General features: G+C 43.8%; 21 protein-coding genes and 4 long non-coding RNA genes across 91 annotated transcripts; 17 read left to right on the top strand and 8 right to left on the bottom strand.

Annotated features, from left to right (window-relative positions):
• The first annotated feature begins 1,425 nt into the window (after positions 1–1,425).
• On the top strand, positions 1,426–40,251 carry LOC125705023 (uncharacterized). Its single transcript, XM_048971346.1, has 12 exons — positions 1,426–1,526; positions 3,365–3,445; positions 15,740–15,844; positions 26,435–26,527; positions 28,512–28,601; positions 30,114–30,206; positions 30,393–30,488; positions 30,970–30,988; positions 31,240–31,294; positions 38,014–38,067; positions 38,436–38,504; positions 38,830–40,251. The coding sequence occupies exons 2-12, from the start codon at positions 3,376–3,378 to the stop codon at positions 38,929–38,931; spliced, it is 846 nt and encodes a 281-aa protein (XP_048827303.1). The 5' UTR covers positions 1,426–1,526; positions 3,365–3,375; the 3' UTR covers positions 38,932–40,251.
• A 20,387-nt stretch (positions 40,252–60,638) lies between these two features.
• Positions 60,639–221,984, top strand: LOC125704980 (zinc finger MYM-type protein 1-like). Of its 5 annotated transcripts, XR_007381311.1 has the most exons (25): positions 60,639–60,834; positions 61,054–61,398; positions 73,159–73,512; positions 74,534–74,635; positions 78,721–78,816; positions 79,361–79,453; positions 85,295–85,366; positions 104,022–104,135; positions 104,933–105,052; positions 117,498–117,605; positions 118,009–118,101; positions 125,421–125,501; positions 133,101–133,205; positions 140,429–140,521; positions 142,461–142,550; positions 144,034–144,126; positions 144,301–144,396; positions 144,926–144,944; positions 146,627–146,681; positions 150,820–151,042; positions 151,162–151,262; positions 153,128–153,308; positions 153,463–153,583; positions 154,120–154,188; positions 221,848–221,984. XR_007381311.1 is itself a non-coding variant. In XM_048971219.1 (24 exons), the coding sequence occupies exons 1-23, from the start codon at positions 60,774–60,776 to the stop codon at positions 153,543–153,545; spliced, it is 2,631 nt and encodes an 876-aa protein (XP_048827176.1). In that variant the 5' UTR covers positions 60,639–60,773; the 3' UTR covers positions 153,546–153,583; positions 154,120–154,940. The 5 variants fall into 5 exon arrangements, 4 of the variants coding, with proteins under 4 accessions (XP_048827176.1, XP_048827175.1, XP_048827177.1 ...); XM_048971219.1 differs by lacking the exon at positions 221,848–221,984 and having other exon boundaries at positions 142,461–142,478; positions 144,109–144,126; positions 154,120–154,940; XM_048971218.1 differs by lacking the exon at positions 221,848–221,984 and having other exon boundaries at positions 154,120–154,940.
• LOC125704991 (uncharacterized) lies at positions 164,323–221,919 on the top strand. 2 transcript variants are annotated; one of them, XM_048971247.1, is made up of 21 exons: positions 164,323–164,543; positions 164,760–165,104; positions 168,342–168,695; positions 169,714–169,815; positions 170,281–170,376; positions 171,206–171,298; positions 174,275–174,346; positions 175,466–175,579; positions 176,291–176,410; positions 187,570–187,677; positions 188,045–188,137; positions 191,177–191,257; positions 201,528–201,632; positions 210,745–210,837; positions 212,514–212,603; positions 214,453–214,545; positions 214,732–214,827; positions 215,301–215,319; positions 215,578–215,632; positions 221,397–221,465; positions 221,784–221,919. In XM_048971247.1, the coding sequence occupies exons 1-21, from the start codon at positions 164,483–164,485 to the stop codon at positions 221,871–221,873; spliced, it is 2,349 nt and encodes a 782-aa protein (XP_048827204.1). In that variant the 5' UTR covers positions 164,323–164,482; the 3' UTR covers positions 221,874–221,919. The 2 variants fall into 2 exon arrangements, with proteins under 2 accessions (XP_048827204.1, XP_048827205.1); XM_048971248.1 differs by lacking the exon at positions 221,397–221,465 and having other exon boundaries at positions 221,784–221,873.
• A 7,734-nt stretch (positions 221,985–229,718) lies between the features above and the next one.
• On the top strand, positions 229,719–268,587 carry LOC125704989 (uncharacterized). 8 transcript variants are annotated; one of them, XM_048971241.1, is made up of 21 exons: positions 229,737–229,952; positions 230,156–230,500; positions 238,997–239,350; positions 239,883–239,984; positions 240,453–240,548; positions 241,631–241,723; positions 246,390–246,461; positions 248,075–248,188; positions 248,641–248,760; positions 252,137–252,247; positions 252,676–252,768; positions 253,274–253,354; positions 256,179–256,283; positions 257,457–257,549; positions 258,063–258,152; positions 262,247–262,339; positions 262,527–262,622; positions 263,169–263,187; positions 264,177–264,231; positions 267,215–267,283; positions 267,589–268,587. In XM_048971241.1, exons 1-21 carry the CDS (start codon positions 229,892–229,894, stop codon positions 267,688–267,690), a joined length of 2,364 nt encoding a protein of 787 aa, XP_048827198.1. In that variant the 5' UTR covers positions 229,737–229,891; the 3' UTR covers positions 267,691–268,587. The 8 variants fall into 8 exon arrangements, 5 of the variants coding, with proteins under 5 accessions (XP_048827202.1, XP_048827198.1, XP_048827199.1 ...); XM_048971245.1 differs by lacking the exon at positions 230,156–230,500 and having other exon boundaries at positions 229,719–229,952; XM_048971242.1 differs by lacking the exon at positions 267,215–267,283.
• Positions 263,531–264,000, top strand: LOC125705034 (uncharacterized). 4 transcript variants are annotated; one of them, XR_007381326.1, is made up of 3 exons: positions 263,531–263,617; positions 263,806–263,868; positions 263,931–264,000. It is a non-coding gene; the product is annotated as an uncharacterized LOC125705034 (long non-coding RNA). The 4 variants fall into 4 exon arrangements; XR_007381324.1 differs by having other exon boundaries at positions 263,806–264,000; XR_007381327.1 differs by having other exon boundaries at positions 263,597–263,680; positions 263,806–264,000.
• Positions 268,588–271,174: 2,587 nt separating the features above from the next.
• Positions 271,175–329,574, top strand: LOC125704994 (uncharacterized). Of its 4 annotated transcripts, XM_048971262.1 has the most exons (20): positions 273,589–274,555; positions 280,398–280,604; positions 280,691–280,775; positions 290,909–291,253; positions 302,540–302,893; positions 303,569–303,670; positions 304,074–304,166; positions 305,961–306,053; positions 308,818–308,889; positions 311,773–311,886; positions 313,170–313,283; positions 314,666–314,773; positions 315,087–315,179; positions 315,364–315,444; positions 324,816–324,920; positions 326,475–326,567; positions 326,997–327,086; positions 328,568–328,660; positions 328,850–328,945; positions 329,537–329,574. In XM_048971262.1, the coding sequence occupies exons 3-20, from the start codon at positions 280,763–280,765 to the stop codon at positions 329,557–329,559; spliced, it is 2,082 nt and encodes a 693-aa protein (XP_048827219.1). In that variant the 5' UTR covers positions 273,589–274,555; positions 280,398–280,604; positions 280,691–280,762; the 3' UTR covers positions 329,560–329,574. The 4 variants fall into 4 exon arrangements, with proteins under 4 accessions (XP_048827217.1, XP_048827216.1, XP_048827219.1 ...); XM_048971260.1 differs by lacking the exons at positions 273,589–274,555; positions 280,398–280,604; positions 280,691–280,775 and adding exons at positions 271,175–271,449; positions 271,570–271,631; XM_048971259.1 differs by lacking the exons at positions 273,589–274,555; positions 280,398–280,604; positions 280,691–280,775 and adding an exon at positions 271,175–271,631.
• LOC125705022 (uncharacterized) lies at positions 281,703–283,293 on the top strand. The gene is made up of 2 exons (XM_048971345.1): positions 281,703–282,401; positions 283,008–283,293. The coding sequence occupies exons 1-2, from the start codon at positions 281,823–281,825 to the stop codon at positions 283,047–283,049; spliced, it is 621 nt and encodes a 206-aa protein (XP_048827302.1). The 5' UTR covers positions 281,703–281,822; the 3' UTR covers positions 283,050–283,293.
• An 8,835-nt stretch (positions 329,575–338,409) lies between the features above and the next one.
• On the top strand, positions 338,410–470,662 carry LOC125704987 (uncharacterized). Its single transcript, XM_048971234.1, has 23 exons — positions 338,410–338,840; positions 339,385–339,552; positions 353,971–354,147; positions 380,732–381,085; positions 381,760–381,861; positions 382,700–382,795; positions 383,434–383,526; positions 389,151–389,222; positions 398,711–398,824; positions 399,663–399,782; positions 412,686–412,793; positions 413,177–413,269; positions 413,594–413,674; positions 415,506–415,610; positions 429,959–430,051; positions 431,988–432,077; positions 433,629–433,721; positions 433,894–433,989; positions 434,526–434,544; positions 435,381–435,435; positions 438,658–438,726; positions 439,032–439,100; positions 470,225–470,662. The coding sequence occupies exons 1-23, from the start codon at positions 338,780–338,782 to the stop codon at positions 470,267–470,269; spliced, it is 2,373 nt and encodes a 790-aa protein (XP_048827191.1). The 5' UTR covers positions 338,410–338,779; the 3' UTR covers positions 470,270–470,662.
• A 494-nt stretch (positions 470,663–471,156) lies between these two features.
• LOC125705040 (uncharacterized) lies at positions 471,157–472,377 on the top strand. The gene is made up of 3 exons (XR_007381333.1): positions 471,157–471,401; positions 472,084–472,181; positions 472,289–472,377. It is a non-coding gene; the product is annotated as an uncharacterized LOC125705040 (long non-coding RNA).
• A 1,882-nt stretch (positions 472,378–474,259) lies between these two features.
• On the top strand, positions 474,260–573,327 carry LOC125704992 (uncharacterized). 4 transcript variants are annotated; one of them, XM_048971252.1, is made up of 22 exons: positions 474,260–474,614; positions 481,591–481,944; positions 482,632–482,733; positions 483,211–483,306; positions 484,361–484,453; positions 487,177–487,248; positions 492,664–492,777; positions 493,610–493,729; positions 501,188–501,295; positions 502,059–502,151; positions 502,788–502,868; positions 506,101–506,205; positions 507,315–507,407; positions 508,753–508,842; positions 510,511–510,603; positions 511,007–511,102; positions 511,911–511,929; positions 513,590–513,644; positions 514,772–514,840; positions 515,139–515,207; positions 515,460–515,528; positions 516,586–517,558. In XM_048971252.1, the coding sequence occupies exons 1-21, from the start codon at positions 474,554–474,556 to the stop codon at positions 515,490–515,492; spliced, it is 2,016 nt and encodes a 671-aa protein (XP_048827209.1). In that variant the 5' UTR covers positions 474,260–474,553; the 3' UTR covers positions 515,493–515,528; positions 516,586–517,558. The 4 variants fall into 4 exon arrangements, with proteins under 4 accessions (XP_048827209.1, XP_048827210.1, XP_048827207.1 ...); XM_048971250.1 differs by lacking the exons at positions 481,591–481,944; positions 482,632–482,733; positions 483,211–483,306; ... (16 more) ...; positions 515,460–515,528; positions 516,586–517,558 and adding exons at positions 529,289–529,633; positions 531,401–531,754; positions 532,411–532,512; ... (15 more) ...; positions 572,628–572,687; positions 572,934–573,326 and having other exon boundaries at positions 474,264–474,614; XM_048971249.1 differs by lacking the exons at positions 474,260–474,614; positions 481,591–481,944; positions 482,632–482,733; ... (17 more) ...; positions 515,460–515,528; positions 516,586–517,558 and adding exons at positions 526,202–526,547; positions 529,289–529,633; positions 531,401–531,754; ... (16 more) ...; positions 572,628–572,687; positions 572,934–573,326.
• LOC125705042 (uncharacterized) lies at positions 515,391–572,760 on the bottom strand. The gene is made up of 2 exons (XR_007381335.1): positions 572,656–572,760; positions 515,391–515,496 (listed from the first exon to the last, which is right to left on the bottom strand). It is a non-coding gene; the product is annotated as an uncharacterized LOC125705042 (long non-coding RNA).
• Positions 573,328–615,011: 41,684 nt separating the features above from the next.
• LOC125705015 (serine/threonine-protein phosphatase 2A 55 kDa regulatory subunit B gamma isoform) lies at positions 615,012–665,035 on the top strand. Of its 2 annotated transcripts, XM_048971325.1 has the most exons (10): positions 615,012–615,792; positions 629,655–629,838; positions 638,907–639,004; positions 640,196–640,361; positions 642,936–643,048; positions 644,235–644,412; positions 649,493–649,657; positions 655,496–655,665; positions 657,467–657,558; positions 661,965–665,035. In XM_048971325.1, exons 2-10 carry the CDS (start codon positions 629,757–629,759, stop codon positions 662,254–662,256), a joined length of 1,356 nt encoding a protein of 451 aa, XP_048827282.1. In that variant the 5' UTR covers positions 615,012–615,792; positions 629,655–629,756; the 3' UTR covers positions 662,257–665,035. The 2 variants fall into 2 exon arrangements, with proteins under 2 accessions (XP_048827282.1, XP_048827283.1); XM_048971326.1 differs by lacking the exon at positions 629,655–629,838.
• A 1,372-nt stretch (positions 665,036–666,407) lies between these two features.
• Positions 666,408–680,741, bottom strand: LOC125704979 (wolframin-like). Its single transcript, XM_048971217.1, has 8 exons — positions 680,468–680,741; positions 678,578–678,970; positions 672,200–672,279; positions 671,368–671,512; positions 670,887–671,060; positions 670,693–670,779; positions 669,858–670,015; positions 666,408–669,216 (listed from the first exon to the last, which is right to left on the bottom strand). The coding sequence occupies exons 2-8, from the start codon at positions 678,963–678,965 to the stop codon at positions 667,402–667,404; spliced, it is 2,847 nt and encodes a 948-aa protein (XP_048827174.1). The 5' UTR covers positions 678,966–678,970; positions 680,468–680,741; the 3' UTR covers positions 666,408–667,401.
• A 52-nt stretch (positions 680,742–680,793) lies between these two features.
• LOC125705010 (high mobility group protein 20A-like) lies at positions 680,794–696,528 on the top strand. Of its 22 annotated transcripts, XM_048971308.1 has the most exons (16): positions 680,794–681,435; positions 681,811–681,902; positions 682,552–682,697; positions 682,900–682,979; positions 683,424–683,547; positions 685,842–685,968; positions 686,237–686,295; positions 686,381–686,489; positions 688,112–688,282; positions 689,402–689,493; positions 690,841–692,332; positions 692,391–692,448; positions 692,507–692,564; positions 693,261–694,366; positions 695,581–695,642; positions 695,899–696,528. In XM_048971308.1, exons 1-11 carry the CDS (start codon positions 681,062–681,064, stop codon positions 690,988–690,990), a joined length of 1,524 nt encoding a protein of 507 aa, XP_048827265.1. In that variant the 5' UTR covers positions 680,794–681,061; the 3' UTR covers positions 690,991–692,332; positions 692,391–692,448; positions 692,507–692,564; positions 693,261–694,366; positions 695,581–695,642; positions 695,899–696,528. The 22 variants fall into 22 exon arrangements, with proteins under 22 accessions (XP_048827265.1, XP_048827271.1, XP_048827256.1 ...); XM_048971314.1 differs by lacking the exon at positions 692,391–692,448 and having other exon boundaries at positions 693,551–694,366; XM_048971299.1 differs by lacking the exon at positions 692,391–692,448 and having other exon boundaries at positions 692,739–694,366.
• Positions 696,529–701,708: 5,180 nt separating this feature from the next.
• On the top strand, positions 701,709–749,257 carry LOC125705000 (janus kinase and microtubule-interacting protein 1-like). 4 transcript variants are annotated; one of them, XM_048971276.1, is made up of 22 exons: positions 701,709–702,003; positions 721,884–722,156; positions 722,750–723,244; positions 727,228–727,437; positions 728,132–728,251; positions 728,747–728,893; positions 730,011–730,157; positions 730,665–730,724; positions 734,378–734,506; positions 734,895–735,023; positions 735,678–735,761; positions 736,458–736,520; positions 737,361–737,459; positions 738,491–738,592; positions 738,751–738,804; positions 738,972–739,037; positions 741,096–741,164; positions 741,664–741,741; positions 742,797–743,000; positions 747,498–747,563; positions 748,117–748,192; positions 749,142–749,257. In XM_048971276.1, the coding sequence occupies exons 2-21, from the start codon at positions 721,956–721,958 to the stop codon at positions 748,165–748,167; spliced, it is 2,574 nt and encodes an 857-aa protein (XP_048827233.1). In that variant the 5' UTR covers positions 701,709–702,003; positions 721,884–721,955; the 3' UTR covers positions 748,168–748,192; positions 749,142–749,257. The 4 variants fall into 4 exon arrangements, with proteins under 4 accessions (XP_048827233.1, XP_048827231.1, XP_048827229.1 ...); XM_048971274.1 differs by lacking the exons at positions 738,491–738,592; positions 738,751–738,804; positions 738,972–739,037; ... (4 more) ...; positions 748,117–748,192; positions 749,142–749,257 and having other exon boundaries at positions 701,712–702,003; positions 721,881–722,156; positions 737,361–737,749; XM_048971272.1 differs by lacking the exons at positions 701,709–702,003; positions 738,491–738,592; positions 738,751–738,804; ... (5 more) ...; positions 748,117–748,192; positions 749,142–749,257 and adding an exon at positions 713,538–713,675 and having other exon boundaries at positions 737,361–737,749.
• A 32-nt stretch (positions 749,258–749,289) lies between these two features.
• LOC125704978 (restin homolog) lies at positions 749,290–772,090 on the top strand. 8 transcript variants are annotated; one of them, XM_048971211.1, is made up of 24 exons: positions 749,290–750,309; positions 751,970–752,136; positions 752,853–752,997; positions 753,440–754,054; positions 754,628–754,757; positions 754,947–755,086; positions 755,276–756,619; positions 756,806–756,913; positions 757,120–757,275; positions 757,507–757,623; positions 757,857–757,979; positions 758,258–758,314; positions 758,579–758,764; positions 760,342–760,390; positions 760,798–760,919; positions 761,839–762,084; positions 762,585–762,957; positions 764,446–764,576; positions 766,340–766,393; positions 766,582–766,761; positions 767,780–767,842; positions 769,080–769,214; positions 769,801–769,871; positions 769,987–772,090. In XM_048971211.1, the coding sequence occupies exons 1-24, from the start codon at positions 749,596–749,598 to the stop codon at positions 770,030–770,032; spliced, it is 5,472 nt and encodes a 1,823-aa protein (XP_048827168.1). In that variant the 5' UTR covers positions 749,290–749,595; the 3' UTR covers positions 770,033–772,090. The 8 variants fall into 8 exon arrangements, with proteins under 8 accessions (XP_048827168.1, XP_048827167.1, XP_048827166.1 ...); XM_048971210.1 differs by having other exon boundaries at positions 760,795–760,919; XM_048971209.1 differs by having other exon boundaries at positions 758,579–758,797.
• A 584-nt stretch (positions 772,091–772,674) lies between these two features.
• On the top strand, positions 772,675–791,492 carry crmp1 (collapsin response mediator protein 1). Of its 4 annotated transcripts, XM_048971263.1 has the most exons (16): positions 772,676–772,720; positions 772,986–773,751; positions 780,643–780,731; positions 781,026–781,210; positions 781,356–781,520; positions 781,751–781,812; positions 782,541–782,621; positions 783,780–783,848; positions 784,200–784,320; positions 785,805–785,961; positions 786,848–786,989; positions 787,220–787,390; positions 787,485–787,664; positions 788,860–789,025; positions 789,651–789,719; positions 790,498–791,492. In XM_048971263.1, the coding sequence occupies exons 2-16, from the start codon at positions 773,389–773,391 to the stop codon at positions 790,587–790,589; spliced, it is 2,112 nt and encodes a 703-aa protein (XP_048827220.1). In that variant the 5' UTR covers positions 772,676–772,720; positions 772,986–773,388; the 3' UTR covers positions 790,590–791,492. The 4 variants fall into 4 exon arrangements, with proteins under 4 accessions (XP_048827221.1, XP_048827220.1, XP_048827222.1 ...); XM_048971264.1 differs by lacking the exon at positions 789,651–789,719 and having other exon boundaries at positions 772,675–772,720; XM_048971265.1 differs by lacking the exons at positions 772,676–772,720; positions 772,986–773,751 and adding an exon at positions 775,058–775,259.
• A 7,557-nt stretch (positions 791,493–799,049) lies between these two features.
• On the bottom strand, positions 799,050–817,275 carry LOC125705016 (pyrin-like). Of its 5 annotated transcripts, XM_048971327.1 has the most exons (10): positions 816,636–817,275; positions 815,626–815,700; positions 815,304–815,393; positions 803,570–803,680; positions 803,037–803,093; positions 802,854–802,934; positions 802,232–802,252; positions 802,071–802,097; positions 801,957–801,983; positions 799,050–801,791 (listed from the first exon to the last, which is right to left on the bottom strand). In XM_048971327.1, exons 1-10 carry the CDS (start codon positions 816,829–816,831, stop codon positions 801,244–801,246), a joined length of 1,233 nt encoding a protein of 410 aa, XP_048827284.1. In that variant the 5' UTR covers positions 816,832–817,275; the 3' UTR covers positions 799,050–801,243. The 5 variants fall into 5 exon arrangements, with proteins under 5 accessions (XP_048827284.1, XP_048827285.1, XP_048827286.1 ...); XM_048971328.1 differs by lacking the exons at positions 815,304–815,393; positions 815,626–815,700; positions 816,636–817,275 and adding exons at positions 803,949–804,038; positions 805,358–805,784; XM_048971329.1 differs by lacking the exons at positions 815,304–815,393; positions 815,626–815,700; positions 816,636–817,275 and adding exons at positions 803,949–804,038; positions 805,382–805,784.
• Positions 817,276–818,529: 1,254 nt separating this feature from the next.
• Positions 818,530–822,361, top strand: LOC125705003 (uncharacterized). The gene is made up of 3 exons (XM_048971281.1): positions 818,530–818,788; positions 819,899–820,258; positions 820,360–822,361. The coding sequence occupies exons 2-3, from the start codon at positions 819,905–819,907 to the stop codon at positions 821,875–821,877; spliced, it is 1,872 nt and encodes a 623-aa protein (XP_048827238.1). The 5' UTR covers positions 818,530–818,788; positions 819,899–819,904; the 3' UTR covers positions 821,878–822,361.
• A 228-nt stretch (positions 822,362–822,589) lies between these two features.
• cideb (cell death inducing DFFA like effector b) lies at positions 822,590–824,852 on the bottom strand. The gene is made up of 5 exons (XM_048971351.1): positions 824,379–824,852; positions 823,787–823,901; positions 823,543–823,695; positions 823,110–823,309; positions 822,590–822,973 (listed from the first exon to the last, which is right to left on the bottom strand). The coding sequence occupies exons 1-5, from the start codon at positions 824,402–824,404 to the stop codon at positions 822,817–822,819; spliced, it is 651 nt and encodes a 216-aa protein (XP_048827308.1). The 5' UTR covers positions 824,405–824,852; the 3' UTR covers positions 822,590–822,816.
• A 101-nt stretch (positions 824,853–824,953) lies between these two features.
• On the top strand, positions 824,954–830,164 carry tinf2 (TERF1 (TRF1)-interacting nuclear factor 2). Of its 2 annotated transcripts, XM_048971289.1 has the most exons (10): positions 824,954–825,188; positions 825,950–826,155; positions 826,275–826,379; positions 826,490–826,582; positions 827,403–827,513; positions 827,646–827,769; positions 827,941–828,604; positions 828,730–828,797; positions 828,937–829,016; positions 829,722–830,164. In XM_048971289.1, exons 1-10 carry the CDS (start codon positions 825,152–825,154, stop codon positions 829,839–829,841), a joined length of 1,608 nt encoding a protein of 535 aa, XP_048827246.1. In that variant the 5' UTR covers positions 824,954–825,151; the 3' UTR covers positions 829,842–830,164. The 2 variants fall into 2 exon arrangements, with proteins under 2 accessions (XP_048827246.1, XP_048827247.1); XM_048971290.1 differs by lacking the exon at positions 828,937–829,016.
• An 814-nt stretch (positions 830,165–830,978) lies between these two features.
• dhrs4 (dehydrogenase/reductase (SDR family) member 4) lies at positions 830,979–835,237 on the bottom strand. Its single transcript, XM_048971347.1, has 9 exons — positions 835,081–835,237; positions 834,698–834,813; positions 834,410–834,587; positions 833,272–833,373; positions 833,001–833,071; positions 831,898–831,949; positions 831,534–831,668; positions 831,395–831,450; positions 830,979–831,292 (listed from the first exon to the last, which is right to left on the bottom strand). Exons 2-9 carry the CDS (start codon positions 834,808–834,810, stop codon positions 831,178–831,180), a joined length of 822 nt encoding a protein of 273 aa, XP_048827304.1. The 5' UTR covers positions 834,811–834,813; positions 835,081–835,237; the 3' UTR covers positions 830,979–831,177.
• Positions 835,238–837,769: 2,532 nt separating this feature from the next.
• LOC125705017 (GMP reductase 2-like) lies at positions 837,770–844,138 on the bottom strand. 3 transcript variants are annotated; one of them, XM_048971333.1, is made up of 10 exons: positions 843,824–844,138; positions 843,294–843,415; positions 840,981–841,100; positions 840,784–840,867; positions 840,270–840,443; positions 840,017–840,098; positions 839,805–839,911; positions 839,522–839,564; positions 839,196–839,355; positions 837,770–839,017 (listed from the first exon to the last, which is right to left on the bottom strand). In XM_048971333.1, the coding sequence occupies exons 2-10, from the start codon at positions 843,378–843,380 to the stop codon at positions 838,828–838,830; spliced, it is 1,047 nt and encodes a 348-aa protein (XP_048827290.1). In that variant the 5' UTR covers positions 843,381–843,415; positions 843,824–844,138; the 3' UTR covers positions 837,770–838,827. The 3 variants fall into 3 exon arrangements, with proteins under 3 accessions (XP_048827290.1, XP_048827291.1, XP_048827289.1); XM_048971334.1 differs by having other exon boundaries at positions 843,294–843,435; positions 843,825–844,138; XM_048971332.1 differs by lacking the exon at positions 843,824–844,138 and having other exon boundaries at positions 843,194–843,328.
• Positions 844,139–873,702: 29,564 nt separating this feature from the next.
• LOC125705004 (butyrophilin-like protein 2) lies at positions 873,703–891,366 on the bottom strand. Of its 4 annotated transcripts, XM_048971282.1 has the most exons (13): positions 891,142–891,366; positions 890,610–890,954; positions 889,606–889,959; positions 888,830–888,925; positions 888,350–888,445; positions 884,655–884,744; positions 880,925–881,017; positions 880,636–880,731; positions 880,493–880,511; positions 879,557–879,610; positions 879,133–879,201; positions 878,921–878,989; positions 877,943–878,612 (listed from the first exon to the last, which is right to left on the bottom strand). In XM_048971282.1, exons 1-13 carry the CDS (start codon positions 891,206–891,208, stop codon positions 878,366–878,368), a joined length of 1,695 nt encoding a protein of 564 aa, XP_048827239.1. In that variant the 5' UTR covers positions 891,209–891,366; the 3' UTR covers positions 877,943–878,365. The 4 variants fall into 4 exon arrangements, 3 of the variants coding, with proteins under 3 accessions (XP_048827241.1, XP_048827239.1, XP_048827240.1); XM_048971283.1 differs by lacking the exon at positions 877,943–878,612 and having other exon boundaries at positions 878,626–878,989; XM_048971284.1 differs by lacking the exons at positions 877,943–878,612; positions 878,921–878,989; positions 879,133–879,201; ... (2 more) ...; positions 880,636–880,731; positions 880,925–881,017 and adding an exon at positions 873,703–873,879.
• A 4,350-nt stretch (positions 891,367–895,716) lies between these two features.
• On the bottom strand, positions 895,717–902,530 carry LOC125705035 (uncharacterized). Its single transcript, XR_007381328.1, has 7 exons — positions 901,628–902,530; positions 900,213–900,293; positions 899,876–899,951; positions 898,599–898,700; positions 897,813–897,917; positions 897,061–897,158; positions 895,717–895,833 (listed from the first exon to the last, which is right to left on the bottom strand). It is a non-coding gene; the product is annotated as an uncharacterized LOC125705035 (long non-coding RNA).
• Between the last annotated feature and the right edge of the window lie 1,939 nt (positions 902,531–904,469).

Raw genomic sequence — 904,469 nt, 5'->3', positions numbered from 1 at the left:
GTGTGCTTTTCATAATTAATTTCTACACAATTAAGGAATTATGATACAATACCCAACTGAAACACCCTTTCATAACCCATTTATATCTGCTGTGCACTATTAGTGCAGCATCCAATATGGGATTCAATCTTAGAACCCCCAGGTGACAGTGCTGTGCAGGGTTTTAAACACAGGATCACTGAACACCTCTGTTTGTGTCTGTGACTGGTGACTGACACTTATCTTCCCTTATTTCAGTTGGTCTTGGTGTGTTTCGGATAATACGACGAAGGATGGGAGAAACAGTACGATTTAGAGACATTTTTGTAACCGTGGCTTATTTCCTGTGTAAGTATATTTATGTGGATTTATTTGTTCACATTAACATTTATGTTCATTGGCACATTAAGAATTCTGACCATAGTGAGATTTAGAGCTGTTTCATTTTCCGTGGCACACAGGCCCAGTGGGGCAGCTCTGCTGCTTCTTAGCTCCAGGGCTGGGGGTTCGAGTCCCACCTCTGCTCTTTGTGTGGAGTTTGCAGGTTCTGGTGTTTGACTTACATGGATTAAAGTTTTCCGTCGCTATGACGGATTTTGGTCAACTGAGTGCATTAAAGGTTAATAATGAGATTGATGCAGATCCAAAGGAAAATAATGAGGGGGGGTGGGGGGGTAAACAGGCTTCGCAGACAAAGTTCTGGAAAGGCTGTATTTATCTTCAGTTTAATTACGATTTAATTATCCTTCCTAAAAATAAAAATAACATCATGGTTTCAGCAGTTCGCTTAAACAAGCTATTTCCCGACGCTTGTTTAAGATGCCAGACTTCATAGTAAGGAGAAAATAATTCCCCAGCATTTAGTGCCACATCAGTCTAAGAGGCTTTTAATGTCCCAAAACAAAGACGAGATGCAAAAGGGGTTCTTGCTGCCTGGCGTATCTAATAATAATAATAATAATAATAATAATAATAACAATAATAATAATAATAATAATAATAATAATAATAATAATAATAATAATGATAAGACATAGTGATAAGACATAAAAATAGGCTAGTAGTAGTATATTTTACATTTTCGAAAAAGTTCGAAAGTCAGTGGTGCGTCATGAAGTGTCTCATTCGCTAATAGTAGCTAAAAAAAAAAAAAGTCGGAAAACAGTGGATAAAACCCATTGCTTAAAGAAGTCAAAACTCTGAAACTCACGAATCAGGACAGTGGCTCCGGGTGGTCGCAAGTGCTGCGAGAGCTTATGCTCCTTTAAAAATGAATAAATATCAGCAGTTTTGTAGTCCGTTCCATTTTGTTGCTGGTAACAGAGGAATGGCAATGGGAAGCTGCTCTAAATTTCCCGTATTTTGGTTCGGGACCTTGGGATTTTTCAGCCTGTTTTAAAATGAGTTTCGGCTATTTCTAAACGTAGGCTATATAAATAGTCCGTAAAGCCATATTTTACAAGACATCACTCACGCGCGTCAGTTTGCTTTCGGTTTTGTCAGCATGGACGCGCTTCTGCACGGATTTGTCGGATATCAATAAAACGGTAAAGAATAAGTGGATATGGGCTTGGCTGAATGAAATGGGTGATAATGGCAAGACATTCAGTTCATGGTGCAAAAAGATGAAAATGGCAGGTGTTTGCTTTTTGTGGTTTGCCATAAGAAAATAGTCTATGGAAGCAATGGCTTTTTTCTTATCTACTCTAGTGGATATTACTAAAATTACTAAAGCATTGTTGTTAAAAAATTTGCACCGAAAACTTGATGTTTCATTATTTATAGCCAATTATTGACGATGGTAAAGTCTTGCCTTAGCTTGAATTATTGTTACAGTTATGTAAATGTAATTCAACTAGGGGCTTAGGGGATAATGGACAACACAGTGTTGAAAATTTGATGCATGGCCGAGGTGGTATGAGTGTGGGTATGGGTATGGGTGTGGGTATGGTTATGGGTGTGGGTATGAGTGTGGGTATGGGTGTGGGTATGAGTGTGGGTATGGGTGTGGGTGTGGGTATGAGTGTGGGTATGGGTGTGGGTATGAGTGTGGGTAAGGGTGTGGGTACGAGTGTGGGTATGGGTATGAGTGTGGGTATGGGTGTGGGTATGAGTGTGGGTATGGGTATGAGTGTGGGTATGGGTGTGGGTATGAGTGTGGGTATGGGTGTGGGTATGAGTGTGGGTATGGGTATGAGTGTGGTATGGGTGTGGGTATGAGTGTGGGTATGGGTATGAGTGTGGGTATGGGTGTGGGTATGAGTGTGGGTATGGGTGTGGGTATGAGTGTGGGTATGGGTATGAGTGTGGGTATGGGTGTGGGTATGAGTGTGGGTATGGGTATGAGTGTGGGTATGGGTATGAGTGTGGGTATGGGTGTGGGTATGAGTGTGGGTATGGGTGTGGGTATGAGTGTGGGTATGGGTATGAGTGTGGGTATGGGTGTGGGTATGAGTGTGGGTATGGGTATGAGTGTGGGTATGGGTGTGGGTATGAGTGTGGGTATGGGTGTGGGTATGAGTGTGGGTATGGGTATGAGTGTGGGTATGGGTGTGGGTATGAGTGTGGGTATGGGTATGAGTGTGGGTATGGGTGTGGGTATGAGTGTGGGTATGGGTATGAGTGTGGGTATGGGTATGAGTGTGGGTATGGGTGTGGGTATGAGTGTGGGTATGGGTGTGGGTATGAGTGTGGGTATGGGTATGAGTGTGGGTATGGGTGTGGGTATGAGTGTGGGTATGGGTATGAGTGTGGGTATGGGTGTGGGTATGAGTGTGGGTATGGGTGTGGGTATGAGTGTGGGTATGGGTATGAGTGTGGGTATGGGTGTGGGTATGAGTGTGGGTATGGGTATGAGTGTGGGTATGGGTATGAGTGTGGGTGTGGGTATGGCCCGCAACATAGAGCATTTGGTTTAAAAATGATAAAAATTTCAGTCAGATGAATTTTTCTTACTTTAATCCATGCACTTGTAACTCTGGGCACCTGACATTTTACCCAGTAGGATGTTATTGTGTGGACCTGATGTAGGGTGACATGTAGGGTGTACGGGCTCGGGGGGGGGGGGGGCACCTGGCTGCCACGTGGAATGGTCCGGGATCCCCCCCAGCTGACATGCTCCAGCCCCACCTTCATTATACCACAGGGCTTTGAGGGACTCTGACTTGCGGGGGCATTAGACTCCTTGGCCTGTATTTTGGCCCCCGCTGCCCTTGGATCATGGGCCTACTGTGCATGACCTCACAGTGCAGTCGGGTCCTGGGGACGACAGGATTTATCTCAGGGGAGGAAAAGCCCAAAGACACTTTGTTATTTAATGTCATGTTATATCTGTATAGACTGATGAGTGAATGAAGGTGTCTGATTTACTCTGTTTGCCTTACAGATAATCCAACAATGTTAAACATGCTGTTCCTTGTTATTTATTCCCAACTCTTTGCCTGGATGAACAACACATTTAAATTAGGTGAGTCTCCCTGCATTTTCATACTTATTATGTGTAAATGGAGGTGGGGTGTTTCTAATGCATGTAATACTGCTGTGTGGAGGCTCAGTGTGTCACGACCGGGTGTAAGGGGGGGGGGGGGGGGGGGGGGGGGGGGGGGCAGAAAAGGAGGCAGAGATCCAGAGGTGAGGAAGGAGGAGAACAGGGTTTAATAAGGTAAAATCAGGGTATGGGACAGGAACAGCAGGGACAGGGCAACTGGGACACAGCAAAAACCAGGTGCAAACACAGAGAGCAAGGACTAGCACAGGTAGGGAAACACAGGCCAGGGGTTCAAGGTCCGAATGAGGACTTCTGGGGAGCTGGAGCTTAAACAGGCAGAGGGGAAAGGAGGGAACTAGAGGCTGGTGCACTGATAGGAACCGGTGGAATCAGTCTGGCAAGTGGTGCAGGGAGGAGAGACTGTGAGCGCCCTCTGCTGGTTACCGGAGGTGTTTTGACACAGTGGGCAGTAATGTAACTTCACACTGAGTGTTTGATTCCTGGGTCTGTGTGTGTGGGACTGAGACCTGATTGGTCCAAACCCATTAATTTTATGTCTGGGTTTGTACAGCAGGGGGGATGGATGGATAAAAACACGTCTGTGTTCACAGTGAAAAGTGAGTTCATGACACTGTAAAAAAGGTTAACTGGCACCTTGGGCAGAGCTTAATGCTCCGCTTCTGACGTCATAAGAGGAAGTGGCGTATCCTTGATTCTGTTTGGTCGAGGGCTTATGCCCATATATGGTATCAATACATGCTTATGCCACGTGCTTATGCTCCGTTACCGTTGTCAACTTAGCATTGTACTCCAGCAAGCATCTCAGATCAAGCTTGTAGATTATATAAGCTGGGCCGTGGGCACCTTGTAGGATGTCTTTATTAAAAAAACTAAGACCTTATTCTTTAAAGTTTTTAATGTGTATTTGCAGCATGGTGCTAAATGCAGCTTACTGATTCCTATTAAATGCAATTAAAATAATCATGTACACCTTCTTTAAAATAACAAGATTATATCCTAAATTCTTACACCCCTGCCTGATTCCACAGGTCCTATCCCACACTTATGTGCCCCCCCCCCCATCCCACCCCCTTCCATGACTTGTGAGATAAGAAAAGCACACTTCTGTCTGCCTGGTCGGTCATTTCTAGCCGCTATTTAGGTTCTTCCTCAAATCTTGTCGCCTAAATTACTTATATCACACTCATATTAATTTAAAATGTCGCTATAACAAAACAATCCTTATACATTTTAATAAAAAAACGTGAACAATATATGTTTGGTGTTTTTTGACTGCGCAAACTCTTTTAGTGTTTTTGTGTGCGTGTCCGATACAACTGTAGTTTGTATACCTTTAAACATTAACAAAAACAGTTAATGTCTTTTCTTTAGAATTTACAAGTCTATTTCTGTCTGTTTTTTTCGCGATAAGTTAGTAAACGACTAAGTTAGGGTGCTTTGGGTTTGGTCACACATTGCGATCAGCAACCTAAAGTTAAACTCTAAAGCCCCCCGACCCCCGGGATGTATGTGTTTGTGTGCATGCGCGTGAATAAGCATTTACTGGAAAACGTATTTATTAAAATAACTAAGACTTTATTCTGTCAAAGTTTTTAAAAATGTGTTTTGATGCATGTCACTAAATGCTGCTTAATAGTACCTAACCGGGGTTGCTCCCCCCAGAGACAGTTGCTAGTCCATATAATTTCTCACGTAAAACATGACAGGGCTTTTGGCGTTGGAAAATAACGCATTTACTTAAAATAACACATTGACAAACACGACAAATGTTTTTTATCCCTTAAATTATTAAAATAACTATGTTATTAGTCTAACAAAGTTTTTAAAATGTTTTTGAAGTACGTAGCTAAATACCGCTCAGTAGTTCCTGCATCTATTAAATTAATAATGCGCTGGGTGTATTTTACTGAAAATAAAACTAACAAAATACAACTAAATTATTTTATTAATTAAATCTTATTGGCTTAAAACTTTATACTAATTTGTCATTACCCCGCTGATTAAGCAATTGAAGTTAGATACTTCATCCAGCCCCACAGGTCCGCAGCGGGGCGTCCGGAGCTATGCTAGAGTCCCCGAGCTGTGGTGTTAGATATCGACTTTATTTCAATTAGAAATATATTATTTACAATATTTACGAATAAAACAGATTAACAAATAGATGTAATGTGCTTTCTGCCGGGGTGAGAATGCATTTGGTGCCATATGGTTTTATCTTGTAGGCCGTAGGATAGCTCCAATTCTACCATCTATAGGCCATGGTACGTCTGGGCTATTATGCTTAAATTCTTTATTAATTATCGTTGGCTATGTGCGTTATAACACATTTTACACTTCTTTTACACGCTTTTACTTATTGTATACACACTTTAAAGTCCCTAAAACGACTTGCCTCAGCTGTTTTCAATAAAAGACAGTGGTGTGTGGATATCGTGACTGCACGCACAAGCGCGACATGGCCATCGCCAGCGTTATTCCTTGATTCTTGTTGTCGAAATGCTTAAGATGTTTTATTTTAAATAACACATCAGCCGAAAAAGAGTTTCATTGCTTAAAAACGATGTGGTTAAAGGGACTTATTTGAAATAAAAGTGCAAAGGTAGATACATGAATTCTTGGTCCGTGACAATTGTTCGCCATTTGACAGTTGCTTGACGCAACGAGTTGGCTCACAAACACATGGCCGGCACTGTCTGTATGAGACCGGCAACAATTTGACAATTGCTCGCCATTTGACAGTTGCTTGACGCAACGAGTTGGCTCAATAAAGGAAACGCAGTCTGGATCTACGTGCATGTGCTAGATCAGAGCGAGCCAGAGAGAGCGCATGCGCTCGCTTAAACAAGAATTGACCGCGTTATTCTTTAATTATTGCTGTCGAAAATGCTCAGAGCTCTTTACTTTATTATTCACATTGGCAGAAAAGTGCTTCATTACTTAAAAAACTTTACGGTTATAGGGGTTTTATTTGCTAAAACAGGCGCTCCGCCGGCGTAGCCATTTTGAAAGGGGCGTCGGTGCGCATGCGCCAAACGCTGGACTAGCGATCGTCCATTCCGCCCCGCGTTGTTCAAACAGATAAGTCGCATATGGCAGTGCTCCGGGGTCGTTTCGTCCTGTTTCTTCTAAAAGTTTGCTGCTTAAATGCTTTCTTCAACCTGGTAAATATCACTAAAGTTTTTTGTGGTGGTTAAATGTAATGAGTGTTCTCTTCTTTTAAAACGACGGGGTGTATGTTTATCGGTTTTCGCTTGCTTAAATTTGTTTTTATGCTTCTTTCGGGCATGTTTGTTCAAATTCACTCTGCTTTTTCTTTTAAAATAATCCTAAAGTTTTCCTTCTTTAAAACATTTTGGTGCTTTTCTTCTTTTAAAATACGCCGTGGCGCTTACTAACAACACGCGGCTACGGGCCGGACGCCCCCGCTGGACGTGTATGCGCTAGCTTGCCATCATCCTGCTCTATGTTTTATTATTCCTTAAAAACGTAATTAAAAAAAGCACATTAATAAAATGCATGTAATGTATTTATATTCTATTAAAGTTTAATCTCCCAAACCCCCCTATCGTCAACACGTGGCATAAGCATGTTTTGATACCATATATGGACATAACGGCAATCTCCCAAGCCATATGTGGCCCCCTATCGGCAGCACGCGGCATAAGCATGTATTGATACCATATATGGGCATAAGCCTTCGACCAAACAGAATCAAGGATACGCCACTTTCTCTTATGACGTCAGAGGTGGAGCATTAAGCTCCGCCCAAGGTACCAGTTAACCTTTTTTTCACTGTCTCCTTTATTGTTACTCGTCTGTGTGAGTGTTGAGGGTCACTATGAATAAGCATGTAGTGTCTGAATGCCTGATACACAGTCCTGATTGTATTCAATATTGTATTCTGGCAGAATACCTTTGGAATATGTTGTAAAGCCAACAAGGTTGATTAAAGGAGTAATTGTGTATTGGTAATGAACAGCCAAAATAATCTGCGCACAAACTTTTGGAGCACGTGAGCATCGACATGCCCAAACCACTACCAGAACGCTTTGCATCCAGGTCAGCTGTTCCAGGGTGCAGTGAAACCTCTCCACCAGGCCGTCACTCTGAGCAGAGAGGTGTAGGTCTTGTGTTTGCGCAGCCGGCTGCACAGGGAGTTGAACACAGCAGACTCAGAGTTCATTCCCAAGTTACAGTGCAGGGTCTCTGGCTCCCAGAACCGGCTAAACAGAAGTTCCACCAGGGCATCTGCACCTGTCTTCCCCTCCTGGTCAGGGATGGCATAAGCTTCTGGCCACTGGGTGAAGTAATCCATCCCACTAAGCACATACCTGTTACCCCCAGTGGAACTGGGAAGGTGGCCTAAAACGTTCACGAATGGTCTGAAATTTGGACCACAGCCCCTCACTCTCCTGTGATAGTGCACCATCACTAGTAGCTCTATGGGTGACACAGTAACACTGCTCCACTATGTTGATCATGCGGCTGTAGGTCGGGACCCCCCCCTCTCTCCATGCACCCCCCTGGGAGAGCCCCCCCTCTACCTCTACCCCACTGGTGTCTAGAATTAACCCTTTCATGCAAGAATTATAAGTATCTGAGTCAGGATTTTTTTCCTATGTGGTTTTATTTCTCTGAAGGGGTGCAAAAAACACCTGTTAACTTTTTTTTTCCAACATACATTTCTTCTAAAAGTTATTTACATGTCCACTTTAGGGAACTGCATGCATTTGGCAATATGTCATCAAAAACTAATGAATAGAACTGATTACGTGAAAAGTATGAAAATGTATCTGTTTTTAATTCTGTTGAACAGATATTTGTATATATTTTACGATATAAGGGTCTTCTAGAATACAAGGATTGGCAAGATATTCCTGCTGTGTTCAACTTTTCTGCCTGTCGGTCGGCCATCTTGGTTGAAACAAATTTTTAGTTACAAGTACTTGCCAGTGGGTGGAAGCCTATAGAGTGATGCAACAGCGTCCACTGTAGTGGCTGATATGCAGTTATACCATTGAGACCATTGCATTTCCAATACAGTGGCTGTTGAATAGCTGTCCACTGTAGTGAACACCATGCATGAAAGGGTTAAGGGCAGCACTGGGACCTCACTCAGGGCCTTTTCAGACTACAGAAGGCCTCCTGGCACTGTGGTGACCAGACAAACTCAGTGATGTGCTCAAGACCATCTGTTTAAAGTTCAAGACAAGATCAAGACTCATCCAACTCAAAACCAAGACAAAATCAAGACCCATGCCAACCCAAGAGCATGACAAGTTCAAGACTTTCAATAAAGACAAAAGATTTGAAAATTCACAATCAGAATTTAGATAACTGTTGGCAGCGTGCACCCACATTGGGCCTATATTTTCAATTTTGTAATTCCAAAATACCCTATTATTGAAATACTTTAATGTTCACATACTCTGTACACTAATGTAGATGTATAAAAACATACAATATAACTAAATCACATACACAGAGCCCTCCCCCAGATGCCTGACAGCAATAGTCAATTACAACTCTAACAATCAACACTAAACAATGACACTACCAACAATGTCCAAAACAGTCCAGTATAACAGGGACAGCTGATGATGAATGAGTGAAAGAAATACCTCATGGACAGCTCTCCGGAGAGAACGTACCAGTCCCTGAAGCGGCGTGAGGTGACTGGGAGCAGGGTTGCTGCCAGGGTGTGAAAAATAGTGAGGTCTGGGACCCAGGAATTGGAATAAGGAATGACCTTCGCTTATATTTAACATGTTTCATACAATTATCTTTACTCCAAACGCTATAGCAGATGGCAGGTTTGGAATGTTTTTTGCAGATAATGATCATTGTTTTGTCTTTCTGAATGATATGCAGCCTGTGCCCCCTCCCTCACAATGCTACAGGGTCACACGCACACAGCGTGAATTCCAGCTGCTTGCAGTGAAGTTCCCGAGTCACGCATCATCTATCATGCTGATAATGATCTATCTCTCTCTCACTCACACCTAGCAGACACTGTTAATAACACATTAGAAATGTATTAATAATGCACTTGGCCCACAATCATTTTCAACTGCTCATTTTTTCTTTATTCAGGTGAATATTTAGCGTCAAATGTCATTTCTAGTTTTTAAAAAAATTACCGAGGTCCGGACCACTGTGACCTTATATCTGGCCACAGCCCTGATTGGCAGCGCTCCCCAGACAAACGAGTTGGCACAGGACAGCACATACATCCAGATGGAAACTGTAACCCAAGGTGGTGGAGTTGTAATCCAATTGAGTGCTCAATATCTCTTCCCAGCAGCCCCTGTGCCCTCTGAATATGTCCAATAGCGTTATACCGCCGGGGCAGCTGGGAGATGTAGTACATTTTTAAGTAGCGCTGCTACAAGAGGAGAGCACAGGAAAATTAATATCAGCTAAGTAAGGGGAAAGAACTATATTTGCATATCATTTCAGATAATATGTTTTGTAATATTTCAAGACAAAATGGGCTCAAGACCGAGCCACGGCCGAGATCAGGTCAAGCGGTCTTGATACCAAGACCAGATCTCAAGAACTGCAACTATAACTCTGCAGACTCCCTGTCCCTCTGTGGGAAAACCCCCCCAGGAACCTCCTGTAATAGGAGGCCAGGCCCAGGGAGATCTGGAGCTGCTTCTGGGTGGTGGGAGTGGGCCAGTTCCAGGGCTCCAGACTAACTTTTCCACTGGTCACACTGGTGCTACCAGCTTTCTCAGTCACACCATAAAATGCTTTGGTCGCTCCCTTTATCAGCATGTTGATAGTTCTCTGAATTTGCATGTCATAGTTTTTTATTGATGTCAAGATTCACAGTGACTTGAGACTTGATATTTCACAAATATAATATGAATGTTGTTTTCTATTTTTATTGTAATATAATTTTAAAAGAAAACATAGCAAAACTGGTATCAAATCAAAACATAACAACAGCATGTATTTCTGTTTCTGGATACTAATAGACTTCAGCATGTCTTATGCCTCATGTCTGATGTAACCCCCTGTAATGCCACTCAGAGGGGCAGCTCTTATAGCTGGGCCTCCTGACCCTCTTTCCCTGGGAGAAGCAGCTTAACATCCTCACTGGCATCATAATCAATCATTTCTGACCCCTCAACACTGATTGGAATGAGGTCCTCCACAGTATCAGTGTGCTGACTTGCCCTGACATCTGACTTAACTCTTTTTTTAAGGTGAAGCCTCTTTTGCAGACTGTTGCAGATGTGGGGAACAGCAGCATTATCCCAACCAAGGGCAGGATATTCTGCAAAAATCCAGTGTACTAATCAAACCAACTGACAAAATCAAGTGACAATTGTCACATTATGTTGTGTATAAACAAGTTCATTATCAAAGTAATTTCAGTCATAATGTCAACAAAAATATATCTGTAGCACAAATAGACTCACCTGTCTTGGACAGTGGAGAAATGCTCTAAGAGAAACACCTTCGTTCAGGACCTCCATCATATTCTCTGGCCAAAATCTGAGGTTGAACACATTGAAACACCTCACTGCCTTGGCTGTTGATGTGTCCTTTATATTCTCCTGTATCAGTAAAAGACAGAGACAGAGAAGGTGAAAATGCATAGGCCTGTGAATAGTACTATGGATATGTCAATGTGCTCACGATATAATGATAGAATACAATAACTCACCAAGCGAACTGCTAAGTCTTTTCTCTAGGTGTTTCACTATAGACTCACTGATCAGCTCAATGGCTCTTTGCAGTCTATTTGCACACTGGCTGATTGTAGACCTTCTGCCAGCTTTTCAGCCTCCCCTTTACAAACGGTGACACCCTGTGAAGCATAAAAAATGAAAACACTACTAAATACATTTCATGAACATGAAGTAAACATCAGATTTTATATAAACATCACATGCCTGATACTTTAACCCCTTTCTGCCTGTTTCTGTTGCTCCTTCATGGCTGCCAGAATCTCACACAACTTGCCACCATTTTTTCTATCTTGCTTCCATATTTTTTATGGTAGTGAGGAGAAATTTGAGGCCACTAATAACCTGGGAGGGCATAGTTAATTTTTTTTGGCATATAAGAAAAATGTTAAGGGAAGATTTAAAACACATTTCACCCTCTGCCCCCTGTCTCCTTTACCTGAGGTAGGATTACATCATTGTCTGTAGCAGCAGGCTAAACCGGCTGATGGGAGAGAAAAGGTCTGACAGGAAGTGGCAGAACGCCACAAATGTTCTATCCTCCTCAGTGGCTTTGATCTGCAAATACTTCAGTGTAGTTTTCATTCTCAGTTCTCATACAACCAGAGTTAAACTGATTTCAATAATAAAATACCGTCCACAGTGAGCTGTGTCTGCAGTGGCTGAGGCACCTGCCAGCTGATCCATCTGCATATATACTGCAGTAAACTGTCCAGAACTCTGGGAGCTGCCATCCTTCCCTGGTTTAGGAAGCTGCTCACCCTCCGGGACTCATGAGGCCGCCTCCTTGTCCCTTTCACCCCACTGGTTACATTCACTGTCACGCCAGTTTCAGCTCCTGATTGTTTGAGCTCCCACACTGATTTGGGGCTGAAGTGGTATGTTTTCCAGATTTGCTGCCCAGTAGTAGAACATAAGATTTTGAGGGTAACAAATTGTTTAGATAATTTAAAGGAACATACAGCCATATAACATGTACATATTTATGCTGACAAATAGGAGACAAGACACACAGAACAGGCAAATCTTAATCCAGCTCTAAGGACTGTATGCCGTGTGTGAGAGGGAGGGGGGCATGTTGGATCCCTAAAACACCCACACCGGGGGTTAGGCTGCGTCCACACGGCATAATTTTAAAGTGCGTCCGGTTTCTGCTGCTTCGCCGCGCCGCTCAAGGTTCAGATCGATTGAACCTGGTGCGCCGACCTCCACCAAAGCGGCATCCAGTCAGATATAATATCCACTTTGCGACGGGCAGCTTCAGCGACTTGGGAACCAAACCTCTTAGCAACATGGAGGAGAAACTAATGACTGCAGTGTCCCAGTACCCCGAATTATTTAATGTCACTTTAAAGTCAAATCGAGAGATAATTCAGAAAAAATGCACTGACCCTCATCATATATGCGAAGTTCCCTCACTAAATTAAATTCACCTTCACTGTCTCGTATGGAAAGTAAAGTTTTGCAGACCCATCGTGAGCTTTTATAATCTTTGCCTTTTTTTGTCGCAACAGCAAGAGAGCAAGTGCCTCTTTTGGTGTAAAACAACAATGTAACATTTTCTTTCAAGCCCAAACACACTTTACAATCACACTTATTTTTATGGCGAGGTAACTTTCATGACGTAATGTTCACCCGTGCAGTGGCTTTCCCGAGCAGCAGGCGGTTCGCCACTTGCTATGTGGATGCAGGCTTAAGGTCGTCATGTTGGGATTAGAGTTTTCCCCATTGAAATGAATGGAGAGTCCCCACAAAGATATAATTACAAACCTCTGTGTGTGTGTGTGTGTGATCCTACATCTAACATGATTTTTTTTTTACTTTCAGAAGTGTTCTAGTTGCTGCATTTTGAATTATCTGTAATTTGTCAGCAGTGTTCTTTGTAGTCCGACAAAAAGAGAGTTACAGTAATCAGGATGAGAAGTAACCAAAGCATGCATCAACATTTCAGAATCTTTCAGTGATAAAAAGGTCTGACTTTAGCCAAGTTCCTCATGTGGAAAAAAACTGTCTTGGTCACATATTGGATATGGCTTTTAAAATCAAATCACAACCCACAATTATACCAAGATTTCAAACAGGTGATTTACTGTGGGTCACTAAGCTACCAAGCTTTGATTTTAGCTTCTCTCTCATTCCCTGGGGACCATAATAATCACCTCTCTTTTTTCTTCATTGATTTAAAAGAAAAATATTGCACATCCACTCGTTTTTAGCTGATTCACAAGCACAGAAATTGTTCCTTAAATCAGTAGCATCAGGTTTTCTGGCTACATACAGTATAACTGCAAATCATCGTTGTAACAGTGGAGAATGACAGTGTATTTCCTAAAGATGTCACTGAGAGGTAGCATATAGAGAGGAGCAGGGGACCAAGGATACCACACTCTGAAATTCCACTGTCACCCGTAACTGGTGCTGATAAAAAGTAACCTAGTTGACCAGAAATCTTCTTCCTACTATATATGTTTTGAACCAGTTTAAGACGGAGCCAGTGAGTCCAGTCGACCTAAGCTGGTGTAAAAGAATGGTGTGATCAATGGTGTCAAACGCAGCACTCATGTCTAATGCAATTAGGATTGAAAGGCTATTTGAGTCTGTGTTGAGCCTAAGATCGTTTACTACCTTTTATAAAGCACTCAGTACTGTGATGGGCTATAAAACCAGACTGAAATATTTCAAATATCTTGTTTCTGTAGATAAATTCCATTATTTGGAGATACACAACCTTTTCTAAAATTTTACACATAAAAGGAAGGTTTGAAACAGGCCTAAAATTACTAAGGATCATATAATCTACTGCAGTATATTTAAGGAGTGATTTAACCGCAACACATTTGAAAGAATCTGAAAAAGTGCCTGTTAAAAGTGATGTATTTACAATGTAAAATCCATTTAGAAAACAACATAAAAGTTTGCCTAAATGATAGAGTAGGAATTGGGCCAGTATGACATGTGTATGGTTTCAGCTGAGTGACTCTTTCCAATCATTCCATGTCAGTCTCATTAGAAGGATCCATCCAGACAGGGGCTCCGCTATCAGAGCTGCATGGATCATTAGCTGCTGCTATAGAGCCTCTAATATTGGTCATTTTAGCTTTAAAGAACAGTGCGAATGGCCACATTTATCAGCAGATGCCTCTTCTGCTGTAGGTTATGAAAGGTGGAGGAGCCTATTAATAGCTGAATATACTCTAGAATTGTTTTTGTTGTCAGCAATCGTTTTTGAAAAGTATGCCAGTGGTGCTTTATGTACGGCATGCTGGATATTGACATTCTCTCTTTATAAATACATTGATGTATTTCTAATCTAGTTTCCCTCCATTAACGTTCTGATTTTCTGCAATTTTGTTTTAACTGATTAATATATATAGTTTTCCATGGTACAGAGTGACTGCACATTGATATTTTAACCTTTTCAGGAGCCACAGTATCTAGTGTTTTTATTGCTGTGGACTTAAAATCACATATAAGCTCATTTACAGAAGAACCATCCAACTTCACACCCTTCTCTGAAAAACCCTTAACAGCGGCTGAATCAGTCCTTCGCCTCCTTATCATGTCCCTTTTCTGAGGTCTAAAATCAGGCTGTGTTCAGTCCAATGAAAACCATGTAGTGGTCAGATACAGTAAAATCTTTAACTGACTGTACTGTCATTTTAAGCCCATGTGATTTACACAGATTTACATAGATTGGACATACAGTGCCCTTCACAATTATTGGGAGCCCTTGTAAAGATTTGTAAAAACAATAAAAAAAAAAAACTGAACAACTGAAAAAAATTGAATAATACAACCTTTCACTGAAATAAATATATTCAAAGAAAAACTAAGAAATACAAATCCTTCATCAAGAAATAATTATATTAAAAAAACACACGTGCCATGATTATTGGCAGCCCAGCATTTAATACTTTGCACAGCCTCCCTTTGTCAGTATAACAGCACTGAGTCTCCTATAACATTATACAGTGTATAAGGTCAGAGAATACAGAGCAGGGCATCCTACAAGACCTGAAACAGACTAATGTTTGAGTCTAAATAACATGACACACTATAAAATGTGGAGCATTGGCACCACCTTGGGATTAGGCAGTATGGCCTAAAATTTATGTTACAGTATAATGTCAACCGTGGATGTTCAATATAACATCCATCCATCCATCCATTTTCCAAACCGCTTATGCTACTTGGTCGCGGGGGGTCCGGAGCCTATCCCGGAAGCAATTGGCACGAGGCATGGAACAACCCAGGATGGGGGGGCCAGCCCATCGCAGGGCACACTCACATACCAGTCACTCACACATGCACACCTAATGGCAATTTAACAACTCCAATTAGTCTCAGCATGTCTTTGGATTGTGGGGGGAAACCAGAGTACCTGGAGGAAACATGCAAACTCCACACACATGTAACCTAGGCAGAGACTCGAACCTGGGTCCCAGAGGTGTGGGGCAACAGTGCTAACCACTGCACCACCATGCCGCCCCTGGATAAGGTACTAGTGTGGATAATTATACACCACAAACTAATGTGATCTTTCTCTTTTCAGAATATTCAATTCCGATTGCAGTAGCTGCTTTGGGAATCTGTGCCTGTATAATTATCAAGCGTTATTTATTGTATCGTGAAGAAAAGCACTTGGAGGGATTTTACTGTAAGTATGAAACTTTGTACTGAATAATATTCAGCCTGTTTGTCACTGATAATTTACATGAGTCACCCTTTAAAATGAGTGATCAGAATACAATTAAAATGCATGTAGTTCTCAAAATTTAACTCTCCCCTGTTTATACATGTATTTTGAAATTGTAACACTTTGCATAATGATGCTTATTGAAATATTAATTTCATGATTATTTTTAGCAAAGTTTAAGTATTTTCCTTATTTTCTACTTTCCCTATTCTCAAACTGACCTACATTGTACATAAAAACACTTCACACCCTTAGAACCTTCTTATCCATGACCATGATGATACATTATTACAGTTTATCACCATGAATGTCTCCCTTAGAACCTTCTTATCTATGACCATGAAGATACATTATTACAGTTTATCACCATGAATGCCTCCCTTAGAACCTTCTTATCTATGACCATGAAGATACATTATTACAGTTTATCACCATTAATGTCTCCCTGGTATTTTGCTGCTTATTCCTGGTTCTTTGGAGGCTCCATGATGAGCCATAATCAGCCCTTTATTTAATCAGCAAGATCTTCCCCATGCGGCTGAGACTGCAGCCTCTCCTAAGTGTCGCCTCTCCTCCCTTCTCTCTCCTCAGCTGCCTTACTGTCAATGTCTGCACCCATCTGTCACAGTCTATGTCTCCTCCCCATTTGGCCAGCAGATGTCGCTGTCCATCCTGTCCTCCTCCTTGTTGTTAAAGTCTTTAGTGTGTCTCCCCTTCTCTGTGGTCTGCCCCATGGCTCAATGAGTTGAGCGTGTGGTTACTTGTAAAACCTGTTGTCTTGTGTTTGAATTGAGTAGCCTCTGTTTGTCTTTGATTGATTTTGTTTCATTTTGTATTAGTTTATCTTCTTCCTGAGTTTTGTGGTTTGCATTTTTGTTTTGGATTTTGCTAGTGTCAGGATCTGCCGTTGCGATTGCTGGTTACGCAGGTGAGCGTACAGGCAGGCGAGCGGGCAGGAAGCAGGCGGAATATGGGGTAAACTGTGGTTTATTAGGGAGCAGGGTTGCACAGGATGGACTACGGGTACTGACTTCGACTAACATCAATGACGGGCAAGAAACTAAGGTAACACATGGACTGAAATAGACGGGACTGGGCGAAAATAAGTGGACACAGCTGGGCAGGATCAGGGAAGCACACGTGGATAATCAGGGGGCGTGGCACACACAAGGAGCTCACGAGCCGGGCATGACAGCTAGGTACCTGTGTTTGTGATTATGTGTTACTTGTCTCTGGTATATTCTGTTTCTAACTTTCTGTGTTAGTTTCTGAGTTCCTTGATTTCTTAGTTTAGCGTATAACCTGTTTTGCCAGCCCTTGTTAATTGTTCTCACCTGTCCTCTGTTATTCTTCTTAGCCTCTGTATACAGGTTCCTGATCCTGCTCTGTTCTGCGTGGAGTCATTTGTTGTTGATGCTATTTCTGATGATGATGTTCTTGTTGACTGTGGTTCCCTGATTTACTGTTTGCTATTTTTGATTCCCTGCCTGGTCTCAGTGTATCCAGTTCTCCTTCATAGATCCTTTCGTTCTGTTAGTTTACTTTATACCCCTTTTTAGCTATGACCCCTCGTGGTCTGTTTTCCAGTGTTTTCTGATTCTGTTAATAAGCCCCTGTGTTCCTGTTGAGCCGCCAGTGGATCGCCCACTGCTTATTCTGCCTGCACCATACCTTACCCCCATGATAGAAACTCCCGAGTCTGTGACACCTTACAGCTTACCTCCTGGCCTCATCTTCTCATAATTGTCCTATAAGCTGTCCTACTGTCAGCATTCCATTGCAAATTGTTAGTGTTCCAGTCAGAATCTATATAAAATGGTGGGATAGTTCAGCTGTGGATGATAAACCACGTAACATTATACACCATACCTTCATGGGGTCACAGAGCCAGGCTTCCTGAGTGACCCTGACAAAGGCCAGAGCCTCAGTCACTCTGCTACATCCTAGAAAGTAGCAGAGAAACATGGCCTGATATTCCATCTGTCACCCTTTTCTTACATTCAGATTCAGATCCAGCTCTATTGTCATTTAAACCACACATTATTAAATATATGGCAAAATCAAAAGTGCTTCTCTAAGGTCATTTGTGTGACATTAGAAAACACTTAACAACATAAAAGCAGGAACTCAGTGATAGTAATGTGACTTGTGCCCGGTAAAGTAGTACAGATGTACAAACAGGCAGTAGTGTAGAGTGAACCAGTCCTCATTACACTTAATGTGCCGGTACTGATATGATTAACGTGCTGTATTGAACTGTCTTATTGTCTGCAGAATAAAGCAGTTGCAGAGCCTAGTGGTTCCGGATCTGATGCTACAGCACCTCCTGCTTTATTTACAGGGATACACAGAAACTGCTGAGAGGGTGGTTTGGGTTGTTTTCAATTCTGTGTAGCCTTTGAAGGCATCTCCCCCGGATCAGCTCCTGGTCAGAGGGCAGAGACACTCCAATAATCCTCTCCGCCCCTGTAACCCTTTGATGCCTGTCTCTGTGTAATCTGGAATACCAGCTGGAGATGCAGTATGTTAGAACACTCTGGACCGTACCTCTGTAGAAGGTGGTGAGAATGTCAGGGAGCTTTGCCTGTTTCAGCTTCCTGAGGACCCACAGTCTCTGCTGGGCCCATTTGATGATCTTATTACAATTCAGGGACCAAGTGAGTTTGTCAAATATGTAGATTCCCAGGGATTCAATGTTCTCCACGTCTCCACTGTGAAGCCACTAATGCTGAGTGGTGTTTGGGTAATGGGAGTCCTGAAATCCACAATGCTTTTGTTGATGTTGAGGACCAGGTTGTTATCTTTGCAGCAGCTTGGTAGATTGTTGACCTCCTGTCTGTATGCTGTCTCATCATTGTTACTGATAAGTCCCACAGCAGTCGTACTGTCAGCAAACCTGATGATCTGGTTCTTGGTGAATTTAGCAAATCAGTCATGAGTTAACAGCGTGAAGAACAGTGGGCTGAGTAAATACCCCTGGGGGGTCCCTGTATTCACCATAATGGAGCCTGAAGTTCTGCTGGCAACCTGAACTGTCTGAGGTCTCTGTCAGGAAATCCATGATCCAGCAACAGGTGAAGGTGCTGAGACCAGGCAGGGAAAGTGTTTTATCTAGCCTGTGTGGAATTATGGTTCTGCAGAGCTAAAGTCTGTGTACAGCATTCTGACAAGGATTTTTATTGTCCACGTGACACAGCAACTATATGGAGTATGGAAGATACACCTGTGTTGTTATATGATAGTTAAAGAGAACTGCATTACCCAGAATGCACGGCGTGCTCACGGGGGCAGTCTTGGCGGTTGTACTTGTACTAGGAATGGCGGCAGTAAAGGTGTTTCTGGAAAACCCACACGGACTGTGTGAGTGTGTTATTTGAGAATGCGCTACACAGCATAACAACACCCTCTTCTATAGACTGGTTAGGATGATCGAACTGGTGTGGATCTAAAAAATGGGAAGGTTTGCTATGGTGTGACCCTTAATGAGCCGTTCTAAGTATTTTATTACAATCACCGTTAGTGTAACAAGATTGTAGTTGTTCAAGGAGGTTACAGCTGTTTTACTACTGGTTTTTGAAGCACTTGGGAACTCTGGCCTGGCTTAAGGTAGTGTTGAAGTACTTGAAACTGGTCTTGGTCTGGACACCTTTTTTTTTGCAGTCTTGGTCTCGTCTTAGAATCAACTATATTTTGACTCATTTTTGTCTCGGTCTTGGACATAAACGACTTGATGTTTTATTTCAAAACCAGTCAAAACCACTCATCGTAAAGCATCAATATTTATTACAAAGGCGTAATATTCATATATTTGTTAACACAGTACTGTGAGATGCATCTTATTTGACAAAATGTAAAATTTTTATAGAATCATGTTATTGAAGGGCGGCATGGTGCTGCAATGGTTAACACTATTGCCTCACACCTCTGGGACCCAGGTTCGAGTCTCCGCCTGGGTCACATGTGTGTGGAGTTTGCATGTTCTCCCCAGGTCGTCGTGGGGTTTCCTCCGGGTACTCCGGTTTCGCCCCACAGTCCAAAAACATGCTGAGGCTAATTGGAGTTACCAAATTGCCCATAGGTGTGAGTGAATGGTGTGTGAATGTGCCCTGCGATGGGCTGGCCCCCCATCCTGGGTTGTTCCCTGCCTTGTGCCCATTGCTTCCAGGATAGGCTCCGGACCCCCCGCGACCAAGTTGGATAAGCGGTTTGGAAAATAGATGGATGGATGGATGAATGGATGTTATATCAAACATCCACGGTTGAAATTATACTGTGACACAAATTTTAGGCCATACTGCCTAGTCCCAAGATGGTGCCAATGCTTCACATTTTATAGTGTGTCATGTTATTTAGACTCAAACATTAGTCTGTTTCAGGTCTTATCTCAGTCTCTCCCTGCCTTGGTCTTGGTCAGGAAGTGTAGTGTCACTGTCATCAATCTGCTGTCAGATTTTATAATCAGTTATGGCCTGGATTTCCTGCCAGAACCGCCTGCTGTCTCTGGTGTTTATGAAGTAGCCACTGATTTTTCCAGCATAGGCCCATTTAGCCATTCTGATCCTCGCGATAGATCAGCCCTCACTGAGTGGAGAGCAACCTGGTCTCTGGATCTGAAGGCTGCATTCCAGGTTTTCAGAAATATGTGAACCTCTGCAGTCATCCTTGGTGTTACGGGCCCCAGTCTAGGGATAGAACATAACAGAATGAAAGGGAAAGGGGAAGTGGAGTGAAGGAAAGTCAGGGTGTTACGCACCTGAAACACACACACACAATTGGAATCAGATTTATGCCAATATTATGAAGCAAAACTTTTTTGACATCAAGCAAAAGCAAGGCTTCGGAAGAAATATCTGAAGCAAAAGAAATCTCATCTCAAAAGTCAGATCCAGTAAAAACTAGTTAGTGGGTAGTTAATGTCCAGTCCCACTGTTAATTAAAAATGTCCGTGGCACTGACCTATCAGTCAATAACTTATTAGCCAATGGGGACACGTCCCTGAAAAAACCCGCCCATGCGAGAAGTTTGTGTCAGACTTGTAAACAAAAAGTCAGGGAGCGCAAGCGAGGAATCTGGCAGCATAAACAAAGGAAAACATTATCAAAAGACCAATCATGTGTTTGCATGTTATGAATTTCACTTGTTTTTGCTTGATGTCAAAAAAGTTTTACTTGATAATATTGACACAAATCTGATTCCATACACACAGAACATACAGACAGATCAAAGAGTTGAGACCTGAGGGGCATGAGAAGACGTAAACCAAAAACCCGAGCAAGAGTTTGATACCGAGTAGCAAAACAGTCAGATGGAGTGAAGGTGCAGAGAAGGGCGAAGCGAAAATCAGAAAAGCAAATAAACCAACCAAGTCATACACAGTGATACGAATCCAACAAAGCAATCCAACATCAATGATCAAATGAGCAGAGCTGCCCGGCTTTCTGACTGGCGGGTTTTTCAACTCTGGGGATTGAAGTGACGAGTCAGGGGCCTGTGATGAGTCAGGGGCGTGTGACGCGTCAGGGGCGTGTGACGAGTCAGGGGCGTGTGACGCGTCAGGGGCGTGTGACGAGTCAGGGGCGTGTGACGCGTCAGGGGCGTGTGACGAGTCAGGGGCGTGTGACGAGTCAGGGGCGTGTGACGAGTCAGGGGCGGGGACTTCATGGAGGCGGAGCAAACGGCGAATGGAGAGCGAGCTGAAAGACGAGGGCTGTGGGCGGGGCTGAACCTAAACACGAAAGCTAACAGCGGCATGTAACAAAGGCTTCTCATAGCTACACATGGTAATGATCACATCAGCACATCTGGCAGCGTATCCGGTCACTGTCTCAGCATATTCCTGCATGTTCACGTGAAGGTCATGGGAAGCTGCAGCTACAAAAATGCTCCATTCTGTGTGCAGAAAACAATCCTTAAGTGCTGAAGCTGCTCCTGCTGGCCAGACTCTAATGTATGATTTCATTGCCCTGGTCTGTTTCAGAAGTGGTCTGTAGGCTGGTGTTAACATAACAGGCAGATGGTCCGAGTGGCCTAGGTGGGGGCTGGGGGTAGCCCTATACGCCATGGGAATATTTGTATATGTCAAGTCAAAAATATTTTTCCCCTGGTGGCAAAATCCACATACTGGTGGTTCTTGGAGAAGATGTTTTTCAGTTTCGTTATGTTAAAGCCCCCATTAAAACTGACCAGGTACCCGGAACTGTAACCCACTAATGGTGTCATACAGCCAACACAGTGCATCCTTACCATTATACAGCTGCTACAAAAACAACAGCGAATTCTCTCTGCAGGTTAAGAGGCCGACATTTAAGAATAAGGAATTCTGTCTGTGGTGAACAGTGTTTAGCAGCTACTGTAACATTCGTACAGCAGGCGTCATTGATGTAACACACACTCCCCCGTCATCAGTCTTACTGCAGTTAGTGGCATCTCTATCGGCCCTGAAAGACATCAGGCCTACGAGGTGGATGGCCACATCAGGGATGTTATCATGGAGGCAGGTTTCAGTGAATACAAACACACAGCAGTCCTTCATCTCCACTGTGTGTGTCACTGTAAGTGAAGCTCATCTAGATTATTTTCTAAAGTGGACGTTGTAAAGTAGAGCTGACGGTATCACTGGTCTGCTGGGGTTAGCTGTTAGCCTAGCATGCATCCCGACTCTCTTTCCTCTCTTCTGCCTCCTCTCACACTGTTTGCGTTTCCTCCTTCCCCAGGTGGCTGTAATAGGTGATGTTAATGGCTCAGTCTGACTCAGGCTCCTCAGCCAACCAAACCAGCCCAGTTCCTCCATATTGCACAAAAGTATAAGCAGGACCAAACTTTCCATAGCAATTCCCTAGAATATCAATCAATATTCCACAGTCATATTTCTGAGAATCAAAAACTTTATTGCCATTATACAAAGCTATGAGAAAATTGTGTGTCACGTCCAGGAGACGAGCGAGGGGCGATCGCGGCTTGGGCGGCTCAGAGAGTAATCAAAAAGCAGGCAACAGGCAGGATACGGGACGAACGGGGGTTTAATCAGGAGATCCGGGGCAGGGAACATAGGACGGCAACTGACATCAATGACAGACAAGGGGTTCAGGCACGCCAGAGACTTAAATACATCAGACAAAGCAAAAGATAACAAGACACGGCTGGGCACGATCAGGGAATCACACGTGGGTAATTAGGGGGCGTGGCACACACGAGGAGCGGACGGGCCGGGCATCACATTGTGTGCAGTCCCTTGCATTGCGAAAATAATAGAATATTACAAGCAAACATAAATAAATAAAATTATTAAAAATAATTTTCTTATGTACAAAAAAGTTTTATATAACAGAGCAGGTTTTTGCACATTGCAAGTTTTTTAGAAATGTTGCACAAATGTAACCCAGTAGAAACATTGCACAAATTTAACCTGGTAAGATATTGCCCAGGTTTGTGAGAGAGAGCAAATACCCTTCCGGTGTTCATTTATAATTGCAACAGCCCTAGGATATGTGCTGTTTTTCACTGTTTGTTTTGGCTTTTATTGACCTGTACTGCCTTCCTGAGGGTAACAGCTGGAACAGGTGATGTGCCGGGTGGGATGTGTCCTTCAGGATGCTGCAGGTTTTACAGTGGCTGCGGGCAGGGGCGCCGCTAGCAATTTTGGGCCCTATGACAAAATATGAGGTTGGGCCCCCCTACCACACCCATTCAGATCTCTGGGGGCCCCTAAAGGGCGTGGACCCTTAGAATTGTCCCAACTTTCCCCCCCTTAGCGGCGCCCCTGGCTGCGGGACCCGTACAGCTCCTCCAAGGAGAGGAGAGTGCATCCAGTGATCTTCTGCGCTGTGTTGGTGACCCTCTAGAGCACTGCCTTTTCTTGAGCCGTGCAGCTGGCAAACCACACTGGCATGCAGTGTGTCAGCAGACTTTCCACAGAGCATCTGTAAAACGAGATCAGCAGCTCCTTGGTTAGACCACTGTTTTTCAGGACCCTCAGGAAGTGGAGTCTCTGCTCAGCCCAGTTGTGTTGGCCTTCTAGGTTAGGTCCTCAGACCTTCTCCACACAGTCCCCATTGATGTATATGAGCAGAGGGTCAGGTATGTTTCTTCTGAAGTCCACAGTGATCTCTTTTGTGTTTGTGGTGTTAAGGACCAGGTTGTTATTTCTGCATCATGATGGCAGTTTTTACACCTCGTCCCTGTTTTCAGATTCATCTCCCTCTGTGATGAGCCCGACCACTGTGGTGTCGTCCGCGAACTTCACGATAGAATTGCTTGGGTGGGTGGGGGTGCAGTGGTGTGTGTAGAGAGTGTACAGAAGGGGACTCAGCACACATCCCTGTGAGGAGCTGGTGTTGAGGCTGAGTGCTGTGGAGAGCTGAGGCCCCATTTTGACTCTCTGTGGGGGTCACTGAGGAAGTCCTTAATCCAGGGGCAGGTGGAGTATGAGAAGCCAAGGTTGTTTAATTTTGTTACCAGTCTATTTGGGATGATCGTGTTAAATGCAAAGCTAAAGTCGACGAAAAGAAACCTGGCATAACTGTCCTTCTATTCCAGGTGGGTCAGGGGTATGTGGAGGGCTGAGGCTATTGCATCCTGCGTCGATCTGTTTTTCCTCTATGCAAACTGATGGGGGTCGAATGTGGGTGGAAGTCCTTCAATGATGTGATTTCTGACCAGTTTCTCGAAACACTTCATAACAATTGGAGTGAGAGCTGCTGGCCGGAAGTCGTTTAGGCTGCTGTTGGTCTTTTTTGGAACAGGGAAAATGCTGGAGGCCTTCAGGTCAGGTGGGACAATGGCCTGTGCTAAAGACAGGTTGAATATTTAGTGAAAACCCCCTTGAGCTGGTCTGCATAGTCCTTCAGCACTCTACCTGTGATGCTGTCAGGTCCTGCCGCTTTACTGGGGTTTAATGCCGGGAAGCATGTGCCTCACGTCATGCTCCCCCACCCTGAAGATGTGGCTGCTGTTCACCGCTGGATGTGATGCAGTCAGATTTGGTGTTTTTTGTTCAAAGCGGCCGAAGAAGCAGTTCAGCTCCTCCATCAACGCAGCATCGCCACCCACAGCATTAGGTCTGGGTTTGTAGTTTGTGATGTTTTGGTCCCCCAGTCACACCTGCCTCCAGTTGTTGCTGTGGAGGTGCTCCTCGAATAATCCAACTTGGCCTTTCTGATACCCCTTTTCATGTCCATATCACCAGACTTGAAGGCAGTGTCCTGACCTCTGTCATCATCCAGGGTTTTTGGATGGCATACACCCTGATGTGTGTCTGTGCAGTGCTCGATGTGGGAGAGTACAGATGTAGTGTACTCCTCCAAGTCGTGAAATTCAAAAATACTCCAGTCTGTTTTTTCAAAACAGTCCTGCAGCTGTGAGGATGCACCTTCAGGCCATGTTATAACAGTTCTTGGTGTGGGGGGGGGTCTCTTTTCCTGAGGGAGGTATAAGCTGCTAACATAAACAGGGGTATGTGGTCGAGTTGTTATTCTCATGACAATTACGATGCACAATAACTTAAGGGGCCAATGCATCAATGAACCGCTGTCCTTTGCAGTGGAGTATTGCCGAGTGTGCTCAGCAGAGCAGTATTGCAGTCTGCTCACTAGTGCAGTACTACAGAGTGTGTTCAGCAGTACAGTAGTGCACAGTGTGCTCAATAGGTAAGTATTGCAGAGCCTCTGGATGGGGTTACATCTACAGAAAATCAAAGCACACCATCAGCCCACAGTTTCTGTTGGTGTAAGCAGCCATCTTGTGGGAGTCATTAGGTGTGATGATGCTCTGCATGGTCCTATAACAGCCAAGGAACATGAGGGCTTTTTACAAGAGCAGCTGCTCCCTGTGGCTCAGACACTGTTCCCTCATGATGTTCCCTCATTCCAAGATGATAATGCCCCCATACACACTGCTAAACACATTCAGGAGAGGTTTCATGAGCACCAGGATGATGTCAGATGCCTTCCTTAGCCTCCCAGCCACCAGATCTAAACACCATTAGAGTTTTATGGGAAGTTCTGGAGCACAGTGTGTGAAGTCGATTCCCCCACCTTAATGCTCCAAAGATCTGGAGGCTTTTCTTTCTGAAGATCGGTCCAGTGTCCCACTGCACACATCAGGATCCCATGACCACACTGTAGGAAAATCTGAACCTATTATTGCAGCTAAAGGGGGCCAAACTCCTTATTAGGTCCTTGAGATTAATATACTGATGGTTCCATTATTTTTCCCACCCCCTGTAAGTGTCCATCCCTCAAAGATATCCTCTAGGGACGCAAGGAAAAAAAGTGTCCTTCAATTTTAGGTTATTTGTGATTTTCTATGTCTTTGGAGGAAATATATTTTTATTTCACAGCATGTCCTCTTTAGTGTACAACAGGAATAAATTTGTTTCCTTACATCAGTGAAAAGATGCAAAAACAAAATGTCCACTACAATGGACATAAATGAATGGGTGGGGTCTCAGGAGGTTACAGCAACCAAAAGTACACAGAGGGATAATGTTTAATGGGGCCTGTTGTATGTTATGTTTATTTCATCTGTTATTTTATGTGTTTTATTGCTTTTCAGATTTTGCTCAGAAAATCATTCTAGGGATTTTCTTCATGCTTCACCTAATATTAAGTTTGCTGTATGTAAGTGTGATTTTAGAAAATGACAAAGGTAAGAAAACCTTTAACTATAAGCAAACCATTTGACTGTAATAAAGCTCTAATCATTTGTCAATTATTTGGTAAATGGTGTTTGCAAAATCTTCATAAATCAGAAATATTTTTTGAGCTGCTGTTAACAATAATGCAATATAAACATTTCTAGTTTGAAGTTATCATTGAATTATACCCTACTAATAAAGTCATATTCTTTGATGTAATCAATATGAAATAGACAGTAATATATCCTGTGAACGCTGTAAAAAGGACACTTCCAAGGATGGAGTGTTTTGTTATTAACTTGTTCTGTGTGTCTTCAGATAAAGTCAAAGTAAAAAGTTTGCAAACCCGTTGGAATTTTCTATATTTATGTCTAATTCCCATATAAAACATGGTCACAATGTTCATGTCACAATAATCAACAAACAGTCTCCTACCTGTATAACTAAAGACACACAGATTTTCAGAGAATTTTTGGTCATATTGAAAAAATCATTAAAACTGTGAAACTGAAGGTTGAAAAAAGTGAACCTGAAGCTAATGGCTTTTTAAAAAGCTCATTGCAGTCAGAATTTATCAAACCTGGAGTCCATTTAATGACACGAGTTCAGAGGTGTGGTCTAGAATTGCTGTGATTGATAAAAAACACTGAAAAGTTTGAGCTTTTGACAAGAAGCATATCCAGATGAGAATCATGCCTCACATAAAAGAGTTCTATGTTCTCTGAAGAGCTAAGAACTATTACTTTACATAAGGCTGGAAAGGGTTACAAAGTCATCTCAGGTATTTTAGATATTCATCCGTCTACTGATAGGCAAGTTGACCATAAATGGAGACAATTTGATATTATGGCTACTCTGCCTAGAAGTGGGTGCCCCACCAAGACGACCCCAAGAGCTCAATGCAAAGTCATCAACGAGGTAATGAAGAACCCTAGAGTGACTTGAGTACGTCAGTAGAACTGGCGGACATCTCTGTTCATGATTCAACATTAAGCAGAACCTAGATCAAGTAAGGAGCCCATGGCAGGACACCAACGAGGAAGCCACTGCTGTCAAAGAGAACATTGCTGCATACCTGAAGTTTGCAATAGAGCACTTGGACATTCCACAATGGTCTTAGGAAAATGTGTTCTGGAGTGATGAAACCAAAATTTAACCATTTGGGAAGAACAAGCAGAACTTCATTTGGTGTAAAAAGGGCACCTGTATATCAACATCAAAACTCTACAGTAACGTATGATGGAGGGAACATCATGATTTGGGCCTGCTTTGCTGTGTCAGGGCCTGGACAGCTGGCTATCACTGAGGGGAAAATGAATTCCTAAGTTTATCAAGCAATTCTCCAGGATACTGTGAGGGTGTTTGTCCATCAACTGAAGCTCAGAAGAGGCTGGGTGATGCAACAGGACAATGACCCCAAACATCGCAGAAAATCCACAGCATAATGATTTCAGAAGAATAAAATCCACCTTTGGAGTGGCCCAGTCAGAGCCCAGATCTCAGTCCTATTGAGATGCTGTGGAATGACTTGAAGACAACAAAAGAATATGGAGGAGTTAAGGCTGTTCTGCAGGGAAGAATGGGCTAATATTCCCCCCACATGATGTGCAGGTCTGATCTGCAGTTACAGGAAGCGCCTGGTTGAGGTCATTGCTGCCAAAGGAGGGTCAACCAGTTATTAAACCTAAGGGTTCACTTACTTTTTCCACTAATACTGTGAACATTGAATGTGTTTGTATAATAAAGACATGAAAGAGTATAATTTTTTGTGTGTTATTGCTCATTATGCATTTCAGTATCTGTGACTTAGATGAAGATCAGATCACTTTTTATGACCAATTCATGCAGAAAACAAGATAATTCCAATGGGTTCTCATACTTTTTACATTGACTGCATGTATTTACTGATTTTAGAGGGACAAGAAGTTTTTTATTTCATTAATAAACTTTGTTGTATTAGAAACTAAAATTAACTGCAACTAATTCTGGCCACAGGACGACCTGTAAAGATCTGCGAGTTTGTGTTTGTCTACATTCTGACTGTCACATTGCTGTTTCGATTCTGGAAACGGGAACATTTATTTGGTACGTATTTGTTTTACATTAAAATAATTTTTAAACAACACTTTTATTGATAAGTTGTTTAAATATTTTGTTTATTGAATACTCTTTTACATTTTAAATAATATGATTTTTTATTTTGTAAACAGAGCATTGCAAATGTTTTAATTAAAAAATCCAATGGCTGTTTGACTGTGTATATGGTGCTGTGACAAAATAATTGCTAATCAATCAAGCTAAGAACCAAATATAAATGATAAACTAGACACACCCAAGCTTGATTGCTGCCAGTCCTGATGAACCTACACATCACTTAAATAGAACCATTGCAGCAATATGGAGCTGGATAAGGGGTCTGAAGAAGCAGCAGACCATGCCTCAATCAGAAGAGCTTCCTGAAGACCTGAGAAAACAAATCACTGAAATATATCAGTCAGGAAAGGGGTACAAAACACTCTCTAAAACCCTTGGAGTGCAGTGAATCACCATGACAGCCATCATCTCCAGATGGAGAAACTTGGAACAGTGGCAGATCTGCCCAGGAGTGGCCAGCTGAACAGAATTACTCCAAGAGCACAAAGAAACCTGATCAGGGAAGTTACAGCAGACCCTGGATGAAGATCTAAGGAACTGCAGGCCTCTCTCAGATTGGTTAATGTCTGATTCCATGATTAGAAAGACAGTGGACTATAATGGTGTCCATGGGAGAGATGCAAGGCAGAAACTACAGCTAAATAAGAGGAAATAAAGGCTTGTCTAGCATTTTGCAAAAAGTACCTTGATTACCCCCAACACTTTTGACAGGATGTTCTGTGGATTGATGAGTCAAAAGTGGAGCTATCTAGAAGACATGGGTCCTGCTACATCTGGCGTGAAGCTAACACAGCTTCCACACAAAGAACATCATGGCCACAGTCAGACATGATGACAGAGTGATGCTGTGGGGAGGCTTTGCTGCTGCTCGGCCTGGGCGACTTGCTGTAATTGAGGGACGCATGAATTCAGCTGTTTGACAGAAAGTTCTGAAGGAGAATGTCCATCTGTGGTCTTAAGCACAAGAACAAGTCCACTTAAGAATGACTGAAAAGAAACAAAATTATAGTTTTGCAGAGGCCTAGTCACAGTACTGACTTGAACCTCATTGAGAAATTTGGGCAGGACCTTAAATGGGGAGTTTATATTTGAAAAACCTCCAATATGGCTGAATCCTAAAACAATTCTGTTGAGAAGAGTGGGCTAAATTTCTCAAACGATGCCAAAGGGGGGGAATTATTTTGTCACATGGGTGCTATGGGTCTTGGGGAATATTTGTTTTTTTTAATTTTATTTTTAGGTTTTTTCCCTTCCTTCAGTGAATCATTTAAAAACTACATTGTGCACATAGAATGTTCTTTGTATTATACTAAATGTATTTGTTATCAGACACATTTAAGTGTTATGGATGTTAAAAATAGAGGAAATCAGGGCAAATACTTCATCACAGTGCTGTATACAGTCAAAAGCTGTATGACTAATGCTTTTCTCTCTACCTTTCAGCCAAACCCCGTAAATATGTATATTTATCAGGGGCTTTTGGTCTCCCTCTCCTGAATTCTGTTGCCCTGGCTGTAGTATTAATACTCAACGCAGGTAAATATACTATAAATTTGAGATGTTTCTCCAGCAATTTTACTTTTACTACATAAACCTAACCATATAGCTAAATTGTACAAACCTTTTAGGAAATATATAGATTCCTGTAGTTTTAATATCTGTCACTTTCTGCTCATTTACTGACCTCAGTTCTCAGTGATTTTTGTGATGATGTCATTTCAGACACAGGAAAACAGCCACTGGATCTACGACTGATTGTCCTGATTTCTGGGTCTGTCTCCCTCTTTGGCTGGTTTTTTATAGAGATGTCTGCATACTGTAAGTATAATTATAACAGAGATATGATGCATAATTTACCATAAAGGTTGAATATGTGTACTGGGACTTTTCCAGCATCTTGGTGGCTTTCCAGTCATTGTTTATATCTCCACATGCTCAGCGCTTAACATGGAGGAATATTACATTTACAATCACATTGATATTTATTCACCATACAATGTGACTCAGGATGTAACATTTCATATCACTGCTGCTTCAATGCTTTTGAGCTTTTTTGCTCTTCCTTTATGATGCTGTTACAGTGGTGTAGGACCGTTATGGCCTCCTGGCCAGTAGGGGGCACTGAGACTGTAATGTGGTGCTCTGACTATTACAAAGGAAGGGAGATAATATACAGTAAACATCCTCAGTGATGCAGCACATGTGTCCATGTAATACAGAAACAGCTACAATAAGCTTCAATTGATGTTTTAGTACTTTGAGCTCCAACATGATTAATTGAATCTTTTTTTAATTATAGGGTTGGCCAAAAAAGAAAAGTAAGTAGACATTTTTCTGATAAAATGTAATTAATGTAAAGAAAATCCATCCATGCAAACTACACAGAGCCCAAGTCGGAAGGTGTGAGGTGTTAAATATTGCATTTTTAATATCACAGTTCAAGTCTATGATCCAACTCTAGAGTTACCTAAATTTAAGGTGCTTGTAGGAATTGGTAAGATACTCATAAATCACTGTACTTACACTGTGATATTCTGACAAAAACTCTGTAATAACTGTTTTTCCTTAGAATAAAAGAACTGTTGGGTTTGGTTGAGAGACACCAAGATCCTGAACCAGACCAGGTAGGTGCCTAAGATGCATCTGTCCCTCTGGCTGGTGTCCTAGGGCCTGTTTCTCTACATCAGTCTGACCATCTTCCCTCAGATTATTATACATAATTGTGTCTGTAGCAGATCTGTGTTCCTTGTGCTCTTCCTCCTTCCCTGTAAGTATGGAGTCTGTTGAGATAGAGGAAGAGCCCTTATTATGATTCCAGCACACAGGAACATCTCAGTAAATTCTCCATGGTCACGGGCCTCTGATGTTACACATGGTAAGGAAGGTGGTCATATAATAATGTAGTCACTTCCAGGGCTGCCCTGTCTGGCTGCCTGCTGCAGCATCTCCCATGTGTGTATTTGTTTGTTTCTTTGTTATTTCTGTATTGTAATGTTACAGTTCTCTCTGTATCTTTTTAAAATACCTTTTTATGACTAACATGGCGTGGAACAGGAATGTTCTCCTGCTTTTTGCAGCTGCATTACATGCCACTGTATTGTGTTGGCTGTGTACGTACCCCAGTTGGCAGACACCACAGTAGCCATGAAGGAAATACGTTTCATGGTTAGCAAACTCACCACCCCACGGCTTTCATTGCCATTTCTAACGATTTCAGTCAGGGTTCATTGTCCTCCATCCTCACCAGCTTTTCAGTCTGTGCACTGCACCACCAGGGCCAACAGGACCCTGCACTTATGCACAATACTAAGGAGACACGTTCACCTCTCTGCCTGACCAGTGTATCTCTGACCCCAATATGACACATCTTACCCCAGCATATATACCAGTAATTTAACAGCTGCCAGCCACCACCAGGACCATGAGGAAGTGCAGGATGCCTTAGAAGAGACAGACTGGGACAAACTCTGTGAGTCTTACAGGGAGGAACCTGAGAGACTCAGCCACTGTATAACAGTCTACAGCCGCTTCTGTGTGGACAATGCAGTCCCCACAAAGTCAGTGTGCTGTTTATTTTTTGTTAGCAACTGTTTTTATTTGTCAGTACAATAAGAAAAAAAGGAAAACTTACACAATACATAAACAAACACTTTTCATACCCACTCCTTCTACAACAAAAACAAACATCTGCTCCGTATACAAAAATGCGTAAGATGTACAAACATAGAGAAAAGTCAAATGAAAAAATAAATCAGAGAGAATAAATAAATAAATACATTCATGGAGCAGGAGTCAGCGGAAGTCAGTTAGTTCCTTAACTTTGAGATAAGCAAGTCACCACCTGCTGATGGTTCTGAAGGTAACTTCTCACATGCGAGCTGTTAGAAGCTCCATGGAAATAATACCCAGCAAACTAAGAGCCCATAAATGTCTCCACATTGAGTGAGGAGGCTTCCGACGACAAAACAATCATTTCTAAAGAAGTAGAAAAGGAATAAAAGTCCAGTTTGTAAAATCATTCAAACAGATTGGGGGTAAATAGTATATCCCTGCTTATTAGAAAAGATGTATCAGTCGCTAGCTGGTGCAGGAAAGAAAGGACAATGCAAAAAAGACCCTAATACCCCATGAGAACAGAGAATACAATTTGGAGATGAAGAAACATTCATGTTCAATCGTTTCAGTGGAGTTAAATATATTCTATGATCAAGCTTCCAATGTATCATTTGGTGGTTAGGATTCCTAGAAGACAGAGAAACTGTCCCAAGTGCGATGAGACAGAGTATCTTCTGCCCTGCAGGCCAGGTCTTTTGATCACTCCGCTACGACACTAAGAGGCTTGGATGATGATTTAAGGAGAAAAGAATAAATATGAAACGCAGAACAAGAACCATTTTGATTACTACAGTCTTTCTGGAGTGGATGGAGAGGTAGTTCTGAGTCTAAAGGAACAACATACAGGAACGCAGAGCCGATTTGATACATACTGTACATATATATATAATGAGGTACCAGGAACATTGTGTTGAGCCCTAATATCCTGAAATGTTCTTAAACCTTTATCATTCAATATGTCCCCAAAAATCCAGTTAAAATTTATAGCTATTAAAAGGAGGGGAGTGATTATATAATTTAACCAAGGATTTGGATGAAGATTATATTCATTATGAGACCTAATAAAACCAATTCGGTTTGATGTCTGCTCCGAGCAAGGCAAGTGGGCCATAACTAGAGCGTGATAGCGATGTTAATGTCTTGTCTAAAGGATCCTTTCTCAGTCGAGTAATTTATCATATATAGTAAAAAAGGACCCAACTCAGTCCAGAAAGCAGAGTAAAACTCAACAGGAATTCCATCAAAACCTGGAGATTTTCCCTTCCTCGTGCATTTCAAGGCTTCTTCCAGCTCCTTGAAAGTGATTGGTTCAGCCATAGAAGTAGTCTCTGCATCCGAGAGATGTGGTAAATTAAGTATTGAAAAAAAGGAAGAAAATGCAGCCTGATCACATGTACATTCAGAGGTCTATAAGGTAGAGTAAAAAGAACAGAAAGTCTCATTGATACGTTTTGGATATGTCAACAGCTCATCCGACTGAGATATTATGGTAGTGATACTGGAAAATTTCTGATTACTACGCAGCTGAAAGGCTAACAGGTGACTAGGTCTGCTTCCATGAAAGTAATAGTTTTTCCTAGATCTTTGAATAAGAAATTCTGCTTTAGTCCGTGGTAACTTGTTTAATTCAGGTTTGAGAACTCTAATTCTAGTGGCTATACCATCAGAAAAAGACATTTGATTCAATCTCTCTAATGTAGCCAGCTGGGCTTCAAGCTCAGATATTTTCTTAACCCGCGATCTCTGAAGGTATGATGCGTATGAGATGGAAAAATTACAAATAAAGCCTTTCACTGCATCCCAGAGAATCCAAGGATCCTCAACTGAGTTTTACTTTATGTCAATAAAGTATAAAAGTATAAAAAATGACTATGAAAGTTTTATTCGTAAAGTAATGACAGGTTAAAGCACCAACATGGTTCCCTTGATGGCTGATTAAAAAGTCAAAACCTTAACACACTGCAACTGTGATCAGACAGAGTCATAGGCCAGATTTCTGAATCAGATATTAATGATGAAACACTGTGAGACGTGAGGATGAAATCAATTCAGGAATAGGACTTATGTCACGATGAAAAGAATGTGCATGTTCTTGCGGAATAATGAAACAGGTACCATGAATCTACTAATGAACAAGAAGACATGTAGTGCCTAAGATTATATGAGGAGAGGGCCTGGGAATATGTCTCACTCTCCCCCGATCTGTCCAGCTCGTGTGACATAACAGCATTCATGTCCGCACCCATCACTACTTCACAGTCAAACAGTTTAAGATAACTCATTAGAACGGGGAAGAAATCTGGATCATACATGGAAGGCACATTTACAGAAATAAAGGCCAACTCCCTATTTTCGACTAATACCTTAATGTGAGCTATTCTACCATCGGTGTCATTGCCATGCTCCAGAATATTAATATTTAAATTCCTCCAAATCAAAATAATAGTTTAGTGGCAGATGAGCATGAAACCACTTTATAAAATTTGTTGTTGCAGCTGTGGACATCATCCTTCTTTAAATGAGTTTCTTGAATTAGAGGTAGATTGATTTTCTTCCTCTTTAAGAAATCCAAGCAGCGTGTACGTTTATGGGAACCATTTAAACCATTTACATTCCAGGTTAAAACATTTAAGTTAGTCATGACTATTTACAGCTTGATACGCTAAGTAAAGTAAAGGGAAATGTACATGAAAAACACGAAAAACCCACAAATGTATACCAACAACCCCCCCCCCCCCCCCCCCCCGGAAACAAACAGTGCCGAGCTGTAAAGAACAGAATTTCTTATGCAGAAAAGGCAAAGAACAAGCCTAAGTCTGCCATAGTCGGCATACAAAATGTCTCCCACGCGCTGAAGGCTGACAGAAGCCAAAATACACTACAAACATGGAGAAATATAACATCACCTCTTATACACATATATAGTATGAGCCCTATAGTCATCATTTAGAATAATGTATAAAATAATAATCGTAAAGAGATCCAGAAGGTGAAAAAAAAGTTTCCCTCTGCTTTCTCTGTTCACCTGATATTAAGTCCATTTTCGAACACATGGTAGTCATATGAGAGGAGAATTCATTTCTCAGAGCCGCTAACTCAGATTTCAGATCCTGTTCTAGTTGCGCCAGTGAGTCCGCCATGACAGAGGTGTTAGCACTGCACTCTTCTGACTTAGATTTCTTCTTTCGAGGAGATGCAGAAGGAGTTAATGTCAGCTGTCTGCGTGGGATAGACATTAAGGATATAATTAAATGATATTGAAGCAATCGTACACGTCAAAAGGAGGCAAAAAATATAAAAAATACAGGCTATATGGCAGGAGTTCACTCAATGTGCGTGTAACTCCATGGATGCATCACGTGGTCCTCTGCACTGTTTTCAAAATAAACCATAGATCACAATGACCTGAAGAACCTTCTGAAAAGATGAGATGAATAAGAAGAGGTCCTTCAGATCTGGAGACAAGGAGGAGACCAAGCAGGTGCAGGCAGAACTGAAAATTCAAATCAGCAATAAGAAAAACCACTACAGGACATGCTGGAGCACAAGCTACAGCTTTAAGTGTAAAGGAAGTGTGGAATGGGATGAGGACCATGACTGGCTACAAGCAGACTAGAAACATTGAGGTAGAAGGGAGCAAAGATTGGGCTAATAAGCTGAATTTGTTTTCATTACTTTTGGTTTTCACAAGCCAGTGCAGCCCTCCCCTGATTCTGCGAGTCTTAATGTGTTTGAACAGCTGACCTAAAGATTATCCCAATAACCTGCATACACACTGGCCCTTTGCGGACAAGGCTGGCCATCCCTGCTTTAAGCAGTATACCAACTTCTCTCATTCATGCGTTCCTGGCAGAAACATTGCAGCACTTAAAATGCCCATGCAGAACATACAACTCGGGTTGGGGACCGAAAGTAGGTTCCAAATTAGAACCAATAAGAAAATACCCAGTACCTAGTTTTTTTTTTTTTTCAAATTTTCGGTTTGAGTTGCCAAACACTACATATCTGCAAGGACATGCGTGGCATCAACGCGCAACAACCTAGCATGCATGACAACAGTGTGAAAGATTGACAGTGAATGTTCAAAAGTGTAGTTTCACTTTATTACAGAAAACCACAACAGACACACATCAAATCTATTCTTAAAATGAAGGTCTGCTGATATTACTTGTCCTAAATTGATTCTGTTTTGGCCAAAACCCAATTATGCCCCTGGATCTGGCTCAGGCACCGGCGCCTGAACTTACAAAATGTTTTTACATGCCTGAAACTAACGTCATTGTCACTTCCTGTTGCCTACATAAGAAATTACAGAGTAATTACAATTCATAATGTGAGCCAACAGATAAAGTCACTTGTTCGCCAATAATGCTTGTTTATTTTTGGGCTAGGAATTGATATAGTGAAAGAGCCAAGAGTTAAAAATACTGATTTGTAAACACGGTTCTTTTTGATTATAGCAAATTCCATGTATATGCAGTAAATAAGAACATTTATTCGTTTTTTTTTATTGTACGTCAGTGCAGTTGTGTAATTAAGTCTTTTGGGAAATATGAGGCTAAGAGTTTGCACCCATCCTGTATATTATTGAGTAAAGTGCTGAGTGCTGTTTTGAATCAAAAGGAGATGCAATTTGCTCATATTTTCTGACTACATGATCATGAGCTTGTGGGCATGTTAAATTTAAAGCACAATTTACTATTCTGTCAACAGCACTCCTGTAGCTTAATGCACAGAGCTTGCGGGGGGGGGGGGGAAGTCTGCCTAAATTATAGCCCTTCCATGTAAATAATGGAGTTAAACATACATTGTGCACAGGAAAAAAGAACAGCATCCACAGCCCCCCTGACCGTGCCCTCCCCCAAGATCTCGCCTTTGGAGAACGCTGCAGCTCCTGGCACAGCTCTGCCCCCCCCCCCCCCCCCCCCCACCACACGTGTCTCGCAAACGTGCTCCATGCTCCCAAAAGCTGTGCAGTGGCACCGCTGGTTAAATCCCCAAAACTATGTGTTTGAGGTGCAGAAAGAAACTTTCCGTTTTTTTTCTAAATTCTGACACCAATTGTAATGCAGGCAAAGGTTGATTAAACAAACAAAATGTTTATTGGCAGCTTAGATAATAATCTGCATATACACTCTGTTAAACACATCAGTCATAAGCCCAAACGTCTATAATGCTGAACAACTGGCACTGGCATCCCATGCATGACAGATGTTATCTGATGCTATTTGTTTCTCATGGTTACAGTAATGAATTACACTGTCATGGTCATTATCAGGGACTGTCAAACAGTCTGTGCCTCGACAAACACATCCTATTGCAAGACTTGTTTGTGTCCATGGCAGAATGTTTCGACTGAGGAAAAACTGTGTAATCTATGTTTAAAAGTCATGTCAATGGTAAAAATTGTATTTCAGTCAAAATGTCCATCAGAATTCACCATGATGATCCACAGCCATTATATCTGACATCTGTAAAAACCTGTCTAGAAGGAAGCTAATATCTTACACTGTCCATATAGGAATATTGTGAATACTTTACAAGTGTAAGTGTTTGATGAGTACTTAAGTATGTAGACTGTTGATTGACCATAAGTTTATTTGGTTGCATGAAAATTAATCATGAACTGAAAAGGAAATACCACTTTATGGTATTATTTGTTTAGCTAGCCCTGTCAATAGTAAATTTATCAACAGATGTTCTCATTTTGTGATCACATGGCAATCAGGAGATGGAAGACTGCTCATATTCATCTAGCTCCGTTGGATCAAACACAAACGAGGTAAGCAAAGGACTTCTTATAATCCAGGGGCTTTGTGATTCTCAGGGATAATGTAATGGAGGCTCCCTGGGTCTTTGGCTGTGGGTTTAGCTGCAGTGTGATTTGGAAGTAAGAAGCTGGCTTCTTACCAGCAGTCCCCATGCATTGTAAAAGCATTGTAATTATTTTAAAAGTCTGGATTCTTAAACAGCTGCTGTAGATGTTGGGTTGTAGACTGTTGGTAATTCCAACATTACATTAATTTTTGGTTACATGAAAACTAAAATAATGTAAACTGGAAGGTAAATATCACTTCATGGTCATGCACATGGTCGTTTGGTGAAACCCAGTAATATGGAGTATTTAAGTTAATACTGTCACTTCTGTAGGGATCACATGACAATGAGGAGACTGAAGCATTGTCCCACACTGATCCCAATGGACCAAACACAAAGGAGGTAAATAGAGGAACGAGAACTCTGTGATTCTCAGGGTTCCTGTCATTTACTCCACTTTGGGTCCAAGGACACTGTTACCTGACAGTTTTTACAACGTATTTCAAAAGAATGAGGAAGTTAGATTTTTAATGAAAGTCTGTATGTAGGAGAGTTTGAGTATTTCATTCATACTATATTTTTTGGGTTGTTAACTATTTCAAATATTTGGTCACATTAAAATAAGTCCTGTAAACAGGTAGGTATGTTAATTACCATTACATGGTGACTACATTAAGTGTTTCATGAAAAATGAATATAAAATGTAACAACTGACACACTTTTGCAGGGATCACATGACAATCAGGAAATGGAGGCATCATCACCTGCTGATCACAATGAACCAAACCCAGAGGAGGTATTACTGGGGGAGAAGAACACTGAAGGCTGAAGGATCTATAGAGTTTAATTTGATGTGTTTTGCCCAAGTTTACCAGGTCCTGTTGGATCAACAAGTTACTCGTGTTAGCAGTCATCAGACTATTGATGCTTTTTTACACTTGACTATCTGAAGACTTGAGGGACTTTGCTGGGTAGCAGATTTCCAGGACATTTCTAGGACCAGCTGCACATGCATATAAGCAGATGTTCATCTACAGAGCAGCACCCTGGGAAGGACCATTATGTTGTACCTATAGTCTAAGGATAAAATCAGCTGTGAAGATCAATACAGGGTCCTTCATGTCATCCTGTTTCTTCAAAACTGAACTTTGTATACTATACTTTTGTTATATGGAACTCAAAAAGATATTTCTCAGAATATCTGCTTATTATAAAAGGTTATTTACTTCATTTGAAGAGACATTGCTTAGCAAAACATTGTATTACTGGAAAGTTAGTCACAAGCAAAGTGGTTTCAGGACAATATTTCAGAAACATTCCTGTGTAAATATTTGACATTGTTTGATGATTATCTTACTTACCTTTGTTTGTTGTTTTCAGTGTTGAAATGTATAGTTTACTGACAATGAGGGCAGTGTGTGGCTCAGTGAGCAGTGATCCTCTGTGTCTGTGATCAAAAAGTCACCAGTCTGACCCCAGCCTCAGCACATCTGCAGGTGCTTGAGCAGGGCCCTTAACCCCCAGCTCCCTGGGTGCTGCTATGGGTGGCTGCCAGCTCACTCTCACCTACAGAGAGCAGGATGGGGCAGGTGTAAAGAGAATTTCCCCACAGGGACCAATAAAGTATCTATTATTATTCTGGATAAATCTTCACTGCTCACAGTCTTCAGTTTCAGAATGATTATTGTGACATGCTGTGTTTAAGCTCGACTTCTTGTTTCTGTAATTATGTCACTGCTAACTGGGGTGCAGCATCAACTATTGCATGTTTATGATGTCACAATATACACATAAAATAAACTATTATTTAAGAAATATTCCTTGGAACAATAAACTGTGGAAAACCGTGAATTTACAATATTTTCCTTGAGACTTGAAGGAAGAGTCTTAACTTGACGGAAAATGTGCCGGTAATTTTCTGCCAGTACATTTTCTGTTTTATGGCGTTTTTTTTTTTTTTTTTTTTTTTTTTACAGTGTGGATGAGGTAGGAATGGTGTTTGCATGTTCATGTGTGTGTTAAACTTGTATAGCTTTACTGTAGCCTTGCTGGTGTGGAAGACAAACGGCGGTGGATGGGAGCAGCTGAAAACATCGCTTTTCTTCACCTTTCAGCTTGTTGAACAGCTGGTTTGGTTAAGGACTCTCGCCAGCTCTTTACCAATAAAGGTGTAGTAGCGATTACAAGCACTGTTGTTGTTTTCCGTCACTCCACCCGAGTTCACCATCTCTGTAACGGAACCGTATCCTTGCTGTTAGTAAGGCATACTAGTAAAATAGTATGCCATTAACATATTTAAGCACACCCTATTTAGAGAATACTTCTATTAGACTTTTTTGACCCAGTTAAGTATATTTAATATACTAAAGTTGTGATAATGATATTAATTTAATATATTAAAAATAAATTCAGTGTATTGACTTCATACTTTTTTGACCGAGCTTATTTCATACTTAAATATACTTTAAATAAATTTAATGGAATGTACTTTTAAACATACTTGTAAGATTCTGCAAATATATTGCCCGTATACTATTTACATGATATGTAAGCATTAATAGTCTAATTTTACTGCAATTTAAATGTTTCTGCATTCTACTACAGACATTAAGTATGCATATTAATATGGATTTTATTATGTTATTCCGTTAAAACTGGGAAGAAAACTTGAGACAACATTAACAAAAGTTTTTTTATTATGTGCATCAACCACAACATATAAATCAAAACAACAAAAGAACAATCAGCATCAACACTTTACTTGCTGTTTTTTTGTTTTGCAAAGCTCTCGTTATTGCACTTTCTCCTCAAGATATTCTTCACCTCTTGGGAAGAGGTCCCTGGGAATTGTGCGATGACGCAATCTGTTGAGAAAATTTCAGATCACTTTTACTGAACCAGACAAATGGTGAGCATTACTGTAAATCAAGAGTTTCAAATGAAGGCAAACCAAAAATTTTAAATCTCATCTGCAAAACCTGTGTGTACACAGGTTACCCTTTGCTCACAACCAGTCCCCTAATTAGAGTTGCAATAGTAACCTGCACACACAAAGGGGCTTTCTGGACATCCCTCCCCTAACATCTACATAATGTAATTCCACACATCATTGGAGCGATCAGGAGTTTGGTTGAGATCCCTCTCTTTTCACATTTATAAAGCTTTTCTAAAGTTTCAGTGCCATAGAACTGATATGATTGAGAATAGATTTGTTTAAAAGACATAATAAATCTTTGCGGAAATGCAAACTTTACAAAAATTACTAAACTAATGGGCAACTTGCCTAAATTGTGCACAGAACATACCTATTAATGCTTCGACCTTTTCAGGGTCCAGCTGGTCTTTCTCTGGCAGGTCCTTATGATTGCTTGCATGCTTCCCTGTGATCGATAAGGATGCCAATGTCTCCTTCCCGAAAAGCAGTAGTGCCAGCTCTTGTGTACAAAGTGACATCCTGGTTTTGCTCAAACGATCAAAGAGCCTTTTCTGGACTTGAATGCAGGAGTTAGGCAATGTTACCTGAAAGTAAAATGTTATGCTTAATTTTTCTTTATGATTAACTTCCTTTTAGTCATGTACTTCAGACCTACAATACCATGTCTAACAAAGGTTAAGATGCTGCGTAAAACATAATATGGGTAACCTATCTATGTGCTAATTAACAATATTTCCCATCTTTAGAACTTATCATGTAAGGATAGCGGACCTTTATTATAACCATTAATGTTTTGAAAATGAGAAGTAATACAAAAATGACCAACTTGCCATTTTTGCTCATTTAATGCAATGTACAAACATTTACACTTGTTTCATGTTTACTAAATTTCTCAGTTGATGTACATGCTTATTTAATTTTGTTTCATTGGTACAGAACTAGGGCGGCATGGTGGTGCAGTGGTTAAGACTGTTGCCTCACACCTCTGGGACCCGGGTTCGAGTCTCCGCCTGGGTCACATGTGTGTGGAGTTTGCATGTTCTCCCCATGTCGTCGTGGGGTTTCCTCCGGGTACTCCGGTTTCCCCCCACAGTCCAAAAACATGCTGAGGCTAATTGGAGTTGCTAAATTGCCCGTAGGTGTGCATGTGAGAGTGAATGGTGTGTGAGTGTGCCCTGCGATGGGCTGGCCCCCCATCCTGGGTTGTTCCCTGCCTCGTGCCCATTGCTTCTGGGATAGGCTCCGGATCCACCGTGTAGGATAAGCGGTTTGGAAAATGGATGGATGGTACAGAACTAATACCAATCTACCATGCCAGGAACCGTACCAAATTGAAAGTTCTGGTAGTGAACCAACCACCGAATACACAATAGTAGCAACAGCATTTGTGATTATGTAACCCATCCATGTAGGAGCAGTAGGGCATGCAGCTACACTGGCAGTGCCCAGGGCAGTAGTGATGTGGGACGATACCTTGATCAGTGCCACATTACTAGCCTAGGAATTGAACTAGCAACCCTGTGATCACAAGAACAACTCCCTAACCGTTAGGCTACCACTGCCCATCACCAGCTGATGTGAGGCAAAGACTGTTTCTGTTCTTTCAGCATCCTGCTTGCCTCACCTGGAGTATTATGTGGATAACCTTAGCTGAATATCATGTAGAAGTGGGCTATGCTCTTTGAAATCTAATACTCCTGATGCATCAAACAAGGATAGCTATATAAACTGAAAGAAAGTTAGTTAAATGAATAATTAAAATTTTAAAATATGACAATAACATGAGTTAGATGCAGTTACTGCCTATTTTGTAAGGAACTATTAAAGGTCATCTGCAATCTGTAACAAAATAATTACAAGAAAGGGCTTAATACCATGACTGGTGAACTTGCTGAAGCTGCTGTACCAGAGCTTGAAGGTCCTGCTGATTCGCTGCTCGGAGTGCTCCAGCTGGGGGGCGAGCCAGTGTGGCCAGCCAGTGGTAATTTTGACACTACGTCTTTTAGGGTTTTGACAATTGCAGGTAGCTCTGAAGAGAAATGGTGTTTTGCAATGTTTTGGTTAGTGCTGTGTATGAAGGTGAATATTTCATTTAAATACATAGAATTAATATAAAGTCATATGCTATTTCATAAATATGCTACTGAATATGCATAACTTTGAGCATCACCAACAACGCTTTGTGCCTTCTGTGGTAACAATACAAAATTATTGGATGATTTATATTTGAACCATAAAGCCATTTACAGACCTGCCAACCTTGGGAAATGTTTTTGAGTACCACAACGGTGGCACTCTCGCAGACTCACACTCGCTTGGTGAGCATGACCGGAGTGCACAAGTGGTGACTTTAGTTGGGGGCAAGAGCATAAATTTGGTTTTGATATTGGTGGGGACATATAAATCTAACACCCACCTAAACCCACCCCCCATAAGCTTATCAACACTATAATCGTTGGATATTGGTGGGGACATGTCCATGTTAATTCTACACCCTTGGTTGGAGGGGCAGCAATTTATGACTGGCAGGATGCTCGGCCAATCATTTCATGTGTTTTTCTTTTACCACAATTAAAACAGTTAATATGCATGTGATGGTTGTATGTACCATAGAAAACATACCTTTAAGAGCCTTTATGGTCTCCATGTCAAGACAACAGCTGGCACTTTGGGTTGTACTTGGTTTGATGTAGCCGTCATCCTCTTCATCCTCTGAATCACTTACCAACTAAAATAAAAAGAAAAGAAAACATTAAGTTGTTACCTTTCTCAGTCTTCAGACGAGTGCGGGTATCCACTAATGTGCAGAGCCATAGAACTCTGGAAGCATGTTTGGGAAACCCTGGGAAGAAGGCTGCACACTGCACTTTATTATGTGCTGTAAAGTTAGTTTATAAATGCAAATTTATAATTTACTGACAAATAAACTTGTATTTGTATTGAATAGCTTTAATTTATAATTCAACAAAATATATTCTTACCAGGCGTTTTGACATACTCCTTTGACGTCGGGCACAGTCACTTTCTTCAGAATCATAACACACCTCTGTGGGAATTACAGACCTTTTTTTCCGAATTTTTTTCTTTAGCCTTTCTGCCATTGCAATGGCAGCATCCTTGTTTAGGGTGGGGTTCTTTTCCTATATTCAAATTAAAATGGTCAGGGTTAAAAATGGTAAAAAATATATATTTATTTTACAACATGAATGCATTTTTGCAATAATAACATATGGTACTGGTAATTTGATTACACTTCCAGTAAATAACATTGTTTTACAACTACCAGATCATTTGCATTTACCATGCCTTCAATGGTTGGAAACATTTCAGAGATTCACATTTCCGACAAATCTAACAATAGTGATTGTTTGCTTACCTTCTTTTTTTCATTGACATTTTCAACAAGAAATCTGCTATTTACTTTTCTCTGTCTCTTCACATTCACAGAAGTATTCCAAATATCCCCTCCATGAATGAACTTGTCTCTTTTTTCAGCCATGATTTTCCATTCATCTGTAATAACGACATTAAAGAAGGATAATGCACACTATTTAGCATATGCACCTTTACTGTACAGTTGCACCGATTGCAATTTTCTTGGCCATTCTGTTTTTTGACCTGCCAATGTGTTTCGATTGTGCTGTTCGTTTTCTAATTTGTTAAAATGAAATGAAAAATTTTGCAGTTTAGCACACTCCATGCACTTTTATCTCAAAGCAATGAGCTAACGTAGACTCGGTGGCAAATTTAGACATGGACAACAGACATGCTAACCGCATCTACTAGCTACTAAACCAGACTAATGTAATTATTATTAACTAGACAAACTAGTGTAATTAATCTTCAGATTAGCTTACCTCCAAGAAGCAATATCTTTGCAGCAATACAGAGTTCTTTCTTCCCGCCTTTTTTTGATGGCCAAAGAACTTCCACCCAACCGTCTTCAGACTCTAAATCGGTGCATTTTGTAACCTGGGTTATGTCCTTCTTGTCTGATTTGTCTACAATATCTAAGCGTTCCACCTCTACAGACCTATCCTGAAAATAAAATAATGCTAAATTGTATTTTGCAGACATCTATGCCGCTATGCGTTGCTAATTAATTAGCAGAGAACAATCTGGTAAATCAAATTACCATCGTGACATATAATATTTAGTGTTAATAGCAAGTTGCCTGATCCTCAAAATATAGAAGATGAAGTGTTACGATACTGATAATCAGATTTAACTTGCAGATTCTGATTTTCTCTTGAATTTTTATATTCATAAACATCAATATCTGAGGATGGATGAATGGTGTGAGAATGGCAAAAAAAGAGGAAGATATAAGAGATTCTTGGAGGAGGATGATTCGCGAGTACCAATAAAGACTAAATACAGACGCAAGGTGACAAAGGTATTACATCTGAGTTAATTAGCAATTTCATTTATTATACTGTGTAATGTTACTGAATATTTAAGACAATTCCATCTTTTGTTCTGGAGGTACAACAGACTAACAAGACCCATTATAAGTCATATATTGAATCCGGAATCCCTATTCCTAGGAAAAGTGCTTACAGGAAAAAACAAAGCAACGTAAGTCTTATTTTTAAAATGTACCGACTTGTTATATTTATTCAAAGTGAAATCATTTAAATATGTATTGTATAATATAAATTTGACTGAATTAGTGGTGTATGTGAAACATTAAAACGTGTTTTTTTTAGCGCTCATGAATCTGAGCAAGAAAGTGTGGGATTTCTTGGACAAGAGACAAAGCAACTGATGGTAAATAAAATACATTTAAGATAAGTAGATATTCTGCATGAATGGAAACATATAATAGTCTGACTGTACATTTTAAGATTTCAGATGAATTATTTGAAGCCCATGGCCCTGATGTACATGATGAAAATCAAACAGATGTCGTACAGTTACAGGAAGAAAAATGCACATTAGTAAGTTTAAGCTGTTTCATTACAATTAAATAGCAGAATGGAATTCTAAACAAGGTGGACAGGTGCAATGTCATTTATGGAAAAAGTAGAAGCAAATGATCCTGTTTTTTGTCTAGCACATTGCAGAAGCTGACACACAAAGTAATGAAGATGGTAATGATGAACGCGAGCTCCATTCTGAAAAGATTGCCATGAGCAGACAGGTACTGTGAATTTTTGAATCACATTTGCACAAATAATCTTTGGTCCCCAGGAATTGCTGTATGTAAAAGGTGGGCGATAGGACCTAAAGTTAATATTACAGTATTTTTCACTTTTTAGACATTGATGGTATTATATCACGGTATTACATTTTTATATTTACAAACAAAAAACACCTTTCTTGAATGCAGAATTTTATTTTCATAACAAAAGACTTAGTAAACTTCACAATTCCAAATTAATAAAACTGAAGAACAAAGACATAAGAATAATAATGAAAAATAAACTGAAGTGTACTATCCATCCATCCATTTTCCAAACCGCTTATCCTATTGGGTCGCGGGGGGTCCGGAGCCTATCCCGGAAGCAATGGGCACGAGGCAGGGAACAACCCAGGATGGGGGGCCAGCCCATCGCAGGGCACACTCACACACCATTCACTCACACATGCACACCTACGGGCAATTTAGCGACGCCAATTAGCCTCAGCATGTTTTTGGACTGTGGGGGGAAACCGGAGTACCCGGAGGAAACCCCACGACAACATGGGGAGAACATGCAAACTCCACACACATGTGACCCAGGCAGAGACTCGAACCCGGGTCCCAGAGGTGTGAGGCAGCAGTGCTAACCACTGCACCACCATGCCGCCCCGAAGTGTACTATACTTTTCCAAATTATAATAGTTACGATGGGTAATATAACAAAGCACATTTTCTTTGTTGCCAATATATGTACAGTATAGGTAAAATGCTATTACTTGAGCATTAATAGCCAGTTTTTCTTTACAAACAGAAGCATCTCTGCCTTGTCACCCACACTTATATGGTGGTTCCCCCATGGTTTACTTTGGTCTTACATGCGTTACAGACTGTGAGCTTTGTGACTTCTAAACTCACAGTTAAGAACTTTCACACTAATAGTATGTAAACACATGGCTTAGTGTGTGTCCACGGCTGTGATGTTGCCTGTGCTGCCATGTAATATGGCTGACTCGGAATTTCTTTATCCATTCATCTTAATGTGGATCTGATATCTGATCAGCTGAACCAAACCTGACAACATGAGGAAATGTTTGAGACCCATTGCTATGGCTTAGGATAAAACAGGATATCAAAATGGATATCATTAAAACATTCATAATACATTTCAAATAAGAGTTTCAGAGACTCTGACTTCTGATATGGTCTCTTAATTTTTTTGTTGTATACGTTAATCTTGTTTTCTCTCTAGGTGGATGAAACTGATGATTGTGATCCCCTTTACCCTGGTGCACCTCTGACCAAAGGACAGAGTCTGCTTTTACTGATGTCATACATTCTTCGACACAGCCTCAAAGGGAAAGCGCTTGAACATCTCCTAAGGTTGTTTAATGAACATTCCCCAGGACTGGTGCCTTCAACAGTTTCTCTTTCACAAAACATATGGAGAGTATGGACATTATGAACCTCATTTCTACTGTTCAGGCTATATTGGGATGAGTCACAATAGTCCAAAACATTGTATTTTGTGTAGGGCTGAATTTAATGTCAATGAAAGCCTATTGAACGGCTCGTATTTTCTGGTTCTTAACTTGGCGTCACAAATTAAGGATGTTTTAGAAAATCCTAATCTTTCATGGTGCAAAAAAGTCAGATCAGAAGGTAAACTTTGTGACATACAATATGGAATGGAATATCAAAAACTTGTATGCAGTGGGGATCTTGGTGAGAATGACATCAGCTTGTTATGGAATTGTGATGGAATCCCTGTGTTCAAGAGTTCCAAATGTCAGATTTGGCCTATTCAGTGTCAAATAATTGAGCTAGACCCACAACAGAGAAAGAATAATATTTGTGTCCCTTGTCTTTGGTTTGGGAAAAATAAACCCAACATGTTCACATCGCTACACCCCTTTGTGAGTGAAGCTCTTGTACTTGAGAAAGATGGAATCAAATGGAAGGACGCACAAAACAGAGATCAGGTTTCAAGAGTCCATGTTCTGCTCTGTAGTTCTGATTCTGTTGCTCGACCTCTCCTCAGAAATACTAAGCAGTTTAATGGTACTTATGGATGTGATTTTTGCTACCATAAAGGAGGAGGTCCATACCCATCTTGTACTCCTGAGCCCTCTCTGAGATCAGAGGAAGAGCATTATATCCATGCAATGGCAGCAACACCAAAAGAACCTCGATTTGGTGTCAAGGGGCCCTCCCCACTAATGAAGCTCAGTAAGTTCCAAATGATAAAAGGCTTTGTAGCTGAATATCAACACAGTATGTGTCTGGGTGTTACAAGACAGCTTGCATCTCTGTGGTTTGATTCATGTAATCATGAAAAAGAGTGGTACATTGGAACTAAAACTGATGTTGTTGATAAACAGCTAACTGCAATCCAGCCTCTAGTAGAGGTGACAAGAACACCTCGTTCTGTACAAGATCGCAAATTCTGGAAGGCATCAGAATGGAGGGCTTTTCTTTTGTTTTATGCATTACCAGTTTTTAAAGATGTTCTGCCAAAAAAATTCTGGAATCATCTTTTTCTTTTAGTTTTTGGAATTTACGCATTGCTTCAAGAGAAAGTGGAAATATGCGGCCTTGACTTTGCAGAGCTCTCACTGAAAAAGTTTGTCACTGAATTCGAAAGATTGAATGTTACATTTTCTGTGCCATACAATGTTCATTTGTTAACCCATATTGCTACAAGCGTCAGAAACTGGGGCCCCCTTTGGGCAACATCTACATTTTCTTTTGAATCCTTCAATGGAACACTCCTGAAATTTTTCAATGGAACTACACATGTACCACAGCAGATTGTAAAGCAGTTCTTACGGTGGAAGAGCTTGAGAGAACATGGTGAAAGATGCATGAAGGATGCTAATGAAAATGTGCAATGCTTGTTTAATGAACTGCAAAATGCCAATGTATTATTAGCAAGTTCACAGCGAATTAACGAACTCGTAAGAGTCTTTGGTAGTCCTTTTGCCCAAGAAAATGTACCTGTTACACACAGGATTTCAGTAGAGCAGTTACTGGGCTTTAAAGTAAATTCCTACTGCTATTATAACCGCTTTATTGTCAATGGAATAGTTTGTCACGCAGAATCCTCTAAATTACGCAAAAGAAACAACTCTGTTGTAGAGCTCAAAGATGGAATGCTATGTAGCATCAAAAGTCTTGTACTAGCCAAGCCCCAATGCATGCATGACAGTGCAATGTGTGACTGCAATAGAAGGTGCTGTGTTTTAGTACAGGAATTGGTAAAAAAAAGGGGGCATTTGTGCAGAGACTCTCAGCTAAATATATCCAGCGAATTTATTCATGAGGTCACACGATCAGACAATGTAATTGCTGTTCATCCAAGTTCTTTCAAAAGGAAATGTGTTGTGATCTGTTTGAAAGCCAGAGCATTTGCAATTCCTCTGCCAAATAATATTGAACGGGATTAGATATGCTGTCTCTTTAGCACTGTTCATAAAATTTCCATGGTGGAGTTTAAACATGAACAGATACGTTTGTCTTACTGATAGGGCTATTTTGAGAAAACCTGAAAGGTATATTCTTCCAGTCATTGCAATGCATTGCAGTTATGGTTCTTTGTGTTTGCAAATTTTGTAATTACTTTAGGCATTTTAAAAGGGTAGAAGAATTTCAACTGAAAATGTAGATTGATTTAGCATGTATGTGTTTGTTCTTTATATAGACACACTCATACGTACATTTTTTTCAAATAAACCATTGTGCACAGTAGCTCCTATTTGTGTTATAACTTGTGAAGTGCATTAGTACAAATAGCTGTGAAAAGTAAATTAAATACATATGTGTGTCTAGAAATGAGTGGAAATGTGTTAACTGCTGACATACTTAAAATTTATTTTCTAATATTTTAAATACGGTGCTATTTTTGTTTTCACAAATTTTGGTTAGCAACTTTGAAGAATGAAATAAATATACAGTAATTGAAGTATATATGACTTTCTGAATTTATTTCATGTATATTTTAAGAAACAAAAAATACATTTAATGTGTATTACACAAAACTAATTACTATACTGTTTTAAGTATACTGCTGAAAGCTATATCTAGCATATCTAAAGTATATTTCAAGTGTACTTACTGTAATAAGGAAAATGATAGCATGTTTTAAGTATGTGCCATATACTTTTAGTATACTGGATATATATTTAAGTATACTTTTTTTTACAAGGGACAGCTCATCCTTCCCAGTCTTTCCTTACTTTTCCTAAGCATATTCTGCCTTGAGTGTCAAATTGTGTAGTTCAGTACTTATAATCGTTGAGGGTGGATGTGAATGCGCTTATGCACTTATAAAAGTATAAGAAGTACGTGATTTGACACATATAGCTATGCTTACTAGTCATAGTAATATAGTAATGACATTCATAGAGTTTTGAACTTTGTTGTTTTTGTATCATGTTTTGATAGATAATTTCATAATTTCTCTTGCTTCTCCCCTCCTGGAGCCGACACCTTATCGTGGTGGAGGGGTTTGCGTGTTACAATGATCCCAGGAGCTATGTTGTCTGGGGCTTTATGCCCCTGGTAGGGTCACCCAAGGCAAACAGGTCCTGGGTGAGGAACCAGACAAAGTGCGGCTCAAAAACCCCTTATGATGGAAAAAATTTTGGAACCACGTTTTCCCTTGCCCGGACGCGGGTCACCGGGCCCCCCCCCCTGGAGCCAGGCCTGGGGGTGGGGCTCGATGGCGAGCGCCTGGTGGCCAGGCCTACACCCATGGGGCCTGGTCGGGCGCAGCCCGAACAAGGCACGTGGGTCCCCCCTCCAATGGGCTCACCACCCATGGGAGGGGCCATAGGGGTCGGGTGCGAGGTGATCTGGGCGCCGGCCAAAGGCGGGGACCTTGGCGGTCCGATCCTCGGCTGCAGAAGCTAGCTGTAGGGACATGGAATGTCACCTCTCTGATGGGGAAAGAGCCTGAGCTGGTGCGCGAGGCTGTGAAGTTCCGGCTAGATATAGTCGGACTCACCTCGACGCGCGGCTTGGGCTCTGGAACCAGTCTCCTTGAGGGGGGTTGGACCCTTTTCCACTCTGGAGTTGCCCGCGGGGAGAAGCGCCGAGCGGGCATGGGCATACTTATTGCCCCCAGGCTGGGTGCCTGTACATTGGGGTTTACCGCAGTGGACGAGATAGTAGCCTCCCTCCGCCTTCGGGTGGGGGGACGGGTCCTGACTGTTGTTTGCGCTTATGCGCCAAACAGCAGTTCAGAATACCCACCCTTTTTGGAGTCCTTGGAAGGGGTGTTGGAGAGCGCTCCTCCTGGGGACTCCCTTGTTCTGCTGGGGGACTTCAATGCTCACGTGGGCGACAGTGAGACCTGGAGGGGCGTGATTGGGAGGAACGGCCCCCCCGATCTGAACCCGAGCGGTGTTTTGTTATTGGACTTCTGTGCTCGTCACGGACTGTCCATAATGAACACCATGTTCAAGCATAAGGGTGTCCATATGTGCACTTGGCACCAGGACACCCTAGGCCGCAGTTCGATGATCGACTTTGTAGTCGTGTCGTCGGACTTGCGGCCGCATGTTTTGGACACTCGGGTGAGGAGAGGGGCGGAGCTGTCAACCGATCACTACCTGGTGGTGGGTTGGCTCCGCTGGTGGGGGAGGAAGCCGGCCAGGCCTGGCAGGCCCAAGCGTATAGTGAGGGTCTGCTAGGAACGTCTGGCGGAATCCCCTGTCAGGGAGAGTTTCAACTCCTACCTCCAGCAGAACTTCTCCCATATCCCGGGGGAGGCGGGGGACATTGAGTCCGAATGGGTCATGTTCCGTGCCTCCATTGTGGAGGCGGCTGACCGGAGCTGCGGCCATAAGGTGGTCGGTGCCTGTCGCGGCGGCAATCCCCGAACCCGCTGGTGGACACCGGTGGTAAGGGATGCCGTCAAGCTGAAGAAGGAGTCTTATCGGGCCTTTCTGGCCTGTGGGACTCCAGACGCAGCTGACGGCTACCGGCAGGCCAAGCGGAATGCGGCTTTGGCGGTCGCTGAGGCAAAAACTCGGGTGTGGGAGGAGTTTGGTGAGGCCATGGAGAACGACTTCCGGACGGCTTCGAGGAGATTCTGGTCCACCATCCGGCAGCTCCGGGCGGGAAAGCGGTGCAGCATCAACACTATTTATGGTGGGGATGGTGCGCTGCTGACCTCAGCTCGGGACGTTTTGGGTCGGTGGAGGGAGTACTTCGAAGACCTCCTCAATCCCACCGACACGCCTTCCGATATGGAAGCAGAGTGTGGGGACTTGGGGGTGGAGGTCGCTGAGGTGGTCAAAAAGATTCTCGGTGGCCGGGCCCCGGGGGTGGACGAGATTCGCCCAGAGTTCCTCAGGGCTCTGGATGCTGCGGGGCTGTCCTGGCTGACACGCATCTGCAGCATCGCGTGGACATCGGGGGCAGTGCCTCTGGATTGGCAGACCGGGGTGGTGGTCCCCCTCTTTAAGAAGGGGGACCGGAGGGTGTGCTCCAACTACAGGGGGATCACACTCCTCAGCCTCCCTGGCAAGGTCTATTCGGGGGTCCTGGAAAGGAGGGTCCGCCGGATTGTCGAACCTCGGATTCAGGAGGAGCAGTGTGGTTTTCGCCCTGGCCATGGAACAGTGGACCAGCTCTATACTCTCAGCAGGGTTCTGGAGGGTTCATGGGAGTTTGCCCGACCAGTCTACATGTGTTTTGTGGACTTGGAGAAGGCATTCGACCGTGTCCCTCGGGGGGTCCTGTGGGGAGTGCTCCGGGAGTATGGGGTACCAGGCTCCCTTTTAAGGGCGGTTCGGTCCCTGTATGACCGGTGCCAGAGTTTGGTCCGCATCGGCGGCAATAAGTCGGACTCGTTTCCGGTGAGGGTTGGACTCCGTCAGGGCTGCCCTTTGTCACAGATTCTGTTCATAGTTTTTATGGACAGAATTTCTAGGCGCAGCCAGGGCGTTGAGGGCGTCCGGTTCGGTGACCTCAGGATTAGGTCTCTGCTTTTTGCGGATGATGTGGTTCTGTTGGCCTCATCGAGCCGTGACCTTCAGCTCTCACTGGAGCAGTTCGCAGCCGAGTGCGAAGCGGCTGGGATGAGAATCAGCACCTCCAAATCCGAGACCATGGTTCTCAGCCGGAAAAGGGTAGAATGCTCTCTCCGGGTTGGGGATGGGGATGGGGTCCTCCCCCAAGTGGAGGAGTTTAAGTATCTCGGGATCTTGTTCACGAGTGGGGGAACGATGGGGCGGGAGATCGACAGGCGGATCGGTGCGGCGTCAGCAGTCATGCGGGCGCTACATCGGTCTGTCATGGTGAAGAGAGAGCTGAGCCAAAAGGCGAAGCTCTCGATTTACCAGTCGATCTACGTTCCTACCCTCACCTATGGTCATGAGCTTTGGGTAGTGACCGAAAGAACGAGATCGGGGGTATAAGCGGCCGAAATGAGTTTCCTCCGCAGGGTGGCTGGGCTCTCCCTTAGAGATAGGGTGAGGAGCTCAGTCATTCGGGAGGGACTCAGAGTAGAGCCGCTGCTCCTCCGCATCGAGAGGAGCCAGATGAGGTGGCTCGGGCATCTGATCAGGATGCCTCCGGGACGCCTCCCTGGGGAGGTATTTCGGGCATGTCCCACTGGGAGGAGACCCCGGGGAAGACCCAGGACACGCTGGAGAGACTATGTCTCTAGGCTGGCCTGGGAACGCCTCGGGATCCCCCCAGAGGAGCTGGACGAAGTGGCCGGGGAGAGGGAAGTCTGGGTCTCCCTGCTGAGGCTGCTGCCCCCGCGACCCGACTCCGGATTAAGCGGGAGATGATGGATGGATGGATGGATGTCTTGCCTTTCTTTGCACAGTAAAATCCTGAATGTTAAGTTGTCTTAAATGAGCTGCTTTAACTGTAAAATGTAAATCTAGAGTTTAGCCTGTAAAATGTGCTCTTGTTATGTTTTTCTAAATAAAGATGCTATTGGAAACAACTTCATTCTTTTACTTTGATTTATAGTAACATCCTTTTGTCTTGTATGGCTGCCATTAACTGATCAGGATTTAAGGAATAATAATTTGAAGTTGCTGAATTCCAATCAGGTAGAATCGAAATGCTGGAAATTAGGATTACAATGGCTGGGATGTGAGGATAAATCAGTAAGAGTCTCCCCTAGTCACTGCACATATTAATTACACATACATATTAATAATTAATTATATTTTTCCTAAACATGACATTCTCAGTTAATCATGCAGGGTTAAAAATGGCACATAAAGGGTATTACTTATATAATGATTAGGTTGGCAGGGACTTATATATGGAAACATAAACAATCTTTCAAAAAGTCAGTTTCAGTTTGAATCTGAAATTAAACTGTTGTAACAGAGAATTGGCACTTGGATGAAATAAAGAATCGTATAGACAGATTTGGGGAGAAGTTACAAATGGGCTTTACTTATCATTCACCAGAGGGACCTGCATCTCACGAGAAAGGAAATCTCGCAAATGCACAGGAATACACTTTGGCATCTATGGAATGCCCCAAGGGGATAAAATATTTTCATTTCACTTTGATCTCCCTACTCACCTGAAAGACAACAGAAGGCTTTTACACTATTAAATGATCAACATTAGACAGCGGATGTAGGCGTATCTGCATAAAATAGCTTAAAACGGGGTTTATCAAGAAAAACTGAAGACGCTACAAAATGGACCATAAGGGGTCAAAAGGCAAATAAGGAAAAACAAAGAATAACTACAAAGGGTCAGGGCAAGGAGGAGCAGGCAGGCGAAGTACAAATAACACAACACAGGGTAACTTCTAAGACTCTGAATACGACTGAAATACACCTTCTGAAATACACATGAAATACAATGACCCACTCAGGAACTGAACCAAGGCAGGAACCTAAATACACAACCAAACTGGGTAACGATACAGGAGGAGTGAGACATGAAGCAATTAACCAATCAAGGAGGGTGCAGGACAACGAGCAATCAGATAACACACAAGGACTGGCACAAGAACAGGCAACAGGGAGGAACAGGATGGCCAGTGATATCAGCTGGCCAAACAGGGAAGAGACATGAAAGACTGGGACAGAAAGGTGCAGACCCTGACAACATTATACGTTATCCCATAAATTCATATAAGTATGAAGGTATTAAAGTCATACTGAAGTCCCTGCTCATTCCAGTGGTTCTTAACATGCTTTCACAGTGGAATAGGGGTCACAACAGGGGCCATATCCATAGAGCATGCAGTTTTGGCACCCCCTGCCTGTGTTCTCAGGAACTACATAAAATAATTATCAAACAAGTTAATGATTAATTCCCTCTGTGCGCAAGATGGGGCCTCTAACGTTTGGGTTATTTAATGCCTGATATAAAATAGTGCTTCAGTTTCAGTCAGTGATATAAGTGCACCTGGAATGTACGCTTTCTTTACTCATTGTGCTTTCTTTACTCTTTGTGGCTTTTGACTTTGTAGCGGCTTGAAATTATAACTATCCTAAAATGTAGAACAAAGACACCAACATTGTTAAATAACATATATGGAATTATACACTGACCGCAAAAGCATCCTCAAGTTACATAACGAAATGGAAAATAAGACTCCAGAGTCTGTATTCAAGCTGCTTTAGGTGTGTGACATACATTATATGGTCAAAAGTATTGGGACACCTGGCCATCACACCCACAGGACCTATTATAACATCCCATTCTAAATCCATAGGCATCCATATGGAGGCCCCCCCCCTTTACAGTTGTAACAGCTGCCACTCTTCTGGGGAGGCTTTCCACAAGAATTGAGTGTATCTGTGGGCAGGGGCGCCGCTAGCAATTTTGGGCCCTATGACAAAATATGAGGTTGGGCCCCCCTACCACACCCATTCAGATCTCTGGGGGCCCCTAAAGGGCGTGGGCCCTTAGAATTGTCCCAACTTTCCCCCCCTTAGCGGCGCCCCTGTCTGTGGGAATTGTTGCCCATTCATCCAGAGGAGCATTTGTGAGGTCAGGCACTGCATTCTGGTAAAAAGGCATTTATTGGCTTTTAGATTTCCAGTTTATTCCTCCCGTAATCCTATAAATTGTAAAAGTTGGGGAAGTTCTAAGGATTACAAGCAGACCTGGGCCCGTATTCACAAAGCTTCTTAGAATGCACTCAGAGAGCTCCTATCTTAGCCTAAAAAGTCCTAGCTGGGAGTCTTAGACTAAAAGTCCATCCATCCATCCATTTTCCAAACCGCTTATCCTATTGGGTCGCGGGGGGTCCGGAGCCTATCCCGGAAGCAATGGGCACGAGGCAGGGAACAACCCAGGATTGGGGGCCAAGCCCATCGCAGGGCACACTCACACACCATTCACTCACACATTCACACCTATGGGCAATTTAGCAACTCCAATTAGCCTCAGCATGTTTTTGGACTGTGGGGGGAAACCGGAGTACCCGGAGGAAACCCCACGACGACATGGGGAGAACATGCAAACTCCGCACACATGTGACCCAGGCGGAGACTCAAACCCGGGTCCCAGAGGTGTGAGGCAACAGTGCTAACCACTGCACCACCATGCCACCCCTAGGCAAAATATATTAAAGGTAATTAAAATAGCCAAATGTTGAAAATGTGTCTACTTTTAAAGCAACCAATTTCCACGCAGCAGTTACTATAATTACGTTCTTACATTTATTTACCATACTGATTTTATTACTTGTAATCCATTTCAGATTGATTGGAGCAAAATGGCTCAGCTTTTACCAAAATACATGATTGCAGGCCAGTCTATTCAAGATGCACTTTTGGATGGTATGTAGCCAACAATCCAAGAGAGATGGAAGGAAGTAAAAGACCACGAAAACCAAATTGACACACATGAAACCTCCTCTTCAGCAGGCCAATACCCCGCTCAACTACTGAACGTGTTTTCTTGTGGGCTCTAAAAGAGAAAATATCAAAAGATAAGAGTTAAGGTGGCCTAATGTACTTAACAATGTGGATATGTTTGATTAAAGAGCCTTCTCTTGTTTGTGGTATATTCGAGCACATTTGTAACTACACTTTATTTTCATGCACAATGATTCACTGTTAGTCTACTGTTTAGTACCTGTTGTAGTTTAGCTGTGGTCCTGGGTCTGGGTGGAGGTACGGTGTGAGGAGCCATGGTTTGCATGGATAGCCACTGTCCCCTGACAAATGACAGTTGACTGGCACATAATGTCCTTCAAAAAGCTGTTTCAGGCCACTCTCGGACAGTATCCTGGCATCATGTGTTGAGCCTGGCCACTTTGCAACAATGTCTAAAATCTTGTAATCTGCACTGAAGACAAGTTGCGTGTTGATGCTGTGAAACCTCTTTCTGTTGACAAAAACATCTTCATTTTCCGATGGTGGGATTATGCAGATGTGTGTCCCATCAATTACACCGACAACACCGGGAAACCCCGCTATGTCCATGAATGCCCTTTTGTGAGCCTGCAGAGTGCGAACGTCCAGTGGAAATGAAATGAACTGTTTCACTATATGAGACTGTGAAAGCGCTTCAATAGTTTGTGTGATCACTCTGCTGATGGAAGGTTGTGACAGACACAAGTCATCACTACTGCACTGTTGCATTTTTCCAGTTGCCAAATACCTCAGTGTTGTAATCACTTTCATTTCTGGCGTTATGGCATTACTACGTTGAGTGGGAGATGTGAGCACATCTAATAAGTTCGACCACAAACATTATCCCATCATGATCCAATCTGTAGCGTTTAACTCATGATCATTCCGTGTTGAGAATATTTCTTCTATTCGCCATTTTGTCCTCTGCTATAGAAACTCTTAAGCCTCTTAAGAGTAGAGAGGAGGACTTTTAACAAATTTTACCTTAGAAGCTGTTTTTAGGGCTAAGATGTTTTGTGAATCATTTTTATCTTTACTAAGATTTAATCCTAAATTTAAGGGGAAATTCTAGGAAAATGCCATAATTCTAAGATTTGTCTTAGAATTTCATCACTAGGAGCAACTTTTAGGCTTAAGAAGCTTTGTGAATACGGGCCCAGGTCATTTGTGAGGAAGTAATCCAGAAAATGGGTTCACTTTTAAACTATGGGTGTTCCAATTTGATATTTTTTTTTTCTTTGGGGGGGGGGGGGGTGGTGATGTGATGTATATCGCAGCATCACAATGCGTAAACATGCAATAGTCATATTATGAATGAAGGGGATGAATGAAGATCTCATTTAAACTAAGACTAGCACTATTTAGGGTACAGTGTCACAACTAAACCAAACTTCCACTAAAAATGTAACTGATCCAAAAGATAAAATGAGTTTGTCTGATACAGGCCTACAGTCTTCCTTACGTATGTTTTGTCCTTGTGCTCTGTATGCCCAGCAAATTGGCCACAAAGGAACACAATCTTATTTTTGGGGGGGTGGGGGGTCTGCCATTACTGGGGGGGCAGTATCCTGGCCTCGTATTTCTTCCTCGTATTTGTAATCACCGCCAGGGAGACGTGAAGACCATGAACACTTCCTTTATTATGCTGCGTTTAGTTCACACTCCAAAAGGAAAGAAAAAAAAAAAGTTACAAATCATGTTAACACTCCAATCACACCAAAAAGAAACCCTGAACCCGGCAGCCGTTACCATAGGGAGGGGAATGGGAGGCGAACCGTCAGAAGGTACTCCAAAGGGTCACGGCATCACATGGCGCAAGTACATCCACCCAGGGGGTTGGCTAAAAAGGCAAAGCGACCAGTGTTGCCAACTTAGCAACTTTGTCGCTAGATTTAGCAACTTTTCAAAAAAAGCACCTAGCGACTTTCAGACAAACCTTAGCAACTTTCCAAATGTCGCCAGTACTGTCCTGTAAGCGTGAAGTCTTGCTTTCCCGGTACAGTTACTCATCTCCCTGTGTCTGCTCTGATCAGTCAGCACTAGCTCCAACTGAAAGGAGCAGCATATTCCCGTTACCGCATGGCAGCTGACAGATGTGAATGAGCTGCGCATGTGCAAACGGTGTTGCCACGGACCAATCACTTACCTGCTTCTCCTTTGCTTGAAATAACTTTAATTTCTCCTCATTTCATTGCAGAGAATGTAACTGCTGGTTAAGTTCCGTTGTCTGACAGAAAATATGTAATGTAATTGATAAGTTTTATATTGGACACGTGAGGAAGGATTAGGGAAACCACGCAGAATGCAAATACGACGTAATTACGTCATCAATATGCAAATATACGCATGACGTCATCTACCGACATTTTGAGCAGACTTTAGCTACTTTCCATTGAAAATAGTTGGCAACACTGATTGAAAATAGTTGGCAACACTGATTGAAAATAGTTGGCAACACTGATTGAAAATAGTTGGCAACACTGAAAGAGACCACGCAGCGCTGTATCGCCCCTACCTACCGCCCCAAAACAGATCCTCACCGCCCAGCGGTTTACATACAAACTAACACAAATACTTAAAACTAAAAACGAAACAAAAACATCCGGACAAAACAGCAGCAATAGTGCTTAGTATCCCGCCGGTTGCCTGGCTCACGTAGGTCCGGGGACACTACAAGTAGCGATCCACTACAAATACAAACATTATTTGGCATGCCCCTACTGCCCAAACGTTAGTAAAAGAGGATACATACCTGGCAGATTACAAGCGGTATTAAAAAGGAAACCTTTAAAAACGGGAGCAACCGCAAGCGGCTAGATATACCAAGCCCTCGCAACTGTAAAGAGATATACCGAAAAGAACATTACAACCACCCATACAGGAAGCAAACACCATCCACTGGTACCCTACCTGCAGCGTTGGATATACCCACAACTTTGAGAAAGCAGATACTGGTGCATGGCGAGTCAGGTCACAAATTACAGGGCAGTCCCGCAGGCAACCACAACCAGATCTTATATACGCACGCTGCCCACAACAATTAATCAATCAAGTTGATGAGATTACAATGCCCCCAAAAGATCGCACACTCTAGCTCCACCTCACTACATCTGCAAAGAGTTTTCAACTAAGTATTAGAATTGAACATTTTATTTGCAGTTATATTAATTTGTCCAATTACTTATGAGCACCTGATAGGAGGGGATTGTGTAGAAAAATCACTTTAGTTATGCAATGTTTTTGTTCTACCCATTGAATTAAAGCTGACAGTCTGCACTTCAACTGCATCTCACTTGTTTCTTTTAAAATTAAATGTGGTTATGTGCAGACGTTTGTTAAAATCTCCACTTATATAATGGAAGTTGTCCATGTTTATTAATTAGGTATCCGTCGCTAAACCCGCTTTCTATACCGCCTTGTTGTTGTAGCTTATATTTTTGTAAGTGTTATAACAACGTTTTCATTTAAAACGTTGGTGGGGGAGGGCGCCTGTAACCGTGGCTTAAGCGATTTGCATTTGATCAGGGAAACACAGACATGCGATCCGCCCTTTGCCGTAATTCAGGTGTGTTGGGCGTGTTTCAGCTCCAAGTGTAAACTGAAAGTAAAAGTATGGCCAGAAAATGGCATTTCGTGTAGGACGATAACTGGGTTAATACATGCGCATATAGACTGTTTGTAAAAACGAAAATATACAGCAAAATTTGGTCTTATCTTGCATAGAAACAGTTCTTTGTACAACACGAAAGGTGGCTATGCAGATCCACACTTTCAGCGCTATTTTGATCGTGTTGAAGTTTGTCATTAACTCTGATGGTATGTACATTATGAAGACAGTTTTACGTGTCTGGTAACTCGTATAATAATGTTGAAGAAATTTCATTGAGTACGTTGTTCTTATTTTGTGTGTACTAATTATTATACGAATATTTGATTACCAGATATTCAAGTAACTTCGTTGCAATATATGTTCCGTGCTTATTATATAATGCTTTGATGCATTAAGTTATTTTATATCTCTTATTCCTGTGGCAGGTTTCCTGCTACACGGCTCTGCTGGTCATCTAACAGCCCGGCTGGGAGGAGCTGTACTGCTGCCCTGCTTTGTGGACAGACCCCTGCCTTTGGAGGAGCTGGAGGTGGACTGGAGAAGGACTGATTCAGACACCATTGTGCACCTATTCCAGGGGGGTCAGAGCAGACCTGAATCACAGGGGGACGCCTACAGGGGCAGAGCCCACTTCTTCTCTCAGGAAATCTCCAAAGGCAACTTCTCTCTGCTGCTTGACGGTGTGAGGACTGCAGATGCAGGAGTGTACAAGTGTGTGGTTTATACAGAGCAGGAGAACCATGAAACATGGGTGGAAATACAGGAAGCAGGCAAGTGAACCTTTCTGTTTTATAGGAGGAGGCGGGTATATCAGGGTCAGAGGTGTGACGTCATATGTCTGTAGTGGCTCTGTGTACAGTTAGTTTTTTATTTGTAAAGTATTGCTGCTTCAGTCACAATATATAAAGTGATATTATTCTTTCCATTTTTATTTATATCCATTTTCATCCATACCTTCATGACAGTTTAAGTGTAGGTAAGTGTAAGTGTGAGTTTAAGTAATGTCCCGCATTATATACAGTCAGGTCCATAAATATTGGGACATCGACACAATTCTAATCTTTTTGGCTCTATACACCACCACAATGGATTTGAAATGAAACAAACATGTGCTTTAACTGCAGCCTTTCAGCTTTAATTTGAGGGTACTTACATACAAATCAGGTGAACGGTGTAGGAATTACAGCAGTTTGTATATCTGCCACCCACTTTTTAAGGGACAAAAAGTAATGGGACAATTGGCTGCTCAGCTGTTCCATGGCCAGGTGTGTGTCATTCCCTCATTATCTAATTTACAAGGAGCAGATAAAAGGTCTAGAGTTCATTTCAAGTGTGCTATTTGCATTTGGAATCCGTTGCTGTCAACTCTCAATATGAGATGCAAAGACCTATCACTATCAGTGAAGCAAGCCGTCATTAGGCTGAAAAATAAAAACAAACCCATCAGAGAGATAGCAAATACATTAGGTGTAGCCAAATCAACTGTTTGGAACATTCTTAAAAAGAAAGATCGCACCGGTGAGCTCAGCAACACCAAAAGACTGGGAAGACCACGGAAAACAACTGTGGTGGATGACCAAAGAAATCTTTCCCGGGTGAAGAAAAACCCCTTCAGAACAGTTGGCCAAATCAAGAACACTCTCCAGGAAGTAGGTGTATGTGTGTCAAGGTCAACAATCAAGAGAAGACTTCACCAGAGTGAATACAGAGGGTTCAACTAAAGATGTAAACCATTGGTGAGCCTCAAAAACAGGAAGGCCAGATTAGAGTTTGCCAAACAACATCAAAAAAAGCCTTTACAGTTCTGGAACAACATCCTATGGACAGATGAGACAAAGATCAACTTGTACCAGAGTGATGGGAAGAGAAGAGTATGGAGAAGGAAAGGAACTGCTCATGATACAAAACATACCACATCATCAGTGAAGTATGGTGGTGGTAGTGTCAGGGTGTGGGCATGTATGGCTGCCACTGGAACTGGTTCCCTTGTATTTATTGATGATGTGCCTGCTGACAAAAGCAGCAGGATGAATTCTGAAGTGTTTCGGGCAATATTATCTGCTCATATTCAGCCAAATGCTTCAGAACTCATTGGACGGTGCTTCATAGTGCAGATGGACAATGACCTGAAGCTTACTGCGAAAGCAAAGAAAGAAAGAGTTTTTTAAGGCAAAGAAGTGGAATATTATGCAATGGCCAAGTCAATCACTGACCTGAATCCGATTGAGCGTGTATTTCACTTGCTAAAGACAAAACTGAAGGGGAAATGCCCCAAGAACAAGCAGGAACAGAAGACAGTTGCAGTAGAGGCCTGGCAGAGCATCACTAGGGATGTAACCCAGCGTTTGATGACGCCTGTGCATTCCGGACTTCAGGCTATAATTGACTGCAAAGGATTTGCAACCAAGTATTAAAAAGTGAAAGTTTGATTTATGATTGTTAATTTGTCCCATTACTTTTGGTCCCTTAAAAAGTGGGTGGCAGATATACAAACTGCTGTAATTCCTACACCGTTCACCTGATTTGTATGTACAGGGGCGTAGATTTAGGGTGGACGGAGGGGATGTGTCCCCACCAATATCCTCCGACCATTGAAATGTCCCCACCAATAATTTAATCCACTTAAAAAAAAAAAAAAAAAAACAATCGTGCTGTCAACATTAACCTAGACACGCAGAAAGGGATAAATCACGGTCTCTCCTTGAGTCCTCCTGCCCCCAAAACATATATGAACATTTTGATTGGCTGTGCATTTCCCTGCTATCATGTGAGAGGCTGTGGCTGCGTTCAGATACAGGCAGCGCCAAATGCAGTGGATTTTTTTCCCCGTGCAAGAAGCTGTGGGTATGGTGACACATGTGAGGATGGCGGAAGCAAAAAAAAAGAAGCTGGACATAAGGAACTTTTTTCAAAGAAAAGTGTAAGTCACTTCAAGTTCGCTAGTGAATCTGTCAAAGTCCATCAAAGTAACGACAGCAGTTAACGTTAATGCTAGTGGGGGCTTTGACGCACATTCATTATAGCAGGGCAGGCTATAGTCTGTGAATACGGACTTAAAACTAACAGCAGATTAAACAGCTAAATGTAAAATTATGAATATGATCCCTGTCAGTTCTCCTAATCTAATGATGACTATTTGTCAGAAATCAGTTTTGTGAAAGAAATTGATATGCTACATACTAATATTGCCATGGCTAGAATTTTATTGACAGTTCACCAATAGACAATCCACTTCGCACAAATAGTTTTTAAAATGCATTCACTGACTTGGCAAACATTAATGATTTGATTTGAGATTTGCACACTAAGACTCAGAAAAAGTGAAATAAAATGATTGCTGTTTAAATGGCATGTGTTTATCCTGTTTTGTCAGGTGACAGAACCTAAACAACTGTGCTGTGTATCAGACAGTGATGGAGAGAAGGGGTCACAGGTGATGTTGAACGATGACTTGATATTATTATACCTAGTTGTCCTGAGATTTAACATTGTTACCGATAATAGGCTGCGGCATTCTCTGTCAATGCTCATACGGAATCCCTCAATGTTTTTTTATTAGGGGACAGAAGCAGATCAGCCATGTTGTAGTTCAGGTGAAGAGGCAAGGTCACAGGAGGTGAATCTGAATGTTGACTATATATAACATATAATATGTGTGTGTGTATTATACATGTTGATTATACTAATATTTAACATTATGAGGAGTGATAGGCTGAGGATGTAAGTGATTCATTAGTGTTTTTGGCAAAAGTTTTGAACTGACATGTCTCACTTTTTTGTCGCGCTATTTCATCAGGTGGCAATCCTGTCAGGTACTAGTGCAGTCAGAGGGGAAGAGTTAGGGTCAAAGGTGAGGCCTATTAAAGGCATTGTCCAGCCCCCAAAAAAACTTTACTCACTATTTACTCCTTAAGTGGTTCCAAACTTTTATGATTTTCTTTATTTTGTTGAATACAAAATAAGATATTGTGAAAAAAAGCTGAAAACCGTTAAACATTGACTTCCGTAGCAGGAAAAACAAATATTATGTAAATCAATGGTTACAGGTTTTCAGCATTCTTCAAAATATCTTCTTTAGTGTTCATCAGAAGAAAAAAAACTTTAAAAGACTTGTGACAAGTGGAGGATGAATAAATGATGACATTTTCATTTTTTGCGTGAACTGTCCTTTTAAGCACATAATCATGGTTTTAATGTAGGGATAAAAAGTATGTTATCTAAATAAAATGAGTGGTGTGTTCTCATAAAGTCACATATGTATCATCATAGTCAGTCTTACAGTATGACTAATTGTATAATGTGGTGTATTTCTAAGGAAACTGGTCCACCTGTAGTGAGCAGCAGGGAGAGTAGCAGTGAAAGCGACAACAATGAAGAACAGTGTAGTAGTGGAGATATTCTGCATATTACAAATAAGCCAAACCAGCCTAACGCCAAATCCATCCCTGTTCAAACATTGTCCAATAGGGTCCTCCATTTTCAGGAAAGGTGGTACAAAGAATATCCATGGCTTCATTATAGCCCCACAGTTAAGGGAATTCTCTGTTTTCACTGTGTGAAAATATATATTATACAGAAAAGTACTATGTCAAAAAAGGCAGACCCTGCATTCTGCTCAAAGGGGTTCACTAACTGGAAAAATGCTCTTGAAAGATTTGAACGCCATCAAAATAAATCCCATCATCATGCAGTCACAGTTAGTTGTCAAGAAGCAGTCCTAATAAATACACAACTCTCAACTGCCTGGTCAAATCAACAGGAAAATGCCAGACACTGCTTACAAATTATTGTAGGTGCAGTACAGTATCTTACTAGGCAGGGTTTGGCACTGCGTGGTCATGACAAAGACGATGGTAACCTATTTCAATATTTAAAATATAAAGCCAAGGATGATGCCTGTCTTTCTGACTGGCTATGCCATTGTCATGACTATACCTCTCCACAAGTGCAAAATGAGATTTTGCAGATGTTAGGAAACAGCATTGTCAGAAATATTGCACAGACTATCCAGTCTCTATCTGTCCTGCAGTTCTCAATCATTATAGATGGTACTCAAGATATCTCAGGTGCAGAGCAAGAGTCTATATGTTTAAGATATGTGGATGAGGACCTGGTTCCACATGAGGTTTTTATTGGCTTATATGAGGTCTCAGGAACTACAGGAGTGGAGATTGCCAAGATGGCTGTGGATGTGCTTTTGAGGTTGAATATTCCGATGACATGTTTAAGAGATCAGACATATGATGGTGCTGCCAACATGTCTGGAGCATATTCAGGTGCTCAGGCAGTACTGAAGAAACATCAGTCATTGGCTTTATATGTACACTGTGGAACTCACTGCCTTAACCTAATCACACAGGCTGCATGCCAAGCTAGTCCTTTAATTCGAGATGCTTTAGAGTGGGTACATGATCTAGGGTCATTAAGCAAACAGTCTGGAAAATTCAAAGCTATGTTTGCAGCTGTGGCAGCAGATTCAGATGTACCATCAGCATCACTCAGACCTCTCTGTCCAACCAGGTGGACAGTAAGGGGAACTGCTATCAAAGCAGTGCTGTCTCACTATGAAAGTGTCTTGACAAGCTTAGAGGAGATGGCAGCAACTGGATCTAGCACAGGTGCTAGGGCGAATGGACTGCGTGAGAGGTTTGAAAAAGGTAAAACTGTGCTGGGGCTTCTTTTGGCATTAGAAGTTATTGAGGAGCTAGAATGTCTGAACAAGTCTCTGCAGAAACGGATTGCAACTATTGCAGGAATGCAACAATCAATAGAGGGTGTTAAATCAACTCTCCAGTTCAAAAGGAATGAAGAAAGATTTCAGGAGATTTTTAAGAATGCAGTGAAAATGGTGGACTCTCTTGGCATTGAACCCATTCAGATGCCTCACCAAAGACAAACATCAAGGAGATATACCGGTGGGGCTAGCCAGCACACTCACAAGTCACCTGAAGAGTATTACAGAGCAGAGTTTTACAAATTGTTGGATTGTGTTGATGTCCATTTTCAGGAGAGGTTTAATCAACCAGATCTAGGTGTCTTGAACAGGCTGGAAGACATTCTTCTCACAGGAGAGGTGGATGATATTGCTGATCAGTATCCAGAACTTAACAGGGAGACTCTAAAAGTTCAGCTAGCCATGTTCAAGTCCAAATACAATTTCAAATCTAGTACAGAAGTGGCTACTATCATGAGAGGAATGCCAGTGGAGGTGAGGGGTCTATTTGATCAAATTGAAACCCTTGTCAGACTGCTTTTAGTTACCCCGGTGTCATCAGCTGAAGCTGAAAGGAGTTTCAGTTCTCTCAGGAGACTAAAAACCTGGCTCAGATCAACAATGACACAAATGAGACTGAACAATGCTGCTGTATGCCATGTCCACCAGAACAGTCTGGACAATATTGATGTCAAACAAATATGCCAGCAGTTTATTTCTGTTAACGAGAGGCGAAGGCATGTTTTTGGCTCCTTCATATAGGAGCAATAGGCATTGAGCTGTTATGTGGTACCTAACAGTAGTTCATGTTTAGATGTAATCTACTTTTATATATACAGATGTGTGAGATGTTTCATTTGCACTATGGCTCAATAAAGAATAGTCTTTATTAAACTATCTTTTTGTCAGTTATTAAACATTCCTTTGACATTACACTATTCCTTAATTTAACTTAATGAATTGCATTTCGAGTGGATTAATATCAATCGAAGCATTGCTAGTATTAATGTAAAGTGATTTTGCATTTTGCAGCATATTAAAAAAACATGCGTTCCGTGGACGGAATTGAGGTGGCGGGGTTGGTGGGTGGGGCAGGGGATTGGGGGGGGGGGGGGGGGTGGAGTCATAGGTCCCCACCAATGTCCAGAGCAAATCTACGCCCTTGTGTATGTAAATACCCTCAAATTAAAGCTGAAAGTCTGCAGTTAAAGCACATCTTGTTCATTCCATTTCAAATCTATTGAGGTGGTGTATAGAGCCAAAAAGATTAGAATTGTGTCGATGTCCCAATATTTATGGACCTGACTGTATGCTGCATTTCCGGGAATTATTAAAATCACACACAAATCACGAGATTCCGCCACGAATATCAGGCCATTTACTATGGAAAAATTACCTCAGCTCAGGGTCCACTGTGATGCCCCTGTCACTCTCCTGTACCCTGTGTTCTCTCATAAACACATCGTAACTGAAAGAATCACTAGTACAACCACAAACCACATAAAATAGCGACTAGGAGATCTTCTACTAGAGACCCATACAAGTAAATATTGAAAGGATTTATGGACTTTCTGACAGGTTTACAGTGGAATAATATATTTGCGGTAACATTTCTTGAGAGAAAGTTCTGCTTTATTCTGACAATGTGAGAGTCACGGCGCATGCGTGAGATTCAGCAACCCTGGAATTGTGAATGTTATTACAGTAACTAACCAGGCTACTTGCAGTTTGCCTAAATGACAAGATGATCATTATGAAAATTGATCGACAAGAAACTCTTACATTCCACCATTTGAATTACATTACATTATTATATTCACCATTTCATCCAAATTAGTGATTACTTGTTGGTTATGATGAACGAGCTCTTCAATGAGTTTAAGTTTACAGACCGTTCAGTGTGTTTCCACTCGCCTCTGTATCTTGTCTCTTTGCTCGACGAGGCTGAAGTTGGCTCCTTGTTCTCCTTATTTGGATTTTCCGGTCCACTTTAAATGCAATGACGCGATTGCGCCCGTAGGGGGACTCATTTAGCGAGGCTTACCTTCAGAACTTCCTTTGGCTTTTGATTGGACAGGTGAGTCATGGACTGTTGAGTTAAAGAATCTAATAGCACTGGGTAGGAATGATTTCCTGCATCATTCCTTAATGCGGCAGGTTGAATGAGTCGGTTGCTGAAGCTACTCTTGAGTTTCTGTAGTGTTTTATTTGGGGGGGGGGGGGGGTGAGAGGCATTGCCCATAATTGCCAGCAGCTTTGCCAGTATTCTGCCCCTGCCCCCCTCCTCCACAGTGACAAGCTTGGAGCCAACAGTAGACCCAGCCTCCCTAATGAGTTTGTTCAGTCTGCTGCCTTCCTTTGCTTTGATGCTCCCCAGCTGTTTGCTAACAATAGTTACTCGGGTTAGAACCTGATTTAGGATAAAGCCATTACAGATGAACAGATCCTAGGTTATTGCTCCTGTCCTAACTTAAGACAGGAAATGTGTATTACACAAGCTTCCTAACTTCCAAAATTTTAAATTAACTCTCCTAACTTCATGATAACTTCACAGATCTGATCATGACATAATGATAAAAATTCTACATATTGTATGTATTGCTGTCTAAAAAAAAATCTTCTTTTTATGGAAAAAAAGCCAGCAGGTGGGTTTGCCAGAATAATTCTGTAAAAAAACGGCAAAAACATAATAATCATTATGGAACAATGTAATAAAAATATACAAAGTACAAAATTACAGTTTAAACCAATAAATTCAACACTGTACAGGTATTTATGCTGAATTAGCATGACAATATTACTGCAGACCAGTTCTTTCAGTAAGACTTGCATCCAATTATCACTTGTAGTCCATTGAATCCCATTCAGTTTCACTGAAAATACCAAACAAACAATATTACTGAAGTGAAAAATTGTCATTGTTGGCACCACAATGAAATGTGTCCTCAGCATTTAATATAGCGGTGAGCCACTATTATTTAGCACCCAGGGAGCAGTGCATGGGAATGGTACCATGCCGACTGAGGATTCAAACCAACAACCTTCCAATCACAAACACACCGCTTTACCCATTAGATCCACTGCCATTATTTGGTAGAAAATCCTCATTATGTGTCATTAAACTGAATTTTTCTGTAAATTACCTTCAGAAGTTGTTTATAATGTAATGTTTTTGATGGATTAATAATTTCTTATAATGTAAGCCTCTCCTGGAGCCGGCACCTTATCATGGTGGAGGGGTTTGCGTGTTCCCGTGATCTCAGGAGCTATGTTGCCCGGGGCTTTATGCCCCTGGTAGGGTCACCCAAGGCAAACAGGTCCTGGGTGAGGAACCAGACGAAGTACGGCTCAGAAGACCCCTAATGACAGACAACATTTTGAATCCGCGGTTTCCCTTGCCCGCACGCGGGTCACCGGGGCCCCCCCCGGAGCCAGGCCTGGGGGTGGGGCTCGATGGCGAGCGCCTGGTGGCCAGGTCTACACCCATGGGGCCTGGTCGGGCACAACCCGGACAAGGCACGTGGGTTCACCCTCCAATAGGCTCACCACCTATAGGAGAGGCCATAGGGGTCGGGTGCAATATGAGTTGGGCAGCAGCCAAAGGCGAGGACCTTGGCGGTCCGATCCTCGGCTCCAGAAGCTAGCTCTGTGGACAAGGAATGTCACCTCTCTAATGGGGAAGGAGCCTGAGCTGGTACGCGAGGTTGTGAAGTTCCGGCTAGATATAGTCGGGCTCACCTCGATGCACAGCTTGGGTCTTCTTGAGGGGGGTTGGACCCTTTTCCACTCTGGAGTTGCCCGTGGGGAGAGGCGCCGAGCGAGGGTAGGCATACTTATTGGGTCAGTCCATACCAAATCAACCAGGGGCTCCATGGGCATCATTCCTGATTTTGATGAAAACTTGGTATTTTGATCCTTATAGAGAACATTGAAAATTACCCAAGTTTTATTGAAATATAAAATGAAGATATGGTCTCCTGAAAACCCTTACAAATGACATGCGTGATTCGCGAGTGCAAAAAAGGGGTGTGGCACCCCCTTTGAAAGGGCCATAACTTTGGACTGCATCACAATTTTGCAATAAAACTTGGGGAATTTTCAGTGTTCTCTATAAGGATCAAAATACCAAGTTTTCATCAAAATCAGGAATGATGCCCATGGAACTTTTCTGGACATTGGTTGATTTGGCATGGACTGACCCTATTGCCCCCTGGCTGGGCGCCTGTACATTGTGGTTTACTGCAGTGGACGAGAGGGTAGCCTCTCTTCGCCTTCGGGTGGGGGGACGGGTTCTGACTGTTGTTTCTGCTTATGTGCCAAACAGCAGTTCAGAATACCCACCCTTTTTGGAGTCCTTGGAAGGGGTGTTGGAGAGCGCTCCTCCTGGGGACTCTCTTGTTCTGCTGGGGGACTTCAATGCTTATGTGGGCAATGGCAGTGAGACCTGGAGTGGCGTGATCGGGAGGAATGGGCCCCCCGATCTGAACCCGAGCGGTGCTTTATTATTGGACTTCTGTGCTCGTCATTGATTGTCCATAATGAACACCATGTTCAAGCATAAGGGTGTCCATATGTGCACTTGGCACCAGGACACCCTAGGCCGCAGTTCGATGATCGACTTTGTAGTCGTGTCGTCAGACTTGTGGCCGCATGTCTTAGACGCTCGGGTGAAGAGAGGGGCGGACCTGTCAACTGATCACTACCTGGTGCTGGGTTGGCTCCGCTGGTGGGGGAGGAAGCCGGCAAGGCCTGGCAGGCCCAAGCGTATAGTGAGGGTCTGCTGGGAACGTCTGGTGGAACCCCTGTCAAGAGGAGTTTCAACTCCTACCTCCAGCAGAACTTCTCCCATATTCCGGGGGAGGCGGGGGACATTGAGTCCAAATGGGCTATGTTCCGCGCCTCCATTGTGGAGGCAGCTGACCGGAGCTGTTGCCATAAGGTGGTTGGTGCCTGTCACGAGGCCATTAAAAACGACTTCCGGACGGCTTTGAGGAGATTCTGGTCCACCATCCGGCGGCTCAGGGCGGGAAAGCGGTGCAACATCAACACTGTTTATGGTGGGGATGGTGCGCTACTGACCTCAACTCGAGACGTTTTGGGTCGGTGGAAGGAATACTTCGAAGACCTCCTCAATCCACCGACACGCCTTCCGATATGGAAGATGAGTGTGGGGACTTGGGAGTGGACTCGCCTATCTCTGGGGCAGAGGTTGCTGAGGTGGCCGAGCCCCAGGGGTGGATGAGATTCGCCCAGAGTTTCTCAAGGCTCTGGATGTTGCGGGGCTGTCTTGGTTGACACGCATCTGCGGCATCGCGTGGACATCGGGGGCAGTGCCTCTGGACTGGCAGACCGGGGTGGTGGTCCCCCTCTTTAAGAAAGGGGACCGGAAGGTGTGCTCCAACTATAGGGGATCACACTCCTCAGCCTCCCTGGTAAGGTCTATTCAGGGGTGCTAGAGAGGAACGTCCGCCGGATTGTCAAACCTCGGATTCAGGAGGAGCAGTGTGGTTTTCGCCCTGGCCGTGTAACAGTGGTTGCCTGGTCCGCATGGGTGGCAATAAGTCAGATTCGTTTCCGGTGAGGGTTGGACTCCGTCAGGGCTGCCCTTTGTCACCGATTCTGTTCATAGTTTTTATGGACAGAATTTCTAGGCGCAGCCAGGGCGTTGAGGGTGTCTGGTTTGGTGACCTCAGGATTAGGTCTCTGCTTTTTGCAGATGATGTGGTTCTGTTGGCTTCATCGGACCATGACCTTCGGCTCTCACTGGGACAGTTCGCAACTGAGTGTGAAACGGCTGGGATGAGAATCAGCACCTCCAAATCCGAGACCATGGTCCTCAGCCGGAAAAGGGTAGAATGCTCTCTCCGGGTTGGGGATGGGGCCCTCTGGAGGAGTTTAAGTATCTCGGGGTCTTGTTCACGAGTGAGGGAACGATGGAACGGGAGATCAACAGGCGAATCGGTGCGGCGTCAGCAGTGATGCAGGCGCTGCATCAGTCTGTCATGGTGAAGAAAGACCTGAGCCAAAAGGCAAAGCTCTCAATTTACCAGTCGATCTACGTTCCTACCCTCACCTATAGTCACGAGCTATGGGTAGTAACCGAAAGAACAAGATCACGAGTGCAAGCGGCCGAAATGGGTTTCCTCCACAGGGTGGCTAGGCTCTCCCTTAGAGATAGGGTGAGGAGCATAGTCATTCGGGAGGGACTCAGAGTAGAGCCGCTGCTCCTCTGCATTGAGAGGAGCTAGATGAGGTGGCTCGGGCATCTAATTAGGATGACCCCTGGACGCCTCCCTGGTGAAGTGTTCCAGGCATGTCCCACTGGGGGGAGGCCCCGGGGAAGACCCAGGACACGCTGGAAGAACTATGTCTCTCGGCATAGCCCAAAACCAACTGCTTTTGTGAAGGAAAAATTGGGATGGGCTTTGTATTACCAACCGACAAGTGATGGAACTCTATGCTTCTTGTTATGCAGCGATTGCCGCTCATTCTCACTCAGATTGTACAGGAGGTGGTTCCAAGCAAACAGAGGATGCAGGACCAACCAGTTACATGTCTTGTACCCACCTCCTCTACAGTCTGATTGGTTATCTCTCTGAACCAATCACTTTTCATTCTGCCCTCAAAACATTTTTGTGTAACAAAACTCCTACAAGCTTAGTGTGGTGCCGGATTCGTCTCTTGAGTCACATATTCCAAAGCATTAAAATTGATGCATGAAAACAACCACAAACATATGTTTTCTCTTTAAATATGAGGGGGAAACAGACAGATGTCAGGTTGCCAGGTTGTGTGAATCTTCCTGCTCTTGTTCCAGAGCGGCTGGTGGTGACGGGTGCAGATGAGTCTGTCTATGCACATGCTGGAGAGGATGTGACTCTCAGCTGCTCTGTGGACACCCATGTTAATGTGACAGAGCTTCAGGTGGAATGGAGAAAGACAGACGATGACGGTGACATCTTGGTGCTTCTGTATGCTGATGGAGGGAACAGACCAGATTCACAGGATCGGAGATACTCTGGAAGAGCTGAATTCTTCACTGAGGAAATTCCCAAAGGAAACTTCTCAATGAAACTGAGGAAAGTCAGGACTGAAGACAAAGGAGAGTTCAGGTGTGAAGTCCACTCAGATACTGATTCTGCCAGTACAACTGCCAGGATAGCAGCACTGGGTGAGTCACTAGAAGGACTGGTTTTAACATGCATCTCAGCATAGTTCTGTGTGATTAAATCACATTTTCATTCCGCTAAGCCTCAGTGGTTCTGCTGCAGACTGATCTTTATGCAAATGCCATAGGGTTTAATCTGCTCAGTGTAACCGTAGAAATGGTGAAATTTAGTACAACTTTAAAACACAAAATGCATTAAATGAACAAATTGTTTCAGGCTTCCGCTTTAGTGCAGTTTTCAGCTCTGTCATAACAGGTATTATATTAGAGTGATGCAGTGTAATGTGTAATTATGGTTTATTATTAATATTCACTTAGGAGCTACAGAGACCATGAGAGTGTCACTGGGAAAAATGCAGTAATAAAATAGTATTTTATTAACTGTACATTACATTGTATGACTGAGTAATACAGTTAAAAAGCCCTTTGCCACATGTTGTGTAAATATATCCAAATCATATATGGGAATATGGAAAATCTTATATATTAAAAAAGCCTGAAGAGCAGTTAGGACTTACACACTTATAGACAAAGATTTAATCATATGGGTGGCATGGTGGTGCAGTGGTTAGCACTGTTGCCTCACACCTCTGGGACCCAGGTTCGAGTCTCCACCTGGGTCACATGTGTGTGGAGTTTGCATGTTCTCCCCATGTCGTCGTGGGGTTTCCTCCGGGTACTCCGGTTTCCCCCCACAGTCCAAAAACATGCTGAGGCTAAATGGAGTTACTAAATTGCCCATAGGTGTGCGTGTGTGAGTGAATGGTGTGTGAATGTGCCCTGTGATGGGCTGGCCCCCCATCCTGGGTTGTTCCCTGCCTCGTGCCCATTGCTTCCGGGATAGGCTCTGGACCCCCCGCGACCCAGTAGTATAAGCGGTTTGGAAAATGGATGGATGGATTTAATCATAAATTTCTGCTCCACTTTGTGAGACTAAATGGTGTGTACGTATCAATTATGCTGCAGCAAGATAAACAGCCTATTTTAGAAAATGACTAATGGAATGTAATTCTGAATATTTTAGGTTATTCATCCCTGCATTGGCTGATTCTGGGGCTGTGCATCGCTGTCACACCTGTAGTCCTACTAACTGGTGCTTTATCTGTCAGGCATTTAAGAAGGGAAGGTAAGTTTAGTATCTGCTCTGTCATTTCTAGTAATTATGATGACATCAGTGGATCCATGTTTGCAGCCACTTATCCTGTAGAGGGCATCTCAGCAGACATGGGGCATCAGGCAGGACTGTATCTACACAGAGTGCCTGTCCACTGCAGGGCTTAACTGTGATGTAATTAACATATTTTGATTCTGTTTCACTGGTAACAAACACATATGTATGAATATGAATTATTTCAGATACTTTTATTACCAAAACAATGTACCTAAAATTATGTCCTCATTGAAATTATGCTAAAGAATGCAATGCAATGCATTTTTATTTATATAGCGCATTATCACAACATTACATTGTCTCAATGCGCTTTACATTTCTGCCACTTAAAAACCCCCCAGTGAGTAAGCCAAAGGCAACGGCGGCAAGGAAAAACTCCCTAAGAGGAAGAAACCTTGGGAGGAACCAGACCCAAAGGGGGTGCCCATCCTCCAGGGGCCGGCAGAAGAGTCAAACAAAACAAGATTATATAATTTAAGCTAATACAGGGGTTGAAATTTCAGTCTCGATGCAGGGGCAGACCGGTGCAGGCACGGGGTGCTTAATGCATGATGGCAAGATCAACAGTGGCACAGCAGCAGGGGAGGAAGGAGAGGCATCCATGAGCCAAGGGCAGGCAGGCTGGAGGGTAGTTGCCAGAAGTGGAGGTAGTGGTCTTGCAGGCAGCAGAAGCATAAATTCCTTGATGTTATGGTTCTCCAGGCAGCACACCCCAGAAGGGGTGGGGGAGGAAGTAAGAAAATAGTGTATTAGCCAGAGTTGAGGAAACTAGAGGCAGTGCAAGCAAAATGATTGAGTGCAATATTCATCTAGGCTCCGGCAGATCTGGCTATAGCAGCATGAGAAAGAGGGAGAGACAGGCAGGAACACAGGCATGGGGACTCCCTGAACATCAGCACTCTAGTGTAAGGCTAGAGTGACAGCACTGACGCATCAGTTTATCCAAAGCCAAGGACACCGATCCCCACCCAGCTCTTCACCTCATACTGTTAGTCTAACTGAGAGTGAGCGACTAGCTGGAACTAGAACTAGGTTTCCTATACGCTAAACTATACAAGTGCGTTTTTAATCTAGACTTGAATAGCGAGAGTGTGCCTGAATCCCGCACATCCGCCGGGAGACCATTCCACAGCTGCGGAGCTCTGTAAGAGAATGCTCTGCAGCCTGCCGTAGTCTCCTGTCTACTCTAGGAACTAATAGATATCCTGCTCCTTGTGATCAAAGCAGGCGAGAAGGGTTGTAAGGGACCAGAAGATCATTAAGATATTGTGGTGCAAGGCCATTCAGAGCTTTGTAGGTTAATAGCAGTATTTTGTAGTCAATCCTAGATTTGACTGGTAGCCAGTGCAGGGAGGACAGGATAGGGCTAATGTGATCAAATTTTTTAGTTTTTGTGAGAACTCTGGCTGCTGCATTTTGTACTAACTGAAGTTTATGTAGGGATCCAGATGGACAACCCGAAAGGAGGGCATTACAGTAGTCCAATCTGGAAGTTATAAAGGCATGTATTAGTTTCTCTGCATCTATGTTCCGTAGATGGTAAAATGCTGTACTGGTAATGCTATTTATGTGAGCACTGAAGCAGAGGTTGGAGTCTACCAGGACACCAAGATCTCTGACCACTGTTTTAAACTGAGTAGGGAGGCCGCTAGGGTTGGGGTTTACAAACTTATTACGAGCATCCTTAGGACCGATTAAAAGAACCTCAGTTTTTTCTGTATTTAACATGAGGAAATTCCTTGCCATCCAACAACGAATGTCTAGCAGACAGTCGGCTAAAAAAGAGAGCTGGGATGCGTCGCTAGGTTTGACAGATAGATACAATTGTGTATCATCAGCATAACAATGAAAATTAATACCGTAATTTCTAATAATGTTACCAAGTGGTAGCATATATAGATTGAACAGTAGTGGGCCCAACACTGATCCCTGTGGGACACCATATCTTACTTTAGTGGCTTTGGATGACTCATTGTTTACATGGACAAACTGGTAACGATCAGTTAAATAGGAACGAAACCACAGGAGTGCTGTCCCTTTAATCTCAATCAATGTTTCCAGCCGTTCCAGAAGAATATTATGGTCTACAGCATCGAATGGTGCAGTTAGATCCAGTAAGAATAATAGCGATATACAGCCACGGTCGGAAGCCATAAGCAAGTCGTTCATGACTTTGACTAAGGCCGTTTCTGTGCTATGATTGGGTCTGAAACCAGACTGATATAGTTCGTTAGCATTATTTTTCTGAAGAAAGGAAGACAGCTGGTGAGCAACAACTTTCTCCAGAATTTTAGAAATGAAGGGAAGATTTGAGATGGGTCTATAGTGTCCTAAGTCACTAAGTTCAAGATTTGGCTTCTTTAGGATAGGTCTAATAACAGCCATTTTAAAAGATATAGGAACATATCCAAGCCTAAGAGATGAGTTTAACAAGTTTAACAATATATTGCTAATCAGTGGTGCGATTTCCTTAAGTAGACTGGTGGGTATTGGGTCAACAAGGCTAGTAGTGGCTTTGCCAGAGGAAATTAACTTAAGGAGTTCTGTCCGCACTACAGGAGAGAAACATTCAAAGGTGTTACCATTAGTACTAATAGCACTAGCACTAACAGAAGATTGGTGGTTGTGTGCAGCTGTGGGCGTGCTAGTGATGGTATGTCTAATAGTAGTTATTTTATTATTAAAAATGCAATAAAGTCATCACTCCTAAGAGCTTCTGGGACTTGTGAGTTTAACATTGAAGGATTCTTTGTTAACCTAGATACAGATTCAAACAGGAATTTAGGATTGATTTTGTTCTCTTCTATTAGTTTAGAGAGATACATAGACCTAGCAGTCACTAGTGCTTGTATATACTTAGACAGGCTCTCTTTCCAGGCAGATCTAAAAACTTCTAGTTTTGTTGACCGCCATTTGCGTTCTAGCTTGCGTGAAGCTTGTTTAAGTTCCCGTGTACGGTCAGAGTACCAGGGGGCAGGTTTCTTATCTCTATGTTTTATTTTCTTGAGTGGCGCTACATGATCAAGAGTGGTACGAAATGATTCCACCATGTTCACGGTTACCTGTTCAAGTTCATTTACACTTGATGCTTCAGAGGTAAGGTTGAAGGACTGTGGGAGCTGATCGAGAAAAGTTGCGGCGGATAATGAGGCTATGGAACGTCTAGTATTGTACCTCTGACCTGGGGCCTTAGGGGGGTTATGTTGTATTGAAATGTTAAAAGGTAATGATCCGAAAGTAGAGGATTCTGAGGGATAATTGATATGTGTTCTACCATGACACCATGACTAAGGATCAAGTCCAGGGTGTGGTTACAGGCATGAGTCGGCCCAGTTACATTCTGATGTACACCGGCAGAGTCAAGAATGGTAGTAAATGCTTTTGTTAATGGATCACTATCATTTTCCATATGAATATTAAAATCACCAACAATCACGGCCTTGTCGGTAGTAACCACCAAGTTTGTTAGGAAATTTGCAAATTCCTTAAGAAAATTGCTGTAGGGGCCAGGCGGTCTATACACAATAGCAATGATGATTGGAGGTGTAGAACTACACTTAGATATGCTAGCAAGATTAAGAATAATAATTTAAAACGTGCTAAAGCTATAACCACTATTTTCATGCACTCCTAGGTCGGTCTAAAATATTGCAGCAACCCCACCACCTTTGTGATTGGGTCGAGGATTATGCTTATAGCTATATTCAGCTGGAGTGGATTCATTTAGTGCCAAGAACTCGTTTGGTTTAAGCCAAGTCTCAGTAAGACATAGGGCACCAAGATTAAAATCAGTGATGATTTCATTTACAAGCAATGTCTTAGGAGCCAGTGATCTAATGTTCAGGAGTCCAAGTTTAGGTTTACATTACACCTACTATCCAGAAGTGAATTAGGTCTAATTTCTCTAAGGTTTTTAAGACATGCACTACGGTGGAAAGTAGATCATTAAACTAATGGCTGTAGATCATTAAACTTTGCATGAATCGTCACCTAATGATAAACATCATGTGGTTAAATCTGATTCTACTTTCTGTCTATAGATAAAAGCAAACAGGCTCTGCTGAGTCACTGCTCACATCTCACAGTCCCATCAATCATGGTTTCCGCAGCCTTCATCCTGTGGGGTGTAACTGAAGGTGAGCCCAGTGAATATGGTTTAAAGAAGCTTTACAAAGAGACTTTAGAGATTTTATTGTTTTTGTTGTGCACGCAGTAAGAAATAAACAGCAGCAGCATAAATAGCAACGTGCTGGGGAATAATTATGTAAATTAGTGGCTAATACTGTAAGTATTTGTAATCTATACTGTGATGATTCACTTTTAAGGTGAATAAGTTTCCTTCATAAATTAACTCATAGTTATTTATAGTTTGATGTGTATTTCCTAAAAGATTATTAGATTGACACTGAGTCTGTATAGGATAACACAGGTTTGATTTCGTTTACTCAAAATGAGCATGTATTTACAACAGTAGAGGCAGCACCCCCTGGTGACTAATTATAGAATTTTAGATATTAGCAGTTAGTAATGAAGAGACAGGTAACATGAAATCCAATGTAAAATTTTGCAGGGGGGGGGGGGGGATTAGGATGTTTCTCTTAACCCCTAATTAGTTCCGGTATTTTCTGACACTGCTTGACTCTGCTAAATAAATGAAACTTAATGTTACCTGTTTCCCAGGAACCACAGGAGAGGCTGTTACTTGTCCTGCCATCAGTCTGACGTATATCCTGCTGTTGTTTGTTATGGCTCCATATCGGAAATCATTCACAGGTATGTTTACATATTTCCATGTTTCCTGTCCTGTTTCATACACCTAATATTAAAGGTGGTTGTCACTGTTTGGGGAAAAAAAACTGTAAAATAAAGACAGGTGTTTAAAATTAGTTTGACCAAGACAGCGATCACTGTCAGCACTGTGTCAGAGCGATTTGGAGAGGAGCAGCTGAGAGCTGGACCATATGTAAAGAACCAAAGAGCAGTGAGGATCCATAGTATCAGGCAGGAGATGAAGGCTCTCAGGTTCCAATACAAACAGGCAAAAGAAGAGGAGAGCAGTGGCTTGGCTCAGCTGATGTACATCCTACACAAGAAGATCAGGGTCCTCCAGTGGGCAGAGTGGCATCGGAGACGACACTGTGAAAGAGCCTGAAAGCACTGCATTCATCACCAAGCCCTACCGGTTCATGAAGGATCTGTTAGGGCAGAAGCATAGCAGCAAGCTGGCCTGTTCACAGGAGGAGAGGGACCAGCATCTGAAGCAGATGTATAGCAACCCAGCAAGAGATCAGGACCTGGGACAGTGCAGCACAGTGATGCAGCCGACCGAGGCAGCTGTGCAGTTTGACATGTCAGACCTGCAGCTGAAAGAGGTTCCTGAGGTAGTCAGGAGAGGATGAGCAAACTCAGCTCCAGGCCTGAATGGCTCCCATGCAATGTGAACAAGAATCACCTTAAACTCTTTCTGTGCCTGTGGAAGCTCCTTTGAGTCATCTAGAGAAGGACCAGTATTCCCAGTGGAGGGTTGCTGAAGGGCTTTGGATCCCAAAGGAGGAGAACTGAAGGCAAATAGACCAGTTTCACCTCATCTCTCTGTTGAGTGTTGAAGCAAAGATCATCATCAGTGCTGTTTATAACTGAGATCATGAAAGTCATCTCATCTTCTAACCCTACCACCTGCCCACTTGATCCAATCCCTTCTGCATTGTTTCAGACAATCTCTCTAGACCTTCTCCCCTTCATCACGACTATCATTAATGGCTCCATAACCTCCGGTCATGTACCAACAGCATTCAAAATAGCCAGGGTCATTCCCATCCTAAAAAAACCCACTCTAAATCCCTCGGACACTTGCAGCTACCGACCAGTATCGCTTCTTTCCTTCCTTTCAAAAATCCTCGAACGTACAGTCTACAACCAGCTTTCTCTCTATCTCTCTCAGAACAACCTCCAGGATCCTAATCAGTCTGGCTTTAAAGCAGCTCACTCTACAGAGACTGCCCTCTTAGCAGTCACTGAGAAGCTACATGCTGCCAGATCAGCCAAACTGTCATCTGTCCTCATCCTTCTTGACCTATCAGCAGCATTTGACACGGTCAACCACAAAACTCTCCTATCCATCCTTAGGAGTCTTGGCATTGGTGGCCTGGCCTGGCGCTGGCTGGCTTCCTACCTAGAAGGCCGAACATACCAAGTGACATGGAATGTATCCACATCTACTCCACGTTGTCTTTCCACCGGTGTCCCTCAGGGCTCGGTTCTTGGCCCTCTCCTATTCTCCCTCTACACTAAATCTCTTGGCGAAGTTATATCCTCACATGGCTTCTCCTACCACTGCTATGCCGATGACACTCAACTCATCCTCTCCTTCCCTCCCTCAAAACACTCATGTCTCCACTAAGATCTCTACATGCTTGGCAGACATCTCATCTTGGATGACCACTCACCAGCTAAAACCCAACACTAGTAAAACTGAGCTGCTTTACATCCCGGCTGACTCATCCCCCCTCCAGGACCTTGCGATCTCCTTCGACAACTCCCTGATCCGTCCTTCGGTTTCTGCTAGAAACCTTGGAGTTACCATAGATGATCGGTTGTCATTTTCCTCACATATCGCCAGTCTTTCTCGCTCTTGTCAGTTTCTCCTCTTTAACATCAGGAGGATACGTCCATTTCTTTCCACTCAGGCTACCCAGATACTCGTCCAGTCCCTCGTCATCTCACGCCTTGACTACTGCAACTCGCTTCTAGCGGGTTTACCACTGAGCGCCATCCGTCCCCTCCAACTGATTCAGAATGCAGCTGCTCGTCTTGTTTTCAACCTTCCCAAGTTCTCCCACACCACTCCTTTGCTGTGCTCCCTCCACTGGCTTCCTGTAGCTGCACACATCAGATTCAAAACACTGATGCTCGCATACAAAGCCAAAAATTCTCAGGCACCATCCTACCTAAAGGACCTCATCACACCCCGCTCTGCACCACGATCTCTCCGATCCTCCAGCACTGCTCGACTGGTCCCACCTCCCCTCAAGGCACAAGGAAGACACGCATCTCGGCTCTTCTCTGTCCTGGCACCTAATTGGTGGAATGAACTCCCCCTAGATGTCCGAACAGCTGAATCCTTGAATGTCTTCAAGCGACGACTCAAAACTTTTCTTTTTCAGAAATACCTGACGTAGAACTTCTATATTCTAACTCGACTCTTTCTGGTGTGTGTTTAAAAAAAGAAAAAAATTCTGCACTACTCAATGGAGTTCTCAGAGATAGTATTCATAGCTTGGGTCCTTATTGAGCTAGCATCGGAAATTCATTGCAGAGTCTCAAAGCACTTATGTAAGTCGCTCTGGCTAAGGGCGTCTGCCAAATCCTGTAAATGTAAAATAACTGGCTGTGCACCTTTCTTGTGAAGTTCAGTTACACTGATACATCGGTCCAGAAAGAGGGCATGTCAGGAATGGCTGGATGCCTGGAGCACATGGGCATGGTGACTAGTGATGCATGAATCACAGTTATATCCGTAGGGGGGGCACCGCGGCAGGCAGATTCATAAAAATTACTATTCTGATTAATAACAGAAAGTTTGCGCATAGGTGATATATGTCATAAATGAGGAAAATATTCATTGCATTCTCTAAAATGTGAATGTATTTTAAGCTTCATTTTACATCAGGTATGAATTAGCAGACTAAACTCCCACTGCGGGTCCATTTGTCTTAAACAGCAACGGAGGCACAAAAGATCTGAGTAAAAATCAAATAAGGAGAATTAAAAACAAATAAAAAGGGTGGGTGGAAAAGTTATGTGTGGGAGTGATTTAGTGAAATAGTTACCATGACGAGTGAAGTGCTGGTAATGTCATGTGTAACACGGTATTAGTATTCTTAATGCTCTGTATTTGGGAAGATGACATGCAGAGTTATAGTCTGACGGGAGTAAAGATGTCAGTCTGTGTTCAGGCTGCTGCCATTGAAAGAAGAACTTTCACTTTAAGTTAATGTTTATTTATTTAAAACCAGCTTAATTCAGTGTAACATGTTATCAGATCATCATGCTTACATGTATCCTACTGAGAAACACTGGTAATGTGTGATCGGGTGCCGGTCTCTGATACTTTATTCGTTTGGGTGGCGGGTGGATGATTTACATGTACATGTGGATTCGGATGGAGTCAGAGCCGATCTGCGCATCACTAATGGTGACACAGCTGATCAGGGAGGCTGGGAGAACAAAGACAATCTGTCAGTCCTGTGGCCCGACCTGGAAAATGCATAAGGCTCAATTCCACACAAGCTGGTGCAGCTGCCTCTGGTGGAACATCGTGTCCCCAGTAGTCAGAGATCTCACTGCGGATTCCTGCAGCAGTGTGAGGCTGAGAGCCTCCTCAGGAGCTCTTATATCAGGCTGGAATAAGGCTGAGACCAGGACCATCACAGGCTGCATTATCTCTGTGATCCTGTTCTCTGCTGCCATGAACATGCTCAAAAAATCTGCTGAACCAGAGTACATAGAGTCTAAAACAGAAACTGCCCAACAGCAGCCTCCCATCAGAGCACTTATGGATGAGATAACAGTCACCACAGAGTCAGTCCCAGGACGTCACTGGATCCTGCAGGGGCCTGAGAAGCTGATGGGCTGGGAGTGGATGGAGTTCAAGCCTCCAAATCTAGGTCCATGGTGCTGAGGCGAAGGAAGGTGGATGACAAATTTCAGTTCAGTATCGCAGGTACTGACATCCCAACCATCACAGGGAAGCCTGTTAGGAGGCAAAGTGTTTGGCAGCATCCTGAAGGACACAACAGGCATCAAGTTGACCTGCACTGAGTTGGATGGCTGGCTGAGGTCAGTGGACTGGTCTGGCCTACTGGGGTAATTTAAAGCATCTCTGTACCAGCATGTCATTCCTCCAAGAGTCCTGTGGCCACTCCTGGTTTATGAAGTGTGAATCCCGACAATAGAAACCTTGGAGCGGAAAGTCAGCAGCCACCTCCGGAGCCTGAGCAGCATGGCTCTCTATAGTCATCAAAACAACCTGTGACTGCCACTCAAGTCCTTGGAGGAGGAGTTCAAGGTTACAGGAGCTGGGAAAGTGTTGCTGTACAGAGGGCAGAGGCGGATATTTCAGGTCCAGAAAGTAAAAATCCAAACCAGGATTTAGTTTCAACTAACCAGTTCAGTATAAAGAGTCACAGACACAGTATACTCAACTGGTTGGTTGAAATAAAATCTTAGTCTGGATTTTTACTTTCTGGACCTGAAATGTCCGCCTCTGACAGAGGGTCAAACGATCTGAAGGTAGCCAGAGCTGGCATAATGGTTTTGCAAGCCAAGTTTAAGGCTGAAAGTGGTAGCAGTGGTGATGCAAGGCTGAGCTGGACTAGGATCCTTCTCCACATCCCACTTTAATCACTCAAGGGAAGGAAGAAAACTTCCTGGTCCAGCAGGAAGTGAGAGCAGCAGTGAAAGAGGAGAGATAATGCTAGATGGTGGCAATGAGGCAACAGGAGGTTTAGTCCTGCTTCCCCGTTGCGATCGTAACACATATGATTGCTGGTTCTCCTGCAACCCAGTTACTGTTGGTATCAGGGTTGTAACAGTGCACTGTACAACTGTAATGTGGGTCACAGAGGCTTTTACTTTGAATAAGGATCTTCTGCTGCTAATGTGTGTTGTTACGATCCTCAGTCTAGGGTTGAGGACCGTCAGAAAGGTAAAGGGAAAGGAGAGGGGAAAACGAGACAACCAGGGAACACGGGAAACAAAGGGATCTTTTTTGTATTTTTTTATATTTATTCAAAAAGACTTTCACAAAAAATATGGTAACAAACTTCAGGAGTGACACAGCCAAAACAATAAACAAACAGCACTACCGAACACGTCCCAAACTAAGCTAATTTTAAACAAAAAGAGAACGGGAAAACAAACTGACAAACCTAACCCTGACTCCCTTACCAAACAGTACAGTAAACCACACGCATAAACAAATGGGCAGTCACTCCTTACACATTTAACAGACACGAACATACAGGAAACACCAAAGCCGAAACACAGTATCCGAGGGGCGAGGCAAGAGAGAAGTCAGGAGGAAGGCAAGAGATCACAACCAGAAAGCAGTCAAAACCGAAGGCAAAGGTACAGAAGGGCAAAGCAAAAGTCGAAAACCAGAAAACCAAAACTGTCATACACGATTAATCCACACACAAGCAATCCAATAACACAAAAAGCAACCAAGAGCAGATTCTGCCACTACTCTCCCGCCACGGCCTTTTAAATCATAAATGCAGAAGTAGCGTCGAAGGTTGGGGTGGGGCCAGGTCCGGGAGGCGGAGTCGAAGGGAACTGGGCAACAAACAGGATCTGCAGGACAATCCCTCCCCTAACCTTACGGCACGTAACAGTGTGAAATGATCATCTAACAGTTCATGATCAGATATGATGAATTTTTTTAAAATTTGTCCTTAAGGCATGAATGATCATTGATGGTCTGACACTGTTAAATCATTTTCCTATAATTAGGGGTAACTGGTGTGATGTACAGTATTATGGGTTGAATTTAACATACAATTATAAATCCCATTTTTATTTTATTTAAAAAATAACTTGTTTTCATTTTTGCAGTTTCATGGCGGAATATTATACTCAGCACTCTGAGAGCTGCATTTCCCATTATTATGGTCGGTGTCCTAACAGGTGAGTTTAAGTGTAATTAATGGTTATTAAACATTAAAGTAAAGCAGGATGAAGCAGCAGCTCCTGGTAAAACATTAAACACACTGTGGTGCATCTTTGAAGATGCCAAACATACTTCAGTGTTTTAGCACAAACTGCTCATTTTTCATCTCATTACTGTACAGACTTTAGGTGATTTTGTCGCTCTCAGGACCTCAGGTTTTAAAATACCTTTAAATCAGAGCCCAATTCCCACCTGAATCCCCAGCTTACTCCCCCATGCAGTAACACAGTTAAGAGGGCCGGCCCTTAGCAGGGTGGGTAAGACAAGGACCAGTAACCTGAAGTTTTTCAGCCCAAGTCCTGGGAGAAGCTCAGACTGTTTACCTTTAGACAGGTGCTTAACCTGAACTGCTCCAGTGCCCAGCTGCCTGAAAGGGGACGGTTTTAAATAGATAAGAAATTAGGTTAATTTTAAATTAGGGCTGCATGATTATTGGAAAAAAATCACATCACAATGTGCGATATTTTTGCAATATATGCTGCCATATTTATTAAACAAAAAAGAAGCCTTATGTCATATAAGTCGGTGGTGTTGCCACAAATTATTATGACGAATAATACATCTATAGTTACATTTATACATATAGTTACATTTATATAGCGCCTTCCACAATCCCAAGGTCGCTTTACACTAAAACAATAAGAAAGAGAGATCAGTGATCAGTAAAGGAGGAAAAGACAGAAGAGAGATGTTCAGGGAAAAGAAATGTCTTTAATGCAGATATGAATGGTGGAAAGTCTGGTGTGTGGAACAGTGAGGAGATTATTATTAGAGGATCTGAGAGAGCGAGAGGGTGAGCAGGGAGTCAAGAGCTCACTGAGGTAGTGAGGTTATGCAGAGCTTTATAAGTGAGAAGCAATATTTTCAATTTGATCCGAGAGGGAACCCGGTGACCAGTGTAGCTGAGAGAGGATGGCTGTGATGTGAGCGGAGCGTTTGGTGTGAGTGAGATCTCAAGCTGCTGGGTTCTGAATATACTGCAGGTTTTGTATAGATTCTGCAGGGAGGCCAATTGTAATGTTTAAGAAGTTACCAAACACGAACACACAGTCCTGTCTTCTCTCCTCTTACTTTATTTTCCCTCTCTCGACCCGACCTCTTACAACCTCATTTCCGGAGTTCCATCATCTATCTTAACCTCGGCCATGGGGACATCTAGAGGGCACTCAAGATATAACATTCCCCTTCTACCTAAAAGAAGCTTTATTCTAACATAAGAAACATACTGTAATATAGCCTTGGAACTTACAAACGTTTTTTTTTTTTTTTCATGAAGGTATTAACCCCAGTGCTCACCGTTCACCTATTGAAGTAACAAGTGTAAACGTCACTAACATTTATCTTCAAATTTCCTGGGTGTAATTTTAACCCTTTAGTACAACACAGAATAGTAAATTATTTTGCATCCATTACATAATCTTTAGTTCACGATGGTGGGTTTCTCTCCCTTGTACTCATCCTCAGTGAACTGGGTACCATCTCAGGAGCCTCAGTAATGGGCACCTGTGTACTTCTTGGACAGGGTGACAGACGAGCTGCATTCCACCACTTCCCATCTCTCAACACGAAGGTGTTTGGCCCAATCTGTGTTTGTACCAGCAGTGGATCAGTGAACTGGGACTTTCCCTTCCTTACTCGGAAAGGCTTTAAGACTCTAACCTGGTCTCCAGGTTTTATGGTTGTGGTGCCTGCATTACGTCTGTAGTCGGTGTAGTGCTTGCTTTTCTGTTGGCAGTGCTCCACTCTCTCCCTGACCTTAGAATGCTCCTCTTTCCTGTGAATAGGCAAGACATCTAATTTTGTACACATTAGCCGGCCTCAAAGCAGTTGAAAAGGTGACACGTTTGTAGTGGCATGAGACGTAGTTCGAAAACTTTGGAGTATCGTAATTACAGCAGATTTCCAAGGCAATTGTTTTTTTCAGCACATTGAATACACTGCTTCAAAACTTTGTTGCACATTTCTACAGCGCCCTTTGCCTGGGGGTGGTAGACACTAATATATGTGTTTGATTCCTCTTTCTGTGAGAGAATCTGCAAATGCAGTGGACGTAAACTGCAGCCCATTGTCTGTAGACACTGTACATGGATCTCCTTCTCTTGCAAAAACGCACTGCAGAAATGACAGTACAGTCTCCATAGTCACATTAGCTGCAAATGCTACTTCTGGCCACATACTAAAATAATCTGTCATTGTGATTGCAAACCGGCAGTCAGGGGGGCCACAGTCAAATGGTCCCACAATGTCGAGAGCAATGTTTTCGAATGGTCCATTCGGAAAGTCCACGGGTTGCATTGGGGGTGTGTATATTTTTGCAGCCTTGTCACTGCTTTGACATTCAACACAAGAGGACAGAATTAAACTCACTAGACAATCCATGCCGGGACACCGATACAGTTCCTGTAGCCTCTGTTTGGTGCACACAATACCCTGATGTCCTTCATGTGAGAGGTGAATAATTCTCATATGAAGTGAAACTGGCACAATCAGACGCGACCCATGGAAGACAAGGGTGGCTTCCACCGCAAGTTCATTCTTCGCCATGAAGTATGGAACCATAACCACAGAAACATCTTTTCTTGCTTGCGGCCAACCGGTTTGCATTCTGACCCTCAACTGTAACAGTTGGGTACACGACTCACATTCCGTCATGAACACATTCCAGTGGCACTACAGTATGCAGGGGAGATATTTCCTCCACGAGGGCAGGTCCTTCGACATGCTCATCGTCTAGAGAGCACAGCGAATACGTGATAGGCAGTCGGCTACCGGATTCTTAATGCCAGGCCGGTATGTCAGATCATACTGAAAGCACATAAACCTCGTGGACCAGCGGGCAATTCTCATACCAGCTTGGTTCATGCCCTTGGTGGCCAGTAGTGTCGTAATGCCTTGTGATCCGTTCTGAGCGTAAATCGCCACCCCCACAAGAACGTTTTCCACTAATCCACTGCCCATATGCATGCCAATGTCTCCTCTTCGACCGTAGAATACTTCCTCTCAGCTGGTGTCAGTGTGTGAGAAGCAAATGCCACAATTCTCTCACTATTATCAGGAAGCAGCTGAGTTAAAACTCCTCCTAGTCCGTAACCTGAAGCATCTGTAGTTCCAAAGGCAGATAAATTTGGGCCAAAAATCGAGAGAGCTGGGCTATTCACGAGCATAACTTTCAGTTTTAGGAAACTGTCCTGAGCTTCATCAGTCCAGGTAAATTTGGCCTGGGCTCCAAGACAAAGAATATTTCTCAAAGGCTCCAGAACTGTAGCATAGTGTGGAACAAACTTTCTGAACCATGAAGTAAGACCCAAAAAGGAAGGCAAAGCGGGCATGTGTCGAGCTGCTGGGCCTCTGCAATAGCAGTGATATGACTGGGTGTAGATCGCAGTCCTTCTTTGGAAATCACATGTCTGAGGTATGTGTTCCTATGCTGGTTGAATTCGCACTTTTTCAGATTAAGCTGAAGTCCGAATTCAGTGAAACATTGTAAAGCTTCTTTAAGGTGCTTATCATGATCGGTTTGTGATGCACCATGCACTATGACATCGTCCAAGTAGTTGGGAACTCCTGGAAGGTCCTTAAGTACAGTCTGCATCATTTTCTGAAAGCAAGATGGTGCCGACGCCAGACCACAGGGTACCCGGGTAAACCTGAACAGGCCATCGTGCATCATGAATGCAGTAAGGCGTCTGCTGTCTTCAGGAAGTGGCAGCTGGTGATATGCTGACCTCAGATCAGTCTCTGAAAACACTGTCTCACCACTGAGCTTTGTAAGCAGGTCTTCTATGTGAGGCAGAGGGTGGCAGTTCATGATTACGCTTTTGTTAGGCTCCCGTAAATTGACACACAGTCTAATTCCTCCACCCTTTTTGGTTGTGACGACTATGGGGGAAACCCATGGGGAAGCATCTGTTCTTTCAATGACTCCAAACTGTAACAACCGCTGAAGTTCAAGTGATACTTCGTCTCGTACACAGAGATGTAGGCGTCGCAATTTTTGTCATACTGGCCTCACTATCTCATCCACCTGTACTTGATGAACAAAACCTTTCACACAGCGTAACAGTGTAGTTTGTTCAGTCCCCATCTCACCCACTGACGCGGTAGGTTTCATCATTGTGCCTCCAACAATTTGGCATTTCAGCTCTCTGATCAGGTCCATGCCCAACAATGGCGACCCACTCTTCACAATATAAAACATGGTTGGGTATTTCACCTCCTCATACGAGATGGATGCAGCCAGACACCCCAATACAGATAACGGCTCCTTTGCATATGTAAGTAACCTAACCTCTGGCTGCGTCATTGGGCAGGCAGGAAAATGTCTCCTGTAAATTGACTCGGGTGGAATAGATACTGATGAGCCTGTATCCACAATCAGCGTCACCATCTGAGATTGACCAGCTGATGTTTCGATTTCTACATTACAATGTATTTTATCAGCAAAAGGACTGGTTTCCATGCAGAGAACAGTAAGTTCAGGAACAACGACTTCACGTACCTCTTTAACAGCTGATTTGCAAACTTTCCTGTTTCCTGGTCCTGTTTTAGCAGACTGGTACTGCTGCTGGCATGTCTTCCCTCACTCATCCCGGCTGAGTTTAGCGGTTATGGTTTATATCGGAGCTCCCGGCGCCCGCAAGCAAAGTAGCAGTTTTTAGGGCCGATTCCACCTGCGTGGTTAATGCTACTGCTTCATCTAAACTAATATCCATTTTCTTCAATAGTTCCTTCTTCACTGCCTGGTCATAGGCTCGCTCCACCAATTAATCTCAGCATCTCACCTTCATTAGCACCAAAGTTACAGTTCACAGTTAGCTCGCATAGCGCCGCCATGTACTGACTCACCGATTCCTCTGGTCACCGTGCGCGACATGAAATGCATGTCGGTTAGCCAGCACTTTAACTTTCGGCATGTGATTTTCCAGTGGCCTCCAAGCTGCCGCATAAGTCGTACCTCCATCCAGTAATGTATAGAAAATACGTCACCCTTCCATGCCCAGACAATGCAGCAGTGTGGCATGGAGCCTGGTATCTGGCCAATTATCACCAGTAGCTTTAATAACTAATTTAGTGTGTTAAGTAAGTAGTTCTCAAACATTTTCCTCCACGTTACAAATGGAACAGCAGGCCATCATCTATCTTAACCTAAGCCATGAGGACATCTAGAGGACCCTCAAGATATAACACCAATGAAAAGGGAGCTGCAGTAATCAATACGGGACTTAATAAAAGCATGAACCAGAGTTTGGGCATCAGTACCGGACAGAAATGGGCGCAGACAAGCGATGTTATGGAGGGGAAAGAATGTAATTTTGGAGAGGAAATTTATATGAAGATCAAAGTTAAGTGAGGAGTCAAATAGGACAGCAAGATTTATGATAACTGTAGCAGGATTTAGAGGGACACCATCAAAACAAAGAGAGAAACTGGAGGATTTAGCTACTAATGATTTCACACTGAGCAGTAAGACTGCAGTTTGTCTGTGTTAAGTTTTAGAAAGTTATCCTGCATCCAAAGCTTTAAATGTGTGATGCAATCAGTAAGTGTATTGGGAAGGGAGTCAGTGGAGGTGTGTGTACTAATATATAACTGAATATCATCAGCATAGCAGTGAACATTAAGGCCATATCTGCAAATGATCTGACCAAAGGGAATGATGCAGATTAGGAAGAGGAGGGACTGGAATGGCAGGTATAGTGCGTTACCATTAAGAAAGGCATGTAGCTGTGTGGTTACAACTCTTTCCATCACTTTAGCCAGAAAAGGAAGATTAGATTAGAGGTCTATAGCTTGAGAGAGATGATTGATCAAACTAAGGTTTCTTGAGGACAAGAGTAACTGCAGCAGCTTTGAGAGAAGAAGGGACAGAGCTGGAAGGGAGACGTGTTTATCAGTGACCCTATTGGAGAATTGATTATAGAAGAACATGCTTTAAGTAGAGGTGTAAGTGTTTGGTCAAGCTGTCAACAGGCATAAAAGTAGTACAGTCAAGGTTAAAGGGGGAGAATGATTGAGAAGTAGGAGCGGGGCCGGTTCTAGACAGGCATATATGAGGGGGCAGACAGAAATGTGAGGGGGGCACATGGTGGCGACGGAGGCGGGGGAAAGGGTCGGGGTGGTGCTGGGGGCGGGGGTGTTCTGGATAACAGTTTTTGTCATGTAATTGGATTACACTTTGTCAGGCCTCTACCCTAAGACCTGTCCAACTTTGGTGTCCCACCTGAAGGCTGAGCTTCTGCTGGTGTAGCTCTTAGGGTCACTGAGGTACGCAAACCCCCTGACCACGGTAAGGTGGCAATCCCTCAGAGGGAAACTGAAAAATAAAACAAAAAATAAAATATTCCTCATCAGCTTATAACAACTAAAAACATGACCTTTACCTTAATTGGATAGCCTATATCAAACATATTTGAACCCAACAAAACACTTTTCACTATTGCCAATATTAACAAAACTAAAAAGGGTAGTCAGTTATAAAAAAGAAAAAGCAATTCAAGTCTTGAAAAATAAAACAGAAAAATAGAATAAAAAAAAATAAAATTAAGAATAAAATTAAATATCCATCCAGATCTTTACAACCAACAACATAAAAAAATTATCTTAATTGGATGACCTAATTCTCAAATAATATTGCAAAATAAAGAATAAAATAAGACCTCTCTATATAGCCAATATTTACAAAACTAAAAATGGTCGGCATAGTAATTAAAAAAAAAAAAACAAATCACCATGTCTTTTCATACATTTCTCAAACTAATTTGCAGAACACAACTGATTTAGAACAGACCATTTGAACCTTTTTCTTCTTTTTTGTCTTTTTGTCTTGTTTTAAGCTTGTTTGTTTTGCAAGCAACCGAACTCCCTGTTTGCAACTGAACAGCTCCACTCTCCTTCTCCTCCATCCACTCTACAACAACAGTCTCCTGTTCCCCTTTGCAAAAACTCTTATCCATCCATATCCAAGCTATTTGTTATGGACTTCTCATGGGCTAAGATCACCAAATTCCTCTTTCTTTTATGTAACATGGTGCGACGATAGGGGGTTAGGACCCTTGACAAAGTAGAGAAGGAACTCTCACACGATGCTGAAGACACACCAATTACCAGGGCTGTTACGTACAATTTATGCAACTCAGGGTTGGCTTCCTTGTACTCCTGCAGGAGTTTACACACAGTGGACAGGTCTGTTTCCTTTGAACATTTTTTGAGCAGCATCTGTTTTGCCACAAGAACTTCATTTTTCAGACTTACATCTGCTACAGTACCAGCCATCACCGCCAGAGGGTGGAACAGGGTGGGATCTAGAAATGTGCTAGATCTGGGTGCAAGACTAGATATGGCTCTCATCAGGTCAATATTCTTGTGTGAAAATCTAGTTTCCATTTCGGAAATGGCCCTGTCAAGGGTGTTGAGCAGGGATCTTTTCAGAGACTGATGGGGGGAAATGGTAGGGTCACCAGGGTCTGTATGGCCCAAAGTTGAAAGCACAACACTTTGACCCAGGTGTTTGCTTATTGTTCTCCTTCTCTTTGTTGGATGTGACTCATCCTCAGCAGGAGATGACACCCCCCAACAGTCATCCTCAGCAGGAGATGACACTCCCCAACAGTCATCCTCAGCAGGAGATGACACTCCCCAACAGTCATCCTCAGCAGGAGATGACACTCCCCCACAGTCAACCTCAGCAGGAGATGACACCCCCAACAGTCATCCTCAGCAGGAGATGACACTCCCCAACAGTCATCCTCAGTAGGAGATGACACTCCCCAACAGTCATCCTCAGCAGGAGATGACACCCCCCAACAGTCATCCTCAGCAGGAGATGACACTCCCCAACAGTCATCCTCAGCAGGAGATGACACTCCCCAACAGTCATCCTCAGCAGGAGATGACACTCCCCAACAGTCATCCTCAGCAGGAGATGACACCCCCCAACAGTCATCCTCAGCAGGAGATGACACCCCCCAACAGTCATCCTCAGCAGGAGATGACACTCCCCAACAGTCATCCTCAACAGGAGATGACACTCCCCAACAGTCATCCTCAGCAGGAGATGACACTCCCCCACAGTCATCCTCAGCAGGAGATGACACTCCCCAACAGTCAACCTTAGCAGGAGATGACACTCCCCAACAGTCATCCTCACGGATGTTTTTTAAGGAGTCCAGTGCTGCACTAACAACCTCAGCAGCACTGCACAGATCAACTGACTGAGACTGTAGAATAGCATTTGCTGGTTTCAAGACACCAAGCACCTGCACTAGGAACTTTCCAGTCTCAAAGAAGTGATGCCTCTTAATTTGGCATAGCTGGCCTGATGCCTCGGTGCACAGGTCAACTGCAGCATCATCATCCTCTGTCATCTCAGATAGGATACTAAGGATTTGTTCTTGATTGTCCATAGTGCACCTTGTCACCTCATAGTGGCTTGTCCATCTGATCACAAGCAGCCATTCTAGACAAGGTGCATTATGTTTATTGAGCACATTGTGGTGGTGAAAAAAGTTGTAGAGTGACCTAGATAGGCTAAAACATCTTTTTGCACACGGCTCACTCTGCATGGCATTCACAACCACTAAGTGCAGTTGCTGGTTGTAGCAGTGGATGTATGGGACATATCCGTCAAGCCTCTTTTGGAGCAGAGCTTGTACACCCCCTCTAACCCCACTCATCACAGAAGCTCCATCATAACACTGGCTAAGTATACTGTCAGCACTGTAGCCAGCATCAGAAAGGTGTAACGGTATCTCAGAGGTGCTGTACTCTGCATCAAGTTGTTGCAAGTCAAGCAACCCAATAAGATGCTCCTCTGGCATGGAATTTCTGTCAAACCCTATTATCACAGACACATTTTCCACATTTCACCTATCCCTGGTCCCATCACTTTTGAGGCAAAACCCTGCAGAATCAGCACTTTCGTATTTTTTCCTGACCTCTCCAAGCACCATGTCAGCCAGTTTTTGGATAATTTCATTTTGGATATTCTTAGATGTGTATTTTGCATTTTTTGGGATACCCTTAGCAATGCTTGCTAGCTTCTCATCCTTCTCTAAGGTATATTCCATCAGTTTGTCAAATCAGACACTTATGTATTTCGGTCTGATGTGAATCATGCTGGATCATCGGCGTGGCCAGACCCATTTAACTGGGGCACGTTCTGTGCGCCTGTGCAGTGAATCTTAATGTAGACAATGTGCATTCAGGCAAACTGAGGAGGAAACTGCAGGAGGAAGGTACAGTGACGCTACGCGAGTTTACGTAGCAAATGTATCCATGTCCTACACTACTAATCGGTAGTAATGGCAATGATAATGAGCAAAGTGATTGAAGCTGGTTAAACATACATAGCAAATGTGCCAGTGTTAAATTAACACTGCATGGTGTTTATATGGGTCCACACCATTCAGTGTTACCTTTAACTTTTTACAGTGTGCAGTGAGTGTTGTTTTTGCAGTGTTAATATTTATTAACTCTTATAGTGTTAAATTTACAACCTAGAGTGTTAAGACAATGTGTCTCCACCTCTTTCCAAATCCCAAGCCCATATGGGCAGCACACAAGTACAATATGGGTGGCCCATATATGCCCCACTTTAATGTCCTCTCATCTGAACTCATTTGGACATTGAGCTGCTGTGTTTTACTAACCCACCATAATAAGAAAGACTTAGACCAACATATCCTTCTCTCCTTTTATGCAAGTTTTATTTCAGTTCAGCTCCTGATAACCAAAGAACTGTGTTTATATAAGTTGGAGAACATTGAAAAACTGTCATTATAAATGTATTTATTTAAGCATGAATGAGAGAAGTTTCTTCAATCACAGTAAGAAAGAACCAGTCAAGCTCTCCTGAAAACACCCTGTGGTATAAAGGTGAGTGAAACATACTGCACCAGTGACCAAACACAGATTATGAAGCTAGACTGTTAGACTGCTTGACATAATAATAGAGCAGGGCTGAGAAAAGGTGAGATCTATCTTAATGGTTGGATTGTTGAAGGAGTGCATTTCCGCTAAAGCAGATGGTGGCCTTATTGCTTTTAGACCACAAATTGGGATAGAAGAACAAATCAAATCACTTTGCTCATTTAATATTCAGATTTTCATTAAGCTTAATTTTTAGAGACCCACCACGATTGAGGATGGTATGGCACTGATATTAGTCTTTACCACATTTCATTATTAGTTTTTCTGGGTTGCTGTATGCTAATTGGTCTGAGTAGTATAGTATTGTATACTTGTACATCCCTAAAGAAGTTTTCAGTAGTAAAGATACGTGTGATCTGGATGTTTTTCCTAGAGAGCTTAGGCTGAGAAGAGAAACAAAATATTAGGTTTTACACAGCACTTTCCTCCCAGCCAATGTCTCCTCTAGTTAAACCATAGAGGCTAAACCATCTCACCTAGTCACTGGCTGGCACACAAGAGCCATTTCTGTGTTTTTGTTTTCTTGCTCTATTCATCACAATGTGGTGGATTAAAAAAAAATCTGTTTAATCACAAACAGTACTGTGTCATGTTATGCAAATATACATCCAGTACCACTGGTCTACAGGGGAGTGGGCTGTGAGCATGTAGGGCGTCCCAGTACTTGTGGATGTGCTCAGTGTATAAAAGCATGTGCACAGTGAGACCAGATTTCTTATAAAGGTGTTCAGGACGCCGGCCAGTGGCCTTTATTATTCTGAGCTCAGGGGGGAACCAAGGACAGGAGTGAGTGGCTGGGATCAGCCTGGTCTTTAGAAGGGCTGGATCATTAAGCAGTACAGAGATAGTATCATTATAGAAGGAAACCATAGTATCAGGAGAAGAGAGTTTATGTAAATCAGACGGGGAAGAGGATAGAAAAGAACCAACAAAGAGATTAGAACTAATGGATCTAGTATTGCGGTATGTGACAGATTTTCTTAGGAGGAGGAGTATTAAAGTGGGGACCACTTTACAATAAGGCTCCCTTTTGCCACTTAGAAATAGTAGTAACTCATTAATAAAAAGAAAACTGTTATAACTTGTTTATAATTGTCTATTAATGATTTACAAAGTGTTACAACCTTATTAATAACCTGTTTATAAACCATTCATAGTCCCTTTATAACTGTAACATAATACAATACTCGTTCTCCATTACAACAGGGAACTGAGAAGACACACAAAGAAGGCTGGTACAGACATAAAGTCAATAACAGTTTATTCATAAATAAACCCCCAATATAAGAGTAATGCGCTGTCCAATGGCCCACTAACGTCCGACGGCCAGGCCTCAGAATCACACACATACAGTGAATTGAGGTCTGAATAACTTCTGTTAACCGGTACAGCACTGAAATACGATCATCCACAGCACAGCACAATGCACTAACAGCAAGGGACATGAACGAAACACCACAGCAAATCCACAGCGGTCAGTTACATTGGGCAGCTGCTAATTGGCAACATTTTCTTATCCATGCCCCTACAAAGACTAACCCCCCAAACAAAGAAAAGAAAATAAACACACAATAAAACATTACCCAACTAAATAACAATCCCCTATGGTACTTGGAGGTAGATTAGTAGTATGTAAAAGGGGAACAGCGGCACAAACACTCTGGAATTAGAATATCCATTGGAATACTCTCTGTAATAAACCACAAACACATACAGGTATAAGCACACAGACATTTAATCTTAAATCAGTTATACCACACATACTCTCCATGACATGCCATTCTGGATTAATAATCATTAACCCCATCTTTTAACCGGCCTCGTTCCATGACTTAACCAAACTAAATATAAATTAAAACATGGCTACCTTACGCTAAGAGTTCCCATGCAACGGCGTAATATATCCAATTGCTGCAGCTCCAGATCACAGCTAGGAACAAAACGATATCGCTGGGCTACAATATAGCTCAACAAAGTACTCTAATATCACCCAAAAAATAGAATGTCATTTAACAAACAAACCACAGCTACCATCCATCTGTAAAGAGACACCCAAACGCAATCCACCGATCAGCGTGACTAAACTGCACTCATCCCGCATTCCACGTCTTGGGCTGGCTGTAGAGGGTGAAAAATCCACCTGCCGTGCGAATAAACTGCTCTTATCTGACTCGTAACATGTTTGAATGACCTTTCTCCCTCCCTCTTACCCACCGGACTCACCAAACAATTCCTCATTACTGCTTTTATCTTAGTCACTGTCCCCACCCTTGCCATCCATTCCACCTGTGCACCACCTGAAGTAATAAGACTCACCTTAAGACAAACCAGCTCCCTGTATATAACTGGAGTACAATAGGGACCAATCTACCTAAAACTTATGCCACTTTAAGATGGCTGTACTACAATCTGCCACTTTAGGGAGCCTTATTGTGAAGTGAAAGTTAAAGCTGCACTCAATAAGCTTCTGATCAGAGATACCAGAGACTGAACCAGAGACAGAAACATCATTCAAATCACTAGAACAGAGCAAAGCAAGAATATGACCATGAATGAGATTTGGGAAGTTAACAGGCTGTGTTATATTAAAACATACTAATGCTGAGATGAACTCAGATGTGTAGGAGCAGTCAGTCTCAGTGACATTGCTGTCTTGGAAAAGGTGCAACGTAGGGCTACGACAATGATTCCTGGTCTTAGAGGAATGTCTTATGAGGAGAGGTTGGCTGAGCTGAGTCTATTTAGCCTCGAGGAAAGGAGACTAAGTGGGGACATGATCCAGGTGTATAAGATCCTAACAGGTCTGGATGCTGTTCAGCCAAATGGCTATTTCAATATTAGTTTAAATACTAGAACTCGTGGCCATAAGTGGAAATTAGCAGGAGAACATTTTAAAATGAATCTGAGGAAGCACTTCTTTACACAGCGTGTAGTTAGAGTATGGAATAGTCTTCCTGTTAGTGTAGCACAAGCTAAAACCCTGGGTTCCTTTAAATCAGAGCTAGATAAGATTTTAACAGCTCTGAGCTATTAGTTAAGTTCTCTTCAAATGAGCTTAATGGGCCGAATGGCCTCCTCTCGTTTGAAAATTTCTTATGTTCTTATGTCAGCATGGATATTAAAGTCACCAAGAACAATAATGGAAGGCAGAGAGATGAGATAAGTGTGAGGAGATCATTAAATTCTGCCAGGAAGGGTGATAAAGGAGGGTGATAAACTAACAACAGCAGCAAAGAGGGGGAGGAAACAACCTTCAGAGTAATATATTCAAAAGCAGTGACATCAAGAAATGAAAGTAATTTTTAAAGTAGATCGATAAGCGACACCCAGCCCACCCCCTCCTCCATATAAACAGGGTTTGATAGGTAGTTGTAGCCTGGGGGGGTCAGCATGTTCAGATATAAATAGTCACCAGGTTGTTGCCAAGTTTCTAAAATACAAATTATGTCTACTTTCTTCTCTGAGGTCGTTGATCAGAGATGCTTTTTTGGTTATTGAATGAGCATCCAGAAGGGCAAGATTTAAGTCAACATGGCTGGGAGAAAATGGGGCAGATGGATTTGGAAGAGGATGAAGATGCTCATGAGTTATTCCTCGGAAGACTTTAGTGTCACGCAGCGAACACCATTGTATGTCTATTCAGTCAGGATCACTGCTTCTGAGCCGTAAATAACAGAGGGTCCTGTTTCTGATTGGGTGTAACGAGGGCTTCGGACAATTCCAAGTGACTGGCACAGGTGATATGATACTGACTCCAAACGGGTACGGCAGTGAAGACATTTAAGTTCGACCTGAGAGTGTATGAGCTGCATTGCAAGGTGTTAAAAAACAAACATATCTAGTAAAACTCCAGGCTGTCGATTAAAATGAGTAATGAAGCTGCACATACCAGTTGTAGGAAAAATGAGGTCAGATAGTTTTGATCTCCACCAATGTGAAGGGAAATTAATTATTCTTTTACTGTTTATTATTTGATAATGATTATTAATTAATTATTATGCCCAGTATTAGTCTGTTAATGGGAGACTTGGGTGGGATTCACTGATTACAGTATCGCTGAGTAACCTGGGTTAGAATGATCATCCACCGGACACCCTTCACCAGGTAAGGTAGTGGATACGTAGCGAAGCTCTTCCCACAGCCGCTGAGAGAGAGTCTCGCGATATTTTCAGGCGAGCTTGAGCTTTAGAGCTTAGGAGCCAGTTCACACAGAGGCAGTGACTTAATTGTGAGCAGTCAATGACACGGAGATGTGTGTTATATAAAAGGCATGCAGTTATGTCTAATACTACAGTATCATACAACAGACATTACATGTAACATCAAACAGAATAAAGCAAAACAATGGAATATGGAAATGCAGTGACCGGATTTAAATGGGTAACTTTACTGTTCTGCACAGCAAGCACACGATTTTGAAAACATGTCCTCAAAGTTATAAAACAGATTGACTGTAACAGATTAGATTGTTAAAATGAATGGAAGTTGGTTTACTTGCCTGCAGAGGTGATGGAGTCTTTGGTAGTTGGTTGCAGAGGTGATGAGCTGATCGGTATCGATGGCACCTAAGAAGGCACGGTGTCTGGAGCGGTTCTTTGCGTGGAGCCCCTTTGATTTTTGATCTTTCGTGAAGCTTTAAGGTGAAAGGCTTTGTCTTGGTGTTGGAGCTTTCTTCTGGGCAGCAGGCTTCAAGGCAGGCTTTACGGACGGGCTTCACCCCTCTGAGTCTGAGGTGCCGGGTTTAATGGTCTGAAGTTCATGAATCTACTGGCGGACTTTCGAGGGGGGGCTTTAGCAGTCATATTGGGATTTATGACTATAATGACACCAATTTACAGTTGATTTTGATTAGAAGTGAGTAACTTTAGCTCCACATGGTTTCATAACAATCACTGAGCAGATTTAGACCAACCTAAAGGATCACACCTCATACAATCTACATTAATAAATTCACAATTTAACATCACACCATGCATGTTGATGACTCACATCAGTACATAATATGGGTGGTTATTGTTGCTTGTCACCAGATGCTGACACTTCAGGTGAGTTTTACATAAGTTACATTCCAAATTCACATCCGAAGAGCAAATCTTAGGCTAGATAGTTCACTGTAATCACAGTCTCAGTTAAACTTCTGTTAATGACAATTTGTGGTTGGCTTGGCATATTATAATGATCTGCTGTCGAAGGATAACAATACACATATCAATCCATTCATTTTTATTATAAAAAGTAGAGGCAGTACCTTGCTCAGAGTATAAAAAATCCAGATATTGACATTAATCAGTTATAATCACATATACACAACATACCCAAGCAAAACTTAAAACAGAGCTTTCTTAGAGGGACTGTGTGCCTGTGGTGTGTGAGGTGGGAAGAAAGGGGGGGAGGGGGTGGGTTGGGTTTGCGTGCTAAGTTGAGGGACCCCTATCCTGGAGGTCCAGGCTCCTGCCCATAAGTCCCTAAATCTCTGAGGCATAGTTGGGATGCTGGCTTCCCTTCATATCTGGGCCTCCTTGTGTGTGTGTGTCTGTGTGTGTCTGTGTGTGTGTGTGTGTGTGTGTGTGTGTGTGTGTGTGTGGCACTAACCCCCCTTTATGCCTAGGTCACCCCTCGTACCAGGCTGGACCTTATCTCAGAGCTTCCAAACCTCCGGGCCATAAAAGTTGGAATGTTATCCCTGGTGTATGTGTGTGTGATCCTACACAGCAGCACTCAGGACAAAAGCAGTAAAGATGCCAAATAACAACATCATGCTAATCAGACAGAGCATGTTAGCGAAGCCAAAGCTCATTACGCAGCTCAGCTAAACACCATGAAAAAGTACAAGCAGGTAACCTGCCCTTTCAGCAAGAGAGACTGGCAACAGCAACGAAGCAAGAGGGAAAAACTCACTGGGCACAGATGCAGACAGAGCAGGAGCAAAGGAAGAGGGCTTGTGCAGGTAAAGAGCAGGTGTGGTATAGGTGTTATTATACGGCCGAGTTAAGAAAATAAGCAACAGGACCAACAAAAACACCAGTGAGAAGCAGCAGCCAAAACCCACACAGCAAACTCTCAGTCAGAAGTGGTGTCATCAATAGTCCACACTGTGATTATGTGTCACTTTCTTGCCAACAGCCACAAAGCAGTGCCAACAAATCACTTAGTTTTACTCAGTATCATCTCTATGGAATACAAAATATTTACATACAGTAAAATACAAATGTTCTTGTTCGAATTTTTCCTCCTCACTCATTTTTGTTCAGTTTCACACAAATGTGCCGCATTGTGTATGAGTCCAACAGCAAGGATGAAAATTATTATGATTGGCTGGGAGAGCGCATGCAGAGCTCATGCAAATTCAGCGGCGGTAAATTTACACTGATTTTGTAAGATATACTAGATGAGCTTGTTCTTGTGGAGCTGAAGCTGTGGGAGTCTGTTAATCGGAATGGTACTTTGTTTGAGCTGGATGTGTGAAAGGGGAATGACAGTTGTGTGTCTTTCATATAAAATGACTCGATCCGCACTGTATAGTGTGGATGGATATCCTAATCCTACCCCTCCTCATATGCTAACATTTAACATGTATGGTGCGGATGGAAATCCTAATCCTACCCCTCCTCATATGCTAACGTTTAACATGTATGGTGCGGATGGAAATCCTAATCCTACCCCTCCTCATATGCTAACGTTTAACATGTATGGTGCGGATGGAAATCCTAATCCTACCCCTCCTCATATGCTAACGTTTAACATGTATGGTGCGGATGGATATCCTAATCCTACCCTCCTCATACACTAACGTATAACATATATGCTGCAGATGGATATCCTAATCCTACCCCTCCTCATACACTAACGTATAACACGTATGGTGTGGATGGATATCCTAATCCTACCCCTCCTCATATGCTAACGTTTAACATGTATGGTGCGGATGGATATCCTAATCCTACCCTCCTCATACACTAACGTATAACATATATGCTGCAGATGGATATCCTAATCCTACCCCTCCTCATACACTAACGTATAACATGTATGGTGCGGATGGAAATCCTAATCCTACCCCTCCTCATATGCTAACGTTTAACATGTATGGTGCGGATGGAAATCCTAATCCTACCCCTCCTCATATGCTAACGTTTAACATGTATGGTGCGGATGGAAATCCTAATCCTACCCCTCCTCATATGCTAACGTTTAACATGTATGGTGCGGATGGAAATCCTAATCCTACCCCTCCTCATATGCTAACGTTTAACATGTATGGTGTGGATGGGAATCCTAATCCTACCCCTCCTCATACACTAACATATAACATGTATGGTGCGAATGGATATCCTAATCCCACCCCTCCTCATACACTAATGTATAACATGTATGGTGCGGATGGATATCCTAATCCTACCCCTCCTCATACACTAACGTATAACATGTATGGTGCGGATGGATATCCTAATCCTAACCCTCCTCATACACTAACGTATAACATGTATGGTGCGGATGGATATCTTAATCCTACCTCTCCTCATACAGTAACGTATAACATGTATGGTGCGGATGGATATCCTAATCATACCCCTCCTCATACACTACCGTATAACATGTATGGTGCGGATGGATATCCTAATCCTACTCCTCCTCATACACTAACATATAACATGTATGGTGTGGATGGATATCCTAATCCTACCCCTCCTCATACGCTAACATATAACATGTATGGTGTGGATGGATATCCTAATCCTACCCTCCTTATACACTAACGTATAACATGTATGGTGCGGATGGATATCCTAATCATACCCCTCCTCATACACTAATGTATAACATGTATGGTGCGGATGGATATCCTAATCCTACCCCTCCTCATACACTAACGTATAACATGTATGGTGCAGATGGATATCCTAATCCTACCCTCCTCATACACTAACGTATAACATGTATGGTGCGGATGGATATCCTAATCCTACCTCTCCTCATACACTAATGTATAACATGTATGGTGCGGATGGATATCCTAATCCTACCCCTCCTCATACGCTAACGTATAACATGTATGGTGTGGATGGGAATCCTAATCCTACCCCTCCTCATACACTAACGTATAACATGTATGGTGCGGATGGATATCCTAATCCTACCCCACCTCATACACTAACGTATAACCTGTGTAGGTGGAGTTTGGTTCCTTGTTACAGTAACGCGTCCCTGATGTGAATGTTACTTGTTTTGGCCCCTCACCTTCCAATGGGGGCCCAGCTCCTGATCCCTGTGTGTCCCTCCTGCCCTGGAATTTCACTGAAGGCCTGACTGCAGCCCATCGCCCTGCCTTCATATGTGCTTATTGGGGTCACTCTTATCCACTTACCTGGATGGAATCATAGAGGCTGATTGGCTCATTTGGTCCCCCTATGCTTCTGGATTTATAGCTGTTTGGAAGCATGATTTAGGGTGAATAATGTCTCTCAGCCAAACACCCTCACTGACTTTTCATGACCCTTATTAATCTGCTTCCTAACCTGTGTGACTCTATGGGTTATAACTTAACCGCAAGCTGATCCTGTTCTCTGATCCTTACTTACACGTTACTTTAGACAAAAGCATCTGATACACAAATGAACCACTGAATGCATTTGTTTTTTCTTGTGTCTAATTACTTGTTGACTGAATATTCTTACCTCATTTCAGGTTCTTTCATCGAGTTCTCAACTGAATATTCCTCAACTCCAGCTGAGAAATCAACATTTGGAGGAATGTTTGGTGGAATCATATTCATCTTCATCGTTTTTGTTATATTCCGAAGTGAGTGTGTTTATGAATGGATTTCAGGAATATTGGACTCGAATTATGCATGTAGATTTATTTTCTGCTTTGTATTTAAACACAGAAATGTATGACGATTTACATAATTACATTTTTCATAATGCAATATCTGTTTTGTTCACTGTTAATCTGTATCCATGGGGCAGCACAATGGCTCAGTGGTTCGCACTGCTGCCTGACACCTCCAGGGTGCTGGTTTGAGTCCCACTTCTCTGTGTCTGTGTGCAGTTTGCATGTACTCCCCGTATCATGTGGGTTTGAGTCCCCCCTCCTGTGTCTGTGTGCAGTTTATATGTGCACCCCATGTCTTGTGGGTTTAAGTCCCGCTCTTCTGTGTCTGTGTGCAGTTTATATGTGCTCCCCATGTCATGTGAGTTTCCACCAGCTACTCTAGTTTCCTCCAGCAGCCCACAGTCTCTCTCTCAGGTTAATTGGTGTCTGTAAATTGCCCATAGCATGTGACTGTGTGCGTATGGCCTCCCATCCAAGCTGTACCTCTGCGGAGAGGGGTGGTCCTTTTTTTGTGGAGGCCCCTGGCTCAGCCTGTGTATTAAAGCCCCCCCAGCACCCTGGGTTACCTTTTGTTACCCTATTTATACCTTCAAATTAAGTTTTTTTTTTTACCACCGTGTCTGACATGGGATTTAACCCCTTATCCCCCAGCTGACAGGGCTGTGCCGAGCAGCGCCTTAAACACAGGACACTCAGCACATTTGTTCTATATTCTCTGTCTGAAATTAATTGTATGTTTGCTAACCGTTTTCTTCTCGTCTTAGTCATCAACATTGTGCTTTGGACAAAATATTCTAAAGACAGAGAAAAAAGAGTGAAAATACGTATCATCATAGGAGGAATAACTGGAGTTACATTCCTGGTCATCACGGTTTCATCCATAAGTAAGTCTGTGTATAAGTTCCCCTTGTGTGCTGTTTGCATGCTCTCCCCGTGTTTCCCTCCATTCAGTGGCTTTATTAGGTTCACCTGTTCAACTGCTTGTTGAAGAAAATATCTAATCAGCCAATCATATGTCAGCATCATATTGTATAAAATAATGCTGATATAGGTCTGGAGCTTCAGGTAATGTTCACATCAAACACCAGAATGGGGAAGAAAGCTGATTTATTTGACTTTGAACGTGACATGTTTGTTGGTGCCTGGCGTGCTGGTATGAGTATTTCAGAAATTGCTGATCTGCTGGGATTTTCACACACAACCATCCTAGGATTTACAGAAAATGGACTGAGAAAGAAATAACGTCCAGTGAGCCGGCGGTTCTCTGGGAGAAAATCCCATGTCGGTTCTTTACAAACTTTGGTGCTGAAAAGGACCTTTTATTGTTACAGGAGGTGACTGGAAGAGTGATAATAGGCTGGCAGAGTGACAATAGGCTGGTAGAGTGACAATAGGCTGGCAGAGTGATAATAGGCTGGTAGAGTGACAATAGGCTGGTGTTGGAGTACGCCGACTCCACCGGGTCCATAGATGAGAAGAGATCACCCAGAGGCAGGAGTTGTTGGAGGAGTTGTCCAATAACCTTTTATTCCATCAGATCGATCTGGGAACTCTGTAACACACCGTATCCCTACAGAGTTCGACTTCCTTGCTGTTCATGTGTGTCTTATACCCCTTCTACAAGTAGCCCCTGCCCCTGTCCTTACATTTCCACATTCTGGCAATTTCGCCTTATCTGGTACACCATGTTGTTCTCCTTTGCCTAGCAACTGTCACCACAGCCTGCGTCAATAGATATAGCCTGCGTCAATAGAATAGACTTTGGTACGCACAGAGCCTCCCTATATGTCCTTGGTCCCCTGCATATATCTAGGAGATCACTACTTATGGTGGAAGTCTTCTTCCCTGAGCTCGAGCTCCTCCTCCCCGTCCAGAAGGGCGAGGAGGGGCATCATGTGTGGTAGACTCGGATCACGTTTCTCTATGGTACACGTGATCAGTCGTACGGACAGGACTCGTAGGCAGAATGCTAACATTAGGAACATGGATAAATCCATGGTCACAGCACACCGCATAGCATACACACAGTCTTCCCCCAAAGCCCCCCTTTTTATCTCAGTCGTCTCCATCCTCCAGTTATCAGTCATCCAGTTTATCGATGGCGCTGCTGTGTTGAATTTCAACGGTACAGCCTTTATTGTAGGGAATGCTACAGGACCTCTGACCCTGACTTCAAATATTAATTTACTTCAGCATCATAATAAAAACAGTCTGTTTCATCATTAAAGGAAAAGAATTTGTTTTCAACAGAACTGCTACTCGACACAGATTAATTAGGCAGGTCAGACAGTGCATAATGCTGGTCAGACAGTGTATAATGCAGGTCAGACAGTGTATAATGCAGGTCAGACAGTGTATAATGCAGGGGGCGCAGAGGCAAAGGATGATTAATGTGACAGTAATGGAAGGAACACGGTGAGGTATGCTGTCCACCGGCCAAAAAAGGCCATACAGCCACCCCCAAGTGACACTGCCATGTTCATCCCAGTGAAGCTGCTTCAGCACCTCTGTCATGAGCTGTATAGCCAAAGAGATATCGGCATCATCACTGGCCGGGACATACTGTACGTGCAGCATTCATCCTCTGTCATGTGCTGTATAACCAAAGAGATATCGGCATCATCACTGGCCGGGACATACTGTACGTGCAGCATTCATCCTCTGTCTTGTGCTGTATAACCAAAGAGATATCGGCATCATCACTGGCCGGGACATACTGTACGTGCAGCATTCATCCTCTGTCATGTGCTGTATAACCAAAGAGATATCGGCATCATCACTGGCCGGGACATACTGTACGTGCAGCATTCATCCTCTGTCATGTGCTGTATAACCAAAGAGATATCGGCATCATCATTGGCCGGGACATACTGTACGTGCAGCATTCATCCTCTGTCATGTGCTGTATAACCAAAGAGATATCGGCATCATCACTGGCCGGGACATACTGTACGTGCAGCATTCATCCTCTGTCATGTGCTGTATAACCAAAGAGATATCGGCATCATCACTGGCCGGGACATACTGTACGTGCAGCATTCATCCTCTATCACAGCCCACATGCCTCCCTCCTTCACCAGCAAGATATACAGCATCAGTCTGCTCTGGGTTGAGCTCTTTGTTGATTCCGGTTATGGCATCAGTGGTGGCATTAACAAATAGTGCTAGACGGTAATGGATAATCTCCAGTTGATTCCATACTTGTGCCAGATCGTACTGGTTAAATATAGCGTCCAGTTGTGCAGGAGGCAGGAATATACGCTGTGGCCACACCCCCAATAGCGGTCTGACATACCGGCAGCGGTGGCAGTTGCCCAGTGCTCTATGATGCAGAGGTTCCTGAGAATCGTCTGTCAATTTATGACCTCGCTTCGCTGCCCCCCCCCCCAGAAAACATATTTGTCACCAATGTCACAATCACTGTGATGGCGGCCGTCACAAGGGCCCAGGGAACCCTGATGCATCCTTGCCTCGTCCCTCTTATGTCTGTGTAACGGGTAGATGGGAGTGAGGCGACACCGGTGATTGGTGCCTTTCTTGTGGCGTATTGGTGCTCAGAGTGTGGGCACGCCCAATCAGCACTCATCCCACCTCATCCAGGCACGTCGTCACCTAATGACTCTCCTCCTGTTGTCCCTGCTGAGCCCCGCCGGGCTCCGGTAGTCTCCTGCAGTGTGAGGCGTGTATCCAGGTGGCTCTCTCTCCAACCTCCAAGTCTGCATCTGGAAGCAGGATCTGGAAGGGTCTCAGTCACCGCTTGGATCTCCAGTTCTTCCTCCGTTAGTCCTTTACCGCGATCCAGTCCCCAGGTCTCAGGTCGTGCAGCTTGGCCTGAGCGGCTGCCCAGGTCACTTATTTTACCGACGTGTGACAGGTTCACCCCCACAGCCCCATCCTACCGCTTCCTCACGCACCATCAGACACGGGGACAGCAGGCAGATCACAAGCTCTCTTTTATTCGTGCAGTAATGGTCAGTATCATCAGTACACGGTCATGGTGGTTTCAAGTGGCCTCAGGACAAACCCCCGTCCAATATCCAAACTTGGTTTTTTTTGTTCAAAATATTACTACATACTTGTAAGTTGCTTTCAAACACAAATAAACCAAAAGCGCAGTTCAATTAAAACCGAGCTGGAAAGAGCCATTTACTTCTAATATATTACTGCTAATATAACAAACTCAAGCTATTTCTTTATTTCTTCGCAATAGTTGCACCAGAGGTATTGCATAACAATTTTAAGTATAAAGGAATGGAACAGAAAACACATTAATACAATAAGACATTAGGAACTCACAGCGACATCGTATATTGACTGAATGGTATATTAGCTGGGGGCGGCATGGTGGTGCAGTGGTTAGCACTCTTGTCTCACACCTCTGCGGCCCGGGTTCGAGTCTCCACCTGGGTCACATGTGTGTGGAGTTTGCATGTTCTCCCCATGTCGTCGTGGGGTTTCCTCCGGGTACTCCAGTTTCCCCCCACAGTCCAAAAACATGCTGAAGCTAATTGGACTTGCTAAATTGCCCATAGAAATGCATGTGTGCGTGAATGGTGTGTGAGTGTGCCCTGCGATGGGCTGGCCCCCCATCCTGGGTTGTCCCCTGCTCCGTGCCCATTGCTTCCGGGATAGACTCCAGACCCCCCGCAACCCAGTAGGATAAGCGGAAAAAGGATGGATGGTATATTAGCTGACTAGAGTAGCCAGCTAACTAACTTACAGAAATACGGCGTTAGCACCTAATGCAACCCAAGCGTCTGCTTATCGAACCAGAACTGCATTGTAAACAAGTGAAATCCTGAATGTATTACCTGCAATAAATGTAGACGGTCTAGTGAAGTCATAGAGGTTTCAAACGGCCTCAGGACAAACCCCTTTTGTAGGCACTTGGACATTTTTTTCAAATACCTGCAATGATAATATCAATGTTTCCACTAGATAGAGGTGAAGCTCCCGAACAAAATGAGCCCTCATTTGTAAAAATTGACCCACTGAGCCCCAAGATGATCGAAATTGAAGTTGCAATTAATGTCCCTTTTGTCTTAATGGATAATGAGTTAAGACAATAAAAAAGTCTGATCTGTGATCTAAACCTAAACCCCGCTGTTTGCTGTGGGGACCGTACCACACCCCACCTCTCACTTCACACCCCGCTGTTTGTTGTTGGCACCGTACCACACCCCACCTCTCACTTCACACCCCGCTGTTTGTTGTTGGCACCGTACCACACCCCACCTCTCACTTCACACCCCGCTGTTTGTTATTGGGACTGTACCACACCCCACCTCTCACATCGCACCTCGCTATTTGTTGTTGGGACCGAACCACATCCCACCTCTCACTTCACACCCCGCTGTTTGTTGTTGGGACTGTACCACATCCCACCTCTCACTTCACATCCCGCTGTTTGTTGTTGGGACCATACCACACCCCACCTCTCACTTCACACCTCGCTATTTGTTGTTGGGACCGAACCACACCCCACCTCTCACTTCACACCTCACTGTTTGTTGTTGGGACCGAACCACACCGCACCTCTCACTTCAGACCCCGCTGTTTGTTGTTGGGACCGAACCACATCCCACCTCTCACTTCACACCCCGCTGTTTGTTGTTGGGACTGTACCACACCCCACCTCTCACTTCACAGCCCGCTGTTTGTTGTTGGGACTGTACCACACCCCACCTCTCACTTCACAGCCCGCTGTTTGTTGTTGGGACTGTACCACACCCCACCTCTCACTTCACACCCCGCTGTTTGTTGTTGGGACTGTACCACACCCGACCTCTCACTTCACACCCCGCTGTTTGTTGTTGGGACCGAACCACATCCTACCTCTCACTTCACACCTCGCTGTTTGTTGTTGGGACCGAACCACACCCCACCTCTCACTTCACACTCCGTTGTTTGTTGTTGGGACCGAATCACACCCCACCTCTCACTTCACACCTCGCTGTTTGTTGTTGGGACCGAACCACACCCCACCTCTCACTTCACACTCCGCTGTTTGTTGTTGGGACCGTACCACACCGCACCTCTCACTTCACACCTCGCTGTTTGTTGTTGGGACCGAACCACACCCCACCTCTCACTTCACACCCCGCTGTTTGTTGTAGGGACCGAACCACACCCCACCTCTCACTTCACAGCCCGCTGTTTGTTGTTGGGACCGAACCACACCCCACCTCTCACTTCACACCCTGCTGTTTGTTGTTGGGACCGAACCACATCCCACCTCTCACTTCACACCCTGCTGTTTGTTGTTGGGACCGAACCACATCCCACCTCTCACTTCACACATCGCTGTTTGTTGTGAGGACCGTACCACACCCCACCTCTCACTTCACAGCCCGCTGTTTGTTGTTGGGATTGTACCACATCCCACCTCTCACTTCACACTCCGCTGTTTGTTGTGAGGACCGTACCACATCCCACCTCTCACTTCACACCCCGCTGTTCTGCACAGCTAGTTACCCTTTTGCGTTGCTATAGACTGAAGTTTCTGCAAATCTAAAACCACAGTGTTAGTTTCACAGGCATTATCTTTGCACACCATCATCTGTATAGTTGGCTGTGCTGCTGCTGCTTTGGCTCTCTTACCTTTTTGGAAAGGTAAGGCAACACCAGACATTTACATATTGTTAGATTTTTGGGTAAAATAATAGCTTGCAATAAATCAGAAAATTTATTCATTGGGTGCAGACATTGTACAGCTCACCAATGGCAGCAGCTCTTACTAATGGTATAACATCAGAGTTTCACACTACACAGGGGAACCAGGCAAGGATGTCCACTCTCACCATCACTTCTCGCCCTCTTCATTGAACCTCTTGCTGCTGCAATCAGGCTAAATAACATCACCAAAGGAATACAAACACTCAACACCCATCATAAGATTTGTCTCTGTGCCGACGATATATTACTTTATCTGCAAGAGACTTTAAACTCTATAAATGAGACTCTCACTCTAATTAATTCGTTTTCAAAAATCTCTGATTATATGCTATAAACTGGACAAAATCAACAATTCTACCTACAGTATAATTGGTGACAAATTACACAATACTCTTCAAAACCTACCTTTTCAAATTCCACTTGGTAACATCAAGTATCTAGGCATACATATTTCAGCTGGTCCATCTGAATCACCCCTCTTAAATTTCAGTCCCTTAAAAAAAAAAAATAGATGATGATTTGAACCGCTGGGTACACTTTCCATTATCATTAATTGACGGAATTGCTGCAGTAAAAATGTTTATATTACCAAAAATAAACTACCTGTTCGCAATGATACCAACCGCACCAACCACTAGATGGTTCAACTTACTGAACTTAATAATTTTATTGGAGAAACAAAACACCCAGAATCAAACTAGCTACATTACAGGAACAAAAATTGAAGGAGGATTAGAAGCACTATCCATCCATTTTCCAAACCGCTTATCCAACTGGGTCACGAGGAGTCCTAGAGCTCATCCCAGAAGCAATGGGCACGAGGCAGGGAACAACCCAGGGCAGCCCATCGCAGGGCACACTCATACACCATACCCGAACCCGGGTCCCAGAGGCGTGAGACAACAGTGCTAACCACTGCACCACCATGCCGCCCCTTTGAAGCACCAAACTTAGAAAATTATTATTTAGCAAGTCAGCTACAATATATTGTCAACTGGATACATCCAAACCAACAGAATAACCAGTGATTAGAAATAGAACAGTCTGAATGTAAAGAAGTTCTCTTTGCAGACAGACCATTTCTTAGCACTGCTCTGAAACTCTATAGCTGATGTAATAACACTGTAATTTCAACATTTAACTTTAACAGCCTGGTGGAAAATCAACTAAATTTTTTATGTAAATATGAAACCGCGAAAATACACTCCAATATAGCATTACCCAGACTTTCTACTCAAAAAAAAACATTTTTCCTTAATGCATGAGAACTGAAGAGTATCACACACCTTGAGCACCTATTCCATAGCAACAGCTTTATCACGTTTCCACATCTTACTCATATGTATGACATGGGAGACAAGCAGTTTCTGCATTACCTCCAACTTAAAGCAGCCCTGAAATCTAAGATAAGTCCATCTAACAACAATCTACAGCCATCCTAATTAGTAGAGGAAATACTCAAAATAACAAGTCAGAAAAAAATTATTTCAAAATTATATAAACTAATATCTATGGCAAATTCAATGATTTCCATCCCAATTGAAGCCTGGGAAAAAGATCTGTCATTCACTCCTGATAAGGAATTCTGGCTCCAGATCTGTAGGAACACCTTCACAATGACTAATAACACTAATCTTCAGCTTATACAATATAAGGTGATCCACAGAGTGCACATCACCCAGCACAAAATGCACAAGATGGGATTTATAGAGTGATATTTGTTCACATTGAACTTTAAAAACTGTAGATGAGTATTTCCACTCCATCTGCTCATGTCCCCCAACTCAACACTTTTGGCAAAAAGTTATCAACACAATCTCTTGTATTATGGATGGTATCATTCCACTATCCCCATCTCTCTGTCTGCTTGGTGATCATTCAACAATAAATCCACCAATCCCAAATTTCAGACCTCTGCTCGTTGCCTTGGCAATTGCCAAAAAAACAATCCTGTTAAGCTGGAAAACTAGAAACACACTAAACATCATGCAGTGGTTAAACCTCCTCAGAGAACAGATGTGAATGGAAAAAAATAACATTTCAGCATCAACTTCCACATTTCCAAGAAGTCTGGGGTCTTTTATCACCCCTCTAGACTTGCCTGTGAGCTAATTCCCAATAAACACATACATTACATTCCAACTTAATACTATTAACTATCTAATTAATTCCGAACATTCCCACACATCATCTATTTATTTATTTATTAATCTGATACAAATATTCATGCACTTTATTTCTGTCTATCAATTTGTCTGTCTGTCTGTCTGTCTTTCCATCTGTGTGTCTGTGTTCAAAGTCCTGTCGAGTCTCTCTCTTCTCTCTCCCTTCCTGTTTAACTTTATTATTTACTGTTTTGAGGGAGTATGTAGGTGGTTGAGGTACAGCTTCACTAAAGTTTTGTAACTGAAAATGTCATTAAAAATAAAGTTACCTTCCAAGAGGGGGGGGGTGGCTGGGCAAAAAACCAATCCCTGTTACTCTTCCTGCATCTAATGACTTCCCATTGGCCGATACACGATGCCCCAGACATTCAGTTTTCCTGAATTATAATTTTGACAGGCTGGCTTTGTGCCGGTGCTCTGCCAAATGGCATAGTAGTGTTACAGTGTCTTTTTCACATTGTCCTTCGGATGGCGCTGCTAGCAGAAGGTCATCTACATGCTGTAGGAGAGCCGTGCCTGGTGACAAGCCCAGAGAGCTCAGGCTGTCTTCAGAGCTTCATTATAAATCGTCAGCCATTCACAGTATCCCTGACACAGTCTGGTAAACGTAAAAGATTTGTCCTCAAACTGGACTGCAAACCAGTACTGACTGTCTGGGTGTATCGATACGCTGAAATATACTCCCAGTCATCCGCACTCATACATCATCTCACCCAGGGGCCCAGATCCTTCCTCTCATCCTCTGCATCTTTGGCCAGTGACACATGCGGCTGCCCCCCCCCCCCCATACACACATACCTGGAGTGTAGGGGTGAGTCTTTCCCCTGTTTACTCCCATAGCACCAACACACAGCATCTCCTATCACTCCAGAACATCATTTCCAACCTTAGCTTATCTCTCCTCCATTTATACCATTCATTCTCATAATGCTCATCTGGACCCCCTTTGAAACATGCCAGTCAGAGTGCAAATCACTAGGGCTCATATATTATACATTGTGTGTGTGTGTCTTTGCCTGGTTTATCAGTAAGTAAATCACTGAACACACAGCTGTAGGTACGAGTCTCCATTCACACACATACAGAAGGCGAAGGATCATGTGTCACTAAAGTGAAACTGCTGGGTCACTCATGCCCAATTCGCTCAGTCTCGTCACTGACAATCCCTCTGGGGTGCTGATTAGCACTATGGCCAGTTTGCACATCATATCACGTGCCTGTAAATTTACAGGACAGCACTGCAAATGGTAGGTATGTCAATTTGAATTTAGTATCTGGATTCAGAAGACATCTTAAAGGTTTTGTGAACTTTTCTGTTATAATTTGGCCAGACGCTCCCACAGTGTTCAGGAACCTTCCGCTAAGTTTGGGTGGCGAGTCGAACTCAGACATTTTTATTACAAAATTTCCTGCTTCTGAATCAACCAGAAACTCTGTCTTTTCCTTCCACCATCAATATCACAGTGGTTAAAGCCTTATGCGTGTCTGAGTCGTATTCTACATGTGTGACTTGCAGCTTCTGTACTTTCTGTCTTAGATATATGATAGCTTGTGTCACGAGAATCGCAGGAATTTCTAATAAGCAAGAGAGTCTTCATTGCAGTTAGCTGGGTTAGTAAGGAGCATAGTATCATTAGGGCAGTGGACAGTGTGTATTTGGACTCACCCCTTCCCGTCCCCCCACCCTCGACTCAGTCCCCCCCGGCCGCCGCGTTATCACCTTGGATCCTGCCCCTGTCCCTCCCTGAGCCCCTGCTTCTGCCCCATCCTCGTCCTCATGCCGTTATATTTCCAGTGCTCTGCACCATGGTGAGCATTGCCTTGTAGAGCGTCGTCCTTTTTGTTCTGTTGTTTCTGCGCTCTGCCTCTTAGTAACTTCTCTGCATATTTCACATGTTGTTCAATTACTGTAAATGTAATTTGCCAGAATCACAGGTGATGCAAGTCTGTTTGCAGCTATGTCCAGTCTCAGTCTGTTTAAAAACTATTTAAAATGGGCTTTGCAGGTGGTCACAGCTGGGTCTGCATTCATGTTGCCTGGTCTTGCTATTCCACAATGGGCCTCATTAACCTCCATCAGCCTCTACAAATACCGCATGACAGTCTCTCTCTCCTGTTGTTTGCAAGAGGAGATCGAAATTCTCTGTAGAACTGTCCCAGTTCTTTTGCAAACCTCACTCCCCCTGTTTATCAGGGGGTTGGTGACGTTCCACGCTATTTCATTGAGGTCATCAGCAGCCCAGGGTCAGTGGACTAACATACAGTCACCATCGGGTCCTTCCACTCCAGCCATGAGCAACTGGAGGATGTCGTGTAGTTGACTGCTGTCATCTGGGCCCAACGGGTTTCCCGTGCTTTGTGGCTGGGCAGTTCTGGAACGAGTATGACTGGAGACAGGGGATGTCAGGTCGGCTGGGGCACGGGGCTGGTCAGGCTGATGTGATTGTGATGCCATGGGCTGTCGGCTGGTCGGGATGGACTGTCTCCTTTTTTATTCTCTCTGTTGTAGGACAGAGTTCTCTTTACCAGTCATTCACCAGCGCTGGGCAGATTCAAACTTTGCTTAAAAGAAAACTGCTTGGGTCCCAGACATTCCTGCGAGTTTAAGTCGCCTCAGCCAATCCAGTTCAGAGAGACCAGTATTCATGTAAAATGTTTTACTCACCTCTGTGATTCCCTGGATCACAGCGGCCTTGGAACCTGTTTCCTATTTAGCTCCTGGTCCCAGTGCTTATGGGATCCTGCTGACATGTGATCCTGGAAAAGCAGCCAAAGACAGGGTATGAAAGCAGCACATTCTCTATTAGGTTATCTGATGCACCAAATAAGCCGGGACACCGTGTCTGCAGACAACAAGTGCCTACAGTTATTTTATTGTGCAGCTCCTTTATACTTCTGACTCATGTTTATCATTCTATGCCATAAGAAAGAAGGTTCACAGTTACTGTCTCTGTGTGCAGCCAAACAGAACCGGCCAGAACCAGCTCTGTAATTGTCAGTGTCACCTTCCTCTTGCTCAGCTGCTAAGCGGCCCCAACTTTCCATTTACTACAGCGGGATGCAGTGAGCGGCAACAGGTTCTACAGGGTTGTTTCCTCCTCATGTGGGCTGGTCATTCTGCTCAGGCAGGGCCTTCAAATTCATATTCTCAATTCAGGAGGAAATGCTGACGGCAGGTTCTCTTATATTCTTTCTGACCTGAGGGGCTCATTCTTCCTGTATCTGTCTAACCATGTCCTCAAACTCCAGGAATATGAAGCTGTTATTGGAACAGCCATCCACGACCCTGTCCTGGATAAATCTCCCTCTCCTGTGGGTAGCCGGGCGCCCCCCTCCCCTCATTCCCTGTGTAAATCTGTGGAGGACCTCAATTTAGTCGACTCATTCCGTCTAATGAACCCCTCCACCAGAGAAAACTCTTTATTCTCTCCTCGCTTCAGGTCCCAGTCTGGCATATATTACATCTTTGTTTCTCATACCTGCTGTTTCTAATGCTTCTCTGCTTTTATCTTCTTTATCTGATCACAAGTGCACTTTACCCCAGTTGGCTGTGCCCTCTCTACCTCTTCAGGCCTTGCAATGGAGATTGAAGAATTTATCTCTGTTAATGGGGGCTCCACTGATGACCCAGCCTACTGCTGCATGGCTGATAAGGGCTTCCTTTGTGATGCCAAGGTTCCTTTTGCTAGCAGCCTGACTTACGAATGTCGTCAGATGATTTCTGATCTTGAAAAGCGCCTCTCAGTTAGAAAGTGAGCCTTGCTGTGGTGGATCAGGACCATGAGGTCTGTATTTCTAACACAAGGGCCAAGCTGAATACTCTTCTGTCACACCGTGTCGAGTTTGTGGTTCATCGCACCAGGTCTCACTATTATGTGTCTGGTGACAGACCTAGTAAACTATTGGCTCTCAGGTTTAGGCAGTGTGACTCATTTTCAATGATCTCTTCAGTTAAACCTAAAGATGGGGTCCAAACCACCAACCCTCTGGGAATCAGCAACTGTTTTTTTTCAGTTTTTTTCAGTTTTACTCAGATTTATTCTCCTTACCCTCTGTCACCCCCCCTTCTGTCTCCCCAGCCTCCGATCCCGGTTTGTTTCTTGATGCCTAACCCCTCCCCCTGCTCTCAGGTCCAGAAGCCTCTGTGCTTGATGCTCCTCTTTCAATCGCTGAACTTAAAGAGGTTCTGGACTCCATGAGCCCAGGGAAATCTTCAGGGCTGATGGCTTCCCTCTCCATCTCCTTTCTGAATTTTGGAAACTGCTTTCTACTCCACTCTTCCACTTCCTTCTCTTAATGCATCTATTATGATTTTACTGTTTAAACAAAGTGAAAAACCCTCAGACTGTGTCCAATAGTTCAGTGTTCAATAAGGGATTCAAACCCAGAACCCCCAGGTGACAGGCCTGTGCAGCACCAGTGAACACATCTGTGTTTGTACTCTGACATGAATTTCATGGTGACTGACTCTATTCTTCCTTTATTTTAGTTGCTGTCAGCGTTTATCTGGAGAAATACTCAGCTCTAGCTTGGCAAGAACAACTTGCAACATTTTCCACTTTATTAATGTTTCCAGTCATCATGGTTTTATTCCCAGGTAAGTATGTTTTCAGGTTTTGTAAAGTATCTATTTAAAAATTTGTCTTAGACTTTGGAATGTCAGGAACACTGGGGCAGAACTTGGTACTGAGGTATTTATTTGCTAAATTATACTGAATGAAACACACAAATGTTAAACTTTGGAATGACATTGATATTTAAAAGTGTGCTTTTCATAATTAATATCTACACAATTAGGGAATTATGATACAGTACCCAACTGAAACACCCTTTCATAACCCATTTAAATCTGCTGTGCACTATTAGTGCAGCATCCAATATGGGATTCAAACTCAGAACCCCCAGGTGACAGTGCTATGCAGGGTTTTAAACACAGGATCACTGAACACCTCTGTTTGTGTCTGTGACTGGTGACTGACACTTATCTTCCCTTATTTCAGTTGGTCTCGGTGTGTTTCGGATAATACGCTCCAAAATGATGGGAGGAACAGTACGACTTAGGGACATTCTTGCAATCATGGCTTATTTCCTGTGTAAGTATATTTATGTGGATTTATTTGTTCACATTAACATTTATGTCCATTGGCACATTAAGAATTCTGACCATAGTGAGATTTAGAGCTGTTTCATTTTCCATGGCACACAGGCCCAGTGGGCTCTGCTGCTTCTTAGCTCCAGGGCTGGGGGTTCGAGTCCCACCTCTGCTCTTTGTGTGGAGTTTGCAGGTTCTGGTGTTTGACTTGCATGGATTAAAGTTTTCTGTCGCTATGATGGATTTCGGTCAACTGAGTGCACTAAAGGTTACTAATGAGATTGATGCAGATCCGAAGGAAAAATAATGGGGCGGGTGGGGGGTAAACAAGATTCGTAGACAAAGTTCTGGAAAGGCTGTCTTTATCTTCAGTTCAATTACGATTTAATTATCCTTCCTAAAAATAAAAATAAACATCATAGTTTCGGTAGTTTGTTTAAACAAGCTATTTCCCGACGCTTGTTTAAGATGCAAAACTTCATAGTAAGGAGAAAATAATTCCCCAGCATTTAGTGCCACATCAGTCTCAAAGGTTTTTAATGTCCCAAAACAAAGACGAGATGCAAAAGGCCTTCTTGTTGCCGGGCATATCTAATAATAATAATAATAATAATAATAATAATAATAATAATAATAATAATAATAATAAGGCGTCGACAAGGAGTCGGCAGCAGGACCGAGGCAAGCGACGAGGCTTCCGCGGGGGACCCACAGGTGACCGCTAACCTGGCGGCCCAGGACCTGCTGGCGCCATCCGAGCCCCAGCGCTGGCGAGGGAGGGCGAGCCAGGGGGCAGGGTTGGTGGGACCCCAGCCCTGCGTCTGTGTCCTCTTCCCTTTTGGAACATGGACATAAGGACCCTTGGCCGGGGTCGGGCTTGCCGGGGCGAGGGCAGAGGAGTCACAGGGGGCAAAGTCACTAGAGGCGGAGGGAGCGCCTCGGGCGTTGCTGCTGCAGGTGGCGGGACTGGCAGGTCCGGAGCAGGCGAGACTGGTGTGGCCCCTTTAAGGATCCGGGGCACACGCGGGATAGCGTCCCGCACCGCGTTGGCCCCCATGTTGGCCAGTCGCTCCAGCTGGTAACAATACCGCTCGAGGGGCGGCGGCAGCTCCGCGGTGAGCGACTCCGGTTCCCGGAGCAGGAGGGGTTCCTCCTCGAAACCCGTCGGGAGCCACATCCCGGCTAGCGAGTGTGGGATATGCTGTGTAGCCTGAGTGCGGGACGTATACGTGAGCATGGGATGCTGGGAAGGTGAAAGATAGAAGCGGGATAGTGGCTGATATGTGCTCCATGCGAAAGGTGTTGCTTTAAATAAAGTTCCCCGAACGCTACTACAGTGTTGCTCTCACGCTTATTAGAATAGTTAACACAACATGGTGTCAGAAGTGCACTGTGAGTAGTGATGATTCGCTCGCACCGGGGTACAGAAAAGGGAGAACAGTTTAGACGTTAGTCCAAGACGTTACCTCTAGCGCGCCTTGCCGAAAGTCTGCAGCCGCGCCATTGCGCATTCGTCATGGAGGAGCTGGCAATCCCTGGTGCCGGACAGAATACTGGGTCGAGAGCTACCTTCAGCATTCAGCCACCGCAACCGATCGACTTCGCTAAGCCCCAAAATTGGCCCAGATGGATACGGCGATTTGAGCGTTTTCGCTTGGCAAGCAACCTGCATGTTTCCCCGGAAAACAACCAGGTGAACACTCATCTACTGCATAGGCGACGGGGCAGATGACATCTTGAGAGGGCTGACACTCACGGACGACTAGAGAGATAGCTATGATGCCGTGCGCGACGGACTCGACTCGCACTTTATTGTGAAAAGGAATGTGATTTATGAGCGAGCCAGGTTTAACATGAGAAAGCAGGGGGAAAACGAGACTGTTGAGTCTTTTATAACGGCCGTGTACGCGCTCGCTGAACACTGTCGCTACGGTACCCTACACGACGAGCTTATTCGAGACAGAATAGTTGTAGGCCTGGCGGACGCGAGATTGTCAGAGCGCATGCAACTAAACAGTGAACTGACTCTGGAAAAGGCTATAAACATGGCAAGACAGACGGAAGAAGTAAAACGGCAACAAAGCAGCCTGCGTGGTGACTTACATGCAACCGAAAAGGGAGCCAGCGCTGTCGACAGAGTAATTAACAGCGGCGCAGCGCACAAGAAGGATAAACCAACAGTCAATTGTGCTTTCAAACCGGCTAAAGTAAAGCTTGCGATGGGCAGCAACAGGTGCCACAAATGTGGCAAATTTCCTTCCCATCCTAGGCAGCAGTGCCCAGAAAACGAGGTGAACTGTGTGGCCTGTGTGGGAAAAAGGGACATTTTCAGCGTGTGTGTGCTTCAGCCACAACGGTGCATGAGATACCTGAGGATGACATTGTGTTCCTGGAGTCTGTGTCCGCGGGAGAAGACCCATGGATGGTGGATATTCTGGTGCTTGACACAAGAGTAAAATTTAAGATCAATACTGGAGCAGACGGGACCGCTATCCCAGAGTGGCTGTTTAATGACATTTATTCGCGCACCCAAAACCGGCGCTGAAACCAGTGACGAGGACATTCCTGGGACCTGGTCGGCAACCCCTTGATGTGCGGGGTGTTACTGACCTTCTGCTGCAAAAAGGACAGACAGAGTCAGCACAGGACGTGTATGTGATAAGGAACCTGCACACAGCTCTTCTGGGCAGGCCAGCTATTGCGAGTTTAGATCTGGTAGCTCGGCTTGACAGCATTAACTTGGAGACTCTGAAGGGAGAGAACCCAAAGCTGTGCTGTGGCTTAGGTGTTCTACAGCGGCCCTATGTTATCAAACTTCGATCTGATGCAGTGCCATTTTCTTTAAAAATGCCACGGAGGATTCCGACGCCCCTCATGTGTAAAGTCAGGGAGGAACTTCAATGCATGGAGAGAATAGGCGTCATCAGCATAGAGGAGCCGACTGACTGGTGCTCAGGAATGGTAGTGCCTAAAAAGAATGGTGGTGTTCGTTTATGTGTTGATCTGATGAAACTGAATGAAGCGGAATGCAGAGAGAAATACGTACTTCCTTCGATAGAACAGAGTCTTGGCATGTTAGCAGGTGCCAAGGTTTTCAGTAAACTAGATGCCAACACTGGGTTCTGACAAATTCCCCTAACAAAGGAGACAGTGAAGTATACTACATTTATTACACCCTTCGGGAGGTTTTATTTTAACCATCTTCCGTTTGGCACAAGTTCAGCTCCCGAGCATTTCCAGAACAGAATGGTGACAGAGGTCACAGAGGGACTCAAAGGTGTCCTGTGTCACATGGACGATGTGCTTGTCTGGGGGAAGACCGAAGAAGAACATGATGCCCGTTTACACACTGTTGGGGAAAGCAACAGGCTTTCCACCCCAACTCTGCACACACACTATTAATTATGAGACAACACACTTAAAGTTTTACTTGCGCAAGGGTAACCACACTCTCTGCAGGATGCGCTACAAAGGAATATGTTGCAAAGGGTGGTTCCCCTTGGCACCTTTATTTATAGTCAATGGGGGGCAGGGGTCTTGGAGTGAGAACAAAGAAAGGACTGTGAGAGTAAGAAGAAGTTCTGGTTTTCCTCAGGTGGACAACTATTTAAACACGTGCTCAGTATACGTGTAAACTAATATAATCTAAAGTATGAAGGTAAAGGAAAACAAAATAACGTATATACATATTTACACTCATTGCTGATTATACAGAAATGATAACAAATGATTAAAAACAATTTCTTCAACCTAACACACACGGTGATAAGGAAGATTCAAAAGGCTGGCATTACCTTGAACCTTGAATTGAAAAAGTGTGACCTGTCCAACAGTAGGGTGAACTTTCTCGGTCACATTCTTTCCGCCGAGGGAATTCTCCCCGATCCAGCCAAAACAGAGGCCATTCTGAATATGTCACCACCTACAAATGTCTCAGAGGTAAGAATTTTTTAGGGATGGTGAATTAATTATGGAAATTTATCCCTAATCTTGCAGAGAAGGACAAGCCGCTCAGAGACTTGTTGTCCAAATGGAACCATTGGGTCTAGGGACCAGACCAGGCTAAAGCCTTTAAGGTTTTAAAAGAAGAGTTGTCCTCAACTCCCATGTTGGCCCTGTACGACCCCAACAAGGACATTAAAGTGTCAGCAGATGCTTCATCCTTCGGGTTGGGGGCGGTCCTCACTCAGAAGTGGGCTGACGAATGGAAACCTGTGGCACATGCATCACGCTCCCTCTCCCCCACGGAGCAGCGCTATGCTCAGGTAGAAAAAGAAGCACTAGGCCTAACGTGGGCATGTGAGCGATTCAGAGATTATCTGCTTGGCATACACTTCACGATCGAGACGGACCACAAACCACTTCTCAGTCTCCTTGGAGCACAAGCTTTGGATACTCTACCTCCCAGAATTCAGGGCTTCCGAATGCGACTGATGAGGTTTACATATTCTATTATACATGTTCCAGGGAGGGACTTATGGACTGCGGATGCACTTTCACGGGCTCCAGTCCAGACGAAGCCCCATCAAGGTGACATGGATCTAATGGAGAGTACAAACATTTATGTTGACGTGCTGTTGAACAACCTGCCTGCAAGCAGCTCATACTTGGACAATCTGAAGAAACACCTTGGGGCTGATAGTGTTTGCGCTCAAGTGATGAAATGGTGATGAAATGGTGCACAGAGGGGTGGCCCGATCGCTCTGGGTGTGTTGGACCACTAAAATCATACTAGCCTGAGCGTGCTTTCCTTACAGTACACGATGGACTGTTGCTTAAGGGCACAAGGCTTGTGATACCTTCAGCACTGCGCAACGATGTTCTATGTAAACTCCATGAGGGACACTTAGGTGTGGTCAAGTGCAGGTCTCAGGCACGTCAGTCTGTGTGGTGGCCTGGCCTTAGCCATCAGCTGAATGAAGTCGTTCATAATTGCCGGATTTGTCTGAAGGAGAGGGACAATCACAGAGAGCCACTTCTGCCTACTGTATACGCTGAGAGGCCATGGCAGAGGCTGGGAGCAGATTTATTTACATTGAAAGGGCAAGAGTACCTGCTTGTAGTGGATTACTATTCCAGGTATGTTGAAATTGCTCGCATGTCACCCGCAAAGTCCTCTGTTGCGATTACCCACCTTGAATCAATGTTTGCTAGACATGGCATCCCAAAAACTTTGGTGACTGACAATGGGCCACAATTTTCAGGGATGGACTTTGCACACTTTGCTGTTGCATATGGGTTTAAACATGTGACAAGTAGTCCACTGTTTCCTCAAAGCAATGGGGAGGCCGAGAGAGCAATTCAGACCTTCAAAAGCCTTCTAAGGAAAGCATCTGACCCATACCTGGCATTGCTGGCGTACAGGTCCACACCGCTGTTTCACGGGTGTAGTCCAGCACAACTCCTCATGGGCAGGCGTCTGCGGACCACTGTGCCAGCCCTTCCTCAGCTTTTGCGACCTTGTCTGCCTGATGACGATGCGGTTTGTTCCCGGGAGGAGGAGATCCAGTACTTTCAGTTGCAATGCACGGCACAGAGCTATAAACCTGAGTCAACTCCAGCCTGGTAACACAGTATGGGTGACTGACTCTAAGGTGCAGGGGACAGTTGTCAAGGAACACGGCACCCCACACTCATACCTGGTGGATGTGTCACATAGGACAGGGCGGCCCAATCGTCGTCACCTGACTCCAATGCAGTCCTCTGATGAACACAGCAGTGGCATGCATGAGCCGTCTCAGGAATGCGTTACTCTACCCCCGATACACACTCCAACAACAACGCCAGAAACAACGCCCTAGAGACATGTGGGACTCAGAACAAGATCTGGCCGAGAGGTAGTGAAGCCTAATAGACTGGATTTGAAATTGTTGTTGTACAAATGTTCACTGTGTTACATGTCAGAAATGCAGGAGGTGTAGCAATGTAATTGTGTTTATAGGACGTAACTTGAGAGTTGTTCTTAATAATAATAATAGGCTAGTAGTAGTATATTTTGCATTTTCAAAAAAGTTCGGAATAGAACTTATTTATGTTTGGAAGTCAGTGGTGTGTCATGAAGTGTCTCATTCGGTAATAGTAGCTAAAAAAAAAAAAGGTCGGAAAACAGTGGATAAAACCCATTGCTTAAAGAAGCCAAAACTCCAAAACTCAAGAATCAGGACAGTGGCTCCGGTATCGCAAGTGCTGCGAGAGCTTATGCCCCGTTAAAAATGAATAAATATCAGCAGTTTTGTAGTCCGTTCCGTTTTCTTGCTGTTAACAGAGGAATGGCAATGAGATGCTGCTCTAAGTTTCCCGTATTTTAGTTATATAAAAGTATGTATAAAAAATATGTAGGCTATATAAATACTCCATAAAACCATATTTTACAGGACATCACTCGCGCGCGTCAGTTTGCTTTCGGTTTTGTCAGCATGGACACGCTTCTGCACGCGCTAATGCACAGATTTGTCGGACATCGACAAAACGGTAAAGAGTAAGTGGAGATAATGGCAACACATTCAGTTCATGGTGCAAAAAGATGAAAATGGCAGGTGTGCTTTTTGTGGTTTGCCATAAAAAACAGTCTATGGAAGCAATGGCTTTTTTCTTACCCACTCTTTTGGATATTACTAAAATTACTAAAGCATTGTTGTTAAAATAAATTTGCGCCGAAAACTTGCATAATGTTTCATTATTTATAGCCAATTATTGACAATAGTAAAGTCTTGCGTTAGCTTGAATTATTGTTACAGTTATGCAAATGTAATTCAACTATGTGCTTAGAGGATAATAGACAACACAGTGTTGAAAATTTGCTGCATAGCTGAGGTGGTATGGACCCGCGACACGGAGCATTTAGTTAAAAAATTTTTTTTTAATTAAGTCAGATGATTTTTTTCTTACTTTAATCCATGCACTTGTACTCTGGGCACCTGACATTTTACCCAGTAGGATGTTATTGTGTAGACCTGATGTAGGGTGACATGTAGGGTGTACGGGCTCGGGGGGGGGGGGCACCTGGCCGCCACGCGGGATGGTCCGGCATCCCCTCCCAGCTGACATGCTCCAGCCCCCACCTTCATTACACCACAGGGTTTTGAGGGACTCTCTGACTTGCGGGGGCATTAAACTCCTTGGCCTGTATTTTGGCCCCCACTGCCCTCGGATCATGGGCCTTACTGTGCATGACCTCACAGTGCAGTCGGGTCCTGGGGACGACAGGATTTATCTCAGGGGAAGAAAAGCCCAAAGACACTTTGTTATTTAATATCATGTTATATCTGTATAGACTGGTGAGAGAATGAGGGCGTCTGATTTGCTCTGTTTGTCTTACAGATGATCACACACTGTTTAACATGCTGTTCCTTGCTATTTATTACCAACTCTTTGCCTGGATGAACGGCACATTAAAATTAGGTGAGTCTCCCTGCATTTTCATACTTATTATGTGTAAATGGAGGTGGGTGTTTCTAATGCATGTAATACTGCTGTGTGGAGGCTCAGTGTGTCATGAGTGAACGGGTGTAAGGGGGGGGGGGGGGGGGAGGCAGAGATCCAGCAGTGAGGAAGGAGGAGAACAGGGTTTAATAAGGTAAAATCAGGGTATGGGACAGGAACAGCAGGGACAGGGCAACTGGGACACAGCAGAACCAGGTGCAAACACAGAGAGCAAGGACTAGCACAGGTTTGTATCGATCTATCGGCTCTGCTCCACCCCGCAGGAATCCGGGGTGTGTGATTTTGAGTTGCCACTAGTTTCCTGGAGTAACTAATTAAATTAACCATTTATAAATTAGTCTTCATGGTTAACATTGGATTATTACAGTAATGTGATATCCGTGTTTAACACACATATTAATTCATTCAATGCAAAGAATGGATGAGAAAAAGCGAACATTAAGAAATGCACCAAAAAGGACCCCCCTGGAATGCGGTGGGGGGTGTTGTTTCTGCATTAGATGAAACAAAGTGCTCTCCTATAACAGGCCTTATAAGAGGCAGAGTGATAACTTATATACGCTAACATTTCCTTATGTTTCCCAATTCCTCTTAGACGTGGGAATAAGTAGATATCTGCACGTATATGACTATATGCATTTATATTACTTTTTAAGTGAGGAGGATAGAATTGGAAATGATCTGTGAGATACCATTATGAGGGAGACAAATTGTTTAGATAATTTAAAGGAACATACAGCCATATAGCATCTAGATATTTATGCTGACAAATAGGAGACAAGACACACAGAACAGGCAAATCTTAAACCAGCTCTGAGGACTGTATGCCGTGTGTGAGAGGGAGGGGGCATGTTGGATCCCTAAAACACCCACACCGGGGGTTAGGCTGCGTCCACACGGCATAATTTTAAAGTGCGTCCGGTTTCTGCTGCTTCGCCGCGCCGCTCAAAGTTCAGATCGATTGAACCTGGTGCACCGACCTCCACCAAAGCGGCATCCAGTCAGATATAATATCCGCTTTGTGACGGGCAGCTTCAGCGATATGGAGGAGAAACTAATGACTGCAGTGTCCCAGTACCCCGAATTATTTAATGTCACTTTAAAGTCAAATCGAGAGATAATTCAGAAAAAATGCACCGACCCTCACCATATATGCGAAGTTCCCTCACTAAATTAAATTCACCTTATCCCTTTCATGCATGGTGGTCACTTCAGTGTACAGCTATTCGACAGCCATTTTATTGGAAACGCAATGGTCTCAATGGTATAACTGCATATCAGCCACTACAGTGGACGCTGTTGCATCACTCTATAGGCTTCCACCCACTGGCCAGTACTTGTAACTACGTCTAAAATTTCTTTCAACCAAGATGGCCGACCGACAGGCAGAAAAGTTGAACACAGCAGGAATATCTGTATAGATAGAATATCTGTATATTCTGTTCAACAGAATTAAAACCAAATACATTTTCATACTTTTCACATAATCAGTTCTATTCATTAGTTTTTGATGACATATTGCCAAATGCATGCAGTTCACTAAAGTGGACTTTTAGAAGAAATGTATGTTGAAAAAAAAGTTAACAGGTGTTTTTTTCATCCCTTCAGAGAAATAAAACCACATAAGAAATAAATCCTGACTTAGATATTCATAATTCATGCATGAAAGGGTTAAACTGTCGCGTATGGAAAGTAAAGTTTCACGGAGCCATCCTGAGCTTTTATAATATTTGCCTTTTTTCAGTAAGAGAGCGAGTGCCTTTTTCATGTAAAACAACAATGTAACTCATTTTGTTTCGAGCCCAAACACACTTTACAATCGCACTTATTTTCATGGCGAGGTAACTTTCATGACGTAATGTTCACCCGTCCAGCGGCTTTCCTGAGCCACTTGCTATGTGGATGCAGGCTTAAGGTCGTCATGTTGGGATTAGAGTTTACCCCATTGAAATGAATGGAGAGTCCCCACAAAGATATAATTACAAAGCTGTGTGTGTGTGATCCTACATCTAACATGATTTTTTTTTACTTTCAGAAGTGTTCTAGCTGCTGCATTTTGAATTATCTGTAATTTGTCAGTAGTGTTCTTTGTAGGCCGGCAAAAAGAGGGTTAAAATAATCAGGACGAGAAGTAACCAAAGCGTGCATCAACTTTCCAGCATCTTTCAGTGATAAAAAGGTCTGACTTTAGCCAAGTTCCTCGTCTGGAAAAAAGCTGTCTTGGTCACATATTGGATCTGGCTTTAAAATTCAAATCACAACCCACAATTACACCAAGATTTCATACGTTGTGATTTAGTCTGAGTCACTAAGCTACCAAGCTTTGATTTTAGCTTCTCTCTCATTCCCTGGGGACCATAATAATCACCTCTCTTTTCTCTTCATTGATTTAAAATAAAAATATTTCACATCCACTTCTTTTTAGCTGATTCACAAGCACAGAAATTGTTCCTTAAATGAGTAGCATCAGGTTTTCCGGCTAACTGCGAATCATCGTTGTAACAGTGGAGAATGACAGCGTATTTCCTAAAGATGTCACTGAGAGGTAGCATATAGAGAGAAGAGCAGGGGACCAAGGATACCACACTGTGCAATTCCACTGTCGTCCATAACTGGTGCTGATAAAAAGTAGCCTAGTTGACCAGAAAACTTCTTCCTACTATATATGTTTTGAACCAGTTTAAGACGGAGCCAGTGAAATCTAATCGACCTAAGCTGGTATAAAAGGATGGTGTGATCAATGCTGTCAAACGCAGCACTCATGTCTAATGCAGTTAGGATTGAAAGGCTATTTGAGTCTGTGCAGAGCCTAAGATCATTTACTACCTTTTATAAAGCATTCTGTACTGTGATGGGATCTAAAACCTGATTGAAATGTTTCAAATATCTTGTTTCTGTAAATAAATTCCATTATCTGGAGATACACAACCTTTTCTAAAATTTTACACATAAAAGGAAGATTTTAAATAGGCCTAAAATTACTAAGGACCATATAATCTACTGCAGTGTATTTAAGGAGTGATTTAACCACAACACATTTGAAAGAATCTGAAAAAGTGCCTGTTAAAAGTGATGTATTTACAATGTAAAATCCATTCAGAAAACAACATAAAAGTTTGCCTAAATGACAGAGTAGGAATTGGGCCAGTATGACATGTGTATGGTTTCAGCTGAGTGACTCTTTCCAATCATTCCATGTCAGTCTCATTAGAAGGATCCATCCAGACAGGGGCTCCGCCCTTGGATTAAGCTTTAATATTGGTCATTTTATCTTTAAAGAACAGTGCAAATGGCCACATTTATCAGCAGATGCCTCTTCTGCTGTAGGTTATGAAAGGTGGAGGAGCCTATTAATAGCTGAAAATAGAACATAGATTGGACATACAGTGCCCTTCACAATTATTGGCAGCCCTTGTAAAGATTTGTAAAAATACTTAGAAAAAAAACACATTTTGCTGAAGTAGCTTCATCTCACACTGAAGAAATGAGAAAACAACCTTTTATTGAAATAAATATATTCAAAGAAAAACAAATCCTTCATCAAGAAATAATTATTTAAAAAAAAACACATGTGCCATGATTATTGGCAGCCCAGCATTTAATACTTTGCACAGCCTCCCTTTGACAGTATAACAGCACTGAGTCTCCTATAACATTCTATAAGGTCGGAGAATACAAGAGCAGGGCATCTGAGACCATTCCTCTTTACAGAATCTCCCCAGATCATCCAGGGTCCCAGGCCCTCTCTTGTGCCAGATTTTGATTTAAAGTGTCTGTTATGCTGTGTAGCGCATTCTCAAATAACACACTCACACAGTCCGTGTGGGTTTTCCAGAAAGACCTTTACTGCCGCCATTCCTAGTGCAAGTACAACCGCCAAGAACTGACCCCCGTGAGCACGCCGTGCATTCCGGCTAATGCAGTTCTCTTTAACTATCATATAACAACACAGTGTCCTGGTGTTTCATGGAGTCCATACTGCCATGTACCCTAATGAGCTTTCCAGGGCTTTTGGTGGACACATTTTCCACAGATGAGTATCCATATGTGGGATTGATGATGAAGGTGTATCATAAACGTCTCATCATCAAAACTGAGGGCATATAGACAGACTAGAATAACCAGTATATGAGAGAATCTGCCTGAGCCAATGATGAAGCCCCTGTTATGATCAGATACATTTATTTCTGGTATAAACTGAAGATTTTTAGAGATCAAACAGCTTCCCCCAGCCATAGAGTTAAATGATGAATGGAATACGTGTCCCACCCATGGCCGCTTATGCCTTGAATGATCAACTAATTTAAGGTGAGATTCCTGGGGGAAAACAATGTCAGACCTGTGGAGCTTAATACGCTGGAAGACTTTCTCCCTCTTAATAGGACCATTCAAACCCCTCACAGTCCATGAAATAAGTTTGATATGCAGCTTTTCCATCCTACAGTCAGCATTTGGCTCAGTCATTGATTCTGATATACATGCCATTGAATAAGATACATCATGTCTAGGGTGTGAGACCAGCTTCACTTCAGCCAACAATAAATACTTATAACATTTGTATTCAAAAAAAGGTGACCAATGTGTACCCCCCCCCCATGTTCCTCTCCAAAAACAGAAACTTAAAGAGGACAAGCTCAACAGCATCAGAACAATCTGCTAGTGAGTCCAAATCCTATGGTCGTCCTTCATTAGGAGTGAGCGGCAGGTCCCTGACACACTCGCGCTCCCAATGAACAATGCAGTGTTACAATAAGAGGCTGCAGGACACCTCCTGATTATATAATTAACCACATTCACTGTAAACAAGTTCAACTATCATGTGAATTTCGTTTAAACTATATTTAAGTTTACCTAATAAATTTACGACAATTAAACATAAAATTCACCATTAAGTTTCGAGAGGCCAAACCAACCAGCATATTACAGTCGTACCTCGTTACTACGTACCCCGGATACAACATTTTCACTTTTACAATGTACAGGTTTCTAATTCCCGCTTTTAGCCTATGTATTATTCCAATAGCAGCCATTGTTTACAGCATACACCCTTACAGCGTAAACTTCGATACAACGTCCAAATTTCTAGAGAAAATACGAAAACTAACCATCGTTACAACGTACAGCGCTCTCCCCGCCCACCACAACTTGTGTCACTACATCTACCTGTATCTACCTGATCTTCGCCCGACAATGCACATTTATTTGTCTATTGCGTTGCTTGGCGTTAAATGAGTTGCCTTGACTGATCGTTATTGGACTGCGTAGTAATGGCTTGTTAAGTGTTGTGTGCGTATTCTTTGTTTATTAAACCTTGTGAAATACCGGTCATGCTGGTAATTGTGAATTCATAATGATAATGGAAGTAAAGGATTTTATGATTTAATTTGACCAATATTTCATTAATATGGTGGTCCAGTGGTTAGCACTGTTGTCTCACACCTCTGCGGCCCGGGTTCGAGTCTCCGCCTGGGTCACATGTGTGTGGAGTTTGCATGTTCTCCCCATGTCGTCGTGGGGTTTCCTCCGGGTACTCCGGTTTCCCCCCACAGTCCAAAAACATGCTGAGGCTAATTGGAGTTGCTAATTTGCCCGTAGGTGTGCATGTGAGAGTGAATGGTGTGTGAGTGTGCCCTGCGATGGGCTGGCCCTCCATCCTGGGTTGTTCCCTGCCTCGTGCCCATTGCTTCCGAGATAGGCTCCGGACTCCCCGCGACCCAGTAGGATAAGCGGTTTGGAAAATGGATGGATGGATGGATTTGGATGCCAATGCTTATTTTAAAAATCCATTTTGACCAGCCGTTGTGTATTTTCGTTGCCGTTTATCACCGGCCGGCACTAAGTAATCGTGAGTAAGGGAAATTTCAAGGATCCAAATGAGCTTTGTCGAATTATTTAACAAGTAATAATGTGTTCGTTTGTTTTGTAGTCAATTTAAGGGTCTGTTTTATCATTTACATGGATATTTCGTGAGTTCTTTAATCCATCTTGCACTAAGTGGTTACAACGTTCTATGCTTATAACGTACATGTTTTTGATATCTCATCTTGTACGTAGTAACGAGGTTCGACTGTATATGATAGGTAGTCTGTCGTTGCTGTATATTTGAAATCCCAAAGCATCCAGTCTTAGGAGGGAGTCAGATCATAAGTCACCATTAACAGTTATTCTGCCCTCCAAAGCCATACAAAAGTATAACATTAAACCCAAAGCTTTTTAAATATCACACGCCAATTTTTTGAGCCGTATCCTCGTTTAGCCATCGTCACTGTGAGCTCTGAGCACAGAGTTCTCCCTTATCTGCTGGTATAATGGTTCTGCTGCTGCTCGGGTGTCGAAGTGATGAATGTCATCGTTTATGGTGATGCAGAGATGAGCTGGGTAGCTCAGGACAAACGCAATTCAGGCGTAAACAATTTAGTGACCACAGGTGCCAGGGTGATGGTAGCCCCCCCCCCCCCCCCCCCCCCCCGGAAGCTCAGACTCCCGCACTCTAAGTCTAACCAGCAGCCTGTAGCCCTGAGGGAGTCTAACCCAGGATGCAGGGGTCCTGCACTGCTGCTACTCACACTGGGTGATGCACCATCTTGCCCCTGAGAGCCACAGACAGCATCCCCCTCCCTCTCATGGGGGGTCACCTCACCGGTCACCATGTGCACAGGGGTCGGCTTCAGCTGAGTCCAGGCTGCCCCATATCAGGCCTCACCAGTGTGACGGTGCCCCCCCATGTCCAGCATGGCGGAGTAGGGGACTCCCTCCACTGTGACAGGGACATGGCAAAGGTCCCAAGCACAGGTGTGACCCAGCTTTGCCACCGGGGGGCGTCATCATAAGCTTCTGGGGGGAACGGGGTCAGACTCCCCCCTCTGTGTTGCCGGGCCCCTCCTGCAGCAGGTGGTGATGGGATGAGTGTGTTAGGGCTGCATACAGTCCCCTCTACACGGACCCTGCACTGTTTCCCTGCGCTCGGCCCTGCATGGGTCATTCCCTGACCAGGTGGCCAGGCTGGTCACACCCCCAGCAGACTGGGGCCCCGATATGGAGGCGTCTGGCCTAGAGCCACGTGGCTTATAACAGCTCAGCCGCTTCGGTCGCCCACGCGGCCCCCCCAGCTCTGAGCTGTCACCGCACACGGCTCATGCAGCAGGTGCATAATCTCTGGGGGGGGGGCAGACCACACAATCCCCACACAATCTCTCTCTCCAACGCCTGCCCCAGGGCTGCCTGCAGGGGGCGCATTTGCTCTGGATGAACATGGACCAGATATGCAGAATAACATCGTCCTGCCACATGGCCAGCTGCAGGGCCTTTTCTGAATATGTAACACCGGTACCTGTATTCCAGTACAACCCAACCCTGGTGTCATGTGACTGGGAATGTGTGAATTGTACCTTTATAAAGGGAGCCGAAGGAAAGACAGCGATTGTTTAAACGAGGAAAACCTTTGATTTATTAAACAAACACAGTCATGATGTTACATTTTATATTCATATATCATAGGATAAGGCACTAGTGTGGATAATTATGCACCACAGACTAATGTGATCTTTCTCTTTTCAGAATATTCAATTCCGATTGCAGTAGCTGCTTTGGGAATCTCTGCCTGCATCATTATCAAGGATTATTTATTGTATCATGAAAAAAAGCGCTTGGAGGGATTTTACTGTAAGTATGAAACTTTGTACTGAACCATATTCAGCCTGTTTGTCACTGATTATTTACATGAGTCACCCTTTAAAATGAGTGATCAGAGTACAATTAAAATCCATGTAGTTCTCAAAATTTAACACTTACCTCTTTATATGTATTTTTGTAGCACGTTGCATAATTATTATGCTTATTGAAATATTTATTTAATAGTTCTTTTTTAGCAAAATTTAAGTATTTTCCTTATTTTCTATTTTCCCTATTCTCAGAAGTATACAAACTGACCTACATTGTACATAAAAACAATTCACACCCTTAGAACCTTCTTATCTATGACCATGAAGATACATTATTACAGTTTATCACCATGAATGTCTCCCTTATAACATTCTTATCTATGACCATGATGATACATTATTAGTTTATCACCATGAATGTCTCCCTTAGAACCCTCTTATCTATGACCATGATGATACATTATTACAGTTTATCACCATGAATGTCTCCCTGGTATTTTGCTGCTTATTCCTGGTTCTTTGGAGGCTCCATGATGAGCCATAATCAGCCCTTTATTTATTCAACAATATCCTCCCCATGCGGCTGAGCCTGCAGCCTCTCCTAAGTGTCGCCTCTCCTCCCTTCTCTCTCCTCAGCTGCCTTACTGTCAATGTCTGCACCCATCTGTCACAGTCTTTCATGTCTCCTCCCCATTTGGCCAGCAGATGTCGCTGTCCATCCTGTCCTCCTCGTTGTAAGTGTGTTAGTGTGTCTCCCCTCCTCCCTGCACTGCCCCATGGCTCAAGGAGTTGAACATATGGTTACCTGTAAGCCCTGTTGTCTTGTGTTTGAATCCAGCCGCCTCGGTTTGCGTTTTTTGTTTTGGGTTTTGCTAGGTTCCTGTGTTTGTGAGTATGTGTTACTTGTCTTCGGTATATTCTGTTTCTAAGTTTCCCTGTTAGTTTCTGAGTTCCTTGATTTATTAGTTTAACCTATTGCCTGTTTTGCCAGCCCTTGTTAATTGTTCTCACCTGTCCGGTGTTATTCTTGTTAGCCTCTGTATACAGGTTCCTGATCCTGCTCTGTTCTGCGTGGAGTCATTTGTTGTTGATGGTATTTCTGATGATGGTGTTCTTGTTGACTGTGGTTCCCTGATTTACTGTTTGTTATTTTTGATTCCCTGCTTGTTGTCGGTGAATCTACTTCCCATTCATAGATCCTTTTGTTCTGTCAGTTTACTTTATACCCCTTTTCAGTTATGACCCCTCATGGTCTGTTTTCCAGTGTTCTCTGATTCTGTTAATAAGCCCCTGTGTTCCCGCTGAGCCGCCAGTGGATCGCCCACTGCTTATTCTGCCTGCACCATGCCTTACCCCCATGATAGAAACTCCTGAGTCCGTGACACCTTACAGTCTCACATCAGCCTTTCTCCTCGTTATTCTGGTGCCTCCTGGCCTCGTCTCCACAGAATTCTCCTACTGTTAGCATTCCAGTTAGACTCAGTATAATATGATGGGAAAGTACAGCTCTGGATGATAAACCACATAACATTATACACCATACCTTCATGGGGTCACAGAGCCGGGCTCCCTGAGTGAATCCTAGCAAAGATCTAGGGCTGCATGATGTCACATCGTGATTAAATGGCGCATGTGCAATAATCACCAGGGCTGTAGATGATAGCAGATAATAACAGAATTAGCTGTGCATCAGGAATAAAAACAGCAAAATTAATACAACAAGTCAGTCTGAAAAATCATAACCAAACACAGGCATAGTGAATCAGCAAAGAGGAACAGCGATCAAAAGTCAGAGCTGACAGACAGGGACAGACAGACAGGGTGGCTGGTAAACATCACAAAAGTACAACCTGGGAAATGACCACAGGACTGAAGTCCCAGTAAAACCTGTAAATCATGAACTTCACAAACTGGGATTTATGGCAGGGCTGCCATTCAGAAGCAGGTTCTATCCAAGGCCAGTGAACAGAGACACATAACCTGGTGTAAGGAGCTCAGAACATGGAGCCCTGAACAACGGGAAAGAGAAACATGGTCTGATGCATCATCTGTCACCCTTTTCTTACATTCAGATTCAGATCCAGCTCTATTGTCATTTCAACCACACATTATTAAATATATGGCAAAATCAGAAGTGCTTCTCTATGGTCATGTGTGACATTATAAAACACTTAACAACATAAAAGCAGGAACTCAGTGATAGTAATGTGACTTGTGCCCGGTAAAGTAGTACAGATGTGCAAACAGACAGTAGTGTAGAGTGAACCAGTTCTCATTACACTTAATGTACCGGTACTGATATGATTAACATTCTGTATTCAACTGTCTTATTGTCTGCAGAATAAAGCAGTTGCAGAGCCTAGTGGTTCCGGTTCTGATGCTACAGCACCTCCTGCTTTATTTACAGGGATACACAGAAACTGCTGAGAGGGTGGGATGGGTTGTTCTCAATGCTGTGTAGCCTTTGAAGGCATCTCCCCTGGATCAGCTCCTGGTCAGAGGGCAGAGACACTCCAATAATCCTCTCCGGCCCTGTAACCCTTTGATGCCTGTCTCTGTGTAATCTGGAATACCAGCCGGAGATGCAGTATGTTAGAACACTCTGGACCGTACCTCTGTAGAAGGTGGTGAGAATGTCAGGGGGAGCATTGCCTGTTTCAGCTTCCTGAGGACCCACAGTCTCTGCTGGGCCCATTTGATGATCTTATTACAATTCAGGGACCAAGAGAGTCTGTCAGAGATGTAGATTCCCAGGGATTCAATGTTCTCCACGTGTCCACTGTGAAGCCACTAATGCTGAGTGGTGTTTGGCTAATGGGAGTCCTGAAATCCACAATCATCTTACTGCTTTCGTTGATGTTGAGGGCCAGGTTGTTATCTTTGCAGCAGCTTGCTAGATTGTTGACCTCCTCTCTGTATGCTGTCTTATCATTGTTACTGATAAGTCCCACACAGTCGTACTGTCAGCAAACTTGATGATCTGGTTCTTGGTAAATTTAGCAGAGCAGTCATGAGTTAGCAACGTGAGGAGCAGTGGGCTGAGTAAATATCCCTGGGGGGTCCCTGTATTTACCATGATGGAGCCTGAAGTTCCGGAAATCCATGATCCAGCAACAGGTGAAGGTGCTGAGACCAGGCAGGGAATGTGTTTTATCCAGCCTGTGTGGAATTATGGTTCTGCAGAGCTAAAGTCTGTGTACAGCATTCGGACAAGGATTTTTATTGTCCAAGTGACACAGCAACTATATGGAGTATGGAAGATACAGCCTCTTCTATAGACTGCTTAGGATGATCAAACTGGTGTGGATCCAACAAAATGGGAAGGTTTGCTATCATGTGACTTTCACTGAGTCGTTCTAAGTATCTCATTACAATCACCATCAGTGTAACAGGATTGTAGTTGTTCAAGCAGGTTGCAGCTATTCTTTTTGCTACTGGAATGACTGTACTGGTTTGAAGCACGTGGGAACTGTGGCCTGGCTTAAGGTAGTATTGAAGTATTTGAAACTGGTCTTGGTCTGGAGACCATTTTTTTGCAGTCTTGGTCTCATCTTAGAATCGACTATATTTTGACTCATTCTTGTCTTGGTCTTGGACATAAAAGACTTGATGTTTTATTTCAAAACCAGTCAAGACCACTCATTGTAAAGCATCAATATTTATCACAAAGGCTTAATATTCATATGTTTGTTAACACAGTACTGTGTGGTCTGTCTTATTTGACAAAATGTTATATTTTTCTAGAAGTATGTTATATTGAACATCCACGGGCCCTTGGGGTGCAGGGGGCCCGTGGGGCCCCTAGCCCAAAACAATTTGCAAAGCTTATCAACAATGTATTTTCGTTTGTCTATTTTAGAGGACCGACATTCTTTGATCCTCTGCCTACAAGGGCCCCTGACCCTATAGGGAGGGCGTTTGGCTGCGAAGGGCCCTTGAATTGTGGTGGTTGTGGTGGTGGTGCTGGGGGTGGTGGTGGTGGTGGTGGTGGTGGGGGGGGCCCTCGCGAACGTTTTGCCCAGGGGCCCACACAACCTATAATCCGTCCCTGACTGTAAGCGAAGCTCATCTATGTTATTTTCTAAAGTGGACGTTGTAAAGTAGAGCTGACAGTATCACTGGTCTGCTGGGGTTAGCTGTTAGCCTAGTATGCATCCTGACTCTCTTTCCTCTCTTCTGCCTCCTCTCACACTGTTTGTGCTTCCTCCTTCCCAGGTGGCTGTAATAGGTGATGTTAATGGTTCAGTCTGACTCAGGCTCCTCAGCAAACCAGACCAGCCCAGTTCCTCCATATCACACAAAATGTATAAGCAGGGCCAAACTTTCCATTGTAATTCGCTAGAATATCCATCAATATTCCACGGTCATATTTCTCAGAATCAGGATCAGAAACTTTATTGTCATCATAAAAAGGTATAAAGAAAACTGTGTTCAGTCCCTTGCAGTGCAAAAATAATATAATATTACAAGCAATAAATAAATAAAATAATTACAAATAATTTTCTTTTTAATTTTTTAAATTTTTTTTTTAATGTACAAAAAAAGTTTTATATAACAGAGCAGGTTTTTGCACATTGTAAGTTTTTTAGAAATGTTGCACAAATGTAACACAGATTGCACAGATTTAACCTGGTAAGATATTGCCCAGGTTTGTGAGAGAGATACCCTTCCGGTGTTCATTTATAATTGCAACAGCCCTAGGATATGTGCTGCTTTTCAGTCTGTTTGTTTTTGCTTTTATTGACCTGTACCAGCTGGAACAGGTGATGTGCCGGGTGGGATGTGTCCTTCAGGATGCTGCAGGTTTTACAGTGGCAGTGGGCCACAGGAGAGGAGAGTGCAGCCCATGATCTTCTGCGCTGTGTTGGTGACCCTCTGGAGCACTGCCTTTTCTTGAGCCGTGAAGCTGGCAAACCACACTGGCATGCAGTGTGTCAGCGGACTTTCCACAGCATCTGTAAAACGAGATCAGCAGCTCCTTGGTTAGGGTGTTGTTTTTCAGGACCCTCGGGAAGTGGAGTCTCTGCTGTGCAGAGTTTTTCCTCCTTGTTCCTGTATTCAGACTCATCTCCCCCTGTGATGAGCCCGACCACTGTGGTGGGTGGGGGTGCAGTCGTGTGTGTAGAGAGTGTACAAAAGGGGACTGAGCGCACATCCCTGTGAGGAGCCAGTGTTGAGGCTGAGTGCTGTGGAGAGCTGAGGCCCCATTTTGACTCTCTGTGTGGGGGGGTCGCTGAGGAAGTCCTTAATCCAGAGGCAGGTGGAGTATGAGAAGCCAAGGTTGTTTAATTTTGTTACCAGTCTATTTGGGATGATCGTGTTAAATGCCGAGCTGAAGTCGACGAAAAGAAGCCTGGCATAACTGTCCTTCTGTTCCAGGTGGGTCAGGGGTATGTGGAGGGCTGAGGCTATTGCATCCTCCGTCAATCTGTGTTTCCTTTATGCAAACTGATGGGGGTCGAATGTGGGTTGAAGTTCTTCAATGATGTGATTTCTGACCAGTTTCTAAAAACACTTCATAACAATTGGAGTGAGAGCTGCTGGCCGGAAGTCGTTTAGGCTGCTGTTGGTCTTTTTTGGAACAGGGATAATGCTGGAGGCCTTCAGGCAAGGTGGGACAATGGCCTGTGTTAAAGACAGGTTGAATATTTAGTGAAAACCCCCTTGAGCTGGTCTGCACAGTCCTTCAGCTCTCTACCTGTGATGCTGTCAGGTCCTGCCGCTTTACTGGGGCTTAATGCCGGGAAGTATGTGCCTCACGTCATGCTCCCCCACCCTGAAGATGCGGCTGCTGTTCACCGGTGGATGTGATGCAGTCAGATCTGGTGTTTTTTGTTAAAAGCGGCTGAAGAAGCAGTTCAGCTCCTCCATCAACGCAGCATCGCCACCCACAGCATTAGGTCTGGGTTTGTAGTTTGTGATGTTTCGGACCCCCCACCACACCTGCCTCCAGTTGTTGCTGTGGAGATGCTCCTCGAATAATCCAACTTGGCCTTTCTGATGCTCCTTCTCATGTCCACTCTGGCTGCACTGTACAGTTCCATATTACCAGACTTGAAGCAGTGTCCTGACCTCTGTCATCATCCAGGGTTTTTGGTTGGCATACACCCTGATGTGTTTTACCTTGGTGATGGTGTCTGTGCAGTGCTCGATGTGTGAGAGTACAGATGTACTGTACTCCTCCAAGTCGTGAGATTCAAAAATATTCCAGTCTGTTTTTTCAAAACAATCTTGCAGCTGTGACGATGCAGTTTCAGGCCACGTTATAACAGTTCTTGGTGTGGGGGGTGGTCTCTGTTCCTGAGGGAGGTGTAAGCTGCTAACATAAACAGGGGTATTTGGTCGGGTTGTTATTCTTATGACAATTACGACGCACAATAACTTAAGGGGCCAATGCATCAATGAACCACTGTCCTTTGCAGTGGAGTATTGCCGAGTGTGCTCAGCAGAGCAGTATTGCAGTGTGTTCACTAGTGCAGTACTACAGAGTGTGTTCAGCAGTGCAGTATTGCACAGTGTGCTCAATAGGTAAATATTGCAGAGCCTCTGAATGGGGTTACATCTAGAGAAAATCAAAGCACACCATCAGCCCACAGTGTCTATTGGTGTGGGCAGCCATCTTGTGGGAGTCATTAGGTCTGATGATGCTCTGCATGGTCCTATAACAGCCAAGGAACACGAGGGCTTTTTACAAGAGCAGCTGCTCCCTGTGGCTCAGACACTGTTCCCTCATGATGTTCCCTCATTCCAAGATGATAATGCCCCCATACTCACTGCTAAACACATTCAGGAGAGGTTTCATGAGCACCAGGATGATGTCAGATGCCTTCCTTGGCCTCCCAGCCACCAGATCTAAACACCATTAAAGCTTTATGGGAAGGTCTGCAGCACAGTGTGTGAAGTCGATTTCCACATTATTCATCTTGCAAAGATCTAGAGGCTTTTTTTTCTGAAGATCGGTCCAGTGTCCCACTGCACAAACCAGGATTAGATGACCACACTGTAGGACAATCTGAACATATTATTGCAATTAAAGGGGCCAATTTCCTTATTAGGTCCTTGAGATTAATATACTGATGTATCCATTACTTTGCCCACCCCCTGTAAGTTCCCACCCCTCAAAGATATAACAGCCAGAAGTACACAGAGGGATAATGTTTAATGGGGCCTGTTGTATGTTATGTTTATTTAATCTGTTATTTTATGTGTTTTATTGTTTTTCAGTTTTTGCTCAGAAAATCCTTCTGGGGATTTTCTTCCTGCTTCACCTGATATTAAGTTTCCTGTATCTAAGTGTGATTTTAGAAAATGACAAAGGTAAGGAAAACCTTTAACTGTAAGGAAACCATTTGACTGTAATAGAGCTCTAATCATTTGTCAATCATTTGGTACATGGTGTTTGCAAAATGTTTATAAACCTGAAATATTTTGGGGCTACTGTTAACAATAATGCAATATAACCATTTCTAGTTTGAAGTTATTATTGAATTACACCCTACTAATAAAGGCATATACTTTGATGTAATCAATATGAAATAGACAGTAATATATTCTGTGTAAGATGTTTTGTTATTAACTTTTTCTGTGTGTCTTCAGATAAAGTCAAAGTAAAAAGTTTGCAAACCCGTTGGAATTTTCTGTATTTATGTCTAATTCCCATATAAAACATGGTCGTATCTTCATGTCACAATAATGAACAAACAGTCTCCTATAACTAAAGATACACAGATTTTTTGATCATATGGAAATAATCATTCAAACTGTGAAACTGAAGGTTGAAAAAAGTAAGTGAACCCTAAGCTAATGACTTTTTAAAAAGCTCATTGCAGTCAGAATTTAGCAAACCTGGAGTCCATTTAATGAAACGAGTTCAGAGGTGTGGCCTAGAATTACTGTGATTGATGAAAAACACTGAAAAGTCTGAGTTTGAGCTTTTGAGAAGAAGCATATCCAGATGGGAATCATGCCTCACACAAAAGAGCTCTATATTCTCTGAAGAGCTACAATCAAGAATTATTACTCTACATAAGGCTGGAAAGGGTTACAAAGTCATCTCGGGTATTTTAGATATTCATCAGTCTACTGTTAGGCAGGTTGACTATAAATGGAGACAATTAGGTATTATGGCTACTCTGCCTAGAAGTGGGTGCCCCACCAAGACGACCCCAAGAGCTCAATGCAAAGTCATCAACAAGGTAATGAAGAACCCTAGAGTGATTTGAGGACGTCAGTAGAACTGGATAACATCTCTGTTCATGATTCAACATTAATCAGAACATAGATCAAGAAAGGAGCCCATGGCAGGACACCAAGGAGGAAGCCACTGCTGTCAAACAGAACATTGCTGCATACCTGAAGTTTGCAATAGAGCACATGGACACATGTCCTGGGAAAATGTTTTCTGGAGTGATGAAACAAAAATTGAACTATTTGGGAGGAACAAGCAGAACTTCATGTTGGTGTAAAGGGCACCTGCATATCAACATCAAAACTCTAACGTATGATGGAGGGAACATCATGATTTGGGCCTGCTTTGCTGCATCAGGGTCTGGACAGCTGGCCATCATTGAGGGGAAAATGAATTCCTAAGTTTATCAACAAATTCTCCAGGATAGTGTGAGGTTGTCTGTCCATCAACTGAAGCTCAGAAGAGGCTGGGTGATGCAACAAGACAATGACCCCAAACATCACAGCAAATCCAGAGCACAATGGTTTCAGAAGAACAAAATCCACCTTTGGAGTGGCCCAGTCAGAGCCCAGATCTCAGTCCTATTGAGATGCTGTGGAATGACTTGAAGACAACCAAAGAATATGGAGGAGATAAGGCTGTTCTGCAGGGCAGAATGGGCTAATTTTCCCCCCACATGATGTGCAGGTCTGACCTGCAGTTACAGGAAACGCCTGGTTGAGTCATTGCTGCCAAAGGAGGGTCAACCAGTTATTAAACCTAATGGTTCACTTACTTTTTCTACTAGCACTGTGAACATTGAATGTGTTTGTATAATAAAGACATGAAAGATTATAATTTTTGTGTGTTATTGCTCATTATGCATTTCAGTACCTGTGACTTAGATGAAGATCAGATCACTTTTTATGATCAATTCATACAGAAAAGCAGATGATTCCAAAGGGTTCACATACTTTTTACTTTGACTGTATATATTTACTGATTTCAGAGGGACAAGAAGCTGTTTATTTGATTAATAAACTTTGTTGTATTAGAAACTGAAATTAACGCATCTAATTCCGGCCACAGGACGACCTGTAAAGATCTGTGAGTTTGTGTTTGTCTACATTCTGATTGTCATATTGCTCTTTCTATTCTGGAAGTGGGAACATTTACTTGGTACGTATTTGTTTTACATGAAAATAAGTTGTTTAAATATTTTGTTTATTGAAGACTCTTTTTAAATAAAATATTATGATTTTTTTTTTTTATTTTAAACAGAGCATTGCAAATGATTTAATTCAAAAACCCCAATGGCTGTTTGACTGTATTTTTAGTGCTGTGACAAAATAATTGCTAATCAATCAAGCTAAGAACCAAATATAAATTATAAACTAGACACAACCAAGCTTGATTGCTGCCAGCCCTGATGAACCTACACATCACCTAAATAGAACCATTTCAGCAATATGGAGCTGGATAAGGGGTCTGAAGAAGCAGCAGACCATGCCTCAGTCAGAAGAGCTTCCTGAAGACCTGAGAAAGAAAATCACTGAAATACATCAGTCAGGAAAGGGATACAAAACACTCTCTAAAACCCTTGGAGTGCAGTGAATCACCATGACAGCCATCATCTCCAGATGGAGAAAACTTGGAACCATGATAGATCTGCCCAGGAGTGGCCAGCTGAACAGAATTACTCCAAGAGCACAAAGAAACCTGATCAGGGAAGTTACAGCAGACCCTGGATGAAGATCTAAGGAACTGCAGGCCTCTCTCAGATCAGTTAATGTCTGATTCCATGATTAGAAAGACAGTGGGCTATAATGGTGTCCATGGGAGAGATGCAAGGAGAAACCACAGCTAAGTAAGAGTAACATGAAGGCTCATAACATTTGCCAAAAAACACTTTTAGGAGGATGTTCTGTGGATTGATGACTCAAAAGTGGAGCTATTTGGAAGACATGGGTCCTGCTACATCTGGCGTGAAGCTAACACAGCTTCCACACAAAGAACATCATGGCCACAGTCAGACATGGTGGAGGCGGAGTGATGCTGTGGGGAGGCTTTGCTGCTGCTCGGCCTGGGCGACTTGCTGTAATTGAGGGACGCATGAATTCAGCTGTTTGACAGAAAGTACTGAAGGAGAATGTCCATCATTAGTCTGTGGTCTTAAGCACAAGAACAAGTCCACCGAAGAATGACTGAAAAGAAACATAATTAAAGTTTTGCAGAGGCCTAGTCCCAGTACTGCCTTGAACCTCATTGAGAAATTGGGGCAGGACCTTAAATGGGCAGTTTATATATGAAAACCCTCCAATGTGGCTGAATTCTGAAACCATTCTGTAGAGAAGAGTGGGCCAAATCTATCCAAAACGATGCCAAAGGGGGAGAATTATTTTGTCACATGGGTGCTATGGGTCTTGGGGAATATTTGTTTTTTTTATTTTATTTTTAGGTTTTTTCCCTTCCTTCAGTGAATCAAATGATCATTTAAAAACTGTGTTGTGCACGTAGAATGTTCATTGTATTATACTAAATGTATTTGTTATCAGACACATTTAAGTGTTATGGATGTTAAAAATAGAGGAAATCAGGGTAAATACTTCATCACAGTGCTGTATGTAGCTGTATGACTAATGCTTTTCTCTCTACCTTTCAGCCAAACCCCGTGAATATGTATATTTATCAGGGACTTTTGCTCTCCCTCTCCTGAATTCTGTTGCCCTGGCTGTAGTATTAATACTCAAAGCAGGTAAATACACTAAATTTGAGATATTTTACTTTTACTATGTAAACTTAACGAAACAACTAAATGGTACAAACCCTTTAGGAAATACTATATAGATTCCTGTGGTTTAATCTCTGTCACTTACTGCTGATTTACTGACCTCAGTTCTCAGTGATTTTTGTGATGATGTCATTTCAGACACAGGAAAACAGCCACTGGATCTACGGCTGATTGTCCTGAATTCTGGGTCTGTCTTCCTCTTTGGCTGGTTTGTTGTAGAGATGATTGCATACTGTAAGTATAACAGAGATATGATGCATAACTTACCATAAAGGCTGAATATGTGTACTGGGACTTTTCCAGCATCTTGGTGGCTTTCCAGTTTGTTTACATCTCCACATGCTCAGCACTTAACCTGGATGAATATTACATATCAGCATCATTATGAATTCACTATATGGTTTGGCTTAGGAGGTAACATTTCATATCACTGCTAGTTTAATTGTTTTGAGCTTTTTTGCTCATCCATTATTTCCAGTGGTGTATAATGGCCTCCTGGCCAGTAGGGTGCACTGAGACTATAATGGGGAGCCTGACTAAAGAAGGGATATGATATAAAGACATCCTTAGTGATACAGCCCATGTATCTATGTAATACAGAAAACTGCCACTGTCAGTAATTATAATTATAAATACGCAAGTAATCATTAGTTCTCATTGCACATTATCATTACTCAGTACATGCAATCTGGCAGGTACAATAAGCTCCTATTGATGTCTTAGTATTTTGAGTTCCAACACTATTAATCTTTTTTAATTATAGGGTTGGCCAAAAAAGAAAAGTAAGTAGAGATTTTCTCTGTTGTATATGTGCAAGTCATTTTTTTCGGAAAAAAATTCATCCATCCATCCATCCGTCATGGTGAACCTGGCACCTGTCACAGGAAGCACAAGGTAGGGGACACCCTGGGCAGGATGCCAGTCCATCACAGAGCAAAACACATTCACATATGATGGGATATTTATCTTTTTGGTGTATGCTCATGTTTTGGGACTGGGAGGAAATTGGAGTATCTGGGAAAACATGGAGAGAGAATGTAAACTACACAGAGCCCAAGTCGGGAGGTGTGAGGTGCCAGTGTTACCCACTGAGTCACCATGTAAACTACACAGAGCCCAAGTCGGGGGGTGTGAGGTGCCAGTGTTACCCACTGAGTCACCATGTAAACTACACAGAGCCCAAGCCGGGGGGTGTGAGGTGCCAGTGTTACCTACTGAGTCACCATGTAAACTACACAGAGCCCAAGCCGGGAGGTGTGAGGTGCCAGTGTTACCCACTGAGTCACCATGTAAACTACACAGAGCCCAAGCCGGGGGGTGTGAGGTGCCAGTGTTACCCACTGAGTCACCATGCAAATATATTACAAATGAGTGTCACCATGTGTTACAGTAAGTATTCAACTGTATGGGAATGAGGGGTGTCACAATATATTGACAATAACTGTGATATTTTAAAAGTGAAATATCGATATCTTCACTCTAGTTGTCAATTTCCAGTTTGGATCAGCACAGTTACCTAAATATCCAATTTGTTAAATATTACTTTATATTCTAAATTGCTGTAAGCTGGCATCATGGTATTTTGATGCACTTATAGCTTTGGTTCACTCTGACCTGAAATTTGAAGTTTTTGTGTTTTTTGCAGCCATATTTATATCACTCTAAATCACTGTGATCTGGAAATTTAATTGGAAAAAATAAATAACATACATTCCTCTAGTTGTTTGTCCTGTTGGCATCAGACTTTGCTGCAGCATAATAGTGGCAGTTGTCAGGGATACATATGGTCACCCCACCTTGACTGGGGAACCTAACGAGACCCATAGACACACACTGAGGGAAAAGTGCTACACAGAACTTTTATTAGACAGACAGAGAACAGAAAAAAACAACATTGGAATATCTGGCTGAATATCTGGTGAAGCTCAATTACACACAGTCTGTAAAATGAACCAGATGTCATTATATTAATGGAGTCACTACAGGATTTCATAAAAAAAGATGGTATGTTAGACAGCCCAGCCTGCAGGAAATGCTGATCAGCCGGAAGTGCAAAAGGCAGCTTTAGCCCTGATTGTCTTTTCACTCTCTATGTAGTTTAGTTGCTCTTTTCCTTTGTTTTTATACAGTTTTGGTTACAGACTCTCCATTTCACTACACTCATATTTGGCCAAAAAAGACAAAACACAAGATAAACACATTTAATTTGACTGGTAGCATTATTATAATTAATGACAATTTTCTATATATACCATAACAATATTGTCATCATGAATTCTTTTACCTACGATAATCATGTAGTGAAAATCTGATATTGCGACAGCCCTATCCTGTCCTTAGTTAATTCTGTTACTTTTCTGTTGCTGGGCATCAGTAAGAATCACATAAAAATAGGATCATTTTACTTAAAATGTGATATTCAGACCTCTGTACACTGTTGTAAGAACTGTATGTTTTTTCTTAGACTAAAAAGACAGCTGGGTTTGGTTGAAAGACTCCAAGATACTGAGCTGCGACTGGTAGGTGCCTAAGATGCATCTGTCCCCCCGATTGGTGCCCTGGGGCCTGTTTCTCCTGACCATCTTACCTCAGATTATTATACATAATTGTGTCTGTAGCAGATCTGTGGTCCTTGTGCTCTTCCTCCTTCCGTGTAAGTATGGAGGCTGTCAGTACAGCAGGGTAGTGAGAAGCCTGACTTCCTGGGAGAAGAAGCTGTTTCAGTGTCTAGCAGTGATGGATCGGATGCTCCGGAACCTTCTGCCAGGTGGCATTGGATGAACAGTCTGTGGGATGGGTGGGAGGGGTCTGCCTCAGTGCTGTTTGCATGGCGGATCACATGTTTCCTGTATAGATGATGGGTGGGGAGCAGAGTAAACAGCGGTGGGCTGAGCTCACAGCCCTGGGGGCACCTGTGCTCAGTCGGAGGGCCCTGGAGGTGCTGTTTCCTATGGAGACACACTGAGGTCTGTCAGACAGGGGGGGTGTGTTCATGCCCAGCAGGTTCAGCTTCCCTACCAGCCTCTGCGGGATGATTGTGTTGAATGCTGAATGAAGCTAATGAACAGCATTCTGACATAGCTGTCCTTTTTGTCCAGGTGAGGGGGAGGGCAGTGAAGATGGCATCACATCTAGTCCAGATTGGGTGATAAGTAGGGGGTCTAGTCAGTGTGGGAGTTGTGGCTTCATGTGCCTCAATACCAGCCTCTAGAAGCTCTTCATGATGATGGGTGTGAGTGATACAGGCCAGTGATCATTGAGACAGGACATGGTCGGCTTCTTGGGCACTGGGATGATCCTTGTTGTTTTGAGGCATGGAGGTACCACTGCTGTGCTCAGGGATACATTGAAGATGTCTGTGGGGACGTCTGCCAATCGGTCAGCATAGTCTCTGAGCACCCAGCCAGGGATGTTGTCAGGTCCTGCTGCCTTCCATGGGTTGACTCTGCATAGAGTTAACCGACATCAGCAATGAATAGGCGAAATACCTGGTCATTCAGAGGGGGGGGGGGGGGTCTTCCTTATGGGTTCCCTGTTCTGTGCCTCATCTTGTGCATAGAAGTCATCAGCACATCTGGCAGGGAGGCCTCACTGCTGTGGGTCTGAGGTGTTGCTTGTAGTCAGTGATGTATTGAATTCCCTGCCACATGTGCCATGTGTCCTGTTGTTGTTTATTTTCCCCTGCATCAGGCACTTTGCCTCCTTAATTGCCAGGGACAGTTGGGCCTCTGACTGTCTCCATTCATCCATCCATCCTTTTTCCAAACCGCTTATCGTACTGGGTTGCGGGGGGTCCGGAGCCTATCCCGGAAGCAACAGGCACAAGGCAGGGAACAGCCCGGGATGGGGGGCCAGCCCATCACTGGGCACAATCACACACCATGCACACCTACAGGCAATTTAGCAAGTCCAGTTGTGGGGGGAAACCGGAGTACCCGGAGGAAACCCCACGACGACATGGGGAGAACATGCAAACTCCACACACATGTGACCTAGCAGGCGGAGACTTGAACCCGGGTCCCAGAGGTGTGAGGCAACAGTGCTAACTACTGCACCACCATGCCGCCCCACACAGTAACATCCTCAGTTCATTTGCTGATGTAGCCAGTCACTGAGGCCGTGTAATCCTACAGGTCTACTGATCTACCATAGATGCCAGCTACCTTGATGTGCCAATCTGTGTGGTCAAAGCAGTAATGTTGTGCAGTTACAGCACCCCGAGGCCAGGCTCTCTCCTTCTGCAGGGCTGGTCAGATGAGGATCTGCATGGGTCTGTAGACTGGAGTCAGGAGGATAGAGATGTGGTCTGAGTGTCTGAGCTGGGGGAGGGGTGTGGCCTTGAATGTGCACGATGGTTGTTTGTATATATATTGTTTAACATGATTTCTTTCAATAAAACTAACTTTAATGATGCATTACTGAAGGCCGAAGCGACAATGAGGAATCCGTTGCCGAGAGTCTGAAGCTCGCTGATAATCCAATGCAGTTCACACAGGGCTCTACCAGCATCACCATTAGCACTAGCTCTGGTGGGATGTAAACCGCAATGAGGACTGTTTTGAACTCCGTGGGGATGTAGAAAGGTCTGCATCTGGCTGCCAAAACCTCCACGAGTGCCGAGCAGCAGACAGAGATGATCGTCACCTTCATACACCAGTTGTTGTTGATGCAAACACGCAGCTATGCCTCTTTCCTGACAGAGAGACGTTTGTGTTGCCGCGGAAGGTGGTTAGCCCCTCCTGCTGGATCGCGGAGTTGGCGATGCCCCTGTACAGCCACATCTCAGTGAGGATAAGAGCACAGCAGCAGGCCAAGAGCAGTCTTAAGGCCGATTCATACATCACTTTTTCCACGTTCACTTTCGGTCCATGGTCCAGTGAGTGATGTAGATTTCATAATCAGGGGTTTGCGCTGGATAGTGTGTGTGTGTGTGTGTGTGTGTGTGTGTGTGTGTGTGTGTGTGTGTGTGTGTGTGTGTGTGTAGAACCCAAATTTTTATGTCTGGTGGAAGCCATGTGTTGGTGCATGTCGATTGCACATGTGCAAGGATGTTGACTAGGTGTTTCCAATAACTGGCAGCACTGACTTTCCCAGAGCATTAGGTCAACCAAGAAAGAGTACAGGAAGGGTAGTTGTTGTTGTAGTGTAGTTACAATGCGCTGTATGAGGAGGTGTGGAGGTGATTGACAGGGAGCAGGGTGATCGGCAACTGCATTCTGTGGATGACAACATGAAAGTATTTTTACCTCCTGACTCTCTCATGTAAAAGATACCAATTCCTCCTCCATAAACTAATTACATTGGTGATGAAGTGAATTTCTCTTGTCTGATTTGTTTGTTGTTGTTTTTTTTTTGTTGGAAAAAAGGCTTTGCTCCTGCAGAAATGTTCAGCTCCTAATTAAATTATGGAAGATTTTTAATGTTCAAGAGTCTCTATCCAGGAGGTTCAGTTAAGTCGGAAGTTAGTTAAGAACAATTTCTGAGTCAAACTGTAAGTCTGTTTATGTTAACTTGAGTGCAGCTTTAGGAGTCGCCTGCTGGAGTTTCCATCTCTGCCTGACGGGTGGATTCATGCTCTGAATGGTGAAGCGTGCGTCACTCATCTTTGTGTTGAGAATGTGCAAGAGCCTGTATAATTGGAAAGACTGGGGGGGGGGGGGGGGTAAAACACGTTATTCCGTAACTATCCAATCAATAGAAGGTGATGAGACACTGACGTCCATGAGCTTAGTGAGACAGGAAATGTTTTTCTTCACTGAAGCTCCTTTTCTCAGCGTAGGGCTGTTTTGCACAGTCAGACAGTTTTTTGAACAGCTACGCTTCTTTGACGTCATGTAAAAATGGTCTTTATGGCGATACACTGACATTCAGTTCATATTTTATGTGATATAAATGTTTTTTCTTTTCTTTTCTTATTTCTTAAAAGATTCCTCCACTGTCTCTCAGGGGCCACAGTGGGGGCATGGATACCCTGGCAGATTCAGGGGGCCCAGTACTTTACAGGGGCCACAGTAGGGGCATGGATACCCTGGCAGAGTCAGGGGGCCCAGCATTTTACAGGGGCCACAGTAGGGGCATGGATACCCTGGAAGATTCAGGGGGCCCAGTACTTTACAGGGGCCACAGTAGGGGCATGGATATCCTGGCAGATTCAGGGGGCCCAGTACTTTACAGGGGCCACAGTAGGGGCATGGATATCCTGGCAGATTCAGGGGGCCCAGCACTTTACAGGGGCCACAGTGGGGGCATGGATACCCTGGCAGATTCAGGGGGCCCAGCACTTTACAGGGGCCACAGTAGGGGCATGGATACCCTGGCAGATTCAGGGGGCCCAGTACTTTACAGGGGCCACAGTGGGGGCATGGATACCCTGGCAGATTCAGGGGGCCCAGCACTTTACAGGGGCCACAGTAGGGGCATGGATACCCTGGCAGATTCAGGGGGCCCAGTACTTTATAGGGCCCCTTAGATATGTTCTGTCAACACCTGCATATGTGTCTGTGTCTCATGGAGAGCAAGATGGGGTCGCAAAGAGAAGCCCTTTAATGTACCTGTACTGATACTTCTGCAAATGGTAAATAAAGGATCATTTCATTTCACACAGAGTTTTCCTGATGAGATCATTATTCCCCCCCCCCCATTTTGCCATGGCTCCAGCTCCAGCCACAGGTTCCCACAGCCACCATTCCGGGCCCCCTGGCCGACCCGGGGAAATGCAAGCTGATCCGGGAGCAGCTGTTGCTCCTGCTGCATGCCCGCATGTGCCGGCAACGCAAGCAGACCAACAGGGAATCGTGGTCGTGCTCCAGGACCCAGTGCCGCACCATGAGGAGGGTCCTCAAGCACATGGACAGCTGCCAGGCCGGTACATCCTGCCAGGGTGAGTGCAGGACCACACTTCTGTTACACTATTCTGGGTGGATTCAGGTTGATGGAGGATCCAGTGCCAGGTCTGTTTCTGTCATCTAACAGTTTGAACCCCTTTTTGTTCCCCTGCAGTGAAGCACTGCGCTTCCTCCTACCAGATCATCTCACACTGGGAGAACTGCATGCAGGGTGACTGTCCCATCTGCATGCCACCTGAGAACATGAACATCAATGTAAGTCCTCCCCTCCACAGCCCCCATCACTCATCCCTGTGGTCAGCTGGAGCCCAGGCTGACCTCCTATCAGTGATAATTTGATACTTGTTTGATACGTTTGCTCACCTAAATCTAAGGTTTATATTTATAATCATTTACCAAAGGATAAAACATACCAAGTGTTCGTTACTGTGGCAGTATGGTTATTGTAGTGTGAGATCGCATAGGACAGCGCCCTCTACAGGGTAAGAGGTGCTATTTGATGGATTTCCCTGCTCCTCCTATTGTGGGATTCTAGTGGGGCGCCCTGAGGTCAGCCCCCCCCCCCCCATATCGCCCAGTCCCACAAGGTTATTTGACCACACAGAGACATGATATCATTGGTGAGGTCCGGTGCAAATGAGTGATAGAAAACTGCTCATACGAATGTCACCATTCCAGTATTTTTAGTTGTTTTTTTTTGTGTGGACACAGCAATGCTGCCCATACCTAAATCCACCAGTGGACAGAAGCGTAGGCTGGGTTAGGGTTAAACTGTTTTTTCTTTTCATTATTGTCCTTCGATTGTCTGTCAGGGGTGTCAGATGGGCAGGAATAGCCTGGCAGATTCAGGGGGCCCAGCACTTTATAGGGGGCCCAGAATCTGTAAAATTATAATGTATATGCTCAGGAAACATTATATATCCACTCTGTAAATTTTACCGTGGAGAACACCCCCCCCACACACACACACACACTTGGCAGTTTCTAAGGTGGGGAATCCATAGGGGGCCCCAAGTTTTTATAACCCCCCTTGTATGTCACTGTGGCATCTTACACATCCATTTTGCAGAGATTACTGCTACCCTGACTGTTGTGGTTTGTTATATCTGGACGATTCCTGCTGACTGTGTGCATATGAGCTCACGTCGCCTTCGCTTCTGATGCCAGCCAGTGCGTCCTGCCTTGGACCTGCCTTCACACCCTCATCTGTAGGTTTATTTGCAGCCTGTGGTGTCCCCTCAAATCAGCCCCACAGTTGCTGCCAGCTGGGCAGATTGTCAGGTTTTTCCTTTTACAGTTTTTATTACACTGGAAAGTGTCTTGGTGTCTCCCTAAACAAAGACATTGCCACCCGATCAGATGGGCCTCAGAGGTATTAGTGCCCCCTTCTGGCCGCACAGGACACGGCACAGGACAGCAGCTGGGGGTACAGGGGTCACTGGTGTGGGAGGGGTTGGCACCCAGCTCCAGACCAAGTCCCCCTCCCTAACAGACTGCCCCCCCCCAGCTGACCTCCTGGGTGCCCCCAAGGCGGCAAACCTGGTGAGAGCTGCCCCCCCCCCCCAATCTAGCAGGGACCCCAGACCACGTTCAGATGGGGACTCGAGGGAAAGGGCTTTGAGTGGCGCTTCAGATATCGAGCTTTTCCAGCCGCACAGAAACCGCTCTGATTGTGATGAATGAACACAGGGGGCGGCGAGTGGCTCAGTGGGCTGAGCCTCTGGGTCTGTGATTGGAAGGTAGCCAGTTTACTCTCTGGCCTCCGCAGGATATTCACATGTCTGTGGGCCCCTGAGCAAGGCCCTTAACCCCCAGCTCCTGGGGTGCAGCATGCTGGCTGACCCTGCACTATGACCCCCAAGGTTACTGTCACCTACATATATGTCTGTGTGTTTCATGGAGAGCAGGATGGTGTAGGCAGAGAGAGGCATCCCAATGTACCTTTACTCTTAACTTGTACAAATGGCAAATAAAGGGTCATTTCATTTCACACAGAGGTTTGCAAGCCCAGGACCAAAATGCATGACATTGACGGCATGAATGCTGTTGTGGTGACTGAAAAGAACACAGTGACCCCCACTGATGAGATTGTCGTTGTGGCCCCCACCTTTGTCCCCTAGGCTGACTCGGGAACACTTGAGCTGATCCAGGTGTTTCTGTTGCTTCTGCTCCATGCCCGGGAGTGCCAGCAGCGTGAACAGGCCAACGGGGAGGAGTGGTTATGCTCCAGGTTCATGTGCTGCAGAATGAGGCAGTTACTGAAGCACATGGCCCACTGCCAGGCTGGCATGACATGCCAGGGTGAGTGCAGGACCACACTTCTGTTTCCACTCTTCTGGATGGATTCAGGTTGGGGGAGGATTCATTTACCTTTGGCTTTCACACTCGCCTTCACTCCAGTGCCAGGCGTGTTTCTGTCATCTAACGGTTTGAAGCCCTCTTTGTCCCCCTGCAGAGGATCTCTGCGCTTATTCCTGCCAGATCATCTCTCACTGGGAGACCTGCACACAGGACGACTGTCTGACTCTCCATTTTTAATCATGATAAACAACATGAATGATAAAAGGAGCAACAGCGTAAGTCCCCAGCCAAATATTTGATACTGCAGCAGTATGGTTATTGTGATATGAGAGTGCAGGGAACAGCGCCCTCTGCAGGATCTGTAATATCTGTGGCATTCCATTTTCAGTTGCGGTGGGTTTCTAAATATGGGCTTCCAAAAATCAAGCTAAATAAAACATTTAAATATTAAATGAGCAAACTTATTTGATTTGTTCTTCTGTCCCAACTTGTGATCTAAAAGCAATGAGGCAGCCACACACAATATCTGCTCTATGGAAATGCCCTCCCATAGCCACTAGGGGAGCTCTCACCTTCTTTCAGTCCTGCTAAATTATGTTATTTTTACTTATTTGTTTACTGTTTGCGCTCTGTGTAACGTCTTTGTACTTTGTCTGTTTTTATTAAATATAAGTTTCCATGTGCTGTGGGATGTTAACTGTTTTTGAAATAGTTGGTTCCGTTGTTTTAAAGCTTCTATATTACATGGTGACTACATTGTTGGTTTGACAAAAATACAACATAAAATGTATCACCTGACACACTTTTGCAGGGATCAGATGAGAATCAGGAGATGGAGGCATCATCACCTGCTGATCACAATGAACCAAACCCAGAGGAGGTATTACTGGGGGAGAAGAACACAGAAGGCTGAAGGATCTATGGAGTTTAATTTGATATGTTTTGCCTACGGACTCAAGTCTGACAGATCCTGTTGGATCACCAAGTTATCTGTGTTATCAGTCACCAGATTATGGGTGATCAGTCGCAGTTCATTTCATGACGATGTAGACGATGTCTACAGTGAAACATTCTGATTGGACGATGAATTCGAGTGGGTTGGGTCATCTTGTTAAGCTGCTATACATTTTTATATAGGCATAGATTCTTTTGCATTTTTAATGACTATTCATACACTCATTAAGTACTTAACTTAATGTATCACTATTTCTATTTTTTGTACATTTGAGCCCATTCACAGCCCATCCTCCCTGGTCTTTCCTTACTTTTCCTCAGCATATTCTGCCTTGAGTGTCAAATTCTGTAGTTCAGTACTTATAATCATTGAGTGTGGATGTGAATGCACTTATGCACTTATAAAAGTATAAGAAGTATGTGATTTGACACATACAGCTATGCTTACTAGTCATAGTAATATAGTAATGACATTCATAGAGTTTTCAACTTTGTTGTTTTTGTATCATGTTTTGTTAGATGATTTCATAATTTATCTTGCCTTTCTTTGCACAGTAAAATCCTGAATGTTAAGCTGTGTTAAATGAGCTGCTTTAATTGTAAAATGTAAATCCAGAGTTTAGCCTGTAAAATGTGCTCTTGTTATGTTTTTCTAAATAAAGATGCTATTGGAAACAACTTCATTCTTTTACTTTGATTTATAGTAACATCCTTTTGTCTTGTATGGCTGCTATTAACTGATCAGGAAAAAAGGAATAATAATTTGAAGTTGCTGAATTCCAATCAGGTAGAATCGAAATGCTGGAAATTAGGATTACAATGGCTGGGATGTGAGGATAAATCAGTAAGAGTCTCCCCTAGTCACTGCACATATTAATTATACATAAATATTAATAATTAATTGATTATATTTTTCCTAAACATGACATTCTCAGTTAATCATGCAGGGTTAAAAATGGCACATAAAGGGTATTACTTATATAATGATTAGGTTGGCAGGGACTTATATATGGAAACATAAACAATCTTTCAAAAAGTCAGTTTCAGTTTGAATCTGAAATTAAACTGTTGTAACAGAGAATTGGCACTTGGATGAAATAAAGAATCGTATAGACAGATTTGGGGAGAAGTTACAAATGGGCTTTACTTATCATTCACTAGAGGGACCTGCATCTCACGAGAAAGGAAATCTCGCAAGTGCACAGGAATACACTTTGGCATCTATGGAATGCCCCAAGGGGATAAAATATTTTCATTTCACTTTGATCTCCCTACTCACCTGAAAGACAACAGAAGGCTTTTACACTATTAAATGATCAACATTAGACAGCGGATGTAGGCGTATCTGCATAAAATAGCTTAAAACGGGGTTTATCAAGAAAAACTGAAGACGCTACAAAATGGACCATAAGGGGTCAAAAGGCAAATAAGGAAAAACAAAGACTAACTACAAAGGGTCAGGGCAAGGAGGAGCAGGCAGGCGAAGTACAAATTTTCTTTGACTAAAACGAGAACAATACTAAATAAAAAAATAGACGACTAAAAGACGACTAAAATTAAATTGCATTTTTTGTCAAAAAACTAAAACTAAATCAAAACAAACACTGATCCACATGAATGCCAGAACCCAAAGTCTCCCAGCAGAACATTGTCCCGAGAATCACACAGCCTCCGCCTGCTTGTCTTCTCCCCAAACTGCACCCTCATGCCAGCCCTCCCCCAGGTAAGTGACACTCACGCACATAGCCGTCCACATGATGTAACAGGAAATGTACCTCATCAGACCAGGCCACCTTCTTCCATGGCTACAAGGTGCAGTTCTGATGCTCACGTGTCTGTCATACGCCCTTTCAGTGGTGGAATAAGGGTCAGAATGGACACTCTGACCGGTCTGCAGCTACGGAGCCACAAACACAACAAGCTGCAATGCACTGTGTGTCCTGACACCCTTATATCACAGCCAGCAGTGACTTTTCCAACAATTTGTACTACAGTAGCTCTCCTGTGGGACTGGATCTGCTAGCTTTTGCTCCCCATGAGATCAATGTTATTCACTTACCTGTCAGTGGTTTTAATGTTATGGATGATGGTGTATATATATGTCATGCAAAATAGCTAACCAAACTTTCAAAATGATCCAAAAATATATTCAATAAATTTCAGTGATATGAGATTTTGGGTACCACAATACATGATGTTGTTGTCATTTTGTTTTTATGGGTAACACTTCACAATACTGTTCTTAGTAATTAGTACTCAAGTACAAATCATGAACAAATATAGTACCTACTTGAGATAAAAGATGTTTTTCATTAATAATGAACAAGCATCATTATTCATATCAATATTTCACTTTTTGTGTTATTCGTTGTGTTCCTTCAGTTGTTCACAAAAGTTTACAAAATTAACACATGTAGTAACAAATATCATACCTGCTTGAAATAATTGATCCGTCATGATTCATTAACGATGAACAAACGTGAGATCAATATTTCACTTTTTGTTGTTCATTATTTGTCCTTTCAGTAGTTCACAAAGATCTATTTATAGATTAATAATAATTAATAAATACAGTAATTAGTACAGTAGCAGATCACATTATTAACATAATAATGACCACCCCCCCCCCCCCATCTTCTGTAACTCCTGGTCCTTTTCAGGGTTGTGGGAGGGTCCTCAGCATGTTTTGGACTGTGTGGAGTGACCAGAGGAAACCCCACACTGACACGGGGAGAACAGCAAACTGCACACACAGGGGGCCAATGCAGAGACTCGAAGCCTGGTTCCGGGAGTGAGGGACCAGTGCTACCCCTGCACCAGCCCACCCCCCACATAACACTGAGCCTGCAGCAAATGGTTAATTAACAATAATAACCACATTAAATGAGTACAGATGAACCCCAAAGGGAAAAGATTATTTATTCCCTGCCAATTTAACACTTCATGTGTTCATAATAGATGGATCAACTACAGTAGATATAAAAGCAGACATAAGTCGGTTCCCTGCTCTCCCACTTACTCCAATTTCTCTCCACAGTCCAAATACATCCATGTTTGGTGAATCATTGCCCATAATTAAATATAAACCCAATATTTGTCATTTGCACAAGTATATTGGATTTCTTCTCTTCACCTACCTTGTGTTGCTCTTAAAAGCTTTTGTTTTGGGGTGGGGGGGGGGGGCGAGGTCACAGTGCAGAGTCAGCCAACACACAGCACCCCTGCAGCTGGGGGTTCAGGCCCTTGCTCAGGCAAACACAGACCCCTGACTGTTCTGCTGAAGCCGGGGCTCAAATGATTACAGACGTAACGACTTAGACTGTTAATGAATTGTGATAGATGATTTATTTCAAGCAATTACTGTATTTGTTACTACATCTGTTACTTCTATAAATCTTTGTGAACTACAGAAAGAAGGATAAGTAAAAGCCTGGGAAGGTAATATGGCACAGGATGAGTCCTAAGAAGACATTGTAGGAAAAAGTAAAATGCCCACTTTAACAAACATCATGAGGTGCAAAAATAGGTAGGAGTGAAACATGTAAAGTGCAGTGAAGTACCTTTTGTTAAGGTGCATGCTGTAAAACACTGTAAAGATACTGATGAAAAAAATAAAAGCAATGCAGTAAAACACAGATTTTGTTTTACACATCTAAGAATATTGCACATCTGAGAATATTGCACATCAAATTTTGTGATATTTTTAGTAAATATATTTAATAACTTCTTTTTAATCTTATTTGAAAAGTTTAAGTGTTTGATCACTGCTTATATGTTTGGTTGTAGACTGATGGCTGGTTGTTTCATGTTCTGTCAGATTAAAAATAGTCATGTGACCTGAAAGTTAAACTCTTCTTGGTCACTATGTCAAGTATTTAATAGAGCCCGTGAGTGTGAATGGTATGTCTGTCCTGCAGTGGGTTGGTCCATGTCCTGGTTACTCCCTGCATTGTGGATGTAGCTTCCTGCATTACTTGATTGATAAAACCTGTTTATATGAAATGTCTCAGCTAATAGTGACACTTTATGCAGAGATAAAATGACAAACAGGAAATGGAGGCGTCATCACCCACTGATCCTAATAAACCAAATGAAGCGCAGATCATGTGATAAACACTAGAGGGCAGTGTTGGCAGGAAATGTAATGGTTACATGGAATACACGTTTAATTATACGATATTTTTTATTTATTACAGCTACATTGTAATTTAACCATTGCCAGGCTACGTTTAAGAAGGACACTGAATTTACTGAGTAGCAGATGAAAAATTGCTTGTACAGCTGGTTTGCAGACACATACTGGGAAGGACCAGTAACTCTACTTGAAACCAGCATAAAGTCACCTGGGAAGAGCATCATGGGGTTCTTCAGATTATCCTGTTTCTTCTGAACTGAACTCTGTATATTATGTTGTTCTTACATGGAATTTTGTCACCATTTCATATCTGCCTCAGAATATCTGTTAATATAAAGGCCTGTTTACTTCAATTGAAGAGACACTGCTTAGCGAAAGAATGTATTACTTGGAAAGTTAATCACAAGCAAACTGGTTTCAGGACAACATTTCGGAATATACTCCCTGTGTAAATATTTGCATATAAAATGATGATTATCTGGCATACTTTGCAGTGTTGTTTACAGTGTTGAAATGTATAATGTAATTACCAACATTCTGTATAAATGCTCACTGCTCACAGTCTTCAGCTCCTGCATGTTCATTCTGACATGTTTCTGATTAAGCTACACTACCTCTTTCTGTAATTACCACACTGTGAAAGATAAAGTACCTAAACTCTCTCACAGTGACAACAGGGATTGGACATCAGCTCTGGGTGCATTTTTCTTCAGTGAAAGAAAAACAAAACTTGACACTGATACCAGTAAAGTAACTGAAAGTAACCTGACTTTGCCTTGTGTAGCCATAATCAAAAATTACCCAATGAGAATCACAGGATAACCAGCTCAACCAGTCCAATGACACACAGTCAACTTAATTGGTGTCTCTAAATTGCCTATAGAGTATGATTATGTGTGTGCATTTCTGTGAATTTAACCTGCAGGAAACTGGCATCCTGCCCAGGGTGTACCCCAGCCTTATGCCCAGTGAGAGACAGGTGTGGCTGCAGACAGGCTGGTTGGATAAAACCAAGGGGAGACACTAAAAGCCAAGAACAGGATCAAGACAGTGAATTTAATACAAATCAGGACAACAACAACAATAACACCATACAACAGTAATAATCAATACAAAGCAGTGTGTGCTGGGAATACAGGAGGAGAGTATGATACAAAAATCAGCCGGCAATGAGGAACCAGACAAAAAACAAAACTCACCAAACGAGAATCACAGGATAACCAGCTTAATCAGTCCAAAGAAACACAGTCAGGCTAATTGCTGTCTCTTAAGTTCCAATAGAGAATGATTGTGTGTGTATGTGTGTGTGTGTGTGTGGGAATTTGTCCTGTGGGAATCTGGCACTCTGCCCAGGGTGTACCCCGGCCTTATGCCCAGAGGCAGGAGCCCTGGGATACAAGTATAGGCTCAGGATTGGTAACAGATGTGGCTGCAGACAGGCTGGTTGGATAAAACCAAGGGGAGACACTAAAAGCCATGAACAGGGTCAGGACAGTGGTGACATTTCAGCTTAATTAGGTACCAGTCAGTCTTTTAAACACTGTCCTCAAAGACTTTAAAGGACCAGGTCAATCTGTGGACTCTAATCTAGAGTTGGGAGCAGTTAGGAATTGAATTGAGAATGGATGGTAAATTCCAATTAATTTTTGGGGAAGTAATCCAGAAAACGGGTTCAGTTATAAACTGGGGGGTGATCAAATGTGGAATATTTTTTTGGGGGGGGATGTGATGGGGGCGACATGGTGGTGCAGTGGTTAGCACTGTTGCCTCACACCTCTGGGACCCGGGTTCGAGTCTCCGCCTGTGTCACATGTGTGTGGAGTTTGCATGTTCTCCCCATGTCATCGTGGGGTTTCCTCCAGGTACTCCGATTTCCCCCCACAGTCCAAAGACATGCTGAGGCTAATTGGACTTGCTAAATTGCCCGTAGGCGTGCATGTGAGAGTGACTGGTGTGTGAGTGTGCCCTGCGATGGGCTGGCCCCCCCATCCAGAGTTGTTTCCTGCCTCGTGCCCATTGCTTCCGGGATAGGCTCCGGACCCCCCGCGACCCAGTAGGATAAGCAGTTTGGTAAATGGATGGATGGATGGATGGATGGGATGTGATATATATTGTGACATCACAATGGGTAAACATGCAATAGTCATATCATGAAAGGAGGCGAATAAGAAAGATTTTGAAGTGAAGTCAAAGTAAACTTCAACGTCAAAGTAAACTTTATTGTCATCTCTGCTATATACTGTACAGGTACATAGAGAGACGAGATGACGTGGCTCCAGTTTTTTTCAGTGCAATAAATATAAGGTATACAAAAAAATGTACTATACTTGGAGATAGAGGAGGTTACAATAGTTATATGTGGAAAATGTGCAAATAAGTGGCAGAAGTGCAAAAATGCTTGTAGCAGAGTTTGTGTGTAAAGTACAGATGTGCAGGAGTCAACTTGTTAGCAGTCCGGGTGTGTGTGGGGGGTAAGTGTGTTCAGGAGACTGATGGCTTGTGGGAAAAAGATATCCCGCAGCCTGGAAGATCAAGTCCTGATGCTGCGATAGCGTCTGCCAGATGGGAGGAGTGTGAAGAGTCCGTGTAAAGGATGAGAGGAGTCAAGCACGATGCAGGAGGCTCTCCTGATGCAGCGCTTGTTGAAGATGTCTTGCAGCGATGGGAGAGACGCACCGATGATGTTCCCAGCTGCTTTGACGATCCTTTGAAGCCGTCGGTTATCGGAAACCCTGCTGTTTCCAAACCAGACGGAGATGCAGCTGGTCAGGATGCTCTCTATGGTGCCCCTGTAGAACACGGTGAGGGTGGGAGGTTGGCTCGCTTAAGCCGTCTCAGGAAGTGGAGACGTTGCTGGGCCTTTTTGGTGATGGAGGTGGTGTTGGTGGTCCAGGTGAGGTCGTCTGAGATGTGAACTCCCAGGAACTTGGTGTTTTTTACCATCTCAACCGTGGAACCGTGGATGCTGAGTGGTGTGTGGCTGGGGCGAGTTCTCCTGAAGTCGACAACCATTTCCTTGATTTTGTCCACATTCAGCGACAGGTTGTTCTCACTGCACCACGTGGACAGCTGCTGAACCTCGTCTCTGTACGCCAACTCATCGTTGTTGCTGATGAGCCCCACCACCGTTGTGTCGTCTGCGAATTTGATGATGTGGTTTGAGCTGTGCAGGGCGGTGCAGTCATGGGTCAGGAGTGTGAAAAGAAGTGGACTGAGAACGCAGCCCTGAGGAGCACCTGTGCTCAGTCTGATAGTGCAGATCTCATGATGAAGATCTCATCATTTAAACTAAGACTCACTATTTATAGTACAGCTTCACAACTAAACATAACTTTCACTAAAAATGTAACTGATCCAAAAGATAAAATAAGTTTGTCAGATACAGACCGACAGTCTTCCTCACGTATATGTTTTGTCCTTGTGCTCTGAATGCCCAGCAAATTGGCCTCAGTAACTGTCAGATTCATGGTGAAAGATAAATACATAAATGAGAGTATGTTTCTTATTTTTTGGGAAGGAAGGGGGGGTCTGCTGATATTGGGGGGTGCTCCCCACCCCCCTTTCCCACACCCCTGATTCTGACACACTGTATATATGTGTCATTTTCCATTTGAAGGTGGAAACCACGTGACAGAGGTTGCAGGGCTTAAAACACGCGTGAAATATTACACAGAACTCAAAGCCTCAGCATGTACATTCATACATGTGATGCCTGATTAAATAACACATTTTCCTGTGATTTGTTTGGTTTTTATGTTCTTTTTTTTTTTTTTTTTTAAATCAAATTTCACAGCTGCTCTGCACCTGTAAAGCAACCAACATTAAATGTCTGAGAAACCATCAATATAAAACAATATTTTTAAAAAGATATAACATCAAATTATATGAGTTCAGTTTTTGCTATATGCATCATTAACATTGTACTACACTTGAAATATGTATTTTTTTTTACAAAAAAATAGTTTTTCACAGAGATTTTGGTCATTGTTATTATTCTAACATAGTGGTTCTTGCTCTTTTAAACTGCTTACTTGGGTCGAGGGTCATCATAGAGGAAGCATCTAGAGAACAGAGTGACAAAATCCACAGTTTGGTACATCCTGAGAATGAAAGAAAGCATTGGTGAGCTCAGAAACGCAAAAAGGCCTGGACGTCCATGGAAGACTACAGTGGTGGATGATCGCAGAACCGTTTCCATGGTGAACAGAAACCCCTGCGTAACAGCCAACCAAGTGAACAACACTCTCCAGGAGGTTGGCGTATCAATATCCAAGTCTACCATAAAGAGAAGACTGCATGATAGCAAATACAGAGGGTTCACTGTAAGATGCAAGCCACTCATAAGCCTTAAGAATAGAAAGGCTAGATTGGACTTTGCAAAAAACATCTAAAAAAGCCAGTACAGTTCTGGAACAGCATTCTTTGGACAGATGAAACGAAGATCAACCTGTATCAGAATGATGGAAAGAAAAAGTGTGGAGAAGGGCTGGAACAGCTTATGATCCAAAGAACACTGCATCATCTGTAAAACATGGTGGAGGCAGTGTGATGGCTTGGGCAGCATGGCTGCCAGTGGCACTGGGTCTTTAGTGTTTCTTGATGATGTGTGTTGGAGCCTGACTACGTCGAATCCGTTGATGAGGAAAGAAACACACACGTGAGGCGAAGGGTGCTTGTAAGTCAGCCCTTTATTCCTTTCACAGATCGCGATCCGGGAGCCACGCTCAGATGCACAAACAGTACATACCTGAGGAAGCTCAAACTCTGTTGTCTGTGTTTGGCTTATATAGCAGTCTGGGGCACCTGAGATTTTCCACTCCCGTGACATACAGCTCTATTTTGACATCTGCTGTTAGTTAGTACCCACACCCACCCTTTTGACTTATCTTTTGCGGCTTTAGCATCCCCTCCCTTTGTTAAGCCCAGTAGGTCAAGAGTAAGCATAATGTCACAACGACCCTGCAACACACACCTTCTGCTTTTTCTGTTCCACAACCGTCTAGAGTGAGGCCCCCTGCCCTGCCTGCAAGTTGGTTCCTATTTTCAGTGTCACAAAGTTGTAGGACAAAGTTCAGCCCCTCACGTGACATAGGATGGAAGCAGCTGAATGAATGCTGAGGTGTTCAGAGACATCATGTCTGCTCAAATCCAGCCAAATTGATTGGCCGGCATTTCATAACACAGATGGACAATGACCCAAAACACACAGTAAAAGCAACCCAGGACTTTATTAAAGCAAAGAAGTGGAATATTCTCAAATGGCCAAGTCAGGCACCTGATCTCACCCCCATTGAACATGCATTTCACTTGCTAAAGACTAAACTACAGACAGAAAGACCCTCAAACAAACAACTGAAAGCTGCTGCAATAAAGGCCTGGCAGAGCATTAAAAAGGAGGAAACCCAGCGTCTGGTCATGTCCATGAGTTCAAGACTTCAGGCAGTCATTGTCTGCAAAGGGTTTTCAACTAAGTATTAGAATTGAACATTTTATTTGCAGTTATATTAATTTGTCCAATTACTTACAGTATGAGCACCTGATAGGAGGGGATTGTGTAGAAAAATCACTTTAGTTATACAATGTTTTTGTTCTACCCACTGAATTAAAGCTGACAGTCTGCACTTCAACTGCATCTCACTTGTTTCTTTTAAAATTTATTGTGATAATGTACAGACGTTTGTTAAAATCTCGACTTGTATAATGGAAGCTGTCCATGTTTATTAATTAGGGATCCGTCGCTAAACCCGCTTTCTATACCCCTTGTTGTTGTAGCTTATATTTTTGTACGTGTTATAACAAAGTTTTCATTTAAGTTAACAATCCGCCACTTAACCGTCACTTAAGCGATTTGCATTTGATCAGGGAAACACAGACATGCGATCCACCCTTTGCCGTAATTCAAGTGTGTTGGGAGTGTTTCCGCTCCAGGTGTAAACTGAAAGTAAACGTATGGCCAGAAATTGGCATTTCGTGTAGGACGATTACTGGGTTAAAATGCGCATATAGACTGTTCGTAAAAACGAAAATATAAAGCAAAATTTGTCTTTGTCTTTGTACAGTTCTTTGTACAAGACTAAAGGCGGCGATGCAAGTCAATACTTTCAGCGCTATTTTGATCGTGTTGAAGTTCGTCATTAACTCTGACGGTATATATATTATGAAGACAGTTTTACGTGTCTGGTAACTCGTATAATAATGTTGAAATTTAATTGAGTACGTTGTTCTTATTTTGTGTGTACTAATTATTATACAAATATTTGCTTACCAAATATTCCAGTAACTGCGTTGCAATGTTTGTTCTGTGCTTATTATTTAATGCTTTGAGGCATGAAGTGATTTTATATCTCTTATCCCTGTGGCAGGTTTCCTGCTACACGGCTCTGCTGGTCCTCTAACAGCCCGGCTGGGAGGAGCTGTACTGCTGCCCTGCTTTGTGGACAGACCCCTGCCTTTGGAGGAGCTGGAGGTGGACTGGAGAAGGACTGATTCAGACACCATCGTGCACCTATTCCAGGGGGGTCAGAGCAGACCTGAATCACAGGGGGACGCCTACAGGGGCAGAGCCCACTTCTTCTCTCAGGAAATCCCCAAAGGCAACTTCTCTCTGCTGCTTGAGGGTGTGAGGACTGCAGATGCAGGAGTATACAAGTGTGTGGTTTATACAGAGCAGGAGAACCATGAAACACAGGTGGAAATACAGGAAGTAGGTAAGTGAACCTTTCTGATTTATAGCTTAAAACACAGTATTAACATTGGGGGAGGCGAGTATATCAGGGTCAGAGGTGTGACGTCATATGTCTGTAGTGGCGCTGTGTACAGTTAGTTTTTTATTTGTAAAGTATTGCTGCTTCAGTCACAATATATAAAGTGATATTATTCTTTCCATTTTTATTTGTATCCTTTTTTACCTACATGACAGTTTAAGTGTGGTAATGTCCGGCATTATATATGCTGCATTTCCTGGAATTATTAGAATCACGCACAAATCACGAGATTCCGCCACGAATATCAGGCCATTTACTATGGAAACATGACCTCAGCTCAGGGTCCACTGTGATGTTACTCTCCTGCACCCTGTCTTCTCTCATAAACACATCGTAACTGAAAGAATCACTAGTACAACCACAAACCATGTAAAATAGCGACTAGGAGATATTCTCCTAGAGACCCATACAAGTAAATATATAAGGGATTTATTGAATTTATTCTCAATAAAAGGGACTTTCTGACAGGTTTACAGTGGAATAATATATTTGCGGTAAGATTTCTTGAGTGACAGTTCTGCTTTATTCTGACATTGTGAGAGTCACGGCACATGCATGAGATTTGGCAACCCTGGAATTGTGAATGTTGTTACAGTAACTAACCAGGCTACTTGCAGTTTGCACAAATATAACAAGATGATCATTATGAAAATTGATCGACAAGAAGCTCTTACGGGGCGGCATGGTGGTGCAGTGGTTAGCACTGTTGCCTCACACCTCTGGGACCCGGGTTCAAGTCTCCGCCTGGGTCACATTCGCTTAGGGCTGGCCCCCTATCCTGGGTTGTTTCCTGCCTCGTGCCCATTGCTTCCGAAATAGGCTCCGCGACCCAGTAGGATAAGCGGTTTGGAAAATGGATGGATGGAAGAAACTCTTACATTCCACCATTTGAATTACATTATTATATTCACCATTTCATCCAAATTAGTGATTACTCGTTGGTTATGATGAACGAGGTCTTCAATGAGTTAAGTTTACAGACTGTTCAGTACGTTTCCACTCGCCTCTGTATCTTGTCTCTTTACTTGACGAGGCTGAAGTTTGCTCCTTGTTCTCCTTATTCGGATTTTCCGGTCCACCTTAAATGCAATGACGCGATTACGCCTGTAGGGGGACTCATTTAGCGAGGCTTACATTCAGAACTTCATTTGGCTTTCGATTGGACAGGTGTGTCATGGACTGTTGAGTTAAAGAGTCTAATAGCACTGGGTAGGAATGATTTCCTGTATCGTTCCTTAATGCGGCAGGTTGAATGAGTTGGTTGCTGAAGCTACTCCTGAGTTTCTCTAGTGTTTTATTTGGGGGGGGTGAGAGGCATTGCCCATAATTGCCAGCAGCTTCGCCAGTATTCTGCCCCTGGCCCCCTCCTCCACGCTGACAAGCTTGGAGCCAATAGCAGACTCAGGCTCCCTAATGAGTTTGTTCAGTCTGCTGCCTTCCTTTGCTTTGATGCTCCCCAGATGTTTGCTAACAATAGTAACTCGGGTTAGAACCTGATTTAGGATAAAGCCATTACAGATGAACAGATCCTAGGTTATTGTTCCTATCCTAACTTAAGACAGGAAATGTGTATTACACAAGCTTCCTAACCACCAAAATGTTAAATAAACTCTCCTAACTTTAGGATAACTATACATCCCTGATCATGACAGAATGATAAAGAAATATATATATTGCAGTTTTTTTTTTAAATCTTGTTTTTGTGGAAAAAAAGCTGGCAGGTGGGTTTGCCAGAATAATTCTGTAAAAAACATAATAATCATTATGGAACAATGTGTAAATTACAAGTAAGTACAAAATTACAGTTTAAACCAATAAATTCAACACTATTTCTGCTGAATTAGCATGACAATATTACTGCAAACCAGTTCTTTCAGTGAGGCATCCAATTATCACTTATTGTCCATTGAATCCCATTCAGTTTCACTGAAAATACCCAACAAACAATATTACTGAAGTGAAAAACTGTCATTGTTGGCACCACAATGAAATGTGTCTTCAGCATTTAACACAGCGGTGAGCCACTGTTATTTAGCACTCAAGGAGCAGTGCATGGGAATGGTACCATGCTGACTGGGGATTCAAACCAACAACCTTCCAATCACAAACAACCTGCCTTACCCATTAGATCCACTGCCATTATTTAGTAGAAAATCCTCATTATGTGTCATTAAACTGAATGTTTCTGCAAATTACCTTCAAATGTTGTTTATAATGTCATGTTTTTGATGGATTAATCATTAATTATAGTGAAAGCAGCATCTAATTACTGCAATTTTGCATATAGACAATGTGAATAAATCCCAGCTAATTCACATTTGCCTGACTGTCTATGTAGTATCATGGAAGTTACACATAAAAGTAATGCATTACAGACAGAGATGGAAAATTCTTGTCCAGAAAGTGCAAATCCAGACCAGGATTTTGTTTCAACCAACCACACTGAAAATACGTCACTTTGAATGAGCTCAGTTGAATCATGTACAGTGGTTCCACCCAAATAGAATGAGTATTTTGAAATAAAACGCCGATTTTAAGTTGATGCATTTGCATTTTGTTCTGAGAACAGAATATAGTTGAATTAATTTCACAAATTTTTTTCCTGTCTAATTAATCCAAATGAATCATTTTTATTCATTAAATTAGGTATATACTCTAACAGTAGCCGTGGTAAAAGGTAACTGAAAGACATTACAAAACATCGTGAAGGGCTGTTTTTGCAAATGTATCTGCTCTGTGGAACCGGGTTAAAGCACAAAACCAACTGCTTTTGTGAGGGAAAAATTGGGATGGGCTTTTTTTTACCAAACGACACAGGATGGAACTCTATGCTTCTTGTTATGCAGTGATTTCCGCTCATTGTCGCTCAGATTGTAAAGGAGGTGGTTCCAAGCAAACAGAGGATGCAGGACCAACCAGTTACATGTCTTACACCCACCTCCTCTACAATCTGATTGGTTATCTCTCTGAACCAATCACTTTTCATTCAGCCCTTAAAACATTTCGGTGTAACAAAACTTCTACAAGCTTAGTGTGGTGCCGGATTCGTCTCCTGAATCACATATGCCAAGTGTCAAAGTTTTAAAAGTGATGCATGTTGAAATGAAAACAACCACAAACAAATAGGAGGGGAAAACACACAGGTTGCCAGATTGTATGATCTTTCTGTTCTTGTTCCAGAGCGGCTGGTGGTGACGGGTGCAGATGAGCCTGTCTATGCACATGCTGGAGAGGATGTGACTCTCAGCTGCTCTGTAGACACCCATGTTAATGTCACAGAGCTTCATGTGGAATGGAGAAAGACAGACGATGACGGTGACATCTTGGTGCTTCTGTATGCTGATGGAGGGAACAGACCAGAGTCACAGGATGGGAGATACTCTGGAAGAGCTGAATTCTTCACTGAGGAAATTCCCAAAGGAAACTTCTCAATGAAACTGAGGAGAGTCAGGACTGAAGACAAAGGAGAGTTCAGGTGTGAAGTCCACTCAGATACTGATTCTGCCAATACAACTGCCAGGATAGCAGCACTGGGTGAGTCAACAGAAGGACTGTTTTTAACATGCATCTCAGCATAGTTCTGTGTGATTAAATCACATTTTCATTCCACTAAGCCTCAGTGGTTCTGCTGCAAACTGATCTTTATGCAAATGCCATAGGGTTTAATCTGCTCAGTGTAACCGTAGAAATGGTGAAATTTAGTACAACTTTAAAACACAAAATGCATTAAATGAACAAATTGTTTCAGCTTTAGTGCAATTTTCAACTATATCATAACAGGTGTTTTATTAGAGTGATGCAGTGTAATGTGTAATTATGGTTTTATTATTAATATTCACTTAGGAGCTACAGAGACCATGAGAGTGTGACTGGGAAAAATGCAGTAATAACATAGTATTTTATTAACTGTACATTACATTGTGTGACTGAGTAATACAGTTAAAAAGCCCATTGTAACATGTTGTGTAAATATATCCAAATCATATATGGGAATATGGACGATCTTATATATTAAATCTGTCTGTTTTCAGGCTGGAGAACAGTTAGGACTGACACACTTATTAAGATTTAATCGTAAGGGTGGCATGGTGGTGCAGTGGTTAGCACTGTTGCCTTACACCTCTGGGACCCGGGTTCAAGTCTCTGCCTGGGTTACATGTGTGTGGAGTTTGCATGTTCTCCCCATGTCGTTGTGGGGTTTCCTCCAGGTACTCTGGTTTCCCCCCACAGTCCAAAAACATGCTGAGGCTAATTGGAGTTACTAAATTGCCCATAGGCGTGCGTGAATGGTGTGTGAATGTGCCCTGTGATGGGCTGGCCCCCCATCCTGGGTTGTTCCCTGCCTCGTGCCCATTGCTTCCGGGATAGGCTCCGGACCCCCTGTGACCCAGTAGCATAAGCGGTTTGGAAAATGGATGGATGGATGGATTTAATCATAAATTTCTGCTCCACTTTGTGAGACTAAACGATGTAGACGTGTCGATTATGCTGCAGCAAGACAAACAGCCTGTTTTAGAAAATGACTAATGGAATGTAATTCTGAATATTTTAGGTTATTCATCCCTGCATTGGCTGATTCTGTGGCTGTGCATCGCTGTCACACCTGTAGTCCTACTTACTGGTGCTTTATCTGTCAGGCATTTAATAAAGGAAGGTAAGTGCTCTGTCATTTCTAGTAATTATGATGACATCAGTGGATCCATGTTTGCAGCCACTTATCCTGAGGGCATCTCAGCAGACATGGGGCATCAGGCAGGACTGTATCTACACAGGGTGCCTGTCCACTGCAGGGCTTAACTGTGATGTAATTAACATACTTTGATCCTGTTTCTCTGGTAACAGACACATATGTGTGAATATGAATCATTTCAGAAAGTTTTATTACTATAAACCCCTACAAACTAAAACAATGAACCAAAGCTGATGTCCTCATTGAAATTATACTAAAATAATGCAGGATCTGCATCTGGTGAGACTGACAGTCTGTACTGCGTGTCTGTAGGTGTGAATGCAGCATAATGATCATCTGAGGATGGCTGCAGATCATTAAACTTTCCATGAACCATCATCTAATGTTAAAGATCATGTGGTTAAATCTGATTCTACTCTCTGTCCACAGATAAAAGCAAACAGGCTCTGCTGAGTCACTGCTCACATGTCACAGTTCCACCAATCATGGTTTCCGCCGCCTTCATCCTGTGGGGTGTAACTGAAGGTGAGCCCATTAAATATGGTTTAAAGAAGCTTTACAAAGAGACAGATTTTATTGTTTTTGTTGTGCAGGCAGTAAGAAATAAGCAGCAGCAGCATAAACAGCAACCTGCTGGGGATTAATTATGTAAATGAGTGACTCTGTAATTTGAGGCTGATACTTAGTATTTGTAATCTGTACTGTGATGATTCACTTTTAAGGTGAATAAGTTTTCTTCATAAATTAACTCATAGTTATTTATAGTTTGATATGTATTTCCTTAAATATTATTTTATTGACACTGTGAGTCTGTATTGGATGATGTAGGTTTCATTTTTTTCTGGATTTCCTGCAAGAACAGGGAGATTAAACACACGGTGATGAAATAAAGATATATTTTACACCAGCAGAGACAGCGTCCCCTGGTGACTAATTATATAATTTTAGATATTAGCAGACAGTAATGAAGTGACAGATAACATGAAATCCAATGTAAAGTTCAGCAGAGTAGAAGGAAGGAAGTTATGAGAAGCTAAGAAATTTAAACAGGATTAACAGGGATCCTAGTGCTGCATTCAGAACTGGGAAACAATTCTATGGCTGCCCACATAAATACTGTAAGAGGAAAAGATTCCTTCAGTTTTATCAGTGATGGGGGGGTGGGGGGTGTGGCTCAGTGGGTTAGGATGTTTCCCCTGCATTTGGAGGGTCGCTGGTTCAAATCTCAGACTTGACATAGTGATTTTACACATGGGCCCCTCAGCAAGGGCCTTAACCCCCAACTGCTCCCGGTATGTTCTGAGCCTGCTTCACTCTGCTAAATAAATAAAACTTAATGTTACCTGTTTCCCAGGATCCACAGAAGAGGCTGTTACTTGTCCTGCCATCAGTCTGATGTATATCCTGCTGTTGATAAATATGGCTCCATATCAGGAATTAATCGCAAGTATGTTTACATATTTCCATGTTTCCTGTCCTGTTTCCTACACTTCATATGAAAGGAGGTTGTCACTGTTTGTGGAAAAAAACTGTAAAATAAAGACAGGTGTTTATAATTAGTTTGACCAAGACAGCGATCACTGTCAGCACTGTGTCAGAGCGGTTTGGAGAGGAGCAGCCGAGAGCTTCCAAAGGACCATAATTAACGAACCAAAGAGCAGTGAAGATCCATAGTATCAGCCAGGAGATGGAGACCCTCAGGTCCCAATACAAACAGGCAAAAGAAGAGGAGTGCAGTGGCTTGGCTCAGCTGATGTACATCCTACACAAGAAGATCAGGGTCCTCCAGTGGGCAGAGTGGCATCGGAGACGACACTGTGAAAGAGCCTGAAAGCACTGCATTCATCACCAAGCCCTTCAGGTTCATGAAGGATCTGTTAGGGCAGAAGCATAGCAACAAGCTGGCCTGTTCACAGGAGGAGAGGGACCAGCATCTGAAGCAGATGTATAGTGACCCAGCAAGAGATCAGGACCTGGGACAGTGCAGCACAGTGATGCAGCCGACCGAGGCAGCTGTGCAGTTTGACACGTCAGACCTGCAGCTGAATGAGGTTCCTGAGGTAGTCAGGAGAGGATGATCAAGTTCAGCTCCAGGCCTGAGTGGCTCCCATGCAAAGTGAACAAGAATCACCTTAAACTCTTTCTGTGCCTGTGGAAGCTCCTCTGAGTCGTCTAGAGAAGGACCAGTATATATTTATAAAAATTACTATTCTGATTAATAGCAGAAGGTTTGCACATGGGTGACATATGTCATAAATGAGGAAAATATTCATTACATTCTCTAAAATGTGAATGTATTTTAAGCTTCATTTTACATCAGGTATGAATTAGCAGACTAAACTCCCACTGCGGGTCCATTTGTCTTAAACAGCAACGGAGGCAAAAAAGATCAGAGTAAAAATCAAATAAGGATAAATTAAAAACAAATAAAAAGGATGGGTGGAAAAGTTATGTGTGGGAGTGATTTAGTGAAATAGTTACCATGACGAGTGAAGTGCTGGTAATATCATGTGTAACACGGTATTAGTATTCTTAATGCTCTGTATTTGGGAAGATGACATGCAGAGTTATAGTCTGACGGGGGTAAGGATGTCAGTCTGTGTTCAGGCTGGTGCCATTGAAAGAAGAACTTTCACTTTAAGTTAATGTTTATTTATTTAAAACCAGCTTAATTCAGTGTAACATGTTATCAGATCATCATACTTACATGTATCCCACTGAGAAACACTGGTAATGTGTGATCGGGTGCCGGTCTCTGATACTTTATTCGGGTGGGTGGCGGGTGGATGATTTATATGTACATGTGGATTCGGATGGAGTCAGAGCCGATCTGCACATCACTAATGGTGACACAGCTGATCAGGGAGGCTGGGAGAACAAAGACAATCTGTCAGTCCTGTGGCCCGACCTGGAAAATGCATAAGGCTCAATTCCACTGTTATATCAGGCTGGAACAAGGCTGAGACCAGGACCATCACAGGCCGCATTATCTCTGTGATCCTGTTCTCTGCTGCCATGAACATGCTCACAAAATCTGCTGAACCAGAGTACAGAGAGTCTAAAACAGAAACTGCCCAACAGCAGCCTCCCATCAGAGCACTTATGGATGAGATAACAGTCACCACAGAGTCAGTCCCAGGACGTCACTGGATCCTGCAGGGGCCTGAGAAGCTGATGGGGTGGGAGTGGATGGAGTTCAAGCCTCCAAATCTAGGTCCATGGTGCTGAGGAGAAGGAAGGTGGATGACAAATTTCAGTTCAGTATCGCAGGTACTGACATCCCAACCATCACAGGGAAGCCTGTCAGGAGGCAAAGTGTCCTGAAGGACACAACAGGCATCAAGTTGACCTGCACTGAGTTGGATGGCTGGCTGAGGTCAGTGGACTGGTCTGGCCTACTGGGGTAATTTAAAGCATGACTGTACCAGCATGTCATTCCTCGAAGAGTCCTGTGGCCACTCCTGGTTTATGAAGTGTGAATCCCGACAATAGAAACCTTGGAGCGGAAAGTCAGCAGCCACCTCCGGAGCCTGAGCAGCATGGCTCTCTATAGTCATCAAAACAACCTGTGACTGCCACTCAAGTCCTTGGAGGAGGAGTTCAAGGTTACAGGAGCTGGGAAAGTGTTGCTGTACAGAGGGCAGAGGCAGACATTTCAGGTCAAGAAAGTAAAAATCCAAACCAGGATTTAGTTTCAACCCACCAGTTGAGTGTCTGAGTCACAGACACAGAATAATCAACTGGTTGGTTGAAATAAAATCTTGGTCTGGATTTTTACTTTCTGGACCTGAAATGTCCGCCTCTGACAGAGGGTCAAGCGATCTGAAGGTGGCCAGAGCTGGTATAATGGTTTTGCAAGCCAAGTTTAAGGCTGAAAGTGGTAGGAGTGGTGATGCAAGGCTGAGCTGGACTAGGATCCTTCTCCACATCCCACCTTAATCACTCAAGGGAAGGAAGAAAACTTCCTGGTCCAGCAGGAAGTGAGAGCAGCAGTGAAAGAGGAGAGATTGTGCTGGATGGTGGGAATGAGGCAACAGGAGGTTTAGTCCTGCTTCCCCATTGCGATCGCAACACATATGATTGCTGGTTCTCCTGCAGCCCAGTTACTGTTGGTATCGGGGTTGTAACAGTGCACTGTCCAGCTCTTACACTGTAATGTGGGTCACAGAGGCTTTTACTTTGAATAAGGATCTTCTGCTGCTAATGTGTGTGAAATGATCATCTACCAACTCATGATCAGATATGATAAATTTTTATTTAATTTGTCCTTGAGGAATGAATGATCATTAATGGTCTGACATTGTTAAATATTTTTCCTATAATTAGGGGTAGCTGGTGTCATGTATGATGGGTTGAATTTAACATACAATTATAAATCCCATTTTTATTTTACTTAAAAAAAATATCGTTTTTATTTTTGCAGTTTCATGGCAGAATATTATACTCAACACTCTGACAGCTGCATTTCCCATCATTATGGTCGGTGTCCTAACAGGTGAGTTTAAGTGTAATTAATGGTTATTAAACATTAAAGTAAAGCAGGATGAAGCAGCAGCTCCTGGTAAAATATTAAACACACTGTGATGCATCTTTGAAGATGCCAAACATACTTCAGTGTTTTAGCACAAACTGCTCATTTTTCATCTCATTACTGTACAGACTTTAGGTGATTTTGTCGCTCTCAGCACCTCAGGTTTTAAAATACCTTTAAATCAGAGTTTGATTCCCACCTGAATCCCCATCTTACTCCCCCATGCAGTAACCCAGTTAAGAGGGCCAGTCCTTAGCAGGGTGGGTAAGACAAGGACCTGTAACCTGAAGTTTTCCTGCCCAAGTCCTGGGAGAAGCTCGGCCTGTTTACCTTTAGACAGGTGCTTAACCTGAACTGCTCCAGTGCCCAGCTGCCTGAAAGGGGACGGTTTTAAATAGATAAGAAATGAGGATTATTTTAAATTAGGGCTGCATTATTATTAGAAAAAATGAATAATATGTATGGTGTGGATGGATATCCTAATCCTACCCCTCCTCATACACCAACGTATAACATGTATGGTGCGGATGGATATCCTAATCCTACCCCTCCTCATACACCAACGTATAACATGTGTAGGTTCATTGTAACTGTAATGCGTCCCTGATGTAAATGTTACTTGTTTTGGCCCCTCACCTTCCAATGGGGCCCCAGCTCCTGATCCCTGTGTGTCTCTCATGCCCTGGAATTTCACAGAAGGCCTGACTGCAGCCCATCGCTCTGCCTTCATATGTGCTCATTGGGGTCACACTTATCCACTTACCTGGATGGAATTATACAGGCTGATTGGCTCATTTGGTCCCCCTATGCTTCTGGATTTATAGCTGTTTGGAAGCATCATTTAGGGTGAATAATGTCTCTCAGCCAAACACCCTCACTGACTTTTCATGACCCTTATTAATCTGCTTCCTAACCTGTGTGACTCTATGGGTTAGAACTTAACCGCAGGCTGATCCTGCTCTCTGATCCTTACTTACACGTTACTTTAGACAAAAGCTTCTGATAGACAAATGAACCACTGAATGCTTTTGTTTTTTCTTGTGTCTAATTACTTGTTGACTGACTCTTCTTACCTCATTTCAGGTTCTTTTATCGAGTTCTCAGCTAAATCTTCCCCATCTCCAGCCGAGAAAGCAGCATTTGGAGGAATGTTTGGTGGAATCATATTTATGTTCATCGTTTTTGTTATATTCCAAAGTGAGTATGTTTATAAATGGATTTCAGGAATATATAGGACTAGAATTATGCATGTAGATATATTTTCTACTCAGAAATGTTTGATGATTTACATAATTACATTTTTTAGAATGCAATATCTGTTTTGTTCAGTGTTAATCTGTATCTATGGGGCAGCACAGTGGCTCAGTGGTCAGCACTGCTGCCTGACACCTCCAGGGTGCTGGTTTGAGTCCCACTTCTCTGTGTCTGTGTGCAGTTTGCATGTGCTCCCCGTATTGTGTGGGTTTGAGTCCCCCCTCCTCTGTGTCTGTGTACAGTCTGCATTTGCTCCCCATGTCATTTGAGTTTCCACCAGCTACTCTAGTTTCCTCCAGCAGCCCTCAGGTTAATTGGTGCCTGTAAATTGCCCATAGCATGTGACTGTGTGTGTAAGGCCTCCCATCCAAGCTGTACCTCTGCGGAGAGGGGTGGTCCTTTTTTAGTGGAGGCCCCTGGCTCAGCCTGTGCATTAAAGCCCCCCCAAGCACCCTGGGTTACCTTTTATTACCCTTATTTATATTTCAGATTAAATAGTTTATTTACCACAGCTTCTGACATGGGATTTAACCCCTTATCCCCCAGCTGACAGGGCTGTGCAGAGCAGTGCACACAGGACACTCAGCACATTTGTGCTATATTCTCTGTCTGAAATAAATTTTATGTTTGCTAACTGTTTTCTTCTTGTTTCAGTCGTCGACATTGTGGTTTGGATAAAATATTCTAAAGACAGAGAAAAAAGAGTGAAAATACGTACCATCGTAGCAGGAATAACTGGAGTTACATTCCTGGTCATCACGGTTTCATCCATAAGTAAGTCCGTGTATAAGTTCCCCTTGTGTGCTGTTTGCATGTTCTCCCCGTGTTTCCCTCCATTCAGGGGCTTTATTAGGTTCACCTGTTCAACTGCTTGTTGAAGAAAATATCTAATCAGCCAATCATATGTCAGCAGGACATTGTATAAAATAATGCTGATACAGGTCTGGAGCTTCAGGTAATGTTCAGATCACACACCAGAATGGGGACGAAATGTGATTTATGTGACTTTGAACGTGGCATGTTTGCTGGTGCCTGACGTGCTGGTATGAGTATTTCAGAAATTGCTGATCTGCTGGGATTTTCACACACAACCATCCTAGGATTTACAGAAAATGGGCTGAAAAAGAAACAAACATCCAGTGAGTCGGCGGTTTTCTGGGAGAAAATCCCATGTTGGTTCTTTACAAACTTTAGTGTTGAAAAGGTCCTTTTATTGCTACAGGAAGTGACTGGTAGAGTGATAATAGGCCGGTAGAGTGACAATAGGCCGGTAGAATGACAATAGGCCGGTAGAATGACAATAGGCCGGTAGAGAGATAATAGGCTGGTAGAGTCATTACAGGCTGGTTGAATGACAATGGGCCGGCAGAGTGATTACAGGCTGGTTGAATGACAATGGGCTGGCGGAGTGATTACAGGCTGGCAGCGTGATAATAGACCGGTTGAGTGAGCCTAAGTCGTGGGTCGGCTTGCAGAAGGTTATTTTCCACATGAAATCTACAGTATATTGTTTGATATGTTCCTCACTACAAGAACATTGCATATATAGTGCAGTTTAGTGTTTTTATGCATTTGTGTGCAGTATGTAAGTTTATAGTTCATTTTGTCACATTACAGTTTAACTAATTTTTCAAAACCTCCAGACAATATACAGCATTGTAGTGGATTTAGGGGAGACCAAGTCCACTATAGAAAGGAAGGCTTCAACACAAGGAGTTCAAGTGCAATTTGGAACATGTCCAACCCTTTATTTACCAACCTTGAACAAGGCTAAAGAAACCTGTGCACCCTCTTGCGTTTGGAGGCTGTACTGCACTGATTCACCTTATGAGTCCCCCTGTGGCGAACAAGCCGCGCCCACTCCATTAACCAGGCTCCGCTTCACAATGACGGTGAGGCACGGCTCCCCCGGCAGGCAGCCTCAAAGGTGCCAGAACCCATCACAATACGCACACAATGAACCCCTGCCCTGAACCCCATCACAACATAACACAATACCGGAACAATATCGCGCTAACCCGTTCGCAAACCCCGAACTCCCATGATGCTCCGTGCGGCCAGCGCGGAAACAGCAATTGAGGAGGCAGCCCCGCCCCCACAGTCACTACAGTATTTTCAAAAGCAACACTATTCTGGAATTTTGACATCTTGGCATAAAATTCATTGAGAGGGAGGGGGTCCCGGCTAATTTCGATTTCAAAATTCCCCGGTTTACTGTATTACCGTAATACCAGCCAGGCCTGGTAACTCTGCATAGAAATTTACCCATTTCACTGCACTGCTTGTTTGTACCTCACCCACCACCAGTGTTGGGGTCAGCATTAAAAGTCATGTATTACGTATTACTCATTACTTTTTTAAAAAGTAATGCATTACTTTACTTAATTACTCCCCGTGGAAAATAATTAGTTTCGCTACTCATCACATTTACTTTTGCTGTACTTTGCAGTGATGCATTGTTTCATTTAATTTCCAGTCATTTTTAGCCTGTATCACCAAACCTTATATATACGCACATATCAGCTTCCCAGTTTTAATAAGGATAACATTAATTCTTCATTTTATGTGGTTTAATAAGGTAAAGAAAGGCAACAAATCGGGTTCAGAGGCGGTGAAAACCAGTCAAAAGAGCACTGCACAGAACAAGACTCAACTGGATGTTTCATGCATTTCAAACAGGCCAGTGAAGGCAGCACTGACATCAGGCTATAAGCCTCAGAATTAAACTATATTAATATATAAAAAATAAAAGAATAATAAAAGAAGCTGGGCTTTCTAACACCACATCGTGTAAATATAAAATATAAATAAAATAGCAGGGTGGCACAGTAGTGCAGCAGTTAGCACTGTTACCTCACACCTCAGGGACCAGGGTTTGAGTCTCTGCACTGGCTCCATGTGTGTGGAGTTTGCATGTTCTCCCGTGTCGGTGTGGGGTTTCCCCCTCACAGTCCACAAACATGCTGAGGTTAATTGGAGCTGCCAAACTGCCCATAGCTGTGAATGGTGTGTGTGTCTGCTCTGCAATGGGCTGGCATCTCATACTGGGTCGTTCCTTGCCCTGCACCCAAATCATCCAGGATAAGCTCTGGACCCCCCACAACCCTAAATAAGATAAGCAGTTACAGAAAATGGATGGATGGAAAATAATAGACTGGCTTTTTTCTAACATTTCAAAATAAAGACAAATTTAAATGAGGAACGTTTAAATGGCAAACACACTGAAGAAACTCAACACAGTTGCTTATTTATTAGTAAATCAGTGGTGATATCTCACTAGAAGGAGTCGCTCACATCGTTTGCCAGACAGTCTGTTTCTCCTTGGAGTGAACGCTAAATTTCTCAACTTGAAAAGCCTCTCCAGTGGTCCACTAGATGGCGGTGCTGTGTTGAATTTCAACAATACAGCCTTTATTGTAGGGAATGCTACAGGACCTCTGACCCTGACTTCAAATATTCAATGACTTCAGCATCATAATAAAAACAGTCTGTTTCATCATGAAAGGCAAACAATTTGTTTTCAACAGAACTGTTACTGGACACAGATTAATTAGGCAGGTCAGACAGTGTATAATGCAGGTCAGACAGTGTATAATGCAGGGGGCACAGAGGCAAAGGATGATTAATGTGACAGTAACGGAAGGAACACGGTGAGGTACACTGTCCACCGGCCAAAAAAGGCCATACAGCCACCCCCAGGTGACACTGCCATGTTCATCCCAGTGAAGCTGCTTCAGCACCTCTGTCATGTGCTGTATAACCAAAGAGATATCGGCATCATCACTGGCCGGGACATACTGTACGTGCAGCATTCATCCTCTGTCATGTGCTGTATAACCAAAGAGATATCGGCATCGTCACTGGCCGGGACATACTGTACGTGCAGCATTCATCCTCTGTCATGTGCTGTATAACCAAAGAGATATCGGCATCATCATTGGCCGGGACATACTGTACGTGCAGCATTCATCCTCTGTCATGTGCTGTATAACCAAAGAGATATCGGCATCGTCACTGGCCGGGACATACTGTACGTGCAGCATTCATCCTCTGTCATGTGCTGTATAACCAAAGAGATATCGGCATCATCACTGGCCGGGACATACTGTACGTGCAGCACTGGTCCTCTGTCACAGCTCAAATACCTCCCTCCTTCACCAGCAAGATATCCAGCATCAGTCTGCTCTGGGTTGAGCTCTTTGTTGATTCTGGTTATGGCATCAGTGGTGGCATTAACAAATAGTGCTAGACGGTAATGGATAATGACTAGCTGATTCCATGCTTGTGCCAGACCGTACTGGGGAAACATAGCATCCAGTTGTGCAGGAGGCAGGAATATACGCTGTGGCCACACCCTCAATAGCAGTCTGACATACTGGCAGCGGTGGCTATTGCCCAGTGCTCTATGATGCACAGGTTCCTGAGAATCTCAACGTCTGTCGTCACATTAGGTCTGTTACAGCTGTATCCGCCTGACTGCTGTCCTCCAGCCTTCGTAATGTGTGTGTAGGAACAGCGAAGCTCACTCACTCTGAACAGAACCGGAGTCCTGCCTTATCCATAGGGTGAAGTTTCTTACGTTGTCATGTATGATTAGGCTCGCCTGGGGCTGCCGGACCAGAGAGTAATTCTGCCAGGCCGACATTAACTTCAGGCGGCATCAGAGAAACACAATGCAGTCTGCAGTGAGACTCTTGCTGTGAAATTGACGTACTGCCAAAAAGAGTTGCGGTGGTGCTACTGTAGTGCAGTTTATGACCTCGCTTCGCTGCCCCCCCCCCAGAAAACATATTTGTCACCAATGTCACGATCACTGTGATGGCGGCCATCACAAGGGACCAGGGAACCCTGATGCATCCTTGCCTCGTCCCTCTTATGTCTGTGTAATGGGGTAGATGGGAGTGACCGGTGATTGGTGCCTTTCTTGCGGCGCATTGGTGCTCAGAGTGTGGGCACGCCCAATCAGCACTCATCCCACCTCATCCAGGCGCGTCGTCACCTAATGACTCTCCTCCTGTTGTCCCTGCTGAGCCCCGCCGGGCTCTGGTAGTCTCCTGCAGTGTGAGGCGTGTATCCAGGTGGCCCTCTCTCCAACCTCCAAGTCTGCATCGTGAGCAGGATCTGGAAGGGTCTCAGTCACCGCTTGGATCTCCAGTTCTTCCTCCGTTAGTCCTTTACCGCGATCCAGTCCCCAGGTCTCAGGTCGTGCAGCTTGGCCTGAGCGGCTGCCCAGGTCGCTTCTTTTACCCGCGTGTGACAGGTTCACCCCCACAGCCCCATCCTACCGCTTCCTCACGCACCATCAGACACTGGGACAGCAGGCAGATCACAAGCTCCCTTTTATTTGTGCAGTAAATGTACACGGTCATGGAGGTTTCAAGTGGCCTCAGGACAAACCCCCGTCCAATATCCAAACTTGCTTTTTTTTTGTTCAAAATATTACTTCATACTTGTAAATTTGATTTCAAACACAAATAAACCAAAAGTACAATTCACCAAGCTGGAAAGGGCCGTTTACTCCTAATATCCATCCATCCATCCATTTTCCAAACCGCTTATCCTATTGGGTCGCGGGGGGTCCGGAGCCTATCCCGGAATCAATGGGCACGAGGCAGGGAACAACCCAGGATGGGGGGCCAGCCCATCGCAGGGCACACTCACACACCAGTCACTCACACATGCACACCTACGGGCAATTCAGCAACTCCAATTAGCCTCAGCATGTTTTTGGACTGTGGGGGGAAACCGGAGTACCCGGAGGAAACCCCACGACGACACGGGGAGAACATGCAAACTCCGCACACATGTGACCCAGGCGGAGACTCGAACCCGGGTCCCAGAGGTGTGAGGCGACAGTGCTAACCACTGCACCACCATGCCGCCCCCTACTCCTAATATATTACTGCTAATATAACAAACTCAAGCTATTTATCTATTTCTGCGCAATAGTTGCACCGGAGGTATTGCATAACAATTTTAAGTATAATGGAATGGAACAGAAAACATATTAATACAATAAGACATTAGGAACTCACAGCGACATCATACATTGACTGAATGGTATATTAGCTGACTAGAGTAGCCAGCTAACTAACTTACAGAAATATGGCGTTAGCACCTAATGCAACCCAAGCGTCTGCTTATCGAACCAGAACTGCATTGTAAACAAGTGAAATCCTGAAAGTATTACCTGCAATAAATGTAGCCGGTCTAGTGAAGTCATGGAGGTTTCAAACGGCCTCAGGACAAACCCCTTTTGTAGGCACTTGGACATTTTTTTCAAATACCTGCAATGATAATATCAATGTTTCCACTAGATAGAGGTGAAGCTCCCGAACAAAATGAGCCCTCATTTGTAAAAATTGACCTACCGAGCCCCAAGATAATCGAAATTGAAGTTGCAATTAATGTCCCTTTTGTCTTAATGGATAATGAGTTAAGACAATAAAAAAGTCTGATCTGTGATCTAACCCTAACCCTAGCGAGATGACTTTACCACACCCCACCTCTCACTTCACACGCCTTTGTTCTCCACAGCTAGTTCTCCTTTTGCGTTGCTATAGACTGAAGTGTCTGCAAATCTAAAACCACAGTGTTAGTTTCACAGCCATCATCTCTGCACGCCATCATTTGTATGAGTGGTTGTGCTGCCGCTGCTTTGGCTCTCTTACCTTTTTGGAAAGGTAAGGCAACACCAGACATTTACATATTGTTAGACTTTTGGGTAAAATAATAGTATGCAATAAATCAGAGATCAGTTGGTGGTGCACAATTTGTATTCCTATAGACGTAAGAAACCCCCTGTGCTTCCACAGGGCTTCAAAGTCATGGGTAACTCCAAAGGCATAATTTCTGTATGTGTTAATACTCACTGCTCTCCCTTCTGCCTGCTTACGTGATCAAGGCCACCAATTCCACTGCCTGGACAGAGTAATGGCTTGGGAGAGATTCAGACTTCAAGGCTTTATGCCCGGAGACGACTGCAAATCTGACCTTGTTGGTTTCTGTTCTTGGTTCCCTTGAGGCTGAGCATCTACAAATAGTTCCATACCAACATTTTCCACTTTGGCGTTTCCTTCAAATCAGGTGTTGGTGACACACTTGGTTTACGGTCGCCACCCGACCGTGTCCTTCCCCTTCTCCTCCTATTGGGGGCAGTGTGGCAGGGTTTAGCACCGGGCTCCTTTTCACACGTTCTGCTTCCTCGTTCCACGTAACATTATCATGTGCTTGTCAGCCTTTCCCGTGAATTAAATTACTCAAAAGGGCTAATAATACTTCATAGTTTGGAATAAAAGTCCTGCAGTATGAACACATCCCTAAAAAGGACATCATCTGTCTTAGTTTGAGGCTTTGGAATTTTTTAAATCACTGTTACTCTTTATATGTTATAATGGGAATAATGATGGTGAACCTGCCTCATAAGAGTATATACAGTATATAGATTTAAAGTTATTATTATTATTGCTGTTTTGCTCTTGTGTGTCCTGTCATATCATCCATACCATCACTACATTCATATCATATCTAAATTCGTATACATACACTTCATAATAAGTACTCTTAAGTATGTAACAGGGAACTTTCACAGAGCTAGTTCACAGGCAAAGCGTATCAAAATTCTGAATCACTTGACTAACTACAAGCAGACATATGCCTGCTACAAGAAACTCACTCGACAGAAGCCACAAGTCAGAAATTAAAAACCCCACAATTTAATTAAGTATATTCATCAACATATAACTCCAAAAAAAGAGGTGTCTCGATTTTAATAAACCAAAAAATTCAGTTCATGCATAATACAACTATCACCGACCCTGAGGGACGATATGTCATTATTAACATAACCATTAACAATAGTAACTTAACTACTGCAAATATATATGGACCTAATACTGACGACTGTCTTGTTCCGTACATTTTTTCACACATTATCAGACTTATCAGACTCTAAAATTATAATTGGAGGCGACTTTAACACAGTCAATAATCCCACTTTAGATACAGTGGATAATCTACTGCTGTTAATTTCAGAAATTTTCACTCCGCTGAAACACTGAAACAATACATGGATGAATTTGGTCTTACTGACCACTGGCACCTAAAAAACTCAGCAAACAGAGATACTCACACTTTTCTCCACCCCATCAATCCTTCTCACATATTGATTTTTTTCTAGCCAGCAATTCAGTCATACCAGATATCTTGGAGTCCATAATCCATCCCATCATAATTACAGTAGTGACCATGCACCAGTAACACTCGATTTAAGCATTAAACAATTTAAACAACCCATGGCTATCTCCTGAATCTCCTGAAGAAATAAATGATGCTTTCAAAAACTTTTATGAAAAATTGTATACCCCAGATAACGAACCGAACTTAATAGACATTAACTCCTTTTTCGATAATATAGAATTACCCAAACTCAACATAAAACAACCCTGTCGACCCTGTCCTGGATAAATCTCCCTCTCTTGGGTAGCCGGGTGCCCCCCTCCACTCATTCCCTGTGTAAATCTGTGGAGGACCTCAATTTAGTCGACTCATTCCGTCTTATGAACCCCTCCACCAGAGAAAACTCTTTATTCTCTCCTCGCTCCAGGTCTCAGTCTGGCATATATTACATCTTTGTTTCTCGCTCTCTCATACCTGCTATTTCTAATGCTTCTCTGCTTTCCTCTTCTTTATCTGATCACAAGTGTGCTTTACCCCAGTTGGCTGTGCCCTCTCTACCTCCTCAGGCCTTGCAACGGAGATTTAATACTTCTCTGCTTCAGAATCAAATTTATAGCTTATTTGACCACTGATGACCCAGCCTACTGCTGGATGGCTGATAAGGGCTTCCTTTGTGATGCCAAGGTTGCTTTCGCTAGCAGCCTGACTTACGAATGTCATCAGATGATTTCAGATCTTGAAAAGCGCCTCTGAGTTAGAAAGTGAGCCTTGCTGTGGTGGATCAGGACCATGAGATCCGTATTTCTAACACAAGGGCCAAGCTGAATGCTCTCCTGTCACACCGCGCCGAGTTTGTCGTTCATCGCACCAGGTCTCACTATTATGTGTCTGGTGACAGACCTAGTGAACTATTGGCTCTCAGGCTTAGGCAGTGTGACTCATTTTCAATGATCTCTTCCGTTAAACCTAAAGATGGGGTCCAAACCACCAACCCTCTGGGAATCAGCAACTGCTTTTTTTCAGTTTTTTTCAGTTTTACTCAGATTTATTCTCCCCCCCTCCATCCCCCCACCCTCCGATCCTGATTGGTTTCTTGATGCCTAACCCCTCCCCCAGCTCTCAGGTCCAGAAGCCTCAGTGCTTGAGGCTCCTCTTTCAATCGCTGAACTTAAAGAGGTTTTGGGCTCCATGAGCCAAGGGAAATCTTCAGGGCTGATGGCTTCCCTCTCCATCTCATTTCTGAATTTTGGAAACTGCTTTCTACTCCACTCTTCCATATCCTTCTCTTAATTCATCTGTGATGATTTTACTGTTTAAACAAAGTGAAAACCCCTCAGACTGTCCTGCTGCCACCCGCCGGTCCAGGACAGAATGGACTTTGGCTCCTATTTTACCAACATGATTCAGACCCTTTACTCCTCCCCCTCCTCACTCCTCCTGACTGATACCAACATCTCTCCTCCTTTTCTGCTCCTTCGAGGTGCCAGGCAGGGCTGTCCACTATCCCCTTTACTCTTTAATCTCTCATTAGAGCCCCTAGCCACAGCTCTCCATCAGTCAGATCTCATGTCTCCTATCCTGGTTAAAGGTTTTCCTCAGACAGTCTCCTTATATGCTGAGGATCTGCTCCGTTACCTTGGCAATGCCCCAGCTGGTCTTCCTCATGTCCTTAATCTGTCTCAGACATATGAATCCCTGTCGGCTATAAGATTAACTGGGCAAAGTCTTCTCTTCTTCCACTGAATCCTGCATGTCACTTTTCCTCGTTTCCTTCTTCTGTTCCTCAGGCGACGTCTTTCAGATACCTGGGGTCGGACATCTACCCCTCAGAACTAGAGCTTGCAGCTGCCAGCTTTTGCTGTGTTCTGGAGGGTATTAAGGTCTCCATCTTCTCACGGTCTTCTCTCTCCCTCTCATTCCAGACAAGGCTGGCCATTATTAAACTGAATGTGCTGCCAAGCATTAATTTTATTAGCTCTATGCTTCCTCTTCCTCCTCCTCCTAGATACTGGGCTTCTGTTAAATCTACCATTTCTACGTGTCTTAGGGATTGTAAGAGACCTTCTGTTCGACATTCGTGACCAGTTAGAAGGTGGGCGGTCTGTTGTGTTTCCTTCTATGTTAATACTTGTTCAATAAAAATTTGTTCGCTTAAAAAAAGGATACATACCAACCACAGTCTCCATGGCACCCAACGTGCTGAAGAGCAGCTCAGCTCACACATACCGTGAGCTACAGACTATCAGGTGATCACTGACACGTCTGCTCTTAAAGGAGACACCACTGATGGGTAAATATGCCCCCCCCCCAATATTTGACCCCATTAGGCATCATCCTACAACATGCAGCTTCCTTGTTTGCCTCCAAAGAGTGTTTTGGCAGAGCTCCCTACTTCCACTTGAATATGGCGTCTCCTAATGTAACTGTCCCTCCCTAGTCTCTCTCTGGGAATCACTAAGTCAACCTCCTCCTCCTCTGAAGACTAAATCACCAAATCAATAGCAAAGACACCGTAGCTTAAACTCAGCACATGATGAGCTGCTCCTGGCTGATTGCTGCAGTAGCTACATGCCCACCTACAGTCACAGACCCTGTCGCTCCTTCTGTCCTGTTTGCTGCTTGTTCTGTCTCTGATGCAACGTTTCCTCAGGCTTCTTTGTTTAACCATGATAATGTAGCTGTGTATTAGACTAGCCTAGGTGTGTGATCTATGTCTCACCCCAGTCACATTTCTTACAGGATAAAATGTGATTTTGTATATGAATGATACAGTGCAGTAATCAGTATGTTAGCTGTTCAGCTGGTGCAATAAATGTTAATGTGTTTCGAAAGTTTTCATTTTAATAACTGCTCTAAGCATACTGCTCTTCACGGCCATGTTAACTTACCGAAGCAAAGGATCATGGGAGTTGTAGGTTTGATTATTAACGTCATTCCCATCCTTACATTGTGAAATTACAAGGAAAAGAAAGTTGCAAATTGAGCACATAGTAACCGGTGTTGTTCAGAATTTATTTAAACCTTGCTGTAAATACAGAAACACCGTAAATACAGAAAAAAATCTATCACTAGCAATGATAATTATATGATAATTATATGATAATTATATAATAATTATATGCACTGTGACTCAAGAAATAGTGTGAAACAGGCTAAACAGTCTGGAACCTAAATCTAAAACCCTGAGGAGCCCAGAGCCCCTTCAGTCTCTATCAGCATGACGCCTCTGACTGCAGGTGCTCTGGTCCCCCCCCCCCCCCCCCCCCCCCCACACATACATACTCACACAAAACATGCATTTAGGTTACATGGGGTCTAAAAATGGCCCATTGTGTGTGAGTGGATGATGTGCCCTGTGATGGACTGGCACCCCACCATGGTGTACCCTGCTCTGGGCTTTTTAGGGATAGTCTCACCATGGAACTCTACTTGAGAAGGGGTTATAATGGATGGATGGATGGATGGATGGATGATGGATGGATGGATGATGTATATGTTAATTTAGTTTCTTTTGGCTGCAGGGATTTCAGAAATGTATTTTTTTCACAATTAATATGCACATTTAGGGATGCATGATTAAATGCCCAAGCTAAACACTCTGGGATGTGCTTTTCATATCAAAATGTTCAATAAGGGATTCAAACCCAGAACCCCCAGGTGACAGGACTGTGCATGACCAGTGAACACATTTGTCAGTTTGTACTCTGTCTGACATGAGTTTCATGGTGACTGACTCTATTCTTACTTTATTTTAGTTGCTGTCAGTGTTTATCTGGAGAAATACTCAGATCTAGCTTGGCAAGAACAACTTGCAACATTTTCCACTTTATTAATGTTTCCAGTCATCATGGTCTTACTCCCAGGTAAGTATGTTTTCAGGTTTTGTAAAATATCTATTTAAAAATTGTTTTAGACTTGGGAACATCAGGAACACTGGGGCAGAACTTGGTACTGAGGTATTTATTTGCTAAATTATACTGAATGAAACACACAAATGTTAAACTTTGGATTGAAATTTATATTTAAAAGTGTGCTTTTCACAATTAGGGAATTATGATACAATACCCAACTAAAACACCCTTTCATAACCCATTTAAATCTGCTGTGCACTGTGCAGCATCCAATATGGGATTCAAACTCAGAACCCCCAGGTGACAGTGCTGTGCAGGGTTTTAAACACAGGATCACTGTCTGTGACTGGTGACTGACACTTATCTTCCCTTATTTCAGTTGGTCTCGGTGTGTTTCGGATAATACGCTCCCGAAGGATGGGAGAAACAGTACAACTAAGAGACATTTTTGAAATCATGGCTTATTTCCTGTGTAAGTATATTTATGTGGATTTATTTGTGCACATTAACATTTATGTCCATTGGCACATTAAGAATTCTGACCATAGTGAGATTTAGAGCTGTTTCATTTTCCATGGCACACAGGCCCAGTGGGCAGCTCTGCTGCTTCTTAGCTCCAGGGCTGGGGGTTCGAGTCCCACCTCTGCTCTTTGTGTGGAGTTTGCAGGTTCTGGTGTTTGACTTGCATGGATTAAAGTTTTCCGCCGCTATGACGGATTTCGGTCAACTGAGGCATTAAAGGTTAATAATGAGATTGATGCAGATCCGAAGGAAAAGTAATGAGGCGGGTGGGGGGTAAACAGGCTTCGCAGACAAAGTTCTGGAAAAGCTGTGTTTATCTTCAGTTTAATTACGATTTAATTATCCTTCCTAAAAATAAAAATAAACATTAAGGTTTTGTGGGGCGGCATGTGTTAGGATCGCCGGTCAACGGGTAATCGCTCAGGCAGGCAGACGGGCAGAAAGCAGGCAAGCAGGCAGGATACGGGGATAACGGGGATTTATTCAAGAGGGATCGGGTCAACGGAAGGAACACAGGCACTGACATCTACTAACATCAATGACAGACACTGAACTGAGGCAAGACGGGGACTGAAATAGACCAGACAACAGGGTACAGCTGGGTACAATCAGGGAAGCACACATGGATAATCAGGGGGGCGTGGCACACATGACGATCGTACGAGCTGGGCGTGACAGTATGGTGGTGCAGTGGTTAGCACTGTTGCCTCACACTTCTGGGACCCAGGTTCGAGTCTCCGCCTTGGTCACATGTGTGTGGAGTTTGCATGTTCTCCCCATGTCGTCGTGGGGTTTCCACTGGGTACTCCAGTTTCCTCCCACAGACCAAAGACATGCCGAGGCTAATTGGACTTGCTAAATTTCCCATAGGTGTTCCTGCGTGAGTGAATGGTGTGGGAGTGTGCCCTGCGATGGGCTGGTCCCCCATCCTGGGTTGTTCCCTGCCTCGTGCCCATTGCTTCCGGGATAGGCTCTGGACCCCCCCACGACCCAGTAGGATAAGTGGTTTGGAAAATGGATGGATGGATGGATAATAATAATAGGCTAGTAGTAGCATATTTTACATTTTTTAAAAAGTTCGGAATAGAACTTTTTTATGTTTGGAAGTCAGTGTCTCATTCGCTAATAGTAGCTAAAAAAAGGTCGGAAAACAGTGGATAAACCCCATTGCTTAAAGAAGTCAAAACTCTGAAACTCAAGAATCAGTGCAGTGGCTCCGGTGTCGCAAGTGCTGCGAGAGCTTATGCTCCGTTAAAAATGAATAAATATCAGCAGTTTTGTAGTCCGTTCTGTTTTCTTGCTGTTAACAGAGGAATGGCAATGAGATGCTGCTCTAAATTTCCCGTATTTTGGTTCAGGACCTGGGGATTTTTCAGCCTGTTTTAAAATGAGGTTAGGATATCTGTAAACATAGGCTATATAAATAGTCCTTAAAGCCGTATTTTACAGGACATCACTCGCGCACATCAGTTTGCTTTCGGTTTTGTCAGCATGCACGCGCTTCTGCACAGATTTGTCGGATATCGACAAAACGGTAAAGAATAAGCGGAGATGGGCTTGGCTGAATGAAATGGGCGATAATGGCAACACATTCAGTTCATGGTGCAAAAAGATGAAAATGGCAGGTGTTTGCTTTTTGTGGTTAGCCATAAAAAATAGTCTATGGAAGCAATGGCTTTTTTCTTATCCACTCTTGTGGATATTACTAAAATTACTAAAGCGTTGTTAAAATAAATTTGCACCGAAAACTTGATGTTTCATTATTTACATTGGTAAAGTCTTGCCATACCTTGAATTATTGTTACAATTATGTAAATGTAATTCAACTAGGGGCTTAGGGGATAATGGACAACACAGTGTTGAAAATTTGATGCATGGCCGAGGTGGTATGGGTATGGGTATGAGTGTGGGTATGGGTGTGGGTATGGGTGTGGGTATGAGTGTGGGTATGGGTATGGGTGTGGGTATGGGTATGGGTATGAGTGTGGGTATGGGTATGAGTGTGGGTATGGGTATGAGTGTGGGTATGGGTGTGGGTATGAGTGTGGGCATGGGTGTGGGTATGAGTGTGGGTATGGGTATGAGTGTGGGTATGGGTATGAGTGTGGGTATGGGTGTGGGTATGAGTGTGGGTATGGGTATGAGTGTGGGTATGGGTATGAGTGTGGGTATGGGTGTGGGTATGGGTATGAGTGTGGGTATGGGTATGGGTATGAGTGTGGGTATGGGTATGAGTGTGGGTATGGGTATGAGTGTGGGTGTGGGTGTGGGTATGAGTGTGGGTATGGGTGTGGGTATGGGTGTGGGTATGGGTATGAGTGTGGGTGTGGGTATGAGTGTGGGTATGGGTGTGGGTATGGGTATGAGTGTGGGTATGAGTGTGGGTATGGGTATGAGTGTGGGTATGGGTGTGGGTATGAGTATGGGTATGAGTGTGGGTATGGGTATGAGTGTGGGTATGGGTGTGGGTATGAGTGTGGGTATGGGTATGAGTGTGGGTATGGGTATGAGTGTGGGTGTGAGTGTGGGTATGAGTGTGGGTATGGGTATGAGTGTGGGTATGGGTGTGGGTGTGGGTATGAGTGTGGGTATGAGTATGAGTGTGGGTATGAGTGTGGTTATGGGTATGAGTGTGGGCCTGCGACATGGAGCATTTGGTTTAAAAAAAAAAATTAAAAATTCAGTCAGATGATTTTTTTCTTGCTCTAATCCACGCACTTGTACTCTGGGCACCTGACATTTTACCCAGTAGGATGTTATTGTGTGGACCTGATGTAGGGTGATTCCTTGGCCTGTATTTTGGCCCCCGCTGCCCTCGGATCATGGGCCTTACTGTGCATGACCTCACAGTGCAGTCGGGCCCTGGGGACGACAGGATTTATCTCAGGGGAGGAAAAGCCCAAGGACACTTTGTTATTTAATATCATGTTATATCTATATAGACTGATGAGAGAATGAGGGCGTCTGACTTGCTCTGTTTGTCTTACAGATGATCCCGCACTGTTTAACACGCTGTTCCTTGCTATTTATTCCCAACTCCTTGCCTGGATGAACGGCACCTTTAAATTAGGTGAGTCTCCCTGCATTTTCATACTTATTATGTATAAATGGAGGTGGGTGTTTCTAATACATTTAATAACTTCTGCTGTGTGGAGGCTCAGTGTGTCACAACTGGGGGTAAGGGGGGGGGGGGGGGGGGCAGAAAAGGAGGCAGAGATCCAGAGGTGAGGAAGGAGGAGAACAGGGTTTAATAAGGTAAAATCAGGGTATGGGACAGGAACAGCAGGGACAGGGCAACTGGGACACAACTGAATTAGGTACAAACACAGAGAGCAAGGACTAGCACAGGTAGGGAAACACAGGCCAGGGGTTCAAGTTCCGAATGAGGACTGCTGGGGAGCTGGAGCTTAAACAGGCAGAGGGGAAAGGAGGGAACTAGAGGCTGATGCAGTGAACCTGTCAAACCAGTCTTGTGAGCTCTGAGCGGTGCAGGGAGGAGAGACTGTGAGCGCCCTCTGCTGGTTACCGGAGGTGTTCTGACACAGTGGGCAGTACTGTAACTTCACACTGAGGATTCGATTCCTGGGTCTGTGTGTGGGACTGAGCCCTGATTGGTCCAAACCCATTAAGTCTGACTTATGTGTGGGTCTGTACAGCAGGGGGATGATGGATAAAAACACGTCTGTGTTCACAGTGAAAAGCGAGTTTATGACGCTGTCTCCTTTATTGTTACTCGTCTGTGTCAGTGTGTCAGTGTGAGGGTTCAGCGTCATTATGAATAAGCATGTAGTGCCTGAATGCTGAATACTCAGTCCTGATTGTATTCAGTATTGTATTCTGGTAGGATACTCAAAATATACCTTATTCAGAATACCTTTAGACACTGTAATATGTTATAAAGCCAACAAGGTTGATTAAAGGAGTAACTATGTATTGGTAATGAACACCTCGAAATAATCTGCGAACAAACTTTTGGAGCACGTGAGCATCGACATCCCCAAACCACTACCAGAACTCTTTGCATCCAGGTCAGCTGTTCCAGGGTGCAGTGAAACCTCTCCACCAGGCCGTCACTCTGAGCGGAGAGGTGTAGGTCTTGTGTTTGCGCAGCCGGCTGCACAGGGAGTTGAACACAGCAGACTCAGAGTTCATTCCCAAGTTACAGTTCAGGGTCTCTGGCTCCCCGAACCGGCTAAACAGAAGCTCCACCAGGGCATCTGCAACTGTCTCCCCCTCCTGGTCAGGGATGGCATAGGCTTCTGGCCACTGGGTGAAGTAATCCATCCCACTAAGCACATACCTGTTACCCCCAATGGAACTGGGAAGGTGGCCTAAAACGTTCACGAATGGTCTCGAATTTGGACCACAGCCCCTCACTCTCCTGTGACAGTGCACCATCACTAGTAGCTCTATGGGTGACACAGTAACACTGCTCCACCATGTTGAACATGCGGCTGTATGTCGGGACCCCCCTCTCCCCATGCACCCCCCTGGGAGAGCCCCCCTACCTCTACCCCACTGATGCTTAACATAAAGGGTAGCACTGGGACCTCACTCAGGGCCTTTTCAGTCTACAGAAGACCTCCTGGTACTGTGGTGACCAGACAAACTCTCAGTGATGTGCTCAAGACCATCTGTTTACGTTCAAGACAAAATCAAGACCCATGCCAACCCAAGACCATGACAAGACCAAGACTTTCAATCAAGACAAAAGATTTGAAAGTTCACAATCAGAATTTAGATAACTTTTGCCAGAGTGCACCCAGGTTGGGCCTATATTTTCATGTAATTACAAAAGACCCGATTATTGAAAAATTACAATGTTCACATACTCTATACAATAATGTAGATATTTAAAAAACACACAGTATAACTAAATCACATACACAAAGCCCTCCCCCAGATACCTGACAGCAATAGTCAATTACAGCTCCAACAACCAACACTAAACAATAACACTACCAACAATGTCCAAAACAGTCTAGTATAACAGGGGCAGCTGATGATGGATGAGTGAAAGAAATACCTCATGAACAACTCTCAGAAAGGAATGTAAAAGTCCCTGATGCGGCGTGAGGTGACCGGGAGCAGGGCTGCAGCCAGGGTGTGAAAAATGGTCTGGGACCCGGGAATTCGGGGGGGGGGGGGGGTCTCGTCAATCACACATTACATACTTGGCTTGTTTTCTGGGGGATAGACAGTGTTAAATGAGAGATCATATCAATTAATTGAAAGTTTAGGTAACAGTAAGTTATGTGTTATGTGGAGCTATTGTAGTATATGAATGTGCCTTACTGAAAGTATTTAGGTGAGAGTGAATGGTGTGTGAGTGTGTTCTGCGGTGGGCTGGGCCCCCATCCTGGGTTGGTCCCTGCCTCGTGCCCATTCCATCCAGGATGGGCTCCGGACCCCCCCCCCCCCCGACCCAGTAGGATAAGCGGTTTGGGCGCACCCTTTATCAGCATGGTATTAGTCACTGATCTTGCATGTTGATAGTTCTCTGAATTTACATGTCATACTTTTTTATTGATGTCAAGATTCACAGTGACTTGAGACTTGATATTTCACAAAAATTTTTATGTGAATGTTGTTTTCTCTTTTTATTGTAGTATAATTTTAAAAGAATACATAACAAAAATGGTATCACATCAAAGCAAAGCACAACAACAGCATGTATCTCTGTTTCTGGATACTAATAGACTTCAGCATGTCTTATGCCTCATGTCTGATGTAACCTCCTGTAATGCCACTCAGAGGGGCAGCTCTTATAGCTGGGCCTCCTGACCCTCTTTCCCTGGGAGAAGCAGCTTAACATCCTCACTGGCATCATAATCAATCAGTTCTGACCCCTCAACACTGATTGGAATGAGGTCCTCCACAGTATCAGTGTGCTGACTTGCCCTGATGTCTGACTTAACTCTTTTTTGTGAGGTCACGCCTCTTTTGCAGACTGCTGTAGGTGTGGGGAACAGCAGCATTATCCCAACCAAGGGCAGGATATTCTGCAAAAATCCAGTGTACTGATCAACCAACTGGCAAAATCACATTATGCTGTGTATAAACAAGGTCATTATCAAAGTAATTTCAGTCATAATGTCAACAAAAACATATCTGTAGCACAAACAAACTCACCTGTCTTGGACGGTGGAGAAATGCTCTAAGAGAAACTTCACCTCTCCAACACCTTCATTCAGGACGTCCATCTTATCATCTGGCCAGAATCTGAGGTTGAACACATTGAAACACCTCACTGCCTTGGCTGTTGTGTGTCCTTTATATTCTCCTGTATCAGTAAAAGAGAGAGACAGATAAGGTGAAAATGCATAGGCCTGTGAATAGTACTATATACATGTCAATGTGCTCACGATATAATGATAGAATACAATAACTCACCAAGTAGAAATGTTTTCTTTAGGTGTTTCACTGTAGACTCAGAGGTCAGCTCAATGGCTCTTTGCAGTCTACGGGCACACTGGCTGATTGTAGACCTTCCGTTGATGGTTTTGGTTCTTGTTTCCTGGGTTCTGGTTCCTGTCTCCCCTTCGTTGCCTCCTCCCTGGCGCGCCCAGTGAAGCGCGCCTTTGGGGGGGGGGTTCTGTCATGACCTGCTTGTCGGCTCCTCCTGTGTGCCACGCCCCCTGCTTATCCACGTGTGTTTCCCGGATTGTACCCAGCTGTGTCCGTTTACTTTCAATCAGTCCTGTGTATTTCAGTCCGTGTCTTACCTGAGTCCTTTGTCCGTCATTGATGTCGTTTGTGATGTCAGTCAGCGTGAGATGTTTCCTGCTCCCGTCTCGTATAATAAATCCCCATTCACCCTGCTTACTACCCGCTCGCCTGCTTACTACCCGCTCGCCTGCCAGCGCGTTCGCCCGCTTCCCAGACGATCGTGACAATATGACTATATGCATTTATATTATTATTTAAGTGAGGAGGATAGAACTGGCAATGATCTGTGAGATACCTTTATGAGGAAGACAAATTGTTTAGATAATTTAAAGGAACATACAGACATATAACATCTACATATTTATGCTGACAAATAGGAGACAAGACACACAGACCAGGCAAATATTAAACCAGCTCTAAGGACTGTATGCCGTGTGTGAGAGGGAGGGGGGCATGTTGGATCCCTAAAACACCCACACCGGGGGTTAGGCTGCATCCACACGGCATCAATTTTAAAGTGCGTCCGGTTTCTGCTGCTTCGCCGCGCCGCTCAAGGTTCAGATCGATTGAACCTGGTGCGCCGACCTCCACCAAAGCGGCATCCAGTCAGATATAATATCCGCTTTACGACGGGCAGGTTCAGCGACTTGGGAACCAAACCTCTTAGCAACATGGAGGAGAAACTAATGACTGCAGTGTCCCAGCAACCCCGAATTATTTAATGTGACTTTAAAGTCAAATCGAGAGATAATTCAGAAAAAATGCACCGACTCTCACCATATATGCGAAGTTCCCTCACTAAATTAAATTCACCTTTACTGTCGCGTATGGAAAGTAAAGTTTCGCAGACCCATCGTGAGCTTTTATAATCTTTGCCTTTTTTCGGCCCAACAGCAAGAGGACAAGTGCCTTTTTGGTGTAAAACAACAATGTCACTCATTTTGTTTCGAGCCCAAACACACTTTACAATCGCACATATTTTCATGGTGAGCGCTCTTTCATCACGTAATGTTCACCCATCCAGCAGCTTTTTCCAAATATATACAGTAATTACAAAGCTGTGTGTGTGTGATCCTACATCTAACATGATTTTTGTTACTTTCAGAAGTGTTCTAGGTGCTGCATTTTGAATTATCTGTAATTTGTTAGTATTGTTCTTTGTAGGCCGGCAAAAAGAGAGTTACAGTAATCAGGATGAGAAGTCAGGGACGGATTACGGACCGTGCCAGCGGGGCCGCTGCCCAGGGGCCCTTGGGGTGCAGGGGGCCTGTGGGGCCCCTAGCCCAAAACAATTTGCAACACTTATCAACAATGTATTTTCGTTTGTCTATTTTAGAGGGCCTATGTTCTTTGATTCTCTGCCTACAAGGGCCCCTGGCCCTATAGGGAGGGCGTTCGGCTGCCAAGGGCCCTTGAATTGTGGTGGTTGTGGTGGTGGAGCTGGTGGTGGTGGTGGGGGGGGTTTGCCCACACAACCCATAATCCGTCCCTGCGAGAAGTAACCAGAGCATGCATCAACTTTCCAGCATCTTTCAGTGGCAAAAAGGTCTGACTTTAGCCAAGTTCCTCAAGTGGAAAAAAGCTGTCTTGCTCAACATACTGTATATGGCTTTTAAAGTCAAAATCACAACCCACAATTACACCAAGATTTCGAACAGGTGATTTAGTCTGGGTCACTTAGCTACCAAGCTTTGATTTTAGCTTCTCTCTCATTCCCTGGAGACTATAATAATCACCTCTGTTTCCTTTTCATTGATTTAAAAGAAAAATATTTCACATCCGCTCATTTTTAACTGATAAACATGCACAAAAATTGTTCATTAAATCAGTAGCATCAGGTTTTCTGGCTAACTGCGAATCATCGTTGTAACAGTGGAGAATGACAGCGTATTTCCTAACGATGTCACTGAGAGGTAGCATATAGAGAGAAGAGCAGGGGACCAAGGATACCACCCTGTGCAATTCCACTGTCGCCCATAACTGGTGCTGATAAAAACTAGCCTAGTTTGACCAGAAATCTTCTTCCTATTATATATGTTTTGAACCAGTTTAAAACGGAGCCAGTGAGTCCAATCAACCAAAGCTGGTGTAAAAGGATGGTGTGATCAATGGTGTCAAATGCAGCACTCATGTCTAATGCAATTAGGATTGAAAGGCTATTTGAGTCTGTGTAGAGCCTAAGATTGTTTACTACCTTAGCTCAGTAAATAAATAGATAAATAAAGCTCAGTGCTGTGATGGGCTCTAAAACCAGACTGAAATGTTTCAAATATCTTGTTTCTGTAGATAAATTCCATTATCTGGAGATACACAACCTTTTCTAAAATTAAAAGGATCCATCCAGACAGGGGTTCCGCTATCAGAGCTGCAGGGACCATAAGCTGCTGCTATAGAGGCTGTAATATTGGTCATTTTAGCTTTAAAGAACAGTGCGAATGGCCACATTTATCAGCAGATGCCTCTTCTGCCGTAGGCTGTGAAAGGTGGAGGAGCCTATTAATAGCTGAAAATAGAACATAGATTGGACATACAGTGCCCTTCACAATTATTGGCAGCCCTTGTAAAGATTTGTAAAAATAGTTAGAAAAAAAACACATTTTGCTGAAGTAGCTTCATCTCACACTGAAGAAATGAGAAAACAACCTTTTATTGAAATAAATATATTCAAAGAAAAACAAATCCTTCATCAAGAAATCCATCCATCCATCCATCCATCATCTCCCGCTTAATCCGGAGTTGGGTCGCGGGGGCAGCAGCCTCAGCAGGGAGACCCAGACTTCCCTCTCCCCGGCCACTTCGTCCAGCTCCTCTGGGGGGACCCCGAGGTGTTCCCAGGCCAGCCGAGAGACATAGTCTCTCCAGCTTGTCCTGGGTCTTCCCCGGGGTCTCCTCCCAGTGGGACATGCCTGGAATACCTCCCCAGGGAGGCGTCCCGGAGGCATCCTGATCAGATGCCCGAGCCACCTCATCTGACTCCTCTCGATGCGGAGGAGCAGCGGCTCTACTCTGAGTCCCTCCCGAATGACTGAGCTCCTCACCCTATCTCTAAGGGAGAGCCCAGCCACCCTGCGGAGGAAACTCATTTCGGCCGCTTGTACCCGCGATCTCGTTCTTTCGGTCACTACCCAAAGCTCATGACCATAGGTGAGGGTAGGAACGTAGATCGACTGGTAAATCGAGAGCTTCGCCTTTTGGCTCAGCTCTCTCTTCACCATGACAGACCGATGCAGCGCCCGCATGACTGCTGACGCCGCACCGATCCGCCTGTCGATCTCCCGCTCCATCGTTCCCCCACTCGTGAACAAGATCCCGAGGTACTTAAACTCCTCCACTTCATCAAGAAATAATTATTTAAAAAAAAAAAAACACATGTGCCATGATTATTGGCAGCCCAGCATTTAATACTTTGCACAGCCTCCCTTTGCCAGTATAACAGCACTGAGTCTCCTATAACATTCTATAAGGTCGGAGAATACAGAGCAGGGCATCTGAGACCATTCCTCTTTACAGAATCTCCCCAGATCATCCAGGGTCCCAGGCCCTCTCTTGTGCCAGTTTTAGTTTCCTGGCAGAAGCAGCCAGATTTTGATTTAAAGTGTCCTGGTGTTTGATGGAGTCCATACTGCCATGTACCCTAATGAGGTTTCCAGGGCTTTTGGTGGACACATTTCCCACAGATGTGTATCCATATGTGTGATTGATGATGAAGGTCTATCATAAACTCGTCATCATCAAAATTGAGGGCATATAGACATACTAGAATAACCAGTATATGAGGGAATCTGCCTGAGCCAATGATGGTGCCCCTGTTATGATCAGATACATTTATTTCTGGTATAAACTGAAGCTTTTTAGAGATCAAACAGCTTCCACCAGCCGTAGAGTTAAATGATGAATGGAATACATGTCCCACCCATGGCCGCTTATGCCTTGAATGATCAACTAATTTAAGGTGAGATTCCTGGGGAAAACAATGTCAGACCTGCGGAGCTTAATAAGTTGGAAGACTTTCCCACTCTTAATAGGACCTTTCAAACCCCTCACATTAAAGAGAACAAGCTGAGCAGCATTAGAACAATCTGCTAGTGAGTCCAAATCCTATGGTCGTCCTCCATTAGGAGCAAGCGGCAGGTCCCTGACACAATCGCACTCCCAAGCCGCAGTACACTTATATAATTAAACACATTCACTGTAAACAAGTGCAACTATCATGTGAATTTAGTTTAAACTATATTTAAATTTACCTAATCAATTTATGACAATTAAACATAAAATTCACCAATAAGTTTCCAAAAGCCAAACCAATCAGTATATTATACGATAGGTGGTGTGTTGATCCCAGGTTCGAGTCTCCGCCTGGGTTACATGTCTATGGAGTTTGCATGTTCTCCCCATGTCGTCGTGGGGTTTCCTCCGGGTACTCCGGTTTCCCCCCATAGTCCAAAAACATGCTGAGGCTGATTGGAGTTGCTAAATTGCCCGTAGGTGTGCATGTGAGTGAATGGTGTGTGAGTGTGCCCTGCGATGGGCTGGCCCCCCATCCTGGGTTGTTTCCTGCCTCATGCCCATTTCTTCCGGGATAGGCTCCGGACCCCCTGTGTGTGAGTGTGCCTTGCGATGGGCTGGCCCCCCATCCTGGGTTGTTCCCTGCCTCGTGCCCATTGCTTCCGGGACAGGCTCCTGACCCCCCGCGACCCAGTAGGATAAGCAGTTTGGAAAATGGATGGATGGATGGATGGTTGTTCTGTCGTTGCTGTGTATTTGAAATCCCAAAGCATTCAGTCTTAGGAGGGAGTCAGATCATAAGTCACCATTAACAGTTATTCTGTCCTCCAAAGCCATACAAAAGTATAACATTAAACCCAAAGCTTTTTAAACATCACATGCCAATTTTTCGAGCCGTATCCTCGTTTAGCCATCGTCACTGTGAGCTCTGAGCACAGAGTTCTCCCTTATCTGCTGGTATAATGGTTCTGCTGCTGCTGGGGTGTCGAAGTGATGAATGTCATGACAGATGCCAGTTTGATTACAGCCCCCCCCCCGGAAGCTCAGAGTCTCGCACTCTAGGTCTAACCAGCAGCCTGTAGCCCTGAGGGAGTCTAACCCAGGATGCAGGGGTCCTGCACTGCTGCCACCCACACTGGGTGATGCACCATCTTGCCTCTGAGAGCCACAGACAGCATCCCCCTCCCCCTCATGGGGGGTCACCTCACCGGTCACCATGTGCACAGGGGTCGGCTTCAGCTGAGTCCAGGCTGCCCCATATCAGGCCTCACCAGTGTGACGGTGCCCCCCATGTCCAGCATGGCGGAGTAGGGGACTCCCTCCACTGTGACAGGGACATGACAAAAGTCCCAAACACAGGTGTGACCCACCATTGCCACCAGGTGGCGTCATCATAAGCTTCTGGGGGGAACGGGGTCAGACTCCCCCCTCTGTGTTGCTGGACCCCTCCTGCAGCAGGTGGTGATAGGATGAGTGTGTTAGGGCTGCATACAGTCCCCTCTACACGGACCCTGCACTGTTTCCCTGCGCTCGGCCCTGCATGGGTCATTCCCTGACCGGGTGGCCAGGCTGGCCACACCCCCAGCAGACTGGGTGGTAGACAGAGTTACCATCCTGACCATGTCCTCCCCAGGTACAGCAGGGTTCGACGCCCTGTGTGTCGTGACACGTTACTCCTGTGACCATCATCAAAATTATCTGCTATTTGTGTCACAGTCACCCCTCTGTTGGTTTGTCCCAGACAGGATCGCCTTCACTCACATCTCACATCGATCAGTCATGGCCGCCCAACACCCTGTCAGCAGGTCGTGGTTTTTCCCTCCTCAGACTCTCAGTAGCTTCTCACCACAGCTGGCTGTCGGCTCCCCACAAGCCTTGCTGTATCGGAGATGCTCTGACCCAGTCGTCTGACCATAAAGATTCGGTTCTTGTCAAAGTCACTCAGATCTTTATTTCTGCTCGTTTATGCTGCATTCAACGTCAGCTAAAAGTATCACATGCTGTGTAATATATCCCAGACCTTGACATGCGCTGTTTTCACCAGAAACTCAACATCATTCACATCATGGTGGGGGGAGTCATAATGTTTTGGCTCATTAGTGTATTAAGAATAAATAATAATATTTACTCATTTTCTTAATATTCCAGTATCCTGTTATTCAGGATGTTTTATTTTTGTATTGTGTACTTTTTAATTCCTTGGTTCCAGGTTCACTTGTTTTCATTCTGTACTGTCTTTGCACTTTGTCTGTTTGGGACTGTATGTACCTCTGTCTGTGTTCTTCACAATTGCTGCTATTTGCAGAAGAATTTCCCCTTGGGATCAATACAGTTTCTCTTAAATCTCATACAGTGTCTGTATTCTCAAATACTGGTTCATAAAGATAACATGAGCTGAACACAGCAAACACATTTTTGTATTCTGAATATGTAACACAGGTACCTGTATTCCAATACAACCCAACCCTGGTGCCATGTGACTGGGAATGTGTGAATTGTACCTTAATAAAGGGAGCAGAAGGAAAGAGTGTTTAAACGAGGAAAAGCTTTGATTTATTGAACATAGACAGTCATGATGTTACATTTTGTATCCATAATAATGATAGGATAAGGCACTAGTGTGGATAATTATACACCACAGACTAATGTGATCTTTCTCTTTTCAGAATATTCAATTCCGATTGCAGTAGCTGCTTTGGGAATCTGTGCCTGCATGATTATCAAGGATTATTTATTGTATTATGAAGAAAAGCCCTTGGAGGGATTTTACTGTAAGTATGAAACATTGTACTGAACCATATTCAGCCTGTTTGTCACTGATAATTTACATGAGTCACCCTTTAAAATGAGTCATCAAAGTACAACGAAAATCCATGTAATTCTCAAAATTTTACTCTCCCCTCTTTATAAGCAGTTTAAAATTGTAAAACGTTGTTGCATAATGATGCTTATTGAAATATTAATTTAATGGTTATTTCTTTAGCAAAATTTAAGTATTTTCCTTATTTTCTATTTTCCCTATTCTCAAAAGTATACAAACTGACCTACATTGTACATACAAACACTTCACACCCTTAGAACCTTCTTATCTATGACCATGAAGATACATTATTACAGTTTATCACCATGAATGTTTCCCTTAGAACCTTCTTATCTATGACCATGAAGATACCTTATTACAGTTTATCACCATGAATGTCTCCCTTAGAACCTTCTTATCTATGACCATGAAGATACATTATTACAGTTTATCACCATGAATGTCTCCCTTAGAACCTTCTTATCTATGACCATGAAGATACATTATTACAGTTTATCACCATGAATGTCTCCCTTAGAACCTTCTTATCTATGACCATGAAGATACATTATTACAGTTTATCACCATGAATGTCTCCCTTAGAACCTTCTTATCTATGACCATGAAGATACAGTATTACAGTTTATCACCATGAATGTCTCCCTGGTATTTTGCTGCTTATTCCTGGTTCTTTGGAGGCTCCATGATGAGCCATAATCAGCCCTTTATTTATTCAGCAAGATCTTCCCCATGTGGCTGAGACTGCAGCCTCTCCTAAGTGTCGCCTCTCCTCCCTTCTCTCTCCTCAGCTGCCTTACTGTCAATGTCTGCACCCATCTGTCACAGTCTTTCCTGTCTCCTCCCCATTTGGCCAGCAGATGTCGCTGTCCATCCTGTACTCCTTGTTGTTAAAGCCTCAGCATGTTCCCCTCCTCCCAATACTGGCCCATGGCTCAATGAGTTGAACATATGGTTACCTGTAAGCCCTGTTGTCTTGTATTTGAATCCAGCCACCTCTGTTTGTCTTTAGTAGATCTTGTTTCCTTTTGTATTAGTTTATCTGTTTCCTGAGTTTTGTGGTTTGCGTTTTTTGATTTGGGTTTTGCTAGGTGCCTGTGTTTGTGATTATGTGTTACTTGTCTTCGGTATATTCTGTTACCGAGTTTCCCTGTTAGTTTCTGAGTTCCTTGATTTATTAGTTTAACCTATTGCCTGTTTTGCCAGCCCTTGTTAATTGTTCTCACCTGTCCTGTGTTATTCTTGTTAGCCTCTGCATACAGGTTCCTGATCCTGCTCTGTTCTGTTTGTTGTTGATGTTATTTCTGATGATGGTGTTCTTGTTGACTGTGGTTCCCTGATTTACTGTTTGTTATTTTTGATTCCCTCCCTGTTCTCAGTGTATCCAGTTCCCCTTCATAGATCCTTTTGTTCTGTCAGTTTACTTTATACCCCTTTTCAGTTATGACCCCTCATGGTCTGTTTTCCAGTATTTTCTGATTCTGTTAATAAGCCCCTGTGTTCCCGCTGAGCCGCCAGTGGATCGCCCACTGCTTATTCTGCCTGCACCTTGCGTTACCCCCATGATAGAAACTCCTGAGTCTGTGACACCTTACAGTCTCACATCAGCCTTTCTCCTCATTATCCTGGTGCCTCCTGGCCTCGTCTCCACATAATTGTCCTACTGTTCTACTGTTAGCATTCCAGTTAGACTCAGTATAATATGATGGGAAAGTACAGCTCTGGATGATAAACCACATAACATTACACACCATACCTTCATGGGGTCACAGAGTCGGGCTCCCTGAGTGACCCTGACAAAGATCTAGGGCTGCATGATGTCACATCGTGATTAAATGACGCATGTGCAATAATCACCAGGGCTGTAGATGATAGCAGATAATAACAGAATTAGCTGTGCATCAGGAATAAAAACAGCAAAATCAATACAACAAGGGAGACAGTCTGAAAAATCATAACTAAACACAGACATAGTGAATCAGCAAAGAGGAACAGTGATCAAAAGTCAAAGCTCACAGACAGGGACAGACAGACAGGGTGGCTGGTAAACATCACAAAACCTGGGAAATGACCACAGGACTGAAGTCCCAATAAAACCTGTAAATCATGAACTTCACAAAGCTGGGATTTATGGCAGGGCTGCCATTCAGAAACAGGTTCTATCCAAGGCCAGTGAGCAGAGACACATAACCTGGTGTAAGGAGCTCAGAACATGGAGCCCTGAACAATGGGAAAGAGAAACATGGTCTGATGCATCATCTGTCACCCTTTTCTTACATTCAGATCCAGCTCTATTGTCATTTCAACCACACATTATTAAATATATGGCAAAATCAAAAGTGTTTCTCTATGGTCATGTGTGACATTAGAAAACACTTAACAACATAAAAGCAGGAACTCAGTGATAGTAATGTGACTTGTGCCCGTTAAAATAGTACAGATGTGCAAACAGGTAGTAGTGTAGAGTGAACCAGTTCTCATTACACATAATGTACCGGTACTGATATGATTAACGTGCTGTATTCAACTGTCTTATTGTCTGCAGAATAAAGCAGTTGCAGAGCCTAGTGGTTCCGGTTCTGATGCTACAGCACCTCCTGCTTTATTTACAGTGGTACACAGAAACTGCTGAGAGGGTGGTTTGGGTCGTTCTCAATGCTGTGTAGCCTTTGAAGGCATCTTCCCTGGATCAGCTCCTGGTCAGAGGGCAGAGACACTCCAATAATCCTCTCCGCCCCTGTAACCCTTTGATGCCTGTCTCTGTGTAAACTGGAATACCAGGTGGAGATGCAGTATGTTACAACACTCTGGACCGTACCTCTGTAAAAGGTGGTGAGAATGTCAGGGGGAGCTTTGCCTGTTTCTGCTTCCTGAGGACCCACAGTCTCTGCTGGGCCCATTTGATGATCTTATTACAATTCAGGGACCAGGAGAGTCTGTCAGAGATGCAGATTCCCAGGGATTTAATGTTCTCCACGTCTCCACTGTGAAGCCACTAATGCTGAGTGGTGTTTGGCTAATGGGAGTCCTGAAATCCACAATCATCTCCCTGATTTTGTTGATGTTGAGAGCCAGGTTGTTATCTTTGCAGCAGCTTGCTAGATTGTTGACCTCCTGTCTGTATGCTGTCTCATCATTGTTACTGATAAGTCCCACACAGTCGTACTGTCAGCAAACTTGATGTTCTGGTTCTTGGTAAATTTAGCAGAGCAGTCATGAGTTAGCAACATGAGGAGCAGTGGGCTGAGTAAATATCCCTGGGGGGTCCCTGTATTTACCATGATGGAGCCTGAAGTTCCGGAAATCCATGATTCAGCAACAGGTGAAGGTGCTGAGACCAGGCAGGGAATGTGTTTTATCCAGCCTGTGTGGAATTATGGTTCTGCAGAGCTAAAGTCTGTGTACAGCATTCGGACAAGGATTTTTATTGTCCAAGTGACACAGCAACTATATGGAGTATGGAAGATACTGCCTCTTCTATAGACTGGTTAGGATGATCGAACTGGTGTGGATCCAACAAAATGGGAAGGTTTGCTATCGTGTTACTTTTACTGAGTCGTTCTAAGTATTTCATTACAATCACCGTCAGTGTAACAGGATTGTAGTTGTTCAAGCAGGTTGTAGCTGTTCTTTTTGCTACTGGAATGACTGTACTGGTTTTGAAGCACTTGGGAACTGTGGCCTAGCTTAAGGTAGTGTTGAAGTATTTGAAACTGGTCTTGGTCTGGAGACCATTTTTTTTGCAGTCTTGGTCTCATCTTAGAATCGACTATATTTTGACTCATTCTTGTCTCGGCCTTGGACATAAAAGACTTGATGTTTTATTTAAAAACCAGTCAAGACCACTCATCGTAAAGCATCAATATTTATCAAAAAGGCTTAATATTCATATGTTTGTTAACACGGTACTGTGAGATGCGTCTTATTTGACAAAATGTTATATTTTTATAGAAGCATGTTATATTGAACATCCATGGTTCAAATTATACTGTGACACAAATTTTAGGCCATACTGCCTAGTCCCAAGCTGGTGCCAATGCTCCACATTTTATAGTGTGTCATGTTATTTAGACTCAATCATTAGTCTGTTTCAGGTCTTGTCTCAGTCTCTCCCTGCCTTGGTTTTGGTCAGGAAGTCTAGTGTCACTGTCATCAATCTGCAGTCGGGTTTTATAATCGGTTATGGCCTGGATTCCCTGCCACAACTGCCTGCTGTCTCTGGTGTTCATGAAGTAGCCACTGATTTTTTCAGCATTGGCCCATTTAGCCATTCTGATCCTCGCGATAGATCAGCCCTCAGAAATATGTGAACCTCTGCAGTCATCCTTGGTGCCCAGTGTAGGGTTAGAACATAACAGAATGAAAGGGAAAGGGGAAGTGGAGTGAAGGAAAGAGAGGGTGTGACGAACAAGGGAACACAAGTAGACAAAGGGGTATTGTCCTGTTTTTTTGTTTATTTTATTGGCAAAAGACGGAGAAAGAATAAATAACTCCGGTGCAAAACATCTCACCAGTGACCACAGCTAAAACAACAAATAAAGCCCAGCTCAGTCATGAGATATAATTAATTTAAAATGTCCGTGGCACTGATCTGTCAGTCAAAAACTTATTAGCCAATAGGGACGCGTACCTGAAAAAACCCGCCCACGCGAGAAGTTTGTGTCAGAATTGTAAACAAAAAGTCAGGGAGCGCGAGCGAGGAAGCTGGCAGCATAAACAAAGGAAAACATTATCAAACGACCAATCATGTGTTTGCATGTTATAAATTTTACTTCTTTTTGCTTTATGTCAAAAACGTTTTGCTTGATAATATTGACACAAATCTGATTCCATACACACAGATCAAAGAGTTGAAATCTGAGGGGCATGAGAAGACGTAAACCAAAAACCCGAGCAAGAGTTTGATACCGAGTAGCAAAACAGTCAGATGGAGTGAAGGTGCAGAGAAGGGCGAAGCGAAAATCAGAAAAGCAAATAAACCAACCAAGTCATACACAGTGATACGAATCCAACAAAGCAATCCAACATCAATGATCAAATGAGCAGAGCTGTCCGGCTTTCTGACTGGCGGGTTTTTCAACTCTGGGGATTGAAGTGACGAATGGGGCGTGTGACGAGTCAGGGGCGTGTGACGAGTCAGGGGCGTGTGACGAGTCAGGGGCGTGTGACGAGTCAGGGGCGGGGACTTCATGGAGGCGGAGCAAACGGCGAATGGAGGGCGAGCTGAAAGACGAGGGCTGTGGGCGGGGCTGAACCTAAACACGAAAGCTAACAGCGGCATGTAACAAAGGCTTCTCATAGCTACACATGGTAACGATCACATCAGCACATCTGGCAGTGTATCCGGTCACTGTCTCAGCATATTCCTGCATGTTCATGTGAAGATCATAGGAAGCTGCAGCTACAAAAATGCTCCATTCTGTGTGAAGAAAACAATCCTTAAGTGCTGAAGCTGCTCCTGCTGGCCAGACTCTAATGTATAATTTCACTGCCCTGGTCTGTTTAAGAAGTGGTCTGTAGGCTGGTGTTAACATAACAGGCAGATGGTCCGAGTGGCCTACGTGGGGGCTGGGGGTGGCCCTATGTGCCAGGGGAATATTTGTGTATGTCAAGTCCAAAATATTTTTTCACCTAGTGGCAAAATCCACATACTGGTGGTTCTTGGAGAAAATGGTTTTAAGTTTCGTTATGTTAAAGCCCCCATTAAAACTGACCAGGTACTCGGACTGTAACCCACTAATACTGTCATATGGCCCACACAGTGCATCCTTAGCATTCACATTAACACCGGGGGGAATGTAAACAGTGGTTACAAAAACAACAGTGATTTTTCTCAGCAGGTGAAATAGCCAGGATTTTAATTAAGAATAAGGAATTCTGTCTGTGGTGAACAGTGTTTAGCAGCTACTGTAACATTCGTACAGCAGGCGTCATTGATGTAAACACACACTCCCCTGTCATCAGTCTTACTGCAGCTAGTGGCATCTCTATCGGCCCTGAAAGACGTCAGCCCTGCTAGCTGGATTCCCGCAACAGGGATGTTATCATGGACCCAGGTTTCAGTGAATACAAACACACAGCAGTCCTTCATCTTCCACTGTGTGTGTCACTGTAAGCAAAGCTCATCTAGATTATTTTCTAAAGTGGACGTTGTAAAGTAGAGCTGACGGTATCACTGGTCTGCTGGGGTTAGCTGTTAGCCTAGCATGCATCCCGACTCTCTTTCCTCTCTTCTGCCTCCTCTCACACTGTTTGTGTTTCCTCCTTCCCCAGGTGTCTGTAATAGGTGATGTTAATGGTTCAGTCTGGCTCAGGCTCCTCAGCAAACCAGACCAGCCCAGTTCCTCCATATCACACAAAACGTATAAGCAGGACCAAACTTTCCATTATAATTCGCTAGAATATCCATCAATATTCCACGGTCATATTTCTCAGAATCAGGATCAGAAGCTTTATTGTCATCATAAAAAGGTATAAAGAAAACTGTGTTCAGTCCCTTGCAGTGCAAAAATAATATAATATTACAAGCAGTAAATAAATAAAATAATTACAAATAATTTTCTTATGTACAAAAAAAGTTATACAAAACAGAGCAGGTTTTTGCACATTGTAAGTTTTTTAGAAATATTGCACAGGTTTAACTTGGTAAGGTATTGCCCAGGTTTGTGAGAGAGAGCAAATACCCTTCCGGTGTTCATTTATAATTGCAACAGCCCTAGGGTATGTGCTGCTTTTCAGTCTGTTTGTTTTGGCTTTTATTGACCTGTTTTACCTTCCTGAGGGTAACAATTGGAACAGCTGATGTGCCGGGTGGGATGTGTCCTTCAGGATGCTGCAGGTTTTACAGTGGCAGTGGGACCCATACAGCTCCTCCAAGGAGAGGAAAGTTCATCCGATGATCTTCTGCACTGTGTTGGTGACCCTCTGGAGCACTGCCCTTTCTTGACCTGTGCAGCTGGCAAACCACACTGGCATGCAGTGTGTCAGCAGACTTTCCACAGAGCATCTGTAAAATGAGATCAGCAGCTCCTTGGTTAGACCACTGTTTTTCCGGACCCTCGGGAAGTGGAGTCTCTGCTGTGCCTTCTTGATCAGTGCAGTTCTGTTGGTCTTCCAGGTTAGGTCCTCATTCAGGTGCAGACCCTCTCTACACAGTCCCCATTGATGTATATGGGCTGAGGGTCAGGTCTGTTTCTTCTGAAGTTCACAATTACCTCTTTTGTTTTTGTGGTATTAAGGACCAGGTTGTTATTTCTGCACCACGATGGCAGTTTTTCCACCTCGTCCCTGTATTCAGACTCATCTCCCCCTGTGATGAGCCCGACCACTGTGGTGTCGTCCACGAAATTCACGATAGAATTGCTTGGGTAGGTGGGGCTGCAGTCGTGTGTGTAGAGAGTGTACAAAAGGTACTGAGCACACATCCCTGTGGGTAGCTGGTGTTGAGGCTGAGTGCTGTGGAGAGGTGAGGCCCCATTTTGACTCTCTGTGGGGGGGTCGCTGAGGAATTCCTTAATCCAGAGGCAGGTGGTGTTTGAGAAGCCAAGGTTGTTTAATTTTGTTACCAGTCTATTTGGGATGATCAGCACAGTCCTTCAGCACTCTACCTGTGATGCTGTCAGGTCCTGCCGCTTTACTGGGGTTTAATACCGGGAACCATGTGCCTCACGTCATGCTCCCCCACCCTGAAGATGCAGCTGCTGTTCACCAGTGGATGTGATGCAGTCAGATCTGGTGTTTTTTGTTAAAAGCGGCCGAAGAAGCAGTTCAGCTCCTCCATCAACGCAGCATCCCCACCCACAGCATTAGGTCTGGGTTTGTAGTTTGTGATGTTTTGGCCCCCAGTCACACCTGCCTCCAGTTGTTGCTGTGGAGGTGCTCCTCGAATAATCCCACTTGGCCTTTCTGATGCCCCTTCTCATGTCCGCTCTGGCTGCACTGTACAGTTCCATATCACCAGACTTGAAGGCAGTGTCCTGACCTCTGTCATCATCCAGGGTTTTGGTTGGCATACACCCTGATGTGTTTTACCTTGGTGATGGTGTCGGTGCAGTGCTTGATGTAGGAGAGTACAGATGTACTGTACTCCTCCAAGTCATGAGATTCAAAAATATTCCAGTCTGTTTTTTCAAAACAATCTTGCAGCTGTGAGGATGCACCTTCAGGCCATGTTATAACAGTTCTTGATGTGGGGGGGGGGGAGTGAGCTGCTCATATAAACAGGGGTATGTAGTCGAGTTGTTATTCTCATGACAATTACGATGCACAATAACTTAAGGGGCTAATGCATCTGCCAATGCATCAATGAACTGCCATCGTTTGCAGAGCAGTATTGCAGTGTGCTCACTAGTGCAGTACTACAGAGTGTATTCAGTAGTGCACAGTGTGCTCAATAGGTAAGTATTGCAGAGCCTCTGGATGGGGTTACATCTATAGGAAATCTAAGGACGCCATCGGCCCACAGTGTCTGTTGGTGTGGGCAGCCATCTTGTGGGAGGCATTAGGTCTGATGATGCTCTGCATGGTCCTATAACAGCCAAGGACCATGAGGGGTTTTTACAAGAGCAACTGCTCCCTGTGGCTCAGACACTGTTCCCTCATGATGTTCCCTCATTCCAAGATGATAATGACCCCATACACACTGCTAAACACATTCAGGAGAGGTTTCATGAGCACCAGGATGATGTCAGATGCCTTCCTTGGCCTCCCAGCCACCAGATCTACACACCATTAAAGTTTTATGGGAAGTTCTGGAGCCCAGTGTGTGAAGTCGATTCCCACCTCCTTAATGTTCCAAAGACCTGGAGACTTTTCTCTCTGAAGAAGATCCCATGACCTCACTGTAGGAAAATCTGAACCTATTATTGCAGCTAAAGGGGGCCAAACTCCTTATTAGGTCCTTGAGATTAATATACTGATGGTTCCATTACTTTGCTCACCCTCTGTAAGTGTCCATCCCTCAAAGATATAACTGCCAGAAGTACACAGAGGGATAATATTTAATGGGGGCTGTTGTATGTTATGTTTATTTAATGTGTTATTTTATGTGTTTTATTGCTTTTCAGATTTTGCTCAGAAAATCCTTCTGGGGATTTTCTTCCTGCTTCACCTAATATTAAGTTTCCTGTATCTAAGTGTGATTTTAGAAAATGACAAAGGTAAGGAAAACCTTTAACTGTAAGCAAACCATTTGAATGTAATAGAGCTCTAATCATTTGTCAATCATTTGGTAAATGGTGTTTGTAAAATGTTTATAAATCAGAAATATTTTGCGAGCTGCTTTTAAGAATAATGCAGTAAAACCATTTCTAGTTTGAAGTTATCATTGAATTACACCCTACTAATAAAGGTATATACTTTAATGTAATGAATATGAAATAGACAGTAATATATTCTGTGTAAGCTGTAAAAATGACGTTTCCAAGGAGGGAGTGTTTTGTTATTAACTTGTTCTGTGTGTCTTCAGATAAGATCAAAGTAAAAAGTTTGCGAACCTGTTGGAATTTTCTATATTTATGTCTAATTCCCATATAAAACATGGTCGTATCTTCATGTCACAATAATGAACAAACAGTCTTTTATAACTAAAGATACACAGATCTTTAAAAAAATCATTTAAACTGTGAAACTGAAGGCTGGAAAAGGTAAGTGAACCCTAAGCTAATGACGTTTTAAAAAGCTCATTGAAGTCAGAATTTAGCAAACTTGCAGTCAATTTAATGAAACGAGTTCAGAGGTGTGGCCTAGAATTACTGTGATTGATAAAAAACAATGAAAAGTTTGAGTTTGAGCCTTTGACAAGAAGCATATCCAGATGGGAATCATGCATCACACAAAAGAGCACTATGTTCTCTGAAGAGCTACGATCAAGAATTATTACTTTACATAAGGCTGGAAAGGGTTACAAAGTCATCTCAGATATTTTAGATATTCATCACTCTACTGATAGGCAGGCTGACTATAAATGGAGACAATTTGATATTATGGCTACTCTGCCTAGAAGTGGGTGCCCCACCAAGACGACCCCAAGAGCACAACGCAAAGTCCTCAACGAGGTAATGAAGAACCTTAGAGTGACTTGAGAATGTCAGTAGAACTGGCTAACATCTCTGTTCATGATTGAGCAATACACAAAACATTGAACAAGAAAGGAGTCCATGGCAGGACATCAAGGAGGAAGCCACTGCTGTCAGAGAACATTGCTGCATACCTGAAGTTTACAATAGAGCACTTGGACACTCCACAGCAGTACTGGGAAAATATTTTGTGGAGTGATGAAACCAAAATTCAACCATTTGGGAAGAACAAGCAGAACTTCATTTGGTGTAAAAAGGGCACCTGCATATCAACATCAAAACTCTACACTAACATATGATGAGGGGAACATCATGATTTGGGCCTGCTTTGCTGTGTCAGGGCCTGGACAGCTGGCCATCACTGAGGGGAAAATGAATTCCTAAGTTTATCAACCAATTCTCCAGGATAATATGAGGGTGTCTGTTCATCAACTAGTCAAGCAGGTCTGATCCAAAGGTTCAGTTACTTTTTCCACTTGCACTGTGAACAATGAATGCATTTGTATAAGGGAATGAAAGAGTATAATATTTTTGTGTTATTGCTCATTATGCATTTCAGTATCTGTGACTTAGATGAAGATCAGATCACTTTTTGTGAGCAATTCATGCAGAAAACCAGATGATTCCAAATGGTTCACATACTTTTTACTTTGACTGTATGTATTTACTAATTTCAGAGGGACAAGAAGCTTTTTATTTCATTAATAACCTTTGTTGTGTTAGAAACTGAAATTAACTGTAACTAATTCTGACCACAGGACGACCTGTAAAGATCTGCGAGTTTGTGTTTGTCTGCATTCTGATTGTCACTTTGTTGTTTCAATTCTGGGAGCGGGAAGATTTCTTTGGTAAGTATTACATGAAAATTATTTTTAAACAACACTTATCAATAAAAGTTGTTTAAATATTTTGTTTAATGAATATTCTTTTACATTTTTAAATTTACATTTTTATTTTGTAAACAGAGCATTGCAAATGTTTTAATTCAAAAAACCCAATGGCTGTTTGACTTTGTATATAGTGCTGTGACAAAGTAATTTGTCACTCAAACAACCTAAGAACCAAATCTAAATGATAATGGGTCATATTAAACTAGACACACCCAAGCTTGATTGCTGCCAGCCCTGATGAACCTACACATCACTTAAATAGAACCATTGCAGCAATATGGAGCTGGATAAGGGGTCTGAAGAAGCAGCAGACCATGCCTCAATCAGAAGAGCTTCCTGAAGACCTGAGAAAGAAAATCACTGAAATATATCAGTCAGGAACGGGGTACAAACACTCTCTAAAACCCTTGGAGTGCAGTGAATCACCATGACAGCCATCATCTCCAGATGGAGAAAATTTTGAACTATGGTAGATCTGCCCAGGAGTGGCCAGCTGAACAGAATTACTCCAAGAGCACAAAGAAACCTGATCAGGGAAGCTACAGCAGATCCTGGATGAAGATCTAAAGAACTGCAGCTGTCTCAGATTGATTAATGTCTGATTCCATAATTAGAAAGATAATGGGCTATAATGGTGTCTATGGGAGAGATGCAAGGAGAAACCACAGTTAAATAAGAGGAACACGAAGACTCATCTAACATTTACCACAAAACACCTTGATTACCTCCAACACTTTTGGTAGAATGTTCTATGACTTGGTGAGGCAAAAGCTATCTAGAAGACATGGGTCCTGCTACATCTGGCGTGAAGCTAACAGCTTCCACACAAAGAACATTATGGCCATAGTCAGATATGATGACAGAGTGATGCTGTGGGGAGGCTTTGCTGCTGCTCGGCCTGGGCGACTTGCTGTAATTGAGGGAAGCATGAATTCAGCTGTTTGGCAGAAAGTTCTGAAGGAGAATGTCCATCATGAGTCTGTGGTCTTAAGCACAAGAGCCAGTCCACCTAACAATGTCTAAAAAAAAAAAATTAAAGTTTTGGAGAGGCCAAGTCACAGTACTGACTTGAACCTCATTGAGATATTGGGCAGGACCTTAAATGGGGAGTTTATATTTGAAAACCCTCCAATATGGCTGAATTCTGAAACAATTCTGTTGAGAAGAATGGGCTAAATTTCTCAAAAACGATGCCAAAGGGGGGAATTATTTTGTCACATGGGTGCTATGGGTCTTGGGGAATATTTTTTTTAAATTTTTTTCCTTCCTTCAGTGAATCAAATGATCATTTAAAAACTGTGTACACGTAGAATGTTCTTTGTACTATACTAAATTTGTTTAGGTTATCAGACAAATTTAAGTGTTATGGATGGCATGGTTGTGCTGTGGTTAGCACTGTTGCTTCACACCTCTGGAACCCGGGTTCGAGTCTTCGCCTGCGTCACATGTGTATGGAGTTTGCATGTTCTCCCCATGTCGTCGTGGGGTTTCCTCCGGGTACTCCAGTTTCCCCCCACAGTCCAAAAACATGCTGAGACTAATTGGAGTTGCTAAATTGCCCGTAGGTGTGCATGTGTGCGTGACTGGTGTGTGAGTGTGCCCTGCGATGGGCTGACCCCCCATCCTGGGTTGTTCCCTGCCTCGTGCCCATTGCTTCAGCGATAGGCTCCGGACCCCCCGCGACCCAGTAGGATAAGCAGTTTGGAAAATGCATGGATGGATCAGCAAAAATAGTACGATAGGGTAAATACTCCATCACAGTGCTGTATGTAGCTGTATGACTAATGCTTTTCTCTCTACCTTTCAGCCAAACCCCGTAAATATGTATATTTCTCAGGGGCTTTTGGTCTCCCTCTCCTGAATTCTGTTGCCTTGGCTGTAGCATTAAAACTCAAAGCAGGTAAATACTCTAGAACTTTGAGATGTTCATCCGGCAATTTTACTTTTACTACATAAACTTAACCATACAGCTAAATTGTACAAACCCTTTAAGAAATACATAGATTCCTGTAGTTTTAATATCTGTCACTTACTGCTCATTTACTGACCTCAGCTCTCAGTGATTTTTGTGATGATGTCATTTCAGACAAAGGAAAACAGCCATTCGATCTACGGCTGATTGTCCTGATTTCTGGGTCTGTCTTCATCTTTATCTGGTTTGTTGTAGAGATGTTTGCATACTGTAAGTATAACAGGGATACGATGCATAACTTACCATAAAGGCTGAATATGTGTACTGGGACTTTTCCAGCATTTTGGTGGCTTTCCAGTAATATAAACAATCTCCACATGCTCAGTACTTACCCTGAATGAATATTACATTTATAACCACATTATTATTTATTCACTATACAATGTGGCTCAGGATGCAACATTTCATATCACTGCCGCTTCAATGTTTTTGAGCTTTTTTGTTCTTCCTTTATGATGCTATTACATTGGTGTAGGACTGTAATGGCCTCCTGCCAGTAGGGGGCACTGAAGCTGTAATGGGGAGCCTGACTATTACAAAGGAAGGGAGATTATATAAACATCCCCAGTGATACAGCACATTTGTCTGTGTAATACAGAAACAGCTACTGTACAATATGCTCCAATTACTGTCTTAATATGTTGAGCTCCAACATGATTAATTGAATCTTTTTTTAATTATAGGGTTGGCCAAAAAAGAAAAGTAAGTAGACATTTTTATGATAAAATGTAATTAACGTAAAGAAAATCCATTCATGCAAACTACACAGAGCCCAAGCCGGAAGGTGTGAGGTGTTAAATATTAAAAATTTCCAACAGTCCATCACAGTTCAAGTCTATGATCCAACTCTAGAATTACATATATTTAAGGTGGTTGTAGGAATTGGTAAGATACTCATAAATCACTGTACTTACACTGTGATATTCTGACAAAAACTCTGTAATTACTGTTTTTCCTTAGAATAAAAGAACAGTTGGGTTTGGTTGAGAGACACCAAGATCCTGAGCCAGACCAGGTAGGTGCCCAGGATACATCTGCCCCTCTGGCTGGTGTCCTAGGGCCTGTTTCTCTACATCAGTCTGACCATCTTCCCTCAGATTATTATACATAATTGTGTCTGTAGCAGATCTGTGTTCCTTGTGCTCTTCCTCCTTCCCTGTAAGTATGGAGTCTGTTGAGATAGAAGAACAACCCTTATGACTCCAGCACACAGGAACATATCAGTACATTCTCCATGTTCATGGTCCCCTGTTGTTACACATGGTAGGGAAGGTGGTCATATCACACTGTAATGTAGTCACTGTGATGTAGTTACTGTAATGTAGTCACTTCCAGGGCTGCCCTGTCTGGCTGCCTGCTGCAGCAGCTCCCATGTGTGTGTTTGTTTGTTTTGTTATTTGTCTGTCGTAAGTTTATATTTCTCTCTGTATCTTTTTAAAATACCTTTTATGCTTAACATGGTGTGGAACAGGAATGTTCTCCTGCTTTTTGCAGCTGTATTACATGCCACTGTATTGTGTTGGCTGTGTACGTACCCCAGTTGGCAGACGCCATAGTAGCCATGAAGAATATACTTTCCACCCGACGGCTTTTATTGCCATTTCTGCCGATTTCAGTCATGGTTCATTGTCCTCCATCCTCACCAGCTTTTCAGTCTGTGCACTGCACCACCAGGGCCAACAGGACCATGCACTTATGTACAATACTAAGGAGACACGTTCACCTCTCTGCCACCCCGGGGCATCTCTGACCCCAATATGACACATCTTACCCCAGCATATATACCAGTAATGTAACAGCTGCCAGCCACCACCAGGACCATGAGGAAGTGCAGGATGCCTTAGAAGAGACAGACTGGGACAAACTCTGTGAGTCTTACAGGGAGGAAACTGAGAGACTCAGCCACTGTATCACAGTCTACAGCCACTTCTGTGTGGACAATGCAGTTCCCACAAAGTCAGTGTGCTGTTTATTTTTTGTTAGCAACTGTTTTTATTTGTCAGTACAATAAGAAAAAAAGGAAAACTTACAGAAAACATACCCACTCCTTCTACCCAAAAACAAACATCTGCTCCGTATACAAAAATGCGTAACATGTACAAACATAGAGAAAACTGAAATGAAAAAATAAATCAGATAGAAAAAATAAATAAATACATTCATGGAGCAGGAGTCAGTGGAAGTCAGTTAGCTCCTTAACTTTGGCATAAGCAAGTCACCACCTGCTGATGGTTCTGAAGGTAACGTCTCACAACCGAGCTGTTAGAAGCTCCATAGAAATAATATCCAGCAAACTAAGAGCCCATAAATGTCTCCACATTGAGTGAGGAGGCTTCCGACGACAAAACAATCATTTCTTAGCTGCTGTAAAAGCAGCAAGAAGAAGGTTCTTTTGAAAAGGAGTAAAAGTCCAGTTTGAAAAATCATTCAAACAGATTGGGGGTAAATAGTATATCCCTGCCTATTAGAAAAGATGTATCAGTGTCTAGCTGGTGCAGGAAAGAAAGGACAATGCAAAAAAGACCCTAATACCCCATGAGAACAGAGAATACAATTTGGAGATGAGGAAACATTCATGTAAAATCGTCTCCATCCATCCATCCATTTTCCAAACCGCTTATCCTACTAGGTTGCGGGGGGTCCGGAGCCTATCCCGGAAGCAATGGGCACGAAGCAGGGAACAACCCAGGATGGGGGGCCAGCCCATCGCAGGGCACACTCACACACCATTCACTCACACATGCACACCTACGGGCAATTTAGCAAGTCCAATTAGCCTTTTTGGACTGTGGGGGGAAACCGGAGTACCCGGAGGAAACCCCACGACGACATGGAGAGAACATGCAAACTCCACACACATGTGACCCAGGCAGAGACTCGAACCTGGGTCCCAGAGGTATGAGGCAACAGTGCTAACCACTGCACCACCCTGCCGCCCCTGTACAATCGTTTCAGTGGAGTTAAATATATTCTATGATCAAGCTTCCAATGTATCATTTGGTAGTTAGGATTCCTAGAAGACAGAGAAACTGTACCAAGTGCAATGAGACAGAGTATCCTCTGCCCTGCAGGCCAGGTCTATTGCGTGACTTTTTGTTGAGCAATGGCTACCAAAATGACATAAAGTACAGTGTATTACCTGATATTTTCAATAAAAAAGCACTATCACCAACAAACGATGCTACCACAGCAAATGCTTACCCTCTGTTTCCGCTGAGAGACGTGCTGCGTGACTCATTTCCCCGTGCTTATATCGGCGTTCACGGTTCCACTTCTGAGATTCAGATGGAGTTCTATGTCTTTTTTTCAAACTGGTTGGTTCAACTTTTAAGAAATTCGAGTTCTAATGAGTTTGAGTACTGAGGTACCGCTGTACTTAAGTAATAGCTCCCAATTTATTAAACTAGAAGGAATGTGTGAATGATTTTAAAACATTTACATAGCTAAGATGTTCCAGAGTTTTCTGGATATTGACCAGTTTGTGATTTTTTACATTATTTTGAATGTTTTGAAAATCAGTTTTTTGCAGAATGAACTTTTCTAAAAATATATAGAAAATATATATAAAAAGAAAATAAAATATTGGCAAAATACTGCTACCATATTATTATATCTTTATTTGCACTAAAAACAAAACTAAAAGTCATTATGTTTTGTGCTGCTGATATATACAGAAAAGTCAGAGCAAGTCAAGGCATCTCCAAAGTGCCTCAGAAGGTCTTTGACTGCAGAGGGTTATATATTAGTTGCCCAGCATTCTGATGCATTAAAGTTAGGTTTGTAAAATCACCTCAGCCCAGCCCAGACAAACACATTTTTTCACATGGTGTTACTTTTTTATTTACATTAGTTCATTTATCTGTCAGCTATTTATTTAACATAAAACTTCCCAACTGTCACGGGTGATCGCGGGCAGAGCGGCGATCGTGAGGGCAAGCGGGGAATCAGGAAGCAGGCAGGCAGGATTCGGGACGAAAGGGAGTTTAATCAAAGGTTTTCGGGGAACAGGGAACATCGGACACTGACTGACATCAATGACGGACGAAGGACTCAGGTAAGACACGGACTGAAATACACAGGACTGATTGAAAGCAAACGGACACAGCTGGGTACGATCCGGGAAACACACGTGGGTAAGCAGGGGGCGTGGCACACAGGAGGAGCGGACGAGCCGGGCATGACACCAACTACCGTTGTTAGCAATTTTTTTAAGTAGTTCAGGCTAGAATGTGTCCTGGTCTTAAACATGTGATCATGGGAAACGTTTAAAAGTGTGGCTTTATTACATTAGGCATGGAAAGAGTAAGGTAGAGTGTAATACATGCATGAAACCATTAAGTTGCTCAAAGGATTCTTAAGAGTGAACGGCATGTGATGCATTGTGGTCTCGGAGCCCGAATGAACCATCTTCAGCCAGCAGTAGTTCCAGCACACAGCAAGTGTGGACAACCAGCCATGACACATTATTCTCATTGACAATAAAGGGAAAGATGACTAAGGAAAATACCACTTAGTGGCAGCAAATGCAAGGATTAAAGCAGATGACATTTGTCCTTGTGAATGTGATAAGTCAAAAACTATTAGATAGATCTTAATTCTACTTTACAAAAACAATACATGGATGAAGAACTACGCCTGGTTTAATTTTCAGAGAAATCACTCTCCATAATGAAGTGGTAGTTCTGTGGCAGTAAAGGACGGAAATGGTAACTGTTTAAGACACTTGGTCTTATGAGCGAGCGCATTCATGTGCTTCTATTCTGGAGATGGTCATCCGCACAACAGCTTGGGTTCATGCTGTTGCTGCAGATGCTTGCGGTTGGTGCATTTGTACGGCAGTGAAATTTCTCCAGACCAGCAGAGGGCGTGCGTCGTCTCCTAGGTCTGAACGAAGCTTATGCAAAAGCTGGATGAGATACAATTTATAACGGCAAGGCTTGCCTCACAGACAATTTGGACAGTAAATATGTTTATTATTTATTATTTACCTTTGCCCAACCACGTTTTTCATTGAAAGGCCTGTTTGATTTTTGTGATAAAATATGATTTTTGGGTAGAAATTAATAATAATCCAGAAATATGTGGAATATATGGAGCCCTTATGAGGTCAGGGTGGGAAATACTTTTTTAAATAGTTTTGCAATCCCACTACACTTGTCCACTTGCTATTTGCTGCAATATGACGGCAATGATAAACATAAATAATTGTTGTTGGTACACTTCATGTTCAGTAGCCCAGCTGTGTTGTTTACAGTTACTGGTGGTGAATTGGAACAGTGCCGTATTAATAACTATGCATAAAAACACATATGAAACTTACATGGTGTGCATTGTCCCTCATTGTTTAATGCTTAAAGCATACTGTCAGCACATGCACATGTCTATATCATTTAGGTTTATACTATTAGTCTATTAATTCTATGTTTTGTATTTTAAATGGACACAGTACAGTTATTTGTACCAGAAAACTATTGCAATGCATCAGAAAAGTACTGCGAGGGAGAACTTAAAACCATTTCAGAAAATCTTTTCTCACCCTGACCTCTTGGGGGCTCCTTAGTAATAAATCATTAATCTTGAACAAATATAAATGAGTAGAGGTTTCCGCAGTTATTTCAAGTTATTTATTGTGTTGAGCAAAACAAATTCAAAGGACAAAGTTTACATACATGCCACTTACTAGATATACCTAGTCACTTATCTTGCACATGTGCAGTCGATGCACAAGGTTTCCGCTGGACATATAAATGTGCTACATGCGCTCTGACCGCAGCCAACCCCTGATGATGATATTTACATCATATTTCCTCATCTGCAACTGAAAGCGCACGTGGAAAAGTGAAGTAGGAACTTGCCTTTACAGAGGCAGGGACATGAAACAAGAACTAAACAGACTATAATCAAAGACAAAGATAAACTAAACAGGTTCTGGGAACACAGGCAATAGGAACACAGGCAATGACCACACAGCACATTATAGATATTGGTAGATAACAAGACTAAACAAGGGGCAGGTGAGAACCACAGACAATTAACTAAACATTAGGAACTAAGATTAGTGAGAAACAGGTCAGAGTAATTACAATTCATAATGTGAGCCAACAGGAAAGATAAAGTCACTTGTTCGCCAATAATGCTTGTTTATTTTTGGGCTATTAATTGATATAGTGAAAGAGCCAAGAGTTAAAATTACTGGTTTGCAAACACTGTTCTTTTTGATTATAGCAAATCCCATGTATATGCTGTAAATAAGGACATTTACTTTTGGTTCAGGTTTTTTTTTATTGTACGTCAGTGCAGTTGTGTAATTAAGTCTTTTGTATATGTATATGCAGTCTTATCTGCATATACATTCTGTTAAACACATCAGTCATAACCCCGAACCTCTGCAATGCTGAACAACTGGCAATGGCATCCCATGCATGACAGATGTTATCTGATGCTGTTTGTTTCTCATGGTTACGGTAATGAATTACACTGTCATGGTCATTATCAGGGACTGTCAAACAGTCTCGACAAACACATCCCATTGCAAGACTTGTTTGTGTCTGTGACAAAAAAGCATCATGAATATTTTAAAAGTTTGAATTCTTAAATAGCTGCTGTAGATGTTGGGTTGTAGATTGTTGGTAATTCCAACATTTCATTAACTTTTGGTTACATGAAAACTGATACCACGTATAATGTAAACTGAAAGGTTAGTCACTTCATGATCACTGCATGTCTTTGGTGAAACTCAGTAATATGGAGTATTTAAGTTACTACTGTCACTTCTGTAGGGATCACGTGACAATGAGGAGACTGTTGCATTGTCCCCCCCTGATCCCAATGGACCAAACACAGATGAGGTAATCAGAGGAACAGGGTTCCTGTCATTTACTCCACTTTGGATCCAAGGACACAGTTCCCTGTCAAATTTTACAGTATATTTAAAAGTAACAAGGAAGTTAGAATAAGGAAGCTTCTTAATTAAAGTCTATATGCATGATAGTTGGAGTATTGCATTCATACTATAAATGTCTGGGATGTTAATCTTTTTAAATATTTTGTCACATTGAAATAAGTTCTGTAACCTGGTAGGTATAGTAAACACAATTACATGGTGACTACGTTACATGTTTGATGAAAAAAGAATATAAAATGTATCAAATGACACACTTTTGCAGGGATCACATGAGAATCAGGAGGTGGAGGTGTCATCACCTGCTGATCACAATGAACCCCGGGGAGGTATTACTGGGGGAGAAGAACACTGAAGGCTGAAGGATCTATAGAGTTTTATTTGATATGTTTTGCCTACGGTCCCAAGTCTGACAGATCCTGTTGGATCAACAAATTAGCTGCGTTATCAGTCACCGGATTATGGGTGATCAGTCGCAGTTCATTTTATCTGAAAGTTGAGGGACTTTGTCGGCCAGTAGGGTTGGGCGATGTCTACCTAACTGCCAAATGACGATGTCTACAGTGAAACATTCTGATTGGACGATGAATTCGAGTGGGTTGGGTCATCTTGTTAAGGTGCTATACATTTTTATGTAGGCATAGATTCTTTTGCATTTTAATGACTATTCATACACTCATTAAGTACTTAATGTATCACTATTTCTATTTTTTGCACATTTGAGCCCATTCACAGCCCATCCTCCCCAGTCTTTCCTTACTTTTCCTCAGAATATTCTGCCTTGAGTGTCAAATTGTGTAGTTCAGTACTTAAAATTGTTGAGTGTGGACATGAATGCACTTATGCACTTCATGACTAGTCATACTGATATAGTATTGGTATTCATAGACTTTTGAACTTTGTTGTTTTTGTATCATGTTTTGTTAGATAATTTCATAATTTGTCTTGCGTTTCTTTGCACAGTAAAATCCTGAATGTTGAGTTGTGTTAAATGAGCTGCTTTGATTGTAAAATGAAAATCCCCCGTTTAGCCTGTAAAATGTGCTCTTGTTGTGTTTTTCTAAATAAAGATGTTATTGGAAACAACTTAATTCTTTTACTTTCATTTGTATGGCTGCTATTAACTGATCAGGAAAAAAGGAATTAATTATTTGAAGTCGCCAACTTGCAGTCAGGTAGTTAGCCTAAACTAGTGCCGCTAAATCGAAATGCTGGAAATTAGGATTACCATGGCTGGGATGTGACGATAAATCAGTAAGAGTCTCCCCTAGTCACTGCACATATTAATTATACATTCATATTAATATTTCATAATAATTCATTATATTTTTCCTAAACATGTTATATTCTCAGTTAATTGTGCAGGGTGAAAAATGGCACATAAAGGTTATTAATTATATAATGATTAGGTTGGCAGGGACTTATATATGGAAACATAAACAATCTTTCAAAAAGTCAGTTAAAATTTGAATCTGAAATTAAACTGTTGTAATAGAGAATTGGCACTTGGATGAAATAAAGAATCGTGTAGACAGATTTGGGGAGAAATTACAAATGGACTTTATTTATCGTTCACCAGAGGGACCCGCATATCACGAGAAAGGAAATCTCGCAAGTGCACAGGAATACACTTTGCCATCTATGAAATACATATATTTCACTCTGATCTCCCTACTCACATTATACAGTGGATGTAGGCATCCATCCATCCATCCTTTTTCCAAACCGCTTCTGGGTTGCGGGGGGTCCGGAGCCTATCCCGGAAGCAATGGGCACGAGGCAGGGAACAACCCAGGATGGGGGGCCAGCCCATCGCAGGGCACACTAACACACCATTCACTCACACATGCACTCCTATGGACAGTTTAGTAACTCCAATTAGCCTCAGCATGTTTTTGGACTGTGGGGGGAAACCGGAGTACCCGGAGGTAACCCCACGACGACAGGGGGAGAACATGCAAACTCCACACACATGTAACCCAGGCAGAGACTCAAACCTGGGTTCCAGAGGTGTGAGGCAACAGTGCTAACCACTGCACCACCATGCCGCCCCCCGGATGTAGGCATACGTACATAAAATAGCTTCAAATGGGGTTTATCAAGAGAAACTGAAGACACTACAAAACGGCCATAGGGGGTCAAAAGGCAAATAAGGAAAAACAAAGACTAACTACAAAGGGTCAGGGCAACAAGGAGCAGGCAGGCGAAGTACAAATAACATAAGACAGGGTAATTTCTAAGACTCTGAATACGACTGAAATACACCTTCTGAAATACACATGAAATACAATGACCCACTCAGGAACTGAACCAAGGCAGGAACCTAAATACACAACCATATTGGGTAACGATACAGGAGGAGTGAGACATGAAGCAATTAACCAATCAAGGAGGGTGCAGTACAACGAGCAATCAGATAACACACAAGGACTGGCACAAGAACAGGCAACAGGGAGGAACAGGATGGCCAGTGATATCAGCTGGCCAAACAGGGAGGAGACATGAAAGACTGGGACAGAATGGTGCAGACCCTGACAACATTATACGTTATCCCATAAATTCATATAAGCATCAAGGTGTTAAAGTCATACTGAAGTCCCTGCTCATTCCAGTGGTTCTTAATATGCTTTCACAGTGCAATAGGGGTCACAACAGGGGCCATATCCATGGAGCATGCAGTTTTGGCACCCCCTGCCTGTGTTCTCAGGAACTACATAAAATAATTATCAAACAAGTTAATGATTAATTCCCTCTGTGCGCAAGATGGGGCCTCTAACGTTTGAATCTGTGTGGTGCGTGGAAGTACTTCTGGTGTAAGCTGTCAGCGAATTCACGTAAAATGTGGAGATTGAAGAAAAAGCGCCTTACATATCAGTATCAAATTGGTAAGTCTGAATTACATTGTAGTATACCTCGATGTGATGCTTCATCCATCCATCCATCCATTTTCCAAACCGCTTATCCTACTGGGTCGCAGGGGGTCCGGAGCCTATCCCGGAAGCAATGGGCACGAGGCAGGGAACAACCCAGGATGGGGGGCCAGCCCATCGCAGGGCACACTCACACACCATTCACTCACACATGCACACCTATGGATAATTTAGTAACTCCAATTAGCCTCAGCATGTTTTTGGACTGTTGGGGGAAACCGGAGTACCCGGAGGAAACCCCACGACGACATGGGGAGAACATGCAAACCCCATACACATGTGACCCAGGCGGAGACTCGAACCCGGGTCCCAGAGGTGTGAGGCAACAGTGCTAACCACTGCACCACCATGCCGCGCCAACCACTGAATCATTATCCATAATTAAATATAAACCCATTATTTGCTATTTGCACAAGTATATTGGAATTCTTCTCTTCACCTATGTCGTGTTGCAAAAAAAGCTTTTGTTTTGGGGTGGGGGGGGGGCGAGGTCACAGTGCAGAGTCAGCCAACACACAGCACCCTTGCAGCTGGGGGTTCAGGCCCTTGCTCAGGCAAACACAGACCCCTGACTGTTCTGCTGATGCCGGGGCTCAAATGATTACAGACGTAACGACTTAGACAGTTAATGAATTGTGATAGATGATTTATTTCAAGAAATAACTGTATTTGTTACTACATTTGTTACTTCTATAAATCTTTGCGAACTACAGAAAGAAGGATAAGTAAAAGCCAGGGTAGGTAATATGGCACAGGATGAGTCCTAAGAAGACATTGTAGGAAAAAGTAAAATGCCCACTTTAACAAACATCATGAGGTGCAAAAACAGGGAATAGTGACAAAATAGGTAAGAGTGAAACATGTAAAGTGCAGTGAAGTGCCTTTGTTAAGGTGCATGCTGTAAAACACTGTAAAGATACTGATGAAAAAAGTAAAAGCAATGCAGTAAAGCACAGATTTTGTTTTGCACATCTGAGAATATTATTCCATGATGCTACAATATAACAAGGTCAGGTCAGGTCAGGCTGGGGGGCCAGCACTGGTATAGTACGTTACCTCACCCACCACAGGACGAAACACCTCTGGATCCCAGTCCACCAAAAACACCCAAATTATTCTCTGCAAGGTGGAGGACTGCTTCCAAATAAATAATAAATAAGTAACTAAATACAAAAAAACTAATTATTGTAATAATAGGCTCTGGACCCCTGCCGATCCTAAATAGAACAAGTGGTTACAGAAAATGGATGGATGGATGGATGGATGTATGGATGGATGGAGTAATATAAGTAGTGCATCTCAATAGCACCTATCAATAGAATAAAAAACTTAATTACATTATCCAACCTTTATGAAATACATGGGTAGCTAATTTCGATAGACTGAAATAGTTTACCTGGATGTGCTGTCATAATTATGTGAGCAATACTGACACATTATATACAGAACTGATGTCAGGTAATTCGATATACAAACATACAAGACACCAGTAAGAAATCAGTGTGATACTGACAGTAAACTGTAATAAATGCATTTATTAAAATATTAAATATGCATGTTAAGAAATGCATAAATTACGTAAAGTGTGCAGCTCTAACGCAAAATAGGATAAACCAATGGGCGGTTCTTCAAACACAAGGAAAGGGACGTGATTTTGTTCTGCGTATGTGCAGAACCCAAAGGTAGAACAGCAGAGCAATCATGCAGACAGGTTAATGCCATGGTGTGGTTATCCTCCATTAGAATACACAGGTGTTAAACAAGTATATACATAAAAAAAAAATGTAATAAATAATAAAAAAATATATATATAATTGAGATGGGATTTTGGAATAGTTACATACGTACTTTGGGAGCTGATACGTGGAGAAATTTTGACAAGCTTTACAGTATTTGTCACGCCCGAATAGGCGGGGCCCACCATATTCTCCATGTCAGCCCCGCCCACGTAGGCGGAGTTCACCAGGTGTTCCGCGTTCCCCTTGAGGACTACCCAGTCTTAAGACCTGAGCGCTCCCTACTCAGTGCGAAGTATTGAGCCATGTTTATGCGCCGTACCGAGCAATTACTTGTCTTCCGTCACCCCGCTACTCCCAACCTTGTCCGTTTGCCCAGTGTGCTTACCTTCCCTTTTCCGCTTCCTTTCCCCAGACTCGCTCCCGCACCTGACCCACCGATCCTGCTGAGACCGACTTCTCCTGTTCCCCTTCCCTTGTGTTCTCGTGTCCTGTGTATGCTTGTAGGACTGATCTCACGGCTTCGGACCCCTGCCTACGGACTTCGACCATTCTCTCCGACCAGCCCCTTTGGTGTCTTATCTACTGCGCTTAGAATAAACCCTCCAGTTGCGCACATGCCTGGATCCCTATCTCGTTCTTTGGGTCATTACCACAGTATTGGTGGTAAGTGTCCTTTTAGCCAAACATCAGAATGAATTTCCACAGAATAAAAAATTATGCAACATTATCCCACTAATAAACGCTGGAATGTTTCACCACTGGCACCAGCAATATTAGACAAAGGTTAATATCTGCTAAAATTCTACTGTGCTGCATCTCTACTTCCAAGTTAGCACCAGTGCTTGTGGTTAAGTTTATATCAAGTTTATTGCTGCAAGCGCCTCCCCGGTAGTCCGTGTTTGTAAAGGCTGTGTCTAAATTCAGGGGCTGCATCCTTCTAAGGACACATCTGAAGACTGAATGTGTCACAGCAGTGTGACAAAGTTGTCCCATTTCAAAGGTTCTTTCAAATGTGGTCTACAAATGCATCCTTCTTTTGCCAAGTCATGAAGGATCCATTCAATGGATCCTTTGCAGCCCAACATATCCCAAGATTCGTTATGCAGAGGTAAAGTGGGTGTGTCCTGGCTAGGAAACACAAATAGGAAGGCCAGACCATCCCATTTCACAATGATTTCTGTTTGACCTTTGAAGAATACAGCCTACAAAGGCTACACCTTCATAGACTGTCCTTCACAAGATGCAGTCCCTGGATTCAGACACAACCTTAGTCTGGAGTAGGTGCTAAAAAGGGTTCTGGAACTGTCTCAGAGGAATTGACCTGAGTTCCTGAAGTATGAACACAACAAAAGTCCTTGGTTCCACAAAAAGGTTCTGATTCCAGAAAAAGAAGTTCCGGTGGTGTGAGAATGGTGACCAGAGGTGTCATATCCTGACATATAACTAGGTCTGTATCTATGTAGCTCAGCAATTACACCACCAAACTGCTAGGTGACCTGTTGCTATGATACTAACGGTGGGTTATTTAATGCCTGATATAAAATAGTGCTTCAGTTTCAGTCAGTGATATAAGTGCACCTGGAATGTACGCTTTCTTTACTCATTGTGCTTTTTTGCTCTTTGTGGCTTTTGACTTTGTAGCGGCTTGACATTGTTCTATATTTTAGGATAGTTATAAAGACACCAACATTGTTAAATAACATATATGGAATTATACACTGACCGCAAAAGCATCCTCAAGTTACAGAATGAAATGGAAAATAAGAATCTAGAGTCTGTATTCAAGCTGCTTTAGGTGTGTGACACACATTATATGGACAAAAGTATTGGATGACCTGGCCATCACACCCACAGGACCTATTATAACATCCCATTCTAAATCCATAGGCATCCATATGGAGGTCCCCCCCCCCTTTACAGTTGTAACGGCTCCCACTCTTCTGGGGAGGCTTTCCACAAGACTTTGGAGTGTATCTGTGGGAATTGTTGCCCATTCATCCAGAAGAGCCTTTGTGAGGTCAGCCACTGCATTCTGGGAAAAAGGCATTTATTGGCTTTTAGATTTCCAGTTTATTCCTCCTGTAATCCTATAAATTGTAAAAGTTGGGGAAGTTCTAAGGATTAGATGGGCAGAGCGGGAGGTGGGACTGTCCTGGGAAGACAGTGCTGTCATCCCTGCCAGCTTCCTGCCCAGTTTGGTCTGTTGTACATGTACCGATATTAAAATCATAGTAGATATGCTGATCCTTACTCTTTATAACCAGCTTATTATCAGAATGTACAACAGATTCTCCTCAGTTTCAGGCAGATTTTGTGATATTTTCAGTAAATATATTTAATAACTTCTTTTTAATCTTATTTTAAAAGTTTAAGTGTTTGATCACTGCTTATATGTTTGGTTGTAGACTGATGGCTGGTTGTTTCATGTTCTGTTAGGTTTAAAATAGTCATATAACCTGAAAGTTAAACTCCATTAACTATGTCAGGTATTTAATAGAGCCCGTGAGTGTGAAATGTATCTATTGATTCTTTTTTACAGTGATCATGTGACCGTACAGAGATGGATGTCTTGTCATCTCTGATCTCAATGAACCAAAAATAGAGCAGCTACATGTGCACTAGATGGAAATGTTGGCAAACTCTACTTATTCATTGTTCAGTTACATACGGTGGCACAGTGAGCAGTGGTCAGTACTGTTAACATCTCAGGAACCAGGGTTTGAGTCAGGAGTCTGTCCCACAGTGCAAAAACACACTAAGGTGAACTGGAGTTGCCAAACTGTCCATAGGTGTGAATGGTATGTTTGCCCTGCAGTGGGTTGGTCCCTGTCCTGGTTACTCCCTGCATTGTGGATGTAGCTTCCTGCATTACTTGTTTGATAAAACCTGTTTATATGAAATGTCTCAGCTAATAGTGACACTTTTCCCACACCCCTGATTCTGATACATTGTATATATGTGTCATTTTCCATTTGAAGGTGGAAACCACATCACAGAGCTTGCAGGGCTTAAAACACGCATAAAATATTACACACAACTCAAAGCCTCAGTATGTACATTCACACAGGTGATCGAGACTTCAAGCAGTCATTGTCTGCAAAGGATTTTCAACTAAGTATTAGAATTGAACATTTTATTTGCAGTTATATTAATTTGTCCAATTACTTATGAGCCCCTGAAAGGAAGGGATTGTGTAGAATAATCACTTTAGTTATGCAATGTTTTTGTTCTACCCACTGAATTAAAGCTGCCAGTCTGAACTTCAACTGCATCTGACTTGTTTCTTTTCAAATTTATTGTGGTGATGTACAGACGTTTGTTAAAATCTCAACTTATACAGTATAATGGAAGTTGTCTGTTAATTAGGGATGTGTCGTTAAACCCGCTTTCTATACCCCCTTGTTGTTGTAGCCTATATTTTTGCACGTGTTGTAACAAAGTTTTCATTTAACAATCAGCCACTTAAGCGATTTGCATTTGATCAGGGAAACAGACATGCGATCCACCCTTTGCTGTAATTCAGGTGTGTTGGGCGTGTTTCATCTCCAGGTGTAAACTGAAAGTAAAAGCATAGCCAGAAAATGGCATTTCGTGTAAGACGATAACTGTTTATAAATGCGCGTATAGACTGTATAGAAAATATACAGCAAAATGTGGCCTTGTCTTGTATAGAAACAGTTCTTTGTACAAGACTAAAGGTGGCGATGCAGGTCAATACTTTCAGCGCTATTTTGATCGTGTTGAAGTTCGTCATTAACTCTGACGGTATGTACATTATGAAGACAGTTTTACGTGTCTGGTAACTCGTATAATGTTGAAGAATTTTTTGTACGTTCTTTTGTGTGTACTAATTATTATACAGATATTTTCTTGCCAAATATTCACGTAACTGTGTTGCAATATATGTTCTGTGCTTATTTTATGCTTTGAGGCATTAAGTGATTTTATATCTCTTATTCCTATGGCAGGTTTCCTGCTACACGGCTCTGCTGGTCCTCTAACAGCCCGGCTGGGAGGAGCTGTACTGCTGCCCTGCTTTGTGGACAGACCCCTGCCTTTGGAGGAGCTGGAGGTGGACTGGAGAAGGACTGATTCAGACACCATCGTGCACCTATTCCAGGGGGGTCAGAGCAGACCTGAATCACAGGGAGACGCATACAGGGGCAGAGCCCACTTCTTCTCTCAGGAAATCCCCAAAGGCAACTTCTCTCTGCTGCTTGAGGGTGTGAGGACTGCAGATGCAGGAGTGTACAAGTGTGTGGTTTATACAGAGCAGGAGAACCATGAAACACGGGTGGAAATACAGGAAGCAGGTAAGTGAACCTTTCTGATATATGGCTTAAGACAGATGTTTGTATTATCATTTGAGTTGATTATGTTGGTGCATGTGGAGTTGGGCTGGGAAAATCCTTTTTAAATATATATTTGAATTTAAATAGAACAGACTTAAGACTGGAAGAAATTGGAATATTAATGATACCTGTGATGATCGGCGGTAGCGGGTGAGGCGCACGGACAGGACGAGCGGGCAGGAAGCAGGTGAAAGCAGGGTGAACGGGGATTTATTAAGATAACGCGGACTGGGGAACATGGCACGCCGACTAACATCAATGACAGACAAAGGCATCAGGCAAGACGTGGACTTAAAAAGACAGGACTGGTTGAACATAATCAGATACAGCTGGGCACGATCCGGAAAGCACACGTGGATAATCAGGGGGGCGTGGCACACGAGGATCGGACGAGCTGGGCGTGACAATACCAAGGTTATAGGAGACAGTTTCATATGGGGCAGACCTAATAATTTAAATGCAAAGGTATTTTTGGAGAGGATGAATGAGATCCAAAAACAGATATTGGGGGGGCGAGGGTATACGTCACCCCATCCTTCCTGGTTCCTACGCCCCTGAAGTATAAAATTAGAGAGGACTTTAACATTTCATCCTACCTATCGAAATGTCCTACCGTTCGGTTCTGCACGGGTGCAAAATGAAATAATTTTTAAAAACGCGTTTTACATTGTTATATACAGCCACGGAAGAAATGAAGAGACCACAGCACAATTTTGTTTCAGTCATTTCTCAATTTATGGCCATGCGTCTGTGAATAATAAAATTTTATTTTGCAAACTGCAGCCTGGTTTCCTCTCTCTTCCTCATTAATGAAGGGCTTCTTCCTTGATTTGTGGGACTTCAGTCCTGCTTATGGGACCCTGATACACACTGTCCTAGCAGTGCACTTCACACCTGCACTTAATGCTTCCCATTCCTTTTGAAGGTCACTTGATGTCATCCTACAATTTGTGAGAAAATATCGGATAAGTTAACGGTCATCTCTGGCATTAAAATGCCCTTTCCGGCCTTTACCTGGCCGGTTTCTGGTCGTTCTCAGTGTCTCCTGCTTCACCTTATGCACGTGTGCTGCTAGACTGCTGCTCAGTGTAGCCTTCTGACAGCAGAACCACAATTAAACCAGGATTGAAAAAAAACGCATGCTTTCTTAACGTGTAGTGGTCTCAAAGTTTTCCACGGCTGTATGATTTGACCTACACAAGAATTTACAAAATATTCATTTACGTATAACTATAGACTAATACAAATGTGTGTTTTACTTGTACATTCATGTCTTATGAGACAGCTACCTTACACCGTTCTTATAAAATTATTTGATATCAGTTCTGTATATAATGTGTCTGTATCGTTCACATATTTATGGTAGCACATCCAGATAAAATTTACTATCAAAACTTTACTAGTATAAGAACATTATCATAGCAAAAGGGCAGGGGAATGGTGTATGTGGGTGTATGTGTGTGTTAAGGAGTCTGACTTCCAGCTTGGTCAGTTGTTGTTCTCGTTTGTATGAGGTTGTGACATGAAATATTGTACACTTGCTGTCTCTACCGCGACTTAATTTTGTAATACTGCTGCAGCATTCTCTATGTTCTATCTACTACAGCACATCACATTGGTACATCGCTCTGCCATATATCATCGTATTACTCATGTTGAATGCTGCACTGTATGTTGTTAGATAGTTAGTATTTCATAATTAGGCTGCACAATATTGGAAATCATTTCTGCAATAAGTATTACATTATTTATAAAGAGAGAATTACTTCAAAATAAATCAATTTCTTAAACATGTCTATTCATGAGTGATTTAAACAGCAAGGATGAAAATGGTTAGGATTGGCAGTCATTAAAACTGCACAGCTTGCCAAGTTGTGATTCCTATAACAATTGAAGCAAAACATAAACCCCATGCACCTGGCGAATTTTATCACCAAGATTTAGAAGTACTGGAACTGTACTGAAAAATGTTTATGAAATCAGGCAAGTCAGAATTTAAAGTAAGAGTTTTATTGTACCTGGTACATGACACTGCTTTTCTATATACAGTTCTAACCACCTGACTGTAATGTATACAGTATAAACACACTGTACCGTAACAAAAGGTGACCTTACAGCCTTCCTAATTTCTGATGGCACTGCAACTCGCACGTGTGTGGCATTAATTCCTCGCATAGGTGCACAAATGACGCAGGGAATCTACGCATGGGGCCATGATGCATAGGGTCTTGTGAACCTTCATATTGCAATTCCCAAACACATGCAGCTGCTGAGGGTGCTCTCAGTAGTCCTGTAGAAATATTGTGAAGATGCTGGGTAGGAGGCTTTAAAGCAAGTAGAGATGCTGCTGGGCTTTCTTAGCTAGGGAGATGGTGTTGAGGGTCCAGGTGAGGTCCTCTGCCAGGTAAACACCAAGGAATTTAATATTTTTGACACAGATGAGCCATTGATTTTCAGCGGAGAGGGGATGCTCCTAGTTCTTCTGAAGTCAATAATAATCTCTCTTGTTTTTTCCATGTTCAGAGACCGATTGTTGGCTCTGGACCAGTCTGTTAACCACAGCACCTCCTCTTGGTACGCTCACTCTGTCAAGATGTGCTTCCTACCTGATTTGAGCTTTTTAAAAATACATGGAGAGGGAAAGTAGTATTTTTTAAAAAGTAGGACATTTAAATAAAGTATTTCCGCCTATCGAGATGTGCTACCTGTAGTTTTAACACAGGTAAGACAATCTGATAAGGCATTTTGGACTATTGAGATGCACTACTTGCATTACATTACTTAAATTTTTTAATTTAGTTGCTTAACTTTAGGACTATACGCTTTCAATTTCAGCCCATAAAAATGACGATAACGTTGTTTGACAGGATAGCACCAATCGGTAGATATACCTGTCAAAACGTGCTATTTTAGGACAACTTCACAAGGTAGGAAATTTTGCTTTATTAATTTCCTATTTATTCAGGGAGCAACTGGTGTTAAGGATTTAATGGATCATTATGCTTCCAGACCACGGGAAAACGTGTTTTATCACATATTCTCACAACATGGACCGAGGAAGCAGGAGCGGGGAGACAGAGAATCAGGGGAAAAGGGGGTTATTAGGAATCAGTCCTATCAAGGGTACAGGAAACATGTAGCATCAATGACCGGACTGGGGAAAACATACCTAACACAGACTTAAATACACAGGACTAATGACAGCAACAAGAAACAGCTGGTAAACGCGGGGATTCCACATGAGGTAGATGAAGGGGTGTGGCACACGGGAGGATCAGATGAATGGGGCATGACACATATCTGCTAGTGTTTGTAAGCTGTTGCTGCAAAAGCAAACGTGCACAAAAGCAAAACTGTCTTTTGTGTCTATTTCTGGATGGAGAAGAATCTCCATCTTGTTCTTATATTCATGGGAAAGTGAGGAAGAATCTATAATACAGTGCAAAGTTTTTTTTTTTTTTTTTTTTTTTTTTTTTTGCTTTGCTACTTTTTCCTTAAGTAAAAACATATTATTTTTATCCCTTTGTCCTGTCCGGCAGCTTTAGCAAGCAGAATTCATGCACTACGGTGCCAAACATGTTTGCTTTACCGTGAGGGGCTCTATAAACTCTGTATGGGCCCCTCATATTGATCGATTTCTTTTTATTTTATTTATTTATTTCATTTTTAACACATGTAAAATATTGCATCATGTCACATGACCTACATACCAAAACACAACGCAGAGTGCTACAACGGGGTGCGTCCTGGGCCTGGCCTGCCCTCTGGAGTTATCGAGCAGGAAGCAGTGTATGGCCAAGGTAACATTAATATATAATTATTGGTACTGTAGAAGCCTTATGCTTTTATTATTTAGAAATGTGACCAAATGTTTTTGACCAATAATTTTATATTTAGATAATGTGCAAGTGGAAAAAAAGGGTGACAGAGTTTAAGTGCACAGATTGAGTTAAAAAAAAATTGACTCGCTAAGAGGAATGTTGAAAGGAGGATATTTTAACTTCAAAAGAACTTTAAAAGCTGAAATTACTAATCTGAATGATAGTAAGTGTCTTCTAATTGAAAATGAAATTAATATAGTAAATGAGTTTGATTGTTTTACACAGTAGAGAACGCAACTAACCTGCCACCATTTAGTACAAATACAGCATCGTCTGACCAATATATGTATAACTGAGGCTGATGTGGTACTAAGCGTAGCTAAGCTCAGAATAAATCACAGGGCCCTGATGGCATTTTACCTTCAGTTTTAAAAGAGATTAGGAATATTATTTGCCGACCTTTAACTTTACTTTTTCAGAAATCCTTATCTACTGGTGTGGTACCTTTTGATTGGAAGCATGCTAATGTAACACCCATATTCAAAAAAGGGGATAGAAGTAACCCAGCAAACTATAGGCCAACCAGTTTAACTACCATTACTGGAAAAATAATGGAAGCTATAATCCAAGTGAAAATGGTAGATCACCTGGATGCAAATAACATTCTGAGGGATGTTAGGAGAGGTTGATCCTGTTTAACTAATCTACTTCTAGTTCTTTGATAAAGCTACAAGAGAAATTGATCATAAAAGGCATATGATGTGATCTACTTAGATTTCCAGAAAGTCCTTGATGTTGTCCCGTACAAATGGCTCTTGCTTAAGCTCAAAGCGGCAGGGATTTTAGGGACTGTGGCAGCTTGGATCGAAAACTGGCTAACAGACGGGAAACAGCGAGCAGTTATTAAGGCACAATGTTACTGTGGGCCTGCATTCATAGTGGTGTACCACATGGTTAAATTTTAGGACCACTATTGTTCCTAATTTACATTAATGACATTGACACCAATACATACAGTAAACTAGTTAAATTTGCAGACAACACCAAGGTGGGTGGTGTAGCAGATACTGAACTAGCAGCAGAGAGGCTGCAATGGGATCTAGATTTAATTAACGACTTGGCTGATTCCTGGCAGATGAAATTTAACATAGATAAATGTAAGGTATGCAGTGGTTAGCACTGTTGCCTCACATCTCTGGGACCCAGGTTCGAGTCTCCGCCTGGGTTACATGTGTGTGGAGTTTGCATGTTCTCCCCATGTCATTGTGGGGTTTCCTCCCCCTGGTACTCTGGTTTCCCCCCACAGTCCAAAGACCTGCTGAGGCTAATTGGACTTCTCGTACATTGCCTGTAGGAGTGAATGTGTGAGTGAATTGTGTGTGAGTGTGCTCTGCGATGGGCTGGTCCCGCATCCTGGGTTGTTCCCTGCCTTGTGCCCATTGCTTCCAGGATAGGCTCCGGACCCCCCGCGACCCAGTAGGATAAGCGGTTTGGAAAATGGATGGATGATCCCGGTATATAAGATTCTAACATTAGTTAAGATTCAATATTAGTTGAAATACAAGAACTCATGGCCATAGGTGGAAATTAGCAGGAGAGCATTTTATAATGGATTTGAGAATGCTCTTTACACAGCGCACAGTTAGAGTATGGAATAGTCTTTCTGTTAGCGTAGTGCAAGCTAAAACCTTGGGTTCCTTTAAATCAGAGCTAGTTAAGATTTTAACAACTTTAAGCTATTAGTTGAATTTTTCCCAAGCCTGATGTGCCGAATGGCCTTCTCTTGTTTGTAAACTCATTTTGTTCTTATTTTCTTATTTTGTTAATGAGTTCTTGGGGTAAGGATTCATTACATCTCAGTTGGAAGGTAATTTAAAACTGATGGCACACTCTGCCACCCTCGCTACCCATTACAGATCCTTTCTGTTCTCTTCTGTGCAGCTGGTGAACCATATCATGCAGTGGTAGATCAGGAGGCTATTCTGTTGTTGACCGAACTTGGTCTGCAGCTGATGAGGGAGGTGAGCATGCCTTAACTTCCCTAGGAAGTAAAGCCTCTGTTGGGCCTTCCCCACCTGATGGGAGATGAGTGTGGTCCAGCTGAGGTCAGCCGAGATGTGCACACCAAGAAACTCAAAGCTCTCCACCCTCTCTACCTCCTCCCCATGTATGTAAAGGGCAGAGAATTCTGTGCATTTTGATTTTCTGAAGCCCATTATCATTTCTTTGGTTTTCACAGTGTTTAAGTCTTGGTTATTGTAACAGCATAATTCTGCCATCTTGATGTTCTGGGGTCTGTTCCTCAGGAATTCCAGTATCCATGTGCACAGTGTACTGCCAAAGCCCAGATTACTCAGTTTTTGAACCAGAAATCCACAAACAAAATGCATAAACAGCATTCTTAGATAGGTGTGTTCCTGGTACAGGTATGTACAGGCTGTGTAAAGAGCTGTGATTACTGCTCTTTGCTCAATATGCAAACTGGTATTGATGGAGGTCAGCAGGGATGGCAGACTTAATGTGAGAGAGGATGAGTCTCTGAAAACATTTTGTGATGATGGGAATCAGAGCAGCTTAATGACTCAGCAGTTAAGGAAATTCAATGTGCTTTTTTTGTTACTGGGATGATCATGGCTGACTTAAGGCAGGTGTGGACTGCAGACTGTTGCAGGAAGCAGTTAAACATGATGGTGAACGCCTCTGCTGGCTGATCTGCTCAGGTCTTAAAACCCTTTCAGTGACTCCATTTGGACCAGCTGCTTTCCGCGCGTTGTCTCTGTACAAGTTAGATCTGACCAGATCTTTATCAAACTGTTTTGGGCCGTCCCTGGTAATGCAGGATGGGTGCTGGCCTCTCTGTTCCAGAGGTTGAAATGAGAGAAAAACTAGTTCAGACTGTCTGGCAGTATGCTGTCTATAGGGGCCAGTGTCAATCTTTATCCCCTGTCACATGCATCTGGAGTTGTTGGTGTTGCTGGTGAACTGTTCCTCTATGCGCTGCTTGTACCTGCACTTGCCTTCTCTGATGCCCCTCCTCAGGCATCTCTGTGCCTCTTTGTAGGCCTACAGGTCTGCAGATTTAGACGCAGAGTCCCATGTTCTGAGCAGGGTCCTAACCTTGCTGTTAAACCATGATTTTTCATTGGGGAACACTTTAACAGTTTTTGTTTCTGATATGCTCTCAGGACCAAAGTTTATATATGAAAGGACAGCTGATTTTTGTCCCTCCAGGTCTGTCCCCTCAGCAAAAACTCCCCAGACTGTGTCCTCGAAACAGTCCTACATGGCTGAGGTGGCTTCCTTAGTCCACACTTTCACTTTCATCATGGATGGTCTTTGTCTACAGCTGCGTGGTTTATAGGCAGGGATCAGGGACAGAAACAGAATTTTACATACTTGTGAAATTTGGGTAGAACAGACTTCAAGTGGGCATGATTAAAGTTCCCCATTGCTATAATAGTGCTGTCTGGTTGTTCTGACAGATGCTGATTGGTGGAGCTGTGTAGCTTCTCCATGGCTAATCTAGCATTAGCTTGTGGTGGTACATAAACAACTATTATCACGACCCAACCATATCATCCACAGAAAGCATAGACTCGATCCTGCGGACCCAAGGAGGCGGAGGAGTGTGATCCCCCTGATGATGGAAGACATCCTTCAGTCCCCTTTTTTAAAAGTTGGTGCTACCACCCCAATCCAAAGGCACTGTCCCCAGCGTCCATGTAGTTTTGAAGGGCATGTCAACCAAACCAACCCAACAACATCAAAAGCTTCCAATAACTCAGGGCGAATCTCATCCACCCCCAGAGACCTACCGCAAAGAGTTTTTTGACTACTTCAGTAACCTCAGCCCTAGAGATGGGCAAGTCCCCCTCCTCTAGGCATATCAGTGGGATTTAGGAGATCCTCAAAATATTCTTTCCAGTGCCTGACTTTATCCCCATTTGTGGTCAACAGTTCCCCATCCCCTCTGTAAACGGCAGTGCTGTAAACTGAGTTGCCTGATGGTTTGCCAGACTCTTTTTGAGGCCGACTGAAAGTCCTTCTCCATGGCCTCACCAAACTCCTCCCGCAATCAAATTTTTTTGTTTTTCAACTGCCAAAGATGCTCTCTGCTTGGCCTGCTGGTACAGGTGTCCCACAAGCTACAACTCCCTAATTAAATTAATAATCAGAGGACTCATTGGCTGAAGAGTCCTCATACCTGGGTTTGAACAACCGACCTAACGGTTACCCCAAAAACCTGCATACACACCGGCCTTTTGTGGATGAGATTGCCCACCACTGCTTTAGACTGTCAAACTTAGTTTGGACAGTATATAATTTTCCATACCAACATACTGCCCATAAATGATACCGCGGTATATGGGATTTTTATGGGATTTTCCAAACCAATGATACTGCCGGCAAAATCCGACCAGTTACCAAACCCTACATTTCAGGCTTTTGCGACATCATGTATCATTGCATTATTCATCTGAGTGTCATGTCAAAAGTGTCAAAATGTAAAAAAATTATGCATGTTAAAATGGAAGCAACCTCAAATATAAAAATTATCTCCTTAAACAGGAGGGGAAAACACAGTGATATTACAGTAGGTTGCCGGATTGTATGACTCTTCCTGTTCTTGTTCCAGAGCGGCTGGTGGTGACGGGTGCAGATGAGCCTGTCTATGCACATGCTGGAGAGGATGTGACTCTCAGCTGCTCTGTGGACACCCATGTTAATGTGACAGAGCTTCAGGTGAAATGGATAAAGACAGACGATGACGGTGACATCATGGTGCTTCTGTATGACGAAAGAGAGAGCAGACCACAGTCTCAGCATGACAGATACTCTGGAAGAGCTGAATTCTTCACTGAGGAAATTCCCAAAGGAAACTTCTCAATGAAACTGAGGAAAGTCAGGACTGAAGACAAAGGAGAGTTCAGGTGTGAAGTCCACTCAAATAATGAGTCTGCCAGTAGAACTGCCAGGATAGCAGCACTGGGTGAGTCACTAGAAGAACTGGTTTTAATGTGCATTTCAGCATAATTACATTTTCATTCCCCTGAGGGTCAGTGGTTCTTCTGCAGACTGATCTTCATGCAAATGCCATACGGTTTAATCCGCTCAGTGTAACAATAGAAATGTTGAAATTTAATTCCATTGTAAATACCCCAAATGCATTAAATGAATGAATGAATATTTGTTTCAGGCTTGAGCTTTAGTGCAATTTTGTATTTTTATTAACTGTCCATAACACCGTGCGACTGGGTAATAGTTAAATAGCTCATTGTAACATGTTGTGTACATATATCCAAATCTGGGAATGTGGGAATATGAAAAATCTCATTTATTAAATATGTATGTTTTCAGGCTGAACAACAGTTAGGAATCACACACCTGTGGCCAAAGATTTAACCATAAATTTCTGCACTACTTTGTGAGACTAAATGGTGTGGACGTGTCGATTATGCTGCAGCAAGAGAAACAGCCTATTTTAGAAAATAACTAATGGAAAGTAATTCTGATTTATTTAGGTTATTCATCCCTGCATTGGCTGATTCGGGGGCTGTGCATCGCTGTCACACCTGTAGCCCTACTTACTGGTGCTTTATCTGTCAGGCATTTAAGAAGGGAAGGTAAGTGTAGCATCTGCTCTGTCATTTCTAGTAATTATGAGGACATCAGTGGATCCATGTTTGCAGCCACTTATCCTGTAGAGGGCATCTCAGCAGACATGGGGCATCAGGCAGGACTGTATCTACACAGGGTGTCTGTCCACTGCAGGGCTTAACTGTGATGTAATTAACATACTTTGATCCTGTTTCTCTGGTAACAAACACATTTCTGTGAATATGAATTATTTCAGAAAGTTTTATTACCTGCAAACTAAAACAATGAACCAAAGCTGATGTCCTCATTGAAATTATACTAAAATATTGTAGGATCTGCATCTGGTGAGACTGACAGTCTGTACTGGGCGTCTGTAGGTGTGAATGCAGCAGAATGACCATCTGAGGATGGCTGCAGATCATTAAACTTTGCATGAATCATTATCTAATGATAAAGATCATGTGGTTAAATTTGGTTCTGCTTTCTGTCTATAGATAAAAGCAAACAGGCTCTGCTGAGTCACTGCTCACATGTCACAGTTCCACCAATCATGGTGTCCGCAGCCTTCATCCTGTGGGGTGTAACTGAAGGTGAGCCCACTGAATATGGTTTAAAGAAGCTTTAAATAGAGACAGATTTGATTAATCTTTTTGTTAATCTTTTATCAGGTGTGCCATACACACACACACCAACATACACACATAGAAACTAAATAAATTAAGCGTATGTATTAATAGTTCAATTATGCATGTACTTTAAGTGGCTTCTTCGAAGAAAAGCTTTGTGTATAAGTGACTTTTTATTCCTTTAAATGTCCAATATGCTTTAGGCATTTGTCACGTAATCAAATGCAGCTGAGAGTAAGACCACCCTACAACTGACACCCATGCATGTGTTCCACAATTTGCAAACTGTCCTGTACTAAAAAATACAAGATCATAGACAAGTTTTTGAAAAGGAAAATTTCTGAAAATGTACTTCATCCTGAAGAAGCAGGTTAAAAGCAGTGTGAAATGTGTTTATGGTAAGAGTAAATAAGTAATATGTGTTAATCAGTGGTGTGCTCTGGGACAATTACCTTGTATGCCATGGCAGAAGAATAGGCTGTGTAGAATCATACAGGTTTTATTTCATGCTAATTCAGAATGAGCATCTGCTTTTCAGGAGATCATTAAGCACACTGTGATGAAATAAAAATGTAATCAACAACAGCAGAGGCAGCGCCCCCTAGTGACTAATTATAGAAATTTAGATGTCAGTACTGAAGTGAGAGGTAACATGAAATCCAATGTAAAGTTCAGCAGAGTAGAAGGAAGGAAGTTATGAGAAGCTAACAAATTGAAACAGGAAAAAACGGGGATCCTAGTGCTGCATTCAGAACTGGGCAACAATTCTATGGCCGCCCACATAAATACTGAAAGAGGAAATGATTCCCTCAATTTTATAAATAAGTCCTCAGGGTGGTGTGCAGCACAGCAGGTTAAGATGTGTCTGTGATTGGAGGGTCACTGGATCAAATCCCAGAATTAGCCAAGTGATTTTACACATGTCCCCCTGACAAAGACCCTTAAATTCCGAGAGAGAGAGAGAGAGAGAGAGAGAGAGAGAGAGAGAGAGAGAGAATATTTTGGATAAAAGGTCTGCTAACTTAATCAATGTTAACTGTTCCCAGGATCCACAGAAGAGGCTGTTACTGGTCCTGCCATCAGTCTGCTGTGTATCTTGGTGCTGTTTTATATGGCTCCATACAGGAAATTCCTTACAGGTGTGTTTACATATTTTCATGTTTCCAATTCAGTTTTCTACACTTCATATATTAAAGGAGGCTGTCATTGTATTAAAAAACAGGTGTGTGCTAAGAAATTGTGACGATATGATTTTAGTATTAACCATGACAGTGAACAAAGTGTCAGAGTGGTTTGGAGAGGAGCAGCTGAGAGCTTCCAAAGAACCATATGTAAAGAACCAAAGAGCAGTGAAGATCCATAGTATCAGGCAGGAGATGGAGACCCTCAGGTCCCAATACAAACATGCAAAAGAAGTGGAGTGCGGTGGCTTGGCTCAGCTGATGTGCATCCTACACAAGAAGATCAGGGTCCTCCGTCCTACAATAATTGTTACTATGAGAAAAGTCACCTGACATGTGCCTTCGGGGTTAATTTGACCCCAAGGTATGTGTGAAAGCCAACGGCATGGGCATATTCCAGGACAAGAATGCCAAGATTCTTCATGCTCGAATTGTGCAAGAGTGGTTTAGGATTGTAGGGAAATGAATTGGCCACTGCTGTGTCTTCACCTTAACCCCACTGAAAGTTTTTGGGATGTGCTGAAGATGACTACATCTTAGTGCTTCAACTCCACTTGTCGTGAATACAAGATCTCGGTGAGAAATGAATGTAAATCTTTATGAAGATAAATGTTTAGGTGTTGCATAAGCTTGTGGAAACAATGCCATGACAAATGTGCGCCATAATCAAAGTTAAAGGTAGTCCAACAAAAAATTTAAAGTATGACTTTTTTTTTGACAAGGCAGTCTATACTCAATTATATGACAGGCCACGTTATAAAAATTAACATTATGATTAATAATGGATAGGTTGTGAGTGGGTGATATGAAACAGAAATGAGGAAAGAATTCATTACATTCTCTAAAATGTGAATATATTTTAAGCTTCATTTTGCATTAGGTACAAATTAGCAGACTAGATTCTCATTGCGGGTCCATTGAGGTAATGGAGGTGAAAAAGATGCAAGTGAAAATCAAATGAAGAGAAAAAGAAAGGGCAGAAAAGTTATGTGTGGGAGTGATTTAGTGAAATAGTTACCATGACAAGTGAAGTGCTGGTAATGTCATGTGTAACACGGTATTAGTATTCTTAATGGTCTGTATTTGGGAAGATGCAGTGACAAGCAGAATTTTATTTTATAGAGATAATCGATTAGCCTCGATATGCCAGCCTTTGTTTGGACTGCTGAATGCGTTATGTTTTATGATCTATTTATTTTGGGCTGAAACCAGATGTTGAACTTGAGAGCCTCCTTCTGAGCTCCTATACCAGACTGGCACAAGGTTGAGATCAGGATGCTCATGATGGGCACTATCTCTGTGATTCCGTGTTCTCTTTCCACGAACAAGCTCACAAAATCTGATGAACCAGAGTGCAAAAAGCCTACAACAAAAACTGCTCAATGCCAGCTGCTAGGATGGTCCTTAGCTATGACTCAGATTTAAAAATGGCATTCACCCTTTTATCTTGTGACGTATTGTAAGATAGTATTCCTTGCGATATGTTTTTGTAGTTTGATGTTAAGAGGTTACTCAGCAAAAAAATAGGAAGACATTGCTTGATAGAACCATACAACATTCAAATATTATGCTTTGCACTTAATTTTAGCTTTTGCTAGTCAAAGGTTAAAAGAACAGCTCTGAGAAGCAACTTAAATATTTACCTTTAATCCATTTTACATGTATCAGCAATTACATCACTGAAAAATGTACATTAAAAGAGTCACAAATATCAAATTTCTCATAATAGCCGACAGTGTCTAGTTTCACATTAAATGATTCTTAGAACAATCAGGCTGGTATTCTCTATGATTCTGAATGACCTGGAGCAGATATTGATTTTGGTTTTCCTTCTTAGCGAGAATCGAATTGTATTCTTCAATTAGTGAAACACCTTGTTCTGCATTGTTATTTACAATGGCCAAGAGGTGGACAACGTGAAGGCCAGTCTTATAATCCTCACTGTCCCTCAACTGCTCCATATCAATGGCAGAGCCCATACGTCTTGCATTGTTACTTTATTTTAATTTACTCATTTGTTTTGTAACATTCCATCTGCTTTATTTACTTGTGTTGTGTTGTTGCTTAATTCATTTACTCACTTGTTTTGTAACATTCCATTTATTTTATTTGCTTATGCTGTTTATTGTCTCTTCTTTTTTCCATTTCAAACTGCCATTCCAAATGAATTGCTGTGGGGGCAGTAATTAAGATGTTTTTGCTAACAATCAAATGAATGATCCGAGAGAGTAACCAGCATTACCGACGATGGATTACTAAACTAGGCTTTAGCCCTTCAAGCTGCGTGAGCGACCACTAAACATGCTTGAAAGATCATCAAAAAAAATCCTGAAATGTTTTCTTATATAAGAAAAAATTAGAAGGTGAGCATTTTCAAATTCTGATTTTTAAGGACCACCCTAGCCAGCCACCCATCAGAGCATTTATGGATGACATAACAGTCACCATAGAGTCGGTCCCAGGAAGTCACTGGATCCTGCAGAGGCCTGAAAAGCTGATGGGGTGCGTGCAGATGCAGATCAAGCCTCCAAATCTAGGTCCATGGTGCTGAGGCAAAGGAAGGTGGATGACAAATTTCAGTTCAGTATCGCAGGTACTGACATCCCAACCATCATAGGGAAGCCTGTTAGGAGGTGAAGTGTTTAACAGCACATTGATGGACACGGCAGCCATCAAGTCCACCTGCACTGAGTTGGATGGCTGGCTGAGATCAGTGGACCAGTCTAGCCTACTGGGATAATTTAAAGCAGGGCTGTACCAGCATGTTATTCTTCCAAGAGTACTGTGGCTACTCAAGGTTTACGAAGTGCCAATCTCGACAGTAGAGACCTTGGAGAGGAAAGTCGGCAGGTGCCTCAGGAGATGGCTTGGCCTCCCAAGGAACCTGAGCAGTATGACTCATGGTCATCAAAACAAACTGTAACTGCTACTCAAGTCCTTTTAGGAGAAGTTCAACGTCACAAAAGCCAGGAGAGCGCTGCAGTACAGAGGGTCAAGTGATCTGAAGGTGGCCAGAGCTGACATAATGGTGAGGACGGAGGATGGAGGGCAGAGAGCGCTGTTTTGCAAGCCGATTCAAGGCTGCGTCACAAGATAATGGATGATGCAAGGCTGAGCTGGACTAGGATACCTCTCAACATCCCACCTTAATCACCAAAAGGAAGGAGGAAAACTACCTGTTCCAGCAGGAAGTGAGAACAGCAGTGGAAGAGGAGAGATAGTGCTGGATGGTGGGAATAAGGCAACAGGGGCCTTAGGTAAGATGGGAATCCCTGTAATAAAGAGGAAGGTGGCCTGGGCTGAACTGTGGAAAGTTGAGCCACACAGCATCAAATTCCTCATCCAAGCTGCTTATGATGTGCCCCGGCCCCATACAATCTACAGATGGAGCAAGGCAGAGACACCAGTCTGCCCTCTGTGCTTCGAGTTGCTGCAAAAAGGCACTGAGTGAGGGATGCTACCATTGGAGGCATTACCAGGTCCTGAAGGTCATTGTTGAGGCCATCAGCTCAGGAGCGGAATGGGCTAAACGTTCCCTCCAGGCTGGCAATCACCTACATCAGAGCCAGGAAACAACTATAATCTGCCGCAAGAATGTTAGCAGAAGTCCTGGCCTCAGCAAGGGACTCACAGCTGTTATCCAATTACATTGCTACCACTACTTTGAGTCCAGATGTTGTTCTGTCTAAATCCAGCAAACAAGTAGTGCAGCTGTAGCTGACAGTCCCCTGGGAAGATCTCTTGTAAGAGGCATTGGAAAGGAAGCTGGGCAAGTGCACTGGCTATTGAGTGACTGTCTAACCAAATGTAGAGCAAGATGTCTCCCTGTGGAGGTCGGCTGCAGGGGCTTTGCAGCCCAATCTTTGACTAAAGCCTGCATTTGGTTGGGCAGTGAAGGTGAAAAGGAAGAGAAGAGGCACTGCACCACTAAAGTGGCAGAGAAAGCCTCAAGATGGCTGTGGCTGAAGAGAGGGGAGTCATGGGGGCAGAGGAGTCAGTCAGCCACCTGGACACAAGCTGGGGTCTGATCAGCCCCAACCGGGTCACCTGGAGGAGGGTGTATGATTTTGAAAGACCTGAAACACGCAGTGATTCCAGGAACATCACTGAGGATGAGTGCAGGAGCATCACTAGATGTATTTGCACAGCAACAGAAGAATTCAGGAATTAATATTTGTCAATATGTCCAAATTTCTATAGTTTATGAAATAAGCATGAAAACTTTTAAATTCATTTTAATACAATCCATCAGTACATTTTCCATGAGGTGTTTCCATATGATTGCTGGTTCTCCTGCAGCCCAGTTACTGTTGGTATCAGGGTTGTAACAGTGCACTGTCCAGCTCTTACACTGTAATGTGCGTCACAAAGGCTTTTACTTTGAATAAGGATCTTCTGCTGCTAATGTGTGTGAAACGATCATCTACCAGCTCATGGTCAAATATGATGAATTTTAGTTTAATTTGTCCTAAATGAATGAATGGTCATTAATGGTCTGACATTGTGAAATATATTTTTATAATTAGGGTTAGCTAGTGTGATATGTGATGGGCTGAATGCAACATATATTAAATTATGCCATTTTTATTTTATTTTAAAAGAAACTCTTGCTTTCTTTTTGCAGAAACATGGCAGAATATTATAATCCTCACTCTAAGAACTGCATTTCCCATCATTATGGTCGGTGTCCTAACAGGTGAGTTTAAGTGTAATTAATGGTTATTAAACATTAAAGTAAAGCAGGATGAAGCAGCAGCTCCTGGTAAAATATTAAACACACTGTGGTGCAACTTTGAAGATGCCAAACAACTTCAGTGTTTTAGCAGAAACTGCTCATTTTTCATCTCATTACTATACAGACTTTAGGTGATTTTCTCACTCTCAGCACCTCAGGTTTTAAAATCAGAGTTTGATTCACAGCTGAATCCCCATCTTACTCCCCCACGCAGTAACCCAGTTAAGAGGGCCGGTCCTTAGCAGGGTGGGTAAGACAAGGACCTGTAACCTGAAGTTTTCCTGCCCAAGTCCTGGGAGAAGCTCGGTCTGTTTACCTTTAGACAGGTGCTTAACCTGAACTGCTCCAGTGCCCAGCTGCCTGAAAGGGGATGGTTTTAAATAGATAAGAAATGAGGATTATTTTAAATTAGGGCTGCACTATTATTGGAAAAAACGTATAACATGTATGGTGTGGATGGATATCCTAATCCTACCCCTCCTCATACACTAACGTATAACATGTATGGTGCGGATGGATATCCTAATCCCACCCCTCCTCATACACTAATGTATAACATGTATGGTGCGGATGGATATCCTAATCACACCCCTCCTCATACACTAATGTATAACATGTATGGTGTGGATGGATATCCTAATCCTACCCCTCCTCATACACTAACGTATAACCTGTGTAGGCAGAGTTCAGTTCATTGTAACTGTAATGCATCCCTGATGTGAATGTTACTTGTTTTGGCCCCTCACCTTCCAATAGGGGCCCAGCTCCTGATCTCTGTGTGTCCCTCATGCTCTGGGATTTCACAAAAGGCCTGACTGCACCCCATCACTCTGTCTTCATATGCTCCCTCGGACCCATATGTCCCTTACTGTGAGGGCTTATGCCTGTGTGTGAAGAACGGCCAGAGAGTTTATATAGTGGTTGATAAGGAGTGTATATATCCCATATATCCCAGATGCCTCCCAGGAAACGTAGGCTCTAGAGGTTATGGTGCTGATTAGAACAATCAACAAAGCTTTCTAAATATTGTTTCCTCTAACAGAGTAAAGATTTTTTAGCATAATTTATTGATGTTCTCAACCCAGCTGACTATTGCCCTCCTTGCTATGTGACACTTGTGGGTATTAACATGGCACATCGTCCAGGTCTATTTAAAATAATAATAAGCAGAGGAAGAGCAGCCTGAAGTAGCTGCTCCACAGCTCTGCAGGCCTGGAGATTCCTGTCAGCACCTGGACCAGAGGGAGGCTGATGGATTAAGGGAGTAAACTACCTTTGTTTAGACTGGGGGCAGTTTGGCTTTATAGCTGTTTGGAAGCATGATTTAGGGTGAATAATGTCTCCCAGCCAAACACCCTCACTGACTTTTCATGACACTTATTAATCTGCTTCCTAACCTGTGTGACTCTATGGGTTAGAACTTAACCGCAGGCTGATCCTGCTCTCTGATCCTTACTTGCATGTTACGTTTTACAAAAGCATCTGCTAAATAAATGAACTACTGAAGATATTTCTTTGTTTTGCCATGTCTGACATTAATTATATGGTGACTGAATATTCTTACCTCATTTCAGGTTCTCTCATTGAGTTTTCAGTAAAATATTCCCCAACTCCAGCTGAGAAAGCAATACTTGGAGGCATTTTTAGTGGAATTGTATTTATGTTCATCTTTTTTCTTGTGTTCCGAAGTAAGTATGTTTATAAGTGGATTTCAGAAATATTGCACTAGAATTACACACAGAGGTTGATTTACATGATTTAAATATGTGTAATATCAGTTTTGTTCACTGGTCAATCTCAATCTAAGGTCCATCTCATCTATGTCTGTGTGCAGTTTGCATGCGCTGTCCCTGTCGTGTGGGTTTCAGTCCCCCTCCTTTGTGTCTATTTTCATCAAAGATTGTCGGGTGGGGGACCAGCAATTCCCTTCATAGTGGAGGCACCACCCTTTAATACCCCATTTAAATTTGTGAATTATGCTTTTGTACCACAATGTCTAACATGTGATTTAATCCTAGAACCCCCTGATGACATATGTGGTGATCAGAGTCTTGAACACAGGACAATGAACACAATTATTTTTATATACTCTGTCTGACATGAATTTTACGGTAACTGACTTTATTTTCCCCCCTTTCAGTTGTCCACTTTGTGGTTTGGACAAAATATTCAGAAGAGAATGAAAAAAGAGAGAAAATACTTACCTACATAGCAGGAATAACTGGAATTATATTCCTGGTCTTCTCAGTTTCATCCATAAGTAAGTCTGTATAAGTTCCCATATGTGCTGTTAGCATGTTCTCCCTGTGTTTGCACTGGATCCCTCCATTCAGGGGGTCATGCACCTTATTTTTGTGAGGGTGCAGCTTCATAGGCAACATACACTGACTGGCCACTTCATTAGGTTCAGCTGTTCAAATGCTCACTAAAGAAGATATCTAACCAGCCAATCAAATTTCAGCAGCGCAATGTATAAAATCATGCTTATACAGGTCTGGAGCTTCAGGTAATGTTCACATCACACACCAGAGTGGGGAAGAAAGGTGATTTATGTGACTTTGATCGTGGCATGTTTGCTGGTGCCTGACGTGCTGGTGTGAGTATTTCAGAAATTGCTGATCTGCTGGGATTTTCATGCACAACCATCTCTAGGGTTTTTCAAAAAATAAATATCCAGGGAATAGCAGTTCTCTGGGTGAAAATCCCATGTCGGTTCTTGAGAAATTTTTGTGCTGAAAACGACCATTTATTGCTACGAGAGGAGACTGGCAAAGTAATAAGAAGCTGGTGTAATGAGCTTAAATCTGGGTAGGCTTGCAGAAGCATGTTTTCCACAAGAACTGTATAAAGACCTAAGGAATTTGAAGGACTTTGTTCTTATTGTAGTCTGTGTATGAACACCTTGTACTCTTCTACTTCTCCCCTCTGAGGTATGTGCAGCATGACTGAACATGTCTGTAATGTCCTGCATTACTGCAAAGAAAAAGTTACCTCTTAACTCATCTTTAGGAGAATCTCCCTGATGTCATCTTGCTTCCTACCTTCCTACTCCTCTTCACCTCCCACTGAATATTGATCTTTCAGGCTACAGTGTCTGCTTCCTTCCATATTTCCTCAAATACCCCCTTAGTCCGCAGCTCCAATTTGCAGTCACACACCAGTCCTACAGCTGTGCCAATGTTCATACTGTATCTTCTTTTTGGAGAAATTTGGATAGGACACCAGTCACCGTGAAGACTGTGTGCAAAGCCACCAGCTGCACCCAAAACTCAAGCAGTGGCCTTGCTTAGAGCTAATGCTGTACCTGAGGAGTCACAATCAAACAATTCCTTGTCTGGATCCAATACACAGTCACCACTACAGGAACAATGGATAGAAGAACAATTGACAGAATTAATAAACCTGGAAGACCATCTTGTCACACTTAGAACATGCAGAGTTTTGTATTTCCCTGTCCCTGACTGCCTTCCTACTTGTTGAACCACAACAAAAAGGTCATGGCGCTTCACAGAGCCTCTCATGAAGGCAGAAACACCAAAGGAATTCCATGAAGCTGAAGCACATGTCCACAATAACAAGGGTCAGTCTCTGCACAAAGCAAAACATTAAACAGGCCTTCTCATTGTTCTCCTGCATGACAGCTTGCACACCTCTGTAATTGGCTGACAGAGCAGCACAGCCAGTGTAGCCCTGCCTCTTATATTGTTGGTATACAGGCCAAAGTTCATGTCTGGCTAAGACATTTGGCAAGACCAGCTCCAGCTGTGTCCTTTACATGGACTAAATCAATAAGACATTCTTGAATCTTTGCTCTGTTGTCAACATATCGTAAAATTACAGCAGGTCCTGTGTATGTCAGTTCATACTTACTGTCCGCATATAAGGCTCACAGAGAGATACTTGGCTTTGTTCACTTCCTCACTAATATCCCTCCACCTTGTTTGTTGCACAGTCTGGAATAGCAGCAATTTCATCTCACTGCTGGTGTAGCAGGACATTCATGCATTTCACAAATAAAAATGTGAATCTTGACCTCATTTGTCACAAAGAAGAGAGGCACTGGGGACACATTTTAGCTTCTTTTTGCCAGGTGCAGTGTGTGTCATCATATCTGCTGGCCAATGCTGCGATTTCTCTAAAGTCGCAGCTGAGCTAAAGTGCTGGTTATATCTGCTAATCTAAGGACAGCTTTGTATCGGTTTTCTCTTTCCTTTGTTTTGCGTCCAATCTGTTTTTCTCTCTGTTGTGACAGTTACTTATAAATAAAGAGGCAGCTTATGTTCCTCCTACTTTTTGCAGTTACCATGGTGCATTTGGGCAGCACTGTGCCTTGCAAACCCCTTTCTGCCCCCAGTGCCGCCTTCCAATGCTTGAATACACCAACTGATAACACTGTAACAAAAAGTTTACATTTACTTGTTCCTAGACAGAAACTCTTCTTTCCCAATTGTCTATGCTGAAAGTAATTGTGATATGCCTTTTTTTCTCTTCAAACTTTGTTATTATTTATTTATTTATTCAAACTTTGCTTTTGTGACCTGGGTGGTGTCAAATTTACCTGTTATTCAGGACATTCCAAGTTGATTCCACGCTATAGAGCCCCTAAAGGGACATGGGCAAACATGAAAAGTGGGCTAAGCGGTCAACGGTCCTGGAAACACCCCGCATTGTGATTGAAATCAAAGGATTCTTTTGTTTGTCCGTGTCCCTTCAGCTGGTCCACACTGTGCTGAGTGGCTGATACAGGATTTTATAGAACTTACAAGAATTTTCTAAAATGTTGTAAAACTTAAGAGAATTTTCAAGAACCTTTTAGAATTTTATAGAACTTTCCATATCCACCACTTCTCTGGCTGCCTAAGTGAACCTGTAGATCTATTTTTTGGAGATTGCATCAAGAAGCTGCAAGCAGTTTCCAGATGCATTCTGCTATGTAAGTGGCCAGTTTATCAAGACAAGAGCGAAAAATAACTCAGCGATAGCATCTGCTACAGTGTGTGATGCCTACAGGGCATATTTTAAGGATGAAGACAAACATTGGGAACCTCATTTCATTACAGTCACAAATCTCAAAGAACTTCTAAACATTTTTGTTCATTTTTAACCAACTTTCGTATAAATACGTGGAAATCTTGATTCATGTGTTGTTTTATTCAGCCCTTATGTAAATGAAAATGTGTAAATTTTACTGTTTTTACATAGAAAAATTAATTTTTAAGTTTCATTATCACAAAAGCAAAGCTTGGGATAGTCTCAACATGGAACTGTACTTGGGATGGATGGATGTGTTAATTTTGTTTGTTCCACATGAGGTACCGAGGGGGCGTGGCGCACAGGAGGATCGGACGAGCAGGGCATGACACATTTAGTTTGTTTTGGCCTCTGTGATTTCAGAAATCAGCATCATGGATTGTTAAAATATTTATTCACTATTAATATGTATATTTATGGATGCATGATCAAATGTACAACCCAAACATCCTGGGATGTGCTTTTCATACCCCAATGTTCAATAAGGGATTCAAACCCAGAACCCCCAGGTGACAGGCCTGTGCAGCACCAGTGAACACATCTGTGTTTGTACTCTGTCTGACATGAATTTCATGGTGACTGACTCTATTATTACTTTATTTTAGTTGCTGTCAGTGTTTATCTGGAAAAATTTTATTCTAATGCAACTTGGAGAGAACAACTTGGAACATTTTTAACTTTATTAATGTTTCCAATCATCGTGATTCTATTCCCAAGTAAGTAGGTTTTCAAGTTAATGTATTTATTTAAAATTAGTTTTAGACTTTGGAACTTCAAGAACACTAGAGCAGAATTAGGTATAGAGGTGTTTATTTTCTATATTGTAGTGAATTAAACACAAAAACATTAAACTGCATTTGAATATTGCATTTCAATGACATCAATACTTAAAAGTGTAATTTCTATAATTAATATGAACACAGTTTGGGTACTATGATGCAATACCCAACTGAAACACACTTGTTTCACCCTTCAAAAGCCATTGAAATCTGCTTTTTAAACTGGGGTGCACTTTTAGTACAGCATTCGAAGAGGGATTCAAACCCAGAACCCCCAGATGACAGTGCTGTGCAGGGTTTTAAACACAGGATCACTGAACCCATATGTTTTTTTGCTTTGTGCCTGATGACTTCCCTTATTTCAGTTGGCCTCAGCGTGTATCGGATAATAAACTTCCGAAGGATGGGAAGAACAGTACGACTTAGAGCCATTCTTGCAATCATGGCTTATTTCATGTGTAAGTATATTTATGTGGATTTATTTGTTCACATTAACATTTATGTCCCAACTCTGCTCTTTGTGTGGAGTTTGCAGGTTCTGGTGTTTAACAGATTACACTTGTACTCTGGGCACCTGACATTTTACCCAGTAGGATGTTATTGTGTGGACCTGATGTAGGTGACATGTACGGGCTGGGGGGGGCGGCACCTGGCTGCCATGCGGGATGGTCAGGGATCCCCCCCAGCTGACATGCTCCGGCCCCCACCTTCATCACCTCACAGGACTTTGAGGCACCCTCCGACTCAAAGGGGCATTAAACTCCTTGGCCTGTATTTTGGCCCCCGCTGCCCTCGGATCATGGACCTTACTGTGCATGACCTCACAGTGCAGTCGGGTCCTGGGGACGACAGGATTTATCTCAGGGGAGGAAAAGCCCAAAGACACTTTATTTAATATCATGTTATATCTGTATAGACTGATGAGAGAATGAGGGCGTCTGACTTACTCTGTTTGCCTTACAGATAATCCAAGACTGTTTAACATGCTGTTCCTTGCTATTTATTCCCAACTTCTTGCCTGGAATAACAACACATTTGAATTAAGTGAGTCTCCTTACATTTTCATACTTATTATGTGTGTAAATGGAGGTGGGTGTTTCTAATACATTTAATAACTTCTGCTGTGTTGAGGTTCAGTGTGTCACGGCCAGGTGTGAAGGGGGGGGGCAGAAAAGGAGGCAGAGATCCAGCGGTGAGGAAGGATGAGAACAGGGTTTAATAAGGTAAAATCAGGGTATGGGACAGGGCAACTGGGACACAGCAGAAGCAGGTGCAAACACAGAGAGCAAGGACTAGCACAGGTAGGGAAACACAGACCAGGGGTTCAAGTTCCGAATGAGGACTGCTGGGGAGCTGGAGCTTAAACAGGCAGAGGGGAAAGGAGGGAACTAGAGGCTGATGCAGTGAACCTGTCAAACCAGTCTTGTGAGCTCTGAGTGGTGCAGGGAGGAGAGACTGTGAGCGCCCTCTGCTGGTTACCGGAGGTGTTGTGACACAGTGGGCAGTGATGTAACTTCACATTGAGGGTTCGATTCCTGGGCCTGTGTGTGGGACTGAGCCCTGATTGGTCTAAACCCAATAAGTCTGACTTATGTGTGGGTCTGGACAGCAGGGGGATGGATGAATAAAAACACGTCTGTGTTCACAGTGAAAAGCGAGTTTATGACACTGTCTCCTTTATTGTTATTCGTCTGTGTCAGTGTGAGGGTTGAGGGTCACTATGAATAAGCACGTAGTGTCTGAATGCTGAATTCACAGTCCTGAATGTATTCAGTATTGTATTCTGGTAGGATACTCAAGATGTACCTCATTCAGAATACCTTTAGACACCGTAATATGCTGTAATGCCAACAAGGTTGATGAAACAGGTCATTGTTTTTTGGAATTGAACAGCCAAAATAATTTGAGCACATCAAAAACCGCTGCCAGAATGACCCTCCCCTTTGCATCCAGGTCAGCCACCTACCCCCCACCCCCACTCATACACAGGCCTTCCTTGTCAGCAAGTGAACAACAAGAACTGTCAAACTGTCTACCCGCATTCTAGAGAGGGCTGGGGATTATTCTTTCCCAGGAAGAGCCCCCTCCCTAGCTAAGGGAAGCCCAGCATGTCCCCGCAACAAGACAGCCTGGGGCAGAAGAGTGGGGTGGACAGTGGGTGGGTGGGGAACAGGGAGAGGCAACCAGAGCTTGGCTGGTGGCGTCACCCCTATAAGGGCCCAGCCTCTCTCTGTGCAGAACCCCTGTCCTCCCCCTAGGTGCACCCCAACTAGCTCCCCATCCAGGAAATGTCTTTGCTGAGCTCTGACATCATAGCTGTGCTTTTGGCGCCCACCAGCACTGTGCTGTCGTTCCCGTGTGAACGCGTGTGCTGCTTCGAGGTGGTTCTGCAGTTTCCTCATGCACTCAGTCCAGCCCACTGGCCCAGGGCCAACTGAACAGGGGTGCAGAGCTCTCTCCCAAACATGAGGAGAGGGGGTAGCAGGATGTGGAGTCCTGCCCTGTGGAGCGACAGGCCAGGAGCACTAGGGGCAGCAGTGTGTCCCAGTCATGCTGATGCTTTGCCACAAGGACGGCAGCTGCTGTTCCAGGGTGCAGTGAAACCTCCACCAGGCCGTCACTCTGAGGCTGCAGGGGGAAGGTGCAGGTCTTGTGTTGTCCATTTTTAAAATACCATATGATTGGTTGGAATTGCGTTTGTTTCTGTGATGTGAAAGGCTGTTCTCTGCTGTCAGGCAATGTATCTTAGCAGCGGTTTCTTGATATTATTATTTGTCTCATTTTCATATCATTTTATATGACAATAAGCTGATATCTCAGTGATATCGCCCAGCACTGTTCTCCACTAAGTGGGTCTGACCCACCTCTGCTTCCGCTAAGGCGAAGCTGCCCTCAGACTCCAGAAGCAGCTGCCCCACTGAACGTTAAGGGTGATGGTAGCCCCCCCCTGGAAGCTCAGAGTCCCGCCCTCTAGGTCTAACCAGCAGCCTGTAGCCCTGCGGGAGTCTAACCCAGGATGCAGGGCTCCTGCACTGCTGCTACTCACACTAGGTGGCATATCATCTTGTCTCCAACAGCCACCGACAGCATCCCCCTGCCTCTCATGGGGGGGGGGGTCACCTCACCGGCCCCCGTGCGCAGCTGCAGAGGGGTTGGCTCTAGGTTGGTGGGCACCATGTCAAACCTCACCAGCGTCACGGTGGCCCCCCCATGTCCACTAGGGCAGAGCAGGGGACTCCCTCCACTGTGACAGGGACATGGCAAAGGTCCCAAGCGCATGTGCAGCCCAGCACTGCCACCGGGGGGCATCATCATCAGCTTCTGGGGGGAGCAGGGTTGGACTCTCCCATGTGTGCTACTGGATCCCTCTTGGAGCACATGGAGGCAGGGTGATTGTGCTTGGGGGGCATAAAGCCCCTTCTACATGGACCCTGCGCTTCCCTGAGGAGGTGGCCAGGCCGGCCACACGCCCAGCAGTGCCCACAGCGCTCTGTGTCGTTAGTTGTTGTCTGAAAAGACTGACATTTCATCTGACAAACATTCAGTCTGTATTCTTTAATACAGACTTTCATAAACATAATATGAGCTGAACACAGCAAACACATTTTTGTATTCTGAATATGTAACACAGGTACCTGTATTTCAGTACAACCCAACCCTGGTGTCATGTGACTGGGAATGTGTGAAATATGCTTTTATAAAGGGAGCCGAAGGAAAGACAGCAAGTGTTTAAATGAGGAAAAGCTTTGATTTATTAAACACAGACACGCTTGATGTTACATTTTGTATCTGTAATAGATATACAGTAGGATGTGGTACTTTGTGGATGATTAGGCATCTCAGACTAATGTGATCTTTCTCTTTTCAGAATATTCAATTCCGATTGCAGTGGCTGCTTTTGGAATCTGTGCCTGCATCTTTGTCAAGGATTATTTATTGTATCTTGAAATAAAGTGTTTGGAGGGATTTTACTGTAAGTATGAAAATTTGGACTGAACCATATTCAGCCTTGAGTCACTAATGTGGGTGTTGAAAAGAACGGGTGTTGTGGCTGCTGAGCTGTCCCTTTATTCACTGCAACTTCAATACTTATTGCTTCCATGATTTACTGAAACAGTAGCATGTGGCGTGATCCACTAACCGAATGTAATAAGCATATGGATTCGCCGAATGTATATGTTGTATGTAGCTCTGGCCATAGCTAACTGGACGTCCACATAGTACCTCGTCTTAACAGGAAACCAGCTAATTTTTCCCTCTTCATACGCAGCACCACGTGAGCACAATCTACTCACAATTTACAAGGACGTATCAAACTAAAAAGGAAAACAATATTAATCAATAAATAAAACAATTTATATACAATAATGTTAATTAAACATAATTCAATAAATGATAAACTGTGTCCTTTGGACTCCTATAGCAATACTGCAGAGTGTGTCCAGCAGTGCAGTATTGCAGAGCCTCTGGATGGGGTTACATCTAGAGGAAATCAAAGGACGCCATCAGCCCACAGTGTCTGTTTGTGTGGGCAGCCATCTTGTGGGAGTCATTAGGTCTGATGATGCTCTGCATGGTCCTATAACAGCCAAGGAACATGAGGGCTTTTTACAAGAGCTGCTGCTCCCTGTGGCTCAGACACTGTTCCCTCATGATGTTCCCTCATTCCAAGATGATAATGCCCCCATACACACTGCTAAACACATTCAGGAGAGGTTTCATGAGCACCAGGATGATGTCAGATGCCTTCCTTGGCCTCCCAGCCACCAGATCTAAACACCATAAAGCTTTATGGGAAGTTCTGGAGCACAGTGTGTGAAGTCGATTTCCACGTTATTCATCTTGCAAAGACCTGGAGGCTTTTCTTTCTGAAGATCGGTCCAATGTCCCACTGCACACGTCAGGATTCCATGACCACATTGTATGAAGATCTGAACTTATTTTTTAAGCTAAGATAGTGGCCCTACTCCTTATTAGGTCCTTGAAATTAATATACTGATGGTTCCATTACTTTGCCCACCCCCTGTATGTTCCCACCCCTCAAAGATATAACTGCCAGAAGTACACAGAGTGATAATGTGTAATGGGGGCACTTGCATGTTATGCTTATTTAATCTGTTATTTTATGTGTTTTATTTCTTTTCAGATTTTGCTCAGAAAATCCTTCTGGGGATTTTCTTCCTGCTTCACCTGATATTAAGTTTCTTGTATCTAAGTGTGATTCTAGAAAATGACAAAGGTAAGGAAAACCTTTAACTGTAATGAAACCATTTGATGGTGGTAGAGCTTTAACTCTCAGCTACTGTATTTGGTACATGGTGTTTGTAAAATGTTTAGAAACCTGAACTTTTTTGGAGGGGTTGCAGTTCTAGTATCAATACTATTTCTGCTACTATTTTTTGATACTATTTCTAGTATCAAGTCATTGCTGAATTACACCTTTATACTTTGTTGTGACCAATACAGAACAGACAGGTGTTTCATACATGATGTGTATATTGTAAAAAGAACACTCCCAGTGATGGAGTGGTTTGTTATTAAAGATCTTCTGTGTATCTTCAGAGATGTATTTACTGATTTTAGAGGAAGATGGAGTTGTTCACATCGTTAATAACCTTTGTTGTATTTCACCATCGCATTTCCGAACCCCCTGCAACCTTAAATAGGACAAGTGGTTATAGAAGATGGATGGATGGATGAATGGATGGATATATTTAAAACTGAAATGAACTACAAATAATTTTATCCACAGGAAAACCTGTGAAAATCTGCGAGTTTGTGTTTGTCTACATTCTGACTGTAACATTGCTCTTTCGATTCTGGCTTCGGGAACATTTATTTGGTACATATATTCTTTTTTTTATTTTTAAACAACCCATTCACTGAAAGTTGTTTAAATATTTGATTATGGATGCTATTATTAATTATTATTATATAAACAGAGCATTAAAAATGTTTAATGAAGATTCCCAATGACAGATGTACAGTACGGCTGTTTGAATGTATACACTGTGCTATAACAAAGTATTCTAATCCTGATTCCCTCAATTTCTTCTTATTCATAAGACTTAATTGTTTTCTGATCTCTAGACAAATTTAGGACAAATCAAAGATCAACCTGAGTAAACACAACACACACCCTCTATGGACAGAAGTAGTGGCACACACCTCTTAATCACTGTATTCAGGTGTTTCATTCAGATCATTTCCCAGAGATGTATATAATGAAGCAGCTAGCCATGCAGTCAGGTTTGTGAACAACTGTGAAAGAACGGGTTGTTGTGAAGAGCTCTGAGGATTCAAGCATGGTGTTGAGTAAATTCAAGCATTAGGACTGTAGCAAATCACTGTGAGAACCATCTTCTCCAGATGGACAAAACTTTGAACAGTGGAAAATCTGCCCAGGAGATGCTGGCCTAGCAGAATTATTCCAGGAGTGCATAGAAATCTCATCAGGGAAGTCATAGCAGACCCTTGATGAACATCTAAGGAGCTGTAGCCATCTCTCCGGTCAGTTCATGTCTGCATTCATGATTCCATGGTTTTAAGGAAACTGGGCAAAAGTGGATGTCCATAGAGAGTCACAAGGCAAGAACCAAGTTCTACCTGAAGCCACAAAAGCAAGCAAGTCCACCTCGAAATGGCTGAAAAGACAAAAAAGGTTTTGGAGTGGCCTAGTGAAAGTTGTTAATTGAACCACATTGAGACCGGCGAGACCTTAATTGGGCAGTTTATAGTCGAAAATTAAAATAATTACATTGTGAAGAATGAGCCAAAACTTCTCCATAGCAGTGTCAAAGCTTATCACAAGTGCTTGACTGCCCTCTCCTGGAGCCGAGACCTTATCGTGGTGGAGGGGTTTGCGTGTTCCAATGATCCCAGGAGCTTTATGCCCCTGGTAGGGTCACCCAAAGCAAACAGGTTCTGAGTGAGGAACCAGAGGAAGTGTGGCTCATTAGATCCCTTATGAAGAAAAATAACATTGATACACATTTTCCCTCGGCCGGACGTGAGTCACCAGGGCCCCCCTCTGGATCCAGGCCTTGGGGTGGGGCTCGATGGCGAATGCCTGGTGGCCAGGCCTGCACCCATGGGGCCTGGTCATACATAGCCCGAAAAGGGAACGTGGGTCACCCCTGCAATGGACTCACCACCTGTTGGAGGGGCCAAGGGGGTGGGTCGGGTGCATTGTCAGTTGGGTGCTGGCCGAAGGCGGGGACCTTGGCGGTCTGATCCTTGGCTGTAAAAGCTAGCTCTAGGGACTGTTGTTTGCGCTTATGTGCCAAATGGAAGTTCAGAATACCCACCATTTTTGGAGTGGTGTTATTTTATTGGACTTCTGTGCTCGTCACGGATTGTCCATAATGAACACCATGTTCAAACACAAGGATGTCTATATGTGCACTTGGCACCAGGACACCCAGGCCGCAAGTTTACTTGCGGTCACATGTGTTGGATACTCGGGTGAGGAGAGGGGCGGAGCTGTCAACCAATCACCACCTGGTGGTGGGTTGGCTCTGCTGGTAGGGGAGGAAGCCGCTCAGGCCTGGCAGGCCCAAACGTATTGTGAGGGTATGCTGGGAAAGTCTGGTGAAATTCCCTGTCAGGAGGAGCTTCAGCTCTTACCTCCGGTAGAGCTTTTCCCAGGACCCAGGTGGGAGTCCAAATGGAGGCGGCTGACCAGAGTTGTGGCTGTAAGGTGGTCGGTGCCTGTCGCGGCAGCAATACCCAAATCTGCTGGGGGACACCGGCAGTGAGGTATGCCGTCAACATGAAGAAGGAGACCTATCAGGCCTTTTTGGCCTGTGGGACTCCAGAGGCAGCTGATGAGTACTGGCGGGCCAAGCAGAACGCGGCTTCGGCGGTTGCTGAGGCAAAAATCCAGGTGTGGGAGGGGTTTGGTGAGGCAGACAGCGTCGAGGAGATTCTGGTCCACCATCCGGCGGCTCAAGGCAGGAAAGCGGTGCAGCGTCAACACTGTTTATAGTGGGGGTCAGTGTGCTGCTGACCTCAGCTCGGGACATTGTGGGTCGGTGGAAGGAATACTTCGAAGACCTCCTCAATTCCACCGACGCGCCTTCCAATGAGGAAGCAGAGTCTGAGGACTTGGGGGTGGACTTACCTATCTCTGGGGTGGAGGTCACTGAGGTGGCTAAAAAGCTTCTCGGTGGCTGGGACCTGGGAGTTTATGAGATCTGCCCAGAGTTCCTCAAAGCTCTGGATGTTGCGGGGCTGTCCTGGTTGACACGCATCTGCAGCATCGCATGGACATCAGGGGCAGTGCCTCTGGATTGGCAGACTGGGGTGGTTCCAACTGTAGGGAGATCACACTCCTCAGCCTCCCTGGTAAGTTCTATTCGGGGGTCCTGGAGAGGAGGGTCTGTCAGACTGTTGAACCTTGGATTTAGGAGGAGCAGTGTGGTTTTCGCCCTGACCGTGGAACAGTGGACCAGCTCTATACTTTCAGCAGGGTCTTTGAGGGTGCATGGGAGTTTTCCCAACCAGTCTACATGTGCTTTGTGGACTTGGAGAAGGCATTCGACCGTGTCCCTCGGGGAGTCCTGTGGGGAGTGCTCTGGGAGTAAGAGGTGCTGGACTACCTTATAAGGGCGATTCGGTCCCTGTACAACTGGTGTCAGAGCTTGGTCTGCATTGTCGGCAGTAAGTCGGACTTCTTTCCGGTGAGGGTTGGACTCCGCCAGGGCTGCCCTTTGTCACCAATTTTGTTCATAACTTTTATGGACAGAATTTCTAGGCGCAGCCAAGGCGTTGAGGGTGTCCGGTTTGGTGACCTCAGGATCAGGTTTCTGCTTTTTGCAGATGATGTGGTTCTGTTGGCTTCATCGCACCATGAACTTCTTCTCTTACTGTAGCAGTTTGCAGCCAAGTGTGAAGTGGCTGGGATGAGAATCAGCACCTCTAAATCCGAGACCATGGTCCTCAGTCGGAAAAGGGTAGAATGCTCTCTCCGGGTTGGGGAGGGGGTCCTTCCTCAAGTGGAGGAGTTTAAGTATCTCGGGGTCTTGTTCACAAGTGAGGGAAGGATGGAGCGGGAGGTTGACAGGTGCATCAGTGCAGCATCAGCAGTGATGCAGGCGCTGCATTGGGCTGTTATGGTGAAGAAGGAGCTGAGCCAAAAGGCAAAGCTCTCGATTTACCAGTCGATCTACGTTCCTGCCCTCACCTATGGTCACGAGCTGTGGGTAGTAACCAAAAGAATGAGATCGCGAACACCAGCAGTCAAAATGAGTTTCTTCCACAGGGTGGCTTAGCTCTCGCTTAGAGATCCTGAGAAGCTTGGTCATTTGGAAGGCACTCAGAGTAGAGCCGCTGCTCCTTCGCATCGAGAGGAGCCAGATGAGGTGGCTCGGGTATCTGGTCAGGATGCCTCTCGGACTCCTCCCTGGTAAGGTGTTCTGGGCATGTCCCACTGGGAGGAGGCCCCGGGTAAGACCGAGGACACGCTCGTGAGACTTTGTCTCTCAGCTGGCCTGGGAACACCTTGGGATTCCCCCTGGAGGAGCTGGATGAAGTGGCTGAGGAGAGGGAAGTCTGGGTTTCTCTGCTTATACTGCTGCCCCCGCAACCCGAGCCGAAAAAGCGGTAGGGACTGAGAAGAGTGAGCCAAAATTTCTCCTTAGCAGTGCCAAAGCATATCACAAGTGCTTGATTGCAGTTGTTGCTGCAAAAAGTCACCAAAAACTAAGCATTACGTTTAGGGGGTTAATTTGTCACATGGGTGATGTGGGTGTTGATAAGTTATTTTCTTTAAATGAAACAAATTCTCATTTACGCATAACAACTATTTGTTGCTTGCACAGGTTGTCCTAAATTTGTTTAGCGATCAGACACAATTAAGTGTGATGAATAAGCAAAAATGGAGGGAATGACACTGTACGGAGCTGTATGACTAATGCTTTTCTCTCTACCTTTCAGTCAAACCCCGTAAATATGTATATTTCTCAGGGGCTTTTGGTCCTCCTCTCATGAATTCTCTCGGCCTGGCTGAAGCACTAAAACTTAAAGCAGGTAAGTACACTAGAACTTTGAGATGTTTCTCTGGAAATTTTACTTTTACTATAGGTAAATTTAACAATGCAGCTAAATTGTTCAAATCAAGTAGGAAATATATGTAATCCTGTTGTTTAGTATCTGTCACTTACTGCTGATTTACTGACCCCAGTTCTCAGTGATTTGTGTGATGATGTCATTTCAGAAACAGGAAAACAGCCACTGGATCTACGGCTGATTGTCCTGATTTCTGGGTCTGTCTTCCTCTTTGGCTGGTTTGTTATAGAGATGTCTGCTTACTGTAAGTATAACAGAGATTTGATGTATAACTTACTATAAAGGTTGACTATGTATACTGAGACTTTTCCAGCATCTCCACATGTTCAGCACTTAACCTGCATGAATATTATATAATTTGTAATGTAATTTTATTTATTTTCCTCGTTGTACGGTTCAGGACATAACCTTCCATAATACTGCTGCTTTAATTCTTTTGGGATTGTTTGGTCTGTCTTTATGATGCTGTTATAGTGGTGAATGACTGTAATGACCTCCTGGCTAGTAGGGCTGTAATGGGGAGCCTTAACTATTACAAATGAATAAGATAAAATATGAGGTAAAATAAACACAACCTCTGTAATGCAGTACCCATGTCAAAAAAATCTGTTAGTATCAATTATATCATTGTTATATAATTATAAATATTTCAGTAATCAATAAATAACATTACTCAGCATTAGCCTTTGCAGCTATATTAACTCTATACTAATGTCTTACTGATAATTTATGTCTAACTTATTATTTGAACATAATTGAACATGTTTAGTTGTATTTTTGTAAATTACAGGTTTGGCCAAAAAAGAAAAGTGAGTAGACATTTTTCTACATCGTATATGTACCAGCAATTTTTAATAATAAAATGATAGAAATATAGAAAAAAATCTATCCCTTCATCCATTGGAGTGAGCCTGTCACCTATCACAGGAAGCACAGGGCACAAGGCAGAGGACACCCTGGGCAGGATGCCAGTCCATCACAGAGAAAACACACATTCACATACAAGGGGCCATTTAGTAACCTCCTGATTTGGGACAGGGAAGAAAATGGATTATCTGGAGAAACATGGGGAGAGCATGTGAACTACACAGAGCCCAAGCCGATGGGTGTGAGGTGCCAGTGTTACCCACTGAGTCACCATGTAAACTACACAGAGCCCAAGCCGGGGGGTGTGAGGTGCCAGTGTTACCCACTGAGTCACCATGTAAACTACACAGAGCCCAAGCCGGGGGGTGTGAGGTGCCAGTGTTACCCACTGAGTCACCATGTAAACTACACAGAGCCCAAGCCGGGGGGTGTGAGGTGCCAGTGTTACCCACTGAGTCACCATGTAAACTACACAGAGCCCAAGTCGGGAGGTGTGAGGTGCCAGTGTTACCCACTGAGTCACCATGTAAACTACACAGAGCCCAAGCAGGAGGTGTGAGGTGCCAGTGTTACCCACTGAGTCACCATGTAAACTACACAGAGCCCAAGCCGGGAGGTGTGAGGTGCCAGTGTTACCCACTGAGTCACCATGTAAACTACACAGAGCCCAAGCAGGAGGTGTGAGGTGCCAGTGTTACCCACTGAGTCACCATGTAAACTACACAGAGCCCAAGCCGGGAGGTGTGAGGTGCCAGTGTTACCCACTGAGTCACCAAACCCTTATTGGAAACTTTTTCTTGTAATTGCCAAAATTACCTAAATTTAGGTGGTAATGTGAATTGGTACGATACTCATGAAATTTGACTGTTTTGTGTAAAATGTGGTGTTCTGACAAAGCTTAGTTGTAATAATTGTATTATTATTTCCTTAGACTAAAAGAAGAATTCGCCCATCTTCAGAGACACCAAGATCCTGAGCCAGACCAGGTAGGTGCCCAAGATGCATCTGTCCCTCTGGCTGGTGTCCTGGGGCCTGTTTCTCCACATCAGTCTGACCATCTTCCCTCAGATTATTATACATAATTGTGTCTGTAGCAGATGTGTCCCTTGTGCTCTTCCTCCTTCCCTGTAAGTATGGAGTCTGTTGAGGTAGAGGAAGAGCCCTTATTATGACTCCAGCACACAGGAACATATCAGTACATTCTCCATGGTCACGGGCCCCTGTTGTTAAACATGGTAGGGAAGGCGGCCATATAATACTGTAACACTGACAAAGGTTGATTAAACAATAGAAATGTTAATTGGCGAAGAGCAGCTTGGACAGTCTACACATACACTCTGGCACATGTGTCATCCACAACCCCAAAGCCAAAACTAAACAACTGAGTTAAGCCCCCAATCATGGCCTAATACTGTACACCAGCCTTCCTGTACTTGTCAGGAAGCAGGATGTGAAGTCCTGCCCCGCAGTGCTATTTAGCGCTGGAACTGCACGCATTTTTTTAAACTCCTTTAACTGCCAGTTGTGTTGTTCTTCAGTGTATGACACCTATTGTGTTCACTAATAGGCCATCACACTATTGTAATGTTCAACCATCAAGAAAGCAATGAGACAGTCAGTAATCCTCACAACGGCAGAGGTGCTGTCAACCCAAAAAAGCTATAAAACTCATAATATTGTCGTATTTGTCAAGTTTTTCTGCTCATTGATTTTAGTATCGGTTTCAATAAATTCACCATGTGAAATGAATCTTAATCTCATTCGGTAATAAAACATAAAAGCCTCACTTTAACATTAATACCAAAATAATTTATCACTTTAATTGGTATTACAATTGGTTATGGGTGATCTTATTATTTCATCCATCCATCCATCCATCCATTTTCCAAACCGCTTATCCTACTGGGTCGCGGGGATACATTTCAATTATTTATACAAAAAAATAATGTTACTTTATACACAGAAACTTCAGCAAACATGAAATCACCAGTAAGCTATGCCTATTTATCCGGCTGAATACCTTTCAGCTTTACAGTTTCATGACAGAGCAGCCGCCCTTTTAGGAACTTTTTGGTTGACGGTGTTAGATTCGCTGCTACTATTAACACTGATGCCAAATTATGGTGAACAAAAGGGCTGCATGTGCTGAAGTACGTCTTGCTTGGAGGTTAAAGGAGTTTGATGTTCATTGGCGTGGGAAACAATAGTTATTGTGTTAGGACAGAAACCCTTGCTGAGCTGGTCCTTGGCAGCTCACTCTGTATGGCGGGGGGCATGTGCACGCAGCCTGCCCCCCTAGGTCCTCAGTGTCATTAGCTGATGCCCGAAGAGGTTCACCCAGTCATCCGCATCAACCCCAATGGGTAACTTTTCAGGAGGTGCAGTTGAATGCACTGGGAACAGGTTATCATGGACTACCAAGATTATTTTTATTTATTTGATTATTAATTGCACTGTGTGTAATACCTTTGCATGCTGTATCTTTTGTATTAAAAATACACTACAGTATATGGACATTGGGTCACCTGGCCATTACACATACAGGAAATTTATGGCATCCCATTCGAAATCCATAGGCATCAATATGGAGTTGGTCCCCCCTATGCAGCTATAACAGCTGCCACTCTTCTTGGAGTGTATCTGTGGGAATTTTTGCACATTCATCCAGAAGAGCATTTGTGAGGTCAGGCACTGATGGCCTGTGGATGTGAAGGCCTGGCTCTCAATCTTCATTCTGGTTCATTCGAAAGTTATTCGATGGGGTTGAGGTCAGGGCCAGTGAAGTTCCACACCAAACTCACCCAACCATATCTTCATGGACCTTGCTTTGTGCACTGGGGACGGTCATGTTGGAACAGAAAAGGGCCTTCCCCAAACTGTTCCCACAAAGTTGGAAGCATAGTATTGTCCAAAATGTCTTAGTCTGCTGAAGCATTAAAAGTTCCTTTTATTGGAAGTAAGTGGCCTAGTCCAACTTCTGAAAAACAACCCCATACCATTATCCCTCCACAACCAAACTATGGACCTTGGACTATGGAAATAATACAACTTGCAGTTAATAGTGGAATATCTAGCAGGGAAGACAAATTGACTTATTGCAAAGGTGGCATCCTTTGACCGAAGCATGTTTAAATTCACTGAGCTCTTCAAAACCACGCATACTTTCACAAATGTTTGAAGACCTCACTGCATGGTTAGGGGCTTGATTTTTTTAAACTTGTGGCAATTGATTTAAATTAAATACCTGAATTCAATGATCAAAAGGTGTGTCCCAGTACATACATTTTATGTTTCTCTGTGCTGTGGGAAACAGAGCTAAGGAGCATGGACTGATGACAGCGTGTTGCTGCGCCCACCACACAACAAACCACCTCCGGGATGAGAACCTGAGTGTAGCTATGTAATACCTCAGTACCACACTAGTCCTGATGGAACAGTGTGAGTTTTTTCCAGTGGCCAATCCTGCCACCAACCTCCACACTTTCCCAGTATGTTGGAGGACCTGCTTGCAGGGCTGGATGTAGATTAACATCATACCCAAGGCAAAGCAATTGCACATTAAGGGCCTTGGCCTATGGGTCCAACAGAGTAGGATCACTCCTGGCTTTCACAGGATTTCACTCAGCAACCTTCTGAGTGCTGGCATTGATCCCTAACCGCAGAGCCACGACTCCACCCAGGTGAACAGGCACACGTAAAAACTACATTTGCAGCAATGTCTGATTATGTACATTTATGTGAAATTTGATAAATAAAGCCCCTGATCTCTGTACACATACATTGTGAGTATTTTAAAAGTGATGTATGTGTTGGAATGTAGACTGTAATTCCAACATTTCATTAATGTTTGGTTACATTAAAACTAATTTAATGTAAACTGAAAAGTAAATATCACTTCATAGTTACTGTTCTGTGTTTGATGAAACCCATTAATATGGACTTTTTAAGTTAATACTGTCACTTCCATAGGGATCACATGACAATGAGGAGATTGAAGCATTGTCCCACACTGATCCCAATGGACCAAACACAGAGGAGGTAAACAGAGGAGCAAGAACTCTGTGATTCTCAGGGTTCCTGTCATTTACTCCACTTTGGGTCCAAGGACACAATTAGCTGTCAGTTTTTACAGTATATTTCAATAAGTAATAAGGAAGTTTGCTTCTTAATGAAAGTCTGCATGCATGAGAGTTTCATTCATGCTATAATTCTTGGGATGTTAACATTTTTAAATATTTGCTCAACTTAAAATTAGTCCTGCATACTGGTAGGTATAGTAAATTTTACATTACTTGTTTGATGAAAAAAGAATATAAAATGTATCAACTGACACACTTTTGCAGGGATCACATGAGAATCAGGAGGTGGAGGCATCATCACCTGCTGATCACAATGAACCAAACCCAGAGGAGGTATTACTGGGGGAGAAGAACACAGAAGTCTGAAGGATCTCTGGAGTTTATTTAATTTTTGTTTTTGCCTGTAGTCAAGCCCTACTGAATCACCTGGTTAGCTGTGTCAACAGTCCTCAGGTTATGGGTGCTCTGTTACAATTCATTTTGTCTGAAGACTTGGGGGACTTTGCTGGATATCAGATAAATATTTCTAGGGCAATCTGCACATGCATATAGGCAAATGTTCATCTGCAGAGAAGCACCCTGGGAAGGTCCTTTATGTTTTATATATAGTCAGTCACTTGTGGATTAAGTCAAATTTGAAGACGGTCTCCCAAGGGCTTTAGGTCACATATCAACACATGCAAATTCCTGCTTTATATGCTCGTAATATCATTGATTTGCACTAACCATCAAAATGTATTTACTGTATATGATTTTGTTTTTATATGCGAGGAACGCGACGCTTATAGCCATGGGTGCTAATGACACGGGAGAGACGCACTTTTCTAACCCAGTTTATTGTGATATCTTTATGTATTATTTAGGTGTTGTTACTGGGGGTGGCACACAGCTAAGTGGGCTAAGCCTGTGTGTTTGTAATCAGAAGGTCATCAATTCAAACCCATCCTCAGCACATCTGAGGTCCTTGAGCAAGACCCGTAATCCCCAGCTCTCTGGGTGCTACAACAGGTGGCTGCCCTTCACAGCCAGCTTACTCTTCCCAATAAATAGCAAGTTGGGGGAGGTGTAAAGAGAATTTCCCCACAGGGATCAGTCAGTTATTACGTCTTTCAGATGTTTCATTTTCAACATTTCATTAATTACAACATTGTGGTTTATTAGTATTTACTTTATTACACTTTATTAGTCTTTTACACATTATTACTTTTTTTACACTTTATTACTCTCTTACACTTTATTACTCTATTACACTTTATTACTCTGTTACACTTATTATTCTCTTACACTTTATTATTCTCTAACACTTTATTATTCTCTAACACTTTGTTACTTTATTACACTTTGTTACTTTATTACACTTTATTACTTTAATACATTTTATTACTCTATTACATTTTATTACTCCATTACCCACTGCATTAGTCTTGAACAGAGTTTCTCAAACTTATCATGAGCCAATTTTATGGAGGAACATAATTCCTGACCCATGTTTTATACTGTGAATAAAGTGAAAATAAAACATGCTTAAAGTGCCTAAACAGCCTGCATTATAAAATACAAACTGCTAAAAATATTAGTTTTGAATTTATGGTATTTAAACATCAAGCGTGTAAAAATTTATTTGCCTACTTTACAAGAAAAATAATATAGTTGTGGATTTACTTTGTCCGTATGATTTTTGTCACTGGCTTGTTGAGTTTATTGTAATTTCGTTTAATTATTTAATTTATTTCCCCTCTTGTGTTTTAGTCTGGCCAGCCACTGCATACATTTCCCCTCCTGTATTTTCGTCTGGCCAGCCACTGCATACATTTCCCCTCCTGTGTTTTGGTCTGACCAGCCACTGCATACATTTCCCCTCCTGTGTTTTGGTCTGACCAGCCACTGCATACATTTCCTCTCCTGTGTTTTGGTCTGACTAGCCACTGCATACATTTCCCCTCCTGTGTTTTCATCTGGCCAGCCACTGCATACATTTCCCCTCCTGTGTTTTAGTCTGGCCAGTCACTGCATACATTTCCCCTCCTGTGTTTTGGTCTGGCCAGCCACTGCAGACATTTCCCCTCCTGTGTTTTCATCTGGCCAGCCACTGCATACATTTCCCCTCTTGTGTTTTGGTCTGGCCAGCCACTGCATACATTTCCCCTCCTGTGTTTTTGTCTGGCCAGCCACTGCATACATTTCCCCTCCTGTGTTTTTGTCTGGCCAGCCACTGCATAAATTTCCCCTCCTGTGTTTTGGTCTGACCAGCCACTGCATACATTTCCCCTCCTGTGTTTTGGTCTGACCAGCCACTGCATACATTTCCTCTCCTGTGTTTTGGTCTGACTAGCCACTGCATACATTTCCCCTCCTGTGTTTTTGTCTGGCCAGCCACTGCATACATTTCCCCTCCTGTGTTTTAGTCTAGCCAGCCACTGCATACATTTCCCCTCCTGTGTTTTGGTCTGGCCAGCCACTGCATACATTTCCCCTCCTGTGTTTTGGTCTGACCAGCCACTGCATACATTTCCTCTCCTGTGTTTTGGTCTGACTAGCCACTGCATACATTTCCCCTCCTGTGTTTTGGTCTGGCCAGCCACTGCATACATTTCCCCTCCTGTGTTTTTGTCTGGCCAGCCACTGCATACATTTTCCCTCCCCGTGACTTTGGTTGGTTTATCGGTGTTGGCTTAAGTTTAATTTGGGTAGTTTTTTTTTGTTACATCATTTTGTATATAATAGTAATAAATTATTTATTTCCTTTAACAAACTCTGTATTCCTCATGCATTAACTCCTTGGTTCCTCACAAGGTAGAATTATCTACATTCACCAGGTCACATGACAGAGGGCCGCAGAAGCAGCGTCTCCTTTGGAAATGATCGCATTTTCACTTTCGTTTGCTTGTAGAAATCAACATACGGCAACACTCAGTTACACCTTTATTCTACCACATCAGAAGTGAAAGTTCACTGAAAATTTGTAGAATTGCTTCCTCCTCACCGCTAAACATTAGAATAAAAAAACATAAAACCAGCCAGGATATGTGGAAATTAATTTTGCATGCGTGCGCACTCTTTTGTGAACTGTCATGTAACTCCACATAGCCAACCTACATTCGTTTAGTAGCAACACCAGCTTTCTGGTTAGATAAGATACGACTCATATTTAGCTCTGCTGCTGACTGGCTGCCTCTGAAAGGGGGAAGGAAAGTATATGAGAAGGAAGACGTTTGTTCTGTGAAGATAGCGAGCAGATGTCAGTAAAGCCATTTGCCAATGAACCTACTTGTTTGTACTTATTCCATAACAGATGTGGAATTATATAAGCTGTGGCACAAAAATGAAAACAACAAAGCATATAAAACATACCATCCTGAAATGAATTAATTATTAATCTATCATAAGAATCACAATACTAAAAATAGCAGTTGTGTTTTGGATGTGGGGTTTCCCTTTTTGAAGGGTAAAGGCGTCGGACAGGACCATAAATGTAACCAAAACCTATTTTATGACAAGTGACTTTAATCCTGTGAAATTTGCATGGATTCGAACCCCCAACCCTGCAGGTGTGAGGTCACTGTTTGTGGAGATGTCATTCCTATGGAGGTTTAGGTTGAGATGAATCACCGATAGTTTTGCAAGTTCCCTCTCCTGTTTTTTAAAATCAATTTCTTTTTGCCATTTCTCAGTACTTTCTACATAGTTTACAGTCTTTTCCCCCCTTTTCTTAATACCAGTCACAAGCATAAGACGCCATTCCGTCTTAAGTGGCAAATCTTAAAACTTTGAACACTTTCCATAATCCATATCTTAATAAAGCGTGAGGCAGGGTTACGCCCTCCCGGCAGGGCGTTTCCATCAGGACAACTAGACATTATTCTCTTGAATCACCCTCTGCACATGTTTGATATTGTATGGTGGGCAGAAATTAAACATTCTGTTGTTTAAATTTTGTGCGTAAAAGCGCAGACATGGTGACTTCTATCAGATAAACGCACAAAACCGCGCGTTGGAGGAGACGAACCATTAGCCATATAACGGGAGCAGGGTCTGTGCGCTCAGGTCCTCTGCTATAATTCTGGGCTTAAAGTAAGACAGGTAAACCGAAAGTGAAAAGACGGGATAAATATAGCGGCAATCATGGTAAATACACCCCTGTTTCTGAACAATTATTATTAGATTTTCAAAAATAGATGCAATTTAACATTCGATTGGAAACGTTTAACTACTGTAAGTAAACACAATCTGCTTCTAATCGGCGAGGATGAAGATCGGGAGTCACGCCGTTATTTTGTTCTGGCTGAAATTCGTCATCAGAGCTGACGGTATGTATTTGACAATTAGTTAGTCAAATAAATTAACCAATGATTATGAACATGTGTTTGATAATAAAATTTTGTGTTAAAGGTTTTGTCTTTGGTTTAGTAATTTAGAAATTGATGACACATTTATATTTAGGCTATTTTTTAATGCTTGTGTGGAGACGAGCGTTCAGTGTGTAATTATTTTTTGTTGATCTATCTGATAAAAAGTCAGTGTCACCTCTGTTTGGTGATCTAGGTACCTAGCCAGACTGCCAGTGGTTTCACCAGGCTCACTGGATAAATGGCTGTCGAATTTACACTACTAGTTCTGACCAGTGCACAACTGTCTCATCTTGTCTGCTGTGTGCTTGTAGGACTGATTTCCCAACGTAAGTAGGACACTCTTATCCTGTGACCCCAACCATGTCCCTAGTCTGCTCTGGATCCTAAATAACCTTTTCAGTCTCTTGCATTTGGGTCCACTGTCCTCTCTGTTCGCCATCGCTGACAATTTAATGTTTTGTTGTCATACAGAGATTTTATATCTCTTATCCCTGTGGTAGGATTCCTGCTACACGGCTCTGCTGGTCCTCTAACAGCCCGGCTGGGAGGAGCTGTACTGCTGCCCTGCTTTGTGGACAGACCCCTGCCTTTGGAGGAGCTGGAGGTGGACTGGAGAAGGACTGATTCAGACACCATCGTGCACCTATTCCAGGATGGTCAGAGCAGACCTGAATCACAGGGGGACGCCTACAGGGGCAGAGCCCACTTCTTCTCTCAGGAAATCCCCAAAGGCAACTTCTCTCTGCTGCTTGAGGGTGTGAGGACTGCAGATGCAGGAGTGTACAAGTGTGTGGTTTATACAGAGCAGGAGAATCATGAAACACGGGTGGAAATACGGGAAGTAGGCAAGTGAGCCTTTCTGATTTATGGCTTCAAACACATGGATTAGTATTTGAGCTGATCCTTTTGTTGGTGAATGTGGAAATAGACTGTGAAACTCTTTAAAAATGTATTTAAAGCTATAATAGAGAATTTGATTGGGGGGGGGGGGCAGAAAATAATTTAAATGTAAATTTATATTTTTTTTTGGGGGGGGGGGGGGGGGTGAATGAAATACAAATAGAATATTGGGGGGGTACACATCCCCCCACCGCCCTTTCCCCTGGTTCCTACACCCCTGGAGTAAGTCTATGCAATCATAGCACAGACCAAGCCCATCATCATGCAGAATCGTACGCCATGTGTTTGCAGCCTATTGTGAAAACCTGCTGTTGTTTTAAGTGAGGGAAATGATGAGGAGGCAATAATATATAACAACATTTAGATAAAAAAAAGCTATCCATCCATTTTCCAAACTGCTTATCCTACTGGGTCGCGGGGGGTCCGGAGCCTTTCCTGGAAACAATGGGCACGAGGCAGGGAACAGCCCAGGACGGGGGGCCAGCCCATCGCAGGGCACACTCACACTCACACACACTCATGCAATTTAGCAACTCCGATTAGCCTCAGCATGTTTTTGGACTGTGGGGGGAAACCGGAGTACCCGGAGGAAACCCCACGACAACAAGGGGAGAACATGCAAACTCCACACACATGTAACCCAGGTGGAGACTCGAACCCGAGTCCCAGAGGTGTGAGGCAACAGTGCTAACCACTGCACCACCATGCCGCCCCGTGACAACTACAGTACATTTAAATTGTATCATAAATTAAAAATATTAAGACTGACTTTAGACAACTGACACAAGTTTATGTGCATAAAATAGCTTAAAACGTAACCAACAATTTAAAATCAAATGCTTCTTTCAGTTTAGGCTACATTGGGCAGTATATTCCACATATAATTATCCATACCATATATAATTATCCATAGTGTCACATACTTCACTAGCTTCCTGGCTGAATAGTTTCAGTAATTCTGAAATAGACTTTGACATTGTACTACTGACTTATTGCCGTGATCCACTAATATCCTGTGTGTTACTGTTTCGGAGTTTGTATGTATTGTTCAGTTTATTTTATTGCAATGTTGTACTTTATGTTGACTGCTCATTGTATTGTTGCACTATATGTTGATTGCTGCCTGTTATAGTCTGCAAGTAGGCATTCAAATAAGAATTTCACTGTGCTTTGTGCATGTACAATGTTGGCCTACATACAGTATTACAAACCTTTGAATCCTTGAATCGGTTCTTGCTGACTGAATTTACAGAAGTCAGCCCATAGTGGCAGATCCCTTATTCTGCGTTAAATGAAAGGGCCATTAGGCAAAACAAAAACACAGGGTTGCATGTTAGATGGTCGGTAATAACCTGTCAGGAATCTGTCAGGAATTATATAAGAAATTTCAAAATGGATTTGAACATGCCCAATGTCACGCTAATTGCCGGACAGGAGATCGCTCAGGAAGCGCGAGCGATAAAGCACAAGCAAGCAGGCAGAAATCGGGGCAGACAGGTTTTTATTCTGGAACACGGACATCAACTAAGACCAGTAACATCAATGACGGACAAAGGGGAACAGGTCAGACCAGGACTTAAATACACAGAGACTAATCAAAGTAAACGGACACAGCTGGGTACGATCGGGAAAGAACACGTGGGTAAGCAGGGGGCGTGGCACACATGAGGAGCGGACGAGCCGGGCATGACACCCATAACTGTTAGTCGTGCTTTTTACTTTGTGTTAGATAATCAAAATGGAGCCTCATGTGCTATTGAAATATTCTGCAGTTTCATTCCAGTTCATCTCCATAATCCGGTTCTTGTGTGGGAATCATACTCTTTGTCACGATCGCTGTGAATAAAGCGGGCGATCGCTCGGGCAAGCGAGCAAGCAAGAAGCAGGCAGGCAGAATACGAGGCAAAACAAGGGGTTTAATCGGAAGACGGGGACCAGGCTACATCACAAACGCTAACATCAATGACAGACAAGGGCAACAGGTAAGACCAGGACTTAAATAAGACAGGACTAATCAAAGTAAGTGGACAATGCTGGAGACGATCAGGGAAGCACACGTGGGTAATCAGGGGGCGTGGCACACACGAGGAGCCGACGAGCCAGGTCATAACACTCTTAGTTGAAATTCTGTAATTCTTGTAATTGCCAAAATTACCTAAATTTAAGCTAATATTGGGAATCAGCATGATACACATGAAAATTGTCTTTTATTTAAATTGAAAATTTAAGCTTTTATTGGAAAACCTCTGTTGTAATAACTGTAATATCTTTTCTTTAGAATAATAGAAGAGATGGGCTTGGTTGATGTTCCATGTCCCTAGAGCTAGCTTCTGTAGCCGAGGATCGGACCGCCAAGGTCCCTGCCTTTGGCCGCCGCCCAGATCACATTGCACCTGACCCCTATGGCCCCTCACATGGGTGGTGAGCCCATTGGAAGGGGGACCCACGTGCCTTGTTCGGGCTGTGCCCGACCAGGCCCCATAAGTGTAGGCCTGGCCACCAGGCGCTCGCCATCGAGCCCCACCCCCAGGCCCTAGGGACATATAATATCACCTCTCTGATGGGGAAGGAGCCTGAGCTGGTGTGCGAGGTTGTGAAGTTCCGGCTAGATATAGTCGGGCTCACCTCGACGCACGGCTTGGGCTCTGGAACCAGTCTCCTTGAGGGGGTTTGGACCCTTTTCCACTATGGAGTTGCCCGCAGGGAGATGCGCCGAGCGGGTGTGGGCATACTTATTGCCCCCAGGCTGGGTGCCTGTACATTGGGGTTTACCGCAGTAGACGAGAGGGTAGCCTCCCTTCGCCTTCGGGTGGGGGGACGGGTTCTGACTGTTTTTTGCGCTTATGCGCCAAACGGCAGTTCAGAATACCCACCCTTTTGGAAGGGGTGTTGGAGAGGGCTCCTCCTGGGGACTCTCTTGTTCTGCTGGGGGACTTCAATGCTCATGTGGGCAACGACAGTGAGACCTGGAGGGGCGTGATTGGGAGGAACGGTCCCCCCGATCTGAACCCGAGCGGTGTTTTGTTGTTGGACTTCTGTGCTCGTCACGGATTGTCCATAATGAACACCATGTTCAGGCATAAGGGTGTCCATATGTGCACTTGGCACCAGGACACCCTAGGCCGCAGTTCGATGATCGACTTTGTAGTCGTGTCGTCGGACTTGCGGCCGCATGTCTTGGACACTCAGGTGAAGAGAGGGGCGGAGCTGTCAACCGAACACTACCTGGTGGTGGGTTGGCTCCGCTGGTGGGGGAGGAACGCCCAAGCATATAGTGAGGGTCTGCTGGGAACGTCTGGCAGAACCCCCGTCAGGGAGAGTTTCAACTCCTACCTCCGGCAAAACTTCTCCCATATCCCAGGGGAAGCGGGGGACATTGAGTCCGAATGGGCCATGTTCTGTGCCTCCATCGTGGAGGTGGCTGACCGGAGCTGCGGCCGTAAGGTGGTCGGTGCCTGTCGCGGCGGCAATCCCTGAACCCGCTGGTGGACAGCGGTGGTAAGGGATGCTGTCAAGCTGAAGAAGGAGTCCTATTGGGACTTTTTGGCCTGTGGGACTCCAGATGCAGCTGACAGCTACCGGCAGGCCAAGCGGGATGCAGTATTGGCGGTTGCTGAGGCAAAAACTCTGGTGTGGGAGGAGTTTGGCAAGGCCATGGAGAACGACTTCCGGACGGCTTTGAGGAGATTCTGGTCCACCATCCGGCGGCTCCAGGCAGGAAAGCGGTGCATCATCAACACTATTTATGGTGGGGATGGTGCGCTGCTGACCTCAACTCGGGACGTCTTGGGTCGGTGGAAGGAATACTTCGAAGACCTCCTCAATCCCACCGACATGCCTTCTGATATGGAAGCAGAGTGTGGGGACTTGGGGGTGGACTCGCCTATTTCTGGGGCGGAGGTCACTGAGGTGGTCAAAAAGCTCCTCGGTGGCCGGGCCCCGGGGGTGGATGAGATTCGCCCGGAGTTCCTCAAGGCTCTGGATGCTGTGGGGCTGTCCTGGCTGACACGCATCTGCGGCATCGCGTGGACATCGGGGGCTGTGCCTCAGGACTGGCAGACCGGGGTGGTGGTCCCCCTCTTTAAGAAAGGGGACCGCAGGGTGTGCTCCAACTATAGGGGGATCACACTCCTCAGCCTCCCTGGTAAGGTCTATTCGGGGGTCCTGGAGAGGAGGGTCCACCGAATTGTCGAACCTCGGATTCAGGAGGAGCAGTATGGTTTTCGCCCTGGCCGTGGAACAGTGGACCAGCTCTATACTCTCAGCTGGGTTTTGGAGGGTTCATGGGAGGTTTCCCAACCAGTCTACATGTGTTTTGTGGACTTGGAGAGGGCATTTGACCGTGTCCCTCGGGGAGTCCTGTGGGGAGTGCTCCGGGAGTATGGGGTTCCGGGCTCCCTTTTAAGGGCAGTTCGGTCCCTGTATGACCAGTGCCAGAGCCTGGTCCGCATGGGCGGCAATAAGTTGGACTTGTTTCCGGTGAGGGTTGGACTCCGTCAGGGCTGCCCTTTGTCACCAATTCTGTTCATAGCTTTAATGGACAGAATTTCTAGGCACAGCCAGGGCATTGAGGGTGTCCGGTTCGGTGACCTCAGGATTAGGTCTCTGCTTTTTGCGGATGATGTGGTTCTGTTAGCCTCATCGGACCGTGACCATCAGCTCTCACTGGGGCAGTTCGCAGCCGAGTGTGAAGCGGCTGGGATGAGAATCAGCACCTCCAAATCCGAGACCATGATTCTCAGCCGGAAAAGGGTAGAATGTTCTCTCCGGGTTGGGGATGGGGTCCTCCCCCAAGTGGAGGAGTTTAAGTATCTCAGGATCTTGTTCACGAGTGGGGGAACGATGGAACGGGAGGTCGACAGGCGGATCGGTGCGGCGTCAGCAGTCATGCGGGCACTGCATCGGTCTGCCATGGTGAAGAGAGAGCTGAGCCAAAAGGCGAAGCTCTCGATTTACCAGTTGATCTATGTTCCTACCCTCACCGATGGTCATGAGCTATGGGTAGTGACCGAAAGAACGAGATCGCGGGTGCAAGCGGCTGAAATGAGTTTCCTCCGCAGGGTGGCTGGGCTCTCCCTTAGAGATAGGGTGAGGAGTTCAGTCATTCCGGAGGGACTCAGAGTAGAGCCGCTGCTCCTCCGCATCGAGAGGAGCCAGATGAGGTGGCTCGGGCGTCCGATTCGGATGCGTCCGGGACACCTCCCTGGGGAGGTGTTCCGGGCATGTCCCACTGGGAGGAGACCCCGGGGAAGACCCAGGACACGCTGGAGAGACTATGTCTCCCGGCTGGCCTGGGAACGCCTCGGGATTCCCCCAGAGGAGCTGGATGAAGTGGTCGGGGAGAGGGAAGCCTGGGCTTCCCTGCTGAGACTGCTGCCCCCGCGACCCGACCCCGGATTAAGCGGAAGATAATGGATGGATGGATGGATGGATGGATAAATTTAAAGATAGTGCTTAAGAACCTACATTAAACCAGTAAAACATAACACAACATTATCATCATCCTCAACAATAAAATGCAAGAATATTAATAATAATTATGAATTATGAACAGCCCTTCACTAACATGAGGTTGCTAGTGTTGCTGCTATGTGGCATCTCTTTATCACATACAGAGCACATGGCATTATCTTTTTCGTTACCTCTCTCGACCATCCTTGCTACCACTCTCAGCTCACTCTGAGCTGCAGCGGAGCGAGGATTGAGGCCGTGCTTGACGTACGCTGCGCAGTGAGCTTTTGGCTGTGACATCCGATAGGGTGCCATAATCATGTGACACGGAAGACGGTGTACAATATGCCCAGGCTGATTTCCACATAAATGAAATGCCTAAAACTATCACAGGTGTAAACAAATTCCACATTTTGTGTTAGCGCAGTGGTATCGCGATATTTAGAAAAGTATAGAGTCCAAAGTATCGAACTGCGGGTATCTAAGTATTGATACCAGAGTATCGATATGCCCATCCCTACAGTAGACTGGTACTGGAGCATGCTATATTTAAAGTTTTTTGATATATTGTGCTAACTATATCCTCAGATGAAAACTGTATCTTTGCACAAGCTAATAGAGCTTTAAGATATTTTATTTATTTTACTTTATTTTTATTTATGTTAATGGCCTTTTTCTATTTATTAGGTTTATTTTTTTCCATTGTATTGTTCGGCTATTTATTTTTTTGGTGGTGTTCTGACTTTATTAAAGAAAGAAAAAAAGTTCCTGTATTTGTTTTATCTCCCCCTGTAGTATCGAAAATAGTATCAAGTATCGAGCACCATCCTTAGTATCGGTATCGAGTTCGAAAAGAATAAGTTCTGAAGAAAAGAATAAAGGAGTGATTTTTGTTCCAAAATCAATAAATTTGTAATATTTTTGCTGAAGTAAGCATTGCAACGCTTTCTATAAGCATTGTATGTACACAAACAATGTGATAAAAACTTGTTTTGTTGACCTTGTGGGACATTTTTTGGGCCCACGAGGGGAAAATCAATGTTTCGCAATTTGGCAAATGAAGCATGCATTTCAAGGTCGCATTTGAAGGAGCCTTTGAAGTGGGACAGCCTTTTTGCATCGCTGTGACACATTTGGTTTTTAAATACAGTCTTAGAAGGATGCAGCCCCTGAATTTGGACACAACCATAATCTTTTAGTCTGTGTTAGATTTTTTAAATAAAAAAGCTTCCAAACTACAGACACAGCTCCTCGCTTGGGCACAAATTTATTTAGTGTATCTCTGGTCTCATTCTCTTTAGCCCCCATCTCTGTTTTCTGTTCTTTAATATACCATAGCTACAGAGCCTCTCTGCTAACCAGCTGCTATGCTGCCTGCCTAATTACAGTAGCAAGCTGTACCTAGTATACAACATAACACCTGTAATACCCTACTTGTCTTACCCTCCCGTGTGCCACGCCCCCTCATCTACCCCATGTGGATTCCCCGTGTTCACCAGCTGTTTCCTGTTGTCATTAGTTCTATGTATTTAGTCCCTGTTTCAGTTTGTTTCCCCAGTCCGGTCATTAATGTTGCATGTGCTTTGATGCCCTCTGTTTCCTAATAAACCCCACATTCCCCAATTTTGGACTCCAGTTCCTGTTTCCCCGCTCCGTTTCTCCCAGAGTCGTGACAACACCACGGAATGGCAAATGTATAATTATTAGTCTTTCAAATTCTTTAAGAGTCACAAATTGCTTTGTGACACTTTGTTTTGCCCTGTTAAAGGCAGGTGTGGCTGATATAAAAATGAAACATATAGAGTAACTTTATTGACCAAACAGCTGATCGACATGCCACAGGAAGCAAGAATTTGTATTACTGTAGGGATTTTGCATGACAGACTCAAGCAAACCTTACAGCAATAAAACCATAAAGCCTTCATTATTGTCACGCTTGCTGACCGGGGTTCAGGCGAGAGAGCAGGCGAGCGGGCAGGAAGTAGGCAAGGTAGCCAGAACTCGGGAAAAACGGGGATTTATTAACGGGAACTGGGGCAGGAGACATCAGACACTGACGAATATCACTGAACATCAATGACGGACAAGGGAAACCGGGGAGACCAAGATTTAACTACACAGGACAAATCGAAGTAACTAGATACAGCTGGGTACAATTGGGAAAGAACACGTGGGTAATCAGGGGGCGTGGCACACGAGGAGCGGACGGGCCGGGCATCACAATTATATACATGATGAAATTGAAATTTTTCCGTATTATATGCATTGCATGTTTTGTGCTCTATAAAATCACAATAAAAAGACATTCATTCATCAAAACTACTTCAGTTAAAAATTCTTTGTTTAAATATAACCATTTTTGTTTCCTTACAGGAAATAACACAATGAAAGACTTAGTGAAAGCTACCCAATCAATTTCCATGGCTGTGGATTTCAGAGATGACACCAAGCTGATAATGCAGCCCTATGCTAACTGGGAGGAGTACTTGGTACCTACCCCAGTCTCCATAGCCATTCTGGGGGAGCTGGTCTTTATCTCCTCTAATGTATATTTCTCTATCAACAAAAACCCTACAGAAGGTGGGTTTCAGTTAATCAAGTACCCAGACTCATTCCGTGCCTGTCTTATGCAAGTGGCTAATTCTGGATGGGCGGCATTCAATTAGGCTCACAAGAACATGGACCAGATCCGTCTCCACATGTGACACCAGCCAGAATAAGGAAACGGGGATCGAGATATGCGCACCAAAGGTGAGTTTATTGCCAATACAGGCACTGAGGTAACAGAGGGGTATGACGAGAAGAATGGTCGTTGTCCAAAAGCAGAGGTCCAAAGCTGTAAGGTCCGTCCTACACGCACACACGGAACACGAGCACACAGGGGAAGGGGAACGGGAGGAGCCGGTCTCAGCAGGAGGAGCGGGTCAGGTGCAGGAGCGAGTCTGGGGAAAGGGAGAAGACAAGGCAAGGTAAGCACAATAGGTAAATGGAATAGATTGGGAACGACGGGACGACAGAAGACAAGTAGTTGCTCGGTAAGGCTCAAGTTCATGGCACAATACTTTGCATGGAGTAGGGCCTGCGCCAGGCTTATGTCAGAGCCTCGTCAAGCGGAATGCGGGACATCTGGAGAGCTCCGCCTACTTGGGCGGGGCTGACGTGGAGCCGGCAGCGGGTTCCGCCTGTGTGGACGTCACACCACACTGGCAGTGTGCCAGCTTACATCAGGACATCAGTTCAGATATTACTACAGGAGAATGATGAGCTGGTCCAAACCCTCCTCCCTGACCAGCTGGAGAACATAGCTACTATATCAGACCAATGTGTACAACTGGCTGAGGGAACAGAGAAAAAGTTCATCTTTGTTAATAATCTGATCCAAGAACTTTTAGAAGCTTGTATAAGTGCAAAGAAGGTATATGGTGATGAACTGGAAAAAGTCAAGCGTAAAATTGAGGCGACAAAAATGAGGAAGCAGGATTCAGAGAGAGCCAATGAAATAGCTAACAAAGCACTTGAGGAGATGAGTAAGTAGCTAGAAGAGGCAAAGAAGACATTTGATAAAGCAATGAATTCACTACCATCTGAGTGGGAATTGATTGGCATGAACTTTGTAGAGGGACTCACATATAACAACTATTTTGACAAATCTGTTGGCAAGAGGTGCAAAAAGGCACACAAGTAAAATGGAAGATGAAAATGTCTTTGCTATGAATAAGGTGCTTTCAAAATCAGGTCAGCTTCTAGGGTTGACAGATTTTGAACAGCTTTATCGAGAAAAATGAAATTCAACTGTCTATGATATATAATAAACAGAAAGGAACAACACTGACATCATACCTGGAGGAACAATATAATGAGACAAAAACCTCAGTGGAGCGTGAGAAAGACTGTAAAGCTAAAAAGGACGCACTCGACATCTGCACAGATGCTATTAAACTGTGCTCTGAGCTCACCGAGATTGCATCTGAAGGGAAATGCGATGCAGCCGAGGCCAAAAATATGTCTAAAAGAATGCAGAATCTTCTTACAAAAACTCAGAAATTTGACACTCTGAACAAAGCTTTCACAAACACACCAGCATTTATACCTCAACCCCCACAGCAAGCTAAGGAAAGTAGGAATAAACGGGCAGGTGATATGGCGGTGGAGAATGCTCGTTTCCACATAGAGCAGAGTCGAGTCCAACTGAACAAGATGAGAGAGAAGAAAACAGAGAGTTTGGAAAACCTGGAGAAAAACCAGAAGGAGCTGACAGAGATCTTAATCACACTGAGAAACTGTGAAGTAAAAGAGATTGACTTCAACACCACCATTAAAATGCTGGTCAAAGGTCTAGATGCCATGGGAAGAGTGAAGGAGCAGTGGGAGAAGATGGTGCGCTTCTTTCAGATGATCTCAAACATCATAAAGACCTGCCTGGATAGATCTCTAACTGATTTTGTGAAACAGACTCAGAAGGCATCTCAGAAACATCTGTCATATAACACAAAAAAGTTCATGAAAGACCTGGTCTACCAGCAGGCCTTTTATGCGTCGAATGTAGCCAGCTTGGTTGACATGATCTCAGAGACCTATGTTGAGATTTCAGACAAACACGCACAACAAAAAAATGTGTCCACTGGATTTAACCCATATGTGACATAGCAGGGGGCAGCTAATTCAGCACCCAGGGTGTAGTACTTGAGAACAGTACCTGGCTCAAGGTATCTCAGTGGTGCCTTGCTGCTCAGGGATTTAAACCTGCAATCTTTCAATTAGAAGTGCACTTCCCTAACTATTAAGCCACCATGTACCTGACTATAATACTCATTAGGGTCAGTTCATTTACAGTTCCTACTTTCATGGAGCCAGTGTATAAATCTAATACATTTTTAAGTATTTCTCCTTTAATATGTAATACATGTTTAAGTTTCCAGGCAAATCATTTCAGGCTAGGCAGTGCTCACTGACACAGATTATAATGTTTGTTACACTCTGCAGCTCCTGGACCTGCCCACTCTCCTGAAGACCAATAGTGCATGACAGGGTCCTGCTTTTGTTTTAACTTTTAACCATGATGGCGTTGAATAGGGCAATATAAATAACAAAGGGACATTACATAACGATTATCAGATTTTTGTAGGATCTATTGGCTTGTGTTCCAGGGAGCAGTCTTGTTCAGTAGTAGTCTCAAATGTGAGTGAAGCGCTCGCGCTTACCTTGTATTGGTTCTGCTCTGTGTACTGGATGCATAGACTGGGTGCTTTCTGTTGAGATGTTGAATCATTGCTGTTGTGCTATTGTGGTAAGCTAATTCGGTTTTTCAATGGACACACTTTGCTTTTCTTTTGTTTGAAATGGTCCCAAACTTTAGACATTTTTCGTCCTTTTCTCAGACTTTCCTCGCTGTTTTCCCTCTCTTCCTCCATCGCGGCATCAAATCAAACCTGATACACGTAATGCAGTGTAAGCACACTGCGCGACAGTGATAATCCTCCGAATGAAACACGCTGATCACTAAGCAGTACATAGTCGTGCAGATTACACGAAGCACCGAAGCAAAGAATTTGTATCGAGAATTTTTTGTAATCAAGTTATTCGAGTTACTCGATGAATCGTTGCAGTCCTAGAATATTTGATTACTAAAATAATCCATAGCTGCAGCCCTAAAGTAATTGTCACAATAATCATATTAATCATATATTAACCATGTACATGTATTTGCAGTGATTCATTGACAATACATCAATCATTAATCAAAGTCCATATCATATATTAGTTTCACCTTTTATGTTGAATTACTGAAATAAATTAACTTTTGCACGATATTCTAATTGTTCGAGTTTCACCTGTATATTCATATCTCAAGTATGAGTGTATCTGTCGAGACATGTTCTGGTAAATTGAGCAAAATGGGTGGATTTACCTTGCTGCCAAGGTGGACTAATATAGAGAGAGAATTGTTTGTTATACGCTTGATCCTGGTTTGTTAGGGTTTTGTGGCCAATCAGGACTTAGAAGTCCTTATCTGGAACTAAAAATCATGGTTTATCAACTGGGTGCTCTGGATGCTCGTGGTGCCAGAGTGTGACAGGAACACTTTGCTGGGTTGCCTGAATAAAAGAGAACTTTGCTCACCAACTGAGAGGTTTGGAGTTTTATTCTACTGTAAGTGGCTTAACTGGAGTTATTGGAAAGATGATTTATATTTTTCTACCACACTTGCAGTGGCAGTAAGTTCTTTAATTACAAGTGTTATTTTTCAGCTGTGCTGCTGGCTGTTGTTGAGGCAGACTATAAGTTCACATATGTTGATGTTGGGTCGTATGGAAGCTGCAGTGATGCCTGTATCTTCCAAAGAAGTACATCAGGAATGAAATTACAATAGAATGGGACAGTGGGATATTCCTCCCTCCAAGCCATGGCCAGGCACTCAAGGTGAAGCAAACCCCTATTTGTTTGTAGGTGATGAGGCTATGGTTATCCGAAAATATAATGAGGCCTTTGTCACAGCGTTCTCTGTTCCATGGCAGAAGAATCTTCAATTATCATTTAAGTCATGCCAGAAGAGTGGTTGAATGTACATTCAGAATACCTGCCAACAAATCAATACCCAAAAGCAAAGTCTGGTTTGTATTAAATATGGAATACATAATAAGGGATGCCATTAAACTTTTGTCAGTTTTAAGTTTTGTGGAAGGGTACCAACAAATTTGTCTATGTCTATATAATGTGTATAATATACATTTGTAGAGGCTTGATATTTGTCACTGAATGTATGTTTCTGGCTATGTGGACAAAGACAGGTGGGGAGACCTGAGAAGGAATGTGCCTCGCTGTAGACGGTTTACAATAAAGTCACACGATTTTATATATAAACATGCACTAGCTGCAGTGAGCCTATATTATTAGTTAGTGGCTGATATTGAGATGCATATTTCATTGTGCAAATAAAAAAAAGAAGTGAACACTTATTAAACAACAAACTTTGGCACAACAGTATAAAGTGCTTTTTAACACAAGCATTTTTTTAAGAGTTGGACCCTTTCCAAATTCCAACCTTAAAAAACCTGAACCTGAATTTTTACAAATCATCTGAACAAAGTTATAAAGTCATAAATAGCTGTGGATGCATTCTTCATTGACTCTGGACTGTCAGGATTTGTTGCTCTACCAAAGCTGGCAGGAATTTATAGCTCCTGGTTGGTAGTTTCTGAAACATGCATGTACAGTTGTCAGGGTCTGCACCTGTCTGTCCCAGTCTTTCATGTCTCCTCCGCGTAAGGCCAGCAGGTGTCGCTGGCCATCCTGTCCTCCCTGTTGTCAGTCTTCAGTGTGTTTCCCCTGTTGTCCAGATGGCCGCCTGGCTCAATGAGCTGAGCGTGCAGCTACCTGTAAACCCCTCTGTCGCCTCCTCTGTTTTTGTATTTTATAGATTTTGTTCCCTAGTGTTCAATTTGTATATTTTTTTTCTAGTTCCTGTGTTTATACTGTGTGACTTATATTCCTGTGTGACTTATATTCGGTTTTGGTTTTCTGCTTTGTGCCCTTGGTTGTGTTTTACCTGTCTTTGTTATTCCCCAGTTTTAGATTCTCTTTACGTGTTTCACGGTCAGTTTCTTAGTTTCCCTGTTCGATCTCCCAGTTCCTTGATTTAATTATTAGTTTCGCCTGTTGCCTGTTTTTTTGTGCCAGTCCTTGTGTGTTACCTGATTGCTCGTTGTCCTGCACCCTTCCTGACTGGTTAATTGTTTCATGTTTCACTCGTCCTGTGTTGTTTCCCAGTTTGGTTGTGTATTTAGGTTCCTGTCTTGCTTCATTTCCTCATTGGGTCATTGTATTTCAGAGGGTATATTTCAGTTGTATTCAGAATGTTAGAAGTTACCCTGTGTTGTTTTATATTTGTACTTTGTTGCCTGTCTGCCTGCCTGCTTCTTGTTGCCCTGATATTTTTGTAATTAGTTTTTTTTCCCTATTTTGCTTTTTTACCCTTCATGGTCCATTTGTTTTCTAGTGTTTCCTAGTTTTCTGTTCTGTTAATAAACCACTGTTGTGTTCCTGGAGTCGGCAGTGGGTTGCCTACCTTCCTTCCTGCCTGCACCATGCCATGCTCCCGTGATAGAAACCATCGAGGCCACAACATGCCCTGTGCTACTTTGGTAAGACTGGGGTGATTTTAGTGGTGCATACTGGTAGGGATGTTCAGGAATCTGCATCATCATCATCATCATCATCATCAACAACTTGTCGAGCCAGCTGAATTGTTTTGGGAATTATTTTGGTAAGTTGTGCTTTCTACCTGGTAGGTCAGTAGTGTAACATGTAAGATGGACTTTGCACATAAGGTGCTTGAGTTGTCAGACATTGTCCATAAAACCATGGTAAGGATGAGAAGGGTCAGGTGTTAGAAAATGAGCGTAGAGCACATTTAGGAATGCATGGCGAAGTGATAACATCTGTCATCTGTGTTTCTTCCAACATATCACTTCTTTGGGAATGATCTGTGCCACTTGAATCCATCACAGAAGTTAGTGACTCATCTTCTATGATTATATTATCTTCAGATCTAAAAAAAGAATACACAAATGCTTTAGATCTATCATACACTACAGAAAAAAACTGTTTTACCATAGAAGAATTTGACCGACTTACTCTCTGAACTCAAGAGCTGGCTGTGAGAATGTTTAGAAATTGGAGAATGTCTGTGTATTTATATGGAATCTGCTTAGCTGCACTAGCTCCACTTTGCTACAATCTTCGGCTGCCTGTTAAAACTGTCTTTGACAGAATGCCATCTGCTTTTAAGATCTTGAACTGTAAACACAAAAAAGAAGAACAATGTTAGCGTCTTTAACAGTCTTCTTTGACGAGGCCACGCATACGTACAGATTAAAGCTGGTCCATGCACTCACAAGTCTACAGCAAGATGGAATACACACACACACACACACACACACACACAAACTATATTGTCAAATGTATTGGGACACCTGCCATTATACACACATGAACTTTAATAACATCCCATTCCTAATACATGTGCTTTGATATGGAGTTAGTCCATCCATTGCAGCTATAAAAGCTTCAGCTATCCTGGAAAGCCTGTCCACAAGGTTTAGGAGTGTGTTTATGGGAATTTATTCCAGGACAGCATTTGTGAGGACAGGCACTGATGTTGGATGAAATGGCCTGGCTCACAGTCTCTGCTCTAATTCATCCCAAAGGTGTTCTATCGGATTGAGGTGAGGGTTCTGTGCAGGCCAGTCAAGTTCCAGCCTCTCTCATCCATGTCCTTATGGACCTTGCATTGTGCACTGGGGCACAGTCATGTTGGAGCAGGAAGGGGCAATCCCCAAACTGTTCCCATAAGGTTGGGAGCATGAAATTTTCCAAAAGGGCTTCAAATGCTGCAGCATTAAGAGTTTCTTTCACTAGAAGTAAGGGGCCAAGCCCAACCCCTGAAAAACAGCCCCACACCATAATCCCCCCTCCACCAAACTTTACACTTGGCACAGTGCAGTCAGGCAAGAACCGTTCCCCTGGCAACCGCCAAACCCATACTCGTCCACTGGATTGCCAGACAGAGAAGTGTGATTCGTCACTCCAGAGAACTTGTCTCCACTGCTCCAGAGTCCAGTGGCAGCATGCTGTACACCACTGCATCCAAGGCTTTGCATTGTACTTGGTGATGTAAGGCTTGGACGCAGCTGCTCGGCCATGGAAACCCATTCCATGAAGTTCTCTACGCACTGGTCTTAAGCTAATCTGAAGGCCATGTGAAGTTTGGAGGTCCGTAGCTATTGACTCTGCAGACAGTTGCCGACTTCTGCACACTGTGCACCTCAGCATGCGTTGTCCCCACTCTGTGATTTTACATGGCCTATCACTTCATGGCTGAGATGCTGTTGTTCCCAATTGCTTCCACTTTTTGTTATAATATTACTAAGAGTTGACCGTGGAATATTTAGTAGCGAGGAAATTTCACAAATGGACTTATTGCACAGGTGGCATCCTATTACGGTACCATGCTTGAATTCACTGAGCTCCCGAGAGCGACCCATTCTTTCACAGATGTTTATAGAAGCAGTCCGCATAACTAGGTGATTGATTTATACACCTGTGGTTATGGAAGTGATTGGAACACCTGAATTCACTGATTTGGAGGGGTGCCCCAATACTTTTGGAAATATAGTGTGTGTGTCTGTGTGTGCATACAGTCAAAGTAAAAACTATGTGAAGCCCTTGGAATTTTATATATTCATAACTAAATCCCATATAAAACATAGATGTATCTTCATGTAAGTCACAATAATATACAAACACAGTGTCCTATAACTAAAAATATAGAGAGAATATTTGACCGTATTGTATAAATCATTCAAACTGTGAAACTGAAGGATGGAAAAAGTAAGTGAACCCTAAGCTAATGACTTTTTTAAAAGCTCATTGCAGTCAGAATTTAGCAAAGCTGGAGTCCATTTAATGACACGAGTTCAGAGGTGTGGCCTAGAATGACTTTGGTTGATAAAAACCACTGAAAAGGTTGAGGTTGGGCTTTTGACAAGAAGCATATCCAGATGGGAATCATGCCTCACACAAAAGAGCTCTATGTTCTCTAAAGAGCTACAATCAAGAATTATTACTTTACATAAGGCTGGAAAGGGTTACAAAGCCATCTCAAGTATTTTTGATATTCATCAGTCTACTGATAGGCAGGTTGACTATAAATGGAGACAATTTGTTAATGTGGCTACGTTGCCTAGAAGTGGGAGCCCCACCAAGACGACCCCAAGAGCTCAATGCAAAGTAATCAACGAGGTAATGAAGAACCCTGAGTGACAGCGAAATACTTGAGGACGTCACTAGAACTGCCTAACATCTGTGTTCATGAATCAACAATACGCAAAACACTGAACAAGAAAGGAGCCCATGGCAGGACACCAAGGAGGAAGCCACTGCTGTCAAAGAGAACATTGCTGCATATCTGAAGTTTGCGAAGGAACACTTGGGCACTCCACAATGGTCCTGGGAACATATTTTGTGGAGTGATGAAACCAAAATTTAACTATTTGGGAGGAACAAACAGAACTTCATTTGGCGTAAAACGGGCACCTGCATATCAACATGAAAACATCATCCCTACAGTAACGTATAGTGGAGGGAACATCATGATTTGGGGCTGCTTTGCTGTGTCAGGATCTGGACAGCTGGGCATCATTGAGAGGAAAATGAATTCCTAAGTTTATCAACCAATTCTCCAGGATAATGTGAGGGTGTCTGTCTGTCAATTGAAGGTCAGAAGAGGCTGGGTGATGCAACAGGACAATGACCCCAAACATCACAGCAAATCCACAGCAGTATGAAGAACAAAATCCGCCTTTGGAGTGGCCCAGTCAGAGCCTGGAGCTCAGTCCTATTGAGATGCTGTGGAATGATTTGAAGAGAGCAATACACAGAAGATAGCCAATGGTTTTGAGTTACAGGAAGTGCCTGGTTGAGTCATTGCTGCCAAAGGAGGGTCAACCAGTTATTAAACCTAAGGGTTCATTTACTTTTTCCACTAGCACTGTGAACATTGAATGCGTTTGTATAATAAAGACATGAAAGAGTATAATTTTTGTGTGTTATTGCTCATTATGCATTTCAGTACCGGTGACTTAGATGAAGATCAGATCACTTTTATGACCAATTCATGCAGAAAACCACAAAATTCCAATGGGATCATGTACTTTTTACTTTGACTGTAGCTACTTGAGTTCAGGATTGACCAAAACACCCACACACACACACACACACACAGAGCTTTGTTGACAATACAGTGCCTCCCTGCATTACTACACCAAGGCTCCATCCCCCTCCCAAAAAAGAAACAAAAAAACAAATATATTTCTCCTTGTCAGGCATTTCATCCCATGCCTTTGAAATATCTGCAGCTGTTTGCAAAGGAATCTTGTTCTGGTGAGTTCCTTGTACAATGCATGGCCCTTGTCATACAGCTCAGGAAGTGCCTGTATTTTGATTAGAAGGTCCTCTGAGAGCCAGTTTTTGCTGCTCATTTTGCCTGCAACTTCCCTTCCTTGTTCTCCCACTTTTTTAGGCAACTATGACAGAGGAAGTCACATCGCGGGATGTTGTCCCGAGTGTTTGTAGGGGAAAAGGGGAGTAAAAAACGCATACAAACACTTTTTCAAAATGCACCACAACGCAGCGCACCAGTGTTAACATCATACATTGCTTTCTGTGCTTTCTATGTATGATTCTCTAACGGATCGCAGAACGCGCGCGTTGGTGAAAATAGCACTGCAACGCGCATAGTGGGAATCAGGATTGAAGTTATCAATTTTATTAGCCACTCCACTCTCTTTCTAAGCTGGAAAGCACTTTGGGTCAACTCCCGTTGTCTTTAAATGTGCTATATAAATAAATGACTTTACCCTTTACTGGTTTTCATGGAGGGCGTGATTCAGATTCTGGAGTAAACTGAAAGTAAAAGTATCCTCAGAAATGCGCTTTTCCTGTAAGGTTTTAACTGCGTTAGTAAAAGCGCACGTATGCCGTTCATAAAAAAAGAAAATACATTGCAAAATTAGCCTGTTACGGAAACGGTTATTAGTGTAAGAATAAATGTTGTAATGCAGATCAAAAGTTTCAGCGTTATTTTGATCTTGTTCAAGTGCGTCGTTAACTCTGGTATGTACATTTTAAAGACAGTTTTACGTGTCTGGTAATTAGTATAATAATGTTGAAGAAATGTAATTGAATTGTTCTTGTTTTGGGTGTACTAATTAATGTATCAATATTTGCCTACCAAATATTCAAGTAACTGTTGCAGCGGATGTTCTGCATTTATTATTTAATGTTTTGTTGTCATAAAGAGATTTTATCTCTTATCCCTGTGGCAGGTTTCCTGCTACACGGCTCTGCTGGTCCTCTAACAGCCCGGCTGGGAGGAGCTGTACTGCTGCCCTGCTTTGTGGACAGACCCCTGCCTTTGGAGGAGCTGGAGGTGGACTGGAGAAGGACTGATTCAGACACCATCGTGCACCTATTCCAGGACGGTCAGAGCAGACCTGAATCACAGGGAGATGGCTACAGGGGCAGAGCCCACTTCTTCTCTCAGGAAATCTTCAAAGGCAACTTCTCTCTGCTGCTTGACGGTGTGAGGACTGCAGATGCAGGAGTGTACAAGTGTGTGGTTTATACAGAGCAGGAGAACCATGAAACACGGGTGGAAATACGGGAAGTAGGTAAGTGAACCTTTTTGTTTTATAGCTTAAAAGACAGTATTAACATTGGGGGAGGCGAGTATATCAGAGGTGTGACATTATATGTCTGTAGTGGCACTGTGTACAGTTAGTTTTTTATTTGTGAAGTATTGCTGCGTCAGTCACAATATATAAAGTGATATTATTCTTTCCATTTTTATTTATATTCATCTTTACCTACATGGTAGCTTAAGTGCGGTAATGTCCCGCAGTATAAATGTTGAATTTGCGGGAATTATTAAAATCATGCACACATCGAGAGATTCCCCCACGAATATCAGGCCATATACTATGGAAAAATGACCTCATCCACTGTGATCCCTCTGTTACTCTCCTGCACCCTGTCTTCTATCATAAACACATCGTAACTGAACGAATCACTAGTACAACCACAAACCACATAAAATAGCGACTAGGAGATCTTCTCCTATACAGACCCATGCGAGTAAATATATTGGAGTTATTGAAACTCTTAGCAATAAAAGGGACTTTCTTATGAGCTGATATTTGTGCCGCTGGAAACTGAATATGAATAGTGTATATTGAACCTGCGGTCGATTACTTTTATTCAAGGATCCGGATTGTGCGGCTCAATAAATTGAAACTGAATTGTGAGAACTGAAAAAGGTAGGATAAATGCAGTTTCAAGTTACAGGTATTTGAAAATCAGATTCAAAGTATCGAATTCATATTCAGTTTCTACTGGCACAAATATCAGCCCACACTTTCTGACAGGTTTACAGTGGAATAATATATTTGCCGTAAGATTTCTTAAGTGAGAGTCCTGCGTGATTCTGAAAGCTTGAGTGTCACGGCGTATGCGTGAGATTTGAAAACCTTGGAATTGTGAATGATATAACAGTAACTAACCAAGCTACTTGCAGTTTGTGTAACTCCCCTCAATAACGAACACGAACACAAGTTGATCTCTGATCACGGGCATTTATTCGAATATCTATCCGGTCGATCATGCCGTGAGAACTAGATAAAATAAAGCACATAAATCATAAAATGAATCAGCAAAAACACAGGCATTTTCCTAAAAATAACCAAACACAAACATAAATGCAGCTCGCTCACGCCATTAACTTGCAAATTGCAAAATGGACGTAAAATCTAGTACCTCATTGGCCGCATGAATTCAAGAGTTAAAGAAAGAAAACTTATGCCTGCATTTTATCCAATAACTCAAATCTCCATAAATATTGACATTATAACTTAAACATTTTCTCAACCGCATAACAAGTGCTGCGCTTAACTGAGCAAAACGAAAATGTTACCAACAAAACTTACCAGACATCAACCCAAACGCAAGATTAGTTCTACTATAGAAATACTACAAAGGATCTTACAAACATATGCCTTTAATTATAATTATCCATCCATCCATTTTCCACACCGCTTATCCTACTGGGTCGCGGGGGGTCAGGAGCCTATCCTGGAAGCAATGGGTATGAGGCAGGGAACAACCCAGGATGGGGGGCCAGCCCATCGCAGAGGACACTCACACACCATTCACTCACACATGCACACCTACAGGCAATTTAGCAACTCCAATTAGCCTCAGCATGTCTTTGGACTGTGGGGGGAAACCGGAGTACCCGGAGGAAACCCCACGACGACATAGGGAGAACATGCAAACTCCACACACATGTGACCCAGGCGGCGACTCGAACCCGGGTCACAGAGGTGTGAGGCAACAGTGCTAACCACTGCACCACCATGCCGCCCCTAATTATAATTATGTTAATTATAAAATTAAATTTGTTTAAATCAAATAATGCTGGGATTTCAATTATGTTAAAATTATTCTTATATTTAAATTAATTAAATAAACTTAAAGCAGCATAACTGACCCTAATGGCAGTTACTGTAGTTTGTACAATTAAATGACAAGATATTCTTTATGAAAATTTATCGACAAGAAGCTACTACATTCCACCATTTCAGATAGTCTGTTAGTGATTACCTGTTGGTTATGATAAACGAGGTCTACAATGAGTTAAGTTTACAGTCAAAGGCCTTGTTCAAGGACCCGCAGATGTGCTAAACCAATTTGGACCAGTGACCTTCTGATTACAGACACACAGACTTAGCCCACTGAGCCACACACTGCCCCTAATTATCTTTTCATGCTTTTTCTCTTTAAGGAGCTTCCTTGCACTATATTACTGTTCATGTTACATGTTTTGCTCTTGTGTTCTTATATTAGTTCATGAGTTTGAGTTCCAACTTTGCCTATAATATGCCAGTCGACAAGCTTATGTTTATGTTAAGTTCATGCTTGGTTAGCAGACACTTCTATGCAAAGCCCTTTACAGAAATCACATAATAATAATAATAATATCCATCCATTATCTCCCGCTTGATCCAAGGTCGGGTCGCGGAGGAGCAGAGGCTCTACTCTGAGTCCCTCCCGAATGACTGAGCTCCTCACCCTATCTCTAAGGGAGAGCCCAGCCACCCTGCGGAGAAAACTCATTTCGGCCACTCGCGATCTCGTTCTTTCGGTCACTACCCATAGCTCATAACCATAGGTGAGGGTAGGAACGTAGATCGACTGGTAAACCGAGAGCTTTGCCTTTTGGCTCAGCTCTCTCTTCACCATGACAGACCGATGCAGCGCCTGCATCACTGCTGACGCCGCACCGATCCGCCTGTCGACCTCCCGCTCCATCCTTCCCTCACTCGTGAACAAGATCCCGAGATACTTAAACTCCTCCACTTGGGGAAGGATCCCCTCCCCGACCCGGAGGGAGCACTCCACCCTTTTCCGGCTGAGGACCATGGTCTCGGATTTGGAGGTGCTGATTCTGATCCCAGCCACTTCACACTCGCCTGCGAACTGTCCCAGTGAGAGCCGAAGGTCACGGTCCAGTGAAGCCAACAGAACCACATCATCTGCAAAAAGCAGAGACCTAATCCTGAGGTCACCAAACCGGACATCCTCAACGCCCTGGCTGCGCCTAGAAATTCTGTCCATTAAAATTATGAACAGAATCTGTGACAAAGGGCAGCCCTGATGGAGTCCAAACCTCACCGGAAACGATTCCGACTTATTGCCGCCCATGCGGACCAGGCTCTGGCATCGGTCATACAGGGACCAAACTGCCCTTAAAAGGAAGCCCGGTACCTCATACTCCCGGAGCATCCCCCACAGGATGCCCCGAGGGACACGGTTGAATGCCTTCTCCAAGTCCACAAAACACATGTAGACTGGTTGGGCAAACTCCCATGCACCCTTCAAAACCCTGCAGAGAATATAGAGCTGGTCCACTGTTCCACGGCCAGGGCAAAAACCATACTGCTCCTCCTGAATCTGAGGTTCGACAATCTGATGGACCCTCCTCTCCAGAACCCCCGAATAGACCTTACCAGGGAGGCTGAGGAGTGTGATCCCCCTATAGTTGGAACACACCCTCCTGTCCCCCTTCTTAAAGAGGGGGACCACCATCCCGGTCTGCCAGTCCATAGGCACCACCCCCGATGTCCATGCGATGCTGCAGATGCGTATCAACCAGGACAGCCCCACAACATCCAGAGCCTTAAGGAACTCCGGGCAGATGTCATGCACCCCTGGGGCCCAGCCACTGAGGAGCTTTTTAACCACCTCAGCGACCTCCACCCCAGACATAGGTGAGTCCACCCTCAAGTCCCCAGACTGTTGGTGGGATTGAGGGGGTCTTTGAAGTACTCCCTCCACCGACCTAAACGTGATGTTCCAATGCTTTCCACCCTTAGCCGTGGATCAGAATGTCCTCAAAGCCGTCCAGAAGTCGTTGTCCATGGCCTTGCCAAACTCCTACCAGTTTTTGCATCCGCAACCACCAAAGCCACATCCCACTTAGCCTGCAAGGTAGTTTGCAGCTGCCTCTGGAGTCCCACAGGCCAAAAAGGCCTGATACAACTCCTTCTTCAGCTTGACGGCATCCTTCACCATCGGTGTCCACCAGCGGGTTCGGGGATTGCCGCCGTGACAGGCATCGTCTACCTTACAGCCACAGCTCCGGTTAGCCGCCTCCACAATGGAGGCACAGAACATGGCCCATTTGGACTCAATGTCCCCCGCCTCCCCCGGGATATGGGAGAAGTTCTGCCGGAGGTAGGAGTTGAAACTCCTCCTGACAGGGGATTCCGCCAGATATTCCCAGCAGACCCTCACTATACGCTTGGGCCTGCCAGGCCTGGCCGGCTTCCTCCCCCACCAGCGGAGCCAACCCACCACCAGGTAGTGATCAGTTGACAGCTCTGCCCCTCTCTTCACCTGAGTGAACATGTGGCCACAAGTCTGACGACACGACCACAAAGTCGATCATCGATCTGCGACCTAGTGTGTCCTGATGCCAAGTGCACATATGGACACCCTTATGCCTAAACATGGTGTTCATTATGGACAATCCGTGATGAGCACAGAAGTCCAATAATAAAGCACTGCTCGGGTTCAGATCGGGGGGGGGGGGGGGCGTTCCTCCCAATCACGCCACTCCATGTCTCACTGTCATTGCCCAGGAGGAGCGCTCTCCAACACCCCTTCCAAGGACTCCAAAACGGGTGGGTATCCTGAACTACCACTTGGCACATAAGCACACGGTTACGACCCGTCCCCCCCACCACTGCCGTAAACTCCAATGTACAGGTGCCCAGCCAGGGGGCAATAAGTATGCCCACCCCCACTCGGTGCCTCTCCCCTTGAGCAACTCCAGAGTGGAAAAGGGTCCAACCCCCCTCAAGGAGACTGGTTCCAGAGCCCAAGCTGTGCGACAAGGTGAGCCCGACTATATCTATCCGGAACTTTACAATCTTGCGCACCAGCTCAGGCTCTTTCCCCATCAGAGAGGTGACATTCCATGTCCCTAGAGCTAGCTTCTGCAGCCGAGGATCGGACCGCTAAGGTCCCCACTTTTGGCTGCTGCCCAACTCTCATGGCACCTGACCCCTTTGGCCCCTCCTACAGGTGGTGAGCCCATTGGAGGGGGGACCCACGTGCCTTGTTCGGGCTGCGCCCGACCAGGCCCCATGGGTGCAAGCCTGGCTACCAGGCGCTCGCCATCGAGCCCCACCCCCAAGCTTGGCTCCGGGGGGGGGCCCCGGTGACCCGTGTCCGGGCAAGGGAAACCGTGGATCCAATATTTTTTTTTCTTCATTAGGAGTCTACTGAGCCGCACTTCGTCTGGTTCCTCACCCAGGACCTGTTTGCCTTGGGTGACCCTACCAGGGGCATAAAGCCTCAGACAACATAGCTCCTGAGATCAATGGAACACGCAAACCCCTCCAGCACGATAAGGTGTCGTCTCCAGGAGAAGTAATAATAATAATAATAATAATAATAATTTGTCTTCATTCATAAACATGTCATTTAAATGATTATTGAATTGTAGGCCTGATTTAAATTGGAATTTAAATTATTACGTAAATAATTGTTAAAATGAATGTTTAAATGCTTGTTTAAATGAAGTAAATTATACCAGCAACCATTAAAATGGTCTATGAATGTCATCCACGAAACTCAGTGGGTGGGCTCAAAATAAAACCATCTAATTGGTTGCATTGCAAACAAAGTCAAAGTAAATGGATGGATGGATGGATGGATGGATGGATGGATGGATGGATGGACGGATAACTTTATTAATTCCCAGAGAAAAATTAAGTTGTCATAGCAGGCAGGTACATTTAAATTAAAAAATAAAATTGCAAGACAAAAAATAGGATACAGTAAAATACTGAAATCGGATACTACAATAGACAAGGTGCAAAGATTAGGAGTGCAATTAGGATATGCAGGAATTTGAGATGCAAGGTAGAGCCAATAGACGTATCGAGTCGAGTTTGGTCACCACAGGTGTGTCATGGGCAGTTGAGATTTAGAGTCTAATATTACTGGGCAGGAACAATTTCCTGTATTGGTTCCTCAATGCAGCAGGTTGAATGAGTCAGTTGCTGAAGCTACTCTTGAGTGTATCCTTGCCCCCTCCTCCACACAGCAGACTCAGCCTCCCTAATGAGTTTGTTCAGTCTGCTGCCTTCCTTCACTTTGATGCTCCACAGCACTCAACCGATTTTGCCTCCGAGCGAAGGACAGTATCTGATTAAAAGTCCGATTAACACGTATTGAGGCAGAATACAGGGAAGAAGCACAATGGTAAGACTGCGAGTTCCACCTGGAAATGCGGAGGCTCGAGATTGAGGCTGACAAAGAGGTCCACCTTTGCCAGCTGGACTTGGAAACAGCGAGGTCTGCGATGTCTCCGTCCAGAGAGTCTGTCCACTCGGGGGTCCCAGGTGCCGGTAAAACTTCTCATTCCCCTAAAGCCGATTTTGATATTAGAAAACTTATTTCCTTGCTACCTCAGTTCTGTGAATCCGAAGTAGATGCTTATTTTACAGCTTTTGAAAGGACAGCTTTATCTTTAGGTTGGCCAAAAGAGATGTGGTTATTGATGTTGCAGTGCACGCTTACCAGCAAAGCTCAAGAGGTGTCTGCGTTGTCAATGGAAGATGGCTTTGAATATGAGGTGGTGAAAGGAGTGATTTTGCAAACCTGAGCTGGTCCCAGAGGCATATCATCAGCGATTTAGAGAGTATAGAATATTGCCTTCCCAGTCTTATGTGGAGTTTCCTGAAGAAAAGCGTGTGTTATTTGAGAAATGGATTATGACATGTAAAGCAATGGACTTTCATTCACGTAACTTTTATTTTTAGAAGAATTTAAAAAGTGCTTGCCAGAACTTATCTTTACATATTTAAATGAACGGAAAGTTGCTGCTGTCACTATCAGACAAAACATTTTGTCATTCATCTGTATTAGCTCAGGGTAACTCAGGTTAGAACCTGATTTAGGAAAAAGCCATTACTGTCATGACCTGCTCCTATAATTCTTCTGTGTGCCACGCCCCCCTCGTTACCTCGTGTGAATTCCTGATTGTTATCAACTGTTTCATGTTAATTCTGAGCAGTCCTGTGTATTTAAGTCCACGTTCAAGTCTGTTTCCATAGTCTGGTCATTGATGTAGTTTACAGTGTGTATGTCTTTTGCACGCAATAAACCCTGTGTTTTTGAATTTCTGTCTCCCTGATCCTGATTCCTCGCTCCGTTATCTCCCTGCTCGCGGTCGTTTTTTACAATTACAGATGAATAGTTCCTAAGTTATTATTCCTATCCTAACCCAAGACAGGAAAGGTTCCTAACTTCCAAAATCTTGAATAAATTCTCCTAACTTCACAGCTAACTACACACACACAGTCAAAGTAAAAAGTATGTGAATTAGTTTTATCTGTCTGAAAACTTTCTGGTGCCAGTAATCAAAAAGACAATGTCCCAAGATTCCTTTCATGACAAGGGCATAACGGGTGAAAACAGACAGATTTGCTGCAATCTCTGACATCTGGACATGCTTCACTAAGAACTATGCTGAGAGTTTCACTCCAGGAGAACACATGACCATATACCAGCAGTCGTTCCCTACTAAGGTCCGTTGTCCATTCACGTAGTATATCGCATCCAAGCCGGACAAATCTGGGATCAAGTTCTGGATGGCGACAGATTTGGAGACCAAATACGTCTGCAACACGTCCCCTTACTTGGGAAAGGACCCCAGTGGTCAGAAAAGGGAGAGGCTGGCAGAGAACGTGGTCATGAGTCTGATGGAGCCATTTCTGGACGATGGGAGAAATGTCACTACAGACAATTTCTTCACCTCACTGTCACACAGACTGCTTCAGCGCAACACGACTCTACTGGGCACAGTGAATAACGTTCGCCGTGAACTTCCTTCATTGGCAAAGGACACTGCAGAGCAAGAGGAATTCTCCATGTCAGTGTTTGCAAGTGGCAGTGTCTCCTTGACGACCTACTCACCGAAAAAAAAGAAAACTAAGTTCTTTGCACCGAGACGTGGTGATCGGGGATGGCAGAAAGAGGAAACCCAACGCGATAACAGACTACAACCACATGAAGGTATGTAAGTGTGTATATAATTTTACACCAGTGCTACAATGTTTTCTGATATGCACTATACAGGCCTATATCAGTTACAAATAAAGCACATATACTCATGACTCTCAATCTCTCTATTTTTACAGTGGGGTGTAGATGGCATGCAAGTATTCAGTACGAGCAGCAACACGCAGGTGGCCAGTAGTTGTATTTTACGACATGCTGGGCCTGGCAACAGTGAATGCCTACGTTCTGTACAAGGCATGCACAGGGTGGAAAGGCAAAAGAAGATAGCTTCTGAGTCTTCTAGCCAAGGAACTCCGTTGCCGATTCATGCAGCAAAAGGCAATGGAGACAGAGAGGAAGACAAATATGTCTTTCATATTTGCAGATCAGTCAGTGTGTGGGATATTTTGTATAGATATGGCAGACTTTTGTGAAGGTTTCACTGTCACACACACAGGTTTGGGCTGCCTTAGATTTGAGCTACCAGTCTGAGTAAATGGAATGTACCAGGGTTCACAGATGATTGGTGTGTTTGCACAACAAAAACAGGAGGACAATGGAGCTGATGGCCTGCGATAATCTGTGGCAGGCTTAGTAGAGCTAGGGAATTTACGCTTAGAACTGTCAAACATCTGTGTTCATGAATCAACAATACGCAAAACACTGAACAAGAAAGGAGTCCATGGCAGGACACCAAGGAGGAAGCCACTGCAGTCAAAGAGAACATTGCTGCATACCTGAAGTTTGTAATAGAGCACTTGGACACTCCACAGCGGTACTAGGAAAATGTTTTGTGGAGCGATGAAACCAACATTTAACCATTTGGGAAGAACAAGCAGAACTTCATTTGGTGTAAAAAGGGCACCTGCATATCAACAAGAAAACTCTACACTAACGAATGATGGAGGGAACATCATGATTTGGGCCTGCTTTGCTGTATCAGGGTCTGGACAGCTGGGCATCATTCAGGGGAAAATGAATTCCTAAGTTTATCAACCAATTCTCCAGGACAATGTGAGGGTGTCTGTCCATCAACTGAAGCTCAGAAGAGGCTGGGTGATGCAACAGGACAATGACCCCAAACATTGCAGCAAATCCACAGCATAATGGTTTCAGAAGAACAAAATCCACCTTTGGAGTTGCCCAGTCAGAGCCCAGATCTCAGTCCTATTGAGATGCTGTGGAATGACTTGCAGAGAGCCATACACAGAAGATAGCCAAAGAATATGGAGGAGGCAGTTCTACAGAGAAGAATGGGCTAATATTCCCCCCACATGATGTGCAGGTCTGACCTGCAGTTACAGGAAGCACCTGGTTGAGTCATTGCTGCCAAAGGAGGGTCAACCAGTCATTAAACCTAAGGGTTCATTTACTTTTTCCACTAGCACTGTGAACATTGAATGTGTTTGTATAATGAAGATATGAAAGAGTAGAATTTTTTGTGTGTTATTGGCGTAAGCTCATTGTGTAGCAGTATCTGTGACTTAGATGAAGATCAGATCACTTTTTATGACCAGTTCATGCAGAAAACCACAAAATTCCAAGGGGTTCACATAGTCCTTATTGAACATCATTTTAAGGGTATACACAAGTACAAAGAACTAGGATGCTGGGAGTTATGCTGCTGTGCATCGGGAGTTGAGGCCAGAAGTTGTACTACCCGGAATTGGCGCGCAGAAAAAATAAATGATGTTGCGGACAGGAAACAGGAGCCCAGTGAACAGAATTTGGACTTACAGTTCTCTTCGTTCATATATCTGAAAGTTCGTTTGTAGATATATATATATATATATATATATAATATTGTACATGCTGCAGTGTAAAAAACATCTTCTTGATTTTCTGAAAAAAAAACTGCCAGTTGGGGTTGCCAGAATAATTCTATAAAAAATACGGTAAAAACATAATCATCATTATGGAACATTGTGTAAATTTAACAGTATAAAAATGTACAAAGTACAAAATTAACATTTAAACCAGTAAATTCAACAGTGAGTCAGTCTTTCAGTAAGACTTACATCCAGTTATCACTTATTGTCTATTGAATCCCATTCAGTTTCACTGAAAAATACTAAGCAAACAATATTAGTGAAGTGAAAAATTGTCATTGTTGGCACACCTACATGAAATGTGTCCTCAGCATTTAACATAGCGGTGAGCCACTATTATATAGCTCCCAGTGAGCAGTGCTTGGGAATAGTACCATGCTGGTTGGGGATTGAAACCAGCAACCTTCCAATCACAAACGCACAGCCTTACTCATTAGATCACCACTGCCATTATATGGTAGCATATAATTTAATATCATTTAACCAAATTTTTCTGCAAATTACCTTCAAAAGTTGTTTATAATGTAAAGTTTTTCCGATGTATTAATAATTTCTTACAGTGAAAGCAACATTTAATTACTGCAATTCTGCATATAGACAATGCCAATAAGTAGCAGCTAATTCCCATTTGCCTAACTGTCTACGCAGTATCGGGGAAGTTACACATAAAAGTCATCCATTACAGACATAAGTTGGAAGTTCAGGTCCAGAAAGTACACATTCAGGCAAAGGTTTTCTTTCAACCAACCACACTGAAAAAAAGTTACTTTGAATGAGCTCAGTTGAATCATGTATAGTGGTTCCACCCAAATAGAATGAGCATTTTGAAAACGAAACACTCTTTAAGTTGATGCATTGACTTTGTGTTCTGGGAACAGAATATAATTGAAATAATTTTTTCATGTCTAATTAATCCAAATTAATCTCTTTCATTCAATCAAATTAGGTGTGTAATCTACCAGTAGGTAACTGAAGGACAATAGAAAACAGTGTGAGGGGCTGTTTTTGTAAAGGCGTCTGCTCTGAGGAACCAGGTTTAAATGAAGCCCGAAACCATCTGCTTTTGTGAGGGGAAAAATTGGGATCGGCTTTGAATTAGCAAAAGACACACGATGGAACTCTGTGTTTCTTGTTATGCGGTGATTGTCACTCATTGTTGCTCAGATTGTAGAGGAGGTGAGTCCACGCAACTAGAGGTGGGACCAACCACTCAGATGTCTTGGATTCACCTCCTCTACAATCTGATTGGTTATCTCTCTAAACCAATCACTTTTCTTTTTGCCCACAGAACATTTTTGTGTAACAAAACCCCTCCAAGTGTAGTGTGCTGGATTCTTCTAATGGATCACATATGTCAAAAATGCCAACATTTTAAAAGTGATGTACTGTATGTTGAAATGAAAACAACCTCCAATATATAAGCTTCCCCTTTAAATAGGAGGTGAAAACACACAGATGTCAGGTTGCCAGGTTGTGTGAATCTTCCTGCTCTTGTTCCAGAGCGGCTGGTGGTGACGGGTGCAGATGAGCCTGTCTATGCACATGCTGGAGAGGATGTGACTCTCAGCTGCTCTGTGGACACACATGTTAATGTGACAGAGCTTCAGGTGGAATGGAGAAAGACAGACGATGACGGTGACATCATGGTGCTTCTGTATGATGATGGAGAGAACAGACCAGGGTCACAGGATGGGAGATACTCTGGAAGAGCTGAATTCTTCACAGAGGAAATTCCCAAAGGAATCTTCTCAATGAAACTGAGGAAAGTCTGGACTGAAGACAAAGGAGAGTTCAGGTGTGAAGTCCACTCAGATACTGATTCTGCCAATACAACTGCCAGGATAGCAGCACTGGGTGAGTCACTAGAAGGACTGGTTTTAACATGCATCTCAGCATAGTTCTGTGTGATAAAATCACATTTTCATTCCACTAAGCCTCAGTGGTTCTGCTGCAGACTGATCTTTACGCAAATGCCATGAGGTTTAATCTGCTCAGTGTAACAGTAGAAATGTTGAAATTTAGTTTTAAAAATACAAATAACAATAAATAAATAACAACAATAAAAATAGCCCTTGTTTCAGGCTTCAGCTTTAGTGTAATTTTCAGCTCTATAATAACAGGTATTATATTATAGTGATGCAGTGTAATGTGTAATTATGATTTATTATTAATATTCACTTAGGAGCTACAGAGACCATGAGAGTGTCACTGGGAAAAATGCAGTAATAACATAGTATTTTATTAACTGTCCATAACATCGTATGACAGAGTAATACAGTCAAAAAGCCCTTTGCCACATGTTGTGTAAATATATCCAAATAATATACTGTATGGGAATATGAAAGATCTTATATATTAAATCTGTAAGTTTTCAGGCTGGAGAATAGTTAGGACTTACACACATATTTAATCATAACTTTCTGCTTCACTTTGTTAGACTAAACATGGTGGACGTGTTGATTATGCTGCAGCAAGAGAAACAGCCTGTTTTAGAAAATGACTAATGGAATGTAATTCTGAATATTTTAGGTTATTCATCCCTGCATTGGCTGATTCTGGGGCTGTGCATCGCTGTCACACCTGTAGTCCTACTTACTGGTGCTTTATCTGTCAGGTATTTAAGAAGGAAAGGTAAGTGTAGCATCTGCTCTGTCATTTATAGTAATTATGATGACATCAGTGGATCCATGTTTGCAGCCACTTATCCTGTAGAGGGCATCTCAGCAGACATGGGGCATCAGGCTGGACTGTATCTACACAGGGTGCCTGTCCATTGCAGGGCTTAACTGTGATGTAATTAACATACTTTTATCCTGTGCCTCTGGTAACAGACACATATGTGTGAATATGAATTTTTTCAGAAAGTTTTATTACTATAAACCCCTGCAAACTAAAACAATGAACCAAAGCTGATGTCCTCATTGAAATTCTACTAAAATAATGCATAATGGCTGTAGATCATTAAACTTTGCATGAATCGTCATCTAATGTTAAACAGCATGTGGTTAAATCTGATTCTACTTTCTGTCTACAGATAAAAGCAAACAGGCTCTGAGTCACTGCTCACATGTCACAGTCCCACAGATCATGGTTTCTGCAGCCTTCATCCTGTGGGGTGTAACGGAAGGTGAGCCCAGTGAATATGGTTTAAAGAAGCTTTACAAAGAGACAGATTTTATTGTATTTGTTGTGCAGACAGTAAGAAATAAACAGCAGCAGCATAAACAGCAAGCTGCTGGTGATTAATTATGTAAATCAGTGACTAGTACTGTAAATATTTGTAATCTGTACTGTGGTGATTCACTTTTAAGGTGAATAAGTTTCCTTCATAAATGAACTCATTGTTATATATAGTTTGATATGTATTTCGTAAAAGATTATTTTATTGACACTGTGAGTCTGTGTAGGATCATGCAGGTTTGATTTTGTTTACTCAAAATGAGCATCTGCTTTTCTGGATTACCTGCAAGAACAGGGAGATCATTAAACACACTGTGAAGTAAAGATATACTGTATATTACAACAGCAGAGGCAGCGCCCCCTGGTGACTAATTATAGAATTTTAGATGTTAGCAGTCAATAGGTGTGTGTTTATATATGGTCCTTCCTCTCAGTAGCGTGGGCACACTTTAGTAAATGAAGTGCTTATGGAAGTAAATTAACGACAAAAGTCATTCAGATGCAAAAAAGCAGTCTGAATTACAATTGAATAAAATGCATTGCATTCACTACTTTTAAATATTCTGTATTTTTCTGTATGGAAATAATTCTGATGAATTTTGCAGCAAAATATATTGAGAGATTGTATTTTTGTATTTGAAATACTTTATAAAATATATCATTTTATTTAGTTATTTTCTATTTTAAGAACCTTCTTAAAGAACCAGGCTTACAAATTTTTAAATACAGTCTATCACTGTCTTTGGTTAGATTCAAGTAAATCATGTGACACCTCCTGTTGGGCCCAGCTTGCTCGTTGTGAACATAGTTGTCCCATGACCAGTAATCCAAGGAAAGAAGTTGCTTTGCTGCTCAGTGCAAATTACTTTAAGGTTGAATATGTAGTAAGATTACTATCAGATACTGCTCACTGAAAGTCATTGTAGGACAGAAAATTAGAGCGATTAGCAAACAGCAGTGCTGTGCTGAAGAACATATGAATTAACTTACTTGCCCACTAGTGGCATTCTAGTTAATTTCAAAAGGCATATGCTCAGGCAGTGCCATCTTGTGGTTTGTCATATATGGAAGCCTCCATAAGCCAAAAATAAGCTACTAAAATCAGCTTAAGGACAAAATTAATTTGTATCAGCTAAATGTATGAGTTTTTATAGCCACCAAGCTTGTGTAAATGGGTGAACAGACACAGATGTCTCAGTGTCACAGCAACTGGTTGCATTTTCTCCTTTTTTGAGTATGTATCTAAAAAAGTGTATTCTTTGAGTTTGAGCATATTCAACACCCTACTGTAAGACAAAGCAAATTGATACACATTATGATAATTAATTTAAGAATCATTGGTGAGCCTCCCTGCGTGTGTAGACACACACAACTGCACCCCCGTCAGCCACCACCAGTAATTCTGTGGGGAAAAATTAGGTATAAATCCCCCCATCCTGGGTTGTTCCCTGCCTCGTGCCCATTCCTTCCGGGATAGGCTCCGGACCCCCCGCGACCCAGTAGGGTAAGCGGTTTGGAAAATGGATGAATGGATGGATCATCTTAGTGCTATATAAATAGGCTTTGTTGTTAGGCAGTTATTAGTTATATTACTATATTTTCTTTCAAATCTCAGACACAACACAGTGATTTTACACATGGGCCCCTCAGCAAGGACCTTAACTTCCAGTTGCTTCCAGCATTTTCTGACCCTGCTTCACTCTGCTAAATAAATAAAACTTAATCTTAACTGTTTTACCAGGATCCACAGAAGAGGCTGTTACATGTACTGGCATAAGTCTACTGTTTATCCCATTATTATTTAATATGGGTCCATATCAGGAATTCTCAACAGGTATGTTTACATATTTCTATGTTTTCTCTCTTTTTTCCTACACTTAATATTAAAGGTGGTTCTCACTATCTGGAAAAAAACTGTTTGTGAAGAAATTGTAAAATAATGACAGGTGATTAGTTTGACTATGACAGCGATCACTGTCAGCACTGTATCAGAGCGGTTTGGAGACAAGCAACCAAGAGCTTCCAAAGGACCATATATAAAGAACCAAAGAGCAATGAAAATCCATAGTATCAGGCAGGAGATGAAAACCCTCAGGTCCCAATATAAACATCTAAAAGAAGAGGAGAGCAGTGGCTTGACTCAGCTGATGTACATCCTACACAAGAAGATTAGGGTCCTCCAGTGGGCAGAGTGGCATCGGAGACGACGCCGTGAAAGAGCCTGAAAGCACTGCATTCATCACCAAGCCCTTCAGGTTCATGAAGGATCTGTTAGGGCAGAAGCATAGCAGCAAGCTGGCCTGTTCACAGAAGGAGAGGGACCAGCATCTGAAGTAGATGTATAGTGACCCAGGAAGAGATCAGGACCTGGGAGAGTGCAGCACAGTGATGCAGCCGACCGAGGCAGCTGTGCAGTTTGACATGTCAGACCTGCAGCTGAAAGAGGATCCTGAGGTAGTCAGGAGAGGATGAGCAAGTTCAGCTCCAGGCCTGAGTGGCTCCCATACAAAGTGTACAAAAATTGCCCTAAACTCTTGCTGTGCTTGCAGAAGCTCCTATGAATTATCTTGATAAGGGCCAGTTTTCCACACCAGGGGAGGGTTGCCATAGAGGTTTGGATCCCAAAGGAGGAGAACCCAAAGGATGGCGAGTAGACCAGTTCCACCTCATGTCTCTGTTGAGTGTTAAGGCAAAGATCATCTTTAATGTTTCTAACTGGCTGTGCATCGATACATCAGTCCAGAAAGCAGGCATGTCAGGAATGGCCGGATTCCTGGAGCACATGGACATGGTGACTAGTGATGTGCAGATCACCTCCGCCCAGACTCTGCTTCCTCATTGGAAGGCATGTCGGTGGGATTGAGGAGGTCTTCAAAGTATTCCCTCCACTGACCCACAACATCCCAAGTTGAGGTCAGCAGCGCCCCATCCCCATCATAAATAGTGTTGATATTGCACCGCTTTCCCGCCTTGAGACGCCTGATGGTGGACCAGAATCTCCTCGAAGCCATCCAGAAATCGTTTTTCATGGCCTCGCCAAACTCCTCCCACACCCGAGTTTTTGCCTCGGCATCCATGGAAGCTTCATTCCGCATTGGCCCGCCAGTACCTGTCAGCTGCCTCTGGAGTCCCACAGGCTAAAAAGACCCAAAAGGACTCCTTCTTCAGCTTAACGACATCCGGTCCGGTGTCCACCAGTGGGTTCGGGGATTGCCGCCACGACGGGCACCAACCACTTTACGGCTGCAGCTCCGGTCAGCTGCCGGACTCAATCTCCCCCGCCTCCCCCGGGAGATGGGCGACGTTCTGCCGGAGGTTGGAGTTGAAGCTCCTCCTGACAGGGGATTCCGCCAGACGTTCCCAGCAGACCCTCACTATATGTTTGGGCCTGCCAGGCCTTGCCGGCTTCCTCCCCCACCAGCGGAGCCAACCCACCACCAGGTAGTGATCAGTTGACAGCTCCGTCCCTCTCTTCATCCTAGTGTCCAAGACATGCGGCTGTAAGTCCGATGCCACGACCACAAAATCGATCATCAAACTGCAGCCTAGGATGTCCTAGTGCACATATGGACACACTTATGCTTGAAAATGGTGTTCATTATGGACAGAAGTCCAATAGCAAAACACCACTCAGGTTCAGATCAGGGGGGGGGGGCATTCCTCCCAAACACGCCCCTCCAGGTCTCACTGTCATTGCCCATGTGAGCATTGAAGTCCCCCAGCAGAACGAGAGAGTCCCCAGGAGGAACGCTCTCCAACACCCCTTCCAAGGACTTCCAAGGCCCGTGGCGCCTCTCCCCACGGGCCACTTGTAGGGGGAGTCCATTGTAGGGGGATACCCGACCAGGCCCCATGGGTACAGGCCTGGCCACCAGGCGCTTGCCATCGAGGCCCACCCCCAGGCCCCATTCACACAAAAGCAGAGCAAGGTGTCTCCCTGTGGAGTTCGGCTTGCAGGCTGATATTTAAGTCGAGCCTTCAGCTAGTTAGGCATTGAAGGTGACAGGAAAAGAAGCAACACCACCGAAGCAAGAGAGAGAGCCTCACAATGTCTGTGGCTGAAGATCATGGATTTGTGGGGGAAGAGTAGCCAGTCAGCCACCTGGACACAAGCAGGGGTCTGATCAGCCCGCGGGTCATCTGGAGGAGGGTGTACAATATTGAAAGACTTAAAACACCTGGTGATTCCAGCGACATCACTGAGGAGATGTCCAGGAGCATCACTAGATGTATTTGCACAGCAACCAAAGAATATAGGAATGAATATTTGTATTTTTGTCCAAATTTCTGTAGTGTACATAATGTGTGCTAAAACATTTTAATACATTTTAGTATAATCCATTTGTACATTTTCCATGAGGCGTTTCCATATGATTGCCAGTTTTCCTGCATCCCAGATGCTGTTGGTATCAGGGTTTTAATGCACTGTCCAGCTTTAATGGTCTTACATTGCTAAATGTTTAATAATGGTGTAACATTGTTAAATATTTTTCCTATAATTTCCGTAGCTGGTGTAATGTTTGGTGGGCTTAATGCAACTTTTCAAATAAATAAAATGAGATAATTTTATATAAGTAATTCTTGTTTTCATTTTGCAGTTACTTGGCAGTTAATTATACGCACCAGTTTGAAAACTACATTTGCCATCTTTATGGTTGGTGTCCTAACAGGTGAGTTTAAGTGTAATTAACGGATATTAAACATTAAAGTAAAACAGGATGAAGCAGCAGCTCCTGGTAAAACATTAAACACACTGTGGTGCATCTTTGAAGATACCAAACATACTTCAGTGTTTTAGCACAAACTGCTCATTTTCCATCTCATTACTGTACAGACTTTAGGTGATTTTGTCGCTCTCAGGACCTCAGGTTAAAAAATATCTTTAAATTGGAGCCTGATTCACACCTGAATCCCCAGCTCACTCCCCCATGCAGTAACCCAGTTAAGAGGGCTGGTGCTTAGCAGGTTGGGTGAGACAAGAACCTGTAACCTGAAGTTTCCCAGCCCAAGTCCTGGGAGAAGCTCGGTCTGTTTACCTTTAGACAGCTGCTTAACCTGAACTGCTCCAGTGCCCAGCTGTCTGAAAGGGAACCGTTTTAAATAGATAAGAAATGAGGATTATTTCAAATTAGGAATGCATGAAATTGGAAAAAATTCTCATGACAGTGTTCAATATTTTTGCAATAAAAGTTGCAGTATTTATTAAACAAAAAAGAAGCTGATTTTCCCCAAAATAAACTACAGCCAAATAGAACTTAATATCTACCTACAAAGTTTGCCATATAAGTTGGTGGTGTTGTAGCAAGTTGTGCCAACAGTCATGCCCCGCTCGTCCGCTCCTTCCATGTGCCATGTGTGGAATTCCCGTGTTTACCAGCTGTTTCTTGTTGCTATCATTAATCCAATATATTTAAGTCTAACATTATGTTGTATCATATAGACACCTGTTGGTGTCCTTTCTAATTAAATCCCATGCTTACCCGACTTCCCGACTCCTGCACCTGACTCCCCGGTCCATGAGCAAGTGCACATAACACCAACAAACACAGCTTGTACTCAATATTGCCTCTGGGATACAAAATATATCCAAATAGAACTTATCTACCAAAACAGTTTGTCAAATACGCTTGTGGTGTTCCAGTGAGTTACGCCAACAAAAGAAAATCATTTTCATTTTGTTCAATATTTCTTATTTCCATACAGCAGAAGACAAATGTTCTTGTTTGAGTTTCTCCTCCTCACTCATTTTTGTTCAATTTGTTAAAAATGTACTATGGGTCCAACAGCAAGGATGAAAATGATTTTGATTGGCTGGGAGTGCGCAGGGGCGGCAATTGGAGTCACTAACTTGCCCATAGGTGTGCATGTGTGAGTGAATGGTGTGTGAATGTGCCCTGCCATGGGCTGGCTCCCCATCCTGGATTGTTCCCTGCCTCATGCCCATTGCTTCCGGGATAGGCTCCGGAGCCCCCGCGACCCAATGGGATAAGCGGTTTGGAAAATGGATGGATGGATGGATGGATGGATGGATGGATGGATGGATGGATGGATGGATGGATGGGAGAGCGCATGCAGAGCTCAGTTAAATGCCAATGCAGCGGCGGTAAATATACACTGATTTTGTAACATATACTAGTTAAGCTCATTCCTGTGAAGTAGAAGGTGTGGGAGTCTGTTAAGGCTGATAATCGGAATGATATTTTGTTTCTGCATTCAGTGAGCTGGATGTGTGAAAGGGGAATGACAGTTATGTGTGTTTTATATGGAATGACTCGATCCTCACTGGGGTATGACTGTAGCGTTGAGATTCATTCCCCATGGGGCCTCAGTAATCAGGTGTTTGGTGCGGATGGATATTCTAATCCTACCCCTCCTCATACACTAACGTATAACATGTATGGTGAGGATGGATATCCTAATCCTACCCCTCCTCATGCACTAACGTATAACATGTATGGTGCGGGTGGATATCTTAATCCTACCCCCCTCATAGACTAACGTATAACATGTATGGTGCGGATGGATATCCTAATCCTACCCCTCCTCATACACTAACGTATAACATGTATGGTGCGGATGGATATCGTAATCCTACCTCTCCTCATACACTAACGTATAACATGTATGGTGCGGATGGATATCCTAATCCTACCCCTCCTCATACACTAACATATAACCTGTGTAGGCGGAGTTTGGTTCCTTGTAACTGTAATGCGTCCCTGACGTTACTTGTTTTGGCCCCTCACCTTCCAATGGGGCCCCAGCTCCTGTTTGAAGAATGACCTGCAGAGCTCAGCAGTGTTTGGTGTGTTTGTCCCAGCTGTGGGCGTGTCATATCTGAAACGGAGGCTACTGCCTTGCAGATGCCATGAAGATGGTTGTTAATCAGACTTTAATGACTTTAGTGAAGGGCATGCATGATGAAATTGTGGCCATCAGACAAGTGGCCTTACAAAATCGCATGACCTTAGATCTACTGTCGGATGAGAAGGCCGTAGTTTGTATGGTCTTGGGAAAGGAATGTTGTGTATATATATATATATATATATATATATATATATATATATATATATATATATATCCCATATATTCCATATGTGGGTATTAACATGGCACAACGTCCAGGACTATTTAAATTAATAATTAGCAGATGAAGAGCAGCCTGAAGTAGCTGCTCCACAGCTCTGCAGGCCTGGAGGTTCCTGTCTGCACCTGGACCAGAGGGAGGCTGATGGATTAAGGGAGTAAACTGCCTTTGTTTAGACTGGGGGCAGTTTGGCTTTATAGCTGTTTGGAAGCATAATTTAGGGTGAATAATGTCTCCCAGCCAAACACCCTCACTGACTTTTCATGACCCTAATTAATCTGCTTCCTAACCTGTGTGGCTCTATGGGTTAGAACTTAAACCCCAGGCTGATCCTGCTCTCTGATCCTTATTTGCATGTTACTTTGCACAAAACATCTGCTAAACAAATAAACCACTGAACGCATTTGTTTTTTTCCTGTGTCTGACAAAAATTACGTGTTGACTTACTATTTTTATCTCATTTCAGGTTCTCTCATTGAGTTTTCAGCAAAATATTCCCCAACTCCAGCTGAGAAAGCAATATTTGGAGGAATTTTTGGTGGAACCATATTTATGTTCGTCTTTTTTGTTATATTCCGAAGTGAGTATGTTTATAAATGAATTTCAGGGATATTGGACTAGAATTATGTATACACTATACCACAGTGTGGTATGCTGGTGCAGTGGTTAGCACTGTTGCCTCACACCTCTGGGACCCAGGTTTGAGTCTCCGCCTGGGTCACATGTGTGTGGAGTTTGCATGTTCTCCCCATGTCGTCGTGGGGTTTCCTCCGGGTACTCCGGTTTCCCCCCACAGTCCAAAAACATGCTGAGGCTAATTGGAGATGCTAAATTGCCCGTAGGCGTCCATGTGTGAGTAACTGGCATGTGAGTGTGCCCTGTGATGGGCTGCCCCCCCCCCCCCATCCTGGGTTGGTCTCTGCCTCGTGCCCATTGCTTCTGGGATAGGCTCCGGACCTCCCATTACCCAGTAGGATAAGCGGTTTGGAAAATGGATGGATGGATGGATTATGCACAGTGATTTCTTTTCTACTTTGCATTCACTGACAGAAATGTCTGATTTACATCATTTAAATTTGTATATCTGATTTGTTCACTGTTAATGTACGTATTTCCCATGTCATGTGGGTTTGAGTCCCCCCTCGTATATGTCTGTGTACAGTCTGCATGTGCTCCCCGCGTCATGTGGGTTTGAGTCCCCCCTCCCCTGTGTCTGTGTACAGTCTGCATGTGCTCCCCATGTCATGTGGGTTTGAATCCCCTTCCTTTGTATCTGTGTACAGTCTGCATGTGCTCCCCATGTCATGTGAGTTTCCACCAGTTACTCCAGTTTCCTCCAGCAGCCCACAGTCTCCCTCTCAGGTTAATTGGTGCCTGTAAATTGCCCATAGCATGTGACTGTGTGTGTATGGCCTCCCATCCAAGCTGTACCTCTGCCCTGTGCTGCTTGGAATACAAGCTCCAGGGCCCCTGTGACTCTGCCCAGGATGTATCTATTATAGGATGTGTGATGTAACTTCTCCCCCAAGCACAAGCACATTAACTACTGTTTTCTTCATAGCTGTATTCTTGGGGGGTGGCAATAATCAGTGTTTTCAACCAGGGCAGGCTCATTTATAGCAAAGGTCCCTGGGTAAGCCCATCCTTGGTTAACTTTTAATACCCTCTTAAAATCCACAAATATTTTTTTTTCTTTTTTTAACCGCAATATCTGACATGCGATTTCGTCCCAGAACCCCGGGAGACATCGCTGTGCAGTCCAGTGCAAAGTTTTAATTACAGGACACTGAACACATTTTCTTTCTATATTATCTGTCTGGCATGCATTTTATGATGAATGACTCTATTTTCATCTACTTTCAGTCATCGACATTGTGGTTTGGACAACTTATTCTGAAGAAGATTATGATAAAATATTTGCCAAGATAACTGGAATAACTGGAATTATATATCTGGTCGTCATGGTTTCACCTATAAGTAAGTCTGTTTATAAGTTCATATGTGTGCTGTTTGCATGCTCTCCCCATGTTTGCACTGGTTCCCTTAATACAGGGGCGTCATGCTCTGTATTTTTTGAGGGTTCACAGTTTCATATGTATCATGTATAAGTATCAAAACTTGAAATGCACTTGTAGTCTGAGCTGGGGCTGTCAGACTGAATTCCATAATCAGCTTGATTGCATAACACTTCCCAAAATATAATCATACATCCCTAATGTGGATCCTGTTTAAAGTCAGCCTGTTTGTACCAATTAGATTGAATGTAACACCACACAGCTTTAATAACCATAGTGCCTGATGGTATGTCTCTATCTTTATACAGCTGAAGTTACAGTATCTTGTCAAACTTAAATACCTTCTGACATTGCCTCCAATTCCCTGATTAAATTGTTATGTCAAACTTTAATCTTTAAACTTTATGATCCTATCCACATCCCATTTTTGTCATATTTCTACTTTATCTGTTTATTGTCATCTAAATATGTACTGCATAACTGCACTACTAACGATTACTAATGGCTGCTGACCTTAACAGCAGTTATCAAGGCATCCTTCACTTATTTTCTGTCAGCTGTGTCCTCTCTGCTTCAGCTCCTATTACCATCAGTTCTGCCATCCTACTATGCTTCATCATGCTGGTCTTGATCAATTTTATTGCTGAGAAAGACTTCACATTACTAAAACAGGCAGAGTGATAATAGGCTGAAAGAGTGACCCTAAGTCAGGATCGGCTTGCAGAAAGTTGTTTTCCACAAAAAAATGTATAAAGGCCCAATAAGGAAGTTGGAGGACTTTGTTCTTGGGCTGAGCTGTATAAAGATAATATCGTAAGACTTTACTTAAGGCCATATTATTAGTAATTTATGAACACATTCACAACAAAAAATAATGCACTCATAAGCACTATAAACATGGATATAATATTCGTCAAAAAGAAACATCGAATGTTTCCAACTGAATTTTTTGTTTTGAAATTTATTTTAAGGCAAAAGTAAATGAACTGAATTCAGGTGATTGAATTATAAAAACTAACTATATAAACTGTATATTTTGGAGCTGAACTGTGCAAGCCGAATACTTTTGCATTGATTACAGTATATTACCAATGAAATTACAACTGAAGTATTTTAAATTTAAAAATCCCATGTTTAAATGAACATTCACATTAAATTACAGTCCCCAAATATTCAAGCATCATTAAATGCAATGCATTTTTATTCAGACAGTATTAAATGCAATACGTTTTTACTCGATTACTATAATGCAATGTGCTTTTTTGCATCAAAGACTTCTGTCATTCATTTTTGTACTCTGACATAAATTTCATGGTGACTGACTCTATTCTTATATTATTTTAGTTGCTGTCAGTGTTTATCTGGAAAAATACTCAGCTGCAGCTAGGAAAAAACAACTTGGAACATTTTTCACTTTACTAATATTTCCAATCATCATGGTTTTATTCCCAGGTAAGTATGTTTTCAGGTTTTGTAAAGTATCTATTTAAAATTTGTTTTAGACGTTGGAACATCAGGAACACTGGGGCAGAACTTGGTACTGAGGTATTTATTTGCTACATTGTACTGAATTAGACACACAAACGTTAAACTTGAGCATTGAAATGACATTGATACTTACAAATGTGCTTTTCATAATTAATAAAAACACTATTTCAGTACTATGATGCAATTCCCAACTGAAACACCCTGTTTTACCTTTCATAAGCTATTTAAATTTACTTTAAATTGCATACTGAGATAAACTCTTCTTTCGTTATTTCAGTTGGTTTCAGTGTGTTTTGGATAATATTCTCCCGAAAGACAAAAAGAACAGTACGACATCAAGACATTCTTGTAATCATGGGTTATTTCATGTGTAAGTATATTTATGTGGATTTTAATTTGTTCACATTAACATTTATGTTCATTGGCACATTAAGAATTCTGACCATAGTGAGATTTAGAGCTGTTTCATTTTCCATGGCACACAGGCCCAGTGGGCAGCTCTGCTGCTTCTAAACTCAAATGAAGGTGTCTGATTTGCTCTGTTTGCCTTTCAGATAACCGCAAACTGTTTAACATGCTTTTCCTTGCTATTTATTCGCAACTCGTTGCCTGGATTAACAGCACATTAAAATTAGGTGAGTCTCCCTGCATTTTCATACTTATTATGTGTAAATGGAGGTGGGTGTTTCTAATATATTTAATAACTTCTGCTGTGTGGAGGCTCAGTGTGTCACGACCGGGTGTAAGGGGGGGGGGGGGGGGGGGGGGCAGAAAAGGAGGCAGAGATCCAGAGGTGAGGAAGGAGGAGAACAGGGTTTAATAAGGTAAAATCAGGGTATGGGACAGGAACAGCAGGGACAGGGCAACTGGGACACAGCAGAACCAGGTGCAAACACAGAGAGCAAGGACTAGCACAGGTAGGGAAACACAGGCCAGGGGTTCAAGGTCCGAATGAGGACTTCTGGGGAGCTGGAGCTTAAACAGGCAGAGGGGAAAGGAGGGAACTAGAGGCTGATGCACTGATAGGAACCGGTGGAACCGATCTGGCGAGTTCAGAGTAGTACAGGGAGGAGATACTGTGCGTGCCCTCTGCTGGTTACCGGAGGTGTTCTGTGTGTGGGACTGAGCCCTGATTGGTCCAAACCCAGTGACTTATGTGTGGGTCTGGACAGCAGGGGGATGGATGGATAAAAACACGTCTCTGTTCACAGTGAAAAGCGAGTTTATGACACTGTCTGTTTAATTGTTACTCTTCTGTGTAAGTCTGAGGGTTGAGGGTCATGCAGATTTGAGCAGAATGTAATGTCTGAATGCTGAACACACAGTCCTGAATGCATTCAGTATTGAAACTTTGGCAGGATACCCAAAATGTACCTTATTCAGAATACCTTTAGAGACTGTAATATGTTGTAATACTAACAAGGTCGATTAAACAACGAATTGTTCATTGGCAAAGAACGACCGAAATAATCTGCACACAATCTCTGGAACACATGTGTATCCACATTCCCAAAACCGCTGCCACCCCTGCCCAACCCCCCAGTCATGGCAGTGTACAGCCTAACACACAGACTAATCCTCATCCCCAAGGGCTGCACAACAACTGTCAAACCAAAAGAACTGTGTTTTTTTCCAACTAACTAAGGCTGGGGAGCATTTTCCCAATTAGGGACCAGCCTACATTATATCTGTGCAAGCCCTCGTCCTCCCCCTAGGTGGCAGCTGCACCCAGTACACCACCCCACCCATCCGCTCCAGCACTCTGCAGCTCCTCTTTTTCTCTGGGGGCAGTGCACCCAAACTAAAGGAGGGGGAGGTGGCTGTCTCCTCCCTTCAGTTGGTTTGTACCAGACAGCATAGTCTTCATTCACATCTTGCATTGATAATACTGGTCGGTGTCCTGCTCCTGTTGCTGCCTACAGTTCAACACCATGACAGTCTGTGGCTCAAGGCAGGTGAGCAGATCTCCTTGGCATGCTGCTGCACAGGTCTCCCCCTCCAGGAGGAGCTCCTGGTCCTTTTGCAGACTACAGAAGGCCTCCTGGCACTGCGGTGACTAGATGAACTCCCTGTCCCTCTACAGCAGCTGGAACAGAGGGGTGGCCATGCAGGCAAAATCCCCCAGGAACCTCCTGTAATAGGAGGCCAGGCCCAGGGAGCCCTGGAGATACCTCTGGCTGGTGGGAGTGGGCCGGCTCAATGAGGACAGGCAGGCTTCACAGGGGGCGGTGCGAGACACCAAGGGTTGTCAGTCTCAGTTCCAGCCACACTGACTGCCTGAACATTGGGGGGGGGGGGACAACCGCAGGTACCAGCGTAATGGCAGGCCCTCCCCGAAAGCTTAGAGTGCTGCACTCTTGGTCTAGCTGGCAGCCCGTAGTCATGAGGGAGTCTAACCCCAGGATGAAGGGGTCCTGCACTGCTGGTACCCACACTGGGTGATGTCTTGCCGCTGACAGCCACAGACAGCATCTCCCTGCCTCTCATGGAGTCACCCCCATGAGAGGCAGCTGCACAGAGGTTGGCTCCAGCTGAGTCCAGGCTGCCCCATGTCAGGCCTCACCAGTGTCACAGTGGCCCCTGTGTCCACTAGAGCAGAGCAGAAAAGTCCTTCCACTGTGACAAGGACATGGAAAAAGTCCCAAGCACAGGTGTGACTCACCACCACCACCAGGGAGCAAAGTCATCAGCTTCTTGGGGGAGTGGGGTCAGACTTCCTCGTCTGTGCTTATGGGCCCGTGGAGCATGTGGAGACAGGGCAAGAGTGTTTGGGGTGCATATAGCCCCCTCTCCACAAGTTTCCCCATGCTTGACCACTTTGGTTGCCTACACAGACCTCCCCAGCTCTGATTTGTTGGGCAGCAGGTGTGTCCTCACTGGCAGGGGCATTCACCCCAGTTCAATTCAATTTTATTTGTATAGCACATTTTCACAACATTACATTGTCTCAAAGTGCTTTACATTATCCCTGCCCAAAGCCCAAAGATATATATGACAGTGGCAAGGAAAAACTCCCTAGAAGGAATAAACTTTCTGAGGAACCACACTCAAAAGGGGAGCCCATTCTCCAGGGGCCGGCAGAGGAAGTAAAATTAGCCAGATGGCAAAGTCCCAATTTACACTGTCCAAATTTGAAGATTTGAGTCTCAAACCTGGGGTCAGGCAGGTGATGGCAGGCAGGTGCTGATACTGCTTTTGATGGCAGGATGGACAGTAGAACAGCATCATCAGGACATGGAGGACAGACATCACAGTCAGAAGAGCAAGCAGGCCGGAAAGACGCCACGGGTAGTAAAGGCATTGCAGGCAGCAGGGTAGGCAGAATATCTTGAAATTATGGTGTCTCCAGGCAGCACACCCCAAGGAGGGTAGAGGAAGTAAAACATGCAATTAGCCAACATAGAGGAGACTAGAGGCGGTGTATACAGTTAGGTGAGTGCAGTCTGTAAGCTCCAGCAGATATGGCTATGGCAGCTTAAGTAGGAGGGAGAGGTAAGTAGGAACTCAGACATAGGGAGTCCCTGAAATGTCAGCACTCCAATTCCACAAGGGAGTGTGAAACTAGAGTGACAGCACTGACAGTTCAGTTCATCCAAAGCTAATGGCACCGATCCCCACCCAGCTCTGTACTTCATGGTGCAGGCCTAACTGGGAGTGAGTGGTTAGCTAGAGTTTTAACTAGAGTCCCTATGAGCTAGACTAAACAAGTATGTTTTTAGTATAGACTTGAATATTGAGTGTGAGCCTGAATCTCGGACATCTGCTGGCAGACTATTCCACAGCTGCGGAGCTCTATAAGAGAATGCTCAGCAGCATGTCATAGTTCTTTCTACCCTGGGTACTAACAGCTATCCTGGTCCTTGAGATTGAAGCAAAAGAGAAAGGTTGTAAGAGACCAGTATATCTCCAAGGCATTCTGGTGCAAGGCCATTCACTGCTTTATAAGTTATTAGCAGTATGTTGCAGTAAATTCAAGACTTAATTGGAAGCCAGTGAAGGGAGCATAGAACAGGGATTTTTTTGGTTTTGGTTTCGCAGTACTTCTGTATGTTTAACATAAGGAATTTTTTTGCCATCCAGCACTGAATGTCTTCTGAGAGCTGTAATGCATCATCTGGTATCTTAACAGATATATATATAACTATATATCATCAGCATAACAATGGAAACCAACACCATAATTTCTAATAATGTTACCAAGTGGTAGCAGATATAAAGTTAACAGTAGTGGTCCAAGCACTGATCCCTGTGGGACACCAAATTTGACTTTAGTGGGCTTGGAAGATTCATTGTTCACATGGACACTCTGATAATGATCAGTTAAACAGGAGTAAAACCGAGATAGTGCTGTCTCCTTTATGCCAACCACAGATTCTAGTCGGCCTAAGAGAATGTTAAAGCACACAGTATGGAACGCTATATAAGTATTGAAGTTATATCTAGTAACACCAACAAAGATATATGGTCAGGTAAGGTCAGAGGTGGATCATTTATTACTTTGATTAAAGTTGTTTCTGCACAATGGTATGGTTCAGACTGATATAATTTCCTCACTCACTAGGTTCAAAATTTGATTTCTTTAAATCAGGTCTAATAGCAGTCATTTCAAAAGGTTTTGGAACGTATTCAAGCCTAAGAGATGAGTTTAGCAAATTTAACAGGGTAGTGCTGTCATGTATGCCAGGGCATGGACCAGGGAAGCAGGAGCAGGAATTGAGTGAACTCAGCGTTTAATCAGGGTAAAGACAAGCAGGAACAAACAATTACTTCACAATGTCAATGACTGGGCTAACGAAAGGTACACAAACATGGACTTAAATACACAGAACTAATGAAACACAGAGATTGCACATGAGGTAGTGAGGGGGGTGTGGCACACAGGAGGATCGACACAAGCAGGGCATGACAGAACCCCCCAACTCCGAGCATGCCTAAAGGGACCAAGGGAGCCAAACAGGGAGCTCGATGGAACCTGCGTAAACAAAAGCAAGAACATCAACGAACCAAAGGAAACAACGGCACAAGGGATGGGCAAGAAAAGAAGCAGGACAACTGAAGGAATGCAGACATTAACAGGGACACCAAGGACGGGAACACCAGACCCAAAGTCACCAGGGAAGGGGACAATGGAGGAACAACACCAGGGGGCACACTGACTAAAGGAGGCCAGGGACCAGGAGGCAGCAAGAGAGAACCAAACGAATGAGGGGGGAACACAGGGAGACCACCCACAGGGGGTATCAGAGCAAGGGACAAGGAGGCAATAGGCAGGGGGAACCAGGGAGGCTGAGGGAACCACAGCGGGGAGAAGGCAAGAGCAGCAGGGGTGATAGGCAATTGTGAGGCTGGAGCCAGAGGAGCCCTGGGTGACCATGAGATAGGAGGCGAAGGGGACACCGAATGGGGCGAGGAGGAAGGCATAGGGACAGCAGGAGGAGGCAAGGATGGAAGCAAAGGGGACACCAGAGGAGGCGAGGAGAGAGCAGAAGCCGCGGCAGATGATGGCAAAGCCACAGCCTGCAAAGGCATAGCCGAGCGATGAGATGGAGCAGGGGGAACCGCAGGTGACCGTCAAGCCGGAGCAAGAGGAGCAGGGCAGTGGGACCCAACCCCGGTGCAGGTATCACTCAGCGGGACACAGAGACGGTGGACCTGTTCGGGATCTATTGTAATGGGGACATGACCCACCAGAGGACTTCTTATGGGCTGGTGTCAGGGAAAGTCCCAAGGAGTCCCACTCTGATGAAGGGGGAGGAGCCATGGTCAGGCAGTTGGGGACCTCCTCAGGAACTTGGGCATCCAAGGAATGGCATCCCCAAGAGACCTGGCACCTTTCAAGGCCAAGCGTGTGCCACGGAAGGCATGGGCTTCGGGTGCAGGTGAAGCGGCGGTAGAGGGAGATGTAAGCTCGAGGAAAACAACTGTGCAGGCTTCAGATGCCGATGAAGCAGTGGGGAGACGAGCTTTGGGAGCAAGCGAAGCAAATACAGCCGGGTTGAGAATCAGGAGGGGCTCTTCCCGACACCCCACAGAGGAAATAGCAGAGATTGAGACAGACCCCAGGAAGACACCTGGCGTGTCTTCTTGTCTGCGGTCTCTCTGCTTATTCTTCTTGCTGGTAGCCTTTGTTCGAGCCGAGGACACTTCTGGCAATTCTACGGATGGACCATAAGGCAGTCGACAGTCCAGCGCGACTTGCCTCATCATCGACTCCGCCAACTCTTTCCTTAGCTGCCACAAGTTCTCTCGCACCTCTTCAGTGAGGTGCGAGTCCTCGGACAGGGATATCTCCTCCAGGATATCCCCTGAAATGTAAGCAATGGCTTGAGCCACGGGGTTGTTCTGGACCTCAGGCTGATCGAACCAGTAAATCACCTCGATGACTTGCCCAAGGTACTGTTGCTTGGTAAGGCGAGGCATCTTTGTTGAGAATCCGGTCATTCTGTCATACACGCCGGGGCACAGACTGGAGAAGCAGGAGCAGGACTCAAGGAATCAGGTGAACTTGGGGTATAATCAGGGTAAAAACAAGCAGGAACAAATAACGACTTCACAACGTCAATAACTGGACTAATGAAAGGGACACAGACACAGACATAAATACACAAAACTAATGAAACACAACTTGAAACAGCTAACAACATGGGGATTCCACACAAGGTAGCGAAGGGGGCATGGCACACAGCTGGCTAATCAGTAGTGCAATCTCCTTAAGGTGTTTCGTAGGAATTGTGTCTACAAGGCTAGTAGAAGATTTGCAGATTTGGGGGAACTTAAGCTCAAAATTTCTGATTGTTTTACAGGAAAGAAAGATTCAAAGGTATCACTATCAGTACGAATATGACTTGCATAAGGCTGGTAGCTGTATGTAGCTACAGATATGCTCTGGATGGTCTGTCTAATCTTAATTATTTTACTATTAAAAATGTAATAAAATCATCACTTGTACACATGCTTCCACATGATTCCTCTCTCCACTCTCTCCACCGCCAGCCCCAGGGCCACCTCCAGGGGGCGCGGCTACTCTGAGTGAACATGGACCAGCTGTTTAAGGGAGAAAGCCCTGATGAGCTGGTCCATGGCAACACTGGTCCATGGCAGCTCTATATATGGGTGTATAGACCTCCCATGCCAGGACCTCCATGACACATCATGACAGTTTTTTTGCATCATAATGTCATAATGTGTCATGTAGTCATAATGTTTCAACTAATCTCAGAATCAGAAGCTTTATTGTCATTATACGAAAGTATAACGAAAATTGTGTAGAGTCCCTTTCAATGCAAAAATAATAAAATATTAAAAGCAATAAAATAAAATAATTTTCTTATGTACAAAAATAATATATACCAGAACGGGTTATTGCACATTATAAGTTTAAGAAATATTGCACAGGTTTAACTCGGTAAGGTATTGCCCAGGTTTGTGAAAGAGAGCAAATACCCTTTCTGTGTTCATTTATAATTGCAACAGCCCTAGGATATGTGCTGTGTAATGTATTATAATAATATTAACTAATTTTCTTAATATTCCAGTATCCTGCTTTTCAGGATATTTTATTTGTGTACTGTGTACTTTTTAATTTGTTGGCACCCTGTTTACTTGTTTTAACTGTGTACTGTCTTTGTGCTTTGTCTGTTTTGCACTATATGTACACACGTGGACAAAATTGTTGGTACCCTTCAGTCAATGAAAGAAAAACTCACAATGGTCACAGAAATAACTTTAATCTGACAAAAGTAATAATAAATAAAAATTCTATGAAATTTAACTAATAAAAGTCAGACATTGATTTTCAACCATGTTTCAACAGAATTAATAAAAAAAAAAACTCATGAAACAGGCCTGGACAAAAATGATGGTACCCCTAACTTAATATTTTGTTGCACAACCTTTTGAGGCAATCACTGCAATCAAACGATTCCTGTAACTGTCAATGAGACTTCTGCACTTCTCAGCAGGTATTTTGGCCCACTCCTCATGAGCAAACTGCTCCAGTTGTCTCAGGTTTGAAGGGTGCCTTTTCCAGACGGCATGTTTCAGCTCTTTCCAAAGATGCTCAATAGGATTGAGGTCAGGGCTCATAGAAGGCCACTTTAGAATAGTCCAATGTTTTCCTCGTAGCCATTCTTGGGTGTTTTTAGCTGTGTGTTTTGGGTCATTGTCCTGTTGCAAGACCCATGACCTGCGACTGAGACCAAGCTTTCTGACACTGGCCAGCACATTTCTCTCTAGAATCCCTTGATAGTCTTGAGATTTCATTGTACCCTGCACAGATTCAAGACACCCTGTGCCAGATGCAGCAAAGCAGCCCCAGAACATAACAGAGCCTCCTCCATGTTTCACAGAAGGGACAGTGTTCTTTTCTTGATATGCTTAATTTTTCCGTCTGTGAACATAGAGCTGATGTGCCTTGGCAAAAAGTTCAATTTTTGTCTCATCTGTCCATAGGACATTCTCCCAGAATCTTTGTGGCTTGTCCACATGTAGTGTGGCAAATTCCAGTCTGGCTTTTTTATGACTTGTTTTCAACAATGGTGTCCTCCTTGGTCGTCTCCCATGAAGTCCACTTTGGCTCAAACAACGACGGATGGTGCGATCTGACACTGATGTTCCTTGAGCTTGAAGTTCACCTTGGATCTCTTTAGAAGTTTTTCTGGGCTCTTTTGTTACCATTCGTATTATCCGTCTCTTTGATTTGTCATCAATTTTCCTCCTGCGGCCACGTCCAGGGAGGTTGGCTACAGTCCCATGGATCTTAAACTTCTGAATAATATGTGCAACTGTAGTCACAGGAACATCAAGCTGCTTTGAGATGGTCTTATAGCCTTTTCCTTTGACATGCTTGTCTATAATTTTCTTTCTAATCTCCTGAGACAACTCTTTCCTTCTCTTCCTCTGGTCCATGTTGAGTGTGGTACACACCATGTCACCAAACAACACAGTGACTACCTGGAGCCCTATATATAGGTCCACTGACTGATTACAAGATTGTAGACACCTGTGATGCTAATTAGTGGACACACCTTGGATTAACATGTCCCTTTGGTCACATTATTTTCAGTCTTTTCTAGGGGTACCATCATTTTTGTCCAGGCCTGTTTCATGAGTTTTTTTTTTTATTAATTCTGTTGAAGCATGGTTGAAAATCAATGTCTGACTTTTATTAGTTAAATTTCATAGAATTTTTATTTATTATTACTTTTGTCAGATTAAAGTTATTTCTGTGACCATTGTGAGTTTTTCTTTCATTGACTGAAGGGTACCAACAATTTTGTCCACGTGTGTATGTCTGGATGTGCTATTCCCATTTGCTGCTGTACATGAAAGAATTTCCCCTTGGGCTCAATAAAGTTTATTTTAATCGACTGATGCAGAGAGTTTTTTTTTCTAGCTGTTACGGCTTGCTGGCACTCTATAAATCAAGTTTATTCCATATGCTGTTTTGTTGCAATTAAAACGATGATATTGCCAAGAGCAAGGATCGCTGTCCTGTCTAGTAGTGTGGAATTTGATAATTGCTAAGCCATCATGCGGACAGTGAGAAAAGTAGTGTTGTGTGCAGAAGGAAAGGAGCATGTTACAGACAGAGATAGCTCAGCTGGTTTAGGAATTAGACTTATGTAGGCGATGTGAAGACGATGTTAAGACGATGTGTTTTAAAAGTATTCATCTTAAATTTCTTAAACTGCCTGTATTCTTCAATACTGTTTCATAAACATAAAATGAACTGAATATGGAATACACATTTTTGTATTCTGAAGAAGTAATGTAGGTACTTGTACAACCCAACCCTGGTGTCATGTGACTGAATATTATATTGATATAATATTCCCTTTATAAAGGGAGCCGAAGGAAAGACAGCCAAGGTTTAACAGAGGAAAACCTTTGATTTATTTAGCACAGATGGTAATAACACTGAATTTTATATTAATAATAGTGATAGGGTGTGGCACTATTGTGGATATCTATACACCATAGACTAATGTAATCTTTCTGTTTTCAGAATATTCAATTATGACTGCAGTTGCTGCTTTGGGAATCTGTGCCTGCGGAATTATCAAGGATTATTTATTGATTTATGAAGAAAAGCGTTTGGAGGGATTTTATTGTAAGTATGAAACTTTGCACTGAACCATATTCAGCCTGTTTGTCACTGATAAGTTACCCCACAGCAGTATGTGGCTGCAAGATGAGAACATTAGAAATTTACAAACGAGAAGAGGGCATTTGGCCCATCAATCGTTTAGGTAGAACTTAAGTAATAGCTTAATTAATAGCTTAATATCCAGGATTACTTCTATCCCCTTTTTTGAATATGGACGTTATATTAGCATGCTTCCAATCAGAAGGTACCACACCAGTAGATAAGGATTTCTGAAATAGTAAAGTTAGAGGTTGGCTAATAATATCCCTCAACTCTTTTAAAACTATAGGTAAGATGCCATCAGGGCCCTGTGATTTATTTATTTTGAGCTTACCTAGGCTTAGTACCACATCAGCCTCAGCTATACATATATTGGTCATAGACCATGCTGTATTCGTACTAGTGGTAAGTTGGTGGTAAGTTACTCGTGTTCTCTACTGTGAACACCCGTGTAAAACAATCATTAAACTCATTTACTATATCAGTTTCATTTCCAATGATAAGGCCCTTGCTATCCTGCAAATTAGTGATTTCAGCTTTTAGAGCTCCTTTTTTGGATGGCACTGCTTGGTGTTTTAAATGCTTTTTTTAGATATTGTCATTTTCAAATCTATATAAATACAAATGTGATTAAAGAGGAATGCAACAGGATAAAATTAAATTTTATACCTGCTCACTAGTAAATTGTGCTATTTTTAGAACAGGTTCGGGGGGAACTCATGTGGTCCTTGGGGGCATCCTGATGCCCGTGGGCACCATGTTGGTGTCCCCTGATGTAAACACACTCTCCCCTGCCACAAGTATTACTGAAGCCAAAGGAATCTCTATTGGCCCTGAAAGGCCCTGCTAGCTCGATGGCCACATCAGGATTGTTATTATGGAGGCAGGTTTCAATGTCCTTCATCTTGCTCACTACCATCGTTTGCAGTGAAGTATTGCAGAGTATGATCAGCAATGCAGTATTGCAGAGCATCTGCACAGGGTTACATTTGAAAAAAACCAAAAGGACTCTATATATTGAGGAAGATGGTGGCGCAGGAGGTAGCGATATCGTCCAGCAACTAGAGGGTTGCAGGTTCGAGTCCTGGTTCCTCCTGACCCCATCAAAGTGTCCTTGAGCAAGACACTGAACCCCAAATTGCTCCCAGTGAGCAGGTTGGCACTTTGCATGGCAGCCTCCGCCGCCGGTGTGTGAATGGGTGAATGTGAGGCATAAAATGTAAAGTGCTTTGAGTACTCGTAGGAGTAGAAAGGCGCTATATAAATGCAGTCCATTTACCATTTATCAGTTCACAGTGTCTGTTGGTGTGGGGAGCCATCTTTTGGGAGTCATTAGGACTGATGATGCTCTGCATCCGGTCATATAACAGCCAAGGAATCATTTAGTCTAACCCTCTGTAAGTGCCCACCCTTCAAATATATAACAGTCAAAAGTACACAGAGGGATAATGTTTAATGGGGCCTGTTGTATGTTATGTTTATTTAATCTGTTATTTTACGTGTTTTATTGCTTTTCAGATTTTGTTCAGAAAATCCTTTTGGGGATTTTCTTCATGCTGCATCTGATATTAAGTTGCCTTTATCTAAGTGTGATTCTAGAAAATGACAAAGGTAAGGAAAACCTTTAACTGTAAGGAAAACCTTTAACTGTAAGGAAAACATTTAACTGTAAGGATAACATTTAACTGTAATACAACTTTTACTATTGGCCATTTATGGTAAATGGTGTTTGTAAAATGTTTATAATCCTGAAATATTTTTGGGGGGATGCAGTTAACAATAGTTTCAAGTCATTACTGAATTACACCTTACTAATAAAGGCATGTACTTTGATGTAATGAATACTAAATAGACAGTAATACATTCTGTGTAAGCTGTAAAATGGACACTTACAGTGATGGAGTGGTTTTGATATTAAATTGTTCTGTGTGTCTTCAAAGACGTATTTACTGATTTTAGAGGAACAAGAAGTTGTTTATTTCATTAATATCCATTGTTGTATTAAAAACTGAAATTAACTGCAATTAACTATGACCACAGGACGACCTGTAAAGATCTGCGAGTTTGTGTTCATCTACATTCTGACTGTCACATTGTTCTTTCGATATTGGCTTCGGCAACAAGTCATTGGTATATATTTATTTTGATATAATTTTTAAACAAGTATTATATTGACAAGTTGTTTAAATATTCTGCTTCATAAATATGTTTTAAGTAAATGATTATGAATGTTTTTTTTTTTTTTTTACAAAAAAACTTTTGTAAACAGAGCATTAAAAGTTTTCAGTTTCAGTTTAATGAAAATACCCTATGACAGATGTACGACTTTGAATTTATATACAGATACAACTTCCTGCAATTTTCTATTCATAATACTTAATTGTTTCTGATCTATGAAAAAAAATGTACTTTTTATATGACGATTTGACTCATTGAAGGAAAAAAAATCACCTACATCCATATCAACCTTGTGACAAAGTAACTCCATGAACCAAATCTAAATGAAAATGACTTAAATTACACTAGACACACCGAAGCTTGACTACCAGCCCTGATGAACCAGCACATGACTTAAATAAAACCCCTCAAGTGATGTGGACACCTTGCCTGGATCATAAGCACTTTCTGAAGACATGAGAAAGAAAGTTACTGAAATACATAAGTGACGAAAGGGGTACAAAGCAATCTCTAAAACCCTTGGACTCCAGTAAACCTCTGTGAGTGCCATCATCTCCAAATGGAAATGACTTGAAACCATGGCAGAACTGCCCAGGAGTGGCTAGCTTAGCAGAATTACTCCAAAAGTTCATGGAAAGCTAATCAGTGAAGTGACAGCAGACCCTGGATAAAGATCTAAGGAACTGCTGGCCTCTCTCAGATCAGTTAATGTGTGATTCCATGATTAGAAAGACAGTGGGCTATAATGGTGTCCTTGGGAGTAAAGTTAACACAACTTCACACAAAGAACGTCATTGCCACAGTCAGACATGATGACAGAGTGATGCTGTGGGGAGGCTTTGCTGCTGCTCGGACTGGGCAACTTGCTGTAATTGAGGGAAGCATGAATTCAGCTGTCTTGCAGGAAGTACTGAAGGAGAATGTCCATCATCAGTCTGTGGTCTGAAGCGCAGCTGGGTTATGCAGCAGGACAATGATCTGAAGCAAGTCCAATTTTGATTGGCTGAAAAGCAGAGAAAAAAACGTTTTTTTCGGTATCCTACTCAAAGTCCGTGCTAAAATCCCATTGAGATATTAGGGTGGGAACTGAAATGGGCAGGTTATATTTGAAAATCATCTGATGTGGCTGAATAAAAAAAAAAGAGTGGATCAAAATTTCTCACACACAGCAAATGCCAATTACTTTGTCATATGAGTGATATCGTTGTTGCTGAATGTTTATTTGTTTCTTTCCCTTTCCTTCGGTGAATAAAATAATCATTTAGAAAACTGTACTGTGTACTTGGATGTTCTTTGTCTTTGTCTACTAAATTTGCTTGGTTATCAGACACATTTAAGTGTTTTGAATAAGCAAACATAAAGGGAATCAGGGCAAATATTTTGTCACCACTGTATGTAGCTGTATGACTAATGCTTTTCTCTCTACCTTTCAGCCAAACCCCGTAAATATGTATATTTCTCAGGGGCTTTTGGTTTCCCTCTCCTGAATTCTGTTGCCCTGGCTGTAGCATTAAAACGCAAAGCAGGTAAATACACTAGAACCTTGAGATGTTTCTCCTGCCATTTTACTTTTACTATGTGAACTCAATAATGCAGCTAAATTGTACAAACCCTTTAATAAATATAAATATATATTTCCGTGGTTTAATATCTGTCACTTACTGTTCAGTTACTGACCTCAGTTCTCAGTGATTTTTGTGATGATGTCATTTCAGACACAGGAAAACAGCCACTGGATCTACGGCTGATTGTCCTGATTTCTGGGTCTGTCTTCCTCTTTGGCTGGTTCGTTATAGAGATGTCTGCATACTGTAAGTATAACAAATGTATGATGCATCACTTACCATAAAGGCTGAATATATGTACTGGGATTTTTCCAGCGTGTTGCCAGCTTTCCAGTCATTGTTTACATCTCCACATGCTCAGCACTTAAGCAGGATGTTACATTTATAATCACATAGTTATTTATTCACTATAGCTGTGGCTCATGACCTAACATTTCATAACACTGCTTTAATTTTTTAAAGCTTTTTTTGCTCTTCCTTTATGATGCTGTTACAGTGGTGTAGGACTGTAATGGCCTCCTGCCAGTAGGGGGCACTGAGGCTGGAATGAGGAGCTTTGACTATTACAAAGGAAGAGGCATGATTTAAACATCCTCGGTGATACAGCACATGTGTCTATGTAATACAGAAAACTGTCACTGTCAGTAATCATTATTATGTAATAATTATAAATATACAGGTAATAATCAGTAGTCAGTAATAATCAGTAATAATCAGTAGTTCTCATTACACATTAACATTACTTATTTTTTATAACATAGCAGTTACAATACACTGTCTTAGTATTGATGAGCTCCAACAGTTAATTGTTTTAATCTTAATCTTTTTTAATTACAGGGTTGGTTAAAAAAGAAAAGTAAGTAGACATATTATATAATACATGTATAAGTCATTATATTGATAAAATGGTAGAAATATGGAAGAACAATCCATTCATCTATCCGTCACAGGAAGCACTGAGTACAAGGTAGGGGACAACATCACAGGGTAAACACACATTCACGTACGATGGGCCTAACCTTATGTTTTGGGACCGGGAGGAAGCCGGAGTATCGGGGGAAACATGGGGAGAGCATGCAAACTACACAGAGCCCAAGTCAGGAGGTGTGAGGTGCTGGTGTTACCCACTGAGTCACCATGTAAACTACACAGAGCCCAAGTCAGGAGGTGTGAGGTGCCAGTGTTACCCACTGAGTCACCATGTAAACTACACAGAGCCCAAGCCAGGGGGTGTGAGGTGCCAGTGTTACCCACTGAGTCACCATGTAAACTACACAGAGTCCAAGCCGGGGGGTGTGAGGTGCCAGTGTTACCCACTGAGTCACCATGCAAACCACACAGAGCCCAAGCCAGGGGGTGTGAGGTGCCAGTGTTACCCACTGAGTCACCATGTAAACTACACAGAGTCCAAGCCGGGGGGTGTGAGGTGCCAGTGTTACCCACTGAGTCACCATGGAAACTACACAGAGCCCAAGCCGGGGGGTGTGAGGTGCCGGTGTTACCTACTGAGTCACCATGTAAACCACGCAGAGCCCAAGCGGGGGGGTGTGAGGTGCCAGTGTTACCCACTGAGTCACCATGCAAACTACACAGAGCCCAAGCCGGGGGGTGTGAGGTGCCAGTGTTACCCACTGAGTCACCATGTAAACTACACAGAGCACAAGCCGGGGGGTGTGAGGTGCCAGTGTTACCCACTGAGTCACCATGCAAACTACACAGAGCCCAAGCCGGGGGGTGTGAGGTGCCAGTGTTACCCACTGAGTCACCATGTAAACTACACAGAGCCCAAGCGGGGGGGTGTGAGGTGCCAGTGTTACCCACTGAGTCACCATGTAAACTACACAGAGCCCAAGCGGGGGGGTGTGAGGTGCCAGTGTTACCCACTGAGTCACCATGTAAACTACACAGAGCCCAAGCCGGGGGGTGTGAGGTGCCAGTGTTACCCACTGAGTCACCATGTAAACTACACAGAGCCCAAGTCAGGGGGTGTGAGGTGCCAGTGATACCCACTGAGTCACCATGCAAAATGTTGCAAATGAGTGTCACCATGTGTTTATCGTTGCGGTCATATAATTCATAATCTTTTACGGGAACCAAACCCTTATTGAAAACTTTGTCAACTTTTGCCAAAATTAGCTAAATTTAGGTGGTAATGGGAATTGGTACGATACTCATGAAATTTTACTGTTTTGTGTAAAATGTGCTGTTCTGACAAAGCTTAGTTGTAATAATTGTATTATTATTTCCTTAGACTAAAAAAAGTGTTCAGCCGTTTTTGGAGATTCAAAGATCCTGAGCCAGATCAGGTAGGTGCCCAAGATGCATCTGTCCCTCTGCTTGGTGTCCTGGGGCCTGTTTCTGTTCTCAGTCTGACCATCTTCCCTCAGATTATTATACCTAATTGTGTCTGTAGCATATCTGTGTCCCTTGTGCTCTTCCTCCTTCCCTGTAAGTATGGAGTCTGTTGAGATAGAAGAAGAGCCCTTATTATGACTCCAGCACACAGGAACATCTCAGTACATTCTCCATGGTCACGGGCCGCTGTTACTAAACATGGTAGGGAAGGCGGCCATATAATACTGTAACACTGACAAAGGTTGATTAAACAATAGAAATGTTAATTGGCGAAGAGCACCTTGGACAATCTACACATACACTCTGGCACATGTGTCATCCACAACCCCAAAGCCAAAACTAAACAACTGAGTTAAGCCCCCAATCACGGCCTAATACACCAGCCTTCCTGTGCTTGTCAGGAAGCAGGAGGAACACTAGGTGGCTGGAGAAGGGATACCAGGGGCCCTGGAGCTTGTGTGGTGGTGTTTCCCCTATAAGGGCCCAGTCTGTATCTGTGCAGAGACCCCCTCCTCCCCCTAGGTGGTACTTGCATCCTGTGCACCATCTCCCCCATCCTCACTAGTACTGTGCTCTGCAGGACCACCCCGCCCCCCCACTCCTCCTCTAGGAGTACTCCACCCAAACCAGCTCCCCAGCCAGGAAGTGTCTTCCCTGGCCTCGGAGATTGTAGTTGTGCTTTTGCCCCATGCCAGCCCTGTGTGCTGCCTATTGTCGTGTTTGTCATGTTTTTCTGCTCATTGATTTCAGTATCGGTTTCAATCAATTCACCATGTAAAATTAATCTTAATCTCACACGGTAGTAAAACATAAAAGCCTCACTTTAACATTAATACCAAAATAATTTATCACTTTAATTGGTATTACAATTGGTTATGGGTGATCTTATTATTTCAAAAAGGTATAAAAAGTGACACCGGTAATGTTTCCTTATGGATTTGTCTATATGCTAACAGAACAACGCTAACAGAATGGCAAGCCACTTCAGCCGAAAACCGTGTCTTTGACAATACATTTCAACTCCATCCATCCATTTTCCAAACCGCTTATCCTACTGGGTCACGGGGATACATTTCAACTATCCATCCATCCATTTTCCAAACCGCTTATCCTACTGGGTCGCGGGGATACATTTCAACTATTTGTACAAAAAAATAATGTTACTTTATACACAGAAACTTCAGCAAACATGAAATCACCAGTAAGCTAAGCCTATTTATCCAGCTGAATACCTTTCAGCTTTACAGTTTCATGACAGAGCAGCCGCCCTTTTAGGAACTTTTTGGTTAATGGTGTTAGATTCGCTGCTACTATTAACACTGATGCCAAATTATGGTGAACAAAAGGGCTGCATATGCTGAAGTACGTCTTGCTTGAAGGTTAAAGGAGTTTGATGTTCATTGGCGTGGGAAACAATGGTTATTGTGTTAGGACAGAAACCCTTGCTGAGCTGGTCCTTGGCAGCTCACTCTGTATGGCGGGGGGCATGTGCACGCAGCCTGCCCCCCTAGGTCCTCAGTGTCATTAGCTGATACCCGAAGAGGCTCACCCAGTCATCTCCATCAACCCCAATGGGTAACTTTTCAGGAGGTCCAGTTGAATGCACTGGGAACAGGTTATCATGGACTACCAAGATTATTTTTATTTATTTGATTATTATTTGCACTGTGTGTAATACCTTTGCATGCTGTGTCTTTTGTATTAAAAATACACTACAGTATATGGACATTGGGTCACCTGGCCATTACACATACAGGAAATTTATGGCATCCCAATCGAAATCCATAGGCATCAATATGGAGTTGGTCCCCCCTATGCAGCTATAACAGCTGCCACTCTTCTTGGAGTGTATCTGTGGGAATTTTTGTACATTCATCCAGAAGAGCATTTGTGAGATCAGGCACTGATGTTGGATGTGAAGGCCTGGCTCTCAATCTTCATTCTGGTTCATTCGAAAAGGTATTCGATGGGGTTGAGGTCAGGGCCAGTGAAGTTCCACACCAAACTCACCCAACCATATCTTCATGGACCTTGCTTTGTGCACTGGGGACGGTCATGTTGGAACAGAAAAGGGCCTTCCCCAAACTGTTCCCACAAAGTTGGAAGCATAGTATTGTCCAAAATGTCTTAGTCTGCTGAAGCATTAAAAGTTCCTTTTATTGGAAGTAAGTGGCCTAGTCCAACTTCTGAAAAACAACCCCATACCATTATCCCTCCACAACCAAACTATGGACCTTGGACTATGGCAATAATACAACTTGCAGTTAATAGTGGAATATCTAGCAGGGAAGACAAATTGACTTATTACAAAGGTGGCATCCTTTGACCGAAGCATGTTTAAATTCACTGAGCTCTTCAAAACCACGCATACTTTCACAAATGTTTGAAGACCTCACTGCATGGTTAGGGGCTTGATTTTTTAAACTTGTGGCAATTGATTTAAATTAAATACCTGAATTCAATGATCAAAAGGTGTGTCCCAGTACATACATTTTATGTTTCTCTGTGCTGTGGGAAACAGAGCTAAGGAGCATGGACTGATGACAGCGTGTTGCTGCGCCCACCACACAACAAACCACCTCCGGGATGAGAACCTGAGTGTAGCTATGTAATACCTCAGTACCACACTAGTCCTGATGGAACAGTGTGAGTTTTTTCCAGTGGCCAATCCTGCCACCAACCTCCACACTTTCCCAGTATGTTGGAGGACCTGCTTGCAGGGCTGGATGTAGATTAACATCATACCCAAAGCAAAGCAATTGCACATTAAGGGCCTTGGCCTATGGGTCCAACAGAGTAGGATCACTCCTGGCTTTCACAGGATTTCACTCAGCAACCTTCTGAGTGCTGGCATTGATCCCTAACCTCAGAGCCACGACTCCACCCAGGTGAACAGGCACACGTAAAAATTACATTTGCAGCAATGTCTGATTATATACATTTATGTGAAATTTGATAAATAAAGCCCCTGGTCTCTGTACACATACATTGTGAGTATTTTTAAAGTGATGTATGTGTTGGATTGTAGACTGTAATTCCAACATTTCATTAATGTTTGGTTACATTAAAACTAATTTAATGTAAACTGAAAAGTAAATATCACTTCATAGTTACTGTTCTGTGTTTGATGAAACCCATTAATATGGACTTTTTAAGTTAATACTGTCACTTCCATAGGGATCACATAACAATGAGGAGACTGTTGCATTGTCCCACACTGATCCCAATGGACCAAACACAGAGGAGGTAAACAGAGGAGCAAGAACTCTGTGATTCTCAGGGTTCCTGTCATTTACTCCACTTTGGGTCCAAGGACACAATTAGCTGTCAGTTTTTACAGTATATTTCAATAAGTAATAAGGAAGTTTGCTTCTTAATGAAAGTCTGCATGCATGAGAGTTTCATTCATGCTATAATTCTTGGGATGTTAACATTTTTAAATATTTGCTCAACTTAAAATTAGTCCTGCATACTGGTAGGTATAGTAAATTTTACATTACTTGTTTGATGAAAAAATAATATAAAATGTATCAACTGACACACTTTTGCAGGGATCACATGAGAATCAGGAGATGGAGGCGTCATCACCTGCTGATCACAATGAACCAAACCCAGAGGAGGTATTACTGGGGGAGAAGAACACAGAAGTCTGAAGGATCTCTGGAGTTTATTTAATTTTTGTTTTTGCCTGTAGTCAAGCCCTACTGAATCACCTGGTTAGCTGTGTCAACAGTCCTCAGGTTATGGGTGCTCTGTTACAATTCATTTTGTCTGAAGACTTGGGGGACTTTGCTGGATATCAGATAAATATTTCTAGGGCAATCTGCACATGCATATAGGCAAATGTTCATCTGCAGAGAAGCACCCTGGGAAGGTCCTTTATGTTTTATATATAGTCAGTCACTTGTGGATTAAGTCAAATTTGAAGACGGTCTCCCAAGGGCTTTAGGTCACATATCAGCACATGCAAATTCCTGCTTTATATGCTCGTAATATCATTGATTTGCACTAACCATCAAAATGTATTTACTGTATATGATTTTGTTTTTATATGCGAGGAACGCGACGCTTATAGCCATGGGTGCTGATGACATGGGAGAGACGCACTTTTCTAACCCAGTTTATTGTGATATCTTTATGTATTATTTAGGTGTTATTACTGGGGGTGGCACAGAGCTAAGTGGGCTAAGCCTGTGTGTTTGTAATCAGAAGGTCATCAATTCAAACCCATCCTCCGCACATCTGAGGTCCTTGAGCAAGACCCGTAATCCCCAGCTCTCTGGGTGCTACAACAGGTGGCTGCCCTTCACAGCCAGCTTACTCTTCCCAATGAATAGCAAGTTGGGGGAGGTGTAAAGAGAATTTCCCCACAGGGATCAGTCAGTTATTACGTCTTTCATATGTTTCATTTTCAACATTTCATTAATTACAACATTGTGATTTATTAGTATTTACTTTATTACACTTTATTAGTCTTTTACACATTATTACTTTTTTTACACTTTATTACTCTCTTACACTTTATTACTCTATTACACTTTATTACTCTCTTACACATTATTATTTTTTACACTTTATTACTCTCTTACACGTTATTACATTTTATTACTTTAATACATTTTATTACTCTATTACACTTTATTACTCTGTTACACTTATTATTCTCTTACACTTTATTATTCTCTAACACTTTGTTACTTTATTACACTTTATTATTCCATTACACACTGCATTAGTCTTGAACAGAGTTTCTCAAACTTATCATGAGCCAATTTTATGCAGGAACATATTTCCTGACCCATGTTTTATACTGTGAATAAAGTGAAAATAAAACATGCTTAAAGTGCCTAAACAGCCTGCATTATAAAATACAAACTGCTAAAAATATTAGTTTTAAATTTAAGGTATTTAAACATCAAGCGTGTAAAAATTTATTTGCCTACTTTACAAGAAAAATAATATAGTTGTGGATTTACTTTGTCCGTATGATTTTTGTCACTGGCTTGTTGAGTTTATTGTAATTTCGTTTAATTATTTAATTTATTTCCCCTCCTGTGTTTTGGTCTGACCAGCCACTGCATACATTTCCCCTCCTGTGTTTTGGTCTGACCAGCCACTGCATACATTTCCTCTCCTGTGTTTTGGTCTGACTAGCCACTGCATACATTTCCCCTCCTGTGTTTTCATCTGGCGAGCCACTGCATACATTTCCCCTCCTGTGTTTTAGTCTGGCCAGCCACTGCATACATTTCCCCTCCTGTGTTTTGGTCTGGCCAGCCACTGCATACATTTCCCCTCCTGTGTTTTCATCTGGCCAGCCACTGCAGACATTTCCCCTCCTGTGTTTTCATCTGGCCAGCCACTGCATACATTTCCCCTCCTGTGTTTTTGTCTGGCCAGCCACTGCATACATTTCCCCTCCTGTGTTTTCGTCTGACCAGCCACTGCATACATTTCCTCTCCTGTGTTTTGGTCTGACTAGCTACTGCATACATTTCCCCTCCTGTGTTTTCATCTGGCCAGCCACTGCATACATTTCCCCTCCTGTGTTTTAGTCTAGCCAGCCACTGCATACATTTCCCCTCCTGTGTTTTGGTCTGGCCAGCCACTGCAGACATTTCCCCTCCTGTGTTTTCATCTGGCCAGCCACTGCATACATTTCCCCTCCTGTGTTTTGGTCTGGCCAGCCACTGCATACATTTCCCCTCCTGTGTTTTCATCTGGCCAACCACTGCAGACATTTCCCCTCCTGTGTTTTCATCTGGCCAGCCACTGCATACGTTTCCCCTCCTGTGTTTTTGTCTGGCCAGCCACTGCATACATTTCCCCTCCTGTGTTTTGGTCTGACCAGCCACTGCATACATTTCCCCTCCTGTGTTTTGGTCTGACCAGCCACTGCATACATTTCCTCTCCTGTGTTTTGGTCTGACTAGCCACTGCATACATTTCCCCTCCTGTGTTTTCATCTGGCCAGCCACTGCATACATTTCCCCTCCTGTGTTTTAGTCTAGCCAGCCACTGCATACATTTCCCCTCCTGTGTTTTGGTCTGGCCAGCCACTGCATACATTTCCCCTCCTGTGTTTTTGTCTGGCCAGCCACTGCATACATTTCCCCTCCCCGTGACTTTGGTTGGTTTATTGGTGTTGGCTTAAGTTTAATTTGGGTAGTTTATTTTTTGTTACATCATTTTGTATATAATAGTAATAAATTATTTATTTCCTTTAACAAACTCTGTATTCCTCATGCATTAACTCCTTGGTTCCTCACAAGGTAGAATTATCTACATTCACCAGATCACATGACAGAGGGCCGCAGAAGCAGCGTCTCCTTTGGAAATGATCGCATTTTCACTTTCGTTTGCTTGTAGAAATCAACATACGGCAACACTCAGTTAAACCTTTATCCTACCACATCAGAAGTGAAAGTTCACTGAAAATTTGTAGAACTGCTTCCTCCTCACCGCTTAACATTTGAATATATAAACATAAAACCAGCCAGGATATGTGGAAATTAATTTTGCATGCATGCGCACTCTTTTGTGAACTGTCATGTAACTCCACATAGCCAACCTACATTTGGTTAGTAGCAACACCAGCTTTCTGGTTAGATAAGATACGACTCATATTTAGCTCTGCTGCTGACTGGCTGCCTCTGGAAGGGGGAAGGAAAGTATATGAGAAGGAAGACGTGTGTTCTGTGAAGATAGCGAGCAGATGTCAGTAAAGCCATTTGCCAATGAACCTACTTGTTTGTACTTATTCCATAACAGATGTGGAATTATATAAGCTGTGGCACAAAAATGAAAACAACAAAGCATATAAAACATACCATCCTGAAATGAATTAATTATTAATCTATCATAAGAATCACAATACTAAAAATAGCAGTTGTGTTTTGGATGTGGGGTTTCCCTTTTTGAAGGGTAAAGGCGTCGGACAGGACCATAAATGTAACCAAAACCTATTTTATGACAAGTGACTTTAATCCTGTGAAATTTACATGGATTCGAACCCCCAACCATGCAGGTGTGAGGTCACTGTTTGTGGAGATGTCATTCCTATGGAGGTTTAGGTTGAGATGAATCACCGATAGTTTTGCAAGTTCCCTCTCCTGTTTTTTAAAATCAATTTCTTTTTGCCATTTCTCAGTACTTTCTACATAGTTTACAGTCTTTTCCCCCCTTTTCCTAATACCAGTCACAAGCATAAGACGCCATTCCGTCTTAAGTGGCAAATCTTAAAACTTTGAACACTTTCCATAATCCATATCTTAATAAAGCGTGAGGCAGGGTTACGCCCTCCCGGCAGGGCGTTTCCATCAGGACAACTAGACATTATTCTCTTGAATCACCCTCTGCACATGTTTGACATTGTATGGTGGGCAGAAATTAAACATTCTGTTGTTTTAATTTTGTGCGTAAAAGTGCAGACATGGTGACTTCTATCAGATAAACGCACAAAACCGCGCGTTGGAGGAGACGAACCATTAGCTATATAACGGGAGCAGGGTCTGTGTGCTCAGGTCCTCTGCTATAATTCTGGGCTTAAAGTAAGACAGGTAAACCGAAAGTGAAAAGACGGGATAAATATAGCGGCAATCATGGTAAATACACCCCTGTTTCTGAACAATTATTATTAGATTTTCAAAAATAGATGCAATTTAACATTCGATTGGAAACATTTAACTACTGTAAGTAAACACAATCTGCTTCTAATCGGCGAGGATGAAGATCGGGAGTCACGCCGTTATTTTGTTCTGGCTGAAATTCGTCATCAGAGCTGACGGTATGTATTTGACAATTAGTTAGTCAAATAAATTAATCAATAATTATGAACATGTGTTTGATAATAAAATATTGTGTTAAAGGTTTTGTCTTTGGTTTAGTAATTTAGAAATTGATGACACATTTATATTTAGGCTATTTTTTAATGCTTGTGTGGAGAAGAGCATTCAGTGTGTAATTATTTTTTGTTGATCTACCTGATAAAAAGTCAGTGTCACCTCTGCATGGTGATCTAGGTACCTAGCCAAACTGCCAGTGGTTTCACCAGGCTCACTGGATAAATGGCTGTCGAATTTGCACTACTAGTTCTGACCAGTGCACAACTGTCTCTCATCTTGTCTGCTGTGTGCTTGTAGGACTGATTTCCCTATGTAAGTAGGACACTCTTATCCTGTGACCCCAACCATGTCCCTAGTCTGCTCTGGATCCTAAATAACCTTTTCAGTCTCTTGCATTTGGGTCCACTGTCCTCTCTGTTCGCCATCGCTGACAATTTAATGTTTTGTTGTCATACAGAGATTTTATATCTCTTATCCCTGTGGCAGGTTTCCTGCTACACGGCTCTGCTGGTCCTCTAACAGCCCGGCTGGGAGGAGCTGTACTGCTGCCCTGCTTTGTGGACAGACCCCTGCCTTTGGAGGATCTGGAGGTGGACTGGAGAAGGACTGATTCAGACACCATCGTGTACCTATTCCAGGAGGGTCAGAGCAGCCCTGAATCACAGGGGGACGCCTACAGGGGCAGAGCCCACTTCTTCCCTCAGGAAATCTCCAAAGGCAACTTCTCTCTGCTGCTTGAGGGTGTGAGGACTGCAGATGCAGGAGTGTACAAGTGTGTGGTTTATACAGAGCAGGAGAACCATGAAATATGGGTGGAAATACAGGAAGTAGGCAAGTGAGCCTTTCTGATTTATGGCTTCAAACACATGGATTAGTATTTGAGCTGATCCTTTTTTTGGTGAATGTGGAAATAGACTGTGAAACTCTTTAAAAATGAATTTAAAGCTATAATAGAGAATTTGATTGGGGGGGGGGCAGAAAATAATTAAAATGTAAATTTATATATATTTTTTTTTTGGGGGGGGGGGGGTGAATGAAATACAAATAGAATATTGGGGGGGGTACACATCCCCCCACCGCCCTTTCCCCTGGTTCCTACACCCCTGGAGTAAGTCTATGCAATCATAGCACAGACCAAGCCCATCATCGTGCAGAATCCTACACCATGTGTTTGCAGCCTATTGTGAAAACCTGCTGTTGTTTTAAGTGAGGGAAATGATGAGGAGGCAATAATATATAACAAGATTTAGATAAAAAAAAAAGCTATCCATCCATTTTCCAAACTGCTTATCCTACTGGGTCGCGGGGAGTCCGGAGCCTATCCTGGAAACAATGGGCACGAGGCAGGGAACAGCCCAGGACGGGGGGCCAGCCCATCGCAGGGCACACTTACACACACATGCACTCATGCAATTTAGCAACTCCGATTAGCCTCAGCATGTTTTTGGACTGTGGGGGGAAACCGGAGTACCCGGAGGAAACCCCACGACGACATGCAAACTCCGAACACATGTAACCCAGTTGGAGACTCGAACCCGAGTCCCAGAGGTGTGAGGCAACAGTGCTAACCACTGCACCACCATGCCGCCCCGTGACAACTACAGTACATTTAAATTGTATCATTAATTAAAAATATTAAGACTGACTTTAGACAACTGACACAAGTTTATGTGCATAAAATAGATTAAAACGTAACCAACAATATCATAAAATCAAATGCTTCTTTCAGTTTAGGCTACATTGGGCAGTGTATTCCACATATATTTATCCATACCATATATAATTATCCATAGTGTCACATACTTCACTAGCTTCCTGGCTGAATAGTTTCAGTATTTCTGAAATAGACTTTGACATTGTACTACTGACTTATTGCCGTGATCCACTAATATCCTGTGTGTTACTGTTTCGGAGATTGTATGTATTGTTCAGTTTATTTTATTGCAATGTTGTACTTTATGTTGACTGCTCATTGTATTGTTGCACTATATGTTGATTGCTGCCTGTTATAGTCTGCAAGTAGGCATTCAAATAAGAATTTCACTGTGCTTTGTGCATGTACAATGTTGACCTACATACAGTATGACAAACCTTTGAATCCTTGAATCGGTTCTTGCTGACTGAATTTACAGAAGTCAGCCCATAGTGGCAGATCCCTTATTCTGCATTAAATGAAAGGGCCATTAGGCAAAACAAAAACACAGGGTTGCATGTTAGATGGTCGATAATAGCCTGCATAAATCTGCAAAAATTCAAACATGAATAATTACAGTAGATATTTAAAAAATTCAAGCTTTATTTCATTAATGAAGCTGAAGCCTCCAGACCTAATGTGGAGTGTAATTTAATTGTTTTGTAGAAACTACAGTTAAGATTTTTGTATTTTATGCATTTTTCTTATATTATCTTTGGTGCCGTACATGCTATGTTCCAGAGCGGCTGGTGGTGACGGGTGCAGATGAGCCTGTCTATGCACATGCTGGAGAGGATGTGACTCTCAGCTGCTCTGTGGACACCCATGTTAATGTGGCAGAGCTTCAGGTGGAATGGAGAAAGACAGACAATGACAGTGACATCTTGGTGCTTCTGTATGCTGATGGAGAGAACAGACCAGAGTCTCAGGATGGGAGATACTCTGGAAGAGCTGAATTCCTCACTGAGGAAATTCCCAAAGGAAACTTCTCAATGAAACTGAGGGAAGTCAGGCTGGAAGACAAAGGAGAGTTCAGGTGTGAAGTCCAATCAGATACTGATTTTGCCAGTACAACAGCCAGGATTGCAGCACTGGGTGAGTCACTAGAAGGACTGGTTTTAACATGCATCTCAGCATAGTTCTGTGTGATTAAATCACATTTTCATTCTCCTGAGGGTCAGTGGTTCTGCTGTAGACTGATCGTTATACAAATGCCATAAGGTTTAATCAGTGTAACAGTTACAAAGGTCAAATCTAGTCAATTTTTATGTAAACAAGATTAAATGGATGAATGAATATTTGCTTTAGGTTTCCCCCTTTTCTAAATTTTCTTCACATACTAAGTGAAACAGTCTAATGTGCAATTATAATTTTCTTATTGCATAATAATGTTGGGGAGTTGGAAAGGAATCATGCAAATAAAATTAATTTGTACTCCATCTTTGGAGACAAATTGCTGGGTCAAACATATTTATTCTAATGTATCATGTCAAAACTGTTTTGGAAAAAAATAACAAAAGATATTTCTTGCTCTTTTAGGTTATTCATTCCTGCATTGGCTGATTCTGGGGCTGTGCATCGCTGTCACACCTGTAGTCCTACTTACTGGTGCTTTATCTGTCAGGAATTTAATAAAGGAAGGTAAGTGTAGCATCTGCTCTGTCATTTCTAGTAATTATGATGACATCAGCGGATCCATGTTTGCAGCCACTTATCCTGCAGAGGGCATCTCAGCAGACATGGGGCATCAGGCAGAACTATATCTACACACGGTTCCTGTCCACCGTAGGGCTTAACTTTGATGTCATTAACATACTTTGATCCTGTGTCTCTGGTAACAAATGTGTGACTTTGAATCATTGCAGAAAGTTTTTTGTAGGTAAAAGCAAACAGGCTCTGCAGAGTCACTGGTCACATGTGACTGTTCCACCAATCATGGTTTCTACAGCCTTCATCCTGTGGGGTGTAACTGAAGGTGAGCCCAGTGAAAATTGTGTATAAGTTCTTTTCTTTGGCTAATTTCTGAAACACTGTTAAAGACAGATTTTGTTAATTATTTATGTCTTGTAATTTGTCTATTTAATTTTATGTTCTATGGTGAGCATACGTAGCAACAGTAATAAATAAAATGTATTTATGAAGGTTAAAGATAATGATGCAGGAGGTGTCAACAATTTCACTAGTAAATGTCTGCATATTTGAATAATGTCTGTATAAATAATGTATGCATGTAAATCCAGAATGGCAACACTTTACTTGTACTGCATTACACATACCTTCATCATGCATTATAATGCATTCATAAAGTATTATCAACACAGTTATAACTATTTATAAAATGGCATAAGACATAGTCCTGTGTGTTATGCATTATGAATGCTCTATGAAGGTCTCAAACTGTAATGCACTAAATAACTTCATAATGCAGCACAAAGTATCCTTAATTCTTATACAGATCATTGTAATGCATTTTGGAGGTTTTTATAGTGTATTATAGATGTTTTTCATAGAGCATTCATAATTCATGAGAAACATGGCTATAATGTGCTATATCTGTTTATAAATATTTATACCCATGTGAATAATACTGTATGAATGTGCTACAATGAATTATGAGAACAGTTATCAGTTTTCATAAATATTTATAAACTGTCACTTAATATAGTGAATGGAGAATAACTAAAAGCCATAGTCAATTCTTTCATCCATTTACTGTAACCACTTGTCCTATTCAGGGTTGTGGGGGGTCCAGAGCCAAACCCAGAGTCTATGGGTGCAAGGCAGGGCACAACCCAGGATGGGGGGGCAATCCATCACAGGGCACAGGGCAGGGCACAACCCAGGATGGGGGGGCAATCCATCACAGGGCACAGGGCAGGGCACAACCCAGGATGGGGTGCCAATCCATCACAGGGCACAGGGCAGGGCACAATCCAGGATGGGGTGCTAATCCATCACAGGGCACAGGGCAGGGCAGGGCACAATCCAGGATGGTGTGCCAATCCATCACAGGGCACAGGGCAGGGCACAACCCAGGATGGGGGGGCAATCCATCACAGGGCATAAGGCAGGGCACAACCCAGGATGGGGTGCTAATCCATCACAGGGCACAAGGCAGGGCACAACCCAGGATGGGGTGCCAATCCATCACAGGGCACAAGGCAGGGCACAACCCAGGATGGGGTGCCAATCCATCACAGGGCACAAGGCAGGGCACAACCCAGGATGGGGGGGCAATCCATCACAGGGGCACTCACACATTAGTCACACACTCAGGAAGTTTAGTAATTCCAGTTAACCTCAGCATACTTTTGGACTGTGGGGAGAAACCGGTGGAAACCCCATGATGATATGGGGAGAGAACATGAACTCCACACCATGGAGCCATGGCAGAGACTCGAACCCGGGTCCCACAGGTATGAGATAGCAGTGCTAACCACTGCACCACCATGCTACCATAGTCATTTCTCTTTTTTTATTATTATTTCTTAATTTTATGCAATTATAGTATGAGAGAGTCCGTAAGAGCTCCTCCTACTGGTGAAACAGAAACATTACGGATTTTTTTCTGGTTGGCTGACACATGGTCCCCACTAAACATAGCTTCTTAGAATAAGACTTGCCAAACTGTGTCCTGTGATGGGTTGGTGCTCCATCCTGAGTTGTTCCTTGCCTTACGCCCATAGTCTCTGGTATATCCTGCAGACATCCAGCACAAGACAAGCGGTTTCAGTAAATGGAAGGATGGATGAACTTGCCACCCAAAAAGCTATTTACTGCAATATGTTTCTTAGAAGTAGAACATAATCTTGGTGGAAGTAATCTAGCATCTGATTGGTTACATTGCACTGAAAGTCATTGTAAATCAATCCAGCTGTTCTGATGTCCAAACCAGGGATACATTTCCTAAAAGCATAGTAGCAACTTGCGTAGTTGGAACTATGCAGTTACGACGCAGGTGCCTCCCAAAACCATTGTTTGAACGATGGCGGTAACAACATTGTACTTTGATGGTATGATCCATTGTTAAATTGTGTAAAGTGTAATTTCCAATTTCAGAGGTCATTTTAATGAATAAAGGCATGGAAAAGAAATTACAGAATTTCGAATGCAAGCAGTCAGTCGTGTCACCATTAATGCAAGATTCACTGAGTTCAGCAAAGCAAGAGGAAGCTGTGACAGGAAAACTGGGATCCAGTCTGCAGAGCTACTAGATCTAAATACTGCTAAATGTTCACTGAACGTTATTGTGTGTCACTGGTGTTTCTCAGGATCTGCAGGAGAGGCTGTTACTTGTGCTGTCATCAATCTGCTGAATATCCTGCTGCTGTTTATTATGGATCCATATGTGGACTCAAGAAGTATGTTTCCTTATTTTCATATTTCCCTTCCGTTTCCAACATACACTGTTCAAAGAAGGTGACAGCTTGACAAAATAATAAAATACATCAACAATGATTATTACCTAGGTATACAAATCATAGAGCATTCATAATGCATAATAAACATGGCTTTAATGTGTTATGGCTTTTTAATAAATATTTATAGCCATATTTCTAATAATTTATGAATGCATTATAATGCATTATGAAGGTATCTATAGTGCAGTATAATGACTGCCTTTAAGTAAAGATTTACTAACATTTGCAAAGCATGCAGCGTAAACCCCACACCATAATGTCACTTCAGCAGTACTTCATTTAATAATTCCTTCACACAAATTTCCAAACATTCCGTTACATATGGTCTTGTACCATTGTCATCATTTGGCATAATTTTCAGTTGCTTTAGTCTTTTTGGTCAAAATTGATTATGTAGTTCCCCATTGTACTTTTACACCCAAAATGATATACAGCATGAAAATAATCATTGTGTAAACCACCACATGCGAAACAGTTCAGCCAACTTAAATTGTACTGATACAGCATTGTTACGTTTTTGGTTCCCGCAGTATTTGCTTTTGTTGCCCTTTGTTGTATTTGCCATTCTGCTGCTTCTGTGTTACACTGTGTGACTTCTGTTTGCTACGTGTACTTTGCCTTGAGAGTTGGTAAAGTTACCTGTGCTTTCTCTTGACTATGAAGTTTGCTAATGAAAAATAACCAGTCAGTGACAATGAGAAAGTGGGAACTGACTATGATTCAGACTTGTGGACCTCAGGAGTGTACTTACTGGTGTACTTACATTTTGGCCCAGATGGTATCCACGCTCCTGGACAGTGTAAGGCAGCGTCGGTCAGACAAAGTTCAGGATCCAGCTTCACAGAGAGTTGTTTTGATCCAGCGTTCTGAGCTTCCAGTTGAGCCTGGAGGGAAATATGGTGTTGGATGCTGAGCTGTAATCCACAAACTGCATTCACACCTATGTGTCCCTGTTGTCCAGGTGGGAGAGGGCAGTGGGGAGGGTCAGGTCTATGGCGTCATTGGTGGACCTGTTCTGGCGATTTGTGCATTCAAGAGGGTCTAATGTGTCAGGCAGCGCAGAGCAGATGAAGTTCCTGACCAGTTTCTTGAAGCATTTGCTTACAATGGAGATCTTAGCAACTGGCCACCAGTCATACAGGGATGTTGCTGTAGTGGTTATCAGCAGAGTGATGATGGTGGATATTTTGACGCATGCAGGGATTATGGATAAGGAGAGGGAGAGGTTGGAAATGTCTGTGACTCTCTAACTAGCTGGCCTACCCATGCTCTGAGGACACGGTCGTAGATACCGTCTGGGCCAGCTGCTTTGTGAGTGACACCCTCATGAAAGGTCTACACATGTCATCTTCGGTAACGGAGAACACGGTGCTGTCACCTGCGGTGCACGCCCTCTCCGGTTCGGGGGGGGGGGGGGGGGTGTTATCTGCTTCAAACTGACCACAAAACATGTTTAGCTCTTCTGAGAGAGAGGCGCTGGTCTGCAGTGCACTGGAATTGCATGGTACAACAACCTCCATGCACCTGTTGTTTAAATCCCAAATCCAGTAGTTGTACATTATTCAATGTGATAAATACCAGTTTAACTGACAGTACAAACTGTTTATGCCAAGGTATTAGTGGTAACTTGAGATGTGTGATAATTGTGTTGTGTTTGTTAAAATACCTCTTACATTGACTTTACAGAAAAGGTGACCCTGTCTTTAATACGCACCATCATAGTCACAGCTGTTTGCTTAGGTAAGTTTAAGTGTAACAATGTGGGGTGATGTGCATCTCAGCAGGTTAGGGCTCTTTGCCCATGTCTGGAAGGTTGTGGGCTCAAATCCCATTGCTGGTAGTGTAACTATACTTGAGCTAGGCCCTTAGTCCCATCTGCTTCAGGAACATTGGCTGACCATAATCTCTGATGGCCAATTGCATGCTGCTTTGGACAAAAGCTTCTGATAAGTAAAATGTCATTTTATGGATTTGAAACATGGGCAGTAAATCTGAATGAAGTAGCAGCCCCTGACAAAATATTAAACACACTGTGGTGCATCTTTGAAGATGCCAAACATCTTCAGTGTTTTAGCACATACTGCTAATTTTACGTCTCATTACCGTACAGACTTTAGGTGACTTTGTCACTCTGCTTTCAAAATACAGAAGACATTTCAGACATATGAATGAAGAGAACTGTAAGTCCAAATTGTGCTAGTTGGGCTCCAGTTTCCTGTCCGCAACGTTTTTTTTCTTCTGCGCGCTAATTCCGTCTAGTACGACTTCTGGCCGCTACTCCCGTCACACAGAAGTGTAGCGTGCGTACTCCCAGCATCCTAATTCTTAGTACTTGCGTATACCCTTAAAATTAACATTTCAGGTTTCGAATGGGTGTTCAGAATGTATCTCGTTCATAAATAGGGGAGTGTCTGTATTTCAAAATAAGTAGAGGAGTGTCTATACCTTTAAATCAGAGTTTGATTCCCACCTGAATCCCCATCTTACTCCCCTATGCAGTAACCCAGTTAAGAGGGCCAGTCCTTAGCATGGTGGGTAAGACAAGGACCAGTAACCTGAAGTTTCCCAGCCCAAGTCCTGGGAGAAGCTCGGCCTGTTTACCTTTAGACAGCTGCTTAACCTGAACTGCTCCAGTGCCCAGCTGCCTGAAAGGGGACCATTTTAAATAGATAAGAAACTAAGTTTATTTAAAATAATAATAAGCGAGGAAGAGCAGCCTGAAGTAGCTGCTCCACAGCTCTGCAGGCCTGGAGGTTCCTGTCAACACCTGGACCAGAGGGAGGCTGATGGATTAAGGGAGTAAACTGCCTTTGTTTAGACTGGGGGGCAGTTTGGCTTTATAGCTGTTTGGAATCATGATTTAGGGTGAATAATGTCTCCCAGCCAAACACCCTCACTGACGTTTCATGACTGTATTGGACCAGCCTCCCCCTCCCTCCAGGACTGCTGAGCAGCCTGCTGTGGTAGAGCTGTAAAATATGTGTGTGTAAGGCAGTAGCTTCTCTGGCAGCCCAACTGGCAGCCCAACACCATCCATGTGGATGCGGAAACTTTTTACAAATAAAAATAAAGAAACTAATAAAATAGTAAAACAACTAACTAGATTAACTTGAAAACAAAATGGATAAATCAGCAATTCCACAAAAGGGTATGTAAACAAAAATCACCTGCACAAGCTACATATTCAGGCTCCTGCCCCAGAACCAGCCAAAAAAAAGATGAATAGGCTTCACTCTCTTTTATAGCCACACCTTATTTTATAGCCACACCCTCTTTTATAGCCACGCCCTCTTTTATAAGTACGTCTTCTTTTATAGCAACACCCGCTTTTGTGTCAAATCATGGCAGAGCTACCAGCAATTAAAAAATAAACAAAAGACAATATTACCAAAATAAATAAGCAATAATAATTTCAAAAAATCTGAAACATCCATCCATCCATCCATTCATTTTCCAAACCGCTTATCCTATTGGGTTGTGGGGGGTCCGGAGCCTATCCCAGAAGCCATGGGCACGAGACAGGGAACAACCCAGGATGGGGGGGCCAGCCCATCACAGGGCACACTCACACACCATTCACTCACACATGCACACCTACGGGCAATTTAGCAACTCCTTTTGGACTGATACCCATGTTTAGGAGAGAGTAGAGAGACATTGAGTCGCTTCTCCACAATAACTCTTCTTCTTCTGTGTGGCTCTGCAGGTTTAGACTCTCTGCCCCTGATTCAATTCAATTTATTTTTTATATAGCGCCATTCACCACGGAGTAGCCCCAAGGCGCTTTATATGGCTATGTTTTGATGTTGAGATAGTTATACAAAACAGGAAAAAGGAAAGACAAAGAAATTAGATAAAGAAAGCCAGATGACAACGGAGGAGAGGAACCCTAACTCCCAAGAAAGGAGGAAAAAAATCCTCTGGGGGTCAGCTAGCTGCCTACCCCCTTGGGCATACTAACATTAGCATGAGTGGGCTTGTTTGCTAAAAGCAGGGTCTGATCACATATTTGTTGGTTGATGTCTCGGGGCTGGCAGAGTAAAGAGATTTGTAAACTGCTGGCTCATCCTGCTCTCTGATCCTCGCTTGCACAACCAAAGCATCTGCTAAATAAATGAACCACTGAACACATCTGTTTTTTTCTTCCTGTGTCTGCCATTAATTACATGGTGACTGACTATTCTTAACTCATTTCAGGTTCTGTCATTGAGTCAGCAAAAGATTCAACTCCAGCTGGAAAAGCAATATTTGGAGGGATTTTTGGTGGAATCGTATTTATGTTCGTCTTTTTTATTATGGTCAAAAGTAAGTAAGCTTCTATGGATTTCAGGAGTATTGGACCAGAATTGGGCATAGAGGTTCTATTTCACAGAGGTTCTATTTCACATTTCTAAAAATGTGTGATGATTTTCATACTGTAATTTATAGTTTGCATGTGCTTCCCATGTCATGTGGGTTTGAGTCCCCCTCCTCTGTGTCTGTGTGTAGATTGCATGTGCTCTGTATGTTATGTGGTTTGCAGTAACACAGTGTCCAACATGGGATTGAAACCCAGAACCCCCAGGTCACAGGCAATGGAATGCACAGGGTCACTGAATACATCTTATTATTTTTTTAACTGTGTACCTGTCATGAATTTAATGGCATTTGACTCCATTCTCACCTCTTTTCAGTTCTTCGTTTCGTACTTTTGAAGAGCGATTTGTCAGTTAAAATACATACCTACATATCAGCAATAACTGGAATTATATTTCTGATCATCATGGCTTCATCCATAAGTAAGTTTACAAAGGTTTCCTCCATGTACTCTGGTTCCTCCTCACACACTCACAAAAACATGCATTTAGGAAAAATGGGGTCCATTGTGGCCCATTGTGTGTGAGTGGATGATGTGCCCTGTGATGGACTGGCACCCCACCATGGTGTACCCTGCTCTGGGCTTTAGGGAAAGACTCACCATGGAACTGTACTTGAGAAGGGGTTATGATGGATTGATGGACATTTAGAAGGATAAATGTATTTTTATGTTTGTTTATGGGAGTGGGATTTCAGAAATATGCAACATGGATGGTTTTCATGCATCTTTTATTAATATGTACATGTATATATGGGCAGAGGTGGAGATTTCAGGTCCAGAAAGTACAAATCCAGACCAGGGTTTTGTTTCAACCAAAAATTGCTTGTGCAGCTGGTTTACATACACATACTGGGAAGGACCAGTAACTCTACTTGAAACCAGCCTAAAGTCACCTGGGAAGAGCATCATGGGATTCTTCAGATTATCCTGCTTCTTCTGAACTGAACTCTGTATATTATACTGTTGTTATATGGAACCATTTATCTGTCTCAGGATATCCGCTTAGCATAAATGCTTGTCCAATTCTTTAGAAGAGACACTGCTTAGTGAAAGAATGTATTACTTGGAAAATTAATCACAAGAAAACAATCAGAAATCAGAAAAATCAAGACAACATTCCAGAATCCTTCCTGTGTAAATATTTGCATATCAGATGATGATAATCTAACTCACCTTTGCAGTGTTGTTTGCAGTGTTGAAATGTCCAGTGTTATTACCAATATTCTGCATAAACGTTCACTGATCACAGTCTTCAGCTCCTGCGTGTTCATTCTAACATGTTGTGATTAAGCTGGACTACCTGTTTCTGTAATCACTCCACTGAGAAAGACAAAGTACCTAAACTCTCACACTGATAACAGGGATTGGACATCAGCTCCGGGTGCATTTTTCTTCAGTGAAAAAAAAAGCAAAACAGATACTAGTAAAGTGACTGAATGTTTCTCACTTGACTTTGCCTTGCGTAGGCATAATCAAAAATCACCAAATAATAATCGTAGGATAACCAGCTCAACCAGTTCAAAGACACACAGTCAACCTAACTGGTATCTCTAAATTGCCTATGTGTATGAATGTGTGTGAATTTAACCTGTAGGAAGCTGGAATCCTGCCCAGGGTGTACCCCAGCTTTGTGCCCAGTAAGAGAAGCCCTGTGAGTTCAGTTTTAAACTGAGGGTGTTCCAATTTGGAATTTATTTATTTATTTATTTATTTTTTGGGGGGGGGGCTGCCAATATTAGGAGGCATGCCCCCCCCCCCCCATTTCCCACACCCCTGATTCTGACACACTGTATATACTGTATGTGTCATTTTCCATTTGAAGGTGGAAACCACGTCACAGAGGTTGCAGGGCTTAAAACACGCGTAAAATATTACACAGAACTGAAAGCCTCAGCATGTACATTCATACAGGTGATGCCTGATTAAATAACACATTTTCCTCATGATTTATTTGATTTTTCTGTTCTTTTTTTATCATATTTCAAAGATGCTCTGCACCTGTAAAGCAGCTCATCACACAACCAACATTAAAAGTCTGAGAAACCATTAATATAAAACAATGTTTTTAAAAAGATACAAAATCAAATTATATGAGTTCAGTTTTTGTTATATCCTTCATTAACATTGTCGTTCATTAACACAAGTTTTACTATTTTACCTGTTTACTGAAATATATCCCCACTGAAGTTATACAATGGTCATGGAGATAAAGTGCAGACTCTCAGATGTCATGTTAGGGTACCCACGTTCAAACTGGATGAAGGGTTTAGGAGTTTCAGCTCATTAACATGTGCCGCCCTCTTTTTAAAGGGACCAAAAGTAATTGGATAATTCACTTAAAAGCTATTTCATGGACAGGTGTGGGCTATTCCTTCGTTCTTTCGTTATCAATTAAGCAGATAAAAGGCTCGGAGTTGATTTGAGGTGTCTTGTTTGCATTTGAAAGACTGAGGTGTGAACATACAACATGCGGTCAAAGGAACTCAGTATGCAGGTGAAACAGGCCACCCTGAGGCTGCGAAAACAGAAAAAAACTATTGGAGAAAGTGCCACATTAGGAGTGATAAAATCCAGTTTGGTACGTCCTGAGAAAGAAAGAAAGCATTGGTGAGCTCAGCAACGCAAAAAGGCCTGGATGTCCACGGACGACAACAGTGGTGGATGATCGCAGAATCATTTCCATGGTGAAGAGAAACCCCTTCGTAACAGACAACCAAGTGAACAACACTCTCCAGGAGGTAGATGTATCAATATCCAAGTCCACCATAAAGAGGAGACTGTATGAAAGCAAATATAGAGGGTTCACTGTAAGTTGCAAGCCACTCATAAGCCGTAAGAATAGAAAGGCTAGACTGAACTTTGGAAAAAACATCTAAAAAGCCAGTACAGTTCTGGAAGAGCATTCTTTGGACAGATGAAATCAAGATCAACCTGTATCAGAATGATGGAAAGAAAACAGTACGGAGAAGGTCTGGAACAGCTAATGATCCAAAGAACACCAGATCATCTGTAAAACATGGTGGAGGCAGTGTGATGGCTTGGGCAGCATGGCTGCCAGTGGCACTGGGTTTTTAGTGTCTCTTGATGATGTCACAGGATGAAAGCTGCCGAATGAATGCTGAGGTGTTCAGAGACATCATGTCTGCTCAAATCCAGCCAAATTGACTGGGCGGAATTTCATACTACAGATGGACAATGACCCAAAACACACAGCAAAAGCAACCCAGGGCTTTAATAAAGCAAAGAAATAGAATATTCTCGAATGGCCAAGTCAGTCACCTGATCTCAACCCCACTGAACATGCATTTCACTTGCTAAAGACTAAACTACAGAGGGAAAGACCCTCAAATAAAAATCAACTGAAAGCTGCTGCAGTAAAGGCCTGGCAGAGCATTAAAAAGGAGGAAACCAACATCTGCTCATGCCCAAGAGTTCAAGACTTCAGGCAGCCATTGGCTGCAAAGGATTTTCAACTAAGTTTTAGAATTGAACATTTTATTTGCAGTTATATTAATTTGTCCAATTACTTATGAGCCCCTGAAAGGAGGGGATTGTGTAGGAAAATTACTTTAGTTACACAATGTTTTTGTTCTACCCACTGAATTAAAGCTGAAACTCTGCACTTCAACTGCATCTGACTTGTTTCTTTTAAAATGTATTGTGGTTATGCACAGAACTAAAAAATACAAAAAACTTTGTCTGTCCAAATATTTATGGTCCTGACTGTACACATCACTGGAAGGGCTGAGTCCTTGAAATTAAAATAATCTCATATCCCATATACCTTTTATATCACTGATTTTAAATACTCTCCATGGGCAGGCAAGTAGAGTGTCACTGTTACAGTGTTACAGTCACTGATGTTACACTGTATCTGTGACTCCAGTGACTAATGTTAATATTATGAATGATCAGACCACTTAAAAGCTAAATAATATGTAAATTATATGTTTGTTAAAATGTGGGCTTAATTCAAGTGCGTTGGGCGTGTTTAATCTAAGTGTAAACTGAAAGTAAAAGTATGACCAGAAAAAAATCAATTTCCTGTAGGTATGTAACTGCGTTAGTAAATGCGCACACAGACTGTTTGTAAAAACGAATATACAGCAAAATTTTGCCTAGTCTTGTTGTATATAGTTTTTTATACAAGACTAAAGGTGGCGATGCAGATCAATACTTTCAGCGCTATTTTGATCGTGTTCGTCGTTAACGCTGATGGTATGTACATTATGAAGACGGTTTTACGTGTCTGGTACCTCGTATAATAATGCTGAAGAAATGTAATTGAGTTGTTCTTGTTTTGGGTGTACTAATTATTATACAAATATTTTCTTACCAAATATTCAAGCAACTGAGTTGCAGTATATGTTCCGTGCTTATTATTTAATGCTTTGAGGCATTAAGTGATTTTATATCTCTTATTCCTGCGGTAGGTTTCCTGCTACACGGCTCTGCTGGTTCTCTAACAGCCCGGCTGGGAGGAGCTGTACTGCTGCCCTGCTTTGTGGACAGACCCCTGCCTTTGGAGGAGCTGGAGGTGGACTGGAGAAGGACTGATTCAGACACCATCGTGCACCTATTCCAGGGGGGTCAGAGCAGACCTGAATCACAGGGGGATGCCTACAGGGGCAGAGCCCACTTCTTCTCTCAGGAAATCCCCAAAGGCAACTTCTCTCTGCTGCTTGACAGTGTGAGGACTGCAGATGCAGGAGTGTACAAGTGTGTGGTTTACAGAGAGCAGGAGCAACGTGAAACACGGGTGGAAATACAGGAAGCAGGCAAGTGAGCCTTTCTGTTTTATGGCTTAAGACACATGGACACATGGCATTGGTTTCTTATTAACACTGTGGGAGGCGAGTATATCGGGGTGAAAGGTGTGATGTCACTGTGTGGAGCTGTTTACGTTCGTTTCTTATTCGTAAATTATTGCTGCTTCAGTCACAATATATAAAGTCATATTATTCTTTCCATTTTTATTTATATTCATCTTTACCTATATGGTAGCTTAAGTGCGGTAATGTACAGCATTATATATGCGGAATTATTGTCTCTCACGCACAAATCATGAGATTCCGCCACGAATATCAGAACTTGCACTATGGAAAAATTACCTCAGCTCAGGGTCCACTGTGATGCCCGTAATTACCCGTTGAGTATGATTAACGAGCTAAGTTTACATATAAAGCCATTCACTGCGTTTCCACTCGCCTCTGTATGTTGTGTCTTTGCTCGACGAGTTTGAAATTGGCTCCGTATTCTCCTTATTCGGATTTTCCACCTTAAATGCTGCGCAGCCGAATGCAATGACGCGATTGCGTCTGTAGGGGGGCTCATTTAGCGAGGCTGACCTTCAGAACTTCATTTGACTTTCGGTTCGTATTAACTGAACATAATTCGGTTGACTTTTTACCACTTGGAAGAAAGTACATATCTGGGTGGTTTCAGTAATAGTATGTGTGTACTTCATCAGAAAATGAGCCAGGCTATCTCATAGGACTTGATGTTTATTAAAGTGTTAGAAGCAATGACTGTATGAGGAAGGTACAGGTAAGGTGGCACCTCACTGGTGGCGTCGGTAAGAATACCAGGGAAGGCTAATGCAGTTTCAAACTTTACTGCACTCAATTAGCTAGTACAGTATTGCACTGGAGTTAAGACAGGCTAGCCATTGGCTGTTACAGGTGCAATGACTTAGTTGTAGACAGCGTGCATGTGGTCTAAGGAAGGAAATAATATTATATAAATAACTAAAGCAATAAGAAGATGGAGACGTGTTCAGCTAAATAACAGGGCTGCAACGATTCATCGAGTAAATTCTTTGCTTCGATGCTTCGTGTAATCCGCACGACTATGTACTGCTTAGTGATCATCGTGTTTCACTCAGAGGATTATTACTGTCGCACAGTGTGCTTTAGCCAGTGTTGCCAACGTAGCGACTTTGTCTCTAGATTTAGAGACTTTTCAGACCCCCTTGACGACTTTTTTTTTTCAAAAAAGCGCCTAGCGACAAATCTAGCGACTTTTGTCGCCAGTACTGTCCTGTAAGCGTGAGGTCTTGCTTTCCCGGTACAGTTACTCATCTCCCTGTGTCTGCTCTGATCAGTGAGCGCTAGCTCTGGCTGAAAGGAGCAGCATATTCCCGTTACCGCACGGCAGCTGATATAGATGTGAATGAGCTGCGCATGTGCAAACGGTGTTGCCACGGACTAATCACTTACCTGCTTCTCCTTTGCTTGAAATAAAATTATTTAATTTGACCGTTTCTTCTTATTTTTTCTTATTTATTTATTTTTTCTTCTTATTCCATTGCAGAGGATGTAACTGCTGGTTAATAAGTTCCGTTGTGTTGTCTGATAGAAAATATGTAACGTAATTGATAACGTCTGGACACGTGAAGAAGGATTAGGGAAAACAAGCAGAATGCAAATACGACGTAATTACGTCATCAATATGCAAATATACGCATGACGTCATCTAGCTACATTTGCCGACTTTTCCAGTAGACTTTAGCTACTTTCCATTGAAAATAGTTGGCAACACTCGCTTTAGCTGCAATACGTGTAGCAGGTTTGATTTCATGGCGCAATGGATGAAGACAGGGAAAATAGCGAGGAATGTCCGAGAAAAAGACGCAAAATGTCTTAAGTTTGGAACAATTTCAAACATAAGAGAAACGAAAATACTGTACAGTGTGTCCATTACAAAACCAAATTAGCTTACCACAATAGCACAACGTCAATGATTCAACATCTTAACAGAAATGCATTGTCTATGCATCCAGTCCACAGAGCGGAACCGCGAGCGCTTCACTTACATTCGCCGGCTAAAACAGACCTGCGATAGAAACGTATTTATGGGCATTTGTGAGAATAAAAAAGCTCAAGCAGAACCTATTTTTCCGCAATAGAAACACTGATAACACAACAGCAGTGAAAACGATGCTGTCGTAGTTTAATTAAGATGGAGTTCAAGCCTAACAGCTTGATACACTAACAGCAGAGCAAAGAGTCGGTTTCATTACAGAGATGGTGAACTCAGCTGGAGTGAAGGAAAACAGCAGCAGTGCTTGCACACACCATTCCTATCTCATCCACACTGTAAAAAAAATCCGTCAAAAAAGTCGGAAAATATACTGACAGAAATTTACCGGCACATTTCCTGTTAGGTTAACAGACTCTTCCTTCAAGTCTCAAGGAAAATATTGTAAATCCAGTTTGTTGCTCCAAGGAATATTTCTTAAATAGTAGCTTATTTTCATTTTTAATTCTTCATTCTACCAATTTAGATTTGTTTGTTTAATAAATAGTGTTGTTCACAAAACTACAAAAAGAAATTTGAGAATATAGTGATTTACTACATTCATTGTTTTTCATAACTCAAAGGCCCATAAACATGCAGTTATCCACTTGAAGCTGGATTTGAACCAGTAAACTTTGGATTACAAGCCCAAATACTTCAGCTACTGAGCCACACACTTACACCACAGCTTAAGATGTAACTTTTCAAGTGGAACGAATTGCAATGTACCTGACTATAACACTCATTAAGGTCAGTTCATTTACAGTTCCTACTTTGCTTGACCATATCCAAGCAAAAGTCCAAGTGTATCTCAAGCTTCCTGCCTGTACTTTGTGCTGTGCTTGGAGTAGTCAGGTGTGTGGGCTGCAGGAGAGAGAGAGAGGGAGGGAGAGAGAGAGAGAGAGACGCTGATTTCCTGATGTTTATTAAACTCCCTGGTGGGATACAGTAAGAAAGGGGTGAATCTTCCATATTCTCAGGCCCCCTCGGAGGGTTACAATATTTGGTTCATGCTGGCTTCTTACCTGTAAGTGTTTACATTAGAGCATTTAAGTCCTTTATTACCTGGGTTTTGGGCCATGCATCAAAAGAAATCACATCAGGTTTATACATAATAAAGAAATGAACATGATAAAATGTACATAATAAAACATTTCTATACAATGTTCTATGGTGTCTGTAAAGTTAAAGAATAATAAGCTATATAGAGATGGACAGGTAATTCAGAATCAGGAGCACAGCTGGATCTAGAAGTGGGCGGGGTGGCAATGCCCACCCAAATTTCTACTCTGCCCCTCAGTTGGTCAACTTTAGCCTTTGCAGTACGAGCAGTAATGTTACATCTTCCCTACGGACAGTTCAGGCAGTAATGTCACAGCTTCCCTGCGGGCAGTTCGGGCAGTAATGTCACACATTCCCTACGGACAGTTCAGGCAGTAATGTCACACCTTCCCTGCGGGCAGTTCGGGCAGTAATGTCACACCTTCCCTGCGGACAGTTTGGGCAGTAATGTCACACCTTCCCTGCGGGCGGTTCGGGCAGTAATGTTACACCTTCCCTGCGGGCGGTTTGGGTAGTAATGTCACACCTTCCTCTTGGCGGTTCGGGAAGTAATTTCACACCTTCCCTGCGGGCGGTTCGGGCAGTAATGTCACACCTTCCTCCTGGCGGTTCGGGAAGTAATGTCACACCTTCCCTTCTGGCAGTAATGTCACACCTTCCCTGTGCGCAGTTCAGGCAATAATGTCACACCTTCCCTGCGGGCGGTTCGAGAAGTAATTTCACACCTTCCCTGCGGGCAGTTCAGGCAGTAATGTTACACCTTCCCTGCGGGCAGTTCGGGCAGTAATGTCACACCTTCCCTGAGGGCAGTTCGGGCAGTAATGTCACACCTTCCCTTCGGGCAGTTCGGGCAGTAATGTCACACCTTCCCTGAGGGCAGTTCGGGCAGTAATGTCACACCTTCCCTGCGGGCGGTTTGGGTAGTAATGTCACACCTTCCTCTTGGCGGTTCGGGAAGTAATGTCACACCTTCCCTTCGGGCAGTAATGTCACACCATCCCTGAGGGCAGTTCGGGCAGTAATGTCACACCTTCCCTGCGGGCGGTTTGGGTAATAATGTCACACCTTCCTCTTGGCGGTTCGGGCAGTAATGTCACACCTTCCCTGCGGGCGGTTTGGGTAGTAATGTCACACCTTCCTCTTGGCGGTTCGGGAAGTAATGTCACACCTTCCCTTCGGGCAGTAATGTCACACCTTCCCTGAGGGCAGTTCTGGCAGTAATGTCACACCTTCCCTGTCGGCGGTTCAGGCAGTAATGTCATACCTTCCCTGCGGGCGGTTCGGGAAGTAATGTCACACCTTCCCTGAGGGCAGTTCTGGCAGTAATTTCACACCTTCCCTGCGGGCAGTTCAGGCAGTAATGTCACACCTTCCTCTTGGCGGTTCGGGAAGTAATGTCACACCTTCCCTTCTGGCAGTAATGTCACACCTTCCCTGCGGGCGGTTCAGGCAGTAATGTCATACCTTCCCTGCGGGCAGTTCAGGCAGTAATGTCACACCTTCCCTGCGGGCAGTTCGAGAAGTAATTTCACACCTTCCCTGCGGGAAGTTCGGGCTGTAATGTCACACCTTCCCTGCGGGCGGTTCAGGCAGTAATGTCATACCTTCCCTGCGGGCAGTTCAGTCAGTAATGTCACACCTTCGCTGCGGGCGGTTCGAGAAGTAATTTCACACCTTCCCTGTGGGCAGTTCAGGCAGTAATGTCACACCTTCCCTGCGGGCAGTTCAGTCAGTAATGTCACACCTTCCCTGCGGGCGGTTTGGGCAGTAATGTCTCACCTTCTCTGCGGGACAGTTCGGTCAGTAATGTTTCACCTTCCCTGCGGTCGGTTCGGACAGTAATGTTACACCATCCCTGTGGAAAGTTCGGGCTGTAATGTCACACCTTCCCTGCGGGCGGTTCGGGCAGTAATGTCACACCTTCCCTGCATGCGGTTCGGGCAGAAATGTCACACCTTCCCTGCGGACGGTTCGGGCAGTAATGTCACACCTTCCCTGCGGGCGGTTCGGGCAGTAATGTCACACCTTCCCTGCGTGCGGTTCGGTCAGTAATGTTTCACCTTCCCTGCAGTCGGTTCGGACATTAATGTTACACCATCCCTTTGGGAAGTTCGGGCTGTAATGTCACACCTTCCCTGCGGGCGGTTCGGGCAGTAATGTCACACCTTCCCTGAGGGCAGTTCAGGCAGTAATGTCACACCTTCCCTGCGGGCGGTTTGGGTAGTAATGTCACACCTTCCTCTTGGCGGTTCGGGAAGTAATGTCACACCTTCCCTTCGGGCAGTAATGTCACACCTTCCCTGCGGGTGGTTCGGGCAGTAATGTCATACCTTCCCTGCGGGCGGTTTGGGTAGTAATGTCACACCTTCCTCTTGGCGGTTCGGGAAGTAATGTCACACCTTCCCTTCGGGCAGTAATGTCACACCTTCCCTGCGGGCAGTTTGGGTAGTAATGTCACACCTTCCTCTTGGCGGTTCGGGAAGTAATGTCACACCTTCCCTGAGGGCAGTTCGGGCAGTAATGTCACACCTTCCCTGCGGGCGGTTTGGGTAGTAATGTCACACCTTCCTCTTGGCGGTTCGGGAAGTAATGTCACACCTTCCCTTCGGGCAGTAATGTCACACCATCCCTGAGGGCAGTTCGGGCAGTAATGTCACACCTTCCCTGCGGGCGGTTTGGGTAATAATGTCACACCTTCCTCTTGGCGGTTCGGGCAGTAATGTCACACCTTCCCTGCGGGCGGTTTGGGTAGTAATGTCACACCTTCCTCTTGGCGGTTCGGGAAGTAATGTCACACCTTCCCTTCGGGCAGTAATGTCACACCTTCCCTGAGGGCAGTTCTGGCAGTAATGTCACACCTTCCCTGTCGGCGGTTCAGGCAGTAATGTCATACCTTCCCTGCGGGCGGTTCGGGAAGTAATGTCACATCTTCCCTGAGGGCAGTTCTGGCAGTAATTTCACACCTTCCCTGAGGGCAGTTCGGGCAGTAATGTCACACCTTCCCTGCGGGCGGTTTGGGTAATAATGTCACACCTTCCTCTTGGCGGTTCGGGCAGTAATGTCACACCTTCCCTCCGGGCGGTTTGGGTAGTAATGTCACACCTTCCTCTTGGCGGTTCGGGAAGTAATGTCACACCTTCCCTTCGGGCAGTAATGTCACACCTTCCCTGAGGGCAGTTCTGGCAGTAATGTCACACCTTCCCTGTCGGCGGTTCAGGCAGTAATGTCATACCTTCCCTGCGGGCGGTTCGGGAAGTAATGTCACACCTTCCCTGAGGGCAGTTCTGGCAGTAATTTCACACCTTCCCTGCGGGCAGTTCAGGCAGTAATGTCACACCTTCCTCTTGGCGGTTCGGGAAGTAATGTCACACCTTCCCTTCTGGCAGTAATGTCACACCTTCCCTGCGGGCGGTTCAGGCAGTAATGTCATACCTTCCCTGCGGGCAGTTCAGGCAGTAATGTCACACCTTCCCTGCGGGCAGTTCGAGAAGTAATTTCACACCTTCCCTGCGGGAAGTTCGGGCTGTAATGTCACACCTTCCCTGCGGGCGGTTCAGGCAGTAATGTCATACCTTCCCTGCGGGCAGTTCAGTCAGTAATGTCACACCTTCGCTGCGGGCGGTTCGAGAAGTAATTTCACACCTTCCCTGTGGGCAGTTCAGGCAGTAATGTCACACCTTCCCTGCGGGCAGTTCAGTCAGTAATGTCACACCTTCCCTGCGGGCGGTTTGGGCAGTAATGTCTCACCTTCTCTGCGGGACAGTTCGGTCAGTAATGTTTCACCTTCCCTGCGGTCGGTTCGGACAGTAATGTTACACCATCCCTGTGGAAAGTTCGGGCTGTAATGTCACACCTTCCCTGCGGGCGGTTCGGGCAGTAATGTCACACCTTCCCTGAATGCGGTTCGGGCAGAAATGTCACACCTTCCCTGCGGACGGTTCGGGCAGTAATGTCACACCTTCCCTGCGGGCGGTTCGGGCAGTAATGTCACACCTTCCCTGTCGGCGGTTCAGGCAGTAATGTCATACCTTCCCTGCGGGCGGTTCGGGAAGTAATGTCACACCTTCCCTGAGGGCAGTTCTGGCAGTAATTTCACACCTTCCCTGCGGGCAGTTCAGGCAGTAATGTCACACCTTCCTCTTGGCGGTTCGGGAAGTAATGTCACACCTTCCCTTCTGGCAGTAATGTCACACCTTCCCTGCGGGCGGTTCAGGCAGTAATGTCATACCTTCCCTGCGGGCAGTTCAGGCAGTAATGTCACACCTTCCCTGCGGGCAGTTCGAGAAGTAATTTCACACCTTCCCTGCGGGAAGTTCGGGCTGTAATGTCACACCTTCCCTGCGGGCGGTTCAGGCAGTAATGTCATACCTTCCCTGCGGGCAGTTCAGTCAGTAATGTCACACCTTCGCTGCGGGCGGTTCGAGAAGTAATTTCACACCTTCCCTGTGGGCAGTTCAGGCAGTAATGTCACACCTTCCCTGCGGGCAGTTCAGTCAGTAATGTCACACCTTCCCTGCGGGCGGTTTGGGCAGTAATGTCTCACCTTCTCTGCGGGACAGTTCGGTCAGTAATGTTTCACCTTCCCTGCGGTCGGTTCGGACAGTAATGTTACACCATCCCTGTGGAAAGTTCGGGCTGTAATGTCACACCTTCCCTGCGGGCGGTTCGGGCAGTAATGTCACACCTTCCCTGCATGCGGTTCGGGCAGAAATGTCACACCTTCCCTGCGGACGGTTCGGGCAGTAATGTCACACCTTCCCTGCGGGCGGTTCGGGCAGTAATGTCACACCTTCCCTGCGTGCGGTTCGGTCAGTAATGTTTCACCTTCCCTGCAGTCGGTTCGGACATTAATGTTACACCATCCCTTTGGGAAGTTCGGGCTGTAATGTCACACCTTCCCTGCGGGCGGTTCGGGCAGTAATGTCACACCTTCCCTGAGGGCAGTTCAGGCAGTAATGTCACACCTTCCCTGCGGGCGGTTTGGGTAGTAATGTCACACCTTCCTCTTGGCGGTTCGGGAAGTAATGTCACACCTTCCCTTCGGGCAGTAATGTCACACCTTCCCTGCGGGTGGTTCGGGCAGTAATGTCATACCTTCCCTGCGGGCGGTTTGGGTAGTAATGTCACACCTTCCTCTTGGCGGTTCGGGAAGTAATGTCACACCTTCCCTTCGGGCAGTAATGTCACACCTTCCCTGCGGGCAGTTTGGGTAGTAATGTCACACCTTCCTCTTGGCGGTTCGGGAAGTAATGTCACACCTTCCCTGAGGGCAGTTCGGGCAGTAATGTCACACCTTCCCTGCGGGCGGTTTGGGTAGTAATGTCACACCTTCCTCTTGGCGGTTCGGGAAGTAATGTCACACCTTCCCTTCGGGCAGTAATGTCACACCATCCCTGAGGGCAGTTCGGGCAGTAATGTCACACCTTCCCTGCGGGCGGTTTGGGTAATAATGTCACACCTTCCTCTTGGCGGTTCGGGCAGTAATGTCACACCTTCCCTGCGGGCGGTTTGGGTAGTAATGTCACACCTTCCTCTTGGCGGTTCGGGAAGTAATGTCACACCTTCCCTTCGGGCAGTAATGTCACACCTTCCCTGAGGGCAGTTCTGGCAGTAATGTCACACCTTCCCTGTCGGCGGTTCAGGCAGTAATGTCATACCTTCCCTGCGGGCGGTTCGGGAAGTAATGTCACACCTTCCCTGAGGGCAGTTCTGGCAGTAATTTCACACCTTCCCTGCGGGCAGTTCAGGCAGTAATGTCACACCTTCCCTGCGGGCGGTTTGGGTAATAATGTCACACCTTCCTCTTGGCGGTTCGGGCAGTAATGTCACACCTTCCCTGCGGGCGGTTTGGGTAGTAATGTCACACCTTCCTCTTGGCGGTTCGGGAAGTAATGTCACACCTTCCCTTCGGGTAGTAATGTCACACCTTCCCTGAGGGCAGTTCTGGCAGTAATGTCACACCTTCCCTGTCGGCGGTTCAGGCAGTAATGTCATACCTTCCCTGCGGGCGGTTCGGGAAGTAATGTCACACCTTCCCTGAGGGCAGTTCTGGCAGTAATTTCACACCTTCCCTGCGGGCAGTTCAGGCAGTAATGTCACACCTTCCTCTTGGCGGTTCGGGAAGTAATGTCACACCTTCCCTTCTGGCAGTAATGTCACACCTTCCCTGCGGGCGGTTCAGGCAGTAATGTCATACCTTCCCTGCGGGCAGTTCAGGCAGTAATGTCACACCTTCCCTGCGGGCAGTTCGAGAAGTAATTTCACACCTTCCCTGCGGGAAGTTCGGGCTGTAATGTCACACCTTCCCTGCGGGCGGTTCAGGCAGTAATGTCATACCTTCCCTGCGGGCAGTTCAGTCAGTAATGTCACACCTTCGCTGCGGGCGGTTCGAGAAGTAATTTCACACCTTCCCTGTGGGCAGTTCAGGCAGTAATGTCACACCTTCCCTGCGGGCAGTTCAGTCAGTAATGTCACACCTTCCCTGCGGGCGGTTTGGGCAGTAATGTCTCACCTTCTCTGCGGGACAGTTCGGTCAGTAATGTTTCACCTTCCCTGCGGTCGGTTCGGACAGTAATGTTACACCATCCCTGTGGAAAGTTCGGGCTGTAATGTCACACCTTCCCTGCGGGCGGTTCGGGCAGTAATGTCACACCTTCCCTGCATGCGGTTCGGGCAGAAATGTCACACCTTCCCTGCGGACGGTTCGGGCAGTAATGTCACACCTTCCCTGCGGGCGGTTCGGGCAGTAATGTCACACCTTCCCTGCGTGCGGTTCGGTCAGTAATGTTTCACCTTCCCTGCAGTCGGTTCGGACATTAATGTTACACCATCCCTTTGGGAAGTTCGGGCTGTAATGTCACACCTTCCCTGCGGGCGGTTCGGGCAGTAATGTCACACCTTCCCTGAGGGCAGTTCAGGCAGTAATGTCACACCTTCCCTGCGGGCGGTTTGGGTAGTAATGTCACACCTTCCTCTTGGCGGTTCGGGAAGTAATGTCACACCTTCCCTTCGGGCAGTAATGTCACACCTTCCCTGCGGGTGGTTCGGGCAGTAATGTCATACCTTCCCTGCGGGCGGTTTGGGTAGTAATGTCACACCTTCCTCTTGGCGGTTCGGGAAGTAATGTCACACCTTCCCTTCGGGCAGTAATGTCACACCTTCCCTGCGGGCAGTTTGGGTAGTAATGTCACACCTTCCTCTTGGCGGTTCGGGAAGTAATGTCACACCTTCCCTGAGGGCAGTTCGGGCAGTAATGTCACACCTTCCCTGCGGGCGGTTTGGGTAGTAATGTCACACCTTCCTCTTGGCGGTTCGGGAAGTAATGTCACACCTTCCCTTCGGGCAGTAATGTCACACCATCCCTGAGGGCAGTTCGGGCAGTAATGTCACACCTTCCCTGCGGGCGGTTTGGGTAATAATGTCACACCTTCCTCTTGGCGGTTCGGGCAGTAATGTCACACCTTCCCTGCGGGCGGTTTGGGTAGTAATGTCACACCTTCCTCTTGGCGGTTCGGGAAGTAATGTCACACCTTCCCTTCGGGCAGTAATGTCACACCTTCCCTGAGGGCAGTTCTGGCAGTAATGTCACACCTTCCCTGTCGGCGGTTCAGGCAGTAATGTCATACCTTCCCTGCGGGCGGTTCGGGAAGTAATGTCACACCTTCCCTGAGGGCAGTTCTGGCAGTAATTTCACACCTTCCCTGCGGGCAGTTCAGGCAGTAATGTCACACCTTCCTCTTGGCGGTTCGGGAAGTAATGTCACACCTTCCCTGCGTGCGGTTCGGGCAGAAATGTCACACCTTCCCTGCGGACGGTTCGGGCAGTAATGTCACACCTTCCCTGCGGGCGGTTCGGGCAGTAATGTCACACCTTCCCTGCGTGCGGTTCGGTCAGTAATGTTTCACCATCCCTGCAGTCGGTTCGGACATTAATGTTACACCATCCCTTTGGGAAGTTCGGGCTGTAATGTCACACCTTCCCTGCGGGCGGTTCGGGCAGTAATGTCACACCTTCCCTGAGGGCAGTTCAGGCAGTAATGTCACACCTTCCCTGCGGGCGGTTTGGGTAGTAATGTCACACCTTCCTCTTGGCGGTTCGGGAAGTAATGTCACACCTTCCCTTCGGGCAGTAATGTCACACCTTCCCTGCGGGTGGTTCGGGCAGTAATGTCATACCTTCCCTGCGGGCGGTTTGGGTAGTAATGTCACACCTTCCTCTTGGCGGTTCGGGAAGTAATGTCACACCTTCCCTTCGGGCAGTAATGTCACACCTTCCCTGCGGGCAGTTTGGGTAGTAATGTCACACCTTCCTCTTGGCGGTTCGGGAAGTAATGTCACACCTTCCCTTCGGGCAGTAATGTCACACCATCCCTGCGGGTGGTTCGGACAGTAATGTCATACCTTCCCTGCGGGCGGTTTGGGTAGTAATGTCACACCTTCCTCTTGGCGGTTCGGGAAGTAATGTCACACCTTCCCTTCGGGCAGTAATGTCACACCTTCCCTGCGGGCGGTTTGGCTAGTAATGTCACACCTTCCTCTTGGCGGTTCGGGAAGTAATGTCACACCTTCCCTTCGGGCAGTAATGTCACACCATCCCTGAGGGCAGTTCGGGCAGTAATGTCACACCTTCCCTGCGGGCGGTTTGGGTAATAATGTCACACCTTCCTCTTGGCGGTTCGGGCAGTAATGTCACACCTTCCCTGCGGGCGGTTTGGGTAGTAATGTCACACCTTCCTCTTGGCGGTTCGGGAAGTAATGTCACACCTTCCCTTCGGGCAGTAATGTCACACCTTCCCTGAGGGCAGTTCTGGCAGTAATGTCACACCTTCCCTGTCGGCGGTTCAGGCAGTAATGTCATACCTTCCCTGCGGGCGGTTCGGGAAGTAATGTCACACCTTCCCTGAGGGCAGTTCTGGCAGTAATTTCACACCTTCCCTGCGGGCAGTTCAGGCAGTAATGTCACACCTTCCTCTTGGCGGTTCGGGAAGTAATGTCACACCTTCCCTTCTGGCGGTAATGTCACACCTTCCCTGCGGGCGGTTCAGGCAGTAATGTCATACCTTCCCTGCGGGCAGTTCAGGCAGTAATGTCACACCTTCCCTGCGGGCAGTTCGAGAAGTAATTTCACACCTTCCCTGCGGGAAGTTCGGGCTGTAATGTCACACCTTCCCTGCGGGCGGTTCAGGCAGTAATGTCATACCTTCCCTGCGGGCGGTTCAGTCAGTAATGTCACACCTTCGCTGCGGGCGGTTCGAGAAGTAATTTCACACCTTCCCTGTGGGCAGTTCAGGCAGTAATGTCACACCTTCCCTGCGGGCAGTTCAGTCAGTAATGTCACACCTTCCCTGCGGGCGGTTTGGGCAGTAATGTCTCACCTTCTCTGCGGGACAGTTCGGTCAGTAATGTTTCACCTTCCCTGCGGTCGGTTCGGACAGTAATGTTACACCATCCCTGTGGGAAGTTCGGGCTGTAATGTCACACCTTCCCTGCGGGCGGTTCGAGAAGTAATTTCACACCTTCCCTGTGGGCAGTTCAGGCAGTAATGTCACACCTTCCCTGCGGGCAGTTCAGTCAGTAATGTCACACCTTCCCTGCGGGCGGTTTGGGCAGTAATGTCTCACCTTCTCTGCGGGACAGTTCGGTCAGTAATGTTTCACCTTCCCTGCGGTCGGTTCGGACAGTAATGTTACACCATCCCTGTGGGAAGTTCGGGCTGTAATGTCACACCTTCCCTGCGGGTGGTTCAGGCAGTAATGTCACACCTTCCCTGCGTGCGGTTCGGGCAGAAATGTCACACCTTCCCTGCGGACGGTTCGGGCAGTAATGTCACACCTTCCCTGCGGGCGGTTCGGGCAGTAATGTCACACCTTCCCTGCGTGCGGTTCGGTCAGTAATGTTTCACCATCCCTGCAGTCGGTTCGGACATTAATGTTACACCATCCCTTTGGGAAGTTCGGGCTGTAATGTCACACCTTCCCTGCGGGCGGTTCGGGCAGTAATGTCACACCTTCCCTGAGGGCAGTTCAGGCAGTAATGTCACACCTTCCCTGCGGGCGGTTTGGGTAGTAATGTCACACCTTCCTCTTGGCGGTTCGGGAAGTAATGTCACACCTTCCCTTCGGGCAGTAATGTCACACCTTCCCTGCGGGTGGTTCGGGCAGTAATGTCATACCTTCCCTGCGGGCGGTTTGGGTAGTAATGTCACACCTTCCTCTTGGCGGTTCGGGAAGTAATGTCACACCTTCCCTTCGGGCAGTAATGTCACACCTTCCCTGCGGGCAGTTTGGGTAGTAATGTCACACCTTCCTCTTGGCGGTTCGGGAAGTAATGTCACACCTTCCCTTCGGGCAGTAATGTCACACCATCCCTGCGGGTGGTTCGGACAGTAATGTCATACGTTCCCTGCGGGCGGTTTGGGTAGTAATGTCACACCTTCCTCTTGGCGGTTCGGGAAGTAATGTCACACCTTCCCTTCGGGCAGTAATGTCACACCTTCCCTGCGGGCGGTTTGGGTAGTAATGTCACACCTTCCTCTTGGCGGTTCGGGAAGTAATGTCACACCTTCCCTTCGGGCAGTAATGTCACACCATCCCTGAGGGCAGTTCGGGCAGTAATGTCACACCTTCCCTGCGGGCGGTTTGGGTAATAATGTCACACCTTCCTCTTGGCGGTTCGGGCAGTAATGTCACACCTTCCCTGCGGGCGGTTTGGGTAGTAATGTCACACCTTCCTCTTGGCGGTTCGGGAAGTAATGTCACACCTTCCCTGAGGGCAGTAATGTCACACCTTCCCTGAGGGCAGTTCTGGCAGTAATGTCACACCTTCCCTGTCGGCGGTTCAGGCAGTAATGTCATACCTTCCCTGCGGGCGGTTCGGGAAGTTATGTCACACCTTCCCTGAGGGCAGTTCTGGCAGTAATTTCACACCTTCCCTGCGGGCAGTTCAGGCAGTAATGTCACACCTTCCTCTTGGCGGTTCGGGAAGTAATGTCACACCTTCCCTTCTGGCAGTAATGTCACACCTTCCCTGCGGGCGGTTCAGGCAGTAATGTCATACCTTCCCTGCGGGCAGTTCAGGCAGTAATGTCACACCTTCCCTGCGGGCAGTTCGAGAAGTAATTTCACACCTTCCCTGCGGGAAGTTCGGGCTGTAATGTCACACCTTCCCTGCGGGCGGTTCAGGCAGTAATGTCATACCTTCCCTGCGGGCAGTTCAGTCAGTAATGTCACACCTTCGCTGCGGGCGGTTCGAGAAGTAATTTCACACCTTCCCTGTGGGCAGTTCAGGCAGTAATGTCACACCTTCCCTGCGGGCAGTTCAGTCAGTAATGTCACACCTTCCCTGCGGGCGGTTTGGGCAGTAATGTCTCACCTTCTCTGCGGGACAGTTCGGTCAGTAATGTTTCACCTTCCCTGCGGTCGGTTCGGACTGTAATGTTACACCATCCCTGTGGGAAGTTCGGGCTGTAATGTCACACCTTCCCTGCGGGCGGTTCGGGCAGTAATGTCACACCTTCCCTGCGTGCGGTTCGGGCAGAAATGTCACACCTTCCCTGCGGACGGTTCGGGCAGTAATGTCACACCTTCCCTGCGGGCGGTTCGGGCAGTAATGTCACACCTTCCCTGCGTGCGGTTCGGTCAGTAATGTTTCACCATCCCTGCAGTCGGTTCGGACATTAATGTTACACCATCCCTTTGGGAAGTTCGGGCTGTAATGTCACACCTTCCCTGCGGGCGGTTCGGGCAGTAATGTCACACCTTCCCTGAGGGCAGTTCAGGCAGTAATGTCACACCTTCCCTGCGGGCGGATTGGGTAGTAATGTCACACCTTCCTCTTGGCGGTTCGGGAAGTAATGTCACACCTTCCCTTCGGGCAGTAATGTCACACCTTCCCTGCGGGTGGTTCGGGCAGTAATGTCATACCTTCCCTGCGGGCGGTTTGGGTAGTAATGTCACACCTTCCTCTTGGCGGTTCGGGAAGTAATGTCACACCTTCCCTTCGGGCAGTAATGTCACACCTTCCCTGCGGGCAGTTTGGGTAGTAATGTCACACCTTCCTCTTGGCGGTTCGGGAAGTAATGTCACACCTTCCCTTCGGGCAGTAATGTCACACCATCCCTGCGGGTGGTTCGGACAGTAATGTCATACGTTCCCTGCGGGCGGTTTGGGTAGTAATGTCACACCTTCCTCTTGGCGGTTCGGGAAGTAATGTCACACCTTCCCTTCGGGCAGTAATGTCACACCTTCCCTGCGGGCGGTTTGGGTAGTAATGTCACACCTTCCTCTTGGCGGTTCGGGAAGTAATGTCACACCTTCCCTTCGGGCAGTAATGTCACACCATCCCTGAGGGCAGTTCGGGCAGTAATGTCACACCTTCCCTGCGGGCGGTTTGGGTAATAATGTCACACCTTCCTCTTGGCGGTTCGGGCAGTAATGTCACACCTTCCCTGCGGGCGGTTTGGGTAGTAATGTCACACCTTCCTCTTGGCGGTTCGGGAAGTAATGTCACACCTTCCCTTCGGGCAGTAATGTCACACCTTCCCTGAGGGCAGTTCTGGCAGTAATGTCACACCTTCCCTGTCGGCGGTTCAGGCAGTAATGTCATACCTTCCCTGCGGGCGGTTCGGGAAGTAATGTCACACCTTCCCTGAGGGCAGTTCTGGCAGTAATTTCACACCTTCCCTGCGGGCAGTTCAGGCAGTAATGTCACACCTTCCTCTTGGCGGTTCGGGAAGTAATGTCACACCTTCCCTTCTGGCAGTAATGTCACACCTTCCCTGCGGGCGGTTCAGGCAGTAATGTCATACCTTCCCTGCGGGCAGTTCAGGCAGTAATGTCACACCTTCCCTGCGGGCAGTTCGAGAAGTAATTTCACACCTTCCCTGCGGGAAGTTCGGGCTGTAATGTCACACCTTCCCTGCGGGCGGTTCAGGCAGTAATGTCATACCTTCCCTGCGGGCAGTTCAGTCAGTAATGTCACACCTTCGCTGCGGGCGGTTCGAGAAGTAATTTCACACCTTCCCTGTGGGCAGTTCAGGCAGTAATGTCACACCTTCCCTGCGGGCAGTTCAGTCAGTAATGTCACACCTTCCCTGCGGGCGGTTTGGGCAGTAATGTCTCACCTTCTCTGCGGGACAGTTCGGTCAGTAATGTTTCACCTTCCCTGCGGTCGGTTCGGACAGTAATGTTACACCATCCCTGTGGGAAGTTCGGGCTGTAATGTCACACCTTCCCTGCGGGCGGTTCGGGCAGTAATGTCACACCTTCCCTGCGTGCGGTTCGGGCAGAAATGTCACACCTTCCCTGCGGACGGTTCGGGCAGTAATGTCACACCTTCCCTGCGGGCGGTTCGGGCAGTAATGTCACACCTTCCCTGCGTGCGGTTCGGTCAGTAATGTTTCACCTTCCCTGCAGTCGGTTCGGACATTAATGTTACACCATCCCTTTGGGAAGTTCGGGCTGTAATGTCACACCTTCCCTGCGGGCAGTTTGGGTAGTAATGTCACACCTTCCTCTTGGCGGTTCGGGAAGTAATGTCACACCTTCCCTGAGGGCAGTTCGGGCAGTAATGTCACACCTTCCCTGCGGGCGGTTTGGGTAGTAATGTCACACCTTCCTCTTGGCGGTTCGGGAAGTAATGTCACACCTTCCCTTCGGGCAGTAATGTCACACCATCCCTGAGGGCAGTTCGGGCAGTAATGTCACACCTTCCCTGCGGGCGGTTTGGGTAATAATGTCACACCTTCCTCTTGGCGGTTCGGGCAGTAATGTCACACCTTCCCTGCGGGCGGTTTGGGTAGTAATGTCACACCTTCGTCTTGGCGGTTCGGGAAGTAATGTCACACCTTCCCTTCGGGCAGTAATGTCACACCTTCCCTGAGGGCAGTTCTGGCAGTAATGTCACACCTTCCCTGTCGGCGGTTCAGGCAGTAATGTCATACCTTCCCTGCGGGCGGTTCGGGAAGTAATGTCACACCTTCCCTGAGGGCAGTTCTGGCAGTAATTTCACACCTTCCCTGCGGGCAGTTCAGGCAGTAATGTCACACCTTCCTCTTGGCGGTTCGGGAAGTAATGTCACACCTTCCCTTCTGGCAGTAATGTCACACCTTCCCTGCGGGCGGTTCAGGCAGTAATGTCATACCTTCCCTGCGGGCAGTTCAGGCAGTAATGTCACACCTTCCCTGCGGGCAGTTCGAGAAGTAATTTCACACCTTCCCTGCGGGAAGTTCGGGCTGTAATGTCACACCTTCCCTGCGGGCGGTTCAGGCAGTAATGTCATACCTTCCCTGCGGGCAGTTCAGTCAGTAATGTCACACCTTCGCTGCGGGCGGTTCGGGCAGTAATGTCACTCCTTCCCTGCGGGCGGTTTGGGCAGTAATGTCTCACCTTCTCTGCGGGACAGTTCGGTCAGTAATGTTTCACCTTCCCTGCGGTCGGTTCGGACAGTAATGTTATACCATCCCTGTGGGAAGTTCGGGCTGTAATGTCACACCTTCCCTGCGGGCGGTTCGGGCAGTAATGTCACACCTTCCCTGCGTGCGGTTCGGGCAGAAATGTCACACCTTCCCTGCGGACGGTTCGGGCAGTAATGTCACACCTTCCCTGCGGGCGGTTCGGGCAGTAATGTCACACCTTCCCTGCGTGCGGTTCGGTCAGTAATGTTTCACCATCCCTGCAGTCGGTTCGGACATTAATGTTACACCATCCCTTTGGGAAGTTCGGGCTGTAATGTCACACCTTCCCTGCGGGCGGTTCGGGCAGTAATGTCACACCTTCCCTGAGGGCAGTTCAGGCAGTAATGTCACACCTTCCCTGCGGGCGGTTTGGGTAGTAATGTCACACCTTCCTCTTGGCGGTTCGAGAAGTAATTTCACACCTTCCCATCGGGCAGTAATGTCACACCATCCCTGCGGGCGGTTCGGGCAGTAATGTTACACCTTCCCTGAGGGCAGTTCGGCCAGTAATGTCACACCTTCCCTGCGGGCGGTTTGGGTAGTAATGTCACACCTTCCTCTTGGCGGTTCGGGAAGTAATGTCACACCTTCCCTGCGGGCGGTTCGGGCAGTAATGTCACACCTTCCCTGAGGGCAGTTCCGGCAGTAATGTCACACCTTCCCTGCGGGTGGTTCAGGCAGTAATGTCATACCTTCCCTGCGGGCGGTTCGGGAAGTAATGTCACACCTTCGCTGCGGGCGGTTCGAGAAGTAATTTCACACCTTCCCTGCGGGTGTTTCGGGCAGTAATGTCACACCTTCCCTGCGGGCGGTTCAGGCAGTAATGTTATACCTTCCCTGCGGGCGGTTTGGGAAGTAATGTCACACCTTCGCTGCGGGCGGTTCGAGAAGTAATTTCACACCTTCCCTGCGGGTGGTTCGGACAGTAATGTTACACCATCCCTGTGGGAAGTTCGGGCTGTAATGTCACACCTTCTCTGCGGGGCAGTTCAGGCAGTAATGTCACACCTTCCCTGCGGGCGGTTCGGGCAGTAATGTCACACCTTCCCTGCGGGTGTTTCGGGCAGTAATGTCTCACCTTCTCTGCGGGGCAGTTCGGTCAGTAATGTTTCACCTTCCCTGCGGGCGGTTCGGACTGTAATGTTACTCCATCCCTGTGGGAAGTTCGGGCTGTAATGTCACACCTTCCCTGCGGGCGGTTCGGGCAGTAATGTCACACCTTCCCTGCGGGCGGTTCGGGCAGTAATGTTACACCATCCCTGCGTGCGGTTCGGGTAGTAATGTCACACCTTCCCTGCGGGTGGTTCGGGCAGTAATGTCGCACCTTCCCTGAGGGCAGTTCGGGCAGTAATGTCGCACCTTCCCTGCGGTCGGTTCGGGCAGTAATGTCACACCTTCCCTGCGGGCGGTTCGGGAAGTAATGTCACACCTTCCCCGCGGGGCAGTTCGGGTAGTAATGTCACACCTTCCCTGCGGGACAGTTCAGGCAGTAATGTCACACCTTCCCCGCGGGGCAGTTCGGGTAGTAATGTCACACCTTCCCTGCGGGACAGTTCGGGCAGTAATCTTACACCTTCCCTGCCCACTTCACACCAGCTCAGTGCAGGTGGCTTCCACCATTGTTTGCAATATCAGTTTGTTCATGGTTTGGTAATTATCTTTTAATACTTTTTCTCTTTAAGGAGCCTCCTTCTTTTATATTACTGCTCATGTTACATGTTCTGCCCTCATCTTCTTGTACTAATTCTTGAGTTTGAAGTTCCAACTTTGCCTCTAATATGCCAGTAGATAAGATCATGTGTAGGCCTGTTGCGATAAACGTTAAATAAATTAATTTCACGATAATTAAAATGAGGTCGATAATTTTTCCGGCTGTAATAATTTTCATTTGGATGCTTGTTTGGTTTCCTCGTGTCTCTCTCAACGAAATGGGAATATCGGCTCTTTTTAGCAAACCGGCTCATTTGGCTCAGCTCACCAAGAAGAAGCGGCTCTTTCGGCTCCTAAGCGGCTCTTTTTAAAAACCCGCCCCTTTCTTTGTTTAGCCTGATGCTGATTCGCATGACCTGATTTGAGGTTGTTAAAAATAAGGTGTTGTCTCGTGAGCGGGCTTTTTCAGAAGACAACGTGTTCCGGCCACTGTCATCCTTAATGTTTAGGCAGCTCAAAAACCCAGACAATTCTATAAACATTAATAAAACGGCTCTTGAACAGGAGCCAGCTCCCATCGTTCACTAAAAAGAGTCGCTCAAAGAGCTGTCTCGTTCGCGAACGACACATCACTAGTAATGAGGTATGAACTCTCTTGCCAATGGACACTTTGCACGTCAGCTTCCGCGTTCATTCAAATGCGGCTCACTCATTTCCGGTCTGTGAAAAATGGTATTGGTTTATACATGCCATTTATAGGATTGCCAAAACTTATGATCTACATCATTTTTGTAAATCCTTCTCCAAAGTACCAATGAGTAAATTAGAGAAGGGCTTTAAGATGTTTGCCTTGTCTTACATCCATGGATACGAAGGGGAGTCTTATTCGTTCAGCTTTGTGGCTGGTGTTAGACTGAGACATGAAGAAGAAAAAATCGGTTATGATGATCATCCGATTATAATTATCAATTTCGCCGAGGCAGACGTGTTCACTATAAGCAGTAAAGTAAAATGTGGCAATAAAGTATATGAATATGATTTTATGCAATAAATTATATTTCTTGCTCGGAATTTGCCAGACTAAAGTAGCTACGGATTTGCATACGGCCTGTTGTGGCACCTGATTTTATTCATATGGAGAGTTTTGTTGTTAGTTTGCACTTTTTGTTTACAAAGGTCATAACTGGCAGTTTTGCCTGTTTTCCCTGTCTGAGCCTAATGTTTAATATTTTATGGGTGATTTTGTTTACAGGAACTTCATAATCCATTTTATTTATTGCTTTTGGTTGTGTTTGGTTTTTATTCAACTGCAGTTTTTGTTAACAGAGACTGGGAGTCCATTTTATTTATTGTTTTTGGTTGTTTTGTTTATTTTGGATATTAAAAATGTCTTCCCATCCCAGTGTTAAATGTTCTTTAGAAATGAAGGTTTATTGATTGTTGAAAGGGTGTACTTGCATTAATATGCCATTATTATTACATCAGTTGAAAATGGTCTCACAATGGCAATATTATTGTTTATCGCAATAATTCCTAGGATAATTAATCGTCCAGCATTATTATTATTGTGACAGGCCTTGTCACGGGTCGTGGTGCGCGAGCGCAGCGGAGAGCGGCGATTGTGCGGAAGGAGGAAGCAGGCAAGCGGGATACGGGGAAAACGGGGTTTTAATCAAGAACGGGGATCTCACGCGAACAAACATCAGGAGACATCAATGACGGACAAAGGACTCGGGTAAGACACGGACTGAAATACACAGGACTGATTGAAAATAATCAGACACAGCTGGGTACAATCCGGGAAACACACGTGGGTAGGCAGGGGGCGTGGCACACAGGAGGAGCCGACGAGCAGGGCATGACAGAACCCCCCCCCAAAGGCGCGCTTCACCGGGCGCGCCAGGGAGGAGGCGACAGACGGGACACGGGAACCGGGACCTGGAGCAAAAAAAACAGAACCATCAACAAGAGACGGGAAACAGGACCGAGGCACAAAACAGGGCAAGCGACAGGACGTGCGACAGGAGCTGACAAAGGGACGGGAAGGCAGAGAGACAAATCAGGAAGGGAGAAACAGAGGGAACAGGCGGAACAAAAGGAGCGGGAGTGACGGGAGGGAACGACGGGAAACCAGGAACAGAGCGGGGCAGAACAAAGGGACCAGGAACAGAGGACGGCGGGACAAAGGCAGGAGGAGGAACAAAGACAGGCGGGACAGAGACAGGAAAGAAGGGAGAGAAGGAGGGGGAACAAAGGGGAGCCCGTGGGAGCCCCAGCGGGCGACGGGAGGCAGCCGGAGGGGCCGCAGGCGGCCGGGAGGCCGGAGCCGGAAGGGACCACGGAGGGGCAGAGGAGACAGGGCGAGGGACCCGCGGAGGGGCCAGGGAGGGAGCAGGAGGGAGCAACAGGGAAGGGGACGAGGGAGCTGGAAGGGGCCAGGGCGAAGGCAAGGCGAGGGGGGGAACCGCTGCAGGCGGCGACGTCCTCCGACGGGCCGCAGGTAGGGGCCCCGCAGGCGACCGAGGAGCCGCCGTCGGGAAACCCCCAGGCGACCGACCAGGCACCGGAGGGGGGAGCGAGGCAGGGCGACGAGGCACCGGAGAGGGACCCGCAGGCGACAGCCGACCCGGAGGGCCAGGACCCGCAGGCGCCAACCGAGCCCCAGCGCAGGCGAGGCAGGGCGAGCCAGGGGGCAGGGCGGGCGGGACCCCAGCCCTGCGTCTGTGTCCCCTCCCTTTACGGGACACAGACATGACCCCAGGTCGGGGTCGAGTTCGCCGGGGCGAGGGAGAAACCGTCACAGGGGGAGAAGGGACAGGAGCGCGGTCAGGACTTGGAGCGCGGTCAGGACTTGGAGCGCGGTCAGGAACAGGAGGTGGCTGCAGTGGGGGCGCCGGCCCGGGAGCTGCAGGTGGCTGCAGTGGGGGCGCCGGCCCGGGAGCTGCAGGGTGCTGCCGTGGGGGCGCCTGCCCGGGAGCTGCAGGTTGCTGCAGTGGGGGCGCCTGCCCGGGAGCTGCAGGTTGCTGCAGTGGGGGCGCCGGCCCGGGAGCTGCAGGTGGCTGCAGTGGGGGCGCCGGCCCGGGAGCTGCAGCAGGCAGCGAAGGCGGCTGCGCAGGCGGCGGCGGCAGCGAAGGCGGCTGCGCAGGCGGCGGCGGCAGCGAAGGCGGCTGCGCAGGCGGCTGCGCAAGCGGTGGCGGCTGCACGGGAGCGGGGTCCGCCGGCAATGGCGGCTGCACGGGAGCGGGGTCCGCCGGCAATGGCGGCTGCACGGGAGCGGGGTCCGCAGCCCTCTGGAGCTGGAGGAGCTGCCGAACCCCCTCTGCCATTTTCTCCAGATCCCCCCGGTCGGAGGCGGGAGTAAACGCGGCAAAGTCCTTCTGGAGCCGCGTTATAATGTCCTCTGCCTCCGGACTCACAGGAGTGCCCAGTCCCTCCCAGATCCTCCAGAATAGCCCCTGGAGGGCGAAGAACCGGGAGATGCAGTCGGCTGTCTTCCCTGGTTGAGGCGCGGACGGCGCCTCCGGGGTGGCTGCTGCAGGGGGGATGAGCAGTGGGTCCGGGTATTCGATGGACTCCTCCTTGCTCTTCTGGCGCCTGGTGGCAGCGGGAGGTGGCGCGATGTCTGCAAAGACAGACGGCGAAAACACCGGCTCCCGCTCCAGGTAAGGGAAGAGGAAGGGCTCTTCCTCCTCGTCCTCACTCGAGGGCCAGAACATGGAGACTGGGCAGGTACCTCGCTGGAGCGGCCCCCGGGCTGGAGACCGGACGGGTACCTGTTCCTCCGGAGCAATCCATATCCTGGAGAGCGAGCAGGCTCCCAGGCGGATCGGCTCCTCCGGGATCCTCCTTTTTCGCCGCTTACTTTTCTTTTTCGGGTCCGTCATTCTGTCACGGGTCGTGGTGCGCGAGCGCGGCGGAGAGCGGCGATTGTGCGGAAGGAGGAAGCAGGCAAGCGGGATACGGGGAAAACGGGGTTTTAATCAAGAACGGGGATCTCACGCGAACAAACATCAGGAGACATCAATGACGGACAAAGGACTCGGGTAAGACACGGACTGAAATACACAGGACTGATTGAAAATAATCAGACACAGCTGGGTACAATCCGGGAAACACACGTGGGTAGGCAGGGGGCGTGGCACACAGGAGGAGCCGACGAGCAGGGCATGACAGGCCTAACCATGAGAGCATAACATAGAGTTCATAAATAGTCCAAACATAAAATATGACAATATCCACGTACCCAAACTATTTCTTTGGTCATAAGCCCCTACTGCATTTTAATATAGTCCATTGTGTGAAATGCTACCCACCCAAAATTTCTAATTGCCCCCCGCAACCTGAACAGTCTAGATCGGGGCCTGATTGGGAATGGAAAGACATTTATGTTTGTCTCATTTTCTGATAAAACACACACATACTATTACTGAAACTGCCCAGATATGTACTTTCCTTGAATTGGTAACTAGTCAGTAGAATCGTGTCCAGTTAATACGAATCGAAAGCCAAATGAAGTTCCGAAGGTAAACCTCACTAAATGAGTCCCCCTACAGGTGCAATTGCATCATTGCATTCGGGTGCGCAACATTTTAGGTGGAAAATCCCAAAAAGGAGCTGCGAATGAGGAGCCATGCGTGCGTCTTTGCACGCAAGTCTGGAAGTGTCTGCCAGCCGGTATGAAGGGTGTTGTGTGACAATATTTTATAAATAATTATGTCACTAAAAGGATTATTTAAATTATTCATAAACAGGTCATTTAAATGATTATTGAATTACAATTTAAATTGTCATGTAAATGATTATTTAATTACTTAAATCGTCATTTAAATTATTATTTAAAAACTCATATCAACTGTTGTTTAAATGCTTGTTTAAATGATTTATATGATACCAGCAACCATTAAAGTGATCTGTCAACGTCTCCCATCAAACTCAGTGGGCGGGCTCAAAATAAAACCTCTAACTAAAACATCTAACTAGTTACATTGCAAACAAAGTCACAAAAGATTGATATGGCGTACTCGATTGAATGGTGGTTTTAAACCGTGTTTTATCTGTTCCGTCTAAGGGCCGCATTACAAAAACTTCCTAACTTGTAGATCCTGCCTTAGCTGGATGGATGGATGGATAGCTTTATTAATACCCAGAGGGAAATTCAGTTGTCATAGCAGGCAGGTATATTTAAATTAAACAATAAAATTGCAATAAAATACAATACAATAAAAGAATAAAACGAGAATAAATAAAATAGGATACAGTAAAATACTGAAATAGGATACTACGACAGACAAGATGCAATTAGGATATGCAGGAATTTGAGATGCAAGGTAGAGCCAATAGATCTAACTAGTCCAGTTTGGTCACCACAGGTGTGTCATGGACTGTTGAGTTAAAGAGTCTAATAGCACTGGGTAGGAATGATTTCCTGCATCATTCCTTAATGCAGCAGGTTCAATGAGTCGGTTGCTGAAGCTACTCTTGAATTTCTGTAGTGTTTTATTTGGGGGGGGGGGTGAGAGGCATTGCCCATAATTGCCAGCAGCTTCGCCAGTATTCTGCCCCTGGCCCCCTCCTCCACACTGACAAGCTTGGAGCCAATAGCAGACTCAGGTTCCCTAATGAGTTTGTTCAGTCTGCTGCCTTCCTTTGCTTTGATGCTCCCCAGATGTTTGCTAACAATAGTAACTCGGGTTAGAACCTGATTTAGGATAAAGCCATTACAGATGAACAGATCCTAGGTTATTGCTCCTATCCTAACTTTAGACAGGAAATGTGTATTACACAAGCTTCCTAACTGCCAAAATCTTAAACAAACTGTACTAACTTTATGATAACTACACAGTCCTGATCATGACATAATGATAAAAATGATATATATTGTTTATATTGCTGTCTAAAAAAAAAATCCTGTTTTTATGGAAGAAAGCCGGCAGGTGGGGTTGCCAGATTAATTCTGTAAAAACACGGCAAAAACATAATCATCATTACGGAACAATGTAATAAAAATGTACAAAGTACAAAATTACAGTTTAAACCAGTAAACTGTATTTATGCTGAATTAGCATGACGATATTACTGCAAACCAGTTCTTTCAGTAAGACTTACATCCAGTTATCGCTTATTGTCCATTGAAGCCCATTCAGTTTCACTGAAAATACCCAACAAACAATATTACTGTGGAAAATTGTCATTGTTGGCACCACGATGAAATGTGTCCTCAGCATTTAACACAGCAGTGAGCCACTATTATTTAGCACCCAGGGAGCAGTGCATGGGAATGGTACCATGCTGACTGGGGATTCAAACCAACGACCTTCCAATCCCAAACACACCGCCTTACCCATTAGATCCACTGCCATTATTTGGTAGAAAATCCTCATTATGTGTCATTAAACTGAAATTTTAATGAACTGAATGGTTGTTTATAATGTAATGTTTTTTGATGCATTAATCATTTCTTATAGTGAAAGCAGCATCTAATTACTGCAATTTTGCATATAGACAATGCAAATAAATCCCAGCTAATTTACATTTTCCTAACTGTCTATGTAGTATTACAGAAGTTACACATAAAAGTAACGCATTACAGACAGATGTGTGAAGTTCACATCCAGAAAGTACAAATCCAGAAGGTTTTGTTTCAACCAGCCACACTGAAAAAAGTTACCTTGAATGAGCTCAATTGAATCATGTACAGTGGTTCCACCCAAATAGAATGAGCATTTTGAAAATGAAACACTCTTTTTAAGTTGATGCATTGACAGTTGATACATTGACTATAGTTGAATTCATCTCACTCATTTTTTTCATGTCTAATTAATTCAAATGAACCACTTTAATTCATTAAATTAGGTATATTACATTAGCCGTGGTAAAAGGTAACTGAAAGACACAAAACAATGTGAAGGGCTGCATAGGCATCTGCTCTGTGGAACCGGGTTAAACAAAACCCCAAACCATCTGCTTTTGTGAGGGAATAATTGGGATGGGCTTTGTATTACCAAACAACACAGGATGGAACTCTATGCTTCTTCTTATGCAGCGATAGTCATTCATTGTCACTCAGATTGTACAGGAGGTGGTTCCAAGCAATTAGAAGACGCAGGACAAACCAATCAGATGTCTTTGACCCACATCCTCTACAATCTGATTGGTTATCTCTCTGAACCAATCACTTTTCATACTGCCCTCAGAACATTTTTGAGTAACAAAACTCCTACAAGCTTAGTTTGGTGCCAAATTCGTCTCCTGAGTCACATATACCAAGTGTCAAAGTTTTAAATATGGTGCATATTGAAATGAGAATAACCCCAAACATATAAGTTTCCCCTTTAAATAGGAGGGGAAAACATACAGATGTCTGGTTGCCCGATTGTATGAATCTTCCTGTTCTTGTTCCAGAGCGGCTGGTGGTGACAGGTGCAGATGAGCCTGTCTATGCACATGCTGGAGAGGATGTGACTCTCAGCTGCTCTGTGGACACCCATGTTAATGTGGCAGAGCTTCATGTGGAATGGAGAAAGACAGACGATGACAGTGACATCTTGGTGCTTCTGTTCACTGATGGAGAGAACAGACCAGAGTCTCAGGATGGGAGATACTCTGCAAGAGCTGAATTCTTCACTGAGGAAATTCCCAAAGGAAACTTCTCAATGAAACTGAGGAAAGTCAGGATGGAAGACAAAGGAGAGTTCAGGTGTGAAGTCCACTCAGATACTGATTCTGCCAGTACAACTGCCAGGATAGCAGCACTGGGTGAGTCACTAGAAGGACTGGTTTTAACATGCATCTCAGCATAGTTGTTAAATTACATTTTCATTCCGCTAAGCCTCAGTGGTTCTGCTGCAGACTGATCTTTACGCAAATGCCATAGGGTTTAATCTGCTCAGTGTAACAGTAGAAATGGTGAAATTTAGTGCAACTTTAAAACACAAAATGTATTAAATGAACAAATTATTTGTTTCAGGCTTCAGCTTTAGTGCAGTTTTCAGCTCTGTCATAACAGGTATTATATTAGAGTGATGCAGTGTAATGTGTAATTATGGTTTATTATTAATATTCACTTAAGAGCTACAGAGACCATGAGAGTGTGACTGGGAAAAATGCAGTAATAACAAAATATTATTCTTAATTGTCCATAACATCGTATGACAGAGTAATACAGTCAAAAAGCCCTTTGTGACATGCGGTGTACATATATCCAAATAATATACTATATGGAAATATGAAAGATCTTATATATTAAATCTGTATGTTTTCAGGCTGGAGAAGAGTTAGGAATCACACACTTATAGACATAACTAGATTTAATCATAAATTTCTGCTCCACTTTGTGAGACTAAATGATGTGGACGTGTCGATTATGCTGCAGCAAGACAAACAGCCCGTTTTAGAAAATGGCTAATGGAATGTAATTCTGAATATTTTAGGTTATTCATCCCTGCATTGGCTGATTCTGTGGCTGTGCATCGCTGTCACACCTGTAGTCCTACTTACTGGTGCTTTATCTGTCAGGCATTTAAGAAGGGAAGGTAAGTGTAGCATCTGCTCTGTCATTTCTAGTAATTATGATGACATCAGCGGATCCATGATTGAAGCCACTTATCCTGTAGAGGGCATCTCAGCAGACATGGGGCATCAGGCAGGACTGTATCTACACAGGGTGCCTGTCCACTGCAGGGCTTAACTGTGATGTAATTAACATACTTTGATCCTGTTTCTGGGGCGGCATGGTGGTGCAGTGGTTAGCACTGTTGCCTCATACCTCTGGGACCCGGGTTCGAGTCTCCACCTGGGTCACATGTGTGTGGAGTTTGCATGTTCTCCCCATGCCGTTGTGGGGTTTCCTCCGGGTACTCCGGTCTCCCCCCACAGTCCAAAGACATGCTGAGGCTAATTGGAGTTGCTAAATTGCCCGTGGGTATGCATGTGTGAGTGAGTGGTGTGTGAGTGTGCCCTGCGATGGGCTGGCCCCCCATCCTGGGTTGTTTCGTGCCCATTGCTTCCGGGATAGGCTCCGGACCCCCCGCGACCCAATAGGATAAGCGGTTTGGAAAATGGATGGATGGATGATCCTGTTTCTCTGGTAACAAACACATATGTGTGAATATGAATCATTTCAGAACATTTTATTACTATAAACCCCTGCAAACTAAAACAATGAACCAAAGCTGATGTCCTCATTGAAATTATACTAAAATAATGTAGGATCTGCATCTGGTGAGACTGACAGTCTGTACTGGGTGTCTGTAGGTGTGAATGCAGCAGAATGACCATCTGAGGATGGCTGTAGATCATTAAACTTTGCATGAACCATCATCTAATGTTAAACAGCATGTGATTAAATCTGATTCTACTTTCTGTCTATAGATAAAAGCAAACAGGCTCTGCTGAGTCACTGTTCACATATCACAGTCCCACAAATCATGGTTTCTGCAGCCTTCATCCTGTGGGGTGTAACTGAAGGTGAGCCCAGTGAATATGGTTTAAAGAAGCTTTACAAAGAGACAGATTTTATTGTTTTTGTTGTGCAGGCAGTAAGAAATAAACAGCAGCAGCATAAACAGCAACCTGCTGGGGATTAATTATGTAAATGAGTGTCTCTGTAATTTGAGGCTGGTACTGAGTATTTGTAATCTGTACTGTGATGATTCACTTTTAAGGTTAATAAGTTTCCTTCATAAATTAACTCATAGTTATTTATAGTTTGATATGTATTCCCTAAAAGATTATTAGATTGACACTGAGTCTGTATATGATAACACAGGTTTGATTTTGTTTACTCAAAATGAGCATGTATTTACAACAGTATAGGCAGCACCCCCTGGTGACTAATTATAGAATTTTAGATATTTGCAGGCAATAATGAAGTGACAGGTAACATGAATTCCAATGTAAAGTTCAGCAGAGTAGAAGAAAGGAAGTCATGAGAAGCTAAGCTGCCCACATAAATACTGCTAGATGAATGGACACCTTCAGTTTTATCAGTGATGCCGTGGGGGGGGGGGTTAGGATGTTTCTCTTAACCCCCAATTATTTCCGGTATTTTCTGACACTGCTTGACTCTGCTAAATAAATGAAACTTAATGTTCACTGTTTCCCAGGAACCACAGGAGAGGCTGTTACTTGTCCTGCCATCAGTCTGATGTATATCCTGCTGTTGATAAATATGGCTCCATATCAGGAATTAATTGCAGGTATGTTTACATATTTCCATGTTTCCTGTCCTGTTTCCTACACCTAATATTAAAGGTGGTTGTCACTGTTTGGGGAAAAAAACTGTAAAATAAAGACAGGTGTTTATAATTAGTTTGACCAAGACAGCGATCACTGTCAGCACTGTGTCAGAGCGGTTTAGAGAGATGCAGCTGAGAGCTTCCAAAGGACCATATGTAAAGAACCAAAGAGCAGTGAAGAACCATAGTATCAGGCAGGAGATGGAGACCTTCAGGTCCCAATACAAACAGGCAAAAGAAGAGGAGAGCAGTGGCTTGGCTCAGTTGATGTACATCCTACACAAGAAGATCAGGGTCCTCCAGCGGGCAGAGTGGCATCGGAGACGACGTCGTGAAAGAGCCTGAAAGCACTGCATTCATCACCAAGCCCTTCAGGTTCATGAAGGATCTGTTAGGGCAGAAGCATAGCAGCAAGCTGGCCTGTTCAGAGGAGGAGAGGGACCAGCATCTGAAGTAGATGTATAGCGACCCAGCAAGAGATCAGGACCTGGGACAGTGCAGCACAGTGATGCAGCCGACCGAGGCAGCTGTGCAGTTTGACACGTCAGACCTGCAGCTGAAAGAGGTTCCTGAGGTAGTCAGGAGAGGATGAGCAAGCTCAGCTCCAGGCCCGAGTGGCTCCCATACAAAGTGTACAAGTGCCCTAAACTCTTCCTCTGCCTTTGGAAGCTCCTCTGAGTTGTCTAGAGAAGGACCTACTGTATATTCCCAGTGGAGGGTTTTGGATCCCAAAGGAGGAGAACTGAAGGCGAATAGACCAGTTTCACCTCAGCTCTCTGTTGAGTGTTGAAGCAAAGATCATCATCAGTGCTGTTTCTAACTGGTTGTGCACCTTTCTTCTGAAGTTTAGTTACACTGATACATCAGTCCAGAAAGGGGGCATGTCAGGAATGGCTGGATACCTGGAGCACATGGGCGTGGTGACTAGTGATGCATGGATCGCAGTTATATCAAGAGTGGGGGGGGAGGGGGGCACCGCGACAAGCAGGTTCATAAAAATTACTATTCTGATTAATAGCAGAAGCTTTGCGCATAGGTGACATATGTCATAAATGAGGAAAATATTCATTACATTCTCTAAAATGTGAATGTATTTTAAGCTTCATTTTACATCAGGTACGAATCAGCAGACTAAACTCCCATTGCGGGTCCATTTGTCTTAAACAGCAACGGAGGCAAAAAAGATCTTAGTGAAAATCAAATAAGGAGAGTTAAAAACTAATAAAAAGGATGGGTGGAAAAGTTATGTGTGGGAGTAATTTAGTGAAATAGTTACCATGACGACTGTAGTGCTGGTAATGTCATATGTAACATGGTATTAGTATTCTTAATGCTCTGTATTTGGGAAGATGACATGCAGAGTTATAGTCTGATGGGAGTAAAGATTCAGTGTTCAGGCTGGTGCCATTGAAAGAAGAACTTTCACTTTAAGTTAATGTTTGTTTATTTAAAACCAGCTTAATTCAGTGTAACATGTTATCAGATCATAATACTTACATGTATCCCACTGAGAAACACTGGTAATGTGTGATCGGGTGCCGGTCTCTGATACTTTATTCGGATGGGTGGTGGGTGGATGATTTATATGTACATGTGGATTCGGATGGAGTCACAGCCGATCTGCGCATCACTAATGGTGACACAGCTGATCAGGGAGGCTGGGAGAACAAAGACAATCTGTCAGTCCTGTGGCCCGACCTGGAAAATGCATAAGGCTCAATTCCACACAAGCTGGTGCAGCTGCCCTTGGTGGAACATCGTGTCCCCAGTAGTCAGAGATCTCACTGCGGATTCCTGCAGCAGTGTGAGGCTGAGAGCCTCCTCAGGAGCTGTTATATCAGGCTGGAATAAGGCTGAGACCAGGACCACCACAGGCTGCATTATCTCTGTGATCCTGCTCTCTGTCGCCATGAACATGCTCACAAAATCTGCTGAACCAGAGTACAGAGAGTCTAAAACAGAAACTGCCCAACAGCAGCCTCCCATCAGAGGACTTATGGATGAGATAACAGTCACCACAGAGTCAGTCCCAGGACGTCACTGGATCCTGCAGGGGCCTGAAAAGCTGATGGGGTGGGAGTGGATGGAGTTCAAGCCTCCAAATCTAGGTCCATGGTGCTGAGGAGAAAGAAGGTGGATGACAAATTTCGGTCCAGTATCGCAGGTACTGACATCCCAACCATCACAGGGAAGCCTGTTAGGAAGTGAAGTGTTTGGCAGCATCCTGAAGGACAAAACAGGCATTAAGTTGACCTGCACTGAGTTGGATGTCTGCCTGAGGTCAGTGGACTGGTCTGGCCTACTGGGGTAATTTAAAGCATGTCTGTACCAGCATGTCATTCCTCCAAGAGTCCTGTGGCCACTCCTGGTTTATGAAGTGTGAATCCCGACAATAGAAACCTTGGAGCGGAAAGTCAGCAGCCGCCTCCGGAACTTGAGCAGCATGGCTCTCCATAGTCATCAAAACAACCTGTGACTGCCAGTCCTTGGAGGAGGAGTTCAAGGTTACAAGAGCCAGTTGAGTATAAAGAGTCACAGACACAGAATACTCAACTGGTTGGTTGAAACAAAATCTTGGTCTGGATTTTTACTTTCTGGACCTGAAATGTCCGCCTCTGACAGAGGGTCAAGCGATCTGAAGGTGGCCATTTGCAGCATTTGCAGCATTTGCATCAGCAGCATTTGACACGGTCAACCACAAAACTCTCCTATACATCCTTAGGAGTCTTGGCATTGGTGGCCTGGCCTGGCGCTGGCTGGCTTCCTACCTAGAAGGCCGAACATACCAAGTGACATGGAATGGATCCACATCTACTCCACGTTGTCTTTCCACCGGTGTCCCTCAGGGCTCGGTTCTTGGCCCTCTCCTATTCTCCCTTTACACTAAATCTCTTGGCGAAGTCATATCCTCACATGGCTTCTCCTACCACTGCTATGCCGATGACACACAACTCATCCTCTCCTTCCCTCCCTCAGACACTCATGTCTCCACTAAGATCTCTACATGTTTGGCAGACATCTCATCTTGGATGAACACTCACCAGCTAAAACTCAACACTAGTAAAACTGAGCTGCTTTACATCCCGGCTGACTCATCCCCCCTCCAGGACCTTGCGATCTCTTTCGAAAACTCCCTGATCCGTCCTTCGGCTTCTGCTAGAAACCTTGGAGTTACCATAGATGATCGGTTGTCATTTTCCTCACATATCGCCAGTCTTTCTCGCTCTTGTCGGTTTCTCCTCTTTAACATCAGGAGGATACGTCCATTTCTTTCCACTCAGGCTACCCAGATACTCGTCCAGTCCCTCGTCATCTCACGCCTTGACTACTGTAACTCGCTTCTAGCGGGTTTACCACTGAGCGCCATCCGTCCCCTTCAACTGATTCAGAATGCAGCTGCTCGTCTTGTTTTCAACCTTCCCAAGTTCTCCCACACCACTCCTTTGCTGCGCTCCCTCCACTGGCTTCCTGTAGCTGCACGCATCAGATTCAAAACACTGATGCTCGCATACAAAGCCAAAAATTCTCTGGCACCATCCTACCTAAAGGACCTCATCACACCCCGCTCTGCACCACGATCTCTCCGATCCTCCAGCACTGCTCGACTGGTCCCACCTCCCCTCAAGGCACAAGGAAGACACGCATCTCGGCTCTTCTCTGTCCTGGCACCTAATTCGTGGAATGAACTCCCCCTAGATGTCCGAACAGCTGAATCCTTGACTGTCTTCAAGCGACGACTCAAAACTTTTCTTTTTCAGAAATACCTGACGTAGAACTTCTATATTCTTACTCGACTCTTTTTCTGGTGTGTGTGTGTATAATAAAAAAAAATAAAAAATTCTGCACTACTCAATGGAGTTATCAGAGATAGTATTCATAGCTTGGGTCCTTATTGAGCTAGCATCGGAAATTCATTGCAGAGTCTCAAAGCACTTATGTAAGTCGCTCTGGCTAAGGGCGTCTGCCAAATCCTGTAAATGTAAATGTAAAATGTAAATGGCCAGAGCTGGCATAATGGTTTTGCAAGCCAAGTTTAAGGCTGAAAGTGGTAGGAGTGGTGATGCAAGGCTGAGCTGGACTAGGATCCTTCTCCACGTCCCACCTTAATCACCAAAGGGAAGGAGGAAAACTTCCTGGTCCAGCAGGAAGTGAGAGCAGCAGTGAAAGAGGAGAGATTGTGTTGGATGGTGGGAATAAGGCAACAGGAGGTTTAGTCAAGATGGGAAAATACGGTAGAGAGGAAGGTGACCTGTGGCCTGTACTAAGAAGCGGGGTTACTGGCTTATCAGGGTAACTTGTTGAATTTAAGGTACCACAGTTTAAATGTACTTCATATTCGTTCATTTACATTTTGCCCAGAATACCTTAAATCTGACAACCCCGATAAGCCAGTAACTCCGCTTCGGAGTACAGGCCACTGGGCGGAGCTGTGGAAAGCTGAGCCACACAGCATGAAATTCTTCATCCAGACTGTTTGTGATGCTCCCCAGCCAATCCAATAGAGATGGGGGGTCAAGGTAGAGACACCAGCCTGTCTTCTGTGCTCCAAGAAAGGAACCCTGGAGCTCATTCTGAGATGTTGCCCAAAGGCACTGAGTAAGGGGTGGTGCAGTTGGAATCATGACCAGGTCCTGAAGGTCACTGCTAAAGCCTTCAGCTCAGGAGTGGAATGGGCTAAATGTTCCTGCCCCTCCAGGCTGGTGATCACCTTCATCAGAGCTGGGGAACAATCAAGATCTGCTGGAAGAACCTCAGCAGGTGTCCTGGACCAAGGTGCATGGAGAACAAGATGTCTCCCTTTGGAGGTCGGCTTCAGGGGCTTTGCAGCCTGATTTTCAACTAAAGACTTCAGTTGGTTGGGCATTGAAGGTGAGAGGAAGAGAAGAGCTGCAGCACCATCAACGTGACAGAGAAAGGCTCAAGATGGCTGTGGCTGAAGAGAGGGGAGTCATGGGGGCAGAGGAGCCAATCAGCTACCTGGACACAAGCTGGGGTCTGATCAGTCCCAGCCGGGTCACCTGGAGGAGGGTGTATGATGCTGAAAGACCCAAAACACCCTGTGATTCCAGAACCATCACTCAGGATGAGTGCAGGAGCATCACTCAGCATCACCAGTGCCCACCTTATGTCTTTGCACAGCAACAGAAGAATTTAGAAATTAACACTTTTCTATTAGTCCAAATTTCTGTAGTTTATGAAATATACATTAAAACTTTTTACTACATTGTAATAAATCCATCAGTACATTTTCCATATGATTGCTGGTTCTCCTGCCGCCCAGTTACTGTTGGTATCAGGGTTGTAACAGTGCACTGTCCAGCTCTTACAGTGTAATGTGGGTTACAGAGGCTTTTACTTTTAACTAGGATCTTCTGCTGATAATGTGTGGAAAGTGATCATCTAACAGCTGATGACTAGATATCTTCAGTCCTTAAGGAATGAATGGTCATTAATGGTCTGACATTGTTAAATAATTTTCCTATAATTAGGGGTAGCTGGTGTGATGTATGATTGGTCGAATTTAACATATAATTATAAATCCCATTTTTATTTTATTAAAAAAATTACTTGTTTTCATTTTGCAGTTTCATGGCAGAATATTATACTCAACACTCTGACAGCTGCATTTCCCATCATTATGGTCGGTGTCCTAACAGGTAAGTTTAAGTGTAATTAATGGTTATTAAACATTAAGAGGGCCGGTCCTTAGCAGGGTGGGTAAGACAAGGACCTGTAACCTGAAGTTTTCAGCCCAAGTCCTGGGAGAAGCTCAGTCTGTTTACCTTTAGACAGCTGCTTAACCTGAACTGCTCCAGTGCCCAGCTGTCTGAAAGGGGACCATTTTAAATAGATAAGAAATGAGGATTATTTTAAATTAAAGCTGCATGATTATTGTAAAAATAATCACATCACAATGTTTGATATTTTTTGCAATATATGTTGCCATATTTATTTAACAAAAAAGAAGCTAAAAGCTTATGTTATATAAGTCGGTGATGTTGCCACAAATTATAATGATAAATAATACATGTATAGTTACATTTATACATATAGTTACATTTATATAGCGCCTTTCACAATCCCAAGGTCGCTTTACACTAAAACAATAAGAAAGAGAGATCAGTGATCAGTAAAGGAGGAAAAGACAGAAGAGAGATGTTCAAGGAAAAGAAATGTCTTTAATTCAGATATGAATGGTGGAAAGTCTGGTGTGTGGAACAGTGAGGAGATTATTATTAGAGGATCTGAGAGAGCGAGAGGGTGAGCAGGGAGTCAGTAGTTCACTGAGGTAGTGAGGTTATGCAGAGCTTTATAAGTGAGAAGCAATATTTTCAATTTGATCCAAGATGGATCCAGTAACCAGTGTAGCTGAGAGAGGATGGCTGTGATGTGAGCAGAGTGTTTGGTGTGAGTGAGATCTCAAGCTGCTGGGTTCAGAAAATACTGCAGCTGTATAGATCTATAGAGATTGTATAGATTCTGCAGAGAGGCCAATGACAAGGGAGCTGCAGTCATCAATACGGGACGTAATAAAAGCATGAACCAGACTTTGGGCATCAGTACTGGACAGAAATGGATGCAGACAAGTGATGTTATGGAATAGAATGGATGCCGTTTTGCAGAGGAAGTTTACATGAAGATTAATGTTAAGTGAGGAGTCAAATAGTACAGCAAGATTTCTGATAAATGTAGCAGGTTTTACAGGGACATCATCAATAATAAAAGAGAAATCAGAGGATTTAGATACTGATAACCCAAGAAATCCAAGATGCCGACCACCGTGGCCAACGTGTTTCTTTTTGCTTCTTGACTTGACTGATGATTTCGGACCGACCGATAAGGCTTCAGTTTTGTTTATATTAAGTTTAAGTTTGAGAAAGTTATCCTGCATAAAAAGCTTTAAATCTGTGTTGCAATCAGTAAGTGTACTGGGAGGCAATTCAGTGGAGGTCTGTGTACTGAGATATAACTGAATATCATCAGCATAGCAGTGAACATTAAGGCCATATCTGCAAATGATCTGGCCAAAGGGGAGATTGCAGATTAGGAAGAGGAGGGACTGGAATGGCTGGTATAGTGCGTTACCATTAAGAAAGGCATGTAGCTGTGTGGCTACAACTCTTTCCATCACTTTAGCCAGAAAAGGAAGATTTGAGGTCTGTAGCTTGAGAGAGATGATTGATCAAACTCAGGTTTCTTGAGGACAGGAGTAACTGCAGCAGCTGGAAGGGAGACGTGTTTATCAGTGATGCAATTGGAGAATTGATTACAGAAGAACATGCTTTAAGTAGAGGTGTAGGGGCTGGGTCAGAATGACTGGAGGAAGAGTTAACAGGCGTAAAGCAAGGGAGTTTTATAATTGGAGTAGTACAGTCAAGATTAAAGGGAGAGAATGACTGAGAAGTAGGAGGAAAATTATCATAGATTTCGTTAATTTTGGCTTCAAAAAATTAAAAAATGCCGGGCACTGCTCAGCTGTATTGGATCATGCTTGTACAGGAGGTTTAAGGAGTTTAACAGTCCTAAGGAGTGTCTGTGGCCTAGACTTGGCACCACTTATGATGGAGTAGAAGTTTGAGTGAGCAGTATTTAGGGCGTCCCTATGTTTTTGGATGTGCTTGGTGTATAGAGGCATGAGCACAGTGAGACCGGATTTCTTAAGGTGTTCAGGATGCCAGCCAGTGGCCTTTATTATTCTGAGCTCAGGGGGGAACCAAGGACAAGAGCAAGTGGCTGGGATCAGCCTGGTCTTTAGAGGGGCTGGATCATTAAGCAGTACAGAGATAGTATCATTATAGAAGGAAACCACAGTATCAGGAGAAGGGAGTTTATGTAAGTCAAACGGGGCAGAGGATAGAAGAGAACCAGCAAAGAGATTAGAACTAATGGATCTAGTATTGCAGTATGTGACAGATTTTCTTAGGAGGAGGAGTATTAAAGTGGGGACCACTTTACAATAAGGCTGTCTTTTGCCACTTAGAAATGGTAGTAACTCATTAATAGAAAGAAAAGTTATAACTTGTTTATAATTGTCTATTAATGATTTACAAAGTGTTACCACCTACTGTAATTAATAACCTGCTTATAAACCATTCATAATCTCTTTATAAGTGTACCATAATACAAAACTTGTTCTCCATTACAACAGTGATCTGAACGGACACACAAAGAAGGATGGTACAGACATTACAGTTTATTCATACATAAACCCCAATATAAGAGCATTGACAAGTAATGCGCTGCCCAATGGCCCAGTAACGTCCGACGGCCAGGCCTCAGAATCACACACATACAGCGAATTCAGGTCTGAATAACTTCTGTTAACCGGTACAGCACTGAAATATGATCATCCACACCACAGCACAATGCACTAACAGCAAGGGACATAAACGAAACACCACAGCAAATCCACAGCAGTCAGTTACATTGGGCAGCTGCTAATTGGCAACATTTTCTTATCCATGCCCCTACAAAGACTAACCCTCCTGTCACGGGAACGCTCGGCGATCGCGGGCAGAGCGGCGATCGTTCGAGGCGAACGGGCAAGAAGGATGCAGGCAGGCGGAAGTCGGGGATTAACGAGGGTTTAATATACAAACTGGGAGCAGGATACATGTAACGCCAACTAACATCAATGACAGACAAAGCAAACAGGGGAGACCAGGACTTAAATACACCAGACTGAATGACAGCAAACGGAAACAGCTGAGTACAATTCGGGAAACACACGTGGGTAATCAGGGGGCGTGGCACACACGAGGAGCGGACGAGCCGGGCATGACACCTCCAAACAAAGAAAATAAAATAAACACACAATAAAACAAATACAATACCCAACTAAATAACAATCCCTATAATACTCGGAGGTAGATTAGTAGAATGTAAAAGGAGAAAAGCAGCACAAACACTCTGGAATTAGGATATCCATTGGAATACTCTCTGTAATAAACCACAAACACATATAAGCACACAGACATGTAATCTTAAATCAGTCTAATATCACCCAAAAAATAGCATGTCATTTAACTAACAAACCACAACTACCTACCATCCATCCGTAAAGAGACACCTGAACGCAATCCACCGATCAGCGTGACTAACATGTTTGAATGACCTTTCTCCCTCCCTCTTACCCACCGGACTCACCAAACAATTCCTAATTCCTGCTTTTATCTTAGTCTCTGTCCCCACCCTTGCCATCCATTCCACCTGTGCACCACCCGAAGTAACAAGGCTCACCTTAAGACAAACCAGCTCCCTGTATATAACCGGAGTACAATAGGGACCAATCTACCTCAAACTTCTGCCACTTTAAGATGGCTGTACTACAATCTGCCACATTAGGGAGCCTTATTGTAAAGTGGCACCTTAAAGTGAAAGCTGCACTCAATTAGCTTATGATCAGAGATACCAGAGACTGAACCAGAGACAGAAACATCATTCAAACCACTAGAACAGAGCAAAGCAAGAATATGACCATGAATGAGAGTTGGAAAGTTAACATGCTGTGTTATATTAAAACATACTAATGCTGAGATGAAGTCAGATGTGTAGGAGCAGTCAGTGTCAACATGGATATTAATAGAACAATAATGGAAGGCAAGGGGTGGGGGGGGAACCAACCTTCAGAGTAATATATTCAAAAGCAGTGACATCAAGAAATGAAAGTAATTTTTAAAGTCGATCGATAAGCGACAGCCAGCCCACCCCCTCCTCCACATAAACAGGGTTTGATAGGTAGTTGTAGCCTGGGGGGGTCAGCATTTTCAGATGTAAATAGTCACCAGGTTGTAGCCAAGTTTCTAAAATACAAAACATATCCATCTTCTTCTGGATAATGAGGTCGTGGATCAGAGATGCTTTTTTGGTTATTGAATGAGCATCCAGAAGGGCAAGATTTAAGTCAACATGGCTGGGAGAAAATGGGGCAGATGGATTTTGAAGAGGATGAAGATGCTCATGAGTTATTCCTCGGATGGCTTTAGTGTCACGCAGCGAACACTATCGTATGTATATTCAGTCAGGATCGCTGCGTCAGAGTCGTAAATAACGGTGCATCCTGTTTCTGAGTGGTGGGTGTAAAGAGGGCATCGGACAATTCCAAGTGACTGGCACAGGTGGTACGATACTGACTCCAAACGGGTACGGCAGTGAAGACATTTAAGTTCGACCTGAGAGTGTATGAGCTGCATTGCAAGGTGTTAAAAAACAAACATATGCAGTAAAACTCCAGGCTGTCGATTAAAATGAGTAATGAAGCTGCACATACCAGCTGTAGGAAAAATTAGGTCAGATAGTTTTGATCTCCACCAATGTGAAGGGAAAATAATTATTATTTTGCTATTTATCATTTGATGATGATTATTAATTAATTATTATGCCCAGTGTTAGTCTGTTAATGGGAGACTTGGGTGGGATTCACTAATTACAGTATCGCTGAGTAACCTGGGTTAGAATGATCGTCCACCAAACACACTTCACCAGGTAAGGTAGTGGATACGTAGTGAAGCTCTTCCCACAGCTGCTGAGAGTCTCGCGATATTTTCAAGTGAGCTTGAGGTTTAGAGCTTAGGAGCCAGTTCACACAGAGGCAGTGACTCAATTGTGAGCAGTCAATGACACGGAGATGTGTGTTATATAAAAGGCATGCAGTTATGTCTAATACTACAGTATCATACAACAGACATTACATGTAAGATCAAACAGAACATAACAGAATAAAGCAAAACAATGAAATATGGAGGGGGTGGCATGGTGGTGCAGTGGTTAGCATTGTTGCCTCACACCTCTGGGACCCGGGCTCAAGTCTCCACCTGGGTCACATGTGTGTGGAGTTTGCATATTCTCCGCATGTCATCATGGGGTTTCCTCCAGGTACACCGGTTTCCCCCCACAGTCCAAAAACATGCTGAGGCTAATTGGAGTTACTAAATTGCCCGTAGGTGTGCATGTGTGTGTGAATGGTGTGTGAATGGTGTATGAGTGTGCCCCGTGATGGGCTGGCCCCCCATCCTGGGTTGTTCCCTGCCTCATGCCATTTGCAGAAGAATTTCCCCTTGGGATCTCTTAAATCTCATACAGTGTCTGTATTCTCAAATACTGGTTTATAAACATAGCATGAGCTGAACACAGGAAACACATTTTCGTATTCTGAATATGTAACACAGGTACCTGTATTTCAGTACAACCCAACCCTGGTGTCATGTGACTGGGAATGTGTGAATTGTACCTTTGTAAAGGGAGCCAAAGGAAAGACAGCAAGTGTTTAAATAAGAAAAACCTTTGGCTCCAGACCCCCCGCGACCCAGTAGGATAAGCAGTTTGGAAAATGGATGGATGGATGGATGGATGGATGGATGGATGGATGGATGAAATATGGAAATGTAGTGATGAGATTTAAATGAGTAACCTTAAAGGGGTGCTCTGCACAGCAAGCACGTGATTTTGAAACCATGCACTCAAAGTTATAAAACAGATTGACTATCACAGATTAGATAGTTAAAATGAATGGAAGTTGATTTACTTGGTTGCAGAGGTGATGAGCTGAGGAAGCGATGGCACCTAAGAAGGCACGGTGTCTGGAGCGGTTCTTTGTGTGGAGCCCCTTTGATTTTCTGTCTTTGGTGAAGCTTTAAGGTGAAAGGCTTTGTCTTGGAGCTGGAACTTTCTTCTGTGCCTCTTCAAGGCAGGCTTTACGAACAGGCTTCACCCCTCTGAGTCTGAAGTCCATGAATATTGATGATCATCAATAACTCAATACCTGGACCAATGGCCTGGGCCATCTATTGGCGGGCTGGTCGAGGGATGTCTGTAGCAGTCCTATTCAGATTTATGACTATAATGACACCACTTTACAGTTGATTTTCATTAAAAGTGTGTAACTTTAGATACGTACAATTTCACAGCAATGACTGACCAGATCTGAATCTGGAAGAAGCATTTTCCCCTCAGTTTGGTACCAAACATGCCAGACCAACCTAGAGGGTCACAGGTGCGATCAGGTAAGAAGGAATGTAGAGAAGCAGGGGGGTCAGGCAAAGAAAAGGCTTCTAATAGTTAGGAGACTCACTAAGATACTTAGTTACCTTATTTAACTTTCCTAATTTCTCTGAGATCGACATGACAGTGTGCATGAGTAACTATACATATATCTTTATTCGCATGGGTAACTATACATATATCTTTATTCGCATGGGTAACTATACATATATCTTTATTCGCATGGGTAACTATACATATATCTTTATTCGCATGAGTAACTATACATATATCTTTATTCGCATGAGTAACTATACATATATCTTTATTCGCATGGGTAACTATACATATATCTTTATTCGCATGAGTAACTATACATATATCTTTATTCGCATGAGTAACTATACATATATCTTTATTCGCATGGGTAACTATACATATATCTTTATTCGCATGAGTAACTATACATATATCTTTATTCGCATGGGTAACTATACATATATCTTTATTCGCATGAGTAACTATACATATATCTTTATTCGCATGGGTAACTATACATATATCTTTATTCGCATGGGTAACTATACATATATCTTTATTCGCATGGGTAACTATACATATATCTTTATTCGCATGGGTAACTATACATATATCTTTATTCGCATGAGTAACTATACATATATCTTTATTCGCATGGGTAACTATACATATATCTTTATTCGCATGGGTAACTATACATATATCTTTATTCGCATGAGTAACTATACATATATCTTTATTCGCATGGGTAACTATACATATATCTTTATATCTATATAATAGTTTAAGTGAGAAGGATATAATAGGCAATAATGTGTGAGGTGCGTTTATAAGGGTGACACACAAAGTATTATGTGATTAGTGGTCATTGTTGACACACAGTGTATAACAATTAAATATGTCCTCCGCATTTAACCCATATGTGACTTAGTGACAGAGCAGGAGGCAGCTAATTCAGCACCCAGGGAGCAGTGCTTGGGGGCGATACCTTGCTCAGAATACTTCTGTGATACTTTGCTGGTCGGGGATTTGAACCAGCAATCATTCAATTACAAATACACATCCCTAACCATTGGGCCACCACTGCCACCACTAAGATGGTCTATGGACACAAACAAACATAACAAATCCAGATGTTGACACTATTAAGTTGTAATCACATTTGTGTAATGGTTTGCATGCTGAGTTGAGGACCCCTATCCTGGAGGTCCAGGCTGCTGCCCCTAGGTCCCTAAATCTCTTAGGCATATGTGGGATGCTGGCTTCCCTTCATATCTGGGCCTCCTTATGTATGTGTGTGTGTGTGGGGGGGGGGGGTACTAACCCCCCTTTGTGCCTAGGCTACCCAGTACCCCTCGTACCAGGTTGGACCTTCTCTCAAGGGTTCCAAACCTCCGGGCCATAAAAGTTGGAATGTTAGCCCTGGTGTATGTGTGTGTGATCCTACACAGCAGCACTCAGGACAAAAAGCAGTAAAGATGCCAAATAACAACATCATGCTAATCAGACAGAGCATGTTAGCGAAGCCAAAGCTCATTACGCAGCTCAGCTAAAAACCATGAAAAAGTACAAGCAGGTAACCTGCCCTTTCAGCAAGACAGACTGGCAACAGCAGCGAAGTAAGAGGGAAAAACTCACTGGGCACAGATGCAGACAGAGCAGGAGCAAAGGAAGAGGGCTTGTGCAGGTAAAGAGCAGGTGTGTTATAGGTGCTATTATACGGCCGAGTTAAGAAAATAAGCAACAGGACCAACAAAAACACCGATGAGAAGCAGCAGCCAAAACCCACACAGCAAACTCTCAGTCAGAAGTGGTGTCATCAATAGTCCACACTGTGATTATGTGTCACTTTCTTGCCAACAGCCACAGATCAGTGCCAACAAATGACTTAGTTTTACTCAGTATCGTCTCTGTCGAATACAAAATATTTCCAAACAGCGGGAGATAAATGTTCCTCTTTGAGTTTCTCCTCCTCACTCATTTTTGTTCAGTTTCTCACAAATGTGCCGCACTGTCTATGAGTCCAACAGCAAGAATGATTATGATTGGCTGGGAGAGCGCATGCAGAGCTCATGTAAATGCAGCAGCGGTACATTTACAATGATTTTGTAACATGTACTAGATAAGCTTGTTCTTGTGGAGTGGAAGGTGTGGGAGTCTGTTAATCGGAATGGTACTTTATTTGAGCTGGATGTCTGAAAGGGGAATGACAGTTGTGTGTGTTTCGTATGGAATGGCTTGACCCTCACTGGGGTATGACTGTAGCGCTGAGGTTCATTCCCCATGGGGCCTCAGTAATCAGGTGTATAGTGCGGATGGATATCCTAATCCTACCCTCCTCATACACTAACTTATAACATGTATGGTGCAGATGGATATCCTAATCCTACCCTCCTCATACACTAACGTATAACATGTATGGTGCGGATGGATATCCTAATCCCACCCCTCCTCATACACTAACGTATAACATGTATGATGCAGATGGATATCCTAATCCTACCCCTCCTTATACACTAACATGTTATGTGCAGACAGAGTTTGGTTAATTTTACCCATAATACATCCCTTCAACAGTGTTTCCATGGCTTATCTGAAAATGCTATAGTGACCACACCACACCCCTCCCTTTCTGTTGTCCCTGATGTGAATGTTACTTGTTTTGACCCCTCACCTTCCAATGGGGCCCCAGCTCCTGATTCTTGTGTGTCCCTCATGCCCTGGAATATCACAGAAGGCCTGACTGCAGCCCATCACTCTGCCTTCATATGTGCTCATTGGCGTCACACTTATCCACTTACCTGGATGGAATCATACAGGCTGATTGGCTCATTTGGTTCCCCTATGAATGTGACTTTATAGCTGTTTGGATGCATGATTTAGGGTGAATAATGTCTCTCAGCCAAACACCCTCACTGACGTTTCATGACCCTTATTAATCTGCTTCCTAACCTGTGTGACTCTATGGGTTAGAACTTAACCGCAGGCTGATCCTGCTCTCTGATGCTTACTTACACGTTACTTTGGACAAAAGCATCTGATACACAAATTAACCACTGAATGCATTTGTTTTTTCTTGTGTTTAATATTAACTATTTGTTGATTAAATATTCTTACCTCATTTCAGGTTCTTTCATTGAGTTGTCAGTGAAATATTCCACATCTCCAGCTGAGAAAGCGATGTTTGGAGGAATGTTTGGTGGAATCATATTTATATTCATCTTTTTTGTTTTATTCCGAAGTGAGTATGTTTATAAATGGATTTCTGGAGTACTAGACTAGAATTAAACATAGAGATTTATTTTCTACTTTGCATTTAAACAGAAATGTGTAACAATTTACATAATTTGCATTTTTATAATGCAGTATCTGTTTTGTTCACTGTTAATCTGTATCCATGGGGCAGCACAGTGGCTCAGTGGTCAGCACTGCTGCCTGACACCTCCAGGGTGCTTGTTTGAATCCCCCCTCCTCTGTATCTGTGTACAGTCTGCATGTGGTCCCCATGTCATGTGGGTTTCCACCAGTTACTCCAGTTTCCTCCAGCAGCCCACAGTCTCCCTCTCAGGTTAATTGGTGTCTGTAAATTGCCCATAGCATGTGACTGTGTGTGTATGGCCTCCCATCCAAGCTGTACCTCTGTCCTGTGCTGCTTGGGAGAGGCTCCAGGCCCCCTGTGACTCCGCCCACTGCTGTTCTCATTAAAGCTGTATTGGTCAGTGTGAGGACTGGTCCTTTATTAGCGGAGGCCCCTGGCTCAGCCTGTGCATTAAAGCTGTATTTGTCTGGGTCAGTGGGGGGGGGGGCTGGTTCTTTTTTAGTGGAGGCCCCAGGCTAAGCCTGTGCATTAAAGCCCCCCTGCCCCCCAGCACCGTGGGTTACCTTTAGTCACCCTATTTATATCTTCAAATTAAGTTGTTTTTTTACCACAGTGTCTGACATGGGATTTAACCCCTTATGCCCCAGCTGACAGGGCTGTGCAGAGCAGCGCCTTAAACACAGGACACTCAGCACATTTGTTCTATATTCTCTGTCTGAAATGAATTTTATGTTCACTAACTGTTTTCTTCTCGTTTCAGTTGTTGACTTTGTGGTTTTCACAAAGTATTCAGAAGACAGAGAAAAAAGAGATAAAATACTTAACTACATAGCAGGAATAACTGGAGTTACATTCCTGGTCATCTTGGCTTCATCCATCAGTAAGTCTGTATAAGTTCCCATATGTGCTGTTTGCATGTTCACCCCATGTTTGCACTGGTTCCCTTTATGCAGGGGCATCATGCACCTTTTCGTGAGCAGAGCAGCTTTACATCCAACATACACTCACTGGCACTTTATTAGGGTCAGCTGTTTAATTGCTTGTTGAAGAAAATATCTAATCAGCCAATCATATGTCAGCAGCACAATGTATAAAATCATGCTGATACAGGTCTGGAGCTTCAGGTATTGTTCACATCAAACACCAGAATGGGGAGGAAAGGTGATTTATGTGACTTTGATCGAGGCATGTGTGCTGGTGTCAGACATGCTGGTTTGAGTATTTCAGAAATTGCTGATCTGCTGGAATTTTCACACACAACCATCCTAGGGTTTACAGAAAATGGACCGAGAAAGAAACAAACATCCAGTAAGTTGGCGTTTCTCTGGGAAAAAATCCCATGTCGGTTCTTGATGAACTTTAGTGCTGAAAAAGACCTTTTATTGCTACAAGAGGTGACTGGCAGAGTGATAATAGGCTGGCAGAGTGGTAATAGGCTGGTAGAGTGAGCCTAATTTAGAGTCGGCTTGCAGAAGGTTGTTTTCCACAAGAAATGTATTAAAGCCCAATAGGGAAGTTGGAGGATGTTGTTCCCATTATTATTTATGTATAAACAGCTTGTACTCTGTCCCTGCCTGGGTGGTGGGCACACCCCCCCTGTAATACCCACACATCTGAAGGGGATGGGGGATCTTCTCCCTTCTGGGGTTTGTGAGGCAGTCTGTCCATCTCAGAAGCTGCAAAATGTTATGACTGAACATGTCTGTAATGCCCTGTATGCTGAAGTTAATTACTAAAAAGTTAACTCATAGTTCCTCATTGGGCGTAAATCTTGGTCTGATTCTGTCAGACTTCATCTTGCTTCCTTAATACCTTCCTACTCCTCTTCACCTCCCACTGAACATTGATCTTTGAGGATATAGTGTTAGCTTCCTTCCACATTTCCTCAAACGCCTCCTCAGTTCCCAGCTGAGAACTCCAACATGCAATCACACACCAGTCCTACAGTTGTGCCAATGTCCATATCTTCTCTTTGAAGATATCACTGTGAAGATTCTGTACAAAGCAACCAACTGCACCCAAAACTCAATCAGTGATGTTGCTTAGGGCTCATGCTGTACCTGAGAAGTAATAATCAAAACTCTTCTTGGTCTCCTTCTGATACACAGTCACCACTACAGGAATGAAAGACAGAAGAACATTGCAAAAATTAATCATGGAAGATAATCTTGTCACACTTAGAACATGCAGAGTTTTGTATTTCCCTGTCCCTGACTGCCTTCCTACTTGTTGAACCTCAACAAAAAGGTCATGGTGCTTCACAGAGCCTCTCATGACGGTAGAAACACCAAAGGAATTCCATGAAGCTGAAGCACACGTCCACAACAAGGGTCAGTCTCTGGGCAAAGCAAAGCACTTAACAGACCTTCTCATTGTTCTTGTTCTGGGTATGATGTTAATCTACATCCAGGTTCGAGGTCCTCTAACTTATGGGGAATAATTTGTGGGTTGGTGGCAGGATTGGCACTCCAGCCACCAGAAAAAAACTCTCACTGATCCATTTGGTTCTCCTGTATGACAGCTTACACACCTCTGTAATTGGCTGACAGAGCAGCACAGCTAGTGTAGCCCTGCCTCTTATATTGTTGGTATACAGGCCAAAGTTTATTTCTGGCTAAGATATTTTGCAAGACCAGCTCCAGTTGTGTCCTTTACATGGAATAAATCAATAAGACACTCTTCAGTCTTTGCACCATATCATAAAATTACAGGCAGCTGAACACTATTGTGTCAGGGCCAGTTCATACTAATGGTATGCTTACGGTCTGTGCACAGTGTGAGGGCTGTAAATTTCATCATCGGGGTGTCTAGCAGACGTTTTGCGTGCCAGTGCACATTACCTGTGCATGTGCAAAGAATTTGACTGGGTGCTTCCAGAAGATGGTAAAAGGAGAAGAATATTTGTTGTAGTTAGAGACACTTTCAATAAGTAGCTGTGTGAGGAGGTGTGAAGTTACCCGCAGACACATAACTCATCATTGAAGGAGCACAGAGATGTATTCCGGTGCAGGAATTTGTATAAACAGATCATCCAAACACTGCTGGCTGAGATGGAAATATATTGTTTGATATGTTCTGCACTACGAGAAAATTGGATATATAGTGCACTTTAGTGTTTTTGTGCATTTGTTATTTGTTGTTATTTGTGTGTTTGTTATAAAGTTCATGTCACTTTACAGTTGTTTAATAAGTAGGCTTATTGATTTTTCAAAACTCCAGACAATGTACTGCAGAATACAATATTTCCAAAAGCAACACTATTCTGGAATTTTGAGATCTTGGCACTAAAATTCATTGAGAGGGAGGGGGGTCCCAGCTAATTTCGATTTCAAAACTCCTTGGTACATTGGATTATCGTAATACCAGCCAAAATTGGTAACTTTAAAACAGTACATTACCCATTTCACTACACTGCTTGTATTTGTTGCAATACATCTGCCCTCTACTGGTCTTGGGGAGTATCATTGCTATATGTATGGGCAGACCGCGACAGTCTGCATCCACAGACAAATATAGCATGTACACAGCTGTGCGCAGACCATAACAGCACAAGGAAAAGTGGAGTATGAACTAAGCTTCAAGGCACACAGAGAGATACTTGGCTTTGTTCACCTCCTTACTAAAATCCTTCTATCTTGTTTGTTGCACAGTCTGGAGTAGCAGCAATTTCATCTCACATCTGGTGTAGCAGGATATTCATGCATATGACAAATAAAAATCGGAATCTTTACCTCGTTCACCACCAGTGTTGGGGTCAGCACTCACAAAAAGCAATGTATTACTTATTACTCATTACTTTTAAAAAAAGTAATGCATTACTTTACTTTCCACAGGGAGTAATTAAGTAATTAGTTACACTGCTTATCACATTACTTTTGAATTACTTTGCAGTGATGCATTGTTTAATTTAATCGCTAGTCACTAATAGCATATACAGTAAAATACCGTTATAGTGGGCTCGCTTATAACGGAATTTCATCTATAATGGACGAGGTCCTTTAAGAACATAAATGCATCGGATATAGTGGACTCGCATATAACGGAATTTCACTTATAACTTACAAACAATTTGGTCCTCAGGGCCACTTTTACAGTACCTATGGTTATATTCAGCTATAACGGACATGCTGGCTCCGTCTACAAGTCGCATGGCGTGCCGGTGATATCCAGTGCAGATACTGAGTCGGGATTATTAATAGTCACACATCTGGTCAGGTAAAGTTGGATTACTACATGTACAATATAATAATCTATACCAAGTGTGTCTGCCGGAGTGTAGCATGAGTAAATGGTGTCCTGTAGTTGTGTTCTGGGCATACAGCAACTCTGGATATAATGGACTTTGGATATAATGGACTGTTTTGCCAGGTCCCTTGAAGTCCATTATAACTGGATTTTCCTGTATTATTAAACCTCATATATACCCACATATCAGCTTCCCAGCTTTAATAAGGATGACATTTAGAAATTCTTTATTTTATGTTCTTTAATAAAGGAAGGCAACAAATCGGGTTCAGGGGGGGTGAAAACTAGTCAAAAGAGCACTTCACAGTACAAGACTCAACTGGATGTTTCATGTGTTTCAAACAGGCAAGTGAAGGCAGCACTGACATCAGGCTATAAGCCTCAAAATAAAACTCTGTTAATACTGTATATAAAAAATAAAAGAAGCTGGGCTTTGTAACACCACATGGTGTCAATATAAACTGCCCCAAAATAAAATATAAAATAGAGTGACACGATGGTGCAGTGGTTAGCAGTGTTACCTCACACCTCAGGGACCAGGGTTTGAGTCTCTGCACTGGCTCCATGTGTGTGGAGTTTGCATGTTCTCCCGTGTCAGTGTGGGGTTTCCCCCTCACAGTCCACAAACATGCTGAGGTTAACTGGAGCTGCCAAACTGCCCATAGGTGTGAATGGTGTGTGTGTCTGCTCTGTAATGGGTTGGCATCCCATCCTGGGTGGTTCCCTGCCCTGCACCCATATTGTCCAGGATAAACTCCAGACCTCCCACAACCCTGAATAAGATAAGCAGTCACAGGAAATGGATGGATGGAAAATAACTGACTGGCTTTTTTCTAACATTACAAAATAAAGACAAATTTAAATGAGGAAAAACATTTAAATGGCAAACAGACTTTATCAGTAAACCAGTGGTTATATCTCATTAGGAGGAGTTTCTCACATTGTTTGTCAGACAGTCTATTTCTCCTTGGAGTTAACTCTAGATTTCCCAGCCTGAAAAGCCTCTCCACTGGTCCACTAGATGGCGCTGCTGTGTTGAATTTCAACGACACAGTCTTTATTGTAGAGAATGGAACAGGACCTCTGACCCTGACTTCAAATATTCAATGACTTCAGCATAAGGCGGGGGGCGCAGAGGCAAAGGATGATCACTGTGACAGTAACGGAAGGAACATGGTGAGGTACGCTGTCCACCGGCCAAAAAAGGCCATACAGCCACCCCCAGGTGACACTGCCGTGTTCATCCTGGTGAAGCTGCTTCAGCACCTCTGTCATGTGCTGTATAACCAAAGAGATATCGGCATCATCACTGGCCGGGACATACTGTACGTGCAGCATTCATCCTCTGTCATGTGCTGTATAACCAAAGAGATATCGGCATCATCACTGGCCGGGACATACTGTACGTGCAGCATTCATCCTCTGTCATGTGCTGTATAACCAAAGAGATATCGGCATCATCACTGGCCGGGACATACTGTACGTGCAGCATTCATCCTCTGTCATGTGCTGTATAACCAAAGAGATATCGGCATCATCACTGGCCGGGACATACTGTACGTGCAGCATTCATCCTCTGTCATGTGCTGTATAACCAAAGAGATATCGGCATCGTCACTGGCCGGGACATACTGTACGTGCAGCATTCATCCTCTGTCATGTGCTGTATAATCAAAGAGATATCGGCATCATCACTGGCCGGGACATACTGTACGTGCAGCATTCATCCTCTGTCATGTGCTGTATAGCCAAAGAGATATCGGCATCATCACTGGCCGGGACATACTGTACGTGCAGCATTCATCCTCTGTCATGTGCTGTATAACCAAAGAGATATCGGCATCATCACTGGCCGGGACATACTGTACGTGCAGCATTCATCCTCTGTCATGTGCTGTATAATCAAAGAGATATCGGCATCATCACTGGCCGGGACATACTGTACGTGCAGCATTCATCCTCTGTCATGTGCTGTATAGCCAAAGAGATATCGCCATCATCACTGGCCGGGACATACTGTACGTGCAGCATTCATCCTCTGTCATGTGCTGTATAACCAAAGAGATATCGGCATCATCACTGGCCGGGACATACTGTACGTGCAGCATTCATCCTCTGTCATGTGCTGTATAACCAAAGAGATATCGGCATCATCACTGGCCGGGACATACTGTACGTGCAGCATTCATCCTCTGTCATGTGCTGTATAGCCAAAGAGATATCGGCATCATCACTGGCCGGGACATACATGCAGCACTGGTCCACATACCTCCCTCCTTCACCAGCAAGATATCCAGCACCAGTCTTCTCTGGGTTGAGCTCTTTGTTGATTCCGGTTATGGCATCAGTGATGGCATTAACAAATAGTGCTAGATGGTGATGGATAATCTCCTGCTGATTCCATGCTTGTACTGGGGAAATATAGCATACCAGAATCCTATTGGGGGAAAATCATCTTTACCGGTTCCACTTCTCACCCGTCGTGCATGATGTCTGTCAGAGTATCAGATGGAGACATACAGCATTGAGTTAGTGGTGAGAGAGCTGCAGGAGATCACAGACTCCCGTCCAATTGCGCGGGAGCCAGGAATTTACATTGTGGCCACACCACCAATACCGGTCTGGGATACTGGGAGCGGTGGCAATTACCCAGTGCTTAAATACGCAGGGGTTCCTGAGAAACACAACAACTGTCACCACATGAAGTCTGCTAAAGCTGCTTCTGCCTGACTGTTCTCCGCCCGGTAATTGGTGCCTTTCTTGCGGCGTATTGGTGCTCAGAGTGTGGGCACGCCCAATCAGCACTCATCCCACCTCATCCAGGCACGTCGTCACCTAATGACTCTCCTCCTGTTGTCCCTGCTGAGCCCCGCCGGGCTCCGGTAGTCTCCTGCAGTGTGAGGCGTGTATCCAGGTGGCCCTCTCTCCAACCTTCACAGCCATCTGCATTGTGAGCAGAATCCCAGCCACCACTTCCTCTGGAAGTCCTTTACCATGATCCAGACTGGTCTGAGGTTGTATAGCTGCACCTGAACAGTAGCCCGGAGCCCTTATTTTACGTGCACATGTACATGGGACAGAACAGAAGACATCCATGCACAGTATTGCTTCTCCATGCATTTCCGCTGTTTGGGTAGAATAATGATTTGGGAGAGATCCAGACTCCAAGGCTTTATGCAGACTGCAAATCCGACCTTGTTGGTTTCTGTTCTTGGTTCCCTTGAGGCTGAGCATCTACAAATAGTTCCATACCAGCATTTTCCACTTTGGCGTTTCCTTCAAATCAGGTCTCGGTGACACACTTGGTTTACGGTCGCCATTTGATAGTGTCCTTCCCCTTCTCCTCCTATGGGGGGCAGTGTGGCAGGGTTTAGCACCGGGCTCCTTTTCACAGTAATGTTCAGCATCTCCAATAGAGCTGCATATGCAGCCCCTCCTCTCATCCACTGTTTGGACAAAAGGGCCCATGTGGTCCGGAATACCCCGAGTGGGGGGGTTGTCTGCAGAGCTAGTTTTAGGTTGTTGAAGGCTCGTTCTGCTTCCTAATTCCACGTAACATTATCATGTGCTTATAAGCCTTTCCCATGAATTAAATTACTCAAAAGGGCTAATAATACTCCATAGTTAGGTATAAAAGTCCTGCAGTATGATCACATCCCTAAAAAGGACATCATCTGTTTCTGAGTTTGAAGCATTGGAATTTTTTTAATCGCTGCTACTCTTTCTGCATCTAATGACTTCCCATTCGCCGATAACTGAATTTCTGGGGCATCATGTTTCATGAATTATAATTTTGACAGGCTGGGTTTATATACAGTGCCGGTGCTCTGCCAAATGGCATAGTAGTGTTACAGTGTCTTTTTCACATTGCCCTTTAGATGGCGCCGCTAGCAGAAGGTCATCTGTAGGAGAGCCGTGCCTGGTGACAAGCCCAGAGAGCTCAGGCTGTCTTCAGAGCTTCATTATAAATTGTTGGCAACTCACAGGATCCCTGACACAATCTGGTAAACGTATAAGATTTACCCTCAAACTGGACTGCAAGCCAGTATTGACTGTCTGCGTATATTGGTATGCTGTAAAATGCTTTGGTCATGTCGATTACAGAAAAATGAGTACTACTGGGTGGAATTTGAGACAATATTGGCATGTTGTACTGTAGCATTTACTGCTTGCAGGTCTTGTACAAGGGGCGGCATGGTGGTGCAGTGGTTATCACTGTTGCCTCACACCTCTGGGACCTGGGTTCGAGTCTCCACCTGGGTTATGTGTGTGTGGAGTTTGCATGTTCTCCCCATGTCGTCGTGGGGTTTTCTCCGGGTACTCCGGTTTCCCCCCACAGTCCAAAAACATGCTGAGGGTAATTGGATTTACTAAATTACCCATAGGTGTGCATGTGTGAGTGAATGGTGTGTGAGTGTACCCTGTGATGGGCTGGCCCCCCATCCTGAGTTGTTCCCTGCCTCGTGCCCATTGCTTACGGGATAGGCTCCGGACCCCCCGTGACCCAGTAGGATGAGCGGTTTGGAAAATGGATGGATAGAGGTCTTGTACAAAAGCCATGATTCTGGTTCCCCCAGACTCCTGCATTTTTTAACTGGAAAAATGAGTTTTCACACGGCACTATTACTCCCTCTTATTTTAATAATGACTGGAATACAGACCTTATTATCTCTATCGCCTCTGCTTTCAGCAGGCATTGCAGTTTGATCTAAAATAAGATTTTGGTGTAATGACTGCTGGTTCCACGCCCTTGATCAGTCACACATCATGTTTTTTGGTATCATTATGTCTACAGGAAGTTGGGCTAGTAAATAACCACTTTTTTGCCTAGCAAGGCCTTTTTTACTGGAAGTTGTACGCCTCTTTCAACAAGAACTGTGTAATTTAGATCAGTCACATAAGTCTTTAGTGAGGAGCTGAGCGTCACTGTCGGGTCGCGTGTATACTCATAGTCATCTGCACTCATACATCATCTCACCCAGGGACCCAGATCCTTCCTCTCATCCTAGAGTGTAGGGGTGAGTCTTTCTCCTGTTTACTCCCGTAGCACCAACACTCACAGCATCTCCTATCACTCCAAAACATCATTTCCAGCCTTAGCTTATCTCTCCTCCATTTATACCATTCATTCTCATAATGCTCATCTGGACCCCCTTTGAAACATGCCAGTCAGAGTGCAAATCACTAGGGCTCATATATTATACATTGTGTGCGTGTGTCTTTGCCTGGTTTATCAGTAAGTCATTCACTGAACACAGCTGTAGGTACGAGTCTCCACTCATACACATACAGAAGGCGAAGGATCATGTGTCACTAAAGTGAAACTGCTGGGTCACTCATGCCCAATTCGCTCAGTCTCGTCACTTACAATCCCTCTGGGGTGCTGATTAGCACTATGGCCAGTTTGTCAAATCTCGTGCCTGTAAATTTACAGGACAGCACTGCAAATAGGAGGTATGAGAATAAGACGTGTCTGGATTCAGAACACGTCTTAAAGGTTTTGTGAACTTTTCTGTTATAATTTGGCCAGACGCTCCAACAGTGTTCAGGAAACTTCCGCTAAGTTTGGGCGGCGAGTCGAACTCAGACATTTTTATTACAGAATTTCCTGCTTCTGAATCAACCAGAAACTCTGTCTTTTCCTTCTACCATCAATATCACAGTGGTTAAAGCCTTATGTGCGTCTGAGTCGTATTCTACATGTGTGACTTGCAGCTTCTGTACTTTCTGTCTTGGATATATGATAGCTTGTGTCACGAGAATCGCGGGGAATTCTAATAAGCAAGAGAGTCTTCATTGCAGTTAGCTGGGTTAGTAAGGAGCAAAGTATCATTAGGGCAGTGGACAGTGTGTATTTGGACTCACCCCTTCCCGTCCCCCACCCTCGACACAGTCCCCCCCGGCCGCCGCGTTATCGCCTTGGATCCTGCCCCTGTCCCTCCCTGAGCCCCTGCTTCTGCCCCGTCCTCGTCCTCATGCTGTTATATTTCCAGTGCTCTGCACCATGGTGAGCATTGCCTTGTAGAGCGTCGTCCTTTTTGTTCTGTTGTTTCTGCGCTCTGCCTCTTAGTAACTTCTCTGCGTATTTCGCATGTTGTTCAATTAAATGTAATTTGCCAGAATCACAGATGATGTACGTCTGTTTGCAGCTATGTCCGGTCTCAGTCTGTTTGCAGCTATGTCCAGTCTCAGTCTGTTTGCAGCTATGTCCAGTCTCAGTCTGTTTGCAGCTATGTCCGGTCTCAGTCTGTTTGCAGCTATGTCCGGTCTCAGTCTGTTTAAGAAACTATTTAAAATGGGCTTCGTAAGTGGTCACAACTGGGTCTGCATTCATGTTGCCTGGTCTTGCTATTCCACAATAGGCATCATTCACCTCCATCAGCCTCTGCAAATACTGTGTGTCTCCTTCCTGTTGTTTGCAGGAGGAAATCCTGGTCATGTCCATTCACACAGGGAAAGCCTCCCTTAGTTGGTCCTGCAGTCTGGTCAGGAATGAACGATATTCCACATTGTCCCCATGATCTGGGTGTTGGGCGGTGACATTGTCCGTCTCAATCTAGGTTGTGTATATTTCGGAAAAGTCCAATCCCAAATGCAGTCCAAATAGTCAGAGGAGTTCATAACTGGTGGGTCAAAATTCTGCACTCACTCCCCCTGTTTATCAAGGGGTTGGTGATGCTTCACGCTACATCACTGAGGTCACCAGCAGTCCAGGGTCGGTGGAGTAACATACGGTCACCATGGGGTCCTGCCACTCCAACCATGGGCAACTGGAGGACGTCGTTTAGTTGCTCAGGCAGGGCCTTCAAATTCATATTCTCAATTCAGGAGGAAATGCTGACGGCAGGTTCTCTTATATTATTTCTGACCTGAGGGGCTCATTCTTCCTGTATCTGTCTAACCATGTCCTCAAACTCCAGGAATATGAAGCTGTTATTGGAACAGCCATCCACGACCCTGTCCAGGATAAATCACCCTCTCTCGTGGAGAGCCAGGCGCCCCCCTCCCCTCGTTCCCTGTGTAAATCTGTGGAGGAGCTCAATTTGGTATCATTCTGTCTGAACCCCTCCACCAGAGAAAACTCTTTATTCTCTCCTTGCTTTAAGTCCCAGTCTGGCATATATTACATCTTTGTTTCTCACTCTCTCATCCCTGCTGTTTCTAATGCTTCTCTGCTTTCCTCTTCTTTATTTGATCACAAGTGTGCTTTACCCCAGTTGGCTGTGCCCTCTCTACCTCCTCAGGCCTTGCAATGGAGATTTAATACTTCTCTGCTTCAGAATAAAATTTATAGCTTATTTGACCCCTAGACTTGAAGAATTTATCTCTGTTAATGGGGGCTCCACTGACGACCCAGCCTACTGCTGCATGGCTGATAAGGGCTTCCTTTGTGATGCCAAGGTTGCTTTCGCTAACAGCCTGGTTCACCAATATGGTCAGATGATTTCTGATCTTGAAAAGCGCCTCTCAGTTAGAAAGTGAGCCTTGCTGTGGTGGATCAGGACCATGAGATCCGTATTTCTAACACAAGGGCCGAGCTGAATGCTCTTCTGTCATACTGTCCGAGTTTGTGGTTCATCACACCAGGTCTTGCTTTTATATGTCTGGTGCCAGACCTAGTAAACTATTGGCTCTCAGGCTTAAGCAGTGTGACTCATTTTCAATGATCTCTTCAATTAAACTTAAAGATGGGGTCCAAACCACCAAGCCTATGGGAATCAGCAACTGCTTTTTTTCAGTTTTTTTCAGTTTTACTCAGATTTATTCTCCCCACCCCTCTGTCTCCCCAGCCTCCGATCCCGGTTAGTTTCTTGATGCCTAACCCCTCCCCCAGCTCTCAGGTCCAGAAGCCTCTGTGCTTGATGCTCCTCTTTCAATCGCTGAACTTAAAGAGTTTCTGGGCTCCATGAGCTCAAGGAAAATCTTCAGGGCCTGATGCCTTCTCTCTCCATCTCCTTTCTGAATTGTGGAAACTGCTTTCTACTTCACTCTTCCACATCCTTCTCTTAATTCATCTATGATGATTTTACTGTTTAAAGAAAGTGAAAACCCCTCAGACTGTTCTGCTGCCACCTGCTGTCCATGATAAATGTCGATGTCAAGCTGCTTGTGAAGGTTCTTGCTCTTCGACTGCAGGCGGTGATTTGTAACTTGACCAAACTGGCTTTATTAAATCCCACCATGTCACCGACAGCATGCGCCTCTCCTTAGATGCAGAGAAGGCTTTTGATAGGATGAATTGGTCATTTTTGTGGAGGGTCCAGGACAGAATGGGCTTTGGCTTTTATTTTACCAGCATGACTCAGACCCTTTACTCCTCCCCCTCCTCACTCCTCCTGACTGATACCAACATCTCTCCTCCTTTCCTGCTCCTTCGAGGTGCCAGGCAGGGCTGTCCACTATCCCTTTACTCTTTAATCTCTCATTAGAGCCCGTAGCCACAGCTCTCCATCAGTCAGATCTCATGTCTCCTATCCTGGTTAAAGGTTTTCCTCAGACAGTCTCCTTATATGCTGAGGATCTGCTCCGTTACCTTGGCAATGCCCCAGCTGGTCTTCCTCATGTCCTTAATCTGTCTCAGACATATGAATCCCTGTCAGCTATAAGATTAACTGGGCAAAGTCTTCTCTTCTTCCACTGAATCCTGCATGTCACTTTTCCTCGTTTCCTTCTTCTGTCCCTCAGGCGACGTCTTTCAGATACCTGGGGTCGGACATCTACCCCTCAGTCCTGGAGCTTACAGCTGCCGTCTTTCCCCATGTTCTGGAGGGTATTAAGGTCTCCATCTCCTCGTGGTCTTCTCTCTCCCTCTCATTCCAGACAAGGCTGGCCATTATTAAACTGAATGTGCTGCCAAGCATTAATTTTATTAGCTCTATGCTTCCTCTTCCTCCTCCTCCTAGATACTGGGCCTCTGTTAAATCTACCATTTCTACGTTTCTTAGGGATTGCGCCATGCGTGATACAGAGAGCAGGGGAGAATTGTAAACGCACGACTGTAGAGACAAAAATGACAAGCTGTTGTGTAAATTAAATAAATAACATAAGGGTATTTAGTTTGTTTAATAAAAGGACAATGTATAGACCCGATCCATAGGAAAGGTAACCTTGAATGACTTCTGTTGTGATCTGGCGCTATATAGAAAATTAAATAAAATAAAATTAACTTGACCTTCAAGAGGGGGTGGGAGGTGCCGTTGGGGGGACGGGGCGCCCCTCTAATAAAATGGTAGGGGAAACACTGGTCTCTCCTGTCCCTCGCCCATCTTTCTCTGGGAATCACTAAATCAACCTCCTCCTCCTCTGAAGAGTAAAAACACCAAAAAAAGGTGCGAATTGAGCACATAGTAACCGGTGTTGTTCAGAATTTATTTAAACACCGTAAATACAGAAAAAACTTCTATTGCTAGCAATGGTAATTATATTCAAACCCAGAACCCCCAGGTGACAGGCCTGTGCAGCACCAGTGAACACATCTGTGTTTGTACTCTGTCTGACATGAATTTCATGGTGACTGACTATTCTTACTTTATTTTAGTTGCTGTCAGTGTTTATCTGGCGAAATACTCAGCTCTACCTTGGGAAGGACAACTTGCAACATTTTCCACTTTATTAATGTTTCCTGTCATGATGGTTTTATTCCCAGGTAAGTATGTTTCAGGTTTTGTAAAGTATCTATTTAAAATTTGTTCTAGACTTTGGAACGTCAGGAACACTGTGGCAGAACTTTGTATAGAGGTATTTATTTGCTACGCTGTAGTGAATGAGACACACAAATGTTAAACTTTGGAATGACATTGATATTTAAAAGGTTGCTTTTCATATCTACACAATTATGATACTATGATACAATACACTCTTTCATAACCTATTTAAATCTGCTGTGCACTTTTAGTGCAGTGTCCAATATGGGATTCAAACTCAGAACCCCCAGGTGACAGTGCTGTGCAGGGTTTTAAACACAGGATCACTGAACACCTCTGTTTGTGTCTGTGACTGGTGACTGACACTTATATTCCCTTATTTCAGTTGGTCTTGGTGTGTTTCGGATAATACGCTTACGAAGGATGGGAGAAACAGTACGACTTAGGGACATTTTTGTAATCTTGGCTTCTTTCCTGTGTAAGTATATTTATGTGGATTTATTTGTGCACCTGGCCAGCCCCCCCCTCGCTGTCATGCTCCGGCCCTCACCCTCATCATGCCACTATGTGACCCTCTGACTTGAGGGGGCATTAAACTCCTTGGCCTGTATTTTGGCCCCCGCTGCCCTCGGATCATGGGCCTTACTGTGCATGACCTCACAGTGCAGTCGGGCCCTGGGGACGACAGGATTTATCTCAGGAGAGGAAAAGCCCAAAGACACTTTGTTATTTAATATCATGTTATATCTGTATAGACTGGTGAGAGAATGAAGGTGTCTGATTTACTCTGTTTGCCTTACAGATAACCCCAGTCTGTTTAACATGCTGTTCCTTGCTATTTATTCCCAACTCTTTGCCTGGAATAGCAAGACATTTAAATTAGGTGAGTCTCCCTTGCATTTTCATACTTATTATGTGTGTAAATGGAGGTGGGTGTTTCTAATACATTTAATAACTTCTGCTGTGTGGAGGCTCAGTGTGTCACTACTGGGAGTAAGGGGGGGGGGCGGGGGGGCAGAAAGGGAGGCAGAGATCCAGAGGTGAGGAAGGAGGAGAACAGGGTTTAATAAGGTAAAATCAGGGTATGGGACAGGAACAGCAGGGACAGGGTAACTGGGACACAGCAGAACCAGGAGCAAACACAGACAGCAAGTACTAGCACAGGTAGGGAAACACAGGCCAGGGGTTCAAGGTCCGAACGAGGACTGCTGGGGAGCTGGAGCTTAAACAGGCAGAGGGGAAAGGAGGGAACTAGAGGCTGGTGCACTGATAGGAACCGGTGGGGAGGAAAGACTGTGCGCGCCCTCTGCTGGTTAACGGAGGTGTTCTGTGTGTGGGACTGAGCCCTGATTGGTCCAAACCCAGTGACTTATGTGTGGGTCTGGACAGCAGGGGAATGGATGGATAAAAACACATCTGTGTTCACAGTGAAAAATTAGTTTATGACACTGTTGGAGAAAGCGCCAAAACTTTGCACTCCAACTCTGCACACAAGACCAAACTATAAGTTGGAGAAAGTGCCAGGCTTTCCACCCCAACTCTGCACACACTTTGAATTACGAGACAACACACTTTAAAGTTTTACTTGCGCAAGGGTACCCACACTCTCAGCAGAATGTGCTACAAAGGGTGGTTCCCCTTGGCTCCTTTATTTATAGTCAGTAGGAGGCGCAGGGGGGGCAGCATGGTGGTGCAGTGGTTAGCACTGTTGCCTCACACCTCTGGGACCCGGGTTCGAGTCCCCGCCTGGGTCACATGTGTGCGGAATTTGCATGTTCTCCCCATGTCGTCGTGGGGTTTCCTCCGGGTACTCCGGTTTCCCCCCACAGTCCAAAGACATGCTGAGGCTAATTGGAGTTACTAAATTGCCCGTAGGTGTGCATGTGAGAGTGAATGGTGTGTGAGTGTGCCCTGCGATGGGCTGGCCCCCCATCCTGGGTTGTTCCCTGCCTCGTGCCCATTGCTTCCGGGAGAGGCTCCAGACTCCTCGCGACCCAGTTTGGAAAATGGATGGATGGATGAGGGCAGTGGTGGCTTAATGGTTAAGGAAGTGCCTCATAATTGAAAAATTGCAGCTTTGATTCCCCAACTGGCAAGTTAACACTGAGGTACCCTGAGCAAGGTACTGCCCCTAAGCACTGCTCCCCGGGTGCTGAATTAACTGCCCCCATTGTCACATATGGGTTAAATGCAGAGAACACATTTTGTTGTTGTGTGCTGTGGTGTGCCAACAATAACAATTAATCACTGAATTCTAATTCTATCATTGTAAACTGTCTTTGCACTTTGTCTGTTTGGGACTGTATGTATCTCTGTCTGTGTTCCTCACTCTTTCTGCTATTTGCAGAAGATTTTCCCCTTGGGATCAATAAAGTTTCTCTTAAATCTCATACAGTGTCTGTATTCTCAAATACTGTTTCATAAAGATAACATGAGCTGAACACAGCAAAAACATTTTTGTATTCTGAATATGTAACACAGGTACCTGTATTCCAGTACAACCCACCGCTGGTGTCATGTGACTGGGAATGTGTGAATTGTACCTTTATAAAGGGAGCCGAAGGAAAGACAGCGATCGTTTAAATGAGGAAAAGCTTTGATTTATTAAACATAGACAGTCATGATGTTACATTTTATATTCGTAATAATTATAGGATAAGGCACTAGTGTGGATAATTATACACCACAGACTAATGTGATCTTTCTCTTTTCAGAATATTCAATTCCGATTGCAGTAGCTGCTTTGGGAATCTGTGCCTGCATAATTATCAAGAGTTATCTATTGTATTATGAAAAAAAGCGCTTGGAGGGATTTTACTGTAAGTATGAAACTTTGTACTGAACCATATTCAGCCTGTTTGTCACTGATAATTTACATGAATCACCCGTTAAATTGAGTCATTAGACTACAATTAATATCCATGTAGTTCTCAAAATTTAACTCTCCCCTTGTTATATGTATTTTGAAATTGTAACACTTTGCATAATGATGCTTATTGAAATATTCATTTCAGGATTATTTTTTAGCAAAATTTAAGTATTTTCCTTATTTGCTATTTTCCCTATTCTCAAAAGTATACAAACTGACCTACATTGTACATAAAAACACTTCACACCCTTGGAGAAGAACCTTCTTATCCATGACCATGATGATACATTACTACAGTTTATCACCATGAATGTTTCCCTGGTATTTTGCTGCTTATTCCTGGTTCTTTAGAGATAGATAGCTTCCTTTAATTGTCATTGTACAAATATACTGTCACGATCGGGGCAGAACCTTGCGGCGATCGTGCGGGCAGGCGTGGAATGAGCAGGCAAACAGGCAGAAATCGGGGCAAAGTACGGGGTTTAATCTGGGAACAGGGACTGGAAGTAGGGAACAGGACACTGACGCACAGCAATATCAATGATGGGCAAGGGGAACAGGTCAGACCAGGACTTAAATACACAGAGACTAATCAAAGTAAGCGGACAAAGCTGGAGACGATCAGGGTAGTACACGTGGGTAATCAGGGGGTGTGGCACACACGAGGAGCGGACGAGCCGGGCATGACAGAACCCCCCCCCAAAGGCGCGCTTCCCTGGGCGCGCCTAGGAAGGGGCGACGGACGGGACGAGGCAAAACAGGACCTGAAAAACAAGAACAGAACGGTCAACGCAGGATGGGAAACAAGACCGAGGCACAGAACATAGCGAGGGACAAGACAAAGGACAAAACCTGACAGAGGGTCGGGAAAGCAGACAGGCAGACCAGGAAGGGCGACACAGAAGGAACGAGTGGAACAAAGGGGCCAGGAGTGCAAGGCGGTGCACCGGGGCACAAGGAACAGAGACGGGCGGAACGAAAGGGCGAGCAGAAAATGGAGGGGCAAAGACAGGCGGGACAAAGGCAGGGGCGTAGGGAGACAAGGAGGGGGAACTAAGGGGAGACCGAGGGAGACCCAGCGGGTGACGGGAGGCAGCCGGAGGGGCCGCAGGCGGCGGGGGCAGGAGGGGACCGTGGAAGGGCAGAGGAGGCAGGGCGAGGGACCAACGGAGGGGCCAAGGCGGGAGCAGAAGGGAGCACCGGGGAAGGGGACGAGGGAGCTGGAGGGGACCTGGGTGAGGGTAAGGAGAAGGGGGGACCCGCCGCAAGCGGTGACGTTTGCCAACGCGCTAGAGCGGGGGGAACCGCAGGCGACCGAGGAGCCGCCCCTGGGGAGCCCGCCAGCGACCGCCCAGGCACCGGAGGGGGGAGCGAGGCCGGGCGACAAGGCCGCAGAGGGGGACCCGCAGGCGATGTCTGACCCGGAGGGCCAGGACCCGCAGGTGCTCCCCGAGCCCCAGCGCAGGCGAGCGAGGGCGAGCCAGGGGGCAGGGCGGGAGGGACCCTAGCCCGGCATCGGTATCCTCTCCCCTCATGGGACACTGACAGAAAGCCCCGCGGCCGGGGCCGGGCTCGCCGGGGCGAGGGCACCAGAGTCACAAGCAGGGTCCCCGAGGGGTCCCACTCAAGCTCCTCCACCTCCGAAGAGGGAGGAGCTTTGGTGGAGTCCTCTGGGACCACCTCGGGAACTGGGGCGGAAGGGATTGGAGGGGGGTCGGGAGCAGGAGTCTCAGGGGCCAAAGTCAGGGCAGACTCGGGGTGCGCCTTGGGAGCTGCAGCAGGCGGCTGCGCTGGTGGCAGCGGAGGCGGCTGCACGGGAGTGGGGTCCGCGGGTGGCAGCGGCGATGGCTGCTCGGGAGCGGGGTCCGTGGGTGGCAGCTGCACAGGAGCGGGGTCCGCGGGCGGATTAACTTTCATGTTATTTCCAAAAAGTCGTTCAAAATCATTTCTTATAGTAAATTAGAATGAAATTATACTTAACTAAAAATAAATAAAGATATATAGGTTTGAATGCAAACGACAGAGTATCCCTTTCTTTAGTAAATCTGAATGCTCCCCAATTTGTACCGGGTGGACAAAATAAAGGAAAAAGCAGTTTGAGCCCCAGAGGAACCAATCAGCAGTGGATATGTTGTCAAGCAAAGTAAAGCAAATAACAGGATTTGCCAGTGCATCTGGAACAAAAACAGCAAACTTAATACAACAAGGGAGACAGTCTGAAAAATCATAACTAAACACAGACATAGTGAATCAGCAAAGAGGAACAGTGGTCAAAAGTCAGAGCTCACAGACAAGGACAGACAGACAGGGTGGCTGGTAAACATCACAAAAGTACAACCTGGGAAATGACCACAGGACTGAAGTCTCACTAAAACCTGTAAATCATGAACTTCACAAAGCTGGGATTTATGGCAGGGCTGCCATTCAGAAACAGGTTCTATCCAAAAGCCAGTGAACAGAGACACATAACCTGGTGTAAGGAGCTCAGAACATGGAGCCCTGAACAATGGGAAAGAGAAACATGGTCTGATGCATCATCTGTCACCCTTTTCTTACATTCAGATTCAGATCCAGCTCTATTGTAATTTGATTATTAAATATATGGTAAAATTAAAAGTGCTTCTCTAAGGTCATGTGTGACATTATAAAACACTTAACAACATAAAAGCAGGAACTCAGTGATAGTAATGTGACTTGTGCCCGGTAAAGTAGTACAGATGTGCAAACAGGCAGTAGTGTAGAGTGAACCAGTTCTCATTACACTTAATGTACCGGTACTGATATGATTAACGTGCTGTATTTAACTGTCTTATTGTCTGCAGAATAAAGCAATTGCAGAGCCTAGTGGTTCTGGTTCTGATGCTACAGCACTTCCTGCTTTATTTATAGGGGTACACAGAAACTGCTGTGAGGGTGGGATGGGTCATTGTCAATGCTGTGTAGCCTTTGAAGGCATCTCCCCTGGATCAGCTCCTGGACAGAGGGCAGAGACACTCCAATAATCCTCTCCGCCCCATAACCCTTTGATGCCTGTCTCTGTGTAATCTGGAATACCAGCTGGAGATGCAGTATGTTAGAACACTCTAGACCATACCTCTATAGAAGGTGGTGAGAATGTCAAAGTGATCATTGCCTGTTTCAGCTTCCTGAGGACCCACAGTCTCTGCTGAGCCCATTTGATGATCTTATTACAATTCAGGGACCAAGTCAGTCTGTCAGAGATGTAGATTCCCAGGGATTCCACGTCTCCACTGTGAAGCCACTAATGCTGAGTGGTGCTTGGGTAATGGGAGACCTGAAATCCACAATCATCTCCCTGCTTTTTTTTTTTATGTTCAGGGCCAGGTTGTTATCTTTTCAGCAGCTTGCTAGATTGTTGACCTCCTGTCTGTATGCTGTCTCATCATTGTTACTGATAAGTCCCACAGCAGTCGTACTGTCAGCAAACCTGATGATCTGGTTCTCGGTGAATTTAGCAGAGCAGTCATGAGTTAACAGCGTGAAGAGCGGTGGGCTGAGTAAATACCCCCGGGGGGTCCCTGTATTCCCTTCCTGGAGCCGAGACCTTATCGTGGTGGAGGGGTTTGCATGTTCCAATGATCCCAGGAGCTAAGTTGCCTGGGGCTTTATGCCCCTGGTAGGGTCACCCAAGGCAAGCAGGTCCTGGGTGAGGAACCAGACAAAGTGCGGCTCAAAAGACCCCTTATGATGAGAAACAACATGGACACACATTTTCCCTCACCAGGACGCGGGTCACCGGGGCCCCCTCCTGGAGCCAGGTCTGGGTGTGGGGCTCGATGGCAAGCGCCTGGTGGCCAGGCCTATACCCATGGGGCCTGGTCGGGCACAGCCTGAAGAAAGCACATGGGTCCTCCCTCCAATGGGCTCATCACCTGCAGGAGGGGCCAAAGGGGTCGGATGCAGTGTGAGTTGGGCAGTAGCCAAAGGCGGGGACCTTGGCGGTCTGATCCTCGGCTGCAGAAGCTAGCTCTAGAGACATGGAATATGACCTCTATAGGGGGGAAGGAGCCTGAGCTGGTGTGCGAGGCTTTGAGGTTCCGACAAGATGTAGTTGGGCTCACCTTGACACACGGCTTGGGCTCTGGAACCAGTCTACTCGAAGGGGGTTGGACCCTCTTCCACTCTGGAGTTGCTCACGGAGAGAGGCGCCGAGCAGGTGTGGTGTTGCCCCTTGGCTGGGCGCCTGTACATTGGGGTTTACCACGGTGGACGAAAGGGTAGCCTCCCTTCGCCTTCAGGTGGGGGGACGGGTCCTGACTGTTGTTTGTGCTTATGAACCAAACAGCAGTTCAGAATACCCACCCTTTTTGGAGTTCTTGGAAGGGGCGTTGGAGAGCTTGTTCTACTGGGGGACTTCAATGTTCATGTGGGCAATGACAGTGAGACCTGGAGTGGCGTGATTGGGAGGAACAGCCCCCCCGATCTGAACCCGAGTGGTGTTTTATTATTGGACTTCTGTGCTCGTCACGGATTATCCATAATGAACACCATGTTCATTTCATGTTCGACTTTGTTGTCGTGTCATCGGACTTGCGGCTGCATGTATTGGACACTTGGGTAAGGAGAGGGGCGGAGCTGTCAACTGATCACCACCTGGTGATGGGTTGTCTCCGTTGGTGGGGGAGGAAGCCAGTCAGACCGGGTAGACCCAAGCGTATAGTGAGGGTCTGCTGGGAACACCTGGCGGAATCCCCTGTCAGAAGAAGCTTCAACTCCAACCTCCGGCAGAACTTCGCCCATGTCCCAGGGGAGGCGGGGGACATTGAGTCCGAATGGGCCATGCTCCGTGCCTCCATTGTTGAGGCGGCTGACCGGAGCTGTGGTTGTAAGGTGGCCGGTGCCTGTCGCGGCGGCAATCCCCGAACCCACTGGTGGACACTGGCGGTGAAGGGTGCTGTCAAGCTGAAGAAGGAGTCCTATCGGGCCTTTTTGGCCTGTGGGACTCCGGAGGCAGCTGATAGGTACCGGCAGGCTAAGCGGAATGCGGCTTTGGCAGTCACTGAGGCAAAAACTCGGGTATGGGAGGAGTTTGGCGAGGCCATGGAGAACAACTTCCGGACGGCTTCGAGGAGATTCTGGTCCACCATCCGGCGTCTCAGGGCGGGAAAGCGGTGCAGCATCAACACTATTTATTGTGGGGATGGTGCGCTGCTGACCTCAGCTCGGGACGTTGTGGGTCAGTAGAAGGAATACTTCGAAGACCTCCTCAATCCCACCGACATGCCTTCCAATGTGGAAGCAGAGTCTGGGGACTTGGGGGCGGACTCACCTATCTCTGGGACAGAGGTTGCTGAGGTGGTTAGAAAGCTCTTAGGTGGCTGGGCCCTGGGGGTGGATGAGATTCGCCCGGAGTTCCTCAAGGCTCTGGATGCTGTGGGGCTGTCCTGGCTGACACGCATCTGCGGCATTGCTTGGACATCGGGGGCGGTGCCTCTGGATTGGCAGACCGAGGTGGTGGTCCCCCTCTTCAAGAAGGGGGACCGGAGGGTGTGTTCCAATTATAGGGGGATCACACTACTCAGCCTCCCTGGTAAGGTCTATTCGGGGGTGCTGGAGAGGAGGGTCCGTCGGATAGTCGAACCTCGGATTCAGGAGGAGCAGTGTGGTTTTCACCCTGGCCGTGGAACAGTGGACCAGCTCTATACTCTCGGCAGGGTCCTAGAGGGTGCGTGGGAGTTTGCCCAACCAGTTTACATGTTTTTTGTGGACTTGGAGAGGGCATTCGACCGCGTCCCTCGGGGAGTCCTGTGGGGAGTGCTCCGGGAGTATGGGGTGCTGGGCTGCCTTATAAGGGCTATTCGGTCCTTGTATGACTGGTGCCAGAGCTTGGTCCGCATTGTCGGAAGTAAGTCAGACTCGTTCCCGGTGAGGGTTGGACTTCGCCAGGGCTGCCCTTTGTCACCGATTCTGTTCATAAATTTTATGGACAGAATTTCTAGGCGCAGCCAGGGTGTTGAGAGTGTCCAGTTTGGTGACCTCAGGCTTAGGTCTCTGCTTTTTGCAGATGATGTGGTTCTGTTGGCCTCATCAGACCGTGACCTTCGGCTCTCACTGGAGCAGTTCGCAGCTGAGTGTGAAGCGGCTGGGATGAAAATCAGCACCTCCAAATCCGAGACTATGGTCCTCAGCCAGAAAAGGGTGGAGTGCTCTCTCCGAGTCAGGGAGGGGATCCTTCCCCAAGTGGAGGAGTTTAAGTATCTCGGGGTCTTGTTCACGAGTGAGGGAAGGATGGAGCGGGAGATCGACAGGCAGATCGGTGCGGCATCAGTGATGCAGGCGCTGCATCGGTCTGTCATGGTGAAGAAGGAGCTGAGCCAAAAGGCAAAGCTCTCGATTTACCAGTCGGTCTACGTTCCTACCCTCACCTATGGTCATAAGCTATGGGTAGTGACCGAAAGAACGAGATCGCGAGTGCAAGCGGCCGAAATGAGTTTTCTCCGTAGGGTGGTTGGGCTCTCCCTTAGAGATAGGGTGAGGAGCTCAGTCATTCGGGAGGGACTCAGAGTAGAGCCGCTGCTCCTCCGCATTGAGAGGAGCCAGGTGGCTCTAGCATCTGATTAGGATGCCTCCTGGACGCCTCCCTGGTGAGGAGTTCCTGGCATGTCCCACTGGGGGAAGGCCCCGGGAAAGACCCAGGACACGCTGGAGGGACTATGTCTCTCGGCTGGCCTGGGAACGCCTCAGAATTCTAGAGGAGCTAGATGAAGTCTGGGTTTCCCTGCTGAGACTGCTGCCCCCGTGACCCGACCTCGGATTCATCGGAAGATAATGGATGGATGGATGGATGGATGGATCCCTGTATTCACCATGATGGAGCCTGAAGTTCTGCTGCCAATATGGACTGTCTGAGGTCTCTATCAGGAAATCCATGATCCAGCAACAGGTGAAGGTGCTTATACCAGACAGGGAATGTGTTTTAACCAGCCTGTGTGGAATTATGGTTCTGCAGAGCTAAAGTATGTGTACAGCATTCTGACAAGGATTTTTATTGTCCAAGTAACACAGGAACTATATTGAGTATGGAAGATACAGCCTTTTCTATAGACTGGTTAGGATGATCGAATTGGTGTGGATCCAACAAAATGGGAAGTTTTGCTATGGTGTGACCTATACTGAGCCGTTCTAAGTATTTCATTACAATCACCATCAGTGTAACAGGATTGTAGTTGTTCAAGCTGGTTGCAGATGTTCTCTTTGCTACTGGAATGACTGTACTGGTTTTGAAGCACTTGGGAACTGTGGCCTGGCTTAAGGTAGTGTTGAAGTACTTGAAACTGGTCTTGGTCTTGACTTAGAATCGACTTTATTTTGACTCATTTTTGTCTCGGTCTTGGACATAAAGGACTTGTTGTTTTATTTGAAAATCTCATCATAAAGCATCAGTATTTATCACAAAGGCTTAATATTCATATGTTTGATAACACAGTACTGTGTGGTGCGTCTTATTTAACAAAAAGTTAAATTTTTATAGAAACATGTTATATTGAGGGGTGGCATGATAGTGCAGTGGTTCGCACTGTTGCCTCACACCTCTGGGACCCAGGTTCGAGTCTCCGCCTGGGTCACATGTGTGCGGAGTTTGCATGTTCTCCCCATGTCATTGTGGGGTTTCCTCTGGGTACTCTGGTTTCCCCCCACAGTCCAAAAACATGCTGAGGATAATTGGGCTTGCTAAATTGCCCATAGGTGTGCGTGTGTGAGTGACTGGTGTGTGAGTGTGCCCTGTGATGGGCTGGCCCCCCATCCAGGGTTGTTCCCTGCCTCGTGCCCATTGCTTCCGGGATAGGCTCCGGATTCCCCGCGACCCAGTAGGATAAGCGGTTTGGAAAATGGATGGATGGATGGACATCCATGATTCAAATTATACTGTGACACAAATTTTAGGCCATACTGCCTAATCCCAAGATGTTGCCAATGCTCCACATTTTATAGTGTATCATGTTATTTAGACTCAAACATTAGTCTGTTTCAGGTCTTGTCTCGGTCTCGCGCTGCATTGGTCTTGGTCAGGAAGTGTAGTGTCACTGTCATCAATCTACTGTCGGGTTTTATAATCAGTTATGGCCTGGATTCCCTGCCAGAATCGTCTGCTGTCTCTAGTGTTCATGAAGTAGTCACTGATTTTTCCAGCTTAGGCCCATTTAGCCATTCTGATCCTCGCGATAGATCAGCCCTCATTGAGTGGAGAGCAACCTGGTCCCTGGATCTGAAGGCTGCATTCCAGGTCTTCAGAAATGTGTGAACCTCTGCAGTCATCCTTGGTGTTACGAGCCCCAGTGTAGGGTTTGGACATAACAGAATGAAAGGGAAAGGGGAAGTGGAGTGAAGGAAAGACAGGGTTTGATGAACAAGGGAACACAAGTAGACGAAGGGGTATTGTCCTGTTTTTTTTGTATATTTTATTGGCACAAGACGGAGAAAGAATAAATAACCCCAGTGCAAAAGATCTCATGAGTGACCACAGCTTAAATAACGAACAAAATCCAGCTTCTCAGCATGACCCACAGCTAAACTTACCTTAGTGTCAAGATAAGAGAAACCAAACGACAAACTCTACACCTAATGCTATTCAGCCAAATGGCTACTTCAATATTAGTTTAAATACTAGGACTCGTGGCCATAGCTGAAAATTAACGAGAGAACATTTTAAAATGAATTTGAGGAAGCATTTCTTTACACAGCGTGTAGTTAGAGTATGGAATAGTCTTCCTGCTAGTGTAGCCCAAGCTAAAACCCTGGGTTCCTTTAAATCAGAGCTAGATAAGATTTTAACAACTCTAAGCTATTAGTTAAGTTCTCCCCAAACAAGCTTGTTGGGCCAAATGACCTCCTCTTGTTTGTAAATTTCTTATGGTCTTATGTTCTTGCGTTCCAACTCCCTAACTGACTAAACAGCAAATAATACATGCTAGCAAAACAAAAATTGGCAGTCACTCCTTATGCACCTGAAACCCACACAGAACATACACACAGATCAAAGAGTTGAAATCTGAGTAGCATGAGAAGACGTAAACCAAAAACCCGAGCAAGAGTTTGATACCAAGTAGGAAAACAGTCAGATGGAGTGAAGGTGCAGAGAAGGGTGAAGCGAAAATCAGAAAAGCAAATAAACCAACCAAGTCATACACAGTGATACGAATCCAACAAAGCAATCCAACATCAATGATCAAATGAGCAGAGCTGTCCAGCTTTCTGACTCTGGGGATTGAAGTGACGAGTGGGGCGTGTGACGAGTCAGGGGCGTGTGACGAGTCAGGGGCGTGTGATGAGTCAGGGGCGTGTGACGAGTCTGGCAGTGTATCCGGTCACTATCTCAGCATATTCCTGCATGTTTATGTGAAGATCATGGGAAGCTGCAGCTACAAAAATGCTCCATTCTGTGTGAAGAAAACAATCCTTAAGTGCTGAAGCTGCTCCTGCTGGCCAGACTCTAATGTATGATTTCATTGCCCTGGTCTGTTTCAGAAGTGGTCTGTAGGCTGGTGTTAACATAACAGACAGATGGTCCGAGTGGCCTAGGTGGGGGCTGGGGGTGGCCCTATGTGCCATGGGAATATTTGTGTATGTCAAGTCCAAAATATTTTTTCACCTGGTGGCAAAATCCACATACTGGTGGTTCTTTGAGAAAATGGTTTTCAGTTTAGTTAAGTTGAAGCCCCCATTAAAACTGACCCGGTACATGGACTGTAACCCACTAATAGTGTCATATGGCCCACACAGTGCATCCTTAGCATTCACATTAACACCGGGGGGAATGTAAACAGTGGTTACAAAAACAACAGTGATTTTTCTCAGCAGGTAAAATGGCCAGGATTTTAATTAAGAATAAGGAATTCTGTCTGTGGTGAACAGTGTTTAGCAGCTACTCTAACATTCGTACAGCAGGCGTCATTGATGTAACACACACTCCCCTGTCATCAGTCTTACTGCAGCTAGTGGCATCTCTATCGGCCCTGAAAGACGTCAGCCCTGCTAGCTGGATTCCCGCAACAGGGATGTTATCATGGACCCAGGTTTCAGTGAATACAAACACACAGCAGTCCTTCATCTCCCAGTATGTGCCTCACTGTAAGCAAAGCTCGTCTAGGTTATTTTCTAAAGTGGACGTTGTAAAGTAGAGCTGACGGTATCACTGGTCTGCTGGGGTTAGCTGTTAGCCTAGCATGCATCCCGACTCTCTTTCCTCTCTTCTGCCTCCTCTCACACTGTTTGCGTTTCCTCCTTCCCCAGGTGGCTGTAATAGGTGATGTTAATGGTTCAGTCTGACTCAGGCTCCTCAGCAAACCAGACCAGCCCAGTTCCTCCATATCACACAAAATGTATAAGCAGGACCAAACTTTCGATTGTAATTCGCTAGAATATCCATCAATATTCAATGGTCATATTTCTGAGAATCAGAAACTTTATTGTCATTATACAAATTTTTTACGAAAATTGTGTGCAGTCCCTTGAATTGCGAAAATAATAGAATATTACTGTGACGCCCATGCAGGCGAAACCCATTAGGTGCGTCGCATCGCAAGCAATGGACGAACAGTAAAAAGGCACCGAGAGACTGGAAAATATTGCGAAGTATTGATCCAATGCTATTGTGCATTACCAAGCGTTCTTTTGTCCTTCGTCTGCCCGCTCTCCCTTACCAGGTCTGTCTACCTTGTGTGTACACCTTACACGTTCCCTTTCCTTTCCCCAGAACCGCTCCCGAACCTGACCAGCCTTCCCCGCTGAGACCGGCAAGTCCTGTTCCCGCTCCCCTTTGTACTCGTGTCCTGTGTCTGCTCATTAGATGGATCTCCTGGCTTCAGACCCATGCTTATTGACTATACCTATTGCTACTGCCTGTCTGAGCTTTCGCTCCCGTGCTCCCATTAAAGCACGCAGTTGCACGCATAACTGGATCTCTGCTCTCTTTTGTCGGACGGCATCACAATTACAAGCAATAAATAAATAAATAAAATAATTTAAAATAATTTTCTTATGTACAAAAAAAGTAATATATAACAGAGCAGGTTATTGCACGTTTTTTAGAAATATTGCACAGGTTTAACTTGGTAAGGTATTGCCCAGGTTTGTGAGAGAGAGCAAATACCCTTCCGGTGTTCATTTATAATTGCAACAGCCCTAGGATATGTGCTGCTTTTCAGTCTGTTAGTTTTGGCTTTTATTGACCTGTTTCGCCTTCCTGAGGGTAACAGCTGGAACAGGTGATGTGCCGGGTGGGATGTGTCCTTCAGGATGCTGCAGGTTTTACAGTGGCAGTGGGACCCATGCAGCTCCTCCAAGGAGAGGAGAGTGCAGCCCATGATCTTCTGCGCTGTGTTGGTGACTCTCTGGAGCACTGCCTTTTCTTGAGCCGTGAAGCTGGCAAACCACACTGGCATGCAGTGTGTCAGCGGACTTTCCACAGCATCTGTAAAACGAGATGAGCAGCTCCTTGGTTAGGGTGTTGTTTTTCAGGACCCTCGGGAAGTGGAGTCTCTGCTGTACCTTCTTGATCAGCACAGTGCTGTGGGTCTTCCAGGTTAGGTCCTCATTCAGGTGCAGACCTTCTCCACACAGTCCCCATTGATGTACAGTATATGGGATGAGGGTCAGATCTGTTTCTTCTGAAGTCCACAATTATCTCTTTTGTTTTTGTGGTGTTAAGGACCAGGTTGTTATTTCTGCACCACGATGGCAGTTTTTCCACCTCGTCCCTGTTTTCAGACTCATCTTCCCCTGTGATGAGCCCGACCACTGTGGTGTCGTCCACGAACTTCATGATAGAATTGCTTGGGTGGGTGGGGGCGCAGTTCTGTGTGTAGAGAGTGTACAAAAGGGGACTGAGTGCACATCCCTGTGAGGAGCTGGTGTTGAGGCTGAGTGCTATGGAGAGCTGAGGCCCCATTTTGACTCTCTGTGGGGGTCACTGAGGAAGTCCTTAATCCAGAGGCAGGTGGAGTATGAGAAGCCAAAGTTGTTTAATTTTGTTACCAGTCTATTTGGGATGATCGTGTTAAATGCCGAGCTAAAGTCGACAAAAAGAAGCTTGGCATAACTGTCCTTCTGTTCCAGGTGGGTCAGGGGTATGTGGAGGGCTGAGGCTATTGCATCCTCCGTCGATCTGTTTTTCCTGTATGCAAACTGATGGGGGTAGAATGTGGGTGGAAGTCCTTCAATGATGTCATTTCTGACCAGTTTCTCAAAACACTTCATAAGAATTGTGTTATAGCGTTCGGGTAGGAGGCAGACCCCGACATGCGGAGGCAAAATCCTTTATTTAGGAGATCGGGTTATACAAAAGCCAAGAGAGATGAATCGTGGTCGAGGGGCAGGCGAGAGTCGAGAACCATGAAGATCAGTCAGGCACAAGTAGACGAGATGGGAATCCGGGGAGGGAGGAGGAGAGCCGATGAGGGAGCAGGGTGAGACGAGCAGGGAAGCCAGGCAGGCGATCAGGCAGGACACAACGGGTGAGACAAACCGGGAAGACAATACACAGAGAGATCGCTTGGTATGGCACATCACTAGAATGGCAACAATACTTCACACTGCCTGCTGGGAGAACAATGGTTAAGTAGCCAATCGATAAATTGGTGATCGGCGGCCCGTGCTCTGCCCCGTGACAAATGTAGGCGTGACAAATTGGAATGAGAGCTACTGGCCGGAAGTCGTTTAGGCTGCTGTTGGTCTTTTTTGGAACAGGGATACTGCTGGAGGCCTTCAGGCAAGGTGGGACAATGGCCTGTGTTAAAGACCAGTTGGACATTTTAGTGAAAACCCCTGTGAGCTGGTCTGCACAGTCCTTCAGCACTCTACCTGTAATGCCATCATGCTGTGTCCTGCTGGTTTACTGGGGTTAACTGCTCATAGCATGTGCCTCACGTCATGCTCCCCCACCCTGAAGATGCGGCTGCTGTTCACCGCTGGATGTGATGCAGTCAGATCTGGTGTTTTTTGTTCAAAGCGGCCGAAGAAGCAGTTCAGCTCCTCCATCAACGCAGCATCGCCACCCACAGCATTAGGTCTGGGTTTGTAGTTTGTGATGTTTCGGACCCCCCACCACACCTGATACAGGTTGTTGCTGTGGAGATGCTCCTCGAATAATCCAACTTGGCCTGTCTGATGCCCCTTCTCATGTCCGCTCTGGCTGCACTGTACAGTTCCATATCACCAGACCTGAAGGCAGTGTTTCTGTTCCTAAGCAGTATCCTGACCTCTCTCGTCATCCAGGGTTTTTGGTTGGCATACACCCTGATGCATTTTACCATGGAGATGGTGTCTGTGCAGTACTTGATGTAGGAGAGTACAGATGTAGTGTGAGAAGTGGTGAGATTCAAAAATACTCCAGTCTGTTTTTTCAAAACAGTCCTGCAGCTGTGCGGATGCACCTTCAGGCCATGTTATAACAGTTCTTGATGTGGGGGGGTCTTTTGAGGGAGGTGTAAGCTGCTAACATAAACAGGGGTATTTGGTTGGGTTGTTATTCTTATGACAATTACGACGCACAATAACTTAAGGGGCTAATGCATCAATGAACCGCTGTCCTTTGCAGTGGAGTATTCCAGAGTGTGCTCAGCAGAGCAGTATTGCACACTGTGCTCAATAGGTCAGTATTGAGGAGTCTCTGGATGGGGTTACATCTAGAGAAAATCAAAGCACACCATCAGCCCACAGTGTCTATTGGTGTGAGCAGCCATCTTGTGGGAGTCATTAGGTCTGATGATGCTCTGCATGGTCCTATAACAGCCAAGGAACATGAGGGCTTTTTACAAGAGCAGCTGCTCCCTGTGGCTCAGACACTGATCCCTCATGATGTTCCCTTATTCCAAGATGATAATGCCCCCATACACACTGCTAAACACATTCAGGAGAGATTTCATGAGCACCAGGATGATGTCAGATGCCTTCCTTGGCCTCCCAGCCACCAGATCTAAACACCATTAAAGTTTTATGGGAAGTTCCGGAGCACAGTGTGTGAAGTTGATTCCCACCTCCTTAATGCTCCAAAGACCTGGAGGATTTTCTCTCTGAAGCTCAGCCCAATGTCCCACTGCACACATCAGGATTCCATTGTAGGAAAACCTGAACTTATTATTGCAGCTAAAGTGGGCCGAACTCCTTATTAGGTCCTTGAAATTAATATATTGGTGGTTCCATTATTTTGCCCACCCCCTGTAAGTTCCCATCCCTCAAAGATATAACAGCCAGAAGTACACAGAGGGATAATGTTTAATGGGGCCTGTTGTATGTTATATTTATTTAATCTGTTATTTTATGTGTTTTATTGCTTTTCAGATTTTGCTCAGAAAATCCTTCTGGGGATTTTCTTCATGCTTCATCTAATATTAAGTTGCCTGTATCTAAGTGTGATTCTAGAAAATGACAAAGGTAAGAAAACCTTTAACTGTAAGCAAACCATTTGAATGTAATAGAGCTTTAATCATTTGGTAAATGGTGTTTGTAAAATGTTTATAAACCTGAAATATTTTTGGGCTGCTGTTAACAATAATGCAATATAACCATTTCTAGTTTAAATTTATAATTGAATTACACCATACTAATAAAGGCATATACTACATATCAATATGAAACAGACAGTAATATATTCTTCCAAGGATGGAGTGTTTTGATATTAACTTGTTCTGTGTGTCTTCAGATAAGATCAAAGTAAAAAGTTTGCAAACCGAATTTCTCTAATTCCCATGTAAAACATGGTCGTATCTTCATGTCACAATAATGAACAGTCTCCTATACCTAAAGATACACACATTTTCTGAGAATTTTTGATCATACTGCAAAAATTATCAAAACTGTAAAACTGAAGGAAAAAGTAAGTGAACCCTAAGCTAATGACTTTTTAAAAAGCTCATTACAGTCAGAATTTAGCAAACCTGGAGTCCATTTAATGAAACGAGTTCAGAGGTGTGACCTAGAATTACTGTGATTGATAAAAAACACTGAAAAGTTTGAGTTTGAGCTTTTGAGAAGAAGCATATCCAGATGGCAATCATGCCTCACACAAAAGAGCTTAATGTTCTCTGAAGACCTACGATCTATAATTATTACTTTACATAATCCTGGAAAGGGTTACAAAGTCATCTCAGGTATTTTATATATTCATCAGTCTACTGATAGGCAAGTTGTCTATAAATGGAAACAATTTGGTATTATGGCTACTCTGCCTAGAAGTGGGTGCCCCACCAAGACGACCCCAAGAGCTCAACGCAAAGTCATCAATGAGGTAATGAAGAACCCTAGAGTGACTTGAGGACGTCAGTAGAACTGGCTAACATCTCTGTTCATGATTCAACATTAAGCAGAACATTGAACAAGAAAGGAGTCTATGGCAGGACACCAAGCAGGAAGCCACTGCTGTGAAAGAGACCATTGCTGCATACCTGAAGTTTGCAATAGAGCACATGGACACATGTCCTGGGAAAATGTTTTCTGGAGTGATGAAACCAAAATTAAACAATTTGGGAGGAACAAGCAGAACTTCATTTGGTGTAAAAAGGGCACCTGCATATCAACATCAAAACTCTACACTAACGTATGATGGAGGGAACATCATGATTTGGGCCTGCTTTGCTGTGTCAGGGCCTGGACAGCTGGGCATCACTGAGGGGAAAATGAATTCCTAAGTTTATAAACCAATTTTCCAGGATAATGTGAGGGTGTCTGTCCATCAAATGAAGCTCAGAAGAGGCTGGATGATGCAACAGGACAATGACCCCAAACATCACAGCAAATCCACAGCACATTGGTTTCAGAAGAACAAAATCCGCCTTTGGAGTGGCCCAGTCAGAGCCCAGATCTCAGTCCTATTGAGATGCTGTGGAATGACTTGAAGACAACTAAAGAATATGGAGGAGATAAGGCTGTTCTGCAGGGCAGAATGGGCTAATATTCCCCCCACATGATGTGCAGGTCTGACCTGCAGTTACAGGAAGCGTCTGGTTGAGGTCATTGCTGCCAAAGGAGGGTCAACCAATTATTAAACCCAAGGGTTCACTTACAAAAAGTTCTTTTTCCACTTCCCTGCAGAACATTGAATGCACTTGTATAATAAAGACATGAAAGAGTAGAATTTTTGTGTGTTATTGGCTTAAGCTCATTGTATATCGGTACCTGTGACTTAGATGAAGATCAGATCACTTTTATGACCAATTCATGCAGAAAACCAAATAATTCCAAAGGGTTTCACATACTTTTTACTTTGACTGTATGTATTTTCTGATTTTAGAGAAACAGGAAGCTGTTTATTTCATTAATAAACTTTGTTGTATTAGAAATTGAAATTAACTGCAACTAATTCTGACCACAGGACGACCTGTAAAGATCTGCGAGTTTGTGTTTATCTACATTGTGACTGTAACATTGCTCTTTCAATTCTGGAAACGGGAATATTTCCTTGGTACGTATTTGTTTTACTTTAAAATTATTTTTTAAACACTCTTATTGCTAAGTCATTTGAATATTTTGTTTAATGAATGTTTAATGAATAATATTTTATTTAAAATATTATTATTAATATTTTTATTTTGTAAACAGAGCATTAATGAATGTTTAATAAAAATAATAAGTGGCTGTTTGACTGTATATATAGTGCTGTGACAAAGTAATTGTTAACCAATCAACCTAAGAACCAAATCTAAATGATAATGGGTTAAATTAAACTAGACACACCCAAGCTTGATTGCTGCTAGCCCTGATGAACCTACACATCACTTAAATAGAACCATTGCAGCAATATGGAGCTGGATAAGGGGTCTGAAGAAGCAGCAGACCATGCCTCAATCAGAAGAACTTCCTGAAGACCTGAGAAAACAAATCACTGAAATATATCAGTCAGGAAAGGGGTACAAAACACTCTCTAAAACCCTTGGAGTGCAGTGAATCACCATGAGAGCCATCATCTCCAGATGGAGAAAATTTGGAACAGTGATTGATCTGCCCAGGAGTGGCCAGCTGAACAGAATTACTCCAAGAGCACAAAGAAACCTCATCAGGGAAGCTACAGAAGATCCTGGATGAAGATCTAAGGAACTACAGGCCTCTCTCAGATCAGTTAATGGTTGATTCCATGATTAGAAAGACAGTGGGAAATAATGGTGTCCATGGGAGAGATGCCAGGCAGAAACCTCAGCTAAATAAGAGGAACATGAAGACTCATCTAACATTTGCCAAAAAGCACCTCGATTACCCACAACACTTTTGGTAGAATGTTCTGTGACTTGGTGAGGCAAAAGTCGAGATATCTAGAAGACATGGGTCCTGCTACATCTGGCGTGTAGCTAACACAGCTTCCACACAAAGAACATCATGGCCACAGTCAGACATGGTGGAGGCGGAGTGATGCTGTGGGGAGGCTTTGCTGCTGCTCGGCCTGGGCGACTTGCTGTAATTGAGGGAAGCATGAATTCAGCTGTTTGACAGAAAGTCCTGAAGGAGAATGTCCATCATCAGTGTGTGGTCTTAAGCACGAGAGCAAGTCCACCTAAGAATGACTGAAAAGAAACAAAATTAAAGGTTTGGAGAGGCCTAGTCACAGTACTGACTTGAACCTCATTGAGAAATTGGGGCAGGATCTTAAATGGGCAGTTTATATTTAAAAACCCCCCAATATAGCTGAACTGAAACAATTCTGTAGAGGAGTGTGGGTCAGATTTTCTCCACAGCGATGCCAAAAGGGGGGATTTACTTTGTCACACGAGTACTATGGGTGTTGGGGAATATTTGTTTGTCTTTTTTTAAATTATTATTTTTTTTTTTCCCTTCAGTAAATCAAATGATAATTTAAAACCTGCATTGTGCACTTACAATGTTCTTTACATTATACTAAATTTATGTGTTAGACACATGTAAGTGTTATGAATGTTAAAAATAGAGGGAATCAGGGTAAATAATTCATCATCACAGCACTGTATGTAACTGTATGACTAATGCTTTTCTCTCTACCTTTCAGCCGAACCCCATAAATATGTATATTTCTCAGGGGCTTTTGGTCTCCCTCTCCTGAATTCTGTTGCCCTGGCTGTAATATTAATACTCAAAGCAGGTAAGTACATTTACATTTAAGATATTTTACTTTTACTACATAAACTTAACGATACAGCTAAATTGTACAAACCCTTTAGGAAAAATATAGATTCCTGTGGTTTAATATCTGTCACTTACTGCTCAGTTACTGACCTCAACTCTCAGTGATTTTTGTGATGATGTCATTTCAGACACAGGAAAACAGCCACTTGATCTACGGCTGATTGTCCTGATTTCTGGGTCTGTCTTCCTCTTTGGCTGGTTTGTTATACAGATGTCTGCTTACTGTAAGTATAACAGAGATATGATGCATAACTTACCATTAAGGCTGAATATGTGTACTGGGACTTTTCCAGCACATTTCTGTCTTTCCAGTCATTGTTTACATCTCCACATGCTCAGCACTTAACCTGGATGAATATTACATTTGTACCCACATCATTATGAATTCACTATATGGTTTGGCTGCAGATGTAACATTTCATAACACTGCCGCTTTAATTCTTTTGAGCTTTTTTGCTCTTCCTTTATGATGCGGTTTCAATGGTGTAGGACTGTAATGCCCGTCTGGCCAATAGGGGGCACTGAGGCTGTAATGGGGAGCTCTGACTATTATAAAGGAAGGGGGATGATATAAACATCCTCAGTGATATGTCTATGTAATACAGAAAACGGTTACTCTTAGTAATCATTATTATATAATGATTAAAAATGTGTAAGTAATCATTAGTTCTCATTATTACTCATTACATGTAACCTCACAGCTACAATAAGCTCCTATTGCTGCTGCAACGCTGTTAATTGAATCTTTTTTTAATTATAGGGTTCACCAAAAAAGAAAAGTAAGTAGACATTTTTATGTGGTACTGTATATGTGCAAGTAATTGTTTTCTGAAAAAATGTAATTAATGTACAAAAAATCCATCCATACTCCGGTTTCCCCCCACATTCCAAAAACATACTGAGGCTGATTGGACTTGTTAAATTGCCCGTAGGTGTGCCTGTGTGAGTGTGCCCTGCGATGGGCTGGCCCCCCATCCTGGGTTGTTCCCTGCCTCGTGCCCATTGCTTCCGGGATAGGCTCCTGACCCCCCGCGACCCAGTAGGATAAGCGGTTTGGAAAATGGATGGATGAAAAATCCATCCATGCATCGCAGTGTGAGGTGCCAGTATCACCCACTGAGTCACCATGGAAACTACACAGAGCCCAAGCCGGGGGTGTGAGGTGCCAGTGTTACCCACTGAGTCACCATGTAAACTACACAGAGCCCAAGCCGGGGGGTGTGAGGTGCCAGTGTTACCCACTGAGTCACCATGTAAACTACACAGAGCCCAAGCCGGGGGGTGTGAGGTGCCAGTGTTACCCACTGAGTCACCATGTAAACTACACAGAGCCCAAGCCGGGGGGTGTGAGGTGCCAGTGTTACCCACTGAGTCACCATGTAAACTATACAGAACCCAAGTCGGGGGGTGTGAGGTGCCAGTGTTACCCACTGAGTCACCATGTAAACTATACAGAACCCAAGTCGGGGGGTGTGAGGTGCCAGTGTTACCCACTGAGTCACCATGTAAACTACACAGAACCCAAGTCGGGGAGTGTGACATTTTTTCCTCTTTTATATAAAATGTGATCCTCTGACAAAGCTAAGTTGTAATAACTTTATTATCTTTTCCTTAGAATAAGAAAAGAATTGGGTTTGGTTGAGAGAAAGCAAGATCCTGAGCCAGACCAGGTAGGTGCTCAACACACATCTGTCCCTCTGGCTGGTGTCCTGGGGCCTGTTTCTCTACATCAGTCTGACCATGTTCCCTCAGATTATTATGCATAATTGTGTCTGTAGCAGATCTGTGTCCCTTGTGCTCTTCCTCCTTCCCTGTAAGTATGGAGTCTGTTAAGATAGAAGAAGAGCCCTTATTATGACTCCAGCACACAGGAAAATGTCAGTACATTCTCCATGGTCACGGGCCCCTGTTACTAAACATGGTAGGGAAGGCGGCCATATAACACTGCAACACTGACAAAGGTTGATTAAACAATAGAAATGTTAATTGGCGAAGAGCACCTTGGACAATCTACACATACACTCTGGCACATGTGTCATCCACAACCCCAAACCCAAAGCCAAAACTAAACAACTGAGTTAAGCCCCCAATCACGGCCTAATACACCAGCCTTCCTGTGCTTGTCAGGAAGCAGGAGGAACACTAGGTGGCTGGAGAAGGGATACCAGGGGCCCTGGAGCTTGTGTGGTGGTGTTTCCCCTATAAGGTCCCAGTCTGTGTCTGTGCAGAGACCCCCTCCTCCCCCTAGGTGGTACTTGCATCCTGTGCACCATCTCCCCCATCCTCACTAGTACTGTGCTCTGCAGGACCACCCCGCCCCCCCACTCCTCCTCTAGGAGTACTCCACCCAAACCAGCTCCCCAGCCAGGAAGTGTCTTCCCTGGCCTCGGAGATTGTAGTTGTGCTTTTGCCCCATGCCAGCCCTGTGTGCTGCCTATTGTCGTGTTTGTTATGTTTTTCTGCTCATTGATTTCAGTATCGGTTTCAATCAATTCACCATGTAAAATTAATCTTAATCTCACACGGTAGTAAAACATAAAAGCCTCACTTTAACATTAATACCAAAATAATTTATCACTTTAATTGGTATTACAATTGGTTATGGGTGATCTTATTATTTCAAAAAGGTATAAAAAGTGACACCGGTAATGTTTCCTTATGGATTTGTCTATATGCTAACAGAACAACGCTAACAGAATGGCAAGCCACTTCAGCCGAAAACCGTGTCTTTGACAATACATTTCAACTCCATCCATCCATTTTCCAAACCGCTTATCCTACTGGGTCACGGGGATACATTTCAACTATCCATCCATCCATTTTCCAAACCGCTTATCCTACTGGGTCGCGGGGATACATTTCAACTATTTGTACAAAAAAATAATGTTACTTTATACACAGAAACTTCAGCAAACATGAAATCACCAGTAAGCTAAGCCTATTTATCCAGCTGAATACCTTTCAGCTTTACAGTTTCATGACAGAGCAGCCGCCCTTTTAGGAACTTTTTGGTTGACGGTGTTAGATTCGCTGCTACCATTAACACTGATGCCAAATTATGGTGAACAAAAGGGCTGCATATGCTGAAGTACGTCTTGCTTGAAGGTTAAAGGAGTTTGATGTTCATTGGCGTGGGAAACAATGGTTATTGTGTTAGGACAGAAACCCTTGCTGAGCTGGTCCTTGGCAGCTCACTCTGTATGGCGGGGGGCATGTGCACGCAGCCTGCCCCCCTAGGTCCTCAGTGTCATTAGCTGATGCCCAAAGAGGCTCACCCAGTCATCCGCATCAACCCCAATGGGTAACTTTTCAGGAGGTCCAGTTGAATGCACTGGGAACAGGTTATCATGGACTACCAAGATTATTTTTATTTATTTGATTATTATTTGCACTGTGTGTAATACCTTTGCATGCTGTGTCTTTTGTATTAAAAATACACTACAGTATATGGACATTGGGTCACCTGGCCATTACACATACAGGAAATTTATGGCATCCCAATCGAAATCCATAGGCATCAATATGGAGTTGGTCCCCCCTATGCAGCTATAACAGCTGCCACTCTTCTTGGAGTGTATCTGTGGGAATTTTTGTACATTCATCCAGAAGAGCATTTGTGAGATCAGGCACTGATGTTGGATGTGAAGGCCTGGCTCTCAATCTTCATTCTGGTTCATTCGAAAAGGTATTCGATGGGGTTGAGGTCAGGGCCAGTGAAGTTCCACACCAAACTCACCCAACCATATCTTCATGGACCTTGCTTTGTGCACTGGGGACGGTCATGTTGGAACAGAAAAGGGCCTTCCCCAAACTGTTCCCACAAAGTTGGAAGCATAGTATTGTCCAAAATGTCTTAGTCTGCTGAAGCATTAAAAGTTCCTTTTATTGGAAGTAAGTGGCCTAGTCCAACTTCTGAAAAACAACCCCATACCATTATCCCTCCACAACCAAACTATGGACCTTGGACTATGGCAATAATACAACTTGCAGTTAATAGTGGAATATCTAGCAGGGAAGACAAATTGACTTATTACAAAGGTGGCATCCTTTGACCGAAGCATGTTTAAATTCACTGAGCTCTTCAAAACCATGCATACTTTCACAAATGTTTGAAGACCTCACTGCATGGTTAGGGGCTTGATTTTTTAAACTTGTGGCAATTGATTTAAATTAAATACCTGAATTCAATGATCAAAAGGTGTGTCCCAGTACATACATTTTATGTTTCTCTGTGCTGTGGGAAACAGAGCTAAGGAGCATGGACTGATGACAGCGTGTTGCTGCGCCCACCACACAACAAACCACCTCCGGGATGAGAACCTGAGTGTAGCTCAGTACCACACTAGTCCTGATGGAACAGTGTGAGTTTTTTCCAGTGGCCAATCCTGCCACCAACCTCCACACTTTCCCAGTATGTTGGAGGACCTGCTTGCAGGGCTGGATGTAGATTAACATCATACCCAAAGCAAAGCAATTGCACATTAAGGGCCTTAGCCTATGGGTCCAACAGAGTAGGATCACTCCTGGCTTTCACAGGATTTCACTCAGCAACCTTCTGAGTGCTGGCATTGATCCCTAACCTCAGAGCCACGACTCCACCCAGGTGAACAGGCACACGTAAAGATTACATTTGCAGCAATGTCTGATTATATACATTTATGTGAAATTTGATAAATAAAGCCCCTGGTCTCTGTACACATACATTGTGAGTATTTTTAAAGTGATGTATGTGTTGGATTGTAGACTGTAATTCCAACATTTCATTAATGTTTGGTTACATTAAAACTAATTTAATGTAAACTGAAAAGTAAATATCACTTCATAGTTACTGTTCTGTGTTTGATGAAACCCATTAATATGGACTTTTTAAGTTAATACTGTCACTTCCATAGGGATCACATAACAATGAGGAGACTGTTGCATTGTCCCACACTGATCCCAATGGACCAAACACAGAGGAGGTAAACAGAGGAGCAAGAACTCTGTGATTCTCAGGGTTCCTGTCATTTACTCCACTTTGGGTCCAAGGACACAATTAGCTGTCAGTTTTTACAGTATATTTCAATAAGTAATAAGGAAGTTTGCTTCTTAATGAAAGTCTGCATGCATGAGAGTTTCATTCATGCTATAATTCTTGGGATGTTAACATTTTTAAATATTTGCTCAACTTAAAATTAGTCCTGCATACTGGTAGGTATAGTAAATTTTTCATTACTTGTTTGATGAAAAAAGAATATAAAATGTATCAACTGACACACTTTTGCAGGGATCACATGAGAATCAGGAGATGGAGGCGTCATCACCTGCTGATCACAATGAACCAAACCCAGAGGAGGTATTACTGGGGGAGAAGAACACAGAAGTCTGAAGGATCTCTGGAGTTTATTTAATTTTTGTTTTTGCCTGTAGTCAAGCCCTACTGAATCACCTGGTTAGCTGTGTCAACAGTCCTCAGGTTATGGGTGCTCTGTTACAATTCATTTTGTCTGAAGACTTGAGGGACTTTGCTGGATATCAGATAAATATTTCTAGGGCAATCTGCACATGCATATAGGCAAATGTTCATCTGCAGAGAAGCACCCTGGGAAGGTCCTTTATGTTTTATATATAGTCAGTCACTTGTGGATTAAGTCAAATTTGAAGACGGTCTCCCAAGGGCTTTAGGTCACATATCAGCACATGCAAATTCCTGCTTTATATGCTCGTAATATCATTGATTTGCACTAACCATCAAAATGTATTTACTGCATATGATTTTGTTTTTATATGCGAGGAACGCGACGCTTATAGCCATGGGTGCTGATGACATGGGAGAGACGCACTTTTCTAACCCAGTTTATTGTGATATCTTTATGTATTATTTAGGTGTTATTACTGGGGGTGGCACAGAGCTAAGTGGGCTAAGCCTGTGTGTTTGTAATCAGAAGGTCATCAATTCAAACCCATCCTCCGCACATCTGAGGTCCTTGAGCAAGACCCGTAATCCCCAGCTCTCTGGGTGCTACAACAGGTGGCTGCCCTTCACAGCCAGCTTACTCTTCCCAATGAATAGCAAGTTGGGGGAGGTGTAAAGAGAATTTCCCCACAGGGATCAGTCAGTTATTACGTCTTTCATATGTTTCATTTTCAACATTTCATTAATTACAACATTGTGATTTATTAATATTTACTTTATTACACTTTATTAGTCTTTTACACATTATTACTTTTTTTACACTTTATTACTCTCTTACACTTTATTACTCTATTACACTTTATTACTCTCTTACACATTATTATTTTTTACACTTTATTACTCTCTTACACGTTATTACATTTTATTACTTTAATACATTTTATTACTCTATTACACTTTATTACTCTGTTACACTTATTATTCTCTTACACTTTATTATTCTCTAACACTTTGTTACTTTATTACACTTTATTATTCCATTACACACTGCATTAGTCTTGAACAGAGTTTCTCAAACTTATCATGAGCCAATTTTATGCAGGAACATATTTCCTGACCCATGTTTTATACTGTGAATAAAGTGAAAATAAAACATGCTTAAAGTGCCTAAACAGCCTGCATTATAAAATACAAACTGCTAAAAATATTAGTTTTGAATTTAAGGTATTTAAACATCAAGCGTGTAAAAATTTATTTGCCTACTTTACAAGAAAAATAATATAGTTGTGGATTTACTTTGTCCGTATGATTTTTGTCACTGGCTTGTTGAGTTTATTGTAATTTCGTTTAATTATTTAATTTATTTCCCCTCCTGTGTTTTGGTCTGACCAGCCACTGCATACATTTCCCCTCCTGTGTTTTGGTCTGACCAGCCACTGCATACATTTCCTCTCCTGTGTTTTGGTCTGACTAGCCACTGCATACATTTCCCCTCCTGTGTTTTCATCTGGCCAGCCACTGCAGACATTTCCCCTCCTGTGTTTTCATCTGGCCAGCCACTGCATACATTTCCCCTCCTGTGTTTTTGTCTGGCCAGCCACTGCATACATTTCCCCTCCTGAGTTTTGGTCTGACCAGCCACTGCATACATTTCCTCTCCTGTGTTTTGGTCTGACTAGCTACTGCATACATTTCCCCTCCTGTGTTTTCGTCTGGCCAGCCACTGCATACATTTCCCCTCCTGTGTTTTAGTCTAGCCAGCCACTGCATACATTTCCCCTCCTGTGTTTTGGTCTGGCCAGCCACTGCAGACATTTCCCCTCCTGTGTTTTCATCTGGCCAGCCACTGCATACATTTCCCCTCCTGTGTTTTGGTCTGGCCAGCCACTGCATACATTTCCCCTCCTGTGTTTTCATCTGGCCAACCACTGCAGACATTTCCCCTCCTGTGTTTTCATCTGGCCAGCCACTGCATACGTTTCCCCTCCTGTGTTTTTGTCTGGCCAGCCACTGCATACATTTCCCCTCCTGTGTTTTGGTCTGACCAGCCACTGCATACATTTCCCCTCCTGTGTTTTGGTCTGACCAGCCACTGCATACATTTCCTCTCCTGTGTTTTGGTCTGACTAGCCACTGCATACATTTCCCCTCCTGTGTTTTCATCTGGCCAGCCACTGCATACATTTCCCCTCCTGTGTTTTAGTCTAGCCAGCCACTGCATACATTTCCCCTCCTGTGTTTTGGTCTGGCCAGCCACTGCATACATTTCCCCTCCTGTGTTTTTGTCTGGCCAGCCACTGCATACATTTCCCCTCCCCGTGACTTTGGTTGGTTTATTGGTGTTGGCTTAAGTTTAATTTGGGTAGTTTATTTTTTGTTACATCATTTTGTATATAATAGTAATAAATTATTTATTTCCTTTAACAAACTCTGTATTCCTCATGCATTAACTCCTTGGTTCCTCACAAGGTAGAATTATCTACATTCACCAGATCACATGACAGAGGGCCGCAGAAGCAGCGTCTCCTTTGGAAATGATCGCATTTTCACTTTCGTTTGCTTGTAGAAATCAACATACGGCAACACTCAGTTAAACCTTTATTCTACCACATCAGAAGTGAAAGTTCACTGAAAATTTGTAGAACTGCTTCCTCCTCACCGCTTAACATTTGAATATATAAACATAAAACCAGCCAGGATATGTGGAAATTAATTTTGCATGCATGCGCACTCTTTTGTGAACTGTCATGTAACTCCACATAGCCAACCTACATTTGGTTAGTAGCAACACCAGCTTTCTGGTTAGATAAGATACGACTCATATTTAGCTCTGCTGCTGACTGGCTGCCTCTGGAAGGGGGAAGGAAAGTATATGAGAAGGAAGACGTGTGTTCTGTGAAGATAGCGAGCAGATGTCAGTAAAGCCATTTGCCAATGAACCTACTTGTTTGTACTTATTCCATAACAGATGTGGAATTATATAAGCTGTGGCACAAAAATGAAAACAACAAAGCATATAAAACATACCATCCTGAAATGAATTAATTATTAATCTATCATAAGAATCACAATACTAAAAATAGCAGTTGTGTTTTGGATGTGGGGTTTCCCTTTTTGAAGGGTAAAGGCGTCGGACAGGACCATAAATGTAACCAAAACCTATTTTATGACAAGTGACTTATCCTGTGAAATTTACATGGATTCGAACCCCCAACCATGCAGGTGTGAGGTCACTGTTTGTGGAGATGTCATTCCTATGGAGGTTTAGGTTGAGATGAATCACCGATAGTTTTGCAAGTTCCCTCTCCTGTTTTTCAAAATCAATTTCTTTTTGCCATTTCTTAGTACTTTCTTTTCCTCCCTTTTCCTAATACCAGTCACAAGCATAAGACGCCATTCCGTCTTAAGTGGCAAATCTTAAAACTTTGAACACTTTCCATAATCCATATCTTAATAAAGCGTGAGGCAGGGTTACGCCCTCCCGGCAGGGCGTTTCCATCAGGACAACTAGACATTATTCTCTTGAATCACCCTCTGCACATGTTTGACATTGTATGGTGGGCAGAAATTAAACATTCTGTTGTTTTAATTTTGTGCGTAAAAGCGCAGACATGGTGACTTCTATCAGATAAACGCACAAAACCGCGCGTTGGAGGAGACGAACCATTAGCTATATAACGGGAGCAGGGTCTGTGTGCTCAGGTCCTCTGCTATAATTCTGGGCTTAAAGTAAGACAGGTAAACCGAAAGTGAAAAGACGGGATAAATATAGCGGCAATCATGGTAAATACACCCCTGTTTCTGAACAATTATTATTAGATTTTCAAAAATAGATGCAATTTAACATTCGATTGGAAACATTTAACTACTGTAAGTAAACACAATCTGCTTCTAATCGGCGAGGATGAAGATCGGGAGTCACGCCGTTATTTTGTTCTGGCTGAAATTCGTCATCAGAGCTGACGGTATGTATTTGACAATTAGTTAGTCAAATAAATTAACCAATAATTATGAACATGTGTTTGATAATAAAATATTGTGTTAAAGGTTTTGTCTTTGGTTTAGTAATTTAGAAATTGATGACACATTTATATTTAGGCTATTTTTTAATGCTTGTGTGGAGAAGAGCATTCAGTGTGTAATTATTTTTTGTTGATCTACCTGATAAAAAGTCAGTGTCACCTCTGCATGGTGATCTAGGTACCTAGCCAAACTGCCAGTGGTTTCACCAGGCTCACTGGATAAATGGCTGTCGAATTTGCACTACTAGTTCTGACCAGTGCACAACTGTCTCTCATCTTGTCTGCTGTGTGCTTGTAGGAATTGATTTCCCTATGTAAGTAGGACACTCTTATCCTGTGACCCCAACCATGTCCCTAGTCTGCTCTGGATCCTAAATAACCTTTTCAGTCTCTTGCATTTGGGTCCACTGTCCTCTCTGTTCGCCATCGCTGACAATTTAATGTTTTGTTGTCATACAGAGATTTTATATCTCTTATCCCTGTGGCAGGTTTCCTGCTACACGGCTCTGCTGGTCCTCTAACAGCCCGGCTGGGAGGAGCTGTACTGCTGCCCTGCTTTGTGGACAGACCCCTGCCTTTGGAGGAGCTGGAGGTGGACTGGAGAAGGACTGATTCAGACACCATCGTGCACCTATTCCAGGACGGTCAGAGCAGACCTGAATCACAGGGGGACGCCTACAGGGGCAGAGCCCACTTCTTCTCTCAGGAAATCCCCAAAGGCAACTTCTCTCTGCTGCTTGAGGGTGTGAGGACTGCAGATGCAGGAGTGTACAAGTGTGTGGTTTATACAGAGCAGGAGAACCATGAAGCACGGGTGGAAATACAGGAAGTAGGTAAGTGAGCCTTTCTGATTTATGGCTTCAAACACATGGATTAGTATTTGAGCTGATCCTTTTGTTGGTGAATGTGGAAATAGACTGTGAAACTCTTTAAAAATGAATTTAAAGCTATAATAGAGAATTTGATTGGGGGGGGGGGGCAGAAAATAATTTAAATGTAAATTTATATTTTTTTTGGGGGGGGGGGTGAATGAAATACAAATAGAATATTGGGGGGGTACATATCCCCCCACCGCCCTTTCCCCTGGTTCCAACACCCCTGGAGTAAGTCTATGCAATCATAGCACAGACCAAGCCCATCATCATGCAGAATCGTACGCCATGTGTTTGCAACCTACTGTGAAAACCTGTTGTTTTAAGTGAGGGAAATGATGAGGAGGCAATAATATATAACAACATTTAGATAAAAAAAAAAGCTATCCATCCATTTTCCAAACTGCTTATCCTACTGGGTCGCAGGGGGTCCGGAGCCTATCCTGGAAACAATGGGCACGAGGCAGGGAACAGCCCAGGACGGGGGGCCAGCCCATCGCAGGGCACACTCACACACACATGCACTCATGCAATTTAGCAACTCCGATTAGCCTCAGCATGTTTTTGGACTGTGGGGGGAAACCGGAGTACCCGGAGGAAACCCCACGACGACATGGGGAGAACATGCAAACTCCACACACATGTAACCCAGTTGGAGACTCGAACCCGAGTCCCAGAGGTGTGAGGCAACAGTGCTAACCACTGCACCACCATGCCGCCCCGTGACAACTACAGTACATTTAAATTGTATCATAAATTAAAAATATTAAGACTGACTTTAGACAACTGACACAAGTTTATGTGCATAAAATAGCTTTAAACGTAACCAACAATATCATAAAATCAAATGCTTCTTTCAGTTTAGGCTACATTGGGCAGTATATTCCACATATAATTATCCATACCATATATAATTATCCATAGTGTCACATACTTCACTAGCTTCCTGGCTGAATAGTTTCAGTATTTCTGAAATAGACTTTGACATTGTACTACTGAATTATTGCCGTGATCCACTAATATCCTGTGTGTTACTGTTTCGGAGTTTGTATGTATTGTTCAGTTTATTTTATTGCAATGTTGTACTTTATGTTGACTGCTCATTGTATTGTTGCACTATATGTTGATTGCTGCCTGTTATAATCTGCAAGTAGGCATTCAAATAAGAATTTCACTGTGCTTTGTGCATGTACAATGTTGGCCTACATACAGTATTACAAACCTTTGAATCCTTGAATCGGTTCTTGCTGACTGAATTTACAGAAGTCAGCCCATAGTGGCAGATCCCTCATTCTGCATTAAATGAAAGGGCCATTAGGCAAAACAAAAACACAGGGTTGCATGTTAGATGGTCGATAATAACCTGCATAAATCTGCAAAAATTCAAACATGAATAATTACAGTAGATATTTTAAAAATTCAAGCTTTATTTCATTAATGAAGCTGAAGCCTCCAGACCTAATGTGGAGTGTAATTTAATTGTTTTGTAGAAACTACAGTTAAGATTTTTGTATTTTATGCATTTTTCTTATATTATCTTTGGTGCCGTACATGTTATGTTCCAGAGCGGCTGGTAGTGACGGGTGCAGATGAGCCTGTCTATGCAGATGCTGAAGAGGATGTGACTCTCAGCTGCTCTGTGGACACCCATGTTAATGTGGCAATGCTTCAGGTGGAATGGATAAAGACAGACGATGACGGTGACATCTTGGTGCTTCTGTACGCTGATGGAGAGAACAGACCAGAGTCTCAGGATGGGAGATACTCTGGAAGAGCTGAATTCCTCACTGAGGAAATTCCCAAAGGAAACTTCTCAATGAAACTGAGGGAAGTCAGGCTGGAAGACAAAGGAGAGTTCAGGTGTGAAGTCCAATCAGATACTGATTTTGCCAGTACAACTGTCAGGATAGCAGCACTGGGTGAGTCACTAGAAGGACTGTTTTTAACATGCATCTCAGCATAGTTCTGTGTGATTAAATCACATTTTCATTCTCCTGAGGGTCAGTGGTTCTGCTGTAGACTGATCGTTATACAAATGCCATAGGGTTTAATCAGTGTAACAGTTACAAAGGTCAAATCTAGTCAATTTTTATGTAAACAAGATTAAATGGATGAATGAATATTTGCTTTAGGTTTCCCCCTTTCCTAAATTTTCTTCACATACTAAGTGAAACAGTCTAATGTGCAATTATAATTTTCTTATTGCATAATAATGTTGGGGAGTTGGAAAGGAATCATGCAAATAAAATTAATTTGTACTCCATCTTTGGAGACTAATTGCTGGGTCAAACATATTTATTCTAATGTATCATGTCAAAACTGTTTTGGAAAAAAATAACAAAAGATATTTCTTGCTCTTTTAGGTTATTCATTCCTGCATTGGCTTATTCTGGGGCTGTGCATCACTGTCACACCTGTAGTCCTACTTACTGGTGCTTTATCTGTCAGGCATTTAATAAAGGAAGGTAAGTGTAGCATCTGCTCTGTCATTTCTAGTAATTATGATGACATCAGCGGATCCATGTTTGCAGCCACTTATCCTGTAGAGGGCATCTCAGCAGACATGGGGCATCAGGAAGGACTGTATCTACACAGGGTTCCTGTCCACCGGAGGGCTTAACTGTGATGTCATTAACATACTTTGATCCTGTGTCTCTGGTAACAAATGTGTGACTATGAATCATTGCAGAAAGTTTTTTGTAGGTAAAAGCAAACAGGCTCTGCAGAGTCACTGGTCACATGTCACTGTTCCACCAATCATGGTTTCTACAGCCTTCATCCTGTGGGGTGTAACTGAAGGTGAGCCCAGTGAAAATTGTGTATAAGTTCTTTTCTTTGGCTAATTTCTGAAACACTGTTAAAGACAGGTTTTGTTAATTATTTATGTCTTGTAATTTGTCTATTTAATTTTATGTTCTATGGTGAGCATACGTAGCAACATTAATAAATAAAATGTATTTATGAAGGTTAAAGATAATGATGCAGGAGGTGTCAACAATTTCACTAGTAAATGTCTGCATATTTGAATAATGTCTGTATAAATAATGTATGCATGTAAATCCAGAATGGCAACACTTTACTTGTACTGCATTACACATACCTTCATCATGCATTATAATGCATTCATAAAGTATTATCAACACAGTTATAACTATTTATAAGATGGCATAAGACATAGTCCTGTGTGTTATGCATTATGAATGCTCTATGAAGGTCTCAAACTGTAATGCACTAAATAACTTCATAATGCAGCACAAAGTATCCTTAATTCTTATACAGATCATTGTAATGCATTTTGGAGGTTTTTATAGTGTATTATAGATGTTTTTCATAGAGCATTCATAATTCATGAGAAACATGGCTATAATGTGCTATATCTGTTTATAAATATTTATACCCATGTGAATAATACTGTATGAATGTGCTACAATGAATTATGAGAACAGTTATCAGTTTTCATAAATATTTATAAACTGTCACTTAATATAGTGAATGGAGAATAACTAAAAGCCATAGTCAATTCTTTCATCCATTTACTGTAACCACTTGTCTTATTCAGGGTTGTGGGGGGTCCAGAGCCAAAACCAAAGTCTATGGATGCAAGGCAAGGCACAACCCAGGATGGGGGGCCAATCCATCACAGGGCACAGGGCAGGGCACAACCCAGGATGGGGGGGCAATCCATCACAGGGCACAGGGCAGGGCACAACCCAGGATGGGGTGCCAATCCATCACAGGGCACAAGGCAGGGCACAACCCAGGATGGGGTGCCAATCCATCACAGGGCACAAGGCAGGGCACAACCCAGGATGGGGTGCCAATCCATCACAGGGCACAAGGCAGGGCACAACCCAGGATGGGGGGGCAATCCATCACAGGGGCACTCACACATTAGTCACACACTCAGGAAATTTAGTAATTCCAATTAACCTCAGCATACTTTTGGACTGTGGGGAGAAACCGGTGGAAACCCCATGATGATATGGGGAGAGAACATGAACTCCACACCATGGAGCCATGGCAGAGACTCGAACCCGGGTCCCACAGGTATGAGATAGCAGTGCTAACCACTGCACCACCATGCTACCATAGTCATTTCTCTTTTTTTATTATTATTTCTTAATTTTATGCAATTATAACATGAGAGAGTCCGTAAGAGCTCCTCCTACTGGTGAAACAGAAACATTCCGGATTTTTTTTCTGGTTGGCTGACATATGGTCCCCACTAAACATAGTTTCTTAGAATAAGACTTGCCAAACTGTGTCCTGTGATGGGTTGGTGCTCCATCCTGAGTTGTTCCTTGCCCTACGCCCATAGTCTCTGGTATATCCTCCAGACATCCAGCACAAGACAAGCGGTTTCAGTAAATGGAAGGATGGATGAACTTGCCACCCAAAAAGCTATTTACTGCAATATGTTTCTTAGAAGTAGAACGTAATCTTGGTGGAAGTAATCTAGCATCTGATTGGTTACATTGCACTGAAAGTCATTGTAAATCAATCCAGCTGTTCTGATGTCCAAACCAGGGATACATTTCCTAAAAGCATAGTAGCAACTTGTGTAGTTGGAACTATGCAGTTACGACGCAGGTGCCTCCCGCAACCATTGTTCGAACGATGGCGGTAACAACGCTGTGCTTTGATGGTATGATCCATTGTTAAATTGTGTAAAGTGTAATTTCCAATTTCAGAGGTCATTTTAATGAATAAAGGCATGGAAAAGAAATTACAGAATTTCGAATGCAAGCAGTCAGTCGTGTCACCATTAATGCAAGATCTACTAGGAAATTCAGCAAAGCAAGAGGAAGCTGTGATGGGAAAACTGGGATCCAGTCTGCAGAGCTACTAGATCTAAATACTGCTAAATGTTCACTGAACGTTATCGTGTGTGACTGGTGTTTCTCAGGATCTGCAGGAGAGGCTGTTACTTGTGCTGTCATCAGTCTGCTGAATATCCTGCTGCTGTTTATTATGGATCCATATGTGGACTCAACAAGTATGTTTCCTTATTTTCATATTTCCCTTCCGTTTCCAACATACACTGTTCAAAGAAGGTGACAGCTTGACAAAATAATAAAATACATCAACAATGATTATTACCCAGGTATACAAATCATAAAGCATTCATAATGCATAATAAACATGGCTTTAATGTGTTATGCCTTTTTAATAAATATTTATAGCCATTTATAGCCATTTATAGCCATATTTCTAATAATTTGTGAATGCATTATAATGCATTATGAAGGTATCTATAGTGCAGTATAATGACTGCCTTTAAGTAAAGTGTTACTAACATTTGGAAAGCATGCAGCGTAAACCCCACACCATAATGTCACTTCAGCAGTACTTCATTTAATAATTCCTTCACACAAATTTCCAAAAATTTCAGTACATATGGTCTTGTACCATTGTCTTGTACCATTGTCATCATTTGGCATAATTTTCAGTTGCTTTAGTCTTTTTGGTCAAAATTGATTATGTAGTTCCCCATTGTAGTTTTACACCCAAAATGATATACAGCATGAAAATAATCATTGTGTAAACCACCACATGCGAAACAGTTCAGCCAACAGCATTGTTACGTTTTTGGTTCCCGCAGTATTTGCTTTTGTTGCCCTTTGTTGCATTTGTATTTGCCATTCTGCTGCTTCTGTGTTACACTGTGTGACTTCTGTTTGCTACGTGTACTTTGCCTTGAGAGTTGGTAAAGTTACCTGTGCTTTCTCTTGACTATGAAGTTTGCTAATGAAAAATAACCAGTCAGTGACAATGAGAAAGTGGGAACTGACTATGATTCAGACTTGTGGACCTCAGGAGTGTACTTACTGTACACAGACATTTTGGCCCAGATGGTATCCACGCTCCTGGACAGTGTAAGGCAGCGTCGGTCAGACAAAGTTCAGGATCCAGCTTCACAGAGAGTTGTTTTGATCCAGCGTTCTGAGCTTCCAGTTGAGCCTGGAGGGAACTATGGTGTTGGATGCTGAGCTGTAATCCACAAACAGCATTCACACCTATGTGTCCCTGTTGTCCAGGTGGGAGAGGGCAGTGGGGAGGGTCAGGTCTATGGCGTCATTGGTGGACCTGTTCTGGCGATTTGTGCATTCAAGAGGGTCTAATGTGTCAGGCAGCGCAGAGCAGATGAAGTTCCTGACCAGTTTCTTGAAGCATTTGCTTACAATGGAGATCTTAGCAACTGGCCACCAGTCATACAGGGATGTTGCTGTGGTGGTTATCAGTAGAGGGATGATGGTGGATATTTTGACGCATGCAGGGATTATGGATAAGGAGAGGGAGAGGTTGGAAATGTCTGTGACTCTCTAACTAGCTGGCCAACCAATGCTCTGAGGACACGGTCGTAGATACCGTCTGGGCCAGCTGCTTTGTGAGTGACACCCTCATGAAAGGTCTACACATGTCATCTTCGGTAACGGAGAACATGGTGCTGTCACCTGCGGTGCACGCCCTCTCCGGTTCAGGGGGGGGGAGGGTGTTATCTGCTTCAAACTGACCACAAAACATGTTTAGCTCTTCTGAGAGAGAGGCGCTGGTCTGCAGTGCACTGGAATTGCATGGTACAACATCCTCCATGCACCTGTTGTACTGTCCAGTAGTTGTACATTATTCAATGTGATAAATACCAGTTTAACTGACAGTACAAACTGTTTATGCCAAGGTATTAGTGGTAACTTGAGATGTGTGATAATTGTGTTGTGTTTGTTAAAATACCTCTTACATTGACTTTACAGAAAAGGTGACCCTGTCTTTAATACGCACCATCATTGTCACAGCTGCTTGCTTAGGTAAGTTTAAGTGTAACAATGTGGGGTGATGTTCATCTCAGCAGGTTAGGGCTCTTTGCCCATGTCTGGAAGGTTGTGGGCTCAAATCCCATTGCTGGTAGTGTAACTATACTTGAGCTAGGCCCTTAGTCCCATCTGCTTCAGGAACATTGGCTGACCATAATCTCTGATGGCCAATTGCATGCTGCTTTGGACAAAAGCTTCTGATAAGTAAAATGTCATTTTATGGATTTGAAACATGGGCAGTAAATCTGAATGAAGTAGCAGCCCCTGACAAAATATTAAACACACTGTGGTGCATCTTTGAAGATGCCAAACATCTTCAGTGTTTTAGCACATACTGCTAATTTTACGTCTCATTACCGTACAGACTTTAGGTGACTTTGTCACTCTGCTTTCAAAATACAGAAGACATTTCAGACATATGAATGAAGAGAACTGTAAGTCCAAATTGTGCTAGTTGGGCTCCAGTTTCCTGTCCGCAACGTTTTTTTTTTCTGCGCGCTAATTCCGTCTAGTACGACTTCTGGCCGCTACTCCCGTCACACAGCAGTGTAGCGTGCGTACTCCCAGCATCCTAATTCTTAGTACTTGCGTATACCCTTAAAATTAATATTTCAGGTTTCGAATGGGTGTTCAGAACGTATCTCGTTCATAAATAGGGGAGTGTCTGTATTTCAAAATAAGTAGAGGAGTGTCTATACCTTTAAATCAGAGTTTGATTCCCACCTGAATCCCCATCTTACTCCCCCATGCAGTAACCCAGTTAAGAGGGCCAGTCCTTAGCATGGTGGGTAAGACAAGGACCAGTAACCTGAAGTTTCCCAGCCCAAGTCCTGGGAGAAGCTCGGCCTGTTTACCTTTAGACAGCTGCTTAACCTGAACTGCTCCAGTGCCCAGCTGTCTGAAAGGGGACCATTTTAAATAGATAAGAAACTAAGTTTATTTAAAATAATAGTAAGCGAGGAAGAGCAGCCTGAAGTAGCTGCTCCACAGCTCTGCAGGCCTGGAGATTCCTGTCAGCACCTGGACCAGAGGGAGGCTGATGGATTAAGGGAGTAAACTGTCTTTGTTTAGACTGGGGGGCAGTTTGGCTTTATAGCTGTTTGGAATCATGCTTTAGGGTGAATAATGTCTCCCAGCCAAACACCCTCACTGACGTTTCATGACTGTATAGGACCAGCCTCCCCCTCCCTCCAGGACTGCTGAGCAGCCTGCTGTGGTAGAGCTGTAAAATATGTGTGTGTAAGGCAGTAGCTTCTCTGGCAGCCCAACTGGCAGCCCAACACCATCCATGTGGATGCGGAAACTTTTTACAAATAAAAATAAAGAAACTAATAAAATAGTAAAACAACTAACTAGATTAACTTGAAAACAAAATGGATAAATCAGCAATCCCACAAAAGGGTATGTAAACAAAAATCACCTGCACAAGCTACATATTCAGGCTCCTGCCCCAGAACCAGCCAAAAAAAAGATGAATAGGCTTCACTCTCTTTTATAGCCACACCTTATTTTATAGCCACACCCTCTTTTATAGCCACGCCCTCTTTTATAAGTACGTCTTCTTTTATAGCAACACCCGTCAAATCATGGCAGAGCTACCAGCAATTAAAAAATAAACAAAAGACAATATTACCAAAATAAATAAGCAATAATAATTTCAAAAAATCTGAAACATCCATCCATCCATCCATTCATTTTCCAAACCGCTTATCCTATTGGGTTGTGGGGGGTCCGGAGCCTATCCCAGAAGCCATGGGCACGAAACAGGGAACAACCCAGGATGGGGGGGCCAGCCCATCACAGGGCACACTCACACACCATTCACTCACACATGCACACCTATGGGCAATTTAGCAACTCCTTTTGGACAAGGTGAGCTTTTGGACTGATACCCATGTTTAGGAGAGAGTAGAGAGACATTGAGTCGCTTCTCCACAGTAACTCTTCTTCTTCTGTGTGGCTCTGCAGGTTTAGACTCTCTGCCCCTGATTCAATTCAATTTATTTTTTATATAGCGCCATTCACCACGGAGTAGCCCCAAGGCGCTTTATATGGCTATGTTTTGATGTTGAGATAGTTATACAAAACAGGAAAAAGGAAAGACAAAGAAATTAGAAAAAGAAAGCCAGATGACAACGGAGGAGAGGAACCCTAACTCCCAAGAAAGGAGGAAAAAAATCCTCTGGGGGTCAGCTAGCTGCCCACCCCCCTGGGCATACTAACATTAGCATGAGTGGGCTTGTTTGCTAAAAGCAGGGTCTGATCACATATTTGTTGGTTGATGTCTCGGGGCTGGCAGAGTAAAGAGATTTGTAAACTGCAGGCTCATCCTGCTCTCTGATCCTCGCTTGCACAACCAAAGCATCTGCTAAATAAATGAACCACTGAACACATCTGTTTTTTTCTTCCTGTGTCTGCCATTAATTACATGGTGACTGACTATTCTTAACTCATTTCAGGTTCTGTCATTGAGTCAGCAAAAGATTCAACTCCAGCTGGAAAAGCAATATTTGGAGGGATTTTTGGTGGAATCGTATTTATGTTCGTCTTTTTTATTATGGTCAAAAGTAAGTAAGCTTCTATGGATTTCAGGAGTATTGGACCAGAATTGGGCATAGAGGTTCTATTTCACAGAGGTTCTATTTCACATTTCTAAAAATGTGTGATGATTTTCATACTGTAATTTATAGTTTGTATGTGCCCCAGGTCTCAGGCAATGGAATGCACAGGGTCACTGAATACATCTGATTATTTTTTTAGCTGTGTGCCTGTCATGAATTTAATGGCATTTGACTCCATTCTCACCTCTTTTCAGTTCTTCGTTTCGTACTTTTGAAGAGCGATTTGTCAGTTAAAATACGTGCCCACATATCAGCAATAACTGGAATTATATTTCTGATCATCATGGCTTCATCCATAAGTAAGTCTCTTTATAAGTTCACACATGTGCTTATTGCATTTTCCCCCCATGTTTACAAAAGTTTCCTCCATGTACTCTGGTTCCTCCCCACACACTCACAAAAAACATACATTTAGGAAAAATGGGGTCTAAAAGTGGCCCATTGTGTGTGAGTGGATGATGTGCCCTGTGATGGACTGGCACCCCACCACGGTGTACCCTGCTCTGGGCTTTAGGGAAAGACTCACCATGGAACTGTACTTGAGAAGGGGTTATGATGGATGGATGGACATTTAGAAGGATAAATGTATTTTTTATGTTTGTTTATGGAAGTGGGATTTCAGAAATATGCAACATGGATGGTTTCCATGCATCTTTTATTAATATGTACATGTATATATGGGCAGAGGTGGAGATTTCAGGTCCAGAAAGTACAAATCCAGACCAGGATTTTGTTTCAACCAACCAGTTGAGTTCTCTGTGACTTGTGACTTTTTTTATGCTCAACTGGTTGGTTGAAACAAAATCCTGGTCTGGATTTGTACTTTCTGGACCTGAAATCTCCACCTCTGCATATGGGATGTATGATAGTGTCCAACTCAAATATCCTTGTAACTTTTCCATAATCCATCTTAATCAGCTTTATAGCTTGAGAAGTTCTTTACATTCTGTACCTCAGATTCAGACCCAGAACCTCCAGCTGACAGGCCCATGCTGTACAGGGTTTTAAAGACAAATCCACAGAGTATTTACTTTCTGTCTAACGTGAATTTCATGGTGACTGACTCTATCCTTTCATTATTTTAGCTGCTGTTAGTGTTTTTCTGGTGAAATATCACTTAGCTGCAGCTTGGAAAGAAGAACTTGGAACATTTTTAACTATGTTAATGGTTCCTATCCTCATGGTTTTATTCCCATGTAAGTATGTTTTATTAAATGTGTTTATTTAAAATTTGCTTTAGACTCTGGAATTTCAGGAATGCTGGAGCAGAACTAGGCATAGAGCTATTTATTGGCTACATTGAAGTGAACAAAAAACACAAATTTTGAACTTGTGCATTTGTAGAACATTGGTACTGAAAGTGTATTTCAGTAATGTCTATAGATGTCTATTTCTAAATAATGTCTATAGAAACAAGATACTGTGATATGTCCGAACACGTATGTTCTTTGTTTCGTATCTAACAAATTTCATAGTGACTGACTCAGTTCTTCCCTTATTTCAGTTGGTTTCAGTGTGTTTTGGTTAATGCGCCTCCTAAGGACAACTGAGGAAGTACAACTTGAAGGCATTCTTACAAACTGGGGAAATGTCATGTGTAAGTACAGTGGCAGAGTTAGGCTAAACAAACACATATCATCTTGTAATGTTATTCTTTAATTTTAATGTACCTTAGTTTAAATGTAACCTATTTTCTGTCTGGGGATTATTAAAGTTTATCTATCTGTCTGTCTGGTCACCTTATGTAGGTCGTAGAGCCCTTGGACTGAGTTATATCTGAAGTTCTGTGGCCTAGTTTTTGCTTATGTAACTTTTAGCCAGTTAGCATACAGATTATGAATTCCCCCTATTTTTTTCCTGTAGCTTAGATCCTTTCCTGTAGTCCCGTATCAAGGGTGATAGTTGCATAATTCTCTGAGTTCTGATCACTGTCAGCAAGAGGTGCCTAAACTCAGTGATCAGTTCATCCTGCAGTACCTGTTCTCCTTACAAAAATATGGAAAGGTGGCTTACATTTCACACAAACTGGGCTTCATAAGACCTGGACATACTTGTCACAACTGACAGGATGAAGGAAGTTGGAGAAGGTGTAATAAATGAACAATACGGTTTTTATTAAATAAAACAGAGCTAACCTCAAAATAAACAGGATCATGTGGGGATCCATACAGCGCTACTACTTCTGTCTGATCTGAGGAACACAAGACTGGGAAGCACTTAAACACAAAACCAGAAAGGGAGCAAACAAGAGGCAGGCGGGAGTGATTAACTCAATAACACAGTAACACAAATAAGCACCAGACGTGGCTTGTTAAGGCCATGCTGTGGGGGGGGGGGGGGGGGCAGTCAGGTAGACATGACAGACAGGATATGACAGTACAGCCTCCCGACACATGCCGTCTGGGCATGAAGGACAGTTAGGAGGGGAGACTGAAGGACAGGACTGCAGATAGAACACAGGACCAGACAGAGCAATGACAGGACACATGGGACCAGTGCCACACCAGGACCAAAGGGGCAAAGGCCGTGGACAGGACAGGACAGGGGAGACAGGACAAGGCAGGACAGGACGAAACACCAGACAGACACTAACACAGGACATGGGACCAGAAACAGGACACCAATAGGGCCACAGTACAGACCAGGGCAAGATCAGGGACAGCAAGGGGGACCACAAGCATGACATACACCAGGACCGAACAGACAGGTGGAAGAATCTCAAGCCACACCAAGACAGGAATGACAAGTAGAGGGATGACAGAGACCAGAGGGGGAACAGAAGAGGGAACCATGGAAGGACAGACCAGGAAACAACAGACTGGACAGAGCATTGGGACTTGAGACTGGGTATAACAGTGCATGGCAATGGCAAGAAACAAAAATACTAAAGGGGCATCTGAATGATGAAATTTTTTGGTTAACCAGCATTAGGCTGTGTTACAGACAGTGATACTATCTGTTAATATCCTGTTTTTGGAATAAATTAACATGCCTTCCCTGTGTCTGATACATTTTTAAACTCTTTAAACAGCGGGTAAACAGATATCAAAATTCTTAATTATAAATGTATGAAACAAAAATATATTAAAGTGCATATCTGTTTGAAACAATACAATTTGAACCAGCAATGGAGTCTGGTTTCATAAATTTGGTGGATTTCAAACTTTGCTTTGAGTTTCAATTTTTGAGTCATTATCTTTTGAACATGCTGGGTCATACAAATGTGTATGTTGGGTTTTTGTGGACGTGACACATCTGCTGTGTGTATGGACCAGTGCAGTTGGTGGCCTTACTGACACAAAAGTGTTACATCAGTTGTGTCATGAACGTTCAGGCAAATACATCTGCCTGAACACATCCAGACCCAGGGCTGCTCAACATTCATTTACTGGAGAAAACTGCAAGTTTTCAAGAGCCAATGAAGCTTCAAAGGAAACCAGCTACTAGCTGATATTAGCTGATTCCTCTTTGATTGGTTAGAGTAATCTTTTGGCCCAGAGCCCGGTACAAATCCCCCCTCAGCCAACACACCCCACCCTTCACCTTCATCATGCCACAGGGTTTCAAGAGACCCTCTGACTCGTGGGGGCATTAGACTCCTTGGCCTGTATTTTGGCCCCCGCTGCCCTTGGATCATGGGCCTTACTGTGCATGACCTCACAGTGCAGTCGGGCCCAGGGGACGGCAGGATTTATCTCAGGGAAGGAAAAATCCCAAAGACACTTTGTTATTTAATATCATGTTATATCTGTATAGACTGGTGAGAGAATGAGGGCGTCTGATTTGCTCTGTTTGTCTTACAGATCATCGCAAACTGTTTAACATGCTGATCCTTGCTATTTATTCCCAACTCTTTGCCTGGATGCAAAACATATTCATATTAGGTGAGTTTCCCTGCAGTTTTCAAAATTGTTATCAGTGTTGTGTGTGTTTGTAAATGGAAGCGGGTTTACTTATAAACCCTGATAAATAAATGGGGAAAAAAATAGTTAATCACAATAGGGACCGTGATTAATCATGATTAATCACAATTTTCAAATGGTAGTATTTGCATGTTTTTTTTTTGAAGATGAAACAAATATATGTGTGGTCTTGGAACAATGAAATGCATGACAAACTGGTAAGAGGAATCACACTTTTTAAATGTAACATCTTGGTTTTTATAGTGGAAACCATTCAGTTGCAATAATTAGCCACTTTGCTTTTGGAAAACATACCCCTGTTCTGCTTTTATTGTTTAATTTTGCATTGCAACTTTGCTCCTTCCATTTTTGATCGAATAGAGAACACGTAAGTTGCATCATTTATGTTTAGTATAATCCCTAATATTTCACATAAAATATCTTATTTTCAGCAAATATACTATCCATCCATGCATTTTTATCCTACTGGGTCGCGGGGGCAAATATACTATTTCAATCTATTTTAAGAAACACAAGTTAAACAATAAGGTTCCATAGCGCTTCGTGCTTTGGACTCTTAATAAAACGACCGGTTTGTAGTTTTATACCAGATCGATCTCGGGATAATTCTCAATCGATCCGTGCATTTGCGCGCTCGCCCTTTTTTCAGTGTGCAACTAATAGTGTAAACATTTAACACGCAAATATGTCAGAAGCCAAAAGATCAGAAACGTATGATTTTCATTCAGAGTGAGAAGAGGATAATTTTTGTTTAGTCAAATTCGAAGTCCATATACTGTATGTCTTATAAGTTATATGCAATGCGAGCGTGGCTCTACTGAAAGGTGATTTGGTGCGACATTTCAAAGCGATGCACAAAAGCTAGGAGAGCGAGTTCCCTGCTAAAATAACCACAGGCAGCCGAAAACTGCAAAAACTGAGAAGTCAGTTAGTAGCATAGCAGTCAATTTTTTGCGCGTTACGTTCATGAGCGCTGAGCGCGCGTCGGTCAGGATGCGTTTATCCGTAGCTCCACCAGTCTTTATCAGCACCAGCAACATGCGTGTGGTTCTGCAAAAATTAAATGGAAATCTCGATAAACATTATGCATTCTCCAAATATCAGCAACTGTCTCTGTCAGAAAGTATAAACTAACAGCATTCTTTGATATTTATTCAATACTGATAAACAATACTAAGTTAGCGTAATAGATCGGGAGCCGACTTAGCTACACATTAGGAACGCGATAATTCAGAACTGAAACCATAAACATATAATAATTAATTACAGTAAAGGGGAGGAACGTTAACAAAACACAAACTTACAGCTAGTTGGATGCACACGCTTCCCTGAACTCAGGGGCGCCGCTAAGGGGGGGAAAGTTGGGACAATTCTAAGGGCCCACGCCCTTTAGGGGCCCCCAGAGATCTGAATGGGTGTGGTAGGGGGGCCCAACCTCATATTTTGTCATAGGGCCCAAAATTGCTAGCGGCGCCCCTGCCTGAACTCAGAAAGCTGCAAGTACCGCCTGGGGGAAGACTCTGTTGCAGTTCTGATATTATCCACAAGGTGGCACTCGCTCCACTACTCTCTCCATTAGTCGTCTTCAATCTTCATGACAAATATATATATAAAAAAAATCTCTCAAGGGAGTGAAAAATGTTAAAAGGACAACCTAGTTACCAACAGTTTGGATATATTTTATCTTTTTAGTTAAACTTTAGTGTAAAGTATTTACAGTAGCGGTCAAAATTTGAAAATAAATTAAATTTTGTTCTTTGCAGACTGTTCAAGGTTTCTGTGGGTGTTTTAAAAAAAATTCTATGACAAAAACTCTCAGTGTTTTTTAAATGGTTTGTCAAGATTTCTGTTTTATCTCACAGGCAGGATTGCCAATCACAAAGGGTTACTATTTTGTTTTTAACACAATTTGTGTTAAAATTTCCAGATTAATCACAAGTGTTAATACGTTAATGTTGACAGCACTCATAAATATATTTAATAATTCCTGTATATTGTGGCATAATGGCTCAGTGGCCACAAGTGTAGTTGCACACCGGCAGCGATAAGGATCTGATTCCAGGTGTGTGGGATTGATGCCTGATCCAGTCCAATTAAATATGACCAATGTGTGGATAGCAGGGGAGTGGATGGATGGATAGAAAACATGTCTGTATTCATAGTGGAAAACTGAGTTTATGACAGTTTCATTTATTGTTACTAGTCTGTGTACGTGTGACGGTTCTGAACAAGATCTGAAAGAAAAGACATCAATTGTTTAAATGAGGAAATACATTGATTTATGAAACACCAACAGTTACATTTTATATTCACATTAATGATAGTATGTGGAAGTACTGTAGATTATACACTACAGACTAATGTGATCTTTCTTTTTTCAGATTATTCAATTTCAATTGCAGTAGCTGCTTTGGGAATATATGTCTGCATAATTATCAAGTACTTTTACGAGTATTTTGATAAGCCCTTTGGGGGGCTTTACTGTAAGTATGATATTTACTACTAATCCATAATCATCATCATCTGTTTGACATGCATACTTAACATGAGTCACCTTTAAAAATGAGTCATCAGTGAACAATTAAAATACATTTAGTTCTGAAAATGCGATACTCCTTTGTTTGTATGTTTGTATGTAGTTTAAAAATGAAGTATATTTTGCGATGCTTCGATCAGGGTTTTCGGTGCCAATTACCAATTGCCCATCACAGGGTGGATGGGGGGGTGAGGATCTTTCATTTGTAGTGTATCTTCATCCCAGCTCTGAATCTAACACCTCGTACTACATAATTTTGAAAAGTGATAAAAAAGGGGACAAGGAGCTAAGATATATAACCAATTCCATTGTGTCAGAATTACCGATTCCAAGACCGATTGTGTTGAGATACTTCACCTAAAGGCAGTAACAATGAACGTCAGTTTGGACATTAAGCACTTTGGACTTTAATCAGTTAAAATTAATGTTTTCAATATTTAACAAAAAGACAGTAGCCAGTTACTACCACAAAAAAAAATCCATAACTTTTGTCGTTACGTCTTTAGCTTTCATACATATTAACCACAAAATCGGTATTGGAGATCAGTCAAATTAAAGACTGATAGAGTAATTAAGGCTCGGAACACACCGAATGTGTGGTATGTGTGTCACAGCTGCGGAATGTATAGATTTTCATTTCGCCGCCCATGTTAACAGATGAGAGCCTGTGTGACACGTGCGGAACGAGCCTCGCAGCAGTGGCACCTATTTCGCATTCCACTGTAGCTCATGCGGCATACAACCGTAGTTCCAATTATGTAAGTTGCTAGTGTACCTTCTTAGCCCTCTAATAATAAACAACTTTACATCAATGGAAGTCTGTAAATATATTTTTGTTTCACCAGGGGCCATTAAATAACTGCAGCAATGCCCCTTGAGAGAGAAAATAAATGTTGCAGATTGTGCAGGTCCATTGAGCTTGAGAGTGGGCTGGTGTACAGTATGTTAAGTTTGAGTGCGTGTTACGATAGATCCCTGTCCTGCTCACTTTGGTATGTCTGTTCCATGTCTTGCCAGCAGGTGTCGCTGGCCATCCTGCATCCTTAACTCCTAATGTGTTTTCCTGTTCCCCTGTCCGCCACATGGCTTAATAGGTTAAGCAAGTGACTATCATTCAGGCTCCCCTTTTGTGTTTTTTGACTGTTATGTGTTGGTTTTGCATCATTCTTTATTTTATCTATCAATTTTCCTAACCGCTTATCCTACTGGGTCACGGGGGGTCCGGAGCCTATGGGCACAAGGCAGGGAACAACCCAGGATGGGGGGCCAGCCCATGCATCGCAGGGCACACTCACACACCATTCATTCACACATGCACACCTACGGGCAATTTAGCAACTCCAATTAGCCTCAGCATGTTTATGGATTGTGGGGGGAAACCAGAGTACCTGGAGGAAACCCCACGATGACATGGGGAGAACATGCAAACTCCACACACATGTAACCCAGGCGGAGACTTGAACCCGGGTCCCAGAGATGTGAGGCAACAGTGCCAACCACTGCACCTCTTTTCAGTTTTATTCTTGCTAATGATATAATTATTAGATTATCAGTTGTGATACAGGGCTATTTTGCATTGCCTTTGATCCAGTGTTTTGGTATTGATTTTAATGCAAGGTTATTTTGTATTACTTGTAATAAATAGTTTTTAGAAGTGAACCTAAGTGTGCCTGTTCGTTCCTTCGAGAGCCTTATATCCCCCTCACATCATCTTAAAACATAGGACTAAGAAGTATTGAAGCTATCTATTAGGCCCATAATATTAATATTTAGATACTTCCTTTACTGTGTCCACCCTTCTAAGACATCATTACAAAAAGTAAATGGAGGGATAATCTTTAATGAAGGCCTGTTTATTTAATCTGTTGTTTTACATGTTCTATTGCTTTTCAGATTTGGCCCAGAAAATCCTTTTGGGGATTTTCTTCATGCTGCATCTGATATTAAGTTTCTTGTATCTAAATGTGATTTTAGAAAATGACAAAGGTAAGGAAAACCTTTAACTGTAAGCAAACAATTTCAGTGTAATAGAGCTTTAACTCTCAACCATTTTTGGCTAATGCTCGTTGTAAAAACTTTAGTTAAAAAAATCTTCTTTGTGATGCAAACATAGTACTGTAATTGCTGGTTTGAATCCTTATTGAATTGGCTACACCCATCCCCCCCCCCCCCCCCCGATTATTACCATGCCCCCCTAGTCTGCCATCTACAGTACGCATGCCTAAAGCGTAACATTTATCTTCATTTAAAACTTCTGATAACCAATGATTTAATTCAACTATTCAATTTTTCCCCCAAAATACTTTTTGATTGGCTGGTTGGGCAGCATAACATTCTGAAACAAGCCAATCGCCACTGTCACTCTGTGGGCTCTGGCACTGTGGTCATGTGTCACTTTTCAAGTGCTTCTGAAAGCTTAATTAATGAAGGAAAAATCCAGTTACGTTGAATAAATAATTATTATGAATAAAAATACATTTATTCTAAAGTTGTATATTCTTTATTTTATTAAAAACTAAAATTAACTCATTTTGACCACAGCACGACCTATAAAGATGTGTGAGTTTGCATTCATCTACATCCTGACTGTCACGTCATACTTTCGAGACTGGCTTCAGGATGAATTCCTTGGTACAAATAACTTTTTCGTTTTGATATTTTTATGTATTTTGATATTGTTTAATTATTTAAATTCATTTGTGTTTCATGAATGCGCTTGTAAAATGCATTTTGTTTATATTAGCTAACAATATGATGCGATTTAAAATGTGATTTAATTTTTTTTTAAGAGTATTAAAAATGTTTAAATTATTGGGGGAAAAAGCATATATATGGTTGTTTTAATGTATATATCTAAGTGTGTGACTAATGCTTTTCTCTCTACCTTTCAGCCAAACCCCGTAAATATGTATATTTCTCAGGGACTTTTGCTCTCCCTCTCCTGAATTCTGTTGCCCTGGCTGTAGCATTAAAACTCAAAGCAGGTAAATACTCTAGAACTTTCAGATGTTTCTCCTACAATTTTACTTGGTGAACTTATACAGCTAAATTGTACAAACCCTTTAGGAAATATATAGTTTGATATCTGTCACTTCCTGCTGATTTACTGACCTCAGTTCTCAGTGATTTTTGTGATGATGTCATTTCAGACACAGGAAAACAGTCACTGGATCTACGGCTGATTGTCCTGATTTCTGGGTCTGTCTTCCTCTTTAGCCGCTTTGTTATAGAGGTGTCTGCATACTGTAAGTATAACAGAGATATGATGTATAACTTATCATAAAGGTTGAATATGTGTACTGGGACTTTTGCAGCATGTTAAAGGCTGTTTGCATCTCCTCATGCACCAGTCACAAAGACGAAAGCAAGAAAGGCAGTAAACCAGTGTAACAGAAAGGACACTAATCAAACAGACAACTGAGAAATTACTAAACAATTTTCTTTACCAATATTGTACTGTGTACTATAAAAGCAATACTGTACTTACAGTATAGTGATATGTGAGTCCAGTATTTATCCCATATGAATATTTCCATGTTCGTCCATATACTTCCCAAAGTATTATGTCTAAAATATTGGGGATATTTTATATTCGAGGGCTACAATTTAAATGTTATTATACACAAACAACAGTAAATGGCTTGAATTATCTGATTTCTGGCTGCATAATTCAAACGGAACTGACGGAAACATCATCATCTTAACAATATGACATAGTTTGAGTGGCAAACCCCCCCCCCCCACAGTCCACAATTAGTTGACATAATGCCACAGGATTGGTCAGAAGGCCTATTTTGCAAATACCAGCATGTATTGCACTGCATCATTAAATACTGTAACTTTCAAGAGCATAGATTTAGACAGTAGTGACATGTATTATAGGAGTATTTTATGTGTGTCTAGGGGGCAGGGGGCTCGGGACTAATTATGACCCAACCAGCATTGCTGATGAAGCCAGTAGTGGCTGTTAATAAAGAGACTAACTTTCATTTTAAAAGAACTGTTATCTTCATCATTAAAACAACTCATGCACAAGCCACAGTACATTTTTGCGCTCTCTATGTGGGTCCCCCCCCTCCAAGGGTAATGGAGTTTGTAATATTGACTGTCTACCCCCCCCCCCCAAATAATCCATATGTTTATTGGAATGTTTGCTGTTTAATATACTTACTGTAATGCAATTGCCTGTGGTTGCTTTTTAACAGTGAAATGTTTAGCTTCTAGTATGTTCATGTTAAATAATTTTGTTTTTCTTTATACTGATTTTTCCAAAAATAGGTGTTATGAAAGTGGGGGGTTGTCCTAAATTCGGATCAGTACTATATATCATTTGTTTCCACATTATTTTAATTATTCACTATATGGTTTGGCTCAGGGTCTATCATTTCGTAACGCTGTGGCTTTAATCCCTTTAAGCTTTTTGCTCTTCCATCCTTAGTGATGAATAAACATATAAACACACCACCAGTTATGCCCCACATGTGTGATGTCATACAGAAAGCTGTAGCTCTCAAAATCACCACTGGATACTTACTAATATGCAAGTAATTATTATTTATTACTCATATTCTCACTCATTACGTCTGAACCGGCAGCTACATTTAACTATATTGATGTCTTATTAGATAATTCTATTAAAATAGTTAATTGCATCAATGTTTATATTTTTTAATACAGGTTTGGCCAAAAAGAAAAAGTAAGTAGACATTTTTGTGTGTGTTATCAGGTGTGAGGTGCCAGTGTTACCCACTGAGTCACCATGTAAACTACACAGAGCCCAAGCCGGGGGCTGTGAGGTGCCAGTGTTACCCACTGAGTCACCATGTAAACTACACAGAGCCCAAGCCGGGGGGTGTGAGGTGTCAGTGTTATATACAGTATATATATATAAATATATATGCTGTCCGGAGCTCATTTTTCTGGTGCCAAAACACTGCTGGGCCCAAGATAGGAGCGCATGACATCAAGAGTCATCATATTGGGAATCGGCATGATACACATGAAAATTGTCTTTTATTTAAGCTTTTATTGGAAAACCTCTTTTGTAATAACTGTAATATCTTTTCTTTAGAATAATAGAAGAGATGGGCTTGGGTGAGAGACACCAAGTTACCGAGCTTGATCAGGTAGGTGCTCAAGATGCATCTGACCCTCTGGTTGCTGTCCTGGGGCCTGTTTCTCGACATCAGTTTGTCCATGAGATGCTTTCTCATTACAAGAATAATTTGGAAAATGTTTTACTGAACTTGTCCAAACTTTTCAGAAGTATTGTCCGGGTCAAATCACCCCAAAATTGAAACAGCAGCAATAGGTGGCAGCAGAGGGAGGTTGCAGCTGATGTCTTGTGAACACAGCAATCCCCCCCACCACTCAGCAGTTTTTCTGCGTAGCAGTCTAATTGCCGATCATCGTGGGAACCTCAACTAAATTTATTGTGGGTGAATTTTATTAAAGTTGGGCTTTGAGGATTTCTTTGGAGTGGTGTATGGTTGGCTTGGGCAGTGTTATGGTAATAGTTTTGTCATACTGCATTATTTTCATTCAGTGAAATTCATCATGGGGGGATTTAATCGTGTCACGTAGCCCAAGCCCTGGTCAGTGGTGGCACAGGAAAGAACAGGCGCAGATCTGGCGGGCTGGTCACACAAAGTGCTCCAGCGGCTCCAGACAAATGGCCTGACCTGGCACTCAGAGCCCAAGTTATTCTCTCAACTGTGTCTATATATGTGTGTATGTCTGTCTCAGAAGAAGAGTGATTAACCATGTTTAACCATTGAGAAGGTGAGCTCAGCCATGTAGCAAGATAAAGTCACTTGTTCACCGATATTTCTTGTTTGTTTACAAGGAATTGGTGTACTCTGTTAAAACTTTTTACAGTCATGTACCCCCAGAGATTTTCAACCTATACCTATATACACACTTTAGCTGTACACAGTGACATGCAGAGAAATTTGAATGGAAAACGTCAAAAATTGGCACTTAGAACATCAAAGGGGGGCACTTCCAGTCATTTTGACAAAAAAGGGGCAGATGCTCAGTCTGGCTTTGTACTTGCGGGTGTTTTGTTGTAGACAGTTCTCCACCATGCATTTACATGTGCCATCGACCCCCCCTGCTGGCCACAAAGTCACTGCATTCAATATTAAACTCATTTCTTGTTTAGGAGATGCCGAAGCGGGGCGGCATGGTGGTGCAGTGGTTAGCACTGTTGCCTCACACCTCTGGGACCCGGGTTCGAGTCTCCGCCTGGGTCACATGTGTGTGGAGTTTGCATGTTCTCCCCATGTCGTCGTGGGGTTTCCTCCGGGTACTCCGGTTTCCCCCCCCAGTCCAAAAACATGCTGGGGCTAATTGGAGTCGCTAAATTGCCCATAGGTGTGCATGTGTGAGTGAATGGTGTGTGAGTGTGCCCTGCGATGGGCTGGCCCCCCATCCTGGGTTGTTGCCTGCCTTGTGCCCGTTGCTTCTGGGATAGGCTCCGGACCCCCCGCGACCCAATAGGATAAGCGGTTTGGAAAATGGATGGATGGATGGAGATGCCGAAGCAGGATATTCTGATGACTAGCTAGCTTAAATCTTTTGACTCTATTTTCTAGCTGTTTAGTCACATACAGGGGGTGGTGCTTCATCACCGTCTTATCCCGATTGGCCAAATGCAGAGTAGGCGAATATGCACTAGAGGGCAGTATTAGCAAAAAATGTTAGTTAACCAGTTTTGGGTTGAGTTTCGGTAGGGATATGGACAGAAAGAAAGGACATTTATGTATGATGTTTGTTCATGGTCAAAATAATGTTTAATTTTTGAACCAGAGGACTGTAAATTATTCCAGGATATTGTGAAAGAAATTATCTAAACTGTCCAGCTGTTCATTCCAATGGATTGAATACAGAGCAGGTAAATAATGAAATTTTATCTTTCTGGTTCTTAAGACAAGGCTGTCATGGTCACTACATTAGACAGTATGGAATGTATTTATTTAGTGATGCAGTTGCTGGGATGTTACCATTCCTTTAATTTTTAGTTACTTTAAAATTAGCAACTGAAGGGTAAATATCACTTCATGGCCTCTACACTATATTTTGACAATAACTATCAGTATGAATTGTCAATTCATGAAATGTATGAAGTGACACTCACTTTTTACAGAGATCACATGACAATCAGGAGATGTAGGCATAATCACCTGCTGATCACAATGAACCAAAGACTGAGGAGGTAAATATGCATATCAGGCATTTATACACATTTAACTAGAAGAATCTTTGCTGATTTTATACAACTATACAGCAGTTTGGCATGTTTGGGGCTGGGTTTAGGTAAGGATAAGGTCATTTATATGTGAGGTTTGTGCTTGATGTTTATGCCAGACGACTATAAATTGCATCCCTGCATGTATGATACTGTCCTTTGCTGACTTATTCATTTTAATGTGTGCAAGCATTATTGTTATGATAGAGTTTTGCCTTATGCTATTTCCTGGTTATAGGGAGAGGAACATTGAAATCCTAATTACAGTTTTCTGTTTGAAGGTGCAACACTGTTGCCTCACACCTCTGGGACCCGGATTCGAATCTCCGCCTGGGTCACATGTGTGTGGAGTTTGCATGTTCTCCCCATGTCGTCGTGGGGTTTGCTCCGGGTTCTCCGTTTCCCCCCACAGTCCAAAAACATGCTGAGGCTAATTGGAGTTGCTAAATTGCCCGTAGGTGTGAATGTGTGCGTGAATGGTGTGTGAGTGTGCCCTGCGATGGGCTGGCCCCCCATCCTGGTTTGTTCCCTGCCTTGTGCCCATTGCTTGGATGGATGGATGGATGGATGTATAGTTACCCATGCGAATAAAGATATATGTATAGTTACCCATGCGAATAAAGATATATGTCAAAGTCAAAGTCAGTTTTATTTGTCAATTCCTTCAAATGTACTTGACATACAAAGGAATCGAAATTACGTTTCACACTGTCCCATGCGTAGACATTGACAACAATAAGTGCAGATGCACACAAAAACCGTTCTAAACAATAGGTAATATTAAGAAAAAGTGCAAGTAGGCTTAAGGCATTATACTTAGGTAACATACAGGATATAACAAGACAAAAACATAACATATAGTAAAGTGTTCCAGCAGTGTGCACAGGGGAAGTAGTATACTAGTCTACTTGAGATAGTCCCAGGTTGTGGTTGGTAAGGGTTTTTTGTTTTAGTGCAGCACAAGATTGTAGCAGCAGTAGTAGTAATATAAATACTGGTAAAAAAAAAAATACTAAAAGTATATAGCAGCAGCTGTGTGCAATTTGCAATGCAGAGGTAGTTATTTTCAGTCAAGAGTGTTGTTTTTTAGTTCTTAGTTCAGAGTGTTTGTTTCCTTGTTGGGGAGTGTGTGTGGGTGGGGGGTGGGGGGTAGAGTCCAGTCTGTCTTCCTATACTCCTGCCAGTCTGGTGATTCTGCTGGCTGGGAGCCGGGAGGGGAGAGAGTTCAGCAGTCTCACCGCCTGGTGGATGAAGCTGTTGGTGAGCCTGGTAGTGCGGGAGCGGAGACTTCTGTATCTCTTTCCAGAGGGCAGGAGGCTGAAGAGACAGTGTGCGGGGTGGGTTGCATCGTTGGCAATTGTGATGGCTTTGCGGGTGAGGCGGGTGGTGTAGATGTCTTGCAGGGAGGGGAGTGGTCCACCAACTATCCTCTATATATATCCAACTATATATATGTATCGTTACCCATGCAAATAAAGATATATGTATAGTTACTCATGCGAATAAAGATATATGTATAGTTACCCATGCGAATAAAGATATATGTATAGTTACCCATGCGAATAAAGATATATGTATAGTTACCCATGCAAATAAAGATATATGTATAGCTACCCATGCGAATAAAGATATATGTATAGTTACCCATGCGAATAAAGATATATGTATAGTTACCCATGCAAATAAAGATATATGTACAGTTACTCATGCGAATAAAGATATATGTATAGTTACCCATGCGAATAAAGATATATGTACAGTTACTCATGCACACTGTCATGTCGATCTCAGAGAAATTAGGAAAGTTAAATAAGGTAACTAAGTATCTTAGTGAGTCTCCTAACTATTAGAAGCCTTTTCTTTGTCTGACCCCCCTGCTTCTCTACATTCCTTCTTACCTGATCCCACAATTAGTCAGTCGGCCCTTTTCTTTGTCCTCTACTTTCTATAATAAAAATGAATGAATCAATATGTGTATTGTTATCCTTCGACAGCAGATCATTATAATAAGCCAAGCCAACCACAAATTGTCATTAACAGAAGTTTAACTGAGACTGTGATTACAGTGAACTATCTAGCCTAAGATGTGCTCTTCGGATGTGAATTAGGAATGTAACTTATGTAAAACTCACCTGAAGTGTCAGCATCTGGTGACAAGCAACAATAACCACCCATACTATGTACTGATGTGAGTCATCAACATGCATGGTGTGATGTTAAATTGTGAATTTATTAATGTAGATTGTATGAGGTGTGATCCTTTACAGTAGGTTGGTTTGGCTGTTTGAAGGTGCTATGGTCTGTTGAATAACCAGACCAGTGATATAATCAGTCACCAGATTATCAGTGATCTGTTACAGTTTACTGTGTTTGACTTGAGAGACTTGGCTGGGTAGCAGATGAACGTTTGTTTTGAGGAGGCCCACTTGTGTGAATGAGGCGGCCTGCAGCCCCTCATGACACCGAATCCACTTGTCAACTTGTCCAGGGAAAGTCTGTCTACAGAGAGACATACTGGAAGGACCAGTAGCTCAATTTAAACCCAGTTACCTGTGGATGAAGCCACCTGAGAAGAACAACATGGGGTCCTTCATGTCATCCTGTGTTTCCCAAACTCTTTGTTTCCAACATGTTGTTGTGTCTGTGTCAGGAATGGATATTTGCTTCTCATAGAAGCTTGATTGTACCATGTATATCAAAACAACATGAAATATATTACTTGGGGTTTTAGTAACAGACGCTGAAACTAAAATAGTTCAAAATCTCAGCACATATAAGAAGTTTTCTGAAAAATCTCATTGAATAGGGAAAGTGCACCTTTAGGAAAACCCTCCAGAAATAGTCTTTTGTAAATATTTGTATATGATTCTCACATTTGTTGTATTCTTCACAATATAGAAATGTACATTATTATATGTAATTCTGAATAAATCCTCAGTTTTTTATTTGCCTGTGGCTCCATTACACTCATTCTGACACTTGGTGATTCCTGTAATTACTCTTTTCTTCTCTGTGAATATTGATGGCAGGTCTTCACTCAGAAAGTGGAGCAAACAATCAAGGAGGAGGCATGACTTCTTGGGTCCTGCATCATGTTTTTGGGTCTTATGAACTTCATATGGTTTCATGTAAGGTTTTCATTGAGATATACTGTATCTATGGAGATTCAGGGTGTTCGTTATTAGATTAAGTTTAAAAGCTTCAGGACATTTGCTGCTGCTAGAATGAATATAGTGTGAATCCTGTTTTTAAAGCCTCCCAGCTCTTATGCTGAGTGCTGCCTGAAGCTGTACCACTCACCAAGCTAAACAGCAGCCAAGGTGAAGCTGTACCGCTCACCAAGCTAAACAGCAGCCAAGGTGAAGCTGTACCACTCACCAAGCTAAACAGCAGCCAAGGTGAAGCTGTACCACTCACCAAGCTAAACAGCAGCCAAGGTGAAGCTGTACCACTCACCAAGCTGAACAGCAGCCAAGGTGAAGCTGTACCGCTCACCAAGCTAAACAGCAGCCAAGGTGAAGCTGTACCGCTCACCAAGCTGAACAGCAGCCAAGGTGAAGCTGTACCGCTCACCAAGCTGAACAGCAGCCAAGGGTGAAACTGTACCACTCACCAAGCTAAACAGCAGCCAAGGTGAAGCTGTACCACTCACCAAGCTAAACAGCAGCCAAGGTGAAGCTGTACCGCTCACCAAGCTGAACAGCAGCCAAGGTGAAGCTGTACCACTCACCAAGCTGAACAGCAGCCAGTAACATATGATATAACAAACTTGTTGGGAGGCTGCTGATCAGCACCACCCAGCACCGATATAACCATGGTTTCCTCACCGCTGACCAGTACAAGTGCTTATGGGATAAGATTGGCGAATGACCCCAGTCTGGTGGGGGGGGACAGTCTTTTAACATAATGTGCTGACAATTTTGACAAAAACAATAATAAAAAAAAAAAAACAGAAAAAATAAATATTTTTGGCTATTTTAGTGTTGGCTAAAATTGGGCTGTAAATGTGCCTCTGTAACTGGGACTGAGACTGGCTGGTATGAAAAGCCATGGAAAGACAAGAAACACGCATGCAGGTGCACATGTGTTTTTGTAGGTGGAAAATGGAGAATGACCAACATACAGGGTTGCTGCCTCCTACCACTGGAGGGTGACCACCCTGAATGGATCACCACCTCATCACAGGCCCCCTTGTGGTATACTGTGGTACAGTATGCTGTTTCCTAATGTTCCACAATAAACTTGCCCCTTCTTGGGTCCCTCTGTGCACCTACTGTCTCCAGTGTCTCCTTGCCTGGTGACATTAGACTGGCATCGAGTGAAGAGAGTCACTGCATGGATTCTCAGGCTGAGGGACACACTCCCACATCTAAGCATTAGAAGGAAAGAGTTCCTGTCAGAAGTCAGTATGACTGACAGCAGGTTGAGGAAGCAGACTTTTCTACAGCTGTGAGGCCATATGGAATCCTAGGGTCCAGTTTCCCAAAAGCATTGCAGTGCTAAGACCATTGTAAGATGGATGAGACACAATCCGTTTGAATTCTTATCTACACTGTTAATTCTTATCTACAGGATATTCTTATCATGTTAGATAAACCAGCCACTATGTATGACAACATTAACTGGGCACCGACAGTGAACATGGGACACGCAGCATGTTGGCATCAGATATTGGGAGGAAAGCAAAAGCAAATGGGTGCTTAAACAGTCCCTTTTGTAAAATGAAAGCTAAACATGCAGGGATGCTGACAGTGGTGATCCCACTGACAAATCAAACAGGCACTTTAATAAGTAAAAATGCCCTGCCCTGAAGTTGTTGCTGCAAGTGGTACAGTTTAGTTTTGTGTTGCACTGTGCATTGATTTAATTTTATGTTTTCATACTCTAGCACCTGATGCCAGGAAAACATTCCTTCCTGTCCAACACTTCCCATGTGTGCTGAACCCAGAGCAAGTCCAGCTGAGTGACAACATGGTAATCAGAATGGTACGGTACTGGATCAAAGTATGACATTCTGTTTGTGTCAAAATATCAGTCATGTGATATTCTTCCCTGGCTTGCAATTAGCTGCTTAAATGTCTTTGCTATTTCAGGGTCTGATGATGTCATCTCCACTCCAGATGATCCTGAAACAAGGATTGGATGCCAGACTGATCTGACTCTGATTTGTTAGTCATTTAATCATGCATGGTTCTTTACCTCGGGAAATTCTAAATGAAAAGGAGGGAGATGCAATGGCAGAAGTAAACTGTACAAGATAACAGGAATCTACTGTGCCTTAAATGTATCGCGGTCTACTGTTCCATTTCAGTGAGAATTTTCTGGAATTTTAAAAATAAGCAGGAATTACTGACAAAACAAATAATGACTTTCCATCCATCCATCCATCCATTTTCCAAACCGCTTATCCTACTGGGTCGCGGTAATGACTTTCATTTTTGGTTTAAAGCACAATCACTTTATTCACATGCATCATAGAAACAGTGACATGCTTGTGCTACAGTTACAGGGGAGGGGGCAGCTGCATGGGGGGACAACAAGGCAAAAAAGTGCAATGAGATGAGACAATGCAAGTGCAATATGGGGGGAGGAACAATAAATATGCAGTAAATGTATTCAGGGCTTATAAGTTTATGAAGCTTAAGCAAAATGCAAAGACCATTGATAAAAGAGTAAATATATATGTAAACAGTACACAAGTGTTTGAACTTCTCCATCTTTCTTGGCAAGGAACCAGGTACTTGTGGGAGAAACATAGGCTTTCTGGGAGTGGTTGACCTAGTGAGTAATTATAACACAACTAATAAATCAATCTGCAGCTTACCTATAAAACACATTCACTTATGTGCAGGGTTATTGCAGTTAAAAAAGACTAAAACTAACGCTCTAGAAGTGAAAAAAAATTATTTCATTAACAAAAAAAAAACAGTTTTAAAAAAAAAAAAACGAACTAAATAAAACCTAAAACTATGCAAGATAAACCAAAACTAAATTGAAATGCCGGTAAAATGAGCTTCATTTTCACATTCAAAATGCAAAAGGAGAGCCCGCACAGCTGTTTATTAGCCAGGAATGAATGATGACATAGACATGGTGGTCTCAAACAGCAGCACCTGTCTAGAACATCAAGCAAAACAGCCAAAATGGCCCATAATAATCACAGACATACCTGATGAACCATGGCAGAAAGCTGGGAGAGATCTGTTCCACTTGAATGGAAGTTATTATCTGCTAATGATTGACTACCTGTCGAACTATCCAGAGATAGCTCTATTAACCAACATGTCTGCAGACAGTGTGATCAAACACATGAAATCCATCTTTGCAAAACATGGGATTCCACAGATTGTCTGCAGTGACAATTGTCCATCCTACAGTTGCAACAAGCTTCAGAAGTTTGCAGAAGAATATGATTTTCAACATGTGACTTCAAGCCCTCTGTATGCCCAGTTAAACAGTAAGGAAGGGGTGCACATCGTCAAACACCTACTCAAAAAGGCACAAGACAGTCAATCAGATCCATATCTAGCCCTGTTAAGTTATCGAGCATCGAACATGGTGTGTCTCCTGCTGAACTTCTGATGGAACGTAGGTTACGCACCACGATTCCCTTCTTGGTGCAACGAAAAGAAAGCAAAGTGAAACAGACAAAAACTTCTTCAAAAGAAACAAAAAGTGAATTATGACAAATCAGCAAGAATCTTAGTACCATTGGAGAGGCATGATACAGTAAGAACTGCGATGGGCTGGCCCCCCATCCTGGGTTGTTCCCTGCCTTGTGCCCATTGCTTCTGGGATAGGCTCTGGACCCCCCGCGACCCAGTAGGATAAGCGGTTTGGAAAATGGATGAATGGATGTTCCGTTTCCTCTGAAAATAGCATCTTGTATGACATAACTATTTTATGACACAGGCACATTTCCCCAAACTAAGATTTTGGTGGAACTACACTTTAAAGTACTACATTTCAGCAAACTAAGGGGTGTAATATGACCATGATAACATTCCGAAACCCGTGATTTTAGTGGCTCTTCACTATTTGGAAGTGAAGTTGTTGACGTTATCCGTTTTCATTTTGCACTTTGCAGACGGTCCCTAAGCTTTCCTCTGCCAGCGGACTGCTCATAGTGAGCAATGTTATCCCTATTTCTTTAAATACATATTGTTTCGACGAAAATCCGGTTGTAGCTCATTGTCTACCTTACCGCCGTTGAATAGATAAGTATATTGTGTTGTAAGAACGTTTTGTTTAAGATTTATTGAGCCACGAAGTTCGAATCTGTCAATGTCTTTCCAACATTACCGAACTCTATGGAAGTGGGTCTTTGCATAAGAACAACTGCAATCTAATATTCGAACATGCAGATCAAAAATTTTAGCGTCATTTTGATCTTCTTCAAGTTCGTCATTAACTCTGACGGTATGTACATTTTTATGGTAACTCGTATATTAATGTTTAAGATGTATGACTAGTTGGTTTTGTTATGTGTGTAGAGTAACGGAGACCTTTATCGCCATGTTTATAAAACCATGGTATAACATATTTTGTGACATAAAGTTTTATTTGCACTATTTTGATAGTCACATAGTTTTTATGATACAAGACGCCGTCCAAGTTAAACTTTTTGTTTAGTTTTCTTCAAAATGAAACAACCATGCATGCTGCTTAGCGGCCACAGCGATTTTATCCAAAGTTCTTATACTGGGAGTTAGTTTCATGCTACGCCTGTTATACAGCCTGTTACCGTAAAATATGAGTGAATCAGAGCAACTATTAAGTTTATTATTTACATCTATGCCTATTTTGTTAATATTTTAACCTCATATTCGATATTCAGTTTTCGGTTTAAATAACTTTTAACAGAAGTCAGGTAGGACGTTTTTAACCTTTTGATGTATTGCCCCAGTGTCAAATAATATGTATACAATGTAATAATAAATAACTATGGATACAATATAATAATCATTTACTAGTATAGACAAAATAACCCGAAGATCCAAGAGGTTTGCATTGTTTCCACCCATCATTAAACATGCATGGCTAGTCTTGTTTTAAAGTTATTAACCAATTCACGTTATACGGAAACATACGAACATGGAAAAATTATAGAATTCACATATAAGGCAATATGGAAAACCAAGGGGTACGAAAATGTTAAACCAATACTTCATTACAGCAAAACGACATATTGTCTTAGCTATTAACGAGATTTTGCATGAATTGTGAAATGGCAAACAAAATAATCATTGTGCATCGTTGTCTCTGTACTGGGAATCACAATTCTGTCATTAATAGCTCTAATGCCGAACGAGACAGCCATGTCATGTCAAGTGTGCATTGATCAGTGGACTCTGGGGGACGATGCACAGTCCTATATCTTCAGTGTAACTTTCTCTGTAACAGTTATTAATTAGCACATTGTATCCATATTATATGGCACTTCAGTAGTACACTAATGGGTTAATAGCCCTAAAACCAAATTAGACAGGCATATATAGTTATGAAGTTCATCCTTCTGATTTGGAAAGACAAATGATGATTATTATTATCCATCCATCCATTTTCCAAACCGCTTATCCTACTGGGTCGCGGGGGGTTTGGAGCAATGGGCACGAGGCAGGGAACAACCCAGGATGGGGGGCCAGCCCATCGCAGGGCACACTCACACACCATTTACTCACACATGCACTCCTTTGGGCAATTTAGCAACTCCAATTAGCCTCAGCATGTTTTTGGACTGTGGGGGGAAACCTGAGTACCCGGAGGAAACCCCACGACGACATGGGGAGAACATGCAAACTCCACACACATGTGACCCAGGCGGAGACTCGAACCCGGGTCCCAGAGGTGTGAGGCAACAGTGCTAACCACTGCAAAATTCTGAAGGTCAGCTTCGCTAAATGAGACCCCTACAGGCACAATCGATTCATTGCATTCAGCTGCACAGCCAAATTCAGCCTCTTCTTTGCTCACAGGTCTGGAAGAGTCTGGCTACCGGAATGGAGGGTGTTTTGTGACAAAATTTGTCATTTAAATGATTATTTATAAACGTGTCATTTAAATGATCATTCAATTATAATTTAAATGGTCATGTTAATGATTATTTAAATAATCATTTAAATTGTTCTTTACATACTTTTTTTTAAATGTATTAAATACCAGCAACTATTAAAATCATCTGTCAACATCACCCTTCAACCTAAGTGGGCGGGCTCAAAATAAAACCTAACATCTAACTAGTTACATTGCAAAGTAACAGAAGATCGACCTCACATTCTCGATTGAATTGTCATTTATAACTGTGTTTTGTCTGTCCAAAGACTACATTACAGAAACGTCCTAACTTGTAGATCCTGTCTTAGATAGATATATGGATAGATAGATGATTGTATGGATATCTTTATTAATCTCCAGAGGGAAGCTCAGTTGTCATACCAGGGAGGTACAAATTACAAAGGTATTGGGGTCAACGAGGCTAGTACTACTGTTCAAGTTCGTTTACACATGATGCTTCAGATGTAAGACTGAAGGACTGTGGAAGTTGTTTGATAAACATTGCTGTAGTTAGTGAGACAATAGAACATCTGATTCTGCACTTTGGAGCTGTGGTCGACGGAAGGCTATGCTGGATTTCAAACGTTAACAAGTAGGGATGGGAATCGATTTGGAACCGATTCTTATTGCTGCGAAGAACCGGAATCGTACACCTCCGATTCCTCTAACGATTCATCTGGACTTTTGGTGTTACGCGAAATATGAACACATGTAGTACAGGAAGCGGTCCAGGGTATGGCTGCATCTGACAAAGAAGGACGACCATTGCGCAGTGTGCCTCCAATGCAAATGCAAAGTCGTTGTCACCTTTAAGGGTGGTAACACTAGTAACATGCTTAAGTATTTAAGCTGTCAACACAAAATTACATTTAAAGATTGCCCTGTGTTCACCACTCCGCCAAGTGTAAGCTCCGTGGTCTCCATAGTCGCAGTTAACTAACTTCGGTGCATTAACCCAGAGGCACGTTTTCTGAAACATAAACAAATTATGTCGTACGTTTGTTTCATCCATTTTAGAAGACGACATGCAGGGTGGCAGCGATAACTCCTCTGAGGCAGCAATCTCGTCATGCCTGGAAAAACGAAAGCCGTTCACGCTAACTTTCCGAGCTTCGAAATATGATAAGGAGAGGGTGAACGAGTGCCACTGGGCTGTGACAAAGTTTGTGGTGAAAGGTTTGCATCCCTTCACCGCAGTAGAGCAAATAGCATTTCGGTAGGTACTGGTAGTGAAATGCTTTCATTAGTTTTGTATGTCAGTACATTGTAAAGCAATAATATTAAACTTAGGGTGTAATATTAAACTTAGGGTGTTGTCCACTTTAGGAGCGTTAATAAGCTTAACATGTTCAGGTATTAAGAAGATGGTCTGGTTTTGTGGTAATGTGCCTGTGTGCTTGTTACTACAGTGTTTTAACATATATTTTTTGTTTATTGTTTATTCATATCACACTACAGCTAATAAAACATCTACTTTTGGTTCAGAAAACAGCATAGGACTATTGGTTTTCTTAATAAATATGTAGCTAACCAGGTCTAACTACTGGTCCACAAAATTATAATCAGTGATAAATTAATACTTGATTACTTTACATCCATCCATTTTCTAACCTGCTTATCCTTCTGGGTCACGGGCGGTCTGGAGCCTATCCCAGAAGCTATGGGCACGAGGCAGGGAACAACCAAGGATGAGGGCCCAGCCCATCGCAGGGCACACTCACTCATCATCCATCCATACACACAGAAACACACACACACCTATTGGCAATTTAGTAACTCCAATTAGCCTCAGCATGTCTTTGGAATGTGGGGAGAAACCAGAGTCCCTGAAGGAAACCCCACGACGACATCATGCAAACTCCACACACATGTAACCCAAGCGAACACTCGAACCTGGGTTCTAGAGGTGTGAGGCAATAGTGCTAACCATCGCACCACCATGCCACTCCCTGATTATTTTACAGTGATTAGGAATTGATAAAGAACCGGATCGATAAAAAGAATTGATGATGGCACTGACATCAGTAATTTCTTAATGATTCCCATCCCTAAGTAATGATCTGAAAGCAGAGGACTCAGGTGTAATAGATACATGTTCCACCAGGATGCCATGGCTAATAATCAAATCAAGGGTATGGCTACAGGCATGAGTAGCCAACTACCTTCTGACATACTCCTACAGTGCCAAGAATAGCTACAAACGCTATTTTTAAAGGATCTTTTCCATGTGAATAATAAACTCACCAACAATAACAGCTTTGTCAGTAGTGACCACCAGGTTTGTTAAAAAATCAGCAAGCTCCTTAAGAAAATTACTATATGGACCAGGCGGTTGATACACAGTAACAATGGCGATTTGGGATGAAAAGCTACAAAGAGATGAGCCAGCAAGGCTAAGAATAACAGTTTCAAATGTGCTGAAGCTAAAACCAAATTTCTCAGACACTCCTAGGTTGAACTGAAAAATTGCAACACCACCACCACCTGGTGGTGGAATTTATTCAGTTTAAGCCAGGTCTCAGTAAGATACAGGGCACCAAGACTAAAATCAGTGATCATTTCATTTATTAATAGTGCCTTAGGAGCCAGTGATCTTACATTGAAAAGTCCAAGTTTAAGTTTTGCGTCACACCTATTATCTAGTAATGGGTTCATTGTAATTTTTAATAAGTTATTATGACATACACTATGGTGGAATAGGCTTCCATGATTAAAAGTACATTTTATCGCCACATCTAGCAGGGATGGGGCCAGAGCACATTATTGACTTCTTCGCTAGGTTGCATACCTCTATGAAATTTGCTTTAGTGATCTCCGATTGCCTTAATTGGACATCATTAGTGTCGACATGGATAATAATCTGAGAGTATATACGCTTACTGTTAGCCAGCACTTTTAAATTTGCCGAGATGTTGGTTGCTCTGGCACCAGGGAGACAATTTACTATAGTCGCTGGAGTCGCTACTCTCACATTTCTTAGAATAGAATCGACAATTACTAGAGCGCTTTCAACAGGTGTCTCAGTGTGAGTTTCATTGAGTGGGGAGAACCTGTTTGAAACGTGAATGTTGCTGGTGTGAGATAGGTTTGGATTTACGACTATGCCGCTGGGTCGTCACCCACTCGCCTTGCTTCGAAGGCTCTGCTGCTGGATCGGGGGGAGACTGACTAACTATTGCAGACATATCCGGAGCTGCTAGCACTGAATCAGTATGACTCTCATTCCCCTGAATGTCCTGTAACATCCGGATGCATCCCTCTAACACCACAATCTTCTCAGTCTAACTGAGACTTCTCACATGTAAACGTTGCACTAATGACTGGAGAAGAATAACTAAACATATTGCACTCGGAACACGGAACAGGAGACATGGTGTTGTACCAAATTGCGTTAGCAATCACATTCAGGTAAACATTCAGTCAAGCTGACAAAGTGGTCACAGAGATAGAACATGCTTTAGAGAAATCTGAATCTAAAAACCTCTAAGAAACTAAAGACTAAACCACTTTAATAGCATCAATTATTGTTCCTTAATGGAGCAGGGATGAATGAGTCGGTTGCTGAAGCTACTCTTGAGTTTCTCTAGTGTTTTATTTGGGGGGGTGAGAGGCATTGCCCATAATTGTCAGCAGCTTCGCCAGTATTCTGCCCCTACCACCAAAATTTTAAATAAACTTTCATAACTTTAGATTAACCACACAACTCTGATCATGATAAAAATGATATATATTGCATATGTCGTAGTGTAAAAAAAATCTTGCTTTTAAGGAAAAAAACTGGCAGCTGTGGTTGCCAGAATAATTCAGCAAAAAATACGGCAAAAACAATAATTTTGTTGAAGTGTTGACTCACCACAATCATATGTGTCCTCAGCATTTAACATAGCGGTGCACCACTATTATTTAGCACCCAGTGAGTAGTGCTTGGTCTGGCGCCATGCTGTTTGGGGATTGAAACCAGCAACCTTCCAATCACAAGCACACAGACTACCACTGCCATTATATGGTAGCAAAATCCTCATTATGTGACTGTCATTTAACAGATTTTTTCTGCAAATTACCTTCAAGGGTTGTTTATAATGTGATGTTTTTTCGATGCATTAATAATTTCTTACAGTGAAAGCGAAATCTATGTGCTGCAATTCTGCATATAGACAATGCCAATAAGTAGCAGCTAATTCCCATTTGCCTAACTGTCTACGCAGTATCGGGGAAGTTACACATAAAAGTCATCCATTACAGACATAAGTTGGAAGTTCAGGTCCAGAAAGTACACATTCAGACAAAGGTTTTCTTTCAACCAACCACACTGAAAAAAAGTTACTTTGAATGAGCTCAGTTGAATCATGTATAGTGGTTCCACCCAAATAGAATGAGTATTTTGAAAATGAAACATTGATTTTAACTTTGATGCATTGACATTGTGTTCGGAGAACAGAATATAGTAGAATTTATCTCACTACTTGTTTTTCATGTCTAATTACAGATTTTTTTCATGTCTAATTTCTTGTCTAATTTCATGTCTAATTACATGTCTAATTTCGATACTTGTGAACGAGATTCTGGCCATTCGTGACTTGTAATGTTCGAAAGTCGTTATTCAACATCATTTTAAGGGTATATGCAAGTACAAAGAACTAGGACGCTGGGAGTACGTACGCTACACTGCTGCGCGGCGGGAGTAGCGGCCACTGTAGGTGGAATTGGCGAGCAGGAGAAAAAATTGATGTTGTGGACAGGAAACAGGAGCCCGAGGAACACAATTTGGACTTACAGTCCTCTTCGTTCATATGTCTGAAAGTTCCTAAGTTCATAAGTAGAGGAGCGTCTGTAATACAGTACAAATGAATGACTTCCATTAAATTAAATTAGGTATATAATCTAACAGTAACCATGATAAAGGGTAACTGAAAAACAATAAAAAAAACACTGTGAAGGGCTGTTTTTGCAAAGGCATCTGCTCTGTGGAACCGGGTTAAATGAAGCCCCAAACCATCTACTTTTGTGTGGGGAAAAATTGGGATGGGCTTTATATTACCAAACAAGACACGATGAAACGCTGTGAAACACTGTTTCTTCTTATGCAGCAATAGTCGCTCATAGTCACTCAGATTGTAGTGGAGGTTGGCCCAAGCAATTAGAAGAGGCAGGACAAACCAATTAGATGCCACGTCCTCTACAATCTGATTGGTTATCTCTCTGAACCAATCACTTTTCATTCTGCCCTCAGAACAAGTATGTTGCACTACCCCGAACATATAAGTTTCCCCTTTAAATAGGAGGGAAAAACACACAGATGTTAGATTCCCAGGTTGTGTGAATCTTCCGGTTCTTGTTCCAGAGCGGCTGGTGGTGACGGGTGCAGATGAGCCTGTCTATGCACATGCTGGAGAGGATGTGACTCTCAGCTGCTCTGTGGACACCCATGTTAATGTGACAGAGCTTCAGGTGAAATGGATAAAGACAGACGATGACGGTGACATCTTGGTGCTTCTGTATGCTGATGGAGAGAACAGACCAGAGTCACAGGATGGGAGATACTCTGGAAGAGCTGAATTCTTCACTGAGGAAATTCCCAAAGGAAACTTCTCAATGAAACTGAGGAAAGTCAGGATGGAAGACAAAGGAGAGTTCAGGTGTGAAGTCCACTCAGATACTGATTCTGCCAATACAACTGCCAGGATAGCAGCACTGGGTGAGTCACTAGAAGGGCTGGATTTTGCATGTCTCTCAGCATAGTTCTGTGTGATTAAATCACATTTTCATTCTGGTAAGTCTCAATGGTTCTGATGCAGACTGATCATTATATAAATGCCATGAGGTTTAATCTGCTCAGTGTAACTGTAGAAATGGTGAAAGTTTTAAAAACACAAAATGCATTAAATGAATGAATTAATTTTGTTTCAGGCTTCAGTTTTAGTGCAGTTTTCAGCTCTGTCATAACAGGTATTATATTAGAATGATGCAGTGTAATGTGTAATTATGGTTTATTATTAATATTCACTTAGAAGCTACAGAGACCATGGGAGTGTGACTAGGAAAATGCAGTAATAACATAAGTTATAAGAATAATAAGTATTATTCTTAATTGTCCATAACATCGTATGACAGAGTAATACAGTCAGAAAGCCCTTTGTGACATGTGGTGTACATATATCGAAATAATATACTGTATGGAAATATGAAAGATCTTATATATTAAATCTGTAAGTTTTCAGGCTGAACAACAGTTAAGAATCACACATCTGTGGCCAAAGATTTAACCATAAAATTCTGCTCCACTTTGTGAGGCTAAATGGTGTGGACGTGTTGATTATACTGCAGCAAGAGAAACAGCCTATTTTAGAAAATGGCTAATGGAATGTAATTCTGAATATTTTAGGTTATTCATCCCTGCATTGGCTGATTCTGTGGCTGTGCATCGCTGTCACACCTGTAGTCCTACTTACTGGTGCTTTATCTGTCAGGCATTTAATAAAGGAAGGTAAGTGTAGCATCTGCTCTGTCATTTCTAGTAATTATGATGACATCAGCGGATCCATGTTTGCAGCCACTTATCCTGTAGAGGGCATCTCAGCAGACATGGGGCATCAGGCAGGACTGTATCTACACAGGGTGCCTGTCCACTGCAGGGCTTAACTGTGATGTAATTAACATACTTTGATCCTGTTTCTCTGGTAACAGACACATATGTGTGAATATGAATCATTTCAGAAAGTTTTATTACTGTAAACCCCTGCAAACTAAAACAATGAACCAAAGCTGATGTCCTCATTGAAATTATACTAAAATAATGTAGGATCTGCATCTGGTGAAACTGACAGTCTGTACTGGGTGTCTGTAGGTGTGAATGCAGCCAAATGAGCATCTGAGGATGGTTGTAGATCATTACACTTTGCATGAACCATCATTTAATGATAAAGATCATGTGGTTAAATCTGATTCTACTTTCTGTCGATAGATAAAAGCAAACAGGCTCTGCTGAGTCACTGCTCACATGTCACAGTCCCATCAATCATGGTTTCCGCAGCCTTCATCCTGTGGGGTGTAACGGAAGGTGAGCCCAGTGAATATGGTTTAAAGAAGCTTTACAAAGAGACAGATTTTATTGTTTTTGTTGTGCAGGCAGTAAGAAATAAACAGCAGCAGCATAAACAGCAACCTGGTGGGGATTAAGTATGTAAATTAGTGACTAATACTGTAAGTATTTGTAATCTGTACTGTGATGATTCACTTTTAAGGTGAATAAGTTTCCTTCATAAATGAACTCATAGTTATTTATAGTTTGATATGTATTTCCTAAAATATTATTTTATTGACACTGTGAGTCAGTAGAATCATGCAGGTTTGACTTTGTTTTCTCAAAATGAGCATCTGCTTTTCTGGATTACCTGCAAGAACAGGGAGATTAAATACACTGATGAAATAAAGATATATTTTACATCAGCAGAGACAGCGCCCCCTCGTGACTAGTTGTAAAATTTTAGATATTAGAAGACAGTAATGAAGTGACAGATAACATGAAATTCAATGTAAAGCAGAGTAGAATTAAGGAAGTTATGAGAAGCTAAGAAATTTAAGAACATAAGAAATTTACAAACGAGCGGAGGCCATTTGGCCCATCAGGCTTGTTTGGAGAGAACTTAACTAATAGTTCAGAGCCGTTAAAATCTTATCTAGCTCTGATTTAAAGAAACCCAGTGTTTTAGCTTGCGCTACACTAGCAGGAAAACTATTCCACACTATAACTACACGCTGTGTAAAGAAGTGCTTCCTCAGATTCGTTTTAAAATGTTCTCCCGCTAATTTCCACTTCCACTTTAAACAAGAAAAACGGGGATCCTAGTGCTGTATTCAGAACTGGGAAAAATTCTATGGCCACCCACATAAATACTGTAAGAGGAAAAGATTCCTTCAGTTGTATCAGTGACCCCTCGGGGGGCTGTTTTTCGCCTGCATTGGGAGGGTTCCTGGTTCAAATCTCAGACTCGACAGAGTGATTTTACACATGAGCCTCTGAGCACGGACCTTAATCCCCAATTACTTCCAGTATTTTCTGACCCTGCTTGACTCTGCTAAGTAAATAGAACTTAATATTACCTGTTTCCCAGGATCCACAGAAGAGGCTGTCACTTGTACTGCCATCAGTCTGACGTATATCCTGCTGTTGTTTCATATGGCCCCGTATTGTAAATCATTCGCAGGTATGTTTACATATTTTACATGTTTCCCATCCTGGTTCCTACACATAACATTATAGGTGGTTGTCACTGTTTGGGGAAAATAAACTGTAAAATAAAGACAGATGTTTATAATTAGTTTGACTGTGACAGCGATCACTGTCAGCACTGTGTCAGAGCAGTTTGGAGAGGAGCAGCTGAGAGCTTCCAAAGGACCATATATAAAGAACCAAAGAGCAGTGAAGATCCATAGTATCAGGCAGGAGATGGAGACCCTCAGGTCCCAATACAAACAGGCAAAAGAAGAGGAGTGCAGTGGCTTGGCTCAGCTGATGTACATCCTACACAAGAAGATCAGGGTCCTCCAGTGGGCAGAGTGGCATCGGAGATGACACTGTGAAAGAGCCTGAAAGCACTGCATTCATCACCAAGCCCTTCGGGTTCATGAAGGATCTGTTAGGGCAGAAGCATAGCAGCAAGCTGGCCTGTTCACAGGAGGAGATGGACCAGCATCTGAAGCAGATGTATAGCGACCCAGCAAGAGATCAGGACCTGGGACAGTGCAGCACACTGATGCAGCCGACCGAGGCAGCTGTGCAGTTTGACACGTCAGACCTACAGCTGAAAGAGGTTCCTGAGGTAGTCAGGAGAGGATGAGAAAACTCAGCTCCAGGCCTGAGTGGCTCCCATGGAAAGTGAACAAGAAGTGCCTTAAACTCTTTCTGTGCCTGTGGAAGCTCCTCTGAGTCATCTAGAGAAGGACCAGTATTCCCAGTGGAGGGTTGCTGAAGGGTTTTGGATCCCAAAGGAGGAGAACTGAAGGCAAATCGACCAGTTCCACCTCATATTTCTGTTAACAATGATGAATAGATCTGTTGAGGGTTGAAGTAAAGATCATCATCAGTGCTGTTTGTAACCAGCTGGGCACCTTTCTTGTGAAGTTCAGTTACACTGATACATCACTCCAGAAAGTAGACATGTCAGGAATGGCCGGATGCCTTGAGCACATGGGCATGGTGAATAGTGAGGGGCAGATCACAGTTATATCCGGGGGGGGGGGGGGGGGGGGCACCGCGGCAGGCAGATTCATAAAAATTACTATTCTGATTAATAGCAGAAAGTTTGCACATGGGTGATATATGTCATAAATGAGGAAAATATTCATTACACTCTCTAAAATGTGAATGTATTTTAAGCTTCATTTAACATCAGGTACGAATTAGCAGACTAAACTCCCACTGCAGGTCCATTTGTCTTAAACAGCAACGGAGGCACAAAAGATCCGAGTGAAAATCAAATAAGGCTGCATTATCTCTGTGATCCTGTTCTCTGTTGCCATGAACATGCTCACAAAATCTGCTGAACCAGAGTACAGAGAGTCTAAAACAAACTGCCCAACAGCAGCCTCCCATCAGAGCACTTATGGATGAGATAACAGTCACCACAGAGTCAGTCCCAGGACGTCACTGGATCCTGCAGGGGCCTGAGAAGCTGATGGGGTGGGAGTGGATGGAGTTCAAGCCTCCAAGTCTAGGTCCATGGTGCTGAGGCGAAGGAAGGTGGATGACAAATTTCAGTTCAGTATCGTAGGTACTGACATCCCAACCATCACAGGGAAGCCTGTTAGGAGGCAAAGTGTTTGGCAGCATCCTGAAGGACACAACAGGCATCAAGTTGACCTGCACTGAGTTGGATGGCTGGCTGAGGTCAGTGGACTGGTCTGGCCTACTGGGGTAATTTAAAGCATGTCTGTACCAGCATGTCATTCCTCCAAGAGTCCTGTGGCCACTCCTGGTTTATGAAGTGTGAATCCTGACAATAGAAACCTTGGAGCAGAAAGTCAGCAGTCACCTCCGGAGCCTGAGCAGCATGGCTCTCTATAGTCATCAAAACAACCTGTGACTGACAAGTCCTTGGAGGAGGAGTTCAAGGTTACAGGAGCTGGGAAAGTGTTGCTGTACAGAGGGCAGAGGCGGACATTTCAGGTCCAGAAAGTAAAAATCCAAACCAGGATTTAGTTTAAACCCACCAGTTCAGTATAAAGAGTCACAGACACAGAATACTCAACTGGTTGGTTGAAATAAAATATTGGTCTGGATTTGTACTTTCTGGAACTGAAATGTCCGCCTCTGACAGAGGTCAAGCGATCTGAAGGTGGCCAGAGCTGGCATAATGGTTTTGCAAGCCAAGTTTAAGGCTGCGTCACAAGATAATGGTAGCAGTGGTGATGCAAGGCTGAGCTGGACTAGAATCCTTCTCCACGTCCCACCTTAATCACTCAAGGGAAGGAAGAAAACTTCCTGGTCCAGCAGGAAGTGAGAGCAGCAGTGAAAGAGGAGAGATTGTGCTGGATGGTGGGAATGAGGCAACAGGAGGTTTAGTCCTGCTTCCCCATTGCGATCGCAACACATATGATTGGTTGTTCTCCTGCAGCCCAGTTACTGTTGGTATCAGGGTTGTAACACTGCACTGTCCAGCTCTTATACTGTAATGGGGGTCACAGAGGCTTTTACTTTGAATAAGGATCTTCTGCTGCTAATGTGTGTGAAATGATCATCTACCAACTCATGATCAGATATGATAAATTTTAGTTTAATTTGTCCTAAATGAATGAATGGTCATTAATGGTCTGACATTGTTAAATAATTTTCCTATGATTAGGGGTAGCTGGTGTGATGTATGATGGGTCGAATTTAACATATCACATTTTTATTTTATTAAAAAAATAACTTGTTTTCATTTTGCAGACAAATGGCAGATTATTATTCTCCACACTCTGAGAACTGTATTTCCCATCATTATGGTCGGTGTCCTAACAGGTGAGTTTAAGTGTAATTAATGGTTATTAAACATTAAAGTAAAGCAGGATGAAGCAGCAGCTCCTGGTAAAACATTAAACACATTGTGGTGCATCTTTGAAGATACCAAACATACTTCAGTGTTTTAGCAGAAACTGCTCATTTTTCATCTCATTACTGTACAGACTTTAGGTGATTTTGTTGCTCTCAGGACCTCAGGTTTTAAAATCCCTTTAAATCAGAGCCCGATTCACAGCTGAATATCCAGCTTACTCCCCCATGCAGTAACCCAGTTAAGAGGGCCGGTCCTTAGCAGGGTGGGTAAGACAAGGACCAGTAACCTGAAGTTTTCCAGCCCAAGTCCTGGGAGAAGCTCGGTCTGTTTACCTTTAGACAGCTACTTAACCTGACCTGCTCCAGTGCCCAGCTGCCTGAAAGGGGACGGTTTTAAATAACTAAGAAACTATACAGTACTGTACACTGGTTTTTGCTGCTATAGTGTTGTTAATATATTTTTTATGTATATTCTATGTTAATTCCACTCTGTATTCTTTTTTTCTATTTATTTTCTTTTTAGATTTTACATTTTTAAAGTTTAGATATTTAGTATTAATACTCTGCTAGGCAGATGGTGAGTCCAGAACATAGCAAATCAAGGATATGGCCATGAATGTGAATTTGAAAATTAGTATTCTCTGAGTATGCTGTGTCAAATTAAAGCAGTTTAGTACTACGATGAACTCAGATGTGTAGGAGCAGTCAGTGTCAACATGGATATTAAAGTCACCAAGACCAATAATGGAAGGCAGAGAGATGAGATAAGAGTGGAGATCATTAAATTCTGGCAGGAGGTTAGCAGCAGTTTCAGGAGGGTGATAAACTAACAACAGCAGGAAAGGGGGGGAGGAAACAACCTTCAGAGTAATATATTCAAAAGCAGTGACATCAAGAAATGAAAGTAGTTTTCAAAATAGATCAATCGAAGTAACAGCATAACCACCCTCTCTTCCAGTTAAACAGGGTTTTAATAGGTAGTTGTAGCCTGTTCAGTCAGCATGTTCAGATGTAAATAGTCACCAGGTTGTAGCCAAGATTCTAAAATACAAAACATATCCACCTTCTTCTGGATAATGAGGTCGTCGATCAGAGATGCTTTTTCGGTTATTGGACAAGCATCCAGAAGGGCAAGAAAGTGGGGCAGGATAGATTTGGAAGAGGATGAAGATGCTCATGAGTTATTCCTCGGATGGCTTTAGTGTCACGCAGCGAACACCATCGTATGTCCATTCAGTCAGGATCACTGCATCTGAGCCGTAAATAACAGAGGGTCCTGTTTCTGAGTGGGTGTAACGAGGGTATTGGACAATTCCAAGTGACTGGCACAGGTGGTATGATACTGACTCCAAACGGGTACGGCAGTGAAGATGTTTACGTTCGACCTGAGAGTGTATGAGCTGCATTGCAAGGTGTTAAAAAACAAACACATGCAGTAAAACTCCAGGCTGTCGATTAAAATGAGTAATGAAGCTGCACATACCAGTTGTAGGAAAAATTAGGTCAGATAGTTTTGATCTCCAGCAATATGAAGGGAAATTAATTATTTTTTTACTGTTTATTATTTGATGATTATTATTAATTAATTATTATGCCCAGTGTTAGTCTGTTAATGGGAGACTTGGGTGGGATTCACTAATTACAATATCGCTGAGTAACCTGGGTTAGAATGATCGTCCACCAAACACACTTCACCAGGTAAGGTAGTGGATACGTAGCGAAGCTCTTCCCACAGCTGCTGAGAGAGAGACTCGCGATATTTTCAGGCGAGCTTGAGCTTTAGAGCTTAGGAGCCAGTTCACACAGAGGCAGTGACTTAATTGTGAGCATTCAATGACACGGAGATGCGCGTTATATAAAAGGCATGCATTTATGTCTAATTAACACTACACTAACAAGACATTGCACATAACTACAAACCAAACACAAATAACAAAATAAAATCAATAATGGAATGGAATATGGAAATGTAGTGACCAGATTTAAATGGGTATCCTTAAAGGGGAAATACTGTTCTGTAAAGCAAGCACACGATTTCAAAAACACACCCTCAAAGTTATAAAACAGATTGACTATCACAGATTAGATAGTTAAAATGAATGGAAGTTGGTTTACTTGGTTGCAGAGGTGATGAGCTGAGGAAGCGATGGCACCTAAGAAGGCACGGTGTCTGGAGCGGTTCTTTGCGTGGAGCCCCTTTGATTTTTGATCTTTCGTGAAGCTTTAAGGTGAAAGGCTTTGTCTTGGTGTTGGAGCTTTCTTCTGGGCAGCAGACTTCAAGGCAGGCTTTACGGAAGGACTTCACTGGAGGGCTCCATGTGTGGGCTTCACAGGCTGGCTTCACCGGAAGGCTTTGCCCCTCTGAGTCTGTGGTGCCGGGTTTTATGGTCTGAAGTTCATGAATATTAATGATCAGGAACTCGACAGCTGGACCAATGGCCTGGAACATCTAGTGGCGCCTTTTCAAGGGGGGCTGTAGCAGTCCTATTGGTCCTATTGGGATTTATGACTGTAATGACGCCACTTTACAGTTGATTTTGATTAGAAGTGAGTAACTTTAGATACGTATAGTTTCACAACAATCACTGAGCAGATTTAGAAGCATTTTCTCATCAGTTTGGCACCAAACATGCCAAACCAACCTAAAGGATCACACCTCATACAATCTACATTAATAAATTCACAATTTAACATCACACCATGCATGTTGATGACTCACATCAGTGCATAGTATGGGTGGTTATTGTTGCTTGTCACCAGATGCTGACACTTCAGGTGAGTTTTACATAAGTTACATTCCAAATTCACATCCGAAGAGCACATCTTAGGCTAGATAGTTCACTGTAATCACAGTCTCAGTTAAACTTCTGTTAATGACAATTTGTGGTTGGCTTGGCTTATTATAATGATCTGCTGTCGAAGGATAACAATACACATATCAATCCATTCATTTTTATTATAGAAAGTAGAGGACAGAGAAAAGGGCCGACTGACTAATTGTGGGATCAGGTAAGAAGGAATGTAGAGAAGCAGGGGGGTCAGACAAAGAAAAGGCTTCTAATAGTTAGGAGACTCACTAAGATACTTAGTTACCTTATTTAACTTTCCTAATTTCTCTGAGATCGACATGACAGTGTGCATGGGTAACTATACATATATCTTTATTCGCATGGGTAACTATACATATATCTTTATTCGCATGGGTAACTATACATATATCTTTATTCGCATGGGTAACTATACATATATCTTTATTCGCATGGGTAACTATACATATATCTTTATTCGCATGAGTAACTATACATATATCTTTATATCTATATAATAGTTTAAGTGAGAAGGAAATAATAGGAAATAATCTGAGAGGTGTGTTTATAAGTTTGACACACAGAGTATTAAGTGATTAGTGATCATTGTTGACACACAGTGTATAACAATGAAATGTGTCCTTTGCATTTAACCCATATGTGACATCGTGACACAAAAGGAGGCAGCTAATTCAGCACCCAGGGAGCAGTGCTTGGAGGCAGTACCTTGCTGAGGCTACCTTAGTGTTACTTTGAGGGTCAGGGATTTCAACCAGCAATCTTTCAATTACAAATGCACATCCCTAATGTCACGGGAGATCGCGGGCAGAGCGGCGATCGTGCGGGCAAGCGGGGAATCAGGAAGCAGGAAGGCAGAATACGGGGCAAACGGGGGTTTAATTGAGGAAAACGGAGCGAGTACAGTGGGACGGGACACAGGCATTGACAACATCAATGACGGACGAAGGACTCAGGTAAGACACGGACTGAAATACACAGGACTGATTGAAAATAATCAGACACAGCTGGGTACAAATCGGGAAAGAACACGTGGGTAATCCGGGGGCATGGCACACACGAGGAGCCGACGAGCAGGGCATGACACCTAACCATTAGGCCACCACTGCCACCACTAAGATGGTCTATGGACACAAACAGACATAACAAATCCAGATATTGACACTAATTAGTTGTAATCACATTTGTTTGCGTGCTGACTTGAGGACCCCTATCCTGAAGGTCCAGGCTGCTGGGTCCCTAAATCTTTGAGCCGTAAAAGTTGGAATGTTAGCCCTGGTGTATGTGTGTGTGAAGTAAAGATGCCAAATAACAACATCATGCTAATTAGACAGAGCATGTTAGCAAAGCCAAAGCTCATTACGCAGCTCAGCTAGAAACTGCAAAAAGTACAAGCAGGTAACCTGCCCTTTCAGCAAGATAGACTGGCAACAGCAACGAGGTAAGACGGAAAAACTCACTGGGCACAGATGCAGACAGAGCAGGAGCAAAGGAAGAGGGCTTGTGCAGGTAAAGAGCAGGTGTGTTATAGGTGTTATTATACGGCCGAGTTAAGAAAATAAGCAACAAGGCCGACAAAAACAACAAAAGCACCGGTGAGAAGCAGCAGTCAAAACCCACACAGCAAACTCTCAGTCTGAAGTGGTGTCATCAATAGTCCACAATGTGATTATGTGTCACTTTCTTGCCAACAGCCACAGATCAGTGCCAACAAATCACTTAGTTTTGCCCAGTATCATCTCTGTGGAATACAAAATATTTACATACAGCGGAAGACAAATGTGCTTGTTGGAGTTTCTCCTCACTCATTTTTGTTCAATTTCTCACAAATGTGCGTCTATGAATCCAACAGCAAGGATGAAAATTATTATGATTGGCTGAGGGAGCGCATGCAGAGCTCATGCAAATGCAGCGGCGGTAAATTTACACTGATTTTGTAGCATATACTAGATAAGCTCTTTCCTGTGGATTGGATGGCATGGGAGTGGTACTAATCCTAATCCTACCCCTCCTCATACACTAACGTATAACCTGTGTAGGCGGAGTTCAGTTCATTGTAACTGTAATGCGTCCCTGATGTGAATGTTACTTGTTTTGGCCCCTCACCTTCCAATGGGGCCCCAGCTCCTGATCCCTGTGTGTCCCTCATACCCTGGAATATAAGAGAAGTCCTGACTGCAGCCCATCGCTCTGCCTTCATATGTGCTCATTGGCATCACACTTATCCATTTACCTGGATGGAGTCATACAGGCTGATTGGCTTATTTGGTTCCCCTATGAATGTGACTTTATAGCTGCTGGATGCATGATTTAGGGTGAATAATGTCTCTCAGCCAAACACCCTCACTGACTTTTCATGACCCTTATTAATCTGCTTCCTAACCTGTGTGACTCTATGGGTTAGAACTTAACCGCAAGCTGATCCTGCTCTCTGATCCTTACTTACACGTTACTTTAGACAAAAGCATCTGATACACAAATGAACCACTGAATACATTTGATTTTCCTGTGTCTCACATTAATTACTTGTTGACTAAATATTCTTACCTCATTTCAGGTTCTTTCATTGAGTTTTTAGAAAAATTTTCCCCAACCCCAGCTGAGAAAGCAGCATTTGGAGGAATGTTTGGTGGAATCATATTTATGTTCATCGCTTTTGTTATATTCCAAAGTGAGTATGTTTATAAATGGATTTCAAGAGCATTGGACTAGAATTTTGCATGTAGATTTATTTTCTACTTTGTATTTAAACACAGAAATGTGTGACGATTTACATAATTACATTTTTCATAATGCAGTATATGTTTTGTTCAATGTTAATCTGTATCCATGGGGCAGCACAGTGGCTCAGTGGTCAGCACTACTGCCTGACACCTCCAGGGTGCTGGTTTGAGTCCCACTCATCTATGTCTGTATACAGTCTGCTTTTGGTCCCCATATCATGTGGGTTTCCACCAGTTACTCCAGTTTCCTCCAGCAGCCCACAGTCTCCCTCTCAGGTTAATTGGTGCCTGTAAATTGCCCATAGCATGTGACTGTGTGTATGGCCTCCCATCCAAGCTGTACCTCTGTCCTGTGCTGCTTGGGATAGGCTTCCGGCCCCCTGTGACTCCGCCCACTGCTGTTCTCATTAAAGCTGTATTGGTCAGTGTGAGGACTGGTCCTTTATTAGCGGAGGTCCCTGGCTCAGCATGTGCATTAAAGCTGTATTTGTCTGGGTCAGTGGGGGGGCTGGTTCTTTTTTAGCGGAAGCCCCAGGCTAAGCCTGTGCATTAAAGCCCCCCTGCCCCCCAGCACCCTGGGTTACCTTTAGTCACCATATTTATATCTTCAAATAGTTTTTTTTTTTACCACAGTGTCTGACATGGGATTTAACCCCTTATGCCCCAGCTGACAGGGCTGTGCAGAGCAGCGCCTTAAACACAGGACACTCAGCACATTTGTTCTATATTCTCTGTCTGAAATTAATTTTATGTTCACTAACTGTTTTCTTCTCGTTTCAGTCATCTTTGTTGTGCTTTTGGCAAAATATTCAGGAGAGAGTCAAACAGTAAAGAAAACACTTGACTATGTAGCAGGAATAATTGGAGTTACATTCTTGGTCGTCATGGCTTCATACATAAGTAAGTCTGTATTAGTTCCCATATGTGCTGTTAGCATGTTCTCCCCATGTTTGCACTGGTTCCCTCCATGCAGGGGCGTCATACACCTTGTTTTTTTTTGTGGGGGGGCAGCTTCATATGCAACATGCACTCACTGGCCACTTTATTAGGTTCAGCTGTTCAGATGCTGCTTGAAGAAAATATCTAATCTTTTCCTCAAGAAATGTATGAAAGCCCAATAAGGAAGTTGGAGGAGTTTGTTCCTATTGTTATTTATGTATGAACAGCTTGTACTCTGTCCCTGCCTGGGTGGTGGGCACACCCCCCTGTAATACCCACACATCTGATGGGGATGGGGGATCTTCTCCCTTCTGGGGTTTGTGAGGCAGTCTGTCCATCTCAGAAGCTGCAAAATGTTATGACTGAACATGTCTGTAATGCCCTGTATGCTGAAGTTAATTACTGAAAATTAACTCATAGTTCCTCATTGGCAGAAATTTTGGTCTGATTCTGCCTGACTTTATCTTGCTTCCTTAATACCTTCCTACTCCTCTTCACCTCCCACTGAACATTGATCTTTTAGGTTATAGCATCTGCTTCCTTCCTATTTCCTCAAAAACCTCCTCAGTCCGCAGCTCAAATAGCTCCAATTTGCAGTCACACTCCAGTCCTACACCTGTGTCGATGTTCATACTACATGTATCTTCTCTTTGGAGATATTTTGATAGGACACCAGTCACTGTGAAGATTCTTTATAAAGCCACCAGCTGCACCCGAAACTCAAGCAGTGGCCTTGCTTAGAGCTAATGCTGTACCTGAGGAGTCACAATCAAACTATTCTTTGTCTGGATCCAATACACAGTCACCACTAGAGGAACAATGGATAGAAGAACAATTGACAGAATTAATAAACCTGGAAGACCATCTTGTCACACTTAGAACATGCAGAGTTTTGTATTTCCCTGTCCCTGACTGCCTTCCTACCTGTTGAACCACAACAAAAAGGTCATGGCGCTTCACAGAGCCTCTCATGAAGGCAGAAACACCAAAGGAATTCCATGAAGCTGAAGCACATGTCCACAATAACAAGGGTCAGTCTCTGCACAAAGCAAAACACTAAACAGGCCTTCTCATTGTTCTCCTGTATGACAGCTTGCACACCTCTGTCATTGGCTGACAGAGCAGCACAGCCAGTGTAGCCCTGCCTCTTATATTGTTGGTATACAGGCCAAAGTTCATGTCTGGCTAAGACATTTGGCAAGAGCAGCTCCAGCTGTGTCATTTATATGGACGAAATCAAGAAAACACCCTTCAGTCTTTGCTGTCGTCTTCATATTATAAAATTGCCGGCAGCTGATCCCTTGTGTTTCAGGGCCAGTTCATACTAATGGTACGCTTACGGGCTGTACAGTGTGAGGGCTGTAAATTTCATCATCGGGGTGTCTAGCAGACGTTTTGCGTGCCATTGCACATTACCTGTGCATGTGCAAAGAACTTGACTGGGTGCTTCCAGAAGATGGTAAAAGGAGAAGAATATTTGTTGTAGTTGTAGTTAGGGACGCTTTCAATAAGTAGCTGTGTGAGGAGGTGTGAAGTTACCCGCAGACACATAACTCATCATTGAAGGCGCACAGAGACGTATTCCGGTGCAGGAATTTGTATAAACAGATCATCCAAACACTGCTGGCTGAGATGGAAATATATTGTTTGATATGTTCCTCACTACAAGAACATTGCATATATAGTGCACTTTAGTGTTTTTGTGCATTTGTGTGCAACATTTAAGTTTATTGTTCATTTTGTCACATTACACTTTACAGTTTAACCTACAAGTAGGCTTTGGCCATGTTTCATTTCTCAGTCCTCCAGACAATATACTGCAATATACAGTATTTTCTAAAGCAACACTATTCTGGGATTTTGAGATCTTGGCGATGAAACTCGTCGAGGGGGAGGGGGGTCCCGGCTAATTTTGATTTCAAACGATTTCAAAACTCCCTGGTATACAGTATTACCATAATACTGGCCAAGCCTGGTAACTTTATATAGAAAATAAAAATATAAGAAGTTGGACTTTCTAACACCACATAGCGTAAATATAAATTACCCTAAAATAAAATATAAATAAAATAGCTGTCACGCCCCGATCGTGCCGCTCCTCCTTACGTGCCACGCCCATGTCTTTACTGGTTTTGCCCCATGTGCCTTATTGGTTTCCCAATAAATCTCTCATTCCCCGATCCTGCGGCTCCTTCCTACTTCCCCGGTCCATGCTCCCCATGTAGTGTGACAATAGTAGGGTGGTGCAGCAGTTAGCATTGTTCCCTCACACCTCCGGGACCAGGGTTTGAGTTTCTGCCATGGCTCCATGTGTGTGGAGTTTGCATGTTCTCCCGTGTCCCCCTCACAGTCCACAAACATGCTGAGGTTAATTGGAGTGGCCAAACTGCCCATAGCAGTGACTGTGCAAACATTTTTGACCACCTGCATTATAAAGATTGGATAAGATCGGCTATGTAAAATGCACTTGTGATTATTTGTTGATGTCACATTTACACATTACACTTGCGTAGTCTTTAAGAGCTTCATTATAAATTGTCGGTGATTCACAGTATTCCTGACACAATCTGGTAAACATACAAGATTTGCCTTCAAACTGGAATGCAAACCAGTACTGACTCTAGTTGTACTGGTATGCTGAAAAATGCTTTTGCCATATAGATTATAGAAAAACTTGTGCTATCGGTTGGAATTTGAGACAATATTGTATATGTGTTTGGCATGTTCAGGGCCTTGCTTCTACTGCAGCATTTACTGCTTGCAGATCTTGTACAAAACGCCATGATTCTGATTCCCCCAGGCTGATTGTTATGGATCCAGGCAAATTTGGTGCAAGGGCGTGGCATAGTGCAGGAAGGAACAGAATAGTGGACGACCCACTGGCATATCAGGCGAGAAATGGGGATTTATTAACAAAAAGGAAAAACACTAGAAACTCTTATAAAACAAAAAAACAGACCACAAGGGGTCAAAGGGGAAAAATTAAGACCAACAACAAATGGGGCAGGTAGGCAAATCACACAACAACCATCACATACATCAAGCAACATCAAACAATGAACCACTGGGGAACTGACCAGATGCAAGGACTTAAATACTGAAATTAAACCGGATAACGACACAGCAGGAGTGAACTATTAAATAATTGACCAATCAGGGAGAATATACAAGGACACAAGAAACTCTGAAATTAAATCAGGGGAACTAAGAACTGAAAAAGAAACGAGGAATACAGAATCTAAAACAGGGGAATAAGAAAGACAGGTAAAACACAACCAAAGCAAGAGAGCAAAACAGAAAAAAACCACAAAATCATAGGAACTAAAAAAACTGATAAAACCCAATGAAACAAAATCCCGAAACAGAGCAGAGAGAGGTGGGATTTTAACACAGAGGGGTTAACAGGTAGCCACTTGCTCTGTTGAGCCATGCAGTTGATGGGAAACAGGGGAAACACTAAAGCTTTGGACAACGAGGGAAGATATGGAAGTCTGGGACTTAACTCACCGGTGAGAACGGCCATTTTTCCAGTTTTCACATAGCACTATTACTCTCACTTTTAATAATGACTGGAAGACAGACTTGATTCTCTCTTATTGCCTCTACTGGAAGTTGGGCTAGTAAATAACCACATTTTTTGCCTGGCAAGGCCTTTTTTACTGCCAGTTGTACGCTTCTTTCAGCAATCACTGTGTAGTTTAGATCAGTCACATACAGTAAGTTTATGATATTGAATGAAGTGTGTGACCATGCTCCAGTCTGTGAAAGTGTGTTCCCTACCCTTAGACCCCAGAGGGTTAATATAGATCCATTCACTGCGGCAGGATGCATTGTCAGCCTCCAGGTTCTACAGGGTTGTTTCTACAGGGGCGGCAAAGCGTGGGGGGGCACTGGGAAGCCAGAAGGAACCCTGGCGGGCACTTCGGACACTGACCTGGGCGAAGCGGCAGCAATGCGGGCATCAGGCGCGAAGACCGCCGGGTCGAGAATCGGGAGGGGCTCCTCCCGAAACGCAGTAGGGGAGGCAGCGGAGACTGACACTGGCCCCAGGAGGACACTCAGTGTGTACGCCCGTCTTCGGTCTCTCTGCCTTTTCTTTTTCCCCACTGCTTTCGGCAGAGTCTGGGGCACTTCCGGCAGCGGACCATAGGGTAGTCCACTTTCCAGGGCTACCTGCCACATCTTCGATTCCGCCAGCCCTCTTCTTAGCTGTTGTCCTCAGACATGGACATCACCTTCAGGATATCCCTGCTCCGGTACAGTAGGTGAGAGCTTGAGCCACGGGGTCGTCTTTAACCTCGGGCTGATCAAGCCAGTAGATGACCTCGGTTGTCCGGCCGAGGTATTCTTCCTCGGACAATCGAGGCGTCTTCTTGTGGAGTCCTGTCATTCTGTCGTAAGTGGGGAAGCCGGAGCCGAGGAATCGAGGGATTTATTAGGAATACGCACCATTAGGGAAACAGAGACCACTAATAGCATACTGACATCAATGACAGGACTGGGGAAAGACTAACAGGGAAGCACTTAAATACATGGACTCAAATAAACAAGACTAGACACAGCTTCTAATACGGGGATTCCACACGTGGTTAATGAGGGGGCGTGGCATGATTGGGACGTGACACCAAGTTCCCCCTTCCACTCATTGTGTAAATTTCTGGAGGACCTCAATTTGGTCTCATTCCCTCTAATGAACCCCTCCACCAGAGAAAACTCTTTATTCTCTCCTCGCTTTAAGTCCCAGTCTGGCATATATTACATCTTTGTTTCTCACTCTCTCATACCTGCTGTTTCTAATGCTTCTCTGCTTTTCTCTTCTTTATCTGATCACACGTGTGCTTTACCCCAGTTGACTCTGCCCTCTGTACCTCCGTGTGCCTAACAATGCAAATTTAATACGTCTCTGCTTCAAAACGCCAAACTTATATTTTATTTAAGCCCTAGACATGAACAATTTATCTCTGTTAATGGGGGCTCCACTGATGACCCAGCCTACTGCTGGATGGCTGATAAGGGCTTCCTTTGTGATGCCATAGTTGCTGAAGATTTCTGATCCTCAGTTAGCAGGTGAGCCTTCCTGTGGCGGATCAGGACCATAAGATCCATATTTCTAACACATATTTCTTTATGTGTCTGGTGCCAGACCTAGTAAACTATTGGCTCTCAGGCTTAGGCAGTGTGACTCATTTTCAATGATCTCTTCCGTTAAACCTAAAGATGGGGTCCAAACCACCAACCCTCTGGGAATCAGCAACTGCTTTCTTTCAGTTTTACTAAGATTTATTCTCTCTGTCTCTCCACCCTCTGTCTCCCTGTCCTCTGATCCCAATTCATTTCTTTATGCCTCCCTCCCCGGCTCCAAAAGCTTGATGCTCCTCTTTCAGTTTCTGAACTTAGGCTCTGGACTCCATGAGCCCACGGAAATCTCCAGGGTCCAATGGTTTCCCTCTCCACCCCTTCGCCTTTTGGAAACGGCTTTCTACTCCACTCTTCCATATGCTGGATTCTGCTATTTCTGCATCCCATCTCCTTCTTTTAATTCACCCTTTATTTCACTGCTTAAACAAAGCAAAGACTCCACAGACTGTTCCAGCTACCGCCCATTTTCCAGGCAGAGCTGTTGTTTTTCCTTCTATGTTAATACTTGTTCAATAAAAATTTGATCACTATAAAAAAAGGATACATACCAACCACAGTCTCCATGGCACCCAACGTGCTGAGGAGCAGCCCAGCTCACACATACCGTGAGCATCAGACTATCAGGCGATCACTGACACGTCTGCTCTTAAATGAGACACCAATGATGGGTAAATATGCCCCCCCCCATCTTTGTCCCCATTAGGCATCATCCTACCACATGCAGCTTCCTTGTTTGCCTCCAAAGAGTGTTTTGGCAGAGCTTCCTACTTCCACTTGAATATGACGTCTCCTAATGTAACTGTCCCTCCCTAGTCTCTCTCTGGGAATCACTAAATCAACCTCCTCCTCCTCTGAAGACTAAATCACCAAATCAATAGCAAAGACACCGTAGCTTAAACTCAGCACATGATGAGCTGCTCCTGGCTGATTGCTGCAGTAGATACATGCCCACCTACAGTCACAGACCCTGTCGCTCCTTCTGTCCTGTTTGCTGCTTGTTCTGTCTCTGATGCAGCGTTTCCTCAGGCTTCTTTGTTTAACCATGATAATGTAGCTGTGTATTAGACTAGCCTAGGTGTGTGATCTATGTCTCACCCCAGTCACATTTCTTACAGGATAAAATGAGATTTTGTATATGAATGATACAGTGCAGTAATCAGTATGTTAGCTATTCAGCTGGTGCAATAAATGTTAATGTGTTTCCAAACTTTCATTTCACTAATGCTATAGGCTACCTGTCACTGCTCTCCTTTCATGGACCTGTTGTCTAGCAAACCCTCTTCACTGCCGTGTAAACTTATTGAAGCAAAGGATCGTGGGAGTTGTAGGTTTCATTACTAATGTCAGTTACATTCCTTACGTTGTGAAATTACCAGAGGCGGACATTTCATGTCCAGAAAGTCAAAACCAGAATGTTATTTCAACCAACTAGTTGAGTATAAAGAGTTACAGTCACAGAGTACTCGGCTGGTTGGTTGAAACACAATCCTGGTTTGGATTTTTCCTTTTGGGACCTGAAATGTCCTCTGGAAATTACAAGGGAAAAAAAGTTGCAAATTGAGCACATAGTAACTGGTGTTGTTCAGAATTAATTTAAAAACCATGAATACAGAAAAAATCAATTGCTAGCAATGATATTTATATGATAACTATAGGCACTGTGACTTCAGAAAGAGTGTGAAACAGACTAAACAATCTGGAACCTAAATCTAACACCCCAAGGGGCCCCAACATGGCACCTCTGCCTGTAGGTGCTCTGGTCCCCCCCCCCCCCCACCCCACACACACACACACACACACAAAACATGCATTTAGGTAAAATGGAGTCTAAAAATGGGTGGATGTGCCCTGTGATGGACTGGCACCCCACTAGGGTGTACCCTGCTCTGGACTTTTTAGGGATAGTCTCACCATGGAACTGTACTTGAGAAGGGGTTATGATGGATGGATGGATGGATGGATGGATGGATGGATGGATGGATGGATGGATAGATAATGTATATGTTAATTTATTTTCTTTTGGCTGTAGGGATATCAGAAATGTACAACATGAATCGTTAAATTATTTTTTTTTAATTAATATGTGCATTTAGGGATATGTGATCAAACGTCCAACCCAAACAATCTAAGATGTGCCTTTCATACCCTAGTGTTCAATAAGGGATTCAAACCCAGAACCCCCAGGTGACAGGCCTGTGCAAGACTAGTGAACACATCTGTGTTTGTACTCTGTCTGACTTGAATTTTATGGCGACTGACTCTATTATTATTTTATTTTAGTTGCTGTCAGTGTTTATCTGGCGAAATACTCAGCTCTAGCTTGGAAAGAACAACTTGCAACATTTTCCACTTTATTAATGTTTCCAGTCAGCTTAGTTTTTTTTCCAGGTAAGTATTCTTTAAAGTATGTGTTTAAAATTTGTTTTAGACTTTGTAATGTCAGGAACAGTGGAGCAGAACTAGGTACAGTATATAGGCATTTATTTGCTACATTATACTGAATGAATGGGGCGGCATGGTGGTGCAGTGGTTAGCACTGTTGCCTCACACCTCTGGGACCCGGGTTCGAGTCTCCGCCTGTGTCGCATGTGTGTGGAGTTTGCATGTTCTCCCCATGTCATCGTGGGGTTTCCTCCAGGTACTCTGGTTTCCCCCCACAGTTAAAAAAAAAACATGCTGAGGCTAATTGGAGTTGCGTAGGTGCACATGTGTGAGTGAATGGTGTGTGAGTGTGCCCTGTGATGGGCTGGCCCCCCATCCTGGGTTGTTCCCTGCCTCGTGCCCATTGATTCTGGGATAGGCTCCGGACCCCCCGCGACCCAGTAGGATAAGTGGAATGGAAAATGGATGGATGGATATACTGAATGAGACACACAAATATTAAACTTGAGCATTCAAATGACGATGATATTTAAAAGTGTGCTTTCCATAATTAATATGCATGCAATTAGGGAATTATGATACAATACCCAACTGAAACACCTTTTCATTACCCATTTAAATCTGCTGTGCACTTTTGCATCCGATATGGGATTCAAACTCAGAACTCCCAGGTGACAGTGCTGTGCAGGGTTTTAAACACAGGATCACTGAACACCTCTGTTTCTTTACTCTGTGGCTAGTGACTGAAACTTATCTTCCCTTATTTCAGTTGGTCTCGGTGTGTTTTGGATAATACGCTCCAAAATGATGGGAGGAACAGTACAACTTAGGGACATTCCTGTAATCATGGGTGATTTCCTGTGTAAGTATATTTATGTGGATTTATTTGTTCACATTAACATTTATGTTCATTGGCACATTAAGAATTCTGACCATAGTGAGATTTAGAGCTGTTTCATTTTCCATGGCACACAGGCCCAGTGGGCAGCTCTGCTGCTTCTTAGCTCCAGGGCTGGGGGTTCGAGTCCCACCTCTGCTCTTTGTGTGGAGTTTGCAGGTTCTGGTGTTTGACAGATTACACTTGTACTCTGGGCACCTGACATTTTACCTAATAGGATGTTATTGTGTGGACCTGATGTAGGGTGACATGTAGGGTGTACGGGCTTGGGGGGGCCCCTGGCCACCACGCGGGATGGTCCGGGATCCCCCCCCCCCACCAGCTGACATGCTCCGGCCCTCACCTTCATTACACCACAGGGTTTTGAGGGACCCTCTGACTTGCAGGGGCATTAAACTTCTTGGCCTGTATTTTGGCTCCCGCTGCCCTCGGATCATGGGCCTTACTGTGCATGACCTCACAGTGCAGTCGGGCCCTGGGGACGACAGGATTTATCTCAGGGGAGGAAAAGCCCAAAGACACTTTATTTAATATCATGTTATATCTGTATAGACTGATGAGAGAATGAAGGTGTCTGATTTTGTCTATTTGTCCTTACAGATGATTTCAGACTCTTTTACATGCTGTTCCTTGCTATTTATTCCCAACTCTTTACCTGGATGAACAACACATTTATATTAGGTGAGTCCCCCTGCATTTTCATACTTATTATGTGTGTAAATGGAGGTGGGTGTTTCTAATACCAGCCAGGCCTGGCAGGCCCAAGTGTATCAAGTGAGGGTCAGCTGGGAATATCTGGCGGAATCCCCTGTCAGGAGGAGCTTCAACTCCAAACTCCAGCAGAATATTTCCCATGTCTCTGGGTAGGCGGGAGACATTGAGTCCGAATGGGCCATGTTCTGCACCTCCATTGTGGAGCCGGCAGACCGGAGCTGTGGCTATAAGGAGGTCAGTGCCTGCTGCGGCGGCAATCCTGAACCTGCTGGTGGATGCCAGTGATGAGGGATGCCGTCAAGCCGAAGAAGAAGTCCTATCGGACCTTTTTAGCCGTGGGACTCTATAGGCAGCTGACAGGTACCGGCAGGCCAAGTGAAATGCGGCTTCGGTGGTCACTGAGGCAAAAACTCGGGTGTGGGAGGAGTTTGGCGAGGCCATGGACAACGACTTCCGGACGGCTTCGAGGAGATTAGAACATAAGAACATAGGAACTATACAAACGAGAGGAGGCCATTCGGCCCATCAAGCTCACTTGAGGAGAACTAAACTAATAGCTCAGAGTCGTTAAAATCTTATCTAGCTCTGATTTAAAGGAACCCAAGGATTCAGCTTGCACTACATTATCAGGAAGGCTATTCCATACTCTGACTACACGCTGTGTAAAGAAGTGCTTCCTTAAATCCAGCTTGAAATGTTCTCCTGCTAATTTCCACCTATGGCCACGAGTTTGTGTATTTAAACTAATGCTGAAGTAACTATTTGGTTGAACAGCATCCAAACCTGTTAGAATCTTATATACCTGGATCATGTCCCCCCTCAGTCTCCTTTGCTTGAGACTGAACAGATTTAGCTCAAGTAACCGTTCCTCGTATGACATTCCTCTAAGACCAGGAATCATTTTTGTGGCCCTACGCTGCACCTTTTCTAAGGCCACAATGTCCTTTTTAAGATATGGTGACCAAACCTGCACACAATATTCTAGGTGAGGTCTCACCAAGGAATTGTATAATCTTAGCACTTAGCATCTCCCTTGACTTAAACTCCACACACCTAGAGATATACCCCAACATCCTATTGGCCTTTTTTATTGCTTCCCCACACTGGCGAGAATGGGACATGGAAGCATCAACATACACACCAAGGTCTTTCTCATGATCAGCTACCTTTATTTCAGTGACATCCATGAAATACCTGTACTTTATAATTCTGCTCCCTAGATGGAGTACCTGCCAGGTATCGGCCCAGTCACTAATTAAATCAAGATCCCGCTGTAGCTGCTGAGCCGCTAATTCAGTATCTGCTACACCACCCACCTTGGTGTCATCTGCAAATTTCACCAGTTTACTGTATATATTGGTATCCATATCATTTATGTAAACTAGGAACAATAGTGGTCCTAAAATCGAACCCTGCGGTACCCCACTATGAACGCAAGCCCACTGTGACATTGTGCCTCTTATAACTACTCGCTGTTTCCTATCTGTTAACCAGTTATCAATCCAGGTCGCTACGGTACCTAAAATACCTGTCGCTTTGAGTTTAAGTAGGAGCCTCTTGTGGGGGACAACATCAAAAGCCTTTTGGAAATCTAAGTAGATGACATCATAGGCCTTCTTATCATCAACTTCCTGAGTAGCTTCCTCAAAAAACTCCAACAGATTTGTTAAACAGGATCTACCTCTCCTAAATCCATGCTGGCTATCCCGCAAAATGTTATTGGAGTCCAGGTAATCCACCATTTTCTCTTTGATTATAGCCTCCATAACTTTACCAGTTATACAAGTTAGACTGATTGGCCTATAGTTAGAAAAATTACTTCTATCCCCTTTTTTGAAAATGGGCGTTATGAAGGCGTGCTTCCAATCAGAAGGTACCACACCTTCAGATAAGGATTTTTGAAACAGTAAAGTTAAGGGTCGGCAAATAATATCCCTCATCTCTTTTAACACTATAGGTAAGATGCCATCAGGGCCCTGTGATTTATTTATTTTGAGCTTAGCTAGGCTTTGCAAAACATCTGCTTCAGTTATATATATATTAGCTATAGACGATTCTGGATAGGTAATAACTGGTAAATTACTAAGGTCCTCAACAGTGAATACCCGTGCAAAACTATCATTGAACTCATTTACTATATCAATGTCGTTTACTATTATAAGACCCTTACTATCCTGCAGATTAGTAATTTCAGGTTTTAGAGCTCTTTTAGAGTTAAAATACTGGAACGTATTCCTTAGCTTCCAATGCAACTATCCTTTCGACATTTCTTTTAGCTCGTCTAATATCATTTTTTAACTCAGCCTGTAGACTTAGATATTCCTGCTTAATTCTGTCATCATCAGTTATTTTCCATTGCTGGAACAAAGCCCTTTTCCTCCTTACTTTATACTTTATTTCCCTAGTAAACCACCTAGGTTGCAATTTCCTAGATTTATTCTTGCTGGAAACAGGTATGAAGTCCTCTTGCACTTGCAATAATGTGCTTTTAAAAAATTCCCAGGCCTCTTCAACAGTTTTGTTATTTAACTCCATCCAGTTTAACTCTGGTCCACTATTCGGCAGCTCAGGGTGGGAAAGCGGTGCAGCATCAACACTGTTTATGGTGGGGATGGGGCGCTGCTGACCTTAACTCAGGAAGTTTTGGGTCGGTGGAAGGAATACTTCGAAGATCTCCTCAATCACACTGACACGCCTTACAACGAGGAAGGGGTTGGGGGTGGATTCCCCTATCTCTGGGGCAGAGGTTGCTGAGGTGGTTAAAAATCTCCTCAGTGGCTGGGCCCCGGGGGTGGATAAGATGTATGTCTGTGTATGCTCTTTGCACTTGCTACTATTTGCACAAGAATTTCCCCTTGGAAAATATGATTTTTTTCTTAGATTTCATAAAGTGTCTCTATTCCCAAATACTGCTTCCTAAACATAACATGAGCTGAATACAGAATATACATTTGTGTATTCTGAATATGTAACGCAGGTACCTGTATTCCAGTAAAACCCAACCCTGGTATCATGTGACTGGGAATGTGTGAATTGTACCTTTGTGAAGGGAGCCGAAGGAAAGACGTTTAAATGAGGAAAACCTTTGATGACACACAGACACTAAAGATGTTACATTTTATATTCATAATAATGATAGGATAAGGCACTAGTGTGGATAATTATACACCACAGACTAATATGATCTTTCTCTTTTCAGAATATTCAATTCCGAATGCAGTAGCTGCTTTGGGAATCTGTGCCTGCATATATGTCAAGGATTATTTATTGTATCGTGAAAAAAAGCGCTTGGAGGGATTTTACTGTAAGTATGAAACTTTGTACTGAACCATATTCAGCCTGTTTGTCACAGCAGTCCTTCATCTCCCAGCGGGGGCCTCACTTTAAGCGAAGCTCATCTAGATTATATTCTAAAGTGGACTTTGTAAAGTAGAGCTGACGGTATCACTGGTCTGGTGGGATTATTATAGCTATTAGCCTAGCATGCATCCCAGCTCTTTCCTCCCTTCTGCCTCCTTTCACACTGGTTGTGTTTCCTCCTAACCTGGGAGATTGTAACAGACGATGTTAATGACTCAGTCTGACTCAGGCTCCTCAGCAAACCAAATTGGCCCAGCTCCTCCATATCGCACAAAAGCGCACAGATATGGTCAATCTTTCCTTTGGTAGAATATCCATCAGTGTGTGCTCTGCAAGTCATTATTGCAGAGTGTACTCAGCAGTTCAGTATTCCATAGTGTGCTCAGCAGGTCAGTTGGGGCTACATCTGGAGATAATCAAAAGACGCCATTGGCCCACAGTGTTTGTTGGTGTGGGCGGCCATCTTGGAGTCATTAGGTGTGATGATGCTCTGCATGGTCCTATAACTGCCAAGGACCATGAGGGCTTTTTACAAGAGCAGCTGCTCCCTGTGGCTCAGACACTGTTCCTTCATGATGTTCCCTTATTCCAAGATGATAATGCCCCCATACACATTCAGGAGAGGTTTCATGACCACCAGGATGAAGTCAGATGTCTTCCTTGGCCTCCCAGCCCCCAGATCTAAAGACCATCAGTTTTATGGGAAGTTCTGGAGCACAGTGTGTGAAGTCGATTTCCACGTTATTCATCTTGCAAAGACCTGGAGGCTTTTCTTTCTGAAGATCGGTCCAGTGTCCCACTGCACACCTCAGGATTCCATGACCACATTGTATGAAGATCTGAACTTATTTTTTAAGCTAAGATAGTGGCCCTACTCCTTATTAGGTCCTTGAAATTAATATACTGATGGTTCCATTATTTTGCCCACCCCTGTAAGTGTCCATCCCTCAAAGATATAACAGGCAGAAGTACACAGAGGGATAATGTTTAATGGGTCCTGTTGTATGTTATGTTTATTTAATCTGTTGTTTTACATGTTTTATTGCTTTTCAGATTTTGCTCAGAAAATCCTTCTGGGGATTTTCTTCCTGCTTCACCTGATATTAAGTTTCCTGTATGTATGTGTGATTTTTGAAAATGACAAAGGTAAGGAAAACCTTTAACTGTAAGGAAACCATTTCACTCTAATAGAGCTTTAACTCTCAGCTATTTGGTACATGGTGTTTGCAAAATGTTTATAAACCTGAAATATTTTTTGGGCTGCTGTTAACAATAATGCAATATAAACATTTTTAGTTTGAAGTTATCATTGAATTACACCCTACTAATAAAGGCATATACTTTGATGTAATCAATATGAAATAGACAGTAATATATTCTGTGTAAGATGTAAAAAGGACACAGTGTTTTGATACTAACTTGTTCTGTGTGTCTTTAGATAAAATCAAAGTAAAAAGTTTGTGAACCTGTTGGAATTTTATATATTTTTGTCCAATTCCCATTTAAAACATGGTAGTATCTTCATGTAAGTCACAATAATGAACAAACAGTTTCTTACCTGTATAACTAAAGATACACATATTTTGAGAGAATTTTTGATCATATTAAATAAATCATTTAAATTGTGAAACTGAAGGCTGGAAAGGGTGGAAAGGGTAAGTGAACCCTAAGCTAATGACGTTTTAAAAAGCTCATTGAAGTCAGAATTTAGCAAACTTGCAGTCAATTTAATGAAACGAGTTCAGAGGTGTGGCCTAGAATTACTGTGATTAATAAAAAACACTGAAAAGTCTGAGTTTGAGGTTTTGACAAGAAGCAAATCCAGATGGGAATCATGCATCACACAAAAGAGCTTTATGTTCTCTGAAGAGCTACGATCAAGAATTATTACTTTACATAAGGCTGGAAAGGGTTACAAAGTCATCTCAGGTATTTTAGATATTCATCAGTCTACTGTTAGGCAAGTTGTCTATAAATGGAGACAATTTGGTATTATGGCTACTCTGCCTAGAAGTGGGTGCCCCACCAAGACGACCCCAAGAGCTCAATGCAAAGTCATCAACGAGGTAATGAAGAACCCTAGAGTGACTTGAGGACGTCAGTAGAACTGGCTAACATCTCTGTTCATGATTCAACATTAAGCAGAACATAGATCAAGAAAGGAGTCCATGGCAGGACACCAAGGAGGAAGCCACTGCTGTCAAAGAGAACATTGCTGCATATCTGAAGTTTGCAATAGAGCACTTGGACTCTCCACAATGGTCCTGGGAAAATATTTTGATCATATCAACATCAAAACTCTACAGTGATGTATGATGCAGGGAACGTCATGATTTGGGCCTGCTTTGCTGTGTCAGGGCCTGGACAGCTGGGCATCATTGAGGGAAAAATGAATTCCTAAGTTTATCAACCAATTCTCCAGGATAATATGAGGGTGTACAACTTTGTTGTATTAGAAACTGAAATTAACTGCAACTAATTCTGGCCACAGGACGACCTGTAAAGATCTGCGAGTTTGTGTTTGTCTACATTCTGATTGTCACATTGCTCTTTCTATTCTGGGAGCGAGAAGATTTGCTTGGTACGTATTCGTTTTACATTTAAATTATTTTTAAACAAAACCTTTATTTAAATAATCTGTTTATTGCATTCTCTTTTTTATGTTTTAAATAAAATATTATGGGGGCGGCATAGTGGTGCAGTGGTTAGCACTGTTGCCTCACACCTCTGGGACCCAAGTTCAAGTCTCCGCCTGGGTCACATGTGTGTGGAGTTTGCATGTTCTCCCCATGTCATCGTGGGGTTTCCTCCGGGTACTCTGGTTTCTCCCCACAGTCCAAAAACATGCTGAGGCTTGTAGGGAATCCACTTGCAGAGTCTCCGCAGTTTCAGCAAAATGATGGTTTATTGAACAGTAAAAATAATACAATGTAATACAGTTTAGAGAGACACACCAGGTACTGAAAGGCAGCTCAGATACAAATTGAAGAGTTCTTCACCCCCCTTTATACCCCAAAAAGCCCCCCCTACCAAGGTGTTGTGTGTAGGTGTTGTGAGTGAATTTACATATAAAGAGTGACCCCCTGGAGTGTGAGGATCCTGAGACGGGGACGGGACAGGACAGGGTGGAGACTTTTATGATCATTGTAATGAACTTCTTATCACCTTATCTTATCCTTATCACCCTAGTGGTGCCAACTGGAACCCCCATTCTCTCCCTGGCTTCCCCCATGATCATAAATTCCTAACATTATCTGCATTCAAATGATCAACTCAGAACCTTGGGGCATTTTTACCACTTTTCTTTACAGGCTAATTGGACTTACTAAATTGCCGATAGGAGTGCATGTGTGAGTGAATGGTGTGTGAGTGTGTCCTGTGATGGGTTGGCCCCCCATCCTGGGTTGTTCCCTGCCTCGTGCCCATTGCTTCCGGGATAGGGTCCAGACCCCCACAACCCAGTAGGAAAAGTAGTTTGGAAAATAGATGGATAAAATATTATGATTTATTTTTTTATTTTGTAAATGGACAATGGCTGTTGACTGTATATATAGTGCTGTGATAAAGTCAGTCAATCAACTAATAAACCAAATCTAAATGATAATGGGCTAAATTAAACTAGACACACCCAAGGTTGATTGCTTCCAGCCCTGATAAATCTTCACATCACTTAAATAGAACCATTGCAGCAATGTGGAGCGGGATAAGGGGTCTGAAGAAGCAGCAGACCATGCCTCAATCAGAAGAGCTTCCTGAAGACCTGAGAAAGAAAATCACTGAAATACATCAGTCAGGAACGGGGTACAAAACACTTTCTAAAACCCTTGGAGTGCAGTGAATCACCATGAGAGCCATCATCTCCAGATGCAGTTTATATTTGAAAACCCTCCAGTGTGGCTGAATTGAAACACTTCTGTAGAGAAGAGTGGGCCAAAATATCTCCACAGTGATGCCAAAGGGGGGAACTTACTTTGTCACACGAGTACTATGGGTGTTGGGGAATATTTGTTTGGTTGTTTTTTAATTTTATTTAAAAAAAATAAATTCCCCCCCCTCCTTCAGTTAATCAAATGAGGATTTAAAAACTGTGTTGTATGCTTAGGATATTCTTTGTATTATACTGAATTTGTTTGGTTATCAGATAAATTTAAGTGTTACGGATAAACAAAAATAGAGGTAATCAAGGGAAATACTTCATCACAGCGCTGTATGTAGCTGTATGACTAATGCTTTTCTCTCTACCTTTCAGCCAAACCCCGTAAATATGTATATTTCTCAGGGGCTTTTGCTCTCCCTCTCCTGAATTCTGTTGGCCTGGCTGTAGCATTAAAACTCAAAGCAGGTAAATACACTAGAACTTTGAGATGTTTCTCCTGCAGTTTTACTATGTTCAGTAAACTTAACCGCACAACTAAATTGTACAAACCATTTAGGAAATACAGTGAGGGAAATAATTATTTGACCCCCTGCTGAATTATTAAGTTGACCCATTAATAAAGAAATGAATAGTCTGTAATTTCACTGGTATGTTTATCTAAACAGCAAAAGATAGATTATTAACAAAACAAGCAAGAAAAATTCATTTCACTTCTCATTTCTTTATTAATGGGTCAACTTAATTATTTCACCCCTGTTGAATTCTTATTTCCCTCACTGTATATAGATTCCTGTGGTTTAATATCTGTCACTTACTGCTCATTTACTGACCTCAGATCTCAGTGATTTTTGTGATGATGTCATTTCAGACAAAGGAAAACAGCCATTCGATCTACGGCTGATTGTCCTCATTTCTGGGTCTGTCTTCCTCTTCGGCTGGTTTGTTATAGAGATGATTGCATACTGTAAGTATAACAGAGATATGATATAATTTACCATAAAGGCTGAATATCTGTATTGGGACTTTTGCAGCATATTTGTGGCTTTCCAGTCATTGTTTACATCTCCACATACTCAGTACCTGAGCAACCTGAATGAATATTACATTTGTATCCACATCATTATGAATTCACTATATGGTTTGGCTCAGAATGTAACATGTGTCTAGGTAATAATGTAATGTAAGAGACTTTTGTTGGAGAAAGCGACAGGCTTTCCACTCCAACCCTGTACACACCATTAATTACGAGACAACACACTTAGAGTTTTACTTGCACAAGGGTAACCACACTCTCTGCATGCTAGGCTACAAAGGAATGTGTTACAAAGGGTGGTTCCCCTTGGCACCTTTATTTATAGTCAATGGGGGGCAGGGGTCTTGGAGTGAGAACAAAGAAAGGACTGTGAGAGTAAGAAGAAGTTCTGGTTTTCCTCAGGTGGACAACTATTTAAACACGTGCTCAGGATACATGTAAACTAATATAATCTAAATTATGAAGGTAAAGGAAAACAAAATAATGTATATACATATTTACACTCATTGCTGATTATACAGAAATGATAACAAATGATTACTAACAGTTTCTTCAACCTAACACTTTTCATTCTCAGTAATCTTTATTATGTAATAATTATAAATATGCAAGTAATCAATAGTTCTCATTACACATCATCATTACTCATTACACGTAACCTGGCAGCTACAATAAGCTCCTATTTGTGTCTTCGTATTTCGAGTTCCATCATAGTTAATTAAATCTTTTTTAATTATAGGGTTCACCAAAAAAGAAAAGTAAGTATACATTTTTCTACGGAATATCTGGGGAAACTTGGGGAGAGCATGCAAACTACACAGAGCCCAAGCCGGGGGGTGTGAGGTGCCAGTGTTACCCACTGAGTCACCATGTAAACTACACAGAGCCCAAGCCGGGGGCGTGAGATGCCAGTGTTACCCACTGAGTCACCATGCAAACTACACAGTGCCCAAGCCGAGAGGTGTGAGATGCCAGTGTTACCCACTGAGTCACCATGCAAACTACACAGAGCCCAAGCCGGGGGGTGTGAGGTGCCAGTGTTACCCACTGAGTCACCATGTAAACTACACAGAGCCCAAGCCGGGGGCGTGAGATGCCAGTGTTACCCACTGAGTCACCATGCAAACTACACAGAGCCCAAGCCGGGGGGTGTGAGGTGCCAGTGTTACCCACTGAGTCACCATGCAAACTACACAGTGCCCAAGCCGAGAGGTGTGAGATGCCAGTGTTACCCACTGAGTCACCATGCAAACTACACAGAGCCCAAGCCGGGGGGTGTGAGGTGCCAGTGTTACCCACTGAGTCACCATGCAAACTATACAGTGCCCAAGCCGAGAGGTGTGAGATGCCAGTGTTACCCACTGAGTCACCATGCAAACTACACAGAGCCCAAGCCGGGAGGTGTGCGATGCCAGTGTTACCCACTGAGTCACCATGCAAACTACACAGTGCCCAAGCCGAGAGATGTGAGATGCCAGTGTTACCCACTGAGTCACCATGCAAACTATACAGTGCCCAAGCCGAGAGGTGTGAGATGCCAATGTTACCCACTGAGTCACCATGCAAACTACACAGAGCCAAATCCGGGGGGTGTAAGATGCCAGTGTTACCCACTGAGTCACCATGTAAACTACAGAGAGCCCAAGCCGGGGGGTGTGAGGTGCCAGTGTTACCCACTGAGTCACCATGTAAACTACACAGAGCCCAAGTCGGGGGGTGTGAGGTGCCAGTGTTGTATATAATATATATATATATAAATATATATGCTGTCCGGAGCTCATTTTTCTGGCGCCAAAACACTGCTGGGCCCAAGATAGGAGCGCATGAACAGAGCGGAAAGCAAAAGTTTCTGAGAAGACACTTGCTGCTACCACCTCACACATCAGCATGTCCGTTTCCTCAGGCATAAAGCGATCTGGCTTGCTGGGCAAACACAACCATTGTAATAGCAATCCCCTAGATCAAGAGCCGCTGCCTTTTATAGGTGAGATTACGTGTCATTCTGATTGGTTTATTGATTGTTATGCACAAAAAACACCTCTGGAAACTTAAGAGGGTTCAGACAACCTTTTTACGCCTTGCGTTGGTGCCAAATAATTTTTTCCACTATCGAAATAGCAAAATGGATTTGAACATGCCCATAACTGTTAGTCACACTTTTTACTTTGCGTTAGATAATCAAAATGGAGCCTCATGTGCTATTGAAATATTCTGCAGTTTCATTGCAGTTCATCTCTATAATCCGGTTCTTGTGTAGGAATCATACTCTTAGTTGAAATTCTGTAATTCTTGTAATTGCCAAAATTACCTAAATGTAAGCTAATATTGGGAATCAGCATGATACACCTGAAAATTGTCTTTTATTTAAGCTTTTATTGGAAAACCTCTGTTGTAATAACTGTAATATCTTTTCTTTAGAATAATAGAAGAGATGGGCTTGGTTGAGAGACACCAAGTTACCGAGCTTGATCAGGTAGGTGCTCAAGATGCATCTGACCCTCTGGTTGCTGTCCTGGGCCTGTTTCTCAACATCAGTTTGTCCATGAGATGCTTTCTCATTACAAGGATAATTTGGAAAATGTTTTACTGAACTTGTAAAAACTTTTCAGAAGTATTGTCTGGGTCAAATCACCCCAAAATTGAAACAGCAGCAATAGGTGGCAGCAGAGGGAGGTTGCAGCTGATGTCTTGTGAACACAGCAATCCCCCCCACCACTCAGCAGTTTTTCTGCGTAGCAGTCTAATTGCCGATCATCGTGGGAACCTCAACTAAATTTATTGTGGGTGAATTTTATTAAAGTTGGGCTTTGAGGATTTCTTTGGAGTGGTGTATGGTTGGCTTGGGCAGTGTTATGGTAATAGTTTTGTCATACTGCATTATTTTCATTCAGTGAAATTCATCAGGGGAGGATTTAATTGTGTCACGTAGCCCAAGCCCTGGTCAGTGGTGGCACAGGAAAGAACAGGCGCAGATCTGGTGGGCTGGTCACACAAAGTACTCCAGCGGCTCCAGACAAATGGCCTGACCTGGCACTCAGAGCCCAAGTTATTCTCTCAACTGTGTCTATATATGTGTGTATGTCTGTCTCAGAAGAAGAGTGATTAACCATGTTTTACCATTCAGAAGGTGAGCTCAGCCATGAAGCAAGATAAAGTCACTTGTTCACCGATATTTCTTGTTTGTTTACAAGGAATTGGTGAACTCTGTTAACTTTTTACAGCCATGTACCCTCAGAGATTTTCAACCTATACCTACATACACACTTTAGCTGTACACAGTGACGTGCAGAGAAATTTTAATGGATAATGTCAAAAATTGGCACTTAGAACATTAAAGGGGGGCAGTTTCAGTCATTTGATGAAAAAGGGGCAGATGCTCAGTCCGGCTAAACCAGCTGATTATTTAGTCATTGACATATACACAGTCCTAAAGTGACTTTTTGAAACAACAAATCCGCCTCTGGTTGAAGACTGCTGGCTGGTCATTTTCATGTTTGGTTACATTAAAACTAGTCGTGTAAACTGAACACTTTATGGTCACTGTTGGATGTTAAATTTCAAACTTACTGGGTCCATTAATCAACTGAATCTCTTTTGCAGGGATCATGTGTCAATCAGGAGACGAATGCCTCATCACTCTCTGATCCTGATAGGCCAAATGCAGAGCAGGTGAATATGCACTAGAGGGCAGTATTAGAGAAAAATGTTGGAGAGAAAGAAAGGACATTTATATATGATGTTTGTTCATGATCAAAATACTGTTTGACTTTTGAACCAGAGGACTGTAAATTATTCCAGGATATTGTGAAAGAAATTATCTAAACCCTCTCATGGTGACTATAGTCCTTACATCCTTCTGTAAACCAAAAAGTAAGTTACTACTTCACAGTGACTGCTGCTTGTTTAATGGAATCGGAAAATAGGATTTATATGATTTATCAGTTGACAGTATTACGTACATTTGTAGAGATCACATGACAGTCACGAGATAGATGACTGTTCAGCTGTTGATTCCAATGGATTGAATACAGAGCAGGTAAATAATGAAATATTATCTTTCTGTTTCTTAAGACAAGGCTGTCATGGTCACTACATTAGACAGTATGGAATGTATTGATTTAGTGATGCAGTTGCTGGGATGTTACCATTCCTTTAATTTTTAGTTACTTTAAAATTAGCAACTGAAGGGTAAATATCACTTCATGGCCTCTACACTATATTTTGACAATAACTATCAGTATGAATTGTCAATTCATGAAATGTATGAACTGACACTCACTTTTTACAGAGATCACATGACAATCAGGAGATGGAGGCATAATCACCTGCTGATCACAATGAACCAAACCCAGAGGAGGTAAATATGCATATCAGGCATTTATACATGTTTAACTAGAAGAATCTTTGCTGATTTTATACAACTATACAGCAGTTTGGCATGTTTGTGGCTGGGTTTAGGTAAGTATAAGGTCATTTATAAGTGAGGTTTGTGCTTGATTTCTATGCCAGACGACTACAAATTGCATCCCTGTATGTATGATACTGGCCTTTGCTAACTTATACATTTTGATGTGTGCCAAGCATTATTGTTATGATAGAGCTTTGCCTTATGCTATTTCCTGGTTATAGGGAGAGGAACATTGAAATCCTAATTACAGTTTTCTGTTTGAAGGTGCTATGGTCTGTTGAATAACCAGGCCAGTGAGATAATCAGTCACCAGATTATCAGTGATCTGTTACAGTTTATTGTGTTTTACATGAGAGACTTGGCTGGGTAGCAGATGAACATTTGTTTTGAAGAGGCCCACTTGCGTGAATGAGGCGGCCTGCAGCCCCTCATGACACTGAATCCGCTTGTCAGCTTGTCCAGGGAAAGTCTGTCTACAGAGAGACATACTGGAAGGACCAATAGCTCAATTTAAACCCAGTTACCTGTGGATAAAGTCACATGAGAAGAACAACATGGGGTCCTTCATGTCATCCTTTGTTTCCCAAACTCTCTGTTTCCAACATGTTGTTGTGTCTGTGTCAGGAATGGATATTCGCTTCTCATAGAAGCTTGACAGCTTGATTGTACCATGTATATCAAAACAACATGAAATATATTATTTGCGGTTTTAGCAACAGACGCTGAAACTAAAATAGTTCAAAATCTTGCACATATGAGTAGTTTTCTGTAGAATATGAAAAGTCATACAGCTTCAGGAAAACCCTCCAGAAACAGTCTTTTGTAAACATTTGTATATCATCATCTCACATTTGTTGTATTCCTTATAATATTAAAATGTACGTTATAATTATCTGTAATTATTCTGAATAAATCCTCACTGTTGGTCTATGGCTATATTACACTCATATTAGCACTTGATGATTCCTGTAATTACTCTTTTCTTCTCTTTGAATATTGATGGCAGGTCTTCACTCAGAAAGTGGAGCAAGCAATCAAGGAGGAGGCATGACTTCTTGGGTCCTGCATCATGTTTTTGGGTCTTATGAACTTCATATGGTTTCATGTAAGGTTTTCATTGAGATATACTGTATCTATGGAGATTCAGGGTGTTCGTTATTAGATTAAGTTTAAAAGCTTCAGGACATTTGCTGCTGCTAGAATGAATATAGTGTGAATCCTGTTTTTAAAGCCTCCGTGAGTGTTTCCTCTGTAATTGGTGTGATGCTACCCCACCGGACCAGTCACCAAGCTGAACAGCAGCCAAGGGTGAAGCTGTACCACTCACCAAGCTGAACAGCAGCCAAGGGTGAAGCTGTACCACTCACCAAGCTGAACAGCAGCCAAGGGTGAAGCTGTACCACTCACCAAGCTGAACAGGAGCCAAGGGTGAAGCTGTACCGCTCACCATGTTGAAAGCCAGTCAGGATGGGGGGGCAGTAACATATGATATAACAAACTTGTTGGGAGGCTGCTGATCAGCACCACCCAGCACCGATATAACCATGGTTTCCTCACCGCTGACCAGTACAAGTGTTTATGGGATATGATTGGAGATTGATAATGACCCCAGTCTGAGGGGGGGACAGTCTTTTAACATAATATGTTGACAATTTTGACAAAATAAATAAATAAATAAATATTTTAATAAGTGTGGGCTACAATTGGTCTATAAATGTGCCTCTGTAACTGGGACTGAGACTGGCTGGTATGAAAAGCCATGGAAAGACAAGAAACACGCATGCAGGTGCACATGTGTTTTTGTAGGTGGAAAATGGAGAATGACCAACATACAGGGTTGCTGCCTCCTACCACTGGAGGGTGACCACCCTGAATGGATCAGCACCTCATCACAGGCCCCCTTGTGGTATACTGTGGTACAGTATACTGTTTCCTAATGTTCCACAATAAACTTGCCCCTTCTTGGGTCCCTCTGTGCACCTACTGTCTCCAGTGTCTCCTTGCCTGGTGACATTAGACTGGCATCGAGTGAAGAGAGTCACTGCATGGATTCTCAGGCTGAGGGACACACTCCCACATCTAAGCATTAGAAGGAAAGAGTTCCTGTCAGAAGTCAGTATGGCTGAGAGCAGGTTGGGGAAGCAGACTTTTCTACAGCTGCATGGCCATATGGAATCCTAGGGTCCAGTTTCCCAAAAGCATTGCAGTGCTAAGACCATTGTAAGATGGATGAGACACTATCCATTTGAATTCTTATCTACACTGTTAATTCTTATCTACAGGATATTCTTATCATGTTAGACAAACCAGCCACTATGTATGACAACATTAACTGGGCACCGACAGTGAACACGGGACACGCAGAATGTTGGCATCAGATATTGGGAGGAAAGCAAAAGCAAATGGGTGCTTAGGCAGTCCCTTTTGTAAAATGAAAGCTAAACATGCAGGGATGCTGACACAGTGGTGATCCCACTGACAAATCAAACAGGCACTTTAATAAGTAAAAATGTCCTGCCCTGAAGTTGTTGCTGTAAGTGGTACAGTTTAGTTTTGTGTTGCACTGTGCATTGATTTAATTTTATGTTTTCATACTCTAGCACCTGATGCCAGGAAAACATTCCTTCCTGTCCAACACTTCCCATGTGTGCTGAACCCAGAGCAAGTCCAGCTGAGTGACAAAATGGTAATCAGAATGGTATGGTACTGGATCAAAGTATGACATTCTGTTTGTGTCAAAATATCAGTCATGTGATATTCTTCCCTGGCTTGCAATTAGCTGCTTAAATGTCTTTGCTATTTCAGGGTCTGATGATGTCATCTCCACTCCAGATGATCCTGAAACAAGGATTGGATGCCAGACTGATCTGACTCTATGATTTGTTAGTCATTTAATCATACATGGTACTTTACCTCGGGAAATTCTAAATGAAAAGGAGGGAGATGCAATGGTAGAAGTATACTGTACAAGAAAACAAAAATCTATCGTGCCTTAACAAACGTATCGTGGTCTACTGTTCCATTTGAGTGAGAATTTTCTGGAATTTTAAAAATAAGGGGCAGGATGTGGCTACGTGGGCTAAGCCTGTGTGCCTGTAATCAGACGGTCACAGGTTCAAACACAGCCTCAGCCTCTGGGTCCTTGAGTAAGGCCCTTAACCCCCAGCTCCCAAGGCACTGCTACAGGTGGCTAACCTTTGCAAAAACAACTTGCTCTATGAAAAAAAAGAGCAAGTTGAGGGAGGCATAAAAACAATTTCCCTATGGGGATCAATAAAGTATCGATGATTATTATTAAGCAGGAATTACTGACAAAACAAATAATGACTTTCATTTTTGGTTTAAAGCACAATCACTTTATTCACATGCATCATAGAAACAGTGACATGCTTGTGCCACAGTTACAGGGGAGGGGGCAGCTGCATGGGGGGACAACAAGGCAAAAAAGTGCAATATGGGGGGAGGAACAATAAATATGCAGTAAATGTATTCAGGGCTTATAAGTTTATGAAGCTTAAGCAAAATGCAAAGACCATTGATAAAAGAGTAAATATATATGAAACAGTACACAAGTGTTTGAACTTCTCCATCTTTCTTGGCAAGGAACCAGGTACTTGTGGGAGAAACATAGGCTTTCTGGGAGCGGTTGACCTAGTGAGTAATTATAACACAACAACTAATAAATCAATCTGCAGCTTACCTATAAAACACATTCACTTATATGCAGGGTTATTGCAGTTAAACAAAGACTAAAACTAACGCTCTAGAAGTGAAAAAATTATTTCATGAAAACAGTTTTTTTGAACAGTTTTCAAAAAAATAAGAACTAAATAAAACCTAAAACTATGCAACATAAACCAAAACTAAATTGAAATACAGGTAAAATGAGCTTCATTTTCACCCCCTCGATTTCCACTGTGGTTGTGGGGTAGGACATGCAATTTCAGTGAGCTTCAGGATCCGTGATCAAATTGTATTTGGGATTAGTGACAAAAAGGTGAGAGAGAGGTTACTACTGTGAAGCTGACCTTACCTTAGCTGGAGCTATAAAGATATGCCAAGCTAGTGAAATAGCACTACAGCATGCAAAAACGATCAGTGAGCGTTGTTCTATGATACAATAAGAACTGCGATGGGCTGGTCCCCCATCTTGGGTTGTTCCCTGCCTCGTGCCCATTGCTTCCGGGATAGGCTCCGGACCCCCCGCGACCCAGTAGCATAAGCAGTTTGGAAAATGGATGGATGGACACAGAAAGAATTCAACATTCTGACACTTGGGCGAAGAAAGCCACTGTTCTGAAGGAAGTAAGTCTCAGATCATACACAGTCAGAAGAGAGGATGGTCAAATCCTGAGTAGAACTCGAAGGAGCTTGCTTACAACACAAGAGACATTGCATCAACGAACAGAACAGGAAAAGTCAGACAAAGGTCCAGACAGTACGGCATCAGCTAAGCAACCACCTGCATTGGACAGTGTCACCTACCAGTGCTGAGAAGATCCACACGAACTGTGAAACCATCCGAAAGGCTGAACCTTTGAGGGCAGTGAAATAAGCTTACTTGTATAATTACTCATATTATGCCTCATATAAGGTTCTAAAGTGTTTCCTACTGCAGCCAACTAATATAGCTTCAATGTTATTCTCTTAACATGCTAAGATGGTTGTTACAAGATACGGTTCATTATTACAGGATGTGTCAGAGTTGTGAGGAACGTGAGTTTATACCTATTTGATTTATGTAAGCTATTTAAAATACTTATGTCATACAAGATGATATTTTCAGAGGAAAACAGAACATGTTTATGTTCATGATTATCTGCAAAATTGGTACTGTAACAATTTCAGTTGGCTAGATTGTTTTTATGTGGTAGTTTGCATCTCAAGAAAATGGGATGTAATGATATGTGCAGCTGCTACTCCCAACCACTAGATGGCCTTTGTGTGTGTTTTAGTTACATGTTAAGTGCTACAGCTATAAGGAGATAATAAAAGAAAGAAGGCCGTGCTGCACGGTTTGCTTTAGATTGGTGTACAATAAATTATTTTGTAATGTTCACCAAGTTTGGTTGGCTTTATTGAGTAGTAACCACATGGATATTTTAATTTATTTAATTTTGAGTATTATGGCATTCAACAGAAACGTTTTAGGCGGTTTGGTTACCTTGAAATGTGCAAATAGCTTTTGATTTCTTCTGCTTTTAATGTTCAGCAGGTTCTGTATACGGAAGTGACTTATATGCTTATTTAAATAAGTTGCAGAAAAGTGAGATCCAATTACTAGCGATCAGTCGAGACGCATGTTAATACCAGGTGTGAACAACAATAAACAATAACCAATATACATGACATAACACGCAGCACATTTACAATGACACAAGCGATTACTGGGAACTATTTACAACTGGCATCAGTCCAACATGCCGCGGTGCCTGGCGGTAGCTCTGCGCTACAATACTTTTTTAGTGAACCTATCTTCATTTGAGTCACTGGCGGTAAATGGACATTGAGCAATTATTAATAAATACATATAACACACCCTCTCCTGGAGCCGACACCTTACCGTGGTAGATTTGCGTGGGTTTGCGTGTTCCAATGATCCCAGGAACTAAGTTGCTCCTGGTAGGGTCACCCAAGGCAAACAGGTCCTGCGTGAGGAACCAGACGGAGTGCACCTCATTAGACCACTTATGAAGAGAATCATAATGGATCTACGATTTCCCTTACCTGGACGTGAGTCACCGGGCCCCCCCCCTGGAGCCAAGCCTAGGGGTGGGGCTCGATGGCGAGCGCTTGGTGGCCAGGCCTGCACCTATGGGGCCTGGTCGGGCACAGCCCGAAGATGGCATGTGAGTCCCCCCTCCAATGGGTTCACCACCTGTCGGAGGGGCCAAAGGGGTCAGGTGCAGTGTGAGTTGGGCAGTGGCCGAAGGCGGGTACCTTGGCGGTCTGATCCTCGGCTCTAGAAGCTAGCTCTAGGTACATTGAATGTCATCTCTCTGGTTAGGAAGGAGCCTGAACTAGTGTGCGAGGTTGTGAGGCTCCGACTAGATATAGTCGGTCTCACCTTGAAGCATGGCTTGGGCTCTGGATCCAGTGGTGGGTTGGATCCGCTGGTGGGGGAAGGAGACGGTCAGGCCTGGCAGGCCCAAGAGTATAGTGAGGGTGTGCTTGGAACATCTGGCGGAATCCCCTGTCAGAAGGAGCTTCAACTCCTACCCCCGGCAGAACTTCGCCCAGGTCCCAGGAGAGGCGGGGGACATTGAGTCCAAATGGGCCATGTTCTGTGCCTCCATTGTAGAGGCGGCTGACCAGAGCTATGGCCGTAAGGTGGTCGGTGCCTGTCACAATGGCAATCCCTGAACCCACTGGTGGACACCGCCGCTAAGGGATGCCGTCAATCTGAAGAAGGAGTCCTATTGGGCCTTTTTGGCCTGTGGGACTCCAGAGGCAGCTGATGAGTACTGGCGGGCCAAGCGAAATGAGGCTTCGGTGGTTGCTGAGGCAAAAACTCTGGTGTGGGAGGAGTTTGGCGAGGCCATGGAGAATGACTTCCGGATGGCTTCTAAGAGATTCTGGTCCACCATCGGTGGCTCAGGGTGGGAAAGCAGTGTAGTATCAACACTGTTTATGATGGGGGTGGGGCGCTGCTGAACTCAACTTGGGACATTTTGGGTCGGTGGAAGGAATACCTCGAAGACCTCCTCAATCCCACTGACACACCTTCCAACGAGGAAGCAGAGTCTGAGGACTTGGGGGTGGACTTACCTATCTCTAGGGCAATGGTCGCTGGGGTAGTTAAAAAGCTCCTCGGTGGCTAGACCCCGGGGGTGGAAGAGATCTGCCCGAAGTTCCTCAAGGCTCTGGATGCTGCGGGGTTGTCCTGGTTGGCTGCAGTATCGCATGGACATCGGGGGCAGTGCCTCTGGACTGACAGACCGGGGTGGTGGTCCCCCTCTTTAAGAAGGGGGACCGGAGGGTGTGTTCCAACTATAGGGGGATCACACTCCTCAGCCTCCCTGGTAAGGTCTATTCGGGGGTTCTGGAGAGGAGGGTCCATCAGATTGTCGAAACTCAGATTCAGGAGGAGCAGTATGGTTTTTGCCCTGGCTGTGGAACAGTGGACCAGCTCTATACTCTCAGCAGGATCTTGGAGGGTGCATGGGAGTTTGCCCAACCAATCTACATGTGTTTTGTGGACTTGGAGTAGGCATTCTATCATGTCCCTTGGGTCCTGTGGGAAGTGCTCCAGGAATATAGGGTACCGGGCCTCCTTATAAGGGCTGTTTGGTCTCTGTATGACCGGTGTCAGAGCTTGGTCCACATTGTCGGCAGTAAGTCAGATTCGTTTCCGGTGAGGGTTAGACTCTGCCAGGGCTACCCCTTTTCACCAATTCTGTTCATAACTTTTATGGGCAGAATTTCTAGGTGCAGCCAGGGCACTGAGGGTGTCCGGTTTGGTGACCTCAGGATTAGGTCTCTGCTTTTTGCAGATGATGTGATTCTGTTGGCTTCATCGGACCATGACCTTCGGCTATCACTGAAACAGTTCGCAGCCGAGTGTGAAGTGGCTGGGATGAGAATCAGCAACTCTAAATCCGAGACCATGATCCTCAGCCGGAAAAGGGTAGAATGCTCTCTCCGGGTCGGGGAGGGGGTCCTCCCCCAAGTGGAGGAATTTAACTATCTCAGGGTCTTGTTCACAAGTGAGGGAAGGATGGAACGGGAGGTTGACAGGTGCATCAGTACAGCATCAGCAGTGATGCAGGCGCTGCATTGGGCTGTTATGGTGAAGAAGGAGCTGACCCAAAACGCAAAGCTCTCGATTTACCAGTCAATCGGCGTTCCTACCCTCACCTATGGACATGAGCTGTGGGTAGTGACCGAAAGAATGAGATTGCGAATGCAAGCAGCCGAAATCAGTTTTCTCCGCAGGGTGACTGTGAATTGTCGGAAGTATTAAAGTTTTTAAAATTAGGTTAAATCGGCAAAAAAGTAAACCATGTCATCTTTCTTTGTTTTACCTGGATCGGTGCCGATCTCACCTCATCGATATTCACATTCTAAATAGCCACACTTCCACGTATTCAAATCGCATTTGCATGGTAATTTAATGAACAACACAAGAGTGAAACGCGATCAAGACACATCCCCATCAGTGCCATTTTTTTTTTTGGGGGGGGGGTGTGGCCCATATGTGACATAATAGTGAACAGCTAATACAGCACCCAGAAAGCAGTGCTTGGGGGCAGTACCTTGATCAGGATACCTCAATGTTGGTCAGGGATTCAAACCTGCAATGTTTCAGTTACGTGTGCTTCCCTATCCATCAAGCCACCACTGCAGGGCAGGTACACCATTCATTCATCTTCATGTAGCCAAGGCTTTGGTGATCAGATATCTGGGATCAAAACAAACTGCCACCATTGCTTACTATGTACTTTCATAATGTTTTTCTAAGTGTTCCAAACTGCATTTTGCAATGTCTATACTTTGATGTCAAATTACAAACTTCACATAAATCTGACATATTTACAAAGTACACTAAGATTAAGATGAGTTTAATGCCAAAACAAATGTATAAGAAATAATTTAGTTGCCATGAACTAAGTTTATGATATTGAATGAAATGTGTGACCATGCCCCAGTCAGTGAAAGTGTGTCCCCTACCCCTGGCCCCAGAGGGTTAATGATTAAAGCACATTTCACTGGACGTGTCTTTATACAGTATAGTTTAGGTTTACACTTATTAGTCCATCAATTCTATCTTTTTGTAATTTAAGTGAACACAATACAGTTATTATTGAACAAATTAGTTTAAATACACAAACTCGTGGCCATAGGTGGAAATTAGCGGGAGAACATTTCAAGCAGGATTTAAGGAAGCACTTCTTTACACAGCGTGTAGTCAGAGTATGGAATAGCCTTCCTGATAATGTAGTGCAAGCTGAATCCTTGGGTTCCTTTAAATCAGAGTTACATAAGATTTTAACGACTCTGAGCTATTAGTTTAGTTCTCCCCAAGCGAGCTTGATGGGCCGAATGGCCTCCTCTCGTTTGTATAGTTCTTATGTTCTTATGTTCTTAAATTTTGTGAGATAGCGCAAAAGTATTGCGATGGAATGCAAAAGTTTTGCAAGCAAACGCAAAACTATTTTAAAAATCCCACATTGACCTCTTAGGGACTCCGTAAAAGCAGTAGGCCTATAAATGCTGCTTATACTGTACATAGCATTGTACAATGCATAATTGCTTATTTTTGCCATATGACATTCTTGCAACAGTATGCAATTCTGTTCTACGCATGCGCTCTAACAGAGTATTCTGTATTTTGTGTGCTGTAATGTCAGAACAGTTGGACATGTCCATCAACATGCATCAGGGAAATGTTCCCACATTAGCGAGTTGATTTCAATCATGATGTCACCCACTACTTTGTAGTTAAATGTTTCCTCTGTTGTTCTCTTTCATTTATCTTTCTACAAACATGTTCAGTTTAGTTTATGCAAACAAAAACCTCACATATCTCTTTGATATTTATGCATATTTTAAAAAGGTAAGTGAAATTATTTAAATCACTGGTTATACTGTCTTGTGAAAAAGTTAGAAGACCCCATTAAATATTTTAAAATAAATGGCTTAGAAGGAAGAAATGGAGAGTTCTGGAATAGCCAAGTGAAAGCCCAGATCTTAATCTTATTACGACGCTGTGGGATGATTTGAAACGGGTCGTGCATGGGGGGGACATACCAGCTATTAGGGCACAGGGTGCCCTAAATTTTTCCTCAGTAGGAATCGGCGTCTTAGTTAATTTATTTTGTTAAATAAGTGAATTTGTTTCTTATTTTTGCATTTATGTGATGCAATAACATTACCATTATCCACAAATATAAATTGAAACAAGATGTAATATTGATATTTCTTAATAAAGTATTAAATATTTAATGGGTGTCCTAATTTTTTCACATGACTGTAGATGTTTGCTGGGGAAAAAAAAGTCCTTGTAGGACTTGGGGTGTACAATTACTACATGTCTGCTTTAGCAGGGGGAACCAAATATCCTGGATTTCTGGAAATAATGCTTCGTCTTCACAGTCCAAAAACATGCTGAGGCTAATTAGAGTTGTAGGTGTGCATGTGTGAGTGAATGGTGTGTGAGTGTGCCCTGCGATGGGCTGGCTCCCCATCCTGGGTTTTTCCCTGCCTCGTGCCCATTGCTTCCGGGATAGGCTCCGGACCCCTCGCGGTTTGTAAAATGGATGGATGTTTCACCCTCACATTTGAGCGAAGAAGCATGTGAGATGACTGAAAGTCATCCAGATACACAATTACATGTGTAAAAACTAGTGTCATCAGTATCGAAGACCTAAGTTGCTGCATTTCTGTTTTAACAGGGGGAACCATATATTCTTGACAAATTCGAACTTCGCTTTCTATTCGCTTATAGCACTTACTAACAATAGACACAGGCACATTTCCCTAAACTAAGATTTTGGTGGAACTAAACATTAGTTCACCAAACTAATGGGTGTAATATGACCATGATAACATTCCGAAAGCCTTTGATGATTTTGCTGGCTCTTCACTCTTTGGAAGTGAAGTTATTGACGTTATCCGTTTTCGTTTTGCACTTTGCAGACGGTCCCTAAGCTTTCCTCTGCCAGCGGACTGCTCATAGTGAGCAATGTTATCCCTATTTCTTTAAGTACATATTGTTTCGACGAAAATCCGGTTGTAGCTCATTGTCTACCTTACCGCCGTTGAATAGATCCGTATATTGTGTGTGTTGTAAGAACGTTTTGTTTAAGATTTTTTGAGCCGCGAAGTTCGAATCTGTCAATGTCTTTCCAACTTTACCGAACTTTATGGAAGTGGGTCTTTGCGTAACGGTAATCTAATATTAGGATATGCAGATCAAAAATCTTAGCGTCATTTTGATATTCTTCAAGTTCGTCATTAACTCTGACGGTATGTACATTTTCATGGTAACTCGTATATTAATGTTTAATAAGTATGACTAGTTGGTTTTGTTGTGTGTGTAGAGTAACGGAGGCCTATTTCGCCATGTTTTTAATACCATGGTATAACATATTTTGTGACATAAAGTTTTATTTGCACTATCTATTTTGATAGTCACATAGTCTTTACGATACAAGACGCCGTCCAAGTTAAACTTTTTATTTAGTTTTCTTCTAAATTAATTATTAACAACCATGCTGCTTAGCAGCCATGGCGAATTTGTCCGAAGTTCTAATACTGGGAGTTAGTTTCATGCTACGCCTGTTATACTGTTACCGTAAAATGTGTGATTGAATTAGAGCAATTATTAAGTTTATTATTTACATCTGTGCCTATTTCGTTAATATGTTAACCTCATATTCCATATTCAGTTTTCGGCTTTAATAACTTTTTAATCAGAAGTCGGGCAGGACGTTTCTAATGACACATTTGTGATTCCCATTACAGAGAGAACGATGCACAACGATTATTTTTGATGTTCGAGCCATTTCATAATTCATCCGAAATTACCCGAAAGTCCAAGGGGTATGAATTGTTCCCTAGAGTCTGCTTATCAGTGCACATTTTACTAGATGCGACTTTCTTGATTAGTTTTAGAGCCGCTTAGTTTATTGCGCCATTGCATTTAATATGGATAAAATGTAATAATTATTAAATGAAAGGGGTCTGCAATGTCCCTCAGGGTCCACTGATCAAAACACACTTGAAAGGACATGCATGTCTCATTTGGTTTTAAAGCTATTAAACCATTCATGCATCAATCCATTCATCCAACCAACCATCCATTTTCCAAACCGCTTATCCTACTGGGTCGCGGGGGGACCGGAGCCTATCCCGGATGTATCAATCCAATGGCATATAATATGGATATAATGTAATGATTAATAACAATTACAGGCAAAAATAACCTGAAAATCCAGGGAGTGTCCATTGTTTCTAAGAGTCTATTGTTCGATGCACACTTTACTAGACCCGTGTGCCTATCTTGTTTGGTTTTAGATCTATTAACACCTTATTGTATTGCCCTAGGGTGGCATGGTGGCACAGCTGCTTCATGGCAAGAAGGTCATGGGTTCGGTCCTGGGTCCTTTCTGTGTGGAGTTTGCATGTCGTCCGCATGGGTTTCTGCTGGGGGCTCTGGTTTCCTCCCATGGTCCGAAAGCATGCATGGCATGTTGATTGGCGATTCTTATTTGGCCCTGTAGTTGTGTGAGTGTGGCTGTGTGATTATGTGTGCCCTGCGGTGTGTTGGCGCCCGCCAAGGGTTGCTTCCTGCCTGCGCCGGGATAGGCTCTGGCCCGCCTTTGACCCCGGTTGGAATTAAATGGTTACGGTGATGGATGGATGTATGGATGGATGTATTGCCCTATTGCGCATTAAATGGATATAATATAATTATCAATAATTAGTACAGAGAAAAATTACCTGAAAATCCAAGGGGTGTGCATTCTTTCCTTGAGTTCACTGATCCAAGCACACTTCATTAGATATGCCTGTCTCGTCTTTTTTTTAAAATTAACCCATTAATGTGTTGTCCCCTTAGACATTTTACGGATGCATACAAACATTGAAAAATTAAATAAAATTCACTTGTAAAGCAAAGGGGTGTGCAACAGTTACCATGTACCCAAAATGTTGAACTAGTAACTCATTACAGCTGAAACGACTTCTTGTCTTAGCTATTAGAGATCTTGCATAAACTACGAAATTGCTTGAACAGCATAAATAATCAGTGTGCGTCACAATTCTGTCATTAAAAATGTTCCACTATACTTCTGTTAAAAGTTATTAAAGCAGGAAAACTGAGCCTCATATTCGATATTAACTTAACCGCGATCTATTTTGAATCATTTCTGCTATAAGTTGTTATCACTGTTGAACTGCAATGTGGGGGCTTTTTGCTCAACCTAACCTTGTTTGTCTAATTTCTAATTAATTTTTAAAGTTTGTAGCCTAACCTGCATATGCATTGTGTAACCTAAACAAATATTGGCTAGGTAACACATTACAGTCGAATTTATAATGCTAGCCAGCAGATTTTGTGTTGTTAGTGTCACGATCACTGCTGAACAGAGCGGTGATCGTGCGGGTCGGCAGGCAGGAACAGGCAGACAAGCCGAAATCAGGGCAAAACTAGGGGTTTAATAAAGGGGTTGGGAACAGGGAACATCCAACTGGGGAACAGATCAAATCCACAACAGATCCACACAATGACGGACAGGGGAAACAGGTCAGACCAGGACTTAAATACAACACGATTAAGCAAAGCAATCAGACAAAGCGGGAGACAATCAGGGAAGCACACGTGGGTAATCAGGGGGCGTGGTACACACGAGGAACGTACGAGCCGGGCATGACAGTTAGCTGCCCCCTGGCGAAAATCCTCAGCATCTGGTGGTGACAATATTTTCATTTTTCCTCGGTAGGGGTGAATATAGCATGTGGAGCACAATATATGTGGTGCACAGGTGCTGTATGAGCGGGGGGGGAAGGAGAGAGTTAGGATGATTCCATGGGCCCCTGAGTGACACGTGGCCTAAAGATGTGGAAAATAACTGGTTTGGTCTGGAATACGGGGCCCAGTATGATGTGGAGCCAAAAATCTCTAGCAACACCCCTGTTGTGTATTAACTAGTGCCAAGTATAGTCACATACTGCTAAATATTTTATATCTCTTATCCCTGTGGCAGGTTTCCTGCTACACGGCTCTGCTGGTCCTCTAACAGCCCGGCTGGGAGGAGCTGTACTGCTGCCCTGCTTTGTGGACAGACCCCTGCCTTTGGAGGAGCTGGAGGTGGACTGGAGAAGGACTGATTCAGACACCATCGTGCACCTATTCCAGGATGGTCAGACCAGACCTGAATCACAGGGGGACGCCTACAGGGGCAGAGCCCACTTCTTCTCTCAGGAAATCCCCAAAGGCAACTTCTCTCTGCTGCTTGAGGGTGTGAGGACTGCAGATGCAGGAGTGTACAAGTGTGTGGTTTATACAGAGCAGGAGAACCATGAAGCACGGGTGGAAATACAGGAAGTAGGTAAGTGAGCCTTTCTGGTTTATGGCTTAAGACACATGGACCCAGGAATGTAGGTTTCTTATTAACATCGGGGAAGGCGAGTTTATCAGGGTGATGTCACTGTGTGACTTTTTTATTTGTAAAGTATGGCTGCTTCCATCACAATATATCAAGCGATATTTATCTTTCTATGTTTATTTATATTCATCTTCACCTACATGGCAAGTGCGGTAATGTCCCGCTTTATATATGCTGAATTTTCGAGAATTATTAAAATCATGCACAAATCACGAGATTCCACCACAAATATCAGGCCATGTACTATGGAAAGATGACCTCAGCTCAGGGTCCACTGTGATGCTCCTGTTACTCTCCTGCACCCTGTCTTCTATCATAAACATATCGTAACTGAAAGAATCAGTAGTACAACCACAAACCATATAAAATAGCGACTAGGAGATCTTCTCCTAGAGACCCATAGAAGTAAATATATAAGGGATTTCCATCAAATCTCTTAGCAATAAAAGGGACTTTCTTACAGCCCTGTTTATGAACAGGTCTGGTCCCCTTTTTACAAACTTCATAAGCATTATGGCCTTACAGCAGACACAGTATGATGAGAAATGCAAGGTTGCCAACTTTGGTCAGCTGGCTGGAGTTTTCAGGTTGAGACAAGTCTGCACACACATACACATGCATTTACTTGTATATAACAGTTTTATTACCTTGTAAATTGTCTATAGAGTTTGCAAACTGCCCTAACGCTTTTATTGTATCTAATTTTAGGTTTACAGTGGAATAATACATTTTCCGTAAGATTTCTCAAGTGAGAGTCTTGCGTGAGTCTGAAAGCGTGAGAGTCATGGGACATGCATGAGATTTGGCAACCCTAGAATTGTTAATGCTATTATAGTAACACTACGAGGCTGAAGTTGACTCCTTATTCGCATCTCCGGTCTATCTTGACTACTGTGCAGCCGAATGCAATCCGGGCTCATCGATCAAACACAGCTGATGCAGGGTATCCCCCTGATGACCCCAATGAAGCGACAATCCCATCCCCATTCAAGACATCAAGAAAGTGCAGGATATTGGGATTGTAACATCGAGTCCTATGAGCTCGACTGACTTATTTTCTGATAAAGCACACACATACTATTACTGAAACTGCCCAGATATGTACTTTATCGTGCTCAGTGAAGTTCTGAAGGTATGCCTCGCTAAATGAGTCCCCCTACAGGCGCAATCACATTATTGCATGCAGCTGCGCAGCATTTAATGTGGACCGGAAAATCTGTATAAGGAGATGCGAATAAGGAGCCAAGGAACCTAAGCCTCATCTTTGCTTGCAGGTCAAGAAGTCTCTGGCAGCTGTATGGAGGTTGTTTTGTGACAATATGCTATGACACATGATGGAACTCTATTGTTATGCAACAATTGTCGCTCATTGCCACTCAGATTGTAGAGGAGGTAGATCCAAGCAACTACAGGTGGGACCAATGAATTAGATGTCTTGGACCCATCTCCTCTACAATCTGATTGGTTATCTCTCTGAACCAGTATCTTTTCATTCTACCCTCAGAACATTTTTGTGTAAGAAAACTCCTCCAATCTTAGTTTGGTGCCGGATTCGGCTCCTGAGTCACATATGCGAAGCGTCAAAATTTTAAACGTGATGCATGTTGAAATGAAAACAATCACAAACATATATGTTTCCCTTTTAAATAGGAGGGGAAAACACACAGATCAGGTTGCCAGATTGTATGAATCTTCCTGTTCTTGTTTCAGAGCGGCTGGTGGTGACGGGTGCAGATGAGCCTGTCTATGCACATGCTGGAGAGGATGTGACTCTCAGCTGCTCTGTGGACACCCATGTTAATGTGACAGAGCTTCAGGTGGAATGGAGAAAGACAGACGATGACGGTGACATCATGGTGCTTCTGTATGCTGATGGAGAGAACAGACCAGAGTCACAGGATGGGAGATACTCTGGAAGAGCTGAATTCCTCACTGAGGAAATTCCCAAAGGAAACTTCTCAATGAAACTGAGGAGAGTCAGGATGGAAGACAAAGGAGAGTTCAGGTGTGAAGTCCAATCAGATACTGATTCTGCCAGTACAACTGCCAGGATAGCAGCACTGGGTGAGTCACTAGAAGGGCTGGATTTTGCATGTCTCTCAGCATAGTTCTGTGTGATTAAATCACATTTTCATTCTGGTAAGTCTCAGTGGTTCTGTTGCAGAATGACCTTTATGCAAATGCCATGAGGTTTAATCTGCTCAGTGTAACAGTAGAATTGGTGAAATTTAGTTCAGGTTTAAAGTCACAAAATGCATTAAATGAATGAATGAATATTTGTTTCAGGCTTCGGTTTTAGTGCAGTTTTCAGCTCTGTCATAACAGATATTATATTAGAGTGATGCAGTGTAATGTGTAATTATGGTTTTATTATTAATATTCATTTATATTTATTGTGACTGGGGAAAAATGCAGTAATAACATAGTAACAAGTAATAAAACAACGTATGACTGAGTAATAAAGCTAAAAAGCCCTTTGCCACATGCTGTGTAAATATATCCAAATAATATATGGGAATATGAAAGATCTTGTATATTAAATCTGTTTGTTTTCAGGCTGGAGAACAGATAGGACTTACACACTTATAGACAAAGATTTAACCATAAATTTCTGCACCACTTTGTGAGACTAAATGATGTGGACGTGTCGATTATGCTGCAGCAAGACAAACAGCCTATTTTAGAAAATGACTAATGGAATGTAATTCTGAATATTTTAGGTTATTCATCCCTGCATTGGCTGATTCTGGGGCTGTGCATCGCTGTCACACCTGTAGTCCTACTTACTGGTGCTTTATCTGTCAGGCATTTAAGAAGGGAAGGTAAGTGTAGTATCTGCTCTGTCATTTATAGTAATTATGATGACATCAGTGGATCGATGTTTGCGGCCACTTATCCTGTAGAGGGCATCTCAGCAGACATGGGGCATCAGGCAGGACTGTATCTACACAGGGTGCCTGTCCATTGCAGGGCTTAACTGTGATGTAATTAACATACTTTGATCCTGTTTGGGGCCATACTTTTAGTACGTATGCACATTTTACCGATTTTTTTTTGGACCCCTCCCCCCCCCGTATGCACACGTACACTGGGTTATTTTTAGATCGTTTATGAGATATTGTTTGAACAGAGTCCGATTACTATAAAACCCTGCAAACTAAGACAATGAACCAAAGCTGATGTCCTCATTGAAATTATACTAAAATAATGTAGGATCTGCATCTGGTGAGACTGACAGCCTGTACTGCGTGTCTGTAGGTGTGAATGCAGCAGAATGACCATCTGATGATGGCTGTAGATCATTAAACTTTGCACGAACCATCATCTAATGTTAAACAACATGCATGTGGTTAAATCTGTTTCTACTTTCTGTCTACAGATAAAAGCAAACAGGCTCTGAGTCACTGGTCACATGTCACAGTCCCACCAATCATGGTTTCCGCAGCCTTCATCCTGTGGGGTGTAACTGAAGGTGAGCCCATTAAATATGGTTTAAAGAAGCTTTGCAAAGAGACAGATTTTATTGTTTTTGTTGTGCAGGCAGTAAGAAATAAACAGCAGCAGCATAAACAGCAACCTGCTGGGGATTAATTATGTAAATTAGTGACTCTGTAATTTGAGGCTGATACTGAGTATTTGTAATCTGTACTGTGATGATTCACTTTTAAGGTTATAGTCATAGTTATTTATAATTTGATATGTATTTCCCAAAAGATTATGTGGTACCACTTTACAATAAGGCTCCCTTTTGCCACTTATAAATGGTAATAACTAATTAATTAAAACAGAACTGTGGTATAACTTGTTCATAATTGTCTATTAATGATTTGCAAAGTCTTTCAACCTAATTAATAACCTGCTTATAAACAGATTATGAATGGTTTATAAGGTTAGTCTTATTATAAAGTGGAACCGATTATTTTATTGACATGGTGAGTTTGTGTACGATCATGCATGTTTAATTTTGTATACTCAAAATAAGCATCTGCTTTTCTGAATTGCTTGCAACATTAAACACTCTGTGTTGAAATGAAGATATATTTTACAACAGCAGAGGCAGCGCCCCCTGGTGACTAACTATAGAATTTTGTAGAAGTGACAGGTAACCTGAAATCCAATATAACTTAGAAGAAATAAAGTGGCCTCATCTCCCCCCCCCCCTCCAGAGGGTTAACCCCCAACTGCTCCCAGTATGTTCTGACCCTGCTTCACACTGCTAAATAAATAAAACTTAATATTAACGATTTCCCAGGTTCCACAGAAGAGGCTGTTACTTGTACTGTCATCAGTCTGCTGTACATCCCATTGCTGTTTAATATGGCTCCATATCGGAAATCATTCACAGGTATGTTTACATATTTCCATGTTTCCTATCCTATTTTCTACACTTAATGTTAAAGGTGGTTGTCACTGTTTGGGAAAAAAACTGTAAAATAAAGGCAGGTGTTTATAATTAGTTTGGCCAAGACAGCGATCACTGTCAGCACTGTGTCAGAGCAGTTTGGAGAGGAGCAGCTGAGAGCTTCCAAAGGACCATATGTAAAGAACCAAAGAGCAGTGAAGATCCATAGTATCAGGCAGGAGATGAAGACCCTCAGGTTCCAATACAAACAGGCAAAAGAAGAGGAGAGGAGTGCAGTAGCTTGGCTCAGCTGATGTACATCCTACACAAGAAGATCAGGGTCCTCCAGCGGGCAGAGTGACATCGGAGACGACGTCGTGAAACAGCCTGAAAGCACTGCATTCATCACCAAGCCCTACCGGTTCATGAAGGATCTGTTAGGGCAGAAGCATAGCAGCAAGCTGGCCTGTTCACAGGAGGAGATGGACCAGCATCTGAAGTAGATGTATAGCGACCCAGCAAGAGATCAGGACCTGGGAGAGTGCAGCACACTGATGCAGCCGACCGAGGCAGCTGTGCAGTTTGACATGTCAGACCTGCAGCTGAAAGAGGATCCTGAGGTAGTCAGGAGAGCAAACTCATCTCCAGGCCTGAGTGGCTCCCATACAAAGTGTACAACAAGTGCCCTAAACTCTTCCTCTGCCTGGTGAAGCTCCTCTGAGTCATTTGGAACAGGACCAATATTCCAGACCAGTGGAGCCTTGCTGAAGGGTTTTGGAGGAGGGAAAACTCAAGCCTAATAGACCAGTTCCACCTCATCTCCATCTCATTGCGGATTCCTGCAGCAGTGTGAGGCTGAGAGCCTCCTCAGGAGCTCTTATATCAGGCTGGAATAAGGCTGAGATCAGGACCATCACAGGCTGCATTATCTCTGTGATCCTGCTCTCTGCTTCCATGAACATGCTCACAAAATCTGCTGAACCAGAGTACAGAGTGTCTAAAACAGAAACTGCCCAACAGCAGCCTCCCATCAGAGGACTTATGGATGACATAACAGTCACCACAGAGTCAGTCCCAGGACGTCACTGGATCCTGCAGGGGCCTGAAAAGCTGATGGGGTGGGAGTGGATGGAGTTCAAGCCTCCAAATCTAGGTCCATGGTGCTGAGGCAAAGGAAGGTGGATGACAAATTTCAGTTCAGTATCGCAGGTACTGACATCCCAACCATCACAGGGAAGCCTGTCAGGAGGCAAAGTGTCCTGAAGGACACAACAGGCATCAAGTTGACCTGCACTGAGTTGGATTGCTGGCTGAGGTCAGTGGACTGGTCTGGCCTACTGGGGTAATTTAAAGCATGACTGTACCAGCATGTCATTCCTCCAAGAGTCCTGTGGCCACTCCTGGTTACCAAGTGAGAATCACAACAGTAGTAACCTTGGAGAGGAAAGTCAGCAGCTGCCTCCAGAGATAAGTAAGCCTCCCAAGGAGCCTGAGCAGCATGGCTCTCTGTGGTCATCAAAACAAACTCACTCCTGGGCGGAGAAGTTCAAGGTCACAGAGACAGGGAAATGTTGCAATATAGAGGGTCAAGCGATCTGAAGGTGGCCAGAGCTGGCATAATGGTGAGGACTGGCAGGAAGTGGAGGACGGTGAAAAGCTGAGCAAGCCGTTTTGCAAGCTGAGTCAAAGCTGCATCACAAGACAATGGTATAAACATTGATTCAAGGTCGAGCTGGACTAGGATCCTTCTCCAAATCCCACTTTAATCACCCAAAGGAAGGAGGAAAACTTTCTGCTCCAGCAGGAAGTGAGAGCAACAGTGGAAGAGGAGAGATAATGCTGGATGGTGGGAATGAGGTAGCTTAGTTAAGATGGGAATCCCTGCAGTAAAGAGGTAGGTGACCTGGGTTGAGCTGTGGAAAGCTGAGTCATACAGCATCAAATTCCTCATCCGAGCCGTATATGATGCTACCCAGCCCATCCAATCTACAGGTGGGGCAAGGTAGAGACACCAGCCTGTCCTCTGTGCTCCAAGCTAGGAACTCTGCAGCACATCCTAACTTGCTGCCCAATGGTACTGAGTGAGGGGTGGTGCTGTTGGAGGTATGACCAGCTCCTGAAGGCCATTGTGAAGGCATCAGCTCAGGAGCGGAATGGCCTAAACATTCCCACCCCTACAGGCTGGCCGTCACCTTCAATAGAGCAGGGGAGCAACTGAGATTTGCTGCAAGAACCTCAGCTGGTATTCGAGACCAAGGTGGATGGAGAGCAGAGTTGAGGTTGGCTGTATGGGCTTTGTAGCCCGATCTTTAACCAAGGTCTTCAGTTGGTCAGACATTTAAGGTGAGAGGAAGAGAAAAGCCACAACACCACCGATGCGGCAGAGAAAGCCTCAAGATGGCTGTGACTCGAGAGAGGAGTCCTGGGTGAAGAGTAGCCATTTAGCCACTGGGATATAAGCTGGGGTCTGATCAGCCCCAGCCAGATCACCTGGAGGAGGATGTATGATGTTGAATGACCTGAAACACCTGGTGATTCCTGAAGCATCACTAGATGTACTTGAACAACAACAGAAGAATTTAGGAATTAATATTTGTCCATTTGTCCAAATTTCTGTAGCTTTTGAAATATGCACTAAAACATTTAAATTCAATCCATTAGTACATTTTTCGATATGATTGCTGCTTCTCCTGCATCCCAGTTAAGGTTGGCATTTGAGTTCTAACAGTGCACTTTTTTCTTCTTTTACTGCAATGTGGGTCACATAAGCCATACATCTTACTATTAATAAGGATGTCTTATGCTAATATGTGTGAAATGATCATCTAACAGCTCATAATCAGGTATGATGAATTTTAATTGAATTTGTCCTTATGGAATGAATGGTCATTAATGGTCTGAGATTGCTAAATATTTCTCCTATAATTATGGGTAGTTGGTGTGACACGTGATGAGCTGAATGAATCTAAAATGTAAATGTTTTCATTTTGCAGCTACATGGCGATTAATAATACGCATCATTCTAAGAGCTGCATTTCCCATCATTATGGTCGGTGTCCTAACAGGTGAGTTTAAGTGTAATTAATGGTTATTAAACATTAAAGTAAAGCAGGATGAAGCGGCAGCTCCTGGTAAAATATTAAACACACTGTGGTGCATCTTTGAAGATGCCAAACATACTTCAGTGTTTATGCACAAACTACTCGTTTTTCATCTCATTACTGTACAGACTTTAGGTGATTTTTGTTCCTCTCAGCACCTCAGATTTTAAACTATCTGTAAATTAATTCCCACCTGAATCCCCAGCTTCTGATAACAAATTTTTATTTTATAAAAATAAACAAGTTACATTTATACAGTATAGCGCCTTTCACAATCTCAAGGTAGCTTTACACAAGAGAGAGAGAGAGAAAGAGATCAGTAATCAGTAAAGGAGGAAGAAACAGAAAAGAAATGTCTTATTCAGATTTGAATGGTGAAAAGTCTGGTGCGTTGATCAACGAGGAAATTATTATTAGAGGATCTGAGAGAGCGAGAGGGTGAGCAGGGAGTCAAGAGCTCACTGAGGTGGTAAGGAGCGAGGTTATACAGAGCTTTGGGAGTGAGAAGCAATATTTTCAATTTGATCCAAGACGGAACCAGTAACCAGTGTAGCTGAGAGAGGATGGCTGTGATCTGAGTGGAGCGTTTGGTGTGAGTGAGAACTCAAGCTGCTGGGTTCTGAATATACTGCAGCTTTTGTATAGATTTTGCAAGGATGCCAATGAAAAGGTAGCTGCAGTCATCAATACGGGACTTAATAAAAGCATGAAGCAGAGTTTGGGCATCAGTACTGGACAGAAATGGGCTCAGACAAGTGATGTTATGGAGGGGAAAGAATGCAGTTTTGGAGAGGAAGTTTATATGAAGTTAAGTGAGAAGTCCAATAGTACAGCAAGATTTGATAACAGTAGCAGGTTTTACAAAGACACCGTCAATACTAACAGAAAAATCAGAGGATTTAGATACTGATAACCATGGCCAACGTGTTTGCTTTGCTACTTGACTTGACTTGACTGAGGATTACGGGCTGACCAATTAGGCTTCAGTTTTGCCTGGCACTGCTCAGCTGCATTGGACCATGCTGGTACAGGAGGTCTGAGGAGTTTAACAGTCCTAAGGAGTGTCTGTGGCCTAGACTTAGGACCACTTATGATGGAGGAGTAGAAGTTTGAGTGAGCAGTATTTAGGGCGTCCCTGTACTTGTGGATGTGCTCAGTGTATAAAAGCATGTGCACAGTGAGACCAGATTTCTTATAAAGGTGTTCAGGACGCCGGCCAGTGGCCTTTATTATTCTGAGCTCAGGGGGGAACCAAGGACAAGAGCAAGTGGCTGGGATCAGCCTGGTCTTTAGAAGGGCTGGATCATTAAGCAGTACAGAGATAGTATCATTATAGAAGGAAACCATAGTATCAGGAGAAGGGAGTTTATGTAAGTCAGACGGGGAGGAGGATAGAAGAGAACCAGCAAAGAGATTAGAACTAATGGATCTAGTACTGTGGTATGTGAGAGATTTTCTTAGGAGGAGGAGTATTAATGTGAAAACTGCATCCAATAAGCTTATGATCAGAAATACCAGAGACAGAAACATCATTCAAACCACTAGAATAGAATAGAATAGAATAGAATAGAATAAAAGTAACTTTGTCATTCAGAACCTACCCTGGTTTGTACACATCAGAACAAATATGTCTCAAACGGCGATGTACTATACACTGGTTTTTGCTGCTATAGTGTTGTTAATATATTTTTATGTATATTCTATGTTAATTCCACTCTGTATTCTTTTTTTCTATTTATTTTCTTTTTAGATTTAAAATTTTTAAAGTTTAGATATTTAGTATTAATACACTCTGCTAGGCAGATGGTGAGTCCAGAACAGAGCAGATCAAGAATATGGCCATGAATGCCAGTTTGAAAGTTAACATGCTGTGTCATATTAAAACAGTTTAGTACTGAGATGAACTCAGATGTGTAGGAGCAGTCAGTGTCAACATGGATATTAAAGTCACCAAGACCAATAATGGAAGGCAGAGAGATGAGATACTGTAAGTGTGAGGAGATCATTAAATTCTGCCAGGAAGGGTGATAAAGGAGGGTGATAAACTAACAACAGCAGCAAAGGGGGGGAGGAAACAACCTTCAGAGTAATATATTCTGTTAGGTTGAAGAAACTGTTATCTTTTTGTATGATCGGTAACGGACGTATGTAAAAAAACATTTGTTTTACAGTTGTTTTCTTACCACATATTCTAATCAGCTTGCACATACCTCGGGTATGTGTTCAACGCCCAAATACCTAAAGAAAAACATAACTGTCTCTTACTTCTTACTTCCTTATCTCGTATGACTCTTGCGCCTCCCACTGACTATAAATAAAGGAGCCAAGGGAAACACTCTGTGTGACACATTCTGTTGGCTGTAGCTCAGTTTGTTGTAGCACAGAGTGTGGGCACCCTTGCGCAAGTAAAACATTGAAGTGTGTTGTCTCATGATTCATAGTGTGTTCAGAGTTGGAGTGTAAAGCGTCAGCGCTTTCTCCAACATATTCAAAAGCAGTGACATCAAGAAATGAAAGTAATTTTTAAAGTAGATTGATAAGCGACAGCCAGCCCACCCCCTCCTCCATATAAACAGGGTTTGATAGGTAGTTGTAACCCGGGGGGGTCAGCATGTTCAGATGTAAATAGTCACCAGGTTGTAGCCAAGATTCTAAAATACAAAACATGTACACTATCTTCTGGATAATGAGGACATTGATCAGAGATGCATTTTTGGTTATTGGACGAGCATCCAGAAGGGAAAGATTTAAGTCGGCATGGCTGGGAGAAAATGGGGCAGATAGATTTGGAAGAAGATGAAGATGCTCATGAATTATTCCTCGGATGGCTTTAGTGTCACGCAGCGAACACCATCGTTTGTCTATTCAATCAGGATCACTGCATCTGAGCCGTAAATAACTGAGGGTCCTGTTTCTGAGCAGTGGGTGTAACGAGGGCGTTGGATAATTCCAAGTGACTGGCACAGGTGATATGTTACTGACTCCAAACGGGTATGGCAGAGAAGACATTTAAGTTCGACCTGAGAATGTATGAGCTGCATTGCAGCAAAAACATATGCAGTAAAACTCCAGGCTGTCTATTAAAATGAGTAATGAAGCTGTACACCAGCTGTAGAAAAAAATAAGGGCAGATAGTTTTGATCTCTAGCAATGTGAAGGGAAATTAACTATTCTTTTACTATTTATTATTTGATGATGATTATTAATTAATTATTATGCCCAGTATTAGTGTCAGGATTCGGGTTGAACGCGCTGGTAAAAGCGGGCGAGCAGGCAGGAAGCAGGCAGACAGGCGGAATACGGGGCAAACTAGGGGTTTATTCAGGGGACAGGACAGAACAGCTAGTACGGACATCTACTAACATCAATGACAGTCAATGAACTAAGGCAAAACAGGGACTGAAATAGACAAGACAGAGCAAAATAAGGTACAGCTGGGTATGATCTGGGAAGCACACGTGGATAATCAGGGGGGCGTGGCACACACGAGGATTGTATGAGCTGGGCGTGACAGTCAGTCTGTTAATGGGAGATTTGGGTGGGATTCACTAATTGCAGTATCGCTGAGTAACCTGGGTTAGAATGATCGTCCACCAAACACTTCACCAGGTAAGGTAGTGGATACGTAGCGAAGCTCTTCCCACAGCCGCTGAGAGAGTCTCACGATATTTTCAGGCAAGCTTGAGGTTTATAGCTTAGGAGCCAGTTCACACAGAGGCAGTGACTTAATTGTGAGCAGTCAATGACACGGAGATGTGTGTTATATAAAAGGCATGCATTTATGTCTAATACTACAGTATCATACAACAGACATTACATGTAACATCAAACGGAACATAACAGAATAAAGCAAAACAATGGAATATGGAAATGCAGTGACCGGATTTAAATGGGTAGCTTTAAAGGGGAAATACTGCTCTGCACAGCAAGCACATAATTTTGAAACCATGCACTCAAACTTATAAAACAAATTAACTGTCACAGGTTAGATGGTTAAAATGAATGGAAGTTGGTTTACTGGGCTGCAGTGGTGATGAGCTGATCGGTATCGATGGCACCTAAGAAGGCACGGCGTCTGGAGCGGTTCTTTGCATGGAGCCTCTTTGGTTATTGCTCTTTGGTGAAGCTTTAAGGTGAAAGGCTTTGTCTTGGTGTTGGAGCTTTCTTTTGGGCAGCAGGCTTCAAGGCAGGCTTTACAAGCGGGCTTCACCAGAGGGCTTCACCCCTCTGAGTCTAAGGTGCCGGGTTTTATGGTCTGAAGTCCATGAATATTGATGATCAGGAACTTGACACCTGTACCAATGGCCTGGGCTATCTACTGGCGGGCTTTTGAGGGGTGGCTGTAGCAGTCCTATTGGGATTTATGACTGTAATGACACCATTTTACAGTTGATTTTCATTACTAGCGTTTATCTTTAGATATGTACAATTTCACAGCAATCACTGACCAGATCTGAATTCAGGAGCATTTTCCCATCAGTTTGGCACCAAACATCTACATTAATACACATAGTAATTTGCATTGTGCCATCAGTACGTAGTATGGGTTGTTATTGTTGCACTCATGCTGACACTTCAGGTGAGTTTTACATAAGTTACATTCCAAATTCACATCTGAAGAGCAAATCCTAAACCTAGAGTTAGGCGTGGCTTTAAGTGATAAGTTTCCATTGTTGACAGACCATGGCACACTGTATAACAATGAAAGGTGTCCTCTGCATTTAATCCATATATGACATTGTGACATGTTGGAGGACAGCTAATTCAGCACTTGGGGAGTAGTATTTGGGGGCGGTACCTTGCTCAGGGTACCTCAGTGATACTTTGCTGGTCGAGGATTTGAACCAGCAATCTTTTAATTAAAAATGCGCATCTCTAACCATTAGGCCACAAACAAGGGTTTGTTGTTTGGGTCTAAGGACACAAACAAACATAACAAATCTGGATATTAACACAAGTTGTAAACACGTTTACACAACATACCCAAGCAAAACTTAAAACAGAACTTTCTTTGAGGGACTGTGTATATGTTGTGTGTGAGGCGGGAAGAAAGGGGGGGGGGGGGGGGGTGTGTGTGAGGAACCCCTATCCTGGAGGTCCAGGCTGCTGTACCTAGGTCCCTGAATCTTTGAGCCATAAAAGTTGTGATGCTGGCCTCCCTTGTTATCTGGGCCTCATGTGGGTGTGGGGCACTAACCCCCCTAAGCCACCCAGTACCCCTCGTACCAGGCTGGATCTTATCTCAGGGCTTCTAAACTTCCGGGCCATAAAATTTGGAATGTTAGCCCTGGTGTATGTGTGTGTGATCCTACACAGCAGCACTCAGGACAAAAAGCAGTAAGGATGCCAAATAACAACATCATGCTAATCAGACAGAGCATGTTAGCGAAGCCAAAGCTCATTACGCAGCTCAGCTAGAAACTGCAAAAAGTACAATCAGATAACCAGCCCTTTCAGCAAGACAGACTGGCAACAGCAACGAAGTAAGAGGGAAAAACTCACTGGGCACAGATGCAGACAGAGCAGGAGCAAAGGAAGAGGGCTTGTGCAGGTAAAGAGCAGGTGTGTTATAGGTGTTATTATACGGCCGAGTTAAGAAAATAAGCAACAGGACCAACAAAAACACAGATGAGAAGCAGCAGCCAAAACCCACACAGCGAACTCTCAGTCAGAAGTGGTGTCATCAATAGTCCACAATGTGATTATGTGTCACTTTCTTGCCAACAGCCACAGATCAGTGCCAACAAATCACTTAGTTTTGCCCAGTATCATCTCTGTAGAATACAAAATATTTACATACAGCGAAAGACAAATGTGCTTGTTGGAGTTTCTCCTCCTCACTCATTTTTGTTCAACTTCTCACAAATGTACCGCACTGTCTATGAATCCAACAGCAAGGATGAAAATGATTATGATTGGCTGGGAGAGCGCATGCAGAGCTCATGCAAATGCAGCGGCGGTAAATTTACACTGATTTTGTAGCATATAGTAGATAAGCTCTTTCCTGTGGAGTGGATGGCATGGGAGTGGTACTAATCCTAATCCTACCCCTCCTCATATACTAACGTATAACATGTATGGTGCGGATGGATATCCTAATCCTACCCCTCCTCATACACTAACGTATAACATTTATGGTGCAGATGGATATCCTAATCCTACCCCTCCTCATACACTAACGTATAACATGTATGGTGTGGATGGATATCCTAATCCTACCCCTCCTCATACACTAACGTATAACATGTATGGTGTGGATGGATATCCTAATCCTACCCCTCCTCATACACTAACGTATAACATGTATGGTGCGGATGGATATCCTAATCCTACCCCTCCTCATACACTAACGTATAACATGTATGGTGCGGATGGATATCCTAATCCTACCCTCCTCCTACACTAACATATAACATGTACCGTATGGTGCGGATGGATATCCTAATCCTACCCCTCCTCATACGCTAACGTATAACATGTACTGTATGGTGCGGATGGATATCCTAATCCTACCCCTCCTCATACGCTAACGTATAACATGTATGGTGCGGATGGATATCCTAATCCTACCCCTCCTCATACGCTAACGTATAACATGTATGGTGCGGATGGATATCCTAATCCTACCCCTCCTCATACGCTAACATATAACATGTATGGTGCAGATGGATATCCTAATCCTACCCCTCCTCATACACTAACGTATAACATGTATAGTGCGGATGGATAATCTAATCCTACCCCTCCTCATACACTAACGTATAACATGTACTGTATGGTGCGGATGGATATCCTAATCCTACCCCTCCTCATACGCTAACGTATAACACGTATGGTGCGGATGGATATCCTAATCCTACGCCTCCTCATACGGCTACGTATATCATGTGTAGGTTCATTGTAACTGTAATGCATCCCTGACGTTACTTGTTTTGGCCCCTCACCTTCCAATGGGGCCCCAGGTCCTGATTCATGTGTGTCCCTCATGCTCTGGAATTTCACAGAAGGCTTGACTGCACCCCATCGCTCTGCCTTCATATGTGCTCATTGGCGTCACACTTATCCACTTACCTGGATGTAATCATACAGGCTGGTTGGCTCATTTGGTTCCCCAATGCTTGTGGCTTTATAGCTGTTTGGAAGCATGATTTAGGGTGAATAATGTCTCCCAGCCAAACACCCTCACTGACGTTTCATGACCCTTATTAATCTGCTTCCTAACCTGTGTGACTCTATGGGTTAGAACTTAACCGCAGGCTGATCCTGCTCTCTGATCCTTACTTACACGTTACTTAAGACAAAAGCATCTTATACACAAGTGAACGACTGAATGCATTTGCTTTTTCTTTTGTCTAACATTAGTTATTTGTTGACTGACTATTCTTACCTCATTTCAGGTTCTTTCATAGAATTCTCAGCTGAACATTCCCCAACTCCATCTGGAAAAGCAACATTTGGAGGAATTTTTGGTGGAATCATATTTATGTTCATCTTTTTTATTATATTCCGAAGTGAGTATGTTTATTTAAATGGATTTCATGAATATTAGATTAGAAAATAAATCTATGCCTAATTCTGTTTTGTATTTAAACACAGGGGGGCGGCATGGTGGTGCACTGGTTAGCACTGTTGCCTCACAGCTCTGGGACCCGGGTTTCAGTCTCCGCCTGGGTCACATTAGTGTGGAGTTTGCATGTTCTCCCCATGTCGTCGTGGGGTTTCCTCCGGGTACTCCGGTTTCCCCCCACAGTCCAAAAAACATGCTGAGGCTAATTGGAGTTGCTAAATTGCCCGTAGGTGTGTATGTGTGTGTGAATGGTGTGTGAGTGTGCCCTGTGATGGGCTGGCCCCCCATCCTGGGTTGTTCCCTGCCTCGTGCCCATTGCTTCCAGGATAGGCTCCAGACCCCCGCAACCCGGTAGGATAAGCGGTTTGGAAGATGGATGGATGGATGGATTTAAACACAGAAATGTATACCGATGTACATACAGTTTTTATATTACAGCATCTGTTTTGTTCACTGTTAATCTGTATCCATGGGGCAGCACAGTGGCTCAGTGGTCAGCACTGCTGCCTGACACCTCCAGGCTACTGGTTTGTGTCCCACTTCTCTGTGTCTGTGTGCAGTTTGCATGTGCTCCCCATGTCATGTGGGTTTGAGTCCCCCTCCTCTGTGTCTTTGTACAGTCTGCATTTGCTCCCCATGTCATGTGAGTTTGAATCCCCCTCCTCTATGTCTATATGCAGTCTGCATGTGTTCCCCATGTCATGTGGATTTCCACGAGCTACTCCATTTTCCTCCAGCAGCCAAGAGTCTCCCTCTCAGGTTAATTGGTGTCTGTAAATTGCCCATAGCATGTGACTGTGTGTGTATGGCCTCCCATCCAAGCTGTACCTCTGTCCTGTGCTGCTTGGGAGAGGCTCCAGGCCCCCTGTGATCCTGCCCACTACTATTCTCATTAAAGCTGTATTTGTCCGGGTTGGTTGGGGGAGGGGGGGTGGTCCTTTTTTAGTAGAGGTCCCTGATTAAGCCGGTGCATTAAAGCCCCCCTGCCCCCCAGCACCCTGTGTTACCTTTTATCATCCTATTTATATCTTCAAATTAAGTTTTTTTTTTTTTTTTTTAACCACCGTGTCTGACATGGGATTTAACCCCTTATCCCCCAGCTGACAGGGCTGTGCCGAGCAGTGCCTTAAACACAGGACACTCAGCACATTTGTTTTGTATTTTCTGCTGAAATGAATTGTATGTTTGCTAACTGTTTTCTTCTCGTTTCAGTCGTCAACATTGTGGTTTGGACAAAATATTCAGAAGACCTAGAAAAAAGAGTGAAAATACGTGGCATCGCAGCAGGAATAACTGGAATTATATTCCTGGTCATCACGGTTTCATTCATAAGTAAGTCTATGTATAAGTTCCCATGTGTGCTGTTTGCATGTTCTCCCTGTGTTTGCACTGGATCCCTCCATTCAGGGGGTCATGCACCTTATTTTTTTGTGAGGGTGCAGCTTCATAGGCAACATACACTGACCGGCCACTTTATTAGGTTCAGCTGTTCAAATGCTCACTAAAGAAAATATCTAACCAGCCAATCAAATTTCAGCAGCGCAATGAATAAAATCATGCTGATACAGGTCTGGAGTTTCAGGTAATGTTCACATCAAACAGCAGAATGGGGAAGAAAGGTGATTTATGTGACTTTGATCGTGGCATGTTTGCTGGTGCCTGACGTGCTGGTATGATTATTTCAGAAATTGCTGATCTGCTAGGATTTTCACACACAACCATCCTAGGATTTACAGAAAATTGGCCTAAAAAGAAACAAACATCCAGTGAGTCGGCGGTTTTCTGGATGAAAATCCCATGTCGGTTCTTTACAAACTTTAGTGCTGAAAAAAGGACCCTTTATTGCTATAGGAGGTGACTGGCAGAGTGATAATAGGCTGGCAGAGTGAGCCTAAGTCAGGGTCGGCTTGCAAAAGGTTGTTTTCTACAAGAAATGTATAAAGACCCAATAAGGAATTTGGAGGACTTTGTTCCTATTGTTATTTATGTATGAACAGCTTGTACTCTGTCCCTGCCTGGGTGGTGGACACACCCCCCTGTAATACTCACACATCTGAAGGGGATGGGGAATTCTCTCCCTTCTGGGGTTTGTGAGTCAGTCTGTTCACCTCGGAAGCTGAAAAGTGTCATGACTGGATATGTCTGTAATGCCCTGTATGCTGAAGTTAATTACTAAAAAGTTAACTCTTAGTACCTCCTTGGGAGTAACCTTAGTCAGATTCTGTCAGACTTCATCTTGCTTCCTTAATACCTTCCTACTCCTCTTCACCTCCCACTGAACATTGATCTTTCAGGCTATAGTGTCTGTTTCCTTCCGTATTTCCTCAAACACCTCCTCAGTCCGCATCTCCAGTAGCTCTAATTTTCAGTCACACACCAGTCCTACAGCTGTGCTGATGTCCATATCTTCTCTTTGGAGATAGTTTGATAGGTGTTTTTGAGCATTTGTTTGTTTGTTATAAAGTTTGTTGTTGTTCATTTTCTCACATTACAGTTGTTTAACTAAGAAGTAGGATTTGGCCATATTTCATTTTTCAAACCACCAGAAAATTTACTCCGGTATTACAGTATTTTCAAAAGCAACACTATTTTGGTATTTTGAGATCTTGCTGATAAAATTCATTGAGAGGGAGGGGGTGCTGACTAATTTTGATTTCAGTATCATTGCTGTATGTATGTGCCGAACATGACAGTCTGCATCCACAGACAAATATAGCATGTACACAGCTGTGCGCAGACCATAACAGCACAAGGAAAAATGGAGTATGAACTAAGCTTCAAGGCACACAGAGAGATACTTGGCTTTGTTCACCTCCTTACTAACATCCTTCTACCTTGTTTGTTGCACAGTCTGGAATAGCAGCAATTTCATCTCACATCTGGTGTAGCAGGATATTCATGCATATGACAAATATCTGAATCTTGACCTCATTCATCACCAGTGTTGGGGTCAGCACACAAAAAAGTAATGTATTACTTATTACTTTTTTAAAAAGTAATATGTTACTTAAGTACTCCCCATTGAAAGTAATTAGTTGCATTACTGATTACATTTCTTTTGCATTACTTTGCAGTGATGCATTGTTTTATTTGATTGCCAGTCATTTTTTGGCCTATATCACCAAACCTTATATATACCCACATATCAGCTTCCCAGTTTTAATAAGGACAACATTTAGAAAATTACAGTGAATAAACCCAATGCAGTTGCCTTTTCATCAATAAACCAGTGGTTATAACTCATTAGTAGGAGTCTCTCACATCGTTTGTCAGACAGTCTATTTCTCCTTGAAGTTTTGCACCAAGCTCATTGTGACACTTGGCAGTCAGCAGTGTCCTCAGGGCTTCTCTCCTGTCCTCTTCCCTTTGCCACCGCAGTTTAAACTTTGGCAGTGTGACAGCAGTGAGGAGAGCATCTCTGCTGCCAAACACATTCACACATCTTGCCTTGACCACCTGCAGTATAAAGATTGGATAAGGTAGGCTATGTAAAATGCGCTTGCGCTGTTTTGTTGACGTCAGGAAGAATACCCCCTGAGTCTGCGAGAGCGGGGGCGCAAGATGACTCACTGACAGGCCACACGGTAGTAGACTTGGGAACGAAAACAACGATGAAACCGATGATCAGCATGGCTTCTGATGGAGGAACAACACTGGCAGGACACAAGTTGCAGAGCTACATCTGTGGCTGTAACAAGATAACATCGGAGAAGGGTCTCAAGATCCACCAAGGCAGAATTAAGTGCCTGAAAGAGCTTGCCAAGGGACCTCGCATTGACCACTACTTCCTTAGCAGTAGGGCAAATCAGTCGATTGAAGCCCAATGGCAGGTAACTCACCATAGTCCACAGGATATCGAAACCCCAGACGAAGATCAGCCAGGCACAGCTCCATCTATGGGAGAGCTTATCTACAGCTATAGTGCTCCCATGAAACTCCCATGAGCCCTCCAAAACCCTCCGGAGAGTATAGAGCTGGTCCACTGTTCCACGGCCAGGGCGAAAACCACACTGCTCCTCCTGAATCCGAGGTTCGACAATCCGGCGGACCCTCCTCCGATAGGACTCCTTCTTCAGCTTGACGGCATCCCTCACCACCGGTGTCCACCAGCGGGTTCGGGGATTGCCGCCGCAACAGGCACCAACCACCTTACGGCCACAGCTCCGGTCAGCTGCCTCCACAATGGAGGCACGGAACATGGCCCATTCGGACTCAATGTCCCCCGCCTCCCCCGGGATATGGGAGAAGTTCTGCTGGAGGTAGGAGTTGAAACTCCTCTTGATAGGGGATTCTGCCAGACGTTCTCAGCAGACCCTCACTATATGCTTGGGCCTGCCAGGCCTGGCCGGCTTCCTCCCCCACCAGCGGAGCCAACCCACCACCAGGTAGTGATCAGTTGACAGCTCCGCCCCTCTCTTCACCCGAGTGTCCAAGACATGCGGCGACACACGACTACAAAGTCGATCGTCGAACTGCGGCCTAGGGTGTCCTGGTGCCAAGTGCACAAATGGACACCCTTATGCTTGAACATTGTGTTCATTATGGACATTCTGTGACGAGCACAGAAATCCAATAATAAAGCACCGCTCGGGTTCAGATCGGAGGGACTGTTCCTCCTGATCACGCCACTCCAGGTCTCACTGTCATTGCCCACGTGAGCATTGAAATCCCCCAGCAGAACAAAAGAGTACCCAGGAGGAGCGCTCTCCAACACTCCTTCCAAGGACTCCTGTTTGGCGCATAAGCACAAACAACACTCAGGACCCATGCCTCCACCCGAAGGCAAAGGGAGGCTACCCTGTCATCCACTGCGGCAAACCCCAATGTGCAGGTGCCTAGCCAGGGGGCAATAAGTGTGCCCACCCCCGCTCAGCGCCTCTCCCCTTGGGCAACTCCAGAGTGGAGAAGGGTCCAACCCCCCTCAAGGAGACTGGTTCCAGAGCCTAAGCTGTGCGTCGAGGTGAGCCCGACTATATCTAGCTGGAACTTCACAACCTCGCACCCCAGCTCAGGCTCCTTCCCCATCAGAGAGGTGACATTCCATTCCTTAGAGCTAGCTTCTGCAGCCGAGGATCGGACCGCCAAGGTCCCCGCCTTTGGCTGCTGCCCAACTCACATTGCACCCGACCCCTATGGCCTCTCCTATAGGTGGTGAGCCTATCGGAGGGGGAACCCACGTGCCTTGTTCGGGCTGTGCCCGACTAGGCCCCATGGGTGTAGGCCTGGCCACCAGGCGCTTGCCATCGAGCCCCACCCCCAGGCCTGGCTCCAGGGGTGGGCCCCGGTGACCCGCGTCCGGGCAAGGGAAACCGCAGATTCAAAATGTTGTCCGTCATTAGGGGTCTTGTGAGCCGTACTTCGTCTGGTTCCTCACCCAGGACCTGTTTGCCTTGGGTGACCCTACCAGGGGCATAGAGCCCCGGGCAACATAGCTCCTGGGATCATTGGAACACGCAAACCCCTCCACCACAATAAAGTGCCGGCTCCAGGAGAGGACTAACCATGATAATTATATAGTAATTATATGATTATATGCACTGTCACTTGAGAAATAGTGTGAAACAGGTCAAACAATCTGGAACCTAAATCTAACACCTTGAGGGGCCCCGAGCCCCTTCAGTCTCTATGAACATGATGCCTCTGACTGCAGGTGCTCGGGTCCCCCCCCCCACTCCACAGTCACAGAACACGCATTTAGGTAAAATGGGGTCTAAAAATGGCCTATTGTGTGTGAGTGGATGATGTGCCCTGTGATGGACTGGCACCCCACGAGGGTGTACCCTGCTCTGGGCTTTTTAGGGAAAGACTCACCATGGAACTGTACTTGAGAAAGGGTATAGATGGATGGATGGATGGATATGTTAATTTAGTTTCTTTTGGCTGTGGGGATTTCAGAAATGTATAATGTGGATTGTTAAATAATTTTTTCACAATTAATATATACATTCAGGGATGTATGATCAGATGTCCAAATCTAACACGCTGGGATGTACTTTTCATACCCCAATGTTCAATAAGGGATTCAAACCCAGAACCCCCAGGTGACAGGCCTGTGCAGCACCAGTGAACGCATCTGTGTTTGTACTCTGTCTGACATGAATTTCATGGTGACTGACTCTATTCTTACTTTATTTTAGTTGCTGTCAGTGTTTATCTGGCAAAATACTCCGATCTAACTTTGAAAGAACAACTTGCAACATTTTCCACTTTATTACTGTTTCCAGTCGTCATGGTTTTATTCCCAGGTAAGTATGTTTTCAGGTTTTGTAAAGTATATAACGTCATGAACACTGGGGCAGAACTTGGTACTGAGGTATTTATTTGCTGCACTGTAGTGAATTAAACACACAAACGTTAAACTTGAGCATTGTAATGATGTTAATATTTTAAAGTGTGCCTTTCATAATTAATATCTACACAATTAGGGTATTATGATACAATACCCAACTGAAACACTGTTTCATAACCCATTTATATCTGCTGTGCAGTTTTAGTGCCGCATCCAAATATGGGATTCAAACCCAGAACCCCCAGGTGACAGTGCTCTGCAGGGTTTTAAACACAGGATCACTGAACATGTCTGTTTTTCACTCTTTGTATGGTGACTGGAACTTATCTTCCCTTATTTCAGTTGGTCTTGGTGTGTTTCGGATAATACGCTTCCGAAGGATGGGAAGAACAGTACGACTTAGAGACATTCTAGTAATCGTAGGTGATTTCCTGTGTAAGTATATTTGTCCATTGGCACATTAAGAATTCTGACCATAGTGAGATTTAGAGCTGTTTCATTTTCCGTGGCACACAGGCCCAGTGGGCAGCTCTGCTGCTTCTTAACCCTCTGGGTTTGATGGCATCATCGGCGATGCTGCGTATCTTTCTCGTGTATTTCAGTTCATAACTTGCTGAAATCGTATTGTAGAAACATGAAAAAAAACGCTGACTAAATCCATAATCTGTCTTATATTCATAACAGCAATTGTCAGAAGTATTAAAGTTTTTAAAATTAGGTTAAATTTGCAAAAAATTAAACCATGTCACCTTTCTTTGTTTTACCTGCATTGGGGGCGTGTAGCGCCGCCCTCACCTGAAGATCGCTATTCGCATTCTGTTGTGTATACAATGGTGAAATGTGATCCAGCGACCCCTCAGCGCCATAAAAAGGAGGGGGGGTGTGGCCAGGTGTGAATGGCTCATGCATACACATGAAAGTTGCTAAATATTCAATGAAAGCCCAAATATAGTGACATGAATTTTTCTTATTTATTTATCCAACTGAATGTTGCAACTACAACATTTAGTCATCTTCATGTAGCCAAAACTTTGGTGATCAGATAACTTGCACAATTGCTTACTATATACTTTTATAATGCTTCTGCAAGTGTTCCAAACTGCATTTTGCAATGTCTATACTTTGATGTCAAATTACAGACTTCACATACATCTGACATATTTACAAAGTGCATTAAAATAAAGATGAGTGTAATGCCAAAACAAATATAAGAAATAATTTATTTGCCCCACAACCCAGAAGGATAAGTGGTTTGGACAATGGATGGATGGATGGATAATTTGTTTGCCAATTAAGTTAATGATATTGAATGAAATGTGTGTCCATGCCCCAGTCAGTGAAAGTGTGTTCCCTACCCTTAGACCCTAGAGGGTTAACTCCAGGGCTGGGGGTTCGAGTCCCACTACTGCTCTTTGTGTGGCGTTTGCAGGTTCTGGTGTCTGAAAGATTACACTTGTACCCTGTGCACCTGACATTTTATCAAGTAGGATGTTATTGTGTGGACCTGATGTAGGGTGACATGTAGCAGAGTCCTGCTTGGGTTTGGGTACCCGACAGGTAACCCGCAAATTTTGATGAAATGGGTGTGTCGGTTCCCGGTTTTCAAAGCATCATTTGCCAACAAAAAATACCCTTGGGCTATATTTTAACCTGCACGTGCATTCCCGGAAATCTCATCCATTTTCATTTTCAAAAGACGCATCTTCTTCCAAAGGAAGATAGAACTGAGGGTGCTTCGCAAAGAGGACAAGGACACCATAAACAGACTGTGCGTGAATTTTGTATGCAATGATATTCGACCTTTTGAAGCAGTACATTTACAGGATTTGGCAGACGCCCTTAGCCAGAGCGACTTACATAAGTGCTTTGAGACTCTGCAATGAATTTCCGATGCTAGCTCAATAAGGACCCAAGCTATGAATACTATCTCTGAGAACTTCATTGAGTAGTGCAGAATTTTTTATTTTTTTTTGTTTGTTTTCTTTTTTTTTTTTTTTTTTTAAAAAGACACACCAGAATAAGAGTCGAGAAAGAATATAGAAGTTCTACGTCAAGTATTTCTGAAAAAGAAAAGTTTTGAGTCGTCGCTTGAAGACAGTCAAGGATTCAGCTGTTCGGACATCTAGGGGGAGTTCATTCCACCAATTAGGTGCCAGGACAGAGAAGAGCCGAGATGCGTGTCTTCCTTGTGCCTTGAGGGGAGGAGGGACCAGTCGAGCAGTGCTGGAGGATCGGAGAGATCGTGGTGCAGAGCGTGGTGTGATGAGGTCCTTTAGGTAGGATGGTGCCAGAGAATTTTTGGCTTTGTATGCCAGCATCAGTGTTTTGAATCTGATGCGTGCAGCTACAGGAAGCCAGTGGAGGGAGCGCAGCAAAGGAGTGGTGTGGGAGAACTTGGGAAGGTTGAAAACAAGACGAGCAGCTGCATTCTGAATCAGTTGGAGGGGACGGATGGCGCTCAGTGGTAAACCCGCTAGAAGCGAGTTGCAGTAGTCAAGGCGTGAGATGACGAGGGACTGGACGAGTATCTGGGTAGCCTGAGTGGAAAGAAATGGACGTATCCTCCTGATGTTAAAGAGGAGAAACCGACAAGAGCGAGAAAGACTGGCGATATGTGAGGAAAATGACAACCGATCATCTATGGTAACTCCAAGGTTTCTAGCAGAAACCGAAGGACGGATCAGGGAGTTGTCGAAAGAGATCGCAAGGTCCTGGAGGGGGGATGAGTCAGCCGGGATGTAAAGCAGCCCAGTTTTACTAGTGTTGAGTTTTAGCTGGTGAGTGGTCATCCAAGATGAGATGTCTGCCAAGCATGTAGAGATCTTAGTGGAGACATGAGTGTCTGAGGGAGGGAAGGAGAGGATGAGTTGAGTGTCATCGGCATAGCAGTGGTAGGAGAAGCCATGTGAGGATATAACTTCGCCAAGAGATTTAGTGTAGAGGGAGAATAGGAGAGGGCCAAGAACTGAGCCCTGAGGGACACCGGTGGAAAGACAACGTGGAGTAGATGTGGATCCATTCCATGTCACTTGGTATGTTCGGCCTTCTAGGTAGGAAGCCAGCCAGCGCCAGGCCAGGCCACCAATGCCAAGACTCCTAAGGATGGATAGGAGAGTTTTGTGGTTGACCGTGTCAAATGCTGCTGATAGGTCAAGAAGGATGAGGACAGATGACAGTTTGGCTGATCTGGCAGCATGTTGCTTCTCAGTGACTGCTAAGAGGGCAGTCTCTGTAGAGTGAGCTGCTTTAAAGCCAGACTGATTAGGATCCTGGAGGTTGTTCTGAGAGAGATAGAGAGAAAGCTGGTTGTAGACTGTACGTTCGAGGATTTTTGAAAGGAAGGAAAGAAGCGATACTGGTCGGTAGCTGCAAGTGTCTGAGGGATTTAGAGTGGGTTTTTTTAGGATGGGAATGACCCTGGCTATTTTGAATGCTGTTGGTACATGACCGGAGGTTATGGAGCCATTAATGATAGTCGTGATGAAGGGGAGAAGGTCTAGAGCGATTGTCTGAAATAATGCAGAAGGGATTGGATCAAGTGGACAGGTGGTAAGGTTGGAAGATGAGATGACTTTCATGATCTCATCTGCCGTAAGACCAGAAAACTGGGCCAGTGAGGGGGGAGGGAAATCCTTAGTGTGTAGTGTAGTGGATGAGGGAGAGAATGTCTGACAGATTCTGTCAATCTTCTCGGCAAAGAAGTTGGCAAAATCTTCAGCAGTCAGGAAGGAAGGAGGAGGGGGAGGGTTGAGAAGAGACGAAAAGATGTTATGGAGTTTGCGAGGATCTCGTGAGGATAATTCTAGTTTGTCTTTGTAAAAGGCAGTTTTAGCTGCCGTCACGTCCATAGAGAATTTGGATAGCAGAGTACGGTAGGAAGACAGATCTGCATCAAGCTTAGATTTCTTCCACGTCCTCTCAGCTACCCGCAATTCTCTTCGGTTAGTACGTAATGCAGCTGAAAGCCAAGGAGTAGGCCGAGTTTTCCTTGGTTTGGAAGACAGCGGGCAGAGGTTGTCCAAGGATGTGTAAAGTGAGGAGATGAGAGTATCAGTTGCAGACTCCAGTGCCAAGGAGGAAAAGGAGTCAGGGTCAGGAAGGTAAGACAGTGTGCAGGAAGTAACAGAAGAAGCGGAGACAGAGTGGAGGTTTGGTCGAGTGGGGAGGAAACGTTGAAAACTGGGATTGGGCAAGACTGGTAGGGCAATGGTAAAGGATACAAAGTGGTGATCAGAAATGTGTAGAGGAGTAGAAGAGATGTCAGTAGCCGGAGAGGGGCGGCTGAAAACCAGGTCGAGGACGTTACCTCCTTTGTGTGTAGGAGAGGAGCTGTTGGATGTTAGAGAGAAGGAATCGAGAAAAGGGAGGAGACCAGAAGAAGGGAGCTTGTCATGGGGTAGGTTGAAGTCACCAAGGAGAATGAGAGAGGAGCTGTCAGTGGGGAAGAGACTGAGGAGAGTATCAAGCTCCTCTAGAAAGCAGCCTAGGGGGCCAGGAGGGCGGTAGACAACAATGATCCGAATATCAAGTGGAGAGGTAACAGCAACTCCATGGAATTCAAAGGATGAAATGTTGAGATGGGGCAGAGAGAGGGGCGTGTAGCACCAGTTCCGAGTTACTAATAGACCTGTGCCACCACCCCTGCCAGTCTGGCGAGGAGAGTACTGTACATGGTGAGGGATTTTTTGCATTAGCGCAGGGGTTGATAGATGTTGGTGCTCGGGCTGGCTGTGTGGATGCTAAGCAACTGCTGCCTGATCCTAACACAGTTTCTCGTGGAGTGACCAGATATACGGAGGAGATTCATCAACAAACAATCCCGGTACTAAAAACACATTTGGCAGAAAACACTGGGGCAGTTACCTTGGACATGTGGATGGATGATTATAGGAAAATCGGCTATCTCTGTGTCACTCTGCACTACACTGACAACAAGTGGGAAGTACTTGAACAAGTGCTCTGTACTTCAGAGTGGGACAGTTCACTGCGTAAATCAGCAGATAATATTAAACCTGCCATTATAAGTGCGTTGCGTAGATATGGCATTGACGAATTCTGTTCCAAATTGATCTACGTGAACCGGGGCTGCATGGTGGTGCAGTGGTTAGCACTGTTGCCTCACACCTCTGGGACCCAGGTTCGAGTCTCCACCTGGGTTACATGTGTGTGGAGTTTGCATGTTCTCCCCATGTCATCGTGGGGTTTCCTCCGGGTACTCCTGGTTTCCCCCCGCAGTCGAAAATCATGCTGAGGCTAATTGGAGTTGCTAAATTGCCCGTAGGTGTGCATGTGTGAGAGTAAATGATCTGAGGTTGTTCCCTGCCTCGTGCCCATTGCTTCCGGAATAGGCTCCAGACCCCCCGCAACCCAGTAGGATAAGCGGTATGCCTGTCGGATGACAGGTTTAAGTATGACGGTACGGGCGGGTGCAGTTTGTCAAAATCAGACCCATGCAGGACTCGGACATGTAGAGAGTACGGGCTCGGGGGGCACCTGGCCACCATGTGGGATGGTCCAGGGTCCCCCCCCCCCAGCCGTCATGCGCCGGGCCTCACCTTCATCACACCACAGGGTTTTGAGGGACCCTCTAAGTCACAGGTGCATTAGATTCCTTGGCCTGTATTTTGGCCCCCGCTGCCCTCGGATCATGGGCCTTACTGTGCATGACATCACAGTGCAGTCGGGTCCTGGGGACGACAGGATTTATCTCATGGGAGGAAAAGCCCAAAGACACTTTGTTATTTAATATCATGTTATATCTGTATAGACTGGTGAGAGAATGAAGGTGTCTGATTTACTCTGTTTGCCTTACAGATGATCCCGCACTGTTTAACATGCTGTTCCTTGCTATTTATTCCCAACTCTTTGCCTGGATGAACAACACATTTAAATTAGGTGAGTCTCCCTGCATTTTCATACTTATTATGTGTGTAAATGGAGGTGGGTGTTTCTAATGCATTTAATAACTTCTGCTGTGTGGAGGCTCAGTGTGTCACTACTGGGAGTAAGGGGGGGGGGGGGGGGGGCAGAAAAGTAGGCAGAGATCCAGAGGTGAGGAAGGAGGAGAACAGGGTTTAATAAGGTAAAATCAGGGTATGGGACAGGAACAGCAGGGACAGGGCAACTAGGACACAGCAGAACCAGGTGCAAACACAGAGAGCAAGGACTAGCACAGGTAGGGAAACACAGGCCAGGGGTTCAAGGTCCGAATGAGGACTTCTGGGGAGCTGGAGCTTAAACAGGCAGAAGGGAAAGGAGGGAACTAGAGGCTGGTGCACTTATAGGAACCGGTGGAATCAGTCTGGCAAGTGGTGCAGGGAGGAGAGACTGTGAGCGCCCACTGCTGGTTACCGGAGGTGCTGTGACACAGTGGGCAGTACTGTAGCTTCACACTGAGGGTTCGATTCCTGGGTCTGTGTGTGTGGGATTGAGCCCTGATTGGTCCAAACCCATTAAATCTGAATTATGTGTGGGTCTGGACTAGAAATGCACCAATCTGATATTCGAATCGCTATCACCACTGATCCAGACCTATTTGATGGATCGGGTATCGGCCATGTTATCTTTAAAAAGATAGCTCCTATTTCGTGTTAAACCTATTTGTACAATTAATCCATTTTCAGTCACACGGGCAAGAACAATCTCACATTCTCAGCTGGAAATATCGGTATCATTATCCATCATAATTGACAGACCACATTGAGGCAATTTTGTTTGCAAGTTTTTCCTGCAGGTTCTCTGATATCACGCCAATGAACTGAGCACAGGCTGTCGTTGGCATAAGTTGGAGTAACATTGAACCTGCTCTTTTTCATCAGTGTGATTTGAGATTTGAATTTGGTGAATAGGAGTTCCTCTTTCAGTACTGAATTTGATAATAATTTCTGACTTCTCCGTTGAGTGATTGTTCTCACCTAACTGCTGCAATGCAGTGGGACCGTTAGTGTTTCAGGTAACATCGGTCCCTGCATGTTTTGTTTTTTTTACAGTCAATGTCAGAGTTTAAACTTTGAATTGTGTTGACCCAGTAACATTCAGAGTTGCCTGTAATGGACAGGCCACATTGCTTACAGTACAAACAGCACAACATTACTCTCGTATCGTAACCATTGGTACTGAGTTAACCACTGCTGCTGAAAGTGGTACTTTTTTTCTCTGACTGGGACATGACACATTTCATTCAATATCATAAACTTAATTCATGGCAAATAAATTATTTCTTATATATTTAATTTGGCATTAAGCTCATCTTAATCTTAGTGTACTTTTTAAATATGTCAGATTTATGTGAAGTTTGCAATTTGACATCAAAGTATAGACATTGCAAAATGCAGTTTGGAACATTTGCAGAAACCATATAAAAGTACATAGTAAGCAATGGTGGAAGTTTGTTTTGATTCCAGATATCACCATTGGCTACATGAAGATGACTAAATGGTGTAGCTGCAACATTCAGTTGGATAAATAAATAAGAAAAAGCTAACTCATTAATTTACTATTTCTGGTTTCCTTCCATTGAATATGTAGGAGCCCTTATGTGTATGCATGAGCCATTCACACCTGGCCACATTCCCCCCCCCCCCCCCCCCACTTTTATGGCACTAATGGGGATGTATCTAGATCGCGTTTCACCATTGCGTTGTTCATCAATTTACCATGTGAATGTGATTTGAATATGCAGTAAAGCAACTATTTAGAATGCGAATATCGATCTTCAGGTGAGGGTGGCACTACACGCCCCAATGAAGGTAAAACAAAGTAAGGTGACACGGTTTACTTTTTTGCCTATTTAACCTAATTTAAAAAGCTTTAATACTTCCGACAATGGACGTTTTGAAAAGAAGACATATTACGGATTTAGTCAATGTTTTTTTCATGTTAATATAATAAGATTTCAGCGAATTATGAACTGAAATACATGAGAAAGATATATGGCATCGCCAAAGATGCCGTTGGCTCCAGAGGGTTAATGGTGCCATAAGATGCCTGTATAGGCATAAGGGAGGTCTCCAGAGATGTAGAAAGGTATGTTCTCAGGTCTGCAGCCAGGCTCTCTGTTTTTCTCGAGTTCCTACAGTATGTTAGCAATTGTTAGTTGGGGGGGGGTGGACCACGGGCCAGGATGATAGCAGGTCCTCCCCAGACACTCAGACTCCCACAGTCTAGGTCTAGCAGCCTGTAGCCCTGGTAAAGTCTAACCCCAGGATGCAGGGGTCTGGCACTGCTGTGACCCACACTGGGTGATAACAGCCACAGACAGCATCTCCCTGCCTCTCATGAGGGTCACCTCACTGGTCACCATGTGCAGCTATACAGAGTCCAGGCAGCCCCACGTCAGGCCTCACCAGCATCACAGTGGCCCCTGTTGCCACAGAGCAAGGGACTTCCATCACTGTGACAGGGACATGGAAAAAGTCCCAAGCACAGGTGTGACCCACCATTGCCACCAGGGGGCGTCATCATAGGCTTCTGTGGGGAACGGGTCAGACACTCCCATATGTGTTCCCTGACCTGGTGGCCAGGCTGACCACACCCGCAGCAGACTCTGGGACCCCAACAGGAGGGCATCTCACCTGGAGCCACGTGGCTGGCTGTCAGCTCCCCACAAGCCTTGCTGTATTGGAGATGCTCTGACTCAGTCGTCTGACCATAATGATTTGGCCCTTGTCAGAGTCACTCAGATCTTTTCCCCTGCCCTGTTGACTACAAGTATCAAATGTTAGCTTACTGTCTAATACATCCCAGACCTTGACATGCTGTTTTCAGTCGGGGAATTTGTTTCCGGCTGCTAGAGACTCCCTAGTACACAGACAATAAATGACACTGTACAAACTATAAATTGCCCTATACGAAAAATAAAATTTTAAATATACACACATGGGTAACACTGTACAAGTATAAGGTGCGAGGTTGAGTGCAAACAGAATTTAAGGGGGGGAAATTTACAGAAGGCAGGTGACACGGCTTAGCTGTTTAAGATGGTGATGGTCTGAGGGAGGAATATGCTCCTATGTCTGGTGATTTTTGCATACAGAGTTCTGTAAGACCAGCCAGAGGGGAGGAGCTGCTCCTATGTCTGGTGGGTTTGCATACAGAGTTCTGTAGCACCAGCCAGAGGGGAGGAGCTGCTCCTATGTCTGGTGGTTTTTGCATACATAGTTTTGTAGCACCTGCCAGAGGGGAGGAGCTGGAAAAGATTGTGTCCAAGGTGTGACTGATCTGCAATGATATTCTCTGCTCGTTTCCTAGTCCTGGAGTAGTATAAGTTCTGAGTGGAGGGCAGGGGGGCACTGATAATTTTTTCCACTGCCCTCACTGTTCGTTGCAGTCTCCTTTGGTCCTGTTTAGTAAAAGGAGCTGAAGGAAAGACAGCGAGTGTTTAAATGAGGAAAACCTTCGGTTTATTAAACACAGACAGTCATGATGTTGCATTTTATATCCATAATAATGATAGGATAAGGTACTAGTGTGGATACTTATACACCACAGACAAATGTTACATTTTGGATCCATAAGAATGATATGATAACGCACTAGTGTGGATAATTATACACCACAGACTAATGTGATCTTTCTCTTTTCAGAATATTCAATTCCGATTGCAGTAGCTGCTTTGGGAATCTGTGCCTGCATGATTATCAAGGATTATTTATTGCATCATGAAGAAAAGACCTTGGAGGGATTTTACTGTAAGTATGAAACTTTGTACTGAACCATATTCACTCAACCTGTTTGTCACTGATAATGTACATGAATCACCCTTTAAATTGTCATCAGAATACAATTAAAATGCATGTAGTTCTCAAAATTTGACTCTCCCCTGTTTATATGTAGTTTGAAATTGTAACACGTTGTTGCATAATGATGCTTATTGAAATATTCATTTCATGATTATTTTTAGCAAAGTTTAAGTATTTTCCTTATTTTCTATTTTCCCTATTCTCAAAAGTATACAAACAAACCTACATTGTACATAAAAACACTTAACACCCTTAGAACCTTCTTATCTATGACCATGAAGATACATTATTACAGTTTATCACCATGAATGTCTCCCTGGTATTTTACTGCTTATTCCTGGTTCTTTGGAGGCTCCATGATGAACCATAATCAGCCCTTTATTTATTCAGCAAGATCCTCTCCATGCGGCTTAGACTGCAGCCTCTCCTAAGTGTCGCTTCTCCTCCCTTCTCTCTCCTCAGCTGCCTTACAGCCTCACATCAGCCTTTCTCCTCATTATCCTGGGGCTTCCTGGCCTCGTCTCCCCATAATTGTGCTATAAGCTGTCCTATTGTTAGCATTCATTGCTAATTGTTAGCATTCCAGACAGACTCAGTATAAAATGGTGGGAAAGTAAAACTCTGGATGACCACATAACATTATACACCATACCTTCATGGGGTCACAGAGTCGGGCTTCCTGAGTGACCCTGACAAAGGTCAGAGTCTCAGTCACTCTGCTGCATCCTAGAAAGTACAGACATACTTTTATAAGTGATGTTAGGGTCCAACAGTAAACACCTTCCTTCTGTCCAGATGGTGATTCCCCCTTTTTTGGCAGCAGTACAAACATGCATGGTGTCAGAGAGGATATATCAGAATTCTGTGTGCAGCGCAGTTCAGGTTTAAGTGATGAGAATATATCATGTACAGTGATCTGGTTTCAGTTTGATTACCTGTTTTTCTGTTAACTTTCATGTTATTTTCCTCCCTTTAAGTATTACAATCCAAAAAGTTGTTGTGCAAAATCCTTTCTAATAGTAAAACAAAATGACATCATAGTTAACTAAAAATGAATAAATGTCTTAACTCCGTTTTTACAACATTCTCTAACCTTGTCTTCAAGTTAAATGAAAAAAATCTATGTAAACTGCTGTCATCCAGGCTAATTGATTAGGTTTCGGTTTTACTCAAAATAAAATGCAATCGACAGAGTATCTGTTTATTTAGTAAATTTGAATGCTCCCCAATTTTTAATGAATATTTTCGCTAAGATATACAAGGGGTGGACAAAATAAAGGAAAAACCAATTTGAGCCCCAGAGGAACCAATCAGCAGTGGATATGTGAGTTTTCAAGCAAAATGAGGTAAATAACAGAATTTGCCGGTGCATCAGGAACAAAAACAGCAAATTAATATAACAAGGGAGACAGTCTGAAAAATCATAACCAAACATAGACATAGTGAATCAGCAAAGAGGAACAGTGATCAAAAGTCAAAGCTCACAGACAAGGACAGACAGACAGGGTGGCTGGTAAACATCACAAAAGTACAACCTGGGAAATGACCACAGGACTGAAGTCCCAGTAAAACCTGTAAATCATGAACTTCACAAACTGGGATTTATGGCAGGGCTGCCATTCAGAAACAGGTTCTATCCAAGGCCAGTGAACAGAGACACATAACCTGGTGTAAGGAGCTCAGAACATGGAGCCCTGAACAATGGGAAAGAGAAACATGGTCTGATGCATCATCTGTCACCCTTTTCTTACATTCAGATTCAGATCCAGCTCTATTGTCATTTCAACCACACATTATTAAATATATGGCAAAATCAAAAGTGCTTCTCTAAGGTCATGTGTAACGTTACAAAAAACTTAACATAAAAGCAGGACCTTTACAACAGTAAAGTGACTTGTCCCAAGTAAAGTAATATAGATGCAGATTGTGCTCAGCAAGGCAGTATTGCAGTGTGCTCTGTAGTGCAGTTCTACAGAGTGTATTCAGCAGTGCAGTATTGCAGAGCCTCTGGATGGGGTTACATCTATAGAAAATCAAAGGATGCCATTGGCTCACAGTGTCTGTTGGTGTGGGCAGCCATCTTGTGGGAGTCATTAGGTGTGATGATGCTCTGCATGGTCCTATAACAGCCAAGGAACATGAGGGCTTTTTACAAGAGCAGCTACTCCCTGTGGCTCAGACACTGTTCCCTCATGATGTTTCCTCATTCCAAGATGATAATGCCCCCATACACACTGCTAAACACATTCAGGAGAGATTTCATGAGCACCAGGATGAAGTCAGATGTCTTCCTTGGCCTCCCAGCCCCCAGATCTAAACACCATTAAAGTTTTATGGGAAGTTCTGGAGCACAGTGTGTGAAGTCGATTTCCACGTTATTCATCTTGCAAAGATCTGGAGGCTTTTCATTCTGTCGATCGGTCCAGTGTCCCACTGCACACAGCTCCTCCCCTCTGGCAGGCGGTACAGAACTCTGTATGCAAACCCACCAGACACAGATTTCCATGACGACACTGTAGGAAGATCTGAACCTATTATTGAAGCTAAAGAGGGCCGAACTCACCTCCTTATTAGGTCTTTGAAATTAATATACTGATCTTGCCACTATTTTGTCCACCCCGTCCCCCTGAAAGATATAACAGCCAAAAGTAAACAGAGAGATAATGTTTAATGGGGGCCTGTTTTGTGCTTATTTAATCTGTTGTTTTACGTGTTTTATTGCTTTTCAGATTTTGTTCATAAAATCCTTTTGGGGATTTTCTTCATACTTCACCTAATATTAAGTTTCCTGTATCTAAGTGTGATTCTAGAAAATGACAAAGGTAAGGAAAACCTTCAACTGTAAGTAAACCATTTCACTGTAATAGAGTTTTAACTGTCAGTCATTTATGGTAAATGGTGTTTGTAAGATATTTTTAAACCTTATTTTTGGGATGTAGTTAATAGTGTACTATATTTTTAGTCATTATTGAATTACACCCTTCTAATAAAGGCATATACTTTGATGTAATCAATACGAAACAGACAGTAATACATTCTGTGTAAGCTGTAAAAAAGGTCTCTTGCAATAGTGGAGCAGTTTTATTAAGGGTCTAAAGCATGTAGTGCAAAGGACCCTTATTGTATTTCTTAGGATTTTTCTCTTTTATTATTTTTCTTCCCTAAAACTGAATGGGAAGCTTAAACCGTAAGACCGAGGCCAACCAGATTTTGCAGGAAGATTCTACTCAGACTATCCGACCCAAGTCTGTCAGTCAGATGGGGGAGCCGTAGCACCCCCCAATACATTTTTGGTTAATATCTCCTGACCTGTTAGTCCTACATTAGAATTTTTTTTCTGCAGATACAGACAACCATGCCATTTGAACTATTAAGCTCCTCTTAGATTTTTTGCTAATTTGTGAACCGTGCTGGCAAAATGAGTTGGAATGAGAAAATTTTCAAAATGGAGTTATTATTTTTAGATTCTCCTTTTTAAAACCTCCAAAATGATGTATGGTTTGTTGGAATCGGACAAAAAATGACCGAGTTACATCCGGTAGAAGTCAGCAAAGTTGGAAAAGTCAATTTTGAGAATTTTCACCCAACCTACATAAATCTGGTATCGTTCAAATCAGGAGACAGTCCTTATAAATATCTTAAACTTTCAGTAAGGTACAACCACCAGCCACACCCTGACCGTACTGGTGCCATACCCATTTCAATTTTGCCAATCATCATCAAATTTGACCCACTAGTGTAAGACAGGACCACAGACAGACCCTCCAACTTTCGTGCCGATCGGTTAAATGGGGGGCGCTACAGCCACTGTCCATATATGTCTAGGACCCACCTTGGCTAATTCAGCTACAATGACTTAACACATCAGGTAGGAAGGTACCTATTTCTACCAACAACTCAGACCATCAGACCCAAACCAGGCAGGCTTAGGCACTGCCCCAGAGGGTTCCACATTCTCTCCGACATCTACTGACCGGTTAGAGCTCTACTCAACAATCTCCAATTTGATTTCTACCTACTACTCAGACCATCTCGCTCATCTTGCTTGGAGCAATGTGTGACTCAATAGGCTAAACCTGTGTGCCTACACTCAGAAGGTTGCCAATTTGAACCCAGCTTTCAGTGGGTTCTTGAGCTAGGCCTTCAACCCCCATCTTCCTGGGCGCCCCAACAGGTGGCTGCCCTTCGCGGATAGCTTACACTACATGGAGCAAGTTGATAAAGGCATAAAGGCATTTTCCCCACGGGGATCAATAAAGTATATATTATTATTAATCCAGACATTCATTCGGGCTCAGGCACTCCACCAGAGGGTTCTACATTCTGTCCGACATCTACTGACCCATTAGACCTCCATCCTGATACGGGACTATGTAATTCTGTCTGACTTTTTACTACCCTGGCCGCCAGTGACAGTCAGTTCTTCAGTTCTCTGACGTTACTCCTCTACTGTTTGTCTGCCCTGGACAATCTTCCTATGCTTTGGCCCTTACGTCACTGCTTGCAGTTACTAGTTTAATTTGTTATGTGTGTCTTCAGAGATGAATTTACTGATTTTATAGGAACAGAAAGTTGTTAATTTCATGAATAGTCATCGTTGCATTAAAAACAGAAATTAACTTCAATTATTTCTGACCACAGGAAGACCTGTAAAGACCTGCGAGTTTGTGTTAATCTACATTCTGACTGTCACAACACTGTTTGTATTCTGGGAGCGGGAACATTTACTTGGTTTGTATTTGTTTTGCTATAAAATCATTTAAAAAAACTTTTCATTTATGAGGTGCTTAAATATTGTATCTCATAAATACTTTTTTGCATTTAAATAATTTTTTTTTTTCCATTTTGTAAACACAGCATTTTTTTTTTTTTTTTGTTAAGGAAAATACCCAATGACTATTTGACTGTATATATAGTGCTGTTACAAAGTAATCGGTCACTCAGTCAACCTAAGAACCAAATCTAAATGATAATGGGTTATATTAAACTAGACACATCCTAAGATATACAAGGGGTGGACAAAATAAAGGAAAAACCAAGGCAAGCTCGGACCGGGGAAACAGGCGAAGGCAAAAAAGGATGTAATGGAGAAACGGATTGGCATACGGAGAAACAGAATCTTCACAACAATACAATGACAGAACTAGGGAAACAAACTCTGACGTGGACTTAAATATACAGAACTAATGAAGACAACTCGAAACAGCTGGTAAACACCGGGATTCCACATGTGGTTAGCGAGGGGGGCGTGGCACACAGGAGGATCGGACAAGCGGGTCATGACAGAATGAATCTACACATCACTTAAATAGAACCATTGCAGCAATGTGAAGCTGGATAAGGGGTCTGAAGAAGCAGCAGACCATGCCTCAATCAGAAGAACTTCCTGAAGACCCAAGAAAGAAAATCACTGAAATATATCAGTCAGGAAAGGGGTACAAAACACTCTCTAAAACCCTTGAACTCCAGCAAATCACTGAGAATACCATCATCTTCATATGAAAAATCTTGGATAAATAGCAAACCTGCCCAGGAGTGGCCGGCCTAGCAGAATTACTCAAAGAGCACATGGAAAACTAATCGGGGAAGCTGCAGCAGACCCCTCTGTCAGATCAGTTAATGTCTGCATTCAGGATTCCATGATTATAAAGACACTGGGCAAACATGTTGTCTGTGGGAGAGATGCAAGGCAGAAACCACAACTAAATAAGAGGAACATGAAGGCTCATCTAACATTTGCAAAAAGTACTTCGATTATCCCCAACACTTTTTGGAGGATGTTCTGTGGCCTGATGAGGCAAAAGTGGAGCTATTTGGAATACATGGATCCTGCTACATCTGGTGTGAAGCTAACACAGCTTCCACACAAAGAACATCATGGCCACAGTCAGACATGGTGGAGGCGGAGTGATGCTGTGGGGAGGCTTTGCTGCTGCTCGGCCTGGGCGACTTGCTGTAATTGAGGGAAGCATGAATTCAGCTGTTTGACAGAAAGTACTGAAGGAGAATGTACATCATCAGTCTGTGATCGGAAGCGCAGTTGGGTTATGCAGCAGGACAATGATCTGAACCACAAGAGCAAGTCCACCTCTGAATGGCGGAAAACAAAATAAAACCATTAAGGTTTAGGAGAGGCCTAGTCAAAATACTTACTTCAATCCCTTTCATGTATTAGGGCAGGACTTTAAATGGGCAGTTTATATCTGAACACCCTCCAACATGGCTGAATTTAAACAATTCTGTGGAGAAGAGTGGGCCAAAATTTGTCCAAAGCGAGGGTGGCAATTAAGTGTTATGGATAAGCAAACATAGTGGGAATCAGGGCAAATACTTTCTCACTGCACTGTATGTAGCTGTATGACTAATGCTTTTCTCTCTACCTTTCAGCCAAACCCCGTAAATATGTATATTTCTCAGGGGCTTTTGGTCTCCCTCTCCTGAATTCTGTTGCCCTGGCTGTAGCATTAAAACTCAAAGCAGGTAAATACACTAGAACTTTCAGATGTTTCACATGCAATTTTACTTTTACTAAGTAAACTAAATTGTACAAACCATTTAGAACATATATGGATTCCTGTGGTTTAATGCCTGTCACTTCCGGCTCATTTACTGACCTCAGTTCTCAGTGGTTTTCGTGATGATGTCATTTTAGACACAGGAAAACAGCCATTGGATCTGCGGCTGATTGTCCTGATTTCTGGGTCTGTCTTCCTCTTTGGCTGGTTTGTTATAGAGATGTCTGCATATTGTAAGTATAACAGAGATGTTGAATAACTTACCATAAAGGTTGAATATACTCGTTGTATACTCATAACCTGGCAGCTACAATAAACTCCTATTGATGTCTTAGTATGTTGAGCTGCAAAATAGTTAATTGTATTTTTTTTAATTACAGGGTTGGATGAAAAAGAAAAGTAAGTAGACATTTACGTAGTACATGTACAAGTCTTTTTTTTTTTGGATAAAATGGTATCAAGGTACAAAAAAAATTCATCCATCCATCCATCATGGTGAGCCTGGCACCCATCACTGGAAGCACAAGGCAGGGGACACCCTGGGCGGGATGCCAGTCCATCACAGAGCAAACACACATTCACATACGATGAGACATTTAGAGATGCTGCTTGGCACTGGGAGGAAACTGGAGTATCTGGGGACACATGGGGAAAGCATGTAAACTACACAGAGCCCAAGTGAGGAGGTGTGAGGTGCCAGTGTTACCCACTGAGTCACCATGTAAACTACACAGAGCCCAAGCCGGGGGGTGTGAGGTGCCAGTGTTACCCACTGAGTCACCATGTAAACTACACAGAGCCCAAGCCGGGGGGTGTGAGGTGCCAGTGTTACCCACTGAGTCACCATGTAAACTACACAGAGCCCAAGCCGGGGGGTGTGAGGTGCCAGTGTTACCCACTGAGTCACCATGTAAACTACACAGAGCCCAAGCCGGGAGGTGTGAGGTGCCAGTGTTATATATTTATATATATATATTGTATATATGCTGTCCGGAGCTCATTTTTCTGGTGCCAAAACACTGCTGGGCCCAAGATAGGAGCGCATGACATCAAGAGTCATCAGAGCGGAAAGCAAAAGTTTATGAGAAGACACTTGCTGCTACCACCTTGCGCATGAGCATGTCCGTTTCCACGGCCAAAAAGCTATCTGGCTTGCTGGGTAAACGGGTTATTGTAATAGCAATCTGCCATTGATCAAGTGCTGCTGCCTTTTAAAGGTGAGGTCACGTGCCATTCTGATTGGTTTATGGCCAAAACACACCTATGAATACTTATGAAAGTTGGGACCTTGCGGTGGTGCCAAGTCTGTTTTTTCCACTATCAAAACAGCTAAATGGGTTTGGACTTGACCATAAATGTTAGTCACTCTTTACCCTTTGCGTTAGCCCATGTGTTAAATATTGAAATATTCTGTAGTTTCATTGCAGTTCAACTCCATAATCCGGTTCTTGTTGTGGGAACCATACTCTTAGTTGAAATTGCCAAATTTAATTCTTGTAATTGCCAAAAAGACTTAAATGTAGGCTAATATTGGGAATCAACATGATACACATGAAAATTGTCTTTTATTTTAACTGAAAATTTTAGTATTTATTGTAAAAGCTATGTCGTAATATCTGTAATATCTTTTCTTTAGAATAATAGAAGAGATGGGCTTGGTTGAGAAACACCAAGATACCGAGCTGGATCAGGTAGGTGCTCAAGATGCGTCTGACCCTCTAGTTGGTGTCCTGGGACCTGTTTCTCGACATCAGTTTGTCCAGAATATGGTTTTGGGACCGGTCCACCACAGACACTTTGTATGAGTGACAAATTGAAACTGCTTAAATTTTGAGACAAATCACCCCAAAATTGAAACAGCAGCAATAGGTGGCAGCAGAGGGTGGAAAGGGAGGTTGCAGCTGACATCTTGTGAACACAGCAATCTGCCATCTAAGCGTATTCTGTTGATCTTTTTTGCAAAGTTCCTATGATCATTGTACAAGTCAGTGGTTCTTAAAATGTGGGGCACAAGGTGATTTTCTGAATACTCTAAAATAAAGTTCATACATTTATTTTCATTGCCTGCCCCTCCCCCCACTCAGCAATTTTTATGCATTGATGTCCAGTTGCCGATCATCATGGGAACCTCAACTAAATTTATTGTGGGTGAATTTTATTAAAGTTGGGCTTTGAGGATTTCTTTGGAGTGGTGTATGGTTGGCTTGGGCAGTGTTATGGTAATATTTTTGTCATACTGCATTATTTTCATTCAGTGAAATTCATCATGGGGGGATTTAATCGTGTCACGTAGCCCAAGCCCTGGTCAGTGGTGGCACAGGAAAGAACAGGCGCAGATCTGGTGGGCTGGTCACACAAAGTGCTCCAGTGGCTCCAGACAAATGGCCTGACCTGGCACTCAGAGCCCAAGTTATTCTCTCAACTGTGTCTATATATGTGTGTATGTCTGTCTCAGAAGAAGAGTGATTAACCATGTTTAACCATTCAGACGCTCAACCATAAAGCAAGATAAAGTCACTTGTTCAGCAATCTGAATCGCTGAACAAGAATCTGCATTGTTCCTTCTGGATTTGGGGTTCAACCAATGAACTGGCCCTCCTCTCCAGGACCCTGGCATAAACCTTCCCAGGGAGGCTGAGATGTATGATTCCCCTGAAGTTGGAATACATCCTCTGGTCCCCTTTCATAAAGACTGGGACCCCAGTATGCCAATCCAAAGGCACTGTGCCCAATCTCCAAGTAATGTTGAAGAGACATGTCAGCCACGACAGCCCAATAACATCAAGATATTTCAGGAACTTGGGGCAAATCCCATATACCCCCAGAGCCTTACCACCAGAGTTTTTTTAACTACTTTGATGATCTTAATATTGTTTTAGTTGATTATTGATAATCCCACGCATATACTGAAAATGAGAACATTCGATTTTTGTCAGTTTTTTTTCTGCAAAAACAACATGTCAGTGCAGTAGTTTCCTTTGAGAAATCTGAGAATTATGCATCCCGTACATGAAAAAGTAACCCCATAGTAATAAATAAAATTCTGCGTCCAGTTTTGAACCAATATGGGATTTTGTATATAGCAGCAAATCTGTGTTCCTTGTACTCTTCCTCCTTCCCTTTAAGTATGGAGTCTGTTGATGTAGAGCACAGGTAGGCAGCCTTGATGCTGGAGTGCTGGTATCTGATGAACCACACCTGATCTCAGGCAGATACTCATCAGGTAGGACAGAAAACCTTCTGGATGCTGGCGCTCCAGGATCAGGGTTGCCTACCCCTGGGGAAGAGGAAGAGCCCCTACTATAACTCAGCATATAGGAACATTTCAGTACATTCTCCATATTCCTTTGTCGTTGAACATGGTAGGGATTGCGGTCATATTGACTTGATCATTATATCAGATATCTATTTAAATCTGTCAGGAAAGAAATTTCTTACATTACCCATGCATGAATGTTGTGAATACTTTACCAGTTTAAATGTTTGACTTTGTGGATTTGGAGAAGGCATTCGACCGTGTCCCTCGGGGAGTCCTGTGGGGAGTGCTCCGGGAGGATGGGGTGCCAGGCTTCCTTTTAAGGGCGGTTCGGTCCCTGTATGACCGGTGCCAGAGCCTGGTCCGCATGGGCGGCAATAAGTTGGACTCGTTTCTGGTGAGGGTTGGACTCTTTCAGGGCTGCCCTTTGTTACCGATTCTGTTCATGGCTTTTATGGACAGAATTTCTAGGCGCAGCCAGGGCGTTGAGGGTGTCCGGCTTGGTGACCTCAGGATTAGGTCTCTGCTTTTTGCAGATCATGTGGTTCTGTTGGCTTCATTGGACCACGACCTTCGGCTCTGTGCAGCGGCTGGGATCAGAATCAGCACCTCCAAATCCGAGACCATGGTCCTCAGCCGGAAAAGGGTGGAGTGCTCTCTCCGGGTTGGGGATAGGGTCCTCCCCAAGTGGAGGAGTTTAGGTATCTCAGGGTCTTGTTCACGAGTGAAGGAAGGATGGAATGGGAGATCGACAGCCGGATCAGTGCGGCATCAGTAGTGATGCAGGCGCTGCATCGGTCTGTCATGGTGAAGAAAGAGCTGAGCCAAAAGGCAAAGCTCTCGATTTACCAGTTGGTCTACGTTCCTACCCTCCTACCCTCACCGAGCATGAGCTAGTGACCGAAAGAACGAGATCACGAGTACATGTGGCCGAAATGAGTTTCCTTTTTAGGGTGGCTGGGCTCTCCCTTAGAGATAGGGTGAGGAGCTCGGTCATTCGGTGGAGACTCAGAGCTGCTGCTCCTCTGCATTGAGAGGAGCCAGATGAGGTGGCTCGGGCATCTGCTTAGGATGCCTCCTGGACACCTCCCTGGTGAGGTGTTCCGTGCTTGTCCCACTGGGAGGAGGCCTCAGGGAAGACCCTAAACACGCTGGAGGGACTGTGTGTCTCGGCTGGCCTGGGATCGCCTCGGGATTCCCACAGAGGAGCTGGACGAAGTGGCTGGGGAGAGGGAAGTCTGGGTTTCCTTGCTGAGACTGCTGCCCCCAGAACTCGACCTCGGATAAACGGAAGATAATGGATGGATGTTTGACTTTGTATTTATAGTTTGGTTGTAGACAGTGGCAGTGTACTCCACCATGCATTTACATGGGCCACCGACGCCCCCTTTTAGCCACATTAAATATTAAACTCATTTTTTTGTTTAGGAGATGCTGAAGCAGTATATTTTGATAACCAGATAGCTACCTTCAGTCTTTTGACTATTTTGACTGTTTTTTTAGTCACATACACGGGTGGGGGTCCTAAACTGACTTTGAAACAACAAATCTGCCTCTGGTTGAAGACTGCTGGTTGGTCATTTTCATGTTTGGCTACATTAAAACTAGTCATGTAAACTGAAAGTCAAACACAACTTCATGGTCAATGATATTCTGAAAGAAACCATCTGAACCCTCTCATGGTGACTATAGTTCTTATATCCTTCTGTAAACCAAAAGGAAGTTGCCACTTCATGGTGACTGCTGCTTGTTTACTGGAATCTGAAAATATGATTTATATGATTTATCAGCTAACACTAATATTTTTTGTAGAGATCACATTACAGTCACTAGATAGACTGTTCACTCGAATACAGAGCAGTTAAATAATGAAATATTATCTTTATGGTTCTTAAGACAAGGCTGTCATGGTCACTACATTAGACATTTGAAATCAGTCAGTATGGAATGTATCGATTTAGTGATGCAGTTACTGGGATGTTAACATTACTTTAATGTTCAGTTACTTTATAATTAGTTATGTAAACTGAAGGGTAAATGCCACTTCATGGCCTCTACATTATTTTTTGACTATCAGTATGAATTGTCAATTCATGAAATGTATGAACTGACACTCACTTTTTACAGAGATCACATGACATGGAGGCATCATCACCTGCTGATCACAATGAACAAAAGACTGAGGAGGTAAATATGCATATCGGGCATTTATACACATTTAACTAGAAGAATCTATGCTGATTTTATACAACTATACAGCAGTTTGGTATGTTTGGGGCTGGGTTTAGTGATATTAAAATATACCTTATAATCTGTATATCTGTAATTATTCTGAATAAATCCTCACTGTTGGTCTATGGCTATATTACACTCATATTAGCACTTGGTGATTCCTGTAATTACTCTTTTCTTCTCTTTGAATATTGATGGCAGGTCTTCATTCAGAAAATGGAGGAGCAATCAAAGAGGAGGCATGACTTTCTGGGTCCTGCATCATGTTTTAGGGTCTTATGAACTTCATATGTTTTCATGTAAGGTTTTCATAGAGATATACGGTATCTATAGAGATTCAGGGTGTTCATTGTTCACTGTTGGATTAAGTTTAAAAGCTTCAGGACATTTGCTGCTGCCAGAGTGAATATAGTGTGAATCCTGTTTTTAAAGCCTCCCAGCTCTTGATCTGAGTGTTTCCTCTGTAATTGGTGTGATGCTACCCCACCGGAGCAGTCACCAAGCTGAACACCAGCCAAGGGTAAAACTGTACAGTACCACTCACCAAGCTGAACACCAGCCAAGGGTGAAGCTGTACCGCTCACCAAGCTGAACACCAGCCAAGACTGGCTGGTATGAAAAGCCATGGATAGACAAGAAACACGCATGCAGGTGCGCATGTGTTTTTGCAGGTGGAAAATGGAGAATGACCAACATACAGGGTTGCTGCCTCCTACCACTGGAGGGTGACCACCCTGGATGTATCAGCACCTCATCACAGGCCCCATTGTGGTATACTGTGGTACAGTATGCTGTTTCCTAATGTTCCACAATAAACTTGCCCCTTCTTGGGTCCCTCTGTGCACCTACTGTCTCCAGTGTCTCCTTGCCTGGTGACATTAGACTGGCATCGAGTGAAGAGAGTCACTGCATGGATTCTCAGGCTGAGGGACACACTCCCACATCTAAGCATTAGAAGGAAAGAGCTCCTGTCAGAAGTCAGTATGACTGAGCAGGTTGGGGAAGCAGACTTTTCTATGGCTGTAAGGCCATATGGAATCCTAGGGTTCAGTTTCCCAAAAGCATTGCAGTGCTAAGGCCATTGTAAGATGGATGAGATATTATCCATTTGAATTCTCTCTCTTAGTTACGATGATCTTAGTCCTATGAATGTTTTGGGAAACCAGGCCCTAATGCATAGCATAACATGCTATATAACATCCATCCATCCATTTTACAAACCGCTTTTCCTACTGGGTCGCGGGGGCTCCAGAGTCTATCCGGAAAGTAATGGGCACGAGGCAGGGAACAACCCAGGATGGGGGGCCAGCCCATCGCAGGGCACACTCACACACCATTCACTCACACATGCACCCCTATGGCCAATTAGCATCAGCATGTTTTTAGACTGTGGAGAGGAAACCGGAGTACCCAGAGGAAACCTCACGACGACATGGGGAGAACATGCAAACTCCACACATGTTACCCAGGGGGAGACTCGAACGGTGTGAGGCAACAGTGCTAACCACTGCACCACCATGCCACCCCTTAAAATGCATACCAATATTAATTTTAAAGAAGTAGAAGTTGTATTTTGAATCCGATTAGAAACGATATAGAATTATCATTTGTAATTTAATTATTGCAGTAGGTCACTATTGTACCCAAAGTAAAATGGTCGGGGGAAAGTCCTAGCTTTAAACATTGAGATTGATATAAAGACCGACCTTTGAAATGTAAAAATACAAAAGTGATGCGAACATTATCCATGTTCAAACTGTTTAACCTTTTCTTTTAACATAAGCCTATTTATCTCCGATATTCACCTCTGACAATATGAATTGACAAACAAGGAAAACAGAATCTAACTCTGGGGAAATGAGGTAAAAACACAATCACAGGCACAAAAGCAAAAATCAAAACTGGATACAAACACTAGGGGGAAAAAAATATATAAAAAGAGAGTAGGCAGGATTTGAACACACAAGAGAGGTTAACAGGCAGCCATATGCTCAACTTGTAAAGCTATGTGGCCGACAGGGAGCTAGGGAACACAACGGGTGACAGGATGGTCAGCGACGCCTGCTGGCCAAACAGAGAAGGGACACAAAAGACTGGGACAACAGGTGCTGACCCTGACAATAAGGCACTTAAAGGTCTAGCTCCTGCCTACTTACAAGCCGCATCATCCACTGAGATCACAGAACACAGGTTTCCTTGTTCCAAATATAAATAGCTTTATTTATATAAAACCCTCAGGGCTCAGAGTAGATTGGTGCCGATCTGCCCACTGGCTCCACAAAGCTGGCTGCCAATCCACCTGCTAGCTACCCAAAGCCCTCCGTTAGCTCCTGCCACAGACAGTCTCTCAACATTCCAGCTTTGCTCTTTCCGTTTGTCGATGCCCTAGCTGTCCCTGCTGTACACTGCTTGCCTGCAGCCGTCGGCTCCAGTCTGCTGCTCATCTGCCTGTTCACCCGCATCCACCTCCACCTCTCTGCCTCCAGCCTGTTCACTCATTGGCTTCCAGCCCTAAGCCCACATTCCTGGCTTGCCTCCTGCTCCGAGAGGGTGAACCTGGAGGTTTCCGGTCTGGCCCAGAGTCCCCCTCCCTCTCTGAGGGCCTTCCTATTCCGGGTCCTGCCCCCTCCCCTATTCTAACCCTTCTGGTAAAAAAAAATAAAAAATACCAACATCTTATTTTTTTCATATGCTGTCATACATTTAAAAAAACCCTAAATGAACACTAAGCGCACTGTGATTACTGTAAGTGAATTATTTAATTAAATTTGGTTTCCACTGTATTAAGAAAACCAAGACGTTTCCACTGCAAGTTTAGGTGGTCTCATCACACTTCAGATTGATAATCTGAAGTTTGCACACATTTTATGTAAAACGCGCGCACACACACACACACACACACACACACACACAGTAGTCCCCCCATATCGGGGAGTGGTATGTTCCAAGGCCTACCATAGATGACCAAAATTGTGGATAATACAAACCATCCACAGACACCATATGATATTGTCACGCCTATTCATCTCGTGAAAATGAACCATGTTCAAAAATGTCATATTCATAACCATAACCCTTTAGCTAAAAGAACACACCAATTTCTCAGCACAGCTGAATATATATTTTTTAATAATCCAGTGAAATTGTTATAAAGTCTGAGGTGCCTGTATATTGGAGGTCCGGATAAGGGAGGTTTGAGTGTACTAATCTCCCCTCTCTCACCCCAGCATTCACTAAAGCTGCCTATCCATGTACATGGGGGGGGGGTGTGGTGGTCATTTGTGGGTGAGACACAGGTATTTAGTGATCATGGAAATACCTGCAGCAATCCAGGGGTGATGCTTGAAATATTTGATTGGGATTGCTAAGAGGATACTTGTGTATACATGCACCTGCTTATCAACATAATGTAATTTGGACTGATGAGGGTGCAGCTCAGTTCTGATGCAACCAGCAGCCATGGTGTTAAGGCTCTGGTCAGGTGAGATCTGAGTAACAGGAAAGGCCTATAGACTAAGCCTGTATTTTCATTTCTGTGTGTGTGTGGGTGTGAGCTGAATAAGGGGCTGTACTCACTGCTCCCTTGTCCAGGGTCATGATCCCAGTGGGCTGGAAGGAAGCGCTGGGCCTTGTTCCTGCATGTCTGTTCTGCTGACCCCCAAAACAAGCTGCACATGAGGGTGGGAGGAAATGGTGAGGGCTACGCTCTCAAACATACACAAACACTCGGTGTGTAAAAGCACTAAAAAGAAAGTACCATGCATGAGCTGTCTTTAAAGAAGAAGCCCAGCAAGAGGTACAGGGGGATGCCCTCTTCCAAGCTGGGCTCCCTCAGGCAGGGTGGGGTCTGCGAGGTGACATTAACACACAGCCGCTGGGAGAAGCTCGGTCCCCTGGAAAGCTGCCATCCAAAGGCAGAGGATGAGGAGGATACTGAACACTGAAAGGAATGGAATCAGGGAGAGACAGAGAGAACAGAATGATTTATGGGTGGAAGAAGCATTAGTTCAACAGTGTACTGCTCTTGTAAATTATAGATCGACTGTCCTGACATCTGAGCGACAGATTGCGAATGTGTGTAACTGCAGACACTTTGTTAAAAAGGAGAAAACACTGCTGTACACAGTCAACAAGCTGAGCAGCTACATGAGCGTCACAGCAAGTGTGTGTGTGAGAGAGAGAGAGAGGGATTTTTCGCAGCTACAATACAAAGTACCGACACGCACAGTACTGTGCAAAAGTCTTAGGCACTCATAAGAAATGTTTAACGCTGTTTATCTGGGCAGTAAGTGCACATTTTCTTAGAACAAAAAATATAATTTAACATAAGAACATATGGGAACATATTGTTACTTGTAATTTTCATAAAAGCTAGTAAAAATGTCTTCTGTTCTCCAGAAAGTTACTGCTATCTACTTGGATAGCTAGATGAACACCACTTCAGTTCCCAGACTTCTCAGTGGCACCCGAACCATTTTTAGCAGATGTTTTGAAATGGCTAAGCTGACATACTTTGCTAGGCATAACAGTTTTACACCAACATGAGTTATTTAAACATATATACATATATTGGCTGCCTAAGACTTTTGCACAGTATTGTATGTGATTATAGTATTGGTGAGAGACTTTGGGTGACAGACAGCATCTGTCAGTGTGTGTTTACAGCTATGGGCAGATTACATGGAAAGATAAAACAGCATGTCTGGGAGCCCAGGACTCTAGCAGCACAGGAAAAATAGCCATAAAAACAGTTACACATGCATGAGCCCCCACATCAGTGTTAGATTGAACATGCTTGATGTTTCCACCGAGTAGCTACATTGCAATTTACAAAATTAAGCAAGATTTTCTTTCAGCACTGGAGAAATAATTTGGGGAGGGGGGTGTAAATGAGGTTACATACTGGGCAGGCTGTTGGGGGCACTCCTCCTGGGTGGCCGTCAGAGACTAACGAGGTGCAGCGTACCGTACGATGTGGGGCAGCGCAGGCACTACGCAGCAGCTGAAGTGCATTTTGGCTCTGTTCATGATCTGCGCACGGTACCAGCTGTCTGTCCCCGCATCGTAACACTCCACCTTGTTAGTGACTGAGTCCATCATAGCCACCCATAACAAACAGCAGATCATCCACTACTGCGATGCCAAATTTGGTGCGCGGTGTGGACATGGAGGCCACAGCATGCCAGCGGTTCGTCGTTGGGTCATAGGCCTCCATGGTCTGTAGGTGAACAGGCCCGTTGGAACCACCCACCTGAGAAATACCAACAGTAATCACTCAGGTACCAAAGGGATAAGCAAATGTGACTTTCCCCAAAGTCATGAACTCTTAAGGAATATTACTCCTATGAAAGCAGGTGCCTTAAAACTGTACTGTATTTCTGATACTGAACTGTTTTGTTTGGTTTTAAGTGCATCACAATCCGTGACACAAAAGCAAAGACAAACAACTGTGAGTCTCATTGGTAAAACGTGAGATTTGACTGGAGTTACTCACCGCATAGATTTTCCCCTGATATGCAGTGACTTCATGGCCATATCGGGGAGTGCTCATTGGAGCGACTGTACTCCATTCCCCACTGTGTGGGTCATAGCACTCCACAGTCGAAAGGTTCTCAATTCCGCTGTAGCCCCCACAGACGTATATCTAGGAAAATCAGTTTAAACGTAAAGACTGTCATGCTGCATATATTTGGGGATGGAGATCTAGAAAGAGTATATGTACATTTAGCTAATTCATGTTGAATCCATCTGTCACGCCCACATCGACGGACTCTGCCGGGGGCTCCGCCTCGACCACGCCCCAGGGGCATAACTCGCCGGGTGTTTCACAGGAGACTGATAGGGAAACAGTTTTAAGCACCGGGCACCAGTAAGACGGTGCGAAGTATTGAGCCATGCTAATGTGCCTTGCTGAGCGATCTATTGTGCTTCGTCTTCCCATTGCTTCCTCCCTGCTCTGTTTTCCCCGTGTACTTACCATACCTATTCCTCTTCCTCTCCCCAGACCCGTTCCTGTACCTGAACCGTCTTCCCTGCTGAGACCGGCGCCTCTTGCTTCCCGCACCCCGTGTTCTCGTGTCTTGTGTTTCTTTGTAGGACAGACCTCCCGGCTTCTGAACCCCGCTATCCGACCTCGACTCCTCTCCTCGATCGTCCCTACCTGTACTTTCGCTACCGTGCTTCTAATAAAACCTCAGGTTGCACGCACAACTGGATCCCTGCCCCTTTCTGTTGGCCTGCACCACACCATCCATCTTCCATAAAATTTTATTCATTACATAGTCATGGTGTACATGGAGCTTACCCCATGAAGCACACGGCAGGAGGTGGTAGGGGATTTACAGGTAAAGTTCATTGTGACACAAACATAAAATTACAGGCGGGTCCTTGGGTTACGACACAGTTCCGTTCCTACGACAGTGACGTTACCCAGATTTTGGTGTAAGTCATAACACCCCCTTTTTCTGATCTCTTTACAATGTCTGGCGTACTCTTCCGCTGCGTGCAGCCAAACTAGTTCGCCCACGTAGTCCACAAGTAAGACGCTAACAGCGTAAACCGAAACACGCATGTCTCAATTTTTATAGTCTTTGTGGGAGTGTGTATCGTAAACTCAAAAAGTCGTATGTTAAGACGTCGTAACCTGTGGACCCCCTGTATGCGCTATGAATGGTGTAGGACAGGGTTCCGCAATTTCAGGCAGACACAGCCAAAATCCAAAAGTGTGCAGATTTCCCTTCTGGAATACACCATAATCAGCTCATGTTCAGGTTTAGTAGGTGTGTTTGAACGGGGAAAATCTGCTTTGGAATCTGGCCCCCCCGGAACGGAATTGGGGAAAGCTGGTGTCGGAACACCAGTTCGTCTATCTCACAAGCCTTGGGCTGTGAGCTGAACTGCACAAACACAGAGCCAGAGAACACAGTGCTACCCAATGTGCTACTAATGCTGACCAGTAATGCAAAGTTATTTATGTTTCATCCAAATACATTAGGTTACTGAACTTAGTAATTTGAAGAGAATAAGAGCTGCTGAATCTGTAAAATATTCAATTTCAAGGGGAAAATGAGGGTACACACAGTCGGATGCCCTCCCATTAACCTACCTTGCCATTCAGTGTGGTGGCAATGGCAGCGTTTCGCCGCTCCTGCATGGGCTGGATTACTGTCCACTCATTTGTTTCCGGGTTATACCGCTCGGCAGAGTTGAGGCGCGTAAGGCCGTCACGGCCGCCCATGGCGTAAATGTAGCCATTGAGCGTGACCACACTAGCATTACAGCGGCACGAGTTCATCGGGGCCACCTGCTGCCACGTCCGTGCGATGGGGTCGAACCTGCGCGTGGTATTGGTGCAGGTGTAGGATTACAAATTTATAAAATGTTAAATCTAGCTTCCAACGTAATAGTACACAAACTGAACAAGTTATGTACATTGGGTTTTACATTTTGAGGTAAAATTGGTGACATTCTAAGCAGATCAAGTCTTGTACCCCAGGTGTCAGAGACATTAACCTTTTGTCTTTATGTACTTCCTGACCACTGGGTAGGGTCCCACAGTCAATGGGAATGCTAATCTCAAGGCCCGGCTGTGCCTTTGTCTCTATGAGTATGTAAAGGTTTGGGTGATACTGTCAGGCTGATTAGATTAGCACCTATGCATTTGAAAGCCACCGTTATGCTGAGGAGATCAAGGCTGGGGAACTTCCGTTACCAGGCTGACTCCTGTACTAGACTATGCTTTGTTTAGATGGTCTCCACCTCTTTGTATCCTCCCCCTCTTGTAAAGTATAAACTCTCCAGAGCTGAGTTTTTAGTCAGACTTGGATGACTACAGCGACGCTCTGCGAGTTCTCAATAAAGAGTAACTTCTGCTTGAATGTTATCCCAACGTCTCCTGGTCTCTGAAAAAGTTCCCAACACAGGTTAGGTTGTTAAGCCCCCCAATCCCGTACACACATCCATTTATATATACGGTGCCATGGAAGCACCAGGGGCTCTCCTCCTCCTGGGTCACATCCACCCAGCGGTCGGCACGGCTGTCGTAGGCATCGATACGATTAGTTGGGAGGGTATCCCAGCCACCAATAGCCAACAAGATGTCAGAGGGCAGGCATGGGCGGATCATCGGGTTTATGAAGTCTGAATATACACTTTTATCATCCAGTTCATACATCGTCTTTAAGACGTCCTCAATAATGGGCTTGCATGCCACATTTTCCTTCACTAAATGATTGTTTCTGATGGTCTTCATAAAGAATTCAGGGTCCATGCGAGTCATCCGAACCTACACAGGAATCAAGAGCAAGAACATGTCCATGAGTTCTTTGATGCCTTTTTATATATCGCTGGAACAGAGCTACTCTTACCATAAAAGATCCAGCAGCATGGCTAGATTTTAATTTCTCATTTGCACAATGCTTCAACTGAAGCCAGTTACTTGGAAAATATCAGATTTTTCAGTTAACACTAGTTTAATGCAAGACATTTGAGTGTTATCCATCCATTTTGTGCCACTTATCCGGGGTCAGGTTGTGGGGGTAGCGTTCTAAGCAGGGATGCCCAGAGATTCAATCTCTCCAGGATATGCCCAAAACACCTTCCCAGGGAGCCATCCAGGAGACATCCTGCATAGATGCCTGAACACCTCAACTGGCTCCTTTCCATGCAGAGAAGCATCGGCTCTACTTTGAGCCCCTCCCGAATGTCCAAGCTCCTCATCCTCTCTCTAAGACTGAACCCAGACACCCTGCAGAGGAAACTCATTTTTGCTGCTTGTATATCAGATCTCATTCTTCCAGTCACTATCATGACCACAGGTCAGGGTAGGAACATAAACCGAGCAGTAAATTGAAAGCTTTGCCTTCCAGCTCAGCTCCCTCTTTACCGCAATAGAACACTGCAGTGTCCATATTACTGCCAACGCTGCACCAATCCGTCTACCAATCTCCCACTCCCTTCTTCCTTCACTCATGAACAAGACCCTGAGATACTTAAACTTATCTGCCTGAGGCAGCAACTCATTCCCCAACAGAAGAGAAGGCAATCCACCCTTTTCCAGACGAGAACAATAGCCTCAGACTAGGAGGTGCTGATCCTCATCCCATCCACTTCAGACTCAGCTGCAAACTGGCCCAGTACATCCTGCAGGTCACAGCTCAAGAATGCTAACATCGACAAAAAGCAAACATGTCATCCTCAGGCACCCGAACTGCTCCCCCTCTGCCGCTTGACTATGGCTAAAAATTCTGTCCATAAACATTATGAACAGAACTGGTGACATAGGGCAGCTCTGGCAGAGTCCAACACCCACCAGGAACGAGTCTTACTTATGGCTGGCAATGCAAACTAAATTAATAGGCCTGCACGCCACATTGGCCTTCACTAGGTCAATGTTTTTCATGGTCTTCATGAAGAAATGTGTATTCATGTGAACCATTTGTACCTACACAGAAAACCAGAATGAGGGAAATCCCATCAATTCCTCCATGCCTTTTTTGTGTCTCTCTGGAAAGTAACAACCATTAAGGGTGAGAACAAAACTTTAAGAGGGAAAAAAATAAATAAAAAATCAACTAAACAATAAACTACCACAAAAAGGAAACGGTCAACACAAAGACGAGAACTAGGAGAAAGAACAACGTAAAGCACAGTTACCAATGAACAGAGCAGACACAAGCACTTAAGTACAAACAAGTAACTGGCTAACGAGAGGGCAGGTGTGACACGAGACAATTACCTAATCAGCACAGGACAAACAAATAGGCAACAAGAGGATGAACTTAACAATTAACAAGCAGAGAAACTAGGGAACTTTAACAAATACCCCAACTCTGAAACAGGCGCAGCTTGTTGAAAACTTGGAAAGCTGGAGACATTATTTCTCGCTCCATGTCGTTAAGTTTTTTTTGTGATCCCGTACCTCCATTTTAAAACTCGAGGAAGCCCGGACGGTGTTTTGGCCCGTGGCCTTGTGTGCAGTTGTTCCGCCATTGACTAGTGGTGGGTTGCACCAGCTTAGCTTAAGTTCTTTCGTAAAGTCGGATGTAAAGTATACCTTATATCTTACGTTGAAACTAGCGGAGCGTTCTTTGTCGGTTGCACCACTGCCGCTTAAATTACATCGTAGTTAGAAGCTACTAAATAAAGTTACTACCGCAAAGAAAGACGTTTTCACGGTGGACAACCAATCAATATCACTGTCTGATATTACCGGAACTAACTTGCTGTTCTCCATGCTTTTCGACTACTGTATACACATTTTGTATCTAGTCTTAGTAATGTCCTTCTACAGGCGTTGCTTAGTTATTTGGGATGAAAAAAATATCGTTTAAATTTGGGTTATAAATAGCTACAGATTTATATTCTCTGTATCTGTGAGAAGAATTTCAACCACAGGGCAATTCAGCTGCTGGATCTAGATGATCGCAAAAAGTTGCCAGCTGCTGATTGAAGGTTTTCAAATAGAACTTTGTAGCCCAATATCAATAGGAAAGTGCCCGAGAAACATTTGTCAGCAACATTGCTCAAAAGGTAGCCGTGTCCTGTCACCCTAAGAAGTGTGCTCGCTAGGTATGTCTATCAAATTTGTGGTAATTTCGTGGTAAACTTAGTAATTTAATGTGGATGCTTGACAGTCGTTCTGCTACATGTAAGGCTCGAGCTCAAGGAATACAAACAGGGTTCACGCGCAACAAACAACGGCAGGGCAACGAATTTGTCTAGCTTGGCAGCTAACTTTAGCTGACTGGTCATATCAAGCCGTGGAACTTGTCTTCAATCAGCGGTAAACGGAGAAAGTTACTAAAATGATGTCTGAACTTTATACTACTGGCCTTATATCTACTTCAGATAAGTTTGTATGGAAAATTAATCCGTCAAGTATCGCCAATCTTATTGTGCTGTTTTGCAGTCAAATTCGCCCCGGTACTAAACGTTATAGACTATAATAATTTTCACATTGACTAATGCACTCCACCTGTTTCACTATGAAGGGCCATCCTTTACATTACACTGGGTAACTTTTCTTTACCATATAATGGCAACAGAGGTCCAGTTTCACTGCTGTAGATCTCCATGGAGACACGAAAACAGATGAAAACTTTTTTTTTTTTAACCTAGAAGTGTATTATGTCTTTCATGTGAAATTGACGCCAGAGATGAGGTATGGGTGTTTGTTAACCTAAAGATTTTTTTAAAAAATTTACACATGAAGAAGTCATAATTCTCCTTACGAAATACAGAGCACATAAGAGTCCAAATTCAATAATTTTATAGCATATGTCTTACGGTGAAACTGGCCAGTTTGAAACTAGCGTTGGACTTTTGTCCAATTGGACTTGAATAAAAAAACAGTATAAGTTGTATATAAAGAATATTTAACGATATAAATAAAATCATACACCCTCTAATTTTAATTTTAGTTTAATTTTTGATTTTGTATTTCAAACTGATTCTACAACAAAGTAATCGGTCTTTGACAGTTGACGTCATACTCGCTATAGCCGCAGTGTATTGTGGGTTGAATTGCCATTTTGGTTATATACAACTCTAGTGGCAACATATGCGTCCGGCATTATCTTTGGTAAGATGGGACTCTCGTGCTGTGTGAAAGGCTTTCATACTAAATGACATGGTAGAAATGGCAGAAAGGTGGACCATAACATGAGATTTTTTCGAGTTCCCACTTGGTAAATAGGATGCGGACAGCAGGTAAAAGAGGTAACGAAGAGGCGTCGGGTGGCCTGAGTCGCAGCGATGAAACGGAGGGAGATCAATGTCAGCACGGTGTCTCTCTAATGCGTGTTTGCTCTCGGCATTTTCTTAAAGGCAGGTAAGAATTTTTTGTTTAAGTAGTATTACTGAATATGCATTTTTTTTTTGTCTTCAAAAGTTGGTATTTTCACATTGGTTAACCTACTCTGGCAAGCTAGCCTCACTACAGAATGGACGAACACGAACAGAAAATGGGTTCAGAAATGGGTTAATCTGTTCGTGTTAAACTAGCGTTACAGAGTGAATGCTTTTTAAAGACAAAGGTAAACAGCAAAACTAACAACACGTTTATCAGTGTGTATATGTGTATATCCGCGTGCGTGGATTATAAGCCACAATGCTGGATAAAGCTGTCACTGGGCTGTGCCCTGACAAACCAATGCCCAAGTATAGTTTAAGTTTAGAAACATTTGCAAGTACGGTTTCTAACGTTCCTCATGTCTGGAAGGATCTGTATAAACTCATTGTTACCGAGTCTGTATTTTGCTTGCCACTTATATTTTATTTTAAATATGACCAATAATGTTATGTCTATTCAATGACATTTTTGTGGTGTTCTTGACACTCTTCCTTTCTTAAACACCTAAATTACTAGTGCGTTTTGGTAATCAAAATGTCTTATTAATGATAACATAAAACATTACATTTTTGTGGAGAAAAAAAAACACTGAATAAGAAATGTTTGTTTAAAAAAAAAACGTTTACATCCACGATACACTCAAAATGGCGAATGGGGCCGTGTCAGACAGTGCAGACACGTGACTGACGAAGACCTATAAGCATTTCTATGCACTGTTGCCAACTTCTCAGCAAGAAAAGTAGTTATTGGCTGTCCCAAAGTCGCTAGAAGTCGCTAACTGGCGCTGTCGCCTAATTTATTTATCTATCAAACTTTATTCTGTTTTTATATAATTTCACAATTCCAACCCTCCTCTATGGAGTCAGAACAGTGCCTTAGGTACTTGTATGTGTACTTTCCAATCTGCACCCATAAAAAGAAATTTGCTCTTATTGAACACAATTTTCTGCAACTTATTGAACACATTTCATTCCATCCATACATTGTCCAAACCGCTTATCCGTCTGGGTCGCGGGGAGTCTGGGGCCTATCCCGGAAGCTATGGGCGCGAGGCAGGGAACAACCCAGGACTGGGGGTCAGCTGATCACAGGGCACACTCACACATGCACTCCTACAGGCAATTTAGTAACTCTAAATAACCTCAGCATGTCTTTGGACTGTGGGGGGGGGAAACCCCACGGCGACATGGGGAGAACATGCAAACTCCACACACGTGTAACCCAGGCGGAGACTTGCGCACATAAACAATTTTGGAACTAACTTGCCTAGCGATTTGCAGATAAATATTTGCTCGCATAGCCACCAATCAAATTCATTTTCTACCCAATCATAAAGCTGCAGGCAAGGTAACCAATCCTGGGCTTCCAGTAAAGAAACCACTGAAGAAGACGAAGGTACCAGAGCAGGACTCTATACGGGAAAATGAACAGTAGTCAGAACGAGCCGGTGAGTTCTGTTTTGAATAAATGTGACTGTACTGATGTACAGAATAAATTACCTAATCTAGCAGTAATGATATGGTAACAACAACCATTTCATTTGACTTTAGTTCGATTCCATTGTAGCCGGTTTAATACAAAATTACCGAGACAACGAACTTTATTGAAGAAGAAAAAAAAAACTTCCTTAACCAGGATTAATATATATACAAGTGTGTATATACGTATCATTCTGCTTGGGAGCAAATTTACAGAATTGAAAGGGAAGCTTTAAAAATTAAGTTAAATTTTTTAATTAAGAACTTTAGACAAGAGGGAAAAGGTCTCAGGGTAGCCCCCTCATAATCAGAGTACATAAGGGTACATCAGGGATTCGATTTTATGTCCTTCCTGAAGTGCAAAACGACAATTATCCTGGTGTAGCTAAAACAATTTTCTCAAAATCCGTTACAGCGGAGTGAAGGAACTAGTTGGCTAGTTGTATATGGTATGATGAATACAATTACATGTTTGTTTAAGCCTTTAACTAAAAAACACAATTCCACAACACAGCTGATTTGATATTTCATATTTTTTAATCATCCAATTCTCCTTGTCAGCTGCCTCAGTCTGTCCATAGCCAAAGGAGCACGGATGCCCTCCACAGCTTCCAGATGTCTCTGTATGGTAAAGTGCAGGGGTATCTATTAGTATCATGGTCTCAAAAAATGACAGAGGAAAATAACAGAAGTAATTCACTGAAGCTGCCTGCCTGTGTAGGTGGGGGGTCACTCATGTATGGGTCAGACATGGGTATTTAGTAATCATGGAAACATCCTACAGCAGTTCAATGGTGACACTTGGAAATATTTGATTGGGAATGCTAAGAGGAAATTTGTGTGTACATGCACCTGCTTACCAATATAATGTAGTTTGGACTGATGAGGGTGCAGATCAGTTCTGATGTAACCAGCAGCTACGGTGTTAAGGCTCTGGTCAGGTGAGATCTGGGAGCCCAGGACAACAGGAGCACAGGGAACCAAAAATAGCCAGAGACACTGTAATACATGCATGGGGCCCCCACGTCGGTGTTAGACTGAACATGTTTTGTTTCCACTGTATGTAAGCAAGTATTGCAAGACTTTCTGTGAACAGTATTAATTTTAAAATTCGGCAGGGGAGTAAATGAGGATGCATACTGGGCAGGCTGTTGGGGGCAGATGGGTTTATCTCCTGGGTGGCCTTCTGAGACTAACGTGGTGAAGCGTACTTTATGATGCAGGGCAGCGCAGGCACTACATAACAGCCAAAGGTTTCATTGGCTGTTATCATATCCTGTGCGCTGAACCAGCTGCCTGTCTCCGCATCATAACAGTCAACTTTCTTCGTAACTCCGAACCCATCATAACCTCCCAACAGGAACAACAGGTCATCCACCACTGCGATGCCAAAGTGGCTTCGTGCCGTGAACATGGGAGCCACAGTATGCCAGCGGTTCATCACAGGGTCATACGCCTCCATACTTTGCAGGTGATGAAACCCGTTGGTATCGCCCACCTGTTAGACATCAAAGGTAAGTGATCACTCATATATTGAAGGAATAGGCAAATATCAACTTTTTGAATTAAAATTTAAATTGAATTAAAAAAACTGTTTAGAAAAATCCCAAATCAAAAGTAAAGAAAAACCTTCAAACAGTAACGCTTTACATAAACTGCGCTTTCATAATGCTTTTATACCGCATTCATAAAACATTCGGTACACCTTCATAATGTATTAAGTATTCAGAAATAAACATCATGCATGTATACCTTTACATCCTAACATCCCATAATGACTGTAACATACATTAACGACAAACATTATATAATAACATTACAATTGTATAATCGTGAAATGTTTGTTATTAATGTATATTAAAGCTGTTACGGGATGTTAGGATGTTAAGGTGTACTTGCATGCTGCTTATGAATGTTCTATAAATGCACTATGAAGGTGCACTGAATTATATGAATGCATTATGAAGGTGCACTTTTATATTAAGCGTTACCAAATAAACTAAGGTTTGCATGTGCAGCTTCTTAGCGTGGTTTGTCCTTTTAATAATTTCCTCTCTGGCGGTGGTGAATCGAGTTCACCGTGGTGCCGGTAGACATGCTGAAGCATATTCATTGTGCTATTTGTTTATGTTATCGGTCCTTTACAATGTATGCATGCAGTATTTGTCTTGTCTGTGCTTTTCTTGCCATGTTCGTTTCAATTTAAGATCGAGGGGTGTGTTCTCAATTTCAAATTCACTTGCCATCTGGTGTTCGGTCAAAACCAAAAACGTGAACACGCAGTGACATCTGATGTCGAACTGATGTTGTGAAATCAAATGAAATATTACACCACTTTTTCTGTTACGTAAAGTACCGTGAAGTACTCCACATCAGCCGGCTTAAATCGTCATACATTTACAGATTTTTTTTACTGATACGCAATTCATCGTTATATGCCTAGTATTCAGATAAGACTTTGCAGCAGGTTATTTCTGATACTGTACCTTTTTTTTTGCTTGTGCACCACAATCCATGACACTGTAGCAAAGACAAAAAAAGACGCGAGTCTCATGAGTAAAACATGAGACTTGACACCTTTACTTCAAGGTACAAGAAAGGAGTCACTCACCGCATAGACTTTCCCCTTGTATACAGCGACTCCATGGCCATATCGTGGAGTGCTTACTGGCGACGTTTCGCTGCTCCTGCATGGGCTGGATTACTGTCCAATTATTTGTTTCTGGGTCATAGCGCTCAGCTGAATTGAGGCGCATAAAACCTTCGCGGCTGCCCATGGCATAAATGTAGCCATCAAGCGCGACCGCACTAGCATGACTGCGGTGCGAGTTCATCGGGGCCACCTGCTGACACGTCCGTACGATGGGGTTGAACCTGCGCGTGGTATTAGTGCAGTTTAAGTTGTTAAGCCCCCCAATGCAGTACACGTATCCATTCAGATATACGGTGGTATGGAAGCACCAGGGGCTCTCCTCCTCCTGGGTCACCTCCACCCAGCGGTCGGCACAGCTGTCATATGCATCGATATGATTAGTTGGGAGGGTATCCCAGCCACCAATAGCCAGCAAGATGTCAGGGCAGGCATGGGCGGATCATCGGGTTTTCGAAGTCTGAATATACACTTTTATCATCGAGTTCATAGATGGTCCTCAAAACTTCGATGATAATGGGCCTGCATGCCATATCGGCCTTCACTATGTCATTGTTCTTGATGATCTTCATAAAGTTCTTGACATCGATGCGAGCCATTCACACCTACACAGAAAACCAGAACAAGAGAATTCCCATTAGTTTCTTGTTGCTTTTTTGTGTACGCAGCAGCTGAAGTGCTTTTTGGCTCTGTTCATGTTCTGCGCACGGTACCAGCTGTCTGTCGCCGCATCGTAACACTCCACCTTGTTAGTGACTCCGAGTCCATCATAGCCACCCATAACAAACAGCAGATCATCCACTACTGCGATGCCAAATTCGGTGCGCGGTGTGGACATGGAGGCCACAGCATGCCAGCGGTTCGTCGTTGGGTCATAGGCCTCCATGGTCTGTAGGTGAACAGGCCCGTTGGAACCACCCACCTGAGAAACACCAACAGTAATCACTCGGGTACCAAAGACATAAGCAAATATGAACTACCCTCAAAGTCATGAACTCTTAAGGAATATTACTCCTATGAAAGCAGGTGCCTTAAAACCTCCAATTGTCTATATATGACACAAGCTTAACTCATTTGTGTTCAACATACATGTCAACCTAACTGCAACAGAAACAGAGATTTGAGCGACGGAAAATCTGTACAATTCAGTGAAATCTGTCAGCCATCAAAAAAGACTCCTTATGCTCATCCATTTTGCTTTTTTATTATCACTAAAAAATAACAATTGCGATTAAACAGACACTGAAAAACACAACAATCTGACCAGTTATGCCTGTAACTATAGAATATAACCAGAATCTCTTTTTTTTCTACCCAAGTTTGTAGCAGATGTGTTTATAACCCAGAAATGAATGCAGGAAGGTTAAAGAGGGTGCTGTATATTTTTATGTGTATTCAGATAAGCCTTCGCAGCAGGTACTGTATTTCTGATACTGAACTGTTTTGTTTGGTTTTAAGTGCATCACAATCCGTGACACAAAAGCAAAGACAAAACAACTGTGAGTCTCATTGGTAAAACGTGAGATTTGACTGGAGTTACTCACCGCATAGATTTTCCCCTGATATGCAGTGACTTCATGGCCATATCGGGTAGTGCTCATTGGAGCGACTGTACTCCATTCCCCACTCCACAGTCGAAAAGCTCTCAATTCCGCTGTAGCCCCCACAGATGTATATCTAGGAAAATCAGTTAAAACGTGAAGTCTGTCATGCTGTATATATTTGGGGATGGTGATCTAGAAAGAGTATATGTATATTAAGCTAATTCATGTTGAATCCATCCATCTTCCATAAAATTTTATTCAGTACATAGTCATGGTGTACATGGAGCTTACCCCATGAAGCACACGGCAGGAGGAGGTAGGGGATTTACAGGTAAAGTTCATTGTGACAAAAACATAAAATTACAGGCGGGTCCTTGGGTTGCGACACAGTTCCGTTCCTACGACAGTGACGTTACCCAGATTTTGGTGTAAGCCATAACACCCCCTTTTTCTGATCTCTTTACAATGTCTGGCGTACTCTTCTGCCGCGCGTAGCCAAACTAGTTCGCCCATGTAGTCCACAAGTAAGACGCTAACAGCGTAAACCAAAACACAAGTCTCAATTTTTAGTTTTTGTGGGAGTGTGTATCGTAAACTCAAAAAGTCGTATGTTAAGACGTCGTAACCTGAGGACCCCCTGTATGCGCTATGAATGGTGTAGGACAAGGTTCCGCAATTTCAGGCAGATACAGCCAAAATCCAAAAGTGTGCAGATTTCCCTTCTGGAATACACCATAATCAGCTCATTTTCAGGTTTAGTAGGTGTGTTTGAATGGGGAAATCTGCTAATCGCTTTGGAATCTGGCCCCCCCGGAACGGAATTGGGGAAAGCTGGTGTCGGAACACCAGTTCGTCTATCTCACAAGCCTTGGGCTGTGAGCTGAACTGCACAAACACAGAGCCAGAGAACACAGTGCTACCCCATGTGCTACTAATGCTGACCAGTAATGCAAAGTTATTTATGTTTCATCCAAATACATTAGGTTACTGAACTTAGTAATTTGAAGAGAATAAGAGCTGCTGAATCTGTAAAATATTCAATTTCGAGGGGAAAATGAGGGTACACACAGTCAGATGCCCTCCCATTAACCTACCTTGCCATTCAGTGTGGTGGCACTGGCAGCGTTTCGCCGCTCCTGCATGGGCTGGATAACCGTCCACTCATTTGTTTCCGGGTTATACCGCTCGGCAGAGTTGAGGCGCGTAAGGCCGTCACGGCCGCCCTTGGCGTAAATGTAGCCATCCAGTGCCACCACACTAGCATTACAGCGGCACGAGTTCATCGGGGCCACCTGCTGCCACGTCCGTGCAATGGGGTCGAACCCGCGCGTGGTATTGGTGCAGGTTAGGTTGTTAAGCCCCCCAATGCAGTACACATATCCATTCAGATATACGGTGCCATGGAAGCACCAGGGACTCTCCTCCTCCTGGGTCACATCCACCCAGCGGTCGGCACGGCTGTCGTAGGCATCGATACGATTAGTTGGGAGGTTATCCCCACCACCAATAGCCAACAAGATGTCAGAGGGCAGGCATGGGCGGATCATCGGGTTTATAAAGTCTGAATATACACTTTTATCACCCAGTTCATACGTCGTCTTTAAGACGTCCTCAATAATGGGCTTGCATGCCACATTTTCCTTCACTAAATGATTGTTTCTGATGGTCTTCATAAAGAATTCAGGGTCCATGCGAGTCATCCGAACCTACACAGGAATCAAGAGCAAGAACATGTCCATGAGTTCTTTGATGCCTTTTTATATATCGCTGGAACAGAGCTACTCTTAACATAAAAGATCCAGCAGTATGGCCAGATTTTAATTTCTCATTTGCACAATGCTTCAGCTGAAGCCAGTTACTTGGAAAATCTCAGATTTTTCAGTTAACACTAGTTTAATGCAAGACATTTGAGTGTTATCCATCCATTTTGTGCCACTTATCCGGGGTCAGGTTGTGGGGGTAGCGTTCTAAGCAGGGATGCCCAGAGATTCAATCTCTCCAGGATATGCCCAAAACACCTTCCCAGGGAGCCATCCAGGAGACATCCTGCATAGATGCCTGAACACCTCAACTGGCTCCTTTCCATGCAGAGAAGCATCGGCTCTACTTTGAACCCCTCCCGAATGTTCAAGCTCCTCATCCTATATGTACTGCTTAGTGATCGCCGTGTTTCACTCGGAGGATTATTATCATCGACAAAAAGCAAACATGTCATCCTCAGGCACCCGAACTGCTCCCCCTCTGCCGCTTGATTATGGCTAGAAATTCTGTCCGTAAACATTATGAACAGAACTGGTGACATAGGGCAGCTCTGGCAGAGTCCAACACCCACCAGGAACGAGTCTGACTTATGGCTGGCAATGCAAACTAAATTAATAGGCCTGCACGCCACATTGGCCTTCACTAGGTCATTGTTTTTCATGGTCTTCATGAAGAAATCTGTATTCATGTGAACCATTTGTACCTACACAGTAAACCAGAATGAGGGAAATCCCATCAATTCCTCCATGCCTTTTTTTGTGTCTCTCTGGAAAATAACAACCATTAGGGGTGAGAACGAAACTTGAAGAGAAAAAAAAATCAACTAAACAATAAACTACCATAAAAAGGAAACGGTCAACACAAAGAAGAGAACTAGGAGAAAGAACAACGTAAAGCACAGTTACCAATGAACAGAGCAGACACAAGCACTTAAGTACAAACAACTAACTGGCTAACGAGAGGGCAGGTGTGACACGAGACAATTCCCTAATCAGCACAGGACAAACAAATAGGCAACAAGAGGAGGAACTTAACAATTAACAAGCAGAGAAACTAGGGAACTTTAACAAATACCACAACTCTGAAACATTACTACATACTGGGAACTAAATACTAAGGTTATGATGCAGACCATCATAACAAGCAGAGCAAACCAATGACTGAAAAAACTAAACGGAACAACCAGAAAGACAATCAATTATAGTGAATTAATAAAGTTACTCCAAGGCCAACTTTAAACCCATGACTGGAGGATACCCATCTCAGCCACATGTTCAACCCAACGAGCTAAGCAGCAGTCCTGGTAGAAACCGGAAAACAAGGTTTTTCAGGCAAGAACCGACAAAATAGGATGGCTACTGACTCTGACTGACCAAATGGGGAAAAGACACAAAGGGCAGGATCAGATGGGCACTGACCCTGACATATGTCGGTTAACACTTCTGCAAGACATTTGAGTGTGTTGTGTTCCATTCATTTGTTTTTAGACTATACTCTAAGTTGTAATACTTAAATGCATAAATGCAGGCCTAGATTGTAGACTTATACAAGAGAGATGGAGGGTGAGGCGCCTTTAAGACTTTCCACTGACTAAAGCAGGTCACGTGATCTCTCAGCAAATCAGTGTGGAGCTTCAGAGCTGCGAACGAGACAAAACAACCCAGGCGTGCTGGTTTCTGAAGATAGTTTAGTTTATTTAGTTGTGAAGTCTTCCTTATTTCCTCAGGTGTGTAACTTGATATAAAAAGAAAGCACATTTTAGTTTATCGCTTGGTGCAGTCGTAACGTAATTTGTGTATTGACAACCGTATCGCTGTGTTACAGTATATTAGGCTACAGAGATTGTAGAGTAATAATTGTGTTAGGAGTAAGATGCAGTAAAGTTTATCATGACTCTGTTATTTGTTGTTAATATGTGATTCTGCTGTTGTATTATGCCTGAATATTTTACATGTACTCGGTATCCCTTGTACAGATACCCTTTACATGACCCTTTAGTGTTATTTGTCATTGTTAGTGCATAGGCTGTACTTTACTGGGGAAAGTCTATGGAGTTAATTTTGTGCCAATATTAATCAAGTTTTTGAAAACCGCAAGCAAATTAAGTATCAGAATGAAAATATGTATTCCAAATATCAAAAAAGTCGAATAAAATTTTTTCCTTCTCTAATTTGTTTTACTTCTGGAATGTTTTTCTTTGCTTTCTGATTTTTTTAATTTTTTTTTGCTTTTGGAATGCTTTTTTGCTTCTGACTTTTGGCACTGCTTTAACGGGTGGACGGGCCTTAGCAGCTTACACGTCTATTGGACAGCTGGAATTTGGACTGAAGACGCCTTTAACCATCTGGACATGCCCACTCCATGACACTTCAGAACATCGCAACGTGGCGGGTAGCTCCAGAGCCAGTTTACAGCATGGAATTGCATCTTTGCATGTTCCAATGTCTTGTATCTATAACATGTCCCTTAACAAAAAATACACAATAATACAGGTACTTTATGGCAGGGTATCCACCTTCAAGTTCCTCTCCAAGATGCATCTGTCCCTCTGGCTGGTGTCCTAGGGTATGTTTCTCTACATCAGTCTGACCATCTTCCCTCAGATTATTATTCATAATTGTGTCTGTAGCAGATCTGTGTCCCTTGTGCTCTTCCTCCTTCCCTGTAAGTATGGAGTCTGTTGAGATAGAGGAAGAACCCTTATTATGACTCCAGCACACAGGAACATATCAGTACATTGTCCATGGTCACAGGCCCTGTTGTTAAGCACAGGTGGTTCTCAGTGGTCACTATAATAGGATAGATACATGGTTAGGGACAATAGATTAGGTTTTTGATGACATCTGCCAAGGTAAAATTTATCACATGACACTCAATTTTGATGGGATTATTTGGTAATGCAGGAATGTGCCTTGATCCCAGCTCAGAGCACTGAATCCAAAGCATGTTAACATGAACTAGAGGGCAGTATTTGCAGAACAATATTTATACCTTTTTAATTATAAGGCTATATATTTAGCATACTATATTTTTACATTACCAAAAGGGAAATACTGCTGTACCTATTTTTGGTAAGTAAATAAATAAATACACCAATTCATTTGTGAGGGTTGGATTTGAAGAATTACAATTTCATTCTGAAATCAGGGGTACATTTCATATCAACCAAAAAGTGAAGAAATCACTATACATTTTTGTAAAATAGTCAAGTTCTTTCCACAACATAGCTCCATAATGTGCTAAATGTTTAGAGGTTTTTTGTCCGTCTGATTTGAAAATTTGAAGTTTGAGCTTGATAATGTATTCTCTGTTGGCTAATATCTTCAAGAATGAATATTTAATACAGTTTAGCCAACGTAAAAGATTTACAACACGGAACTTTATTTAAAAGGCCATAGCTGGCAAAGTAACACAGTTGACAGGAGTAGCACAACTGACAGGACGCATTAGGAGATAAAAAGAAACCTTTAACAACTCATGAAACAACAGAAATATCAAACATTATCTCATAAATTAACATATGCTGTTAATACTGATTTATTCTCCTCAAGCACAGTCCTTTCCACATCATCCTACTCATAGTGTATTTTCCAGTTTCTTTTGTTCTTTTGTGTTGCTTTTCATTTCACACAGTTCACATTTCTGAGATCTTGGACTATGAATCCATCATTGAACCCATCCTTTCAAAGCACTGAATCCTATCAAAAAGATCCATACTTCATGAAATCATTGATCTGTTGATACAAGTACAGGTATGCCTCACTTAATGTCCACATTTCTTCTGAGAAACCGGAAGGTATGTGTAATGTCATGTTTAACTTCAATGTAACCAAGTAATGTCATGGTTAAATTCATAGGGCTTTGTTTACATGGTGCACACGTGCGTGACACACTTGCATGGTGTGTAGGGCTGCAGCTATCGATTATTTTAGTAATCGAGTATTCTATCGATTAATCGAATAATCACATAAGAAATACTTTTGTCTTATTAAACACCAATCATAACTTTTCTTAAAGTGAATAACTTACGGGTTTCTGTTTTAGGAACATTTTTAATGATTGAACTCCATACAGCAACTGACAAAAGAACTAAACCCTTTTAGTGGATTTATGTACATATTTGTTTTGCTTTTTTAAAGAAAAACACTTTTTTAAATGCAAAAATAAATAAAATGATGTTAAATAAAATTACTGAAAAAAGGTATACATATATCTTAGAGTAAAGGCCATTTTAATTTATGCCTTAGTTTGTGTTCTTGTACATTTATATTAGGCATAAAGAAGTTCTGACAGGATTGTATCTCCTGAATGAGATAGGAATGCTATGTTCATCTGTGTGTAATTGAATGTGAGTGAGAGGGTGTGTTTGTGTGTTAGAGAATGAGTGTGTATGTAAGCCTTTAAAGGAGCATATGTGGCGGTTGGATAATTCAGTGTCTTAGAGTTTCACTGGCCCAAGGCATGCTCCCCATTAGACTCATCCTTGCATGCTGCAGGTATCATTGCGACAAAGTGTGATGGCTGCTGTCAGCCTGCTGCAAGTTGCCAAATTTAAATATTGTGTCAAACTAACCTAACAGTTTATCTGCATACAAATAGCTTCTATTTTAACGTATGGTTTTACTGTAGCTTTGCTGCTATGGAAGACAAACGGCGGTGGATGGAAGCAGCTGAAATCATCGCTTTTCTTCACCTTTCAGCTTGTTGAACAGGTGGTTTGGTTAAGGACTCTCGCCAGCTCCTCACCAGTAAAGGTTTAGTAGCGATTACAAGCACTGCTGTTGTTTTCCGTCACTCCCCCCGAGTTCACCATCTCTGTAACGGAACCGTCTCCTTGCTGTTACTGTATAGACGGGCTCCAGCCTCATTTTAGTTAACTACGACAGCATCATTTTCACTGCTGTTGTGTTATTAGTGTTTTTATTGAGGAAATAATATGTGCTGCTTGGGCTGAGTCTCGTTATACTTTTTTATTCACACAAATGCCCATAAATATGTTTCTATCGCAGGTCTGTTTTAGCCGCGAATGTGAGTGAAGCGCTCGCGCTTACCTTGTATTGGTTCCACTCTGTGTACTGGATGCATAGACAGGGTGTTTTCTGTTGAGATGTTGAATCATTGCTGTTGTGCTATTGTGGTAAGCTAATTCGGTTTTACAATTGACACACTGTATAGTATTTTTGCTTTTCTTTTGTTTGAAATGGTCCCAAACTTTAGACATTTTTCGTCTTTTTCTCTGACTTTCCTCGCTGTTTTCCCTGCCTTCCTCCATCGCGCCATCAAATCAAACATGCTACACGTAAGCACACTGTGCGACAATAATAATCCTCCGAGTGAAACACTGCGATCACTAAGCAGTACATAGTCGTGCGGATTACACGAAGCATCGAAGCAAAGAATTTGGTCGAGGATTTTTTTAATAATCGAATTATTTGAGTTACTCGATGAATCGTTGCAGCCCTTAATTGTGTGACTCACACAGAAACGTGCGTGATGCTCTTGCCTGCTCTGCACCCTGTTGCATCTGCTACTGTATGTCCTGTTTTTCGATTGCGATTTTTTTTCTATTATATCTTTAGGGGCTATGTACATTAACACAAATGGACGTTGTTTGAATGGATTCTGTAAGAGGTATACGTGTATATTGCAGATTTAATTGTAATTGCACATGTTCATGTCTTACCATGTAATTTCTGTATAATAATAATAGCTAATGAATGTTTTTAAAACACTGAATGTAAACATAAACTATGACATTAACCCTACCAACATCGTCAACTGTGTTAATCCCTGTTAATTGTGTTACACCTAGTGGGTAACACAGTTGATATTTTGGTTGATATTTTAGGCCCTTGTGCTAACTGCTAGGTGCAAACATGTCACCTCATAACCTTAATCAACCTTAACCTTAATCAACTCATGTTTAAATAAGAATTTCGCTACATTTTTGTAAATATAAAATCTAAAGCAAGTACACAAGAACATGTTGACAGCACAGTTGACAAGCAATTAATCCACTCTATGTGCAGAAAATAATTTTGATGAAATATTAAAGAGGAAAAGAAACTCTTCACACTGCATTTAAAGGTCCCCGCTCTTAAGGACGTGACATCATGTGATGTTGGTCATGTGACTTGGGAACGAACCATTGTTAAATTATAGGGGTTTTGTCAATGGGTTGCACAGTTGACTAAGATTTCTCAGACACACACAAAGTGAATAATTTAACGTATGTTAATGAGTGAGATAGTTCTTAAATTGTATTTTAATGATTATTTTGGACAAATAATGATGGAAATACCATACAAAATCATGTACCCTAGTGTTAATTTGAAGAGCATAATAACTTGACCTATAGCAAAATAAATGATGGAACCCGTTGACTTTTTTAAATTAAATTAACAAAAAATGTGCCCCAATATAAAATGAGTCACTGGTTGAAGTAAATATTTAGTAAATTTGATAAAAACCTGTGGGCATGACGTGCCCCTATTTGTAGCATGACTCAGAATAAACTCAACACTGGAGGCAAAAATGCACTAGAGGGCAGTGTTGGCTAAACAGTGCCGCTTACGTGCTTTTAAATTCGAAGGACATATATTGATTTAGAGTAATGGTATTTTTTAACTACTTTCAGGAAAGGAAAAGGTCAGTTACGTATGAGATTTTAACTGTTTTGTCTACAATACTTTACTGTTTGACTTTTATGACGGAGGAATGAAAATTGCTTCCTGGGGTTTCCAGACAGTAGACAAAAGTTTCTCATGGCGACTTCTGGTCCTGACGTCTATCAGTCCGCACTGGCTTTGCTGATTTAATACATTGTTAGGTCTCACAAAAAATTCTCTGGTGTAATGCAGCTTTACTGTCTGCAGCTCATATTCTTTTTTTAAAAAAGAGTAGAAGTATTTCTTCTAGAAATGACTTAAGTAAAAGAATGGCCTGTTTAGAATGCGCTCAGAGTAGTGGCTATTTCGGAATACTTTACCCTCCCATATAACATTGTAATTTACAAACAGTGTAAGTGAATGAATGTTGCATTTATATAGCACTTTTCACAACAGCTCTTTTATGGAAGCATTGGGGAGTCACTTCAATCACCACAGTGTAGCACCCACCTGGACAAAGTAACAGTAGCCATTCTGCACCAGTACACTCGCCACACAGTAGCTAAGGCGGTGAAGTGGTGGAATTGACCGATTTGATAGAGGGGATGAATAGGAGAGCAGATTTTTATTAGATAACACCACCGTGACAGCACTTCAGTTGAGTGCCTCCTCTATCATCAGTCATTCGACATTTGGAACAATAAATGTTCAAAATGGGAAATCCTTTATCTGTATATATTGAATACCATCCTAGTTTATTAACTATTATATTTTATTATGAGAGACATTCACTTATTTGTATCCGATAACCTTTTAATTTTAATTTAACTGGCATTCCTGTGTCACTTGTGACTGCTTTAGTAAGTATTATAAGAACAGGGTGACTTGTGAGGAATTCAATCAGGCACCTCATGATGATGATTCACACCCTGCTTTGACCCAGTGAACAAGCTGACAGAACATTACTTAGACTGGCATCGAGTGAAGAGAGTCACTGCATGGATTCTCAGGCTGAGGGACACACTCCCACATATCTTAGCATTAGAAGGAAAGAGTTCCTGTCAGAAGTCAGTATGACTGAGAGCAGGCAGGGGAAGCAGACTTTTCTACAGCTGCATGGCCATACTGGGTAAGAGAACACTCTCAGTAGACAATTTAGATAGAGCAGAGCTGGAAATGCTTTTCTTCGGAAGCACAAATTTATGTTCCGTAATAAATCTCAGGTCAAGAGAATGTGCGGGTCAGGAGAAACAAATTCAGACTGGATCCTGCCCTATAAGATGATGCTTTATTTGACATTTGCACAAGCATGAGTACAGGTACATTAGAATGCGTCTCTTTGCCTACCCCAGCATGATTTCCATGAGACACAGAGACACATACTGTATGTAAGCGAGAGCAAGCTTGGGGGTCATAGCGCAGGGTCAGCCAGCATGCAGCACTCCTGGAGCTGGGGGTTAAAAGGCCCCGTTCAAAGACCCAGAGACATGTGACTGTTATGCGGAGGATATTGAGATAAGGTGGCCATTTGGGTATAAGTGTAATGCCAGAAGCTGAAGATACAGGTGCTCTGCACAAAGATCTTCACATCATCTCATTAATCCTACAGCACTTATAGAGGATGTAGGACACTGGAAGTAATAAAATACCCATAGATGTGAGACAGAAGTATTGGATAACATCTGCAAACAGAGAAGTGAGAAGGATAGTATTCAGGTGCCTGAAAACACCGTATTAGCCTACAAGCCACCTTTCACTATTTTAGGAATCATCCAGTTTGGGGTCGCAGGTTGGTGAAAAGATGATGCTCTGTTTACAATCCAGCGCATTGAAGTGACTCACTCTCTCGATACATATTCTTACAATAATGCTTGTTCAATACAGGATTGCAGATAATTGCTCAGTGAATTCTAAAGTTTAGAATAAACCAAATAAGATGGAATGTTTACATGCAGTTTTACCACTAGTGGATTAAACTTTGCTACTAATCCTTAAAATAAAGCACAAAGAACGGTTTATGTTTCATAATCTTTTAAGGCTAACTGGTAATATTTAAACAATAAAGTAGCATGTAACGGTTAGCATTAAGTTCTAGAAGGTTCTTTCTCAGGAGAATGTGGCTCTTTTTCTTCATGACACTGGGAAACGCATTACTCAGCAAAGGGGCTTGGCATTTTAGCAGCCCTGTAATGATAGATCTATGCCTGCAATCAATAAGCAGGCTTCTGGCCCGTTGGTAGTTTGCAAGTGCTTCCAATCCACATGTACATGATGCAGATTCACAGGCCAATGTTATTTTGTAGGGATTGAAAGATCCCGTCTGTAGCTGTGCTTCATTAAATGGGTATTCTGCTGGGTTCATCTGTAGGACAAGTGGACATGCTTTACTTTGTTTGCTACTGAGGTCCGTATGTGAGTGCGGGAGGAGGAGGTTAATGGTCGGATCGCTGCTGATTTTCTTGGGTTTATAACCCTAATGCAAATTTTACAGCATGTTTGCATTGCTAACTATACAGCTTCCATGTAAATCTTCTATTTTGTAAATTCCTTTTGTAAATGCTTTTGTTTTTTACAGGGTTTTTAATGCTGAGGAGTCTGTTGAGTGCCAGTTCTAGAATTAATACAGCTGGCTCGGCTTGTTTTCCTTTTTCTATAAAAAAAAATTGACCGGTTTGCATTGTGCTGTCATTATTGTATGGTTTGGTGAAGTCTCAAATTTTTGGATGTAATTGGATTTTCTGTTTTTTTTTTTCTCTCAAATGCATATCATAACATGAATACATCACCCTTTAAGACATTGGCTAGCCAGTTTGTGCTTATACATAATTACGGTATGTGCATGCTTGAAGAAACTGGTTAGTTTGTCATGGTTTGTAAATATTCAGTGGTGGGCTGGGGATGCTTTTTTTGGGTCAGTTTTCCTGTCCGAAGATCCCTTAGGTCTTTGTTTTGCTTTACAGCTCAGCCCGTCACACCTCAGTGGGCACCGTGTACCATCCCATATAGACCTTATGTGAAGCACCCAGCTGTCCTTCTACCTGAATGCTACTTTGGAGAAAAACCTGCAGTAAATACACACACCCCAGAGTACTTCATGTTAACGTGCTGCACAGTCACTTACTCAGAGGTCCAGAGTTTCAATTGAAATCTGTTTTTCTTGAATTTTCAGAGACCTTGTTAAGGGTACGGCTGGTTCTCTGTTGCTCTGGTGTCATCTTCATTCGTAAGTTGGGACCATGGACCCAAAAGAGACCAACAGGTGATGCCGCTTCCGTTTTCTGTGTATGGAACCTAAGAATGCCCAAAGTGCTGTGTTACTTTTCATAGATGTTGCCCTTGGTTTTGCCCAGAGAATGGGCTGATTCCAGTGCAATAGATGGCAGAAGCAGACAAGGTCAAAGATGAAAAATAAGGAAGATCTTTCTCTGATGCAGATAAGGTCCTACATCTACAGTATAGATGTGTTTCTGGCTGAATGCACAGCTCACAGTCTCTGAGACAGCGTCATCTGTAGCAGTCATCTTGTAGTGTTGCTTATCTAATCCTTTTGGTGGATTGTAAACAGTGTACAATGTCATGCTGTACATGCATAAGCCGCACAGGTATTGGAGTGCAGTCTGTCTGAGGTCCCCCATCACAGACAGCAGATAAGAGCTGATGGAACAGCTTGTTACTCTACTGGGACTGGGCTGTAGGCTGGGGGCACATCTGCAGGATCAGCGTTACACGGTTGCAGCCGTTTGTTCTCACATATACATCTTCAGACAGGACCCGAAATTGTAAAGGCAACGTGTGAGACAAGTAGTATGTGAGAGTTTGGACTAGATCTTTCAGTGTTACAATTTTGCATGTTTGGGATTTTCTGTATGTATTATATGAATGCTAGGTGTACGTGACTTTATACAAAGCACATAGAGGACATCATTATTGACCATTCGGGAAGCAACCTCTGAAGCACATGGGTTAAATAGCACTAAAAGACAGCTTGCCCTCCTATTTCATGTGACCGGTGGTTGACAAGGGCAAGGCTGCTTCTTTCAGGGGTCCAGATGGCACGCTGTCTGAGAATGAGGGGTGGCGGGGCCACGCTGAGGGGAGGGAGCTGTCATATATTACCCTGTCTACATTGTCCCCCGCATTAAAAAACAACTCGCCTTGAGTCTTGGCTAAGGCTAAACAGCTCCCTGTATGTTGGGTCTGTCCAAGCAAATGGAAAGACACGGCCGGGCACAGACAGTAGTTCAGCACAGTGATATCATTATTGTAACAATTATCATTTAGCTGTTATTTGCTTAGTAAAGAACCTGTGCAAAATGTGAACCCTTCACCCTGTCATGTTGAGCTTTTACCAGAGGAATGCATAAAACCCTTTAAGTGTGCCCGAGTGACCATTTGGAAGGGACTCCATGACAGTCATAATGGCCAATAAAGTCAACAAACGACTTTGTGGGGTGGTGAACTGGGCCTTAGTCACTCACAATCTGCATTCTTTTGATGTGGAAGTGTCGCCTCTTCATGCACCAGTGTCGCAGCTAGACGCCCCTCTTCATTTGGCAGCACAGGCATGCATTCTACTGGAGCGGTTCAGTGCTATATAAGTGGTAATAAACTCTCTGCTTGGGGCTTCTGTGCTGGAGCATAATGGGAAGCTATCTCTGCACAGTGACATGCTGGATGAGTGTTATTTTTCCAAAGGGAATCACGTGCAGGTTTTTTTTTTAATTCCAGATATACGGTTTAAGTATTTTACAGAAGTGGGGGGATTCATTACTTGTTCAGTTGCTTCACCACTAGAGCAGCTGCTACCCGAGCTGTGAGCCTCACGGATCCTGTACTGATCTGAGTTCATTATCCTCAGTGCTGTTGTTTGCTCAGGTCATTGTCTTCTATTCCATACTTCTGTTCCTCTCAGTGGACTGGAGGCAATTTAATAAACGCTAAATGCTAAACTCAGTGCTGGCTCAGTTAAAGCCGCACCATGCTACCACTGGTCATGTTAGATCTCCTCATAGGCAGCATTAGCGTCCCCATATTGTCTCTGCTGTTTGGTCTGCTTGGAAATGGCAGAAATGCTGTTTGTGCTGCCCTGCTCTCCTTAAGGGAGTATGGATGAATGTTGGCTAATCCATCTTGTTAGCCATTGGAGTGCCAGAGTAATAGGACCCCCCCCCCCCCCCCCCCCCCCCCGCCAGTGCCTGGGTGCCTGTGCACTCGACGTGTTTTTTTATGTTTGTAAGTATATGTCTGAGCATTTTGTTTTTGTGTCAGTGGCTTTTTTACATTTCATTTCCTCAGACATAATCGTCTTACGTGTGTCTGTCTTTGTTATTGTGTGAGTGCTGCATTGCTTGTTTTTTTCCTGTGCGTGTGGATTCCTCATCTTACCTTTTGGCTACACCGGCTCTGGTGCACCAGACGCCAGACGTGTTAATTAACACTTGACCAGCTCCCCCTGCAAACATAGCCCATCGCTCTGCTTAGTATTCCATGACCCCTGGGTAGCATATCCGCCGTCTCTGGTGAAGGTGATTATTTATTTATTTTTTTGTTAAAAGAGAGCAGTCTACATTTCAAGATTCCTGTCATAATCTTTGTCTGTTTTCGGTAAATATAAGCTTCAGAAGTATTCAAATGTTGAATTTGCTCCAAACTGCTGTAAATTAAACAAGTAAATACAGAAGCAAGAGAGTATTTAGTGATTACAGTTGCCACGGAGCTGCCCCCCCCCTCCCCGAACCAAAAAAAGCTGCTAATTACAAATGTAATACAAATAAAAGAAGGTTTTTTTTAAAAAAAAAAAAAAAAAAACAGTCACTTTTAAAGTAACATGTCGTCTGTTGCATTGCCTGTTGTTGTATTACCAGGGGATCAGTGCATAGCCATGGGTTAATGTCACTGTGCTCAGTTCATTAGGCATTTTGATTACTGGAACCCCATATGTACTCCAAGATTCATTAACACTTAACCAGCATTACCATAATGGCACAGCAACTGCCTGCAGATTTGCATTACAAATTAATTCAGTTGGAATAACACAGTGCATTCTTGGTTGGTCTTGGCCTCCAAGCCAGTGGCCCCTTTAGGAGATGACCTCCCAGCCCGTGGCCCCTTTAGGAGATGACCTCCCAGCCTGTGGCCCCTTTAGGAGATGACCTCCCAGCCTGTGGCCCCTTTAGGAGATGACCTCCCAGCCAGTGGCCCCTTTAGGAGATGACCTCCCAGCCCGTGGCCCCTTTAGGAGATGACCTCCCAGCCTGTGGCCCCTTTAGGAGATGACCTCCCAGCCAGTGGCCCCTTTAGGAGATGACCTCCAACCCAGTGGCCCCTTTAAGAGATGACCTCCCAGCCCGTGGCCCCTTTAGGAGATGACCTCCCAGCCAGTGGCCCCTTTAGGAGATGACCTCCCAGCCAGTGGCCCCTTTAGGAGATGACCTCCAACCCAGTGGCCCCTTTAGGAGATGACCTCCCAGCCAGTGGCCCCTTTAGGAGATGACCTCCCAGCCAGTGGCTCACTGGTAATTTTGAGCTTGAGACCCCTGCATTACAGACTGGACTTCAGTTAGACAATAGTTACCTGCATTTTGCTGCTTGTTTTTTTAAAAAAAAAATCGAAAGAAAGTACAGTACAGCAATCAGCAGCCATTTTAATGCATTAAACATGGCTAATAATAACAGGTTCTGGCTAATGATACTGCCATGCCTGGAGCTGTGGATTGTTCAAGAGATAAAAACAATTTTGCAGTCAGTGAGGCTGGCCTGCTCTATGACTCCTTTTGCACTTGTAAGGGGGAAGAGATTTCCAGAAGAGTCTCTGTGCAGTGTACACAGGGTGGGATTATAGGAAAGTCAAAGTATAGCAATACTGTGAGACTCCAAGCCTGTGAAACATGCATGATAGAGGCAAATATTTTAAAGGTTTCTGAAGTACCTTCAACCAGAATGTGAAATGGGATGCACGTTATTTTCTTGTTTTCATTTTTTATTGATGAACAATTTTACTTTGTAGTCGGGACTGGCATCATATTCTGGTTTTGGGTTTATGGTCAACAGCTCCTAAGTGTCTTGGTTCTCCCTCAGAAATACCACAGTGTTTTGGGTGGGTTAGGAATCATGATTTTAAAATCATATGGCCAGAAAATCAGGATCATGGTCCTTCTTGAGTGAGAGGTCTGAAAAAAATAAATCTATACACTTTATACTACAAGCAGAAAGCATATTCTCTAAAAATGAAATTTCGAAAGACCCAAATCTATTCCCTTAACGGTGAATGAATTCATAGTGCTGCCCAAAAACACAGCCCCCCCTCAATAATCTTTTCCCATTAAAGATGGTCTCTTACATCCCTTCAACATTCCTCTTGTGAACAATGGTATTGTATGATATCATCTATCTTTCCTAACTGCTTATTCAGAGCAGAACCACAGTGAGCCTGGACCCAGTCCCAGAGTATCTGCGTCCTCCGGAATGTGGGGTCAGTAAATATTATAGAAATGATGGAATACTTAGTATTGTTGCCCTGTGTAATATGATCACTGCTTGTGCTGTGAATTAGAATGCAGAACGAGGTATGCCCAGAGATCAGGCCAACTGGGCCGCTGTCAGGTGACCTCACCTCCTCTTCTGCATGCACAGCTATGCAGCCAGCAAAACACTCTTCCAAAGAGAAGTGAGCTGTCTTTAGCCAGTTTTAATGGGCTCAGTGTAACATTGTAACAAACATTAGAAAAAACGGATTTAAATGCAGACACAACCCATGAGTTAAAGTATATGAAATGAATACACAAGATGATTAAATACTGCCTATAAAAATGGTGTATTTAGGTTATTTTGGGTGTGAGTAGGCCATAGGATAGTGTTTATATTAACACAGTATAGATAAAATGTTCTGGAAACTATTAGAATGAAGGAGTGAACTCTGCATTAACACAAATAGCCAACAGGTTAATTTTTAAACACAGAAAACCTATTATATTGGTTTCATATAGACAGATTAACTTGGGTAGCCTATGTGACTAGCGCGGCTTCAACATGCTGATCCGACACACAGATGGTGTGTTCATTCACTTCAAATGAAGAACAATAATTCATGCACACAGTTATATAAAAAAAAAATTACAGACCATGCTTCTGCAAGGTGGATGGGTGCAGATGCCTTTTTATTGTTGTTGTGCACCTCTGCGCCTCTAGGGGGCTCCAAAATCACCTACATGCAAGGCCAGCATACTTTCAAATTCAAGTGGTCCTCTAGCAGTTTCTTGCGTCAAGACGGTTTATTGCTTTTTTTAATTCATATGCCATGTGATTAGAGCTAAGGGGAAGAACAGCCTGTCCCTTGTTTACTAGATCACTCACTTACACTTAGCACTCCTGCCATGCCTCCTGATTGTAATGGAAAAAAAGTCAATTAATCAATAAATTCATTACAGTAGACTTGGGCAAAAGTCAGCCCGTGGTGCTTATTGCTTAAAAAAAAAAACAAAAATTTTATGGAAAAACTTTCATGTTCAAGTTCCATTAATAATCACAAATACACTGATACTACAAATATTACCTTTGCACCTGTATGCAAAAATGAGCTTTTTTTATTGTAGCTTTCATAGAACATGAGAATAATCATTAAAAGTGGTCTGCTGACATGGGGAAGCTCAAATCTGGCCCTCCACAGAAAATAATGGCCCAGGCCTGCCCTATAGACACCAGCTGCTAAAAGATCCTTTGATTCTGTTTGACATTGATTGATTCTTTGTTTTATGGACCTATACTGTAAAACAATTCTAGGGCTGTGTGAGCTTTAATTTAAAGGGAATGTTTTCTCAACGGCCACTTATTTTTCTTTCCACTGCTTCCTTTAATGTCATGATGGCAGTATCACAATGTTATGTTATAAATTTTAAAAGAGGCCAGTATTGGGCATACATACTATCAGACATTTCATTGTTGCCTTAGTAACAAAGTTACTTGTTAGTTATTCATTCATTCTGTATGTTAGAATACTGTACGTATTCTACACAATACGACCCTTTCCATTCAAAATGCTTTCCCTGCCACTAGAGGCTATATGCAATTATTACATTTGCCCCAGGGCTGCTATAATCAGTTCTTTTTCTATGTGTGTGTGTGTGTGTGTGCGGTGGGGGGGTCGTATTTAGGTGGGTAGGCAATGCCAGATTTATTTTTCAACAATGGACCATACAGTTCTGTAGACGGGCAGCCTGTGCCGGTGACAGTGAAAGACACTAAACTAACAGATTACGAGACAGCATTTGTGTCCCTGGGGGCCTCAATCATGAGGCAATATGTAATAAAATGTCTCTCCTCTAATTGCTGCCTATTTGTTACATACAGCCGCCCCCCCCCTCCCCCAAACTCAACTCCCTTGATTGATTTTTTTTTGCCTCTCGTGTCATCTCACAAGCTGTGGTCGCCCCCTCTTCCGATTGGTTGCAGGTGGCTGTGCCCCTCCCCGAATCATAGGTCTTGTCGAGGCTATGGAGGCAAACGTCACCCTAGCATCATCTCATACAGACTCCGAACAGTAATCCAGGGAGTGGGGGTTCATTTATGCTCACTGCAGTGCACCACCGAGCGGCTGGCAGACTGTTTTTCCTTTTAAGCTGGTTGCTAGGCAACATAGATCCAATGGTACTGACTGGCAGCCTTACAGTATGGAGGTGGGAGGGGGGAGTAATTCTTCAGGTCATTAAGAGGAAAATATTTCAGTTTCATTCAGTAGTAGCCTCCATCGTCATTCCAGTCATCAGTGATCTTTAACCCCTCCACAAAGACACTGGTCCCCAACCACACATCCGGCCTATGTTGCTGTCTCATCCTGTTAAAGTGATCGATTCCAGGGTGCTTCGGTGTGTAGGCAGGACATTTTACGCAGGAAAAATGCTAGTGTGTAAAATGGGGTTTTCCTCATTATGGTAGAAAATCTTTTTCGGAGCATCCATGCGTTGCCCGCACACACATGTGCCTGTGTCCGGTGGAAAATATTACTGCCGGCTGTCCAGCAGCTATACCTCACTATAGCCAAACCTGTTCCCTGCAATTCATTATGAAATGAATAATACCAATAATTAGTCTCCCTCGCAAACTGTCAAGCACTTTCATTTTTCAGGAAACATGAAATTGAGATGTTGAATGAATCACAGATGATATAGCGCATTTTTAGAACTAGGTTTGCAGAAAGTGGTACAGAATGAATTGTAAAAGACAAAAAAGCCAACATTAGTAAAATGAGAATTACTCCTCTTTAAATACACTGCTGGAAAAGAGAGCATGTAAAATGTTTTAATTTATTTATAGAATTTTGGCATTTAGCCTTAAATTATGCCAATTTTACAGCTTATTGTGGGGGTTGTTTGTTTCTGTTGGAAACACTTTTCATACCTTGTATAACCAGGCAGCCTGTGGAGTTTTCATTTCAAAAATGAAAATGCTAGTTTGGTATCGCCTTGACGTTCATTAATCAAACGTATGAAAATTTCACTCATGCCACAATTTACTCAATGGGCTAGTGTATGAAACGAAGATGTCAGCGGACATGGAGACCAAGTCCCTTTTGAGTCATAGTCGCTGCCTGTGCTCCGTCCGGCAGGGTCCCTGTCCAGTTCCAGGGTTGCAGTCCCACTAGCCCTAAAGACTGATTAGCAGTGACAGGTACCACAGTGGAAGAAAAGGGTGATCTCTCTGCACCATGAAGGTTTTGGATAGCTGCCCGAAGAGCAGTGCCCCTCTTTCCCCTTTAACCACACCACTCCACTGCACACTGGGTGTCGCGTAGCCTGAGGGAAGCTCGCGGCACTGCGGCCCGTCTTTGACTTAGCGGCTGGGTGGCCGTCTTGCTCTCATGAAGTTGCTGAGATTGGGACGCCTTTCTACTTTTGCATGATGGTAAAGCTTGTAGAGTTAGTGGGCCTGGTTCTGAAGCAGTGATGTGCAGCAGACTGCACGTCCTGTGGACCGTCAGAGCTTCCGATCTCACAGGTTCTCTGAGGCTGACAATGAGCTGCATGAAAGGGTTCCAGATAAAGACGAATGCATTTATGTTAATTTAATTTCAGCTGATACAATCTTTGCACAACCACATCCAGAGGTATCAAGGCAAAAAATAAGATACCATAACTACTAAATCTAATATAAAATATTAGAAAAAAAGTTGTTGAGCACGTATTTGTTTTTGTGAAGTCAATACAGATTTCTGTCATGAAATCAGAGATAGCAATGCTCAGAAAATCATTTAGAAACAAGTACTATATACCTAAGTTATACATCAAATTAATTTTTTATATTGTATAAACTCTTTAGTTTCCATTGTGCAAGGTACCCTGCAATTTTGGCCATGAATGTATGCAAGAACAGAAGCATATGTAAACTTTCTGTGGTGTTTGTCTGGTTTAACCATTATGATTGTTTAAAATCCAGAAGACCAACAATATTTATCAGAGAGTGAAGATTTAGCTGATGGAACATTTGAGGATACTGTTCACACACACTACTGTGCTGGTGAACGCCAGATGCTGTGGGATCTATTCTTTTATACTAAAATGTGTGCTTTGTTTTGAGTAGTATTGCTGAATGAAAATGAAAATGGTAGCTTCAATACGTAATTCCGTTTCTCCAGACAAGTAGATACGATTAACCGATATGAAGTACAACACTAGCTATTTTTTAAAATACTATTTATTTTGGGTATGTGAATAGCGTTGCTTGCATCACAAGTAGGGTCATTGAAATGTATTTATGGAATCTTCCATTTTCTGCCTAGGGGTGGAGCAGGTTAGGGGTATGTGTTCTTATTATGTTTTTGTTTTTCTCCTTCCCGTGGTGATGAAAGGTCCTAGACAGACACCACAGCCTGTCTGTGAAGCCCTGAGGTCCCTATGTATCACCCCCCCCCCCCCACCACCCATTCACAAGCATCCAGAATGTTCCACAAGCAAACTCATATCAATGACAGGGGTGTTTACAAGCCAGGTCAAATTGTCCATGCGACAGCACATCACAAGCAGCGGCTGCTGGAAACCGTGCAGCTAGCAGCTGGTCACATTCTGGTTACAGACGCAGACTTTAATCACCAAATGTTCCCGATAAGGTTCAAATCCAAAGAGGGGTGTTTCTTTGCCTAGAGCTGCGCTTTTAATCTTACTTCCTCCAGTAAAATGATGATGATAATAATGAAAATACACTTTATTTAGAGCACGTTTCATACATTTAGATGCAGCTCAAAATACTCTACATTTAACAATAATTAACAATCGATAATTATAAATGTGCAAGAAAAAATGAAACACTTCTCTAAAATAAAAGATGAAATAGAATAAAACGAATATAAATTTATTAGAGAGGTAAGAGGCACATGCTGATTATAAAGCTATACATCATTACTTGATGAACCACCTCAGGGATGAGAATCTGAGTGCAGCCGTGCAGTGGGCGATGCCTCAGCACCACACTAGTCTGAATGGAACAGTGTGAATTTTTTTCTGGCAGCTGGAGTGCCAATCCAAAAAAGTTGGAGAACCTGCTTGCAGGGCTGGGCGCAGATCAACATCATACCCAGGACACAGCAACTGCAGGTTAAGGGCCTTGCTCAAGGGCCCAACAGAGTAGAATCGCTCTGAGCATTCAAAGGATTCGAACCAGCAACCTTCCAATCGCTGGTAGAGATCCCTAGTCTCCGAGCTACCACTCCGCTACATTTGTTAGATTATGGTAAAATATGCAAGATAAAAGACATAAAGATAAGATTATACAAAAACAGAGATTACAAATTGGTGATTTTAACAGGAAGCTTGTTTAAATAAAAATGTTTTAGCTGTTTTTAAAACTACTAACTGTAGATAATAGATACCTCTCTCTCTAACTGTAGGTGCCTGGCCAGTATTCATTGGTGATGTGTTCCATAGTTTAGATGCATAAGAACTGAAGGCTGCTTCCCCAGTCAGTTCATGCTTCAACTCAGGAACCTTCAATAATGCAGTGTTTGTTGATCTAAAATCTCCATTTGGGCTATATTTTCAGGCATTCTGTGGTGTATGGAGATACCAGTCCATTGAGAGGCGTAAAAACTAGTAAAAGAATTTTTAAATCAATTCTAAATGAAACAGGTAGCCAGTGTAATGAAGCTAAAACATGTGTTTTACATTCCCGTCACTTAACGACGGGGATGCACTCAGAAATACTTTGTTAGGCAATTTTGTTGTTGTGAGAACATCATAGAGACTACTTACATAAACATTAATGGGTATAGCCTGTAACCCAGGCTATATAGTATAGCCTAAATAACAATAAAAAGTACAGTATGGTAAATACATATACCTGTACCAGTAACAGTTTTTCATTATCAAGTATTATGTAGATGTACATAATTGCATGTGCTATGCTTTTACAAGACTGGCAGCACAGTAGGTTTGTTTACACCAGCATCACCACAAACACGTGAGTAATGTCTTGTACTATGACATTACTAAGTAACAGGAATTTCAGCTGCATTATAATGTCATGGGAGCACCATCATATATGCGGACTGTCATTGACCGCATGACTGTGCACTGTTTTCTAAATGGGAAAATGCTATCATTTTGGATTGAGGTTTCACTGATTTAACAGAAAAATAATAAACCATAATAATAAAGTTGGAACAAATGACAGCCATTGATCTTTAGAAGTGTATAGAGAAGGCGACTCGGTCTGATCTCACAGCCTTGTTATCAGCTGGTCATGTAGTGTGTGCAGGGAAGACTCATGTCCAGCCTCTTGAAGGAACCACTGGGAAGGTTCCCAACGATCTTCCTGGGCTTACGCTTCTTCGTAGTGATCGATGGGGCATCACCATCAGTGTTAGTTAGTTAGTTAACTTGAAAAGGCCCCATCAGAATCCATCCAGATGGCTATAGATGCAGAAGCTCCAAATGCCCCCTTTGGAACTCGAAAAACAGTTGCGATGGGGTTTGCAATTTGTATTTTTACGAAGTGTGTTCAAATAATTTACAGAGGGATTTGTGCTCCCGTTGGAAAAGCAACGGGAGCTGAAGTCAGGAATATGTTACACTGGGTGTTGAGAAAGGGGTCTGGGGCTTCATTATTGGCATAAATCTTTGCTGGCTGAAGGAGAGACATGGGGAGGTGAAGTACAGAGCTGAAACGGGCAGGCGGAAGTATCTGGGAAGGATGAAATGACGAGCAAGCTGCTTGCAGCATGGCCATTAGGGTCTGACGCTAACAGAAACAGAAATTCGTTACTTGTGGGTGAGAAATGAACCAGATTCCCTAAATTCACTGTGGGTGAATGAGGAAGATCCTTTATTTTGGCGTCTGCATTTGTCATCCTGCCCTGGTCTACAAACTCCTCTGAATCTGAGGCATCTCTGAAACAGATGGGCCCCACACAAGGGGCCTGGGCAGGCGACCCGCTCTTCATCATGCGTCACATCATCGCCATGACACACTGACGTCTGCCGCCGTGACCCCCTTCTCAAGCCCAGCCAACATTTTTAATTGTTTTTCCTTTATATCATTCACCATCTGTATGGTGTAACGGTCACCGTCAATCAATATCGTCATGCTTTTCAGTTTGGGCGGGCCCTGCCTAGCTGGAATGCGACGCATCACCCGGAGTATGGCCGAAGCGGTCCGTCTAGGTTCCCTCTGCTCAGAGCAAGGATTCCCATTCGCTGAACCTTCCGAGTTATTCCCAGGAAAGTTGCCATCCTGCTGATTATACCCATGCTAGCGAAGTGAATCAAGCCTGCTAAACCCCAGTTATGGGAGCTCGCGATAAAGATTGGAGATGAGACCATAAATATACAAACCATCTGTGAGCATAATTGACTTGGCAGAAGACACCATGTGTCTCCGGCAGGGACGATGCACGTCGTGGGGCCCTTTTAGTTTTAGGGACTTCTGGCCCAGCCTTCCAAGCTCTCCAGCTGTGGCAGTGGCGTGTCGGCTGTGGTGATTTTGTGCACTTGAGTCAGGCATGTCTTGTGACTACAGCAGAGCAACCCATGGGATTCCCTCCATGTTACCATGGCAATTCTTTCTTCACTGGGGGCATTCAATGACCACTGTACAAATTTGGTGAACCTGATGGCTTTTCACACACCTATGCGCATACATTTGTAGTATATATGCATTCACTCAGACATGCTGCAATCTCTATCTCGAATATGCGCAACTACCTGACCTGGACGTTTACCTATTATGTAGCTTGACCTCCATGAAAGTTCAAAACATCTATCAACCCGCCGATGCATCAATCCACGTACGTGGGAGCGTTTAATTGGCAGGCTAAACAATGCTCATATAGAGTACCTGTACCACGGGTTCTGCGAAACATTTTGTCAAGCTTGTGATGCCCAGCAGGTTCTTCCAGTGACAGCTTACCAAAGTACCACCATTCATACATGGAAAAACTTCTATTGAAATAGATATTTTGGGGACAACTCTACAAAACAAATACCTTTCTCCATTACAGCTTGACAGTGCTGGATTGTTTAAAAGAATATTCTCGTAAAATGATTATTGCGAATTCTTTATACAATTTGCATACCTTATTTGGTCATTAGTTTAAATAATGAGATAATCCATGCCTCTTATACCTTTAAATCAAAGTTCAAAAGTCATGTGCTATGAGCTATTATTGTCAGAAATCCAGGGATCTGCCTTTGTTGGCTAGCATTTTTGCATGAGCAGGAGATAAAGAGGCTTTTGCCTCCTGAGGTGGGTTAAAAATGCTACACAGCAACAAGCCAGGAAGGAGATGTCACCAGTTGGTACCTTGCTTTTGATCTGGTCTTTAAAAAATCTGCTGCCTTGTGGTGCTGGTGCCCCCTGCTGTTTGACGATGTGTGTGAAATTGTGCTCTATTTATCTTACCATACAATACTAGCTTCAATACGTATTTTTTATATACATGAATATTATATAGGCCTACATTTCTGACTCATACATATGTAGGATAATTAAATGTTACATGACACTTGTAATGACAAGCCATTTCAATGCTGAGCCCTGGGCTCTAATTGTGTCTATAGCTTGTACACAGACATCTTAACCTCATTAGATGTCAGGTGTTGTGGACCAACAGATTAGTGTTAATGGAGAAGCCCCCTGAATCAATGCCCTCTTTTTTACTCCACTTCTCCAATCTACACCTCTTTTGGCCTCCCCTTCTTTTCCATCTCCTCATGACTGCCTGTAAGCTGCTCTCTTATCACCTGTGGTCTACAGGGATGCAGACCGGAGCTGTACTCCGATTGGTTGATGCTTAGAGGGGGTGGGGCCCTCCTCATGCACCACAGACGTTCGCTCTCTCTCTCCTCTCTCTCTCTCTCTCTCTCTCTGCTCTCTCCCATGCATGGTTTATTCTGCAGCAGTAGCAAGCAGGGAGTAAACACTCCCATTTATCCCGCTCTCCCTCTCTCTCTCTCTCTCGCTCTTTTACTCTCTCGCTCTCTCTCGCTCTCTCTCTCTCGCTCTTACTCTCTCGCTCTCTCTCCCTCTCTGTCTCTCACGCAGGCACACACGCCAGCGATCACACTGCAGCAGCAGGCAGACCCGCAGGATTGTCCTCCCTCATCTGTGACCCGTCGTCACTGCAGCAGAAGAGAGAGAGACACACGTTGCCGTGGGGGGGCTTATTTCAGGACGGCACTGAAAGAAGGCGCCGGCTCGTCATCGCTACCACTGATCGCTCATCGTCTTCCCTCGTCAGTCTCTCCTGGATTCTTCATTTTCATCTTCTTTTTTCGTTTTTCACGCCACTGCTGTTTCCAATGTCACCTTAGCACCCCCCTTAATCCAGGGTTGATCTTTTGGGGGGGGGCTGCCCTGAGAGCATTCAGAGTGCACGCGTTCACGAGTGCGTGTCCGTGTGCGTTGGACGGGCACGTCGTCCACGCTAGCGTAACGTGCGCCTCTGCGACGGGTTTTTTTTCCTCGCGGGCTCCCCTCCCTCCACGTCCCACGATGCCGCGCTCCACGCCCCTCTGCTAGGCGGCTGCAGCAGCATGGATGGTGCGCCGGCCTGGAGACCCACCACGGAACCGACCAGTCCCCTTGCAGAAGAGCATGCTCACGGTCCCTGCTGTAAATGGGCGAGGACGCTGACACCCGAAAAATCAACCACAGCTTTCTGCGGGACCACAATTATGTGACTGAAGGTAAGGCAGACATTTTCTTAATTCTCCTCCATCTCCCAGTATCGAATGAATTTCTGGTGCTTGTCCTCGACCTCCCTTCACTCGTCAGTCTGTTGCCTCGGCATCCGTTCGCTCAGCATGCATGCTTCTCCCCCGAGCGGCGAAACGCAGTGGAATGGTACCGGCTTCCCGACTTAGAGGCCTGGTTTGGTGATGTGGGAATCCTGTTGTGGGATGAAGGTTCATTCTGGGATCACCAAGGTTGGCTGGTCCTGTCTGGTTGTAGTTCCTGAAAGACTCGATGCTGGCTTTGTGGCTTTGCCAGGCTGGGTTGGATGAGATGCTGTTTTTTTGCCTGGTATTTGAGCATGAATGGGGGTTGGGGATCCTTAACTGAGGTTAGGAACCGAATTCACCTGCCTGCAGGTCACGGGCTGGTAGCCCTTAGCAAGTTACACCACGACGTAGGTATCTGCCCCGCCCCCCACTACACAGGGTCACGGGACACGGTGAAAGGTCCAGCCATCATGGCTTGGGGTGAACATAGGATTCCGAAGGGGGGGTGGGGTTACCGTGAAAATCTCTGACGTCAGAACTGTCTAAGTATGAATGATAGGGAAAGAAAAGCCTAGAATGTTTTTATTTTCCCACTGAGAGCATCCCCCAGCGTGCATTTGTAGGGAGAGCGCACTCCCTCCCCGATAGCCTTGACCGTACAGCTGTGTCACCACTTCTAGTCAGGAAACCTGAGTGGGGGGGGCTGGGGGCTTCCCTCGAGGATTGTGGGTGTGGGGCTCCATGATGCACACGGAAAATGCGTTAGTCTTCCACAAATGGGAGGGGAGAGGTGCATCTTTCCTGGATGGTCGGGGGGAGATATTTACAGTTATCCTAACCTATACAAATTGGCAGGATATGTCGGGCTGTGGCCGCAGCAACCAATAGCGCTGGCCATTCCGTCCAGCTACCAGTATCCTGAATACAACTGGGAAGATAATTGGGCTGCTTCCATGGTGTGTTCTGGATGTGACTGAGGCTGAGGGGAAATAGACCGGGATCGCAAACCCCTGTGTGCACGTACGTGGACCGCGAAGGATCCGGAGCCCACCGGACACGCCGTCGTCACGTTCTTACTCGTCAGGTTGGGACCTCTCCATGACGCTGAGCTGTGAGTCCGCTCCCTTTCTCCGGATCCGTCCGCCTGCCCCATGCTCACTCACGGAACCTTCGCCGGACCGTTACGGGAGAACACCGAGTGCCCAAGTCACTTCAGAATGGTGGAAGGGGCTGTCGTTAAATGCTGGGGGGTGGGGGGCACTGTGTAAGGCCGTGACTCAGCAGAACACGGACGCTTCCGGGCTACGTGTACGATGCTGGTGCTTATTCCAATTTTTAAACCTCGAGTTCAACCAGCTGTGCGCGTGATTTTATTTTTATATTTATACATGTTTTGGATATATCCATGGGATCGGGTGGGGTTGTGGATGTGTCACTGGGAGAGAGGAGCATGTGATGGAATCCCAGAGTGTGGGGGTACCCCGCCTTTAATTAAAAAGCTGGTGGGAGAGAGGCGGATGACAAGGTAGCCAAGGTGCAGCCAGGAGGTGCTGCTGCACGCTTGCTGTTTATAATTAACAGTTTTACACGCTTTTGTTAACTAATAATCCAACGCACACAAAGACCACACTGCAGTCCTGAAAGAGGCTGAACTTGAATAGTGAGCTCAATCCTGCACACGCAAGTCAAATGCGATCAGCAAAAGCTGACAGGTTCCTCTTTTGCGAAGCTCCCTTTGCAGCACATGTGCAACTCAACCGCAGAACGGTAGGCAGAGATTGTTAGAATGAAAGTGTGTCGTCTGATAACGTGCTATTGGACTGTACGAATTGCATCTATTCCAGTCTACTTCTAGATTGTTGTAATTTAGTAGTAATTCTAGAAGGGTTTATTGGTAAACAAAGACATTTCAGTAAAGGCTTCACTTTAGAGTCACATATCACATATATACTGTATGCGTGAGGTTTTTCTTTTATTTCAGCGATCTTAATACAGAGGTTTTGCTTCCTGCCCTGCAGTTTGTGAGGGTGCAGCACGGTTCCCTGTATCACAGCACTCCCCCCCCCCCCCCCCCACCCGGAGTGGATGGCAGGCATTGCTGCACTAGCGGATTCTGTTAACAGGCGGGGATGTGCCGGAAGTGTAGCGGCCTAATGAATTCAGTGAGCGCCCACCGCTCTGCTGGATGAATAATTCATCTCCCCCTGCCTCCTGCCCCATAAAGGCAAATGTGGTCCCTACTGGCCTCCTCCTTTCTCTTTTCGATCGAATGGCGTGTGCATGTGTGTCGTATCCCTGTGCGCGTCTCCCCTGCCCAGCTACTGGTGATGTGTCACTTCCATTCGCTACAGTGCCTTTACATGTGAGCAAGTCAAACAGCCGATTCCAGGCAGGTCTACATCGGGTGCGGCACGTCGGTCTTATGCCTTTGTCCAGTACGACCCACCCCCTGCCACCACACTGCTCATTTTCCCATTTCCCTCCTTACCTTATAGCTATGCATTCCTGTCTTCCTTTCCTGTCCATGTTTGTAATGCACTGACTAAACAGAGGGGCAAAGGAAGAGCCAGTCCAGCAGGGCGGCGCAGCTGCATCCAGCACTGTGGGCTTGACCAGAGATTTATAGGTCTAGTCCTACAAGCCCCTGCTGAGAATGGAACTTCAAAATCAGAATGGACAACTGCAATTGCCTGGGTTCTTTGAGTGACAGACAGAGGAAAGGGGCGGAAAAAAACACATTCTTGCAAAGACATGCAAAATAGCCCAGCCAAGGGAAGCAGATGAAGACAGAGCAGGTCACTAACAAGTTGAGGTGTCCTCGGACCAGGTGTGGCTCGAGGCGTTTCTGGAAGGTCTTGAGAGGGAGTTTGCATCCCCACTGTCTCACACAGGACCCAAAACAAACCTTTCCGTGTTCTTTATTGATGTGTGTAACTCTATGGGGGTACAATGTTATTTTGTGTACCTTAATATGACATGTAATCAGGGGAGCAATCTAAGAATTTTTGCTACAGTGAAAATGAGCCAGTTAAGTAAAATATGTAGCCCAGCATCTAATTTATTTATTTTATTTATAGTCATTGGGTCGTTTTTTTTTTGTTTTTGCCCTCCATGAGTGGCCGAGCTTAATTTCCAGCCTTACTGATTTAAAAAAAAAAAAACATTATTAGTAGGATTACTATCACTGTTGTTATTATTATTGTTGCTGTGTCATGCCCCGCCTACCCGCCCCGCCTGTTTTCTTCCTACCGTGGCCCTAACAAGCCACGCATGTTACGTGTTTGTCTTGCCTCTCGCTCCTGCCCTTATGTTACTCACTCTAGCTGCCTTTTGTTTGCTCCCTCATTAATCCTTGCTATAAGTACTTCCCAGTCCTGTTTATCCAGTCCTGACATCGATGTGGTAGCCTTTAACAAACTGTGCCTAGTCTTCCTCTCGTCCTCCTGTTTTGATTCCATGAGATCCTGTTCCTTTCTAGTTTTTGTCCTCTTGAAACTAAATAAAACCCCTTTTGCTTTGTCACCTTGCCTATTCTCGCATCCTTTGTCCCCATGTCATAACATGCTGTTATTATTGTTATTATTATTATTATTATTATTATTATTTGTTTTTTTATACGGTTAGGCATCAGGTTAGGTGGGAAAGAAGAAAAGCGAGAAAGGTGAGCGGTAAGTTTCAGAAGAGTAGCTAAAATCTTAAAACTTAATATGTAATGTAATCCAGGGTTGCCAAGTCTCACACATCTGGTGTGACACTCATGCTTTCAGATTCTCATGCTTATCCAAGAAATCTTACAACTAATCTGTTATTCCATTACAAACCTAAAATTTTTTGCATCAGAAGTGATGGGATAGTTTGCCTACAGACTATTTACAAAGCAATAAAACTCTCACATACATGTAAATTCGTGTGCATGTGTGTGCAATTTCATCTCAAATTGAAAATCTCACACCAGCCAACTGACCAAAGTTGGCAACCCTGGTAATCTGAATGCTACGGGTACAGGACATGAGAGCAGTAACAAAGATTACCCTTTGTGCAGTTTCCTCGTAGTTACACTCACTAAACTGTTGAGAATGGTCTCCGTGGTAGTTAGCAAAATTGTGGCTATATAGTAGCTGTATGCTGGGTGAATATTAGCCTAAGACCTCCAAGCAGACTCCCCCAGACTCACCCGGTATAAGGTATCACTGAGAGGTCCTTCCTGATGGCAGGGGTTTGTCTTGAGGGAGCCGTGACAGGAGACCCGCCCCTGGGTTTCACGCCTGACCTGAGGCACTGCAAAGTCCGCTTGCTTTACTTAGCAGCGTGTTTCATTTTGACCTTCTCCTGTCCCTGGGCACCGGCCCATGATCTCAGACAGTTATGGTGTGTTTATCAGTTAATTTTGTTGGTCGCCTGAAAGGTGTCATAATTTAACAAGGTTTACATTTTTAAATATATTGTTTTTCTTGCTAATATTATTATTATTATTATTATTATTATTATTATTATTAATATTATTATTAATAATAATAATATTTTTGTTGTTATTGTTTGTAGTTCTTGTTATTTCTTTGTCTCTGGGAAAACAAAGGGGTTACATTTTTCATAGCTAATGGTGCGTTACGTGAGACACATAGGCCTTAGGAATAGAGCCCAAGGTGCTTTTATTCTATTAACGCAGGTTATTTCATGCATGTTGTTAATTACAGCTGTAATGTATCTTCTGACTCTCTGGTTCTGCATGTATTTCATACCGATAAAGCACTTTGACTTAGAGTGTGGGGTGAAGGTGGAGGACGATGGAAGCTCCGGGAGGGGGGCCCGGTGTTTAAGATGCTAGCCGTGTAAGTCACAGGGTGCTGTATTGATCTGGAGGTAGGGATGAGTTGCAGCTGTGCCCCAGCCATTTATAAACAGCTGCAGAGACTGACATGGACACCTAGTTGCAGAAGATCAGTTTTCTCAGCAGAGAGATATAATTAGTTCTGTCTCTATGCCAGTTTGCATGTGCATGAATGACAGTGTCTGAACCCAAGTGGGGGCGTGTGGCAGAGTGAACCCGGGACTTTAGACTCTTCTCTGGTTTGCCTGGCATCTCGCCTACAACATCCCAGGCGGGAAGATGACAGGTCCTTTTCCGACAGCTCCTCTTTGCTGTTGTGGCTGGGGAGGGAGCCCCCACCTTCACCCCCGGGTCTCTGTCACAGCCACCCCTGTCAGGTTGCTCAGTGCCCTGCACAGCTGGTGGGCTCATCCAGGGAGTTTCATCACACTGACACAGCTGATCACACCCGGTACTGTTCAGGCACGAGACTCCAGCCTCTGGAGACCACAGGGATAGAGTCTGTGTGACCCTTTATGGCTCAGTTCATATTTTCGAAATGTGTGTGTGTGTATATATATATACTATTTAACACACACATATGTACACTAGCTTGTTCTTGGATTGTGGGGCAAACCAGAGTACCCAGAGGAAACCCCATGACGACACGGGGAGGAACGTGCAAACTCCACACTCATGGAACCCCGGCAGACACTCAGATCCAGGTCCCAGAGGTGTGAGGCGACACTGATAACCACTGCACCACCATGCCGCCCCCGTTTTCAAACACTGTCTGTATTTCTGTGCAGTACCTTCTTACATACCAGTCATTGCTAGATATCTATAAGAACCACAAGCGGTACTGACCTCCATACCCAAATCAGCTACATTTTATCTGTCCAGTGCTTCAGCTCATTAAGTAACGTTTTGGTATTTTGTTGTGTGCAGTAAATTTACACTTTTTTTGTTGCTAAAATATACTTAATGATTCTTCATATGAGTAATACATGATATTTTTAATTTATGATGCGTAAACTTGAACCCAATGAATTAAAAATATGGCTTTAAAATTGGTTTCTAGATATTGTTCTTGTTTGTAACAGTATGGGCTAAACACGTGTAAAATAGTGGTTTTCCAGTGAATGGAGCAGATTCATTTTAAAATTCGGTCTGTAAGCCTGATTCTCGCACAATTCATTCAGCCTAACACCATTAGCATAATCAGTTATTTATGGACTAAGTCGAAAGACTAAAGAAAGAACACTTACAATTGATTGGCTCTCTTTAGCAGAGTGGTTTATTTTACTAATGTTCATCTACATGAAGGAAGGAGAGTAAACCAGGAACTAAACAACTTGAGGGTAACAAGCAAGTATGGTGCCAAGATGTGGCAGAGTGTCGCACTTCAATTAGTAGCCGTGGCCTGCCCTTTATGCCTGAGTATTTACTGGAGTACAGGGCTGTCTGGGGACATGGGATTTTTTTTTTTTTTTTCGTGGCTGAAACAACCCCCCCCCCCCCCACACACACACACACCCCACCCCTCCTCCAACAACAAAGCTCCTTGGTGGTTGAATGACCAAATTCTGATCCAATAAGTGGCACAGTCTGTGGAAGCACAATGTGCTCGGCACTCCGCTCCACTCTTACACAGATCATGTGACACAAATTTACCCTGCTCTCCACTGCGCCATGGGAGCCTGGCATTTAAGGATTCAGATGTCACCAACCAACACACATACAACACATTACTTACACAACCTGGTTCCAAAGTCAAGTACAGGAATGAAAAATAAGTCAGAAAGCAGGTTAGGGACTATGTAGAAACCCAACAAAACAAGAGAGGAGATTTCAAAGACAAGTAATGGTAAATACTTTTATCAGCAAGGACTATTGACCTTGACCCTAATTGATCTGCTCCGGACTCAGCAGTTGGGGGAGGAAGGCACTAGACTTAAACAGGCCCACCCCCATGAGAGGATGATCATTAGTTGACTGACTATTGGTGCTGCCCTTGCTGCACAGTCGTTACGGCAAATAAACTGTTCACCTGAACACATGTAAACTAGCGTCCGACACTGATGGTCTGGCTGCCTGCTGTTAGTCAGCTCCTGTGCTCCCGCACATTGATAGACCGGCAGGGAAGGGAATCCCAGTGTGCTGCTGAAGACTACATTAGGAAATTTGATGCTGTGTCTAATCGCTCCACATCTCTAGGCACAGTGGGCTGCTTTGTGTTACTAGGAAGAATTACCTATCATTATGTATCTTTAGAAGCATTTACTGAAGGTATTTAAGGATAGACTGGTGGGGTCAGCTTTGTAGGTCCAAAGTGTAATTCTTTCAATGGATTTTTACATGGCTATTCAGACCTCCTGCTTGCTGTTGCTACTTTGTGAAAACCGTGTCCAGGATAATCTATATTTCCCCACAGCTATGTGGGAGAGATTGTGTGAAATGGTCCCTATGAAAGTGTTTGTGTGCAGGCATGTTTGTTAGAGGGTGTAGATTTCATGCATTAATGATTTCTTGAGTGGTATGAGGGGTCGGAGCCCCAAGGACGCAGCGGAGAAGATGTCTCAGCATCCGAGTTCCATTTGTGCTTGAAGGTCCTCCCTGTTTTTGGGGCAGGAGTCGGAAATGGTGCCGCAAGCAGCAGTATTCTGGTGGCATGTGGGGGCTGGGGTGCTGGGAAGACCAAAGACCAGCGCGCATCCCGTTTCCATGGTAGCAAGACCACTGCAAGAGTGCTACTGGGTCATTTGTTTCGGGTCAGAGGTTAAAAGCCATGAAATTGGCCAGATTCCTGCAGAGCATCTCCTGCCTGGCCCTGTTAGTGTGTCAAAGCAATGCACCTCGATGCGGGATACTATATACACACACACACATACACACCCCCACCCACACACACACACACACACCCACAAATACACCCCCACCCTCACACACACAAACACACACACACACCCACACACATACCCAGACGCACATTTGTATTCATATCTTTGTGGGATCCTTCCATTCATTTCTATGGGCAAAACCCTTATCCAAACAATGACGACCTTAACTCATACCCAGCCCTAACCCTAACCCTAACTCATACCCAGCACTAACCCTAACTCATACCCAGCCCTAACCCTAACCCTAACTCATACCCAGCACTAACCCTAACTCATACCCAGCCCTAACCCTAACCCTAACTCATACCCAGCCCTAACCCTAACCCTAACTCATACCCAGCACTAACCCTAACTCATACCCAGACCTAACCCTAACCCTAACTCATACCCAGCCCTAACCCTAACCCTAACTCATACCCAGCCCTAACCTTAACTCATACCCAGCACTAACCCTAACCCTAACTCATACCCAACACTAACCCTAACTCATACCCAGCCCTAACCCTAACCCTAACCCTAACTCATACCCAGCACTAACCCTAACCCTAACTCATACCCAGCCCTAACCCTAACCCTAACTCATACCCAGCCCTAACCCTAACTCATACCCAGCACTAACCCTAACCCTAACTCATACCCAGCCCTAACCTTAACTCATACCCAGCACTAACCCTAACCCTAACTCATACCCAGCCCTAACCCTAACTCATACCCAGCACTAACCCTAACTCATACCCAGCCCTAACCCTAACCCTAACTCATACCCAGCCCTAACCCTAACTCATACCCAGCACTAACCCTAACCCTAACTCATACCCAGCCCTAACCCTAACCCTAACTCATACCCAGCACTAACCCTAACTCATACCCAGCCCTAACCCTAACCCTAACCCTAACTCATACCCAGCACTAACCCTAACCCTAACTCATACCCAGCCCTAACCCTAACCCTAACTCATACCCAGCCCTAACCCTAACTCATACCCAGCACTAACCCTAACCCTAACTCATACCTAGCCCTAACCTTAACTCATACCCAGCACTAACCCTAACCCTAACTCATACCCAGCCCTAACCCTAACTCATACCCAGCACTAACTCTAACTCATACCCAGCCCTAACCCTAACTCATACCCAGCACTAACCCTAACTCATACCCAGACCTAACCCTAACCCTAACTCATACCCAGCCCTAACCCTAACTCATACCCAGCCCTAACCCTAACTCATACCCAGCACTAACCCTAACCCTAACTCATACCCAGCCCTAACCCTAACCCTAACTCATACCCAGCCCTAACCCTAACCTTAACCACAAGTAACCAAATGTGAGTCACTGACTTTTTTTTAAAAAATCGAGTTTCCCCTTGAGGGGGCTGAAGAAATGGTCCTCACAATGCCAAAATAACAGGGTTTTATCCCCACAATATAATACATACTATATATCTAAGATCTACTTCTGTGTAATTAAACTGATGCCATGTGTATGACAGATATAAAGGTTGTTTTTAGTAATCTGTAAAAACTCCAATGTCAGAAACTTTTGCAGTGGCTGCTTTGTCAGTGAGCAGTGAGACCATCAACACCAGGAAGACTGCAACAGCTAATGATGTGAAAGGAAGGAGGGGAAAAGTTGAAACTAAATGCCTTTTATTGCTTATTGTGTTCTTGATTAAAAGGATTAAAGGGCTGATTGTGGGCAGCTCAACAAGCAACACTCCAAATGAATGGAACATGGAATAACAAAATGGTTAGTTAAGTGCTAATTGAAAGGTGAACTTTTGAATTATGTATTAAATGGTCTAAATGAGCAGGAAATGCCATTTACTTTAGTATATGTTTTATTCTTAATCTCTTCATTTTCAACATGATTTTACCAGGTGGGGGCAGAACTAAGTGTGTGAAAGGTAATCATTGTAGGAGCACAAATAAAATAGTATTGCACACATATTTAATGCATTAATTAACCAGTAACTATTAGTTACGTATTATGTTTGTTCATGAATGGCAGTTCATGATTTGTTCATGAGTAGTAAATGAGTAACTAAGTTTTTTGTGCCAACTCAAGTAAATTGTTACCTTCCCTTTCCTATTAGCTCCACAGCTTAATAAGATGTGAAACTAGTGGAAGAAGGAGCACGTGCCAGGTTTCTCTGAAGGTAATATCCAGTGTAAGCAAAGCACTGGCTAATCCTGTGTCCTGGGGGTTTCTCTCCTGTCGCTAGGGGTCTCTTCTTATAGGGTTAGTTTCTGAAGTGCAATTACTTATGCATACAGCCCTGGAAAAAACAATTTTTTATTTCACTCATTTCTCAACTTTAGTCTCGTTCTAGGAGCCTGATACAAACTGTCCTAGCAGTGTACTTTCACACATGCACTTAATGTTTCCCATTCCTTTTGAAGGTCACTTGATGTCATCCATGAGAAACTATCGGATAAGCTAACGGCCATCTGTGCCATTAGAAAGTCGCTTCCACCCTCAGCCTGGCTGGTTTCTGGTCATTCCCAGTGTTTCCTGCTTCACCCTACTCTTGTGTACTCTTGTGTATTCGAAATTTTGAACCTGGAAGCAACCATCTGCTCAGCGTAGCCTTCTGCTAGCAGAACCTGGATTAAGCCAGGATTTAAAAATGCAGATTTGTTTAAATATATAGAGTGGTCTCTTCGTTTTTTTCTCTGGATTTATGTAGTGTACAGTACAGTAGATGCTCCCTGCAGAATAGAATATCCTAGCTTGTTATATTGCAGTTATCAGTATTATAATAGGATGAAAGTTGGATGCTAATAGCAGTGACTTTATCTGTCCCTTTGAAGGTACGCCAGCAATAGGACTGAAATCCTATAACTATAATAGTTATATATTTTCATATTTGGTTTGAAAGAGTCCAATGTTGGATTTGTCTAGCACTGGGGGCGGTGAGCTTGGTGAGCAGCATGCGAGTGTGTCGGGCACGTTCAGAACTGTATCGGAGCATTTATGGGGCCGTCGAGCTCCAGGTTCTTGGAGTGCCACAGTGAGCGTCTGTTCCCCTGACTGTGCTCGTTCCCGGGACTTATTCCCTGCCTTAGGCTGAGGTAAGAGCAAGTGAAATAGAGCGTTGCATCCTGCGCTCGGCAGTCAGCAGCAGCCTGCGTCTCCCTGTGAGGGGGAGCTGGTCTTGGAGCTAGCGGAGCACCGCAGATGGCAGCCTGCACGGGCCGTCTGGCAAAGTGGCTTTCCTGCTAACGGGATTAGCCCCGAAGCTCACAGGTAACTGACGTAGCAGCGTGAGTGACAGCACACGCTCCAATAGGTCACAGGAGGACAGTGGGTGGGCCGATCACGCCTCACCCATGCACATTGTGGATCAGGCAAAGGAGATTTCAATTTAGAAATGACATTAGGCGTTGTATCCCAACCCTCACCTCCAGTAGCTGCACGGTCCACCGCCAAGGACATTTTCCCCTTGGCCTTCTCTGCGTTTGACCTGCCAGTAGAACTACTGATCCATACATGGATTTGTCATTCGAGACGGACATTTCGGTTGGTGCTGTGGAGGTTGGAACTTCCTGTAATCCTCCTTAATCCACCTATGGATTTGATTATGGACAAACGGATCATTTTAGCAGCCTATGATCATCAGAGTACAGCTATGCTTCTGTAAAGTTTGACCAGCTGCACCAGGCCTGGCCTCCTGGTGTATATTTCTCCAAATAACCTTGAGGTCTCAGCAGTGAGACACTTATTCATGATGCGATTTTACAGCCCCATGAATTGTAGATTTCAATAGAGACGATTAAAAATGACTTACTGACTGAATGGAGGGGTTATGGATTTTAGGCCCGGATTGTCAGGATTGAGCCTCCTCTTCTGATGATTAAGATCAAGACTTACTGCTACCTTTCTGAACAACAAACTAAAGCTATTAACACAGGTATTTGTTGCTCTCAGCTTAGGCACCTAATTTGTCTTGGCCACGTTGGCAGTAGCTGTGAAACTGCAAAGCTGGTTCATGTGTTACTGCAAGGAGAGCCACAGACATCTAGAAATTTGGTTTGAAACATGAGAATAAATGATTTAATCTTGTGTTCCCTGGTTCTGAGGGTCTTATTTGGTGGCACGGGGATCCTTGAGTGTTCATCATGTGGAATAACCGTGAGGAATAGCCATGCAGTATACCCCTCCCCCCCAAGCACTCACCCATCACTATGGTTACTGCGGGTTTGCTGATGACAACTGTCGCGGGTTGAAGAATTATCCAACGCGCTTTCCGACAAAACGCGCAACTGCTTATTAGGCAGTCAAAAAGGCTCAGTGAAACGCATTCCTGTCAGGCTTATTCCTTTATAAAAATGGTCTCTCATCAGTTCCCTGTGGAGGCCTCTAATCTCCGAACACGAGACGTCTACAGCTGCAGTCTCTGTGGCGGACAGCCCACCCATCCGTTTTAACTAGTCTGCGGATGACAGCGTGCGTTTATTGTTTCAGGAAGGTGGCTCAGCTCGCACCACAACCAAGCCCTGCAGAGGAGAACGCACCTAATGTGAGGTAGCATTGTGCTGACATGACTGGAGAGTCAGTGGGCAGTTTGTGGGAGATATTGGTTTGTGGGATGTAGTGATGGTGAGGGGCGCTGGGAGGGGGGGGGATGCTCTGCTTCCTCTCTGGAGGGTCCAGCTCCTAGTGGATTTCATTAGATGCTCTGCTTGGATCTGTCTAGATATAATTAGAAGAACTGCATTGTGGGTAAATTACAGATAAGACAGACCTTACAGGACAGGTAGGGTTCCTGCTGAGGGAGACCGTGCGGTCAGGTGACAGAGATGAAGGTATCTGCCGAACATCCAGACATCAGCCCTATGGTCCATCGGTTGGCATTTTTCCAGGATTTCTCTGTTCATGTAGCAGACACCTTTATCTGAAACAACACATTTTACATGCTGTAATTGCTCTTTCTTCTGAAACGTTCTGTGGTAAGACGCTGTCTGGTTTGCTGGAGACAGAGCAGCTCTATAGCAGGACCTCCTGCTGACTCTCCAGTAATAGAAGGGTCCCTCCTGTCCTTCATCCCTCAGAGGGACCCCTGTGGTTGGTGGACGGCCTGGCTGGCAGTCTGATGCACACCACTATAAACTGCGTCACACTTATTTAAAATGAGTGTGTCCTAGGCATTCTGATATCGCAGCCTTTCATCTTCTCTAAAACTAAGCTCAAATGATCCCTGATATTCCGCCTTGCGTCCACCGCCGACACTCACTGCTCGTTCATTCCTGGCAGCGCTTCATCTATGCCATTGTGTTTCATTTTTTGAATTTTCTAACTTGCACAATTTGGGGACAGGAAGAGCTGTTTGCACTGTAGACGACACTTCATCTGCATGATGAATCGCATATGTTAAAACAGCCTGCGTGACACACGCACGTCGACTCGCCCTGCTGCGTGGTGTCTTTTATTGTCACCATCACAGAATGCTCCTAGTGTGAGGTCTGAGCTTGGCTTTTTGGGTGTTTGTGTTCCTGGTTTCATTTCTGTTTTTTTTTTCCTGACATCCATGTAATATCTCTTCTGTAATCCCTGTCCTGTGTTACCATTCGCCTGTTCTCAGGGTACAGGATGTCTGTAATCAGTCTTGCCCTTTGGACTATGCCCCCACCATGAAGCCATCTTGGGTGCTCACACCTGCCCTCTTCTGCTGGCTGTAGGCCAGGCCCTGGAAGCTCTGTCTTGTAACAGGGATGCTCTGTGTTGCCCTGTGTCATGTTTTTGGCTCAGCTTCTCCTTCTGGAATGAAACACAATGGCTAACAAACAGCCCTTGAATTGCTCTTTATTACTGATGTTGGCCAGAGCACAGAGTACAGAGCACTATGTGGATGGTTCAGGGTACGTGACTGGATGCAGCATACTGGATGAATACAGGACTTATGAGGACACTGGGATATCCCACTAGCACTTGAATTGGTGTGTGGCTCCAGGAGACAAGGGATCAACTCCAGGTCAGGGGAAGAGAAATTGGCCCTTTTCGGTCACGCCTGGACCGAAGTGAGCCACACAATTTGCATGACTTGTGGATTTGAGAAGAGGGTGCCACTGGCCTGCTGCTGTGCCCACTGTAACTCAGTCCCTGCCCCCTCTTCCAGGGCAGCGTGTGGCTAAGCCCCGGCTCCCAACGCAGCTGAACACAGCCTGGAGGCCCCGAGCCAGGCCCAGCCCCTGTTAGACACCCCTGTCCTGGACCCAGGATGTTGAATCCCATCCAGGTGCTCTGCTCCGACATCACCACGCTGTCTCTGGAGGCCAAGCAGTCCGCCAATTACACCGAAGGTGATTCTTACTTTACCACATCCCTCAGTATGCCACCGGTCAGCAGAGCTCAGACCACCATTGCGCACTAAGGATGTCAGTCCCTGGTGATATCATTATCAAGCTATAAATATGTGGTGTCACAAAAGGCGGAGTCAATTGAGACGTGTTCTTTTTTAATATGCAAGTATCTACCTTGAATGATAACATCCAGTGTGGGGGGGAGGGCTGAATGTCAGTGGAGCTGGTGGTGTGCTCCAGTTTGCCAGCGATACAGTGCAGGCAGGGAACGACATGGGCAGTATGAACCATGGCAAGGAACCACAATAACTGCATGTTACAGTGGATTCGAGATCAAAGCTATTTGATAACACTTGTTTCTGTGGAAATACGTATAACTTGCAAAAAGAATCCAAAGTTTTCTCCTACGGTATCTCGTGATTCCCGGCTGGGATTAAAGCCATGAAACATGTTACAGGTAGCATAGTGGCTAAGGGATGAAAATTCTGCAACCCTGAAATAAATACACAGTTGGAAGATGATGAATCGTCACAGGATCTTTTCCCAGTAAGAAACTCATTGTTGGACATTCAAGAATATTATGGCTGCATCTTCATTAGCCGACAAAGTAACTGAAATCTGATTTCTTTTTCCTTTGTCTGACACAGATTCAAGTTTTCAAGGCAGTATGGACACATCCTATCTTTTCAAATCATATTTGAGTCACCGTCATATGTGGTCCTAGATCGGATACGTGTGCAGTTCGTGGCCATGTGACATGAATGGTCAGAATTCATGTGTTTTTTTTTTTTGCCTAGATGCATCTCTGTCCTTCACGATTCCAGCTTTGCTGGCTTCTAGTGCAGCAATGCCAGCAATAGCTGTGAAAACAGCAAAAGCTTTTGCTATCTGGATTTTTTTTTTTCACCTTCGGGATCTGATCACATACAGTTTTCCACCCTCCAGAGCAAAATAGCAACTAGCGCATCCATTTTGTTGATTTCAATGCCATGATTCATCTTAGAAATATGATGTGGTTTTTGTTGTTGGTGACGCAGATGATTTGTGCAAAAACACTTCAATGTGCACATGTGTGCTGTTGTGGAGGACAGATGTGGTCTCAGTACAGTTAGATACAGTTCGCTTGTAATTATGAATGAAACCGTCAAGATAGACAAATCCTAAATGAACAAAAAATGGGAATTGAACCATGAGGCTTGTAATGTGAATGTAGCCTAATTCCTTAGTAAAATGTGTAGCTCTATGTAAGGGAAAATGAATACTCTGTGTGTGATAGTGTTTCAGAGTTTGGCAAGGAAGGATACAAAGATATTGGAGTGGGTCCATCCTCCTGAGCAGGATGTGGAAGCAGGTATGAGCTGACCTGTATGTGGGGTTGTCTGTAGAGGTTCTGTTTCACCTCAGAGCCTGTTGGTGTCATGTGGCTGTAACTTGTTCCTAACTCTCCAAAAATTCATTTTTTCATACATTTCTGGTGCCACTGGGTGACATATTAAGAGTCTTTGTTGGGATTTATTTCAGCAATTTTCTGGAGGATTTTGTTGGTTCATTTGATTGTTTCATTGCAATTTGTGGTCCAGGAGCTGTGACCAGGGCAGACAAAAGAAACGGAGCCAATGGAAATGTCATTTGGCAGCGTTTTTGCCATGCAGGAAGGGGTGCTGTGTGGAGATGAGGAAATGATCTGACATCAAGGGGTGGAAATGTTTGCTACCCATAATCCTCTGAAGCATATTCAGTCTCATGTGTCCCACGAAACAGCTGGAAGTCCCTACTCTTAGTAGAGCTGGAAAGGTAACACCCCCCCCACCCCCACATCCCCCGACACCCCTGCTTTGGGTACAGAGGTGTCTGAAGGTGGGATCTTGACAATGATGGAGGACACTGCCGTCTTTGCCTGGTGGGATCCCATTAATCTGCTCTTGCTTCCATGGAGTTTGGATGGCATATCTTCATCTCTTTTTTACTGAAACCTGTTCCTTTTACCAGCTGAGAGCAGGGATCTGTAGGATTCAAGGTGAGGGATTTAGCATCGTGAGCTGCAGGGCTTCATAAAATCTCTCACCATCCTCCAGGACTCATCGAGAAATGCTCCTGGAAGAACCTGGTCATTTCACCATGTCGTCTATCTGTGTCTAAAGCCAATCAGCGTGGCGGGAACAGAAAAGACTGGACATTGAAGTCCCCTGCGTTCATGGGTTGGGCTCACCATCGACCACCTTGAGAAGTCCCTCAGCAAAACAATGGGTCACTTGGTTACCTGTACATGGCCGCTCTTGCTATGGACACCCTGCACAGGAGGTGTGTAGGAAGATATGGAAAAGGGCTGTTTTTTCATGTAATCTCCTTTAAACCGACCCCCACCCACCCCCGACCTTTCACTGTGTGGAAAAAGACACCCCATGTGAGATGACCTGGAAAGAATGCCAGGGTCTCACACTGTTGCTATGGTGACTGTTTAACAGTCCTGGAAGAGATGCTGCCGCTATGCAGCAGGGCATGATGGGAATAGAGGCATATTCATTACGGGCTGAAGCCATAGATATAGAATTACTATTTTTCAAACAAACACTGCTGTGTTTTCACTACACGCTGCATTCTCTACGGCTGAATGTTTCTTTCATCATAAATGTAATTATATAAAGCATCTTTTTTTACCCCTGCGACCCTGACCAGAATAGGCAGTTGGAAAATAGATTGGAATGGATAGATTGATAGATGGGTAGAATATTTTCACACTGTGCAATGTTGCAGCTGTGTTTTGAGAACATATTATCTGTTTGCGTCCATCGAAATTGTATTATGAAGTGTGGATTGAAAACGAATTTTTGGTATGTGCGTGAGCAGGGGCGGCTGGCGACAGAAAAGAAATTAAAGCAATAGGAAGATAATACATTTTACAATATTACAATAAAAAAACACACACAGACATATGTACATGTGTACTATGCACATATACACAGATGAATTGACTTAGGTTGGATAAGATCTTAGAATCGCATAAATGTTGGTCCTGATCTGGTAATCATCTGTAACTCATTGTACTACCCTGACTCCCAGACTCTACATGAGTCCTGCGAACTACTGCTTAGTAAAGGTTTGGCGGCTTAACTGAAATGAATAATACAGCTCATGGTAAGAGTGTCCTACAGTCAGTGGCTGAGGGCAGGCCGGCATGGAGACGTGTCGATCTGTGCCTTTATTTAATCTCCATCTGGCCTGGGAGAGCGGGGCCAGGCGTCCTTCAGGAGCCCAGTGTGACCAGCTAAGCTGAGACCCGTTTTACCATGGCAGTGGGGGTGGAGTGCATGAGTGGGGACTTGGGTACAGTGTTAATGCGGCACTGTAAATTAGCTTCACCGTGTTCTCAGCATGGCAGCGTCTGGATTAAGTGCATCTCTCTCTGTCTCTTGCCTCCACCCCAAGATCCTTTAACTGTGACTGATACAAGCTATCTGTCCCCTTAATCTAATTATTGAGTGGGGTCTCCTGGGATTATGGGTAAGGGGTGCATGGTGGGGGTTGAGGAGCAAGCTGACGAGAGCCAAGCTGTCACACATGACCCGCTTGCAGCCTCTCTGACGCCGTCTGCCCTTAGCCGGTTTCATTTTGCTGTCAGCCTACCCATGGTTGCTCTCTCAGTCCATAAATCTGTTGTCTCATTTCCTGGGTGGGGAACGTTCCACACTAAATAATGTCGCCTGAGTTTTTTCCTTCCGGAATAAACATCCCTGGAGACCTGAGATGTAAAGGGTGTTAGAAGATGTTTAATGCACCTGCTTATCAGAAAATGGAATGGAATGGATTTTTTCCGGACCATTTCCGGGACTGTCCAAGTTGCCGGCATGATGTGGATTATGATGCTGAATTATGTGGCCATGTGCCCCCTCCCTGATCTGTAAGATGACCCAGAAGATAGCGGCACTGCCTTCACTGAAGTCTGATTACAGCCTCCCTACCATATCCAGCCCGTCTGTTCAGGCATCTGGGATAAGTGGTCAGGTTGGTCCATGCTTTCCATAAAAGGAAAGGGGGGGGGGGGGGGGTTGAAGAGAGAGCGATAAAGAGAGAGAGAGAGAGAGAGAGAGAGAGATGTGTGAGTGCAATTTTGTCATTATTACATTGTGGGGACCACATTTTGACACAATGTATTTAAAAACCTGAAACCTTTTACCTTGTGTGGACATTTTCTTTGGTCCCCACAAGGAATACCTCAAAATCTGTGAATGTACTCAAATAACTAAAAATGTGTTTGGTTAGTTATAGTCAACGTTAGAGCCGGGTAGGGGTTACGGTTGTCATTTTTGGCATTCGGGTTTCCCCATAGACATGAATAGCCTATTCCTGCCCTTCGATACGGGCAATATGAGGGTGAGTGTGAGTGTGAGCTCACTGCCGCACACTGCTGTCGAATACTGTGATACTTTGCAGAGATGGAACAGAATGAGGGGCTACCCCCGAACCTGCTGTTCCATCGATTCCCAGAATCTCTCCAAAAATCACAGATTCTGCCTGACATGGTTCTCGTCCTTCAGACAGCACGCGCTCCATCTATGTCATTTACACAATTCAAACTGGTGAAATACCACCGGTTTTTGTAGGTGTGGAATTTGCATAAATTACAATCGCAGTCACACCATGGTGCGCATTACAGTTATGAAAATGCAGTGTATCCTTTTTGAAATAAATCCCTCCCAAATATATATTGTTATTTGCAGGATAACAAAGGGAGTTTTCGGGGGTAATTTTTTTTGGACATTGACCGGGGTGACAATTCTGCTCCCATTTTTTTGTAGTAATTGTGTTTTTCCACAGCACCATTACTGGGAGGTGTGGGGGGAGGTGTGTAATTGATTTTGACCCCCCCCTCACCCTCACCCCCATTCTATTTTGGAGTGGGGCAGATTATATCCCCACAGAGAGTAAATAGGCAGATGCATGTGCACACACGCACACACACACACACACACACACACACACACACACACACACAGGCCCTGTTGATATCGGCTTTTCCATGCTGCCTTAGGTGGTGATAGATGGTGCTGAATGGATCCCTCTCAGTGTCTGATTACGGTGATTTGTGTCCATGAGCCCCTGCTGGAAATCATACCACTGAATAGTCCCAGTATATTTTTGTGTGGTTCAGATTTAAAGCCTTACTCTACTGTGGTGTTTAACTGCTTCTGTCAATTTACAGGGATTGAAACACTTTTCGTAAGTATGTTCTAACACTAGCACATGACCTCTGCGTGTGTGTGCGTGTGTCTGTGTGTGTCTGTAACGATTACATTCATTACTGTACGTTCAGCCAAGTCACACGAAGTCACACGGGTGAGCTGTGTGTTTGTGTGTCTGTAACGATTACATTCATTACATTCAGCTAAGTCACATGACTGGGTTTTTCACAAGGATTTTTTGGAGAGATGGGGGGGGGGGGGGGCAGCACCAATGTGATAAAAACCTGTAACTTTTTACTTTGTGGTGTCATATTTACAATTCATAAAAATTTGTGAATGCAATCGAAAACCTAGAAATGCCAAATATCTTGTATTTTGTTTGGTTATTTATGGTTAAGGTTAGGGCTGTGTTAAGGTTAGGGCTGTGTAGGGGTTAGGGCTGTGTTAAGGTTGTCGTTGTTGGGATAAAGGTAGTGTCCATAGAAATGAATGGAGAATCCCCGTAAAGATATGAATACGTGTGCGTGTGTGTGACCCTTGGATTTGTAGCTCTGTGTAAATCCCTCCTGTCTATTCACACACTCCCACTCTGCCAAAACAAGTGAAACATGCAGAGCACAGGCTCATTAGGGCAGGGAAGAGTCACTGCAAATGGCGGGCAGCACCTGAGCACTGGGTGCATCCTCAGAGGCTGCTCTCCTGGAAGCTGTGTGGTCGGCTCATTTGCCCGTCTTCTCCGCCCTCGTTCAGGGTTTCCATCTTAATTAGGGTCTGACCGACGGGCGACTCTCCGGAAATACAGGCTCAGACAACTGCCAGAAAGGCAAAAGCAAAGAGCAAACAAAAGAAGGGTATTTCAGTCACAGGACTTCATCTTCATTAAGGTAAAACTTGCTGGCCTCAGCCTAACCCTTATTGCTGGACTCGTTACGTGTGACACGTGCAGCTGTGAATGTTTGGCAGTGAAACACATGCTGAGGTCAGACAGGTAGCTGAGCACGGCTCTGGGAGCCCCCCGCCATCCCTGATGTTTAATTAACGGCGTGAGGGCACCATGCATCTCAGATTGATGGGCCTCCTCCACGTCCAATAGCATGCAGCTCAGCCTGTGGTCATGGCAACCAGTGAAGGAGGGCACTTCCCAGTCTATCTTGGCTGTTCAGTGCCGGGAATCCGGGAGAGTTGTGGGGGGTGGTGAATATGCATTCATCGTAACGCCTCCACTCTCATCCAGGCTTCGCAGGCTTCATTTTCCACAGGGCTGAGCATCACGGCGACAAGATGCAGGGCAATGGCAGCCCAACCTGTGTGACATCAGCTTTTTCCACATGCAGCGAGTGACTCGGGGGTGGGGGGGGGGGCACCTCCACCCATTTGTGAAATAGAATAATAATCATCTTGTGTCACATGTCCTGCTCTATGCTGCCTACTTGTGTTCCATAATGAGCCGCATTACATATTCATATTAATGTCATTATTATTATCATTATTAATATTATTATTATTTCTTTATATTACTAGTCCATAGAAGTATGAAAATTATATGCTTGCTCATAAAAATTGAGTGTACAGTTACAATTGATTTATTGCTGCGAGCACTAGTCTTTGATTTGGTTACCGCAGTGTGTGTCTGTGTGTGTGTGAGAGAGAGAGAGAGAGAGAGAGAGAGAGAGAGAGAGAGAGAGAGAGAGAGCATACTTTTGCTTGCATGCTAGTGCAGGTCGACCCACTAAATGCTGGTCACTGTCATCGTATCTGCAGCTTGAAGTGAAGGTGGTGGTATACTTAGCAGTAGTATACTTAGCAGTAGTATACTTAGCAGTGAATAAATAGCCTCCAGCAGCTTGGTACCTCTGGCTGGAGATGAGGGTGTTTCAGCCCAAGCCCCAGGGGAGACGTACAGGCAGACAGCGGCCTCCTGGGAATCCCAGACGGCGGGTGGCTGATCCTGGGCCGGCCTATTTCCTCCCTCTGACTGGCATATTGAAGAGATACTACTCAGAGACTCATATTCGGATCCTCTTGAAATCTGAGGCACCTGTGCGGGAAAAAAAATGTGTCACAGGAGAGCGTGACACTTTAAAGTGGCGAGGTCACCCAATTTCTGTGGTTATTTTGATTCCTGTGACAGATTGACAAGCAGGAAACAGCTTCCAATCGGTCTCCCATCATACAGACTGACCCTGTGCAAGAAAAGCATACGTACATATATTCTACAGATATATACCTGCAACATACACACACACACACGCGATCTACCTGTCAGGTGACTTTGGCGTTTCCAGTGAGAGCTCTTCCAAGCTGACTAATCACCCACTCAGAGCCGGTGGCTTGTGACATGGCCCTAATTACAGCAAGGAGAACCAGGACATGTCAATATGAATCTTTTGAACGCTGCCATCTGGTTGAGACTGACGGGATATTGGGTACAACCGCTTCAGTGCTAGAAAGTTCTGGAATCAGGTCCCACATTGACTGACTGGAAGTGGAGGCATGATTGAAGTACCTTTTAGTTTTAGATATGTACACACGTATATGGAGTGCAGCTACTACAGAGACCAAGTGGATGATGACTGGTGATATTTAAAGTGCAGCTTGTACTCTGGCCATAAAAACAGCAATACAACATGCAGAGCGCAGTGATTACCTGGGGAGCAGCGGTACTGACCTTCAGCTACAGTCACTGTGCGGCAAATGTTAACACGCCGTTATGCAGAAAGGTTGAGTGTTGCTTCGTGATTTTATAATTGAGTCAGACATAGGTGAGGAGGGGGGAATCTGCAGGATTTAAGCTCCAGCAAATGCAGACGATTGATCTGCCCTCACTCGTGGCTGCAGCAGTAATCTGACGCCTCGGCGAGGTGACAAGGGCCCCCGAGTCACAGCTGGGACCAGCCCCCTCACACACCAATGAGGGGGAGATAAATTTCCATGGAGGCACCTTGAATGTGGCTGGAGATAGTAAATATGAGTTTACAACTATTCGGTATGACTTCACATCATCACTGTAATAGTAACCACCATCAGCTGAGGTCAGGGCTGCACGATATATCGTTTTAGCGACGTTATCGCAATGTGCACCTGTGCAACATTCAGATTACATTTGTCCGCACTGCTTTGTGTCTCTTAACAAAACCAACTTATTTGACAGACTCTCTTGGTAGAATGGGATTGTTTTTCTTTTCAAAAAGAGCTTTGTGCAAATGCACTGTGGGTAGGTGGTGAGTGTGCATGTGTACCCTGTAAAATAATGTGTGTGAAGCCTGATTCTGAGTGTGGAGCAGCTCATTGGGGAGACTCGGGAGGGGGTGAGAGCACAAGTTTATAGCGTAGGCTGATTTTCAAAGGCTTCCTTATCTGTGATGTGCAGAGGGAAGCTGCACAGACTCTGTTTAAACTCCCCTTTTAGGCTAAGGAACAATGGTAGGGTCCACATCAGTGCTGCACTGTGAGCTGGAATACAACCCACCTCTCCTTGAAATGGTTCATTCCACAGAAATGGCAGGAAATTTATGAATCAGACCTCTGCCCTTCAGCAATATATTTAACATGAATTGAGCCTGTGAAAAAAATCATTTGTACAAATGGCTGGAGCCCGGTAGGCATATAACATGGTCTGATGGGCCAGAGCATGTGTGGATCTGTGTCAGTGAATGGCTAGATAAGCAGAAAAGTGCATCATTTATTTACTGCAATATTTGCATTTTTAAAAACATATTTTTAGTGCTAATTCAAAACACCAAGAGCAGTTTTCAATAAGTTTGATGAATTTCGTTTAAAACAGTTAAAATATTTGATTGTGAAATCCATTGCTACACCAGCGATCGAGCACGTTGAGCTACTGCTGACCATTTCTCTGTCTGTCTCTCTGTCCTGTTTGCCTTTCAGCTGATATAATTTCCACAGTAGAGTTCAACCAGACGGGGGAATTGCTAGCGACCGGGGACAAGGGGGGTCGTGTGGTCATCTTCCAGAGGGAACCTGAGGTAGGTGTACAGAAACAGCCAGGCCACACACACACACACACACACACATCATAACGGACCATAAGAGGTCTCCTTTGTCACTGGACTGATGCAGGCCGTGTCTTCATTAATGTATACTCAACTTATTCTAAGATCAAGATGACAGCACATTTCTTCACTGTTTGCACATCACCAGCTGTCACTGTGGCCCTATCTTAGGCCCCTGTCAGGTTCCCGCAGCTCTATAGAGGTCCCCCCATGCACTGATTGCTACAGACACTGGTCAGTGGGGACACACAGGTCATGTGCATATGCATGGTAAATATGCGTGACCCTGGCTGCTCAGAGGCAGTATCAAAAAGATCTCACACTTAACTACTGTGAGTTATTAACCCACGCTGTCTGTGCACTGGATGTTGATAATCCTCAGGTCACGAGGGGTTTGATCAAATTTTCACTCAGATTGAGTGTCCTGCCTCAGCAAGCCGGAGAGTGATGGTTGGGGTGGGAAGGGGTGAACTCACAGGAATGAGGTTATCATTAGTTACCATTTAACAAGCACTGTTAGCCTCACTCGTCCCTTCTCTTGCACTCTCTCTCTCTCTCTCTCTCTCTCTCTCTCTCTCCCCTCATGCTGTCGATGTGTGCTTTACACGCTGAGATGCCCTGCAGAAGATTATTCTTTGTCCAGAAAAAGCTCACCTCACCAGAATCTTACTGGTCGGACACATATAAACTTTTTGTGTACCAGTAGCCTCAGACAGCTTAACGCTACACTGTGGATCATCTTCTCTATTCTCGTACCATGGAGTTAGTAACCAAAAATATATTATCTACAAATATGGTTAATGTAGTTAAACTACACACCAGAGCATGATTAGACCAAGATTTAAGTGATATGCAGCATTACATAACTGCTCTAAAATGTTAGTCTTGATCACGAAGGTTTGTTTGAAATTCCTGCTTCAAGAACAAAGGAGAATGACTGGTATACGTATAATCTGTGGTATCCAGGTAGAAACACTCCCAACACATCCCAACCTCTTAAAGGAAAGGCAATAAGGAAATGTGGAAAAAGTCATAAAATCAGCTAGAAACTCAGTGACAACAATCTGTATCCCCCTCTAGTGTCCCTTACATTTCTGTAGCATTTGTTGTTTTTACGGAAAGGTCTGTAGAGTAATCTGAGAGTGATCTTGGTGTCGTTTGCAGAGTAAAAATGAGCCTTACTGTCAGGGTGAGTACAACGTTTACAGCACGTTCCAAAGCCATGAACCCGAGTTCGATTACCTGAAGAGCTTGGAGATTGAGGAGAAGATCAACAAGATCCGATGGCTGCCACAGCAGAACGCCGCCCACTTCCTCCTTTCCACCAATGGTAAGGCGTCTTTCTGAACATACTGCTCCTCTGCATCAATGGTGAGAGACCAGATTTCTAAACTTAATGAACGGCGGCCATTTTTCCTTATTTTCACCCATGAAACCTGTACTGTCACACGAAATATAACTCAACACAAACCTCATCATCTCAGTGCTGTACTTGCAATGTTCTAAGCTATGAACCTGAGATGGGTGGATGATTTCTTTATCCCATCTGCTGACAAGTCTGTGTCTTTTGGCAGACAATTTTTTTGCGGCAAAATAATTTATGTTTAAAAAGCTTATATATCTGTATCCTGAACAGTTTTGTAAGCCAAAAGCTCAGTCCTGACTGCCACAGTCTGCAGATACCACGTGACATCAATCGAATTCATTTAGAGAGAGTGGAGAGGGTGAGGAAAGGGTTAAGGACTAGAGGCGGTGGCTTGGTGGATTGGAGATGCTGTGTCTCAGCTGCCCATCCGCCACCTACTCTATCTTTCCGTGCCAGCAGCCATGTCTCTGAACAAGCCTGTAAAGCTGGCACTGCTAGGATGTCTTGAGGATGGAGGGGAAGGTGCCTCTGTAGTCCCCTGACAGATGCAGAGCCACTGGAGAGGGGGCTGGAGTCATGCCTGAGTACCTTCAGCACCACTGAGACACACATACATTCCCCAAGGGAGCCAGACATAGCCATTAGGTGGAATGTGCCGATTATGGATAATTACCACACATCACTATGCAAACCTCCCAGGACAGGTACAGCACACATCAAGCTGTAGATAACAATTCAGCGATAGTCTGCACATCATTCAAGAATGATTGCTGCATGATCACCCTTATCTGTCAGAGTCCCCAAATGTCCAGCCCGCAGAGGAAAAGAGAACCAGGCAAAGGGTACGCTAAAAGACAAACTAATGTCTGTCGTCATGCTTTTCTACTGGAGCGGCTCAGCAAGGTCAGCGTGAACAAGGGTGCATTTGATGCGGGAGGAGCAGGGCTGAAATTGATGATGGTGTTGTTTGGCTCCCACATTGATTGATGTTCCTCTCTCCTGCATAATATCGGTCGGATGCAGCAGTAAGATGCTGCCAGGGAGAGAGAGACGCTAATGTTTGAGTGGGAGGGAGACAGACAGCAGTGTGACGTTTCAATGCGAAAGGCATGAAGTCACATTGTCACAGCTATGACATCACACCATAACACTCATGAGATCTCTGTGGCAAGCATGAAATCTCACCACAATGCTCTAAGATCCCTATGATACTCCATATGAATTCTCACTATAACAGTCATGAAATGTCAACATGACACTCTCTTGAGATCTCCCTGTGATAGGGATGAAATTTCAATATAACACTCATGGGTTCTCCCTATATCAAGAATGTGGTCACACTGTGCCACTCATGAAATCCCTCAGTAACAATCATGACATCTGCTTGTAACGCTCACAAAATCCTTCCCTAACACTCATGAGATCCGCTTGTGCCAGACACACCTTCTGTCATGACTCTGCAGTTGTGGATCTTTTATCTGAAGTTTGTTGTGGGCACAGCTGTCACACAGAAGCACTGTGTGATTTGTTTGGTTGTTTTGAACTCTTTCAGGGCTTTACAGCCGCTACTTTTTATTGCTATCTGTGACATTTCTTACCTTTCTTTTGTTAGAAAAGATGTCTTTGATGTCTTTGAAGCAATGTGACGTGATGTAGGGTGGTTAAGACAGTTGCTGATTTGGGAGTATTGTTCAGGACCATTGTGACCCACGCGATCTGACGTACACAGCATGCTCAGGCCTTAATGACAGAAGGACCTGGAGTGGTGTTTCCATGGTTACCAAAAACCCCACACATCAGTGCAGGCCAGTGATGTCATCAGCCTCTGGAATGACCAGTAATTATCACGGCCCAGAATTCTTGGAAGTGAGTCAGGTTCTGTCCCCTCATTGACGCGCCGTGCCCTGACGGGCAAGCTGGTGACGCAGGTGCTGATGAAAGTCATGTCATATAGAAATATCTTATAAATCGGGGTGAGCAATAATTTGCTGCATGGAGGAAGGGACACAAAGCAGTGTTACACAACAGTACTCCAACATCTGAAATTAGAGTATTATGGCAACTTGTATGGCTAACTGCCATGTGTCATTTCACCACGCTACAACAACAGGACATAATGTCTTACTCTGCTTGGTAGAGCATGAATCCAAAGCTAGGCTGTAACACAGGGAAAAATGTTAAAGAAGTCCATCTATTCTTTAAGCATTCATCAAGCAAAGTCAAAGGGCGCTTGGATCCTATCCTAGGAAGCGCAAGGATTGTGGCAGGGGGCACCTTGCTTGAGCTGTTTTCTTGTCAGGGATAAACGTATATGGGACCCATCGCTTATTATTCTGTGGAGACTTGAACTTGGAACCTGGATTTGTAAGCCACTGTTCACTGGAATTTCAGATAATCAACATTTGTGGTAACATCTGGACAGAGTTCTTATTCCATGCATTTCATGTAATGGGGCGCCACTGTGCAGGCTCCTACTGCTGAAGCTCCGCCCTGTCGTGAGAGTGACTGACACGATGCATGTTGACGCTCCCTTTGCAGATAAGACCATAAAGCTATGGAAGGTCAGCGAGAGGGACAAGAGGCCAGAGGGCTACAATCTGAAGGACGAGGAAGGCAGGATGAAGGATCTGTCCACTGTGACGTCTCTGCAGGTGAGGCACATGGGCTAGCGCAGGGGAAACCTAAAGCAGCATGTCCCTGGTCCTGTGCTCGTCCGTGATCGTACAAACTGTTCTTGGGGGTGAGAGCGGGGTGGTGGTGCTACGGGGAGCGTGAGAGAAACAAACAGAGCACTTTGCTTGCTGCGTCTGTGGATCTTGGAAGTAGGTCAGTGGAGCAGTTGGATCTAGTCATGCTGTTCCTCATTCTCCTTGGGGAGACATTGATGACAGCTGCTGCAGGTTGGGGGTGAGGGACTCAGCTCTGTATCACGTGTGTTACTGGGCGGGGCAGGGTGGGGTGGGGGGCAGGTAGAGAGATCCTGTCATATAGTTTATCTCTCTTCGTCATTCATGCATAACGAAACACGTTTGTCTACACGTTAGCAAGAAGATGCCTTGTCATTGGACCCGCCACTTGCAAAGGGAAAATAGAATGAATGCTGAGATTTCACACCCTGTGATTTAAATCTGGGCATCAGAAGGAGTAGTTTACTGGTACTGGGTGATGAATGATTCACACCATGATGCCTGAGTAGCTTGATAACTACTCCACACTTCGCCTTAAGTTAAATTATCTCTTTTGTATAGTTACCACTGTCATATTTCGTCCTCATTTTATAGTTTAGGATGGTGTTTCCCAAACCGGTCCAGGGGGACCCACAGTCAGCCCATGTTTTTTCTCCCTCCAAGCTCCCTACCAGACAGTCCACATTTTTGGATGCAAAATCTTAGACTGTCTGCGAGTCCCCTAGGACCAAACTGGGAAACACTGGATTAGGATGTAAGATATCTGGCTCAGGGGCGGCATGGTGGTGCAGTGGTTAGCACTGTTGCCTCACACCTCTGGGGCTCGGGTTCGAGTCTCCCCCCTGGGTCACATGTGTGTGGAGTTTGCATGTTCTCCCCATGTCATCGTGGGGTTTCCTCCAGGTACTCCGGTTTCCCCCTACAGTCCAAAAACATGCTGAGACTAATTGGACTTGCTAAATTGCCCGTAGGAGTACATGTGTGAGTGAATGCTATGTGCGTGTGCCCTGTGATGGGCTGGCCCCCCATCCTGGGTTGTTCCCTACCTCGTGCCCATGGCTTCCGGGATAGGCTCCGTATCCCCTGCAACCCAGTAGGATAAGCAGTTTGGAAAATGCATGGATGGATGTCTGGCTCCGTCTCCCCTCAGGTGCCAGTGTTGAAGCCCATGGACCTGATGGTGGAGGTGAGCGCAAGGAGAATCTTTGCCAATGGCCACACCTACCACGTCAACTCCATCTCCGTCAACAGCGACTGCGAGACCTACATGTCAGCCGATGACCTGCGCATCAACTTGTGGCACCTGGGCATCACGGACCGCAGCTTCAGTATCCTTTACATCTATCTGCTGCCAGCGTCACACATCTGCACCTTTCTGTGATCATGCTGTCATGCTTCCAAAAGGAGTTATTAGTGCAGCAGAAGGATCCCGAGTCTTGTCATGTGATAGTGACACAGACACATAGGCCATGAAGCCACAAGTATTCTCTGATGACTTAAGATGTTTTAGTATAAATACAGCCAGTGGGAGTCCAAGGTCACGCCGGTATCCTTGAGTCAGGAGGAGCTACACAAGTTGTTTTGTCACCAAGGTTGATAAAGAAGGGAAAACATCTGCTTATTGGATGACGACTGGGAACAAACCCAGTTTCTTTTGAGAGGAGGCTAGGAAAATCCAGAGATCATGTTTCTTAGTGCTTGTTATATGTTCGAGAACACAAGACATAGATGATTAAATTAGATTGTGTTCCTGTGCAGAGTTTTCTACACCTACACTTGCGCACACATTTGTGCATTTTGACACTGTTTACACCTCGTTCTGCCTAGACCTTTACTCGCCTGTACCTGTGTCTGCCCACACCTTATTTTGCATACACCTTCGTGCAGCTAAATCTGGCTGGCAGCTGTGACAGGAGCTGTACACCCCGGGGGAGTAGGCGCGGCGCTCTCGCAGAGCAGTGGGAGGTGTGATTGGTTAGACAGGCTGAATTTCAGTAGCATTGAATTATTTCCTTCTCTTGCACGGTCTCCATGCCAGCTCAGCAGCCCGCTTCACATGCATGGATATCGATCCTATAGTGGTGTCTGATTTTGACCAGTGAGCTGCCCAGTGCAGAGGAGTTGTTTCACCTGCGCAGACCAGTGAGGGCAGGGGACAGGAATGCTATTTTGGTCTTTGTGTCCCAACCATCTCATTGTGAACCTCATCTCTTTCTGTGTCCGGAAGATTCACAGTCTAGTTCACTTGAGCTTTGATTGCACTGTCCCAGGTTCCTTATGTGTATTTAGACAGATTGTTACTATTCCCTTTTTAATTATTTTTGTCATAAACTATTTAGCACTGTGTTTTTGTTTATTAATTTATAAATGTATCGTACGTTCATACCATAAATGATCAAAAAATTTAAAATGAAAATATTGTAAGGACCTCAAGGGCATCGTCTCTGGATCTTAAATGAGGAAATAAGTGTCATATGGCAGAACAGTTCATGGGTCTGTGCCTTGAGATGTTCCAGGCTGGACATGGCAAGACAGCAGTCGAGGTCATTTTTGTCACAGAGGTCATGGCCTGTTTTGGCCACTGTGCTACTCCTGGTGTTTCTGTAGATGTGAAATGACACGGAGTCTCACGGAAGTCTCATCTATACTCTACACTCATGCGAGTCTTTGTCTATCTGCTGTGCCTCCCAGCAGCTGATTCTCTTAGTGTCGTTCTCCAGAATCCCAACCCAGTCCTGTGAATGCAGCACGTCTCCCTCCTGATGTTCTCATAACGCCAAACCTAGAGCCGTGGCAGTGAATGTAAGAAGAAACCAGGAATGACTGAGGTGTTTACTTGGTCTTGCAGATACCCATCATCGTCTGACACCTTTCTCGTGTTCAGTCCCGAGGGAAGCTCCGCGCTAAGCTGCTTAATGTCTGCTGCGATCGCTTTAGCGGGGTCATCATGTGACTTCCACACAAGTCTGTCATCTGCAAGAGGCAAAGTTGTAGCAGAGTTACAGCTGTGGCCTTTTGTGTTACCCAGTGTGTGGGTAGCTCTGCAGCTCAACCTCCAGGGCTGGGTGAGCAGTCATGGATTATGGTAGATGAGACGTAGGCAAGACTTGAATATACTGCAGAAAACCCTGAGTTTTTCTGTAGAAATGATTCACTCTTTATTTAGTTGCAGTCAGTGTTGAGGGACCTGGGCAAAGGAACATGGGTATGAGGAAAAGTAGCCTGTCCATAGGACAGGGAATTGAGTGTGAGGTATGGGCTACAAGAACAGGATACTCATGGGCAGTGGGTCTGTGCATGTGCTGTTATCATCTCATTCCTGGCACTGGAGTGGACCCATGTAGCAGGACCTGAAATGGCTGACTAATCAGACTGAAACGAAAGCCTGGCAGGAGTTTCTGACGGAGAAATTTCTGGCCCATCCTCAGACTCATACATACTGATGTTCTGTGCATAGTACAAGCTGGGATCGGGAGTCTGTGTCCACTGTGGCTTTTCTGATGGAATTTTGCATGAGGAAGATGGGAGTGAAGCTGTGCCACTGTGGAGTGCACCTCCTAATCAAACCTTTTGTGACCTGGAATCACAGTGAAATATTTATGTTTTGTATTTCAGTAATTCATTCAGGTTATATTTTCATGGTATATTATGGTAGGTCAGTGTTTTCTCTTTTTTGTGTTTGGGCATGCATCTTTGTGTAGTTTTTGACCTTGTTGATGTACTTTTTATATGTGATATCTTGGAGAGTATGTGAGAAGGTTGAGAAGATGATAAACTCTGCTGGTCTCAAGTACAGGTCTGAGCTTAATATTCTCTTTTGGATAGCCAACCGGTGACTTTATCCCCAGAGCATGCTGGGAATTCCCTGAGGGTCCCAGCTATGCTATAAAAGGGAGCATGCATCATTGTAATCAGAGAGCAGGGTTTCGGGTATTGACTAACGCCGTCTGTTAGACAGTCAGTCATGTCACGTTTCACCTTTTGCTCTCTTAAATACCCAAGAGGGTCTAGCTGCAGACGCCTGTAGAGTGGAGCTCTGCCCGAAATACGTCACCTCCACAGGAAACACATGATCTTTAAGGACGTAAAGTGGAGCTCCGGTTAGGGTTAGGGTTAGGATTAAGTTTAAGGTTAGGGTTTATTCGCTGTAACACAGAATTGAGGTCATGTGTTTCCGGGTGAGCTCCACTCTACAGGCATCTGCAGCTGGACCCTTCTCTAAATACCTGCAGTGCTTTATTTTCACTTCCTGTATCACAGGAAGTGACTGAGGACCAGGCCAAGTCCACGTCCTCTGCCGGACCATATGAACACCACTAGAAAAATACACAGCCTGCTGTAGGCAAGATGGATGATTGAATCCTATAGCTCTATCCATTATTTTCCCATGCCTGGATCTGTCAGGCATACCGGCTATGAGAGTGACTGATATATACGTGTGTCTCAAAGGAAACAGGCCAAGAGCTTAAGAGATTTTAACCGTTTCATCAGATCACGTTACTTCGGAGGCTGCTTTCCGAAGCATTTGTCCTGGGACTGTGCCGGTGAACGTGGCGTTCAAGCTTTAAGAAAAATGAACATGGAAGTGAGTGGAGAAGGACGTGGGTGGAGCAGTAGTATAAATCGGAGAGGAGGTTTCCTGCATAGGCTCTGTAATGCTACCAGCAAGATTTATTTCAAAATAAATGAAGGAAGCCTTGTCTGGTTGGACACTGAGCCAGGAAGAAATTGAAAAGAACTCAGGTGGCAAATTACTAAAACAAATTATCCATCCATGTATCCGTTTTCAGTAACCTTTTATCTAGTCCAGCGCTTCCGAGGTTATCCAAGGAAGCTTAAGATATATAGCAGGGGCGACATAAATATACTAAGAATATAATGGGTTCATGGCTACATTTCCTGTTATTGTCCTAAAAGCATCAGAAATCTAAACTGAAAAGCTTGATTTCAGGCTGAAGTACCTTGGTTTTATTTTAACATGCATGTTTTCTGTCTGGGGACTGATGTGGGTTCACTTCAAAGGGTGTTGTTCACATGTGATACCTTCCAGTGGTACCACCAGGGTTCTACTCTTGGAAAGACCTTAGGATCGAGGAGATGACAGTTTCAAATACATCTCTTGAAATTCCTTTCAAACTTATTTTTTGATTTGCTGGAAGGTGTAATAATAAATCCGGCAAACACACCATGGCTTTCAGTGCGGCTCCGGCCTTCATTCATCTGAGACCCAGGATTCCCTTACTTTCAGGTTTGCTGCACTGCGCTTCACAGGGGGATACATTCTGATATATTCCATTACCGTTTTTAGGAGGATGGAATAGGAGGTTAATTAAGCCGTGTTTTATTTTGTTACTTTTCAGTGAGTCATCATGCTTTACTGCATTGTGTCACCAAGTCTTTACTTTAGAGTTTGTTGTGTTACGTTGGGGTCGTGAATCACTGTGTGACGCTGGGATGAATTTGGAATAGGGCTGCTGTGTTGTGATGATATGGAGGCTCAGTGGGCAGCATTGTGTCCTCACGCATCCCAGGGTTTGAGGTTTAATTCCCACCTCCGTTCTGTGTGTGTATGTGTGTGTGTGTGTGTGTGTGTGTGTGTGTGTGTGTGTGTGTGTGTTTTTCATGTTACATAGGATACCTCCCACAGACCTGCAGTTAGCTGAACTATGTCTGTATCAACTGTGAGTGAATGTGCCCTGTATGACTGAAATCCAGTGTGGGGTATCCCCTGCCTCATGTCCGGTGCTTACTGGGATAGCCTCCAGGCTCCCTGAGATCCTGCCCAGGATAAGCAGCTGGAAGATGGATGGATGTGTTGCGTGGGGACTCAGTGAGCTATTTTATTTTGCTGGAGTTACATCAGCTGCCGGCATGATTTCAGACAGTTTCAGACTCGAATGAATGTTTGAGTGAATGAATGTTTTGAATGTTACATTTATATAGCGCTTTTCAAGACACCCAAAGTGCTTTTCAGAACCAATGGGGAGCCACTTCAGCCACCACCTCTGTGTAATATCCACGTGGATGATGCAACATTAGCCATTCTGTGTCAGTACGCTTACCAAACAGTAGCTAAGGTAGTGAAGGGACAGGAGAGAATTTGGCCGCAGTGGTCAATTTGTTTTATGACCTCAGAGAGTCATTACGTCAGGTCCATGTCTCATTCAATGGGCGGCTCCATTTTTACAGCCCAGTGTCCCTGTCACTGGGACATTGGGATCCACACTGACCACAGGATGCGCTAACCTGCTGGCCACACCAACGCCTCTTCCAGCAGCAACCCAGCTTTTCTAGATGATCTCCCGTCCAAGTACTGGCCAGGCCCAATCCTGCTAAACTTCAAATGGCTTGCAGAGTCTGAACTATAGTTGATATGGCTGCTGACATCCTTGACTGCCCCACTCCCAGACATTGTGGACATCAAGCCAGCCAACATGGAGGAGCTGACTGAGGTGATCACAGCGGCCGAGTTCCACCCACATCACTGCAACTTGTTCGTCTACAGCAGCAGCAAGGGCTCCCTGAGGCTGTGTGACATGCGTGCGTCCGCGCTCTGCGACAAGCATGCCAAGCGTGAGTCATTCCCTGTTACTCTTTGCTGCCCCCCACAGGTCACTCCACTATACATTTCCTTGCCCTTATTTAAAGTAGCTGCCAGCATGTGAATTTTAAGCTGATTTACACCACCTGAAGTCAGCAATTCTGTTGGAGCACATGTCTTAAGCTTATACAATGGTAAGCACTTTGGGTCAGCAAATCAAGGCTGTGTAGGCAATGATTTAGCACCTCCCTACAATGTGGCCAAACAATTTAATGCTCGTAAAGGTTCTTTGAGAGACTTTGCAGACGCTCCATTTTAGCTACATCCTATGCATCCCATGACATATCACTATGTCAACATAATGATGGCTGATTGCAATGGTGGCAGATTGTGAGGTATTCCATTTTTAGCAATGTTTCTGTAATGATGAGGTCAGCACGGTTGGTGTCATGACTTCATCTAAATTCTGGTTGCCCAATGGATCTTCCAGGAAGTGGACTGAGGGATATATCTGTCTGGGAAATGCAGAGGTTAATGAAATTGCCTTGCAGGTCTGCATGCTCTGTGTTATAATTAATAATGGGATCAGAGCCCAGAATTTACAGCTTTTGATCAGAGATGTGGTTGGAAACAATACAGGTACACATGTTCTGACTGAAGACACTTCTTTGAAATGGACCTGCGACAGAGATGCTTGCCTCACCTGTTTTAGTCTCCCAGATTGTCCAGCCTTTGATTTCTTTAGTCAGACAAAAAGGAAAAAGCTGTATTTATGCTCTCCTTTCTATAAAGATAATCCATTGAAAGAGTAATTATTCGATCGGGCCATGATTCACTCATGTCAGCTAAAGTGTTTTGTTGTGCATGGTGAATTTGGCTTGATGGGCTGTACTTAGAGAATTGTCTGCATTTACTGAGTGAGGAGCTTGAGAGCTCTCAGTACTGCCAAACCCTTGTCTTTGTTAAGGTCCTCCTGGTTCACGGTTGTGCTGTAATGGTCACATGGGTGTGAGGAGAAGAAGGCAGAAGAATAGGCCAGAATGTGCTATTCATCATGGAACATTTTAGTGAACAAATGGGCCCTGATGGTGGCTAGTGACTCAGCGCTGAGTCGTGGTGACGAGGACCCCTGTGAATAACATCCATTAGTTCTTCAATCTGCCCCCTATCACCTCACCCCCATGCCTTGGGGGTCATTAATGACGTGCCCTAATAAGGCTCAGTATGGTTAGGAGTCCCACATACCAGGAAGTCCAACCATGATACTGTTCAATATGAAATTCAGGGGGTAACAAGGAAACAGGGGAAATATATACAGTAAATTAGTTAATTTTCTCATACATAAAATCAACCAGTCAGCAATACATCTCCCTTAATATTAAAATGTGATGTTATGAACAGAGAAGAGACTAGATAAATGGTATACTGCACTGAACTCCCCAAGGGACCCATTATCTCATTGAAATGGAATAGAAAATGCGGGCTGACACTGTCCGAGTTCACGTGTGGAGTCTCCAGGTACTTCACCCTCACAGAACATTATCCACCCTTAGGGGGTCCCTGGATTTGTGTGACCACTGGCCCACATAGTCCAGTTTTGAGTAGGTGGGGGAGCCTTGGGGTGAGTGACTGTGGGCAGCTTTCGTCAGCCAGCCGTCGTGAAGGCGAGTGTGATGCAGGACTTGGTAGCGCCTGTGCGTCATCACCAGCTGCAGGCTGGAGAAACGTCCGGCGAGTGTCATGAAGGGAATGGCTTATGAGTCACGTGGAAGGACGCATGAGCGGAAGCTGCCTAGCTGCCGCCACCCCATCGGACTACAGGGAACAGCCCTGCTTCCAGGATGACCTCCGGTTTATCGATTAACAAAGGTGATAAATGAGTCCAGATGCAGGTGGTCCCACATGCAGGTTGGTGGATGAAGGTGGCATAACATTCAGCTGATGTTATTGGTTTAACATTCTTCAACTTCGTTCCCATTGGTGTTCAGCCCCTATGTGAGCTTTAATGAGAAAACGTGTCTTCGCTGTCGTATTAGTATGTGTAGCCCTTTGATATGGAGACACAGCTGAAATGAATGATCTCCACAGGCATGTGTCTGGTGACATTTAGCTTGGAATTAATTATACTGAAATGTGTCACCCTTTCAACAGATAGCGCCTCTGGCCAGATGGCTACTGAATTACTAAGGATCTGAAAGTGAGTTCGTGTATTACAGGGGGGCGGGCCGTGACCCCCCAGAGATTTCAGCAGTCAGATAAAAATATATTGATCTGTAATAATGGGATTTGGACGTGATGAGTCGCCTGTTTTCTGAGGTTTGTTTTGTTTGCTTAGATGAATGTGCTGATTCCACTGGTCACTGGAAAGACTGCTGGTTGACCTGGTGATCCTCCTTTAACAGGATGGTGACCACATGGTAGACTGAGAAAAAAAGACTCTCCTCAGATAATAAGAGTCCTCGGGACCAGATAATTATTATTGTAAGTCAACAGGTTTAGTTGGGTCTGTGATGATCAATATCTCAAGATCCTATCAGCTCCCAGTGGTGGGATCCTGTTGTGATGGTTCCTCATCACCAGTTGGTGGGTCTGTGCACCTTTAACCCTCCAGGGACCAAAATCCATTGCAGCTGGGGGGCCTCTGGTGGGGTTGTCTTAGCAATCATTTCTAATGAATAGCGATCCATAGAAAACTGCCATGGGCTGGTGAAGTATGGGCGGGTTGGGGGGGGGCTTATATTGACAAGCCTCCTGGGAGTTTATAGAGTCAGGCATTACCATAACAGACACCATGATTCCATGACATTTATGTTATTCTGATGTCACTTTTTGTTGTGAGAGTTTGCTGTATTTTGCCTCCCGTCCCAGGGTTGGGTCTGCAGTTCTTCCCTGTTGTTGGGATTGTTTTTTAAACATGAAATATTTGTGGGATGTAGATAGAAGAGGAAAGAGTGATGTGACTGGGAACTTATTAATCTGGAGGTGACAGTATAAGCACATACTCCACCTGTCACCACTCAACGTCGGCTTATGCCTTTGGAAGAAACGGGGACGCTGACTTTCCACGGTCATATCTACAGACCGCAGAGCTTGACATGTAGATTAGGATCACAAGCACTTCACTGGTTTGGTTAAACCCACATTCTCAGCACAATGACAGGTTGTCATGAAAGCTGAGTCACCTTCCTGAATCTGAGACAGGGTTGAATTCTGCTGAATGTTCTAGAAGGCCCAGAGATTCCTCTCTGGTTAGTCAAATGAAGGTGCCATTTACCCAGATCTATACCATACTCATGCAGTGTTTGCTTCCGTGAACGCTCCTCCAGTGAAGGTTTGCAATTGGAAGAGCATCCATACCGCGTCCTCTCATATAATGACCAAAAAAATGCATTCATAATCCACCAGAAAATAATTTTTCTGATAAATATGATCCAGTTTCGCTACAAAAATCACTCTGAAATGTTTGTGCTAATGAAGGAAAATAATCTGTCTCCCAGAAGTGACCTGAAGCAGTTATATTTTCAACATCTACAGTGGATCTGCTACCTCTGTCCCTTGTTTAAGTGCTTCCATTGCCAAAGGCTGGGGCACGAGTTCCGCAGCTCTGCTCTCAGACTGCTATTCCATTCCCGAGTAATGATCCGAAACCCGTAGGTCGACTCCCTGTGTGCCTGCTGCTGAAGAAGAGGCTGACCGTCCCGCAACCCGACCCGCGGAACGTGTGCGCAGAGAGCGGCGTGCCCCGGGGGGCTCCCAAGCCGTAAACGATCCCGCCTGCCTCGCCATGGAGACGGCGCTCATTATAGCAAATCCGCGCTCTGTTGGGGTGCCGGTCTCACTGGTGCGCCTGTCTGGGAGAGCATCTCCCCCCGTCTGCATCTCTGAGTGCAGTCTCTCTTTTAATGGCTCAGACACCCCCCCCCCCCCGCCCCACTGCCTCTAGGCATAGAAGGAAGCCCTGTTTTTTTCCCCCTGATACAGCCTGGCCCGCCTCAAATCCTTAAGGCAGCTGTCAGAGCTCGGGCCGGAGGAGGCAGAGCAGCATGCGGGGTTTCTCACGGCGGTGCAGAGAACCCGGCTGCACAGAAATAGCAGCTTCTGCTGCTCCGTATCGACCTGCTTTTTCGCTTTGGGGAAAGTAATATTGTAATAATTGGTCTACGTGATGTTTGTATGCTAAAGACCCTGTAACAGAAATGGTATGTTTGTATTTAAAGCCAGGTATTTACGTCAAACTATTGACACTGACGTGAATAGGAGAGCACAGTCAGTACCCTTGTGTCACTCTAGGTCAATTTGATACATAACCTGCAAGCTGCAATTGGTTCTCGATTGAGGTGGTCTGAGACCCATCTGGAGGCAATGGAAACTAAGAAAGACTAGAGAGACCGCATACTGTCTTTTCGTGCTCCCCACAGTAGTGGGCACCGTTCCCCAGCCGCTCTGCTGACTCGAGAACTCTATGGTGGTTTATAGTACACTGGTTATGGTGCTCTGCACTGTGGTCCAGAAGTGGTCCCTACAGAAGGTATGCCTTTAACAGCCCAAAAAAATGCAAAAACTTACATAAAAAATATACATTTTATCTTTGAAAAAACGTATATTAATAGCCTGCCTCAAGCTTCAATATAGGAGGCATTAACAATGCAAAATTTGTTTTTATAAACAGGCAAACCCATACTGCTTATGACTGTGGAGAATAAACAATGTTTGTCATTCAGTGTTTGAATATCTATGGTGCTTTCGCAGATAGCACAGATGCCTGAATATCTGTGGTGCTTAACCCTGCATCTGACGGCACATGGAACGTTAATAAAGAGAAGCTGCGATGCACGTCTGACTGGCCCTTAAAATTATGTGTCGTCCCACGTTGTTAAAAGCGGCGTAGGGCCGCCAGCCCCGGGGGAGGGCGGCAGAGAGATGAACTAATCGAAAAGCTGATGTTGCTCTGATGGGCGCTAATTGCGCGTCACCCTTTTACCCTTCAGCAATCCCATGACACGGGGTCCGGCGGCAACGGTGCGTAGCCACACACATGCGTACAGTGGCTTAAATGCACAGTCAGGATGGTCCCTGCAGTTCTGCGTCAGCATTGTTTTAAAAAGCCAGATGACTTTTAAAGGGTCTCCCCTCACTGGCTGCAGCATCAGCGCTCTCATTCTGCAGTCTGTTTACCAGAGAGCTGAGATCCCAGACCTATTCCAGGAAGCACTGGGCTTATGGACAGGCTCCTGAGGCACAGAGCCACAAATAATCACTTTGTTTGCATCTATTAAATATGTATACTAGTACTGAAATATCTTGTTTTTTTACTATATTTGAAAATGGCATGCATTATCATTAATCTTTTATAAAATGAAGAAAAACATCTTCAATCATTTTAGCCATTTTTACTAGCACCGGGGACTAGTTTTGGCTCTCAAAAGGTAAATATAGAAGAGGGGGATGAATCTCTGTGTGGAGGAGGGACTGGGGAACAAACGGAATTCAGTCAGGGATTCAAAGGTTGGATGGACAGAATCTAAAAGACCAAAAAGCAGGTTGTTTAGCTTCAAGCCTTAAAGAAAAATGATTTTCTGAGACAGGCAGGAGATATAGAGGACCTTGTGTTACAAATAAGGACACAGACAAGTAAGGAATGAAGAGAAGATGTGAAAAATCAGTAGCCAAACCAAGGTTAATGGATTTTTAAGACTATAGTGTTGCACTTTTTTGATGCTTGAACCGATATCATACACCAAACAAATGTGGGGCACCTCTACTCTGGCCAGTGTTGAAGCTGAGAGACACTGCCCTCTAGTGAGTACCTGAGGTCTGGTAGCTGCATGACTGCTTCTCCAGAATGATGGATCCTGCGTGTCTCCCCGCAGTGTTCGAGGAGCCCGAAGACCCCAACAACCGCTCGTTCTTCTCTGAGATCATCTCCTCCATCTCTGACGTCAAGTTCAGCCACAGCGGCCGCTACCTGCTCACCCGGGATTACCTCACCACCAAAGTCTGGGATCTCAACATGGAGAATAAGCCCATCGAGACCTACCAGGTTAGTCTCGCGCCTCCTTCAGCTTCAGTCACACACCTTCCTTCTGCTCTGGCATGCTTTTTGACCTGGTACAGTTCATCACATACTCTCTAACCAAAGCAGCACAGAGTAACTGTGGAAATCTGATACAGTCAACACTGTGCTTTTCACCCAAAGAAGCTTTTGTTCTCAATCAGTGCAGTTTTTTAGTACATTCTTTTTTTAATAAGAAATTATTAATGCCCTTGCATCGAGGAAGCAGCTGGATAGATAAGACCTTCACTGACACACAGTTTTTTTGCATGAGAAAAATTAACTCACACACAGCTGTGGGCTGCAGGTGATATACATCACAGCAACGTTTGTGCAAGTGTGTGTGTGTGTGTGTGTGTGTGTGTGTGTGTGTGTGTGTGTGTGTGTGTGCGCGCGCGCTGCACAGTCAGTGGGGTACCCGCAGTCCGCGAGCCCTGGGGTCTATTTATAGCAGCACGCTGTCCCTCACAGTCCAGCCGGATCTGCAATGCAGCACCTAAAGGGAAGCGGTGAGAGAGGGAGGAGGCGACGTCCAAACGCCGCTACTACTGTTTTTATCCCACTTTGGCTTTTTCATCGTCGCCTCTCGCTTAGTCATAAGCCGCGTGCACAGCCTGGCAGATCCCGGCAGATCCCACTTTCCAAATAAAGCATTGATCCCTTTTTTTTTTTTCCAATCCACGTTGATGAAATTAAGATACGGGCAAGGGAGGGGGGCACCGGGGAGCAGAGAGGAGAGAAGCGCAAAAGGGAGCGATGGAAAGGAGCAAAGGCAGGAGAGAGGGGAATTGTGAGAGGAAGACAGGGGGAGGAGAAGCAGCGACGAGGAGTTAAAGAGACGATGCCGTCTTTGCTGTGATGCCTGGGAGCACCAGACTGGCATCCGGCTGTTATGTATAATTCATTCATACTTCTATCAGACAGACAGCCTGTGATGCTCAGTACAGCATTCGGCGCGATGCAGCAGCCATGCAGCAGCCAGTGCCCCGCTGCAGTGCTGCATAGCCGCTTCCGCTGGGTTCTGTAATTAACCCCTCCTCCATCCCGCGGTCCCACGGAAGCCGTGAAGAGGGCTGACGGTGCATGTGGCCTCCTGAGCCCCCCACCCCCACATGAACAATGGGAGATTCTGCCCTTTTGATGAGCTATAATTTGCAGATGGGGGGGGCTTGTTTATACAGGGGTGACAGGACGATGACAGATTAAGAAGGCGGGCCGTTCCGCAGGAGCCAAATACATCTTCTTAAACCGTGACGAGCGTGCAGAAAGCTCACGTGTCACACGCAACCCTCGGAAATACAAGTTCATTTCCTGACATGAAGGCTGGTCCTCAAACCTGACGTGGTCTTTGAAATAGAGCCCAGCACGACTGTTAGCTGTGTGCGTGTTTTTTAAGAAAATAAATGAACCAAGAAGGGATGAACAGCTAAAATGAGACAGATCAGCATTCCATGTGTACCTTTTCCAAAATCACTGTCACTGAAAGACTATGTACTATTGAATGCGTCCTGCATCAGTACAAACTGGCTGCGCTCATGATTCTGACCGTGAGTCTGCTGTCCCTGAAGTGTCACACTGTGTCTCCCTCTCCAGATGTATTCCTGTAGAGTCAGCAGTTTATTTATTCTGTCTATCACCTGCAGCCAGGCTGTAATGCAGAATACCATTTAACCAGACTGTAAAGAGTCCTTCCCAGTGTCTCTACTGATCTCTCTAAATTGCATGTTTGCTCTGTGATGTGTGATTATGGTTCATCATCGGGGTGATGCGATCCCTGTGTCCCCTGCAGGTCCACGATTACCTGCGCAGCAAACTCTGCTCCCTCTACGAGAATGACTGCATCTTTGACAAGTTCGAATGTGCCTGGAACGGTAGTGACAGGTGAGCGATCGTCGCTGCTGAGGTCATGGGACAAGACGACCCTGTGGAACAGTCTAGAAAGCGCGGAATTCATCAGCTGACAAACAGAAAGGAAGGCAGCAGTGAGAAACACATACTAGTATAGTATAGCACCATCATCTACTGGGAAATGCTAACTCAAGTCAATAGCGTAGTTTCCCTGTTTGGCCAGCCGGGACACATCAGCTCCAGTGTATAAGCTAAACATTTAACAGTGGCTTTAGATAACAGGCGAAAATGAATATGAATCATCCAAACAAACGAGATTCAATTGTCTTATTTTCAGTATTCTCTTATCCTGAAATGTGTCAGGCACTGCATGTATGATATGATTTAGACTGATAATGTATCACTAACGAGGTTGTTTCGGTGCCACGATGGCAATGCTAGCAGTTAAAGCATCTGACACAATGGCGACGGCTCCGCCTGGCTCCGCCTGTCACGTCTCTGAGCTTAACGATGCTGTGCGACAGAAAGCCTGCCGTTACCCCAGCACTGCCTGTCTCCTTCTTATCAGAGATCAGAACAAATGCACCCCCTCAAAAAAATAAATAAATAAATAACTGCCTCACTGTGATGACAATGACTGGCCAAGGACGGTGTTCCGTTAGTAAAGAAGACACTGTTGTTTTGAGGGTCTTATTGTGCATTGTGGAGAAATGTGATTGGCTGATATTCTGTGCCCCAGTGTGTCATTTCATTCTCTGAATCTAAAGCTAAATTATTAGTGTTCACCTACCTGAAGTCCGCAGGCACAGCTTGCCTTAAATCCACATCTCTGTGACAAACCTGCTGCTTTGGCACCACCCCTGGCTTATTCTCCTTCTGTCCATTTCTGCCGCACGGTTAGGCTTGAACAGTGAGGCCTCTGCAGTGAGGTTCCAGTGTCCCTCCACCCTACTTTGACCCCTTGGTAGTTTCAGAATGCTTCACCATAAATAATACAGTAATTTTACTTGCTAAAGATGGAGGACCATTAAGTCGCGGGTTGGGGTCCTAGGTTGACCCTAACCCCTCTAACATTGTAAATAAATAACTATAAAAGTATTAACTGGTATTATTTATTGTATCGAAATCATACAAATGACTGAAAAGGGTTTGAAGTCACAAAATTTGGCTTTGCTGTAACCACAAGGTGGCTGCGTTTGAATGGTGGTATATGTGCTGACTGCTATACCATATGGTCTGGACGCGGTCCCAGTGGGGGGACGACAGCCGTGAGAAAGGAGTGTCTTAGCACGCTGCGGTCACAGTGACTGCAAAAGAGTGACATGCACATTGAGGTGGGGGGAGTGACATGACAACCCTCACCAGGATGGCAGTCTGAATATGGTAGATTTATATATTATTTTACTATTTTACGTAGTATTTCTAATTATTATGCAGACGCTTCTATCTCCAGATGAATTTAGCAGAATGGCAACAAGGACATGCTAGTACGTTGGTAACAGTCAAGCCAGTCATTGTCAAAAAAAGACCACAGCTAAAGAGTGGCATTTTCAACACCCACACATTTGTTTTGTGTTACGCATAAATCAGTCACTGCCGAAATCATATACTCTGTCTACACATCTACACACTCAACTCAAGTGAACCATTAAGCATTACGATGGTTTAAGTAAGAAATGTTGATGTATGACGGGGAAGACTTGACCCTGCGCTCACCTCTGGTTAGCGCTATGCTCTCTAAAGCGAAGCATTAGGAATAGCAGGCTTGAAGAGAGCAGCTTGAGTCTGCCTGCAAGTAGAGAAGGACAGGAATAATGGCTACTGACGATGATACAGCCAGCAGCTTGTGAGATAGGGCGCATAGAGGTTGGTCCGGGGGGGGTCAGATTGATCCAAAAGCTAAGGAATTTAGACAAACTGTACATGAAGGATGTTTGCTCGGTAGATATGAATCCTTCATCAGGGCTGAGATTGATCTTTCTGTAGGGAACCCGGACGGAAGTTTCCACACAGAACAGGAGCGTTAGGCATGATCTCAGAAAAACCATAACTGCCGTGTATTAGTGGGACATGAAGCAGTTCCATTCACTGTGACAGTAATAGGGGACAGACACTCGCTAATTGAGTTTGCTGTCTTTATCAGACCATAATTTGAGCTGTGTGAAACCCTAATTGGGAACCAGGGTGGGGTGGGTTTTGTGAGACCCCCCTCCCCCAGCAAAGATGAGCTTACACTGGAGTGATTATTCATTATGCGGTTACCATTAACCCCCCCTCCCTCCCATTAACCACCGCTACCACCATGTAACCTGCCAAATGTGCGTGTGTTAACGTGTGGTGTATGATGTAATGATTTAATGTCCTCCCATATGCCATGTGCTTTGATCTGTACCACTCCAGTCTGTAGGCTTCATCTAGGCATGTGTGTCTATTATTAGTCATTCAGTACTTTAGGGATGAACCAGTCTGGCTATTTCTGTTTTTGCATATAATTTTTGCGTTTTTGCTTTTTTTTTTACATTATTTGATTTATCGGGTTCAATTAGCCAGTTATTACTTTGTATATTCCAGCTGGATAAAGGCACAGAATATGTGCTACACTGCTTCACTAATTGCACGTTCACTGTGTAAAAGCACCCAGTGCTTCACTTCCAACGATCTGTCTTCTATAGCCGCTAATCTTGTATGGGGTCAGCGCGGGGTTTTCAACTCGCAGGGCTAATTCACATTATTGTTGGTGTCACTGTTCGTGAGTCTCAGTCCAGCGACTCTATCCCCACTTAACTGGCAGTGAAATGATTCTGATGACAGCACAGAAAAGGGCAGGACTCTCCTCTCCCCAAGCAAAGGGCTTCCACCCACAGAGCCGCACACTCCGAGGCACCCGGATAGCTCACAGTCCCATATTTGATGGTGCCCTGAAGCTGGGGGTTTCTTTAAAACAGAAGCACACACTTCTTGGCAGTCTATGTCATTTTGAGGAGTTAATTAATGAACAAAAGAAGGAAGAGGCTGGCTGACGCAGCAGCTACAGTTAGAGCAGAGTGATGCAACTTTGGCTTTAACAGCAGCTACACGATGTACTCTCCAATCAGCAGTGGCCGCTCAGAGCCACATCGAGTAATTTGTCACAGGAACACGTGACCAGCGTCTGACAGTCGACGGGATCGGCTGTATATTTCCTTTTTGCTGCTGGCTTTTCATGCTGAAATTGTGCTTTTTTGTCCCATCCCTCTCTTAGTGAATATAAATCACGTTCAGTGTTCATGGCTGCGAGGCTTGAAGGAATACTAATCAGAGAGAATTGTTGAATCGTTCTCCGGTCGAGGATAGACATGGATCCCAGCACCGGCTTACGGAACAGTGATTATCGCCACTGTTCACCATGCTAAAAATAAAACTGCATCTGTGAGCCTTCGGACACTGAAGCCTCTTGTCTTCACATCGGGTCTATTTAAAGGCAGCTATCGGATTTATTGTATGGATGGGGTTTTAAAATCCTGCAAGATGCTGTGCTGTTATCATCGGCGCTTGTGGGCTTTCTGCAGGCAGTTACTTCTGACATTACCATCTAAGAATGATATGATGCCTTTAAACAGATCATTCTGTGCCATAAATGTCCTTAAAAACTACAGCCTGGCCATGGAAGGAACAAATCCCCTCCTTTTCACCCTCCACCCCCATTCTCTGTTAATAGATATCCCCAGATGACAAGAGCTCATGATCCAAGGCTATACACACGCAGGTCCCATTCAGGGGTGTGGTTGGGGGGCCTAGTTCATGACAGTTCTCCTGAATAATGCATTTTGGGGGGATCGAGACATACTAGGCGAGGGCACACGAGGGCGGGGGAAGGGTGCCATGTATCCACTTGGATTTCTTAGGGCTGCCAAATGACAGGGAGGGTAATGTGGTGATGAGCACTAGACAGGCATCGTCCCTCTGAGCTTTTTGGAACCTACCCTCCATTATATAGGAGCAAAGCTGCCTTGTTGGTGAAAAACATGTGCGCATGTTCATTAGCTGCCTTCTTTTAGATGCAAAGGGGCACTATCCATTCAGCTTGGCTGTCAGTGGACTACGCTGTTGATAAACAGAAATTTTAAGAAATACTTACCATGGAAGGTAAACCTAGATAAAAACGTGAACTGTCCTTAGACAGGTGGGATTTATCTCTGTTGCCATCCTTCACTAATACAGGGATTCACTGAGGCTTCTTGTGCCTGGGTCTTCCTGCAATCCCATTGGCCTGTTGATGGGGCCATGCATTTTCATTTTCAAACATCCACCACGTTAGTCACATGTGCCTGTAATGTTTTGCACCTTTGCCATACATAATAGAGAATAGTCAAGATTACCCAGACAGTATCTCTTGCCATGTTGCCATGTTACCAAACTCGAAGTTGACTCCCATCCCCTTTTCCTGCTGGTGCCCTCAGTGTGATCATGACTGGAGCATACAACAATTTCTTTCGGATGTTCGACCGGAACACCAAGCGGGACGTCACCCTTGAGGCATCCCGGGAGAGCAGCAAGCCACGCGCGGTGCTGAAGCCGCGGCGGGTATGTGCTGGCGGTAAGCGCCGTAAGGATGACATCAGCGTGGACAGCCTGGACTTCACAAAGAAGATTCTACACACGGCTTGGCATCCGGCCGAGAACATCATCGCTATTGCCGCCACAAACAATCTGTACATCTTCCAGGACAAAGTCAACTCGGAGATGCATTAACACTGAGCGCAACATTGGACCATGAATCCCCCTTCTTACCTGAGAGGAGCCCATGCAGCTCCCACATTTCCTCAAAATATTCACTGGACCCACCTGACATTTGGAAACAGGGCAAACACTTTTTGTTGGAATTGTGGATTGTGATTCATCACTTGTGTTTGTTTCCCAGTGGTTTTCAGGAAGCCATCAACGAGGTGGAGATCACAGACTTTTTACTCCCAAGTGGATAGAAGGAATGTATGATTTCACTTGACATCCTCGTTTAGCTTTCCAGGGTTTATTTCATCTGCTTCTAGCTGCCCAAATCATGCCCTCTTTGCTCTGTCACAATTTAACTCTTGTTGTCACTCTAGTTGTCACACGTTGTCAGACCTGGTATCATTTTTCATGTGTGAAAAACTATGATGTTTTGTTGCTAACCCCCTGCAGGTCTTTGTTAACGTAACCCCTGTTGGTTGTAAAAGGTTCAGCAGTGGATGCCATTATTTTATCAATCAGCTTATTCATTGCCACAGCACTATTGCTCCAAAGAAAATTATATTCTTAAAATATTATAATTCTTACCATTGAGTTGTACTTTTCATGCACTAGGTACTGCAAAAAAGGAGCTGGGCTTATGACCAAAAGGTTTCAGGGTCTTGTCAAGGAAGGGCACCCTACTCCCTCTGTAACTGTTAGGGTGATTTAATAAGATATTTCAAATATTCAAGCTGTGTACATGGGTAAAACTGTAAGCTTCGTAAGTAATTTAGCAACAGCATTATCTAAGAAGCCAGATTTGCAAAGTAGGGCAGCAGATATTTTTGTGAATGAAACAAAAACAAGAAATCTTTATTGATGTGGTTATTAATGATGTCAGCAGGACTGATCTCGCTGCAGGTCGCCGACCTCATGCATTTTGGTTCTTTAAGGGCTTCTAGATCTTCATCTGCCCCATCATTTTCACTTGATTTTATTGGGCGATAGGTATGTAGTTTAAAACTTTTAAAAAGTTCACAGATGGAACTGAGGACACCTTACGGCCAGCAGAGTAAGAAAAGCAAAGTTGTAATCAAAATATTCAAAGTTCAAAGAGGATTCAGATCAATCCGTTTCTGTTGTTGAGAATACAAGCTCCAAATATTCTTTGATCTTTGAAGTAGACTACATGTTCTGTGTTTTCCGAATGCAGTTTTTTTTTTTTAGAAAGCATTAGCTTCAGGGTTAATCTGGTTGAGCACGCCCCCCCCCCCCCTTTCCATTGTGTCATGTTTTTCCATCTCATTTGTCTGACTTGAGTTTTAGCATCGTTGTCCGAAGTGTGGTCCAGAGTATTGAATGTGCACAGAAAATGGGGCCCTCTAATGTAGGGTTTCTGCGATGACTGCTGTGTTTTTGAACTTTGTAACAATTAAATTTGGCTTTGGTGTCTGGAATGAACAGGGTGGGGGGGGGGGGGGGTGAAGAGGGTCACACGGAGCCCTGCACTTTGCAGCGTGTAGCGTGTTAGTGGTGGTTATAGTGATTGTGGTGGACATGGTATGGTGCAGGTGTGAATGTATGTCTCAGTTAAATCCTTTTGTTTTGTGTTGTGAGCTTACGGTAATGTTGACGCTGACAGCAAGGACAATACCGCTGGCGAAAATGGCATTTTTGATAGAAGTAGCCTGTTTGGAGGGATTTCTGACTCTCCTGTGATGAGAGACTGTATTTTACAGCACAGAGAATGACCAGTGGTATGATATTGCACTCTCTATCTCTCTTTCACTTTTGAACATGCAGCCTTTACAAAAAAGATTTGTTACAATGAGGACAGTTCCCCCCAGAAGTCCAGGCTTACCGTAGGGATTTAGACCTTGACACATGCTCCTTTGCAAATTAGGGGAAAAAAAGTAACAGCAAATGACCCTGCATGATGATAATTGATCTGTTTTTAGGTTTCTGGCTGCCTTTTTCAGAACCATAAACGGGCTGTTTGCTGTATAATGGCTTGCAATGGTGTGTCTTTTCATGGCACTAGATACCATAAAACAACTAATATACGTTTTGTGTTTGGAGGCACAAAAGCATGTTTGCCATTGTCCAGTGTTACAATGTACATTTATAATGCTTACAACTTTTAATGAGGCAAAAATTAAAAGGAATGAGGAATGTTTATTAATAATAATCAAATCTTTGTAATGGATCAATGGAACTGTGTATATACTGTTGATTCTCTTTACGATATAACTAATATTTCCTGTAATAAAACAAGAAGATGCTGAACACAGGAGGAACGTGGCCCCGCAGGACGTACAGGAGTACAGCTGTCATCAGGACGTCTAGAAAGTCGTGTTACTTTTGACATGAAATGAGGGGGGCAGTCAGTTCAGGTCATTCCATGCTGTGTCCCCGAAGAGGCCCACAGGTAGCCTTACGAAGGCACTTCCGCTTCTCAGCTCAGTTCGCCGCCGTGACCAATGCTCACCTCCACCTGCCCCGTTCCTCACCCAGAAACAAACTTTGAAAACAATGCTGAAATTAGGCACACATTGGAGTGGAAATCAAAGTACACACTCTCTTCAGAGCCTAGCTGATTCTTTTCCTCTGGTGTTCAGTTTTTTTCTAAGATTACATATATTTCTCCTAGGCCACTGGCTAAGGGTGCCTGTCCTTCACATCAGGTTCTCCTTCTCTCCTCCCATTCACCTCGCATTTGTTTAGTTTCTGTTAATTTCCTGTTTTTTGGACAGCATACATGTCAAATGGACAGTTATAAATATGTTAATATGAGTTTTCAAATAAAGATTTCAACAAAGAATTGCATCCTATAGTTTATGGCAAAGATCTGTTTTCTTTCTCCGCTCATTTCCAGGTAAGAACGTCACTATTGCTTAGCTGCCGTAGGATAGAACAGCTCGTCGACCCTGGACTCTTCATATTAAACATTTGATGCAGGTGAAATAACTTTTGCTGACTAGCAGAAGCTCTGACAGTAACATCTTCTCCAGACAGACTAATTCACTTGAATATTAACACACTTTTACCTTGACGTGATTTGCAAGCAGACATGCATGACTTAGTCATGACCTGCAAGATCAGTTGTCATTTCATATTAACAAGCAACCTCTGTTCATATATTGGCTGAATTCTTTTAGTTTAATTCAGTTATATATCTAATAAATAGATACAGCAGTGCTTTGCATAAGCTGTTGAGTTCCATCTTTAGGTTATGCAATTACAAAATTTTATGGGAAAAGGGGCCATCTGCTGGTAAATTTGAAGTACTGCTTCTGAAGAGTAATTACTTCCATATTAACGTTTGTCAAATACAAGAGGACTACTTAATAGGTCCATTTTACCTCTTTACCAGTCAGTGTAGGTAAATATATGTGTGATTCAACATGATGAAAATAAATCTAAGGATTTTTCACGTTTTGTTAATTTTGTATGACGTTGATTGTGTCATTTTGTTGATATTCAACTTGCAGAGTTTAGCTTACAAATAGTAGGAATGCCAGAAGCAATTAGTGTTGAGATTATAATAATTGTTCTGACCATGGTCTTTCTTCCGCTTGTCATGTCTTAGAGTTCATTTTGTAAACCAAAAGTTATAGTCTGATTGTTTGACATTTTTCCTTCAGAGTGGAAAGTGAAAGCGCTTAAAGCAGGTTAGAAAGGTACTACGACATCCCTGGAGGGATGGAAGAGGCAAACATTCGCATCTCATAAATTATTTGATGTTATTGATTAGCATTAGATCAGGAGTGCAAGCAAGATCAGTCCGGTCTATACTTGCCCTACAGTTCTGATTTACGATTTCACAACAACAATCACCATTGGAACATCTTGCTCTGTCGCCAAGCTTTCATGAATTCCAAGGGCAGTGAAATGGAACATTCATACCAATATTAGGATTCCTCAATACTACTGCTGCTACCTGCCAGGCCACAGACCACTATGCAGCTGTCAATCAATGAAACAATGGGGAGTAACAAAGTGGAGCCTGGACTGCTACAGTAGACTGTATACCCATGTTAAGATGTATTTATTTGTGCCATGCAAAGCCAAGCCCTTTAAGGCCAATCGCATCAAAAGAATTTTCAGAGAAGAAAAAAATCCCTCCAACCTGCACCACCACAACGAGCGCAAAGCTTCACTGAACCACAAGCACTTAAAAAAAACACTCATAATTCTCTAAGGGGAATTATTTTTATTACTCTTGGCCAGTTAAGCTTTTCGCACTTGAATTTACAAGTTTCGCAAAATATTAAGGCCTTAAAATAACTGGAATTAAATAGCACACAAGTATAAAAAACGGCTAGCAATAAACAGGATTTAACAATGAATTGCCTAGATTCTTCAGAATGACCGGAAACTAAGAAACGCAGTAGACCAACGGGTCCAAAGAAATTAAAAGGCGTACATACATTTCCCCACATTTAACTGAGGTACCTCACCAATTATTCTCAATGTAAGACTGCATCCTACATCTACTAAATGTGACACTTTCCTGTATAATAGAACTAAATGTGAACACATGCCCACTCCTTGTTCAGCAGCTGAAATTCACAACTGAAATTCCCACACTGCTCACCTTTCCTTAGTGTCACATCCTTGTGCAGAAACCCCCAGGGCTCTGTTACCCAGAATCCTCTGTTGTTCGAGCTCATGAGAAGTATGAGCATATAATTATTTGAAAGTGTGTCAATGAGCAATGCACAGCAACTTCTGTGCTCAAAATAAATGTGCAGTGTGGCAACGCGATCTCGTAAATGGGGCCACAAATGGTAAGTGCTGCCTACAGGTCACTGTAAAGCACTGCCGTTGTATGAGGAGTGGGGTCCTGTGGGCACCGCCACCATTTGATCTGCTGAAGTGAAGTCATAGGCTGGATTACTTGAGGAACCAATTATCAGACAGAATCAATGCAGACCATTGTGATGTCATCTTTGGCAAAGCAGCCACTGTATCGATTCCACACAGGTTTGCATGAGTATTCATTTCTCTATAGTCCTACAGTAAAGAAGTGCTTACACTTTTTACAGCTACACACTGCATTATAAATTGTAGTGAAAAAGACACTCACACCCATGACATGAGCTACTTGTGAAATGCATGTGGAATCACCAGGAGTCACATGTAGCTTCCCACACATCAAGGTGTTCCACATGACAAGCACATGCACTATTCTGTCCTGGCCGACAAAAATGGGTTAAAGAAAAAGTTAAAGGCAAACTTGAAAGCATTGTGGGCCGTGGCCCGCCAGTCTGGCTCGATCTTATACTGCTTGCCCACAGGGATCAGCGGTGAAGCACAGTTGAGGCAGTGGATGGCTTTAAGCTCAAACACGGGCCATTTGCTTCCCAAGCGGCCCTCAAGCACAGTGCTGAACTCCACAATACTACCCATGCCTAGGTTCAGCAGGACATGCTTGAACTCATTGCTGGCCCTGAGTACGATATCTTTTGTGGCATCGTCATCTTCCAACGTGCCGTTCCGGCCCTTCTTGTCCAACGGCATGCCCATCGTCACCTCGAACTTGTAGCGGTCGAAGCGTTTGATGTGACACTCGTGCTTCGCTAGATACTTCAGTCGGCATAGCTCCTCTTCGTGGAGCGTGACATTCTGTGGGTCACATTTGGGATAGGCCTCACCATACAAGCAGCGCATCCAGTCTCCCAAAAAGACCGGCAGCAGGTTGATGACCGACTGAGGACCATTCTCAATGTCCGTCACCCGAACATACTTAAACCGGCCCGTCCAGGTGACACGGTGGCCCTCTAGGTGACTGCAGAGGATCTGAATCTTAGCCATATTGGACTCCTTCCAGGCCCGTGGACCACATAAGAAGCTGTATTGCTGCCAGGTCAGCGTAGAGTTGTACACCTTCATGCCCTCTGAACGATAGACATACATCCAGGTGAAGAGGAAGACTGCTGAGATCCAGACCAAAATGAGTTTGACCACACTGCTCTTGGACAGGGACTTGATGATGTCCAGCAGGGAGAGGCTAAAGCGGGTCCATAGTCGCAGAATGACTGGGATAGCACACACCGCCACGGTGACGATCATCTTGGTTAGCTCCAGAGCCAAGAACCACTTGAACATCTGAATTAGCAGCATGATAGTTAAACCCAGGGTGAGAATGGGGAGCGCAAATAAAAACAAGAAGTAGCCCACGCAGCTGCGGATCAGTCCGATGGTGGTGGAGTTCTGGAGGAGGATCATGGAGAATTCCCACCACATAAAGCACACCAGGTAGGGCACCAGGAAGCAGTAGGTGCCCCGGAATCCACGAAGCCGGGCCATCCTGAAGAGCAGATAGAACAGGTACATGTACAGCAGGCAGGGAATGCTCAGCTTCAGGACTACAAAGTCACCCAGCGGCACCACCATGAAGGTCTTTCCCAGGAAGCGCAGGAAGGACATGTCCGCTGGCAGGAAGTTGGTCATGTCACACACGGATGACGCCATCTCAACGAGGAGTGCCTGCCGGGCAAACGACTCTGCTGAGGAGTGTAGGCTCATATAGCTGGTGACGGTGAAGAAGACTGCCACGGTGGCCAGCTCAGAACATGGGATCCAGGCCTTATCACTCACAGGAAAAGAGAAGATAACAAAGAAGACCGACAGAAAGAAGTATAGATAAGGTTCCAGATGGTTCCAGTCAAAGTTAGACTCGGCCTGCTCCACATCAATGTTGGGCTCAAAGCGGGTTAGCAAGGTGGTGAGTGCACGGAAGTTCTCCCAAGCCTTGCTGTTCTGGAATACTCGCAGGGTGCAGATCACCATGGAGAAAAAAGAAAGGTAAAAGATGACCAGGGGGATGATAAAGGCGAAGAATTCGATGGTGAGGTTGCTGATGATGAAGAAGAAGATGAGCGCGTTCACATGATGGGTGGGGATGATAGCACTGAGCCACTGCATCCCCGCTCTTGACGCCCAGTCAATCAGGTGTTCCTTGATCTCAATAATTGCGTGAAGCGGGTACTTCAGAATCTGAAATAAATCACAAAGTGACAAGACGTCAGATTTCAAATCTTGTTGCAGGTGAAATATTTGTGATAATTATTTTTGCTGATAAATTTTTATATAACGCTAAACACTTCGGCCTTTCATGCTGAAACATTTCACCACACTCTTTCTAAACATAGACCACATTAAGGCCAATGTGAATACATTTGCATAATACTGTCCAAGCCAACACAAACATATTTGTGTAGTACTGTCCAGGCGAAGAGTATACGTGTGTAGTATTGTCTAAGCTAACGTGAGTATATTTGTATAGTATTTTCTAAGCCAGGTCATCACTTTCGGAGCCTATGGGTTCTACTGTCATCTGAAGAACTTCTATCTTCAGTCCTATCACCAAAAGGGGGCCTCCTTTAAAACAGGTCTTGTTAAGACATTCACATAAAGACAGAACCATTTATTTCCTCTGTATTGCATGATTGTCCAGTGACAGCTGTTTGTAGTGTCGGATTTATATTAGGGCACTAAATGTGTGGTTTTCAAACTGTTAAATATCTAGCATGAATCAGACCATAAAACTATAATTAATTACAGAGGCTTAACTGGGGCAGACACCAGGAACCTAGGCGATTGTGGTAGCAGGGTGTGTGGCTGGTGGCGCAATATACCTTGCGATGCAGGGGCAGGTTGTCTGGGTTCTTCTCCAGGGTCTCATCTTCATCGTCGTCGTCGGTGCTCATACCTTCCAACACCAAAGGTGGGATGATGCCCCGGGCGTATTTTTTGGTGACTTCCACGAAATCGTCCAAACCCACATATTCGTTAGCTGTGAGGACACACGATTACCAGAAGATCATCACACTATTCTAATGAAGCCTTTAAAAACATTAGCTAGTAAATGCTGGGAAACTGACAGCTGCGGACCGTAGGATCAGGAGTATCCCTACTTTCAACTGATAAAATGATGCATTCAATTAAAAACATGCTAAAAAGAAAACTGATCAGCTTTCTCGTGGTCACATCATTCTGCATTCAATCGGTTTAAAATAACAAGATTCACCTTATAAACAGCATTTCAAACTGAGGTTCACAGGAATGAGCTGCAGGTAAAAGTGTTCAGTGAGCACTGCTTGTGAATGAATAATTATCATTTCTCATTACTGTTTACTAGCATGTGCATGGGATGTTACATCACGCAGATTCAATATCTGAACTTCCTGAAATTCAGTACATACACTGTATAATTCTTCAAGGTAAGCATGAAATGAATGAGAATGAAAAGTTGGACTAGCACCACACACACACGCACACACATATAGGGTATACCTATCCTTATGGGGCCCGCTCATTCACTTCTATGCACACACACACACACACACACACGCACACACATGTAGTGTATACCTATCCTTATGGGGCCTGCTCATTCACTTCTATGCACACACACACACACACACACACACACACACACACACACACACACACACACAATCAAATCCTTACCAGGACTCTCACTGCTGACCAGTCTCTCCAGCACCCGCCTCTGCTTCTGCACAGAGCTGGGGACCGGGCCTGGCGTGGCAACACCATCTGTGGAGGTGATACATTCAAAATTTTAATCCAGAATGATCTGCAGCTAGACAACTTCTCACAACAGCCTTCATAGGACGTTGACGATTCCGCACCGGATGCTTTACCTAGGTCTGAGTTGACCTGCCCAACGTTCTCCAGCATCTCAGAAATGGCTACCTTCTTCTTCTTCTCGGGGTTCAACTTCCAGTACATGAGTAAGGCAGCCTTCCTCACGGCTTGCTCGAACCTACTCTCAGTGGCGAGCTTCTTCACTTCCTCCTCATTCTCTGAGGTTATACCTGCAGGGTGTGTGCAATGTATCATGCATGGTTTCCCTTATCTACTGCTAAGCTCATATTCTACACAAAGAAACTTCAACAGTGATGCTCTGCTATACACATCACGTGCTTTTTAGAGCAGGCAGAGTAGCTCAGATTCTAATGCAGTAGATTTACCATGTCTCACATGACCAACTCTAGTATGCTTTAGTAAAACAGGGACAAGATTAAAGGATTAAAAAGAACATGCACAGAGTGATGACCGGTGAAACTACAGGATGATGAGGGAGACTACATTTCCCAGAATCCTTGCCCAAACCCCACCCACCTTTCCGCTCAGCCAGGCACTGTTTCAGGAGCTTGACGGCTTCTTTGCGGCCATTTTTGGCAGCCTGGACCAGCCAGCCTACTGCATTGCATTGGTTCAGCTCCTCATCCCTCTGATCTGCCAGCTTAAGGTAATACTTCCCCATCTGCAATCACACAGACAGTGGGCATGCCAGAACTTGGTCATTAATGATGCTCAGTTATACAGGTTCTATGGATTCAAACACACATGCAAACGATGCAGACTCTGCCTCGATGGCAGTTCCACAAATCAAGCCAGAGATGATGACTATTGTCTGATGTAAATTCTCATTCAACAGGAAACAGAGCTAAGACATATTTCACTGCCATCCTGATGATTACCCTAACACTGGGAGAAAGCTGCACAAAACAGTAATATGACAGTGAGTACCCTATAACACTACAGGATTAAGAGGAAACTGTTTACTCCAGAGACAACACAGCTAATAACAAAGGTCCTTTTGGTTGAGGCAGTTAATTTTATCTGTTCACCACTCCAACATGACACCACAGTGTAATTCCAACCTAACACTGGGGTTTTTCTATAGGTTATCATCCAGAGGGTAGTTGTGACCTCATAATGAAGGGGCCAGAAATTCAGAGTATCCTTGTCTAAACCAGCAACCTGTCTGAGCCTTATGTAATTCAAAAATGTTCAAAGATATTACAGCTGAGAGGTCCTGCAGAGTAGGCTTCGTGATCATGCCCTGCTCTCTGTATTACAATGATGTTTCCTAAACGTCTGCAATGGCACAAGGAAAGAACTGGAGGAATAAAACTGCAAAAAGCAATCACTCAGGAAGGAGACTCACCTCAGTTTGGGCTTTGGGGTCTCCATTCTTAGCCTTGTCCTCCAACTCCTCAAGGCTGATCTCCTCTGCTGCCTTGGCCTCTTCACACACAAACACATACACACATTCAGCTGCTTATCCATTTCCCAATGAAATCACTGGACATGACAACTGGATTGCTCAACAAGACCTTTGCTAAAGTTTGTTCATCACTGGCAACCTTCAGACTGAAGGCCTATGTCCTATTATTGTGCTACATGCTGTTTAACTTCAAACCATAAGATGTCATCAATGGCAATTAACGTGCCCCCCATATGAGGAGTACTAACAAGGCCCAAGAGTTAAATATTTATCCTCTCTTTAAACAGTCAACAGGATTCTTTTCTACATGTACCAGAAAAATACCATGGAAATAGAAAGCTGTACTTAATTCCTGTTTACTCCTGTTTGCTTGAGGCCAGGCAAGACAACTTAGGCACACATTTACTCACAAGTGCAGGGATTCACAAATGCTCCTGAAAGGGCAGAGGGCTATGTAAACAGGGGATCTGCTGTTTCTGGGTCTGATGGTGGGAGGTAATGTTCCACACATCACAGCTCAATCATTGCCTTGTTCTGAGCTGCGGGGGGCACGATCAATAGAGAAACGGAGACGGCAGAGTGGAGTTTAACCACAGACTGGGACACATAGCCAAAGGCTTGCTATGTCTGTAAAGGCTTTTCTACGTCTGATGTGTACATCCTTACTTCACCATTCACTCCTCCTGACTCCTACCTGGTACTTTCTGAATCATTTTTCAGCTTTTGATTCAGTGTAATAAACATGCTTTTTAAATGTAAATTCATACAAAAATATATGTAAATGATATGAAAATAACTGAGCTGGCTAGGAAGATGGAAAAGTCAAACTGTACAAATTTAAACTGTAGGTTCTAGAGGTGCACTGTTGTGTTACAGATGGGGTTATATCCCCAGACAGGCCAAATCGTCTTTGTTGGTTGATCCGTCTCAATATCAGCTGGTGCGACAAGGGAAAGACAGCAACATCAACACCTCTGGCTGGTAATCTCACTCTGTTGTGCAATGCCAGCATCTCCGAAAGGCCGACCAATAGCTTAATGGGAAAAGAAATTGATGGTACACACCAGCCGCCCTGCCAGCAAACACTCCTAGAAATAAATCCTTATTTTAATCCTACCACTCAATAATGCCCCAGGAGAAAATGAAAAGCTATATTCTTCCCTGCAAACAGGGACAGGTCTCACAGGAAGCTTAAAAGCACTGCGATTGATTTTCACATTTTCCCTTTTGAAATGGGGAAAAAAAGCACAGCGTATCCACAAAGGACAAAGTATGTGCAGTTTGAACTTGGGCAGGATTACATACCAATACCAAGTTCATAAATCAAACTAGCATATTTTTATCATGTCAGCTTGGGATTTACAGTTTCTGTTTTGATTGATCTATGCCATATAAAAATTATATGACTGCGGCTCAGTTATAACGGAAAAGAATCATTTTACATAAAAAAAATAGCCCTCGGCGCTTTTCTCTTGCATTTAGCAAACAGACTTTATGTCACCAAGCCAAATATGACATAAATCTACTAAAGCAATCGCGGTTTAGTTCAGCACAACAAAATGTACTAAAAAAAAACAACTGAGGACATGCTACAAAATGTGGGAAGTGGCATATTTCCTGGAACAGATCTTTGCTGACCAGCTAAATTGAAAACTGAAGATATCAGAGTAAACAATGTGGTGGTTTAAAATAACACATCAAGTACCTGTATCACAAAGCAGGATTTCTCGCTTAGTCGGATAACTTGTCGGATTTAATGTATTCTAGGCTAAATGTAAATGTGAACAAAGGTTAAAGTCCAGTTAAACTGGGGTACCATAAATCAGACAAGTTATCCATCTAATCAGGAAATCCTTCATAATACAGGCCTCAAGTTAATAGAATCCACTGTTTCCGCTGGTAACATTTCTTTGTACCAAAATCTTTGCCGCCACGGAATAAAAAATAACCAATCCAACCAATCAATTATCTAATTCATCGACTTTTTTTTACATGGGTTCAAATGTTGGGGAGAATCGAGCCACAAAAGAAACAAAATATAATCGTAGAAATGAGCAAAACAGTTGTCTTGTCAGACTGCAGCAAATTTTGTAACGGTGGAACTGGAAACAACATGGGAGCACAGATGAAAACACACACTGGATTTTGGAATTGGAACTGGATTTTAGGCTGCAGCAGATGAACATGATGGACTGTAACGGTGGAACAGAGCGGAAAATAAGAAGACAGACATATGACACACGAAACAACGCAGGTTGTAAGACTGCTGTGACAGCAAAAGACCAGGGAGCATCACGGAGGGCCAAGTGAGACCCCAGAAACCCTCTGAAAGTGCATATCCACCCCTGCAGCAACACATACAGCAAAGGCTGCATTTTAGCGGCTCACATACTTTAACACTCACTTCTGTTTTCCTAGCTGTGCTTTACACAACTTAGCAGTTAAGGAACAACAGTAAGATATTTACGTCAATGATGCAGGGTTGTATTTTAAGCACAACTGCACTCCTAAGCTGGGCGAGAAACCCTTCTGACTTGGACAGCACAAATGAATATGGCGAACTGCTCTTGAGAAGAGCATCTGTTATGTAAAGATTTTTGTTAAAAAAAGAGACGAATGTGAGGAAATCATTCATATAGACAAAGCACAGACTGGCACAGCCTGACAGTGGAAGACCAGATGGTTCATCCAGTTTCAAATCTGTAGGCAGGCAGGTGGCCAATGCTTGGCTTACAGTGGCCACGATGCCGATGGTGGGTGTGATGGGCGATGTGGCTGGAGAAGGTGCTTACATAACCAGTATGATGGCAAACTTACAAACGACACTTAGCAGCAGGGTAAGCAACCAGGACAGCGCCCTCACGCATGTCCTGCCTGGAACCAGTGACAGTAGGCAGACCAGCTTCCAAGACAAGATCTGGGGGATTTTTATAGCAGGTACAGCACTAAATTTAAACCGAAAAGCCTCACTAAGACCCAGCGCCAAGTGTGTTTTCATGGCATATATTTGCCTTGTTATTTTCAGGTTCGGAAAGTTGGCCACTCTCTAGAGTGATTGCGTAGAGCGTAATGATAGTACCATCACTGAACCATCCTGGAGGGATGCACAACAGCCTGGGTGATCCACTCGGATCATGGTTATTTTTACAGGTGCCCAATGAATGGGGCAGCATTCGAAGACCTTTTAAAAATAAGTACTCCAAAGCTACTATGGAAAAAGAGACGGGACAATGAAGAACAGGAAGTGTCCACCGGAGCAGCTCCCTGGTCCATGCCAGCCACAGTAAGGGCACATTGCCCCTATCCCTCGGGCCTTAAATTCCTCAGTCATGGTGTTACTTTCCGAAAAGCAGAGGGGCACGTCTCTTTCCCCTGCATATGTCTAAATCCACTTAGCCTGTCACCCCTATTTCCCATAAAATACTCTGTACAAAGACTTACTTCCAAACAGTGCAACCTAACTGATTAAACTAACAACCATTTTAGCACTTATTAGGAGCTGTTAAAATAAATGGAAAACCAGCATTGTGTAAAGGTTGCCAGGATTAGGGTTAATATCCAGTTAATTAATGGGTACAAATGGGGATTATCTGTCTGCCTGTCTTTCTCTTGCTGTATGCTTAAACATTGATAACAGGGCCATTTTTAAACATAAAATTTTATTTAAATGATAAATAAAAACTTTTTATTCCACAATCAGCAGCGGAAAACCAAAGTTGCCCTTATACACAAAAGCGAGAGGTGAACGCAAACATTAAACAATATTAAAGAGCATATCGTCTTTCAAAAGGCCCAATTAGACCCCAGAAGTTCACACAATGCAACTTCTGATTTAACAGATACAGACATGGACAAATATGTTGCTGCCCTTCTGCAAAAAAATACAACTATGTCTGAAATAACTTGAAAGTGACAAAAGTTTAATGGCATCCTTTATTGTTTATTCCTATTTAACACAAATTAGAATTTGCTTTTGATTACTGATTCAGTCGAATATTTTATATTATTAAACAAATGAAAATGGCACAGACAAAAAAGATGGCACCCTTAATTTAATAATTTGTGGCACCACCTTCTTCAGAAATCACTGCAAACAAGTGATCTCTGTACCTCACAGTGAGGCGTCTGCATTTGCCAGCATTACCCACTCTTCCTGAGCAAACTGCTCAAGCTGTCAACTTTGAAGGGTTGGATCTCCACACTGAGATTTTTAGATCTTTCCATAGATGTTTCATAAGATTAAGATCTGGGCTCATGGAGGGCCATTTGTGAATAGTCCAATGTTTTTTCTCAGCCATTCTTGATTGATTTTAGCTGTATGTTTTGGGTCATTATCCTGTTTGAGGACCCATGACCTGCGACTGAGGCTGAGCTTTCTGACACTGGACAGTATGTTTCGCTCCAGGATGCCTTGGTAGTCTTCGGACTTCATTGTGTCCTGCACAGACTCAAGATTCCCCGTGTCAGATGCAGCAAATCAGCCCCAAAACAAACCCTAACCCCTCCATGTTTCACAGTAGGTATGGGGGTCTTTTCTTTTAAAGCTTCATTCTTCCTTCTGTAAATATAGAGCTGGTGTGACTGGCCAAAAGCTCAACCTTTGTCTCATCAGTCCAAAGGAAATTCTCCCAGAAACTTTGGGGCTTGTCAACATGCATTATGGCGAATTCCACTCTGGCTTTTTTCTGCCAATAGGGGAGCCCTCTGGGGTCTTCTTCCATTATTCTTCAAAATTTGACAGAATGGTACAATCAGAAAGTGACGTACCATGACCTTGGAGCTCAGCTTTAATGGTTTTGGCTCTTTTTCTACTATCAGTACAATCCTTCTGATCAACCAGCGGTTGCATTTCCTCTTGCATCCATGTCCTGGGAGGTTGGCTACAGTCTCATGAACTTTTTAATAATATTTTTAACTGTGGTCACAGGTACATGAAGCTGCTTTAACATGGTTATTTATAATCTTCTTCCTGAGCTCCTCAGACAGCTCTCACCTTTGCTTTCTCTGGTCCATGTTCAGTGTGGTGACACAATGATACCAAACAGCACAGTAGCATGTTCTGACCATTTAAATAGGCTGAATGGCTCATGAAAAGCACCTGTGCTACTAATTAAGGTTAAACACTTACTTTGAAACATGACCATAATGCAAGAGTAAATAGTCTCTTTAGGGGTTCCAACAAAGCTGTCCATATTATTTTAGCGTATCTTTGTAAAATAAACAACAAATCGTTTCCTTTCACAATTATATTGGTTTACTCTACCACATACTAAAGGCATGCAGGTATATGTTAGACAATTGCTTTTAAATTGAATAACTTTTCAGGAGAAATGAAGCATCGTTTCAATAAGCTGTAAGGGTAGCAACATTTTGTCCATGTCTGTATCTATACAAATGTTGGGATCTACAGCAGCCAATCACAACAGACACAGATGGTGTGTCTTTATTTTTCAGGGAACATCTTCAAGTACCAGAGAGCTCAGTGTGTGACCAAGTCACCCTTCAGTAAAAAGCCAGCCCTGCTAATTGCCCTTATGTTTTACAAATAACCATTGAGTAAGCAGTACACCTTATCCTGAGCTCTCTCCAGAATAGTGATAATAGCTCCCAGAACCCTATACTAGCAAGAACTAAATCCAGGCGAATCCAGAGGCACGGGATGTCAAACATAGTGGGAGGGTTATTTTCTGCACCACCAGACTGGAGGCCAGCAGGGAGAACGGCCGCCTGACTCAATCTCCCCACCCGGCATTCTGAAGATTCTTGGCAGAGCAGCTCAGCATAGTGACAGTCTCTCTTCAGGGCTTCTAAGTAATTGTTTACCCAGTATGCTTCTAGCTACTGGTGTCCAATTTCTCTTCAAACCAATGGATGAAGGAGGTGTGGGATCAGGGGCTTCTTATCGGCTTAGTGGGGATTCCAAGCTTCCAGCATTTCTCTGAAGCATCGTGAAGAGAGGTAACAGGAAGCTTGCAAAGATGTGAACTGCTGGATTCTCCAACCATCATGAGAGCCTGCCATTCAGCTCCACATGGCAAAGAATCACAAACCCCGCCTCTCAAAGACTACATATTTGGTTAAGAATGATGGATATCGAGTCAAATTCCAAAAAATTCAAGTCCCAAGTGGACAGCCACCTTAACAAAGATGCGAAGACCCAAAACACTTCGGGAAACTGACCCACAACAGCTTTGTGGTTTGCTTTCACCTGAAGCTTCTGAGAAACACCACCTCCCGGCAGAGATAACCTAGCGACATTATATTGTGCCATCAGAGAGGTTATCAATCACATGTCCCATGTGGATGGACGCCACTCACCAGCCTCAAACTGCGGTGTGTGACGCGGTGAGCTGGACGACACAGTAGCTGCACCGGCTGCGGTCCTTTGATCCTCCAGCAGCGATGGGGACGGTCGGGTGATGCCAGTAGCAGCGTTCAGCTGGGAACGACCCAAGTGGGTTGCAGGCCGGACGGGCTGGTGCTGGGGGCTCGCAGGGGGCACAGTGACCGAGGGAGACATGGGGGAGGCCAGAGGGGTCATGTGAGCAGGGGTGGGAGAGGAAACTGGCAGGACGGGACAGGTCCCAGTTTGGTTGCCAGAGGGGGAAGGACAAGGGGATGCTAGGGTGGATCCTGGAGGCAGACAGGAAGGAGTGGGGGCAGGTGTGGTGGGAGGGGTGCCTGATGGGGGAGGACAGAGGTCCATCTCTCCTGAGTTAGGAAGAAAGGGTAAAATAAAACACATAGCATACCCAGTAAAACTTCTTTCCAATGCATGGTTACGCTAAATTATAATGTACCTTAGCTGTACTACAAATTCATGGGGTAAAGACCTTTTTCTACACCAGGCGTGTCAGTACAAAACCCTCAGACAATAATCACACAATAATGACAATATCCTGGTAAACAAGTTTTTAACAAAGTACAAAAAACAAATAAGAAAGAGTCTCAGTTTTTTATAAGTAGTTCTTCCATCCATCCATTTTCCAAACCGCTTATCCTACTGGGTCGCGGGGGGTATAAGTAGTTCTTATAAAACTTATATAACAATTATAAGTTTGACAGTTGTGTTACATTGGCAATATATTAATACAGCTAATAAGGCCACCAATTAATACATTAATACAACTTTAAAAGCCACCAAACCCAGTCGAAAAAGAAATTCAGTATGAAATCCAATAAACTATATTATTTTTAACTGCATTGAAATAATCCCTGAATTATGCCTGCAAGCTGTTAAATGTTAAATTGCTAGATTATTTAGATGTATGTTCGGATGGTAGGTGCTCGAATAGGGGTGAGGGCTGGATGACGTGGTTTAGGGTAAATTTTGCGAGCTGTGCTCAGGTAGGCAGAACATAGATGCATGCGCACTCGTAATTTTAACGCTTCATGATTATATGTTTTAAAATAACGGGCAATAAAATCTGTTTTATATCGGTTTAAATGATTACCCTTTTCAGTTACAGAGGGACTCCAGTCTCTCATTTTTCGATATTCGTACATTCGAGGTGACCTTACTGTAAATAGTGTCGCATGCAGTGTTACTAGGACTTGAATTCTGGGCAATATAATTGGAAGTTCGCAAATGTAACGGGAAGGAGGACGACACAAAATTATTACTAGTGTATCGTAGAAAACGATCGCAAAGTAAGACGACTAAAGGGTCGCTTTTCAAACGCCGATGCACCGTTTCCCCGAAGAATAAGGCACTGACATGGCTAGAAATATTTCAAATTTTTGGTCTTTTTAACAAACAAAATGTTCTGTATTATATCATAATCAACATCTACTTAACCCCAAAGAGTGTTACCGTAGAGTTTCAGCTATACATAAACCATACTTGTTTATTTTTTTAATGACGTAAAGGTCAAAAAGTCGGTTTGTTACATAACATAAAAACGATGGAAATAATGACGTATTCAAAGTCGAGAAAATCCCAGCCTTATGCATACTGATCCAAATGTTAATGGCTATTCCATACTATGATGATGTGTCATTACTTATGTCTTATAACGACAGCTTTAACAAATAGTATTACGGCACAAACCTAACAAGTCCTGTTTTGGATAATAATTATAACCATAATTTAAATGTGTTACAAATCAAATGTATATTGGCACTAAAACTGGCACCACGTTACTGTACAAGCAGTTCAAGCAATGAACTTATCTATTTATTTTTGTGACAAACATGCACCGTACTTACTCTTTGGTCTCAGGACAAGTAGCGGTCTATAAAAGCAAGTAATATATCTTTTACGATTTAAATTTAAATACGCCGAAAGCCTTCCCCATTTATTCGACTTAACTTTTTACACGATTATTCACCGGTACAATAACAATTTTTAACTAATAAAACCATATAACCTCCGCACAGTTGACAATGACAATGTCTCCGCCCACTTGGAGTTTTTAAATATTTCTATTGGCAAAACCAAGGGCTAGTTTCGAAACTCCTCATCTGATTGGTTCCGAATTCAGGAAGTTTGTCCTATTTCCTGACCATCTAACAAGGCATTAATAAACGATTTTTTTGGCATTCGCATTGTCGTCTATGCAAATATTGTAATCGTAGTTATTTAGTGATTGACTTCTTATCTTGCTGTGGTGCTTTAAGGGGATATCATTGGTCCAGGAATTCAAATATGAACAGCTAAAAATAGACAGATTTGCTACAAGCTTCTTAATTTTGCAATAAAAAATATGCTATTGAAAATTATTTGCTGACAGATTGATCAGTAATGGGAATACTGTATTAGGTGAATTCATAAATGGTTGCAAATATTTTAAAGAAGGGTGAATGTGGTTACTTGCGTTTCGCTCGATTAGCTTCCCTAGGTGCTGTCACGCTCGGATTTGTTGCTCTTGCAGCATCACCGAGAATGGAAGCGGTCCGTGTCCCGCTATGAACCAGAACACTGCGCTGAATCCTGTTTTAGCGACGAACTCGATGACGGTGTTATCATCGGGTGAAATCGTTCCAGTCTCAGTCGCCAGATTCGACCTCGACCCCATCCCAGATCGTGAACCGAGAGACTCCATGGGCCCCCGTGGCACTGGAGCTGTCGGCGGTTTCACGTGTGAGGACGCGGCGGAGGGCAGATCTCCACCTTCCGCATACATTGATGGCGTACCTGTCACAGTCTCCGTGCAAAACCTTGACGGTCAGCAGAGGTATCTTGATGTAACTTTAGTTAATTTGCTGGCTAGAACATAATTAGCTAGAAGCAGAAAAGCCCATAATTTGTTTTATGTTATTAGGTATGCAGTATACCTTTTAAATTATTGTAATTTTCCCACACTTTACATTCAGAATCATGCGGATAGTTTGCTAAATGTAATATCCAACCTTAATATTGATTTTACACATTTATTAAGATAAAAGGATAAACTTAATTATAATTTTTTAATAAAATTCTAAAAATTATAGCATTTTGTAATGTTTACACTGTAACATCGGTATTATTTTTTTCATTTAGAAAACGTTTTAGTATTGTGCGCAGGGCTTATGCTTTCATCCGAGATGGTTTTCTTGCTATGCCTTTTCAGACTAATATATGTGGCGGCAGATCCGAGCGGAGGCGCGGAGTCATTCGTGAGCCCGCTGGCCGCGGAGGGCAGTCTGCACCTTCAGGCGGGGGGTAAGTGTACTGTGGCTCATCTGCGTCGACTGTACCTTGTAAGGCAAAACAGGATTCTCTCTCTCTTTTTTAACAATATTCATTAGTATTATGAAATAATAATAAGCAAAATTAGATTTATTTTCTGCCATATGTACAGAATCAGTGTTAATTGTAGGCTGTAAAATAATGGTGGCCTATTGGAAAGTGCAGAAAAATTAGTAAGCTAGTAGACTGTAGCACTGTGACTTCAATGGAAACATAAATATGTTGCTAAATATTCAACTCATTTCATTTTTTTTGTTTCAGATGTTACATAAAATGGATTTCCATAGTAAATTCATAATTTTTAAATGTTTGTTTAGTAGTAAAATATATTTCCCGAAATGGAAGTAGATGAATGGGCCTCTATCTGTTTGTGTTTAGAAAGGCCTTTAACTTCCACCAGTCCTGATATGAATGCTTTGTGCCTCTCCAATGTGGTCACATGTCTTATAAATGCGTAATGCTTCTTCCTGTTGCCGGCTTGAGCACTGAATGAATCTTTCATGTTTTTGAAATGGTAAAACAGTGTGTTGTGTGTCTCTCGATGGGACTCTGTCTTGGCCCTGAGCAGTTCCCTCGCAGCCCTTCTTGTCTAAGGATGAGATGCCCCCTTTGCCCTCTGCAGCGGGCCTGCTGTCCTTCCAGTCTCTACCCCCTACCTTGCAGTCTCTGGAACCTCTGGACTCACTGGAGCCCCTACAACCCCTGAACCCCTGTCTCTTGTTGGGGGGAGAGCAGGAGCCATGGCGCCCTGACCCAGAGGAGCCCAAGGTAGGGGGTCAAACAAGAGTTCAGCTAGTAAAGAAGGAAGATCTTCAGGTACAAAAGGGCCAGAATTAGACAGATCAGGTATAACTCACTTGATGTCTTCTGGAAGCCGTTGATCTCATAGCTGACATCACCAGGTGCTGACAGATGCTCTGCTGGTTTGTGAGGCTATCGGAGCCTTTTGTTTCTTGTGTGTTTTCCGCAGAAAAGGAAAGGCGGCTGGCCGAAGGGGAAGAAGAGGAAGCCACAGAGGGAGGTGTCAGCGCCGCGTGCACCGACCACAGGGTGAGTGAGCGGGAGAAGAAGAGGCGCGGGGTCGGAGGGATAGGGAGCTCAGACGAGAGGGCGTTTGAGCTGCAGATGCTTTGACAGTGGAGGTCACGCTCTGAGGAGAAACAGCATGAAAGGTATGCTGTGGGCTTAAGTGAAGGACTACTGTCAGCAGATCTGCAGAATGAAAGCTGAGAAATGGCGCCCACTACAGGACGATTTTAATTTTCTTTTAAAAAAAACAACCTTTGTCCAGGATCTTGGCCCCGCCCACCCACTCATGCCCCAATTCGCCTAGCCTTCTGCTGAGATGCCCAAAAACGCACCTATATGATCGGTTCCCTCAGACCTGGCCTGTCTGTCCTCATGTATATGGTCATATTGTTTGGCTGGAGGAATGTTACAAAGCCATGGGGAGCCTCGTTGTTCCACTCAACTCTGCTGTCTCGCTGCGCTTAGCTACGTGATATTCGTAAATGAGCACAAGGTGCGGCTGAGGGCTGAGAACCCTGACCTCCCCTTCACGGAGATCACCAAGATGCTGGGAGTGCATTGGTCCCGGCTCTCCGCAGAGGATAAGCAGGTGTGGCGTCATGTTTTTGTTCAAAATGCCATTCATTAAACAAACAAAACGAGTGCTGAGCTCTACTTTCTGCTCAAAACGTTTGGAAAATGAAATACTTTACCAATACAGGTGCCTTGGAACACAAACTTAATTCGTTCCAGGAGGCTGGTCTAGTTGCAATTTGGTCGAGGTCCAAGTCAAATTTTCCCATAACAAATAATGCAAATGAATTTAATCCATTATGGAGCCCCAAATGATTGTCTATTTAAACTTGTCTACCTACTTAATCATGAAAAGCATTAACAATAAATGTAAAACTAATACACACATGAAAAAGCGATAAACACAATCCCACACTCCAAAGCGAGAGCAGACAAACATGCACCGCCTTCAACTCTGGCTATAATTTCCATTTTAAGTTCTACAGTCACTCTCACCACTTTCCTATTTGGTTTGCTGCTATCACTGCTCACTTTCTTAGGGGCCATGATTACTGTATCACTAAATGTACTGTAGATAAAGCATGAAAAAATTCCCACCGAACACAGGAACACAGCTTTTGCATGTTGAACGCAGTCGAGAGGCACCGCGAGACTGAGAGCGATAGGCATCAGCATCCCAGGAGGTCCACTTACCTTTGTTTCAGCCCCTCAAAGACACGTCTCAACAGGTCTATTTTGTTTTGCCATGTTCCAGTTTTTCAGTCTAGTTATGGTTGGATTTTTCTTGACCAACCGTTCGAGGTCTGAATTGGTAGATGCAGGTTTTAGCAGGAATGGTCAAGTTTCAAGATTCTGGTCGAGGTACAAGTTGAAAAAAATTTGGCAGATCTGTTTGATGTCCGAGTTGGTCAAGTTAAGAGGTGTTCGATTTCCGAGGTTTTACTGTACTGTAAAAATCCTATAGTAATTTGTAAAAGTCACATTCCAAAATATTAATGTCCATTTTTTTCAATATTTTACTTAGTTTCTGTTTTACAAGGTCCTGGAACCTGGAATTTGCAGGATTCCTGCTGGAAGATTTTCTAGAACCTTCAGGTATTTTGGTTTCTAGTCTTTCATCAGAATCAGTGTTCTGTTGGGTATAGCCCAGAAATTAAGATCGCTGATCCCCAGTGTCGATTTGAGCTGATTTGTGTGATTTTGATGCATATTTGAGGTTATTATCCCATTACTTAAACGGTCAAAATAACCAGAGAGCAGCAAAGACCCAGAGCCAGATGGTTTATGTTTTAAGGGGGCACAAGAAGATTCTACAGCAGGTGAGCTTGGTATTTCACACTGCTCTGGGTTCCCTTGGCTACTGTTTCTCCATCGTAATGCAGGTGGGGGTGAGACAGATATTGCCTTGCATTTTCCAGTAATCAGCATAGCTGTGCTACATTTGTATCGTTGTCTTGTTCTTGTAGCCAGTGATCTCCTGCTGTTGAGTTCCTGCCTTCATGCTGGTGATGATTGACGGCGGCTTTAGTACACATGTTACCTCCTTTCTGGTACCTTTGGGAAATCAGTCAAGGTTCTCAGGCAGTCTGCCAACCTTGCGGTAACCTTCAGTACATAGTATGCTAGTAGGGATTTATTTTGTGCCAAAGACCACTTAGAGAAGACCACAGTATTGTATTTTTGTTGATGGGTATGTTATAAGTGAACAGAAAATACAGCTCAGTACCTGTGTATTATACATTTTATAGAATGTTCTGAATAAAAATGGGAGTTGTATTAATGTCACACTGAGTAATGTAATACATGATTAATAACATGCTACTAACACACTAAATCATACGTGCATAATAATGGTTTATAGATCCTCAGAAAAATTTATTAAAGATCAGCAATGTGTTATAAAGGAAACTGCAGTATATATAAATAATGATGTAATAGAATAGAATAGAATAGAACAGGATATATACATAAAGAAATTTACAAGAAAAAAAATAATTGAGGAGTACAGTGCAAGGAGGCGTGACTGTGAGGTAGCATTGCAGTAAGTCGGCAGTAACAACAGATGAGAGAGTGTGACAATAGTGTAAAAGACAGTGGCACAAAAAAGACATGACAGTATCATGAGTAACAATGCACTACTGACAGTAAAGTGGAGTATAGATAAGTAAGAATTTGCTACGGACAGTAAAATGGAGTATAGTTGGACAATGATGCGCTATAGACGTATTAACATTTAAAGAGATGCGTAGGTAACCTGTTCAATGAACACGCAGTCAAAGGCCCTCTGTATGTTTGTTATTGCTGGTAATCATGGTCCATCCACAGAGTTTAAGAGGAGCACATGTGGTGGGGTCATTTCTGTCCATGCAGAAGTACAACACGGAAGCCGAGCAGGACAAGCTGCGCTACATACAGGAGCTTGTTGCCTACCAGAACACAGAGGCCTACAAGGCCTTTCTGAGGAAGAAAGCCCTGGACAAAGCCAAGGACTTGTGTGGTAAGAGGTCCAGTGGGGGGACAGGAGGATTCCTAACACATTTATTTAATAACAGTAAAGTCAGAGGTTCATAGCATCTGGACATTTGGTTAAAAGGAATGGTTGTGATTTGCTTTAGGTATTGAAAAGACACTGGGTATACTGAAAGTGGGAAAGCTGTCTTTGAGACTTCTATAATTATAGTTCAGCTACAGTATTAGCTTAATCTTAGCTGATTTATTCTCTAAGCAAGAGAGCAAAATTCTCTGTGCTGCTCTGCTGGTTTCAGGCATGGAATGTGACGACTCTGAGCTTGAAATGGAAGCGCTTGCCTTGTCACACGTTGATGTAAGTATCCGAAGCTGGGAAAGGCTGTAGGTTCCCCCCAATCATAGGTGTGGCTGTTCTGTGAATCTCTCCCTCCCTCTGCCAGGCGGATGACAGCAGTCACCTGTACTGCTGCACTTGCAAGCAGTATTTCAGCTCGCTGCATAATAAGAAGGAGCATCTGCTAGGAAGGCAGCACCTACAGGCACTGACAGGTGAGGGGAAGCTGCCTGACAGCCCTGCTATGTCTGGGATACCCAGTCACTGCATTCCTCCTTGGATGCGATTGCTGACGTCCTGTCTGGGATACCCAGTCACTGCATTCCTCCTTGGATGCGATTGCCGACATCCTGTCTGGGATACCCAGTCACTGCATTCCTCCTTGGATGAGATTGCCGGCTTCCTGTCTGGGATACCCAGTCACTGCATTCCTCCTTGGATGAGATTGCCGGCTTCCTATCTGGGATATCCAGTCACTGCATTCCTCCTTGGATGAGATAGCCGGCTTCCTGTCTGGGATACCCAGTCACTGCATTCCTCCTTGGATGAGATTGCCGGCTTCCTGTCTGGGATACCCAGTCACTGCATTCCTCCTTGGATGAGATTGCCGGCTTCCTGTCTGGGATACCCAGTCACTGCATTCCTCCTTGGATGAGATTGCCGGCTTCCTGTCTGGGATACCCAGTCACAACATTCCTCCTTAGATGAGATTGCCGGCTTCTTAGCATACGATATACGCAGCCAGGAGGAGGGAAAAGGTTCTACAGCCCCCATGACCCTCTACTGGATGGATGGATGGATGGTATTTCAATAGATTTAAAAGGACCTGTAGAAAAGTTATGTAATGCTTTCAGAGCTTACAAATCCTAGTGAACTGTGGGAGGAAAAAACCTTTTTTTTATTTATTAATGCAGTACTACTGCTACTGCTGCATTATCATAAAAAATAAAATAAAGTAGCTTCTCCTTACAGTATGATTACCTTCCGTTTCATATAAAACTTCTGCACTCCTCTCATGCTACCAGTAGATGGCACTATGTCTGCAAAATAGTCATAGTGTCATTTATGGCTAGGCAATAGATCAGGTCATATGAGTTCTGTTATTTGCCTACTCATGATTTGGTGTTTCTATTTTGTTATATTCAGTGAGATTCTGTGTTAAAATAGACAAACATACTATGCAGAAAATCCATTGCTGCACTAATGAAGTGACATTGCTTTGCCTTCAAGGTCTGGTGTGGTATGCTGGGTAGTGTGTGCGTGTGTCTGTGTGCTTATTTGCATATGTGTGTCTTACAGGATGTGTGAAATTCCTTCAGGCAATACCCCTGACCTCTTGACTTTTTGTATTGTAGAAATGTCAAACTAGAATGAATTGACTGAGTTGATTTTTTTTTCTTTTGATGGATGTACAGCACCTTATAATGACAAATTATAAACATGTTACAATAATTATTGAACTTACTGAAAAGCATACTCATGAAGACTTGCAGCTGTAATCACTGCTAAATTGGATCCTACAAAGTACTGAATACAAAGTAGAGGCGTGTGAATACTCTCTGAAGGCACTCTCTGCTTGTTTGGGATGCAACATGTTTATGCTGCAGGCTGAGATGCTTCCCCAAGTGATTTCTGGTAGCCAAATGTGTAGGCGGGGTTTGCAGTGAAACCATGGCAACGGCCTACAGTGACTCACAGGATTCTGGGAGGTAGACGCTGGCCAGACAGACCTGTTCCCCAATGCCCACTGCTCAGCCGAGTTGTCTTCATACAGCTTTGTGGTTCCTGAAAGCCCACTAGTGACAGCTGTCTGTGTTCACCTGTCCCTCGTCCCCAGAGGAGTTTGAGAAGGAGACAAGTGGCCAGCACAAGGCGTCACAGTCCGTGGCGGAGCTTGAAGAAGAACAGGATGAGGACGAAGAGGAGGAGACAGGGCTGGCTCACCTCTGTAGTCTGTCTTCGCTTGAACTAAATGTGCTGGAAGAGCTTCTCCTGCGACAGATAAACTGTACGTGTTCCCATCCTCAGTAGACTCTGAACACAATCCCAGAATGCACTGGTGGTTAACCACCAGCAGGTTACTCCGTTACAATAAAGCAGTAACAGGAGACTTGCACCAAAGCCAAGTACAACCCAAATCAGTTATGCACATACATCATTTTCATGGTGAGTAACAATCAATAAGAGAAGTATACACATCGATAATGATTCCTATTTGTGTCCATCACCCTGTACCACCTAATATAAAGGAACATTCACACACTCAGCAAATTCTAGGGCAGTGTTGACACAAGGACAAGTAAAACTGGTAAATATATCCCCTGAACAGTCCAGTTTATGTGTAAATATTGTTGTATTTTAATGGGAATACTTCTGGAATTTTCCTTGTGAGAAAGCATATAAATGCTTCATAAGCAAGTCCAAATCCAGTTGTCCCACTGAGAAAGCTGAAACTGAATTGCTGCTGTAAATATTGAGCTTTATGGATTAATAAAAGTGTAGGTCGTATAATACAAGCAGCTTAAAAAAAAAACATCTGTTCAGCAAACTGGCAGCAGATAATGAACAACAAGGGTCTTGCTCAGATGTTGCACTGATGTTGCGTTTAGCAGACTTTGTCTGGATGTCACATATTGACCATCCAGGACTTAAGCTTGAACATTATCTATGAGCTTCCCGTGGACTGTTCTACAGTAGTCAACCAGACCCTTGGTGGTTAGCTGGAGTCTGTAGCTCACAACGCCAGGGACCTTTATGGCCATTTACATATTAAAAAGTATTCCCATTGAGTAATAAGTAGTTTTATTTGGATCTGTAGCTGGGTTTTGTTTTTTAAATCACTTTCTAATTAGCAGCTCTAATTATGTCTCTACATAATACAGACACTATGCTTTGGTTGACAGAAATAGGCGTACAGTTATGAATGGGAAGTGCTCTTCGGCTTGTGATCCTCAGAGGTAATCTGTCACAAAAACAGGATAGAGGATTGGTCCATGCAGCATCTCGGTGGCTCAGATGACACTCTTGGCAACCTCAGGAGTAACCAGAACCACAAGTCACAGCAAAGCATGCTTCTGTCATGACATCCTTTTCTCGATTCACCTCCTTCTGGCCCCCATGTCTGCAGTGAGGGAGCTGGAGCTGCTGGAGCTGACGGCCAGTTTGGACCAAGCCAAGAAGCAGCGGGAACATCTGAACAGTGAGCTCCAGGAGCTGGAGGTACGGATGCTTTACTGGTCATGATTTACCGCCACGACGGAGGTCAGGAATAACTGTGGCCTCCTGATGTTTCATACTTTAGTGCCAATGTTTCAGAGAGGCTTTCCTGCTGCTCTTCATCCTCCATCACCATCAGTGTAGCACCTTAGCAACATCTCGGTATGCCTAAGCAAAGAGTAGGTGTATATACACAGTAAAGAAAGAGGGGATAAGAGATGCATTACATTTACTTTACAGTGTGTGGCAGACAATGCAGTGACAGCTTAAGCTGTTCAAAGTAAATGTACTAGTCTAAACAAAATGCCCTCTCAGGTTAAATGGGGACATCGCCTTACTGATGTAAAAGACGGTACAGTGGCTCCTACATCCAGCTCGTTGTTTCATTTCCTGCCCTGCAGCTGTGAGTGTGGAGTTCTTATGGTCCTAAACCATGCTAGAGGAACACAGGTGAATTGCTCTTTTCAAATAATGTCATGTAATTGACTGACATGCTACAGGCCCTCTGTGATCCTTCACTGAATAAGCACTTTTGATAGATTGATATCTGCGCATTCATGACTTCCTCTATCACTCTCTAGTGCTGCTCATTTCCAGTTTTCTAAAATGTATTTGTTTAAATACTTCTTCCCTTCACGTACATTATTACATTATTACATTTGGTTCCTTTCAAAAAGCTTTCTATGCTCGCTGTCGGTGGAACTCATTAACGGATAAATAGGGCGGCACAATGAGAGTGGCCCTGTTGCCGGGTTACGGCCATGCCCGGGAACATGAGGGTTCTGAGTGCCATGGCACAGTGTCCTCCAGCACCCCATTTAAAGGTAGACATCGTCAGATTCTCACAGAAAGAACGTTCACAGGCCAATGGGAAGGTGGGCCTCCCTCAGTATGGGAGGATTCGGTGAAACTAGTAATACTGTATAGTTAAATTGCATGCTTCATTTTTAACAATTTAGCTCTCCATGTTTTGTAATATCCAAAAATGACAGTTTAATACAATTTTTATCTTGAATCATGTTTACGTTGATGGTACGAGTTAGCTTACTCTTGAATATGTAATCGGCACATGTAAGCATAATTCCTGCTTTTTCTAATTAACAAGAAGGACTATATTCCGGGATAACTTTCCATAGTTCCTAAAGCATTGGAGCACTACTTAAGAAGCAAACGTTTGGTCACTTTAGTGTGTGATGACAGAGCCAAGGTTTGAGAAAATTGCGACACAGCCGGTAATATACTGGCCCTCTTTCCTTCCTGTTGCTTAGCCGCTAACAGTAATGTTTCCGGCAAGTGTGTGCATGGTGTTAGAAAGACCCTCACTCTCTCACTACCGTTTACTGCCACCAGGTGCGAAAGGGCGCCCTGGAGCAGGAACTTCGATGTTTAGGAGACAGTGGGGCTATGCTGGAGTCGCAGCTTAATGGACTGAAGATGGTACCCCTGATGTTCCAGTTCCATCTGGATGTCCTTGACAGAGGTGTGGGATACAACTTGTAGAAGTTTTTGAATCCACATGCATTCAAAATATTTTATTGAATAATGCAGTAATATTTCACATTCTACTACATCCAAGATTCTACAGAATCCACTGTTTAGGATTAGTAAATGTGATTTATTTGAGGTATATAGCAGAGCAGTTTAAAGAGCATACATTTCTACTAGTCTGAAGGAATTAAGAATAATAAAATCAATAAGATCTTGAAAACTTGAAGCCCAAATCTCATTCCTAAAATTGTAAGACTGATGAACAGCACAGTTATTCGTTAAAGGTTGTTTTAGGTCAGCTGCTAATAGTTTAGATACTCTAGGGTCCTGTTATTAACAGGACACCTCGTATTATTATGCGTCTTGGGTGATGCGATCACAAGTGGACAGCGCTAACTACTATAATCAAGTCCTTTAGCATTATTTTAGTATTAGAGCCAGCTTAGCTCCAATATTTATCTTTATCAAGTGTGTTAAATCAGGGTTGCATCTAAGCTCTGCAGGGTAGATCTCCAGGAGCAGGGTTGGTGACCACTGCTGTACAGTAGGTCATCTCCTGTTAGATTGGATACTCTAGGTCAGTGGTTCTGAGCCTTTTTTGCAGAGTGACCCAATTTTTACCATGCAATATCAGTCGTGACCCTATATCAGTTATAGGTTTAAATTAACGGTGTGATCAAGCATGCAGGGTACTCTGTAATGTATGCTTATTAATGTCTATGACTCAAATCTGATTGGATGTGCCAGTGAAATTGAAATTAAACGTCTGTGGTTTGGCTTCCTGGATTGGTTGAGTGTTCACTAGTTTTGCACTAAGCATTTGCAGACCCAAGACCCATTTATATAGGTTAATTCTAGGATTGGGGCTGGGAAATCTGATCATGGATCAGCATCAAAAAAGCTTTAAAATGCTTACATTTCCAATTGTGCCTCACAACCCTTTCAGAACTTGCTGCAGGTTGCGACCCATGGGTTGAGAATTGCTGCTCTAGGTCAACTCTTGTTAGTCTGGGATCTGTAGATCAGCTCTTGTTAGATTGACTACTCTTGGTCAGTTGTTGTTGGTCTAGGTAATCTAGGCTAGCTCTTGTTAGTTTGGATGCTCTAGTTCAGCTCTAGTTGGTCTGGATCTTGTTGGATTAGATACGCAAGATCAGCTATTATTGTTTAGGAGCTGTAGGCTAGCTCTTATTAGTCTGGGTACTCCTGGTCAGCTTATGCTGGGTCAGATACTCTAGGTTAGCTCTTATTAGTCTGGGTACTCCTGGTCAGTTTAGGCTGGGTCGGATACTCTAGGTTAGCTCTTATTAGTCTGGGTACTCCTGGTCAGCTTATGCTGGGTCGGATACTCTAGGTTAGCTCTTATTAGTCTGGGTACTCCTGGTCAGTTTAGGCTGGGTCGGATACTCTAGGTTAGCTCTTATTAGTCTGGGTACTCCTGGTCAGTTTATGCTGGGTCGGATACTCTAGGTTAGCTCTTATTAGTCTGGGTACTCCTGGTCAGCTTATGCTGGGTGGGATACTCTAGGTTAGCTCTTATTGGTCTGGGTACTCCTGGTCAGCTTATGCTGGTTCGGATACTCTAGGTTAGCTCTTAGTAGTCTGGGTACTCCTGGTCAGTTTATGCTAGATCGGATACTCTAGGTTAGCTCTTATTAGTCTGGGTACTTTTGGTCAGCTTATGCTAGATCGGATACTCTAGGTTAGCTCTTATTAGTCTGGGTACTCCTGGTCAGCTTATGCTGGTTCGGATACTCTAGGTTAGCTCTTATTAGTCTGGGTACTTTGGGTCAGCTTATGCTAGATCGGATACTCTAGGTTAGCTCTTATTAGTCTGGGTACTTTTGGTCAGCTTATGCTAGATCGGATACTCTAGGTTAGCTCTTATTAGTCTGGGTACTTTTGGTCAGCTTATGCTAGATCAGATACTCTAGGTTAGCTCTTAGTAGTCTGGGTACTCCTGGTCAGCTTATGCTGGGTCGGATACTCTAGGTTAGCGCTTAGTAGTCTGGGTACTCCTGGTCAGCTTATGCTAGATCGGATACTCTAGGTTAGCTCTTATTAGTCTGGGTACTCCTGGTCAGCTTATGCTAGATCGGATACTCTAGGTTAGCTCTTATTAGTCTGGGTACTTTTGGTCAGCTTATGCTAGATCGGATACTCTAGGTTAGCTCTTATTAGTCTGGGTACTTTTGGTCAGCTTATGCTAGATCGGATACTCTAGGTTAGCTCTTATTAGTCTGGGTACTCCTGGTCAGCTTATGCTGGTTCGGATTCTCTAGGTTAGCTCTTATTAGTCTGGGTACTCCTGGTCAGTTTATGCTGGGTCGGATACTCTAGGTTAGCTCTTATTAGTCTGGGTACTCCTGGTCAGCTTATGCTGGGTCGGATACTCTAGGTTAGCTCTTAGTAGTCTGGGTACTCCTGGTCAGCTTATGCTAGATCGGATACTCTAGGTTAGCTCTTATTAGTCTGGGTACTTTTGGTCAGCTTATGCTAGATCGGATACTCTAGGTTAGCTCTTATTAGTCTGGGTACTTTTGGTCAGCTTATGCTGGTTCGGATACTCTAGGTTAGCTCTTATTAGTCTGGGTACTTTGGGTCAGCTTATGCTAGATCGGATACTCTAGGTTAGCTCTTATTAGTCTGGGTACTTTTGGTCAGCTTATGCTAGATCGGATACTCTAGGTTAGCTCTTATTAGTCTGGGTACTTTTGGTCAGCTTATGCTAGATCGGATACTCTAGGTTAGCTCTTAGTAGTCTGGGTACTCCTGGTCAGCTTATGCTGGGTCGGATACTCTAGGTTAGCGCTTAGTAGTCTGGGTACTCCTGGTCAGCTTATGCTAGATCGGATACTCTAGGTTAGCTCTTATTAGTCTGGGTACTTTTGGTCAGCTTATGCTAGATCGGATACTCTAGGTTAGCTCTTATTAGTCTGGGTACTTTTGGTCAGCTTATGCTAGATCGGATACTCTAGGTTAGCTCTTATTAGTCTGGGTACTTTTGGTCAGCTTATGCTAAATCGGATACTCTAGGTTAGCTCTTATTAGTCTGGGTACTTTTGGTCAGCTTATGCTAGATCGGATACTCTAGGTTAGCTCTTATTAGTCTGGGTACTCCTGGTCAGCTTATGCTGGTTCGGATTCTCTAGGTTAGGTCTTATTAGTCTGGGTACTCCTGGTCAGCTTATGCTGGGTCGGATACTCTAGGTTAGCTCTTGGCTTGCATTCTGTGGTGCTTATTTTTCTCTTGCACTTCACCAGGAATGCCTGAACCCACTGATGCACATTAGTGTTAATGGACCAGAACTGTAGCTCCCTCTCATGTGTCAGTCGAACCAAGCCTCAGCATGATGTGGCCAGAGTTTGAACTCCACAGCGTAGAGAGGTGATTATACAACAATTACTTCCTTCAGTAACATGGGCGTGTGAGTACATAAGAACCTAAGGATTATGTGAAATCCCGCAAAAAAACCAACTGTTAGGAAATAATAAGGGAGGAAATATAATCGGGGCATTCTCAAGCTGTTGTGGCTTAAACAAAAGCCCATTAAAGTGCTCCATGGACAAACTGGTATCAGTGGTGTGGTCCTTTGGCCATGAAGCCATACATATAGAATGTTCTGAAATTCTGATCTCAAAGGTCTTCCTGTTTCAGAAAAACCTTTGAGTACTTGATCTCTCTGTAGCAAGTTTACCACCCAGACCTCAGCCCAGATCGCCCTGCATGTTCCGTTTCCCGGATGAGGTTTGCTGAAATTAATTGCACCGATTTTGTTGCACCGATCCTTGTTTCCTGAGCTTCTGAAAGCTTTTAATAACTTTCCTGGCATGCAAATGGTTCCTTCTAAGATTACTTGAACAACTATGTCTCTAACCAATTTACAAATTGATTTACTAAAGCTTGAAAATGCAGTTGAATTGTCATTTTTTTTCTTAATGCATTTAGAATGAGATAATGGTTACATTAATAATGTTTTAGAAAATGTAGTGAAATGGTAAACTGAAATGCCAGTGCAGGAACATTCTTATTTGGTCACTGTGTCGACTGGTGATCCATCCTGACCTCACATTTGTTTCCTGTATTTTTTGGGCTTCTTAAATTTATACCAAAATGCATTCTGACAGGATTACATAAAACAGTTCAACAACTACATCTGATAGCACAATGCAACTCATCAAATTGACAAACAGTACTACATATATATTAACATTTCCATGTATATGTGGGTAGGGAATGATGTAAGCATGTGCATATCATATAATGTAGTTTTTTTTTTATAATAAATGTTAAGGATTTGGGCCTTGGTAAGAATATTTCAAGAAATTATTGGTTGTGGTCATTTATTCCTGTTATTTGTGTCTTATCAGTAGCTTTTACCACTCTTTGATAGAGAGATGTTTTTTGAAATGATAAAGGTTTTATTGACAATATTTAGGGCTGTATTATTGGGGGGGCAATTTCACGCAGGTGGTTTACGCGATTAAGCGTATAGTGGAGTAGTTTTGTTTATTAGATACCGTTATTATGAAAGTTTAACAAAATTATAACGGAATTAGATACTTTATTGCTTCTTTATCAAACTGTTTTTCTCTCTTAAGGTAACGAGGTCCTGCAGAAGCAGAGTGTGTTGAATACTCATGAAGTCAGAGTCAAGCTCTAAGTATGTTAAGCTAAATGGATTTATGAAGGAAAAGTCATGCCAATTATGCAAATTCCATGTGTTTTATTGTAGTAAAAATCTACACTTACGAGACTTAACTGATTTATTTTTTTTTGTCACATTAGAGTGATAAAATGTGATAAACTGGGTGTTATAAATCTCTCTTAACTCTCTCTTAAAAAACATATCACTGTGATACATTAATATTAGCAGTCACACAAATCATGCATGAATTAAAATATTTCATTTTTTCCAGGACAAAATGCTGGGAAAAACATAAATGTTAGGATGCTGAAGACTGAAGTGGGGGCCCTGACTGGAGCAGGGTCACTGCACCCGGGATGGCCTTCAAGACGGGTCTTACCCAGTTGGTTTGTTTGATGTTCTGTTGGCTTGGCGACGGGCTTTTCGTTTGCTCTCATTTTAGCTGTTCTTAAGCATTCTGTTGCTTTCTTCTGTTCCGTTCTTTCACTGACACATCGCAGTAAATAGCTGTTAGCAGAAACTCAGTTATCCACGTGGTCTTAATAGTAATAACCCACCAGAGCTGGTTGTTTCTGAGTTTACTAATGGCATCTGATTATCTGTTATTGTGAAACAGAACCCCTGCAGCTCCGCTTTGTTTTATCGTGGTACTGACCTGTGCAGTAGAAATCACTTGCATGCCAGAACACCAGAGTGACAGCATTTGCATGTAGACTTGTGTGCTGTTACACTTGCAATGCTCAGTTGTAGCTGTAGTGCACTGAATAACCTTCCGCTTATTCCGCTAGATTGTAAAACGCTGGATAACAGGATGGTAGGAACCAAAGCAGAGCATGATGATGTCAATTTGCACCATAGGAAGTTTATATATAGTTTATAAATAAATAAGACTTTCATTCTCTGTCTGTTGTCTTTGTTTATTTGTTTTATTGTATTTTCGGAGGTGATACGGTACATTGAATTTCCCTTATGCTATAAAAAGTACCTTAATCCACATGTATAATTCTTACTGAATCATGCTTACAGGTGCTTGCTGCTTAAAATTTTTACACACCAAATGGCATAACAGATGCCAGGCGATTTGTGTCACCACAAAAGGAGAGGTGCTGATCTTTCTCCGTCGTTGGATGGTAAGATCACCTTGAAAGAAGCATTGAACATGGAACAGATGGTCTGGCAGCAAATATAAACATAACAGAAAAAATATCATATACTTTTTGATATATTTATTGAGATAAACATAAATCACTATAGTAATTTATTTAACCTGTGACCCGTTAATTAAAACAATTCACAGGAACATCTGCATATGGTGACTTGATTGCTGAAAGCCTCGATCCACAATATACTTTATTGAAAAAATTGATATGCTCTGTGAGCCTAAGGTGATCCCATCCAGGGTGCCCACTGCCCTATGTCACCCAGTTCTACTAGATAAGTATTTGGAAGATGGATGGATGGATGGATGTGATATTCTCATTTAAACAATTTGATAGATTTAAAGTATAGAATATTTGAGGTGTGTCGTGATGATATAATTCAAACTGGAATCTCCCTGTATCTGATTAAACCCTGCATCATGTGTAGTTTCAAAGAAAAGCATTTTGAAGTTGAAAACAGTCCTTCCAGTATTCTAAAAACCCTTAACAGCTGATGAACGGAAAGCTAAATTTCACAGGTCACTTTAATAGCTCTGCATCTCACCGCTAACCCCTTAAAACGATGCCTTCTAAGCCGAGTCATTGCGAAATGCTGACACACCAGGCACATCTGATAAAACATGCCCTGGAACATTTTTAGGTGCCCATTATCAGGAAATACATAGACAGCGGATGTCGGGTCTGATACTTGGCTTCTGAAATGCGCTGAGGTGCCACATGGAAGAAGACATTACAGGAACGCTTTGCCTGCCTTTGAAGAAAATAGCCATAAAAAAATGACTGAATAAAGGGTTGATCACGGCGTCTTGGCCATTTTCCAGTCTGCTGTGTCTCAGTGGGGTGGGGGGGGGGAGTGGGGGGGATGTGAAAATGCTTTGCCTGGCTGGAAAAGTGACCTCATTGTAAATAACTCATTAAAAACATTTAAGTACAGATCAGGGGCATGCAGTGTATGTTTTACATTATCCTGTTTACTGGAGGAGAACAGTTAGAAAGGGATGCCTTGTCAATAAACAAGCTAGCCAGTGTTATAGATGGAATGGGAACCAGTGGGGGGGGGGTGCGGGGTTGGCAGAGGTGTGATTTTAAGCAGGACGTGGCCCAGTGAGTTGGGGGCCACCTCTCTCAGAGTGCTGCTGTCTTACCGCCTGCCTGCTTTCCTCAGACGCAGCTTCGCTTTACTAAGAGCGCATAGCAACCCCACGGCACCATGACAACGGGGCAAGACCTCAGCGCCATCCAACAGAACCAGTACATCACCACATGACTGGAGCTTTGTGGGTTTCTGTTCCACCCTCGAACAATGGTTCATTATTTCAGCCGTGATGCATGCGGATTTTTTTTTATGTTTAACGCATCCATATAAAAACATAAATCTTTCCAGAGGGAACACGCTGACCAGAGAGACTTGGCTAGCAGGTAATTACTACTCAGGTCTGTTAGTCAAGCCAGAGCTGCCGTTTGCCAGTCCTGGGTGTTGTGTCACCGCTTGGCACTTAAGCTTCCCCGCAAGACTCCATGTGATTTGCATTATGAATAAGAAAGTGGATTGGCAGAGAGGCAAATGGCAACTGTGTGTCAGTGCTTTCCTGGCAGATGTGGGGCTGTTGCGGACAGTCTGCTAGAGAATTGAATATGAGTGAAATCAGAGGAAAAATGTCATACAAATGCATTAGGTAAGTGAGATATTGTTGTGGCTATTCTGCTTTTTCCATCATGGAGACTGAGTCAGCGGGTAATGTCACCTCGCCTACAGGGCTGTGGGAGTTATTTTTTCATGTGTTTCCCCAGGTACTCTTGTATCCTTCCACAATCCAGTGACATCGGACAAATCCATTCATCCATCTTCAGTGGTGCTTATCCAGCAAAGGGTCACAGTGTATTTGGAGCCTCCCCAAAGCAACACAGGGCAGAAGGCAGGGAAATACACTGGATGTGATGCCAGTCCATCACCGGGCATAACTGGATAACTGCTGAAAACGAGACGGTGAGGCGATAGCTTTCAGTTCCTGTGATAACTGTGCTGAGCACCTTGAAGTCCGCTATGTTCTCCCTCCCTGCTGTGTCTGCGGAGAGCTGCACCTCGTCCACGCCAGAGCCCACACAGGAGAGCCTGTGCCAGCACCAGGGCCTCAATATCACCTCCTGCGCTGGACGATCCCACTCAGCTTTGGACCTCGCTGTGTTTCTTCTGTGTTGCTATGGGAACCACAAGACAGCTGCATCCAAACCTTGGCAGTGGGACAGTCACAGGAGCAGATGAACGTAATGGGAGATGTATTTATAATGAAACAATCTCATTTGTTACATCAGTTCAGTCAAGGTGGTGTGTTAAATTTATTTAAAGAACCTTCATTTACATCATTGATTTAGTTTATTTTCACTTGATGTCAATAGCTAGCAGGCATTTGCCATCTATTTAAATAGAAACATGTCTTAAAAGTGATTCAGTTTAGATTAAAAAATATATTTTCTAGCCACGTATCCAGACAGCATAGAGCACAAGGCTAGGGTACACCATGGTCATATGCCTGTCCATCATAGCCCACAATCACAACATGTGCAATTCAGAGACACAAATTAGCCTAACTATGTGTTAGTTAGCCTAACTGCATGAAATATAAGGGAGAAAGGCAATTTACAGCAGTTTCATAAATTTTATTTCCGAAAAGCCAATAATAGCAGAACATTTTCAGTTAGAAGGGCATTCATTTTCAAAACAGGCGGATGACCAGACCATTATGCAACATTGCAGGTGACTTGTGGGTCTTTGTATTCTGGTTGGTAGCTTCTAATGCTATTTCACTAAAAGGAGTATATCAGGGGTAAGTACCCTGATCCTGGAGTGCCGGTATCCATCTGCTATCTGTCTGAGATCAGGCGTGGTTCATCAGTGACCAGGTAGGATGGAAAACCTGCAGGATACCTGCACGTCAGGATCTGGGTTGCCAAGCCCTGATGCATATGATAATCTGTAGTAATTTTTAATCAGAGTTAATCATGAAAATGTAAACAGTTACACTTACTGACAGAGTTACAGTGCCATGTGTAAGCTGCCACACCTTGGCTGGCATTTGTCTTTCAGAGAATAGAGCACAACAGCTGCTCCGCCATCATTTACAGCCTTGGCCAACACCAAAAGGTTGTTAGCACTAATGAATGAAGTATGTTTTTCCACTTCAATAATAAAGTATAATTTAACTGAGTAAAAGGGATTTTTTATATATATTGTGCATTAGTTATATTACTAAACTCTGTACTGGGACTATGTCGGATTGCTGGACAGTCCTGCGGCTCTTTTGCAGTTAATGATGTGGTGACGTGAACCAAGTGCTAGAATATATTATTTTCGAATGCTCAGTATTTTTTTTTTTTTACTTCTGGAAGAAAAATGTTTGATGAAAAAAAAATAGATACTTGAAATGTAAAGGGGGGGAGCAGGGGGCAGTACTGTGGTCAGCACTGCTGCCTCACCCCTCTGGGTTCATGTTTGAGTCTCCGCCTGGGTTACATATAGTTTGCATGTTCTCCTCGTATCATTGTGGGGCTCCAATCCCCTCCTTCCCCATACACACCAAAAGCATGCTGAGGTTAATCTGAATTACCTAATTGTCCATAGGTGTGCATGTGTGAAAGATTGGTGTGTGAGTGTGCCCTGCGATGGGCTGGTGTTCCCTGGGTTGTATGGGTATATAAACTATGACCATTTGAACTGCATTATACCTTATAACCTTTTTTAGTATTGCTGTAAACCAATGAAATTCAATTTGGGTTTTATTTACTACAATAATATGACAATGTTCAGTTTCCACACAATTTAAGTGATCAGATTTGAAAAACATATGTTGTTAATTTACCTGGGGATTCTGGGAATTCTTAGCTTTTATATGGAAGGGTAACCCCTGTCGCATTGGGTCTTGCTAATCTCGTCCGTCTGCATTCCCGGTGGATTCACCAGGTCACTAATCTCGGCTGCTAGATGCTTTGCTGTGCTTCACCCTCTCTGGGAATGCAAAATGCATGCTCCCACTAAATTTTGTTGTGATATCTGCTTCCAGTGCCAGTCAGACACGCAGAAGGAAACATTTGGCTCTGTGTAATTAATGCTGGACAGAAATCTAGGTCATAGCCAAACGCTTTTTTTGAAGTCTTGAGTGTATTAGTAGATTTAAATGGACGTTCAGATGAATGTGGAAAATATTGCTGGTACCCTTCCCCTGGGCCTCAAATGGTCAGTATTTCTTCCATGAATAATATCTAATGGTGGCCTTAAACTGAGCTGAGATCATAAAGAAGAAGCTGAGTGATCTAGCATTTAATATTAAGAAGTTTTTAAGATGTGTATTAGTGAACTTCGTGTAAAAAAATTAGAGGTTTCTCTGAGGGCATTTAATTTGCTGGTTGTGATGTCATGATCTCTCTATACCTTCTGGATCCAGGCCTTAGTGTATGCAACAGTTTATGATGGTCAGATCTCTCTCTCTTTCTTCTTTGATGTCCTTTTTTACCAGGTGTGCTTTGTAAAGTCGGTACAAATAACAGAATTACCTTTAGATTACTGACAAATGTATATAATGCCACTAAATTTCCAAAACTCGAAAAAAAAACATTTAGCCAACCTTCAGGAAATCTGGTGTTGCATTTCTGGATAACATGGAGGTAGACTGTAATAACTCACCTGCATTATTTCCTGAATGAAGGTCATGACAGACTCTCCCTCCAGGTATATGACAGGTGTGCGAAGGTGTGCGAAGGCGGCACGTCGAGTTGGCCGGATGTCGTCGGCTCTTTAAGAGCGCGCGTCTGACTCGCGCAGCTCCAGTGGGGTGACGTCACGGGTGGGCGGAGCTCTGTCAGCGTGCCGGTCTGCGGAGGGCGGCTAGGCTGGGAGCTGTCCACGCGCGGCTTCTGGGTGGGATGCGCGTCTTTTATTTTTTAGGAAGCAGTTTCATTTAGAGTAGTCAAAGTTAACCGAGAGTGCTGAATTTCAGAAACTGGTTTTTTTTTTAATTGAAGCATGAAATCCCAGCTGAGGTCCAGAGCATAATATTCCCGGCGGAGACAACCTTGTGTCGGTGTTCTACGGCATCCTGAGTCGAGCTGTGTTCTTCTGAACATCTGACAGACATCGACGGGGCTGGAAAAGGAAATAACATTTCAGCTCGTCACAACAGCCTAGCTGCAGCTTCCACCGGGACGGATGGCAACCATGCTGAGTGAGTTGGTCATTTAAGCGCGGCTGATGAGCACGCATTTCGTTTGACATTTTTAAAATCGCACTCTAGCTGTATTATTTCACTTTGCCTTCTTTAAAAAAAGAAAATTTAAAAGTGACGTGTCGGCGGTCCAGTGCAGCGGAGGTTGCCAGAACGTAAATAAATGTGCAGGTACCGGTAACTGTTCCGTGTTCCTGCCCGGCGTCCGCAACCCGCGAGACGCAGCCGCGCCGTTTGCTGTGCGTGTAAAACTGCTGTGTTGCATAATTGATAATGGTGCGGAAAGCTGACCGGTGGAGTTACTAGGGTTGCTGTGCTTCCGATCGAGGTGGTTGGGTAACTTAACCTTGCGTACCTTCAGTTGCATTAAGCACAGTTTATATTCGGATATAACTAGCTTGCCAACTAGTAGAGGCTGTCACCGGCGATTACGGTTATTATTCGACGTGTGTCGTTTTTATCTTGCATGCCAGTTCAGCGTTCGAGGCAACTTCAGCATCCACAGTGACAGCCTTTCGGTTCCGTTTAACCAGCCTCACCCATTGCCACATTTACGTACCTTTCATTATCTCCCGAAGATCAATGCATCTGTGGGTCATTTTACAAAATGTTTCTATATTTTCCTCGCTTTATACTTTAGTAGCTGGTTGTGGGCATATTTATTTTGCTATTCCTAAGGTGGGAGGGCTGTCTGCTCCTCCTCCCAATGATGGGAATATCTGATCTGTTGGTGCAAAGCAGGGTGGGGTTAGGCAGTACGATCAGGCGCCTAGGATGCTCCATCTCACTCTCAGCCCTCTCTCTCAGCAGCCACCGTGTGGATTAGGGAGTTGTCAATCTCTAAATCCGCATTACTCATCTCTTCACGTTGCCTTTCCACAGACCGGTCATGCTGGGTGCTCTTGTAAAATGACAGACATTTTGTAACGGTATATTCCTCATGGTGCCTGGTTAATGGCTTCATGTTAACCACAGCTTACTATAATTAGCTTTGTTTTGATAACCTAAGGTAAAACTATTTCAAAAAGTCATTAAACGTGTCTGGATGGAAAAATCTCATTTATTCAACTGCAAAATATTTAGATGAAAAATTCATGGGTTGCATGTCTGTCATAGTGCACATACAAACAAAATGATGGCAGGTAGGGTGACTATGTCTTTGGGCTGCAGGGGGAGTGTCTCGTATTACCAGTTATAGGCTCTGGGCTTAGTTTTATCCTGTAGTGATTAAGCTGTTGGTAGATGGTTGGATGAATGGTCAATCTCAGACCAAAGGCCCAACATCATTAGATTATTTGTTCACTGTTGTCCCTAGATTGTGTTTTTTCTCTGAGTTCCTTGTCATAATTGCCTAAGGGGCTGTTCCCTGTGAAACGGCCATGTTAGCGGATGTGAGAGTGCAAACCTGAAGTAAGTCAGTCATACTGGTTTTGGATCTCTGTCCTCTTCCAGCCAGTTTGACCATTCAGGTTAGCATACTTGTACCACTGCATGGGGAGTCTCTTCCTCAGCAGGAAAGGAGTTTGTAGCTGAAAGGAGTATCTGTGTATGGTTTCTGCTGTGGGAGAGAGTAGTATGGGAGGATTGTTTCTTGCCGTCACGGAGGGGGGCTGTGTGATTTGCTGCAGTCGGCCGTGCATCGTGTCCCGGTACGCAGACACTCCCAGTCGCTGCAGGGCAGAGTGAGCCATACGCACTGTGACAGCTACAAGCAGCTCAGTCACTGGGATGCCGGACTGGCGATTCTGTGTCCTCCCTGGCCCACTGGATCTGCAGCCATCACGCTTTTGAAGAACACCTGCAACGTCTGAGTCACACTACGGCTGGTGGTTTTTCTCTCAGCTGGCCGATGGCCTCAGGTGTGCAGGTGTGTGGAGACGTGCTTTCTGCTACTCGCTGCCATCAACCCAGGGGTTCTTTGTTCCTCTTGAGAGAAAGCGGACCTGGTGTTACCTTCGTGGCCCGCCTTCTCCACAGCGAGCCCGCCGTTGTCAGTCGGTAATTGGATTTTGGTGGTAACCAAATGAGAACACCTTCCAGACCGTGGGATTAATCAGAGGGTGGCAGGGTGCTGTTCTGCTGCCTGCTGCCAAATTATACTGCCGTCTGTTTAAAATACAGGCCCCTTGTCAAGATACCGATGGACTAGGTCCATTTTGTGTTGCTCAAAGGAGCCCTACTATTCCCATTTTCACGGTTCATTATTTTATATTTGGGGTTCACTAGAATAGTTTCACAAGCTTCAGTGTTCCAAAAACGTTTTTCTCATACTGTACATATCTATTCACTCGGCCTATAACTCTGCCGGAAATGCTGTTAGATTAGCCCAGTGTGCTCTTATTGGTTAGCTTACCCGATTGGTCAGCTTGCCTTGCACGTTCTGCCCCTGTCTTGCAGTCTGCAATACAATAACAATAAGGATTATGTTATGAGGTGACCTCACCATGTTACGGAAGTATGGGCTGGAATTCTAACGAGGCATTCCAGACAGATTAGAGAAAAGTGATTTCTGTGGTGAGAGTTACTCCCTTTGGCGTGTACTTTCAGCCTTAATTCAATTCATTTTATTTTTATATGGGGCATTTTCACAATTTTACATTGTCTTAAAGTGCTTTACATTGTCCCTGCCCAATGCCCTAAGAGAGTAACCCAGAGGTGACAGTGGCAGGGAAAAACTCCCTTGTAGGAAGAAGCCTTGGGAGGAACCAAACTCAAAGGGGGAGCCCATCCTCCAGGGACCAGCAGAGGAAGTCCAAAATAACAATGTCCTGATTTATAAAGTTAAATAGTATATAGTCCAGTTATAAATGCAGAAGGTCCAGCTGATGTCAGGAGAGGAAGGTGAGGAAGCTGCTTCCTTCGGGCAGGCAGGATGGGGGGGGGTGGGGGTTCGGGACAGCAGCTGGCAGGTGAGGACAGCAGATCTGTAGTCAGGCTGGGTGGACAGGCAGGGAATCGCTTGCGACCAGGACAGAGAACTGAACGGAGGATTAATAAAACTGCGTGACAAATAGTTGAAATTATCAGGTATTTTGTATTGTGGTATGGAGATATGGAAGCTATAGCAGGTTCAGTTTACTTTGCAGATTGTTTACGTGCACATGAAGCTATATACCACGCAAAAGAAAAGGCAAAGACCAAAAAGCATAATAGGGCCCCTTTAATGTTTATGTTCTCACGTATTCTGTTGGCTGGTGTGCATCTGCCTGTCAGCGTGTACTAATATACCAAATCTACACCCTTTAAGGGAGAAGGAACAGCTGTAAGCATCTGCATGTTGCGATAAGTGCTGTCACTTCAGGAAGACTGCAGATAAAGCTGTCAGTAACTGCTAACCCTAACCTGCTGAAGGTGGATTGATTGGCATTCCGTATTTAAGGTCAATAGTCGCAATTAAAGTTTGTCTTTCCTATGCAGATATGATAATGGTTTTCGGTGGTTTCTTGTCTTTTTACAAATTCAGCTAAATAATGAAGGTGGAAGGAACTTGTGATTCCTGCCAAAACATTTTGTTGGGGGCGGGGGGGTGATGGCTATTTGCTTTTGCAGGAGTGATAGGATTATTTTATCCTTTTGACCTTTTTTGTGATCCTTTCATTGGAAACAGAGAGTATCGGCTCCTCTTTAGATGCACTCTAAAAATGACAGAGATGAATTATTTTGTTCCGATGAGGGAAATTAGGGAGGCGTGAGACATAAGGGAGCTTCTGCCAGTTTTCGGAGACCTGGAAGACATTTTTGCCTTTTTCTGAAGCCACACTCATTCAGTGGGCTCTCGTTTCGAGTGTCATATAAGGGCATCGTAATAAGTTCAGCACCAGCATAGTCTGTGGGTCCCTGGTGGAAAGATTGTTGTCTTTACAGGTTAGATCAAGTCTCTACTGATGTGACGGGAAGATAAATGATAAAACAACAAATGCATCCATCTACTAAATGCTTCTCCTGGTTATGGTTGTAGGAGACAAAATGGACGTGTTGTAAAATATGTTTTTCTTTTATGTGAGGCTGAATTTTCCGCAGTGTGCCGCGATTTGGGCGGCATGGCGGCTCAGCGGGCAGCACTGCTGCTTCACACCTCCAGGGTTCAGATCTGTGTCTCAGTGCTTCTCGGGTTTCTTTGTGCACTTTGCCTTCCCGCTTTAGTCCAGAGACACACATTTAGGGTTAGTGGTACTTGTCACCTGCGTGTCCTGTGGTGTTTCGCAGTGCTTCCCATTCCTGTCCAGTCCACGTTTTTGCTCCGTCCCACGGACTGTCTGGCAGGGAGCTTGGAGGGAGCAAAAGCGTGGACCAAGTGTGGGCGTTCGTGCTTGGGTGACCAAGCCCTACTGCCCCTCATAGTGGGTAAGTGGCTGGAAGGTGTAGGGAGTGATGGTGAACGATGCTATTATGTTAGCGATATGGTTTTAGATAAAGATGAACGGATGCGCAATGAGCCGGGTCTGCTGGATGGCCATTGGCAGACTCCTGGTGATGTCAGGCCCCGTTTGTCGGCCTGCTCCTCATTTGTAGAGCTCAGGCCCCTGCCTGCTCTGCTTCCTTAAGGAACCGCACCACTCTGCGAGGCTCAAAGGAAGCCAGCCTGTCTGTTCAGCAGCTTTGCAGGCAGCCCCCCCCCCCCCCCCCCCCAGCATCTCTGTGTCAGGTGGCGACAGCTCCACTGCTGCGGAAAACGTTTTATTATGCAGCCTTTTGGGTCACCAGTCAGTCGCGGCGTCTGGCCCATCTTTCTGCTAAAGCGTGTGTTTGATAACAAAACAAACAACATCATGTTAAGCAGGAAATGGTTATCAGTGGCTAAAAATCCTGCAATGGGAAGTATGAGTAATCTTATTTCTGTTTGCCTGATTGCATCTCCGATCCAGAACCTTAAGATGCTCTGGTTGTAAATCCAGTCTAAAAAGCAGACTGGGAGCTGCCTCGTCATTTGGCATCCCTGCAGTGGTATAGTCGCTGAAGCCATTGTTTTTCTGTAGATGTAATCACCCCCCCCCCCCCCCCCCCACTTTTGCTAGAAAATCATTCCCTGTAGACTGGAAGCTGTACGATCATGTCGAGGAGAAATTACGGAAAACTCAATTTTGTACCCTGCCCCTGGACACGGGTCCTTGCTCTGCTAACTGCAGGTCCATCAAAGGCTGGATCCATTAGCTTCCATGGTGAGGGTGGCGCATATAATGTGGTCACAGCGTTAGACAAAATCTCGGGGTCCTGCTCTGCTGCATTTAGGCACCACAAGCTGTCAAGCCTTGTGCAGATAAAGCCTTCGATAGGAGGCTGAGCCGGGGGGAGAGCGTAACCCCTCCCGCTGTAACTGTTCGATGTAACATCAAAGTGTTTAACGTTATGGATGGGGTTCTCGTACCTTTAACACTTTTCTTAGTCTTCAATGGTGAGCAAGCTCTTTACTCTGAATCAAGAAAATGATGCTGTTACTTCTCCTGGTCTGGCTGGGGTTTGTTTTCTTACCTATTGGTACGGAGTAATTTTCAGAAAGATTGTAATTTCTCAGAACTACACGTGCTGCCGGATTAGAAGAGTGCTGTTTGAGCATTTGCATAAATATCATATTTAATACATGTACATAATATAATGTTTGATATGTGAGTATCCAGGGTGGAGGGGGGGAATACTTCCACATAATTCTTTTTTTGTATCATTTATTTTTCCCTCATCATTTAAAAAAAATTTAATTTATTAGTGCTTTTTTCTCCCCCCATTGGTTTAGATATGTGGACAGTATGTTGAATTTGCACACTTTAAAATTTTAATCTTGCTACTATTACATGGCAGTTACATACGTGTTTTATTTTCATTTTGTTTTCTTTAAAATTTGAAGTTGCACTGTACGTTGTGATTTGTTCAGAATTTTGCAAAAAAAAAAAAACCCAAAACATTATAAACCAAATCCAATGCCCGCTAAGTTGTTGCATGGCTCCTTCAAAGACCACAGACCTCACAGATGTAGACGGTAATGTAGATGGTAAAACGCCTGACCAGTATAAGCCAGTCTGTCACACTTGGTCCCTGAGCTCTCACCTTTGTATGCAAATACGTACTAGGTTCCCCAAAGGGTGCTGTTTGACTTCTGATTGGATAGCGTGTGAGGATTTCCCCATTTAAGTTTCGCTGCTACAGTAATGCTCCCGGGTGAGATTTCAGTCTTTATTCCAACTTGTGTGGGGAAAAGCCATGTTACTGCTGCAAGATCACTTAACTCTACAATTAGATTTGTGTGTCGATCTCTAGTCCTTCTTGGGGCTCAATTATTTGATCAGACATGGGCGCATAGGAGGTAGCATAGATTCAAAAGAAGTGGACAGACGTTCAAAAAAACGGCTGGTTCCTGTGCAGTATGTACTAAAGTGCTTTTAATTATATTGAAGGCCTACATGATAATTGTCACCAGCTTAGTGCCTGGAGACTGTTAAAGAACAAGGGTGGAAAATAAGCTTCCTGTGCTCTGGGTCGGAAAAAGGACGGAGGGGCCGGAGGTCTGTTAGCTTGTGACCTGTGCAGTTCCGATAACCTGAATCGTGCAGAACATATGGAACCTCTTAGGCGTCCTCTGCCGTCCGTCCATAGGCAGAGCTGCAGTCCCTACAGAGACGCCGCCCATAGACATGCTTTGCACACGTTATGAGAAATGCACCGAGCCCTGCGTTTCCTTCACAAATCTCGTTACCAGCATCTGTATCTCGTATCTGCTGGCGGTACAGTTTGGGTTGGGGGTGTGGAGGCTGTTGGCAAATGGGTTATATTAAGCTGGCAGCACGATTGCAGCTCACCACTTTGCTGGCTGTTTCATTTATTTATCCCTGATACTTGATACTGAAAACTGTGTACTGCCTGAAACCTTGGAATGGCATGGGAACGTAAATCTTTGGCCTGTAAACTCCAGGAGGAAGCTGTGGAATGGGAATTAGCCGTCTTGGCTGTCTGAGCTGCGTTGGTCCGCCATCATTTCCTAACCAGTAGAATAAGTCAGCTTGATAGTGGTACTTGGCGATGAGGAGTAGACTCCTCTAGGATGTCGTCTTTTAGCATTGGCTCGGTGCATTCAGTGTGGAGGGTTGACCCCATGGGACTCTGTTTTTCCATCCACTGAAGCAATTTCCTTTCATCGCTCAACAAGTTTGCTCTCATTATACCTACGTTCATTCAAGCGACAGGTTTTATTTGCCTCAGAGCTTTCGTTTTGGAATTTTAACAGGCCTGAAAAGCAGTGGGCGACTTTACTGTAAAATGCACATTTTGGGGAAGGTTAAGTTGGCTGTGTAGCACAGGACAGGGTTATGCTCTCTGTCTGAATCGAGTTAAGGTCCTTGAAGGCAGACGCGTGTGTTTATTTGTGTCTGTGTGTTGGTTAAGGGTTGAAGTTCATGTCCAAGTGTACACTCTTTATGGACTTTGGTGGCAGAAGAGGGCAGCGCCAGGGGGTGTGGTGAGGCACTGGCAATGCAGAGAGCCAAGTGAACTACTGTAGACTGAGTGATGGCAGAGATGCATTCATTCCCACAGATGCCATTGTACTGCTGTGAGAAAGATTGAATTATACTAAAATCTGATCTTATCGTCAGTCTAAGTCACACTTATTGAATAAGCAGACCTTAGATTTTAAATGGCCATTTCTTTGTTAAATAAGTTAAACACTCAAGGTCACTAGTGAAGAAAGTATGTGAACCCACCGGATGGTGGCTTCTTGAAAAGAGGATGATGATAGTCAGGTGCCCACGTTTTAGCCATTCATGCAGAAATCCAATTTCAAAGGGCTGCCAAACTTCCTGCACATGCATTATGTAGCGACTGCCTGCAGCCGTGGGGAGGACTGGAGGCCGCATTGTCATTTTCTGATGCACTTAAAGGCTGCAGTCCTCCGCACACTGTAGAAATGCAGTAAAGCACCAAGTTCCCTGGTGATGGGCAAACTGGAACACGGAACAGCATCACACATCAATGAATCTGTGTCTTCACCCTGCATGAGAAACATCAGCTCTTCCGCAGTCGCCGTTCTGACCGCCTTCCCGGGGGTGGGCTCATGCCCAAGTGTTGGATGTGTCCCCCCACCCTGCTTGGGTAGTTGTGCGGTTTTACATCTCATTAGATATGCTTGATTTTCCCATGCTTCCCGGAACATTCCAGGGACCTGAGATGAACCTGCTTTATAGTTTATGTGTTTGTTTTTTTCCCCTAAATGCTGAATGACTGGTGGCTCTTTGTTATTTCAGCAGCCTAGCCACCCCCCCCGCCCCCCCCCGTCCCTGGTGCGGCTCTCGTCAGGGTACCTTGGCCCAGCGCCATGTTCACTGACACTATTTGTCCCTGTGTATGGGGGGGGGAAACGCATAAACCTAAGGCAGCTGCACTTCTCAAAGAAAACATGGGTAGAATGGAAATAGCGGTTGTAGCATAAGATTGACCAGCACACGTGGCTGATACACCTGATCCTTGTTGACATTACAGGCTAATGTATCAGTATCCCGATTGATTCTCGTGTCCATTATGCCTGCTGTCTTAAAGGAGCCACAATTAGTTGTACATTTGTACAGGCGGTTATTGCGGGAAGTGTACCCTGTTTCTGCCGTAGGCATCGACTTCCTTTCCAAAGGCTTTATAGAGGAGTAGCAGATGAAACATCAATGCCATTGTTATTACTTTCAAGCTTTATGTATGGTTCGGTATTATAGATTTTTGCCTCACTGTCCACTGGAAAGGGGTTAAAACTAAGTCAAGTTAACTTGACAGGCCTGCTGTGTGTGGTAAAGCACATCTTTTCCCTGATCTTCTATTATGGTTAAAATTTTAGACCAGATTATCTCTTGCGATTGGCTTTCTGAGTGGGTGGGCTGTGGCCTGGTCTTCTGTGGTCTCGTGAGCCAGTTTAAAAAACTGTCTACTGCTTTTGTAATTCTAGTTTGAGCTAAACTGAAATTGAACTAAACTGAAATTCCAGCTGTAACTCATGACACTAAAATTCTGAAATCTGTGAAATAACTAATCTGTCGGCCAGCTGACACGCCAGAGAGGATCGGGGCCTTTATTAACCTTGGGCGAATCCTGCCCATTGAGGCAGCTGATGGGCAAAGTCACGTCTGGACCAGTGTTTCCATCTGCATTCCAGGCGTCAGATGTGCAGTGTTTAAGGGTGTGAACCATCTGTGCAACAAATGTTGCCATTGACTGGGTTTGTTTGCTAAGTGTTTCGGTTGATTTTTAACATCAAAGCATACTTTTGTGCTTCCTTTCCCGGGTAAGGTATGGCATGTGTAGCTGTAACTTGGAGGCTGTTGGCCACTACGTGGCCCCCTTTCTGTTTTCTTTTTCCCCTCTTTGCTCATGGGCTGAACACTGTCTGAACAGCATGTTTGGCTCGTGCTGTCAGAACTGCAAGCTGTTGGACATGAGCGGTTCTGCTGGTAATCTGGTGCTAACTCCAGATTAAAGTCTGAATGGTGACCTGCGGCATCCTCAGCTCACATGGGCGGCGTGGGTCACCCTAACCCTGCCGCTGCGGTGAAGCGCATCCATGACAGCTACCTGAATATCAGCCAATGAAGGCCTCCCGCTTGGCGCAGACGCTGATTGCACCAATAAGCACTAGTGCTCTAACAGCAAGCCTCCAATGGTGAAGCCGGTCACCGCTGGTGGTTTTGCTGGGCTCCTGGCACTGCTGCGACCCAAGTTTCCTTCTTTATTTTTCATTTTAATTTAATTTTGCCAGGTATCTGTACTCATATCTGTACTCAGATGTACTCATATCTGTACTCGTATAAAGTGGGTGTGAAGCACCAATAGCCAAGGTTCGAAAAGATGGTCGAAAAGTGAAATAATGCTGGTATTAATAAATTAGTAAATGATATTTTGGGCAATGAGTAAGATGGCGTTAATAAATTCTTAACTATACTAATATTGTGAATTTTTTAAATGAACAATCTGTACTTCATCTTTGACGTAGTGTTTTTTAAACATACTGGAATTGTCACCGTGAGCTAATCTTGCTTAGTACTTTCCATGATAAACAAACCCTAATTCCCACGAATGATGTCTGTGGGGTTGCCCTGCTTTGGTGAAAGCATGTGCTGCTTTATTGGAAATGACTTGTCAGAACGGGAATCCCTACAGGCACCAGTAGCCAGTGTGGCCTTGCGTTTCTCTCCACTCGCATCAGCAGCTTCCTCGCCCCAGCTACAGGCGAGACATCAGGCTGCATTTGCTGTCCTGTCCACTGTCGGCACGCCGGTGTCATTCTGAATGAGCGAGAGCGATTGTGAGGTTTTGCCAGAGGGGGCGCTGTTTGCAGCTCTGAGCCTGGTTGTACTAAAGGAGGGTAGCGGAGCTGTGTGTGCCCAGACAGCGTCATTTCCATAGGGGAATGAGACCATGCACTGAATTAGGGGACCCCAGCTACAGTGACGCATTAAATGACGCATTAAATATTTAAGGGTCAATTAAAACTGCTTTTAAAATTGTCGGTTCTAAATCTGTACTGCATGTGTGCGTGCGTGTGTGTATGTGTGTCCAGGGTATGGCACTGAGAGAGGCTGTGGAATGGCACCCCACACCCCCCACACCCCCAACACCCACACACCGCTGTGCCATGCATTTCGATCCGACTCAGATGGAGGAACCCAAAGACCAGTAGCAGGACCTTCCACTTGCCTTGCAGTGTCCAATCCCAGTCCTGCCGGCTCGCATCTCTCAGCCTCCCTAAATGACTGGTTTCCGGAGTACAGCTGCCGGTTTGCGGGTAATAATTTGACAAGAAGTGTCTGATGCCTGGATGTTTAGGGCACTGTTAAAGACCAGTGGGACTAGGTTATGTGTCATTTCTCTGTCCTGCAATCTATCACCGTTGCTGTCCCTCTCACCCAGCGACAGAGTTGGCTACACCAACCAGTAACTGGATTCAACACGATTGCCATGGATTTGAGAGCGAAGCTTGTGAAGGTCCCATACGTGGCTTAGCTTCTGCTAGCTTGTATCCTTGTTATACATAGTGAAGGTGTTTGGAAGCTAAAATAAGGATTCTTTGTCACAGCGTGGTCTAAACTGGGCTAACATGCCTTTCATGACATCTAATTATACCAGCTCTATATATAAATGTATGGTGCTGCTAAAAGGAGAGTGCCTGGTGCTTACAGGTGGCATCGTCGTCTGGCATGAGCCCCACCTCCCCCGGGCGTCTCATTTAGGAAGTTCTTCCAGTTTGTTTCTCTCGGTTCCCCACTACCTCAACTGGGGTTAGCATGTTAGCACATATTAGCTGACATTGCAGATATGTGTGTGGTTTATATTGCATTGTGAGGACCAAACGTCCTGACATTTGCTTGTGGATACGTGGTCTGTCTTCACCATAATGCTGTGTCTCAACATACCACGCCTCCTTCCTCCTTGGCCTCACTGTGACATTTCAGAGAATCTGCCCTTGCCATAAACCCACGTGATCAAAAGATGTCTAGGTGCCCAATGATAGGCAGGGGAGGGAGGAGTGTAAGTGTGTTCTGGTACGTGTGTGAGTGCCTGTGTCTGTGGTATGTTGCCCAGCATGACATGAACTGATAACCTGCTTCCCTTGGTCTCTGCAAAAAAACGAACCGTTACTTCCTGTTTGGGCTAGTCTTTCCATCAAAGGGCAGCGCTAACTCAGCGGACCCTCAAGGTTCATAATCAAGGTTTGTGACGGCGGTTTTAAAGAATTGCTCGCTTTTTGCTCAAGGAACATTGTGTTTAATAGCAGGTTTATTTTTCTGTTCTTTGACCACGTGAACGTTTGCATTCCCAGAACTGGGTGGCTGACACGTGCAGCTGTGAGTTTTTTGCTTCAGTGCAAGATTCAGTGTATTTCAAGAAGGCTCCAGTGAAACTGGCTGGTATCATCCTCAGGCTACTTAGAAATGGGTTGCATGCAGAATATAGTTACTATAGCGTGTGGATTTCTGATGCTCCTTATTGGCATGTTTGTGTATTTATGCTCTCTTGTGTGTCATGCACATAGCGGTAGGAATTTCATTGACGGGCTGAAATCCTGTGGCATCAGGCCTTGTTTGAGAGGTTCCTGCAGTGCGATGTGAGTGAATGCTGCACTCAGGATTAGGTGACCTCCTTTTCCTTTAAGTGCTGCCTCATCTCTCAGTATGTTAGAGAACGTCTGTTCTGCGTTGCGAGTCCTCTGACTTCGGTCAAGCGTGATTCCAAGCTGCCCGCTTGTCAGCTTCAGTTGAGTTTGCTTACTGTCTAAATGGCATCAGCTAAATGCAAGACAGAACTGAATGGTGATGAATGGAAGCCTAGTGAGAAGCCCAAGTCAATTAGTTTATGCTTCATGATCTATTCAGCTGAGCCCAGAAGTGCCGAATGGGGGTTGGATGAAAACTTGGATCAGTGTCACACTTGGAGATGATTCTGTGAGCCTGGATTACATCTCTCCATTCATACTCTGGGAAGTGCTCTTGTTAGTGGTCTGTCCTCGCGGTCTTCTTTAAAAATTAATATCTTAACATGTTACTTCACTGAATGATTGCGCAATTTGCTGAAGGAATTTGTCAGGTCCACTCAGAAATGCTCGTGCCCACATTGCATTATCCTCCAGCATCTCTGCCTGCAGCCGAAGGTGAACCCTGGTCTTATTGGTAAGCCGAATGCCCCTTGTTCTCCGAAGGCACGGCAGGCTCCGCGTGGCAGCACCTGGTGTCAGATGTGAGGGGGAGGGACCCAGCAACAGGCCACAAACAGCCGATTCACCAGCTTTGCCCTGTGTGAATATTAATTTGACATTTAGCACGAGCCCCTGATGCAAGAAGGATGAGCGTTCGTGGAGCAAGCTTCCCTTTACTGTGGCTGCGGGCAGCACCCGCTGCTCTTGCATCAGTCAAGCGTGAAGCCTTACATTTGGCTGCGGTGGTGGCATGACTGTGTGACTCTGGGGGGAGGAGGAGGAGGAGGAGGAAGAACCACTAGCAAGAGGCTTCTGTCTACCCCAGTCTTGCTTTCACATGTAAATAATGTAGTAAATACTATGTGGCTTGTATGATGACATGGGTGCTTCTGATTCAGCTGGAGTAAATTCAGCCTTGTCCTGTAGACCCGGAGGAAACAGGGTTTCAGTCTTGTCATGAAAACTCGGAATTAAAGTGCCCACCTTTGCTTGTAGCTGGGTGCCTTTGCTGACGGTGGCTGGGTGACTTTGCCAGCCGGTTTGTCTGCCTGAGTTCCCTGGCAGGGCATTAGCAGTATAGCCTGTCGCACCTAGGAAACAGCTGAGAGCCATTTGTATTCACACATGAATCAGTGTCATGGTCTACATGAGCACCCATCCCTCTTTGAAAAGATTATTTGGCCTCCTGACTCATCTTTGTGTCATTCCTGTGCCCTTCATTGGAAAGATAAACCGCATCAACCCTTAGCATTTGCCAGGAGTTAAATGTAAAGTGAAAACATAAATTGAAAGTACAACTTTTTGTGCATTTGATCATGGTGAGGTATAGATAGACGAGAGTGGCCCCGGTGTGGCATGATGGCGAGGCGTGACGTGTGCATTGTTTGGCAGACTTGGCCTCACCGTGAGAAAGCCCAAGGGCTGATGGGAGCCACATGGCACTCAGCGAGGCTTTACCGCCTTGTGATCTGCCGCCCTGCAAGAAAGACCCTTAGATGGAGCCTACAGTCTATGATTCTCTTCATTGGAGTATAATTTCTAATGAGATTAAGGGCCTTCATGCAGAGTCATTCAAACCTGTTAGACTAGGTTAAAAAAAGGTCTTTTATTTTTGGTGCAATAATCTGTAGAGGGCAAAGGAACGTGGGCATTGGAAAGTGGGCACTCACTGGGCATGTTCCTGACCAAGGGCAACCCGACACTGTGGAGCTCAGTGCTCGTGGTTCAGGAGTTTTCTGTTCCCTTGTGTCATGGTCTCTTCCATTTTCTGCAGAGAAAAAAGGATAGTTAAATGCCCTTTGCTGCATATATTTACATTTGGAAGAGGGCTCTGTTCTGGAAGACTGTCTGTCTGTGCTGCTGTGTTTGTTTGTGTCGCTATTCCCTGGGCAGGGTGACAAATGTAGGCCAGCGGCTGTGTATGGGACTGGATGCGTCCCGCTGGGTCCCAAGTGTCTTAGAGCTTTCAGCTGCAAAGGTAGCAGCTGTCGCGCCCATTCCTGTCTCTCTCATGTACATCGTTAAGCCACGGCGTGCTCTCTAGGTGGCGCTGTAGCTCCGCTCCTGTAGGGTGTGTGGAGTCTGTTCTCCCCTTGTCTGCACGTTTTGCTATGCTTTCCTCCCAATTACAAAACATGACTTTAGGTGAATTGGTGGTAGTGTGTGGTCATGTCAGAGAGTGTCCCACGCTGCACTGGCATCCCATCCAGGGTGCCCCCCCTGCTTTGTGTCCCGTGCTTCCTAAGGTAGGCCGTAGGTCGACCCACTCCCCAGGTTAGATGGATGTTCTCAATTGTCTTTTCAGTTGGGTTAATTGCAGCTAGAAGCACATCCATCCCTAATATTTATGAAGGAGTCTCTGTAACTGGTGTGGCCTAGCTCCCCCCCAACCCCCACATTTGGTGGCCATTAATAAGCTCAGAAGCACAGCCAGTACCTCCGGCTCAGCTGTTTGATTAAGCATGGAGGTGATTTGTTGATCTGTATTTAAACAGATTGTGGGCACAGTAACTAGAGCGTTGCCTCTCTGAACACACTTGTACACAAACAGGCAGCCATATTTCAGTCTAGTCTTTGACCTGTTATTGGTTCACTGGCTTTTCCCCTCTTACATATTGTACAGCTATTAATGGTTCTCAAATGGTCCGGATAACTGACATATTTTGGCCTAATACTACCAATACTGATGACTGGTTAACTTCTGAGCTCTACAAATACGTAGTGAAACTGATATTATTAAACTGGTATTAATACTTAAGATCTGGTGAATGTGTTTATAAAGCACATGATACATTGCGTACAGTTAGACATCAGCGAAGGGGCACAGTTTCTAAGTGGTGCATGAGTCGACGAAATCCCTTGTTCTCCACTATGGAACCGTCCAATGTAATTATCTCCTTTATTTTAGTGGTTATGTCTTTAACTGTGGGGCTGCTAACTTTTAATATCGACTAAAGTCTTAATATTGGCCAGGAATTTCCACCAAGACTGACACATTGGACCGATGCCAATGTCTTCATTTTTAACGAACATCAGCCAGTCCTCTGATTACTGATGACTGATTACTGATCGCTGAGGCTCAGTCTCTCTCCCCAGTGTCATTCTGCCTCACCAGTCGTACACTTCAGGACCAACAAGCATCAGGTCCTTGATTTCCATGGACCTACATGCTGCCTGAGAATGAGCTGGGTCACTGGAGGCCTGGTCTCTTACCACTGCCCTCCAAGTCTGTCACCAACTTAAGGAAGAGAAGAAAAGCTTGTGAATCCCACAGTTATTATGAATAATTTATAAATTAGGGGTTTAGATTGTAGCCTCTTGAGATATTTAATTCATCGGGGGGGGGGGGGGCGCTCTTCTGTAGCAGGGACGGGGCTTTTAGTCGCTAAGGTTGCCCAGGAAACAATGTATTTAAAACCATCGGTGGTGAGATGGAAAAACGTAAGCGCTTTTGCTAAAGCTCCTACAAGCTGAATTATTTACACGGTATGTACAGTACCAGTCTAAAGCCTAGACACAAACTAGCACTGGGCGGTTTACCAGTTCACCGGCAATAATTATTAAAATCATGCCAGTTAAGCAAACATGTTGCTACCACGCTAAATATACGGTAATAGTCGATAAAACATGTCTCTGTGTAGCTAGGTATACCGATATACACAATCTATAAAACGTGTCACTATCTAGCTAAATGTGCAATGTTAATCTAATAAAACATGTTGGTTATACTATCAAGCTAAATGTAAATGATTTTTTAAATGATCAATAAAAACATGTCGATAAAACGCTTGATAAATGCCAGATATACAGTGAAACTGCCAGACTCTTAAAAACAATACACATTTTTGCTCATACTGCCCAACACTAGACTTAACTACTGAAAATCATTTGTTTTTGAAAAATATAACGATCCCTAAGCACACCTTGAGGTTATGTAGTAAATATAATGAATGATGGAGATGGAGCGCTGTGACCGCTGACCCGGCCTAATCCCTGACCTAAACCCTACAGAGCTGGTTTGGAATGAGCTGGATCAAAGCTGGATCAGTACTTCTATCAATACACTGTGGGAGAAGTATTGATAGAAGAAGCAGATAACATTTTACTTGGCAGGGCACAAATAACTACTCAAGAAAAAATCATGTTCTAATATAGTAACTACAGGAAATACAAGAAGTGTTATGAATGATTAATGATGAACAAACATGGGATCAGTACGTAACTAACAGTTAGTTACTGGTTAATTAACACATTAAGTAAGAGTGTACTACTGCATTATTTGTGCCCCCTCCAGTGAAGTGTTACTGCATTCCAGTTAGCTACATCTGGAAGCTGGTTCAAAAAATGCCAAATGTCTACAATGCTGTTATTGAAGCAGAAGGGGGCTATTTAAAGAGTAAAAAAAATTAAGAAAATTTAGAGATTTTGAACACTTGATTGTTGCAATATTTAATATGCTTCATTGGCTTCATTGGTCACTATATGGTGAATAACAGTTAGATTTCTGTTTCTGCAAGCAGTTTATTTTATATTTTTTAACATACAAGGCTAAATATTGTTTAAAGACATTAATCTCACATCACTTTCTTGACCAATATTAACAATTCTGTGAATAATATTAAATTGCGTGGTTTTTATAGTATTAAAGAAGTACAATGTCATTTGTTAGAACAGTCCTACTTGAAGTCAGTGACAATTGTTTGTAAAAATGATTAAAAAATTATTTTTAATATTTTACCAGATGCCTAATTCCAACAAGGAGGAGTGCATGCTTCGTTGAAAAAATAAGGACAGATCCTACTGCTAGGGAGGAGAGACTAGCAAAGAAAAGGGACGGGTATAGATGTGAAGGTGTACGAGAGCAGTAATGGCAGTGATCAGTACAGGCTGTGTTCCTATCAGCCTGAATTGATAAGGGACAGATATAACTGTCAAGGTGTACGAGAGCAGTAATGGCAGTGATCAGTACAGGCTGTGTTCCTATCAGCCTGAATTGATAAGGGACAGGTATAACTGTCAAGGTGTACGAGAGCAGTAATGGCAGTGATCAGTACAGGCTGTGTTCCTATCAGCCTGAATTGATAAGGGACAGGTATAAATGTGAAGGTGTACGAGAGCAGTAATGGCAGTGATCAGTACAGGCTGTGTTTCTATCAGCCTGAATTGATAAGGGACGGGTATAAATGTGAAGGTGTACGAGAGCAGTAATGGCAGTGATCAGTACAGGCTGTGTTCCTATCAGCCTGAACTGATAAATTGGAAATTAAATTATATGAGATTTCCCTGTTCATTTACATATTGATGCCAGCTGAATAAAAACCCGCTGGTTGTTATCGTTCTGTAACTGATGGTAGTGATGAAAATTAAGTTCTCATACTGACCGGTATATTTTACTTAAAATCACATAAGCTGACTGAGAGCTGATGGAGAACAATGTTATGAGACTGTTAGTGTGGAGTGTTTTTATTGTTAATAAAACATTTATAGTTCAGCAAAGACGTTTTTGGCATTTAAGACTACATCCAGTTATTGGATTTAGGCACAATGCAGTTGCAGTATGTCATTCAGTAAAACAATGACAACAAATGTATAAAATATTGAGTTACTTGACAAAGACAATTATATTTAAAGGGGAAATTTAATATAATATGATTTTTTATATGATTTAAAATAATTTTTACATATAAATAAAATGTATGATAATATGCTGACAGAGTAAAAGTTCTTACCTCAAAAGACAAAATATTTTATATTTGTAATTTTAGAGTGTGAAAATGTTATACCTGGATATAGATTCCTTATAGATAAAAATTTACATTTTCACTATTTGGGACTATGTCATTGTCACTAATTTTAATATCATATTGAAAACCGCACTGTTTGCCCAAGTGGCATTTTCGGGAGGTATGCATATTTAATGAATAAAAATGCCTTATGTTGTCGTCTGATTCAGTGGGTACATACAGGAATGAAGGGTATGTATTTGCATTCACACAGAAAATGTTGACACTGACTTTGCCATTTCAATTTTACTTTATTGCTTCAGTGCAGCTGTTTGATGCCTCTTCAGGCCTCCAGTGCTGTCATCCAGTGTATTCTACAACCTGCCCTCATCTCGGGGGTTCTTTGTAGTTAGCTGTGTCTTGAATATAAAGGAAAGAAATGGATTGTGATCACCGCCTTCCATCGTGTTTGTGTTTGTGCCGCAGCCTTGACCTTGAGTGTGGCTGAGACCTTGAGACAGAGGCCGTAGGGGTGGCAGCGATAGATGAGCTCCGCCCACAATCCCTTCAGTGTAGACTGCTGCCCGGGACCAGCCTCACAGGGGCATTTAGTCTCCTGAGAGCCTGGAGATTCTTATTTATATGAACAGCTTGGCTTGACTTTGTCGGAGGTTCACCTTGATGTGGCATTCTGGAGAACATTTGGCAAAATAAATCAAACTAATGGACTGTAATGCATTTATTCCCCTTTAATCCTGTTTGCAGAGATGGTTTGGGAGCTAATGTGTTTCATGAGAAGGTGCTAGGTTGTTGTTAGCATTAGCACTTTTATTCAGATGTGGTGCTGTCTGGAGTTCTGTGACAGGCCACCAAGCTGCCAATGTCCTGCTGATGCCCTGATATGGATAAGCACATCTAATCCCCCTGAGTCTGCCATCCCTTTATCTGGCTTCACAGCCACATATTGGCTTTAAAGTTATCTTCCAGTGGGATGCACCTTTCTGTTTTGGGCTTTGGTGTTTTATGTCACTGGGTTTTGATTTTTAGCGTATGAATTTCCGAATGGCATAACCAGATTTCCATTCCTAAGGATTTCCTGCTTGTAGTGTACAATTGATGTTTGCTTGGTGTGAATGAATCACCTTGAATCAGGCACATGTGACTGAAGGTCATCCTTTTAGGGATATGTGCTTGCACCCCCCTGTGAGTGGCATTCGGGGTTCTCGGTCCAGGCACCAGGGTCAGTTCTTTGCTAGACATTTTCATGGACCCAGTGAGCAGATCTCCTGGTAGGTGATGGAATAATGGTAAATTGCTGTGGAGCACATGTGAGTGAAATATAGTGGTTTGTTAGCTTCCGTTCAAACCTTTGGAAACAAGTGAGCTCCCATCTCCAAGGACTGGTATCAGGTGGAGGAACCTTCTTCTGCCTTGGATCTTCTAATGAATCAGTGGGCTCCTTTTTTCTGGCAGAGAGAGACTCGGATCAGGCAGTTCGTCAGATGGGCAGTGCAGGACATGGGTGAATGAACCAGAAAGAGTGCCAGATAACTGCAGGTCCAGTCTCTCTGGGCCATGGGTGTAATGTTTAATGTACTGTGTAAACTCCTAGTGTTGCAATGTGTTGCATGAACAGGAAGTGTGTATCAGTATCAGGTCACATGGTTAATCAAAATAGACTTTACAGGTTTGGCAACTAAAATAATAATACTCCCTTTTATTGAAGAGCTTTATTATGGCAAACCCGATTAACCTTATTATAGACTAGCTGTGCCCTGATCCTGCCCACTCTCGTCTGAGCTCAGTATCTGTGTTCTAACCCTGTGTGGTGGACAGCAGCAGGAATGTTGGCGCTATTCTGTGTGTCATCTCTGGTACCACCAGTAGGTGTCAGGATTGTGAGTGGAGGTACCGTGAGATTGCGAGGCTCGAGTCCAGTAGGGAGTTTGTGTGGTTTTGTCTTTTTAGCCTGAGCTTCACGCGAGGCCCCACTCTCTCAGCAGAGCCCAAGTACAGCGGCTGGCCGTGACACGGAGGATGACGAGGGCGGCGGAGCGACCGGCCGGGCTTCATGCATGACCAGCCCGCTGCACTGCCACACGAGGACCCTGAGACGAGCGCCGAGGACGAAGATGGCGTCGGCTCCGGGGTTGAAGAAGGCCCGCGGGAAGGTGGAGAAGCCCGAGGCCGCCGTCGACACTGTGCAGGCGACCAACGAGGAGCTGAGAAGCAAGCTGACCGAGATTCAGGTGGAGCTCCAGCAGGAGAGGAGCAAGGTACCCAACACCGCCCTGCCCTGCTGTCCATGCTGTCAGCTGAACGGCGTATCGCTCATAAACCTGTACATACATAATATTTACCCTTATACCAGAACCTGTAAGGTTTATAGAATAACCCGGATGTTTGATGGGCAGTTACTGTACATGTGAGGAGTTATTAAGCAAGATCAGGTCGCTTTTTGGGTCTGCTGTATAGTGACGCGCTCATAATCCGGACATGATTTTGACAGTTTCACCTACAGCCACAGGGGGGAGTGCTTTCCTCTAATGCCTGTTAATAACCATGCCCCTGAAGGACTGTTCTAATCAACTGACTTCTGATCAGTGGTATGTATCCCAGAGGATACCCCCAACATGCATGATTGTCAGCAAAGGTAGCATTGCATTTTGGATGCTAATACCCATTAAATCAGTTTTACTCTTCTAGCAGCTAATTGGGGCCATGGAATTCGAATTCACGACCTTCCAAGCACCAGTCCCTAACCCCCTGACTCTCCCTTACTTCCTGTACTTCATGTCATGTATCCCCTAGCTGCTTATGGGAAATCCCCTCGTTCAGTGGTCGCTGACTATGATGACGCCCCCCACAGGTGGCGAAGCTACGCGAGAAGCTGCAGGAGGTGCGGCAGGCCAGAGAGCTGGAGCAGCACAAGCACACGGTGCTGGTGACGGACTTGAAGGCCAAGCTGCATGAGGAGCGTGCCCGCGAGCTGGCGGGGGCGCGCGAGGCTCTGCAGCGGCAGCACGAGCAGGAGCTGGCGCGCACCCTCAAGATGCGGGACGGCGAGATGCAGCGGCTGCAGGCGCTGGTGACGGCACTGCGCGACGGCGCCGCCGACAAGCTGAAGAGCGCGCTGCTGTGCGAGGCGCGGGAGGAGGCGCGGCGGGCCTTCGACGGGGAGCGTGCCCGCCTCCAGCAGGAGATCGCAGAGCTGAAGGCCACCCGTCGGCAAGGCGACGAGGCTCTGGCCAACGCCCTCAGGGCCGACAAAGCCAAGGCAGCCGACCTCCGCGCTGCCTACCAGGCGCACCAGGACGAGGTGAACCGCATCAAGCGCGACTGCGAGAGGGACATACGCAGACTGGTGAGTGGCCAGCAGGTGGCGTGGAGGCCGAGTGGTGGGTTTTGGGGGCGGAAGGTTACAGTGGTTTGTCTGGGTGTTGGTTGCCTTTATGTAGGTGTATGCTGGACACATCCATCTATCCATTCTCCATCTACTTATCCTGAGCAAGGTGGGGGCACAAGGTTTAGCAACAGATCAGTACTAATAAAAAGAGTTCCTGTTGACAAGCCTTCTCATGCTCTATCACCACTTTATCAATTTTATTGTTTGTGTAAATCTGACTTTGATTTCTTTTTATAGCCAATATCCACCAGGAAGGTCTTCTCCCCCTCCCTGTTGAAGGCCCATTTCCTTCCTTGTTAATGTTCCCCTGCCTGTAAATATTTGGGGATGTGTAACATTTCACCTTGCTAGCTATGCACATGCTATATATGTGTTATTGTAACCGCAGCCCTTGTGGATTGCAGACTGACCTTGGGCCTTTATTAGGTTGGATCTCAGTGCAATGAATGAGAACAGATTTAACTTGTTTTCCATGTTGGAAAGCTTATATGGCTTGCTGTGTCAGAGATCAGCTCATTTCTGTGCTGTTTGGGCGCTCGCAACATGCCAGGAATACTGAATAGTGTGACCACATGTATAACTGGCAGACTGAGGTGTTTCCATTCGCGCAATGAATCGGGGCCCAGAGACTGTCAGGTGTCTGCTGCAGTCAAGTCTGCTTGCTTACAAAAATGATGTGTAAGGATTAAATTGTTCATTGGTAGCACTTCTCTCTTTATCTATACTGAAGCCAAATTCTGAAGCCGTTCTGAAGCTGGTGTAGTTTAAAATTTGAAATTTGGTCGCTGGATGGAGATTTGTGTTAATTTCTTGATGGAACAGCTCCTAGTGTTTCTTACTATCTGTTGGATCAAGTCCAGTGCTCCTTGTAATGAACACTGAGACGTCACACACAGGTTTGGCCAGTAGAACAACAGGGGCAGGTAACAGAACAGATGAGCAGCGCAGATTAGTTGCAGGACCTGTTTTTGCAAACTAAATACGAATGAGGCCCTGGATCAGCTAGGCGATTGGCTGAGGGCTGGAGTGTTGCCGTGCCGACCAGCCTGCTGTGCCAGATCCCAGCGTAGCCCGGCTCTGCACACGAGCACCCGGGCGAGATCTGGGTAGCAGCATGTCCGGTCTCCTAAACCCCATGAACGAGATCATCCAACGGCCAGGTTCCTTCGCTCTAGCCAGGCTGACTCTGCCCCGTCCGTTTTCATTGTCTGGCAGAACCCTTAACCATTGGTCAAATCAGAAAACGAAAAGCCGCTGTCTGTATGAAGGTGCTGAAGATGCGGTAAGCCTTTTGATATGGAATTTGAGAAATATTTACTCGGGATAAGGTCTGGTGACTGTCATTTGTCTCAATGCATATAAACTCATTATGGTTACAAAAAGCCCATCTGTGGCAAGTTTGCCTGCTGTGAGTATGAAGACAATTTCTCTGCACAATCATCTTGTGATTTTTACCTAGAGAATGTTTTGAATCATTTTTGAGCTCTTTTAAGTGCACTCTAGAACCCTGTAAAATTTAATTTGGCCGAAACCTGCTCATAGCACATAGTGTGTGTTGCATACCACATCCAGGAATGCATGACTGGAAACAGTCAGTTATGTAGGTTATCAGTTTGTGAGTTTTTTCACGGTGATTGTGGTGTTGTCTGCTTTATAGTTTCGTTTTATAGTGTTTGATGGATTGAAGTTAACTTTCCAGCTCAGTCATGTTTGATATCTATGGTGACAGAAATGCAGTCTCTAAGGAAGTACTGCTGGCTTCCCAGGGCTCACACAGACCAGTCCTGGCTGATCTCTGATCAGTGGGTCTAAGCGAGATCCGTTTCTTAGAGTTATGAGTGAATTCCAGCACTAGTGGGTTCCAGTGAAAGCCTTCAGTCCCCATAAAGAAACCAGTTTAAGTCACACTCTAAGGTCTAAGATCACTCGGAGCTGTGTAATGTTCTGTCTGGGGAGGTAGTACTGGATCATGCTCAATAGCAAGTAGATGATTGCTAGAGGTTTTGGTAAAGCTCGTCCTAGTGGCTGTTCACTTTCCTCCCTGCGCTGGATGGCAGCCCAGCGCAGTCAGCTATCAGCTTCAGCTGAATTCAGCTCTCCCGCCTCAGCGAGGAGAGTCTCAAACAGACTCTGACACCCTGGCACAGTACCCAGCTCAGACTCAAACGCTTTTACATCGCTATCCTAGGATGCCTTTGATCTCCATACCTGGAGTTTCCCAGCAGGCTTTGCTTTGAGGTAGAATGTCAACGATGTAATTTAAATATTGTTCGGTAGCAGCCCCAATCCATCTCTCCCAGAATAACAAGGTGTAATGGGATGGGTTTCCATGGTAACGAGACTGTGCAGGTCACCCCCCCTCCTTCCCATGTTGTGTGTGCGTGTGTGTGTGTGTGTGTGTGTGAGAGTGCTCTTTTTTTGGTCTGGGTTGGGAATGCGAGGGAAGTGAGACAAAGGTAATCTGAGGACCTGAAGGGCCACACAGGAGAGTGGGCTGGATGGGGGAGAACGGAGGCAGGAGTGCTTACTGAGGAGGTGGCAGGTAAGGAGGCTTGGGGGAGGGCAGGGGGGGCTCAGCTTGTGGGTGCCTGCCATGGTTGCTGCTCTAGGTAACTAAAACGTGAGCCATGCTTATCAGCCACTGCTGGCCAGCAACATGGGGGTGGGGGGGGTGCACATGTTGGGACGCTTTAGTGAGAATCGAGGTTGGCTGCAGTTGCTGGGCATGTTTGCCTGGAGATTTGGCAGCTCCTAGGACCCTGGGGCGGATTTTCACCCCTGTCCATCCTGAGCTGGGGGGGGCATAAGCTGTGCTGTCAGAAGTAAGACTTTTCAAAGGGAATATTCTCTGAGCATCAGATGATCAGCGAAGGCCCAGAAAGCTGCCAGATTTAATATGGCTGATCGCTGAGAATTTTGTATTTTATTACATAGGGATAAAGATGGACGCATCCCTCCATGGTTACAGCAGGGCCCTTACAGTTGGTACAATTTATCTAGTTTAGAATTAGAATTCATGCCTAAGACCTGTAATACAGTCCTGCTCTGCAAACTCATCTCTGTTGTAGTAATATATTAGCTGTGGGTGGGGTTTTACTTTGAGTCGTATCTCACCATGAAGCCTGATATTTAGATGCTCAGAAGACTCAATGTTACCAATCATCTTTACTAATCTGACTGTGCATTATAATTATATATGTGCAATATAATTATAATGAATTAATAGGACCAGGTGTAAACCAGGCTTTGCTGCCTCTACGCTCACAATGGCGGGGGGGGGGCGCTGATCTAAAGTCACCTGTCCACCTGTCTCAGTCTCCCAGCCTTAGTTCTGAATGTAATCTGTCACTCTTCCGACCCCCATTTGGGGGGGGTGGGGGTGGGGGGCTTTCCTGTATATTCCCTCTGGATTTTTCTGAGTGTGCTCAGATAATCCCCACCCAGCATTCGATGTTGGGATGAGTCACACTAGGACCTAATACGAGTTTCCTATACTGCATTGCACTTTCAGCGAACTGCAAGACAGTTTTATTCCTTTTTCTCCTGAGGGAAAGCTAAACCGTAGCAGAAAATCCCCCTTAAAGAAGTGAGGAGAGCCTTTGGGTCGATAGTGCCCTTGTTCTAAGCCACCTGCTGGGGGGGATATAGTGGTCTATTAAGGTTGCTTTGGAGCTTTGTTGTTAACAAAATGTGATGCAAGGATCAGCAATCAGACAAGTGATGGATTTTGGTAGCCATACTGTCCTGCCCCATCACAGGCGATCCCACTGTTTGGGTCTCACTCCGCACCCTAGTGGAGCGTTTAGGTACCTGCAGCCGGGCCCTGTTAGTCATAATGTTGCACTCACTCGTGTATTCAAACATTATTTGTTTATTTTGCGGTTTATTTCTGTGATAACCTTGCTAGATTCTCCTTCGTCACCCTCCTCATCCTCTTGCAGATGGATGAGATCAAAGGGAAGGACCGGGCAGTGCAGGCCCTGGAGAGGGAGCTGGGGGTGCAGGCAGGGTACGCGCAGAGGCTCTACCTGCAGAAGGAGGCCCTCGGCGAGCAGCTGGTGCAGGTGAAGGAGGCAGAGCGGCACCACGGGAGCCCCAAGCGGGAGGTGATGCCTGCACTTGGGGATGCCAGCGACGGCTTCCTCAGCCAGGTGAGTTGGGGAGGGGGGGACTGGGATGGGCTGTGGGGTGCTCTTAGAGAGGGTGATGTAATATATCCTAGTTGGTAGACATCCTGCCTCTTAAGAAAGTGTTTCCCAGCCCGGTCTCCAGGGACCCTCAGACAGTCTACGTTTTTGCTCCCCCGCAGCTTCCTGCCAGAGACTCCACATTTTTGCTTCACGTGGATTGTCTGCAGGGTCCCTGAGCAGCAGGTTGGGAAACACTATCTTAAGGTGTCTGTCAGCCTCAGAGTCTCCTTAAAAATATCTGCAACTCCATCTTTGCTGCTTGTCTCCCCAAAAAGGTGTCTAAGAGGTCTCCCTGCAACACATTTAGCCTCAACCTGACCCTTCCCTTGCTCAGTAGAACATGTGGAACCAGTTCTGCCCAACTGCCTTATCAAGGTCCACCGAGACTTGAGTAATTTGTGTGGACGTGACCGGGGGCTTTGAGAAGCTGGCTGGTAATTAGCAGGACTATTAATGCTGGGCATCAATAGGCGTGTTCACCTCCCCTAACCTTACTGGATCTCCAACGCTTGTTGGTTTTTTTGGTGCACCCTGGAGATTCTTAATCTTCTATTTAGGACAATGCAGCATTTATCCTTTAATGCAGAGGCAGTATTCACCCTGCAGACTCTAATTTTATATCATAAATAAAATATGATTTCTCTCTCTTTCTCAGGATGTGCAGGCAGATGAACGGGATATCCGGCGGTTTCAGCTGAAGATCGCCGAGCTCCACGGCATGATCCGGAAGCTGGAGGACCGCAATGCACTGCTTGCCGATGAGCGGAACGAGCTGGTGAGGGAAGGCGGAGTCGGGAATTGGTGTAGGGTTAGGGTCTCACCCTTTAATCCTCCACTTAACCCGCAGCTGCTGAATAGTAAAACTGAAAAGGTTCCAAAACCTCTTCCTTATGGACTGGGTCGTTTGGGGACCTTTATCCGGAGTTAATCACCTCCAGCAAAACTTATGTGTGATTGTAATTTTCAATGAAACGGAATTAGCTACTAATTAAGCGATGTTACCTCTGACCTTTATTCGTCTTTCAAATATTTTGAAAATAAGAGAAAAGTATTTGCTATGGACCACAACCCTGTTCTGGGTAAGCAACTGAGAATGGCTGGATGTTTGCTCTTCACCTGTATGTTGTTCTTAACCATTCATTAATCAGAATAATCATGACTGTTAAAATTGGCCCCATGAATATCATGTTTCTCATCATCGCTGAACTAGCATGGCGTATTAAACGCATAGAGGGATAAGGAACGGAATGAGACCCAGTGACCTTTTCAGCTGAAGCGCGTCCGAGAGGCCGAGGGCCAAATGAAGCCGCTCTTCGAGAAGAGCAAGAGGCTATCCAAGAAAAATGACGACCTCCTGCAGACGCTGCAGCGCATGGAGGAGAAGCTGAAGAACCTGAGCAGAGAGTACGCTGAGATGGTAAGAGGAGGTGTTAGGTGGGAATCGTGGCATGGCTAAGGAGAGAGGAGCTTTAAGACAGATCGGATTTGGCATCTGCTGAGGATGGGAAAGGTCACACTGAGCGGAGATCAAAGCCATCGGAAGGTGGACGGGATCAGGGAGATATGAGTGCAGTGACTCCTGCCAGGAGAGCTCTTTGACTGAGCTTAGAGTAAACTTACTACTTCTAAGGCACACTGGAGTTTAGAGTAAAATCATATGGAATGTTTGCAGGCTTTCGAAGATGGTGATGACCATAAAACGTAACTGAGCTTGTTTTGTGACATTCTTATTGTTCCGGGGTGGGGGCGGGGGGGTCCCTCAATGTGGCCCAGAAGAAACTTAGTCTGAATGTGGGATCTGTCTGTCTGGACTGCTAATTATTTCCAGAAATTAGTCAACTGGTCCTTAAGTTTTATCGCTCAGAAGTTTCCAGCAGCAGATGTTTGCCGGCTAATTAGAGGGGGAATCATTTTCTTCAAGGAGCAAATCTGCTTGGTAAACATGCGGTGCAGAGCTTCCCCTCAATGCAGCAGAAGCGTGATGTCATGGCCGGCTGTTCCCCAGTGCCAGTGGGCACGTTGTCAGCCTTGGCTGTGATGTTACCCCAGGTCAGGTGCTCATGTCCCCTGAGACCCCTAAACCTCTACAATGTCCTCAGTCTATCAGACACAGCAACTCTCTGCATTGTGACTGCATTTGAACTTTTGCACATACTGTTTGATTCTTCCATTGTTTAGTACTTTTCACGTAGTCACCATAGGTTGTTGAATGAAGGACTTTTTTGTGTGGTCATAGTAGAAGAACGGTGACATCTAGTGGCTGTGAGAGGATATAACCTGAAAATATGCTTCTTAATTTGTACTGAATGTCCTGAGTTGCCAAGTGACTTACTGATCAGATGGCTATGCTGGTGTCATATTAGCATATCCAGATATTACTCTGGCCTATTTTAATAAAATAATTCAAATTAGATCTGTTGATTCCAGTATTTAAGAAAAACGTACATTAGGAAACATTGTTTCAATGTGATCCTAAGTCCATAGATGTCTCCAGTGCTGAACAGCGTAGGTTAACTATAATGTTCCCTCCCCAGAAGGAGAAACTGCAGACGCCCCCCCAGCCGTTGTTAAAGAGGCCCAGCTCCCTCAATGACCTGAGCCACACCCACGAGGAGCAGGAGGTGGAGTTCCTCAAGCTGCAGGTGGCCGAGCAGCGCTACATCATCGACGAGCTCACCCAGGTGGGTGGAGCCCAGCCCCCAGGACCCGGTCCCAGGCTGGGCTCGGGGCCGCTTTGGCACCAGGGTGCCAGTGGGTGGGTTTTCCCTGGAAGCGAGCCTTGAGGTCTGGCTCAGACATCCAGCTGCCTGCTTGGCACTGACTTGGTATCCACAGGCCACACTGTTTATGATGCCAGCCGATGCACTATGGCTCTGAATGGGCCCTTCATCCAATCACCCAGACTTTTGGTTCATGAGAGAAACAATTCGACTGCTAAGGGCAATTTGTTCATAATTAGGCTGCTTTAATAATTAAAACAGGATGCTTGCCAAATGAGCCGGGATTTGTCCATAAGAGGGCCTGTGGGCTTTCAAAATGAAAGACATTAACAGGCTGTTTAATGGCTCTTTTTGTTTTATCAAATAAGCTGCAGTGTACTTAAGCTCTGGTCTTGTTACGGTTGGGTACAGACTCCCAGGTCTCCCCGTAGGTGGAGTGACGCGTTTGACAATCTCTTCTCTCTCCAGGAACGGGACCGGCTGATCATTACCAAGAAGAATAAGAGGAAAGGGCTCAAACTGCCCAAGGTAAGGATACCGTTCAGCCTGTGTTGCTTTCGTTGGGGTTTATCAGGACGGTCACATACACACAGCTTGGCTGCCCTACTTGTGTATCTCAACCTAAGTCAGATCATGGTAGATTCCTATCAGGGAGAAAACGGCCTAGGGGTCATAAGCTGCACGGATGCAGTCTCCCGACACAGTGACCGGCCCAGTCCCAGCTGCCGGTAGGCCGGAGGAGCGAAGTAGAGTGGATAACTACCATTATTTAGATGCATATGCTAAGCTGAATGCAGCTTGTGGGAAGGACATGTACTGTTGGGTTGCGACGAGCTTTTAGTGTGGGGGTACATAAAAGCCCTTGAACATCTGATTGCTCGTCATACTTGGCTACTTGGCCCCAGCTCTTTCTGTGGTGCCAGTTTTGCCCCCCCATGAACTCATGCCCCACTCCTGCCTCCTCTGCGGGCCTGAATGAGCCCTGATTAGCTGAGTGATTATCTTACCTTACAACACATTTGCTCACATTTTAATTAGCCCAAATCTCAATCAGCAGTTTTTGGCTGGTACCTAATGGTGTGTGTGTGTGTGTGTGTGTGTGTGTGTGTGTGTGTGTGTGTGTGTGTGTGTGTGTGTGTGTGTGTGTAGATCACATTTGGGGACCAAAATGTAGTAAGACCTCAAACATCCTTACTTTTGAGGACACTTCTTCAGGTCCCCATTTGGATAACCTCAGTTTTATAAAAATCTGTGAATGCAATCAAAAAAGTAAAAGTGCCAAAAGTCTTGTATTTTGGTTGGTTAGTTATGGTTAAGGTTAGGGCTGGGTGGGGGTTAAGGGTGTCGTGATTGTGATTAGGGTTTTAGAACCCTAAGAAATGAATGGACGTTCCCCATTTAGATAGGAAGACCAACTTGTGTGTGTGTGTGTGTGGGTGGTGGGGTGTGTTCTTTGTGAATTTGTCGTCTTTGGTGAGCAGACTGGTTTGTTTAGCTGTCTATTTCTTTGATGAGTTTAACAGTTCTTCAGTGTATACTGGGCCCCTGGTTGTATGTGTCAACATCTCCCGCATATCCTGGATCTCCTGTGTTTTCTTCTGTATCAGCGTTTGCGTCTGTGTGCATGTGTAAGCTTGCCGTGCTTCCGCAGTGCGGTCTCTTAGCAACCGTCCTCCCGGGAGTCAGGGATGCGCCTCTGCCCCTAATTGTTCTCTGGGGTGACGCAGCAGCAGTTTTCGGCTGTGCTCTCCTCCATGTCGTCTCCACCGTCCTCCGATCCTCAAACTCAGAGCCTGGGCCTGTGTGACACCCCGACCTGCATGGAGGCTGATGTTTCCCTCATGGTTCCCGCACTCTAAAGTCCCAAGACTTGTAAATAATAGCGGGAACAGTGTCACAGTAATGACTATCTCAGGAATCGTGTACCACTTGTTTTTTATTCAGCATGAACATAAAATCGCATGTGACATACAGTTGGAATATCACAGGATGCATTTCTGAAGGTTTGGTCCATATTGCTGAAATTGTAACACCGGCATGTTCCGAGCAGTGGGTACGGCGCCGAGTCCTTACAGGCACGAACCGTAGCTCAGTTTACAAACCCCGTACTCCCTGAATGACTGGTGTTTATTTGCCTGGGCTCTGCCTGACCCCGACCAGCTAATCCACGGGGTGTCAGTTCCTTTTGTGGGGGCTGTTGGGACACCAAAGTCTGGTTAAAACACTGTGTGTTGAGGGTGGCTGTAGTCATGGCAGAGGCTATGTTGGAGCCCCACCCGGGGGGGGGGATGCTGGGTTTGGGAAGCGGGCTCCTGGGGGGGAGCTGAGAGAGCAGGTGATGACACCAGGGGAGGAGTCTTCCTGAAATATTGCTTGGTCCATTTCACCTCCCAGCGCTCTGCCAGAGCTCGCCACATCCTCTCCCCACCTCAGAAGTGTTGGCGCTCCAGTCGGCTGGGAATCGGGCCTGTGGGTTCTGTATATGTCCTACATGAGCTTGTGGTCTTCTGGGGGGGTTTGAGTGGAGTTCTGGGAACGGCACTGGCTCGGGCACCCTGCGGCTGAACCCGGGCTCCAGCATGACGGAGTACTTCCTCCTCATCCTCTATTTCTCTTCCTTCATCTGCCTGTGTGCGCTGGTGTGCCTGTACTTCTCTGGCTGTCAGGAGATGACCTACAAGCACGATGGTAAGGGCGTCCGGCTCTGGGCTCCGTCTGCCTGGGCTGCTGTCCTCTAAGGATTCCTTCTTTGGAAAGGGGTCTGTTAGGTATACATCTTTTTAGTCAGTGAATTTGAAGTTTTCCATATTAAACAAAGCTTTGGTCGTCTTCCGTTTACCAAGGAACGGGTGTGGTGCCGCAAAAACGTTCCCAGCCGTTAGTGATTGTCGTGTTTTGCACCCGGTGTCACACTAACATGAGCCCTGCGTCTCGGCTGCAGTTGGCTGGTGACGTGCCGTCATTTCAGCCCTGAGTCGTCCTTTGCTTGTCGGGTTTGTTTGATTGTGTAAGCACTCAGTGAGTTAGCCTGCCAAAAGTCACTGGGCAAATCCCGACAGGAAGAAAATTACACATTGATCCCCTTGGAAACTTAGAGAAAATTAGGTTTGTTTAAGCAGTAAAATTTGCACAGCTGATCTGTATTTTAAATGGTTGTTGGGTTAATAGAGGGTTCTGTCTTGTGGGATGGTACATAGGTGAATAACTGTGATTGCCTTTTTTAATGAAAACGTCAGCTTGTAAGATGTATAGGTTAGAGTCAGATGTGCAAATGTTATCTTTTGCGGAATCAGACTCTGAATCAGACTCTGGCTTTTATTGGAATTCATCTCCCATAGCTGGATGTAAAATGACATTGGAGGCTTTGACGCTCTCGGTTGAGAGCTGTGATGTTTCACTGTAACCAAGGTACTCATGGGTTTGCTGACTGGCTGAAATCCCACGGTGTGTGTGTCTCTGTCTGTCTGTGTGTGTGTGTGTGTGTGTGTGTGTGTGTGTGTGTACCTTACATTGTGATGGAAAACCTGTTATTTTTACAACCGAAAAAACGGTCCCCACGAGGGGAAATTCAGTTTTATAAAAATCCATGCCTGCTATCAAAAAATTTCAAATACATTGTTGAGAATAGGGTTAAGTCCATAGAAATGAATGGACGGTCCTCACAAAGATACCATAAGATTCCTACCTTTTTCATTATGTGTTAGATTTGCCTAGTGGTGAAGCATTCTGCCCGCTGCTTAAATCAGTGTTTAAAAGCTTCTTTGCAAGCAAAGGCATGATCCAGGATTGCACAGAAGTACCAGGTATTGGGTTTGGAAAAGGTTGAGCTAGATCACACAACTGTAGTTGGCATAGTACCATTATGTGTGTTAGAGTCTAGCTACTGGCTTCCAGTTACCAGCATTACTGGGAACCATCAGGAGAATCAACCCCAAACTGCTAAAATGAACTGACATTCCTTAGTTAACGGTGTTGGAAAAGAGAATGATTTGTTGAATATGGCAGAATGGGAACAGGTGCTTATGTGAGGTATTTTGTAGGAACTGTTGCCCCTCGGTGGGGGTGACTGACTGGGCCGGTCCCTGATTTGAGCAGCAGCCCATCACCTCTCCGACTGGCACAACTGACATGTTTCTGATTTAGGTTTCTGACTATAATCGTGCTGTAACCTTGTCCTACAGAGGCATGTTGTGGAGACATATTTTGGATTTGACGAAGAGTCCGTGGATTCGGAGACCTCGTCCTTGACATCCTACACCACAGATCGAACGGACAGGACTCCGGCCACCCCTGAGGAGGACCTGGAGGAGGTGAGCTGGGTGTGCTTCCGTTGCAGGCTAAGGGTGCTTCAGAAGTCATTGTCACCACCGTGTTTGGGGCGGGGAGTGGCTAAAGAATGTTTCCAGTTTGTGACCACCATCATTGACATGGAATCATTTTCATTTAAGAATGTTTGTTTTTTTTATTATTCCTTCTGGGAAAAATCACCTTTAAGGTACTGGTTACAATTGTGCTTAATTACATTTAGACTGGTTGTTAGGTCGTTTGATTATTGGACCTATGACACCTACAGAGAAATAACTTGTTTTTTGAATGCAGATAGTTCTTTTTGATGCATTTTGATTGGCTAATTGGAATTTGGTGTCATTTGGGTACTGATCAAGATGCTGATCTGATGATACTCGCGTGTCCTGCCAGGGGATTTCTCGCGAGGAGTCAGAGCTGCGGTTCCGTCAGCTGACCCGAGAGTACCAGGCTCTACAGCGAGCCTACGCCCTACTCCAGGAGCAGGTTGGGGGAACCCTGGATGCTGAGCGTGAAGCCCGGGTGAGACGGGAGGCAGGCAGGGCTGAGGCTACCACCAAGGGTTCACTTGCTTATTTAAAGAACACATTGAATCTGATAAAAGCGATCCTGCTTACTGTGCTTACTCTGCTGAAGCTTTAAAAATACCCTACAAAAGTCAAAGCTTCATGAACCATTTGCTGTTTTTTCTGACCCCACTAGGTGGTGCTCTTGGTTTATCTTGGGACGTGCTTTGAGTCCGTTTTTGAACAGAGACCAACATCTAGTGGAGTCAGAAAATACAGCAAGGAGTTCATTAAGCTTTGTTTGACCATTACTAGTCCCTTCCATCGATTAGTCTTGATTTTAGAGTGGATGTCTAGGGCTCCTGTTAAGCCTTCCTCATGACAGCACACCTTCGTCTGGTGTAGTGCAGTATCCCTGGAACATCAAAGTGCTGCAGTTAAGCTGGCTATCCCAAGATAGGTTTGAGGAGCTCCCATGTAGGGTTAGCTATAGTCAAAATTTCTGGCCCGTGGTTGGCCAGCTGTAGGGTTGCTATTCTGGTCATCATCTTCGGCATTACGTATGTGAAATCTGTGACCATGATCACCTGGACTTTCAGATGTCCGTCAAATGGTGTACTCTGCAGTCCAGGCGTCTCGCATGACTAAGCAGAATCCATCACGTTTTCAGACTCGGGAGCAGCTGCAGGCGGATCTGGTTCGGTGCCAGGCAAAGATCGACGACCTGGAGAAGTCCCTGACGGAACGGGGGCAGGTAAAAGGAAACGGGGGCTGCGACGCTCGGGTGCTGTGCCGCCTCCTGGTGGCCTGCCTCTGCCTCTTCCTTGCCTCCGTGTGTGTGGCTTGGATCTGCCGGCGTGTCCTGTGACATCACCACAGTGCCCCGGCCGCACCTGTAGTGCAGAGCCTGGAGGTTTCCTCATGAATAATGCTATTAATGGAACTGGCAGTTAATTGCTTCTCATCACTGGCATAGTGGCTGCGCTTGCTGCAGTGCCCTCATCAGGGGTTTGCAGTAATAGGCGGGGTGATGATCGTTTTGTTCCTACAGTGAAAGCCTTAATTGCACCACCACCGGAAGTGTCACTGCCTCTGGTGTGAGGTTTCCTGCGCTTCACTGCTGGACTGTCTCTATGTCCGTGGCTTGCGTTCTCTGTATAGAAATTTTTGTTAAACCAAGTGACGGGCTCATCTTTGAGCTACTTACTTTGGCTGAATAAAACTCAACTGTAGCCATGTCTCTCATTCTCTGCTTATGTGTCTTCATTCCATGCTCTGTGTCATGTACATCCTGTCCTTTGCATTAATCCTAGGTGAACGACAAGTGATTTGAACAGATAAAAACTCATTAGCCTGACACAGTATGTGTTTCCTGGCCTGTGGTGCACTTTTAGTGGATCGTGTGAAGCGGTGTTTGATTAGTAATGTCTATGTTATGCTCTCATCACAGGATTCCAAGTGGGTGGAGGAAAAGCAATACCTCATCAAAACTAACCAGGAGCTCTTGGAGAAGGTAGCTGCCTCACCGCTATGTCTGAATAGGGGTCTAGTGTGGATGAGTGCATATTGGTCCAATTGGTGCGTGTGCATGTGTGTGCATGTCAAAAAATTCTATTTTTGACGTTGTGGGAACAATTTTTCAGGTCTGAATGCAATCAAAAAAGTAAAAATGCCAAAAGTCTCGTATTTTGCTTACTTCCTATGACAAATTATATATACAGTTCAATCATCTTCCACAGAATGAGTAGCGATCTTTCTCTGTGATCTAAACTCCAGCTTCGCACATCTGACTCCTATGTAGGTGGAACTGTCCATTCATTGGCACTAAGGCTACATTTAAAAGCATCTTTCACCAAGACTCTGAAAACCACAGGTGAAACATCACTGTCACTATCAGTGTCACCATTAGCACACTGTACAGCTTGGACCTGTGTATCTTACCCCGATCAGCCAGTCATTAGTGTGCACTGAATACTGAACACTTCAGGTTTATTATACAAACACTTCTTCTACAAACACATTCAATTCCAAACATACTCTGAAGGCCTTATGAGTTAATTTTTTAACGTCTATTGACTGGACTTGAGGTTAAACTCCTTTTTTCAGTAGCACGTGTGAATTCAGCTCGTGGGCATGTTTCTGCGGACATGTGCCTACATTTCAGTTGGTTCCTGGATCCGCCAGATCTCTGCTGTCTTAGTCACTTTCAGTGGTCTAATAGTACAACAGGCAGCGTTTTTCACTTTACATTTTGTAAGGCAGGATTTTCATTAACTTGTGTTTAGGTTAGGGTTTTTAGCAGCGCTCTCTTCTGCTTTTCACCACCATCCTGTCTCTCCGTGGCATCCTGCAGATCAGCAAGCTGGAGCTGGATGAGGGTAGTCTGAGGACGGAGGTGCAGGACGCACGGGACCAGAACGAACTGTTAGAGTTCCGAGTCCTGGAGCTGGAAGTAAGAGAGTCCCTCCCCATCCCCAAACTGTCACCAGGGGGCGACATTGGGTTCCAATCCAAACTCAGAACCTACATCCAGTGACGGAGCCGAGCAGAACCGCATGCACACTCCTGTTCCTGGGCCGTTGTAATCATTCCATATGTGTGTGTTCTTGTCATGTTATTAAACTGTACAAACTGTTAATATTCCTCATGTCTGTTCAGATTTTTGGCTTTTTAATTTGAAAGATGTACATTTATATTATGGACTGAGCTCATTTCATTTGAATAAAATCTCTCTCCAGTTAACCTCCATCATTCACTTTTGTCTTTTTTCCCGCATGCAGTTTCCTTTGTTTCCTGTACATATCTGTGTTATATCCAGCCCCACCCACATGGAGTCAGTGCCAATTTAATTAACTATAGAGGCACAATCAGTAGCTAAAGGTCTAACAGCGTTGATCACTGGACTTTATTTTGGTGTCTCCTTCAGCTAACACTGTAACTATAATTTGCCATTAGTTTAGTTTTAAACCAAAGTAACATGTAGTTTATTGTTCCTCTTTACCTGCTTTCATAACTTGTGGATAATGCCGTTGTCTTTCATTTAATATCTCTAAAGAAAGTGAGTTACAAAAATCTGCTAACTGCGAATGATGTTCAAAAACAATCGACTTTACAAAAGGATTGTTCATTCTGTGCTCATTGGTGGTTATCATAGCAACATTCTCTGCTTTCATTTTTAGTTTCAGTTTACCATTTCGTTCTCATACTTAACGTTGCCCTCCGTTCAGTTGGTTTGCCACCCATCCCATAAAATTTCCCCCCGCCCGGTTCACTTTGACTGATCCTTCTCATGTAAGTACTTTTTTGAGTTTGATTATATGACTGTTCAAACACAAACTAACACGATCTTTATTTGTGCCCATGTTTAAACATCACCTCATTGTCCAGTAACCTGTAATGACGAAGTGTGGATGCAGTTCTCCAGGTAACCAGAGGTGGCAGTGTTGCTGGCTGTTAACTTTGGAACTCACTTTCCGCCTGCAGGAACGGGAGCGCCGTTCTCCGGCATTCAATCTGCACGTGGCTGCTTTCTCCGAAGGCAACAGCAGTGCTCTCCAGCTGCATTGCCACCATGAGGGCATCAAGGTAGGCCAGGAGAGCTTCTGTGTCACCCTGCAGACTGATTCCACATGGGAGATGTACTAGCAACAAACTTTTAACAAACCAAACTCGGCTTCCTCATCTCGCTTGTCTCTGTCTGACTAGGTCTGAGGAATGTACAATTTTTTTTTTTTTTTTTTTAGGATGTCGTCATACCAGACCTCATAAAAAAACTCGACATACTTGGTGATAATGGGGTAAGAGTCCTTCCCAGTAACATCCACCTGTTAGACATTCCTCATGACGTTCTCTGTGGTTCTGCAGTAACCACCATGACCCCCAGTGCTGAGCCAGCATATGAAACCCTTGCAGTATCACTGTTGTTAGATGTTCACGCCCCTGTCTTTCTCAATGCTTCCTTTAGAACCTGCGGAACGAGGAGCAGGTGATTGTGATCCAGGCCGGGACAGTGCTGTCGCTCTGTGAAAAGGTAACCCTGAGCCCCCTCCCCCCAATTCTCTGAGAATCCCACCCCCAGATTTAGTTTAATTGGGGTCTTGCTTTAACTCCATGTTTTCTGGTTTCTTATTTGTGACACTGTGTGTGAGATTAGTTTACACCTCATGGACACAGAACCTACCCATGCGGTACATGTTCCTCATTACATAGATACTAATTTAATTTTAAACCTTGAAAGTTAAGTTTCTACTCATTAGAACCATGGGCCGGTTTTGGATATATTGAAAATTGCAGACGCTCCTCTACTTACAAACTCAACTTACGATCTCCACCAGCTAAGAATGGACTAAATGAAGAAAAAAAACGCCCCATTTGCTGAAAATAAGTGACCCAAACTCACTGTGAATGTTGCAGTTTTAGCACAGAAGTGTTTTTTTTTGTTTTTGATTTTTTTGTTTAAATGTGATCATCGAATGTTAATTCTAATAATACGTTTGCGTTTCTTTTGTTTATTTGGCAAAAACTTGTATGAAAAGTCACATTTTTATAACATTTCTATGGGAAAATACCTCCCACGTTACGAGTTCTTCATTAACCAGCAATAATTTGGAACAAATTAGCACGTCAAGTCGAGAAATACCTGTATAAATATACTGTTCCTGACAAGAATCTTAACCAATAAGCTGTGAAAGACCAAATCACAAGGAGATTAGGTGGTTAGTTATTCAACTAAATTTAATTGTATTTAATGCAGTTACAGACACAAGAGAACTGGAATATCTGATTGTTAATAGGCTCCTACAGCTCTTACAGTATTAAGCAACTTTCATATACTAAACAAATTGTTAGCACTGAAAATCTGGCCTTTTATCTAAATATCTACATATAATTTATTCCTATGAATATTAACTGAATAAATTAGAATTGCTTTAAGTTGTTAACGTTCTCCTGTTATTTCTTAGTGCTCACCTGACACCTAGTGGAGAAAGCGTAGAATGAAAACGTTATTTCTGCTGCAGTAGGTTTTCCGTTTTTGAGAGGCACTCGGCTTTAGGGCTGTGATTCTTGTCGATCTCTTCTGCTCATGAAAACAAACACACATATTAAAATTAGTGCTGCGTTTCCAGCACGTCTTTATGTGTTATGTCATTCACCACCATTCAGTACAGGAAGGTAGACTAAAGTGACTTTTAAACTCATTTTAATAAATGCACTACATATTCATATTACAAACATTTCCATAACACACACTAAAACATGTTTTCATATTTACTGTACTCTGCTGCTATTACCTATTTTGATTGTGGAAAATTGTTTTTCTGCTTATCCCTCGTTCACCTTACCTGACTAGTGCCACTAAGTGTCTTTCTACATTATATCTAATACGGCAACTGTGAGACACTGCATTATTTGACTCTGTGCAATATTTAACTGTGCAATATTTTGATTCGATGCAAATTTTAACTTTTAACTTTGAGCACTGTTTACTCTGCGCAAGATTTACCTCTGTCCTGAATAGTAGTCTCCGTGTAGTTCTGTATTGTGTGTAGCCTGTAGTATTTTTTGTTTTGCACATTGAGCCGGGAGAAGCGCAATTTCGTTCTACTATGCACTCTCGAATTGCATGGCGCGAATGACAATAAAGTTTGCTTTGACTTTGAGTACAAGCACGCCTGTCCATCAGTGGGAACACGCTCACACACGGGGAGCAGTTGTGACATGGGGAGAACATGCAAATTCCGCACACACTGAGAACAGAGGATGGTTTGGAACCCCCATCCCTGGGGGTGTGAGACAGGAGTGATACCCTCCAAGACACACTAGATTGTGCTAATCACTGAAGTATATAACCTGCTAAAGGTTTAATTAAAAGCTGAAATTTGTTGTGGAACAGTAGTTTGCAAAAGGACATATTCACCAACCATCACTCCCAATCATATATTTTATCCCTTAAAATGAATTGTCACTGCAAAGGGGGAAGTAGAGCACCTGTATTTCAGAAGGATGTCTCCTCTTGTTGGGGTGCCACTAGTCCTTCTCATCTCCCTTCCCTCCTCCCTCTCTTCCTATTACTGCTTCTGCCACCTAGTGGTTGAAACAGATCGACAGCACAGAGGCCGCACTGACACAGAAGATGATAGACCTGGAGAATGAGAAGGTGAGCCACATGGGCTGGGGGGGCACACACACAGAGCCTGCATGCTCCGCCCATCACGCACCACAGGCTGCATTCCAGTGTCCCTTTTTCTGACGTCTTTAAAAGTTTCCAGAAATTTGGTTAGCAGAGGTTATAAATTTCACTGGATGCGTCTCCCCGTCTTTTAATGGTTAACTGAGTGTTTGCCCAGTTAGTGGAATCACTAGCTTGTCAATTTGTTATAAAAATGGGTCAGATTTTTTTACTGTGAGTTGGATCGCCCAGCCTGCCTGAGGAGTTGGCTGTCTGGACCTGCAGAGTATGGCTGGGTGAATGGGCAGGTGAGGGGGAGGGTTGGGGGGAGCACCTGTTCACCTGCAGAACCTTGTCACCTTTGCCGTCGCTCTGGCTGTTTCTTTGTGGTGAAACTGGGTTGGTGTGAGCAACTCCGAGTGTCACAGATGAGCTGGAGCTTCCTCACAGCCACAGCTTGGTCACTGGCCTTGTCATTTCCTCCCAGGACTTGTTCAGCAAGCAGAAAGGCTACTTGGAGGAAGAGCTGGACTACCGAAAGCAGGCCCTGGATCAGGCCTCTATGGTAGGACACTGGAGTCTTCAACACTGGCCTCCCTGCCTGCTCCGATGTGGGGGCGTCCTGGGGCCGGGCTCCCAGGCTTGACCCGGGCCTACAGCGCCCCCTGGGGGATGAGGCAGATGGCACTGCTTTGCTACGCCCTATCAAATGCTGCTCCGTGTGACATCTGGCCCACATCATGTCGGTAATGGGAAGCGGGAGGCCAGCTCGCCCGCTGTCTCCACTATCACGAACGCTGTTTAGCGTGTTTATTTCCTCTTAAAAATGCTTCAAAATCCCAACCTGTGGCGACTGCTCTGGATTTTTAAATGTGAGCAAAGATGGCAAGTTGAAGATGTAAGATTCGAAGTCACTCCTGAGTAAGACGGCTGACTGCTTTGTTTTCCCATTACCGCTGGAAGGTGTAGAACAGCCTTAGATGGCCTGGTCACGCATGCATTGCATAGTAGTGAATGTGCCATGTATTCTTGGCACAGGATTTCAGTGCGGCCGACATCTAAGAGCAAACAAAACATTGGATCAGTTCCCCAGCGAATCAATTTATCATTTCTATATACAGTATATATATATATATTTCTATTTATAATGCACATAATGATGTATTATTGTGTTGCTCACATACAATATATGAGCTAATTTGTAAGGGATACTGCATCTTTTACAAGAATCATGGATGAATGGTGAAGGGCGGTACCTCAGCCAAGCCTGGTGGCCTCAGCACACTGAGGTCCACCAAGCCTGCAGTGGTCTACTGCTTTATTAAGGGTGGTGTCCATTGGCGGGGGAGACGGGGCGGGCAGTTAATATCTAACTTTGCTCGGGCTACAAAGGTCCAGAAGCTTGAAAGGAAAAGTAGGAAGCAACAAGTGTGTATGTGGATCTGACACGTATAGTATGGTTTATGTAGCATATTTTCTGTATCGTTTTTGGGGGTGGGGTGAGAATATTTGGAGCTCTATGTGTTTACCTTTTGCAAATCTGCATCCTTATTTTTCAGTGTTGTTCTTTGTTTTACTTCTGTTGCGATGTGATCGTTTCTGTAATTTAAATCGCCGCAGAAAATCCAGGAGTTGGAGGCCACACTGTATAATGCTCTGCAACAGGACCCTGAGAACAGAGTGGGTGAATCTTTGACAGAGAGGCAGAAGGAGGATCTGAGGATAGCGGTGGAGAGGCTGAGGAGGCAGATTCAAAGGCAGAGCCGCGAGTTTGACAGTCAGATCTTGCAGGAACGCATGGAGCTGTTGCATCAGGCCCAACAGGTAAGTCATGGAAGGAAGACAAAATTAAAAGATGCAGTATCCCACCTGCCGGGTGAACAAGGAGTAGGACCCCGCAGCTAAATAAGTGTTTCCTCCATGGGACATGTAGCTCAGCCCAAGCAGAGTACGAAGTGACGCACAGGATGACACACTGGTGTTCACACGTCTGCAGCAGACAACCTGTAATCGCTAACCTGACAATCTCAAGTAGCATAAAATTTCAGTATCTGAAGTAAAATACATACTTAAGGTTTTGGTTTATAGCAGTGGGGTTTGTAGCTGTTGAAAAAAATCTGAGGCTAAGTCAATTTTACCTGGGGCTTGAATTTTTTTTTGTTGCAAGAACTTATTGCATCGGGGCTAAAATACTCGGGGCTGTATCCCCGGATGATCAGACCTAACGACGCCCACAGTCCACAGTGTTGCGTTCAATAAACTTAAAAGCTTGATCATTGCAGTTTATGAGAATTTAGCACCGAAACGTTTACAGTAGAGTTCTGGATCAACCTTTCACTTTCTGCCGTCGACATCTAACCTTTTGTGGGTTACCTGCTCGGTAACCACACTGTTAGATGTTTTAATGGGACACTAGCTATTCGGAGCTAATCGCACACTAGCTATTCGGATGTGTAACATGTACATTCACATGGTATGAATATGAAAACTTTAGCACAACAAAATAAATACACTACTTACCTATAGTACGTTCACATCTTTCAAGCTACAATGTCGTCTAAGGTGTCATGCAGTGGGCAGATCTTGCAAGACTGCTGCGATATCGCATTATGGCTGTTTATGAAGGTATTTCTCTGCAGTCACATGAGAATTCTGTAAGAGGCTCTTGGACTGTTTCGCAAAGCCGAGATTTGATCAGTCAGGCATCTTAAAACCTGGGAATGTGTTCCTGAGGTCGGCCTGCGTCTTCCTGGTAATATTTACCAGCAGTAATCTAAATGACAGACAGAAAATGGATAAACTATTAATCTCTGTGAAGTTATGAACTTATAGTGGATCTTTTTTTATTTATTTTTTCTTGCTCGCTGTATCCAGATCCCATACAGGCTAAAACAAACACCTTACCACTAACAAACTGTCACGGGACGTGGGGGAGCGAGCGCGGCGGAGAGCGGCGATCGTGCGGAAGGAGCAGGCAGGCCAACAGAGTACGGGGTAGAAGGGGATTTAATACGGGCAAGGCAGGACAGGACATGGGAACCGACAACATCAATGACAGACACTGGATTAGTACACAACAGGAACTTAAATACTAGAAACAAGGCAGCAGGAAACAAGACACGACTGGGCACGATCAGGAAATCACACGTGGGTAATTAGGGGGCGTGGCACACACGAGGAGCGGACGGAGCGGGTGTCACAGAACCCCCCCCCAAAGGCGCGCTACACCGGGCGCGCCTAGGAAGGGGGCGACGGACGGGACGAGGCAAAACAGGACCTGAAAAACAAGAACAGAATCAACGCAGGACAGGGAACAGGACCGAGGCACAAAACAAAGCGAGGGACAAGACAAAAGACAAAACCTGACAGAGGGTCGGGAAGGCAGACAGGCAAACCAGGAAGGGAGACACAGAAGGAACGGGAGGAACAAAGGGGCCAGGAGTGCAAGGCGGGTACACCGGGGCACAAGGAACAGAGACGGGCGGAACGAAAGGGCGAGCAGAAAACAGAGGGGCAGAGACAGGCGGGACAAAGGCAGGGGCGTAGGGAGACAAGGAGGGGGAACTAGGTGAAGCCCGAGGGAGCCCCAGCGGGCGACGGGAGGCAGCCGGAGGGGCCGCAGGCGGCCGGGAGGCCGGAGCCGGAGGGGACCCCGGAGGGGCCGAGGAGACAGGGCGAGGGACCCGCGGAGGGGCCAGGGAGGGAGCAGGAGGGAGCACCAGGGAAGGGGACGAGGGAGCTGGAAGGGGCCAGGGCGAAGGTCCGGAAGAGGGGGGAGCCGCAGCAGGCGGCGACGTCCGGAGGAGGGCCGGAGGTAGGGGCCCCGCAGGCAACCGAGGAGCCGCCGTCGGGGAACCCCCAGGCGACCGACCAGGCACCGGAGGGGGGAGCGAGGCAGGGCGACGAGGCATCGGAGAGGGACCCGCAGGCGACAGCCGACCCGGAGGGCCAGGACCCGCAGGCGCCAACCGAGCCCCAGCGCAGGCGAGGCAGGGCGAGCCAGGGGGCAGGGCGGGCGGGACCCCAGCCCTGCGTCTGTGTCCCCTCCCTTTACGGGACACAGACATGATGGCCCCCGGTCGGGGTCGAGTTCGCCGGGGCGAGGGAGAAAAAGTCACTGGGGGAGAAGGGACAGGAGCTGGGCCAGGGACAGGAGCTGGGCCAGGGACAGGAGCTGGGCCAGGGACAGGAGCGCGGTCTGGCTGTGGGAGCGCCGGCCCGGGAGCTGCAGCAGGCGGCTGCAGAGGGGACGCCTCTGCAGGAACAGGAGCTGGCTGCAGTGGGGGCGCCTGCCCGGGAGCTGCAGCAGGCGGCTGCAGTGGGGGCGCCTGCCCGGGAGCTGCAGCAGGCGGCTGCAGAGGGGGCGCCTGCCCGGGAGCTGCAGCAGGCGGCTGCAGAGGGGGCGCCTCTGCAGGAACTGGAGCGCGGTCAGGAACAGGAGCGCAGTCAGGAACAGGAGCTGGCTGCAGTGGGGGTGCCGGCCCGGGAGCTGCAGCAGGTGGCTGCAGTGGGGGCGCCTGCCCGGGAGCTGCAGCAGGCGGCTGCAGAGGGGGCGCCGGCCCGGGAGCTGCAGCAGGCGGCTGCAGAGGGGGCGCCGGCCCGGGAGCTGCAGGTGGCTGCAGTGGGGGCGCCTGCCCGGGAGCTGCAGGTTGCTGCAGTGGGGGCGCCTGCCCGGGAGCTGCAGCAGGCAGCGAAGGCGGCTGCGCAGGCGGCGGCTGCGCAGGCAGCGGCGAAGGCGGCAATGGCGGCCGCACGGGCGCGGGGTCCGCCGGCAATGGCGGCCGCACGGGAGCGGGGTCCGCCGGCAATGGCGGCCGCACGGGAGCGGGGTCCGCCGGCAATGGCGGCCGCACGGGAGCGGGGTCCGCCGGCAATGGCGGCTGCTCCGGCTCGGGGACTGACGCCTTTTGGAGCAGGATCAGCTGCCTAAGGTCCCCTGCTAACCCCTCGAGTTTTTCTGGACCAGAGGCGGCTGTAAACGCGTCGAAACCTCTCGTTAAACGCGTGATAAGTTCCTCCATCTTCCGGTCTCCCGGGGGTGTCGGCCTCTCCAACACCCTTATAAAGAGACCCTGGAGGGTGAAAAACTGGTCCACCAGGGTAGCCTTTCTCCCTGGGAGAGGCGCGGTGAACGCCTCCGGGGAGGCTGCCGCTGGTAGCGAGGTAGGTAAGTCCGGCGCGGGTGAGGTTAGCGTGGCCCGAGTAGGGAAGCGGGGCACACGCGGGATGGCGTCTCTCCCGGTCCGGATCCCTCCCCAGTTGTCCAGTCTTTCCAGCCGGTAGTTGCACCGCTCGAGGGGCGGTAGGAGGACGGAGTCTTTCGGCTCCAAATCTGCGAGAAGGAGGACCTGTTCCTCCTCGTCCTCAGGCGGGAGCCATAGCCTGGATAGCGTGCAGGCTCCCAGAGTGATGTCCGTCTCCTCTGGGATCCGTTTCGTCCGCTTGCTCTTCTTTTTGTGGTCTGTCATTCTGTCACGGGACGTGGGGGAGCGAGCGCGGCGGAGAGCGGCGATCGTGCGGAAGGAGCAGGCAGGCCAACAGAGTACGGGGTAGAAGGGGATTTAATACGGGCAAGGCAGGACAGGACATGGGAACCGACAACATCAATGACAGACACTGGATTAGTACACAACAGGAACTTAAATACTAGAAACAAGGCAGCAGGAAACAAGACACGACTGGGCACGATCAGGAAATCACACGTGGGTAATTAGGGGGCGTGGCACACACGAGGAGCGGACGGAGCGGGTGTCACACAAACTGTAGCCTTTTGTCTTCAGTTTTTATGAGCTTGTGACGTAATTGTCTATCACACCTGATTCTGTTACTTTAAAATGTATGTATTTTAAAAGAACATGGCTATGCGGTAGGTAGCATTTTTGCTAAGGACACAGATTTGCAGTGGTTCTAATACCAAAAGCACCTTGGAGAAAATCGCTTCAGTTGATCCAATAATAATGGCAATAATAATAACAACAATAATAATATTATAATATAATCAGCATAATATGCGGCAGTGATGCTTCTGGGATCCTCATACAGCACAGCAGGCAAGTCCACTAAGACCCTGCATCCCATGGGGGGGGGGGGGGGGGGTCATTCACCATTGTTCTGGCTGCTTGTTGCCATGGCTACTGCAGTTTGCATGCCACTGCAGAGAGCAGCATGGGTACTTGGTCATCGACCGTCCCCTGGTCTATAATGAAGAACAAAACAGCTGGTCATCCGTACGTTAAGCACTGATGTGTGAGCAGAAAGTGGACTTTACCATATTGTGGGGGGGGAAAAAAGTCTGTTACGTCTGTTTCTTTGGGTTCACAGAAGATTAGGGAGCTGGTGGATAAGATTGAAACCCAGAAAAGACAAATCAAAGATATTGAAGAAAAGGTATTTCCATCCTTTTTTCCGTGATATTGTTAATTTGTCTGATTTAGAATTTTTGAATTGTGTCCTTTTATAATCAGTAAACTAAACCTTTTTTTATAGTCATATCCTTCATTTTGTGTAATGTATACATTTCACCATATTGTACCCATTCATACTTGTGTGCACCAATGAGCTCAGTACAAACCCACTGGTGTTGATGTGTAATGTGTTTCTCACAGTAAATGCAAAGGCATTTCTACTTAGAAGGTGCTTAGAGCACTCTGGCGATTCCCACGTCAGCTGACGCTAAGCTTTGGCTTCTGGGAGGGTCTCCAGGAGCCTGAGCATTAAAGGTGCCAAAAGAAGGAGGGAAGGGGTTGAATTTGGTGCCCCGTGCCCCTCCTGGGTTGCCATGGTGATGGCAAAGCACTCGAGGGCCGCACTGCTATAGAGTGCTGTTAGTGGGACAGGATGTGCTCTTACTTTGCAGGTCCTGTCATATTTCTACTAATTTCAGCTTTTCTTTCTTCCCCTGTTTATCTGATTCTTGGCCAATACATCGTTCTTTTCGTAGTTTTTGTTCCTCTTTTTATTTTTTTCTTTAGCCTTCATTCTTTGGCCTTAATGACGCAGGGACAGCCACGTATGAGGTAAGCCAGCTCTCCATCTATAGAGCTGTTCATGTACTGTCTGCCTATACTTAGAGATGGAGATTTCAGGTCCATAGAGTACAAATCCAGACCCAGATTTTGTTTCAACCAACCAGTTGAGGCTCAGTCACAGACTACTCAACTGGTTGGTTGAAACAAAATCTTGGTCTGGATTTGTATTTTCTGGACCTGAAATAACCTCTTCCTCTACTTAATAGTAATCTTTACTTATTGTTCTAAAAATGCATGCTGTATATAATTTTCACCCAGACTTCACAGCAGTTTGCATCAAACTGTACATATGTGGTGAAACATGAAGTCGCGTACAAAGATTACGTAATATCCTGAGCAATTTGGTTTGCATGTTTTTTTCTGTCCTGGGACAGCTTAACTTGAGCAGATTCTTGACTTTTTTCTGATTACTGCAGAATGTTAGACATGCCTTTAATCCACAGAAGCCTCTGTATTCTCTCACGCTGCTTAAAAAGCATGTTCTTTCTGTTTTGTAAGCATTGACATTTGTACAGTAGGTGGACATGAAAATGGGTTTGACTGGCAGCCCGTGCAGGGCGTGCCCCAGCCTGGTGCCCTGTGCATTCTGGGATAGAGTCCAGGCTGACTGGTTTGCTGTACAACATAAGCAGTTGTGCGAGATGAATTAAAAGAGAATAGTTGAATGGACCTGCATTAGTGGCAAAAAATTGTGGAAGCACCTTGCATTTTTGGCGTTACTACACTAATATTGACAGTAATGTTTATAAACAATAAAAGAATATTAAAATGTCATATATTGGGTGATTAAATATAGTAAGTAACTGGAGTAACCACTAACAATTGGAAGTGTTTCCACAATTTTGGCCACTAGTGTAAATAGAGAGGGGTATAACATAGCCCTGCAAGAAAGTGAAACTGGGCTCTGACCCCCTGCCCCGCTTCTCCCCCTCCTCAGGAGCTGAAGTGTTCCCCAGGAGTGTGCAAACCCAGAAGCTCATGCAATCCACTGCATTGGGGAAGACAGTGTTGTGCACTCACACGTCTCAACCCTACTGTCTCCTGATTTCCTGTCCTGATTTCCTGTTTTTCTCCCCCCCCCCCCCCCCCCCCAATCTCCTAATGAAGATTATTTATAGTTTGACAAATTCTTCTTTGGTGAACTTTTATACATACATGCTCTTTGTGAAATAAACTAATCATTATTGTAGACAAAACGACACTATGACCAACTAACAATGGTATATAAAATGTTAGAAACAAACATTTTAAGGGGGGAAAAAAGTAATTTTCTATAATCATGAAGTGTCTTTGCCATGAAGTGTCTTCACAATGAAGTAAATTTTGAAGAAAACAAAATAAAGCCAAAACTACCAGGGTAAAAACCCTTAAATATAAGCTCCACTACAAGGATGGAAGGAGAATGTAAAACCGAAGTCAGGCTGAGAGAAGCCCGGGGCATCCCGGTGAGAAGCAGAGAAGTCATCGACCTTCTGAGGGCCAGTGTAAAGCCAGCAGCTGTCACATACAGTGGTGACATGCCTGAGATGCCCAGGGAGAACATGCAGAGCTTGGAGTCCTGCCCAGGAGGCGAAGGGCGCGTCGATGTGGCTGGGAGTCGTTTTTGGGACGTATGGAATGGTGTCTCAGACCTGGGATGCCTTCCCTGGAAATGTGAGCCGCGTGAGTGGATCAGTGCCCAGAGTCTTACCCAGAAATGCCAACAGGATCAGCTGCTGGCGGTCAGCTGTCTTAGGAAGAGAGCAGCGGCTCCCAACCATGCAGAAGAGCAGGAGGCAAAGGTCCTGGTGGGCAGGGTGGCTGATGCTCACACCAAAGAAACACAGCTGGTGGCACCCTACTCCCATGTGGTCCATTCGGGACCGCAAATGGACGAGCAACCAAAGAAGCTTCAGACCTGCATGGAAAACTGGAAGAATGTGCTATCTGTGGTGGCATCTGACTTTGGGGAGGAGAACATTGTGCTGGAGGAGGTCTCCCAGGAGATAAAGGAGGCGGAGACAACACTTTGTCAAAACATGACTGGAGACAAAAAATTTCAGAGAGAATGGAAGGAGATGATACCTCAAAGTAGCACCACCGATGGTGACAAGTCAGCTGTGCAGGTAGGAACTCGTGCGATAACAGAACCAATGTATGTTATCTGTGAGGGCCAGACGTGTCCATCCATTAGAAGTGTGCGCAGAGATCAGCTACATGCCTGAAACTGAAGGTCAGAAAGAGGAACAGAGGAACTGTCTAAATGGGACATGGCAGGTGTATGAAGTCTCTGGGCATGCAGCCAGTGATGAGGCCCTGGGCCGGCATGAATTGTGTAGGAGGTCCAGGGCCAGCTGTCCAACAGAGCCGCTGGGCTTAGTGGAAGCGTTGGTGCAGCTGCAGTACCAGCCATTCGGCCAGGAGCAGCTTATGAATGACATAGATAAGGGGATGCTGGCCACACCCAATCTGGAGCAGGCCACCAGGCGCTGCTGTGAAGACAGATGCTCCATAATGGGGGGGCCGTGCAAGGGAGAGGACGGTCAGAACCACCCAGGGCTGTGGTGTCATGGCCCAGGTGGGCCCTCAGAATGGGAGCCAACACCTCTGATCCCCAAGCCAAGGACACGGAGCCAACTGGCCTCTTGTCAGACCTTAGTGTGGTCGGTGAGGACAAGGAGGAATCCTGTGTGCAGGAGGCACAGGATCTGGATGCTCAGCTGTTGGAGGGGGGAGGAGAGTTGCATGCATGTGATGCAGGGGAGCGACAGGTGGGGGGTAGGCATCAGCTGCTGGGGGAGGAGGGGCGGGAGCGGGGGCCAACAGGCAGCATCCCAGCCCAGAGGAGCCCAGCCCGAGGGGCTGCTCTGTCATGGCAGTCCCAGAGTTCCCGGCAATCCCTGGTCCTTGACAAAGAACTGGCCGCTGCCAAGGAAGAAAAAACCCAAATAAGGCAACAGCAGGAGCCTCACTTACAGGAGGGTCGTAGCGTAAACCGTTCACTCATCCGCTGGGAGTAACATCACTATCGGTTCACTAGTATCAAACCTGGCTGACGTCCATGGCATAAGCAAGCAAAAGTTACACAAACTGAATAAGCATGTCACAGAATGGACTTGATTTTATTAAAATTTTGTTTTGTCAAGATAACAACCAAGGCAGCATGTAGTGAAATGATTAAGGGTAAGGACTCGTACCCATGGCAGGACCCTGATCCAATCTTTAGGAAAATGACAAGTTCTTTAAATGAGAAGGAACTCAAATTTTCTCTGATAAAGCCATTAATTGTAAATTGCTGCATATGAGACGTTGACTTCAATTTGATTCCAGCATTGCTTTGTAAGTTGTGCTGGCAAAATAGAGGGGGTATGAGGAGAATGTAATTCTCTTTGTAGTGAGAAGTGTCTCGGGGAACCTGAGAGGTTTCATTACCCGTCTGTTCCTCCCATAGTGACTGAGCAGCTCCTCTTTCTTCTGAATAATTGAGAAACACAGGGGGCCACTTGGCTGAGAGCTAGGCCAGAACCTCCCGCCCATGTGTCTCTGCGGGCATGTCGGGGGGGTGGGGGGCTACTGACATTTAGGTGTCACCATGGGGTCCTAAGAGGCATGTAGACGAGGGTACAGGAGGGAGAAGGTGAAGAGCCAAGGCCTGGGGGGACAGTGACAGTGACCCAAGCAGGGTGCGACAGTGGACATGGAGAGTGTGTGTATGTGTGTAATCACCTGGTGGCTCCCTGAGCTGCAGAAGAGGAGTTGTTGATTGTCACAGCCTGGTCATTTCAGGATCTGGAGCTGGCCTGGGGGAAGAGGAGCATTTCACCCCCGGAGGAACTTGAAACGGAGGTGACACCGGAACTACTGGTCCTGTTCCAGCGAGTGAAGGTTCTGGAACATAGCCTCAGGGACAATGTCAACATCTTCACAGGATCCAAGGAGGACTTCAAGAACCGGTACGTTGCTGGCGATTAACAGAATAGGCTACGGAATAACTGTCGCTGTGTATAAACACCTAGAAGTAGTATTATGAGTCATTAATGAAAAGAAGGTTGCTGAAGAGGGCTAAACTCTTGTTATCTAACTGTATCACGGTTTGTTTACTGAAATGATTGGCCTACAGTGAGCTGACATCTGTGTTTTTTTAAGTAGCTTATTGTTAGCTACAAAGCTGTTTTTCCTGAAAATACTAGCAGTGCTCTCAGTTGTGTATTCAGAAACATTTGGCTTATTATTGGCTAAATGATCTTTGTTTAAGCTCAAATATTAGATGACAAATAGATTTTTTTTATATAGAATTTGAATTTTGATGATTTTAGTTACTGAAGGGGGTTAGTTTCTGAATCTAGACGATCCATGAAGTATGTCAGTAACACCATGTACTGTTTCCTGAGTTATAATAGCTTGATAGCTTAGTAGCTGTCAGAGAGTAAGATTCGGGAGGAACTCAATCCAGATATCAGTTTCATTAGGCCGGTTTTGTGCAAGCACTAGCACAGGAAGTATTTAAAGTATTATTAAGCTTATTAAGACATTAAGCAATTAAAGTTTTGGATAAATGTTGTTCATAAGCAGATGGTCACTCTGATGCCCATATGCATCCACGACATGCATGTAGCTCACATGTTTGGCTCAGAGAGGAGCTGACCTGGAGCTCATACACGTGTGACAGGATCAGAGAGCCAGGACTATCCGAGAGGAAGCTGCTGGTGAGGGTGGAGGATCTGATGGAGCAGGCTGCATCCCAGAGTGCAGCCGTGTCCCGGCAGAGACAGGCGGAGAGGCTCCGCGTGCTGAGGGAGGACGTGCAGAGTATGGTAAGGAGCATCCCACCCAAGAAAGCAGTTAATCCCCACGCTTTAAGTGTCATGGCCTACAGAGCTGTACTCTGCTGCAGGCCTTGGTTGTGTAAGTCAGAGGTATGTGACTGAATAAAAAAGTTTTGCTTCATGTGATCCTGGCAAACAAACAAACAAATAAGGAAGGAAGGAAGTTGTCGTTATTTTTGTGCGTAGGAGAATATAGAGCACTTCAAAATGGCTGCTGATGGTCACACCTGGCTCTGCCTTGTCAGGGGCCTCAGTTTTACTTGGGAGCCCCCCCAAGGAAAGTGATGATCATTTCACTTCCTCCATTGTGTAGGTAAACCAGGGGCCCTAGGCAGCTACGTATTCTGCCTGTAGCTAGAGCCAGTCCTGTTGAAGGCGAAGGCGTGCAAGTGCATAGAGATTGTGTGACCTGAACCGCTTCTCCTTCCAGAGGATGGAGAAGGAGAGGAGCGAGAGGGTATGGAAGGAACGGCTGAGACGAAGTCAGGAGCAGCTGAGAAGCAAGGAGGAGGAGATGAAGATGCAGAGCGATTACTTTGAGCACTTCAAACTGAAGCAGCAGCAGAAGCTGCGCCTGGCCCGGGAGTACGAGCACGCCCTCCGGAGGCGGGTATACGAACTGGAGAGGGAGTCCGTGGATCTGACGGCCACAGCCGCGCTGCTGCGTGCCGAGCTGGTGCGGCAGCCATGCGGGGAACCAGCAGAGCAGGAAGGCTGGGAGCAGGAGAGGGACAAGCTAAACGTGTTCATCAGCGGCCTGCAGGAGGACCTGCGGGAGCTGCTGGGGTGTGAGGAGGTGGGCCAGGAGGAGCGGCGTGCGCTGCTGGAGCGTCTGCAGGCCGCCGAGGATAATGGGGAGTTCCTGTCTCATCGGCTGGAGGACCTGCGATCCCGCGTCCAGCAGCTGCGGCTGGCAGAGGGGCGGCTGCAGGCGGAGCTGGAGGAGCTGGCTGAGGAGAACGCGCAGCTCCATAGGGGGCGCCAGACGCTGCCCGGGATAGAGAACGGACCTCAGGAAGCAGTCCCAAAGGATGGTAATAATCAGGTGAGGGCTGAAACCGCCGCCTCATCTCTCACTCAGTGTGATTTTATAATTCAAGCAGACATGGAGCTTAACTGCACGGCTAATGGCTACACCGTCAGCCTCACATAGGCAAAGCACTTCAGAGTGACAGACAGCCAGCTAGCTGGTGCAGGATGGGTCTGCAAGAGGGAGAGAGAGCAGTAGCATATGGAAAAGGATTATGGGTGGCCGATTCAGTGCTAAACCGCGAGTGTGCTCTGATGGATATAATCCCCTGAATCCAAGATGTTCAAAGTCCAGCACTCCTAGGACTGTCGATTTAATTAACCGTGGGAGACCTCATTAATAAGGCAAGGGGTACCATGTCTAACTGCTTCTCATGGAAAGTCCTTTGGGTTAATGGTTTGTGGTGGGGGAGGGGAGTGTTGGTCGTGTGGCAGAATGATTAGCCTGGTGTGTATACCCTGTTTAGGATAAATGGTTTTAGTTATTTTTTTTTATTTAACATAAAATAAATAATAATAAAAAAAAACTACGAGCTCAGGATTCCAGCACACACAAGCATTATCTCACATTTTCGCGTTGCCTTCTCAGACTGCTGACATCACTGCTATTGAAAAGCTGCTGCAGCTCAAGTGGGAAGCTGTCCTGGACCCAGCTAGAACTAAAGGCGTCCAAACCCCATCCATGACACAGTGCATCCGGGAGGCCATCGTGGTTTCCAGTGTGTATAAGCTAAACCATATGTTTCTCTCAGATGAGCCCATTTCCTTTCCAAGGCCTTATAACCCTTGTGAAGTTTGTAGGTCTCCAATAAGACATTGCATTGTGCTCCATATATCCAATTAGAAGATGCATGGGGATATTATTTGTGATGTATTTGGCTCATTCTGTTTGTGTGTGGTTTTGACAGAACTGATCCCCGAGATATCCAGGTCTCAGTCCTGCTCTCATGAGGGATTCTTAGAGATATCCTTCCTCCCGCTGCTGGAGACCAACTCCTTAAGCTTGGCGGAGATCATGCAGACCCTCCGCTGCGGGGGGGAGGAGCAGGTAGTGATCCACTGTCACCAGAGGGCTGTGCATGTCAGATCCTTGCTGGCTAACTGCTGGGGTTGGAATACAGTAATGTTTAAACTGGGAACATTGTGAAATATATTAGTAATTATTGCACTAAAAGTTGAGGTTTTTCTTCACCTATGGGTGTAAAAACTACATTAAACTATCCTCATTCATTGTCAGGTCCACCAAAATATGGAACAACTGGAGTCATTTAAGAGAGCTTTGGTGTCATGGCCAGGGGTGGTCGATCACTCCCAGAGTGAAGAGGGTTGTCTGTCCTTGCATAAAGAGGTTATGGCCGTTCCGTTTCCACCAGACCTTGTGAATCTGTTTGGGAGCAAATTCCAGAATTCTAACATCATATCACTGGTCTCTAAAACTACGGACGTGGATTGTAATTCCGTGGATAATGATCCACCTGCCACGGAGCTCTCTTGCAGTTCATACACCAGTGACCGGTTCAAGCCCACAAATGAGGAAATAAAGTTACTAAATGAAGCTGTGCATCTGCAGTCTGAGACAGTGAGTCTCTCTGACAGCAAAAAAGAGCTGGAGTCACTTGTGCACAGCAAGGAGGAGGCCTTGCAGAGGCTGTCAGAGGAGAATCCTCAGTTACAAAGGAGTGGCACAGGCAGCTGCTATAGCGAAGGGTGCTATGAGGACCCAGTGACACTGAGCTGTGAGAAGGATGAGATGCGCCTGGAAACACTGAAGAACAACTGGAGGCAGGAAAATAAGGTACTTGGCCAGCGCAACGAAGAACTTCTGGGACAGCTAGCCCAGTTGGAAGGTGAACACGAGCGGGAACTGGCCCAGCTGAGGCTGCAGATGGCCATGCTGGAGAAGGAGGTAGCCCGTTTGGAGGAGGAAAACAAGGAAACCTGCTGTGCAGCAGAGGAGGACCAGAAAGCAATCAAGGAGCTGCAGGATGCTCTGTGGAGGGAAAGTGAAGAGGTGGGAACCCTGCGGCGGAAGCAGGTGGAGGATATGGCTCTTATTGCTGAGCTCCGGGAAACCCAATGCAAGAAGACAGAGCAATCGGTGCTCCTGGAGGATGTGACAAGCCGTTTGTCCTGTAATGCTTCTGCAGGAAACTGGAAAGAGCCTCAGGTGGAGGAGACCAAAGAAAATGAGCAGCAGAAGGTCCTCAGGATGAGTTCAGATGCACAGACACTCAGGAATGGTGGGAGACAAGAGGTGACTTCCCCAAGGAGCGACAGCAGCACCTTGTCTGTGTTTAGGAGCACCTCAGTAGAAGGCAAGAACCTTAAAGAGGAGGGAGCACCTGACACTGGCATGACTTCAGATGCAATTCAGCAGCACCCAGCGCACAAAGAGCATCTAGGAACCAACAATGGTGTGAAACAGAGTGTACAGAAAGCAAGAGCAGTATTCAGATTATCTACAGAGTCTCAGAAGCCAACGAGGGAAACGGATGTGTCTCCTCAAAACAACAAAGTTACACAACAAAGCCACACAACTATCTACTCATACAAAACAGTCAACCTTGAAACAACCTTGCAGGTAATGATAATCTTGTACAGAATGAGGACAACATGTATGAATATAAATGGGATAATATAAATATAGGACAATTAATGATATTCTCATGATGGTAGCTATTAATTTGGCATTTTTATTGTGAAGTTCGCCTTTAAAATTTACCGAAATATCTGCATTGTTTGGTGACTTTTTCATGTTATCTGTAAGGAACGGTCCGATGTTGCAGAGGAGCTGAACAATGTGAGGAAGGAGCTGGGAGCCACTGTAGCAGACCTACAGCAATCTCAAGAATGCCTGGATAGGGCTAAAAGTGAGGTACACAGCCATTAGTCTCCAGTGACCATGAGGATAGATTTTACTGACCATGATCCCAATGGAAACTGTGTTTAATGAAGAAAGAGGAGGAAAATGTCTTCAAATGGCCACATTAGATTGTCTGCAGTGGTCTACCTGCAAGCTAGAATCAAGGATGATACAGTGGGCAAGCTGGTATTACCTTAAGCATCATTTGTTTTTTTTAGGCACAGAAGTGGTACCGGGAGTTAGGCCTAGCAGAATCCAGGAGAGAGGAAGCAGAGAAGAAGGCTTCCCAGGCTCTGAATGAATTGAAGAGGGTTAAAGCCTGCCTCAAGGAGTCCGAGGGGAAGAAGAAGGAAAACAGTGAACTGAAAGACGAGGTTCTGCACTGCTGCGTTGACGGTTATGAATTAGTGTTAAAGCGCTTGTTAAAGTACTTATTTACAAGAAATTTGAATGTCTGGCATTTTTTTTCTGTAGGGGTTGAGAACTGCATTTATTGACTGCCTAGTGATGACTTTAGTGAGCTTGTCGGACATGTTACCTCTGACTGTTTCGGAAATTGATGGTGGACTGGCGGCCTTTCTTATTGTACCTACATCATGTTTCAGGTAGAAGAACTGAGGAGACAAATGACACATCTGGAGAAGGAGCACGTGAATGCTGTCTCTATGAGTGCCCGGCTGGAGGAGAAGCTGGTCTCTCTGCTGACCTGCCTTGATGCCAAGGTTGGTCCATGTTCCAAGATGCTGTCCATGTCACTCACTTCTGCAGACTTTCTGGCCCAGCGTTACACCTCATTTCGCCTAAGCATGATGTGCTTATGCACATTTTTGCCCTTATGCTCAGTTGTGCTCATAATTTCAGCAATTAGGTGCTATTATGTCTCTGTAGGTATTCCAGTTATAGTAATTCTACTATTTTATTTTATTTATTTACATGTTCTTTCTGATTTATACAGTGTGGCACTGAAGATGGACAAATGGCAAAGAACTTATCCCTGGAGGGCTATGAGAGTGCACTGGAGACCTGGTGTGATACAATCAAGACCCTGAAGGTGCACTATGATGACATCAAATACCAGGTATCCCAACTGGGACACTGCAACACGAGAACAGTTTCTGAACACATTCTCCAGTAGTAGTTACCAGTTGAGTTCTAGGTTTTTAATCATCGAATGTAATTGTGTGATTCATTTCTCTGCCATGACAAGTCGGGTCATGGTGCCTTTTAGTCTTATCATTTTTTAGCCTTAAGTTTTTTTTAAACCACATAAATACAATCATGTGATGAGTTAATATAACAAGTACATGGTACAATCAGTGACCATTATGAACTAATAAGCTTTATCTTTTATTCTAGTTTGAGGAGCTCCATAAGAAGAAGACTCAGTGTGACCTGGACATGGCTCCTCTAAAGGTGACTAATATGGGAACCTCTTGGCAGAGTCACAGTAGATCCGGCTAGAAAATTCTCAAGGACGGATACCTAATACAATAGAGAAATTTATGGAATTTTTTACAATTTATTTTTTTTAAATATATTTTTGCCGGACTGATTATAATTCTTTGCTCATTATAATATTGACGATGGTGACTATGATGAGAATGAGAAGGATGGTACTGACTGGCGATGAGAACGGGGGTGACGATGATGGGCTTGAGTTCCTGCCCTCTCTGCCAGGCCAGGCTGGCCTGCGTGGTACAGAAGTGCCGAGAGAGGAACAGCCTGATCGTTCAGCTGGTGCGTAAGCGGTGCAGGTGCGGCTGCATCCGCCGCTCCCTGATGCAGGAGGCCGAGGACCTGGTCAACGACACGGCACTGCTGGAGTACTCCAGCGCCTTCGGGCCCACGCTGGCTGCAGTGCAGGTGGGCTGCTTTTCAGCACGGGGATCATCACGGGTAACGGTTACATATACTGAACAAAAATATAAACGCAACACTCTTGTTTCTGCTCCCATTTTTCATGAGATGGACTTAAAGACCTACAATTCATTCCAGATACACAATATTACCATTTCTCTCAAACATTTCTCACAAATCAGTCTAAATGTGTGATAGTGAGCACTTCTGCTTTGCTGAGATAATCCATCCCACCTCACAGGTGTGCCACATCAAGATGCTGATCTGACATCATGGGTAGTGCACAGGTGTACCTTATACTGCCCACAATAAAAGGCCACCCTGGAATGTGCAGTTTTTTGCTTTATTGGGGGTCTGGGGACTCAGAACCGGTCAGTATCTGGTGTGACCACCATTTGCCTCATGCAATGCAACACATCTTCTTCGCATAGAGTTTATCAGATTGTCAATTGTGGCCTGTGGAATGTTGGTCCACTCCTCTTCAATGGCTGTGCGAAGTTGTTGGATATTAGTGGGAACTGGTACACGCTGTCGTATACGCCGGTCAAACACATCCCAAACATGCTCAACGGGTGACATGTCCGGTGAGTATGCTGGCCATGCAAGAACTGGGACATTTTCAGCTTCCAAGAACTGTGTACAGATCCTTGCAACATGGGGCCGTGCATTATCTGTCTGAGTGGCTGGTCTCAGACGATCTTGGAGGTGAACCTGCTGGATGTGGAGGTCCTGGGCTGGTGTGGTTACACGTGGTCTGCGGTTGTGAGGCCGGTTGGATGTACTGCCATATTCTCTGAAACGCCTTTGGAGACGGCTTATGGTTGAGAAATGAACATTCAATGCACGAGCAACAGATCTGGTTGACATTCCTGCTGTCAGCATGCCAATTGTACGCTCCCTCAATGCTTGTGGCATCTGTGGCATTTTGCTGTGAGACAAAACTGCACATTCCAGGGTGGCCTTTTATTGTGGGCAGTATAAGGTACACCTGTGCACTACCCATGATGTCAGATCAGCATCTTGATGTGGCACACCTGTGAGGTGGGATGGATTATCTCAGCAAAGCAGAAGTGCTCACTATCACACATTTAGACTGATTTGTGAGAAATGTTTGAGAGAAATGGTAATATTGTGTATCTGGAATGAATTGTAGATCTTTAAGTCCATCTCATGAAAAATGGGAGCAAAAACAAAAGTGTTGCGTTTATATTTTTGTTCAGTGTATAAACATCCACCCTGGCACCTGCAACACCATCACCACAAAGAAAATGTATACAGATGCACAGGCATCAGATACACATTATACCCATGAAGCTATGGCTGTTCACAACCACAAATCAGCCTATTAATAGTATCACCAGGGCAATACAGTCCATGTGTGGAACAATGTAACAATTTCTCCTTGCTAAGTGGTAAACATTCCCAAATGCTGTCAAAGGATGCATTATTTTCTGGTTTATTTAGCTTTTTAGAGTGTGCTGTTTTGCAAAGAGAGGTGCAAAGATAACCTACATTTGTCTCCATAATTTTACTAATGACCTCTTAAAATGGCCCTCGCCCTGTGTTCTGCCGGATTGTTTCAGGATAATCTCAGAGAATCGCTGGAGGCAGGAAGAACAGACGATGCAGAAGGCAAGTGTGTGCTCCTCTTAGAGAAAGGCATGTAAATCTTCTCATGCCCTGCATGTTTGGCACTCTGCTGGGCAGTTTTACCGTGGTGCTAGCTGTTATGGTGTCTGGTTTATCCAGCTGTTTTCCATAACCTCACTAGCATTATGGGTAATAAAGCCTGCTTAACCGCTTTGGCATTGTGGGTAATAAACCCTGCTTAATCACTTTGGCATTATGGGTAATAAAGCCTGCTTAACCACTTCGGCATTATGGGTAATAAAGCCTGCTTAACACTGTTAGCACTATGACCATTGGAGCCTGTTTTACCCACCCAAGTATAATAGGTAAGAAAGCCTGTATAACATCATTAGCACTATGATAAAATGTCTGTTTGCCTTGATGTTCCATGTATGCTTTTTGTGCGGCAGATTCTTGGTCTAGCGCTCATGGAAGCCTGATGGAAAAGGCCACGCCCCTCAGCTACAGACAGTGTGTGGCCAAGACTGACTACTGTCCCAGTCCTGATATGCCCCAGACAGCACTGCCCATAGTGAGTAATGCCGTCCCAAACATACCTGTGCTTTTATACTCCTGAAATTAGGTATTTTAATTATTAGTCTCTTTAAAGGTTTTTTTTTAATGGCAGGGTTCACTACCCAGACTCGTAGAATTATTCAACCCTTGTTATTGGATTATCCATCCATCCATCCATTTTCCAAACCGCTTATCCTACTGGGTCGCGGGGAGACCGCAGCCTATCCCGGAAGCAATGGGCATGAGGCAGGGAACAACCCAGGATGGGGGGCCAGCCCATCGCAGGACACACTCACACACCATTCACTCACACATGCACACCTACGGGCAATTTAGCAAGTCCAATCAGCCTCAGCATGTTTTTGGACTGTGGGGGGAAACCGGAGTACCCGGAGGAAACCCCACGACGACATGGGGAGAACATGCAAACTCCACACACATGTAACCCAGGCGGGAGACTCGAACCCGGGTCCCAGAGGTGTGAGGCAACAGTGCTAACCACTGCACCACCATGCCGCCCCTGATATTGGATTAATATAATTAATATACTTTGTAATTAACTTGGGGAAAGCTAAATAAGTACAGATGTGCATTGATTTGAGTCCATGTTTCCTTCTGGAAGTGAGGACAAGAGTAAATCAGGACGTATCTCGATCGTTACAGCGGTGAAGTCACATATACTGTATAACGTGAGATACATTGTAGTAAACCTCTATAGGGGCAGTGCAACTGGTTTATTTAGGTTCTTCTCACATGCTGTACACGTTCTAAAATACGTGCTAACATCCCCTACGTCTGCTATAGATGTAAGTATGATCGATTGTTACTCAACAGAGGATGTAAGACAATTGATGACTTTATTAATAAATGTCACCAAAAACATTCTTCACGAGTGTAAGTTTAAATTCTGAGTGAGGTAATTTTATTTGTTTTAGCTTCCCCTCTCTGCTGGGGAAGAAGTGCAGGTTGCCGGTGCCCCAGACAGCCGAGGGCTGTGCCGTGCTGAGGTGAAGGGAGAGTCTGGCTTGGTTCCTGCATGTTTCCTGGAGGAGAAAGACGCCAGAAAGCAATCGCCCCCCTCAGGCAGCGATCCTGCAGGGTGCCTTGCGTGGCTGACAGGACCTGAAAAGATCCTGGAAGTCCACCGTCAGCTGCAGCGGCTCCATCGCAGTAATTACCAGGTGCCAGTTCTCACTCTGCTGGATGTATTTATTTCTCAGGCCTTGCACGTCTACTTTGCAAAGGTCAGGCTTCAATGTGGATATTAGATGACCCTTAAACGCCCGGTAAAGAGGGACTCCTGCAAGAGAATCTCTAGCAAGAAATCAACATTGTTTCTGAGCATCAGTAAATTACTGAAAATGTCATATACAAATATGTATTCTATCTTCAGAGATCTAAGAAAACAGTGACATCCATCTTTGCTACAAGCTAAGCAGGTCAACCTCTTTTTCTAGTATTTAGTAGTGAATCTTTTCAATGACTTGGAGGACATCTGACCCTAAACACTATGACAGGAGGATGTGACTGATGACTTTAGTTGGTCTGAGGTCACATGATCAAATGTTACAAGCAAATTTAATTTCAGGCTGTCATCAGTTTTGTGAGCGATGGCTTCGCGTTTAGTGCATGGTTGAATTAAATATATGGAGATGTTAATTTCTGCCACTTCTCCTAACAGATCCTTCCCCTGACAGAATGCAATGCCAAACCGGAATTAGGTCCCTTTTCTGTCTCTGCCCAAATTCAATCCCAGCATGCCTTGTGTGGCCTGTCTGAGGCCTCTGGAGCAGCAAGAAGCACCCCTCCTTTTCACAGAAAAGGGGAGATGAGGAGGGGGGAGCGGCAGGAGCCCCAGCAGGAAAGGAAGAGTGACTTTGCCGAGCCAGTCGGGACCGCTGCAAAGGACGAGCCTGTGATGCTTAACAACGTGAGCCCCCCAGGCGGCAGCATCTGCAGAGCTGCCGCTGAAGACCGTCTGCCTGACCAAGCCAACATGGCTGCCACTCCCAACGCTCTATCTCCTGAAGACAGACCCCTAAGAGCAAAGCTAGGTAAGAGTCTATTTAATCCTCCACTCACTCAAGTCATTAGTCAAAAGCACACCTCATTCTGAGATAAAACGGCATCCTAAGGTAACAGCACTCTAAATCCAAGCTGGGAAATGTTTACAGCTCTCAAAGTTACACTGAGCTGCCACATTAATATGCATGAAAAGCTTTTAAATCTTCTCAAGCTCTCCCTGCAGTAGCAGACAGTTATTACTGCTATGGGGCTTTGGGTTTTTAGTTCTGACTGTGGTTAAGGGTTGTCTGGATTTGTGGACATTTTTCTCTCACCGGAATAGCTGGATCGCCCTAGATTTATGCTCACTGTGGTGTGTCGCTGTGTTTGACCTTCCCCCAAAACCACAAAGATCAGCCTGCCATCAGACACAGCCAGACACACACACACATTCCCTTTGTCTATGTCCCCCCCCCCCCCCCCCCACACACAGACACACAAAAACCAAAGAAGATTATTACCTTCCGTATAATATGTCATGCTTTGAACAACCTATTTCCACTGCTGTTTTAAATAGCAGTTTTTGGTGTCTGTAAGGAATGGGATTCGGTGCTTTGTTACCGTCAGTATTTATTCCAACCATGTTTAATTATATCAACGAGGCCTGACTCTGCCGTGTATGTGATTGAATAAACTAAGCTAATGGTTAGGTGAGAAAATAGCGTTGAATGTGTTCATTTTGTCAGTGGCTAAGTAGAGTGTGATTAAATCCATTTGCATTGTGGGTATTGTAGGGGGGGAGGGTGCCAAAAATCACTGCCTTCATCTGTAACAATGATATTCATTCAGATAAAATAACTCCTATAATTTCCTAAAAACCTAAAATTACTTGTGATTGAATGGATGAGTAGCTTCAACCTTCAGCATAGTGACACTGCAGTGTAAATCAGCTTTATGAAATCGGTGCAGGATATGCTATCAGTGTTATAATACAGTGTTACATGCATTACAGTGACATTGTAACACAGCAGTATGCCGGCTAATTATGCACGTGCAGCAGGAGAGGATTTATGACGGGACAGCAGTTTTCGTTCAGTATTGCACTCCAGCTCATTTTATCAGAACTCACCCCACATGCACTGCACTGCAGAAAAGCTACAGGTCACGCAGAGCCCTGCCTCTCTGGCTCTCTCTATCAGAACTCACGCTACATGCACTGCACTGCAGAAGAGCTACAGTTCACACAGAGCCCTGCCTCTCTGGCTCTCTCTATCAGAACTCACGCTACATGCACTGCACTGCAGAAGAGCTACAGGTCACGCAGAGCCCTGCCTCTCTGGCTCTCTCTATCAGAACTCACGCTACATGCACTGCACTGCAGAAGAGCTACAGGTCACGCAGAGCCCTGCCTCTCTGGCTCTCTCTATCAGAACTCACGCTACATGCACTGCACTGCAGAAGAGCTACAGTTCACACAGAGCCCTGCCTCTCCCGCTTTCCGCTGTGCTGCTATGTCACCCTTCCGCTTCCTCTCGCAGACCCTCCAGCTCCCGTGGTTTCGCTGAAAGTCATGAAGACGGTGGGGCAGAGTGGACTGATGATTGGCTGGGACAGGCCACCGCTGGACGAGCTGGGCTGCAGTAATGGCACCTTCGTGTGCGGATACCGCGTGGGTCACATCACCTTATCGCGGTTCATACTTCACAGACGCCGTCTTTCATGAGCAGCTGTCCTACTTCTACTGTAAAACCTGCACATATGTGCCTCTGCACCTCTGTGTTCACACTGGAGATACATGGCAGGTTTTATTTGCGCGTATTTCTTTGTTTATACAGGGCGAGTTTTGTTTTTTTATCCTTATGTACATATAGGACAGGATTACTTTTGGATATATCTTTGTTCATTCAGTAGATTGAGGCTTTGATTCCTTATTGCTTCTATGTTCATATAAGGCAGGTTTTATTAGCTTGTAATTCTTTGTTTATACAGAAGATGTATGCCATGTTTTGTTTTGTTTAGTTTTCGTATGTTTATTTGCAGATAGGACAGGTTTTGTTTGCATTTCGTTCTTTCTTTATGCAGTAGATACTTAAGCTTTGTTTCCTTATTTTGTTTATATGTTATAAAAGGCAGGTTTTATTAGCTTATATTTCTTTGTTTATATGGTACATAGAGGGCAGGTTTTGTTTCCTTATATATCTCTACAGTTGTTACAGAGCCAGGTGTCTCACAGATATTTTGTAGAAACATCAAATGTGCTTGTAGGCTTTTTATTGATATATATATTTGTCAGTGTGATGCAGAATCTCTCTGTTCATGTACAGTAGACTGATAGCGTTTGATCATGTTCATCGCCCCAGGTTGTGTGAGGGAGGTAGACCCTCCTGCTTACTCTTCCCACACATCCTCCTGAACGAAGGACACCAGACATCAGTCAGCCCTGCTCCATCTTTATAGGTCATCATTAAACTGTATCTTTTTAGGTCTCATTATTAAGCAACAACATAATTAACCTCCTTCACGGTAACTGTCCACAGTGCCGAGTTTCTGCGTATCTATGGGGCCTGTTGCATTAATTTTCCCACACTGGCCATCTGCCGACCTCAGGCCTGCCTTGGGTACTGACAGAACCCTGCGTGTGACCTCTACTGACTGGCAGCCGTTTATCTTTTATAATGTGAAGCTGTCCAACTTCAGGCTGATAGATTTAACCCTTTGTAATCCTAACACCATTGAAGCCATCCATCCATTTTCCAAACCGTTTATCCTACTGGGTCGCGGGGGGTCCGGAGCCTATCCCGGAAGCAATGGGCATGAGGCAGGGAACAAGGCAGGATGGGGGGCCAGCCCATCGCAGGGCACACTCACACACCATTCACTCACACATGCACACCTACGGGCAATTAAGCAACTCCAATTAGCCTCAGCATGTTTTTGGACTGTGGGGGGAAACTGGAGTACCCAGAGGAAACCCCACGACGACATGGGGAGAACATGCAAACTCCACACACATGTGACCCAGGCGGAGACTCGAACCCAGGTCCCAGAGGTGTGAGGCAACAGTGCTAACCACTGCACCACCATGCCGCCCCGGTTTGAAGCCAAAATGCTGGATATTAAGATAGACTCACTTATTAATTCATATAATGGGGATTAAGTCTTATTTTCAGGAAACTGAACCAGGATAGAGGTTATAGTCCCCAAGACCATTGTCCTATTTTAAATCTAACAGCCAATGGGATCTTGTATTAGTTCCCACAAATAATTCCACAAAAGTGACCGTCTGTCGGATCCAGTAGCACCATTCTGCCAGATCTGAGTTGAAGATGTTTATTTGTCATCATTCTTGCCCACTCCTCTTCATTCTGAACCTCATTTGGTTACCAGGGGCTCTCACCGCCTCAATGTGACCTGTCCTGTTCCTCTTTGCAGGTCTATGTAGAAGGAGAATTCCACAAATCTGTGATGAGCTCAGCTTGTACCAAGGTAAATCCAGCAATAAATACCCATCTGTGTGCCATTGATGTCACTGTTTGAATGTATTAATTAGCCTATGAAACCTGCTGATGTTAGCGACTCATGCCTGCAGTACGGGATGAAGCCCTTTTAATGAACTGAACAAAACCGCAGCTGTTCCGGTTCTCAAGGCAGAATGCCTTGTCTCTTGTCCTCAGGCGGTTCTGGAGAACCTGGACCTGTCTGTGCCAGTCCACATCAGTGTCCAGACTCTGGGCTCAAATGGGCTGCTTGCCGAGAAGGTTCACGTCCTGTTCGAGGGCAGCTGGCCGCCCACTGGACCAGCGTCGACCCCGGGGTCCCCTGTTCGGCGGTGGCATACTTGGACCAGCCAGCCGGTTAGAAAAACACACACATGCATGTTGATGGAAAAGCATCTGCATGTCACATCTGTATGGGGCCAGCATGCGGCTCAGGGCAGAAGATCGCAGGACTGAGCCCCGGCTTCCGTAGAGTGGTCACATGTCCCCTGATCAAAGCCCTTAACCACCAGCTCCATGGGCAAATAAAAATGTATCATTTTTTTACTTTATGATACACACACAAGACATTTGTAGTACTGATAGGTTCAACTCACACTTTTTCCACACACATAATCCCCTACACACACCATACTTAGGGACTCACACACACACACACACACACACACACAGGATTATTCTTAGTCCTGTCAGATTCATCAGGGTAAATGATTTTAGTACTCGAGTTCCACAGATGAACCAAATAGCTGGACCAGAGGATCATGTCCTCCACTGACCGCGAATGACAAGTCCCCGGGTCGTCTTCACCCAGGATGGAGTCGGGCCCTTCGGCTGTGCACCAGCTCACCTGCCTCTTGCTCCTGGTCAATAGGAGCGTCACAGGAGCCCAATGCGGCGGCTGGCCTGGTTTAGGCCACAGTTCCCAGAGGAGTCCTCAATCCAGGACATGTCTCTATTAATAATCTCTGCAGTTCCACTGAACTATATCCCTGGGCATTATGTAGTTCATATGTAATATGTAACATTTATAGCTTTCTTTACCATAATTTCCCTGCACCCTAACCCTAACCCTAATCCCACATGTAGGTGCCGGATTCTTACAGGTAATCATCTTTTTGGGTGTGGACTTAACCATCATGATGGATCCTGCTGTTCCTGACTCGTGGAGGCACCATAAGTTGAGCTGTGTTTAATTAAACAAAGGCCTGTGTTTGGGTTTGTGGTCTGTAGCAGCAGTCCGCACATGCGCGCCTGACTGATAGGTGGCGCTGTGTCAGCACGACCGGCCCAAGGTTGACAGTGTGGCCTCAGCCGCACGTTTGGCTTCCCCCTGTTCGGAAATGGAATAGGACAGGAATGTACTCTGTATTTTCAGGTGACCTCCAGAGCCCCAGTCCTGAAGCAGCCCAGTCTGAAGTCTCCTACTGAACCTGCACTGGTAAGCAGTCACCGCCCCCCCCCCCCCCCCACCCCCCATGCTGTCCCTCATTGGATGTCCATGCGTGGTGCCTTTTTGGAAAATCCACATTGAATCGACCACAACTTGCATAGAAGGATGTATCTAAAATGATCGGGTGAAGCTAAATGGACTAGCATAGCAAAAATGCTACCTGGCTGGACGATGAAGGCTTTCGGGCTGCTACTGTGTCAGCTTAGAAAGTTCCCCCCACCAAAGACAGGGAGTCCGCAGAGCAGTGAATGAGAAACACCGCAGGCGGCCTTGGCTGTGAGGTGGGACCTGAACGTCCGTCACAGCTCAGGCGAAGGTGACCTTTTCAAAGACCAAATTTAGGTGGACACCACACGCCTGTGCACACATGTAGGAAACTCTGCGAAAATGTTTGGCTGGCAAAGGAAATTTATTTAAATGACCTTTTTGTTTGTGTAAAAATATTGGTTTTATGTTTGTCAAAGTGTGTTAGCTTATCCATTTAGCATATCCATTAAAACAATCACCCCAGTATTTGCACTGACCATCCAATATATCCATGTATTTCACCTCTAGCACACCACATTTGGCTAATCAATACCTCATTGAGGTAATTTACTAAGAAGTCAATTTATTAACTTGGGAACTGAAGCGATGTTCATCTAACAAGAGATTGGTAACTTTTTGGAGGACAGAAGGAATTCTTACTAGTTTTTATTGTGTAATTTTTCAGTAATGTTAAATTGTTTTTTTATTCTGAGCCAATATGTACTTAACTATAAACTATATTTAGATATAGATAAATAACTACAAACATTTTCTTTGACTGCCTAAGACATTCCTGTTCCACACACATACTTACTGAGACTGACATTTACCCAACCACACATATGGTGAGTGAGGGCCAAGACGAGAAAAGGATAAAAGGAAGGATTCAAGAGGATGTAGTGAAGTCTGACGAAAGAAGGAAAAAAGGGAAAAAGAGAACGGACGGAGGGATGACAGAATGCGGCACAAAAGAGGGCGTGGAGAGTGTATGGAAATGGCACATCTGTGTAGGATGTGATGTATGTGATATAATGGCGGTGAGCTGTATGACATCCTGGGCTGTTTGCTGCCTTATACTTTCACAGTGGGATCAGCAGAGGTCAATACTGATATGAATAGGAATGAATCACCTCGCATTCTCTGCTGTGGCTGTGAATTGCCTGCCGTACGTACAGTAATTCCTTTCCTGCTCTGGCAGTGTGTGGCCGTCTATAACTACAGCCCTCTGAAGGACAGCCCCAACATCCACCCCAGCAGAGAGCTGGCCTTTCGGGAGGGAGAGGCCGTGTGGGTGTTCGGCGAGCCCAGACGGGATGGCTTCTGTGACGCTGAGGTGCACACAAACGGTCACATGCACACACACACCAGAAGTGCAGAGGCATCTAGTTTAATGGTAAAGGCTGCTGGTGTTTGAGTTAGCGAGGGATGAGTTACTTTGGGTGTAACGGCAAACTCCATAGCAATGGCCCCCTTGACTGCATGAAGATCCATACAGACTCGTACAGTTTCCCCAAGTGTGTCTCTGAATGGATCTCTGAACGCATCCTTGAATGTCTTCGACCATGTCCCTCGTCTTCTGTGGTGGCTGGTTTTTTGCGGATGATGAAAATGAAGGGTGGGTGAGAAGAAGGTTTTTTGGTCTGAATGACACCGAGAAGCCATGTTAGGAGACGGGTCGGTGGGCAGCAGCTCATTTCCAATTTTTGGTCTGAGATCAAATGGAGAGGCTGATATAATTCATTTTGATTGGTTGCCTGGATGTTACTCAGAAATTCTCTATTAACCAGGACTAGCTGAAGATCCTACATCTGCCTCAGTCTAGTGTCATCAAAGAAGGATTTTCTATTGGCTTAGCAATACATAAATAATAGCATGGTGTATTTTTGCTTATCGGGTGACAGATTTTGACTATTTCCTAGGTCAACGGGACACGTGGCCTTGCACCAATGGCGTTCCTGGAGGAGATCAGCTCAAGGCTGCTGAGCGAGGAGTAAGCAGAGCGTAAGGTTTGGTGTCACATCACCTCGCATAACCCACGGCCTTTTGCAGATGAGACCCACACCTGTCTGCCATGGGACTGACCGACCTCTTCTGCCCTTTTGCAGAGGAATAGGTGATCAATCTAAAGTCTCTGAGATCCATCACCAGTGAACCAGTGGTCTGAAACATCCAGGACATCGTCAGACCCACCAAAAAGTAACATCAGCGGGACATAACCCTCTGAAGTGCGTCGACATGAGCACATGTCATGTGACCTGCCCTTTCTGTCTGGACGATATTGAAGGCTTCTTTGACTGAATCACGCTTAAAACAACAAAATGAATTTGCCGATGAAATGTGGAGAATTGATACAAGGTTCTGAGTCATGAAATCATTAACGAAGTTCGTGTTGTTCTTTTTGTTGCCATAACAGTAAAACTCAGTGTGCAGTGCCAAAAGACCTGCCTGTCTAACAGCGCACGAGCCTGCCATCATCATCAATCCTTATGGTTTGCACTGAACACCTAAGCCCTCGCTCTTCTCCCACCGTGAAGCGCAGTGGTGATGCTTTCAGACCGAACAATGGTGCAAGCCGCTAACTATGATGCAGTTTGATACAGTTGTGATCTTTCTGCTTAAATGATAAATGTTTCAACTTTTTCAACCTACAGTATTACCCACACATCTCTGAGGTGTTAATGAGAGAACAAAAAAGAACACTAATGCTGTGCAGTGCCAGCCTTTACTGTGACGTGGCACTGCAAGCAGTTTTAGCATTCAAGGAAATGTAGGTTTGAAATCCGCAAACTAAACGACTGAGTCATCAATTCAAAATACCTCTGTCTAAACTGAGAAAATTCTCCTGTGTGATCATTCCTGACTACACTCACAGGACAAACATGGAATCAGATTTACTGTCCTTGGTTCCAATCTGATGTGAATGTCCTATTGAAATATAGTCAGTGTCCTTGCACAAAGTGCCCCGTTTAAATTTTTTTTAAATTTGAGTTTTTAAAAGTATTTCTTTGTAGACCATTTCACCAGGTCAGGTGTTTTTTTGTGTTGTTCCGTGGCTATTTAGGAATTTCTTTTAAAATATTTTATTAGGAATGAATTTTTAATATGAATGAAATATTACATCAATGCCACCCAAATTGTCCAGTTAAATTCCTTTGTTTTAAAATATAATGAAACAAAGAACATATTGTCTCAAGCGTGACGCCTGTCCTTAAAATCCAAAGTAACAATTAGAATTGCATTTAACAGATTCTGATAGTTACTGTAGGTTCTGAGCACTGTGTTGCTTTTTGGTTGCCTTTTCTCTTGTTACTGAAACTTGTAAGGTAAGACTCTGACTTTCTGGAGTTTCTCCAGGCAGTTCCTGCATATGTTGGAAATGTGGTTACCTTTGTTTTGCTGTTCTTTCCACATTGAATGTGAGAACTGATTACTTCTGCCCTCCACACTTTAACTTCCACTTGATTACAGACATTTACTTTTAATATCGATTATTTGGCCTACATGGGTACGAAGGCTCTGGACCCCTGTCAGCCTGGATAGGACAAGCGGGTATAGAAGATGGGTGGATGGATGGATGGATGGATGATGGAATTTCATGCACATACACACATTTGTTATATTCATGTTGCAGAAGATGTATTCTGACACTTGTGTTTAATAGTTAGGAAGCGTAATTTTCTTTGCTGATCCATGGTGACTGTCTATCTGTTTAACAAGCAAATCTGTGAAAAGGTGTTGAGACCCAAATGATTCCATGCTACAGGCCACTATACTCCATTTCAAAATGGCATTGTGGAGTAATTCTAGAACTATATATTTTTTAACCTTCCACTCTGAGTACTGATTGGTATCAAAACGCGAAGCCTCCTGATACAATGTTTTGGTTTCAGTAGGCTTTTCATGAAGACTTTGTTGGTGACCCTGTAGGCCTACGGTCATGTTGAAGATGCTGTGCACCTAGCCCCTGTTCCGTGGAGAAGACCCATGGAGGAGATCCATCTGATGTGTTCTGTTGATGCATTATTGTGCCATTATGGACCCATTTTTTATGTTTCAGATATACTGACACACAACACTTACAGCTAAATGTAAATACATGGGTAATCCACTTGCTGACACAAACTTATTTTTGTATATTCACTAGATGTACATTATTTCTATAATTTTTTGTTAAAACTAAAGAAAATACATTTTGTTTATATAACAGTCTCTCGCCTCCTTGCTCTGTGTCCGAGGGAACCGTGTTGCACTTTTTTGAAGTATATCGATTTATAAAAACTGACGACGCATCTATATTACAAATTAAGCAATTGATAATGGTGACGCATCTCTGAACTGGAGCTGTCCTCTTATTTTCTCCTTATTTCGTAATATCTGAGGAAGATGAAAAGTTATCAACCTGCATTTTTCCATAGTCCCACCATTAAATTTTCATTTTCTTCGACTGAAATTTATAACTAAGGTATCTCCCTTAATTTATCAAATGACGAAAGTATTCCCACTTAAATTATTTTATATGCAATACAGGAAGTTCATGAAAATAAACTCGTTCAAATCTAATTTGTCATAGCAAACTAATACTACCTTTACTCCGGAGCCAAAAAAACAACCGTTCTGAACCTGCTAAGTGTCCGAAAACCACTGCAGACAGCGGGCTTTGGGTGCTGACGGACAGCTCCGAATGCAGGCGAGGCCAGCTGGTTGGGGGGGGGGGGGTAATCAACTTGCCCTTTTTCAGTCTTTTGCCAGCTGACCTGTATATCCCAGTGAGACTTTTCTTGTCCACATTGCTTCCTTGCAAACGAAGCGTGAGAAAAGCTCTGGCACGCTGGATCTGAGGTGAGACTGAGCGCCTTAATTTCCAGATGAGTTTCGGTTATGCTTGAAATAACGGAGATAGTATATACAAATACAATATATGCAAATATTTTTAGGCATCCTTAATTTTAGAGCCCAATACAATGACGTTTCGCTCTATATTTAAATTATTAGAGTTCATATTTTCTTAATTTTTCTTTTAATCCTATATTGGATTTTACAGCCTATATGTTAATATTTATGTTGTTCCTAAAATAGACATCTTTTTGGTCGGCTTATTGCTCAGACAAGAAGTGCGTCAATCCCAGGAGAAGAGACTGCCTGTAGTATCTCTGCATAGGGGACCTGCGTCAAGTTATTCTTCACTCTATGCCACAGCCACCGCTGACCTTTAGTGGTATATCAAGGTATCGAAACCAGTTACCTTACCTTACTTTACCTTACTTTACCTTAGTCATCAGGCTCCCTCCCTGACCCATCCGCGGATCATCGGGACAGTGGAGCACGTTGTTTTTGCTGCAGCTACCAAGGTCGAAGGGGAGCATCCTTATCCTTGCGTTCAGATCTATCGGGATCGTATTCCTGTTGGAGCCTGGAGTTGGTGGGAGGCTTGGAGAACGGTCTTCCTAATTTCCCGGAGCACCGCCGCAATACTTCCAAGAGATCCCAGTATTTGCATTTGCGAAGGCATGTCTGACTACCACCGGCGCTGGAATAAGGAAGATGACCTGCCGGTTTACCTGGCCAGACCCGGCAGCACGGCTCAGACTCCGCGGCAGAAGTCGTATGGGATGTTCTCCTCGGTGGAGGGAGCCTTCGAGAACAAGACCATAGATTTCGACTCGTACAGCGTCGGCAGGAAGGGGAGCAGGAGCCCGAGAAGCGGGAGCAGGGAAAACCTTGTAGACGGAGACTATTTTAGTGGATCGGCCAGCGAAACGAGTGAAATCGGCGGCTCGCTGCTCAGTTCCCCCAGCGACGACAAGACCCCCGGAGTGGAGATAAAATACTCGTCCGGGAAGGAGTTTCTCCAAGGGGAGCAGAATGAGAAGGTATGTCCCGCCGAGGCACTCGGATTAAACGCTCCCTGTTTAGGTGGCACTGACATCTAACTTTATATAAGATGGTGGATATTTTCTTTTGTTAATGTTTCATTTTCGGATGATAGATTTTCTTAAAGTTTCCCCGGGATAGCTGCAGTGTGCGATCGATAGCGTTTTACTTTACTAGGCACTAGACAAGCAAAACCTTCCATAATGTTACGTTTATATGTCACCTTGCTTCGAATCGTAAATATTTTGATAGGATTTCAAAGCCACTCTCCTAAAAAATAAAATGCAATGACACGCCCGAATAAAGGAAATGTCTTCTCCAAAAGCAACTACGTAGCATTTTTGCGTATGGGATGCGATCCAGAAAGAATTACAATAGGCCTACAATAAATGAAAACTACCTTTGGAAATGTTTTTCACCAAACACTTAAGCCTAGTCGTATTATTAAGTGAAAATATCGTTTTTATAATATTTTTTGACAACCTTGTAGTTTTCTGGGTAATGCTTATACATTCTTAAATTTTCCTGTAAGATTTCCCAGCCATGCAGTCCAGTTCTTCCCTTCTTGTCAATGGCATTTAATTTAGATTATATATAGCATCTCAGACATATGGTTCTGGAAGGGGTTGAATTCCCCGTTCAGGACATTTGCAACAGTGCAAAAGTGTCTGTTCAACGCAGTAACGCAGGTCCTATAGTTGCGACCGGGTAACTTAATGTTCAAACGTGTCGGAAGACTGAACCCATGTAGTAGCCAAGGCTACTTTTACCAAATGTTAGATAATTCATTTTTCTTTCTACTCTTATACACATTTTTATATCAATCAATACATCAAGGAAGGTTACACCTTTTAGTTATTTTAAATAACTAAACAACCGCAGCTAATACAAGCAATAAAGTTTTCGAGGACCTTATCAGTATTTAGACTAAGATAAAACTCTAATTCATTTGCTATAGGAATAAATATTGGAAAGTGCATTGTATATCAATATATATAAATAATTCCTACCCTCGGGCAGATTTTAAAGAGGTTAATAGAGCTGAAATTGAATTTGATTTTCCCCGATGGAGTTAATTTCTGTAGTAGTTTTATTTATATTGCACGGTTTCCATAATAAATTTATTTGGACAGGAAAGCTGTTACGACCTTATTCGCTGGGAATTTTAGAGAGGTTGTGATGCTTGGTTCGGTGACCCGGCGTCCAGACGCTCCTCTCCCCCAAAGGCGAGCTAAGAGGAGCCGCGCCTCTCAACGCCGTCCGGTCATCTGATACCGCCTACCGCCGCCTGGGGGCGCTGCAGTATCCAGCTGAAATTCCAGACACACACACCCCCGTCGGGAGACGCGTCGCTTTCTTTGCATCCTAAAGGTGCCCGGTACAGTTACACTTTTAAAGACCTTCAGTCGGACGTAGTCACACACCCTCCGTTTAACTGCTGTAATCGTATTGCTCGAGAATGTCCGGCACAGGATACCAAGGGAAGAAGAGCATCCCCCATCTGACGGTAGGCAGCGCTGCAAAAAAAGGCGTTTCACCGCCGATCGACGCCTTTCATTGTTGCACACTTTAATGTCACCACGATCCTTATGGCCATTGTGACACCCATACGAGTGTCCACCCTGCTTGTCTCTCAGATCGACATCAAATAATCCAGATTCAGCCCTGGGTGGTGGCCGGGATGCGCCAGCTTTGGCGATCTGATAATACAACATGCATTTAGATAAATAAAATATATGCTCAGATTCTTTAATAGCTTAAAAGCATGAGTTGGGTGCTATTTCGAGGTTCTCGGGAAATAGGAATGTTTTGGGGGCGGCTGCTGCTTGAACCGTAGTAAAGCATGCTGCTGGTTGTACGGGGGAAACTGGGTTAGACTGGTCCTTTGAAGGCGGTGCTCTCTGTATTGCATATGCGGATATATTTGAACAAAGTGCGGATATTTAAGTAAAGGTAGTAACACAAGGCGAGCCCCGGTCGTGTGCAGATTTTCGTGTATTTTCTGCAAAGCACATATACGGGAAATGTGAATAAAAAATACAGCGAGGGAGAAGCTGACAGACAAAAGATGGAGGTGATAATTCCATCCTCGAATCGCTTGCACTCTATATATGCTGCAGTCCTTCGAATTGGAGAATGGGAGCGGTCTGCAGAAATGAAAATTCACCTGTTAACATAATAGTTAAAAACAATTTGCAGGAGAAAATAATCAAACACGGAAGCGGTGGCAACGCCCTTTTGTTTAACTGTTGAGTATATCGCTGAATACAAAGTTTGCTATAAATTTCAATTTATTCCAGAATATTTTGAAATGAAAATTGGCTGTTATTATCGTTGATGTGTTCTGTGTTCTTTTATATATGTAAAGAATCCAGGAAATAACTGATGTAAATTGTATTAGTTTTTTATGCTTTCTGTACACCTGACTTGTAAAATAGCGGTTACACCATTTATGGGTATATAATTAAATAATCTACGTGATTTGTCACTCCCTGAATAAATGAACAGTGAAATGTTTTAGCCACTCTATTGTGGACCAGGGATTCATATTGTATGTCATTTTTTTCATTCTGCTTTTCTTTTCAGTTTGGTAGATTCTGGCATCCACAAATAATGAATAATTCTTTGCATCTGCCTAAGTAAAAATTATATAAATTGAAATTCCTTTGTTAGCAATTTAACTTTAACATTTTTTTGTATAGTACTTAGTATAGGTGTAAAGACTACTTACTAGCACAATACAGTATTAACGAGTAAAACATTTATATGGATTACTGGTTTATATTAAAATTCTGTGCAGTCTGTCATCAGATACATAAGTGAATCTTCAATGGTACCCTGCATATCTGCATGTCGTTGAGAGTTTCCGAAATTTGTCAATGTTTGGCCTGGAACGCTTTGTTTTTGTACCGAATGCACTCAGATCATCTGTGATGCCAGGTGGTTCTGAGAATCCAAACCTACAAGCTGGGCCCATCAGCACCACAGCGCCGAGTCTGAGGTGGACTGGATGCTGACACTGCGCTTTCCCACAGCTACTGTGGGATGGTGTTAATGTGGGCGGCATTTTGTAGGATCACAGGCCATGATTCCGTCAAACCACACGAGAACCCTAACCCAGCCTAAACTATTTCTCAATTACACCACAGTTCTTCGTCATTAACCGATAATTAAAAGAAGCTTTACCTCCCACCGCTTATTAAAATGTTAATATGATGCTAAGTAAAGTAAACGAATGCCGATCACTCCTAGGTTTTTGTTTAAGCTCATTAATTTAGAATAATTTTAATTTGTCTGATCAGCCTGCATGTATCATCTGAAGTCACCTGCATGCCAGTGAGCCATTGCAACTATCTGCCACTGGACAGCTAATGTCAGAATTTCAAAATAAAGCTCAGTAAGGAAATCCAGGGACACGCATGTGCTTATTCTCGATTCCATGCAGGTTCCATTTGGAGCATTAAGATACAGTGGGTGAACAGCAGCACTCTTCACAAACACCAGTCATCCCAACCCCTGTGTGTCCATGGGAATGAAAGCCGTGCCTGAGCTGTCCGAGAGCCTTGAGAGAATGTGTCTACATCGTGGTTCCCCTGACATCTCTGTCCCCTGCAGCCTGATTTAACCAGCCTTATAAACTTTTTACATCAATGACAAACCTGCAGTTCTTTTATTTCCTTCTTGGCCTTCTACCCCCGTTTCCACCGTATAAGTGCTTTAAGGCATGACAATACGTCAGATAATAATACTTCAGAGTGGCGATTCTCCATTCACAAAAGCGTTGACATTCATTTCTGTCTCTCAGAGGACACGTCTATTTGCGCAGTTGACCTGATCATTTAGGAGAAATTATGTATTTATGATATTCATAAAGTGACATCCTGTTGGCTCCTTTTAAATCCCGTCCGTTATATAAGTAGAAAATCTGGTAATTAATACAGCATCCAGGCCTCTGGGGACCATAACACTGCATACCATAAACTCATTATGCATGCTATCAATATATATTTTCTGCTGTAATATTGTCTGAGTACTTTCAAGGATCACTGGCACTACAGCTACTGTAGGACGGCTGAGCCTCAAACCCAACGTGTTGTGGGGCCGTTCAGCGGCGTGTGACCTCAGATCACACTGGCGTCCAGATGGCAGCTGACGGGCACAGCACAGGCTTGTTTTCATGACAGTGATGTCACCACCCTTGCCATCCTTGTTCTTGATGAATGATGAAACTCTCACTGGCATTACAGGGTTACGGGGGACCCTTGATGGTGTGCGCTGGCTTCATGTCCTCTTGTGTTCTCCACAGCGTATGATGCCACTTCTGGTGGTCTCGCAGAATGCTAGGCTAACTTTGTTGGGCTGTCGGCTTGTTACCTGCCATGCTGTCCTTGTGACTAGGAGGTTATTTGGTGGAGAACAGTAGACAGGCCATCATCAGGCAAGGTGCTACAGGAAGTATCTAAATCTCTTGGCTGGCTTTTAGTGCTCAGTTAGGACAGTGTTTGGTGTGCAGTAGATGTCAGATTGTAGACCAAGGGCAGGGTATGTGGAACAGTTGTCATTGTGCTGTAGATCAGCCCACACTATGAACTGGTGGTTAAGTTAGAGCTGTAACTAATGCAGATTAGTGTGCAAGAGACTAATTTGCATGATGTATTTTAGATCATTTTCTGGCCTGTTTCTAAAATCTCAGATTGTGTCTTTTGGTTTTTATTTATTTTTGGTACCCTGACAGGACCTTTAGGGCTTGGATGTAGTGATCATAACAGCAGTGGGTGATTTAATGCTTGGCCCTGTTCTGTATCTGGTGAATCGTGTAGCTTGTCTGGTCATCTGAGTGCCATCATTTAAAATAATAGCGCAAAAAAGGAGAAAACAATGAATGAATAGATCTGTCTGTTCCAGCCAGACCAGTGTGTGCGATTCTCCTAGCAGCTGCGAGCGATGCTTGGGCTTGTTTTCCGATGACATGAGCCATAGCTGGAAATGGGGCGTGTGCATCCCAGGCCGCGCCCCCAGGAATCCAGCAGCCCATCTGGCCTATTAAGAGATGAGGGCAAGCAGGCAGCTAATGTTGGAATTAGCAATAGCTTGTTCTTTGAGCTCTAACCTCAATGATTATTCAATGAATGAAACGACCAATTCCTCCTACACTGGCCCCAGATGAAAGCTGATTGGCTCCTAGCATGCCCCCTCCCGTGTCATTCACTGATCCAAAATCATATGATTGGCTAATGATAAGGTTGGCGCCACCTTATGACTTGTGGTGCCTTTTATGCTCCCCAGCTTAAACAAAATCCTAGTATCGCCCCTGACTTAGTGTGCTGTAAAACTGGAGCGGTGTTGGGGGCGTTTGAAGGTGGGGAGACACAGAGATCCTGCAGCAGAGGTGTGGCAAAGCCAAGGCTCACTCAGTTTCCTGTGACATCATGCTCCGTTTAACAGCTAATGCTTTGTGTAGAATTATAGGCATTTTCCTGCTGGTGGTGGGTGATATATAGTCAGGGAAGTGGGAGGGATCTGAGGTGGAAAGAGGCTTAGTCCATAGGGGCTTATTGGCTGATCATATAGAGCCCTCCATCCCAGAGTGTCGCGCAGTGTGTGGGGGTGCTAAGCTAATGGCACACTCTCTATAGACGTACAGTGCAGTGGCTGGTCCTGGGCACAGGCGCAGTATACAGTACTGCAGCAGACTCTGAGGTGGACATGTGGTTGCCTGCTATCAATGGACTGCTGAAGGAGGAGACTGTGGAGAAGAGGGAGGAATGTGAAAGCTGCGTCACGTTGAATGAGAAATATGATCAGAATTTAAAAACGCGATTATCATACATGGAAAATGTCAATGACACTGCTGCTGCAGACAATCACCCCCATACGTGACCAGGATGGAATAGCAGCAGGGTCATCAGAAATGCCATAGAAATCAATCAAAGCAAGATGCTTTTAATTGAATAAAAAGCAGCTGACCAGACTTATGGGAGAGAGATGTTCAGTGCCGGTTTGTCTACTGAAACAGCCTTGGTTATTGTCTGTCTTTGTTCTGCACGGTCTTTTCAAGACCTACGAGTGTCATCTCTCCTGGGACATTCCCTGTCTAGAGAGCCTGCAGCGTGGAGAGTGGTGCGCAGTCCCGCCCTCCACACTGGGCCTTTCTGAGAGCACAGTGATACCAGGCTGCCTGCTTTTAATTAAAGCCTGACATACAACAAGGGAGGCTGTGCCAGGCGACTTGTGAAGCTAAGCAATGCGGAGATGGAAAGACGGAGGGAGAAAATGATTCTGTTGACTTTCAGATTGAATTTATAGAATTAAATCTGGATGATAACATCATTATGGACAAGTGTAGCACAAAGGAGGTGCCAACGCTCACTCTGGCTATTGATTTTGAGCCATCTGTTTGCCATCAAGTCATTTAGGAGTCTAGGATGAGAATCTCTGTACTCTTAAGGAGCTGCCCCAGTGTGATTCTCAAAGGGGGGCCTTTCCAAGTCTGTTTGTTAAACATCGTTAGGATTTTGGAAGCTCCAGTCTTAGTTAAAAACCATTACGAGCCACGTTAAAGACTAATTGACTTATTCTACATTTTGTAGCAAGAACAAACCTCCTGGAGCAGGATTGTACTTTGCCTTTTTAGACCACAGTCCAGACAAAGCAGCCAGTAATATGCACGCGGTGCCTGAAAGTATGAACCTATTAGGTGTTTTTCCACATAATAGATGTTGGATTTAAAAGATGGGGGCCAGATGTTTGTGAATATCCTAATTGTTCAGGGGCACATTGTTGTTAATTGGACCATGCACAGGTCAACCCCCAGTGACCAGTGAAACATGCTTCTCGTTCTGTGTGTGGCAGTAGGACGTGGCTTACACCTCAAACCACCTCTTTTTCAGAGTGACCGTCTGCTCATCAAGGGTGGAAGGGTCGTCAACGATGACTTGTCCTTCTTTGCTGATATCTATCTGGAAGATGGGGTGATTAAGTAAGTAGTGACCCTTTGGATCATCACAATAAGGTGGTGATTGTGAAGGGTTTTCCAGACTGGAACTAATCAATGAGCTGACAAGTTAGTTAATTATAAAACAATGTACTTTTACTTTACTTCTTTATTCTGTTGAATATTCTTAGTGAAGCAAGTCAGATTAAGCATCTTCCACCCAACAGTAGGACCCCTCTAGGGTATTATATGGAAAAAGGTGGAGATATGAATAGTATGTCATACTGAGAAGGATACATTTTGAAAGCGAGTTTGTGACAATTTCACCACCTATGACAGACAGCTGGGGGAGAACCTAATCGTGCCAGGAGGCGTGAAAATAATCGAGGCAAGCGGCCGCATGGTGATCCCCGGAGGCATCGATGTCAACACCTGCCTGCAAAAGCCCTACCTGGGTACCCAGACTGTGGATGACTTCTTCCAGGGCACCAAGGCAGCACTGGCTGGGGGCACCACCATGATCAGTGAGTCTCAGCATCCGCTACGTAATGACATAATGTAACACATCTCGCCTGGAGATTTGCTATTCTGACCACTTGATCTTCTCCAAAGAGCCTTGATTACATTGTCTGCTGTGGTCACTGTGCTAACCCCACTGTCCTTTTTCAGTTGACCACGTGTCCCCCCAGCCTGGGGCCAGCCTGCTGCAGGCCTTTGAGAAGTGGCATGAGGCAGCAGATAAGAAGTCCTGCTGCGACTATTCCTTTCATGTGGACATCCCTCACTGGCACGAGGGCGTCAAAAAGGAGCTGGAGATCTTGGTGCAGGAGAAGGGTGAGCAGGGACCTGCAGTGGGTCAAGCTGCTGCAGGGTGTGCTTCTTCTGAAACCATAGGATGTAGGAAAGAAGGAAGATTATTAATAAACCAGCTCTCAGTTCATGGAATGTAAACCACCTTTGAAGATGCTAGATTGACTTTGTAGGTGTCTTAAAAACACCTAAGTAAAAATGGAATACTTGTAAAATGCACTTAAAAATAATGTTTTCTTCCTTGCACAAAACAGGGGTCAACTCCTTCCAGGTGTACATGGCCTATAAGGATCTGTACCAGATGACTGACACTCAGGTGTGGTATGCCTAACCCTAACAGTGCCCCTTAAAGACAGCATATCGGAAAGCTAGACACCCAGGGCTGTTTCATCTCTTGTGTTCTGAATAGGGACGAGTGTTTTAGATGAAAGTGTACTAGAAACCTGAACTTATGTAGTGTCTAAAACCTTCATGTCAGTATGCATGATTCACAGTGCAGTGTGGTCTCTCTTACATCACTTCCTTAATGATTAGAATTTAGCCACATGTTAAAATTGATAGCATGGCTAGAATTTACCATACCTTACATCAGAACTATTTTAATGTTGGCCATATTGTGGCTGCCCAATGAGAACCATGTGTGTCCACATTTTCACTATGGTGACCTTTTACTATAGATATAATATGCCCTTTCTTCCCTGTCTACTGGTATCTGATTGACCAATGCAAAGATGTCTGTCTCGTGACGTTGTTTTAGGATTATTCTGTAAAGCAGTTTCTGAGAAAATGTGTTTTTTCCAGTTCCTGTTGTGATATGTAGTGTGTTGTAGCATTGAAAATGTGTTTATTTTAATTGAATGTGTAAATCTGAAGTCATCTGTTAGTCCATCAGTATCTGAAACGCAGAGTTTGGTGTTGCCCTTCGGTGGGGTCGTTGCCATGCTGATTGATGATCCGGTGGTAGAGGTTTGATCCTGAAGTGAAATGCAGGCACAGGACGCAGACATTCTACAGCAGCACACTGACTGACTGCCTTCCCCACAGCTCTATGAGGCCTTCACTTTCCTCAAGGAGCTGGGCGCCGTGGTGCTGGTGCACGCAGAGAACGGTGACCTCATCGCTCAGGTGAGGATCAGAGACACCGATAAGAGGGCAGGGGGAGCAGCAGTCCTCCCTAAGCTCCCATGGACTGTTAATCCATCCCAGACTATCTGATTGCTGATTGGACCCAATGAACACTGCCATAAACCAGGCTTTTGTCTCCCTCTCTTACTGATCTGGAATCAGCAGTACCCCTGTCTATTCTGATGCTATAATGACTGTCATTTGCATTGTAGTTCAGAGTGAGCATTCTGTTACGTCTGTATTTTTCTAGGTCTGTGTCTTCCCTCAGTATGACACTTGCATATTTTCATTTTTTTTGTAAATGATCAAACCTTAGTTGAAGATGAATGGGGGTCGGGACTTTCTCTGATGGATTGGAAAAGGTCATTAAAGAACAGTTACTAAAAAGCAAGACAAAAGTCACTAGTGTGTGAAAGAAGGCAGTAGTGTGAGTTAATGTCCTACCAGAGACAATGGTGTCCATTCTTCCTTTTAACAACATTCTGTAAATAGGAATCACAGTCCTGTTCTGAGACATCTCTTATTACATGCGCTTCTCTATTTTACCAAGCGGTTTGTGCTTCTGTGGATGCAATAAGTCACTCAAATCATCTTCTCCTAGAGATCAGTGTTGCTGCATGGGTTCTGATTTCATCTTGATCTGTTTACTTGTGTTAGTAAAGCAAAATGTCTAAGTGAGAGAGAGATAAAAGTTCATGAGTTTAAGCCAGCTGTCCTGTAATGCTAGTGGTCTGTGAAGAAACTCCAGGATTTGTAATGGTGGTATGACAGTGACATCAACTACATTAGTAAATATCCTGCACAATAAGTTGTGTAAATGTAGAATTGTATTTAGTGGGCGGCCCTGTTTAAATGTACAGTAGTAGTAATCAGGTGCTGCGTTAGGAAATGAGAGTTTCCATAGGCTGCACTCTTGTTTGGTCACCATGTTCTACCATCCTGCTCTTCCTGGTAATTCATTAAGGCTGATGAGTTTCAGCTTGAGCGGTATGTGAAGTCAGATGACATGGGAAGGCATTTCAATATGCCGGGTCTTGTAGTCCACCTAGACTTGCTACGTTTTTGTATCAGTTGTATGCTGTGGTTAATAAATCAGTCTTTTAAGTGAAAAACCAGCCTGATGTTAATTTAATGTTGGTAATATGTTGTTTGAATCAGGAGCAGAGTAAGATCCTCGGGATGGGCATCACTGGGCCTGAGGGACATGTGCTGAGTCGCCCCGAAGAGGTGAGCCCCGTGGTGTCCATATGCCGATACTACAGCCAAGACTTTTAGGCTAATATTGTTGTTCAAATATCTATACTAGATAGGTCTGCCAGAAAAATGTTAAACATATTATTGTTAGGTATGCCATTAAACATACTGTACTGAATCAAATATAGAGGGCCCTTTGTCACACAACAGGCACCTGATTAGCTAAAATCTATCTGTAATAGGTTATCATTTGGTAATTATTGGTTACTGGTACTATGGGTATTTTTTTTGCTAGATCTATCCGCAGTGCAGTGAAGTCATATGATTGGTCTGCTAAGAAGGATCACAACGTATAGGCTTGACGTTATTTATTTGTCCTCACAGCTGGAGTCCGAAGCTGTGTTTCGTGCTGTCACCCTGGGCAACCGGGTCAACTGCCCCATCTACATCACCAAGGTGATGAGCAAGAGCGCGGCGGACATCGTGGCCCAGTCAAGGAAGAAAGGTCTGTTGGCTTCTACATACAAATATGGCCGCCTTATTACTATTCAGTCAGATGCAGCTTCTGAGTCACTGAAAAATGGTGGTTTGAGCCAGATTACAGATTGATTTTAAACACAATATATGTTAGAATAAACAATTGATGAACCAATCTAACTGTTTCGAGGAGAAATTAGTTTCTAACGCAAAAACATTGTAGGTGTAAAAAAAAACTTAAAAGATTGTTACTTTGGGATTAAAAATATATAATTATTCTGCTTTTTCCATGTTGTAGCAAATGCATAATCGATTAGTTTAAACATTACACTTGTAGAGGCAAACGGATGACCAAAAGTGTAATTGTAGTCTTGCTGTCCCATGACACAGGGATGGAGGGCCGAGGGGCCATAATGTGAGGGTGGGGGTGGTCAGGCCTACAACGGGCAGGCCAGGGCACACGTCTTTGCCACACCCTGGAGTGGATGCATAACAGCAGTTTCAAAATGCAGACCTTTGAGATAGACAGGGAAATACAATGGCAGCTGGGTATTGGAAAAGGCTCTGGCTTTGGTGTGAGTGAGTGTTCTGGGTCTCAGAGAAAGCACAGAACCTGATATTATGAGGCTCTGGCTTTGGTGCGGGTGAGTGTTCTGGGTCTCAGAGAAAGCACAGAACCTGGTATTATGAGGCTCAGGCTTTGGTGCGGGTGAGTGTTCTGGGTCTCAGAGAAAGCACAGAACCTGGTATTATGAGGCTCTGGCTTTGGTGCGGGTGAGTGTTCTGGGTCTCAGAGAAAGCACAGAACCTGGTATTATGAGGCTCTGGCTTTGGTGCGGGTGAGTGTTCTGGGTCTCAGAGAAAGCACAGAACCAGGTTTTATGAGGCTCAGGCTTTGGTGCGGGAGAGTGTTCTGGGTCTCAGAGAAAGCACAGAACCTGGTATTATGAGGCTCAGGCTTTGGTGCGGGTGAGTGTTCTGGGTCTCAGAGAAAGCACAGAACCTGGTATTATGAGGCTCTGGCTTTGGTGCGGGTGAGTGTTCTGGGTCTCAGAGAAAGCACAGAACCTGGTATTATGAGGCTCTGGCTTTGGTGCGGGTCAGGGTTCTGGGTCTCAGAGAAAGCACAGAACCAGGTTTTATGAGGCTCTGGCTTTGGTGCGGGTCAGGGTTCTGGGTCTCAGAGAAAGCACAGAACCAGGTTTTATGAAGCTCAGGCTTTGGTGCGGGTGAGTGTTCTGGGTCTCAGAAAAAGCACAGAACCTGGTATTATGAGGCTCTGGCTTTGGTGCAGGTCAGGGTTCTGGGTCTCAGAGAAAGCACAGAACCAGGTTTTATGAGGCTCAGGCTTTGGTGCGGATGACTGTTCTGGGTCTCAGAGAAAGCACAGAACCAGGTTTTATGAGGCTCAGGCTTTGGTGCGGATGACTGTTCTGGGTCTCAGAAAAAGCACAGAACCAGGTTTTATGAGGCTCAGGTCCTTGTCATACTTGCATGTCGTTTCTGATTCAGGATCTGTGGTGTATGGGGAGCCCATCACAGCCAGCTTGGCAACAGACGGAACACACTACTGGAGCAAAAACTGGGCCAAGGCTGCGGCGTTTGTGACATCCCCGCCCCTCAGCCCCGATCCCACTACGCCGGACCATCTCAACACTCTGCTGGCCTGGTATGGCTCTGGACCAGGACAAGCACAGATAGCCAGGCTGTATTCACCAACCATTTGAGGAAATCATCTAGCTACTTAAACATTTACTGGCTCTTATCATTCATCAATCTTCCATGAGTACTAATCCTGTAACATGCAGTGCTAAAAAGATAAAAGGTGTACATCCTCTCCTCGTTTAATGACTGAGTTCTGGTCCAAAGACCAGGTGATTAAGCCAAATGGTAGCTAAGTGAAAATCACAGTAGTCTGTGTGTGACCATGATTGTGCTGCACACATTCAGATAAATTTCTCGTACAGATACTCCAATGTTACTCGCATATTGGTCAGAAATGAAATTTTTATTACCTTGTATTGCGTGTGGTTGCTAACCAAGGTAGCCGCTAAAGGAGGAGAGGGGATTTCGTCTTTGTTTATGCACCATATTGTGGCTAATTTGTGATGACTCAGATCAGCAGGCAGTGAGGTAACAACAGCTTTGAGGTCCAACCATGGCTGTCGATATTACAGCCCATTGTCACACAGGGGTCACGCCCTGTAGCCAGGGGAATTGTGCCTGCTGGCTTTCCAATGGTGAAAGCAGCCCATGTGTTTTATTTACTAAGGAAAGGCAGAGTAGCTGATTATTGTTCTCTTGAGGAATGTAATGCATTTTTAAAAATCCAGAAAGTGCAATAATCTGACAGTAATTAAATATGTAGTTAACATGACAGCCCTGGACTTATGGGTGGAGTGAATCTGGGCCTCTCTGAAAGCGGGAATAACCTTCCAACCTTTTTTGCTACGTCTCAGCGGGATGTGATGTGCTGCTGAAGCTGCTTCACGGTGTGCTGTCGTCCTGCTGGTAATACTTACCTCCTGTGTTTACGCTGTGCTGCACCCTTGCAGTGGGGACCTCCAGACAGTGGGCAGCTCCCACTGTGGTTACAGCACTTCCCAGAAGGCCATTGGGAAGGACAACTTCACACTCATTCCTGAAGGCACCAACGGGGTAGAGGAGCGGATGTCCTTCGTGTGGGACAAGGCTGTGGTAAGTTGAATGAAATAATATTCAGGAGTAATAGTGGTGACAGTGCTTGAAGTATTTTGTGACATGGAAGCTTAAATTGTTGCAATACTAACATGTGAAAATGTGCTAATTGAGAACTGGTTGTTGCTTCTGAAGTCAATGGCTTAAAACATCTTGCCAGCTGTACTAAGCACATAGCCAGCAGATTTAGTTTTATATCTTCTTCACCTTCCCTCACTTTTCTCTGTTAGGCTGTGGGCAAGATGGATGAAAACCAGTTTGTGGCCGTGACCAGCACTAACGCTGCCAAGATCTTCAACCTGTACCCCCGGAAGGGCCGGATAGCAGTGGGCTCCGATGCTGACATCGTCATCTGGGACCCCGACAAGATCAAGACCATCACGGCCAAGACACAGCAGTCGGTGAGATGTGTGATGGCTCGCTGGATGGAAGATGCCTTTTGTGTAAAAACTTAAGGAAAGAATTTGCATTCCCTGTTCTTCTACTCCAATTCAGGCTGTGGAGTACAACATCTTTGAGGGCATGGAATGTCGAGGGGGGCCGCTGGTGGTCATCAGCCAGGGAAAGATCGCTTTCGAAGGTGCTAACCTGTCCATGCAGCAGGGAGCCGGACACTTCATCTCGCGCAAACCCTTCCCCGACTACGTCTACCAGCGCATCAAGATGAGGAACAAGGTAAGAGGCCCTGAGCCATGGGTCAAACCCCAAATCATGTCACAGTGGGCAGCTTGAACAGAGAGCTACAATTATGCCCGAGTGGATCAAAAGGCCCTTGAGCTTCTGAATTTCTCAAAAAAAAGAAAATCCAGCTATTGATTCATCCTTCCATCTTCCAGCCGCTTAACTTGATCAAGATCATGGAGGGACCTGGAGTCTATCCCAGACAGCATAGGTCACTAGTCTTTGCTACACCCTGGACTGGATGAATAGCAGAAAATTAACCATATGAATAAATTATTATACAAAGCACCGATGCCATAGGGTGTATTCATACTTGCCCCAGTTGCCTTGTGCTGTGCTCAAGAATGATTATCCCCCATCCCCACTGCCCTGCTGGTCTGCACTCACAGTACGATTAACATCCTGGGCCTGAGCACACACTTTCATCATCATTGTGAGACTTTTTGTGTTGAAGAAAACATAGGAAGAAAAGCACTACAGCACAGCACAATGGAGTTCATTATTAATGGCCTTATTTTGTGGCATTTTGCAGTCATTTTGGGTGCGATACCACATGGCCCTGTTATAGGTTTATCGAATTTGCAACATTTTCATTTCATTGTGCTACTCTTGTCAGCTCAAATTTCCAGCAAACACTGCACCTCTGCCATAGACCAAAGCGATTAGTTAGCAATTACACTTGATGCTTACCATGCCTCAGTCTGACTAAGCATATTCAGGCCCACCTCTTCAAGTAGAATGATCACACTAGTCAGATAAACTAGACTTTGAGGGTCAAACGTGCTCGGGCACAATACGGATCACCTAGTGTAACACCCTTTTAAGTTATCCCTCTAATAGTGTTTCCCGACCCGGTCCTCGGGGAACCCCAGACAGCCCACGTTTTTGCTCCCTCCTAGGTCCTAGCCAATCAGGAATGCCAAATACCTGGTACAGCAGCAGTGGGAGCTGAAAGGAAGCAAAAACGTGGACTGTCTGGGATTCCCCGAGGACTGGGTTGGGAAACACTGCTCTAATAGATACATAATCTCCTCTTTCCATGTTCCTTATCTCTGTGGGGTCCAACACCTAGTGCCCTACCAGACCCTAGACTTCAAGGTCCCAGTCCACACGTTGGTGGTTGTATGGTGTTCTGATGGTCCCCAGGCAGTGGCGTGGAAGGTGGACTCTGAACACACTATCTTCACAGGCAATGGCAATGCACGGTGTGTCGCGAGGCATGTATGACGGCCCAGTGTACGACATCCCCATCACCCAGAAGTACATCACCCCTTCGCCGTCCGCCAAGACGTCACCTACCAAGAACCAGCCCCCTCCAATCCGGAACCTCCACCAATCCAACTTCAGCCTATCAGGTAGGGTGGGTGTGGCCTGGACACTGGTGCAGGCAGGTCAGAGGGAGGTGCATATGGCCCGCCCCTTGTCCACACCACCGCTACCCAGAATCTCCGTGCCCCCCTCCTCCCGTGTATGCATTGATTGTCCACAAACATGTGTGTACAATGGTGACTGTCCTTTGTGACGTTGCACGCTTTGGGAGGGTGTACAGGGTCATCGGCAGACAGGGTCTGCTTATCAAACCGGAGCACCTGAAGTAAAACGGTGAAAAACAGGAATTATTCATATTAATTTTTGGGGAGTGAGACACCCCCTTGCTGATGAGAGTGTGATTAGAGAAACATGTAACATGACTGTGCAAAAGGGAAAAAGGCACCTTTCATCCTAATTTTTTTAAGTTTTAAAACATGTGTGCTTCATATGTAACCGTGATACACGCGGAGCCCAGAGAAATTCGGTTTCCTACACACATGCAATAAGGTCTTTAACTGGGCAGAGACCATGCCTTCTTCCTTTTTATTGGTTCCCCAGCATGTTGGGGAGCAAGGGTCCCCACAATGACGATTGTCTGTACTTGTATTGACACTGATGTCTCCTAGCACCATGTCCTGACCTCATCTACATCATCTTATATATTTCCAGGGCCGGACTCTCAGCAGTTGGAGGGTAACACAAATACAAGCAAACATAACAAGCACACATCAGCTATAGGTTTGTGAGGTTAACCGCTATTGCTTTGATGTGTCATGATGATGGACATTCCTGTAGGCTGTAAACTTCTTGGTGATAGATGAGGTACCAGGGCAGGAATGAGCCAGGGGAGAGACTGAGGGCTAAAAGACAGTGAAGGAGAATTAAGAAAGTTCCTTGATGCTGAAAATTTTGGGTATGGGTCTGATTGGGTATTGGCCAAGTTGACTTCTGAGTAAGGAGTGGATCCTTTGCATGGCTTCTTGGGGTATTTCCTGCATTCTGTAGGCCATCCTGCACCTGGTGGCCGTCCTCTTTTTCCCTTCCGGTGTTTCGTGTCTGTTTCTCATCCCAAACCTGGGGCTCCTGTTCGAATCCATGCCCATATGTGTCAGAGGTTCCCTGCATGACGTCTTCTTCTACAATCTACTTGTCTCTTCCTCTCTTCTTTTCCACATGATTAACTCTTCTTTCATTTCATGGGTCGATAAATTTGGTGCATGAATACAAAGATCAATGCATTATTTTACCGTCCACTGTAGAGCCAGGATTAGCATATAATCTTGCCCGTGTGGTTTTATGAAGCTTTAAGTATAAATAAACATATATATTTATTATAAACAACTGAACATCCATAATTGCAATGGAATAAATTCTCCATGTTGAGGTAAATTTGAAGTTTATTTGTAGTTCATTTTTGCTGGAAGGACCTTAAAATATGTAAATTCTATAAGGCAAATGATCACTGCACACATTTGGTTGAGGCCCTTTCTGAAATTAGCCTGTTGCTGCCTTTCAGGTGCCCAAGCTGACGACAATGTCCCTAGGCGCTCTGGCCACCGCATAGTGGCGCCCCCCGGTGGCCGTTCCAACATCACCAGCCTTGGCTGAGCTATAGTCCTGTGGGGGGGAGAGGTTGACCTTCGAGTGACAGATCAGTGAGGAGAGTTGTGTGGTTCCTTTCTGTCTCAGTGTCCTGTTTTGTTTCACCGGCCAACTTTCCCAGTGTATGGAAAAACAAAAGTATCCTTCCATCCAGCTGACAGGATGCGGTGACTGTAGTGTTATGTTATTTTTGTTTTTTGGGGATTTAACACGATCACATGTCTGTCCTATAACCAATGCAAGCATGGTGCTTCAATGGCCTCGCCCCCCCACCTTTAGTGAACACAAACTAAAGTATATCAGTATTGTTTTGTAAATGGACATGGTATTGTTGCACATCCTGAGTCCGATTGAATAGTTGGTTAGTTGCATGTAGATACACATTTTTGACGTCGATAAGTATTATCCGAATTTTACGTTGTCAGTACACGCCAGAGTTGATCACTTGCTTCCCACTGTGCAGCAGTGAACTTAAATGGGTTTACATTCACGAAATATAATGAGGGTCAGGAGACATCTGCAGATGGACCATGGCTGAGATCACCGTCGCGTCAGGTAGCAAAAATCGCCAACTGTGACAGCAGCCCAGCAGCAGCGGCCAACATCATGCTGGGTCCTTCTTTAGGGTGGCCAGCTACATGCCTATCTGATCGCCTATGCGATGAAGAAGCACACCCCTGCCCCCAGCCCCCACCATGGAGAAGTCATACGAGGGGGGGGCATCTTACAGTTTCACTTTCCTTAAAAGTGCTTTGAAAACTCTCCACTGACCTATTTCTAACTTTTTTATTTGCAGGTTTACTTTATATACAGACTCATACCTAACAGCCTTGTTTTATTTCGTTGCTGTGTAGTGTCTTAAGAATGAAATCTTCCATCATTGTGAAATAAAACAGTGGAAACTTTAAACGACGGAGAAAATCGACCAGCTTGTGAGTTTCTGGTGTATGTGCTGCTGCCACATAGTGGGCAAGTTGGAAGGTGCAGTTCTCTCACTAACCAAGCAAGTGCCACCTTGTTCTAACTTCAGATGTTCTTTCAGGCACGATATAGAGAAATAGCTTCATGTCATTGGTTACTAGTTTAAAGAATTAATCTACATCTTTCAGCTGTTACACCTTTACGTTCCTCATCAGGAAGTTCAGTTACAACCTAGAAATCCCAATGTGTTCAAGGATACTTTGGATCAGGGGTGCCCAATCCTACTGCTGGAGAGCTTAGGTAATTTAGCCCTCATTTAACACCTGATACAGACAATCAGGCCCTGCTTCAGATGGATGAGGATTTATTAGAAATTATATATGTCCACTAGGGGGCAGCAACCCTCCACAAGTCCCACTCTATCGCAGACCTGCTGAATGCTGAACAGATTAAACGAACAGTGCAGGCAACCAGACCAGTGGCTCCCTAACCATGTACTTTTCCATCAGTCCTACAGCGGCCCATTCTGATGATGCTATGATGAAAGTAGCTTGGCGCTGTAATTCAGAACCATTCATAGTGAGTATTCTCTTACCATTTTCAGGGACTGCGAACTGTGGTGCCTTGACAGTGACAGGATTTCCTGCTACCAGCTGTAGTGTAGCGAAGTGAACGCCAATGTATTCTGAACTGTAACTGCCTTGACTGGGGGGGGGGGGGTGCATGAAAAGTTCTGGGAGACATCATTTAAATTGCAGTCGTATAGTACCAAAATATATTAATACATACTAAAATATGTCACAGAAAGGAGAGGCTGACTATGGGCACAGAAAGCATCTGAACAACAGAGGCTCATGTACACAAGTCATATCCATTTATCTGTTTGCTTTTCAAAAACTCAGATACAACCTTCTTCACATTTCACAGGGAGACCTGCCCCATCCCATAATCCACATACACCCCCACCTTCTGGGGCCTCTCCCTCAAGGAAAGAAGGACAGGGGACTTACTGTTAGCCTTGTACATCCCATCTTTCAGAATTATGGTCCAGAATCCAGTGTCAGGTCGAAATAGTAGAGACCCCTTTCTTGAGATGGTCCCTTTCGCCACGCCTAGAGTCCAATCGGTCTTGTGTTTCCCTTCAACCTCCCAGTAATGCCTGCCGGAAGAGAAGCCCTCCTTTTCAAGGACACTGACGACAAAATCAAACCTCTTTGGGTTCTCAAGAAATGCCTGTCGATTCTCCCCAAGTCTCACTGATTTCCGGTCCCCAGAGACAATGAGTTTAGGATGAACTGTACTGGGATTGAGATTCACGTTGACTGTGGACATGAAAAGATAAGAATTTTATTTCTTGCTCAAGAAATCTTGTATTCATACTGTATTTGTTTGTTTTATTTATAAGGAAACTATAACTTAGCATTAAACTGATACCTATCTTGACATTAAAACCAGACTACTAGAAATAATCGAAATAATACCTTTCACAAGGACAGTCCTCACTTTTATTGCATAGCATTTCTGAACACAACACAAATATCCAGGACCACAGAAACACGTCAAAACAATCCAGCGAATCCAGCTCCACACTAAAAATTATAATGTGTTTGATTACTTTCAAAAGAGAGTGCAATATCTATAGAAATGTTCAATTCTAAATGAATTTCATAGAAATTAAAAAGTAGTGGTATTTCAGCACAAGTTCCAAGCAAACAATACATAAATAAATCTTATTCGCTTGATATTTCTGTCACTGATATTTCTTATCTAAAAAGAAAGCAGAGTGAATGTAGGAATTTCGCAGAAAAAGAACAGCTTTTAGCTCATCATTACCATCATAAGAATGACTTCATCCAGACAACCCTGCTTACAATGTAACACCACACTGATCCACCCATGTGACTGGATCGTTGTTACACTACAAACCTACATGAAACTTGTACAATTCCCCACCTAATACCACAATACCTACAGCTAGCTACACTTGGCTTTAATCAATCAGTTCACACTCATAATCTCTTGGATTTTCCACCCAATTGTTTTTTTTCACTACCATTTTTTCCCCACAATACCTGATTATCAGTGATGGCCAAAATGACACTTCATGAAGCATTTGCTGTACCCCACTAGATGGTGCTCTCTGTTCAAAGCATGTCCTAAAGCAAACTAAGACCACTGTCTACTGGGGTCAGAAATACCACAAGCTAGTTCACGAGCCGTCCTTTTCACCATCACTACTAAAGTTCATTCTGTCTGTGTACTGTGTGCTAATACTTCAAAACAACATCAGTGATGATTTACAGTATGCTGTTTTATAATTAATTAATAACACTGATGCCTGGTGCTGTTAACACAGACCCATTATGCACCACTGTAAGTGACGGCACACTTACTTGCATGGCGGGTTACATTGGCAGCACACATTAGCAAAGAGGAGCAAAAATCTACCATGTCACGTAGCTCCCCCTGTAGGTCTGTCACAGAAATGCAAACGTTACAATTACGTATTCAGCAAATCTTTTTTTCCAAAGCAACATACAAGTTACCAAGCTGGGTCACACAGTCCCTGGAGTAATTGCTGATGAAGGGCCTTGCTGATGGGCCCAGCAGTGAGATCACTCTGCCAAGCAAGGGATTTGAACCTGTGACCTTCCAGTTACACACGCAGTGTCTTCACTGTCCCAATCATTTTGTCATCATCCAAATCATTCATGCCTGGGAATGTCACTTTGCAGGTCAATATGAACACCTCCCTTACTGGCATTGTTAGATGTGGTAATGGCTTCATTTATCATGTATAAAGGTCTGGCAACAGAACCAAAAAGAAATATTTCATCTCATCACGAAACACGCCTTGGAGGTCCCAGTTCTAACAGTTTGCAGCCTCTGGATGAATGTGAGTCACATATAAAGATGATTTCATACCAGAGATTATACTGATGTTCAGCCCCATCTTCACCTCATGCTTACTTTTCTGTTGAGCTGAAGAAATGGTAGTTGAGTGGAGAAAATGAACGATGTGATCTGGATGAAGAAGAAAGGAGGAAAGCACTCTGTTTATAGTCCCAGTCATGGTTACATTCCCACGGTCAATATTAAAAAGGAATAAAGGATTGTCTATTATGGATAAAACCAATCTAGTTATGAGACACAATAGTTGGAAAAACTGACTTTAGATGAAGGGCCAGTGCTTTGGACAGGATCTTAGTCCGTATTCAATAAGTCTTTAGGTAATAGGAGGTGTAAGAATGAGGATCTTTCCCCTTTTTTAGCATAAGAGAAATATTAGCTTGGGCAAGAGTTTCAGGTTGTTGAACCTGTCCAATAGGAGAGAGGACAACTGGGGCCATAACTTTTTATAGAAGTCTGAAGGAAAGCCATCGGGTCTGGGACATTAACCACTTTGCGAAGCAGCCGCCATGGTGGTCAGTTCAGTTACAGTGATAGTGACATCTAAATCATTCACAGCCACACATTCCTATGAAGGAATGGCTAAATCCCTAAAGAAACTATTGAACAGCAAGTGAGAGGAGAAAAGATATATGTAAAAATGCTTGAATGCATTATTAATTTCTAGAGGATCTGCTCGTAATAATGAGACCTTGTTTGCATCAGTAGTTCAGTAGTGTGTTGAGACACTAGAAATTCGTACTCTGCTTGTATCGTTAGGTGCTCCTTGTAAACATCGGCAGATGGGGAGAAACACATCGATTGTCAAGATCTGCTTCACGCTGTGTTAAATATGCCATCTTCTCCTTCCACAGCTCTCTATCATTGCTTATATATAAGATAATCTGCCCTCTAGTATCGGTCTGCAAGGTTTCCGGCAATATGGAAACAGATGCATCTGGAGATTTATTTAAATAAAGAAAATTGTCAATTTGTTTTGAAATAAAATCAACAAAGTCTCCGTCAAAAAGCAACTGAGTGTTTAACAGTTAAGGACGCCATGTTCTAACAAAATTTTCAAGAACACTGGAGCATGATCTGAGAAAGCTATTTTATCATAGCTGCTCAGATATTGAGCAAGAAGTCTATTATCAACTAAAAAACGTGCGATGAATCTCTTTTTGAGTGGGATTAAAGAATTGTGAAAACTCCTGACATATTAAATTCTTTGGAAAAAGAACGATAAGAAATCGTTTCGACAGATTTTGAAGGCAGAAATATCTTGGGGAATGGATGATCTAATACCAGATTAATGCAACAATTAAAATCACCCCCCCCTCAGGATATGGTGATATTTAGAGGTATCAGGTACCAGTGAGAACAGACGCTTAAAGAAAGTATCTTCCCAATTAGGAGCATTTACGTTAACCAATAGTACAGACGTAATGAACAATAAGCTAGTAATTATGACACATCTCCCAATTGGATCGGGAATCCACATCAGATATGCAAAGAACAAAGGGAATGTATGCAACAATATTGCTACACCCCTTGCTCTACAGCAAAAAGAATGTAGAATGATAGATCTGACCTGCCCATCGACACATCTGTCGTCTGATGGTTTAAAATGAGTTTCTTGCAAGAGCATCATATACTGCATTTCCCATGTCACTAATTTCTTATTCTGAATGTGTTTTTTCCTTCTTGACTTTTGTCACTTATGTAAAGCCTTTTAAGCTGCATTTGATGTATGAAAGGTGCTAGATATAGATTAATAATAAATATTGACGGATTTTGCATGAAAATTAAAGACATACACAGTTCAGCGAGAAGACGATGGCTGAAAAATAATCTGCGTTTTCATGGTATCAATTATTCAGGTCTCCTTCTACTACCGTTATAGCCTTTGAGGTTCCAAACTGTAAAGGCCCTCCCGTGGATGCGTTCTTGTGCGCATGTCCGATACAACTGAAGTTTGTATACCTCCAAACATTACCAAAAAGCGTTAATGTCGTTTCTTAAAAATTTACAAGTCTAAGTTAGGGTGTTTTGGAATTTGGACACACATCGCGATCACCAACCTAAAGTTAAGCTCTAAAGCCCCCCCCCCCCCGACGTCCGGGTGTGTGTTTGTGCGCATGAGCGTGAACAAACATTTACTGAAAAAACTTGTTTATTAAAATAACTAAGACTTTATTCTGTTAAAATTTTAAATATGTGTGTTTTGATGCTATTTACTAAATGCTGCTTACTAGTTCCTATCCGGGCTGCTCCCCCAGGGACAGTTGCTAGTCCATATAATTTCGCACCTAAAACATAATGACAGGGCTTTTGCCATTAGAAAATAACGCATTTGCTTACAATAACACATTAACGAACATGACAAATGTTTTTTTTTTAATCCCTTAAATTATTACAATAACTAAGGTATTCTACCAAAGTTGTAAAATATTTTTGAAGTATGTAGTTAAATACCGCTCACTATAGTTTCTATCCCGGACTACGTACCGCGCCATCTCCTATTCGAACGCTCTCCTTGCGGTGCCTAGTTTTATGAAATTTGCTTGAAAACGTTGTCGGTTACCTTCCATATTGGAATGTTGAAGATGTTTTGATGTATGTTGCTAAATACCGCTCACTAGTTCTTACAGCTATTAAATTAATAATAAACTGGGTACCGATAAAAAATAGTGCATTTTGTTTAAACAAAAAAAAAACCCGTTAATAATACACAACCACTGCTTTTACCATTCAAAACTGCCAGACCCACTTTCGTCTGTAGCTAGAAAAGCTCGATGCGTCCGGTTAAAATTATTGCTAAAAGCCTTATTATGCCTTAAAAACCTATTTAAAATATCGCATTAATAAATTCATGTAAGGCATTTTACTCTTTTAAAGACCATTGATTCCAATTTGGTGCCATATGCTTTTTATCTTGTAGGTCGCAGGATAGCGCCATTTCTACAAACGGGGTACGTGTGGGATATTATGCTTAAATTCTTTATTAATTGTCGTTGGCTATATGCTTTATAACACATTTAATACTTATTTTACACATTATAAAATTCAGAAAACTACTTGCCTCAGCTGGTTTCAATAAAAGATGTGTGTGGGGATCGTGGCTCTACGCACAAGCGCGACATGGAGAGAGATCGAGTCATTTTAACAAGGATTGCTCGCGTTATTCCCTGATTCTTGTTGTCGAAATACTTAGAGCCTTGTTTTATTTCGTTGCTGTGTAGTGTTTTAATGAATAAAATCTTCCATCATTGTGAAATAAAACAGTCAAAACCTAAAAAGTAGAGAAAGTCGACCAGCTTGTTAGTTTCTGGTGTATGTGCTGCTGCCACATAGTGGACAAGTTGGAAGGTGCAGTTCTCTCACTAACCAAACAAGTGCCACCTTTTCTATGCTTTGGAAATTCTTACAAAGTTGGAAGTCTTACAAAGTTGTTCCAAGGTTGGGACACTGCCAGATACTTTACTAAACTAATCACTAGTTTATTACTCCTAGATAAACCAGGAATGCTATTATGTTTTTGTCATTTAAGTTCAATCACAACATAGAAATCCCAGTGTGTTGAAGGATACCTTGGATGGATGAGGATTCATTAGAAACTATGTATGTCCACTAGGGGGCAGCAACCCTCCATAAGTCCCTCTGAGCTATTTCTCTATTCCAGACCTGCTGAATGCTGAACAGATTAAACGAACAGTGCAGGCAATCAGCAGTGGCCCCCTATCCATGTACTTTTCCATCAGTACTACTTTAGAGGTCGATATCTTTCTCAAAGGAAATTAAGTTAACTACTAATAACTTAGGGGGCAGCGTGTGGCTCTGTGGGCTAAATCTGTGTGCCTGTAATCAGGAGGTCGCAGGTTCAAACCCAGCCTCAGCCTGTGGGTCCTTGAGCAAGACTCTTAACCCCCAGCTCCCTGGGCACCGCTACGGGTGGCAGCCCTTCACAGACAACTTCCTCTATGAAAAAAGACCAAGTTGTGGGAGGCGTAAAGACAATTTCCCTACAGGGATCAATAAAGTATCTATTATTATTATTATTTAGTTCAAGCTCAATTTATTTCTGAAGCACATTTCACACAACTACAGTTGAAACGAAGTGCTGTACAATCAAAATGCACAAACACAAACAAAGACACTTAAAAACACAAACACTTAAAGTGTTTGTGTATTTTGATGATGGAGAGCTCCTATACTGAGTTAACAGCCAAAGAATAAAAATGAGTTTTTAGTTTAACTTTAAATGTGGAAAGTGCCTGAGGAATACGCTGGGACAGCTCATTCCACAGCTTTGGAGCTGCAGCTATAAACACCCGATCTGCCCTATGCTTTAGCCTGTATTTCGGAACCACAAGGAGAGACCGATCAGCAGATCTTAATGCCCGTGGTGGGACATGTGGTCTTAATTCAGAGAGATAGGTTGGCACAAGGGCATTTGGTGATTTTTATACAAACATTACTATCTTGAAATCAATCTTATATTGAATTGGAAGTCAATGCAAAGAGGCAGGTATAGGAGAAATACGATCACGATTATACGATCCTATTAGTAGCTGCATTTTGGACCAGCAATAGGCATGCAATGGAAGCTTGGCATGGTTACTATGCTGGAAATTGCATTCCTGCGAGCAGACAAAGTCCAAGTACAAACCAACAAATTTATTTTTGTATATAGCACATTATCACAACATTACATCGTCTCAAAGCGCTTTACAGCATCCCCACCCAAAGCCCCCAGTGAGTAAGCCATAGGCGACAGTGGCAAGGAAAAACTCCCTAGAAGGAAGAAACCTTGGGAAGGACCAGACTCGAAGGGGGAGCCCAACCTCCAGGGGGCGGCAGGGAGAGTCAAACTGGAGAGATGGCTAAGTGCCGAGTCATACTGTCCAAATCATAAAATTTGAGACACAACCGGGGAGCAGGGGGAAGATGACAAGCCGGTGCCGACACTACCTCCAATTGCCAGGCAACCAGAATTAAGGCAGCGGGTCATACATGGAAGATGACACAGGCAGTGTCATCCAGCCCAGTCAGATGCCGTTTCATCTTCACCGTCTTTTCCTTAATTAGGCATATCATACTTTCAAAAAGTGCTATTAAGGTCCCTTCTGGTGTCATCGCGGACCTGTCAGTCTCCAAGTCGAGTACTATCCCATCCCAACTACCTAGCTGGCCAGCTTGCAAGCTAGCACCTTGTAGGTGCCCACAGGCATCTTACGTTAGCAAGATAAGTTTGGTGATAATTAATGCAGCTAGCGAATTACTTACATAAAAACCTATTACTTGGGGGCGCAATAAGTTATCGGATTGACTAGTAAACGACAAGAAACATAAATAACACAATCAACGAAAATCTGCTGCCAAGTCAGTACTTGTATTTCCCGCTTGCTCCATTTTGGACAGCAATTAGACGAACTCTATCGGCACTTTAAAATACGTGTTTTGGAACTGAATTTTGGAAGCCGAATATTTTTGTACTGAATATTTAAGCAATGAAATTACAATTGAAATGTTTTCAGTTGAAATGTTCAATGTTTAAATGTATACACATATTAAATTACAGTCCCCAAAAATTCAAAGCATCAATAATGCAATGCTTTTTTATTTGATAAGTGTAATTCAACATGTTTTTTTCATCAACTACTTTTGTCATTAATTTACTTCCATACAACCCTGACATGTGGTCAATCTGACACTGGAGACAGTGGGAAGAATTTCATCCTCATAGGTAATTGACTTTTTTTATTTTCATCCATCCATCCATTTTCCAAACCGCTTATCCTACTGGGTCGTGGGGGGTCCGGAGCCTATCCCGGAAGCAATGGGCATGAGGCAGGGAACAACCCAGGATGGGGGGCCAGCCCATTGCAGGGCACACTCACACACCATTCACTCACACATGCACACCTACGGGCAATTTAGCAACTCCAATTAGCCTCAGCATGTTTTTGAACTGTGGGGAGAAACTGGAGTACCCGGAGGAAACTCCACGACGACATGGGGAGAACATGCAGACTCCACACACATGTGACCCAGGCAGAGACTCGAACCTGGGTCCCAGAGGTGTGAGGCGACAGTGCTAACCACTGCACCACCATGCCGCCCCACTTTTTTATTTTTTCGTTTTGAATTGTAATACTGTGTTTTTGCTTGAAAGAATAACTCATTATTGGACAATATGCAAAGAGGATGAAAAATCTGCCATTTTCTCCATCCATTACTACAGTCCTCCTTCACGAGTAGGACCTGGTCACCTTATGGACCATACTTATCTAAGTGTTTTTAAGAATTTTAGGTCTTCAGAACCACTGCTGATGAAATTAGCATTTGTCTGCCTGTATTTTTGGCATAATGTAGCTATTTCAAAATTATGCTTTTCAGAGGACTGCTTTTGTAGTCAAGACAATAAGGACATATCACACTGATCTAAAGTCACCTCACTTTATATAAAGTATATACATAAAAAATCAAAAAAGAACAAGAAAAAAAAATTGTAAATCACTTTCTCAAGCTCCTTCTGATCACAGCCTGAATCATAAGGTGTTTCTTCCCTTAGAAAGGTAATTCATGAAAAAGCAAATTAACAGCAATCAAAATATGTTGCAAAATATATCAATACATATCAAAATATATCACAGAGAGGAGAGGCTGACCATGGGCACAGAAAGCACCTGAACAACAGAGGATCATGTACACAAGTCATATCCATGTGTCTGTTTGCTTTTCAAAAACTCAGATACAACCTTCTGCTTCTTTTTCTAAAATGTCGAAGTCTCCTCACCTCGAAATATACGTTTCTGTGTGATTAAAATCTAAAGTGCACGTAAGTGACTTATTTTTGGTGAACATTGATGGGAGTGATGATCAGTGGCGATGTGTTTTTGCCGTCATCATTCAGGCCCGGTCGCAGGAAAGGATGTAGCTCTTCGGTGAAATTACATCCAGAGAAGGAGTAGATATGAGTCCTGCTGTCCACACTGTAAAAGGAGACCTGCCCCATCCCATAATCCACATACACCCCCACCTTCTGGGGCCTCTCCCTCAAGGAAAGAAGGACAGGGGACTCACTGTTAGCCTTGTACATCCCATCTTTCAGAATTATGGTCCAGAATCCAGTGTCAGGTCGAAATAATAGAGACCCCTTTCTTGAGACTGTCCCCTTCACCACGCCTAGAGTCCAGTCTATCTTGTGTTTCACTTCAACCTCCCAGTAATGCCTGCCGGAAGAGAAGCCCTCCTTTCCAAGGACACTGACGACAAAATCAAACCTCTTTGGGTTCTCAGGAAATGCCTGTCGATTCTCCCCAAGTCTCACTGATTTCCGGTCCCCAGAGATGATGAGTTTAGGATGAGCTGTACTGGGATCGAGATTCACATCAACTATGGAGGTAAGAAGATCATAATTTGGCTTCTTGCTAAAAAAACCTTTTATACATACTGTATTTATTTCAGTTTTACATATATGGAAAATATAACGGCATTAAACCGATTCTGAAAACAACACAAATATCCAGTACCACAGAAAAACATCAAAACAAACTCTACCTGCTGCTTGGCGAATCCAGCTCCACACTAAAAATGATAATGTGTTTGATTACTTTCAGAGTGCAATATCTGAATAACGAATAGAAAATAGGTATTTTTAATATATAGAGTTACCTGGTTTCATGATGATGCCTGTCCTCACTACAAGAAAGCAAAATATTTTTATTTATAAATACTAAATGTTCAGTTCTAAATGAATTTCATATAAAGCACAAAATGCAGTGGTATTTCAGTACAAGTCTCAAGCAAACAATACATAAATAAATCCCACTCACTTGATATTTCTGACATCTTATCTAAAAAGAAAGCGAAGAGTTAATGTTCGAATTTCACAGAAATTGAAGCTTTCAGCTCATCATTACCATCATAAGAATCCAAAGAACTCTGCTTACAGGGTAACACCAGACTGGTCCATCCATGTAACAGGATAGTTATTAAATTACAATAAAAACCTACATGAAACTTCCCACTTTGGGGTACAATTCCACACGCAATACCACAATACCTACTGCTAGCTACACTTGGCTTTATTCAGTGAGTTTACATTTATAATCTCTTGCATGTTGCACCCAACTGTGTTTTTTCACTACCACCTTTTTCACAATGTCTAATTATCAGTTATGGCCAAAATGATACTTCATGAAACATTTGCTGTATTTTCTCACCCCACTAGATGGTGGAGTCTAGTGGAGTCAAAAATACCTCAAATGGTTCACTTGGCATCGTTTTGGTCATTACTATTAATTATTAAGTTAATTCTGTCTGTGTACTGTGTGCTAATACTACGAAACAGCATCAGTGATGAATTATACTGTTTTATAATTAATTAATAACACCGATGACTGGTGCTGTTAACACAGACCCATCATGCTCCACTGTAAGTGACAGCACACTTACTTGCATGGCGGGTTACATTGGCAGCACACATTAGCAAAGAGGAGCAAAAATCTTCCATGTCACGTAGCTCCCCCTGTAGGTCTGTCACAAAAATGCAAAGTATTACATTTACTTATTCACGCAGAAGACAAATTTTGTTGTTGTACAGTGGTGTGTCAACAATGATGACTAATTTCTTCTTACCAGATATTACCTTGGTGTTCATTCCCAGTTTCACCTCATTTTCACTTTTCTGTTGAGCTGAAAAATGGTACAATTAAGTGGGGAAAATGAACGATGTGATCTGGATGAAGAAGGAAGGAGGAAAGAACTTATAGTCCCAGTCATGCTTACACTCTCACAGTCACAGTTCCTGTCCCAGCCATCACAGTCACAGATGCAGTTGCAGTCCCACAGTAATGGTCCCTGTCACAGTTCCACTCCCACGGTCACAGTTCCATGTTCTAACCATGTTATCATGGTTCTATATTTCCACTCACGGGAGAATCAGAGACTACTTACTCTGCTACCGAAAGCATTTTTCAATGCTGAGGCACAAAAAATGGAGCAAAAACTGAACTCTGATGTTTAGCATGCAGTGGAGGGATTTACTCTTCCCTAGCAATGACAAACACCTGCCTTTGAAATTTCATCTTATATAAGAGCATTATGGCAAAAAACAGTGTAAATGCAGATTTTCACCAGCTCTGTGAAGTTCCACTCGAACAAGAACTTACAAAGAAGAATTAGTCCAATGATGCATGCAATCAGGGAGATGGTCCACAAAGAGAAGAAAACAAGTGATAGTTTTCTGTATAAAGATTCTTTCCCAGTAGTCCTCTTGGAACCTAAGAAGAATGAGATGCCTGATTAAAAGACAGAAATGTATGTCTTGGCACTATTACTATTAAGTAATTAATTTTACTTTAGGGCTTGTACAAGGGATTCCAATTTTAGAATCAATTGATATGAAGTATTAAATATGTATAGAGAACCTTCAAAGCTGAACATCCATACTTCCTGCTTCAAAACAAGCACTGAACAAACATCAATGAACTGCTATGTTTGGCAAGACCTGGTTTAATAATGTTACTGTCTTAATTAGGTACTCTGTACCATGTGACCAGTTCACAGGGCTATGCATGGCAGCGTAGGTTCCAGGTGACATGGAATCCGGAGACTCATAAGGGTTCTCCAGCTGCATTTCTTCATTCCATTCAAGCCGTGCAGTTGTTGGAACATGGAAAGACAGAATCACACGCATGGTAAACTGAGTCTGACCACATCTCCATCATCCATTTCCTTCATACTGTTCTAGACAAGTCCCTTTAAAATGCTAAACTACTAAATAAGTGTGTGAATTAAAAGCAGAGCAGACTCAGCCCCACCCTAAGGTTACCTTTATCATAATCTGCTGTTTGGACTGGAGGCAGTGGAACTAAGTCTTAGTTACATACTATACTCATGTTAACTCATCATTAATGAATCATGATGCATGTTTTATCAACAGTTACTATGTTTGTAACTATATCTGTTAATTCTGCAATCCTTTTTGAACCACTGAAGGACTTACTGAAGGAATAAGTAATGAATTACATAAGTGAAATACTGATCTCATGTTTGTTCATCATTATTTCAATTCAGTTTTGTTTGTACAGTATAGCGCACTTTCACAAGCGCTTTACATTATCCCTACCCAAAGTCCTCAGTGAGCAAGCCAGCAGTGACAGGGGCAAGGGAAAACTCCGTAGAAGGAAGAAACCTTGGGAGGAATCAAACTCAAATGGGGAGCCCATCCTCCAGGGGCCAGCAGAGGAAGTCAAATGAACAAGATAAAATCCTAATTTACAAACATCGTTTACCTTAAATAGCAATTGCATTTCTTCATGATTTGCACTTCAATAGTTACTGAGTTATTACTACGCATTTGTGCCCCGTCAGTAAAGTGTTACTAAATATTTAAATATCCACAATTTCATACATCCTTAACTGTTTATCCAGTGCAGGGTCACCGTGAAACCAAAGTCTATCGCAGGAAGCACAGGGCACAAAGCAAGGAACGCCCAAGGCAGGATGTCAGTCCATCACAGCCCCCCGAACACGATAAGAAGTTGAAAGATGGATGTACATACAGCAAAATCCTTGTAACTTAAAAGTGACCAAACTGAATAAAGTAGTAATAGCCAGGGATTGACAACTGGAATGCAAATATACCACAATTTCTAGTCATAACAGCGCAAATGCATATATTTATTTTGTGTATTTATACTGTTACAAGAATTTTAACCTCCATAAGGTGAAGGTGTGCTTATCAGTCACTGTTAATAATCTTAAAATATATACTTCAGTATTGTTCATGTGTGGAAAAATGTCTGACTTAGCTAATTGAATTTCAATGTTCAGAATAATTGACCACTAATATAAAGTACATAAAAAAATTAATTTTGTAATGTTAGTTACGCTAATAAAAATTACTTTTTAATAAGACAATCAAAAACATAGGACGACTGCATTTAGTTGAGTACCTGTTGAATTGTCTCTGGAATTACCTTCTTGCTTAATCGGCATCACTGTCTCGGGGTGAGTGGAATCATCTCCCTGAATAAAAGCTGTGTTCATTATTATACAATCATTTTCGGGAAAACTTCTGGAAGCGTTAATAGAAAATTCACGCTGCATCTTCTCTTGACAAACGTGTCCTTTTACTCTAATCTGTCTGATCTTCTCTTGTTTTCCTCTTTCTTCCTGTTTGCGGGCGTTTTCTGATGGAGCTGACGAGATAGAGGGTCCGTGTACGTCAGTATAATCCGTTTATCAACTTTAGACGGAAAAACGGGTCGTTTTCTCCATTTCGACTAGACCAATTCTAAAGGGAAAATTGGAACACGGCTTCTTTCGCGTTTATTAGTTGTCTATCTGAAGAGGTCAGAATACTCCTCGTATACCGTTTGCATGGAGATGGGCGAGGTTATTGGTGTGCCTTCTGTCATTGGCCAGGTACATCGCGAAGACCACGCCTCCCACAAGATAGTTACAGAATAAGAGTTTCGGGTCTCCCCCTCTCAGGGGTATCTGAGTCTCTTAATGCTGTCATTGAGAAATTCCTAGCTCGCCTGTGAATTAAAGCAGTCTTTAAAACAAAGATGACGTTTCGATCATGCTTCAATCACACGGTGTATTAACATTACATCTTAAAAACTGGGGTCTACGGAGCCCGCAAAGTCCCGAAAAATGGTATAAGTTTTATCTTGTGCGCACAAAAAAAATTAGCAAAAAAAATGTGCAATAAACAATCTCTAAATGTTGTGCACTATCCCATAATGAACTGTTTAAAACACAATATACTTGTTTTAGTCTGAATTAAGGACAATGTTTTAGCCAAACTTTGCCGTGGCCCTAACCATAAAACATTTAATTAGCATATTTCTCATATAGCCTGTGACATAATCTCATTCATTGTAAGACGCATTCATTTTCATTAATCCATTTGCTTACATTCATTCATTCTTGTCCTTGTATGTAAAGCGACCTTGAGTATGACAAAGGCATCATAATTAATTAACAGTTACAGTTTTTCTTAGTTGTTTACACACAATTACTTGTACTTGAGACACAATGACTACAACATGTAACTGATGCACCAACCCCCTGGTAAACTACAAGCACAATTCCTGCTTTACACTCAAATTGCAGTTTTAAAACACACATTTTTCAAAACACTACACACAACCCTCTGCATTTGGCACAATTTTCATGAAGAAGTTTTCCCAAGGAACACACTGTCATTCAAAATTGTAAAGTCAGTTGCCCTACTTTGCATACTAACTCATCACATGTGTAAACACCTGTCACGCATAATTGCAATTGCAATCCACTACAGCAACAGCTACTCCCTGATTATGGCAGCCATCAGACCACCAGACCGAAGGTAGGTATGCCCACCTATAGAGATCTGTCCACTCCCCGGTCTGCGTACCTCAGAGAGTGCTGCCACTGAAACATGGAGTTTACGAAGCTCCACCGACAGCAGAGGAAGATGGTCATCTTGCCGGAGAGACAAGATGTTCCACGTGCCCACCCAGATGGGTCATCTCCAAATGGAACCCGAGTGTTGCCATGTAGCGGGCGACGCCTCAGCACCACACCAGCCTGGATCCCCAACAGGTTTAACCTCATACCCAGGACAGCATTAATTATTGATCCCTGTGGGGAAGTTCTCTTTTTCCCTACTCCATCTTGCTCTCCGTGACACACAGACGTGTTTGTAGGTGAGAGCAAACTTGGCAGTGATGGGCAGCCACCTGCCCATGGAGCTGGGGGTTAAGGGCTTTGCCCAAGGGCTCACAGACATGACGGTTCATTCTGTACTTCTGTCCTATTTATGTCTCATTATATTGGCCATACCCACAGTACTGCCCAACCATTTTCTGTGGACATGTTACTACAGTATTAGTATGTGAAAAATACTATGTAATGCATTGCTATATGGTATTTCTAGAAATGAGCCTGGCTAGAATTGGTATTGCTAATGGCTAATCTGGCTAGTTGCACTGAAATGCGGTTCCCAGCATTGGTAAATGGAACGCAACATTTAATGTAGTTTTTCTGCCTGATGCTAGGTCCTGTCTGTATTTTTGATGTTGTCTCACTAGGTATTTCTACCTTCTCTGTGGATCAGCATTGTATTGATCATGATATAGCCTTAATCTGCAGCCCTTAATGGTGGATTTGCTCCCTGTAAATGTTTTCACAATGTACAATTGTTTAATACCATCACCTTCAGTAAACTGGTTACTACACCCTAACTTCTCAGTCTTCTTACTGCTTTTCAGTCCTGTTACTCTTTATATGAGTTTTTAGCATAAAATTAGCAAGTACATGAACCATAGCCGCATGTCATCAAAGCTAGGGTAACCGGAACAGCCTGCCCTGCTGGGCGGAGAGTGGGCAGGAGCAGGGAGTGGCCCAGCTGAAGGGGTGGGGCACAGAAGGGGCGTGGCCTGAGAAGGACGCATAGTGCAGCTTTGGGGAAGGCACCCCTCCTCGTGTCTACAGTGTTGGGCATGGAGGCACTGATTCCCAAGCCAGGGCAGCCAACGCAGGTGTTACAGGCTGCAATGCAGACCTGCACCATGAGGGGGCATTGCAGGGCCGAGGCATGGATGTCATGAGCCAGGAGAACCGGCAAGGTGAGGTGGAGGTCAGTATCAGTGACTGAGACATGCTGTAGGACACGGCTGGTTTGGCACGTTCTGCTGAGCTGCCCAGTTAGTGATTTTCAGCTCTTGCTAGCTGAGTGCTGGTTAAACGCTGAAGGCCTTGTGAGTGTAGCCTGTGATGATGCACTATGGATTTACATAGGCCATAATAAACATGTGAAAGACGTGTTACCCCATGTGGTCTGCTGTATGCGTAACCATGACCCCCTTCCTCTCTGAGCTGGACAAGAATTCAAGTTCATTTGTGAGGGTCAGATTCCTTTTAAGTGTATTATCTCTTGTTTAGGGTGGCCAGCTGCATACCTGTCTGAGCACCGTATGTAATGAAGAAACACCCCCACCCCCCACCCTGGAAGGTGCAGTTCTCTCACTACCCAAGCAACCTTTACTACGCTTTGGAAATTCTAGTCGAGTTTTACAAAGTGGTTCCCTGGTTGCCAGACACCTCACAAAAACCCAACACCAATGTCTTACTTCTAGTTCAACCAGGAATGCTCTAACCAATATGTGGAAAGGAAGTTTGCGAGGTTTGAAAATGACTTGTTCATTGACAATTCTAGGCCCCATACAGAGAGATAGCTTCATATTATTGGTTATTAATTTAATGAATTCATCACCATTTTAGCTGTTTCATACCTTATATACTCAGCAAGGAAATGTATCGATTTGACACACTGACCAACATAAAATGGCAAAAACAATTAAAATAAATATTATGGATAGAAAACACACCTTTTTGGCCGAATCAGCAAGTTCAATCACAACCTAGAAATCCCAAAGTGTCCAAGGATGGATGAGGATTCATTAGAAACTATGTATGTCCACTAGGGGGCAGCAACCTTCCACAAGTCCCTCTGAGCTATTTCTCTATCGCAGACCTGCTGAATAGATTAAACGAACAGTGCAGGCAACCAGACCAGTGGCTCCCTATCCATGTACTTTTCCATCAGTACTACAGCGGCCCATTCTGATGATGCTATGATGTAAGTAGCTTGGCGCTGTAATTCAGAACCATTCATAGTGAGTATTCTCTTACCATTTTCAGGGACTGCGAACTGTGGTGCCTTGACAGTGACAGGATTTCCTGCTACCAGCTGCAGTGTAGCGAAGTGAACGCCAACGTATTCTCAACTGTAACGGGAAGCCATAAAACTGCTTATGAGTGAGCTGTGAAGACACTGCTACCACGGATAAGCGTTTGAGGAAGTTATTGGGCTCTATGTGAGACATAAACAGGCATAATCGGAGAAACTGGCACTGAAAGGCCTCCAAGCTTGTAATCATTGCCGCTGTAAGACTAGTAGCCGAGAGATTTCAGCGGTAATGCAGTAATAACCTTTTTTCACTGATATTTAGACTGGTTCTGTTGTGCAGATAATGATGAAAAAATTGCTATAATGTTATGTCCACACAGTGGCTATAATTTCAATATTTTATTAAATGCATTTTACGTTGGGCCTCAACAAAATAGTAGAAACACCAGATAAAACTGACTGACTTTGAAATAATTAAATGAAAATTACACCTAGCCGGTTGAGTCATATTACATTGAATGACAGTTATCAATTGGCCGTTGATAAGTGAACTTTCAAAGTTGGCAGTCGCCTGATCTGTAAGTGCCTCAGTTACAAAAACTGTGAGGTTATTTGATGTCATTCACATGAGGGTTTTTACTAAGCGTGCGCTATAGTGCAAACACTGTAACTAGGGATTATGGTGTCAGGAGATCTAATGATGATCAAGGCATTTTGGAGCCCAGTATAATGACCCTAAGGGTGCCAGGAATGCCAGGACAGGAATCTTTGGACTGTACTGCAGTGGCCAGTGGAGAGTCCCGGTTTGGATCCTGCATTGGTGGGAAAACTAGTGATTACGGGAAGAATTTAGAGGTGGATATCGTTCTTAAAAGAAATTAAGCTAACTACTAATAATTTAGTTCAAGCTCAATTTATTTCTGAAGCATATTTCACACAACCGCAGTTGAAACAAAGTGCTGTACAATCAAAATAGTAAAAACACAAACACTTAAATCAGAGCTAGATAAGATTTTAACGACTCTGAGCTATTAGTTTAGTTCTCCCCAAGCGAGCTTGATGGGCCGAATGGCCTCCTCTCGTTTGTATAGTTCTTATGTTCTTACTTAAATACACCAAAGATGATAGCGAGCTCCTATACTGAGTTAAAAGCCAAAGACTAAAAATGAGTTTTTAGTTTAACTTTAAATGTGGAAAGTCTTGGTGCCTGAGGAATACACTGGGACAGCTCATTCCACAGCTTTGGAGCTGCAGCTATAAACACCAGATCTGCCCTATGCTTTAGCCTGGATTTCGGAACCACAAGGAGAGACCGATCAGCAGATCTTAATGTCCGTGGTGGGACATGTGGTCTTAATTCAGAGAGATAGGTTGGCACAAGGGCATTTGGTGATTTTTATACAAACATTACTATCTTGAAATCAATCCAATAGCACATTGCAAGCCAATGCAGAGAGACAAGTACAGGAGACATACAATGACGCTTACATCACCAGCTGCATCAGTGCATTGTGAAATGCCACAAAATGAGACTGAAGTGGCTCGAGAATGTCGTGCATGTCTAAAAGCGATTGCAGATGAGTAAGTACAACTTTCTGTAAGATTTTTGTAACAAAAGGGAGCTTGGAAATAGGTCTATAATTGGAAAGAACTGTGGTATCCAGATTGGATTTTTAAATAAACAGCTGCAGTAAAAAATTGTCTCTGTACAATATCGCAAGTCATGCTGCTATTTATAATGCTTTGAATAAATGGTGGGCTGACATAGTGGTGCAGCAGTTAGCACTGTTGCCTCTCACTTCTGTGCCCTTCTTGCACTTCTTTGCAATCATGGGTTTGAGTCTCTGCCATGGTTGCATGTTCTCTGCGTGTCATTGTGGGGTTTTCTCCAGGGACTCCGGTTTCCCTCCACAGTCCAGAATCATGTTGAGGCTAATTGGAGTTGCCAAATAGCCCATTGGTGTGAGTGTGTCCTGCAGTGGGTTGGTGCCCATCCTGGGTTGCTCCCTGCTTTGTATCCATAGCAACTGCGATAAGCTCTGGACCACCCAAGACCCTAAATACTGTAGAACAAATGGTTTCAGAAGATGGATGCTTGAATAAGTGGTACAAGTATATCAACAAAATCTTTAACGAGACAAGGAGGGACAGGATCGATGGGACCTGTTGGCTGGATAAAAGATTCTGGTTAATAACAACAGAGCAAGTGACAGTAATAGATGGGTAACGAGAGGGTGGGAAGGTACAAGCTTTTGTACTTGCATTCTTATCCACAAAAAAAATCAAAATTTCTCGCAGATATCTAAGGAGGCGTCAAGGCAAACGGGTTCATGGGTAGTGATGACATTGTCAAATAAAAAAAGAATCCTTTTCACAAGTTCCTTCTAATCACAGACATGAGCAGCATGAACCATAATGCATTCCATCTCTGTGAAGAATAATAATTATTGAAAAAGCAAATTAACAAAGATCAAAATACTTTGAAAATATATCAATATATCAACACGTATCAAAATATATCACAGAGAGGAGAGGCTGACCATGGGCACAGAAAGCACCTGAACAACAGAGGGTCATGTACACAAGTCATATCCATGTGTCTGTTTGCTTTTCAAAAACTCAGATACAACCTTCTGCTTCTTCTTTTTCTAAAATGTCGAAGTCTCCTCACCTCGAAATACACATTTCTGTGTGATTAAAATCTAAAGTGCACGTAAGTGACTTATTTTTGGTGAACATCGATGGGAGTGATGATCAGTGGCGATGTGTTTTTGCCGTCATCATTCAGGCCCGGTCGCAGGAGAGGATGTAGCTCTTCGGTGAAATTATATCCAGAGAAGGAGTAGATATGAGTCCTGCTGTCCACACTGTAAAAGGAGACCTGCCCCATCCCATAATCCACATACACCCCCACCTTCTGGGGCCTCTCCCTCAAGGAAAGAAGGACAGGGGACTCACTGTTAGCCTTGTACATCCCATCTTTCAGAATTATGGTCCAGAATCCAGTGTCAGGTCGAAATAGTAGAGACCCCTTTCTTGAGACTGTCCCCTTCGCCACCCCTAGAGTCCAGTCGGTCTTGTGTTTCACTTCAACCTCCCAGTAATGCCTGCCGGAAGAGAAGCCCTCCTTTCCAAGGACACTGACGACAAAATCAAACCTCTTTGAGCTCTCAGGAAATGCCTGTCGATTCTCCCCAAGTCTCACTGATTTCCGGTCCCCAGAGACGATGAGTTTAGGATGAGCTGTACTGGGATCGAGATTCACATCAACTATGGAGGTAAGAAGATCATAATTTGGCTTCTTGCTAAAAAAACCTTTTATACATACTGTATTTATTTCAGTTTTACATATATGGAAAATATAATGGCATTAAACCGATTCTGAACACAACACAAATATCCAGTACCACAGAAATACATCAAAACAAACTCTACCTGCTGCTTGGCGAATCCAGCTCCACACTAAAAATGATAATGTGTTTGATTACTTTCAGAGTGCAATATCTGAATAACGAATAGAAAATAGGTACTTTTAATATATAGAGTTACCTGGTTTAATGATGATGCCTGTCCTTACTACAAGAAAGCAAGATATTTTTATTTATAAATCCTAAATGTTCAGTTCTAAATGAATTTCATATAAAGCACAAAATGCAGTGGTATTTCAGTACAAGTTTCAAGCAAACAATACATAAATAAATCCCACTCACTTGATATTTCTGACATCTTATCTAAAAAGAAAGCGAAGAGTTAATGTTCGGATTTCACAGAAATTGAAGCTTTCAGCTCATCATTACCATCATAAGAATCCAAAGAACTCTGCTTACAGGGTAACACCAGACTGGTCCATCCATGTAACAGGATAGTTATTAAGTTACACTAAAAACCTACATGAAACTTCCACTTTGGGGTACAATTCCACACCCAATACCACAATACCTACTGCTAGCTACACTTGGCTTTATTCAGTGAGTTTACATTTATAATCTCTTGCATGTTGCACCCAACTGTGTTTTTTCACTACCACTTTTTTCACAATGTCTAATTATCAGTTATGGCCAAAATGATACTTCATGAAACATTTGCTGTATTTTCTCACCCCACTAGATGGTGGAGTCTAATGGAGTCAAAAATACCTAAAATGGTTCACTTGGCATCGTTTTGGTCATTACTATTAATTATTAAGTTAATTCTGTCTGTGTACCATGTGCCAATACTTCTAAATTACATCAGTGTTGGTTTACACTGTTTTTATTTAATATTAACACTGTTAACACATACCCATCATGCACCACTGTAAGTGATGGCACACTTACTTGCATGGCAGCTTTCATTGGCAGGACACATTAGCAGAGAGGAGCAAAAATCTTCCACGTCACGTAGCTCCCCCTGTAGGTCTGTCACAAAAATGCAAAACATTACATTTTCTTATTGATACTTTTATCCAATGCAATGTACTTCTTACAATTCTAGGTCAGACAGTTCCTGGAACAGTTGGGAATTAGCAATAATGGAATCACTGCTATCTGTTGGCTCACTGGAATCTTTTTCTGTTTGTGCAACTTTAACATAACAACTTTAACTGCTACACCCTTATTCGGCTTTTCTACTAAATTTTGACAATACGTGTGAGGGATGCCGACTAAGGTCAGGCACGGGAGATGATTACCCACAATCCGGCAGTGAGAGAGAGAGAGAAGAACCATTGGCTCAGTTGTGATTTATAAAAAAATTTTGCTCGTCTTGCAAAACACTCGCAAACCAAGTTACTCGCAATCCAAGGTTTAACTGTATAAAGGTCTGGCAACCAGCCTTGGAGGTCCCAGTTCTAACAGTTTCCAGCCTCTGGATTATTGCAAGGCACATATAGAGATGAATTCTTACCAGAAATTATCTTGGTGTTCAGCCCAAGTTTCACCTCATCTTCACTTTTCTGTTGAGCTGAAAAAATGGTACAGTTAAGTCCCAGTCCTGGTTATACTCCTATGGCCCACAGTCACAGTTCCCGTCCCAGTCATAATGCCAGTCACAGATCCAGTTAGAGCCCGACAGTAATGGCCCCTGTCACAGTTCCACTCTCATGGTCACAGTTCCAGATCTGATAATGATTCTATATTTCCACTCACGGGAGTATCAGAGACTACTTACTCTGCTCCCAAAAGCATTTTTCAATGCTGAGGCACAAAAAATGGAGCAACAATTTAAGGTTGATGTTCAATGTACCCAGTAAAACTTAGAAAACAATGATAGCTAATCAAAGACACAATGCAGCATAAAGCTTATAATATTCAATATAATCCTTATAATGCAACATAGGACAGACTGTTTCCACGAGTACAGGAACACACCAAGAACCCCCAGACCTATAGGGTATATTAATAAGCAGAAAGGCCTTCAGATAGGTGGAGTATCAGAGACGACTTATTCTGCCAACTAAAGCATTTTTCAATGCTGGGGTACAAAAAATGGATTGAAAACTGAACATGATGACAATCACCTTCCTTTGAAATGTCATCTTATATAAGAGCCTTATGGCCAAAGGTGTAAATGCAGATTTTCACCAGGACTGTGAGGTTCTATTCGAATAATTTAGAATTTGGTGATCAGTGGTCATTGTTGACACACCACAGCACACAACTACAAAATGTGTCCTCTGCATTTAACTCATATGTGACATAGCAGGGGGCAGCTAATTCAGCACCTGGGGAAGCAGTGCTTGGGGGTGGTACCTTGCTCAGGTGGCTTCAGTGATACTTTGCTGGTCGGGATTCAAACCTGCAATCTTTCAATGACAACTGCGCTTCCCTAACCATTAAGCCACCACTGCCCATTAAGAAATAGAACTTACAAAGAAAAATTAGTCCAGTGATACAAGCAATCAGGGAGATGGTCCACAAAGAGAAGAAAACAAGTGATATTTTCTTGTACAAAGATTCTTTCCCAGCAGTCCTCTTGGAACCTAAGAAGAATGAAATACCTGATTAGAAGACAGAAATGTATGCCCTGGTCCTATTAGTATTAAGTAATTAATTTCATTTTAGGGCATGTACTGTACAAGGGCTTACAAATTTAGAGCCAATTAATATGAAATGTTAAAACCAAAGGACAACACCCAAACGTCCTGCTTCAAAATGAGCACTGAATAAACATCAATGAACTGCTATGTTTGGCAAGACTCAGGTTTAATAATGTTACTGTCTTAATTAGGTACTCTGTACCATGTGACCAGTTCACAGGGCTATGCATGGCAACGTAGGTTCCAGGTGACACCGACTCCAGACACGCATAAGGGTTCTCCAGCTGCATTTCTTCAGTCCATTCAAGCCGTGCAGTTGTTGGAACATGGAAAGACAGAATCACACGCATGGTAAACTGAGTCTGGACCACATCTCCATCATAGGTATCTGAGCAGCAAAACTGAGGCAAACCTGTTCATCCATTTCCTTCATACTGTTCTAGACAAATTCCTTTAAAATGCTAAACTACTAAATAAGTGAGTGAATTAAAAGCAGAGCAGACCCAGACCCACCCTAAGGTTACCTTTGTCATAATCTTCTGTTTGGACTGGAGGCAGTGGAAGGTGGTGATGCAGGTCTGATCCTACACTCAGTGAATCTTGGAAAGAAAAAATAAGACAAGAATAGATAAAGTATAATGGATATTTGGTAACACTTGTGGACACACAAAATACAGTATTATGCTATTATTTATGTATTAACCACAAACTAAGACTTAGTTACATATTGATATTATGCTAATTCATCACCAGTGAATCATGGCACAAGTTTTATCTCAAGCAGTTACTATGTTTGTTACTATGTCTGTTAATTCTGTAAACCTTTGTGAACTACTGAAGGAACCAGTCATGAATAACACAAGTGAAATACTTATGTTTGTTCATCATTAATGAACTGTGACGCATCTCAAGTAACGACTATATTTGTTTATTATTTGTACTTCAGCAATAACTGACTTATTACTAAGCATTTCTGCTCCATCAAATAAAGCATTACCGAATATTTAAATATCCACGCTTTCATATATCCATAATTGTTTATCCAATATAGGGTCACCGTGAAACCAAAGTCTATCGCAGGAAGCACAGCAAAATCCTTGTAAGAAAATAACTTAAAAGTGACCAAACTTAATAAAATATGAATAGCCAGGAATTGACACAACTGGAATGCAAATATACTGCAATTTCTAGTCATAGTAGAACAAATGCATATACTTATTTTATATATTTGCACTGTTACAGCAAGAATTTTAACCTTCATAAGGTAAATGAGTGCTTGGCTACCAGTTATGCCAATCCCTGTTAATAACCTTAAAATATATACTTCAGTTTTGCTCACGTGTGGAAAAATGTCTGACTTAGCTAAGCAGGCTTATGCTTACTGAAGATTGCAATTTGAAAACTGAATTCATTGTTCAAAACCATTAATATTAAGTATATAACATAATTAATCTTGTAATGCTAGTTACGCTAATAAAAGTTACTTTTTAAGTTGACAAACAAAAACATAGAAGGACTGCATTTAGTTGAGTACCTGTAGCATTGTCTCCAGGAATACCTTCTTGTTTAATTGGCATCACTGTCTCCGGGTCATAATCGAATGTAGAATCACCTCCCTCAGCGAATGCTGTGGTCATTATTGTGTAATCATTCTCAGGAATACATAGAGAAACATTAATAGTAAATTCATGCTCCATCTTCTCTTGGCAAATGTCTCCTTTTACTCTCATCTGTCCAGTCTGCTCCTGTTCTCCTCGTTCTTCCTCTTTGTGGGCATTTTGTGGTGGAGCTGACAAGACAGAGGCGGGGACTGCACGACTTGTGGTTTGACAGTATTTGCAAATATGATATTTTTTCAGGAAGTCATTTTTTTCTTCAGAGCCTGGGATAATGAGAGTTTTAAACCAATATTTAGCTTAAGGATAAATGAAATTGTCTCTGTGGGTGGTTGTATTGAACATTTGATTTCTACATTACATTACTGTAGTTACACCTTTGACTTACTGACTCCAAAGAAGAGTATGTTATATGATCGGTCATAATTTTCTTATCTGCAAAATGAGTGCAGACTCTGTGTTGCCTAAAGCAGCGTTTCCCCAGCTCTGCCCTTAGGGACACTCAGACGGTCCATGTTTTTGCTACCTCCAAGCCAATTCGTGTTTTCTTTCATCTGAACTAGACTTAATTTTTTCTTCTTTTTTCAACACTGAATGAAATAACTTCATATTTAACAAAATGTGTATTGGTCAGACCCCCCGCGACCCAGTAGGATAAGCGGTTTGGAAAATAGATGGATGGATGGGGTGTATTGGTCAGTCTCAGGCAACTTTTTAACATTTCTAACAAAGTTAAGTAAAAGATGATTCACTTTTTTCTCAGTTCGGTTTTTAAAAAATCATGTAATTTACTAATGAATTTGATAAATGGTGGACTAATCATTTAGCGTTATTAAAAAAACAAACAAACAAACAAAAACGCAATTGAGCACCAGGAATGAACTAAAGGAAAGGTTTTCAATCTTATTATTTTATAATGAAGCGTAGCATTAGTGAGTGAGGACAGGTGACACCCCTAGTGTTTTAGGCAGCTTTTATTATTGTTTTACATTAAACTTGTGTATTTGCAATAGATATCGCAGAGGACACTTTGCTTGATAATAACATGCATTATAAAGCTACCTTTCATGCACATTTATACATACAATGTCCTGGGAATAGAAATAGCACCATATCGGTAGAATGGCCCATAGACAGCAAATGGAAAAGCAGGGTTAAATCCTTTACGGCACAAGGGCAAGTAAGTAAGATGACACAGTCAGACCTCCTTAACCGTCATAAATAAGCAGAATAACCAGATGACCAGTAGCACTTCTACAAGAAACATCCATCCATTTTCCAAACCGCTTATCCTACCGAGTCGCGGGGGGTCCGGAGCCTATCCCGGAAGCAATGGGCACAAGGCAGGGAACAATCCAGGATGGGGGGCCAGTCCATCGCAGGGCACACTCACACATGCACTCGTACGGGCAATTTAGCAAACATGTCTTTGGACTGTAGGGTGAAACCGGAGTACCCGGAGGAAACCCCACGACGACATGCAAACTCCGAACACATGTGACCCAGGCGGAGACTCGAACCTAGGTCCCAGAGGTGTGACGTAACAGTGCTAACCACTGCACCACCATGCCGCTCCCTACAAGAAACATGTACGGACAAATTATAAAATACGGGTGTTTACCGCAGCTACTAATTAAACAGCTGGAAGACAACAACACAAACCAACAACGCGCGATCGGCACCGTGCGCATGCGCGTACATTCCACGGGTAAACGCTGCCATTAGCAAGCCGCTAACTACGGCGGTCCCGCGCCCCGCCCTCTCTTCAGCCCCCTCCTTTTATGGCATTATGGCCACGCCCCCTCGGGCAGTTTAGGGCGGACGGGGCCTACTAAGCTAATGATGCATATTATCCTCGGTTTCTCATGAGGTGAAGCTTCAAAGCTTCCACGAGTGAGCGAAATTTAAGCTCCTTTTGCATTGCAAGCTTTCAATGCTTTACCGCTGATCGAACAGAAATACGCACACGCAGTTGGATGATCTAAGCAAGTGAATTCCCGGAAAGATAAAGTGGGACGCGGGCCTTGTTAAAGGGAAGCCGGAGGCAGAAGAGGGGCAGCCGTGATACCCGGTAAGTCACCGGTTAGCGGCAGCTGATTACCGATCCGAGTCTGGCGTGAATTAGAGTTCAACCGCAGCGCAGTCAGACAGTCCACATTCAATTTATTTAATGATTTGTTATTATTTTCCCAGTGGGGTTTAATGGTATACTGTACAGTACATTGAGGTAGTCCGCTTGTTCGCGATCGCCGACGTGTCCATGGTGGTATGCCGGAGGATGATCTCTCCCCGGACCAGAGACAGCTACTGTGCATCTCCCGACCCATCTGAAGGCCACCTGGTCCCTTACTTTAAAAGGATGGTTTGCATCGGCATTTCGGAGTCATATCTAACTGCAGAGGTCAATATGCGTTCGTTAACGGTGTTTAAAACGACACGTTTCAGTATCTTTAATATAATAATTTACATTAGGCTACCTACTGTACGGTACAAGCCCCCTTCTCCCAGCAGTTTTTAAATGGCCACTTGCGCCCCACTTCTGGATGCTCGATCCCCTGTTTGACCCCTCTCTTCTCCCTCTTTTCCTGCCAGTGACAGTCAAACCATTGCGCGACATAGGCGGACGCCTTTAATGAGGGGGCGCCGAATTAGCAAACCAATTTCACGTATGTCAGGAAAGGTGCGTGTCGGGGGCGCCTTCTGTGAGGCTAGCCTAGGGCGCCACAAGGGCTTTGATCAGCACTGCCTCCTGCCACCGTATACTGTTGCATGAAAGCAATTACATGTGGCCTGTTTTCTCTCCATAATACTTTTTAGAGGTTTGTGATGAGACATCACAACAGTTTGTGGCATGACTGAGTCCGTTTTCATTTATTAAATCTTACATACAGTCACAAGCACAAAAGATGACTAATACTCTGTCTGGTATCCCATACCGTGATGTGTAGTTCTCTCTCTCTCTCCCTCTCTCTCTCTCTCACCTCAATGTTTATCTTTTTCCTGTCTCTGTTTTTCCTTTTTGCTAGAGATGATGTGGAACAAAATTGATGCTTCTTTTTTCTAACTTCTTTACATATCATGTCCTAAACGCAGTTTAAAGTTGATGGATCAATTGAATGTTTTTCAAAATCTGTGTGTACAGTAGTATTTTTATCATTTAATTTTGTTTGTTTTGGTGCAGGACACCATGGAGAATCACTTGCCTAGCTGTGCAAATGAGTCAGTTGCAGACGCCATCCAGCAAGGGGGGGGCAGAGTATGCTGGGAGGAGGGGGAGGGCAGGCTGGGCCAGGGCGAAGGAAGCAAGCAAGGGGTCACGGAGGATGAGAAGATCGAGGAAGAAGGAGGTCGAAGCCCCCATCTGTGTCCCAGCCCAGCAGGCTTGTGCATGTGTGGGAAGGAGGGGTGTGACCAGGCCAGTGTGCCGTCCCTGGGGGAGGACCAGCAGCAGGATGGAGGGATCCAGCTCCTGGTTTCAAGTGCCCACGAATCTGAAGAAGCAGTGGGTGGACAGCGCCCCTCGGAGGCCCCTAATACTGCAGTACGTCTCATTCTCTCCCTACGTGCTCCGCAGCCTGGCCGCTCCCTTACGTGTGTCCCTTTGGCTTAACTTTTGCCCAGCGAATTTTACGCTGTCTCCAGCCTACAGGGAATGAGGCCATGATGGAGCCAGGAGAACAAGATGGGGCTGGATGGAGGGAGGAGCCGGAGGAGGACCCACCATCCCCTGGAGGGGGGGCAATTTCGAGTGACAGGGAGGAGGAGAGGACAGCCCCCAGCCTCAGTGAAGGCCTGGGAATCACACAGGGAGCCCAGTCTTTCCCAGAGCTATCTCCCAGCCGGGAATCGTTCTCTTCTGAACTGCCATGCTTTTCCCAGGAATCGGGAGATGCTCTGAAACCTCGCTCCATTTCCAGCAGGACTCCCAGCCTGTCCTCGGACACACCAGAGGGTCACCAAGGAGAGGTGGACGAGGCCCTCAGCACAGATGCCAGCTTGGGCCCCAGGTTCCAGCATGCGGTGTGTCTGCCGCTAGTGTCGGAGGGTCTCAAGCTGCTGTGGATCCAGCCGGATCAGACGGATGATCTAGACGGCGTGCCCGAGCTGGTAGAAGTCTTTAACTCGTTTCCGTACCCAACGCAGCAGGAGGCTGCATCACTGGCCCGTCGCTGCGCCCTGCCCCTGGACCAGGTCAAGGCGTGGTTCATGGTACAGCGCATCCGCTACGGCATCAGCTGGGCCACAGAAGAGATCGAGGAGGCACGTCACAAGGTGTTTGGCCCACCACCACCTGCACCATGCACCTCCTCGGCAGGGGGTCATCCCGTAGGGGATCCAGACTCGGCCCCACCATTGCCACACCCTCACCACTGGTCACAAGTGTCTGCCAGCCCAATGTTTGCTGTGGCGCCCCCGTGTGGTCGACCCCATGGCCGAAACGGAAACTTGAGGGCGCGGTGGTGCGGCATTGACGGACGCGGCTGGCCCTCTGAGGCAGAGATCCGATGGCTGCGGGCCAAGACTGGACTCGCTCACGTCGACATCCACCGCTGGTTTGCTGACGGTCACCGCCGGCAGAAGGAGCTTATGAATAGGCTGGTATGGGACCCGCATCCCTTGGGGACTCCCAGAGCCAGGAAACGGGGACGCCGGGTAGGGGAACACTTCTCTGGGAGGGGAGAGGCTGGAGTTGCGCGTCACGCAGAAATGGAAGAGGGGGGCTTCGGTGAGGAAGGCCCACGCTGTGTTCCCCCTCCGCCCTGCTCGCCTACGCTGGGGGCAAGCGGCCGTCTGCGCAAGAGGACCAGGGAACAGTTGAAGCAGCATTTCCTACGCTGCTTACGGCCTGGTGGCAAGGGTAACCGGAATAACCTGAGGACGGATAGTGGGCGGGAGCAGGGAGTGGCCAAGTTGAAGAGGCAAGGCACAGGAGGGGCGTGGCCTGAGGAGGAGGGCTGGTGCAACTTTGGGGAAGGTGCCCCTCCTCATATCTACAGTGTCGAACACGGGGGCACTGACTGCCATGCCAAGGCACCCAACGCAGGTGTTACAGGCTGCAATGCAGACCTACACCATGAGGGGGCATTGCAGGGCCGAGGCATGGATGTCATGAGCCAGGGGAACCGGCAAGATGAGGTGGAGGTCAGTATCAGTGACTGAGACATGCTGTAGGACACGGCTGGTTTGGCACGTTCTGCTGAGCTGCCCAGTTTGTGATTTTCAGCTCTTGCTAGCTGAGTGCTGGTTAAATGCTGAAGGCCTTGTGAGTGTAGCCTGTGATGATGCACTATGGATTCACATAGGCCATAATAAACATGTGAAACGTGTTACCCCATCTGGCCTGCTGTATGGATCAACATGGATAGTGTGTTATTCAGGGCTGTAGTCTTGTGTTCGGGGTCACGTGTAACTATGATCCCCTTCTTCTCTGAGCTGTGCACTTTGGCCACACGAGGGAGAATCCTAGTCTGGAGAAGAATTCAAGTTCACTTGTGAGGGTCAGATTCCCTTTACAGATGATCCCTGTTACTAGGAAACGCACTTGCATTGCTGCATCATTTGGGCCTGAGCCTTTAGATTTGTCCACTCGAGATTTCTTTTTCTTTTTTATATCTTGTTTCTAATAAACTGAACTTTGTCGTAACTTTGTCTCTGAAGCGTTACTCTTTGCAGTGTGCCGAGTTGCTTTGTAAGGATCACAGTGTGAAATTCAAGAATTAGGATGGTGTAAGGGACAGGGAGCAAAACATTCTTCTCCGCTGTGCTTTCTGACAGTTTTCTGCTATTAGCCATCACTGAAATTTCAAAGCATCTTACACACCTGACAGCTTTTAAAACATTCAACGTGACATGAAACCGACATACAAACATAGCTGTTAAAGGTTTAGCATTTAATTTGTTGTACATCAGTAGGGAACACATCTGCACAACAAAAGCTTAAAACCTCAGCACAAAATGCACGTTCCTCATTTGCTAATTAATATTATATTTACATGTGATTTATTTAACATTTATTAATACATTACAGCTTTACCACCCTACATCACTCTATGTATAACGTTGGAAGAATGAGGATTAAGTATGGTGTGGACCCCAGGGTCATTCCCAGTATTCGGTGATCCGGGCGGAGTCACTCTTGTCATAAGTTGAATGCCAGCTGTCGGAGCCTTCGATGATGCGGCGGATGACGGAGGCCGATGTGATAAGCATGTGTCCCACCGCCTGGAGCATCGCGGACGCCACGCGAAGCGCCTCTCTATGAAACAAAGGGAAGGACAGAGCTGAGGATAGAGGTGGTCTGCCCAGCGATGGGGAAATCTGCTCTCTTATAAAGCAAACTTTTGCTGTCCCACTGCTTCAAGCTGTTGTGTTCCTACCTATCACCAACTGACCTCAGCACCTTCTTGGGGCCCAGGCACTTGAAGTCGGCGCTGACAGAGTACAGGCCCTGGAACGTGGCTTTCACGCTCAGCGAGCCGAACACATCACGCGGGTTGAGGCGGTAGAGGTCAAAAGTCACTCGGGCTATGTCACGTCCGGTTCTGGGTTTTATGTTTGTAGTGGAGTATGTAACTCTGCTCTGCTTAGAACCCTGGAGCGGGAGAGGGACCAGAAAAGTACACTGAATACAATGTATAGGGAACATTACAATACACTAACACCGCCATAGCAGACATGGCTATTACACATAGTGGAAGTTCCCTACTTACTGAGGATTTCACACCTTCAGCCACTCGCGTGAAGAAAGTGAAGCATGCTCACACACAAACACGCATACATATAGTGTCCCACGCTCTCGTCTCATTCTGCTGGAGATACACTCACAGGTGCTGGACTCCATGCCTGTCCGGGCTCCAGGGCCATCAGCACAGTGTTGTCTGGGAGGGTCAGGAGGAATTCATCTGAGTCGACCTCAGTCCCATCCTCCTCGCACACAAGGCTCAGGGAAACGGCAGAGAGGAACAGCGCGTGGGCGGCCTGGAGGTGAGGACAGGCCAGGCACTCAGTGACAGACATGCTAAAGCCCCCCTTTAGTGCCCCCTGCTGTTCACCGCTATCCACTGCTCACCCTTTCCCTCAGTTCCTGCATGGTTCCTCCTGTCACGCCCTTCCTCAGCTCCCTGTTATGGGAGCACACTCTGAAGGGCCTCTGAGGCACTGACCACACCCTCCTAGAGACTGACCTGAGACAGACAGACAGAGAGAAGTGGCTACTTCAGTCAGCAAACATACTTACAATGAGATTGGGGTTGTTTTTGTCACTGCACACCTTCACTGCAATGTACAGTTATAGACTTTCAACCAGAACATTACCTAGGCAAATGTATTTACAAAACTGAATCAACTATATATAACTTCTGATAATACATATGGAGGTTTGCAAATGGTAATTATGTAAAGACCCTCATGTCAAATATTATAACCAGTTTCGTTTGGCCTCTTTTAGGGGGGCTTTAGCCTCCTCCCCCAAAAAATGTGTTTATTGGCTTAAGTCACGAATAGCTTTTTATATCACATATGTTTGCATTCGCCCTCCACCCCGTAAAGACTCAGTCCTCGTAACCTTTCACCCTCTAACTACATCCTTGATTATCATAACATAACAATTGGATTTGAAACGACCATTTCTGTAAACGATAGCATATATAAACCGTACTCACTTTATCAGTGATGATGTAGCCTCCATTCCCGGCTCCGAACAATGTCACACTTCTTTCTGTTACTTTTCCGCTTGTTTATGTCTCGTTTAGACCTTAGACATATATGTGGAGATGTGTGAGTTGCCAGCGATAGTGTGACCCTGCTGTTGTCTCCTACAGGACTTTAGACTGGTGTGATTCATTTCAACAGAGATAAAAAGGATCGAAGTCCCTCGATGCGTTTCATGATATGCACTGTTATCGAATAAGGATAACGTCACAAACTGAACAGGGTAGCATGAATGGTCACTGACATTCCGGGATTTCTACAAAACAGGCAAAAATTATACATCAGTTAGACAACTGATACATCTCGCACATTTCTGTTTCCCCAGTCTCTCTAGAGGTTAACTAAAATTGCGGGTTTGCCCCCCCGAATTTTAACAGCCCTCGAAATTTTGTCGGGCTCCCCACAAAACTTATTCATGGCTTTTGACTCGTGTTTGTCTAATCACCAACATGTAATAGTTGCAACGAGTCTCCAAAAAACTACACATCCCATTACACATGTCGCCAAGCGGCGTGTGTCGCCACATCCGGCACCTGGTACGGAACATCCGGCTTTCATATGGCGGGAGAAGGAAGTGTCCCGTTTTCCTGCTTTGAGTTGTGAATAGAAAATTTCTTTTCGTGCATTTCAAACATTAGTATATTGTTATAGTGTTGCGACCGCTGAGAAGTTTGTCAGTCATTTAGTTAACTATTTCCAGGTGGATATTTTAAGGAAAGCCGACATGGAGAAACGTCCCGCTACCAAAAACCGAAACACAGGTGCGTAAACTTAATTCTTTTGAATCACCCGTCTATCACAGTTATTTCCACATTTAACTATTGATCTGTAGATTTACGCTATGTATTTGAGTCTTCGAATGTTGAATTTTGACGATCTGTCCCGATTAGAGTAAATGAATGTTTTACAAGCAAATCTTTGTTTCTACAGTAGCGTAAACAAGCCAGGTCATATAACCTATTTCTAAACAAAAAATATAACGCAGTCCAAACCCATTTATGTTGTACTAAAACTTAAGTGGTTCTGCAGCGTATTACAAGCAGAAGGTGAGACTGCATATCTTTATCTTCAGAGGCTCGCAGTCCCAGCCGTATAAACTGAGCTTGTTCAAGTTGTCTACTACCTCGGCGCAGAAATTCTAACATTTTGTAATGATATGCATGAAATCATGAAGTTTTGCAGTCGTATTCGAATCGAATCAGCTTTATTCGCCAAGTGTGCTGGGGCACACAAGAAATTTGGTTCCGGCTGCTAGAGACTCACTAGTACAGAGACAATAAATGACACTACAAACAGTAAATTACACTATGCAAGAAATTAAATTTGAAATATACACACATGGGTGTAAAAAACCAAATTATTCAAATGAATAAACTCTCAACTGAGTGTCCTGGAAACAGGACTGATTTTTGGCCTTTCCAGAATGAAGTGAGTGGCCCACATAATCAGCTTTTCCATTTTGCCAGACTCTCTACTCCTACAAATATTTCTCTTGTGTATCCTTTTTTTCTCCCCCAAAAAGAAAACGACCCCCTCCCCCTGTCCTCCCTACGCCTCTCAGCTTCGCCGTTGCGGATGGTCTCAGCCGCCATGTGGCGGGTGATGAAAAACAGAGATGTGCTGCACTATGGAAAGCTGGAAGCGTTTGTGACGTCCATCTCTGCTGCCAGTCCCATACTGCTGTCCTGCCGGCACCGTGCCAAACTGATTCTGGGTCTCCGGGCTCGGGTGAGAGCGATGGGATGGGGCTGGGCAGATAAAGAAATGGTATGAAAGTGTGAAAAAGTGTGCTTTGAATGCTTCTGGTTGTGGCCAGTGGTTATTAAGTCTGGTCTGCTTGTTTTCAGATGGTCCTAGAGTTGTGTCGAGGCCGTGCTCCTCCGGACCCCAGTGTTGTTCTACCCCACTTGGAACGCCTGCAGCCCTTGGGTGACCCTTCAAACCGCAGACGTGTAGGTGACCCAAAATGCCGTCAGTTGTAGCACAAAGTCTACCGCAAACTCAAAATGAGAGGTTTATTTCATGAGTCCTGCCTGTGTCTTTTGAAAATCTGCTGCAAAAGGATGATGTCAAGGTGCGAGAAACGATTTCAAAATTCCATGAGCTGGTGCAGGGCCTCCTGGACAACCCTGCAAGACGAAAATATTTTTTCCAGGTGAGAATCCCCCTCCCTCTGATCCATTCTGCGGTGCTTAAACGTTCTTTGCTGAGTGGCTGCTTTCTATAATGAGCACAGAGCCTTACATGCTATGATTCAGGTCTAGATTTGGGTGGTGGTGTTTGGTAGATTGCGCATGTGGTGGGTCTAGTGGGTAACAGTGTTACCTCAGACCTCCAGGGTTGCAGGTTTGATTCCCGCCACACTGTGTGGATTTTCTTCTCATGTCACAGCCTCTGCCACAGCCAAAAGACATGCTGGCTGGCATACTGGCATCTCAAAATACCCATAATGTGTTCGTGTGTAATGGAATGGCTTCCTACCCAGCATGTGTCTCTGTCTTGTTCCTGTGCTGCTCCCCCCCCCCCCCCCCCCCCCCCCATAACCCTTTCCAGGATAACCAGTTAGGGGAAATTGAATTTTAGAGGAAAACCCGAATCCCCATCATTACCTCTTGTGTTCTTTCTTCCATTGTCTCCCATTCGTCTCCTTGTTTATTTTTAAGGCTACATAAGTGACCATTAGATGATGTTTTTGCGTAAGTAATCAAACAAAAAAAACAATCCCGTTGTGTAACTTTGATTCAGGACAAAGTGGTGAGTGGAAATATTTTGGTGCCTCAATGTCACATTTGGGTCTGAAATTTGGGTTCCTTTTCAAACGGGTTCATGCAAAAAAACTTGTGGATTTAACTTGGCTGATTTTTATTTGTACGTTTTTTTGCTCAAAATGTGTTTTGTCTGGTCTAATAAAACCGTTTGTCAAAACCCAATTTTACTTTTTGGGTTTTGACATCCCACTTTCCTTTTGCCTATAGGAGGTATTCCCTGTAGAGTTTGGTCCCGAGTTTGACAATGCGCTGGAGAAGTTGTTGTGGGAATTTCTGGTGCGGCTGGACATACTTCTTCCCGTGCCTGACCTCGCTCAGGTATGGCGGCACAGACAGCACCTTCCTCAATTCACTCGTATACTCTAGAAAAGTTTGCAGCTTTAAACCAAGAGTGATAAACAGTGCTGTGAAGAACTAGTGATTTTTTTTTTGTTTGCATTGCTGCTTCAGACTGTGCAGTGGCTCAGCACTGCCCACGTTGTCCTGGAGGAACATGCACAGTTCTTGTCTGAGCCCCAGCTGCTGAGGTCTCTGTTCCAGCATCAGAGGTGCCTTGGTTACTTGCACTTGCCTGGTAGGTGACAGTCATAGACAAAGACCTATAGTCCTGCGCCTGATCTGTTTTGCTGTAGTGATCCTGCCTTCATTACTGTTGCTTCGCCCGTGTGATTTGTTTTGAGCTGTAAGATGTCTGTGGTGCCTTATAAGAACTATCCATCTCCGCTGCTTATACCTTGTCTTTCAGACCTCTCGTCCTCCTTGGGTGACTCCATCCTGTCATCGCTGTCCCTCGCTCTTTCCGGAAGAGTGCCGAGTGACAATCAGCCGTCAGACGGGGAATCGGATTCCAGGAAAACTCGCGTGATGCAAGACTGTAGAGAAGCTGACGGGGGGTCGTGCGTGCGGCCGGTCGCTGAAAGGACAGAGGAGCGGAAGATGAGAAGCACTCTGGCATTGTGCCGTCAAGGGAAAGAAGAGTCTAGAAAAGGTATAAAGGGCTCCGATCATGATGAGGCAACGAGGAGGCCAGGGTTACATTCTGACATCAGTCTCAGGGAATCAGGGAGAAAAGAACTTCAGGAAGAAACCAGCAAACGGGCCAAGTCATGTTACCAACAGGAGGAGGAAGATGAGAATGAGAGGGCCCAGAGAGAGAAGCAGGGTGGGGCTCTCAACAGGGGCTCTGGCCGGACAGATTGGACCCAATCTTCTCTGGTTGCCGCCTGCCTTAATAGCCAGCCAAGGGTTCTGGTTAAACAACTCAGCTTAGCAGATATCCATCCTCGCAGCAGTGTGGTCAGTGGAGCCCGATCTCCAGCGAAACAGGACAAGGGCTCGTCAGAATTCAGAGTGAAGCGGAAGAGGAAGCTTTGGATGACACCTAAGATTCTGGAAGCAGCAGAAAAAGAGTAAGAGAGTGGGGACAGAGGTTTGAGTAGACAATTAGCATTCTCACACCAATAAAGGTTAATTTGTGGTTTTTCTGTCTCCGGTGGTGCTCATATGAATTTCAAATGCTGTCGTCACACAATAGGAACTCTGCTGACCATCCTGTCGCGTCAAGTGCATCTCCTGTCATCTCGCCGTTTACACAAAAAACAGGTAAACATTGTCTCTGTGGGTGTATACATAGTCACTCATCCTAGTGTAAACCCCAATGTGCTGTGATGTTCAGAATAATTAAAAAAGCACGCATATAAAACACACCCACACACTCGCGGGCGCCGATCCTGTCTGTTAGGGAGGACCAGGTCATCTCCGGAAGACAGTGACGTCGTCCTTGATTCTGAAGATGAAGAAACTAAGAATTTCAAGGGAAGGGTGAGTATGGGCTGGTTTCCACATGATGCGGATGTGGCACAGTACGCTGTACTGCCGGGCCGCCCGTATTCCTGAAAATTCATGCCTGCCTCTCCACCACGCTTGGCCGGCGTGTACTTGATACCAGGGCTTGCATGGCGCTGTAGGGTAAAGTCGCTCATAAGCCACATGTATGAAATGTAGGCTGGTTAACGCACAGTTTTAGTAAAATACTTTATGTATTTACGGTATATAAGTATACATCATTGCAGTTACTAATGTTTTGTCGTTTCCGCCTATCTGGGAGTCTTTATAATCCCGTAGCGAGGAATCCTGTAAATGCTGGTATTTTTGAATTTCCTCAGTCATCCTTTCTTCAAATCTGCTAGCCATGTTTGTTTGCAGTCTGATAAGTGTAGAAAAGATGTTTATAATGCCATCTTTGGTCTAAGCTCCTGTTCTGGCCATTGAATAACTGAGGCATTCATTCATCATAATGGACCGCTCATGTTTTTTCTTTGAGTGTTACTCACCTTGTGTGTGTGATCCTCATAGTCTGTACACCCGACCTATGTGACAAAAATGACATCACGGCAGCTGTGCCCGCTGTGACATGTCTGCAATAGGTGGAAACCAGTCCTCCTATCCAGTGGCAGCATTTCAACTCGATAGATGCTTTTCAGTTAAGGGAAAATGAAGAGAACTGACCTTTACCTCATCTTGCAGCTGTTCGCCAAGCGGTACTACCGGACCAAGCACCACACCTATGTGCCCACGCTCAGGGAGTTCTGGAAGCCTAGCCTGGCTAAGCCAGCCCTGCTGTCCCTCAGCCGTGCTCACAGGTGACCAGCTCTGGATGCTGTCCCCGCTTCGCTGGCCAGGAACCGGGACCGCGTAGGTGCTGAGGAGGTGCCAGGCTTTCATCACACGTGATGTGAGCACTTAAACATAGACTGAGATCCACAACGGATTGTTTATATGCTGAGGATACTTGTGGTTCTGTGGAGATAGTGCTGCAAGTAGAGAAGTATGGGTTGGAGATGCTTTAAATGGTCCTTTCCACCTTTTTAAAACTTACATATATGCAAATCATAATTATGCTCCAATTCAGCAATTTTCTAAGTTTTAAATGGATTAATAGTGAATTATAATAAAGTATATAAATCCTGGTGTCTGTCTTGTAAGCCTGCTTACAGCCGCTGTGCATTTACACAAGTGGCAAACTTGCTTCAGGTACAAAGCTTTTGAGGTGAGAGGTACCAAGACTGGCGGCCCTGTGTTTGGTTCTTTTTGGTCAGAGGTGAAGTCCCAGATGAGATACTAGCCTTTGGTCTTTGCATGTTTCATGGGAGGGGGCCTTTTTTGTTATATATGGAGTAACACCTGTCAGTCTACCTGGTACACTAGTGGGGCAGGATGGTAACATCAGAGGGATGGGGCTTACGCAGTCAGGGGGGCATTACTTGCCTTCCCCAAACAGGCAGGTCATATACCATGGATAAGCTGATTAGGAGGAGAGCGCCCACAGGACAAACATAGTAGGGGGTGGTTAAGTTGAGGGCGGGGCTCCCAGGAAATTATGGAGCGGCAATTAGTTACCGCCTGCTACGTCCAGTTGGTTGACTGTGAGGAAGCCATTATTATAAACCACATTGATCCCTGCTGGATTTCCGCCTCACGTAGGAACGTAAAAGCTTCACTAGGGGATTTTTTTTTCTTAAAATGGCTTCCTTCTATCTTAACCCTTTAGAGTTCTTACAGCACCTACTTACCATAAGTTATCAGGGTCAGTCAGTATCCCTGGAGATGTGGAATTATGGACATTGCTCAAAATGTGCTACGATCGCCTTCCAGACACAAGCCAAACCCACTGAGCTACACACCACCTCTTCCTTCCAATCCATATGTCTGAGGCCAGGAATAACCACTGAGCCAAGCAAGCCCACGTAGCAATGACGGACAAACAGCGCCACATTCATAAAGACATTTATTTAGCAGATATGAGTGAAGATCAGAGAGCAAGGCCAGTCAGCATACCTGGGACAACTCATTGCTGGCCACAGGACTGTATCCCACACCCTTCCAGTAATGGACACTGATCCCTAAACCACTGAGAATCTCTATGTGGATAGAATGTGAAGGTGGGACAGCCTTCCTTTGTCCTGCTTCTGCTCGAGTTGCTTCACAGTCTGCAGCTCATTCCTCCAGTGACTGTGATGGTCTCTCCAGTGACGTAAGAGGCATCCTCAGAACATAGGAAGGCAATGACTGCTCCCACTTCCTCCGTTTCACCCAACCTGGAGTCATTGGCCGTGGTTAGCAGATTTATTCAGGTTTTCACTAGTCACATTAAAAAGGGAAGCGCTTGTATTTCTCATCACATACTCGTCGGAACATACCTTTTGATACTCAGTTGTTTCTTAAACTCGTCCATTATGCCTTCATTCTGCCAAAGCTGAGAAGATAGAGGGTCTAATGAGGCACTGGGTCATGTGTCGGGAATGGGGGAATGGGAGGAGGACGAGTGCAGCTTCTCACCGCGGCACTGAAGCGTGTTCTGATGACACCCGGGGCGACGCAGTTTACCCGGATGTTGCTGGGAGCGAGTTCTGGGGCCAGAGCGCGGGTCAGTCCCAGAAGGGCGGTCTTACTCACGCTGTAGGGTCCCAAGGCCTGCAGCAAGAAGCAAAAAAAATGGACAACAGTGACCACTGACAGAAACCCTAAGGCAGCTTCTTTAGTCAAGGTGTTTGCTAAATTCTCAGAGCATGACACTTATCATTAGTGTTTGGAATCAGCCGTCACCTTTCTTGTCTTCCACTAATTTACTTAAGGGCCATTTTTTTTACATTTACTTACTCATTGTCATGTATTTATCCCTCTTTTTAATCCATCAGCTCACCTGTATGGGCTGGTAACCAGCAACTGAAGACACGAACACTATCGACCCGCCCCTAAAACACACAGGCCAAACATCACGTGTTTAGGCATATTTCTTCAATTAAATCTTTACTGATATTCATTTCAATGAAGTGATCATGCAAAAAATTTGGCTCATTTCAGGTAAGATATTGCCATCACTACCAAATGAATGACTTTTTCATTTTGCACTCTATAAAAGAATTCATTTCTACAGGTTTTATTAATTGTGGTTTTCCCGTTTCTATATCCTTTCAGGTCACAAGTCTTGGTGAGATTGTGAACAGTACACTTTCGTTTTGTTCTCATGTTAGTAATATCTGTCAAACTGCTTTTTTCCCCCATTTACGCAACATTCACAGGGTTTGTCCTGCCCCTGGTAACATCACACTGAGGTCCTTGTAAAGTCTGTATCACCTCCTGGATTGACTACTGCAATGCTATTCTAGCCAGCAGTCCTGAAAATCTTCTCAGACTAAAAGTCATTCAAAACTCCACTGCCAGCATCATCACTCACTAAATCTAAATATTTTTTTTGCCATCCCCTGCCTACTTCTAAAGCCCTTCATAAACTTTCTCCCAATTACGTCTGTGACCTCCTCTACCTCTACTCTCTCCCGGTACAATGGGTGCCAGGACCTTCAGCCACGTGGTTCCTAAATGACGGAATTCCCTCCTCCTCCGGATTTGTCAGCTGGACTCCATTGTAACATTCAAATCATGTCTCGGAACTCATTTAAGCATTTTCACTCCCCTGACCACTATTCACCTCTGCGGTCTTAACCTGGTTTTATATCTGCGTTTTCATCTGCTTTACTATGATATTTATTTTTTGTTAGGTAATCTTGAGTATATTATTATTATTATTATTATTATCCATCACAAATAGCCTGTAGGCAGAGCCTGCTGATGTTCCTTGTTGTGTGAGATTGCTGACTATTCAGCTTTAGAGAGCTTTATATACAATAACAAATCCACTGAGATACTCTCCAAACACCCCGGTCACCCCCTGCGAGCATCATTAGTGACACACTTACAAAGAGCAGTTTTCAAAGTTCTGTACAGAGCCCACGGCCTTCTCCTCACCCTCTCTTCTCCATCTGAGGCACCACCAGTTTGGTCAGAAGAAAGGCTGACTTCACATTTACATCCAGGATCTGATAAAATGACAGTGGAGAAATATCCTCATCAGAACAGGTGGGTGATGACTTAGGCTTAGGACCTGAGATGCACTGTGTGCAAGCACTGGAGAATGATAATTCTATTATATTTCTACAAATCTACATCCTTAACAGCAGCAAAACAGCCTAGAAATATAATTGTTGCCAGTGTAATACACTTGTAGGGCAGCCAATACCTTGTCCCACACTTCCTCTGTGGAATCCATGATGTTTCCAAAAAAGGGATTGACTGCAGCATTGGACACCAGGATGTCTACACCACCACACTGCTTGACTGTCTGTGGGAATTAGCACATGATGCATGGAAGTCTGTGAACTGTAATTTTAATATACCAAAATGACATGTCATACGACTATACTACATGAACCTTCCAGAGTATTGATGTATAGTGTCATATCAGTATGTATGAACTATACAACCCTCTCTTTCAGTCCACAGATGATGCACTGGTATCCAGATTATTTTTGTAATTTCCTTTTAGGCCACTTAAAAAAAAATTGGTTCTCGTCCCCGCCCGACCCGCCGAAATGCCTCCGACCCGAATTTTTTTTTTTTATTATTTCGTTAAAATCGCATGGAAAATGCCCAAGAATGACGAAATTTCCCGCGCATTCCACATCGACGATTGATCCACATTGTGTAATCCTAGTCTTGGAATGGTTTCATGAACCTAAATTTGTCTCTACCTGAGATGGGCTGGTGCAAAGATTTAAATCTGGGGAAGTGATGTGGTACATGTTCTTAAGTACTTGTTTGTAGAGTTGCATTTCCTTGTTCAACCATTCAGGTTCCTGTATTTTGTAAATTCCTCGTGTTTTAACATGTTTTAATACACTTTCTTTCTAGATATATATTTTAAAATCTTGGTTGTTCATTTAGAATGGGAATGACAAACAGAATATTGGTTTCAAATAGTATCATTTTTATATTCACGAATGAAACATCAGCATAAAGTATCCAAATCCATAGTTGGGAAGGCATTTATGAGATACACATGGATCAAGGAATTTACATTCTTGTATTTTCTTACATTTAATATATTTGAAACGCAACAAACTGGAAGAACTGTGGAGGCGTACTAAGTAGGTCTGCTCTCTCCGGTATGTATTTTCTTACATATTTGAAAGTCCAAACAGTCAATCAAAATTTGTAAAAAAAAAAAAAAAAATTTAAATCCCGCCCGCCCTACCCACCCCCTCCAAAAAAAAAGAACGAGAACCAATTTTTTTTTTAAGTGGCCTTATGGACAAACAATTAATTTTATGAACCTTCGGTGCAGCGAATGCACTAAACTTCATCGGGTCAGCCCTCACCATGTCCACCAGTCTTTCTCGGTCCTCGCTCCTTCCTACGTTGCATGTCGTGCCCGTCACCCGAATGCTGTCACCCTGCAGCAGGGACACCGCCTTGTCCACGTTGTCCTTCCGTCGGCTGCTCACCACCACGTGAGCCCCCCTCAGCCCTAAAGCGCGCGCCGCCGCCAGACCGATACTGAACGGAGACAGTTTGCCATCATGCACACAACAGCCGCAAGTCAAAACAAAGAAGAAATTAAAAGGCACTGTTTACAAGCAATCGTCTAGCACGTAAAACACCATTACCCATCAGTCGATGCGGTCACTATGGCGACTTTTCCAGCAAGGTTGCTTTGCGACAACATCCTTTTCCCAGCGGTCTGATTGAGTATGAGACTAATACGTACGCACTTGAACATGTCCTGAGAAAAGGGAAAAGATAAGGCTACTGCTGCAAGTATGCACGCACAAGAATGCTGCCTATATTACATTTTTAGCGTCACTTTTTTACATCGAAGGGGGCGGGACAGTCAAAGTATTTAGGTTAAAGGCAGCATAGCAGACGATTATGTAACAACGCGGACTTTTGTTTCTCCTTCGAGAAACTGCTTCTTTTCCTCCCTTAGTGTTTGCAATAACCAAAATACTAAAACGCAACTATCCACAAAGCAATTAAGTTACGAACGAACCTCGAAAACGTATATTCTGTGCTCCACAGGGCGCTTCTACTGCTCGCGGTTGTTGGAAACTCCAAAGTCCGACAACAGTCGCGTTAAAGTTTACCGACGCGGTTGCACGTCACGGGACACGCGCTGCCCGATCTGTAGCTCCGCCTCTGCATTATGTTATGACGTCGAGTTTCATGTAATTTGAGGGTTCGGTGAAGTTGGAGTTGCTCTTCGTCTTTCTCATTATACTCAAAAAATAAAAATGCACATTTTTACTTTCTGGACCTGAAATGTCCGCCTCTGATTATACCGTTGTGAAACTGTATGTTTTGCTTTTATTTAGGATTTAGCCAAAGACAGTATATATATTCCAACGTTTTGTTAAGTTTGAGCCAAACTAACTTTATTCAATTAAAATGAAGAGGAGTTTTGGGGGAATTTAAAGTCTCACGTTAGTCTGCACTCTTCCACGTGTAAAGAACACAGAATCAAGTTATAGTTGACGGTGGAATATCCCATGTCAGTCTAAACCATGCGTTTGTTTTGTCAGGAGAGTAGCGTAGGCCTGAGTGTCACGGTAACCATGGAGATGGCTGCCATCACGGAAGAGTCACAGACACAGGCGAGCTACGTTTAGATAAAACTTAAGAACGTAACTGACTGGGTAAGTTCCGAGGAATGTCTAACTTGGATTAATTGGCATGTGACATTTATGGGTTTTGATTCAAATATGGCTTTGGCTTCACTTGTTGTTTTCTGAATAAAATCATATGACAATAATGTGGATGAGATATTCATGCAATTTGCCATACCCAACTTTTAAGCTAAGTTGCCCTTTCACTACCAGACCATCATTTAGTGCAGTGTTCCCCAATTCAAGATCTCATGAACAGTGAAATCTGCAAACTGTGTTGGATTCTGGTCCTTCAGCACAGGAATTGGGGAACCCTGGTATAGTGCTTTGAAAATGCGTTTCCCTTGGATACTGACAACATAATTCTCAATTTTATATTATTACTAGTTACCTGTTATAGTTGCCTGAGATGTTATGTTTCTTATCAATAAACTGATTATGCAAAAAAAGCTATGAACTCTTATTTCAGGTGAGATATTGTCATCACTGCCAGATGAATGACTTTTTCCATTTGGCTTTCTATAAAGGAATTGATTTCTGCACAAAATTTGTTTTGGGGAAATAGTTGGAAGATGGTAGGATTGAATCTCATTGACCCAATTTGTAAAACAATGCAAAAAAAACAAGGATGCACTGACCATGATGAACCTGTACACAAAGTAGGTTGTCGCTAAGCTTTAGCAGTCTTGAGCAGTAAATGTTCATGGCTTGTGGTAACATGACTGGCACCTGCAATAGCTACACATATGATTTTCTTATTACTGAGGTTATTGATTTGGAGGCAATACATGCAGATTGATTGAAATATGGTGGGGAAAGGGGTGCCTCTTTAATAATGACATATTGCTTTTCAAAAAGTACATGAATCTTGCTTTTGAGCTTTGCTTTTTGACTATCGAGGATGGCCATTATATGCAGGAACCTTCACAGTGGCTGAACTAATTGCAGCAGAAGTTAGCTATCATGGTAGCCATTACCCGGACTCAGGGCACAAATGGACATCCTTTCCTATTATAAGGCTTCCTGGGGACTGCACAGACACCGCTGCTAATCAGGGATTAAGCACAGTTCATCTTGGACGTCTTCTCTTCCTAAGCAAAATGTAAATATACATTTTTTATAGAGTTTTATACTGACAATTTCCAAACAGTCCACCAGGGACATTTTACACCTTCCATGCTCTAGCTGAATTATAGTATTCTGACGCCATATAGTCATTTGTATTTCTATACTATGTCCAATAAGCAAAATCTTAGCATGAATTCTCAGAGATAGTAGTTTTTCTCAGTGCATGTAGCATCGACAAAGTAAACCATGTAATTGTTCCATGTTGCGAAAGGAGATGGTGATGGACTTTAGCCACAAACTGTCCAGTGCATACAAACCTCTCAGCATTAAAGGGGTCCCATTTGAGAGGGTGAAAACCTTTCACAATCTCAGAATCTATATCTCTGATGACCTCACCTGGTTGAATCAGGTGTAGCCTCAGATATCTGAAGCAGGACATCAGCTGTACCATCTTAGACGGCTGCGAGGGTTTGAGGTCTCCCCAGCCATTCATAAAGCCTTTTACTCATTAGAGAGCATCCTTACTACGGGAATCGCAGCCTGCTTTGGTAAATGCTCAGCCCTGGGCTGCTGTTTAAAATGTACGAATGCGTCTCTTTATTACTGCAGTATCAAGATCTAATAATTTGATGCAGCATAATCTTTAATAATACTGTGATACAGTTTTGTGTGCGTGAAGTGTCTAATGCTATAACAACTGTGAATAGCACATCGCCCATACAGACATGGCACATTCTCAATGATAAGCTTATAGTAAGGAGCATAATAATGATGCATTGTAATTCAGCAATTGTCTATACTCATGTAGAATTTTGGTAATATTCCCAGAACTGTATGTTTCAACATGTGTGATGAGGTGCACATGTGTGTGAAATGCTGCACATGCATGTACAAATAGTGACAATGACAACAGTGACATGTACCAAAAAAAAAGAACATGCACACACGTAATCCACTTCCAGCTCCAAAAGTGAAGAAAACACCACCATAAAATCTGAGAAACCGCACTTAACGTCGTTATGCATTTCACTGTGTATTTGGTATTTTTTATGGCTAACAATCAATATGTATAAAAGATTTGACAGTAAATCAATAAACTTAGCTAGTAACATGACCTACGCAAGTTAAGGATTTTTAAAGGAATTTTTTTCAAAAATCCATTTTACAATAGTGACATGACAAAGCTGAAAATGTGCAACTAAAAGCAAGTGCTAGGTGGAGCAGATGCCTTTGGACTCACTACAGACTTGCTAAGATCCCCTGGGTCGACAAGCCTATTTATTAACATCATATTTGCACATTGGTAAAGATTAACCGTATAAAATGAATGTAGACACAGCTTTTATATTTTTCCATAAAACAATTTTTTAAATTAAATACGTAACATTAAAATTAAACTCTCTTTCCTCCTGGGAGATAAAACATTTTTTTTAATTAAATAGTTAACATTAAAATTCAACTCTCCTTACTCTTGGAAACAGGAACGGTAACTTCTGGAGGTGTGGCTGAAAGCCGGAGATAGTGGCTGGACTTTGACAACTTGACAGGGAAGCCTTAAGCTTTAGCCCAGCTATGTGTTCAGTTAAAGCAAATAACCGTTTGTTAAATATTTCACCCCTCTTTAAAATAAGTAACAACTTGTACGGGTAAGTAAAAGAAAAAGTAATTTGCCTCCACGTTTGGTCCTTTTTCAATCTGTAGGCAACAACTAAAGAAAATACAAAGCAATCAATAATAAAACAAGAAACAATGGCTATAATGACTAAAACATTGTTTCACAGACTAATAATTAAAATGATTAGTGAGGATATTTACTGAGGATAATAGATAATATAGATTTAGATGTGCAAACAAATGTAGCCCTGGTGTGATGATAAACCTTAGACACGCAAGCGGCATATGAGAAAGAATTCAAATAAAACCGTATCAGAGACAAACCAGTGTCTAAAAACAGATTAAAGCAGGATCTCTTAGGCTTGTGTGGATGGGCGTGTGACCAGGGTGAAACATGGCATGGATGTGTGTAAAATGAAGGCCGCAGCTTTACTAAAACATCCAAGTTGGGCCTAGCTGTCATTGCCAAACACAGTGTTCAGCTGCTGGGTGACCCTGATGAAGGTGGTCCTCCGGCTGAGCTCCTTCAACTTGGCGGCACCCACGTACGTGCAGGTGGAGCGCACCCCTCCCAGGATGTCCCGAATGGTTTCCTCCACCGGGCCCTTAAAAGGCACCTCTACCGTCTTCCCCTCTGAGGCCCTAAAACAAACAGACATGGATAGATGGAAAGGTAAATCAAGGGGGGGGGACATTATACACCTTCAACAGAGGCCTGCCAGTATGGTTTTTGGTCTTGCTCCCGCCTCACCCACCCTCCCAAGATGGATATAATGCACAGGTCCTGCCTACCACCCCCCCCCCACATATCAGCTCTTACCTGTAATCGGCCACTCCCCCAACATGCTTCTTCATGGCAGTGTCTGAACTCATGCCATAAAACAGCTTGTACTTCTTCCCATTCTTCTCGATGACCTCGCCACCACTCTCTGTGTGACCCGCCAACATCCCACCCAGCATGACGAAGTCTGCACCGGCACCTGATCGTCACACAACACAGCGAATCAGACAGTACGTACTGACTGTAAGTCCCAAGGAACAACCAATTGGGAAGCGTCTTTCTTAGGCTCAGATTGCAGACATCTGTGGTCATTGGTCAAAGGGTCAAAACAATCCAACAATCACAACGTGGCCAATTAAACTCACCAAAAGCTTTGGAGACGTCCCCGGGACAGGTGCATCCACCATCCTAATTGGCAGAGAAAGGAAAACGGGGAAAGACAAGATCTGTAAGGGATCTTTAACTATAATGAACACAAACAGGTGACAAAATTCTGCAAAATTTTCTTATTGTCTCAAATTTTGAATATTATTACTGTATTTTATAATATCTTTATAACTGTTAAAACAGTTTATCATGCCATGAGGTTTAACGCCTCTGGCGATAAATGTAGCAATCGCACAGCATCTGGACGCAAAAGGGGCTCACAGATATGATGTGTCCTCCGAGTCCGTGGGCAGCGTCAGCGCACTCAATCACAGCACTGAGCTGGGGGTACCCAACCCCGGTCTTCTTACGCGTTGTACATACTGACCCTATGGTGTGGGGAGTGAGGGGTGGGAACACAGACAGTCACACATGCTAGGGGGGAAAACGACATACCATGCAGGGTGAGAGGTAACAGCAGCGCCCCGAATCACCTGGTCCGATGCCCACTTTGATGATGTCAGCACCGGCGAGAATCAGCTCCTCCACCATCTCCCCAGTAACCACGTTCCCTGCCTGCAACACACTCATGATCATCATCGTCGTCATCATTACCATCAGGGCTACCATCACCCACCCTACCCTGCACAACATGCTTCCACAGAACAATAATCCAACGCTTTCCCAACCCCCTTGCAACAACAGCAGCTGCCATCTAGGGATTCAGAGACCAGAGACCTAACCCACCATGATGGTGTGCGAAGAGAACTTCTGCCGCACGTCTTTGACAAAGCGGACAAAGTGCTCGGAGTAGCCGTTAGCCACGTCCACGCAGATGTTCTCCAGCTGGGGCACTGCAGCCAGAACCTGGCTCAGCTTCTCGAAGTCCCCGTCACCTGTACCTGTGCTCACCGCCACACTCTAGGGGAAAAGACACAGACAGCAGGCTCATGATGTCACCATGTCTACTGATGCCCTTTTAGGCAGATTCATTACTGCCCATATGCTGCCTTGTACTGGAAAGCTATCCATGCAATTTGCTCTGAATGAAATTCAATCACATGTGTAAAACGAAAACTGTTGCATATCTACAGTAAAAACGTTTGAGATTTTTTTTTCCATTTGCTTTACATATATTACTATTAAAATAAGCATTTTGACCCATATCATTTTGTGTCCTACTAATTTTTTGAGAAATGATTGTTGAACCCTCTGAAACGCGGTCAAAACTACTGCAAACACGAGAGAATATCAAGCTGACCTTGAGGCATTCTGGGTGCTTGCCCGCAAACTCTTTCCAGTCTTCCACTGAGTAGTGTTTCTGGATGGCCGTAAAGAGACAGAACTGAGGAGAGAAACAAAGAAAGGAACAGCGTGCTGCTTAAAACGGGAGAGAAAACAAGAAGCGGAAAGGAAAGCGTCGCCTGTGAGGTGCAGCAGCAGCGTGTTCCCAGGCACCTTGTGCAGGGTCTGAGCCATTTCAAAGGTGCCCACTGTGTCCATGTTGGCCGCGATGATGGGGATGCCCCTGTAGCTGAGCTTGGAATTCCTGAAGGAGAAGCTGCGCATCAGGTCAACCTGAGAGCAGAGGAGCACCGAGAGAGGGGCAGGGAATGCGGGAAGGAACGGAAACAAAAGGCAGCATGAGAAAATGCTGTCACCAGTGATTCTACATGAGGGTAACAGTTAACTGTTAACTACCAAATTAAAGAAAACATTTATGTAAATGAGGGATACAAAGCACATTACAAGGTATGATTTTACACACATGTTCCTGAATGGATGCCAGAACCTTTTGCTTTTCTACTTACTTCCAGTTGAGCACCAGCACGAAAATTTTCAGTACAGAAAGTGCCAAACTAGCTATGCGATTTTGTTGTAATAAATATTGGGGTATTTATAAAACAAAAAAGGAATTAATAAATCGGGGCGGCATGGTGGTACAGTGGTTAGCACTGTTGCCTCACACCTCTGGGACCCGGGTTCGAGTCTCCGCCTGGGTCACATGTGTGTGGAGTTTGCATGTTCTCCCCATGTCGTCGTGGGGTTTCCTCCGGGTGCTCTGGTTTCCCAAAAACATGCTGAGACTAACTGGAGTTGCTAAATTGCCCGTAGGTGTGCATGTGAGAGTGAATGGTGTGTGAGTGTGCCCTGCGATGGGCTGGCCCCCCATCCTGGGTTATTCCCTGCCTCGTGCCCATTGCCTCCAGAATAGGCTCCGGACCCCCCGTGAGCCAGTAGGCTCAGAAAATGGATGGATGGAGTTAATAAATTTCTCTCAAACCCATGTTTGAGTGATTTAAATGACAAGGATGAAAATGATTACAACTGTCTCAGAGAACACATGCAGCGCTGATGCAGAAACAGTAGGCAGCGGTGGCCTAATGGTTAGGGAAGCGCACTTGTAATTGAAACATTGCTGGTTCAAATCCCCAACCTGCAAGGCACCACTGAGGTACCCTGAGCAAGGTAAAACCCCCAAACACTGCTCCCCAGGCGCTGAATTAGCTGCTTCCTGCTGTGTTACATTGCCATATATGGGTTAAATGCAGAGGACACATTTTGTTGTTGTGTGATCACTAAATTCGTAATACTCAAAAGCAGTAGTGGTAAAATTTTAAACCGATTTTTAAACATCTATAAAAATCTATATAAGAATCTATAAAAGGAATAATTAAAATTGCAAGGCTTGCCAAATTTATTTCCTATGACAAAGTAACAGAGTAAAAATATTTTAGCGAAACTTTAACCTCCAGCACTATAATGTCTCTACAGAATTGAAAGTAAGAAAAAGCCTTATTTTAATATAGCTGACTAGCGATGTAAGAACTGGATGTGCGTAACATGCGATGTTGGCATTGATAGCGCACGTCCTCTGGTCCTATAAAGTACTACAGCCAATTCAGTACAAAATACCCTGCTTCATGTTGTTATGTCAGTCACACTCGTATCAGTTTTTATGTCAGTGGAAAACCAACACCTTGAAGTACCATATTCCTGACACTTTCTCGAAGTACCAAAAATACCGTATATGGTGCGGTGGAAAAACACCCTTAAAGACAGATGATTGTTGGATCAGGTCAGGAGCATCAGAGACAAAGATGGACTGACTTGCTGATGGTTATAGAAACCATGGCTGATGTCGGCATGGAAACCTGAAGACATGAAGGCCAAGAATATAAGGCCATTCTGGGTGATGATGACAGCTCATAGTCCTAAATTTCACTACTGATTAGACTGGAATCTTCCAGGACCACACATCCATGGACCACAATGTTCACCTAATTGATTTTAAGTGCAAACTCTGTGTCTTGATAACCACAGTCAGCAGATCTCCACCCAACGTAACTCTCAACAAAAAGCACTAAGGCGAAGGGGTTGCTTTTCAGAGTCTTTTAGAGACACTCACTCAGTCATTTTCTTCAATGAATACCACTATACTCTGTCTAGATGCTCTAACATGCAATTCCCTCTTGACACTTGATTAATTCCCTAACTACATGCATACTGCAACTGTTATTCCATCTAATGAATACTCTAAACTACCTATCCATTACAAAATTGCAACCGGCTCAGAGTCTGCAATTAGTCTACTGCAGTAAAACAGGGTCCAAGGCTAAGGACAACACTGACAAGACTAATAAATAAAGGTCTGGTTAAGAGGAACTTACTATATTTATATTTTGTATGGTTTTCCCGGAAAAGCCACTTACAGGAAGTGGACAAAACGTTACAAATGAAATCCATCTGTAAGAGGGGGTGCACTCCAACCTCATTGCGGGACTTCAGCGTGCTTCGCTTGGGACGCAGCAGTACGTCCTTAAAGTCCAGCTTGACGTCGTTTTCGATGCGGGGCATTGATGCGGGTCCCGGGTCCGGGTGCTAGACTTCGTCTGGTCAGATAGTGCGCACCCATGTTTTGAGAGATTTAAAGAAAATATTACTACACAACTAATAAACATATATTAAAAGTTTTAAGCTGTTGGTAAATAAGCCGCTTAGACTAGTAAATTAGCCACCTTAGACTAGTTATTTGGTCTCGTTTTTCAGCAAAGATGGCACAGAACATCGAACAAAAATGCTAGCGGCAAATAATGCAACTTACGTAAGCAAACCCGAACAGATACAATCAAAGATGCATCTGTGGGCCGATCAAAATTCAAGGTTAACACTGACTAACTATATCTAAATATATAAAAAACCAGGTGTCACACACTTACAGGAAATAAGCCGCTATGTGTGTATATTTCACGATTTCGATACGAAATAAAAGATACAAAAGACTTTTAAGTAAAACTTACCGCAATTGGTTAACTTATAACTTAAGACCCCACCAGTTTTCGTTGGACGCTCAGGGTTAAGGAATAGAAGCTACCTTAGCTAGCACACACTCAGAAGATGCAGTTTAAAAAGCACGCGTATTATACTGTTCCGGAAGTATAAGAAGAACCATAAAGGTGTTTCAAAAATATGGGAAATAAGAAGTTAATTTAACAGGCGGCGACTTTGAAATATTAGCCTTTTTTACTCCCTATGCTTTCATGCAACATACTGTTATGGCCTTTGTCACTGTCACTAACATCTTTTTCCCGATAGGCAACACGCATGCGCACCGCCTTCGTACATGCGTATATTACTTCCCATCGCACTGGCCGATCTGCATTGGAAGTGTCACTACAGGATCTGACAACCGTGTATGTGCCGTACGAGTTGAATGAACTGTGTTAAACTATTTAAGTATTAAACTATCCATCCATTCATTTTCTGTAATACATCCAACTATTTTCTGTCACTGTTTTCCTATTCAGGGCCATGGGGGGTCTGGAGCTCTATCCTGGAGGCTAGTGGGGCAAAGCAGGGAACAACCCAGGATGGGGTGCCAACCCATTGCAGGGCACAAGGCAGGGAACAACCCAGGATGGGGTGCCAACCCATTGCAGGGCACAAGGCAGGGAACAACCCAGGATGGGGTGCCAACCCATTGCAGGGCACAAGGCAGGGAACAACCCAGGATGGGGTGCCAACCCATTGCAGGGCACAAGGCAGGGAACAACCCAGGATGGGGTGCCAACCCATTGCAGGGCACAAGGCAGGGAACAACCCAGGATGGGGAGCCAACCCATTGCAGGGCACAAGGCAGGGAACAACCCAGGATGGGGTGCCAACCCATTGCAGGGCACAAGGCAGGGAACAACCCAGGATGGGGTGCCAACCCATTGCAGGGCACAAGGCAGGGAACAACCCAGGATGGGGGGCCAACCCATTAGAGGGCACAAGGCAGGGAACAACCCAGGATGGGGGGCCAACCCATTACAGGGCACACTCGCACACCATTCACTCACATACACAAACCTATGAGCAATTTGGTAACTCCAATTAACCCAAGCATGTTTTTATGACTGTGGGGGGAAACCCCACTAAACTATTAAAATAATAATGGAATTTTCACCATCTGCCAGACCTACACTCTCCCCAGTTACAGAAAGTTAAGGCCCATCTCATCATTAACAAGAATAAAACTGCCAATACAAGAGTTTTTCGGAATATTTATAAAAATGTGAATCAACACATTGACACTGAAAAGTTATTCACACTTGGACATGCCATCATCACCTACCCTCACTCTTAGACTGGGGAGCCCCTTTCAGTCCTAGCAGTAGACCAACACGTGAGTCCCGAGAAAGTGCCGGGTGACGCGCGCTCTATCCCACGGCTGAGCTCCAGTCAGTACTGAGATCTCCTCCTTCCTTTATACTAATTTTGGGTGCTGCGTGCAGGCAGGGGACAAGCTGGCCAGGCTCACCTCTCCCCTCAGGCAATGCGCTCTCAAATTCCCAATTTTGTCTGAGTAATGCCGCCTGCAGTTTCAATCGGAAGTGATAAAATAAGTTTCTATAATCAATGTACCCCCTCCTCCTAAGATGGAGGTAAGCGTTCTACACACACTGACCGACTAGGTGCAGTTCCTAAAATAATTAAACAAGTATTCTTGAGCAGTGCTTTCACTTCCCATGAAGATAAGGCAGGTGTCTCATACACTGACCAGTGTCGTACAAAACATATTGAGCAGCACCTTTCCCTGTCTTCAGCAAGCCCCTCCAAAACCGGGGAAACATGGTAAGCATCCTAAAGCAACTGGCCTTTGAGTTCAGTGTTTTTTTCCAAAGATTTCAACGCATTGTTCACTGCATGAGCAATACCGTCCAAGGGGTGGACATTACATTTGAGTTCTAATAACTGAATATCAAAATTCTGCTCCAGTTGTGTCCTGACAGTGATTAACAGCCACCCGGTCAGAAATTGTGATCTTCAGCTTGGATTTAACTTCCTTTTGGATGTTTAGATTTTTTCTTTCATGAAAAGCAGCATAAGTATCACTCACATCCTCCAGTGCCTCAGTAATATGCGCAGTGTAATCAGAAGTTGTACCCCCAGCTAATGAACTTATCTGTAACTCCATACCAGATGGAGGGTCCCCAGGGAATGTCAAATGAACCTCATTTACATGGTCACCCTGCAAAGAGGTGGCGTCCCATCCCAAAGTTAAATTATCTTCTTTGATGATTCTTTCGCAGACCTGATAGTCACTTAATACACCAAGTTCCAAAGCAAACTGGCTCACAGTTGAACTGTCTGCTTGTCCATCCAATTTCAAACCAGTCAGTTCATTCACAACATTGTCAATGACTGCACCAGTGCTTTCCACTGGTACCTGATGAAGGATGCAGTGATAAGCAGCCTTCTTGTAAGTTAAACTGTATGTTTTTCCATCCTTTTTAGCAGATATTAACTTCTGCTGAGACTGTTCATCTACAACTATAGACCGAAGTCCTTCATTTTCAAGTTCTAACTTATTGTTTTTGTTTTTAAGATGTCGCACTTCCTTTTGAAGATTTTTCAATTGCTGTGCAAATTTGCTCTTCCGTTTTCTTTTCTTTTCTTTTTCTTTTCTTATGTTTAGTGCTGTTTCTGCCATCACCTTTTAGCCTCTTTATCTCGGCCAGTAACTCAGCCACTTTCTTTTTAAGGAGCCTCCTATCAGCCCGCAGTCCAGCTTCAGTCTCTTGCGTTCTGTTTAAAGCTTGATTGATTGCTCTTGCTTTTTCTGTAGAAAAATACAGATTAGCAGTTGTCTCCTTTTGAGAATGGTTTTTACTCATTAAACCCAAAATAGATTTGCGCTTCTTGGGACATCTAGCACAATCAAATCTCAGTTTTTTAGGTGATAGTTCAGGAATAGGCCGGTTGGGTGTACAGTCATATCTACGTTTTCCTAACAAAGTTTCAACAGAATCTCCAAACAGAGGAACTAAATCCGTTGGCACCATAGCAATTGGGAAAGGAGAGATCAAAAGTGTCACTACACTTCAAATTTAACAACTTTATCCAGAGGAATAAGATGATTTAATCGTGCAATTAGGTTAACCAATTTAGCTGTTGAAGCATAGTCCTTGATTTTATTCTGTGAATGAAGGTGACACACTAGTCCATTTTGAATAACAATCACATCCCCCAATAGCTTATCATTGTCAATCTTCTCAGCAAATGTATCGATATATGCAGCAAGCTCTTGTGAATTCCGGAGGGACATCCTGAAAGAGATGAATACTAGGATAGTTATAGAGTTATAACATTGTAGACAGAACAATAAGAAAAAAATATTTCACCATTACTTGAACCAAGCAATTTAAATGCTTGATGGGAATAATGGTTTTAAAATTTTTAGCTATTGTTCACCGTGAAATGAATTTCTCCTGTGGTAAGTACCAAAATACAGTTAGAAATATTATTAAGCCAACAGTGGCCTGTACTACGAAGGGGGTTTAACCAAATCAGATTTAACCTGGAGTTAATTTGCGAATGCTGGGTTAGGGTTAGGGTTGTCTCAGTCGGTGCTAATCAGTACTACGACGCCAGTTAAGAAGTTGATTTGTTAAATCGGTGTTAACTGCATTGGAGTTTGTGCACATTCACATAAATGGAGCAAGTTCGGCAACGCAAGTCACAATTTGACTCATGGCGTGATCTCCATATTTCACGGAGGAAGACTGCATGCTAATCATGCAAGGATATGAGGAGTTTAAATCAACGCTGCAAAGAAGGTCCAATACCACTGCGGCCAAGAAAAGCAGGCAGGCTTGTTGGCAACGTAATGCCGACCGAGTAAATGCACAAGTACATTTTCATGGGGGCTGTGGACGTCCTGGGCCTGTCTCCGCCAACCTCTGGCTCTTGTGTGGTGTGGTTGCAGCCTCCCACCCTTGCTGTTTAGTATATTCCATGTTGAAAACACACACACAACACACGCACACAGCACACACACACAGCACACAACACACGCACACAACACATGCACACAGCACATGCACACTAGCCTGCATCTCGCCACCACAATTGAGCACACATGTACATATACTTGCATGCACCTATCCAAGCTCACACTAAGATTTTATATGCTTGTATAGTTGTGTTACTTTCTTCACTCTTTAATTTTGTTTGTTCCTGAATTGATCCACTCTTGACATGTTTCTCATTTTTTTCTTTTATTTTTTTTTCTTTTTCCTTCTTCCCCCCCCCCCTCCTAATCTGTTCCTCCTCTTCGGCCAGCTCACCCACTGCAATATTTTACATGTGTAAAAAATTAAATAAACAAATAAAATTAAAATAAAAAGAAATCGATCAACATGAGGCACCTATACAGAGTCTATAGAGCCCCTCATGGTAAAGCAAACATGTTTGGCACAGCAGGGCATTCAGACCATGATTCTGCTAAAGCTGCCAGACAGGACAAAGGGATAAAAAAAAATAAAAATTATGACGTCATCACACGGAATAGTAGAGTGACGTGACCAATGCAGGATATCCAAGTACCTACTGTACAGTTCAGATAGCGATAAATATTTAGCAAACGTTACAATGAAGAGATCACTTTGGTTTACGGCAGAGATGCAGCGTTTGCTGGAAATTTGAGCTGATGAGATTATCCAAGATCACATGGATGCAAAACACAAAAATTTGAAGATATTTGGTAAAATACAAGACTTTCTCTATGCGCAGCATGATCAAATGAAAAATTACTGCATTGCATACGCAATACATCTAAGAGGGCCATAATGTTGGCTATACTGACTCCAAATAGGCCACAAATTAAGGAAATTGTTCATGATCCCCATTGCGCTGTGCGATGGCGCTTTTCTTCCGACGTTTTCTTCAACACAAAGTTGCATGGTGATGGTGAAAGTGTGCTCGGACCTGGAACATTAAGCACAGTATGAGTGCAGAACAGAGGAGAACTGGGGAGGGGGGATAATCGTGTTTGGGCGTGATACAAGGCAACCGGGCCAAGTGTGAGTACGCCCTGACTCTCCCAGTAATATACTGCTTATATGCATGAGTAACTGGTCCCTGAAATGTTTATCTGCTACCCAGCCAAGTCCCTCAAGTCTGTAGATTCTCTCCCTGTAATCCCTCTTCTGCTGGGTTCATTCATATCAGCGGGTGATGACACCTCCATCTCATGGTTTTTGTTAGGTTGAAGAAACTGTTATTAATCATTTTGTTATCACTCCTGTATGATCAGCAATGAATGTAAATATGTATATATATTATTTTGTTTTCCCCTAGCCTCATACTTTAGATTATATTAATAATAGCATTCCCACCTTAGCAAAACCAGAACTTTCTCTCACCTCCCTATTACTCTTGCGCCTCCCACTGACTATAAATAAAGGAGTCAAGGGGAACCACCCTTTGTAACACATTCTGCTGTAGTTTGCATTGCAGAGAGTGTGGGTACCCTTGCAAGTAAAACTGTAACCTGTGTGTGTCTCATAAATGTGGAGTTGGGGTGGAAACGCCGGGCGCTTTCCCCAACATAGAATTTGGTCCTTCGAGCCGGATCCGAGGAACCCCGAAGACGTCTCCAGTACGCCGAGAGAAGCGACACCGAAAACTGCCGGCAGTCACTCGAAGACGGGTGCAAGAAAGACCTGTGATGTGAATTCGTCATCAGGCCGGTGGTTAGAACTGCGCTCGACGTCTGGTGATGTCTGAAGGACCTCGGTGACGGAACAGAGAGCACACTATACAGGTGAGAGATATGGCACCTAAGTGAGTAGGTGGCCAAGTGAGAGATACGGCACCTAAATAAGTAGGTGGCCAAGACATGCATGTGGTTGAGGTTAGCCGAAATTAACCGGGAGAGAAAGTAGGCGTTATTGGAAATATATATATTGATGTATGTGGATGTGTTTTTATAGGTTTTAGATTAACCTACACGATCCACCCTAAAAGCAACAACATACTGGTGACTGAAGGATCAAGGACGGGTTTCATCCCTGAAAACTAACACCGCTGCTCTAATAGTGAGCAGTAGAAGGCCGTGTTGGTGTCCTCCTGAGGTCTCATGCCAGGGACTTGCTTTTAGGATTTTTTATGTTTTGTAGTGTATTCAATAAAAGGTAACAATGGGAAAAAATCTGAGTAAACAAATCAAACTAGAGGGAGAAGAGAAGTTTATGGAAGGATATAAACCAGGATCAGGACAAATAAGTAGTCAGAGATGGAGGAAAAAACATGGGTTTGAAGGAAAACTCCACACTCCAGATATATTAAAGTTACAGGGAAACTTAAAACTGGAGATGTTACAGACTACCAATAATAAAAAAGGCCAAGATAGAAAAAAGGAATACGTTTTCTCTGATGCATGGTTAGAACAGAGTAAACTAAGAGATAATAAGAGACAACAGAAAAAGGGAAATAAGGAGAAAAAACTGCAGGTGGCTTTAATCACACTAGACGAAGAAACGGCAGCAAGACCTTCTGCCCCTCCAGCTCCTCCACCGCCCCCACAAATTCCGGTGCCTGCACCGGCGCTGGTTCCAGCCACAGATAGACAAGAAGCAGGGGGGGGGGTGGAACCATCTCGCATGTTAACTCGAGGGTCTGATCCCTCTCTATATCCTGTAAAAGATTTGGCCACAGCTAAAGTACAATGGCATCCAAAAAATAACACAGAACAAGAGGAGGTAGAATGGCAGTGTCCCCTCGTAGAAGTGGCAAACCCAAATCGAGGGCCAAATAATGCAGGACCCGAAACTATGTTAGTATATAGACCCTGGACCGCTGAGGATAGAACAGCGGCTTTAAAAGGAATACCCCCGGTTGAAGAAGGGGTACCCGAGTTTTGGACTGCCATCCTAGAATTACAAAGTAGTTTTCATTTGAACGGCAGGGAAATGTACCGATGCCTAAGACAGTTGTTTACCCATAAATGGGGACGTGTAGCGGGAGACTTCACAGGACATGGTAATAATGATGAAGTCTTAGCACATGACTCGCAGGAACTCATACAAGCATTACGAGACTTGCGAAACAGGGTAGAGACAGCCTTCGTAAGACGTGCAGATTATGGGCGAATAGCGCAGTGCAAACAAAAAGATGGAGAGGAACCTGAGGATTTTATGGATAGGATGCGAGTGGTGTTCAGGGGAAATTCAGGAATTCCTCACGACGAGGAAGATGGAGGAGTGTATCAGCAACAATTAAAACGAGCTTTTGTCGCAGGCCTAAAGCCTGAATTGCGAAAATATCTCGACAAACATTGGGTACATCAGAATACTGGCTCAGTCCAACAAGCCTTAGAATATGCCCAACACGCACAGAAAGCGCAGAAACAGCAAAAGACAGATACAATATTCAGCGCCTCTGACGTGGTAGCGCTAGTGCAAACGAACCCTCGGGGACGCGGGGGATTCAGAGGTAGAGGAAGAGGAAGATTTAGAGGCCGAGGAAGATTTAGAAATAAACAAACAGGAGGGTTTTCACAGGAAACAGAGTGTTGGACATGCGGGAAACCTGGACATTTAAGCAGGGACTGCAGGTCAGGGAAGCGACCATTTAATCCAAACTCCACCGAAAATGACCAATGACCCTCCTCGGAGACCCCTGTTGCCGACACTATCCGAGGTGAAACAGAGGTCATTTTAAGGGAAGAAACGGAGGTTACCTTACAAGACCTCCTGGATGAGGAAATAGATTTGCAAGCAGTATGTCAGCTATTAGCAGAAAGGCAGTGGGGAACTTTGCCAAGTCGGAAATTAATCATAAATGGCAAAGTATACGAATGCCTGTGTGATACTGGAGCCTGTAGGACTGTCCTAACCTCCAGTCCTCCTGAAGTCACATACTCCTCATCTGTCATAAATATAAAAACAGCAGGAGGCCAAACAGACAGTCATCAGCTAACAAACCCAGTTGCAGTAAAAGATAAGGAAACTGGGATTGAATGTCAAGCACAAGTGTTAATAAGCCCTTCTTGCCCTGTCAATCTGTTAGGCCGTGACCTTATGGTACAGATGGGCATTAGTGTAGTTGCCACAAACTCTGGCATGAAAGCAATCATAAATGAGGAAGCCTATGTTGTGCAAGGAACCGGAGCACCACAATATTACTGGTCACTGGACCTAGGGGGAACTGCACAGACACGAGAATTGTTGCGAAAAACTAGAGAAAAGCAGTCCCCTAAACAAACCCAGTTCATGCCTGATGATGCCTTACACGTCACTATGTGGTACAAAGGCACCCCAGGACCAGATTATGCCTATGACAAAACGTTTCATGCCCTTCAAGACACTTGTATTACCTTACAACATTTGTATGTTAACTCCACTACTGGCTTTTCTGCTGCCTCAGTCATCTTATCTAATAAACAACAGGCTGTGTTCAGAGGGGAAACACCTCACGTATCTCTATCAAAATCACCTCAGATGCAGTGGAGGGATGTAGAGATGTTCTTACGAGATTCCATGCACAGTTACAATGACTACCAACCCGTACCTGGCTCCTGTTGGAGCTATGACAAAAAACACAATGTGTGGTGGTTCCCTTTGGGATGGAGAGTTCAAACCACTCTCACCACACACTTGCAGGACCCAACCTGACAAATTTTTTCTGTTCTGGAGGGGGGATCATGTCCAGATCTAGATCGCCTCCCGGAAGGGTTGTGGTCGTCCTCCCCCACTGATGTAGGACTGGTAAAGGGGTTCCCACCATACAAAGTAATTGTGAAATCAGAACACCGCCCGGTAGTTAGACAATACCCGTTAAAACCTGAGGCAGAGAAAGGTATAGCCCCTGTAGTGCAGGATATGTTGGCATCAGGAATATTGCGAGAGGCTCCTGAGGCCACTTGCAATACTCCTATCTTCCCTGTCCAGAAGGGACATACAGGGAAATGGCGCATGGTGCAGGATTTAAGACCAGTTAATAACATAGTGCAACACGCAGCACCAGACGTGCCCAACCCGCATTTATTGCTCAACTCATTAACCCCTGATAAAAGTTACTTCTCAGTAGTTGATCTCAGTAATGCATTTTTCTCAGTACCATTGCACTCTGATTCTCAACATTTATTTGGTTTCACCTATAAGGAAAAAAAATACACATATACTAGACTCCCTCAAGGGTTTTCAGAAAGTCCACATGTATATACCATGGCCCTTAGATATTCTATGAGTACCTGTAAAATACCATCCCATAGTCAAGTGCTACTGTATGTAGATGATATATTAATTGCTTCAGATACAAAACAGCATTGTAAGGAAGCCACACTGTTGGTGTTACAGCATTTATATGATACAGGACATAAAGCATCAAAACAAAAATTACAATATTGCAGGGAGGAAGTTATATATCTTGGACATAAACTCTCCCAACAAGGTCGATCATTATTAGAAACTAGAAAACAGGCAATACAAGAGGCACCAAAGCCAAAGACTAAACAGCAAATGATGTCCTTCTTAGGACTTTGTAATTATTGCAGAGAATGGCTACCTGATTATGCTGCACTCGTTCAACCTCTGCAAACCTTAATTTATGGGAAAGACATGGCCTTAAAAGATAAAATTCAGTGGACAAAAGAAGGAGAATTGGCATTCACAAACTTAAAAATGATGCTACAAACAAATGTGATACTTGCCTTACCAGATTATCAACAACCATTTACCTTATGTGTTGATGCTAATCAAGGTTATATGAAAGCGGTATTAACACAGCCGTTCGGGACAAAGGAAAGACCACTAGCATTCTATTCTAAACGATTAGATGCAGTAGCAGCTGGTTTTCCACAATGTTTGCAAGCATGTGCAGCTGCTGCAGAAGCAGTAAAATTATCAGCAGAATTAGTGTTGTGTCACCCACTCTCCCTGAAGGTGCCACATTCAGTTTCATTAGTTTTACTGCAGACGCCGCTTCCGTTCCTCACACATGCTAGACATCTGACCTTAGTCTCACTCCTGCTTTCACAGTCAAACATTACTATACAGCGATGTGGTCCTCTTAACCCTAGCACCCTTCTTCCGACAACGGAAGATGGAGAGCCACATTCGTGCAAAGCAGTTGTGGAAGAGCAAACAAAACCCAGAGCAGATATTTTACAGACCCCAATATCAGATTCAATGGTTGTTTATGTAGATGGATCAGCATCAAAAAATGATATGGGAAAAAATAAGGTCGGGTATGCTGTAGTTACGTCCACTGAAGTGTTAGAGGCCAATGCACTCCCACCTGCTTGTTCAGCACAAGCGGCTGAACTCTATGCTGTAATTAGGGCATGCGAGCTATTCAAAAATAAGTCACTTACTATATACACTGATAGTCAATATGTGTTTGGAGCTGTTCATCACCATGCAAGAGTGTGGAAAAATAGAGGTTTTAAAACATCGCAGGGAACGTCTCTAACTCACACAAACTTACTACTTAGATTATTAGATGTTGTACAATTACCGACTCGCCTTGCACTGTGCAAATGTAAAGCACACCAAACCGATGCTTCCACAATAGCTAAAGGAAACAACTTTGCAGATAAAACTGCCAAAGAAGCGGCCCTGAAACAGCCCACCTTATCAGTGGCAGACATTCTTTTCATAGATAGTGATGTGCTGTGTGATGCACAAATTCATGCTCCTAAAACAGAAATACAGAGTTGGATCAAGAGAGGAGCAATACAGCAAGGGAAAGTTTACTATATGAATGACAAGCCCATCCTACCAAAAAACTTATACAAAACAGCTGCCTTAGTGAGCCATGGAAATACTCATGTCTCAACAGGAGGGATGGTACATATTATCCAGCAATACTTTTATGCTATAAATTTTTCTGATTATGCAAAGCAATTTTGTAGAACATGCTTAATTTGCTGTAAACATAATGCACAGGGTAACATGAGACCAAAACGTGGCCAGTTCCCTGTAGCTGAGTACCCGTTTCAAGTTGTACATATGGATTTTATTGAATTATCTTGGTCACAAGGGAAGAAGTACTGTCTAGTCATTATAGACACCTTTTCTAAGTGGGTAGAAATATACCCTGTAAAGCACTGTGATGCAATGACTGTTGCAAAATGTTTGGTAGGCCATTATTTCCCTACTTATGGCATACCTCATATTATAAGATCAGACAATGGGACTCATTTTGTAAATCAGACCATGTCCCTTTGTTCACAAGCATTAGGTTTTACGCTTAAGAATCATTGTGCTTATCACCCTCAGAGTGCAGGCTTAGTGGAGAGAACTAACGGCACTATTAAAACAAGGCTCAGAAAAACAATGGAAGAGACAAAAAGGCCGTGGCCAGAATGTTTGTCTCTAGTAAAATTGTGGATGAGAATAACTCCCATTCCTGCAGGATTAACACCTTTTGAGATAGTGTACGGAAGGCCGTTTCCTCTAGCAACCGAAATGAGTGATATAGGGAAAGCGGACAGAGAAAATACATTGGCTAATTGGATGCGAAAGTTGCTATCATCACAACAAAAACATAGCCCCAGTAGTCTGCCAGTAAATTCTGTTTCTAACCAACAGGATAACTTGCAGCCAGGGGATTGGATCCTGGTCAAGGTCCTGTTGCGGAAGGAGTGGAGCACACCCCGGTGGGACGGTCCTTATCAAGTCCTCCTCACAACACCAACAGCTGTGAAAATAGCAGAACGACCTTCCTGGATACACAAAAGTCACTGTAAACCCATCAAGCCCTTATCAGAGGCCTCAGCGACAGAGTAGCAGTGGAAGTCCGCTACAAAGGCACAGTAACCAATAGGGTGCTGCTGTCTCAACCCGGTGAAGAAAACAACTGAACTGCACTCTATTAGGATGGCTCTGACGGGGTGGGGATGTGGTAAGGTGACTCTAGGGGTCATTCTTGTTGTTGGACTTGTATGGTTGTCCTTGCTCCCACTAGCTCCACTGCAACACCTACGGCGATGGACCCATGACGACTTCCATCTACGCCCATTGCCTGCTGACCACTCACACCCGTTCATGAAGAACTACTGGTATCGATATGTACATGACACTGTAACAGCAAAAAATGTGACGAATTGCTATGTTTGTTCTGTGATGCCTACTCATAGTGAACGACCCACTGTATATGGAAAACCCATGAATATGTCACAGGCCAAATGTGCCGCATCTTTTGCAGGTATAGGGTACCAAAGTATTGTTTCACTTATATTTTCTTTTGTTTTGTTTTTTATTTTGTTTTTCTGTTGTTTTATAACTGTTATACCATGTTTGAAAATGTTTATTAATCAAGCTCTTAATGCTGCTTTTCGGACACACAGTACAATGTTTCTCTCCCTTACTCAGAATATGGAGACAGAGCCTGTTTCCAGCGATAGCGATGAAGAAGACATGTAATTCATAATGACGGCTGAGCCGAAAGCACCCGTGCAGGGCTCGGACCAGAAGTAACGGAATTAGATGTTTTTCTATGATAAACAGGAGGAACGACTCCTGATGGTTTTCTGTACTCCACAGTTAGGATGATGATGATGTGATCTAAATGACAGTTGTACTGGAAATGCTTTTGCAACTTGTACAATACTGATGTTTTTGATCATACTGTCATGATAAACAGGAGGGACTGTTAGGTTGAAGAAACTGTTATTAATCATTTTGTTATCACTCCTGTATGATCAGCAATGAATGTAAATATGTATATATATTATTTTGTTTTCCCCTAGCCTCATACTTTAGATTATATTAATAATAGCATTCCCACCTTAGCAAAACCAGAACTTTCTCTCACCTCCCTATTACTCTTGCGCCTCCCACTGACTATAAATAAAGGAGTCAAGGGGAACCACCCTTTGTAACACATTCTGCTGTAGTTTGCATTGCAGAGAGTGTGGGTACCCTTGCAAGTAAAACTGTAACCTGTGTGTGTCTCATAAATGTGGAGTTGGGGTGGAAACGCCGGGCGCTTTCCCCAACAGTTTTCATACGATCTCTGTACCCTAAAAGCTAAAGGTTAATTGGTACATTTTATATTCTTGTTTTTTTGTCTTTTGTTTTTTGTCAAACATGTAATTTACTCATTTTGAAATGTTATTTATTTTCTAGCATCTCTAATAAAATATATTTTAGTTTTAATGTGACCAGAAAATTAAAAATCCCAACAAATATAGTATTTAATGAAACACTTTAACTCTCATTCATGTTTTAAGAAGCTAGCTGCCTCATTGTTTGAAATACATTGTAAAAACTGACAGGTAACTGTGCCCTTGGACCCAAAGTGGAGTAAATGACAGGAACCCTGAGAATCACAGAGTTCCTGTTCCTCTGCTTACCTCCTCTGTGTTTGGTCCATTAGGATCAGTGTGGGACAATGCAACAGTCTCCTCATTGTCATGTGATCCCTACAGAAGTGACAGAATTAACTAATTATTATACATGTACAGGTGTTAAAGTTTTGCAGTGACCATAAGTTGCTATGTACTATTTCAACATGAACATTAATTTTTTTTATTTTACATGACCATGACAAGCTTTAATGTAATAAACATTCAAAGTAAGAGGAAAGACCATAATGTGCTATTTACATTTCAGTTTGTGACTAATTTTCATGCAACCAAATAAACTTATGAACAACCAGCAGTTCTAATACACAAGTACTCATCAAATACTTAAAGAGAGGGATGGAATACCGGTTCCATCAAATTGACAGGTTGGGTCAAAAGGTCACTTGTGGGCGGGGCTTGTGTAGGCGGGGTTTGGTTGTGGTGGTACGATGTGACGTCACGGGAGTTGGATTTATTAATTATTTATTATTTATTTCATTATTTATTTATTATTATAAATTATTTATTTATTAAATGATTTATTATTTATTTTAAATTATTATTTATTATTTAAAATTATTTATTTTAAATTATTTATTTTAAATTATTTATTTTTAATTATTTATTTTAAATTATTTATTTTTAATTATTTATTTTAAATTATTTATTTTAAATTATTTATTTTAAATTATTTATTTAATTATTATTTTATTTTTAAATTATATTGAGGAGAGTGCTATATTGAGGAGAGTGCTTATGAGTGTGTGTGTTATTTTAATAAGTTATTATTTTGTCGGGCACAGCCGTGGCTGAGCGGGGGTGGGTTACCTGATGGAGCGTGAGCGTACGGCGTGTCTGGTGTTACGGTACCGCGGTAAGGTCCCGGGCTTTGGAGATTCAGCAAAGGCCTTAGAACCCTGTGTCTGGTGCGGTACTGCGGTAAGGTCCCCACGGGCTCGGATAATCCTCGGAGAGAGCGATGCCGGAGAGCTGAGAGCCGTGCCGCGGTGCAAGTCTGATGCCGGAGAGCTGAGAGCCGTGCCCCTGCGCGAGTCTGTGAGAAACTCTGAGAGACTGAGACTCTGGGAGAAAATGATATGAAGTTGGATCAAAGAATGAGAGGAGGAGGAGGTGGAGGGTCTGTCGTCCAATAAAAACGCTTGGCGGTAGTTTTGACAATGTATGTGTGTTTCTTCCTCACGCAGGCGTTTGTATTACATCAGCGTATGGTGCCACACTTTTGAAGGCCGTCTCTAACGACTTGGGCCATACATGCACCCCCAGTAAAATCAGTTTGAAGCTTTGTTTTCCATATATGACCTCGCACAAGTACAGATATGAGTGCACCTGGTTAATTGCAATTAAATAATCTAGTAAAGACACGCAAGCGTATGGGGCCATACTTTTGAAGGTCGTCTCTAATGACTCGGGCCATACATCAAGTTGGATACCTTGTCTCCCAGTAAATCCTGTTTTTCATACATGACAGTACAGATATGGGTTAATAGAGAAACGATATGACTGCACCCGGTTGATATTGCGGCGAGCGGGGGGGCCTATTCCTCCTAGGGTAGAGGCACAAGTATCTTCGAGGTCTTACCCTTCCTGCCAGCCAAAGAGCTTCATCCAGGCCTTACCCGGTGAGTATATTATTTCTTTTATTCGCGTGATAAAAATGCTAATTAATTAAATCAAATTAAATTAACATTCTAATAATAGGTATTCTCTGTTTTTTTCTATGTACAAGAGAGAGAGAGACTGCGCTGACCGATCAAGAGAAAATCTACAAGAGACCTGAATCAGCAGTGTTATAAAGCACATAGCCAACGCTAATTAATAAAGAATTTAAGCATAATAGCCCAGACGTACCATGGCCTATAGCTGGTAGAAATGGAGCTATCCTACGGCCTACAAGATAAAAGCATATGGCACCAAATTGGAATCAGTAGTCTTTTAAAAGAATAAATGGACTAGCAACTGTCTCTGGGGGAGCACCCCCGGTTAGGTACTATTAAGCAGCATTTAGTGACATGCATCAAAACACATTTTAAAAAACTTTGACAGAATAAAGTCTTAGTTATTTTAATAAATATGTTTTTCAGTAAATGTTTATTCACGCGCATGCGGACAAACACACACCCCGGAGGTCAAACTAAAAAAAAAAAAAAGTTGATACAAACTACAGTTGTATCGGACACGCACACAAAAACACAAAAGAGTTTGCTCGATCAAAAAAACACCAAACATATATAGTTCACGTTTTTTATTAAAATGTATAAGGATTGTTTTTTTATAGCGAAATTTTAAATTAATATGAGTGGGATATAAGTCATTTAGGCAACAGGTCAAGTTATATTACCATTCTTTAAAGTTTTAAAGTGTATTTGCATTTAATGTGTAAATGCAGCTTACTGGTTGCTATTAAATGTAATTATATAATCATGTACACCTTCTTTAAAATAACAAAACTATATCCTAAATTCTTACACCCTTGCCTGATTCCACAGTTCCTACCCCCCCCCCCCACTTATATGGCCCCCGTCCCACCCTTCCATGACTTGTGAGATAAGGAAAGCACACTTCCCAACCTTTGGTTGTGCGCTTGTGCGCATGCTTGGGGTTTTGCTGTGTGTGTGTGTGTGTGTGTGTGTGTGTGTGTGTGTGTGTGTGTGTGTGTGTGTGTGTGTGTGTGTGTGTGTCTGTGTAGGTTGTTCATCTTGCATCCAAAGTTAAGGTTATATTTTATACTACTTTAAAATAACACATTTTTGTTTGACTGTTTAACAAACACATCTAAAGTTTTTATACATTTAAACATTAACAAAAGCTGTTAATGTGTTTTCTTTAAAATTTATAAGTCTATTTTGTGTGGTTTTTCACAATAAGACTCATGAACGACTAAGTTAGCATGTTTTGGGGTCTGTATACACATCGCGGTCCTATACTTTCACAGACCTAAAGTTAAACTCTAAAGCCCCTGACCACCGGTGTGTGTGTGTGTGTGTGTGTGTGTGTGTGTGTGTGTGGCACATGCATTCGTTTGTCCGTCCGTCTGTCTGTGGTCAGTGTTAGTTGTGAACTGTGTGCTTGGTTTTTTAGTCCTGCTGTCTGTTTAGCCTAGTTCCTTAGTTGTGTTACTTAATGATTTCTTTAGTTCAATCTTATTTCTCCCAGCTTGTTTCGGACCCCTCGCGGTCTTTTTGTTTAGTATTTTACCAGAGGGTGCTCTGTTTTTCTTTAATAAACCCCATTTTCGTCTTGGAGCTGCTAGTGGATCATCACCTTTTTCCTGCCTGTGCCATAAAAGATTAGCCTTTTCAGAAAGTATAGGCAGTGCTGTGCTTTGCCTACTACCACTTAGACGTTTGTTGCAAGCACAGGTCACAGACCTGTCTTCAAATTTTATATTGCAAGTTTAGTGACAAACACCGAAAATAATTGCCAGGTCACAAGCACAGACCCCCTCTAGCCTTTAAGACAAGGGGGGCAAATAAATAATCCAAGTGTGCAGAAAATCAGTAAAATGAAAATTAGACACAAACTAATTCAACTCAAGAAAGAAAATATTATTAAGCTAAGAGAAGTAGAGTTTTTAAGTTTACCATTCATGTAGTACTGGAGACTCACTCAGACCATAGAATCATACAGAATAGCATTAAAGACACAATTTAGTAATTTAAGCATCCAAAATGAGTAAAAGAGGGGCAGGGCGACTGCTCATTTGTACTACTCCCTGTATACTTTCTCATAATGCTACACCATGGGGTTCCTACAACAGGCCTTGAAGAAACCTCTGTCCGGGACAGGTTACTTGTCATACAGGTGGACCACAGTCATCATCAATGATGAGATGCCTATTTCATTAAATGATTTAAAAATAACACTTGAATATTCTAATGGAACGGTAATTCAACGTGTACCGGCAAGAAACCTTCAGCATACAACACAATGTTTTAAGCAGCAGACATGCTTTAATCACAGGACTTGTTCACCATGTCACATTAGGCAAACAGTCTTGTCCTGACAAACTGCAACTACTGTACAAGAGACGTATCCAAGAAACGGTCATATATAACATGCCTTCAGAAATTCATGACACACTGTCTGATATTGCAATACAGTTCATAAAAATGCCCAGGGGGAAGCTAAAACAAAAGGAAGATGACACTTCACGATTCTAATACATATATCACTTAATTTCAGAGTACCGCAATTCACTTAACTTCTACTACAAGAATCCCACACCGACATGCCAGTTAAAATCAGGCTCAGACGACGCTTCTAGCTGCAGAAGAAAAATACATTTGTGACCAACTTAAATTCGGCCTCAATGTCTGCCTCTTAAAACGCGACGCTTCATTCCCAATATATTTGTCTAAATACAAATAGATTTCAAAATGCTGTCGATTTGCTGAGCAATACATGATCTGTCTATACATATCCAGGCGACGGCTTTTTGTTCCGCTGATACAATCATGTTACCTTGTTAGCTTTGACATGTGGTGACATTTCAGTGACATTGTTTTAAAATACTCTACAGTAAAATAGAACAAGTGTAAGGTGATTAGAGGCTACTTGAATAAAATTAAAGAATGTCGACAAAACAGAATGAGCCTTTAAATGTTTTACGTTAAAGAAAAGCGTCTATGTTTGTATGTTAAACACCTGTTGGCATAAGCGCATGCAGTTTACGACCGTATGCTTCTCCATCACCTATCAAACACTAGGCCGACGGTGCTTAGACAACCACACATAACATGCAAACCAGAAAAATATGCACATGCTTCTTGTGGATTTCAATAGTTTTGTACGTTTATTTTTTATTTATTTAAATGTCGATTAGGTTTTCTTCTAAACCGTGTATTTACTGAATGAAAAATACAGCAAGCTTTAAGACCAGCTAAAGATGTTATTGCTAGCCAGCTCCCTCCTGGCGTTGACAGCAGCTTTAAGAGCAAATATACACGAACCTGGCTAAAGTGTCTCAGGGATAGTTAGCCGCATCTTAAAAACGTCAGAGCCCCACTGTTCGCAGCGTTACATCAGCTAGCAGCTCGCGCCACACCGCACACTCCCTCGCGCTCAGTGCCATTGACGTGTCCGACATATTACCGCCTCCATTTCCCTTACTAACCGATAGGTGGTAAAGTAAGAAAATGAAACTTCGCTCACTTTTCGCTCAGAAATCTCACTGCAAAGTGGATGACGACTGGTTCTGTTGAATTAGGACTAAGTTTCATTAAGTGTGACACATGGTGCAGCTCAGTTACCGGTGTTAACATGGCATCCTCAGTAAGCATCTCAAATCAGGCACCCGGATGCTATAAGCATAGGCCTTGGGGGTCACCTTGTAGGGAAGTCAACATTTACTGAAAAGCCATCTTTATTAAAAAATAACTAAGGCTTTATTGTTTAAAGTCTTTAACGTGTTTTAATGCGACTGCTAAATGTAGTTTACTAGCTCCTACTGTTATAAATTAAATGCTATTAATCAGCTGCACTCGTAGTTACAGCTTTCTCTGGACCTGACCCTACACTGGGTACATGCATGGGGAGCATTGCTGACATAAGGATCTAATGCCTAGGTGTCGAGTCTCATGGTTAAAACCCCCAGTCCCCGTGTGGCTCAGGGTTCATCAGCTGTTAAAGATTGGTAGATTCCATGAGAGGTACCCCTTTAAATACGGTTTATTCCCACCACCCCACAAAATTAGTACATTTTAAAAACACAACCGTGCTACATACATATAACAAAACATATGCACAACTTTTATTTTGAATAATAAAACACCCGGTCATGGTACATTTTAAAAACTCATTTGATAAATGTACACAAGCTTGAAAAATAAAACACACGTATACATGATACATTTTAAAACACTTGTGCAACTTTGAAAATAAAAAAACTTCATGTTACATTAACAAAATCTCCTTTGATAAAATCCCTACAAACTTTTTACAACTTTGCTTTTGTAAAATAAAAGCCATGTTCATATTAGATTTCAAAACTAATTCACAAAATGAATGCATAAAACTTTGTACATTTTAAAAATACGTTTGGGCTGCAAACATATAACAAAATGTTTTTGTAAAACACCCAAACATCTTACATCTTAAAACATCTGTACATCTTACTTTGAAAAACTTTCATGTTACATTTTAAAACATTTGTACATCTTACTTTGAAAAACTTTCATGTCACATTTAAAAATATTTGTACATCTTACTTTGAAAAACTTTCATGTCACATTTTAAAACATTTGTACATCTTACTTTGAAAAACTTTCATGTTACGTCTTAAAATATTTGTGTAACTAAAAACTATGGTCAAGTTATATTACCATTCTTTAAAGTTTTAAAGTGTATTTGCATTTAATGTGTAAATGCAGCTTACTGGTTGCTATTAAATGTAATTAAATAATCATGTACACCTTCTTTAAAATAACAAAACTATATCCTAAATTCTTACACCCTTGCCTGATTCCACAGTTCCTACCCCCCCCCCCCCCCACTTATATGGCCCCCCTCCCACCCTTCCATGACTTGTGAGATAAGGAAAGCACACTTCCCAACCTTTGGTTGTGCGCTTGTGCGCATGCTTGGGGTTTTGCTGTGTGTGTGTGTGTGTGTGTGTGTGTGTGTCTGTGTCTGTGTAGGTTGTTCATCTTGCGTCCAAAGTTAAGGTTATATTTTATACTACTTGAAAATAACACATTTTTGTTTGACTGTTTAACAAACACATCTAAAGTTTTTATACATTTAAACATTAACAAAAGCTGTTAATGTGTTTTCTTTAAAATTTACAAGTCTATTTTGTGTGGTTTTTCACAATAAGAATCATGAACGACTAAGTTAGTATGTTTTGGGGTCTGTATACACATCGCGGTATTATACTTTCACAGACCTAAAGTTAAACTCTAAAGCCCCTGACCACCGGTGTGTGTGTGTGTGTGTGTGTGTGTTTGTGCACATGAGCATGAATATACATTTACTGAAAAAACATATTTATTAAAATAACTAAGGCTTTATTCTGTCAAAAACAATTTTTAAATAATGCCAGCAGATAAATGGGGTCGTTATAGTGAATCTGTAGTCTCCCTGCATAGTGGATGACTGCTGACACTGTTGAATTTGAACTATGTTTCATTAACTATCAAACAGTCTGCAGCTCCGTTACCGTTGTCAACTTAGCATTGTACTCCAGCAAGCATCTCAGATCAAGCTTGTAGATTATATAAGCTGGGGCCGTGGGCACCTTGTAGGATGTCTTTATTAAAATAACTAAGACCTTATTCTTTAAAGTTTTTTTAATGTGTATTTGCAGCATGGTGCTAAATGCAGCTTCCTATTAAATATAATTAAATAATCATGTACACCTTCTTTAAAATAACAAGACTATATCCTAAATTCTTACACCCCTGCCTGATTCCACAGTTCCTACCCCACACTTATGTGGCCCCCCTCCCACCCTTCCATGACTTGTGAGATAAGAAAAGCAGACATCTGCCTGCCTGGTCGGTCATTTCTAGCCGCTATTTAGGTTCTTCCTCAAATCCTGTTGCCTAAATGACTTATATCCCACTCATATTAATTTAAAATTTTGCTATAAAAAAACAATCCTTATACATTTTAATAAAAAACGTGAACTATATTGTCACGGGAAGGTTCGGGTGGACAGGCGATCGTGCGGGCGGTGGTTCAGAAAACCAGGCTGACGAGCAGGATCGGGGTAATCGGGGTTTATTCGGGACAAGGAGACACGGGAGGCGAGGGACCACCAACACCATGTGCACAGATCACGTAATGACGGACAACGATCACAGGCAAGACTCAGACTTAAATACACAGGACTGATCACAGTAATCGGACATAGGTGGAAACAATCAGGGAAACACACGTTGGCAAGCAGGGGGGCGTGGCACACATGAGGAGCCGACGAGCAGGGCATGACAGAACCCCCCCCCAAAGGCGCGCTTCACCGGGCGCGCCAGGGAGGAGGCGACAGACGGAACACGGGAACCCGGACCTGGAACCAAACGGAACAATCACCGAAGCACAGGAAACAAAACTGAGACGCAGAACACGGCAAGGGACAAGACGTAAGACAGGACTTGACAAAGGGCAGGGAACGCAGAGAGACAGACTAGAAAGGGCGGAACAGAGGGAACAGGCGGAACAAAAGGAGCGGGAGTGACGTGAGGGAACGACGGGAAACCAGGAACCGAGCGGGGCAGAACAAAGGGACCAGGAACAGAGGACGGCGGGACAAAGGCAGGAGGGACAAAGGCAGGGGCACAGGGCGAGAAGGAGGGGGTACCAAGGGGAGCCCGAGGGAGCCTAAGCGGGCGACGGGAGGCAGCCGGAGGGGCCGCAGGCGGCCGGGAGGCCGGAGCCGGAGGGGACCCCGGAGGGGCCGAGGAGGCAGGGCGAGGGACCCGCGGAGGGGCCAGGGAGGAAGCAGGAGGGAGCACCGGGGAAGGGGACGAGGGAGCAGGAGGGGCCCTCGGCGAAGGCCCGGAGGAGGGTGGAGCCGCAGCAGGCGGCGACGTCCGGTGGAGGGCCGGAGGTAGGGGCCCCGCAGGCAACCGAGGAGCCGCCGACGGGGAGTCCGCAGGCGACCGACCAGGCTCTGGAGAGGGGAGCGAGGCGGGGCGACGAGGCACTGGAGAGGGACCCGCAGGCGACAGCCGACCCGGAGGGCCAGGACCCGCAGGCGCCAGCCGAGCCAGAGCGCAGGCGAGGGAGGGCGAGCCAGGGGGCAGGGCGGGCGGGACCCCAGCCCTGCGTCTGTGTCCCCTTCCCCTGCGGGACACAGACAGGCCGACCCTAGGTCGGGGTCGACGCTGCCGGGGCGAGGGACTAGGGGTTACGAGTTCTGTCCCCGAGGGGTCCCATTCCAGCTCCTCCACCTCCGAAGAGGGAGGAGCCAAGATGGAGTTGTCCAGGACCACCTCGGGGACTAGGACAGGGACTGGAGCTGCTGCAGGCGGAGGGGGCGCCTCTGGAGCTGCTGCATGCCGCCGGGGCGCCGGGACAGGAACACGGTCAGGTCGCCGGGGCGCCGGGACAGGAACACGGTCAGGCCGCGGGGGGGGCGCCTGCCCGGGAACTGGAGCGCGGTCAGGAACTGGAGCGCGGTCAGGAACTGGAGCGCGGTCAGGAACTGGAGGTGGCTGCAGTGGGGGCGCCGGCCCGGGAGCTGCAGCAGGTGGCTGCAGAGGGGGCGCCTGTCCTGGAGCTGCAGGTGGCTGCAGTGGGGGCACCTGCCCTGGAGCTGCAGCAGGTGGCTGCAGTGGGGGCGCCTGCCCGGGAGCTGCCGCAGGCGGCTGCAGAGGGGGTGCCTCTGCAGGAACTGGAGCGCGGTCAGGAACTGGAGCGCGGTCAGGAACTGGAGCGCGGTCAGGAACTGGAGCGCGGTCAGGAACTGGAGGTGGCTGCAGTGGGGGCGCCGGCCCGGGAGCTGCAGCAGGCGGCTGCAGAGGGGGCGCCTGCCCTGGAGCTGCAGGTGGCTGCAGTGGGGGCACCTGCCCTGGAGCTGCAGCAGGTGGCTGCAGTGGGGGCGCCTGCCCGGGAGCTGCAGCAGGCGGCTGCAGAGGGGGTGCCTCTGCAGGAACTGGAGCACGGTCAGGAACTGGAGCGCGGTCAGGAACTGGAGGTGGCTGCAGTGGGGGCGCCGGCCCGGGAGCTGCAGCAGGCGGCTGCAGAGGGGGCGCCTGCCCTGGAGCTGCAGGTGGCTGCAGTGGGGGCACCTGCCCTGGAGCTGCAGCAGGTGGCTGCAGTGGGGGCGCCTGCCCGGGAGCTGCAGCAGGCGGCTGCAGAGGGGGTGCCTCTGCAGGAACTGGAGCACGGTCAGGAACTGGAGGTGGCTGCAGTGGGGGAGCCGGCCCGGGAGCTGCAGCAGGCGGCTGCAGAGGGGGCGCCTGCCCTGGAGCTGCAGGTGGCTGCAGAGGGGGCACCTGCCCTGGAGCTGCAGCAGGTGGCTGCAGTGGGGGCGCCTGCCCGGGAGCTGCAGCAGGCGGCTGCAGAGGGGGCGCCTGCCCGGGAGCTGCAGCAGGCGGCTGCAGAGGGGGCGCCTCTGCAGGAACTGGAGCACGGTCAGGAACTGGAGGCAGTGGGGGCGCCTGCTCTGGAGCTGCAGGCTGCTGCAGTGGGGGCGCCTGCCCTGGAGCTGCAGGTGGCTGCAGAGGGGGCACCTGCCCTGGAGCTGCAGGTGGCTGCAGTGGGGGCGCCTGCCCGGGAGCTGCAGCAGGTGGCTGCAGTGGGGGCGCCTGCCCGGGAGCTGCAGCAGGCGGCTGCAGAGGGGGTGCCTCTGCAGGAACTGGAGCACGGTCAGGAACTGGAGGCAGTGGGGGCGCCTGCTCTGGAGCTGCAGGCTGCTGCAGTGGGGGCGCCTGCCCTGGAGCAGCAGGTGGCTGCAGTGGGGGCACCTGCCCTGGAGCTGCAGCAGGTGGCTGCAGTGGGGGCGCCTGCCCGGGAGCTGCAGCAGGCGGCTGCAGAGGGGGTGCCTCTGCAGGAACTGGAGCACGGTCAGGAACTGGAGCTGCAGGCTGCTGCAGTGGGGGCGCCTGCCCTGGAGCTGCAGGCGGAGGGGGCGCTTCCGGAGCTCTCCGGAGCTTGATCAGCCTCCGGAGGTCTTCAGCCATCCTCTCCAGATCTGAATACGGGGATTCTGGAGTGAAAGAGGCGAAATCCTGCCCTAGTTGCACTGCGAGCTTTTCCCCCTCCGGAGGGCCCTGTGGGGCCGGTTCTCCCATCACCCTCCAATACAGTCCTTGGAGGGTGAAGTACCTGTCAGCGAGGATCATGGGCGGCGGCGGCAGCGAAGACGGCTGCGCAGGCGGCGGCGGCCGCACGGGAACGGGGTCCGCCGGCAATGGCGGCCGCACGGGAGCGGTGTCCGCCGGCAATGGCGGCCGCACGGGAGCGGGGTCCGCCGGCAATGGCGGCCGCACGGGAGCGGGGTCCGCCGGCAATGGCGGCCGCACGGGAGCGGGGTCCGCCGGCAATGACGGAGGGAGGTCCTCCGTACGGGCGATCGCCGTTCTCCTCCGTCTCCCTCGCAGGCGCCTGGCGGTTGCGGGAGGCGGCGCGATGTCCGTAAAAACGGACGGTGGAAAAAAGGCTTCTGGCTCCGGGTAGTGGAAGGGCTCCTCGTCCTCGTCCTCACTTGAGAGCCAGTACTTCCACGCAGGATCGGGGACGCGTGTGGTCGGCCCCCGGGCTGGAGGTAGGGCAGGTACCTCCCTCTCGTCCTCCGCCGGAAGCCAAAGCCTGGAGAGCGAGCAGGCGCCGAGAGAGATCGGCTCTTGAGGGAGCCTCTTCCTTCCTCTCCGCTTCTTCTTTGGGTCCGTCATTCTGTCACGGGAAGGTTCGGGTGGACAGGCGATCGTGCGGGCGGTGGTTCAGAAAACCAGGCTGACGAGCAGGATCGGGGTAATCGGGGTTTATTCGGGACAAGGAGACACGGGAGGCGAGGGACCACCAACACCATGTGCACAGATCACGTAATGACGGACAACGATCACAGGCAAGACTCAGACTTAAATACACAGGACTGATCACAGTAATCGGACATAGGTGGAAACAATCAGGGAAACACACGTTGGCAAGCAGGGGGGCGTGGCACACATGAGGAGCCGACGAGCAGGGCATGACATATATATGTTTGGTGTTTTTTTGATCGAGCAAACTCTTCTGTGTTTTTGTGTGCGTGTCCGATACAACTGTAGTTTGTATCAACTTTTTTTTTTTTTAGTTTGACCTCCGGGGTGTGTGTTTGTCCGCATGCGCGTGAATAAACATTTACTGAAAAACATATTTATTAAAATAACTAAGACTTTATTCTGTCAAAGTTTTTTTAAATGTGTTTTGATGCATGTCACTAAATGCTGCTTAATAGTACCTAACCGGGGGTGCTCCCCCAGAGACAGTTGCTAGTCCATTTATTCTTTTAAAAGACTACTGATTCCAATTTGGTGCCATATGCTTTTATCTTGTAGGCCGTATGATAGCTCCATTTCTACCAGCTATAGGCCATGGTACGTCTGGGCTATTATGCTTAAATTCTTTATTAATTAGCGTTGGCTATGTGCTTTATAACACTGCTGATTCAGGTCTCTTGTAGATTTTCTCTTGATCGGTCAGCGCAGTCTCTCTCTCTCTTGTACATAGAAAAAAACAGAGAATACCTATTATTAGAATGTTAATTTAATTTGATTTAATTAATTAGCATTTTTATCACGCGAATAAAAGAAATAATATACTCACCGGGTAAGGCCTGGATGAAGCTCTTTGGCTGGCAGGAAGGGTAAGACCTCGAAGATACTTGTGCCTCTACCCTAGGAGGAATAGGCCCCCCCGCTCGCCGCAATATCAACCGGGTGCAGTCATATCGTTTCTCTATTAACCCATATCTGTACTGTCATGTATGAAAAACAGGATTTACTGGGAGACAAGGTATCCAACTTGATGTATGGCCCGAGTCATTAGAGACGACCTTCAAAAGTATGGCCCCATACGCTTGCGTGTCTTTACTAGATTATTTAATTGCAATTAACCAGGTGCACTCATATCTGTACTTGTGCGAGGTCATATATGGAAAACAAAGCTTCAAACTGATTTTACTGGGGGTGCATGTATGGCCCAAGTCGTTAGAGACGGCCTTCAAAAGTGTGGCACCATACGCTGATGTAATACAAACGCCTGCGTGAGGAAGAAACACACATACATTGTCAAAACTACCGCCAAGCGTTTTTATTGGACGACAGACCCTCCACCTCCTCCTCCTCTCATTCTTTGCTCCAACTTTATCATTTTCTCCCAGAGTCTCAGTCTCTCAGAGTTTCTCACAGACTCGCGCAGCGGCACGGCTCTCAGCTCTCCGGCATCAGACTCGCGCCGCGGCACGGCTCTCAGCTCTCCGGCATCGCTCTCTCCGAGGATTATCCGAGCCCGTGGGGACCTTAGCGCAGTACCGCACCAGACACAGGGTTCTAAGGCCTTTGCTGAATCTCCAAAGCCCGGGACCTTACCGCGGTACCGTAACACCAGACACGCCGTACGCTCACGCTCCATCAGGTAACCCACCCCCGCTCAGCCACGGCTGTGCCCGACAAAATAATAACTTATTAAAATAACACACACACTCATAAGCACTCTCCTCAATATAGCACTCTCCTCAATATAATTTAAAAATAAAATAATAATGAAATAAATAATTTAAAATAAAAAATTTAAAATAATAAATAATAATGTAAAATAAATAATAAATCATTTAATAAATAAATAATTTATAATAATAAATAAATAATGAAATAAATAATAAATAATTAATAAATCCAACTCCCGTGACGTCACATCGTACCACCACAACCAAACCCCGCCTACACAAGCCCCGCCCACAAGTGACCTTTTGACCCGACCTGTCAATTTGATGGAACCGGTATTCCATCCCTCTCTACTTAAACTTATAAAATATTCACAACATTCATGCATGGACAATGTAAGACATTTGCTTCCCTAGTGATAGGTTTTGATAAATGTGTGACATAATGACGACGGTGCGCAATTCATTATAGTAACTGAGAAACCAGAAAACCATGACAAAGTAGTATTGTAGCATGAAATGCAGCTGCCAGTCATAGGAAGGCATGTATATTAGGCTTTATACTATGGGACTGTTGAATGCTTGAATCTGATTGGCTGACGAACGTTCTGAGGTGTGCAATTATTTTCAGGGAAACGCACGGCGAACGTAGTTCCAGGCAGCTCTCTTGATCGCATTACAGTTCCATATCACTTTGCATAGTTAACTGTAATAATATTGCAATAAATAGAAAAATGCAACGAACTAATAAATAATTAAATGAATAAATATACATGCACAAGCTTTTCTATCTCATTACTGCAATCACACGTCCTTGCACACGCACACTACGGTTACACACTCACACAAAAACGTGTTGTCAGCGCTGCCCTGACGATTTTATCAGTTAGCCTAGTGTACCAACTTAAAGGCTACACATGACATTTCTCACTAGCGAGGTAATAACAGCGCTGCATCTTAAAGCAGACTTACAGTTTAGAGACGGTGCTTCAGAACACTGTTGAGGGACACACAGAGGTAGCCTAATTCATACAAGCTCTCTCTCTCTCTGTTTCTCTTTCTCTGTGTCTCTGTCTCTCTCGCTCTCTTTCTAATAACTTCATTATTAACTGCATTAGTCTGCTATCAACGGCTGAAGCCTCCATTGCCAGCTTTAAAATGACGTTTTGGAACTAGCAAAAGAGTCGGATGAGATGAGGAAGAAATAATCCTACTCACAATAGCGATTTAAGTAGAAAAACCGGACGAATCCCTTGAAATATATCTGATCGATGTCTTGAGGTGTGGCAACCGTAGTATAAGCGGAATAATTGACTCCGGACCGTTGAATTATTAGAAAATAATGCACACCCGAGGTGTAACGGCCACTCCGCTTCGCGTCGTGGCCGCATCACCACCTCGGGTGTGCATTATTTTCTAATAATTCAACGGCCCGTCGTCAATTATTCCTTACGTATATTGCTGTCAATTGGGGGTTGAGTGGAGGGGAGTGGCTGACCTGGACTGCTGATTTAGGTTTTGGGGTGGTGGATGCGGCATGTATCAGTGTACAGTACTATGCAAAGGTCTTAGGCAGCCAAAGAAAATGATCTTAATGTTGGTATAAAACTATGATAGTGTGCCTGTAAAAGTATGCCATGTGACTAATCACAGAGTTCCTGTTCCTCTGTTTACCTTCTCTGTGTTTGGTCCATTGGGATCAGGGGGGGACAATGCTTCAGTCTCCTCCTTGTCATGTGATCCCTACAGAAGTGATAATGTTTATACACAGAAAGTGTAAAAAGCCTGCTTCCTACTTCAAAATCACACTGCTAATAAATGACAGGTGTCAGCATGTAAGGACCTTTGATATTGTCTATTATATCAACATTGTTCTTTGTGTTTGGTCCATTGAGATCAGTGGGTGACAGGACTTCCATTTACTGACTGTCACACGAGATCTATAAAGTGTCAGTTCATATATTTCACACTGACAAATTTCATCAAACATGTAATCTACAGACCCTGCCAGTCTATCCCATTACAGTGACCACTAAGAACCACCTGTGCTTAACAACAGGGGCCCGTGACCATGGAGAATGTACTGATATGTTCCTGTGTGCTGGAGTCATAATAAGGGCTCTTCCTCTATCTCAATAGACTCTTTACTTACAGGGAAGGAGGAAGAGCACAAGGGCCACAGATCTGCTACAGACACAATTATGTATAATAATCTGAGGGAAGATGGTCAGACTAATGTAGAGAAACAGGCCCCAAGACACCAACCAGGGGGGCTGATGTTTTATATTTATGTATGATGTATATCTTGGGCACCTACCTGGTCTGGTTCAGGATCTTTGCGGTGCTGAAGAAAGGTGAACCCTTGTGTTAATCTACGAAAAAGTTAATACACTTTCTACAATAGAGTTTTGTCAGTGTATCACATTTTAGTCAGTTATGTATATCTTACTGATACCCAATATTACTATACATTTTGTATTTGTCATAAGACAATACACATGTTTTTACCATAAGACATAGTTTACACGGTGACTCAGTGGGTAACACTGGCACCTCACACCCCCCGGGTTGGGCTCTGTGTAGTTTACATGGTGACTTAGTGGGTAACACTGGCACCTCACACCCCCTGGCTTGGGCTCTGTGTAGTTTACATGGTGACTCAGTGGGTAACACTGGCACCTCACACCCCCGGCTTGGGCTCTGTGTAGTTTACATGGTGACTCAGTGGGTAACACTGGCACCTCACACCACCGGCTTGGGCTCTGTGTAGTTTACATGGTGACTCAGTGGGTAACACTGGCACCTCACACCCCCCGGCTTGGGCTCTGTGTAGTTTATATGCTCTCCCAATGTTTCCCCAGAAACTCCGGTTTCCTCGCAGTCCAAAAACATGTTAGGCTAACTAGTATCCCTAAATGTCCCCTCACATGTGAATGTGTGTGTGTTCTGTGAAGGACTGGCATCCTGTCCCCTGTCTTTTGTCCTGTGCTTCTAGTGACAGGTGCCAGGTTCACTGTGATAGATGGATGGATGGATGGATGAGTTTCTTATACATTTCTACCATTTCATCAGAAAAAAATTACTCGTACATGTATTACGTACAAAAATGTCTACTCACTTTCTCCAACCCTGCAAATATAAAACAAACAACTATGCAAGAGCTCAAAACAGTAATGTCAACATTTTAGTAAAGTCCCAGTACACATATTCAGCATTTATAGTAAATTATGCATCATATCTCTGTTATACTTACAGTATGCAGAGATCTGTATAATAAGGCAGCTAAAGAGGAAGACAGACCCAGAAATGAGGACAATCAGCCGTAGATCCAGTGGCTATTTTCCTGTGTCTAAAATGACATCATCACACAAATCACTGAGAACTGAGGTCAGTAAATGAGCAGTAAGTGACAGGCATTAAACCACAGAATTCCATATAGTATTTCATAAAGGGTTTGTAAAATTTAGCTGCATTAATTTAAGGGAAGTTTGCTTAATCAAAGAACATGCAGGAGAAACATCTGAAAGTTCTAGTGTATTTACCTGCTTTGAGTATTAATACTACAGCCAGGCCAACAGAATTCAGGAGAGGGAGAGCAAAACTCCCTGATAAATATACATATTTACGGGGTTTGGCTGAAAGGTAGAGAGAAAAGCATTAGTCATACAGCTACATACAGCGCAGTGAGAAAGTATTTGCCCTGATTGTGAATAACACACAAACTGATCTGTAAACATGTCACTTAAGAAATAATGAAACTGCAACGTGTCTGTCGGTCTGTCATGTATTGCGATATTCTGCTTAAGTCCTCTAAATCTGTCTATAATCTTATTGCTTTATATGATTCATCTTTTATACTCACATTAACTCACTGACCAAGTCTGCCTTCTTTCATCTTCGCAATATTGCCATGCTAGGCAGCAGAGATACTGAAACGCTCATGCATGCACTACTCCCCTCCCATTTCGATTAGTGTAATTCTGCATTTACTGGCTTCCTGCTAAAACATACTCCAAATTCCAATACACACAAAATTCTTCTGCTAGACTTCTCACTAACACACATATCATTTTGCTCCTCTATAAACTTCACAGACTACCTGTTGCAGAGAAAACACCGACTACCCCGTAAATATTATTTTTTATATATATATTTATATATCAATAAAATCAGGTTACATGCACAGTACATTGGAGAGATTCTCCTCCATTACACACCTGCCCATTCCCTCAGGTCTGCAGGTACTGGTCTAGTGGTGCGTCGCCTTTGCTTCTCTTTTATGGGAGTCAGGGCCTTCAGTTTTTTTAGACTTTTTTGGATCTTTGCCTGCCAGCCTTTATTTCTTTCTAAGCCAATCCACAGAATCAGTAATACAAGGGAATTTGTCTCTACCTTCTGGATACGTCCCCTCAACACTTCGAAGAACATACATTATATTTTCTTTGTCATCCATCCATCCATCCATCCATTTTACAACCCGCTTATCCTACTGGGTCACGCGGGGTCCAGAGCCTATCCCGGAAGCAATGGGCACGAGGCTGGACGGGGGGGTCAGCCCATCATTGTCCTTATTTTCCAGCAATCCCAATAGCCACAGATTCTGGCATCTGAAACTTCTTTCTATATCCAGGATGCAGGCTTTGCATTGGTCTATGCCCGTTTCACCAGGCTGCACCTTAGAGGCGAGTTGTTTCAGACTGTTTTTCGTATCTTTGATTTCCGTACAGGAAAAATCTATGACCTTCTTTAAACCCTCGATGTGGATGGCAATAGCATTCGCTATCTTTTCCAATGTTCAGAATGCTTATTAGGGTTGGTAGAGCAGCCACTAGGTCACCTTTGTCAACAGGTGGCTCTGCTCTCCCCTTGCATACTGGTTTGCTTGATCTTGCAGGCAGTAGAACTACAGAAATCCTGCCCATTACCCCTGTATGAACTGTCACTAACAGGAGAGCATAATCGTGTATTATCCTTATGCTTTTCATTATGCATGAGATAAAAATGCTTAATTTTTCAGCAAGATACTTGATAAAACAGCAGTTAAGCAAAACATAAAGAGCCATTGTCCTATGCTATGAAGAGCTATGAAAAGTTTAACTTAGCAAGCTGCCCCCCCCAGAGTGAATCATGTGTATGCAAAGTTTATGTGTTGAAATCCACGTGAACATGGATGACTTCACAAGCAAGGAGTAAACAGGGGTATTTTTTTCCATGTTTGCTCAATTTAGTTAATTTTTTTATAAAGGGTTACGACAGAAATCGATCATCAGACCGTTAGGGAGATATCAATACCGAAGCCAACATACTTTGAGCGATGACTGCTTTATTATTCATGTAAACAAACTGGAAGTGCACATTTCCAATGGGGTCTACGTTGAAAAATTATATACAGCCGTGGAAAAGTATCAGACAGACTGCAGAACCAACAGGCTCCGGGACAGTGTCAGACAGACGGTACTGCAGTATGAGGGCCCGAACCAACAGGCTCCGGGACAGTGTCAGACAGACAGTACTGCAGTATGAAGGCCCGAACCAACAGGCTCCGGGACAGTGTCAGACAGACAGTACTGCAGTATGAAGGCCCGAACCAACAGGCTCCGGGACAGTGTCAGACAGACGGTACTGCAGTATGAGGGCCCGAACCAACAGGCTCCGGGACAGTGTCAGACAGACGGTACTGCAGTATGAGGGCCCAAACCAACAGGCTCCGGGACAGTGTCAGACAGACAGTACTGCAGTATGAAGGCCCGAACCAACAGGCTCCGGGACAGTGTCAGACAGACAGTACTGCAGTATGAAGGCCCGAACCAACAGGATCCAAGAACCAGAGCTGGAAAGAATGGAGCGGATAGGCTGTACAGTTCAGGTAGCGATAAATATTTAGCGAACGTTACAATGAAGAGATCACTTTGGTTTACGGCAGAGGTGCAGCGTTTGCTGGAAATTTGGGCTGAGAAATGATCAAAGATCACATGGAGCCGGGAGGTGTGAGGTGCCAAAATACAGGACTTTCTCTATGCGCAGCATGATTAAATGAAAATTACTGCATTGCATACGCAATAAATCTAAGAGGGCCATAATGCTGGCCAAAATTACTCCAAATAGGCCACAAATTAAGGAAATTATTCATGATCCCCATTGCACTGTGCGATGGCGCTTTTCTTCCGACGTTTTCTTCAACACATAAAGTTGCACGGTGATGGTGAAAGTGTGCTTGGGCCTGGAACATTAAGCACAGTGTGAGTGCAGAACAGCGGAGAACTGGGGAGGGGGGACAGTCGTATTCGCAGGGCTCGCAAAATTTCAAAATCCTTGGTAGTCCTTCGGGCAGGCACTCTTTAGTTTTTGGTAGCCCAAAATAAATTTAAGTAGCCCAAATAAATAATAGATTATTTTTAATGTATAATATTGTAAAGGAAACAAAACATCAATCAAAAAATTGTTAAAACACAAATTACAATTACTCAAATATTTGGTTCTAATTAAACAGAAATTTCTATGAACTTGTAAGAACTGTGTAGAACATGAATCAGTCTGTCAGATTCTGAATCTGAAATTTCCACTGAAGTCATGGATGAGAAAATGCCACTCGACGTTGAGGGCATAGCATCTCCTACATCAGCTTTCTCTTTCTGTGCATTGGCCTCCATTTCATTTCTCTTTGTTCTTGTCGGGGTTTTATGATCCAGGTGTCTTGAACCTTTTCCAGAAAACATCCAGAAACTAATTGACTTCTCAGGGCAAAAAGATTGAACTGTTTCCCCATTAATGGAGAGTTGCATGCAGTCATTCAGTGTACCACAAAGTAGATTGTTATGATGTGGGGTATCCTCTGTTTCAGTCTCCCAGTTACTCCTGTTTTCTCACCCATCATCACTGCAGCACCATCAAAATTTGCACACGCTACTTTCTTTTTCCATATGTCTTCTCTTATACCCATGGTGTTCACTGCTCCATCAATAGCCTCTAAAATACCTGCAGCATTTGCACTCTTGACTGGCTGACATTTGATCAGGTATGTGGATATGTCACCATTATCTCTCACATACCTGACATGAACCAACTCCTGTTCTATTATACCAGTCTCTGTACTGCCATCTGCACGAATGGATAAGAACCTGCATTCTTGAATTTCCTTTTCGATCTAGTTTCTTGAAGTTTGTGCTATTGCTCCAATAAACTCTCTGCAAGCATGGTCATTGATGTAAGTGGAACCAAGATCTTGGCCATTTGCTTTTTGAAGTTTGCAAAGGCTGCTAAATTTTGCCAATGGTAGTTCACTCTTTGCAACATAGTACGCTGTTCTAAACAGCTTTTTCAGGACTTCTTGTTGTGCTTGGTTTATTTTTAGTATGTTTTTTGCAATTTGTGTTTGTTCTGGGAAAGATGCTGCAGACTGAGCACCAATGCATTTCTTGTGATGCAGAGATTTCTCATGGGTTCTGATGGGGTCTTTCCTAAAATTACTGGTCCCAGTAACAAAGGCGCTTGCCGAGTCAGAAATCGAGGGAAATTCACGACACACCCGGCAGAACATTATGTTATTTAGCTTGTCATATTCCAGCCACAGAAATTCTTTTGTCAATGAAACCAAAAAGCTGCGCTTTCTTTCTGCCTCATAGTCTGATTTGCTATAACTTTTCCGCTTTGTCGTAGGCTTTTCTTTGGCTGTCCCTTCTTCACCCTGACCTGTCTTATTTGGTTCAGCAGAACGAAAATACCTGCGTAAATCCATTTATTTGTATTATTTTTCTCAGCGCAATCAACCTCTATCACATGTTTAAGCTTGCTGCGGGAGATTTCACTTGTCACGTTTTAATAGTAAGCTAATGTATGATAAAACGATGTCAGTGGAATTGGTGCGCAATTAATCCGTCACTGACCAATCTGTACTGCCGCTCTCTATACACAGTTTCACGATCGCAAAGTGAAAGTAAAAAACAAACGCGAATTCAAACGCGATTTCAATATTTCACATATTGACAGTGGCTCATCGATGCCCGAAAATGACATAATTACCCAGCTACGTTTGCGAAAGAATTCATATGATAGCCCGATGGGCAGGGCTGAGATAGATTTTGGTAGCCCGACTGGAAGACACAGTAGCCCCGGGACGTCGGGCTAGCGATTTTGCGAGCCCTGATTCGGGTATGATACGAAGCAACCAGGCAAAGTGTGAGTACGCCCTGACTCCCCCAATAATATACTGCTTATATGCATGAGTAATTGGTCCCTGAAATGTTTATCTGCTACCCAGCAAAATCCCTCAACTGTAGATCTTCTCCCAGTAATCCCTCTTCTGCTGGGTTCATTCATATCAGCGGGTGATGACACCTCCATCTCATGGTTTTCATATGATCTCTGTACCCTAAAAGTTAAAGGTTAATTGGTACATTTTATATTCTTTTTTGTGAAACATGTAATGTACTCATTTTGAAATGTTATTATGTTTCCAGGTTACAGGACGAGTTTTAATGTGACCAGAAAATTGAAAATGGTTTACATTCCAACAATTATAGCACTAAATAAAATACTCTCATTCATGTTTTAAGAAGCTAGCATCATTATTCCTTTGGAATTCACTGTTTAAACTGTCAGGTAAGTGTGTCCTTGGATCCAAAGTGGAGTAAATGACAGGAACCCTGAGAATCACAGAGTTCTTGTTCCTCTGTTTACCTCCTCTGTGTTTGGTCCATTGGGATCAGGGGGGGACGATGCTTCAGCCTCCTCATTGTCATCTGATGCCTACGGAAGGGATAATGTTTATATACAGAAAAGTGTAAAAAGCCTGCTTCCTACTTTAAAATCATACTGCTAATAAATGACAGGTGTCAGCATGTAAGGACCGTTGATGTTGTCCATTATATCAACGTTGTTCTTCGTTTTACCTTCTTTGTGTTTGGTCCATTGAGATCAGCGGGTGACAGGACTTCCATTTACTGACTGTCACACGAGATCTATAAAGTGTCAGTTCATATATTTCACACTGACAAATTTCATCAAACATGTAATCTACAGACCCTGCCAGTCTATCCCATTACAGTGACCACTAAGAACCACCTGTGCTTAACAACAGGGGCCCGTGACCATGGAGAATGTACTGATATGTTCCTGTGTGCTGGAGTCATAATAAGGGCTCTTCCTCTATCTCAATAGACTCCATACTTACAGGGAAGGAGGAAGAACACAAGGGCCACAGATCTGCTACAGAAACAATTATGTATAATAATCTGAGGGAAGATGGTCAGACTGATGTAGAGAAACAGGCCCCAGGACACCAGCCAGAGGGACAGATGTATCTTGGGCACCTACCTGGTCACGCTTAAAATTTTTGGGTCTCTGAAGATGGCGAATTTTTCTTTTATTCTATGGAAAACATAATACTGTTATTAGAACAAAGCATTTTCAGAATATCACATTTTACATAAAACTGACAATCATCGTGTATTTTGCTTATGTCCAATATTGGCTTAAAATGTATGTAATTCCATCATCTATAAGAAGTAATCGGATTATGGAATTGAACTGTGATGAACCTGCTGAACATTTGAATATTTAACACATCATTGTACACATTTGTAACATTTTACAACGTGGATTCTGCTTATTTATGTATGTGGAATGAAACATCTGCAATATTTTTCGGCTCTGTGTAGTTTACATGGTGACTCAGTGGGTAACACTGGCACCTCACACCTCCCGACTTGGGCTCTGTGTAGTTTACATGGTGACTCAGTGGGTAACACTGGCACCTCACACCCCCCGGCTTGGGCTCTGTGTAGTTTACATGGTGACTCAGTGGGTAACACTGGCACCTCACACCCCCCGGCTTGGGCTCTGTGTAGTTTACATGGTGACTCAGTGGGTAACACTGGCACCTCACACCCCCCGGCTTGGGTTCTGTGTAGTTTACATGGTGACTCAGTGGGTAACACTGGCACCTCACACCCCCCGGCTTGGGCTCTGTGTAGTTTATATGCTCTCCCAATGTTTCCCCAGAAACTCCGGTTTCCTCGCAGTCCAAAAACATGTTAGGCTAACTAGTATCCCTAAATGTCCCCTCACATGTGAATGTGTGTGTGTTCTGTGAAGGACTGGCATCCTGTTCCCTGTCTTTTGCCCTGTGCTTCTAGTGACAGGTGCCAGGTTCACTGTGATGGATGGATGGATGAGTTTCTTATACATTTCTACCATTTCATCAGAAAAAAATTACTCGTACATGTATTACGTACAAAAATGTCTACTCACTTTGTCTTTTTCTCCAACCCTGCAAATATAAAACAAACAACTATGCAAGAGCTCAAAACAGTAATGACAACATTTTAGTAAAGTCCCAGTAGACATATTCAGCATTTATGGTAAGTTATGCATCATATCTCTGTTATACTTACAGTATGCAGACATCTGTATAATAAGGCAGCTAAAGATGAAGACAGACCCAGAAATGAGGACAATCAGCCGTAGATCCAGTGGCTGTTTTCCTGTCTCTGAAATGACATCATCACAAAAATCACTGAGAACTGAGGTCAGTAAATGAGCAGTAAGTGACAGGCATTAAACCACAGAATTCCATATAGTATTTCATAAAGGGTTTGTAAAATTTAGCTGCATTAATTTAAGGAAAGTTTGCTTACTCAAAGAACATGCAGGAGAAACATCTGAAAGTTCTAGTGTATTTACCTGCTTTGAGTTTTAATGCTACAGCCAGGCCAACAGAATTCAGGAGAGGGAGAGTAAAAGTCCCTGATAAATATACATATTTACGGGGTTTGGCTGAAAGGTAGAGAGAAAAGCATTAGTCATACAGCTACATACAGCGCAGTGAGAAAGTATTTGCCCTAATTGTGAATAACACACAAACTGATCTGTAAACATGTCACTTAAGAAATAATGAAACTGCAACGTGTCTGTCTGTCTATCATCATGGTCTTTCATGTACTGCAATATTCTGCTTAAGTCCTCTAAATCTGTCTATAATCTTATTGCTTTATATGATTCACCTTTTATACTCACATTAACTCACTGACCAAGTCTGCCTTCTTTCATCTTCGCAATATTGCCATGCTAGGCAGCAGAGATACTGAAACGCTCATGCATGCACTACTCCCCTCCCATTTCGATTAGTGTAATTCTGCATTTACTGGCTTCCTGCTAAAACATACTCCAAATTCCAATACACACAAAATTCTTCTGCTAGACTTCTCACTAACACACATATCATTTTGCTCCTCTATAAACTTCACAGACTACCTGTTGCAGAGAAAACACCGACTACCCCGTAAATATTATTTTTTATATATATATTTATATATCAATAAAATCAGGTTACATGCACAGTACATTGGAGAGATTCTCCTCCATTACACACCTGCCCATTCCCTCAGGTCTGCAGGTACTGGTCTAGTGGTGCGTCGCCTTTGCTTCTCTTTTATGGGAGTCAGGGCCTTCAGTTTTTTTAGACTTTTTTGGATCTTTGCCTGCCAGCCTTTATTTCTTTCTAAGCCAATCCACAGAATCAGTAATACAAGGGAATTTGTCTCTACCTTCTGGATACGTCCCCTCAACACTTCGAAGAACATACATTATATTTTCTTTGTCATCCATCCATCCATCCATCCATTTTACAACCCGCTTATCCTACTGGGTCACGCGGGGTCCAGAGCCTATCCCGGAAGCAATGGGCACGAGGCTGGACGGGGGGGTCAGCCCATCATTGTCCTTATTTTCCAGCAATCCCAATAGCCACAGATTCTGGCATCTGAAACTTCTTTCTATATCCAGGATGCAGGCTTTGCATTGGTCTATGCCCGTTTCACCAGGCTGCACCTTAGAGGCGAGTTGTTTCAGACTGTTTTTCGTATCTTTGATTTCCGTACAGGAAAAATCTATGACCTTCTTTAAACCCTCGATGTGGATGGCAATAGCATTCGCTATCTTTTCCAATGTTCAGAATGCTTATTAGGGTTGGTAGAGCAGCCACTAGGTCACCTTTGTCAACAGGTGGCTCTGCTCTCCCCTTGCATACTGGTTTGCTTGATCTTGCAGGCAGTAGAACTACAGAAATCCTGCCCATTACCCCTGTATGAACTGTCACTAACAGGAGAGCATAATCGTGTATTATCCTTATGCTTTTCATTATGCATGAGATAAAAATGCTTAATTTTTCAGCAAGATACTTGATAAAACAGCAGTTAAGCAAAACATAAAGAGCCATTGTCCTATGCTATGAAGAGCTATGAAAAGTTTAACTTAGCAAGCTGCCCCCCCCAGAGTGAATCATGTGTATGCAAAGTTTATGTGTTGAAATCCACGTGAACATGGATGACTTCACAAGCAAGGAGTAAACAGGGGTATTTTTTTCCATGTTTGCTCAATTTAGTTAATTTTTTTATAAAGGGTTACGACAGAAATCGATCATCAGACCGTTAGGGAGATATCAGTAGTGAAGCCAACATACTTTGAGCGATGACTGCTTTATTATTCATGTAAACAAACTGGAAGTGCACATTTCCAATGGGGTCTATGTTGAAAAATTATATACAGCCATGGAAAAGTATCAAACAGACAGTACTACAGTATGTGGGCCTTAACCAACAGGCTCTGGGACAGTGTCAGACAGACAGGACTGCAGTATGAGGGCCTTAACCAACAGGCTCTGGGACAGTGTCAGTCAGACAGCACTGCAGTATGAGGGCCCGAACCAACAGGCTCCGGGACAGTGTCAGACAGACAGCACTGCAGTATGAGGGCCCGAACCAACAGGCTCCGGGACAGTGTCAGACACATAGTACTGCAGTATGAGGGCCCAAACCAACAGGCTCCGGGACAGTGTCAGACAGACGGTACTGCAGTATGAGGGCCAGAACCAACAGGCTCCGGGACAGTATCAGACAGACAGTACTGCAGTATGAGGGCCCAAATCAACAGGCTCCAGGACAGTGTCAGACAGACGGTACTGCAGTATGAGGGCCCAAACCAACAGGCTCCGGGACAGTGTCAGACAGACAGTACTGCAGTATGAGGGCCCGAACCAACAGGCTCCGGGACAGTGTCAGACAGACAGTACTGCAGTATGAGGGCCCAAACCAACAGGCTCCGGGACAGTGTCAGACAGACAGTATTGCAGTATGAGGGCCCAAACCAACAGGCTCCGGGACAGTGTCAGACAGACAGTACTGCAGTATGGAGGCCCGAACCAACAGGCTCCGAGACAGTGTCAGACAGACAGTACTGCAGTATGAGGGCCCAAACCAACAGGCTCCGGGACAGTGTCAGACAGACAGTATTGCAGTATGAGGACCCGAACCAGCAGGCTTAGTCGGAAATATGGTGGACGAAAGACGGCGCATGCATCATTTGTGTGGAAGCACTTCACATTAAAAGGAAATGAGAATGCATTTCCCCCCATAGTCCAAAAACATGCTGAGGCTGATTGGACTTGCTAAATTGCCCATAGGTGTGCATGTGACAGTGAATGGTGTGTGAGTGTGCCCTGCGATGGGCTGGCCCCCCATCCTGGGTTGTTCCCCACCTTGTGCCCACAGCTTCCAGGATAGGCTCTGGACCCTCCACAACCCAGAAGGATAAGCAAATGAGGACCAGAACTATTAATTTAATAACAATGGTGTAGTAAATCAGTAGTTATATTCACTACGGTATTAGTCATTACTGTATTCTTTATTGTTTCCACCCCCTGTAAGTGCCCACCCTTCTATCTCACCAAAAGCAAACAGAGGAATACAGTTTGACAAAGGACTGTTTTATTTTCTGTTCATTCATCCATCCATTTTACAAACTGCTTTTCCTACTGGGTCACGGGGGGTCCGGAGCCTATCCCGGAAGCAATGGGCACAAGGCAGGGAACAACCCAGGATGGAGGGCCAGCCCATCGCAGGGCACACTCATACACCATTCACTCTCACATGCACACCTACGGGCAATTTAGTAACTCCAATTAGCCTCAGCATGTTTTTGGACTGTGGGGGGAAACCGGAGCACCCGGAGGAAACCCCACGACAACATGGGGAGAACATGTAAACTCCACACACGTGACCCAGGCGGAGATTCAAACCCAGGTCCCACCATGCCGCCCCGCACATAATAAGTGATTAATATTAATTATTTTTTTGTTCACATATTGTGTGTTTTGAATAGGGCTGAATGAGACTACAAAAAGATCACATATTGTTGTGCTATAGCCTATGTGCATGGCCTGTTTTGAGAAATGCTCTTATAATCTTGAGAATGTTGAGTATGTTTCATGAAATGTGGCAAAGCAATTCAAAAAAAACTAATTTATATTGCAAGAGTTTCATAATCATGTTGAATGTATTTTCTTTTTTCATTGTCACCTTCTTTGAACTGTGTATATTGGAAACAGAAGGAAAAATACAAAAATAAGTAACCATACCTGTTAAGTCCCCATATGGAGCCATAATAAACAGCAGTGGGATATTCATCAGACTGATGACAGCACAAGTAACAGCCTCTCCTGCGGATCCTGAGAAACAGCAGTTACACAAGATAACACTTAGTGAATGTTTGGCAGTATTTACATGCAGGGATGGCCCCCATCAAAGCACATCATTTTGGGCACTAGACCTAGACCAACTTAATTATGTTTAAGGGCCCTTGTCAGTCAGGGGCCCTCTGAATCATCCTAACTCCCCCCGACGATGCCCCTGTTTAAATGTAGTTCTGCAGATTAGATACCAGGTTTCCTGTATCAACTTGATCTTGCTTTGCTGAACTCCCCAGGGCATCTTGCACTAATGGTGGCAGGACTGACTGCATATGGAATTCTATAGTCACTATAATTAGCTTCCTTGCAGTTTTAAATTTTATGTTTATGTGATCAAGTGTGTTGATCCATCCATCCATGTTCTACAACTGCTTGTTCCATTCAGCGTCACTGGGGCTATTTCAAAGGCTACAGGCACAAGGCAAAGAACCCTCACATATGTGACCCTCCAGCACAAAACCGTACGGAAGTCGCATGGCCGTATTTTTAGATATTTGAGGATTTTTTGTGCTCTTTCATTTGATACCATAATCCTAATTTCTAATTTTTGACCCAAGTGTACAGTTTTGTGCTGGATATAACTGAGGCTGATGTTTTGCAAAGCCTAGCTAAGCTCAAAATAAATAAATCACAGGGCCCTGATGGCATCTTACCTATAGTGTTAAAAGAGATGAGGGATATTACTTGGCGACCCTTAACTTTACTGTTTCAAAAATCCTTATCTGAAGGTGTGGTACCTTCTGATTGGAAGCATGCCTTCATAACGCCCATTTTCAAAAAAGGGAATAGAAGTAATTTGTCAAACTATAGGCCAATCAGTCTAACTTGTATAACTGGTAAAGTTATGGAGGCTATAATCAAAGAGAAAATGGTAGATTACCTGGACTCCAATAACATTTTGCGGGATAGCCAGCATGGATTTAGGAGAGGTAGATCCTGTTTAACGAATCTGTTGGAGTTTTTTGAGGAAGCTACTCAGGAAGTTGATGATAAGAAGGCCTATGATGTCATCTACTTAGATTTCCAAAAGGCTTTTGATGTTGTCCCCCACAAGAGGCTCCTACTTAAACTCAAAGCGACTGGTATTTTAGGTACCGTAGCGACCTGGATTGATAACTGGTTAACAGATAGGAAACAGCGAGTAGTTATAAGAGGCACAATGTCACAGTGGGCCTGCGTCCATAGTGGGGTACCGCAGGGTTCGATTTTAGGACCACTATTGTTCCTAGTTTACATAAATGATATGGATACCAATATATACAGTAAACTGGTGAAATTTGCAGATGACACCAAGGTGGGTGGTGTAGCAGATACTGAATTAGCGGCTCAGCAGCTACAGCGGGATCTTGATTTAATTAGTGACTGGGCTGATACCTGGCAGATGAAATGTAACGTAGACAAATGTAAGGTACTCCATGTAGGGAGCAGAAATATAAAGTACAGGTATTTTATGGGTGTCACTGAAATAAAGGTAGCTGATCATGAAAAAGTCCTTGGTGTGTATGTTGATGCTTCCATGTCCCATTCTTGCCAGTGTGGGGAAGCAATAAAAAAGGCCAATAGGATGTTGTATTAGCTTAAATTATATAATCTTGTTTTGTTTGACTCTTCTGCCGGCCCCTGGAGGATGGGCCCCCCCTTTGGGTCTGGTTCCTCCCAAGGTTTCTTCCTCTTAGGGAGTTTTTCCTTGCCACCGTTGCCTTTGGCTTACTCACTGGGGGGTCTTTACGTGGCAGAAATGTAAAGCGCATTGAAACAATGTAATGTTGTGATAATGCGCTATATAAATAAAATTGCTTTGCATTGCATGTTGGGGTATATCTCCAGGTGTGTGGAGTATAAGTCAAGGGAGGTAATGCTAAGATTATACAATTCCTTGGTGAGACCTCACCTAGAATATTGTGTGCAGGTTTGGTCACCATATCTTAAAAAGGACATTTTAGCTTTAGAAAAGGTGCAGCGTAAGGTCACAAAAATGATTCCTGGTCTTAGAGGAATGTCATACGAGGAACGGTTACTTGAGCTAAATCTGTTCAGTCTCAAGCAAAGGAGACTGAGGGGGGACATGATCCAGGTATATAAGATTCTAACAGGTTTGGATGCTGTTCAACCAAATAGTTACTTCAGCATTAGTTTAAATACACAAACTCGTGGCCATAGGTGGAAATTAGCAGGAGAACATTTCAAGCTGGATTTAAGGAAGCACTTCTTTACACAGCGTGTAGTCAGAGTATGGAATAGCCTTCCTGATAACGTAGTGCAAGCTGAATCCTTGGGTTCCATTAAATCAGAGCTAGATAAGATTTTAACAATTCTGAGCTATTAGTTAAGTTCTCCCCAAGCGAGCTTGATGGGCCGAATGGCCTCCTCTCGTTTGTATAGTTCTTATGTTCTTATATATGGGTGATTTGATAACTCTGACTTATCTCAAATGTTTTTGGACTGTAGAGGGGGGAAACCAGAGTACCTGGTGCAAACCCCCTGATGACATGGGGAGATATGCAAACTACACACACAGGGAGCCATGGTGGAGACTTGAACCCAGGTCCCAATGTGTGAGGCAACAGTGCTAACCGCGCACCCCCATATGACCTGAAGGGCAGTTATTGCCCTGTAAATGCTTTCAGGTACTGAAGAAACACAAATCCTCTTTCTGGTAATAACTACAAAGTGCACAAACCTACACAAAATATTTACAATGCCAACATAAATAATCCTTTGTGGGATGCACACCAAAATATAAACAATTACATTAACTGATAAACGACTAAAAGGATGATTGTCAAAGAAAAGGACTAATCAAAACAAGACAATGATTAAAGTAACTCTTCCCTGTTATATTAACCCATCAGTGTACCCAGGTAAATTTGGTCTTGTTTTGCTACCCTATTAACTAATTTAGGTAATTCGTTACTGAATTTGCATTAATAATCCATCAAGTAGATAGGTAAGTAAATACTTTTAACAAAAATTATTTTACAGTAAATAGTTTTTTTGGGGTTGGCAAGTCTTTTTCTAAAAAGCACGTTTAGTGGGATCCACCTGTCAGCTAATCTTAAAAGGTTAGAATGTTTCTGTCAGCCTGTTGGTTAGTTCACCAGCAGGAGGCGCTCTGGGCTGTCCCATTTTACAAATAGAAAAAATCTAATTAAATAAACGCCCTGTGATGGGCTGGCCCCCCGTCCTGGGTTGTTCCTTGCCTCGTGCCCATAGCTTCCGGGATAGGTTCCATACCCCCCGTGACCAAGAAGGATAAGCAGTTTGGAAAATGGATGGATGTATGGAAGTTAAATGAACTTTAGTTATTCTAGATTAATACTCTACAGCGGTTAGGCAGGTACTTTAATGCTTTTTAACACCTTCAACATTTTTTTTAAATTTATACAGACAATATTCACACAAACATTCACTAACAACATTCCTGATCTCTCTTAAGCCTTTAGCCACTAACCTTCATAAATCCATTTACTTTACTACTGCTGCTCTGTTGTCCATAGAACATTTTTAAACCATAAAACTCAAGAGACAGAAATAATTGCAATATGTCAGCTTTCAGTGCATTCTTTAAAATTGATTCAGCTCACCTTCAGTTACACCCCACAGGATAAATGCTGCAGAAACCACGATTGGAGGAACTGTGACATGTGACCAGTGACTCAACAGAGCCTGTTTGCTTTTATCTACAGACAGAAAGTAGAACCAAACTTGACCACATGCGCTTTAGTATTATATGACAGTTCATGCAAAGTTTAATGATCCATAACCATCATCAGGTGGGCAGTGGTGGCCTTGTGCACTTGTGATAGAAAGATTGCTGATTCAAGTCCCTGACCATCAAGGCACCACTGAGGTACCCTGAGCAAGGTACTGCTCCCCAGGTGCTGAATTAGCTGCCCACTGCTATGTCACATATGGGTTATATTCAGAGGACATATTTCATTGTTATGCGACAATTAATCACCTTCAGATGGTCATTGTGCTGCATGCTGACCAACAGAGTGTAAAGCCTCATAGTCCTTCATAAAAGTTGGATGAAAATCAAAAGATCTTTTTGAACCACTTACTGTGTAAATTCCTGACAGATAAAGCACCAGTAAGTAGGACTACAGGTGTGACAGCGATGCACAGCCCCAGAATCAGCCAATGCAGGGATGAATAACCTACAAAATTAACACAAATCTTTTATTTATTTTCTAAATTAGACTGTTTGCCATGATCATTACATCCAAACCACCAATTACACTCAAGCTGGAGCAGAAATTTATTATTAAATATTTTTCCACCAGTGTGTCATTCCTAACAGTTGTCCAGCCTAAAACATAATAATATTTTTTAAATTTCCATATACGGCTTGAAATATATTTACAAAAAATTCACAGAGAACAATTTATTTGTATTTGTCCAGTAATAAAATGTTTCGTACAATAAATAAAAAAACCATGGTTATTATAGTATTTTTTCCAGTGCCATGGTCTCCGAAATGATTGTGTTATTATTAATATTTAATAATTACACACTGTATCATCAGTATTTCACCAAATAGCTTTCATACATTCAACATGCTCAATTGGCCAAGACAAGGAGTGACCATGTCTGATCGTACTGCACACACTGGCCAGTCACCAACTCCACCCGACATCCTGACAACTTTCAACAACCGAAAATTAGCTTGGTGTGTTTTAGTCTTTACACTGAGCTGACTAAACCCAGTTAGACTATGGTACATCCATAAAACTCAGTATAGAACAGAACCACTGACCCTCAGGAGAATGAAAATGAGATTGAATCACACAAAACTATGTTGAGATGCATGTTAAAACCAGTTCTTTTAGTGACTCACCCAGAGCTGCTATCCTGGCAGTTGTATTGGCAGAATCAGTATCTGAGTGGACTTCACACCTGAACTCTCCTTTGTCTTCCATCCTGACTTTTCTCAGTTTCACTGAGAAGTTTCCTTTGGGAATTTCCTCAGTGAAGAATTCAGCTCTTCCAGAGTATCTCCCATCCTGTGACTCTGGTCTGTTCTCTCCATCAGCATACAGATGCACCATGATGTCACCGTCATTGTCTGTCTTTCTCCATTCCACCTGAAGCTCTGTCACATTAACATGGGTGTCCAGAGAGCAGCTGAGAGTCACATCCTCTCCAGCATGTGCATAGACAGGCTCATCTGCACCCGTCACCACCAGCCACTCTGGAACAAGAACAGGAAGATTCACACAACCTGGCAACCTGACATCTGTGTGTTTTTCCTTCCTGTTTAGGGATGAAACTCAGATAGTTTGGGCTGTTTCCATTTTAACATGTGGCTCTGACGATAGGGATCTGTGCCAGCAATTGGAATGTTACTGGTTCGAATCCTGTGAATGTCAGCAGTGATCCTACTCTGTTGGGCCCTTGAGCAAGGCCCTTAACCTGCAATTGCTTTGTCCTGGGTATGACATTAATCCACATCCAGCCCTGGAAGGAGGTCCTCCAACTTACAGGGAAATTTGGGGGTTGGTGGCAGGATTGGCACTCCAGCCACCAGAAAAAAAACTCACACTGGTCCATTCAGACTGGTGTAGTGCTGAGGTATCACCCACTGCATGGCTGTGCTCAGGTTCTCATCCTAGGTAGTTTGTCATGTGGTGGGTGCAGAAACGAGCTATAATCAGCGTGTGCTCCTTACCCCACTTAGGAAGTTGTAAGATGAAAGATTTCTGTGATTTTTCTTTGAAAACTACATGTAAGAAATAACTCTAAAACTAATTATAATGTATTCTACATACACCAGTGGAATTATCAACTCCAAAAAATAAGTAATGATAATACTTAAGTCATAAATCAGAGAGGCTCACTTACCTACTTCATGTATTTCCACCCGTGTTTCATGGTTCTCCTGCTCTGTATAAACCACACACTTGTACACTCCTGCATCTGCAGTCCTCACACCCTCAAGCAGCAGAGAGAAGTTGCCTTTGGGGATTTCCTGAGAGAAGAAGTGGGCTCTGCCCCTGTAGGCGTCCCCCTGTGATTCAGGTCTGCTCTGACCCCCCATGAATAGGTGCACGATGGTGCCTGAATCAGTCCTTCTCCAGTCCACCTCCAGCTCCTCCAAAGGCAGGGGTCTGTCCACAAAGCAGGGCAGCAGTACAGCTCCTCCCAGCCGGGCTGTTAGAGGACCAGCATAGCTGTGCAGCAGGAAACCTACCACAGGGATAAGAGATATAAAATCACTTTATGCTTCAAAGCATTAAATAATAAGCTTAAATCATCAATAAAAATTTCTACGTCAATTAGTATGCACAAAAGTTATATTTCAATCAATTTCTTCAACGTTATTACACGAGTCACCAAAAACAAAATGTAGGTCTTATTCTTAAGCGATACGTACCATTCGAGTTGATAACGGACTTGAACAATACTAGTAATATAGTGACAGCGTCGATCTTCCTTTTCATCCTTTAATTGCCGATTACTTTTTATTGTACTTAAAGAACAATTTCTACACGACAGGCCAGCAAATTGTAGCCGAAATACAGATATATATGCTTTGTTTAACGCAGCTCTGTCGGCTACATGCACTTTCACTTTACACAAGCTGTAACGGGAAGAAACCGGAAGCAGCCGCTCATATCAGCTCCACGGAGAATAGCCCGAAATGGATCGATGTGGAGATTGAGAAATACGTAACGAAAGTGACGCAAATGATTAATTTTTTTGCATGAGCAAAAAAAGTTTGAGAAGTTATGCTTCGCTATTAGATTGATTTAACGTTCTTTTCTTGTTTTAATTGTTGTTCATTTTAATAACAGTATTTTCGTTTTAAGTGCAGTCACAGTTTAAGTTAAGGTGAGCTCCTTAGGGCCTCTAAGGAATATTTGCTCGTATTTTTTTAAATCATGTGTGCATTGAGACGTGCTACCATGATATTGAACGTGTTTGAGTTTTAAGAGTATCAAACTATGCTCTCGTTGTGAACAAATTCCGATTCCTCGTGTCATACACAGTTGTACATATCTGTTAACCCTATCTCAATTAGAAGACTGTCTATTAGATATCCGGTGCTGGATGGCAAAAAAAATCCTTATGTTAAACAGAAAAAACAAGTTCTGGTAATTGGTCCCAAGGCTGCAAGAAATAAGTTTCACCACCTCAATGTTGGTAGCCTTCCTACACAACCTAACACGGTGGTTAGAAATCTTGGCATTCTTGTTGATTCAGATCTATGCTTTGATGCTCACATAAGTAGTATTACTAGAACTGCGTTTTATCATCTACGGAACATAACCAAGCTTCGTAAGATGCTCTCATTTAATGATGCAGAAAAACTAATACATGCCTTCGTAAGCTCCAGACTGGATTACTGTAATGCCCTCCTATCGGGTTGCCCGTCTGGATCCTTGTATAAACTGCAGATGGTACAGAAAGCTGCAGCCAGAGTTCTAACAAACACAAAAAAATTTGATCATATTACACCGGTCTTATCCTCTCTTCATTGGCTGCCAGTTAAGTCCCGAATTGACTATAAAATAAAAAATAAAATAGAATAAAACAAAATAAAAAAAAGGGGGCAGCGTGTGGCTCAGTGTAATCAGCCTGTGTCCTTGTAATCAGAAAGTCGCAGGTTCGAACCTAGCCTCAGCACGTCTGCGGGTCCTTGAGCAAGACCCTTATCCCCACTATAGCCACTACAGGTGGCAGCCTTTCGCAGTCAACTTACTCCACAAAGAGCAATTTGAGGGAGGCGTAAAGATAATTTCCCTACAGGGGATCAATAAAGTATCAATTAATCTTAATTAATTACTGCTATTAACTTATAAAGCACTCAATGGCCTTGCACCAGAATACCTTAGTGATCTGCTGACCACATACAACCCTCCACGCTTGCTTCGCTCTCAAGCCATGGGATACCTGTTAGTACCTAAGGTAGAAAAAGCTACGGCAGGCTGCAGAGCTTTCTCCTACAGAGCTCCTCAGCTGTGGAATGGTCTTCCACTGGATGTGCGGGTTTCAGGCTCACTCTCAATATTCAAGTCTAGACTAAAAACACACCTGTTTAGTTTAGCGTATAGGGACACTAGTTCTAGCTCTAGCTAACTCCTCACTCCCAGTCAGACCTGTAGTGTGAGGTGTAGAGCTGGGTGGGGATCGGTGCCATTGGCTTTGGATAAACTGAACTGTCAGTGCTGTCACTCTAGCTTCACAATCCCTTGTGGAGCTGGAGTGCTGACATTTCAGGGACTCCCCATGCCTGCATTCCCACTTGCCTCTCCCTCCTATTGATGCTGCCATAGCCATATTTGCCGGAGCTTGTACATTGGACTTCATATTGCACTCATCTAGCTTTTAGCACTGCCGATAGCCTCCTCTACTTTGACTAATTGTACATTTTATTTCCCCTACTCCTCCTGGAGGGTGATGCCTGGAGACCTCAATCTATCAAGATGTCCAGCATACCCTACTACATGTGACGTTGCCACCACCAGTGACGTCCCTGCATCCAGCTCGGCCTTCTGCCTGTGTCATCTTTCATGTCTGACACCACTGCCTTACCTTTAATTGCCTGGCGATTGGAAGAAGACTCTGCATTGGCTTGTCATCTTTCCTGCTTTCCAGTTATTTCCCAAATCTTATGATTGGGACAATATGACTTGACTCTTATTTGACTCTCCCTGCCGGCCCCTGGAGGATGGGCTCCCCCTTTGAGTCTGGTCCCTCCCAAGGTTTCTTCCTTCTTGGGAGTTTTTCCTTGCCACTGTCGCCTTTGGCTTGGCTTGCTCACTGGGGGCTTTGGGTGCTGATACTGTAAAGCGCTTTGAGACAATGTAATGTTGTGATAATGCGCTATACAAAAATAAATTTGTTGTTGTTGTTGTCATTTCATGTGTAACGCCCCCTGGCTTGTCTGGCTGTGTTGGAGTGCGCCCCCCAAATCCTTTTCTTTGCTGTAAGAGATCTTTCTCTAATGTTAATCAATGCATTAATTAGAAATAATTATTTACCACAGACAATCAGGAAGTTAGTAATATCTTTCAAATTATTCTAGGAACTGATGATGGACAGCATAGTTCCATATTCATCTCTCCCCGTAATACTTACCTCAATGAGTTTTAATCAAAAATGTAACACTCCTTTACCCTTTTTTTAAATACAAATGTTACCCCCACTAGAGAATTACCAATAGAGAAGAAATGTAATGGAGTTTAACTGTTTACTGAAAATATGCATATAAATTAAAATCAAACAGGCCCGCAATCAGGGCCGGTTCTAGACAGGCATATATTATGAGGGGGCAGACAGAAATGTGAAAGGGGCACATGGTGGCGATGGAGGCAGGAAAGGGGTGGGGGTGCTCTGGATAACAGTTTTTGTCATGTAATTGGATTGTACTTTGTCAGGACTCTACCCTAAGACCTGTCCAACTTGGGTGTCCCACCTGAAGGCTGAGCTTCTGCTGGTGTAGCTCTTAGGGTCACTGAGGCACACAAACCCCCTGATCTACTATGCTACTGCTATTGATACAGGCAGGAGCAGCACCACACTTTCTAAAAGCTTGGAAAAAAGGATGCATCTCTCAGCATTAACTTTCCTTTTGTGAGCTGCTGGAAGCTGGGCTGGCCTGATTTTGATGAAAACTTGGTATTTTGATCCTTATAGAGAACACTGAAAATTCCCCAAGTTTTATTGAAAAATTCTGATGCAGTCCAAAGTTATGGCCCTTTCAAATATGGGTGCCACGCCCTTTTTTTTCAGTTGCGAATCGCACATATAATTTGTAAGGGTTTTCAGGAGACCGTATCTTCATTTCTAAGCATGCTAGAGAGCTGGAAATTGCTCTGCTGACCTACTTTTCTCTGCTCTTTCAGTATCTGGCATTAAAATTAAGTTAATTCCTATCACTAACTATCTACACAGTCAACCACGCCCCCGAAGTAGGGAGTCCTGTGGGGGGTTTCTCACCTGTGACCATTTTCAGATGGCAATATATCAAAGAATAAATTGTTATTTAGAATGAATTTGCATCTACTTACAGTATCTTCCTCAAATAATAAAAATATAGAAGAATATTGGATGTAGGTGTGGTGGTGACCCCACAGCTTGGGATCAAAATCCGAAAAAAGTGCCTGGGGTTGAACCAATCTGATTTTCCAGATTCCGAAAGAGCAGGGAAAAGTATGTCAGGAGAGCAATTTTCAGCTCTCTAGCATGCTTAGAAATGAAAATACGGTCTCCTGAAAACCCTTACAAATTATATGCGTGATTCACAAGTGCAAAAAAGGGGCGTGGCACCCATATTTGAAAGGGCCATAACTTTGGACTGCATCAGCATTTTTCAATAAAACTTGGGGAATTTTCAGTGTTCTCTATAAGGATCAAAATACCAAGTTTTCATCAAAATCAGGAATGATGCCCATGGAGCCCCTGGTTGATTTGGCATGGACTGACCCTGCTTCCTCAAAGCCTCCCGCTGTTGCGCAGCTCATTTTGCTGTGCCCTGCCTAGTGAGAAACCAGCTCATTTGCATACTAACAGTGATTGGATGTTTAGCTGGTGGGAGGGTGAGTGGGGTGATCTCTGCCGAGGGCAGTGTACGCCTGCACACAAACAGAGTGCAGAGGGAAAGAGCGAACAAGAGGTGAAACCTATCATCATTTGTGCCTTTTCCAGTGGATTTTTCATTTACTATGTAGTAAATCTTGTCCATATTCAGTTTGTGGGTAACCTATTATTTTCTTTCTCAACTTCTTAAAGTTTAATTTAAGGGGGCAGGACATTTGTTTAAGGGGGTGTTGTCCCCTCTTGCCCCAGCGTAGAGCCAGCCCCGAACTCTACCCAGGACAGAGGTGGGATTCACACCCCAAACTCTGGAGGAGTCAGGCAACAGTGCTGCCCACTAAGGCTTTTCAAAAGTAACTATGCTATGGGAATTTTTTTTAAGTGTCAAGAACTATAGGCCAATATAAAGCAATATATCCATAAGTATAAGTATACTTACAAAGAAAATCATTACTTAGAATGTCTCTAAGTGACTGTTCTCCAGTTGTCTTTCGGGAACGTATTGTTCGATGCACACAAACACCGACTGAAATGAGACAAAAATAGAATCAGTCATTATGAAATTCATGCCAGAAACACAGTTCAATAACCATATAAAAGCCTGCTCTTTCTTTTCCTGTAATGTTAGCATGCCTTGTACCACTGAAAGTTTTCTCTGCCTTCCTTCTTGGGAATTTGTTGTTCCTGTCCTCTGTGGCTGCCTGGCTTGATCTCTCTCTCTCTCTGTATGTCTACTGTTCTGTCTCACTGATGTTGTCCTGTGTCACAACACACCCAGGTAAAGCACCATGGCCCAACTCTGTTGCTCATGGTGCTTCATAAAACCACATCACATTGAAACTGAACTGAATTAAACAAGGGAGTTTCAGTCGAGTACTCCATCATCGAGTGCTGTGCAAAATCATAGTCAATCAAAAAAAAAAAATCTTTTAACTGTGGTTGTGTGCTTCACACCACTCCATCTGATCCTTGCCATTGTGTTTGGTGATATGAGGCTTGAATGCCGCTGCTCGGTTGGCAACCTTTACACACTATGCACCTCAGCACTTGGCAACACCTCTCTGTTACTTTACGGTTTACGTTTCTGTTAGCCTTAAACACTTCCACTTTGCATTAATACCACTTACAGCTGACCGTGGAATATCTAGCAAGGAAGAAATTTCACAAAATGTCTTATTGCAAAGGTGGCATCCTATGACAGAACCATGCTTGAATTCACTGAATTCTTCAGACTGACCCATTCATTCATAAATGTATGTAAACCTGACTGCATGGCTAGGTGATTAATTTTATGCACCTGTGGCAATGGGTCTGAATGAAACACCTGAATTCAGTGATCAAGAGGCGTGTCCCAACACGTTCATCCATATAGTGTAAGCACCTGGTGAGTAAGTGTTTATTTGCTTGGACAAACCCCCCACAAAATTTAACATTAGAATAGATGCAGGTTCCTAAGCATCTCCTATGATTAAAGGTCACTTAATTAAATTTAATTCGATTATTTCATGAGATATTGATTAACTAAACACAGTATGACAAGGTCGAGTCATCAAATGCATCTGTAATGTGCATGGCAAAAGGAAAACATTCACTTAAGTATCAAAGTCATGCAAATGCTCATATTTCATGCTTATTTAATTCAATGCAATGTACAACATAAACCCTGAAACAATTCATTTTACTGCAGTATTCCTGAAGATGAAACAAATGTCAGACAAAAAAATATATTTACAAAACTTGAAAACATACTTACAAGACAATAAAACCAAGGAAAGCAGAAAAAGTGATGCAGTAAATGTTCTTTCCAAGCAGCATCTGCATGATCTTTTTTCAAATACATGCTGAGAGCAACTAAAAATGTAAGAATATCATCAGTCACCATGAAACTGTCACAGAAAGGATAAAATGAACAAATCCACCATTCCATCCATCATATCCCCTTCTCAAGTACAGTCCCATGGTGAGTCTATCCCTAAAAAGCCCAGAGCAGGGTACACCCTGGTGGGTGCCAGTCCATCACAGGGCACAACAACTCACACACAATGGACCATTTTATCTAAATGAATGCCCCCGCCCCACCCGAAAAACATTCAGAGTACATGGAGGGAACCAGTGCAACCACAGGGAGAACATGCAAACAGCACACATGAGAACTTATACAGACTTACTCATGGATGAAGCCATGATGAGCAGAGATATAATTCCCGTCATTGCTGATATGTAGGCACATATTTTCCGTGAAAAATCATTTATCTAAATCACAAAGTGACCAGCTGCAAAGAAGTGCCAAGGTGAGCCTGTCCCAGTTAGCGTAGGGTAAACCCTGGTGGGGTGCTATCCAATCATACATCACATCCATTGACACACAGTGGGCCATTTTTAGACCCCATTTTACCTAAATGCATGTTTTTGTTGTGTGGGGGGAATTCAGACTACATGGAGGGAACCAGTGCAAATACAGGGAGAACATGTAAACAGCACACATGGGAACTTATACAGACTTACTTATGGATGAAACTGTGATGAGCAGAAATATAATTCCAGTTATTCTTGCTGCGATGCCACGAATTTTTACAGAGGAACCTTTCATCCAAAGCACAAAGCGAAGAACTGAAAGGAGGAGAGGACAGAGTCAAACGATGTGAAATTCTTCCCAGGCACAGCATAAAAAAAACCTATGTGTTCACTGTTGCTGTGCACTGCACAGACCTGTCTGGGTTTGAAACCCATGTTGGACACTGTGGTAGTAAAAGAACATCCCACTTTAATTTGCTGATGTAAATGGGTATGTTATAAATGGGGGATGTTATACTAGACATCCTATAATACATAGATATCCATCTACCCATAGTGGGCAGGGTCACAGGGGGCCTGGAGCCTCTCCCAAGCAGCACAGGACAGAGGTACAGCTTGGATGGGAGGCCATACACACACAGTGACATGCTATGGGCAATTTACAGACATCAATTAACCTGAGAGAGAGACTGTGGGCTGCTGGAGGAAACTGGAGTAACTGGTAGAAACCCACATGACATGGGGAGCAAATGCAGACTGTACACAGACACAGAGAAGTGGGGCTCAAACCAGCACCCTGGAGGTGTCAGGCAGCAGTGCTGACCACTGAGCCACTGCTGCCCCATGGATACAGATTAACAGTGAACAAAAAAGATATTATACAAATGTAAATTATGTAAATTGTCATACATTTCTGTTTTTAAATACAAAGTACAAAAGAAATACCACTACAGATAATTCTGAATCAATACTCCTGAAATTGATTGACAAACTTACTTTGGACTATAACCAAAAAAAAGATTCCACCCAAAATGCCTCCAAGCATTGCTTTCTCGGCTGGAGTTGGGGAATATTTCGCTGAAATTTTAATGAGAGAACCTGAAATGAAATAATTGTCAGTCATCATAAAATTCATTTCAGACACATAAAATATATATATATATGCAGCAGAACAGAATAGAACTTGATTTTGGTCTGGAAAGAGTGTAAGGAATAATTCAGTATTTCCAGACTATTGCAACAACATTGGCCTACTTCCTGTTTTAAATAAAAACATCTAAACGTCCCCCACCCCCCAATCAAGAACTTTTATTATCTGTACTCCCCTCTAGCCGTACCATCATATTTTGTGGTGCCAAATGTACATTCCAGATAGAGAATTAGATTAAGAAGAGTTACAAAAATTCAGTGAGGGTGTTTGGCTGGGAGACATTATTCACCCTAAATCATGATTCCAAACAGCTATAAAGCCAAACTGCCCCCAGTCTAAACAAAGGCAGTTTACTCCCTTAATCCATCAGCCTCCCTCTGGTCCAGGTGCTGACAGGAATCTCCAGGCCTGCAGAGCTGTGGAGCAGCTACTTCATGCTGCTCTTCCTCTGCTTATTATTATTTTAAATAGACCTCATTCCTTATCTATTTAAAATGGTCCCCTTTCAGACAGCTGGGCACTGGAGCAGTTCAGGTTAAGCAGCTGTCTAAAGGTAAACAGGCTGAGCTTCTCCCAGGACTTGGGCTGGAAAACTTCAGGTTACTGGTCCTTATCTTACCCACCCTGCTAAGGACCGGCCCTCTTAACTGGGTTACTGCATGGGGGAGTAAGCTGGGGATTCAGGTGGGAATCAAACTCTGATTTAAAGGTATTTCAAAACCTAAGTGACAGACAAAATTACTACAAGTCATAAATGAGATGAAAAATTATATTATAAAACACTGAAGTATGTTTGCCATCTTCAAAGATGCACCACAGTGTGTTTAATATTTTCACAGGAGCTGCTGCTTCATTCAGATTTACTGTCCATGTTTCAAATCCATAAAATGACATTTTACTTATCAGAAGCTTTTGTCCAAAGCAGCATGAAATTGGCCATCAGAGATTATGGTCAGCCAGTGTTCCTGAAGCAGCTGGGATTAAGGGCCTTGCTTAAAAGCCTAACACTGATAATGTTACTCTGCAAAGCAATAGCATTTGAACCCACAAACTTCCAGACATGGGCACAGAGCCTTAACCTGCTGAGCTGCACACCTCCCCACATCGTTACACTTACTCTTACCTGTGCATACAGCTGTGATAATGATGGTGCTTCCTAAAGACAGAGTTGGCCATTACCTCATTCTCATCCTTTTCGTCTGTAAAATTAATATGTCTTACTATAACAAATACAACATATCTCAAGTCACAATAAATACACCTAATTATTTGGGGGAAAATTGTTTATACTCTCAGACAGGGGTGAAGGCAAAATGTCACAAGTTCTTTTCTTTGGTTTATTATTTTTGGGGGATACATGCAGTCATTTGGGTGTCAGTCTCTGCCCATTGGTGCCAACACTGCCATTTTAAACAGTGTATACTGGAAACACAAGGAAACCTGAACATAAGTAGACCCACCTGTATATGGAGCCATATTAAATAGCATCAGGATAATCAGCAGACTAATGACAGAACCAGTAACAGCCTCTTCTGTGGATCCTGAGAAACAAGAGTTACAGATAAAACTGAAGGAATATTTTCCTCTTACAGTATTTATGTGAGCAGCCATAGAATTGTTCCCCAGTTCTGAATGCAGCACTAGGATCCCTGTTATTCCTGTTTGGGAGCAGCGTGTGGCTCTGTGGGCTAAGCCTGTGTGCCTGTAATCAGAAGGTCACAGGTTCACACCCCGCCTCAGACTGTGGGTCCTTGAGCAAGGCCCTTAATTCCCAGCTCCCTGGGCGCCGCTACGGGTGGCAGCCCTTCGCAGACAACTTCCTCTATGAAAAAAGAGCAAGTTGTGGGAGGCGTAAAGACAATTTCCCTACGGGGACAATAAAAGTATCGATTGTTGTTGTTAAATTTCTTAGCTTCTCATAACTTCCTTCTTTCTACTCTGCTGAACTTTACATTGGATTTCATGTTACCTGTCACTTCATTACTGACTGCTAACATCTAAAATTCTACAGTCACCATGAGACTCTGCTACAGTACCTATATATTTCATCACACTGTGTTTAATGATCTCCCAGTTCATGTAGGTACTGTAATCCAGAAAAGCAGATACGCATTTTGAATAAACATGAAATAAAATCTGCACAGTTCTACAAGCAATATTTACATTGCCAACATACTAGAAAATGTGCTGTATTTCCCCCCAAAAGCCTCATCAAACCCCTCCCCCAGCAAATATAATTCCTACTCCTCCCACATCCCCTGACCTTTCTAGAATTACTGGATTGACTAACAAGAGACATGAAAGCCAATTTTTTAAAAAGTGCTCATTGAGTCATAGTTGTGACACATAACAGAAATGACACCTGTTCATTTACTGTGTATTCCACTTACATGCCATTTTGCACAACTTTTCAAGAGCAATTAGGTGGTTACGTTTATGTTTTTGTCTTAATGTCCATGTCTTAAGATGTCTTTTATATTATTATATTTTTCTCTCTAAATATTTATATAGTAGAAACTTGGAACTTGAATGCCTCATACCTCGACCAACTTGGACATCGACCCAATGCAGGTACTCATGCTTGGTCTCTTTTGAAATGTCTGTGTGGTGGACATAACGGTATAACGGTATGAGCCCCCTCAGTGAACAAAAACCCCACCATTAACATTACAGTTGACCGTTGGCTTGTGAACTTATCTGTCCAACTATCAGAGATGCTATACTAATATTTTGGATTTCTCTATTTATTAACTACGGCCTTTGCTGTATTGTTCATAAAAGAGATTTTTCAATAATAATAATAAAATCACTAGATAGAGATGATTAACAAAACCTGCCTGATTTCAAAGCGTTCTTTTGTATTTAATAGGCTCACCTTCAGTTACACCCCATAGGATGAAGGCTGCGGAAACCATGATCTGTGGAACTGCGACATGTGACCAGTGACTCAACAGAGCCTGTGTGATTTTACCTATAGACAGAAAATAGAACCAAATTTAACCACATGCTCTTTGACATTAGATGATGGTTTATGCAAAGGTAACGATCTACAGTCATCCTCAGATGGTCATTCTGCTGCAAGCTGACCTACAGACACCCAGTACAGACTGTCAGTCTCACTAGATGCACTTGAGGTCTGATCCGTGCTTTATAGAAGTTGAATAAAAACCACTTACCTTTCCTTCTTAAATTCCAGACAGATAAAGCACCAGTAAGTAGGACTACAGGTGTGACAGTGATGCAGAGCACCAGAATCAGCAAATGCAGGGATGAATAACATAAAATATTCAGAATTACATTCCATTAGTCATTTTCCCAAAACAGTCTTAAAGTACTAGATTGTAATAACAGTGCATTTTTTTTGTGCATGATTCCTCTTAATGGTCTTACATTAAAAAGTAATAAGGAAACCATAATTGTGCATTATAATACTGCACTCCAATCAAATACAAGTTTATCAAATGCACAAAAGCAGGGCTGCAAATAATGACTATTTTTCTATTGATTAATCTATAAATTATTTTACTGATTGGTTGATTAATGATTAACTTTCCTCTTGAAAATCAAATTGACAATTTAATTTAAGTAAATTTTATTTGACAACAACAAACTACACACACACTGTACCGTCAATCAATGTAAAATGCGGCCAGATTTTAGTCTAAACATTTTCTCAGACACTTAAACGGAGATACTAATGTAGCAGGCAGACAACTTCATAGCTTTAATAATGAGTGTATTTAGCCGCTACAGGAACAAAAGATATTAAAAAGCTCCCCATACTTGTCACGGGTCGTGGGCAACGATCGCGAGCAGAGAGCGGCGATCGTGCGGAAGGAGCAGGCAAGCAACAGTATACGGGAAAACGGGGGTTTATTCTCACAGACGAGGGCACGAACATCGACTGACATCAATGACAGACAAGGAAAACTGGGGAGACCAGGACTTAAATGCACAAGACTGATTGAAAGCAAACGGACACAGCTGGGTACAATCCGGGAAACACATGTGGGTAGGCAGGGGGCGTGGCACACAGGAGGAGCCGACGAGCAGGGCATGACAATACTAATGGCAATTTAATAAATATGAATAGAAAACACGGCAGCCCATCATCCAGAATAGCTCCTGCGCGTTTCCTCTTCAGGTGCTCGTGCATAGCACTAGTGCCGCCGTGGTATACCACAGAACCTCGTTGTAAGATCACCTTTCTGTTTTGTGATAATCTGAATAACCCAGTTACGTACTGATATTAAAAGAAAACATTTGTTATAGTGAATTGATGTGAATTATAAATCATAAGGGTGAACTTTAAAATAATAACAATAATAAAAGCGTTAATTTAAGATATTGATGTCTACGCATTTTCAGCATCAACGTTCTTGACTACATTAACTAACCACGGCAGCCCTATACAACAGTACAACAGAAGTGCACAGTAATAAAATGCAGTAATAAGAAAAGGGTTGTAAGAGAAAAGAAAACAGAGTAATAAGACTAGAGTTGACACCATTACTCGATTAAACGTGATTACCCAGTTATTTTGAAGCATTGATTTAAAATTTTCCTTTGCGATACTGTGGAAGGAATTAAGACGGCACACAGGGGATGAGTTTCCAAATAAGCAGCGAAATAATCAGTTCTGTGGAAGCACTTCTTAAGTGAAATGAAAATGCAATTGACTGTCAGTATTGCAAAGCAGAAATTAAATATCACCACAGAAGGATTGCAATACAAATACATTTTAAAACACATTTGGGTTTTGACACACTTTGCACTTACTTTCTAACTAATCATTGGTAAAAAGGTTAGCCCCTCTTGCTTAGCTGCATCATATTACATAATACAGCACCAAATAACCACATAAAATTAAAGGGGAAGTTCACTCAAACTGAAAATACAATATGTCTTGTTTCTCTGGGTTGGGGCCCCAGAATAGGGCCCCAACCCATCACAAGGCACACTCACACACCATTCACTCACACATGCACATCTACAAGCAATTTGGCAAGTCCAATTAACCTCAGCATGTTTTTGGACAGTGGGGGGGGGGGGGGGGTTGGGGGGGGGGGAAGAGGAGTACCCAGAGGAAACCCCATGACAAAGCAAGGAGAACATGCAAACTCTGCAAACATTGGAGCCATGGTGCAGGTGTGAAACCTGATCACAGATGTGTGAGGCAACCACTGCACCATCTTAGTGCCCTATATAATTATACATTAGACCTATATATAAACGATTACTCAATGAATCATCAGATTAAATTAGTAGATTACTCAGATATCGATATCATTGATATTGACAGGCATAATAAATGCACGATATCATAAAAAAATTGTGCCAAAGGGAAAACCTGAAGCAAATATTAATTCTTTTATTTCATCTTCTGTTACATAAGAAATTTACAAACCAGAGGAGGCCATTCAGCCCATCAAGCTCGTTTGGGGAGAACTTAACTAATAGCTCAGGGTTGTTAAAATCTTATCTAGCTCTGATTTAAAGGAGCCCAGGGTTTTAACTTGTGTTACACTAACAGGAAGACTATTCCATGCTCTAACTACACACTGTGTAAAGAAGTGCTTCCTCAAATTCATTTTAAAATGTTCTCCCACTAATTTTAACTTAAAGCCTCGAGTGCTAGTATTAGTATTCAAACTAATATTGAAGTAGCCATTTGGCTGAACAGCATCCAGACCTGTTAGAATCTTATATACCTAGAT

The sequence above is a fragment of the Brienomyrus brachyistius genome, chromosome 12 (genome assembly GCF_023856365.1).
Source record: "Brienomyrus brachyistius isolate T26 chromosome 12, BBRACH_0.4, whole genome shotgun sequence".
NCBI lineage: Eukaryota > Metazoa > Chordata > Actinopteri > Osteoglossiformes > Mormyridae > Brienomyrus > Brienomyrus brachyistius.
The sequence above is the reverse complement of the archived record's forward strand: the minus strand, read 5'-3'. Positions and strand labels throughout refer to the sequence as shown.

Excerpts from the sequence above, each read along its gene's own strand:
- LOC125704979 (XM_048971217.1), bottom strand. The coding sequence starts at position 678,965 with ATGGACCTCTGTCCTCCCCCATCAGGCACCCCTCCCACCACACCTGCC. Across the intron at positions 671,061-671,367 it reads GTGCCTGGCTGAGCGGAAAG|GTATAACCTCAGAGAATGAG; the intron begins GTGGGTGGGGTT and ends CACACCCTGCAG. Across the intron at positions 670,016-670,692 it reads GGTCAGCAGTGAGAGTCCTG|CTAACGAATATGTGGGTTTG; the intron begins GTAAGGATTTGA and ends GTGTCCTCACAG.
- LOC125705022 (XM_048971345.1), top strand. The coding sequence starts at position 281,823 with ATGATATATAATAAACAGAAAGGAACAACACTGACATCATACCTGGAG. Across the intron at positions 282,402-283,007 it reads AGGAGCAGTGGGAGAAGATG|CTCCTGGACCTGCCCACTCT; the intron begins GTGCGCTTCTTT and ends TACACTCTGCAG.
- crmp1 (XM_048971263.1), top strand. The coding sequence starts at position 773,389 with ATGTCTGACTACCACCGGCGCTGGAATAAGGAAGATGACCTGCCGGTT. Across the intron at positions 781,521-781,750 it reads GATCTTGGTGCAGGAGAAGG|GGGTCAACTCCTTCCAGGTG; the intron begins GTGAGCAGGGAC and ends TGCACAAAACAG. Across the intron at positions 787,391-787,484 it reads CGGCCAAGACACAGCAGTCG|GCTGTGGAGTACAACATCTT; the intron begins GTGAGATGTGTG and ends ACTCCAATTCAG.
- LOC125705016 (XM_048971327.1), bottom strand. The coding sequence starts at position 816,831 with ATGAGAGTAAAAGGAGACATTTGCCAAGAGAAGATGGAGCATGAATTT. Across the intron at positions 815,701-816,635 it reads TCCTGGAGACAATGCTACAG|ATTCACTGAGTGTAGGATCA; the intron begins GTACTCAACTAA and ends TTTCTTTCCAAG. Across the intron at positions 803,094-803,569 it reads CATTGGACTAATTCTTCTTT|CTCAACAGAAAAGTGAAAAT; the intron begins GTAAGTTCTTGT and ends ACCATTTTTCAG.
- LOC125704978 (XM_048971208.1), top strand. The coding sequence starts at position 749,596 with ATGGAAGGAGAATGTAAAACCGAAGTCAGGCTGAGAGAAGCCCGGGGC. Across the intron at positions 754,758-754,946 it reads GGAGGCCATCGTGGTTTCCA|AACTGATCCCCGAGATATCC; the intron begins GTGTGTATAAGC and ends TGGTTTTGACAG. Across the intron at positions 764,577-766,339 it reads CCTTCGTGTGCGGATACCGC|GTCTATGTAGAAGGAGAATT; the intron begins GTGGGTCACATC and ends TCCTCTTTGCAG.
- LOC125704987 (XM_048971234.1), top strand. The coding sequence starts at position 338,780 with ATGAAGATCGGGAGTCACGCCGTTATTTTGTTCTGGCTGAAATTCGTC. Across the intron at positions 399,783-412,685 it reads CATCTTGGCTTCATCCATCA|TTGCTGTCAGTGTTTATCTG; the intron begins GTAAGTCTGTAT and ends ACTTTATTTTAG. Across the intron at positions 439,101-470,224 it reads ATGAACCAAACCCAGAGGAG|GTCTTCACTCAGAAAGTGGA; the intron begins GTATTACTGGGG and ends TATTGATGGCAG.
- LOC125705023 (XM_048971346.1), top strand. The coding sequence starts at position 3,376 with ATGTTAAACATGCTGTTCCTTGTTATTTATTCCCAACTCTTTGCCTGG. Across the intron at positions 26,528-28,511 it reads GATTTTAGAAAATGACAAAG|GACGACCTGTAAAGATCTGC; the intron begins GTAAGAAAACCT and ends TTCTGGCCACAG. Across the intron at positions 38,068-38,435 it reads TTGGATCAAACACAAACGAG|GGATCACATGACAATGAGGA; the intron begins GTAAGCAAAGGA and ends TCACTTCTGTAG.
- LOC125705010 (XM_048971314.1), top strand. The coding sequence starts at position 681,062 with ATGTGGTTACTTGCGTTTCGCTCGATTAGCTTCCCTAGGTGCTGTCAC. Across the intron at positions 682,980-683,423 it reads CCGCGTGCACCGACCACAGG|CTACGTGATATTCGTAAATG; the intron begins GTGAGTGAGCGG and ends CGCTGCGCTTAG. Across the intron at positions 686,296-686,380 it reads TTGCCTTGTCACACGTTGAT|GCGGATGACAGCAGTCACCT; the intron begins GTAAGTATCCGA and ends TCCCTCTGCCAG.
- LOC125704992 (XM_048971250.1), top strand. The coding sequence starts at position 474,554 with ATGCAGATCAAAAATTTTAGCGTCATTTTGATCTTCTTCAAGTTCGTC. Across the intron at positions 556,885-560,573 it reads GAACAACACATTTAAATTAG|AATATTCAATTCCGATTGCA; the intron begins GTGAGTCTCCCT and ends TTCTCTTTTCAG. Across the intron at positions 567,210-567,381 it reads AGCATTAAAACTCAAAGCAG|ACACAGGAAAACAGCCATTG; the intron begins GTAAATACACTA and ends ATGTCATTTTAG.
- LOC125704991 (XM_048971247.1), top strand. The coding sequence starts at position 164,483 with ATGCAAGTCAATACTTTCAGCGCTATTTTGATCGTGTTGAAGTTCGTC. Across the intron at positions 164,544-164,759 it reads GTTCGTCATTAACTCTGACG|GTTTCCTGCTACACGGCTCT; the intron begins GTATATATATTA and ends TCCCTGTGGCAG. Across the intron at positions 191,258-201,527 it reads GAACGGCACCTTTAAATTAG|AATATTCAATTCCGATTGCA; the intron begins GTGAGTCTCCCT and ends TTCTCTTTTCAG.
- cideb (XM_048971351.1), bottom strand. The coding sequence starts at position 824,404 with ATGGAGGCTACATCATCACTGATAAA. Across the intron at positions 823,696-823,786 it reads TGCAGGAACTGAGGGAAAGG|GCCGCCCACGCGCTGTTCCT; the intron begins GTGAGCAGTGGA and ends CCTCACCTCCAG. Across the intron at positions 822,974-823,109 it reads GGCCCCAAGAAGGTGCTGAG|AGAGGCGCTTCGCGTGGCGT; the intron begins GTCAGTTGGTGA and ends TTTGTTTCATAG.
- LOC125705000 (XM_048971276.1), top strand. The coding sequence starts at position 721,956 with ATGACCAGCCCGCTGCACTGCCACACGAGGACCCTGAGACGAGCGCCG. Across the intron at positions 734,507-734,894 it reads CTGAGGAGGACCTGGAGGAG|GGGATTTCTCGCGAGGAGTC; the intron begins GTGAGCTGGGTG and ends GTGTCCTGCCAG. Across the intron at positions 741,165-741,663 it reads TAGACCTGGAGAATGAGAAG|GACTTGTTCAGCAAGCAGAA; the intron begins GTGAGCCACATG and ends ATTTCCTCCCAG.
- LOC125704994 (XM_048971260.1), top strand. The coding sequence starts at position 271,571 with ATGAAGATCGGGAGTCACGCCGTTATTTTGTTCTGGCTGAAATTCGTC. Across the intron at positions 306,054-308,817 it reads ATATCAGGAATTCTCAACAG|TTACTTGGCAGTTAATTATA; the intron begins GTATGTTTACAT and ends TTCATTTTGCAG. Across the intron at positions 311,887-313,169 it reads CTTTTTTGTTATATTCCGAA|TCATCGACATTGTGGTTTGG; the intron begins GTGAGTATGTTT and ends ATCTACTTTCAG.
- LOC125704989 (XM_048971241.1), top strand. The coding sequence starts at position 229,892 with ATGCAGGTCAATACTTTCAGCGCTATTTTGATCGTGTTGAAGTTCGTC. Across the intron at positions 248,761-252,136 it reads CTTCTCAGTTTCATCCATAA|TTGCTGTCAGTGTTTATCTG; the intron begins GTAAGTCTGTAT and ends ACTTTATTTTAG. Across the intron at positions 258,153-262,246 it reads GCTTCGGGAACATTTATTTG|TCAAACCCCGTAAATATGTA; the intron begins GTACATATATTC and ends TCTACCTTTCAG.
- LOC125704980 (XM_048971218.1), top strand. The coding sequence starts at position 60,774 with ATGCAGATCCACACTTTCAGCGCTATTTTGATCGTGTTGAAGTTTGTC. Across the intron at positions 74,636-78,720 it reads CAGGCATTTAAGAAGGGAAG|ATAAAAGCAAACAGGCTCTG; the intron begins GTAAGTTTAGTA and ends TTCTGTCTATAG. Across the intron at positions 142,551-144,033 it reads GAAGTGGGAACATTTACTTG|CCAAACCCCGTGAATATGTA; the intron begins GTACGTATTTGT and ends TCTACCTTTCAG.
- LOC125705004 (XM_048971282.1), bottom strand. The coding sequence starts at position 891,208 with ATGAAAAGGAAGATCGACGCTGTCACTATATTACTAGTATTGTTCAAG. Across the intron at positions 881,018-884,654 it reads TCCATATGGGGACTTAACAG|CCAAACCCCGTAAATATGTA; the intron begins GTATGGTTACTT and ends TCTACCTTTCAG. Across the intron at positions 880,732-880,924 it reads AGCATTAAAACTCAAAGCAG|AGACAGGAAAACAGCCACTG; the intron begins GTAAATACACTA and ends ATGTCATTTCAG.
- LOC125705015 (XM_048971325.1), top strand. The coding sequence starts at position 629,757 with ATGTTGAATCCCATCCAGGTGCTCTGCTCCGACATCACCACGCTGTCT. Across the intron at positions 644,413-649,492 it reads CATCACGGACCGCAGCTTCA|ACATTGTGGACATCAAGCCA; the intron begins GTATCCTTTACA and ends CCCCACTCCCAG. Across the intron at positions 657,559-661,964 it reads GCCTGGAACGGTAGTGACAG|TGTGATCATGACTGGAGCAT; the intron begins GTGAGCGATCGT and ends TGGTGCCCTCAG.
- tinf2 (XM_048971289.1), top strand. The coding sequence starts at position 825,152 with ATGGAGAAACGTCCCGCTACCAAAAACCGAAACACAG. Across the intron at positions 825,189-825,949 it reads TACCAAAAACCGAAACACAG|AAAACGACCCCCTCCCCCTG; the intron begins GTGCGTAAACTT and ends TCCCCCAAAAAG. Across the intron at positions 827,514-827,645 it reads CCGTGCCTGACCTCGCTCAG|ACTGTGCAGTGGCTCAGCAC; the intron begins GTATGGCGGCAC and ends TTGCTGCTTCAG.
- LOC125705003 (XM_048971281.1), top strand. The coding sequence starts at position 819,905 with ATGGAGAATCACTTGCCTAGCTGTGCAAATGAGTCAGTTGCAGACGCC. Across the intron at positions 820,259-820,359 it reads CGGAGGCCCCTAATACTGCA|CCTACAGGGAATGAGGCCAT; the intron begins GTACGTCTCATT and ends CGCTGTCTCCAG.
- LOC125705017 (XM_048971332.1), bottom strand. The coding sequence starts at position 843,298 with ATGAGGTTGGAGTGCACCCCCTCTTACAGATGGATTTCATTTGTAACG. Across the intron at positions 840,868-840,980 it reads TGGCTCAGACCCTGCACAAG|TTCTGTCTCTTTACGGCCAT; the intron begins GTGCCTGGGAAC and ends TTCTCTCCTCAG. Across the intron at positions 839,356-839,521 it reads GGACGTCTCCAAAGCTTTTG|GTGCCGGTGCAGACTTCGTC; the intron begins GTGAGTTTAATT and ends TGTGACGATCAG.
- dhrs4 (XM_048971347.1), bottom strand. The coding sequence starts at position 834,810 with ATGTTCAAGTGCGTACGTATTAGTCTCATACTCAATCAGACCGCTGGG. Across the intron at positions 834,588-834,697 it reads GTGACCGCATCGACTGATGG|TATCGGTCTGGCGGCGGCGC; the intron begins GTAATGGTGTTT and ends GTCTCCGTTCAG. Across the intron at positions 831,293-831,394 it reads AAACAACTGAGTATCAAAAG|GTTGGGTGAAACGGAGGAAG; the intron begins GTATGTTCCGAC and ends CAATGACTCCAG.